General features: G+C 40.8%; 3 protein-coding genes and 3 non-coding genes across 14 annotated transcripts in view; 4 read left to right on the forward strand and 2 right to left on the reverse strand.

The window, feature by feature from the left end:
• Nucleotides 1-38,621: 38,621 nt before the first annotated feature.
• GPR141 (G protein-coupled receptor 141) lies at nucleotides 38,622-41,442 on the reverse strand. Its single transcript, XM_053609573.1, has one exon. It carries the CDS (start codon nucleotides 41,432-41,434, stop codon nucleotides 40,532-40,534), a length of 903 nt encoding a protein of 300 aa, XP_053465548.1. The 5' UTR covers nucleotides 41,435-41,442; the 3' UTR covers nucleotides 38,622-40,531.
• Nucleotides 41,443-276,485: 235,043 nt separating this feature from the next.
• On the reverse strand, nucleotides 276,486-276,592 carry LOC128560462 (U6 spliceosomal RNA). Its single transcript, XR_008372961.1, has one exon. It is a non-coding gene; the product is annotated as a U6 spliceosomal RNA (small nuclear RNA).
• A 50,647-nt stretch (nucleotides 276,593-327,239) lies between these two features.
• On the forward strand, nucleotides 327,240-904,139 carry ELMO1 (engulfment and cell motility 1). Of its 8 annotated transcripts, none has more exons than XM_053608836.1 (22): nucleotides 327,240-327,680; nucleotides 437,446-437,595; nucleotides 461,675-461,715; nucleotides 462,670-462,742; nucleotides 499,079-499,129; nucleotides 509,692-509,861; nucleotides 519,784-519,819; nucleotides 535,493-535,592; nucleotides 543,367-543,518; nucleotides 546,297-546,375; nucleotides 552,292-552,342; nucleotides 555,993-556,115; nucleotides 558,144-558,275; nucleotides 616,448-616,552; nucleotides 660,405-660,513; nucleotides 751,278-751,414; nucleotides 865,823-865,986; nucleotides 873,519-873,631; nucleotides 880,600-880,707; nucleotides 887,016-887,098; nucleotides 896,055-896,132; nucleotides 902,789-904,139. In XM_053608836.1, the coding sequence occupies exons 2-22, from the start codon at nucleotides 437,518-437,520 to the stop codon at nucleotides 902,987-902,989; spliced, it is 2,184 nt and encodes a 727-aa protein (XP_053464811.1). In that variant the 5' UTR covers nucleotides 327,240-327,680; nucleotides 437,446-437,517; the 3' UTR covers nucleotides 902,990-904,139. The 8 variants fall into 8 exon arrangements, with proteins under 8 accessions (XP_053464811.1, XP_053464812.1, XP_053464814.1 ...); XM_053608837.1 differs by having other exon boundaries at nucleotides 327,283-327,866; XM_053608839.1 differs by lacking the exon at nucleotides 327,240-327,680 and adding an exon at nucleotides 385,416-385,468.
• Nucleotides 381,819-381,924, forward strand: LOC128560485 (U6 spliceosomal RNA). Its single transcript, XR_008372983.1, has one exon. It is a non-coding gene; the product is annotated as a U6 spliceosomal RNA (small nuclear RNA).
• On the forward strand, nucleotides 599,240-599,342 carry LOC128560662 (small nucleolar RNA U13). Its single transcript, XR_008373129.1, has one exon. It is a non-coding gene; the product is annotated as a small nucleolar RNA U13 (small nucleolar RNA).
• Nucleotides 904,140-1,117,830: 213,691 nt separating the features above from the next.
• AOAH (acyloxyacyl hydrolase) overlaps nucleotides 1,117,831-1,153,433 on the forward strand; it is a 320,779-nt gene continuing 285,176 nt past the window's right edge. For both annotated transcript variants that reach the window (XM_053553720.1, XM_053553721.1), the window contains exons 1-2: nucleotides 1,117,831-1,118,313; nucleotides 1,145,999-1,146,094. In XM_053553720.1, coding sequence (XP_053409695.1) covers nucleotides 1,118,169-1,118,313; nucleotides 1,145,999-1,146,094 — 241 coding nt within the window. In that variant the 5' untranslated portion in view covers nucleotides 1,117,831-1,118,168. The remainder of the gene's footprint in view (nucleotides 1,118,314-1,145,998; nucleotides 1,146,095-1,153,433) is intronic.

Consider the following 1,153,433-nt stretch of genomic DNA (forward strand, 5'->3'; position numbering starts at 1 on the left):
GGAGCACAACTATATATGATGCATGCATCCCATATTCTTTCTTACTATCCTCAGAATTTATCTCTTTTTCCTTGGGAATACCAAGATTTTCAAGAAAACTAATGAATTTTTAGTATGACAGCTTTGAATTAATTTACTCCAGAATAGTACAATTTTCTTATTTAATAGTCAAAGTTACCAAATTCGGAGTTTAGGAAATTACCACAATGTCACAGGGCTACCTCAGGAGCAGATAAGGATGCAAACCTGGGTCCCTGTTCCAAGTGTATGTTTCTAGTGCGGCACGACGCCCACACTGAGATGAATTTGGAAGACTCTGGTAGACACATTAACAAACTACAACTTGACCTTCCACCTTCTTCTCACCACTATCTGGAATCTTATTTTTGGAATGAAACTTAACCTTTGAGTAAAAGTATATTTTAAAATCCTAGAGAATTAAGAGTCTTCTTTAAATATAATTTTTCCCCTCCAAACCACTAAAGCATTCAGAAGCCAAAGCCTGTCCTTGGCAGGGGCAGGTCCAAAGCAGCACATGCCACTAACTTGCCCACTTTTCCTCTTCTGTGAGAGATGCTACAGTAGATGGCCATGGGTAGGCAATCTCTGCTGCTGAAAGAACAAGGGAGGGGTCGCTTGTATTCTCTAGAGCCCTTAAATTGCCACTGTGAAATATCCTTAAGAAAGTGGTAATAAAATTTACAACTTCTAACTCTCAAGACTACTTACACAGACTTTGAAAAGCCAGATTTGGTGCCCTGCTTGATACAAAACACCCAGAGGCTAAGCCAGCATGGAGTCCCAGGAAGGCCACTGTCTCTCTCACACCTCCTACAGAGAAAGGTGACCTAGGACAGCATTTCTGAGCATCTTTAGGAACCAAGGAAACAACCATATTAAAAACATATATATATATATATATGTTCACATATTCTTTGGTATTTATTTTCCTGCATGCATATAGTCTTAAATAATGAATTTTAGTTGGCACACCAAAGTTTTAGATAGTTGAAAGCCATAGATATTGGTCTTCAAATATGTATAAATGTCTACCTTGTCCTGGAGGAGTGTTCTCCACATTTGGCCAAAAAGATAAATTGACTTTAAGTAGAGCAAGAAAGCTTGAGATTTAGACAACAAGAAAAACTCTCTAATGCCAGCCTATAGCACCCTTCTCTAACCCACCTGATCTTAATTTATACCATGTCATATTCCAGCCTTTCATCTTTTTTTGTTCCTAGAGTTCACCCATCTTCTGTGCATCATGTCCTTTGCACCTGTCGGTCCGTCTGCCTGGATTGCTCTTCGGAATGGCGCTCGCCCATCTCTCAGGACCGACTGACCCATGTTCAACTGCTGTTCACATGGAACCCTTCTCTACTTTCCAACATGCCAGAGGCCTGGATTGCTCTTATCACCTCCACGTGTAGGATGCCCTTGTCATTCAGTTGTCAGCATTAATGGCACCTCCCTAGGGAAGCCCACTCTGACTGCCACAGTGTTCAGAAACTGCGCAGGCACTGTCTTATTGCCCTGTTTAAATTCTTTGCATATGATCCCACCAGATGTTACTGTTGCCTAATGTTTTGTCCTGGGTTGACTGTCTGCCTTTTCTTCTGCTGAGATGCTCTGCCTCTAGCATCTAACTGGGCTTAGCTTCCGGGCTTGTAGATCAAACAGGGCACTCCACCTGGTATTTCACAGTCTTGGTCACCATCAACAGAGGGCATAAACAGGTTTGAGAAATAGCCATTGCTAATTTATTTACCACTGTTTAAAAGACACATTTCACAAGATGCTAACTGCATCATTTCTTGTCATATCCCAGGGCCTTGTACATATTTGTTTAATTAATTCAATATTTTGAGAGATTGTGGAATAATCCTTCTTTTGGAGACACTATTTAATCATTTTTTAGCTTCATTCTTACAAGTTTTCTGGGACCGAAGTTGAATGTAAGAGCTGGAATTGAACCACAAGAGGGTCTATCAAATCCAAGTAAATCATTTCACAGGGAAGGAAGTGAATCCTGAGAAGCAGGCTGAGTAGAAACTACACAAATACCCTGGCTCCAAGATTCTCAGTCCATCCTCCTGTCTTAACCTGGACTGTCACCTGAGGCAAACATCTGAAGCCACTACAGCTGGAGTGTCCCCTGTATTCCCAAGAATCTTGCCTCTTTTTTAGGGGACTGTGTGTCTTAGAACTTCGGAAGCATGGCAGAGCCTGGATACGTGTAATCGATAATACTAAAACATTTTGTTGTACATAAACTTTCCCCGTAAATCTTCTTTTTGGTCTCAGATCTCTAAATGTTTTGTGCAAATCATCTCATGGCCGTGGGGTTCCAGTCTTATTTCAATGTAAAAAAAAAAAAGTTACATTTTTGGAAGTTACTGTCAAACGTGGTTTAACTGTTTTCCTCTTCTTTATCCTACTTCTTTATGAAAGGAAGATACTATTTCTTCAGAGCACAGGAAAGAAGCTGGTGGTTTTATCAGCACATGCTTCATACTGGACTGAAGAATGACATTTAGCTCAGATCAACAGATTAAACTCAACTGTTTTCTAAAACAGTAATTATCTTAGAATTATGCCACGCAGAGGGACTGCAATCAAGATATAATCAACAGGTATCTGGTTAATGTGATAAGCTGGATGTGGTAAAAATGCTCAGGAAGAGCTTTCTTCAGGGTACAATAACATCCAGACGGTGCGCTAGGCTACACATGCATGTGTCTGTCATTGTAGTATTTTGAAAATTATCCTCCAAGAGCAATATTCTCAAACGTTATTGCATAATAAGTCACTAAAGATAAAGGTGCAGATTTGGATTCAGTGGGACTGGCATGTGACCTGAGATGTGGCATTTCTAACTAGCAGGAGCTACTGGTTTGCAAGTCACATTTTGTGCAGCAGGACTCTGCATTACAAGGTCAAATAGGGGGCTATTTCGATTAATTTTAATTTGAGGAAATCTATTTCCTCAGTCATAGAAAGTCCTATTAAATAGATTTACTAAAGAAAACACAATTTGGGCCAGGCACGGTGGCTCACACCTATAATCCCAACACCCTGGGAGGCCGAGGCGGGCAGCTTGCTTGAGCTCAGGTGTTTGAGACAAAAGCAAGAGTAAGACCCTGTCTCTACTACACTTGATCTTAGCCAAAAGGCTGAGAAGCTATGACCCTGTCTCTACTAAAAACAGAATAACTACCCAGGTGTTGTGGCAGGTGCCTGTAGTCCCAGCTACTCAGGAGACTAAGGCAAGAGTCAGGAGCCCAGGAGTTTCAGGTTGGTGTGAGCTATGATGCCACAGCACATTCACCTAGGGAAACAACAGACTCTGTTTCAAACACACAGACACACACACACACAATTTATTAAATAATTCCTAATTCCTGTGATCTTACCTCATTTCTTTTCCAGCTATCAACTGCCATCTTATGTTTGGAGAATAGCAAAAATTGGTTGGAAAAGCCGGTGGGTTTGGACCTGGAAGAAATTAGGCTAAAGGGAAATAGGGGAAAGAATCATTAAGGAATCCAAATATCAATGGGGTTTCAAGATATGGTCAATGGGGTCAAATGTTGCTAAGAGCACTAATGAGCTAAAGTTTGAAAACTATCCATTGACCTAAAAGAAGGGTCAAAGTCAGATGAGAGTAATTGGTGGGAGATAGGATCAAACAAGGGTTTTTAAAGATGAAAGATTTTGCTTGTTTACATGATACAATTTAAAAATGCCTGTTGTGAGCATTAAAAGGAGGCTGCCCTGGAGATATATTGGTTTTGAATCCTCAAGTCAAAATGGGTCCTGCAGTGACCTAGTTTCTGTTTTGACAGTTCAAAGAACCTAAATAAGTACCGTTAACGATTAAAGATTGCAGAATCTCCAATTCTAAGGAGCAGACCTGCAGCCTTAGAAGAAACCCTACATTTCCTTCTGGCTAAGTAAAAAAAATAATTACTTTGTGTCTATTACACCAGTGACCACAAAACTCTTAGCTGTTTTCCTGGCTCTAGTTAGGACAAAAAGCAATTTCTTCAATTACTTTTTACTCAGAATCTCACCAGACCCTTAAAATAAACCCTCTATTCAAGGAGAGGGCAAGCCCTAAGGGATTTTGCCAATTGCCATCTGACACCTTTGGAGTGTGAAAAGCAGTTTTAATTAGGTGGATAGGCTAGCCTCCTTTTAAAGAAAATAAAAGTTTTAAACATTGAATTGACTGTGTTTTAAAAAACACACACACACACATAAACTTATACAACTCAGTGATAAGCAAAACTATTTTCCTGCAGCTGCAGCAGAAATGCCCGTTCAAGGAGAATGGTGTATACCCTATGACAGGGCAGACAGGGTTTAATTTCCCTGGGACAGTACAGCACCTCGGACGCTCTCAGAATATCATCTTCTGGAATGCTCCAGATTGCTACTAGACCATTGCAACACTGCATTATGCTGTGGCAAAGACAGTTACTTGAACTGGACTCTTGGCACAATTGGGACAACTGGAATTTGGACTCAGAAGGGCACCGTGTGACTTTGGTCAAGCCCCAGATCTTTGAATTCTTTCATTTTTAAAACGGCACATAAATTTTCCTCCTGTGTTAAGAGATTTTTTTTTTAGGGGAACAAATGTGAACAGGCAAGAACATCAAAGGCATGGTGATTTAAGATAGCTGTGCAGTGCTGACCCAGCTCACGTGCCCAGCACTCTCTCCATTGATGGCTGGGGTTTTTCTTTTAAGCAATTAAAAACTCTCTGAGTTTTTTATGATTAACTAATAGAGTTTAGTAATGTGGATACTATCTCAGTGGCGGCTTGGGGACGGCATATTTAAATCTGGTTTAATTATAGGCACTGGAGAAAGAGTGATATAAGAAGGATGTAACTGAGGAATGGACTCCAGCAAAGGGGCTTGTGCATTGAGCAGCTGGGCAGTGCAAAGGCAGGCTCAGATACAGAGATAGACTCAGGCAGGTTTGATCAGGTGTGAAAGGCAAGAAAGCTGGAGGAAATCTAGGTGGTGGTGTCACCTATATCCAGGCAGGTAGAGGCAGTGAACCTGGTATTGTGTTCATTCGTGCACAGGCCCAGCAAGAGAAAAATCAGAGGTGTGGGGAAGCTTTCTGCTTTAACCCACATCGGAGTCAGCTGGGCAGCTTACTGGCCCAGGCTTCCTTATGGTCTGTGGTGAGGACGAGGCATCCATACTTTCGGCAAGCCCCAGGTCATCCTGATGTAATTAGTCAAATGACCATTTTTAAGGAGAGTGAAAGCAAGCCTGGTCATTCTGGGCATCAGGGCAGCGCACAAAGGGCCGCCTTAAAATGAGATTAGAGAAGAAATGGAGGCAGGTATGTGGCTTTACAGACCAAGCAACAGACTGGAGGTAGAAAATGTGTAACTCAGGAGCTAGCCAGGCTAGCCTCATGCACTTTGGCCAAAATCACTATCACAAGTCCTGCTTGATTATGGTCTAAGAAATACCACCCTAGAGCAGGGCTTACAGGTACATCCAACCACAGAGGAGTCTGGACTGTGAGGACACAGCCCATCTGGTAGTCTTAGTAATAGAATGCCACCACAAGCATCTTGGAAAGATGCTAAATTCCTTTCCACCATGCAAGAGACTGGCAGGGTGGACCCTCCAGGATAGGTCATTCTGGAGCACCGAGAGAAGGCAGCTTTCTGGCTCGGTTTCCCTGTGATTTTCGAGCCTTCCTTTCATGGCTGCAAGAGGGTAACTATTAAATTCCATTTTCTGGCCTTTACACAACCTTCTAGAGAGGCAGAAAAAGAAAGTGTACCCTACTAGTGTCTCCTGTGATCAGGGACGAATACACTTACTGGAGCCTCTCGCAGAGCTGCCTTTCCACCTCACTGTCCAGAACGGGCTTTGTGTTGATTCCTCAGCCTATCTTAGAACCACTGTGGCTCAGCCCCTGTGGCTGGGGAAGGATCTTCCTTCCCTGAGACAACTAAGCTCCAAATCCAGCTCAGAGAACTGCCAGTCCTCCTCCTACTCATCTTTTTCTGAAACACCCATATGTGCCCAGCACATAGCCTCCTGGGTCAGGGCCTTGCAGTCTTCTGTGTCAGTGCCCACTGAGGCACCCCATCACCGGGCAAATAAAAACAGCCAGGACACAGATTGAAGGTACATGCCTGCAAGAGGTGGGCTTCCCATTGGTGCAGAGAGACCCCCGAGTAACCTCTCTCCTAGCCTTTTATTGAAGCATTATACAACAGGTTGGGGGGCCCTCCTACCTGGAGCTACACGTTTAAGGATCCCTACGTGCTCTTTCCCCAGGGCTCAACTCCTACCCTGTTGCACCACAAATGTCCAAGGTTCAACACCTGCTTGCTACGGAGGGACCGATCTTATCTAATTAACATGTGCAGTTGCTTGAGGCTTGTCTCTGGGCTACAAAACATCTCCATGCTAGCTAGGAGATTGTCTAGCTCCCAGCGCTGTCCTCAAGAACTGGTGGCTGCTTCTGTAAGCTCAGTGCTCAGTCGCCTACACTCCCGTGTGTCATCTCGACCCCTGTGTGAGATGGATTGGCCATATTTCTTAACTTGGATGTTTTCTGACTTTTTGGAAACAGATTCCTTCTTCCAACCTCCTGTTCGTTTCACTTTGATCAAGGTTCAGCTTAGATGTTATACTTCTAACACATTTACTTCTTTAAGGAAAAGTGCCTTAGAAATTTCTGTATAAAACTAGTTTGGGTTCTGTTTTGAAATGATAAAAACTCATGCTTTTCTATATGCCCACAAGAACATTTATGCTAACAATTTCTATGAATCATACAACTTAGAAACATATGGAGTAGAGACTTCCTATTTCATTCTACTACTGTGGCATAATTTTATTGTCTGGTTTGCTATTTAAAAGAATAAATAGTAGTTCTGATATCTCATAGCTATTTAAGTGAAAAAATACTAGCAGTAAGAGTATCTTCATTGATTTCAGTACCATTTCATTACCTTTTCTTTGGCAAAAATCGAGATTAAAAAATGAAATATGATCTCAATATCAAAGCAATCTTAAGTTTGAATATTCAACAGAGGGTTTTTTTTTTGGAACAAGACAAAGATATTGCAGAAAAATTAGCCACTGTTTCTAGAATTTAGGAAAAAGTCCTGATGGTTAGATATAAATGAAAAAAATCCAGAAGGCTAATTAGTGAGAGAAAACATAGAATCATAAAACTATCGGTGTTCAAATGAAACATCAATAATCCAGTGCAGCCACTAATCTCACGAAAAGGCTTCAGAGCCAGAGATGTCACAAGCCTTGCAGAGACAACTCTTGACTTGTTCAGGCTTACAGCTTGCACCTGCACTGCTCACTGCAGCAGCCAGGAGCCAAGTGTGGCTGCTGAGTCCTTGGAATGTGGCCGTCCTAGTGGAAATATACTGTGAGGGTCAACTGCACACTGGGTTTCGAAACTTAGCATTAAAAAAGGAGTACAAGATATATCATTAATATTTTTGTATTACTACAGGTTGGATCAATATTGTGGATACATTGGATTAACTAACATGATATATTAATTTCAGCATTTAAAAAAAATTTTTAATGCAGCTACTAGAGAATTTAAATTTCTTTCTATGGTTTGCATTATATTCCTATTGAACTTAAACTTAGATGCTCAATTCTTGTGGTCCCTAACACTGACCTTATTGGATGAGAGTAAGTAGCTTTTATTCATTGGTTAATACCTTGGATTAATAGAAAATAATTTTATGAATCAATCAAAAGCCAGGAAATTTGAGGTATAATGTTCCCCCACTTGTATTGTTTAGGGTGTCAGTATTGGTCTCTAGTACCACTTAAACTCTGTACTGCGTGCCTAGAAATGGGGGAATAACTAACACTATAGACACAGGGATATGGTTTTACCTGAATTCCTAACTGGATTATACAAAAAACAATTAGATTTAACTGTTTAGGAGTCATCAGTATCGGTTTATATACGTATTGAATCAATCCTTCATCTAAGTCTAAGAGTGCCTTAGAAAGAAGCACTTTTCCGGCAGAGCACAGAAGAATGAACTCCCGAGCCTGGTGTTGCTGAGAAATGGAGCCACAGTAGGCAAAGGAAGAGTGAAGTCAGTCCTGAGCTGTTCCCTGCAGGCAGCAGCAACTTTGCCTTGGCCAATGTTAAACAGAAGAACTAATATTGCAAGGCTGTAGTTTGTTCACAGAATAGCTGGGAAAGTACAAAACTAGTTTCTGAAAATAGGCCTGAACAAAGGGATGCCAGAGCCACAGCCCAAATCAAGATTAAGAACCTGACCCACAGCTACTTTCACTGCAGCCCACCCTGTGGCCCCTGAGGACCCCAGACATTGAGGCTGAAACTGCCACTCTCACACTGCAAAGCAGGTGGCCAACTCATCTGGTGTGTTCAGGACTCTCTCTCAGCTGGCTTTAAAAGGGACAGCCCCGCCTCCTGGGAGGTCACCATCCTCAGCAATCCAGGATCTGACTCCCTTGCCCAAGGGCTGCACACGTATCTGATTGAACGCTGCAGGGCCATCTGCCTGAGCCCTGGCACCTGGAGGGCTGGAGTGAGAGTGTCTGGCCATAAATCTTCCTTAGCAGGCAGCTGGCCCAGCTTCCCAACCACAGCTCATGTTGGCTGCTTCTGAGCAGTTTCATGAAATGCAAGACCTTGAACACAAAAGTAAGCAACCAGGAACTGTAGGAATTAGTTGCTTCTCCTTCAGAGGCAGCGCTGTGCTGCAGAGATGGGAGGGGCAGCTTCACTGCCAAGCATCTGGGAAAGCTACTTAACACCTGGGCACTCATTTTCCTCATGACAAATTGGGAAAAAGAATACTTCCTTCATAGACTGGGTGAGGTGGGAGGAGAGTGCCTCGCCCATTATCTCATACCTGAGTGATGTTCCTTTCCACTCTCTTCCTTTTCATTTTCTTTTTCCTCCCTTTCACTGGAATCTGATGTCATTGCTGTAGAAATGTACAGGCCATTGTTATAAATGTAATTATACCCACATATAAACTTACAATTGAATAAATTATATTGAAAACAGAAGTAGTAACTGCTGAGAACTTACCGCTTACTAATGATTTTCCTATGCTGTTCTATTATGCATGCTTTTGAAGTTTTGTCTATTTTAGCTGTGCATTGGAAGTTCTGTATAATGCCATGTTACCCTACATCCCTTCCCAAATCTGTGTTCAGTGATGGCACACGGATAATTTGAAATTGGCCTAACAAGAGAATTAATATTTCAGAAATTGCTAGATGCTACAAATCAGGGTTCTATTTACTTTTTGTTGTCTAGAGCCAGACATACGAAAGTGACAGAAGAATTGCGAATAAAGCAGTTTAAACTTACAGGCGTGCTCTGTCTGGAGTTGTTACATGTCAACAGCACAAAAATGAAGACGTGTTCTAGCATTTTACCACTTTATCCAATTCAGCAGAGAAGTTGCTCAGACTGTAGACAAACCAGTGAAGTTCTGAGATGTGTGTCTTTGTTGTCCCACTTTTGTCTCACATAACAAACAAACACGGCGACCAGTATTCATGTCCAAACCATGCCTGTTCATCAGTTGGAAGCATAGGTTACTAGACACACTGATATGAGTTTGATAAAAATCAGTGACAGCATTTGTAAGAATTGATTGGAATTATATTGGAATTATATTCCATACATAATAATTGTATGGAATTAATAGGAATGAGGATTGTATGTTTTATTACCTGTAAGTTAAATGCTACTTAGATGCATGTGCACACACACAAAGAAGGGGCCAAAAATGTATACACATTTCAATAAAGGAAAAAAAACACCCTGTATTAAAATTACAATCCTTCATAGATACCAGTATCATTTCTTATTTCGTGTATTGCATCTTCTGCCTTTTGTTTTTTTTTTTGTTTTGTTTTGTTTTTTATTGTTGGGGATTCATTGAGGGTACAATAAGCCAGTTACACTGATTGCAATTGTTAGGTAAAGTCCCTCTTGCAATCATGTCTTGCCCCCATGAAGTGTGACACACACTAAGGCCCCACCCCCCTCCCTCCATCCCTCTTTCTGCTTCCCCCCCCATAACCTTAATTGTCATTAATTGTCCTCATATCAAGATTGAGTACATAGGATTCATGCTTCTCCATTCTTGTGATGCTTTACTAAGAATAATGTCTTCCACGTCCATCCAGGTTAATACGAAGGATGTAAAGTCTCCATTTTTTTTAATGGCTGAATAGTATACCACGGTATACATATACCACAGCTTGTTAATCCATTCCTGGGTTGGTGGGCATTTAGGCTGTTTCCACATTTTGGCGATTGTAAATTGAGCTGCAATAAACAGTCTAGTACAAGTGTCCTTATGATAAAAGGATTTCTTTCCTTCTGGGTAGATGCCCAGTAATGGGATTGCAGGATCAAATGGGAGGTCTAGCTTGAGTGCTTTGAGGTTTCTCCATACTTCCTTCCAGAAAGGTTGTACTAGTTTGCAGTCCCACCAGCAGTGTAAAAGTGTTCCCTTCTCTCCACATCCACGCCAGCATCTGCAGTTTTGAGATTTTGTGATGTGGGCCATTCTCACTGGGGTTAGATGATATCTCAGGGTTGTTTTGATTTGCATTTCTCTAATATATAGAGATGATGAACATTTTTTCATGTGTTTGTTAGCCATTCGTCTGTCATCTTTAGAGAAAGTTCTATTCATGTCTCTTGCCCATTGATATATGGGATTGTTGGCCTTTTTCATGTGGATTAATTTGAATTCTCTATAGATCCTAGTTATCAAGCTTTTGTCTGATTGAAAATATGCAAATATCCTTTCCCATTGTGTAGGTTGTCTCTTTGCTTTGGTTATTGTCTCCTTAGCTGTACAGAAGCTTTTCAGTTTAATGAAGTCCCATTTGTTTATTTTTGTTGTTGTTGCAATTGCCATGGCAGTCTTCTTCATGAAGTCTTCCCCCAGGCCAATATCTTCCTGTGTTTTTCCTATGCTTTCTTCGAGGATTTTTATTGTTTCATGCCTTAAATTTAAGTCCTTTATCCATCTTGAATCAATTTTTGTGAGTGGGGAATGGTGTGGGTCCAGTTTCAGTCTTTTACATGTAGACATCGAGTTCTCCCAACACCATTTATTGAATAGGGAGTCTTTCCCCCAAGGTAAGTTCTTGTTTGGTTTATCAAAGATTAGGTGGTTGTAAGATGTTAGTTTCACTTCTTGGTTTTCAATTCGATTCCAAGTGTCTATGTCTCTGTTTTTGTGCCAGTACCATGCTGTCTTGAGCACTATGGCTTTGTAGTACAGACTAAAATCTGGTATGCTGATGCCCCCAGCTTTATTTTTATTACTAAGAACTGCCTTAGCTATACGGGTTTTTTTCCGGTTCCATACAAAGCACAGAACCATTTTTTCCAAATCTTGAAAGTACGATGTAGGTACTTTGATAGGAATGGCATTGAATAGGTACATTGCTTTGGGAAGTATAGACATTTTCACGATGTTGATTCTTCCCATCCATGAGCATGGTATGTTCTTCCATTTGTTAATATCCTCTGCTATTTCCTTTCTGAGGAGTTCATAGTTTTCTTTACAGAGGTCCTTCACCTCCTTCGTTAGATATATTCCTAGGTATTTCATTTTCTTTGAGACTATGGTGAGGGAGTTGTGTCCTTAATTAGCTTCTCATCTTGACTGTTATTGGTCTACACAAAGGCTACTGACTTGTGGACATTGATTTTATATCCTGAAACATTACTGTATTTTTTGATGACTTCTAGGAGTCTTGTGGTTGAGTCTTTGGGGTTCTCTAAGTATCAGATCATGTCGTCAGCAAAGAGGGAGAGTTTGACCTCCTCTGCTCCCATTTGGATTCCCTTTATTTCCTTGTCTTGCCTAATTGTATTGCCTAGAACTTCCAGCACTACGTTGAATAGTAAAGGTGACAGAGGACAACCTCGTCTGGTTCCAGTTCTAAGAGGAAAAGCTTTCAGTTTTACTCCATTCAGTAAAATATTAGCTGTGGGTTTGTCATAGATAGCTTCAATCAGTTTTAGAAATGTGCCACCTATGCCTATACTCTTCAGTGTTCTAATTAGAAAAGGATGCTGGATTTTATCAAATGCTTTTTCTGCATCTATTGAGAGGATCATGTGATCTTTATTTTTGCCTCTGTTAATATGGTGGATAACGTTTATGGACTTGTGTATGTTAAACCAGCCTTGCATCCCTGGGATGAAGCCTACTTGATCATGATGAATGACTTTTTTGATGATAAGCTGTAATCTATTGGCTAGGATTTTGTTGAGAATTTTTGCATCTATATTCATGAGTGAGATTGGTCTGAAATTCTCCTTTTTGTTTGGGTCTTTTCCTGGTTTTGGTATCAGGGTGATGTTTGCTTCATAGAATGTGTTGGGGAAGATTCCTTCTTCCTCAATTTTTTGGAATAATTTCTGCAGTACATGAATAAGCTCTTCCTTGAAGGTTTGATAGAATTCTGGAGTGAAGCCATCTGGACCAGGGCATTTTTTCGTTGGAAGATTTTTTATTGTTTCTTTGATCTCAGTGCTTGAAATTGGTCTGTTCAGGAGGTCTATTTCTTCCTGGCTAAGTCTAGGGAGAGGGTGTGATTCCAAATATTGATCCATTTCTTTCACATTGTCAAATTTCTGGGCATAGAGTTTCTGGTAGTATTCAGAGATGATCTCTTGTATCTCTGTGGGATTAGTTGTTATTTCCCCTTTATTGTTTCTGATTGAGGTTACTAGAGATTTTACTTTTCTATTTCTAGTTAGTCTGGCCAATGGTTTATCTATTTTATTTATTTTTTCAAAAAACCAACTCCTTGTTTCATTAATTTTCTGAATGATTCTTTTGTTTTCAATTTCATTGATCTCTGATTTGATTTTGGATATTTCTTTTCTTCTACTGAGTTTAGGCTTAGATTGTTCTTCTTTTTCCAATTCCATAAGATCTCTTGTGAGATTGTTGATGTGCTCTCTTTCTGTTTTTCGAATGTAGGCATCTAAAGCGATGAATTTTCCTCTCAAAACTGCTTTTGCAGTATCCCACAGGTTTTGGTAGCTTGTGTCTTCATTGTTGTTATGCTCAAGGAAGTTAATGATTTCCTGTTTTATTTCTTCCCGCACCCATCTGTTATTCAACAGAAGATTGTTTAATTTCCATGCCTTTGGGTGGGCTTGAGCATTTTTGTTAGAGTTGAGTTCCACCTTTAGTGCCTTATGGTCTGAAAAGATACAAGGTAAAATTTCAATTCTTTTGATTCTGTTGATATTTGTTTTGTGTCCCAGGATATGATCAATTTTGGAGAATGTTCCATGGGGTGAGGAGAAGAATGTACATTCTTTATCTTTGGGGTGGAGTGTTCTATATACGTCTATCAAGCACAGTTGTTCTAGGGTCTCATTTAAATCTCTTATATCTTTGTTTAATTTCTGTTTGGAGGATCTGTCCAGCTCTGTAAGAGGAGTGTTAAAGTCCCCTGTTATGATGGTATTATCAGATATCATATTGCTCAGACTGAGTAAGGTCTGCTTCAAGAATCTGGGGGCATTTAAGTTGGGTGCATAAATATTTAGAATTGAAAGGTCTTCTTGTTGTATTTTTCCCTTGACCAATATAAAGTGACCATCTTTGTCTTTTTTGACTTTAGTTGCTTTAAATCCACATGTATCTGAAAATAAGATTGCAACTCCTCTTTTCTTCTGAATTCCATTTGCCTGAAAAATTGTCTTCCAACCCTTGACTCGGAACTTTAATTTGTCTTTTGAAGCCAGGTGTGTGTCTTGCAGATAGCAAATGGATGGCTTATGTTTTTTAATCCAGTCAGTCAATCTATGTCTCTTCAGTGGGGAATTCAAGCCATTAACATTTATTGAGATAATTGATAAGTGTGGTAGTATTCTATTCGTCTTATTTGGTGAGAGTCCATTGCTTAGTTTTATCTTTTGCATCAGTGTGGACGTTAGGTTCTGTCCTTTGATTTCTGAGTTCCTACTTTGCTGCTGATCCATTGTGGTGGTCAGTGTGCAGAACAGGTTGAAGTATTTCCTGTAGAGCTGGTCTTGTTGTGGTGAATTTCCTCAATGTTTGTATATCCGTAAATGATTTGATTTCTCCGTCAATTTTGAAGCTTAGCTTAGCAGGGTACAGAATTCTGGGCTGAAAATTGTTCTATTTGAGTAGATTAAAGGTAGATGACCATTGTCTTCTTGCTTGGAAATTTTCATTAGAGAAGTCTGCGGTCACTCTGATGGATTTGCCCCTGTAGGTCAACTGGCACTTACTCCTAGCAGCTTGCAGAATCTTTTCTTTTGTCTTGACTTTGGACAGGTTCATCACAATGTGTCTTGGAGAAGCTTGGTTAGAGTTGAGGCGACCTGGGGTCCGATAGCCCTCTGAAAGCAGTGTTTCAGAATCTTTGGTGATGTTTGGGAAATTTTCTTTTATAATATTCTCTAGTATGGCTTCCATTCCTCTGGGGCATTCTTCTTCCCCTTCTGGGATTCCTATAACACGTATGTTGGAATGCTCCATAAAGTCCCATAATTCTGACAGTGAACATTTTGCTTTCTCTCTCTTCTTTTCTGCCTCTTTTACTGTCTGAGTTATCTCAAGAACTTTGTCTTCTACCTCTGAAATTCTTTCTTCTGCATGGTCTAACCTGTTGCTGATACTTTCCATTGCATCTTTAAGTTCCCTAATTGACTGTTTCAGTTCCTTCAGCTCTGCTATATCCTTTTTATATTCTTCATATCGTTCATCTCTTATTTGATTCTGTTTTTGGATTTCCTTTTGGTCATTTTCCACTTTATTAGCAATTTCCTTCATTGTTTCCATCATTTCTTTCATTGTTTTCAACATCTGTATTCTAAATTCCCTTTCTGTCATTCCTAACATTTCTTTACAGGTGGAATCATCTGCAGTAGCTACCTCATGGTCCCTTGGTGGGGTTGTTCTAGACTGGTTCTTCATGTTGCCTGGAGTTTTCTGCTGATTCTTCCTCATGAGTGATTTCTTTTATCTGTTTCCTTGCCCTAATTTTCTTTTCACTTCCTCTTGCTCTTTAAGTTGTCGTGCCTGTGGACTAAGGGTTACAGGACCAGAAGGGTGAGAAGGTTGAAGAGCAAAAAAGAGATGAAAGAAAGGAGGACCAAGTGATAAGAAAAAAAAAGAAAAATAGAGAAAGGAGAGGGGGTGGGTAAAAGGAATATTGACAAAAAGAAGAGAGGCACAGAAAGAGGGAGACAGAGCAATATAGGTGTACAGTAGGGTACTTTGACACAACCTTAAAACAAACCCACCTTCTGGGGGTGCCCAGTTGGGTGGTTCCCTTGAGGTCAGCAGCTCTTTGCTAACCTGATCAGACACAGTACCCCACCTCCACCAAGTAGAGAGGAAAGACAAAAATGCTATAAATCAAACCAAAACAAGCAAACAGAAAACTTTACGGGGATAAAATTGGGTGAAAAACCAAATGGTAGCGGTAGAAACACTAGCAAAAATGAAGTTCTAGTTATTAAAAAAGGCAGCAATGGGAAATTATAATTAAACTAGAAAAATTGAGAAAGAAAAAGGGATCTGTATGGAACAGATTGAAATTAAAAAACAAAAGAACATCAACAACGTCAAAATAAACAAAAAAAACAACCAAACAAAAAAAAAAGAAAAAAATACACAACCAAAAACAAAGCAGTTTGTATATGTTATTGAATATTGTCTGGGCAACACATGGTCTTCTGGGGTATGAGATGTTAATCACAGTTCTGATAAGACTGGAGGCTGCTGATTTCTCAAGACCCAGCAGGTAGACACCCTAAATCTCTCTTCAGCCCACTTAAAGGCACTTTGAATTTGTAAACTTGCTGAGCAGAAGCTTTCCCAGCTTTCTCGCTGGAATCACTGCTGAAGTGGCTATCCACTTACCCAGTGTGCCAAAACTGGTCTCACTCTGCCCCCGAGGGTTAGGGCTCCAAGGCGGCTCAGACCCCACCCTTAGGCTACTTGGTTGCTGGGTTACCAGCTCCCACCCGTTTCTAGCTCTGCCACCCTGAGGGCGGAGCTTGCCGGGGTAGATCACTGACAATGGTTCCATGTGACCCACTGCCAAACACTATTAGCTCCGTCTGGCTCAGTGGCTCAGACTGGGGCCCTAGACAATGGCCAAAGTTCTCTGCACTCCTGCTCAGGCCCTCCCCAAGGCAGTTCAACTCAGTGCCAAGTCCAAGGACACCAAAACAGTTCACAGGTAAGGCCTTTCTGGTTTGCAGTCTTGCTGCTACTGAACTTACAGTTGTGGGCGGGTTTAGACGGATTGAACACACGCGACCACTTGCTGGTTTTCCACTGTTTTAGTCCTCCTCTTGGGGTCCAGAAGTCTGTTGCTGACTCCCTGTATCCTCATAGGAGTGATGATAGGCAGATCCCACCAGCCAGAGATGCCTGGAGTCCTGTCTCCCCAGACTCACGGTGCCCAGATGCAAGGAAGCTGTTACTCGGCCGCCATCTTGGATCTCCACTATCTTGTGCCTTTTGTAATTACAGAAGTCAAATATGACTTGAGTATTACAATGTTCATACAGTTTTTTTCTTTCTTAAAATGTGTATACATTTTTGGGCATCCTCTATATACACATAGAAAAAGTTGGGGAACAAATGTGATTCTTCTGCTACTGATCATCGCTGGCCTCATGAAAACGCAAGTGTAAGTTAGAGGCAGAGAAAAGAAATTAAAAAAAAAACAATGAAATTAAGATATGAAATAAAGTAGAAGGCCCTGTTTCCTTGGAGTGGGATAGATATTGAAAATATCTATTTTTTCCTTGTTTCTCTGTGAGGAAACTTAGTTGGCCCCTCAAATCTCTCTTGGCTAGGAAGTAATTGGCTGTGTATGTTTCCTGTCTTCGTCACAATTTCTGTCCCAGAGTAGAACTATCCCGGGCTCAGAGGTTTTAGTTGTCTCTGATTTTGCCACAAAGGAAATGAAATCAGCACATGGTGGAGATAATCTGCAGTGCCGTGTTCACAGCAGCATTCTTCACAGTAGCCAATGCTACCCAACAACCCAAGCATTGATCAGGGGATGAACAGATCAAGAAGTCGTGGTCTGTATCTACATTCAGCCTTAAGAAAAGAGATGCCACTATTTGTGACAACACGGATGAAGCTGGAGGACATGCTGCTAAGGGAAATGAGCCAGTCACAGGAGCCTGCGTGGTCTCACTTACATAGAGAATCTTTTTTTTTTTTTTTATTCAACACAATGAATTTTAATATCTCCCCTTCAGGAGAGGAGAGGTTACACTACCCACTTTCGAAGACACCCCAAAGATTGTCTGGCACTGGTACAGAAGGATTTGGCCCAATCTATGGTGGTTAGGAAGAGAAAGGCACATAAAGTTGGGGGTGCAGACCTCCCCCAGCTAGGGTGCAGCAGGTGGACAGGAGAGTGCTCTGAGGGAGACAAGCAGGGGCATGGGCTTCAGGTCTTCTTGACCTCGGTAGTTAGTCCTGCTTAGGTGCTGGCCTGGCCAGGGGCAGCCTGGGCCCTCGGTCTGGTGGGACCTGCTCTGGTGGCCCCTGTCCGCCCAGTTCACCAGCTCACCGCTCTGGAGCCATAACTGGAACTCTGTCTGGGTCCTCCCTATGGAGTCACTGGCATGGATAATGTTCCTGGAGATGTGGACACTGAAGTCTCTCTGATGGCCCCCGGGATGCCCCTGCTGAGGGAGCATGTCCTCTCATGCTCCTTGAGACAGGGACCACATTGTAACTTTCCCAGACCGTGAGCAGTACTGGCCTGCAGCTCATGTGGCCAATTAGGGCTGAGTAGAAGGGCTCTCTCCTCAGGTCCTGGGAGTTCTCAGCAAGGGTGCTGTCTGCAACCTGTGGCATCTTCATTCCCACCAGCTTGAAGCCCTGTTTCTCAAAACTCTGGATCACATCCCCAAGCAGCTGCTACTGCACCCTGTCTGGCTTTCTCACCACCAAGGTCTGCTCCTGGGTCCAAGAGGGCACTCCAGAGCAGGTGCAGGTGAGCAGGTTCTGACCTGGGGTGTGGGGCCACAGAGCAACCCCAGCAGGGTGACGTGAGGGAAGAGACCACCCATGATGCTGGCCTGAGGGGCATACCTATGAAATCTTTCAAAAAAGTAAAAAACAGAGAAATAGAGAGTTGGAATGGTACTTACCAGGGGCAGAGATGTGGAGGAAATTGGGAGATGTTGGTCAAAGGATATGAATGACCTTACATGAGATGAGTAAGTCTAGACATTTAACGTACAGTGGGAGGAATACGACGAATAATATTGGATTGTATGTTGAAAACTGGCTAAGAGGCTCCATCTCAGGCGCCCTTTACCTCCCTCCTTTCTATGCATGCAAGAACTTACAGTGTTGCACACTGTAAGTACATTCAGTAAAGATAAACTAATTACTTGGTTAATTAATTATCACTCATGTTTCTTTCAGTGTTTAAAATGTGACAACAAAATCCCCAGGTATGTTGTTGAGAAGTCAGATTTTACTCTGCAGTCCCACCCTGGTCATTCTAAGACTCTCTAGGGTAGCTAATACTCCACATTATCAGTCCTCCTTGGTGTTAGCCTGCTGCTGCCATCTGTCCAGAGGACACAGAGCCAGCTGTCCCCATCACAGCTAATCTCTGTAACCATGAACTTCTGGGCATGTGAACTGGCCCCCTGCTCTGCTGAGACCCAGCAAACAGCAAGTCAGTGTGATGCCTCAGCCCAGAGCAAGGTTCTGCTTGCCCGAGGAATCACCGCAGCAACCAAGGCTGGCATCCTGAGATACCCAGCACTCCTGCAAGCCTGTGCAGTATGCTGTCGGTGACCACTGATCAGTCCATGTGTCCCTTACACAGATGAGCGCATATGACGCTCTAACATTATATTCAATCAGGGGTGTCCTGCAGCAACAAGCACAGGAGATAAAACCCAACTACTCTGGGCTCGTAGACACCAGCTCTTTGAGTTTGCACACACGCAGCCATCTTCCCAAAAGAAGACTAAAAAAGATGAGAACTGCATCAGGAGGGCAAACAGTGTCAGCCACAGACTATGATTTGGCCTTTTTCTCTAGGGTTACTTCCAGGCCGCCCATTGAGATGCCTCCGTGATGATGAGTTTCCTCTTAGGGGCCCTCATTGGCATTTCCCGATAGTTGATTTCATGTGCCACCCCTCTGAGCCATCACACATGTTTTATTGAATGACTTGAAACCTCAAAGTGATGATATTTGTGTCCCATTTCCCTTCCTTCCAGAGAAGTCTTTGGCTCCAGAAATAAAAGTTGCAGAACCAAATTATATGTATATATGTATGTGTGTATGTGTGTACATATATGTATATGTATGTATATATCATAGATGTTCCTGGAACTTTGTCTAACTTTACACCTCAAGATTTCTAAGTCTTAAGTTCTTGCTGAGCCATAAACATGTTACACAGTCTTTTTTTTAGAACAGCGAATGGGTAATTGACCTACAGCAACATCACTCAAGGGGCTGTTGAGAGCAAAAGTTTCTTCCTCATTAGGTACAAAACTGCAGTCCTCCATCTTACAAAAATGTAAAATCTGGTTCTCTCCAGCTCTAAGGGGAGGAAAATGTGTTGGAAGGCAATGTGAGCTTTTCAGCATGCATTCAGTCTTTCTCTGTTATGACTTCTTTTCCACGTGTTCTGACATATTCCCTTGAAGAGGAGAGGATGATGCAGAATTACAGCTGTTCCACATGAAATATCCACCAGCCTCCAGCCTTTTAAACCTTAACCAAGATGGATTGTACACCTTGCATGTGAGCACCGTCTGAACCATGGTCAGGAATGGGAAGAAGAGTTGAGAATGACTGTGTCAGAAATATTATACAAGCATTTTCCTGCTCACTCACAAGCCTGATGCTACATGTGTTTCCTTTGCCTACAGAAAGGCAGAGAAAATATCTCTGACATATAGTTTGCCAAATATGCTATTGTGTCTCCAAATTCAGAGATGCAATTGTTCCTATCTAAAAGGACTGCCCGAATGTTCTTATAACGGCCAGTCAACAGTGGAATTTGGAAGCAGGCCCATTTCAGCCTTTGCCCTCCAGACCCTTCCTCCTCCCCCTTCACACTAGGTCCTTCCCACTAACTAGCTCTTACACACTTCTACTCAGAACCCAAGTTCCAGACACCTGTGCTGATTCTCCATCAAAGTCAGCCCCCAGACAGGATGAGCCTTCTTCACACTGAAAGAAAAATGACTCGTTAGGCTTAGAGCTGCCCTTCCCAAAAGCTCAGAAGAATACAGAAAGAAAAGAATGAGAATCTGAGCGCTCCTCCACCCTCCTCGTGATACTTGGAAACACGCAAGAATCCTTTTACCTTGGAGTAAAAGCAAATCATCAACACTATTTGAGAGTTATAAAAATTCTATTTCTTCCAAAACAATGTAGTTCTAATCAAGGCATGTTGACACTAGATGGTGTCTGGTTTCTAACACCATTAAATTAAATTAAATTAAATTAAATATTTAGTGGTTTGACTATGTAGCAAGTCCTGTGCTAAGTTCACTTAAGATAAGGATCATTTCAGAAACAGTCTCTGCCTTCAAGGAGCTTGTGATTTAGTAAGGCAAGGAGATTTATAATCAAATGCATGTCAACAGGATGTATCACCCACTTACAAAAAAGTGCACATAGGGAACCGCTGACTACAACCACAGAGCCTAGGTTTATGACCTACTAACATCTTGTGGGAGAATTGAAGTCCCCACCAGCTTCCTTTGGCATTGACAAAAATGATGACATCCCTGGGGTAAGAGCTGACCAGCCACTTTGACAGCATTGGTTGAAAACCATGTCATATGCTGCTCCAGTGCATGACCAGAGAAGGCAGGGTTGCAGGGCTCCAGCTGGGAGGCTCCTCAGAGATTTTTCTTATTATTATTAAGTCATAAACACATAGATAATGTATACATTGATGCCTTTATGGGGTACAATGTGCTGATTTATATACAATTAAGAATGCTTACATCAAACCAGTTAATATTACCTTAACCTCATTTACTTAACTATTGTGTTAAGACATTTATACCCTATACTTGATAGATCTGACATGTACCCTTGAGATATGAACCATAGAAATGGTCCCACCATTTACCCTCCTTCCATTGAATGCTCCCCCTCCCCTCAAATCCCCTTCCACTTCCCTCCTTCATCTTGGACTATAGTTATCTTTCTTATGGAAGTGTGAGTAATTATAAATTGGTTTCATAATAGTACTGAGTACATTGGATACCTTTTCTTCCATTCTTGAGATACTTTGCTAAGAATAATAGGTTCTAGCTCTATCCATGTAAACATGAAAGAGGTAAAGCCTCCATCTTTTTTAAGGCTGCATAATATTCCATGGTGTACATATACCACAATTTATTAATCCATCATAATATTCCATGGTGTATATATACCACAATTATTAATCCATTCATGGGTTGATGGGCACTTGGGCTCCTTCCATAACTTGGCAATTATGAATTGAGCTGCAATGAACAATCTGGTGCGAATATCTTTGCTGTAAAGATTTTTGGTCTTTTGGATATACACGTAGTAAAGGAATTGCAAGTTCGAACAGCAGGTCTACTTTTAGATCCCTGAGTGTTCTCCAAATTACTTTCCAAATGGAATGTATTAGGTTGCGTTCCCACCAGCAGTGCAGAAGTGTTCCCTTTTCTCCACATCCATGCCAACGTCTGTAGTTTTGGGATTTTGTTATATGAGCTACTCTTACTGGAGTTAGATGATATCTTAAAGTGGTTTTGATTTGCATTTCTCTGAGGATTAAAGATCATGAGTATTTTTTCATGTGTCAGTAGGTAATGCGCCTGTCTTCTTCAGAGAAGCTTCTGTTCAAGTCTCTTGCCCACAGTGAAATGGGATCACCTGCTTTTTTCTGATTAATAATTTTGAGTTCTCTGTGGATTCTGGTTATCAAACCTGTGTCAGAAATATAACCTGCAGATATCCTCACCCATTCTGAGGGCTGTCTGCTTGCTTTACTTACTATGTTCTCGGCTGTGCAGAAGTTTTTTATTTGATCAGATCCCAGTGATGTACTTTTGGTGTTGCTTCACTGCCTGAGGGGTCCCCCTCATAAAGTATTCTCCCAGGCCAATTTCTTCCAGAGTTTCTCCTGCACTTTCTCCAATAATCTTAGGCTCCTCAGAAATTGGCCCCCTGAGTAGGTGCCTAGCTGATATTCTTTTATCTTGCTTTTATCTGACTATCTTAATTTTTAGATTTTATTTATTTGTTTCGGAAAATGCTCAGTTAAGTACTCGGAAAGCATTTTATTTAAAGAAGAAAAAAACAGAATTAAGAAATTGTATTAAAGCTAGTTACGCGTCAAAACTCAACCTTCTCTGTGAAGCACAGTTCTCTCTCCTCATTCCAACAGAAGACAGCCATGTGAGGCCACAACTTTCAACCGAAAACTCACCCCTTTCCTTACTGGTGACTAGAATTTATGGTGGTAAACCCCCAGCCCTCACAGCAAAAACACCCCTTTGCAGATAGAATGAGATTACTTCATGATCAACATTCTTTCAATTCTGCTTTTAATTGTTCGTTGAAGATAGACATCTTGCTATTAAATTAATCTTTTCTAAGAGTGATTGGATTGCTTTCTCAAACCCAGATATATTATCTAAGCCATACAAATTTAGTATTTTGAAGTTCATAGGAATAAAGACATGCAGCAAAAAACAAAAATAATGAAAATATACCAGCCACAATATACTATGGTTATAGCTAAAGGTGCTCACACACTGTATTTGCTACACACTTACACTTATGTACACAATAATACATACCAAACATTTTCCCATTTAAATGAAACTTCAGCAGCACCATTTTTAGAATTACACAATAAAATAGAACACCTGTGGATCATTGTATAGATGAGGGAATGATCAACTCTTCTTCAAAGAGTAACACTGCTCTGAGTTTTAAAGAACAGCTAGAAATTTGCTTGGTAAACAATGGAAGAAGACCACCGATAGCAGCAAAAAAGGGCAAAAAGATTGCGTGTGCAGCGCTACCGAGGCAGGAAAACGTGATGTGCTGGGGAGTTTTAAAGCAACTTAATAAAGCTGCATCACATATAAAAAGTTACAAGTTACATAGTTAGAAAAGCGGGTACGGTTTTTCAGTGTGATACAGTCCCACTTATTTATTTTTGCTTTTACCCAAGTTTGTGGTATTATAAATAAAAAGTTATTGACAAGGCCCATGTGAAGGGACTTTTCCCCTATTTTTTTTCAAAATGCTTTTACAGCAAGTCTTACGTTTAGGTCTTTATTCATTTTGAGTTGGCATTGTGTCAAATTGAGTTCAATTTCATTCTTTTGCGTATGGGTGCTCAGTTCTCTCATCAACATTTACTGAAGAGACTGTCTTTTCCCCATTGTATATTATTGGTGCCCTTGCAGAAAATTTATTAACCATATATACTTGAACTTATTTTGGGCTCTATATTTTATTTCATTGGTCTATATCTATTTTTATGCCAGTGCTATACTGTTTTTATTACTATAGTTGTATAATATAATTTGAAAATAGGAAATATGATGCCTTCAACTTTGTTTTCTTCAGAGGATTACTTTGGCTATGTGGGGTCTTTTGTGGTTCTATTTGAATTTTAAAATGTGTTTTCTATAACTGTGAAAAATATCACAGAATTTTTATTTGGATTGCATTGAACATTGCTTTGGGTAGTATGGACATTCTAACATTATTAATTCTTCCAGTCCATAAACATGGGATATATGGTTTCCACTTATTTTTGTCTAAGGATTGGAAAAAAGTATTTTCAAACCATTATCTTATTAGGTGTTAACATCCTATATATATAAAATAAGACAAAAAATAGCTCTGTAACAAAAAATAAATTGATTTAAACATAGGTAAAGATCTAAATTGTAATTTTTTTTCCAAAGAAGATATGCAAATGGCCAACAGACAAAAAGATACTCATCATCATTAATCATCAGATTAATTCAAATGAAAATCACAATGAGGTATCACCTCACACTTCTGAGGCTGGCTATTACCAAAAAGACAAAACATAGCAAGTAGTGGAGTGGATATGGAGAAAATGAAACCCATGCACGATGTGGGATACAATGTAAATTAATACATCCATTGTGGAAAACAGCAGGGATTCTCCAAAAAATTAAAAGTAGAACCACCATATAACCCACCAATTCTCTAGTGGATATATATTCAAAGGAAATGAAATTAATCCCTGGTAAAGGTATCATCACTCCTAAATTCATTGTGGCATCGTAATAGCCAAGTTATGGAAACAAACATCATTTAGTGGATGCATGGCTAAAGAAAAAGTGATACTGCCATTTGTGACAACATGGGTGAACCCATGTCCTACATTATGCTAAGTAAAATAGGCAGACACAGAAAAAAAATACTGTATGATCTTACTTATATGTGGAATCTTTTTTTTAAAAGTCAAATACATGGAAATAAAGGTGGGGGGTTACATGGGAAGATATTGGTCAAAAATGTCTAGAGATATAATATACAGCAGAAGAACTATAGTTAATACTACTGTATTATATATTGAAAATTTGCTAAAAGAGTAGATCTTGGGTTCTCTCACCACAAGAAAAAGAGGTAACTCTGTAAGGAGATGGATATATGAATTTGCTTGACTGTGTTAATCATTTTACTATGTACCTGTATATCAAACCATCACGCTTTATACTTTAAATATATATAATTTCTTTTAAAGAAAGTAAAATAGATGAGGGCCAGAAATGAAGTTATATAGGCCATGATGAGGAATGTGGCATGCATCCTATGTGCCCATGGCTTCCTAAACTTCTTTTGGGCTGCCAATGGCTTTGAAAATCTTATGAGAACTATGGATTCTAGACCCTGAAAATATATGTGTACAAAGTGCATATAAATATTTACAAACAATATAGAAGAATCAGAGGCCACTGAGGTTAAAGCCAGTGAAGCATTTTAGGCAAGAGAGTGACATCGTTAGGCTTACTCACATCTGCTTTCCCCTAATTATGCTTAACTGGATCATATTCAGTCCTATGCATATCTCTTGTCCCTTCAAATAACTTTATTATCTAAAAGAGAAAAGTAATCATGTTGTGTAATCTCAAGTGACCATATACTGTCATTTAGGATATAATTTTACAAAATAGAATATATACTATGAAATACCCTTCTCTCATACTTATCTGACAGATTAAATCTAAACCTGTTCTTTAATTCCTCTATGTATATTCTGAAACTTTGTCTTTGGTTATTATAATCTTCTATAAATATTCATAGAACACCAAACAGAATTCTTCTATATCACATGGCTAAAAGAGGAAAGGAAGTTTGGCTCTTGCTCCTGAGAGAAGTGAAAGCTTCCGAAAGTCTACAGTGCTCCTAATCCAAACACTTCACCCAATCTTAGGTCATAATCAGTTCAATTCATTGGCAAAGTACAGCTCTCACTGAGGAGACTTGATTTTCCTTTCCAGGTGATTTCTGTGATATTTTGTTGTTGTATTTTTTTCTCAAGCAGAGCACCAGCTTTCAGCCACAAATACCTGGGAGCAGTTGTGTCTCTGTCTCTGCCATGTTGTAGCTCTGTGTCCTTAGGCTAGTCATTTAACTTCCCAGGCTCCCATTTTTGACACCTGAATAAGTGCTAAAATGAGTGGATAATAAGACCTGGGCTGTTGTTATTTACTGCAGATGTGTGTAATACCAGTACATAATAGCCCTTTGATAAAGGAAGACTCACGATTCATCAATAAAATAGGAAACAAGAACAGCAAGACAGGCACTGTGGCTCATACTTGTAATACTAGCACTCTAGGAGGCTGAGGCTCGAGGATCCCTTGAGCTAGGGAGTTCAAGACTAGCCTGAGCAAGAGCAAGTCCTCATCTCTGGTAGAAACAGAAAATCTTAGCCAGGCATCATGATGGGCATCTGTAGTCTCAGCTACTTGGGAGACTGCGCTAGAAGAACAGCTTGAGCCCAGGAGTTTGACGTTGCTGGGCAATAGAGTGAGACTCAAAAAAAAAAAAAGAAAAGAAAAGAAAACAGCAACACAAACAACACACACGACGAAGTACACAGGGATACAGGACAGGGATCACTAATGTCCACCAATTACCCTGCTCTCTCCTTCCTTCTAGTCAAACAGTTGTGTACGGAGGCAGATGGCCTGACGAGCCATCAAAAATGTTTTCTCTTTCTTTAAAACATCTCCCACTCTTTTTGGAAACTGAGACTTGCATCCCTGCCTTTGTCCAGTCTGGAGGGGCAAGGGAATGTATTTTGTTCTTTGTGCTACAGAAGGTGGACCAGGTGGGCCTCCCAGGTCAGCCAAGGTCACAGCTTGACTTTGTCTTTGGTGAGAGGGACAATTAGAATCATTAACTGTAGTTAAATGAAAATAGTCTAGAACTAAGGGCCTTCACTTTTAAAGCTCTGTGTTTCTTCTTATGTACAGGAAACTGGGTTCTTTCATAGGAGAGTCTCCCATTTTCCCTCCTTGGCCAGCAAAGTAACAAACTTCTCTTTTCTTTTTCTCAACTGCTTGTCCCTGCATTTTTGATCAGCCTTGGGGACAAGTGCTGAGCTTTCAGTAATAACTGTACTGCATTTTCCAGCTCCCTCTGCATGTAGGTGTGGTCACATGACTGAGTCCTATGTGGATGGAGTTGATGGGCACCAGTGTTCAGTATGGCCCATGAAATTTCTCATAATTAGTCCATATATCATTATTTGCTAGCTGAATAGCAAGGAATAGGGAGTGAAGGAGAAACTAAGTTGACATGTTATTTTTATGTTCTGTAACCTGAATTCTACAAAATTCTTGGTGGGAGATGACTAGGGTGGAAGCAGTAATCATCAGAACATAATCATCAAAACAGAAAAACTATGACTTCAGAAACACTGCCAAAACCCTGAAAATTGAAGGTTCATATGCTCCGAGAATATGAAATAGTGTGTTTCATAAAAGAACAAATCTAAGTCAATAAATCTAAATATTCTCAAGAAACAAAGAGTCAAGAACTGCTTGACAAGGAGATTCAGTCTAGAAAGAGAGGAATCAAAATTAAGCCAAGTCAAAATTAAGGCTATCTGTTCTAACTCAGTCCCTCACTTTTCTTTAACAAATAGATGGTACCATTTAAAGATGAATAATAACCAGAAAGAAAGCAGTATTAGGCTTTAGCAAATACCAAATACCAAAAAGGAAGTAGGAAAGGCATACAAACCAAAAGCAAAAGAAAAAAATAATTCTAGACAGAAATTACCCACAGAAAAACAGGGGCAATTTTCACATAATAATTATTTATGAACCTCAGGAGATTTTGGATAAAAAGAACTACTTTCTGTAAGAGACCTCAAGAAAATTCAAAGTTTAAATAAAATATTGTAAACATTTAAAATAAAATATAGTAAAATAAAAGTAATGAAAATAAAATCGAAAGAGATAAAAATAGTTGTCAGAACTTAGGAAAAAAGTAACAGACAAAAATATGGTATGAAGGTGAAAGGAAACCAGTTTTTGAAATGAACAAAAAGACAAATATAAGACAGACAAGCCTGAGATAATCACACAAAATGAATTGAAAAAGAATAAGGATAAAGTATGAATAAGAGACTATAAAGACATGGCAAGCAAAGATAATACACCATGGACATAATTCATATTCCTGAAGGAGTGAATAAAATGAACAGGAAAATAAATCAAACATACAATAATGCTCTGAAGGAAAGCTTGAATGCGAGAATTGAAGGGTATATGTCACAAGGAAAAAAATTGGTCATGAACAAAAAACATTAAGGTACATTCCAGTAATGCATTGAAATCAAAGTTTTTAAAAGAAAATATGGGTGTTTTGATTGACATTTCCTGTGCCCCACCCACCACAAGTCATCTCGAAGTTTTCTGGAAGTTGAGATTGGTCTAACTCTTATCCATAGCAATATTCAATTCAAGGAAAAAGTGGAACATTACCTTAAACGTTCTGTGAGAAAAAAGGGACCCATCTAAGTTATTCTCTTGGTATGAAACCTACTGATTGGGCTTACAGGACTTGGGGGGATGGCTCTTTAACACTAAAATAATCTATCAAGGTTTTTCAACCTGTGGCCCATTGGCCACATGCTGATTTTGTGAGGTTTTGGCATGTCTGTGATGTTGATATCCAAAAAATATGCATAGACCTTTTTTCTTTTCTTTTTGATAATAAGCTTAGTTAGTATTTATTTAATGTGCAGCCCAAAACAACTCTTCTTCTTCCAATGTAGGGTAGAGGGGGAAAAATGGCTGGACACCCCTAACTACATCATTTCCTCTAAGCAACCCAAACACATGCTCTAAGTAAAAGAGTGGGCTTGCTGGTCAGATATAATTTCAGTAAGCCCCTTAACCCCTTCTTCCAACAAATGACCAATTCCAAACTCCTCAGAGATCAAAATCCTGGAACTATCACCTTTGAATGGAAAGCCCAACATTCTCAATATGTAAGAAATCAAGGAGTAATAGTGGACAATGAGATCTCACAAATGAAAGGTTGATCAAATAGGGAAGCTATAGTCAAATGACTAGTCATAAATGTTGAATCCATTTATAAAACTAAATAAATGCATTCATTCCAAGAAACGATATATTACAGTGCTTCTGGAAAGGAGCTGCGTGGGTTTGAATCCTGGCCCGGAGTCAGATCTCCTAATTTCAGATCTCTGCTCTTCTGCTTACTAACTATGTGCCCTTGGGACAGCTACTTTTCTTCACCTGCAAAATGAAGGTACTATCAGCCCCTAAGTCGTGGTGTTTGTAGAAGAATCAAATAAGTCTTTTGCACAATGTTTGGTGCAGAGTAAGTACCTGGTGATGGCTAACTATTTAGGGGTTGTGTATGCAACCACTAAGGAAGGTCATTTTCCAAAGGACACGAAGAAGCTGCTTCCACGTTGTAATATGATAGGTGACACAGAAGAATCTGTCATTGCTTTCCAGTCAGAAAAAGGCCAGAATTTGTCTTCTACTTCTGCCTGGTCCTTACAGCCTTCACTTATCCACATGTCTGGATCCATGGTAGCCAAGCCCAACTGGTATACAGCATTAGGTAGATGAGAAGCCCACGTTTAGAAACATGAAGTTTCTGACCAAGGTCATATGAGTAGCCAATGGCAAAGATAATGTTTCATCCCAGCTCTTTTGACACCTAGACAAATACTTGTCAATGAACAACAGTGGTATTTATAAGCCTACCTCTTAATTTTCTATGGCTTAATGGCCTAGTAAGCTAGGGATGTGTTGGTATTATAAACTCTCTTCCTCTAACATGAATTCCTGTTCCTTAAAATAACAAGCAAACAGAGGAAAATGTAGCTTAAGACCAATAAATTCACTATATGCAAGCCCACTCCACCTTTCCTATTCCTACATTTATATCATAGCTCTTGTCCCCACTTAAACTCAGGAAAATATTATGATCCTTCTCAGCAAAGTGGTCAAGGCACACAGCACCATTCCAATGCAATTGGTCCTCAGGATGAACATTTTTTCACATTCTGAGCAGCTGATTCAAAATACAAAGCCTCACAACACAGGGTACACATTGACTCATTCCCTAAAATGCACAACTGCTCAGGGATAAACTCTCATCCCTTCCTTATTACATTTACCTTTTGTTTACCTGGAGATGTTATTAATTTTAAAAGTAAATCAAATTCACTGAGAGAGAACTCGGTCTAATTAAAACACCCTCAACAATTTTGTCAAAATTATTAAAACAGGGACATGGTCTATTAGCTATATGCTCTACTGAATCCTTTCAGAAAGTCAAAGAGTTGTTATGAATCCATGAGAATTAAGAATTTATCCAGGAAACTAATTTGTCATCTCTGAATGAATAATACTAAAAATCCACCAAAAGAGACAGAAAATCATTTTATTAGTGCAAAGAGCTTTCTCAAGAAAGCAAAACATGAAGCCTTTATCTGAGTACGTGCTAAGGTGCTCATGCATTTATCTGCTGTGCTTCACAGAATTGCCCATATGGGCCAGTGTTGTTTCCACAATTTTCAAATACTATCTCAACCTGAATCAGGAACCAAAACAATTCTCTGTCCAATGTGAACAATGCTCTTAGTAAATGTAGAATGTAAATGTCTTAGCACAATAACTAAGAAAATGCCAGGAAGGCTATGTTAACCAGTGTGATGAAAATGTGTCAAACAGTCTATGAAACCAGTGTATGGTGCCCCATGATCGCATTAATGTACACAGCTATGATTGAATAAAAAAAAAGAAATGTGAACAATGTTATGGAGCACACTGCCCCGACCCTGTGCTAAACGAATAAAGACCCTCCTTAAAAAATAAATAAATAAATAAATAATCACCCAGGTCAGACTTTGAAACTCTGTAAGTATCTTGCCCTCATTTCTTTTGGAGACACTGCTCAGGCTTCATCAAGAGCTGGCTTTGCTTGATCAGCAAGCTTTTCTGATGGTTTTGGGGGCATTATCATTTGACACAGTTAATTTCTACACGAACGTTCCATAAGTTGGATGTTTTAAACTACTATTTTAAAGAGGAATTTAAGGTTCTGAGAACTTCACAAACTAGCCCCAAATTTTATATGCCATAAAATGGCAGATCATAGGTATACACCAGCAGAGTCTGTTGAAAAAGAGAAATTTATACCTTCATCCGTTCATTTATTTATTCCTTTCTTCCTTCTTTCCTTCCTTCCTTTTTTTTTTTTTTTTTTTGAGGCAGAGTCTCACTCTGTGCCCTAGGTAAAGTGCTATTGCGTCCTACCTCATAGCAACCTCAGAACTCTTGGTACCAACATTTCCTTGCATTAGCCTTCTGAGTAGCTGGGACTACAGGCACCTGCCACAACGCCTGGCTACATTTTCTGTTTTAGTAGAGACAGTGTCTCCCTTTGGCTCAGGCTGGTCTCGAGCTCCTGAGCTCAAAGCATCCTCTGGCCTCAGCCTCCCAGAGTGCTAGGATTACAGGCGTGAGCTACTGCATCTGGCCATCATTCATTCTTTCAACGTATATTTATTGAATGCCATTAAGCCCCAGCTCACAATAACAAACAAGGCAAAAAAAAAGTCTTCCTTTATGACACTTAAGTTCTAATGAATGAGATAGAAAAAAGGCAAACAACAAAGAAAAAAATGAACTCTAAGTTTTGATAATAAAAAATGCTACAAAGAATAAAAAGCATTTGAAAGGTAAGGAATAAAGAACTACAGTTTTAGACAGGAAAAGCAGAATAATCTTTTCTGAGTGATGACGTTGGAGAAATGTGAGTGATATGAAGGATCTGCTACTTGAAGAAATGTCCCCAGTCAAAGGAAACAGTAAATGCAAAATTCCTGAGGCAAAAAGGAAGAGAAAGAAGAAGTTGAGTGAGAAGGATGCAAGTGTCTGATCCTGGAGTTTATATTTTACTCTGAGTGGGATGGAAACCATTGGGAAATTTCAGTGGAGATCAGCATGACCTAACTTATACTTTTAAATGATAAATAGCAATATGTGGGGAATTGGCTGTAGCTCAGCAAAAGTCAAAACAGGAAGAGGGAAGATACTGCCATAGCCCAAAAAGGTAGTAGCAGTAGAAATGGTTAGCAGTGGTCAGATAAGAGACACATCCTAAAAGCAGAGTCCTCAGTCCTGGATGCTGGAGAGTGCTTGGCTGTGAACAAAAGACAGGCTACCCATGGGCTTTAGCTTCAAATCCATCCTCGATGGCCCTGCCATCAAACCAGATCATTGCTCCCTTGTCAATAGACATGATGCTAAACTAAGTTTCATCACCACATATATGTGACCTCCTGCAGGGACCGGGGGTGGGAGGGAGAACAGCCTCTTCTCCCAGGTTCTATCCTGTGCTCCCTCAGCAGCCTCCTGAAAGGACCCTGATACAGGCAATACATGCAACCTCCTGCAGTCAACTACCCCTGCACCTTAAAGAGCAGTTTCCAAGGGCATCCAAATCCTTGGGAAGATTCCCAGGAGAATGTTAGATTCCATTTCTCCCCTTGAATTTCCTAACACCCCTACATGCAACTTTCTAGAGAGTTCCATCAGCACAGCACCTTTGTAAACTGGTCCATCACCTTTGTAAAGGGTGAAGGGGGCCCTGGCTTCACCCTTTCCCACGATGTCTGAGTTTCAGCCCTGGCAGGGGAAGCCCTTATCCAGATTTATTTCTCCTTTACATCCTCTGCCTCTGATCTGAAGATATTAGCTATTTCCTGTATCTCCTAGTCCTGTATTTTTTAGAATTATTTTTACCTCTTAGTAGCTAATTCCCCATTACTCAGATCTCTTGTTATAGCTAATGATTCTTCATATTCAACTTTCTCTTTTCAAACTACTGTTTGGTTTCTGTTTCATAGTTAAGTTCAACAAATACAAAGGGCATTAAGAATAATTTCTTGGTATTTGGTCAGAGCAGATGGGTAAAAAGTGTTGCCTTTTGCTGAGATCAGGGAGACTGCTGAAGGGAAGAAATCAATGTTCTGCGCTGGTTGAGTTAAATTGAAGCCACTTATTACTATAAGTAGAGGCAGTTTTATATGTATGGCAGGAATCTAGGAGAGAGGATGGAGCAAAGCATATAAATTGGGGAGGATCTGCATTCAGATCGCATTCAAAACCACAGGGTGGGCTGGGATTTCTTAGAGGAGTGTGTAGGAAAAGGAAGGTTGCTAGGGACTGCACTCTCTGGAATTCCAACCTTTGGAGACTGGGAAGAAGAGAATGAGTAGTGAAGAAATTGAAATGGAGTAACTAATGAGGAAGGAGAAAACACATGCACAGGAGGCATTTCAGTAATTAAATGAAGGAAGTATTTCATCAAAAAGAGAGCTCAACTGAATCCTACTCTGGTGAGACTGAACAAGATGAGAACTCATAATTCACCACTGGGTTTGTAAATTGACATTACCAATGACCTTGACAAAATTGGTATGGTGGAGATGGGTTCAAAACAAACTGGAAATGGGCCATGGAAATAATGAGAAGAAAAGAACTGGAAACAGAGAATGCAGACAATTCTTTCAGTAAATTTTCCTATAGAGAATTTATAGAGGGAAGCAAAGTCATGGCATGGCATTTACTGGAGCCAGTGGACTAGAGGACATGGTCTTGTTGTTTTACTACAGGATCTTTTACACAGATGTGGCTGGTGCAACAGAGGGAGAGAAAATGATGGTTCAGTGTATTGAGGCCACAGCTGCAGAGGCACAGCCCTGAGTGGGCAAGATGGGATGGGATCCATGGGAGGAGTAGATATACACGTATGTACACACTGACACTCATGACTGTGCAGTTTCATAATTTGGGAGCCTCATTATTTCAAAAATGATCTGAATTGATCTTTCAGAACAATATCGTATATGTAAATATCTTAAAATGTTTTGTGGTTTCAAGGCATCACGGTACTGCAGTTGCTTTGATCTTTTTCATTTAGCTCCGTAAGTCTAAACTATGTAAGTAAACTCTCATGTTTTCTAGTAACTCTGCTTGACTTTTCCTTGGCAGGCTGGATGCTATCCTCCTCTTGCCCTCTGTGAACTTACCCACAGCACAATTCATGACACACATTTTCACTCTGTCAGGTCTTTTTAACAACAAACAGACCAACTGGAGCAAACTTCAGTTGGACCTGTTCAAAATTCTTAATCTCTTAATATCCATAAAAGGCAGAATTAATTTAAAAATCAAATGTAAGTCAGTACTTTCAGAGAAATTCAATGTGTGTTCACTTCTTAAATATTTATAACTAACTTTGATCTCAAATGAAAATCCATTTATTAAAAACTCTGGCAGATCCTCTGGGGTGACTTTACTGATAGCAACAGAAGATATAAGACTCTTTTTGTCTCTATAATATAACAACACTGGCCAAAGGGCATCTAAGGACAAGGCCTGGAAACTGACTAATATTGTTGACAAATTACCTTTGTGTGGTTTTTAGCACAGCCACCTTCTTATAGATTACATGATTATAATCTTATAATTAATGTTTGTTGTATTTCTATTGTAGTATTACGATCCAATACAAATAAAAGTGATTTATAAAAATATATTTCAGGATATATTACTGAATATATTCCACTTTAAGAAAGACTCATTACATTGTTATTGAACTTCCTATTTCCATGCATAACCAAAAATTCTCTCATAGGCTAGCATTTTTCATTGTGGGCTGAAGGTTACTCAGAGGTTTATTAATCTTGGATGGAGGGGCATCTATGCACAAGGGCAAGGCAGTTTCTTCACCTTAGAGTCATTTGGTACACAGGTCTGGATACTTCACAAGGGTGTTAATACCATATGGATGATACTTCGCCTCTGCTATAGTTTTCTATCATCCTTACGGCTTCTCTCCTGCCCTCTGGCAGCTGATACTAAGAACTGTAATCAATCTTCAAACTTCGTATTTAAGTGGAAGTCTCTAAAAGCATCTGATAAGAAGTTGCTGAGAAGAAGCCACTGACACAGTTGATAGAGAAGACTGAGGCCTGGATGATTTCTGATCATGTAAGATTATGTGAAAAGGGCAGGTGGATAAACTACGTGGAGCCCAATAACCTGAAACACTCAAATAGTGGAGAAAGCACTTTGGGAAGGAATTCTTTCTGAACTGAGAGAAAAATAAATTGTAGATAGTGTCCATTTTGAACCATTCATGAAATTCAAAGTATGTGTTAACCATAAAATAAGAGGTTAAATGTAATATTTGTAATATTACATTTAATATTACAAATTTTATCATATTGTAATAGGTTACAACAAAAAATGGAGATGATAAGAGAGGTAGAAATTTAATTTTAGAAAAGTTTACAAAATTAATGTTGTAAAACAACATGGGTGTGAGGAGAGAGGGGAAGGCAAATCTTACAGAGCAGATGTCTGGCTCCCTCCCAATTCTAAGGGAAAATATCAAGGAAATAGTAACATGAGGGTTTGGGGAAGGGACAGAGAGAACATGAGCACAAGACGCCAGGAAAGGCTGCCTTCTATTGCAAGAATCACTGAAGAAACTGTTTCCTAGACTTAGTGCTTAATGGATCACTGTCTAGAAGGAAAGTGAGGTTTGCGAGCAACTGACAGCCTGAAAAGGTAATGTGGCCTGACAATGAGAAAGTAGAGTAGCTCTCCTACCTGGGGAAGACCCTGAGGTGTGAGAAACAAGGGCTTTGGGCTTTGGGATGTTAAACCCTGAGACGCAGAGGACAATCTCCCCTAAATCCCTTCATCTACCTGGGACCATACAAAATAATTTGCCTGCTTCTACAGTTCCTAGCCATGATATTTCCAACCAAAATCTAATAGGCATTGCCTACCATCTTCAGGCACGTAGATTGTGAAAGAAAACATTAATCCTTACTTTTTTTGTTTTAGAAAGTGAACATTTCTCTTGCTTGGCTTTTGTGGTATTGATTCTTCATCCTTAAAATTCAAAGCATTCTTCAGAATATGTTCAGCTGTAAATTCCTTTCTATTTGCTTTTCCTTTACTCAAGAGGTAACCTTGATAGGAGGTCTGAAGTCTTTCTACATCTCAGAGTAGTGTTTTTCTTTCTAATACTTTGACTTTATCCGTAGGATCAGTTCTTGCCTCTTAAAGTTCCTATTACATATATTAACTCTCCTAATTTTCTTAAAAAGTTGCTATTGTGTCAAATATACATAAGATAAAAATAATCATCTTAGCCATTCTTAAACGTACATCAGTAGAATGTTCCAGTCCTGAGAGCAATGCTGTTAAAGTCGTGAAATTAATTCTGCAAAGGACAAATCAGAGAATGAGCTACCCAGCTGGACAGTGCACTTTGTGTATGTGTACAATTAAATCTTTCCATAAGTAGCCTCGACGTCTTTATGAACTCTCCTGAACTTGAGGTTCTGTGGCCCTACCAAACGGTAAGATTTGAAGAGGACTTCCAGAGGCAAGATAGTCTTTGATGAGTGTTTACTATTCACATGTAAGATGATGTTCTCCTGAAAACAAAAAGGAAACTCTGTTGACGCTTTCTTCTTTAAATTTGAGAGAATTCATTTCTTAGCTTACTTAGGGATAAGCAGAAAGATCTTATCCAAAATTTCTGGTCAGGTAGACAATGATCACATCTTTGTAACCACATGTGGCTCTCCATTAGATTCACAACCTGATTAGCAACAAAAGGCTGGAATCATTCATTACTGATGATGTAAAATACTAGAACAAGTCAGCACGGTGTCTCATGCCTATAATCCTAGCCCTCTGGGAGGCTGAGGTGGGTGGATTGCTTGAGCTCATGAGTTCAAGACCAGCCTGAGCAAGAAAGAGACACCCCCCTTCTCTATTAAAAATAAATAAAAACTAACTGGGCATGGTGGTGCACACCTGTAGTCCCAGCTGCTTGGGAGGCTGAAGCAAGAGGATTACTGAAGCTTAAGAGTTTGAAGCTGCTGTGAGCTATGTCACCACGGCATCTACCCAGGGTGACAGAGTGAGATGCTGTCTCAAAAAAATAAAATAAAATGAAATACTAGGACAAAACAAACCACTCTCTGTAGCATTATCATTTCTACCCCCTGTTCAAAGCTGTCTTCCTTCTGTGCTGCCTCCATGGCTCTGTCTGTCCTCCAAGAGCTGTCCCTGCTTGCTCAGAAGCCTGGAGGAAGGCCCACCTAAAGCTCCTGCTCTCAGCGGGTTCTCAGATAGATCCAGGTCCTTTTTCCCACCCACTTCTGCTGGTTTCTGACACCTGCAGGAGCCCTTTAGCATGCTGCACTTTCTAGGTGCTCTCTGAGCAGCTCTGCCAGCACTGTGTCGCTTTACCATAGAGCCCTGGCTACCAATTAATTACAAAATGCTCCAATCAGCCCCATCACCAGAAGAGTTTACTTCTTCCTACCAGTCCTAATAGATATGACAGTCCTTGACTGATGCTTTATCTTATTAGAGGAAAGTGGGCAAAATCTATCCAATCAAAGCTATGACAGCTCCACAAATGTTCATCTCACTGACCTCACACACGTAAGCTGATGACTGAGTGGATTGTCTGTATATTCTGCTTCCAAAGGCTGAATATTAACCCCAAACTGTTTTAATGGCAGCTTCAGGGAGGATGACTTGGGGAGGAAGGAGGGATTTGCTAGCGCCTCCAGAATCACTCCATGCTGAGCTCATTTTACCTGTAAGTAAAACAGCCTCTTTCTTTCTAATTTATATGCAATTGCAGAGAGAAACCAGGGTATTTAATGACCCTTTCACAGGAAAAGTAAGAAATAAACAAAAGCTGAATAAAGTCACTTTTAATGGGTGCTAGAAGCAATCTTTCTTCCTGGGCCTCAAAAACTATTTTCCCTCTGTTCCAAATCTGGCAGAGACCATGAGCCAATTTCAGAGTTACGTGGCTCAGAGAAATGCCTTTTTCGTACTAAGGAAGAAAATACACACATATTTTTTCCTGAAAGTTACACTGATTCACTGTAGAAACAAAGCGATAATTTAGAAATGAATCAAGATGAGATTTTTTCCTGTTTGTAATATTAAAATTTTGCACAGACCCTTGTGATCGCTCAGTAGTTCTCAACTCTCTTCCACCCAGGCCCTTGCTTTTGATCACAAATATTTGGTAATGCTTTTTATAGAAAAGTTTATCATTCTAAAATGAAATTCATATCCTTTCTATATTAATAACACAACCATATATATTATTTGTATATATAATGTTCCAACTATAATATAAATGAGTAATGAAAGGAAAAATTATTTATACTAAAATAATATGAATTTCATTATAAATGCTCAGACATGATTAAAAAAAAAAAGACAAAATGTGGCAACTATATCCAATATCTCCCTAAATACTAATATTGCTTAGTGGTGTGTTATGCCCTATTTTAATGTTGTAGATGGTACTGCTATTAATAATGTGATTTTTTAAAGGAATTGACAACTCCTGGTAATGTTCTGCAGACACCAAAACAAAATCTTTCTTCAATATCAATGATAGCTACATTTCCAGAAAATTCAGAAAACTAAAACCACACCAAAAAATGCCACATGTTTATCAAAACTGAATAAAACCCAGTAACTGCTCTGATTATTCTGAGTATGTTTCATTTCATGAATATTTAATACAATATTCAAATATGGACCAAGACTAGATAATTCTTTTTTGTACAGACAGTTGAGTATAATTAGGGCAAGATGTCTATTCCCTGGTTCCCACCAGCAAACACTACTAGTATCCTCTTACAATGATGATATTCTGGCTCTAGAGGACAATGTCACCCCCCACCCTCATGGGAAATTTATTTCTATAGCAATTAAAGATGATAAAATTTTCTATTTATTCTATAAATAGTGATGAATAAGATATGTTTGGAATATTGTATTTTTGTATTTTGAGTAATATTTCTTATATGTCTACAAAAATAAGCCCTTTATTATAACATATTAACAGAACATGGTGTTATATTAACATTATATAATAATCTATTAACACAAAGAAAATCAAAATTGCCTATTCTCAACATGTCTGAAATCAGGAAGGGAAAATAATACAATCTACAAGATAAATTTATGATAGTCATGAGAGAAATAAACATAACGAAATTCCCACAAATCGTTTTTTAATTTAATTATTTTTCTATTTTTTAAATTTTCTTATATACTCTATGGGCATTACAAATTTTCTCCAGACATTTATGGGTTGTAGTAATTGTCTCACAAATTTTGAGTCAAAGAAAGAAAGAAAAAACTAAGAAAAAAAAAACACAAACAAGAAATAAAGTAAATATAACTTTTTCAGAAAGATAAAAGAAAATTTAAAACAGGAAAAAAATCTGAAACAAGTCATGTTTGAACTACATTGCTACTTTTTCGTCCTCAGAATTAATTTCTATAACTGAGTAATGGGAGCACAAAAGCTCACAAGGGTATTTATTATTTATCTGAACAATCTTTGGATCCGTAAAGTGATAACAAATTGAGAAAAACTTAATTCTGGAAGATTTACCTTGATGAAAAAGAAAACGTTTTCTTAATTCATTCAGTTCTTCTATTCATATCTTTAATTACTTTGGGTTTTCCAAAGCATTAAATAGAAGACTAGGCTCCTGGGATAGTTTTGAGAATATTAAGGGCAAAGAAGTATGGGGAGGAGGAGGAAAAACAAAACCCAAAAAGCAAAAAAGCAAAACCCCACAAATCTGTGTATCAAGCTAGCCAGCAATGGAGATTCTTGAAATAAAATCAATTAACACTTACATATCACAAATTATGAATCAAATTTCATAAAAAGTGACTCCAAATATAATAAGAAAATCCAAATCATTTAGCATTTTAAAGAATTGTAAATTTATTACTTTCAAGTATGTTTATTCATCCATTCCTCAAATATTCAGAAAACCTTCTTTATATAGCCTAATCTCACAATATAACTTAATGTGATTTTAAATACGTACATAAATTTCCCACCACTCCCTGTTTTTAGTTTTTGTTTATTTAAAAACACATTACTTTAAGAGTGGAAGAGAACTATAAAAATTTCAAATAACTTTCTTTTCCCAAAAATAATCTAAATGAACTGGAGCCCAGCACACTGAGAAATTCTCTCAGAAATCAGAAAAGGAAAAAAATCACTTCCCTTGGTAATTCATTTTAATGCTTTGTCCAAGAAAAGTCTCTAAGTCGTAGTTTGACCATTATTTATGCATGCTCTGTAAACTTTCAAATGATTTTTGTAGCAAGAGTACACTTGGTAATATTGAGAAAGTTGATTTCCATGTCCTTAAAGTTGACCTGTCAAAGAACAAATCTAAGAAATCTTGTTATGACAGAAGGCCACAAGTTCCTGACTTCCCGTCAGCGTTTTGATAATCTTGAAAAGTTTCTTACTATTTTCTTCCTTATTTGTTTTTGTCAGGGTATGAGATGAATGGGACATCTTATCTGGTTAGCCAAGAAGAATTTGTGTCTTTGTAGCTAAATCATGCCCAGGATAAACCTATCTTAGGAGAAGTGGAGTGAAAAGAACTAAAGAGTTGAATCCAGTTCAAAGCCTTTAAAAAGGTCATGTTTCCAATGGAGGAAATTAGAATGAGGTAATGAAACTCTAAAACTTGTTAGGCTCATGTTACCTGGATGGGCCAATCAGATGTTCTGTATTGGAAAATACGTATAATGCAGTATTACAACTCCAGGTGGCCTCAACGTCACTCGTCTTTGTATGGGCATCATTTAGAGACCACAGGATTAAATAAGGACTAGGCTGAGTGTTCTAACATTATATAATCCTCTTGTCTGGCTAGATCAAGGCATGGTTTGATCATATAATGAACTACCATTCTGACATTCCCTGTGCCCATTCTCATTCCCAATATAAAGGAAGCAATTATGAAGACTGAGATTTGGGCTAACAGCACACAACACAATTCCACAAGTCCATTATCTTTTGCTTAAACCAACGACTTCCTCCCAAAACAAACAGCAGCAAGTCACAGCAGCTGATTGCTGTTACACTCAAGAGGATTTCATTGTAAAATGCAACATTACAGTCATTGGAGTGTGGTAAGTAATAGATCCTAAAGAACTGGTAGGGAAGGAAACAAACGAGGATGATCCCTATAAAAAATAGGTTTTTCAGTTGAGCCCAGAACTCCTGGTGGGATAGCAAGGAGTGACCTAGCTTCCTCACCATCGATATTATGATAAAGACCTGGAAGATCAAGAGAATCACTGCAATGGCTATGACCACAGCGGCCATCATGTAGTTGATGACTTGTACATCCACGTGAACAAGTTCTTTGTGGAATTTAAAACAGAGGGTCTCATTGTACTCCCCCTGCCTTCCGTACTGGGAAACAACGAGGGGCACCACAATGACAATCACCAGCATCCACATGCTGGCACTGGCAGCCACAGCGTGCAGCTTTCTGTAGAATTCCACTTTGTCCTTGCACTTGAAGAAGATGAGGTACCTGGTGACCAGGATCACCACATAGAACAGGAATGTGAGGTACATGTGGATGTGCAGCATGGCACTCACGAATTTGCAGAAGGGCAGCCCAAATGTCCAAGTCAGCTTGATGAGGTAGGCCAAGCGGAAAGGCACCGTCAGCAGAAAAACACTGTGGACCACCACCAAGTTCACAACCGCCATGGTGGTCACAGAACGGGTGTTCATTTTCACCAGCAGAAACAGAATACAGATGATACCCACCAGCCCACCAATGAGCACCACGAGGTAGAGACTGGTTAAATGGGGCGTCAGTGTAGGATTGCAAGAAGAATTCCTGGAGATGTTGGGGCCAGCCATACTTCAGAAGTTACCTGGAAGAGACAAAGCACCAGAGTAACTGATAAAACTCCCAGAGTTTGTTCCTATCTCCTTCATAGCACTGACAGAGTGGCTTTATGATTTATCTATTTTCATTAAGCCATTGATTTTTCATCTTTAAGGGGAATAAAAATATAATCTTAATCTTGGAGATGCCCCCAGAGACATGTAATATATGTACATAGGCAAAACAATTTGCAAAGACTTTCTGGAGGGTTTGCAGCCCATCTGGAGCTGATCTGTGGAGGCTTGTACTATAGCAACCCCTGAGAAAAACTGTAAGATGGATGGAAAAATGAATGGATGCATGAAGTACACAATATATTTTTTTTATTCTGTTAGGCATGATTCTAATTCTCTAATTCCTTCTAACTCATTAGCAAATGACCCAAGAATAAATATTCATTTAATATGTCAATTAATTTGAAAAAAATATTGGCTAAGTCAAGGCAGCAGCAAGTAATAGGAAGTTTTATCTGCATTTCTCATTATAGTCAGATTATCATCTAGCATTGAGGCCTTGGCTAAATTCTTCCCATAGGCACACTGAACATGTAGCATATCTCCCAGTTCTCCTATCCCCACCCTTCAAATGCCTTCCAAATTCATAAGATAGCCACTGTCATTTCTTCTCTGGACTCCTGAAAGATCCCCACTCTATATACTCTGAGTCCCTTCTAAGTCACAATCCATATTCTAATTTATTACTTACTATAAAAGATTTTAAAATCTTTTCATTTCACTAAGCAAGTCATGATTTAATCAGTCATATTACTGATTTAAGTCTTTTCCAATGGCTTCTCATGTCTTTTGAGATAAAATTAATATCTTACATGCCTATGGGTTAAAGTACTGGGTTAAAGTGGCAAAGGCTGATCCCTTGAGACCAGATTAATCCCAAGATAACATTGGCAGACTGTGATGGATTGAATGTGGGGAAATGTGGGAAAGGAAAGTGTCTTAACCACTCCCAGATTTCTGACTCAAACAATTGTGTTATTAGACATGTCTTTATTGATAACAAGGAGACTTGTATGTGAGGAAAAACAGTAATGAAATTATGTACTGTCCTCTGTAGAACATTTACAATTATTCTTATTAATTTCTTGAATTTTTTTCATACAATCAAATATTACCCAACAATAAAAAAGAACCAATTTCTAATATACACAGTACTGGTAAATCTCCAAAACATTATACTAAATCATGTATTTTCAATAGGGAAGTAGTGTCTCACATCCCCTAAAGGGGAAAAAAATTGTTCTTGAGGTGTGAAAAAACCTTACTTTATATCCGTGTGTGTGTATGTGTATGTGTGTGTCTATACACACATATAATACACAATACACAAACAGTTATACAGATATATCTGTAGTATCAAAATTTCACGAAGAGGAGGAAAACATTTCTTTGGAGGATAATAATACAAGAAAAGTTAAGAAACACTGTACTAAAAGAAAGATTATATATTATATGATTTCCTTTTTCTAAAAAAGGCAAAACTAATGTTACAAAAAGCAGATTAGTGTAGCCCAGGGCCCAGATTTTAGGGAAAGGTATTGGCTTCAAAGAAGCATGTGGGAACTATGGGGTGATGGAAATACTTTCTATCATGTCAGTTACCACTGTAGTTATTTGTTGAAGCTCCTTCAATTGTATGCTTATAATTGGCAGATTTTATAGCATATAATTTGTACCTCAATAAAATGGTTTTTCAAATAATAATAACTTCAGGGAGTCTCTGCATTTGTGGGGATGGATTACAATTCAAGGAGTTGTGACCCACCTAACTGAGCATTTTCCTGTGGGTTGTGCCTCAGGTTGTCTCATTACACTCAGTTCATCTCTCTACTTGCCTTTTATCTTTCTTGGCAGAAAGTGGTTTCATCAAGTAGACATGAAGTTATACTCCCCTTCTGTTTTACAGATTTTATGCATTTTAATACTATAAATATTTAAATCCCCACAGAATAATATTGCATTGCACACTTAACATTCGATCCATAGTCATTTATTTTCACTACTTAGTTTACTTATAGATTGCTCTTTATTTTTTTCTTACATTTCTGTGTTTTCTTTGGGGATAACTTTCCTTTGCTGAAGAACTGAACTTTAATATGTTTTAGTAACAGTCTCAGGGATGAACTCCCTCCGGGTTTTTGTATGTGTATGTGTACCTGAAAATGCTTTTATTTCATTTTTAGAATAGAATTGCAAACCGTAAAAGCTGAGATTGGCATTTTTTTCAGTACTTTAAAGATGTTATTACACTGTCTTCTGGTTTTCATCATTGAGACTTCATTTGCCAATATTGCTATTGCTCTATTAAGGTTGTGTGCCTTTTTTTTCTTTACCCTTTTAAAAAACATTTTTTTGTGTATGTTTGTGCCTGGGTGGGTGTTTTTCTTTTTCCCTATTTTACTGTTTGGGGATTCTCATTGTTTCTTAAATGTATAAGTTAATGTTTTTAGTCATGTTGGTGAAATTATCAATATTACCTCTACAAATATTGTTTTGCTCCAAAGTATTCTCTATTCTTAGACTTCAATTATATTAGTGCTTGACATTTTCACTGTTTCCATCTTGTCTCTATTTTTTTCTGAATTCTCTATACTTTCTTTATCTCTGCTTCCATTTGAATGGATCCTTTGTCAGTACTCCTACCTTTAGCTGTGTCTACTCTGCTGTTTAACCAACTACAGTGCCTAATATTAGATGTAAACTATCTTTAGTTTTAGAAAACATAATTTTTATATATTCTAGGTTGTGAAATTTTTTCATAATGATTTCATTTTTTCACCTTTTCTTCTAATTTCTTACATATTGTAATCACAATTATTTTAAGAGCCTATCACGAATATTTGTGGATGTATTTCTATTATCAGTGGGTTTCTCATGGTTTTCCATTATGAGATCTTATCATCTGGCAGGTCTAATAATTTATTACCCTGTTTCCCCGAAAATAAGATAGTGTCTTATTTTAAGGTGTGCTCCCAAAGATGCACTAGGTCTTATTTTCAGGGGACGTCTTATCTTTCCTGTAAGTAGGTCTTATTTTCGGAGGATGTCTTATTTTCGGGGAAACAGGGTATTTAAGTTCTGTATATTTTGTTTAAAACGATGTAGAAGTTCTAAATGATGTTTCTTTCTTATAAAGATGGGCCATGCTTTCCTCCACTATGCTTAGATTATTTTGAGTCAAGGCTTGGTTGTGGTTCTAGTATTGCAATCTTGAGGGTCAGAGTAGCTGACCTAACCTGCCTATGAATGCCTGCCTTAAGAATGGGTTCTGAGAGGTTTTTCATATGCTGCCTGTCGGCTTGGACCCAGGAACCAAAGATGTAGCCAGCTTCCAGATTTCTTTTTCGTTTGCTCTATCTACACTTAATCAGGCTATCATGTAAGACTCCCAGATGATCTGCCTCAAAATTGCAGCTTCTCCATTCTGCCCTATAGATGACAGGTGAACTAATCCTTCTGCTACACTGTGCCGTGCACTCTCTCCAGCTGTCTGCTGGGGGCACACTCTCACTTCCTGTCACTCCAACAAGGACTCCTGACTGTGGCCTAGATAACAATGAGGAAAGAGAGAAGTTAAAAAACTTCCTTTTTTTCTAGAGTGAGAAGTTTAATCACTTTCTTTCTTCCTAGAATGAACATCTGTTCTTTTCAAACTGTTTTCCTCTTTGCCTCTTTGTGACAGACACCGCCCTTTTATTGCTGAGTTTGAAGACCCCTTCATCACATGTAATGCACACCCTACTCCCAAGATAGGTCACCAGCTTGGGGCCAAAGGAAGAAGACAATGAAACTATAAAAGTGTTTGAGATTCATAGGTAGTAAGAACGGCCAGACAGGGCTTGGGGTCCAGTTTCTTTTTAGGAGAGGAATAAAATGATATACATGTACAAGAAATATTTCTCTGTGTATAAGATACAACTCTAGAGATGGATAGGAACTTTTAGTTAGTTACCTAAAATTTTCTCTCTCCTCTCCTTTGTTTTTCAGAGATACAACTCATTCTCTGTGTGCATGACTTGCTTGCATGTGACTGAGCCTGTATAGCTCACCTGTGTAGATACAAGGGAATTATCACATGTTCAGAGCCACGTCTCTGAACCCTGAGAAGAGATGGGCACATGGGACCAGTAACAATACATATTTTATCAGTATTACATCAAAAAATTCTATCCTCTAAATTAAAGTTGAAACATGATCTGCAAATAATTCTCCTTTGAGTTTTGATTTTAATGGTGTCATATTTACCTTGCAGATCCAATTTTTTAATACTTATTCAATGACTTATTTCAATGGCAATTAATAGTAACATTAATTCAACCAGAATAAACATGTTTCCTTGAACCTAGACTGTTACATATTTTCTAATCTGTTAATTTATGTGTCTGTTAGAGTTAGATGCCCATAAAGAATAAAGGAAATCTCAAGTTTTTGCACAAAATAGAAAGTTCAAAACTTAAAAACATTGAAAATTCTTCATGGCTAAAAAATTGAGCCTACAGAAAAAATAATAAACACTGCTCAGAAATGCTTCCAACACCTCACTTCAGAATAACACCCTGCTAATGGGATTTGTCCCTGAGACCGTGGGGAAGCCAGGGGACCATCAGAGAAATGCAGTGAGGTATGGAGCATTGAGCTGACCAGGCTTGTGACAAATAGGCCTAGAAGACAAACCCCACAGCCAGGGCTTGGAGACCTGAAACAACAGAGCCAGCGTCCACAGTCACAAGGACGAGCATAGCTGATGGCTTTGAAATAAGTTGTATGCAGAAATTGCCAAATATTGTTTTAAAAATGCATGCGGATAAGAAATATGTAGTCTTTTATTAAATGAAAGGCTCTTTCTTTTTTACCCAGATGTCAAATTTAGATGATATGTGTTTGAATTTCTTAATTTTCAGATTTGGGTTCTGAAATTTGCCCTGAGATTTGGGACACAGACACTTTGAAGAAGAAAAAAATCCTGAAGCTTGGAAGGCACCCGAGATAAAATGTTGGAGACACACTGATTACCGTTATTTAAAGATTCACCTTACACAGGGCGGCGCCTGTGGCTCAAGGGGTAGGGCGCTGGTCCCATATGCCAGAGGTGGCGGGTTCAAACCCAGCCCCGACCAAAAAAAAAAAAAAAAGATTCACCTTACACCAAATCTTTATAGGAAAAATGGCACATGCACTGCCCCAGTATTGGTACATGTGGATGGCTAGTGTATCTGTCGTGCTTCAGTGAATTTGAGAGAGAAAGAGAAAGGCATCAGGAAGATGAAGGAAGGAAAGAGAGAGAAGGAAGAGGTGAGCAAGCAGAGGAAAGGAAAAAGAAGCAGAAAGAAAAGGAAAAGAAGAAGAGAAAAGACTGGCTCAGAGGGTTCCAGCCAGTCATGTTGTTGTCACACTTAGGTGTAGAGTTGACTGTAGTATTTTCCTGGGTTCGGGTCTTTACACCTAGAAATGATGCAAATGTCTTAGTTATCTACCCAGTTGATTGTCTAACATAATATAGACCACTGGGCGGCGCCTGTGGCCATAGGAGTAGGGCGCCAGCCCCATATACCGGAGGTGGTGAGTTCAAATTCAACCCCAGCCAAAAAAAAAAAAAAAACACAAAAAATAAAAATAATAATAATAATAATAATATGGACCACTTGCTAGGCAGGACATCTGATCTTGTAAGACCTGAATGAAGGTAACAGAGAAGTAGCTCTCCTTCCATGAGACAATTCGTTCCGAATACAAGGAGCCAAGGAATTTTTTTAAACAACATTAACATTTATTTGTTGATGATACTTAAATATCTCATCCATATATCTTCATCATTTTCCTCCTCCCCAAGTATTTTATTTTATGCAAATGTTCCTGCATATCACATTTCATTCCCTTCAGGAGGCCTTTGAGGTCTCACTGGACTTTCTTAGCTGCTTTCTCAAAATGCTTTCCATTTGCCTCTCTATCCTTCCTTCATGATTTTATTAATTCCTCTGTTTTAATTCATTATTTTAGTCATTCCTATGCTGTTTTTAACTTTAAATTTCTTACAATACTAGCAGGTTAGTATATATGTACAACAGGGCCACATTTGTCTCTAGACTAATAATTAATGCTGGGATTCTAGAAATAAACTGTGGACCCAGAGCCAACTCTCCTGAGGGAGCAGGGCTGCCTCTCTGGCTATCCAGGGACTATGTTGTTCTAGACAGGGATGCCTTCCTTTTCTCTGTCACTGACTCAGGATGTCATTGGGACGCCTTGCCTCAAACTCTGATTTTCCCCTGCCTTCTTTCATCTCTTTTCTTAAAACCCTTTTCTGGTTCCCTTAAGAGAAAATTAAAGTCTGAGTACCTACCATGTCACATAAACAATTTGGCCTGAGTTTAGACTTCAAAGCACACCACTTCTCTAGACTTGCCTTTCTTCACCCTCCTCTCATACCCGAGATGTACTAACCATTCTGGAATGTTCTATTTCATACCTCCAGGATGTCTCTTACTTCTGTTGACCTCAAATATACAGCGAGACACCTAGACTGAAGTCCAAATTGCATCACAGATGATTTCATGTCTCTTCTCAAAATTTTTCCCTGGCCACCCATTGTCCTGTTGTTAGTCTTTGGACCTCTAAACCAGCTTCTCCCCACCCCACTGAGGCAACAAGATTCTATCATCCTGCCTGTATTATTCGCTTATAGTTTCTGCTCTGACCTCAACCCACACACAGGAGCGCTCCCTAGATCTGCCTGAGGGCTGCTGGTGGCTATTTCCTTGTGTCTTGCCAGTTCCTTTCCCAATGCCTTGCTCAACCTTGCTTGCATCTCAGTGGTCATTGCCCTCAGGAGTATCCAATCTTAGAAGTCAGATATGGAAGTGGCTTTTGTGGCTGTTTTATAAAGAAGCTATGATGGAGCCGGCATCAGAGACCAATCTATAAAGGAAGAATTCTACAAAATTTATAGAATCCTACAGAATAGAATTAAGCACAATCCAAATCCCCATGCATGAGCAGTCCTAAGTTGCCAGACTCCCCCTCCTCCTTTCCTAAACAGAAGATCAGCTATAATCAACTTTGGAATTTCTTATTTCATTTGTTAAACAAATGATATCATTTCAAGTGTCTATTGTACAGTAGGTAGTAAAGATTCAGAAATGAATAAAGCACATCCCCACAATTAGATCTCCTTCTATTTGGTAAGGGAGAAAGAGGCCAATAAATTATTTACAAGAACATCTACAGGTACATAAAATGTTACAGGAATTCAGAAAGAGGAATACTTAATTTAAGATGTAGTGGAGAACAAGGCCATCAAGCTAGAGTGACAATTGATTATAGATACGTAGCAGGGACTGCATCTCGAGAATATCAAAGTTCTGGATGCAGAGAAGATAAAGCACTCCAAGGAAAGACAAGAAACTGACTAAAGACTTGGATGTATGTTCAGGGAATTCAAATAGTCTGATGTGCCTGGAACATTAGGTAAATGAAGAAAACATGGGTGCATGCCTGTTGATGAGGCTGGGGCCAAATACATAGTCCCTCTAAGGATTTTCTATTTTATCCTGAAAATTATGAGATATACAGAAAATTTTAGAATATCAAATGTTGCTGTAGTATTTCAATTTCAAAACCTTATTTGGCATCATTTCTTCGTATTTTGGCTATGATCAAGTGTAAAAGCTTATTTGGCAACAGAATAAAGAGTTGGAGGAGATGTGGCTCAGTAAGTAGGGCGCCAGCCCCATAAACTGAAGGTGGTGGGTTCAAAAAACCCAGGCCCAGCCAAACTGCAGCAAAAAATAGCCTGGCATTGTGGTGGGTGCCTGTAGTTCCAGCTATTTGGGAGGCTGAGGCAAGAGAATCACCTAAGCCCAAGAGTTGGAGGTTGCTGTGAGCAGTGATGTCACAGCACTCTACTGAGGATAACAAAGGGAGACTCTGTCTCTAAAAAAAAAAAAAAAAGTTATGCACTGGCAGAAGGTAGCATCATCTAGGAGAATTTACCTCTAAACTGAACAAAAATTGAAGATTCTATAGTTGGGGACAAACGTAAGTGCTTTAGGCATGTTTCCTAGCAAGTGATGACATTTTTTACAATTCAACAATAAAAAGACAAGAAATAATCACTGGAGAGCAAATGCCACATTAGATTGACAGCAAATATCTCAGGCAAAAGACCTAACAGATTAGATTGTTAAAAGGGCAATGAGAAAAAAAGTAACTTTAATTGCACTCAGAGAGAATAAAGTGATCTAAAGAAGGACTCAGACTTGTTATTGAAATAAAAAATGTACCACAGTACATAATTAGGGAGCTTGTAAAAAGGTTCAGAAGGATTTTCACAGGGGGAACCAAAAAAAGGCCCCAAAACCAGATTTAAAAGATAATCCGAGAAACACCTGGGGCAAAACTAGAAATTCCAACATCATCTGGAGATAGCAGGATAAGATGGAATGCTCAGATAAATAATTAAAGAACATTTCCTACACATAAAAAAAGATGAAATCTTTATGTTGAAAGGTCCCACCTCATGCTGAACTGAACTAATAGAAAAGACACACATTTAGACACATGAAGATGGAATTTGAAATCACAAAGAAAAAGCTCATATATCCACTTTGATGTCTAATAAACATCTCAAACTTAGTATATGTCTTTCCTGTGTTTTTTCCCCTTCTCTCCCCAGGCACATGAACTTGTTCCTTGCAAAGTTCCTCAACTTTCAGTTAATACTAATTCCATTTTCCAGTTGTTTGAGTGAAAACTCTTATGGTGTTTTGTAGGTTTTTCTTTTTTTCTCAATATTTACCTCCACTCCTTCAGTATCCTCCATCCCTTCCCCTTCATAATAACTCACATATGAGGTCTGACAATTAAGTTCATGAACTCATACCACATAAAGTACTACATACCTCACTTCTGAACATCACCACAGTCACTTTCAAAGTATTCCCCTTGGGAAGCTATTCACCAATGCCAGCATCTATTCTACCCTTCAGAGCAATTTTGAAGCTCTTTTTCTGGAATGGCCATGAGAGCTGTCATCATACAAGGTCTGACAATTAAATTCTCATACTTATCACCATGCACTTACACACTGTACAGACAACACAGTAAGATTTCATAACCTTTGTATATCAGTGTCTCACAGCTGTGTTCATGTCAATGGGTGGTAGTGTCTTCCTGAGTGGTGTTCATTAATGTTTTTGCATGTTTTTTGTGTGCCATATGATGTCATCATTTCAGAAAAGGGTTATAAACTTGCTTTGAAGAGTGGACTAGGCACTTTCATCGATGCATAGCTTCCTAAGTGGAGTACTTCAAAGGTGACCATAGTGATATTTAGCAACAAAGTATGTAGCAATTTTTCTAGGATGAATTTGTGAACTTTATTGTCAGATCCATATTATCACTGACCAGATTTTTTTTATAAAGGTAACTGGTACAATTGGCAAAATATGAACAGAGTCTACAGATTAAGTAATAGAATTGTACCAATGTCATTTTCTGGATCTTGATCCTTGTCTGTGGTTTTAAGACATATGATGTTCTTAGGATATGATGAAGGCATCATGTCTTTAATTTATTCTTAAATTGATCAAAAAAATGTGTATACAGAAAAAAGGGAAAAGCCATTACAATTGTGGAATCTAGGTAAAGAGTATTTTATGGAAGTTTATGTCATTCTTATAACATTTCTGAAAATGGTCTGTGCATTATTTCTAAACTTAAAAATTACAAAAGATTAAACCAAATAAATCCACATGTGGTCTACTCATCGCCAGTTACATCATTACAACTGTGATTCTAGCCACATCATCTCTCGATGGGATTATTACAACAAATTTATGAATTCTCCCTTTTTCATTCTTGCTCCCAACTCAGCAACCAGAGTAATTTTTCAAATGTAAGTCTAAAGATGTCATTCTGCTTATCCCAATCCTCCAATGGCTTCTCATCTCACTCAGAGCCAAATCAAGATTTGGGAATGCTCTAGAAGGACTTGGGGCAGTGGTCCTTACCCTTTTTGGCACCAGGGGTAGGTTTCATGGAAGAAAAATTATCCATGGATGGGTGAGGGAGGCATTAAATGATTTCCATAAGGAGCAGGCAATCTAGATCCCTCACAAGCACAGATTAGAGTAGGGCCCATGCTCCGGTGAGAATCTGATGCTGCTGCTTATCTGACAGGAGGCAGAGCTCAGGCAGCGATGCAAGCCATGGGAGCAGCTATGAATACAGGTGAAGCTTCTCTTGCTCACCTGCCACTCACCTCCTGCTGTATGCATGGTTCCAAACAGGCCATGGACTGCTACGGGTCCCTTGCCCAGGAGTTTGGGACCATAGCCTTAGGGGTAGAAGCGCTTCTCACCCACTCTCTGTCTCTAGAATCTCACCTCCTACAATCTCCCTCATTAATACATGTCACTTTGCTTTTCCTCAAATATCCTTGGCATGCCCCTGCCTCAGAGCCTTTGCACATGAAGTTCTTTTTTTTTGAGAGTGTTCTACCCCTAGAAATCTGCACAGCTTGCACCGTCATCCCTTCTTGTCTATGGACACAGGTCATTTCTTCAGTGATTCCCTTCCTGGCCTACCTGTTTAAAATGTTGACATGCACCCACTCCCACCCAGCAAGCTCAGCCCTGTTCCCTACTTTACTGCTCTGCACAGCATGTGTCAGTGACAGACCACTCACTTGATCTGTGTGTGTTTGTATTCTTGCTGTTCCCATCTCTAGAATTCAAACATTCTGAAGTCAAGGAATTCTCAGCTCAGCACCTGTAGCACAGTGGTTGCAGCCTGGCCACATACACAGACCAGTTCAAACCCAGTCCAGGCCATCTAAACGACAATGATAATTGCAACAAAAAAATAGCCAGGCATTGTGGTGGGCACCTGTAGTCCCAGCTACTTGGGAGACTGAGGCCAGAGAATCGCTTAAGCCCAAGAGTTTGAGGTTGCTGTGAGCTGTGATGCTACAGCACTCTACCCAGGGTAACACAGAGAGACTCTGTCGCCAAAAAAAAAAAAAGAAGAAGAAGACAAGGAATTCTGTTTTGTTCCCATTTTTACCTCCAGCATCTGAAATAGTGTTCTTCACATAGTAGCTTTTTAATAAATAATTATTGAATGAATGAAACCAGAGATCCTAAAAGTTCCCATAGAGAAAAAAAACTCCACCAGATAATCGATAAAAGAATTGGAAACAAATTCTGACATACTGAATGCCAAAAAATAAATATGAATGGTTTTGAAAGATTATTTTGAATTTAGAATTCCGCTTTCAATCAAATCAGCATTCAAGAGAAAGAAAAGAAAGGAATTTTCTAATATATGAACCCTCAGGAAGTTTACCTCTCTCAGACTATCCCTGAATTATTGTGTATTCCAGTAAAGTAAAAAAGGAACCGAAAAGGGGAAATACAGGATACCAAAAATATAGTAGTGAACCACAATGTAAGTAAAATACAATGAAATCTAAAATGCTAACGTTGACCACAGAAAAGGAAAACACCCATTGGTTTCAACATGGTGGAAGTGAGGAAAATAAGAGGGAGAAATTGCATGGTAAGATTTTAGTTTTGTTGGGGAGGAAGTTAAAGGTACTGTTTAACTGTACAGAAACAAAATAAATTTAAACTGTGGATAATAATTTAAGGGCAACTGCTTAAATGGCTTAGAAATTATGAGAAGAAAAAAATGAAACACAGCAAATATAATCAATCCAATCCCTTTCCAAAGGAAAAAAGAGAAGCAGAAAACATACAAGCAGACATGGAAAATGGACAAACTTTAAAAGACAAAAATAAAAAGCAGACATATCTGAGATATACGCAGCATAAGTGGTTTATCATTTTTTCCACCTACAAAAAAGAGAAATTTGTCTACAACTCTGAATATACTAAAAATCACTGAATTGTACACTTTAAAAGGGTGAATTTTATGACTGGCGTCGTATCTCAATAAAGCTATTATTTAAAAAGAGAGAGAGAAATTATTTCTGAATTGAGGCTTGAGAATGAGAAAGGAGAGGAGGAACATTGGCAGAGAATTAAAACAGAATCATTCAGTGGCGCTGGTGACAGCCTTCATGTCAGGGGCGGAGCAAAGAGGAAGCAACTCACTCACACTCCCTGCTCAGAGGACTGGGTGGGCACGACGCCAGACCCCAGGAGCTCTGGGTGACCACGTCCTCAGGAGCAAAGGCCTGCCTCCTCTGACACTGTTGCTCATTTTCTTCATTCCCCATCCATCCTGCTACCACTATTTCCTGCCACCCGCTGAATTGACAAGACCACAGATCCAGCTTCTGGAGCACTCAGTTCAGGGAACCCGCCCTATCCTAGTCAGTTTCTTCATAGACTTATCAGTTTCTTCTCACTTTTTCTTTGTAATTCTCCATACACACCCCTGCCACCAAAAGGAAAGACCCCTACCCCACTCCCAGAGCTGCCACTGTATGTCCAGGGGAGGAGGAAGCCTTATGCCAGGAATCAGAAGACAAAATTGCAAAATCTTAGTGTTGGAGTGAAACCTAGATATAGCAATGTCCAGGGCACACATTAAACTGGGGGAGACGCTGCAGCCCACACAGGGACCTTCCGAAGCTAGCACAGCTCATTGCTGGCTAAATTTCAGGTCCTGTGTTTCAATCCAGAGCTATGGTGTGACGCAGTGCTACTACAGGAGGACTCCTGAGCCTCCACAAGACAGACAACAGCTGCTAATGGGAGAGCCAGGCAGTAAGCCCCCTCTCCTCTACCTCATCTCCAGGACACCAGCCAGGAGCCGGGGCAGGCAGAAGCAGAACAAAAACTTGTTGTGTTTGTTGAAAATGGATAGGAGCAGTCACTTCAATCTCTCACTCTGGGAAAGAGCAGCAGCAGTTCATCCAGAATGTATTCAGAAAAGGATGACAGTTCCCACATTAGAGACCATCTCAAGATAACAACAACAAAACAATCCTGCAGGAAAATACCAGAAGCAGAGTAAGAAATAATAATAATAATAATAAACTCCAAAGAAATCCTTTTGCGAGAATGATATGCCTGAGTAGCATCTAAAATTCTCCTAACTCTTTTCCCGCCCCTATTTGCTCTCTCTCCTAGTCCTCCTCCTTTGTATATACGATTTCCAAAGTCCAGGACTCTCCTGGGTTTTCAACTACAGTCATAAAATATGCTTGTTGAGGCAGTTTCAAGTAAGGTTAGATCTGGAGCCTCACTCGTCAAAAGTATCCATTTCAACCAAAGAGCAACGTTGTGGGTCAGAGCCAAAGACTGGCATGGTGGGTCTGAACCATGTTTTCTCCTCTGACTTAGTAACCAGTGAGGATACTGCTCTGGTCCCCCACAAGCTAGTGGGCACTGAGGTCTCAGTCCTGTGAAGTTGGGTCTGTGAAACTCAGAGGCTTGGTGTCTGTACGGGGAGAGCCACACTGCCCCACAGGCACTTGACGTACGTGTGCTACCACCTGTCCTCTCCAGATAAGGAGCGGAGACCGCGTCCTGGCCACTCCTAGGGGAGCCTTGCATACCTCTGCATGTATCAAAATATGCTGTGAATTGTCATCTTCACATAGATGCCCCCTCTCCTTGCTGGAAAGCTTGCTTTAAAGAAATCTCTCATGGTCCAAGTATTACTCTTTGTTCTTAGGAAATGTTAAATCTGGGGGATTGTATTCCTGGAATTCCTGAGTGCCGATGCTGCCAGGGCCTTTTTGCCCCCTTCATCATACCCACTTAATCCACTCAGCCCCAGATGACAGAGAAAATGCCAGATAAACATGTAACGGAAGAGACCTTCAGACAGACAAAACGTGGCATTCAGTAATGCAAGTAGCTTCCTTGCCTCCAAGCTTCCGCAGGGCCCACGAAACACCCAAACATAATAAAGCAAGAATAGGGGATCATGAAAGGAGGCTGTTCTTCGCATTATCATTTCACCTGACTCCACTCTGAGCACAAGTGATACTGTGACACATTCTTCCTCCCTCAGCACTGTGACCATTTTGTACATTTAAGTCCACTGACTCATCTTCTTTGCTATTAGGTTGTTTTTTTTCCTCGTAATTACCAAGGTTTATTTCCTTTTCTCTTCCCAGAATTTCTGTTTCTTTTAAAATCGCAACTAAAGACACAGAAGAAAAACTATAAGATAATTTTCCACTCTTTTAAATATTAGTATATGTTCTGTTTTCTACGTTGTATCTTTCTATGCATCTATGTTAGATTGCTACTTGATAATATCACATTGAACCTCAATTTTCAGCCCATATTATTTGCCAGGAATACATCAAAGTGCTTACTTTGATGTTTCTTCACTTTTAGATGATAGTGGGACATCTCATCAGGTCAATGTCTCCAATTTTCAATGATGGCATGCTTCTAACTGACTATTGTTATAAGTAACTCTAGAATAAATGTTTTTGTGAATTTAGCATTTTACATAGTTTTGATTATTTCCAGAAGGTGATATCCAAGAAAAGAGTGGTCCCATGACATGGAAATATTTGCGGATATAGATTTATAGTGCCAAATTGCATAACAATGACAGGCCCCAAAATATTTGTTTAAAGTCAACTTTATTCCTGCTTTGTAGTTTAAACCATTCATGTCGAGACTTTTTATACGTATTATCCAGATGACTTCAATCAGCCATCAATCTTTACTAACAGTTCTTGTAAGCAAAATTCTGGAATGAGCAGGAGAATAGGCTATACATAAAATAGTTTTCAAGTAACTCATTGCCCATTCAGACATATACCACCATACATCACACCCCTTATGTGGGAAATTACCAAGCCCTTCCCCTCCTTCTGAAATTTGTACTTTTCTCTCAGGTGGGCCTGTAGTTGTTAACCATTTGTTTCAACTTAGTATTGAAGTTGAATCTGCTCTTAGGCCAAGAGTGAAAGAAAACTCTTCCAGAAGTTCTACAGGTGTTCTATTCAAATCCTGCCTCCCGTTCACACCCAAATAGAGCCCTGGAGAAATCAGTGACTTCCTCTGCATTGGAGCCTAATATAATCTGCCAACAAGTTCAGTTGCCACACCGACAGAAAACCAGGGAAGGACCAGGACTGGAAAATGCTTTTAGAAAACGTTGAACCTCTTTGTTAAGGGAAAGGTGGCATTTCGTCTGGAGAATTAACCAACACCCCACCTCCAAGGTAAATTTGGTAGCGAAGCTTATTCTGAGCAGTAAGACCTTCCTCAAATCAAAGCTGCTGAGGAATTAGCCGAGGCACACCCTTATTCCATCTTCAGTCCCAGGTGCCCCTGGGATCACGCCTTCTGTGAATAACGGGCACGTGAAATACTATTCAGCCATCAAAAGATGGAGACTTTGTATCTTTTGTATTTACCTGCAAGGATTTGGAGGACATTCTCCTCAGTACCTCAAGAATGGAAAGGCAAGCGTCCCTTGTACTCAATACTGAATTGAGACTAGTAGTTAACAACTATAGGCCCACCTGAGAGGAAAAACACAAATGCAAGAAGCAGGGAGGGGGCAGGGTAATTTCCCACCTAAGGGATGTGATGTATGGTGGGTGTAGATGGCACACTTCCTGCATGAAGGACTCAACTACAGCTTGGACTTTACCTTACAAATGTAAACAATGTAACCTAATCATCTTATGTACCCTCATATTAACCTGAGATTAAAAAATAATAATGATGAGCACATCTATTGCAGCACAATTTATTGATAACTATAGCTTCCAGGTCCTGACTCCCTCCTTGGTTCCTGGCACTTCCATGGAAATAATCCTCCTAGGAAGTCGAAGACATGGGTCATTTTGCCCCAAAGGTTCAATGAAGAAATTGAAGCTCAGGAAAGGTAAGCAACTTACGCAGATCACTCAGCTAGCAAGTGACAGCTCTGAAACGGGAGGGCTGGGCTGTTCGACTCTGAGGGTCAAAGCAGCACGCAAGTCCCCTTCCTGTGGGAACAGCAGATTCCTTCCCTGCTCCATCCTGCTCTTCTTCCAGGGGACTCTCCTGGACAATCAGTCCTTGATTTTCCACTGCATTTTTATATTGCTATGACCAGTTAGCAGGGTATTTAAAGGCAATTAATTTGAATACCGGCAGACTCAGAAAAGTAATTAAAACAGGCCCACACAATATTCTCTAGGGCCAATAAATGTTTGAAAAGCAGTTCATTACATTGCAATGTAAGAGAAAAACAAAACTGCATTATAAACTTAATTACCAAAGTTTAATTTATCCTAGAGAGAGTTCTGAGCTTTTTCTTAATTTCTTTTCACTGTCCTTAACTCCCTCTTTCTGAGATTGGAGCTCACACTGAGAGACTGCCAGCCCCAGGAGCTGGTGTTTGTGTGTACCTTTGCCCTATCCCTAGCAAGCCGGGATGGGCATCTGGGGTGTGGCCCTCTTCTGGGAGTGCCAGGCTGCAGTTACGCCCACCTTGGCTCTGCCTGCCTTGGCTCTGCCTGCCTTGATTGAGTTCTACTCCCAGCCCCTGCTGGGTCTTGAGCCTCCCCGAACTCCACCCATCTCCCCTCTCTTGTACGCTTTTCTTTCACTGCACAGTCCTAGAGGCAGTTTTGATATTCTTCTGGCCAGCAGCCCTCTCAAGAGCAGCCACCCCCCAGATGATGTCTGGGGGTGACTCCCGCTGCTATTCCTTCCACCCCTGTTCCCAAGGGCTCCTCCGGCTTCCTTGTCTTGCCTTATTCCCAATAGAATCCCTGAGGGATTTGAACTCCACCTCACACTCTCCTTCCCTTACTTCAAAAGCTTACCCCCTGGCCTATCCCACAGAGGTTGAAGTAATTTTCTGCAAAAATCATTGGGCAGGAGCAATTGCGCATATATCACTGATTTCCCAGCTAATTCTTAGCTTCTTTTTTCTGGCTTGCCACTCAGTTGTCTCTGAGCTGCACATTCCATATACGGCCGGGGTGAACTCTGACATCAGATAATTTGGTTCCTTGTAACAGTGACTCATGACTCACAGGTGTATCTATAGGTAAAGGGTAAGCATCAATATTTTTGAAGAAAGCAATTGAGTTTCCAGGAGCGTTTTGGTCCTCCATACAAAACAGTGAAGACCCAGAGAATTAAACACAGGAAGAGCCGCGTTAGAAGTTAGAATGGGGAGAAAAGCCATTAACCATCAATGCTCTTGAAGGAAGAAGAGGCTCAGATACCCATGGTCAGAAAACTTCTTGGCACCAAACGCTCATCACTGAATCTGATGGTGAGATAAGACGGCCAATCCTGAGTCTCTGATTTGACAAACTTTTGTGGTCTTATCTTACTCTAGCTTTTAGCTCACGTAGACTTCCTTCCACCTTGTACTCAGTCAACACCATCTTGTCATCGTGCCGGTTACCAAGCAGAAAGGCCTTTCTTTCCTGCCCTGCCTCTGATTCTGGAATATTAGAACCCCTGAGATCTATGTGCACATTTTCAAGTACAAATTGGACATGCTTCAATTCACAGGCTTCCTAGATCACAGGGGAAAATTAAGAGCATCCAATGAAGCTCCTCACACACATCAGTAAAGCTTATTCTTCATGCTAATGACACACTCACACTCACACACACCAACTTGTCAGGGAAGCCTGAGACAGATGAGTAGCATGACCCTGAACCCTGCTTGAGTTGCCACATCTTCAATTCTATTCTCCTGCTGTTTCATATCCAAGGTGTTATAAATTCCCTTCGCTAAGGTGCAGTGGGCCAAGGAGATCTTCACAATCTCTGAGAGGAGCCAACGTAAGTGGACTTGGGCATGCGTCCAGTGCCAGTTTCATCTCCCATTCCTGCTCAAGACAGATGCTGTGTTTTCTTTGCCCACGAGTGGCTTCTGCATGAAGCTCCATGAATGGAGATCACTCTCTTTGTCTTAAAATCAAACTCCCCAACAGAAATGACTTTCTAGCCCTCATTTTTTCTAAAGCTTCCATTTTATCTTGAATCACTGTTTCCTTTCTTCATAGTACTTAATACAACATTTAACTGTAAATGTATTTGTTAACTTGTATTAATTGACCATTTTCCTCACTAGATTGGAATCACCAGGAGATCAATGACCATGAGTGTTTAGCCCATCACTGGCATGATGCTGGGTATGTAGAAAGCACTTAATATTTTGTGGAATAGATGCTGTGTTTAGGGCTTCTAACTTCCCACAGTAGTTATAAACCTTTTAACGATGAAAACTTTCAATACAATTGATTTATTCCGGCTTAGAGAAAAGAAGGGTTATTTTGCAAAGGTATCAGACCTAGGACTCATTTCCTGGTCTATTTGTTACATAATTATATTTATGAAACTATGAATAATCATATTTAAGGTACATGTGTTTGCCCAAGAAATGTGTCAAGATTGTACAGTAATGAGTGACTCAAAGTAAAAGGAGACCAGTTGGCCCACAAGGAGCTTATACTTTAGTGAGACAGAGGCCTGTGTGGAGTAGGAAGGTAGGAAGTGTACAGGAAGGTAGAATGAGACACTTCTGGGGATACAGTGCTGGGAGAACAAGCCAGACTGGAAAGAGGAAGAATCTGGGAAAGCTGGAGGGCCAAGGTGTATAGCGCGCATCTTGGGGGTGGGACACAATTATAAGAGGGAATTTACCTAACACGTGCAATCGGTGTAACCTACTTCTTTGTACCCTCAGTGAATTCCAAACAATTAAAAAAAAAAAAGAATTGAGCGGTGCCTGTGGCTCAGTGGGTAGGGCGCTGACCCCATATACCAAGGGTGGCGGGTTTGAACCCAGCCCGGCAAGCTAAAACAGCAGTGGTAACTGCAACAAAAAATAGCCGGGCCTTGTAGCAGGCACCTGAAGTCCCAGCTACTCGGGAGGCTGAGGCAAGAGAATCATCTAAGCCCAGGAGTTGGAGGTTGCTGTGAGCTGCGATGCCATGACACTCTACCAAGGGCTACAGAATGAGACTCTGCCTCAAAAAAAAAAAAAAATCTAGGAAAGCTTCTCAGGAGAGCTTTTGAAATGAAACTGAAAAATGGAGAGGATTCTGGAAAGAAGGGGGAGATGGAAGGGGGACATGGAAAGGTTTGTTAATGAACAATGCGGGAGTCTCCCTTAGCCCAAATGCATCAGTCAGGAAATATACAGCCTCCACATGGATTTGAACTATCCAGTCCTAGTTTTTCAGAGATGTCCTCAATCCACTTTCTTCGGGGGGGTGGGAGGGAGGCGTGAAGAGTTTTAGTTTTAGTAAAGAGTTTTGAAGTTTTAGTAAAAAATATATTTGCAAATCTCCTTCACTGGTTTAGCTTTATACCACACATTTTAAACCAGAAGAAAGAACCATAGCTTATACCTTGCTTAGGTTTGAGAGCTGCTTTTCATTTTCCTCACACGACCTCATCCACATTTTCTGGGCCACGTTCCCTGATGAAGTCTATCACATGTTTGGAAATGAAAGTAAGTTTTAACCTTAGGAAGAGACACGTAATTAGTAAGGCCTGTCACCAGATGTGTCCATCGTTTAGACACAGGCTTATTCTTTTTTGATCATATCCATCGTGGAAAGTTAAGGTTCATTAACCAAGGAACCTCCCACATCTATTCTGGGGAACCTTATACACAGCTCAGCCCTAGGAAATTCTTACAACACATTTGGCCTTTAGGCAGGCTCTTTATCTATCTCCAGTCTATAAAGGAATCCCCCACCCCTTCAATATTTAGAAGCAAAGAATTTGAGTTGAAAACTTAGCTCAGATATTTTTTTATGTCCTCTTTTAGAACAAAAGAGAACAAAGTAAACAAGTATAGTTGAAACTTTATTAAGAAATAGTTTTTTTTATTTTGGGTTAATGTAAGTGTACAAACAATCAGGTCACAATATTTGAATTTGCTAGGTAGAATCCAGCTTGTAGTTGTGACCTGCACCCAAAAAGTGCCCCTTATACCCCTACATTGTGCCCATTAAGCAGGGAAGAAATGGAAATTCTTAAAAAGGAAGCCGTACGGACCGAAAGAAAACATGCTTTACAGTGTACCACTTTCCTGAGCAAATACACCTAACTCAACAAAGAATGCAGAAGTTACCACTTTCAGCCAACAAGAAATGATACCTGTGTCCATACATTTCTAATTTTTTGACCATTCTTATTGTAAAACATCTCTATTGTAAATAATATAATGAAATTGGAAATGTTTGTTCTTTGGAGCCCTATATGTTCTACTGAAGCCCTGACGGTTACCTCTTCTAATCTCCTTGTCCATTCTGTTCCCTAACAAGTCTCCTTTCCTCGTGTCCCCATTTCTCTCCACGACATACCCAACATGGCTAATAGCATTTCTAAACAGTATTTGTGCTCCAAGTCGTCTTTCACCTTCCCTGAGAGTTTTCCATTATTTCTCTCCAGGAGTAATTCTCCTACCCACCCTAATAGTTGCCACATTTATGTCACATGATTTCAAGTTTTGATTATAGTTATTAATTTAGATTCTCCCTTTCCATAATAAATCATGACATATTCCTAGGTAGGGCAGATACTAGGTTTCTTCCAGGCTGCTCTATAGATGCTTCCCTGAAAAAAATAAATGATGTTGTGGACAGCTGTGTTCCCCTCTTTCCCCAGACTGCCATGTCTACTTTCCCCAAAGCCTAATACTATTTGCACTTCAATATCTATGTCATTCTGAAGAAGTTGAGTTGAGTTGGTGTCTGAACTCCAAGGGTCAGATTCATCACTTGGGCTAAGCTAAACTGTGCAGAATATTTCACCCCCAACTCCTTGCTGGTCCAGTCAGAGTGAATTCAGGACTCTTCATAGGAATATTGAGCAAACGGAAATTCTTTTTATTTAGATAGTGGAATATGTATATTTGAGGCCTGGAAATGCTGCAGACATTTTACTGCCATAAAAAGAAATCAATATATTAATCTAAAACTCAGCTCTTGATGCTAATATCTTTTGGCAACAAATGTTTAGGTATTTGATATAGGAACTACATTTTGATATGAAAGAAAACAAGAAGCAAAATGTCCTAAATTTTGAACATACTGAAATCTGATAACCATACACGTACACACACACACACACACACACAAATCGAGAGTTCTATCTAGTTTCCATTAATCAAAATGTCATTATTTTTCCATCTATAATATGGGATTAATAATGAGATAAAACATAAAGCACCCAGCATGAGGCTGGGTTCTGAACAGCCACGCCAATAAATATCAACAGTTTCCATTCCTTTTCCTTCTCATCTAAAGGTCTTTCTCTCTTAAAAAAAAAAAAACACACAAACACAAAAAACCCACTAATGTATATCAATAACCAATAATTCTTCTTATAATACCTATATTTTGCAGAATTCAGGTTAAAGGCAAATAATACCCGGGAAAGAAATTTCATCTTCCAATCTTCATGAGGGTAAAACTAAACCATGCCAGGATTCACTGGGTTCTTTGAAACGTCTAGTTCTTAAGACACAGATCGACAAGAAGCCTTTGCAGAAAACTTAGCAGCTTGCATCCTGTTTCCACACAGCAAGGTAACAAACCATGGTGTAACAGTGCTTACTACACAAATGGCATATGAGAACAACAAAAAATAGATAAACTTGATTTTAGACCATATCTTTACAATAAAATGTGTTCATTGGAAAAGGAGGACAACGTAATGGAAGAAACCCCAACTTCCTTTCTTCAAGTTTATTTAGATAAATTCAAGTTAGTTTGGGATTACTCTTTAATTTAAATTGCCCAAGAAATTGCATAATCAACTAGTTACAGTTATTTAAAAAACCCTATTAGAAATCTACCACCCTAGAACCTAGTGGTCTACATGACTGCATAACAATAGTCTTCTACTGACATATTTCTATATTGTTACAACGTAAGGAACACCTACTAGAATTATTTCCAAATGTTTCTAGAACCTTATAAAGAAATACAGTCCTGAAGCTGAGTGCAGTGGCTCACGCCTGTAATCCTAGCACTGTGGAAGGCCAAGGCACGTGGATTGCCTGAGCTCACATGTTTCAGACCAGCCTAAGCCATAGTGAGACCCCCATCTCTACAAATAGCTAGGCATTGTGGCGGGTGCCTGTAGTCCTAGCTACTTGGGAGGCTGAGGCAAGAGAATCACTTGAACCCAAGAGTTTGAGGTTGCTGTGAGCTGTGACACCAGAGCACACTGACTAATTCCATTAACAAAATTGTCACCAATTATACCTTTAATCATATGATTAAACATAGTAATTTATATAATATAAGAAGAAATATCCTGAGCCTGCAACCCAGCCCTTCCACTTATTGGCTGTGTAAATCTCTTCATTTCAAACTATTAGCTTTATAGAGGATAATAATAAAAGGTCCCATGCCAAAGCTGTAAGCTCTCAAGAGAGTAAAAAGTAATTGCACTAAAATTTGCCACCATAACCTCTGGCATAAAACATATTATTTATTCTATCTCAGAAGAAAATCTAGAAACCCAAGTGTGGAAGATGATGAAACAAAAGATAAGTGAAAAAATTAAACAATTTTTGGCTTTTTGGCAGCCAAACTGCACCTGAGTTCTGATGCTATTACTGATTTTGGTCTTAAGCAATTTGTTTCATCTCCCTGAGTTTAGCTTTGTTTGTGTAATGGCAATTATACTATAAATATCACGGAACTGTTGTTAGAGTTAAATAATACAACAAAGGGCTGCAAAGGATCCAGTGTGAAGCTTTGCATCAGGAGGGTCTCAAAAAGTGGCAACTAAAATTGTACAGAATAGTCAAGGAGAGAAATAAGGTTTCAGTCATGTCAATACATAAGTGATGAGTAATTTGGAGGCTCTTTAGCAACAACTTTAAAGACAGCACATATTTAAAGTAACAGAACAAGTGCAGATTTAGTGTCTTGAATGCAGACAAGTGTAGCATCGGAACCACTTTAGCTGCTTCCGAGGCCACACGTAGATCTATGAGACACAGAAAAAGAATTACAAGAATCTAGATAGCAAAAGAACAAAAGAAATATGAATAACACCAACTAAATGGGGATACATTGGCTAGAGGTTTTTTTAATCCTTAAGAAAGCATTACAAATAAATGCCAGAATCCAATGGAATTTTATCGGAATTTCCTTCTATGTAATCATGTTTAACTTAACTGATAGTGCAGCGTATGTGTTTATGTTATGTGCATTATTGGCCCAATTCTTCACCCTTTCCCTGTGTGCACATCCCCTGACACATGACTTTGTAGTTTCTCTCACTACAGGAGCAGAATGTATTTTGGGTCCCTTAATTTTGTGTTTGGCCAGGTGACTTGCTTTAGCCAAAAGACTGACGTGGAAGTCACAAGCTGCCATTTTTAATCTTAGGCCTAAGAAGTGGAACCCTGTGCCTCTATCATTACTGTGAGATGGGGATGCTGGACTAGCCCAGTCCCAGACACATGGAGTGGAGTGAAGCCAGTGGACCCTCAGTCAATCCCCAGGTGCATTAGGACAGATGATCACGCTCTTTGTGTTATTGAGTCTTGAGATGACTTATTATGCACCAATTGCTGGCAGTGGCTGACTGAACACAATGTTCTGAAGAAGCACCTTGTTTTTTTTTTAAATTATTGCCCCATTTAGTCATGCATTGAATCACCAGAAGGGCAACCACACTTTTCCATCTTTCAGGTATAAAGTTTGCTTTATTTTAAAAACAAAATGAGCTGACATTCTTTAAATCCATGGCTTAAATTTGACAGGAGAGGTAAAATGTTTCTTAGGACTTATTTTTGAAAGGAGTTATTCCTTTGGAATAACTCTTGTGATGAAAAATTGAAGACCTCCCCAAAATAAATTTGAGGAGGCAGCCAAGTTTTCTTCATATATCACATTGGGTAGGTGAGCACCTAATCAACCCTACAATTTCCCTTCCCCTGACCCAATGACTTGATTTTTCCAGCGTACCTCATCTGGCACAAAGTGAGTTCATCTGTACACCAGCAAGAAGATACTCACTTTGGCAGTTTATTAGGCCAGGTGTAGATCAGTGCTGCTCAAATTAGTCAGGGAGCTGACAGCATAGAACCCCACCCAGAACTACTGCCTCAGAATCACAGGGCTGAGACTTGCATCTGGGCATTAACAATTGCTCCAGGCGATTCCCAGCCATACTAAAATTTGAGAATCGTTGATTTAGATCACCTTGAGAAATCACCTCTCCAGACTTACCGTATCTGTCTACAATAAAGACTTGAATGATTTCATAGCCCTTTGTAGCTCTGTTATTCTATGATTATACTTCAGATTTTATCAGTCTTTTCCCTTGCTTTTTTTTTGTTGTTGTTGTTGTTTGTTTTTCTTTTTGATTCAAGGGTGTTGCAAACTATAAAGGAAGACTTTGAGAGCCAGATGGCAGGGCAAGCCATCCCCATTCTCTGCATTTTTTATTTTGTTTTTTGTAGAGACAGAGTCTCACTTTATGGCCCTCGGTAGAGTGCCATGGCCTCACACAGCTCACAGCAACCTCCAACTCCTGGGCTTAAGCGATTCTCTTGCCTCAGCCTCCCGAGTAGCTGGGACTACAGGCACCCGCCACAATGCCCGGCTATTTTTTGGTTGTGGTTTGGCCGGGGCCGGGTTTGAACCCGCCACCCTTGGTATATGGGGCCGGCGCCTTACCGACTGAGCCACAGGCACCGCCCGCCATCCCCATTCTCATCAGAAAAAAATGTAGAACCCTAATAGTTATAATAATCATACTGAATATTTAATTAAGCAGGTATAAAGTTACAATCTTAAAAGGAAAAAAGTTATACTGTTACACACATAAGTAAATAGCAGTTACAACTAAAAGCAAAACAAACATGCCTTTCTATTACTTCCTAGTCTTGTCTAGAGATTGGAAACATCAGAGGAATAGCAAAGCATTCCTGCCACCCAGCCTGTGGGGATTTATCCAAATACAATTTCCCGCTGCAAGTAACCGGAGCCACCTGCTGGATAAAAGGGAGGTGAGACTACGCCTCTATAAAGGTGCACTCACTAGACTAGACAAATCAACAAACACAAGGTACAGATCCTGTGTGCAACCAGTGGAAGAAATCAGCTGAAAAAAAAATCATGAAAATCTGAACAGTAATTGGCTATTTTATGATTTTATAGAATTACTTGGGGCAAGATAATAGTATTTTAGTTTATTTTTCAAACAATCACTTTTTAGAGAGATGCATAAAATATTTATGAGTAAAATGATCTATCTGGGATCTTCTGAGGTTTCCTTCTAAATGATCCAATTGCAGGGTTGGAAGGGAGACAGAATAAGTCTAACCAGAGCAACCCTAAGTGGAGTGTACATAGCTGGGGGTAGTTGACAAATGGGTACCTGGATTTATTGTTCTCTACTGTGCTATGTATTTCAAACTGTTCATAATATCATTTCTAAATTAGTAATCTGAAAACAAAACAGCAAGGGCAGAAAACATTTTCAAAAATAAACAACAAAACTCCAAACAATGAGAAAAGATGTTTACACTCTCATCTTCTATTATGAAAAAAAAAAGTAATATAATGATTAAATTCGATGCCTCTAAAGGAAACATTGCTCAGAGGGCATCCTCCAGGTCGGCAAGTACTCTCAGTTTCTCTTTTTGAAAGCCTTCCTTGCTTTACCTTCTGCAAAGAGGGCTTTGTGAACAGAGAACCCAGGCTGAAAGAATGCTTAGTGCAGACATACAGGGCACACAGAGGCTTTCAATGTCTGTCCCCTCAATAAAAAAACACTCAATGTGGAAGAAAGAGAAGCAAGTTGACAGATATACATTAGTCCCTGCTGCTGTGGTCTCTGCTCTTGTATCCCATATTCAAGCCTCCCTCACCCTTGACACTTCCTTGACCCACTGGAAGTTACTTGTAATTGTCTTGGAGGGAAATAGCTGGTTCAGACTGTCTTTTACAAAGATTTCTTTTATTCATGTCTTTAATGAGTTGTGTCAACAAGAGAAAGCAACCATACAATGTGGAAATTAAAACAACAATATATTTTTCATCTATAAAATTAATAAATGAAAATATTGTGGCAATCTTCAATGCTGGCAAAGATAGGATGATGCTGCTTATTAGAGTTGAAATTGGTAATCATTTTGACAATGGTGGCAAGTTCATTGATAAAAATCATGCTCTTTTACATAGCAATCCCTCCTCTAGGAATTAGTAAGGCCAGCAATATGTACAAAATATATAAATTATATGCAAAGACATTTATGAATAATAAATTAAGTAAATTCCACTATTCTCATACCTATATGATCTACCATGCCATTATAATGACATTTACTAAAAATACTAAACAAGATAGAATATTTCTGTGATTAAGAAGATAATGCTGTATACAATCATAATCTCTACTCTCTACAAAATAATCGGAATATATGGATTTATTAAAAGTAACTATACCAAATATTTAAGTGTGATTGCTTTAGGCAATTGGATTATAAAAAATTATTATTTCTTTCTTTTTGTATACAATACTTTCCAAATTTCTGCAATCGTGCTATTTTCATGATCATACAAATATTTGTAAACTATTAGATCTTCTATCTGCACCATGAAAAATATTTCTTAAACATCTTAAAATATCTTAAAAATAAGATATTTCTTAAACATCTAACAATAATGACTTTTATGACAGAAACAAAACAATAGTATTAGATGCACACAGAATAGGTGCTATAGCTTGCTATCTCTATATAGTTTTCCTTGGCTCAGTTAAAATATAGTTTTATAACAGCTCCATCTCAGGGTCATTTAGAAGATAAATGAGATACTGTATATGAAAACCCCCTTCATAAGCCTTTAAATTCATGGTTTTCTTTGTACATGCCTAAACATACATTGCAATCTATGAAACATAAAAATGGTAGCCATTAGAATGATTTATTTAAATGGATACTCTATTTAACACATTTGGGCTTTGATATTTTACTGCTGTTCTACTTCTCCGGGTGGCTCTTACATAATGAAGCTAATGGTTATGCAAGGGAAGGACCCTGTCTGTATGGGGTCAGTATCCTGCAAACAGCTCCTGGTTCCCCATCATTAGTTTCTTGAACCAATCTGCCTTTTCTCAAAAGGAACCCATGACTTTGCTGCGTGCACAGAATGATATCATTGCTCATATGATGTGAGTGCTCATTTGTCCATGGACTGTAAGATCAGCTTCAGCTTTCATCAGTCCCTGAAAATGGCATCTTACTTGGTCACCACCTTGCCAGTAGTTCTTCTAAACCATAGAGAAAGAAGTACGCCTTCCTTACACAAAATAAATCCTATTAAGAGCAAGATCCCTCTGCTTAATTCAAATGCAGTTGCCTTTGGCCAGCTTTTTTCCCTAACACTTTTTCAGGAGAAAATTTGAAAAAAAAAAAAAATGCTGGTAAAATGGAGACTATGTAGATTCTGAGATCAGTTCAATGACTAAATTAATCTTTTGTCTGAATTCAATGACTCGTCCAAATCATGCTCCAATATGGCCACTCAAAAGATTATATCCTTAAATCTGTTGGGCTGCCATGATTGTTTTGTTGAACTAACTTCTACCCCCAAAACATCTTAGAGGTCCCCTATTAGCTTAGAGGTCATACACACTCCAATGTTCTCTTCAATTTAGGAAATTGCTGTAATACCTGAAACTCCCAGAGCCAGAGAATTTACACTTTGCTTTAGAAGTAATGTGCATTATTTTTGCAATTGCTGGAAAGTTCTTTATCATATTGTACAACCCCATTGTAGTCATATGTGTGTTCTTAGGAGCTTTACAATGTCAATGTTTGTCCTTTCTAGCTGATATTTCCCAATCTACTGAATATTCTCATCTTCTCTCTTTGCTGTCAACCTCCACGTTCCTCTCAACCCTGCTACCCTTTCTTATTCAGGTAAGTAACTAAAGGTAGCCTAGTGTATGACTAGAACCACAGCCTTTGGACTCTTGCCTTTACCACTTACTAGTTAAGATCTTTATGGTTCATTTTCCTTATCTGTAAATTGGGATGATTATAATGTTACTTATTTCATAAAATTGTTCTACTAAATGTTTTGTATGCATGCGGATAATCTATATAAAACAACACATCATGGGACTTGACATAGATTACACTTGATTAATGCTTATTGTTGATGAGGGTAATAAAAATGGTATAGTTTCCATGACCTTCCTCATATGGCCAGGCTAGCTGGACCCTCTACTTCACCAATAACATTCTTAAATGATAATAGCACAATTAGAGGCATGCAAATGTTTACCATCAAAACTTAGAATACAATGAGATGCTCACCACTTGATCTGAATATCAGCTATCTGAATTGAGCATGTTATTTGCTATCTCTAAGCCTACATCAATGAAATGGGGGTAATGATAATAATAGTATCTACCTCTAAGGTACTAAATATTTGCAAATCATGGCTCTAAGCACTAAATTTAAAAATACTTGGAATCAACTTGGCAAGTATTAGGCACTTAGTATTATTATGACAGAAGTTCTGGGAGTGCAGGGTTCAGCTGGCTGCCTCTAGGGTGATGTTTTTCTCATGGGCATAGCATCTGAGGTTACACTGCTCAGATGTAAGTGGGTCCCATGTGGGTCCGACCACAGCCCTGCCAGGCTCTACCACAAGGTATTTTTTTAACAGGAAGGAGGTAAAGGGAAGGGTTAGGAAAGCATAGGAATGAAAGAGAAAGAGGAAAAGGCAGTGGGATGAATGAGAAGTGGGGAACACACCAAGTCGGTGGGTGGTTGCTCTTAGGAGGGAACGGGGAAGAGCACCAACACAGGAAGTATGGCTCTTATTTTCCTTTGTCTGTGTACAGTGTCTTTGAAGGGTCTGTGGTCAATCATCAATATTTGTATGAAAAGAAAATGTATGGGGGCGGCGCCTGTGGCTCAGTCCGTAGGGGCGCCGGCCCCATATGCCGAGGGTGGCAGGTTCAAACCCGGCCCCGGCCAAACTGCAACCAAAAAATAGCCAGGCATTGTGGCGGGTGCCTGTAGTCCCAGCTACTCGGGAGGCTGAGGCAAGAGAATTGCTTAAGCCCAGAAGTTGGAGGTTGCTGTGAGCTGTGTGATGCCATGGCACTCTACCGAGGGCCATAAAGTGAAACTCTGTCTCTACAAAAAAAAAAAAAAGAAGAAAATGTACGGGGAAAAAATACCCAACAAAATTCACACCATCACTTCAACATGAACTTTGGTATCAACACATCTTCCTCTTTATAGTCACATTTTCATGGCATCCATTATTGATTTATCTGAGTTTCTGCCAAGTGTTGCCTTTAATTCATTTGACTGGAATCTTCTTATAGATTCTTTCTGCTATTGAGTTGTGAATTTGTAAACACGGCCAAGAAGGCTAAAGGAACTGTGGGGACTTGGTGGGGGAGGGGATATTGCCACTTCTTCCAGGTACTTACCAAAACCTGCGGGATTGAGAAAAGTTCTCTTCCCTGGGAGAATTTACCTTCAAAACTTCTTCTTGAATCTTGGTAATTGTCATTACAAAATGCTTATAAGTATTTTGATTTTCAGAATTTATTGTTGGGCCTAAATTCATCATTGCTTTAAATTTTGGAAGCTCACCTATCCCAAACCAGTGGTTTACAATCTATTGACATATTTGCATCCTGTAGCCCCTTCTGTGTATCCCTAGTGTCCCTGACCACAGGATGTAGTGTTAGATGCCACTGATAATAAGAGGTGATACTTTGACAGTCTGTGGATGGAACTGAAAAAGAAGCCATTATTTTTCTTGTGCCAATGGCAGACAGGCCTGAGGGCTTTAGGAGAAAAAGGAAACTTGTGGTTCTGCCAGTGGCTCTCTAACCTTCCCTTGTTAGTGTGTAAGAAGCTGCAATCTTCAGCGGTGATTTCCAGAGACTCATACATTCCCTGATTTCAGGAATAGCAGCAACAGCTTCCTTTGGTCTTTACTCTCAGCCCTTCCAATGCCGTTGCAGCCTCTGATCCCTTACATTAGATCCCCTCCTCTTTGAAATACCTAGGGTGGTTTCAGTTTTCTAATGATATCCTGGTTGATATATTAATGCTGGCTGTACTGTAGAACTGCCTGGAGGGTTTTGAAAAATACCAATACATGACCCCCCACTTCTGGGAATAGGGTTTGGTGGCCAATTTTTTAAAAATTTCTCCAAATATTTTCAATGAGCATCCAAAGAGGAAAACCACTGTGAACTTTAGTCTCTTCTGTGTCATACCTCCATCCCATAGTCACTTTAAATCGGGTTTATGCAATCAGAGGACCCACTGTATTCCTGTCCCTCAATATGTTTTTGCAGCACAAGGAGAAGAGGATGGTACAAGAAATTTCCAATGTAAAAACTCTGTGTTTATGGATGTGCCTTACTTAGGACAACTAGCACAAGCTAATTGCCCCGACTGTACCACGCTCTCCAGCATTCCCTTTCTCTGTTAGGAGGTTTTAGAAATAATATTATAAATGGAGAGCACATTCTCTAAATGTATTTATTCTACAATGTAAGTAATTTGTCAATTATATGGCATAGACAGGTTAGTCTTTTTTTTTTTTTTTGACAGGTTGGTCTTGTGGTCAAACTAATACTTAGAATATTATTCTCTATGGAAAAAATACATCAAAAAAAGCAATTCACTGAATTCAGACAAACTTTTGCAACTAAACCTATTCCTTTTAGACAGTTGTGAACTATCTATCTGGTTAGTAATGATTGCCAAAGTTGCATATTGAGTTCTATTCAAATCTTTAACAAAATGTTCCAAATTTAACATTGTGAAACAGTGTGTATAAGATGTCGAACTCTCCTTAGCTTCCTAGATAAATATCTAAATAATACCAGTGATATATTCCACTGTACCTACATTGTTTCCATTCATTTAACAAACATGCCTACTGCATAACAAGTACTGAGGTCATCACTGAGAAATTAACAACAACTCAGACATGGAACTTACAGCACAGTATAGTCTGTGTTGACCTCAGTTCACAGTAGAAAGTATCTTTGAAATGCTGAATATCGTTCCTTAAATATCTTTTTAAAATTCATGGAAGAATTAAAAATAAAAACAACATCTTAGTTGGAAAAAATTAATTTTATAAAAACGTGAATCCAGAAAGGTAAACTGGTAAGTGAATACTGAAAGTGGCTGCTCTGAAATTATTTGTCAAATCCTGCAGAACTAGAACTTTCATGTTCAGGCAGGACAGGAGACAAAGCCTGGGTCCCCCTTAAGGTGTGAAGTCACACTGGACTCAACCACACAAAACCACAACCCAAGAAAAGTAAAATACTTGGGAAAAATCCAACCACAGAGAAAAAAGCAGTGTGCTTGCTTGTCTCAGCTTTGGCTTACGGTGGAAAAGGGAAATAAATTCTCCCCGTACAATTCATCACTATAATCTAGCTCCATCACAGTAGAGGGAAAGTTATCTAGACTGTGAGTGGGCCCAAAAAAATCCCATGTGGAAAATTAAGTTTGAAATGGCCCAGGGTTTCTGGGTCTCTGGTGGAAACAAATGCCAATGTGTATGTAAATATATGAAATGTATATATATATATAGTAAATTATTTTTTTAAAGACAAGGCAGCTTGAAAAAAACCCAAGAAAATATTTTTGGAAAATTATATTTTTGAAAATGAAAAATAAAGCAATAAAACCAGAATTTCAAAGGACATGTTAGAAAAGTAAATGAAAAGTGGTACATCATGTAATAGGAAGAAAAGATTGCTCAGAATACAATGCAGAAAGGAACATCAGAGCAAACACATTGTGCAAGCTTATCACTTTATACCTATTCTCTATTGTAATTCTTACAAAAATACTATGAAGGAGGTATTGTTGCTTTCTCATTTTAGAACTGGGGCAAAGAGATTAAGAAACTTGCCCAAATTCACATAACTACAAAGACATAGAGCTATTATTTCAACCAGAGAGTTTGGATTCAGTTCAGTTACATTTGTTTATTTATTTATTTATTTTGAGACAGAGTCTCACTTTGTCACCCTCGGTACAATGTCATGGCGTCGTAGCTCACAGCAACCTCATATTCTTGGGATCAACTGATTCCCTTGCCTCAGCCCCCTAAGTAGCTGGGACAACAGGGGCCCACCACAATATCCAGCTATTTTTAGAGATGGGGTCTTTCTCCGGCTCAGGTTGGTCTTGAACTCATGAGCTCAGGTGATCCGCCCACCTCAGCCTCCCAGAGTGCTGGGATTACAGGCGTGAACCACAGCACCCAGTTTCATTAAAAATGGAAATCACAAAAGGGGGGCACAAGGTCAAATATGCCCCAGAATAGACAATAGAGAAAGCAAAGACAAGGTAATATTTTGAAAGATAATGGCTGAAAATTTTCCAGAATTGATAAAAACCATCAGTCATTTGATTCAGTAAGGTCCAAAGTTCTTAGCCAAGATGAATAAAAAGAAATCATACCTAGGAACAGCACAGTGAAATGACAGAATACGAAAGAAAAAGAAACAGTTATTAAAGGCAGCCCATTAAAGAAGAAAGATCACTATAAAGAAAAATCCTTTACATGTTGGGTGGCTTCTTACCATAGCAGTGGAAGGCAGAAAACAATAGTCTATTATGGTAAAAACAATGAGTGAGAACAACCCTTAACCTACAAAGTGTGCCTAGCATAGAATGCGAGCCATTTAAAGACCTTCTATGCAAACAAAAAGTGAAAGTGAATAATGCCACTTTACCCTTACTAAAGGAACTCACAGAGGATAAGTTTAAAAGGAAAAGTTACATGAGAAGAAAATCTAAGTAATAAATGAAAAGTGACTAATCAAACACACTGTCTATATACGGGTAAATCAAAAAGATATGTGTATAAATCAATGATAATAATATCTAATTTACTAAGTTAAAGATTGATACTAAAATACTAAACAACAATATTAAGTATCTTGAGAAGGGATTTTCCATCAGTGTGTTCCAAGATATGTGTATTGTTTGGAAAGAAAGTAAGACATTGTTCAACCTTGGGTTTCTAAAAACACTGTGGAAATTCATGTTTATTTTGTGGCACTAAAAGAATAGAAATAGAGTGCTTATCTTCTGAACTGGTAAAGGCAGAAAGGCAAAAAATGAAGAACATATAAGCTTAATTAATTCAAAATTTAAAAAAGGAAATGTAGGAAGGAGAGAGGAAAGGAGAGAGGGAAGGAGGAAGAAAGTATGGAATGGTAAAAAAAAGAAACTTACAAAAATTTATACAAAGAGAAAGTAAAATAATTAAAAGATATAAATAGATGAACATTTCATTAATAGTTTATGCATACACACTCTACAATTTAAAAGAAAGATGATAACACTTACTGTCTAAAAATCCATTACAAGTCCATTACTTAGATATACCTTAAACAAAAAGACCCAGGCAGTTTTAAAAGAACAAAATGTAATAAAAAGCTACAACTGAGCCTGGCATGGTGGTTCATGCCTATAATCCTAGCACTTTGGGAGGCCAAGCCAAGAGGATAACTTGATCCCAGGAGTTTAAGACCAGCCTGGCCAATAGCTAGACCTCCAACTCTACATAAATAAATAAATAAATAAAACATTTTTTTAAATTATGACTGGCAGACACCAATATAAAAAAAAAGATATTGACATGTTCATATTGTCATCATTACAAAGCAGATTTTAACCGTCTAAAATAAATGTGGCAATGGAAATAAGTACAAGCTGTTGTGAGGGAGAGGGAAAAGTCAGGGAAGAATGGGAAGAAGATGAAGAAAAAAAAGAAAATAAACATTTGATTAATGTTTGTTGAGCAACTGCCTAATCCTGTCTCTAACCTGGGGGAATTTACTTGCATCCTCTCCTTTTAATCCTTAGGACAACTCTCTACAGTATGAATTATTACCTCCAGGTTAAGCAAATTTTCTAAATGCTTATATGTGCTTGAGCAAAAACTTGAATTCAATTCTGTCTAACCAGAAAACTCACCACATGAAAACTATGAGCCTTAAGGATATGTGTGTAAGCTTGGCAGATGTAATGCAGAATACCAGATAAATCTGAAATTTAGATAAACTACAAATAATTATTTTTGTATATCCTGCAAATATTTATACTGAAAAGTTATTTACCATTATCTGAAATTCAAATTTAATTGGGAGTCTGGTATTTTTATTTTCTAATTCTGCAACTCTGGATAGCAGATGAAATAGCAGGGTGGGCAGAGTTGACCTGAGGTAGAATGATGATTCTCAAATGTCTCTCCTTGGGTCATGAAGCAAATCTCATTCCAACCTCTCCCAACAACCTACTCAAACATCAACCCCCTCCCAAATATATAGATGCCATTTTTCCTATTATTATTTATTTGTATTTAGCATTACTATTGGCATAAATTAATGTATATAAGGTATTGGAGAAGGAAAGTGACTTAGGAAAAATATCCATACATTCTCCTTCTGTATTCCATTTAGAACACTTGGAAGACTTGTTTTCCCTTGATAAACCACAATGAATCATGATATTTATTCTGCCTAAGTTTTTTCATGGAAGTCCTTAGAGTATATTCACCACAACAATGTCCCGCTACAACTCTATCTGTCATGGGATGGATATCTACTTGGTAGTGTAAGACAAGGATACCAATCCTGGCTGGACTGGAAGAATGAAGCATCCAGGGTGGGGTTAACGATCTCCTGGGGCGAGTGATGTTTAAACTTAGCTTGATGGTAGGAGAAAAACATAGGTCATGCTCTTCTAAAAGAGAAAATATTGGCTAACAGCAATATTAAGAATTGAAAATCTGGCTTCACATTCTATCTTAAATAGATAATACACTTGTGAGATCATTGGGATATTTTCTACATCCCCCACAGAAATATGCAGGAGTTGGGTATATGCTGTAAATGAATGTATAAATTATAAGACCATGAGGTTGTTTTGATTAACTTACCCCCCAAATTTCATTGTGTGATATTTAACTATAAATATAGAATCACAAAAATGCATGTGTACCATTTGCTTGTACATGTTTACATTTGTCTTCCATATTTGGAGAATGGGAGGCTCTAATTGAACATTCCTTTTGACTGAGAGCAGTGACCTAGCCTGTGGTGGGAGTTTCAGAGTGAGCCTCTGCCACTCACCTCACCTCATCTCCCCACCCTCAAGCACCGGTTGAGATGATCTCTCACAGTGCAGGCAGGTGATCAGTCGGGGCACTGCTGTGCACCTTGCTGAAGGAGGAACCTCTACAAAGGGAGTTGGCTTGCTGAGGCTGGACACAAATGCCCATCCAACACTAAGGTATTGAATTGCAATTTCCATGTTCACCCTGTAACTTCAATTAAAAAAAATTAAAATATAACAAAATACACTCTTGCAGTAAATTTATCCCAATCACATAATCTTCCTTTGATGATTCAATCCACAGATCTTCCTATGCCTCCAGATAATTAATTCAACAATTTATTAAAATAGAGATAGAGGCTACAGTAGGAAGAATGTGAGGCTCAGCACCAGCTCTACCACAAGACTTGGACAGCTAAGGACAAGTTGCTCAGCCTCCCTGACCTTCCATTTAGTGAACAAGAGTTATCCTTTGGGGTGCTGAAAGGCACAGCCGAGGATGGCGCCTGACACACTGAAGCACAGAAAAACTGTCAGATGGGTACATCAACTTTGAAAACTCCAGCTGTCACTGTACAGGATCTGAATAGCAAATGGCATGAGGCACCAAGCTCAGGAACATGGGGTGAGAGAGAGCCAGCCGCCCACCCACCATCCTTCATAATCGCCTATGGAGAGCCTCGTCTCTGAACACTGGATCAGAATCTGTGGAGAGACCTTGTAATCAGTGCTGATAATAAATGGATCTGATGATTCTGCTACAAACCCACCTTGAGAATCACTCCCATAATGTGGCTGAGTGTCAATTCCTTACTGCTTGTTCAAATTCCATCAACACATCAAGACTCAGTTAAGGGTCTTAGATCTCTCCACCTCCACTGGCTTCTCTGCTCTCTTGACCACCACAGCACTCACAGTCTGCTCAGGGAACTCCTGCCTGAACATGGAGGCTGCTGAGGGACATTCAGGACCTGAAGTCAAAATTCACTCTCCTGATCCTGACCTGAAGCCTTGATTTCATCATTGGCACTGAAGGAAAAACGGCCTCAAAACTGGCCTGGGACAAAGCTTTTTTTTTTTTTTGTAACACAATTACCACTTTGATTTGAGAAGCAATTCACACACTTGATAAGAGGCTTTACATTTTTTCCTAATAAATTTTAATAATCTTAGGACATAGTCTAGAAAAATAGCTATAAAGCTAGCTATCCACTCAGTCATTTGGCTAATGATGTTTACTTGATATTCTTTTTCTGTTTATGCTAACAAAAAATTATCTATCCCCTTTTATGTAAATGTCTCTGCCAAGAGCAAAGTCTTTGAATTGGCCTGTTTTTGATCTTTTCTCATGTAGAAAATTTGACACTAACCTTGCAATTTCTCTTAATTAAATTTTCTAGAAAAATATCCACAGGAATATAAGAATTATTACACCTATCTTTACTTAATAATTCATAAAGAATTTGACAAGTGTAGATTTTCATAAACACTTCTGATCTTGGCAATTGTTTTACAAATATAATATAGTTTGAAGGTTCATGCCTATATTATTCAAACTATATTATAGTCTTCAAACTGTATTATAGTCTTCTGAAATGCATGGCCTATTAATGCCTTTGAATGTGCCTATCTATTTACAGTATTATAAAGAGTGAAGTAAAATTTTAGAAAATTTTAGCATTTTATGCCTAAATCTCTAAGCTAAGCCATAGAATAAAGAATGTTTTGCAAGGATATTATAGCCAAATGATAAGATAAAACCTGCACTAAAATTATCTTTGGTACAAGTCAGCATATGATGTGTCATGTGAGTGCCACTGCACAGGATGACATAGAGAGATAAGAACAATTCCATCTGCCTGCATCAGTGGTCCTTGTGTTGGGTCCAACAAATAGAAATCCCACAGAGGAAAATGAGGAGATTGAATATGAGGCAGAAATCAAAACATTGCAAAAGTGTAAATGAGCAGTGTATGTTTGCAGGAGCAACAAGTTAGAGAATGGGAGGTTAGGCATGAAACGTGTGGGGCTCTCAGATAGATTCAAATGCAGATGCTCTTTGACTTACAATATGATTGCATACCTAGAAATCCATCATAAGTTGAAAATATCAAAAATTGAAAATGCACTTACTACACCTAACCTACTAAACATCATAGCTTAGCCTAACCTGCTTTAAATGTGTTTAGAATATTTACGTATCAGCCTACAGTTGGGAAAAATCAGATAACACAAAGCCTATTTTATACTAAAGTTATTAAAAGGAATTTTGAACCACAATTCAAAATTCATAGTATGGTTTCTACTGAATATTTCTTTCACACCATCATAAAGTCACAAATTCATAAGGTGAACCATTGTTAAGTCAGGGATTACTTATCTGTATTTTCAAATCAGAGGTGGCTAAAAGCCAGGATATATGGGTAATTTATTTTTTTCATGTGACTTCAATAATAGAGGTAAGAACTTCTTTAAGCAAAAGAGCAAATGTCATATAATTTTACTTACATGAGGAACCTAAAACAGTCAAATTCATAGAGACCAAAAGTAGAATAGAGTTTACTGGGGGATAATCTCTACTGGCAACCTGAGGAGTCGGCTTGTGAATATACATTTTAAATTCAAATAGGACAGAAGTGTGTAAAGAAAAATGTCCCAGTGACATCAGCAACATGGCCAACCAGAAGCCCCCAGCACTAGTCCTTACCACAAAGACACCAAAATACAAATAAACTACATGTTAGATAAAAAAATCTAAGATGAGTGCCAGAGTTCCTAAGAGGAGTAATAGTAACTCAAGTGAACCAGAAACTTACAACCACCATATAAATAATATAAGAAAACACCAGGATTCCATAATTCCAGACCCCAGTCAGGATCAGTCAGGAACCAGGAGGAATTTCTCCCAGTGGCCAAAAAGTAAGCAACAGATCCCATCAGTTCCCATCACACCTTGTTTGGACACTTACAGTCCAGTGCCACAATAGGTTCATGAGACCCTGAGCCTTGTACCTCAGTTCTACAGCTGATCCAAGAACCTGAACATGGAACCCAGTGCTGCTTCAAGTGCTTATAGACCATGCCAGACATAACGACAGTATCCTTCAAAAGGGATAAAGCAAGCTGGCCCAATAGAAAGCTCCAGCTATCATCCCTCTGCATGAACACCTAATTCAACAACTACCCACGCAAGCAGGCACTTTTAGAAGAACCAAAAATCAGGTAAGTGTTTTAAAATTATATGAAGGGCGGGCGGCGCCTGTGGCTCAGCGGGTAGGGCGCCGGCCCCACATGCCGAGGGTGGTGGGTTCAAACCCGGCCCCGGCCAAACTGCAACAAAAAAATAGCCGGGCGTTGTGGCGGGCGCCTGTAATCCCAGCTACTTGGGAGGCTGAGGCAAGAGAATCGCCTAAGCCTAGGAGTTGGAGGTTGCTGTGAGCTGTGTGACGCCACGGCACTCTACCAAGGGTGATAAAGTGAGACTCTGTCTCTACAAAAAAAAAAAAAAAAAAAAATTATATGAAGGGAAGGGGCAGGAAAGAAGGCAGAAAAGTCAGTCTTGTGTTGCCTGTACCACTCTTCCCTTATCCCCAGAAATGCTGTTCCAGCTGGCCAAGTGGACAAAGAATCTGTGTGCCCAGGGGATGGACAGTGAAGTGATTGTAGGACTTTGAATTAAAATTCAGGGCTGCCCTGGTACAGGAGATCTCCGCACAGGGCAGAATTCTGCTGGTAGCCACAGAGGAAGCACCTGAACAGCCCAGCCAGAGAGAAATCCTCCACCCTGAAGCCCAAGTTCCCTCTAACTCAACCACCAGCAGAAAAGGTGAGAAAAGCCTGAGTTTGTAAGGCAGTTGGGTCACAAGGGCTATAGTCCTTGGGTAATTCCTGTGGTTGTGCTGGCTCAGAGCCAGTTGACTTGGGTGTACATGATCCAGTGAGATATCAGTATCTTCAGCCAAGCTAGTGACTGTGACAAACTTCCCCCTACTATAGACATCTCAGCTCAGGGAGAGTCTTTTTCCACTAGAATAAAGAAAAGGGAAGAACTCAAAGGATGTTGTTTTGCAACTTCAGTACTAGCTCAGGCACTGTAAAATAAAGCACCACACAGACTCCTGAGGCCCTGAGTCCAGGCCTTAGTTCCTGAATGGCATTTCTAGACCCAATCTGGACCAGAAGGAAACATGCTATCTTGAAGAGAAGGAGCCAATCCTGGCAGGATTTACCACCAGCTGACTAAATAAACCTTGGACCTTGAATAAACATCAGAGGTAGCCAGGCAATAGTCATCCTGGGCTTTGGGTGAGATTTAGCTGCCTTCAGGTGTGAACTGACACCCAGGCAAGAGGGAGTGCCCACATCACTTCTCCTCCAACCCCAGCAGCATAGTATAGAGAAGGGAAATGGGAAGAGAGTGAGAGACTTTGCTTGGTAATCCACAGAATTCTCTTCTGTCTTACCAAAGTTCACCAAGTTGGTACATCAGTTTGCAGGAGTCACATTACTGAGTTTGGGGCACTCCTCACCCCCAATGCTCATACAGGTATAGTGACCAATGGCTTAGCCTGCAACACTCAATTCCCTTTGAATATCTTGAAAACCCTCTCAATAAGGATGGGTTCAGACAAGACTCTGGAGATTAAAATAAATACCTAATTCTACAATGCCCAGACTTCAGTAAACATCCACAAGCATCAAGAACATCCAGGAAGACACAACCTCAGCAAATGAACTGAATAAGGTACTGGTGACCAATCCTGGAGTGATGGAGATAGGCAACCTTTCAGACAAAGAATTTAAAATAGCTGTTCTAAAGAAGCTTGAAAAACTTTCAAGGCAATACAAAGAAGAAATTCAGAACCCTGTCAGAGAAATTTAACAAAGAGATTTAAAAAAAAAAAAATCAAGCAGCAATTCTAGGGATTAACAATTCAACTGACAAACTGAGAAATGCATTAGAGTTTCTCACAGTAGAACTGATCAAGCAGAAGAAAGAATTAGTGAGCTTGGAGACAGGCTATTTGAAACACTCAGCCAGAAGAGAAAATAAGAATAAATAAGAATGAAGTACTCCTAGAAGATATAGAAACTAGCCTCAAAAGAGAAAATCTAAGAGTTATTGGCCTTAAGGAGGTAGAGAGAGATTGAGGCAGAAAATTTATTCAAGGAAATATTAACAGAGAATTTTCCAAACCTAGAGAAAGATTTCAATATTTAGGTACAAACAGAATCTAAAGAACACAAAGCAGATTTAACCCAAACAGGGAGACCTCAAGGCACTCAATAATCAAGTTCTGAAGGATCCTAGATAAAGAAAATACCCCAACGGAAGCAAGAGGAAACCTTACAGGACAGGAAAGAGTGATATACAAAGTTCTAGAAAAAAAATTTAACCCAGGAATATAGAGTGTCCTTTAAAAATATCCTTCAAGCATGAAGGAGAAATAAAAACTTTCCCAAACAATCAAAGGCTGAGGGATTTCATCAACATCAGAGCAAGCTGTCCTACAAGCAATGATAGGAGGAATTCATCAACCTGAAAGAAAAGGACATTAATGAACAAATAGAAAATCTTTTGAAGGTAGACTACTCACTGGTAAGAGTAAATACACAAATACAGAATACTCTAGTTCTGTAACTGTGATGTATAAGCCACTTATATCTTGAGTAGGAACAAAAAAAGACAAACCTATCAAAAGTGACAACTTTCTGAGAGATAGTTCTAAACATCATTAGTCATCAGAGAAATGTAAATCAAAACTGCAATGATAGATCATCTCACCCCAATTAAAATGATTTTTATCAAAAAGACAATAAGGAATGCTGGCAAAGATGTGGAGAAAATACACTCTAAATGGGAATGTACATTAGTGTAACCACATGGAAAATAGTATGGAGATTCCTCAAAAAATTAAAAATAGAACAACCATGTTACCCAGCAATTCCATTGCTGAATATATATCCATAGGATAAGAATTCAGTATATCAAAAAAGGTATCTACACTTCCGTTTTTATTGCAGCACTAATCACAATAGCTAATATATGAAATCAACTTAAGTGTCCATCAATGAATAAGTAGATAAAAAAATATTGGTACTTATACACAGTGAAATATATAGGCATAAAAAGAATGAAATCCTGCTATACAGATGAAAGTGGAGAACATTGTTAAGGGAAATAAGTCAATCACAGAAAAACAAATCTGTCTCATTGGTATGTACATATTCTCATTCATAGGTGTGAAGTAAATATTGAAAACAAATGATCTCATGGAGACAGAGAGTAGAATGATGGCTACCAGAGGCTGGGAAGGATAACAAGAAGGGGTGATAAAGTGGAGATGGTTAATGGATGCAAAAATATAGTTATATTATTTGATAGAATGAACAATATTTGAAATGACTATAGTTTAAAATAACTAAAAGATGGAATTGGAATGTTCCTAACACAAAGAAATGACAAATGCCTGAGGGGATGGATAGCCCAATTACCCTGATTTGATCAATTCTCATGGTATGCCTGTATCAAAACATCACATGTAGACTAACATACAGCTGTTATGTACCCACAATAATTTAAAATAAAAAATGTTTCTGAAGAGAGATCCCCTTGGCTAAACCTCCCCATTGTGGAGAAATAAGAATAGGAGGACACCAAAAATCCTTATCACTAGGAACATTAGCCTCTCTTGCTATTGTTTCTGCCACAAACTTTTACAGCCTATTGCACTAAAGCAATCCAGGTACTACTGATGATGAACACAACTAAAGAAGCTACACAGTGGCTGTAAAACTGCAAAGTTACTATACACTGCTGAACTGTCACACTAAAATCCAACTGCAAGTAAAATTATTTCTCTATGAAAGCCACTCTAGAAAAGTTGGAAGAGTTGGTTGTTTCACCCAGCGCACATATGTCAACATGGGAACATAAGAAACATAAAACAAGAGAGAAAATATGACATCACCCTGTCTAGTGAAAGGCCTAGTTCAATAAAAAGGAAATCAACAAATTGCCAGAAAAAACAATTTAATATGATCATCTTAAGGAACCAAATAGGATACAAGAATATATAGAAAGATGATCCAACAAAATCAGAAAAATGATTCATGCTATGAATAAGAAATTCAACAAAGAGGTATTATACGAAAGAACAAAATAGAAATCCTATAGCTGATAAATTTAATTAATGAAATAAAAAATATACAGCAACCTTTAAGAGCAGATTTGATGAAGCAGAAGAAAGGGTATCTAAACTTCATGACAGGTGGTTGGAAATTACCCACTCAGAGAAAAAACAAGAAAGAAAAAAGCATGAAGAAGGCCTACATGACTTATGGTTCATTATTAAGCAAACAGATATTAGCATTTTGGGAATTCCAGAAGATGATAAGATGGGAAAAGTCATATAAAACCTATTTGGTGGGGCAGCGCCTGTGGCTCAAAGAGTAGGGTGCTGGCCCCATATACTGGGGGTGGCGGGTTCAAGCCCAGCCCTGGCCAAACCTGCAAAAAATTAAAAAATTAAAAAAAAACCTATTTGGTGAAATAATATCTGAAAATTTTCCAATTCCTGGGAGAAATATGGACATCTGGATTCACAAAGTTCAAATAGAATATATTCAAAAAGATTCTCTGTGATGCACATTATAGTTAAATTGTCAAAAGTCAAAGACACAGAAAATTCTAAAAATATCATTAGAGAAGTGCAATGTCACTACCACGAAATTCCCATAAACTAATAGCAAATTTTTCAGTAAAAACCTTATAGACCAGAAGGAATGTGATAATACATTCAAAGTGTTTACAGAAAAAATTTTTTTTCAAAGAAAGAAACATTTCAGTCAAGAATATTATGCCCACCAAGTCTACCTTTCAGAAGTAAGGGAGAAAGTCTTTCCCAGACAAACAAAAACAATTTATTACCAATAGACAAACTTACAAAACATACTCAAAGGAAGCCTATGTCTAGAAGCAGAAAGACAATAATCACCCACACGAAAATATGCAAAGCTATGAAAGTCAGTAGTAGAGCACATACACAAAGGAGAAAGAGAAAATAATCGAATCTTATCACTATAGAAGCCACCAAACCTCAATGACAATGAAAAAGGAATAAAGAATATACAAAAAATCATAAAACAATTAATGAAATAACGGGGTAAGACTTCACCTATCAATAATGAGCTTGAATATAAATAGATTATATTTCCCACTTAAAGGATGTAGACTGGAAGAATAAATAAAAACTCAGGAGCCAATGGTATTCTGCCTACAAGAAATTTGCTTTACCTATAAAAACATATACACACAGCATGACGAAGTGATAAAAGATATGCCAAATAAACAGAAACCAAGAGCAAGTAGGAATAAATATGAGGTAAAATAGATTTTAAGTAATAATTCTAAAATGGATAAAGAGGATCATTCTATAATGCTAAAGGGATGAGTGACAGAATTTATGAATGGTAAACATGTATTTATATAAGACCAGAGCACCAAGATACATAAAGCAAATATTATTAAAGCAAAAGAGAGAGATTCCAAAACAGTAACAGTTGGGGATTTTGAACATCTCATTTTCAGCATTGGACAGATATCTAGACAAATCAACAAAAAGAAATTGGATTTAAACTGCACTTTAGACCAAATGGACCTAACAGACATTTACATAACATTTCATCCAGCAGCTGCAGAATACACATTTTTTTCATTAATATATGGAATGTTCTCTAGGTTCTCCAGAATAGATCACATGTTATGCCACAAAACAAGTCTCAAAAATTTTAAAACAATTGAAATAATATCAGGTATCTTTTCTGGCCACAATGAAATAAAACTAGAAATCAATAACAGAAGGAACTTTCAAAATTGTAAAAATACATGAAAACAAAACAACATGCTCCTGAATGATCAATGAATCATGAAGAAATTAAAAAAGAAATCAAACATTTTTTAAAACAAATGAAAATAGAAACACAACATACCAAAATGTATGGAATACAGTAAAAGCAGTATTAAGAGAGGTTATAGCAACAAATGTCTACATTAAAAATTAGAAAAAGATTTCAAATAAACAACCTAACAAAGTATCTAAGAACAAAAAAAAAAGCAAGAACAAACCTTACCCAAAATTAGTAAAAAGAAAGAATTTATAAAGTTCAGAGAGGAAATAAATAAAATTAAGAATGAAAAACAATACAAAACATTAATGAAAAACATTGGGTTTTTTGAAGAAAAGATAAACAAAATTAACAAGCCATTGGCTATAGAAACCAAGAAAAAAGACCAAAAGAAAATGAGAAACAAAAAAGGAAACATTAGATTTGATACCACAGAAATACAAGGGAGACTACAATGAACAACTATACAACAAGACATTGGAAAAACCAGCAGAAATGAGTAAATTTCTGGGCACATACAACCTACCAAGCTTGAGTCAAGAAGAAACAGAAAACCTGAACAGACCAATTATAAGTAACATGATTGAATCCATAATGAAAAGTGTCCCATCAAAAAAAACACAGAGCTTGATGGCTTGACATCTGAATTCTACAAAACACTTTTGAAATAACTGATGCTAATCCTTTTTAACTCTTCCAGAAATTTAAAGAGGAGGGAAGTTTTCCAAACCCATTTTATGCAGCCAGGTTTACCCTGATACCAAAACCAGACAAGGATACAACCAAAAAAGGAAACTACTGCATAGGCCAATGCTCCCACTGAACAAAGACGTAAAAATCAACCCAACCCCACAGCACATTAAAAAGATCACTCAGAACAATCAACTGGGATTTATCCTAGAGATAGACAATAGATTCAACATACACAAGTCAGTGAACATGATACATCACACGAACAGAATAAAGGACAAAAGCCATGCGATTGTCTCAATAGATGCTGACAAAGCATTTGATAAAATTAAACATCCCTTCATAAGATTACCAGGAGAGGAGGAAATAAGAAAATCAAAGTGATTATTTACTTGATACAGAGTATCAGTTTGGGATGACAAAAATTTCTGGAAATGAATCGTGGTTATGGTTGCACAATGAAGTGAATGTACTTAAGCCAGGGGACTGTATGCTATGTTAAAAATGATAAATTTTATGTACTTTATCACAATAATAATTTTAAAAGAAACAGAAAAAGAATTTGTCTTTAGGGCAGATTCTCTCTTTAGTCATGAAGCATAATTTTGGTATGTGCTTAAGTAGTACAAGTGCCTCTCAGTCCTGGAGGTGCATCAGGCCTCCATGGACCACATTTCCGTTCAACAAGCCTTCTTCTTCTTAGAAGTGATTATGATACAAGCTTGTTTTGGCATCTTCTAACTGGGACTTAATCTATGGGGGTCAAGGAGAACCTCTATTTGTGGAAATGTAGGCAAGGAGGAGAGAGGACTTCTGGCCAGGAGTTCCCAGTGGTTTGACCTCAGAACAAGGTCTAAAATGAGAGATGGGAACATCCAGAGAAAGAGAAAGGGCTAATACCTCTAGAAGATATTCCTTAACTTCAAGTTTTATATATCCCTCTACTTCTCTGTAATTTTTCAAAGTTGCCATTCAAGCGTTCCGTATAGTTCAGGGGCCAGCAAACTATAACCCATGGGCTGAGCACTTGTTTTGCAAGCAAAGTTTTAGTCTGACCACAGCCATGTTGATTCATGTGTGCATTTATGCACTGACTGCTTTCACACAACTATACAGTGGAGTAGGTGCAACAGAGATTGTGTGGCTCACAAAACCTAAAATATTTCCTAGCTGGTCCTTTAAGAAAAAGATTCCCTCAAGAAAAGGTTTGTCTCATTTTTAAATTAGCTGTGTTTGAGAGGGCTGGTCCAACTTTTGGAGCAGTGTCTTCTAAAGAGATGCAAAGGTCATCTGGAGATAAGCTCAGGGCAGCAAGCAGAGTGAGAAGGGCTACTACCTGCTGTTGACTTGGAGAACATGCAAGCACTGCGCAAGGAGTCTCAGAAATCCTTAGGGGGGGACCTAAGCTTCCTGTCATCACCTAAATGAACCATATTTGAGATCCCATCAGTGAAAGTTTTGGTCTTGTCACATTTGTGACTAATCTCAATCTTCAAAGAAATCCACAAATACATCCTCAGCACAAGTGCTAAACAGGTGACCCAATGGTGCTATTTAATATATAATGATACCACAGAGGCTCATTCCGTAGTACATCCCAAAGCAAGTAGTGCCTTGTCCTTTTTCCTAACAGCTTCTCAGGAGGAGGGAGGGTGAGAGGAGGGGAGGGGGTAAGGCACATTCTTTTGAGTACGGGTGCTTCAGGCATAACACCAGATCTATATGAAGCTGGGCAAGCTTTTCATTAACATTTCTTAAAATTTTTGAATCTTAAATTTCCCCTGAAAAGTGAATGAATCCTAAACTAGTGATTGTAGATTGAATTTCTTTTTATGATGGAATTGTTTCTAGAAATCTCTGACAAACAGTGCTCTGACTTTGGTATCAGTGCTTAGGCAGGCAACGGAGCTCAGTTGGTACTTCCTTATCAAGGAGCAGAGTGGTGTCCTAAATTCTTAGATCTGACTTTCTCATGTCCCAGAAAAGTCTACTATTTATGCATAATTCTCCAGCTGGTACAACCTCCTCAGGTCTTCAGACACAATGGTCTCAGATATTGCAGACAGTTCACTCTCCACTCGCTGGTCCCAGGGAGTAGGCTACTGGCAACTTTGTAAGAAATACTTCTCTCCCCCATGTAAATTTAATTCCACACACCTCACTCTTTAAAAAAAAAAAAAAAAAAAAGGTGACTTAATTACCTACCAGGAACTGCAATATTTAGTTGACCAAGTATTTTGAAATCATAGTTACACCCAAATTTGAAAAGAGAAGCAATCTTTGGACTTAGCAATACTGTTTTTAGAGCATTTGGAGTTTTGAGTCTTTAGTATCTATGACAATCTCCATGATGGTGACTTTACCTTTTCTTTTCTAAATAAAGATGATTTTATTTATTTATTAATTTATTTTATTAATATTAAATCATAGCTGTGTAAATTAATGCCATCATGGGGCACCATACACTGCTTTTATAAACAGTCGGACACATTTTCATCATGCTGGTTAACATAGCCTTCCTGGAATTTTCTTACTTAATGTGTTAAGACAATTATGTTCTATATTTACTAAGTTTCACATGTACCCTTGTAAGATGCACCGCAGGTGTAATCCCACCAATCACCCTCCCTACGCCCACATCCCCCCTCCCTCTCCTCCCTTTCCCCCTTCCCCCTATTCTTAGGTTGTAACTGGGTTGTAGCTTTCATGTGAAAGCCATAAATTAGTTTTATAGTAGGGCTGAGTACATTGGATACTTTTTCTTCCATTCTTGAGATACTTTACTAAGAAGAATATGTTCCAACTCCATCCATGTAAACATGAAAGAGGTAAAGTCTCCATCTTTCTTTAAGGCTGCATAATATTCCATGGTGTACATATACCACAATTTATTAATCCATTTGTGGATCAATGGGCACTTGGGCTTTTTCCATGACTTAGCAATTGTGAATTGGGCTGCAATAAACATTCTGGTACAAATATCTTTGTTATAATGTGATTTTTGGTCTTCTGGGTATATATCTAGTAGAGGAGTTATAAGATTAAATGGCAGATCTATTTTTAGATCTGTAAGTGTTCTCCAAACATATTTCCAAAAGGAATGTATTAATTTGCATTCCCACCAGCAGTGTAGAAGTTTTCCCTTTTCTCCACATCCACACCAACATCTCTGGTCTTGAGATTTTGTGATATGGTTTAATCTTACTGAAGCTCAGACTATTCTATAAATTGATAGTGATCAAAACAGCATGGTACTGGCACAAAAACAGAGAAGTAGATGTCTGGAACAGAATAGAGAACCAAGAGATGAATCCAGCTACTTACCGTTATCTGATCTTTGACAAGCAAATTAAAAACATTCGGTGGGGAAAGATTCCCTATTTAACAAATGGTGCTGGGTTTACTGGCTGGCACTGGGCCCACACCTTTTACCATTAACTAAGATGGACCCTCACTGGATTAAAGATTTAAACTTAAGACATGAAACTATAAAAATACTAGAAGAGAGTGCAGGGAAAACCCTTGAAGAAATCGGTCTGGGCAAGTATTTTATGAGGAGGACCCCCTGGGTAATTGAAGCAGTTTCAAAAATACACTACTGGGACCTGATCAAACTAAAAAGCTTCTGCACAGCCAAGAACACAGTAAGCAAAGCAAGCAAACAGCCCTCAGAATGGGAGAAGATATTTGCAGGTTATGTCTCTGACAAAGGTTTAATAACCAGAATTCACAGAGAACTCAAACGTATAAGCAAGAAAAGAACAAGTGATCCCATCACAGGCTGGGCAAGGGACTTGAAGAGAAACTTCTCTGAAGAAGACAGGCACATGGCCTACAGACATATGAAAAAATGCTCATCATCTTTAATCAGAGAAATGCAAATCAAAACTACTTTGAGTTATCATCTAAATCCAGTAAGATTAGCCCATATCACAAAATCCCAAGACCAGAGATGTTGGTGTGGATGTGGAGAAAAGGGAAAACTTCTACACTGCTGGTGGGAATGCAAATTAATACATTCCTTTTGGAAAGATGTTTGAAGAACACTTACAGGTCTAAAAATAGATCTGCCATTTAATCTTATAACTCCTCTACTAGATATATACCCAGAAGACCAAAATCACATTATAGCAAACATATTCATACCAGAATGTTTATTGCAGCCCAATTCACAATTGCTAAGTCATGGAAAAAGCCCAAGTGCCCATTGATCCACAAATGGATTAATAAATTGTGGTATATGTACACCATGGAATATTATGCAGCCTTAAAGAAAGATGGAGACTTTACCTCTTTCATGTTTACATGGATGGAGCTGGAACATATTCTTAGTGAAGTATCTCAAGAATGGAAGAAAAAGTATCCAATGTACTCAGCCCTACTATGAAACTTATTTATGGCTTTCACATGAAAGCTACAACCCAGTTACAACCTAAGAATAGGGGGGAGGGGGAAAGGGAGGGCAGGGAGGGGCGATGTGGGCGGAGGGAGGGTGATTGGTGGGATTACACCTGCGGTGCATCTTACAAGGGTATATGTGAAACTTAGTAAATGTGGAATGTAAATGTCTTAGCACAATAACTAAGAAAATGCCAGGAAGGCTATGTTAACCAGAGTAATGAAAATGTGTCAAATGGTCTATGAAACTAGTGTATGGTGCCCCATGATCACATTAATGTACACAGCTATGATTTAATAAAAAAAAAAGAAAAAGCCAGTCCCAGAGACTTCCGATGACTCTGAAGGCATGGTAATATAAAAATTCCTTGAATGTGTACTCGTTTCGCTTTAATTAAAGAAAACAAGTTAAAAGTGGTTTGAAAAACTTTTCCTATAATTCTGGTAAGTATATAAATGTCTTCCGAAAGTTAAGATTTTGACCTCTCCTGGAGAAGTATAAGGTTGTTGATTAAACAACCTTAATGAAAATATAGAGATGAAACAAAACTTTACTTTTTCCCCAAAAGTTTGCTAAAAGTTTGACCCACAATTGAGACAGATTAATCAGGACTTTGTTCCCAAATGCCATGCCTGTGAAAAGAATCATACAAACGGCTGCCCACTGTCTGAATGATAGATACCTTTCTACCTGCCTTTTAGAAAGGAGGGAGGAAAATATGGATTATAGGTTACTAGAGAGTATAAATGAATAAGGGGAAACAGATTTATAAATTAATCTAAAAGAATTCTTAAGAAAATAATTTTTAAGAAATTGTATATAAACCAGCACATTGTACCCCATAAATACATTAATGTATGGTTATGATTTAATAAAAATAAAAAAGGAAAAAAAAAAGAAAAGAAAAACATCAAGGCATCACATGAAAGTATTTAAATAATTACATGTCAATACAATAGTATTAGGTTCCCTAGAGACTTCTGTGATATTTTTATCCAAACTTTTGTTTCTTTTTTGACAGAGATGTTCTGAAACCATTTTTGTTCATATTAACTACTAACAAAAACTAAGTTTTACCTTAAAAGTAGTATCTTACATAGGAAAAATGGAACAATTCCATTTTTTTCTATAAGGAGGAGTTGTGGTCAGAGCAAACAAGCTTGCTTTTTTTAGTAAGACTAGCTGAAGTTTCTGAATCAGAACTATCTCAACAAGCTCAGTGTGCTTTCTTGGGTTTCAATTTCATTCTTATGTCCTCCACCCCAAGTCGTCTACACTTACCTTGAAAAGTCAGATTTCTCAGGGCTCAGGTGCAGAGATGGATCATATGTCTGACTTCCAAATAGGATTCTTTTCTAAGAGCAGGGCCACCGCAGCACTTCCATGATCTGTGTGCATTTGCAAAGGTCCTGGAAGGCTCAGGAAGTAAAAGGAAACTAACATGTTCTAAGTTCCTCAAAGTGTGAACAGACCACAAAATCTCAAAACCATTTCAAACACACTAGCCTCAAAAAAGCAAACTGTTAAAGATGAACAGCCCTAGTTGGAAACTTACAAAAAGGTCAACTATCAAGAAGTATTTATGAAGCTATTGGGACTATTGAGTGCAGTTTCAAAAATTCTATTCAAATGAAATTTTATAGGGACTAGGGGAAATGAGACAGCAATATTGTAAAAAAGAGAAGACAGACTCTGTATTATGTTTATGGAAAATAAATATATATGTATACATATATTCCTTACTGAAAAGAATATATATGTATGTGTGTATGTGTGTGTGTATATATATATATATATATACAGTGTGTGTGAATGTATATATATATTTTCATATTCACAGCAAAGAGAAAATTTCCAGACTTGCTGTTTTCTTTCTTTCTTTATCTCTCTTTCTCTCTCTCTCCCACCTTCCTTCCTTCCTTCTTTCTTTCTCTTTCTTTTTTTCTTTCAAGATAGTCTCACTTAGTCACCCTGGGTAGAAGGTCATGGTGTAGCTCACAGCAACCTCAGACTTGTGGACTCAAGTGGATCCTCTTGCCTCAGCCTCCTGAGTAGCTGGGACTAAGATACCCACAATGCCACACTGCTAGTTTTTCTATTTTTAGTAGTGACGGGGTCTCCCTCTTGCTCAGGCTGGTCTCCAACTCCTAAGCTCAGGCAGTCCACCAGACTGGCCTCCCACAGTGCCAGGCTTACAGGTGTGAGCCACTGCACCCAACCCCTCCAGACTTGCTCTTTATCCTACTAGTTACCTAAGGTTCCTACTCTGATAATTTTGGTGATCAGCCCTGTTATTGATATGTGACATTGACTAGCATATGGCACTGTATTATTGTGTTTAATTACAATTATGAGAGAAGATATTTAAAACGAGACTGTCTTATAGTGGCAGGGGAAGGGAATGAATTTTTCACCACCTTACTTTTATAGACCCTCAATCTCCAAAAGAAGCTGTACAGTCATATAAATACACCGAAAATAGTGAAAGAAAAGTTAAGTTCCGGGCGGCGCCTGTGGCTCAGTGAGCAGGGCGCCGGCCCCATATACCGAGGGTGGCGGGTTCAAACCCGGCCCCGGCCGAACTGCAACAAAAAAATAGCCGGGCGTTGTGGCGGGCGCCTGTAGTCCCAGCTACTCGGGAGGCTGAGGCAGGAGAATCACCTAAGCCCAGGAGTTGGAGGTTACTGTGAGCTGTGTGACGCCACGGCACTCTACCAAGGGCGATAAAGTGAAACTTTGTCTCTACAAAAAAAAAAAAAAAAAAAAGAAAAGTTAAGTTCCTCAAACTGTTCTAACTTGCCTACCATGTTACAACAATCCTATAAGTTAACATTTTATAAATGTCACAATTATCTTGTAAATCATATAATAATATTGTATGGAAATTTGTGAGTGAAAATGCTGATTTATTACATATCAGCATTTAAAACATACTCCCATTTTGAAATTCTATTTTGTCATTTCATAAGTTCAAAAAGAAATTACACAGTTCTCAAATTGATACTGGTCTTATGTTGTCTCTACTTTAAGGGTCCTAAGGAAAATTATAATTTTGGTAATTGTGGATGACTTCTAGTCTTCTTTACAAAGCTAGAGAGCTAACATTTAGGGAAATTTTTTGCAGTTCTTTTTCTATCAGTGTTAACATTTCTTATTCCAAACAATGTTTTAAGTGCTTCTAATGTTTTTTATTTTATTTTATTTTTAAGAGAAGGCCTCTATTCCAGGAAGTCTTTAATTAGAGCAGATGTGCACTCTTTCTGTTAGATGAATAAAAATGCTATGTGCTTCAAAATAACTTATTCTAGGGTGATTTCAAGTTTTTGTAATTGTTGAGAAGATTTTTGCAGACAAGTTATCCTGCTGAGATTAGCTCTAAAAAATGAAAAGAATACAAAATGTATGGATTTGATGGCTTTAGAAAGCAGTCCAGGCATTGAGAACTTGAAGATATAAAATTCGCAGTAGAGGGAAGTAAAAAAAAACTGATTTTAAACTCTGCTTTTTTACTTAAGGTACTGCTCATATGCAACTGGACCCTGAGAGGTGGGGAAATTGAGAAGAAAAAGAGTGGCTAAAATGCTTAGAAGCGGGCGGCGCCCATAGCTTAGTGGGTAGGGTGAAGGCCACGCATACCGAGGCTGGCAGGTTAAAATCCAGCCCAGGCCAGCTAAAACAACAATGACAACTGCAACAACAACAAAAAAAATTGCCAGACGTTGTGGTAGGTGCCTGTAGTCCTAGCTACTTGGGAGGCTGAGGCAAGAGAATAGCTTAAGCCCAAAAGTTTGAGGTTGCTGTGAGCTGTGATGCCATTGCACTCTATCCAGGGCAACAGCTTGAGACTCTGTCTCAAAAAAAAAAAAGAAAGCTTAGAAGTGAAGGATGTCTGGCTTAAGGGGCAACACTGGAGTTCAGAAACTGCCAAGCAGGCAGCACCAAACTTTCAATGGGGAACCCTGAAGGATACATCTTAGGAGAAGGCATGATCTAGAAATATTGCACCATCACAAAGTGGAAGGCCAATTTCAAGTCAATTAAATGAATTAGGTAATTAGATAATAATAGACAGATTAAGGGATTTACCACCATTGTAACAGCCTCCTCACATACACACCAAGCAAAAGTAAAACCTCTCTAGAGGATGATAATCTTATCCAGAACAGCAAATTGGCTCTCAAATATTTTATGTGGAATGTCCAAATTTTAATAAGTATTAATAGACCTGTGAAAAGATAAGATTAAATAACTAAAACCAGGAAAATAAACAAAATAGAAACAAACACAGAAGGAGATACAGAATTGATGGACTTTAAAGTAACTGTGATTAATGTTTTGAAGAAAGTAGATGAAATATGGAGAACTTATGCTAGAATCTGTTTTTTAAAAATCAAATAAAACAATAAAACAAAATAAAAATCAGATAAAAATTCTGAAACAGAAAAATAAAACAACTAAAAAATTAAATACTCAGACAATAAGTACTAATTAATCAGACAGAAAATATGGGAACACAGTTCAGTAGAAAATAGCAAATTGAAGAACAGAGACAAAAAGAAAGTTCATAAACATTACATAAACTCACATAAAAGACACAAGTAAAAGCTTTAATATGTCTACCATATGTGCTCCAGAATGAAAGAAGAGTAAGAATTTGGAAGAAAAGGTACAAGGTAATAAATTTTAAAAATCCATAATTAAAAATGACATAGATTCAAGAAGCACTGTGAATTCCAAACAAGATAGAAACAAAGAAAAACTCTACCTAAGTACATCATATCAAAATTACCGAAAATCAAAAATGAAGAAAAAATCTTAATGAGAATTTGAAGACGGGAAATAAACATTTAAATGAGCAACAACAAGAGTGAAAACAGATGTCTCAATAATAGCTATGGAACCCAAAGGAAACAGAATAACATCTTCAAAATTACAAAAGAATGTCACTGGAAAGTTAGCCATTCTTTATGCAATGAAAATGTTCATTATCTTGATGACGAAAGAGTAACATTTTTAGAGAAATCGCCACTGTAATAATTTGTAACCTGCATAAACTAAGGGAAATATTAAAAGTAGTTGTTCCTAAAGTACAAAGGTGATGTTAGAGGATAGCTACATGCAGAAACACAGGATAGAAAGAGTGAATGTGTGGGTAAATGTAGTAATAATGCCGACTCGGATTTAAAATATGGGTGGAGATGGCGGCGCCTGTGGCTCAAAGGAGTAGGGCGCCAGCCCCATATGCCAGAGGTGGTGGGTTCAAACCCAGCCCTGGCAAGAAACTGAAAAGAAATAATAATAAATAAATAAATAAATAAAATAAAATATGGGTGGAGTCCAAATTCATGACCATAAAAGGATAAAGCACAAGAGAGATACAAATTGATTTAAGGGTTCTAAAATCCTTGCACCTTCTTGAACACGGTCAAAATTGGTCATTGTAGTATCTGGAGTAGCCACAAAAAGAATATCAAAATAACATACAAGAAGCAAGATAAACAGAAATAAAAAGGAAAAATTACCGATTGAAAAAATGCCAAAAAGTAGTGAAAAGTTATATAGAACAGATAGACAAGCATAAAACAAAGAGTAAGAGCATCAACCTGAAGCCCTCAAGTGCTATAATGATATGAAAGGCATTGAGCACTGATCAAATTAGACATTGAGGCAAGAAACGTTATTGGCAACAAAGAAGATCATTTAATGATAAAAGTTCAATCTTCCTAAAACATTTACAATTCTGCATTTGTTAAGTTTGATAATGTAGTTTCAAATATACAAAGTAAAATAATGATACAACTTAAGTGAAAATAGATAAATCCATTATCATAGTGAAACTTTTTCTTTTGAAAGAGTCTCAAGCTGTCACCCTGGGTAGAGTGCCGTAACGTCATAGCTCACAGCAACCTCCAACTCAGGCTCAAGCAATCCTCTTGCCTCAGTTTTTTCTATTTTTAGTAGAGACAGGGTCTCACTTTTGCTCAGGCTGGTCTCGAACTCGTGAGCTCAAGCAATCCACCCATCTCGGCCTTCCAGAGTGCTAGGATTACAGGCATGAGCCATTGTGCCCTGCCCATAGTGAAATTTTTTAACAAACTTCACTCAGTAACTGATAGAACAAACAGGCAAAAATTCAGTATGGATAAAAATTCAGTTTGGATATAGTAGATTTGAATAACACAAACAATAAACTTAGCCTGATTTATTTATGTTATATCCACCAAATGCAGAATTCACAATTGCACACCCTAAATTGACCCATTGGTGGATATAAAGCGAATCTCAACACATATCAAAAAACTGAAAATAAACAGAATATGTTTTCTGACAAAAGTGCAATTAGGCTAGAAATCAATAACAAAAAGATGACATTAAAAACTTTTTGTGTTTAGACAGTACTCAATATACCTCGAAATAAACCACAGTCTAAAAGATAAGTATGAAGAAAATTATACAATATTTTTATTTGAATAATAAAAATTCAAGTTATTAAAACTTTTGAGAATGTGACTAAGTTCACACTGAAATGCATATAATAAGGGTAAAAAGCTAAAAATGAGCATTAAGAAAGAAATAATAAAAATAAACCAGAAATCAATAAAACTAAAACAAATATGTAATAGAGAAAATAAATCTAAAAGTAGGTTCTTTTAAAAACCAATAAATTTTATACATCCCTAGACAAACAGAACAAGAACAAAAAGAGGGTACAAAAGAATTACTTTTTTAAAAAGTAGGGGTTTAACTATAGGTCCCTCATTTAACGAAATGCTAACAAGAAGATATCATAACAGTTTTACATCAATAATTTCAATAGGATAGTGAAATGATTTTAAAAGTCAAAATTTAGGCTTTAAACTGGCACCTGTGGCTCAGTGAGTAGAGCGCCTGCCCCATATACCAAGAGTGGCGGGTTTGAACCCAGCCCCGGCCAAACTGCAAAACAAACAAAAAAAGCCATAACTTACCAAAATTACCACAAGAAGAAATGTATAATACAAATAGTTCAATATCTAGCAAAAAAAAAAAAATTGAATCTGTAACTAAAATCCTTTGAAAAGAAATCTTTAGGCCTAATGGCTTTACTAGTGAATGCTTCTAAACATTGAGAAATAATGTCAATCTTAAATATATTATTCTAGAGCACAGAAAAAGAGAAAAAAATTTCCAATTCATTTTTTGCAGTCATCATGACTTTCATAGAAAAATCTGGCAAGGACATTTCAATAAAGAACTCAAAACAAGTGGATACTCTGATTTATAAGAACACAAAACTCACACACAAAATATTAGCAAATCAAATCCAGTCACATATAAAAATTATAATACATTGTGGCCTGGTAAGAATGATTCCAGGAAGGCAAAATAGTATGGCATGTGAAAATCAGTGACTACAATTCACCACATGGAAGAATTATATGATGGTCTCAAATAGAGGCATAAAAATTATTCAATACAATGCAACATTCATCAAAGAATTTTTTAAAAGGCACCTACAAATGAAGAAAAGGATACATACAAAATTCTACAGCAAAATCATGTTTTAATGGAGAAATATTGAAAGATTTTCTCGTGGTATTAGGTATAAGTCAAAGATGTCATCTGTCACTATTTTCATTCAATGTTGTATTATATTCTAACCAAACACAACGAGACAAAACAATTAATAGAAGGTATAAGTAAGGTGGTGCCTGTGGCTCAGGGAGTAGGGTGCCGGCCCCACATACTGAGGGTGGCGGGTTCAAACTGGACCCCAGCCAAACTGCAACAACAAAAAAAATAGCCGGGTGTTGAGGTGGGCACCTGTAGTCCCCACTACTTGAGAGGCTGAGGCAACAGAATCTCCTGAGTCCACAAGCTGGAGGTTGCTATGAGCTGTGATACCATTGCACTCTACCAAGGGCAACAAAGTGAGACTCTGTCTCTAAAAAAAAAAGAAGAAGAAGAAGGTATAAGCATTGGAAAGAAAGAACCAAAACAACATTGGCTATGTTTGCAAGGGAGATGATTCTTTAATATATGAATTCAAAGACTCCACAGATAATCTTGCAGAAAAAATTTGTTAACTATTGCAAAGCCAAAGGTAACATGTTAATTCACAAAAATCAATAGCATGTTGCACTTGCAAAAAAGGAAGTAAAGAATACAATTTTTAAAATAATGCCATTTAAATTAACATCAAAAAGATATGTTAAATACCTAAGAATAAAACAAGGCTTCAATGTATAATAATATAAAATAATGAGAAAAATTAACAAAGACGTCAGTCAATAAGAAAATATACATTGCTTTCAGATAAAAAGATTTACTATGGTTAAGATATCAGTTCTTCCCAAATCTATGCACATTCAACATATTTCTAATCAAAATTCCAACAAGAGTTTTTGAGGAAATTGGCAAGTGAATTAAAAAATTTATATAATAACATAAAGAGCTCTAAATGTCCAAGACAATAGAAGAAAATGAAAAACAATTTTATTAAATCGTAAACACATAGATCATATATACATTAATGTATTTATGGGGTACAAAGTGCTGACTTCATATAGAATTAGGAATGCTTACATCACACCTTATCTCGTTTACTTAATTTTTGTGTTAAGACATTTATACTCTATACTAATAGGTCTGATATGTACCCTTGCATTATGCACCATAGGTATGATCCCACCATTCACCCTCTCTTAATCTGACCTCTCCCCCAAGCCCCCACTCCTCCCTCCTTCATCATGGGCCATAGTTGTGATCTATTCTTCATATGAAAATGTGAGTGATTATAAATTGATTTCATAATAGTACTGAGTACATTGGATAATTTTTCTTCCATTCTTGAGATACTTTACTAAGTAGGTTATGTTCCAGCTCCATCCATGTAAACGTAAAAGAGGTAAAGTCTCCATCTTTTTTTAAGGCTGCATAATATTCCATGGTATACATATACCACAATTTATTAATCCATTCATGGATCAATGGGCACTTGGGCTTGCTCCATGACTTGGCAATTATGAATTGAGCTACAATGAACAATCTGGTGCAAATATCTTTGTTATAAAAGATTAAATTACCATTACCAGATATGTATGTATGTTTATACGTGTATAAATGTACATATATGTGTGCGTGTATATATATATATGTTATATATGTGTGTATATATATATATATTTAGTAACAATGAAATCCTTATAATGGTAATTTTTTGTTTGCTTTTATTATATTATTTGGGATTCACTGAGGGCACAAAGAATCAGATTACAATGATTGTATTTGTTAGGTAAAGTCCCTCCTATAACTGTGTCCTGCCCCCAGAGTTGTTCCATCCACCATAACCCTCCATCCTCTACCCTCTGCCCCCCTCCGCACCCCCTCATTTCCTTAGCCCCCACTTTGTATTAGATCACTTACTACCTTCATATTAGAATTGAGTATATTGGATTCTTCTCCATTCTTGTGATGCTTTACTAAGAAGAACATGTTCCAATTCAATCTAGGTTAATATAAAAGTTGTAAAGTCTCCATCTTTTTAATGGCTGAATAGTATTCCATGGTATACATATACCACAGCTTATTAATCCATTCCTGGGTTGGTGGGCATTTAGGTTATTTCCACATTTTGGTAATTGTAAATTAAGCTGTGATAAGCAGTCTAGTGCAAATGTCCTTATGATAAAATGATTCCCCTCCCCCACTGAGTAGATGCCTAGTAATGGGGTTGCAGGATTGTAAATTGAGCTGTAAATAAACAGTCTAGTTCAAATGTCCTTATGATAAAAGGATTTTTTTTCTTCTGGGTAGATGCCCCGTAATGGTATTGCAGGATCAAATGAGAGGTCTAATTTGAGTTCTTTGAGGATTCTCCATACTTCCTTCTAAAAATGTTGTATTAGTTTGCAGTCACACAAATAGTGTAAAAGCATTCCCTTCTCTCAACATCCACACCAGCATCTGACAGCTTTGAGACTTTGTGATGTGGGCTATTCTCAATGGGGTTAGATGATATCTAAGAGCAGTTTTGATTTGCATTTCTCTGATGATCAGGGATGATGAGCATGTTTTCAAATGTTTGTTAGCCATTCATCTGTCTTCATCAGAGACAGTTCTGTTCATATCTCTTGTCCAGTGACAGATGGGATTGTTTACTTTTTTTGTTGATTAATTTGAGTTCTCTGTAGATTCTAGTTATCAACCCTTTCTCTGATTCATACCCTGCAAATATCTTTTCCATTCTGTAGGGTGTCTTTTTGCTTTACTTATTGTGTCCTTAGCTGTGCAGAAGCTTTTCTGCTTAGTTAAATCTCATTTATTAATTTTTGTTGTTGTCATGATGGCCGCTGAATTCTTTATCATAAAATCTTCCCCCAGTCCAACATCATCAAGATCTTCCCCTGCACTTTCTTCCAAGATTTTTATTGTTTCATATCTTAGATTTAATTCTTTTATCCATCTTGAGTCAATTTTTATAAGTGATGATGGTGTGGGTCTAGTTTCAGTCTTTTACATGGGGTTATCCAGTTCTCCCAATACCATGTGTTGAACAGGGATTCTTTCCCCACTGTATGCTTTTGTTCAGTTTATCAAAGATGACATGGCATTAGAAACTGGTTTCATCTCTTGGTTTTCTATTCTGTTTCATATATCTATGACTCTGTTTTTGTGTCAGTACCATGCTGTTTTGATTACTGTGGCCTGAAGCCTGGTAGGATGATGCCTCTGACTTCATTTCTATTACTAAGAATAGCCTTAGCTATATGAGTTTTTTCGGGTTCTGTATGAAACTAAGTACTATTTTTTGATTTTGCTGAGTTTGATTTGCATCCTAGGATATGATATATTTTGGAGAATGTTCCATGGGCCAATAAGAACATATATTATTTAGCTTTGGGATGGAGTGTTCTGTATATGTCTACTAAGTATAGATGTTCTAGGGTCACATTTAATTCCCTTGTATCTTTATTTAGTTCCTGTATAGAGGATCTGTCCAGCTCTGTAAAAGGAGTATTAAAGTCCCCTAATTATGATGTTATAGGATATGATATTTCTCAGACTAATGAAGGTCTGTTTAAAAAGTCTGGGAGCATTTAGGTTGGCTGTATAAATATTTAGAATTGCAATGACTTCTTGTTGTATTGCCCCCTTGACCAATATGAAGTATTCATCTTTGTCTTTTTTGGTGTTAGTTGCTTTAAATCCACTTGTATCTGAAATAAGATTGCAACCCCTCCTTTCTTCTGATTTCCATTTGCCTGGAAATTGTTTTTGATCTCTTAACTCTGAGTCTTACTTTGTCCTTCAAGGTTAGGTGTATTTCCTGGAGGCAGTAAATGGATAGCTTGTGCTTTTTTTAAAATCCAATCAGCCAGCCTATGCCTCTTCATTGGTGAATTCAAGCCATTAACATTATGATAATTGATAAGTGTAATGGAGTTCTAGTCATCTTATTTTGTAAAAAAAAAAAAAAAAAAAGTCCATTGATTAGTTTTATCTTTTGCATCATTGTGGAAAGTAGGTTTTTTGTCCTTTAATTTGTTAGTGGTCCATTGTGATGGTCAGTGTGTAGAATAGGTCTAATTATTTCCTGTAGAGCTGGTCATGTTGTGGCAAACTTCCTCAATGTTTGCATATCAGTAAATTATTTGGTTTCTCAATCAATCAGTTTTAAAGCTTAGCTTAGCAGAGTATAGAGTTCTGGCCTGAAAATTGTTTTGTTTAAGTAAGTTAAAGGTGGATGACCATTCTTTTCTGGCTTGAAAAGCTTCATTTGAGAAGTCTGCAGTCACCCTGATGGATTTTCCCCTGTGGATCAATTGATGCTTACTCCTGGCTGCTTGCAGGATCTCCTTTTTTGTCTTGACTTTGGACAGGTTCATGACAATGTGTTTTGGAGAAGCTCTCTTTGAAGAGAGCTTCATCTCTTTGAGATGACCTGGGGTTTGATATCCCTCTGAAAGGAGTGTGTCAGAATATTTGGTGATACTTGGGAAATTTTTATTTATTATATCCTCCAGTAGGGCTTCCATTCCTCTGAGACATACTTCTTTCCTTTATGGTTTATAACTCATATATTTGAACACTTCATAAAGTCCCATGTTTCTCTCAGTGAATGTTCTGCTTTTCTCCCTCTTTCTTCTATCTCTTTAACTGCCTGTGTTAGCTTAAGAGCTTTATCCTCTAGCTCTGAGATTCTTTCTTCTGCATGGTCTAATCTTTTGTTGATACTTTCTGCTATATCTTTAAGTTCCCTGATTGCTTCAATTCCTTAACTTCTGCTACATCCTTTCTATATTCTTCATATCATTCATCTCTTATTTGATTCTGTTTTTGGATTTCATTTTGATTATTTTCCACTTTCTCAGCAATTTCCTTCATGTTTTGATCACCCCAATATTTTAAATTTCTTTTCTATTTCCAACATTTCTTTATAGGTAGAATCCTCTGCAGTAGCTACCACATGATCCCTTGGGAGGATGCTCTGTTCTGATTGTTCATGCTGCCAGAATTTTTCTGCTGTTTCTTCCCCATGAGTGTTATCTTTTTATCGTTTTCCTTGCCCTACTTTTTTTCTTTCACTTCCTCCTGCTCTTTCAGTTACGATGCCTCTGACCTAAGGAGTTGAAGTGTCCTTTTGGTAAAGGACTAAAATGAAGAAAAGTGTGAAGAGCAAGAAGGGATAACAAATGAAAAAGGAGAAAAGAAAAAGGAAAGGAGTAAAAGGGAAGATTGACAATAAGAAGAGAGGAACAGAAAGAGAGAAACAGGAGTAATAGTGGTGTACAGTAGTATACTTGACCCACACCCACAAATCCCAACCTGGGGGGCTGGGTTGGGTGAGTCCCTCAATGTCTGGACCTCTTTGCCAGTCTGAGCAGCCACAGAGTCCACCTCCACCAAATAGAGGAAAAAAGACAAAAATGCTATAAATCAACATAAAACAACCAAACATAAAACCTTCAGGGATAAAATTGGGGTGGGGGGGAAGCATAACAGGCATAGAAAAACTAGCAAAAATGAAGCCCTTATCATTAAAGAAGAAAACAATGAAAAATTATAGTTACACAAGAAAAAAAGAAGAAACAAATAGAAAAATACAGGGGGAAAAAAGTTGGAAAAAAATTTTTTTTTTTTTTTGTAGAGACAGAGTCTCACTGTACCACCCTCGGGTAGAGTGCCGTGGCGTCACACGGCTCACAGCAACCTCTAACTCTTGGGCTTACGCGATTCTCTTGCCTCAGCCTCCCGAGCAGCTGGGACTACAGGCGCCCACCACAACGCCCGGCTATTTTTTTGTTGCAGTTTGGCCAGGGCTGGGTTTGAACCCGCCACCCTCGGCATATGGGGCCGGCGCCCTACTCACTGAGCCACAGGTGCCACCCTGGAAAAATTTTTTTAAAGAAAAAACATATATGTATATTGCTGTATATTGCCTGGGTAACAGGTGATCTTCTAGGATATGAGATGCTAATCATAATGCTGACACAGCTGTATAAGATGGAGACTGGAAGCCTCTGTCTTGCTGAGGAGACCTGTTCTGTCTTCCTGATTTCTTTGCCCTAAATTTCCACAGGGTTGGGAGCCTGAAGCTCTCCTCAACCTGCTTATTAGGCACACCTTAACCTTTCCAAACTGTGTCCCTTGGCTATGCAGTGGCTTTCCTAGGAAAGTGTGTGTAGCTTGAATCTCTCCACAAGTGGTGTCCTCAATCATCAGGCTCACCGGTACCAACCTTGCTCTACAACCCTGAGGACCGAACCCACAAGGCAGCTTTCTCACAATGGTTGTACCCAGCCTACAGCCAAACGATGAAAGTTCTGCTCCACCTGCTGACTCAGTCCCAGCTCCTGGGTGCTATTCAAAATCACTCACTCGCTCACCCATGCTCTCCCAAGTAAATCAACCAAGAGCCCAGATCCAAAAGAAAACCTAGAGGGCAGGCCTTCTCTATCTGCAAACTGCTGCCACCACTGGGGCCACAGTGGCAAACAACCACACACAAGTACTTGCCACTTTTCTACTGCTTTCATCTTCCTTTTGTGGTTCTAAAGTCTCCCACTGCCTCTCTGTGCCCCTGAAGGGATGTTTCTGGGCAAAGCCCACAAGCCAGAGGTCCCTAGAGTCTTTTCTCCACAACTTTATCATGCACTGCTGCAAAGAAGCTATCTCTAGTCTACAGTCTTCCTCTGCCCCTCTCAAATTAACAGATAATGAGATTTATTTCAGCTAGAATAAAGACAGTATGGTATTGGCAAAATGGTAAAGAAGTGTTATATAGAGTCCAGTATCTGATCCGCACATACTTGAACACTGAATTGGCAAATAAAAGTGACAGGAGAAGGAGAGAGAGAGAGAGAGAGAGAGAGAAGGAAGGAAGGGAGGGAGGGAGTAAGGGAGGGAGAAAGGAAGGAGGGAGGGAGGAAGGAAGTAAAGACAGTGAAAGGGAGGGAGGAAAGAAGGGTGAGGGAAGAAAGGGGAGAAAATTTCATTTTAATAAATGGTGCTAGGCCAATTAGGGAAAAACGAAATCTTGACTCCCTACCTCACACCATTTGCAAAAATCAGCTCTAGACAGGTTTTTGATCTAAATGTTAAAAGAAAGATAATAAAGCATCTAGATAACAAAGAATAATGTCTTTATAACTTTGAAGTATAGAAAGGGTTTTTTTTAAAAGAATATAAAACTCCCTAACAAATAAAAAGGAGGTTAAGTTGAATTACTTGAAAATAAAATCTTATACCTTCAAAGATATCACCAAAGAGGAAAAGAACAAACTATGAAATGGAGCAGATGTTTGTAGTTCATGTAAGTAACAAAGTATTCATATCAGATATGTATAAATAAAGTAAAAGATGAATACAATAAAATTAGTATCTACAATACAGACAAGCAATTTGCAAAAGAAGATTTCCCCATAAATACATGAAGTATTACCATCTGAATTAGTCATTTGGGAAATGATAATTTAAAACTCCAATGGAATAATACTAAGTACACACCAGTTGTCTAAAATTAAAAAAAAAAAAACTCACAGTAACAAGTACTGGAGAAGATGTGAAGCAAATAGAATTTTCTATACACAGCTACAGATAGTGAAAAAGTAGGATAGTTAAAACTTTACTTCTAAACCTCAATTTGCAATTCTCATGATCAGGCCATTTCATTATCAGATACATAACCAATAGAAAAAATATATGTATATGTACCAAAAAGTGTTATAAGACTCTTCATAACAGACCGATGTATATTAGCCAAGATCTGGAAATATCCTGATGCTTCTCAACAATAAAATGCACTATTTTTTTTAAAAATGTGAATGTTTAGCATTGCTCACCCATAATGAAAATAAATGAAATAATGCATCTATATTCATAGATGAATTACACAAATATAACAATGAGAAAAAGGCCAGGCATGGTGGCTCACACTTGTAATCCTACCACTCTGGAAGCCTGAGACAGGAGGATCTCTGGAGCCCAGGAGTTTGAGGTTGCTGTGAGCTATGATGATGTCACCATACTGTATTCAGGAAGGTAGAGCGAGACTCTGTCTCAAAGGAAAAGAAAAAAAAAAAAACAGAGAAACTGGACACAAAAGGATTCACTGTGGGATAACACTTCCATGAAGTTTAAACACGGGCAAAACTGATCTATGATGTTGCAAGGCAGGCTCTGGTTTCCCACTGCAGACAAGTGAAAGGAGTGGGGAGCAGTGAGGAGAAGATGGGGGGACTTCTGCACCACCTTTTGACCTGGGTGGTGTTTACTAAAATGTGCTCACTTTGTGATAATTCATCTGGTTGCATCCTTATGATTTGTGCATTTTCCTCTCTAAACAGTGTACTACGAAAAGTTCATTTAAAAAAAAATGATTTACTGAAAATTTAGTGCTACAAGGAATTTAACACTAATTATTTTCACAGTTGTATTATTTCTAAATAATGGTTCAGCCATCATTCTCTTTTCTCCCTTGGGCTTCAGCCTAAACGTCCCCCTTTTCCTGAATTAACTTGCATGCTACATCTCATTTTCCCAAGAATGATGCTAAAACATCATCTTATTCGTTTTTGAAATATCTTTGGCCAGTGTTTTATCCCCACTGAAATAAATGCCAGAACAATTAGCTCCAAATCCATATTTAGAGCTCATTTGGAACAAATTTGCATATGCCATTTGTGAGCTTCCAGCTCTCACCTATTAAATCAATATGCAAAGGAAACTCTAGTTGAACTCTGCTGCAGATCTTCAGAATCATCTTACACAAAAAGAATTATTTCCAATGTTGGGGCTCTATACAAAAATCAGGGTGTTGATGATAACAAACCAAACATTGGAAGAGCAAGGGAGGGATCTGTGAAGTGTAGAAGCTTGGCGTTTAAAGCTGCTTCTCGATACTGGAAACACCCTTCCTGGTGTTCATCCCATCTCTACTTGCGCATCTTCTGGCAACAAAGGCATTTAAAGCTGTTCATTATTTTCAAGCTGAAATGTCTCCTATAACAGCTACCCACATCTTTAATTCCCCTCTTATAACTACAGAGAAAAAGAGCTTAATCCCTTTTCTACATGACACCCTGCAGGTACTGAGTGATAGTTATCTTTTCTGATCTGAGTCTTCTCTTTTCCATGTCTAGAACTGTGATCTTTCAAAACAAAACTCATGTACTGTGCCATTGATTTCTTCCATCCTCTTAACCACTCTGCTTATAACATTCTTCAGTTTATTTTAGTTTCTCTGACCTGTGAAATAGTATCTCTCTCTCTCTCTAAGAACTACCTTCAAGTACATCTTCCACAATCTTGTGTTTTGGGACTCAAGAGCAGGCCCTTGCACTAATCTTTACTAAATTTTAGTTTGCTCCTGGCTTCTTCAGAGCGTTACATTTTCATTCAAGGTGTGAAAAATATCCAACAGAATAGGCCCAAGGTCCAAGTCCTCAGCAGACATCTGAAACCTTCTGGATGGACAGTGGTCCATTAATGAGTGCTTTAGTCTGGAGCTTTTCTCCAAAAATCATACAGCCTGCATTTCCATAAGGTCAACGTGGCCAGTAACAATTTTGCCAAATACACAAATGCCTAGCGAAAATCACATAACCTATAACTAATAAATATTGTCCATCTTCTAATATATACTTGTTAATATATACTTAATTCTCGAGCCATATGAACTAGGATGTGGACTCTGCCCTCACAGAAGTATAAAGAGTTTGGGGAGTTCATCTGCATTCAAGTTTCTCCCCTTTGTCTAGTAAACTTAGTGTCTTTAGAACAGTGGTTCTCAACCTATGGATCTTGACCCCTTTGTAACAATGAAAATAAATCACGACATTAGGAAGGTTGAGAACCACTGCTTTAGAAAGACCATCTAGACTCCACGGCCTTATATTGCTAATTAAGTCAGAGAAGGAATTGGCTATACCTCTATTGTATGTTTTCAAAAATTTTTGTTATTTTACAATTAGTGTGTTATTTGTTTAAAGCAGTATTTTCTCTTTAAAGTATTCAATGAATTTCAAACCCCACACACAGGCTGGGTACAATGGCTCACACCTGTAATTCTAGCACTCTGGGAGGCCAAGGCGGGTGGATTGCCTGAGTTTACAGGTTCGAAACCAACCTGAGCAAGTGCAAAACCTTGTCTCTAAAAAATAGCTGGGTGTTGTGGTGGGCGCCTGTAGTCCTAGCTACTTGGGAGGCTAAGATAAGAGAATCGCTTGAGCCCAAGAGTTTGAGGTTGCTATGACCTATGATGTCACAGCACTTTACCCAGGGTGACAAAACAAACATACAAAAAAAAAAAAAAAAAAAAGGCACACAGTGACCTGAAACCCAGGCTATCAAACATCCTCACCAGTGAGGAGACACAAGGTTTATCCTTACTTAAAGCATTCAGACACTATATTCAGTCATTAAAGCCTTTGTCACCTGTAAAGAAATGTAGGTATAAGGAGTGGTGATAGTGACAAAGATGATGACGATGATAATGGTGCCCTGATATACAAACTGAGGCTATACCCTAAGGTCTATACCCAGAATTCTGCTGCACTTGGAGTAATTTATGTCACTCTCCTGGCTTCTCAGAGTATAGGAAACTGTGTGTATATTTATGTCAGGATATTATAAGGTATTTTAGGGCAGTTGCTAGGGTGACATATGCACTTCCTGGGGGTATACTTCGTGGGGAACATTAATGCACCTCAAATCCACACTTCCTCTCAGCAAAGGACTAAATTCGAGGCCTATGTAATCTCAGGAAACAAAGTTACACATTGCCATTTTTAAAACAGAATTCATTTTTCTAGGAGCAGAGCAGCAGGCCCTACTCTGTGGGAGACTATACTCCTACAAATAGAGAAGATATTTAACCATATTTGTCTTAGGCAGGAAGTCTTAGGATATGGGGGCAGAATCCCAATTTTTAACACATTTATTCATCAACAGGCTTCAAACATACACACAGGCACATCAAGTTGATCTAATCACTGTTTGAATCACCAGGCCAGGCCCCCATCATCAGCTTTAGGCATCCCAACCCTGTTTACTTAAACAGTCTTGGACCTTTTCTCTTGACCTTGATTTCTTGCCTCACTTCCAATTCTGCATCCACCCAGGTCTTGGCTTTAGCCTTGTCTCTTTTCCTGACCCTGTGTTTGCCCCTTGGACCTGAAGGTAGGTTTAGCTTCTTCAGTTCTAGGCAATCTCCCTACCTGGTCAAGGCCTAGCCTGCAACTCATAGTCTCCTGTTTACCTAACACAATCCTTCAACTGAGAGGTCTAGAGAGTTCCCCTCAGAATGGTCAGTTCTTGGCAGGAAAAGTTAAGAAGCAGGTATAGTGGGCCTTCATGTTAGTGAGAAAAGAGTTTTATTCTCATTTTTTAAAAAATTCTGTGGGTTTCTTGTTTATGTAATGCCTTTGTCTCAATCCTTTATTTTGGTCTCTGCAGCATCTCCAGAGTGTATGTCTTCCAAGGATGAATAGATTAATTCATTCAAAAGTGCTAATCATGGCTCGGCACCCACAGCACAGTGGGTATGGCACCAGCCACATACACCAAGGCTAGTGGGTTCAAACCTAGCCCGGACCTGCTAAGCAACAATGACAACTGCAACAAAAAATAGCTAGGCATTGTGGTGGGCGCCTGTAGTCCCAGCTACTCGGGAGGCTGAGGCAAGAGAATCGCTTGAGCCCAGGAGTTTGAGGTTGCTGTGAGCTGTGATGCCACAGCACTCTACCGAGAGCTACCTAGTGAGTCTCTGTCTCAAAAAATAATACATAAATAAATAAATAAACAAATAAAATCATGTGCCAGTCATCGGACTTAGCAGCAAAGGTCCAGAAGCTGCCTGTTAGTCCACTTCTGCCTCTGCTGGGGAACTTGTCATCCGCTTATGCAAATCATAGTCCTCATTGCATCTGCCAGCACTCTGCTAGACAAGGTCTCTTACTAGGCTTCCTTCTCAAAAACATTCATATTCACTACCATTTCCAGCTTGCACATCAGAACCTTAATCTATCTACCATGATCACCTCATTTTTTAGTTTCAATATAAGTATTTTGCATACAGTTCAACAGAAAAGGGAGTCTATAACATTAAAAACTAGCATTTCTCCTCAACTCATCACAATACCAGCAAACACATCGTATATGCCTACATATATGAGAAAATGTTTTCTTGGTGGATGGATGGATGAATAGATGCTTAGTTTGTACCAGGCAAGTAGTAAGTTTGCATAAGTTGTGAATGTTATCCCCACAGTAATTTTGCAGGCAAGGAATCATTACTCTTACTTTGTAGCTGGGGAAGCAAACTAGAAATATTATGGTAATTTCCCCAAGACTGTTGTTAACAGATACTATTATTACATGGTATTATGTTAAATTTGCATCAATAATATTTATGATCCTATTGTTAGCATTTGTGGAATACTTACGCCTTCAATAAGTATCTTGTCACCTTGTCTAATAAAGTCCTGAGGCCACACTGTGAGACAGTGCTGTTATTAGATCCCCTGGGTGTGTTCTTTCATGTCACACTCCCATGTCCCATATGTGAGTGACAATCGAATGAGTGATATTAAGAAAATCTTTTCACTAATTGATTCACACCCCTCTCCATCCCAACCCAGAAGGCAGAGCATGCAAAGAGAGCTTCAGCCTTCCTGGAAACAGTATTGCCCATGTGAACTAAAGTAAAGTCCCAAGCTCTCTGCTCACTGAATAGACCCCTCTGGGTCAAGGTGACCCCAGAAACACCTAAAAGCTGAGCTTCCAGCCATGATGCAGTGGGAGAGAGAAAGAACGATTACATACACGTAGTTTCCCTTCATAAATATTCGTGACTCCTCCTGTAGCTTGTTGAATATGTATGCTTGACCGCCCAACTAAGTATAAAATCCAAATTGTGTTCCCTTTTGCCTCTTCTTTGAACCATGTGTGCCTAGCTCCTGACTGCGGCTCTGCTTTCTAACCTGTTGAAATGGCCACCCAACAGGCCTCTCCCCTTTATGAGAAACAAAGTTCTCCTTTTTCCAATGCATACAACTCAATAACTTTTTTGTAGTTAACACCTAAAGAAAAATCTGTTTGCAGTTGCTTGTCTAGTTCCCCATCTACCATTAGAGAGAGTCATCTACCATTAGTGAAAGAGGTCAGGATAGAATCTCAAGGTTTTGCCACACTGTGATACTATTAAAATACAACAGAACTTCTGTAAGTTAACCATCCAAAGGGCTATAACAAGCTGGTCAACATATGGAAACGGTCAACATAAGGAACTAGGTCTACTGTACTGATACATTCAAGTGGCATACGTCTGGTCTAGTTAAGGAGGTGGTCAATGTAGCAAGATGGTCAACTATGAAGGGTCTACCATAGATATGTGTTTTCTCTTACATATCTTCGTGGACAATGAAATAGTTAAATGGTAGTGTGTTCTTATGAAAGGAGAACTCAGCTATGAGTCAGGTTCATCCACTTTCATCATTTTTCTTATTTAAATGTACTCTCACACAAATCAATATATTTATGAATTATTTTCAGATGTCAAACACTCCTCAGTCTCTAATTTCCTTCTGTTCATCTGCAGTAAGTAAAGCATGCATCAAATAACATGAACCAAAAATCGACACAAGGATGAAATTTCCTGTGTCACATATATGACAAATATTGCTATTTCCTACCTAGGAATTTCTCCACTTCCTTTCAAATGAGATGTCAATTTTGTTTGATTGGCAAAGTGCCCAGCTCTTGTGAACACATTCTTACCCAATAAATTTTCAGCCACACTTAGCGATGCACATTCTCTTTGCTGGTGGTTGGTCTAAAAATGAGAAAATGACTCAGCCACAGCCACTGGAATTTCCTGAGGATGATTTTATTTTCTCTGAGGAAAAAGAAAAAAAGATAGGAAAGAAACCTAGCCTTTCTTCCTGCAAACTCAGTTGAAGAAGAATACGCTTTCATGGCTATAACCACACCAAGGCAATTCTAAGAAAAAGCAGCCAACATTCTGAAGATAGTACATCAGATCCCTGAAGATATGGGCCTTTGATACCAGTTCAGGCACTGCCCAAAGCCCCTGTCCCACCACACCTGTCTCCACAATTCTTCCTATGTGAGATAATTTAATGCCTGTAACATTTAAGTTACATTTAGTTTTATATTCTGTTTCTTAAAATGAAAACACACACACACACACACACACACACACTAATCAATACATGTTGCTAGTTGCAGCTGAAGAAAAGAAGGGAGCGTTTGCATCCTGAAGAGGCAGTTTGAGTTAGCCTTGCTGCCGGCAGCCAGAGGGGGCTCCCAGCAGAGTGGCCATGCATTGCCAGCCTCTGTCCACTTGGGTGAGTTACTAAGCCACAATTTCTTCATGAGAAAGACCAGGATAGGTAATATAATTTACCATGCCAAATTACAGTGAAAAGGAAATGCACTTAAAACAGCAACACACCCCTGATATGTAACTAGTGTCAGATAACTGATAAGTGCTAGTTTTCTTATTTCCTTAGAATTATTTCCCATGGATGATGAAGGGTTTACCGAATAATGTTCTCATCCCATTTAATTCAGTTTACATAGTATGACAAAGGCTACAGGAAAGGCAGGTAAATCCTCTCTCCGTGTCTCCAGGAATTCCTCTGAGGAGCTTTCTTCATGAATACCCTCTGTGATTTTTCATTGGCACCATTTTCTCTTTCAACTTTTCCTGTCCCAACCTTTCCTGTACTGATTCATGAAAAGTGTCCTATCATCTATAAAGAAAATAAATAAATAAATAAATAATTTTCAGAGCTTCCACCATCAGGATAATTCTACTGGAAAACTAAAACAAACCAGCAGGCAGATAAAGTTGGAACTGGTGACATTTCCCTGCTTTTTGTCTTCCTTTAAACATTTCTTTCTAGAAAATTCAGGATTTCAGAAACTCACATAGGGAACACTGGACTAAGATCATAGATTCATTCTAGTAATATTCCTCTGGACACCTTTAAGCCTGTCCAATACCCAACATAAGTAAGCGCAGGATATGCACAGACTTTGCTGCACAGGCCCTGCAACTTTGCAAACCAGACTTCTCCTCCCCATTCCTCTCTAGTTGCTGTCTGACTTGAGGCACAGTATCCCATGTGAAATCTGTTCCTATCCAGTTTTCTCATCTATAAACTGGGGCAGGTCTCTCTCACCTTTTCTATTCTATGAGACAGACCCCACTTCCAACTCTGTTTGGAAGCTCTAAGCTTTCTCTTTGTTATTCCTAAATAAAATCCCTGTTACCCTGAAATCTCTCTTTATTACGCTGAAAAAAATAAAAATAAAAATGGGGTAGTTAATATTTTCTACCTCGAAGAGCTAATGAAAGACTTCATAGATTATTCAAAAAGAAAATTCCTTGTGGCACTGAAAACACCAATGATCTAATGCCATTCCATGAGATAAAAGGACGACATGTATACATGGATTCCTTCTTCCCCAGATATGGTAAATGTATGATGCCCACATGGACCTTTTGGTAAAGAGATCCTCCCTATTGAGTTTATGTTTACCAGTCTTAGCCCCATGACTTTGAGTCTTGACAAACAAGTACCCTAATGAAGCTAAAATCAAAAACATTTTCTCTGTCCAAATCCTGATCTTGCACTCCCATTGAGCCTCTGCTATGGTTTCTGGCAATAATAAGTACTACTTTCTAACAACATATTTTGCTTGGGACAAATTGTAAGGGCTAGGGGTTGGTTACTGTGACAAAGTTTAAAAATATAAGGCATTGAATGGCTTGACGTTGAACTAATAGCTAACTTTGAAGGAACTATATTCTTATAAGTGCAAGACTATAGAAAAAATCACCAAGATCCCCAACTAACAGGACATGGACTAGATTGATAATTGAGTAAGATAGATTTGGAACTTTGTTTTTTCAGAGCCAAGTGAATTGCATTTTAGACCTTAACTTCCTTTGGTCTTTGGAGTGTTTGGATTTTAACTTGCAAGGGAATTTAATCTTTAAACTAAATTTTCTCCCTGGAGATATCATAATGGAAGACACTTATCTTCCAATTTGTGACATCTCTTCTGAATCAGCATTTAAATGTCTTCTGCAAAAGGCTTTATTGGATATATGATGGGATGGAAAATGATATGGCAAATAGTAATTTTAGCTTTGGGAACAGAGTGACTATGGGGTTAAATTTATTTCATTTTTTTTTCTAACCCTTTTCAGAGCTTCGTGGGGGAAAGGTATGGGGAAAACTTAGGAAGATTCTCAGAAAAATGGTGGTTGATATTAGAGGAGCAGCCTCTTAGAGATAAAAGCAAAACTGTGCTAATTCCTAATCTTCCCTCACACTAGAAGGTAAACACACTGCTTGTTTAGCACAAGGTTAGTGGCTACACCCGCTGAGTTAAGAGAAGCAGCAGCTGGGGAGTGTTGGAGGGTCTTCAGTAGAGGAAGCTTCCCTTCTGTTCTCTTGCCCACCTCTCAATCCTCCCTGCAGAGGTGAGAACCATTACTGTGATAATGAGAAACAGCTGTTGGTCTACATTTCTGTATCAGGAGGAGCTCATTTATTAAAAGCCCTAGACATGGAAGATATGGTCTCCTTATCACTCTTCTTCTACCCAAGATCTTTGGAAATTAGTGACAGCAAAGTTTCCTTCCTTCATGTTCAGTGGGCATGAAGTTGGCAAGCCCACATGGCCCTCATACTGAAATGACAGTATTTAAAATCAGCTTATATTAATGGTGATCTTGATTCTACCTCCCTTGATCCTTTGCGTCTGCAGCCATGTGGGCCTCAGACAAAGAAATGGGCGTTATTGGCCTCTCCCTCCAACCCCAACAGCCTGTGCACTAGTCAGCCCATTTCTGTTTTCTCTTATCTTAGGCCATCTTTCATCTCATTTCAGTGCCCATGTTTTCGTGTTTGTTCTCGAGAATACACAGTAGATTCTCATGAAATTATTGTTTTCTATTGTGAATCGTAACCAGAAAAGGGTATTCCAAGGATTCTTGGGGTCAGAAGCCCGGAGGTGCCTCTTCCATGTTTTCCTGTTATTTGTGTTGTTGCCTCTTAACTCTGAGCAAATTGCAATACTCTAAGTAGGAGTATTGCTGAGCTAAAGTGAGAGAGGAGAAAAAGAGGAAGATGAAGAGAGAAGAAGAAGAGGGAGGAGTTAAGGGAAGGGAAGTGGGAATCCTCACTGCCTCAGAAAAGAGGTCCACAAAGGAAGTTGGGAGTTTCCCGGTCTTTCTGTTGGAATCTGCCAAGGCTAACTTTGCCCTGTCTGGCTCTGTAGTTCAGTTTCAAAATCATAATAAGTGTTGACCAACAGGGATGGCTCAAGACAGGACCACATATGCTGTACAAATACATAATTCCTCATAATGTTGACAAATCATTGAACAATATTTGAGGTTCTTTCAGAAGCAATTTTTGAAAAAAGACTCAAGAAAGGATACAATCAGTATAATGGGATGATTTTAAGTTCACAAAGTAGGGCATCAGAAATGTTCTGTCTATATTCTAGTCAAGTGATTTTCTGACTTCAAGTTCCCATTCCAACAGGCTAGTCGGAAATGGGAAAAGTCAGCACAATCCCTTCTGGAGATCCCTTCTCTGCCCTACACTGTGCCTCGCTTCCAAAGTCTTAAATGCTGCCAATGCCCAGCAGAGCAAGAGGAAGCAGGTGTCAGATCCTTAATTTCTTGGGACCCTCCCAGGTGGCTGTAATAGGACATACTGTCACTCCAGCTTGACTATGAACACAAGGAACTTCTGCGAGGCACCCACAGGAATAACCTGCCCAGAATTCCCAGACAGCCTTTCTCTTGTATCGGGCTGCCTCTGTGGTGGTGCTAACACTAGGAGAGCACAGGATCCCTCTTCTCTCACAACCCATAAACGCCTCTCTCTCCACTCCCCACAGTCTGGCCGGACCCTGTGTCTATTGAATCCTTCTTCTCTACATTCCCATCAAGTACTCCTTCTCTAGATGCAGGTAACCTCCCTGAGGACACAAGGATGCATAAGCAAAAACCTGATCTACTTTTTTATTCCTGTGACAAACCTCTATGCTTGCTTCAATATGAGGAAGGAAAAGAGGAACCTACCCGTAGAACAAAAAAGATACTATCAAATACCAACCAGCCACCCAGCATCCCAACCACAAAAACCTTCCTTTTCTTATCTCTGTCCACCCCTCTGTCCAGTGCACTTGTTTTTAATCATGCATAGCATCCATTGCTAGGTTTCACAGTTGTTAATTTGCCATATGAAGGATTTAAATGAATGGAAAGTTTTAAAACAATTTTTTTTTCAAAAAAGAATATATGTTTACTTTGTACACTGGAAAATTCAGAAAACTATAGTGAAAAAATAACCCACAATCCTACCAGCCAGAAATGAGCATAGATGGCAGGTACAGGCATGCATTTGGGCAGCTTTCAAGAATTTTTAAACCGCAGGTTAGCTGAGCTGCAAGTTAAGAGATTTTTCTTTTATCCTTTCCTTTATAATGTAGCCAATATTTCTATTTAGTTAGGTACTATATGTTTCAAAACTCAAAAATCTGGCACATAATTCGGAGCCCAATGTTTTTTGAAGCTATTTTTATTATAGAACATTCCTCTTACTAATATCAAATTATCTTGTTTAGTTTTTAAATTTTTGCCTTAACTAAGCTTTTAAGACATGTATCTAGTGTCTTCTTTGATTTTGTTCATAGTTTCCTAATATCAGAATTTTACTTTCAACTTTTTTCTCAGTTCTTTCATTTTAATATTTGTCTTAGTTTGAGAGTCTTTGCTTTTATTAGATGATATTACTCATGAAGGATAGTGTTACAGTTTCTGTTTGGTCTTCCTGCTTCCTTACCCTGAGAAAGGAACATGATAAACTGAAAATAACATCATACTTACTGATGAATCACTGTGGAGATCCCCATTAAAATCAGAACAAGAAAAAGAGCGTCAATATTTCTACTCCTTATGAAGTCTGGCCAGTGCCATAAGACACGAGGCGGACCTATTCAGATACTGGTGAAGTCTTTGACTAAATAAACGTCCTGATCACGTTTCTCTAATAAAACCAAACTGAACTGGTACAGGGGGCGTTCACTGGTAACAATACTGTTACCAGCCATTGTTAACCTGAATGGCAGTTTCATGCAGGGCACTGCTGCTCAGGCCCTAACAAGGCCAGGTGAGCCTACGAGCCGACATCTGGAGATTGTTCATTCACTTCCAAGGTCTACTTCATAGATAAAGTGAGGAACTGGACTCCTTGGTACCGGTCAAGGATCCAGGGCACTCTACACACACAGTGAAGCGTTGACTAACTATAAATTTAGTTAGAATTTTATAGTTAGTATAAAAATGCTCTGAAGATATAACCACTTTATATTGTGTAACTTTGTAACCTATGAGGGGGAATCTGTTTAATGTGTACCATGATGAGTAATAACATTGCTGATGTTTACTTTTCTGTGAGAATAAAAGTAATAAAGGGCAAGAGGAGACAGAACAGTTCTATGAGCAGACACCCTTGCCATTCTCTGAAATTTCTGTCTTTTCTGAAAATAAAAGTGAAACTGTTGATCTCTAATCAGCTTCTCTATCGACTGGCTTGGATGACAGGCAGGCAGACTCCTCTGTCTGGCACCACTACAATTTACATTAATATCAACCCATCTCATCAGAAGCAGGCGTTATCGTTACTCAAATGTTAGTCATCAGCCTCTCTTAACTTTTAAAATCTAGGTAAATTATGCTCTTATGCCTACTAACTCTAATAATTGCTTTAGTATGATTATTTTAAGGTAAGTATATTTAAAAGAGTTTAATCAATTTAGTGGTAAAGACAGATTGCTCACATTGAGTGAAAGATCGGATGGAAGCTGTTTCTCACAATTTCGTGTATCTTCTACTCTTTTGACTGCAGAATCTGTCTAGCCTCCCACGTGACAGGAAACACTGGCCCTCTTCATCCTTCCTAAATCTGCCTGTTTTGCCTGAAGTTGCTCCATAGTTCAGACCACAACTTTCCTACTAAACAGACCCGATTATTTACTATTTTCCAAGTGATCTATGAACTTGGAAAAACTTCCAAAAAGGATGTCCCCTTCCCTGTCCGACCAGAAGACTTCTATTCATTCCTGATGACTTTAGTTGAAATATCTCATTTTTTATGACTTCACCTTCCTTTTGAGTGAAAAGAATTGTTTCTTCAAGTGTATTCCTATAACAATTCCCGCATCGTATATTCTGCTGATGTGTTTGCCGCTGTCTTTAAGAGGAACAAATTATACTTCCCTCAAAGCACTGTTTATATTTGAATCCTGAGGCCTAACACAGATGGCTTAAATAATTGTCCCTTTAGTCATTTACTCAAAAAATATTGACTACTTACTCCAGGGTTTTTCAGTCTTTTTATCTCATGGCACACTTGAACTTACAATTAAACTTCCATGGCACACTTAAATCATGTTGATCAAAAAAAAAAAAAAAAAAAAGGAGTGAGCAAAAGAATATACTTACTACACTTTGAACTTCCTTTGAAACTAATTTAATTATTGCTCTTTAAAAATGTTCACAGCACACCTGAGATCCTCTCACGGCACACCAGGATGCTGCAGCGCACTGGTTGAAAATCACTGACTTACTCTGGCCTACTCACTGCTCTAGGCTTTCACAATACAATAGTGAAAGAAAAAAGTCCTTGACTCTGCTGTCATGGAGCTTTCTCAATAAATAATAGTTGAGTTGAATTGCAATTTTTGAAAATATGCTGTTTCAGATTTATCATTATAAAAATTACATTATTTCTGGCATAAGTCAGACAAGAAATAAACTCATTAGACTCTAAATTCCTTGTAAAGCTAATCATGTGATGATTCCTTTGTGATGTTACTTAACTGCTAAGTTTCTTTCCTGGATGGGAAAAATAATAATGTTTTTTCTTTATCAGAACGTACTTCCTATAGAGTGATGAGCTTCTTTCAGAGATTATAAAATTCATATGGCAAATACAGAAGAGTTGAAACTATCCTGTGTTCAGCAGGAGGCCTTAGCACAAAGTAAGTGTTCACTAAATATCTGCAGTTAGTGAGTGAATATAGTCAGAGCAATGCTTCTGTTACAAGACAGACAATGAAAAGGTGAACATGATAACTATGACCTGATGGCTTGAAATATATGTGATTTTCATATATAGTATATGTTTTATTTATACATGCATATATGTATGATTTCATATACTTGTTTCTCAGGTATTCAAATTCCATGTTCATAACAAGGTAAGATGGATTCTAATTGACTATTTGAAAAGATTCCATCTCAACTGCAGCATGGAAATGAATCTATACCCTTAGTTATATTTAACTGCAAATTAGTTTCCAAACATTGAGAGAAAACATTGAATGCATTTGAAATAGAATGTAAAAGGTGAAAAAACACAGCAAGAAGTTTACATGCTGATGCCTTACAAAGGAAACATGACTTTCAAAAAAAGTCATTTAAAAGGACCGAGGCTGTGTCCTTGAAAATGAAGCGGATGAGATGCTGTACTTGCCTCCTGGAGGTTTTGCATCTCCGTTCATCTTGCTGTGTCATTAGCCTGTCAAATGCAAGCGACTATCGAAAATGGTGTGAAAAACAGTCTTGGTATTTTGTTTTGACTTTTGACAGATCTAACACTTTTCCTTCTTGCAGTATTAAAGTAGACATTTTCAAAGGTTAAAACATCATATGACTATTTTAAGAGCCCTCGTATTTCTAAACTTCAAGTTGTAACTTTCATACCTGGGAAATCTGGGACAAAATAAACACACACACACACACAAACATACAAAACTATGTATTTTTTACAAATACAGAAAACTATATTTTTATAGTTTTAAAGTTTCTTTAATGGTTAATGTAGTTACCTGATTCAAGATTTCAAACATACAATAGTGTCACAGTCTCTGTCTCCCCCACTCACTCTCTCTTCCCCAGATCCTAACAATGTTACCAGTTTCTTTTTTTTATTCAAGAAGTATACTTTTCTATTTCTTTAACTCCTCCCTTCTTTTCCTTACCTGGAACACAGAAGCATACTACACACAATGCCTCGCATCTTGCTCTTTCCCTTAATAACCCACCTTGACAATTGTTCCATATCAGAACACTACGTTCGGCCCCCTTTTCCTACCGTTGCATTCTCTTCCACTGTGTGGCTGTGCTACGAATTATTTAAGTAGACTATTGGTGGATATTTGTGCTTCCAGCTTTAGGCTTTTACAAACTATTGTTAAAATTCTTTGATAGAGGGCGACGCCTGTGGCTCAGTCAGTAGGGCGCCGGCCCCATATACCGAGGGCGGCGGGTTCAAACCCAGCCCCGGCTGAACTGCAAACCAAAATATAGCCAGGCGTTGTGGCGGGCGCCTGTAGTCCCAGCTACTCGGGAGGCTGAGGCAGGAGAATCGCCTAAGCCCAGGAGTTGGAGGTTGCTGTGAGCTGTGTGAGGCCACGGCACTCTACAGAGGGCCATAAAGTGAGACTCTGTCTCTACAAAAAAAAAAAAAAAAAATTCTTTGATAGATAACTTAGTTATTCAGTAATTTTGCATGTACATGGTTGCATCTGTGAGATAAATTCCTCCAAATGGAAGACGAGGGTTTTTTGAAAAATACTGCCATTTTCATTTTCATTCCTATTTGTCTGCTTTCACTATGCATCAGAGGGCTGTTTCCCCACTGCCTTGTAAACAATGTGTGCTAGTTACCAAACTCTTTGGGTCCCACCAATAAGATAGGAGGAAAAAGCCTACTTCAGTGAAGTGTTACTTTGTATTTGTTTACTGTGAATGATGCTGACCATTTTTAATGTGTTGAAAAGCCTTTCCTGTTTGCTTACCCATGAGCTACCAGTTCAGTTTTTGTGCCTCCCTTGTACTGAATGGTTGGCTTTTTTTTTTCTTATCTGTTTATTGTATATTAAGGAAACTTGCCCTTTATTTTTTAAAATAAGCTACAACTAATTTTCTCAGTTTGCTCTTTGACTACGGACTTGTGTATGTTTTTGCCATGGGGAAACTTTGATGTTTTAGGTATTACATTTATGAATCTCTTATTTTATAGTTTCTGGGTTTATACCCTAACTAAAAATATCATTTCTACTTCTCACAGAATATCTTCTAGAACTTAATTGTTTAATTTTAAATACTTGATACATCTGTATCTTGGTTTAAAATGAAGGTATTTAGTCCAATAATATTCTTTACAGAAGGCTAACACTTTATCTTTACATCATTATGAATAATTTACCTTTTCCATACTGCTTTGTTATCCTACATTTATCATATATCAATTTTTTTACATATGTTTGGGTTTTTCTGGATTTTTATTGTGTTTTATTTATCTATCCATTCATGTTGTCATTGCCAGACCATTTTTAGTTAATCAATTTGTTGTTATAGCTAACAAGAAATTATAGCTTAATAGTGTTTGGTAGGGATAATTTTCCCTTCATTACCCTCTTTCTACTGATACAGCTTATATATTTTGTTTTTATTCCCTCTCTCTCTCTCTTTTTTTTTTTTTGGTAAGGAAGAAGTGAACAGTGTGAGTTGACAGCTAGACATGAGGAAATGGAATTTCTGTGAGCATCTGTGGCAGAGGTGCCACCACCACAAGCTGCCTCGCCTCTAACTACACTAGAGGGTTAAGTAAAATGTGTGTGTATATATATGTATAAATTACACCTTTATACTTTTGGATGAAGACATGGTTGGTGGCCCTGTTTAATCTACTGCAACTGTGTAATTTGTTTTGATTCACACCAACCTTATTCTGGGTGTGTCAAGCAGCATTTTATCCTCAAAAGGAAGTGGTCTGAGTGATCCTGAGCTCAGTGAGGTCCTCAGGGCACCAGCAAGGTACTGACCTAGTGGTGAGCACTCCCAGTGTTTCTACGCCCTGGGCACTACTTTACCCCCTTCCCACATTGTATCTGCAGCCCTGTAGGGGTCTTCCTGGAACCCGTAGCTAATGCCAAATATATTAAGCACTGCACTGTGTGCTGACCCCCAGGGACCACTGAAGAATTACCCTCCTCTCAGAGATATTCCAAAAAGATAGCAAGGTTGGAAAAGCCTCAAAATGCTCACACCTCCGAGCAGTAAATCTCCCTGAGTCCTTTCTTTGGGAGGATAAATGGCTAGACCATTATGCTTCTGCATTGGTGCTGGTGACATTGCTAGACAACCAAAGATTTGGATTCAACAAGATTTGAAGATTAGCAGCAAGAAGATTTGGGAAAGAGGTTTCTATAGGTACCATTCAGAATGCTTCCAGAGTGTGGGTATATTTGCATCCTTGAGCAGAGTCCTCAGAAAGTGTCTATAAAAAAGGTTCTAGGGCGGCACCTGTGGCTCAAAGTAGTACGGCACCAGCCCCATATACCAGAGGTAGCGAGTTCAAACCCAGCTCCGGCCAAAAAATAAAAAAATAAAGATTCCAGATAAGCTAATGGGTGAGACCTTCTCTGGGAATGTCAGGCCACTTCTTTCTCCAAGTATGCTGCTGACCATGATGGGCTGATGAAGACGTGACCGGTGGAGGCATAGAAGAGATTCCATGTGAGTTCACAGTATGGACTCCTCTCAACACACCTGACCTAGCTTCAGGGCACCCAGTAGCAGAAAATAACACACTAACTCCAGATACGGCCCCATAACCCAGGAGGACCACTGCGCCTGGCACAGATCAAGTTAATTGGCTCACTTTTTGTTAGATAAGGGGAGAATTGTATCCCATGCACATCAACTCCTGTTATTGATCACACTTTGTTGCCTCCATTTCTTCCAGCAGTACTATCTATGGACTTAACAAATTTATTATTCATCATAATTGTGCTTGAATTCTAACCAAGAATCAAATTTTAGACAAAAGAAGTAAATGCAATAGGCTGATGCTTATGAGATTTGCTGATCTCACTATGTAATCTATCGTCCAAAGTTTGACTTTGTAGAGGGAGAATGACATAGGAAGTGTCAGGTGCTGCACCACCTAAGGCAAAAAATGGTGAGTTTCAGATACTGACCAACAGATGTAAGCTAAACCCAGTTCTCTCATCTCTGGAATATAGAAGAGTCTAAAAATATAGGGATAGCAGTTGACCAGACTCTTTTCAGTATGACAAATAATGACGAAATCATAAAAATTTGTCTCCTCATCACAACTGTGAGTTGTGTTGATTCAGTGGTTTTGTTTGTCATGAGAGAAATTCTTCCACCAGGCAATAGAAATAACGCTTCCACCAGAAAGAACTTATGAATGCTGCTGGCCATTTGGTTTTTCTACAACGTTTGAAAAGGAGACAAAATAGGTAGTTACTTCAGCTGTTTGGCTGTCACAATCGTTCCGAGACATGAAGGGGAAGTAGTTTTGTTGCCACATAATGGGAACCAAGATGAATATCCTCAACACAGAGATCCTATCTGGGGCATCTCCTAATACTGTCATCTTCAGTAATTAAAATTAGTGGAGGAATTCAGGAATTACAACAGACAAAGACCACTAAGAACTTAAACCAGCAGGAATGAAGGTTTCATTTACCAGAAAATGTAAAGAACATGTACAACAGAGAGGAAGTAGGAAAGGAAGCAGCTAAGGAGAGCTAGCACGCAGACGACGTGCCTTATGACTACATGCAGAAAGAAGACTCGGAAATAGGAAAGGAAGCAGCTGAGGAGAGCTAGCACGCAGACGACGTGCCTTATGACTACATGCAGAAAGAAGACTCGGAAATAGGAAAGGAAGCAGCTGAGGAGAGCTAGCACGCAGACGCCGTGCCTTATGACTACATGCAGAAAGAAGACTCGGAAATAGGAAAGGAAGCAGCTGAGGAGAGTTAGCACGCAGACGCCGTGCCTTATGACTACATGCAGAAAGAAGACTCGGAAATAGGAAAGGAAGCAGCTGAGGAGAGCTAGCACGCAGACGCCGTGCCTGATGACTACATGCAGAAAGAAGACTCGGAAATAGGAAAGGAAGCAGCTGAGGAGAGCTAGCACGCAGACGCCGTGCCTGATGACTACATGCAGAAAGAAGACTCGGAAATAGGAAAGGAAGCAGCTGAGGAGAGCTAGCACGCAGACGCCGTGCCTGATGACTACATGCAGAAAGAAGACTCGGAAATAGGAAAGGAAGCAGCTGAGGAGAGCTAGCACGCAGACGCCGTGCCTGATGACTACACGCAGAAAGAAGACTCGGAAATAGGAAAGGAAGCAGCTGAGGAGAGCTAGCACGCAGACGCCGTGCCTGATGACTACACGCAGAAAGAAGACTCGGAAATAGAAAAGGAAGCAGCTGAGGAGAGCTAGCACGCAGACGCCGTGCCTGATGACTACACGCAGAAAGAAGACTCGGAAATAGGAAAGGAAGCAGCTGAGGAGAGCTAGCACGCAGACGCCGTGCCTGATGACTACACGCAGAAAGAAGACTCGGAAATAGGAAAGGAAGCAGCTGAGGAGAGCTAGCACGCAGACGCCGTGCCTGATGACTACACGCAGAAAGAAGACTCGGAAATAGGAAAGGAAGCAGCTGAGGAGAGCTAGCACGCAGACGCCGTGCCTGATGACTACACGCAGAAAGAAGACTCGGAAATAGGAAAGGAAGCAGCTGAGGAGAGTTAGCACGCAGACGCCGTGCCTGATGACTACACGCAGAAAGAAGACTCGGAAATAGGAAAGGAAGCAGCTGAGGAGAGTTAGCACGCAGACGCCGTGCCTTATGACTACACGCAGAAAGAAGACTCGGAAATAGGAAAGGAAGCAGCTGAGGAGAGCTAGCACGCAGACGCCGTGCCTTATGACTACACGCAGAAAGAAGACTCGGAAATAGGAAAGGAAGCAGCTGAGGAGAGCTAGCACGCAGACGCCGTGCCTTATGACTACACGCAGAAAGAAGACTCGGAAATAGGAAAGGAAGCAGCTGAGGAGAGCTAGCACGCAGCCGACGTGCCTTATGACTACACGCAGAAAGAAGACTCGGAAATAGGAAAGGAAGCAGCTGAGGAGAGCTAGCACGCAGCCGACGTGCCTTATGACTACACGCAGAAAGAAGACTCGGAAATAGGAAAGGAAGCAGCTGAGGAGAGCTAGCACGCAGCCGACGTGCCTTATGACTACACGCAGAAAGAAGACTCGGAAATAGGAAAGGAAGCAGCTGAGGAGAGTTAGCACGCAGACGCCGTGCCTTATGACTACACGCAGAAAGAAGACTCGGAAATAGGAAAGGAAGCAGCTGAGGAGAGCTAGCACGCAGCCGACGTGCCTTATGACTACACGCAGAAAGAAGACTCGGAAATAGGAAAGGAAGCAGCTGAGGAGAGCTAGCACGCAGCCGACGTGCCTTATGACTACACGCAGAAAGAAGACTCGGAAATAGGAAAGGAAGCAGCTGAGGAGAGCTAGCACGCAGCCGACGTGCCTTATGACTACACGCAGAAAGAAGACTCGGAAATAGGAAAGGAAGCAGCTGAGGAGAGCGAGCACGCAGCCGACGTGCCTTATGACTACACGCAGAAAGAAGACTCGGAAATAGGAAAGGAAGCAGCTGAGGAGAGCGAGCACGCAGCCGACGTGCCTTATGACTACACGCAGAAAGAAGACTCGGAAATAGGAAAGGAAGCAGCTGAGGAGAGCGAGCACGCAGCCGACGTGCCTTATGACTACACGCAGAAAGAAGACTCGGAAATAGGAAAGGAAGCAGCTGAGGAGAGCTAGCACGCAGACGCCGTGCCTTATGACTACACGCAGAAAGAAGACTCGGAAATAGGAAAGGAAGCAGCTGAGGAGAGCTAGCACGCAGACGCCGTGCCTTATGACTACACGCAGAAAGAAGACTCGGAAATAGGAAAGGAAGCAGCTGAGGAGAGCTAGCACGCAGACGCCGTGCCTTATGACTACACGGAGAAAGAAGACTCGGAAATAGGAAAGGAAGCAGCTGAGGAGAGCTAGCACGCAGACGCCGTGCCTTATGACTACACGGAGAAAGAAGACTCGGAAATAGGAAAGGAAGCAGCTGAGGAGAGCTAGCACGCAGACGCCGTGCCTTATGACTACACGCAGAAAGAAGACTCGGAAATAGGAAAGGAAGCAGCTGAGGAGAGCTAGCACGCAGACGCCGTGCCTTATGACTACACGCAGAAAGAAGACTCGGAAATAGGAAAGGAAGCAGCTGAGGAGAGCTAGCACGCAGACGCCGTGCCTTATGACTACACGCAGAAAGAAGACTCGGAAATAGGAAAGGAAGCAGCTGAGGAGAGCTAGCACGCAGACGCCGTGCCTTATGACTACACGCAGAAAGAAGACTCGGAAATAGGAAAGGAAGCAGCTGAGGAGAGCTAGCACGCAGACGCCGTGCCTTATGACTACACGCAGAAAGAAGACTCGGAAATAGGAAAGGAAGCAGCTGAGGAGAGCTAGCACGCAGACGCCGTGCCTTATGACTACACGCAGAAAGAAGACTCGGAAATAGGAAAGGAAGCAGCTGAGGAGAGCTAGCACGCAGACGCCGTGCCTTATGACTACACGCAGAAAGAAGACTCGGAAATAGGAAAGGAAGCAGCTGAGGAGAGCTAGCACGCAGCCGACGTGCCTTATGACTACACGCAGAAAGAAGACTCGGAAATAGGAAAGGAAGCAGCTGAGGAGAGCTAGCACGCAGACGCCGTGCCTTATGACTACACGCAGAAAGAAGACTCGGAAATAGGAAAGGAAGCAGCTGAGGAGAGCTAGCACGCAGCCGACGTGCCTTATGACTACATGCAGAAAGAAGACTCTGTTGGCCACTCAGGCTCTTCCTTGCTTTTCTATGAGGACGTGTCCTGTGCTCAGTAGCTGCAGGAGGGTTTCTACCAGCCCAGTCCCTTGGTGTGCTCAGGCTTCCCTTCATCTTATGGTGCTTCCAGTATCAGTTCCCTTCCCTTATAAATATTCTGTGAACTCCATGATACTGTGCACAGCAACTGAATGTGTCCCTGCCAAAATTTTTATATCAGAATCTAACCCCGTTGTGACACTATTAGAAGGTAGGGCCTTTGGGAAGTGACTAGGTCCAAAGGTGGAGCCCTCAAGAGTGGGATTAGTGTTTTCATGAAAGAGACCCAGGGAGGTCCCTCACCCCTTCCACCAGGTTAGTACACAGCAGGAAGGCAGCAGGCTATGCACCCAGGAAGCAGAGCCAAGCCACTGAGTCTACGGTATTCTATTTTAGCAATCAAAACAAAATAAGACACCATATAATCCTATTCTGTTTACATCGATTCAATTGGATTATGTTGTCTGCAGTTAAACTGATTTTTAAAATACAAGAAATTTTGTTTCATTTATTTTTGCTCCAGAAAATGGTGTCTTGGCTTTCATTACACCTTCTAAAGGGCTGCTATTTGTACTTAGATAACTTGTCTCTATATATTGAATTTGAAACTAGCCAATTTATGCATTTCTCATATTGTTTGCAGTAAGTTTTCAGTGGATCCTTGAAGTGTACAATCATACCATCCATACATAATATATTTTACTTATGCCTTTCCAATTTTTATATGTCTATCTGTTAGCCAGAGCTGGCATAACAAAGAACCAAAGAATGGGTGGATTAAACAACGGAAATTTATTTCCTCACAATTCTAGAGGTTAGAATGTCAAGGTGTTGGCAGGTGGTTTCTTCTTCTAAGCCCCTGTTTCCTTGGCTTGGGGATGGTCATCTTCTGATAGCTTCACCTGGTCTTTCCTCTGTGCCTCTCTGAGTCCTAATCTCTTTCTCATAAAAGGGTACAAGTCGTATTGTATTCAGACCCATCCTAATGACCTCATTTTAACTTAATTGCCCCTTTAATAAACCTGTCTCCAAATACAGTCACCTTCTAAGGTACTAGGGATTAGGAATTCAACACATGAGTTTTGAGAGCACACACTTTAGCCTGTAACAATATAATCTCTTATTCTTGTTCTGCTTCTATGGGTGAAACGGTGAGAGGACAGCATGAAAAGTAACACTTACTCTTACGGGTGGCACCTGTGGCTCAGTGAGTAGGGCGCCGGCCCCGTATACCGAGGGTGGCAGGTTCAAACCCAGCCCCAGCTGAACTGCAACAACAACAAAAAAAAATAGCCGGGCATTGTGGTGGGAGCCTGTAGTCCCAGCTGCTCGGGAGGCTGAGGCAGGAGAATCGCAGAAGCCCAAGAGCTGGAGGTTGCTGTGAGTCCTGTGACATCATGGCACTCTACCAAAGGTGGTAAAGTGAGACTCTGTCTCTACAAAAAGAAAAAAAAAAGAAGAAAGAAAAAAAAAGTAACACTTACACTTAGTTATTTTCAAATAACCAATGAAGCTTGGAGAGGTAAGCAGCTACACATGCAAGCATGTAGCAAGGAAGTACTGCCCTGAACAAAAACCTCAGGGGTCTTTTATTGAACTAGGAAAAATCCATACGTGCAAGTATGGAACACACAAAGTTAACTATAGATAAAAAGAAACAAGGAAGTTTTGCAACATCAGTGAATTGAGGAAACAGCAGAAAGAAAGACAGAAGAAATTATCATAATATTCTAAAGTAAAAAAAGAAACAGTACAATGCCTTGGGGTAACTTTAACTTCCCTATTGAATGTTGCTAATCTCTATCTTAACCCTTAAGCAATTTCAACCTTTCAAACTTTTCCAGCACTTGATCCATAGATCTACCTCTAAACTGCTGAGCACTCCTAACCCTCTGGCAGTGTCTTTGGTAATATGCTTATTTGAAAAACTAACAGCAGTGATTATTAACAGTATATACTGTCCCTGATTTTAAAGAAAGGATTGCATTGTTTCCCTGTTAAGCATGTTTCAGGATTTGGAATTAAGATAAGTATATGTTATCATATTAAGAAAGCATCCACCTGATCCAGAAATCTCACTCCTGGGTTTATATCAAAAGGAATTGAAATCAGGATCTTGGAAGATGTTTGCACACCCCTGTTCATTACACTAGTAATCACAATAGCTGAGAGACAGAGATAATCTAAATGTCCACTGACAGACAATAAATAAAGATTATGTGGCATATATGTATGTAAAATGGAATGTTATTAAGCCTAATTAAAATAAAGGAAGGAAAATTTTCCACTTCTGAAAACACATATGAAACTGAAGGACATATATAAAGTCCAATAAGCCAGACACAGAAAAGCAAATACTTCATGAAACCACTTACAGTCCCACATTGCATAATCATGTTTTAGTCATTTACGGATCACGTATATAAGGTAATCCCATTCGATTAAAACACCATATTTTTGCTGTACCTTTTCTATGTTTAGATATGTAAATATTTACTATTTTGTTACAATTACCTATAGTGTTCAGTAACATGCTATACGGATTTGTAGCCTGGGAACGATAGGCTGAGCCATACAGCCCTAGTATGTAGGAGCCTGTACCATCTAGGTTTGTGTAAGCACTCTCCATGATGTTCACACAGTGACAAAATCACTTATGCCATTTCTCAAAACATATCCCTGTCATTAAACAGTTAGTATTGTTGACTGTGTATGATGAATCTACAATAGTTAAACTTATAGAACCAGAAAGTAGAATGGTAGTTGTCAGTAGCTAGAGGTAGCAGGAAACAGGGAGGTATTAGTCAAAAGGTACATAGTTTCAATTATGCAAGATTAATAAATTCTAGGGATAAAATGTACAGCATAGTGCCTATATAGTTAATAATACTGTGTTATATACTCAAACATTGCTAATAAGGTGTATCTTAAGTGTTCTTACAACACATAGTAATAATAATAAATAGGGCAGTAGGAAACTTTGAAGGTGAAGGACACATTTATGACAAAGAACACGCTGATATGCTCATGGGTTGATGTTTACCTCCAAACTCATTAAGTGGCCTACATTAAATATTTTGTAGGTCAAAAAGAAATGAACAACACTGCTGATGACAAAAGGAAAAGAAAGAAATAGTAAAACAAGATCCACCCGTTCCTACTTAATTAAAAATTATTTTTCAGGCAGCAATATAAAAATTGGGTCAGTTATTTTTATAGCATGAATGAAAATGGTCACTTTTAAAATGTTTTTACTTTTAAAAGCCACAAAAATTTATAAAAATAGTCCAAACCATTATATCAGTTTTACCAGTTAGTATTGTTGATATGATAAAATCTGATGATAGATTTCCTAATATTGAATTTTTCTTTTTGCATTCTTAGAAACAAATCCTATTTGGTCATTGCTTTTATATAATATACCACTGGATTCTATTTGCTAAATATTTTATGTGGTACTTTGGGATCAGTATTCCCAGATAAGACTCACCTTTTTTGTAAGCAATTATTGCTAGGTGTAGGTATTAATTACTCTGACTTCTTCAAAAGAAGTTGGAAACTTACCTTTTCTTTTCACTGTGTAAAGCACTAGAATTAACCTTCTCTTTAAAGCTTTGGTATAAAGGTGTCTCGGCATGTTTGTTTGCTATTTTTGGTTTTGTTTGTTTGTATGGTAAGTAGGTAGTTTTTCAACTAATTTCTCCATTCCTTCTAAGACAACTGATCTATTCAGATTACTTTTATCTCTTTAAGAGTTAACTTTGGTAAATTTGGTAAATTTCCTGGACAATTATTCATTTTATCTAACTTATTTAACAATGCAATTAATTTCTTATAATTCTTTTGATTTCCTCTGATTCTGTAGTTATTTTCTCATTTCTTATTTTTGTTTTTTGTGCTTTCCATTTTCTTGATCAGGGTAGCTAATGATTCATTTCTTTTCAACAAAGTAGTACTAAGAATTTTTTTTTTTTTTTTTTTTTGGCCAGGGCTGGGTTTGAACTCGCCACCTCCGGCATATGGGACCAGCGCCCTACTCCTTGAGCCACAGGTGCCGCCCAGTACTAAGAATTTTTAATTAATTCTATCATTTTGCTGTTCTAAGATGCACATATATTATGTTTAAAAATTATATCTCCATGAATACCAATCTAACTTCTTCAGTTACATGACTAATTTATTCACTTTCATTATTTACTAGCTGAATGCTTAAGGCTATAAATGTTCTTCTGTGCACTGCTTAAGTTATAACCTTTAAGTTTTAATAAGTAACATGTTATTATTTTTAGATTTTTCTGCCATCTTGCATTAATTTCTCCTATTAATATGAGTTAGTTGACAATTTTTTTTTATTTTCAAGTGGCAAATATATATATATTTTTTTAGAGACAGAGTTTCACTTTATGGCCCTCGGTAGAGTGCTGTGGCCTCACACAGCTCACAGCAACCTCCAACTCCTGGGCTTAAGCAATTCTCTTGCCTCAGCCTCCCGAGTAGCTGGGACTACAGGCGCCCACCACAATGCCCAGCTATTTTTTGGTTGCAGTTTGGCCAGGGCCGGGCTTGAATCCTCCACCCTGGTATATGGGGCTGGCGCCTTACCGACTGAGCCAGAGGTGCCGCCCGGCAAATATTTTCTTAATATCTAATTTTGTACTTAGTTTGAGGCATTTTAATCACACAGTGTTATTTATATACAGAGACTGCCAAGAAAATGTATACACATTTTAAGGAAAAAATTGTATTAAATTGTAATATTCAATATATCCCAATAAAAGAGATGATTACAAATCACATTTGACTTCTGCAATTAGAAGAAATGCTCAGAGTGGTTACCATCAATGTCTAGATGCTTCTGATTACAGCCAACTACTGTTTCAGCAGCACTGACCCAGGTGTCCACTTGCACCACTCCACTGGCTTTTCAGTTTCTTCCTGAGCACGGCCAGTGCAGCAGGTTTTGTGCCATTCACCACATTCTTCAAGGTCCCCATATATAGAAGCCAAGGGGTGTTAAGTCAAGAGAATGTGGTGGAAATTCAACTGTACTTCTTCCTCCTATCCTTTGTCCTGGCAAATTCTCGTCAAGTTAAGCTCTCCTGTCTCAGTGCATATAATAATCTTGGGATGAAAACTTTCCATTTTGCTGTTTTAAGAATGCAACCTATGCTTGTTCTACTGACACCTGTCTCATGTGTACACTGTTTAGTAGACTTCTGTGGCAAGCGTGTAAATTGTGCCAACACCACAGCAGAAGATGCAGGACTGTCTGTATGCGAGGCTTCCTGATCATCCCTGTGCACATCACACACAGCAACGTCCATCTCAAGCTCATCACAAATGTGTGCAGGTGTGAGGTGTGTTGGAGGTTCTGTTGCATACTCACACCTCCAGATTTCCACAACATTCTCAAATTTCAAATACCACTTCAAAATGGTCTTTCACTCCCTCAGTGACAACTGCATCTGCGTTTTCTTTGACTGTCCTGCCTGTCACGTGGTGATGGTGGCATGCATTTGATTAATGCCATCTTTTTAGTGAACATCATACTATACATTGCTACCTTAATTCAATTCAACTTCAAAAAGTAGTACGTAGATAACCTTGGGAGACTATTTAAATTTTATTTGTAATTTGTTACAAATGAATAATGTCTGTGAATGTTGCATGAATGCTTGAAAGTATATACTCTATTTTATATGGAATATATTGTTTAGGTATACTTCATTCTTATTTATTTTTATTTTTTTCATGCTTACTTTGTTTTCTCAACAATCACTAATATTTTAAATCTCTAGTTTTGATTAATGAATGTAAATGAATGTGATTTAATGTAAACCTATTCCTGTTTTATAGGTAGTATTTATTGTTAATTTACTATTATCATGTTATCTGCTATGTTTTGCATTACTTGGGCCTTTTGTCTTGATATCAAGCTTATATAATATTAAATTTTCTTTTACTTATTAAAATAACTATCCTTGCTTGCTTTCAGTTTGTATTTCACTAGTAAATCATTTTTCATATTGTACTTTCAACTTCATAAATCACTTTGCGTTGAAATGTGTCAAATATGCCATACAGAGTTGATTTTTGCTTGGTAATCTTATCTAACAATTTCTCTTTTACAGTGTACATTTAGCCCATTTACACTCTTCAGTATGATAGTTATACTAGGATTTAGTTCTCCCTTGTGATATGCTTTCTGCTTTTATAGTTCCATTTTTTTAAATCTTAGACTATTGGTCTATTTAGCTTGTTTGGGTATATAAGCTTCTTCTGATATGATAAGCCTCTATTTTTCTTCTTCTAATTATTACTGTGTGACTTTATATATAATACCAAAAATATTATGAATCCTTATTTCGTAATAATATCAGGAATCTTACACTGGCCTAATTTTGATAATTCTCCCCTCTGATTAATGATGAACTGAGAATATGTCCCATTTTTCTATCTTCACCTCTCTTCTGTCACAACAGTGTGGTTTGGTCATACATTTTTTTCATTGTATATTTTGTGTTTTTAAAAATACACATTCCTCTACTCCTTGATTTATCCATTTAAAATGAGGCCTTTTGACTCTTCATAATGAAAAGATAAGAATATTGAGAAATTTAGACTACCTATAATATTCCCCCATGAATTCTTATTAGTAATACCGTGCTAATGTTGTGAGAATTTGTAACATTTTCATTTCTTTTCTTTAATTATACTGTCTCCATTTATCTTTTAACTTGATGACAATTAATCTCAAGTAGTGTTGTTAAGAAGAGACAGGAATAATATTTTAGGGACTTGTGTGTTTAACCATAACTTTCTCAACTTTACATTGGTATGGCAGTTTGACTTGGCTTAAATATTTTTTCGTATTTTCTTTTCATATAGATTTTAAACATTGTGCCTCGTTTTGAATATATTGTTTAGGACTACAGGTGCCCAACACAACGCCAGATAGTTTTTCTATTTTTAATAGAGACAGGATCTCGCTCTTGCTCAGGCTGGTCTCGAACTCCTGAGTTCAAGCAATCCACCTGTCTTGGTCTCCTAAAGTGCTGGGATTACAGGCATGAGACACTGCCCAGCCAAAGCTTTAATGCTTTAAATGTAAACCTGTCCTCCGTATCAGGCATCAGCAAACTAGCTCTCAACAGCCATAGCCCATTATCATCAGCCTGCCGTCTGTCTTTGCAAATGAAATTTTATTGGAATACCAGATATTGTTTGTGACTACTTTCATACTACAATGGTAAAATTGAGTTTTAACAGAGAACATATGGCCCTCAAATCTGAAAATATAGCTGCTATCAACCCCTGCTCTGTGTCAATCATTTTCTCTCTCTTCTCTTTTAACTCTTTATTTCTATTTCATTTTGTGAAGCTTTCCTTGTCCTGTTCTTTAGGCTCTATATTCTTTCATTCAACAACATATTTTCTTCCCAGAGTTGTTTCCATTTGCATTGCCCTTATTTCTGTGATATTTTCATTTTCATCTTCTACATTTTTCTGAGTTCCACCAGAAAACATTTTATCTCCTTTTATCTCAACATCTCTGATCACAACGTTCAGTGTTTTATTTTATACAGGCAATTTCTTCCTAAATATTTTTTTTAAATTTGTGGCTATTTTTATAAAGGCTCATAATTTTAAATTTCATACTTGACAAAAATTTTTTCCTTATATGCCATTTGCTTTTCTTTTCCCATTATTTTTCTTTGTAATATTCTTGTATAGATGCTATGCTGACCCCTCTTTGTTTGTTCCTAGTGTAATATTAATAGATGTGATTTGAAATCTTTCCAGAATCGAATATTTTCAGGAAATAGGGAATTTGGAAGATACTAAGCCTTGCTTTAGAAAATATTTCTCATCACTGAGGGATTTTTGTATTAAATGTTTAGCCTTTACTTTGCCCCAGAAAACGGAACTAGGCAGGTCTATAAATGTACTCAAAGCACAGTTTCTGCATAGCGCATCAAATGAATGGCTGCTTTCAATAATTGTGGGTTCTCCATGCTGTATCTGCTTCATCCGTGCCTCTCTGATATCTCAGACCCAAACTCCCCACCAAGCGCAGAGTCCATTCGCTCTTTTGTGTATACTTCAGAATCTGTCTCTCCCCCTGTAGGTCCGGGTAGGCTGTGCCTTCCCCACTCCTTCCCAATCTCCACCTTGCTGGGACCCCTTGCCACCTTCTTTGTGGTTTGGTATTTCACCTATCTCCTTTTTTTGAGAGTTTAGCACTTTTTTTTTAACCTCCAAATTTCTTTTCGTTGGTATTCTAGAGGAGGTACTTGATATGCTGACTTCATACTGATGTCTGTCCCTAACAGTTTTAAGTTTTACTTTCCTCATCTGTAAATGAAGTCTCGGCTGACCCAGGGGGGTGGTGCAAAATGTTTTAAGCAATCCACGTAGATTTCCTAGCACAGATTTCTCTTCTATCCTGTGCACCTCTTCAGGAAGGGTAAGAGGCTAATTCTATTACGTGTCAGTCTTTCTTGCTTAATTTCAAAATCTTGCCACAAATGTGAACATACATTCATGCTTTCAGGTTATTGAGTGAACTTCATTTTTATAAAAAATTACATTGGCTATTTCCCAACTCAAAACCTTTAAGATGCTATTTAGACAATTACAGAAAATTCCTGTGCTAAAATCCAAAGGCATAAATAGAGATTTTCCAGATGAAAAGTGTACAGAGTGTAAGTATAGAAAAAACGATCAAAGATAGTAGAATGTTTGAGACCTTGGAGAAATTCAGCATTTCTGGAAAGCCAAGTCGCAAGAACAGGTGGATAGTGTGAGATCACAGAGATGCCTCAAGTCATCCACAGAGTTAGCTCTTCTAAGCACCATATGGCAACAATTATTTGGTCTTTTTGTGGATTTAGCCTTCACTTATAATATAACTGGGACATTTTTAGCATCCTCTTCACCATATGGATTATAAATTATGATACTTTAATTTGAAGAGAAGAAAAAATGCTTTACTAAATAGTTTATTAATATAAATGTCTTTATTTTTCTGAGTAAAAATGTTGTTATAATAAAATTATGTACGTGTATATATGTAGATATGTACATACTAAATGTGCCAAAAATGTTTACACATTTTAAGAAAGGAAAAACACTGTATTAAAATTGAAATATTCATGTTTTTCTTCTGCAATATACAAGTTAACGAATGTGACCAGTATATACTGAGTATTCCAATTTTAATAGTTTTTTCCTTTCTTAAAATGTGTATACTTTTTGGCACCCTCAAATATACAAATGTATATCAATGTATACTGTTTTAAAATTATGTATATGCTTATGTGAGTGTATGTGTGTGCACAGAAATGATACACGTTAAAGTCATAGTGCTTGGCCCCAGAGGAGGGAGGAAGAACAATACCTAGAACTAGAAAACATAACTGAGTCTTCAACTCCATCCAAGATATTTTTATGTTTTCTTTCTCAATTTTTGTATGTATGTATTTACTTATTTAGACAGGGCCCTCTCTGTCACCCAGTCTGGGGAGTGCAGTGGCCAGATTATAGTCACTGCAACCTCAAGCTTCTGGGCTCAAGTGATCCTCCTGCCTCAGCCTTCCCAGTACCTGGGACGACAGGCATGCACCATCATGCCTGGCTAATTTTCTATTTTTTGCAGAAATGGCTCTTGCTCGATCTAATCTTGACCTCCTGAGCTCAAGAGATCCTCTTTTCTCAGCCTCCCAATGTGCTAGGATTACAGGAATGAGCCACTGTGTCCATCCTCTTTATTAAAAAAAAAAAAAAAAAAAAAACTATGAAAACGTAATCTGTTAACAATGTGGAGCAATGAAGTGTCCAGAAGGAGAATTTCATCAAGACACAGTGAAAGTAACAATCAGGCCTTTTATTCGCTCACTGCTACAACACAAGCTAGAGGTACAGGGCTGTGGCTCCCTCCGTCCCCTCGTCCCCCAGTGCATTGGCAACAGAAGTTCAGGTAGATGCAGCGCAGATGGAGAGGAGTGGGGAGATCACCCCATTTCTGAGGAGCCCGGAACAAGAGACTGCACCTGTCTATGGACCCGCGGGCCTGGCGAAAGAGGAGCAACAGCAGAAAGCGGGTAGCACCGTGTCAGAGTAAGGCAAAGCGCCTCTTCAAGGCTGTTGGTCAAAAGGCCTCCGCATGCAGCTGTGGGGTAAGGAATGCCCCTGTCCAGGCCTCAGGTGAGCCTGGATGGCGGCCTGGGACGGCTGAGGCCTTTTTGGCAACTCCCCACAGAACGCTGCTGCAGGACAGGTCCTGTCTGACGGCAGCTTCCCCTGGCCTTCCAGACTAAGCCTCGCTGTTGCCCACACACAGTAATATCTAAAATTATCAGTTATGGGAGTTTGACCCGGAGCCAGACTCCTCAAATTCTAGTTATAAATAAAGTCATTTGTTCTCTGTGCTTTTCTGTATTTTACGTTCTTTCAAAAATTAAAATTGAATTGAAATTCATTGAAAAACAATTCAAATAAATACTGTAATCACATGACCCAAAAATAACTACTGGTAGCAAGTTGGTGTCCTTTTTTCCTGAACATTTTATACGCTGCTATAAACAAATATATACTGACATATGTGTAAAAATTGTCATCATAAGATAAACTATTGTACAACCTATTTTTACATTAAATAACATAGCATAGCATCTTTCAAAGACAAGATAACATTCATCTAGCTCATCCTTTGAAACAACTGCATAATTACCATGCACACAGAATTACAATATTGCACTGATGTGGCGTAATTTCTGTACTTCATCCGTATAATTTTCTAAATTAAAAAATATAATTTACCATGCCATCTTAACAATTATAAATAAAATTGCAGTGTGGATTCATGTGATATACACATCTTTATGTATTTAGCCATTTCCTGAGAAAAATCCCTTAAAGCAGAAATGTTTTAAGCTTTATGCATAATAAACAGAAACTGAATACAACTCAATATCCTTCAGTAGGTGATTGGGTGATTGGTTAAACAAATTGTGGTACTCTATACAATGGAATATTACTCACCAAGAAATAGGAACAAACTATTGAAATACACAATGATATGGATAAACTTCTAGAGAATTATGCTGACTAAAGAAAAGTTGATCACAAAAGGTTATATACTGTATGATTTCATTTATTTATCATTCTTGAAATAACAAAAGTATGGAAAAGGAAAACAAATTAGTTGATGCCCCTGGTTAAGGAGGTTGTAGGACAAAAGGGAAGTAGGTACGACTGTCAAAGAGCACCATGAGGGTTCCTTGCATTGATGGAGACATTGTACGTCCTAACTGTATCAATGTCAATATCCTGGTTGTGATTTTATTCTGTAGATCTTTGTTATCATTGAAGGAAATTGGGTAAAGGATATCTCTAAATTAATTCTTATAACTGCTTGTGAATCTACCATGATCTCAAAGTAGTTTCGCTTGTTAAAAAGTAATAATTGGGCATGTAGAACCAACCATTTCACAATAGCAGTAAGCAAACCTCAGATATTCACTTTCCCTGCAATGAGGGTATGTTCATCATTCATCTTCCTGGGGTCATGCAGAATCATTTTCATAAAAAGTGTATATACATTTTTCAGATTAAATGCCAATCACATTATTTTTCTAAAGATTTCAGTACATTTAATATGATTAAGCACATATTTGCAATTAGGTAATACATTGCTAATGGGCTGAAAGTTTTTAAATTGGCATACAAACTTAAAGAGCAATGATGATTATCCTTGCTGTCATCATTATTTTAACATTGTACTTATTGAAGAATTATTAGAATGAAATATTATCTCTTCTCAGGACTCCTGAACAACTTAAGATTTTACCACACTGTTAACTGCAAAACTCTTCAGGAAATTTTATTTCCATGTTGTTTTACATTTCTTACTAAATATTTTTAGCCATAATTTTGAGACACATAAATATTTGGAGAAAATTCCAGGCTATATTATCTCTTAAAACACAATGATCTTGAGTTCCATTTAATGAAAATAAATTCATACATTTTCTAACTAATTAAAGAGAAAAAATATACTTGGCAAATGTTATAACAGTGTTAAGAGTAATGCCATTTACTTGCTATCCAAATTAGCTGCTAAAAATTACAACCCACAAAATTATTCTAAATATATTTTAAATTGTTATATGTTAGAGATAAGTTAACAGCAATCAGGTATTTTCTGTAATTTTTCAAATATTTTACAGGCCAAATCTTCAAAAGTCATGATTTCTTTTTCTCTCTTTCTTTCTTTCTTTTTTTTCTTTTGGTCTATTAGAATACTTGTTATTTTCTCAGTTGAAATTTCATTATCACTGCCTCCAAATGCTCTAGCTGTTTTTATATTCTTTTTTTATTGTTAAATCATAGCTATGTACATTTGTGCAATCAAAGGGTACAATGTGCTGGTTTCATATACAATCTGAAATATTCTCATCAAACTGTTCAACGTAGCCTTCGTGGCATTTTCTTAGTTATTATATGTAGACATTTGTGTTCTGCATTTAGTAGGTTTCTCCTGTACCCATTCTAAGATGCACCATAGGTGTGGCCCCACCTATTACCTTCCCTCCAACCTAACCTCTCCCGTCCCTTCCCCTCCCTTGGCTCTTTCCCCATATTTTTGTGCTATAGTTGGGTTATAGCCTTCATATGAAAGCTATAAATTAGCTACATAGTAGGACTGAGTATATTGGATACTTTTTCTTCCATTCCTGAGATACTTTACTAAGAAGAATATGTTCCAGCTCCATCCATATAAACATGAAAGAGGTAAAGTCTCCATCTTTCTTTAAGGCTGCATAATATTCCATGGTATACATGTACCAAAATTTGCTAGTCCATTCATGGGTCGATGGGCACTTGGGCTTCTTCCATGACTTAGCAATTATGAACTGGGCTGCAATAAACATTCTGGTACAGATGACTTTGTTATATTGTGATTTTTGGTCTTCTGGGTATAAACCTAGTAAAGGAATTATAGGATCAAATGGCAGGTCTATTTTTAGATCTCTAAGTATTCTCCAAACTTCCTTCCAAAAGGAACGTATTAGTGCGCATTCCCACCAGCAGTGTAGAAGTGTGCCCTTTTCTCCACATCCTCACCAACATCTCTAGTTTTGGGATATTGTTATGTGGGCTACTCTTACTGGGGTTAGGTGATATCTCAAAGTAGTTTTGATTTGCATTTCTCTGATGATTAAGGATGATGAGCTTTTTTTCATGTGTCTGTAGATTGTGCGTCTGTCTTCTTTAGAGAAGTTTCTCTTCAAGTCCTTTGCCCGCCCTGAGATGGGAGCATTTGTTCTTTTCTTGCTAATACGTTTGAGTTCTCTGTGGATTCTGGTTATTAAACCTTTATCAGAGGTATAACCTGCAAATATTTCCTCCCATTATGAGGGCTGTCTGCTTGCGTTACTTACTATGTTCTTGGCTGTGCAGAAGCTTTTTAGTTTGATCAGGTCCCAGTAATGTATTTTTGATACTGCTTCAATTGCCTGGGGAGTCCTCCTCATAAAACATTCACCCAGGCTGATTCCTTCAAGAGTTTTCCCTGCACTTTCTTCAAGTATTTTTATAGTTTCATGTCTTAAGTTTAAATCTTTTATCCAGTGAGAGTCCATCGTAGTTAATGGTGAAAGGTGTGGGTCCAGTTTCAGTCTTTTACAGATCGCCAGCCAATTCACCCAGCACCATTTGTTAAATAGGAAATCTTTTCCCCACTGAGTGTTTTTAATTGGCTTGTCAAAGATCAAATAATGGTAAGTAGCTGGATTCATCTCTTGGTTCTCTATTCTGTTCCAAACATCTACTTCTCTGTTTTTGTGCCAATACCATGCTGTTTTGATCACTATCAATTTATAGTACCGACTTAGGTCTGGTAGTGTGAGTCCTCTTGCATTGTTTTTATTTCTGAGTAATGTTTTGGCTATTCAAGGTTTTTTTCTGATTCCATATAAAACAAAGTATTATTTTTTTCAAAATCTTTAAAATATGACAATGGATCTTTTATAGGAATTACATTACAATTATATATTGCTTTGAGTAGTATAGACATTTTAACAATGTTAATTCTTCTCAGCCATGAGCATGGTATGTTTTTCCATTTGTTAACATCTTCAGCTATTTCTTTTCTTAGTTTCATAGTTCTCTTTATAGAGATCTTTCACGTCCTTTGTTATGTAAACTCCCAAATATTTCATCTTCTTTGGAACTACTATGAAAGGAATAGAGTCCTTGACTGTTTTTTTGGCTTGGCTATTGTTGGTATATATAAAGGGTGTTGATTTATGGGTGTTGATTTTGTAGCCTGAGATATTATGTATTCCTTGATCACTTCTAAAAGTTTTTGTAGTAGAATCCCTAGTGCTTTCCAGATATACCATAGTGTTTTCATGTCATCTGTGAAGAGTGAAAGTTTGATCTCTTCTGACCCTATGTGGATGCCCTTGATTGCCTTTTCTTCCCTAATTGCAATGGTTAAAACTTCCATTACAATGTTAAAGACCAATGGAGACAATGGGCAACCTCGCCTGGTTCCTGATCTAAGTGGAAATGATTTCAATTTAACTCCATTCAATACGACATTGGCTGTGCATTTGCTGTAGATGGCCTCTATCAGTTTAAGAAATGTCCCTTCTATACCAATTTTCTTAAGTGTTCTGATCATGAAGTTATGCTGGAGATTATCAAAAGCTTTTTCTGCATCAATTGAGAGAATCATATGGTCTTTATTTTTTAGTTTGTTTATGTGCCAAATTACATTTATAGATTTATGTATATTGAACCAGCTTTGAGACCCTGGGATAAACCCCACTTGGTCATGGTGTATAATTTTTTTGATGTGTTGTTGGATTCTGTTTGTTAGGATCTTATTGAGTATTTTTGCATCAATATTCATTAGTGATATTGGTCTATAATTTTCTTTTCTTGTTGGGTCTTTCCCTGGTTTAGGGATCAACGTGATGTTTGCTTCATAGAATGTGTTGGGTAGTATTCCTTCTTTTTCTATATTTTGGAAGAGGTTTAGTAATATAGGTACTAGTTCTTCCTTAAAGTTTTGGTAGAATTCTGATGTAAAGCCATCTGGTCCTGGGCTTTTCTTTTTAGGGAGATTTTTGATAGTTGATGCTATTTCAGAACTTGATATAGGCCTGTTCAACATTTCCACTTTGTTCTGGCTAAGACTTGGTAGGTGGTGTACTTCCAAGTATTGGTTGATTTCTTTCAGATTTTCATACTTCTGAGAGTAAAGTTTCTTGTGATATTCGTTAAGGATTTTTTGAATTTCTGAGGGATCTGTTGTTATTGCATCTTTACCATTTCTGATTGATGAAATTAGAGATTTTACTCTTTTTTCCTGGTTAGATTGGCCAAAAGTTTATCTATTTTTTTGACCTTTTCAAAAAACCAACTTTTGAATTTATTGAATCCAAAAAGTAAAACCAACTTTTGGATTTATTGAATCCAAAAAGTAAAACCAAAAGTGGGTTTACTTTTGTGGTGGAGGATTATGCTGGTGTTTATGGAGGATAGGTCTGAGAAAATCCTGGAAAGTTGGTTTAGTTGTGGCAAATTTCTTCAACATGTGAATTTCATTAAAGTATTTAATTTCTCCATCATAGATGAAACTCAATTTAGCTGGGTATAGGATCCTGAGTTGAAAGTTATTTGTTGGGCGGTGCCTGTGGCTCAGTGAGTAGGGCGCCGGCCCCAGCCCCATATGCTGAAGGTGGCGGGTTCAAACCCAGCCCCGGCCAAACTGCAACAAAACAAACAAAAAAAAAAAAGAAAGAAAGAAAGTTATTTTGTTTTAGGAGATTAAAAGTCAAAAAAATAATTTTTTTGTTTTCAATTTCATTTAATTCTGCTCTGATTTTGGTTATTTCTTTTCTTCTGCTGGGTTTGGGGTTGGAATATTCTTCCTTCTCCAGTTGCTTGAGATGTCCCATTAAGTTGTGAACTTCCTCTCTTTCCATTTTCTTGAGGAAGGCTTGCAGTGCTATAAATTTCCCTCTTAGGACTGCCTTTGCAGTATCCCAGAAGTTCTGATAATTAGTGTCTTCATTGTTGTTTTGTTCCAAAAATTTGGTGATTTCCTTCTTAATCTTGTCTATAACCCAGCTATCCTTCAGCATAAGGTTATTTAGCCTCCATGTGTTTGTATGGATATGCAGATTCCTGTTGTTATTGAGTTCAACCTTTATTCCAAGATGGTCTGAGAAGATACAAGGAATAATTTCTATTTTTTTTAATTTGCTGAGGTTAGATTTGTGGCCTAGGATGTGGTCGATTTTGGAGTATGTTCCGTGGGCTGATGAGAAGAATGTGTATTCAGTTTTGTTGGGATGAAATGTTCTGTAGATGTTATTAAGTCCAAATGTTGAATGGTTGAGTTTAAATCTAAGATTTCTTTGCTTAGCTTCATTCTGTAGGATCTATCCAGCACTGCTAAAGGGGTGTTAAAATCTCCAACTACTATGGAAGTGGAGGAAATCGAGTTGCTCATGTCTGTTAGAATTTCTCTTATAAATTGAGGTGCATTCTGGTTGGGTGCATAAATATTAAGAATTGAAATCTCATCATATTGAGTATTATCTTTAACAAACATGAAGTGTCCATACTTATCCTACCTTATTTTGATTGGTTTAAAGCCTATTGCATCTATGAATAGAAATTGCAATGCCTGCTTTTTTCTGCTTTCAGTTTGCCTGGAGTATAGATGACCATCCCTTCACCTTGAGTCTATATTTGTCTTTTAATGTAAGGTGAGATTCCTGTATGCAGCAGATATCTGGCTTGAGTTTTTGTATCCAGACAGCCAACCTGTGCCTCTTTAGAGGACAATTTAAACCATTCACATTAATTGAGAGTATTGATAAGCCTTTCAAGAGCCTGGTGGACATTTTTAATCCTTTTGTGACTGTGGAAGTTGGAATTTGATCAAAATTTTCTGAGTGGGTTTACTTTTGTGGTGGAGGATTATGCTGGTGTTTATGGAGGCTAGGTCTGAGAATATCCTGGAGAGTTGGTTTAGTTGTGGCAAATTTCTTCAACATGTGAATGTCATTAAAGTATTTAATTTCTCCATCATAGGTGAAACTCAGTTTAGCTGGGTATAGGATCCTGAGTTGAAAGTTATTTTGTTTTAGGAGATTAAAAGTCAATGACCACCCTCTTCTAGCTTGAAAGTTTTCAGTAGAGAGATCTACAGTTATTCTAATATTCTTCCCCTTGTAGGTAATGGTTTCCTTTCATCTGGCTGCTTTCAGAATTTTCTCCTCCATATTAACTTTAGTGAAATTGATTATGATGTGTGTGGGGGAAGTCTTATTCGGGTTGAGTTGTGCTGGAGTTCTGAAATGTCAGCTATCTGAATTTTAGAATCTCTTGGCATGTCTGGAAAGTTCTCTTTCATAATCTCATGGAGAAGAAACTCTGTGCCTTGTGAAGACACTTCATCACTTTCACAGATACCTAGAAGACGAATATTTGTTTTCTTCGAAGTATCCCAGAGCTCTCTGAGAGAGTGATCTGTTTTTGCCCTCCATTTCTCTTCCTCTTTGAGAGTTTGGGAGCGTTCAAAAGTTTTGTCTTCAATGTCAGAAATCCTTTCTTCTGCTTGCTCCATTCTGTTACTGAGGGATTCTACTGTGTTTCTCAGATCTTTGAGGGCTGCAACTTCTTGTCTCAATGTTTCAAAATCTTTGGTCATTTGGTCTTTGAATTCCTTGAATTAATGGAACATCTTTTGGATTTCTGCTTGGAATTCTAATTTGTTCTTATTTGCTATCCAGATTCTGAATTTGATATCTGACATCTCAGCTATTTGTTTGTGCATGGGATCTTGTGCTGTGTCTGCCCCATTGTTCTTTGGGGGAGTTGATCTACTCTGCTTACTCATATTGCCAGAGTTTTTTCTTTGATTTTGTCTCATGGTTGTTTTTCACCTTGCCTCTGGCAGTCCTCAGAGTTGGGGTGGTGTCTCTCTGAGATTAGACCCCGGGGGATTACTCTATTGTTGCTAGATCTTTGTAGGAAGTGACCCTGTGTAGCTCTTCTGTGGCTGCCCCAGCCAGGGAGTTCTGGTTGTGGGATCAGCTCCGGAGTGTGACACCCCCTAATCCAGCAATAGGGCGGAGGGTGCACACGTTTCTGGGAGTGCCTGGCACCCAGTGACTTTGGCACAGAGGGCTCAAGGCTCCAGCAGTCTCTGGCAAGGAGAAGGGCTCCACACAGGGCCAAGGAGGGCTCCAGAAGGCACACAGCTAACAGAGTCCTTGGCCAGATGAGCATGCCGGTGTGGAGGCAGGGAGGATACAAGAGGGAGGATGTGGTGTTGCAAGGCCCCCAGAGTTCCTGGTCAGGGAGTGGGGAGGCTGGTATAGGCAGGGTAGTGGGTCCCAGTACAGCTCTTACAGGGTCTGGGCAGGCGCAGCTCTTATGGAGTTCCAGGAGGGTGCCAATCTCGAGTCGCTGCACAGCTTTTCTGGCGGTCTGGGAGGGTGATGATGGCGGGTCACAGGGCAGCTCTTCTGGAGGTCCAGGATGGTGCTGATCACGGGTCCCGGTGCAGCTCTTCCAGAGGTCCCAGAGGGTATCCATCACGGGTCTCTGCACAGCTCTTCCGGAGGTCCCAGCGGGTGCCAATCACAGGTCGTGGAGCAGGTCTTCCGGAGGTTGGAGGGTGCCAATCTTGTTTTTATATTCTTGAAAAGTATACTGCATAGGGCGGTGCCTGTGGCTCATAGAGCAGGGCGCCGGCCCCATATACCAAGGGTGGCAGTTTCAAACCCAGCCCCGGCCAAACTGCTACAAAAAAATAGCCGGGCGTTGTGGCGGGCGCCTGTAGTCCCAGCTACTCTGGAGGCTGAGGCAGGAGAATTGCCTAAGCCCGAGAGTTGGAGGTTGCTGTGAGCTGTGTGAAGCCAGGGCACTCTACCAAGGGCGATAAAGTGAGACTCTGTCTCTACAAAAAAAAAAAAAAGAAAAGTATACTGCATGAATGTTTATACTTTGCTAAAGTAGTTTTGATTGTGTAAATTTTTTTTTAATGCTATAGAATTTTCTTGTGGTATATGCAAGAAATATCATTTGGCTTAAACCCTAAGACTTTAGAATAAACACAAAGCACATCCTTGCTTTTCTTTTCTTTCAAAGAAGGAAAATATCATAAATAACCATGAAATAAACTTTTCCTTTAATCCTTCATTAGGCCACACTACCTAAGAGCATCTTACTTGGGCTACCTGGTAGATTTACAAAGACAAATGAGACATGACTTCTCCCTGAAGAAATTTTAAATTTTATGTTTATTCTTGAATTTGTAGCATAAAATGAATATACCATTTATAAGTACCATGTGCTAACCAACCGCACAACTGGAGCTCCTGAATATAACACTTAAAAACATGGCTTTTTTATATGAATTTTATCTCATTAGTCCAATGTCATTATAATAATAATTATAATTGTAAGCTAATCTACAAGTAAATATGCCAAAGATTTACATATAATTTAAAGTTTTTAACTTTTTCTTTTTAAACACAGAAGTAACAATGAAATTAAAATAAATAAGATCATATTATAGAAAGAGAACAAAATTTGGGGGGGGTGTTGTTTGTTTGTTTGTTTTTTGCAGTTTCTGGCCGGGGCTGGGTTTGAACCCACCACCTCCAGCATATGGGGCCAGCGCCCTACCCCTTTGAGCCAGAGGCACCGCCCAGAGAACAAAATTTTTTAAATACAAAGTATATTCTATATATAATAAAAATACAATATATGTTTGAAACTGATGGGTGCTTTTAAATAAAATCTACTCAAGATTTAGAAGAAAATATAAATTACATAAGTACACAAATTATCAAAAAAGAAATGTAAAAGACAGGCAAAATACACTTCCAAAATGACAACAGGCCCAGGTATGTTTAGAGCTAGTTTTATTAAACCTTCAGCAGGACACACATGCATCTTGTTACCCAACAACATAGATTGTTAACACCTCATTGACAGTAGAGCCATTGCTATATAATCCTGACACCAGCATCAGACAAAAATAGCATAGTTATTACCCCATCCCTGTCCAGCATATACATACCTGGAAAACAGTCTTGTTAATGAGTTTAAATGTAATATTTTTAGATTAAATATAGTAGTTTATTAAGAGAATAATACATTATGATCCATAAGGTTTTATATAAGAAATACAAGGATGGTTCAATGTTTTGTTTTTTGGGGTTTTTTTTTTTTGTAGAGACAGAGTCTAACTTTATGGCCCTCGGTAGAGTGCCATGGCATCACACAGTTCACAGCAACCTCCAACTCCTGGGCTTAAGTGATTCCCTTGCCTCAGCCTCCCGAGTAGCTGGGACTACAGGCGCCTGCCACAACGCCCGGCTATTTTTTGGTTGCAGTTCAGCAGGGGCCAGGTTTGAAACCGCCGCCCTCGGTATATGGAGCTGGCACCTTACAGACTGAGCCACAGGCGCCGCCCTGGTTTAATGTTTATAAATCACTACATTCATAAACTCCTACCCTGTTTCCCCGTAAATAAGACAGTGTCTTATTTTAAGGTGTGCTCCCAAAGATGCACTAGGTCTTATTTTCAGGGGACGTCTTATCTTTCCTGTAAGTAGGTCTTATTTTTGGACAATGTCTTATTTTCGGGGAAACAGGGTAGATTAAGCCTCTTTGTCTTTTCTCTGTCTCAACAATTGGGGCCCATTCACTATCTATGGTGAATGTTTCTTGCTCTGTAAGCCTATAGCTTGCTCTTACTCTGTAAACCTTTGTCCTTCTCAATAAACTTTTGTTTCACACTTGCCTTACTTTGGTATGTTTGGCCATTTCTCAACCAAGAGCACTCCAGGAACTGAAGACCCAGGCAGCTGCCTTAAACCCTGACATTTTAGGAGATGGGCAGATACCCTGAAACCAAACACTTTAGATTTCCAAGAAACAGCTGGTACCCCTCAAAGTTATGTATAATTAATAAACCATTCTTTTGTTACTAAAAAATTATTAGATTAAGAAAAATTATTGTCTTAATAGACTTTGACAAAAAAAAATTCAACATGTTCCTGATTAAAAAAAAAAAAACCTCTAAGTAAAGTAGGAATAAAAGGAAATAACATTAACTTTAAAAAGAATTAGCTATTAGGAAGTCACAAAGATGAAATGCTGGAAGCATTCACATCAAAGTTAAGGGAAATATAAGGAAGCCTATTATTAGTGTTACTTCCCAATGAAATGGGAAAAATGTATTTTTAAAAAAAGAAATAAGATGTATAAAGATGAGAAAGGAAATTGTAAAAGTTCTTTTTACATGATATAAATACCTATCAAGAAAATTAAAGAAAATTACCTGGAAAATTGTTCAAATCAATAATTCTGCTAAGGGAATTAGCCCCAAATTATACCTTCTTTATATATAAACAACAGCTCAATTTTAAAGTAGACTCAAATTTGTGCCACTTCAAAATGGAGGTAAAACTTTAAGATACCCAGAAAAATATACCTGGAAATATAGATTTGAAAAGAATTATGCAAAGTTACTGAAAAGCAACTTTCAGTTAAAAGAAAACAGGACATGCATGGAATGACTGAATATTGTAAAGACGTCAATTCCTACAAAATAATTCTATAAACACAATGCAATTCAAATCAAATCCTCAACATTTTTCCTGTTAGAGCTCAAGTAGATTAGAATTTCATTAGAAGAAAAGTGCACAAATAGTCAAGACAACTTTTTAAAATACACAGGAGCTTGGCTTACCAGGTATCAAACATCCTATAGAGTTACAGCAATCACTATAGAAGGTATTGGCACATAAACAAATAGATCACTGAATTTCAGTAGAAACTCAAATAATGTATCCAAGTATATGAGGGCTGTCCAGAAAGTATCCAGCTATATAATATGAAAAATAGTACTAATAATGATTGGGTACTTTCCGAACAGCCCACAAGCATGGCAATTTAGTGAATATTGTAAGTGGCCCTGAGTCACATCTGCCTACAACCTCTTCTTTGTTTCCATCTAGACATTCATAATACCTAAATTTATATCTTTAGTTCTGTTTTTCCCAATTGCTTCAACTCATGTCAGATGGGCAACTCAAATTGCAAAGGCCAAATAGAACTTTTAATGACCATACTCAGAAAACTAGTTCCTGATGTCATCTTTTCACTTTAAGAAATGTCAATACTATCTAACCAACACTCAAGACAAACACCTAGGTGTCTTCTTGACTCCCACTTTCCTTTCAACCATAGTCTTTATGTGAGTCTCGTTGACTCTACCTCCAAATTAAACCCTGACTCCAGCCATCTCTCTTGCCATCAGCCTAGAATGAGACAGCCAGTGTCCTTCTGACCTGGCCTGCTGTGATAGCTGCTTAATAATTTTTTTCCTGCCTCCAGTCCAGTCCTTTACAATCTATCCTCCCATATCAATCAAAGTCATGTTCTCTGAGGAAAAAATCAGAATCCATTCATTCAGTAATGATATCTAATGAGCTTCTACTATGGGTCAGGGACTCATCCAAGCAAAGGTTTTCCTCTGTCTTGTTCTTTTCTATAGTCTTTCTGCCTAACCACATTCTAATGGTTGGTACAGATAAAAACACAATCAGAAAGAGAAAAATATAATAGATTAGAGCAGTGGTTCTCAACTGGTGGGACGACCCCTTTGGGGGTCAAATAACCCTTTCACAGGGTTTACCTAAGACCATCCTGCACATCAGATATTTATATTACAATTAATAACAGCAGCAAAATTACAGTTATGAAGTAGCAATGAAAATAATTTTGTGATTGGGGGTCACCACAACATGAGGAACTGAATTAAAGGGTCACAGCATTAGGAAGGTTGAAAACCATACTGGATTAGAGAGTTGTAAGTGGAAAAAGGAGAATAAAACAGGGAAGAGAGATAGGGCCTTTGGTTGGGTGGAGGTAGGCTGGAAATTTAGAGTAACCAGAGAAATGCTTACTGATATGACTTTAGAGAAGAGGAAGGAAGAGGAGAAAGAGTACGGAGAGGCAGGAAGGGAATCCTAGCACTCTGAGAGGCTGAGGCCAGGGGGATCACTGGAGCTCAGGAGTTAGAGACCAACCCGAGCAAGAACGAGACCCATTTCTACTAAAAATAGGAAAAACTAGCCAGGTGTTGTGGCAGGTGCCTATAGTCCCAGCTTCTTTGGAGGCTGAGGCAAGAGGATAACTTAATCCCAGGTGTGGGAGGTTGCTGTTAGCTAGGCTGATGCTGCACTACCCATTGTTGGGGGCAATATACATATATGTATGTACACACACACATATACACACATACATCTATACATATCTATATAATTTTATTTTTTTAATGTTAATTTATAAAGAAAACAAAGACATTATTAGAAGGAAAAGGAATAAGTCACCGAGCCATACTTGTTAAGGATTAGGATCCTATTTATGTGAAATGTTAAGTCCTCTGTGTTTATGGACAAATGATATGTATACCTGCAGAAACTTGCCTGGAGTTGTACTGACCACAATCTTGAGGACTGGAAGAGGAAGAATGGAGATTTAGCAGTTAAAAGGATAATTTTCAGGCTTTCTATATGCAATATTTTGGTCTAAATTTCTTTTCATTATTATATTGGCAAATGTCCATACCTATAGAGTTGACCAATGGGGTACCAACTCCCTGTGCAGTTGAAAATCCACATAAAACTTTAACCCCCCCTTAAACTTAATTACAAATAGCCTAATGTTGACTGGAAGCCTTACCAATAAGCATATGGAGACAATAAACACATATTTTCTATGTGATATGTATCATATACTATATTCTTGCAATAAAGAAAGCTAGAGAAAAGAAATTGTTATTTAAGAAAATCACAGGGAATGTGAAATAAATTTAAAGTCCTGCACTGTATTTATCAATACCATAAGTTTACATCTGCCTATTTACAAAGTGAATCATCTGTCTGAAATAGAGGCAGCCACAGTTGCAGCCCTCAATCTACAGCACATATCAAGCAATTCAACTTTTTCTTATAATGTCACGACTTTTCTCAGCTTCTTGGGAGCACTTCCAGCATCACTAGTGCCCCTTCTTATGGGTCCCATGGTGTTATTACAAGTTTATGGTATTGCACTAATTACACAAAAACTGCCAGAAATTATGTTTCACTGTGATATGCAGCTTACTGGACAGAAGAACCATTCACATGGAGATGCGTGTGCATCACCTGGCAACAGCAACAGGAGTCAGCTACAAAATTAGCATGGGTGTATCATAGGTACTACAGCCAGTTTGATGCTGTTATGATTTAATACCAAGTTTTACATTTGCTCACATTTCTCTCAACTGTGAATGACACCACATATGTATGGATACATTTTGATTAATTTTAACTATTTATAACACATTGTGTATATATTTTATGGCACTTAAATGATAAAATAGACTAGTATATACATGTATTTTAAGCACTCATGACATACCTAATGTTTTCTTAATTTTTTCAATATTTCCACACTGTGTGATTTATATGAGTTTTTTTTAATTGTTATAAATCTCTAACTATTTTCCTAATATATTTAACTGAAAAAAAAAATCTGCAAGTTAGTGGACCTATACAGTTCAAACCAGGCCATCTACAGCAAACCCACAGCCAATATCATATTGAATGGAGTTAAATTGAAATCATTTCCACTCAGATCAGGAACCAGGCAAGGTTGCCCATTGTCTCCACTGCTTTTTAACATTATAATGGAAGTCTTAGCCTTGCAATCAGGCAAGAAAAGGTGATAATTGATATCCATATAGGGTCAGAGGAGATCAAACTTTCACTCTTTGCAGATGATATGATTGTGTACCTAGAAAACATCAGGGATTCAACTACAAAACTCTTAGAAGTGATCAAGGAATACAGCAGCAAAATCAATACTCACAAATCTCTAGCCTTTGAATATACCAACAATAGTCAAGCTGAAAAAACAGTAAAGGACTCTATCCCTTATACAGTAGTGCCAAAGAAGATGAAATATTTGGGAGTTTACCTAACAAAGGATGTGAAAGATCTCTATAAAGAGAACTATGAAACTCTGAGAAGAGAAATAGCTGAAGACGTTAACAAGTGGAAAAACATACCAAGCTCATGGCTGGGAAGAATTAACATTGTCAAAATGTCCATACTACCCAAAGCAATATATAATTTTAATGCAATCCCTATTAAAGCACCACAGTCATATGTATTTTTTTTATTTTTTTGCAGTTTCGGCCAGGGCTGGGCTTGAACCTGCCACCCCTGGTATATGGGACCGGGGCTCTACTCCTTGAGCCACAGGTATTACCCCACTGTCTACTTTAAAGACCTTGAAAAATAGTGCTTCATTTTATATGGAATCATAAAAAACCTGGAATAGCCAAGACATTACTCAGAAGTAAAAACACATCAGGAAGACTCATGCTATCAGACTTTACTATAGATCAGTAGTGATCAAACAGCTTGGTACTGATACAAAACAGAGAGGTAGATGTATGGAACAGAATAGAGAATACATGAACCCAGCTACGTACTGTCATTTGATCTTCAATAAGCCAATCAAAAATATTCAGTGGGGAAAAGATTCCCTATTTAACAAATGGTGCTTGGTGAACTGGCTGGCAACCTGTAGAAGACTGAAACTGGACCCACACCTTTCACCATTAACTAAGATAGACTCTCACTGGATTAAATATTTAAACTTAATACATGAAACTATAAAATACTAGAAGAAAGTGCAGGGAAAACACTTGAAGAAATCGGCCCGGGAGAATATTTTATGAGGAGGAACCCCCGGGCAATTGAAGCAACACCAAAGATACATTACTGGGATCTGATCAAACTAAAAAGCTTCTGCACAGTCAAGAACACAGTACTTAGGAGAGAGATAAAAGATGGCGGCCGAGTAACAGCTTCCCTGCACTGGGCACAGTGAGTCTGGGGAGATAAGACTCCAGACATCTCTGGCTGGTAGGATCTGCCTATAATCATCCCTTTGAGGATACAAAGAGTCAGCAAGGGACTTCTGGACCACAAGAGGAGGAAAAAAACAGTGGGAAACTGGCAAGTGGTTGCATGTGTTTGATTGACCTAATCATGCTGGCAACAATAAGTACGAGCAACAGTGAGACTGCAAACCAGAAAGGCCTTACCTGTGAACTGTTTCTGTGTTTTTGGACTTGGCACTCAGTTGAACTGCTTTGGGGAGAGCTTGAGCAGGAGTGCGGAGAACTTTGGGCATTGTCTGGGGCCCCAAACAGAGCCACTGAGCTGGGCTGCAGGGAGCCATTGTGAGAGAGAACTGTGCCAGCAAGCTCTGCCCTCAGGGTCCGAGAGCAAGGATTGGGCGGAACCCAGTAACCTAGTGACTGAGCAGCCTAAAGGCAGGGACTGAGCTGCCTTACAGCCTTAACCCTCAGGGGCAGAGTGAGAAGGTTTGGGCACACTGGAGGCTCAGGCTGTTGCCCTGGCTAGAGTGCCGTGGTGTCACAGCTCATAGCAACCTCAAATTCCTGGGCTTGGTGCTGCCTGGACCTCTATAAGATCTGTGCCACAACCCCATACCAACTGGGCCTCCGCATGCCATGACCCTGCGTCCTCCCTCCTGTGTCCTCCCAGTCTCCACACTGGCCTGCTCATCTGGCCAGAGATACTGGTAGCCGCGTGCCCTCTGGAGCCCTCCCTGCCTCTGCGCAGTGCCCTTCTCCTGGCCAGAGACTGCTGGAGCCTTGGGCTCTCTGTGCCAAAGTCACTGGGCACTTGGCACTCCCAGAACCGTGCACAACACCCCCAGCCCTGTTGCTGGATCTGGGTGTGTCACAAACAGGAGCTGCTTCCACAACCAGAACTCACTAGCTAGAGCAGCCCCAGAGGAACTACACAGGGTCACTCCCTACAAAGATTCAGCAACAATAGAGTGATCCCGCTGGGCCTAATCTTGGAGAGACACCTCCCAACTCTGAGGGCGGCCAGAGGCAATGATAAAAATAATCATGAGGTGAAATCAATAGAAAATCTCTGGAAATATGAATAATCAGAGTAGATCAACTCCCCCAAGGATCAATGGGGCAGACACAGCAAAAAATCCCATGCACAAACAAGTAGCTGAGATGTCAGAAATCGAATTCAGACTCTGGATAGCAAATAAGATCGAATGAGAACTCCAAGCAGTAACCCAACAGATATCTCAAGAATTCAACAAATTCAAAGACCAAATGACCAAAGAATTTGAAACATTGAGAAAAGAAGTTGCATCCCTCAAAGATCTGAGAAACACAGTAGAATCACTCAGTAACAGAATGGAGCAAGCAGAAGAAAGGATTTCTGACATTGAAGACAAACCTTTCGAAACCCCCAAACTCTCAAAGAGGATGAGAAATGAGGGCAAAAACAGATCACTCTCTCAGAGAGCTCTGAGATAATTCAAAGAAAACAAATGTTAGTCTTATAGGGATCTCCGAAAGCGACAAAGTGGCTTCACAAGGCACAGACTCTCTTCTCCATGAGATTATGAAGGAGAAATTTCCAGACATGCCAAAAGATTCTGAAATTCAGATAGCAGACAGTTTCAGAACTCCAGCACGACTCAACCCAAATAAGACATCCCCCAGACACATCATAATCAATTTCACTAAAGTTAATATGAAGGAGAAAATTCTGAAAGCTGCCAGATGAAAGAAAACCATTACCTACAAAGGGAAGAATATTAGAATAACTGCAGATGTCTCTGCTGAAACCTTTCAAGCTACAAGAGGATGGTCATTGACTTTTAATCTCCTAAAACAAAATAACTTTCAACCCAGGATCCTATACCCAGCTAAACTGAGTTTCATTTATGACAGAGAAATTAAATACTTCAATGACATTCACATGTGGAAGAAATTTGCCATAACTAAACCAGCTCTCCAGGATATTCTCAGACCTATCCTCCATAAAGACCAGTGTAATCCTCCACCACAAAAGTAAACCCACCCAGAAAATTTTGATCAAATTCCAACTTCCACAGTCACAAAAGGATTAAAAATGTCCACCAGACTCTTGAAAAGCTTATCAATATTCTCAATTAATATGAATGGTTTAAATTGTCCTCTAAAGAGGCACAGGTTGGCTGACTGGATACAGAAACTCAAGCCAGATATCTGCTGCATACAAGAATCGCATCTTACATTAAAAGACAAATATAGACTCAAGGTGAAGGGATGGTCATCTATATTCCAGGCAAATGGAAAGCAGAAAAAAGCAGGTATTGCAATCCTGTTCGCAGACGCAATAGGCTTTAAACCAACCAAAATAATTAAGGATAAGGATGGACACTTCATATTTGTTAAACATAATACTCGATATGATGAGATCTCTATTATTAATATTTATGCACCCAACCACAATGCACCTCAATTTATAAGAGAAACTCTAAAAGACATAAGCAACTCGATTTCCTCCACTTCCATAGTAGTTGGAGATTTTAACACCCCTTTAGCAGTGCTGGATAGATCCTCCAAAAAGAAGCTAAGCAAAGAAATTTTAGATTTAAACCAACCATTCAACATCTGGACTTAACAGACATCTACAGAACATTTCATCCCAATGAAATTGAATACACATTCTTCTCATCAGCTCACGGAACATACTCCAAAATTGACCACATCCTAGGGCACAAATCTAACCTCAGCAAATTTAAAAAAATAGAAATTATTCTTTGCATCTTTTCAGACCATCATGGAATAAAAGTTGAACTCAATTGCAACAGGAACCTGAATACTTATACAAAAACATGGCAGCTAAACCACCTTATGCTGAAGGATAGATAGGTTATAGACGAGATTAAGAAGGAAATCACCAAATTTTTGGAACAAAACAACAATCAAGACACGAATTACCAGAACCTCTGGAATACTGCAAAGGCAGTCCTAAGAGGGAAATTTATAGCACTGCAAGCCTTCCTCAAGAAAACGGAAAGAGAGGAAGTTCACAACTTAATGGGACATCTCAAGCAACTGGAGAAGGAAGAACGCTCCAACCCCAAACGCAGAGAAGAAAAGAAATAACCAAAATCAGAGCAGAGCTAAATGAAATTGAAAACCAAAGAATTATTGAACAGATCAATAAATCCAAAAGTTGGTTTTTTGAAAAGATCAATAAAATAGATAAACCTTTGGCCAACCCAACCAGGAAAAAAAAGAGTAACATCTCTAATTTCATCAATCAGAAATGGTAACAAGAAATAACAGCAGACCCCTCAGAAATTCAAAAAATCCTTAACGAATACTACAAGAAACTCTACTCTCACAAATATGAAAATCTGAAAGAAATCAACCAATATCTGAAAATACGCCACCTACCAAGACTTAGCCAGAACAAAGTGGAAATGTTGAACAGGCCTATATCAAGTTCTGAAATAGCATCAACTATCAAAAATCTCCCTAAAAAGAAAAGCCCAGGACCAGATGGCTTTATGTCAGAATTCTACCAAACCTTTAAAGAAGAACTAGTACCTATATTACTAAACCTCTTCCAAAATATAGAAAAAGAAGGAATACTACCCAACACATTCTATGAAGCAAACATCACGTTGATCCCTAAACTAGGGAAAGACCCAACAAGAAAAGAAAATTATAGACCAATATCACTAATGAATATTGATGCAAAAATACTCAATAAGATCCTAACAAAAAGAATCCAACAACACATCAAAAAAATTATACACCATGACCAAGTCGGATTTATCCCAGGGTCTCAAGGCTTGTTCTAAATCTATAAATGTAACTCAGCACATAAACAAACTAAAAAATAAGGACCATATGATTCTCTCAATTGATGCAGAAAAAGCTTTTGATAATATCCAGCATCCCTTAATGATTAGAACACTTAAGAAAATTGGTATGGAAGGGACATTTCTTAAAGTAATAGAGGCCATCTACAGCAAACCCACAGCCAATATTGTATTGAATGGAGTTAAATTGAAATCATTTCCACTTAGATCAGGAACCAGGCAAGGTTGCCCATTGTCTCCATTGGTCTTTAACATTGTAATGGAAGTTTTAGCCATTGCAATTAGGGAAGAAAAGGCAATCAAGGGCATCCACATAGGGTCAGAAGAGATCAAACTTTCACTCTTCACAGATGACATGATCGTATATCTGGAAAACACTAGGGATTCTACTACAAAACTTTTAGAAGTGAACAAGGAATATCACAATGTCTCAGGCTACAAAATCAACAACCATCAATCTGTAGCCTTTATATATACCAACAATAACCAAGCTGAAAAAACAGTGAAGGACTCTATTCCTTTCACAGTAGTGCCAAAGAAGATGAAACATTTCGGAATATACCTAACAAAGGATGTGAAAGATCTCTACAAAGAGAACTATGAAACTTTAAGAAAAGAAATAGCTGAAGATGTTAACAGATGGAAAAACATACCATGCTCATGGCTGGGAAGAATCAACATTGTTAAAATGTCCATACTACCCAAAGCAATATATAATTTTAATGCAATTCCTATTAAAGCTCCATTGTCATATTTTAAAGATCTTGAAAAAATAATACTTCATTTTATATGGAATCAGAAAAAACCTCGAATAGACAAAACATTACTCAGCAATAAAAAGAAAGCAGGAGGAATCACGCTACCAGACCTGAGACTGTACTATAAATCGATAGTGATCAAAACAGCCTGGTACTGGCACAAAAGCAGAGAAGTAGATGTCTGGAACAGAATAGAGAACCAAGAGATGAATCCAGCTACTTACCGTTATTTGATCTTTGACAAGCCAATTAAAACCATTCAGTAGGGAAATAATTCCCTATTTAACAAATGGTGCTGGGTAAACTGGCTGGCAACCTGTAGAAGATTGAAGCTAGACCAATGCCTTTCATCATTAACTAAGATAGACTCTCACTGATAAAAGATTTAAACTTAAGACATGAAACTATAAAAATACTTGAAGAAAGTGCAGGGAAAACTCTTGAAGGAATAGGCCTGGGTGAATGTTTTATGAGGAGGACTCCCCAGGCAATTGAAGCAGTATCAAAAATACATTACTGGGACCTGATCAAACTAAAAGCTTCTGTGCAGCCAAGAACATTGTAAGTAAAACAAGCAGACAGCCCTCAGAATGGGAGAAAATATTTGCAGGTTATACCTCCGATAAAGGTCTAATAACCAGAATCCACAGAGAACTCAAACATATTAGCAAGAAAAGAACACGTGACCCCATCACACGGTGGTTAAGAGACTTGAAGAGAAACTTCTCTAAAGAAGACAGATGCACAATCTAGAAACTCATGAAAAAGAGCTCATCATCCTTAATCATCAGAGAAATGCAAATCAAAACTACTTTGAGATATCACCTAACCCCAGTAAGAGTAGCCCACATAACAAAATCCCAAAACCAGAGATGTTGGTGAGGATGTGGAGAAAAGGGCACACTTCTACACTGCTGGTGGGAATGCACACTAATACGTTCCTTCTGGAAGGATGTTTGGAGAATACCTAGAGACCTAAAAATAGACCTGCCATTCGATCCTATAATTCCTTTACTTTACAATAATTCAGAACTCCAGCACGAGTATAATTAGTAAAGCTTTTCCTTTACTTTACAATAATTCAGAACTCCAGCACGAGAAGACCAAAAGTCACAATATAACAAAGTTATCTGTACCAGAATGTTTATTGCAGCCCAATTCATAATTGCTAAGTCATGGAATAAGCCCAAGTGTCCATCGACCCATGAATGGACTAGCAAATTATGGTACATGTATACCATGGAATATTATGCAGCCTTAAAGAAAGAGACTTTACCTCTTTCATGTTTACATGGATGGAGCTGGAACATATTCTTCTTAGCAAAGAATCTCAGGAATGGAAGAAAAAGTATCCAGCTCAGCTCTACTATGAAGCTTATTATAGCTTTCACATTACAGCTATAACCCAACTATAGCACAAGACTATGTGGAAAGGGCCAAGGAAGGGAAAGGGAGGGGAGAGGTTCTGGTTGGGGGAGGGTAATGGGTGGGGCCACATCGAATGGGTACAGGCAAAACCTACTAAATGCAGAATACAAATGCCTACACTATAGTAACTAAGAAAATGCCATGAAGGTAGCTACATTGAACAGTTTGATGAGAATATTTAAGATTGTATATGAAACCCACACATTGTTCCCCTTGATAGCACTAATGGACACAGCTCTGATTTAACAATAAAAATAAATTTAAAAAAAAGAACACAGTACGTAAAGCAAACAGACAACCTTCAGAATGGGAGAAGATTTTTGCAGGTTGTGTCTCTGACGAAGGTTTAATAACCAGAATCCACAGAGAGCTCAAACATATTAGCAAGAAAAGAACACATGATCCCATCTCAGGGTGGGCAAGGGACTTGAAAAGAAACTTCTCTGAAGAAGACAGGTGCATAGCCTACAGACACATGAAAAAATGCTCATCATCCTTAATCATCAGAAAAATGCAAATCAAAACCATTTTGAGATATCATCTAACTCCAATAAGATTAGCCTAAATCACAAAATCCCCAAAACAGAGATGTTGGCATGGATGTGGAGAAAAGGGAACACTTCTGCACTGCTCGTAGGAATGCAAACTAATACATTACTTTTGGAAAGATGTTTAGAATCACTTAGGGTCTAAAAATAGACCTGCCATTCAATCCTGCAAATTCCTCACTAGGAGTATATCCAAAAGACTAAAAATCACTTTGCAACAAAGATATTTGCACCAGAATGTTTATTGCAGCCCAATTCATAATTGCTAAGTCATGGAAGAAGCCCAAGTGCCCATTGACCCACAAACAGATTAATAAATTGTGGTATATGTACACCCTGGAATGTTATGCAGCCTTTAAAAAGATGGAGACTTTACCTCTTTTATGTTTACATGGATGGAGCTGGAACATATTCTTCTTAGCAAAGTATCTCATGAATGGAAGAAAAAGTATCCAATGTACTCAGCCATACTATGAAACCAGTTTATAAGCACCCACACTTCCATATGAAAGCCCAACTATAGCCCAAGATGAAGGGGAAAGAGGAAGGGGAGGAGGGGTGGAGGGAGGGTAATTGGTGGGACCACACCTATGGTGCATTTTACAAGGGTACATGTTAAATCTACTAAGTGTGGAATAAAAATGTCTTAACAAAATAACTAAGAAAACATAGTGAAGTCTATGCTAACCAGTTTGATGAAAGTATTTCAAATTGTATATAAAGCCAGTACATTGTACCCCATGATTGCATTAATGTACGCAGCTATGATTTAATAAAAAAAATGAAAAAGTACAGTTCAAACCTATTTTGTTAAAGGGTCAACTATGTATACTACTTAAGTAGGGCATTAAAAAAATGCTACCCTTGTACCCACCAGTAAGCTTTAAAAATATAACCTGATCTCTCTGACAGTTCTTTGTGTCCTACGAAGTCCACATGTGAATTATACCAGAAGCACAGGATACGTGCACGCTGCTAGGCAAGCGTGATGGCTGTCTGATGTTGTTATACTATGTTACATTACACCATTTTCATTATCATTACTTTCTTTTCCAGGGGTGGGTTTGGCCTATGTGGAAAATGTGTGTGTGTGTGTATGGTGTGATACAAGTGCTCTGTGATGCAAATTATTATTTTAAAAAACACAGCAGTAACAACATCATCTGTTTACACTCACGTAGCCTCAGCTGCAAGGTCATGGTCATAATTATCTACTCTGTAAATATGCAAAAAGCCACAATTAAAAAGCGACATGATTGCATTAATGTACACAGCTATGATTTAATAAAAAACAAAAAATAAATTTTAAAAAAAGCAACAAACACTAGGCAAGAGAAAGTGGCTTGTGCTTATAATTTCAATACTTTGGGAGGCAGGGGCCAGGAATTCAAGACCAGCTCAGGCAACATAGCACAGACATCATAGCTACAAAATTATTTTTTTAATTAGACACTGTAGTGGTATGCACCTACAGTCCCAGCTACTTGGGAAGCTGGTACTAGAGGATCCCTTGAGCCCATGAGTTCGAGGTTGCGGTGAGCTGTGATCATACCACTGTACTCCAGCTTGGGCAACAGAATGAAACCCTGTCTCTAAGAAATAACAATAATAATAAAATGAAATAAAATAAAAGCCTCTCCAAAACTGGCCACCACTATAAGTAGATTAAAAAATGCTAATGACATACACATGTGTGGTGTTGGTGTTTATATTTTGCTAAATTTAATATCTAGATAAAAATATTTTATATTGCAATCTAAGTGGTGTGATACAGAAAACCAATGAAAGAAAAAAATAAAACAGTATGATAACATGGCAGATTTTTCTAGGTTTTAAAACAAAAATTTATTGATATACAGGCTCAAATGAAAAGTGAGAATGTGATGTTATTCAAGATATTAGGCAACATTAATGACAAAGTGTTAGCAGAGATTCAGAGGACTGTGAATTGAGCCCTCTTCAGGATGTGGTCAGCCTCCTCCAACATTAGATGTGCAGCAACTCTAGGGCTGGAAGAGCTTGTGCCTGCCCCCTCACCACCTCCAGTCCCTAACACCTGACAACAGGGTTGGGACAGCCTGTAGGTGCACGTAAATCACAGAGCCACCTGCCCCGCAAGCACATCCCTCTGAGGGTCCCATCCTGCACCATCTACCCAACAAATAGTCCCCCAGGATCCTCAGGAAACAGAAAAGGGGGTTCTGAATTCACTGAGAGGAGGAAGGGGGTGATTGAAACAACTATAGAGAGATGGGCCTTGAAAGAATACCAAGTTATGTTAGAAATTTCCAAAATTGTGAACATTACAGGAAATTGGAAGTTTGCTTGACAAACGTGTCCAGGATAACATCATTTCTAGAAGCCACAAAAGTGATTAACTGGAACGTGCAGAGATTCATTTATGAGTTTCAGGGGAAGATATTGGAGAGCTATGTCATTAAGAAGGTTTTAAACAATTCTCTCCTGCAGGCCAAGGACTGGTGAGGTAAATGCTTTGGAATTTCTAACTAACTTTGCTGATGTGCTACAGAACACCACGGGGTTCATGTGTACCGAGGTGCTAATGTGAGAGCCTGAGGGGGAGGCAGAACATGCCATCTGTAGAAACAGTGCCATTTTGACTACTGGAATTTGGTATTATCTAGATAATAAATATCCAATATTAATTATATGAAATTTGGTAGTTTCAAAGCAGCCCTTTGAATTCACAAAATTATCCCACTGAGTGCTTTCTGTATTTAAGGGATACCTAGACTTTGTGCTGTTGTCATAATATGCAACGAACACAGGGAGTAGCCATGTCTTTACCTGCAGTCCCTGGCTTGTGATGCCCGGTTTTTGTGTGTTACACAGGGATGACTTTATTACGTAGGTGCATTTAAGGTCCCCGGGTGATGCTTCCATCTGAGACCAGGATCACTGTGCTCATGGACACACACTCAAGGTCTGCGCTAAGTTGGTGCTGGGGAGGAGCGTGCAGAACCCAGTACTGGCCTCCCCCGTCTGAGGCCAGCTACTGCTCCAAACTTTGCTTAAAAATGGCATAAAGGGGGAGCTTCTGGCAAAGAAAAGAGACATTTTAAAAAATATATATGTTGTCTAGAGAGTGCTTCAGGGATTTCTCTCCCTAGAAAAATGGAAGTGAAGGCTTTTATTACAGTGTCTTTAAAGAGTCTGCTTTAAAATTTGATAAGCATCTATTTTCTGGGCCTGTGGGTTTGGAAACTCCAAATCCCCCAAGAATTACAGTGCATGTAATTTTGACTATATGTAAGAAACTGGGCTAAATACCCAAACTATATGTGTACTGTATACTTGTTTAAGAGTTAGTGAGTGTGGGAATTTTGGCTATTGAAACCCCTTTGCTTGGTGGTTTATAGGGAAATATATGCCTGCTCATTTCCTGGGGCAGACGGTTATACCCATTATCTAGAGACAAGTGCTGGACGATTTGAGCAAATGCTCTCAAGTCTTATGACCCAGTTGGGAAATTTGTGTTAAAGAGTTCAAAACATTAAAATCACTCTTTATATTTTATACAGTTATTTATAGTTCTAACTTTGAAGCTAAGTAAGCTTTCACAAGCCATGCAATTTCTAGGAAGTAAAGACACTTCTGTCATTTGGGTTTGTTGTTTTTGTTGTTGTTTTTGAGACAGAGTTTCACTCTGGGGGAAACAGTGGTGGTATCACTCTCGAGTGGACAGTCAGATTTGGAAGAAGGCCACAAAGATATGATCCCAATGGCTTCTATACAAAGTTTCAAATATACACACATGAGCATCGCTACCTCTCCCATGACACTCTTTTTATAATAGTAATGTGAGTCTGGCAGGATTCCACACACTGTGTACAACCTGAAGCCTTGGTGCTTTCTCCTTCTGAAAGTTGCTGTCAGCACCAAAAGTGATGTTGAACCATGGTGTACATAGACAGAAAGTGCTGGGACACCCACATGCCATACGTATGGGGTGGGGACAGCCCATCAAGCTACATTATGAGAATGAATATGGTGCTTTTTAAGTTGTATAAACACAATGTTTAAGGGGGTGTTTTCCCATCCATCTGACAACACCCTCCCAGAGCTTCAGGTTTAGGGTCGGTTCTATCTGGAAAGACTCACTCTTACTTCTAGAGCCTTTGGGGGACTGTGGGGGTGGTCACACCCATAATATCTGTTATTGTTATGTTTTAAAATCTGGAGAGTAGCTATACTATTTTGACTTCAGAAACCTGTATCCAAGAAATAGTTGGATGGTGCCCACCAATTCTGACAGTTTTGAAGATTTTCAGAAATCCCGTTTGGTCCTTTTTGAAGGTAAACTTTTGCTCCAGCTATTTTATTTTCTCTATACTGCACTCCAGGATAAGTGGAAAACATTCTTCCCTTTTGCCTCACCTGGGCTGAGATTCCCTGCAGATCAAGTGTAACCGCACACTGCTCACGGGGAAGCTGGCGCACCGTGGAATTGAAGTGGTGCTAAGATTTATGAAGTTTGGCTTTTAAAAGAAACTTCCACGTTGGTCTTAGTGATCTCTGTGACCACACCTAAGCCATAAGCAAGAGGCTTCCGGTATTCCCAGATGTATGGGAAGGCAAGCCAGAAAGCACAAATGTCCTGAGGATTACCACCCTGTCGGGGATTTGTTATGAATCCTCAGCAGATGTGTAAGAACCCCGTAGGAGGCAGATGGCCAAGCTATTTTTCATTTCACTGGACTGTAAATTTGCCCAACAGTTCAGTCTTTCCAACACTGCTTCAGTGAGGGTATTTGTGCAAGTTGACCACTCCCTGTTTTCTTTGATGCTGTGTCCTCCTGTTAATTCATAAATGACTACACCTCTATGATTTGTTTAAAGGGTGATTGAAAAAATAAAGTTACCTACATAACAGAAAAGTGCTAAAATGGGCACGGCCTGCTTTGATTCAGCATTCATACGCAAGGAAGTATAGTACGCCTCATTGCTTAAATTAATGTGCTCAATCAGTAGTAAAGAATTCCACTATTTTGGCAGCAGAAAAGAAACACTGGAACCTCCCCAGAGCTGGTTACCTGGGCAACCTGACAAGGGGATGGGACCTGAGAGGACATTGCATAGACTCATTCTGGGGCTCCCAAACATCTGGGGTAATGCTCAGATGCATTAGAGGGAAAGTCAAAAACAGCACTAAAATCAATGTTGATGGCCTAAAGAACTTACTTCCCTGAAAGGGCATTGTAAATTTCAAGACTTTTTTTTAAAAGGGCAGGCAATTGCTTGTGATAAAAAGTATTACAAATTGAAATAAAGCATATGGGAGAAAAGAGAGAGAGAGTTGTCTACAGCACACATGATTTGACAGCTTAAAGATACTGTCTCTCAACTTTTATCGAACCCAGCATCAATCAGCCACAAAAAAAGAAAAAAACAAAATACAAAACAGCTTCTCAACAAGATGGAATGGGGATAGGGGTTCCTGTGTGGTCAGAGGAGCGGCCATAGGATAACGTCAGGGAACATAAAGCTTCTCACCGTAACAGCAGGGGTTCGGTCTGTGTTTGCCAGACTATATGGCCTCACTAAGCACCCTTTAGAGTCAGAGACATTCAGGAGACTTTTATCAGCACTAAACTCCCTGTCTTCTATCTTGAGGAAACATATTCAGAGATATAAGCTGGAGCAGAGAAAACCTTCTTTTAACAAAAATAACCCCAGGCAGGGGCTTTGGGGAAGTGAAAGATTAGCCTGAATCAGATACATCAGGACTGAACATCTTGAAAAAAAAAAAAAATGTGGCTTGCTTTGTAAAAAATACTTTGGGTTTTGTTTTGTTTTTAAACATAATTTTATAAACATTCTTCTTGGCCTCTTTAAAGGAGAAAAATATGAGGAGAAAGAAGGGGGAAGGGAGAAAAGAGGAGAGTCCCAGCCTGGGGACGGGGCAGCACAGCAGAGGTGACAGTGGGCTGGTGACCGCAGTGGTGTGGGGATAGATCATAGCAGGCACAGGGCAGGGCTCAGAAACTTTGTCTGTTAAGAACCAGAAAGCAAGTTATTTTGGCTTTGCAGTGCCAGACAGTCCCTGTTCCACTGCTCAGTCCTGCCATTGAAGGATGAAAACAGTCATCAGTAATACATAAACATAATACATAAATAACATTTACTGTCTGGGTCCCAGGGAAATGTGAGTTTACAAAAAAACAGAATATGGCCCATCCACATGCTTTTATTGGAGGGATGATAAAAATCACTCATAGACTGAAAAAAATGTGCAACAGATTCTACTTTATCAAGTACAGCAATTTCTTAATGCACATATTCACAGATCACCCAACATCACACAGGTCCCTCTCTTAGTAGGCAGAAAGCAGAGAAAACATTTGAACTGTTGTCCCGTACCAGATTGTTCGAATTACATGGCAGTAAAATGTAACTATCCATGTTCACATGTGATGAAATGTGATATGTCATCTCTGGGTGATATCTCTGACAGTATCCAGGACACTAAATAATGCTGCTGGCAAAAGCTCTGGCAAACTAATCTCTACTCTCAGTTGCCCACTTTCAGGACATAGAGAAAAGAGATGGGATAGTTCAGTAGATGGTCCAAAAGTAAGGAGCACAGCCTCGGCTTTCCTCCTCATGGCTCACAGAAAGCATCTCCTTCTTTCTGGGTCGTCGTGCAGCCTGCAGCGAGCCATCGCCTTACTTAGTTCCTGGGTTCCCCAGCCACATCCAGAGGCCTGAAGTCAGGACCAGAATCCTTCCAGCTAAGAGGATTTTTATAGCAATCCCTGCCAATGGCATCATCCCCCACAGGACCCAGCACGAGTTCTTACCAATGGCCTCTGGAAGATATTTTCCCATTTATATTCTTGGCTTCCCTGAGGTAAGATAAATACATTATGCCTTCCCAGTCCACCAGGTATCGAGCACTGTCCGGGGACAGAACTGCAGCAAGACCCCCATCTACAGAAAGCACCACCAGAGCCTCTAGTCGAAACAGAGAAGCTACAAGGATGTGCAGTTTATATGCAGCATTTGCTGATGACATCTATACTTTTTAGCATTCTTTTTTCTTGAAAAACATATATATATATATAGGGCGGCGCCTGTGGCTCAGCGGGTAGGGCGCTGGCCCCATATGCCGAGGGTGGCGGGTTCAAACACAGCCCCTGCCAAACTGCAACAAAAAAATAGCCGGGCGTTGTGGCGGGTGCCTGTAGTCCCAGCTACTCGGGAGGCTGAGGCAAGAGAATTGCCTAAGCCCAAGGATTTGGAGGTTGCTGTGAGCTGTGTGATGCCACGGCACTCTACCGAGGGCAATAAGGTGAGACTCTGTCTCTACAAAAAAAAAAAAAAGAAAAAGAAAAACATATATATATATATATAGTTAGCACAGAAGTTCAAAAATGTTGAACTATCTACTTGTAGCACACAAATGTGAATATTTTTAAAGTCCTAATTTTCTTGTGCTTTGTTATTTACTTGTGGTTATTTGAAGTGTCCTTGTAAAATTCACCTTCTCTTATCAGTTAGCCTTTACTGCATACTGAGTTAGTGACTTTCAGCACTGTTTATCAGGGATCATAATTAAGTTGGTCATTTGGATGGCTCAGCCGGTTTGGGCTAGCTTGGCTCATTATTGTGGCTCAGCTGGGCCTCCATGGTCAAGATTGGCCTCACTCATATGCTCATGGTTGGCAGGCTGGTGGGACCAGGGGCCTTGCTAGAATAATGGTGAGGACAATTGGAGTCTTTCTCCAGCTCATCTTTCATCCTCTAGGAAGCCAGGCTTGGCTTGTTCACATGGTGGCAGAGATTTCCATTGCTAATGTCCTATTGGCCCAAAGAAGTCCCACAGCAAAGGTCAGAGTCAGTGAGGTGAGGATACTCAGAGGCTTTACCAAACTGGGAGCCCTCACTGCAAGAATTTACTCCCTCCAGAAACATGTGACATAGAATCCTCACCAGAGTTGACTCTCAAGCTCAGTCTTACGGCTCTCATGATTTGGCTGGTCTAATGGATGATAATGACATAAGTGCAGATGGGGACGACACGACTCCCCTGTACATGTCTGTCTGTCACACTTTCCTATGACGGGAAAACTAGAGCATTTTTTCGCTTCAGACCATGTTCATCATTTTGGTCAAGATAAAATTCAAAATTTTTTTTCAGTTGTGACCATAGGAGTTGTTCTTTGGAAAGATCCAAATCCAACTTAGATTTTTTGAACTTCAATGCACAAGCGTCATTTTCAAGAGCTTTTTTTTTTTTTAATTTAATATTGACTTTACTGAAAAATAAATAAAACCTGTTGCTATACACTGAATTGTTCCTTCCCAGAATTCATCTGTGGAAGTCTTTACCCCCAGTGTAATGGTATTTAGAGATGATTAGAGGGTAATTGGAGCTTGGGAGCTGTAATTAGGTTTTGAGGGGGTCACAGTGGGGTTAGTGCTCTCATAGGAAGAGATTCCAGAGTGCTTAGTCTATAGTATTTTGCTACTGCAACCCAAGCTGAATCGTGAGGTCTCTTCTCCTTCTCTTTTGGGGTCCTTAAAGAGGACTAACTTGTTCGCTTTGAGATTTTTATTCTTCTGAGACATAAAAGCCCTAAATTTCATCACAAATCATCACCCATTTCTTTTCTATTTTTTATGACTGTGGCTTTTTATCTTCTCAGGACTATTTTGAATGCTTTTTACTATCTCAAGAATCTTTCCTTTAAAAAGGTATGTGACCTTAGATGACCAATTTATTGTGATTTTCCCTGAACTTTTCTAGTTTTAGCTTGGAAAGTCCTTCATGCCAAGAAACCCGTTAGCACCTAGGAAGCAGAGATGATTACCCCACATGTCCTTCAAAACAGTCTCCAAAATATCAGATGCCAGCTCTGCACATATTTGGCATTCCAAGACAATTTATTAATTAAAATTTTCTTTATATTTAGAAAATTACAATTTTTCCTTCCTATTAAATAGTTCAGCTTTTTGAATATACAAAATCTCAATGATAGAATGCATCTCGGTCCTGTTCAGGTTTTATCGCGATGGTGGTGATGCTGAAAGGACGGTTGCTTAGCAACTGTGAAGCGCTCACCATGTCTTGCTCTGATAGGAAGCCAGCACACATCTCATCAGCGCCACAGGATGATCTCCAGCCAGCTGATACCGCAACATAGTCATGCAAATACACACAGGATTAAATATCTATAACCATGGTGCCAAGGGCCTCCATATCTGTAAGTACACCCCATAACAGGCACACAGGGTCCCTGGTGTAACATGATCGTAATTCTAGCAGGCTTCAGGGTCTCCCCTGGATGCGATCACAGCAAAGTTTGTGCAAATTAGTTTAGTTTAATTTCGTTGTCTCCACACCTATGCACTCACTTGCATTTTGTAGACTGTTATTCACCACACTTATGCCCTAGTATGAACTAACATCTTTAGGAGGCATGTATCATGTTCTGGGAGATTCCAGACAGGTATCAGCAACTTTTTCTATAAATAGCCAAATAATGAGTATTTTAGACTTTCTGGGCCATATAGGGTCTGTCACGACTATTCAACTCTTTCCTTATAAAGCAAAAGCAGCCACAGACAATACACAATGAATGGGTATGACTGTGTTCCCATGAAACTTTATTTATAAAAGCAAGCAGCAGGCTACATTTGGCCTGTAGACTGTAATTTGCTAACTTTCACTCTAAGGGAAACTACTGTAGTTAGATGCAGAGTTCTGGAGCAAACAAGTGTTGAAGGATTTCTGGATAATGTAAGGTCTCAAATCCTTGGAATCTTGATCTAGTTGTTAATTGTTTTGGCCACTCTGGATGGACATTTCACTAATACACTGCCATTATTACTTCTGGCCTGGGGAACTTGTGAAAGAGTGGGGGAGGATCTTCTAAAGTTTATCTGGGTTAAAAAACAAAAGACGAAAAAGAACTCTCTGTGCTTTTTGAGCATATAAAGTGAGCATAGCCCCTCTTAAAAACTTCTGCCAGAATAAAATCTCATCTGAATGTTGCTCCTAAGTCTTTTCAAACTGCGTCTTTAATGTAAAGTCTCTCATCTGTTCAAATGGTACCTAGTGAGGTCCACGGTTTGTTCTCTTGCCTCATGTGATGCATAAAGTCCTGCACGTATCTCAGGAATTTGCCTCAATGACTTCAAGGGACCTTCTGTGAGTTGCCTGGGTGGGTGAGTATCTGTAACCAGTAATAAAATGTTGAAGGATACTTAAACTCATGCATTTAAAATTTCAAAGTCCTGTTAAACCCTTTAGCAATCATTGTAAATAAATTGGTCTCATTTAACACTTTTAAAAACTCTCACTTTAAAAAATTTTTAAATCTATTCCTTCATCAATTTCCCATCTTGTTCCTCAATATGCACCAAAGTAAAAGGGACCCACATTTTGGCTGCCAAGGGCTCCCCCAAAATAGTAAATTTCTTTTTAAAATGTCTGTGCTGCGGTTGTAACAAAGAATTTTGTCCTAAGAACAAATGTCTTCATTTGCATGGGCTGCGTCTAGGGGCAGAACACATATTTATTACATCAAAGAAAATTCATTCACACAAGACCCATCTTGGGGACAGTTCCAGACAAGCCTCTCATACAGATGATTTTGACAGGTGGCTCCCTGGAGACTCATGCTCTGAACCAGCCCTGCTTTAATGATCTTGCCAAATGTTCCCATAACATCTGCCAGAGAATCAAACTAGGGTGTGAAATTGTTGCAAACTCCTGTACGAGTTTTTCTTCTTATAAACAGGCTAGAGTTGCTATCATAAAATTAACAGCTTCTCTAGTAAAACACATCTGCATTTTATATCCAGTATCAGCCCAAGCAGAGCAGGTATTTTGAGTTTGCCTCCTCCTCTTGCGCTAGGTGCCAGGTAAAGCGGTTCTGAGGCCCAGATCAAAGGAGTTATATAACCATCCACCAGAAGACATTTAGAAATAGCTTCACTCAGGAGGCCTTTCACATCTAACTCCTAAATGCCTACCTGATCTTGGAAAGGAATGGTGAGCACAGTACGGTAGGGGCTGATGGCATATATAACTAAGTTCTCATTTTCTGGTCTTCCATAAAACCTGAGCAAAGAGAAAGAAATAGCACAAAATAAAATGAATTTCTATGAAACACAAAATTAAACCAACCCTGTTAATACATAATATCCACCTTGACTGGAGTTTCCCTTAACCCCTCGGTCCGCCATCTATGGAATACAGAGCACACACTAGTTTTGCTGATGGTATCAATGCCCCAGACAATAGTATTTTGAGAAGGGTCAGGGACTGAGCTCTAGAAACCACTTCAGCCTACTTTTCCTTCTGCCTGAGTCCTGGGAAACTGTCTTCTTTCTATCTCTTAAAGCACCAATTCATTTTTGTTCAAGTCAACTTCCCAATCTAATTCATCTATTTTTTTTTAATTTACTAGAACTGTGTCTCTCTTTATTTTTGAGTTGTAAATCTTCTTTTCTCATCTTTTTTGTCTCCCCTCCCCTTAATTCTGCTTCCCTCATATTTCTTACGCTTTTATAATCCTGGTGCCTCTGTTTCACACTAGTCATTTGCTTAAAATTTTTGAAGATTTTGAATTCGTGTTGCTACTTTAAGTCAACGGTTTAGACTTTAAAAAATGCTGTTGGGTCACCAGTGTGTTTTCATTCTCCAGAGGAAAATTCCTATTCACCTGCTGTGAACAGAAGTGGACTGGTGGTGTTTATTGAGAGGAGGGTGGAGGATGAGGCTGGGCAGAGCGTGCAGGTGGTTGCTTGCAGGTGGCAGTGTGCATAGAAAGGTCTCTTCATTCTTCCTGTCACACAAACGGTTCTGTGCGAGTGTCTGCCTCTGAAGTTCTCTGCAGGGACTCATGCATTGGCTTTAAGCTGGGGGCAAAGGCTGGCTCTGCTGCTCTTTTCCTACTTCTAATTCCCATCTGTCACAAAAGGGGCAGGCCTTATCCTCACCTCTGCTCTGCCTCCCCCAGCGCGCCCCCTGGTGGGTAGTATGAGTAAGCAAGAGGAGGGCCCCAGGCTGGCTCAGCTCTTTTGAAGAAGGGTCTTGAATTAATTACCCATATTGCTTTGTATTCATGTGCTGACTCTGACTTTAAAATTTCCCTGGAACTCTCCTAGGGAAGAAAGGTTCCCATGTGAAATAATTCTTCTCCAACTTGTGTTTTGTGCTGTATTCGTTTAGCTCTCATTCCTTTCATGGTAATGCCTCAAAATTTCTGCACCACTGGCAGAGATTTTCACATTTTCCCATCACTGTTAGAATTTATTTCTTTTAAAATACATTTTTTCAGATTTGTCAGTGCAACTTGAGACCAAAGAATAGTTAGATGTAAATGCTGCATCCTCCAAATTTAAAGCAGAAGTTTAAAAGGTTGTTTAATCTTATTAACAAAAGGCAACTATTAGCAAAAATAAATAGGTTTCCTTTATCATTTGTGTGCTCTCCTTTTCTTAGTCTGCCTCCATCTTTCTCTCTATATATACATATTCAAAAATATATGTATATATACAAATATTTTACATATAATTTTATATTTTTTCAAACCTTAAGTGATCTTTTAAAGTATTATTATCATCGATTTTATAGATGAGAATGTTAAGGCTAAGAAAGGTAATTAACTTGTTCAAATTTCAAATAAGGAGAAAACTTTGTACTGCACTTGACATAGTGTCAAAGAAATAGATATTTTACCTATTTTTGTCTGTTTTTAAGTAATTTGCCCTAACTAGACTTTCTGCTCTTTTGTTTCAGGATAATGGTTTATTTGTCTCTGTCACTGCTGCCTAAGAGTGGCTGGCATAGACAATAAGTACTCAATACATGTTTGCTAAATTCAGCTGAAGCGAAAGAACCGGAATTCTAAACCAAGTGTGTGTTGGCTACATTGTTTTCACCACTTTTCATTGTCAGAGCTAAGGATCTCATTTGTTCTTTGGAATTAAGATCCAGCTCTCTCCCAGTATGAGGTATGGAACCTGCATTCTCATGCAATCTAGCCAGAAGCTTCCCCTGAGTGGCCATTCATCATTTGCACGTTCCATAATTGTTCTGGACAGTTGTCTTAGAGAGTTCTGGAGACCAGACTCCTAGAGATGACAAGCAATATGTCTCGATTTTACTTTTTACCTTTTTAAGTTGCTTTTCAGTGCTTCACAAACCTGAGGTAATATATAAGTTGGATCTATTAACTAGATATGAAAATAGAATGTAATGTCAGGATCAGCAGCCTACTTGACAAACAGGGGAAATTGGTCTGAACTGGGGCAGCACCAATGCTTGAATTTAACAATGTCTGATCATGACTGGCCCATGGTGCTAAAATGGTATCAGGTACTAGGGTTTTTTACTTTGGTTTATGAGGAGAAACCAGCGTGTTTGTGCAGGTTTGTAGGTATAAGCAAAGATGTAACGTACACCTGAGTCCATGGATACAGTTCTAATCACTATAGAGGGTGAAATATCTGTTAACAAGGAACACTATCAAACTTGAGTAGAAGAGTGGTTTGGCTTCCAAGGGAAAGTCAACACAGTATGTGTGCCATGTGCATGGGCCTCATTTCCACTCAGACCCCATTAACCATCAAGTTAGTGCATTGATTTGGGGACCACAGAGCAGCTAAAGGAGAACCATGGAGACCGTGATGCCCAGCAAAAACTGTTGGGAGCCTGTGGACACCTGTGCAGAAAAGCAGCCGTACCTAGTTCACACTTGTAATCATTAATAAAGGCAAATAAGATACTGAAGGAAAGTACTACCAAATGCAAAAAGGGGGGAGGGGCAGCCATGTAGCAGCACCTCATGTAGCAGCACCTCTCGCCCCCTACCATAAGAATGTGACCTTTTGTAACTATTCCAGGAAATAGCCCTGAGCTGAAGCAGATAACCGGTAACCGGTTCTGAGAAAAGAGCTAAGCAAATGTTTAACTGCTGATCTTGTCTTAAGACAGATGAGTAATGAACCAGAGTTCTTCTTATCTGGAAAGCCCTGCTATGTCTGCTACCCCTCCCTACTTTGTGATTTTTGCCTTTATAAGCTTGTAAAACCTGCTGTTCGGGGCTTGACTCCTCTGCTCCTGAGAGAGTTACGAGTTAAGCCCCAGCATGCTGGAATAAAATCCTCTTGCTGATTGCATCAAGTGCCGTCTCTTGCGGTTGATTGGGGTTGTCGTCGCTCAGGACAGAGTGGGGGGTCCTGTCCCAAGTCTTTCAATACCACCTGGGGTTCTTCAGCATTTTTATAAGGGACTACAGAAAGTGGATTTCACATGGGTTGAGGTCATATGCCAAGAGCTATGAGCCAAAGAACTTGAGAATTAATGTTTATAATGACCTCTCTTCACCCACAGCTTTTAGGGTCTATGAAGATGTACTTCCTTTCATTTTAACAATTTCCTGTTGCCTAACATCAGGTATGTTTAGGCATAGTATCATAGCTTACTTGATAAAAAAGCTTCTGAAGTCTAACTTCCCAGTCTGATGTTCAATTTTGCCATTTCCTAGTTTTATTGCTGCCCTGAGTTTACCCACTTAAGCTTTCTGTACTTACTATATACATTTGCAAAATAGTACCCATCTCAACCCATTTACTTTGAGTATTACACAAATTAATAAGTCCAAATACAGCATAGGGCTCACTCCACTATAACACTATAGTGTTACTGGTATCATCATCACTGTTATTACTGAGTTATCTTTATTTGAGCTATTATATCTACTATCCCACTATACTTTTTTATTTGCTCACACTGTTATTTAGTCATAGACTTTGAAGGTTTTTTGAAATAATCATCTATATGCCAAGACTAGACTCTCACTCTGAATTTTTCTTTTCCTTTTAATAGCAATGGTGTTTACTAACTTATGTATTCCTTCACTCTTTTACTTAATCACTTCTTCAACAACTCTTTATAAACTGTGTACTGTATGCTAAGCACTCTTCTAGGAACCAGAATTAAATAAGCTGCCCTCAGAAAGCTTACATTCTAATTACATTCTAAAGGCAAAGCTAGACAATAAAACAAATATGTAATGTAACATTGGGTAAATGTAAGTGCTGTGAGGAAAATAAAGCAGGGGAAAGAAAGGAAGAGACAGTTGTTGGTATTGATTAAATAGAGAAATCAGAAAATGTACCTCTTTATTTGTAACAGAGCATCTGAAAGTTCAAGCCAAGGGCATTGACAGAAACAATAGAATTCTTAGAAGTAAGCAATTAAGAGGAGGCTTCTTAATAATAATAAGAAAAGTGGTAGAGCAACTAGAAGATAACAGAGAGAACCAGAGAAAAAGATAGCTAAGCAGAGCCCTTCCAGAGTAAAGCAAGATGCAAAGACTATTGCTGCAAAGAGGCCCAACTTTAATTGTATCAGACTGTAGCAATTTATGGCCCAAGATATTATCAAAAACAATAGAGCAATGAACTAGCAATTGGTGGAGGCTAACAGCTGTGTGTGATACAAGCCTGAAGCTTAACTGCATGTTCAGGAAAAGCGACAAAGAGAACCAGCTAAAATCATATATAGTCATCCCTGGGAAGGAATGCCCAAGTCTGTGTCCTCTCAAGGGTGACATCAGAGCATGCATAACAATTGGCAAATTGACTTCACCAGACTAGTCCGAGTAAATATTTATTCAGCCAATAAATAAATAAACAAACAATAATCCTTGGCGGGTACAGATCAGTATTCATAGCTGCCACAATATATTATTGAAAATATACAGTTTGCTACCAAAAAAGGATAAGTCATGAACATAAACAGGAAAATGTCCTCCTTAAACAACAACAACAAAAAAGCAATCAACAAAAGCTGCCCCCGAGGTGTGCAGATGTTGGACTTTACAGAAAAAGACTTCAAATCAGCTATGATAAACTACAAAAAACTAAGAGAAAGCATGCTTAAAGAAGTAAACAAAGTGACAATGTCTCACTAAATAAAGAATACCAATAGATGGAAATTATTTAAAGAACTAAATTAAAATGTTAGAGTTGGAAAGAAGACTAACTAAAACTAAAATTCACCAAAGAGTTTCAATAGTAGGTGTGAGCAAGGAGCAGAAAGAATCATGAAGAAAAATCAATAGAAATTGTGTAATCTGAAGAACAGAAAGGAAAAATAACAAAAACTTCATGATCATCTCAGTAGACATGGAAAAAAAAAAACTATTTCACAATATTCAACACCATTCTATTAGAAATAAATCTTCAACACACTAGAAATAAAAAAAAAAATCCTCTCTCTGGTAAAGGGCATCTACAAAACTGCCACAGCTAATTTTCTTAATGGTGAAAAACTGAAGCTTTCGTCCTGAAATCAGAAACACAACAAGAACAGCCACTCTCACTATTTCTATTCAACATTGCACTAAAAGGTCTAGCCATGTAATTAGCTAAGAAAAATAAGGAAAAGATCTCCAGATTGCAAGAAAGAAGTAAAAGTATCTTTAGCTTCAAATAGCATAATCTTTATACATAAAATCATCAGGAATCTACTAATAAATGAGTTTAGCAAGATTGCAGAACACAGGATTAACCTACAAAAATCAATCGTATTTCTATGCAGAAGCATGAGCAATTTCAAAATAGATTTAAGAAAACAGTTCAGAAAACTGATAATAATATCAAAAATAATAAAATATTTATGAATAAATTTAATGCAAAGAATGCAAAACTTGTACTGCAAATGTTTTGGCAAGTGGGGGGCTCAACTACAACTTGGACTTTACCTAACAAATGCAAACAATGTAATCTAATCATTTGTACTCATATGTTAATCTGAAATAATAAAAAATTCACATCATTGAAAGAATTGGAAAAAACAAAATAAATGGAAAATCATCTAATGTTCATAGAGCAGAAACTTAATATGGTTCAGATGACAATACTCCCTAAATTGATCTACCAGTTCAATAAAATCTTTCTCAAAATCCCAACTGACTTTTTGGCAGAAATTGCCAAGTTCATCCTAAATTCACATGGAAATAAAAGAGACCCAAAATAGTCGGAATAGTCTTGAAAATGGAAAGGTTGGAGGGCTCACATTTTCCAATTTCAAAGCTTCCTACAAAGCTAGAGTAATCAAGACAGTGTAGTATAGGCATAAGGATAAAAATGTCCATCAATGTACTAAAATGGAGAATCCAGAATTAAACTCTCAGATTTATGGTCAATTCTTTGAAAGGGTGTGAAGACCATTCAGTGGGGAAAAAATAGTCTTTCCAAAATACGTTGTTAGGACAATTGGATATCCACATGCAACAGAAGTTTGGATCCATACCTCATAGCATATGCAAAACAGTAGCCCATAATGAATCAAAGACCAAAATATAAGACCTAAAACCATAAACTTATGGTTTTATGGAAATACAGGTATTAAAAGAACTTAGAAATATTTACCCCAAAATAAATTTTTTGACATATTTTGAAATGGTTGCCATGTGTCTCAAAAATGGAAGTAATACTGTAAAACTGTCTTTTGTGTGGGAAAATGTACATTTATAGAGAATCTGTATTAATATAGCCAGGTCTATCCTTGCTCCATGTAGGAAAGATTAACTAAGAGTCTGACACATCCATAGGTCTGAAAAGAAACATTTACTATCTATTCTCTCTGAACTGCCATTACATCTAAGGTTTCATTTACATAACAAGACCTCCTTTGTCAGCTAGTCCTCCTCTTCTTCTTTGCCTCCAAATCATCTTCTTTCAAGCCTCCATTCTATAAAAATCTCTGTATCTCATTAAAGACTAGAATCTTCATTGTAGGAGTTCCAACGTATACATTTAAATAAAGTTGCATCTTTTTTCTCCTGTTAATTAATTTGCCTCATGTCATGGTTTTTTAATGAACCTTGGAGTGGGGGGAAGAGCCTTTGTTCCCTATATTATGAATGTCCTTGGATTTATGTCCTTGGATTAGGTAATAGCTTCGTAACTGCAACAGCAAAACACACACAAACACAAAAGCAAAAAAATAGAAAAAAATTGATGAATTGGATTTCATCAAGGGCAAAATCATTGGTGTGTTAAGAACAGTATATTAAAGTGAAAAGGTATTAGGAGAAAATGATATCTCTGATAAGGGTCTGGTATCTAAAATATGTAAAGAATCAGTATGATTCAATAATAAAAAGACAATCCAATTAAAATGGGTAAAGTGTTTCAATAAAATATCTCTAAAAAGATATACAAATGGCTCATAAGTGCATGAAAAAATGTTCAATATAATTACTAATCAGGAAAGTATAAATCAAAACCACAATGAGATATCACTCCAAATGCACTTGATTGCTCACAGTAAAAAAGAAAAAGAAAGAAGCAAAAAAAAGACAGAAAGGTGGAAAGAAAGAAGGAAGGACAGGAGCGGGGAAGAAAATAATTGCTATGAAGGATGTGAAGAAATGGGAACCAACTGGAACCTTCTTATGTTGTTGTTGGGAATATGAAATGGTGCAGCTGCTGTGGGAAACTGTTTAGTAGTGTGACAGAGGGAACAACCTGGAAAAGGGTAAAAATATTTACTGTCTCTTTAAAACCTCCACACTCTTCTTAGGAGTGAAAAATCTGCATCTGTGCTATAGGCCAGTATTCAGGAGAGGCAGGGGTGTGTCCTCTGTTCTTTGTACAGAAGATGGCTCAACAGAACTATCTAGGCAGAAATCACAAAGTATTGTTTACCAGAGATGGGATCCATCAGAATGATCAACTGTAGTTCAACAACAAAACCCTGGAGCTGAAAACCCTCCCTTTAAAAGCTTTGTATGTCTACTGATGGATAGGATGGTGGCATTTTAAGACAAGAGTCTCAGCTCAGTGCCTGTAGCTCAAGTGGCTGAGGCGCCAGCCACATATACCAGAGCTGGCGGGTTTGAATCCAACCTGGGCCTGCCAAACAACAATGACAACTACAACCAAAAAAGAGCCGGGTGTTGTGGCAGGTGCCTGTAGTCCCAGCTACTTGGGAGGCTGAGACAAGTAAATTGCTTAAGCCCAGTAGTTGGAGGTTGCTGTGAGCTGTGATGCTACAGCACTCTGCCGAGGGCGACAGCTTGAGGCTCTGTCTCAAAAATAATAATAATAAGACAAGAGTCTCCATCCCCCTCATTTGCTGGCAAATTAATAAACTTTCCCTACCTTCTCCTCAAACCATTTGTCCTCATTTTTCTGATTCAGCCTCAGGGAAAAGTGCTGAGCTAACAAAATTTGGAGTCCCTGGGTGGGGACTCAACACCCCTGTGGAACAGCACCCTGCAACTGCTAAAAGACTGTGAAGCAGGCCCAGTCGAGCCATGAGTCTTTACAGGTAGAAGTGAGATCTTTTAGAAGTGAGACAGTAAGGACCACTGTAGCAGCCCCTATAGCCTCTGGCTAGGAGGAGTGAGAGTTATAAGAAACACCTGTATAGCTCAATAAGGGAACACCTTGGTGGAAAGGGCATGGAGAGGGATTTAGCAATCCTAACAGCATGAGAGCTCACGAGATGAGAGCGGTGGTGAATTTGCAGTCTCTACCCCTGTGGTGTTGAGAGGCAGGAGATCAGCCTTATATGAGGCTGGAGGAGAAGGCAGTCGGGAGCATGCGCATTCTATGGACCCACTTACTCCGACTCTGTCTCCTCTCCTGCCTGTAGAACGCCAGCACGGTGTCTCTCTGCTGATGATTACCAAGCTCTGCTAAAGACTAACATCTGTCTTTCTAAGAAGACTGTTTTACTCTCTCTAAGGCGCTCGCTCTCTCTCTCTCTCTCTCTCTCTCTCTCTCTCTCTCTCTCTCTCTCTCTCTCTCTCTCTCCAGCTAAAGTAGATAGCCCTCAGGCACCTAACAGACCTGAGCAAGGTAACTTGGCGGTCCACGGTCCGCATACAGAACCTAGTTAAGCTGGCCTGCGACCTGGCTGGCCAGTCTTGGGCCCTGACAAGTGGTGTCAGAATTGAGTTGTGACAGACCACCCAAGCAGCTTCTGGGGAACTCCTATCTCTTTCTCCTTGATTTAGCTACAGCTCCAACTAACCTGAAACTTGTTGAGGAAAAGGAAACAGATCTGGAAAGTGTCTAGGTAGCCTAGAATCAAGACTCTTGATTCTACCCATTTGGGGAGAACTTCAGATCTTCCTGTAGGATTTGTCTGGAGACACCATTGGAGTGGAAGTTACAAGGTTGAGTGGAACTAGGGAAATTGGTCTACATTTATAGCTCCTTTGTGCTGTTCCCAGGGTTTGGGGTAATTCATTCCCCTTTGGAATAAGAATGTGGCTCTCATTTGGCAGAACTTGGTTCTTGTTTTGAATGATTCTCATTTGTTTTAAAGGCCTTAGCGTTTTAGGTTGTTTGTGCTGGGAATTCCCGATATTGTCTGTGATTGATTATGAGTTTGTCCTAACTTGAGAGGCTCCACTTCTGTAACATCTGAAAGTCTCTTGGGGAGAATCTTGGCTGAATGGCCAACTTATACTATAAGTCTAAGTGTGAAGGGAAATGGTATCATTATAATCCAATGTATGTGCTGGATGTAAGGAAAGATAGTTGAATGAAGCCTCAAATTATTATACTATCTTACAACTAGAATTATTTTGTCGAAGGTCAAGTAAATGGGGTGAAATTCCATATGTACAATCTTTCATGCAATTGCATAATAAAGAGGCTGAAAGGGAATTGGGGAGGGATTAACTGGGTTAGATCTCCTGAGCCCTTTACCCACTGCCTTTGAGTTGCTTTGTTTTAGTTAGACAGTTGGATTCCTCTGGTCTGCACCCTAAATCAGCTTCCTTCTGGGTTCCAGACAGGCAAGGCAAGATTCTGCTTGGGGCTGTAACTCTATGAGCAGATAAACCCAGCAACAGCAGTACCCAGGGATGCAGCAGGGCGGCCCACAGGTGCCCACCAGGCTCCCCAGGGGCCACAGCCGGGGTGATCCACAGGAACGCACTTCGGACTTGGCTGTGCTCAAGCTTGTGTTAATGGGGCCCTCCTAGAGGCCTATAGCTGGCCTGGGAAACAGCCCCCTCCCCACCTGAAGGTTGGCCTGGGGCAACAGCCACAGCCACCTCCTTGTCCACCAGCTACGAGTCAGGGGTGGAATGATCCCTCCTTCTAAGGTCCCACTGGCAGGGAACTCAAGTGGCCATAGGGCATCTATAACCAAGGCAGGGCAATTTATGTCAGATAGGGGGCTTGGATGTTTAAGAATGCCCAGCAGGGTCCTTTGTAACAGTCAAATGGAAAGGAAAAAAAGAGTCAGCCCAGGTTGACAAACAATAATGTACAATAAGAACATTGCCCCCAAATTTCAAAGAGCTCCAGATAACAAGAAATTCCCTGGAAAGCAAATGGTTTTTTTAAGTCTAAGTCTCAGATACAAAAGGAGGGGGACCAGGGCCCCCTGCCTCCATCCTGGCTCCAACCCAAATATTCTCACAGGAGTCCCAGGTGAAATTGACAGTGGGGATTCCATCGGTGCCAACCCATGTGGGCAGAAGTGGTCTGTGCTTCTTTCCCTAATCGTTGTCCCAGCCCCCAGCACCAGACACGCTCCAGCTGGGCACCGTACTCTGAGGCAGGCTTGGGGGAGAGAGCAAGCAGCCAGGAAGGCAACCATGGCAAGTGGCAGCTGAGGAACTCTCTGACAGGTGATTGTGAATGGCAGGATCCTGGGACTGGAGTGGCTGCTGAACTCAGTTGCTTCATGAGTTTAAAAAGGCTCTCCTGCTCTGTTTGATGGGAGCTTAGTGGGGGACTTTCAGAACCTGCAATTGGACAGATTTGCAAACAGCAGGTTGCTTATCTGGGATTCCAAATTAGCCAGGAAACCTGTGGCAATTGTGGGTTCTTAGGAATGGCTATGTTCTGTCACATCTGGATTCCAAACGTTGGACTCACAGCTAAGCCCTTGTACAGAGCCCTTACAGAGACAGATGTGGGGCCCCTGATCTGGACCACAGATGGTCAAACGGCCTTTGAAAAACTAAAACAGAGTCTTATGACTGCCCACAGTTTGGGATTGCCTTACTACAGCTATAGGGAAACATCCCACAGCCAGGGGCATACTTATCAAAGCCACTGACAAATACTGTGAGAGGATCACCTGCTTGCCTCTGGCAGTGAGTTGCTAGTAAAGACAGTGTCTTTTCTCAGTCCCACCACCCTGTCAGTGAGCCCCTGCAGCATGGCTCTTCAGGGGCTCCTGGGGCTCTCCGTTTCAGCAGAATAACGTCCTTTATGGAAGTTATCCAGAGGAAAAAGGTAAATGTTTATACAAACTCTAAATATGCTTTTATTGTTGTGCATGTTCATGGTGCCATTTGGAAGGAAAGAAGGCTCCTGATGACAGGATGTAAGGATATTAAGTCTGCCACTGAAATAATGGCCCTTATACAGGTTATGGCTGAGTCCAAGCAGGTGGCCATCATACACTGTCCTGGTCACTGGGAAGATACCTTGCAAAAAGAAATCAGGTCACTAGCAGAACTGTTAAGGAGGAGACCTATACCCTTCAAAAGTAAAGACTAGGGCTCTGACATCTGGGATAGCATAGCTAAATATAGGCAGAATTCTCATGGACCTATTCTCCTACCCACATCCTTGGTTTGGCCTCTTCTGAGACACCTACATGAATGCACACGTTATGAGCGTTATGTCTTCATGGATCTGGTGAGACTTCATTTAAGAGGACGCCATTTGTAGCAAACTATTTTTGTGCTTGAAACACAAAAGACAGAACAGTGACCCCTGCACAGGAAACCAAACCTATGGGCACCCATCCTCTCAAAGGTTGGCAATTGCACTCAGATGCTTAAACTTGTATTCGTAGATACCTTTGTAGGGTGATTAGAGGTTTATTCTACCCAAACAGAAAGAGCATCTGAAGTTCTGAGAGGGGCTCCTGCCAGGAGCCTCTGACCCTCAATAAGGCCTTTGCTGAGTTCCTGTGCACATACAGCACCACCGAGCAGGAACAGGCCCCGGGGGGCACTGGGGTAACAGGTATCAGCAGTCCAGGGAAAGAGGCCAAGCAAATGGTCAATGGCCATGGCAGGCAGCTACAGAGACCACTCGACAACTTAAGGTAGCACCATGTTTGGCCACTCCACAGCAGTGTCCCTCAGGAGAAATCTTTGCTTCCTGTCACCTGGACCTGGATCTGTGGCCCAATGTCCTTGGTCAGCCATGGGCTTCTTCAAATGGATCCCCAGTGGGAACCCAGTGAAACATTTCTTTAAGGAGCTGAACGTGGTGAGCTCAATGCTCCTGCAGGTCATTAACATGTTTACAGGCAACTTTCCTCCATACAGAGTGATCATGGACCCTGCTTTATATTGGGGGTAACCCAGCAAGTAAGCAAAGCTCTAAAATATAAATGGCATGCATTCTGGAACTGAAGCAAGAAACCCATCTAAATTGGGATAAAGTGTTGCAATTTGCCCTCCTCTGGATTAGGGAAGCTCCTAGAAATAGTCTTAAGTTAATCATGTAAGAAATGGTTTGTGAGAGACCCTTCCCAGCACCCAGGGTACATATATTAATATAAGTACGAGTAAAGGAAGCAAAGGAAAGCAGTATGTCAAATGAGAGGGTCGAGTGCTGACTACTGCTCATAAGTTTGCCTCTTTCAGGTCTCCACTCCAGTTGGAAGCAGAGAAATACAAGGGACTCTATAAAATGCCTTTGACAACGCACACTTCCTTGAAATTGTTACGCATGAAATCTTGGGTCTCTTTACCATCACGCCAGAGTCAAGAGGTACCCCGTGGAAGAAGAGGACCCAAACCCCAGTCAGTGGCCAGACTGTAAGCAGTTTAAAGTACCTGTTTCAGAAGAAGGAAAAATTAAAATGTTGGTATTTTCATTAACCTTTTTTGATTATTGGTTCTGTCTGTGGGAAGGAGAGAAAACTCCTTAGTAAAGATGTCCAGGGCTATTGCCTCTTCTGCTCATCTGTCTTGCTGCTGTGTTTGCTCTTCTAAACCTTGTTCAGTGGAAGTATTTCTGGGTATGATTTCTGAATTTGCAGAAGCTCATCTCTCAGATCACCTAAGGGACAACTAATAGATCTGCACTCAGCAGTCCCATGTTTCTCTGTAGCAGACATTGCTTGGAGGCAGCAGTAAGGACCCACTGCCTATGTCTTAAATACAAGTGTGATAAAATCTCATTTATGAGGTATCCTCCCATTTCACTTTGTCAGTCCTCATGGCTGTAGTTGTTGCTTATGCCTTCGTTCACTTGGTAATTTGTTGCATTTTTCTCATAAGTCTACTGTCATAAGTTTGCAATGGCATAAATTAGCATAAACATTCCATCTAAAACCTCCTAATTCAGCAGGAAGGGCTCAGCGATTATGTTGTCCTCTCCTCCCACAGGTATGGAAGAATAAAATTAACAGTGAGAACCATGTAACAGAGGGAACCGCCTAAGAAAGGGTAAAAATGTTTTCCATCTCTTTAATTCCCTCACACCCTTTTTGGGGATTAAAGCCAGCATCCCTGCCTCAGGCCACTGTTCTAGAGAAACAGAGGAGTGTCCTTTTTTCTTGTACCACAGGAAATAGCTCAACAGAACTGTCCTGGCAGAAGTCACGAGATTGTCTTTGCCAGTGATGGGAGCAACTATCATTAAACAACAATACCCTGAAGCTGACAACCCTCCCTTCCAAAGCTCTGTATCTCCTCTTATAGATAGGATGATGACATTTTAAGGCAGGAGTACTCATCCTCCTCATTTACCAGCAGTTTTATAAATCCTTTTCCTCAAATCACTTGTCCTCGTTCTTTTAACATGGCCTCAAGGACAAGTGCTTTTGGTATAGCAATTCCTATAAGTTAAACAATGAATTTCCATACAATCCAGCAATGCTACTTAGTATATGTCCAAGAGGACTAAAAGCATCTGTTCACAGAAAAATATACACATGAATGTACATAGCAGCATTGTTCACAGTAGCCAAAAATTGGAAATAACTCAAATATCCATCAGCTGATAAACAGATTAAACAAAATGTGGTCTATTCATACAAGAGCCATAAAAGGGAGAAAAGTACAGGTGCATACTCAAACTCCTCACAACATTATGGTAAATGGAAGGAGCTAACGGAAAATGTCTCATACATTGTGTGATTCCATTTGTACAAAATCAGCAAAACCCTGGTAGAATAGTGGTTGTCACTGGTTAGAGGAAGGGGGCAAGCGGGAAAGACTGTGAACAAACACAGGGTCTCTTTGTGGAATGATAAAAATGTTCTGGAATTAGACAAAGTTTAGCTGCACAACATTGTGAATAGGTTGCAAACTGTAAACATTTTAAATCATGAGTATATGAATTGACAAAAACCCATTTTTTCATTCTTCAGAACCTGGGGTTAGGGAAAGCCTTCTTAGATATAACACAAAAAGCACAAATGACAGAAAAAAAATAGAAAAATTAAAGTTCATCAAAAATTTCTTTTAGGGATAATAAAAATGTTGTAAAGTTAAATGTGGTGACAGATACATAACTTTGTATACGGGCAGGCCCTGAGTTTTGAACATCCTACTGACCTGTAACTTGCACTTATAAACGTAGGCTATTACATATGCTAGGTAAATTTACCCATTCCAACTTGCATGCAAATGCAACCTAAGAACAAATCTATGGAACCTATCTCATCTGTACCCTGAGGACTGCCTGTATATACCAAAAATCACACAGGGGCCCTCAAACTACGGCCCGCGGGCCACCTGAGGCGGTGTGATTGTATTTGTTCCCGTTTTGTTTTTTTACTTCAATATAAGATATATGCAGTATGCATAGGAATTTGTTCATAGTTTTTTAAACTATAGTCCAGCCCTCCAACGGTCTGAGGGACAGTGAACTGGCCCCTTGTTTAAAAAGTTTGAGACCCTCTGGATCCGATTATGTTACATTGTTTGCATCCAAGTAGTACCCTGTTTCCCCGAAAATAAGACAGTGTCTTATTTTAAGGTGTGCTCCCAAAGATGTGCTAGGTCTTATTTTCAGGGGACATCTTATCTTTCCTGTAAGTAGGTCTTATTTTCAGAGGATGTCTTATTTGGGGGGAAACAGGGTAGTTGTGCCCCTCACCCGGGAAGTGTGCACTATACCCTTACCTTGTGCCTATTAGGTGAGAGCACACCAATGCCCCTCCTACTTCCTTTCCCCTCTCCCTCCCCTTGCCCCCAACTTGAATCTAATTGTGTTTTTCTCTTGTATGGTTATGTATTAGTTTGTCTATGAGTTTCATAATAGTGTTGAGTACATTAGCTATTTGCTTTTATATAACAAAAATTATTGAATTTCATGGTATATGAATTATATCTGAGTAAAGCTATTAAAACAAAAAACACCCTGAGGACTGTGTCATGTGGAGCAGAAGCAGGAAGCCAGCCTGGGTGAAGGTGGGAAGTCCAGATCCCCGGCAGCTCCACTCAGTTAAGTGAAGATGCTGAGTATCTGGACGAGGCTTGCGGTGGAGAGGACGGACAGATGTGACCAGATCCAAGACACAGGTGGTGGGAAAAGCAGCAGCAATATGAAAATCACCATGGGGCTAAATAACATGAGTCTGTAAATGAACATGGCATTAGAATAATTTACTCTAATGAGCTCTTCAGAGAATAACTGCCAGAAAAATCTAAATAAATAATGAGAATCTGCACCTTGCTGAAGATGCAAATCCATTCCTCAGCAAAAGTGTTCTGCATGAAAAACAAAATCTTTCTTGATTTTTCTTGGAAACTTCCCCAAAATTCTCACTTAATTGTTTTATTATGAAGCCAAAATTCTTGCTACATCTCTTAACACCTCCTTCCCCATAGTAAAGTCCTTGGCAGGATGCAGGATGAAAAAATAATAATAGGCACAAGTACTAAGGATTCCTGATTTAAAAAATAGAAAACCATTTATTGCAGAATAGATGTTTAAAGCCATTACATTATTAACGTAAAACGGTTCAGTTAATGGAGGGCTGAAGTTTTTAAGCAATTTTTTTTGAGCTTTCATCTTCAGGGTCTACCACAGAAACAAATAGGATAAATCATTGTTTTCTTACAAATAAGCGTTCAGTCTCAGGTTGCTAAATCAAAGGAATTAAATCTGCTGATGTCCATTTAATCATTTAACTAAGTAACGATGTGTTTTACCTTTACGCGCACTGCAGATGTCAGGTTTAGCTCTATCAGCAAAATTCATCTTTCTGAATTTGTGTCTGTCCTTCTAATTATTGATTTCTCTACACGGTATACTTAATCCCATTTCTATACCTGAGATTATTTAATTTAAAACTTACTGTATTCAATGTCATTTAACATTTGATTTGGTGTGTGTTTTCAGAGTTAGATAGCCTAGAAGGAAAATGCTTTGCTTAACCAACAACAAAAACATCATTAAAAAAATACCTACACTTGTACTTGAAGAGATATCATCTAACTCCAGTAAGATTAGCCCATATCACAAAATCCCAAGACCAGAGATGTTGGCGTGGATGTGGAGAAAAGGGAACACTTCTACACTGCTGGTGGGAAGCAAACTAATATGTTCCTTTTGGAAAGATGTTTGGAGAACACTTAAGAGATCTAAAAATAGACTTGCCATTCGATCCTACAATTCCTCTACTAGGTATATACCCAGAAGACCAAAAATCACATTATAACAAAGATATTTGTACCAGAATGTTTATTGCAGCCCAATTCATAATTGCTAAGTCATGGAAGAAGCCCAAGTGCCCATCTATCCACGAATGGATTAATAAATTGTGCTATATGTACACCATGGAGTATTATGCAGCCTTAAAGAAAGATGGAGACTTTATCTCTTTCATGTTTACATGGATGGAGCTGGAACATATTCTTCTTAGTAAAGTATCTCAAGAATGGAAGAAAAAGTATCCAATGTACTCAGCCCTACTATGAAACTAATTTATGGCTTTCACATGAAAGCTATAACCCAGTTATAACCTAAGAATAGGGGGAAGGGGGAAAGGGAGGAGAGGGAGGGGGGAGGATGGGCGGAAGCAGGGTGACTGGTGGGATTACACCTGCGGTGCATCTTACAAGGGTACATGTGAAACTTAGTAAATGTAGAATGTAAATGTCCTAACACAATAAGTAAGAAAATGCCAGGAAGGCTATGTTAACCAGTGGGATGAAAATGTGTCAAATGGTCTATAAAACTAGTGTATGGTGCCCCATGATGGCATTAATGTACACAGCTATGGTTTAATAATAAAGGAATAAATGTAAAAAATACCTACACTTGCAAATGCTATTGATATGTATTATTTAAGATTTTAGTTGACCATGGTTTCCCCCAGATTTTCTGTTCATTGCAGTCAAAGCCCATGTTCTAATTATCTTGTTATTGTTGGGTAGTGCTTTGTTTTGTATTCACTGTCCTCCTAAATGGGTACTGAATTCAATACTAATACTAAAACTAATGTATTTTTATAATTAACAATTATGCTGTAGCAGTATTAAAAGAGTTTCTTTGATGTGATAAGTTCCACATAGTGTTTATAGAAATTTCAGCATCTAAATCAGGTATTTGGGGGACAGATAACTTTTTTTGTTCCAACAAGAATTTAATATATCTTATCAAAATATAATATAGCAGAGTAATTTAAATTCCAGGTAAGAAAAAAATCAGGAAAAGTATTGATTAATAAAGCTAAGAAAAGAGTAGTGCCTTACAGAAAATCCTCCTTAAAAATTTTTTTAATCAAGTATACTGTACATTATAGCAATATATATCCATTTGAGTAGATTCTACATGTAACCAAGCAACTGTGGCAGTGTCTGGCTGGAGTGAGACTCCACCTATTCCAATAATAACCCTTTGGTTTAAATCACACTACATATCTTTCCTTGACAACCAAATTAAGTTAGAGGGGAAAGAGAACAGTAATAGTGACTTTGTGCTATGATAGCACTTGGACACAGCTTCATAAATTAATTTCAGACATTTAGGACACCAAAATTTTCAGTGTTTTTTTTCAGTGCTAGAAGCAGTAATAGTAATAGCAGCACAGTTAACCCCAAAGATGCCAAGCCAAATTATTAACACAAACAAAAAATAAAATATCCAGATATATAGTAAAGAGCTAAGACAGTCATGCAAAAAAGCAGAGATGAAAATGTTGTTAATTACCCACAAATATGTATTACTAACAGCAAACATTCCATAGCACAATGTATGCATAGAGTATTATCTGGTGGGTTTTCAAGCAGGAAAGAGGACATTTTTGTTGCATGTTCTCATCTTAATAGTCTTTGGATAAGGATTAAACTTTGGATGCAGCTATGAACTCAGTAAGTCAATATTTCCAGTTATTTGGTCTCAGAGAAGCAGGTATTACAAAATATGGTAAGCTACACTGTAAGACATAAACATGATGTGATGGACAGGTGGATGAATATTTAGGTGGCTAGAAAAACACTATTTCTTGACTACTTGCTATGCACCAGACATTGTACCTGGTGTTATGCACCATAGAACTACTTTCCCCATTTTTAAAATGTTCAAACACTGATGTTTATTATTGTTCCAAGGTCAAATGTGGGCAGACTAGTAATCTAACCTGGGCTTGTCTGTCTCTAAATCATGTGCTTTGAAAAATGATTACATCATGCTCTGTTGTCTAATAGTAACAATTAGAAAGGAAATGTTTACTGAATGCCAATGTGTCTACTCTTTGATTATATGTTGTGTGTTTCAAATACGTGATGTCATTTGAACTAGGTATTGTTTTATATACATGTAATAGGCTCAGAAAAGTCAAGTATTAAATAGTCATATGACTGCCAAATCCTTGGGGTCCTTTATTGACCTTCCAAATTCAATCTTGTGGAAAATAATGTCTTTACTATTAAGAATTGTAATAATCGATGCAAGGATAAATATCAGTTTTTCCTTTTTAACTTTTAGATAAGCCAACTGAATCATGAAGAATTCAGTGACTTGAAAGTCTCTGCTGCCAGTCAGTGATAAAGTCAAAATTATAGCCCCTAGGTCTGAGGCTTCTGTTTCTCTGGAATGCTCCTCACCCCAAAAGTCTGTAGCCTTGACATTCTATGCCTTCAAGCTTCTGGGGATTCTTTCTTCCTGGTGGTCTCGTGGGAGAACAGAGGTTGCTGCTCAGTGGAAATAGTGCCTCTCTTTAAAAATATGATAAGGCCATGATGGGTCTGTTGGCAGGTTGTGTTTTTCCTCTGAGGGCTATGTGTGTGCGCATGCATGTGTGTATGTGTTTTGATTTTAATAAAAGACATTTGGGGGTGGGGGCATAATATGCTGCTCAACTGCAGTTGAAAAAATAAGCTGTTTGTCAGCTTATAACTTAAAGCACTCTACAAAGATGTGGAAACTTGACAAAAATTCAAGAAAAAGGATTTATAAGCAGAATTTACTCTGCATATACATGTGAGACCCAAAGAAGAAAACAGAAGGCTTTGCAAAGCAGGATCTAGAGAAAATGGAGCTTTCTCTGAACACCTACATATCCACCAAGGCCTGCCTCCTGACCAGCCTGGGCAGGGGATAATGGTGATGACCTTGGGTGACCTGTGCTGGTACAGGGGCAGGACGAGGCTGCTCCCTTCTACTGAACCCTGTGAAGGCCAAAACGGACCAAGAGAATGAAACAGCTGGGATCTTTAACATCATTCCTGTTCCTATGTGGTTTTAGCACAGCATAGTGAAATTAGCACACACACAACTGGGTAATCGGAACTACTTACCTTTTCTGATCAGTAAAATGATGATTGAAAAGATAACAGCAATGATGACGTCAATCTTTATAGGGCTGCTGGAAAGGTTATAGAAAGCACTTAGCTCAGCCCCTCCCCCACTCACTCAGCATTTGTCTCGGGTTGCAAGTACACGTGTGTGAGTGTGTGTGTTGTTTGAGGTATATATGTCTCCTCTACACACCATAAACCATAGGACTGTGAAGACCACGTCTGTTTTCTTCCCCACTGTGTCACTCACTCTGAGTGTTGTGTCTGCCACATGGCAAGCACATGTATATTTGTTAAGTGAATAAAGTTTCAGTAATGACCCATTGGAAAGGATTATTCCCGTAAGTGTTCACAAGCCTCATCACCTCGGATGATGCTGGCTATGTCCCCAAAGCAGGAATATTCACTGGGAGAGTGAGTTCAACAGCTGGTGTCTTGGGAAAATCAAGGCTGCTTAATGCAACTGTAGTCCAGCTTTTTTTTTAATTATTAACCTGTTGCACATGCTATGTGCAGTGCCAGCAGTGACACTCAGCAACATGAGCAGTTCTCTCTGTCCCATGCCGGTGCAGTCTGCTCTTCTGAACAACAACAGCACCAGACCCAGGGAAAGGTCAGGTGTTAGCCTCTGTAAGTCTTCTACTGTGCAAAGCAGGTCACCCGGGCTGTTTCCCTGAAGGGAAGGACTGCCATTTCTGCTTATTCCACATTGCCTAACACAGCCCTGTTAGTCCAGGACATACAGCAAGCATCTTATCAACCAGTTATTAATGCTTGTCAAATACATTGCTCGTATGAAAAGAGGGACCCTGCAACATACCAGCAACCACAGACAGAGAAGCAGAGCCCATGTTGACTTATGAGGACATGTCTTCTCTTCACGTGATTTAGAAGAGAGAGTGACAACTGGGGTAAAATTCTAAAAAAAAAAATTTTTTTTAAGTGTTTTCTTAGAACTACACTAAAAAAAAAAAAGCGTTGAAGACAAACGCAATTAAGAGTGTGTGTTAATCATTTTGATACTTCTTGGCCAAGTGTGAAAAAATAACTCAGCTTCAATGAGGGCACTTGTTCTGCGGCACTCTCAAATATCCCCTAAGGAAACTCTTTGACCTCAACACAGGCAAGCCCTCTAGATTTGGGGTGTTTACTATGGAAAACCCCAAACTAGTGCAAAAATAGAAAGAATAGTACAATGAACCTCACTAACCTACCGCTTAATCGCCAGTAATTTTAAAGGTGTGGTAAATGTTCGTTCATCTATATCCCTACCATTTCTTCTCCTATAATTAGATTATTTCAAATCATAGGCATTACAGCACTTAATTTATAAATGTATCTATCCCAGGAGATAAGGACTGTTTCTGTAACATAGAGGGTGGTTTAATTGTCCCATTTTTTTTTTTTTTGAGAAAAGTGGGAGCCAATTAGTCCTCTGGATATGGACCCCAGTGATATTCAAACACTACTTTCAAGATCAAGGTTTCTGGTTTATTTTGTACATTTGCTGGCACAGACTTGGAATCAGCTCTTTCTACAAGCAGCTCTGGTTTCTATTATGGGAAATAGGATTTAGTGTCTGTAGCTCAGACACTCAGGATGATCATTTGCTCTGAGTCAATAACTTTCCTGGAAATGTTCAATTAGAAAGTTAGAAAATAATGTAATTTTTAAAAGAGAAAATGGATCAGGTGTTTATAAAGTTTACACATACTTACAATTCAAACTTAAGGTAATAGGTTTTTATGCAATTTCTTTGATTTATATTTGTATCTCTTTCCTCTTACCCTGAAAATATTGACTTCTAACAGCATTAACATAATTACTGAGTTTCTTTGAAAATATTAAATTTCTTATAGCATTAACATAATTAACATAGTTTCTGATTTTATTTATCCTAATACATATTTGTGCATAGGCATACACATAACAATATAGAATCATGTAAATTATTTACATAATTACAAACAAAATTAAATCCAACTAAGTCAAGTCAAAATAACAAAAACAAAAACAAAAACAAAAACAAAACATGACTCGCTATGGAGTGGATGGTTTTCCAGAGAGAAAAACAATTTCATATATGGTTGAGAATAACACATATTGGTTGAGAATAACACTCTCAGTAATATCATAAACACTATGATTACTAAAAATAGTTTATAACTACTTTGTTGTTTTATTGTCCTAAGGATGTATTCCACAAGGAGGATACAATCAAATCACTGCATTTAAAAATCACTAAATCATTTGAAATTGTTTTTCTTTTTTTTTTTTTTTTTTTGTGTTTGAAATTGTTTTTCTCTCTGGAAAACCATCCACTCCATAGCGAGTCATGTTTTGTTTTTGTTTTTGTTTTTTTTTTTGTTATTTTGACTTGACTTAGTTGGATTTAATTTTGTTTGTAATTATGTAAATAATTTACATGATTCCAAAATATATCTACTCAGTCAGACACATGCTAATAAGTCTACCTTCCACACTTACCCCTTCCACCCTATCTTCGCCCCCCCAAGAGTTAACCGTTCTTACAATATTAATGTTAGCTTTATCCTTTCAATGGTTATTAAAAAGATGCAAATGCATGTGAATATATTAATATCTTTCCCTTTCTTAGGTAAAAGGTAGCATATTTTACATACTTGTCTCCTCCTCTGATAAAATATCCTAGAGACACCTTCCCGATGGTTCATGGAGATCTTTGGCACCATGTCGGTCTACTCAGATTAATGCTCTACTACTAGGAATTTGGCTGATTTCACCTTTTAATATTACAAATAGTGCTGTAATATAAATAATCTACTGTGGATATATTTTAATTTTTTGTGTGTATTCTTCATAGTTTACAAAAAGTGGGACAGCTGAAGTAAAGGTACATGCACGTGTCATTTTAGGTATAACCAATAGCGAATGAGAGCATTGCTTTTCCTCACCCTTGCCAACAATGCATGTTGCCAAGATTTTGCTAATCTGGTATGCAAGAAATAATATCTCATTGAAATTTTAATTAAGAGTATCATCTTTTCTCACACTTAAGAACTATTTGCTTTGTTTCTTTTCCTTTTTAAAAAATAAAAGCTTGTTGAAATTTTTTCTCTCTATTTCAAGAAACTCTTTATATGTGAGGTGACTTAAGTTACAGTATTTTTCCCCATTGGTTATTTGTCTTTTTAGTTTACTTACCATGTAAAAGTTGTCACTGGATTTTGAGTTGTGAGAAATTATTCCATATTCCTCGTCTGTAGAGGAAACCATCCATATTTTCTTCCAGGATTTACATGATTTTATTTTTCAAATTTAAATTTCTAATTCATTTGTAATTTATTCTGATACACAGTAGAGAGTGAGATCAAATTTGTCCCTTTCCAAATGGCTATCCAGTTATCCCTGTGACACCTTTTCTTAATCATTTTATTTTTTATTTTTATTTTGTAAGAAATAGGCTCTCCTCTGTCACCCAGGCTGGAGAGCAGTGGCCTGATCACAGTTCACTGTAACATTAAACTCCTGGGCTCAAGCAAACTTCCCCCTCAGCCTCCCAAGTATCTGGAACCACAAGCATACACTGATACAAGCAGCTTTTTCTTTCTTTTTTTTTTTTTTGTAGAGACAGAGTCTCACTTTACCGCCTTCGGTAGAGTGCCATGATGTCACAGGACTCACAGCAACCTCCAGCTCTTGGGCTTCCATGATTCTCCCGCCTCAGCCTCCCGAGCAGCTGGGATTACAGGCGCCCGCCACAACGCCCGGCTATTTTTTTGTTTGCAGTTCAGCCAGGGCTGGGTTTGAACCCGCCACCCTCGGTATATGGGGCCGGCACCCTACTCACTGAGCCACAGGCGCCACCCAGCTTTTTCTTTTTTTTAAGAACAGGGTTGGGCTCAAGTGATCCTCCTGCCTTGGCCTCCCAGAGTGCTGGGATTACGGGCATGAGCCACTGTGCCTGGCCCTAACACCACATTTTTAAAAGTCCATTTTGCTCTTCCTCTTTGCTCTCTTCTTCCCTCCCTTTTCCTCCATTTTCAGAATAATTCCCTCTTCAAGTCATTTAGTAGACTGTCCCTATATGAGGATGACCTTGCACAGAGCAGCAGGGGCTAAGTAGGGTGAGAGGGTGTGAGAGGGAATACGTCTCTCCCAGTGCTCCTGACACATAAAGGATGTCAGAGCCAAGTAGCATGATGAAGCCATCTCCATGGGGAGGAGGTGTGCCAGGAGCACTGGGAGATTGCTCATATCCAGAGGAATTGATCAAATAGCTTACATATGAAGGGTTTGAGGAACTGAGTATCTCATTGTTGTGGAAAAGAGATACAATAAAGAACAAAAAGAAAATTAACAGGGACCTTCTTCACTGACAATAACAAAAAATATTATAGGTAAAAATTAAAGAACACTCAAATAATTTCAAAACATAAAATGTTAATGTACCAAAAAACAAAACATTGTTAAAATGTGAATCCTCCCCAGTGATTAATAGAGCCACTGTTGTCCTTATCAAATCTTAGCAGTACAAAAGACCTAAGATAGTCCCCATAATCTTGACAAAGAAGAAGGAGGGTACAGGACTTCAGCTAACTGATTTTAAATCTTATCACAAAGTGACAACAATTACTTGTGTGCTATTAAAACGGACTAGCTATGTATCCCAACAAGTAACTCAAGCTTTTTTGTTCATAATGAAATAAAGTAGAACCTCCATAACTGACCACCTCCTTAAGTTGACCTAATTTTCATATTTGGACATGTACCTCATGCATCAGTACAGTAGGCCTGGTTCCTCATGTTGACCACCCCCAGTTTGTTACAGTCCCTCGGGTAGTCAACTTGCAGAGGTTCTCCCATACACCCACAGGAGAGGATCTTCTTTAATTTCTCTTGACATTATTTTGTTGTTTTCAGTATGGTAGTTTTATGGGTCATTGAAAATATATTACTTTTTTATTATAATAGTATTTATTGGTTTTTAAATTTGATTTCAAATTATGATTGCTAGTATACAGAAAAAAACTTTGTAGATTGGCTTCATAGCCAACAAGCTTACCATGTTCTCTTATTAAGTCTAGTAGGTCTTATAGATTCACTTATAACCATGTCATCCTTGAATAAAAAGTTTTAGTGATTCCTTACTCCTCCATGACTTTTGTTTTATTTGTATGTTTTATTGCACTAGCTAGGACCCCCAGTACAATATTAAAGAGAAGTGACGAAGGTGGACAATTTCAGATTTTATCTTTATTTTGGTCATTGCTGGATATCTCCAAATATAGTAGACACATTTCAATGTTCCAGTGTGTTGGCGTGACCTAGTTATGTGTGCATAGAAGCCAATCACTTAGGAATTGAACTTGTATTTCAAAAGTTTCTGAATAATTGCAATGGAAGCCATTTAACTTTAGAGAAAAATAAAAGCAAAACAAGATCTTTAATCAAATAGGAAATACAGATAGAAACCCTAATATTAAAATAAAGAAAGAAACCCTAATATTATTTGTTAGGACTTGAATTTTACTGTTAAACCTAAGTATGCTAAATTTCTCTTTTTTAAATTTCATATTGATGTAAGGGTACAATTAGGTTACAGTGTTTGCATTTATTAGGTAGAGCCCAATCTGTAGTTGAGCCCTTCACCCAGGAGGTGTGCCATATACCCTTACATTGTACATATTAGGTGGCAGCACACCAAACTCACTCCCTTCTTCCTCCCACCCCTTCTACCTATCCCCTGTCCCCTTCTTTGGATGTACTTGTGTTTTTCTCTTCATGCAGGAGTGCAGTTGTTCATCTCTTGGTTTCATATTAGTATTAAGTACATTGGATACTTGTTCCTCCATTCTTGTGATAGTAAGGAGGATTGGATACTTGCTTTTCTATTAACAAGATACATAGGCATCTTATGATACTTAGGAGGATGTTCTCCAAATCTACCAGGTAAGAACCACAGTTTATTAATACATTCATGGGTTGATGGGCACTTGGATTGATTCCACATCTTGGCAGTTGTGAATTGAGCTGCTATAAACAATCGAGTATAGGGCAGCGCCTATGATTCAGTGAATAGGGCGCCGGCTTCATATACCAAGGGTGGTGGGTTCAAACCCAGCCCTGGCAAAACTGCAACAAAAAAATAGCCAGGCACTGTGGCAGGCGCCTGTAGTCCCAGCTACTCGGGAGGCTGAGGCAAGAGAACACCTAAACCCAGGAGTTGGAGGTTGCTGTGAGCTGTGCCACCACAGCACTCTACCAAGGGTGATAAAGTGAAACTCTGTCTCTAAAAAAAAAAAACAATAGAGTACAAATGTCCTTATGGTAAATCATTTTGTTTTCTTTTAGGAAGACACATAGCAGTGGGATTGCAGGGACAAATGGAAGGTCTACTTTTAGTTTTCTGAGGACTCTCCATACTTCTTTCCAAAGAGGCTGCACTAGTTTGTAATCCCACCAACAGTGTAAAAGTGTTCCCTTCTCTCCACAATTGCACCAACATCTGCAGTTTTGGGACTTTGTGATGTGGGCTTCTCTCTAGGATTAAGTGATATCTCAAGGTGGCTTTAATTTGCATTTCTCTGATGATTGAGAAAGATGGTGTGCTAAATTTTTCAAGTTCAACACCTAGATTATAAAAACCATATTATCTTCATGGTATACTATATAATTAATTGTTATGGCAAAAATTTTTCCAATAAATTTCTGGACTATTAATGAAAATAAAAGAATCATAGACTTAACTTTGATTGAGAAACAAAGCAGCTTATAACTGCACATTTATGTCATTGTTCATTAATTCTGTCAGTTTTTCATTAATTTAATAAGACCTCTTCCCTGAGAGGCTTCTATAAAACTGGTGATACATTTTCCAATTGATGACTTCTCTGAATTCAAAACATATATTTTAGAGAGAAATGGTACTCTGTTCCTCTGGGTAATGGGTTCAGTGTTTTTTAGATATTTCCTGATTTGTTTTTCTTACCTGTGAAAACTAAGAAATACTAAGCTGTGTATTTTTAGCCAATACAAAAGGCTTGATTTGAGAAAAAAAAGGGCATGGTATAGGGAAGTCTCAGCAGAGGAATGCAAAGTAAAAAAAAAAAAAAAATAGGCAGCCTGCTTCCTTGAGCAGAAGGAAGAAGAAAGTGAAGGAAAGAAAGGAGTTAGTGATGCACACGGATTCTGGTCTCCTCTCTTGGGTCTGAAGTCCGGGAGTAGGCTAGCAGAGACTTCCCCCTGCTGGGGACCCTCTGAGTTCACCTCACAGCCTGCTCTGCCTCCAAGCAGTAGTGGCCTCATCGGGGTAACAGGGGCAGTGCAGTAAGTTGCCGGGGAGACTTAGGAGACGCCCCTGGGCTGCTTTCAGTGTCCCTGCGCCTCCAGTCATTTACTTTGCTTGCTGTGCCAAAGCCAAGACGCCAGCCTGGGCAGTTTAAACCCAGAGCCTCAACACATACCTACCAAGCTGTGCACTGACAGCAGGCAGGTTGGGGAGAACTACTGCTGTTTCCAAAGTGTAATGAGCCTTCTTCGAACTACGGATGCTATTGCTTTCTGAACGGAGCTTAAAGGGCATCCAGGCAGGACCAAATTTCCAGAGAGGTTTATGCTTTGCCATCCAGCAAAGTGCAGATAAACCCATGTTGGAAGAAAGTATAATAGCTTTCAGTGCATTTGTTATTAAATAGGGATAAAAAATATATAGCCTAATACTCTAATGAAGAAGTTAGAAAGGCATCAAAAAAAAAAAAAAGAAAGAAAAGAAAAGCAGGTAAGAAGAATAAAAGTAGAAAACAACTAGACAAGAAAAATTTGCTAGCAATAAATACGCATACTGATTCTTGAAAATGCCATTCATCAAAGCAAATCTATGAAAATCAGATCAACGTTAAAATAAAGAAAACATGAATATGAAATATCTGGGATGAGACAAAGAATATAGCTACAAATACAAAAGGTCAGGGGAGTGTTTGTTAGGCTCTAGGAAATGCAATATATGGTTATATGCTGAAACTCTGAAAATGTCATTTACAGTGATGACTTTTTAGGAAAAATAAGTAATCAAATTAAAACAAGAAGAGAGAAAATATTCTGAACAGAGCAATAATTATGGGAGAAAAAGATACAGTTGTCAAAGCACGGTTGCTGTCTGCCCTGGGTAGCTGCTCCTCAGGCATGCTTGTTCAGATCTCAAAGAAAATTTAATGCTTTGCTATTTAGATTCTTTCTGAGCATATAAACAGATATAAAGTTTTTTTATTAATATTGAAAACTGGGCTGGGTGTGGTTGCTCACACCTGTAATCCTAGCACTCTGGAGGGCTGAGGCGGGTGGATTACCTGAGCTCAAGAGTTCATGACCAGCCCAAGCAAGAGCAAGACCCCGTCTCTACCAAAAATAGAAAAACTAGCCAGACATCGTAGCAGTCACCTGTAGCTCCAGCTATTGGGGCGGCTGAAGCAAGAAGATTGCTTGAGCCCAGGAGTTTGAGGTTGCTATGAGCTATGATGCTACGGCATTCTAGCCTAGGAAAACAGAGACTTTGTCTCAAAGAAAAAAAGACAACTAGCATAATCATCATATCAAACGCTAATGGAATAATGCACGTATGACCAAAAGAAAACAAACTATATATATATTTTTTTATATAATATATTCATGGATAGATTTATATAATTATATTTATATAATATATATGTATATATATAGTTTTATATATAAACTAGTTTTTATATATTTATATATAATATACACATATATATACATATAGGGCACATGCTAATTTATGAATAGTAAAGCACAAATCCTAAATTCTAAATAAAATAGAAAAATCTAATTCAGCACTATAAACTTCAGAAATTCAATCATTAATATGATAATTTCTAGTTACATCATTAATTGTTTGAGAATTTCCCAAATGCCTGGTGGAATCAAAGGTGATGGGGTAAGTAGAAGAGAAAGAGATGAGTTAAATAATCCAAGAACCGTCTTGACCCTAAAACTCGTTAGTGCCTGTAATTTGCTCAATGTTGGTTTAGCTAAAACATCTTGAAAAGCCAGAAATGAGTAAATTAAGAGGCAATACAAAATGTCACAATGATGGACGAGGCATTCTTGCTAAAGTCAGAAAAAAAAAAAAAGAAGTCAGCATGCCGTGAATTCTCACTGGGGTGCAGATGTAAAGAAAAGAAATGCAGATACAAATATGGGAAGAAAAAAGATAGTATGAGCCTTAAATGACAGGTTATCAGGAAAATGACTCATAAAAGCCAACCAGTAAATGTTAAAATAATAAGAAAATTCAAAAAAGTAATTAGCAAAGAGAAGATCAAAAGTATATTTAAAACAGAAAACTGGTGTTGCACTCCTGTAGTCCCAGTCATTCGTGATGCTGAGGAAGGTGCCTTAATTGCCTGAGCCCAGGAGTTCAAGGCCACAGTGAGCTATGACTGTGCCTCTGAATAGGCACTGCACTCCACCCTGAGCACCACAGTGAGACTCCCTCATAAATAAATAAATAAATAAATAAATAGGAAATAGTTGGAAGAAATTATGCCACTTTCAGTAACTACAAAATATAGGCATTAAATAAGAAATAATTAGAAGTATCCTGGATCCATATGAACAAAATGATTAAATTCCGAAGCAGGACATACATGAAGACTTAGTTAGAGACACAATATGATTGTGAAATGTCCCTTCTATACCAATTTTCTTAAGTGTTCTGATCATGAAGGGATGCTGGATATTATCAAAAGCTTTTTCTGCATCAATTGAGAGAATCATATGGTCTTTGTTTTTTAATTTGTTTATGTGCTGAATTATACTTATAGATTTACGTATATTGAACCAGCCTTGAGACCCTGGGATAAAACCGACTTGGTCATGATGTATAATTTGTTTGATGTGCTACTGGATTCTTGTTGAATATTTTTGCATCTATATTCATTAAGTGATATTGGTCTATAATTTTCTTAGAGGCCATCTACAGCAAACCCTCAGCCAATATCGTATTAAATAGAGTTAAATTGGAATCATTTCCACTCAGATCAGGAACCGGACAAGGCTGCCCATTGTCTCCACTGCTCTTTAACATTGTAATTGAAGTTTTAGCCACCGCAATTAGGGAAGAAAAGGCGATCAAGGGTAACCATATCGGGTCAGAAGAGATCAAACTTTCACTCTTCGCAGATGATATGATTGTATATCTGGAAAACACCAGGGATTCTACTACAAAACTCTTAGAGGTGATCAAGGAATACAGCAGCGTCTCAGGTTATAAAATCAACATTCATAAATTGGTAGCCTTTATATATACCAACAATAGTCATGCTGAAAAAACAGTTAAGGACTCTATTCCATTCACAGTAGTGCCAAAGAAGATGAAATATTTGGGAGTTTATCTAACAAAGGACGTGAAAGATCTCTATAAAGAGAATTATGAAACTCTAAGAAAAGAAATAGCTGAAAATGTTAACAAATGGAAAAACATACCATGCTCATGGCTGGGAAGAATCAACATTGTTAAAATGTCCATACTACCCAAAGAAAAATACTCTTCTAATGCAATCCCTATCAAAGCTCCACTGTCATACTTTAAAGATCTTGAAAAAATAATACTTTGTTTTATATGGAATCAGAAAAAACCTCGAATAGCCAAGACATTACTCAGAAATAAAAACAAAGCAGGAGGACTCACACTACCAGACCTCAGACTATACTATAAATCGATAGTGTTCAAAACAGCATGGTACTGGCACAAAAACAGAGAGGTAGATGTCTGGAACAGAATAAAGAACAGGAGATGAATCCAGCTACTTACCGTTATTTGATCTTTGACAAGTCAATTTAAAACATTTAGTGGGGAAAAGATTCCCTATTTAACAAATGGTTCTGGGTGAACTGGCTGGCAACCTGTAGAAGACTGAAACTGGACCCACACCTTTCATAATTAATTAAGATAGACTCTCAGTGGATTAAAGATTTAAACTTAAGACATGAAACTATAAAAATACTAGAAGAGAGTGCAGGGAAAACCTTTGAAGAAATCATTCTGGGTGAGTATTTTATGAGGAGGACCCCTGGGCAATTGAAGCAGCTTCAAAAATACACTACTGGGGGCGGCGCCTGTGGCTCAAGGAGTAGGGTGCCGGTCCCATATGCCGGAGGTGGCGGGTTCAAACCCAGCCCTGGCCAAAAACCACACACAAAAAAAAAAATCAAAAATACACTACTGGGACCTGATCAAACTTAAAAGCTTCTACACAGCCAAGAACACAGTAAGCAAAGCAAGCAAACAGCCCTCAGAGTGGGAGAAGATATTTGCAGGTTATGTCTCCGACAAAGGTTTCATAACTAGAATCCACGGAGAACTCAAATGTATAAGCAAGAAAAGAACAAGTGATCCCATTGCAGGCTGGGCAAGGGACTTGAAGAGAAACTTCTCTGAAGAAGACAGGCACACGGCCTACAGACATATGAAAAAATGCTCATCATCTTTAATCATCAGAGAAGTGCAAATTGAAAGTACCTTAAGGTATCATCTAACTCCAGTAAGATTAGCCCATATCATAAAATCCCAAGACCAGAGACGTTGGCATGGATGTGGAGGAAAGGGAACACTTCTACACTGCTAGTGGGAATGCAAATTAATACATTCCTTTTGGGAAGATGTTTGGAGAACACTTAGAGATCTAAAAATAGACCTGCCATTCAATCCTATAATTCCTCTACAAGGTATATACCTAGAAGACCAAAAATCACATTATAACAAAGATATTTGTACCATAATGTTTATTGCAGCCCAATTCATAATTGCTAAGTCATGGAAGAAGCCCAAGTGCCCCTCGATCCACAAATGGATTAATAAATTGTGGTATATGTACACCATGGAATATTGTGCAGCCTTAAAGAAAGATGGAGACTTTGCCTCTTTCATGTTTATAAGGATGGAGCTGTAACATAGTCTTCTTAGTAAAGTATCTCAAGAATGGAGGAAAAAGTATCCAATGTACTCAGCCCTACTATGAAACTAATTTATGGCTTTCACTTGAAAGCTATAACCCAGTTATAATCTAAGAATAGGGAGAAGGGGGAGATTGGTGAGATTACTCCTGCGGTGCATCTTACAAGGGTACATGTGAAACTTAGTAAATGTAGAATGTAAATGTCTTAACACAATAACAAGAAAATGCCAGGAAGGCTATGGTAACCAGTGTGATGAAAATGTGTCAAACAGTCTATAAAACCAGTGTATGGTACACCATGATTGCATTAATGTACACAGCTATGATTTAATAATAAAAAAAATTTTTTTAAATTAAAAAAAAAAAAAACATGATTGTGACCAAATGAATATCAGGTTACCTAAAGACCTGCAATATAAGAAAAGCAAGTAATGGGCGGCGCCTGTGGCTCAAGGAGTAGGGTGCCGGTCCCATATGCCGGAGGTGGCGGGTTCAAACCTAGCCCCGGCCAAAAAAAAAAAAAAAAGAAAAGCAAGTAATTTTTTTTTTTTTAGAAAAGAACTATTAGCGCATGGAGTGGAGGAGACTTGGAATCCTAGACATAGAGCTCTGTTAGTTAGAAGCTACAGTGTTGAATGGGCTGTGCATCCTGAATAATGTAGCACACATAGGTCAATGATGCATAGAAGGCCCTGAAACATCCCCTGGGTCTAAAGAAATCAGTTCATTTTATAAAGTGATTCATCTGTAGAAGCATGTTTCTCACAAACAAGCCATCTAGAGCTGGAGTGACTACTCCAGAAAGTCACCCAGGGTCAGACTTCTCTGTCCTCCTGCCCCACTGTCCTTAGCAGGTGGTTTTGCCTTGACAGAGTAAAGGTGGCTGCCTGACCTACAGCATCCACCACACCCTCCAGGAACAAGGGAGGTGACAGAGCAAATGACACTATCAGTAAGCCTCCCTTTCAGAAAATATTAGCTTTGGGGGTTCTGCTTTGTGTGTCATTCAGCCAGCTGCAAGGAAATAGAGGCAAATTGTTCCCCACAATTGGGTTCCATTAGTGAAAAAAAGAATGAGAAATGGCTACTGGGGAGTGTTTCAGTGTCAGCCACGAATGGCATTTCAAATCACATTTTGGATTCTTTTACACAGAGGGTTGAGACTTGACTAGTCCTTTGGAGAAGGGGAGGCTAAATCAGAGCTCTGCTTCATGTATTACATGAATACAAGTTCTATGTGGATAAAAGAAAAGTGTAATGGCTGAAGACAGAAGTGATGAAATTACCAGGATAAATGCTAGGTGAATATTCATCTAATTATACAGGGAGAGATGCCTTTCTAAGCTGAATGGTATAAGCCAAATCCATAAGAGGAAAGATTAATAGATTCCATTATTGAAATGCTAAAAACCTCTTTGCGATTACATTTTTAATTTTATTTTATTATTTTTATATTATTATTAATTTACTTTTTTTATTTATATAATTCAACAACAAAACAAACTACTAACAAAAATATTTTCAATATATGTGAAAAGGGCAGACATACTTTTTTTTTTTGAGACAGAGTCCCACTATGTCACCCTGGGTAGAGTGCCGTGGTACCACAGCTCACAGCAACAGCAAACTCTTGCCTCAGCCTCCCAGGTAGCTGGGACTACAGGCGCCTCTGCCTCAGACATCTCATTTACTTTATCTCGTTAAATCCTAATCAAGTTTCATGAAGCAGGTATTCTTACCTCTCATTCCCAGGTTAAAAGACTAAACTGTGAAGAGTTTGGGAATTCAGATCACCGCCGGCAGCCCCCAACACACAGACAATGCTAATAATTACAGAATAAAAGAGCATGCGTAGACTATGGCAAAACTAAATGAAGAACTGAGCTAATTATCTGGATAATTAAATCAAAGTCACCTGCTAAGAGGATGAAATCAAGAGTGAAAATAGGAACGGAGTATTTATTTCACTTTTTTTCTTTTTGTCCTGAATTCTTTCAGGTGGCTACATACAGTGACTGGATTCATCTGCATTGAAACCCCTGGAGAATTTTTATAGGTTGAACCAAACAGAATAATGAAGGGAAACCTTCCAGGCAGAATGGGACTTAAAAGATGATTTCTCTGTATTGCTTGGCCTTTAGAGAATGAGCTATGATAAGCTTCTAGAAAACGCATTATTGATATGATGTAATAAGGCAAGCTTGCTTTTTCCTTTTCAAATAATGACTTATTTTTTATTAACCATGCCATGAAGCATTGCCACTAAAGATGTTTTTCAGCGTAGAGCATTGTATTTAATTTCATGCCCTGCCTTTCCCATCTCTTGCAATACCGCTCATGTTTTGTCAGTGTGGCTTTATTTACAACATTATTTGATTTCTCATTCACCATGGACTCAATGGATTCAAGATATTTTTCTTTCCCCAGTCATATCCTTTATCCCTCTACCTTTAGTTTTCTTTAATTTCCAAGTGATTTCTGGTTAATTCATGCTTAAATAAATATCATTTATTTCATCTTTTTCCATAAAAAAATTCCTTAATTGTGCTATAGTTGAGAAAATAGGCATGTTTGCAAATAATTAGATATTTTGTTTTTTAAAGAGCAGCCTGTACTTAATGTCTTTAAAATATGAAAATCCACAGCCCCATTCTCTTTATTACACATGCAAATTCCAGATTGTGTGCAAGGTTGTTATTGGAGTACCAGGACAAATAAACTCAAAATCCAAATAAAAGGATTTTATTTAGAATACCAATGAGATAAGGCATGTTAATTGGGGTTTGATACAACATTTATGAATCCAAATTACACATTATCAATGTTCTTTCCCAGTTACATTTAGTAATGATTTGTTTTCTATTTAGCATTCAGTTGGCACTAATGTGTAAATACATATTTATAAGTGCACGATGTTCTTCCTTTCTACAATGGAAAGTCTCCTGTGTGCCTGGCTCTGTGCTAGACACTGTCCCCATCACATGGAGGCAGATGGACAAAATCATGCTAATGAATGCATAACCACAAACCAAGATGAGTACCCTGAAAAGGGGCTCAGTCCCAGAAGCCTCTCTGGGCCACCCTGCTGAGACCTAAGGAAGAGACAGACATAACAGGCTTGCCCTCCTTCCCCCCTGCCCCCACCCCAGAGGGGCAAACCCTACAACCAGTCACACTATCCTTTAAACCAATGTTTTTGTACCTTTTTTATCTTACGGCACACTGGAACCTATAGTTAAACTTCCAAGGCACACTTAAATTATGTTGATCAAAAAGAAAAAGAAGACTAAAAAAAAGAATATACTTACTGTGCTTTAAACTACCTTCAAAAATAATGTCTTTAAAAATTTAAGTGCAGGGAAAACCCCTGAAAGAATCGGCCTGGGTGAATATTTTATGAGGAGGACTCCCCAGGCAATTGAAGCAGTATCAAAAATACACTACTAGGACCTGATCAACCTAAAAAGCTTCTACACAGCCAAGAACATAGTAAGTAAAGCAAGCAGACAGCCTTCAGAATGGGAGAAAATATTTGCAGGTTATACCTCTGATAAAGGTTTAATAACCAGAATCCACAGAGAACTCAAATGTATTAGCAAGAAAAGAACATGTGACCCCATCTCAGGGTGGGCAAGGGACTTGAAGAGAAACGTCTCTAAAGAAGACAGACGCACGATCTACAAACACATGAAAAAAAGCTCATCATCCTTAATCATCAGAGAAATGCAAATCAAAACTACTTTGAGATATCACCTAACCCCAGTAAGAGTAGGCCACATAACAAAATCCCCAAACCAGAGATGTTGGCGTGGATGTGGAGCAAAGGGCACACTTCTACACTGCTGGTGAGAATGCACACTAATACATTCCTTTTGGAAGGATGTTTGGAGAATACTTAGAGACCTAAAAATAGACCTGCCAATTAATCCTATAATTCCTTTACTAGGTTTATACCCAGAAGACCAAAAATCACAATATAACAGACATCTGTACCAGAATGTTTATTGCTGCCCAGTTCATAATTGCTAAATCATGGAAGAAGCCCAAGTGCCCATCCATCCACAAATGGACTAGCAAACTGTGGTACATGTATACCATGGAATATTATGCAGCCTTAAAGAAAGATGGAGACTTTACCTCTTTCATGTTTACATGGATGGAGCAGGAACATATTCTTCTTAGCAAAGTATTTCAGGAATGGAAGAAAAAGTATCCGATGTACTCAGCTCTACTATGAAGCTAAATTATAGCTTTCACATGAAAGCTATAACCCAACTACAGCACAAGACTATGAGGAAAGGGCCAAGGAAGGGGAAGGGAGCGGGGAGGTTATGGTGGAGGGAGGGTAATGGATGGGGCCATGGGGCCACACCTACTGTGCGTCTTAGAATGGGTACAGGTGAAACTTACTAAATGCAGAATACAAATGCCTACATACAGTAACTAAGAAAATGCCATGAAGGCTACGTTGAACAGTTTGATGAGAATATTTCAGATTGTATATGAAACCAGCACATTGTACCCCTTGATTACACTAATGTACACAGCTATGATTTAATAATAAAAATAAATTAATTAAAAAAAAGAAAAAAATTTTCACGGCACAACTCTTGAAAATCACTGCTTTAAACGCTTAAACTGAAATATCCAGCAAGTCTGTGATATTCCTATCCTGCCTACAATCATAAAAGATGTTTTCCCTACTAAACAAATGAGCTGAAAAACTTGCTAAACCTGACCTGGACTGAATTTTCAAATTCAGCAGCCTGTTCAGATGGAAAGACTTCTCCTTCTACTTTGACATCACTGCACTGCATATTTTCAAATTTGAAACATGAAATTTCATCTCAGAGATAGTTTCCCATCTCCCAAGGCTTCATTTAGAATGTGTAGTCCAAAGTGTTGGGACAGCCCCACAGGGCAGGATGTGGGTGAAAGGCCAGGCAATGTGGTGGAGCCCAGGGCCCTTTGCAGCAATGAACAGGTGCTCCCTGGATAATTCTGCCGTTTCATCATTGCTTACAAATAAACTCCCTTTGCACCTCCACATTCACACACACACAAACACATACGCACATAGCCTTTACATAATATGTGTACACAACTCTTACTAGAAGTACTGGTAATATTCAAGTGATAAAATCAAAGTGCTTTTGAGTCCATCTGGAAAAGCTTAAAGCCAGAAAACAACTCAACAAGTAAAAGGAACATTTGGCCATTTGGCAAATACACACGGTCAAGGCAGACTTTACACTTGGTTGTTGGTTTCGAGGGTTAGCGAGTTTGTGTAAGACGCGTGATGACTTGGGGGATCTCTATCATCTGACAATTACAGAAAAACACAACTTAGGATTTGTCCAAGCTCGCCTGGCTTTTAAATGACAGATACTAAATTCGAATGCACTCATTCAGAGTTCTTTTCACATCCTCGTTTGGGGAGAAAATGATGAACAATCCAGAGTTCATCTCATGCTGGCTGGGAAGGCTCATGGAGAAGCCCCCAGGCGGAACGTGAAGGGCCCTTTGCTCAGGTCAGAGAAGGGCCACCAACATCACAAGAGCCAGACTTTCATCCTTCGTTAGAAAATATGAATTATTCCCAGCGTAAAAACAAGGTCTGCATGACATTTTAATGTATCCAGTCCTCCAGTTGATGATCTCAGATTTAGAATCCAGATGGATGGGTGATGATCTCATGTTTTTTTCCTCAAAAGATTTCCTTGCACTCTTCTCCTTTCCTCTTTTCTATCTTGATTTCTATGATAATGTGAGCTACATGTTTGACCAATACTAGTTTATTATCTTGATTCTTCTGCTTCTTAGATGTATATTATGATCCATAATAGGGTAATATCAGCTTAACATTTGTGGAAGAGAATAGGGAATCTGTGGGAAAGAAGCATCTGTAAATGTCTCTTTCACTTACTAGCTTCCAAGATATTTGCAAAATGTATGGACAGCATTAATTTCTCACCACAGTGTGTTAAGTCTATATTATTAATACCATTTTACATATAGGTAAAGCCTAAAACTCACTACGATGGAAAGAAAGTGATATTTAATGATGCTCTCAGCAGTGCCAGAAAATGGCACAATGAGAGGATCAAGTTAATGTCCCACTCCCAGGGATGGTGTGGGGCATCGCGGCTGCTAGAGGGAGCACAGGCAGCAGGGAGCGGAAGCTGGTGTTGGGGCCTGCGGCATGACCAGCCACTCCTGAGGCTAATGAGCAAAAGGACTGCAAAAGGACAATAAGGCAAGATGGGACATCCCTCCATAGGTGATGGAGGGCCAAGAATAACAAGGTACAGTAAAAAATATAATCAGACTCCACCAGAACTGCACGCCTGGACACCTCTTGTGTACCCTTCAGAGTTCATTGAATATGACCACAGTTACTCCATAAATGTATACACAGTTCTCATCACAGAGGAAGGACTCACTTGTTCTATCTACAAATCTGGTTAGCACCTTCATAAGGCCCTAGATTAGCAGTTCTCAACCTGTGGGTCACAACCCCTTTCGGGGTCAATCGACCCTTTCACAGGGGTCACCTAAAACCATCCTGCATATCAGATATTTACATTACAATCCGTAACAGTAGCAAAATTACAGTCATGAAGTAGCAATGAAAATAATTTTATGGTTGGAGGTCACCACAACATGAGGAACTGTATTAAAGGGTCACGGCATTAAGAAGGTTGAGAACCACTGCCCTAGATTAAAGTGCCCGGGCAGGTATTGTTCTATACTTCCCAAAAGGGTGCTCTAATAACAAAAGATGCCATTAGGTGACTACTAAAAATAGTGATTTGTTAATTACTATAACTTGATTTGTTAATGACGATAACTGGGCATGAAAACTGCAGCTAGTTGCTGGGCCAAGGTTGGATTGCTCTGCCTAACGGGAGAGGAATTTATTTTAATGCAAAAGGAAGGAAAGAAAGAACAGCCAACAGATGCTGCATGAGGAAAGGACAGTGAAGCTGTTGTCCAGGGACCAGACTGCAGAGAAGTGACAAAAATACCCAATGGAAGGTTTTGACATTGTTTTCTTTGGAATGTGTGATGTAAACACCCTCCTCCACTGCTTGAGGCTTTTTCAGTGAAGTTTGCATTCCCATTGGTTCTTTTCCATTAGTGATTCTTAGCAGAGTATCAGTCAAGTGCTGAGCTCAGCATCTGGGTTGGTGCTGGGCAAACAGGTGCAGGAGCCTGGGCAGGTGGCCCAGTTGATACAGGTGAGACCTCCCCACCAAGAGCACATCCTTCATCACACTCACCGTCGAGATTCTCATATCTTAGAAGTGGTGGAGAGGAGAAGAAAGAAAAAGAGAGAACAGAGGAAAAAAAGAAAGAGAAGGGAGGGAAGCCCAGTCTAAAGGGTGTTTTATTCTCTCCGCAGAGTTCAGAATTGAAGCTACCTGTCAAAGCCACAAACACCCAAACCCCCAGGATGGCTTCCTCAGCCTCCCAGCACACAGCTCCAGACCCTCAGTCTCCCCTTACTTGCCCCCTGCAGAAATGGCCCCAGACTGTAACATTTCCTGCTGTCTGTGGGACTTCCCTGGACTTCCCGGCTGCCTCCCTTCCCACCCACCAAAGATCTTTGTATTTTTCAAGCCCCTGCATGCATCACCTCACCCTGGCCAGGAGGGGCGCTAATCTCCTTCCCAGGTCCCCTCACTGCCTCCCTATGTCTGTTGTCTAGGTCTACTTAAGCCACCTACATGTCTCCCCAATAGACCCAGCACACTGAGGGGACCTAATTGGTTCCAAATAAATCTTGATTGTCTGAATTTAAAGACGATGTGCCTCAAACGGTATCTGCTATGAACCTAAATAATTTGGCTTAACAAAGTGTTCCCTCTAGAGGTTTCTCCTGGAAGATGGGGAAAATCACATTGCAACGACCAACACAGAATTCAGATGCTGCAAACCCAGCATGCCTGTCTTATTATAAGTTGCTCCTGTGACAGATGGTGCCTGACTTAGGGGTTACCTGCCCAACCAGATGTGTGTTTCTGCTAGGCCTAATTAGGAGGATGAGATGATACCAAACAGAAAAAAAAGTCCCAGTGATTGGGCTCCATGCACTCCCCTCATCAGGTACGCCCACATGCCAGCCAGATGTGCAGCGTAACAGCAACCAGAGCCCCAAGGTTTTTAGGTGAGTCATGGGCTTGGGTGGGCACATTGCAGAGGCTCAGTGGTTGCTCTGGGAGAAGTGCTTGCCAAGACACCTTTGGGTCTTAGCCAAGGTCCTCATCACACTGGCAAGAACTACAACTCCAGTAGACACCAGGGGCTGACTGCACGGCCCGGGTTCACAGGTGGCAGAGACCTCCTCTTCCAGATCCAGAAAAACAGCATCTGTCTCTTCCTTACCGCTTTAATTGACACAGAGGAGACTCCATTCTCTTAAGAAGGGTACTGGAAACAGAAGAACAGTGTGGTGAATAGTGTCCTGACTCTTGAAACGATGCCCCTTCATTCATGAGCACTCACACTCAAATGCAAATAAACATTACAAAGCAATTTATGTCCTTTTCCTTATTCCTTGGTGCCAACATTATTATTCAGAGCCACATACTGCCCTCCTTTAACACGTTCCAAAGTGCTTCTTGGATGTTGTCTGTACACAAACACTCCCAGCTAAGGAGCAGACACTGCTGAGCGGCATATCATGTCCTGGCTTCAGGAGCCTTCTTCAAGTTCAGCACCATCTGAATGTGAGGGAGTAAAAATGGTCAAGATGGGAAGTGGGTTAGAGAGACAGACAGGCAAATAGACATAAAGGGAGACAGAGCGATCCAGAAAGAGACAGCCACAGGGAGAGAGGGAAATCGAGGCATGGAGAGAGAGAGAGAATGATGTGCAGACAGAGCCAGAGCCTGGGAGGGCAGGCCGACAGAAGGACAGACAGACTGACCACCAAGGTGCGTCTCAGTCAGCTTCCACCCAAGCCAGTCCCCCGGCTTCTCTGGACGAAAGGGCATCTAAGACCATTTTTTCCCTCCCAAACACTCCTGCTGCTGCCAAACCACACGTCCTCCGCTCTGCCCTCTCCCAAACCACATCAGCCCTCTAAGATGTCGTATGCACGAGTGGGACCAGCCTGGAATGGCAGTGACAAACAGACGCTTCACAGAGTGACTGAGTAGGAAATAGATTCAAGGAAAGAACAAAGAATAAAGGTTGGGGAAGAAAAAAAGGGAGGAAGAGAGAGGAGACAGACACGCCCCGTCAGGGCTGTGCTGAGGCGGGCGATCTCTGGGAAGCCGTTTCACACCCCGAAGTCAACCTGATGGGAGTGGAGATAGGCGCGGGTCTCCACGTGCACTGGAGGCCGGACTTCTCACCGGGTGGGGTGGGGTAGGGTGGGTCTCCACGTGCACTGGAGGCCGGACTTCTCACCGGGTGGGGTGGGGTAGGCGTGGGTCTCCACGTGCGCTGGAGGCCGGACTCCTCACCGGGTGGTGTGGGGTAGGCGTGGGTCTCCACGTGCACTGGAGGCCGGACTTCTCACCGGGTGGGGTAGGCATGGGTCTCCACGTGCGCTGGAGGCCGGACTTCTCACCTGGTGGGGTGGGGTAGGGTGGGTCTCCACGTGCACTGGAGGCCGGACTTCTCACCTGGTGGGGTGGGGTAGGGTGGGTCTCCACGTGCACTGGAGGCCGGACTTCTCACCGGGTGGTGTGGGGTAGAGTGGGTCTCCACGTGCGCTGGAGGCCGGACTTCTCACCGGGTGGGGTAGGCGTGGGTCTCCACGTGCGCTGGAGGCCGGACTTCTCACCGGGTGGGGTAGGCGTGGGTCTCCACGTGCGCTGGAGGCCGGACTCCTCACCGGGTGGTGTGAGGTAGGCGTGGGTCTCCACGTGCGCTGGAGGCCGAACTTCTCACCGGGTGGGGTGAGGTAGGCCTGGGTCTCCAGAGGCCAGACTCCTCACCAGGTGGAGTGGGATAGGCGTGGGTCTCCACGTGCACTGGAGGCCAGACATCTCACCTGGTGGGGTGGGGTAGGCGTGGGTCTCAACGTGCACTGGAGGCCGGACTTCTCTCCAGGTGGTGTGGGAGCTTCTCCCTGCCCACCTTTGCCCTTCTGGGGCCAGCCACCGGGTGGTCTCTGCACTTCCAGCCAAAGGGCTGATTCTTATTCTTTTTAATCTCTAAGTAAAAGTGGCTTACATGTGTTTTCCTCTATGGTACTCAAGGGTCAAGATATTCTGCAACTTAAGTGCAAACGCTTCCAAAAATAAATTTAAAAATACTAAAACTGAGAGCGAGCACACACAGAGAAAGCAAGGCCGGCGGAATGTTAACACGTCCTGATTCTAGTGCTCTTCTTTCAACATTTCAAAACGGTTATTACTTTTCAGGTGTATAATGTTGGAATTTTTCAAAAGGTAAAATAAAAAAGGAAGAAAAGAGCGGGACCAGCCTCTTTCCCAGAAGCATCTCTATTCCTCCCCGGTGTGGCCTCTGTTTCCACCCCTGGCATCACTCTCATCTGCCTGCTGAGTCGGAAGCCGGGCTTTCATCTCATGTTGGCGGCTGCTCCCTTCTCTCCACCCACGTTGGCCCAAACGTGGTGCACAGCCCCTTTCTCCTTGATGTCCAGAAAGCCCACCCTGCAGCACTGGCTGCCACCACTTTCACTAGCTCTTCTGTTACAGAGCATCAATACGTGGAAATCGAATGGTTTGAAATCAAAACTTGCAAAAGCTCAGTTTGCCTTTATGGTTTCAAAATAAGTGACGTACTTAAACGTCTTGTCTGGGTAGTAACACCTCTAAAAATGTGAGACGCCTGCAAGGCGGCCATGGCTGTTTTCAGAAGTTCCCACCATCAGGAGGTTCCGCCATCCATCTCTGCTCAAGACCCAGCTCCACCAAGCTCAGCTAATTTTCTTTCCTCCTTCACCCCCTCACTCCCTCTCTGCACACAAACTCTGAATTCAACTCAATTTCTGATGCACGGCCATTTGGTCTGCTCTCTATTCTGCCCACTGCTTCTAAACAATGTGACTGCGAGGTAGGAGGTGGCTGCACCAGAGCTCCCCATCTTTATGAATTCATTGGGTCAGCAAGAAATCATTTCCCCCAAGAGCAATTATGCTGGCTGAGAGCAGAAGCAATGATGGAATATTTGTTTTAAACATCAAAACAGCAAGTTTTAAAATTCTTACTTCACTGAACTGCAGCTTACCAAAGAACCTTTATTTAAAATGTGGCTACTTGCAGTAAAAATTTGCATGGAAACTTGGTCTGCGAAGCCTGCCTCAGGAAAGGAGTCCTATTTAAAATGAACTGTAATAATGCTACTGTGATCTTATTTTCCTGGTCATAGCCTAGGAGATGATAATTCAAAAAATGTAAAGAAGTCTATCTTCCCCTAGCCCATTTTCCAACCTGGTTATTTCTCAGCCCTCCTGCTGGCAGCTCTATTAGGTCTCTTTGGATCCAGATCTCAACTCCCCTTTGGAGCCTCACATTGTTCTTTCCTATACCAGGGTCCACGACCTGGTCTGGATCTACCCTGCACTTGGAATCTCTGCTTTGCACGCTTTGTCCCCAGTGTTTGGCCTCCATCCTTCACATCCTTTTTGCAACCCTAAACTTTCACAGCCAATGAGAAAACCTTCAGGAACAGGGCCCCTTTTTTGTAATCTTTTTCTCTACCATCCCAACCGCCATAAGATAGATCATGCCAAAGAGGCTAATTCCAGCCCTCCACTTTGGAGGAAGCCAGTGCACACTCTGCCTTACTTCTAGAACTTGGGACCGTTAGAAAGAGCCATAGAAATATTGCCAGTCTACGACCAGCCAGAGGCTTCCTGGCTGTGGCCGAGAACACCTTGATGTCTTCTGTTTGCAATAAAACAGAAACTTCAGGACAATAAGGGACTTACTCTCTCATGCCCTATTTAAATAGCGCCTGCACAAGGCACCTGGGGAGGAAGGCAGCCTCCCCAGCTGCACAGCCATCTGGCCATAGAGCTGCAGGGAGTACCAGTCAGTGGGCAAAGCCACTAAAACTCTGAGTCACCGGAATGACACTTGCCAAGGCAAAACAGCTGTCTCTACTTTCTTATTATTGCCTTTGGACCAAAAGTTACAATCATAATCCTATTTTACCAGATTTAGGACACTCTGGGCAAATGTCATCCTAATGTTGGTAAAAATATAAAAGCAAATAAGCATGATTTCTAAACAAATGGACTCCTAAGTTACCTGTTCCCCTTCACTATTGCAACTTAGTCTATTTACAGAAGGGCATTTGAACCTACTAAACCTTTCCAAAAATTCTGCAACTGGAGTCACAGCCTGTTAATAATTGCCATCAGGGCAATGTAGTCAGGGGGTCGCCTGTAACACTCCTTGCCAGCAAGTGGCATTGTTCTAAGAACATCTCCCTTCTTTGAGGAGCCCTCTCCTCTGCTCTTAGAGACCCCTGTGTCTGTCTCAATGATTGCTCTCAAGTTGGCAACCTCTTCACCCTGAGCCAATCAAAGTCCTTCCCTTAGAGTGATGTCACTTGAGCTCCAGAGAGGCAGCCCTTTCCTCTCCAGAGACAGCATTTGGAAAATGCCAAGTCCAGCATCACCAGCTGCCCCTGTACCCACTGTACTTCCCCAGCTCATGTGCAGGAGGAAAGAACAAACCTAACACAAGACAGAGAAGCAGCGCTGGTGACCCCAATGTGCCTGAGGTCCTGGTATCAAAGTCCTCAGAAGAGCCCTGGTACAGCCTCCCCACAGTTCTGCCTTTAGGTTATGTTTCGATATTCTGATGTTGGTTTTGAATTTCTGAACTACCTTGATCTTTCCACTAAATCTTAGGTTTAGATGGACTTAAGCTGGTTTTCTATTACCTTGAATTCAAAGAATCCTAACTAACAAACAGCCTAGAATTTATTTATCTTGACCATTGAGTTAATTGCCATTTGTCAGGAATTGTGTCAGGCCTTGAGGAAATTAAAATAAATAGAATGGCTTCTGCCGTTAAGGCATTCAGAATCCAGTGGAGACACCAGTGGAAACACCCCTTCCCCTAAGTTTGAGTTCCTGGACTTCCGGCCCTGAGCACCAAGGACTCCTGCCTGGGATTCTGCACTGCACTCTGTCCTGCCGTTGACGGTCCCCCATCTATTCCTACTGTCTAGTGCGTTCATAAAGACCCTGTGAAGACTTCTTATGGGAATAAGTGAAATCAACAATAATAATAATGCTGGTTTGTGGTTTTCAAAATCGTATCAGATAAATTGTCTTAAATATCAATAATATCCAGATTAGGGGATCTTCAGCGTAGAAAGCTGAGATTTCTTGGGCATCACAGCCAAATAAAAACATTCTATTAGCCCTTCAGCTGCCTTTTTGTTTCCTTACTTAATCTTACTTTGGCTTAATAGGTTTCCTTACTGGGAAGGAAATGAGCATTATAATGGTGGGGAGCTGGGGAGCAGAAGGAGTGAGAAAAGTCTCTGATTAGCTTGGTTGCATTTCCTGAAAATCAAATTCACTGGTTTCTGCTGGAGAGAAATCTCAAGGCCTCATTACCCAAGGCAGATCCTCCAATAGTGAGCTGAGAACCACATTCAGGATCTGCAAAGCTGAGGCCTCATTTATTCCATCCCAGGTTCCACTGCATGTCAACTGTGTGCCAAGCATTACAGCCCAGCACGATGGTTCTCAAATTGACCTGTGCCCTGGAATCAATAACCTGAAGAGCTTTAAAAAAAATACTGATACCTGGATCCCATGCCTAGATATTGTGATTTGTTTGTTTGTTTGCTTGTTTGTCTGTCTGTTTGTTTGTTTTGAGACAGAATGTCACTCTGTCTCCCTAGGTAGAATGTGCTGACATCAGCCCAGCTCACGGTAACCTCAAATTCCTGGGCTGAAGCAATCCTCCTGCCTCAGCCTCCCAAGTGGCTGGGACTATAGGCACCCACACAATGCCTGGATAATTTTTCTATTTTTCTTTTCTAGTAGAGATGCTTCCACTCTTGCTCAGGTTCATCTGGAACTCCTGAGCCGAGGGATCCTCCCACCTCGGCTTCCCAGAGTGGTAGGATTACAGGCTTGAGCTGCTGAACCCGAGATTGTGATTTCTTTAGTCTGAGGTATGATCTGGACAGTAGGAGTTTTAAAATATCCCCAGGCAATTCTGATGTGCCCACAAGCTTGAGAACCACTGATCTCGAGGGAGGGAAATCTGAATAAGCAGAGAATCACAGGAAAGGTCTAAGCACGTGAGGTTATGGACCATGCGGCCCTGACAGCCCAGACTTAGGAGCCCCAGAGGAGGCACACCTCTGCAGAGACCTGGCGGGTCAGGCCACGTGATCAAGCTGGGAAGCTGTAAAAAGAGGAGTGTCCTGGGCAAAAAGAGCAGTCAGCAAATGCAATTATAAATTGCCCTGAAGGGAGAGAGAACCCAGTACACTGAAGAACAGAAAATGGCCCTACAGCAAAGGAAAGACTGGAAGGGATAAAAATTGAGCTTGGAGGGGTAATGATCAAAACACAAAAATTAGGGATATAATTCTTAAGGCAAGTGGGGAGACATTCAAAGGTCTCCAGCAAGAGAATGAAAATGACCTGACATGGGTAGACGGAGCAGTCACCCGATTCTCTCACCCCCCCAACCCCCCACCGCATTGGAGTGACCCTCAGGGCCAAGTCCATAAATAGAACCCCACTGGAAGCAGCACAGTCAATGGGGATAGGTAACTGTGTTAATGAGGTCTCATTTTACTTTTTAAAATCTCATCTATACCTCGTCATCAGGTTTGATATATTTATAAGCTTCTTTCTCTCCCCAGGAGATCAAAGCAGCTGCATCATCTCATTAACCTTCCCTCAGCATCCCAGGAGGAGATGGCAAGGTAAATTATATTAGGGAAAATTTGAAACACTTAAAGTTGGAAAGACTTGCCAAAAACTCACTGTGATAAGCTGAGAAAATGCCAAGTTCCAGGGTTGCTTTTTTCCCTGACTCTTAGGCTCTGATTTATCTACAAGATGACATTGTCGAAATGAACAGGTCAGCTCAGAGCAGCTCTGCAGAGCAGGACAGTGCGCATCTTCAAGAGAACCCACACTTAGAAAAAATCAGAGGGGAACAAAATTGCTTTTTTGTTCAGGGATTCTCTTCCAATTTCAGTTTCAGGGGAAATAGTTAATTCATGAACTGAGCTGCGCGAGGGAAATGATTGCACTGTATCCCAGAAGAAACAGGAGCTGGCCAACTCTCCCACTGCTAATAAAAAATTTAGGCTATTTTACACTTGCCCTCATTGGGGAGAGAAGAGATATTGCTTATCTAAAGCTCAAACACTTTGAATTTTATTTGACCTGGTAGATTTTTGCTAACTCAGCAGCCACACATTGAGCTTGGCCCCGTTTATTCAGTTTTCAGTCAGTCGACTGTGTTTCCCAATAAACTGCCAACTCTTGCATGACCAGATCTGATTTTCTGGTGCTCTTTCCTTAAGTTACCTCTCTTTCAGCTGATCATGTTGAAAGATGAGGTTCAAGTTCACCTTTCAGTTCCTGAGGGCAGACAAAGAAGTTGGAGTACAAGATTAGAGCAGTGCTTCTCAAACTAAAACATGCCCCAAGATCACGTGGCGATCTCCTTAAGCTGCCAACTGTCATGTCTGGGAGAAGCCCCAGATTATGCATGTTGAAACATCCCCCGGGTGATACCAATGCTATTTGTCCATGGACCTCATTTGCAACCTATTGTGAAGCTCTGAGATGATCACCACTCTCCAAAATACCTCCCACCCACACTGCTTCAATTTCCATTATTAATTTGAAATTAAAAGATATATATATATACATATATATATAGCTGGTCAACATCAGTTTAAATATCATAAACTAGAGAGATAATAACTGACACTTTCAAATTCCTGTTTTCTCCATTTTGACTCCAGTTTTAATTATCTCTTCAAGATGAGATTTTTTTAAATATATTTATTAAAGAGAAAATAGATAATTTATGCTTACCTCTTGATCACGTTTTCATGTTAATTATTGAGAAGGGGATCATAAAATGTGATTTCACATGAAGAAATATTATTCCTAAAGGTTTGTGACCTACAAATAAAGAGGTCCTGGTAGATTCTAAAAAAAAAAAAAAAAAAGAAAGAAAATCATCTGAGTCTCAAAAGCCTTTTGCCCTTCCAGAATCTCCTTAAAAAAACATTCTCCCCAGAGGATTAATATTTGATGCCATCTCCACTAACAGTAGCAAGGATTAGGTTTCAGTTGGTTGACATCCAAACTGAAATGGAATAACTCAGGACTGTGGCTAGCAAAGAAACAAAGCAGCAGAGAACAAAGAAAAGGACCCACTGGTGACCCTATACTCCCAGCGAAAGGAAATCAAACAAAAAAGAAAGCCACTCAGAGGAGTATTAAACAAACACATTTGAGAGTTACAGCCTGGGGCTACCTCCCACTCTGCTCCAGGACTGGAGGCAAAGTATGCAGCCTTCTGCATCTGTCTCCTAACCTGTAAAATAAAGATGACCCCTCTGTTTTGGTGAGGTTTAAAAATGAAATATTTAGTGGGGTGCAGTGGCTCACACCTGTAATCCTCGCACTTTGGGAGGCTGAGGAAGGAAGATCCCATTAGCTCAGGAGTTTGAGAGCAGCCTGAGCAAGAGCAAGACTTATTCTGAAAAAATATTTTTCTATTTCTAAAAATAGAAAAATTAACCAGGCATGGTGATGGGCACCTGTAGTTCCAGCTACTGGGAAGACTGAGGCAGGAAGATCACATGAGCCCAGTAGTATGAGGTTGGTTGCGTTATGATGATGCCATGGCACTCTAGCCTGGGCAACAAGAGTGAGACTCTGTCTCAAAAATAAATAAATAAGATATTTAATCTTAGATATTGCCAAGAACCTAGTATGGTAACTCTGAACATTACTCAAAAGATAGTCAAAATGTAATCAACAGTGCCTGTAAAGTTTGCAAAATTCAGATTAACGAGACTCTGGGAGTGAAGGGAATAAGGTTTACCACATAATTCTCCAACCCCTTCTCTGTTATTTGTCCTGTCATATCTTGTGTTCCAGGTAGTTTTCCTCTATTCTTTTTTTCCATGTTTGTTTACACTTTACTTGAAGAGTTTTCCATAGGGAAATGTCCTTTTCAAGAAGACAAAACACCAGCAATTATCATGGGTCCCTTTACTTACTTAGAGGGCACCACTGGAAATAGATTACTTCACTTGCCCATTACTAGTCGACCTTGGGAAAATAACAAACTTCCTTATCTTGGTTTCCTCCCATGTAAAATGGGAACAACAGTTTGCCCATTAGGGTCACTGTCAATCTCAATGGAATATTGTATACGGCCCCTTGGATATTGTAAATTGTAGTCCTCTTCTGCCTCAAAATCTTCTAAGTTTCCCGTGCCCGATTGCATCAAATGGGCATGTTCCTTAGGAGTAAATAGATCAAGCTAACAATGCTAGCCTTATTTCTTTATTAGTTTTTAAACTTGAAATGCTCATTTCCACTCTCTGAACACTTGCCCAAGCTGATGCTGCGAATTTTCACCCAAATTCTAGCAGTCCAAAGAACTGTTATTGGAGAAGCTGAGTTAAATATGAGGTTTTAGAACTGTTCTTTTTTTTAACAATAGGCTTAAAGGAGGCAATTTTAAGTTTCTAAGGAGGTCAGCATTTCAGCCACTCAGCCTTTAATGAAAACTGCTCTCAAGAAATGGAGAGTGTATAAAAAAGAATACAATCTTGTCATTTTCAACAACATGGATGAACTGGAAGTCATTACATTAAGGGAAATAAGTCAGGTACACAAAGGTAAATACTGCATTTCTCACTCCTATCTGGGAGCTTAAAAACATTGAACTCATAAAGAGTAGAATGATAGTTACCAAAGTCTGGGAAGGGTAATGGGGAGAGGGCATAAAGTAGAGATGGTTAAAAGCTGGACAGAATGAATAAGATCTAGTATTTAGTACCACAATAGGGCATCTGTAAGTTAACAATAATTTACCATATATTTTAAAATAACCAAAAGAGTGAAATTAGAATGTTCCTAACACAAAGAAATGAATAAAGGCCTGAGGTGATAGATACCCCAATTACCCTAATTTGACCAATACACATTGTTTGCCTGTATCAAAACATCACCCCATACATATATACAACTATTACGTCCCCAGAATAATTAAAAATTAAAAATTTATAAAACTTTTTTAAAAGGAGAGGACTCTGGTAGGATTACCATGAGTCTTGGAGAGGATCTCCCTTTTCCCCTTCAGAATTCAAATCCCCCCAAGTCAATAATCACAAGCATAATTGCCAACATATGTTTTGTTTTCCATCAAATGATATCTAAAATCCATTTAATATACATTTTGCTTTATATGAGCTAACACATGGGTCCAGAAACTGTGGAGCAGAATGGCTGGCTGCACTGGGCGTTATAAGCCACTTCAGTAGGGTGACAAATTCCATGTGCCTATTAGGTTTGAGGGCCTATGAAAATATATAAAGAAAATATACCTAGGTGTTTTTAAAATGAGAATAAAAATAATAATTTGGATGTCTAAGGGCTGTTAATGGGGGCTTTGTTTTGAAATGGAAAATGAAATGGTGAGATACCATTTGGGTAGAGAACCCCATTCAATTATTTCATCTGGTCTGAACCACCACTTTCCTCGCCCATAAAATGAGGCTTGTTCGGAGTCACTTCATGTACTATCTCTAACCTATGGCCATGAGTCCTGAGTCTTTAACTGAGAAATCTGAGGCTCTGTATTAGTCAGTATTCTCCAGAGAAACAGAACTGATAGGGTGTGTGTATTTGTCCGTGTGTGTGTGTGTGCGTGCGTGTGTGTGTGTGTGTATAAGGTTTTGATTACAGACTATAAGAAGTCCCACCATCTGCCATCTGGAAACCCAAAAAAGCAAGCACCCTGATTTGAAGGCCTGGGAACTGGACAGCCAGTAGTATGGGCGTTAGTCTGATGTCTAGGTCAAGCAGCTGAGCCAAGAGAGAGTCAATCCAACATCCCTCACTCTTTTGTGGTTCTCAGGTGCTTTGCAGATTGGATGATGTCCACCCACCTTAGGCAGGGCCATGTGCTTTACTCACTGCACCAGCTCAAATACTAATCCCTTCAAAAAATACCCCACTCACACACCCAGAAATAATGTTTAATCAGATATCTGGGCATCCTGTGACCCAGTCAAGTTGACACATAAAACTAACCATCCTAGACTCTACCTGGACTGGTGTCAAAATAGGTAACTAATATCTGTATGAGTCTAGGGTAGAGTCAGCTGGAGTTACACTAAACACCTGCAACTCTTGTGAACTATATGGTCTCTGAAGATATTTCTTTCTTAATAGTTATTGCGTCTAATTTACCCACTACAAAATACAGGCCAGACAAGGAGTGGGCCAAGTAGATCAGATTGGGAAACCCCAAATAAAGAAGAGTCACCTGGAGATCAGCAAGAGTGTAGCTTTGGGGAACAGCCATCTTGAAAGTTGACTGTTCCCTGCCACTGAGCACCATGCACAAATTCAAGCCCAGTTAATACGTATGACACTGAGACCAGAAGTGTGTTTTTTAAAACAACAACCAAAAAAAAAAAAAAAAAAAAACAGAGATTTAGGTCCTGACAATTCTCTGATTCTTTCAGTAACTGTAATGAATTGAGTGGTGGTCCTCAAAATGTTATTTGCAACTCCTAACCCCTGGAACCTATGAGTATGACCATATTTCAAAAAGATCTTTGCAGAAGTAGTGAAGATATGAGTTCATTCAGTGTTACCCAGGTGGGCAATAAATCCACTGACAAATGTCCTTCTAAGAGACAGAGAGGGATGATACATGAAGACGAGGAGAATCTGAGGCATATTGGAGCAAGTCAACCAAGGAGTGGGATGAAACAGGAACCCCCAAGTATAGAAATAAAGGCACTTAGCTAGCTTTAAAAAATTAATGAATGATCTGATACCTGTTACTAATCAAAGAATCTGTGAATCCATCTATGACTCAGAAGGCTTTGCTTGACGATGTCCTGACCTTTTGAGCCAAACCAATGTATGGTATTCATGTATTGATTTAACAATGTACCTGCAGCTTCTGCTTTCCTGAAATCTGCTCCTATCATTAAAAACTCTTGTAAGCCAGAAATAGTGAGAGCAAGATTGCGGCCGAGTAATGGCTTCCCTGCAACTGGACACCGTGAGTCCAGGGAGATAAAACTCTAGGCATCTCTGGTGGGATCTGCCTATAATCATCCCTTTGAGGATACAGGGAGTCAGCAAGAGACTTCTGGACCCCAAGAGGAGGACAAAAACGGTGGAAAACTGGCAAGTGGTTGTGTGTTCGATTGGTCTAATCCCGCCGGCAGCTTCCACAGGCATGGAAACTTAAAGAGCAAGAGGAAGTGAAAGGAAAATTAGGGCTAGAAAACAGATAAAAGATATCACTCATGAGGAAGACTCAGCAGAAAACTAGTAACATGAAGAACCAGTCCAGAGCAACCCCTCCAAGGGACCATGAGGTAGCTACTGCAGAGGATTCCACCTATAAAGAAATGTTAGGAATGACAGAAAGGGAATTTAGAATACACATGATGAAAACAATGAAAGAAATGATGGAAACAATGAAGGAAACTGCTAATAAAGTGGAAAATAACCAAAAGGAAATCCAAAAACAGAATCAAATAAGAGATGAATGATATGAAGAATATAGAAAGGATATGGCGGAGCTGAAGGAACTGAAGCAGTCAATTAGGGAACTTAAAGATGCAATGGAAAGTATCAGCAACAGGTTAGGCCATGCAGAAGAAAGAATTTCTGAGGTATAGGACAAAGTTCTTGAGACAACTCAGATAGTTAAAGAGGCAGAAATGAAGAGAGAAAAAGCAGAATGTTCACTGTCAGAAGAAGCTAATTAAGGACACAACGCCCTTAACCATAGTTTCAAAGAAAATGAAATACCTAGGAATATACCTAATGAAGGAGGTGAAGGACCTCTATAATGAAAATTATGAAATCCTCAGAAAGGAACTAGCAAAGGATATTAACAAATGGAAGATCATACCATTCTCACGGCTGGGAAGAATCAACATTGTTAAAATGTCTATACTTCCCAAAGCAATCTACCTATTCAATGCCATTGCTACTAAAATACCAACATCATACTTTCAAGATTTGGAAAAAATGATTCTGCGTTTTGTATGGAACCAGAAAAAAAACCGTATAGCTAAGGAAGTTCTTAGTAATAAAGATAAAGCTGGGGGCATCACCATACCAGATTTTAGACTGTACTACAAAGCTACAGTGGTCAAGACAGCATGGTACTGGCACAGAAATAGAGACACAGACACATGGAATCAAATAGAAAACCAGGAAATGAAACTAACATCTTACAACCACCTAATCTTTGATAAACCAAACAAGAACATACCTTGGGGGAAAGACTCCCTATTCAATAAGTGGTGTTGGGAGAATTGGATATCCACACGTAAAAGACTGAAACTGGACCCACACCTTTCCCCACTCACAAAAATTGATTCAAGATGGATAAAGGACTTAAGTTTAAGGCATGAAATAATAAAAATCCTCAAAGAAAGCATAGGAAAAACACTGGAAGATATTGGCCTGGGGAAAGACTTCATGAAGAAGACTGCCATGGCAATTGCAACAACAACAAAAATAAACAAATGGGACTTCATTAAACTGAAAAGCTTCTGTACAGCTAAGGAGACAATAACCAAAGCAAAGAGACAACCCACACAATGGGAAAGGATATTTGCCTATTTTTAATCAGACAAAAGCTTGATAACTAGGATCTATAGAGAACTCAAATTAATCCACATGAAAAAAGCCAACAATCCCATATATCAATGGGCAAGAGACATGAATAGAACCTTCTCTAAAGAAGACAGACAAATGGCTAACGAACATATGAAAAAATGTTCATCATCCCTATATATTAGAGAAATGCAAATCAAAACCACCCTGAGATACCATCTAACCCCAGAGAGAATGGCCCACATCACAAAATCTTAAAACTGCAGATGCTGGCGTGGATGTGGAGAGAAGGGAACACTTTTACACTGCTGGTGGGACTGCAAACTAGTACAATCTTTTTGGAAGGAAGTATGGAGAAATCTCAAAGCACTCAAGCTAGACCTCTCATTTGATCCTGCAATCCCATTACTGGGCATCTACCCAGAAGGGAAAAAATTCTTTTATCATAAGGACACTTGAACTACACTGTTTATTGCAGCTCAATTTGCAATCATCAAAATGTGGAAACAGTCTAAATTCCCACCAACCCAGGAATGGATTAACAAGCTGTGGTATATGTACACCGTGGAATACTATTCAGCCATTAAAAAAATGGAGACTCTACATCCTTTGTATTAACCTGGATGGAAGTGGAAGACATTATGCTTAGTAAAGCATCACAAGAATGGAGAAGCATGAATCCTATGTACTCAATTTTGATATGAGGACAATTAATGACAATTAAGGTCATGGTGGGGGTTGGGGAAGGGGAGAGCAGAGAGAGAAAGAAGGAGGGAGGGGTGAGGAAAGGAAGAGCAGAGAGAGGGAAGGAGGGAGGGGGGTGGGGCCTTGGTGTGTGTCACACCTTTTGGGGGCAAGACACGATTGCAAGACGGACTTTACCTAACAAATGCAATCAGTGTAACCTGGCTATTGTACCCTCAATGAATCCCCAACAATAAAAAAAAAAAAAAAAAAAAAAAACTCTTGTAAGCCACCAGGGAGTTTGGGTCTTAACCATTAGCTGGTTGTTCTCCTTTTTTGGTGCCATGCAATAAAGACCTTTCTCTCCCATTGCAAATCTGAGCATCACTGTCCAGCTTTACAGCACCAGGCAAATGGACCCCAGTTGAAATTGGTGACAGGAATCCAAGAAGCACAGACAGTCACCAGAGGTGGGAAAAGGCAAAGAAAGATTCTCCCCTAGAGCATTAGGTGGAAGTGCAACTCTGCCAACAACTTCGACTTTTAAGGTCTGCCCTCTAGAACTGGGAGAGAGTAAACTTCTATTGTTTTAAACCACCAAGTTTGAGATAATTTTTATGGGAGTTGCAGGAAACTAATACAATGGCCTACACAGAAATGGTAGCCAAAGAATGTCTTCAGCTGGGCCACAGGAGAAGTCAGGATTTCTGCAGAAGATATGGCCCCAGATCCACCATCCTTTCTTCCTTCCCTGCCATGAAGACTTCCCCACTTCACAAAAAAGCACTTCTACAGCCCCAAACAGTCAGCCCCTGATAGGCTTCCCCTGGGCCTCACCACTCAAATTTACCATCTCAGCCCTCAGGTGGCCTCACCCAGGCCGCCCCTCAGGGTCACCTTGACCTTGACCAAATTCTATAGTTGGCTACCAGCCTCATCATGTATCATAATTCAATTTGCAGAAGGTACTCCTGGCCATGCTGAAAGACATACTGCCCAGCTAGACTCTCTCCCCTAGATTATGCAAATGACAGCTTACAACTGCACACACAATGCTGCCAGCATATAGTAGCTGAGGAGTGGAGCAAGGTAGGGACACCCCAGCAGATGAGCTCCTGTCATAGTTCTGATGAGGACCTCTCCTCGCCACACCACCTGGTGAACAGGGTCAGCAGCTGTTTATTACGTATGCTCAGAAAGCTCAAAGAGAGGATTTTAACTGCTTTTAACACAAAGTAATGCTAAATATTTGAGGTGATGTATATTCTTGTTATCCTGATTTGATCCTTTCCCATTCTGTACTTGTATTAAAATATCATCCTGGACCTCACAAATACGTACAGTTATTAGGTGTCAAGAAAAAAGATAAGAAAAAAGATAAGAAAAATGTCCTTGCCAGTCTGCAATAAATAACGGCCAATGGGGTCATTTCTTCAATTTCATCTTACGGCTTTAGAATGTCATGTTGCAGGAACAGCCAGTCACAGTAAGAAGTGGTCCAAGCTTCTCGTTTCTTTGTATGCTTCTGCCCTGCCCTGTGTTTTTCTAATGATGAGCATCACTCACACATGCCAAGGAAATCTGAATTTCCCCATGTAGCAAACCATGCTCCCCATCCTGAAACTTACACATCCCACCTCCAGTTCTAATTTCATTCCACAGCCATTTATTTACACCGAGACCTCACTTGAAAAAACAGAGCAAGCTGTCTTGAAGTGCTGCCTTCCCCCACCAATGCAGAACATGGCAAGGATGGCAGTGTCATCTAGCCCAAATCTCTCATGTGATGATGAGAAATGTGAGGGAAAAAAAACAGCCATAGCTTCTATCTGCTGTATGTCGCGACCTAACACTGTCTATTCCTGAGGTCTACTCTCGACTATCTGTGTGATGCAGACCACTTAGTTAAAATCTAGGTGACACAGGTTTCTCATTACAAGAAAGGAATAATCACAGCTTCCTGCACGATTCTGGTGGGAATTAACGTGCCTAATCCAGGGCGTGCACATGTGAAGTCCTCAGTGACCATTAGGTGCTGTGATTCCTGCTGCTGCTATTGTTGCGGGGGTCACAACCACCACGCCCCCCAAACCCCATGGATATATAATGGTTTTCTTCCCTGCAACCCTGCCTCCCTTCCACCACTCCTGCTTGCCTCCAGGTTTGCTCCCATAAGGACTAAGGAGGGATGGAGAGCAAAACTTGGTTTCTCCTGGATCAGAGAAAGAGTCGAAGCCATTCAAACACTAAACGGTGGGTTTGTGTATCAACCACTTGGCTTCACTCTGTTCTGTATTCTGTACACAGAGTCATTATTAGACACTTCTGCTCCAGGAATCACAGCAGCCTAACTGGCATTGGGTGTTTGTCTCCACAAACACCAGCCCCTGTACAAAATTTGCATCATCCTAAGAAACCATCTGGCCTGTGAATGATCAGACACGAAACTCTGAAATGGCCCTGTGTGGACAGCTCTTGCTGCCCTGGTCCCTCCCCTGTTGCTGAGCTCATGCTGTCAGTATTCTTTGGCCAAGTTCAGAGGAGGGGTTTCTGTGTCTGCTTTCACCGGCCTCATCCGCTCTGGGGTACCAGCTTTGTGCAGCTTTGTGTGCCTTAAACCCTGGCACCCCCCACTGTGTCCCCTTCATCCCCCAGCTCTACCTGCTTAACTCAGCACTGGCTCCTCCCCTCAGCCTGCCACCACCCTCACCTCTCCATGTGGCCATGCCCCCTCATACCCTTGCAGACCTGGCTCTGAACAAAAAGGCAGGTTGTCAACATCATCTCTGACTTTCCAGGACAAACTTCCACCTGCCTGAATGCTCCGCTGGTTTCCTCCCCCACTACTGTAAGTGGAGCCAGACCCCCATAAATGTGCCTGGTCATCCAGACAAAACTCTGAGTTCCCCCTGCAATTGCACCACGCCAGTCAAAGTTTTCTCTCTCAACCTTGAAGGTAGCCAGTTTCTCAGACACACATCTAAGGAACTAATCACAGACCTGCATAAATGAGAGAACAAGGTCCCCCCTCAGGACTAGTATGACAGGGGTGGGCAGTCCCTCCCATGATGGGGCATCTTCAGGATCCTCTGGTGGTTGGGGCAACAACTTTTGTACCCTCCTCAAAAATCAGTTATTTCAGCTCAAGTCAGCAACTTACTGTGTCTTTGGTGACGGCTGCTGCGCAGACTGGATGATGAAAACCAAAACGCCTGTCTCACGGAAGCTAGAAGCCTCACTTCTGGTAGCCTCAGAGGTTCCTTGACCCGTAGACAGTGTCATCTCCCTCTGCTCGTGTCTGTGTCTGTCCCAATCTCTCCTATGTGTAAGGACATCAGTCATCTTCGATTACGGCCCACTATAATGGCCTCTTGCTAACTTGGTCATCTGTCAATACATTATTTCCAATAAGGTCTCAATCACTGGGACCCTTGTGAGGATTCTAATGTCTTTTGGGGTAGACATACTTCAACTCCTAACACTTAGGGTTAGAGTGAATTCTTATCTGTGTCAAGGGTGCATTCTGGATGACCTTATGTAATTTAAAATGTTCATAATACAAAATTAACATTTTTAAAGAATAGTAATAGTTGAGGAAAGTGAAAGGGACTATTATCTCAAAATGTATTTACCCAAACACAGGTAGCATGTTCGTCCTTCAATATATATACTTTTTTCTTTTTTCAGTATTTTCTCCAAAATTTCCCTTTAGGAACTCAAATTTACTGCTTGGCCTACTTCTGCGCTGTTTGGCTTGTGTCATGGCATCATGTTTAACCCCCACTGCAAGGTGACTAATTTTCAGACCCAAATTTTCAGCACAAACACAGGCAATATGACTTAATGACATCTTGGATAATATTATCAGATATAAAAGTTTTACATTTTTGGGCGGCGCCTGTGGCTCAGTGAGTAGGGCGCCGGCCCCATATACCGAGGGTGGTGGGTTCAAACCCAGCCCCGGCCGAACTGCAACAACAACAAAATAGCCGGGCGTTGTGGTGGGCGCCTGTAGTCCCAGCTGCTCGGGAGGCTGAGGCAAGAGAATCACATAAGCCCAAGAGCTGGAGGTTGCTGTGAGCCATGTGACGCCACGGCACTCTACCGAGGGCAGTAAAGTAAGACTCTGTCTCTACAAAAAAAAAAAAAAAAAAAAAAAAAAAAAAGTTTTACATTTTTAAGTAGCCACGAATACTAAAAGAACAGTACAAAAGTGACCCAGATCCATTGCAGAAATTCTGGTCCATTTGTACCCTCGTTTGAGTATGTTACTCAAAGCCACCAACAATGGAAATGGCGTATTTCCATTAACCAGCTAGATCAGCACAGCCATCTGGCAATAGTGCAAACACAGCATGTAATTCATACAGGCTACCTACTTTGAAACTCTGTAATTTTTCATATTTTTCTAATTTGGAGAATAATTGAGTTTTTTCAAATCTGAGCAGCTGACTAAGACTTTGCTAATATTTTTAGGAAACAACATTCTTAATTCACATAGTTCAAAATTGCATTAAGTGCCACTGCAGTGTGTTAACTAGTGCTTTTCCTTCAGTGGGAAGAATCACAGGGCAAAGAAAACAGGCTAGCACAGATGGCAGCTCCAGGTGTGGTTATACAGGCCAGCCTTGAGCAGATGAGGATAGAAATGGATTTTAGACATTTCTCTGGTCTCCTCTGCCTAGCTGTGAAGGCTACTGACAAAAGAAATATTAGCTTTATTATATATTTTTTGACCTCTCCTGTCCCAGCCACCAAAATGGGCATGTCATCTCTTGGTATAAATGCTAGGCTCTACAGGTCTACAAATGACCTCAAGGCAGCACTACAGGCAAACATGCAGGAGTGTGTGGTGTGCTGGTTAACCTTGAAACGAGAGTCCTAGAGACATGGACTTAGGTCTTGACTCTGCCACCAACTAGTTATACTACTTGGAATAATTTGTTTAACTTCTCTGAGATTTTACTTCCCCATAGTAAATGGTTTTGTACATTTTTGCTGAACTGATGGAATGTTAAAGGCAGCACACCAGTTGCTCAATCTTCTCTTATAGAGAGAAGTGTGGGTTTTGTGGTGAGGGTCTCATCTTTTACCCACCAAATACACAGTTTTCCCAAGTTCCCCAGGCAGTGCTGAGGCCTTAGGTGCCAAGGAGAGCAATTGAGCCACTGCCACCAACTTTGCCAACTGTGTCATCCTGATGGCTCATGCACCCCCAGCTTCAGACCGTATCTTCACCCCCACCCCAAAGGAAGAAAGAAAGGCTGTCTCTGTGGAGTTGCACTGATCCTGACTTTCACCACCAAGTTGTCGAAAGGCCCCTTTTCAGATTCCGGAATAAAAGGGTCCTATGTAGACCCAGTGCCCATATTTTCTGAACTAAAGCACATAATTCGATTCACAAGAGATTTGTGAATTTTGAAAGTAAAATAATTTGAAAAACATAAAAATCAAATCCTATTTGTTTAAGCCTCTAATTAATTGCCTTAATCAAAAAGGAACAAAATTACATGAGATTCATTTATCTAAGAAAAATCCATAATGGGCTACATGGTCACACACTTCCCTGTTTTGGTGAGTGACAGGACTTCTTTCCTCTGCCACTATTGCTATCTCCACAGCAATTTCTTCTTTCTAAAATCCTTTCCTCCTGGTCGCCACCACTTGAGTGCGCAGGCATCTGATGATTACTAGTCTCACCATGGAGCGGAAAGTGCTTGCACTCCAGGCCCGAAAGAAAAGGACCAAGGCCAAGAAGGACAAAGCCCAAAGGAAATGTCTAAAATAAAACTGTTGAGCCGGACCTCCATAAGAGCTGCGCCATGACCCACGACAGGTGCCTACCTGGACTTCCACATGAGCAGCGCCGTGACCTGCAACCCATGCCCACTGGGACACCTCACACCCTGAAGAGAAACTCTGGGAACCGCACAACCCCACATCCTCCCTCTTATACCCTCCCTGACTCCACACTGGCCCACTCGTCTTGCCAGGGACTCTGGTAGCTGCATGCTCTCCGGAGCCCTCCCTGCCTCTGTGTGGAACCCTTCTCCTGGCCAGAGACTGCTGGAGCCTTGGGCCCTCTGTGCCAAAGTCACTGGGCACCAGGCACTCCCAGAACCATGTGCACCACCACCCCCCGCCCTGTTGCTGGATCTGGGTGTGTCACACTCCAGAGCTGCTCCCACAACCAGAACTCCCTGGCTGGGGCAGTCCCAGAGGAGCTACACAGGGTCACTCCCTACAAAGATCCAGAAACAATAGAGTGATCCCGCTGGGGTCTAATCTTGGAGACACACCTCCCCAACTCTGAGGACAGCCAGAGGCAATGATGAAAAACAGTCATGAGGTGAAATCAACAGAAAAACTCTGGCAATATGAATAATCAGAGTAGATCAACTCCCCCAAGGAACAATGGGGCAGACACAGCACAAGACCCCATGCAAAATCTGGGTAGCAAACAAGATCGAATTAGAATTCCAAGCAGTAACCCAAAAGATATCTCAAGAATTCAACAAATTCAAAGACCAAATGACAAAATATTTTGACACATTGAAACAAGAAGTTGCAGCCCTCAAAGATCTGAGAAACACAGTAGAATACCTCAGTAACAGAATGGAGCAAACAGAAGAAAGGATTTCTGACATTGAAGACAAAGCTTTCAAATGCTCCCAAACTCTCAAAGAGGAAGAGAAATGGAGGGCAAAAACAAATCACTCTCTCAGAGAGCTCTGGGATAATTTGAAGAAAACCAATGTTCATCTTACAGGAATCCCCAAAAGTGATGAAGTGGCTTCACAAGGCACAGAGTCTCTTCTACATGAGATTATGAAAGAGAACTTTCCAGACATGCCAAGAGATTCTGAAATTCAGATAGCAGACAGTTTCAGAATTTCAGCACAACTCAACCCAAATAAGACATCCTCCACACACATCATAATCAATTTCACTAAAGTTAATATGAAAGAGAAAATTTTGAAAGCAGCCAGATGAAAGAAAACCATTACCTACAAGGGGAAGAATATTAGAATAACTGCAGATGTCTCTGCTGAAACCTTTCAAGCTAGAAGAGGATGGTCATTGACATTTAATCTCCTAAAACAAAATAACTTTCAACTCAGGATATGGTACCCAGCAAAACTGAGTTTCATTTATGATGGAGAAATCAAATACTTCAATGACATTCACATGTTGAAGAAATTTGCCATAACTAAACCAGCTCTCCAGGATATTCTCAGACCTGTCCTCCATAAAGACCAGTGTAATCCTCCACCACAAAAGTAAACCCACCCAGAAAATTTTGATCAAATTCCAACTTCCAGTCACAAAAGGATTAAAAATGTCCACTGGACTCTCAAACGGCTTATCAATATTCTCAATTAATGTGAATGGTTTAAATTGTCCTCTAAAGAGGCACAGGTTGGTTGACTGGATACAAAAACTCAAGCCAGATATCTGCTGCATACATGAATCACATCTTACATTAAAAGACAAATATAGACGCAAGGTGAAGGGATGGTCATCTATATTCCAGGCAAATGGAAAGCAGAAAAAAGTAGGCATTGCAATCCTGTTCGCAGACGCAATAGGCTTTAAACCAACCAAAATAATTAAGGATAAGGATGGACACTTCATATTTGTTAAAGGTAATACTCAATATGATGAGATCTCTATTATTAATATTTATGCACCCGACCACAATGCACCTCAATTTATAAGAGAAACTCTAAAAGACATGAGCAACTCGATTTCCTCCACTTCCATAGTAGTTGGAGATTTTAACACCCCTTTAGCAGTGCTGGATAGATGCTCCAAAAAGAAGCTAAGCAAAGAAATTTTAGATTTAAACTTAACCATTCAACATCTGGACTTAACAGACATCTACAGAACATTTCATCCAAACAAAAATGAATACACAGTCTTCTCATAAGCCCACAGAACATACTCCAAAATCGACCACATCCTAGGCCACAAATCTAACCTCAGAAAATTTAAAAAAATAGAAATTATTCCTTGCATCTTCTCAGACCATTATGGAATAAAAGTTGAACTCAATAACAACCTGCATACACATACAAAAACATGGAAGCTAAATAACCTTATGCTGAAGGATAGATGGGTTATAGATGAGATTAAGAAGGAAATCACCAAATTTTTGGAACAAAACAACAATTAAGACACGAATTATCAGAACCTCTGGGATACTGCAAAGGCAGTCCTAAGAAAGAAATTTATAGCACTGCAAGCCTTCCTCAAGAAAACAGAAAGAGAGGAAGTTAATGACTTACTGCGACATCTCAAGCAACTGGAGAAGGAAGAACACTCCAACACCAAACCCAGAAGAAGAAAAGAAATAACCAAAATCAGAGCAGAATTAAATGAATTTGAAAACCAAAGAATTATGGAACCGATCAATAAATGCAAAAGTTGGTTTTTTGAAAAGATCAATAAAATAGATAAACCTTTGGCCAACCTAACCAGGAAAAAAAGAGTGCAATCTCTAATTTCATCCATCAGAAATGGTAAAGATGAAATAACAACAGACCCCTCAGAAATTCAAAGAATCCTTAATGAATATTACAAGAAACTTTACTCTCAGAAATATGAAAAAAATCGACCAATACTTGGAAGTAGGCCACCTACCAAGTCTTAGCCAGAACGAAGTGGAAATGTTGAACAGGCCTATATCAAGTTCTGAAATAGCATCAATTATACAAAATCTCCCTAAAAAGAAAAGCCCAGGACAAGATGGCTTTACATCAGAATTCTACCAAACCTTTAAAGAAGAACTAGTACCTATATTACTAAACCTCTTCCAAAATATAGAAAAAGAAGGAATACTACCAACACATTCTACAAAGCAAACATCACCTTGATCCCTAAACCAGGGAAAGACCCAACAAGAAAAGAAAATTATAGACCAATATCACTAATGAATATTGATGCTAAAATACTCAATAAGATCCTAACAAACAGAATCCAACAACACATCAAAAACATTGTACACCCTGACAAAGTGGGATTTATCCCAGGGTCTCAAGGCTGGTTCAATATACGTAAATCTATAAATGTAATTCAGCACATAAACAAATTAAAAAATAAAGACCATATGATTCTCTCAATTGATGCAGAAAAAGCTTTTGATAATATCCAGCATCCCTTCATGATCAGAACACTTAAGAAAATTGGCATAGAAGGGACATTTCTTAAACTAATAGAGGCCATCTACAGCAAACCCACAGCCAATTTTGTATTGAATGGAGTTAAATTGAAATCATTTCCACTTAGATCAGGAACCAGGCAAGGTTGCCCATTGTCTCCATTGCTCTTTAACATTGTAATGGAAGTTTTAGCCATTGCAATTAGGGAAGAAAAGGCGATCAAGTGTATCCACATAGGGTCAGAAGAGATCAAACTTTCACTCTTCGCAGATGACATGATCGTATATCTGGAAAACACTAGCAATTCTACTACAAAACATTTAGAAGTGGTCAAGGAATTCAGCAATGTCTCAGGCTACAAAATTGATACCCATAAATTTGTAGCCTTTATATATACCAATAGCCAAGCTGAAGAAAACAGTCAAGGACTCTATTCCTTTCACAGTAGTGCCAAAGAAGATGAAATATTTGGTAGTATACTGAACAAAGGACATGAAAGATCTCTATAAAGAGAAATATGAAACTTTAAGAAAAGTAATAGCTGAAGATGTTAACAAATGGAAAAACATACCATGTTCATGGCTGGGAAGAATCAACATCGTTAAAATGTCCATACTACCCAAAGCAATATATAATTTTAATGCAATTCCTATTAAAGCTCCATTGTCATATTTTAAAGATCTTGAAAAAATAATACTTTGTTTTATATGGAATCAGAAAAAAACCTCGAATAGCCAAAACATTACTCAGCAATAAAAACAAAGCAGGAGGAATCATGCTACCAGACCTGAGACTGTACTATAAATAAATCGTGATCAAAACAGCATGGTAGTGGCACAAAAACAGAGAAGTAGATGTCTGGAACAGAATAGAGAACAAAGAGATTAATCCAGCTCCTTAACGTTATTTGCTCTTTGACAAGCCAATTAAAAACACTCAGTGGGGAAAAGATTCCCTATTTAACAAATGGTGCTGGGTGAACTGGCTGGCGATCTGTAAAAGACTGAAACTGGACACACACCTTTCACCATTAACTAAGATAGACTCCCACTGGTAAAAGATTTAAACTTAAGACATTAAACTATAAAAATACTTGAAGAAAGTGCACAAAAAATTCTTGAGGGAATCGGCCTGGTGAATATTTATGAGGAGGACTACCCAGGCAATTGAAGCAGTATCAAAAATACATTACTGGGACCTGATCAAACTAAAAAGCTTCTGCACAGCCAAGAACATAGTAAGTAAAGCAACCAGACAGCCCTCAGAATGGGAGAAAATATTTGCAGGTTATATCTCCGATAAAGGTCTAATAACCAGAGTCCACAGAGAACTCAAACATATTAGCAAGAGAAGAACAAGTGATCCCATCTCAGTGTAGGCAAAGGACTTGAACAGAAACTTTTCTAAAGAAGACAGACTCACGATCTACAGACACATGAAAAAAAGCTTATAATCCTTAATCATCAGAGAAATGCATATCAAAACTACTTTGAGATATCACCTAACCCCAGTAAGAGTAGCCCACATAATAAAATCCCAAAACCAGAGATGTCGGCGTGGATGTGGAGCAAAGGGCACACTTTTACACTGCTGGTGGGAATGCACACTAATACATTCATTTTGGAAGGATGTTTGGAGAATACTTAGAGATCTAAAACTAGACCTGCCATTTGATCCTACAATACCTTTTCTAGGTTTATACTCAGAAGACCAAAAATCACAATATAACAAAGTCATCTGTACCAGAATGTTTATTGCAGCCCAATTCATAATTGCTAAGTCATGGAAGAAGCCCAAGTGCCCATCGACCCACAAATGGACTAGAGAATTGTGGTACATGTATACCATGGAATATTATGCAGCCTTAAAGAAAGATGGAGACTTAACTCTTTCATGTTTACATGGATGGAGCTGGAACATATTCTTCTTAGCAAAGTATCTCAAGAATGTAAGAAAAAGTACCCAGTGTACTGAGCCCTACTATAAAGCTAATTTATAGCTTTCATATGAAGGCTATAACCCAGCTACAGCACAAGAATATGGGGAAAGGGACAAGGGAGGGGAAGGGAGGGGGGAGGTTAGGGTGGAGGGAGGGTATGCACCTATGGTGCATCTTAGCATGGATACAGGTGAAACTTACTAAAGGCAGAATACAAATGTCTACATACAATACTAAGAAAATACCATGAAAGCTATGTTGAACAGTTTGATGAGAATATTTCAGATTGTATATGAAACCAGCACATTGTACCCCTTGATTGAACTAATGTACACAGCTATGATTTAACAATAAAAAATAAATAAAATAAAATCCTTTCTTCACTATGTAAGAAGAAATTCCCCTTCAGCCTCATGGAAAAACAAACAAAAGGACGCATCTTGTGTTGGTCTTTGGAATGTCAGTGTAAAAACATGTTTCACTCTTAGAGAAAAGGCTTGTTATTTTGACTCCATGCAAAGGACTGCTGCTTCACAAAAAGGTCTGGAATTTTTCCCTTTTGATTCCATGCTCAACATCTGGGTGGGTTTGTTTGTGTTTGATAGTTTCTCTTTTCCAAGGGCAAGAGTAGAGAGAGGAAGGCATAAAATTATTAAATAGTCAACTCCTGCCTGGCCCAGCAGCACTGGCAGCAACAGCAACTGATGTCAATAAAAAATAGTGGGAAAAGAGCTGGGATTTCAACATCTGTGAACCAGGTCTCGCCCAGATCAGATCTGAGAGTTGAAGACAGGAAGTTGAATTCAGAAAAACCAGGCCTTGCCTTTAGAAGGTACAGTGAGGGTGAATAACTTCTTGGAGAAATGTTAATAAAAACATCTCCTAAAGCATAAGCCTCATTCTTTCCATTTTCTTTTGGAAACACTGTCCAGAAGAGAATTGATAAAGAGGTTGGACAGAATGCATAGCTATTTTAAAGCCATTTGGCAATTTCTTTTTCCTTACTCAACCAAAAGGTCATTACAGTCACAAATAGTTGATGTTGATGCCATCTTGTTTGCAGGAAAAACAATTATCACAAACAAAACCCTCTTGGCCTCAGATTGGTTTACTCACCTGCCACTTTCAGAAAGAAAGGAAGAACCAGACCTTTCTCATGCCCTGATGTTATCAAACATCCCTCTGGCCTTCTGTTCTTAAGCCCCAGAGCCAAAGTGCTGCCCCCCCTCTGGGATCTGGTCCCCCAACTCTCAGATTCTTGAATCCAATCAGTTCAACCCCATCAGTGTTTAAAAGAAGCCAGGTCTCTTCTAAGCTGTTTTCTTTATTTTAATTTTTTTTTTTTTTAGATGATAGTTTTTGAAAATAACCAAGAGCTGCTGCACCAGCTCTTAAGGTGAACTTGGCTGTCAGAAGAGCAGTTGTAGACTCTGGCCTGTGGGCTTGAGTGACAGGCTGTTTACAGTTATTAGAAAATGCCCAAGAATCGAAGATCTTTCTGTGGATCAAGAATGATTTTTTTTTTTAATACTTAAAAATAGAGTGTTTTTTAAAAGGGGCAGCATTTACAAAATGATGCTTTGTTTTTTATGCTTCTTAATTTTTACATTTAAACTTCTGTGTAGTTTGCGAAGACAGTAGAGACATTAATAATTATTATATAATGATTAATAAGTTAATAATAAGGAACTATAAACGTCCTGCTATCATTTAGAGAGTTACTGAGCACAATGGCTAAGGCACAGACTCCAGAGCCAGCCTACATTTGAACTTGGATATGAACTTGGACAAGTGACTTAACCTCTCTGAGCCTCAGTTTCCTCATCTGAGGAAATGAGCATGATAGACACATTTATAAATTATGTCTTTCAAATGATTTCTAAATAATGCCCTTTTACTTCACGTGACTGTGGGATCACAACTGGAACAGTGCTGGAGAGATGAGAGTATTTATAATTTTTCTACATTTGAATCATGGATGCTGTGAGACTGGCATGCAATAATCTATCAACTTAAGAGACTTACTATTGCAAATCAAAGAGAATAATGAATAAATTAATAATAGTGCTGGGACAGTTGGTGATCCCTATGAGAAAAGAATGAAAATAGATCCCTACCTCAAACAGACACAAAAATCAGTTATAATCTAGCATGACAAAAATGAATTAAGAACTTAAATACAAAAAAAAAAAACACTTTAAACCTTTTAGAAGAAAACATAAAAAATACTGTTATGGTCTCATAACAGAATTTCCTTACAAAGACAAAAATAGGCCAAAGTATTTTTTAAATGCTCTAAGCTCAAATACACTAAAGTTAAAACCTTCTGGCTTAAAGTATCATTAAAAAAATTCAAAACACAGATACAACCCAGGAGAATATATCTGTAACACATTTAAATGTTAAAAGATCAATATACAGAATTAAAAGATGCTTATGAATTGATAAGAAAAATATATGAAAATATGCTGAACATCATGAGCAGACGAAGCAACTCAAGTTTAAATCACAGCGAGATGCCACTTCACAGCCGTTATGGGGAATGAAACACGGTTTGCGCTGCAAGCGGGTAGATGCAGCTACTTTGTAAAACAATTAGGTATTGCCAAGTCGGGTTGAAATGCGTAACTTTGCAATTCAGAAAGACCACTCTCAAAAATGCATCTCTAAACTTTGCTATACATCATGATCATCTGGGATGCTTTTAGACAACCTGATGTCCAGGCTGCATCCAGAAAATTAAATAAGAATCCCTGGAGGTGAGACCTAGACATCAGTATTGTTTAAAACATCCAGATGATTCCTCCTGGCTGTGGCCTTTGTCTGCTTCTTAGTGGACACTTAAGTGGAAGAAACTCAGTTTTAGTGAGACGCCTAGGATAGTGGGAGGACATTGGATGAAATCCCATTTATAAATCACTACATGCAAGAAGGAGGTCCTCTCCCACGTGATGTCTGCCTCTTGCACCTCATCAAAAAGGAAGTCCACCCACACCCACGATGGCCGAAGGCACAGTCATTATCTCCTTCCCAAACACCAATTGGATCACTCTGTTCTAAAAGCATAAGCTGAGAAGAGGCATATCTAGGCGATACAGCTGAAGGCTGGGGAGGGCAGGAAGGACTCCTGGAGGTGGAGGTCTGACTAGAAGTTCCCAGCAGTTTGTAGCTGACATATTCTTTTATGACATCCATTTAGCTGCAGGGTGGCTGCTCTACCATGTGAGCCTGCTCAGCTAACAAGATCTTCTTCATTATTTCCTTAACTGTGGACATCAAAAATTCTGATTGAATTTGAAATCGAGTTGCATTATCAGGATATTTTCAACACAACATTTGTCAATGAAAGACAAGGAAGAGCTGTTGGATTCTTTAAATATCATTTTTGAACTGTTATTAAATGGTTTTAAAATCTTTATAACCTACTTTGACAGCAGTGGTTCCCATCAGTGGTGACTATCAAGAATTGAAAGAGATCATCATTTAAAATTTTAACCAGAAATTACAAGTAATCTTTTCATGCATAAAATATGATTTTTTTTAAACAATTAAGGAGGAAAGCTCAAATTTCTCTTCTTAAGGATGCAAAAAGATTCCATGTAGAAATTTTATGGAAATTTATTTTCTTAATGTAATATAAAAAAATTATTATTTGGGGACCAAATCCCATGGAAATGCCTCCAAATCCCCCCTGCTTATGCTGAACAAATGCTATTGTTTTCCATGTGTGTCATGACAGGTCAGGAAGCATGGCCTTAAAGAGAAATTTTCATATAAAACACGTGTAAGGATAGCAGCATTGTCCATAATAGTGAAACACACCAGAAACCACCCAAAAGTTCAAAAAATAGGATGCATAAATTGTGGTGTGTTCATTCCACGTAATAAAATGTAGCAGTGGAAATCAGTGAACTACGCGAACATATCAACATGAAAGAGTCTCGAAGGCTCATATTAAGCAAAGAGAAATAACAAATCACCAAAGAAAACCTAAAAAGGTCAAAAATCGGTAAAACAAAATAATATGTTTAAAATAGAGGAAATTGGTAGCACTTTTAGGGGGGAAATAAAAGTCATTTATTCAAGTACACTCAGACTTCAGGAACTTTGCACTAGCTGTGTTATTCTGCCTGAAATACTCTCCCTAGAGAATTATTTGGCTGCTTCTTCACAGCAGTCCGTTCACTACTGAAACATCAACTTATCTCTGACGTCTTTCCAGACCAACTGATAGGAAATAGTACAAGAGAACATGCTGTGTACACACACACCACACACACACACACACACCCCGCAAATAGACATCATGTTCTTTATCTTCCACTCTTTTTATTGAACTTTCTTTATAGAATTTAACACCTGACGTGTGAGGCCTGACAATTAAGTTTGCGAACTTGCCATCATACCCTTTCGGTGGCAGCATTGTACAAACAACTCAGGAAGGTTTCATAACCTTGGTGTGAACAGTTGTGTTCATGCTGTTGTGTGGCAGTGTCTTGCTCAGAGGCATTCGTTATTATTATTGTGTGCTTTGGTGTACCATTGCAAGAATATCCGAGTTTGAATAGAACAATGTATAAATACTTGTCAATTTCTTGTTAAACTTGGCAAGAGCAAAAGTGAAATCAGAAACATGTTAGTCCAAGTTTATAGGGATGATACCATAAAGAAAATCGCCTGCACAAACAGGTCAAAAGTTTTTCTGAGGGGAGAGAATGTGTCACTGATGAAGAGAGGTCGAGGCAGCCAGTCACGAGCAGAATTAATGAAAAATATTGCAAAAATTCATCGAATTGTGCATCAAAACCATTAGCTGAGAAGGAAACATGGCATCAAGTAAACATCGATAGAGAAACAAGAAAATCTTAACTGAAAATCTTGGCTGACAACTCATGGCTCTTTCAGCATGACAATGCACCAGCTCCCACAGCCCTGTCTGTGAGGGAGGTTTTAGCCAGTAAAGAAGTAACTGTGTTGGAACACCCTCCCTACTCACCTGATCTGGCCCCCGTGAATTTACCTTTATCTGAAGGTAAAGGAGATATTGAAGAGAAGACATTTTGATGACATTCAAGATATCAAGGATAAGATGATGGCAGCTCTGATGGCCATTCCCGAAAAAGTTCCAAAATTGCTTTGAAGAATGGATTAGGTGCTGGCATTGGTGCATAGCTTCCCAAGGGGAGTACTTCAAAGGTGACCATAGTGACTGATACTCAGTATTGAGGTATGTAGCATTTTTTCTAAATTGAGTTTGTGAACTTGTCAGACTTGTCATACCATCCATACGCATATTTATTTATCGATTTACTCTCTATGCCTCCACCCATGAAGGCAGTAACCTATTTCATCCATTGTTATCTCTCTAGCTCCTAGAATAAGCCATTGTTTGTGTATACTAGAAGTTCTGCAAAAACTTATTGGCTACAAATGGGCATTTATTGAGAGTTTTACTTTATCCTAGTCTGCCAAATTCCAGTACAGCAGGTACAAAATTTAGAATCAACAACCAGGATGGATGAAAATGAAATTTTGTTTTGCTGTCATTGCATTTTACTTGGTTCTCAAATCCCAATTTTCTGGTTCGCAAAATCAAAATAGTTTCATTTCAGAGTAAACCTTTCCCTTCTGGATTTTTTCTCAGGCTCTCTTTTGGGCAAATAGTCAATATAAAATGTTGCCCCACTCACCACCAGGTTCTTTTTCTTCCTCTCTCCTCAGAAGTGAGCTTAGTCCCTGGGGTGTGGGGAGCTTGCAGTGCTGTATGAAGGCTCTTATCTCCTCCTCTGTCCAGCTTCCCCTGGCACATGTCCTGCCAGACCTTTGTTCACCAGCATCTGTCCCTCCCGGCAGCCATGCAAACTAAAATTTTCTCTTACAGCTCTCCCTCCACTCTCTGCCCACTGAGCCACTGACATCACTGATTATCTTTGTTCTTACTAGGAAGCAGGTCCACCACTTGTGAGTTCCTCCTAGGGGCTTAGGCAACTTCCACATAATTCCCTATACCACCCTAGAATTGCAAGAGATTCAGTAAGGGGGTGTGCAAAGGTTTTTGCTGTACAGTGGGCCCAGTAGTGTCCAACCTTTTTGCCTCTGCCATACACTGGAAGAGTTATCTTGGGCCACAAATTAAATACACAACATTAACAGAAGCTGATGAGCAAAAAAAGTCCATGCATAATATTCACAATATCCAACACCACAAATAAGCAAAACAATCCTCATATAATCTGCATGTGGCCCATAAATTGGACACCCTTGGGGCTCTCTTCTCTATACCCAGATGATGCTTTGTGATGTCCCCAAATTCATCTGAAGTTTCTATCTCCAGACCCAGGACTCAGTTTAGGAATAAAGAGTACCCTCTCCCTTCTCAAGTAACCATTGGAATCTAAGATTTTGAGTCCTTCTTGAGTAATCTTCTTCTACCAGCAAATCAAATTTGATTTTATATCTCATTAGGGTCAAATCAAACTCTTCCATCATCCTGAATCCTCTAAAAACTCAAAACTCTTCCTTTCTTCAAAATATTGGCTCTAGCTGTATTACCAGAGGTTTTGATAATAGTTGACTCTGTGTAGACTCTGGACTGATTCTAACTAAGTACACCATCTCCCAGAGCAAGGGATGATTCAATAGAAGGATGGCTGGAACAGCAACAAAATGGGGAGACATCTGTTGTTTTCTTGGGAATTTTAATCTCACCACAGAAGAACCCAGGGCATCATGGAGCTTAGGAAATGGCTTTACAGGTTTAAATAATGCTTTATTTACTAATCCTTTGGGAGAACTGCAGAAGTGTTTTCTTTTCTCTGAAACAAATGTTCACTACCTGCAACTCCCATTCTGTTTTTAATTTAACAATGCTTAACGGAAGTATTTTTACTATGTCTTGTGCACTTTCCTAACTTATTCAATATATCATCCAGAAGACGATGACCATATTTACAAAAGAAAGTCACCTTATAAAGAATATCAGCATTTATCCCATGCTATCCAATAGCTCTGGGAGTTTACAAGGGAACTGGGCTGGATGCCTTGACATTAGCTGATCTGGTCTTCTGTCATCTCCTTCCTTACCTCAGCTCCTCTCACAGCTACCAGCTTGTCAGTTAGTCAGTTAGTAGTAGTGCTCGGCACACCTCTGTCCATAGCATGGATATGCTTCCCCTGGTGTGCTCCTTGGACCAGCAGTGTCAGCATCTCCCAGGAACTTGCAGAAATTCACAACCTTGAATCCCACCCCAGACTCATTGGGTCTGTGCTTTATCAAGATCCCAAAGTGATTCATGGGCACATTAAAGTCAGAAAAGCATCAGTCTAAATTCAATGCTTCCTAAACCAGGCTGACCCCTGGCCTCACTGCCAAGAGATCTTGATTTAGTCCAGACAGAGGCCTGAGCTTCCCCCAAATACTTTTGATTTAGATGGCCCCTGGACCTACATGTGGGTGGACATTCCTTGGTACAGAATAATTCCCAGCATAAGGTGAGCTGAGTCACTTGTTGCTCACTCTGATTCTGCTCACTCTGACACTGGGAGATAGCTGATAGGAAAACTCAGGAGACAGCTGATAGGAAAAAAATATGTGGTGCAGCAAACAGCTCAGGACGCTTTTATGTGCATAACCCACATCAGCCCTATTGCTAGGGCAGATGGTTGCAACTACAATTAAAATAACCTACACACACTTTGTCCAGCACATCCACCAGCTTGTACTTTTGAGACTTATTTTTATCCACAAAACATCACTTGGTATCTATTCTAAATTAAATTAATTACAATTAATTCCATAAATTGCAGTTTTTCTCTAGTGAGTAAAATGAGTGTGGACTAGAGGGGGGAGGGACAGACACAATGAGATCAGCTGTGGGCTCCACTAACCCTCGTTTCTATTGTATCATGTGTTCTGGGGCTGGACTGCCTGGGTCCAAATCCTGACTCTGTGTCACTGAAGGACACAGCACAAGCTATGTCAACTCTCTGGGCCTCAGTTTCATCCTCTGTAATGTGAAGATGATCATAGTTACACCTATCTCTCAGGATGATCTTAAGAATTACACCAACAAGCATATACACAGTAGCACTTATGTAAATTGACCACCCCAGGGACTATAATAAACTGGTCAACATAAGGATGTAGGCCTACTGTACTGACACAGACATATGCTGCATGTCCAGTCTACACAAATTAAGTCAACTTAAAGAGTTGGTCAATGTAGGGAGGTGGTCAGCTATGGAGGCTATTTTGTATTCATTTCTTTATATTTATATATGCTACAAAAGGTGCATAGAACCATACGTGATACATAGTAAATGTTTAATAAATCATCACTATGATTATATTTTATTATAAATAATTTATTACATTATTCTTATGCTGATTACCTATTTAAACTCAGATAGAAGCCCTTGAACCACTAATATATTCCCCTTAACCCATCTTTTTAGCTATAAAACCTTGAGTGAATTTCTTTGTCATCCCTGAGCCTCAGTTTCTTCATGAGTAAAAAGAGCGTAGGAATAGCACTCACCTCATAGTGGACTGAGAAGAAAATCTGAAGTCTTTTAGAAGCACCATGAGAGTACCTGGCATTCGCTGCTTTCTCTTGTTGGCTGTGAACACAAATAATCAGTACAATTAAATAATTCATGTTATTTGACATGCAATTCACATTCAAGGTTCCAGTCACATGAAACTTCTTTTCACCCCTTAGGCCCCGGCTGAAATGCCCCCTTCCATGATGTCTCCCATACTCCCTCAGAGGGCCCATAGCTCTAACCCAACGTTTCCCAAAGTGCTTGGCCCACTGAGTCATAATGTATTCTGCTTGTATGTACATCTCTCAACCAGGCTGTGCGTTCCTGGGGAAAGACAATGTATTTTATTTATATCTATATCCTGATACCCCAGGCAGGGCCTGACACAGAGTAGACAGTAAGAATTTGTTGCATGGATGGGTGAGTGAATTTGCAGGTGGGTGGGAGGAAGAAGGATGGGTGAGCTCCTAGGGGAGATCCATGGCCTTCTTGCCATGGTAGGTAGAGACCTGGAGACAGCTGGTTGCTAAAGTGCTTATTGCTTCACAGTTGTGTTAGATGACTTAGGATGCACGATATTGAGAAAACAGAGCATTCCTCCTAGGTTCACAGGCAGTTGGGATATAGAGAAAAGTTCCTAGAGTTTAGGTAGCTTTGACTCCATATCTGAAGAGTACATATATATTAGGATTTTTCTAAGTTTGTGCACACCCTTTAGAATGGTGTTCTAAATCCTCTCCAATCTGGCCCAGCCTCTCTTCCCAATCTTGTTTCTCTTTGATCCCTGCCTCCCCACAAATCCAAGATCACTTTCCAGATGTCCGATCAAAGCCAATTGCCCATTCTCTGCATTCCCTTGGAACACTGCTGGATTTTTGTCTTTGAGTTTTTATTTAATCATTGTATAGAAGAAAACTGAGGATTAGAGGGATTAAGTAGCATGCCCAAACTCAAATGACTAGTGAGTAGAAGAACTAGAATTTGACCTCAGGTGTCTAGTTCCAGAGTACATGCTCTTGAATGCTCTGCAAATAGAAGGGGGAGTAGAGTAGCTCATGTCAGCAGATAAGTCAATATTACTCTGAAAATAAGAGCTAATGCAGTAGACGGGCACAAAGCATTAACAAAAAAGAGAGGAGTAAGTGCCACAAGTCATAACTCTTGGTTACTTCAGTGACCCATCTCTTTTTCAGGTTCTTATCAGAGAGAATGTATGTACAACCACGTGCATACACACACACAGATAGAGACAGAGGAGAAAGATACCGTCAGTCTCAGATTTATAATCTGTGTTTCCCCTGGCCTGAGTAAAGGCTAAAATTCAAAGCAGAGTCCAACTAATAGAAATGATTATTCTTTCATTAGCTCTTTTTCCCACTTGCTATTATAGGATTTATAACTCCCTGCCAAGCTTTCTCCCAATCTGTTTATTTCAGGGAACCCCCTTGGATTATTGTAGACATAAGACTGTGTTGGCAAGTAGGGTGCTACGGAGCCATTCTTTACCTGCACTCTAGGCACCTTAGCTAAGGCTTGCTAAGGCCACCTTGGCTGTCACTGGAATGGCAGTGCTGTGTTTTCTTCAAGTTAGCAAAACCATTTTGTAGTCCAAGAGTAATAGCAGAGAATGCCTGTCTCCTTAGATTGCCCCCGAGTCCCCAAGGTTTTAGCAAAACCAGGTTTTTTAGTTTCTGCCTGGAGATCCAACTGCTGGGCGGCAGACCCTTCCCCAGTATGGATCCCCCATGCTGTCCTCCAGAGCCTACCTTCTCCAGCATACACTGTTCTCCCAGGAATCTCTCTTCTACAGGATCCAGACTCAGGGTTTGTATTTTACTCTGCAGTCCTCCTGGATTTGAGTGTGGCCTATAAATGTCTTAAGGTAACAACACTGAAAGCCTACTGGAACTTTAAACCACAAGTTCTTAGACAGTCAAAGCATTGAAAGACACACCACCAACAAACACTAAAACAGACGAGGGTGAGCCAGAATAACCACTCACTGCTGCATTAACCCCCCACCTTCCGCCAGGACCACTGCCTGTTATAAGAGCTACCATCCCTCATTGGAAAAAGTACAGAGAAAAGCCGTGATTGCCACTGTCCACCGACCAGCTGCCGTCCTGAGCGGCACCCTTCAGACACACAAGGCTGGACGGTGGGGGAGGTGTTCCCCGCCGGAGTCTCTCAATTGGAACCTGTCTTCTGAGCAGACAGGATAACCTCTGTGAAACAGAAGAAGATACACACTATGTTAAGACACTCAGAGTTGATTGAAAGACAAAAGCTCTGCAAATTTAACACAAATCTCAACAGGACAGGAGTGGCCTAAACAGCTCACCACCTCTTGGACAAACTCTAACTTCTTATATATCCTATAAATGAACACCTATTTCTAGCTTCTAGTGTTAACATTCTTACTTAAATCTCCACTTTACATGTTAGTTACTTCTTCTCCATTCTTAGATAAGTTCTTCCCTAGGTTGAAATATCAGTTTTCTCTTGCTTGTCAGCTCCAAATCTTGTTCTGGTGATTTATAAACCATTTGTTTCCAGGGGGCTGCTTTCTGCTTTTTTATTTCCAGTATTCCCGCCAACACCACCTTGTACTTCCATAGTTCTGTTCCAAACGAACAGTCTCTCCTTGTTCTCTAGCTTGTCAGTGTTTGCCACCAACCACGGAGACAGACAGAGCTTGTACTACTAACTCCACTAATTTGTAGATAAGGAAACATAGACAGGCATTTATGAAACACAGAAAAAAGAAACATTATCCTTCAGCCAGTTATGGCTGCTCATGCCTGTAATCCTAACACTTTGGGAGGCTGAAGTGGGAGGTTTGTTTAAGTAGTTTGACACCAGCCTGAGCAAGAGTAAGATCCTGTCTCTACCAAAAAATAGAAAAATTAGCTAGGCTTCATGGCATACATCTGTAGTCCCAGCTACTCAAGTGGCCAAGGCAGGAGGATCATTTGAGCCCAGGAGCTTGAGATTGCAGTGAGCTTTGATCATGCCACAGTACTCCAGCTGTAGTGACGGAGTGAGATCCTGTCTCCAAACAAAGAAACAAACAAAAAATACTTGAAGAAATGCCATAATCTGGCCTTGTTTAGCATAATTTAAGAAATATGAGTAGCCACTCAAGTCATGGTTTTCAACTTCAATTACACAAAAAGTCTCTTACCAGCTTAATTGGGACAAAATATTCCTCTTTTTTTTAAGTTTAAGACAAAATGAAAAGAAATGTTCCCAAACACTGTATCCCTGAGGGCTTAGAGTCAGTGTATGGAAGACAGTTATAATGAAGACAATAGAATAGGGTTACTAATGGGAGTTTCAGGCAATCTTTAAAATAAGGTTAGATTTTCAACTCTCTGGAGTTGCTTTAGGGCTGTCCTGGAGGGAAATAAATGATATGACCACAGGTGCTGCCTCATAATCTTATGATTTGGGGATTTTTGTTTGTTTGTTTGCTTTACTTTCTTTTTCTTTTTTAAATGTTATCCCTAATTCTCAATCTGAGCAGAAGGAAGGAACCTGGAGAAACATTTTCAACGAAGATTCTGTTCCTGAAAGTGGAGTGGTTTATTTGATCAAATAACTAGAAAATTCTGAGTTAAATAAATTTAAGCAGGTTGGATTTTGTTTTGTGTTTTGTTGTTTTTACAATATTTCTCAAGTTATTGTTCCTAGACAATTTGAATCTCTATGAAAAGGAGAAAGTATTCTCAGTTTCCTCAATTATTTTTTTCCTTGAAATTCTTTTCTTCCAGAGCATTTTGTAGTACCTGACTTCACAAAACACTCTTTGGGAAACACTGCCCTTGATCCAGTGCATGGCTACTTCCATAGAAATAAAACGCATTTGCTTTCAAAAACAACAACAACAACTCTGGGTGATGCCTATGGCTCAGTGAGTAGGGTGCCGGCCCCATACCAAGGGTGGTGGATTCAACCCCAGCCAAACTGCAACAAAAAATAGCTGGGTGGTGGGGATCTGTGGTCCCAGCTACTCAGGAGGCTGAGGCAAGACTGGAGGTCACTGTGAGCTGTGATGTCACAGCACTCCAACAAAGTGAGACTCTGTCTCTAAAAAAAAAAAAAAAAATCAACTCTGAAATAAACTCTTTAAATAAGGGTTGAGAATAATGTAGTCAATTATTGTGGGTGTTTCAACATTTTTTTTTAATTTTATTGTGTAACAAAGTACAAAGTCGCTTCATCCCATGAGGCAAGGGAAGAGATACGCAATTTTGATTGAGCCATACTCATACTCATGGTTCCTATAACCTTGAAGTTCATGGTTATAGTCCTAGAATAGGAAGCTAGGGTATGCATGGAGGGCTCCCTTGAATTGTAGGAGGGATGTATTTCATCTAAGTTGGCCTCCATTTTCAAAATTCCTAATTTCTAGATCTGGCCTTTTTACCCAGGGTCTTCCAAAGCTCACCTGTATCCTCACCAGCCCTTCCTCTTGGTCCTGCCAGGGACTAACAGGACATTCTCTCCCAGGCCAGAGCTTGTAAGGAAGTGTAGACAAGCTGCCCCGGGCTCCCCTGCTGCAGAAGGCCCAGGTGTTCCTTTGGTCCTAATGTCCAAGCTCAAATTCCAAGTCTTGGTCTTCATGGCTGCCAAGTTCTGTGTTTATTTTTCTGGTCAGGCCATATTATGAACTGAATTGAGTTCCCCAAAAAGTAATATGTTGAAGCACTAACCTTCAATGGGACTATATTTGGAGATAGAGCTGTAAGGGAGTTAATTCAGATTAAATGAGATCATAAAGCTGGCAGCCTAATCCTTAATCTTGGACTTTCAGCCCCGAGAACGATAAAAAAATATGTTTCTGTTGTTTAAGCAACCCCATTTGTACTATCTCATGAGGGCAGCTGGAACTAAGAGAGGCTATAAAGATCCAAATAGGTCCACAAGACAATAAAAAGAACTCAATACAATCAAATTCCCCACAAGCTCCTTCAGAGAAATATCTTTCTGGAACACTTTTTGCCCAGTGGCTTCCATATTTCAGAGAGCAGCTTCCTTCCCTTCCCTCTGCCTTGAGCATCCTATAGTGATTACCTACAGGACTAACAGCAACCCACATGACTCCCTGGGTGGCTAAGGAACCCACACAAAAAAAGAATTTTATTTTCTTCGTGTCTCTCATCCCATACAAAGAGGGGTTGAAGGAGAAAGGATTTACCCTACCTTACAAAATTGCCATGATCATGAAGTCATTGTTAATGACTTCCTTCCCAACAGCTACTGTTCAAGGTGCAGCTCCTGCAGCCACCTGACACGGCATAAACCCTGACTTTTGCCAGCCACTGTTTGCCTTACACATATAATTGTATTTTCACAGGCAACTGGAGCTGCCAAAGGGCCCAGCGAACAAACACAACCTGGCAGATGCCAAGATGGGCCTGAGAGCACACAGCCCTGGGAAGGGGGACTGGCAGCTTAGAGGCCTCCCCAAGTCCCAGCAGGCAGAGAAAAGGCGACAGACACAAACTGAGCTGCATGTTAATGTCTCCAAAGTTCAGGGAACAGAACATAGGAGACGGGGAGGAGAAATTAGTATGGAAGTGTTTTAAAGGCAAACAAAACACAAGTAGCAGCTTCAACCCCTGGGCAGATTTTCAGATTCTTTAAAGGCAAAGGCACCCTTATGAACAAGGTGCAAGTACAGAATATGTGTGCTTAACTGGAAAGAGCAACCCAGGGGCATTTTAAAATCTGCATGTAATAGAAAGATTCATTTTTAAATTGAAGGAAGGAAAATGGTTAATTGGATTCTTTTGAAAAAGGAACCATTAAAGCATATTTTCACAATAATTGGTAACATCTGGCCCATAGACACATACATCTCCAGGAGTCCTTCAGGGCGTTTGTGAATCACCCCTTGTCTGGTGACACCCTCTGGGTAACATCTCATATACTGCTACCCTCGTTGCCAAGAGAGCTTTACAAAATGCAGAATCCTTCACACCCTCCCCTTACCCAAATCCGACAGTGGCTTCTTTGCAGCCCTCAAAGTACAACCTAAAATCACCAATGTGGCCCACGAGGTGCTCTGCCTACCCCTTGGTCTTCACCTCTGCCCTATACCCCACACCAGTATTATTTAACCTTTTCTTTTTAATCTCATGGCACACTTGAATTTATAGTGAAACTTCTGCAGCTCATTTGTATTATGTTGATTTTTAAAAGTGGAAAAAAAAGAAAAACTTACTTCTTTCAAAAATAATTGAATGAATGATCTTTAAAATTTTTTTAGGCACGCCTAAGATTCTCTTACAGAGCACCAGTTGAATGTCACTGGTCTAGAAGGATCTCAGCTAAGGGTAGGTGACAAGAGGAGCTGTGATTAGTCTTCTTGGACAGGTAACCTTCTGGATCTTGGTGGCAGGATGCCAAAAAGCTAAAGAAAATAAGTCATTAAAGTAAAAGAAAAGAAAACAAAAATAACGATAGCAGTAAAAATAAGAATAGAGCAAGTATTCTTTTCCTTTATAAGATATACATTTTACACTTGTAAAGATGATAAAAACTATATGTTTATGATAAACATTAGAAAACTTGGAAAATACCCCCAAGTATTGAAATAAAGTAGAAAACTATCCCCAAATTTTCACTGCTAATGCTATGATCTGTATAGTTCAAATATTTTCCCATGATAATATATAAAAATTCCTATACATAGCAACCATACACTCATATATACACCCAACATAATTTCTTCAGATCCCTACTGAAGATATTCTATTGGAATAAATAAATCTATCTCCTTTAAGAGATAAACCAGAAAGTTGCATTTTAAAATGATAAGAGTCTATCACATGGCAGCTTCTTTCTGACTCACTCTTTCTTCTTGCTTGACTCCCCTTATATATTATCATGGGAAAATATTTGAACTATACAGATCACAGCATTAGCAGTGAAAATTTGGGGATAGTTTTCTACTTTATTTCAATACTTGGGGATGCCAGCTGTCATGTCTTGAAGACACTCAGCCAGCCTTATAGAGAGGTTGAGGTGACGTGGAATTGAAGATTCCTAGCCAGTAGCTAGTAACAAACTGAGATAGACTTCCTGCCAACAGCCATGTGAGAGGCCTGGCTTGGAAACCCTCTTCCAGCCCCAGTCAGACCTTCAGATAACCACAGCCTCTGCCAGCTTCATGAGAGATCCAAGCCAGAAACAGAATTTCACAAAAACTGTGTGAAATAATCAGTACTGTTTTAAGCCACTGGATTTTGGGGTAATCTGTTATGTAGCAGTAGGTAGCTACTGAAACATAAATCATCACTTTGACTAGAGCATAAGTCTAGGCAAAAGTCACCTTGTTGCTGAGTGTAGCTTCGAGCCTGGATCACAATAGCACCCTTAATGGAGGCTCTCCAACTCCTGCTTAAGCTTAGAGATACTTCCTATGCATTTCCTTTATGTTCAGACTCAGATCCTAGCACTCTATTTACTGACTAGATCAAGGGAAAATAAGGGAGAAGTGGGGGGTCTGAATCAGACCAACAACTCCCTGAAGGTTGGAGGGGGGGAGAGAAAGCAACTTGTAGGGCAGGCAGCCTCTCTCCCCACCACCCCCTTTCAGGGAAGTCGTTCTACTAGGAGGAAGGAGAGCAAATTTCAGAGAGGGGGAAGCGAAGAGCAGAACTTTCCATTCTGACCTATAATCAAAACCTCCTTCCTTGTTTCTCAAAATTCTCCACCTGCAAGTGCTCAGACTCATTAAGTTCTCTGGTGCCCAGATCCATTCCTGTTAGCATCCCTCTAATCTGGATGGGATGGGAGGGTACAGAGGAAACTTATTCTTCCTGTGTGTCTTCCCTGGAGGCCAAATGGTGTTATTTCCTGGCCTCCTAGGGCTATTTTTCTCCACTTTCTTATAATAAAGGCTCTGACATGCCTTAATTCTCATTTCTAATAATAGCCCATCTTTGCAAGTTCATTTTCATTTAATATGATACTCTACTCAAGTATGATATAGAATTACTCAAACAAATTATCCACAAAGTGTTTCCAAATTGAGGCTCTGCTAAGCTGTCTTTAATGGAACAGAGTATTTAGTCCATCATTAATTGTTTATATACAGCAACAAAAATTAATTGTATGTGTTTATCAATGTCTAAAGTTCTTAAATGATTTGTTTTTTAATAAACTGAAACTGTCTCAAATTTTATTGAATTCTCATTAATTATTTTCATCTCATCAGAGAGCTCATATTATGTTCCAGGTGAATTAATCAACAAATCTTAATTTAACATAGCTCAAATTAAAAAAATGTGTCACCAGCTATAGCTATTTGGCTATTGTCCATCAGTCAATTTAGTCCTTGTTTAAAAGTCTAATTTGCTTGGTGGGTCTATTCCTATGTAAACAGAGAGAGAGATATCTGAGCTTGCAAAAATGAAAGGCCGTGCTGACACCCACAAGAAAAAAAAAGTCATTACACTTCTCAGGAAGCACAACACACTATGATCTGAGACCTGGTTCTAAGCCCTGCTCTGGCACTTATAACTTTTTTGCCCAAAGCAAATAACTGGAGCTATTCTGCAAGTCCATTTCTGCGTCTGTGATAGGGAACACCACCACCCCCTGCCCTGCTGGTTCTATTGAAATACTTCCATATAGAAGTATTATCATTTATCATAATAATCTTAATCATTTCAGATAGCTAGGACAAAATATCATAGACTTGGTGGGATAAACAAAAAACACTTGTTTCTCAGAGTTTTGAAGACTGGGAAGTCCACGATCAAAGTTCTGGTACAGGCAGTGGCTGGTGAAGGCCCTCCTCCTGCTTTGCAGAAGGCCACTTTCTTACTTCCAAGACCTCTTGCCATAGACTATTTAGGAGACTGGCCTTTGTGGTACCAGTCAAGGACCCAGAGCACTCGGTGCACTTGGTGAAGCATTAACTGACTATAGATTTAGTCTAACGAGAAATACTTTGCAAAAGAAATAAATACTTCACAGATAGAGCCACCTTGAAATATGAGATACTCTGTCCTTGTAATTTATAAGGGCAGAATCTTTTTAATGTATACTATGCTGATTAATAACATTGCTCATGTATGCTTTTGCTGTGAAGGCATAAAAATAACAAAGAGAAACAGGAGGCAGCTCAAACAGCTCATTGAGGAGATATCTCCACTATACTCTGGAATCGCTGGCTTTTCTGTAAATAAAAGAGGAATTGTTGACCTCTCATCCACTTCTCCATTGATTGGCTTGAGTGACAGGCAGATGGACTCCTCGGTCTAGCAACAGAGAGAAAGCCAATGCGCACACTCTGGCCTCTTCTTACAAGGGCTCTAATCCCATCACCATGAGTACTCATTCCTCATAACCTAATTACCACCCAAAGGCCTCATTTTCAAATACCATCACCTTGGGAATTCAGGTTTCAACATATGAATGAAGTGGGGGCAAGAACATTTAGCTTTTACTCTGTATCAGTTGGGGTTCTCAAAAGAAACAGAACCAATAGGAGAGACAGAAAGGGAAAGAGAGGTAGGGATATATTATAAGGACCTAGCTCCTCCTCCATAACTTTGGAGGCTGAAAATTCCCAAGATCTGCCTCTGCAAGCTGCAGACCCAGGAAAGCCAGAAGTGTTGTTCAGTCCAAGTTTGAAGACTGAAAACCAAGGGAGTCTCAGTGGGTGGATGGGAGAAGACCCACCCCAGCTCAAGTGGTCAGAGAGAAGGGACTCTACTCAGGCCCTGAATAGATGGGATGAAGCTACCCATGTGGGAAGGGCCATCTGCTTACTCAGTGCACTACTTCACATGCTGATCTCATCCAGAAACACTCTCACAGATGCACCCAGAAATAATGTTTAGCCAAATATCTGGTCACCCCATGGTTCAGTCAAGTTGACACAATAAAATTATCCATCATAGTAGATGACAGTGTTCTGAAAGGACAATGAAGAGTCCAAGAAATCACAAGGATGGAAAAAAAAATGTTTGGGCGGCACCTGTGGCTCAAGGAGTAGGGCGCCGGTCCCATATGCCGGAGGTGGCAGGTTCAAACCCAGCCCCGGCCAAAAGTCACAAAAAAAAATGCCTCATGCAGCTGTCACCTCCAGTTCCTACCTTTTCCACTTCCAAAACTACTGAACTTCGTTCTGATAGGAGGGGAGGCCACCTATCGCAAGGATTCTAGTGTCTCGTTCCCTTGAGTCCCGCTGTCAGAGATAGTGGAGCAAATGCCCCTAGGATGCGTTTACTTGTATCAACTCTTTTTTACATTATACCCCAAATGTTTTATCCTGGCCTTCCCCAAACCTACACTGCCAGAATGAACCCAAGACCCCACTAAAATAAAAATAAACTATGCAAATAAACTAGACATTAATATCTCTGAGGAGATAGTAGACAAGACCTAAACTATGATTAGCTATCCTACCATGCTTGGCCCTAGACTAAAACCATCAATGGAACCAAATCATTCCCTCCTCTCCTTCTTCCCTCCTAGGAATGACCTTTGCTCTCCCTCTAGGACTATGAATCTTAACGTGGCATCCCAAAGCCGGCAAATTCTCATCATTTTACAAAGCCCACTCCAGGATGCTGAGAGTAACACACAGCTAGAGCCTGTCGTAGGACACCCACACTCCTGCCTCTCAAACACATAATTGTTAAACAGAGCGTGTTTCCTGCCCATCCTTTCCCATGATATCCTCTGCTCACCTGTGACATGGCATTTCAATCACAGTATCACGGAATGAATCACAAACTGAGAGAGAGTTTCCACTTCACAGAGAGTTTTCAGTGTGGGTGGTTCCTTACCTTAGTGGCTTTGCCAACTGCTTTTTCAAGCTCAGAAATCATGGCAATCTTTGCAGCCTACAGCTCCAGAAAAATTAGCCAAGAAACCCATTAATGTGGCATAAAACAGGAAATACACTCTGGGCAGATGGAGGAGAAGGCAGATGTATAGTGCTAATAAAGTGATTCACAGACACCTTGGTGTTCTCAGAGGCTCCTGCTCCAGACATGCTTGTATGTCATCATTGCAACTGTTTGTATTAACAGAATTAGATTTTTTTTTAATTTCATATATATATATTTTTTATTATTGTTGGGGATTCATTGAGGGTACAATAAGCCAGGTTACACTGATTGCAATTGTTAGGTAAAATCCCTCTTGCAATCATGTCTTGCCCCCATAAAGTGTGACACACACCAAGGTCCCACCCCCCTCCCTCCGTCCCTCTTTCTGCTTCCCCCCCCATAACCTTAATTGTCATTAATTGTCCTCATATCAAAATTGAGTACATAGGATTCATGCTTCTCCATTCTTGTGATGCTTTACTAAGAATGTCTTCCACTTTCATCCAGGTTAATACGAAGGATGTAAAGTCTCCATTTTTTTTAATGGCTGAATAGTATTCCATGGTGATCTCTACCTTATATGGATTCAGTCTGGATTTCACAGAAGCTGGGGAAGAACCTTAGGGGAATGTGGGTTTTCATCACCTGAATGCAGCTCAATGAATATACTGCTCACTGTAGAATTGTTATCCTCAAGCCCACGAACAGGTAAGTAGCTGCTGTCCTCTCCAGCCTGGGTCTTCAGTGCCATCAGAAGGACCTCAGAGCCACCCATACCCACTCCTCAACTCTAGGTCTTCTCTCCAATATTCCCCTGAATGGGGACCACAGATATACTTTTGGAAGTCCCCCCCAAAAAACAACTAGACAGCTTGTAATGGACTTAGGGAGCCTGGTTTCTGTCATTGCTGCCATGAGTTTATGATTCTTTATTGCCATTGTTACTCCAGCCTCCACAGACAACAGATGAGGAAAAACCAGATCTGTTATCACCACTCCCAATAGTGGATCTAAATAGTTTTGAGAATCCTGGAAGGGTGAATATGTCATTTTTACAGTCAGGACCAAAGCTGGGCTTTTGTCCTTTTCTCATCCTAAGTAAAAGCAAGTTCTCCACTGCTGGACTTCAGCCCAGGTTATTGGGCAAAGACCTAGACTTTGTGACTTTGAAACTTTCTCCATCTCCACTCTACTCTTCCGAACCATATGATGTGAAAACCACCAATACAGATGGCAGATAGTAGGATGCCCCCAGTCTCCATTCAGGAATGAAAGACTCATCCCCCCAACTGTCCAGCAGGCTATTGGCTGGCTTTTCTCAGCTCTTAGCTCTCCTGGGGAATTGCCACAGCTGAAGGTAACACCTCACCCAGGTCAGCCCTCATCCAATGACTGGTCCACATGGGGATATAAAGGCCCTGCCCCTCCACTCCAACTAAGGACCCCTCTGAAGAGCTATTTCTGTTTCAATCTCCTTGTGGGGCAGGCTAAGTCCTCCCTTGAGGCTGTATTGCAGCCAATCCAGCTCCTACTTTATTTCTCTCCCACACATGAGGGACGCTACACACAGCTTCCCAGAGAGTCCCCAGAGGGGCTGAGGCAATGACAGACTTTTCGTTGCCTTTTCTCCTTCTCTGTCCCACCTCTACTCTCCCTGTGTGTGCTGCCTGGAGTCACCACCTACTAAGCCACCAGCACTCAGGGTCCTGCCTCGGGGTCTCCTGGACGATCTGGGAGAAACTAAGATGTCCTTACTTTTCTTTCTCTTTCCTCTTGTGCTATTAATTCGCCTTCACAGGAGTCAGAGCCCAGGTTCAGATGCTGGAGGCAGTACAGATCAGGTGAGGGAACATGTCAGGGAGGACAACTGCAGAAGAGCTCTGAGGAAACAAGCTCAACAGCCCCAGCGATGCCTGACTAGTGTCTACCGGTTCTATGATGAAATTTGCTAAGGAAATGTAGACTTAAACTGCCACCTGGTTTCCTTTTCCAGCAAGGTAGCTCCATGGGACCATAAAGTGTGGGCTCTGCAGAGGCTGAAGGACAATGACAGTGATGGCTTCTCCCAAACAGCAGGTCCAAGACATAATCAGGAAGAAACATTGGGACAGATCTCTCAGTCCTTCCAGGTCTGTAAAAATCATCTCCATTGTGACAGATTTGAAAGCTCAGGCTTGTAAGGGCAAGTCACTTTCCACTGACTCACAGTCAATCAGCTACAAGCCAGAATTCAAATTCAGCCCAAATCACTCCCAAGCCCTGAGCTTCTCACAGGAGGCACAAGGCCCCGGAAACATGCAAATACCCAGCTACCAAAAAGGAAATGGAGCAGGTGGGAGGAAGAGGTTTAGCAGGCTCACAAAAGCTCTAACGGTGGAGAATTGGTTGAGGAGGGTAGACATGAGAGAAGAGATAAAATAGCCGTAAGATCTTCAAGGTCAGCAAGCGGCCCTGGAGAACTGTGTTTGGGGCCACTCTACGTAGGCTGAATCTAAACTGTCCTGGGGAGGGGCTCTGGGATCAATTCTATGCCACCCAGTGTCACTGTTCGATCATATTTATTGTGTTCTCTTGAGCCATGAGTTAGAAACAGGAAAGCAAATACAAAGGCAAGGGCCCTGCCCCCAGGGGGCAAGTGTACTAGTGGGGGAACTGGCAATAAACAAACTGACATACTTTAGATTTCTGATAATAATGAGAGCTGTGAAAAAGTGATAGTGGGGGCCACATTGGTAGATGGAAGCGGCAAGGGAAGGGTCTCCCTTCCTCCCCTCCTCCCCTTTCCTCCTTTCTGTCTTCCCACCACCAAGATGCTTCTGCCCCCCACCTTGTACATTTCCACGTTCCTCGTTTCTCTGACCCTTGAGAACTATTTCTCCCTTACAAGAAAATCCTAAAAGCATTTCTCAACACAGGTGACTCTCCCTAAGCATTCTAGAGGAAGTGCTAAGAGAATAGAGTGTTCTCCATCTTGAGGATGGGAATGACATCACCTTCCAACCTTCAGGACTGTGCTACACACAGACCAACATGACTGTGTGCCATTTTCCTGGAAAAAAAATTTAAGTCAGATATAAATGGAGAGGACACGAGCACTGAGGACCGTAGATTTCTGCCAGGTTTCCTAGGGAATGACCTGCGTAATAGTGGCGTGGTGATGTCTTTGTGACACAGCCCGGCATCTAACAGAGCAAGCCGAGCTCACTTTTCTAATAAACACATAGCTTGAGTGCTGGCCCTGGAGAGGGTGTGGTTTAGTGGAATGCTTTCTTTTTCTGTATTTTCTATTTTTTTTGGGGGGGGGGGCGGTGTTTGTTTCATTTATCTTTTGTAACCTAGATTCAGTTGTAAGATAGATGATTTTCAGGAAGTTGATGGGCTTTAGGTAACTATGAATATTTCCCTACCTTTGCAACAAAATTTATTTTCCCTCCTTCTGCACACCCTCATCTTTCCCCCTTGGAGGTAGAGTTATAGTTGTAATATCTACCATTTACTGCACACCTAGTATATGTTAAAATATTTTCTCTAATCTTTTTTTTTTTTTAGAGATACGATTTCATTTATTTGTTACTCAAAAAATTTTATTCTCCTCCTTCGTTCTCTGGGCCAAAAGTTTAGCATATTCGGCAGCCTCCTCCTTATTTTTCTTAATAGACTGTTTCTTCAGAGCAATCTACCTGCGTTCATGTTGCAAGACACGGGGAGTTACAAGACGCTGAATCTTGGGTGTTTGGGTGGTAGGTTTCTTACCTTCTTTGTTTAAGGGCTTTCTCACAACGTATTGGTGAATATCTCTTCTTTAGACAGATTGAAAAGATTGCAGATTCTGCCAGCTCTTTTGGGCCCCAGATGTCAAGGTACCATAGAGTAGTCAGTCCAGGGATATCTTCTCTCCTTTTTTTTTTTTTACAATAACCAAGTTGAGAAAGCTCAAATTGGCATCCGCAAGGCAACCTGGAACAGACTTGTGCTTCCTTTCTCCAGTTCTCCTTGGTCTATAACAAGAACGCCCCTTCCCCAGCAGCAGGCAGACCCGGCCATGGGTCAAGACACCCTGCTTCATGGGGAGCCCTGGCTGTTGCTTCCACCACTGATTCGGATCACATAACCCTTCCATTCTTCACCCAGAGCATCAGCAGCAACTTCTGTGGCCATAAACTTCTCAAAGAAAATATGAAGTTCGCGTTCATCATCCACTTCAATGAGCATCTAGCAGCCAGTAGCTGGGAAGGAGATATTCACCTCCATCCTGAAGTATCAGATCGCCTCCGAGGCACCACAGAAAAAAGCTATTTTCTCTAATCTTCATAAGAGCAAGATAATTAATAAGATTTCCACTTCACAGATGAGAAAACCGAGGCTCAGATAAGTTGCTCAAAGCAACAAAAAGAGGGACGTTCCTGAGCCTGATAAATTGATTTCCCATTGGCTGAGGAAGAGAAAGACTTTGGCCTCTCTTGATTCTCAGAAAGAAATGAATCTGTGCTTAAAGTGTGCCTTTTGCAAGAAAAACAATAGGACAGCCCATCAACTGAGCTTGTTCTTTGGCAAAGGCAGGGTGACCGAGTCATGCTGAAGGACTCACACATGTTAAGTACCTGCCACCTGACCCTCTCAGAGGGAGCATGAGGTGCAGTGGGTGGGATGTGAACGTCCAAAAAATAAGCTATTGGGCCCCTCCCTTCCCTACCAAACATTTATTGAACATTTAAACACAACTCCTGGTGACTTTATTGAGATGTCAGAAGAATCCAGGAGTAGGAAAGACCCAACTCTCACCCTGTCCTCTCCTTCCACCCCCGCAACCCATCCTCTGTAGCTCACACTGTGGGCTGCTTGAATATTACTCTGTCCCAAATCTTCCTTGTTTTGCTATTGTGAAGGCCCCAAAAGACAGTGTGTGCAAAAGTGCTGTGTAAATCCCAATCACTAATAAAGCACCATTAGCAACTGCCACATGAAGCCCTAACCATGGTCATCATCAGATGGCTTTTTTCAGCCTCCTCCCCAGGAGTGAACCTCAGTTATAATCATCATCACCACCAGCCACAGAAGCAGCAGGAAATACTTGTCGAACTCTTTGTGTTGTGCCAATCTCTGCTTAGCCCTCTCAAATCTACTGCTATCTCATTTTGTAAACATCCCTGTGGAGTAGGTATCATTATCTCCACTTTATAGAAGAGGATGTTAGGGATTTAGTCCCAAAATAAGCTACTTTGTATGAATGGAATGTCATGTATTGCTTTCCAGGATTGGGTATTTGGAATGCTGTGTCAAGTAACTCTTTCTTGGTTCACCTATAATCTTCAAAGGGTTAGAAGAAAAAGAGAGAGGAGAGATGCTCTTTGGGAAGCTAAGTCTTTAATAAGGACCCCTTGACTAAGTCCCCAAGCCTTTGAGTCATGGACAGTCATAAAACTCTCTAATAGCCCCTCATCACCACAGGCATGGGAGGTTCCTAAATGGTTTTGCTCTGAAAGGTCAAATTCAGGATTTGGAGGGAAAAGAACCAGCAGTTGTCTCTGGGTATATCAGGTCAAAGCTGAGGACCACTGAGGCACAAACACCTCAGGTCACCCTGATGCATCAGGCTCTATTTGGTCCCACCCTAGTGCCTAATCTGCCTTTACTTTGTCCAAGCTTTCCGTCGCTCTCTCCATTCTGCATCCCCCATATATCTCACAGTAAAGCAATCCGATAGGAAAAAGCATTATAATAACAGCAGTGTTCAACTACTGAGCCAGGGACTGGTCTCCAAGATTTACAAATCCACACAGGTACCTAAGAAGCTCTGTTATTACACCCATTTTACAGATGAGGGAACTAAAACACACTTAAGCTCCCAGCCATGGAAAGACAGAGCTGGTATGAAAACCCAAGAAGGCAAATGCTGCTTTAGAGATGATGTTAGTTATTCTTAAAGATAATTTTATTCTAGAAAATTCCAAGGATCTAGGAAGTTTGGAGCTGAAAATGTGGTGATAAAGTATTATGTCTCCAGAAAGTCAAGTCAGCGTTCAGCCTAGAATTGGACTACAAACGAAAACAGTGGCTTCACCCACAACAAGTGCTACCCTAGAAAAACAACTTAGGGATGGAACTGATGCATTCCCTTCACCTAGGGCTGGACCCGGACTCCATTCTCTAGGCTTAAGAAGGCTCAGAAATGAGTTTTATCAATGTTCTATCTAAACTGCCGCTCCCTGGGAGGAGCTGTAGGAGCAGAACACCCCCAAACACAACCACATTACTACACAATGGCAATTTAAAAATCAACTTCTGTCCACAGGCTTATGGCACCAACAGTTGTGACATACTTTAATTTAGACATACATTCCACTTCCCCAAAACCCCTGCCTGCCGGTAAAGAGAAGCTGCATATAAACTCTTAAACCAGTGATTTTCAACAGGTGAATCATGGCACACTGGTGTGCCATGAGAGGATCTTAGGTGTGCCCTCCAGATGTTTAAAGAACATTAATTAAATTATTTTTGAAAGAAATTCAAAGCACAGTAAGTATATCTTTTTTACTCTTTGTTTTGATCAACATAATTTAAGTGTGCCATGGAAGTTTAATTATAGATTCAAATGTGCCATGAGCTAAAATAGGTTGAAAAACACTGCCCTAGACAGAGAGCCAAAATCAGCAGCTCCCTGGAGGTCTCCTCCACTGTGCTGGGGACTTTGTTTCCCTTCTCTTATCCATCAATAAAATCTGTCCTGTTGCTTACTCGTGGTGGTCTATGAATTCATTCCTTGATTTCTGGAGACCAAACACCTGACGGGAAAATTCCCATAACGGAACCAAAAGCCAGAGCCCCCACCTGCAAGTACAGACAACCTTTGGCAACATAATGAAAGCCACCATGTATGACCTGAGCATCTGCAGCGGGGAACTGAGCTAGGCCTTTAGGGCATCCTTTCCTTGTGTACTCCCAACAATCTGAGAAGGAAAGGCTCACCAAGGCAATGGTAAGCTAGTGGGAGAGCAAACTGGCATCTAAGGGCTTTTCAACAGGAGGCCTGAGCTTGGGTTCTGCTATGCAATTCAGGAGTCTGAGAGTAAAAGTCATTGTGGCTGGTGAGGGGCCAGGCTAATGGAGCTGAAAACTCAGGCTCTGTCCCAGAGCTAGGCTTCAGCAGAGCATAAATAAGTGGGGGCTCATTCAAACTTGCCTCCAACCAAGGAAGACCCCTCCAGCTGGAGATCTTACCAACACCAAAGAAAGACATTTGTTGGCTTGTATAAAGAGTTCAGCATTATAATAAATCCTATGATCTTAGTAAACCAGAGTAGAAACTTAAGTATTAAGCCTGTAAATCTACTTTAAATAAAATTGTTCTCTATAACTTGTCTTTAATTCCTATTAGCCAGGTTATTTTCATATAAAAAGATGAGAGTTGACTAGATTCTGAGAAACTTGCCTTGACAATTTTAACTCAAGTTGTTCTCATATTCAGACACTAAGCATTTATTAAGTAATTACAACTCAATCATAAATGTCATCATAAGATAACATAATATTAAGAAGGTATAAGACTGTTAAACAAATACTAAATAAAATCTGGTAGAAGCAGTAAACAGACTCTCTTAAGGCTGCCTACTCTATAGGAGAGGAGGCATTGACCATCAGTAGCCACCCTGGTGAGGGCCCTTCAGGGACCAGGGCTGGAAAGTGACTCTTCTAGACCAGAACTTTTTCTATTCCCACCAAAATCTGATAAAACTATAAAATCCCTCCCCAACTCTGCCAGCACCATGAATGAGGACACTGTTTGCTGTGGAGTCTAAATGGCTAGTAGATTTGCAGAATGAGAACACTGCCTCTCCAGCAAGCACAGACTTGCCAAAAGCAAGCAGGAATGTCAGCAGTAGAGCATTAGAAATGCACGTGATAAAGGCTCTGTGATGCGAAGCATGATCTCAAAGTCCACCCAGCGAGGGAAACCAAAGCACATCCATCTAGATGCCAGGAGTCCAGGTGGTCTCTCTTGTGAGCAGGACGTGAGAGCTGAACGAGGTGGTAGGGGCAGAATCCCTGCACATTTCCTACTCTCCAGCAGGGAGAGGGAGGGGCTGCTAGGCACCGAGAAGCATACCAGAATTAACTCATTTTCTTTTTGTTAGTTTGTTGTTGGCTATACCTGTCCTTGGCAAAAGGTACACAGGGTGGTTTCAGTTTTTCTCGACCAATCCTTTTGGTGATTCTACAAATCCCAATTAGAAGCCCTTAGGGTGCCTTTGAAGAATCTTACCTAAATGGCATAGACCCCAGTGACAATTCCTGTTCTGATTCTGAGGCCTCAAATGGGCCCGTGCTCTGGGTAAGCAGCCTGCTAATTCACAGTTCTTCAGATGAAGAGTGGGATAATGGCAAATACTTGGGGCTCAAGGTCTCAGGACTCAAACACATGAAAATTAACCGGCAGGTGACCACTGTATGCATGAGATGAACAGTGAGCAAGGGACGTGTTCTTCACCCCATGGGAAATTCCTTAATGTTGATAAAAATGACTAACTGATTGTACTGGAGGAAATGGATTAGTAGCAAGGGCATCGAGGCAATGAAATTTTACCGCCAGAAGAGGTAGATTTAAACCAAGCTCCACCCCACGATAGAGCTTGTGTATCCTTGTGCAATTTACTTACTTTGCGCTTATTTTGAGCCACAGAGTTCTAACAGGAAAATACATGGCCAGGATTTGCCACCCTGCTCTTCTGTTTTGCCACTTTATTTGCGCTAACTCCCTCTCTGCTCCTTCACGTGCTTGTCTCAAAAGTCCCTTATATTCCTTAATTTCTTCTCCTTTCATTGTTACCTCACTATTCTTGCAATATTTCATAATGAGTTTTAGAAATAAACACCTGATCACAAAATGGGAAACGCCATTATGACTCCTCTCACGTGAGATACTTAATGTGGTCAAATTCCTAGAGACAGAGAGCGGACTAGCTGGGCCAGGCAGACAAGGGAGGATTAGTGTTTCATGGGTAGAGTTTCAGTTTTGAAAGAGGAAATATTTCTGGGGATGAATGGTAGTGATGGTTTCCCAACTATGTGAGTGTACTAATGCCACTGAACTGCACACTTAAAAATAACTAATTTTTCACGCCATGTGTATTTTATCCTAATTTTTAAAAGTAAAAAAAGAGAAAAACTGATTTACTCTCACTATACTTACCTACAAGATTCATCAGGATAGAAGCTTTCAACACTTCCAGACCCACCTCAACACTGTCATCTAGAAAGAATAAAGGTAGGGAAATAAGACTTTTTTTTGGACTAAGACAATATATACAATACCCAGCAGAGGGCAGAAGTGAGTCAACGTGGCATTTCCCCTTGATTTTGTGTGTGTGATCATTCTTCTCTCTTTTCTAGTTGGCTGTCTTAATTCAATGCTGTTCTCCTTCAAAGTGAAAGTCTTTATAAGACAAGCACCTAGGAGTATTGAGGGTAAATGACTCTCTCCCCGAGTATCTTGGTTAAATTATTTCATAATTTAAATTATCACATAAAAATAATTGCTTGCTGGAGCTGGATTAGTTCCAAACTCATCTTTTCTGTTTTATTCTGGTTGTATATCATTCATCCAGATCATTTTGAAAAGTATGCCACAAATAATCTTATTGATGTTCCCACAAAATGACACTAAAAATCATGCCAAGACTTGGTGAAACCCCTATTGAAACACCATCGCAAAATTAACGGGGCCCAGCTTTTAGACAGTCTTCCTCCAACTGAGCAGTGTTGCCAGAATCAAATGCTATAAAAGTGCTGCTGTTCCAATCTTCGAATCAGTGTGAACTGATGAAATACCTATTTTCTCCCTCGATTTGCTCTTTACCTTGATTTTCTCGAGCATATTTCCATGTCCTCCTTGATGTCCTATAATCACTTTGAGGAGATTGCTTTTTGGCTTAGAAGAATATTGCCATTTTATTATTTTAAAACACCAAGGGAGTCATAATCAAGGAAGAGAGCAGCATTTTAATGATGGGCTTCTCTCTGGAAGGAAACCAAACCATTTCCGTCTCATTTATGGTTGGGGATTGTTTTTTGACTTCTGGTTCCAAATAGTCTGGGAGCCACATGGGTAGCATATGGATTCGCCTGGAAGGTTTCGCTTAACGGCAATGAGCGTTAGCTCTCTTCGCCTTCTCCCCGGGCTGCCACTCAGCATTGAGTTGAAACAGCGACAGCAGCAATTCTGGTTCTTTGGATTCAGTGAGCTTTCTTCCTTCATACATTGAATATGATTCAAGTCCCAACTATCCATTATTATTTCGCCTGCCTTGAAATGGGAATTGTAAGTGCTCTGATAAATGATTTGAAGGAACTAATTTCCACAAACACCCCTGTCTGCTGTTAGCTTGCAATTTTATTACACCAAAAACATTCTGAAACTCCTCTGTACATATCCCTGAGTGAGTTGAGGGATATGATGCATTGATGCTACAAAAAAAGAAAAAAGAGAGAGAGAGAGACAGACAGAGAGAGAGAACTATTTTTCTCTCTCTAGCCTTGGAGGAATTCTGCTCTCAAAGCCCAGCATGTGTGAACGATGAGCCTTTTTCTATAGAAATGGTGGATGAGCCCACAACAATGTACACTAGGGTAGTCTTAATTCATTTCAATTCTATCTCCAAAATGCTTTCTTTTCCGTCCTAAGAGTCCAGGTGAAAAGAGTGGGAGTGAATAGAGATAGAAACACAGGAAATCAAAAAAGAACATCAGCACAGCCCCGTGTTGGTTTCAGCGTCTGGAAACCCTCTGCGCCGATGAACCACATGTTGTGTGTTACTTGAGTATTTGTTGCAATGTAAACCTAGGACAATGTCATCTCTAACCCCAGTCTCTTCTTGAGCACAGTGATCCATTTATAATCAGCTTCAGGATAGACAGCTTTCATTCAGAGTTCACCGCATTTAGGAGCTCTGTAAGAGTTACTTTCATAACCCTAACTCCAGAATTTCCATGAGGAGAATCTAAACAAACTGTATAGACTAAATAAACAGCCCTGTGGGGAAGGAAGGGCTCCAATATGGAAATCACAGTGACACAGGCATTGGCAGGAGGTTGCGTGCTACAGTAAATTAAAACGTAAACACCCTTCCTTGACAGAAAATGCCACACAGAAAATCGAATCCGGCTGTAGAATACAGAGCTCCCAAGAGCAGCGTGTCTCTGGCCTGTGCAGTAAAGAAGGCAACACAGACTGTGCTTGTCCGTCCACATCCAGGGGAGAGATCCTGCCCGCGAGGCAACTCCCTCAGGGAAGTAGTGTGTGGCTCCCTACAGACAGTCTGCTTGGCTCAGGCTTCTGGCCAGGAGTTGTTCCCATGCCCCCACCCAAATTCGTTATAATGGGGACTATGCCCTTCAGCTTCCAATGCAGGGTGTAGAAAAAGGTGCCATCTGTATTGAGTGCTCCCTGTGTGCCAGGCACTCTCTCTTTTAATTAAAAACAAAAAATGCTGAAAATTATATAACAAGCACTGTCTCCAGATCAACAAATGTCAACATTTTGTTATACTTTCCTCAGATCTTTTTGGATACAAAGAGGCAAAGTATCCCAGTTAAAATGAAAGCTCCCTTTGCTACCCAACTCAGTTCCCTTCTCCTTCCTCCCCCTCTCAGAGAAGCCCCAGCCGGAATCTGGTGTAAACCTCATCCTCCTGGGGCACTTTACTGTGTCACCTCATTTAACCCTCCTGACAATTCTTTGTAATGGATATTATCCTAGTGTTAACAGATTAGGAAATGGAGACTCAAGGAGATCAACATTTGCCCCCAGATTACACTGGGAGGAGGTAAAAAGCATCCAAGTTCAAAGCCAGCTTGTCTTTATGTGAAACACAGGCTCCTTCTACTGCATCCTGTATCCGGAGGAGCTGGTCCTCTTCCTCCTGTCACCCACGGACACAAGAATCCTTCCCAGCTGAATCATTTCACTTCTTTGAATCTTGACTCATGAGTGACACTTTTGGATTCCCTAATGGCAGCTCTCTTGTGAATCATTTTCAATTTTTTGCCCAAACATGCCAAAAAATGTAAAACAAAAGTCAACATGAACCTGATTAGGGACGTATCAAATGGGAGACTTACATCTCCTATCGCAGCATTTGAGCATCATGTCTGCCCATAAATACACCAAGGGTACACATCATATCTGTCTTTAAATAGACACAGGAGCATGATCGCCTTGCTGGTCCCCTGTCATTAACCTCTCTGTGAGGTGCTTTTTTAAGCCACCTCAAGGATTCTTGCACCTTGTTTTGTAGCCATAACTCTCAAAAAAGGCTTTAGGAGAAAGGTAGGTGGTAAGCAAAGCATCACTTAGATTCAACAGTGACTGCATTACCAACTGAAGAACCACTCTTGCAAAGCAATTTGGGAATAGGTATCCAGAAGAGTAAAAGTATCCATCATGTTTGACTTTAAGAACTACATTCTGAAAATCTATTCTAAGGAAGTGACCCAAAATAGCGGGGGAAACTGCACTCAACACACTTCCCAGTTCTGTTATTTATTATAGTAAAAACTTGGAAGTAAACAAACAGTCCAACAAATGTGTGAGATGTACCACGGAAGGACCCCTTGATTGCATAGTGTGCCATAATTACATTGGTAATTCTTAGAAAGAAAGCAAGGCCCTCATATTCACTTTACTAATTAGCTGTGTTAAATTTGGTGAGCTAGTTAACCATTCTAGATTTCCAATTTTTCATTTGCAAAATGCAAACTAGTGACATCTACCTTAAAGAGTTGTGAAAATTGAATGGGCTAAAATATAAAACAATGTATCCTAGTTACTGGCACCTACCTGGTAGTTTTCAGTAAATTATAGATAATAGAACGATTATCTATGGAAAAGGTATAGACATAGTCACCATGGAGTATGTCGAGAGACTGGATTCAGATATCCAAAATTGTAAGACTCTATTTATATTGTGTGTTTTTCTACCATGATAAAAAAGCAATAAGAAGTTGATTTTAGGCAATGGCATTAAAATGCTTTTTCTCCCTAGATAGTAAACAAACTTGCAGTAATACTGTTAGGTAGATTTTATGAAGTTTTTAAATAAAGTGATATTTTCTAAGCTGTTACTGTGCAAACTGAGACAAAAGGAGTTTTTCAACCCAAGAGAAGTAATTCAGAGATCCCTTGCAACCATGGAAGGAGCCCTAGAATAGAAACCTAAAGGCCTCTGATCACATCATAAGGGCGACATTCACCACCTGTGTCCCTCTGCCTAAGGGACTGGACCTGCTGCTCTTCAGTTCCTCACCTATAAAGTGAAGCTGATGATAATCTGTAATGCACAACTTTCTCACAAAGAACTAGATAAGATTCATGTGTGATGATTTGGGTTATAAAGGTTTATGTTGGATTAAATCAGTTTAGGACAGTATGATCTTACTAACAAGCTGACGTTTTAGTAATTAAAATCAAGAGAAAAGCCACGTTGATGAAACTTGAAAACCTGAACAATACATATGTACTCACTTCCAGGAAATGCCAAGTTGAGATTCACCCTTAGTCACTCCAATGGCTACAGCTTATGCTGTCTTCTACCTTTATATTTCATCTGGAATTTAATTTTAAATAAGTTGTATATCCCTTTGTAACAAACAACCATCACATTTTCAACTCTATTTACCAACCAATTCTTCTCTTCATACTTACCCCAATTTAAATGCTAGCATTTTCAAAACAAATCTGTTTTTAAAAACAGAAGTTAAGTAAAAGCCAGAGACAGAGACCACACTGAGATAAAACAATAGCTACTCAAGGTTGTCCTTGAGAATGGTGACCTTGCAAAATGTGATTGTTATTAGAGAACATTGTGTGCCCAATACTTTGGCCTTGTTATTTTCATAGCTAAAACCAGAAATGCCAACTTCTTCATCAAGGCTGGAGTCTGGCGTATTTACAGACAGAAATCAGCTGACTGTAGGTTCATTTGTGGTCCGGTGATCTTCAGTGAGTCATGACATTTATCTGCTAATTTCACTAAGATTTCTTAAGATCGCCATCCTTTCCCACTGTACACATACCCACATGCAGACACGCACACAGAAAAACTACCATTTATAGTTTTCCCAAACCTTATCACCTCACCTGGGGAAAAACAGTTAAGCCAACCATCAATATAAACTGCAGAATAAAGTTTTCTATGCACAGATTCTTCTATAATTTACTTCTAAAAATTAAGCTTTTCATGTGGAAATTGTCAAATAACTAGCTGTACTCATTTCTGAGGAGATAAATAACTACGGAATTTCAGTATATTACAAATTTCCAAAAGAATTGGTTAAAATTTCCACCTGGCTAGAAGCCCCTGACATAGCCTCTCTTATTTCTCATTAAAATACATACAGAGATTTTTTGTTTATAACAGTCATAATACAATTTTTTAAAAGGGGATGGGGTAGAAATTTTTTCTAACTCTAACTCCAGAGTCAACAAATTGACAAAAACAAGCGACTAATTGGTGCTTTTCTCTGAAAATAATTGAGGCTTCCATTCTAAAATACGGGCAGAGGCACTTCACCTTCTCCCAACTTCAACCTCCTGACTCAGACTCTTCCTGTCAGCCATTTCTCTAATGCTTGGGTGGAAGTTGTTAAGACAACTAGGATATCATTAGCCATTTTCTAGGGTACCTCTCCTTTCTCCATCTGGTCATTAACAAGACCCAGGGAAACTTCATTCATTGGAGCATTGCATTCTGGGAGTTACCACTCACCAAAGTGTCAGCCATAAGGTGCAAAGACCTGCATAGTAATGGGACGGCCTAAGGACTGTAGGTTTCTAATGTCCTCCACTTGCTCTGAGTACTAGGAAATCTCAAGCCAGTAGAAATGCCCAATGTGAAAGCCCACTGAAACCTGAGAAGTCTGACATGAAAATGCATGAAGTGTAAGGAAGAGCCATACAGATACAGAATAGGGTCCTGAGCATTCCACATACACCGTGTTTAGAGCCACCACTTTTCATTTGAGGATGAATTGGCAGAAAAAAGGGTAGAGGTAGCTTATGGGAAAAGTAATGCACATTAGGGAAAGGAAATATCTCGAATACTCAAAAGAAATCACAAAATCATTTTGAATTCTCTGACATCATCACCAGGATGCTAGAATTACCGGGTTGAAATTTTGCTTGCTGTGCTACCTTGAGAAAATTACTATCATCCCTCTAATCTTCTTCAAGTGAAAATGGAAATAATTGTATCTTCTCCTACATGGTGGTATTAAGAATCACATGGGATCATGTGAATGAAATGCCTGCTACATACAACATTTAGCAGGTGGAAGAGGACAGTCCTGGTAGTCAAAGATCAGTGGGGTGGCAATGTAACGATGTTTGTAGTGGAATGGGTAGATAATCAAACGCAGAGTTTCCCCTGCTAAAAAATATATCACATAAACAGAAAATGAGTTACTAAATTGCTCTCCGGAATGATTATCTGATTTCTATTCCCATCAGAAATAGTCTGTTTCCCAACAAATGAATACTCTCACAAATACAGGGTAATATTACTTTTTAGCTTTAAAACGAAAATGAATTCTCATTGTTGATTTAATCTACATTATCTCTATAATCAGAACATGGTTACTAACTGTACGTTCTCCTACATTAATTACCTCTTCGCCCATTTTCCCCTTATGTTCTTGTTCTTTTTAGTTAATAACCACACTAACACAATAAATACAGAATCTCTTTTTAATAGAGATTGGAAACACTTTTCTGAGTTTATCATTTGCCTTTTGCTTTTGTTCATAGTTCTTTAAAAATAGAATTTTATATATCTAATGTCTTCTACCTTTGTATTTCATCTGGAATTTAATTTTAAATAAGTTGTATATCCCTTTGTAACAAACAGCCGTCACATTTTCGACTCTCTTTACCAACCAATTCTTCTCTTCATACTTATCCCAATTTACAACACTTCATCTATCACAACTCGGCACGTCTGTGTGTGCATGCATGTGTGTATATAATATACATATATAAATACAGATACATATATATGTTTTATGTTTTCGTTTATTCTTTTCTCTATGGTTTAAAAATAAAAAGGAAGTTATCTAAATGTTCAACAAGAGTGGATTGATTAAATAAATTATTCCTACACTGTAGAATCTTAGGCAAATACAGAATGTGGCAAATCTGTAAGTATTGACATGATAAAATGCCTGTGATATAATAAACTTTATTTTTCCTGAAAAATTTACTGTTGGGGATTCATTGAGGGCACAAGATGTGTCCCACACTGAGACCCCACTCCCCTCCCTCCTTCCCTGTCTCTGCTCTTCCTTTCCCCCACGCCCCCTTCTCTCTCTCTATTCTTCCCTTTCCCCATCCCCCAACGGTGTCATTAATTGTTGTCAAATCAAGATTGAATACATAGGATTCATGCTTCTCCATTCTTGTGATGCTTTACTAAGAATAATGTCTTCCACTTCCATCCGGGTTAATACAAATGCTATAAAGTCTCCATTTTTTTTAATGGCTGAACAGTATTCCATTGTGTACATATACCACAGCTTGTTAATCCAATTGTGGGTTGGTGGGCGTTTAGGCTGTTTCCACATTTTGGCAATTGTAAAACGAGCTGCAATAAACAGTCTAGTACAAGTGTTCTTATGATAAAAGAATTTTTTTTTTCTTCTGGATAGATGCCCAATAATGGGATTGCAGGATCAAATGGGAGGTCTAGCCTGAGTTCTTTGAGGTTTCTCCATACTTCTTTCCAAAAAGGTTCTATTAGTTTGCAGTCCCACTAGCAGTGTAAAAGTGTTCCTTCCTTTTCACATCCACGCCAACAAGTGCAGTTTTGAGATTTTGTGATGTGGGCCATTCTCACTGGGGTTAGATTATATCTCAGGGTAGTTTTGGTTTGCATTTCTCTAATAATTAAGGATAATGAGCATTTTTTCATATGATTGCTAGCCATTTGTCTGTCTTCTTGAGAGAAGGTTCTGTTTATCTCTCTTCCCCATTGATGTTGACTTTTTTCATGTGGATTAATTTATGTTCTCTATAGATCCTAATTATTAAGCTTTTTTCTGATTCAAAATATGCAAATATCCCTTCCCTGGGCAAAGGTTGTGTATTTGTTTTGTTGTGGTCTCCTTAGCTGCACAGAAGTTTTTCAGTTTATTTAAGTCCCATTTATTCATATTGGCTGTTATTGCAATTGTGATGGCAGTCTTCTTCATAAAGTCTTTCCCCAGGCTGATATCTTCCAGTGTTTTTCCTATGCTTTCTCTGAGAATGTTTATCATTTTATGCCTTAAATTTAAGTCCTTTATCCCTCTTGAATCAATTTTTGTCAGTAGAGAGAGATGCGGGTCCAGTTTCAGTTTTTTGCATGTGGATATCCAGTTCTCCCAGCACCATTTATTGAATAGGGAGTCTTTCCTCCAATGTATGGTCTTGTGATATATTAAACTTCTTAAAAATCAAGTTGAAGGGAAGTAAGCTGTATAGTTGCCCCAGAATACATTAAAGTCTTTATTAAATTACATCATTACATCAATGTGATGATAGTACCACAATGACAATGAAAGCCTGAGAATAAATACAGACTTTATTTAATGTACTACATGATTTAAAAATTCAAGTTGAACAACAACCATTATTTCTTCATTTCTCCAAGATTTTAGTGTTGTCAAGAATGTGGGATATGGCCTTAAATGTAAAAATTTATAAATATACTGAACTTTTTTACTTAAAAATGCAAATAGTGGTAAAATACACATAACATCAAATTCACTTTGTTAGTCATTTTAAAATGAAGAATTCTGTGGCATTTAACAGTCTCACAGTTGTTCAGTCTTCATTACTATCTAGTTCCAGAACGTTTTCACTACCCCTAAAGGAAACCTCACGGTCATTAAGCAGACATTCCTGATTCTTCCCTTCCCCAGGCCACTAACCTGCTTTTTGGCCCTCCTTGCTAATTTCAGATATTTCATATAAGTTGAACCATACACTATGTGGATTTTGGTATCTGACTCCTTTATACATATTGTAGGTGTACTTTATTCTTTTTCATACCTGAATAATATTTCATTATGTGGACATACCACATTTGGTTTGTCCATTCATATATTGATGCACATTTGGGTTATTTCTACCTTTTGGCTATTGGGAACAATTCTGCTATGAACAGTAAATTCATATCCCTATTTTTGAGTACTTGGTTTCAAATCTTTGGTGTATATGTATAGGAATGGAATCGCTGAGTCACATGTTAATTCTATGTTTTATCTACTAAAGATGCAAAGCACATTTTTAAGTAAAGAAATGAACTGCATAATAAGATTTGAGGCGATAAAGAATAAAGGAACTAGATCACAAAGGTCACAAATAGAGAATAAAGGAACCAGATCACAAAGGTTTGATTCCTAGATCCATCAGTTGCTAGTGTTCCCTTAGAAACCTTGCTTACCTCTCTGTGCCCCCAATTCCCTCTCTATCAGTTGTCAATCTATCAATAATAATCTCTACCCAACTAGGTTGCTGTGACAATAAGAGAGCTATAGATGTAGTATAATTACAATAGCATTAGGCATGTGGCACTACCTATTATTATTTTAGCTTGGCTCTGGTTATGGTCCTGTATACACTATAAATAAACATAATAGTTTAGATCAGAGGTGATCAGTCCATGGCCTGTGGTCCAACACAAAATCATAAACCTACTTAAAACATCAGTTTGGTGATTCTTTTGGCAAAACACAATTGCACGGTTCTTGAATGTGAACTTGGTTGACGACAATGTCGTGGCAATTTCACGTAAAATAAACATATATGTGCTCTCACTATTTGTACACACGTGTGGTTTCAGTTTTGCAGCAGCTTTCAGCTTCCAGTGTGTTCTCATCCAAGAGCAGTGAAATCGACGCCATCAGAAGTTATGTGCACTCAGGGTAACTTGGTGAGGCAGAAATTATCAATTATATTTCAACTTATCATTGGAATGTGAGGTGTTTAATGTTCTTTAGAAGTCAGGTAAGCATTCTTGTTTGGTTATTAAGGCTACTTCCACACCTCTGCAGTGCCTTACACATCACTTTTTACAATCAGCCCTCCATCTCACTCTGCATAGGCAGCTGAGATGTGGAAGGGCCCAAACCTTGCTTTTTATTTTCCTGTTAATTAATTTTCAGAATAAAAGTAAATATAGCCCTTCATCTAGTTTTTTAACCCCCAGCATGGCTTCTACAATGTATCAAAAGAAAACAGAACCCCCCAAAACAAAAATTATAAATGAAGGAGGATTGTTCAATGAAAAGTGGGCAGATGACTACTCTTTTGTCTAGGCAAATAGTAAGTACTCTACTTAATTTGTGGGAAATTTGTGCAGTTTTCAAAGACTGCAATTTGAAAAGGCATTATATATAAAAACACGCTACCAAAATTCAGTGCATATGAAGGATTGTGTCATGAGGAAAAAATAGCAGAACTGAATAAAATCTGTCTTCTCAATAATTTATTTTTTTTAATTACAAGTCAGATTCCATTGTAAAGGCTAGTTATGTGGTGGCATATCTAATAGTAAAAAAAAAATCAAAACCAATTACTAATGGTGAGTTGGATAAGCACATTGCTTATCCATGGAAAGCATGTCGGATACAATTTGCCCTGGGAAAAAAGTGGATACTTCTAAAATCAGTTTGTCTCACCAGCTATAGCCAGGAAAATTGAAGAAACTGGAAAATCTATTGAAAGAAATTTAGAGAGTAAAGCTGCCAATTTTAAATTTTATGCTTTAGTGATGGATGACAGCACCGATGCTCCAAGTACAGCTCGACTTGCCATTTTTATTAGAAATTGATGACAAATATACTGTCACTGAAGAAATGGCTTCTTTAGTGTCATTAAAAGACATAACTAAATGAAGAGACTTATATGAAGCAGTAAAAAAATATGTTCAAGCAATTTTCTTTGTCTGTCAATATATGTGGTATAGTTGCTAATGGCACCCCGGCGACGGTGGGTAAAAGAGAAGGACTTGTAAAATTAATAGAAGACGATATAATTGCCACCCAAAGCTCATGTTTGATAAAGTACCATTGCATAGTACATCAAGAAAATTTATTCTCAAAAGCTTTAAAAATGGATGTCATGTAAATCATCATCAAGACTGTGAATTTCATAAGGGCCAAGGGATTGAATCATCACCAATTCCAGGAATTCCTTAAAAGTATTGATGCTGACTGTGGTGACCTCAGTTACTTCTTGGAAGTAAGATGGCTAAGTCAAGGCCACATGTTGAAAAGATTTTATGATTTGTGACATGTTATCAAGTCATTTACAGTATTCCAAAAACCAAATTTATGTCAGAACTTGATAAGGAAAAGTGGCTTACAGATTTAGCATTTTTAGTGGATTTAACTGCTCATTTAAATAAGCTAAACATGCATCTTCCAGGTGAAAACCAACTCGGTACGGCATTTCAAACCATAACAGTAATCCAAATGAAACTGTAATTATAGCAAGCACAAATTAAGGCAAATGATTTTATGCATTTCAACACATTGGCTACACACAGTCCTATGAACAGCAAAAAAAAAAAAAAAGCACCCTTTTTCAATTCGATACAAAAATTTGCAAGCAAATTTCAAAATTTCTCGGAAAATTATTAATATTTTGGCGCACTTGCAACTCCATTTTCAATTGACATAAATATGTTACCTGCCAATTTTCAAACGAAACGCATAGAGCTGTAATCTGACATTCGACTTAAAGAAAATTTTTATTAGGTCTCTTTCCTGGATTTTTTTTTTTTTTTTTTTTGCAAATTAATCATTCTTTTTATTTTTGTTTGTTTTATTAAATAGTATCTATATACATTAATGTATTTATGGGGTACAATGTGCTGATTTTATATACAGTTTGGAATGCTTACATCAACTATACATGCATTTCATTTGTCTGTATTCCAATTAATTGCACATTTTAAATATTTAAATTCTTTTTTTTTTTTATTAAATCATAACTGTATACAATGATATGATCATGGGGCATCATACACTCACTTCATAAGCCATTTGACACATTTTTATCACAGTGGTTAACATAGCCTTTCCGGCGTTATCTCAGTTACTGTGCCAAAACATTTACATTCTACATTTACCAAGTTTCGCAAATACCCCTGTAATATGCACCACAGGTGTGATCCCTCCGATTCCCCTCCCTCTACCCACCCCCCCTTTCCCACTTCCCCCTATTGTTAAGTTGTAGCTGGGTTATAGTTTTCATGTGAGAGTCCCAAATTAGAAAAATATGGAACGCTTCACGAATTTGCGTGTCATCCTTGCGCAGGGGCCATGCTAATCTTCTCTGTATCGTTCCAATTTTAGTATATGTGCTGCCGAAGCGAGCACTCTTTCCTGGATTTTTATAGCTCCTTCTCGTATCTTCACAGAGACAAATATCCCTCCTTCCACAAACATACCTATTCATGTGATCACATTTTGGGAGCACCTACAATTGTGAGCAACTGTTTTCAAGAATGAAGCACATCTGTGGCTCAGTGAGTAGGGCGCCGGCCCCATATACCAAGGGTGGCGGGTTCAAACCCAGCCCTGGCTAAACTGCAACCAAAAAATAGCCGCGTGTTGTGGCGGGCACCTGTAGTCCCAGCTGCTCTGGAGGCTGAGGCAGGAGAATCACTGAAACCCAAGAACTAGAGGTTGCTGTGAGTCCTGTGACATCATGGCACTCTACTGCAGGCGGTAAAGTGAGACTCTGTCTCTACAAAAAAAAAAAAAAAAAAAGAGTAAAATTAGAACCAAAATATCTGGTGAGAACGTTAACAATTCACTGAGAATTGCAACTACTTCCATTGAACCAGGTATTGATGCATTAATTTCTCAAATACAATGGCAAATATCCAACTTATTTTATGTTGTCCACTTTTCTTTTACTTTTATAATAGAAAATATCAAAAAAAGAAACCTTATTACTTAGACATGTACATTTTCTATATTAACAATCACAAACATGGAACCTGCTTGAAAATTTTAGAATACTCTGAATGGGCCACTGAAGAACTAGGATTATTAGGTGAGGACTCTTTTGCTTATCCGCGGCAGTGGATATCATCAAAATTACACACAGACCTTTGTTGTTGTTGTTGTTCATCAACTTTCATTAGTGTTTGCATAATTAGTGTGGTGGCCCAAGGCAACTCTTTTGATGAGGCCCGGAGAAACCAAAAGGTTGGACACCCATGGTTTAGATCAAACAATCCCAAAGACTGGTTACCTTTGGGAAGTATATATGAATATATATATGAGAAGTATATATGAATAAATGATAGAGTTCCACACTCTTTTTATTTTTTTTGTTGCATATATTTGTCTTCACAGTATTTTTGAACTAACGAGGTTTTTGTCTTAAGATGCAGTGTGACTCACTCAATCACTTAAAACCCTTCAGAGGTCCTCAGCCCTGTTTCCCAGAGGGCTTCATGCTGCCTAGACAGAGCAAAGCACTTGAAGAGCTTATCAGAAATACAGATTACCCTGGCTCAACCTGGCAGTGTTGAATCACAAGTTCTGGTTGATTTTAAAGAGCCATGATGTTTGAGAACCACTGTTTCCAAGTTCTATCCATGACCTGGTCTCTTCCTATCTTGCACTTTCATCTTCTCTTTTTCCTTCCTAATAAAACAAAACTTCCCACTTATTACACAACATGACTTGCTCCTCTACGCCTGGAACACAAGCCAGGCCTAACTCCATTCTTTAAATCACTAAGCCCTACTTATTCTTCAATACTCAGTTCAAACATCATCTCCTCTAAGATCACTGTTCATCACGTGGTGTTATGTCCAACAAATAAAACATTTCATCTACCTAAAAAAAAATGTTGCAAATTTCTTCTCTTTTGGTCTCCCAGAGCATTCTGTAGCATTAACTCAAAAACCTCTCCACATTACATTGGAACTCTCTCTTCTTATGTCTGTTTTTGTTCCCACTCAACTGAGGTCTTGAGGACAGACACATGTGCTGGGTAGCAATTTTTAACTAAAGAATTCACCATGAAATAAATACTGTAATTTTGTAACAGATAGATATGTATGCATTTATGTAATCTTCAAATTAACAGTAAAGTATGTTGTAAGTTTGCTGCAATTTTTCCAAATTCGTTAAACATGCATGTAGGCTGCAAGTATGCATGTGCATAAGTACTGCTGAGTTAAACTAAGCCAGGAAGCAAGTTCCTAGAAATACTAGTGTCTTACTTAGCGAAAAAAAGAGGATTTTATTGATAACGAAAATATATACTCTGAGATATCCTAGTCTAAGAGCACTGCTAATACTGTGGAACATGATTTCAAGAGTTTTTGACTAAGGAAACTATTTCAACAAGTAATCTCATGAGCATTCAGAATAAGTAGCATCCCATGAACACACAGTTTGAGAAATGCTGCATGACATATTCTAACCAGCCCTTTTATTAGGGGGATAGCCTGGTAACACTTAGTTATCATGGCACAGTAAGGGGCAATTTCTGTTGGAGAGGACCATGCTCTTGCCCACCAGAAGCAAAAGACACATTCCAGGTGGGATTCTGTTGGGGGACTATCCATCTTATTTTTTCCACCGCTAATAATCTACTCAGCTTTCACTTGTGGTCCTTTCAGTCGAATGAATAATGTCTTCTCCTTTTGGTAAATGAATTGCTAACTGTTTTCAATAGCACCCATCTGTGACAACAGTCATGCTTATAGGCCGCAGTTAATTAAGACAACTTTGAAGATGATGAGGTCTCAAAATACAGGGAAGAAAGGGGGGAGTTCCCCTGCTCTGAAGTATATTTATCAACTGTTTTTATTAATTGTATATTTATTGCTTCTATCTCATTTAAGTTTTCTTTAATTAAGACATGGTTTGGGGAGTGTATATCAAAGTGCACTCCTAATTTACAGCCTTGGATGGAGGAGGACAGAATTTGGCTTCTCCTTTTTTATTCATGAAATCTTAGCACAGAAAATGCTACACTATCCATTTATAATTATGGCTTCACATCAGCATAAAATTAAGTTTTCTGCCTGGTATAATTTGTCAAGCAAGCCTTTAAAGCAGCAATTTCTCCGAGTCCCTTATGAAGGAAGCCCATCTTTAAAATCATGCACGTCACCCAACAAGTTGTCTCTAAGGAGAAGGAGCAATATGAAAGCTTGGCATTATAAGGCTGTGTGAATGCACAGTAAACCATCTCTAACCAACATTTTATCACAAATGCAAAGATTCGGCTGTAAACTTTGGTAATAATTCAGAAGATTAACATTCTGTCCTTAAACCCCACAAAACAGGCACAACTAAATTATATGCAAAATTGTAGATGTGTTAAACATATCAACCATACAGGGCACCCAATGTACACGTATCATATCACAAATGATGACATGCCAGTCTATAAAAGAAATTTTACCCTAAACAAAATACTTGTTCCAGCAATAAAAAACAATTCTAAGTTTTGATTTTTTTTCCCCTAAATTATTAGGATCTAAAGGTGCCTTGAAAGCCAGGTGCCATGGCTTAGACCTATAATCCTAGCACTCTGGGAGGCTTAGGCAGGAGGATTGCTTGAGCTCAAGAGTTTGAGACCACCCTGAGCAAAAATGAGATCCCATCTCTACGAAGAAGAGAAAAATTACCTGGGCATGGTGGTGAATACCTATAGTACCAGGGGGCAGGAGGATCGCTTCAGCCCAGGAGTTTGAGGTTACTGTGAGCTACGATGCCGACAGCACTCTAGCCAGGGCAACAGAATGAGACTCTGTCTCCAAATGAAGTGTCCTAGGGAAATTATACATAGTCCTCATCTCCTGGAAATGCTAGACAGAAAAGTCTGATTGCCAAATTTCAATAGTTGTAGGCAGATTTAAAGCATTTTGCATTTCAAAAGAACCTGCAATTACCTCTCTTCCCCCTAGGGGGTGTATTCAAGGCCAAGCAAGCTACCAAACAGATGAACACATGGGTTTCTCAAGGTCACGGAAATAAGAGAGAATAATTTTAAACTTGAAGAGGTAACTGCCTTGTATCATAATTCTAAGTGTTTTATAAGTAAAACAGACTAAGAGATATTAAGAGAGAAAAAGCTTTTCCTTGTTCACATAGCCAGGGCTTCTCAAAGAGCAAGTCACCAACAACCAAGAGTAGCAATTAAAAACAATTAAGCAGGGCGGCACCTGTGGCTCAAGGAGTAGGGCGCCAGTCCCATATGCTGGAGGTGGCGGGTTCAAACCCAGCCCCGGCCAAAAAAATCACAAAAAAAAAAAAAAAACAATTAAGCAGCACTACCACAGTCCAGACTTGCTGCATCAGAGTGATGAACTGGGGCCCTCAACCTGGTTTGATGAACTGGGGCCCTCAACCTGGTTTCATGAACCTGGGGCCCTCAACCCGGTTTGATGAACTGGGGCCCTCAACCTGGTTTTCTAGCCATCTTCTAGCCTTGCTGCATCAGAGCCATGAACTGGGGCCCCCAACCTGTTTTTCTAATAAATATTCATCTTGATCATTGTGCAAAACTCTGAGAACTAGATTTATCTTGCTGTCACTCTCTCTAGTAGTTGGAAACTCTAGTTGGTTGATAGTTTATGGTTTTCAGAAACTTTTTCTCCATCTTCCAGTATAGCTTATGTCATGAAGGTCCAGGATTATAGGTTTGGCTGTGAAATCTCCAGATGAATGTTTGCTAGGTTACTATGGAGTGGCAGGTTCAACCCTGTAGGTAACAGAGTGCTGTATTTGGAAAGTTGTCTCAGCTTTGCAGAAGGGAAGAATTTATTTTATAGAATAATGAAAATGAAACTCTTCTGGGAGGAATGAGTGGTATTTATATTAGATATTCTGAAGTTGAACCATACTGATCTATCTTTTGAAGCACGTAATTATATTGATCCCTGGAGTTTAAAGAAATGTATTGCTTATTCCCTATGAAAGTTTTCAAAAACCTTTTGTCTTTTCCTTTCCCCCCTGCCCTCCTTTTGTCACCCTGGGTAGAGTGTTGTGATGTCATAGCTTACAGCAACCATAAACGCCTGGACTCAAGCAATCCTCCTGCTTCAGCCTCCCCAGTAGCTAGGGCTCCAGGTCCCCCCCCCCCGCTCACAACACTGGGCCAACTTTTATTTTACTTTAAGTGGAGGCTGGGTCTCCCTCTTGGTTATGCTGTTCTCAAACTCCTGAGCTCAAGCAATCCACCTGCCTTGGCCTCCCAGAATGCTAGGATTACAGGTGTGAGCCACTGCACCCTGCACACTTTTTTTTCCTTACTAAAGCAGTTTTGTTTCTCCCCCCTGGTTTGTGTCACAAAAGAACCATTTTCCTGAAAGTACAGCTAACTATCATATAGGAATGTGTATATGCATGTACACGTGATGTGTGTGCTCGCTAGAACACCTTGAAATGAATATTTCTGTTTTTTTAACCAGATTGGTTTTGTAGAGTGAAAAGCTTGCCCTTTTGAACTCACTTGTTTTAAAATACTTTAAATTGACAATATTCAAAATGTGCTTCTCACTACTCTAATTTCAACTGTATAATGAATAAAATGTAACCATTTTGTTAAGTCTAACATAATCAGTATGAAAATGTATTCTCCAGAGTTTAAAAGCCGGTGTCTTCCGGGCGCCCGAGGTGGGAAAAGATGTCTGTACCGACACCCAGAACGCGAACCCAGGCAATTTGGCTCTTTGAGGTGTTGGTGCACCCGCATGTTTTCTTATCCCCCCTACATTTTGATTTGTTATTTCATGTCGCTATCAGCACACTAGGCATCTAACCTGCAGAGGTCTAGAAGTCTGAGAGCCACGTTTTGTTTGTGGGACGTGTACAAAGACAGAGCAGAAGGAGAGCAGGGCCCTATCCCGCCGCACAAGGGGCCACGCCGTGACCACAGCGGCATCTACCCGGCCTATCTCGTATGGCCCTCTGCTTTACTTATTTTCTCATTCCTGATTGTTTTCCCAAAAGGCAAAACTGCAGGTGGTTGAGCCGTGGGTAGCTGAACTGTTATTTCAAACAAATCTTTCTAATCTATTTTTACTTGTGGTCATGTATTTATGGAAAAGCTTGTGGGCCCCTCAATGATATAAATCTGAAGTATTTTATCTTTCATGTACTGATATAAATCTTAAGTATTTTGTTTTTCATGTACTAACAGCATAGTGCATTTTCTTCAAAAATTCTAAATGCCCCTCATAGTTTTCATTTATAAAAAAGCAATAATGCATTATTACATGTGATGTAGATGTATAATGCAGATATACATTATTACATGTATATGTACTGTGTGGGTACGCCCATATGTCTGTACACACGGGAGTACATATTGAACATGGGGCAGTGTAAGGAAGGGGCTCATTCTTTTATCTTTAGAAAAGCCTGGAGTCATTTTCATCGCTTAATTATCTTCATCAAAGTCATTAAAGGGTAAAAATGCCAACAAAAAAGGACAAATGGTACTTTACCGGGAACAGTACAGCAGGTCTGTAACTGTTTCTCTGTTCTCTCTTGGCCAGTGGAGGAGTTGGGGAACAAAAGCAATAGTTTCTAAGAACAAACAATGGCATTCTCTGTGACCTACAGCACAGCTGGTGACCCTGGGTTCTCAAACATTTAGGACTCACACTAAATATTTCCTCCGGCTACGTCTAACAATGCCAATAAGTCACACACATTAGAAAGTTGTTTTTTTTTTTTTTCAGTTTTAAAAACATTCCTTCCAATGGACAAAAATAACTTTTTTTTTTAATTGAAGAGTACAGTACATTACAAATTTCCAAACAGATGAAGGCCTGAGTTTACTCAGCGAGAGTTTTATCTGGAGTTACTAAATTTTCACCCCACTATCAACCCCATGTCCGCCTTCCTAGCACGGTCCAGTCCCAGCAAATAGCAGGCCCGCAATAAACATCACCCATTGGCAATGGCGGAACAAAGAGAAGCTCACTGGTGCGTGGAGATTAAATTTAGCACATACAAGGATAATTTGTATGAAGGTATTTTTATTTCTGTGTCCCATAGATTTCTTTACTCTTGTTTCCCCTCATGTGTCTTGGAAAACATTTTAAATTTTATGCGAAGCAAATGATGTGCTAACTATGCCTTCTCAAATCCTCTTTTCTGAATTCAGTTTTCATCTTAATTGTAGAAAAGATAAAACAGGTTCACTGCAAAAAAAGTTAACACAGAAAAGTATATTTTTTAAAATACCTATAATCTTACTGCCCTGAAATAATAACCACTAAAGTGTTTGTTGTTTCCTTCATACTTTTCTATATTTATGTCTTTCCTTTGTGTTTACATAATTGAGATGTTGCATATATAATCTCATATTCTGCTTTTTACATTGAATGTTGTCTCATAAGCATCTTCTGTATCATTAAAGCCTCTTTAAAAAACATAATTTCAATAGGCATGTTGTGTTCTGCCACAGTTATGTCCCTAATCAATTTAAATTCATTTATCTATTGTTGAACATTTAGATCATTCGAAATATTTTATCTTTATGACCATCTGTATATATTATATTTATGCACATGATGTTTGAGACCAAGTTTCCTATAAATACTTGATTATTTTCAAGGCTTTTAAGGATTGCCATATTGCCTTCTAATGGTGCTACAGTTAGTAAATTAAGGTTCCTCGAGCCCTGTGTGCCACTGTGATGTAGCAGATAGCAGCTACCTTCTAAAAAAAATGCCTTTGTATGTGTCAAGCACCACACTAAATGCTTTATATATGTTACATGGATGTTATCTTATTTGAATTAATTTGTAACAATACGAAGTAGGTATTTTACAGAAGAGAAACTGAGGCAGAAACAAGTTATGCAGCTTCTGCCCAAGGCCTTGCAGCCAGGCTGTGGGCCCACATGACTTCACTCCAGAGCCCTTGCCTCTTGTGTACTGCAGGAGTCTTAGCCAGACATTGGAAGGTACTTACCGTAATTTTTTGATAATTTGATAGAAGAAAAATGGTATTTCATTGTTTTCGAGTTCACTAGTTTAATATTAGTTGCTTTACATGCTTTCCTGATGTAGTTATTAACCTGTTGTATTTCTCCCACGTGAATTGTCTGTTTCCTTCATTTGCTATTTAGTAATTCTTCCTTTATTACATAAACCGGTTAAGTATTAAAAATATTCATCCTTTTTGCCTATTGGTGGCTAAATATTGCTCCTATTTGGCATTTAATTGTATTTATGTTTTTTACATATGAGATGTCTTTATTGTTATGCAATCAAATATATTGATATTTCTCTGTTAGTCTCTTCCATTGCTTGCGTGCACAGAATGTCATCGCATATCCAGAGATCAGATCAATATTAAATTTTCTTCTAAAACTCGTGTCTTTTCCCTGTGTTGATCAACTAGTCTGCTTTGGCCGGAACGTCTTGCTGTGAGTCATGGATTTCTTCCATTTGCCTTGGACAGACTGCATTGTTATAATTAAAGTGAAAACAAATATTTTCTAATATTTCTGGTACTCCGAAAACATAATTTATAGAAATCTCTGTCCTGGGCGGCGCCTGTGGCTCAGTGAGCAGGGCGCCGGCCCCATATGCCGAGGGTGGCGGGTTCAAACCCAGCCCCGGCCAAACTGCAACAAAAAAATAGCCGGGCGTTGTGGCGGGCGCCTGTAGTCCCAGCTGCTCGGGAGGCTGAGGCAGGAGAATCGCCTAAGCCCTGGAGTTGGAGGTTGCGTGAGCTGTGTGATGTCACAAGGGCCATAAAGTGAGACTCTGTCTCTACAAAAAAAAAAAAAAAAAGAAATCTCTGTCCTCTCCGCAGCCCTCTAACAAAAGGGAAGACAAAGGAAGCACAGATAGACCTTGCTAACGACAACAGGGTCCAGAGGATGCAGCTCTGCTTCGGTGTCACCAACTCTTCCTGGTACTGAAATTCACCGGGTTGATTTTCTATAGAAGAACTGGAAAGGGTTACTCATGAGGTGCTACCTTTGAAATTTAAACCCTAAAAGGAAATGTGACCAATTAGAGATCTCTGCCTACTGTGCTAGATCTGAAGCAGGGCAGTCTTTGTTTATAAACCTCCACCTTATCTGATTATCTGGCAACAAAACCTCCAAATGCCACAATTAGGGCCCCTTTCTTTTTGTCAAGGCTATTTGCAGATAACTGTTCACATAAAAGCTTTGAGATAAACCACTTTTTTTCCATTCTGTTATAATTGGGAGTATAATACTGTTTAAAAAGAAGCAAAAACATGTTTTAGAAAGACAGTGTAAAGCTTCTCCATCCCCCATAAAATATAAGCCTAAAATTATACACTGCAATTCCAGTGATTTATTAATTCGTTATCAACTAAAGTAGGGCTAATGTTGAAAAGGGTTGATTTGCTATTGATTACTGAACTAATCTTTACCTGCCAGGAAAAGAAAACCTATTATACACAATTATAAACAAGACATAGGCAATCATGGTAACAGATAGAATCACCTTTTACAATGAATAAAAAATTTTTACTATTAATGTTCCTTTACTACAATTAATGTAGTGTATGTTTTGATTGTTACAAATAATTCCAAGGACCTCTGTTACATTTTTGAAGAAATTACTGTCCAGGTAACTATGGATCTAGCTACTTTGATTTTAGTTTTGTGAGCCTAGGTTATATTAATTTAGAATTAATACCTAGTTTTGATCCTATTTTGGACTATTTTATAATGGCAGTAACTTATAAACAGTTTCTAATCTGGAAGTTACATAGTGATTTATATTGTATTATGGGATTTTGAACAATTACTATTTAAATATAGTAACCGTAATGGAAGTCAAATTGTTTTCCAAATATAATGAATAGTCAATTTCATACAAAAAGGATAGAAGATATTTTAAAAATTATCTGGACCAGCATTGAAAAAAAATGTACAAGAAATTAAATGAGGTAACTATTATTTCTTATAATTTCCCTAATTAAAAATATTTATAACAACTAAAATTCATTAGCACTTAACTATATGCCTGAGAACTCCAGCTCCTAATGAAATGACATTTGTTTTTCAGGTGCCATTGTTGTTCCCAAGTATGGATAAGAAAACTGAGCCCAAGAGTGGTTAAGTAACTTGCTCAAAGTCCACATTTTGATAAGGGAAAAGGCTGGGACTTTTTTTTTTTAATCTTGGGCTTAAGAGATTCTCTTGCCTCAGCCTCCCAAGTATCTGGGATTACAGACACCTGCCTCAACACCCAGCTATTTTTTGTTGTTGTAGTTGTTATTGTTGTTTGGCAGGCCTGGGCCACGTTTGAACCTGTCGGACCCTGTTTTATGTGGCCGGCCCCCTAGCTGCTGAGCTACAGGCACCGAGCTCAAATCTGGGACTTAAACCGGACCTGTCTGAGTTCAAGATCCAGGCTCTTAAATCCTATGTGATGAATAAATGGCAACAACATTTTTCTAGCAAACCTGCATGCACAGATTTTAATAAGGCTGGACCTTCCATTCTTCCTAAGCTTCATGCAACCAATGTAGTGTTCAAAATATCTGGAGAATTGTATCTTACAAAAACATGCCAGGTGTGATCCAATTAGCAAGAACACCTATTTTAGGTACCAAAGATTATTGAAGGTCACATTTCTGAAAGCCCTTCTTCCTCCACCACCTTTTGCAAAGAACCTTTTGCTAGGTGTGGATAGAATCCAACATGGCCTGAGATGCTTTTATGAGATCCTTCTTTTTTGTGAACTGTGAAACGTCCACATGTGACTCATTTAAAACCATGCTTTTAAGTAAATAGTGGACCAGAATTCCAAATACTAAGTGTACATCTGGCTTTCTGATGCCTATTCCCCTGACCATAAAGAAGTTGCTAATGGCCTGTGTTAATGTAGGATATTACGTCAGATGTTATCACTGGGGAGCACTGAGCCACGGGAATATGGGACCTCTCTGTACTATTTTTACAACTTCTCATGAGCCTGTAATTATTTCAAAATAAAACATTTTAGACTATTGTCAAATTTCATCTTTCCGGGGAAATGAATTTCTGAGTTTTACAGTTAGTAACTTACAACCCATCAAGGATGCTCTTGGGAAATTCATGATCAATATGAAGAAGCGTTCATGTGTGAGATGGGCACTATCACACAGGGAACAAAGGACTATGGCTATAACTCGCCATCAGTGGGTCGACCACTTGCCTTCCTCCAGGGGTCTGAGGGCCAGGCTGCCTCTGAAAGCCTCATCAGAAATGGATGTCATCATATCAATGTACACAGCTATGATTTAATAAAAAAAAAAAAAAAGAAAAGAAATGGATGTCAACCTGTTGAAGAAAAATCCCAAATGCCTCTGGTGACACTAACGCCTCTGAACAAGAGGAACTCTCCAGGTGACGGGATGAAACCTTTAGCAAGCAGAGGAGGAATTAGCTATGTTCCCCACCCAGCCGTTGCCTCTGGATGCTTATAGATGCTGAAAGCATCCATGCTGAATCCCAACAGAGACAACTCAAGGGTTGTGTCGGGTTCCCGGAGGGGAGCATGCAGTAGTGAGAAAAGCAGAATGATGTTGTACTGGTGGGCAAGGCCAGCCCAGAGCAGAGCCCCAAGAGCACCCGGGTGCCTCAGTCAGCAGAGAGAATGCTCACCCAGGACGCCAGGTGCACATGCTCCACTTTGAGAAACCAGGAACAATTCCTAAAATAAGATACTGATTGAAAACACCCAAGAAAGTAAAAGGAACAATTGTAAAGATCTGTCCTGAAGGCACCTACCTGAAATGCAATCTTTGTTTCTCTCCTCAGCTCCCCAGTTCCAGGAGGAGTGGAGGGAAACTCAAAGGACTCAATAGCTTTGCCTAGTTAATGAGGTTGACCCTGAGAGTTCCTGGAACTCACTTCAGCCCACCCTGACCAAAAAGGCTGTGCAAATAAAGATTTGTCCTCAGCCAAGATTCAGAGGAGCCTGTTAAAGGTGGTATGAGGAGAAAGGTTGTAACTTTGAAAAGACGGAGCCCTGCAAGTAGCATGAATTCAGAGGTGAAAGAAGATCTGCTCCCAGAATTTGGAAAGACAAATGACAGGGCAGGGAACACAAGGAACACTCGCATGAGCCGTTTCACAGACTGCCCTGAAAATGGCCATTTGTCTTCTGCGTCAACCTACCAAAAGCCCTGCTGGTGACTCTGGAAACAGCTAAACAAGCCCAAACTCTTTGAGTTCACAGAATGGTAAGTCAAAAAGGCAGAAGATTTATCCCACACCTCTGAAGATTGCCTATAACATGGCTAAGTGGCCCAGGATTAAAAAAAAAAAAAATCAAGGTGATTTATATCAGAAACCCATTCTGTCGAGACAGAAATGAAAATCTACATTAAATCATAGACTATTCTGTGCATGAGAGAATTGCAATGAGCCAGCGTGGTGAGTTCCCAGGCACACTGAAGGCTGAATGCAATTGTTCTTGTAAAATGGGGAAATGAGACTCCTTCAGAGTGAGAGTGCAGCCTCCAGTTCTGAGAGCAGGGGGGCGAGCACCCCGGTGGCCCTGCCAAGCAGGCGTCTGGAACTATATTCCCGGATGGCAGCCAGCCTGGGGATCTATTCAATTGCTGCCAGTTCCTCGCCAGGAGGTTTTCACCAGTTCCACTATTTATCAAGACAATTGGACCTAGTACAAAAACCACCTTCACAAATTGCCATTAAAGGGACTATGTGATATCCTCTGCCTGTTGACACATGCACTCAATTGCAGAGTCACCACACTTTCTCCTTCCTGTAATCACCTGGAAAAGGTGTCATTTCCTTTCCTCAACTCCCCGTGTTACCCCAAAGGTCTGACACATGAGGGAATGAGATGAGTCCATGAGTAGACTCATGGAGCAGGGGCCCAGCGTTCTGCTATTTTGCATGTGACCTATTCTTTCTGCATGTGACATTAAAGTCCCCTCAGCTTCTCTCCCTGTCTCCACTTGTCACCACATTTCTTCCTTTTTTCTTCTCATCAATCTCCACTCCAGAAAACTAATGTTGGACTCTGGGTATTGGCAATGACTAAGTAAAATGCTTTCTAAGGCCATATCCCCACATATTTAGTGCTTTTTCTTTTAAATGAGAAATTGACTGATGTTGCATCCAAAGGCCTCTGATTTATTGTAAATTAAAAGCCTAGAAACCTCTGATTTGATTTCAGTTTTCCTTCACCGGTGGTTCGTTCCTTTGTATTCGCCTTCATTAACAGGGATGTGGCAACTTCAAATACAGTTTTCCAACGTAAAGAATAAATCTCTGAGGCCTCATGAAGCAAGCTGGTTGACAACCAGGAAGTCTGAAAGGGAGACAATCCATTATCTCCGTGCAGATCAGTTGGGCACTCACCATAAATCATCGGTCCTCATCTGTTGTCTTTACGGAAGCCGACAGCGGGCTTTGTGAGACGTTCTAAAGGGTAGTCCAAGCAGCGTGTTCAGAACTGTGACAAAGGTAGAAATTCCATTCACAATGGGCTCAGCAAAGAAAACCTCATCAAAATAAAGCCCTCTCCCTGAAATCAAGTGAAATCTGTCAACTTGTTATACTTTCATCAGAAGCGTTTATGTCCTTGGAAGCAATGGTAAACTGTCCTACCTATTGACAAATACTTGAAAACTGCATTTAATAAGAATGCTTTTCTTTCTTCAAAAAATAATTCTTGCCTGTCTGTATACACATGAGGATGCACTATGAACACGAACATTAAATGAAAAAGTTTATTTTTATGGTGAAACCAATCTGGTAGGTTATAGAAAGAACACCAAATTCATGTGCATGCGCCAATTTTGGTAAGGATGAACTTTGAATGTGTCAAGTCACCACATTCCTGTTGGATTTCCTTCCACAAAACCAGCTTTTCACCTCACTGGAGTCAGTATTTTCTTTTGCTCCCCTTTTAAAGACTAAGGGAGAGGTGCTCTGGGGGAAGTGGTGGGTGGGCACGTGGAGCAGACCAGGATAATGTGGCAAAAGTGATTCATCTCATGGGCCTCAAAGCCTTAAAGGAACTTTTTTCTTTGGGGTTCAAGCAGTTTGCTATTCTTTCTGGTGCCTAACTATCCCATGAACAGCATAGATGATTTACCTTTTTTTCTTCCATCTAAATAAATTCTAATGGCAATTTTAAAATTTTAGTTTATGTGATGAAGGATGTTCCCAAAAGACTTGCGCTAAATGGCAAAGAGGCGTCTTATTCCTATAATGGTTTTCGGCTGGGGAGAGTTGGTTTTCTAGCAAATGTTTGCTCTCAAACTACCTTAAAAACAATGTATTGACAAAACCAACAAACGCTGTGTCTTGGAAAATTCCTTTGGCACAGACAGCAGTGTTCAACCCAAATGCTCCCAACTCAAAAACTGAACCAAATACAACTTGACAGCAAGGCAAAATATTTTATAGGCAAAGTGGCATTTTATAATAATGGAATAATAAATGCAGAAGGGAAAAGTGAACCAAGGCTGAAATCGCATCTCAAATCTCCTGGATACTAAAGGGAGGTGAATCTCAACAAGACATTTTCTGTTTTTATTACACTAATAATTATATCTATGATTGAAGTGCTCTTAAACTCAGAGAACTCCAGTATTTCTAATCACAGTGTCACATATCCCTAATCACTTATCTATATGAAATCCAGATGATGCCCTGGTAACATGCAGAAAGAAAGTGACAGGAAAATCATGGGACCACTTTATCAAGCACTTCAGTTCGGAATGAAATCAAACAATGTTTTAAATCATGCTGACGAACACAATGCAACCCAAACCAACCTTCAACTCGGTATTAAATCAGATTACAGATGGAATTGATAAAGACCAAGTCCGTTGATTTGCCTACCTCCATTTTCCATGCTACTTCCACTCAGCAACCGAAGCTGATCAGATTATCAGTCTATCAGTCACCATTCTATTCCATAAGACAATAATTGTTAGGAGTGTAAGAAGAACTGGTATTTAGCTCTGGGAAAAGAGAAACTCCCAAGGCTGCTCTTAACACGATGGTTTAGGTTAGGATAAAAAGAGAGGCAGGTGTGCAAACAGAGAAAAGTTGGTGTGTGCCTGCCTCCTCCTCTGGTGGCAGGAGACGTGTGTTTGCCTTCTGAAGTCCTGATCACATGTTCATCGGGTTCACAGTGGATTCTCTGCTGGGAAAAGCCCATCAATCCTAATTTTCAACACTCAGAAATAGATTAAGGAACTTTTTAGATGTTGTATGAATTGTTCATTCATGTGACAGATGTGTGTTGATGCCTAGCTTATCAAGGCAGCAAGTGCAGTGCCGCAGGGCAAGCAGAAATGACCTGAGACCTAAGCATCTCACCTCTAGGCATGCTGTTTCCTTAGGTCCAAAGTGGGATCTAAAAACAGGCAAAAAAAAAAAAAAATTTAACCCCTGAGATGATACTAAGGAATGGCCTGTTTGGGGCCCACCAATGTGAACTGGTGATTCTCGACATCTGGGTTGTCGGGTAGGTCCGGGGCAAGGAGGGATTGATAATAATTTCAGTCTCTACTATGCCTGTAGGACGGAGACTCAGAATTTCTGATTCTACCACTGTTACTACTTAGAAGCTGTGACCCTGAGCAAGTCACTAAACTCCTTGAGGGGATGATTATATTCACCTCTCAGAATTGTTACTCTGATTGAGATCATAACAAGGCCTCTGCCCCACCCCTGGGCTTTTGTAACTGCTATGTTGGGCACACTTTCTGTCCTTTGTCCCTCCACTTGGCATACCCTCCCCTTTTTATCCTTGACTTTTTAAAATTGTTTTCATTCTTCACCACCCAATCCCAGCCCACATTCTCCATGAAGGCTTTGCAACATCCCCTCCCTAGGCCCCCCCACCACCAACACTCACTGACCTCCCTCCCCTGTACTCCTCCGGCCCTGCTATTCAGGAGCTCACAATCAGATGCTTAATTGTCCCCAATCACTGCAAGAGGACGGCTTTGCTTTCCCTGACTGGATTCTCCCTGAGCACTTGGATTTCTTGTTGGTTAGACAGAAGTACCTGTTGGGCTGCTGCCATGAAAGACATCTGTAGTGGGAGGGAAAACCCTTCCTCTTCTGCAGGCATAAAACCCAGAGGAGACCGGCCAACCCCACATTGCCAACGCGTGTGGTGGGCATTAGTATTCTGAAAAATTCATCAGCATGCCAGTCTCCTTCCACCCCCACTCCCTTATTTCACTGGAAAAATGCAAAGCCTGCAGTTTTCCATGAACCAAATATTGCTGTATGCCCAGTGAATGCAGCGTCTGTCTGTGGTTAGCATCCCAATGTGATAATTATACATTACGCTTACTCTGTAGCTAAATCTTAACATGTTTATACTAAGATACAAAGGAATGACTAAATACTCCAGTGCATTATCTTGCCCTTCCCTTCTACTATCATGTTTTGATTATCCAGATTTGCCCTTATACTGAAATGTGCCTATAAAAATAACTGAGAAAGCTTGAATGTGTGTGTCATTTGAAAGGTGAAGGATGAGAGAGGTGAACCGCAGAGACGTCTGTGCCAGCAGACACATGATCATGTTGGGAAGAGGCACGGCTGTGTGTATGCGTGTGTGTGTGCATGTGACTGCTGTGTGCCTGCAGAGAAAACAATTTTTTTTTAATGGGGAACACAAGCTGTGTTATGTAAGCAATAAGGTTTGAAATGATGTGTATAGCAAAAATGGAAACAAGGTATGAATATTCATAACTAAAACAGAAAAACTGTTCAATTGTAAGAAGGAAACAGAGGGAATTCGGAATATTGTTTGGCCACAGTTATTATCCAAGAGGCAGCGGATGTGTGGATCACGTAATATACAATCCCAGAATGAACCAGCCTGATTGTTTAAACTTTTCCCCCTTCATCGTACCAATAGCCAGTTTATTAGTATTATCAATATTTTTTTAACTTATTCAGGCAGCTTGTCTTAAAAAAATCTGATTCTTTTATCTTTCAACACCTGAAAGTGAAAGAAGAAAGAAATGACAAAAATAAGATATATATAAAACTAACTTCACATGAATCAAAGGCCTAAATGTAAGACCACACTTTAAAACTCTTTCCAGAAAACATAGAGGTAAATGTGTGTGACCTTGGATTTGGCAATAGATTCTTACTAAATAAAACCAAGAGAGTAGGCATCATAAGGAAAATGTGGGTAAGTTGTATTTCCTCTAAATTAAAAGTTTTCATGCTTCAAAAGACACACCAAGGCAGTGAAAAGACTTCTCAGGCAATGGCAGAAAATACTTGCAAATCATATGTTCAATAAGGACGTTGTGTCTAGAATATACAAAGCACCCTTACAACTCGGTAACAAAAGAGATAAATAATATAATTTAAAAATGGGTTATGGACCTGAATAGACATTTTTCTAAAGAATATATATAGCTGGGTATGTTGGCTCATGCCTATAATCCTAGCACTCTGGGAGGCCTTGGCGAGTGGATTGCCTGAGCTCAGGAGTTTGGGACCAGGCTGGGCAAGAGTGAGACATCATCTCTAAAAATAGCCAGGCATGATGTAGGGTTCCTGTAGGCCCAGCTACTCGGGAGACTGAGACAAGAGGATCAGCTGAACCCAGGAGTCTGGGGTTGCTTTGAGCTGTGATGCACCTTACTGACATCACAGTCAGTAGTGATAGTGACACTCTATCTAAAATTAAAATAAATAAATAAAGAATATATACAAATGACCAATAAGCACTTGGAAAGAAGCTCATATTATTAACTCAAAACCACAATGAGATATGAGTTAAGGAAAAAGTCAGATAATAAATGTCGTGAGGATGTGGAGAGATTGGAAGCTTCGTGCACTACTGTCATGGGAATGTCAAACAGTATAGCCACGTTGGAAAACAGTCTAGCAGAGTGGCACCTGTGGCTCAGTAAGTAGGGCGCTGGCCCCATATACCGAGGGTGGCGGGTTCAAAACCAGCCCTGGCTGAACTGCAACCAAAAAATAGCCGGGCGTTGTGGTGGGCGCCTGTAGTCCCAGCTGCTCGGGAGGCTGAGGCGGGAGAATTGCAGAAGCCCAAGAGCTAGAGGTTGCTGTGAGTCCAGTGACATCATGGCACTCTACCCGAGGGCGGTAAAGTGAGACTCTGTCTCTACAAAAAAAAAAAGAAAGAAAACAGTCTAGCAGTTCCTTAAGTGGTTGAAAACAGAATTGCTGTTTGACCCAGAAATCCCACTATATACCCAAGAGAAATAAAAACATGTGTCCACACAAACACTGTACACAAGTGTTCCCAGCAGCATTATTTGTAAGAGCTAAAAGGTAGAAACGATCCAAACACCCATGGACTAATGAATGCATAAATAAAAAATGGTATGTCCATACAATGGAATGTAATTTTACAACATATAAAAAACGCATGAAGACTGATACATGCTACAGCACAGATAAACCTCAAAACACTAAGCTGAGGGAAAGAAGCCGGTCATTAAAGAACACACATCATATCATTCCTTAGTTATGACATACCCAGAATAGGCAAATCTATAGAAATGGAAAGCGGATTAGTGGTCACTTAGGGCTTTGCAGGTTATAAGAAGATGATAAATAAAGGGTATTGTACTTCCTTTTGAAGTGATAAAAAATGTCCTAAAATTGACTGTGGTGATGGTTGCACAACTCTGTGAACACACTAAAAATCATTGAATTTTTTACTTTGCATGGACTAATTTTATGTTATGTAAATTATATCCCAATAAAGCTGTTGCAAAAGAACAAAGAAAATGAGAAAAAAAAAGAGGAGGAAAAGGGCAAAAGGCCAGTCTCCAGGCTCTTGGACTCTGTTAGAAGGCCCAAACTATTTATCAGATGAAACTCTCTGAAAGACATTATCATTGAAATGAATACTATCAAAAGATGATATGAAAATGATCAAAATGAAACCCCAACTTGCAATTCTTTCCCTAAATCTCATTCACCACAATGAGATGTTTTTTCTCAGAACTTCTTTATTAATATACAAAAAGCTGTGCACATTTAATATATACAATTTAATAAGTTTGAAGATAAGTATACGTCTATGAAACCATCGCCACAATCAATGTCATAAACATATCACCTCCAAACATTTTTCCTGCTCCATTTATTTATTTGCTTATTTATTTCTTGTGATAAGAACCCTTAAAGATGGCTCAGTGCTGGTAGTACAGTGGTTACGGCGCCAGTCACATGCACAGTGGCAGGCGGGTTAGACCCCAGCCTGGGCCAGCTAAACAACAATGACAACTGCAACAAGAAAATAGCCTGGGCATTGCAGTGGCTGCCTGTAGTCCCAGCTGCTTGGGAGGCTGAGGCAAGAGAATCACTTAAGCCCAAGAGTCTGAGGTTGCTGTGAGCTGTGACATCAGCACTCTACCGAGGGTGACACAGTGAGACTCTGTCAATAAAGAACACTTTAAGATGTACCCTCTTAGCAAATTTTTAAGGACACAATACAGCACTGTGAATAGTAACCAGCATGCTCTACAGGCCATCTCCAGAACTCACTCATCTCTGAGAAAACTTTGAACCTCTATTCATTCACCTTGAAAACTGGAAGCCCCAAAGTGAAGCTGGTGGCAAATGTCAGACTATAAAATAGCATTTTTCACAGTAATCAGTCTGTTCAGAGCTCCAGTTGATAATACTTTTCTCCTCTGCACGAAGCCAAGAACACGGGCTGAGTGATCTTCCAGAATTTCATTAGGCCATCAGCAGATCTTGAGAATGAGATCAAATGATCAAGTATCAACATTCAGATCAAGCTTTTAGCAAAGGCAAAGACTAGATCAAGGTGTTCACAGCATCTAGAAAATTATCCCAGAGTGGATCTCCAAACCAGTTGCTTTCAAACTGTGCCCTGTGGGGGCTCTTGTAGGGGCTGTGGGCCAGGCAGGGTGTGTTCTGGTTTCCCTCCTCTGCAACCAGAGGAGCTCCAGTCTACTTGTTTTAAATGTGGAGTTTCTGCTTATATAAAGAATTCTATAACAAGTGTCAGAACCTATGGATCCAGACCATTTCAATTCACAGAGCATACTGAGTTGTCCCAGCTGTTCCCCAAAAGTAGGTTGCATCAAAGGCAAAATTTCATTAACAGAAGAAATCTCACCAGCTCACAGAAGTCCTGTATGTTATAAAGAATCCCCAGACACAAGTATTTCTGGGAGTTAGCTGAACTCAAGGACAAGTCCACATTTGTTCATTCAACAAGCATCAACTCCATGGATAGCACAATGCAGGTAACTTGGGCTTTAGGTAAGGGGTTCCTGCTCTGCCTTCACCATTGACTTTCACTCTTTGTCAGCAAGAAGCAGGATTACCACCTTCAACAAAAGTTATTGCTAAAATAATAAATAAATAAATAAATAGCTTAACATCTTGCTCCTGGAAACAAGATTGTTCCTAATCCTTCCAACACAAACACATAAAAACAAGATTTCTGGGGTGGCGCCTGTGGCTCAGGGAGTAGGGCGCTGGCCCCATATACCGAGGGTGGCGGGTTCAAACCCGGCCTCGGCCGAACTGCAACCAAAAAATAGCCGGGTGTTGTGGCGGGCGCCTGTAGTCCCAGCTGCTCGGGAGGCTGAGGCAAGAGAATCGCTTGGGCCCAAAAAAGCTGGAGGTTGCTGTGAGCCATGTGACATCATGGCACTCTACGGGCGGCAAAGTGAGACTCTGTCTCTACAAAAAAAAAAAAACAAAAAACAAGATTTCTGGCTCTTGGGGGAAAAGAAATCTATTCTGCCTTAGGTCAGAGATAAAGTTAGATTTTTCATCATGTAGCATTTGATTATGGGTTTCAAAGATTACTGGCATTTCACCTGTCCAAAGAAGGGCTATTGAAAACCTAAGTCTCAAAATGAGCCATGGCCGGTTTCATATGGCATCTAACTAGCGGTTTCTGACTTGGCTCGTCCAACTTCCCACTCTAACACCCACGGGGACGCAGAGAGCCATGAGCCCTCAAATAGACAGCCCATCGCACCTCAAGCACGCACGGCAGCCGCACTAACTCCATTAGTGGAATTCAACATGTGTGGGGCTGAAACCAGATTTGGTGGAACAAGGACAATATTTTGTGATTGAAAAAGTCCTATTCCTTCCACCCTGCCTCAGGGACCTGAGTCTCCCGGTCATCACCTGGGCAGATATTCCTCTTCCTTGGCCATTCTAAGTGGTCCAAGAGATACAATAAACTAAACTTTCCAGGTGAGATTTAGGCAAAAAAGATGAAAGATTTAGATTTATATCCCTGTATTTATACTTTTGTCCATATTATTTATACATACTTTTGGCCAATACTATGGTGAAAATTACCTTAAATTTAAATTATAATAGAAGGAATTCCATTTTGTTCACTGGTATGTGCCCAGAATAATGCCTGGCATCTATTAGACACTCAATTAATATTCAGTGTTTGAATGTATGTGATTAGTTTTAAAATAGCAATAGGACCACATTAGCTTCTAGTCACACTTGCACTGTAATTTTTTTTAAAGGAAGTTAGGCACAGAATTCTTCTTTAATAATTGCTAAATAAATATCATAAAAATGTTATTATGAAATTTATCAAAAGCTTAGAGTAATAAAAGCAAATGCTGTTTGGGAGAAAGAATAGTGCATTTAATAAGAAAGAAACAAAAATAGTCTCTGTTTATTGGTAACCTTCAGGACTCATCTCCTGTCCTCTCCTGCCTCATCAAAGCCAGTGCTAACAAACCAGCTCACTCAAACCAGCGGGCAAAGCTGGGCCTGCTGTCAATGCCAATGACACTACAAGGAAGAAAAAATAATTACATCTTACAGCCACACAGTAATTTGAGAACTTGGGAAAATTCAATTTGTAAAAAATAAAGAATAAAATTGGAACAAAAGAGATCACGTTTAATGACAGTATGAAAATTCAGTAAACAAAATGAAGCATGTGAAAAGATAATGAATTGGAACTGAGAAGAAGACCAAGGGCACCCTGCAAGGAGCCCCCGCACACCTGAATCTGCACCTGAGAAAGGGGCTACTGCACGCTGTACACCTACTGCAATAGGGTTTCCTCTATCCAAACAAGGTAGAGAATGTTCACTACTCTTCCCATGCTGATTCTCCAGGAAGTAACTTACTCGCTACATGGAGGGGTATTAAAATCATGATTACTAATTGGAGATTCAAATGCATATGGAGTTAGAAGTAGCTCCAGGGACTTCTTTACCTTTCTTTTTCCTCCCTGCTCCCAACTCCCATGATTCCTAGCCTAAATTGCTTTGTTCCTTCACACTGTCAGCTCTGAAAAATAACCACGAAGTCATAGCCAACAACATTTTAAATTCCCCAACCTAAAGGCACTTGCATAAGTTCAGCTTATTGAGTCAGTAAACCAGTTATTTACAAGGTGACTTCCATCCCAGCATGGAACTCCAGTTCTTAGAAAGCCAGGTTGCCTCTAAATTCAAACCCCAGAAAAAGGGTCCCAATTGGAAAGTGAGGAAACTGTCTCTGTGGCCCGGGAGCTAGCCTCACCCTGGCCATGGGGGGTTGTGCCCTTTCTGAGTACTAAGAAAAACACTTCTGGAGAAGCCATCAGCAAGTGGCTGACCATTAATTTGTCACAACATGATAGAGAAGGATGGCCTAGGACTTCTGATGTCAGCAAGAAAGTTTTCTCTCTACCGAATGGTGGAAAACCAACCTCAGAGAAATGAGTCTGCCAGAAATTATTTTCATGGAGGAGAAAAACAACAGCATAGGTTATTGGACCCCATAGTTGCTCTTTCTAACTTCAAAAAATAAAATACAGATGAAAATGTGAGAGAAATCTACATCAAAATGTAAGATTTTCTACCATCCTATTTTTGGGGGTTGAAAAGAATTTTTCTTTAGTTCTAAAGTTGATGGGATTGGATTGGAAAATATATTCCATGTCTCATTCAGAGGATGTAAGTCTTCCGTGAAACAAGAAAAGCTTGACTTCCTCCTGATCTAGTTATGCCTCGGTTGCTGAAACTCAAAATTCAGAGTTATACTACATAAAGATCGCTTTTCCCCTGAGATGACTAGCAAGCAAAACAAAAACAGAAATAAAATATGAACACGAAACAAAATATGAAACTTATTACCAGGGGGTAAAGAATGCCAAACACGATGTTGAAAACTGCAGAGGAAAATTAAGCCTCCGAAAAGGATTTGTTTCAGAACCCAAAGAAAATTGTTTAAAACTGTCAACTGCAGCAGGATGGAAAAAGATGAATCAGGAAAAAGAGGATAGCAGTTTCTGAGATGAAAAGAGAGATAAGCAAGATGAGAAGGCATTCAAGAAAAGTAGAAACCCAACAACTGAACCCCAAAGCACAGGAGTTACGAGAGGAAAGGAACACAATTGTCCATTCAAAAAATCAAATCAGTGATCAGGAGGACAAGATTAAGAAACGTTTAGGAACACAGAGAAAGAAGAAATGAAAAGTGATGGGAAACAAGATGCTAAGGTTTAGGACAGAGACTCTAGAGTCCACTGAGTAATTATTTGGTGTGCCAACAAAAAAAAAAACAAAAATGAAATGATAGATTAAAAGCATGAATCAAACATAAATTTAGAATACTTCCCTAGACCAAAAAAAAAAAAAAAAACCCTGAGGAATTCAACTCAGTAAGTTTCACTATATGCTTAGAAAAATTTGTCAGATTACATTCTGACAAATATTTGATTTACAAAAACTGCAGAGAGGGAAAAAGAAACAAACTACACACGGGCAAGTGGATGATATACAAAGGATAAAAAATATCAAGCGGGCCTCAGTCTTTTCCACTGTGACGCAGAATGCTAAAGACAAAACATTGGCTGAATTTGGAGGGAGAAAGTGTAACACAAGAATGTTATCACGTGCAAGGTGGTCTTCTTACAAGGTGAAGTCAACATAAAGAGTCCCAGGTTTGTAAGAATTTTGAAAATATATTAGCTCTTTACTCCTATTTTGAAAGGCATATTCCATCTGAAGGAAAGAGAAATTGATATAAACCAAAGGGTCAAGATTTTATGGCTCAGCGCACATAAGCACAGTGGTTACGGTGCCAGCCACACGCACCAAGGATGGCGGGTTCGAACCTGGCCCAGGCTAGCTAAACAATGACAGCTGCAACCAAAATAATAAAAAATAAAAAAATAACCAGGCGTTGTAATGGGTACCTGAGGTCCCAGCTTCTTGGGAGGCTGAGGCAAGAGAATCGCTTAAGCCCGAGGGCTTGAGGTTGCTTTGAGCCGTGACGCCACAGCACTCTACCCAGGATGATAGCTTGAGACTGTCTCAAAAAAAAAAAAAAAGACCCGGATTTTATGATGTCAGAAAGTCAGGTGGTATCAACTGGTACTGCTCAGTTCAAATAACTGTTGAAAATTTACTTACAATACCAGAGCAAATCTCAACATGTTTTTATTAAAAAGATATACAGGTTGGCCATAAAATTCACATGCAGTTTAAAATAGTGTGCAATTTTAAATGGCACATGAACTTTATGGCCATCCTGTATACTACAAAAATATTTAATTATCAAAATCTTTGTTAAAAACGTAATATTATGCTACAAAACCCAGGAATTAGGGTGATTATGACGGAGAAAAGATCTTTAAGTTCTACTGTTTATATGAAGTTGTAAGGTAGTAGTTAACTCAATTAAGTCACAAAGCCAGATGCAGAGCAATAGCTGAAGTTTATTCAGTGCCTGCATGAAAGCTGGCAGAGACTCAATAGACATCAGCTCCCAAGAGCAAAAGTGTTCATTTTTGAAAGCTTTTAGGTAGGGTAGGAGGGGGTGAGCGTTCCTTTGGTATGTTAGTGACTATTTCCAGATACGGTGCCAACTGGCTTCTCGCTGGCTGGAATTGTTCTGTTCATTTATGGGTTAGCCCCCTGGGAGCCACGGTGTTGGCCAGCTGCTGTTTCTTCTGGCTGGGTCCCAGAACGGGGTGGTTTCAGCAGAGGTCACTGACCAGTGATGGAGTGCCTTCTGCTCAAAATGGAGTGGCCTATGCTTTCTCTGTTTGGGGAGTTCCTCCAACCAACCTATCAAAGATAGAATCAAATAATTGCTTTATATTCTTGATTTTGATTGGGGGAAATTATAATTTTAAATTTAAAAAAATTAAAGATAATCAATAACAAAATAAAATACACAATACATAACCTTCAAATCAGTGGTAATAAATGGAAATACATCAGGACGTGATCCTACTTCTAATTTTAAAAATGCCTATTAAAAGTATTTATGTAATATGTGGAATGGTATTTCTTTATTTTCTTTTAAATTTTCAGCATCCTTTCAAATGAGCATATATTAAAACATGGAAGAACTTTTAAAAGATATGCCTCTCGTATCATAATGATCATAATGGAAAGAAACACACTGGCGTTTTCTAGTCGATTTCCAGCGACTGACATGTGTTTGCTCTCTTAAACTCACCATCAGAACTGTCCTTCTGTTCAAACCCAGAACATCCTATGAGAAAAGGGACTTAGTGTGAACTTCTAGTTGGAGCTTTTGAAAAAAACTATCTGCATTGCCTTAAACAACTATTTGCACAATTACCGAGGTTATATGGAGGGTATTTTTTTTTTAAATCTTAATATGGCAATTATTCACGTGTCTGTGTCTTTTATTAGACCAGGGTTTCCTTAAGGCCCAAGATTATTTCTTTTCTTATTCCCATTACCTAGGCCAGAGCCTAGGTATATGTTTGTTGAATTGAAGTGAAATCAATTGATATAAATGAAATTATTCTGCCAGATGGTTGTTGCCGTCAGCATGTTCATCCCCATTATTGTTCTGAAAGCACTGAACTCACAGTCTCAGTTTTATTCTGTTGCCTTTTGAGCCATTTCAAACTATTCCTCCCTCCATATTTTTTAAAGTTTGCTCACACCTGCAAAACCCAGGTGGTGTTTGTTACTATATATGCATTTAATTACCGGGAGCTTAAAGGAGCCATAGCTGTGAAATTGTTATTTTCTGCTTAAATTTCAACCTCTTTCTCCATAATCTGATTTTATTTAGGTCTTGACTTTCCCCCACCAAGTTCTATGGATCTACACTCCTTTTGCTTTCCTTGGAAAACTTGTTTGAACTAACAGTGGAAACCTGGCGTGCTTTGTTCACACCTCGGGGTCTGTGCTCATGTTGTCTACTGAGCCCCAGCATCCTCTCCCCGCCTTCCCCCCAGCACGTTCACACTCCTTTGAATGCAGGTGTTACCTCCTTCATGAAGCTTCTCCTTCCCCTCTGGCTTGCCATGGCACAGTGTGCAGCCATCAGAACAATGCTTATCCAGTTGGCGGGGTCTGTGCGTTCTTCATACTTAGCCCCGAAGCTCAAAACACCATGACGCGCTTACTTTCAACAAACCAACATCCACCGAGAGCTGACTGGGTGCCAGGCCCTCTGCCAGGCTCCCGGGGTATAGTGGTAGACAGTCAACATGGGACTGTCCTTATGGAGTGCCTGAGCTTTTCTAATAAATAAGGTAACAATTTTGACAGTATAGTGAACAAAATAAAAGCACTAATATAAGTCAAGTGCAGGAAGGTCTACTTTAGATAGGGTGGCCATGGCAGAAGTGACTACTTCAGAGGAAACTAGGCCAAGGTCTGAAGTCTAACAAGGAAACAGCCCCATGGAAAGCCTCATGTGTGCGTCCCAGACAGAGAGAAGAAGAGGTGCAAATGCCCCCAAAGAAGGCAGGAGCTTTCTGTGTTCAAGGAGAATAACCAGAAGGTGAAGCTCCCAATAAGTGAGAAGGGTGACATGAGCTGAGGTCAGCCGGGCAGGGGATCCAATTAACGCTGGCCCTGCAATGGAGGGGAAATTTATATTAAATGAGGAATCCATTACCCACAGGTTCCCGTTCACAGGTTTTAAATAGGGAAATGGCATTACCTCATTTGTTTTTAAAAGACCATTGTGGGAGTAGATGGACATGAGACATATTTTTGTTGGACAGTGGTGCCGTTTCCGAAGACGGGGAAGAAGAGGGAGCACCGGCTTGGGGAGGGTTGGGTTTCAGGCAGCATGTGTTTGAATGAGGAAGAATCAAGCAGGCATGTAGATGTTCAAGCTTATAGTCATGGGACTATGTCACCAGACATTTAATTTGAGAGAAATTTGCATATACATAGTGCATAAAGCTATGGGATAGTGACAGATCACTTTGAAAGAAACAGATTAGTTAGTGTTCAGGCCACGTCCCGCGGCACCCAGGTGTTTGGAGGTCAGAAGGAGGAGGGGAAACCCACAGCAGAGTCCAGGAAGGTAAGGCTGCAAAGGCGGGGAAGTGTGACTTGAAGGAAAACAGATAGAGAGTATTTTCAGAAGGAGCAAACAACCCATTGTATGAAGTTTTTATGGAAAAGTGAACAAAATGAGGGTAGAAGATGTTCTTCTGAGTTGGTAAATCAGAGCTTGCTGGCAGCCTGGTCAAAGCAGTTCTGATGGGACAGTTGGAAGAGAAGTCAGAGGGAACGGATGGCAGACGGCCCGAGGTGAGGAAGGAGAGACAAGAGGAAGGAGTTCACCCTTGAGAGACATTTTTCTGTGAAGGGGAGCAGAGAAATCACTTTCTGCCCATCTCCACGATGCATTCAAGACATAAGTTTTGAACACGCTGTAATATTTCTTTTCAATACCACTCAGAGGAATAGTCAACTGACCAAATAGTAGTACTTATAATAAATGCTTTGAGTGTGGGAGAAGCCTTCTTCTGTTAATTACTCCACTTTATTGTTAATATCTGTACTATTCCTACAGAGCTGAATTAATAATACCTGACATTTTGTGAGCAATTAAAATTTGCCAATTAAAATATATGATTTTATTCAGTATTCACAACTATCCTGTGAGGCAGGTATTCTATCACATTTGATAAAATGTGAAATTAGGAATCCAAGTGCTAAAAAATTAAGAGATGGAACCAGACCACACAGCTGGTACTCCTCGGATTGGGACTCAAGTTCTGACTTCAGAGTCGACATTCCCAACCTTTGAGAAATAAAAGTTGGGGATAAGAAAGAAAATATTAATGGCATAGAATAAGAACAATAGTCTTAGCCATCCCTACTTAAAGAAGAGTGGTCTTTCTTAATTGGCTAATAATTTTGGTTACAAGATGAATGTTTTTCTTGAATAGTCTTCAGCAGTAATTTAGAGGATTCTGCTGGCAGCTGAGAATAAATGAATGGAGGCCTCAGTTATGGTCTTTTTCCTTTTGTTGTGTGCAAGTGGGGAAAGGACTTGGGAAATGCCATTAACCTCCCACAAAATCTGGAATGTTCTAAATATGAATGTCTAACTATGCCCAAAACATTCATAAAGGAAGCATCTCAGTGGACATAGTCTATTCAGGTTTACTAGATTTGTGAAAATGTGCTTACAGCAATAGCTTCTAGGCATGTTTTTGTTTTTGTTCTTATTTTGTTTAAAGTAGGTTCCTCAAACATTTAACTAACCCGACCCCTGCATTTTATCAATGCTGAAAGCAACGTCCAGGGGGGAAAGCTAAGACTTATTCTTTGCTTAAGCTATCACTAGATACATACACACCGGAAAAGACAAAGGAACCTGGGACGTAAGTCTTCACAACGATGCCCCGCCAGACAGAGCCCACTCAGCTCTCTGTACCTATAGTTATTCTTCCCATTCAGAGAGCAAAGTGACACAACTCAACTCCACAAAATGTTTAAGATGGGCAGTCTTTCAATTGTCCAGGCATTTAGTCATCTCTCAAATGATTTTGAGTTTTTACAAAGCACTCAGAGTTGTGAAAGAAGCTGTCTGAGTTCTTGAGTTTGTGGTCTTCATGGGGAAATTATTTCCGTGGCTTATTTGCCAAGTGTCATAGCACTCATAGGTACCACAACACAATGTCAAGGTGACCGAAAAGAGACAAGTGACATGGTATGGAAAATGTCATGGCAATAGTGTAGCGTATATGTTTTATAGTTTTGAAAATGTTAACGGAGCTATGTGCCCATTGTTTAAGTTATAAAGAAAAGAAGCAAAAGAAGAAACACATACAATTCACTCTTGGTGAGCACAGATACTCACCTTTACACAGCTGAGATGTAATATACAGACAAACTTGTTTTTTTAATTCAATAATATGTGTGTTTTAATCAACATTATGTACTTTCAACATTAAGTTTTTCCTAATACATAGGCCACTTTAATGGCTATTTAATAATCCATTATATGGGTAAACTAGAACTTATTTATTTTTGGCTGTTAGGATTCCATGCATCCTTTGGGTTGTTGTAGCTGATAAAAAAAAAAGCTGGAATAAACCACACATTTGCGCAAACCACCTTTGCCTTCATCTCTGGTTATTTCCATGAGTACAGCAGCGAGCAAAAATGCTGGGTCAATGGGCAGCGCCTGTGGCTCAGTAAGTGGAGTGCCGGCCCCATATACTGAGGGTGGCAGGTTTGAACCCCACCCCAGCTAAATTGCAACAACAAAAAAATAGCCGGGTGTTGTGGCAGGCGCCTATAGTCCCAGCTACTCGGGAGGCTGAGGCAAGAGAATCGCCTAAGCCTAAGAGCTAGAGGTTGCTGTGACCTGTGACGCCACAGCACTCTACCGAGGGTAACAGAATAAGACTCTGTCTCTAAAAAAATTAAAAAATGTTGGGTCAAAGAACATGAACATTTTTAGGGCTCATGTCAAATCACCTTCTTAAATACAATAATTTCTCCTTCTTCAAGGAATGTAGAGCTACATCTATTTCACTAAACTCTGGACCAGCATAATCATAACTTTATTTTATATATACATATATTTATATATATTAATTTGATGACTGAAACAAAGAATTTATTGTTATTCAAATTCTGTGGGTTCTTTAATTGAATTTTTTAATATTTTTAAGCCACTCACTATTCTTCTTTTATGAATCATCTGTTGCTATCTCTTGCTTATTTGATATTTGGGGTTTCCATGTTATAATAACATGTTGAGTTCATTACAATCTATATCTCCAGCAAATATTTCCAATTGTCTCCCTAACTAATGGTCTGTCTTTGAGTTGTACCTCTGCTTCTTGTCAGAAGAATGCACAGAAGCAAAGCCAGAGATGCATTAAAGCATCTGATGCCTTTGGGAAGGAGGGAGATTTGAGGTGGTAAGGAGTTTCTAGACACACGTGCACTACTATAGCTGCAGATAAGACTGGAAAAGTAGGCTGTTAAGTGCTGTACCTGGTTGTCTTAGTTCATTTTCTTCTGCTGTGAGACAATACCACAGACTGGGTAATTTATAAGAAACAGAAATTTATTTGGTTCATGGTTCTAGAGGCTGGAAAGCCCAAGACCATGGTGCAGGCATCTGGTGAGGGTTTTCTTACTGTATTGTGACATGATGGAAGGCGTTATATGGTGAGGAAGTGCATGAGTAAAACAGAGAGAAAATTACCTTTTTAGGAAGCCAAAAACTCTCGAGATAACTATTCTATTCCCAAGATAATGGCCTTAATCCATTCATAACAGCAGAGACCTCATGACCAAATCACCTCTTAAATCTCCTACCTCCTCCATTGCCACTTAACAATCACAATTAAATTTCATGTGAGTTTTGGAGCGGACATTCAAACCATAATAATGGTTCACACTTAGGATTTTTGCTAGCATTCAGCGATGAACTATTGTAGGCTCAAAAAGAAAGGAAGTGGTATGATCAGATCCACAACTTAGAAATATTAGAAGTAGGATTTATACGTAGGGAGGAGGATGCATGTGAAATGAGAAGACCTCCGAGTCTACTCTTGGACTAACGAAAGAACCTCCTCCCTGATCTCCTGGGTTTGAATTACATGACTTTACGTTTCTTTCTGTTTAATTTTAAATATTTAAATTTAAACTTAAACTAAACTATGGAATGAGAAAAGTGAACATTTCTTTGTCAGGGAAGGAAATAAAATAGGAAAAGATTAATGAAGATATCAGTAAATCAAAAAACATTGTGGGGCTGACATTGAAGGAATACAGACCCTTCTTTTCAAATAGATGCCTGTTTGGTGAACATATTTAGTCATGCCTGGAAATGACATAAAGAAGTAGGAGAGATAAAACTGTGGAAGGTAGGCTGGCCTAAGAGTGGAAAAACTGAGCATTATGCACACTTTAGAAGCATTTGTAGACAAAGGGTAAACTTTAAAGGTTTAGGCATGAATAAACAGCTGATTGAGAACATGAACTTGGGAATGTGCAGAAAGAATTAAAAAGAGAAAGAGAAAGAAGCAGAAAAACCAGTTAGGAGTTTATTATTTGGTACATTTCCTGAGGACAATTTGGTAATATGTTGCAGCATTTATGATACATTCATCTTTTAACCTATGTAGGAATTTATTAAAGGAATAGTAGAAAAAGTATTTAAAAAGATATATGTGCCAAAATGTTCACTGATTGTTAGTTATAATATATGGAAAATTTTTAATCAGATATCCAACAATAATTTATTTACTTCTGTGACTGCAAAGACTCTTTACCCAAACCCAATAAATCTTTTAATTTAAGTCTTCAACAAGTCCATAATGTCAGCTATAAATCCAGTGGCGTGGATTTCAGTTATAGCAGAACACTTACAGTTCTAGACTGAGTAATCTGCTTTCAGTTCTAATCTGCCACTTGACAACCACGTGAATTTGGCAAGCCATGTAACCTCTATGACTCCCTTTCATCTCTAAAGTGGAGATAAGAGACTTTTTCCTTTGGTTGTTGTGGAAATGAACACAAGTAAAAGGCCTTTCTTAATTTTTCTCTATTTAAATTAGAAATTTCAGATGAGTGGGTAGGGTGCTGGCCACTTATACCGAAGCTGGTGGGTTTGACTCCAGCCCAGGCCAGCTAAAACAACAATGACAACTGCAACAAAAAAATAGGCATTGTGGTGAACACCTGTAGTCCCCGCTACTTCAGAGGCTGAGGCCAGGAGTTTGAGGTTGCTGTGAGCTGTGATGCCACACCACTCTACCCAGCTTGAGACTCTGTCTCAAAAAAAAGAAATTTCAGATGAGGAATATCAGTATCTAAAGTATATTATTTTTTATCTTACTAAAAAAGTAACATACCCACAAGCCACTGCCTAAAATGCTAAAATGCTTTTCCTTTACAATCAGTCTCTTCAGAATAAACCACAGAATAATTTCCTCAAATATTATAAAGCTTTCTAATTTTCATAAGTGCATATGCAAATTAAAGAGGGTATCACCTCAATTATGAGTACTCAAGAGAATATAATTATGATACTTCTGTGATCTACCTCAGTCTTATATTCAAATCCATAGTGTATTTTCCAGAAAAGAAAACCTAACTTACTCAGGTTCATCTAAAACATTTTGCTCATGGAAACAAATGTTATTTAACACTTTTGCCTTGAGGCAAAGAAATGGGGAATCCTACTTACCCTTTACCTTCCTCATTTATGCCCTAAATACTAGACTCATTAGATGAGCAAATTCACACGCTTCAAAGCAAATAATTACCATCTTGGTCATAAATGCTATTAATTAATGTGACATTTAATGATGTTTACCCAAATTTCATCTAAATATATACCAAAGCTTTTTCTTCTTCTTTTTTTCTACAAGACATAAGAATCATTTCATGTCTAAAATCTTAAAATTGGCAGTTAATGGTAAAATTACTAATTTTTTCTTTCACATTTCTTTCTCTCTCTGTCTCCCTCTCATTTTCCTTTGAACATACAGAAGGGATAAGATCATGTTTGGTGACAAACAACATAAGGTGTTGACAAAAAATTGCAAAAATCGGACATTGCTATTAACATAAAATTGAGGTTATGCTGGATCTTTGAGGGTTGAGAGCAACCTTTCCCCAGTCTGGGACCAACATCCAAAGAGAATCAATGAATACAGAATTATAGACGAGCTAAGTTTCTCTGGGTATATATGCCTTTGGAGAGGCCAAGCCAGGGGATGTGCTCAGATGTGCTGACCCCTTGAGTTATGTGTAGGTGGTAACCCAGGAGGGCATCTGGAAGATGTGTTGTCAATCTTGTTTGTTATTCTTGAATACAGGAAAAGGCAGAACAGAATGGCTAAGAGCACCTGATTACTGCACCCTGTGCCTGACAAAAGAGGGAAGAGTGTTTCAGGAAAATCCTGAGTAGTCTCTGGAGGGGACACCAAGAGGAGTGTTCAATAGACTGAAAGGAGAATTTTTGTTTCAACAACTTTGATAAAGCATAATTTACATACCATAAAAGGCACCTTTTTTAAATTAAACTTTTTAGTTTGAGATAATTATAATTGTGTATTCACATGCAGTTGTAAGAAATAAGGCAGAAAGAGTCTATATACCATTTACCCAGTTTCTCCCAGTGGTAAAACTATAGCACAATATCACAACCATACAGTCCAATATTACAACCATGATATTGACATTGACACAGTCAAGAAATAGGGCAGTTCTGTCAACACAAGGATCCATCATGTAGCCTTTGTGCAGCCCCACACCCACTTTCTCTGACTGCTGTCAACCATTAATCTCTTCTCCATTTCTATAATTCTTTCATTTTAATTTTAGGAATATTATTCAAGTGGAGTCATGCAGTATGTGACCTTTTAGGATGGGGTTTGTTTTTTTTTTAACAAAATTCTCTGAAAATTCATCCATGCTGCTATATCAAAAGTTCATTCTTTTTCCTTGCTGAGGAATATTCCATGCTACAGATGCACCACAGTTTGCTTAACCAGTCAGCCACTGAAACACAAATGGTACTTTTGTTTGTTTGTTTGTTTGTTTTTGGCACTTGTTTTAAGTTTGTATTTTTGACAAGTTTTCACAAATTTTTTTTAAATAAAATTTTTTTATTATTTTTTATTAAATCATAGCTGTGTACATTGATATATTCATGGGGAATCATTCACTAGCTTCACAGACCGTTTACCAAGTTTCACATATACCCTTGTAAGATGCACCGCTGGTGTAATCCCACCAATCCCCTTCCCTCTACCCACCTCCCCCCTCCCTCCCCTCCCTTTCCCCCTTCCTCCTATTCTTAGGTTGTAACTGGGTTACAGCTTTCATGTGAAAACCCTAAATTAGTTTCATAGTAGGGCTGAGTACATTGGGTACTTTTTCTTCCATTCTTGAGATACTTTACTAAGAAGAATATGTTCCAGCTCCATCCATGTAAACGTGAAAGAGGTAAAGTCTCCATCTTTCTTTAAGGCTGCATAATATTCCATGGTGTACATATACCACAATTTATTAATCCATTCATGGATCGATGGGCACTTGGGCTTCTTCCATGACTTAGCAATTATGAATTGGGCTGCAATAAACATTCTGGTACGAATATCTTTGTTATGATGTGATTTTTGGTCTTCTGGGTATATGCCCAGTAGAGGGATTATAGGATTGAATGGCAGATCTATTTTTAGATCTCTAAGTGTTCTCCATATCTCTTTCCAAAAGGAATGTATTAATTTGCATTCCCACCAGCAGTGCAAAAGTGTTCCCTTTTCTCTACATCCGCGCCAACATCTCTGGTCTTGGGATTTTGTGATATAGGCTAGTCTCACTGGAGTTAGATGGTATCTCAAAGTAGTTTTGATTTGCATTTCTCTGATGATTAAAGATTATGAGCATTTTTTCATATGTCTGAAGGCCGCACGCCTGTCTTCTTCAGAGAAGTTTCTCTTCAAATCCCTTGCCCAGCCTGCGATGGGATCCCTTGTTCTATTCTTGCTAATGCGTTTGAGTTCTCTGTGGATTCTGGTTATTAAACCTTTGTCGGAGACATAACCTGCAAATATCTTCTCCCATTCTGAGGGCTGTTTGCTTGCTTTACTTACTGTGTTCTTGGCTGTGCAGAAGCTTTTTAGTTTGATCAAGTCCCAGTAGTGTATTTTTGAAGCTGCTTCAATTGCCCGGGGGGTCCTCCTCATAAAATACTCACCCAGACCGATTTCTTCAAGGGTTTTCCCTGCACTCTCCTCTAGTATCTTTATAGTTTCATGTCTTAAGTTTAAATCTTTGATCCATGATAGTCTATCTTAGTTAATGGTGAAAGGTGTGGGTCCAGTTTCAGTCTTCTACAGGTTGCCAGCCAGTTCACCCAGCACCATTTGTTAAATAGGGAATCTTTTCCCCACTGAATGTTTTTAATTGGCTTGTCAAATATTAAATAATGGTAAGTAGCTGGGTTCATCTCTTGGTTCTCTATTCTGTCCCAGACATCTACTTCTCTGTTTTTGTGCCAATTCCATGCTGTTTTGATCACTATCCATTTGTAGTATAGTCTGAGGTCTGGTAGCGTAATTCCTCCTGCTTTGTTTTTATTTCTGAGTAATGTCTTGGCTATTCGAGGTATTTTCTGATTCCATATAAAACAAAGTATTGTTTTTTCAAGATCTTTAAAGTATGACAGTGGAGCTTTAATAGGGATTGCATTGAAATTATATATTGCTTTGGGTATATGGACATTTTAACAATGTTGATTCCTCCCAGCCATGAGCATGGTATGTTTTTCCATTGGTTAATATTTTCAGCTATTTCTTTTCTTGGAGTTTTATGGTTCTCTTTATATAGATCTTTTACGTCCTTTGTTAGATAAATTCCCAAATATTTCATCTTCTTTGGCACTACTGTGAATGGGATAGAGTCCTTAACTGTTTTTTCAACTTGACTATTGTTGGTATATATAAAGGCTACTGTTATGAATGTTGATTTTGTAACCTAAGACGCTACTGTATTCCTTGATCACTTCTAAGAGTTTTGTAGTAGAGTCCCCAGTGTTTTCCAGATATACTATCATATCATCTGCGAAGAGCGAAAGTTTGATCTCTTCTGACCCTATATGGATACCCTTGATCCCCTTTTCTTCCCTAATTGCGGTGGCTAAAACTTCCATTACAACGCTAAAAAGCAATGGAGACAATGGGCAGCCTTGTCTGGTTCCTGATCTGAGTGGAAATGATTCCAATTTAACTCCATTCAATATGATATTGGCTGTGAATTTGCTGTAGATGGTCTCTATCAGTTTAAGAAATGTCCCTTCTATACCGATTTTCTTAAGTGTTCTGATCATAAAGGGATGCTGGATATTATCAAAAGCTTTTTCTGCATTGATTGAGAGAATCATATGGTCTTTGTTTTTTAATTTGTTTATGTGCTGGATTACATTTATAGATTTACGTATATTGAACCAGCCTTGAGACCCTGGGATAAAACCAACTTGGTCATGATGTATAATTTGTTTGATGTGTTGCTGGATTCTGTTTGTTAGGATCTTGTTGAATATTTTTGCATCTATATTCATTAGTGATATTGGTCTATAATTTTCTTTTCTTGTTGGGTCTTCTCCTGGTTTGGGGATCAGGGTGATATTTGCTTCATAGAACGTAGTCTTCCTTCTTTTTCTACCTTTTGGAACAGGTTGAGTAGTATAGGTACTAATTCCTCCTTAAAAGTTTGGTAGAATTCTGACGTGAAACCATCTAGTCCTTGGCTTTTCTTTTTAGGGAGGTTTTGTATGGTTGATGCTATTTCCGAACTTGATATTGGCCTGTTCAACATTTCCACTTGATTCTGGCTAAGTCTTGGAAGGTGATGTGCTTCCAAGTATCAGTCAATTTCCTTCAGATTTTCATATTTCTGAGAATACAGTTTCTTGTAATATTCATTAAGGATTTTTTGGATTTCTGAGGAGTCTGTTGTTATTTTGTCTTTGTTGTTTCTGATTGATGAGATTAGAGATTTTACTCTTTTTTTCCTGATTAGGTTGGCCAAAGGTTTATCTATTTCATTGACCTTTTCCAAAAACCAGCTTTTTGATTTATTCATCTGTTGTATTATTCTTTTGTTTTCAATTTCATTTAATTCTGCTCTAATTTTGGTTATTTCTTTTCTTCTACTGGGTTTGGAGTTGGAATGTTCTTCCTTTTCCAATTGCTTGAGATGTCCCATTAAGTTGTTAACTTCCTCTCTTTCCGTTCTCTTGAGGAAGGCTTGCAGTGCTATAAATTTCCCTCTTAGAACTGCCTTTGCGGTGTCCCAGAGGTTCTGATAGTTCGTGTCTTCATTGTTGTTTGATTCCAAAAAATTGGCGATTTCTTTCTTAATCTCATCTCTGACCCAGCTATCATTCAGCATAAGGTTATTTAACTTGCATGTTTTTGTATGAGTATGCAGATTCCTGTTGTTACTCAGCTCAAGTTTTATTCCATGGTGGTCTGAGTAGATGCATGGAATAATTTCTATTCCTTTAAATTTACTGAGATTAGACTTGTGACCTAAGATGTGATCGATTTTGGAGTAAGTTCTATGGGCTGATGAGAAGTATGTGTATTCAGTTTTGTTGGTATGAAATGTTCTGTAGATGTCTGCTAAATCCAAATGTTGGACGGTTAGGTTTAAATCTAAGATTTCTTTGCTCAGCTTCTTGTTGGAGGATCGATCCAACACTGCCAAAGGAGTGTTGAAATCTCCGACTATTATGGAGCTGGAGGAAATCAATTTGCTCATGTCTGTTAGAGTTTCTCGTATAAATTGAGGTGCATTCTGGTTGGGTGCAAGTTTTGACAAATTGATACAACCATAGAATCATCACCATAATCAATTAATAGGACATTTAACCCAGAGAAATGAAATGTATGTTCACAGATATGTACAAACTACTCAAATATTTGCAGCAGTTTAATTCATAATGGGAAAAATGTAGATTTCCAACCACAGATGAATAGCTATGATATATATCAGTATAATGCAATACTACCCAGCAGTGAAAAGCAGCAAACTACTGTTATTATAAGATGAATGAATCTCAAAAATATCACACATATTCTATGATTCCACTCATAGGATGGTTTTCTAGAAAAGTCCCAACTAATCTGTAAAGTCAGAAAGATCATCACTGATTGCTGAGGGCCACGTGAGTTGGTGACCTGGGGATTGACTCCAAAGGGCCAGAAGATAAATTTTTGTGGTTTAATGCAAACCTTAAATGTGGGAAGATTCTGTTGCTTAGAATAGAAGGACTTTACTTTTACAGAAAACACAAACTAGTGGTAAATAAATGTTAGGGAGAATAGAAAAAGAGTAAAGTAGGAATTATAGTCTCAAAGAACCAAGAAATAGAAGAACAATGAACCCTACAGGTGAAAATAGAGAAAACTCGGAAAAAACCAATGAAAGCTTCATACTGCAGAAAGCTGATTGGAGTGATGGAGTACCAGGGAACTGAGCTTGACCTATTCGATGTCAAATTTATAATATGTGAATTCCCCCTACTTGGTTTGTGATCTTTACACAGCCGGGTATGATGCCCTTCTTTATGTTTACAGGGGAATTTCTCCCAGTAAACACAAAAGGAAAGAGAATGGAGATGGCAGAAAAGGTCTTTAACGGGAAAATTCTCTAACTATCTGTTTCTACCAGTTGGCAAGACATGAAATTACTTCTACTAGGAGAAAACAAACAGGGAACAATTTGCTGCTTTTCTTTGAAAACTTCCATGACAAAATACAGTGTGACATTTCTGTCTGATGCCAAATTGGGAGCCCTATCTATACCCTCAGGTAGGATGTAGTGCTGATATAGTAAATGGCATGCCTGGCTAGAAATAAGCTTGGGTGCAATATAAGTGCCCAAGTCCCCTCCACACCTAAGGAGCTGGAAATAACCTGCAGTGGAGAGGGAGAGGAACTGGAACAAAGACAATAGGACTAGAAACATGAGCAGTCTTGGGCGGCGCCTGTGGCTCAGTGGGTAGGGCGCCGGCCCCATATACCGAGGGTGGCGGGTTCAAACCCAGCCCCGGCCAAACTGCAACCAAAAAATAGCCGGGCGTTGTGGCGGGCGCCTGTAGTCCCAGCTACTTGGGAGGCTGAGGCAAGAGAATCGCTTAAGCCCAGGAGTTGGAGGTTGCTGTGAGCTGTGTGAGGCCACGGCACTCTACCGAGGGCCATAAAGTGAGACTCTGTCTCTACAAAAAAAAAAAAAAAAGAAAAAAAAAAGAAACATGAGCAGTCTGAAGAAGAACAAAAGAACAGAGTTCCAAAGCCAGCTGAGGGTAGTAATAAACACCAGTTCTGGGAGGTCTGGAGAGGAGTGTGAAGTGAGGTATGGTTACTGGAAGTTGGAGGTAGGAAATAAGCTAAATTAAATAGAAAGCAAGTCTGCATAAGATTGCACTTGTGGGGAATTATAAGTCAGTGCTAAAATCACTAGGTAATACATGGTTCTAGAATTAGATATTTGCATAAAGTATCTTCCACAGATGTCTTTTTACTTCTAAAAGAAAAAAATGTACCTTTTCACTGGAGAAGTCCAGTTGGTGGTGAAAGTTTAGCACCATCAATAGTGGGACAGACTGACACCGATGCGAGGCATCTGATAATGATGTGATGCAGTGTTAAGTATCCACATCGCCCATTCAGTGTTCTTGCCAAAAATGTTTAACCTAAAGTTCATAAGACCTAGTCTTTACAGAAATACAAGGGACAGCAGAATTAATATGATGACATCGTAGGAAAAATCAGACAAGTCCTCAGTATGAGATATTCTATACGAGGATACGCCACCAGCGATAGCAATCAGTAACCTAGTTTCAGATAGAAAGAAGGGAGTATTTTCCCTCTTAATACTGCAGGTCATAGACAGAGTTGCTGATGAAGTAGAACCTGGAAAGATGAAACTCCAGATCGACCCTTAGACCAATTGCTTAATGAGAAAAAAAACTTGGAGATTAAGACCAGAGTCTCATTATGTAACATTTATGGGATATAGTTAATTGTACAATTAAATGTATATACTCAATGTGAAAATTTAGTATTTTCAACTCATTCTTTTGTTGTCTTCATAGAATCTCACAGAAAAGAAAACCCTTCAAATATTCTTGTTCCTTTCTACAAGAACCTAGTAAATTCCTGTTCATTCCAATAGACTTGATTCTGAGGCTCAGAGAGGACATCTTAGAAGAGATATCTATTAATTCAGTGTAATGGGTTCATATATTCTGTAACAGCTAGCCTCTACAAGCAAACCTCAAGTCCCAGGTAGCTTTTGATAAAATAACTCAGGACTTTTCCCTCCAACAAGTGCAATTTTGACTCCAATATTTTGTTTTTAAGAATTTTAAACATACAGAAAATTTGCAAGAATATTTTTAAGAATGCCTGCATACCAACTTCTTCAGTTCAAGAATTGTTAACATTTTACCAATCTGATTTATACATTTATATTATAGCATTCCCTTCTGTAAGCATAATACCATTTTTATACCTAAGAAAGTAAGAATAATTCTATAATATCATCTAATCTCCAGTGAATATTTAAATGTCTCCAATTGACCTCATAATACATTTACAGATTTTCTCTTGGATTCAGTTTCTAATCGAGACTTATTCATTATGTTCTTTAATGTGTGATTACTGTCTTTGCTCTTATTTACTCGGGAATAGTCTTTTTAATTTTCCTTACTGTCTTTTCTCCTTTCTTTTCAAAATCTCTATGACATTGGCATTTTGAGGAATCCAGGCAAGCTGCTCTGTCCATCAGGAGTGGGGAGGTTTGGCTGCCTGGAGGCCAGCGCACTGGGGACAGGGCACCAGGGCTACGTAAACCATAGCAAGCAAGGTCCCCATGGCCACATGTGGCTGATAGTGAGCAGGTGACACCTGCAAAGCTGTCTGCCTCAATATGGAGGCTCTATCAGGGTGAGGCCGAACACGAAGAAATTTTGTTTGAGGTCATCTATAAACATTCTAGTTCACTTGTATAATTGTGGAGTGGGTGGTGGACCTGTAATATTGACAACGTTGGAGCTCCACTCAACTCAGGAAGTGGGCACTGGATTAGATTGAAGCAATTCATAAAATTAAGGGAAGATTAATTTTCCCTTAATGAGGTGGCCTGAGCATGTATGTTCTCTCATTTTCTCCCAGAAATCCCTCTAAATAACAATAAAGGTACATAACAGGTGATTGAAAGAATGGCACAGAGAGAACAGAAAAGGAGGACCAACTTCCAAAGCACTGAGGAATTTCTGTAGTATAGAAAGCAGATGGGGTCTTAGTGAATGTCTACCAGAATAGAGGGAACTGCTTCTTGGAAGAGACACAGGAGAGGCTGCTATGAAGATGCAGGAGCAAATCTGTCTGGCAGACTCTAAGTTGCCTTCACTCAGAGCCTGCAGACACTGGGACCAAGACTGGACCATGGCGCAAGCATCAAGGAATGAAAGAATGTAGTGATAGGAACAGGGTGCTGAACAGCTGGGCCAGTGGGTCCCATCTACATTTAGAAGAGTACACCTACATCAGCAGGTGTACTCTTTCCCACTGAGTACAAACGGAGAGCTGCTGTCTTCAGAAACAGAAAGATACACCAGAAAAGGCTGGAGTTCCAAGTTTGTCACTGACATTCCCAAAACTGAGGGGAGAGGGGCAGTGAGTTGAGGGTCTGGGGGCACACCTGCCTTTCAGTGCATGGGTGCATGGGCCCTGAGAAGTGTCCAGATCCCCTCTGCACAGGCTTACAGGCAGTCCTGGGGAGAAAGGTCCACTGGGGAAAGGGGATTTTATGACTTCTGACAACAATCACACATACACCATCTATGTTGACAGATGTAAATATTAGAGAATATAAACTGATCATCTAGGATCATCAGAAAAAGGCATCAGTGCCAGAGATAAGAACCAAGGCTAACAAACAAAAAAATGAACCCAAATTTAACAGATGAGTCACAAAACAAAGAGAATTAAAAAAAAACAACCCAAAAACTTTTAATCAAAATCTCATAAGAAATTTGAGAAGATATTATTATGTCCCTAAAAGGGGAATAGATTGCTATAAAAAAAAGAACAATTATAAATACACACAGGATCGCTGATACTAAAAGAATTTAATACAAGGGTTAGAGAATAAGCCAAGGACATTTCCAGAAAAGCACAGAGGGAGAAAAGGGAAGAAAAAACAGGAGACAAGTAGACTTGATACAAAAGGTCTGACATTTATTTAAACAGAACTCCCAGAAAAGAGAATACAGAAAATGGGGTGAAAACAAAGAAAATATGGAAGAACAAATTTCCTTAGAGAGACAAGTCTTTGGATTGAAAAGACCCATGTAATGCCAAGTAGAAACAGTGACAGAATACACACACCCATTTCCATCTTGATAACAGCTAAGAATGCCAAAAACAAAGGGAAGATTCTAAATGCTTCTAGAAATGAGACAAATAGACATATAGGTGAATGAGCACACGCCCACACATGAGATAAACCACAGAAGAAGATCACTGTGGCCTCAGACTTCTTAACAGCTTGAAGATAAGAACTAATGTTTTACATAGATCAGATGACAAAGATTTTGAAATTTAAAATCTTATAACTAAATAAACTAACAGTTAAATGTAACTGCAAAACGAAGACGTTTTCAGATATGCAGCTGTTTAGAAAAGTTTATACCTCCCATTCACATTTTCTGAAAAGAAATTGTTTGGTTATATACTTCAGAGGGAGAAGGAATTGTCCCCTTTACACTTTGTCATTATGCTTAATGCATCCAAATTCTGTGATAGGACTCTCAAGGGCTTCCAAATTTTAGCATATGCCCACTATTCTAGATTTAATTCTGATGCTCTCACATGTCATGCAAATTGACTTTTTAAGGTTTATCCTACACTATGATTTTTGTAGATCTTTATACCAAACCACTTCCTTTCTTCTCTTTGTCCTAGATAACACTTCCTCACTCACCATGCAGGTCTCAACTCAACAGAGCTCAACTCAACTCACATTTAAGGCATTCAGTACATGTTGAATTAATGAATGATCAAGTGAAGGAATGCCCTTTCTCCTCAGACCTCCATGCCATCCTGCTTGTCCCATGGCTGACTCTGGTGGATCTAAGTTGCAGGTCTCTGTCCGCTGGCCAGATATCATTATCCCTGATGTAGTGGTTTCGTGGTTTCCTGGGGCTGAGGCTACTCTCTCTGCCCCCGGAGCTGTTTGAAGACTAGAGGAAAATGAGCATGAGCCAGATTCTAATGAGGGAAAAGGTGCATAAAGATAGAGATCAAGGAGCTTGGTGCTGATTTGGGACAGAATTCTGAAGCAAATTACTAAATGTATTGTTAAATACACAGAGTGCATTTGGAGCCCACTAAGTGTTTTTTAAAAATAAATTATAAATGAATAATTGTAGACACTTAGAAAGGAAGAGATGAAAAAAAAAAATACAACCTACATCCAAAAGCTTCAATAATATACTAGACCAAGAAAAAAAAAAAAAGAAAGAAAAAGAGAATCTCAGGACTTGAAGGAAGGTTTTTATTTTTATTTTTTTTAAATAATTCAGTCAGACAACAATAAGATAACGAGAATTTTATCAAAGAGCCAAGCCCTCAAGATTTCTGAAAGCACATAATTCAACTGAACTTAGGAACTATAGGTATTCCTCAGAGGCAGGAGAGATCATAAAGTTTAAAAAACTATAGGGAAATAGTTGATAAAAAGTTCTTAGGACTATCAAGAGTGCTAGACATTCCCAGGACCAACAATTCCTAGGGAAATACATTGCAAAAAAGATTTCACCATGGCATCACGCATTACAAAAGTATGACTAAAGTCAAAGTGAAAGAATCTTAAAATTAGCATAAGAAAGCATCTGGTCACCTGTACAGGAAACCCCATCAGACTAGCAGGGACTTTGAAGAAATAATAGTGGCCAGAAGAGAAGAGGGTGGCATTTTCAAAATGCTGAAAGAGGCCTGGTGAGCATTGCTCAGTGTTTAAGGCAACCAGCCACATACACTAAGGCAGGTGGGTTTGATCCCAGCCCAGGCTTGATAAACAACAATGACAACTGCAACAACAACAACAAAATAGCTAGGCATTGTGGCAGGCGCCTGTAGTCCCAGCTACTTGGGAGCCTGAGGCAAGAGAAATGCTTAAGCCCAAGAGTTTGAAGTTGCTGTGAACTGTGACGCCATAGCACTCTACTGAGGGTGACATAGTGAGACTCCAAAAAAAAAAAAAAAAAATGCTGAAAGGAAAAAAATATCTGTCATTCAAGAATGTTATATCCTGATAGAATAAGCTTAATAAATGAAAAAGAAAGTTTTTTACCACATAAGCAAACTCTGAAAGAATTCAACACTATCAGACTGGCACTACAGGAGATGCTCAAATGTGTCTTAAATATGGGAACAAAAGGTCAATATTTATCATCACAAAAACACATGAAAATATAAAATTAGAAGTCTAATAAAACAAGGAGGAAGAAAATGGAATTAAATGAAAATATAACAGAAGCAAACTATAAAGTCAAAAAGACAGAGAAAAAGAAACAAAGAATTTATAAAATAGCAATAGCAACCTTGAAAGTAAATAGATTAAATGCTCCACTTAAAAGACACAGATTGACAGTATGGATTAAAAAATGCGTGATTCAACTATATTCTGCTTACAGGAAACCAGCCTTACACATAAACCTATGTATACACTGAAAGGAAAATAATGGAAAAAGATAATCCATGCATATGGAAACCAAAAGTGAGCAAGAGTAGCTATACTGACATCAGACTTTAAATCAAAGCCAGTAAAACAGGACAAAGAAAGTCACTATGTAATGATAAAGGGATCAATTCAGCAAGAGGATCTAATGATCCTCAATATATATGCATTCAACATCAGAATGTTCATGTTCACAAAACAACTATTGCTAGACCTAAAAAAAGAAATAGACAGCAACACAATAAGAGTGAGAGACCTCAACACCACTCACAGAATTAGATCACTGAGACAGAAAACCAACAAAGAAACGCTGGACATAGATTGGACTTCAGACCTAATAAACTGAATGGTTCATTAGGAACATTTATGGAACATTCATGTACAGGATATACTTTCTTTTCATTAGCCCATGGTCTCCAAGATAGACCACATGGTAAGCCATGCAACAAGTCTTAACAAATAAAAAAAAGAAAATAAGAGATTATGTCAACTGTCTTCTCAAGTCAAGGAAACAAAAAAGATAGAAATCAATACAAAGAGGAATTTCAGAAATTATACAAATACATACAAATTAAACAACATGCTCCAGAATGATCTCTGGGTCAATGAAGAAATAAAGACAGAAATTAAAAGATTTTTGAAATGAAGGACAATGAAAACACAATATACCCAAACCTGTGGGCTATAGTAAAAGCAGTGATAAAAGAGAAGTTTTTGGCATTAAATGCCCACTTCAAAAAAGTAGAAAGAACACAAATTAACAACCTAACATTGGACTTCAACAAACTAGAAAATTAAGAACAAACAACACCCAAGGTTAGTAGAAGAAAAGAAATAAAAAGAACAGAACTAAAATAGAGACCAGAGTAATGATACGGAGGATCAACGAAATAAAAAAAAAAATGTCTTTCTTTGAAATGATAAAGTTGATAAACCACTTGCTAGACCAACCAATAAAAGCTGGCATGAAATCTAGATAAACACAATTACAAATGAAAAAGGAAACGTTTCAACTGTTACTACAGAAATATAAAAGATCCTCAGAGATCATTATGAACAAATACATGCTCACCAACCAGAAAACCTAGAGAAAATTCACGAATTCCTGAAAACCTCCTGAGAATGAACTAAGAAGTTGAACTCCTGAATAGGTCAATAATGAATAGCAAAATGAAATGAGTAATTAAAAAATCTTCCAATGACAAAGCTCATGGACAGGTGGATTTATAGCTAATTCTACAAATCGTACCAGATGTACAAAGAAACACTGGTGTCAATCCTACTAAAACTGTTCCAAAAGAAAAAGAAAGCCTCTGTAATTCATTCTGCAAAGCCAGTATCACCCTGATAACAGAGCCAAGAAAGGATGCAACAATAAATGAAACTACAAACCAGTATCTCTGATGAACACAGACACACAAATCTTCAACAAAATACTTCTAAACTAGATCCAAAGGATCTATTATCGAAAGGATAATTCACTATGATCACGTGGATTACAGCTCAGGGATGCAAAGATGATTTACAAGTCAAAAAACATAATTCATCGCAGAAACATAATTTTAAACAAAAGCCATATGGTCATCTTGATAGATGCAGAAAGGCATTTAATAAAATCCAGCATCTCTTCATGACAATAACTCTCAAAAAACCTAGCATAAAAAGAACATACTCCAAAATAATAAAAACCATATATGACAAACTCACAGCAAACATCATACTGAGTGGGAAAAAGTTGAAAGCCGTTTCTCTAAGAACTGGAACAAGATAAGAATACTCACTTTCACCACTTCTGTTCAACATAGTACCAAAAAGTCCTAGTCAGAGCAATCAGGCAAAAGAAAGAAATAAAAGGCATCCACATTGGAAAAGAGGAAGTCAAATTATCTCTGTTTTCTGATAATATGCTTTTATACCTGGAAAACCCTCCTCCACAAGACTCCTAGATTTGGTAAATGAATTCAACAAAGTCTCAAGTTATAAAATCAGTGTACAAAGTTTCAATAGAAATTCTATACAATCTTGAATAACTGAATCCCATTTGCAATAACTACCAAAACAAAACAAAACCTAGAATATATTTGACCAAGGAAGAGAAACATTTCTACAAGGAGAACTACTCCTCATCAATAAAACAAATCACAGACAATACAAACAAATGGAAAAAAAAATTTCACGCTCATGGGTTGTAAGAAACAATATTGTTAAAATGGATCATACTGTCCAAAGCAATCTACAGATTCAATGTAATTCCTATCAAAATACCAATGTCATGTTTCACAGAATTAGGAAAAACAATTATAAAATTCATACAGAAGCAAAAAAGAGCCTGAATAGCAAAAGCACTTTTTTTTTTTCTTGGACAGCATTTTACTTTGTTGCCCTCAATAGAGTGCTATGGCATCACAGCTCACAGCAAACTCAAACTCTTGGGCTCAAGTGATTTTCTTGCCTCAGCCTCCCAAGCAGCTGGGACTATAGCTATTTTTTTAGAGATGGGGTCTTACTCTTGCTCTGGCAGGTCTAGAACCTGTGGGCTCAGGCAATCCACCCGCCTTGGCCTCCCAGAGTGCTGGGATTATAGGTGTGAACCACCATGCTGCCTGGCCCAGCCAAAGCAATCTTAAGCAAAAAGAACACAACTATACATATCACATTACCAGACTTAAAATTATGCTAAAGGCTATAATAACCAAAAAACTATGGTGCTGGTATAAAAACTGACACATAGCTCAATGGAACAGAATGAAGAACTGAGAAATACAACTATATACCTACAATCAACCACTCTTTGACAAAGTAGACAAAAACATACATTGGGAAAGGACACTATATAATAAATAGTGCTGGGATAACTAGATAGCCATATACAGAAGAATGAACATTGGATCCCTGTCTCACCATATATAAAAATTAACTCATGATGGATTAAATACTTAAATGTAACACCTGAAATAATAAAAATCCTAGAAGAAAATCTAGAAAAAACTCTTCTAAACATTGACCTAAGCAAAGAATTTATGATTGGAGCTCAAAAGTAAATACAACAAAAACAAAAATAGATAAATGGCACTTAATTAAACTAAAAGCTTCTGTATAGCAAAAGAAACAATCATAAGAGTAAACAGACAACCTACATAAAGTGAGAAACTATTCACAAACTATGTAGTCATAAAATGACTAATATCTAGAATATACTAGGAATTCAAACAACTCATCAAGAAAAAAATCAGATAACCCATTAAAAAAGATGCAAATGACATTTTCAAAAGAAGATATACAGTCAAAAAACATATGAAAAATGCCCTAATCACAATCAATCACACTTTCATATGAAGAATAGATCACAACTATGGCCCAAGATGAAGGAGAGAGGAAGGAGGGTGGGAGGGTAGGGGAGAGGTCAGATCAAGGGAGGGTGAATGGTGGGATCATACCTATGGTGCATAATGCAAGGGTACATGTCAGATCTATTAGTATAAGTATAAATGTCTTAACACAGTAATTAAGTAAACGACATGAGGTATATATTAACCAGTGTGATGTAAGCATCCCTAATTCTATATGAAATCAGCACAGTGTACTCCATAAATGCATTAATGTATACATGATCTATGTGTTTGTTATTTAATAAAAAAGTAAAATAAATAAAAGAGCTTGTTTGATGCAAAAAAAATAGTATCACCTCAAAAATAAAAAAGAAAAATGCCCTAATCATCAGAGAAATGCCAATTAAAACCACAATGAAATACTATCTTATCCAATTAGAATTACCATAACTAGAAAGTCTAAGAACAATAGATGTTAACATGAACACCAGGAGAAGGGAGCACTCTTACACTGCTGGTGGGAATGTAAACTAGTATAACTTCTATGGAGGTCAGGATGGAGATTTCTCAAATAACTGTAAGTAAATCTACCATTTGGTTCTGTAATCCCACTACTGGGTATCTACCCAAAGGAAAATAAATCATTATATCAAAAGATACCTGTCCTCAAGTTTACTGTACCACAATTCACAATTGCAATGATATGAAATCAACCTAAGTGCTCATCAATAAGTGAGGTGTTAAAGAAAATGTGGTGTACATACCACAGAAAACTACAGCCATAAGAAAGAATTGTCTTTTATAGCATCTTGGATGAAACTGGAGGCCATAATCCAAAGTGAAGTAACTCAGGAACAGAAAAATAAGTGCTGCATATTCTTACTTACAAATTAGAGCTAAACTATGGCTACACAAAGATTCATAGAGTGGTATAATGGGCATTGGAGACTGAAAAGAGTAGAGGCATTGAAGTTATGGGTACACTAAAAGCCTAGACTTTACCATACACGTACACTTTACCATACACATAGTGAAATTAAACCTGTACTCCCTAAATGTATTAACATTTTTTGAAAGGGAAATAAAGGGGATTGGGGGAGTAGATGAGCGAAGTGAAGGATGAACACTATTCAGGTGATGGGTATAAAAGCCCAAACTTAACAACTCTGCAATATATACACGTAATAGAATTCACCTTGTACCTCCTAATCTTATTAAAATAAAACAAAAAGGAGAGGAAAAATTAGAAAAAAGAAAAGAAAAAGAAATTTGGCAATTACACTGTTAAGAGGATTATTAATAACTGAAGGGACCAGTGAACCAAAGAATTCTATTCTCCCAACAAGGTGGGGTAAGCTCCTTAGCAGGGTGTATTATGGCATACTAGTACTTTTTTCTTATCTGTGAATACAGGCAGACACTGGGTACCTGAATTATATTCAAAGAGACTTAGAGAAAGTGGACTAAGCTTTTGTCCCAAACATCAATTACATAAGCACGAACATGGCCTAACAGTAATATAGCAAAGAATTTCTAGTCTTTCCCTTGCACTTTTGATCAAAATTGAGATGTATTTGGAAAAAAAAATGACAAGCGCTCTTGCTGTATTGTATTTGTTAATGGTAGATTAGGTAACTAATCTGCAAGCCAACTAATTTTTTTTTAAAGGGCAGAGATAGATATCCTTCAAGGAGAAGATGGTAAAGATGAGATTTGAAACCCTATCACACACAGAGGAGTGAGAGTAACTGAGAATGCTTAATCCTCAGAAAAATGTTTAGATAGAATTTGAGAGCTATCTTCAAAGATCTGAAATGTTATCTTCTGCAGAAAGAATGTGATTTACTCCATGTTGACTGTAGAGGGCAGACCTGTGACCAAAGGTGATAGGGAGGTGCATTGCTGACTGTAGGGCAAGGAGGGGACCCTTATGACAGCTAACATTTACTGAGTGCTCAAAATGCATGCACTAAAGTTAAAGTCTATATGCCTTTGCTAGAAAGCTGTAGATCAAATTCATATTTATTACTGCAAGCATCTCACAGTATCAGTAAAATCTCCAGTTACTGACTACTGATTAAATTACCTCATTTAATAGTTGCCCTCTTGACTTTTATTATTATATCATTACGGTTTTATAGATGAGAAAATAAAGAAATTAAGTTGTTTTCCTGGAATCGTCCTGCTTTAAGTTACTGGCTTATAACCATTTGGACCTAGGTATTACTGTTACTATTATTGCCTCCCAGAGTTATGCTTATAATAAGGGGTTAGATCAGGGCTGTTCATCAGAAATACAATGTGAGCCATTAATGAGCGCCTTATGTGTAATCTTACATTCTGTGCTAGCCTCATTAAAAGATGTAAAAAGAAGTCAATGAAATTAATTTTAATTATATGTCTATATCTTAACTCAATGCATTAACTCAACTTATTACATCAAATTATCATTATGAAATAATATAACAAATATAAAAATACTTAGCAAATTGTTTTAAATTCTTTTTTTTCACAATTCCTGTGTCTGTTTTACACTTCCTTACAGAACATCTCAGGTCTAGCCACATTTCAAAGTTCTCAACAGCCCTTTGTGGCTCTTGGCTGCTACCGGACAGCCAGCACGGGGTTAAAATTTAAATCTCAGTGTGGGGGTGGGAGTTGAGGGGAGAGCAGAATCTAAGAGGAGCTTTGCTTTTTACCTTTGATTTCAATGTCTCCTTGCCTTCAACTTACTTCCTTTGCCATTTAGAAGGGAATACATAGCAACTGCCCTTGCGTTTTCTGGTAAAGCCGATGTGGATGTTTCTGAATTGGGAGAGGACATGTGTTTCTCCCGCAGCCCTCCAACAACTGTAATTTCCCTCTTCAGCTACGCTGGGAGTAAACATGTTTCATTTCTGCTGTGGAATGATTGAAGAAGGTTGCTTGAATTAAGTCATTTATCCTAAATACCAAATTGCGGGTGGAATGTCTTGCTTTATGTAAAGTTACACAAAATTTAGGAGTCTCTGTCTTGATTAGAAATAAATCCAGTAGTTTCAACTGCAAGGTAAGTAGGGGCTGAGCGTCAACACAAGCATACTGGCCTTAGAAGGTAGCTTTAAAACACCCCACCGAAGTTTCCCCTTAAAATCCCAAACCAGTTGCCAAAAATGAAAGCATGTAACAAAATGCCACCAGCTTTCGGCCTCCCGGAGGTGGCGCTGTGAGGGTGACGGAGTTAATTAGTGCCTGCAAAACGCCGCCTGTGAGCTCATCGAAGTCATGCTCTGCACACACATTATTTATAGCAGATTTTAGGCGTGCACGGTGTTTGCTATTTCCCTCTTTTTAAATAAGGGGACTTCAAAAAGTCGTGGGCACCCCACCACCCGCTACCAGGCAAAGTGCAGTGCGCAAGCAGCAGAGTGCCGGCGCTAGGCTAACGCGCCAACCACGCGTGTCCGGGCGCAGGTGCCGGGGGCGGCGGCAGCAACTCCGCAGCGTCCGCTCGGGAGGAGAGTTCGCGGCAGATCTCGGGATGCCTTGCAGATGCAAAATGTGTCTCCGGCCAGCAGGAGGAAGGAAGAGGAAGTGAGAGCAGCGGCAGCCAGCGGCGCAGCAGCCGGCGGACCCAGAGTGTAAGTGCGTGTGCTGGGGCGAGCGGGAGCGGGCGAGGATGGGCACGGGATAGAGACACAGCCACCCACACCAACGCGACCTCGAGCTGAGCGACAGAGCCTCCAGCCCCGCTTCCATGATCACAGGTCACTAGATCTCTGATCGCTGGGAACCCCTGCCGCCGCTGTCCTGCGACCCCTGAGCAGGTTCGTAAAGTTTCCTGGGTTGGCACGGTGCCCCGACTCGCTGACCTAAGCGTGGCCGGGGAGGGGGCTGGGACTGGGGCCGGGAAGAGGCGTCCTGCTCCGGGGGACTCCGAGCGCCGCGGACACACTTTTTGTTTTCTCCCTGGGGGCGGCGCGGCTAGGGCGGGGGTGGCCGCCGCGCTCTGCGGGATGAAGGCTGCGGGCGCGTTGGGGCGCTCTGCAGTTGGAGAAGTCAGGGCACAGGGGGGCGGCGGGAATGGGATTGGGAGCGGAGGGTAGGGGTGCTGGAGATGCAGCGCCAGGGGAGGGAGCGTAGGGCCCGGGGTCGGGAGCCCGCGGAAGCGTTTTGACCAGGGTCGGAGGGAGTGGGGCTCTGGAGGGTTGCGCTGCTGGGTTGGGGGTTTGAGGGACAGGGCACTGGGGAGTTGAGATCATCGAGTCAAAATTCCTAGGACCGAAGACGTGGCTGGCGGTTCGGAGTTGGGTTTTCTTCTTCACTCGCAAATAGGAGCGAATCCCCGGGCGAGCGCGCTCCTGGGAGGGGGCTGTGAAGGGCTGGAGAGGAATGGGGGTCCAGAGGGGCGGGAGAGGGCGTTTTGGGCAACTGGGAGCCGTGGGGGGTAGATTGCTAGTAAATATCCTCCTCCTGCGGACACGCCGAGGTCCCCTCTGAGACCTGGAAAGGCGATTGGGGGCTTCACAGAGGTCCTGGCATCGGAGAGGGGACGCACCAGGCGCGCTTTCACAGAAGCGGGCGGCGGCGCGCCGGGGGCCCGGGGATCGGACTGGAGAGGGGCGCCCGCGATCTTCCAAGTAGCTCTGAGGAAGAGGAAATACAGAACTCGGCCGGCCCCGGGGTGCGCGCGTGTGTTTGGGGTTGGGAAGTCTGTGCTGTGCCGCGGGCGCGCGCAAGGCGGTCTGCGCGCGCGCGTGTGTGTGTGTGTGTGTGTGTGTGTGTGTGTGTGAGAGAGAGAGAGAGAGACCGCAGGGGGCTTGGCGGCCAGGGACTCTCTGCCCAGTGACCCCCACCTACTTAGGGGCCATTTGAAGTTGGCAATTGGAGCAGGGGTGTCGGCCAGACCTGCACTGACTGACCTGAAGCTCCAGGGCTTGGCACCCCGTGGTGATTCAGCTCAGAGTGGGCTGCTGAGACTCCCTGAGCATATTGGTGATACTCAGTGTCTCAGACCACCGGCTTCCCAACACCCTTGCCATAAAGCGTGCCATAAAGCGTGAGGACCTAATTCTTTATGGTTAAGATGTCAAAGGCTCCCAGTGGGATCGGGTCCTGCCAGTGACTTGGGGGTGGCGTGGGTGGGGCTGTGGAAGAATTTCTGAGTTTTCCCCTTAATTTCTATAGAAATAAAAGTAATTTAAGATCTGCATTTATATATTAAATCTTTGAGAGCCACTTTGAGAACTAGAGGGACCTAATCTTATTCAGGATCACTTTGAGGTTCCAAAGGCTGGTAGCCGCGGGGCCTCCTCTGGTCATGGGATTTCAGGTTCTCTCACTTCCCTACCTCCTTCCCAAGGTTGTCTCAAGGATTATTATCCCCCAATTTACAGAACTAGAGATTATAAATTAGAGGCCAGATGCCTTGTGGTCACATAGCAGACATTAAATTTTTTTTAATAGCTGACCTTTTGAACCTCTGCTTTTTACTATATGGTACATTTCCTATCTCTGGGAGGCTGCGGTTAAATGTGCATGTTGCCTTTATCCCAAGTACATTTACTGCTCAGTTTTTAAGAAAAAATTAAACAGATTGGTAAATTGTGAGGGAATGACCTAGAGTGCTGGGACTCTTGAGGAGGGATTGTGTCAGGAGGTTAGGAAATCTGGGAACAAGAAGTTTGGTAGGTGTCAGAGAGAGGGAGGCTGAAAGGCGGTTCTTGGTGGGAGTCTGGGGCATCTCAGGAGCCGTCTTTGGGCTACAGGGTGGGTAGCCTGGTCTTCCCCTCCATCCCAGTTCCTGTTAACTGCATCCACTCTCATTCTTTTTTCCTGAGCTCTCTCCCAGGGCTTTGCCCATGCTATTCTAGAGCTTTCCCCCTACATGTCCTCTGCTTATTTCAGGTCTCTGCCCAGTTACCAGTTTGTAGGGGGCTTTCCCTGACTACCTCATGTAAAACAGCAGCCAGCCACTCTCTGGTCCTCTTACATTACTCAGTTTTTTCTTTTAGCACTTGTTATCCCCTGGCATTATATATTTATCTGTTTTATTTGATTATTAATCTGTCTCCCCTGTTAGAAGTTCCAGGAGGGCAATGACTACCTTTTCTTATTTATAGCTCCAGAAGCTAGACTGATTCTTAGCATACAGTAGGTGCTCAGTACACATTTGTTGATTGGCTGAGAGTCAGATGGCTATGTTGGGAGAGGCCCACCAGGGAAATACAGTAGAACCTCCATAGTTGACCACTTTCCAAAATTGACTGTCGCCTCAAGTTGACCTAATTTTCATAGACCAGACATGCACCACATGTACGTATCAGTACAGTAGGCCTAGTTCCTTATGTTGACCCCCTCTGTGTTGACCAGTTTGTGATAGTCCTTTTGGTGTTCAACGTACAGAGGTTCTACTGTATACCAGGAAAATACTGTGGCATAAGTGACAGGTGACAGGCTCAGGTAACAGGTTTTTGTTCTTTTTCCCTGGCATTTCCCCCAAGCCCAGATACTATTCTTTCAGACTCCATTCTGCCTTGAGTAGATTCCTCCTTTAGAGTTTCAGACCGAAGATGTGAACAGAAAGGTGATTCCTTGGGAGATTAGAAAATCAGTGCACATTATTAATAACATATGACTGCTCCAGGTCTGATGTTGCTTTAGAAAACAAAAAAAATCGCCTGAAGAGGAGGGCATGTTGTAAGCACAGTGAAATCAGAGGCATCTGCTCTATCTCATTCTTTTTTCTAAGAAGAAAGGGAAAGCAGAGGAGAGAAGGCTGTGAAGTAGGCAGAAAGGGAAGCTGTGTGGCAGGTGCAGGGAAGAGGGGAGATAAGAAATGCCTAGGAGAAGATAAATAAAAGGGAGAAAAGGGATGAGAGGCTTTGACAAGTATGGCTAAGTCCTTAGCATTTACTGAGTTACTATTTTGAAGAGAAGATAATACTTGAATGTTTTAAAATAATTTACCCCCTTTGGGTGTTTGGTGTGAGTGGGTAGGGAGTGGTGGGGGAAGGGAGGGCTTTGAAGCCCTTGCCAGAGGATGTGGCTGTTGCCATGTGGTGGAGGCTCTCCTGAGCACACATTTTGCTTACTTCATCATCTTTCTTAACACTGAAGGGTTAGAGATGGTCTTTCCAATGGAGGTAATAATTTCCGGTCCAGATTTAAGACAGTGGGTACCATTAAGGTTTGTAACTGAAGCCTGCAACCACTTTTTAATGCCTGGAACCATCCAAGGAGATAGTATGGTTTATAAGACATTCTGTTGAATTTGGAAAAGGTGGGGAGTTACTAAACCCACTGCATCACAAAGGCTGAAGTGTTTGCTGCTAATCGTGCAGCTCTCGTTCTGTTTTCCTTCTCGTCAACTAGACTAGTAAGCTTAGGGTTGCAACCCATGAGAGGATTAGGATACAATTTAGTAAGTCCAGACCAGCAATTTAAAACATGAAAGAGAAGATGGAAAATAGTGTTTCTCAAAACAGACATTGGATGTTAATGTCATTGTGATTTTAGAATGGATTAACAAGCTGTGGTATATGTATACCATGGAATACTATTCAGCCATTAAAAAAATGGAGACTTTAAATCCTTCGTATTAACCTGGATGGAAGTGGAAGACATTATTCTTAGTAAAGCATCACAAAAATGGAGAAGCATGAATCCTATGTACTCAATCTTGATATGAGGACAATTAATGACAATTAAGGTTATGGGGGGGGAAGCAGAAAGAGGGATGGAGGGAGGAGGGTGGGGCCTTAGTGTGTGTCACATTTTATGGGGGCAAGACATGATTGCAAGAGGGACTTTACCTAACAATTGCAATCAGTGTAACTGGCTTATTGTACCCTCAATGAATCCCCAACAATAAAAATAAATAAATAAATAAATAAATACCCAAAAAAAAAAAAAAAAAAAAAGAAAAGAAATCTGTTTTAATTGTTCTGGAGGGGTGGCGCCCGTAGCTCAGTGGGTGGGGCGCCAGCCACATACACCCAGGCTGGGGATTTCTAACCCAGTCTGGGCCAGCTAAACAATGATAACTGGGGCTGCGCCTGTGGCTCAGTGAGTAGGGCGCCGGCCCCATATGCCCAGGGTGGCGGGTTCAAACCCGGCCCCGGCTGAACTGCAACAACAAAAAAATAGCCGGGCGTTGTGACGGGTGCCTGTAGTCCCAGCTACTCGGGAGGCTGAGGCAGGAGAATCGCCTAAGCCCAGGAGTTGGAGGTTGCTGTGAGCCGTGTGACGCCACGGCACTCTACCGAGAGCAATAAAGTGAAACTCTGTCTCTACCGAAAAAAAAAAAAACAAAAAAAAACAAAAAAAAAACAATGATAACTGCAACAAAAAATACTCAGGCGTTGTTGTGGGCACCTGTAGTCCCAGCTACTTGTGAGGCTGAGGCAAGAGAATCGCTTAAGACCAAGAGTTTGAGGTTGTTGTGAGCTGTGATGCTATGGCACTCTACTAGGGAGACATAGTGAGACTCTGTTTAAAAAAAGTGCATAAATAATAATAATAGTTCTGGAGGAATCTACAGTTTTAACTAACTTGCCAAGGATTCTGGTAAAGAAGGTGCTAAGGGCCATACCTTAAGAAATACTTAGCTGTTCTGTTTTACAAAATGCAATTGATTTAATTCCTTGCAAGAGATGTTATTTCCAGATGTTGAACCAGATGCAGTAAAAATGTCAGCCATTGGCTTAACTTTTCAAAATGCCACTGTGTGTGTACTTGCCAGTGTTCTGGGCCTGGAAGCTGCTATCTTAGGGGAACTAGAAACCGAATGACATGCTTCTCACTTTAGTGATGCAGAGAGGCAGTAGGACCCTTTGCAATAATGCTTTACCCTTACTTAGAATAAAACTAACAGGTTATACTCTTTTGTCGCCAAGAAAAAAGTTTAGTTTAGAACTTTTGAGGTCTTTTCTAGACTTTTCCTTTCATATTTTCATGCCTAGTATTCACCATATGAGTGACTGTAGTTGTTTTTAGAGCTTTGCAAAAACAGTTAAAATCATTTCTGGTGGCGGCCACACTGTTGTGATGCATGATTAGATGAAGCGTTTTTGCTCACCTGGGCTTGGACTGTTTATCCAAAGGAAAAGGTCAAATGCTGAGAACTTCAGCACTGTCTAAAATATAAAAATCATGAAGGCCAGCCATGGACGGGGTGTGGCTCCTGTGACATGCGTGTGGCCTATGATGAGCCTTGAATATGCCAGCATGGCATTTTTAGTTTAGCAAAGCCAGCCTGCATGCACAGTGCACACACTGGTTGGTTGCAGTGTTCAATTCCCTGGATAATTCAGGTTGTCTGAATGTTAACAATTGGAACTTAATCCGTAATAGCCAGAACTGAAGCCTGCAAAGCCATGTCATGATCTGTGATTAAATTAACCACTTGTGTCTTAGCTCTGTGTTGTCTAACCTTTTAGAAGATAAGTGCAAGTACAGTCAGAGCAGAATTTTGTCACTGGCCTAGAGTGGGGTGAACAGTTAAGTACCAGATTGAAATCTGTGAGAGAGAGGGAGTGCTAGCTCATCAAACAGAATTACCCACACCAACAACCTGGCATAGTGCTGAGTAGAGAAATTAGTCACATGTATAAATAGAAGGAGATGATTCTCAGTGTTCTGGGCCCCCACAAACACCGATTTCCAGAATCTGAGCAAGATTATTATTGGAACCTCAATTTTAGGAACTGAGGCTACAGTTTTGACTGTTCTAACAGTTAAGGTAGGGAACAAAATTTTCCTCAGTAGAAAGCAGTGGAAAGGCACTACTTGCTCAGCTCCAGAACTGCTGTGTGCTGGGCGGGTTGTGCCTCTAGATAAGGAGGAGTAGTCTGAACGATGATCGAGGGTGGCCTTGGGGTTATAGGATCAGTGTGGACTGACACCTTTCCTCCTGGGATGCTGTTTAGGAAATGATGGGGAATAATCTACATAATATTGTTATCCCATTTGTATAGATGTGACTTGGAGGGATGACTGTCACAGGGGTATGTGGAGAGTGCATGTGAGCCTTCAACCCAGTTATTCTGACTGTTTCTATGGCTCTTTCTTTCCCCTGCACCATGATGCCTGTGCTGGTTAATTCTGTTCTTGTCAGTTCTCCCGGACTTGTCAGCATCTGGGGCCAGGACCCTATGTGGAGCTATATTGTGGTGCCATCCAGGGGCTCCTCACTCTTGTATGTGGTTCAGAGGGATGTGCCCTGGCTCATCATGGCATTCAGGGAAGTCACTGCTACCACCAAGGCCAAGTTCTTCAGAATTGACACTACCTTTGGATATCTCATTCTAACATTGACCTTAGCCTTGAGAGTCAGTGGATCCTTCTCCCAGGGACACAATGCCCATCAACTTAGCTCATGATTTTGGATCACATAAGGCAGAATACACTTTATTAATCTAAAGTGAGAGTAATATTTGCCAAGGAGAATGGGCATGTATTCTTTAGCCAACATTTTTTTCTCTGTAGATGAGTCATGGTGAAGGCAAAAAGCATGGGATCCATTGGGAGGGAACCAATTGGAAGGGGAATTTACTTAATTGAATATTTTTTAGAACATCAATAACCTTTGCTACTTCTGTTGCCCTGGATTAATACTAATGCAGGGGGCCAGAGAGCGGAGTCCTTTGACCCAGATGACTTTTCCCTTGGGAGATGCCCAGGCTGCTGCTGCTGTCCCTTTCCCACTTGTAGGCTGTTGTCTATTTTATTGACTCCTGTGTATCAGGGGTCTCAACCTCAGTACATTTCAGGTTGGATAATTCTTTGCTGTGGGGGCTGACCTGTGCCCTGAAGGATGCTTACTAGCGCCCCTGGCCTCTGTTCACACATGCCAGTAACATCCTCAGTTACGACCCCAAAAATGTCTTCAAGTATTACAGATTGTCCTGTCAGGTGCCCCCCTCACTTGAGAACCACTGCTTTGAACAGGTTAGGCCAGTTATGTGTCACAGAGAATCTATAGACTTTCAACAGCAATTGGGACAGCCCCGGTTTTCTCTTTACTGGTTATTCCTTAGAATCCCAGGTGATGTCTTCACAGATGAGGAGCTCACCCTTTATGTCCTTTTACTTCCTCGGGCTCCCCAACTTTCTTCTCCAGCTCTCTTCACTCCTGTATTGCTGTTGTTCCCCTCACCCAGATGGCTTTGACCTTTGAATTTCATGTGTGTTTCTTCCTGTTACCCTGTGGCTGTGAGCAAAACTGTAACTAGTGCGTTTATGTCTTGCTTTCCCAACAAGGTTTTGAATTCTGACCGCTGGTGACTGGTCAACTGCAACCTTTAACTAATGGGAATGAGAAGAATGAAAAGAGGAGGAAGGTGGGTGACAAAGCTCAGATTGGCTCATTCAGAAAGGCCTTTGTCATGAGATGAAGGAAATGTCTGTCTGCCTGGCAATGAATTAACTGAGTGCAGTGCCTCCCCCTTCCCTTGTGAAACCCACCTTGGCTAGTTGGGTAGTTAAATAGATATTGATATTCCACTGGAGTGACCGGAACGTTATAGCAGGTCAGAGAGAAGCCTTCAAGGTAAGGTGAAGTCCTTTTCCATTTTGTCCATTAGATTTTTGTCCTAATCTTGCCACATTAATTTTCTTATGTAATTCTCTGTCAACCTTTTATTGCCTTCTCTGTATGGCTGCTGTAGTAGCCCACAGCAGCATCTAGTGGCTTCAGCACCATAGCAGTACTGTGCTTGTCTATCAGCTCTGTCTGCATCTGTCTTCTTATAAGTCACAGCCCTATAGCAAGCCTCCACCCTTCCTTCCGCCCTTTGTGCCTTTTTTTTTTTTTTTTTCAGTTCGAAATTGCATTTAAAGTGACAGTGTTTTGTGCTGTGGGATTCAGTAGCTGAGTATACTGGATGAGCTATATTTTCCAGGCTGCTACACACAATTACCCTTAATTTTGAAGAGTAATGCATTTCAAAATAATTTTTTTTTTCTGTTTTTGGGCTCTTTCGCCCAAATGCACAACCACAGCTGGCTTGATCCTTGGCCCTCAGAAGGCATGTGGCTTGGGAAGTAGAGCCAGTGGAGGGGATGGTCAGATTGCACAGTTTTGGTCGGTTGAAGAGTGAATTCCAATCACACTCAGTAAGGCTGGTTTTTACTTGACTCCTGCCCACCCCCACTTCACCCTACCATTTCTCAGATTTTATAGTAGACCTGCGCCCTAGTTATTCCAACTGTGGGCCACCCTGTGGGAAATGATCTCTACTCAACAATTTTGGTTTGGGGGATTGGGACTGATTCTTTCGTACACTAAATAATAAGTATGTGTTGTGTATGTATGTGAGAAAAAGACACGCACATATAAAAACACACACACATATCCAGGCAGCTCTCCTAATAATGAAGGTCTTTAGAAGTAAAAAATTCTGTTTTCTCCAGTGCTTGTCAGTGTTTACAGCAAGTTAGCACAGCTCGCGTTAAATCGACTTCTTGTCGACCAGTGAGTAGGTCTCTGTCATCTCTCACTGGGAGGTTACTTTGACTCATTAGAAATATTTTGTTGATTACTCTCCATTCTTCAGTTGAGGAAAACATTTGACTAGATTTATGTGAGAGAAACACAGTAAAGATTTATTTATTTATTTATTCGTTTAGTAGGAGACCAGAGTTTTGCTCACTGCAACCTCCAACTCCTGGGCTACTCAAGCAATGCTCAAGCAATCCTGCCTCAGCCTTTTGAGTAGCTGGGATTACAGGTATGTGCCACTGTGCCCAGCTAATTTTTTTTTTCTTTTTATGTTTTAGTAGGTACTGGGCCTCTCACTTTTTGCAGATTGGTCTGGAACATCTAGCCTCAGCTTCCCAGAGTGCTAGGATTATAGGCATGAGCCACTGCACCTTGCCAGCTTTACTTATTAATTGTATATTTTAAAAAGAGATGTGTGGCTTACACTTATATGTAAATGTTTTCAAATTAAACTGTTGCTGGGCCTACAGCCCCCAACATAATGTTCCATTCATTCATTCCAGTCAGTCTTCAGCCATTCTGATTGCATTTTATAGGCTGTATGTGGAACAGGGGTGAAAGGCTGTATCAGAGGCAGACCTCTTAGGGATAATAAGAGTATGTGCAGATCACAGAAGAGTGAGTTCACAAATGACGTGACTTTTGAGAAGGATCTGGAAAACTGAGTATTAATGGAAAGAACATGATGTCTCCAGGGAATATAGCAGTCAAGGTGGTGGAGGAAAGTGTGGGAGGGGCTGTGTGTCAGCTCAGCCAGGTGCTGGGCACTGGATTGATTGAGCAGGAAAGAAAGGAAAGAAAGTCAAAGGATTTTAGGCAAGGAAAAGATGCAGTAGGATTTCAGTGAAAATTCTAAGTCCCAAGGCACCCTGGAGGATAGATTAGATGGTGCAGCAGGGGGCAGGGCCCCGGGAAACATGGGCGCCTCAAATCCCTGACTTCTAGGCCTACCCAAATAAACACAGGGTCTTGGTCTGATGAAGAAATAAATAAAGCAGTGTGCTTGCTCTGCAAATGCAACTTGGATTCAGACTGCCCTGCCCCCACCTTCTAGTCTGAGTCCCCCTGCCAGAGGCTGAGCAGAGGAAAGGACCGGAATGGTGGGTGGATGGAAGATATTTTTCTGTAGTCACCCATGACAAAAAGTAAGGGATTTGATGACTGATTGAATTTGGGAAAAAAGAAAAGGAGTCTGAGGTTGAAAGTGAAATGAGTACATACTTACTTGAGGGTTTGAGTCTCCTTTTCAGTACACCAGGTGGGTGATTTCAGGTGAGCTAATCATCTTCATCAGCCTCAGTTTTCCTTTTTTTCAAATGAAGATAATCTGAGTCCCCACCTCTTAGAGTTGCTGAGATGGTTAACACCTTGACTGCCACACTAGAAAAAGTTTCTTTTTCCTTGGGGTCATGGTGTTTCATTAGGTCAAGCGCATTAACTGACATGTGAGTTGTATTTAACTCACATTAGTTTTGAGCCCGGATCCTAGGGACATCTAATAAAACACTGGGCCCCCAAGGGAAAAAAAAATTTTTTCTGGTATGGCTGTCTGTGCAAGAGATGTGTTTCACAAGGTGCTGGGCTCAAAACTAGTATGTTAAATAAAACTCAATTGGGGAGTTAATGTGTTAAATGTAAAAATAATTGTAAAGTAGGGCAGTCTGAAAGTATTGGGTTGGTTTTGCTTTTGTTAGTGGTAATCATTATTACTCATTTATTTTTTAAATTCAAATATCTTGCTAAAATAATCTAAAGATATGTATTTACTGTTTCATTTTCCTGTAGTCACTCAGGTAATTGCTTCTAAACTCTTCTCTTTACATTTTTTTTTTTTTTGTAGAGACAGAGTCTCACTGTACCGCCCTCGGGTAGAGTGCCTTGGCGTCACATGGCTCACAGCAACGTCTTAACTCTTGGGCTTACGCGATTCTCTTGCCTCAGCCTCCCTAGCAGCTGGGACTACAGGCGCCCGCCACAACGCCCGGCTATTTTTTGGTTGCAGTTTGGCCGGGGCTGGGTTTGAACCTGCCACCCTCGGCATATGGGGCTGGCGCCCTACTCACTGAGCCACAGGTGCTGCCCTACATTTTTTAAAATTTCTGATTAGTATGAGGGTATAAATGTTTAGGTTACATTGTTTTCATTTTTAAAGCAAAGTTCAAGTTGTAGTTGAGCTGTTCACATAGGGGACACTTCAACTCTTGCTTAGACTATTTCCTTTATATATCTTTTTTTCAAGAATGCTGAAGAAAAGGGGGTGTTAGTGAGGAAAGGAGGGATGTAGGTTAAAGAGTTAAAGGGTACAGGGTGGTGCCTGTGGCTTAAAGGACTAGGGCGCTGGCCCCGTATGTTGGAGGTGGCGGGTTCAAACCCAGCCCCGGCCAAAAACTGCAAAAAAAAAAAAAATAATAAATAATAATAAGAGTTAAAGGGTACAGAGTTTCAGATTCTGGTGATTGGTTGCATGGCATAGTGACTATAGTTAACAAGAAAGTGTTATATAATTTACACCTATAATCCCATCACTCTTGGGGGGCGGAGGTGGGCAGATTGCTTAAACTAAAGAGTTTGAGACCAGCTGAGCAAAAAAGGGCGACCCTGTCTCTAAAATTAGCCGGGCGTTGTAGCAGGCACCTGTAGTCCCAGCTACCCGGGAGGCTGAAGCAAGAGGATCACTTGAGACCAAGAGTTTGAGGTTGCTGTGAGCTGTGACGCCATGGCATTCTACCGAGGGCAACTGAGTGAGACTCTGTCTCAAAAAAAAAAAAAAAAAGAAAACGCAAGTATTATATATTTCAAAAGATAGGATTTTAAATGTCTTACCACAAAGGAATGATAATTATTTCAGTTGATGAATATGTTCATTAGCCTGACCTGATCATTCCACATGGCATATATGTATCTATATATCACATTGTACCACATAAATATAAAAATTACTATTTGTCAATTAGAAGTAAAATTTACAAAAAAAAGAATACAAAGCTACTCAGCTTTGAATACAGGTCAGGGTAAATTATGATTGATGATGAATTAAAAGAACTGACATAATGAATCAAGTTACCAATTTGGAGTCCACAAATGAGGGTTCTAAATAGATGTATATCAGCCCAGGCATGGTGGCTCGTACCTGTAATCCTAGCACTCTGGGAGCCTGGGGCTGGTGGATAGCCTGAGCTCACGAGTTTGAGACCAGCCTGAGCAAGAGGGAGACCCCGTCTCTACTAAAAAAAAAAAATAGAAAAATTAGCGAGGTGTTGTGGTGGGTGCCTGTAGTCCCAGGTACCTGGGAGGCTGAGGCAAGAGGATCCCTTTACCCCAAAGATTGAGGTTGCTGTGAGCTGTGATGCCATGGCATTCTACCCAGGGCACAGAGTGAGAATCTGTCTTTAAAAAAAAAAAACAATGTATATCCCAGTTCAATTTTAACTAACTTGGCGTTTTACCGTTTTATTTTATTATTAGTGTTCTTTGGGGAAAGAGAACGGAGGTTGCTAATTGGGGTGCTTTCTCTTTGTTGGATTCCAGCTTTCTAAGGTTGTTTGTGTAGACAGGAGCCCTGTAAGAACCCCAAGTTTGAGGAACAGTAGTGGGGGAGCAATTCAGTTGAATGGGGTTTCACGTGATTATGTAGCATGTAAAAGAGGCTCAGTGGATCCAGTGACACTTTGTGAACATCCCCTTTTGAATCATTTGGAACCTTCCACTAGGCAGGGGAAATGTTCATTGGCAGGTGGGTGGTTGCAAAGTGTTCCTTTTTCTTCCTTAGTCTGAGCCAGCTCCCCATGTTTCAACCAGATAGAAACTACATTGGGGATAAAAATAGAAGCGTAAAAGGAGGATGGCAGTGTGCAAACCCAGTGTGGCTATGTGTTTCCGGCATAAATGATCGCACCAACCTTCACTTTGAAAGTGTCCCTGGTTGGACAGTTCCTTTTATGGCCACCTGTTTCCATTTCTACTCATTCTTTCTGGAGACGGCAGTCTGTTTGGATGCCTTTTATACTTCACACTCTTGCAGGAAGGCAACAGCTAGCGTACAGCTCGCCAGCTCATGAAGCAGTAGCTCGTGTGCCCATTAAACAATCACCTAGTAATGGCTTTTATGGAGTGGGTTGAAAAAAAGAGAGTCTTCAGTCTAGACACTAAAATGCAAAGGGTAGGGTGTGTGGGTGTGGGAGAACGGTGTGCCAGACAGCAACCCCTTCTCCCAGCCTGTGCTTTGGAAGTAACGTCCTCTGGTCTCCATCCCCCACGGCCATTACTATAATCGTGCAAAGTCACTTACCTAATCACTGTCCTGGGATCGCCATGGGGCCTGACACATGCACACTGTCTTCCGTGTATCAAATTTCCAGTCACTTTTTTTTCTTTTACAACAGGGGGAATAAATATAGATTGTTCAGGCACTAGAATGTCCTGTGTGTCTTATGCATCTTTTTAATGTCAGGATTGGTGTGTAAAGTGAAATAGAATCCAATGTTACATTGACATTTAAGAACCATACAAAGGTATAGGTAACAAAAAAAAATTTAAAATAAATCACTGGAGAGTTATATTTATACCGAAATACGTAGCCATTTAAAAGTGTTCTGGGCCGGATGAGGTGGCTCATGCCTATAATCCTAGCACTCTGGGAGGCCAAGGCCACTGGTTTGCTTAGACCAGTCTGAGCAGGAGGGAGACCCTGTTTCTAAAAATAGCCAGGCAGTGTGGCAGCCTCCTGTAGTCCCAGATGCTTGGGAGGCTGAGGCAAGAGGATTGCTGGAGCCCAAGAATTCGAGGTTGCTGTGAGCTATGATGCCATGGCACTCTACCCAGAGTGACAGTGTAAGACTCTGTCTCAAAAATGAACAAACAAACAAACAAATAAATAAATAAATAAAATGTTTTCACACCTCTTTATTTACCTTGTACCCATTTTGCAGATGAGGAATTCAGGTGTCAGAAAAGCTGGCTTCCCCGAGTCATGTAGATTCAAAACGGAACCCTCTTGTCTGCAGCATACCATGTGGTATACTCTCCTGCTGCCACGTTTTCATCACTTTGTGAAATTCATTTTTTGCCTGAGTTGCACCTGTTACCTAGAAACGTTGTATTGAGTGTCACCGTCATGCACCTTGGTGAAGGACGGGGAGCGACTTGCCACCTCAGGTGCAGTACTCTGAGCACAGTCAGGGCAGCACACTGTCACTCCAGTTGTGGTCACTGCGCACAAGATGGCAGAGAGGAGAGGGCATGACGGCTATTCCTTTGTGTACCCTACGAGACGTCATCACACTATGGTGGGCAGTGGAATGCCATGGCTGCTGACTTGCTGGGGGCAATTTCGAATCTTTCCTCAAATTCTTGCATAAGAAAGTGTACGATGAAACAGTCTGAGATTTGGTGCCCAGAACTGAGAACAGCGGTTCTCAACCTGTGGGGTCGTGACCCACAGGAACTGTATTAAAGGGCCGCGGCGTTCGGAAGGTTGAGAACCCCTGACTGAGAATGAGACATGTAGGGAGGGTGTATGAAAATAGAAGAAGTGAACATCCCAGGGTTTGTTTTTATTTCAACATTGTTTTTCAGACAATAGACAGGTTACCATAAGGTAATTTTTCATAACCAGGTAAGAGTAAGGCCCAGACAAATGGCATCATAGTTTTAATGTTGAATTTCACTTGTCTTTCAAAATCCAGAAATTATATGATGAAGAGTTGGGCCCATCCGTTTGAAGTGATTAAGTGCAAAGAGGGTATCCAGAATCTAGTTCAGGGAAAGGGAAACCACCACAGGACTTCAGTTCTCAGCGGCTGGCTGCTGCCTTTCACTTTGGGGAGAGAGATCAGATCATATTTTATATTCCTCATTGTGACTTTGGGTCTGAATTTGCCTTTGTTAAGTACTCTTTAATTCATTTGTTCCTTCACAAATATTTATTGAGCACTTGCTGTGTACCTTGTGGCTAGGTTATACATAAACAATGGTGAGCCTTCTTCCTAAAAAAAAACCCCATCACCTGTTGCTGATGTCATGGACTATTTATACACAGTGGAGGAAAGGTGAATTAATCAAGATTACACGACTAAATGTGATGTTTAAACCGTGTGCTAAGGGCTGTAGTGGAAAGGTACTGATGCTGGGAGGGCCCACAATAGCGGGATTAGTAGTTAGAAGAGACTTGGGAAGAGGGAAAAAGGATAGTTTTGGGGACAGGCACCTAGTATATGAAGGCTGTATAAAGGGCTGACCTTGGATGCTGGAGTAACTGAAGCCAAAATGCCTGGATCAGGGAGCACTCCAGCCCTAGGTTAGGCTAGGGAGCAGGGTTGATTGGGACCACAGGTCTGGGCCTTTATCAGTACAGCAATGGGAAGTTATTGAAGTGTTTTCTATCCAAAGGAATTACACGATCAAATTTATGCTTTGAGAAGATGTTCCTAGTTTACATCCTTTAAAATTGGTCACAATGTGACTGTGCTATCACTACTTTTAGAATCTAACAATTCCTAAAAGAATCAATTTAGCCTGTAGTGTCTTCTTTAAATTTTAAACAGCAATTTAAACGAGTGATTTAGCATGGGTATTGCAACCACTTAGGAATGATGAAGTACCTAGTTCTGTGGTTCTCAGACTGCAAAATGCCTGAGAATCCGTAGGGACCCGGGAAACTGCATTTTAACAAGTCCCTCAGGTGATTCTGATGCTCGTGGTCCCAGACTTATCTTTTTTCTTCTTTCTAGAAGCATTAGGAGAGAAAAGAGATTATAAACGTCAAGGTAAAACCTCACCAGGCATCCAGAAGAGGATGGAGCCTCTTTCTTGCCCAGGTTTTAACCTTTACCCGTTCTCCCAATAACTGGAGAGATTTTCTTCCTGCACACCTGAAATGGGTTCTAAATCCTCTGTGTTTCTTGTAATATATTTTCTAAGCCTTTCATATGCAGCTGTTTTCTCAGCTCAAATGGGTTCTAAATCCTCTGTGTTTCTTGTAATATATTTTCTAAGCCTTTCATATGCAGCTGTTTTCTCAGCTCTGTGCTCAGTCTCTTTGTGTCTCTGATATTTTACTTTTCATTTTGTCGCCATTTAATGAGAATCTTTTCCTGTAAGTACATAGGCAGTTCTGAGGGGCTGTGAGGTAGGGGTTAGCCCTGCTGATGAAGAGAGGACATGAGAAGGCCCTCTGTGGATCTGGCTTATTTTGTTTCTTGCAGCAGGAGATAGGGCTTGTTATACAGGGGAGGGGAGCAGCCCATAATTGCCATTGTAGGGAACTGTTTAGAGAGATGTAAAGATTCAGGGGCACTAGGAGAATTAGTTTTGGGGGTCCTTTCCTTTAGATGTCCCTCCCCCCCATTTCCTGATGCCCATCTTCAAATTCTGCACAGAAGCCAGCGGTGGGGAAGAGCCAGTGGTTGGGGAATAGCCTCATGGAATAGCCTCATGGCTATTCCCCAACAAGTGAGCACAACAGCCCACTCAGGTGAAATCAGGTCGAAATGTATATGAAGGGTAAATGTCAGGTAGAAAAGAAGTCACACTAAAGGCATCAGGCAGTTTGGTGGCCTGAAGACAGCGGGGCCTGGCTTCCTCTGTAAGTGAAATGCATGGTCCACATGATACAGGTGGGTGGTCATCTCCTGGGAGACCCTCCTGTGACTCCCTAGCATTTGCTCCCTGCATACCTGAAGTGCTTCCCTCCCCTGGCATTAACTGTGCTATTTTCTGTTCCATTTCGTGTCTTTTTCCCCGAGTAGGCTGGAAGGTGGAAGGCTGCTGTTCCATAAGTGGTATTAAGTGAGTGTATCTGTAAGAAGAAGCATTATTATCCATGTACGTGAGGACAGCATCCTTTCTGCAGTCCTTTAAAATGGCTTCTTCATCCTTGAGGCAGGGCTCCAGAGACACTCTGTTTGGGGACACCTAGTATATAACTATGTCTGTCCCCGATTTTCCTGAAGGCTGGTCCTGACTGAGGTCATTGATGGAGGAGCCTCTGCACATGGACCAGAGCAGCGTTAGAGTGGGGACACACACCACATTGGCTGTGCCATGTCTGGACCCAGGGAGGCATTGGTTTCTGCGTTAGTGTCATTCTACTGTGCCCCAATCCACCCTAGATATGATGAGCTTCCGGAAGAAGAAGAAAAACCATGTTGTCGTTGTATGGCTGTCTGTAGAAGTGTTCATTACTGGCTTGTGTACTTAAAATTCTCTCCTCACCACCAAAGAGCGTGTGGGGCACAGGTGTTAGACCACATCCCAGAAGGACAGAGAAAACATTGCTGGGCCTTTCATCCCTTCCCCCACAGTTCAGCCAGTGTTGTGTTTGAAAAGTCCATTCCTTCCTTCCTCCTCAGTTCCTGCGGGTGACCAGGCATCTGTGACACACACACACCCAGGGTTAGGATCTTTACCACATGTGTGGTTACCCACATTTCATTTATTACATTCTGAGAGCACCGTGGCCTTGATAATTTATGTTTCTAGCTGTAACTGCGCATTATTTTTCTAGCAGCTATCAGTGGTTTCAGCTAGCAATTGAAACTTGATAGTGTCTTGGCTCTTCATTGCTGGAACAATTTATCCTGAAGTTGGAGTGCAGAGCTGAGCCCATTTCTTTTAAGCCAAATAACACACACACAGTAAACCCCAACTTAAGTGCTGTTAGTGCTCTGTGGGAGTGGAGCCTATTCTGGCTTTTGGAGCCACGTTCTCATCCCCTCCACTGCCCCTTTCTCCCTGCGTACAATAACTAGGCAACTCCTTCCTTCCCCATTGTGGGGACCCTGCCGGTTGTTGAGCATATCTGTTCCTATTATGTACTCTGGAACTTGGGAAATCACCACCATGGGTTCCAGACCCCCCTGGACCACTGCAAAATGGACCTGAGCTAAAATTCCATAGATTAAACTTGAGGTCCTTAAGTCCCTCCTGTGATGTTTGGGGTCTCCTGGAATTAGTGTCCGTTTGGCCTCATTGTCCGTTAGCCTCTGAAAGTTCGGATTGTTTCCTTTTCCTCAATGCATAGTCACTCTGCTGAAAGGCTCTGTGTAGGTCCTTTTGGAGAGGGGTGGGGAGGAGATTAACAGAAGACATTTTTGGCAGTGTACTGGGGTCCTTTGCCAAGTGACCCGGCCTCCTCTTCATTCTGTGTCTTAAAATTGGCTCAAGTTTAAGAACTGGCTGAGGGGCCATGACTCTCTGTCTTTATGACTCAGGTTAGACTTTTGTTCACTTGACCTAGAACTTTTCTGCTTTTATATAGGTCAAGTGGGAAATTAGGAGGCTTTCCATCTGTTTCGCTTATGAACAACCAGCCAACACCACAGGACTTTGCAAGTTAGACTGTTCTGATCGCTCTGTCTACTCTGTCCATTTCGGTAACCGTGCCACATATGAAAGTGCCTCATCGGGCCCTGCCTCTCAGGTGTGTCCAGAACTTTTTTTTTCTGCCACTCATTGGAAGAAGAGTTGGCTTGGGCCTCATATGAAATGCACAAACGCTAACAAAACCTGATTAGAAAAAAAAAACAAAGCCTTTGCATAATTTTTGTGACACCACAGATAAGGAAAAAGAAGGCCTCACAAAATCAGTATGAGGGCTACGGGCCACATAGTTGAAATTACCTCTTATACTGGCTGTGTGACTGGACGCGAATTTATTAAGTTTTCATAGCTTCAGTTTTCTTTTGTATAATTAGAAATGATGACCATATGTGGTTGTCAAGATAAAGTGAAAAATGTAATCAGTGAACAGCAGAGTTCTTTGGTGTCAGCAGGTGTGCAGTGGATGTGAAAGGATATTTGCCTTTGAACTGCTCCTCCAGAATTGTGTGGCCAAGAGGTTGATTGGAAGGGATGGAGTCAGGAGTCACCAGGGAGCTTAGAGGGCACATCACCCCTGATGGCTTCCTATAGCCTTCAAGTATGCTGATCATTTGGAACACGTACTTGATTTTCACTTCTGTGGGAAACAAAAAGCCATTTCATTTGAGCAAGTTGTGTCTACAAAAAAAAATTTCACAACATTTTCTGTTCTTTGCAATGTGACTTAAATTTCACGTTTGCTGTGTTTTTCAGCATCAGAATTTGATTCTGGGTCTTGTGTGTTCCTCTGTTTAAAGAAACTAAGGTCATTCTGGGTTAGGTGACCTTTGTTGTACTTCCCTGGTGCTCTGAGGAGTGTCTTTTGGGGGCCCCCTTTGTGAGATCATTGGAGGACTTGAGACCAAGGAAATGGGGATTGAGCGCCCCCATTTGTGAGGAGAGCCTTGCCCTCTCCGGGAGAGGGGAAGTGATGGATGTGATGTACTGTTGCTGGCACTCACGTGCAGGCAGAAACCCATTTAGGGGACAGTGGGGCAGCCTGTGTGCTGTTGGGAGTTATGTGCTCTGTGGAAGATGTTATTCCTGGTGGAGCTCTTTGTAACTCTAGGCACTGAATTTGAGATCAGGAGGCCAGGGTCCTACTCTTGAGTTGACACTGACTGTAATCCGTGACCCCCTTCATGGCCTGAATTTTCTTAGCTATAAATGTTGAGGAATCAATAAATCACAACCAAAAATCTGTGGGTCAGTCAACTATTTCAGCGGCATCTCAGTAGCCTGGCTAATTTTTCTATTTGTAGTAGACCCGGGGTCTCGCTCTTGCTCAGGCTGGTCTTGAACCCCTGAGTTCAAGCAATCTACCCTCCTCTGCCTCCCAGAGTGCTGGGATTACAGGTGTGAGCCACCGTGCCCAGTTCCTTCTTGACTTCTCTTAATTGAGCACCTCTCCATAGACAATTCATGTCTCTGTCTGAAAAAGAAAAAGAAAAGAAAAAATAAAATATATTGGTTTGTGCTTTTCACTTTTCTGTCTCCCCTTCTGGCCTGGGAGCACCATCATTATGGCACCACAGCCAGTCACCGTCATGTGCCCTGGGCTCTGCCCACTGCTTGGCACGTAGAATGTGCCTAACTGGGGTTTTTAAAGTACACTGCGTGGGAGGGAAGTCAAATTGAAGATCAGTTTAGTTGGATCTTCAGAAGATCCCACTGAAATATTACTTGGATATTTCCAACGCATCACTGCAGCATATTTGGGGTTGCTCAGGAAGATGCTTCATCTGTACCAGCCTTTCCCTCCTGAATCTGTGGCTGCTGCAAAGGTAACCTTCCACCCCTCAGAGTGGACGTGAAGTCAGGAAGAAGATAAGTTGGACGACAGTGGTTGAAACCTAGGGGTTTTGCAGATCCTTCCAAAATACTTGGCATTTCCTGTCTTTGTACTTCCTTCCTGGCCCAGTTGAAAAAGACGACCCACGATACATGTGCCCACAGCCTCCTCTGGATGGAGTAGAGCTGCGCTGAGAGAAGGGAAGTTGGTTTCCTGGTTGTCTCCCACTCACCGAGTCCTTGGTGGCACCATCCCACACTGTTTGCATCACCGAGCTACACACGCTCGCTGCCAAGGCTGCATCTTAAATTTAAACACATTGTGATGGAAATAGAGAAAGCCTGAGGAAGGAAGGTAACACTGCTCCGGGAGAGGTGCGTAAGCTCTGTGCATCTTATGTTTTACTTCTGCTTTTGGATTAAGGACAGAGTGTTAATTAAAGAGTAAAAGGCTCATCTTCTGAGCAGCAGTTGATTTGTGGATTGCTGCGCTCCTTTCATCTGTTTGAGCCTTTGAGTGTTTGAAAACTTGAAGGGTGAAAAATATCTCCTAGGGGTCTTTCAAATGTGCCTTTTCATTTGATTTCCTCATCTTTAGGCTACATGTTGACTTGAAAAAGAACTAGTGACATAAAAAGAGATGCCACCACAAGGTTTTGGTTCCTGTTTGTTGTTCAGGCGACACATGCATGCTTTGGTTCACTGGTTCCGTCCAGTCCCTGTCTGGAGTCAAGTATTCCATTTCATCAACACTGCTAACCAGCAGCATAACTGGATTCATCAGCTTGAGTTTCAAAAGCTCCTCTTAAGAGTTATTTTTGTATTCATACAATTTTAATATTTAGGGACAGGCTGTACTATTTTCTAGGTGCCAAAAGTGATCACTCAGTTTTTTTTATTGGGTGCTATTTTAGCTTCAAAAATATTTTATTTTCTTATGGACTGCTTTGTGCCTTTGACCCAGTTCTTTTCCCTGAGATGTGTGTCCTAAGAGGATGAGGTTTATGATCTTAATAAGACTTGGAATATTAATTCCTTTACAATGAAACCAACTTTCTCAGTTCTACAACATACAGACACACACGCGCACACCCTCCCCAAACATGCATCCTTCATGCAGATACAATGCCTTTGGAGTACTCACTGGGAAAACTTACTCTTCACTCCTTGTGATTAGGAGAAAGAATGCAGAGAGGCCGGGGCACTCTGCTGGAGGACTCCAGGCCTGCAGACTGGCAGCCCTGGTGCTACTGTCTTTATTGTTCCTTTTAGCAGGTGGATGTGCCCTAAAGGCGGGACCACAGGCTGTGCAAAAATGGGACAGCGTGCCATTCACAGAAGAAATGAGCTGTCAGCTTCTATCTCTTCTAACTATAATTTGCTTCAGCTTAGAAATGAATAAGTGACAGCTACGAATAGGGCTTTGGAATAATTGCAGTTAAAAGCAAAGATAACTATATTATTGGCTACCACTTACACTCATTTTTACTCATGAAAGCTTAATGTTTGGAGTCCATAAAATGTTTGCATAATCTCATCCTAAGTAGTTTTCTTTATGACTACTGTAAAATATTTGTTATTTATTTATTTATTTATTTTGCCTTACTATAATGGCTTTGGTTTTGCTGGCATCTAAAAGAAGGTGATGTCCGATTGGCGTGAGCTGTGACACATTTCAGTGTTGGCCAACCCATGCTGAGATGATGGGGTTATTTTGTCTGGCGCAGCCACAGTTTGACAATGTGCTTTTTCTTGGAGGGAAAGCAGGGGCTTTTTGTGAGTTTTAGTGTTAGAACTTGGAAAAGTCTTACCCCAAAACTTATCTTAAAAAATGCCTTCCTGCCTCTCACCTAAGCACATTGGAGAGATTTTGTTTTATCCTATAAACTGATGTCATTCTTTCTTTGGAAAGCCACAGAGTCAATTCTGTGCCCGTCATCTCTGATGTTCAGATGGTAAATGATTTGAATCTAAATTTCTTTTTTTTTTTTCAGATTAATATGAGGGTACAAATGATTAGGTTACAACACTCGCGTTTGTTAGGTAAGCTCCCTGCTGTAGTTGTGCTCCTCACCCAGGGGGTGTGCTGTATCCCTTACACTGTGCCCATTAAGTGGGAGCATACCACTCCTCCTCCCTCCTATCCCCCAACTTGAATTAAATTGAGTTTTTCTCTTGGGTGGGCGTATATTAGTTTGTCTGCTGGCTTCATATTAGTGTTGAATACATTGGATACTTGCTTTTCTATTCTTGTGATACTTTACTGAAGAGAATGTTCTCCCACCCCATCCAGATTAATACAAACGATTTAAAGTCTCCATCTTTTTATGGATGAATAGTATTTCATGGTATACATATGCCACAGTTTATTAATCCATTCATGGGTTGGTGGGCACTTGGGTTGATTCCTTATCTTGGCGATTGTAAATTGAGCAATGATAAACAATCTAGGGCAAACATTTTTGTGATAAAATTATTTATTTTATTCTGGATAGATACCTAGTAATGGGGTTGTGAGATCAAATGGGAGGTCTATTTTGAGTTCCTTGAGGACTGTCCATACTTCTTTTCAAAGATGCATTAGTTTGCAGTCCCACCATCAGTGTAACAGTGTTCCCTCCTCTCCACAGTGGTACCAGCTCTGTAGCTTTGGGACTTTGTGATGTGGGCTACTGAATCTAATTTCTAAAGAGGACCTCCTTGGTGGTCTGAACCACTGTCCTGCTTTAGGGGGCTTAGGTTAGTGTTTGCAAAGGTTAGCTTGTGACTTTTCAAATTGTCTTCAGTGCTAGGATCTTGTATGGAGATCCTGAGTTAGTGTTTCTCAGCTTATGGCATCAAAAGTGAGTTAGGTGTGGTACTGGCTTTTAAGAAATAGCTCCGTAACTCTTTCTTCATTTTCATGTGTATTACGAAGTTTAACAAGCACATCAAACCTATGATTTCACAGATTCTCTTTCTTTGGATGATACTAAGGTACAATAATTTTAAGAAAAATATGAAGTATAACATGCCTGTGAAATGGTCTTTGGAGAACTAGACTGGTATAAGCCAACCCTGGATTTTGTCTGTGCCACTACTGAGTCTAGAGAGGGACTGTCTTGCCCAAGTCTAGCTGGTCGTGACCTTGAGACTAGCATCCAGACAAAGTGCTGGTACATCAGTGAGTAAGTACAAGGACAGCTGACCTTCATGGAATGTTCACTCTGAACAAGGCAAAGGAATTGGTATATATCTTGTTTATTTCTCACAGAGTCCTTTGAGTTAAGTACTATCAGAATTCTATTTTTAGAGTTAAGAAATAGAGAAAGGAAAACTCCAAGTTAGGGAAGGTGAGTAATTTGCCTAAGGTTAGAAAGAGGCAGAGCTGAATGGGACTGCACCTCTGTGGACCTTAGCTCAGTGAGAATAGTTAACATTAAAGAACAACTTGAAGAAGGGATCTTTTTGTTAGGAGATTATAGAGGCCTTGGAACAAATACTTGTTGAGAGCTTAAAAGGTGCTGTAAACTGCCAGGACCCGGGGACCCAGAGACTTGTTCTGGAGACTCTTGTGAATGATGGGTTTGTATCATTGGAATGGGGGACTGACTCTTCGGGGGACATCTCTGGGAAACTCGCTGTATGTCAACATGTTAAAGATTTGAGAAGACTGCAGTCGGAAATTTCTCTTCTTTAATATTAATGGTTTGCAAACTCATTTAAACACGAGTTGCCCTTTTCTCCAATAAAAGCATGAAAAAATGGCAAATGTGAATATAGTAGGCAGTAGGCGAAGTGGACTAGAGGTTTGAGCTGCCCAGGTGATCAATGTTGGTGGGAAAGACAAGGAAGGTCAATAAAGCAAATGGCTTTTCCACTTGCATGTCTTTTCCTCTAAGGTCCTTGTGGCTGAGGAGGAAGACCACTTTGCTAAGGCAGGAGGAAATGATGAACTGGTGTGGGATGCTCCTGGCCCTGCACAGTTTGCATTGCTGTTACAGGAAGGGGGCATGTGCCCCACTGGACCCTGGTCTGCCTTCCGCAGGGGACTCCCTGCTTCAGAGAGGCTGCTATCTTAAGGGCTTAGGATTACCACCTACCATAGCCCTCGGCAAGTACTGACACACATTTACTTCCTGGAAAGGGCATCATCAGCCTCAAAGATGGGGCATTTTAGTAATTAGAAATGCAGCCCCTCTGTTAGAGAGCACCTATGAGAAAGGGAAATGAATCTGACGCTGTCAACTTCATTACAGTGTTTCCCCAGGAGGGTATTTCAACAAAAAAGAAGAGGTTGTTTCTTTCACTCTGCATGGTTTTATCAATCATAGCAAATTCAGACTTTCATATTGGTTGGAAAATGGACACAGAAATGCTTATATTAAAATGTTTGGGGGGCGGGGAAGGTTAGGAATAGGTGTTTGAAAAACAAACAGAATGAAAACTGTGAGTTTTATATTAGCTTCAGAAGTGAAGGCAGAGCTTGTATAGGTTAGGTCAAGTGACACAGACTTAACTAGATCTGCAGTTTACTGTTTGGTGATGTGATGGCATATGCTACTGAAGGGAAATGAGGGAGTTTATTTCTTAAAAGTTTTAGGAAATATCCTGTAACATGAGACACTGGTGTTAGGCAAAGAGCATGGGACTTGGAGCCTGAAAGAGACAAGCTTGAATCCCACCATCCCAGTCTACTAGATAGGAAAATTTAAACAAGTTATGTAATATTTGTAAATCTCAATTTCCTATCTATGAAGTAAGGGTGATAAATATAGAACTCTAGACTTTGCTATGTAGTACTTGAGAGGTATAGCACATGGAGAGTGTCCAATAAATGATAGCTTTTATTATGTCCTATAAGCAGAAAAGGGATGGGGCACCGTGGCTCACAGCAGCAATTCTAGCACTATAGGAAGCTGAGGCAGGAGGAATTTTTGAGACCAGGAGTTTGAGATCAGCCTGTGCAGGAGCAAAACTCTGTCTCTACAAGAAATAGGAAAATTAGCCAGGCGTGGTGGTGCACACCTGTAGTCGCAGATACTGGGAAGGCTGAGGCAGGAAGATCGATTGAACCCAGGAGTTTGAGGTTGCAGTAAGCTATGATGATGCCATTACACTCTAGCTCTGGTGACAGAGTGAGACCTTGTCTCAAAAAAAAGAAAAAAAAAGAAAAAGTATTTAAATAGTCTCTACCAAGCCCAGATTATGTGAAATGCCCTTTGGAGCTGCCTTCAGACTTCAGGATTTCATTTAGTGTGCTTCATGCTTATCTGGTCTTTTAATTTTCAAAGAATTCTTGGAGCATCATTATTAGAGCATCACTTTGGAATTTTTATAATCAGTTAACAAATATTAAAATCCTGTTTCTAAATAAGGAAGCAAGTATTGCCTGCTTCTTCTATCTACTTGTACACCTGTGTAAGCATTTTAAGCACTAAAACATCTACAATTATGAAAACGAATTGCTTCATGACTGAAAAAAATTCCCTAAAAGTCTTACATATTCCTACCAACAGCTGAATCCTCTGAGAGAATCAGGAAAGCCACATGAGCCTCTCTATTAATGCTATTGATATGTTGTGACTTGTACCAGGTCCCTTAGGCCAAATCAAAATGCAGATTATTTTTGGAGGGGGAGGGGAACCTGATGAATTAAGCCAGTCATATCCAAACTCTGAGCCAGAGAAATATAAATTCTTTGTCTTAACTCACAGAAATAAGACTCTTTCAGACCTGGAAAAGACTTTTATGAATAATGCAGTTTCCGCATTGAATTTGTCTCTCTGAATGCTATACTTGTAATCAGTAATCAATAAATATTGTTTCCTTGCTTTGTGAAGCTGTTTCAAATTGGGCTGAGGATGAGTCTGTAGTGTTGAAATAGAGGAAAGCTAATTTTCTTATGCTGGGATTGGTTTTAATCTTGTTAGCCAGATGTTCTACGAATTAGAGCTAGCCAGTCAGATGAGGCCGCAAATATCTCAGTTGCACAATGCAATTGGATCGGGAACTGCATTCTTTAAAGGTCATCGTTTGTATGGGGACAGAGGCACCCCTTGTCTGCACTTTGGGAGTGTAGATCAACTCCATGGACCCACTCAGGTCAGAAATACGCCACTGCTCATCACTTTTGGCTAAATTTAAATCCCACTGCATTTGTAAATTCTGAGCACAGGGACCAATTTTGGCCAATGAAAATGGTTCCCACTTCTGGCCAGCTCCTTCCTGCTGAAGTTTATAGTACATGGCTGTTTTTATCCCTGTCTGTTGGAAGAACATTCAGAAAAACCTATTGCAAATCTCCAGTGTTGATAAAGCCTTTAATTTATCACCTTTTTTCCCTTTTGCAGCTTCATTTGTTTGTTACATATTCAATCTCAAAGAGGCCAGGGTTGAACTGAGGTGCCAGCTTCAAAACAGTGCTGGCTGCAGGTGAGAAGTTTTGATTATGTTTGAGCATCTCCAGGTTTGAGTGGTTTTAGCTTTGATATTGGGAGGATTGTCTTCACAGGGAAAGATTTATAGCGTCTGGGCTGATAACATTAATTGTGGCCCAAAGGAACAGTGATATTTTGATAAAGCACTTGAGGAGGTTGTTGGGTAGAGGGCAGCATAGATTTTTGAAGAGTGCAAGCAATTTTGAGTGCTCCTGGCTGATCATTGGGAGTGCCCAATGGGAGAACACCTGGAGATCAGAAAATATGTGGTGGGCAGAAAGGGAATCAAGATGAATGAAATAATAAAATAGGGGAAAATGCAGTTTAAGAGAGAACTTGGCATCTTTTTGGTATTTGTGTCTGTTTTTCTCTTAAAATGGGCTGATGTGTTGGCAGAGGCTTCTGGCTGTTGTCAGATATGAACATCTGTGCTCCTTTGCAGAAAACTCAGAATTCTGCAGTGTTTGGTGGAAATTGTGTAACTCTGCCACTCACTCATCTCCTCATTAGGAAGAGCTAAGCCTCTACTCTACTGCTCAGAATGTGCGTTTAAAAGGAAGATGCGACTTATGGTTCCTGGCTTCACTTCTACATATCACAAGGCAGAGATGAACTTTTCAGCCAGGAAATCTAAGCCTGTCAGACACAAAGTGTGCACAGACACTCGGTGCAAAATGCCTTTGCTTGCCTGGTTGGAAATAAGAACAAGACGCACCAAGTTAGCAAGGTAATTGTGACACAGGGATCCAATGAGAGCTATCAAGATGGGCAGGTCACAGATTTATGGAAGCCTTTGCTCCAGTCATTGTAGTTAGTGCTAAATGCTGTTACAAATGAACCCCAAATATTAGCGGATTACTACAATAAGAGTATAGTTTTTTGATCCCATCTTTGCTGGTTTTCCTTTAGCAAGAGCTTTGTCAAGATCATGGCATGTGCAGGGAGACTGGGAATGTAGGTTAGCTGTGTGTTTGTGGAAAATTCGGTTGGTTTACTAAACCAACTTTGATGGAACTAAAACTTTCTGGACAATGGTGGATCTGGTTTTTATGGGGCCCACCTTAAGAAAATAACCCAATACGGATATATGGCACACCTGTTGGGTGCGGAACACAACTGGGAGAGGGTCTCTACCTAACAAATGCAAACATTGTAACCTAATTGTTTGTGCCCTCACATTAATTTGAAAAAGCAAACAAACAAACAAATGAACAAAACTAAAAAGCAGTACAAGGATTAATGTGTCTTTAGAATAAGAATGGCTGGGGCTCAATTCAGTGAAAGGCCCTAAAGATTAAGGTTTCTTAGCTTCACAGTAAATGTCTCTGCTCCTAGATGTCCAAGTATAAAATGTGTTTTTCCCTCTATTCACAACCTAATAACACTGTCTCTGTGTGGTGCCCACGCAGCACCCAGTGCGGGCAGGGGCGAGGCAGGATGGCTGCCCTGAGGGTGGACGTGGCCGCAGCCTGGCTGGGAAGCGGTTTGGTTATGTGTGCCGAGAAGCACAAATCTTCCTATGCGTCGTCTCATTGGTCTTACCTCTCAGCCTCTGGCCAGACTCCTGGGTGTGATTTGCATTAGTCATATGTGAAAATGTGAAAACATCATCATTGTCCAATGACAAGTAAATGGTTGAATTATGTTTCCACGCAGTGGAATAGTACAGCAATTTCAAATAATGATGAAATGTTTTGTGCAAGGGAAAATGTGTATAAGGGGAAATAGCATGATATGAAATAGTATGATTTCAGTTATGTAATAATAAGCAAATTGAAAACGCTGAAAAAAATGACATGAAATGTTGGCCAAACTTAATTCCGAGCTTTATAGTTTTCTGTGTCTAGCAGACTGTATGCCATTACTTAAAGAATGATAGTAGTGACCCCTCCATATAGGTGGAGACGGTGCAGGCTTAAATTTGCCCAATATTTTACTGTTTCCAAAATGATACTGCATTTTACCGCATTTAATCTTTACAAGAACCCTGAGAGGACAACAAGGAAAAAAATTCTTATGTTTTTAATGGAAAATAGGTAAAACAAAATAAACCCATCCAACCACAAAAAAAGCTATGAATTTATAGACATTTCCAGACAGCATGCAGAAATCTCCATCTTCTTCCTCATGCTTCCCTGATTGATCCTGCCGTTCACCATGCTCTCTGTAACAAAGGTAAAACACAACTCCCTTCTCAGTTGGTATGCTCTTTTCTATTCTCTCTCTCTGTCTCTAGCCCTCCTTCTACACACCTCCCCAGTCCCTCCCATTGCCCTGGGTAGAGTGTCCTGGTGTCACAGCTCCAGCAACCTCAGACTCCTGGGCTCTACAGACCCTCCTGACTCAGCCTCCTGAATGACTGGAACTGTGGGCACCTGCCGCAATGCCTGGCTAGTTTTTCTATTTTTACTAGAGACGGATTCTTGCTCTTGCTCAGGCTGGTCTCAAACTCCTGAGCTCAAGCAATCCCTCTGCCTTGGCCTGTCGGAGTGTTGGGATTACAGGCGTGAGCCACTGTGCCTGGGCCTATTTTTTACATTTCTAATCGCAGATATTTTAATGGTATTAAATGTTTAACTTTAAGTTGGCTCCATTTACTTTGGTTATTTACTTGGGTTATTTTTTTCATGGCAGCTCTGGAGTACAGCTTGGAACCCTACCGTTGTTCTACCAGAAAATGCTTTTTTCTGCTTATCAGCTGGCACGATCAGAGGTGGTGAGCACGTGCCTCTGTCCCACCCGCCTCCCCCCTCCTCCCCCACCACACACACACACACACACTCCTTGAAGGCCCAGTCCTGGGATGGGTAGCTGGGTGGCTGGAGAGGTCCCACTTGGCCTGCGTACTCCCCTAGTTGACAGGTACTCTCTGCTGAGCCTGGTCTTGTTCTGGGTGGCAGAATCTCAGGCTCAGCAGCACACCGAGGCCCTTTCCAGTCCCCTTCCTGCCTCCCTGGCCTTTTACTGCAGAGGCTGCACTTGGCCTTCCACCTCCAACCGTGTGACTGGGAATGTGTGTGTACTGCGTCCACCGTCTCCATGCTTAGCCCTGCATGAGACTTCTCATTCCAGGTGTGACCTGCAGCTGCCGGCCAGGCTACTCGAGCTGACTTTGAGCACCCATGGGGGTGCTGTTCAGCAGGTACAGGGGTGCACATTCTTCCAGCCTCCGTTCTCTCTCCTTGCCAGAGGCCTTGCTCACCCTTGGGGGCCTGGGCAGATCCAATTCTGGATTCAGGAATGTCTCCATGGACCTTACCTCATTGAAATGAACTGGGCCAGGCCTCCAGATACTGTGCTTTGAAAAGACGGTTTGTTTTAAAGTTGCGGACTGCTTGGAGTACGGCGATGCTGCAGGGATGACTTGAGCTGTCCTAGAAAGCACTTAGGGATAGAATACTCCCATTAAAATTTTATTTAAAAAATACTGTTAAAGAATGTTCCACATATGCTACACTTTCTACCTATAGCAATCTCAAGTCCAGAAAAGGAATGTGGAGTGGAAATTTTAATATCTCCACTTGGACAGACAGATCAGGTTAAGTGGAAGTTCTGGATAGGGAGGAGTGGCTGGTGAGGGCCTGGGATGCTGCCTTAATACACTGAGACAAGGCAAACTTATTTTCTCACAGTTCTGGAAGCTAGAAGTCCAAAATCAAGGTGTTGGCAGGGTCTTGCTCCCTTGGAAGCCTCTAGGAAAGATCCTTCCTTGGGTCCTCCAGCTCTGGTGGCCCCAGGCATCTTTGGCTTGTGTAGTGTCACCCCAGCATCTGCCTCCGCCTTCATGAAGCTGTCATCTCCCTGTCTGTCTGTGCATGGCACACTCTTTTTTTTTTTTTAATAAAGACACTAGTCATAATGGGTTAGGACCCACACTGATGACCTCATTTTAACTTGATTATATCTTCAAAGACGATTTCCAAGTATGGTCACATCTGCAGATAACAAGATAGGACGGAGGCATATCTCTCTGGGAGACACATTTCAATCCACACCAGCTACTTCTGATCCGGCCTTTCCTATCCTCTTGGTAGTAGGGTGGTCACCAGCACAACAGCTTTATGTCTTAGTTTCATCAGCTGTAAAGTGAAGGGAATAATGGTGCCCATTCAAAGGACTGTTGTGAGAATTAAATGGGATTGTTGTTGACTGGAACACACAGAAAGTGCTCAACAGGGGCAGCTTTTATGGGTCCTCACTTACAGGCCTTTGATTTCACAAGCTAGTTCCTGGAGAAATTGGAGGAATCGAGGCCACACACAAAAGTGAGCCCTGCGACGGAGCAGGTTAGCCCTTTTGATGTTGCAAAACACATTTTGAGTCACCTGCACACACATGTTCCTTACAAGGTCATTGTCAGCATTGATTTCGTTCAAGTATTTACGTGCTTAAAATCCCATAAAGTGCTCTTTTTTTTTTTTTTGAGATAGCATCTCACTCTGTCACCCTGAGCTGATTGCTGTGGCCTCATAGCTCACAGCAACCTCAAACTCTTGGGCTCAAGTAATCCTCTTGCTTCAGCCTCCCAAGTAGCTGGGGCTATTGGCACCTACCACAGTGTCCAAATAGTTTTTCTATTTTTAGTAGAGACGGAGTCTAGCTGGTCCCAAACTTGTCCCGCACTCTTAAGCTCAAACAGTCTGCCCTAGGTCTGCAATCCCAGACTGCTAGCATTACAGGCGTGAGCCACCGTGCCTAGCCTACCGTGCTCTTTAAAGTGAATATGAAGTTACTCTCTTGGGGAAGTTCTAGAGAATCTAGGCCTTGAGGTGGACTGAGCAAATGTGTCCCCCTTTTAGGGCAGTCATCTAAAACATGTTGATTGTGCAGTGCCCACGTCCAGGGGCACTGCTCACGTTGTGGTCTGTGTGCACGGGCAGGCCCACACTGCTAGGTAAGGGTGCCTTGGTCCTTCCTGGGGCTCAGTGAGTTTGGGGAGTGGATCATCTTGGTGTGAAACTCAAACCTTATTCTGATGACTTGATTATTTAATGAGAGAGCGACCCCCAAGATTCTAAACCGTTTATTAGCTTTAGAGGACATAATGTGTATATTATGTGACCTGTAAAGTTAAAACCTAAGAGCTGACTGCGAGTCAAATTGCTGTTTTCTTCCCTGGTTTATCTTTGTGAACTTTGTAAGGTCAGTTTTATTGACAATAGACAACAAATGGACAGTTTGGATGGCATATCTGATTTAGGAAAGAGGTGATACAATTTGATGGCCCGAATAAAGCTTGGTTTTAGATTGAAGCCCAGTATGAAGTTACTTTCTTGAAGTTATTCTCCCAGTGAAGGATTTATGTCTAGTTAGTTTACTTGTTTGTGTTTGAAGTCAGCTGAAAGTCTAAAAACGCAGTCTTGAATTTGCATGTTCATTTAGTGGTCCAGATAGTCTGAACTGTTGACTCTTAGAAAGATGGTAGATTTCAATTTTTAATGTAATTCGTATGTGAATCTATTGACGTTCTGGGAATATTCTAAGACATAAGTAAGATGTACTGTGGCTGTTGGATTTATGAGTTGTTGAAGTACTATTTAGTTTTAATATACTCTCTTTTTTGCTGTTCCCAAAGCAGATAATCAAGAATTAATGTTTAACTTTAAGTTGGCTCCATTTACTTTGTACTGAGAGTTATTATTACCCTAATTCATGTTTCTTTTCCCCAAAGTCCTGATGTATCTTTTGCAAGATAATACCCTTTTGTATGTTAATTATTTTCCTTTTCAGTATTAATTGTAGGCATTAGAACCACAGCAATGAACGTTTTCTGCACACTTACTATGTTCCAGGCACTGTGCTGGTTGCTTTAGATGGCTCATTATTATGATTATTTAATTTTTAAGTCACGTTAGGTTTTAAGTGCTGTCTATCATAATTCACATTTTTATGTATAATATGAAGCTGAAGTCTGGGGAAATGACCTTGCCATGCTTATTATTATTATTTTTTCTTTTTGAGACAGAGTCTCACTTTGTCACCCTTGGTAGAGTGCTATGGTGTCATAGCTCACGGCAACCTCCAACTCTTGGGCTCAAGCAATTCTCTTGCCTCAGCTTCCCAAGTACAAGTAGCTGGGACTACAGGTGCCTGCCACAACGCCCTGCTATTTTTTTAGAGAGGGGGGATCTTGCTTTTTGCTCAGGTTGGTCTTGAACCTGTGAGCTCAGGGCAATCCACTCACCTCAGCCTCCCAGAGTGGTAGGATTACAGGTGTGAGTCACTGTGTCTGTCTAGGTTTACATGTTTAAAAGTGGTAGAGCCAGGACTTGATAATGCAGGTACAGGCCCATCTGTACATTTGACAACAGAAATGCAGATATAATTCAGAATTTTTCAGTGATCCCAAAGGCCTCTGCATTTCTGTGTAAGATGAATTTGGGGGCAGTAGATTCACTTTGCTCAGTCTGTTTTGTTCAGGTGAACATCCCTGCTAATTTGCAGAGGCATTAGCTGAAAGCAGTGGGAAATAACTCAGCAGGGCTCCAGGTTGCAGGAGAAATTAGCATGGAATTAAAAGTTCACAGGCTTCATCTGCAGATAACCAAGAATTGACTTAATTGCTATCAAGATCACCACTGTGGCTCAGAGTGTGTTTCAGAAGGTAGGATGTTACTTGGTTTTATGTAATTAATAATACTCAGGACAAATCAACTTAGATAATTGGTTGAAAAAATTAAATAGTTTTTCTACTTCAAGAATTTCTCAAGGTTTTTAACACATGCTATGTGCATTGTAATCTATGAATGAGGAAAAAAGTAATTTTTTAGTAACTTAGTATTAAATTTTGAAATATTCCTGGTAAGTGTTTGCTTGTGTATTTGTTCTTGTTTTATTCTGGCAAGGTAAGGCTCATTGTAATGCATCCAGGGATGTGTTGGTTTAGATTTTTTTCAGTGTAGCAGGTAGGATGATTTTGAGGGTAAGCAACAGAAAATTGAATGCTGACTGGCCTGAACTACAAAAGTGAGTATAACTGAAAACATCAGAAGTATGGTTGGCTGTACAATTAGATTGACTCGTATACGTTCTAGGTCATTTAGAGGTTTTTTTTTTCTTCTTATCTCTGCAAAACTGGATTGGACTTTGGAGCTGGCTGTGGGGCACATTTCTCCAGCAAACTAGTTAGGTAGTGATCAGAGAATGCCAGAACAAAAATGATTTTTAGGAAGAGTGAATGGGTGCATGGATGCTGGAGAAGCAGCCAACAGGTGTCCACCATGGCCGGTGACCTGGGTACTCTTAACTTAGGTTAACATAGATATCAATCCTCTCTATTCTCTACCTTGTAAATATTAAGATTGTTCATATATTGTTGCACCGACTGGTATTTCCTTCTTTTGTTTGGTGAATCAACTGCTATGTGCAAAGCATTTTGTGAGTCTTCAAACTGAAGGGGATTATTATTATTTTTAGAATTGTGGCCTTTGTGGTTATTCAGTCTGGTCAGGGAGTTGAGACAGGCACACAAGTAACTGTAATACAATGAAGCCAGGCTCAGATAAAGATCAATAGGGGCTTAGAGGAGGAAAGGGAAGATTGCTGGTGAGACAAGGAAAGGGGAAGAAGAGAATTCAGACAGAAGGAGTGTTAAGAAAAGGATAAATAATCTCATTTGACTGGAACCTAAATATTCTGAAGCAGTTAAAACAGAAAAATAAATCATTCAAGTTACATCTTGAAGTAGTGATTTATTAATGTAAACAATATAAACAATATATAATATAAACAATCACCACCCCCCCCCAACTTAATGGGTTGACCCAAAAACAAGCATTCAAGAACCCAGGAGCATTTGGCCTGGGGGTTCTTGTCAGGGTCTCGAGGGGTGGCTGTCAGATGTCAGCTGGGGATGCACTCATCTGATGGCTGGATTGGGGCTGGGGCTCTCACTCCAAGATAATGAAGTCACATGACTGACAAGTGCTGGGGCTGTGGGTCTCTCTCAGAGCTGCTTCAGTGTCCTGTTGACATGGCAACTGGCCTCCCCCAGAGTGAAAGGGTGAAATGTGAGACAGGGATGATCAGGTGACAGTTGTTTTCTTTTTCTGACCTAGCCCTGAAAATCACATAACATCACTTTCCACACATTCTCTGTGTTAGAAAAGAGTCACTAAGGTGGGTCTCAGGAAAGAGGAAATTAGGATTCACCTTTTAATGGGAGTGTCAAGAAATGTGCATGTGTAATTTAAACCCAGTATTGTTTTTGGAAAAAAGAAAACAGAAGCAAAAACATTGCTATGTAGTTGTGTCTATGTAGTGTTTATTCATATTTTCACACTAAGTTTGTTTGGTAAACTACCAATGTCTTCATCTAGTAAACTAGTTATTTATTTAAAATAAACATTGGTACGTTATTCAAAATACACCTTACCGCAGAAGCCTCCTCCAGGAGACAGATAAAGCCTAAGTGAGCAGCTCAGGCCAAGGTGGTGATGGTGGGGCATGACCTCCCATCAGGTTCATGAGGCCCTACAGATACCTTGGGCCCTAGGACAGAGCTGTTTGGAAGCCATTCTGTGGATCTTTCCATTTTCTTTTGGAATTCAAGTTTATTTTTTTGAAGAATTCATCCCCATTTAAAGATTTCAAATACCCTGTTTCCCTGAAAATAAGACAGTGTCTTATTTTAAGGTGTGCTCCCAAAGATGTGCTAGGTCTTATTTTCAGGGGACGTCTTATCTTTCCTGTAAGTAGGTCTTATTTTTGGAGGATGTCTTATTTTCAGGGAAACAGGGTAGTTTCACAAAATGTACTGTAATCTTAAGACTTATTTTCTGCATTTTAGATAGATAGTTGAGCTGTGTCACTACCTGATCATTAGTATTATTTCTTCCCAAATGTCTTATGGTTGTTGTTGTCTGTGAGCAGAGGTAAAGAGGTAGTTGAGAATGAAGAAGGGGACATTTTCTCATTTGAACATTGGACATTTAAACATCATTGGACATTTGAACATTTTCTGCCCTTGGAGCACATATTAGGGATGGAACCATAATGTGGTGCTTATAGCAGTTAAAGACATGGGTCACCATTCTGGGAGATATCCAAACTAAAGCCATCCATGGCCATGTAACCACACACCCTCATGGTATTACTACTGGTATTACTACCTCATGGTTTTCAAGACTCTAGAGACAGAGTTTTGAAAAATGGAGAATGTGTGTCCTTTTGCATAAGTGTCTTTGATAACTACCAGAAGTAAGGGGAAATTTTTATGAACTAGGTAAGAAAAAATGTGCTCATTAGTCACATGAATATTAGCTTTCTTCATTCAACAATATATGTCTGAGGTTCCTCTTTGTACAAAAAGAACCATTTCTATAGACTTGTGTGCATAAAGAGAGATCCTTTAATGCTGTAGAGAAATTGGAAAAGTGTAATACATTGCTTCTCTCTAATTTAACACACTTAAAGGGCAGTAGTCAGTAAAATTCAATTTTGTTTAAAGATTTTGAGGATGAAAAACACAAAGATTAATTTTTCTCCACTGTCACTTTTCACTTTCATCACTGCCACAATCTATTGTACCCACTTGTTCTTGGAAAAGAAAGAACATGAACTTGCTACAGTGATTTCTTTTTAAAATGAAGTGTGGTAGTAGATGTTGAAAAGCCTAGAAGAAAACAGTGATTGAATGGTAAATGTAAGGAAGGAGATTTTATTTTTGCAAAGTAGTGTGTAGGGAGGGAGGATATTGCTCTTTGAATCGATCCATTGACAATCCAGTATTCATACCCAGGGGATTTCCCACTTAGAATATTGGTAAGGTGGAATTAGTTGCTATATCTCCATAATTATTTCTTAAAATGGTTTTCTAAGAGCCGGAAAAATATCCTGCTACTTCTTGTTCTTACTTCCTCTTCCAGCTGTTGGCAGTTTTATTATGAAAATCAGTAAGTGGGAGAAAAAGCTGAGATCTTACTTAGCCCAGTGCCTGGAGGTGCAGTAGGTGTTGGCAAACATTAATTCCTTTCCTCCTTTTATCACTGACCCCAGGATCCAAGTAGGGAGAGTGATGAAAGATGTCAGAGCAGATGGCCTGAGATTGTATACTTTTCTTCATTTAGTTAAACACTGTTTTTGTTCATGTCTTCTTCCCTTTGCAGTTTTGTCTGCTCCACTTTTTTTTTAAGATTTCTTCTTCACTAAAGCATGTCTGATTGGCTTTGTTTAGGGCCAGACCAGCAGGCCTATTGTTGGGATTTTGTGACTCTGGCTGTGTTAGTTTTCCCTGGTTTAAATGAAGAGAGTGATTATAAACCTGGATTACTATTCAGTCCATCTGTGTTCATATACGACAATCATTCTTTCTTTTTTGTTTTTGATAATCATTCATTCATTTGTTCACATGACATTTGGTGAAGCCCATGGTGTAGGCCGTGTGTGTGTGTGTGTGTGTGTGTGTGTGTGTGTGAGTGATGAGAGGTTCCTGGAACTAGTGGCTCACAGCCTGGTGGTGGTGGTGGGGTTGGAGAGAGAGACCTGAAGACAAGTAGAATTTATTGAACTCTTGCTGTGATCAAGGAACTGAATCAAGTACTATGTGAATGTCACATTTTACTAAACTTGATCCTTTCTGTTAAGGAGTAGCAGAGGAGAGAAAACCCATCTAATGTAGCAAAAATTTAGAGAGCTTTCAATGTGTCAGTCACTAAACTGAGTACAGCGCTGTGGAGTTCAGAATTATTTTCATGCCAGTGACTTGAAGTAAGTTCTCCTGTGCCTAAAAGTTTAGAGAGACGGTCTGGCTAGACTAATGGCAGTGGGAATTGTAGAGGAAATCAGAAGCAAAATAGTCATAGTAATTAAAGGTTGTGACTTGGAGGTCCTATATATCTGGGTTTGGATCCTGGCTCTGTTACTTAATAACTTATGACTTTGGGGAGAGTGGAGAGTTAATCACCTCTCCAAGACTCAGTTTCTCTCTCTCTACAGACTGGAGATCACTTTGTTAATACTTACTGTGGCAGGTTGTATTTTCTAAAGATGGACATACCAATATCTCTCATCACACGTGTCTTTACCATGTTCCCTTGAAACTCCTCCCATCTAGCAATGGAGATTATGCTCCTTCTCTTTGTGTGAACTTAGGTGTAATGCTGAGACAGCCTTGACAAATAGACTCTAGCAGAAGTGATGCTATTATAATTTGCATGGCAAAGTTATGCTAATGCTGGGCGCTTCCACCTTGCTCTGCAGTGTTGCTCTTGGAACCTAGCCGCCATGCTGTGAGGAAGCCCAAGCATCCCATGGAAAGGGCCAAGTGGGAGGAATTGGCCCACAGCTGACAGCTGTCAGTAGGTTGCCAGGTGTATGAATAACATCTTACAAGTGAATCCCCTGTGGGCCCCACTGGAGTTGTCCTGGCTGACTCTGCATGGATCATAGACGCGCCTTGCCTGCCTAACTCTTCCAGAATTCTAGTTTCATGAGCAAGATCAAATGATTGTTGTTTGAAACCACTAAGTTTTGTGATGGCTCATTACACAGCAATACATAGCCAGGACATTTGCCATTTAAAGTTGCAAAGAGGAGTCGATGTAAGGAGGCATGTAAACCAGCCCAAAGATGGTGCCCCTGCTAATGGTAGCTCCCTTCATTATTGTTACTAGTTAAGACAAGCTATTTAATAGAAACCAGTGTTAGTTCAAAATGAGGTCACCCCTGAACTTCTGGAATCCAATAGGTTTTAGGAAACTAATTTTAAATGTTCACTTTTGTTGTTGTTAATTTGCAAAAGCCCTACGGGTGTCAGCGTCCTGGAGTCTTTCTGCTGGTATTATGCTGCCTTTGTGCTGAACTCCTCGCCCTCTGTTGTATCAAAGTTTGATTTAGGCTTCCTATGTTGTGGCCAGATATGTAAACAATGTTTAAATTTCCAGATCATTCTGCGAAAGCCGCGCTCAGGACTGATATTTTATTTTTAAAAAATCATTTTTTTATTGTAGGTTAAAAAACCACTTTTTTATTGTGGTAAAAAGACATAACATGCAATTTACAACTTTAACCATTTTTAAGGATACGGTACAACCGTGTTAAATGTATACACACTATTATGGGACAGTTCTCTGAACTTTCTCGTTGTTCCTGACTGAAACTCTGTACCTATTGAACAAAAACTCCCCATTTTCTCTTTCTCCAGGCTCTGGTAACCTGCCCCACCCCCTTGTACTTCATGTTTCTAAGAGTTTAACTATTTTAACGAACTCATTTCAGTGGATCATATAGTATTTGCCTTTTGGTGCCTGGCTTCTCCTGATGTCCTCAAGGTTCATCGTGTTGTAGAGTGTGAAAAGACTTCCTTCTTCTTTAGGCTGAATACTATTCTGTTGTACCAGAATTTCTGTATCCCTTCAACTCTGAGAGGACTTTGAGGATGCTCCACCTCTTGGCTCTTGTGAAGAATGCCGCAAGCCACACGGGAGTGCAAGGATCTCTCTGCTTTTATTTTTCCCATCCTGCCAAGAGCAGACCTCCCTGAAATGTGTGTGAGGGAGAGGCAGGGCCTTATCTGAACTCACTGCCATCTTTGCCTAGTGTTCCCGAGTGACACACAGTCAGGTGGCCGCGCTGCCCAGATTCTCCCTGAGCGTTTCAACTTCCCTGTGCTGTGTGACCTGGCTACTGTTAGAGTTAAACCTTGATTTGTAGGGCCTTCTACACACATTCATTTCAGAGAAGTTTCACAAGCATTATGGAACCTTTGGACATGATAGCTGTTTCTTTAGTCTGGGGAACATGAGGACATGACGCAACACGTGTGTAAATGCAGACGCAGCTGTCTGTGTCAAGGTGGTATCACTGTTCTTGATCAACGTGGGGTTCACTCATAAATAGACCTGACACAATTTTTTGAGATTAACATTTTTTAAATTTATACATATTTTTAAATTAGCAAGTTTTATTTTTTAGAGTAGATTAGGCTTATAGAAAAATTGGGCATAAAGTACAGGGTTCCCATACCTCCATTTCCCCTGTGAGAGTTCCCTTTTTACTAACATCCTACATTATTGTGGTATGTTCGCGGTAAGTGATGCACCAGTATTGATACATTATTATTAACTGAAGTTCATAGTTCGCATGAGGGTTTACTCTTTGTTTTGTACAGTTCTATGAGATGCCCTGTACCCACCATTATACTAACTACCACACAAGAGGTTTTACTGTCCTGAAAATCCCCTGTATTCTACCAATCTGTGTCTCCCCCTAAACTGCTGGAAACTACTGATGTTCTTATCACATCTATAGTTTTGCTTTTTCCAGAATGGCTTATGGTTGGAATCGAACTGTCCATAGCATTTATTTTTTTTTTTGTAGAGACAGAGTCTCACTTTATGGCCCTCGGTAGAGTGCCGTGGCCTCACACAGCTCACAGCAACCTCCAACTCCTGGGCTTAGGCGATTCTCCTGCCTCAGCCTCCCAAGCAGCTGGGACTACAGGCGCCCGCCACAACGCCCGGCTATTTTTTGGTTGCAGTTTGGCCGGGGCCGGGTTTGACCCCGCCACCCTCGGTATATGGGGCCGGCACCGTGCTCACTGAGCCACAGGCGCCGCCCTGTCCATAGCATTTTTAGACTGGCTTCCTTCACTTACAAGTATGCATTGAAGAGTCATCCATGTTTATTCATGGTTTGATACTTCATTTCTTTTTACGCTCAATACTATTTAATTGTGAAGTGTACCACAGTTTATTTATCCATTCACCTATTGAAGAACATCTTGGTTGCTTGTGGGTTAAACTGTCCTACATAAGCCACACAAGGCAAGTCTGTAATGGGTTAAAAATGGCTTTAGCTAACACAAAGGCAAAAAGGGAACTGGATTCCCCTCTGAGGCATACTCAGAGCCTGTTTCGGAACAGTTTCTCTGATGTTATGCTCCCGTTAAGCCCACGTGGTCAGAGACTTACAATCTCTCTGCTGGAGATAGGGCCAGAGGTTGACAGGTGTTAAAAACACATTGTCTTTGGAGCCTAAAGGTCTCTGCCTTATGGAAGAATAAAGTCATTACTCCATTATGAGGCAAACTAAGTGTGTGCTTGAGGGATTTTGTTTCCCCTTCTTCCCCAGGAGTTCTTTGTGATTTTTATTTGGATACCTGGCTCAAGAATTAACATATGTCTAAGAAAGAAAAAGCAAAGGGAATTGTGCTGATTTGTAGACTTGATGTCTCCTCACAAGTTAAGGTTAGGTAGAAAGAGTTAGAGATCATAGATTAAGTGTGTACGTGACCACCAGTGTATATAAGGTAGTCAAGAATAAAGATGTTTCGCTACACGCCATCCCACGTGATGTAGTCTGTTTCTTGTTTACCCTTAATAATTACAGGAGCATGCTTCTACCCACAGCAAAGCTGCTGTTCTTTCGCGTCTCCAGTCATGCAACAGTTGCTTCCAAGTTTTGACAATTAGGAGTAAAGCTGCTGTCAATTTTTGTTTGCAGGTTTGCGAATAGACATGAGTTTTCAATTCATTAGGGCAAATACCAAAGAGTGTGATTGTTAGAGTATATCTGCAACTCGCAAGCCCTGAGCCACAGACTGGTTGTCACTGGTCTGTGCCTTCCTGAGCCACACAGCAGGAGGTGAGTGCCCGGTCAGGAGAGAAGCTCCATCTGTATTTATAGCTGCTCCCAGCACTCACCACCTGAGCTCCGCCTCCTCTCGGAACGCCCTACCCTCAATCTGTAAAATTGTCTTCCATGAAACCAGTCCCTGGTGCCAACATGGTTAGGGACCACTGGATTACATGGTAAGAGTGTGTTTAGTTTTGTAAGACACTGCCAAACTATTTCCAAAGGAGCTGTGGCATTTGTCATTCCCATCAGCAGTGAATGAGGGTTCCTGTCGCCAGTGTAGCTAACAATTCTAATAGGCATATAGTGGAAGATCATGGTTATTTTAATTTGCGATTCCTTAATGACGTAAGATTTTGAACATTTTTTCATGTGAGACATATTTTTATTTTTTAAATTTAATTTTATTTATCTTTTGGAGACAGACTCTCAATTTGTCACCCTGGGTAGAGTGCTGTAGTGTCATAGCTCACAGCAACGTCAAACTCCTGGGCTTAAGCGAATCTCTTGCCTCCTAAGGAGCTGGGGCCACAGGCACCTGCCACAACGCCTGCCTATTTGTAGAGAGGAGGTCTTACTCTGGCTCAAGCTGGTCTTGAAACTGTGAGCTCAGGCAATCCACCTGCCTCGGCCTCCTAAGTGCTGGGATCACAGGCATGAGCCACCTTGCCCGGCCTATGACATACTTTTAAATTTTATTTATACTTTAAAAGTTTTGAACTAATTACAGAGCCATAAGAAACTGCAAAGCAAAGAAAGGTTACAGAGTGGTCCCTTAACCCAGCCTCCCCCAATGGTGGTATCCTACATAATTAGAATATTATCAAAACCAGGATATGGCATTTTCAGAATACAGTGAACCAGATTATCAACTTTTTGGCAATTTCACTGGTTTTTAAATGCACTTACTGTATTTTTCTGTGTGTTTATAGTTTTGTAAAAATTTACTATATGTTTAGATTCTTATAGCCATGACCACAGTCAAGATACAGAACTGCTCCATCACCATCCAGAAACTCCCCGAAGCTATTCTTTTATAGTTGCGTGCTCTCGTAGACCCCTGCCCCATCTCTAATCTCTGGTGACCACTAGTCTGACATAAGTTTTTAAAAAGTATCACTGGAGCCATTGATCCAGTTTTGTCTGTGCATCAGTGTAGTTTGAGAGTTATTGATTGCTCTTCTTTTTCACTTTGGGTATTTGTGGGTCTAGTTTCCTGTTAGTCAGAATGAGCACATGTATTTGTAGATAGGGACTTTTTCTTAGAAGTTGCATATAGAGGCATTTTTATATGTGTGTGCCTTCTGTAGAACCTGATGTATTGTCATTAGTCTTTAATGAGGCAGATAAATCAGGTTGATATTATCATTATCGTGTGATAGAGAACTTCACAAAGGGTTCAGCGGCAGGTTTTTTTTTTAAAACAGTGACCTACTTTAGTTCATTTAAAACATGATTTGATTTACCAAAACATAATGTGGAAATAATTTTTCAGGAGAAATACCAACTTGTATCTAGGCAGCAAACGTACCACCTGTCAAGACGGGGAGAATGAAAGGAGAGGGACAGAATGCGACAGGAGCCGGGAGTGAGTGTGAATGTGGAGGCATCCAGGCTCGGCTGGGGAATGTTGACAGGAAGGCTGACCTTGGGAACCTTTATCTCTCAGGTACCTAGGGGGAGTAAGGTGTTAGGTCTGAAGCCTTGTTCCTTTTTTTTTTTTTTTTTAAGGAAAATGAAACATGGCATGTTATGTCTTTGGGTTTAGAGCACCTGAACTCCAGCCAGTGCCTGTGTAAGAGGTAAACAGAGTATAAATCATGTCCGTGTCAGGAGGCTGTTTAGTTAAATAATTAAAATGTAAAACCACTTTACTGCAGAGTCCAGAGCAGCGTTTCTCAGTCTCAGTGCTGTCGGCATTTTAGGCCAGCTGATTTTTCATGATGGGGGACTTTTCTTTGCATTCTAGGATGGTTACCAGCATCCCTGGCTGGACCCTCCAGTTCCTCCTGGCACGTCCTACTGGAGCTATGACAAAGAAAAATGTCCCTAGATACTGCCCAGTGTTCCCCAGGAGGAGGGGAGAATCACCCCTGTTTGAGAACCACTGATTTTGATGTACACACACAGACATAGGCATATACACACATGTCCATGAGCTGAGGGTATGCTGTTACCTTCTAATTTACACAAATATCTCGTATTAGATATTGTTCTACATCTTGGTTTGTTCTTTCATCATTATGTTTTTGAGATTCAGCCATGATTATAAATACAGTTTATTCTTTTAACTACTGCCTATTAGGTCACCTTAAGACTATATTACATTTTTTTAAACTATTAGTAGAGGGGGAAGCTGTTTCCAGTTTCACCATAAGGAAAGCCATTCTTCAGCGAGTAGTTTTGTCGGTGTCACTCTGAGCATGTGTACGATTATTCTGAACTGAATAAAAGCCCCATAGAATTTATTTGACTATATTATAAAATAACAAATTGTCCTCCACACAATCTATATTAATTTGCACTCACATTCAGCCGTGTATTTGATCCTATTCACTCCATAATCTATTGATCCTGAGGACTCTGTTAATCTCTGCCATTCTGCAGGGTAAGTACAGTATCTTATCCTTCTACTTTACAGTTTTCCTGGTTACTACTCATCACCTTTAAATTTTGAAGGACCTTTGAGATCTTCTAGTCAGTTCTGTATTTTAAAGAATATTCTTACTTTCTTACACTTTGACTTTTCTTTCCTAAGCATATTTTTTTTTTTAGTCATAGTTTTGTGGCCCTCATTATTTTGTCCTACTAAATTCAGTATCTCAGCAAATGGCAACCTTTCACATTTGCAATGAGGGTGGGAAATACTTATAGAGGGGAAGAAATGAAAGGCTTTAATACCACAGATTCATCCCTCACACCATTTTTTTTTTTTTCACTAAATGGTGAACTGATTGTGTTTGACACAGGGCCTGAGCCAGGGAGGGTCCTCAAGCTTCTGGCTCAATGGTGGAAGGAACCCTTAAGTTGCAGTAAGCGGACGAGGTCCTTGAAGAAGCTGGAACATACCTGAGAGCCAAGAGGTATCTCAGCTCAGCAGCTTGAGCTCGATTTCCTGATTCTGCCGCAGCAGCAGACTGGGAATTACTGATAAGGGAAGAAGTGCTGGTATTTCCTTATTAGGACGGGCTTCCCAGTGAATTCTGATCCATGCTCCTATGGTCAGCCCTCTTGAGGCAAGCTTCTCAGGAGCCAGCTGTTGGGACCAGCAGAGTTGACCCTCTGGGTCAGGGCAGCATGTACTCGGTCCCCTGAGCCTAGCACCTTCAAGGACATTCTGATTTCTTCTGTAAAGCCTCTGTGGTATCAGAAGACAACTGGCTGGGCTGTGATTGAGCCAGTCTGTGTTTTAACTGCCATGACATGAATAAACCTATCTTCCCGACTTCCACATCCCCACGAGCAAGCCTGGCACCCTGAGATCAGGAAGCGTGCTGAACTGGTTTGTGGTTGCCTTGAATGTCAGAGGGAGGAACTGTTGCCTACCAGGCGAGCATTTGCAATTCTGCGCTTTTCATTCCATCAGAGATATTTCTGTCCGTCAAAGAGACATGGAAGGGTATTTGTTTTACTTAAAACACCTGTATTGTTGTTGTGTTTCTCTGTGACTTGGAAGACCAACTGCAGGTAAGCAAGCCTGCTCTGGAGTGGAAATTTGTGGGCCTGTGTTGGTGCTAAATGCTGCATGTGATGTGGTTTAATATTTTGTCAACTTGCAAACATTTTTTGCTGAAAGAGGCTTTATTTACAGGATTTTTAAAGCCCCCATGTGTGGGATAGCTGCAGAGTTCATTTGTGTGTCCCTTTCTTCTGGGATTTGTGTGTAGAGGAGGCATTCGCTGATTGTCCCAGAGAGAGGCCCTGTCCTTCCATCTCTCCCTGTCCAGGGGAGGCAAAGACAAACAAATAGTCATAGAAGAGGAGGTAGGCACCAGGTGACACGGGGCAGAGGACTAGGAGGATGTGATAACCACTCTGGGGAATCTGGAAGCTTGAACTTCCCTGTAGGATCCTGAATACCGCGTATGGGTGTGAAAGACAGACGTGGGGTAGGGTGAGACAGTCCCAGGCTGGAGGGGAGAGGAGTGGGCCCGAGGTGCTCTGGAGAGAGGGACCAGTAAGGGCAAAGACTGGCGTTGTGAGAAAGCCTGACCTTTTCTATAGGAGTTGTTAGTTTTCATTCATTCTTCCTGTTGTTTTGGTCTGGAGGTGTTAACAACCCCCATTCCTTGCTCTTGGGAATGATTCATTCAGATAAAATGCCATTATCTCTCAGAATAATGCTGTCTCGCACAGCCATTTGAGTCCTCCTGGTTGGTGGCCCACATTACCAGATTACTTCATTGATCTGGTCACAGTGAGTTCTCTCCAGGAGATGTTTTCTCAGCAAATGCCTTCTTCCAGCAAATTTCATAGCCTCCATACTTTCAGTGAGGGCTCCTGCTCCTCCTGTGCCATTGGCATTTTAAAAAGATTTAAAGGAGGGGGGGGAGAAAAGGAAGGGATGATACTCTAGCTAAGCAATAATTGAGGTTTTTATTTTCATTTTTTTGACTAGCTATTTTTCATCAAGCAACAATTACCCAGTTCCAACCTCAATCTACTTAGAACTAAATTTTTAAGCCAGCCTTCCAAACCCCAAAGAAAACTGGAAAAATAAAAGATCCAGGAAACTTTCTGTTAGTATAATCCTCTTTCTTTTCATACTGAATTAGCAAACCTTTCTACGTTTCCACAGGGGAGTTAGATCTCAACACTGATTAGCATCTGGGCCCAACCGATGGGGAGTGATTTCGCCATGTCTTGGTTGTAAGAGAACCTTTGTAGAAACAATACAAAGGGCCCAGGGAGTTTATTATTTACTAGATTGTTACTTCCATTAAGGTAGAGAAGTGACTAAGGATATGTTCTTTGCCAGAGATGTCATTATTAGAGTTAAAAATAGCATGGAACTTGGGGATGGACTAGAAAGCTGAGCCAGCGGCGGGGAGTGGCAGTGATAGGACCAGGAGGAGAAAAGAGCCTGGATGGTCCTGGACATCACTGCTCATGGTTAACTGCACTGGACAGTGGGCAGTGTGCATCAGAGAGCCTGTCCTGCCGGGAGGGAGTGAAGGCAGAGGGGGACCTGCCTAGATCTTCAGGGATGGGTCTTGCTGGGGTAGGAGAGGTTGGAGAGTGGAAAGTGCTGGCCTACATTTTTCCATGTCTTAAATTCAGTTATTTTCTGGGCATATTTGAAAAGAAAACTCTTACAATTTTAGGGATTCCCCACTCCTCATCTCATCTTGCTGTTCTTCCCACCACCAATAGGTTTTGTTTTTAGACTAGTTGTAGATTTACTGAAAAATTGAATAGATAGTACAGAGAGTTCTGGTGTAAACCCCCTTTCCAAACAGTTTTCCTATTACCAACATCTTGCATGAATGTGGCACATTTGTTGTATTTACTAAACCAGTATTGATCCATTATTATTATTAATTAATGACCATAGTTTACATTAAGGTTCACTCTTTGTGGTGTATATTCTGTGGGTTTTAAGGGTGGCATGATGTCATGTACCCACCATTACAGCATCATACAAAATCGTTTTACTGCCTCAAATGCCCTGGTCTACGTCTTCCTCACCCCCAACCCTCCTCTTGGCCTCTAAACCCTTGGACACCACTGACCTTTTGATTGTCTTCTAGTTTTGCATTTCCCAGGATGGCATATACTTGGAATCATATGGTATGTAGTCATTTTAGACTTGAGTTCCGTTACTTAGAAATATGAATTTAAGATTCATCCAGGCTTTTTTTGTGGCATAATGTGAGTGGCTGAGTAGTTTTCTATTAGCTATCGATACTACAGTTTGTTTATCCATTTGCCTACTGAAGGACATCTTGGTTGCCTCCAAGTTTTGGCCATAGGAATAAGGGTTCTGTAAACATTCTAGTGTCAGTTTCTGTGTGGACATATATTTTAAATTCATCTGGATTGTGTGGTAAGAATATGTTGAAGTGTAAGAAGGTGCCAAAGTGTCTTGCGAGGTGGCTGTACCATTCCCCCTTGCTTTTCATATTCCCCATGATTTTAATTTGGGAACAGGAATTAGCGATAATTTGTGGGAAAAAATGTAGGTGCTATTTAAGGTGGAACCCTCTGATTCTGAAATATCCAGAGAAGTGTGTTGTACGGGGCAAGACACAGGAGTGCAGGCCCTTACTGTAAGGACATTTATTTCACTGGAAATCATCAGATTCGATAGGATTCATTTGGGTCACCAGTGACCCACACGTTCTCCTCATCGTATTCCTCATCCTAAGTTTGTTGGCCTTTGTCTCCTGCTTGTCCTTGATGGTCTCGAGGTGGCTGCGACAGCACCAGGCGTCCATTCCCTCACACACTTCAGAAGAATAAGGTAGGAGAAACACCAGGATCTGTCTTCCCACTCTGTACCTTTTGTCGGAAAAGTGCAAGCCCTCCAGAAGCCCCGTGCAGATTTTCTCTGATGTCTTACTGGCTCCAGTTGGGCTGTGGGATTCCTGTAGCTGCGGAGAGGCCAGGAATGGTTTCTGGGGATCTCCATGGTGTCTGCTCCTATCCACATATTCTCACCCGCAATCAGGCCCCACTCATGTACCCAGTGGAGTGTTGGAGGAGCTCCCTGTAACGTTTTGGCCTCTGTGGGGGGAGCAGAAGTATCTTCTCCTCATTATGTTCATGGCTGAGGCTCCTAAAGGAAAAGAAAAGAAAAGACAGATTAGCAATAGGTAAGCACACACATTTCTTTAATAGCAGTTTTGCGTGCTACGGGAGACATCACAAGGAAAGGAAGTCCTGGGAGCAGGGCAACTCGTGTATTTTTCTGCTTAGATTGGATGAAGAGAGGATGGTCCTGGAGAAGTAAGATTAGACAAAGGGGGTCCGATCTGATAGTAATAGACCAGCCAGGGGCAACGTAACAAGGCCTGTTGGTTCTGTTCGTTTGATTCTTCTTTGGCCTCAGTGTCTTTGGATCCTTTCCTCTGGGTACAAGGAGGGAACCGTCCTCCTGAGGGTCTTGAGGCTAAAATATTCTCCCTAGGTTTTTTGACCTTCTTCCGGGGAGAAGGAGCCAGGGAAGGGAAGAGCGGCCTTCTTGTTTCTGCTGTTTTCTCAGATGCCCAGGTACCCTGTTTTGGGGTAACATGTTGTCAACTCCGTCACCTCCGTGTCCTTATTTCAGCTGTCATGTGAGGGTTGAATTATTCAGTCACTTTCAAAGTAGTGTTTTATAGAGCCCACATTTGTGAGCGAGCTGGGGGATCCCAGCAGGGACAGTGAACAGGCTGGACCTCTCGTGTCTCCCAGCTCCCTGCAGTGTGGGGCTCTGGAGGCTCTCCTTCCAATTAGTTTCTGCAGCTAAAACTAAGGGGGAAAGCGCCTGCTAAGTGAATGTCTCTCTCAATGCTAACAGTCAGGACTTTCGGACCAGAGGAGACAGGGCCATTACTCTCCTCCTAAGTCCTTTGCACACTCCTTAGGATTTTTGCCTTGAAAATTTTACCACATACCTATATTGTGTATCTGGTAAAGCGGTTTTATCTTCTATTCTAAAGGCAAAGGACTTTCTCTGCCATTTTAAAAGTGGTTTTAAATTTTAGCTCTTCCTTGACAAGGAGATGGTCTGGAAGGGGAGATAAGGAGATGGCCATCAGTCTGAGTGTTCCTCCTAAAAAGTGGAAAGTTTGATCTTTCCTGGTCACTTCAAACATAATTTATCAAGGGTCCTTGAGGAACCAAAAAGGTGATATCCATTCTCCTCTACCCTTTCCTAATTCCCTCATGTGTTCATATGATTTTGAGACAGGCATTTTATATATGTTGTATTTTATATATGATGTAGCATTTAATTTGGGGAGGAAAATGTTGTGATCTTTTAAAATGTACCTGAGACTGAGTGAAAATGCTTTGTAATTGACATATATGCCTTGTAACGATTTTATGAAGTTTTAGGGATAGAAAATGCATGAAAACGAAAACAAAAAACTAGGTGTGTGCTTCCTAAGGATAAATCTGCTGGGTAAAGCCATTTTAGAAGATGTATTTATTTATTTATTTATTTTTGAGACAGAGTCTCACTTTGTTGCCCTCGGTAGAGTGCTATGGCATCATAGCTCACGGCAACCTCAAACTCTTGGGCTTAAGCTATTCTCTTGCCTTAGCCTCCCAAGTAGCTGGGGCTTCCACCACAACGCTCGGCTATTTTTTTTTTTTTGGTTGTACTTGTTGTCGTTTAGGAGGCCCAGGCTGGGTTCAAACCCACCAGCCCCCATGTATGTGGCAGGCACCCTAACCACTGAGCATGGGTACTGAGCCCAATTTTTTTTTTTTAAATAATCTGGTAGCTTCATGGTTTGCACAGCACATTGTGACATACGGACAATGTCCTGATCCTCACTCTGTCCTGGACATGGGAGACTTGTTGGCCTTCCAGGCACGTGTTGGAGCCATAATCCAATGAAGGAACCTGCTGTGTGGGAGACAAAGGGCCTCAATACCAAGTGAGCACCTGCTGTCTGATGAGCTGTGTTTCCAGGCATCATCTCATTCACAATTACAACATATAACTCCCTCCAAAGTAAGCAAGTGTTATGCCCTTTCTGTGTCAGGCAGTGACCTATCAAACTGGTGCCATGTTAAATAGCTCAGCAGTGGCAGAGCTGGAGCTGATGTCTCCCCAGAAGCCCATGCATGTGTCACTAAATCAATAGCTCTGCCTCACTGAAATTAATTGGTGTTCCTCACAGAAATGCAGGAGGGAGAGAATTGGGAGAGAATATTTGAAACGCATTTTTGTGCCAGTTAATTTGCATGTTTGAAATTGTTTAATCCTCATGAGAAGCCCAGGGGAATGGGCTTATGCCGGTGTGTGGAGTGGGGGTTACTGTATTAGCCCCATCTCTTTCTGGTGCGGGACATAGAGGATTGCACTTGGAAGAGGGAAGGGGCCCTTTTTGGGCATGTGAAGCTCCCCTAACCATGTGGGGGTGATGATGCGCCCGGTGACTTCAGGCAATTAAGCTGCTGGCCTCTTTGTGGATTTGTAAAATTCACATCAGAACACAATTGCTCTGCTTATTCCTTTTACAGGTGGTACAGTGTCTTGTGAAGTAAAGTTTATTAGAAGAGAAAAATGAGCAGCTCTGATTTTCCCCTTTCCCACACACTTGCACGGTGCGTGGCTCATGGGCAAGTGCTTGGCTTCCTCTCCCTGCCTCTGCTGGGCTAGCGTTGGGTGCAAGTGGAGGATCCCCACGTGCCGGGTGCAGGCTGGCCCTGCATAGGGCCTCTGAGAATGGGTTCACGCCTGGCCCTGGCAGAATGCACAACGGGGGGGTCCTTCTAGGACCGTGTACAATGATATACAATGAAATTACCTGGATGCCATCCCACCCCATCCAAATTGCCTGGATGCCATCTACCTGGAAGAGATTTGTTCCCCTCTTTCTCACGAGAATTTGTCAAGTGAGTTGAATAAAGAACATGATCCCAGCCTTCACTGTGGTTTCCTGGAAGAGCCCTGGTAGGGGTGCCATCAGAGAAGGGCGGATCCAGGAGGAGACGGAGCTGGAATACCTGGGGTTCTTGGAGGAGGTGGCTCCGGGATGGGAAGGCAGATGCTTAGCTGGGGTCTGAAGATCTTCAGTCAGCCAAGAGGCAGGATGTGGTATCCAGACCCGAGGGGCTCAGAGACACATTTCCAGGCAGACAGGTGGCTTGTGGAGTTGATGAAGGTGCATGAAGTTTCACAGAGGGATGTTGTGTCATAACCTCACTAAGCTGCAGTGTTCATGGAGCTGGGTTTGACCGCAGGAATAGGGAGCCTTGAAGGGCACTTTCCTGTGCGTCCCTGCAGTGCGGGAGGCCTCGGCTGCCCTGCAGACCTGTCTGTCGGGGCTAGCAGGGACCAAGTATCAAAGTGCCCAGCCCAAGTCATCCTTATTTCCATTTCCCAAAGAGGACTAATGGGTGACAGTGAGGCAGAAGACTTCGGCTGGAACCCTGGCAGTGGTGCACAGTGTGTGGGATGTCCGCTGATCCCTCAGCCTTCATTGTCATTTCCTCTGGTTTCCTTCCATAGAAAGGTTTTCTTTTGTTTCAAGTGTCCAGGAATCATTCTCAGGAGGCAAAAAAAAAACAAAAACAGGAAGATAAACAAGGTTGGTGAAGCAGTAGTCCCTTTTTGATTCTTACCCGAGTCTCCTTATCTTATTTCTTGAATTAAGCAGTGTAAAGAGCTTCAGCAGAAAGAAAATGTAATGACTGACCGAATGTTTACATTTCAGTGAATATGTGGATTGAGTTTTCATTTGAAAGAAACTTTGAAGTACTGGAGGATAGGAAACAAAAACAAAAACCAAAAATACTAACCTTACTTCCTAGATGACTGACAATATAGTTCAAAAGCCCTTTACTGCTTTTTTCATGCATTTATACAATAAAAATAATAACCACGGAGGCAGAGAAAGGTGGAACATTTTTGCTAGTGTCTGTCGTGTGTCCATCTCTGTGCTAGAAATTGTGCATTTAATTCTAACAGCAGTCCCAATGAAGTATGTACTCTCGGTCAGGTTGATGAGACAACTGAGGCTCAGAGAGGTCACATGGGCTGCCCAAAGGGAAATCACTGGCAAATGGATCTGAGGGGGTCCAGCTGTGTCCTCACCAACATGCTGTTCGTACCACTGGTAGGGCGCGGATGCCTTTCACAATCTTTTCCTTCACCCTGTGTGTTCCTGATAATAGTTGGTCCACAGATGAACTTGAACCTTCTATCAATTTTCTGTCAAACCTTATAGATTTGAATCTTCCCATTTTGAGCATGAGCTATTTTAGGTGCTGTTACTCACTATAAAAAAGTATTTTAAGCTTTGCACAGGTTTTATATTGTTTCTTGTCTTGCTATGTAAGTAAATTTTTTTTTTTTTGAGACAGAGTGTCACTTTGTCGCCCTTGGTAGAGTGCTGTGGCATTATAGCTCACAGCTACCTCAAACTCTTGGGCTTAAGTGATCCTCTTGCCTCAGCCTCCCTAATAGCTGGGACTACAGCCACTTGCCACAATGCCCAGCTATTTTTAGAGGCAGGGTCTCACTTTAGCTCAGGCCGGTCTCTTAACTCCTGATCTCAGGAGATCCACCTGCCTTGGCCTCTCAGAGTGCTAGGATTACAGGTGCCCAGCTAAGTAAATTAAATAAGGTTCAGTTGACTATATATTTTGCATTGTACTCCGTTCATTAGAATATCTGGCTATGGCTAAGGTATTATTTCAGCCATTTTTTTCTTTTCCAGGAAGATTCCTATCTTCAGTCTTGTATGAGTCTGTCTGTTTATTTTTGTGGGGTGGGGGAGTGTGTAGCTATCGGAGGTAGACTAATGATCTTTCATAACATGATGTAGTCATATTTAATTTTCTCTTTTTTTCTCACTCAATGAAAGCATTTGATGCCACAAATATGCCTCTCACTACTCCTTTGCCTATGTCCTGTGGGATCTCATGTATAGAATTTCAAAATCATTAATTTTGAGGTCACATTTATTGAATGCTGTGTTATTCTACTGCAAAGGAAAAATATATACATCTAACACTTGGAAATGTGCACATTAAGTGAAGAATAACCGCATGTCTCCTCAGTGTCATACTGAATTACTGTCTCTGCCAAAGATGATGTAATTCTCAAGAGATATGTACCTTTCTTTCGTGGTCTTTGATTTACTGTTTATAGCTGGTTAGGATATTTTACAAGTCTGTAAGGGTAAGTGAATACTTACAGAAAATGGATAGGGATGCAAACGATTGTGTGTTAGCCACGAGAATGATTTTTGCCCATCAGGAAGATTCTCCCTAAGGGCGATCTCCATGGCATATGGGGCCCTTCATTTTGTTGGTTACCTCATCTAGTTAAAGGCGTCTTTAGTATATATTCTTTCTCTGTTTGTATGAGAATCATATTTTTAACTTTCTGAAAATCGCTTTGCACTAGGCACGGTAGAGGCTCCGACACGTACTGTGCAATTTAATCTTCATGTCAATCCCCCTTAGGTGAGTTTAGCCTTGTCTCCACTGTACATAGGAAGAAAGGAGGCTCCAAGGTATTCAAGTGGCTGGATACAGGATGGACAGCCAAGAATGTGGAGCCACCGAGGGAGCACAGGTTTGTCGGAAGCCAGGTCCTCTGTTGATGACACTTCATGATGTTACCATGAAAACCCACATGATTCTCACCAGGAGAACCACGATAAAATGCAGCCTGGGGTGACTCAGCAAGCTGCAGATGCATGAGAGGAAGAAAGGAGTGAGGGAGAAGAGGCAGAGATTGCCTATCAAAGAGCCACAATAATATTTAATTTTTGTCCCTGTCTATTGAAAATAAAGCGTGCAAAATGTCCGTGCAGTTGTTTTTATTCATTGTAGCATTGGGCAGATTTTACTTGGAAAGCCCCGTGTCCTACCCCAGACCTGCACATCCACTATTGCGTGTATACAGAGAAGTGGTTTAAAATAAGAAGTAACAGAGGTGCTTGCTTTACCTTAATGAAGTGAAACAAACAAGATGTTGGGAGAGGCGGAAGAGAAAAGCTGTCATTGTTTCTAAATTCTGGCCACACATTGAGTGTGTAGGTAGGCAAAGGTTTACAGTTCCTAAGTTTAACTTCTTAACACCCTAAGGTATTTTCAGTTTTTCTCAAGGATCTCATTAATTCTGAAAACAAAATTGGATCTAATTTATTTTACTTAAATAATCAATGAGAGGTGTGCTATGGAATGGAGTCAACAAGAGGCCGTCCTACTCCAAAATAACTAGACATTTTAGGGAAATATAAACGGTGGCGACAAGGAGACAGACAGGCAAGGATGAACATGGGTTCTCTCTCCTTTTCTAGTACTGTTAAACTTCTCCTAGTGATGCCCACGATAGTTACCGCAGGAGGTAACACTGGGAACTCAAATGTCATTAAAGAAAACTGGAGCTGAAACTCAGCCTGCCATAACTATAGACTTTATCCTTGAAACATACTATTCACCAGGATGAATGAAGATCCACTGGCGTGCTCCTTCGGCAGCACATACACTAAAATTGGAACCATACAGAGAAGATTAGCAAGGCCCCTGCGCAAGGATGATATGCAAATTCGTGAAGCATTCCCTATTTTTTATTTAAACAACAACAACAAAAAAATCCACTGGAGTCCCAAGTTTAATAAGAGTTTGGGAAATTGGTCTATGTCAAGTGCTGAGTTACCAACACCTACTCTTCTCGTATTCCAGATCTTGACCAAAGGCACCCCAACTACCGTGCACTTGATCCAGAAGCCTTCTGGGCCCTCTGGAGCCTTTCCTCCCCTCCCCTTCTTAACACTCCTGCAAAACTCTGCTGGATCCTGTGTTTCTGTGGAATCATGTCCCTGCTTCTATTCCTCCCTCTCCCGTCTGGAGGACACTGCATTTGTCTCTCACTTAGGTCTTTATGTACTCTGCTTCTCTCTGGTCCCTCCTTCTTCGCTTCCTGCAGATGGTTTCCTCAGGTTCTTGTAAACATGTATATGTGATCTTGCCCCTTGGCTCCCAACCCTTCGAGCTTTCCATGGTTTATTGGAAGAGGTGCAGACTCCTGCTGAAAATAGAAGGCCTTCTCCTGGATCTGCTTGCTCACCTTTGCTCACACTATGACCTAGGGTCCTATTTACATCTACAGAGTATCTCAAAGGTTGTCACACTTGCATACATAGGGAAAAAGAGAAGATTGTGGTTAAACGTACCTTTATTTATAAAATAATCATTATAAAATTTTACAAAGTATTTCTCTGCATGTTGATATATAAATATAAAAATATTACAAATATGCCATATACAATACGAGTTTGTTAATTTTCCGCATGCATGGTGATGTTTGGGACACCCTGTACTTTCGGATTCTTGAACGTGCCAGACTGTGCTGACCAATTCCCCTGTCCACCGGCTCACTCATCTCCTTCTCAGTTGTCCTGTAGCTGCCTCGTTATAAATATTTGTATAAGAGACCATGTTCTCTTTTAGGTCAAAGGATCGTCCAACATATATTGCTGTCCCTGGGCCTAACAGAGAAAGGCTTCCCATAACTCTGTGGTGTGGGTGAAGGAATGAGTGAAGTGACCTATCTCGTATGAAGAAGTTAATGCAACTTAACCGCTATTTAGCTATGGACCTAAGGTGTTCTGTTACTTGTCCATTAAGTTTATCATCTCTCTTCTTTCCTTTCCATAATTTTATCCCATCTCGTAAATGCATCTCTATAGATCAACTGCCACTGTTATCAATACCGAAAGGAGCAGAGCAGGGAACATTTCAACCCAGGAGGTAGAGAAGGTGCCAACCAAGATTTGCTCAAGGCCCTCCTAGTTCAGCCTGTCCTTGGGGTAGGCAAGCGTATTTTCATGGACTTGTGGAGGTTTGAGCATTTAAAAAAACAAGCTGGGAACAAATGAACAGTATCAACAATGGGGCAAACCAAAATTGGGCACCACTTGACAGCATGCAAGGTAAAGAATGCGTTACATTTTTGTGATCTTCTTGCCAAAGATCCATAACCTGAATCCAATCAGAGGAAGCATCAGACAAACCCAAATTGAGTGACCTTACATGCACAAAATAACCAGCGTGTAGTCTTTAAAAGTGTCAGGGTCAGAAAAACCAAGGGAAAAGTGAGGGAAATGTTTTATAATGAAGAGGCTAAAGAGACAAAACTGCTAAAAGCACTTTCTGATTCTGGACTGGATACTTTTGCTATAAAGTGCATTACTGGAACATTTAATCACATTTGAAAGGGGTCCCAAGAGCAAATAGAACATGTATTAAATGTTCATTTCCTTACTTTGATTGCTGTGTTGTGGCATGGAGGAGAATGTCATTGTTGAAGGAAATGTACACGAGGTAATGGGCCCTAAGGTTGACAAGTTACCCTAAAGTGGTTTGTGAAGAAAGATGATACTTTGTACTATAATTGCAACTGTTTTTTTTTTTTGTTGTTGTAAATTTGAGATTACTTCAAAATAACATATTTTTTTTTAAAGAAAAAAAATCAGTGAACAAGCTTAGATAGACTTTTCCCCATGGATGAGTTACCCCAGTGAGATGTTTTTTGTTATGCGCCAGTGGAAATGTGCACAAAAGGGGCCTTGGTTGACCTTGGCATGAGTTGGGATGAAGAGGTGGTGAAGCTGAGGGAAACCTCCTTCTGTCTGAGCAGCCCTGAGGTGGCTTTAAGTGCAAAACAGGCCTGGAAGACAGAGCTGCAGGCTCCAGGGGAGCACCACTACCTTCCAGCCGCAGGTGCAATTAGCAGGCTTCTAGTGACCGGGAACAAAATGCTGATTTGGTGATTTACTGTCTGAAAGGTAATCAAGACCACTGGTGCTCTTTGACTAGCAGATTTCTTCTCTGTAGTCAGACTTCAAGGGAAGGAGTTATTATCTGGAGAGTGCTTGGTAAACAGAATCACAGTGAGAGCAGCTAGCCAGTGCAGTCACAAAGTCCAGAGGCATCCAGCTAGGACAGCCCATTCCTCAGTTCTGTAGGGGGCCTCACACTTGCCCTTGGATGTAGAGGCATGAGTCCTGGACAGAGCTGGGGTGGACTAGCAGGTTCTGGTTTTTGTTAGCTTTCATGCTGGGCCACCTCTGTGCTTCTGACAGATGTGTTCTTTAGATATGGTAATGGCCTCAGCCAGGTTATTACCAGGTACTGTAGAGATTGATTTTATTCGTTAGCCTTCAGAGGTCTATGCTGCTTTATTCAAGTTCTTCAGAGATCTTCCTTGCCAGCCGTGGACTACCTTGGAGACTACTGGCCAAATGGGAACCTGAGTTATAGAGAAGGTGAGCTCCAGAGGAGTAACTTCTCTCTTTCTTGTTCCTTTTTTGTTTTGTTTTTAAGTTCAAAGTCACAAAAAAGGAAGAAAAGTTTTTTTTTTTTTTTGGTTCTCCCCCCACCCCCCAATGTTCTTTCAAGATTTAGCCAAAATACATATACAGTAGAACCTCTGTAAGTAGAGCACCCAAGGGACCCTAACAGCCTGGTCAACATGTGGAGGTGGTCAACATGAGGAACTAGGCCTTCTGCTCAGATATACACATGTGGTGCATGTCCGGCCTATGAAAATTAGTTCAACTTAAGGAGGTGGTCAGTGTAGGGAGGTCGCCAGCTATGGAGGTTCTGCTGCTTTTCTCTATGAGAACAGTGTGCTCTCTGCTAGGAACCCAGCTTTTTCCATTCCTCAGTGCAGAGTCCATGCAGGACTGTTGAATGTGTGTGGAAGTTACAGGTCTCCTGCTCTGGAGTGCTGTCTTGGAGTGGGACTCACCCGTGTGTGTGGAGGTCACAGGTCTCCTTCTGTTCTGGAGTGCTGTCTTGGGGTGTGACTCACCCATCCTCTGCGGGGTGTGCTGCTCTGTCTTGGACAGGTGGCCGTATCTCCTCCTGAAGGCCCCTGTGTACTTAGCCCTTTGGAACCTTTGGGCCCAAATGGTTTCTTGTATACAAACCACTTAATCACTGAAGGGTGTGACCTGGGTGCGCACTGAACCCTTGAGGCTCTTGAATACCAGAGTCTGTTTTTGAAGAGATGCTTGAAATCGATGCCCTGGCATGCAAGTTGGCCTCCAGCTGAGAGCTCTGGATGGCTCAGTGGGTAGCTACCTGACAAGAAGACTTGGGTCCTTCAGTGAGTAACGATTTACTGTTCCTGTGTGATTTCTGGCATATACCCAGTTTTCTTCATAAAAGGATTTTTAGAAAGGAAGTACATACACAGATCCACTCACACTGGTCCACCGTAAGGGTCCTCAGTTTTAAGTAGTTTTATATTTTGTTTTAGCCTTTGTCATATAATTATAATACAAGGCCTTCCACACAAATATCTTTAGAAATAACCATGCCTGTTTCTGTACTGTGGACATTGAACCAAAGGGGAGCGCCGCTTCTCCCTATCATGTAATTAGTTGGGGACAGGGGATAGTGTCTACAGGGTCACCAGGTCAGCTTGGTGGCCTGCTTGGGCCACCTGTTTACCCTGGCAGATGTCTGCAACTAGATTTTCTTCTCATCTAAAAGTGCAATCCTCTGAACAGCTCATGGCCCTCAGCAGCTGGTGGGCAGAAACAATAGCTGGAGAGTGGGGTGGTGAGTGCCCACAGGCTCAAAGAACAGACACTTGGTTTCCATTTGCAAACAAAACAAACCATAAGCCCCATGTGAACTCCGGGAACTACTGTTTGACATCTGTTTGATTTTTTTTTTTTTTTTACTGGGCCAGGGAATATGATGAGTCCCACTCTATGGACCAGTGAAAAGGGTTAGAAATAGAATCATCAGAAACACATGCTATTCAAAGCAAGTGGGGCCTTAGGTCTGCTTAGGAAGCTGGCACTTTTGCTTTTGTTCTGTTCCTGGGCCTCTGGGCCTCTGGTAGTCAGAAAAAAAAAAGTGGAGTGTAACAAAAAATGTGCTCCTTGGGGCACCCTATTAATCTGTGCCTTTTGTCTGTCAGATTTCCTGCTTGATGGGAAGAGTACTGCCATCCTCAGCTCTGCCAGGGATTCCTCTTGCAGCGGGAGTGTGGGCTCCATGTGAAACTGATCACTGTCTAGGTGGGCAAGGTTGACAGCTCTATGTACGGAGTGCTCCCTGGAACGGGCTCCCTGCTCAGTCATGGGGCCAACTTTTTGCTCCCAGTGACAGCTGCAAAGTACAGATTTAAGGCAAAGGTGCTAGCTCTGAATTCCAATTAGCATTTGAGTTTTTAAGAAGTCCACATTTCCATGTCTGTAGTGCATTTTTACAGCTTGCTGCCATGGAGCCTACACACAGCCTCCTGTTAGGTGGTACTAATGCATATTCTAACCCTATGATTTGCAGACCATGAACACAGGTGATAGGTACTTAAGGCTTAGTTCCTGGGGGATGTAAGTGCTGGGGGATCTGCTCTGAATTTCAAGAGGTCAGAAAGGCAGGTGGGATGGGGAAGGCTAGGAAATTTTGGAAGCTGAGTGACTCTGGGGAGACTACTAGAAGTTTGCATTTCTACTTATAATGGTTAATTTTTGTTTCAGAGAGCAGCTTTCCCTAAGGAGGGTAGCACATGCCAAAGAGTGAATAAAGGCCCTTGGGGAATGCCTGTGCTTTATGCTTTATGTTCCCTTCTAGGTGAAGGTGGAAACATTGGGTTCTGCTACACTCTTGACAGCCCATTTCCTAGGGTTGAAGGAGAGCCGGACTTCCTGTTACAAGAGCTGGATATAGGCATCTGGAGACTTGTTATGTCCCCCTGCTGCCCGAGCTCAAGCTATCATTCGCGCCTTTTAATGCTCCACCAGGTGGCAGGATAGGAGGTTCATCTTCCAACGTGACAATTCGTGACTCTTTGTGACTCTTTGAGACTCTTACATACCTAAGATGGATTAAAGTGTACAGATTTCAAGTAACAACTTCGTTGCTTCTGTTAGAAGAAATATATGTGTCTGTCTTCATGCGCATCAACACAATGAAGGGAAAAACGTCCTAATGTTTTAAAATACCTTTAAAAACATCATAAAGACTGCTTACAGCCTTAAAAAAAAAATCTTTCGATTTTGAAAGCCCTTTTCTTCATACATAAAAGAAAGTTTTTATTATGGGGCTGTTTTGCTTAATGCAGGCTGGTTTTATTTTGGACCCTTTGAAACTCTGTGTGATGCTAAAATTCTGCTATGTGGAGAAGTAAAAAGGAAAGGAATTGCCAGGTTTGGGTTGTGCTAAATTAAAGTGACATGGCACAGATAACAGGGCCCAGCTGTGGCCACAAATTAGCCCTCTCTAATTTGCCGCTGTGTAAAGTAGTGCTTTGGTGTTGCATTGTAATTTCTTTTGTTGAATTAAAGTTTAAAAAAGAAAGTCCAGTTTGCTCAAAAGAGAAAACCTGAAAAACTAAGCCCTTCAGTATTGAAATGGCCCATAGTTCCCTGTGTTCAGGAATTTTTTGAGGAAGCCCTGCTTCAAAAGCATGTAAATTACATGGTTATATTTTTAGAAGCTGCGCTTGTAAAATGTGTGTTGGATTGTTTGGTGTGCTACTTAAAGGTCTGCCTTCCGAAGCTCTTGTTGAACTTCAAAGTGTATTATGTGTAGAGCAGATGGCGGCAGGCAGTGTCTTGTGTGGTCTCTTCTGGACATGAGGGCCATGTCATCTTGGAGTGAGGGTATGACAGGTCAGGAGGTGAAGAAGGCCAAGGTTGCTTTCTTCAACCTCTTGAGTTCTAGGCAACAGCTTGGTATTATGGGGACTCAGGAGGACATCTGGTTTGTTTTCTCAGCCACAACATGCCCTGCCCTAAATTACAATATTCCTTTCCCCCAATCACAGTTTCCCAGAAAGCTGAAATGTCATTCTTCCAAATTTGGTGGAGCACGAATTACAAGTTAGCTCATAAACTGTGCAGTGAAAGTCAGGGTTGCGTATTACAACACAGTAAAAAATTGCGATATTTAGGTCATAGTAAGTCACATACTGTTTTTATCATCTGTGGGTATTTTTTCAAAGAAAAATCTGTGGCCTCCATAGTGAACTGTCTGCTCCCTAAGTGGTGGGTGCCTTCACTCCCCTATGAGGCTTTGGTTCATCTGTCCTTGTAATCATGCCTGGTCCACAGATTACAGCAGATGTGATGTTTCAAGGGTCTGTTGAGAGACACTAGGATCAACAAAGCTGAACAGATTTCTTTCCTGAAGGACTTTCCTAAGTCTTTCCTGTGTTTCTTTCTCAACATTCCCCCAAATAAATTGGAAATTTAGAGATAGAAGCACATATCAGAATATGCGCAGATTGGGGTGAAGCTGCCACAAGCCGGAAGGAGAGAGGCCGGAACAGATTCTCTGGTGCCTTCTGAGGAACAAGGGCCTGCGGTGCCGTGATTGCCAACTTCCAGCCCCCTCGACTATGAGATACGTGGTGGTACTTTGTAAAGGCAGCCCTAGGAGCTAGGACTTTGCCACTCTAGGCTGCAGCTCTGTACCTCAGACTTCTTTCCCAGAACCATATCTCTAGTCTAGAAGCTTCTCCACCGTGCTTTTCTTTGATCCTTTCTGTATTGTGGGTTCATTTGTTATTTATGCCATTGTGGTGTTTCCACTGGGGCCTACACTCTCTTCCTGTTGACCTGAAACAATAGTTTCTAATTCTAGCTGTGTATTGGAGTCATCTGTGGAACTTAAAAAAATTCTAATGCCCAAGCTGATTAATTTAGAATCTCTGGGAGTGGAGTTTCAAGTATTTCTGTTAAAATCTCTCCCATTACTTCTACTGTGCATTCAGGGTTAAAAAACAAAACAAAACAAACAAACAAAAAAAACACCCAGGATAGCTCTGTATGGAGGCAAGACCGAGGAAGGGGTGCTGCACCCAAAATTGGGTAAGGATGGGAGAGGCACTTTGTTGAAGCCAAGGAACCCTCAACTTGTCAGCCTCACAGGCTGAATTTTCCTCTTACCTGCAGTGGCTGTGTGCAGATAGTCTGGAGGCTTTGTGCTGTGGCCTCCTCATTCATCTGTCAGGGATAACAAGCATCACCCAGTAAGGCTGTAGGGAGCCTGCATGAAAGGCCCTGTCCCACGGGGCCACGCCGGGGAGGCGGAGCATTACAGACCAGCACAGACCCTGGAGACCCTGAGCCTCTCCCATCTCTTCCTTCTTTGCTCAGTAATCCTTCCTAGACAGGGGCAGTCTGTCTGTGCCACCTCAGGTCCCTTTTCTAAACCTTCCCCAGATTCCTCTGTCTTTATCTTTCTTTAGCTACCTTCTCACAAAATTGCAACGTTCAAGCCAGGGAGGCCTGCGTTCTTGGTCTGCACACCTTTCTTCAAATAAAACACATTCATTCCCACCATCAGTGCAGAAGTGTTCCCTTTTCTCCACGCCAACATCTCTGGTCTTGGGATTTTGTGATATGGGCTAATCTTACTGGAGTTAGATGATACGTCAAAGTAGTTTTGATTTGCATCTCTGATGATTAAGGATGATGAGCATTTTTTCATATGTCTGTAGGCCGTGCGCCTGTCTTCTTCAGAGAAGTTTCTTTTCAAGTCCCTTGCCCAGCCTGAGATGGGATCACTTGTTCTTTTCTTGCTAATACGTTTGAGTTCTCTGTGGATTCTGGTTATTGAACCTTTGTCGGAGACATTACCTTCAAATATCTTTCCCATTCTGAGGGCTGTCTGCTTGCTTTATGTATAGTATTCTTGGCTGTGCAGAAGCCTTTTAGTTTGATCAGATCCCAGTAATGTATTTTGGTGTTGCTTCAATTGCCCGGGGGATCCTCCTCATAAAATGTTCTCCCAGGCCAATTTCTTCAAATGTTTTCCCTGCACTTTCCTTTTGGAAAGAAGTTTGGAGATCACTTAAGGATCTAAAAATAGACCTGCCATTCTATCCTTCAATTCCTCTCCTAGGTATATATCCAGAAGACCAAAAATCACTTTATAACATATTTGCACCAGCAATTCATAATTGCTAAGTTATGGAAGAAGCCCATGGAAGAAGACCCATGAATGGATTAGTAAGTTGTGGTGTATGTACACCATAGAATATTATGCAGCCTTAAAAAACATGGAGACTTTACCTCTTTTATGTTTACATGGATGGAGGTGGAACTCTTAGCAAAGTATCCCAAGTATGGAAGAGAAACTGTCCAATGTACTTAGCCCTACTATGGAACCAATTTATAACACCCACACTTCCATATGAAAGCTACAACCCAACTACAGCCCAAGATGAAGGGGAAAAGGAGGAGGGGAGGGGAAGGGGAAAGATGGGTGGAGGGAGGGTAATTGGTGGGACCACACCTATGGTGCATTTTGCAAGGGTACTTGTTAAATCTACTAAGTGTAGACTATAAATGTCTTAACACAATAACTAAGAAAATGTGGTGAAGGCTATGTTAACCAGTTTGATGAAAGTATTTAAAATTGTATATAAAGCCAGCATTTTTGTACTTCATAATTGCAATAATGTACACAGCTATGATTTAATTAAAAAAAATAAGCCGGGCGTTGTGGCGGGCGCCTGTAGTCCTAGCTACTCGGGAGGCTGAGGCAAGAGAATCGCTTAAGCCCAGGAGTTGGAGGTTGCTGTGAGCTGTGTGATGCCACGGCACTCTACCAAGAGCCATAAAGTGAGACTCTGTCTCTACAAAAAATAAATAAATAAATAAATAAATAAAACCGTATCTATCAGAAAAAAAAAAAGACAGTATGTTCATTCCCTAAGGAAGCGGCACGAGGTCACTGTGGCTGTCACCACTGAGGGCTGCTGGCAGTTCCTTTAAATGGGAAGTCATTCCGGGTAAAGAGCAGGTGGTGAAAACCCAGAACTTGAGAGACGGCCAAGGAGCCGTTGAACCGAATTGGGCCTAGGGTTTTGGCTTCTGTCTGGGTCCTAGGCGCCTCTGAAGCACTTGCCACTTGGATGGCCTGGGGAATGTGCGTCTCCAGAAGCTGGGTGTGGCGCTGATAATTTTGAAAGCTCTACAGGCAGTTTTGATGGAGGACCATTTGCCACCCCTCCGTTTTCTCTGTGCGTGTTCGTGTGTGGGAAGCTAAGCATTCATGAACAAATGAGTAGACACTTGGGACACAGTGCTGATCACAGGCTTATGTGAAGCTTCTTTTCCAACCAAGGATTCAGAAAATGAACGAGTAAACAAATGCCTGAGAAAATTCCAGATTTTGAGAATTGATCTAGAACAAAAAGCAGGGTATGTGGGTGGGAAGACAGGGAGCACCATTCTGGGTGAGGGTCAAGACACGCTGCCGAGGAGAGGACATTTGCACGGGAACCTGAGTGAAGACGAAGTGAGCCACAGAATGAGCCACGAGGAATCTTGGTGTGTTGAGGCAGCAGCGCCAGCGTGGTGGGAGTGGAGGGGGAGATGGGTGGAGTACAGAAAAAAGGCCAAAGGCAAGGACCATAGAGGCAGATGGGCCATACGCAGGGCTTTGACTGTGGTTCCAAGCAGGGCAGTGACGTGCTCTGACTTAGGTTTTAAACGGATCACTCCGATGGAATCACTATTGTGGGCAGGAGCAGAGCCAGAGAGATCAGCTAGAGGCAGACTGTTGAGGCACTGTCCAGCAAGCAGCCACGAGAGGTTTATGCATGTGTGGCAGGTAAAATATTAAATCAAACCTTTAAAATAATTCCCAGGAGTTGTTTACTATTCTTAGAATTTAAAACCAAAGTATGGGGTATATACTTTTTGTACTTAGGCAAATAATTCTTTGTGTTTTCAAATATGACATGTGCAGTATTATTTCAGCATGGTCACGGGTTCAAGCAATTTTTATGCATTTTTATTCATGTCTTTTTTTGTGTTTTCAACCCTTGCTGCTGGTTTTGTTACAGAGTAGAGAGAAAGAAGTAATTTGTTGGAGTCAAGAGTTCTGAGGCAGCCTTTCAAGGAGATCTAGTATTTTCCTGACAAATAGATAAGAAATTTCTATTTTTTCTTCAGTTATTCCCATTTTTTCAATTATTTTGTCCATTCTTGTCTATAAATATGCCTTTTCCAGTGTCTATACTTTTTATTAGTATCTGTATCACTTTATTGATCTTGTTTAAGTCCAAGTAATTAAATGTGCATGTTAACATCTTAATGATGTCATTTGTTTTCAGTCTGTGTTATCAAAATAGGTATTAAGGGGGATAATCTGTATTATCAAAGTAGGTATTACTAAGGTATTTTCCCTTTTTTTTTTATTGTTGGGGATTCATTGAGGGTACAAAGAACCAGGTTATACTGATTGCATATGGTAAGTACAGTCCCTCTTACATCTGTGTCCACCCCCAAGAGGTGTGTCATGAAATAAAGTATTTTCAAAAGACTGTCTAAGCAACACGTTTCTTTTTTTTTTTTTTGCCGGGGCCGGGTTTGAACTCACCACCTCCGGTATATGGGACCAGCACCCTACTCCTTGAGCCACAGGTGCCACCCTAAGCAAGATGTTTCATTCATATAAGTAAAATGTAGGAGAAACTGTCAAAAACTATATACTTCGGAACTTGCCTAAAACTTACATTCATTTGAGCATTGCCTAAAATAATCTGTGATGAGACTCTTCTTGTAACATGTTGTAAGATAAAAATGAAGTGCTAGAAACATTGTGCTTAATAATAAAAGGAATAATTAAATAGGCAGAAAAAAAGGAATCCCCAAATAAAATCTCTGAGCTTATAACAAAAAATGCGGGCTGTAGAAATTCAGGCAAGTGGACACATGTGTGAAGTGTTTTGAAAGTTCTGTCTCAAATGCATATAACACAAATGACAAGTAAAAATTTATGAACTCAACGGGCAGATACAATCTTAACCAAGTGGTCAAAGTTAACATCTCTATTAATGAGACACATCAACTACATATGCCTTGTGATCTGAGGCATAACACCGTTCCTGTGATATTCTGTCAAAAATGCATAACTGAATCTTATTGTGAAGAGATGTTAGATAAACGCAAATGGAAGGACATTCTACAAAATAACTTCTGTAGATTTTTTCTGTACCCTTCCAGAATGTCAAGGTCGTGAAAGGCGAAGAAAGGATAAGGAACTATCCCAGACCAAAGGAGATCAAAGAGACAGACCAATTCCATGCCATAAGAAGTCCTGAATTGACTTCTAGACCTGGGAAACAAATTCATTTTTCTTTTAAGATAAAGGACATTACTGGAACGATTAGTGAAGTTTGAAGAGGGCCTTTAGGGCCTATAATAGTTTGTATCAATTGTGATTTCCTGCTTTTTACATTATGTAAGAGAATTTTTTTTTTTTTTTTAGAAATACACTAAAATGAAGTATTGAGGGGAAAAGAATATTGCGTCTGTAACTTACTCATATACAGTTGTAGGGGAGGAAAAACTATTCTTTTTTTCTCTGCTCTCTGAGGTTCTCAGTCCAGGGCCCTGCAAACTAGATGGACAGATGTTATATTAATAAGAGATAACAGAAGTTTATTAACCCAGGCAGCGCGTACACACTTGGGAGAAACTCGATACTTGATGAGTATCGCACAGGGGTGATTAGAAGTTGAACTGAAATAGCGTCTTAACAAAGCACAACGAATTTGTAGAGAAGTGACAGGACAAAGGAAAAGGGCTTTAGGCTTCTGGGGGTGGCAGAAGGCAGGAAGGCAGATACATGGGGAAGACTGATGGATCAGGATTAATTCAGTAAGGTTTGTGCAGGTCCATCTTGATGTCATCTCATTGGAGGTGATAGGATTGTGAGAGATAAAAATAAAATAGTAAGCCTCCCAACCAACTGAATGGAACCCTTATTGGCCAAGGGGACCCCAGAGAAACCTTGAAACTGCAACCCTGGTCACGATGGGGTGGGAGGTCAGACCAGCTTCATTTTACACATTCCCTCACTAACCACCATTGGGCTTTCTTTCCTAAGCGTCAGTCAGAACCAGCCTTTGCAGAAATTTGCTCCACCACCCAACCAACTCCCTAATCTTGCTTCTCCCTTTTTTTCTTATCCATATGGCTTTTTTTTTTCCCTTCAAATTAACATGAGGGTATGGATTTTTAGGTTACATTGTTCTCACTTCCACCGCAAAGTTCAAGCTATAGAACAGCCCTTCACCCAGGGGGCGTGTTGAACCCCCTCTCGTTGTGCACATCAGGGGAGATCCCGCCAGTTGCCCTCCCCTCTCCTTCCTCTCCGCTCTCTTGCTAGAGTATATTTGTGTTTTATCATTTGTGTGGGTGTATAATTGTTTATATCGTGGTTTCACATTAATGTTAGTATTGAGTACAGCGTGGATGTGGCGAGAAGGGAACACTTCTACACTGCTGATGGGATTGCAGACTAATGTAACTTTTATGGAAAGAAGTATGGAGAATTCTGAACGAACTAAAAGGTGACCTTCCATTTGATCCCACCGTTCCATTACTAGGCACCTACCCAGAAGAACAAAAATAATTTTACCACAAAGACATGTGCACCAGATGCACCAGAATGTTCCTTGCAGCTGAGTTCATAATTGCTAAGAGATGGGTGCAACCTTTTTGCAGTTTTGATGCAACTGACCAGCTTTCCTTACTGATAAGAGACCACCAACCTTGGAGTGGTTCTGGCTGTCTAAGGAGGATGTACAGTGAGAGTTTTCCTGTCCTTTGCTTCACCTTTTGACATAAGAAGGCTGACTTCACCATCCTGGGGTCATGCTAAGGTTCCGTCTTTTGCACGTGCAACTCTTAAAGGGGCCTAATGCTCATGAGCATATTCCTCCTCCTGTGAATATATGATTTCTGTGGCTTACTAAATATGTATATTTGGCCATCCAACTTAGCATAAATTCCCATTCATTTTGCCTTTCCTCCAGATACCTGTTTCCACCTCCCAGCCAGAGGCTATGCTTCTCAGCCTGCTAGCTACAGCCCTTCATGAGAAATAAAACTCACCTTTCCAAATTGATGAACCTTGTCATTGTTCACTTGACAGTTGTTACCCTCTCCCTGGTATGGGAAGGTAGGGTTCACCTTTATAAGGGGAATTTACCTCCTGCCTTCAGGCAGATAGTGGGTGGGCCGAGAGCTTGTCCTATGTCAGCTTAAAAAAAATGTGTCTTCATGGGCGGTGCCTGTGGCTCAAAGGAGTAGGGCGCTGGCCTCATATGCCAGAGGTGGTGGGTTCAAACCCAGCCCCGGCCAAAAACTGCAAAAAAAAAAAATTGTCTTCAGCTCAAAATAATCCTTATGCCAAAATGGTATATTTGGAGGTGTAATACTCTGAATCCTTTCACAGTTCTGAGGAAAATAATAATACAAAAAGAGATTAAAATTACTGTGATAAAATGTTACTATTTGGGAAATTAGACTTCACATTCATCTTGGAACTTTCATGGAAGTCTGAAATTATTTTGAATTATTAATTCTAAATCAAATTTAGGAGAGAACATTTTATCTTCTCAAAAATTTCAGAACCCCTTCTGTAGTAGTTTCTAAAGAGTTGGAAGGAAATTTTTCTTTTTCAAAGATAAGGTGAAAGTGTTTGAGATTGCCTTAAATTTATATCAACTATCAAGTGTATTTTGAACATTATCTTTTTTCCACAGAGTTTTGACATGCCAAAAGAGCCGATTAGAATAGAGCGGACCAGTAGGAAGTATTTTTCTAATGTATAGACGGCGGAATTCTTAGAATTTAAAACGTTGTAATCCTGCTGCTCTTACGTGTGTAGAGGAGTCTCAACCCTTGTTGTTGAATGTGCTTTACAAGGAGAAATAAACATTTACTAAGAAGTGAACTCCACTGTAGAGGGGATTTTCTAAATGATGAGAGTGATCAAGTTCCAGAAACTTGTTGAAGATTCTCTCCATCCCTGTGGACAAGGAAGAAGCGTGGATACTGGACTGCTCATGTGCTAACTGTAAATTTCCCTGGACGTTGGTTTGTGGGTGGTTCAAGCTTTGACGTCCCAGATTTATTTTCCTAAAAATTTACGTCTGTGCTTTTAGGGCCTACATCCCATTGTGAAACTACTCATTGTTATTGAAGGGTTCTTCTCTAATGAATGGACATAGGCGGTGAAGTTAGTCGCCATCTGAGTCTGGCCTCACGTTGCAGAGCTGTGTAACCTTTGACAAGCTGCCTCCCTTATTCCATATTTGAGAATTCAGTTATTTGCTAGTATTTATTTGTAATCCCTAAATCAGTGCTTATGGCAATTTTGTGGTCAATCGCAGATGAGCAGAGGGATGAAAACTTGAGTCACTAATGGGCATGTTTTTAGTGCCTGCTTGTTTCAGCTTTCATACTGTAAACTAGTATCCTGTTTCTAGTCTATTTAATGTCATATTTTTCATGCTTTTTTTTTTGTGTGTGTGTGTGTGATTTAGCTGTTGAAAATGGCCCTAAGGGTAGTGCTTGAGTGCTGTCTAGTCTTTCTACGTGCAAGAAGGCTGTATGTGCCTCATGCAGGGAGTATGTGTGTTAGAAGAGATTCATTCAGGCGTGAGTTACCGTGCTGTTGCCCATGAGTTCATTGTTAATGAAAATAAGTCATCTTTAAATGGAAAATTGCATAAATATAAGGTTATGTGTTGATTGCTTAACAAAAGTGTTGTGACCTTACTGCGGCAGGGACCTAATTCTGTTTGTGTAGGAGCAGTTGTTCGGTGTTGACAAATTCAGTGTTAACTGAACTCAGCCACTTTGAGGGTGACATTATATTGTATTCAATTTCTCTGAATCTCAGCTTCCTTTTTGTTAAGTTGAATAAGAAAAAGGAAATAAAAATCTCAAGACCATCCCCCCAATTCCTTATGTAAAAAGGAAAGGTAAAGACCTTGGCACCTGGGAAGGACTGGCCCCAGATCATTCATAGAGGAAATTCCTTGCTGGCCTCCCATAAGCAAGGACATATAAATTGTAATTTTAGTTCTGTGGGCTAAGTGTCTAGCTCCTAAAACTAAAGTCTGTTAGATTCCACACTAATAATGAATTACAAGTTTATCTTTTCAAGTGCAGAATGGAGACAAGATAGGATCAAACATTCTTCCACCTATCCAAGGACATCCACATAATTGATGTCATCTAATATCTGCCTGATTTGATGTAAAATGTAGATTTTCCCGAGTCTCACAAGAATGTAATCATTTTTCCTCACTACCCACCCACTCCCTGCCCTTTCCCCCACCACTTTGTATTTCTGTATGCCCTTTAAATACTGATACTTCCAAATTCCCTTTCAGGTTTGTGGTTTGTTGTTTTCTTGGACTTATCCTCAACTTTGGTTTAATAAACTTCCATCGATTGAGATTTTTGCCTCTCTCACTTATTTTGAGTCATCAGCTACAGTTATTACTTACTGTTCCAGGAGAGTAAGAGTGAGACAGGGCAACAATTGTCAACAAGAACTGTGTCATGTGGCCATCATATCTTAGGTAATATGGAACTTAAAATATCTTCTTCCGGTAGCATTCAACAAATAGTTGACTATTTCCATTGTAGCCAGGCAATGTACTGGGCAATGGGTAAGAGTAGTCTACAAAACCAACATATCTCCTGCCTCCATGGAGTTCACAGTCTATTGGAAAAGAAACACACATAATGAATAAGCACAAAGATAAGTATATCATTATACATCACTACTGATTCTTCTGAAGGACAAGAATAGACTGTTAGTGGCAAGAATAAGTATTTACTACATTTTGCTATGTATAGTGCATACTTTTTGGCTCAAATTTTTGAGGGAAAAATAAAGATGTGTATTACACACGGGCAGAACAAATTCTGTATCTATATAAATGTTTTAAATACTTTTATTTATGCTTAAGCATTAAAAGTATAACTCTAGAAAGCAATAATGATATTGATATTAAAAATAATGCCCTGGAGGCGGCGCGTGTGGCTCAAGGCCAAAAACCACACACACACACACACACACACACACACACACACACACACACAAATGCCCTGGAATACAGTAGTCGGTTTTGTCAAATTTATGATAAACTTGAAAGCATTTTCAGCCAATGAAGAATGACACATTTCTTTTTATATACTTTAGGCAGGAGCTAGCAATCTAGCTGATATTTTACAGAATTCTTTTGTAATACAGAAAACAAGTTACCTAAATATAAGCAAATAAAAATTTGAATTAAAAAATGAAAAAAAATTTTTTTCTGAAAGTTTGGGCCAAAAACATAGGTGCAAAATACAGTAATTGAGAAATTGGATGGGGAGGCATGCAAGTTATCTCCGAAAATAAAAACTTTAATCCAAGGTCAGAAGATGCATTTCATTTTACAAGGAAAAGAGCTTTACAGGTGGAGAGTGAGGTAGGCTAGCGCCTGAACCTTTCAAGGAAGGACCTCAGTGGCTGAAAAGTAATAAATAAGATTATTAGAAGGACTCTGAGAACAGAAGCAATCCACTGAGGGATCCTAAGCGGGGAAACCATAAGATATTGTAAAAGTCCTCTGGACTGTGTGGAATTGGAAGTGGATGGAAGTGCAAGGGATCGTTGAGGAGGCTACCAGAGCCGTCCTAGCAGAAGTGATGGTGGCTGTGCAGGTGAAACGAGAAGCCAGATTTGGGAGGGATACTTAGGAGCCTTGAAAAGGAGTGTTCAAGATTAAGTAAAAAAAAAAAAAAAAAAAATATATATATATATATATATATCTTTTAGAAACGATTCCCTGATTATTCGAGTAAGTACTATTTCCTGAAAGGCAGAATGTTGAAGGAGAAACAGACTGTGGGGAGCCAACTCAAGAATTTAGCCAACTAGTGTGTATTTATATGGATTGTCTGTAACTATTAGTTTCTTTTCCCCTCTGTATCTAAGCAATGATGTTTGTTTCTTTTTTCTCTCCTCTCTATTTAGGTTTATTGAAATACAAATTTGGTTACTCTTCTTTCCTTTTTCATTTCAGTTTTCTGAACATTCTTGTAAATACATTAACTGGAAAGTCAGCTAATAATCCATTTCCTCAGCTCTGCTCCTTGCAGTTTACCTGGTGCAGGTTAAGATTTGCTTTAGGATGCCAGAAAGAGACAGAACCAGAGGCCTCATCTGATGTAGATTCTTGCACAGGCCACACAGTACTCCAGTGCTGGCCTAATGACGTCACATCCCTTTAGTACATTCCTAAGCTCAGCTACTGGCCCAGGGTGGAGTCTCCACGCCAGCATGGTGGCAGGAGAGGTGGAAGGTGTGAATTAACTGATGATCAGATCACCAGGAAAAATGACAAGTTTTACTGACATGCATAGGCTGGAATACTCAAGTAATGAGTGAATCACTAGGTTTATGTATCAATGTAACTAAAAAGGGTTTATGGCTTCTGTGGGAAAGTATGGAAGGCTCTGTTGGGTTTTTGATGCTAATGGCAGCTGAATTCTTACTCCCTGGTGCTAAGGTCAGTCTTCCTAACCAGGAAAGTCCCTTGGAGGGGTTTGAAGGGCGGCTGTGTTTTCCAGATGATCTGCTGAAATTCAAATGGTAACTTCTGTGGCTGCCAATTGTTTGGATGTTTTCAGTTTAAAGTCAATTTTTATAGGTTTTTGTGTTAAAGCCTCAAACTCCAGGTCTTCTTTCTGGTGAGAACATATCCTTGGCTATCAGAGTCAAAATTGTATATTCCCAGCTACTCGGGAGGCTGAGGCAAGAGGATCACTTGAGCCCAAGAGTTTGAGGTTGCTGTGAGAGATGATGCTATGGCACTCTACCCAGGGCGAGAGACTTTTTTTGAGACTCTTGTCTCAAAATAAATAAATAAATAAATACATACATACAAATTAAAAACCCAAAATTGAGTCAAAAGAAAAGGGATTCTAGAAGCTTTCATCCTTATTGCAAGTATATCTTCCTTCTCCAGTCACGAAAAGAGAGTACCCTCCCCTGTCCTTGTGAGTGGTCTTGTTCACTCTGTTTGATGACAAGACCACTCTGCTGACTCGTCCATGAACCCAGAAGATCTGCCTCAAGTGGCTTTGCTGTGGCTGTCCAGGACGGACACATGACAGACACATGGCTCAACTGCTTCTCATTCTTGAAAATATAAAAACGACACATCCTGTGGACACTGAGATTTTTAATTACAGGTGGTTCCTGATTTATGGTGGTTCATCTTATGATCTTTGACTTTACAGTGAGATGAAAGCAGTGTACATTCAGGAAAAACTGTACTTCAAATATTGAATTTTGATATTTTCCATATGCTGTATGATAATCTTCTCACCTCCCAGCCAGTCATGTGATCGTGATTTTGCCCAACTAGGGGCCAAGGTAAGTGTTCTGAGCACATTTAAGAAAAGCTAGACTAAGTTATGATGTCTGAGAGGTTAGGTGTATTAATTGCATTTTCAACTTACGATACTTTACATCCTGAGAGACCTTTTGTAAGTTGAATCTCATCATAAGTAGAGGAACATCTCTACTGGACAATTAAGGCATGCTATGAATTACCAGTTCACAGATTTCTTGCAACTTTTTGATCTTGGATAAATAAAAATGTTTAAAAAAACAGTGGGCACCAGACCAGGCTTGCGGTCAAGAATTATTCTAAACCTTGCTTCTTGAGTTATATGAATCAGTGCCTTTTCATTCACTGGCTGTATGAATCAGTGCTTTTCATTAGGAAACATTTAATATCTGTTTATAGACTCATAAAAACAGAAAGGTTTCCCTTTTTTCCAGTTAGCAGGGGAACCATAACCTGTTAAAATGTGATTATGCCTGCTTTTCAGCACTGCTTTGCTTCCAGAGAGAGGAAGTATTAAAAGAATTAGGGAGATGGGAACGAAGAACAAAACATTGCTTTGTAGAGCTATATATTTCTTTTTAAACAACTAATGTTCTTTTATATGGCAAGAAGTAATTATGCCTCTTATATAGGATATTGAGCTTTTAGTAAGACTTCCAAAAATTTATTTTTTAAAATTTTAAATTTTTTACTTTTGAGACAGAGTCTCACTCTGTTTTCTAGGCTGGTGTACAGTAGTAAAATCTTAGTTCACTGCAACCTCAAATTCTTGGCCTCAAGCAATCCTCCTGCCTCAGCCTCCTGAGTTGCTGGACTATAGGTGCGTGCTACCATGGTTGGCTAATTTTTTAATCTTTTGTAGAGATAGAGTCTTAATTATGTTGCTCAAGCTGGTATGGAACTCCTGACTACAAGCAATCCTCCTGCCTTGGTCTCCCAAAGTGAGCCACTGCACCTGGCCCCCAAAATTTATTAATAAATTCTTGGACAGCATGAAGAGTTGGGAGCTGGATGGTGATACAGACAAATGGCTGCCTAAGCACAGCAAAGCCACAGACTTCCCTCCTCCTCTTTTCTTTCCTGGACTGCGTGGGTAACCGAGGAGCTGATTTCCACCAGGAATCACGACATCCTGGACCTTTATGGCCAGCATCTATTCTGACTGGTCATTGTGCGCCCTATACTGGTGTGAAACATTTTAAATATAATCTCAGGGCATAATAAACTGGAGCTCTTTGGAAAAGCAGACTGAAGCTGGGCTGTGGCTAGATTAGCTCTTTTGGAAACTTTGTGTGTGCTATCCATATGCCATATAGAATTAAAATTAAAAGCAGTCACAAAGTAAGTGTAAAGAAGTCCAAAAGGATGTATGTTTTCCCCATGGTGATGGCTTGAGTATGTTTTTAGAAATCTTATAAACAAATTATGTTTTATTTTTCTCATTGATTGTGTGCACTTACTTTGCTGGTACCTTAAACACGAGCCTTGGTTGAACTTGGCCTCTTAAGGGAGAAGGGAAAGGAGATAATTGGGAATTAATGAATTGATTCTGTTTACATTTTGAGCTTCCATCAGTAGTTGTGTTGGCTTAAAGCGAGTAAAAATTGTTTGCATAGCCATCAAGCATTTATGGTAACATGTTGAGTCATTTAAAAGAAAAGTACTGCTTAAATTAAAATAGCTCCATGAACAAATAAGCCCTGAACTTCTTTTCATGGGAAGCACATTCTCAACACAGGTGTTTACCACCAAAATCTACACTGATTAAACTACTACTGTTGCATATTGGTGAAGTGACTTGCTTTTGGCTTTAGGTTAAGTTTGCCTTTTCCAGACCACATGTCCACTGTTGCCATCTTCAGTGTTAACACTTGATTCCGTCTCCTGCTGCACCGGGAGATGCTGACTAGCAAGGCCAATGGTGGGACAAGATTTCAGGTGGAACCATGAACCTTGCCTGGGTGATGTTTCCCTGTAGGTGTCACAGTGTATCTGTCCCTACTGCTCCAGCACCAAGAGTCTGGCCATTCCCTGTACAAGCCTCTGGATACAGGGCTGGTTCTAGCTTCATTTGCCATCGTTACGAGAGTTTCTGACTGGAAAAGATGTTGTCTCATGATAATCACTCCCTTCTGCTGCTCCATGCCAGGTTGGAAAGAAGGGTAATTATGAAAAAGAGTGCTGAAGAGAAGCGCCAGCTGCCAGATGCCCTAATGAGTGAGGGATTTATGTAGAAGTACAGTGGAAAATTCCTTAAATGTGTAAACTAGACGGAAGGGATTGGCAGAAAGTAGACTGGCAGTTGTTTATGAAATTATTGCAATTTTATTAGTTTGAAATATACTTGCCGTATGTTTCTTTTAGCCCCTGAGGACAGAAAAGTTTATTAGTACAACTCAAAGTCATAAAAAAGGCTGATGATTAAAATTGCTACAACTTTATAAGCGAGGTATAGGTCAAAGGTGGATAGGAAGAGAAATCTATGGAAATTTTTATTTTAACCTGCCCGGCTTTGTGACCTTAGGGAGTGGAGCACTGGCCCCATATGCCGGAGGTGGTGGGTTCAAACCCAGCCCTCGCCAAAAACTGCAAAAAAAAAAAAAAAAGAAGAAGAATAATGCTGGCCAGGCACGGAGGCTCACACCTGTAATCCTAGCGAGCACTCTGGGTGGATGGCCTGAACTCGGGAGTTTGAGACCAGCTTTCACAAGAATAAGATCCCATCTCTACTGGAAAAAAAAAAAAGCCTGTCATTGTGGTGGACGCCTGTAGTCCCAGTTTCTTGGGAGGCAGAGGCAAGATGATCGCTTTAGCTCAAGAACTTGAGGTTGCTATGAGCTATAACACCACAGCACTCTACCCAGGGCAACAGTGAGACTCTGTCTCAAAAAAAAAAAAAAAAAGAAAGAAAAATAGAAAAGAAAAGAATAATGATAATTGAACATTATTGTGTGCCAGGGACTCATTTGAAGCACTTGAAATCATTTAATCATTTGAAGCACATGAAATCATTTAATCATTTGAAGCACTTGAAATCATTTAATCAATCATTACAGCAACCTTAAAAGATAGCAATATAATCTCTATTTTACAGACAGGGAAACTGATTAAGGGATTTGCCCAGTCACCCAGCTAGTAAGTGGAAGAGCCAGGATTTCAACCCAGGCCTTCTGACCTCCGAGATTATGGACTTCATTATTCATATGTTAAGTACATCAGTTGTTTAATTTTTCTGGTTACTTTTCTTATTTTTAAAATGTGGGGACAAGACTATATTCTTCATAATAAATCTGAGAGTTTCAGAACTGGAGGCTTACTGCTTTTATTTTTTTCTTAACTGAAACGGAGCAGAGCCAATGATCATCACGCACTCCTGCAAAAGGTCAAGAGAATGACTAAATGGTAATTACCAGCAGTATTTGTAGCAATTTAAGTCATTTCAGGATTTTACCTTTGACAGTTATTTTTATTAGTTTTAGTAACGGGGACATGAAAAGGTGTTTTTGAGCCTACACCTCGGTCCTTTCTGTTTCTTTCTGAACAGACCTTCCCCCCCACCCCCCGCCCCCCATCATCTCCCTGGAGCTGCTAAATAATTACCTGGCAAGCCAACTAAAGTGGCTGCTCTCTGCAGCTCATCAAGGGAGCGATGACTAAATGCCAGGGATGAGTGAGAAGAGGGAATTCCAGGCGACGAATAAGAAACACGCCACTAATTAGAACCAAGAGAGACTGCAGTTATCCTATGATTCATTCTTGAGGTTATTAAACTCTACTTGAGTAGAAAATGTATGCCTTATCACTTTAGGAAAGAAAAGATGTGTTCATTAGCAGATCATGGATCCCTCTGCATCACTAAGAATTTTTTAAGTCATAGCTAATTGAAATATACAGGGTGCCCCCAAAATGTATACACATTTTAAGAAATTTTGTTGGAAATAAAATTGATCCAAAAAAGTGTACGAATTGGGCAGCTCCTGTGGCTCAGTGAGTAGGGCACCAGCCCCATATACCGAGGGTGGCGGGTTCAAACCCGGCCCTGGCCAAATTGCAATAAAACAATAGCCGGGTGTTGTGGCGAGTTCCTGTAGTCCCAGCTACTCTGGAGGCTGAGGCAAGAGAATCACCTAAGCATAAGAGCTGGAGGTTGCTGTGAGCTGTGACGCCGTTGCACTCTACCGAGGGTGACAAGGTGAAACTGTCTCCAAAAAAAAAAAGTATACGAATTGCAGGTAAAAATACATGTGCATAGCATATCTAGCTAGCTACACTTGACCGGTAATGGTTACCTTGCATTTTGAAAAGTAATACATAGACAACATCTTTTAAAATGTCTATATATATATATATATATATATAGCCATCCTTTGTATATTATATATGGAAGTTTCAAAGTATTTTCATATTTATGTGAAAATAGTTCCTTAGTAAAGGAACCCCTCATCTTTTGTTATGGTGCTTAAGTTGGCTGTTTCACACAAGTAAATTTTTCAGGTAAATAAAAGACAAAAATAAATATTTCATAATAAATTATAATGAAATTTTAAATTTTTATTAACTATACCACATAACCAAAGGAGAATTTAGAACATATACATATTGCTTAATAAAGAATAATAAAATGAATATCCACACACCTGCCACCCAGCTTGAGAAACAGAATCATTATCCAGTGCTTTTGAAGCCCAGGTCCTATTCCCTCCTTCACTCTAGCCAAGATCATCCTGAATATTTTATTCATAATTTTTTTTGTTTTTCTTTAAGGTTATGTAAATATAAATAACATATTTTGCAACTTTTTAACGTAGAAGTTCCCTCTGGACTTTCCAGTGGCTTGTTCACCATTGGCATGATGTTTCTGAGAGTCAGCCGCGTTGATGCCTGTGGCTCTAGTTCATTTTCACACTTTGTAGCATATTTCATTTTATGAAAATAACACAGTTAATGTTTCTTTGAAGAGACATTTATTTGACTTGTGTCTATTTTCTTGCTATTAGGAGGCTGCTATGACTATTTTGTTCATCTCTCCTAGTGTAGATGAGCAGGAGTGTTTCCAGAACGTGTACAGAGGAGAGGAAGTGCCGTGTTGAAGGCTGTACAAACCTGCAGTTTTGCCAGGCAATGCCAACTTGTTCCCAAAGTGGTTAGGCAGATTTGAATTCTTACTGAGAGTTCATGCAAATGCCTGTTGCTCCACACACGTGCCAGCACTTGGGAGATGATCAGATTACATCCATCCTCCAGTCTCTTAAACATAAAATGGTGTCACTTTGGGATCTTTTTGCATTTCTGTGATTACTGATGATGTGTTTGTCATTGTTTTACATATTTATTTTTATTTTTTTGTTAAATCATAGCTGTGTACATTAATGCGATCATGGGACACCATACACTGGTTTTATATACCATTTGACATATTTTCATCACACTGGTTAACATAATCTTCCTGGCATTTTCTTAGTTACTGTGTTAAGACATTTCTACATTTAGTAAGTTTCACATGTACCCTCGTAAGATGCACCGCAGGTGTAATCCCACCAATCACCCTCCCTCCCCCCTCCCTTCCCTTTCCCCTTTCCCCATATTCTTAGGTTACAATTGGGTTATAGCTTTCATATGAAAGCTATAAATTAGTTTCATAGTAGGGCTGAATACATTGGATACTTTTTCTTCCATTCTTGAGATATTTTGCTAAGAATGTTTTACATATTTATTGATCCTCATATTTTCTTATTCATGAAATGCCTGGATATGCCTTTGGGTTGCTTAACCTTCTCGCATTGATTCACTGGAGTTCTTTGTATATTTTATGTAATAGATCTTTGTTTGTTAAAAACGTTACTGTAATACAAAGGGGGTAATCCCTTTCCTCTCTATCATGAGAGTTACATGGCCAAAACCCTGTAACAAAAGGCAGGTTAACAAGAGAAAAGCATAACACATTTATTAACATGAATAAGCATGACCACACGAAAATATGAAAACTGTAAGAAAGAGCCACGTAGGTAATGCTCACATATCCTCTTCACTGGGGAGAGTGAAGGGGGTGTTGTAAATGAACAGGCCCAAAGACCAGACCAGTGGCTTGTAGATGATTCTCTCTGGCCACTGAATGGGACCTAGGAACAAACAGTAGGTTGTTGATAAGGTGGGGGAAGGTGAGAGGCGGACCTGCATTGGAAACAAAGGATTGTTGTTGTTGACAAGAGCTATCTCAGTATTTTATTATTTTTTTCTTTTTTTAAAATTTATTTCAGATTAACATGAGGGTACAGATGATTAGAGATTAGTTCACATTGTTTGTGTTCGTTAGGTAAAGTTCAAGTTGTAGTATTCCATTTACGCAGGAGGTGTGCTGTAACTTTTATTGTACACATTACATTTTTTATATTTACCTGGATGGCACTGAAGAACATTCTTCTTAGTAAAGTATCACAAGAATGGAAAAGCAAGTGTGGGGAACAAAAGTCTTATTATGCAGATTACGGTCTCTGGGGTCTTCTCTATAGATGAAAAGTCTGTTTGCATATCCTCCCCCCCATAACCTTAATTGTCATTAATTGTCCTCATATCAAAATTGAGTACATAGGATTCATGCTTCTCCATTCTTGTGATGCTTTACTAACGGAGGGAGTGGGGTGGGGCTTTGGTGTGTGTCATACTTTATGGGGGCAAGACATGATTGCAAGAGGGACATTGCCTAACAATTGCAATCAATGTAACCTGGCTTATTGTACCCTCAATGAATCCCCAACAATAAAAAAAAAAAAAAAAGAAAAGAAAATAAATCACTCAAACTAATCAGAAAAGATTTCCCAAGACACAACAAATACTAGGCTGATATTTTTCTTAATAATTTCTGTTATGAAAATAGTAAATCCCTATGTAAATACTCCCAGATATAGGATGTTAATATTTTGTAATATTTCCTTGAGATATTTTTGATTGTTAAGAAATAAAGTAGTAATACTATTAGAAGTAACCACTATACTGAAATTAATAATGTTCAATAATGTTTCAATAATGTTTTAATACTTACATATCCCTCTCCATGGAAAAGTGGTACTGTTGAGTTTTTTAATCCTATTATTATATCATATTGCAAAATGATAAATAAAGTATATTTCAGAGTAAAAAAAAAAAAAAAGAAAGAAAAGTCTTGCCTGCATATTGTCCTGAAAATAGAGTTTATTCTTTTCTCTGGTGGTTAATCTTTCCTGGTTATTTAATGAGTTCTCTAGGGAGGGATTTTAAGACAATTGCATTTCTCCTGTAAGTTTTCTCAGTCAGATAAGGGTGCTTCCAGAGAGAGCCCCTTTTGGTGCTTGGACAAAAATGGCCATCAGAGAGAAGGACAGGGGAAGGTCAAAGAGAGACCTTAAGGTTGCTTCTTTATTTCAGCATGTGAAAGCAGCGCATTTTGGTTTATCGTTTTCTGAGCTCCCAACATTACCAATATCTTCTCTCAATATGTACTTTTTCTCTTTTGTTTAAAATTATTTCTCATATCTTTTCTTACGGTACCTTTTAATAAACAGAAAATTTTAATGATAATTTAGGCGAGCTTGACAGTCTCTTTCCTAATGTTTTGGGCCATTTATGACTTCCTTAAGAAATTCTTCTTACCTTGTGGTAATTAGGATTTTTTTTGTATCCTGATGTTTTTCTTTTGTTTTCATTCATGTAGTTAATCTCTGGAATTGTTTCATTTAATGTAGATTAAATTTCATTCTTCCCCTCCTATATTATCCCATTGCTATTTATTAAATACAGGTTGAGTACCCTTAATCCAAAGATCTAAAATATGAAATGCTTCAAAATTCAGAAACTTTTTGAGCACTGCATAACGCTCAAAAGAAATTCTCATTGAGGCATTCTGGGTTTCAGATCGTTGGATTAAGAATGCTCAACCAGTAAGTACAATGCAGTTACTCCAAAATCTGAAAAAAAAAAAAAAATAATAATAATAAAATCCAAACACTTCCGATCCCAGGCTTTTCAGATAAGGGACATTCAGCCTATACATCACTCTGTCATTGCCTGACCACTGGTCTTCAGTGTCGCCTTTTTCTTGTTTCAAGCCTCAAATAGATGGAGGCCCTTCTCCCAACTCTATATTTATTACATATCCTTATTGACATCTTTATGGGTCCTCTCATTCTTTAACTTTGTATGTCTCGCCATTTATTTTAGTGTTCTTTAATATTTTTCAATAAATGTGATTTTATACAGAAGATCTTATAAAAGTTTGTTTTATATATTTATTTATTTATTATTTTTTTATTATTAAATCATAGCTGTGTACATTAATGCGATCATGGGGCACCATACACTGGTTTTATAGACCGTTTGACACATTTTCATCACACTGGTTAACATAGCCTTCCTGGCATTTTCTTAGTTTTTGTGTTAAGACATTTATATTCTACATTTACTAAGTTTCACATGTACTCTTGTAAGATGCACCGCAGGTGTAATCCCACCAATCACCCTCCTTCCCCCCATCCTCCCCCCTCTCTCCCCACTCCCTCCCCCTTCCCCATATTCTTAGGTTTTAACTGGGTTATAGCTTTTATGTGAAAGCCAAAAATTAGTTTCATAGTAGGGCTGAGTACATTGGATACTTTTTCTTCCATTCTTGAGATACTTTACTAAGAAGAATATGTTCCAGCTCCATCCATGTAAACATGAAAGAGGTAAAGTCTCCATCTTTCTTTAGACTGCATAATATTCCATGGTGTACATATACCACAATTTATTAATCCATTCGTGGATCAATGGGCACTTGGGCTTCTTCCATGACTTAGCAATTATGAATTGGGCTGCAATAAACATTCTGGTACAAATATCTTTGTTATAATGTGATTTTTAGTCTTCTTGGTGTATACCTAGTCGAGGAATTATAGGATTGAATGGCAGATATATTTTTAGATCTCTAAGTGTTCTCCAAACATCTTTTCAAAAGGAATGTATTAATTTGCATTCCCACCAGCAGTGTAGAAGTGTTCCCTTTTCTCCACATCCATGCCAGTATCTCTGGTCTTGGGATTTTATGATATGGGCTAATCTTACTGGAGTTAGATGATAGCTCAAAGTAGTTTTGATTTGCATTTCTCTGATGATTAAGGATGATGAGCATTTTTTCATATGTCTGTAGGCCGTGCACCTGTCTTCTTCAGAGAAGTTTCTCTTGAAGTCCCTTGCCCAGCCTACGATGGGATCACTTGTTCTTTTCTTGCTTATACGTTTGAGTTCTCTGTGGATTCTGGTTATTAAACCTTTGTTGAAGACAAACCTGCAAATGTCTTGTCCCATTCTGAGGGCTGTCTGCTTGCTTTACTTACTGTGTTCTTGGCTGTGCAGAAGCTTTTTACTTTGATCAGGTCCCAGTAGTGTATTTTTGAAGCTGCTTCAATTTTCTAGGTGTTGTAGAGGTTAAGAGGGAAAACCTCCTCCTTCATCCCCTGAAGGTTCACTGAAACCTCCAAAAGACCAATCAATAGTAGAAAAGGCACACGGGTTAATTTAACATGCATAGTTTGGGGAATCGCATGACAATGATCACCCAATAAGGCTGGGTGCGGTGGTCATGCCTGTGATCCTAACACTCTGGGAGGCTGAGGCAGGTGGATTGCCTGAGCTCGTGAGTTTAAGACTAACCTGAGCAAGAGCAAGACCCCGTCTCCACAAAGGGCCAGGCATTGTGGTGGGTGCCTGTAGTCCCAGCTACTCGGGAGGCTGAGGCAAGAGAATCACTTGAGCCCAAGAGTTAGAGGTTGTTGTGAGCTATGATGACATGGCACTCTACTGAGGGTGACAAAGTGAGACTCTGTCTGAAAAAAAAAAAAAAAAATCACCCAATACCGTAATGAAGTACCAAGGCTTATATACTCTCTCTTATAGGGGAAGGAGGAGATAGGAATGTAAAAATAAATGAGAGACTTTCTCTGATCTCTGGGGGAGGTGTCTGGGAGGTGAAGAGAGGACTTCACTGTGAACAAAGGTTTTCTTCTTCACAGATAAAGCCTTCCAGGTAATCTCTGAGAGCTGCCCCTAGAATAAAGGAAAGGTCTGTCTGGAAGTGGTGATGACTCCCAGGCTTTTCTCTTCTCTGGGGTTGATCTTTCCTGATTATTTGATGAGATGTCTAGGGAGGGAGGTTTTAGGAAATTCCAGAGAGAGTCCCTCCAGGGGTTTGGGGAAAGAGGATTAGAAGGACAGGGAGGCAGGAAAGATCAGAGAGAAACCTTGGTTCTGAGGCTTATGTCTGAGGCCTTTCAATCTTCAAAGCCCTCAGCATTCCAAAGCGCTGTATTTTGAGGAATCATTTTATGTGCTCCAACAATATCTTTAAAAAAAAACTTATTATAAATCATATATTTAAGAGATTATTCATTCTAATACTTTGTTGCTTGTGTATAGAAATGCAAATCACTTTAATATATTAATTTATACTCAGAATGGTTGATTAACTCTTACTAATCCTGGTAACAGAGACTTTGAGCTTTCTGGCTCCGTAGCCGTGACTGGAAACCAGGTATATGCTCACCAGTTCTTCCTGCTACTCTCTGGTCATTCTTAATTTATGCCATATTTAAGCAATAATTAGCTCTTTCTTCTATAGGTTTCCCAAGTCCTTCTAAGTCACATACTTACTGAGTTGAATCTGTGGCCTGTTATTTTTCACTGTACTCCTGAAGCATATTTTTTGATGTGTCTAAGAAATAAGTGACTTCTCCCAAATCTGATCAGTTTATTACTTCATGTACTTATTCATTCACAAAATATTTATTGAGACATACTATGTCACTAGAGAGAAAACATCTCTACCTGTATAGAGTTCACACTCAAGAGCAAAGTCAGGACAGTATCTAAGTGGTGCATAATCTGGGGCTAGGGAGTAGGTGATGTGACAATAGAGTGAGTGGGAGGGAATGTGTGTGCACTGGCGGATTTTACCAGCATTAGGTTATATAGAAAAGGATTCATCAGAGAGATTTTGTGGTCATAGTCTCATTGTTATAAGCTATAACAACACCTGCTCTTTTAGTAGCAAGAGGTGTCTTTTTTTTCTTCTTTTACTTTCTTTGTGAGTTCTTTGGTGTGTTATCTAATTTCTGAGAATAAGATTATAAACTCTTTGAAAGCAGTAACCCAGGCATATCCCATTCTTGTCTCAGAATCTCCAGACTCGGTGATTGATGAGAAGGAGGACCTTCTTTTTTTTTTTTTGTAGAGACAGAGTCTCACTTTACTGCCCTTGGTAGAGTGCCGTGGCGTCACATGGCTCACAGCAACCTCCAGCTCTTGGGCTTATGTGATTCTCTTGCCTCAGCCTCCCAAGCAGCTGGGACTACAGGCGCCCACCACAACACCCAGCTATTTTTTTGTTGTTGCAGTTTGGCTGGGGCTGGGTTTGAACCCACCACCCTTGGCATATGGGGCCGGCGCCCTACTCACTGAGCCACAGGTGCCGCCCAGGAGGACCTTCTTAATACAGTAGAACCTCTGTAAGTTGACTACCCAAGGGGACTGTAACTGGTTAACATACAGAGGTGGTGAGCTTAGGAACTAGGCCTATAGTACTCATATTTGCATGTGGTGCATGTTCAATCTATAAAAGTTAGGTTGACTTAAAGAGGAGGTCAATGTAGGGAGGTGGTCAACTATGAAGGTTCTATTGCATTTGTGAAATGCATGAAGAATTTTCCTTTCTGCCTTAGGGGAGTTTGGAGAATGCTGTCACCAAATGTGGCTTGACTCTGCATCATGTTAGGGGATGATGCTATCTGGGGAGGTTACAGAGGGATGAACCAGCTTTGTGCCTCCTCCATGCTAGAGGCTCATTAGTGTGTTAGCAGGAAATTCTCAGTCTGACTTCGTTTCTTCAAATAGAAACATGTAACTTAGCCAAGTGTAAACGAGTCATCTGTGATTCCGTAGCTGTCTCCGTCTGTTTGTGTTGCTATAAAGGAATACCTGAGGCTAGATAAGTTATAAAGTATAAGGGTTTATTTAGGTCAGGATTCTGCTGGCTGGAATATTGGGCCTCTGGTTTAAGCTGTAGGCTGCTTCCACTCATTGCAGAAGGTGAAGGGGATTCAGCATATGCAGAGATCACATGGCAAGAGAGGAAGCAAGAGAAGAGGTGCCAGGCTCTTTTAACAACCAGCTCTTGCAGCAACTAGGTAGAGTGATAACATATTCACCACTGTGCTCTCCAGGACGGACATCAATCTTTTCATGAGGGATCTACTCTCATGACCAACCCAAAGGCCTCTCAGTAATCCCCACCTCCAACATTGGGGGTCATATGTTAACATGAGATTTGGAAAGTCAAATAAACCAAAATATAGCAGTAACTTTATCTTGCTTGTGCTACCTTTCTAAACTCTAGGTGTTAGGAGATTGGAATCAATGTCATTTGAACTGAGTCTTAGCTCCTATGCTTAAGTCCTCTATTTATAAAATGAGATCATAGAGCATTATTTGCTGACCTAACTCACAGAGACTTTAGGTGTGATGAAATGATAACATGTCAAAATTTGAGGTTTGTTTGTTTGTTTTTAATATTTGCAAAACAGTGCTGAGGTCTGATATGAAGTGACTATGCCTAAGAATGTTCATTTTTATTTTACGTAACATAATTTAGCTCTGAAGAACCAATATGCTGGGCCACCTAAAGGACATGGCTATAGTTCTTTTGTCTTCTAGGACAATAACACAGCTATAAAAACTGTGCAAGGGCACTATTTCTCAGTTCTTCTCATCCTTTAACCCTGCTGAATATGATGGCATTTCTGTTTAGAATTTGGCAACAACATGAATGAATTTGGGAACCTCCTTGGTGGAGTTCCTATAAATGGTGTATGGAAATGACATCTTAGTTTGGTGATTCATGTTTCAGATGTTTTCTTATCACCCTAGTGGTTATAATCTTTAGCATATTAACCATGTTACATTTTTATGCTTGTGATACTAAAAATGTCACTGCACATATTTGGTATTACTACAACACAAGAGGCAGAATGGTGCTTATGGTGATATTTTACTATGTTTCTGTCTGCCCAGGAAAAGATAAGCGTTGAGTTGGAATGGCTCTTTGAATAACTGAGAGAAAAGACTTTACTATTCAGGAAAAGACAACTTTTCAGATGGTCTACATTGATCAATTCATAGGTTAGTTCTTTAATTGTCCATGCTACCTCAACAGCCATACTTTTTCTTGTGTCTCCACCCAGGGTTTGAACTTTAGTGATGGCTGAGATCAAGCTTTTGGTTGTAAGAGAGAATGATGGAGATGAGTAGGTGTTGTTTGAAAACCAGCACATGGGCCATTCTGTTGGAATGGCTTCTCATCTGCTTTTTTTCTGATGAGAGAGCTTGTCTCTGTTTTTCTCTGATAGGAGAGCTTTTTCAAGGACACTGCTGGGCAGGTAGGTGTCCTGCCACCCTTTCCATCCTGCAGCCTCTGCAGTGTTGGCTGGCACCATTCACAGGGACCTTGGGTGGAGCTTCGACCCTGTGGTGCTCTGAAGTGCCTGGCTTCACTCTCCTCTTGCCCACCCTTCAGCTGGTTCCTCTGCAGGAAGCCTGGGCATTAATCAATGCTTACCAGAACTACCTGTTTCATTTTTAGGTGTCCTTCGAAAGACCCTTCACTCTGTGAAGTTTCACAGCCTTTGAGTACTATAGGAATTTAGAATCACATCATAGAACTTCAAACACAAAGTAGAAATATAGCCTGATATGAAACGTGCTTTTAGAATGAGTGGATATGTTTTCCAGTCAATGGGAACAGATAGGAGAACTGCGATTGCTTTCCCATTCTAGGCAGGCTCAGCTGAAAACCTGTGGGAGTGAAGAGCATTTTGTTTGATAAAATCTAAAAAAACCACTCTCAATTCTCACCTTTTAAGTTATGACGGTCATTCACAACTGTCAAATATAACGATATTTTGGACACCATTCAGAGGTGATCTTTAACAGGTTCCAAGCACTGTGACACAAAGAGGTTACGTAAAACAGGCTGAGCTTTGCTAAGAAGATGCTTCTGACCCATCTTCACTTTTTGTGTTATTTTTCCATGAATGGCAATAGAAAAGAAAATATCCTGATGTTTGTGGCACTTGAAAAACAGGATGGGTCCACAAAAGGACTGTAGTTTGTTCCCTTTCTTCAAGAAAAACTTGTAAAATCTTAAGATGGTAGAAGGGGAAGAAATTTTGTTTGACTTGAATTTTTCTTTTCTTAATTATAAAAGGTAAAGACTCTTCAAAAAAAAAAAAAACAGAATTAAAGCATCAAAGCATACTTTGAAGAACCTACAAGTTATTTTTTACTATATAATAAAGTTTTTAAAAGAAAGAAGAAAAAAATAGAAGTCTCTTTCTCCAATTGGATTAACATTTATGTGAAAGCAAAAATGATTAAGTGTGAATGAAACTCTTCAGGAAATCCTTAATTTAGGAATAAGTGTTTCAACATTCTCTTTTAATTATCTGAAACTGAGTAGATTTAATATTATATTTGGCAGGATACATATTAGATGTTCCACCATAGGAGGGTCTTCTGAGTATCTCTGAAGTCTCATTTTATATTTATAAGAGCAGAGAGGAAAATTTCCTGGAGTCTTTGGTTCTGGGAGATAAATTTACTGAGGCCTCCCCTTTGGCATGTTGGGAACATATCAGCCCTTGCCCCTCTAGTGGCCCAGAGCTGGGGTATAGTGCGGGGTATTATCTGGCCTTTTGTGGGGAAGGGACTCCTTTGTGTCAGAGGGACCTATGGCCCAAAACTGAGTCTTAGAATTCACCTGAGCGAGGGGTTCCTGAGGGGTGGGCATTAGTCGGAGGCAGAAACATGGGTGAGAGGAAGTGGTGGTGAGGCCATGAGGCGAGGGTCCTGGGGTGGAATATTCTACTAAACCCTTCCTGGCTTCCTTGGTTTCCTGGTCACACATTTCATTTCTTCCCCTGATTCCTAGACCCTGGAGGTGTCTTCCTTCTCTTGGGGGTTAGATCCTATGGTACCACAATTTCTGAGAACTTGAGTTGGTATCTTACCTTCTTGCCTCCTGACTGCAAGGCAAGCACATAACCTTCTTCAGATGTTTCAAGAATTATTTCCCCCCTTCTACAAAAAGGGAAAGGGGAGAAGTGAAAGGATGGGTAGGTATGTTTTAGAGTGATTTCAAGTAGCTGGAGGCAGAAAGAAAAAGGGAGAGGAAGGTGGACTAAGTTCTGGCCGGAGTTTGGTATGTTTGAGCAGCTGAGCTAGCTGGAGCCACTGAAGGGAGATGGGGGTGGGGGAGAGGAATAGGGAAGGGAGGCAAGGAGGGGTTAGGAGAGAGAGACACACAGACATGCCAGGGATAAGGTCGGGCCAGGTGGGCACTTGTTGGATCGTTCAGGCCTTTGCGGCTCATGTTAAAGACATTGGCGTTAACCTGAGAGCAGTGCGGACTTACACAGAGGAGCTATATGGATGTCTTCGTGGTTTCCACTTTGGCGGCTTTGTGTAGAACACACCAGAGGGCTGTTGCAAGAGCCTAGGTGAAAAGTGCTGGTTTGGCCTAGGGAATGTCAGTGAGGCTTTACTTGGACTGGGGGTGATTGGAAGAGAAAGAGGAGGGAAAAGGAGCAGGAGGAAGGGCTCCTCAGTTCTGGCAGGAGCTCCTGAGGGCCCTGGGTTAGTCAGTAGAAGCCAGGTCTTGATGTGATAACAGCAGTCTGGGGATTTCAGGCCAATACCACTGAGTTTTCAGTTTGATAAAGTCAGCTGCCATTCCAAGTGAGCCTCCAAGGCACTGTCCTCCAAACTCAGTGGCCCAGGCTGCCCCTTATTTCAAATTCCCTGTGGCAGAGGAGGAGAGAACCTGGGAGCTTGTGCCCTGGCGCCTTAGTGCCTCTTACTTTCACTCACATGTCTTTGGCCACAGTGCGTCATTTATATGGCGGTGGCCCTGTCCTGCAAAGGGGCTAGAGGGACAGTTGCCTAGTGTGCCCAGAAAAGGAGAAACAGAGAAGCTGGTGTCAAGGTCTACCGCAAAGCTTATTTTTAATGTGAGGAATCTGAAGGAGGAATAGCTTTGGGAGGAAAGAGTTCAGTTGTAGGCATGTTAAGTTTGAGACGCTTGTGCGATACCTAGAAGCTATGTCAAATAGACACTTGGGCATTTGAGGAAGGAATGGTGGAAGGAAGGAAAGGAGGGAAATAAGGCTTGGGCTTGGGATATACATTTAAAGTGTGTGTATCTATGGGGTAGTATGAGGTTGCCTGGAGACATTGTCTGGAGAAAGACATGGACTCAGAAGTGGGCCCTCTGTTAGTTAGGCTGGGCTAAGCTCTGCTTTGGGTCCAACCAGTCTTAAAAGCCTAGTGCTAATCACACAGGGTTGCCCATGCTGAATGTCCACTGCTGCAGTCCATGAGAGCCTCCCATAGCTGCACCATCTGGGCAGAAACTTGGTCTTTTTTGTTCAATGTCATGTTCTTGGTACCCAGAAGATTATCTGGCAGGAGGTAATACCTGGCAGAAAGTATTATGTCTACATATTAACATACAGGGTGGCCATGAAGTTCATGTACAATTTTTAATTGCATACTATTTTAAATTGCCCTCTAGATTGCACCACCTTTTGGCCACCCTGTATATTACATATATATTTCTATTGAAGTACAATAAAATCAATTAACTTTCAATCAGTGAGTAGTAATAGTAGGGGACTATGTTTTGGCAGGAATTTGTAGTATATATGTAGTCTTGTAACCATCACAACACAGTTAAGAAACAGATTATTTTCATCCTCTAAAAAGTTCTCCTATGTCCTTTTGTAGTCAAACTCTACCCCCGTCTCCTCTGGCAACACTTACATGCTTTCTATTAATACGGTTCATCTTTTCTAGAATTTTCTGTAAATGGAATCATACAGTATGTGGTCTTTTATATCTGGCTTCTTTTATTTAGCATAATGATTAGCAATGTTTTCCTGTGAAGACTCAGGAATTACTCAGATGTAGTAACTCTTTTAGGCCTGCAGTCTGTATGATCTTGGTTGGAACTACCTGCTCAACTCTGCTGTTTGAAGTGGGAAAGGTTTAAGACAAGAGTGGGGGAACTTGTGGACTTCGAAGTCCTTAAGTGCAGACTTTTAACAGAATTGAAATTTTATAGAACAGATCATTTTATTTTTATTTATACATTTTGTTTCATATTTTATATTTTATTTTATTTTTAAAATGAATATATTTAAAATACCAAAGGATAAAGTAAGTTTCAACAAAGTAATTCTGCAAGATTGACCAGTACAAATAGAACATTAGTAAGCCATAAGTAAGCTGCTACATTCATGACTTAGTTCTAATTTTCCATGCCTGACTGGTGCCATTACTGCAGAGGCTGGCTCCCCAGAGTTTATGGGGGTTGAATCTACCAGTCTGCTGTCAGCTTTTGACTATGTTTCAATCTGAAGTGGAGTTTGTGAATAGTTGCACAGATGCATAGTATTTTTTAATTCTGTCTGCTTAATAGCTCATCATGTTGAAGAAGATGAAGAGAACACTGAAGGAAAAAAACAGATTATTTAATGAGACTGGAAATTGCAAAATTATCTTGTTTCTGCTAAAGATAAGATGATTTGCTTGCTTTGTGATAGTGCAGCATCAACATCAAAGAAATTCAATGCTCATCAGCATTACAACACAATGAAAGCTCTGTAAGTCGACCAGCCAAGGGACTGTAAGAAACTGGTCAACATACAGAGGTGGCAAACATAAGGAAATGGGTCTGCTGTACTCATTTGGACTGTGGTGCATGTCCTGTCTATGAAAATTATGTCGACTTTAGGAGGTGGTCAACTATGGAGGTTCTACTGTATTTTTAATTAGAAGGAGAAGCACAAAAGTTTGTAATACAGAAATTAAAAGATGAAAAATAAAAGCAAAGACAATTCTTTCAAGCAGTAAATAAATCCTGGAAATAATGCCATTGACTTATAAAGTGGTTTATATACTCTGGATAAAAAGGGAAGCCATCTGGTGATGCAGAAATTGTTAAAGAATGCTCTGTTGAGGTTGTAGGATGCTCAAACCCTGATCATGTTTCAAAGTACGAACATCTGCCTCTTTCAAGAGTAACCATAACTGATCAACAGCATGAATTAGCCTTCAACTTAAAAGAAAAACTTCATGCGATACTTAAAAGGAAAATATATATTATCCAATTGCTTTGGACAAATCAACTTATGCTACTGACTTGGTACAGGTTTTATACCTCATTTGGATCATTATAGAAGATTTTCTTTGCCTGGAATAGTTACTTGCTTCTGGGTGTCGGTAGTTCATTCTGTTTTATTGCTGAGCAATCTTCCATTGAGTGGATGATATTCTGTAATTATTTATTCATCAACTGATGGACATTTGAGCTGTTTCTAGTTTTTGGCTTTTAGAAATAAAGTTGTTAGGAACATTCACATATAAGTCTTTACATGGGCACTTGTTTTCATTTCTCTTATGTAAATCCATCCCTAGGAATAGAATTGCTGTGTCAAATGGTAAATGTATGTTTAATATTATTATAAACTGACCACACTATTTTCTGAAGGAGTTTTACTACTTCTTTAGCAATGCATTAAAATCCTACAGTTGTTTGTTTTTTTAGTTTGTTTCACTACAAAAAGTTTTATTGCCACTTGGTCAAGAATTCTAGTTGTTTTTAGTTCTGGTGGGCGAGGTAGCTCATGCCTGTAATCCTAGCACTCTGCAAAGCCGAGGCAGGAGGATTCCTTGAGCTCAGGAATTCAAGACCAGCCTGAGGAAGAGCGAGACCCTGTTTCTACTAGGGCAGGCGTTTGTAGTCCTAGCTACTTGGGAGGCTGAGGCAGGAGGATCCCTGGACTCCATGAGTTTGAGGTTGCTGTGAGCTAGGCCTATCCCAGAGCCCTTGAATCTGGGGCAACAGAGTGAGACTCTTATCTCCAAACAAAAAAAGAAAAAATGAATTCTAGTTGTTCTTAGCTCTTATCATTGTAGTGAGCATGTACTGGAGTAAATGTTAACATTCAAATGTTAATAGATATCAATGAATCAATGAAAATGTGTTGTGAATATTATCTAGTGTCACAGACTTTTTAATGTGATTTTGTAAATGGATGCTCATTCTATCTTATGGTTTTGCTTTAAGTTAAAAACAATTTTTTTTTTTTTTAATTTGAGACAGAGTTTTACCATGTCACCCTTGGTATCATGCTGTGGCATCCCAGCTCACACCAACCTCAAACACTTGGGCTTAAGCGATTGTCTTCCCTCGGCCTCCCAAGTAGCTGGGACCACAGGCGCCTGCCACAAAGCCTGACTATTTTTTGTTGCAGTTGTCATTGTTGTTTAGCTGGCCTGGCCTGGGTTCGAACCCACCACTCTTGGTGTGTATATGGCTGGCGCCCTACACACTGAGCTATGTGTGCTGCCCCAATTTTTTATTTTTTAATCTTAAGGTCATTTATAAAATTTTCCTACTGAAAACAGTGTAGTCACAATCTTCGTAGATGGCATTGAAATCAGTATTGTCCTTATTTATAAGGGCAGAGAGTGCAATTACTCTTTACTCTTTGTAGTTATTTGAAACCTCATAGGCCTTACCGGTCAGTTGAGCTGAGTATTGGGTTGAAATTTTTATGAAATTTGAGGAGCCTAATTTGATCCTGCTTTTGAATAGTCAGCCACCTTTGTTTTTCTGGGTGTCCCAAGGAGTACCCACAGACAGATCCTGGATTTTTCTCAAAAACCGTGTTCGTCTATTGGGCTCCGAGAGTTTTATACTTTAAATGTGTGGCTGAATTAATTTTTGCCTGGAAAAATTTTAAGTAGATGTTTGAAATGTCAACCTTTAAAAAAAACCTCAGTCAAATTTCCTAAACTTTCTCTTTCAGCTGTGTAACTTCCCAGTGAACTCTCTCGTACCTGAGTAAATTGATTTGCTATTTAGGTTCTTTGCCATAAGAAGCTCATTAAATGCTGGGGCCTTCTACCAAAAAGTGATTATTTCAGTTTTGAGTACTTGTTCTGAGGCTGTACCCTGACAGTGCTAGACGTCAGTTAAGATTATTCCTCGTTAGTGGAAATAAAATCACGTTATCTGCTTATAAAAGAATCTCTCTGTTCTTTCTCTAAGGGGAGGGAGAGTATATTCCACTCACATGAAGTTTATCCGTTCATGAAGTGCAAAGGTGAAGGGATAGAGGTCATAATTTTACCACACCGGAAATTATGGTCCGAGCCGCGGGGCACTTTTTCCACAGACTTGTCTCTCAGAGGTGGTGTTAAGTTGCAAGGTCCATCACAGCATAAAGAATTGAGTCTTTGTTGACCCTGAAAAATCTCAGCGTAACTGATTGCTGACCACAGAAAGTCAGAAGCAAACTCATGAGGCCCAGTTAGTATTATGTAAGTATGAGGCGGGAAGGCGTTAACTGTGACCAATAATGGAAAAGGGTTGAAAGCCTTTTTCTTCCATGTGATCCAGATTGGTTGTAAAGGCTGGATTTGCCCTGTCGTAATCAGGGCTAATATGGGCTGGCTCTTACTCACTGCCAGGCCCTGTTCTAAGCAGTATGTGTTTCAGGACCCAGGCTTTGGACCCGCTGGGTTGCTGCGTGCATTTCCTGAAGTTTGGAATGGAGAACATGATAGCATCTGTAACCCAGGCCTGTTGTGAGGGCTGAATGGGTTAATATATAGAAATTGAACCATAGGGCACCAGGCACATGGTAAGTTATGTAAGCGCTGGCTGACCTTGTCCTCGTTTTAGTCCTCATCCTAAGGAACCCATGAGATAGCTACTGTGGTTTTCCCCATTTTACAGTTAAGTAAACTAAGGCATAAAAAAGCAGATTTCCCAAGGCCATACAGGGGTCCTCAAACTGTGGCCCGCGAGCCACATGAGGTGGTGTGATTGTGTTTGTTCCTGTTTTGTTTTTTTACTTCAAAATAAGATATGTGCAGTGTGCATAAGAATTTGTTCATAGTTTTTTTTTTTAAACTATAGTCCGGCCCTCCAATGGTCTGAGGGGCAGTGAATTGGCCCCCTGTTTAAAAAGTTTGAGGACGCCTGGTAGAAGGTAATAATAAAACAAGGATTGGGATGTAGGGAGGCTGAATCCAGGCGGTGGCTGCAGTGGCTGTACTCTGCTGCCTTCCTACTAAGGAGGAAATGGCCACCCATTTTAGGTGTCGTCTGCAGCAAAGCAAATAGGTCTAGTAAGATGAAGTGAGAGGGCTGTGTCTGGTGCGAGCTGTTTGGATTTCACCACTGCTTCCTCCAGAGGAGTATTTATACCCATTGACTTGATACTGGTCGACATTTGGTTGAGAGACCATCTTCCACTTAGGGTAATCCTATCTGAGTAAATAACTGCGTCATCTAGTCTGTTATGGAACACAGGATCCTGGGTCACCGTTGACTCCAGCTTCTCTCTCTTCCCATGGTATCAATTCCTTTGACTTTTATTTTTTAAATGGCTTGCAAATCCATTACCTTCTCTAGCTCTACTGCCGTCCCAGCCTAAGCTACTGCCATCAGTCACTTTCCTTCCAACATGCACCTGTCCACCCTGGCTCCATTCCGCTCTGTTCTTCCTGCAGACAGAGTTAGAATACAGATCTAGTCATCTTGTGCCCTGGCTTAAAACACTGCCCACTTTCACTTTCAAATCCAGGTCTCTCTGCCTCCTAAACCTGTTCTCTTTCTTTCCCCATCTTCCCTTTATAAAATTTCCAGGTGTTGACTTTGATTTGAAAGGCTGAGAAAAGTAAGGCTCTTAGATATTCAGTGGAATCTGATTTTCTTTGACCTCACTCATCAAATTCCTACCTCAGATAATTAGGTCCTAGAATCTGTCCCTATTACTAGACCTGTGAGTAGAACTCAAGTGCTGCACACACTTTATAATATCTGGTATTTTTTTCTAGGCAAAGCAAAATATATTGTAATAGTAAACTAATAAGGTACACAATGATCTTTTCTAATTTTTTTTTTTTTTACAATTGCTGTCATCTCTTTACCTAGAATTTTTTGGGATTTTTGTGTTTTTTGATTGCCACCAGTTTGTTTTTGCTTTACAGGGTCCTTTCTGAAGCAGATATGAGCTAGCTGAGCTCCAAATTTGCTAGCACTGAATGGAGATAAAAATAATTTTATTAGTTTGCAGTCCCACCAGCAGTGTAGAAGTGTTCCTTTCTCTCCACATCCATGCCAACATCTGCAGTTTGGGGATTTTGTGATCCATAATATTGGCTCTCAGAACAGAACTGCAAACCACTTTTCCCCCAAGTATGTACCAGGACTGCCTTATTTTTAAGGCAGTTTTATTATTAAATATAATTTTCTTAATACATAAAATAAGTTTTATTTATTAACACAACATGGCAGGGAACTCATGGATTTGTCCAACTATCTGGAAGAGTCAGTCTTCTGTTCCTACCCACCGTCGACTGCATCCACCATCTTCCTGACGTTTATGTGAAAAACTCTCCCAAGTGTGGCCAGATGGCCATGCGGGTAGCAGTTGCCCAAACAATATTTTATCTTAAGACAAATTGTGTAGCAAACTGAGGTGGGGGAACTCACATAAACACTGGAGAGAAGAGACTTGTGTCATAAAATCGAGGGAGTTTTTGGCAGAGGCTCCTAAGGTCGGAGAGATGAGAGGGGAAAATCTGCAGGGTTTTCTGTTCCTCTTGCTGGTGATTATGGGGTTGTGCCAGAGGGATGAAATATCTAAAACCCTAAACACGGGCATAGTCGTGTTTTCTAACTAGATATTTCCTGAGATACATTTCGAGGTTCTTCTGTAGAGAGCCGTAATAGGAAGTACCCTACGAGTGCACCTGGATGACCACTGTGTGTCAGTCCCCACGAAAGCCACAGCTTCTGGGGACAGCTGGGCTCAGCTCTGGCAAGCAAGGCTTGTCATGCTCCAGGTGGATCCTACCTACTGTAGGGAGAAAGGGTGTGATCCTCTTCCTCACTCCTGTACTCTAATAACAAAAGACAGATTACCAAGAGAAAGACAAAATGAATTTATTGAATCAAATTTTTATGTGACATGGGAGGCTTCAGAAATGAAAACCCAGGGACCCAGGGAAAACCATCTGTATGTATGCTTGGTTTAGATGAAGGATGGACAGCTGTGTGGAGACGTGATTGGACGAAGGGCTTGTTCTAATGGGAGTAGAGTGAGTGGGGAAACCCAGCAAGGCCTGTCTATCCCGGTTCTTCTTGGCCTCTCTGGGTAGCTTCCTTCCTCTCGGGTTTGGGGCAGGACTCCTCTGGAATGTGGGTCTGTGAGGGAGAAGGGAGGAGAAAGAGAGAAACCTTTCTAGGTTTTATGACTTGCTTTGGGGTCGAGGAATTCTAGTTTCTAGGACCTACCTTGGGGAAGAGGAATTCTGGTTCTGACTTGCTTTGGGAGTGAAAGAAGAGGAGGAGACAGGGGGGCAGAAGTTCACAGAGAAGTTCACTTTGTTTCTGAGGGGTTTGCTTCTGCTTTGGGGTCCTTCCTATCCTTTAGTTCAAAGTACACAGCATGCCAAAGCACCGTATGTCTTCTGAGCCCCAGCACTACCCTCTGTCTACTTGCTGGGTGGACAGATGTCACTCTGCCAGGCTGGATGGATGCAGCTCTGTCCTGATAGTGGAACAGCCCCCTCCGTACCCACGTGCTCCTTGGATTCCTCCTTAGGCATTCTTCTGCCTTACAACGCAAAGCAAGACCCATTTCCCTTTGGGGAGAAAGGATCTAGAGCAAGTCAAGTCCCAGTCACCTCCCTATACTCAGAGAACTTTCCTGAAGGACTGGGCCTGTGGTCAGGAAAGAAAATGTGTCTATTACATTCCATCAGGGCATCTGTTGAGGCAATTCTCTGTGAGGTCCTACCTTTGCAATGCAGGCCAGTCCTCCCAGGATATTGCCCGTAACTCCCCCCTCCAATTACTCTCAACACAGCCATATGCCTCCAACCTTCTGTGTGTCCTCAAAATCCAGAAGGACGTATCTCCAAATCTGAACAACTCCCTGGTCTTAAGGCAGAGTTGTTATCTCCTCCCAGGTGTCATAACAGTTTGTTCAATTCTGTTATGATACTTAGAGGAAAAAGAATTCCCATGCAGTGGGATATCTGTGTGTTTCATGGACTGTGGACACTGTTCCTCGGTTTCATTCACCCAGGTACCCCACTGTCTGATAAATAATAATAGCAGAGCAGACACCTCTCCAATTACTTTATAAATATTTCATCCTCGTAGCAATCCCATGAGACCGGTGCTACCGCTGTTCCAGTTTTATAGATGAGGGCACTGAGGGTCAGACCTGTTATATAACTTGTCTAAACTCACAGTGCTTTGAGTGTGGCAGAAGCAAGATTAACACCCAGGCCGACATCTGATCCCAGAGCCCTCACACTTACAGGCACAAGCCTGTGCTCCTCTGGGGAGTGTAACGTAAAGGACCCCAGGTAGGGAGAAAAAGGCAGAGCCTAATGTCCGCCTATGCAAGTGTGCCCTGTGACATTGCATTCTGTATTGGTGGTCAGAGTGACTGATTCTGTGCAGGAGGACTGTCAGGTGAAGCCCAGTGGAGGCATAGCCTGGGCGTTGTGCAGAGGCCCTCAGTGGTAATCTGATGCAATCGAATTTCCTACGGTGGCAGTCAGAGCTCTGCTGTTGCTGGAGAGAGGCCGAGAAAGAAGTTTCGCATATTGTTTTTTAATCAGCAGGTTTGGAAACTTTGAGTGTTTGGCTCATAGGATGGTGGAAACGCTCCAGCGTTTCCTGCGGCCTTGAGTCTGGGTTCTGCGATAGGGCCTGGGCCTGGGCTTTGCCTCCTCCACTGGGGAATGTCTGCACACATCACCGAGTGACAGGGCTCGCCTGGAGGAGGGGAGCCGTCACTGGCATTACAACAGGCAAAAAGGAATTTGAAAAGCAAATATCCAAAAACCAGAACAAGGGAGGAAGTGTGTGCATTCGTTTGCAAAGTGATGAACTTTCCAGTTGAAATGCTGATTCCCAAAGTGTGAGAGAGATTGGAGCGGAGGGAAGAGAACTAGCAGCTCAGCCTGGGTCTCATCCTGTTTTTGACAGAATTTTTTCCAGGAGGAAAAGAAATTTGGAATAGGCCCGGCGCTTACCCCAGAGCAGCTCCTCTTCTATTTTTGAACCAATGGAGACATATGAATAGCTGCTACTTGAAGAAATGCCTGGAGGTTTTCTGGATTTTAAAAATGCACCATTGGCTGGAGTAATTCTTCATATTTGTATTTTAATCTCTGAATGTGTTTTTAAGGAAAGAATGATTCTTTCATTTATTCAGTTGCCTGAGAAACACTGAGCTGCTCTTTGCCATGCCATCTGATCAGTACTGGAGCAACACAGGTGCCCAGCGATTTCTGCCCTCGAGCGCCTATGAACTATTAAGATAAGGTGTGGAAAGGACTCTGGCAGGCCACTGTAAGCGCCTGAGAAGGCAGATTTGGGGCATTCCTTCTCGCTTGGGAGCCTGTGGGGTCAAGGAAATCTCTCAGGGGAACTGGTGCATGAGATGGGCTTTGAAGTCTAGGTGGGAATTTCTAAAGAAAACCCAAAAAAGAGGAAAGGATATTCGAGGTAGAGGGAACATTATGAGCAAAGGCAGAGTACCAGAACCTTGGCGTTGGCATGCTCAGGAAAGGGCAAGCCACACGAAGAGGAAAGAGATAGCAAACTTCTGTCCCCAGTTCTCTTCCCCTTCACTCACACCCGTGGCAGAGCTGGAGATTGATCCTGATTCAGGCTGGTGGGGGAGGGAGGTTCCTTTTTTTAGGCAGTGCCACCAGCAGCCACCACAAATTGACTGTCCGTAATCTTGAGGGAAAGCCAGGTTGCTGTGTCTGACCTGCAGAGCCACTGGGTGTGCATGAGAGCTGGGGAGCAGCGATGTGGGTTGGGGCGGGGGGAAGTTTGCGTAGGTACTACTGGGAGGCAGGTTGATGTCAGGCTGGGAAAGGTTTATATCCTATAGGTCGGTCCTGGGTCACCATCCACAGATTTAAAGCAGGAAGTGAGATGTTCAAATTTGAATGATCACAGATACAAGTGTTCTGTTTCTTTTACGGTCTTCTGTTATTTTGCACAATAGATGCTGCAGTTAATTGAATTTTTACTGTTCTCTGTGAATTGGAAAGAGTTACTCAAAAGAACTGAGCTACTTTCCTGGAGACAGTCCCACAGATGCAGGTGATGATAATTCAGTACGGGACGAGAGGAAAGTTTTCTCTGCCACTTTCCACTGCATTTCTGGCCAGAAATATTCAGCAATTCTTTTTTCCCTGAGAAGGCCAGGAGGTAAATAGTCTTGAATCATTATTTTTCAAAGTTTGCCTCACGAGAAACCAGTGCCACAAGATGTTCTGTTAAAAAAAAAAAAAAAAAGGAGTTTTCTGAACAGATACATTTGGAAACCATTGTAAATTGCATATGGAGATTTCACATGTGTTACATTAAAGGCCCTGAAAAGTCCTGCAGTAAAGGAAGGCTTTTAAGCATGGTATAGTGATTAAAAACATGTGCTATCAAAACAGACAGATGTGGATTGCTGGGCTACACATGTGGATGTGAGACTTTGGGTGAGATATTTTCATGTGCCTGCACCTCAGCTTCCTTGTTTGTACAGTAGGTTAGTAATGGTACCTATTTCATACAGTAGTTGTGGAAAGTAAAGTATATAGTACATGAACTAGTTAGTTCCTAGTAGCCATTATTCCATTTAGTGTTGACCTTTTTGTGTGCATTGCATTCATTAATATCTCAGAGGAATAGTGTCGTGGGAAAGGCCAGAGTGGGACTAACTTCCTCAATCCCCATGTGACTTCTGGTGGCAGCTCAGAGAGGAAGGGCAGCCCCTACGTGCTGGGGCCTGCATTATAGAAGAGAACTTACAGGTGTATGAGCTCTAGAATTGGGGGCCAGTTCCCACTTGGCTGCAAGGTTCAATTATGTAACTGCAATGTTTTGGGGGCTAGTCATTTAACAACATTAGAACTAAGGGTAATAGACAGATATGGTCAAGTTGACATATTAAGAGTTTTTCAATTACAAGTGACAGAAACTGAACTCAAACTCATTCGGCATAAGAGGGTAAGTGAGTTCGTAGTAGTATAACCAGGAAGAATATTAGGGTAGTTAGAGAACTGAAAGGAGTGTTAGGAACTAGAAATCACCTTAGACTCCCACCCTCTTTCTATCTTTAACATCTCTCCTCTTGGCTTGTCTTAATTTTCCTAACCTCCATCCTTGCTACTGTAGAAAGCCCTTCCCCACATCGGGGAACATGGCTACAGACTGCATCAGCTAATCCCAGGCAGACAGAGAGAGAAGAACTCTTCCTCCCAGGCCTGATCAATTCCCAGAAATCAATTTGCTTGCTTCCTTGTCTGTCCCTTTGACCGCTCACTGTATCAGGGAGACGGCACTATCATTGGCCAGGCCTGGCCACAAGCCCACTTTTGGCTGGTAGCTGGTCAGGCAGGACCTGCTACCCAAAGAAAGGGAGATGGAAAGCTTGCTGGGTGGACAAAAACCAAAGCTGCAGGAGTTCTGTAGGGCTCCGTGTGAGGGAGAAGTGCTAGAGTACAAAGTGTTAAAATTGCCTGAAGTGTTATCCAGGGATTCATGTTTTCACATTGAACTCCCTTTCTTGTTGGTTTTTAGCAACTTTCAAAAAAACTGTATTTCTTCTCAGCTAATCCTTGCATTCCATCTCATCTCTCTCTCTCTCTCTCTCTTTTTTTTTTTGCAGCAAAAATATTGTATTTATCATTCTCAATACCCATATAGTAAAATTGGTCTAAATAATGAATTTTTTAAAAAGCAGGATTAGTAAGTCACCTAAGTCAATCAGAGGAGATTTTCTCCCTTGGGGGACATTTGGCAGTATCTGAAGACATTTCAGTAAGTCATGACTGGGGGGGAGGAGGGTGAAGTGCTATTGGTATCTGTGGGGGGTGGCCAGGGAGACTGGTAACACCCTCCAGGGCCCAGGATGCCCCCCCGACCCCATAACTAAGTATAATCTGGTCCAAATGTTAATAATGTTGTGCTAATCAAAGCAAATAGACAACCTTCAGAATGGGAAAAAAGTATTTGCATATTATGAATCAGACAAAAGCTTGATAACTAGGATCTACAGCAAAGTCAAATTAATGAACAAGAAAAGAGCCAACAATCCCATACTATTACTGGGCAAGAGACATGAATAGAACCTTCTCTAAGGAAGACAGATGAATGGCTAGAAACCAAATTTGTTAGGAGTTTTTCAATTTCAAGTGACAGAAACTGAAATGAAAAAATGCTCATTGTCCCTAATCATCAGAGAAATGCAAATCAAAGCCACCCTGAGATATCACCAAACCCCAGTGAGAAGAATGGCCCACATCACAAAGTCTTGAAGCTGCAGATGCTGGTGTGGATGTGGAGAGAAGGGAACACTTTTACACTGCTGGTGGGACTGCAAACTAATATGTTTTTGGAAGGATGTATGGAGAATCCTCAAAGAACTCAAATTAGACCTCCCATTTGATCTTTTAATCCTATTACTAGGCATCTACCCAGAAGAAAAAAAGTCATTTTCTCATGAGGACATTTGCACTAGACTGTTTATCTCAGCTCAGTTTGTAATCACCAGAATGTGGAAACAACCTAAATGCCCACCAACCCAGGAATGAATTAACAAGCTGTGGTATATTTACACCATGGAATACTATTCAGCTATTAAAAGATATGTTTACCTGGATTGAGGTAGAACACATTCTTCTTAGTAAAACATCATAAGAATGGGGAAGCAAGAATCTAATGTTCTCAATTCTAATATAAAGGCGGTAGATGACCTAATACATGGTGGGGGGCAGGGAAATGAGCAAGTGAGGAGAGGGGAGGAGGGAGAGCCATGGGGGGTCAGGTGTATGGCAGGTGGAACAGAATTATAAGAGGGACTCTACCTGACAAGTGAAATCAATGCAACCTAATTCTTTGTACCCCCAATGAATCCCAAACAATAAAATAATAATAATAATAATGTTGTAAAAAGCCCTGCATTTGTTTTTTAAAATGAGAACAAAAATTCTAAGTGCCAAATATGTATTACTACAAATTTTGTGGCTTTAAAATAGTTTTGTTTATTTTTAAAGGTTTTTTGCTTGTACATGTTTTCTTGATGGTAACAGTGATGAATATTACAATAATTTGTCTGCATTCTTACCAATCAGTAAACATTTTTCTTGCAGGACAGGCAAAAAGATATATTTTGTTTAAATTTGCATTTCTCTCATTACCAATACAGGGGACCTTTGGGGTTTTTATTGATCATGCCTTTCCTCCTGTGTGGATTGCTTTGACTATTTTGTTGAAGTTGCACATTTTTTTCTTACAGATTTATGAGATTCTTATTAAAGATGTTTATGTTAGGTTGGGTCACATTTATTGCATATATTTTCTTTGAATATGTATAGTGGGTTTTGGAATGCAGAAGTTTTTAGGCTTCTTTTGCTTAAATCATCAGTCTCTTCCTTAGACGTTCTGCCGGTGGTGTTGTATGAGTTCCTAGGCCTACTGTAACGAAATGCTGTACTTCTTAAATAACAGAACTTCATTCTCTCACAGTTCTGGAGTCTAGAACGCGAAGATCAAGGTGTCATTAGGATTGCTGCCTTCTGAGGCTTCTACGCGGGGCCGTCATCCTCTCCCTGTGTCTCACGTGGCCTTCCTCTGTGCCATCTGTGTCCAAGTTTCCTTTTTGTATAAGGACACCAGTCACACTGGTGAGGGCCTGTTCTGAAGACTTCGTTTTAACTCAGTCACCTCCTTAATGGCCCTGTCTCTAAATACAGTCACATGCTGAGTTACTGGGGGTGAAGGCTTCAGCATGTGAATTTTGGAGGGTCACAATTCCGTTCGTAACGGTCATTATCCTAGAGAGTCCTCTGTCACTACCCTAAGAGTATGTAAAAATTTGGGAGAAGTTAGAGCGGCTCCTGTGGCTCAGTCGGTAAGGCGCCGGCCCCATATACCGAGAGTGGCAGGTTCAAACCCGGCCCCGGCCAAACTGCAACAAAAAAATAGCCGGGCGTTGTGGCAGGCGCCTGTAGTCCCAGCTACTCGGGAGGCTGAGGCAGGAGAATCGCTGAAGCCCAGGAGTTGGAGGTTGCTGTGAGCTGTGTGATGCCATGGCACTCTACTGAGGGCCATAAAGTGAGACTCTGTCTCTACAAAAAAAAAAAAATTTGGGAGAAGTTATGTAAACTAGCATCTGTTTAGCATCTTCATTAATTTACTGCATTTCTCAGGGCTGTAGAGAAGAGTCAGGAAAGACGGGTGAGTCCTAGTGCCCAGCTCAGGGGCTGCCTTCAGCTCCTGCCTTATGTCCCTTCTGCCAACTGTCCCTCTGTGATGACAACTCAGAACACTGTCAAAGCAAAGACTTTTCTCTGCAGATTTCCTTCATAATGTGAGCCAACAGTAGCTAATGGCACGTTGTCCCACCTGGCAAGTAAATGGGCTAAGTTATTACTAAGATTAGCATTTATGGCTTTTGTCACATACATAAAATTGAATATTGAGGGTCCACATTTGATACCATTTTCCTTTCCTCACTTTGTTCTGAATGCTTGTATGTTCTGTTTTGAAGGCACAGTATTCTCTACCTTCTGAAGCCATAAACCTGTCCTCGGAATGGCAATCAGGTCCCTGATAAAGGCAGATTCTGAAATGGAACCCCTCCATGTCTCACTCCAGCCAGACCCTCCAGGATAGGCGGGTAGAAGGACGCAGGCCCACCACTGCTGCTCCCAGGATTTTTCCAGGCAGGCACTGCTCATCTGTGTGACTAGTCAAGAGGAATGTCTGTCACCTTCCTGAAACACATTTAAGAGGTGAAACAAAGCCTGTATTCACAAGCCTAGATAATCCCAACATCCTGAATAACGTCATGCTGGTAGTTCCTGTCCCTTACTGTATTCTTGGACCTAGACAGTAAATGTATTGAGATAGTATCAGTCTGTTTGGAATAAAAGGATTGGTGGCACAAAGAAAAGAAGAACAGATTTTATCCGAGCCTGTTTCAATGGGCCTTTCTGAGGTTCAATGTACCATGCAGGGCAGTGTCCTCAAAAATGCAAAGTAGAAAGCTCCAGGAAACCTGAGTAGGGCAGAGAAAGCGAATAGAAGGCAGCTTTCAGGGGCTGCCCCTTCCTGAGGCCCTTTCTCTTTCCACCTATCCTAATGGAGAAAGATAATGTTGTCTATTTCTTTTTCTATGAAGGACCACTCAACATTTAAAATCTAGGACTAGCATCTGTATTCCCAGTACCCCCATTATAGACCCGTTATTCATCACTAACAGATAATGATGGTTAGTGGGGCAGAGGACAGGTTTCCTGGGGAGGAAGCTAGAGGCCAAGGAAGAAGCAAATAGTTTCTCCAGCTTTTGTGTTTCTCTCCCATTGATCTGCCCTGGCCTCCCTTGGCCCATCATGCACTCTTGGAGTGAAGTGGGGGATGGATGCACAGTTCACTGGGGCAAGGGTGTAAGTTTTCACAACACAGAGCTTCTATAGGAATGGCCTTACAGACTTGATTTTTTTTTCTCGGTAGGGTTTGCTGTGGGACAGAAAGACTAGAAATAGGATAAAAGGGTTTAAAGCTATTGCAGGGACCCAAAATTAAAATTACATGGGAAATTCAGGAGAACAAAAAAATCTATCAAGTTTTTGGAACTTTCTGAGACCCAGGAATGAATGAAGATATCTGGGAAACACATGTCAAAAGGTAACAGATCTTTAAGGACTACGGCGAGGTGAGATTTAAACACAGAGGCACACAGAAGAAACGTGGGTATAAGACAGTGGGCACAGATATATAAACTTCTAGATGGGAATCACGAGTGATTTTTCTCTGTTGTCGCCACCATGCTCCCCAAAGCTAAGCAGATGTTCAGCAGAAGAGTGGACTTGCTCAGCATTCATAGAATCGCATGTAATGATGTGCAGACTTCCATAACTAGCATTAGAGTAAGAATCAACTCCTCTGTCTCATTTAACTTACCTGTAAATAAGCAATTAGCATGCATATGGAGCTTATAGAATCTTATTATTAAATGTGAAATATGGTCCAATCCAGCAGGCAAGCAGAAATAGTTTAGAATGCTTCTTTCTTTGTCCACCTCCAGGGATTTGCTAGTGACCTTAGACGGCATAATGGCTGGAATGTCTCACCAGCTGCGTAGACCTCCCTGTTGTCTCTCTCTGTAGTGGTTCTTAAATTTCAGTTTGCATGAGAATTATTATACTTGGCTTTCTACACAAATTCATGTAGCTTATATTTACTGGGCAATTTAAGTAATACTGGGTTATCCATTTGGGGATTTTGACAACAGTAGGCTCAGTTTTACTGTGGGTAGCTCTAATGAGACGTTAGTTGTGGAGGGGATGCGTTCTTCCAACAACCAAGTATTAAAATACCTATGCGGCTGGCCCGGGTCTGTCACTGTCAGCAGGATGTGGACCTTGCTCTTAGAGTGCTCCAGGTACGTGGGGAGAAGCTGACAGCTGGAGTCCAGGCCACGTGTGCCTTGCGGAGGGAAGCAAAGGACACCGGAAGCCTGAGTGTGCTGGCTGGAGATTTTAAATATATTTCCATCTCTGTTACACCTGACCAAGCTTTGGGCCTGTACGTTGATATTTCCTGGAGAGCCCAGGAAATATCATTGTGCTGGGTTCAAGGATGACTTGTCCTGATCATTAGTAATCGGACCACCTCTCACCACCTCTCAACCAAGGGCATTCTTGATTGTTGAGAGCAGGGGTGACAGTTGACCTCTAGAGGGTAGAGGCCAGGGATGCTGGCAGCCATCCTACAATGCACAAGACAGCCCCCACAGCAAAGAACTATGGCCTCAGCTACTAATTGGGCCAAGAGTGAGAAAACCGGAGGTAGAATCTTTCTCCACTGAATTTTATCAGAATTAAGGATAACTGTATAGAAAAGCCTTAAAAGCAAATTGTTTCCCATGGAAATGTAAATTTGAGAGGATAAAATAGGGACTTTCGGGGATCAGATGTGATGGCTTATTCATTCTGCAGTTGCGCAGACTACACTCCTCACCGTTCCCCCAGGCCCCATCCCTTGAGGGTTGTCAGTGTGGACAAACATGGATGAGGTCTAACTGGGGTAGTTAAGTGAAGTCCCGAGGGGAAGCCTGCTTCTCAATAGCTGCTTTGTACACTGCTCCCCCCACACTCTCCATGGAGGCCCAGGGCAGCCACCCTATTATATTCTCACCTGCTCAACAGGTTTTCCTTGAACGTCTTTGAGAAATAAATACCAGTTAAGGGGGTAGAAAAACAAGCTTGGCCTTTGATTCCTAGCAGGTTAGATGACCTCTTTTGGTATAATTCTAGACTCTTATGCAGAGGGGGAGAAGAGTGTTTAAAATACATTTTAATTGTTATTATCTATTCTCTTGCCTGCCCCCGCCCACTGTGTATTCTTTGTTTTGAATGGTGTTATCTGATATTCACACAGAGTCTGTTTTCACTTAAGAGCCCACTTTCTTATCGCAGAGTGTATAATTGAATTTGAGTCTCGAACTGAAGTGATTGGGTACATGTAGGAGATGTCATTCTTAGACTTTTCAAGTATTCAAAGAGGCTAGACGATGAAGTCCAAGGCACAAGATTGTGGCCTTGTATCTGTGCATATGACACACCAGAATTATTTAACAACTTCCTATTGTTGGATATTCAATTGTTTTCAAGTTTGGGGAGTTATAGACAAAACAGGAATTGGCATTGTTACGTTAGTTATTTCTGGAAGCTAACATCATATAAAATTAAAGTTACTCAGACAGAATGCAGAATTATAGAGCTTTTGGTACAGTTTGTCAAAGACTCTTGAAAGTGGCCCCAGTTTACACTCCGGACAGATATGTGTGGGCATACACTTCCTTCTTTAGAAGTCACAACCCAGACAAGAGTATAGCAAATGAAGCTACCAAGTGTGACCCAGTTTGAGAACTCAATCTCTTGCTGGTTAGTCCTTACTTACTGGCTTCAGTAATTCTATTTCAGGAACATACTAGGCATGCCCTTGCCTCAGGGCCTTAGCACTTGTTTTTCCTTGGCCTGGGACATGATTTCTCCAAACGTCTACCATCTCAATTCCTCACCTATCCCTAGCATGCCTATTATCCTAGCACCCTGGAAGGCCAAGGTGGGTGGATTGCTTCAGTTGAGGAATTTGAGAGCAGCCAAGCAAGAGCAAGACCCTGTTTCTATCAAAAACAAAACAAAACAACAACAATTAAAAAACAAACAAACAAAAAGAAAATAGAAAACTAGCTAGATCTGGTGGCACATGCCTGTAGTCCTTGCTACTCAGGAGGTTGAGGCAAGAGGATCACTTGAACCCAAGATTTTGGCATGGCACTGTGCCCAGGGCCATGAGGGAGACTCTGCCTCAAACAACAACAACAGCAAAAAAAAGGAAAGCAATCCCTGCCCCTTCCACACAGATGCAGGCACAGCTTCAGAGCCTGCATCTTTCCTGTTTTATTTACTCCACGTCCCGATTGCTAACACCAGCACTTGCTGCAGTGTATCCCTAGTATGGAGAATAGGCCTGGCACAAAGAGGCTCAACAATTATTTGTCGAACAAGTGGCTAAACCTCTGCTTTGTAGATCAGCTCTTTCTGGTCACCACTGATTGGCTTCACAGCAGGCGTCCATAATCATCCTTGGCCAAAGGAGCAGCAGTTTTGTCGTGGTTCATTTCCTTGCTTGTCAGCTCTGCTGCAGTTAGTTGTTTATATAACTGCTGGTGTAGTTGAGGCTCCATTATTAACTCTGCCAGCTCTGTTGTCTCAGTACTGTCCAGCGGCCATTGTGATCTAGGAGAGTAACTGACAAGGCTTACTGTGGTCTCACTACTTATAAAGGACCAGATGCACATATTCGATTAAGATATTCATACAGAAAACAATTTCTTTAAAAAGACCAAGAACCCAATAGAAAAGGGACAAAGGATTTAGACAGTTCACAGAAAAGAGAGCACATACCTTTTCATTTCCAGGTTCAACCTCACTCACAGTAAGAGAAATGCAATTTAGAATTACATTGAGTTTTTTTTTTTTAAACCTGTCAGGTTTGCAAAAATTAAAACTGTTGGTGAGACTGTGTAAATTGACAACCTGTTACATCGGAGGAGGGAGTGTTTTGGTACAACTATAGTAGAGGGATATTTGAGAATGGCTGTCAAAATTTAAAACTGCATATACTCTTTGACCCAGCAGTTTCATTCATGTGAAGCTATTATAAGGATGTACTAGTGCATGTGCAAAATTAAGTGTGCATAAGTTTGTGTATCACTGTGTTATTTATAATAGCCAAAGGTAAGAAGTCATCCGAGGGCCCGCAGTGGATGACTGGGTTCATCAGGTAGGATGCATTTGTACAGTGAACTCCGGTGCGGCTACGTAAAGGGTGAGGAAGCTCTGTTTGTACTAACACAGACAGATCTAGACGGTACACTAGGTGGGGGAGAAAGGTGTGGAATGCTGCCTTTTAAAAGGAGGGTGGAAAGGGTGGTGCCTGTGGCTCAGTGAGTAGGGCGCCGGCCCCATATACCAAGGGTGGCAGGTTCAAACCCAGCCCCGGCCGAACTGCAACCAAAAAATAGCTAGCTGGGCATTGTGGCGGGTGCCTGTAGTCCCAGCTGCTCGGGAGGCTGAGGCAGGAGAATCGTGGAAGCCCAAGAGCTGGAGGTTACTGTGAGTGACGTCATGGCACTCTACTTAGGGCGGTGAAGTGAGACTCTGTCTCTACAAAAATAAATAAATAAATAAAAATAAATAAAAGGAGGGTGGAAAATGTAAAAGTATAGTTTTGTATTTGCCTTCTATACTTGAAGAAATTCTGGAGAGATACCTAAGAAGCTAATAACTTTTGGTAGCTAGGAGGTTAGGGGGTGAAAATGGATAATTGGTGGGTGTGTGACATTGGCAGAAGGAAGACAGTGCTGCACATCTTTACACACACACGCACACATACTCACACACATATTTTGAATCGTGTGATCAATAAAATTGAAATTAAAAAAAGAAATGGCTAGCCTGAGAAGAGGAGGAAGAGGATAAGGGCTGCTTCCCTTGTGTAGCAGCACTCTTCTTTCAAAGGAGAATTCAAGGCCTGTTTTGAAGGCTGTTCTATTTACATCTGTACAGTTTTCTCCCCACCCCTGGAAGGCGCATTATGTGAACTGGCCTTGGGGAGGGACTGTGTGTGTGTGTGCGTGTGTGTATGTGTATGAACTTTTGGGATATTTCTCCTTCCTCATAATATCCTTGTTGCTATAGTGCAGCGATCTATTTGTGACACAAAACGCTTTAAAGAAATGCTGCTTCCTGACCATGACTTCCTGGGCAATCTGTCCTTCCGGAGACTGCTGACAGTCAGGCGTTTATATGCATGTCTGGACGGGGAGAGTAAGCCTGGCTCGTTCATTCCCCAGGCACCATTTGGAGCAGCACGCAGTGCTAAGGCACAGCTTCTTGCCACTGGAGATTTGCCCCGGCCACATCCTCCAAGACAGGCTCCCCTGGTGGCTTTGATTCAGGGTATTGCCCCCGACTCCCTCATCTCTCTTCTTTCCTGGGGAGCTTGCGGTGCCTTTGGTTGCACCTCTGCGTCTTCACCACCCCGGGCACCAAGGGGAGCCGTTTTTCGTACCAAACCACCGGTGAAAACAGGAAGTGATGAAGCAGAATTCACCCGGCATCTACAGAGAGTGACTTCTCTTTCTCTTTTTGTCATTCCCCATTAGGTATAGACACGTGTGGCCTCTACGCTGTAGGATCCCCAGTTCCACTGGCTTTGGACGTTTTGGGGGCTCACAATGCCGCCACCCGCGGACATCGTCAAGGTGGCCATAGAATGGCCGGGCGCCTACCCCAAACTCATGGAAATTGATCAGGTTAGTAGTGTGGATGGCAATTGGGTATTTTCAGTTTCCTTTCTACATTGGAATTTTCAGAGACTTTAGGTAACTCTTTTCCCCATCTTTCTCTCTCTGCCTGTGTTGAAAATCTCTGCAATAATGGTTTAAGTGTATTTGATTTCTGTACCACATGCAGTGGCGGCGGGTAGGGGTTTTGTGCTCTTCTAATGTCTACTTGGATTGTGTCAATACGCGGTTTGTGTCTGAAGCTGGGAGGGAGGCGGGAGGGACAAATGCATCAGGCTCTGGGCAGTGGACACGGTGGAGACTGCCCCAGCTCTGCCTTACAGTGACTCATGAATATGCACAGATTGTTTTAACATAGTCAACAAAAAACTTAATATCTTGTATCATTTTTCTCTGCACTGTTTGCAGAAGCAGCCATGTATACTGGCGCTTTGTTATATTAACAGCTTTATGATGAAATTAGTATAGAGGGGCTCAGTCTTGGATCCTAGCCAATTGTAATTTTATTTTTAGAGTAAAATTCACTGTGTGTCTAGCATATTGTCTGACATGTAGTAAATGCTCAGTAAATATTTATTGAATTTGAAAAAACATCAAGAAAGTTTATAAAAGTGATTTTACCTATAAAGGCATCCTTTAGATCTTGAGAGTCGTATGGTATGGTTCTCATTTACTAGTTGATTATAGGCTATCTTGGCCTGGTTGTGTTTATCCTCACTTAACTACAGTCACGCTTGGAGTATGAGGAAAAAAGAGCTGGGACTAATATACACTTAAGGGTTTCATAAAGCAAGTCATGCAGGATTCTGTATGGCTTTCTGCAGTTTTAAAATTACAATCCCATGGCAACTCTAATCTTTATTTATGCTCTTGATACTATTTTATGATTATTATTTACAGTTTTGTTTCCTAGTAAGATATTATTCTCTAGTAGAAGACCAGTGCAAGAGTGAGAAGGCATTGTGTGAATCCAAAAGAATCACTAAAACGAATTATATAGTTCAGAATTAGTTGAACTTCAGTTGAATGTAAGAAAGGGTGTGTTTTGGGGATTTGTGTCATCGGACTATACATCACTATCATTTTTCCTACTAAGATTTTTTTTTTAGTGACTTTGGAAGTGATCCATGCAAACAGAGAAAAGTAGAGACTCCGGTATTTTTGTGTACGATCGTTTGAGACAACACATGCTTGTCTTTTTTCATGTGTGGTTTGAGATAGGGTGCTAATTAAACTTTACCTTAAAAATAACGTCTGGAGATACTTGGTGCGGACTAAATGTAGTTGGGATTAGGTTTGGTTGTAACATAAGAGAACAGTGGCTTCCATGAAATAGAGTTTGTCCCTCCCAAACACGTAGCAGTCTTGGGTGTTCCACAGGGGTGTTCCAGGCCCTTCTATAAGGGGCCAAGGACCAGACACTGGGACGTCTCCTGATCCTGTTAGAAATGCAGACCCTCTGGTCCTGCCCTAGATCTCCTAACCCAGAATCTGCATTTTGACAAGATCTCCAGAGGAATCACTGTGCATAGTTGAGCCTGAGAAGTAATGAGTTGGGTGTGTGGTATCCAAACTTAGGTGCTTATCGGAAAACCACCTGGGCACTTTTTAAATAAGTGCTCTCAGTAACCCTATTCCAAGAGAATCTAATTCATTTGTTCCAAAAACCTATTTAATTTTGATCTGCCATGGTTGGTGGAGTTCTGGAACCTCTGCTTTAAGACAGCAGTTCTTGGTACACATTCCTAGGTACCTGTGGAGTCTGTATGGTGTTCTGTGCTTTTTAGCAACGGCCTTCACGGTGTGTGTGTTTTAATAATCTTTTTTTAATCTTTTTATTTTGGAATCATTTTAGATTTACAGAAAATAATAAAGATTGTACATACTTATATTTATATACTTATTCGCGTTTCCTCTAATATTAACATCTGAATCTTGGTACATTTGTCAAATCTAAGAAATTGGAATTGGCACATTACATTAACTAAACCATGAACTTTATTTGGATTTCATCAGTTTTGCCACTGTTCTGGGATTCAGGAATATCAACCACATTGTATGCGGTTGTCGTGTTCCCTAAGTCTTCTTCCATCTTGAATAGTTACTCAGGCTTTCCTTGTTTTGGGGGGCCTGATGGCTTTGATGAATAACTGTTTGATAGAATTTCTAGCACAAGGAAATTGTAAGAATAGCACAAAGAATTCCTGTCCACCTACACTTTTTCTGAACCATTTACTTGGGGCTTGGAGGCACCATCGCCCTATTCTCCCTAAATAATCAGACTGTATTTCCTAAGTATAAAATCATTCTCTTACATAACCACAGTACTTTCATAAAAACCAGGAAACTGAATACCTACGTAACACAATCATCACATTCACAGTTTGTGGCCCATATTCACATTTCATCACTTGTCCCCAAAAGGTCATTTTTTAGATACTTTTTCTACAGTCTAATATCCCGTTCAGGCTCATGTACTATGTTTATTGTCATGTCTCTTTGATCTCCATTGACCCGAAATAATTCCTTGGTTTTTACTGTTTGTGACTTTGACATTTTTGTAACGTACAAGATATCTATTTTATGGAAAGCCCTTCAGTTTGGGATCCTCTCCTAGAGATTAGACTCGATTTTGCATTTTTTGCAGAAATGGCAGGGAAACGGTGTTGCGTCCTTTTGGGGCCATTGTATCAGGAGGCATATAATGTTGAGTTGCCTTTTCTTGATGATTATTCCGGGCTTACAGGTAAGAATATTGGTGTTCAGAGAAGCTACATGATCTGTCTGTCAGTCTCCCTTCCTCCAAAGACTAAAGTGCAGTCCTCCTGTTAGTGCCAGGCGGAGACCAAGATAAGGAGTTAGGAATCCAGACTCTTCCTGCCCTAAAGTTGCTGAAGTTGGAGTGGGACTTAGTGGCAGTGTTGGTGGCACAAACAGTTTCTTCATCAGAAGTTGGCACAGGAATTGGAAGTATATTTGCACATGCAGCGAAGAGTGACTATTCCCTGGGTTTCCCCCTAATCCTCGGCCTGTTTAGTAAGCATAACTTAACCTGTCTCTCTCACATTGCATGTGAGCTTCATTTAGAAACCTCTTCACTTTTTTAAAAACTGGATAGCTACTATTTCACTAGATGGTATTTTCAAAAACCGGGTTAGACATTGCTGCTCTACATTCTCCTGAAATTTTGAGTGTCCCTCCCCTTATCACATTGTGTTGTCATCATCTGTCAACTTAACCCAGTGGTCCGCAACCTCGAGTGTGAGCAAGGATCACCTAGGAAGCTTGTGCAGATTTTGATTCTGTCAGCTAAGGCCAGCCCCTTCATCTGCCTCCGTGATAAGCACCAGATGACTGTGAGGCAAGGGCTCCCACAATTAAGGAAGCAGACTGGGTGGCTGGGTGTGGTGACTCATGCCTATAATCCTAGCACTCTAGGAGGCCAAGGCACATGGATTGCTTGAGCTCTGGAGTTCAAGACCAGCGTGAGCAAGAGCAAGACCCCATCTCTACTAAAAATACAGAGCTAGCCGGGCATCATGGTGGCACCTGTAGTCCTAGCTACTCAGGAGCCTGAAGCAAGAGGATCACATGGGTCCAATATTCTGAGGTTGCTGAGAGCTGTGATGACACTGCGGCACCCTCCCCAGGGTGACAGACTGAGACTCTGTCTCAAAAAAATAAAAAGAGAGAAAGAAACAGACTTGAGAGTGGCTTGTCTTTGAGTGCTGTTTCTCTGGGCCTGGTAACAGTCTGTACTTAAAATAAAAAGAATGTTTTAGCCAGGTGCGGTGGCTCATACCTGCAGTCCTAGCACTCTGGGTGGCCGAAGTGGGTGGATTACTTGAGCTCGCAAGTTTGAGACCAGCCTGAGAAGAGCAAGAGCCCATCTCTACTGAAAATAGAAAGACTCAGGCAAGAGGGTTGCTTGAGCCCCAAAGTTGGAGGTTGTTGTGAGGTACAACGCCATGGCACTCTACTCTGGGCAACAGCTTGACGCTCTGTCTGAAAAAAAAAAAAAGGATGTTTCGTTAGTGAATAACTGGGAGAGCTGCTTCCTGAGTGGTGATTATCTTACCAGGTGCTCATTTATGCTCAGCCATCCTCTGATAGTGCCTGTTGTGTTAAAGGGGACATCTGCCCTCAGTGGACTTGTTTAACTTCTTTCTAAATTTTCAGCAGAACATTTCATGTTTCCATTTACCAGGAAAGAACACCAGGAGCTTCTTAAAAATGCACTTTGCTGAATCGTGCAAAGCTCTCCAAAGAGTCACCAGCTGGCTCGTTCCTGGCTTCTGCTCCAGCCTTCACTGTCTATTGTTGAGAGTCAACCTTGAGGCCCCACTTGAGGCTAAGCAGTCTGGATATACCAAGGCTCTCGCACCCCCTGTTCTTGTTAACATGCTATTTATTGAACAGTGGATTTCTCAGTCTAGAATGTAGAATTCTGACAGGGGGCATCTACTAATGGGCAGTGCGGAATGATGAGAAGCACAGGTTCCAGGGGCATTGAAGTGTGGGTGTGAGTCCTTGTCCTAGTGCCTTCGGCTGCTAAAATAAATTCCTTTAAACTGGATACTTTATAAACAACAGAGATTTGAGTTCTGGAGGCTGAGAAGTACAAGATCAAAGTACTAGTCGTTTCCCACAATGGTGTCGTCCCTGTGTCTTCACAGGCATAAGGGACAATGGGCTCCCTTCTGCCTCTTTACAATGGCACTGATCCCATTCAGGAGTGGTCTACTCTGGAGACCTCATTCCCTCCTCCTCTGAGGAGCCACCTCCTACTGCCATCACCATGGTGGTTTGGTTCAACATTTGAATTTGGGGTGGGAGGACCCAATCTTTCAGACCATGGCAGTCTTTCATGGAGCCCTGCTTTCTGTCAGGCTCAGTAGGGCTCGTTGAACCTTAGTCTTTCTTAGAAAATTGGGATAAAAATTTGCTACTTTTATGATCCTCATAAAGATTAAAGAACATGTGTAAAAAGAATATAGCACATTATCTGGCTCAGAGTAAGTGCTCAATAAAGACAGCCATGGTTGCTGTTAGTTTAAGGAAGTTCTCATTAGATGGGAAAATTAGATACTCTGGTTTTCTGTTTCCTTCCATCATGAATAATGTGCCTTGGTTCTTATTCTTTCTCTGACTTACTTTTTAAATGTTTAGGAAGGAGAGGAAATTAAAGAGTGAGAAGCATCATTATTAGACAATGAAGAAAGGTACTAAGTGGGCATGTAGCCAGTTTATGCTTTGGAGTATTCACTGGCTCCCTAGCACTTTCTATGGTAGTTCCTTCCATCTCTTAGCCACTCGCTAACATTTCTGGGCAGCAGCTCTTCTGTTCCCTGAACAAACTCTTGGTCCTCCATTATCTCCTGCCCCCGCCCTGCCACCTCACTTGCTTTCCAACATGGATGGTTTTACCAGAAAGCACCACTTACTTGTGCTGTGCCTCAGAGCTTCTCAGCCTGTGCATTCACCTGGTGCCACAGCTCTCTTCATTCCTTTTTCTTCTGCCATCCTGTCTTCCTTTTCTATAGCCTTCATTTTCCTTTTGGGACTGCCACTTTCTTCTGAAAGGCCTAACCCAACCCCCATCTGTTTTGTGCCAAATTTTCCCCCCTTAATTTTAGAGATGGGGTCTTGCTGTGTCACCCAAGTTGGAGTGCCGTGGGTGACCATGGCTTACTGCAGCCTCGAACGCCTGGGCTCAAGTGATCCTTGCACCTCGGCCTCCCCAGTACCTGGGACTACAGGTGTGAGCCACCATGCCACGTATGTTTTAACCCATCTTTTCCACATTAGCTGGGGCTTTTCCCATCTATATCTTATTCGTTTATTCTTTTTTTCGTTCTTCTGTTCCTACTTTGGAAAAGTCCCCCCTTGACCTAGTAACTCCTTTGCTAGTGTTTCATTTATTGCCTGGTTTTCCATTATCCGTTTATTTAAAGGTTACCAGTATGTGCCATCTATGTTGTTGCAGTGTCTCCTTTCATCTTTGGATGGATAATAATTTTCCTCTCTCTAAGGCTTCCCTCTTGGATGGCAATAGTGCTTTCTAGTTTGCTAAATCAAGTGGCTGCCTTGAACACCTTCACTCTCTTGATTACACGTCACAATGCTAATCTTGAACTCCCCACTCCCTTCTTCCAGCTTGAATGCCTGAGATTCTTCCTCCTTTGATTAGTCACTATCAATTGTTTTCATGGTTCCATACATTGCTCCTTTCTAGATCTGTTTCAACCTCAATACTTAGCCCTCTCGGTTGTGTGTCCACTGTTGACACTGTCCCATGTAGTCTCATGCTTGTTAAGTTTCACTTCTGCCTAAATACATAACACCAGCTCCCCTCCCCAGCCTGCCCTCCTGGGTAACCACCAAGTTTCATTGCTCTGTTTGACTCCCCTGGGTAAGCCTTCATGCAGTTGCCTACGGACAAGTGGTTAATGAAACTGCCCAAATGTGAACCTGAAGAAAGGGGGTCTCACAGGTGCTACCAACTTTTTGAAGTTATTTCCTGTAGAGGAGGGATAGTTAAATGTGTTATTTTTGTCCCAAGCATATGAAGTCCATCCTTTGCCAAAGAGAAGCCAGCAGGAGCCATCTCAGCAGGTGAGGGGTTCCATCATTTCTGCTAAGTGTACATCAGACAACTGCTAGGAGAGGCTGCCCTGAGCTGATGTAGGCCCAGAAAGGGTGGTGGGAAGAGACACACTGTTTCCAACCTTCGTGCTGCACCATCCTTCTCAAACGGTTTGGGGGAGGGGGCGTGTGGAATGGGCTTCCGGGCATTCTCAGCTCCCTTCTGCTGCAGAACTTTTTACTTATGGCTGGTTTGGGGAAAGCTTTTGTGTGAAGAACGTATACTGCAATTAACAAAAAATTACTCTTGGATGATTCTTGAGCTTTTTAGTGGTCCTGAGACTTCAGTCAGATTTCTTCGCATGGCTTTGCATCCTTCCGTATTTCCCCCGAGCAGTATCCTTGCTCCCAGGATGTATCTGCAGGTGCTGTGTGCGGGAAGTACCTGTCTGTTTGGTGGAAGCTCTCTTTTAGACGTTCGTTCCTGAATTTTCACAGACCCTTTCCCCCCTCTCTTTCTGTTTCCTTGTAACAGTATGCGAGTGTAGATTTTCCCTGCCTTCTCCCATCTTTCCACTGTTAAAATCCTGGCTTTGCTAAGTGTCACAGAGGGCCTCTTTGTACTCAAATCTGTTCTGATCACATTTTAATGCAGTCGTTTCTCCATTTCTCCAGCCTTCTAATTTCTTGCACCATTTTCTTTGCCTGTCACTTTTGTTTGAGGTTAATGTATACTGGACACAATGTAATTTACATTATCCTTTATGTGCTCACATCTCTTGAAATAGATTGTAAACTCCTGGTGGTCACCTGGGGATTGCAGACCTTTGTCCCCTGTGCTTGATCCCGCTGAACTCCATTTCTGAGTGTCTACAGTAGGCTTGAATTCTGAACAGCGAAGATAGGAATAAAACACTGGTGTTCTCCATTCTCCAAACAGAAAAATTATCATGGTATCCCCTCCTATATTGATGGAAATTTTATCTCCCTAAAATAAACACAGAAGCACAATTTAAGGTAAGCGTGTACAAATTGATTGCCTGCAGTTTTTCCTCAACTGTTATATTTCTGTAGCATGTTTAAGATTTAATTTGACATGCATAAATTTGATTTCTATAAAATATTGTAAGAGATCATTAATTAAGTAAAGCAAGTTCACGTTTTTTACACTTGACATCATGGAATGTTGCTCATTCTGTACATAATAGTAGTAGTAGTAGTAGTAGCAGCAATTGCTATATGTGCCAGACAGAAATGGCCTACAAGTAGAATTTCTTCACCTTACTACAGCTCTGCAAGGTCAGCTTTAGACACCCTGTTTTATAATTATTCAGAGGTTCACTAATTCTTCTAATAATTAGGAAGGTACTGATTTGGGTGCAACATTGTTTGACACTAAAGCTCAGGTAGTTTGCACTGGATCATTCTGTTTTTCTGCTGCGAAGCTCGGTTTCAGTCTTTCCATCTATTCTGTCCCTGCTTGACAGCTTCCACCAGTAGGCAGCACCAGCCTGGTTCCAGCATCTGCACCCACCACACCAGGCTTACCTGCTGTAGCCAGTAACTATGTGACTTCCAGGGACATGTGTTATGAAAGCAAGGGCTGTATTTTCTTAAAAATTAAGGGAAATATGGCAAGTGGTCTGGGTTGTTATAGAAGGAGCCGTATTGAGTGGAATGGAGCCTTGAAAGGCCAGTTTGTTTGGGGCTGGCTATTAAGCATGGTGCTTGCAATTGCGCTTGGACTGTAGGGTAGATGATGTGGACTCAGAATCTGGCTCTGCCACTTACCTGCTCTATAATCCAGGCAAGTTTACTCCTTTGAAAGGAGAATTGGCAATATTCACAAATCCTTCCTAGTGTGGTGGGGATCCTGAGAGAGAATCATTCAGCGTGTTACTTAATAATGATAACCGATAGGAGCCAGTTAGGATTCTCCTATCTGATACATAGAACAGAACAAGCTTCTCGTGTTTAAGGCAGGGCTGGGACCAATAATGCAACCTTCCCTGGAATATCTGAAAGCCAGCTCTTTTAAATATTGACTGCCTGGTGAACTATGAAAAATAATTGAGCTCCAAATAAAGAGGTCTGAATTCAAATTGGTCTTTAAGATCACACAGAATAAAGAAAATGAGACTGAATTTTTGAAAAATAAGATCGTAACTGTGCACTGTAGAAATTAAAAGCTATGTAATTTTCCTGAACTATTTTTTCCTGAGAAGTTTGGTTAGATTAGGATTTCTAAACTTGGCACTATTGACATTTAGGACCTTCTAAGTCTGGGTTTTGAGGGCTGACCCGTGCAGCGTAGCATTTTAGCTGCATCCTGGACTTGACTCGGTAAATGTCAGTAGTACCCCAACCCTCAGGGTGACAACTAAAAATATCTCGGGTATGTCCAAATGTACCCTCAGTGTTAGAATTTTCTCCAAGAATTCTAAGATAATTTTCTTAGTCTGTCAGGTACGAAGTTAGGGGCTTTCAAACTTGGCTTTGAATCAGAATCATTCATGAAACAGTTTGAAGATAACAGAGAGAGTTATGTTGTAGGTATGTGGTTCAAGGTCCAGGGATCCCTGTTTTTTATTAAACTCCCCTGATGATGCTCATGATGTTGGACATTTGAAAAGTATTGTGTGAGTCCTGTGTAATGTCTCCTTCTACATTTCCACAATAATGTTTAGTGAGCCCCTTAAAGGCAATGCCTCAATTTCTCTATCAGAAAAGTGGTCCTAATAATTCTTAGCCTCTACTGACGTTACAGAGAGTACCAACATGGCACCTTTAGGAACTCACTTGGTTCCACTTAGGGCCCGTGTGGGAAAGCCTGTGTGATACTGCACTGTGGCTCTGTGCTGTCATTAATAGGTAGAATGACACTGGTGGAGGAGTAGTCATGGCTCATCTGATTTTTGCAACTGTTTGATTTGGTAATGTAACAGCTATTTCTTAAACTTCCTTCAAAATAAGGTGACTGGGGTACTTCCTTATCTGGTTTTAGCTTTCTTTTTTTATGTGGTAGACTCTATATAATCTCATAAAAATCTTAGGGTGTGCCATGCTTTGCAGCAAACATATTTCTCCCTTCAACTGAGATCTGAGTTTAACTAGAGCAAGACTGAGCTCTAGCATCCTGCCTTTATTTGTGAAAATGAGTTTGCTTTCTAAGCAGGTGCCGGCATTCTTCTCTTCCATTGTACTTCCTTCCACAACATTGCCACTTGGCGAAGTTTGGGCAACTCAGGGCAGGCTTTCATCAACTGTGTTTTCTTAAGACTTGGTGACTAAGACCTCTGACATTTCTAGAATGCTCAGTAGCATCACAGCTGGCCCTAGGCCACCCCTCCTACTTCCCTTCCAATCCAGGCCTAACATTCTTCAGAGGCTCCTCTGTTGCACTAGAACAAAATCCACTTCCCTAGCCGTGGTTTCCAGGGCCCTGCCATCCCCACCCAGCCCTTGCCTAGGGAACCAGCCCAGTGCCTCTGTGGCGTCTCCCAGCCCTGTCATCTGGCTTCTCATCACATGCAATCTTTTTCTCCTTTCGTGAACTCAAATTCCTTCCCACTTTAGAGTCTTTAACTGGAAGTTACCCCCTTCACATCTCTGCCTGTCCAATTCCTATTCATTTTTTCGTCCTAGAGGAAGTATAAGTTCCTCACAGAGGGCCTTGACTGGAGACTAGATGTGCTGTGGGCCCTTGTGACATCCGCATAGGGCTGACTTACCAACACCCTAATCACCCTGTGGTTCTCTGCACTGGCCAGGTATGTTCCCAGCACCTAGCACAGAGCTTGGCACAGAATAAACTCATAATGTTTATTGACTGATATTTTATGTTTTTTATTTCTAATGATACAAACAATTACATATAATTATGAATGAGAGTAGCTATGGTGAGGACATTGCTTGCCTAGTTCCTGCTGCATAGTCTAAACACACTATTATATCGTGTGAATTAACTTTATGAAGATCTACGTGTGCCCTTCCATTGAAGCTATTAACAATCAAAAGACAATCAAGTGACTTTGAGACAAGTATCAAAACCATTATGGATGAATCATTCCTCTGGGACAGGTTTGTGGTGATCTGTTTGGATTTATCAGCCTCATCATCGTAACATGCTCATAATTTCCAGCTGTTGCTTCTTTCTTGACCTCTGACCTATGGAAACCCCAACCTGCCTGTTTGCTCTGCTCATTTACATGTTTCTTATACTCAAACTTAATCCAAAATAGTCCTTCATGCTCCTCCCAGCCCCACACAAGTGTAGTTTTCTTTTCTTCTGCTTTCCTTTTCTTGGTTATAGATGTGAACATACACCAAGTTTGCTCAAACTGAAATCATGTGTCTTCCTGGACTCCCGCCTTCCCCTCAGCCTTTCTGTCTGTCTGATCAGATTATCACAGAAAACTTGCCTTCGTCCGGTCTCTGACACATATGCTGCTGCTGCTGTCCCAGGCCTCAGCGTGGAGGAGAATAGAGAGAAAGGGAGAACTTACAAATCAGTGTGTGTTGACTATCCTCAAAGGGAGAGCTTGACGAGAGAGAGAGTGGCCTCTGCACAAACAGGAGATTGTGAGTACAAAGTAGGTGGCTATTAATGGACATGAGAAACAAATGATAGGAAAGATCAGAAATGAAAAGTACAGTAGCTCCTCCCTTATCTGTGATTTTGTTTTCTCTGCTCAAGCACAGTCTGAAAATGTTAAATGGCAAATTCTAGAAAGAAACAATTCATCGATTTTAAAGTATGCACTGTTCTGAGTTATGTGATGAAATCTTGCACTGTCCCACTCATCCTGCTCAGACTTGAAGCATCCCTTTTTCCAGCCTCTTCACACTGTAGATGCCACCCGCTTGTTAGTCCCTTAGTAGCTGTTTTGGTATCAGATTAACTGCTGTGACATGGCAGTGCTTGTGCTCAGATCACCCTTATTTTACTTAATAGTGGCTCCAAAGTGCAAGACTAGTGATGCTGGTAATTTGGATATGCCAAAGAGAAGCTGTAGCTTCCTTCAAATGAGGTTAAGTTCTTGAGTTAATAAAGAATGAAAAAAAAAATTGTAGGCTGAGGTGGCTCAGATCTATGTAAGAATGAATCTTCTGTGAAATGGTGAGGAATGAAAAGGCAATTGGTGCTAGTTTTGCTGTTGAACCTGCAAAAGTTACAAATACAGCATATGAGAAGTTAAAAATGGAAGTGATATTAAATGTATGAATGAAAGACACAAACAGAAATATGCACTGATGGAGAGCAGTTGGGTTTGGTACTATCCAAAATTTCAGGCATCCACTGGGAATCTTAGACCCCTTGGATAAGGGGTGACTGCTGCATACATAAATAAAATGTAAAAAAAATACCAACCCAGCAATAGGAAAATAAAAGCAATAAGACATATTGACACAGTAACTCTAGAATAGATTTGGCTAAAGAGAGAATTGGTTATTGGAGAATGAAAATTCAGGATTCATCCAGAATAGGGCCTTAAAGATAAAGGAAAGGAACCGATAAACCCAGTTGCCATGCTGTGTTGAAAGGACAAGTCAAGAAGTTCGAACCTATCTAACTGGAAGTTTCATATGTAAAGAAGGAAATGAGTGGTGGAGAGGCAGTGTATAAAGAAATCCTGGCTGATATAATACTCCTCTGGAACTGAAGAAAAATCTGACAATGAGGAAGAATAAGGGCTCAGAATTGCCTGTTTGGGTGGGTAGAGGCTCTCCCATGAGAAGCCATGTGGACTGAATACTCTGTTCAGACTGGAAAATACTGTTCCTGTATCTAAGCTGGGGAATGACATGGTGGTTTTTACTTTTAGAAGGTCTCTTTGGCTGTACAGAAGCTTTTCAGTTTAATTAAATCTCATTTGTTTATTTTTGCTATAAGAGCAAATAGACAACCTACGCAATGAGAAGGTATATTTGCCTATTTTGAATCCGACAAAAGCTTAATTACTAAGATCTACAGAGAAATTAATCCACATGAAAGAAGCCAACAATCCCATACATCAATGGGGAAGAACGATGAACAGAACCTTCTCTAAAGAAGACAGATGAATGGCTAGCAAACATATGAAAATGCTCATCATCCCTAATTATTAGAGAAATGCAATTTAAAACCACCCTGAGATATCATCTAACCCCAGGGAGAATGGCCCATTTCACAAAATCTCAAAACTGCAGATGCTGGCACGGACGTGGAGAGAAAGGAACACTTTTACACTGCTGTTGGGACTGCAAACTAATATAACCTTTTTGGAAGGAAGTATGGAGAAACCTTAAAGAACTCAACCTAGACCTCCATTTTGATCCTGTTCCATTACTGGGCATCTATCCAGAAGGGGAAAAAAAACAACAACAAAACTTTTATTATAAAGACACTTGTCCTAGACTGTTTATCACAGCTCAATTTACAATCGTTAAAATGTGGAAACAGCCTAAATGCCCCTCAACGCAGGAATGGATTGGCCAGCTGTGGTACATGTATACCATGGAATACTATTCAAACATTTAAAAAATGGAGACTTTACAGCATTTGTATTAACCTGGATTCTTAGTGAAGCATCTCAGGAATGGAGAAGCATGAATCCTATGTATTCAACTTCGATATGAGGACAATTAACGACAATTAATGACATGATGGGAGATGGGGGAAGGGGAGAGCAGACAGAGAGAGAAGGAGGGAGGGGTGAGGGAAAGGAAAAAAGGAAAAGAAAATAGTGACTAATTCTCACATAAATTGGATTTAATTTTGACCAAAGTACATTATTTGAACAGTGATTTTTAATTTAACTTGTTAGTATGTTTTTCAGGATATTGCATCCTCACTTATAAGCGAAATATGTTTGTAATTTCTCTTTATAATAATGTATTTTTTTCCAATTTTAATATCAGGTATATCCAGATAAAGTAGAATGATTTTGAAATATTTCTTCTTTTTCTATTGTTTATAAGATTTTGCATGATCTGTTTTTTGAAATTATCTTCTATTTTTATTTATAAAAATAAATATTCTCTTATTTTTTGAGACTATGGAAAAAAAACAAAAAAGTTAACTGATTACTCCATACTGAACCTCAGAGTCAAACCATTCTATGATAAACATACTTTTATTTGACAATGTGAATGTTACTTTTTTTGCATTATTATTATTATTGCTCAATATTTCATTGCAGCAATCATCTGATTTCTTTTCCGATTGTATTTATCTTCATTTATTCTTTATGAGGTTTTTGTTTCTAGTCCTTATCTTAAACATTGTTATTGTTATTAAATTTTAAGCCTCTTTAATTTTGTGAAGGCAAAAAGTGGAACCCAAATAAACACATGCGTATGTATAGAGAAAATGAAAAAAAAAAAAAAAAGCAGGTCTCAATTTGAGAATTGTTTTTATGAGAAGTAGAATTGACTAAGGGATACTAGCTAGACTGCTCTTGCCATGACTGGGGGCGATGACAGGGGTGTTAGAAGGAAGTGAGATATATTTCTCATTAAGATCTATGGAAAGATTAATTTGACAGGAAATTGATGATTGATTCTGTGTAGGGGGTAAGGCAGAGGTAGGTGTCAAGTATTATTGTAAGATTTATTGTGTGAACAGCTGGACAGATTTTGGTGACATCTACCAAGATAAAAAATACCATTAGAGGACTATTTAGGTGGATTCACATTCTTCACAGAAACCTTACAGGGTATAGGAAAGTAGATTAGGTGTCCATAGAGTTGGAACTCCTTTCATATTTCCTTTGGGTTTTGAGACACTGGCTGATTTGTCCGCTTACCTGATTTCTCAGCCTCCGGTGTAGTCCCTTGTCATTTGAGATGCACACTTGATGATGTCACTTCGCTGTCTCAAAGCCTATGATGAGTCCAAACCTTGAAGAGCTGTCCTATCTCAAAATAGCAAAAAGAGAGGATTTTATATGTTACCAATGCAAAGAAATGATAAATATTTGAGATGCTGAATATGTTAATTACTCTGACTTGATTATTTCAGAAATACACACATGTGTCAAGATAATAGCACTTTGCACTCTGTGATGATTATTTGTCTATTATAAATAAAGACTAAAGAGAGGTCTGTAGGACTCAGGCATTTTTTACCTCTAGCTTGTTTTTTTTAGCCACTCTCTCATCTTTCATTCAAGCGATGTTGTCAACTCCCCCATATGCAATGTGACCGAACATTTATTTAGCTCTGACTTTGTATTTTTACTGTACCTTCAAATGAAAGTGCCTTAGGAAATCCAAATAGCGTCTACTCTTAATTGCTTCTTATACTCACAGGCAGGATAAAGAGGACAGTTTTGAAAGTCACTCCAGATTGGATTAGCAGGATTGGAAACAAATAAAAATATGAAGGAGAAGGAAGATGTAGTGTTGATCGCAAGTTTATTTTCTGGTCAACTAGAAGAAGATGAATAAAAGTTGAAAACTGGGAAAGAGAGGGTTGGGGAAGATTTGAGTTTGAGGTCATGGAAAGACAAATAGCCCAGGTGAAATGAGCAGAGACGGAAGTTACTACAGAGGAATTGGCATTGGAAGCGGTGGTCCGAGCATCAGAGTGAGCTGGCACGGTGAGGGTCCTTCATTGGAAGAGGAGACAGTGTGAGTAGTTTCGGTGTTAACTCAAGACTGTGTAATTCATGATGGATAATGTATGAAGTCTACCATTCTCAGGGTAGTATTAAAATACTGTGCTTTAAATAACATTTATTATGAACTTACCATGTACCAAGGACTGAAACCCTGAGACTTTCAGCCTCCTTCTCTTCAGATATTAGCTCTGGTCACTTGGGCTTGTTCATGGTTACGAGGACTCTGTAGATTTCAGCTGGAGTAGAAGAGCCTTTAGGGTCCTAGAATTATCCAGGTCTGGGTTCAAATTCTGACTCTTGTCACATAGGCTGTGAGAGTCTGAGCTGGTTACTTAACATCTCAAGATCTTCATATCATTTTCTAGAAAAATAGCCGTGTCATCTTTTAGGGAATATATGGTATTCACTCAATAAATAGTAACTGTCACTACATTGTTTTATCATTATCAGAAAGGCGAGCCGAGTAATAATAGATAATAAAAGTCTGGGTTGATAATATGTTGAAGGGAGGGGAGTTTGGAGAAAGAGTGGAGGTTGTGGCCACTACAGTATTTCAGACCATCTTGAAGAAGCTGTTTTATTGTTCTTCAGGGTTGTGGTTCTGCCTCAGGTTTCACTGTCACGTTAGTGGGACACATGTGGAGATGGTGAAGCCACATCCCTGCACTACCTGCTGGCAGATATCTCAGCACATCCATTAGCACTCAGGAAAGAAGGAAGCATTGACAGTGGTGTGTCCACTCACCAACACATAGACCACCTGTGTAGCGAAGAGAGAAGAGGTAAAAGGGGGAAAAAAACCTAAATGAAAAATGTGAACTTACTTCCTCATGCTTCCTTTGTCACCAGTTCCTTTCAGTGTCCTTTTGGTGCTGTCTTATGTGCAAGCTCAGTTCCCGTGTTTAAACTGACCCTGAACTCTACTCGTCTTGGGAGCTTACCTGGCTTTCTTTCTTCTATTTCGTATCTGTCAGAGTCCACAGTCATTTCTACTTACCCTACTGAACAGGCCTGAGTTTTTATTTCTAAACTGTGCACATAAATATGGTTAATCTTCTATGTGTGCCCTTGACACCCATAGGTACATTATGGCAGCTGGGTGAAAGTAAGCAGACCATGAGATCTGAACTGAGTCACAGCACGAATCACTCATTTCCACATGAGAGAGACCAGTTGATTGCAAGGCTGTGGTGGAGTGAAAGGGCCTTTCCTGGATCCAGAGTCATCTGGAAGTACTTCCTGGGAAATTCTGATATGAAGAAAGGTTAACAGACATATAAGAATTAGGAGATTGGTTTTTGCTGGCTGAGATAATGAAATTTGTCTTATATCTAAAGCAACGTTGATATTAAACAATATACCGTGAAATAATCAGAAACTCTGAGAGAGAATCAAAGAAAACGGTAATCGTTGCAAGTGGTGTTTTATTTTTGTGTTGTTCAACTTTACATTTCTTTCATTTTCTGAAGTTGTACTGGTCCTTCCAAATGAAGGGAAATACAATTTCTGCAGAGCAGAAGCGTGTTAGAATACCTAAAAGACAAGGTACGTCTGCTTGTCTTTAACCCACTGATTCATTCATTCTACGTATTTATTCTTTGCTTATCTTTGTAGTTCAGTAATTTCTATGACACAGAGATTGTAGTTTTCTTGTAGAATCTAATATCTAATTAGTTTCATGAGGCTAGAAACAAGTCATTTTTAGTAAACTTTTTTGAAACAAATCATCATTTGTCAGAACAAGGTGGCAAAGCCTGTCATCTTTCAATTTTAAAATTAATATGACACACGTTCCAATACTTTACGGACGTTGTTGTGAGCCCCCTGTGTGTTTTTTTTGAAAATTACTGCAATTTTGTGACAGTGATTTGTATCACAACTGTTCTCAAAGTCCTTGCTTTCCAAGAACCAGCTGAATTTGCCTCAAGAAAGTGGTTTTGTCATTATCTTTCATATTCATCAGGCTGATATTAGGAAATAGCCTGCACATGCTCTTCGGAGCACTTCTGAGTCCTCCGTGCTGAAAGTGTAGGCTCAGAAGTCTGGAGAGTAATCACAAGGACCACTGGAAGAATAAAACGGTCAGAAAGTGATGGGTATCATTGACACGATGTCGTGAGGCACCTCTGGGAACTAGATGGGTTACTGCACATTAAAGTGTCTTGAAGTCATATTGTACCAGCCGTAGTCAACATGCCTATCCTTTCTCAGTGGTGTCCTGACATTTGGAAACTGTGTTTCTTTTCTTCCTGGGCCAACATTACTCATAACCGCTGAGCAGAATATGTTCAATGAATTTCCATCTATAAAAGCAAAGTCAAGTCCCAAGTGCTGTGTTTTTCCACCTCAAAGTGTCAGAATAAAGCATCTGGCAGATTTTTTAAAGCACTGGAGAAGGCCATTTTCATAGTCTAGGACTGAAAACTTTAAGTCTTTGTAGAAAAGTGTTTTGCAATTAGCAGACAGTGAGCCAAGTGGGAGGGCGGATGAGCAATGGGGCTTAGGGGGTCACTTGTGTCCTTCTCTTGCTGTGATCCATCTTTAGCTGCTCCCCTGAGCCTCAGTAGCTTCACAAAGAGACCAGAAAAAAAGGAAAAGAGGCTAGAAACCCGAATAAAGATGTGTTTTTAATCATGCTCCTTAATAGCACACCTTATGAGATCCTGGTAGCCACAGGCTCTGGAGGTGACAGAGTCTCACAGGCAGTCTCCGCCTCCAAAGCCAAGTGCAATCTAGTTGACAAAACACACAATAACGAGTTTAAGAATAAAGAACAGGACGAGTCGAGTGCCAAAGACAGCACCGAGGGCTGGAGTCACTTTAAGGAAGGAGGAATTGGATATTCATTCGTTTGTTTATGAAATTTCTTTAACCAGCAATTATTTAAAGTACCTGTGAGGTATGCACACAAAGGATATAAGAAATGAAAGAACCTATTTATAGGTAATATTTATATAATGACTTACTATGTGCCAGGCGCTATTTCAAGGATTTTACAACATGAAGAAAAGATGGAAGTGTTGAGAGAAGGAATAAGCCTGAGGTTTCCAAGCTAGGGAGGGACTGCAGAAGCTGGGGTTCAAAAGCTCATGGTTGAGGGAAGATGGAGAAAAACAAGTAGCTGATAAAAATTCATCATTCTTAACACTTTTCTGGTGTCTAGTTGGTTCTTCCTGTCTCATGAGCCTTCCCCCATGTCATTAAAAGTGTTTGGAATTAAAAAGTTTCCATGGAGCCAGGCTTTCTTTTCTGGGTGATGCCCATCTAGGGGCAGGCATGGGCTGGAGAAGTGGATGTCAGAGCTGAGAACTGCAGCCCACGCTCCACAGTTGCTAACAGGTGTGTGGGCACCATGGGTGGGGGTGCTGCCAGCCTCCACAGGCCGGCGTCAAGGCTGAAATATGGGTGGACAGACTCGAGAACTCCAAGGTGAGCATTTGGGCTTTGTCAAGTCCCCAAGCCAGGTGCCTTGGCCAACAGGCAGAAACAGATGGCTGAGTAGCCAGGGGCTGCCAGTGTTCTCATGTGGGCTAACAGCTGGGGGGTCTCCAGGGAAGGAGACCCCCTCAGGCAGGCCAGACTGGCCATCTCCTCCATAAACAACCACGACTCCCTGGTGGAGTTTCTCTGATGGCTTAAAGTAGCATGTGCCCTGAGTGGGAGAGTGATCATATTTTTAAAGAGGTAAAGGGGAGACAGAGGAAAATCTGGTTTAGTAAGAAAGAAGTGTTACATTTGGAGGGGTGGCAGGATGTCCATGTGATCTGTGGATCTGCATGAGGGGTTATGCAGGAGCAAACCTAGAGGCAGGTTCAGAAAGGGAAGCATGGATTCAGAAATTTGAGATTCCAGCACTTTACCAAAGGCAAGGGAGAAAGAATTCAAAAGGGAAAGCAAAGTATCAACACCTACTTTAAGGAACAGAGCGAGCGTTGCCTTGGGATTTACTGGTCTGGCAATGAACTCATGTCAAACTGAGTGCATTCTGCAGAAAGTAAGGGAACCGTGAGAGTGACTAGTGTTTTCTACTGGGGGCATCTGGGTCAGTCTCATCTGCTTATGAGAGGAGGGTACATTTGGTCTTTCTTACTGGTGGCGTAACTCATTTGATTGAAATCTTTTTTATCATCTGTTGAATTACATTCTTTATCAGTTGGCTTGCTCAATGCTCTTCCAAGGCTTGCACTGCCCAACTCCTACGAGAATGATTCTGTGCAGGGAGGGAGCAGTGACAGCTTCCACTTGCCTGACAGCTTGTGGCAGCAGCTGCTTTGAGCCACCTAGCAATGGTTTACATGGTAGGAAGTGGGAAATGTGCTGATTAATCCAGACTATCCTTTAAAATAGTTTGCTTTATATTTATGCCTTTTTATTTGTGTTTTATAAAGGAAAGGTCGTGAATGTGTAGATTTTACACTTAGCAAAAATGCATGGAGTCTCCTGTTAGATCCTTTTAACAACTACATCTCTAGTAACTAGCACTGTGGGAGATGGGGGTTGCAGAGATGAATTAAGATGCCTTGTTCTCAAGGGACAAGGAGATAAGACAGATATACAAAGTCCTCAGGAGTGATTCATTTCATGTGCTGAGTATAGAGAGGGAGTAATTACCTCTATTCAGGGAGATACAGAGGGCCTGTGCTTAGAGGAGGTAACTTTGACATGGATAGTAAATGGTAGGTAAGAGCTGGAACAGAAAGGAGAGCGAGGCTTCAATAGAGTAAATTATATAAATGAAAGTGTGGAGATAGAGTTGTGTGTGTGTGTGTGTGAGTGCACACGTGTGTGAGAATCATCAACAAAATCCAGATGCACGGGGAACGTGTACAGAACAGTAGAATTGCTTCAGACCAGATTGTGGAAGGCCTTGGTCAACAAGTTAAGGGATTTACATTCTATAGATAATGGCCATTGGGGATCCATGGAGGTTACTGGAGCAAAAGAGTGACGTGAGCCAAGTCTGTGGGGGAAAGTCTAATTGTGTCTAATTATAGTTGATGGGAGTGGAGAGAAAGGGACTGGAGATGTGGACTCAATTGCAGGGATCTGGTGCTGGAGCCTGGGAACAAAGGTGATGGGAAGGGCCTGGGAAGGTTAAAGTGGAGAGGGTGTGGAGGGCATAATGAAGACACCAAGTGTCTCACAAATGTGCATGTCACAGAACGGGGTAAAGATGGAAGAGCCAGGAAGGGCCAGTTCTCAGAAATGTGCCTGAAAGACCTGTCAAAGGTAGGCAAGCCTGGCGGCGCCTGTGGCTCAAAGGACTAGGGCACTGGCCCCATATTCCGGAGGTGGCGGGTTCAAACCCAACCCTGGCCAAAAACTTTCAAAAAAAAAGGTAGGCAAGCCAAGTCTAGGAACTAGTGGAACATTAGGCTTTGTGTTGATTTACTGGTGAAGCATTGGATTGGAAATTCATGGCGTGTGGTTATTCATGACGGGCTGGTGCTTGGGAAAGGTGCTGGGATGAGGCGAGTGAATTAAGGGTTATGGGATTGGAGTTATCTGTTGGAAGATCCGTCTGATGCCAGGACTTGGAATGTAAAGAGTCCAGAGTTCAGAAGAGCGGGGTAGGAGGTGGGAAGTCGTGCTTTGGACATTGAGAGGATAAGTCTGTGTCACCTGGTAGCACACTGTGTCGGAAAAGTGAAGGAGCACAGGTTAGTATCACCCCTGGGCCGTAGCGGTGTCATAAGAGAGAAGGAAACAGCAGAGAAGTCGTGGTGGGCTGGAGTTGGGGGCCTGAGGGCGCATGCTACTGTTGAGGGGATGGCGTGCAGGGGACATAAGAGGGCTGGGTTTTATTTGTACATTTGATAAGTTCCTGGAAGAAGACTTAAAACATTCTGTCTAGCAAACTGTCAGAGATTGGCAGGACAGCGTTTGGGGCCGTGATATGGACTTAGGGCACTTGAAGTTGAAAGGGGATTCATGAGGACCAGATTGAGTAAAAACTGAGCAGACAAGAGCAGAAAGGTGGAATTGGGAAGCTTGAGCAGAAGAGGAGCTATGAAGGATTTCTTGGATTTCTTTGAAGGATCGGTTATCCACGTAGGAAGATTAAAGAAATGTGCTATATCACAGAAGCTCTGAAAAGGGGGTTTCAAAAGAAAAGGAACAGTGACAGTGTTAAACAAGGGGGACAGGAAAAGGAAGGTGGGGAGAATGGAAACATTCTTGGACGCAGGGTTTGGGTGGTGGGGGCTCACTGAGGCCCACCTGTGCTTACATGACGTGCATGGTAATTCCCTAGGCTGCATTATGGGTCTTCACGTCACCAGGATTCCTTCTCCTCTGTGGTTTAGAGCGTGTCTTTCATCTTTCTCTACGCTTTGTGCTTCTGTGGTCTTTATTCCTTTTATATGTATATCCAACTTCAGAATGTTCTAAGTGTAATAGTACCCCCAGAGACTTCTGTCTTTTTTTTTTTCTCTTTTTAAATAGCTTTATTGAAACATAATTTACATGTCATAAATTTGTCCATTTTAAGCACACAGTTCTTAATAATTTTACAGAGTCAGGCAACCATCACCACAACCCAAATTTAGAATATTGCATGACCCCTAAAAATTCACTCATGACCATCTTCCTTAGGATTTCTTTTTTTTTTTTTTTTTTATTGTTGGGGATTCATTGAGGGTACAATAAGCCAGTTACACTGATTGCAATTGTTAGGTAAAGTCCCTCTTGAAATCATGTCTTGCCCCCATAAAGTGTGACACACACTAAGGCCCCACCCCCCTCCCTCCATCCCTCTTTCTGCTTCCCCCCCCATAACCTTAATTGTCATTAATTGTCCTCATATCAAGATTGAGTACATAGGATTCATGCTTCTCCATTCTTGTGATAGACTTCTGTCTTTTTAAACATGATTCTCAATCTATGAATCAGACCTAAATTAACATCCAAGTAATTTCTTTTTTTTTTTTTTTCATAGACCGTTTGACACATTTTCATCACACTAGTTAACATATCTTTCATGGCATTTTCTTAGTTATTTTGCTAAGACCTTTACATTCCACATTTACTAGGATTCACATATACATCCAAGTAATTTCTTTAAGAGACTTCAGCTAACAGGTCAAAATCTGGGAACAATCACCATAGATGCCTTCTCCTACCTGAACAATACCTTCTTGGCCTGATCTGTTGTTTCAGTGTAATTTAAAAGTAAAACTCCGTCCTGTTACTTCTGTTTCAGTTCGGAGAGTACAGATAGTAATATTTGTAGACAGGGGACTGTCTGATAGGTCTTCAGCACATATCCGTAGCCTAGAGGGGTTTCTGGCACTGGATGTACAAAATCCTACTCTTATGGGAAAAGTTTGTTCCCAACATTCTTTTGTTGTCTGATTGTGAGAGCATATTTACACCTCAGCAACAGTGGACAAATTCTTGCAAAGGCCTAGGAACCCAATAGCTGTTTCTAATCTTATTCCAAAGAAGACTGGGGATTCCAGGAAGACCCCGCCATCTCTCCATCTTACTGAGTCTGGATTCCTCTTTCCCCCAAATGCATTTATTGATGTAGGCAGAGGAAACATTCTTCTAAATACATGGGGTGGACCTGGCTTAGGGGCTGGAGCTCCAGTGGGAAGGAGGTCATTGGAAGGACACTGCACACTGACTTGGAGCTGTTAGCAGGGCTAGAAAGGCCCTTAGGGAGAATTACCAGAATGGTCATCAGGACTGACCGAGAGGACAGAGATAGCACTGTGTCCAAGGGCAAGGAGGCCAGCAGGAAATAGAGCTCTTTCGGGAGCTCTTTCCTAAACTTTTTGAAGTCTTTTGCCCTTTGTATTAATTTTTATTTCATTTAATATAATTGAATTTTCATAACAGCCCTGAAGGGTAGGTAGGTCCTATCCCCATTTTACAGATAAGCTAATTGAGGTTTAGCACATGAAGGAAATTGCGGGCCCCGCTGCAGAAGGGATGGCAGAGCTAAGGTTAGAACCAGTCTGCCTGATTCAGAATCTCTTACTGGACGCCACTTTGCCCTTCAGAGGGACAGGCGTAGAATCTGCTTGTATGCAGACAGCTTTTTTATGGTTGTATTTGGAAGTCCAGGACTATGTATTGTACTCTTCTGACTTCTCTTTTTGTCTTCCCCACTCACTTCTTGCCTGTGATTTGTTCTTTTGATTGACACGCTGCTCCATCCTGGGGAACAGACCAGGTCTTGTTTGCATCCAAAACAGGAAGAGTGTCGACATCTCCGGGAGAGCTGGTGTGACTCTGCGCTGCATTCCTTCTGTCTGGGGGGCAGGTGGAACACAACTGTGGCTGTTAGACGGGAGAGCACAGCTGTAGTCAGCCACCAGTTGACACCATGGCACATGGTGCCACGGTCACACTGCTTGAGTGTGTCTGGCTCAAGCTGCTGCAATTGGCATTTATTGGGGCCATGGTCAGGGGAAGAATTCTATGCACTTTGTAGGAACAATTTCACAATGCCTCATATTCCATTTGCCACATGTTCTCATAAAAATATCATGAATCCCAGCCTGTCTGCTGCTTATCTGTTTCAGGTACCACTCCTGAGGGATTCTGGTTTTGACTTAGAGCTTGTGGGCTTCTGTTGTCTGTGAGATCTTGGAACCAAGCTATATTTTCATTCTGATTTTAATGTGGCTAAATTAAATAGGATGCATATTTTGTTGGGCTAATAAGGCCAAGTATAGAAAAAAGAACCACAGGGGTTATAAGTCACTAATGAATTTGGTGGTGACAGTTCGTAGATTGTTACCTTGAGATAACTCAGCGGCTCATTGACAACTACTAAGAATAACAAATGTAAATTTCGAATTGCTTAGCTTTTTATTAGGCTGCTTCTACTTTTTTAAACTTAGAATGATGAAATGAAACTAACGGTATTTCCTTTTTGTGTTATTTGGCAGAAAAAACCACTGTCTGCAATTATAAAGGAAGTCTGTGATGGGTAAGTGTCACTCGGGAGTTTTCTAACGCACTCCAGTCTATAAAATTGATAGGCAAATAAAGTATTTCCAGAGGAATGATAACATATTATTCATAAGCTACCCTTTGACCTGCCCAAAGTCACTTGGAATTACTATGTAAGAGTTACATGCCCTTTTCTACCAAAATTGATCATTCTTCCTCAAAGAACAGAAAAAGTGTGAAATGGCTGGTGTGTACACAGTGAGGTTGGTTTTATTTATTTTAGGAAGTTGCGTTCCTTTTGTCCTGCCGAGAAGGGAGCAGTCTAAAGGTTCCTGAGAGGAAATACACTCTGGTATAAACTGAGAGGACCACTGAGGCCCTCCCTGAAGTTATAAAAGAATCAGAGAGATGAGCCCATGGGTATTGTGTTGGCACATGGAATTTCACCCTGACGCAGCTTTCCTGCCTTCCTTTGGCTGCTCTAAACAATACAAAGGAAATACGTATATGGTAGTTGCATCAGATTTTTTTTTTTCTATTTTTAAAGTAGAACTGTGCAGAGAGTATTACCTGGAATTTTCCAATCTGCATCAGCTATACGGACTGGGGCTGGTCCAACGCAGGTGTAATTGAATGGTGCCAATTACCAAAACTTTAAGTTGCATGCATTTCGTTTGCTTTCTTCTGTCTGCTTCAAATCCTTCAAAATAAGGAGTAATGGAACAATTTGTATTTAAATCTCCATCCCACACCTTGAAGGTGAAATGCTGAGAGGTGAGCAACAGGCTTAGAGTAAGGCCTAGACAGTCCACATGTGGATTGAGGGGTCCCAGGCTGATGAAAGGCAGGCTGATGGCATTCTGCTTGAGGAACTGCATGGTGGTGTATGTTGGGACTGGCCCAAAGCACTTAATTCACCTAACTCTATTCAACTATAAAAGTGAAAATGGCCACTTTTGTTTTCTGACCAGTTTCTGCTTGTGTTTTTAAGGTGGTCTCTTGCCAACCATGAATATTTTGCACTGCAGCATGCCGATAGTTCAAACTTCTATATCACAGAAAAGGTAAGTCGACCACATTATTCAATCTGGGACACTTGTACTGAAGGAATGGAAAACATAAGTGGTCTCTGTTCAGGACTAGATGTGCTCTCTAAATTTTATGTCTCTACTGTCCGTGCAAATAGGGCCATAAGAGCAGCCTCCTGCCTGTGTCCACAGGACAACATTTAGCCTGTTTACAAGGGCTAGTCTTGTTTAGCCAATTACAGTGCCTTTTAACAGCAGACATGCTATTTGCCTCTCTCTCTTACTGCTTGGTTGAAGAATGTACTTGATACTTAGTGACTTAGTTAAGGTCTCCTTTCTCAGATTTTTTTTCCCCTTAAAGTAGCCTCTAACCCTTGTTTGAAGTACTTGAAACCATGATGAGGAACCTTTTCAAACATGGCCCTGTGCAGGCCCTAAGAGTGTCCTCTTGGCCATGCCACCTTCTTCTTGGATGATTTTAATTCTCTTTGGTGAGCTGGGAAGAGAAGGAGGGAATCATGAAGACTATTTTGCGGGCTTGGGGAGCCAGCAAAATTAATAGCTAAGGGATCCCTGATAGAGGAAGGGAAATCTAGCATTTATTGAAGACCTACTGTGTGCCAGGAACTGAGCCATCCATGCAAATTGCATCTGTTTGTTGACTTTTTCCTTGAGACTAACCCGGGTTCTGAAAACATTGGCTTTGGTTAACGGCTAAGAGACTGAATCACAGAGGGCACCTGGTAAAATGAGTGTCTCAGAGCTCCCTCGACAAGAAGATTTACATCTTTTTGTTCCTTTGATTTTGTCTTTTGGAAATTTCTGCAAGAGTTCAGCAACAACTTTAGGGAGAGTTCACCAAAAGGCATATGAGCCAGTATGGTCTTCATGTGACTGATAATCTGGTGAGGTTGGAGGGAGGGAAGGAACAGCCTGGTGAACAGCCATCATTACAGCATTGTGACCAGGGCTGGAACAGAAGTGAGTAAAAAGTACTCTCACAGGAGGGAGAATCCGGTAACCTTAGGCTCCACTGTCCTATAGGCTTTGTTTGTCCCAATCGGTAGTCCCTAGAGTGACTGTAATTTTATGCATGAAGCAAGCAGAAGGTGGAAGCAGTGACAAGGGTCCTGCTGGCACTCGTGACTCACTCGCTGTACCCTGAACAGTGTAGGAGGGCATTCGTTTCCACTGGAGAGAGGTGGGCAGAGGCCTGGAAATGCTTCTCAGAAATTGCTTTGTTCTTCCTCGATAGACACTGGGAATTTTATAACTAATCGTGTATTCCTCTTCATTCTGACCACTAGAAAGCTGAGCATTAACAAGTGGACTAGATTTCCGGGCCTGTGTTGTATTCATTAGGTTTACCTTCCATCCCTTTGACTCATTCCATTTAGTTTCCTGTCCTTATTTTCCCTTTGTAACATTTTCTTAGTAGTTTTCATTTATTCTGTACTACATCTATATAATTTACATGCTATTCTTTGTCACAGAAAGAGGATATAAATAAAGTTAACTGTTAGTAGTTAAATGTATACATCACTAGAATTTCATTACTCACCAGTGAGTGGGTGGTGACATCAATGAAGTTAGTTGCGAGAGCAGTAAAAATTGGACTATAGCAGCGTGGACTAGGTCAGTGTGTATCACGTGTGTGGTTTGTGAAATCTTCGTTTCACATACCCATATACATAGTAAATGTGGATTGTACTTTTTTTTTTTTTAACCTTGCGTTGTGGTCAAAAAGCTGCTGAGTCATGAGTAGTCTTTAAGGGCACGTGCTCTCTGGTGGCTGTCCTATCTTTTGTCAGTGTGGTCTGGAGACCTCAGGTTAATGGAGAGTACTAAGTTGGGGTCCTTAAACTTTAGGGCTCATAAGCCTTGCATAGAGAACTTTTTAAAACTATAGCTTTTTAGACTGAGTGAGCCTCGGATAAAGCCTAGGAGTTTTTATTTTTAAAGAGCCCTTCAGGGAGAATTCTGATGCTGGATACCCAGGGACCGCTTGAAAAAACACTGGTCTGGGGCCTCTTTTCTATGTACTGGGACCCACGTGTACAGAGCACTGTGCCCTCTGACCTGAAGTTGTGAACAAAATTCTACTTAAGAGCATATTTGTGCACTGCGTTTCTTGGGATAACTTAAAAATTACTAACATTACGTAATGTTTGTGCCCTTTTCCCCTAATTTAAGGACAGTCAAACTACTGAGAACAGGGGAAAGTATTATTTTATGGGGCCTTGTAGTAGTATTTTCTGAGAAATCTTGTTTCACCTGAGGAAAGTGTTAATGTGGAGTGTAAAAGGGACTGGCCACTAGTCTGTCATTGGCTCTTCTGTCTTCAGTGGGTAGTAGTTATTCTTTTACTAAGAATTTAGGGAATGAGAAGACTCAGGTAGTTTGTAAATGGAACATCATTGTTCTACCTCCCACGGCTGCCCCTGGGTGCAGCTCCGTGTGTGCGCATGACACAGATCTCAACACACATGGGGCAGGAAATAACGGTAAATCCTGGGTCCACAGGGTCACACTGGCCTGCTTTCAGTCTGTTGTTTAGGTCCATCTAGTCCCTTGCAAGTATTCCTAAAAATAGAGACCTTTTTTTCTTTTTTTTTTTTATTTCTGAAATAACATATTTAGCATCATCTCGGTTACCCACAGCCCAGTGAGTTAGGTAATATTTGCATCACCATGGTAACCAGTGACTAATTTTTGAAACTTATACATGCTGTTAGTTACTGATTTTCACTTGTATATGAGATGGCCTCCCTCTTTTTGCCAAAGATAAAAACCACTCATAATTCCAAAGAGAACATATTCTCTAGCCCTGGCCCAACAAGCTAACAGAACCAGTGGCTGATGGATGCTTGCGATTCTTTTCTAAGATCCTCAGCAAGGTATACTTCTACTTTTCTCGTATAATCGAAACTCGTTTTCCAAAATAGTCTTCATTTGCTTATTGGTTCATTAACTGAAGTTTATCAGTGCAGTGGAGGAAAGTGTCATGTTAAGTAGCATTTAACAGCAGCATGCAAATGCTTTGGAGAAAGTTAAGATTCAGTTATTTACAAGTTCAAATTCTGCCTGCCCCAGAATTGTATATATTTTAGGGTGCTGTCTTGTGGGAAGAGAAAATTAAAAGTGAATAGTGTGTTTAAGTGGAATTTGTCTTTTGATTAAGAATTCTAAGAGAGAGCCGTGAGCATTTTAATTTAACAACCTCATCGCAGTCTAATGATTAGGGCACTGTTATCTTCATCTTACAACAACTTGTGTTGGTATTAAGTATGAGCCGTGGAACCAGATGGGTCTGACTCCAAAGTGCTCCATGCTATTTTCTAGAAACACTGTGTATCCACTGTGTTGGTCTTGATTTGTTTATCATGCCTTTTCCTTGCTGACATCAGGCCAGTGATGCTGATTCTGATTGCTTCAAGTAAATAAATACAAGAAGTTCTGGGCTGTACATATTGGTTACCAGCTTCTGTCTATGGCTTCCTTATTCCTTTCAAGGATAACTTAGAGGAAGTTGGAACAGGTAATTGTCTGCTCACCAGGGATCCACACAGTCCACTTGTATTTGTATTTACCTTTGGCGTGGACTATATGACTTTCTAAGATAGTGGGATTGCGCTAATATCTTTCTTTTTAGTCAAGCAGGAAAATTGCCTTATGGTCCCTAATCTTAAATGTGTAGAGAGATGGGTCCCCCAAAGTGTGGAGCATGGTGGAGGAGGCCCTTATGAAATTGTATACTTTTGGGTAATTGCAGTTTTATTTTGACTGAAGGTAGTGTTTGGTTCTTTCTGCTAGACCTCCTCCAGAATGTATGAAGTATGGTGAAGTACCAGAGGTATCTTGTTTTGATAAATGATTCAGTTTGTAATCCTAGAGATAAGCTAAGTCTCATCTAAGCCCTGTCCACAAAGCTGGCCCCAGGAACCTATGGGAAGAAAGTAGGGTTATTTGAGAGGCACCCCTTTTGTCATACCCATTACCTACATGCTCTGGGTTCTCAGACAGCCCCTGAGCCTTCCAGAGTCCCCAGGCAGACAGGTTGTGTGCTCCCTGGCCTTATGCGGAGGTTCAGTTATCGTGCTTTGGTAGACTAAGCTGTAAGTAAGCACAGTACAACCAGTTTCCAGAAAGGACGGGATGCAGAAATAAGTAGTGACGAAGGCCTGTGAGGGATGAGCGTCGATGGAGAGGGAGTGGCCTCTCGTCCTGATCTGTCCCTCTGCTTCCCGTGCCCTGTCTTTGCATCCTTGTGAGACCTGCTGTGGCTTTTCAGCCCCTGCCCCTTCTTTAGACCACTTTAGGCTGGTCTTCATGATCGTCAAGCACAGAGCTTTATCAAGGACAGGAGTTTTAATTTGAGCAAATTCAAGCCCAGGAAAAGTTGTAAATTTCCTAACCCAGCCACATACCCTATGCAACAGTCCCTCTTCTGCTGCCCAGGACGAAAGAGTCTGGATTTACCGGAGGTCACTGTGGCTGCCTCAGCAAGTGACAATCCAGCCTGGTAGACCAGGGGCTCCCACCTACAGCCCTGGGATGCTCCTCAGGGTCCAGCTCTCAGCAGGCAGGAGTGGGCGGGGCAGTCCCCGTTGGTCTCCCTTTGTCTCGTCCCTTCCACCTTCATCTCTTGGGCTCCCTGACTCCAAGTGTTTTTCTCGTGCTGCCCTTGGTCTCTCCTTCCCTGCCTGAGAGGCCGCTGTCTGCCGTCTCCTTTGTTAAACGTGTGCTTTGCTGCTGAATTCTTTTCTGCCTCATTTTTTTCTTGCCTGATGACCAAACCCGACCTCTCTGATCAGCGCTCTGCGGATGTCCCGTTGGCTGTTCCTGTGCCTGTCCCTGGCTTTTGGCAAGCATTGCACCCCCGACACCGGCTGCTTGTCTCAGACTCTACCAGCTCTTGATCCAGGGCAGTCAGAAAGAAATGGCCGTGCTGGGAGAAGAAAAGGCACACACCAGTGCATTTGATAGAAGAAACTCGAACTGACTCCCCAGTGTGTGCCAGAGCTGTGCTAGCCCCTGGGGGAATCTCTAGCCCTTGTGATTCTCACAGATAAAACAAATTTTCACCCTAAGTTAATAAGTTACAATTACAGTAAGTGCCATAAAGGAAAAATGTGAATGTTTAGACCTAATTAGGCCTGTGGGAAGTAACATTTAGGCAGAAACCTAATAGGCAAGGAGGGACTATAGATGGGCAGCCCTTTAAATGGGCCAGAGCAGCCACGTGCAGAGAGCTGTAGCTGGTCTAGCCAGGCTACCATGGGCCAAAGGTGGCTGCAGAGCTTTGCAATAAGCCTTGGTTTTCAAGGCTTTTTAAGGCCATTCTGAAGATTTTGAACTTTATCCCTAGAGCACTGGGAAGCCCCGAGACAATTTTATATTGGACCCAACCACAAATGATTGGACTGCACACTCCCCTCTGATTCCTCTTCATAGGCTGTGTTAGAGGAGGAGTCAGTCTTTGGTCAAACTATGAGGAAACGGGTGACAGCGGAGAGGAGCAGAGTGCAGGGTGTTTTGAAATAGGCGTGGAGATGACAACAAAAGCTGGCTAGCACATGGAATCCCCAGAGAACATAGGACAAGGTGATGTCTTGAAATGTCTGCCTACGCAAAGCTTCCTGTCGGTTTCTTCTTTGAAAGGGTAACAAGGATACATTGCAGTTGACTAAAACTGCTCTTTTTACTTATTTCTAAAGTGATGCCTTCTTGATAAATTTGTCAACTTACATGGCTTGATGAAACGTTAGTATTTAGTTACCATGCTAACTTACATTTAATTTTAACTTCCCCTTTGGAAACACCTAATTTAGGATTCGGACACTCCTAATTTAGATTTAAAGGGTTTTTTTGAACCTTAATCAGGATAATAAGGAGAAAAATATCTGTAGCATTTTTCTGTACATTGGAGCATAAGGGCAGTGGGGTATAATTTGCCCAGATTTGACAGTTAAAGTGTATGCTGAATTAGAAAGAGAATTAAGACACAGCTCTTGTCCCCACAGTTTTCAGTCTGGAGGTGGATTAGGTTGAGGATGCCTGATGATTAAAATGGTCACGTTTGAAAAGACCAAGAGAATGTGATTCTCAAGCCACTTAGGTTTACTTGACACATATGATTCCATGTACATTAAACATTTTTTTTTTTTTTGAGTAGGATATGAGCTCTTCTACTTTTTTTTTTTTTTATCATTGTCATTGAGGTATAATTCACACACCCAGAATCTACTGGTGTAAAGTGTACGATGCAATGGTTTTCAGTATTCACAGAGTTCTGCAGTGCCTTATTTTTTAGATAGCAAAGCTGTGACATTTCCACCTATAGAATTTTCATCCTCCAAAGTGGTAGTAGCTCTGAGACTTAAGTGTAGATTGTGGCTTCAAATCTAAAGATTTGGATTTGATGCAGGCTGGGGTACAGGCATTTTTAACAGTACAGGTGGTCCCAGTACTGTGCTTGAACTCTCCCCACTGGAGGTGTGAATGGACTCTGGAATTTTCTCCTCATTCCTGTATAAGATGAAAAACTGTGTTGTGAATTCTTACTGGTTTGTAGGCATGGACTCCCTGTGTGCCCACTCAGCGGGCGGGTCATTCTGATTGGTTTTGACTGCTGCTGAGAGTGAAGTCCAACCTCCTTACTTGCCGGGGAGGCCAAAGTGTGTCCTGGATTAGCCTCAGGAAACATTGTCAATTTTATTCTTTCTCTCATTCCCTCAATTCTAGCCAGATCACTTTAGTGTTCTCCAAATATACTTCTGTCTTTCCTACGTAGCTTTACTAACTTGGAATTCAGGCCTGCCTTCCTTCTTTTCCCTCTTGTTATGTTTCATGTACTAGATTAGTGGCTGAGGATCAGGAGATGAAATGACACATTTTTTTGCTTCAGGGAGCTGAGTCTTAGAGACAAACACACTTAGAAGCAATGTCAGTCACAGCTCTCTTTTCAGGAGCGCTGTCCCTCCCCCGACAGACCCTGAATTGTTTGAGCTGGAAGAAACCTTGGCTTCTTGCCTAAAATAATCTCAGTCTCAATTTTGGAGGTTAGTTTCTTAATCCAGTCCTCTTGTAAATCACCATGCCTTGCTCTGCTGCTGTAGGAATCACTGCTGTCTTTTTAGTTCTTTTTCTCGTAGGTTCCTATGCTGGCTAATCATATTGCTGTCTCGTACTGATGTTGAACTGTTGGTGTGCTGATTTGTGTTCTCCCGGCAGCAGAGTTACATGTGCCTTGTAATCAAAAACTCCGTGCTCCACCTGTGTGTCTCACAGGGGACCCTTGAGTATAATATGTAGGTACTCGAAGATTATTTTGGATTTTATGTGATGTCGTTTTGTTTGCAAGATGGAAAGTACATTTAGTTGCTTAATAAAATATGCATGATGTAGGTTAATTCAATCACCGGAAGATGAACATAAACACTCTCAGATGACTCACCTTAGGGGGACTGAAGAATGAATGAATTGATCTCAGTTCTCTTCTAAGAGTCTTAGAACAGGGTGAAAAGTTTAGTTTGTCTTTCAGTTCTCTATTATCGATTAAGTATATTTTTCAGAATAAATACAGATGTTCAGACACAGACATCTATGTATAATATCTGTACTATGCTAGATATTGGCTAATTTTTTAATGATTTATGAGATTTCATAAAATGATATTTAAATGAGTCTCATGGATTTAAATATCCCCTATTTAGAATAAATGATCTACTTCAGAGAACTTAGTCAGCTGTAGAAGTTTCTCTCCAGTTCACTGCAATAGTGATGAAGGGAAATAAATAGTAGAGACCATCTGGTCCCTTATAATATACAAACTAATCATCATTGTGTAGATGATCAAACAGTGCTACAGTTTCAAAGTCATTATTATCAGTTTTGTTCCCATTATAGTAAATAACAACCTCTAAGAACAAAAACGGTGTTTGTGCAAGGTAATTTACCCCAAATTATGTTATTGCTCAATTCTGAGAGAGTGAGTTTTACTTTATTTCACTGCAGGCTAGGATCTGTTAATATTCATGCGGCTCACCCATCTTCAGTTCTTTATTTCAGATGAGTGGCTCTGTGGGAGCAGCGTCACAGAGTAGAGAGAATTGTTGGCTTAGACACATACTAAACTGTAGCACTTCCATCAGGGAAAACATGGGCACTGCCTTAGGAACCTGGCTGGTGTTCTCCCGCCACCCCACACACCCTGTTTCATTAAATGAAGGGAAAACTTAGCACAGCCACACTCCACTGGGGTGACACATTTCTCAATGACCAAGGAACAATCTAATGCAGTCGTTAGTGGTCCGAATTTTATGTAGATATGGTGAAAACAAGCCACTTAGAACAAAGGTCAGAGTAATCACTTGGCGAACAGGAAAAACACTTGGGAACAGGTTATCTTCTATTTGCTGGGTTTGCACACAACACAGAAACCATGAACTAAGAGAGTTTTCCTTTCACTTTCACAGACCCTACATTTTTGGTTTCTCCAAGTCAGGAAAACAAGAGATTATTACTAGTGTGAATATTTGTGTTAAGAACGTTATCAGATCTTTCCAAGGCAGGGGTTGGGCCATGGCCCTGATGCTGGGATGTTGATTGGGGTACACGTAGAATGGTAGGTTCCACTCTTGGGCTTCCTTTTCCTTTTTCTCAATCCGTCAAGCACAGCTTGTGAAAATTCAAACGCACGCGCGTACCTATGCCTGGGCACCCCATCCCCAGATTGCCCTGCACTGTCCCCCAGAAGCTGTCCAGCCCACCCTTTCCCTTCACGGTCACCCCAATTCTGTCCTGGTGCTTTTGCTCTTAGTGACTCAAACTAAATCGGCAGGAGACATTCTGAAGTAGTCCCTGAAACTTATTTTGGGTGATTTTAGACTTTTCTAATTGGAGTTGGGGAATTGGATGGGAACTATCATTTTGAATCATTTGGTGTTTTTCCTCCAGAGAAGACTTGGAAACATATATACTTCTTTCAGGATGGAAAAAAAAAAGCCTAAGTTGAGTCATATAAATGAGAGGGAGCTCGAAAGAGGAGGCTAGTGACTGCCACCACTATTACTCACATGTCAGTGAGTTTTATGACATGTTATTGAATGTTTACCCCTGACTGTTGGATAGAGGCTATAACAAGATGATTACATAAGCAGCTAACTTTTTTGCTTAGGCTCCCTAGCTTGTATTTGTTAAAATACAACTGCTTCTGGAATTGCAGGCAAAAATAAATGCCAGAGGTCATGATAATTCCACTTTCTCCAGTTCAGCTATTAAGCCAATGAATAGGTTGACTCAAGTACAGAAGCATTTAACTGTGTAATGTTCAGATACAGGGTAAGTGACACATGGGTTTCCTCCAGAGAGGCACTTCTTTACCAAAAGGACCCCCCAACACCAGAATGCCTCTCCCAAATAAAACTAATGACGGTGGAAAACAAAAACCCACTATCAGGAGACACGATTAGTTCTAAAACTGGCACTGTGACTCTTATAATGTGTTCCAAAGCCAGAAAATGGTGAATCTTCTAAACATACTACCTCTCCTGTTAGACTTCAGAAGTGAGATTTACTTTTGAATGGACGATGTACCTGTGTGTTCTGAGACAGAAACCACTATAGAGGCCCGTTTGCCAAACAGAAATTGCCAATTCCTGAAGCAGCAGTGACTTTGCTACCAGGAATGCCTTGTTGTTTTTAGTCTCTCTTTTTTTTTTTTGTAGAGACAGAGTCTCACTTTATGGCCCTTGGTAGAGTGCCGTGGCCTCACACAGCTCACAGCAACCTCCAACTCCTGGGCTTAAGCGATTCTCCTGCCTCAGCCTCCCGAGTAGCTGGGACTACAGGCGCCCGCCACAACGCCCGGCTATTTTTTTGTTGCAGTTTGGCCGGGGCCGGGTGTGAACCCGCCACCCTTGGTATATGGGGCCGGCGCCTTACCGACTGAGCCACAGGCGCCGCCCTGTTTTTAGTCTCTTATTTTCTGTTTTGTTTTACATTTTAGGAACAGTTGCTAGAGCCTATCAGGATGATTTTATGACTACTCGTGGTTGTGCTGCATAGTTTGAAACACATTTCATTGTGCTTTTTGCTTGACAAGGTCAAAAACAAAGCCAAATTTCCTCACCGTTGTTATTCCAGCATCTAGCACAGTGCTCAATACATACTTGTTTAATGGAATAATGAACACCAATGATGACAGTGACCCAGGGGCAGGCCAGGGGTAAGCATGAAAAAAGACCAAAGGGAAAAAGAAATAAAAGAAAGGCAGCGAGTTAGGGGGAGAAGCTGAGGAGAAGGCAGAGGAAGGCAATCTCCCCTCCACCCAGGGAAGGGAGTGTGCCTGCAGTTGCTTTCCAGAGGTGACTCTCAGTGACATTGGGGCTGGAGTGCCCATTCTTTCCACTGTGGTCAGAGTTAAGTTGCAATAATACTTATTGTAAGATCATTCCTGCCTGTTTGTTATCTTGCTGCATTAAGGAAAACACCCCAAACTTAGTAACATAAAGCCAAAATTCGTTCTCAGTGGAAACGATTAGTTGTGCTCACTGATTTTCCGGTCAGTAATTTGGACATGGCATGATCCCTGTGATCACTCATCTCTGCCTGGTGTCTGGAGCCACAGCTGGGCAGACACAAATAGCTGGGGGGCTGGAATCATTTGGAAGCTGCTGCTTCTCTCGTATGTCTGGCTGTTGGGCTGAGATGACTCAAAGGCTAGCTCCCTGGGATGGTAAGCTGGAGTCCCCTATACGTGGCCTTCTCAAGTGGCCTTGGCATCCTCATAGCTGGATGGTAGTGTTCTGAGGAGGAGCTCCAGGAGAGGGCACTTCCAGAGAGCAAGTGTTTTAAGAGAACCAAGAAGAAGATACGTGGCTTTGTACAACACAGCCTTAGAGTGCTTCTGCCATACTCTCACGAGCCTGCCCCATTCAAGGGAAGGCTAGACAGCCAGGCGTGGTGGCATGTATCTGGAGTCCCAGCTTTGCTTGAGTCCAGGAGTTCAAGTCTATGATTGCGTCTGTGAATAGCCACTGTACTGCAGCCTGGGCAACAGCGCGAGACCTCATCTGTAAAAAAAAAAGAGAGAGGAATGGAACATATATCCCTCTTCTCCATGGAAGAAGAGGCAAAGACATTTTCTCTTCTTTTTTTGACAAAACCACCCATCATCCCTTTACCATTCTCTTTCAGAGAAAAGTTGTCATTTAGGTATTCTATTTTCCAGAAGTTATCTAAAGATTAAACTGCGATTTTTACTTTTGTTATATTTCACCTTTCCCAGCCAAGATGAAAAAGAAAGAAAAGATAAAGTAAGAAAAACAGAACAAAGAGTGCATCATAAAAACCCAGCCCAGCAGTGAGGCACTATTATTGCACATTGATAAAGGGTTCACGACAGGGCAAAATCTCTTTCTTAAGGGTGGGGCAGGTAGACAGTAATAGCAAGAAGAGAGGAAAGGTTCAGGAAAATTGAGAGGAATTGATTAGGCACTTTGATACTTGGACTTTGTTTTGCGTACAGTTTGGGGAGAAATTGGTGTTTACCTCCTTTACTATGTCTGAGGAATGAAGTCAAAAAATGAAAGTGAGTGCTCTGCTGCCGTCAACTGTACGCGTGAACCAGTTCCTGCCCTTCATTTTTCCAGGACAGCCTTGTACTCCATGCTCCGACCAAGGAGAAGAGTGGGGAGAGGGTGGGGGAGAGTCGCAGCCCTTATCTCCGGGACTGGCCACAGGTCAAGGGATGACCTCGGTTACCCAGAGCTGTCTTGGTTCACTTGGCGCTCTCATGGGGCGGGAGGAAACTACCAAACATGAACTTTACCAATGATGCATTGTGATTTTATCCACAATTTCCCTTTTTATAGGTAGATGACTAGGAAGAGATAACTTCCTTCTCCACTAGTCCCCGCCGCCCAGGATATTTCTTCTCTTTTCTCATGCTTTCTCTCCTAATGCTTGTTTGTTTTTCTCCTATGGCCCTGTTCCTTTTCTGCTTATTTTTCCTTTCTTTCCCTCTCTCCATGATTTCATTCTTGCTTCCTCCGTCTGTTCCCCTCTACCATCTCTTGTATTGTGTTATTAGTCATGTTTTTAAAAACTTCCCTTCCTAATCTCTGCCACCTACTTTTCTTCCTCTTCCTCAATTTTCAAATGCCCTCTCTCTTGCAGCTTCAGGCTCGCAAGTACTGTAGTTAGGTTTAGATTTTTAGATATTAAAAAAATAACAAAATGCGGGGCGGCACCTGTGGCTCAGTTGGTAAGGCGCCGGCCCCATGTACCGAGGGTGGCGGGTTCAAGCCCGGCCCTGGCCAAACTGCAACAAAAAAATAGCCGGGCGTTGTGGCGGGCGCCTGTAGTCCCAGCTACTCGGGAGGCTGAGGCAAGAGAATCGCTTAAGCCCAAGAGCTGGAGGTTGCTGTGAGCTGTGTGATGCCGTGGCACTCTACTGAGGGCCATAAAGTGAGACTCTGTCTCTACAAAAAAATAAAAATAAAAAAAATAACAAAATGCTACTTTACTGATTTAATGCAACTTAACATAACATCTTCTACTCTGTAGTATTTCCTGCTCTTAAGAAAACAGATACGAAATCTCAAGTATCTTTTCAGAACATTTATGCCGACAGATTAGGCACATGGGGGGACAAAAGAAAAGCGTAGATTTAAAAATACTTATCAAAATCCTATCACTCAGAGAAAACTATTGACATTTTTTCAAATTCATTTGAGTTTGGAGTGTATTTATATTTATAAAGTATGTAAAATAACATACACATAGTCTCAAAACTTGACACTTAATATACTATAGGAGATATCATAACATGTTAGTTAATACAGTCATCTTACTTCGCTGTATAATGAAGATGAAACGAGGTAATTACCAGCAAAACAGTACACAAGAATTTTTGTCCATAGTCATTCCTCTGTGAGTCACATTTCCTATCCATTTGTTAAACCTTCTTAATGGCTGGAAAGTATTCAACTCAATTTCTTAAATTAGTTCTTGGTATTTGGACTTCTAAATTGTTTATCTTCCCTCCTCTCTCTCTCACTCTGTATTTTTAAACAATGCCCGTTCTTTACAGTTAAGTCTTTGTGTAATTTCTTAACTATTTACTTATACCCATAGAAGTTGAATGACGAGTTACAGAAATATGTCATCCGGGCCCATGTGGCCACCATTTACAGATACCCCCTAGGTGCCAGGCACTTTCCTGGGTTGTGTCATTTAAAACATTTAGAGTTCACAAGGTTCATAAGAGTCTTAGAAGTTTTGGAGTTTTAGGGCACGTAGCATCTGAGTGTCAAAATTAGAACTGAAACCAACATCTTTTATGTTATTGTAAAGAATGTTTCATTTCAGCAACTTTCAGAGACGGTTCAGGAATTCCAGAAGGATTTGACTTATATGGCTTTTAAAAATATTGTTTTGAACGATTTAAACATGAATAAAGAAATCAACAGAAACTCTAATAATAGATAGTAGCACAATGAAGGGAAGGTTCATTATTAGTAACTGAAGCTGCCAGGTTAAGTTCATTTCCCCTCTTTCTGTGCATATATGTACATGTCTTATAAATGTGTCATTGACTGGGAAGATTGTACTGCTTTTATTTTAAATCAGGCATGAATCCACCCACTTAAGAAATATCATCTAAGCAAGCTGCACCTATGTCTCTGACTCCTGTAAGATCAGGGAGAGGTCAGGGTTATTGGCTTGGGAGCATGTCAGGTGTCCATAAAAGGTGAAAACCTAATTTTACTCCTTCCCTTACTTTTTAGATATTTTTTACCTGATTTCTAGTATTTCTTATAAAGAGTGAGAGTTGGGTTTCAATGTTATTCATACGAATTTGAAAGAAAAAAAATGACTTGTAATTATTTTTCCAAACATTTGGAATGACTCCTGAGATTTCTAGGTAAGCTTTTAGACAGCTCGTGCCCTGTGTGTGGAAGGCAGAATTCTCACCCTTAGTGCTACACACCCTGTATGATCCCTTCCCCTGTGAAGAAGAGGGCGTGTCTATCACTCCCTGTCCCTTTGCATGGCAAAACGGATTTTGAAGGTGTAATTAAAGTCCTTAACAAATTGACTTTGGATTAATCAAAAGTGAGATTATCCTGGTGGGCCTGACCTGATCAGACAGGCTTTTCCAAGATGGTGCAGCATTAATGAGATGTTTTTATGTCGACCACAAGAAGGAGCAACTGCTGTTTTGTGGACAGGGCTGTACAAGTAAGGCTCTGAGGACAACCTCTCAGGGCTGGGAGTGACCCATGGCTACCAGCTAGTCAGGGCGTGAGGGGAAGAGTTAAGCACCTGACAGAAATGAATTCTGCAGCAACCTGAGTGAACGTGTAAGAGAGCTCTGAGTGCCAACAAGAACCCACCCAGCCAACTGACACTTTGCAGTTTTGGCTGGGGCTGGGCTTGAACCCACCACCCCCAGCATATGGGGCCAGCGCCCTACTCCTTGAGCCACAGGCGCCACCCCCAACTGACACTTTGATATCAGCCCTTGGTGCCCTAAGCAGAGGACTCAGCTAAAATATATTACACCCCGACTCAGAAACTGAGATGATGAAGTTTTTAAGTTCTTGGTTTTATGGTAATTGGTTATACAGCAATAGGAAACTAGTAAAATCATTATAGGAAGGTATTCATATTTCCTGTACTCACTGAGTAGACAGCAAAACACAAAAGCAAATTGAAAAGTGGAAGTTTATTATATACTATAATGATCACCTATCATACTGGATATTGAATTTTTATGTTTATAAAAAGGCTCATCATCTCTGTTGATTATCTTAATGAAATACACATTGTAAAACATTAATATTAATTCAATGCCTCTTTGCCTATTGTGGGTTCTGGGACATCATCTAAGATTTCTCCCTCTCTTCTAGAACAAAAAGGTTCCATTATTTGAAAACCACTAGCTTTACTAATAGGCACTTTTTAGAAGACTGCATTTTGGTTTTTTAAGAATGTAACTGTTGGCTGTGAGCAGAAGAGCAGGATTGTACAAGGCTAATTTATAGTCAGCACATTGTTTTAAATACATGTTTATCGTTAATTGTTCTTTCATTATAAAGTAATGCATAGATGTAAGAAATTCACTCACTCCTTTCAGTACTGACACTTGAGTTTTTCACTAGTGATGCTGTTTTTTAAATTCACAATTTATTCAAATTGTAAGTTAAAGTTTTTCAATCATGGAATATTTCAAGGATATCAAAAAGTACAGAAAATGATATAACTAACATCCATACACCCCACCATATAGATGGTGATAGATACTAACATTTTGCCTATTGTTTACCTTATAAATAAATTGCAAATACAGCTAAAGCCCTTTCCCATCATTCTTCTTTTTTCTCCTATCCCTTCCTCCGAAAAGTACATAGTCTGAAATTGATGTATATCATTCTCATGAATGTTTTATAGATTGTCTACTTATGTCTGTGTTCATGAATAATGTATAGAAATGATGTATGTTGTCAAATTTAAATCATTAGTATCTTACTGTCAGCAACCTTTGGCAGTTTAATTTTTCACTGAGAAAAATTTTTGAGATGAATTATGTATGATATCCTGTGGAATAAATAAAATGTATCCGATTTATCGATTTCCTTATTGATAATCATTTGCTCAGTTTGGGTATCACAAGTAGTACTGTACTATGTATCCGGACATTGTGGAGTCAGGCTTTTTAAAAGTTTCTGTAGAGGAAAATGTAGAAAGGCATTGGATTAGAGGGTGTACCCATCTTCAACTTTACTAGGTTTTGCCAAAGTGGCTCTACCAGCGTATGGTTCCACCCACAAGGTATCAACACTTCCTATTCCCCTCACTCCAACTAGAGCTCGTTGTCATCATTTTACTAATGTTGGCCACCTGGATGGAGTGCCGTTGGACTTCTTGTGGCTTTAATTTTCATTTTGCCAACCGCTAAAGCTGAGCATATTTTCTTATGTTTATTATATACTCAGTTTTCCCTTCTACTAACTACCCATACAATCTTTGCACAATAGTGGGGCAGGTGTGTTTTATTTTCATTGCTTTATCAGAGTTCTTAACATGATATTGAAAGAATTTTTTTTTGGAATATCCACCCAGTCCATGGCCCTTTTAACTTTTCTGTAGTGTCTATTGTCAAGCAGAAGTTTATAAAATCATTTTAATATGATTGGATTTATCCATTTTTTTCCCCTTCATTGCTGGGTCTTTCAGTTATCTTTTTTAAAAAGCACTTTCGCTATACATATAAAGGTATTCTCTTGTGTTTTCTTTCAAAAGTTAGATTTTCATATAGATTATTAATGCATTTTGAAAGAGAGATAAAGTCTTAGGTAGGCATCTGTCTTTTGGTGGAGACACTCATTGTCCTCACACTGTTTACTGAATAATTCATCCCCTGTCTTCCCACAAGCATGATTTGCATGGTCACCCCTGTCACATATCAAATTTTTCTCTCTGTGGCCCTCTGTTTTCTTCCATTCCCATATACCTTTTCTAGCTTACAACTTAGTCATGAGACTTGATATCTAGTAGAATCTACTGCTGTGCCCTCTTCCTCTTTTTTCTTATTCTTTTTTTTCCTTGGGACATGCTGTTACCCAGGTTCGAGTGCAGTGGCATCATCAAAACCACAGTAGCCTCAAACTCTGGGGTTCAAGCGCTTCCCCTGCCTCAGCCTTATGAGTGGCTGGGTCTCCAGAGCACGCGCCACATCCTCCTAATTTAAAAAAGAAATTTTTTTATGAAATTATGCTTTTTTTAAATTCAATGACACCAACCATGATTGCATTAATGTACACAGCGATGATTTAATTTAAAAAAAAAAAGAGAAAAAATTTTTTTTAAGATGGAGTCTTGCTATGTTGCTTATGCTGGTCTTGAACTCCTGGCCTCATGTGATTCTCCTGCATCAGCTTCTCAAAGCCTTCTTGTTCTTCATGTTATTCTTCTCCTTTTTTATCCCTCCTTCTCTCTCTCTTTTTTTTTTCTTTTTGGCAGGGCTGGGTTTGAACCCGCCACCTCTGGCATATGGGGCAGGTGCCCTACTCCTTTGAGCCACAGGCGCCACCCACCCCTCCTTCTCTTCATCTCCCCTCCTTTCTTCTTACTCTTCTTTTTCTTTTTCTGCTACTTCTTCGTCATCAAAATCACCCTATCTAGTCTGTCTTTTACTCTGCCATACAAATTTCAACATCTGCTTGTCAGATCCCATTAGAATTTTGATTAGAATTAATTTATGGATTCATTTTTGGGGAAAACCGCTTTTTTATCATACTGACTATCCTGTCCATGCAAATAATACCTTCCCATTTATTAGAATGTTCTTTAACATTTATCAATAAAGATTTATCACATTTTTCTTCAAATTCTTATATATATTTAGTAAGATGTACACCTAGGTATCTCAGAATTTTGTATCCGTCATAAATTTTGTATGTTCTTAAACACTTACATTATTTATAGCTATTTACTTGCCATTTATTGAACATTTTTTGTGTACAGGAAATTCTATTGAGCTTAATTAATTTTCACAAATATGCTGAGATATAGTTATCAGCGTATTTCCCTCTTTGTAAAGATTAACAGAGTTAGGTAATCAGAGAGATGAAGGACTTGGATATGGTGATATGTGACTAGTTGTACAGCTGGGATATCAACTTAGTCTTATCTGCGTCTTTGCCTTTTGCCAAAATCAGGCAATGTTTCTCTAATGTATGCTTTTTAGCAGAATTATTCAGAATTAAAGTGGAAATCTCATTATAACACCTTTATGTGAAAGAGGCATTAATTCACCCAGTATACATCTGTTAATGCCAGTTTGTTAATTCATCTGGATAGACAAATTCGTGGCAGAGAGTAAGTCTATAAAACAAATGCTTTCTCTGGCCAGTGTCTTTGAATCAGCTATTAAGGAAAACACCCACCCTAACTGAATTTCTGTGTTTTTAAAAATTGCTTAGTGTCTTAACTATGCTCAGGCTTACGTGGGGTTGGTCTGCCCAAACGATGGGCAACTCTGGAGACAAGGCCTGGAGCGCAGTGCAAGTCGTCCCAGGAAAACAGAGGAGAAAAGCTAATGCAATGAGCGGAGGTGCAGAGGAGTTTGAATGCTTTTAACCTTGGGACTGTTGAACTCTCTCCTCTTTCTGCCTAGCTTCCTTACTGACTCCTTCAGAAAAGTGCCCTGGAATTCTTGTTTCTCTTCTGGTAAAAAGAAAAAAAATAAAAAAGTAGAAGAGAAACTGGGGAGACACTGTGAGTAGGGCATAAGCGTGAGCTCTTCCTTCTCGGACAGGTGTTGTTGGCTCATTTGCGTCTTTCTGGCCTCCTTAGGGCCGGAACAGGTGAATTTCTGGGAATAGTTCTGGACGGCTGTTTGAGCTGAAGAGTAATTACAGGTGTGTGGGCTGTTTGTAGCTTAGCATCAGGGTTAGGGCCACTTGGCTGTGGCTTTGGTGAACGGTCTGATGGAAATGGTTCATTTCTATGTGGGACTCACTGCAGACACGTGGATTGGTAGTGGAATGTGAGCAAATGTGTCTCAATTCTCTCTTTTAAAAAATGCTTAATGATACATGTGTCTCATAGTAGATGTGAAATAAACATCCACTGACTGACTGAAGGTTATACATGGTAGAATAAAGGAAAAAAAAGATGGTTTGAGACTTATTTGCATTGTGGAAAGAAGGAGGAAATATTATTTCTGTCTTTGAAGGCAAGAGTGGCCAATTAGCTTTAGTTTATAGATCTACTTTGACATTTGCTCCAGGCTCTGTTATGATTATAATATCCATTACATTCATTCAAAAAGCATTTATTGAACACATTTTATATACCAAGCCTTGTTCTAGGCTCTGGTATTGAAGAAAACACCAAGAAGCCTGTTAGTTTTGAGTGTATGTTCTTGTGGGTGTGGAAATAGAAAATTTTTGGACAGTGAACGAAGTATTTATTTTTATAATAGATTGGGGTTAAGTACTATGAAGAAAATAAATAAGACTGGAGAAACACCCCCAAAAGACATGGGGGAAGGTCATGGTGGGTGTTGCAATTTTGGTTTAGTCTTCTAGCCAGGTCTTAGAATATAGGTTCAAGAAAGGGTCAGAAATATGACCTGGCTTGGTTCAAGTTTACAGACAACTAAACATCAATGAAACCAGTCTCCAGGTGGGTGGACATGATTTCCAGAAGTTAAGTTTTAAGGCACTTAGTCTTCCAACCATGTGAATCCTGAGAAACCAATTTATATACCAACTAAGGCATTGATAGGCTCTCTGGATTTGATTTGTGCTGACCATGGTTAATGTCTGAGATCTGGTCCTCACATTGTAGCTGTGCCAACTTGGGCCACTCTCCATCTCTCTCCAAGGCTCTGGGTGTCCACCTGTGGCCTTGGTCACGGTTGCTGGAAGGCATCAGGGACTGTCTCTCTAAAGAGGTGACATTTGAGCCAAGACTTGATCACAAGGAGTCAAATCATAGCACTGCAGGGAAAGGAACAGCCAGTACAAAAGCCTAGAAGCATGAAAGAGTTGGGAACAAAGGGAACAGAACAGTGAGCTGGGGGAGGGAGGGTGTTGACTGCAGATGTTGGCCAGGGCCACATCAGGCTGAGCTGTCTCAACCATGGCAGGGACTCTGATTTTCTTCTAAGTATAAAGAAAAGCTACTGTTATAATCTGGGCTTCATGAACATGACTGTATGAAAAAGGTAAATTTTTCATTACTTTAACCACAAATATAGGCAACAAGCCACCTTATGTCTTTGTTACAGTAGAAATTAGCAATGTTTCCATTTATTGCTGTTATTACAGTCATCTCTAAAATGTCGTTTATGATCATTGCAACTAATTAGAATCATGGCAGTTATTAGATCTTAAATATATCTTATTATTTCATGTATTAATACAGGGTCATCAGTGATGGCCTGGGCACCACATCCAAGCTGCCGCCTGTTTTCATACATAAAATTTATTGAAACACAGCCATACCCATTTCTGTAGATATCACAGTTGCAGCAGAGATGTTCCACCCTGCAGAGCTTAACATACTGACTGTCTGGCTCTTTCTGGGAAACGTTTGCCGACACCTGCATTGATAAAGCAGCACGTATGTTACTATGATACAAGTTAGAAAGTATTTTTATAGCTGTTTGGTTTCTTTGCAAGCCTGAGGATTTTATCTTACACACTTAAAAAACTATTCAGAGAACTGATCCATAGGCTTCGCTGGACTGCCGAGATATCCATGACCAGCAAAAAAGAAAAAGAAGAAGAATCTGTGCAGTATAGCGTCTTAGGCAGGGCACTGAATAGGTAGACTTGTGCTTTTTTCCTCTGTTGAGATTCTTGTTCCCCTTCGTTGGCAGATTTTCCTTGTTCTTTGGTATCTGTTACTAAAGCTGCCCCCTTTTATGAGTGACATGTTGGATCTGCACACATGTATTGACTGTACCAAGTAGAGGCTGTATTGACACCGTCTGGTTTAATCCCCACAGCAACACTCTGTGGTGCAGGCATGATTGTCTTCAACTGAAGGTGAGGAAAGGGAGACCCAGAGATGATGTCTATTTATTGAGCACCTGCTTTGTGCCAGGGGCTGTGCCAAATGCTGATAGTGGTGAAGCCAGGCTTTGAATCAGGTCCATCTGACACCAGCATCTGGGTGGCTCACACCACAGCAGGTTGAGTTCAGGATGCCAGGTGACACTACCACGCTCAGTCACTCCTCTTTCCCTGGGGTTTCTGTCCACTTGACTTCATGGCTCCTGGCTGTGAAGGTTTACATCATGTCTTCTCTCCATAGACCAGTGTTAGTGTATGTGTGTGTGTATATATATATATATATATATATTTTTTTTTTTTTTTTTTTTTTTTTGCTTAGAACAGGCTCTGGAGTTGGTATCTGCCCAGCTGTAGTAGTAACTTTAGTGATCCCTGCTAATACCACTGGAATGGCCCTTTAAAAATGCTTTTTGCAAGCATGAACTTCTTTCCTGTAAGTGCAGCTCGTCTCCAGCACTTTGTGGCTTTCTGAGACACAGGCTCTAACTTGCCCATTTCAACCTAGGTTTAAACATTTGCACATGTCATTTGATTAAGGGGTAGGTTAAAATTTGTGCAGCAAGAAGAGTCTGGCAATCATGTCTCTATCTCAAATATATGGGAAAATGAGGCTGTTTGATGTGGTTTACTCGGCTTGTACAGGTCCCGATGTCCAAAACCAGGGAGGTTGCTTTCTCTCCTTGAAGAATAGGTGATCTTCGTTAGCTGGACTGGGCAAATACGATAGCAAGCATCCCCCCCTTCTTTTCCCCTTCTTTTCCATGTTGCAAGTGACTATCAATGTAAATGGTGTTGCCCATGTGGGCATGGGGATTTCTCAAGGTGCACACATGCTGTATTCTATCCCTTTCAGCTCAAACTTCACTGCTGTTTTGTAACCTGCTTTTGTCACTCACAGTACAATGCTCCAGGCTCTCATTTTATTGAAGATTTTTTTATAACAGCATGTTGATGACTATATTCTTTATTATTAGCCTGCTCTATCATAATTCATTTAAACTTTTCTCCTTATTAGGGGACATTTGAAAGATTTGGTATATCAGTGAGAGTCCAATCAAAACAAGTTGGTTGATTGTCTTGACTTGTAAATTTTATGTTTTAAATTTTTCCTGGACTGCATGTCAGCAAAAAAATCAAAGAATGGCATACTAATATTAATGGAAATTCTGAGTACATTTATTTAATTGGCATGATTTTTCCATGTATATATGTGCTTGATCTTTTATTGTGTGTAGCTTGTGGTCACATTTTTCTGTTGGTAAAGTTGTTTTTAGTTTATATGATGGAATTAAATATATTCTGCGTAAAAAAAAAAAAAAGACACAGAAACCACATCAGTATTAGAACAGGAAAAATTCAATTTAAAGGATTAGCAATTAGTAGAAGCTGGATAACTGTAAGTAAAGAACCAAAAAGGGACTCTCATGGGTATAGAAGTGATTGCAGAAAAGTGACTGGGTCCTCCAGCCTGAGGAGTAGTGGGCAGCTTAGGAGCTAAAGGTAAAAGTGGGCATTGTACCTTGCCTGAGGCTTTTCAAGAGGGTGTGGCCACCACAGGGACATCACTGTCCACCTGGGGTGGTGCAGACACTGGTCAGAGGAAAGCTTGGCCCACTGGCTATGCTGGACTACAGAAGTGTCCCTATTGCTAGAAGGTTGAGTAGTCAAAACTGCTTAGAGGTGACCCCTGAGAGGGAGAGCAGAGCTGAGCGGTGCCCGAGGTCCTAGCCCAGGGCTTAGCACTTCCGTATAAAAATTAAGAGGGGGGGGCGGAGCAAGATGGCAGATGAGTAACAGCTTCCTTGCATCCGGGTACCATAAGTGTGGGGAGATAGGACTCCAGGCATCTCTGGCTGGTGGGACCTGCCTATCGTCACTCCTATGAGGATATAGGGAGTCAGTGAGAGACTTCTGGACCCCAAGAGGAGGACTAAAACAGTGGAAAAACGGCAAATGGTCGCGTGTGTTCAATCCGTCTAAACCCGCCCGCAACTGCACAAGAACTTAAAGAGCAAGAGGAAGTGAAAGGAAAATTAGGGCAAGGAAACAGATAAAAGAAATCACCCATGAGGAAGAATCAGCAGAAAACTCCAGGCAACATGAAGAACCAGTCTCGAACAACCCCACCAAGGGACCATGAGGAAGCTACTGCAGATGATTCCACCTGTAAAGAAATGTTAGGAATGACAGAAAGGGAATTTAGAATACACATGTTGAAAACAATGAAAGAAATGATGGAAACAATGAAGGAAATTGCTAATAAAGTGGAAAATGACCAAAAGGAAATCCAAAAACAGAATCAAATAAGAGATGAACGATATGAAGAATATAAAAAGGATATAGCAGACCTGAAGGAACTGAAACAGTCAATTAGGGAACTTAAAGATGCAATGGAAAGTATCAGCAACAGGTTAGACCATGCAGAAGAAAGAATTTCAGAGGTAGAAGACAAAGTTCTTGAGATAACTCAGACAGTAAAAGAGGCAGAAAAGAAGAGAGAGAAAGCAGAACGTTCACTGTCAGAATTATGGGACTTTATGAAGCATTCCAACATACGAGTTATAGGAATTCCAGAAGGGGAAGAAGAATGCCCCAGAGGAATGGAAGCCATACTAGAGAATATTGTAAAAGAAAATTTCCCAAACATCACCAAAGATTCTGACACACTACTTTCAGAGGGATATCGGACCCCAGGTGGCCTCAACTCTAACCGAGCTTCTCCAAGACACATTGTGATGAACCTGTCCAAAGTCAAGACAAAAGAAAAGATTCTGCAAGCTGCCAGGAGTAAGCGCCAGTTGACCTACAGGGGCAAATCCATCAGAGTGACCACAGACTTCTCTAATGAAACTTTCCAAGCAAGAAGACAATGGTCATCTACCTTTAATCTACTTAAACAGAACAATTTCCAGCCCAGAATTCTGTACCCTGCTAAGCTAAGCTTCAAAATTGACTGAGAATTCAAATCATTTACGGATATACAAACATTGAGAAAATTCGCCACAACAAGACCAGCTCTACAGGAAATACTTCAACCTGTTCTGCACACTGACCACCACAATGGATCAGCAGCAAAGTAAGAACTCAGAAATCAAAGGACAGAACCTAACCTCCACACTGATGCAAAAGATAAAATTAAGCAATGGACTCTCACCAAATAAGACGAATGAATACTACCACAGTTATCAATTATCTCAATAAATGTTAATGGCTTGAATTCCCCACTGAAGAGACATAGATTGGCTGACTGGATGAAAAAACACAAGCCATCCATTTGCTGTCTGCAAGAAACACACCTGGCTTCAAAAGACAAATTAAAGCTCCGAGTCAAGGGTTGGAAGACAATTTTTCAGGCAAATGGAATTCAGAAGAAAAGAGGAGTTGCAATCTTATTTTCAGATACATGTGGATTTAAAGCGACTAAAGTCAAAAAAGACAAAGATGGTCACTTTATATTGGTCAAGGGAAAACTACAAGAAGACATTTCAATTCTAAATATTTATGCACCCAATTTAAATGCTCCCAGATTCTTGAAGCAGATCTTACTCAGTCTGAGCAATATGATATCTGATAATACCATAATTACAGGGGACTTTAACACTCCTCTTACAGAGCTGGACAGATCCTCTAGACAGAAATTAAACAAAGATATAAGAGATTTAAATGAGACCCTAGAACAACTGTGCTTGACAGACGCATATAGAACACTCCACCCCAAAGATAAAGAATATACTTTCTTCTCATCACCCCATGGAACATTCTCCAAAATTGATCATATCCTGGGACACAAAACAAATATCAACAGAATCAAAAGAATTGAAATTTTACCTTGTATCTTCTCAGACCATAAGGCAGTAAAGGTGGAACTCAACTCTAACAAAAATGTTCGACCCCACCCAAAGGCATGGAAACTAAACAATCTTCTGTTGAATAACAGATGGGTGCAGGAAGAAATAAAACAGGAAATCATTAACTTCCTTGAGCATAACAACAATGAAGACACAAGCTACCAAAACCTGTGGGATACTGCAAAAGCAGTTTTGAGAGGAAAATTCATCGCTTTAGATGCCTACATTCGAAAAACAGAAAGAGAGCACATCAACAATCTCACAAGAGACCTTATGGAATTGGAAAAAGAAGAACAATCTAAGCCTAAACTCAGTAGAAGAAAAGAAAATCCAAAGTCAAATCAGAGATCAATGAAATTGAAAACAAAAGAGTCATTCAGAAAATTAATGAAACAAGGAGTTGGTTTTTTGAAAAAATAAATAAAAGAGATAAACCATTGGCCAGACTAACAAGGAATAGAAAAGTAAAATCTCTAGTAACCTCAATCAGAAATGATAAAGGAGAAATAACAACTGATCCCACAGAGATACAAGAGATCATCTCTGAATACTACCAGAAACTCTATGCCCAGAAATTTGACAATGTGAAGGAAATGGATCAATATTTGGAATCACACCCTCTACCTAGACTCAGCCAGGAAGAAATAGAGTAAGCGCCAGTTGACCTACAGGGGCAAATCCATCAGAGTGACCGCAGACTTCTCTAATGAAACTTTCCAAGCAAGAAGACAATGGTCATCTACCTTTAACAGATGGTCTGAACAGACCAATTTCAAGCACCGAGATCAAAGAAACAATAAAAAATCTTCCAACCAAAAAATGCCCTGGTCCAGATGGCTTCACTCCAGAATTCTATCAAACCTTCAAGGAAGAGCTTATTCCTGTACTGCAGAAATTATTCCAAAAAATTGAGGAAGAAGGAATCTTCCCCAACACATTCTATGAAGCAAACATCACCCTGATACCAAAACCAGGAAAAGACCCAAACAAAAAGGAGAATTTCAGACCAATCTCACTCATGAATATAGATGGAAAAATTCTCAACAAAATCCTAGCCAATAGATTACAGCTTATCATCAAAAAAGTCATTCATCATGATCAAGTAGGCTTCATCCCAGGGATGCAAGGCTGGTTTAACATACGCAAGTCCATAAACGTTATCCACCATATTAACAGAGGCAAAAATAAAGATCACATGATCCTCTCAATAGATGCAGAAAAAGCATTTGATAAAATCCAGCATCCTTTTCTAATTAGAACACTGAGGAGTATAGGCATAGGTGGCACATTTCTAAAACTGATTGAAGCTATCTATGACAAACCCACAGCCAATATTTTACTGAATGGAGTAAAACTGAAAGCTTTTCCTCTTAGAACTGGAACCAGACAAGGTTGTCCTCTGTCACCTTTACTATTCAACGTAGTGCTGGAAGTTCTAGCCAATACCATTAGGCAAGACAAGGAAATAAAGGGAATCCAAATGGGAGCAGAGGAGGTCAAACTCTCCCTCTTTGCTGACGACATGATCTTATACTTAGAGAACCCCAAAGACTCAACCACAAGACTCCTAGAAGTCATCAACAAATACAGTAATGTTTCAGGATATAAAATCAATGTCCACAAGTCAGTAGCCTTTGTATACACCAATAACAGTCAAGATGAGAAGCTAATTAAGGACACAACTCCCTTCACCATAGTTTCAAAGGAAATGAAATACCTAGGAATATATCTAACGAAGGAGGTGAAGGACCTCTATAAAGAAAACTATGATATCCTCAGAAAGGAAATAGCAGAGGATATTAACAAATGGAAGAACATACCATGCTCATGGATGGGAAGAATCAACATTGTTAAAAAGTCTATACTTCCCACAGCAATCTACCTATTCAATGCCATTCCTATCAAAGTACCTACATCGTACTTTCAAGATTTGGAAAAAATGATTCTGCGTTTTGTATGGAACCGGAAAAAACCTCGTATAGCTAAGGCAGTTCTTTGTAATAAAAATAAAGCTGGGGGCATCAGCATACCAGATTTTCGTCTGTACTACAAAGCCATAGTGCTCAAGACAGCATGGTACTGGTACAAAAACAGAGACATAGACACTTGGAATCGAATTGAAAACCAAGAAATGAAACTAACATCTTACAACCACCTAATCTTTGATAAACCAAACAAGAACATACCTTGGGGGAAAGACTCCCTATTCAATAAATGGTGTTGGGAGAACTGTATGTCTACATGTGAAAGACTGAAACTGGACCCACACCTTTCTCTACTCACAAAAATTGATTCAAGATGGATAAAGGACTTAAATTTAAGGCATGAAACAATAAAAATCCTCAAGGAAAGCATAGGAAAAACACTGGAAGATATTGGCCTGGGGGAAGACTTCATGAAGAAGACTGCCATGGCAATTGCAACAACAGCAAAAACAAACTAATGGGACTTCATTAAACTGAAAAGCTTTTGTACAGCTAAGGAGACAATAACCAAAGCAAAGAGACAACCTACACAATGGGAAAGGATATTTGCATATTTTCAATCAGACAAAAGCTTGATAACTAGGATCTATAGAGAACTCAAATTAATCCACATGAAAAAAGTCAATAATCCCATATATCACTGGGCAAGAGACATGAATAGAACCTTCTCTAAAGATGACAGACGAATGGGTAACAAACACATGAAAAAATGTTCATCATCTCTATATATTAGAGAAATGCAAATCAAAACAACCCTGAGATATCATCTAACCCCAGTGAGAATTGCCCACATCACAAAATCTCAAAACTGCAGATGCTGGCTTGGATGTGGAGAGAAGGGAACACTTTTACACTGCTGGTGGGACTACAAACTAGTACAACCTTTCTGGAAGGAAGTATGGAGAAACCTCAAAGCACTCAGGCTAGACCTCCCATTTGATCCTGCAATCCCATTGCTGGGCATCTACCCAGAAGGAAAAAAATCCTTTTATCATAAGGACACTTGTACTAGACTGTTTATTGCAGCTCAGTTTACAATCGCCAAAATGTGGAAACAGCCTAAATGCCCACCAACCCAGGAATGGATTAACAAGCTGTGGTATATGTATACCATAGAATACTATTCAGCCATTAAAAAAAAATGGAGACTTTACATCCTTCGTATTAACCTGGATGTAAGTGGAAGACATTATTCTTAGTAAAGCATCACAAGAATGGAGAAGCATGAATCCTATGTACTCAATCTTGATATGAGGACAATTAATGACAATTAAGGTTATGGGGGGGGAGCAGAAAGAGGGATGGAGGGAGGGAGTTGGGGCCTTGGTGTATGTCACACTTTATGGGGGCAAGACATGATTGCAGGAGGGACTTTGCCTAACAATTGCAATCAGTGTAACTGGCTTATTGTACCCTCAATGAATCCCCAACAATAAAAAAAAAAAAAAAAAAATTAAGAGTGGGTCTGAAAGGTAATCACCTCCCTGTGCCTTGGCAGAATCACTCTTGCGCCCTCTATTGGTGCGGTGTCACATTACCCCAGCTGGCCAATGGGAGATGCTTGTAGGACCCAACTGCAGGGTCACCAAGCAAGGCCAGCAATGGTGGATTTGAGGTGTAAGACCATAAATGAATAACTGGAGTAGTTGCATTTGCTTTTAGTGTAGTCTCTCCTATAAACAGTGATACAGAGGTCATTGTAAAAAGCCTGCATCTCTGATGTTTCTTTAAAATAAATTTGAGTTGTGAACATTTTTAAGGTTTTTGTTATAGATTGCAAAATCATCCACCAAAAACGTGTTCCTATTGACTCTTTCATGCTATGTACACGAGGAAAGGCAGATATCTTTGTCATAGAGCTTCTCAGTCAGGAGACTTTTGCATCTTTATCTACTGAGCGGTTGACTCTGAGGCTGGTGTATGCTAGGAACCAGCAGTTCTAGGATGAAGCCTGCAGCCTGAGTTAGCAAGTGCCAAGTGCTGCCATGGTGGGAGGTAGCCCTATCGTCCTCTCTCACCTCCTTTCTCACCTCTCTCCATCTCCTGAACTCACTCCACTCAGATCCCATTCACTGCCACTAACAGGTTAATTTACCTAAAACATCCTCAGGGTCATATCACCAATCTTGCTCAGCAGCCTTAAACATTTCCTCTTTGTTTATGGCATTGAAAAGAAAAAGGAGAGGAGAGACTTACCCTCTGGCACTGAGGCCCTTGCCTCTGTTCTGCGGGTGAGGAACTTAAGCAAATTCAGCAAATTGACGTGCCCCAGGTTACATGAGAAGTTCCTTGGCCCAGACCCAACTCAGGGCTTCCCTCCTGCCGGTCCACTGCCCTTCCCAGACAACCAGACCACTGCTGCCCGGTGGTGCTCCCCCCTCCATGTCTTCCCAGCATGGCACCTGTCAGGAGGGAGATTTATTAGTGCGTGTCTTCCCCTCTAATGCACACGCCGAGCCTTTGCTGGTGCTGCCCCTCTGTCTGGGATGCCGAGGTGTCTCCCTCAGCTTCTGTGTTCAGGAGGGCTGCCTGAACTAACTTCAAGGTCAAATCCAAGACTCCCATCTATATAGTCACCTTCCATTAGTCTGAGTCACTACATTCTCATCTTAGGTGCTAGAGGGACATGGACATGAACTGGATTCTGCTCTGAGCTTTTAGTCCTGGGCTTGGACACCGGGTAAAAGTGGATGTGTTTTCACTCCTGCCACGTGGACTTTGGTACAGAGGCAGATAATTTCTCTGCCTTTTAAGAGGGGACTCCTTTTTTGCTTTTTAAGCAGTAGCAGATATCTAATAGTACATGCACCTTTGAAGTAACTTTGCCATCACCGGAAAAGCATTGCTCTTTATCTCTTCCGCTAGTCCTTGTAAAACTCTTGCAGGGACTGGCAGTTTCCTTCTGCCGCTCCCCTCAGGCTCGCAGTGCCCTGGTAGATCCCAGGGCTCCCAGGAGCCCTTTCCCCTGCTTCTCTCTGTTTTCCTGCTGACCCAGACCTTACCACAGATGGGAAGAGAACAAACCATTTATTGTGGAAGAGGCCTTCCACCTTCACATGCTGTATTTGCAGACCACACCTTGGTAATTAATAGATCAGCCCTTCATACCTATCATGTTCTTTCTTTTCTTGGCTTTGGAAATTGCTCCCAGGATATCTGGGTGCTATAGTGAGTAAAATGATGCGTGGAAAACAAAACAAATCAAAACGAAAGCAACTGAGAATGAAATCCAGTTGGAGACATTAAAAAAAGCAGAAAAGAAATCTAACCACAAACCTTTCACTTAATGGGTGGAGCTAAAATGCTACAGCTGTAACCTGGTGGCAGGTGTGTCCCTGATGGTGAGTAGCCCTGGGAAGGTCAGGACATCAGCCTTGGGCGATAGGCACTGACAGCAGTTGGCTCCTTTCCCTCTTCATCCTCTTCCTCACCCCCACCTCTAAGCTTTTTTCCCCTGTGTTTTTTGGGGGGGTTCTGATTTTATGATAGGGTGTTTCTGACATACCTCTGTGGCTGTCAGCCCTGGAGCCCTCTGTCTAGAGGCACTGTGCTGTAACCTAGCAACCAGTGTGGCAGGCACTGCCCTCTGTTGTTTCATTAGCCCAAAGATGTGAAGATCGAGCAATTGGACATACCACAGACAACAGGGATCAGGGCTGCACAGAAAATCAGTCTGTGTGATGATTAAGAAATGGATCCAAAGAACAGCGGTATTTTGGGCCCCTCACATCTGGAGAGAGAGACAGAGGTAGACAGGACACAGAGAGAGAGAGAGGAGAGAGCTAGTCAGGGAGAAGGATTCTGGAGCTGCCTACCCCCCGGGGCCTGGGCCCTGGGATGGCCAGTGCCCCCTCCCCCTGGGACCTCCTGCCGTCCTCGCTAAATAACAGGAAGGGCCCTAGACTTGGGAATTTTTTTGACCAGGCAATAATAATTCTTAATTTGTGTAACTAAGTAGAAAGTTGGCATACCGAGAGAAGCACATTTCAGAGGGAAACATATGACAACAATAACATTTTTCTGCAGGATCTTATTATCCAGTGCACACAGAAGCTGAGTTGATGAGCTAGTTCCGTGAAGAAGCACAAAGATGCCCCATTGAGATGCCTGTGAATGTCAGGGGCTAGTACAGTCTGGAACTGCTGGGTCTGAGTAAATATGACAGCTGGGGGCCACTGTCATTCTGCTCGAACATTGTGTGCAGTCGGGATGTTTCCCCACAGAAATGTTCTTTCTGCTGCTTTTCTTTTCATTTTGAGGGGCCAGCATTAGCTCTGTTCGCCTCAGACTTTATTACTTTGAAATTCTAAATGCCTATTCCAAATGTGTGGATAGTCTTAAGAAAGTTTAGATTGTGATGGTTTAAACTTCATTTGGCCTCAGAATTACTTGGGATGGCAGGAAAATACAGCATCTTGGGCTCCTCATTCAGTCGCTGTGGAGGGGGGAGGTCCAGAAATCTGCATTTTTTTTTTTTTTTTTTTTTTTTTCAGTTTTTGGCCGGGTTTGAATCTGCCACCTCTTGTATATGGGGCTGGTGCCCTACTCCTTGAGCCACAGGCGCCACCCAAGAAATCTGCATTTTTATGTTCAACTATGGTGACTCTAAATCAGATGGCCTGAAGATTTTATAGGAAAACTGGAAGAGTAAAGACTCATTTCCTAATGCCAGTCTCTTGGGAGGCTGAGACAAGAGGATTGCATGTGGCCAGAAGTTTAAGATCAGCCTGGGCAGCATAGTGAGACCCCATCTCTACAAAAAATAAAAACAAAAAACTATATGTGGTGTTATCCATTTGTAGTCCGGAGAATGAAGTGGGGGAATCTCTTGAACCCAAATGTTGGAGGTGAACTATGATCATGTCACTGTACTCCAGCCTGAGTGACAGAGCTACATCCTGTCTCTTAATGACAACAAGAACAAGAAAAGACTCATTTCCTAGAGAGGCTTGTATCTGTTTCTGTTGAGGGATATATTGTTTATTTTTATATTCTCTATTTTTTGAGAATCCTTCTTCCCTTTTGGGGCAGGGGAATGAGGTGTTGGCTCCTTTTTTCCCCCATTCTCCTCATACTTTTATATGTCACATATGAAAATGGTGACCCTGCCTTAGTTGAATGCTGCTTGGATTGAAAGCTGGCTCCAAGTGTCACCAACATCACCTGTTGATAAAACAAAGGTGATAAGTTTATGGCCCACTGTGGTCAGGAAGACCATCATTGGCAGTGTGTCAGCAGACGTGTTCCTGATCCGTAGGGTTCCACCGGAGACGCAGCAACATAGGATATAGACAGAGCTTTATTACCAGGCATTGCCTTACATGACTGGGGGGACAAACTCTAAGTCCACAGCCCAGGCTGAAACTCCAGGGCTCTGACGGAGTCTGCTGTCACAGGTGGAATTGGTCCCATTTCCAGGAGTCCTCTTCTCTGCTTTCAATGCCTTTCAGGTTGCTGAGTCAGGCCTGCTCAGATAACTTGGTATAGTCTTCCTTACTCATAGTCAACTGAGTATGGATTTTCATCACATCTGCAAAAACCTTCACAGGGTACCTACATCAGGATTTGAATAAGCAGAGACTATCACCTGGTCAAGGCGATGCATCAGAAGACCACCATAAAAGAAAAAAGTGAAATCAGAATGTAGTGCAAAATGGGAGTTTGAGGCAGGGCGTGGTGGCTCGTGCACTCTGAGGGGCTGAGGGGCGACTGCTTGAGCTCAGGAGTTCAAGACCAGCCTGAGCAAGAGCCGGACCCTGTCTCTGCTAAAAATAGAAAAAGTAGCTGGGTATTGTGGGGGGCACCTGTAGTCCCACCTACTCTGGAGGCTGAGGCAGGAGGATCTCTCAAGTCCTAGAGTTTAAGGTTGCTGTGAGCTGTGATGCTACAGCACTCTACCCAGGGTAACAAAAAAAAAAAAAATGAGAATTAGACGTTTGATTTAGGTGGGTCTGTCACAGCATATTTGGGTCATGATACAACAGGCCAGGATTGGTGGGACAGTAGAAGGGCAAAGGACTCAAAAACTCACAAGGTGGAAACAACTAAGGTTTTCCATGTAAGTTTCTGGGCCTTTCAGCAAGTTCCTGTGATGAACAGTCACGCCATTTGACAAGGCAGCAGACTTCTGGAAGCCACAGGGAGAAGGCAAAGTACTGTTACTGTAGACAGTGTAAGGTTTGGGTTCTTGTGTCCAGTGGAATGTGAGGGTGGGATGGACAGTTTCTCTTCTCTACCCCGCTTCTCCCCACCCTCTGTGCCTTTCTCGTGAAGCAGGACACACCAGTTTTCCCAAAGCACAAGCTTTGTGATTCTCCTTCTCCCCGGGAACAGGAATGCCTGCCTTGCTGCCCACTGGCCCCCTCCACAGAGAGGGCATATTCATGAACAGCCAATCAGAGCTAGGCTTTCACCCACTGCCTCTGGCTTCTCCTTTTTTATTTAAAATTTTTTTTTGTTTAAAAAATTATTTTTTAATTTTTTAAAGAATTTTTTTTAAAAATTCAAGTTAATTTGAGGGTACTTTTGATTGGATTACTTTGTTTGCATTTGTAAGGTAAAGTCCAAGGTGGCAGTTGAGTCCATCCCCCCGGGGGTGTGCTGTGTACCTACACTGTACATGTTAGGCGGGGACTTACCAGGGACCCTCCCCCTTCTTGAATTTAATAGTATTTTTTTTTCTCCCAACTCTGGAGACCTGTAGTTGTTGATCTACTAGTTTCAACATAAAGTTGAGTATGCAGGATGCTTGTTTTCCATTCTTGAGATACTTTATTTAGGAAAATGTTCTCCAAATACATCAAGGTAAATGTAGATGTGAAGTTTCATATTTTTTATGGCTGAGTAATATTCCATGGTATACATACATCAGAGTTTATTAGTGCATTCATGGGTTGATGAGTACTTGGATTGTTAACACATCTTTAGACTTGTGAACTGAGCAGATGTCCTTATGATAATACAATGCTTTTTAGTGGGATTGTGGGATCAAATGGGAGGTCTCTCCTTTTAGCTCTTTGAGGATTCTTCATACTTCTTTCCAAAAGGTCTGTACTACTTTGCAGTCCCATCAACAATTTATAGGCATTCCCTTCTTTCTGCACCCACACCAGCATCTGAAGCTTTGGGACCTTGTGGTGTGGGCTGTTCTCACTGGGGATAGGTGGTATCTCAGGGTGTTTTTGATTTGCATTTCTCTGATGATTAGGGATAATGATGATTTTTTTCATGTGCTTGTTGACCATTTGTCTGTCCTATCGGGAAAAGGTCAATTCATGTCTCTTGTGGTTCCCCGTGTAATGGTGAGCACTCTGGATCTGAATCCAACCCCTCCTTTTTAACATGAGTAAAGGCCGGTCTGCCTTTCCAGTGGTGTGTCTGCCTTTTTTTCATTCATTTCTGGCTTCAGTGACCACACAGGACTCTTCTCTGCTCTGTGGGGATGTCTTGTCCTTTCATGCCTCAGAGCGTTGAGATGTGCTGTTACCCTCTCTCTGGTGAAACCATCCTTTTGCTGAGCCCTCCTCCTACCCGGCACCCCACACATAGCCGTGGGTGTGTCAAGGAAGCCCTGGGAATCTGCAGAGCACTCCTTAACCCCAGTCTTACTTCTTTGTTCTCACGTATGTTGACCGACAGGGTAAAAACTAACCCCTTTAAGGATAAATATAGGATCTGGATCTTACCTTTTTCAGATGGGTAGAGCACAGCCTCCGATTGCTTGGGTTGGAGTCTTTTCTCCTCTACTCTTCCATGATCTTGGGCAAGTAACTTACCCTCTCAGCAGCTTGGCTTTCTAATATTTGACATGGGCATAGAGTTATTATGATGGTTAAATAAGCATGAAAATCAAATAACCCAGTCCACTGCCTTTTAATAAATATTAGTGTATTGACGTTATTGGGAATGTCTCTTTCTAATTCCAAATTTTCAGGAGGAGAGATTATTTCTGAACTCTCTTGGCCTCTTCATACCCTCGGGGCCTCTTTCCCTATGCGATTGGAAAGTTCAGGAAGAACAGACTGGGCCTTTTTCCCTATTGGGGAGAAGCCTGTTGCAAGTCTTACCTGAACAGGTGTGCCTGGTCTGAGGGCTCAGGGCGCATGGCTGCTGGTCCCTACTCTGAGCTGGGCTCTCCATAATCCCTACTTCAGAGGATACTTCAGTTCTCCATGTTCTTATGTTTTCTCAGTTTGTCTAACCTGAGCGAAGGAGACATATGCTGTGTATTCAGCTTCCTTAGTACTCTATAATTAGTATTTACTGTCTTCCTCTTCAGTTCTTATACAGTCATAGGATTTTACAGTTCAAAAGAGGTTTTAAAGATGGCTTGGTGGAGATTAAGCAGGTGCGGAGTGGGGAAGGGGTAAATTCAGTGCACACTGGGTGACGGGCACACTTATAACTTTGAATCAAACTGTACAGAAGCAATTCTTGAAACCAAAACATTTATACCCCCATAATATTCTGAGATAAAAAAAATAAAGTAAAAATGACATAGATTTATTTCTGCATCTCATACCGGAGTCTGCCTGCCACGTGGCCAGTCAGTACATACTTGTGCACTTCTGGTATCACGGCGCTGGCCCTCTCCGGAGGTGGCCCCGTGTGTCCAGGCATGCTCTAGAGTCTAGACTAAACTGAATGGACTACATGGGGTTCAGAATGGGCAAGGCTGGGTTTACAGGCCTGCCTGCACTTGGTAAGAAATGTTCACATACAGTTTTCTTTGGGGGGGAGTACTGGCCTGACACCTGCTCCCTTTCAGGTAAACTTTTTTTAAAATTTATTGTTCAATCAGCTGTCAGAACTGTCAGACAGAGGGATCAGGCGATTTCTCTACGTCTTGGGCATCCCATTGAGAAATTTCCCACCACCTCAGTGTACTTGCTGCATCCTGAGCAAATTCCAGCTTGTGGCTGGTCCTTAGCTGTGCAGGACAGCCATCCTCATATTTGTTAACCTCCTGGCCTCAGTGCTCCAGGTAGGGGATGCAGCCAGGTGAGTCCTGGAAAGCTTCCTCTGGAAATTGAGCAGGGTGTGTCCTCTGCTGGAAGAAAATAAAACTGCCGATGAAATTCTAGCTTCAGTGCCCAAGAGGCTAAGGGATAACTTCAGAAAATGCACTTCAGGTATACCTCCCGAGGGGAGACAGATGCATTTGCGTCTTCTCGTTTGTGCTGTTTGGTCTTGACTTCCGGGCATCGAGCAGAAGCATGGCTCCTTTCACTTAGCACAGGGTTCTCGAGGCCCATCCAGGTTGCACCATGCATTTGTACTTCATTTATTTTGTGAACTAGTAATTTTCCGTGGAATGAATTTACCACATTTTGTTTATCTATTCCTTAGTTGCTACATGTGGATTTTTCTACTTTTTGGTTATTATTATGGATAGTATTTCTATGAATGTTGCTGCACAACTTTTTGTATTGACCTAGGTTTTCAATTGTCTTGAGTATATATGTAGGAATGGAATTGCTGAGTCAATTAAGGTTGCCCTTAGTAACTTTTAAAAAAGACTTAATTTGTTTGTTATTCTTGGGCCCCATTTCTTTTCTTTGGGTTTATATTCATTTTCTCTATGCTGAATCTTATCAGTGAGTTGATAGAAAGTTAACATTGTTGGTAGAAATAATCCAAAAATTACTCAAGTGGTTAACTGGGCATGGTCATGCATGCCTGAACTCCAAGCTACTCAGGAGGCTGAGGCAGGAGGATTGCTTGAGCCTAAGAGTTTGAGGATGCCTCTGCACTGCAGCCTGTGACAGAGTGAGGCCCTATCCCCTGTCCCCACAAAAAAGGATTAAAAAAAGAAAAACATTACTCAACAGAAATAAACTGAATTGTAATTATGCTTATTATATAAGTATCTACTAGATTATATTTGCCTTTGTTCTCTACTTTACCTTAAAGATTTACATCGCCTTTTGTTTCCTTTTCTAGAATCGCAATGAAATAAAAAATGGCACTATCCTCCGATTAACCACGTCTCCGGTAAGTCGATCTTAGTTTATAGCTTCTCAACAAACTCTTTGCCCTCCACTTCTGCTATATGTGCTTGTGGGATACTAATTTTTGAAGGTAACTTTAGTGCAAAACACAAGGTCTCTGAAATGTCCTCACATGCAAATTCTGCATGAGCAGGAATGCCACCCCCTTACAGTTCCCATTCTGTGGGAGGAGAAAGACTTTATCCCAGGGTAAGGGCTAGTAAATGGATTCTGAAACTTTAAAGTTTTGAGTTGAGTGGTCACCTCAACAATTTGCATATTATAGCATACTGATTGGTTTACGCACCTGCCCACACACTCACCTAGTGCCATCTGAACAAATTCAGACAACAAACAAAGCCAAAGAGAGCCTGTCACTTCCCTTTAAAGTGTGTGTGTGTGTGTGTGAGAGAGAGAGAAATAAAGAGTTTAAGCATTTTCTAGCGTCAGAGTTACTGTGACAATTCAATTTGTGAAAATATCATTTAGAAATGTTGACCATTTAGAAATGTTGGCCATTTACCATGTCCCTGACAGCTGATTCTAAATAAAGAATTTACAGCCTTCTGAATGGAAGCTGCAAACAAGGCGCTACAAGGTCCTGCGGTGTGTTCAGGCTATCCTGGCCGATGACACCACTTTTCTTTCTCTTTCCCTCTTGCTTGCAGATACTTTGGGCAGTAGCAATGGCGTATCTAGACTCACAGTATTTCACAGTGCGTTTTATTGGTTTCCTAAAAGATCATCTGCACAAAATACACCAAGTGTTACTATTTTCACTCTGCATCAGTGATGAAAACTGTGCCTAACTTCGTTTTCAGTTTCCACTGAAGCCATGTGGTGGGCTAAAAATAAATGTAAAAATTGGGAAAAGCATCTGGCTAAAATTAAACTGTGGGTACTGTAACTACCACAAATTCTTATTGTTGACAATTATATTAGAGACTCTTAAAAGCTGCTAACCATTTCACCCAGTAACATCTTGAACCTAAACAAAGTAATGAGTTCAATAGAATACGTTGCTGGGGTTGCCTGAACTATCTTTGATGCTTTCTTTGTCACTTACTGGAAATTATAATTTTTACTCATTTTTCAGTGGCTATGTGAAAGGCTGAGATGTTTTCGTCTGACTTTGCATTGGTATTCAGACTTGAGTCAGCATGAATTGATGTTAATTTGACCTTTAGAGACTGCTGTTTTGTTTGGCTTTTGTATTTCTCCTGCTAAAAGTACTCATCTGCTTGCTGGGCAGAAAGAATATACCTTGTTTTTTATTTCATCTTAGACCCAGAAAAGTTCAGCTAAGGGTTCAGCTCCCTCTTTGATTGCAGTGGGTTCATGAACACCATCTCCAATCTAAGTCACTTTTTAAAAGATGGACAGTAGGCGACACCTGTGGCTCAGTGGGTAGGGCGCTGGCCCCATATACCGAGGGCTGCAAGTTCAAACCCAGCCCTGGCCAAACTGCAACAACAACAACAACAACAAAAAATAGCTGGGTGTTGTGGCGGGTGCCTGTAGTCCCAGCTACTCGGGAGGCTGAGGCAAGAGAATCACCTAAGCCCAAGAGCTGGAGGTTGCCATGAGCTGTGACACCATGCCACTCTTCTGAGGGCGACAAAGTGAGACTCTGTCTCTAAAAAAAAAAAAAAAAATACAAAAAAGATGGTTAGTTATGGGCAGAGTAAAGTTTTAAGCACGGCAAGTAGGCATCCTAATCCCAGGGGTGGTAGAATTTGTGTTCTTCAGATAACGACCCTTACGTGCACAGCTCAGTGAATGGGGAGAATGAAAGACCATGTGCAAGGAAGGCACTATTTAAAAAAAAAAAAAAAAAAAAGGAAGCCCACCAGAAGAGACAGGTTTACATTTTTCAAAAAGTAGTGATTCTCAAGCTGGATCAGTTATGAGACTTTACAGATACTGGTCTCTGGGCCTCTATGGAGAGGCTGGATTCCAATATCTGGGGCTGGGGCCCAGGAATCTGTATTTTAGGCAATCGCCTTATGGTGTGGCTATAGCCACAGGTCTAGAATTGGGAAATTACAAGCAAGATATTTGGTATCTGTAAACTTCATTTGTTGGTATCTGTAAACTAGAAATCACACATGCTCTTTCTTAGCCTTTTACATAAGTGAAAAAAATATGTTAAATAAAACTATCTCCATCAAGTTGGCTAGGAAGTATTGGAGTACCATCAAGGACACAGCTAGTGATGTGATACTGGTTTTCAAAGTCCCTCCATCTACCTTAGCTGAAGTCTCCCAGCAGCCAGATAAGAACATACCCACACCTACGTGTGCACACACACACGTAGTTCCTTAGTAAGGTGTGGCTTAAAAGGACAACTTTTACCTCCACTCTGTCAAAGGTGGGCTTTTTGTTGATTGATGGATTTGTTTTCTGTTTGCCTTTATTACAGAACAGTCTTTTCTCTATTGTTTCTGGAAAAAAGAGGTGTTTAATACTAAAAGATCTAAGTAAACAATCTGCACTGTTTTTCTTGTAAACATCCTATACTTGGCTGGTGGTTCTCCACTGGGTAGTAAATCTTTAGGCAATATCGCTAGTGACCATCTGAAACATGCATCTTTCTTTTTTTTTAAATTATTATTGTTATTAAATCATAGCTGTGTACATTAGTGTGATCATGGGGCACCATATACTGGTTTTATAGACCATTTGACATATTTTCATCACACTGGTTAACATAGCCTTCCTGGCATTTTCTTAGTTATTGTATTAAGACATTTATATTCTACATTTACTGAGTTTCACATGTGCATATCTTTCTGATGTGTTGTCTCCATCCATCTCCCCAGTACCATAAAAATACAGCCAGGCGCACACTCAGAGAACGTGTGCAGATGTGATTTGAGTTTCAGAGCAGCTCAAGGTCCAGGAGTTTCAGATATGTGGCTGAGAATGTCTCTTTCTAGCTGTCATCATAACAGCCTTTGTGGAAATCAAGTCTGAGGTCCCACTTTGGATGAAGCATATTTTAAATCAGTTTTGCCTATTGCTCCTGTCAAAAGCAGCCTGGATTGTCAGACCATTGTTATTTCTTACACTTTCCTAAAAGTTTTGTTTCAAAAAGTGCTTATGATTAATATATCTGTAGTCTTAGAGTAGGGAGAGCCTCTTAAGTAGGACACACAAAAGAATCCTGGAAGCCGTGAAGAAAAAGATCAATACATTTGACTACTACAAAATAAAAACACCCTACAAAGCCTTTATGTTTGGAAACAATTCCAAACAGTGTCATTTCCTTAATTTGCAAGATCTATTATGAATGGATAAAGAAGCCGCTCTGAAAGATAAGTTGACAAAAAGCTACGAACAAGGACTACAAAGGAAAAAAATATGATTAATATGTATATGAGAAAAGAACCTCAATTTCTTTCTTAAGTTATAGAAATCTCTACTCTTAGGAAATCAAGGCGTGGGGTCAGGAGTATAAATTAGCACAGCCTCTTCGGAGTGAAATTTAGCTGTATCCACCAACATTTGTGGATATATATATGTATATGTACACACATACACACACACGCACGGTTGTCTAACAATTCTACTGCTTGGAATTTATCACAAAAACACTATGGGGCACATACATACAACCACACACACATCCAAGCACATCACTGTTTTTAGTAATCAAAAACTGGGAACCTGTTATATGTCTTATCAGTGGGGCTAGGGAATTGCAGGTGTTTCCATGGCACAGGATATTGTGCAGGTGTGAGGTGAAGAAGGGCTATGTGCTGTCACAGAGGATCTTTGAAGTCCGTTACTAAGTGCAGAAGCAGGTTGCAGAACATTGTGTACGGAAGATGCTGGTTATGCACGTGGAGAGGAAGACATGCTGATAAAGGGATAACAGTGTTCTCAAGGGTACCACAAAAACACATTAACATGGGGCTAACTTTATTTTTTATTTTCTAGCTTCCAGTAGTATTTACCTATTTCTTTCTATCTCATGTGCTGGCATTATTTTTAACTAAAGAAATGCACATGGGCAGCGCCTGGCTCAAGGAGTAGGGCGCTGGCCCCATATACCGGGGGTGGCAGGTTCAAGCCCAGCCCTGGCCAAAACTGCAAAAAAAAAAAAAAAAAAAAAGAAATGCACAAATATTATGAAGTCATTAAAGTATACAAGAGCAGAATCTTAATATCCCATGCTAAAACCATTTCCAGGATCCCAACCTATGACGTTGTGAAGAGCCCTTTTATATGTGAACTGAGCTCTTCTTGCACTTACTCCTCATTTCGGCCCTGGTGGACATAGAAACCAAAATTGCTTGTCGGGTACCTCCTGCTGCTTGGTCACTCTAAGTGTATTCCTTCCTTTCTGCTGTCTTCTGTTTAGGGAACCAGCATTAGAATTACCTAGCTCAGGGGGCCTGTCATAATGATTTGGGGGGATAGTTCCCTCTGGCAATAAGAAAAAGGCATTGTCTTCATCACTGTGTAAATTCAGGTTATCAGAGAGTCTTGACAATAGACCACGAACATTTTTTTTCATTGTTGTAAGTTCAGCTTTTTTTATTTTTCTCCTGGTTTGAGAAACTACAAAAGAAAAACAGAAAAGATGTCTTGAATTCTATTTCTTGCCGTGGTTCTAAGAGGCCTCACTTAGAAGGAAGAAGCCCTAAGAGGCTGATAGGCAGGGAAATGGCAGGGTCTCTCTGGCTGCTTCCCAAGAACAGAAGGCAGGGTGGCCAGGGCACAGGGTCGGAACTTCTTGCAGGAGTCCAGGCAGGAGATGCAGATGGCTTGGGCTGGCTACTTGGTAGGGATGTGGAGAGCTGGAAGGAGCGTTCTGGAAGGTGAGTCCCCAGGGCTCCATACTGTGGTGCTCCTTAAGGACGGATGTCCTGCTGGCCCTGGGGTTTTGGCAAGACAGGCAGTGTGCTGTTGATTGGAGTAGAAAGCTGGGGTGAATGAAGAGTTTGAGATGCCTGTTTTGTGTCCGTGAAGACGTGTTAACTAGGCTGTCAGGTGTGTGTATGTCTCGTGGGGCAGCCTGGAGAGACACTAGGAGAGACACCAGCCTGTAATGGCATTTAAAGCTGTGGGCTGGAAGAGGTCATTATAGGGATGGCAGAGGAGAGAGCGCAGCGCAGAGCTCTGGGAAGATGCTCAGGTTTAGAGGAGGAGCCAGGCAAGGTGAGAAGGTGAGTGAAGAAAATGTGTGGAGAAGGAGAAAGTCCTCAGGTGTGTTGCACACTCCCTCACGCCCCGCCCCCCGTGGTAAAGATTAGAGGGGAAGTGACCCCGAGAGCAGAGGCCTGGCCATGTGGCATCGTTGGAGTGAGCATGTGAGGTGAAGCGGGGGCAGCAACTTCAGAGCCACCTCTTCCTTATTCCAGAGCTTTTGCTGAGAACAGGAGCAGTGAAATGAGGGCATAGCTGTGGGGGAATTGGCTCAGTGGATGTTTGCACATGTTTGTTTGTTTTGTAAGATAGGAATTAAATTGTAGACTTTGAGGGTAGAAGTGATCCCTACGGAGAGAGAACCTGAAAGGAGGGATAAGATTAAAGTAGAGTCCCTGAATACGTGTATTCATTCATTCATTTAGTGAAATGGGTTCTGAGCTCCTGGTAAGTGTCAGGCACTCTTCTAGTTGTCAGAAGAGTTTACCTTTTAGTGGATACACACGTCCTCACACGCATACATACTCCCCATGCCCACAAACAATAAAATAGATCTGTGTCCTGGCAGTTTCTTTTCATATCCATCATGTGCATATTCCCATCCTGTCTTATATTCTCTAAAAGTTTCACTTTTCATTCCATATGCTATTTTATCCCATGACTGTATCATGAGTATTTCACTCTTGTCCTGTTGGTGAACGTAGTGGGGGTTGCTTCCAGTGTTTGACTATAAATGCAATTTAAATTCCCTAAATGCACCACACCTGTCTCGGATATTTAAATTCATCCTTTAGGGAAGCTCATCACCATACAGATTCCTCCGGCTCTGCACACTCAGGAGCTCCCTGGACCACCTGGCCTGCAGCTTCTCTCTCCTCGCCTCCTCCCACTCTCGGGTTGCCCACAGAGCCCAGAGACACTGGTCCTTCTCTCCCCCCAGACTTGCAGGGCTTGTTCTACCTGCTGGGCTTTTACACCATTCGCGCTGCCTGCCCTCTCCCCACTGTGGTTGGCTCCTCCTGACAATCAGATCTTCCCATAAATGTCACTTCCTGAGGTCACTTATTCCTAAAAACCACTCTGTCCAAAGAAGTCTCTAGTCACTTTCTATCACAATCTCTCTTAATTTTAGGTTTTGCTATAAACATGAATATTTAATTTGTTATTACTAATTCTTTTTATTATCATCCTCCCACGCCAAGAAGGGTAAGGCAAGAACCCTGGCTGCGTCCCATGTGCAGGACAGTGCCTGACTCGGAGTCAGCTTCTAGAAGTATTTATTGAGTCAGTGAGGGGGGTGCTGAGGATTTGGACGGGACATTGCTGGCTAATGAGTAACTGCAGAGACCTGTGTGAATAAAGGCTAAGTAATATTATATGCAGAGTGATCTGCAGTAACTGATGTCCAAAAGTAAAATTTCCTTTCAAAACCCCAATATATTAATAATAAAAACTTTCATTTCCACTTTTTTGTATGATAAAAGTTTTATATCCAGATTATTTAGAAATTTGAGAAAATGAAAAGAATGCATGTCCCTGTGTCTTCTAGTTCCAACTGGGAAAATATCTCGTAAAAATGTTCCACCATTTGGACCTATTATTGTGACTGGAGATCGTGTCCAGGGCTCACATCTACGGATCACCTTTTCCTGGCAGACTTGGTGGTGATGGAGGGAACTTTCAACATGATCTGCTCAGGGTTCCTCGGTGTGCCTACTGTGGGTAAAGGGAGGCCAAGAGGGTGAGGAGGAGCTCACTGCAGCCCCAGAGCCAGTCAGCAACCGAGCTGGAGCTGGAGTTCAGGGGGCTGTCTGCCATGGTCCTCCCAACTCCTTTAATGACATATCCCTCCAGTGGTTCACCTATGACCTAAAATAAAGAGGAAATCTTAAGCAAAAGCAAACACTGTCTGGGTGGTGCTAAAACAAATTGCACATTTATTTTTATTTTTTATTTTTTGAGACTGAGTCTCACTTTGTTACCCTGGGTAGAGTGCCGTGGTGTTACAGAAACTTCAAACGCTTGGGCTCAGGTGATCCTTCTGCTTCAGCCTCGGAGTAGCTGAGACTTTAGGCATGTACCACCGTGCCTGGCTAGTTTTAGAGACAGCATCTCGCTCTTGCTCAGGCTGGTCTGGAACTCTTGAACTCAAGCCATCCACTTCCCCACATTTGTAAGAGTTGCTTGCTGAGATGCTGGTGCCGAGGGGGGGAGCAAAGCCTTCTGTGAAGGAGGACAGCACTGCCACAGGTCACCATATTATCATGCACCGGAGCCTGTGCTGGGGAGGGCTGCATGTTACTGTAGGAACTTTTCAGGCCTTTGGAACTTTGAATGTTACAATTTGACACAATTTGGGGGAGAGTTTACTACTGTTACACTTTACCCCCACAAGTCAAGGTATTGCTTTGCTTGATGAGTGACTGTTTTGGTAAAATATTTTCAGTCTCACTTAACAGCCTTCCCGTTCATTAGCAGCTTTATAGTTTAGGGGAATGATTCAGTCTTGATTCCCTCTGCTTGGGATACTCGTCCTTTTATTTTATTTTATTTTTTTTTCTTGGCCGGGGCTAGGTTTGAACCCGCCACCTCCGGCATATGGGACCGGCGCCCTACTCCTTGAGCCACAGGTGCCTCCTGATACTCGTCCTTTTAAAATTTCTATTGTGGTCTCTCTTCACTTCTTTCATTTAAAATTTTATTTATTTATTTACCTTTTAGTAGGTAATGTATCCAAAGCATACAATGTCCGTCTACTTAGCGTCTACATTATTGAACATTTTCTTTATTTTCTTAGCAAAGGATATTCCTGAAAAGTGCACAATTTTATAAGAGTGAGCAGGTTTTCTTTTTGGTACAGAAGACCAGGAGGGCCCCCCCAGTGCCCGAGCTGGGGAAGATGAGGTGGTAATTGAAAAATGGCATCAGAATGGCTCTCATTCCCTCATCACCAGGAGATGCAGGGGCTTTAGTGAGTTTGACTTGTGTTTCTCAGCGTGAGATTCCAGCACCAGCAGCATCAGTAGGGCCGGGGAGCTTGTTAAGTATACAATTTGGGGGACCCCATGGCAGGCCTGTAGAACCAGAAGCTCTACAGGTGGCCTGTGGTCTGTGTTCTGAGAAGCCATCCAGGTGACTCTGGTGTAGCAGCAATCTGAGGTCCACTGCCCAGGTTCTGTCTCAGCTCCAGCACTGATAAGCTGTGTCACCTCGGGCAAGCTCCTTAACCTCTCTTGCACTTCAGTTTCCTTTGCCAAATGAGGGTAATGAAAGTACCTACCCGTTAGGACTACCATGCAGATTAGATGAAACCCTTCCTGAAGGTATTTGAATAGTGGCTTATGAATAGTACTATTAGCTGTTTTTATTACTGTTATCAACTGTGCCAAACACTGCTTGTTAGCATTAATAATAACAACAAAATAATTTTTAAGTCATTATTACGCTTCTATAGAGCAAATGGCAGACTCCCTACCAGACTCCCTTGGAGAAAAATCTATTTTTTAAGAAATTAAAGTGTTCCACTTGGGTTAAATATTATATATGAGTGTGAATGATGTACATCTCTTGGAAAAATTTGGAAAGTAGTTGATTTTTTTTTGAATAATTTTGAAAGATAAATGAAATGATTCTCTCCTACGTTCTCACTCTGCCTTTTCAAGAAATGGGGATTTAGGACTTGCGTCCTAATTTGTTTTTGATCTGTGAATCAGTTAATCAATACCTAGGGAGGGCTCTTGTTTGGCTCCTCCTTCCTTCTCCTTTTCTAATTTCTGAGGCAGAGTGGTTTGGTTATAATTAAATTAGAGGTCCCAGAATGTCTCTCGCCGGGATGGGGGCATGTGTTTCCTCTGTGTCTCAGGCCCTGAAGAACTGCCGGGCTTCCCTGCTAAATCTGCCTCTCCCCTTGAAGGTGGAGGGGAAGTGGGCAGGGAGGGAGGGCTGTGGGAGCCCTGGGGTGCTGCCCTTCAGCTCTCCACCTGTGGGGATCCCCTGCCTCCATTCTGAAGTCTTAACCTGGTGGTAGTTTATAAGGGGTGGCTCAGACGTTTGGAACCAGTTTCTATTCAGGAGAGATAGCCTCCTTCTTGACCCCACCTTGCCTTTCTCTAAAATATAACACAGTTTCAAAGGAGAAAGCAAGTGCCTACTGCAAAGCAGAACATGATGCTGGCAGAGTGTTTCAACCACGTGGTTTTAAGTTAAATGAAACTAGAACAGATACTCAGTTATTCCTATTAAACAAAAACACAGGCAGAGGAATTTGGTATTTTATTTTTCTTACTGCGTCCCCCTCGCTGAACGGTAGGTATGAAAACCCTAACTGGCAGCTTAGCGCCTGTAGCCCAGTGGTTAGGACGCCAGCCGCATACAGAGAGGCAGGCGGGTTCAAACCCGGCCCAGGCCAGCTAAATAACAAAGACAGCCTCCACAACAATCTCCACAACAACAACAACAAAACTAGCCAGGCATTGTGGCGGGCGCCTGTAGTCCCAGCTACTTGGGAGGCTGAGGCAAGAGAATCGCTTAAGCCCCAAGTTGGAGGGTGCTGTGCGCTATGACGCCATGGCACTCTACCGAGGGTGACAAAATGAGACTCTATGTAAAAAAAAAAAAAAAGAAAAAGAAAAGAAAGTAAACCATAATGGGTGAATGACTTATCTAGACTACGGATTATTGTCCAGAAATTCAGGCTCTCGGATATATTTCCTTTCCTCTCTGTCCTGCTTGTAGAAGCCAAGCGCAAATGCCTTGAAAGGGAGAAACCTGATTCTGGACTGAGCGGTTCATTTGGTTTCCTAATCATTTCATTTTAAATTCAGGCAGTAAGTAGCCAGGTCATGTGAAACACATTGTTGGAAAATGAAATTTACAAGCATCACGGTGCAGTGCTGTAAGATTTGCAGTAACCCAGAAAGATTATTTGGGTGTCTAATGAAGCTTCTGAAGTAGTGCGTAGGCAGTTCCTACTCAGTATTGACTGAACGCCTGAGCATGCTGTATAAATTTGTGTAATTGCTTAACTAAGCAAATAGCCTTATGTGGCTTCTAGGTAATAATTTTACTTAAGAAGTAAACATTCCCACATTTCTCCCTCCTTTCTGCCTCACCCTGTTCAGTTTCTGTAGCTTTAATATACTTGTGCTTTTATTCTTGCTTTTCTTTGAAATAGAAATACAATACAGTCCCTGTCAAAAGAACACAGCTGGTTCCCATTCTGAAATGAAGGGACTTTTCAGGAAGGAGGAGTGTTTGGGTTGTGGACCTGCCCGCGCCCTGCCCACTCTGTGCTATGGATATATTCTGGTGCTTTTAGCCCTTGTATCTTTGCTCTTCAATGAAACATGGGTTTTTTTCAGCTGTTGTGGTTTCCTTTGTGAACACTCTTCCTTTTGCTTTTGCCCCCGTGAGGCTCAAAATGCCCAGCAGCTCCACGAACGAATCCAGTCGTCGAGCATGGACGCCAAGCTGGAAGCTCTCAAGGACTTGGCCAGCCTCTCCCGGGATGTCACATTTGCCCAGGAGTTTATAAACCTGGATGGCATCTCCCTCCTCACGCAGATGGTGGAAAGTGGCACTGAGTAAGCATCTTTTCATCCAGACTTCTGTCCTGTTTGTTTCAGTGTATCGTTACATTATTCTTTACACTTGCAGTTTGGCTAGACTCGGGGAAGAAGTGGTTTTTCAGATAACAGCTACCTTAGTGTGGATTTGTAATTCTAGTAGCTCTGTACCTCCCACCCTCCAGCCAGCATCTGAAAAAAGATAGGAATCCAACAAATACCTGAAATTGCAGATTTATGAGAAAAAATATTAGGTTACTATCTTTTGCCAACATTAAAATTGTAATCCCACAAAATACAAATCACTCATATCCCTTGCCTTTGCCCAAGAAAAATTCTCCATTCCTGACTCCTTAAAAAAATTAGAATGCCTACTTCCTTTTCAAAGTAATAAACCAGTTCAAGATGTAATCCTTGAAGTTAGTTAAACTTAACACTTGAATGATTAAATACATGTCATTATTTAAAATGAAATACAATAAATACATATTGAGTACCTACTGTGTGCAAAAGAGTAGAGGGTGGGAGCAGTTTTAAGTATGAATCTTCCCTTTCAAAAATTGGATGAGACTAAAGGCAGAATTCGTTTAAGTACTTTGTAATTTTTCCTGAGAGCTAGGAGTCTAGAGGGTGGACTTGGTAAATCTCAAAGAGCCTCACAAGGGAGGTGACAGTGAACTTGGCCTTGAGGAGTTTGATTTTCATTATGGTGAAGAAGGGATGGCTGTTTCCAGCGGGGTGCTCAGCTTCTTAGGGAGGGCTGTGATTCTGCCTTGTGGTTGGGAGTATAGGAGCCAGGTGGGGCTAGCTCACATGTGCACCCAGTGCCAATGCCGGGGCGGAGTGAACAGGGAGCTGCCCTCCCTGTGGTCAGGAGCTGTCAGCATAGACCCGAGAGTGTATAGTTGAGAGCGTGTGGACTTGCTTCATCAGTAAATTACATACTAATACGACAAATTAATAATAATATAGAGTTGAGATATATATTTAGTACAAAAGAGTACATTTCATCGAGAATTAGGATTTAAACCTAGTTTGGTTAAATCTCTCTTCAGGTCCAAGTGACACAAGAACGAGTGATGGCTACATTTGGAGAGCTGTCTGGGCCCCGCCCGGCCTCCTTCCTCCGCCTCCTCCTCACTTGGCATTATTTAGCCTCTGCAGTTGGTACTAGTGAAAGAAAGACAGGATGTTCTTTAGAGTTTGGAGTTGGGGATCTTACTTTACAGATAAATAGAATCTTTAGAATGAAGGAGAGGAAAAATAATCAAGTAAGGGAGGACTGACAGTTGGGCTTGGGTGATTGGAAAGGGTCCACGGTAGACAGGTTTGTTCTTTGAATGATGACTGAAACTCTGCTCATGGAAGTTTTGGAGTTCCGCAACTTAGAATGGCACAGGAGACTTAAACCCTGCGTGTCATCAGAATCTAGAGCGGTCGCTATAAATTGAAATAGGAGCTTGAAACAGCTAGAAGGAAGGTCAATAAGTTCAGGGTTCCTGAACAAAGGAAAGGGGAAGAGGAAAGCTCCAGGCTGGAATCTGGTATGGAATATGTCAGGGCTCTAATCCTTGTTGGTGGTGAGCAATGGAGGACGGGCTTTGATTATAAACAGCTTCAGACATAACCATGGATTACTCCGTGGAGCTGCCAAACTGGGAAGGCCCATATCATTGCCTTTTTTTTTCTGAGACAGAGTCTCAAGCTGTTGCCCTGGGTAGAGCAGGTGGAGTCGCAGCTCACAGCAACCTCAAACTCTTGGGCTTAGGCAATTCTCTTGTCTCAGCCTCCCAAGTAGCTGGAGCTGGGACTACAGGCACCTGCCACAACGCCTGGCTGTTTTTTCTTTTCTTTTTTTTTGGTTGCACTTGTCATTGTTGTTTTAGCTGGCCCGGGCTGGATTCGAATCCACCAGCCTCAGTGTATGTGGCTGACTGACCCCCTACCCACTGAGCTATGGGCACTGCCCCATACCCTTGCTTTTGATGGGGCAGTGAGCCCCAGGGAGGGTCTGCCTTGAGACATTTCCTAACATGTTAACTAGAAATGTAAAAATGTTGCTGTTTTTATTGATTTATCTAAGTCTGAACCATTGATTTATAGAGGACAGTATACTAGAGCACATTGCAATGTTTTTTTTCTTTTTTTATTGTTAAAAAATAGCTGTGTACATTAGTGCAATCAAGGGGTACAATGTGCTGGTTTCATATACAATCTGAAATATTCTCATCAAACTGTTCAACGTAGCCTTCATGGCATTTTCTTAGTTATTGTATGTAAACATTTTTATTCTGCCTTTAGTAAGTTTCGCCTGTACTCATTCTAAGATGCACCATAGGTGTGGTCCCACCCATTACCCTTCCTCCACCCTAACCTCCCCCCTCCCTTCCCCTTCCTGCTAATGTTAGGTCCTGCTAATATTAGGTAGTTCTGCCACAGATAAGTAGACATCCAGGGGCTTAAGCTCTTGAATATTCTGAATGATACTACGTAAATGCTGCTGAAATTCCAGAATTGCAATCATAATTACCATGGTAAAACGCCAAAGGAGGATGAATCCCTGTGGTCTGCACCCAGCACTTAGGTATTTTGGCAGTGAAGCAGCATGAAACTGCAGTGAAACTAACACTCCAGTTTTTCAGTTTCTTATTGTGTTACTTTGCTGGAGCTGCCGTAACAAAATGTGACAGGCCCAGTGGCCTAAACAACAGAATTTTGTGTTTCCCCTCCCAGTTCTGGAAGCTGGGAGTTGACCAGGTTTTGCCAGGTTTGGTTTCTAATAAATTGTCTCTCCTTGGCTGCCTTTTCTCGTGTCCCCACCAGGTCTTTCCTGTGTACAGGTACATTCTGGTATCTCTTTTTTGTCCAGAATTGCTCTTTTGTAAGGACACCAGTCAGATGAGCGTAGAGCCCACACTGATGGCCCCATTTTGACGCAATCTCCTCTTCAAATCTCTATCTCCACACACAGTCTCCTTCTGAGCTATGAGGATTTATAGTTTTAACATATGCATTTGGAGGGGGAGATACAGGTCAGCCTATAAAGACTCATCAAAGGGGCAAGAGTAAAAACTGATAATAGAAATTTGCTTTGTCAACACTCGAGCTTTTAATCAGCATAATGCCTTACTCCGTCATGTCGTATCCACCTCTAGAGCAGCCTAAAAGATTCACCAGCCCTCAGACTCAGGATTGGGGCGGCAGGGCTGAATTATATCTCCATGTTACACTTAAACAATCAGAGAGAATGGTCATACTGAATGTGCTTCATGTCAGCCGAAGCAAGTGAAAGCCTTCTTCTAAAAAAGGGTACCATGCTCATTAGCATTTTAATTATAGTCATCGGCTGCATTACATCGTTGATGGACCATAGATACCATGATGATTCCGTAAGATTATTATGGCGCTGCTCTATACAGGTGTACTATTTTTTGTCTTTTATACTGTATTTTTCCATACCTTTCTATGTTTTGAGACACAAATACTTCCCATTGTGGTATAGTTGCCTGCAGTATTCGGTCCAGTAACAAGTTGCAGATCTGTAACCCAGGAGCACTAGGCTGCTCTGCCCTGTAGCCTAGCTGTGCAGGAGAACTCAAGACCAATTTTGGGAGATTTCTCTTTTGCATTTCTCTCTCACACTTTCCTGTCACACTGTTTTGGGGAAGGAAGGATGTCTCTCTGGGTCACTTATGATATCCCTAAGTATCTAAGTTCAAAGTCATGCTACTTTCGGAGACGGAGAAATGAGGGGCTGGAGCTCTTTTCTGCTGGTGCTCAGTTGTGACTCACGTGAAAAGGTGGCTCGTTTGATCCACAGCTGTTTTTTAGATCTTTTACTCAGATGAAAAAGTGAAGAGAAAGATATTTTTTCTTATAAGGAAACCTGGCTTCTCAGTTAAACTTATAGCAAGACTTTAATTAATTAACAGGAAACCTTTGGAAAAGAAACTGCACAAATTAAATAGATCCTGCAATTTGGAAAGCATTTAGTCATGACTCCCGGGCAGACTTCCAGCTGGAGAAGGCGGAGGTTTTCTAAGCAGGACCTGTGGAAATTCTTAGTAAACACTGAAGAAACGTAGCTGGAATTTTTCTCCTTACTTTTAGTAATAATGAGTTTCAGAGATGACTTGCCTGCTCGTCATTACCTAAGGCTGAACTTTTCAAAGGTCTCTCTCTCCAGCTGGGTACCAGGAGGGGCTGTGGGGCAAAATCAGGGAGGAAAGAACAAAGGAGAAACTGTTGTTTTGGCAAAGCACAGGGTTTAAAACCTGAATTTGATTTTCCTGTCTTGCTGGAATTTTGAAACCCCGTTTCTAATTCTGCTGGAAACATAAGTATGAAAGCAAAGTTGTAGGGAAACATGGAGGATAAGGAATGTTAAGGAATGGACAGTGTTTCCAAAAGACAAAACCCAAAACAAAACAAAACAAAACCCTATAGAGGATGGGTATCAACAGATTTCTCCGAAATGATGTATGTGTTTTATTTTACTTGGAGAAAAAATTGTACCTGAACCTTGAAGTCCAGTGTAGTGGATAATGCTGTGCGTTGGGGTTTTTTAATGAGACATCATGTTTTTTGTCTATGCTTGCAGACCATTTACTTCTATATACTTCCACAGCTAAAGAGTCATTCATCACTGGGGGCAGAGAACAGGGAGAACAATTGCCAAGAATGAAAGGGCAGAGTGCTTGGATCCTTCCCACTTGGCAATGTGATGGGAAAACTACGTGGTTGCTATCTGAGTAAGCGGTGGCACCACCCAGGGCAGAAAAGTTGAGAGTGAAAAAGTTAGAGTTATGAATTTACAAAGAATTTTACAGGTTTTTTTTTAAGTTAACACTCTTTTCTTAATGGGAAATCATATTAATTGTTTAAAAAGTATGTAAATAAGGAGAAAGAAGAATAAGTTATATATAGTCTGCCTTTCCACCATTTGTAATATCTTGGTACATATACTTGTATATGCAGAGGCTTTATAAAAGCAGAGTTATCACGCTCATGTGTTTATAACCTGCTTTTTGTACTTAACCGTATTTCCATGTTATTAAATATTATTCCTTGATCATTTTTGTTGCCCGCATATTACTGCATTTCTACAGCTTGTTGAGGTACAATTGATACACAATATAAAATAACAGTTTGCAGAATGTGCTCAGCATTGGTTAATCATTTCCTAAAACATTTACATTGTTTTCAGGGTTTTTTTCTCTGAATATTCTCTATTTACTTTTCGCATAATCTTTGGGATATTTATTTTGCTGAAATAAAATTTTTGACTCAAAGAATATACACATTTTAAAGTTGTTTTAAAATAAGGATAGCCCAATAGCTCACTGAAATATGCTAATGTATGCTTTGCCATTCCTGCAGGGCTGTGTCTGTTTCTAATACCTCTGTCAGTACTGGGCTGGTGTTCCCTTAGGCTTTCTTGTTTTCCTAGGAAAGATAGTAGTGAGATATTTGGGAAATTCTCATTAATCTGGGGAATTCATAAACTTTGTTTTGTTTGGTTGAGGTCTTTTCTCCAAAATGTGGCTGTATTAGGAACAATGGAGAGAGTCCCATAGTTACTTTAATGATATGCAAAGCCTTTGGATAATTATCTTTTTTAAAAACCCAACATTAATTGTATAAATTATTAGTTCTCTACACATTCTGTCATACATACGATACCAATGGGAAGTTTGACTAATGCTGTGTGTATGTAATATTATGTATGTTGTGTATAAAAACTGTTATTGCAAGAACAATCACACATTAAACTTGTATTATTCAAATTTCTTTCTGTTTGCCTGAACCATAGCTAATTTCATTTTCTAGGTGTTGTGAGACTTGAGGTATGACCTGACTTATGCAGCATGAATGACGTCTTGGCTTTGACGTTACTCAGCCCCACACTTGAGAGGGATTTGTAGATTTTCATTCATTTAGCAAAGTGTATATTATTTGAGTATAGGAATGTTGAAATGAAGAGATGTGTGTAGAAAACACAAAGATGTACATGACAGCTTTTGACTATGAGTGACCTTTTCTGAAATTTTGTTTTCATACAAAAGATGAACTTTTTTTGCGGGTGGGGGTGGGGAGGGAGTAACTTTGTTAGCCTCCGGAGACACAAACAATCAGCTCTAACTCACGCCATTGCTCATAAGCCTTGGCTGCTCTGGGAGGTCCGGGCCAGGCCAAAGTGCTCAGTCTGCTCACTGCCTAGCAGCGAGGCTGGCCTGACATCATTCAAGTTTTACACTTCACTGCAGAGGCCACAGAAGAAACCAAAAGGAAGCCGCTCCTGTGGTGGGGCCTTCAGCCCCAGTTGTAAAGGCTGCCGGATCTTCCCGGCTCACAGGCTGTTTTCCTGGAGGTGCACTCTGCACAGCTCAGAGCTCCCAGCTGGAACAGCCCTCTGGGGCCCTGCCAGAAATTTGCATCACAAAATCCCAAGAGGCTCACTTTCTAGGGCTTTGTCTGAGGTTGCAAGGCAGAAAATTCCTTAAGCAAGATCTGCCTCCTCCTTTCCTCTTTTGCTTACTCTGTCTATGGCTCTGGCGATGGAAATGAGCAGGGGTCACACAACCCTTTGGAAGGAGAGATTATCTTTTGCTGGTGAAAAGAATGCTATTCCTAGGGCCCAGTGAGACATTTCTGGCCACTGTGAAACATCAGCCTTTCCAGAATAATTCCTCTTCTGGTCACATTCTTCTTAAAAATATGGGTGTGTGTGTGTGTATACAGAGAGACAGACAGAGGGAAAGAGAGAGAATCCCAGAATCCCAGTTAGAATAATAGACAAACTTCACAACAAAGATTCCCCTTCCTTTTAAGAGTAATCTGAAGCCAGAGTGAGGATGCCACAGTTGAGAAGTGAGAAAGGCGGTGACTCAGCACTGGATTATCTCTGCATTGTGGTTGAGGGAGCCTTCCAGGGTCAGGAGGTGGAACACATAAAAAAACATAAGGATGCTCAGGCCCCATGCCAGAGAGTGATTTTGAAACTTTACAGTGACTCCTTTATATATCACACATATGTGTGTTATTTCAAATTAGTTTACAGACTTACACAGAAGTTGCAAGAGCAGCGTGGAGCACTCCATTTGCTCTTCTGGAGGTTGTGCAAGTGTCACCAGCTGTCCCAGTTGTGGCTTTAATATGAGCAGCCTAACTCAGGGCAGCACCTGGCCCCCAGTTGTCCATCCCCTGCTAGTCTCCCTCAATCTGGAATGTTCTTTAGCCCTTCCTTTTCTCTCATGACCTTGACATTTTTCAGTCTGGGACAGCTATATTGTAGAATATTCATTCTCTAATTTGGGTTGGTTAAAGGGTAATTTATCAAAGGTAATTTTCAAAAAAAAGTAAAATCAAAACTCTCATGTAGCTATTCATAGGAACACGTGTTAATTTTACTCACATAATGGAGAACCAGGCAGATGTTATAAGATTCAAAGGAAAAGGCAAAAGAACACAAATTTATATGGAGCAAAGGAATGTTGAAATGAATTGCAAATGGATACAAAACTAGTCTTCTTACCGGTAGGGAAGAAGTCAATTAAATCACTACCAGACAGGAAAAAAAGGATTTATATATATATATATATATACATGCGTGTGCATGTATATAATTTATAAAAAATTAAAATATATGTGTCTATAAATATATGAATATGTATATTTATGAGATATTTTTATGTTTATATAAAATATATATGCATGTACATATCTCAGTGACTACAACTTATATAAAGTTGTAAAACAGTTGTTAAAAAACAACAGGGCTAGAATTTGATAGCCCAAAGGGTATGGATACTGCTTAGTTTTCTACTGAAACACAATTTTTTTTCTACAGGTTTGTACTTTTTTTTTTCTACAGGTTTTCTCATGATCAGACCCATATTGTATGTCCTTGGCTGGAATGTCATAGATGCTTATGATTTTTTTTTTTTTGTCATTGATAGCACATGCTGTCTCTTTGTTTTATTCCTGGTGTTAACTTTAACCACTCAATTAAGATAGCCTCTTCCCGGTATCTATATCATAACATTTCCCCCCACCACTGTAGTTAATTCATAGAAAAAAAGGTATAGCGAAACACTCTAAAACTATGTAAAATCTCGTTACTCCCCCCAATTTCACCCCCTCCCTGTTTTGGCATTGATGTTTCTTTTCTGAATTATTACTCTTATGATTTCCGATGGGGAATTTTCTAATACTATCATTTCTTCTACATATATTAGTTGGCTTTCTTTTGTAGCAAGAGCTTTATTTTATTTCCTTAAATGTTTGTTTCTCATGAGGTGCTGGGGCTGGCCCATACCACGCCCTGAGATCCAGTTTTGTACAACTTTTTCCAAGTCAATGTTCACTGATGTCCTTTTGGCACTTTAAATTGACCATTGTGAGAGTTACACCGTGGAAAGTGGGAAATGGTACAGAACAGATTTGTGTGTGTTTCCCCCAGAGATTTGGTTCTAAAACATCAGCACATCTCTCTGTATGTGTGGGTTCATTCCTCCCTCTTATAGTCAGTGGGCTGTCAGATGTCGCTATTATTATTTATTCTGATGCTCAACTTGTTCCAGATTTGGAGCTCCTTCAAGCCAACGTCTGTGTTCTATTGACTTATCTCCGTCATTTTTTGAGTGTTCTTTTATTTTGGGGCTCAAGATGTTCCAGCACTATCCAGATCTTTCCTTGCCTCAGCCTTGACCTGGTCCACTCCTCCAAGGAGCCCTCGTGTGTCCCCTGGTTCTGCTCAGGCCTCTCTCTCGCTGGCCACTGGCTCCTTCCACTCTGCTCAATGCTTTTTGATGAACCAAGAATGGAAAATAATATGTATTTCTTTTTTTAAAGGCAGGTGGAGAGTAAAGAAAGAAAAAGATCTCTTTCTATACATTTTTTAACACTTAGCATCCACAGTTTTACCAAAGACTAGATGTAGTCTTCAGGTGGACATTTGGGTTTTTGAAGTGACTACCATCTATGTGGTTGAGAATATGAAACTTCTGAAGAGCAAAGCCATGCATTAGTCATTTATTGGGTCCCTACTCTGGAACTGTCAGATATTACACTAGTTACTTACAGCTCAGAGCCCTGGTCCTCAAGGAGCTTAAAGGATGTCCCAAGGCTTCTTGCTGTGTCAAGCAGATACAGGTGACACCCACGTCTGGCAGAGGAAGGGAAATCAGATGTCAGGGAGAGTTCCCAGAGGAACCTAGAATGATGGGAGTTTGGGAATATAATTTACTTTCTTGGACAAGGAGGGGAACGATATTATTTAGTAATACAGAGGGAAGAGCATATTCAAAGCAGAGAGATTGGCAGACTTGGGGAATGAGAGGTGGTTTGACCAGGTAGAAGCACTTATTTATTTTATCTTTTTTTTCAAAGCATAATTGTCCTTTCATTCAAGCTGGTTTGTCTACTCCAGGCTACCATTCCAGAGTTCTAGTCTTGGGTTTTAACACTGCGGCAGTGTCTCACTGCAAAGACATAGCACTGTTTTCCCTCAGAAGAAACAATCTTTCTCTCAAGAAAAGAGGAAGTACAATTAGTGGAACATTTTACTAAAGAATGTTAACAAAATATTTTTAACAGTCTAGTTTGGCTTATCTTTTTATGGAAAATTTATCCACTCTGACTGCTGGAGGACCCCCTCCATTGGACGTCTACCCATTCCCTTCCAGATGCACCGTTCTTATTGATGGTACTCATTGGCAGATTCAGTAGGTTGGTGACAATAGCTTAATCCTGATCTTTTGATGACATATCACTAAAAATACCAATTTATTATTGTGTTTTGAAATGGATAAAGTTCTTTTACTTCATAGCATTACATCTGTCCTCTGTCTAATCCTGAATTTTTGTCAGGATATATTCTTTATGTAAGAATCATTGCTTTCAAACACGCTCCTTACATGGTTGTTTTTAAATTTTGCAGACGATACCAGAAATTGCAGAAGATTATGAAGCCTTGGTAAGAATTTGTGATCAATTAATATTGATGATTTGATACTTTCTTCTTCTTTGCACAATAAAATCCTGTCCTCTGATTATATAACTATGCATCTAGATATTTTGACTAAGTGATTATTTGATTATTTTTTGTTTTTTGCATGGTATTCATATATTAATGGGTTCTTTAAAAATTCATTTTCCTTTTCTTTTGGCTTTTCAGTGGAAAGGGTATTTTGTATTGTAACCACCAAATGATCACATCAGGATTGCTGTCCTGCTTCTGGAGTAATGCTAACCATAATTTTATGTATTACTTTAAACAAAACTTTCTTTTTTGTGGCCTACGTAATGTTCAAAGTCAAAAGTCTTTGATTTTCTTCAATGGCTCAGAAAGAAAAAGATCCACATTAAAAAATAATTCAGGATTGAAGTGTAGAATGAAAATACTTTCTTCAAATCTGGGAACATGTTGGCTCACCTATCTATCAAATGAATTTCATGATAATTGTGTCTGGAGATCTCAGAACTTCTTTCTTAGAATTTTCCCTTGGAAATGCCTTTCTTATCCACTGAACGGGTGAGTCTAAATACTATCTGACAAACTCTTGGAAGTAGGCTGAACTTATCTCCACGGTGCCAAGCTGTTAAGCAGATAATTTCAGTTTGAGGAGGAAGACTGAATAGCATCTCAAAACAGGAGCCCTGTTTTTTTAAGCCTTTGGAGAAAACCCTCTTCCCTTTCAATGTACCATAGTATGATACTGGTCTCAAATCATTCATCTTCCCTATTCTTCACACATAGAATAAGTATTGGTTGCAGGAACAGCCAGTACCAATCCTAATAAAGTAGAAAGCAATGTTGAGTTTCTAGGGTAAAGCTTCTTAAATTTTATTTTGATATATTTAATGCACTTCATGGTAACGACAGTGGAAGCCATTTTTTATGAGAACTCACTCTTCCTGGGTACTATCATCTCAGCATTTACACTCAGTATTTCTAATCCATACTTACATCCACCAAACAAGATCAGTATTTCCTTGGTTTAGAACAGCGGTTCTCAACCTTCCTAATGCCGCAATCCTTTAATACAGTTCCTCATGTCGTGTTGACCCCCAACCATAAAATTATTTTCACCACAACATGAGGAACTGTATTAAAGGTCACGGCATTAGGAAGGTTGAGAACCACTGGTTTAAAAGTTGAAATCAGATGGAAGAGATACAATTGAATCCTGTTTTATCCAACAGAGAAAAAAATATTTTCTCTTTGCTAACAATAGAGGAATTTTGGGCTTTACATTCAAAATAATTCCTCAAAAATTTGGCTAGTTTGGGCGGCGCCTGTGGCTCAGTGAGTAGGGCGCCAGCCCCATATGCCGAGGGTGGCGGGTTCAAACCCAGCCCCGGCCAAACTGCAACAAAAAAATAGCCGGGCGTTGTGGCGGGCGCCTGTAGTCCCAGCTGCTCGGGAGGCTGAGGCAAGAGAATCACGTAAGCCCACGAGCTGGAGGTTGATGTGAGCCGTGTGACGCCATGGCACTCTACCGAGGGCCATAAAGTGAGACTCTGTCTCTACAAAAAAAAAAAAAAAAAAAATTTGGCTAGTTTTAATTTTTCGGTATGTAAGGATGCTGGGCAGTTGAACTATGGTTAATGATTTCCTTTTGTTAATCATAGATAAAAATCAATGGTCAGGGTCTTAGTTCTGGTAATGGCAGAGTACCATAATCAAACAAATAAATACAGATAACAATTATAAAGACTACACAAAACAAACTCTTCTAAGGGACTGAATAGCAACACAAAGAAGGCAGAAAGTAGAAGATAATAAAAGAATTCAAGAAGAGAATAAAAAGAGCAGCAATTGATGAAACAGAAAAACAAATAATAGAAAAATTAAAGTCCAAAATTGATTGAAAATGGTTATTAGGAATCTAAATATTAACACCAGTAGTTAATCTAAATATTAACACTAGCAGTGAAAGGAGATATCACTATACATTTACTGACATGAAAAGGAAAATAAAGGAATATTGTAAATAACTTTATGCCAGTAAATTTAAAGTTTTAGATGAAAATGACAGTGGCCTTAGAAAACAGAAATTACCCAAATGTATTGCCTTTGGAAACTTTGGCTTTGATCTTCATTCAAGAAAAAAATTGCTGCTCAGTCATGAGGAGGGCAATTAGCTAATAGCTTCCTTAAAGGTTTGTGGCAGCTTTTAAATCCCGGCCACACTCCGAGGCAGGCCCTAGGCTGTGCTCATGGTGACAGCCTGCTCATTTCTACAAGTGTGGGACTCTTTTAACAGGCAGTGTTTGTTCCAAAGCTTCTCATTGGGTGAATTCTGTCAAATAAATGCAATCAAGCAATGTATTAAAACATTTGGACCAATATGGGTTTATTTCAGAAATGGTTTAATATTTGAAAATGAATTAGTGTGATTTAGCATTTAACAAAGTAAATCAGAAAACCTAAAGAGAAAAATCTTAATAAAGAAAAAGCATTTCATGATATCCAACATCCTTCACGATGCTCTCAGCAAGGTAGGAATAGAGAGAACTTCTTTAACTTGATAAAGCTTCTATGCAAAACTCATCATACTGAATGTTGAAAGACTAATGTGTCCTACCCTAAAGATTAATAATAAGGCAAATGTGTTTGCTTTCTGCACTTTTTTTTTTTTGATAGAGTCTTACACTGTTGTCTTGAGTAGAGTTCTGTAATGTCATAGCTCATAACAACCTTAAGTTCTTGAGCTCAGGCGATCCCTTTGTCTCTCCAGAGTAGCTGGGTCTACAGGCACCTGCCACACCTATTTTTATTAGAGACAGGGTCTTGAGCTTACTCTTGGCTAGGCTGGTCTTGACTCCTGACCTCAGGTGATCCACAGACTTGGCCTCCCAGAGTGCTAGGATTATAGGCATGAACTACCGTGCCTGGCCTGCTTTCTATATTCAACGTTGTATTCAGATTCTTACAGTGCAATGGGTGAAGAAAGAAATATAAAGCATAATATTAGAAAGGAAGATGTAAAACCACCTCTATTCATAGAAGACATTATTATCTATGTAGAAATTCCTAAAGAATCTTCCAAGAAACTGCTACATACAATTGAATTTAGCAAGGATTCAGCATATAACATCAATATATTAAAAAATAATGTATTTTTATATGTTAGCAGCAAACAACTGGTAAACACAATTTAAAAATTTCCATGTACTTAGTGCTGAAGTCATAATTTCTTCTTAGGAATAAATCATGATTTGTTTTTAGAAATAAATTCAGCAAGAGATATGTGATGTCTGTTTACTGAAAAATAAATAAATAGTGAGAGAAATGAAAGACCTAGTTAAGAAGGGGATATACCATTTCATGGGTTGGAAGACAAAATATTGTAAGGATAAGGTGGTGCCTGTTGCTCAAAGGAGTAGGGCGCCGGCCCCATATGCCAGAGGTGGCAGGTTCAAACCCATTCCTGGCCAAAAACTGCAAAAATATAAATAAATAAATAAATAAATAAAATAAATATAGTAAGGATAGCAGTTCTCACCCAATTAATTTATAAGTTCAATGAAATATCAATTAATTATTTTTTGATTGAATTATAAGGTCAATCCTAATGTTTAATTGGAAACGTATAGCCGAAACAGTCAACACTAAAGTTGAAGAATTTTATTAACTGACTTTAATACTTATCATAAAGTCAGTTGTTAGGACAGTCTGATACTGGTATAAGGAAATGGACAACTGGATCAATGCAAAAAGAATGGAGCCCAGAATGTACCAGAACTTAAATTTCCAACAAAAGAGCCAGAAGAATTTTTGCTGATATAACTCATGCTGATTCTGAAGGCTAATGGGAATGTCTCGAGTGATTTAGAAATCCATACCTTTCAAAGTATGAAAATACCCAGAAGAAAATACGTGGAAAAACTCAAAGGGCAGAGAAGAACTATAGCCATTAATTGGCAATTAGGGGATCTATTCTGTACAATTTATTGATAAATTAAAAAGTGGCCTTTATGTGCATCTTTTCTCTAATTATCTTTTTTTTTTAGAGGCATAGTCTCACTTTATCGCCCTCCCTAGAGTGCTGTGGCATCACAGCTCACAGCAACCTCCAACTCCTGGGCTTAGGCGATTCGCTTGCCTCAGCTTCCTGAGTAGCTGGGACTACAGGTGCCTGTCCCAATGCCTGGCATTTTTTTTTGTTGTTGTTGCAGTTTGGCTGTGGCCAGGTTCGAACCTGCCACCTTCGGTATATGGGGCCGGCGCCCTACTCACTGAGCCACAGGCACCACCCCTTTTTTCTAATTCTTTACCAGCCTTGCCGCTCCATGGGAACATTTGGAAGGACTATTCTTTTATAAAATTAGCAGCATAAACTTATATGCTTGTTTTGAGATTGGCTGGATTTTGTTGGAATGAAGATAATCTCTACTAAGTTGATGAGAAACATTTATTTGAATCCTTCCAGCACACATGGTGTGTTGGCTGAGACAGTGGCTTTCTACCAGTATGCAGTTTGTGGTTGACTTAATTTGTAGCAGTCAGTACTGCGAAATCTTTAGCCTAACACTGTACAAAAAAGAAATAACCCAAACAAATGGAAATGTTCCTGAATGTGCCTTGTGTTTGCTTCCTATCTCTAATTCTCTTAGTCTTGATCTTCCGTACCCAGAGGTGGAACTTGCTTGCCTTCTGCCCTCCCTCTCTGGAGCCTGAAGCACTCCTCTAGGAGTGGAAACAAAATCTATATCAGCGTTCAGTAAGATCTTTTATAACTACCTCACTTGAAAGAGGTGATTGACTCTCTTGGTTTGGAACATAATAAAATTTTAGCCTGACCATCATTCCTTGTGACTGAGGAATGGAAACCTATGTCACTCAGTGACTAGTCACAATGAATTATATATGTTACATACAGAATATATATATATATATGCACAAAGTATATTATATATGTGTATTTTTGATATATATATATGTATGTGTTACATATAAAATATTATTGATAGGTTGGGGAAAAAAGCTCAGTTGTGCCGAGTGCAGGACGAGAAAAAAGTTGCTCTAGGCCAAGATTAGGATATGAAAGTATAGACTATTTTATATTCTAGGAGGAGAGAGAGTAGTGAGAGAAGGGAAGGTGGAGGGAGGGAGAGAAAGAGAGGAGGGAGAAGGGAGATGGCCGGGGGCATCCCGAAGAAAGGAAAGGAACAATGTCCACCTGAGATCTAGTCGTCCCCCATTAAGGGGGACAAAAAGTATCGGTGATCAAGTTCACAAGGTACTGTAAATGTGAATGCTGTGTCTGTTTTTCCTCTGGCAATGTTGAAGACAGACATTTTTTCAGGCGTTCCCAATCCTGAGGCCTGAGTGTTCATATTCTCTTGTTTGTTGGAGACACTCAGGAATCACATAAGGCTGGGGAACAAAGTCTAAAAGGCAAAGGAGCTGCAGAAATGTAAAGAGAAAGAATTTACATTTCCTCTTGGTCTGTTGGGTTCATCAACTGGTTTGTGAGAACAAATGCATGGGGTGCCCAGCAAGAGAATTTGTAGGATTGATATTTTACTGATACTAGCAAATTACAGGATTCGGTATTTTCCCATTATTTTTGTAATCTTTGCAAGGCTGCCTCTTTCAATGATTATATGATATTAAAAAATAACATATATAGGTTATATTATATAATTATTTCCTTCTACCTCTGTAGTATGTGATAGGTAGACCAAGAGCACTGTCCTTCCTCTGAGCTCCTTGGTTGCTGTCTAATGGGAAGAAGCCTTTCTCTCATTGATTCAATCCTTTGCACTAATGAATAATTGCGAAGCTCAGATAGCGCCATCTGCAGTCTCAGAAATGGTGCTCCATTTCCTGGACAGCTATAAGAGATTGAATTCCTGGCCAAAAACCAACCTGGAGATTTCAAAACCAAATGATACTCTGTCTCTTCCTCTTCCATTTCCCCAAGGCCTTTGCAGCCCAGAGAAGTCTGTAGACAAAGTCCTGGAATATTTTAGAGGAGGTTGACTGTCCCCAGATGTTGCTCAAACCATTTGGATTAGGGTTGCGTTGAACAGGTAACTAGGGAGCAGAGCCCTTTTGCTTGGTATATTAGAGAGCATAAATGTAATGTATCTTTTGCTTTTTAAAGCAGCTGAAGAAGATGAGTGTCGTCTGCATTCCCTGTGTTAGATAGCTAACTGGGAACTTGAAGAAGGGCTTGATTGCAGTAGCCGCCGCTGCCTGCTCCATGGGTTGTCTGCGCTGACGTCACTGAGGCTGGGTTTTCACTGTTAGGGGCTGTAGGTGCTCTCCTCCCATTGAATGCCTGTGAAAACCTTTTAGTGTGTGATGTCCTTGAGCATGCTGAGTATAAGCAGATGTCAACTATTAGTAATCATTTGGCTGCTTTTCTTCTTTTTAAATAAAAAAAGAACTAATTTTGCTTATTAATAATGATACATATTGTTATGCAATAATGTTTCACAGTAATATTTATGCTTATCCTATTAATAAATCCTTAGTCTATTAATAAATATTACTAGTTGCTTTTATTATCTGGTTCCTATTTCCTGAGGCAATCTTTCTTTCTTTCTTTTCTTCCCTCCCCTTCCTTCCTTCCTTCCCTCCCTCTCTCCCTCCTTCCTTCCTTCCCTTTCTTTTTCAATCAGATACTTGGATTTTCCTCTGACTCATTAGACTCTGTAGAGTCATTCTGGAATTTTTATTTAACCTTTCTCACTACTCTTTTAAACCCATTTTTAACCTGTCTCGTAGTTTAATTTTTCTTTTTCCTTCATAGGAGTTTGTGGTTTCTGGTCTGGCATTTCTTTTCGACACATGATCCTTTGATGCCACCTAGGGGCACCTGTGAGATGAGGATTGCCCATGCGCAGCTCTGAAAAGACAAGCGATATTAGCTGTTTTCCCATCTGGTCTGAGTGGTTCCGCTTTCCTTGCATTTTTTTTTTCTTTCTGGTTCTAAGAACAGAGAATGCTTGTCACAATGAAGGTGAAATATTTGAATATCATGGGCTTCATCCATCATTTTAAAATATCCTTTTGTATGGTGATAATAACTAACATTAACTGGCTACTTGGTATTCACTGCACAGTGCTCAGAAGGTTTTAGTATGTTAGCGTGCTCATTTCTCCAACAATCTGAATTAAGTATCACCAACACCACCATCATTGTCGTCATCTCCATTTTTAATAAATGATCAAACTGGAGCGTGAAACGGTGGGGTGATTTGACCACTTAGAGCTGGGAGGGAAACCTCTGCTCTCTGGCTCCAGAAACTACCCACATAGCCATTCCTGTCTCGTTGGTCTCATCCCCTCTGGTCCCAGAAGCTTTCGGTCATTTTCCTTCCCTGAGGCTGCCTCTCCTTTCATAGATTGCTTTCAGCATCACAATTTCTGAGATGATGCAGATTTTCAAAGGTCGTTTTTTGAGGCTGGGATGAGTACGACAGTAGGAAGAGGGGGAATTGAGGATCTGTTTTCTATTCTACTAATTAAAGATAGATGAGAAGATACAATCTAAATATGCTAGGAGACTTTGTAGGTATCAATGATGGTAGGAAGCTACAGATTAAAACTCAAAAGAATCAAATTTATTTTTAAAAAATTGAGCATAGGGAGAAAGATCAGGTGGAGCAAGATGGCAGCCGAGTAACAGCTTCCTTGCATCTGGGCACCGTGAGTCTGGGGAGATAGGACTCCAGGCATCTCTGGCTGGTGGGATCTGTCTATCATCACCCCTGTGAGGATACAGGGAGTCAGCAAGAGACTTCTGGACCCCAAGAGGAGGACTAAAACAGTGGAAAAACAGCAAGTGGTCGCGTGTGTTCAATCCGTCTAAACCCACCCGCAACTGTAAGTTCAGTAGCAGCGAGACTGCAAACCAGAAAGGCCTCACCTGTGAACTGTTTTGGTGTTTTTGGACTTGGCACTCAGTTGAACTGCCTTGGGGAGAGCCTGAGCAGGAGTGCGGAGAACTTTGGCCATTGTCTAAGGCCCCAGTCTGAGCCGCTGAGCCAGACGGAGCTAATAGTGTTTGGCTGTGGGTCACAGGGAGCCATTGTGAGCAATCTGCCCCGGCAAGCTCCGACCTCAGAGTCGCAGAGCTAGAATCGGGTGGGAGCTGGTAACCCAGCGACCGAGTAGCCTAAGGGTGGGGTCTGAGCTGCCTTGCAGCCCTAACCCTCAGGGGCAGAGTGAGACCGGTTTTGGCACACTGGGTAAGTGGATAGCCACTTCAGCAGTGATTCCAGCGACAAGCACTTTCCTGGGAAAGCTTCTGCTCAGCAAGTTTACAAGTTCAAAGTGCCTTTTAAGTGGGCTGAAGAGAGATTTAGGGTGTCTACCTGCTGGGGTTTGAGAAATCAGCAGCCTCCAGTCGTATCAGAACTGTGATTAACATCTCATACCCCAGAAGACCACGTGTTGCACAGACAATATTCAATAACGTATACATACTGCTTTGTTTTTGGTTGTGGTTTTTTTTTTTTTTTTTTTTTTGTTTGGTTGTTTTTTTTGTTTGTTTGTTTCTTTATTTTGATGTTGTTGATGTTGTTTTGTTTTTTAATTTCAAACTTTTCCATACAGATCCTTTTTCTTTCTCAATTTTTCTAGTTTAATTAACTAGAATAACTTTTTCAATAACTAGAACTTCATTTTTGCTAGTGTTTCTACCACTATTATTTGGTTTTTCACCCAATTTTATCCCATAAAGTTTTCTGTTTGCTTGTTTTGGTTTGATTTATAGCATTTTTGTCTTTCCTCTCTACTTGGTGGAGGTGGGGTACTGTGTCTGATCAGGTTAGCAAAGAGCTGCTGACCTCAAGGGAACCACCCAACTGGGCCCCCCAGAAGGTGGGTTTTTTTTAAGGTTGTGTCAAAGTACCCTACCGTACACCTATATTGCTCTGTCTCCCTCTTTCTGTGCCTCTCTTCTTTTTGTCAATATTCCTTTTACCCACCCCCTCTCCTTTCTCTATTTTTCTTTTTTTTTCTTATCACTCGGTCTTCTTTTCTTTCATCGCTTTTTTGCTCTTCAACCTTCTCACCCTTCTGGTCCCGTAACCCTTAGTCCACAGGCATGAGAACTTAAAGAGCAAGAGGAAGTGAAAGGAAAATTAGGGCAAGGAAACAGATAAAAGAAATCACTCATGAGCAAGAATCAGCAGAAAACTCCAGGCAACATGAAGAACCAGTCCAGAACAACCCCACCAAGGGACCATGAGGTAGCTACTGCAGAGGATTCCACCTATAAAGAAATGCTAGGAATGACAGAAAGGGAAGTTAGAATACACATGATGAAAACAATGAAAGAAATGATGGAAACAATGAAGGAAACTGCTAATAAAGTGGAAAATAACCAAAAGGAAATCCAAAAACAGAATCAAATAAGAAATGAATGATACGAAGAATATAAAAAGGATATAGCAGAGCTGAAGGAACTGAAACAGTCAATTAGGGAACTTAAAGATGCAATGGAAAGTATCAGCAACAGGTCAGACCATGCAGAAGAAAGGTAGAAGAGGTACCTTCAGAGGTAGAAGACAAAGTTCTTGAGATAACTCAGATAGTAAAAGAGGCAGAAAAGAAGAGAGAGAAAGCAAAACGTTCACTGTCAGAACTATGGGACTTTATGAAGCGTTCCAACATACGAGTTATAGGAATTCCAGAAGGGGAAGAAGAATGCCCCAGAGGAATGGAAGCCATACTAGAGAATATTATAAAAGAAAATTTCCCAAATATCACCAAAGATTCTGACACACTGCTTTCAGAGGGATATCGGACCCCAGGTCGCCTCAACTCTAACCGAGCTTCTCCAAGACACATTGTGATGAACCTGTCCAAAGTCAAGACAAAAGAAAAGATTCTGCAAGCTGCCAGGAGTAAGCGCCAGTTGACCTACAGGGGCAAATCCATCAGATTGACCGCAGACTTCTCTAATGAAACTTTCCAAGCAAGAAGACAATGGTCATCTACCTTTAATAGACTTGAACAGAACAATTTCCAGCCCAGAATTTGGAACCCTGCTAAGCTAAGCTTCAAAATTGACGGAGAAATCAAATCATTTACGGATATACAAACATTGAGGAAATTTGCCACAACAAGACCAGCTCTACAGGAAATACTTCAACCTGTTCTGCACACTGACCACCACAATGGATCTGCAGCAAAGTAAGAACTCATAAATTAAAGGACAGAACCTAACCTCCACACTGATGCAAAAGATAAAACTAAGCAATGGACTCTCACAAAATAAGACGAATAGAACACTACCACACTTATCAATTATCTCAATAAATGTTAATGGCTTGAATTCCCCACTGAAGAGACATAGATTGGCTGACTGGATGAAAAAACACAAGCCATCCATTTGCTGTCTGCAAGAAACACACCTGGTTTCAAAAGACAAATTAAAGCTCCGAGTCAAAGGTTGGAAGACAATTTTTCAGGCAAATGGAATTCAGAAGAAAAGAGGAGTTGCAATCTTATTTTCAGATACATGTGGATTTAAAGCAACTAAAGTCAAAAAAGACAAAGATGGTCACTTTATATTGGTCAAGGGAAAAATACAACAAGAAGACGTTTCAATTCTAAATATTTATGCACCCAATTTAAATGCTCCCAGATTCTTGAAACAGACCTTACTCAGTCTGAGCAATATGATATCTGATAATCCATCATAACAGGGGACTTTAACACTCCTCCTACAGAGCTGGACAGATCCTCTAAACAGAAATTAAACAAAGATATAAGAGATTTAAATGAGACCCTAGAACAACTGTGCTTGATAGACGCATATAGAACACTCCACCCCAAAGATAAAGAATATGCATTCTTCTTATCACCCCATGGAATATTCTCCAAAATTGATCATATCCTGGGACACAAAACAAATATCAACAGAGTCAAAAGAATTGAAATTTTACCTTGTATCTTCTCAGACCATAAGGCACTAAAGGTGGAACTCAACTCTAACAAAAATGCTCGACCCCACCCAAAGGCATGGAAATTAAACAATCTTCTGTTGAATAACAGACGGGTGCAGGAAGAAATAAAACAGGAAATCATTAACTTCCTTGAGCATAACAACAATGAAGACACAAGCTACCAAAACCTGTGGGATACTGCAAAAGCAGTTTTGAGAGGAAAACTCATCGCTTTAGATGCCTACATTCGAAAAACAGAAAGAGAGCGCATCAACAATCTGACAAGAGATCTCATGGAATTGGAAAAAGAAGAACAATCTAAGCCTAAACTCAGTAGAAGAAAAGAAATATCCAAAATCAAATCAGAGATCAATGAAATTGAAAACAAAAGAATCATTCAGAAAATTAATGAAACAAGGAGTTGTTTTTTTGAAAAAATAAATAAAATAGATAAACCATTGGCCAGACTAACGAGGAATAGAAAAGTAAAATCTCTAGTAACCTCAATCAGAAATGATAAAGGGGAAATAACAACTGATCCCACACAGATACAAGAGATCATCTCTGAATACTACGAGAAACTCTATGCCCAGAAATTTGACAATGTGAAGGAAATGGATAAATATTTGGAATCACACCCTCTCCCTAGACTCAGCCAGGAAGAAATAGAGCTCCTGAATAGACCAATTTCAAGCACTGAGATCAAAGAAACAATAAAGAATCTTCCAACCAAAAAATGCCCTGATCCAGATGGCTTCACTCCAGAATTCTATCAAACCTTCCAGGAAGAGCTTATTCCTGTACTGCAGAAATTATTCCAAAAAATTGAGGAAGAAGGAATCTTCCCCAACACATTCTATGAAGCAAACATCACCCTGATACCAAAACCAGGAAAAGACCCAAACAAAAAGGAGAATTTCAGACCAATCTCACTCATGAATATAGATGGAAAAATTCTCAACAAAATCCTAGCCAATAGATTAAAGCTTATCATCAAAGTCATTCATCATGATCAAGTAGGCTTCATCTCAGGGATGCAAGGCTGGTTTAACATAAGCAAGTCCAGAAATGTTATCCACCATATTAACAGAGGCAAAAATAAAGATCACGTGATCCTCTCAATAGATGCAGAAAAAGTATTTGATAAAATCCAGCATCCTTTTCTAATTAGAACACTGAAGAGTATAGGCATAGGTGGCACATTTCTAAAACTGATTGAAGCTATCTATGACAAACCCACAGCCAATATTTTACTGCATGGAGTAAAACTGAAAGCTTTTCCTCTTAGAACTGGAACCAGACAAGGTTGTCCTCTGTCACCTTTACTGTTCAACATAGTGCTAGAAGTTCTAGCCAATACAATTAGGCAAGACAAGGAAATAAAGGGAATCCAAATGGGAGCAGAGGAGGTCAAACTCTCCCTCTTTGCTGACGACATGATCTTATACTTAGAGAACCCCAAAGACTCAACCACAAGACTCCTAGAAGTCATCAACAAATACAGTAAAGTTTCAGGATATAAAATCAATGTCCACAAGTCAGTAGCCTTTGTATACACCAATAACAGTCAAGATGAGAAGCTAATTAAGGACACAACTCCCTTCACCATAGTTTCAAAGAAAATGAAATACCTAGGAATATACCTAACGAAGGAGATGAAGGACCTCTATAAAGAAAACTATGAAATCCTCAGAAAGGAAAAGGCAGAGGATATTAACAAATGGAAGAACATACCATGCTCATGGATGGGAAGAATCAACATTGTTAAAATGTCTATACTTCCCAAAGCAATCTACCTATTCAATGCCATTCCTATCAAAATACCAACATCGTACTTTCAAGATTTGGAAAAAATGATTCTGCGTTTTGTATGGAACCGGAAAAAACCCCGTATAGCTAAGGCAGTTCTTAGTAATAAAAATAAAGCTGGGGGTATCAGCATACCAGATTTTAGTCTGTACTACAAAGCCATAGTGGTCAAGACAGCATGGTACTGGCACAAAAACAGAGACATAGACACTTGGAATCAAATTGAAAACCAAGAAATGAAACTAACATCTTACAACCACCTAATCTTTGATAAACCAAACAAGAACATATCTTGTGGGAAAGACTCCCTATTCAATAAATGGTGTTGGGAGAACTGTATGTCTACATGTGAAAGACTGAAACAGGACCCACACCTTCCCCCACTCACAAAAGTTGATTCAAGATGGATAAAGGACTTAAATTTAAGGCATGAAACAATAAAAATCCTCAAAGAAAGCATAGGAAAAACACTGGAAGATATTGGCCTGGGGAAAGACTTCATGAAGAAGACTGCCATGGCAATTGCAACAACAACAAAAATAAACTAATGGGACTTCATTAAACTGAAATGCTTCTGTACAGCTAAGGAGACAATAACCAAAGCAAAGAGACAACCTACACAATGGGAAAGGATATTTGCATATTTTCAATCAGAGAAAAGCTTGATAACTAGGATCTATAGAGAATTCAAATTAATCCACGTGAAAAAAGCCAACAATCCCATATATCAATGGGGAAGAGACATGAATAGAACTTTCTCTAAAGAAGACAGACGAATGGGTAACAAACACATGAAAAAATGTTCATCATCTCTATATATTAGAGAAATGCAAATCAACACAACCCTGAGATATCATCTAACCCCAGTGAGAATGGCCCACATCACAAAATCTCAAAACTGCAGATGCTGGTGTGGATTTGGAGAGAAGGGAACACTTTTACACTGCTGGTGGGACTGCAAAGTAGTACAACCTTTCTGGAAGGAAGTATGGAGAAACCTCAAAGCACTCAAGCTAGACCTCCCATTTGATCCTGCAATTCCATTACTGGGCATCTACCCAGAAGGAAAAAAAATCCTTTTATCATAAGGACACTTGTACTAGACTGTTTATTGCAGCTCAATTTACTATCGCCAAAATGTGGAAACAGCTTAAATGCCCACCAACCCAGGAATGGATTAACAAGCTGTGGTATGTGTATACCATGGAATACTATTCAGCCATTAAAAAAAATGGAGAGTTTACATCGTTCGTATTAACCTGGATGGAAGTGGAAGACATTATTCTTAGTAAAGCATCACAAGAATGGAGAAGCATGAATCCTATGTACTCAATTTTGATATGAGGACAATTAATTACAATTAAGGTTATTGGGGGGGAAGCAGAAAGAGGGACGGAGGGAGGATGGTGGGGCCTTGGTGTGTGTCACACTTTATGGGGGCAAGACATGATTGCAAGAGGGACTTTACCTAACCATTGCAATCAGTGTAACCTGGCTTATTGTACCCTCAACGAATCCCCAACAATTAAAAAAAAAAAAAAAGGAGAAATATCACAAATTAACAACATTGCACCTCAAGGAACTAGAGAGACAAGAACAAACAATACCTAAAGCTAACAGAAGAAAACACACAACGAAGATCCGAGCAGAAGTAAATAGAATTAAGAACAACAACAACAAAAATACTAAGGTTCAATAAAATAAAATGAATAAAAAAAGAAAGTTGAGCGTAGGAATCGGTGCTGTCATATAATACAGTGTAGAGATCCTGACGGGTGTAATGTAACGCAATTGAAGAGAGATTTATCCTTGAAGGTTTTTAATTAATGTTTATGATGACGATGATTTATTATAAAGGTTGAGTATCAGTGAAAGATTCTGAGGGTCTAAGTGTCTGTTAAAGTGTTGTCCTGAAAGTACTAGATACTGTGTGATGAAGTCCCAGGTGGACCTGTTGCAGATGGCCAGTTCTTTTAACATTAGGATTTCTAAACCATACGTTAGACCCTTCCTACTGCCTTCCGAATAACAGCAAGCATTATGGTCATAATATAGTATAGTCAAAATAATGTAAACCCATTCTATGGAGTCACGATCTCCGTAGACATTCCATAAAAGCCTTCAACTAAAGATCAAATGGTGACCAGTGTAACACAAGTGAATGTGTTTACTCACATGTGGTGTGTTTGTGTCTGTGTGTATACATAGAGGTACCTGTAGACCACTGAGTCCTTTCCAAAGTGCTAATTCTCTTAATAGAATTATTTTTACTTTTCGCATTTACCTGTGGATAATCAAAGAAGCATATCATCCTCCCTAAGCTGCCCTAACTTTGATTCCCCAAGTGGCTTTGCTTTTTAAGGTATCGTTTACTAAGTGCTCTCATATGTGACACACGTCATAAAGTACTCGGGTTCTGCCGGCAGCCTTGTGCTTAAATAGGTATCACTACCCACTTTTTCAGCTGAGAAAACAAGGGTTCAGAGAGGGTAAGTGAATTGCCCCCAGATGACCCAGCTGGCCAGAGTGAGAGTCAGTATGAACCCAGGTCTGCTCCATGTGGGAGGCCTGCCTGACCTCTGCCATGCTGCCTGCCTCTTCCTGTTGCTCAGGCTAAGGAGGAGTCAGACCCCCAAAGTATCTGGGACTACCGGCGCTTGCCACAATGCCTGGCTAGTTTTTCTATGTTTAGTAGAGACAGGGTCTTGCTTTTGCTCTGGCTGGTCTTGAACTCCTGAGCTCAGGCGATCCACCTGCCTGGGCCTCCTGGAGTGTTCGGATTACAGGCATGAGCCACCGTGCCTGGCCCAAATGTCTTTTCAAATTGTGCTTGGGCTCACTTTTGCAAAGCTTTCTTGCATCTGTGTCTCGCCTCATGCTCAGCTTTGGGGCTCATGCCTCTTGTACCCACTTCTGTTTTGCAGCTTTGGAGACATGCTGTCCTTTACCCTGACAGCCTTCGTCGAGCTGATGGACCATGGCATAGTGTCCTGGGACACGTTTTCTGTGGCGTTCATTAAGAAGGTAATACAGATTGTGCTTCCTGGGCTTAATGGATTTCCTTCCTCTATTGGTCGTGTTCTCTGCTTTGAGGATATTTTATTATTGTTTCCTTTTTTTAAATGCTAAGAGGTGGGTGTGGTTTATGATAGTATTGCATATGTGGGGTCAGGATGCCAAAATTCTCTATGAAAATGATATTTTGTCCCCATGGGAATTATAAGGGACGGCATATGAGGACCCATAGCTCTGGGAAATCAGTGTGTCACATTGCTAATAACTGCACGAGTGTCTGATTCCCTGTGCGTGACTCTGATGGTCTCTAGAGTTGAGCAGAGTTTTTAATGTTCTTCTTGAACCTTTCATCCTCAATGTGGTGTTTGTGGGAAGGGAAAGAGGCAACGTATAGAGATTTGAAGCAGGGATATGCGAGGGGGCATCCTGGGCAGAGTGAGCCTGGTGCACTCGTGGTGTGAACAACGTCTCAGGCATCAACCAGTTCCGCTGGCTCCTCCTTTGGGAAGAACCTAATGACGGTGGATCTGGTGGTGGGTGGGGAGGGCAGAAGAGCCCCCATTATTCTCTGCAAAATAGAGACAGGTCTATCAACTTCTGTTTCCATTTTTCTGACCAAAGAGAAGTAATCCTGATCTTCAGAATCTTAAATGTAGCATTGAAGCATAAGTGATTCCTATTTATGAACTTATTTTTTCCCTCTCTTTGTATTTCTGAAATGAAATCGTTTATAAATGTTTTGGCATTTCCACCCCCCTCTCTCCTGTGTTAGGAATAAAGAGATGTTTGGAATTCACAAGTTTATTTTATAAGTATAGATTACTGGGAAGGATTATCTAAAATAAAGAATTTCCGTGAATCTGTGTAAGCTGGAAAATCAAAGCAAAGTCCAGTAAGGTTCACTTGAAGTTTAAATCCTTTTATTTTCTTTTTCTTTCTTTCTTTTTTTTTTTTGTAGAGACAGAGTCTCACTATACCGCCCTCGGGTAGAGTGCCGTGGCGTCACACGGCTCACAGCAACCTCTAACTCTTGGGCTTACGTGATTCTCTTGCTTTAGCCTCCCGAGCGGCTGGGACTACAGGCGCGTGCCACAACGCCCGGCTATTTTTTTGTTGCAGTTTGGCCGGGGCTGGGTTTGAACCCGCCACCTTCGGCATATGGGGCCAGCGCCCTACTCACTGAGCCACAGGTGCCGCCTAAATCCTTTTATTTTCAAATAGCAGCAGACGAAGTTGCATAAAAGTGACACAGAATTTTCGGTATGCCTTCTATCCAGCTTCCCCCATGTTAACGTTTTGCATAATGATAGTACAGCTATTGAAATGAAATAAATTAGCAGGCTGCAATACCTTCATGTGATTTCACTGTTTCCTGCTCATGTTTTTCTCTGATTGAGGATCTGATCTAGGATCCACATTGAATTTGGTTGTCATATCTCTTTAGCATCTTCCAATCTGTGACAGTCCCTCAGTTTTCCCTTGTCATTCATGACTTTGACATTGGCTAGTTATTTTGTAGAATGTCCCTCAGTTTGGATTTGTGTGTATTTGCCTCATGGTTAAATGAAGGAAGGTTCTGCAGTTTGGGGGGGAAGTGCCCCAGAAGCAACGGTGCGTCCTTCCCAGGGCATCCCCCTCTGCCGTCCTTGATGTCGGTTTGTCTTCTTGATGGTGATTTCCCCTTGGTTACTTGGCTGAGGTGGTATCTGTTGGGTGCTCTCACCTTGAAGTTACTGCTTTTATTTTTTAATTAATCAGTATCTTGGGGGAAATGCTGCCTTGAATTGAAGGGCATAGGATAGCTCAAGGCTGTGCAGTGAGGGGCTGGGATTGGAGGCCTGACGGGTTGCATGCCTGCTCTATATTGCATGTTTATTTAAGTTAAGTGCTTTCTTGACATACCTCTGGACCCTCTTTCCTTATAGCCAAGTTCATAAAGCCAAGGGAATCGTGTAGAAGACACACCATAAAGGAGTAAGCTGCTTTTTGCTTAGTGGTATAAATTGTTAAACAGAAAAGAATCTATTATAGATGAAAAAGCCAACAATTGCTATGTTTGTAAAATGCCTTCCTTAGGCGGTAGCCAGGAGTGTACATGTTAGATTCAGAGAGCAGACAATGAATTGCTATGTTCTGTCTCCCTAAGTTCTAGAGAAGCAAGTTGGAACCTAAAGATACTGGGGTTTGTGGATTTTCTTACCCTAGACAAAAATTTTTACTCTTTGTGAATTTATAGCAGGCCTTCTTTTCCACATCCAAATTGCCCTGCTTGTCTGTTATTAGAGCCTCTCTTGCTGTAGAATGTGACAACGATGTTGTGCTGAATGTGAATTCCTTGAAGTTATGTTGTCCTTTCACTGACATTAGCTCTTTTGATTCCCAGCAGCAATCCTTTCCAGAACAGAACAGACAGTCTTGTTAATTCTGGTCGGGAGGCGGGGAGTGCAGTGGCTCACAGGGGTTGAGTGAGGTCATGTAGTGAGTGGGGTGTCCTTGGTCACATGGCTCAGGGCTCTTTCCCAATTAGCATGTACCTGTAATTTCTGAGTGCAAAAAGTGGTTCCCGGAGCCTGGTTTAACCAGCATTGTCCCTTACTTATCCCTGACCTTACTAGTAAAGTGATTTCTTCCGTTCTCTGTTCCCCAGAGAGCTCCGGTATGTCCCTATATCAGCACTTATCACATTTCTGTGAATTTTGTGTACACTCGACTATTTCTCCCAATAGATGGTTAGCTGAGGAAGGCAGAGACACGGCTTCTCCGTCACTGTATCAATCGTCGGGGCTTGGCACAGAGTAAGGGCTTAATACATTTCTGTGAAATAAATGAATGAAATTTGCTTAAGAACCACTAACAGCAAAAACAACAACCAAAAAAACAACTTGAAGAAGAGAAGGAATACAGCGGTACTGTGTTTAAGTATGTTTTAAGGCAAATTTCACTTCTGAGTGGAAAGGAATTGCAAAGCTGTGTTTCTTTAAATGGTGTCAGTAGTAGTCAGAGAGGATGACAGTAATTTAATTTTCTAACTTCTTAAGAAAAGAGTTTTTCTTCACTGAAATTAAATCAAGAATTACATTAAGTCTAAAGTAGCAAAGATAAGCACTTAAAAAATGAAATATTTTTAAAAAGCAACACAATTCATTCCATGTCCTCATTCTTAGTCATTATGTTTTCATTGCATTGCTATATAGAGATCTCTTATATGAATTTGAAAAATAGTCATCAAGAAATTACTTAATTTTTTTGGTAAGGTTAACTTTTTTTTATTCATTAGCTGGACCGGATTCAGCACTTCGACAACCCAGGAATTGTATGCAGGCAACTGTCTTTTAAATGAGGCTTTATCTCCACAAAAATCAACTAGGAAATAGGCTGACAAAAGCTGTCTATCCCTGTGGTCTAGAGTTGGCTTCCTATTAATGCCAAATTCATACCACTTTGGAGAAATATTTTTTCCCTGCCAGCCTCAATCTCCTCTATTACTTTATCTGTTTTGTTTTGTGAGGATCTAGATTCTAGTTAACACATTTTGGTTGCAACAAATAACATCGTTTCATAAATACTCTGAAACTTGGAATCCCTTGATGCCAATATATAATGTCATTGCTTTTTAAAGGCTTGGCTACTCAAGAAGAGGGTAGGAAAACGCGAAGAAGAAAAAAAGAAAAAAAATAAAAGTTTCTGCTGTGTTGTGAGCTGGTTTTCCCCCAGCCAAGTATAACATCAGTGCCTTCTCTCGGAAGGAAACTTTCTTATAAATGCTCTTGAAATCTTAGCTGTGCAGGAGAACCTGGCTCACCCTGAAAATGTTTTTAGTGCCTGGACAAACATCCTGCCACTTTGGTTTAGAGACCTGAGAATTTTTTCCCTTAAAAACTTGAGAGATTTATGGGCCTCTACTTGAATAATTTAAAATATGGGAGTAGAGCACCATGCTTCCTGTGGTTCCATAGGTTTTGATAGCATGGGAAAATGTTAAGATTTTACTCTAAGTGATTCTAAGAAGTCTTTATTGGATCATTGGTTCCCTGAGGCCCATGCCCCATTCTTAAAAGTTACTTATATATTCCTATGTTTTATCTAGGTTAACATTTTTTTTTTTGTAGCCCTCGGTAGAGTGCCGTGGCGTCACACGGCTCACAGCAACCTCCAGCTCTTGGGCTTACGTGATTCTCCTGCCTCAGGCTCCCTAGCAGCTGGGACTACAGGCGCCCGCCACAACGCCTGGCTATTTTTTTTGTTGTTGTTGTTGTTGTTGCAGTTTGGCAGGGGCTGGGTTTGAACCCGCCACCCTCGGTATATGGGGCCGGCACCCTACTCACTGAGCCACAGGCGCCGCCATAGGTAACATTTTTCAATGAATGAGCAGCACGAGGAGATAATACATATGTATATGTGTGTGTGATTATATATATATGTAAGTATGTAATTATCGCTAACTCCTCTTAATTCTTCCTTGTGATATAGGCTGACTTAGGCTGGCTCACCTGTGTCAACCAAAAGTGCGGTTATGGAGCCAGGGAGAAACTGAAGACAAAGAAACCCATTATTAATTTTTTGAGGGACAAAGGAAATTTAAATTTAACCAAGCAGTCTCTAACCTTCTATAGCTATACTAAGATCTGTAGTTTTCAAACTGGACGTAGAAAATAACATTTGTTCATTCACTGATAAGGAGTTCGTCTCGAGTTCTTTTATTACATCTGCTTGGATTAGCCCCTTTGCCTTGGTTATTCATACTCATTATGAGAAAGTATTAGATCATTAAAATGTCTGGTTAAAACCACTGACAAATTAGGCAAAAGAAAGGAGTTGATTTTAAAAAAGAAATGACTAGCAGCTGCTCCAGAATTAGACACAGGACACTAACAAATTTTGGCTGCCCTCTGTGTCTGGCAGGTACTCGGCTGGGTGTGTTACATAGGATGCGCGTTTCGTGACATGCTTTAGGATTGCTGAGATAATTGGATTCTGTATGTCAAGGAAGAGGTAAATTAATTTTGGAGGATACCTTCATGAAAATAAGGGATTAGTTCAATGTATCGAAATGGCAAATGGAAATGGAACATGTACATGGATATAAATATGCTTGAATGATAGCAAAGACCACACATTATTTCGTACCACTGAGCAAATCCGGTGGGCACACAGAAGAGTCGATGATTTGTAGATAACTTTCAGACCATCATAAGAAGGTGTACTTCATATCAGAAAACATGGATAGTTCTAATTGAATATTCTGACAATGGAAATATTGTCAAAAGGATATTTATGGAAGTAGTGGGTAAATTTCCACTTGATGGAAAACTTGAACATAGAAGGAATTGAAGAAGTCGGACCAGTGGGCTAATGTTGAGTGTATACACTGACTATCAGAAGGGAGGGATAGAAGACAGGGAGCTGGGCATATTATGTATTAATCACTAACAATCAGGGATACTTGGAAAAGGGTAATAATTAGGAAGGAAGGAATGGGATGACAATGAGATTGATTTTTTTTTTTAACCCCATTGAAATTTAGGCTTTGTTGGAATATCCAAATGGAGGTATCCTTTTGGGTGCCAGGAGTAAGCATTTAATACACTTCATAGTAAGTAGTCTTTTATCTCTAACTGCTAGACTATCAGGTTCTTGAAGTTACAAACTAAGTGAGTGTTGCTCATTTTTGTAGCTCCAGACCTGGAAGACAGAGCCAGCCTGTTTTATTTTTTTACGTGTAATAAAAGGAATTAATGAACAAATATGGACTGAATGAAAAAAGGAGATGGAGGGTGGAGGGAGATTGATGGCATCATCAGCAGGGGAGTCTCCATGGAGACCTAAGGCACATCCAGATTTAAGAAGTGAAGACAAAAAGGGGAGCCGCGAGTGAGGAGGAAATAAGTGCAGAGAAAACTCTAAGGATTGTCAGTGGAATTCTTTATGAGTTCTTCAGTTTCCTAATACCAGTGCCAAGAATCATGCTGAGATCATGAAGTTGGGGGGGGGGGCGGGTAGGTGACGATGGAGAAGTCAGGGAGTTTATATTCTGTTTAGAAGTGGCCTGAGTTCTTATTAAACAAGGGACACAGCATAAGGGTAATTGGATTTTTGTCAGTGAAAGATGGCTCTAAAGCAAGAGAAGTGGCCTTGCATAGTGGATTTGGTAGACTGAGCAGACTGTGAGGACTAAGGCAAGGACTTGCCAGAGACTGTAAACATGATACATTTATTAGGTATGAGAGTAGTGAAAGCAGTTTTTTGGGAATCTTAAAGCTCCCCTACTTTTCCTACTGTATCATATATATATATATATATGAATTTTGAGACAGAGTCTCAGTATGTCACCCTGCGTAGAGTGCTGTGGTGTCACAGCTCACAGCAACTTCCAACTCTTGGGCTTAAGCGATTCTCTTGCCTCAGCCTCCCAAGTAGCTGAGACTACAGGCACCCACCACAACGCCCAGCTGTTTTGTTGTTGTTGTCATTATTGTTTAGCAGGCCTGGGCCGGATTTGAACCCACCAGGCTCAGTGTATGTGGTGGCACCCTAACCACGGAGCTATGGGTGCTGAGCCCCTGCTGTTCATATTATAAAATAATACCTTTTTAGAATGTAAAATCACAATGTCGCTATATTTCTTCACATCATTTATTTCCCACCTCTTGAGGTCCAGGTATATCTAAGGGCAGGGAAGGTGTTGGTATTTGCACCTCCCACCCTTGCTTTCACCGGGGCCAGTGAACTAAAGGCCATTGGGATGGAAATTGGGTGTTGCCATGGGTGCGTCATTCACATTTCATCATGGACAAGTGTGGAGAGGGGATAAGGAGAGGGGTTGATGGCGAAAAAGAAAGGGAGAAATTTGTGTTGACAGAGGGAAGCAGCAAGTGTTTACTTGTGATGGAACCAAGTTTATTTAGCTTTTAAGAAAGCAGTCATTACGTTGATATAATAATGGCCTTTTATTGTATGTTGTCAACAGACAGTAATAACTTTTAATGAAGCCCATAAAATAAAACCTTTATGGTGCCCATGTGTTTGGATTGCTGTGATCCATTTTTCTCACCCTTATTTTATTTCCCTCTTACAATGTGATTTATTACGTTTGGGGCTTTAGTGATTAATTCCTTTGGGAATGTATTTTAGAGCTTAACGTCATATTTTGACTTTTAGCACTATGAACTTAAACGATTCCCTTTTTGCTACATTTGGGAGGGATGAAAAGGATTTATTTTAACTGTAAGAAGTTAGAAGAAGGGAGTGAAGAGTTTTTTGTTTAGGAATAGCAGTGAGAGTGGCCCTTAACTGAAAAGTTGCCAGTTGAATTGTATCCATGAGTGTGATTTGTGTGAGTCCCTTAAGAACACAAAAGCAACAAAATAAGGACATAAAAGTCACGGATTATGTGGATAAAGGAGCATCTGGAATGGAGGAGGAGGGCTATTAGTATATGTTGAAATTACTGCCTCAGTCGGTACAATACACCTGTTGAAATTGTCTGCTCCTGGAAGCTGAAACTCAGAATGATAATCCTGGAAAACCAGAAGGAATAATTCCCTGAAGGTGTCTATTTTTAAAAAAATCATTGAAATACAGAAAAATAACATAAATCCTGCTCTGTAATGATGTCAAGAACAGTGGTTGGCTTGATGCAGTTCTTGCTATTTTCCAGTGATTTCAGGTAACCTCAATGTCTGCTGTTTCTTAAATGAGGTCCCGATTTATTTTATTTGCTCCCTTTTCCACTTCTCTGCTCTACTTAGCATGAACAGTCAATTTCTCCCGCTTGCATTTTCAGATAGCCAGTTTTGTGAATAAGTCAGCCATAGACCTCTCCATCCTGCAGCGGTCCTTGGCAATTTTGGAGTCAATGGTACTCAACAGTCATGACCTCTACCAGAAGGTGGCGCAGGAGATCACCATCGGCCAACTCATTCCACATCTTCAAGGGTAAGTGTGCTCCAGTGGCTCTGGGGAGGGGACATGCGTCGGGAATGCAGCCACAATGATGCCCTAGGAAACACTTTGTGTTGGTTCAATTAAATGTGCAGAAAAATAATCTCTTTTTGGCATGTAACCAAACCATATGTTGCACTGGGACGGCCTGGTGCCTTCCCTCTGGCCTGCTCCCCTTGGGGAAATGAGGTCTGTGTTTGTCTCTGGTGCCCGGCCCTTAGCAGGTTTTCAGTTTCGATGCATGTTGGTACATACTAGCAGAGTTTTACCTTTAATAAGACACAATAGGGAGATGTGTTCTCTTAAGTTCTCAATAGACTCTTTCCCTAATCATGTAAGATAATGTTTCTTGTGATATAATGAGTATCTTCCTAGTTGATTAGAAATTTTATGTTAGGCATTTTGTAGTAAGAATTCTTTTCTCTCTCTCTTTTTTTTTGAGACAGAGTCTCACTTTTGTCACCCTCAGAAGAGTGCCGTGGTGTCACTGCTCATGTCAACCTCAAACTCTTGGGCTTATGCGAGTGATTCTCTTGCCTCAGCCTCCCAAGTAGCTGGGACTACAGGTGCCTGCCACAACTCCCAGCTATTTTTAGAGATGAGGTCTCACGCTGGCTCAGGCTGGTCTCGAACTTGTGAGCTCAGGCAATCCACCACCTCGGCCTCCCAGAGTGCTAGGGTTAAAGGTGTGAAACACTCGGCCTAGCCTGTAGTAAGAATTTTTAAAGAATTTATTTATATCGGGGCAGCGCCTGTGGCTCAGTGAGTAGGGCGCTGGACCCATGTACCGAGGGTGGCAGCTTCAAACCTGGCCCTGGACAAACTGCAAACAAAAAAAATAAAATAACCAGGCATTGTGGCAGGTGCCTGTAGTCACAGCTACTCAGGAGGCTGAGGCAAGAGAATGGCCTAAGCCCAAGAGCTGGAGGTTGCTGTGAGCTGTGATGCCACGACACTCCACCAAAGGAGACAAAGTGAGACTCTGTATCTACAAAAAAAAAAAGAATTTAATTATATCATTATTTGTTTGGAGGCAGGAGGATGACTGGCATTTAAAAGTTCTTCCTTAGCTAGGCTCAAGGTGATCATAATGACCTTCTTCTTTTGTATTTAAAAATATATCTATAGATGTATATTTTTCCTAGTGGCTTGAACTACACAGTGGAACTAAGACAGCTGCCCTTGCAGCCCTCTCTTGGAGCTGTTTCTCCATCTTTCCTCCTTTCGGTAACTAGTAAGGTTGTCTCTGATGATACCAACCTGAGACAGAGTCTTCTGTTTGGTGCTACTTTAGAAATTAAAGTAGTTTGGGTTGTGGGTGGCAACAAACAATTGTGAGCTAGCTTACACAAGAAAAGGAGTTATTAAAGGATACTGGCATGCCATGAAGAATCCAGAAAAAACTGGAATAGCTAAGCCTTGAGAAGGAGAGAAACTGTGGCTTCCCCGGAGTGCTCAGCGACAGGTCTTTCTCAGCCTGTTGGCTGGTGCTAGAGGGACCCAACTCCCAACAGCTCACTGGCTGGCTCTCTCAGTCACATTTGCAAATTCTCAAGAAGAAACCTGATGGAGTCCTTTGGATTGGTGGTGCAGGGTGGGAGCATGTGTACCTGTTTAGCGGTTCTCTGAAATGTTCAGTGTTGTGTTTGTAATATAAACTACTAAAGTACGTTACTTGGAGGCAGGAGGGTGATCATCCGCATTTAAAACTGAAGTCCCAGAAGCTGTGGATTGTGGCCTCAGTGAAAGTTACCACGTTCTTCAAGATGATGATTTTGATGTGTAACCTCTGTAGAAATGACTCGTTCTGCATTTTCCTGAATGTGAAATGAATTAACTTTACATTTTGTATCTTTTTTCTGAATCTTAAGGGCACACATGTTCATTTACAAAGCACTTCACCAAAGTGGAGAGTTCATTATTCATCAAGCCTTGTGCTAAAGATTTCATGTGCATAATCTATTTTATCTTCAAAGCAGCAATCCCATAAAATAGATGTGTTCTTGCCCATATTGCAGATGAGGTGTTTGGGGGATCCCCGTGAACTTATCCAAAGCCACACGGCCAGCCTGTGCTGAACTGGGTTTTGAATCTCATCCTGCCAAAGGTGTTCTAAGCAACACCTCTCCCTCACCGGCCTGATAAATTAGCCCTAAATATAGTTTGCCGTCCACTCTTTGTTTATGCCATGGATCCTTCCCTTTACTATTTACCATGTTAGATCTATGCTTCATTTGAAATTTCTAATTTCTTTCCAGTGAAAAGCAAATTTATAAACATAAATTACCTAGTCTTTTGGTTATTAAAAAGTTTCTATGTGGAAATAGATTTTTAGAATATGTAATATCATGGCCATGGAGACAAAGTAATTTCTTTTAAATTAGCCCAGGGATGTGGCGACTTCTAGAGCTATTTGCTGATACACTTTACACATCACACGGAAGATTCCACTGACCCATCCACACACCCAACTCCTGCTGCTGCTGCCCCAATTCCTGCCGCTCCTGGGTTCATGCTTTAATCCTAACAGAGCAGAAGGCTGCCTGTGATTCTGGGTAATCTTCACCGTGCGGCATACTGTCCCGTTAGTAACGGTAATTGCACACCTACTGTATTTCCAGCCTGTGATGGGTGAAATACGTTCTCTAGGCCCTGCCTTTCTCTCCGGCCTTTTTTTTTTTTTGGCTGGGGGAAATGTAATTTTGAACCTCATAATGGTCCAACTCAGGGGTAGCCTCTTCTGACTTTCCTTATTGTCCTATATCTTTACAGGCTGGATCAAGAAATCCAAACCTATACCATTGCAGTAATTAATGCACTTTTTCTGAAGGCTCCTGATGAGAAGAGGCAGGTAAGTTACATATCTTTAGTCTTAAGACTTGTGTCCGGGGCTGGGAACTTGTCATGCAGAGAGCACCCTTTCCTTCCCACCTGGGGGACATCTTGAGCCATGCTGCTGCTTCTGGCCACAGGTGGGAGTGGCTGTGCTCTGCAGCTTGTAGCTGGAAATCCAGGGTGTAGCTGGCACTGCAGGATCCTTCACAAATCCAGAGGGAAGCAGGTGGAAAGGATGGCCTTGACTGATGAAGGAGTGTTCCAGCAGCCCACGTGGCCACTGTGGTGCAGAAGAGATGGAAACCCTGGGGATAGTCCATTATTTCAAGGGATGCTCATGAGGTTGAGTGAAGTGTTTCTTTGCTTTCTGAGTTAAGAAACTGAGATCCTAGGAGGTGTGTCACACTTTATTCAGGAAGAGGAGGAAATGGAAACGTGAGGGGGCAGGAGAAGAAATATGCAGATTGCTACTGCTGAGATAACTTCATTCATGTCAGAGGGGACTCTCTATGAAACTTACTCCTGTGAGGATGTCCAGGAGGAGCAGACAGTCCACTTTCCCTCAGTTTAAAAACAGGAGGTAACTCTTTAATGTACATATTTGAAACCTCTTCCTAGTCTCTTTTGTCTATAGACCCTTTTCTTTTCTTTCTTTCTTTTTTTTTTAACTGGGGAAAGGACCATAACAGAGGATTAGGATGTAGAAGAGGTGGTCGCACTTCAAAATCCACTGACGATTTTTCTAGCAATATACCATATAATATGTTAACTCAGTCCCAATTCACTTCCTTTAAAGACTAGGTGGAAATACAAGCTCTTTCAACCATTAGAAAGTGTGCTGTGGAGCTTGACAGCAGTTACCAATGGGATGTTTTAGAAGCATTTAGAAAGTGAACCTGCTACTGAACACGGTGTCAGAAATTTTACTTTATTTGTTCATTACTGAGGATTTTAAACCTTGGTAATTTTAAGCCTTGGTGACTAAATGTGAGGGATTCTGGGTTGTTTTCCATTAGAATTGCTTGCACATTCTGGGGTGGCTAGGTTTGCACAGGGAGCAGTGTCACTTTCTAGTTTCCTTATGTTTGACTTGGTGCTGGCTGGAGCCAGGAGGAGGTGCCTGCCCTCTCCTGTACAGGAGGTGTGCTCTTAACCTGTATGGGAGGCGTGCTCTTAACCAGGGTGGATTTTGAAGGATAGCTTTGCAGGTCTGAGATGGAATCATGGATAGGGCTGCACGTTTGATATTTTTATCTAAATACTGAGCTGACAGTAACTCCCAGAAAATACTGATACTGAGCGGACGGTAACTCCCAGGCAGCCCAGGAATTTGCCCGGCCGCTCTCCCTGTGGGCAGCCACAACCATTCGAGGAGCTTGACCCTTCCACTGGTCACACCAAGGACTTTTAGCCAAACCATCCAGTAGCTGAGTGTGGAGTGAAGGCTAAGGAAGGCTGAATTCTAGTCTCAACTCTTGGAAATTTCCTTTCCCATCTGTGAAAGAAGAGGTTGGATTAGACGCAGTGGTTCTCAACCTTCCTAATGCCACGGCCCTTTAATATAGTTCCTGTGGGTTGCAACCCACAGGTTGAGAACCGCTGGATTAGAGGAAATGAAAGTTCATGCCCATCCCAGGGGCTATGGCTTCACTTGGGTCTCTGGGTCTGTACATTTGTTATATTGCTATACATCACAGGACTGTTAAATTGTGGGATTCGACTCTCATGATTATGAACAAGTAGGGAATCGGGCACATTCTGTACTGACTGCAGACATTGACAACAGGGAAGTGTAATGGAATACCAATGTAACATTCTGTTGAGCTCTATAAATGAAATTATTTTTGAAAATTATGTAATATGAGACTGGTAGGAAACTGTTTTGGCTATGAATTGCTACTCACAAAGGGTAGTCTAATCACCTTAAACCATTTAAGAAAACAATCCAATTTAGAAAAAGAATGTATGAATAATCCAGTAGAAATTTACAAATTCTTATATAATTAATTCAATTTTTCTTTTTGTTGTTGTTGTTTTTTGAGACAGTCTCATTTTGTCACCCTTGGTAGAGCGCTATGGCGTCATAGCTCACAGCAACCTCAAACTCTTTGATCTCAAGTGATCTTCTTGCTTCAGCCTCCCAAGTAGCTGGTACTACAGGTGCCCCCTACACACCTGGCTATTTTTTTTAGAGATTGAATCTTGCTCTTGCTCAGGTTGGTCTCTGTTTCCTGAGCTCAAGCAATCCACCTGCCTCAGCCTCTCCAGAGTGCTGGGATTACAGTGTGAGCTAGCGTGTCTGGCCCAATTAATTCGATCTTTGAGTGACAAATAGCTCCAAGGTGTTTACCTGCCCATGGAAAATTAACCATAACTCTATAAACTGTTGAATTTAAGACTGTTATTTTTAGAAATAAAAGGGGCCTTTATAGTTTTTAAATTTTTAACAAAAAATTTCAGTGAGTTACAAGAGAGTTAGCTCTGAAAAACAGTTTCAGGTTCATAATGAAGAAAAGTTTGTATGGTATTATTTTTCTGAAAGTCAGTGGAGGCCTATAAAGCAGATTAAGCTAATTGTTGTCATCCTTTGGGTTGATATGGATTATATCAACAGCTGAGCACATACACCCTAACCTGGATTTTATATTATAAGTAATTTAAAGTTTTACCTGGTCTAAATTAGACATTGACATTTTTATTGGTATATGTTATAAAAAACAAAAAGTTCTGGGGTTTTTTTGGGCAAATAGTATAATTTCCTAAAGTCTGCCCTTAATGGTAGTATTATTGAGTCTGCCGTGTGTTTTATAGTTTGTTATTTCACTTTTTTCTTGTATTGAGAGAAAGCTGTATCAGTTCTCTTTTACGAAGGAAGGAGACTGATAGGGAGTAAAGAACTTGACCCGGTCGCTGAGCTGGTCAGGATCAGTTAGAACCCTGCCTGTCCCCAATTGAGTGTGGCTCTCATCCCAGGGCATGCTGATCCAGGTGGTGTCACCCACAGAATCCTCTTGTATTTGCCAAGTAAACAACTTTTGTAAGCCTGAAGGATACCACTGAACCCATTCTCTCAGTCCGATTAGATTAAAATATAATCTAAGCATTTATTATTGGATTTGCTGGGATACTTTTTTTATTTGTTTGTTTAAAGCCTTAGGACAGTGTATAAGTTCCACTTCAGCCACATACTTTTATTTATTTCAGCATCTCTTTGTGATGTGGGGGGTCAAATATATTCATAATGACTCCATTATTTTGTATATTTTTTAAAATATGTAAAATTAATTTGAAATGCTTTTGAACAATGGCTTATTTTTGGTTTGACTACAGAAAAATACCACCCAGACAGCTGGACCTGAGTGATGTTTTCCTTTGCGTCCCTGGTGTAGGCCTTACTGAGAGAGCCCTGCACCAGGGTCTGGGGGGTAACTCCCTTCTCTGGGGATGTTTTCTGCTCCCTTGTAGGTGGAGGCCATGATTCTCATCCCTCTGGGACACAGGGGATCCTGTCCCTGCACAGAGGGAGAGAAGGGGTGCATTCCTTTTGTGGGGGAGTGGGTGGCTGTTAGGTGGGCAGATGCATCCTTTTCCTTACAACTACTTGCTATTATCAGTTTACTGTTTCAATGGGAAATATGTTGGTGAGATCCCTTCTGAGTTTCTCTACAAATACCAATGGTTTTGATAAATATTGTTTTAAAACCTTACTAGTTAAAAGATGTAGTAGGAAATCAGAAAATATAGATTCTAAAGGAAGAAGTTTGAAAGATTCTTGTGATTGAATTCCTAAAGAACCACTACAATTACTCACAACTCTTGTGACTTGAATGGTGCCGTGTCCCATTTTGTTCTATGCCAATATTCTCCTACATATATTATTTTTTCACCAAATGTGAGTCTACTACATGCGCTGTTTAAACCTGCTTTTAAAACTAAACAATATTTTGTGGACATCTTTTCATGTCAGTGTATCTATATCCATTTTTATATCTATCTATACCTCTGTATGATTTTGATGCTACAAAATATTCCCCAGGGAGTCTCGCATTTACTCAGACAATTCTCTAATATTAGACAAAAAAAAAAAAAAAATCCCATGATGTAGACAGAGATATTTCCATTTTCTTCTGACTGAGCGCCTGTTCCTTAGAAGGGTAGTATTAAATATTCATTGGTTCTTTTATCAAACATTTATTGTCTGCTCTGTGCCAGACATTGTGGAATACAAAGAAGACTAGGACAGTGTCTGTGCCCGTGAGCAGCCTGTGCAAAAGATAAATATTGCAAACAGATAATTAAAACAATTGCTCTAGTGGAAGTTGGAAATATATTGTCCCTTCTAACTTAGTTTAAAATTTTATGAATTGATAGGCTAAAATGGTAATGGAGGAATTCTTCTTTCTTTTTCTTATTTTTGTGTCTATTGGGAGTCATTTAATTTTATAAAAGAAAAGAAATTAAGACAACTGTAGGATCCCTTGGGCCTTTGTAATCTGATTCAAGGTAAACAACATCAACAAAAATGACCCATGGGCCTTGCTATTTAGATCAGAAAGAAAGCACAGCTTTCTATCCCCCATCCCATGGTTCCTTCCAGGTGACCATTTACCTTGTTTCTGAATGTGTCTTTACCAATACTTTCTTGTTTTCGAGAACAAGGAAGAGGACCTGGTATTGCATTTCGATTTCAGTGCCGGCTAGCCATTCTGAATCGCCTTCCAGGAGTTAGGCACTTTTCAGTGCAGTGGGTCGGCAGTGTGTGGAAATACAGCTGCCGGCCGCTAACAGTGGCCTGCGCATTTCCATTCCTCCTTCTCTCCTGCTTGCTTTCCTTTCTGTGGTGCCAGTGATGCCGGTCGGTTGATGTAGAGAGCAATGTTGACATCCTTGGTTGTCCTCTGACTGTAGGTCACTCTCGTCCCCTTGTCAGCACTCAGTGGGCCCTGCTGTCCTAAACCACACCTGTCTGGCCCCTGCTTACGTGCCTCTCATAGCGTCTCCCCTGTGTTCTTGGTTCTCTTTGTTGTCAGCTAGTTTATTCTAACCTGGGTAGAATTCAGGGTTGTGCTTTTTAATTGTAGCTTGGTTTCTTCTCTACTCAGGAGGAGTAGAAACATGAAAAACACCTCCCACTCCCACCCCCGCCAAAAAGCAATAGTCAAGTGTCTTCCTGAATATGAGCAGGAGTTTTACTTTTGATTGCATGCACCCAGATTGTGCTCGACTATTTAATTTCCAGTAAAATTGACTACTTGTCAATATTTAGAAAGGGAGCCTGTGAATCATTTCAGGTAGTAAAATTACTGCTGATCGTCTGTGCCAGTCGGGAGAGGCCAAAGCACAACTTGCAGAAATGAGGCCCAGCAGAGCGAAGCTGGGTATGGACTACAGAGCTTTGCATCAGCCTGGAGAGAGGCTCCTTGTTAAAACTCTTCTCTGACGACTTGCATGGCCTCTTTGCAAGTCCTAAAGTATCTGCTACTCACTCTTTGGTTTTGCAGAGATTAAGATGAAATGGTTTTCCTAAAACTTAGATCTTTAAAGCGATGGTTCTCTAATATTGCAGCTCCTTGCTGCAGACAGCTGTTGCCTAATTAAAGCTTTCTGCACATCTATCTTCTAATAAAAATGACGTCTTTCTAATGGAGAACTATTGCTTTGGTTTGGAGTGCTTGATTTTTATTCAGTGCTCACCTTTTTCCAGAAGGAGGAAATAACTAAAAAAAAAAAAAAAGAAAGAAAAGAAAGAAAGAAAAAGAAGAAGTTTGCAGGTGCCAGAGTTCTTTCCTCCGCCTGTTTGAGTTCATTGTTGCTTCAGAAATACAGCTGATATACAGTCAGGAAACTCAGCGCAGGAGACAGTCACTTTCAGCCACATTGAGATGTATCTTTCTAACCTAAGCCTTTGTGTGGTTGTGTTTTTGTTCGACAGGAGATGGCGAATATTTTGGCTCAGAAGCAATTGCGTTCCATCATTTTAACAGTGAGTACCCATGTGCTGGTGGGAAGGAATGGCTGGGTAGGTTTATCGCTCTCTTCTCAGTCTGTGGTTCACTCTGCAACTTGCTTCTGTGGTGAAGCACCAGGGACTATAAAGAAGTCAAAAGTGTGCTTTGGGAATTGGAATAAGTAAGGCGTTCCCGGAGAGAAGTACCTTATGACTACAAGGTGGGGTCCCTGAAACTTTCAAGAGAGAACGGGAGGGAGCACCTATCCTTCCGGGAGAGGTTAGACATCTCTCCCACTTGGGGCAGGTGAAAGAAAACAGTGCTTAAAAAGCCCACCTGTAGGAGGTTTACTGTCTCAGTGAGAACACTACCTGGAAACACCAGGTAGCCAGAGAAGGCCTGAGATTTTGAGCATGATTTTCTTGGGCTCCCCTGCAAGAGGGAGGAAGGAAAGATATAGGTGGGAACCACTCATTCACTGCAGTGCGAAAATGACCATAAACCTCAGTAGAAAGGAAGCTTTAAATGTTTAGAAAGTTTAGATATAAACCAAAGAGCAAGATTTCCTGAGGCAGGCCTGACCGGACACTTGAAAGAAGCAAGTTTGATTGTCTCCCCTGCTCAAGAAAGAAAGAAGAGGAAAGGGAAGGAAGGAAACATTTCTGTTTGTGGTGATTCCAAAGAGAAGTTCAGGAAGCTTAACCATTAAACACACAGTGTTTTATTTGTTTATTTTTTTTGAGACAGAGTCTCACTATATTGCCCTCAGCGGAGTGCTGTGTATGTCACAGCTCACAGCAACCTCAAATCAAACTTACGGGCTTAAGCGATTCTCTTGCCTCAGCCTCCCGAGTAGCTGGGACTACAGGCACCCGCCACAACGCCCGGCTATTTTTTGCTGCTGCTGCTGCAGTTGTCATTGTTGTTTAGCAGGCCTGGGCTGGGTTTGACCCCACCTGCCTCGACGTATGTGGCTGCTGCCCTACCCACTGAGCCGTGGGCACCACCAACACACACTGTTTTAAAATGTAGGTTTTTTGGGTGGTGCCTGTGGCTCAAGGAGTAGGGCACCGGCCCCCTATACCGGAGGTGGTGGGTTCAAGCCCTGCCTCAGCCAAAAACTGCAACCAAAAAAAGAATAAAAAATAAATAACATGTAGCTTTTATGACTATTTAAGTATGGGGAGGACAGATCAGAAGATGGGTTCCACTGAAAGAAAAGTTTGTTACTTACAGTTCCCAAAAGCAAACAAGGAGAGGAGTGTGGTCAGGGGGCAGAATGCGCCAGATGAAACTGGACAAGAGCCTCTCCTGTGGTTTTGGAAGGAGGAATGGGTGAGGCTCAGAAGCTGGCTCAGCAGCCTAGGATCGGCTAGTATGAATAATTTCGTGGGGCTGTCTCCAGATGTCTAGTACCTGGCCCAGGCTGGTTAAGGCAGGAGACTAGTGAGGATTGGGTGTGGGGGCTCAGGACTGGTTTAGTTTACATGGGAAAGGAGTCATTTATTATCTGTAGCAATTGACTAGGCCGGGGACAGTCATTCTCTCCAGAGTCAGCAAGGTCCTAATGTTAAAACACCAGAAACACGTGGTTAATATACACAATCACAGACACACCCACACACACGCACATGCACACATACTCCAATGCAAGAAAACCATCAAAAACCAAAAGCATTCTGAGAGCTAAGGAAATCAGTGTTCTAGAACCCAAGGCCAATGGTAATGACTGCAATTTGTGATGAAGTCTGATTTTAAACTTCCTGGCTGTGAAGGATGATGAGAAACATATGAGTGTAATTTTTACTGTTTGATAAAACGAGGTTCTTCAGCTCTTTGGGATGACAAACTTTTCTCCCTTTGGATTGAAATCTGACAACTCTGAAATGGGCCCTGGGAGAGCATTCTGGTAGATTCTGGGGCCAATTATGGTTTTGTAGAGGTGCGGAAGGATTCACGATATGGGCATTCTTCATGCTGGCTCCCAATAACAGTACAGCAGCAATATTAAAGTGTAGTTCAGCTGCTGTCGTGCGGCAGTTCAGGCTAGAACGTCCTGAGAAGTAAGTGGCACTGATGACTGTCATCACATTATCTCAAGAACAGTTTCTTCAGTGGGACTTCTTTTAGGAGACGTTGGCGGCTGAAAGTTGGACACTGGGACTCTCTGGCAAGAACGTGAGGTGCTTTTGGCTTGCTAATGGGAGAGACGGCCACACACTGGGATAGTAAGGATGCACTGCTGACCTTCTGTTCTGAGGACTGCGGGGTTGATCACCCTCACCCCCTTGTGTCGCTTCTCTCCCTCTCGCCATTGTGGTCAAGAAATCTGTGTCCTTTTACCTTGCCCGTCCTCTCTTCCTTCAACCCTCATTCTTCCCCTGTCCCTGTTTAATTTGTTCTTTCAGCGCAGTGCTGATTGCCAGGGTGTGGGTGCAGAGGCGTGCCAATTTGGGAGACACTTTCTCCAGTCCTGGCTGTAAGATAATTTTGTTTCCATACTGGACAGCTTGGGCATTCACTGAACAATGCCTTAAGGAAGTCAGTTTGTGGCAATCTACCCAGGAGCTACAATGGAGCACCAAGAGAAATCATCTCTCAGACAGCAAGACATGGCTCAGTCCAGGTGTCTCCAAACTTTTTAAACAGGGGGCCAGTTCACTGTCCCTCAGACCGTTGGAGGGCCGGACTATAGTTAAAAGAAAAAAACAAAAAACTATGAACAAATTCCTATGCACACTGCACATATCTTATTTTGAAGTAAAAAACCCAAACGGGAACAAATATAATCACACCGCCTCATGTGGCCCGCGGGCCGCAGTTTAAGGACCCCTGGTTAGACCTTTTGAAATAACTGATTTGAAGGATTGTTTCACTACACTGCCTGGTTGTTTAACATTTTAAAGTACAGCCAGCATCTCTGCAGAAGAGGCTGCGTGTGAGGCCCAAGGGTTGAATTGGTGGCTGCTGTCCCGTTTCTGGGGTGACAGGCAAAGGCCTATGTATCCAGTCTTCCTGCGATTCCTTTTATATTCTGTTTTCAGTTCTGTTTCTATGGGAGTCATTTTCTTTTTCACGTAATTGTTAACAGGTGAGCAAAGGAACGCACAAGCGTTTGCTCACTGCAGCATGATGGAGGATGTCCGACAGCTCTGACAGTATATTAACTGCAGATTCGGGGGGAATGTGTGTGTTTGTGTGTGTGTGTGCACTGCTTCTAAAACTTTTCCCCATTTGGAAGTGAGCTCACTTGTCACAGACAGTCCTAGAGTAAAATGATGGCAAAATTGCTTCCCCTGTGAATGCACCGTAGGTTCCTCCCTGCATGTGAGGAATGCTTCTGCTGTAGAAATTTGCAGATGCCCTTGTTGTGGGCCTATCTTCTCTTGATTTACATGGCTGCAGCCACTTTCCCATTTCATTCCCTCCTGCACAGAGGAGGTCTTTTCCTGGGATCTGGCCTAAATTCAGGAAGCTTACTAGGCCCTAGAATGTAAAGGAAAGCTCTGGGACCACCTGGGCCCTCACCTTTCTTCAGAATGGTGGGTCCACTGGTCTCCTTCCCCCCTGCCTCCAAATGAAGACTGTGAGGTTCTTTTTCGGGGGTAAATGTAGTTTGCTTTCCTATCTCTCTTCCTTCCTTTCTTTCTTTCTTTATAATTTTGTTTTTGAACTGTTTTCCTAGCATGTCATCCGAGCCCAGCGGGCCATCAACAATGAGATGGCACACCAGCTGTATGTCCTGCAAGTGCTCACCTTTAACCTCCTGGAGGACAGGATGATGACCAAGATGGACCCCCAGGACCAGGTGAGTGCTCAGTGGGTGGCAGTCAGACCACATGAGGGGAGAAAGTATCCTTAAAAGTCTTTCATTGACTAAGCCTGAAGCTAGAAGTTTTTAGATATTATTGATTTATTATGATCTCAGAACTTGGGGCATGACTTGAAAATTTAGGTGAATCTAGGATCATAAAATAGAATAAACTGATTCTTCCCCGAGAGGCCCCAAACACTTGCCTGTTCTCCCTTTATTGATTAACAATCTTGACATCACCTGGCGTGGTCCCAGCACCTTCAGTGGTAATAGCTGCAGAGTCAAGTTCTCAATTAGGGCTACTTGGTAGCTCTGTGTAGCACCTACTATATGGGCTGAGGAAGTAATTTCCAACTTCTGGCAATCAGTGCCAAGCACGGGATCCTTGGCTGACCCTAATTTCTGGGTGGTGTTTTTGTCCTTCGATGTCCGCGGTAACTCTCTGCTAGGTCTGTGGTTGTTGTGCATGAAAGGTTATGTCTCTGCTTAAAAGGCTTTTGGAGAACTTTGCTGGAGAGGGAGAGGAAACAGCTGGGAGCCCTGCCGTAGCACATTTTCAACTTAAACAGCGCTGCAGCTTTGGAAAGGAAAACACTCATTATTAGCACGTGAGGGCCTGATCTGTTGCAGATGTGAACCGCGGATGTGCTGTGTGTAGCTGCCGCAGAATGTTCCTCGTGGTGCGAGGCCGTGTGATTAAGGAGATGATGAAGAGGCTTTGAGAGGCCCAGCGAGTGTGCCCCGTGTTTTTGGCAAGGCCAGTGTAGTCATCCCAGAGACATGAGGCTGTCACCGTAACCACTTCTAGGGAAGGAGACATCGTGTCTTCATACGGAAAGAAACCTCCCTTGTTTGGAAGCCCTTCCTTTTGCTTGCTAAATTTTTTATTGTGGTAAAATATACATAACATTTATTATTGTCACCATTTTTAAGTGTACACTTCAGTGGTAACATTAAGTACATTCACGTTGTTGTGAAACCGTCCCCATCATCCATCTCCAGAGCTCTCCTCATCTTGCAGAACTGAAACTCTAGGGCGGCGCCTGTGGCTCAGTCGGTGCCGGCCCCACATACCGAGGGTGGTGGGTTCAAACCCGGCCCCGGCCGACTGCAACCAAAAATAGCCGGGCGTTGTGGCGGGCGCCTGTAGTCCCAGCTTCTCGGGAGGCTGAGGCAAGAGAATCGCTTAAGCCTGAGAGTTAGAGGTTGCTGTGAGCCATGTGACACCACGGCACTCTACTGAGGGCCATAAAGTGAGACTCTGTCTATACAAAAAAAAAAAGAACTGAAATTCTACACTCATTGAACACCAACTCCCCACTTCCCCCTCCCCCGGCCTTGGAAACCAGCATTCTGCTTTCTGTCTGTGAATTTGACCACCCTGGGTCCTGCACAGAAGTGGAATCAGATAATATTTATCTTTTTGTATCTGGCTTATTTCTCTCAGGATAGTATCTTCAAGGTTCACCCAGGTTGTAGCATCTATTAAGATTTCCTCCCTTTTTAAGGCTGAATAGTATGCCCCTGTCTGTCTGTACCATATTTTGTTTATTCACCCTCCCCTGGATGGATTCTTGGGTTCTTTCCACCTTTGGCCCTTTCTTTCATTTTTATCCAAGATTACTTCTTAGTGGACTTAAGGGTCCCTTGCAAGTCAAACACCGTTTGCCAACTTCGCACGGCTCTCACTTGGTTCCTAAGAGTCCACTATTCCCAGTTCCTCTAGCCTAGCCCTCACCAGTGTGGACCCTCCCATCACATTTGAACCTTTCATTTAGGACTACACGGGGTTGAGAGGACTGTGGTGGAATGCAGCCGGGCTGACCAGCAGGGAGAGTGGCAGAAGGAAGAGCAGTCTGCAAAGCCCTAACTTAGAACATTGGTTCTCTTTTATCTGTTTTTCTTTTGCCTGAATGCCGTGATTCATTTAGACCTTGGGGAAGGAGCGGGTATAAGTAACATCACACAATTAAAGCCGCCTTTTCTCCTCCCCACCTTTTTTTATCTCCCTAACTCCTGCAGGCTCAGAGGGACATCATATTTGAACTTCGAAGAATTGCTTTTGATGCAGAGTCTGAACCCAATAACAGCAGTGGCAGCATAGAAAAACGCAAGTCCATGTACACTCGGGATTATAAGAAGCTTGGCTTCATTGTAAGTAAGCCATCCCAGTAAGCTCTCCTTCCAAGCTCCCCAATCTGACCTCAGCCACATAAATGATGTCTCCTCTGAGCGTGTGGTCCTCTTATGCTTTACAGAATAGTTTCCACATTTCCAGATGTTTAGCTGGTTTAAACAGGATCACATGAAAAATCTCTTATGGCTGCAGTGAAATGGAATAACTTGCACAAGTGTGACTAATACTGAGTTTGTTTATTCAGTTCTGATTAAGTGTAACCAAGAGTAGTTAGCCCGGAATGCATGTAGACTTCATTAAATTCTACTTCACAAGATGCTTAAGGTTCTGTTTGAATTAAACAGATGGCAACTGTTGGCTCTTTTTGTTGGGTCAGTGATTGGATTGTTTACATCAATTTCATATCAGACTCAAATCAAAAGTCTTCTGAAGTTTAATTACAATGCGATTGAAGAAATTTCTGTTTTCCTAAAAGTTTTATCTTGCCATGAATGCTAATAGGTTGTCTCCTAGAGTTTTTTAAGCTTTTTATTTTAGTTTGTGAATCAGAGCACAGCTTCTCCTGAATACAATCTTTTGTTTTTGCTTCTACTTGCATTCTAATCTTGCCTTTATCACCATCAGGTTTCTGATTGACCTTCAGCTAAATCAAATTCTGCAGGTATAAGATTGACTTTCCATTTTACCCTCCATTATAAACAACATGAATGAAATTTTAGCTTGGTTGATTAGAGAGCAGTGGGCATGATTTTATAATTTGAAATATTTCTTGCGTGTGTACACACACAGACACAGTAAATACACACATACACATGTACTATGTACATATCTATATACATAGTCTAATATTAGTATAGATACATAGTTTGACAAAAGATGATATCATGCTTTATGTGTTATTTGGGAAGCCTTTTCCTCCTTGGGAATTTTCTTTGAAAATATTTTTATATTTTATATTTTTACATCCATTGTGTTTTATTGCTAAGAGGTTTTTCATTCTTTAGATACAATACAGTTTATGTAACTAAGTCCTTTTACTGAACAATGTTTTCAAATTATCAATACGTCTGTAATTAACATCTTTGCAGCCCAATATTTATGCACATCCATGATCACATTATTAGGACAAATTTGTGGAACTATAATTTTTACATATTTTCGAAGTTTTCAATATTGCCAGATTGCTTTTTCCACGAACACTGAATAATTTCCACTTTAACTAGCAGTGAATTAGACCATTTTTTAACCGTCTCTAATCACATTTTTTAAACTAAAAAAAAACCCTGATAAGTTATTATTATTATAATTTTTGAGACAAAGTCTCATTTTGTTGCCCTTGGTAGTGTACTATGGCATCCTAGCTCATAGCAACCTCCAATTCTTGGGCCTAAGTGATCCTCTTGTCTTAGCCTCCTGAGTGGCTGGGACTACAGGGACCCGTAGCTGGTACAACGTAGCAGGGTCTCTATCAGCTATTTTTTAGAGACAGGGTCTCAAGTGGCTCAGCGGGTCTCAAACTGAGCTCGGGCAATCCACCCGTCTCAGCCTCCCCAAGTGGTAGGATTACAGGCATGAGCCACTGCGCCCGGCCCAACTGACAAGTTACTTTTTATAATGTTAGTCTGAATATGACATTTTCAATAAGAATACATGTTGAAGATTGTATTCAGGCTTAGCGCCTGTAGTACAGTGGTTATGGCACCAGCCACATACCCCAAGGCTGGCAGATTCGAACCCAGCCTGGGCCAGCTAAACAACAATGACAACTGCAACAAAAAAATTGCAAGGCATTATGGTGGGTGCCTGTAGTCCCAGCTACTTGGGAGGCTGAGGCAAGAGAATCACTTAAACCCAAGGATTTGAGGTTGCTGTGAGCTATGATGTCATGTCCTGTACCAAGGGCAACATAGTGAGACTCTATCTCCAAAAAAAAAAAAAAATGTATTCAGCTTGAAACTTGCATTACAAAGGTATTCTAACATCACTTTTATACCATCGTATCTGATATTTTGACCTTGACATTTTATTTGATCTTTTAGTGAGCTCAATTTTTTAAAAATTTAGCAAAAAGTGCCATGACTAGTGAGGCAAATGAGTTTTGGCTCTTAGGTGTCCAGGCTCCTGGCAGATCTGGACACCTGGTTGTCAGAGCCCCTTTCTTTGCCCGAGATGCAGCCCAGGGAAGGTAAATGGGACTCATTTTGTACCTTTTTTTATATTCAGGCTCTTTTTTCCTTGAAATCACCAAGGTATTCAATGAACCAAAATCTGAGTAACTTTTGTAATGCAGCTCTATCGGTCTTAACAGTATTGTTGATTCTTTGCACACTTTGGTCTTTGGGTGTATCTCAAATCTTAATTTTCTGTGTTTGGTGAATATTCTGTTTCATGAGTACTTTAGGAAGAACGATGCAGGAACTCTTTTAAAAAATGAAAGTTAATTTGATGTGATTTTAAGACCGTTAGCATTACCCGATGATTTGAAAAGTCATTTTAGAAAACGCAAATACATGGAACAGAATAATCAAGAATGTTGGTTTCCTTTATTTTTTCTGTCGTTCTTTCTTTTTGCAATTTTAGTCTATACCCTGCAACTTCCCCCAGGCCACAGTCTTGCATCAGAGTTGAGAAGTTGGAAAGGCTGTTTAGTAATGATTTCTAATGCTGAAAATGATCCAGCAATTTAGACAGGCAGATATTTTCACTTTTGGATAACCAGCCAGCCAGAAACGGACAAGCCTGGGCGAACAGAATCGCGTGCTCTTTGCGCCACCTAGCGACCATCTTGCAAAAACACTGAAAAGCTGAGCCAACGTTCGGCTTCAAAGCCTTAGATGCTGTCAGCAGTGTGGTGCAGAATTCTCTCCGTACTTTCCAAGGAAGAGCAGTCCTGCCTGTTAAACTCCTTACTGAACGTTAAAGACAATTTGAGATGTGGATAATCTTTTGGATCTCTTTGAAGAAAAGTTCAATTCGTTTGATGAAAATCTCTATTTCTTATTTCGTCTCTCCCAAGTAGGCAATGTCCAGAAAGCATTAAATGACATGCTTTTATGAGTCCATTATGCCTAGATTTTAATGTCAGCTTTTCTATTTCCAAGTCCTGGGCTGTATCAGTCGTTTTTAACCTGTTTGGCCATCGGCTGTTAAATTGGGCAGCAACTTTTCTATTTCGAGGCTATTAGAGGGCCCTGCAAGGCCACCTACCGGCCAGCACTAGCATAGCACTTGGAACTGAGGCGCACTCAGCCAAAGGCACCTCCCTTCCTCCCATTTGAAAGGCACACGTCATGGAAATTATAGGCAGCTTTTAAAGTTTTCTAGAAGAAGAAAGGGCCATTTCTTCAACAAGGCAAGAAGAATAGTTTATTAACGGATAATAAACCATAACACCTTTGAGACAACAGGTGGGCCTGACATTCCTTCTCAGCATGGCATCCTCATGGAGCAGATTTTTTCTGATCAAATAATTCTAAAATCTCAAAGTGTTAAGTGGCTTGTATAGTTAGTTGTAACAAACACACACACAAACCTACCTGATTTTATAACAATACTGTTTAATTTTCTAAAATCTCCTAGTTACTCACTCTCTAGCTTCCAAATGGACCAGTCTGGGGTAATACTATCCGTAATTCCTAGGAATGGTGCACATACCCCTCCTGGTGATGGGAGGCAGATTTGCATTTTTAGAATGATTTTATTTGGAGAACAAGATGCAGCGCTATAAACTTTACACTATTGATTGTAATGACCAAAAACTGTGCAAAATAGATTTCATACTCAGTGAAGCATTGTTCAGAATTTGTCTGTCTTCACTCCACTTTATTCCTTCTCTATTTGTGAATTTTACCTTTTGTAGTTTGTTGGAGGAGCATTGAAAAGGCGATGTCTATAGTTCATCTTTCTAATCTTTTCTGAGTCAAGGCAGGTGTTAAAATTGAACAAGCCTTTTTTTTTTCTCTCTTTCTCTCTCTCTTAGTTGCCTTCTTTTCCTCTCCTTTAGATTGACTTGGGAGAAAAATCAACTTATTTTTTTTTTTTTAAAGAAATGGTTTCTGAACAATATAATGTGCTTTAACATCAAAAGTTTTATAAAATTTTCCTTTAATATAAGATTGTCCTAAAAGAAAAATAATGACTAAAAGGTGAAGGTGTCAAGGGTAATGGGAAAAATATTATTTCAGAATCATTAATAATTCATGTTTAAAATTTTTAAGAGGATTTTCTGCTTTCTTGTGTGACAGAAGATAATTATGCATAATTACACAATTATAATTATACATAATTACATATGCCGGGCTTAGTGTCATTTTAATATAGTTTTCCCTAAATACAGATGGTAGGGAATGAAGTGAACTGCACATTTGTGTATTTCTTCTTCTGTCTCTGTCCCCATCCCCATACCATAGAAGGCAGCATCTTAGTCCAAATGCTACTAGGATTCAACAGTTATTGTGAGAGTCTAACATTGTGTGTGGGTAAGCTTGGGCTCTGGATTCAAGTTGTGACACTGATCTATGACTGCCTGGAAAATGCTGATGTGCCAAAATACCACGTCCTTGAATTTTCACTAAAATGATTCCAGATCAGGGAGAACCCAGTGTAGAGTGGACTTGTCTTACAGGTCAGTGCTGTTTCTAATGGGGCTCTATCATCAGCATTTGTCACTGAGAATGTGATTCAGGCCAGTATTAGTAATACATATATAGAATACATTTGTGGGAATCAAAGACATTAAATTTGACATTTACCTACTTTTTTGTGGTGCTCACCCCACTTTTACAGCAAGGCATCTTTGGAAGCCACAGGATAAAACAGGATTTTGTAAATTTAATCACTTTTCCTCATATGAATTATTTAATAATTGGCATAGTATTTCAGACCAAGCACTTTGTTTTCGTATAAGTTATAACCTATTAACAAAAGGTCATACAAGCAAAAGGGCAGTAGTTTTTTTAAAACATGCATTGGATGGAATTCTGTAAGTTTTAGCTACATAGAGTACAGAGGTCCTTGTGTGCTCTGCAGGAAAGCTTTTACTACTTCAAACCAGTCAACCAGCCCCAGTCAGTCCAATCCACTTAAAGGACCCTTGAGGGATGTTGCCAAAGGGATTACCAGGGACTAAGACGCAGGTATGGTTCAGGCTGGGTGAACTTGCAAGTATGTGCCTGTTCCTTGGGAACCAGATTTTACATTCTCTGTATACTTTTAATTCCCAAATACATTATTCTGTGTGTGCAGCTATAACTTTAATAAGAGCTAAAATTTAATGCTTGATGCTTTGTTTTGGTGAGACAACCTTTCCCCCCACCTTAAATGCTGCAGAAACAGCCCTATTAATTTTCAGTTACAGTCTTGCTTTATTGGAGCAACGCTGGCCTGAATTAGTTGGATTCCTTAGAGAAGCCAAAGCAGAAATAGCCACAAGGTGGCGCAAAAGCACAAGGATGGTCTCCCAACCAGTCCCTTGGAACTCTGGCTGAGCAGCTGCCTGGACACCCTGTTACATGGCACCCTGGCTTATGAGCCTGCAGGGTTTGAAGTTGTAGGACTAAGCCAGGGGCCCTCAGGGACTAGCATTGCAACTGGCCTCATTGTTGGATGGGATTTGCATGCTGTTCATGGCAGATGGGCTTTTATCCAGTATTATGTCTTTTAACTCTCATTACCAATATTTTTCCTTATACTAGTATGAAAGCCTTTTAGAGGCAGCATAACAACCTATACTTCTAGTATTTTCTTTCTGCCTTAACATGTAAATGCAGGAAAGAATGCACTGAAAATGGAGAATCTGAATTAATATCACCTTAAAAACAACAGCAATAATAATGTACTTGGGAATTAAAAGTATACATAATCAAAACACAAATCAGTAATAGCACAGAGAGGGTAGGGTGGTAAACGGAGTCCAAATGAACCAGCCTTGGTTGGAAGGCTTGGTTGGAAGTTGTACAAAGCTGTCTGGGGAAGTTTGATCTGATTCTTAAAATGTCTTTCTCAGGTAAGTAGAACTTTTAGAATCATTTTTCTTTTTTTTACCTCTTTTCTGTTTATTTGTATTTTTTTTTCTTTTTTTTTTATTAAATCATAACTGTATACAATGATATGATTATGGGGCATCATACACTCGCTTCATAAACCATTTGACACATTTTTATCACAGTGGTTAACATAGCCTTTCCGGCGTTATCTCAGTTACTGTGCCAAAACATTTACATTCTACATTTACCAAGTTTCGCAAATACCCCTGTAATATGCACCACAGGTGTGATCCCACCGATTCCCCTCCCTCTCCCCCCCCTTTCCCACTTCCCCCTATTGTTAAGTTGTAGCTGGGTTATAGCTTTCATGTGAGAGTCCCAAATTAGTTTCATAGTAGGGCTGTGTACACTGGGTGTTTTTTCTTCCATTCTTGGGATACTTTACTAAGAAGAATATGTTCCAGCTCCATCCATGTAAACATGAAAGAGGTAAAGTCTCCATCTTTCTTTAAGGCTGCATAGTATTCCATGGTATACATATACCACAATTTATTAATCCATTCGTGGATCGATGGGCACTTGGACTTTTTCCATGACTTAGCTATTATGAATTGGGCTGCAATAAACATTCTGGTACAAATATCTTTGTTATGTTGTGATTTTTGGTCTTCTGGGTATATGCCCAGCAGAGGAATTACAGGATTTAATGGCAGATCTATTTTTAGATCTCTGAGTGTTCTCCATATATCTTTCCAAAAGGAATGTATTAATTTGCATTCCCACCAGCAGTGCAGAAGTGTTCCCTTTTCTCCGCATCCACGCCAACATCTCTGGTCTTGAGATTTTGTGATATAGGCTAGTCTCATTGGAGTTAGATGATATCTCAAAGTAGTTTTGATTTGCATTTCTCTGATGATTAAAGATGATGAGCATTTTTTCATATGTCTGAAGGCCGTGCGCCTGTCTTCTTCAGAGAAGTTTCTCTTCAAATCCCTTGCCCAGCCTGCGATGGGATCCCTTGTTTTCTTCTTGCTGATGTGTTTGAGTTCTCTGTGGATTCTGGTTATTAAACCTTTGTCAGAGATATACCCTGCAAATATCTTCTCCCATTCTGAGGGCTGTCTGCTTGCTCTGCTTACTGTGTTCTTAGCTGTGCAGAAGCTTTTTAGTTTGATCAAGTCCCCGTAGTGTATTTTTGAAGCTGCTTCAATTGCCCGGGGGGTTCTCCTCATGAAATACTCACCCAGACCAATTTCTTCAAGGGTATTCCCTGCATTCTCCTCTAGTATTTTTATAGTTTCATGTCTTAAGTTTAAATCTTTAATCCAATGAGAGTCTATCTTAGTTAATGGTGAAAGGTGTGGGTCCAATTTCAGTCTTCTGCAGGTTGCCAGCCAGTTCACCCAGCACCATTTGTTGAATAGGGAATCTTTTCCCCACTGAATGTTTTTAATTGGCTTGTCAAAAATCAAATAGCGGTAAGTAGCTGGATTCATCTCTTGGTTCTCTATTCTGTTCCAGATATCTACTTCTCTGTTTTTGTGCCAATACCATGCTGTTTTGATCACTATCGATTTGTAGTAAAGTCTGAGGTCTGGTAGTGTGATTCCTCCTGTTTTGTTTTTATTTCTGAGTAATGTCTTGGCTATTCGAGGTTTTTTCTGATTCCATATAAAACGAAGTAATGTTTTTTCAAGATCTTTAAAATATGACAGTGGAGCTTTAATAGGGAGTGCGTTGAAAGTATATATTGCTTTGGGTAGTATGGACATTTTGATAATGTTGATTCTTCCTAGCCATGAGCATGTATGTTTTTCCATTTGTTAACATTTTCAGCTATTTCTTTTCTTAGAGTTTCATAGTTCTCTTTATAGAGATCTTTCACGTCTTTTGTTAGGTAAATTCCCAAATATTTCATCTTCTTTGGCACTACTGTGAATGGGATAGAGTCCTTAACTGCTTTTTCAATTTGACTGTTGTTGGTGTATATAAAGGCTACCGATTTATGAATGTTGATTTTGTAACCTGAGACGCTGCTGTATTCCTTTATCACTTCTAGGAGTTTTGTAGTAGAGTCCCTCCCTTGGCAGTGTTGGATAGATCCTCCAGAAAGAAGCTGAGCAAAGAAATCTTAGATTTAAACCTAACCATCCAATATTTAGATTTAGCAGACATCTACAGAACATTTCATCCCAACAAAACTGAATACACATACTTCTCATCAGCCCACGGAACTTACTCCAAAATTGATCACATTTTGGGTCACAAGTCTAACCTCAGTAAATTTAAAGGAATAGAAATTATTCCATGCATCTTCTCGGACCATCATGGATTAAAACTTGAATTGAGTAACAACAAGAATCTGCATGCCCATACAAAAACATGGAAGTTAAATAACCTTATGCTGAATGATAGCTGGGTCAGAGATGAGATTAAGAAAGAAATCACCAATTTTTTGGAACAAAACGACAATGAACACACAAACTATCAGAACCTCTGGGACACTGCAAAGGCAGTTCTAAGAGGAAAATTTATAGCACTGCAAGCCTTCCTCAAGAGAACGGAAAGAGAGGAAGTTAACAACTTAATGGGACATCTCACGCAACTGGAAAAGGAAGAACATTTCAACCCCAAACCCAGTAGAAGAAAAGAAATAACCAAAATTAGAGCAGAATTAAATGAAATTGAAAACAAAAGAATAATACAACAGATCAATAAATCAAAAAGCTGGTTTTTTGAAAAGGTCAATAAAATAGATAAACCTCTGGCCAACCTAATCAGGAAAAAAAGAGTAAAATCTCTAATATCATCAATCAGAAACATCAAAGACGAAATAACCACAGACTCATCAGAAATCCAAAAAATCCTTAATGAATATTACAAGAAACTTTATTCTCAGAAATATGAAAATCTGAAGGAAATAGACCGATACTGGGAAGCACGCCACCTTCCAAGACTTAACCAGAATCAAGTGGAAATATTGAACAGACCCATATCAAGTTCAGAAATAGCATCAACTATACAAAACCCCCCTAAAAAGAAAAGCCCGGGACCAGATGGTTTCACGTCAGAATTCTACCAAACCTTTATAGAATCATTTTTCAACTTTTTCTTTTAAGTAGCCATTTCTGGAGCTACCTGTTGAGAAGTGCTGTTGAGAATTCTGTTTTAATGGTAGAGAGCATGTAAGTCTCTTGAACAGTTTTTTTTTTCCCTTCTATCTCTAACTTCCCGTTCCTCATGCCAACAAATACCAAGGGAATTTTGAAAGGGAGAAGAAGCCACGGTGGGGCAGTCTTGAGGCTGTCAGTAGTTGAAGCGGGAACTCCCAGGCAGTTCTGTAGCTTTCTCCACGGGCATCCTTTTCTGAAGGCTCCTGCATCACAGATGAAGAGAAGACCACCTGATATCCTGTCCATATGTGCTCAGAGTTAGCACCGTGCTGCCTTTCTCGGACGTTTTTGGTTAAATGGTGCAAAGCATGGCCTGCGCTGTCTTCATGTTTGGTTTTAAATTTTAGCTTTTACTAAAGTTATAGCTGCACACACAGAGAAGAAAAAACTGACCTTGGAAAGCTCTCTCAGAGAACCCAAGAAGATCATATGTCAGGCTTTATTTTCTGTCATTGAACCAAATGGAGTTAATCACTGGGCTCTTCCTACACTACCCAAGCTATTGGGGGTCGTCCCCACTTCAGTTAGCCTCATCCTGATTCACAGAGAGATCAGGACATCCCACTTGTCCTGATACTGGCAGGTCTTCTCAACCCTCACGCACCTTTACTCTCTGGCTGCAATGGGGCTTCTAGAGGCGACCCTGACACGTGCTCTCTCTCAGTGTCATGGGTCAAGAGTTGGCCCCATTCTGGACGGTGGAGCAAGATAGCGGCCGAGTAACAGCTTCCCTTCAACTGGGCATGGTGAGTCTGGAGAGATAAGACTCTAGGCCTCTCTGGCTGGTGGGATCTGCCTATAATCATCCCTTTGAAGATACAGGGAGTCAGCAAGGGACTTCTGGGCCCCAAGAGGAGGAAAAAAACAGTGGAAAACTGGCAAGTAGTTGCGTGTGTTCAATTGACCTAATCCCGCCTGCAACCGTAAGTACAAGCAGCAGTGAGACTGCAAACTGGAAAGGCCTTACCTGTAAACTGTTTCCGTGTTTTTGGACTTGGCACTCAGTCAAACTGCCTTGGGGAGAGCTTGAGCAGGAGTGTGGAGAACTTTGGGCATTGTCTAGGGCCCCAGACTGAGCTGCTGAGCTGGGCCGCAGGGACCCATTGTGAGAGAACTGCCCCAGCAAGCTCCACCCTCAGGGTCCCACAGCAAGGATCGGGTGGGAGCTAGTAACCTAGTGACTGAGCAGCCTAAAAGTGGGGACTGAGCTGTCTTATAGCCTTAACCCTTAGGGGCAGAGTGAGACTGGTTTTGGCACACTGGAGCCTCGGGCTGTTGCCCTGGGTAGAGTGCTGTGGCGTCACAGCTCATAGCAACTTCAAACTCCTGGGCTTGGCACCGCTGGACCTCCATAAGAGCTGCGCCGTGACCCGTATCTGCCAGGCTTCCGCATGCCCTGACCAAAAACTGCAGGAGCCATGCAACCCCGCAGTCTCCCTCCTGTATCCTCCCTGTCTCCACACTGGCCCGCTCATCTGGCCAGGGATACTGGTAGCCATGTGCCCTCTGGAGCCCTCCCTGCCTCTGCGCAGAGCACTTCTCCTGGCCAGAGACTGCTGGAGCCTTGGGTAGTCTGTGCCAAAGTCACTGAGCACCAGGCACTCCCAGAACTATGCACACCACCTCCCACCCTGTTGCTGGATCCGGGTGTGTCACACACTGGAGGTGCTTCCACAACCAGAACTCCCAAGCTGGGTCAGCCCTAGAGGAACTACACAGAGTCACTCTCTACAAAGATACAGCAACAATAGAGTGATCCCGCTGGGGTCTAATCTTGGAGAGACACCTCCCCAACTCTGAGGACAGCCAGAGGCAATGGTGAAAAACAATCATGAGGCGAAATCAACAGAAAAACTCTGGTAATATGAATAATCAGAGTAGATCAACTTCCCCAAGGATCAATGGGGCAGACACAGCACAAGATCCCATGCACAAACAAATAGCTGAGATGTCAGAAATTGAATTCAGGATCTGGATAGCAAATAAGATCGAATTAGAATTCCAAGCAGTAACCCAAAAGATATCTCAAGAATTCAACGAATTCAAACACCAAATGACTAAAGATTTTGACACATTGAGACAAGAAGTTGCAGCCCTCAAAGATCTGAGAAACACAGTAGAATCCCTCAGTAACAGAATGGAGCAAGCAGAAGAAAGGATTTCTGACATTGAAGACAAAGCTTTCGAACAGTCCCAAACTCTCAAAGAGGAAGAGAGAAATGGAGGGCAAAAACAGATCACTCTCTCAGAGAGCTCTGGGACAATTTGAAGAAAACTAATATTCATCTTATGGGGATCCCCAAAAGCGACGAAGTGGTTTCACAGGGTCTCTTCTCCATGAGATTACGAAGGAGAACTTTCCAGACATGCCAAGAGATTCTGAAATTCAGATAGCAGACAGTTTCAGATCTCCAGCACAACTCCATCCAAACAAGACATCCCCCAGACACATCATAATCAATTTCACTGAAGTTAATAGGAAGGAGAAAATTTTGAAAGCTGCCAGACTAAAGAAAACCATTACCTACAAGGGGAAGAATATTAGAATAACTGCAGATCTCTCTGCTGAAACCTTTCAAGCTAGAAGAGGATGGTCATCGATTTTAATCTAAAACAAAATAACTTTCAACCCAGGATCCTATACCCAGCTAAACTGAGTTTCATTTATGATGAAGAAATTAAATACTTCAATGACATTCACATGTTGAAGAAATTTGCCATAACTAAACCAGCTTTCCAGGATATTGTCAGACCTATCCTCCATAAAGACCAGTGTAATCCTCCACCACAAAAGTAAACCCACCCAGAAAATTTTGATCAAATTCCAACTTCCACAGTCGCAAAAGGATTAAAAATGTCCACTGGACTCTCGAAAGGCTTATCAATATTCTCTATTAATGTGAATGGTTTAAATTGTCCTCTAAAGAGGCACAGGTTGGCTGACTGGATACAAAAACTCAAGCCAGATATCTGCTGCATACAAGAATTGCATCTTACATTAAAAGACAAATATAGACTCAAGGTGAAGGGATGGTCATCTATATTCCAGGCAAATGGAACGCAGAAAAAAGCAGGCATTGCAATCCTGTTTGCAGACACATAGGCTTTAAACCAACCAAAATAAGGAAGGATAAGGATGGACACTTCATATTTGTTAAAGGTAATACTCAATATGATGAGATCTCTATTATTAATATTTATGGACCCAACCAGAACGCACCTCAATTTATAAGAGAAACTCTAACAGACGTGAGCAACTCGATTTCCTACAGTTCCATAGTAGTTGGAGATTTTAACACCCCTTTAGCAGTGCTGGATAGATTCTCCAACAAGAAGGTAAGCAAAGAAATTTTAGATTTAAACTCAACCATTCAACATCTGGACTTAACAGACATGTACAGAACATTTCATCCCAACAAAACTGAATATACATTCTTCTCATCAGCCCACGGAACATACTCCAAAATCGACCACATCCTAGGTCACAAATCTAACCTCAGCAAATTTAAAAAAATAGAAATTATTCCTTGCATCTTCTCAGACCATCATGGAATAAAAGTTGAACTCAATAACAACAGGAACCTGCATACCCATACAGAAACATGGAAGCTAAACAACCTTATGCTGAGGGATAGATGGGTTATAGATGAGATTAAGAAGGAAATCATCAAATTTTTGGAACAAAACAACAATCAAGACACGAATTACCAGAACCTCTGGGATACTGCAAAGGCAGTCCTAAGAGGGAAATTTATAGCACTGCAAGCCTTCCTCAAGAAAACAGAAAGAGAGGAAGTTAATAACAATGGGACATCTCAAGCAAATGGAAAAGGAAGAACACTCCAACCCCAAACCCAGCAGAAGAAAAGAAATAACCAAAATCAGAGTAGAACTAAACGAAATTGAAAACAAAAGAATTCTACAACAGATCAATAAATCCAAAAGTTGTTTTTTTGAAAAGACCAATAAAATAGATAAACCTTTGGCCAACCTAAGCAGGAAAAAAAAGAGTAAAATCTCTAATTTCATCAATCAGAAATGGTAACAATGAAATAACAACAGACCCCTCAGAAATTCAAAAAATCCTTAACAAATGCTACAAGAAACTCTACTCTCAGATATATGAAAATCTGAAAGAAATCGACCAATACCTGGAAGTACGCCACCTACCAAGACTTAGCCAGAATGAAGTGGAAATGTTGAACAGGCCTATATCAAGTTCTGACGTAGCATCAACTATAAAAAATCTCCCTAAAAAGAAAAGCCCAGGACCAGATGGCTTTGCACCAGAATTCTACCAAACCAAAGAAGAACTAGTACCTATACTACTAAACCTCTTCCAAAATATAGAAAAAGAAGGACTATTACCCAACACATTGTACGAAGCAAACATCACCTTGATCCCCACACCAGGGAAAGACCCAACAAGAAAAGAAACTTATAGACCAATATCACTAATGAATATTGATGCTAAAATACTCAATAAGATCCTGACAAACAGAATCCAACAACATGTCCAAAAAATTATACACCATGACCAAGTGGGATTTATCCCAGGGTCTCAAGGCTGGTTCAATATACGTAGACCAATAAATGTAATTCAGCACATAAACAAACTAAAAAATAAGGACCATATGATTCTCTCAATTGATGCAGAAAAAGCTTTTGATAATATCCAGCATCCCTTCATGATCAGAACAATTAAGAAAATTGGTATAGAAGGGACATTTCTTAAACTAATAGAGGCCATCTTCAGCAAACCCACAGCCTATATCGTATTGAATGCAGTTAATTTGAAATCATTTCCACTTAGATCAGGAACCAGGCAAGTTGCCCATTGTCTCCATTGCTCTTTAACATTGTAATGGAAGTTTTAGCCATTGCAATTAGGGAAGAAAAGGTGAACGTGGGTATCCACATAGGGTCAAAAGAGATCAAACTTTCACTCTTTGCAGATGATATGATTGTATATATGGAAAACACTAGGGATTCTACTACAAAACTTTTAGAAGTGATCAAGGAATATAGCAGTGTCTCAGGCTACAAAATCAACACCCATAAATCTGTAGCCTTTATATATACCAACAATAACCAAGGTGAAAAAACAGTCAAGGACTCTATTTCTTTCACAGTAGTGCCAAAGAAGATGAAATATTTGGGAGTATACCTAACAAAGGATGTGAAAGATCTCTACAAAGAGAACTATGAAACTTTAAGAAAAGAAATAGCTGAAGATGTTAACAGATGACAAAACATACCATGCTCATGGCTGGGAAGAATCAACATTGTTAAAATGTCCATACTACCTAAGGCAATATATAATTTTAATGCAATTTCTATTAAAGCTCCATTGTCATACTTTAAAGATCTTGAAAAAATAATACTTCGTTTTATATGTTATCAGAAAAAACCTCGAATAACCAAAACATTACTCAGCAATAAAAACAAAGCAGGAGGAATCATGCTACCAGACCTGAGACCGTAGTATAAATCGACAGTGATCAAAACAGTATGGTACTGGCACAAAAGCAGAGAAGTAGATGTCTGGAACAGAATAGAGAACCAAGAGATGAATCCAGCTACTTACGGTTATTTGATCTTTGACAAGCCAATTAAAAACATTCAGTGGGGAAAAGATTCCCTATTTAACAAATGGTGCTGGGTAAACTGGCTGGCAACCTGTAGAAGATTGAAACTGGATCCACACCTTTCACCATTAACTAAGATAGACTCTCACTGGATAAAAGATTTAAACTTAAGACATGAAACTATAAAAATACTTGAAGAAAGTGCAGGGAAAACTCTTGAAGGAATCAGCCTGGGTCAATATTTTATGAGGAGGACTCTCCAGGCCATTGAAGCAGTATCAAAAATACACCACTGGTACCTGATCAAACTAAAAAGCTTCTGCACAGTCAAGAACATAGTAAGTAAAGCAAGCAGAGAGCCCTTAGAATGGGAGAAAATATTTGCAGGTTATACCTCCAATAAAGGTCTAATAACCAGAATCCACAGAGAACTCAAACATATTAGCAAAAAAAGAACATGTGATCCTATCTCAGGGTGGGAAAGGGACTTGAAGAGAAACGTCTCTAAAGAAGACAGATGCACGATCTATAAACACATGAAAAAAAGCTCTTCATCCTTAATCATCAGAGAAATGCAAATCAAAACTACTTTGAGATATCACCTAACCCCAGTAAGAGTAGCCCAAATAACAAAATCCCAAAACCAGAGATGTTGGCGTGGATGTGGAGCAAAGGGCACACTTTTACACTGCTGGTGGGAATGCACACTAATACATTCCTTCTGGAAGCATGTTTGGAGAATACTTAGAGACCTAAAAATAGACCTGCCATTTGATCCTATAGTTCCTTTTTTATACCTGGGTTTATACCCAGAAGACCAAAATCACAATATAACAAAGACATCTGTAGCAGAATGTTTATTGCAGCCCAATTCATAATTGCTAAGTCATGGAAGAAGCCCAAGTGCCCATCGACCCACGAATGGGCTAGCAAATTTTGGTACATGTATACCATGGAATATTATGCAGCCTTAAAGAAAGATGGAGACTTTACCTCTTTCATGTTTACATGGATGGAGCTGGAACATATTCTTCTTAGGAAAGTATCTCAGGAATGGAAGAAAAAGTATCCAATGTACTCAGCTCTACTACGAAGCTAAATTATAGCTTTCATATGAAGGCTACAACCAACTATAGCACAAGACTATGGGGAAAGGGCCAAGGAAGGGGATGGGAGGGGGGAGGTTATGGTGAATGGAGGGTAATGGATGGGGCCACACCTATGGTGCATCTTAGAATGGGTACAGGCGAAACTTACTAAATGCAGAATGCAAATGCCTACATACCGTAACTAAGAAAATGACATGAAGGCTATGTTGAACAGTTTGATGAGAATATTTCAGATTGTATATGAAATCAGCACATTGTACCCCTTGATTGCAGTAACGTACACAGCTATGATTTAACAATAAAAATAAACAAATTAATAATAAAAAAAAAAGTTGGCCCTATTCTTTACTGTCACTGCCATTCCCTCCGTTTGCTGAGTCCCTATGTGATGTGTATTCCATCTGTCCTGCACAGCCCATGCAGGGAACAGTCCCATTTCAGAAGCACCCATTTTCAGAAGCCTGCAGTGGACGCCACCTGAAGAAGGCACATGTGAATAAGTGGACTTTTAAAACAGTGTGATATTTTTAAAGGAACTATTTTAAATGAAAATTTTCAAAAACAAATGAACTATGATTCATCACCATGACAGCGCTTGAGCTTTGGTCTCATCCTGTATTTTTTACTGTAATTAATTTTAGCTCCAGACAGACTTTCTCAGGGATGGTTATTGAGAGCCGGGTGAGGAGGCAAGTTACTTCCACTCCCAGTTTTCCAAACTCCTTTCATATTGAGCACCCCCTGCTGTGCCCCAGGAGGGACCTTTATCTCCTGTTAGAGTTGAATCTGTTTTCTGGTCACAAGGAGGCATGCCCAACAAAGGCGCTCATGTCCTGAAAACCCCAGAGGCCCATGGCGCTGGTAGGAAGGACTGCTCTGATGTGCTTGAGAAGGGGAAGTACTTAGTCTGTATGCAGTAATTTAAAAAGGTTCAGGAGAACTGTCCCCATCCAAAACCTTTCTCCTTCCAATTTTAGGTTAAATCCACAGGAACTCTGTCCCCTTTAAAATATGGCTGTGACAGGAGGCAACTTACCAAACAGTGTCAGTCATTCCCCTCCTAGTGTCACGCAGATGCTCTTGGCATCCTCCTTTGTACATGGAACTTTTGAGAAAGGAACACCATCCAGAACAAGGGTGCAAGGGAACAAGGACCAGCAAAGTTCAGGGTCTAGTGACGTAGAAGCAAGTCAATTTGAGAAGAATATAGCATAGTTTTTATGAGCACAGCCTCCCGGGCCAGACTGCCAGGTTTTGTATCCCAGCCCTTTTGCTCGTTAGCTTTGTGACCTTTGACAATTTCCCTGACCTTTCTGTGCCCTTTCAGTAAGTTGGATGTAGTCATCACTGAGCTTCTACTTCGGCTAGTTATGGAGATTAATGAGATAACAGATACCAGGTTCTCAGAAACGTGTCTGGAGCTAAGCAGATTTTAGTAAATTCTCACTATTGATACTGCTATTTCAATTGGATGGCTGAAATGAGTCTGAGGAATATATTAACCGTCCTTCACGTGGCCAAGACTGTTCTCATTTGCGAGAGTAGAAATTCAAAAACAGCTAATTCTGAGCAATAGTGTATCCCAAAGTCCTTGAATTCTAGAGAACTTTCCTAAGAGTTCTTAGCAGGGCAGGATGTTAATACCCCTCAATGCACCTCTTTAATGAAGGAAGAGGTGATTTTCTTTCTTTGCATTTTGCCACTGGAGAACTAGCATGCTGGCACGCCACTAAGCTTGTCCTCAAGCTTGTCCTCCAGCTTAGTAGGTGCCTGCTCATGTGAGGATTTTCGAGAATGAATAAGGCTCAAAACTGCAACACATATTAAGTGGATTTTTCTGTGTGGAACAGAAAGCATTGTTTAATCGGATGACTCCATATGGCCTTTTGGGGGTACCTAGGACCTAGGCTGGACAATACCAGCCAGTGTACCCTCAGATCCTGGGATGGGCTGAGCAGCTGTGAGGTTCTAGCACCTGGGACGAGTTGTGGTAAACATCTGGGACCTTTCCCCCTATGATTTTTTGTAGTTGCCTGGACTTGTGATTTTATCCTTAGTGGGATCAGAGCAAAGCGTCTCTGAGAACAGTGCTTGCTATTCTGGGGTATAGGCAAGAGGGTGAAGGACTGGCCAGGTCGGAGACCATGACACAGTCACTTGCTTCCTGCTCGCCCTGCTTCTAATGGCCATTGGGCAGCTCCCTGTGGAGTCAGCACACCTTCTCCTTGTGTCCTGTTTCCTGAGACAGTGTGCTATTGCAATCCTTGTTTTCCATTTTTTCCAAGGGTACCTTGTCAAAGTACCCTTTATAACTCTGAATTCATTGTGATGTGACCTTGAGAGGGAGGTGTGATCACGATGTCCAGACTCGTACATGTTTGTTTCATGTCTGCAAGGAAGTAATTTATACACCAGGAACTGGCTTCATGGTGTGGGATTCTAATTCTGGGGATGGCATTTTGTATGTGTAGGAAGACTGTCAAAACCTTTCCAATAGGAAGGGACAAGAACCAATTTGAGAATCACATGGTTATGTAAGAACTGTCCCTGCGCGGGCATCTCGGCACACTTCCTGCACTTGTTCATTCCGGAGAGCAGAGAAAGAGGAGCAGGAAGAATTTTCCACGAACTCTGCAAATCTCCTAACTTCCCTATGAGAAGTGACGCACACTCCCGAGAGGGTGCTCGGGACAGCACGGTTCAAAGGGTAAGGGATTGTTAACCCTTTGCTTTCTTATTATTTTCCCATTCTCTTGAATTGTTTACATTACCAAGCTGGTGAGACCTCTGAGAATCTATCATTTTTAGGTGGCCAACTGGGGTTTCCACTTATTTTATAACCAATAAGAAAATAGCTGCAGCAGTGGCCCCCAGAAGCTGTAGCATTTGGGGAACCTCTGGAGACCTGGGCCAAATGGTTCCCATGAAGTATCTCATTTAATCTCCACAGACACAAGACACAGGGACTATAATTCTTAGTTTAGAGGTGAGGAAAGTGAGGCTTATAGCTTCAAAAGGTTAGGAACCTGCCCAAAGGGCTACAGTGTAAGAAAATGTCACAGACTTAATTTCATTCTTGAGTCGTTTGCCACAGGTACTGAGTGACCATTCTGGACACAAGATGATGAAATAGACAGAAGCAGCAGGTCTAGGCATGGCTTTGTTTGTGGCCTCCAAGTGCCCTGAGGGGGTGCCAAGCACACTCTTTACTCCCTTGGAGTCGGGGATCCTTGAGACAGCTACTGAATGCTTGTTTCACGGTGGCCTTTGCAGACTCAGGACAGTAGCCTCACTAAGGAAGACTGCACTCCACCACCTCCTGCTGCTGCTTATGGGAACACGTGTAGACCCACGTCGCCTTTCCTCATTCTCAGACTAAACCCAGCAGGAGCAAGGCCATGTCCTTGTCAGAGGGTGAAAGCAGAATCTTGCTTGCTGGTTGTTGAAGTTAGCATTGCTTTCAGTTTCTGGGGGTGCTGGAAATCCGTCCCTAATTGTCATGGCAGACAAGTGGCAGGGCCAACGTTTGGCAGCACGTCATCCTGAGGCCAGCCTTCCCTGTGCCAGAGCTGGAGGCTGTGTCGTCTTGCTCTGAGGGATAGGAAAGGTGCTTGCTAATAAGGTCTCGCTTTCTCTGTAGATTCAATTCAGGCAAAACAGGGAGGCCTTATCCCCATTCTTTGCTGAACCTCTGCCTGCTCTCTTGATGTTTTTCATTCATTTGAATTCCATTGACTCTGTTTCTGAGATTTCTTTGCCCGTCCCCTTCTTCCTCCTGATTTGGAGCCTTTCCCCCTTAGAGATGCTTTCTCTTACCACACTGCTCACCTTGCTGCTAAAGCAAAGCAGTGCAGGAAAGCAAGGGTTTTCACGATTCATTTCCTGAATGGTCATCTTCCCTGCTCTATGGCAATCTTGAAATTGGCCTTCAGTTTTTGCCTCCCCTGTTTGCAGAGCCTGATGTTAGCAATTTTGATTTTGGTTCTTGTGATCCTCAGTCATAGCCTAAAGCTTTTCCTACTTAGCGCCCACATTCCCACTGCAGCTGTTCCTGATCACTGGGGAGCATAGGGGACAAAGGGTTGCAGAATGGGGACCAGGGGAAGGAGGGACCCCTGCCCTTTGGCCTTTGATTTGGAGGCCTCCACCAGAGAAAGTGTGTTTTACACCAAGTCCGTTAGGGGAAGAGCCGGTGGATGTGAGTAAGCTGTGTAAGAGGAGACGTGTGGGTGATGAAGTAGCAGCGCAAAGTGGGAGAAGGTGACGTTCCCTTCAGTTCCTGGTCACAGAGGATTATGGGCTAGATGTTTGGAAAGTATTTGATAATTTTAAAGTCAAGAATAATGTGGTTAAAGCTGAGATTTCACTTGGTGGGAGTATAAAGAGGACAGACAGTTGGAAGAGGCAGGAGGTGATACTGGCCAAAGCTAGAAACAGCAGCTTGGGAAATAGAAGGGAGAAAACCAACGTGGAAGCGAAGGTGTGGAAGGCGGGGTTGGGTGACAAGTCGGGTTTGGGGAATGCTGGAAGCTCCCGTGATTGGTGCTGGTTGCACCTTCTGCATACAGGTTTGGGAAGGGGATGATGGCTTGTTTCTTTTGAGGTAAAGGACATTTGAATTACTGATGGGACTTCAGCTGGAGATATCTAAAAGGCCATTGGAAAATTAAAATAACACTTAGCACAAGTTAACATTTGCTGGAGACTTACAGTCACCTGGCAAGTGTTTTGTTGTCCTATTTAAAAAAAAAAAAAAGGAATTGGGAAATATAAGGAGAAAAGCATAAATAAATTTTCAGGGCCCTGCTTCTAGTACATGAGATCTGGGACTCTTGTCTTCACGCCGTAAGTGCCGGCTTTGTTTCCAAGAGCTTCCCCAGGTGGAGCCGGGGCTTTCAGGAACATTCTGGGTGGGAAAAGCCAGTGAGATGTGTTTGCACACAGCGGCAGTGCTGGGAAGTCCTTGCTAAAGCCTGAGGTTGGGTTCTCCCAAACCCAGTGTGTGTGATAGATTTCTGTGTGTACACACATGTGTGTCTGTGCAGGGGTGTGTGTGCATCACGTGTGCGTCCATCCGCAGGAGAGAAAGCAGTGATAAAAGAAAATTAGAAGTGATGGCCCATAACCCAGAGACTCTGATTTGTTTGTAAGAGCTAGGAGATGAAGCCATGGGCACAGTCCTATTTTTAGTGTTTGCTAGTGACTCAAAGCTGTGTACATAGCACTGCCTTATTTCTAGTGCTGAGCGACAGTGTCTGCTTGAGGCAGCTGGTTATCAAGGGGGCTGTGCCGCAAGGCGCCTGGTCCTGCAGGGAGCCGCCCTGGGCAGTGACTCCCGGCTCTGTGTCACTGTAACCCCTGGAAGAGCAGATCCTTACCCGAGGGCCTGACCACTCTGCACTCTGCCCTCCTTTGCTACTTTTATAACAGACTTGTTATTGTTCAGTTTTCATGTTGGAAAAAATTACCTTCCTCTTAAAAGTGATTTCTGTGAACATACTAATATCAGCCAGTCAGAGAGAGCCAGGGGCCTTGGTTGGAGAAGCAAGTTTGCGGCCACGCTGAGCCTTCCACAGAATCGCTGAAGCCCTGACGAAACCCTCCTCATTTTTACAAGGTGGTGCAAACCTGGTGGACGGGTAATTGTTAGGCTGAATTCTTCAGATCCCTCACAAAAAATTCCCTCTTCAGGTTTGAGCATACATCTACAATGTGTTGTCTGTTTACTACATGGAGTTTTTCATTCCACTTTTTAATACTTATTTCTTTCTTATAATCAACGTGATACAGTGCCATAGTGGAGACTTTGGAAAGGAAATTATGAAAAGGAAAACAAACACAGCAACCACTCATCATCATGCCTTCTCTAGGCCAACACTGCTACTATTTGGTGTCTTCTCCTGGCTTTTTTTGCTGGGAACTCTGGTCTTCACGTGGTTGGGATTGAATGTATTTGATTTCCTAACATGTCCTTATGTCAAACTTGGGTAAACATCAAGGGCTGAGCAGGGCAGCATTTCATTAAGTGGTTGAACCAGGATTTATCTAAACATTCGCCTGTGTATTCAGAGTAGTTTTTACATGGTGTTTTTTTTTTTTGTATTTGTGAAAATATGTACATAAGTATTTGTAGATGTTCAGGATTATTTCCTTAGGACAGATAGACTCTCTGGTCAAAATGTAAAAATATTTGGGAAACTGTTATTTTTAATTTTTTTGTAATTTTTTATATTTAAATACTTCTTCCTGCTTTTTATGAGGTGAGTTTTTATTCATATTTTTTCTAACTACTTTGAATTCTGGAGGTTTTTTTTTTTTAAGTTATTCTAGTTCTGTTTTTTTTTTTTTTTCCCCCTCCGTATAGAGTCTCACTCTGTCCCACTGGGTAGAGTGCCGTGGCATCATAACTTACAGCAGCCTCAAACTCATGGGTTCAAGTGATCCCCTTGCCTTAGCCTCCCAAGTAGCTGGGATTACAGGTCCCTGCCACGGTGCTCGGCTAGTTTTTCTATTTTTAGTAGACATGGGGGTCTCACTCTTGCTCAGGCTAGTCTCAAACTTGTGAGCTCAGGCAATTCACCCACCTCGGCCTCCCAGAGTGCTAGGATTACAGGCGTGAGCTGCCGCGCCTGGCCCAAACTATTCTAATTCTGAAGGAAGCATGCACTTCTTATAGTGTATTCAGAAATACGTATCCAAAATCATTTTGATAAAAATCCTATTCTTCTATAAATAAATGAAATATTATTATGGCTTTGACATCTATCTGTCCAGATAGTTTTTATGCTTATATTAATAAGGATGCTTTCACAAAAATATGGTCATGTAGTTTTTTAAATTCAAAATGAATTTTATTTATGATTTCTAAGGGAAAGGCTAGGAGAGTTCATTACGCTGTCTTAATATATGCTTAGCTTTACATGACGGAACATTGTGAAAGGTTTTCTTTTTTTCATGTCGCAGTCACAAAACTTTGATACAAGCCATACCCCGGTGGAAAGCATATTGAGACTTCTGCTTTCCACATTAGTCTGGGGTTATTAAATGACACTGCTGTTACTTACTGTTCATCTGAGACTAACTTACATACGGGTACAGAAGGGATAAAAGGTGTTGCCCTGGAGCAAAGTAATCTTTTTTATGATCAGTAGTCTATTATTAGCATAAAGTTTATCTTGCCCATTTGCATACTTTTTAATCACTTAAATTGTGGTTTATAAATATTGACCTATTAATATTACTGCTCTTTCATTCACTATAAGAATTTCTGATAGCTGCATTTATTTGTTTATTTATTTTTTGTAGGTGAAGGGCAAAACAATAAAATGAGGCTCTCAGAGTCTGCCGATTTCGTCTGGTTGTAGTAGATCCATAATCCGTGGTTGTTTAACCACACAGTTTCTTCAAACTTTTTCTTTGGATTCCAGTTTATCCATAAATTCGAAACTGATCATTTGTCATTTTTAAATCAAAACATAGAATGTGAATGTTTCATTGAACATAGTGACTTCAGACTCACATGTGCCTTACACATTATAGCATGCTGAACATCTATTTGATTCCTTCCAGAAAATCTGCTGGTTTTATTTTCTGTTTTCTTTTTCAAGTTTTAGCAGCAGTTTGTTAAACAAAAGTTCCGGAATTCTTCCCTGGAAATGTGTCTTTTTATTCTTTTGGGAGTTCTTTACTTAAGGTAGTGGTCTGATGTCACATAGGGAGTAGAGAGCGTGTCAATCAATGATCACAGTTACGTACTCAGGTATCCATGAGATGGTGAGTGGTCTTCTCTTATACCGTCTGAACTGCAATTCCCAGAAGTCTGAGGGTTCCTAGTCTCTGTTGCAGTCCCATGAACATCCACTGTGACTTTATTGAGTTATATAGCAGGTGTTGTGTAGAATTGTTTATTAGGTTCAGAGTTTGCATAGGGCACTTGGATCTCTTGGAATGCCTTGCAGTGTTTTTCAAAAGGATTCTTTCCTCCCCTACTCATGTTCATGTTAGAATCTCCATCCGTCTTTTCAAGGTTGAAAGTCTGATTCTTCTAAAGACGCCTCCCCTGTCTGCTCGTTATACCATCATATAGTTTTTGAATTCCTTTTGTCCTGTAGCACAAAAGGGCACGGTATCCATACATGATGTGCCAAATTCTTTTAAACTTTTCTTTTGTCTCTGCTAGTTTTACAGTTAAAAAAAAAAAAAAACAACCCAAACTCTTTTATTTTTATTATTTTTTTTATTTTTCAAACCCAAACTCTTAATGCTGCCTTTTCTCTATGTCCTTGCAGCCATACTTCCTACTTCCCTATTAAAGATTTCTCTTGGTCTTAGTTGTTATTTATTATTTTTTACCTTGCTCCACTGGCTTGTGAATTTCTTTCTAGTAAGAAGCAAAGTCTGTGGGTTAAGCACTTTTTCTCCTTTGAAAACAATGATTATATGGTACAATCTCATATAACGAAAAATCTTGGAGTAATCCAGTTCTCTTTTAAAAACATCTCATCAAGTGAAGCCTGCAAGGTGGCTCACATCTGTAATCCTGTAATTCTGGGAGATTGAGGTGGGTGGGTTGCTTGAGCCCAGGAGTTGGAGACCAGCCTGAGCAAGAGTGAGACCCTGTCTCTACTAAAAATAGAAAAATTAGCCCAGGTGGTGGGCACCTGTAGTCCCACTGCTCAGGAGGCTGAGGCAAGAGGATCGCTTGAGCCCTTGAATTTGAGGTTGCTGTGAGCTATGACGCCATGGCACTCTACCCAGTGGGACAGAGTGAGACTCTGTCTCAAATAAATAAATAAATAAATAAATGAAATAAAAACATCTCAGCAATGTCTTTTGGTGCCAGAGAATCGGGGCTCTGTTTTCTCCAGCCTTTCCTGAATGGTTTTGGTCAAATCCTTATTTTTTGAAACTCAACTAACTGATTTGCAAAGTGGTGATGGTGATTTTATATACTTTATCCCCTTTGCCAAGTTGTTGGAGATGGGAGGAGATAGTTTATTTGTGTATAGTCTCGAATTTCCAAGGCTCGATTCAAGTGCCTACAATTGCCATTGGAAACAAGATTTTGGTAATGTTCCTTTTTAAATTTCTGAATGGATATTCTTGTCACAATGAGACTGAGAAGACCTACCAGTAGTAACTACCAGAGTCCTTCAGATGCCACAATTTGGGCTGGGATAGAAACTTCCAGAAACTTAATACTCAAGCAGTTCCCTTGAAGAATGAGCTTATGTGTTTTGTTTTGTTTTGTTTTTCCCAGGTTCTCTTCTCCCAGTTACTGTGAATTCAAGTGCATAAGAGTTTTTATTTTGTATTCAGAAAGACATTCTTTCTGTTAGCCAAAGTAGTTAAATCCTATCATTTCAGCGCCCTTATACCCTTGTACTTAACAGTAACAAGGGTGACTGTGGTTCACCTGTGCTGTCTTTTTCTTTTCTTTGAGGCAGATGACCAATTAAAAAAATGATTATAATAATAGTTGTAGTAAACAAAGTTAATTGAATGTGTGTGCTAAAACCTAGTACATTGTTAGAAGAATGAGGTGAATTGGGTGGCTTTATTTAATCACATTTATAAAATTTGTAAAAATGAGAAAATAATTCTTACATTTCTGACAGATTTATGGATATGTAACTTATTTAAATATGTACTGTATAATTCACTCTACAGTTCATTGCTTTTAGTATATTCATAGAGTTGTGAAACCATCTCCAAAAAATTTTAGAACAATTTCATTATCTTGACAAGACTCCTTAGCTGTCACGACCAATCTGCTCATCTCCCCAGCCCTAGGCACCCACCGGTCTCTGCCTCTCTCTCTGTATGCTAGTCCAGATGTTTCGTAGAAGGGAAATCATGCAATATGTGGTCTTTTGTTCCCAGCGTCTTCATTTAGCCTAATGTTTCCAGGGTCCATCCATTTTGTATCATGTGTTAGTACTTCATTGTCGTTTCTTTCTATTTCCTAATTGGATCCTATCAATATGTCTGTGGCGGGTGTATGGACATACACACCCACATGCCACATTTTATTTATCTATCAGTTGATGGATATTTGAGTTGTTTGCAGTTTTTAGTTCTTATGAATAATGCTGCTAGGAACATTTGTGTACAAGTCTTTATATACTTCCATACATGTGTGGATGTATGTTTTTATTCTTTATTTGTTCTATACCTAAGAGTACAATGGTTGGATCATATGCTTACTCTGTGTTCCTTAATGTCAGACTTTTCCAAAGTGCTTGCGCCAATTTATATTCTCAGCAGCAGCTTATGAAGGACGCTGTTTCTTCACATCCTCATCAACACTTACTATTTGACTTTTTGCTTACATCTTTCTTATTGGGAGTGAAGTGCAATTCATTGTAGTTTTGATTTGCATCTCCCAGATGGCTAATGGTAGTGAGCGTCTTTTCTTCTGCTTATTGGTCATTTGTGTATCTTCTTTGGCATTAAGGATGCCTTAGCTAATATACATTGGAGAAATGTATATTCAGATCCTTTGCCAATTTTTAATTGGCCTGTTTTTATCATCGAGTTGTAAAAGTTCTGTCTGCATTCTACCATATATACAATTCCTTTATCAGATGGCAACATTGTTCTCAGAGGATGTGGATTATCTTCTCACTTTCTTGGTCGAGTCTTTTGAAGTGTAAAAGTTTTCAAGTGTAGGGCGGTGCCTGTGGCTCAAAGGGGTAGAGCGCCAGTCCTGTATGCCGAAGGTGGCAAGTTCAAACCCAGCCCCAGCCAAAAAAAAAATAAATAAAATAAAGTTTTCAAGTGTGATGATACATAGTTTATTTTTTTTTCTTTTGTTTCTCATATCTCTTTTGGTGTTATATCCAAGAAAATACTGCCTGATCCAGCTGTCATGAAGATGCACAGCTGTGCTTTCTTCTAAGAGTGTTGCAGTTCAGCTCTTGCACTTCGTTCTTTGAGCCATTTTGAGTTAATTACATACGGCGTAAGGAAGAGTTCTAACTTCACTTTTTGTATGTGCCTGTCTAGTTGTGTCAGCACCATTTGTTGGAAACTATTCCCTCCTCATTAAACTGTCTTGGATCTCTTGCCAAAAAATATCAATTGACTATACATGTGAAAGCTTATTTCTGGATTCTTATTGATGTATGTTTATTCCTATGCCTGGTCCACGCTGTCTTGAATATAGTAACTTCGTCATCAGTTTTGAAGTCTGAAAGTGTGAGTCCCCCAACTTCATTCTTTCTTTTCAAGATGATTTTGGCTATGGTGAGTCTCTTGATTTTCCATATGAATTTTAGGATCATCCTGTCAGTTTTTACAAAGAAGTCAGCCGAGTTATTCTTAGGAGTTACACTGAATCTGTAGAGGAATTTGGGAGACGCATTACCACTGTAACAATATGAAGTCCTCCAGTTCATGGATATGAGAATCTTGTTCATTCATTTAGTTTTTCTTTAATTTCTTTCTACATTGGTTTTAGTTGTTTTCGAAGTATTAGTTTTGTACTTCTTTTAAATATATTCCTATTTTATTATCTTATGCTATTATAGATGGAATTATAGAAACTATCTTGAAGAAATGTCCTTCCAATTATGGCCAGAAAATCTCATGGGGAGTTGATGGCCACCTTGGCCCAATCAAGGGTTGTGTGGTCTTTCCACGTTACATGTAGTAGTTTCTCCAAAGGGTGTGTGCAGTGTGCCCACAACTCCCTGCCCAGTAATTGGGACTTTGTTTACACCTTGGATATCACATAAATACTTATTATTTTTCAGGACTCTTCATTTACCTTTTAGTAATTAAAACCCAGTGTTATTTTAACAAGTAGTAAAATAACTACTTGGAAAGAAGAAGTAATATTAAAGCTTTTATCTCTGTAAGTGATACTGGTTGGACCTTTCTATTAAATATTCTGGACCCAGGGTCAAATTCCATTGTTAGCTCTTTAAAAAGTTTAGAAATGGTTTCTATTTTAAAACTCTAATTGGCTGCTACTGTGCTAAGAATAAAGACTGACCACAGATTCAACATATGATGTGAGTTGTCTGCCTTTAGGCTGTCAGATTTGATTCAGAATAACTCTACTCCTGGAGAAAGTTTTAATAATATGATAGGAGAGGAAATGGAAAATCTTTCACATTAGCCCTTATGCTGTTTGCCTACCTTGTTATAATAGAGAAACTCTTTGTATGTTGTGACTTCCTATTTAATAGATATGAAGATTGGTCAAATATGTAGGACAGGGGAAGAAAAGATAGTGAACAAGTAATTTGTGGACTTCTTCACTGCATTAAAAGGTTCCAGCCAGAGCAGGCTGATATGGGGGGATCTTTTAGCCTTGATTTGCAATACTTTCCAGGATACATTGTGGTTTATTCCCCTTGACTATCTCTGCAGTTGTAGTTTTAGTGCCTAGAGCCAGACCACCAGGGCAGCCAGAGGGAATCCCCAAACCCATCTACCCCGGTCTTGAACTCTGAACAACACGTGCATGGAGCTCAAAGCAACCTAGCTGTAGACAAAACTGAGGCAAGATTTGGAGCCCTAGAAACAGTTTGCAGTTTAAACAGAGACAATTAAATTATCTGCTAAGACAAAGGAAACAATGCTCATCGGGGGGAAAAAAGCGATCCAGAATTTTCATAACTTAACATTTATAATATCTGGAATATAATCCCAAATTCCCTAATTGAGGAGACTGATGACAAAAGAAAATCAATCAAATCCAACTCCCAGGTGAACCAGATGTTGAAAGTAACAGACAAGGGATTTAAAACAACTGTGATAACTATACCCAGGAAAATAACAAACCATGTTTTCAGTGATTGCAAATCTTGGCAGAGGAAGATGGCTCAATAGGGACATGAAAATGGCAGGTAGAAACCAAATGGAATTTCCAGAAATGAAAATACAATTTCTGAAATTCCCACTACATACTAGATCTTCTGTAAATGTAAGCTGCTATTATACATAAAAATAAAGTATTTGCCCTTATTTTATTGTACTTTTACTAATGAAACAGAAGCAGAGCCATCTCTCCATCATTTTTATCTTCTAAATCGAACTCTTTTTAACCTTGAGGTAAAAATGCGAAGTTCCGGGATGTAAATCGTGAGTTGAGGGCGTATAGAACAGGCCCTTGATTCTTCTTTCTCCTGCCACCTCTATACTTTGTGCACATCTGTACTGTTGCTCTTTAAAGAGGAAATTTCAATCTATCTCCTTATTTATCTCTCTCCTCTGCTGGGCTCTGATTAATAGGAGATGGCTTCCGAGTCTTCCTTATCTTTTTCCCTGACTGGCGTTGAACAAAGTGTAGTGAGAGAACAGATAAAGCTTTGGGTCTCTCGGTTCCTACTGTCTCCCCCCTGCCTTTTTTCTTCTCCTTGTCATGTCTTTATTGCAAATGCTTTGGGGGGGGGGATAATGAGAAATCACATTAATCACTGACAGAAATTTTATTCACCAAGTATGCTGGCAGAATGTACACTTTTTTTGTTTATAATAGGCTTTTATTTTTATATCCCATATTTACTGAAGTCTAGATAGTCCTCCCCTTTCTCCCCCCCCCCTCCTGTGTTCTGTCATCTTCCTCTTCAGGAGCTGCACCTGCAGCAGTTGTTCTGGGAAGTTTTCTGGATGTCTGTTCCCAGACTATTCCCTTTTAAAATTGTCCTTTTTTTACATGTCAACCAACTGATCACTTTTACTACAGGCATCTTTCTCTTTGCATTCTAAAACTAGTCTCCATGCATTAGTCCTTTATGATACTTTGGTAGGGGTGGGGTGGGAATTAAAGGGGGAAGGGCAGAAGCAGAGGTGTGAGCCCCCTCTTTAACGATCGCCGGCCCTGGGGATCCCTAAGGAACTATAAGGGTTTTGTATACATGGACATACTATCATATACTCATTTGTAACTAACTGGTGAAGTAGATGTTTTCCCTGTTATATCTGAAAACAGTGAATTTCACAAGAGAGTAAGAAGGAATACCAAAATTCAGTGATAATTTTATCTTATTCTCAAGCCTCTGGATTTTTGGTGGAGTTTTTTTATTTTTTTTCACTAAACCATACTGCATTTCTCTGAGATGAAAAGAGAACACAAGAATGCAAATGGAAAAAAAGTGCTGGTAAAGAGAAAGTAAGGTCTATTTACCTTCCTATTATGTCAATTTTAACCTTTACCCACCATGAAAGCACAGGAGGGATGTTATTTTTATGTGCCAAGAGCTGTTCTGCAACATCTTTCTGTCCCCAAAGCATATTTGAATGCAAGTGAATAGGTATGGGATTGTTACAGTGATTGCTTTGAATCTACCCCAAGTACTCGCCAGTGTTTATCACGCCCTGGGAGGGCATGAACACCAGTCTGGGCTGGGCTGATTGCCAAAAGCTGCCACCAGGGGGCAGCACCTTCACACGCCTTTGGACGTAGTGAGCCTGAGGCAGTGGGAAGCTCATGCCAAACTCCTCAGCCCTGTTATCTCTTATTTTTCAAGCTTGATGATGTGATTTTGGGCAAAACAGATGCAAATCAGTTTATAATCCATTTTTGAAAGAGGAGCAAGGAGAGGGAGGAAATACACATTACATGTTGGCATGCACATTTCCAATATAAGATGTCTTACGTGTATTTAGAGTTGTTTTCTCTACTGACAGAGTATTCCCTTTGCTAGGGCAGCAGTGCTCAACAACACCTGTCTCAACTACAAATTAAACTGTTTGTTCCCCCAAAGAGGCAAGGACATAATTGAAGGCTGTGGTTTGTGGTATAGCACTGACCATGGCCCTCTAAGGTCTCTGTTCAAAGTGTGATCAAACCCCATTTTGGCACTTAAGCTATCTGTGTGACCTTGGGCAAATTACTTAACCTCTCTGAGCATGACACACTCACCCATAGCATGAGGACTATAATATATTGCTGCTTAGTTTCATTCAACAATTATTTATTGAAGACTTTTTCTTTCTTTCTTTTTTTTTTTTTTATACAGTCTTAGTCTGTCTCCTTAGGTAAAGTCCTGTGATGTCATAGCTCACAACAACCTCAAGCAACTGGGCTCAAGAGATCCTTCTGTCTCAGCTTCCTGAGTAGCTGAGACAACAGGAACCCGCCACAATGCCCGGCTAGTTTTTTTTTCCCACTTTTTTCTATTTTTACTAAAGACAGGGTTTTTAACTTATAGAAAAAGTATGCCCTGGATATAATGCTCATTATATCTATTCTCCAGTTCAACTTTCTATAAATTGGCCTCTTATTTCTGCAACCAGGATTGTATTTTTGTCAAAGCTCTGGATGATGCAGGAAGACTCAAAGGTAATCCTACCTGGAAGTGTGGGCTAGAGCTGCCTCAGGTGAAGCCAGGTTATTTAAACAGTGAGGAGTCAGCTGGGAAGAGCACCCAGAGACAGTGGCCTTGGTGAACCCTGCATTGAGAGGGTGAGACGGACGTCCTTGTTCTCAGCAGCTTAACCTGCATCTGACCTGAGCAGGAGCGCAGAGAAGTTCTGAGGTGGTTCTCAGCAGTTTTGTCTGGCACTTGGCTCCATTTTGAGGTTGAGCAACTGTGGCTCCAGGAATTCTGGATTCTGGAGAGTCCCTTGGGCCTCTCGTTGTTATTTCCACTCTTACTGTGGTGAAATCCGCAGCATATGAAATTAACCATTTTCACGTAAACAGTTCACTTAGTACACTCACCATGTCGTGCAGCCACCCTCTATCTAGTTACAAAAGTCATTACATTTTGTAAAGATTTTATTTTGATTAATTTTTAATTAGGAAAAATAATGTAAAAATAGTACAAGGAACTCCTGTATAACCTTCAGCCAGATTTCCTGTTTACATTTTGCCCCGTTTATTCCCTTGAGTTCTTTGTCTTTCTGTCTCTGCCTCTCTCTCTTTCTCTGCAGGTGTGTGTATGCATTTATTCACACACACACATATTTCCCCTTAAAAGTGTTTGAAATTTTGATGGAGACATTGTGCCCTTTTGCCACCAAATACTTTAATAGGTATGTGTTTCCTGATAAGGATCTGCAATCATAAAACCTGAAAATTCAACATTATTACAATGTTGTTGTCTAAATTCATAGGCCTTACATTTGTAAAAACCTGAAAAATTAGCATTATTGCAGTGTTACTATCTAATCCGTAGTCCTTATATTCATCAAATGTCCTTTCTACCCATTCTTTCCCTGTGTAGGATGCAGTCCGTGCTCCAGCCTTGAGTTCAGTTGTCATTCTTTGCGCTCTCCTTTGATCCAATCAGCTCTTGGGCCCTTCTTCATGCTCCTTGACCTTGACATTTTTGAAGAGGGCAGACCATCGTTTTGTGCATTGTCTCTCTCAGTTTGAGTTTGCCTAGTATTTTCATGATTAGGTTAAAGCTCTCATATTTTATACCATTTTCCCGGAAAAAAAGAGTCACAATTTCCAAATGACAGGTTTATAAGCATTCCTGGTCAAAAAAAGCCAGCAGTGGCATGCAGATGGCTGTTTTGTAGCTTTCCCTTGTAAAGATCCCTGATCCTGTGGGCTGTGGTGATGTTCAGTTTTCTTGTGACCCCTGAAAATCTGCAGCTGTGTCTTGGGATTCAGGAATCATTGAGAGGGAGGTTATGGCTTCAGGACTCCAAGGCAGGGGTGGAGAAGCATGTTGTGTAGCCCTCTGTTATTAAATCTTTGTTCTTTGATTTCGTGTAGTCAAATGGAGTTTGCTGTGAGTTCCCTCACTTGTCAGATGTTGAATGAGAAAATGACAATTTGCGATGTAAATTGTTAAGACAATTAAGTCACTCTTCAATGGTATGGTGAAGAACACCCAAGCCTGCCTATTGGTCTCCTGCACCCCTTGCTGGGGAGGCTGGATCATCTCCCGAGCAGGGTCATTTCCCTCTGCCAAGCAAAAACAATCTTACAATGCTGAGAATGCATTGACAGCCTCAGTTTGGATATATGGCTAATTCCTCGCTGATGTTTTGCTGTTTACAGCTAATATGACAAGCAAACTCAACGACGTGATTCTGCTTTTTTACTCTTTTCTAGCTTTCTTTATCCAGCCTTTCCCAAATCTTTGCTTCTCCTCTGCCCCGATGTGTTTGGTAATTCAGCTTTTCCTAAAGTATCATGGCTTTTATTTTTAAAATTGAAATGAAAAAAGCTATGTGCAAATATACACAGATTAAATTTGGATTACTTTTAAACCACATGAACAAAATTCCCTACCCTAGTCTATTCCCACTAAGGAAAAGAAAATTTTCCTATTGTCTTTATTTTTAAAAACTTCTGATTTTGAAATAAGTTGAGATTAAAATGTAGCAATGGTAATGTTAACATCTTACACTATCAGAGGATGTTTATCAAACTAAAAAATTAACATTGCACAATACTGTAAACTACAGAGATTAGGATTTCACCAACTTTTCCACTAATGGTCCTTTTTTAGGATTCCGTGTTGGCATTTAGCTGTCATGTCTTAGTCTCCTCCAACTCATGACAGCTTCTTAGTTGATGTTGATTCTTTCTAACAAGTCCTGGTCAGGCATTTTGTGGAAATGTTCTTCAATTTGGCTTTGTCTCATATTTTCTCATGTTTAGACCGAGGTTATCAGTTTTTGGGAAGAATACTACAGAGGTGAGATAGCCTTGTCATATCTTATAAAGGGGTACATTTCTCTTGACTTTCAAAGTATTTTTTTTTTAATTTCCTCTGTTTTGTACTAATTAATTATCTCCTCATGATACTATTCCTGTTTTTCTTTTTAAAGTGAGATGCTATGGACTAATTTCTTGTGTTTTCATGCAGGATCCTTAGAGCCATTTAAGTCATGTGTATGTGTAACAGAAGAATATCAAATCAGAGCTTTGCCTTTCTTCCCCAAATACTTCCTTCAGCTTTTCACCACCACTTGAAAAGCATGTTCTGTGCAGTGTTTAGAGATTCCTGGACAAAACATACCAAATCTTGGTATTTCTGTTGTTTCTACTGAATTATTTCTACTGAATCACAAACCGAGACACATATATTGGAACAAATAATACAAGAGAAAAAAAATGATTGAGTGAGTATATTAGTCCAGGTCCTTTGGAGCAAAAAACCCAATAGGGTGGATATTTATCTGGCCCATTGTAAGAGAAACAAAGAACTGACTTTTCTTTTGTTTCCTTATTACCATGACGCTGTTAGTGGTGCAAGATACAAAAACTGGAAGAAAAAGAAGAAACACAGTTCGCAGCTTTTAGAGAATGATATAACCCATGTCAAAAAATAATGAAATTAATTATGAGAATTGACCAGGTGAGATCACAGAGGTTGAGAAGTTCCCCATCTGCTGTCCGCAAGCCGGGCACCCAGGAAGAGCAGTGGTGAGTCGGAAGGGCTGAGAGCCCAGAGCACCAAGGGCAGGGGGAGACTGGTTCCCAGTTCAGGCACCCAGGCAGAGGGCAGATTCAGTCTTCTTGGGCCTTCTCGTTCCGTTGAGTCCTAAATGAATTGGACTAATGCCTGCCCACATTGGGGAGGACCCTGTGGATCCATGAATTCCGATGTTAATCTCTTTCTGAATCACCTTCGCAGACACACCAGAAATAATGTTTAGCCACTTACCTGGACAAACCTTCCCTGAGTAAAGTTGACACGTAAAATTAACCATCAGAGTCAGTTTCCTAGGGCCTCACTCTGCTGCGTCATGCATTGACTATCTTGAGTTTTGGAGAGGGGGATTCATTCGAGTTGAAGGATCTCTGGGTATTTCTGAAAGCTGATTTTTTCTTTTTCTGAGACAGAGTCTCATTTTGTCACCCTTAGTAGAGTGCTGTACAGTCGTAGCTCACGCAACCTCAAATTCTTGGGCTCAAGCAATTCTCTTGCCTCAGCCTCTGGAGTAGCCAGGACTATAGCCATGTGCCATAATGCCTGGCTTTTTTTTTTTTGGCTCAGGCTGGTCTGGAACTTGTGAGCTCAAGCCCCCCAAGACCTCCCCACCTGGCTTGGCCCCCCAGAGTGCTGGGATTACAGGCGTGAGCCACTGCGCCCAGCCTCGGAGAGCAGTTTTAATTTACTGCACCATCTCTCTACTCTGTCATTGAACTGTATACTTCACATCCGTCTACGTATGTCGGTATTTTTTGACATGGGTTATATCGTCCTCTAAAAGCTGCGAACTGTGTTTCTTCTTTTTCTTCCAGTTTTTGTATCTTGCACCACTAACAGCATCATGGTAATAAGGAAACAAAAGAAAAGTCAGTTCTTTGTTTCTCTTACAATGGGCCAGCTATTTTTGTTCTCTGTTTCTCTCTAGTTTTTGTTCATTTTGTAAATGATCAAAGAATTGTAAAATGAGAGGAGAGATTGTTATATATATAAAGCATTATATCACGTGTACTTTTATGTTTCATTACATCGTGATCAATTTTATGGCTGTTTATTTCATTAAGTTGATGCTTTGTCATATATTTTGATATTTTAAATTATTGGACATACAATATTCCAGTGTTTCTCTATTTGTGAACAATATCCTATTGCATATCGTTGTTCTTAACAGCTTTCTCTTTTCTTTTGAATTATTTCAATGAGATGGATCAAAGTATTTTCAGATTTTCATGGTTTTTAAGTTACATGTTGCCTTTAGTTTGGTTTATGTTTGTTTTTGGCAGTATTATCTGTAAGAAGGTGCTTTGTCAACCTACGGTAATGTTACAGACACCTATTTGAAGTCGTCAACTTCCATGAAATTATTATTGGGATACTGAGGAGAGTACTAGGAAGTGACATTAAAAGTAAAGCAGTTGATGGGTCTTTTGGAGCTGTCAAATGGTGGTGGTGTTAAAGGCCATTCTGAAATTAATTGTTCTAGCTCAGTGTAGTCTACCCGGAAATTATCCCCAGTAAATAACAATTTATTCTCAGATATATGTAAAGACTATTTCAGAACCAGCCTTAGGTCTCCTGTACATCATTACAGACATCACTTGAGAGTTTTCTTCTGTTTCTAATCTGAGTCTCTTGGCTCTGTGAAAAATCATTTTCAAGTATTACACTCTAACTTGGAATTAGAAGTAGCTACTAAGGTCTTCTGCATCAAGAGTAGAGACTTTGTCCATTCTTTGGTCATGGGTCATTTGTTGAGTTTTGAGTCACATGTGGGGAAGAGTAAAAGCACCGTGTCCCTGCAGGGGTAAGAAACATGTTTGAAGGTGACCCTGGGTGTAGCTCCATGGGAGGGCTGCCCCCCGCCGCCATTTGTTTTATTTGTCCTAAGGGGAGAACTCACTCTGCAGCCTGACGGTACCTTCTCTGACTTCTGTGATGTGTGACTATTGTCATTCATTCCAACTGGACGGTGAAAATTTGCTGACAGATCTAAAGACATGTAGGTAGTGACTGACTGGCATGGGCAAGGGGTGATGATTGCAGTTAACAGCTTCCTCTGAAGCCCATGTTCAGAACTGGGAAGGGATGGACACTTTATGAATATGTTCATCTCACCGATTGCCCCTTCTTTCTTTTTTTCTTACTCTCTTTCTCTTTTTCTCCTTATTGTTCCCCTCCGTCTTGGCCTCTTTCTGGACTTTGCGATGCTGTCTCTCTTCTCCTTTGCTCCCTCCCTCGACCCTCCCACTCTTCCTTTTCCATTATAGCCTTTCCCTCTGCTCCCTCCACTTCATCTGTAGATCCCACGTCTTCCGTGATGTCTGCCACTCTTAACTCCCTTCTTCTTTTATTGGGAAAAATAGATTTTAAATTTGGAATGTGCTAAGAAACTGTCATTTTATAGTGAAAAACGGCAGGGTTCAGGGGTTGCATTTGTGGCTCTGGGAGCCAGTGCTGATGAGAGTGATTTAATGGTGACAGCCCCGTGTCTCGGTGGACGTGATGATGTTGTGGGGCAGCTAGATTCCATTTTATACTGATATTGACCTGTCCTTGCCATGTATTTAACAGTATGCCAGCCACAGATCATAAAGTGAGTGCATTTCAATGAATAATCTCCCGTACTGGTGCCTGGAGTTTGTGGCACCCAAGGGAGGTAACGGGCATGGGTTATGCCTGGAAATCTAGCCAGGAGTGACATTTCAGCTCAGTTGCCTGGTGCTGGGTTAGGAGAGCTCTGACATGCTTCCTCAGATGGCTGCTCCGTACAGATGGAGGACAAGTTCAGCTTCAGGCTAACATGTCCGGGAGCCCAGGGGCAAACTGACCTCTTTAGGGACAATGCTTTTGTTGGTTGTTTAGAAATAACAAAAAGAATTTTCATTTACTTTTCAGCTGAAGCTTAGGGGGCTCAATTTTTGGTGGTTAAAACTAGACTTCTAAACAGAGTTCTCTAAACCCCAAATACCATGAGCAGAGATTCGTAAATGAGTGAAATGAGCTTGGCTCCCTTGACAAGTGGTGCAGTGAATTCAGTCTTTTTCTTGGCTTCTGTGTTTTATATTGTTTAATAGAAAAATGAACTGTTAGGCACATTCATAGGAAAAAATGAATGAGGAGGGTGTTAAGCATAGAATGGATACTCTCACCTGCTGGAGATGTGTAAAATAAATTGGGGTAGGATGAAGGGGATATGTAGGTCACTTTGAAATTTTGGGGACAGGCTGTGCTATGGTCCATTATTTCACTCCAAGAAACACAGTTGAGAGGATGCTTTCTGATTCACCCGAGCAAGTTTCAACTTGCTTCTCTCATCCATGTGGCTGGGAGGGTTTCATTTGTTTCTGTGCATACAGATTTTATGTTTCTTTATTTTTGTGTATCTCAAAACTTTCATAGTGATCCATCCACAAGACAAGATTTAAACCACCCAATTATGTTTTCATCTACTTCATTAAGATATTTGAAGAGGAGATTCAGATAGATTCAGGACACAGAGAGGATGGGGTGAGTGTTAACGATCTTCCAATAATAATTAAAGTATTATCCAGGACATAAACCCCAGATGATTTTATTTCACTAAAAGATGGGCTGACATGGCCATGCAGTCAGTCAGTGATTCCAGGAATTGCCGGGGGCTGCAGGAGCCACCCCCACGTGCTTTTTCTTTGTCTGGACTCATTAAAGCCAACTGGGCAGGCGCTGTCTGCATCAGCCTTTCAGGCTTAGGGTGGTGGTTTTAAATGGAGTCTGAAGAGGAGAGAGAGGCCTTTTAAAAGGAAAATATTTCTTTTCATTTTGCTGTAAGTTTTGAGTTTAACAAGCTGAGATCAAAGGAAGATTTACCTTGTGTTCATCCTTCAAGTTCAACCTGAGCAAGACGCTGCCATGGTGCTGGGGAAGGTCAGAAAGGATGGGGAACTGGGGCTGGGCCCAACTCCCTTCCAATTCATTTATTTAATTATTCACTCAAACACCTCAGCATGGACTTGATGCTTAGAGTTTTGCAATGCAACTTCTTCACTGTTTAATTTGAAATATATTCCCTGGTAATTGGCCCCATGCATACTCAAAGGCAGAGTGGAAATAACATGTTCAAAGGCAAATCAAAGGAGTGTTTGGTCAGCTCCTCCATCGCTTCCTTCCATCAAAGGGGATCATGGTGACTTGGCCTATACTCCCTCCTCAATGGTCCTTTTCCTTGGAACCTCAGACAGGTGATGTAGCAGGTACAAGAAGAGGTAGGCTACATTCCCTGGTGCCTCTACTGACCAGGTTAATATTATTGTAGTGTCTAAATCTAATTTCAAAGAGTGCATCTCTAGAGTTAAATGAGTTTGCCTTAAATTCTGGACTGGTGCAGGTGACGTAATCCTTGGAAACACATTAGCCTGATTAAATTAAGGTACAGGAAATGCTATTTCACATTTCATTGCAGAGGAAAGTCAAGTCTTATGAAAGTTGTTTATCGCAACAGAATGCTCTTACGTGTCCATTTCAACTCAATTTTCTCATTGTTCAGGATCCAATGAAGAAACAATCATTTCTTCGTTGTTCCCTGCTGCCTTCTTCTCCTCACACAGTAGAAAGTCGATCTGCTAGGAGCTTGCTGGGAAGAGTAAGAGCCGTCTGCCAGTGATGGGAAATGTGGACTCAATGAAAATAGTAAATGACTCTGTTTGCTGTATCGAGCTTGCAGTACTGATGTGCATGCATGGAACCTATTTTTTCTTTAGTTTCAGCATCATAATGAAGATAGCAATTTTCCTTCTCAGCATATCCTATAAACGCATCGAGTGCTTGGTAATGGAATGGATGCCTTGAGTTCTATCCTGGTATTGCCAGTGATGCGCCCACCTGAGACAAGGTGACCACTAGCTGTAGACTCTGATAATCCTAATCAAGGCTGTTGGCTCCCTTGATGGTGCCTCAGCCCCTCTTTCTACAAATTGTTGGAACCCATCTTAACCTTTCCTGCATTTTGCTAAAGTCTATAAATGAACAGGGAGAATAACACAATAAGCTGATTTGGTGTCGTGGTATTTTGGATGAGGATGCAGGGAGGAAATGGTACGACAGAGGCATTGAAATCTCTCCCTTACTCTCTCTTATGTTCAAAGAAAGACTCAGAGAACATTTCCTAGATACTGAGACTGAATCTCTTTTCCAAAAAATCTTAAGTGACTCAGAAGAGGACTTCAGTTTGAGATGCCTTTTCTTCTTTTTTTTTTAATGAAAGCACAGACTATTCTCTTTCCACCCTCAACCTTTCACAGAATTTCCGAGTATGGTGAATTTCAAACGAGGGGAGGAACTGAAATGAAGTTGACAAGAGAAGTCTTCTAAAATTAAAACTCTCCACATGGAATTGCTTTTTTTTTCTTTTAGAGATTGTACGCACTTGACGTCCTAGAAACTCAGCTCTGTTTTTGAGAATTTTCCTATAAGATGATCACCGGAGGTTCTTCTACCTTGTAGCTTCTATCATTGTCCAGCGATTTAAGGTTTCTAAGTGGTGAAAAATGTTCTTCCAAGTGCCAAGTTCTTACTTCAGAGATATTTTTACTAACTTAACTTGTTACAGAAAGTACAAAATGTTGAAAAGCGTTTCTTCGCCCCTTTTCTTCCAGCCTCCCTTTCTGCTTCCACAGAGGCAAACCCTGTCCTCAGTTTTTTGTTGTTCTTGTTAATGTTTAGCCTTTAGTTTAGATCTGATTGTGTTTAGGAGCCGATGGGGTCTAAGTAGTTCCTTAGGTAGATAGGCTTTATGGGTTCCCAAAAGTCTAAAATGTGTTAGGAAGAGAAGGTAAGCCCTCATTATGGGAATAAACAATGGGCTACTTTTAGCTAATAACACAAGTTTACCAAGAAATCTCCTAGGTATGTCTAGGAGACATCTATATGTATCTGTATTTATATGTTCATATTTGATTTTCCGCCAGGCCACTGATTGAAAGATGCACATTTTATGTATCACTAAGGAAGAAAAAACCTAGCCAATTACTATTTCCAATACCTCTCATTATTTAGGTATTTTTAAAAAATAGACTTGGTGATGCACAGTTGCTTATAATTTAACACTGTTGTAACACATTAAAAGAAAATAAATACAAGGGAAGTAAATGTGGTATTTGATACCTGAGACGGCTGCTCATGTGGGTCCAACTCTCCTGAATCACTTTCAACTGAACTTTCCAGGGCCCCTCATTCCACTGAAAGCTTTGATGATATAGTTTTGAATGAATTAAAAATAAAAACAAAACCCAAACAGCTAGTGGTGCTGAGTTCTTAAGCTGCTGACCCCTGTGATTTTCTAACACACTTTTGGCAACTTCTGGACAAGGAACGCAGAGAAAACGGCCTGGTTTATTATCCCTGTTCCTGTCACTTCCCACCACGTGTGGCACTGGGGGTTAAAATCTGCCTTGGAAAGTATCAGTTTTTTTTTTTTTTTTTTATCAGACTCTGACACCCATTTTGCTAATTTGATGCTAGACGTTTTGACTTTAATATTCCCACATGCCCTTGTAAAATGGCTTTGTGACAGCTGTCTGGTTGACAGCAATGGAAAGGTGCTATTCATTGTGAAATCCTACCCAAAGGTTGAATTGGCCCTGGCTTGAAAATATGTGCATTTCAGACTCAGTAAAAAATTGTAATATTAATTCTGAGTCTAATTCATGAAAGATGGAATTTCTGGAATTTTTAATGTCTCGGTTGAAATTGTGGACTTTGCTGTGCTTATAAATCAAAATCATAAGTCAAAGGCAAAAGCTGTTCCTTTTGTGGCTCTTAAGATTGATGATTGGGTTTTCACACTCAGGTGTGAGATGTGCATTCCAGAAACCTTGTTAGGACTTTGGCATTTTAGCAACTGCCAAGGATTAAAAAAAGAAAAAGAAAAGAAAGAAAGAAATAGCTCTGAGATTTTTGTACTGTCTTAGTTTCTCAGAGTCAACCTTAGACTGCTTCCTTAGAATGCTCACAAATATTAACAATACTTTTTCTAAGACATATGAAGTGACTCAGTTTCAGTATTTAAGTGGTGACTTCAAAAAAGCTTTTTTCCCTCCCTCAGTGAGTCAGCAATTAGTTTTGCTCTAAGAAATTTGGAAATCTGATTTAAGGCTGACTTCTAATTGAAAAGGGAAAAGCAATCAAAAAATATTTATATTTGTAACCTAATTTGGGTAAAGTTATAGCTTTCCCCCCCTTTATTTGAAACATTTGGCATCACAGCTAATAAGGAAAATTATTTAAACTTAGCAAATAGGCCTGATACAGTGGCTCACACCTGTAATTCTAGCACTCCGAGAGGCCAAGGCAGGTGAATTGCTTGAGCTCAAGGGTTGGAGACGGGGATGAGCAAGAGTGACATGCTGTCTCCACTAAGAATAGAAAAACTACCGAGGGTGGCAGGTTCAAACCCGGCCCCTGCTGAACTGCAACCAAAAAATAGCCGGGCATTGTGGCGGGCGCCTGTAGTCCCAGCTACTCGGGAGGCTGAGGCAAGAGAATCGCTTAAGCCCAGGAGTTGGAGGTTGCTGTGAGCTGTATGATGCCATGGCACTCTACCAAGGGCCATAAAGTGAAACTCTGTCTCTACAAAAAAAAAAAAGAAAGAATAACTAGCTGTGTTGTGGTAGGCTCCTGTAGTCCCAGCTACTCAAGAAGCCGAGGCAGGAGGATTGCTCAAGCTTAAGAGTTTGAGGTGCTGTGAGCTAAGATGATGCCACGACATTCTACCCAGGACGACAGAGTAAGACATGGTCTCCAAAAAATAAAAAATTAAAATTGGCAAAAAATACAGGATGGTATACCCTTTCAAAGTCATATTAGAGCATTTAAAAAAATTATTAATTCTTCAGGAGAACATTTTTGTGTTTTACTTTGTTGTTTACTGTTGGAGGACAGACACCAGGAGGGAATGTGTTAATGTGAAGATTTGGGCCCGGGAGTGCTGTCCAACAGAAAAGCTAATCCTAAATGTCTTACTCCTTAGGGTATTAATGACTTTGTGGGTAACCTAGCAATTTTATACTACATTTTTTTTTAAATGCTATAAACACCTTGTCTCTCAAATGCTTTCTGAACCAGCTTTATCATCTTGCTAGTTTCCTTGTTATTGAATTGAATAAATCTTACTTATATTTATTCTATATTTTTATAAGTCTGGTTTTTAAGTTTTTGAAAATGTCATTTTGTCAAGGTTGACACCTCTCAAGTGAAACAGAGTCATCATTAGTCATCATAACACATATTTATTGGTTGCCAAGTGCACTTGGTAGTCATTTATAGTAGTTCACAGTAAACGTGGTAATAAATGTTCACCAGGTTCAAAAGCAGAGACTTAGACTTCTCCAAGAACCACCTGCATGAATAGCAGGTTGTTCTCCTTGTGTGAATGAAAGCGTTTCAGGAAACAGAGCTGGGGTTGTGTCAGGAGTTGGGAGGACAGCCTGGGGAGGTGGGGAGCGTTTGCTCCTTCAGTGCCTGGACTGCAGTGTTCTGAGCTTTCAGCCATGTGTGTAGTGGTTCACTGAAGTTACCACCCTTGTCCTTCAGGGAATTTGAGGTGATTGTTCTTTCCGAGGGTCTTTAGATCAATCTCTCAGGAAGGAATTTAGGTCCCTTTAGGTCCCTTCCCCTGTTCAGCCTTGGAGGGAGGCTGAGACTGCGACTGAGAATTCCCCAACTGGGGGCTTTCAAGACCTCATGGGTCTGGGCAAGGAGAGAGGAACAGGCAGGAGAAATTCACATGCAAAGTCCTATGAAGACCGCAGACTGGGAGAGATGGACATGGCATCAGCCTGTAGTGAGGCAGGTAGGTGCAGCCTCAAACCGAATTCTCAAGAGCTTTTTATTAGGACTTGGGGAGGGGGGAGGCGTGAGGGGAGTGTATATACAAAGTAACAAGGTGAGAAGTTAATAGTCTCATAACTCAATTAAACAGATGGTCTTTTGTTTCTTTTAAACAAAAGAAGACTGTCGGGATGAAGGGTAATTCTCAGCTGCTTTCTAGCTCTGCCTACATCCTGTCTCTGCTAAGCTGCTGATTTCTATCTAGACATTCCCCAGACTAGTTTCTTTTTTTTTTTTTGTAGAGACAGAGTCTCACTGTACCGCCCTCGGGTAGAGTGCCGTGGCGTCACATGGCTCACAGCAACCTCTAACTCTTGGGCTTACGCAATTCTCTTGCCTCAGCCTCCCGAGCAGCTGGGACTACAGGCGCGCGCCACAACGCCCGGCTATTTTTCTGTTGCAGTTTGGCCGGGGCTGGGTCCGAACCCGCCACCCTCGGCATATGGGGCCGGCGCCCTACTCACTGAGCCACAGGCGCCGCCCTCCAGACTAGTTTCTTATTATTCTGCTGAACATTCTGACCCCTCGCCACAGTAGGCGTGCAGAGCAGGGGGCTGAGGCCCAGGCCATTCCTGCACCCGTCCTCTGGAATGCCAGGCTGTGCTGTGCTTCTACCCACACCCCCCCACACACCCATTCTGTTATCCCCCTACCTGTTGGGTCAATCCCATTTTCCTCCCTCCTTCCTTCTCTCCTTCCCTTTTTTCTTTTGGCTTTCCTGTCTAGTCACAACATTCCCTCAGTTGGAATGGTGACGTCATGTTTAACTGAATAACTTCATTTGACGACTTAAAGGCTTTCTAGAGCCTTGGTGTAAGCCTTCACAGTACATGTCAATCAGTGAAACTCAACACAGATCAGTAGTTGAACAGTGCATTAATCACGTTATCTGGTATACCTGGCCATTTTCCTATAATGGTAAAGGGGTTCAGAGTCACAATTTTGAATTGACAAGAGTACTCAGAGCTCGGGGCTGCGCTTTCTTATGTAACTCAGCACCTGGAAGTTGAGTGAAATGTTGCTGAACACAATATTCCCACAATCTTTTGGGGATTTTTGCTTCTTTAGTTGTCTGATTCTGTTGGCAGAACCTTGGAGATAAAAGTACAAGTCAACAATGTTGGAAAAGAGCTTCCCCTTCCCCCCATTAGTACAGCATTTATGACATTCAGGAGTTCCTGTGGACTCAGAATGGTCTCGGAGATAAGAACCCTGAATCCAGCGTGAAAACCAGACTTCAGGTTAAGGATATCAGAATTAAGAGTTCAAGGTCAGTTGATGTCCTGAGGGCAGCAAGGCCTAGAGTAAGGATCAGAGTCCTGTAGAGGAAGCTTCTGTGGAGTGTAGTGGAGAATACTGATGCTACTCTGAGTTGAAAGTAAATGTTTGACAGCTGCCGTTTACCCAGGTGCAGGGCTGAGTTCAGAGCATTTTCTATACACCATCTTCCTCATTCAACCTTCACCCCAGGCCTGCGAGAGAGGTAAATACTTCTGTAGCATTATGGATGAAGCAGGGGTTTTAGAACGGAGAAATTTCTTTTCTGAGAGCATCGACTGATATTTGAAGGTTGTTTTGGAACCTGATTGGTCTCTCTCCATGTGTGTGGCATTAACCAGGATGCCGCGCTGCCTTCAATGTGGCTTTCCCTGCCCATCTCAGGTAGCCAGCCTCTTTCCTCATAAAGACCATCACGTCTGAAGGACCCAGGTCTTTGAGTCCCGAGTAAAGCCCAGTTGGGATATCACATCTGGGAGTGTGCTGGGCAGCGGACCCCCAGGCACTACATGTTCTCAAGGAAGGGGCTTCTTGGGGACTCATGGGGCCCACATGTGCTTCCTTTGAGCTGTTCCTTGATTGATTCCTTTCCACCTCCAACACACCGGGCCCCTGAGAGAGGTGCTGCCCACACCAGCTTTACAGACTGGGAATGAGCACCTTGTGAATGAGCGAAACCATCCTGTTGCCTCTCGTGTTTAGCCTGATGGTGAGAGAAGCCAGCACAAAGCTCCTTCGCATCAGGGTGCCACAGGGAAAAAAATGATCCTTGACTAGCAAGTGGGGAGTAGGAAAGGAAAGCACACTATTTTGTAGACAAGGGAGGCTTTCGTAAAAAAAAAAAAAACCTATGTTCAGAATGGTTTAGTAAAGACTGCATATGTGCCCCGAGTCTATTCAGGAAAGATTCATTTCTGGAGGATTACAACATTCCTATTAATATTCCTTATCTAAGAAAAACAGAAGCATCTTCTGAATTTCACAAAATGTAGCATGAAAACTGTTCTCCAAGGGTCACCTTTAATATTTTGTTTCTTCCCTAGTTGTTAAAAATATATTTCAGTTCTCCTTTACCTCCCAGCACATAGCAGAGAGAAAAGATAGCATAATAACTATGTATTATCAAATGTGAGGAAGTATTTGCATTTTTGGCAATAATCACTTTTGATCTTACATTGTATTATTCCATGGAATTTCATAGTATTTAAAGCACAATGTCCTGGAGTTATTAAACCTACCTGAGTTTGCGGTAGTCAGATACTTGTTTAATTATGCTTTAAATTAATAAAATACAGACTTTGTATACTAGAATTTTTGTTATGAAATATTTTGACCAGAGGAAAAAATACAGAATATAAATGGTGTTCTTGTCTGTACCAGCCAGTCAGATTTCACAGAGACTAACATTTTGCTGAGTTTTCTTCCAATGTGGCTATTTTGTGACTATTTAAGGAAGCAGATGGTCCCTGACAGGGCTGCTGTCTAACCCTGGGCCCTTCTTTTCCCTCCTTTTCCCCTCGTACTACTGATGCTTATCAGTCCCCTATGTGTTTTGATACTTTGAAAAAACGGTTGTGGAAATGCGCAGTGAAACTTTCTTTACAACTGTAGTTGGAAGTGACATTGTCAGTGTAGTACCATAGCAGGTATTTAAAGTTATTTTTCTGTGACATGTAAATATTGAAGTAGCCCACTTGTTAAAGGAGATTAAGGTTAGTATAATAACTACCAAAAAAATCAGTTAGAACTTAAGAAGTTAGTTCCAGCTTCGCCTGTCCCTCTCTGCCCTGCCGTCCCCTCTGAGCAGCCTGGTGGGTCCTTCCGGCCTGTGTCCCTTGTGTGTGTTCACACTGCAGACACAGCTCGGGGACTCACGAACAGGGCTGGCATTTGTTTTGTTTTGTTTTTGCATGAGGTGTACAATGCAACCAGTTCATACACCTTATGCAAAAACTCACTTTTTTACTTCTCAATTCATCATGGACATGCTCATAGCAGATAAAAAATCTGGCGTTTGCTTGTATTTCGCATATAAGTTCAGACACAAGTTCAGATTCTGTTCTTTTCATTTTTTTCTTCTTTAAAACATACCTTAGGAAAGCTTTTACTGCACCTGACAAAGCTGTGTCCTCTTCTTGGTTCTCTGCCCCCTTTCCGGTGACATGCATTGGCTATCTGCAGTGTGTTCTTCCCACGGTTTCTGAGTGCTCTCGTGACCGTGCACACTCACGCACGCCTGCTTGCACAGGCGTAGGCGTATCTGCTCATTGCTTTACAAAGTGAGATCACGCCATCATGTCACTTGCTGCGTTCTGACTATTGCTGCTAACACTCGAAAACCATTAAAATGAAATACAAACAAGAAAATGTTTTTACAAAGAAAGAGCATTGCTCAAGGTTCTGTAACATACTGGCAGACCCAAAACTCTCAGCCAGGTCTTCCCAGAGCTCCTTTTCCCCTCCCCAGCTTCAAGTGAAGAAGCTCCCAGGCAGCCCCCTCCCTGGCAACCTCCTCCCTGCCTCCATCCTGGGCTGGGAGGAGAATACCCACTCCTGCCAACAGATTTTGGGGCCAGCTCCCTACGATAGCTGGCTCTGTCTGGGACCAGGACCACATAAGATTCACAAGGACAACTGAAGCTTTTTCCCCTTTTCTTCCTAAACATAATAGTTTTTAATTCCATTTCATCTGTTTGCTAAGGTTAGGGGCAACTTGGCATTCATATGCTATTTATCTAACATGTCAAGTATTTCTCAACCTCTTTCAAGGTTTATTACATCTCTGCTTGGTGATGGACTCAAATCCTCATCCTCAGAAGCTCATTCTCAGGGCTGGGAAAGGCAGTTTCTCCTTTGGCAGCTGCGCATGGGCTGACACTAAACCGAAGCAGAGGCCGCCGCACTCCTGCCATTCCAGACCAGTGATACCGAAGAGAGTGGGTAACTCCACTTAGGTATTTGCTGGTTTCAGAAAGGGCTTCCCCAAGATGAATTTGAAAAAGTTAATTAAAAAAAATAATTTTAATAACTCATGTTCAAAGAGAAACTGTGGCCATTGCTCTGATCTTTGTATCCTCCGCTCCAGCTGACCTCTGCATTTGCTCTCATCCCGTTCTTTAGACAGCCTCCTCCTTTCAGAAACTTTCAAGACCTTGGGTGTAGCTGCATCTATTTAGCTCCACTGTTACTAAAATGAGCCATGTAACGTTACACTTTTGTAGCTCGAAAGTGGCTGGATGTCAGTAGTTCAGTGATTTAACCCAGTTGTTGGTGGAACCCTGAGTATTTACAGGTCAGAGAGCTTTGTAGCTAAAGGGTCCCCTCAGGATTATTACATCACCCAACTGTCACCATTAACAGGGATCACCTGTGGCTGGCCTAGATCTACCAGTGAGTGGCAAAGGGACTCACTGGCTGAAGCACTAGGAGGTGCTGGCTTAAGTGTCAGAATAAGGGAGATGTGGTTTTCAAAGACCAGAGGGCTACAGCTGGGCAGAGCAGGCAACTTCAGCCAACACTCTGGAGTGGCCCACGCCAAAGAAGTCTCAGGAGCTCCGATTGCCCCCAATTCTGAGGATTTGGGTCACACAGCTGCCCCTCCTGGGCTCTTCTGTCAGAACAACAGCCTTGTCACCCCATCTGATGGCAGGAGCTTGGAATGACTTGCAGGATCCAGGCCATCCACCCTGCCTGCACAGGACTCACCTGGGCAGGTGGCATGACCCTTGCTGCCCAGGGTAGGTCCCTCTGGCTCAGCAGGACAGGGACCTGCAGGGTCAGAGTCAGTAAACACTTGAGCAGAGCCCAAGATGGAAATCCAATTTTTCATGCTCTTCTGTAAAATAAATTTATTTCCTTGTTAGAGAATAGGGAACACCCCAATCAAATATAAATAAAAATAAATGTAATGAAGACATGAGGAAAAGTTAGGAAAATAAGGACAGAGAGAAACAAATTACATGACTTCCCACCACTACCAGTCATTATTCTTAGTACTCCGGTGAAATCCTTTCTAGGCTTTTAACGCATTTAAAAAATATGTAATCATGATAAATCTGTGTCTTGATAATAGCTAACTCATGTATACTTTATTTCATGAGAATATATAGGAAATTTTCTAAATAAAATACACATTGACAAGGAATATGTACTGCTATAGAGATTATATGCAACATACAATTAACACACATTTTACATTCCCGCCATTTGCTTTCTTGATAAGTAAATGCTCCATGAACATAATTTTAAAAGGTTGCACAGTATTCCCTGGAGCAGATTTTCCATTACATAGTTAACTAGTTTTTCTTTTCACTGCTTTAGTTAAGCATATGGATTCTGAATTGTTAGTTTCAAATCCCAGTTTGCTGGTTGTGTGAATATGGGCCAGATACTTCACCTCTCTGTTCCTCAGTTTGTTAATCTTTAAAATAGGCATAAGAATTCTATGTAGCCAGTGATGGAAAAGAGATTGTAGTCTCCATATTTGAAAGCCAGACTTTCCTATTTTTAAGCAAGTGCTTAGCCACAACCCAAGTCCCTAACATGTCAGAATTATAGGTGTTTTTTTTTTATCTGAATACATCTGTGCCTGTGATTTGCCTTCAACAGCAAGGGGAAAAGTACTGGAGAATGGTAAAGTTGGGAACCTAATATTTAAGGGTCCCGAAAACACTCCTTTCAGCATAATATTTGTAGGACACAAAAATCTCCCATTAAATATTTGAGAATCTATAAAATCGTTACAGTATTTATCCAGGGGAATAAAACTTTAATCATTTACAAAGGTATCATGGTGGTGTTGTTCGGGAATAAAAAACATCAGTGTTTCTTTGTTAGTTGAGATTTTTAACCTTTTAAACTAATGATAAGGACTGATATCACTGGGAGATCAATGTTAGCACAAAAACAGGCAAATATTTCCTAGAAAGGGCCAGGCAGTCAGTATTTTAGGCTTTGCCAGTCATATGCGAGTCTCTCTCACAGCTCTTGCTTCTGTTCCACAGTGAGAGAGGAGCCACAGGCAGCATGTGACTCAAGGAATGTCACTGAATTCCAGTAAAACTTCTGTTATGGACACTGACATTTGAATTTCATGTCATTTTCTCATCACATATTATTCTTTTGATTTAAAACAATTAAAATGTAAAAGAAAAAAAAAAGATTTTATGCTCACAACTGTACAAAACAAGTTGGTGGACCTAATTTGGCAGCTGGGCTATAATTTGCCACCTGCTGGCTTAGAACAGTACTGGGCACCCATGACAGAGCCGCCGTCGCCATCATCACCACGTACGCCTTGCTACTATTGTAAGTAAAGCCCTGAAGAACATCTCTAGATGTTCCCCTGGTTTAATATTGTAGAAATATTTTCCCCTACTTTTGCAATTACTAACCCTACTGTAGTCCCAGTGCTAGATTCTGGAGGAAGCTGGGTGCAGCACACCTCCGTGCATGGCTCTGAGCCCCAGGAGTCCATCTGCAGCAGCTGCAGCTCCATCAGCTCCCAGCCCCCCAGCCCCCCAGGTTACCTCTCCTCTGCATGGTGGTCCCTTACCAGCGACAGCCTGGAGAGCTGTGCCAGGTGCCAAGGGAATGGGGTTCTTGATGAAAGAGCCAGTGTTCTCCCTGAGAGTGGAGAACCACAAGGGGACAAGGAGAAATCCACTGTTTCTCCTTCAGCAGTGCATCAAAACAATACTACTTCACCCCTGTGTTAAAGTGACACGTGTTGGGAGAAAGAGGATCTGAAGAAGAGTGGATGGACCAAACATGAGCCGGGGAGAAGGAGCATAGAGCTAGTGCTCCAGTGAGCCAGGATGCCTGGATTGTCCCAAATCCCACATGCACTGAGCCAAAGCACAAAAATTACAGATACCTTTATAAACCTTGACAGTACTATTTCATTATTCATAAAGACTTTCTTTAAAAAACCATAACTGGCTTCGTTTTAAATGAAATTTATTCCCAAGGCAGTTTTTAATTGAGTTTTTATGGTAATTCTTTGTATTGGCTGTTGAATCAACATACCAAATAAACTGTGCTGAGTGTATCCTTTTGTTCAGTAAGCCTCAGTTCTGCTGCCTCAAGATAATGAAGTGAGAGTCAACCCAGACTTTCATAAGCTGCATCCATGGCAGTGTATGGTCTCTACCAACTTGTTGAAAGTAATTTAAAAAGGGATATTATTTTTTAACTAAAGAAGTTTGCCTTAAATCTAGTGTTTGTTGTTGTTGTTGTTTGTTTGTTTTTTTCTTGAGAGAGAGAGTCTCAAGCTATTGCCCTTGGTAGAGTGCTGTGGCGTCACAGCTCACAGCAACCTCAAACTCTTGGGCTTAAGCGATTCTCTTACCTCAGCCTCCCAAGTAGCTGGGACTACAGGCTCCTGCCACAACACCTGGCTATTTTTTTGTTGCAGTTGTTGTTGTTTAGCTGGCCCGGGGTGGGGTTTGAACCTGCCAGCCTGGGTGTATGTGGCCGGCGCCCTACCCACTGAGCTACAGGCACTGCCGCCAAATCTAGAATTTTTAATGTATTTTTTTTCTTTGAGTGCATATGTGAAGTTATTTATGAGAGCGTGCATCTTGCTGTATTGTGAAAGCTTTTAATAACTCACTTCAGAGATGTTAGTTCCTTGAGGACAGGTGCTATTTTGGTTTTAAATTCACCTCTGGGTGAGATGGATCGTTTCTGTCCTGCCCAGTGCTTTGCATAATAGGAGACATTGAAAATCATGTGATAAGGAGAAGGAGCTAGGGGTTGCAAGTGGTCATTTGCCCTTCCCTGCTCTGGACATCTGGTCCCTGCCGCAGAATTTTTAAGGACAGGAACTTCTCTGCTAATCCTGCTTTCTGCAGTGGTACAGAGTACTATCTATCGGTAGCTCTTCAAATGCCTGAAGATACAGTCCCCATCTCACTTCTACACACCACACACACCAGGGCTAACTATCCCCAACTTTTCTGACACGTCTCTCTGTTCTGATATTTCTGCTTCTGCTCGGTCACTCTGGCGTGCACGATTTCTCGTATGTCAGAGGTTGGCTGGGGGAGGATGGCATCCTGGCTGTGTGCTGTGTCCAGATGGGACCTGAGCCAGGCCCAGCCCGGTGGAACCTCCTCCATTCTTCTTCTTGTGCTCCTGTTGATGAAACCTGACACTTCAGAGCCTTCTGGCTACCACATGAAATTGACTCCTCTTGTACTTACTGCTGGATCTAACTCTGATGTGTTGATAATGTGAATAGTCACGGACTTTCTTTAGTTTCAGAACATTTTCAGGGAGGAGGTTCCCTTAGCGACAGTTGGAGATGATCTTAGAACTCAGTTGAGCTAGGGCTATCCACCATGGGTACAGCTGTGGAATTGCCCAGCCAGGAGAAACAGAGCAGGGGTTGAAGGCCAGGAAGAAGCAGGTAGGTGAGGGAATTCCAGAGACTAGCGGAGGTGTCAGGGAGGCCAGGCAATGAAAAGAGTGTGTGTGAGAGAGGAAGGTACAGTGGGGAAGGAATCAAGGTGGCTTAGAATCTATTACCCTGAATCCTTCGAATCTTCCTGGGTGTTTCTCTCATGAGGATTCTTTGTGTTTTACCTTAAAGCATCAAATTTTAATGAGGAGGAGCTAGGCACTCATGAATTATTCCTAAACCATATTGTCCTTACTCAGTAGATGTGTGCTTGAATTTTTAAAATTCTTTTTACAAGACTTTACATTTCCCTGATTAAATTCCTTCTTGCTAATGGAGCCTGTATTTCTAGTCATCAAAGACCTTTTGAACCTAAGTAGGAAAAAAGCTACAGAATGGAAGTGGTGACTCTGCCTCTTACTAGCACAAGTTGTAAGTTGTGACTTTATCATAGGATGAGAGCAGTGGGAAGATGAACTAACGTTGTGCATTTACAGCGCCTGGCACGTCTGCCAATACCGGTGCTGATAGCTGGTCACAGTTGTTTTTCTGCCTTTCATCATATTTGCTGCCTTTCTGTCTTAAGCCATATTTGATAGACCATCTTCTCTGTTTTCATCCAATCTATTGATTTTTATCAAATTTAATGGTGACAAACCAAGGCAGAATCTGAAGTTTCCCAGAGGCTACTTGTAAGGACTTTTGGGACACTGAACCATTAGTTTGGAAAAGGAGTTCTCAACCTTGGCTGGACATTGTAATCATTTGGGGAGCTTAAAGAAAATCTATTAAATAATTGTTTGGATCCCAACCACAGAGCTTCTCATTGAACCAATTAGGAGTGTAGCCTGGATATCAGGATTTTTCAGGGCTCCCCAGGGCACTTTCGGGAGCACTCAAGGCAGAGCATTGTTGTTCTAGGGCGCTTGTTGAAACCTCACATGCTCATTTGTCCTGAGTGGGAGGCAGACTTCCTGGATGGTTCCTCTTGCCCTCAGAGAACCTGATCTTAACCCACCAGCCTCAAGAAATAACCTTGCAGGGGGGTTTTCATAGACTAAAGCATATTCACTGCACGTGATTTGTTTTAAAGGTTGCTTTTAATGCTATATTTGTTCAGCAAATGCAGGCGCTCATATAGCACAAATATTAACTCCTAAATCCTCCAAGGCTTTCCCCACGATATGCCATCTGGCAGGCATTATTGTAATCATCTCTTTATTTTCCACACTAATGAAGGACTCAAATGGCATTGGCAATTGAAAAATACAGATCATTTAAAAATCATCCAGCCAGTGCCAGTACTATTTCCCCAACTAGGAAGCATTCAAGAGCAAAAATATTGACGGATTACATTTCCTACTTCCCTGCGGAGGTGCTAATACATATTATTTTAGTCAGAAATTTGAGCAATAAGAGAATGAGACGCTTCTAAGTTATAATTCCCTTTTCTGAATAAAGACGTTTGTTTCACTGATGAATCCTGCCCCCTAGAGCAGGTGCACAGCAAGTATATCTGAAATGCATTTGCACCTTGGAACAAGTGTGATGGGATAGCCACTGCATGGGATTCAAGGATTTGGGGTGTCTGGATTCTGCATCTTCTTTTGATAATACCTGTGTTATTTGGGATAAGTCATTCTGTCCACCAGTGGGTCTCAAGTATGGTCCTCAACTAGCAGCATCAGTATCTCCTGGGAGTTTATTAGAGATGCAAATTCTTGGATCCCGTCCCAAGCTCACTGACTAAGACACTCAGGATCCAGTAATTGGTGCTTTAACAAGCCCTTCGGGAGATTCGGGGGCCGGCTGGAGTTTGAGCACCATTGTTCACCAGGGACTCACTTTTTGCATCTATAAAATAAGGGGACTGGCCGAGATTATATTTAAGGTCCACTGCAGCTCTCTCCTATATTTAAGGTTGTTGATCAACCCGTGGTATTTGGGCCCAAAACAAGTTTAGAAATTTTCTGTCATGGAGCTTATACCTTCCCTTGGATGTATGATTGAAATAATTCATCTAAAAAACTAGTATGTCAGTAACAGAGGAGAAACTAATCTTCAGCTATTAGATTCTCAAAGTAGACACCCAAACTGAATATAAGATGCTCACTACAAAATAACTCAAGGTATCTTCTGCTGGTTAATACCACATCCCCCAATTTAAAAACCTTTGTGTTTTGGGAAGGGAAGCAGCCACTCACCCTGTCCCCCAGGGCTGAGAGATGTCTGCTGTGATTCACGGAGCAGCACTTCTGCAGGCACTAACAAATGACATTTTGGGAGGATGTACAGAGATACACGGGCTTCGCAGTAAAACAAGGGGAAATTTCAAGCCATTCATCAAATTTCCTGCAGCTTCCATTTCAAGACAGGTGGAAAAAAATAACATAGAACAAGAAAAGAAAATAAATATGTATCCAGAGCATCTCATAAATAAGAAGGAAGTTGGGTAGCTGTTGGCCTTTCCTGGCTCTCAGCGTATTTTTGTCACAGTACAGAAAGCTTTCAAAATGCTTTGGCATGTAATTCTTTTCCTTTTCCTGTTATCAGAATCTCTGCTTGTAAAATTATTTCACTGGATATTATAAAAAAAAATCATTGCAAGGAGGCTGGAAAAATGATACCTGGAGTTAGAGAGAAAGAAAAAAAAATGAAAGTATAATTTACTTCCAACTACAAAATAATTTTTTTCATCTAAAATCTAGTGATGCTTCATAATTTAGAGCAAGTCATTGAAAATCAAAGGCAATTTTCTAACTGGCTTTTGCTTAGCAAGAGCTTATTTATCTGAGACAATTAGGATATGGTTTATTGAACATGAGAGAGGCTTTGTTCTATGATAATGTCTAGGAGGGGTGGGGAAATTAGAGCTTTTATTAAAAAGGATGGATTTTAGGCCCACTCTTCCTGAGGGAGTAGTGTTGACTGAGGAGAAGTACAACAGCTGAGGACATCATTGTGGAATTCCCAGCAATGTCAGGTTGTTGATCAACCCAGTTAAAAGCCTGTGCTCAGAGCTCACATTCTGGCTCTGCTATATATACCAGCTACCCAAATGGTCAGTGCCTCAGTTTCCTTCTTGCCAAAAGAGCATAACTAGTATCTAACTGGTGAAGGTTTTATGAGGATTAAGAGCTCCAGGTGCAAGATGCTTGGCACAATCCCTGGTGCATAGTAGACATTATTTTATTGGGAGTATGTATTAATCAGTTATATTATTCTTCAAAAGAACCTTAAAAATAAATTACATTTTTTCCTAAACTGCAAGGATTTAGAGTCTGACTCTGTTGCCCAAGCTAGAGTGCCATGGGGCCAGTCTAGCTCACAGCAACCTCAAACTCCTGAGCTCAAGCAATCCTCTTGCCTCAGCCTCCCAAATAGCTGGGACTACAGGTGCCTGCCACAACACCTAATTTTTCCATTTTTAGTAGAGATAGGGGTCTCACTCTTGATCAGGCTGGTCTGAAACTCCTGAGCTTAAAGAGATCCCCCCACCTTGGCTTCCCAGAGGGTAAAACAGCAATGCCCTAATTGATATACTGAATGTGTGCTTGAGAAGGGGTGTGATTAATGGAAGGACATTTCAGTGGGCTCCTGGGTGCAAAATCAAATAAGACTGACAGCTCTTCAGCCATGGTTATGATCTTCTTACTGGTCAACTTCTCTAACACATAGCTTTGGGAAGTTGCTGGAATTAAAATCAGAGAAAATAATTTTTTTACTTGATTCCTTCTTTTTAATGTATTTATTTTTGAAACTCACAGACCAACACTAGAAATATGTCTGAAATAAATGTCATGTTTTCTGTGTTACATGTGGCACACCCTCTTTCATCGGCTGGCCCATGCTGCTTAGCAGTTAGTATTGGTTAGCCTACATTTTTCTCACATAAACTTTTCTCAGTCTTTGTGCAAGGTCTAAATGCTAGAAGTACTAAAATAAATGCACTCAACTTTGAAAGTGGTGGTAAGTAAAAGATAGGAACAAAGGATTGTTGAGACATATTGTCTAAGAAGTCATTGTCTGCTCTGCCAAAGCCAAGATGGGAGGTCCTGGTCAAGCTTCTCAACTCATCTAAGCCACAGTTTTCCCACCGGTGTAATGGAGATAACAACTGTACCCACCACAGATGAGAGTTCATACATGGAAAGTGTAAAATCCTGATAACACTCTGAAAGTACTCAGCCATTATTCACATTTTTAACATTTCAGGTTTATGGGAGAGTACAATGAGATGACGATGTTGGCATTTGTTGGGTAGAGACCCTCTGGTATCCTGCATCCACGAGGTGTACTGTATACCCTTCCTTGTGCCCATTAAGTGGGAGACACCAATCCCCCTCCCTCCTTTCCTCTCTCCTCCTCCTTCCTTTCCCGTCCCCCAACTTGAATTGAGTTTTTCTCTTATGTGGGTGTGTATTAGATCCTCTACTGCCTTCATATTAGTATTGAGTATGGATACTTGCTTTTCCATTCTTGGGATACTTTATCAAGAAGAATGCATTTCAACTCTGTCCAGGTTAATACAAAAGATGTAAAATCTCCATCTTTTTATGGCTGAATAGTATTCCATGGTGTTCATATACTACAGTTTGTTAATTCATTCCTGAGTTGATGGGCATTTAGGTTGTTTTTGCATCTTGGTGATTGTAAGTTGAGCTGTGATAAACAATCTAGTGCTCACGTCCTTATGATAAAATGATTTTTTTTCTTCTGGGTAGATGTCTAATAATGGGATTGTGGGATCAAATGGTAAGTCTAATTTGAGTTCTTTAAGGATTCTCCATACATCTTTCCAAAGAGGATGTATTGCTGTTGCATTCTGAAAATCTAATGTATTGAAAGCAAACTAATCAATCTACATTTTACTGTTCTTTGCTAAATAACTAAAAATATTATAAAATCTTAAATAACAGTTACTTTTTAGACTAAATATCTGATCATTATTTCCAGTTAAGACTGGACCCCACTGCATTTGACATACCAAATGATTTTTATTTTTGTTATCTTAGTTATATTTATTTTATGAAATTTATCTTTCTTGTCCTTGGTAGCAGTACTTTGGTATTTTAAAAACTCTCCAACACTTGTAATAAATGAAATAAGATAAAACGCTAAAATAAAATACTCAAATCCTTGACACAAGGACAAGGATATTCTCTAGGTTAACCAGTTTGATGTAATCATTCCAAATTATATATGAAATCAGTACATTGTACCCCATAAATACATTAATATACACAGTTATGATTTAATAAAAAAATTGAGACGTAAAAAAAATTAAATAAAACTGTGGAACTGTGGCCAGTAAGCAACACTGCTCTCCCATAGTTGTAGGTGTTGTTCATTAGCTTATAAACAAAATTTCTAATCTGCATGGAAGAGAGTTTAGCTGTACACTTGAATAATGTGGAAAAGTGTGACTTGTTTGAACCTTGAACAAATGAAGAAAAGGCCTTCCTTACTGAAATTAAGAAAAAGTACCCTTAACCAAAATTTCCCTGTCAGAATAGAAATTCATGCTCTTTAAAGTATTAAAGGACAAAGTGAAAATGTATCATTTCATGCAAATGGGCTGGATCCTGAGGCCAAAGCGGTTTTCTTTAATATGTCTTTAACATTTCTTTTTCATCTATTTAAACTGGGGAGGGGGGATTGCTTTCCCTTAAATCATTTACCATTTAGATCTGAATTTTTAGGACAGTTCAGAATTTTCAGTGATTAATGGTGGAGAATTAGTCTACTGCACTAAGTAAGAGTCTTGTGTATTTCCCAGGTGATTTCAGGCATGTGGAGACTTGAGATGAGTCAGGCCTGTTCCCTGGCTCAGAATATTTGTAATTATTATTTCATCTTCATGGTTCTCAGTGTTGAGTGTGACCACAAGGCCAGACACTCTTTCTGGGAGTCGACCTGGACACCTGAATGTTATCCAGGCCTGTGCTCAGAGGCCTGTGGGCTGTGTTATCCTGGACAGTTCACGACGCCTGTCCACACACGAGGATAAGGGGGTTAAGGTGTGGGTAGGTGGTGGCTTCTTGGGAGCCACTTCATGAGTTAAAGGGCAGAGATGTAGCTTCATTCTGAGTCTTTCTCTCCAAATGCTGTCAGTTTCACTTTAGAGCAGCCACCAGAAATAAATTTTGTATCGTTTTCTTTTCCTTCATGATGTTACATGCCTAAGAACATTTCCATATTTTGATCTTCAACTGTGTTTCCTAGTCCCAGGTATAATAGCTGGTTTTGCTGAATCTGAGGAGCTGTAGAAAGAAACCCCTACCCCTCCACCCCAGCAGATTTACAGGGAGGTAGAAAACGGCATCATGTTTATTTGGAACTGGCCTTGTGGGGCATCATTCTCAAGGAGAGAAAACAGATCCTTGGTGGTCGATGAGATCTCTGAAGACTTAACCTTACCAAGTATTTTGTTTTCATCACAGAATCATGTCAACCCTGCCATGGACTTCACCCAGACTCCTCCTGGGATGTTGGCTCTGGACAACATGCTGTACTTTGCTAAGCACCACCAGGATGCGTACATCCGGGTAAGCCAGCAAGCCCTTTTCAGATAAATATTGTCTGCTGAATTTTAATTCCAAACTTGCAAAAACAGGTGGATTATCTCTAGATGAGTGTCAGGGCCTGGGACTGACCAGGTCTCCAGCCCTGGCTTATCTAGCTATGTTCAGCACAGACTGCTGTGCTATCTATCTCGGGAACAATTACCCTTAGGTGCTTGAGGGCTATTTGCCTCAGCAAAAGGGAGAGAGAGAAACAGTCTTTGACGGAGAGAAGCAGTCTTAGTAAGAGAATGAATCTTAGCAGTCAGGAGAAGCGAAAGAGTCAGCTGAGTGGGTCTGTGATAGAATGTATGTGTGCTCCTCCACTGCCTGCTCCTGCAACTTCTTACGGAGACATAATCCCATGGCTCTTGCACCACAAGTGTAAAGACTTCCAGTTACTGCTGTTCTCGTCTCTGGAGCTCTCACGTTAGGGGAGCCAAATGCCTCCCCATGCTCTTATCACCAAGGTGTTTCTTATGATTACTGAATGTTCCAAGCTTAGCTCTCACTTCTCCTTGCCATGAGCTATATGGTCTGCTACATGAGTGACTCCAGTTGTTCGATTTTTTTCAATAAACTTAAAAAAAAAAATCAAAATTAAGTGAAATCAATTGGGGGACTGCAATGAAGATTTTTAACTTTAAATTTTTTTTTACCTAATGACATTTTAAAAAATACTGTAGACACTAGAAAAACTTTTTTTTTTTTTTTTTTTTTTTTTTTCAGTTTTTGACCAGGGCTGTGTTTGAACCTGCCACCTCTGGTATATGGGGCTGGTGCCCTACTCCTTGAGCCACAGGCACTGCCCAGAAAAACATTTTATATAGTTCAATATTGAATTGAGACAAAAACTGAAACTTAGATAGCAAAGGACAGAAATGAACTATCGACCCTCTAACCTGCATAATCTCAAATTCAGTGGAGACCCTGTTAGACGTATTCTCCAAGTTGGGAAGAGGCCTGGGATTCTCTCTGGTGTCCTGTTTCTGTTCAGTTTAGTGCTGGAGATTCAGTAAGATATGCAACAAGAAAGAGAAAAATGGGAGAGTTGAGGGGGGAAACAAATGCCTTCTCACATTTTACAATCGAGTAATCAAATTGGATAATTCGTGAGTTGGGCAGAAGGAAGTGGAGGCCTGTCTTTACTCTCTGAAATAGAAGATGCCCCCTGCTGATGGCACGGTGCCAGCATGGAGAGGACAAAGTGTAAATGAATGGCGCTAAGGTGACGTGACACAGAGGGCTCATCCCATCAGGGGTGTCTGGGTGGAGCCCTTGATTTGTGCTGATACCGATCCCTGTCTGCGGGGAGAAGAGCCTGGATTCTGTCACATGACGTAGATCCCAGGCTGAGATTTCACAGGGATGTGAATCAATGGGGCAGGGGAATTGTCAGCAGGCAAAGTAATGATTATGTCTAAGCTTCGGAAAGATGTGACGAGCAGATCACCTGAAACAGGAAGAGTGAGGCTGAACTTAGTTTGATAGAGCTTGTGTATTACCCTGACATTCTCTGCTGGATTCTCAGTGGCACTGGCTTCTTCAAGACCTGGGTTGAAACCTGGGCACTGTCAATATCTACTAATATAAATGTGGACAGTTCCTGTTGTCTGGGCTCAAGTAAACAAAGAGACTTGCTGATTCTCAGCTGGGACAGTAATCATGACCCTAGAGGCCATTTGGAAATGTGCAGGCTTGTTTCTGTGGTTGTCACTGTGGTAACTTACTGGCCAAACCTGTGTGATCTGTGGGACAGTCTACGCAGTGAAGTAAAGTTATGTGATTTTCTACATATGTAACTTGGGAAGCTTTGATCTAGTCTACAATATTATTTGTGATTTGATTATACAGAGGATTTTATGGTAATAACTCTAAAAGGTTTGGGATCAGGTGTTTGGTCAGAAAGGCAGTCTGCCATAAGAAAATTATTTTTTCATAAAACTTTGATTTCACTTATATATGTATATATTTGTTGCACAAATGTTTCCAAGGAATGTAATCTGTGTTCCTAGTAAGTAAATTAATGTTTTTGAGGATAGCCATTGAGAGTTGAGTGTGAAAAGTAGAAGCTGAGTAGAAACTGAATTTCTGATGAATGTTTGCCGATGAATGTTTCTAAAATTAGAGCTTATTGATGCTGAATGTATTGTTAATTGCATAAGAAGCATATGTCTCATGAAAAGTAATTTAATGTTTTAGGCTTGCTTTCCCCACTGCGTTTTCTGAACACTGTAAGTGAAATTACTACCATGGCAACCTGAGAGAACTTTCTATCTGATAGGGACTTAAAAGACAATCCTATTGGTAAAGATCAATGTGGCTTTCTTGTGTCCACATGCACTTTTCATAGTTGGTTAGACATTGTTCTATCTCTGATGTCTTTATCCCTGATTTTTTTTTCCTGTGTCTCATTTGACTTTGGGGCATTTACTAGATAGAAGGCTAAAGCCATTCCCCTGAGGAGATAGGATTAGTGGATTATATGTGAAGTCTGAGGCTTTCTGCAAGGAAGTTTTGGGGTGAGTTTGAAAACAGAAATCTCAGTGATAGTCCAGTAGGGCTCCACAGTGAAAATAGTGAGCCTGGACAGCTCAGTAAAGTTAGATCCATGAGCTGAATGGTGTCTTCCGAAACATAAAGAGAGGATCACTTTTGTTTAAAGTTTTGATAAAATCTGCTTTTACTGATGATGTAAATGTCCCATATGAAGGCAGTTATTCATTTATACCTACATCTTCCATTTGATAAATGCTTATTTTATACCTGAATATAGCCCGACCATTCACTGCCTTTGCCAGGCAGATTTATGGTTGAGATCTTTTTTAAAGGTGTTCCCTCTCTCTCTGTCTGTGTCTCTTTCACATACCCACACATGCACACACTTGCACACGCAAATATTCTCTCTCTGCCTTGATCTCCCCTGCCCCCAGGTATCTTGTTCCCCTCGTGTTCCAAGTGGGCCTCTCGCCTGTGTTCTCGCTCACCTGCCAACGCATTTTCAACACCCTCCACCAAGATTTCTACTCATCACTTTCTGGAAGCTATTCTGCCACATGTAGGCCATTTCCCCTGCCCTGGACACCTGACGCTGTTTCCAGTGGCCAGGCCTGTCTCGGTTCCTGCGGCCCGTGCTGTATGTGTTGGCCCAGCGGGTTTCTCGTCTTCTGCCTGCCTGTCCGGTGCATGAGATGCCCAGGACGTCTGTGTGCCTTTGCTCTTCCCAGTCACACAGGCTGCACGTGCTTCCTGAAAGACCACCAAATGTCCGCTGTGGCCCAGGGGATGGGGAGTCCCCAGGGAACAGGGTACTTGGTGTCCTGATGCTGGGAGTTCACTATGTGGAGAGGGAAGGCATGGGTGGTAGTGAGGGTGGAGGGGAAGGGACAGATACCAGGCAGTTTCCATATCACTTGGCATGTGTCTCAGCTGGGGAGGGAATATTGGCTGCCCAGAAGAGAGTGCCACCGCAGATGGGGTCAGGAAAGCGCCTTAGGAAGTGGCATCCCAGCTCAGAGACTGATAGCACTAGTTAACAAGGTGAAGGGAAGCACGTGAGGCAGGAACACCACACGGAGGCCGCCTCGCAAGCAAAGGCATGACAGTTGTGTGCGCTTTGTTCAGAGAGCCAGGCTGTTACAGGACAGCTGGGCGGGGGAGTGACAGATACACTATCGCTTGAGAGAGGCAGATGTGGGCTAGTTCATTAGAGACATTTAAGCCATTTTCGAGTGTTTGTTTGGACCTAAACACAATGCAGAATTTTTGAAGTGTTTTAAGTAAAGATGATGAAAATTAATTTGAGAAAAATCACTCTCCCCCTAGTAAGCCAATGTGAGAAATCAAGGCTAGAAGCAAAAATAACATTTGGGAAATTATAGAGAAATGGAAGTACCCTGAACTAGACCGGTGGGAGTGGTAATGGAGAGCAGCAGTTCAAATGAGTTACTCTGGAGCTGAACTAAATGAAACCCTCTCCAAGGAAGAAGGGGATGTCTGACTTGGCAGAATGGTGGATGTGGTGGCCAGGTCTGTGAGGGGCAGGGTTTCGGAGCGTCCAGACGTACGCACGCCTGCGACTTCTGTCCAGGAGGGCCTGTGTGGTGCAGGCAGTGAGATCTGGGTGGCAGGGCCCAGGCCCATGAAGACACCACATTCCCTGTCTTCCACCTCCTTGAGCATTTCCTATTCCCTCCAATTCATTCATCTGTGTAGCTGCAGTATTGTTTTAACAGCCTCCCTGCTAAAGCCTGGCTCCTTCAATCCACTTCCCATGCTGACTTCTAGAAGGATCTTTCCACACATAGTTCAAATGTAGAAATTTGTACAGGGACCACCCCTGGCCCAGTGCGTCTTTCTGGACCTTGATCTCTCGCTACCCACTTTCCTTTCTCTCTTCTTTGCCCTCCCATCGCCATGGTCCATACAAAATGATGGAGCACGAGCACGTCCCCTCGCTATGTCTTTGCTCTCACGCCTGCTTTTGCCCGAGTGCCCCTCCTGCCATCTGGCTATTGGGCAGCCCTCATGGCAAAGGTCATCTTCTCTCTGAGGATGTCCTGAGCGTCCACCTGGCTGACTCCATACATGCTCTTATACACACATACCGTCTAATTACTAGAATATTTTATAACTTTAAATGTATTTACCCTCTCTCTTCCCTGATTGTAAACTTTTTGTGAACAGGCACCAAGGATCATTTATATTCTAGCCATTGGCAAAGTGCTTAGCACACCATGGCTTTTAATAATTTCTTGCTAATTATGTAAGTAAAGACTGTAATTTTTGTTTAAACAGTCTCTTGCCAGTGAACAACTGTTTCATTTTTATCACCTGAGAATCATGACCTTTGTTCCTTACAAAAGTTATAAAGGTCTGTTTTTGTTAATGAATTCTATGATAGATGGCCTGGCTTCTCAAGTCATATTCGAGTAAACTTTCATAACTGTGTAGTAATGAAAGCAGTGGCTGTGATTGAGTTACCCCACACTTGGATGGGCACAGAACACGAGGAGGAATCACAAATCTGAGCACCCCACTGTGCGTGGAGTAATATCCAAAGGTTTAGCATAATTTCAGACTCCTGAGTCTTACTCGCTTTGGCTTAATCACTTCTCCTTTTCTGGGGATACTCCACTCCCCCGCTCTCCCCACCCAGGAGTGGTAGGAGGCCCTCTCTCAAGGAGACTGGTGGAGGGCAGTGCTTGGCTCAATCTCACCATCCCCATGTCACTATTTTAGAGACAGGGTAATATGATAGTACAGAGCTGAGCATGTTATGTATTTTGTTTATATTTGCATTTTTTTTCCTCCCTAGAATGGCAATGCTTAGTGTCTTAGAAGAGAGAAGCTTATTATCTCATTGGAAATAAAACCTTTGGACCTAGGATCTGTGTTAATTATTCCCTAGGAACTACTGAGAAACCCAAATGGCTTAATTTTCATTTGTCTCAAGACCTTACTGGAGACCATTGTAGAAATCAAGATTCAGCCACAAAGCAGGAAGTAACGGCCAGGAAACCTGAAGCTCTCAACTCATGACAGCCAGGTTCCAGGTGGCACTGGGATAATAGAACAGACTTGAGAAAAAAGCTACAGCAAACAGAAAGGATGGTTTCGGGATAAAGTAATTCTTGATGATGACATTCATCTTTATCAGAGAAAATGAATAACTGTTGTGGATTAGGTAACAGACAAAGCAGGTTGCAAAGAACAATCAGGAGCTCAGCCTCTCAAGGAGCTACAAGTATGCACCACCCTACCTGGCTAATTTTTTTTATTTTTGTAGAGTCAAGGTCTCACTCTTGCTCAGGCTGGTCTCAAACTCTTGGCCTCAAGCAGTCCTCCCACCTTTTCCTCCTAAAGTGCTAGAGTTACAGGTGTAAGCTACAGCACTTGGTCTTTTTCAGGAAATATTTTCAAACACTTACTATGTCCCTGATTGGTGCCTTCCACAGTGGATTTAGTGGTGAAGACGAAAGCCAGGATATGGTTCATAAATACTAGAAATAGAAAAGCAAGCCAATAAAGAGAGCAGCAGTTGTTTGTGTTTTACGCGAGGGGAATTCCTTGTTTCCTTTGAGATTTTGACATGTGACCTATCTTGTGCACATCTATCAAGTTATAAAAACTTAGCTTGCTACTTTTTTTGTAGTTTTTCACAACATAGTGAGCAGATAAATATTTTACCATTTTATAAATTATTTTGCTGTGTAACTATTTCAAAATCACTTTAGGATTCTTGCTTCTTTCCCAGTGACCTAGTTTTAAACAATGTTACTGCTTCTTAGAGAAAAATCCTGGTGGGGAGTAAGTAGGGGTCAGAACAAACCTGACGCCTTTGCTCTGTTTGATTTGGTGTGGTGCAATGTCACAAATAAAATGCTCTTAAGAAAAAGAAAAAAATGACAAAAAAAAAAAAACACAATAAAATGTTCTTAATTAAGCTGCTACCCAACTAATTTATGAAGTCTTATCTAACAAAGCCATTACCCAACAGAATTTATAACATCTTAAAGCTTCTAGACAAAAAATAAAAAATAAATCCTGGAAACTTCTTGTTTTTTACATGTCCTTTACTTTTTCCTGGCTTTATGGAGATATAATTGGTGTGTAAAAAAAAAAAAAATCACACAATTAATGTATACAGTTTGGTGACATATCCTGCAATTCTTGCTGTAGCATTTCTCCTAGTTTATGATCAACATTTCATCTAGGTGGAAAATCTTTGCATACTTGTGACTGGTAGAAAAGAAAATGAATATCCTGAAAGGAATAGAAATTCCTTTAAAAATATTATATGATTAATTTACAGTGGTTTCATGCAGTTGTGAGGTAGGGCATGTGTATGTATCTAAATATACATTATGCCAAATTGGAATAAAAATATTTATGATATGTCAAGTAAACGAGACAATGGGCAAAGATGGATATTTCTGCCTAAGAGTTGTTTCTCAAAGTGCTTTCATTATAGCCATTTTTAACAGATGAAAAATTTAAAGTATGTTTACACTATATAAAAACCTCCAATCATTAGGCAAGAGATATGAACTGAATCTTTTTCCAAGAGGACTGACGAATGGCCAACAAACACATGAAGAAATGCTCATCGTCTCTGATCATCAGGGAAATGCAAATCAAAATCACCTTGAGATATCACTTAACTCCTGTGAGAGTAACCCGCTTCACAAAGTCCCAAAGCTGCAGATGTTGGCCTGGGTGTGGAGAGAGGGGAACACTTACACGCTGTCGGTGGCATCACAAACTAATACAGCTTTTTTTGGAAGGAAGTATGGAGAATCCTTAAAGAGCTCAAAGTAGACCTTCCATTTGATCCTGTAATCCAATTACTAAGTATCTAACTTCCCAGAACAAAAAAAAATATTTTTATTATACGGACATTTGCACTCAAATGTTTATAGCAGCTCAATTCACAATCACCAAAATGTGGAAACAACCCCAGTGCCCATCAACACATGAATGGATTAATAAACATTGGCATATGTATACCATGGAATACTATTCAGCCATAAAAAGGTGGACTTGGAGAACAATTCTTCTAAGTAAAATATCTCAAGAATGGACAAGCAAGCATCCTGTGTACTCAATACTAAGTTGATACTGGTAGATTAAGAGAGAAAAACACAATTAAATTCAAGCGGGGGAGGGAGGACAGGAGAGGGGTCTGGTGAGGCCTCACCTTCTGGGCACAAGGTAAGAGTATGTGACACACCAACTATAGCTTGGACTCTACCCTACAAGTGCAAAGAATGTAACCTAACCGTAGGTACCCTCATAGTAATCTGAAATTAAAAAATAAGTAAAAACCTTAAAATCAGTTCTTCCTCTTGATGATATACATGTAGGAAATAGTACTTTTTGAAAATAATTGGGAAAAAATATTGATTTAGACCCTAACTCATGACCGGGACAGCAGAAATCTCAAGAAAACGCTATGAGATGTCCTGGTATGAGAAAAGCAGCCATCTTTTGAGCCCTTGGTATATTTTGGGTACGTAACGTACCTCGTAATCTTCCTTTCTCTGCCCCCAGACCTGGGAAGATAAGGTAACCTTTGTCTCCTCTTCTTCCAGTCTGTGGGTCTCTCTGTTCTGTTCATCAGGGTCCCTGTCAAGTTCAAAGCAATTTTGGAGAAACTCTTCAACTTCTCTGTCCTGTAAAAACAGAACATAAACGTAATTATAATAACAAACACCTCTTTGGAGCTTGCTATGAAGTAACAACTGGGCAAACACTTTCCTCAGCTTCTCACAGCACCCCTCTGAGGTTGGCCCTATTAGTATTTCCATTTTACAGATAAGGAACCTGACCCACAGAGAGGTTAAATGGCTTGCCCAAGGGTCACACAGCTAAGGAAATGCTGGAGCTGAATTTTAAGTCCAGAGAGTGTGTGTCCACTGCCCATATTATGTCCATATTATAGCCACTTAGGGGCTCCTGGATTTAGATGGAGGTTGCGGATACAGTTCAGATGAGTCCTAGCAGTGTGGTTTGGTCCACCAGCCCAGGGTTTTTAGGACAAAGGGTTTACTCTTGTTGTCCAATTGACTCAGAGCCCCACACTCCTTTTATTATGTCTGGATGCTTCTTGCGTTCTAGTTATCTGCTAGGTTCTTGAAGACCCTTGAGTGGTGACCATTGTTACTAATGGTCTACATGACTGTGACACTGGCCAAGTCCTGAACACATTGCCATCACACAGAAGGGGCTCCAAACAATTTCAGTTAGCTGTTTCCTTTCGTAGTCCTTAGCGTAGCCCTTACTGCTGCGCCATCTTCCAGAGGCTTTGCTCGGTGCTTGTTATCTATCCATCCTTGCTGTAAGCTACTAGCGGGTAGGTGCTTCATCTTGTATAGAGGGTTTATTCCCTTGATGGGAATAAAGGACTTTAATCCCAAACTCCTGAGACTGAGGAAGATGAAGAGGCATGTTTCTCAGCTTTTGCGGCTGTGTATTTTAAAGCCAAAATAATAAAAATAATAAGGCTTCAGATCATACTATAAATATACTGCATTGGGCCAGTGTTCTGGGAGCTCTGAGCACAGTCAGCCCTCTGTACTACAGGCCAGACCCCGAGGTGGATCCCTCCCTGCTCACCAGCCCACATTGAAAGCGAGATCAGAAACCAAGTAGCCTGTGTGCACCGAGGCGGAGGTGCTGGCGGAGCCAATGCTGAGTCTTTAAAATAAATTAAGGGACTTTTAACATTTCAAGGGGGAAATTGGCAGTTTCCCAAGCGACATAATTACAGGACAGTGTGTAATATGTAATTAAACTTAACTATGAAGCAAATGATTGGAATAAAGCCTTGTGGCATATCATTTTTTTGTTCCCATAGTACTGACAGATCCTCCCCTCCCCTTGTCCCTGAAATGGCTTTAGCAGCAATTGCTCCTAATTTTTTCAAAATAAAATTATATGTTGCCATTTAAACACACAGTTCCGTGTAAAGGAACCTTTTTTTATTTGAGTGACATTTTCCTTCTAGGTGATGGGGAACAAAGATTCAGTTTAGAATAACAAGGACCCTAAGGCACAGCCTTGCTGGGACTTTAAAAATGATTCTTTGTCTAATGATTTATTTAAATACTTTGTTCCTGGCTTTTATTTTTATTCTTTCTGTGACCAAGGCCCACAGCTTGGAGGCTTGTTTTTATGTACAGTTTTTTTTTCCTGTTTTAAAAACAGTGGCATTAATTTTGTTGATTATGAATAACCAAGCTGTTACTGCCAAATAATTGGGACCCCTTGGGAGTGTGAATATATGTGATTAGATTTACTAATTGAGCTGGAAGGAAGAATTTCTGACTTCCAAAGCCAGTGATTTGAATGGAATGCTTCAGGCCTCAGGATGAGATCATTGTTAAATAAGGGCTTGGTTTTATCTCAAAAGACCCATCATCCCAGGGAGGAAGGGAGGGCAGATTCTCCGTGGGCCCATCGGCAGACAGCTGGATAGAGCTGTATACACTCTCCGGGTTTGCACCACCAGGGCTGCTCACCTGTGTTCTTTTGGTACGGACTAGGTGTCTAAAATACAAAGCAGATTTAAACTCGTAGTTATACATTGTGTGTTTCATCGTCTCTTGATACCACCCCAATCTGAGCATTAGGTTCAGAAAGTTTTTATTTATCTTTATCTAAAGGTTTTTTGTTGGTGGCGTTTTGTTGTTTTTTAAACCCTAAGCCATGGGGGACTTTGGAACAGCGATGGATTAGGTAAGAAAAAAAAAATGAAACCAAGCTGTATAATGAACTCTATACAGTTGACACATTAGAAACCCAAGTTTAGAATTACAAAGTTGAAAAATATAGGAGGCTCATGTGGGGTTGACACCCATTCTAAAGGATCAGCCACGATGTTAGCCAACAGTAACTAGTGAGATTTCTCTCTCTGATCTTCCTATCATTTCTCCAGCCTAGTTTTTTAAATTCAGTAGACAGTGTCCATTTTTATGTCTTGTCTCTGTGACAAGCCAGCCTCTTTCTTTCTGCTATTTGATATCTATTTCTGCTATCTATCTGGTATCTATTTATATCATTACATGATTTTTAGCCTATTAATACAATGGATTATATTAACTGTTTTTTTTTTTTTATTGTTTGTTTGTTTTGAGACCGAGTTTCACTCTGTCCCCCTGGGTAGAATGCCATGGCATCATCATAGCTCACAGCAACCTCAAACTCTTGGGCTTAAGTGATCCTCTTGCCATAATCTCCTGAGTAGCTATGGCTATAGGTGCCCACCACAACATTGGCCTGTGCCTCAGTCAGTCACCCAAGTAGCTGGGACTACAGGTGTCTGCCACAATGCCAGCTATTTTTAGTAGCGACAGTGTCTCCCTTTTGCTCAGGCTGGTTTCAAACTCTTGAGCTCAAGCAGTCCACCCACCTTGGCCCCCCACAGTGCTAGGATTACAAGCGTGAGCCACCATGCCTGGTCCACATTAACTGATTTCCAAATGTTGAATGAGCCTTGCATACCTGGAAGAAATCCCATTTGGTTGTAGTGTATAATCCTTTTTATAGTTTGTTGGATTCTATTTGATAGAATTTTGTGGAGGATTTTTACATTTAAGTTCTTGAGAGTGTTGGTCTGTAGTTTTTTTCTTTCTTATAACGTCTTTGCTTGGTTTTGGTGTCACAGTAATGCTGGCTTTGTACAGTGAGTTCTACCTTTTATTTCCTGGAACAGATTGTGGAAAGTTGGTATCATTTCTGGCTTAAATATTTGGAAGAACTCACCAATGAAATTATGTGGGCCTGATACTTTCCATTTTGGAAGCTTATTAATTATTGATTCACATCCTTTAATAGGCCTACTCAGATTGTCTGTTTCCCTTTGTGTAAATTCTGGTAGATTGTGCCTTTAAAAGAATTGTTCCATTTCATCCTGTTTACCAAATTTGTGAATGTGGAGTTGTTCATAATATTTATCATGCCCATGAAATCTGTAATATGGATTCCTCTTTCATTCTTGATGCTAAAAATTTATCCTTTTATCTTTTCTTTCCTTTTGTAGCCTGGCTAGAAATATATCACTTTTATTGATGTTTTCTAAGAACCACCTTTTGATTTTATTAATTTTTCTCTATTGTTTTCTAGTTTTCAATTTTATCAATTTCTGCTGTAATTGTTATTACTTTTTAAATTTAGTTTACTTTAGATTCAATTTATTCTTCTTTTTATAGTTTCCTAAGGTAGAAACATGGATTGCTGATTTTGTCCCTTTCATCCCCAACTGTTTAAATTCCTTAATTGTTATTTTGCTACAAATATCCTTTTAGCTATGGATCTGCCTTACACAAGGGTTACACTTGGCTAAACCTACTCAAGACTTTGCTGTTTAAATGTTTCCTGGCACTAAATATAGGTTACCTTTAGAGACCCTTCCAGTGACAGAAATCTCTGGCTTAGTAGATTACTAACTGTTCATTCCATTAAGATTCAGTTACCGCCAAACCTCCATCTGCAAATTCTGTTGATTCTACCTCCAAAAAATACCCCGAACCCCACTTCTTTTCCCCACCTTAACCACCATTACAGTAATCCAGTGCATCAGTCTCTCTCTTCTAATGGTGTAATAGCCTCCTAATTGGTACCGTGTGCTTCCTCCCGCTCACCTTGTCTATTTTCAACACAGCAGCCAGCATTTTAAGATGCCAGGGTGATCCTCCCCAAAAATTGGTCATAGTGTTTCACTCCTGTGCGTGTCCATCAGTGGCATCCATCTAATTCAGAGAGAAAGTCCAGCGACCTTGTCGTGGCCTGTAGGCTCTGCAGTTTCTGCCCCTCTGTCTTCATGTCCTTCTTTGCCATTGCTCCCTCCCTTAACTCCAGCTACAGAGACCCCTTTGTCTTGTTGGCTAGAACTGCCCATCAAAATGCCAACAGAAATTTAATTTCTCATGGTCTGAAGGTTAGAAAGCCAAGATCAAGGTACCAAAAGGGATGGTGTCTCCTGAGGGCTCTCCTTGGTTTATAAATGGCTGATCTCTTGCAGCCTCTTCATATGGTTGTCCTACTGTGAACATCCTTAGTGTCATTTATAAGGACACCAGTCACATTGGATTAGATCCCACCCTAACGGCCTCAATTTTAAGTTAATTGCCTCTTTGAAAGCCCTATCTCCAAATACAGTCACATGCTGAAGTCCTGGGTTCTGGGATTTCAATATATGAATGTTGAGTGAGACACAGTTCTGTCCACTGTATCCTTGTTGACCAAGCATGCTGCGTGCCTGCAGCCTTTCACTTGCTGCTCTCTCTGGGGCTTCTGCTGCAGAGGGAGCCCCCACGGCCCACTGCCTCACTTCCTTAGTCTCCAATGGCCTTTCCTCACAGCCAGGTAGGAAGCAGCAGGGTCATCTCTATGCTCTCTACCTTGCCTCCTTTGTTTTTCTCCACACGTATCGCCTTTTTGACATGCTCCCGTATATGCCGCCTTGTTTATGTCCTGTTTATCCTCACTAGTCTGCACACCCCAGGAGGGCACAGAGTACGTAGAGTGTCACTGCCCAAAGCAGTACCAGGTGTGCAGAAGACGCTCAGGGCTTATTTGCTAAGTGAAGTGTCTGTGCTGTGTGAGTAGCAGGATCCTACCAGAGAGTTCTGGTGTTCCACCTTCTGGCAGGATTTGCCCCTCCTGGGCTGCAGCTGCCCTTCTGGTCTTTGTCCTTCTTGGAATTGAAACTCAATCAGCATCTGTATCTGTATGCCCCCAAATGGCCTTGCTCCAGATATGCTGATGCTTAGGCTTGGGTGAGTCACTCTGACTTTCCCTTTTGTATTAGATTCATGTGACCAGAGCCTAGCCAGGATTAGCAACCTGCCTACCAAATCGGAAGGTGTTCTGGATGGATATAATAAAATTTAGGTGGTAATGTTCCCAAATGTTGCATTGTATTAGGTAAAAATAGCTTGCCCCAAAGGAACTGTGCTGCTCACCTGGTGTGCCCAGGACTATTTGACATTGTCAGGTAATTTTATTTTTATGTTAACCTCAATTTGATCAACTTTCACCCTGCATTGATAAAACTCAAGATTCCAAAATTTAGTATTAATCAAAACTACTAAACAGTATTTTTTTTTTTTTTTACATTTTATTAAGCAACCGAAATAATTTTAGTAACAGATGTAATAATCCTAAGAACTGACTTATTTTTGGCTGGTTTATCAAATGCTATTCTGTAGTAAGAGTCCTGATACCTGGAAACTTTTAGAATCAAAGACTCTGGCATTTGTCTTTCACACTGGGTCTCTTTTGCCCTGTGCCCTCACTGTCTGTTACTGGACCACTTAAGTTATTCATTAAATGAATGATGAAAGAGATGTTTCAAATCTTTAACCAGTACTTTTTTTCTCCCCCAAATCCTTTATGGCCATAAGAGCCAAAAAATGCTAAAGTATGTTGAGTAATGAACATGTGACCTTATTGGAGTCTCACTTTTATGGTACCTATTTTTACTTTTCTTGTTCCCACATACACAGAGTATTGCATAAACTATTGCACATAAGCTGTGGGCAGAACTGACCCCTCTGCCGAAACGAATAACTAAGCTTTGGTCTTCTTAGTCCTCTGCTCATAAAGAACTCCTGTGTGGCCTTGTAACATATACATAGCATCCTGGCTTTCTTGACTGAGACTTTATATAAGGCTTAATACTGTGTAGCCCAAACCCTGGATCAGAGAGGTTAAGTTCCTTATTGAATTTTTACAAGTGATGATAAATTGACAAACTTGGACATTGGACCCAGGAAGTTCTGATGGTGACTTTTAAATACTTTATATTTAATTCAACAGTGTGCTACTAAAATAGAGCTTTTTCAGTTTTTTAAAGTAAATTTATTTAAAGTTAATGTGAGGGTATAAATAACCAGGTCAAAACATTTGATTTTGTTACATAGACTCCCTCTTGTGGTTATGTCCCATACACAAAAGATATACCAAACACCCCTACCCCGTGTCCATTCAGTGAGAGCACACCAACCCCTTCCCTCTCCCCTGCAATTTGAATTGAAATGAGTTTTTCCCTATGTGGCCATGTATCAAATCATATACTGGTTTCATATTACTATTGACTACATTGGATAATTGCTTTTCCATTCTTGTGATACTTTACTAAGAAGAATGTATTTCTGGTCCATCCAGGATATTACAAAAGATCTTTTTTATGGCTGGATAGTATTCCATAGTGTGCATGTACCACAATTTGTTAATCCAGTCCTGAGTTGATGGGCATTTAGGTTGTTTCCACATTTTGGTTATTGTAAATTGAGCTGTGATAAATAATCTAGTGCAAATGTTCTTTTTTTTTTTTTTTTTTTTATTGTTGGGGATTCATGGAGGGTACAATAAGCCAGTTACACTGATTGCAATTGTTAGGTAAAGTCCCTCTTGCAATCATGTCTTGCCCCCATAAAGTGTGACACACACTAAGGCCCAACCCTCCTCCCTCCATCCCTCTTTCTGCTTCCCCCCCCATAAACTTAATTTTCATTAATTGTCCTCATATCAAGATTGAGTACATAGGATTCATGCTTCTCCATTTCTGTGATGCTTTACTAAGAATAATGTCTTCCACTTCCATCCAGGTCAATACGAAGGATGTAAAGTCTCCATTTTTTTTAATAGCTGAATAGTATTCCATGGTATACATATACCACAGCTTGTTAATCCATTCCTGGGTTGGTGGGCATTTAGGCTGTTGCCACATTTTGGCGATTGTAAATTGAGCTGCAATAAACAGTCTAGTACAAGTGTCCTTATGATAAAAGGATTTTTTTCCTTCTGGGTAGATGCCCAGTAATGGGATTGCAGGATCGAATGGGAGGTCTAGGTTGAGTGCTTTGAGGTTTCTCCATACTTCCTTCCAGAAAGGTTGTACTAGTTTGCAGTCCCACCAGAAGTGTAAAAGTGTTCCCTTCTCTCCACATCCACGCCAGCATCTGCAGTTTTGAGATTTTGTGATGTGGGCCATTCTCACTGGGGTTAGATGATATCTCAGGGTTGTTTTGATTTGCATTTCTCTAATATATAGAGATGATGAACATTTTTTCATGTGTTTGTTAGCCATTCGTCTGTCATCTTTAGAGAAAGTTCTATTCATGTCTCTTGCCCATTGATATAAGGGATTGTTGGCTTTTTTCATGTGGATTAATTTGAGTTCTCTATAGATCCTGGTTATCAAGCTTTTGTCTGATTGAAAATATGCAAATATCCTTTCCCATTGTGTAGGTTGTCTCTTTGCTTTGGTTATTGTGTCCTTAGCTGTACAGAAGCTTTTCAGTTTAATGAAGTCCCATTTGTTTATTTTTGTTGTCGTTGCAATTGCCATGGCAGTCTTCTTCATGAAGTCTTCCCCCAGGCCAATATCTTCCAGTGTTTTTCCTATGCTTTCTTTGAGGATTTTTATTGTTTCATGCCTTAAATTCAAGTCCTTTATCCATCTTGAATCAATTTTTGTGAGTGGGGAAAGGTGTGGGTCCAGTTTCAGTCTTTTACATGTAGACATCCAGTTCTCCCAACACCATTTATTGAATAGGGAGTCTTTCCCCCAAGGTAAGTTCTTGTTTGGTTTATCAAAGATTAGGTGGTTGTAAGATGTTAGTTTCATTTCTTGGTGTTCAATTCGATTCCAAGTGTCTATGTCTCTGTTTTTGTGCCAGTACCATGCTGTCTTGACCACTATGGCTTTGTAGTACAGACTAAAATCTGGTATGCTGATGCCCCCAGCTTTATTTTTGTTACTAAGAACTGCCTTAGCTATACGGGGTTTTTTCCGGTTCCATACAAAACGCAGAATCATTTTTTCCAAATCTTGAAAGTACGATGTAGGTACTTTGATAGGAATGGCATTGAATAGGTAGATAGCTTTGGGAAGTATAGACATTTTAACAATGTTGATTCTTCCCATCCATGAGCATGGTATGTTCTTCCATTTGTTAATATCCTCTGCTATTTCCTTTCTGAGGATTTCATAGTTTTCTTTATAGAGGTCCTTCACCTCCTTCGTTAGGTATATTCCTAGGTATTTCATTTTCTTTGAAACTATGGTGAAGGGAGTTGTGTCCCTAATTAGCTTCTCATCTTGACTGTTATTGGTGTATACAAAGGCTACTGACTTGTGGACATTGATTTTATATCCTGAAACATTGCTGTATTTTTTGATGACTTCTAGGAGTCTTGTGGTTGAGTCTTTGGGGTTCTCTAAGTATAAGATCATGTCGTCAGCAAAGAGGGAGAGTTTGACCTCCTCTGCTCCCATTTGGATTCCCTTTATTTCCTTGTCTTCCCTAATTGTATTGGCTAGAACTTCCAGCACTACGTTGAATAGTAAAGGTGACAGCGGACAACCTTGTCTGGTTCCAGTTCTAAGAGGAAAAGCTTTCAGTTTTATTCCATTCAGTAAAATATTGGCTGTGGGTTTGTCATAGATAGCTTCAATCAGTTTTAGAAATGTGCCACCTATGCCTATACTCTTCAGAGTTCTAATTAGAAAAGGATGCTGGATTTTATCAAATGCTTTTTCTGCATCTATTGAGAGGATCATGTGATCTTTATTTTTGCCTCTGTTAATATGGTGGATAATGTTTATAGACTTGTGTATGTTAAACCAGCCTTGCATCCCTGGGATGAAGCCTACTTGATCATGATGAATGACTTTTTTGATGATAAGCTGTGATCTATTGGCTAGGATTTTGTTGAGAATTTTTGCGTCTATGTTCATGAGTGAGATTGGTCTGAAATTCTCCTTTTTGTTTGGGTCTTTTCCTGGTTTTGGTATCAGGGTGATGTTTGCTTCATAGAATGTGTTGGGGAAGATTCCTTCTTCGTCAGTTTTTTGGAATAATTTCTGCAGTACAGGAATAAGCTCTTCCTTGAAGGTTTGATAGAATTCTGGAGTGAAGCCATCTGGACCAGGGCATTTTTTGGTTGGAAGCTTTTTTATTGTTTCTTTGATCTCAGTGCTTGAAATTGGTCTGTTCAGAAGGTCTATTTCATCCTGGCTAAGTCTAGGGAGAGGGTGTGATTCCAAATATTGATCCATTTCCTTCACATTGTCAAATTTCTGGGCATAGAGTTTCTGGTAGTATTCAGAGATGATCTCTTGTATCTCTGTGGGATCAGTTGTTATTTCCCCTTTATCGTTTCTGATTGAGGTTATTAGAGATTTTACTTTTCTATTTCTCGTTAGTCTGGCCAATGGTTTATCTATTTTATTTATTTTTTCAAAAAACCAACTCCTTGTTTCATTAATTTTCTGAATGATTCTTTTATTTTCAATTTCATTGATCTCTGATTTGATTTTGGATATTTCTTTTCTTCTACTGAGTTTAGGCTTAGATTGTTCTTCTTTTTCCAATTCCATAAGATCTCTTGTGAGATTATTGATGTGCTCTCTTTCTGTTTTTTGAATGTAGGCATCTAAAGCGATGAATTTTCCTCTCAAAACTGCTTTTGCCGTATCCCACAGGTTTTGGTAGCTTGTGTCTTCATTGTTGTTATGCTCAAGGAAGTTAATGATTTCCTGTTTTATTTCTTCCTGCACTGATCTGTTATTCAACAGAAGATTATTTAATTTCCATGCCTTTGGGTGGGCTGGAGCATTTTTGTTAGAGTTGAGTTCCACCTTTAGTGCCTTATGGTCTGAAAAGATACAAGGTAAAATTTCAATTCTTTTGATTCTGTTGATATTTGTTTTGTGTCCCAGGATATGATCAATTTTGGAGAATGTTCCATGGGGTGATGAGAAGAATGTATATTCTTTATCTTTGGGGTGGAGTGTTCTATATGCGTCTATCAAGCATAGTTGTTCTAGGGTCTCATTTAAATCTCTTACATCTTTGTTTAATTTCTGTTTAGAGGATCTGTCCAGCTCTGTAAGAGGTGTGTTAAAGTCCCCTGTTATGATGGTATTATCAGATATCATATTGCTCAGACTGAGTAAGGTCTGCTTCAAGAATCTGGGAGCATTTAAATTGGGTGCATAAATATTTAGAATTGAAATGTCTTCTTGTTGTAGTTTCCCCTTGACCAATATAAAGTGACCATCTTTGTCTTTTTTGACTTTAGTTGCTTTAAATCCACATGTATCTGAAAATAAGATTGCAACTCCTCTTTTCTTCTGAATTCCATTTGCCTGAAAAATTGTCTTCCATCCCTTGACTCGGAGCTTTAATTTGTCTTTTGAAGCCAGGTGTGTTTCTTGCAGACAGCAAATGGATGGCTTGTGTTTTTTAATCCAGTCAACCAATCTATGTCTCTTCAGTGGGGAATTCAAGCCATTAACATTTATTGAGATAATTGATAAGTGTGGTAGTATTCTATTCGTCTTATTTTGTGAGAGTCCATTGCTTAGTTTTGTCTTTTGCATCAGTGTGGAGGTTAGGTTCTGTCCTTTGATTTCTGAGTTCTTACTTTGCTGCTGATCCATTGTGGTGGTCAGTGTGCAGAACAGGTTGAAGTATTTCCTGTAGAGCTGGTCTTGTTGTGGCGAATTTCCTCAATGTTTGTATATCCGTAAATGATTTGATTTCTCCGTCAATTGTGAAGCTTAGCTTAGCAGGGTACAGAATTCTGGGCTGAAAATTGTTCTGTTTAAGTAGATTAAAGGTAGATGACCATTGTCTTCTTGCTTGGAAAGTTTCATTAGAGAAGTCTGCGGTAACTCTGATGGATTTGCCCCTGTAGGTCAACTGGCGCTTACTCCTGGCAGCTTGCAGAATCTTTTCTTTTGTCTTGACTTTGGACAGGTTCATCACAATGTGTCTTGGAGAAGCTCGGTTAGAGTTGAGGCGACCCGGGGTCCGATATCCCTCTGAAAGCAGTGTGTCAGACTCTTTGGTGATATTTGGGAAATTTTCTTTTATAGTATTCTCTAGTATGGCTTCCATTCCTCTGGGGCATTCTTCTTCCCCTTCTGGAATTCCTATAACTCGTATGTTGGAACGCTTCATAAAGTCCCATAATTCTGACAGTGAACGTTCTACTTTCTCTCTCTTCTTTTCTGCCTCTTTTACTGTCTGAGTTATCTCAAGAACTTTGTCTTCTACCTCTGAAATTCTTTCTTTTGCATGGTCTAACCTGTTGCTGATACTTTCCATTGTATCTTTAAGTTCCCTAATTGACTGTTTCAGTTCCTTCAGGTCTGCTGTATCCTTTTTATATTCTTCATATCGTTCATCTCTTATTTGATTCTGTTTTTGGATTTCCTTTTGGTTATTTTCCACTTTATTAGCAATTTCCTTCATTGTTTCCATCATTTCTTTCATTGTTTTCAACATGTGTATTCTAAATTCCCTTTCTGTCATTCCTAACATTTCTATACTGGTGGAATCATCTGCAGTAGCTACCTCATGGTCCCTTGGTGGGCTTGTTCTAGACTGGTTCTTCATGTTGCCTGGAGTTTTCTGCTGATTCTTCCTCATGAGTGGTTTCTTTTATCTGTTTCCTTGCCCTAATTTTCCTTTCACTTCCTCTTGCTCTTTAAGTTCTTGTGCCTGTGGACTAAGGGTTACAGGACCAGAAGTGTGAGAAGGTTGAAGAGCAAGAAAAGGGGATGAAAGAAGGGAGGACCGAGTGATAAGAAAAAAAAGAAAGATAGAGAAAGGAGAGGGGGTGGGTATAAAGAATATTGACAAAAAGAAGAGAGGCACAGAAAGAGGGAGACAGGGAAATATAGGTGTACAGTAGGGTACTTTGACACAACCTTAAAAAACCCCACCTTCTGGGGGTGCCCAGTTGGGTGGTTCCCTTGAGGTCAGCAGCTCTTTGCTAACCTGATCAGACACAGTACCCCACCTCCACCAAGTAGAGAGGAAAGACAAAAATGGTATAAATCAAACCAAAAGAAGCAAACAGAAAACTTTACGGGGATAAAATTGGGTGAAAAACCAAATTATATCGGTAGAAACACTAGCAAAAATGAAGTTGAAGTTATTAAAAAAGGCAGCAATGGGAAATTATAATTAAACTAGGAAAATTGAGAAAGAAAAAGGGATCTGTGTGGAAAAGATTGAAATTAAAAAAACAAAAGAACATCAGCAACGTCAAAATAAAGAAACAAAAAAAAAACAATCAAACAAAAAAAAAGAAAAAAATACAGAACCAAAAACAAAGCCGTTTGTATATGTCATTGAATATTGTCTGGGCAACACGTGGTCTTCTGGGGTATGAGATGTTAGTCACAGTTCTGATACAACTGGAGGCTGCTGATTTCTCAAACCCCAGCAGGTAGACACCCTAAATCTCTCTTCAGCCTACTTAAAAGGCACTTTGAACTTGTAAACTTGCTGAGCAGAAGCTTTCCCAGCTTTCTCGCTGGAATCGCTGCTGAAGTGGCTATCCACTTACTCAGTGTGCCAAAACCGGTCTCACTCTGCCCCTGAGGGTTAGGGCTGCAAGGCGGCTCAAACCCCACCCTTAGGCTACTTGGTTGCTGGGTTACCAGCTCCCACCCGTTTGTAGCTCTGCGACCCTGAGGGCGGAGCTTGCCGGGGCAGATCACTGACAATGGATCCGTGTGACCCACCGCCAAACACTATTAGCTCCGTCTGGCTCAGCGGCTCAGACTGGGGCCCTAGACAACGGCCAAAGTTCTCCGCACTCCTGCTCAGGCCTTCCCCAAGGCAGTTCAACTCAGTGCCAAGTCCAAGGACATCAAAATAGTTCACAGGTAAGGCCTTTCTGGTTTGCAGTCTCGCTGCTACTGAACTTACAGTTGTGGGCGGGTTTAGACGGATTGAACACACGCGACCACTTGCCGGTTTTCCACTGTTTTAGTCCTCCTCTTGGGGTCCAGAAGTCTCTCGCTGACTCCCTGTATCTTCATAGGAGTGATGATAGGCAGTTCCCACCAGCCAGAGATGCCTGGAGTCCTATCTCCCCAGACTCACGGTGCCCCGATGCAAGGAAGCTGTTACTCGGCTGCCATCTTGCTCCGCCTCCAGTGCAAATGTTCTTGTGATAAAATGATTTTTTTTCTTCTGGGTACATGTCTAATAGTGGAATTGCAGGGTCAAATGGGAGATCTAATTTGAGATCTTTGAGGATTCTCCAGACATCTTTCCAAAGAGGCTGTATTAGTTTCCTATGAATAAAATAAAAAAAAAAAAAGTATGAGAAAGATTTTATGAAGAAGACTTCTGTGGGCAATTGGAACAACAACAACAATAAATAAACGAGACTTAATTTAGCTGAAAAGTTTCTGTTACAGCTAAGGAGACAACAACCAAAGCAAATAGACAACCTTCAGAATGGGAAAAGATATTTGTGTATTATGAATCAGACAAACATTTGATAACTAGGATCTACAGAATACTCAAATTAATCAACAATACAAAAAAAGGTAACAATCCCATATATCACTGGGAAAGAGACATGAACGGAACCTTCTCTAAGGAAGACAGATGAATGGCTAAAGAACATGAAAAAATGCTCTTCGTCCCTAATCATCAGAGAAATGCAAATCAAAGCCACCCCGAGAGAGCACCTAACCCCAGTGAGCTCAGCCCACATTACAAAGCCCTCAAGCTGCAGGTGCTGACCCAGCCACAGAGAGAGGGGAACACTCTTACATAGGTGGTACTGCAAAATAAAATAGGGCTTTTAAAAAAGTGTGTGGCATTTGCCAGTATGGGTGCCTGATGCGGGTGCCTTCCAGCTACCAATGCCTTACGGTCTCAGTGCTGTTTGACAGTTACTGCCCCTGTCAGCCCACTTTAGTGTGCCCCTCACTCTGTCCCCGTACTGGCTTTGCCTTCATGTAAGTTCTCCCACCTGCTCTTCTCAGCACCATGGTGAATGGTGAGGGACTATGGGAATTGGTGAGGTTAACTTCAGTGTCCTGTGAGTTGTGTGATGAGCTCACAGTGCCAGCAAGTCACGGAGCCAGGTGTCACTCTCTCTCTCCTGCTTACTCTCAGCGGGAGCCTGAGGAGGACACAAAGCTCGACCAAGAGCTCCAAGGAACCTGCTGTCAGAAGGGCTGAAGAACTGACAGAAGGTGATTGTGGGCAGGCCGAGAGAGGCCCCCAACATCAACTGGCATCTGACTCCAGTGGGATGCAGTGGTAGTGGGGGAGGGGCGCAAAGTAACTGATGAGCTTCTCTGAATTCAAAATTCTCTTAATTCTTTGCACTTATAAATAGGTACTTGATTAGGAATTTCTTCTCTTCAGAGCCTACAGTGAAATCCCCTATCTTCACCACTACCCTCAGCCATGGAAAGGGGCAGCTGCTTTGAGAGGAAATTGTGGCTCTTTTGGGGTTGGGGTGACCGTGTGAGTCCGTGCCTGGGGAGGAGGCCCACAGCAGGGTCAGGGGAGCTTGGAGCCCAGGGCAGCTTCTTTCTCTCCTAAGGAGAGAAGGCCCAGGGTTCATAGCTTTTCCTTTCCCCCTGTGAGTCCAGATAAGCCAGTGAAATGATCCTCGAGGGAGAATGTGAAACAACACATTTCTTGGATGATGGTTTATTGATATATTTTAAATGGAAAAAGTGTTGAGATCTTCTGACTTACCATTTCCATTTCTAGAAATGTACATAAAGATATATTTTGAAGATAAGCATAAAATTTGCCATGTAAGAATATTTGTCATTAGGCTCCAATAAGGTGCAGATGTGAGGAATTTTGGGCAAAGGGGGAGGTGTCCTAGAGTCAAAGTGGTGAGTGTGGGCCCACCGCGGGCAGCTGGAGTCACAGTGGTGAGTGAGGGCCCACCGCGGGCAGCTGCAGTCACTGTGGTGAGTGAGGGCCCACGGCGGGAAGCTGGGTCACGTGAGTGAGTGAGGGCCCACTACGGGCAGCTGCAGTCACGGTGGTGAGTGAGGGCCCACTACAGGCAGCTGCAGTCACTGTGGTGAGTGAGGGCCCACGGCAGGAAGCTGGGTCACGGTGAGTGAGTGAGGGCCCACTGCGGGCAGCTGCAGTCATGGTGGTGAGTGAGGGCCCACGGCGGGAAGCTGGGTCACGTTGGTGAGTGAGAGCCCATCGTGGGCAGCTGGGTCTGTTCACCATGGCAGACATAGCACGTGGGATGTGTGTCTTTTTTGTCTGGAAGAATTCTCAAGTGAAGAAAAAAGTAAACTCTTTTTGGTATATAACATATGTGAGATAACTGATCTCCCTTATATTTCCAACTTATCACAGAGGCCCACTGGGAACCGAGAGCAGCCGGCCTCTGTGTCACACCCACCCTGTACCTCAGATGGCAGAAGAGGGCTCAGATCATTCCAGAGGCCTGGGGGTGGCCAGCATTGCTTCCTGGGAGAACCAACAGCACTCATGGCTTTGGCCTTGCAATGCTTTCTTCCTCTTTCCATTCATATCACCAGAGGTCTTTGTCAGTTATTGAGGAATGAAATGTCCCATTGATCTTGTTTTAAAGAAATATTTTTGAGTCTCTTGCTTTCCATTTTCAGTTGCCACCTGAAAGCATCCTAGAGTTAACTGAGAGGCGGGACAGTGTTTAGACAGGGAGAACAGGTGGGTGTTGAGGGCATGTTTCCAGCTGGAATAGGAACCTTGGAATGGGAGCTGTTGACCAATATGCACAAAGGGGAAGGAAATTCTCTGCCCCCACCATCCTGTACCCGGATTCCTGGATTAGTAGGTGATGGGAGGCAGCTTGTGGGTATGTGGAGAGGGACATTCCTTTGTTATGGGAGTTAGTTTCCTGGCATCTCATACATTTGCCTACTGCTTCTCACAGCCTTTACAGGAAACACTTATAGCAAATAACTTGCCAAGTGTTTTCCATAAACATACAAGGAAGGACATTTTTCACACATTCCAGCATTCTGTAAATGTTTATTTTCACAATACACAGGGAAGGTAGAGGGCACAGTTTCCCTGAGCAGGCCTTTGAAATATGGGTTTTGGCCCACGGAGATTTGCTTCTGAGTTTTTCCTTCCACGTGGCCACGTCCTCCCTGAGGGCACACCAGGCCCATGCAGTCCACGCAGAGAGTTTCCAAATGAGTTTTCCCACACAGCTTTGAGTCGATGTGCAAATACATGCCCCGACTGCAGAGGAGCCTCTGGGTCCTGAAGAGTGATGTTGGAGGTCCAGGATGCAGCATATAAGCCCTTGCTTCTGATAAAATCCATAGGTGAGACAGAATGAGGAATATGGGTGACAGGGTGTAACTCACCTCACATTCATTTGAATGTGTAGAAATAATTAGGGAAACTCTCATGTTAAAAGTTGATGTCCATGTAAGCAACAGAGATGCTGGCTGAAGCCTCCATGGACGCTGCCAGCCAAACCAGAGGTCAGGGTCACGTCCTGTACTGGCCGTTCACTTGTTCAGTAGCTACTTCATTAATAAGCACCATCTATATGGGGACTCAGCTGCAGTGCCGGAGAGTCACAGGTGAGGGAGACACGGCTTGACCTCATCTGGAAAGGGCAGATGCAGATACTCGAGCACTCTTTGGGGCTGTAAGAAAGATAGAGATATAAGATTGTCGCATTTTAGAGGAAAGAATTACACAAGATTTTTTGAAGAAAGTGACAGCTGGGTTGCGTCTGAAAGAGAAGGAAAACTGTGACAGGTGCTGGAGGGCAGTGCGGGGCAGGGATGCCGGGAAGCAGTTTCCATAGCGGGAACACATCTGCACAGATCCCATCCTTAGCAGGAGGAGCAAAGATTTATGATGTACTGAGATGAGTTCCATTTAAAAAGCTGGATTCAATAAAAAAACTTCCCTTTTCACATACCTCTGTCATCAAGTAAAACTACTTAGAGCCTAATTTCTTAATTAGGTTTCAATCAATAATTTTTCCATTGTAGCTAATTTCTTATGTGCATAACCAGAAACTTAACATTTTCTGTTTGGAAATATGTCCCTGAGATGGCCAATTTATTGTGTGCCCAGAAGAGGAGGCAATGAAATAATTCTCCTTCCTCACCTGTCTTCTCAAGTCCGTGCTCCCAAACTAGAGTGAATTTTTATACCTATGAGCTAAGTGAGAAAATGAGGTGGGAGCTGAGTTAGAGTCATTTTGCCATTAGCATTCCTGGAATATGTTTATTTAGTAAAGTGAGTTATATTCAAATCTGTTTCAGACAATATTTGGGGAGGGCAGCTTTACCAATAAGCATTCAGAGAGTGGTAACAATTTCTTGGTAAGAAATCAGGGCTTGAGAAATGTCAAGCTTAATTTTTCATCCAACAGTGACTGTCAGACAAAGACAAATATCTCCATTCTTTGCGCTCCACTGAAGGAGAGGGGAGGCATTTGTATTCAGTCATGTAATGTCGAGTGAGTCAAAATTCTGCCCTGGATCTTGAGATATATTGCTAATATTGCCGAAGATAAGGAGAGCTTCTCTGCCTTCATTCAGTATCCATTTCCCAGTAGTAATTAGTCTTTCTTGCATTCCTGTGGTAGTATGGGATGTTAAAAAGAGGTCTCAAGGCATCTAAGGCTGAACTCAAGGATTGCCCTCTTCTTGATGATGCCCCTCTCCCTGCCCACTGCATTTCACATGCACCTTCACTGCAGAAAGTGACACTTCGCTGTGAAAACCACAAACAACATGGAAGTGCAAAAAAGGAAGCAAAAGTCTACCCGTACTCCAAATCCTGCCCCCTTGTTTCAAGTTGTTCAGCGATAATAAATGCTTAAAAATGAATTGAGTGAATTGTGGATTGGGTAAATCCATCACAAGGTGATGTATTTATTGCAGGGATATGAGGAAGATTAGGGCTGGATTTCAGAAGATAATTTTATGAAAGCGATCCCTTACTTTTCAAAATGTGGACCTTGAACTTGCAGCATTAGCATCATCTGGGAGCTTGTCAGACACATGGGACCTCAGGCCCCAGCCTATATTTACTGAATCAAAATCCAAATGTTGACAAGAATCTAAGTGATCTGTGAGTACTTTAAAGTTTGACAAAGACTGGGATTGTATGTAAAGTAAAATGTGAACTTCCAAAAGCAAATGCAGTGGAGAAGTTCTCCATCAATAGACAGGACAGGACTCTGTAAGCCTTCACTCATTGCTTCCCTCACACACTCAAGGCCCTGTCCTCGAGGACTCCCATCATAGGCCATTTTTGCACTATCACCTATCCTGTCTGTCTGGTTCTCCATTTCTGAATTATCACCTTTAATAAAATATTACAGTCCAAGTAATTTAAAATAAATAGAAATTACTTACAGTTCTGAGATGGGAACTGGAAAGTCCAAGATCAAGGCATCAACAGAACTGCTGTCTGGCGAGGGCGCTCTGTGCTTCCAAGGTGGTGTCATGGTGTGGCGCCCTCTGGAGGAGAGGAATGATGTGTCCTCACAGGTGGGAGGATGAGAGCAGAGCCCTCATGATTAACCACTTCCCAGAGGCCACACCTCTTACTGGTATGGCATTGGGAATTATGTTGCCATATGAATTTTGGAGAGCATATTGTCATCCAAACCATAACAGTGTCTTCTAAATAGCATCCAAGTTACTTAAGCTCCATGGCATAGCCTCCTCACGTGTAAAAGGTAAATCCTGCTTCAGTGACTTGTGAGGGCCAATTGAGCTAAATGCTTGAGAGTTTGTGCATGGTAATTGATATGTTTTAACTTTTTTAATTGAAGTGAAATTCACGTACCATAAAAATTAACCATTTTAAAGTGAACTATTCACCGAGTGTTGTATAACCACCACCTCTGTCTATTTCTAAAACATTATCATCACCCCAAAGGTAAACCCCATAGCTTTTTTTTTTTGGACAGAGTCTCACTCTGTCACCCTGGGCCCTTAGTAGAGTGCTGTGGTGTCATCTTCTCCAAGAACCTCAAGCAATCCTCTTGTCTCGGCCTCCCGAGTAGCTGGGACTATAGGGGTCCACCACAACACCCGCCTAATTTTTCTATTTTTAGTAGAGATGGGGTCTTGCTCTTGCTCTTGCTCAGGCTGGTCTCAAACTCCTAAGCTCAGGCAGTCCACCTGCCTTGGCCTTCCAGAGTGCTGGGATTATAGGCACTTCTGCCCTTCTATCTTCTCTTCAGCGCCTGGCAATCATCACTCTGCATTCTCTCTTTTTAACTCTTATTAATGATATTTTTTTTATTAGTCACAATAAAACAGAACCAAACAGACTAGATTTTTTTTCACCTATTCCCATTGCTTTGCATGTCTTTAAAAACAGAAGATTTGCAAATGTTGGGAACTAGGCATATAGACATGGAGTGTACCTTTAAATCAGTGGTTCTACAAAGTCTGGTCCCAAAGTAGCAGCATCCACATACCTGGGAACTTCTTACAAATGCAGTTTCTTGAATCCACTTGAAAATAACTGAATCCTAATTCTGGGGGTGGGGTCCAGTAGAAGTGCTGCTCTAAATAGAGACCTGTAGAGATGCCTACAGGTGCCCACCACACATACCCATCCTTGGGCCCAGGAACACAAATACTGGCATAAAGAGGGAGGTCTTTAGATGAGGGAAGTGGCTGGGAATCGCCCCCTGCTACCCTCTGGCCTTTGCACAGGCAGCAGGGCCGCTTCCTTGCACCCCTCAGAGCTGTCGTGGCCGCTGTGCGGGTTTCAACACCAAAATCCCTGCGGCAATTCGGCCTTTTCCCCTCTTTGTGCTACTCAACGTGATCCTCAAAGGGAGGGCCTTTCAGCAGAATGTGGCTGCAGCTGCCCTGTGTGTGTCACACGTCCTGCTTTGTTGCACTATATCAAAGTTTAGGGAGCATTTTTTTCGTTGATTATTGTTCAATTCGAGGTCTATTGTGAACCTCCAGGCTTTAATTACTACCCCATTACCCAGTCAATTCCTTGCTATTTTATATTTATGGTCTTTATTATGCCTCTGTATGTGCGATGGCCTAATTTTATTCTGGAAGCATTTCACCTCATTAGCTGGGTTTTACACCGTTCCTCTCATTGTCCAGAGTGTTATTTATCATGGTTCGCTGTGTACATTTTCTACTTTTATTTTTGTCACCAATCTGACCCCTTATACATTCTTTTTCTTCTTTTCCTGGGATGCAGTGTTCTTTGGGCCTTGACAATAGCTCTTTAATTTTTGCAAACTCTGCTCTGGGTGTTCTTTTTTTGGTTTGTTTGTTTGTTGTTGTTGTTATCCTTGTTTTCAGATTAATATGAGGGTATGAACGATTGGGTTACAATGTTTGCATCTGTTAGGTAGGGGCTGTTGCTGTCCACTGGCCTAGTCAGAGACACAGAGGTAGACACTGCTGATGAAATGAATGATTTATTAAGGGATGGCTGGTGCTCACTCAGGCACAGCAGCTAATGGCCGTTCTTATTCACATTCTCATATACCCAAAATCATCAGATAGAAATAATCCAAGAACAAGGAAGACAAAAGGTAAAGATGCCTTATCAGAGTTAATCCAGTTAAGTAATATACACCTTTCTAAACCAAGAATATCTTGTTTAGAGATAAACAACAATGGAGATGAACCACAAAGGGCGGGGTTGTCTGTTCTGTATGCCTACTTCTCTATATGATTAACTGAAAGTTTTTGTGTAAATAGAGATAGGGGATTAAGTGCAACGGTCCATTGCCTGAGGCAGATGCTCTGTCTCCAGCTACAACCTGGCGAGAGCCCTCCAGGATATTCTTTCCTTAAAGGTGTGACTGACTACATTTTTCAGCAAAGCTGCTTATGTGAGCTGGGGGAGAATATCCCCCAAAACTCACATCTAGCCCAAGTACTGGAAATGTCCCTTCTCAGGGTCTTGTAACTTCAAGGAGCACAAATGAGACTGATTCACCTACAAGGGTACAGTGGACTATGCTCCTTCATTTCCCCCTTTCCAACTAAGGACTATTTGCCTGCACTGCTGTCATAACCAAAAAGACAGCAGCATTACGATCACTAGTTTTCTTTATCTGTTGGACTTTTTTGCAAATGATATAAATTATGAAAATTATGAGACAAAACAAGAACAGAGTACCCGCAGAGGTTGCAAACAAGGCATGAATCTTATCTAATGGGTTAAGTTGTGCAATTCCATCAGAAATATCTTGTAATATCTCATCTCCATTGATTAGTTCTAATTTTTGTTCAAATGTGCTGTATACCTAATGTTGTAATTCAACAATATCAGCAGTTAAATTTTCATGGTTTAGTAAGTGTTTCCTAACTTTATACCAAGGAAATAAAGTTTACTTATAAAAGACAGGAGTAATACAATAAAAGGAAACATTCCAATCACATTTCAATTTCATTTGTTTTTCTATACTATTTAATTGATCTCCTAACAAAATTATTGTTTGTTCTAAATCAGCTAACTCATTATGAATTTCTGTGTCAATTTGTTTTTGAGTAAATCACAACCTTTCTGAGTCTTTATGTCAGTCAGATACGAATTTTTCAGTCTTAACAGATTCAGTAAGGGCTATTCCAGCGGTGTCTGCAGAAGCAGTGACAGCTATAATTCCAAGAATTGCTGCTATCAGTAGACTGATACACCACTTGGTCCTCTTCGTCAGCTTTCGAGCTAGATTCGCAAGAATTGAAATCACGGGGAATTCTTCCCAAGGCCTCATCATCTTCACTGACAGCCAGGTCCCAGTCCTGGCCTGCAGAAGGAAGATCCTATCTCAGGAAAAATCAAATCTCATAGAAATGTTAAGACAAGTAAATAATTGACAAGTTCCTGGACAATAGATCTCTTCAGTTTTCTCATTCCATGAAATGTTGCCCACAAGCCAAACGAAAGGCAGTTTTATGCAAGCCTGAGTAAAATGCATTTCTTGCAATTTAAAGTGAAAAGTATATTGGGAATGATGGTGCGGTTTATAAATGTGGGAGCCCCTCCAGGCACGAAGGCTAAACAGAGCTGGTCCAACTTTCCATAAATCAAGTTGGGATGCATATCCAGGAATGCCTGGGGCTGGTGGTGAAAAACCACTCTCTTCCCACACTAATTCCTTTGAGGATGAGTATATAATATCAGTTGTATTTTGCTTGTAACTAAGATAACTGTCACCAGTTTCAAGTCTTCCCTTAACATAAGCAGAAGATCTCCAATCAACAACAGATCCAAATTTAGTTTGCTGGAAGGCATACAAATGAGAACCTTGACATTTTGACTAATGAATCCAATCTGCAATATCAGTAAACACATGAAGCTTGCAGTGAGGCAGATGAGGCAACAAAGAATGTTGTGTCACTATTAGTTTAGTAAAAGTCATAGTAGAAACCATGTAGGTATCTTTATTTTTGGAAGTATTACTGAAACTGACCCATTGCTGAGCCCCAAAAGATAAACAAGGGGGATTGGCCCCAACACAAATAGGAGGTCCTGTAACTACTGTAGCATAATTCTTAAGAGGTGTGCCTTCTTCCTCAGGTTTAAATGGACCACGATCATCATATGGCCCAGGAAGCCAAGAAATTTCATTAACATAAATGGAAACAGAAGGCTCAAACCAGGAGACCCAAGTAAAAGAGGATTAGGGACATAGCTCCAATAAATATAATTTGGGTTAGCACTTACCTGAATGTTAAAATGGCTATCATTGCGAGAAACAGTGTTCGGGGAGTTGCCGGATGGTTGCTCACCATCACTATTGCTCGTGCTTCCTTGCATAGTTGAGAAAGTCCTCTCCATGTTATCTGAGGGAACGAGGTCTGCTCTCCTATGCCGCATCCTCTGGACAGGTCGTTGGCTTTGCTGGACCTCCCTGTCCTCTAGTGTCAGGGAGGACATTTGTACTGCCAAGTTCCTGGTCTGTCTCAGACCGCGGGACGGGATAGTCCTGCCAGAATTTTATGAATTTGTCCAGGAACCAGAATTCATTTTTTTTGTAGAGAGAAGAGCATACTGTCTACCCCAGCACACTACCACTGCAGGCAGCCATTGATTGGAAGACAGATCTTTATAATAAATAGGTTGATTAATCGGAGAAGTTGGCTGTTTTACCCACAATTTATCAGCGGGCGTATTGCCTTTAGTATCTGAATTTAAAAAATTTAATGTGAATCATTTTGAATGTAATCTATTTCTGGGGGATATTATATGCCATTCCCCCTTTCTGTTTAAGCAATATTTTAAGAGTACGATTATGTCTTTCAATAATTGCTTAATGAGTGCTATCACCTGCTATTCCAAATATGTGTTTAATATTATAAATTTGAAAAAATTGTTGACATTTTTGAGAAACATATGCATAACCATTGTCTGTTTTAATAGTCAATGGCACACTCATTATAGAAAATGCTTCTAATAAGTGGGTAATAACAGAATCAGCTTTTTCTGATTTAAGGGCAGCAGCCCATGAGAAACTAGAATAAGTATCAATTGAATGATGAATATATTTAGATTTACCAAATTCAGAAAATTGTGTTACATCCATTTGCCAAATTTCATTAGGCTTTTGTCCTTGGGGGTTTACTCCGGGAGGTAAATGGGGAATTGTAATTACCTGACAAGTGAGGCAAGAGCGAATAATTTGTTTAGCATCTCTCCAAGTTATAGAATATCTCTGTTTTAAAGATGAAGCATTATTATGATGGATTGCATGTTCCTCTTGTGCCTTTTGAACAGTGCCAATCAAATGATTGATGGATTCATTGCTGGTAGTTAAAAGACCAGGTAAATTAGAATAAGCTCGAATATAGGTGATAAAAATTGGAACATTTCTATTACGAATTAAATTCTGAAGAGTATAAAACAGATGAAATAATTCTGTATGATCATTAAACAAGGTGGTAGTTTCAATATTTTGGACAGTATAAGTAGAATAAATTGAGTCAGTAATAGTATTGAGAGGAATATTAATACTAATATAATAGCATATAATTCTGCCTTTTGAACTGATTTAAAAGGGGATTGTTGTACTTTGTTAAAATGACCATTAGTATATCCTGCCATACCGAGCTTATTAGCATCTGTGAAAAAATTCTGAGCATTAGGTATTGGATGAAAATAAATATTTTTTGGAAGAATCCATGATGTCTTCTTTAAAAACTGTAAACGTTTGTCTGGAGGAAAATGATTACCTATAGAACCTAAATAGTCAGCCAAAGCTATCTGCCAATCTTGGGATAGTACAAATAGATCTGAAATCTGTTTATTTGTTAAAGGCACTACAATCTTTTCAGGATCTTGTCCAACTAATTGATGAAGTCGATGGTGACTTCGGATAATTAAACTAGCAATCTTTTGGACATAAGTCTGCAATTTCTTGGTAGCTTTATGAGATAAAAAACACCATTCAATTAAAGCAGATTCTTGTGATAGTAATCCTGTAGGGGAGTGGTCAGAAGGAAAGACATCGAAAATGAAGTTTTGATAGGGAACGATTCGATCTAACTGTGCATCCTGAATATGTTTTTCTAACCAGTGAAGCTCTTTTTCGGCTTCTTTGGTCAATGTTCGAGGGCTGTCTAATTTAGGATTCCCTTCCAATATAGAAAACAAATGTGTCAAGGAATAAATAGGAATTCCTACTGAAGGGTGGACCCAATTGATATCACCTAGCAGTTTTTGAAAATCATTCAAAGTTTTTAAAGAATCCTTTCTAATTTGTACTTTTTGAGGTATAATTTTTTGAGCTGTAATTTTATAACCTAAATAACTCCGTGGGTCAGAATTCTGAATTTTCTCAGGTGCAACGTGAACCCCATAAGTATCAGAAAGTTGACAAGCTTTTTTAACAATATCATTTAAAATGGACTGATCTGGATGAACAAATAATATATCCATATAGTGATAGAAAATTCCATCAGGAAATTTCAAAGTTAATTTTTGTAAGGGTTGTTGTACGTACATTTGACATAAAGTAGGACTATTTAACATTCCTTGTGGCAAAACCTGCCACTGATAACCTTAAGATAAGAGAACTATTGTTTAGTCTAGGCACTGTAAACGCAAACCTTTCAGAATCCCTGGGAGTTAGAAGAATGTTAAAAAAGCCATCTTTTAAGTCAATAATGATTATAAAATAATCATGAGGGATTAAGGATATATTAGGGAGGCCCGAGTAAAGGGTCCCATTGGTTGGATAATTGAATTTAATTTTCTCAGGTCTGTTAACATCCTCCATTGTCCTGATTTTTTCTTTAGGGCAAATACAGGTGAATTCCAGGAGCTTACAGATGGGATTATATGGTTAAATTTTAATTGCTCATCAACTAATTGATGAAGCGCCTCTAGCTTTTCCTTAGGGAGGGGCCACTGCTCAAGCCAAATAGGGATATCAGATTTCCATGCAAGTGGAATGGTGAGGCGCTCTACAGTGGCCCCTATGGTAAATCCTGCGGAAAAACAGGAAAGCCAAGACCTGAATGGTCTTTTCCTGTTCTTACAGTTTCTGATGGTTTTGGAGTAACACTTTGACAGGAATCAAATCCCATATCAAATGTCATGTTCTTTGCAGCAGAAGAGATCATTGGGATAGATAACATGGCTCCCCACTGTTGTAATATGTCTCTTCTCCATAAAGTAATGGCAATGGGAGCCACATATGGTCTTATTTTAGCTGGCTGCCCGTCGGGTCCCTGACATGACAATGTCTCAGTGCTTTGTTTGATATCTGTCATGGTTCCAAGGCCGACAAAGGTAGCTTTAATGCATTGTTTTGGCCACTGTTGAGGCCAGGCAAAAGAAGCTACTATAGATACATCAGCTCCAGTGTCAATTAGACCCTCTAATTTAGTACCATCAAAACATGTAACCTGGCATCCGGGAATCATTTAAAAAGGCATGCCAAAAAACATGACTTCCGGTGCTGCCTAAGCCACCCTCTCTTTTAATTGGTGCGGCTTTTCCTTTGTGATAAGGTAAAATTAAAAGCTGGGCAATGCGCTGTCCAGGGGTCAAAGACATAGGTTGAATAACAGAGGCAATAATTGAAATTTCACCATGATAATCAGTGTCAATTACACTGGCATGGACGCAAAGTCCTTTTAGAGAGGAACTGCTCCATCCTAATATAATTCCAACAGTTCCCTCAGGGATAGGCCCATGCACTCCAGTAGCCAAAACATATGGGAGGTCACAGAGTACCAAAGAAACATTATTAACAAGTGGTAAGTCGAAAGCTGCACTATTATGAGTAACATGAAATAAGTCTGAGACAAGAAGTCTTTTCAGTATTTTTAGCTGATGAACTTTCAGGATTTTTAGTCAATGAAAAATCAACTTTTACAGACCTTATAGGTTGGAAGGTTCTTGAGACTGAACATGGGCCTGATCTATCCCGTGGCTCACTGGATTAATCTGACTCAGTTTCCCCGTGTTGTTTGAATCTGGGCCCCGGGTCTGGCCCACTGAGGAGTTTCCTGAATCTTGAGGAGGAAGAATGTTACCATCTTTATCTTTTATGGATCTACATTCATTAATCCAATGCCTCCCCTTTTTGTACCTTCGACAAATCCCCGGTAGAAGGTGGGGGGGGTCAATAACCTTCTCTTCCTTGCCCTTTCTACAGTCCTTTTAAAAATGTCCTAATTTTCCACAATTATAACATTTAGGGGCGCTGCATTGTTTCATAGTAGTGGCCATGTGGACTCCAATCTGATCTCCAATTAAAGCTGCCTGAAAAGAACTAGAGCCTACATTTCTGTAAGCTCAAATGAACTTATCAATAGATGCATTTTCTTCATTTCTAATGCCAACCAAAATACGCCAACAGTCATCATTAGCATTTTCATAAGCAAGGAAAAGCAAGAGCATGTCTTGCGTGGCATTTCCTGGAATTGAATGCTTAATGGCAGAGTGGTTAATGTGCAAGGAACTCGGCATACGGCTCGTTTGCTCCTTGTAAAATTTTGGTAAAAAATTGTCCACCGCCAGGCTCTTCAAACTGAGCCCAAGCATGCATGCAAACGTCTCAGATTTGAAGATAAACCTCATCAAGAAGATTGATTTGCCTCTGGTGGTGGCGAAAGTTTCCCATCCCAATTAGCTGATCATAAGCAACATTAGGGTTACTTTCATGTCACTTATGTGCTTCATTTCTCCACCATGAACAAAATTGGAGATACTGAGCGGGGGATAAGGCAGTTTCAGCAATTCTTTCCCAGTCTCTAGGAGTTAAAAATCGATCCCCACAATATGATCTTAAAAGTCCTTGAACATAAGGAGCATTAGGGCCATAGGCGTTAACAGCATCTTTCAAAGTTTTAAGAAATTTCACATCAACCTCAGCATACTGTATTTCGTTCTCACCTTCTAGGTTAGTAATGCGAGAGACAGCCATGATCAATTCAAGGTCCCAGCTGCGAGAACTGGAGCCCTCCATAGAAATTTCAGGTTCAATAAGAATTTTAATGTCTTTTGGATTAGGAATTACCAGGATTAGGAATTTACTAGGAACTAGTTGATCTAATTGCCATCAAGCTCTTATATTCATACGGAGGAACGGTTGGAACAGGCCCGTGGGTAACAGGATAAAAGTTTCCCTTTAGTCCCTCTGGAGACAGGGGACAAGAGCACAAAGGCTCGGGTTCCTCAGGTGGAGGAGGAAAAAGCATCTCAGTTGAAATACGTGGAGGCGGCGATTCAGGAGCTTTCTGCTTTAGGCAATCAAGAAGTTCATTACACTCCCTTAAAAAACTTTTCAAATCGGTCATTTTGTTTTGTAAAGACTGAGCAGAAGAGGAAAGGGGCACCTCTTCCTTGACTGGTTCACCCGATTCAATCTCGGGGGCTAATGGTTTCATTTCATCATTAACAGTGAGTCTACCAATATCAGGTTTTAATAGTTTTGATTCATCATTAACAGTGAGTTCTGGTTTTCCCATTATGATCCCTTAAGTTTGCCTTGCCAGAAGTCCTGAGTATTTTCAGCTCAGTTGTATCCACCCAGTTTCGCCCATTCCCCGTTCCCAGTGTTCTTACCTTAAGGTTGGAGACTGGAGATTCAGTAGACAGTCGACCAGGTTCGGTCCAGCCATACTCTGCTTGCTGTGCCAGATGTCGCTGTCCACCGGCCTAGTCAGAGACACGGAGGCAGACATGAATGATTTATTAAGGGATGGCTGGTGCTCACTCAGGCACAGCAGCTAATGGCCATTCTTATTCACATTCTTATATACCCAAAATCATCAGATAGAAATAATCCAAGAACAAGGAAGACAAAAGGTAAAGATGCCTTATCAGAGTTAATCCAGTTAAGTAATACACCTTTCTAAACCAAGAATATCTTGTTTAGAGATAAACAACAATGGAGATGAACCACGAAGGGCTGGGTTGTCTGTTCTGTGTGCCTGCTTCTCTATATGATTAACTGAAAGTTTTTGTGTAAATAGAGATAGGGGATTAAGTGCAACGGTCCATTGCCTGAGGCAGATGCTCTGTCTCCAGCTACGACCTGGCAAGAGCCCTCCAGGATATTCTTTCCTTAAAGGTGTTTCTGACTGCATTTTTCAGCAAAGCCGCTTATGTGAGTGGGGGAGAATATCCCCCAAAACTCACATCTAGCCCAAGTACTGGAAATGTCCCTTCTCAGGGTCTCGTAACTTCAAGGAGCACAAATGAGACTGATTCACCTACAAGGGTGCAGTGGACTGTGCTCCTTCAGGGTCCCTGTTGCAGTTGTGTCCTGCCCCCAGGAGATGTGCTGTATACCCTTACATTGTGCACATTAGGTGGGAGCACACTAAGCTCCCATCCCCCAACTTGAATTAAATTGAGGTTTCTCTTGCATGGGTATGTATTACTTTGTCTACTGGTTTCATATTAGTATTGAACATATTGAATATTTGCTTTTCCATTCTAGGGATACTTTACTAAAAATAATGTGTTTCAACTCCATCCAGGTTAATACGAAAGATGTAAAGTCTCCATCTTTTAAAAATGGCTCAGTAGCATTCCATGGTATACACATACCACAGTTTGTTAATCCATTCCTGGGTTGATGGGCATTTAGGTTGTTTCCCTAACTTGCTATTGTAAGTTGAGCTGTGACAAACAATCCAGTGTAATTGTCCTTATGATAAAATTACTTTTTTTTTTCTTCTGGGTAGATGCCAGAGATTGTGGGATCAAATGGAAGGTCTAATTGAATTCTTTGAGGATTCTCCATACTTCTTTCCAAAGAAGCTATATTAGTTTGCAATCTACCAGCAGTGTAAAAATGTTCCCTTCTCTCCACATCCCTGTCAGCATCCTCAGCTTTATGATGTGGGCCATTCTCACTGGGTTGGGTGATATCTCAGGTGGGTTTGCTTTGCATGCTCTGGGAGTTCTTTTCCCTGGTGGTCGACTGCACTAGTGGTTAACTTGGTCATTTTTTCTAATGCTTTCACCCACAATCCTCTCCCACTGTCTCAAAAAAGAAAATGTAGGATTAATTTTATTGAATTGCTAATTTTCTTAGGCTCTATCTCAGACCTACTTAATCTAACCATAAGGGAGCCACCCATCAGAATCTGAACTTATTCATCAGTGTCGAACAAGCCCTCCATGATTCTGATTCACACTGATGTTTGAGAACCATGTTTCTAAAGAGAAGGTAAAAAACATCAGGAAACCCATGTAAGTCAGAAATAACATTCGCTCCACCTGAGTCCTTACCTTACCAAAGAGCAAAAATAATAATCCTCTACAGCAGTTGTGTTTTGCTTTCTGTTCTTTTCAACAGGTTTGTCCTAGAGCTATAAGAATATTTCAGAAGTACAGGTGGTGACACCTTGGAACAGAGTTCATGTATTAGTAATTATTATAGTAGCACTGGTATCAGTCATGTCCATCACTGAGCACTTGCTGTGTTTTGGGCGCCAAGGAGATCTTTACCTCTATTGTACTTCTTCATTTACCCTTGCTGGGTAGGTGTTTCTGCCCCCTTTTTCACAAGGGACAACTGAAGTTAAAACATGTACAAAGTCAGCAAGAACGAGACTTTGCCTGTTAAAAATAGGTCCAGGAAATTTGTTTCTGTGTAGAACCACAGTGCTGTCCACTCTGTTGTTACCGGGTGAAGGCCTTTCCTGCTCATAGCTTTATTACCGTCATATATTTCATCCTCGACTTTTTCCCTGAGATTCAGTGACCAGGAATATGTTCTCTGGGGTAAGGCCACCTTAGTTCCTGGGCCGGCTCTATTTGTTGCTGTGCTTTGTGAGCCTGGACCAATTGCACATCTCTTTGTCTCCATTTGCCCTTCCGTAACGTGGGCTGGTGTAGTATTTCTGTCGTGTGTTAGTACACGTGTGTGGAGTGCGGCAATCATTACACAGCTAGGGCCATAAGCGCACTCTTGGTCTTTTGCTGCCATCCTGCCTGCATCCCTAAAGCTTTGTTACCTTGGTTTTATTGACTTGGGGGTTCACTTCCCTCATAGGTGGAGCCTGTGGTTCTGATTTGTTCCAAATTGTTTTCCTGCTCAGCATCCTTTCTGTGATTTTAGTGTTCTTTTTCTGTCCATTTACAATCATCCCATTAGGGCTTTGGCATGCTTATTTAATTCCACAGACTTGCTTAAAATTCATGATCACAGTCAACCTCCTGTGCAGCATCTGTGCAGCACCATCCTGTGCAGCAGCCTTTTGAGGCAGCATCTTTCTGGTGCTTGTCTTTGGTTTTCTCTTGGACTTGATCATCCCTATCATTGGTACCAAGGGAGAACATAGGGGAAGCGACTGCTGTGTCGCTTTCAAGTCTCAGTGAGAGGAAGTAAAACTGGGTTTATTCTTTGACCTTGGGTAGGTCTTGGGTCATGGTGATGGGACCCTAGGATAAAAGCTTTATTCTGGGGTGTTTCCCAAGTACGTTACTAAGGCAAACTACTTCTTTGTTGGAGTGTGGGGGACCTCTTTGATACAAACAAGGTGTTTGTTTATTCATTGGTTTAGCATGGGAGATTAGTGTTTCTCTGCAGTGGGTCAGTAGACAGGCCTGTGAGGATAAGGGCTCTGAGGAAAGGTGTCCTGTGGTGGCTGGAACTGCTGAGTTTGGGGACCTTATTGCCAGACACATGCTATGCAGTGACTTGCTTGCTGGGGTCCTTTCTCTTTCTCCATGTGGGGGCCCCCCTGTGTTCCTGGGAGAGAATCCTGCTTGAACATAAGGACATGGGGTTTCCTGATTTGCATTTCTGGTGTGAGTAGATGAGGAGGTGACTTTGTCTCTATGCCTCTCACGCTAAAAGGACAAGCCGGCCTCTGTCTTATTTTCATGAGTCTGTAGAGGCCCGTCATCAGAGAGCCAGTCTCACTGCAGTTGTGATTTTAGCTTAGCTGTGGGTAAAAGTATTGTGTAGAAATGTTGGCAGAGGAATAGGAAGAGGGAGGGAAAGGGATGATCAGCACTACCTCTCTGGAGTCAGTTTGAGGCACTTTGCTTTGGTTATGTGACTAGACGGGCACAACACTCTCATGAAGTGAGTTTTATGTAACGTCTTTGTACCTCACAAAGAAATGCATTGCCCCGTGAGAGTCCGTGCTGGTTTTTGGCATCTTCTCCCAGGATCTGCACATCATCGATGCTCTGGTTGTAGTGTTGTGTCAGCATTAAGGCAATGCTGACAGCCCCCTCTTTGGAGAGAACACAGTCCGACCTGACACATGCCCTCGGTGTTTCCTCTGAGGAGACCGATCTACCTCATCTGACCCGAGGTCAGAGTCAAAGTGATGTGAACTCAGTTCAGAGAGGAAGAGAAGCCTCCATGAATGAAAGGGCCGGGGAGTAGCCCTCAAAGCTTGCTCCAGCACTGGCTGTGGGAGACGCAGAATGGAGCACACCCACCCCAATGGGGAAAGCTTCAACAGAAACTGGAAGAGAAAACCAGAGACAGCCAGCTGAGTGTGAGACAGTGACATAATGCCAAGGAAGAGGGCACAAGAGCCAGAGAAGAGGTGGAATCTTGAGTTTGCCTGGCACTGTCCTTAATGTCATGCCCAAGCCAAACAGGTTCCTACTCCGTGCAATGAGAGAACAATGAGACATGCGCAGCATTCAGAGGGGAGCCTGGAAATCATGGAAGTGAAGTCTGGGACCTCCACAGAAGCTTCGGTCATTCACCCTGAGGGAACTGTTACCGATCTTCAGGGGATAAATGAAATGAGAGAGAACCTGTTGCATAGGAGGGGCTGGGATCGATAGACTCACTTCAGTGAGACAGAGAAAATTGATAAAATTTCCCTGAGCCTCATTAGACATGAAATCCATTGAGTTTTATGGTACTATGTATGTATGTGAAGCCAATTTGTAGGCTGTAAAGGGGCAAGGAGAGAGTTTGGTCATTGAAGACCTTAAAAATTGAACTCCAGGATTGACAGAGGCCAGCTCCGGAATCTAATCAAGTCACCCTACCTTTTGTTTCAACATTTTTTTTTTTTCCTTTGAGACAGAGTCTCTCTTTATCACCCTGGTGTCACAGCTCACAGCAGCCTCACACTCTTGGGCTCAAGTAATCCTCTTGCCTTAGCCTCCCAAGTAGCTGGGACTACGGATGCCTACCACAATGCCCACCTGGTTTTTCGGTTTTTAGTAGAGACAGGATCTTGCTCTTGCTCAGGCTGGTCTCAAACTCCTGAGCTCAAGCAATCCACCTGCCTTGGCCTTCCAGAGTGCTAGGATTATAGGTTTGAGCCACCTTGCCTGGCCATTATATCAACTTTCTTAAGAGAATAATAATACCTACTTTAAAAATCTTATAGACTTATTGGGAATCAGATGAGAGAAAATATATAAATGTATCCTGTAAACTATAAAGTATTTTATAAAATATGCTTTCTATTGCACAGGTATCTGGCATTTTGTTTTTTATTAAAACATGGCAAAGAGTTACTACTTCTTTTGGCTTATGCCATTTTAAGATAAGTGCTAATAGCAGGCTTTAGAACCCCATTGTGGTTTTATAGTATACTTGCTCTTAAAACTGAGGAGTGAGGCGAAAATAGAGATGAAAAAATATGCCTTTAATTCCAAATGGAGCTATTCAAAATGTCCTGGGTAGACATGGTTAATATCAGAATATCAAAATCGAATGGAGAAATATTGGTGGTTAATAAAAAAGACTACTCTCTAATTTAAGAATCATCCCTCACTATAGTAATATCTAATTAGCAATATTCATAATCATTGTCTTGTTTAAAATATTTCTTTCAGAATGTTGATTTTAAAACTTACCCTGATAGCTTTAAATATTCCTATCTGCCTTGACAACAGAAATCAGCCAAGAAGGAGGGTTTATTTTTCTTCAGGTAGGTAAATATGATAAGATAGATGGTGTATTAAAAAATAAAGAGAAGGGCTTTTCCAAGCTGATTTACATATTGATTACTTAAATCACTACTTAATTTAGTGCCTGCTAATAAACTGTGCCTGAGAAATGTTTCTCAAACATTTATTGGCTGCAATAATTCTACCTACAGTGTATGCACCTCACATCCTCATTGAATATTGATGCACTCATGAAATGTTAATCGAATGTTAATGTCAAATACAAGGGAATGTGCTCCTTGGGAGCTGGTAGCCTCTGACAACTACCTGTCTCCTGTCTTTTCTTTATGTTCTGTCTTCTCCTTGCTCTGTGTGTGTGTGTGTTTTTCTCCCAGTTTGTTTCCTCATCATCAGGAGATTCATATTTGCTCTTTGATCTGGCTGTCTCAGATACAAAATTTTTAAAAGAGAAATAAGATTCACTGATTGATAGGAATTTACTTGTTCTCCTGCTCTCTGGAAACGGTATTTACGATTAGAACCAAAAAGGATTCCTTTAAAAAGAAGAGAGTGGGGTGGCTCCTGTGGCTCAATGGAGTAGGGCGCCAGCCCCATATGCCGGAGGTGGTGGGTTCAAACCCAGCCCCAGCCAAAAACTACAACAAAAAAAAAAAAAAAAAAGAAGAGAGTGACTCAGGTTTATGGTTGAAAGCTACCTTTGTGCTCTAGCAGATTGAGTTGGGTGTGTTTTGCAGAGTTCAGCACACTGCTGAGCTCGCCTGGAGGGGCTCTGACCTTCATCCCTCTGCCTGGAAGGTTCTTTCTCACAGACCTTAACATAGAAAGTTATTTCTCATGCTTTGATTCTCAATAGTCTGATATCCTTTGACCACCTGTTTATCTAAAGTCACTTCTCAAGCTTTCTGTGTTGCTTTTCATTACCCAACAACTTACTTATTTTCATAGCACTTGTTTTTCTGTGTCTTCTTCAATCAGCATGAATGTTCAGGGAGGTCAGGGCCATTGTCTATCTTCTTCTCCACTTTATGAGGCCCAGCCATTTTCCTAGCCAATGACAGGTGGTCAGATAATATTGTTGATGAAGTGGATAAAGTTCTCATCCCTGCGCCCTGCACCCTGCCCCCGAGGGATCCTCAGTGTAGGGGGAAACAGCGTGGTTAAGTCAGTGCACAGCACCATTGTGGATGCTGCTGGGAGATGAGCTAAGTGGTGCAGCTGTCTGGGAGATACCAGATACCTCTTCCTGGGGAGGAGTTTCAGAGGCAGCCTTTGGACATGGATAAACTGGCTGTTCTGTGAGATAAACAGTCTCCTCATATGGATTTGAAGATATATACTTTAGAGTTTTATTATTTTGTTTTGCTTTTGTTTAATCCATGCATAGAATGGTTCCTTTAGTTATAAGTGATAGGAATCTCTCACTCTAGCTTAAGGAAAGAGGTTGATTTATTAGACAGGCAAACAGATTTTCAGAGGAAGGATTGAACAGACAAACCATGAAAAAAGGGATGTAGTTGTGCTACAGAAACAAGCTCAACCAGTGACTAAAATGCTTCTAGGGCAACCGTTGTCTCTCATTTCTTTGTGTTTTGGTTTCATTTTCTTTTTTTGCAGGCCAACACCTAGGTAACTCCTGAGGGCACACCCCAAGGGCACCTTCAGAGCACTTGGACAAGTCCCCCCCACCTTTAGTCTCAGGGAAGGGCTCTGATTGGTCCAGTTTGTATCACATGTTTTCCAGGCGTGGTTTAGTCAACTGATGCCACAGGGTGAGATCACGGAAACTTCTAGGAAAATACTCAATTGAAATTAAGGAGTTGAAGTTACAAAAAGAGTTGCTATTCCCAAGTAAAGAAGATAGGATAGGATAGGATAGGATAGGATAGGATAGGATAGGATAGGATAGGATAGGATAGGATAGCCAGAAAGTAGTTTGATCTCTTAAGTCAAAGGTCTTTATTGTACCATTGCAAAAAACTCTTTATAGGCACTTTTGTGTAAGTGGAAACCAATAAGCAAAATATCCTCTTACAGGGTCAGAGGGTTATGAAACTTAGAAAAAATGAGAATTGTATGTCTTGTGTACTTTGGGTACCATTTTATCCTGATCCTTGGAATCTTAGTTTGAGTGGATCTTTTTGTTGAAAGGGAGTTTTCAGCAACTGAATTCTGTTTCTGATCTATTCTCTTTTTCATTGCAGATTGTGCTTGAGAACAGTAGCCGAGAAGACAAGCATGAATGTCCCTTTGGCCGCAGTAGTATAGAGCTGACCAAGATGCTTTGTGAGATCTTGAAAGTGGGCGAGCTGCGTAAGTACACTTGTCTCCCACGCGAGTGTGAAGGTTGCAGAGACTCAGCTTCCAGGGCTGTGCCCCCATCTGTACAAAGATGTCCAGGGTGCACTTTTTGTGGTCATCTCTGTGGATTGATTATTCTTTGGCTCAGTTTAACAGTATATATTTTTTTGTATGTCAGTTCTAGCAATAAACATTATCAAAACCTATGGGAAGAGAGAAATTTGCAGGATTGTGGCTGTGTTGCAAATATCATGAAAATGAGTACATACTAAAACTGTCTTGCTTCTGTTTGGGAAAAAAGAACTAAGGATTTCTTTTTTAAAATTCCATTTTATGATGTACCAGTAGATCATTTTATTTCCTTCAAAACGATTTTTCTTTATAAAGTAAAATTGAGTACCTTAATGAAATTCTCTTGCTCCCTGTGTTGCCGTTGTTTGGAACACTTTCTCAGAGAAAGAAGAAATTATTAAAGAAAATGAGTCACTGAAAATGAGAAATGTGGTTAGTGATACGCTTATTGCTCTTTTTCCTACTTATATCACACAATTTATGAGGGGACATCTGGAAAAAAGAGGATGGTAATTTTCTTCCATTTTGCTCACTGGCATAACTTGGCTTTAACCGGTGAAGGTGGATGTGATTTAATCTGTCCCTAGCGTCATTGTCAATATTAAGTCTCCTTAAAATGGCTGACTTCTGCTCCCTCCAAAATCTGTACAGTCGACACACAACGTAAATCTTCCTGCGTAGGTTTAATAATACAAGCATCAGAGAAGATTGTTAATGCCAGAAAAATGTTGGGGTGTTTGAAATTATTGAGAAAGCATAAATATTCAGCTACCTGCCAGAGAGCTTAAAATAATGGTCTGAAATGATTAATGGGATGGAATCCTGAGATTAAATTGGAAAGGGGGTTATGTTTTATTTACACTGTAGAACTTACTAGAGGAACTGTAGAGATAAACTGGGAAATGTAACACTTACTAAGAACAACAACAGCAACAAAAATAACCTAAGAACAGGAGACTTTATCATCTTCTAGTGAGGGCAGGTAGGAGAAAGCTGGCGACATTGACATGGAACTGCCGTCAAAGTACATCACTTATGAGCCCCAATCTTGGTGTCTCCACACGGAACAATGGCAGCCTACCCTGAGAAATGTCTGTGTCAATCTTCTCTGGGTTGGGGCTCATCAAATATTAAGATTCCAGCTTGTATGTATCCTTGAGTAGAGTTATCCTTCCTTCTCCTTAATTAGGCTAGCTTGTTGAAATTTCAATCTGCAGCCATCACTTATTGTTTATTCAGCTTAAGGACATAAATCCTAAATGAAACAAATCCTCCTGAACTCCTCCAGCTGGTAACCATGACCATTTCATGTTTATCTCAATTTCATGGGGGAAATTATTAAAAGTCACTGGCTGAAACACATGTCATGACTGTCTAGGAGTTTTTAGGACCTGAAGAGCAGCAGTGTTCCACTGGGCTGCTCTTTCTGTGTCTGAGGTTTGCCCTTTCCCTGTCCCCTCCGCTTTCATCCTGCCCCTGGGACACACTGTGGCTGTCTGCTGTCTTATTGGTGGCAGCAGAAAAGATACTCTTCTTGTGCTATGTATGACATGTCACGCCAAGCCCCCTGCTCTTCTCCCTTGCCCAGTGGGCATGTGTGTATCATGCTAAAAGGTAACAGAGGGGTGACACAGAGACATGGCCTAGGAGAAGCAGAGTGTGGGGAAGGAAGGGGAGCCCTGGGCATCCTGGGGGAATCACTCACACACTGCACCTTCTTATGTTCTTCCCAGAGAGTATCCAGAAACAGAGTGGTAGTGCTTTAGGTGAGGATTTGAGGAGTTGCTTTTGTTTTGTGGCTGAAAGGCAGTGAGAACAGTGAGAGGAGCCCCTTAGGAAGGCCTTAGGAATAGATTATATTTATCCTGAGGAGCCCTACTTGGAAGAGATGGCCCGATTCCAGTTGAGTACAGGCAGGATAAATATGGACCTGGCATGGCCTGGCCCCCCGTCAGTTCCTGCTGGGGAGTGTAAGCAGTCTGCCCTCCGCGGGTGAGTGTCTGCTCTGCACTGGGAAAGGGGAAGGTACAGACCAGGGGCTGAAGCCCGACAGGGGTAGTGCAGCCCTCCCGGCCTTTTGAGGACCTGGTAGTCAGTCCAAGGACCAGGACAGAGGCCCCGGCCTGTGGGCTGAAATAATAAAGTGGAGATGAAGGCAGTTTCCTGGAGGTGCCACGGATGCTCTTGTGCACTGTGGACTGTTCCATCTCTCACCTCCTGGTGGAGAGGAGAGAGGACAGCCAGCGTTCTGGTCAGCCCTGGTTTCTGCCGTGAGACAGGGCTTGGGTAGGTGGGGCCAGGCCTTGGTGGGGAAGTTTTCCCAAATGCATTTATTCATTTGTTCAGGAAAAATCCATGGAGTAGTTACATGTCAGGGGCTGTGAGGGACACCATGGGTACAAAGGTGAAGCAGATACGGCCCCTGCCTGCCTGGGGCTTCAAGAGAGTTTCTTACACCTCAGAAACCAGAAGGAAGAGCTGAGACTGATACTTTTACCTATGAGTTACGTCATTGTTATTTTTTAACATTATGCCAATCATCTGCTCTGAAGGATAATGACTCCAAATTCTTGATAGTTTTAAGTTTAAGTTTTGAGTTTGACCTGTTGCTCACCATCATCAGCAAAGCCAATTCAGGAATTTTCCAAGTCTTATAGAAAATGTTCACGTTTCTGAGGCCTACATGCCTAAATGAGTTGTTTTCTGCTCATAAAATATTAAAGGATTGCCACATTCTGATCGAATGCTAGACATCAAATGATAAAACACCCTGTGGTAAGAAGAAAATTGCTTTTTAATGCATTGCCTTTTGCCCATTCCCATATTAAATAAGTTACTAATATGCAAAACAAATCTAAATGCACCCTTATGTCGAAGGAGATATGTACTTGTCTTCCGAGGAAAATTAGTTTCACACATAACTCCATCTTCTCTTGGTTTGTATACATCTGTTTTTCTCTCTTCCTGTGTTCATCATTCTAAGCACTTCTCAGATTTGTGTTCATAATTGACTTTGAAGACTATGGTTACTTTAGTTCTTCAAGTAAGCGGCTGAGACCAGAATAGTACCCAATTAACAATCTAACCAGTTGAATAGAAAGGATGTTTATAAAGGTAGAAAGATTTAGTTTCCTAGAAATGGTTTCTATTTTAATTTGGCATCTCTCCAGGAAACCCATCTAAAATACCAATTATTTTGGTGTCTAAAGCAAATGTATTAATATTCAATTAATTACTGATACCCACTATTTATATGCAGTTGTTTTTAGTTTGCTTTAAGAAAAAGATAATTACTATTTTTCTGCTTCCCAATTATTGCCATTACAAGAAGGGAATGTTTGTGTGGTGTCAAATAATGTCTATTTATATTCTCAGAGTACTTTGTCAAATTATCAGTTGAAGTGTATCACACCCCTAGGAGTTAATCAAGACCAATAGAATCTATATTTATTAATTAAGGGAAGACTTACACCTATTGTGTAAGGCAGCGGTTCTCAACCTGTGGGTCTGTATTAAAGGGTAGCAGCACTGGGAAGGTTGAGAACCACTGGTCTAGGGTCACTGAGCTCCTGGGGTTTAGGATGCCCAAAGAAGGACAGAGTAGAACGAGGCAGGAAAGCAGAGTGGTTACATTTGGACATCTGAGCAGCCCGTTTTTGAATCTCAGCTCAGCTACTAATTCGATGCCTTGGGCATGTTTCTTATCAGTTCTGAGTTTCTGGTTCCTTATCTATAAAATAAAGATAATGTATGCTATGCACAGTTGGTGAGAGGCTTAAATGAGATAATTGATGGCATTTTACTTAGAAAGATGGATAGTTTTTTGCAAAAGATAAAATTTCACTTTGCGGGCAGTGCCTGCGGCTCAAAGGAGTAGGGTGCCAGAGGTGGCAGTTTCAAACCCAGCCCCAGGGGAAAAAACTGCAAAAAAAAAAAAAAAAAAAAAATCTCACTTTGCATAAGCAACTGCTGGTTTAGTACATGGAGAGGGTGCTCTTGCTCAAGTGACAGCTGGAACAACATTCCTTGTTGACCAAAATTATTATTTTTAACCTCCTTTGTCTATAAGACTCTTTTTTGGTGTGAATGGAGCATGTGTGTTTTTCTAATTTTCAACTTAAAAATCACAAAGAATACTGTGGACCTGGCTGTAGTCACACATGCCCATAGTCTGGGCTGTATACTTGGCAGCCCCAGTTAGGGCAAGATTGATAAAGAGCCATGGGCAAGTCTTTAAAAGAAGAGGTATATTTGGGTGTGTTGGTTGGTAGGGTGGAGGGAGGCAGGGGGCGGTGCCCTCACAGAGGAAGAGAGCGTACCACCTACAAATCCATAGATGCTCATTATGAGCATGAAGTCCATAAGAAGATGCCTGGCTCCTAACGGGGGAGAAAAAAAAATTGGTTGACATTGTTTTGTTATTAAAGCACCGTCCCCAAGGAAATGTTAATAATAAATTATTGGTGAACACAAGGAAAACTTGATTTCTAGTACAAATAGGTTAATAATTTATCTTTTGAATATGTAGCACCTTACTCAGTTATATTCCAGTGTTGAGTAGAACTAGGAAGTTTCTTTTCCTCACTCATTCACTTATTCATTTAATAACCGTAGGGCTCATTAAATAGGGCTCATTTCCTATGGGTCAGGATCTCACTAATCACTCATGACTTAGAGTTAGAATACAGTCTCCATCCTTAAGCAGCTCATAAACTGCGGTGCCCTTCACATAAATAAATGACTATAAGTCATTTTGTCATTGGTAACATTACATATGAATCATGTTGATGTCTTCAGCAGGCGATATTTGTTTTTCTCTATTCATGAAGAACCAGAAAGGGCTGAGGGAAAGGAGAAGCTTGGCAGGTGTGATAGAGAAAAGATGCTTGCATGTGGGGGATCCCAAGGATGAAGACAAGAATAACCAGGCTGGTGTGGTTGTGTGGAATTGAAGAGTGAAAATTCCAGGCAGTGAGAACTGTAGGTAAGAAGTCCTGGAGGTAGAGAATTCTAGTTGCATGTAGCTAAAGCAGAGGGTTTGAGGGTGTAGGCAAATGGAGGTCTTGCTGGTGGGGGAAGCAGGGGTCAGATCATAAGTATTTGGCATGCAGAGGAGTTTCGACTTTCCCTTACAGTTTCCTTTACAGGAAGCCAACAGAAGGATTTTAATATGAAGAAATGTTCCAGTCATGGGCATAAAACTCTAGAATCGGGTTATGTTTTCTAGGCGTGGTGAGCATTTCTGAGCATGACTGTATAGGGCAGTGGTTCTCAGCCTTCCTAATGACACAACCCTTTAATACAGTTCCTGTGGGTTGAGAACCGCTGGTATAGGGGCTCACCCCAGTCCCAGCCTGATGATGCAACAAGTAGGACCATTTCAGCTGCAACTAATAGAAATCCTAACTCAAAGTGACCAAAGCAAGAAGAACATTACTTACGTCTACAATGAGTAGATCCTAGTGCTGGTTAGCTTTACTGTTCAGTGATGGCATCAAGGACCCACGTTCTCTGTTCTGTTTCTGATAGCAAAACAAATGGCCACCTTCACATGGTCAGAGGAACAGCAGGCCTTTTCTTCCTGCGAGTCTATTTTAGGTATGTGGAAATGTTTTCAGAAGCCTTTCAGCAAAATTTCTCTCACATCTCATTGGCTCACACCATGGCCTATGCCTGTGCCTAACCCAGCCATTGATAAGGAATGGGGCCATCTAGAGGTCAGAGTAGTCATTGCCCACTATCTAGACTGGAGGAGAAACCAACCTCCCCTTCCCCGAGCAGATGACCACAAGACGTTAGATAGTTAAAGAAGATTGACTGGACTGGGAGCCCGAGGCGGGTGGATTGCTTGAGCTCAGGAGTTCGAGACCAGTCTAAGCAAGAGTGAGACCCCCCTCTCTAAAAATAGCCAGGCAGTTTGGTGGGTGCCTAGAGTCCCCGCTACTTGGGAGAGTGAGGCAAGAGGATCACTTAAGCCTAAAAAGTTTGAGATTGCGTGAGCTATGACGTCATGGCACTCTACCGAGGACAACGAAGTGAGACTCTGTCTCAAAAAAAAAAAAAGAGATGAAAGCTTGTTGGAACTCTTAATTTTGTCTCCCAACTTTAAAAATTATTTTCTGCATTTTTCTTACTGATGCAGAGAACTGTAACAAATTGAAGTCAGATTCTCTTTACTGAGAATTGGGAAAATGCATTAGTGTCTTTTTTTTTTAATTTAGCAATATCAAAGGTTGCAGAGAAATGGAAATTGAGGGTTGGTTATAATGCATTTCTTCTTTCATGACTAAGATGCTAGAGCTCCACTACATTACTTTCCTTTTAGCAAATGGATATTTCCACTTCCTCAATTACGCTGCCAAGTGAGGGTTATTCTCAGGTGTATTCTGAAGGGCGCGAGGGACAGACATTTGTGATTAAGGCCTTCATATTTCTCTGAAACAGTTTCACCATCTTCTCCTGTTTGGCCATTTGTCATTAGATTAAATTTTGATACCCAATTTTCTTTTTTAAAAAAGTGAATAAAGAAACCTACATTATACTCTGAAAATATTCACCATTTTCTTACTTTGTCTTTCTGTGGCAATATTTATTATAACACACCAGTGGTGCCGAGAGGAACCCCTTGGGTAATTTATCACCCAGACACCTTTGCTTTAGCAAGTAAAAATAACACAGATGAGCAATCTGAAGGAGTCTTTGGAGTGTAGCAGCAATTAGAACAGACACTTAACTCTGGGACATTGGTGTTTTCGTACGTTCAGAAGTGCCATCCATCACGTTCATTCTTAAACAGAGCATTATGGTTGAAGAAATCCCAAGAAAATTAGCTTTTAACAATTAAACCTCTTAAGGACCTTTTTTCTTCTAATACTAGCTTATATGCTTGTCCCAATAAAAGCCAAAAACATTAAGATCTTGATTCTGCCTTGAATTTTTATATTCTGTGATATTTTAATGTACCGTTTTGACTTTACATTTAAAGGAAACAGAACAAAGCAAAATAAGTGTTCTAAATATAGCCTGAGAAAATTACATCCACTTTGGGCCCTAATTAAAATGGCCATTGGAGGGAGTGTAAAAGTCACTGATTACAGGTATTCTCACAAGGTAAGAAGGCTTCACCTAAAATTCTAGCATTCAGAAATGGAAGCCCTGTGTGATAGGCCTAGGTGCTGTGAGGACTTTCATCACAATGTCTCACAATGGTTATCCTTAGTTTTGGTCCTTGGGAATCTTCCCATATGTAACATGGATAAATTATTACCTTCATAGTCATCATCATTCTCATCTGATGTCAGGTGAGCACATGTGAGTTAAAGTGCTTTGTCAATTGTAAAATGCCCAATTCATGGAGGAAATAACATTAACCTCCATACATACAGACTTAAGGGACGCTGAGATGTAACAAAGCCAACTATTTCTGTGCATTCAGTGACTCTCTTAAGAATCTGAAGTTCTGTGGTGGTTTGTTCACATTCCAGAAGGCAATACTTGTAGAGACTTCTAGAATTGCAATAAAATGTTTTATCTCCATAGAAGTGATTGCTGAGAGAAATTAAACTTGGCAGTTTAAAAGGAGATGATATCAAGTACATCTCAATTTTCTAAATGGATGAAAATAATTTTTATTTATCCTAGAATGTTTAAGGACTTACTCCTTTTTATAAGATTTCTGAAAAGATACACAGATGGAGCCAGCCACCGTCCATTCCTGTTTAAGTAGGTTGCAGATTGAGAGGTGAACCTGGTGGATTTGCCACCCTCACGGTGAAGTTGAAAGGTACAGACTCCTGTTGTTTTCCCCTTTTGCCTTCTTCAAGTACTTTTCCTCCCTGTTCATCAGCTTTGGGTGACTATTATGATCCTGCCCCTCTACCCGCTGTGGGAGGTCATCACACCCCCTTCAAAACTCCTGTAGCACTTAATCTGTGTCTCTCTTATTATACTTTCTACTTCTTGTCAATATTTATTCTTTTATAGTACTTTCTTTTTCTTTAATTCCTGGCCCCAGTTTCCTGATTCTTTCTTTCTTTCCTCCCTCCTTCCCTTCTCTCTCTCTCTCTCTCTCTCTTTCTTTCACAGAATCTCACTATGTCACCCTCAGTAGAGTGCTATGACATCACAGCTCATGGCAACCTCAAATTCTGGGGCTGAAGCGATTCTCTTACCTCAGCCTCCCAAGTAGCTGGGACCACAGGCACCCACCACAATGCCCGGCTATTTTGTGGGTGCAGTTGTCATTGTTGTTTAGGCCCAGTTTCCTGATTTTAAAGGTGATTTTAAAAATGGTGAAAATAAGGGCAAGGTAAAAAATAAAACAATAAAAAATGTATGTTGAGCATTTATGTATGTTACAAAAACCTTTGTGTTTGCCAGTGTGGGTTCTGAATTTGGTTCACTTATTCTTTGTCCCAAGGAAGCAAGAAGATCTCAGAAATAAGAAATAGGTCAGTGCTCCAGCTCACATGAATAAGCTAAACATGAAAACCAAAATGCCAATTTCAGTTATAACCCAACGATGCTAAAATTGTATTTTGTAACATTTAATATCTTGTGTTAAAAATGATGGAATAGGACATGTTCTTTTTTTTTTCTTTTTTCTTTTTTTTAAGACAAGTCTCAAGCTGTTGCCCTGGGTAGAGGGCTGTGGCATCTTAGCTAACAGCAACCTCTATCTCTTGGCCTCAAGCAATCCTCTTGCCTCAGTTTTTTCCATTTTTAGTAGAGACGGGGTCTTGCTTTTTCTCAGACTGGTCTTGAACTCATGAGCTCACGCTATCCACACACCTCGGCCTCCTAGAGTGCTAGGATTACAGGCGTGAGCCACTGTACCTGGCCAATAGGACACATTTTATTTTTTTTAAGAGACAAAGTCTCACTTTGTCGCCCTCCCTAGAGTGCTATGATGTCACAGCTCACAGCAACCTCCAGTTCTTGGGCTTAGGTGATTCTCTTGCCTCAGCCTCCTGAGTAGCTGGGACCACAGGCACCCGCCACAATGCCTGTCTATTTTTTTTGTTGCAATTTGGCTGGGGCCAGGTTCATGGAGCCAGTGCTGCACAATAGGACACATTCTTATCATCATTTTTTAAAAAGCTACTCTAAAGCAATAAGCCAACATTATTCTTAAAATGATGTTTATTAAAATAGCTTTTCCATTAAAAGCAGTAACTAACATGGGATGATCTAGGGTGCTAATACATATCATTATTATTTTTCCTTGATCTAAAAGACCCAAATACATACAGGTAGAATTCATTAATAGAAACCAAATATATTAGAACTTCCATAAGTTGACCGCCCTAGGAACTATAATGTGGCATGGTCTGATAACTCCCCAAGCAGGGACTTTTCTGACTGCCCAAGGTCCTGACACAGGAGGGAGAAATAGTGTGAGAAATTTATACACAGAGTTTCTGTGAAAAAGTCTACTGAGGGGTGGTGCCTGTGGCTCAAAGGAGTAGGGCGCCAGCCCATATGCCAGAGGTGGTGGGTTCAAACCCAGCCCTGGCCAAAAACTGCAAAAAATAAAAATAAAAATAAAAAAAATTAAGCTACTAAGACCCGGACAGTTGGCCTGTATCAGCCTGTATCAAGGCAGATAGGTGCCTGCCGTGAACTGAATTCTCAAGAGGTTTTATTTAGATTTTATGGCATTTGTTTACAGAAAGTAAAGAGTTAATAGTCTCATGAGTCAATCATTCAGGTGTTCTTTTGATTACCTGAGGTCATCAGAGTGGAGGCACTAAATCATAGAACAGTGCCCAAGGGCACAGCTAAGTAGGTAACGAACCAAGTTGCCTTCTGGGATGAGAGAGGAAGGTTATGGTTACAGCCTTCAGTCTCTAGAATGTCTAGGCACCAGGGTAATTTTTAACCCCTTTCTACTCTGCTGATATCCTGTCTCCACTAAACTTCTGAATCTTACTGAGATGTCCCCAAACTATTTTTCTGTCTATATTGGGGAACATTCTGACCTCCCTCCCTACCACCACCTTGGGCATGCTGAGCAGTGAGGGGGCTGATGCCCAGGGCCATTCCCACGGGAGTCCTCTGGAAAGTCTACTTACATTATATTTCAACCCACACTGTAACAATCTGGGCAGCATACCAAGGTGATCAACATAAGGAACTAGGTGTACTGTACTGATATGTTCAAGTGGTGCATGTCTGGCCTATGAAAATTAAGTCTACTTAAGGGGGTTAACTTAAGCTATGGAGGTTCTGCTGTATTTTAAATTGCAAACAATAAGGGTTTCAATCTAGAAATTCCTGAAAAAGCAAAGGACAAGCTGTTAGTATTGTGCCCAGATCTTGAAAGACCCCCAGGGAGCCGAGTCTGATGCAAAAGCAAAAGGGCCTTTTATTGTAAGCTCGAGCTTGGGCTCCTGGAGACTCCACTGCAACAGATCTGAGCCAGGAGCCTTGAGCTCTGGAGCAGGGGGTTCTTATGGTCTGGCAGAGTGGGTGGGCGTGCACAGCTTGAAACAAAGGGGGCGCTTCTGGATTGGTTAGGTGTGGGGTCCCTGATTGGTGGGCGGTTGTCTCATGATTTCGGGGAATTGCCTGGGCTTGCCTGGGCTTATCTGGGTTTGCCTGGATAGTGAAACTTAACTGAGTGAAATGGTGGGGAAAGCAAAACTTAACTCCTAAGATGGTGCTGGTCTGGTTCTTTCATTAGAATGAATGTAATTTAGAAGAATGGCTAGATAGTAGATAAACATAGTAGATTTTCTGTGTTAGCAGTAATAAGTTAATTATAAAGTGGAAAAATAAGATTATTTTAGTAGTGGCAATGAAAACATTAACTGCATTAGAGTCCTTAGTTCTAAGGGATTCTATTGAAAAACATCTTGGACTTAGTCGAAGAAAACAGTAAGACTTTATTAAATTATACAATAAAAAACTGAAATACATAAAGAAACATGTTGCTTTATTCCTGGCAGGAAAACATTAATATTGTGAAAAAATCATGTGCAGGCTCATATTTCATCCCAAAGTACCAATGGGAATTAGGGTGAAACTTTACAGAATGATTCTAGGATTCATTTTAAAGACCAGGTAGGTGATAAATGGTAAGAAAGAATTAATAAAAGAAAGAATAGAAAGAAAGGTTTTGTAAGCCCTCCCCTCCAGTGAGTTTAGAGTACCCATTCACAGGTCCACACATCCCCTGGGTTCACCTGTGGTTGTGTTAACATTTTGCCACATTTGTTTTACCATTCTCTATGTTTCTCTGTCTACACACTGCACACATCCTATTATGAAACTAAGAAAAATGTTTCTCATAGCCAAAAAAGTTGTTTTTAAAAAATATAATTTGAAGAAAAATTCAAAATAAAAATACAGTAGAACCTCCATAGCAGATCACCTCCTTCCATGGTTGACCACTTCCTTAAGTTGACTTAATTGCCATAGACCGGACATGTACCACATTTATGTATCAGAACAGTAGGCCTACTTCCTTCTGTTGACCACCTTTGTATGTTGATCAGTTTGTTACAGTCCCTTGGGTGGTCCACTTACGGAGGTTCTACTCTGTTTAAAATTGGGTCTAGTTCTGACCACCTCCTGTCTCTTTGAAAGAGAAAAAGGTGCTAGACCCTTCCCAGAGCACTGCTGGGGAGGAAGGCCCTCTGCTACTGCTGGATTAAGTGGAAGCAGTGTCTGCAGCCTGGCTCAGCACCCCTGCTCCCCCAGAGGGTCTGGGAGAGGCTCACCCGTGGCCGAGTCCTCCCCAGAGCAGGTCAGAGGTGTCACACATATGGCCCTTTCTTGGATGGAAGTTACTACTACATTCCCTTCTGGTCTTTTCCAACACTGTGAGGTGGCTTGAGGAACTGAGGATTCAGAACATGTAGCTTCTTATACAAGGAGAAACGTCATAAAAGAAAATCATAAAAGTAACAGGATTCTAGTCCATGAAGGAGGCTGCTTGCACGGATAGCATCATCACACCTCATCTGTAAAATCAATCTAATATTAAAGTTATTCAACTCACCTCAGAACTGTAAGGTACAAAATCTATCTTTCCATAGTCCCGGAGATAACAATCTCTTTTAAACCCTGGGCTTAGACCCCCAGGCTGTGTTTCCCCAGAGCAGTAATCACCCTTTATTGTAGGATCATAATGGACCAGTCCATGGCCTCAAAAATCCTTGTAAGTTGTAAAAGCAAGAGTATTAATATGGAGGGCAGCGTAAAATTGGAAGGAAAGTATGAGCAGAATGCTAGAAGATTCAAATAGGTGGTAAATTAGACTTAACGTCACAAAAGGAAAGTAATGAAAACAAGAGAAATCAGGACATCAAACTGCATTGCGACAATGATGAAATGCTAACCTGTGAGGATTTTAAAACCAACATATATTAACACAAGCAAAACAAATAGAAAAGCAAAACAAAACAGAAGCACACCCGACAGCCAAAGTCTTTAATATATTTTTATCAGGAACTGTGACTTTCCATAGTGTCAGTCAGGGTTTTTTTTTTTTTGTTTGTTTGTTTGTTTTGTTTTTCCAGGTAATCCCAAATGGTTGGGGGAACAGCAGAGGACAGAAAGCTCTAGAATGCCTTTTACATCTTATTCTTGACTGAGGGCCTTTGGGTGTAGAGACTTACCTGGTGGTTGGCATAGATTAGGAGGTGGATCTCAATCTGGTCTCCCAGCCCTAGGCCCTTGAAGCTTCAAACAAAAACCATATGCTAATTTAAAGATGAAGGATTTATTTACAAAAAAAGAGAGGCCACTGCCATTTATTGGATGTTTTTTATATAGTTGACAATTCCTGGTGGCCACAGTAAGCACATGCTACTTCTGTTAATCCTCACAATAGCTCCATTTACAAAAACCTGGAGGCTGCAGAGGGAGAGGTTAAGTAGAGTGAGGTGATGTAGAATTTGAGGTGGTTACCTATCTATTGTTAGCTGTCATTAACAAGATCCTCTTGTGCTGTTTGCTCTTGACTACCATGCAATGTTCTTGCCCACTGCTCTAGTTTTTGTAAATGTCCTGTCTTCCTTACAGACTGTAAGCTCCTGGAGGGCTAGACTCACAGTAAATTCATCTTCCATTGTAACCTCTAGCCCCATGTTTTACACATAGTCTGCATTTAATAAGTATTTGTTGCATAAATAGAGTAACTTTCTATTTGCTTCAGCATCAGTTCTAAAAAAAAATATTCCTCAGACTGTGCTAAATTTTTTATGTACTTTGCATTTTACCCTGAAACCTCTCAAAAAGCATTCTTTTTCCTTCTAAAATAAGTGAGAATGAGTTATACAAAAGGGCTTCTCTCTCTCCCCTCCCTTTCCCCCTCCTCCTCAGGGTAATTTGGTTGAGAAGGCCCACTGAGTCCAAATTTGAATTAGAAAATATCAACACTACAGTATATTCCCCCAAGAGGAAAAAATGATCTATTTTCAATCTTGTGTTTCAGAACACAGAGCTGTGTGACTTCCTAATTTATTATATCCCCAACTACCTGCAGACAACTCTCAGCTTGCTTCTTTTATTCTACCCACCCCTCTCTATGGAAGATGGGTCTGACTTCAACCAGCCTGGAGTTTGCTCTCTGGTCTGAGAAGGGCTCCATTGAGGACTCAGAGGGACCAGCAAACAGGGCTTCTCTCAAAGAGGCCTTCTCTCCCAGCAGGTGTGCCCACCCACCAGGATTTGAAAGGAGCCAGGTCCCCTGGGGAAGCAGCTGTGGGCTGGGAAGCCAAGGTCAGTAGCAGCTCCTTGCATGTCAATGCCAGCTGGCTGCCTGTCTCTCCTTGCCTCCCAGGAAGCCCTCTCTGATCTGTATGTAGGGCGCAGGACACAGTTCTAGATCCCAGCAAACAATCAAGTCCAATGTGTCTTCCCTTAATTTGGCTTTTCAAGGGTTTTGGCCACAAGAACAGATCACAGCTGTGGCCTGAGCATCTTTAGAAGTGTGAATCATATTTTCTTTCCCCCTGAAGAAGCTATTTTGAGCTTTATAATTACATATTTCCATGTTTTCTTTCTTTTTTTGTTTCCAGAATGAGTAAGGAGAATGACTTGCATTTTTTTAAGTGGAAATCTGCTGGTTTCTTTGCTCTTCTGTCTTGTATAACTTAGACCAATGATTCCGTACTTGGCTGTGCATCAGATTCAGTTAGGGGGCTTCCACAAAATGAAAATTCTTGCAAAGAAACCCAGAAATTCCCATGTTTAACAAACTTTCCAGTTGATGCCCCTCCCAAGTGTGGCCCTCCCCCGTCTTGATAATTCAGATCATCAGTTAAGTAGACATTCTTACAGGGTAGCAAAAGCTCTAGATTGGGCACAAGAAAACCCAGATTCTAGTTCTGGCTCCACTACCAAGCTGCTCTAGACAAGCCTCTTCTGTGTGGTCCTCAGGTTCCTCAAGGCTGAAATGTCCTAATTGCCCCGATGACCTCTAGCCACAAAGCTACTGTAGTGCAGAGACTCCTTTTTATGTAACCAGTAGTGACTCAAATCATTACATTAGTTACAGTAGGACTTTACCATCACCTGTTCTTGTGTGATATATGTCTAAGCTGTCTAAAACAGCTTAGATTGGCTGTTGGATTCTATACAAGAGAATGAAGGAAATGCCCACAGGCGGTTTTGGGGGGCTGCTGGGGGCCAGGTAACCGAAGCCTGGACAAAGGTCTTGTTTACTCTCATGCAGGTATGATTGCTCTCAGCTTTTGAACAGAGAATTGAGTAAAATGTGCTTTTCTCACTCGGCATTTTTTTCTCCTTTGAAATATCAACTTTATTGCCAGCAGAGCCTTTTGAGTGGAATGAAACCTTAATTTTTCCAGAACAAATATAGAAAGTGACCAAAAAAAAAAAAATTCTTTTCCTTCATTCTCCCCCAACCCCCCTGTGTTTTCCCACCTTGATGATCTGTGTGCTGGGTTTGGTGGCACTTGCCACTCTGAGATGCCAGCGGGGCTTTTGGGGGATAAAATAGCTGCTTGTCCATCTTCACTTGGAAACAGGAGTTTTTAAATGAACCTGAAACTTAGAGGAAGAAATAAGCCTCAATGCAAGTGCTATTAACATTTCTGCAAGTCATACCTGTCCCCGAGAAGCACAACTCTCATGGTTCTTCGGCTTTTATTGGCTATTTAATAATTTGAGGAATTGCTTTTTGCTGGAGTTCATAAGACTCCTACCAGAATGCGCTGACTTACTTTCCCACCTGACTTCTCTAGGTCAGAGCTAACCCTGCCTCTTTCCTGCGCCATTAATGTCATCAGAGGGAACATCAAACTGAAGGTCTCACACCAGGATGAACATTTGCTTTGTAAATACACTGAGTGTGTTAATACTGGGGCTGTGGCAGTGAAACGAACAGACTACTCTTCCCTTAAGCATTACCATGGCCCACAAACCTATGATCATTTTCCTATATTTTAATTGGAGAAAAACAGCCAGTAAGCAAATTAAGATGTCTTTCATTTGGCAAAAAATATAATGGAGAAAAATCCTACCGAAAAGGGTGGATGCATGTTACTGCCTTGCTGAGGAGACATTAATCAAAACTAGGAATGAAGTGAGGGGGTGGGCCAAGATAGTGCCTGGACAAGAGTTTCCCAGAAAGAGGGAACAGCCAGGGTGAAGGAGCGTGCAACTTGGGTAAGGAAGAAAAAGAAGCTAGTGTGACTGGAGCAGAGAGAACTAGGGAAGGATAGCAGGAGAGAGGGGGTTCAGTGGATGGGAGATTCTGCAGGCCCTTGTAGGCTCTTGTAACAGAGTCAACTTTTATCTCAGCAGAAAGAGAAAGCCCTAGACAGATTGAGCATTACATGTGCCATTACGTGACTCACAGTTTCAGAGAATTACTGTTTGGCTCATCTACTGAGATGAGACAGTAGGAGGACCACTATAATAAGCAAGTAGAAAGATGATGGTGTCTTGAACCAGGGTGTTAGCCTGCGGGCAATACTGAGATGAGATGAAATTCGGGACTGTGGTAAAGGTACAGCCAACAGGAGTTTCCCTGCCAGATTGGACGTGGGGTGGGAAATAAGAGGAGTCAGGATGGACAACTAAGAGCATGGAGTCGTCATCAATTGGTGGAAGGAAGGTCAGAAAAGATCAGCAGTTCCAATTTGGTTGTATAATATTGAGGTGTCCTTTAGACATCCAATGGAGATGTTGATTTTATATTGGAGATATGCATCTGGAGTCCAGGGGATGGTTCTGACCTGGAGATTTGGGGGCATCGCTAGTATATAAATAATAGTTAAAGCTACGATACTTAATGAAAGCATCTGAGAGGCCCCAGGATTAGTCCCCAGAGCATGCCAACATTTCGAGGTGGCAAGTAGAGGAGGAACTAAGAAAATAATTGACTGGGGAGACAGGGATGTAGGAAGAAAACCAAGAAAAAGTTCAATTCAAGGTGGAGGAGAGATCCCCTGTCTTGGATGCTGCATGCAGATGGCAGGGTTACGTGAGGATTGCAGATTGAATACTAGTGTTAGGAATGTGGAGGTCAAGATCCCCTGAATGAGAGCAGTGTCGGTGGGGTGGAGAAGGAGAGAGCCGGACTGGATAAGTAGAGAGCAGGTAGGGACAGAGGCAGTAACTGTATGGGTTTGCTGCTCAGCGTGGGCTGAGGATTGCTGCCTGGAGATGATGCGGAAGAAGCTTTTAGAAAAGATTAGACCAATTTGACATCAAGCGTATGATCATTTTCCTAGTGATTAATTTTCACTATGATTTTCAACCGTGTCTCTTTCTAATCAACAGATTAGATACTTAAAACAAAGTGGCTTTTCAGCCATTAATGGTCGGAGAAGTACTGGTATGGATGACCATTCAAAGGGATTTTTGCTTCACAGTCCTGTGAAAACAAGGTCGATAATGAAGAAGTTATAGTCAAAGTTATAGTCAAGTGGAATTTTTTTGATGGGGGAGAAATGATAACATCTTTCTATGCTCCTGAGAAATACTCAGTAGAGTGGGAAAGTTTGATGATGAAGGAGACCTCTATCTCTGTGGGTATGTATCTGTACACATATTTTATAATTTCCTCAACAAAGTGTCTACAAAAGGATCCTCAATCAGATAATACATACTTTTAGTATTTTTTTGTTTGTTTGTTTGTTTGTTTTTTGGCCGGGGCTAGGTTTGAACCTGCCACCTCTGGCAAATGGGACTGGCACCCTACTCCTTGAGGCATAGGCGCCGCTCTACTTTTAGTATTTTTTAATTCCAAAGTCATATATGCTCATTGCTAAAAAATTTTAAATGCAGAGAAGTGAAACTAATAATCATCCATTATCCCACCCCTGAGATAGACTGGGATAAATCTTCTGACACATTTTTTGGCATTAAAATAGTATTAAACTATACTATTTTTTAATAATCTATTCTTTATACTTAATATATTGTAACTCTCTTTCCACAACAACAAATATATAAATTATTTCATTATTTAATGGCTGCTTGGTGTTTTTTTTTATTATTAAATCATAACTGTATACATTGATATGATCACGGGGCATCATACACTCGCTGCATAGACCATTTCACACATTTTCATCAGAATGGTTAACATAGCCTTCCTGGCATTATCTCAGTTACTGTGCCAAAACATTAACATTCTACATTTACCAAGTTTCGCAAATACCCCTGTAAGATGCACCACAGGTATGATCCCACCAATCCCCTTCCCTCTACCCACCACCCCTCTCCCTCCCCTCCCTTTCCCACTTCCCCCTATTGTTAGGTTGTAACTGGATTATAGCTTTCATGTGAGAGCCCCAAATTAGTTTCATAGTAGGGCTGAGTACATTGGGTACTTTTTCTTCCATTCTTGAGATACTTTACTAAGAAGAATATGTTCCAGCTCCATCCATGTAAACATGAAAGAGGTAAAGTCTCCATCTTTCTTTAAGGCTGCATAATATTCCATGGTGTACATATACCACAATTTATTAATCCATTCATGGATCGATGGGCACTTGGGCTTTTTCCATTACTTAGCAATTATGAATTGGGCTGCAATAAACATTCTGGTACAAATATCTTTGTTATATTGTGATTTTTGGTCTTCTGGGTATATGCCCAGTAGAGGGATTACAGGATTGAATGGCAGATCTATTTTTAGATCTCTAAGTGTTCTCCAAACATCTTTCCAAAAGGAATGTATTAATTTGCATTCCCACCAGCAGTGCAGAAGTGTTCCCTTTTCTCCGCATCCACGCCAACATCTCTGGTCTTGAGATTTTGTGATATAGGCTAGTCTCATTGGAGTTAGATGATATCTCAAAGTAGTTTTGATTTGCATTTCTCTGATGATTAAAGATGATGAGCATTTTTTCATGTCTGAAGGCCATGTGCCTGTCTTCTTCAGAGAAGTTTCTCTTCAAATCCCTTGCCCAGCCTGCGATGGGATCCCTTGTTTTTTTTTTTCTGATGCGTTTGAGTTCTCTGTGAATTCTGGTTATTAAACGTTTGTCAGAGATATACCCTGCAAATATCTTCGCCCATTCTGAGGGCTGTTTGCTTGCTTTACTTACTGTGTTCTTGGCTGTGCAGAAGCTTTTTAGTTTGATCAAGTCCCAGTAGTGTATTTTTGAAGCTGCTTCAATTGCCCGGGGGGTCCTCCTCATAAAATACTCGCCCAGACCAATTTCTTCAAGGGTTTTCCCTGCACTCTCCTCTAGTATTTTTATAGTTTCATGTTTTAAGTTTAAATCTTTAATCCAATGAGAGTCTATCTTAGTTAATGGTGAAAGGTGTGGGTCCAATTTCAGTCTTCTGCAGGTTGCCAGCCAGTTCACACAGCACCATTTGTTAAATAGGGAATCTTTTCCCCACTGAATGTTTTTAATTGGCTTGTCAAAGAACAAATAACGGTAAGTAGTTGGATTCAACTCTTGGTTCTCTATTCTATTCCAGACATCTACTTCTCTGTTTTTGTGCCAATACCATGCTATTTTGATCCTTATCGATTTGTAGTAAAGTCTGAGGTCTGGTAGCATGATTCCTCCTGTTTTGTTTTTATTTCTGAGTAATGTCTTGGCTATTCGAGGTTTTTTCTGATTCCATATAAAACGAAGTATTGTTTTTTCAAGATCTTTAAAATATGACAGTGGAGCTTTAATAGGGAGTGCTTTGAAATTATATATTGCTTTGGATAGTGTGGACATTTTAATAATGTTGATTCTTCCCAGCCTTGAGCATGGTATGTTTTTCCATTTGTTAACATTTTCAGCTATTTCTTTTCTTAGAGTTTCATAGTTCTCTTTATAGAGATCTTTCACGTCTTTTGTTAGGTAAATTCCCAAATATTTCATCTTCTTTGGCACTACTGTGAATGGAATAGAGTCCTTAACTGCTTTTTCAACTTGACTGTTGTTGGTGAATATAAAGGCTACTGATTTATGGATGTTGATTTTGTAACCTGAGACACTGCTGTATTCCTGATCACTTCTAGGAGTTTTGTAGTAGAGTCACTAGTGTTTTCCAGATACACAATCATATCATCTGAGAAGAGCGAAAGGTTGATCTCCTCTGACCCTATATGGATGCCCTTGATCACCTTTTCTTCTCTAATTGCGGTGGCTAAAACTTCCATTACAATATTGAAAAGCAATGGAGACAATGGGCAGCCTTGTCTGGTTCCTGATCTGAGTGGAAATGATTCCAATTTAACTCTATTCAATATGATATTGGTTGTGGGTTTGCTGTAGATGACCTCTATCAGTTTAAGAAAAGTCCCTTCTAGACCAATTTTCTTGAGTGTTCTGTTCATGAAGGGATGCTGGATATTATCAAAAGCTTTTTCTGCATCGACTGAGAGAATCATATGGTCTTTGTTTTTTAATTTGTTTATGTGCTGAATTACATTTATAGATTTACGTATATTGAACCAGCCTTGAGACCCTGGGATAAAACCAACTTGGTCATGATGTATAATTTGTTTGATGTGTTGCTGGATTCTGTTTGTTAGGATCTTGTTGAATATTTTTGCATCTATATTCATTAGTGATATTGGTCTATAATTTTCTTTTCTTGTTGGGTCTTTTCCTGGTTTGGGGACCAGGGTGATGTTTGCTTCATAGAACATGTTGAGTAGTCTTCCTTCTTTTTCTACCTTTTGGAACAGGTTGAGTAATATAGGTACTAATTCCTCTTTAAAGGTTTGGTAGAATTCTGACGTGAAACCATCTGGTCCCGGGCATTTCCTTTTAGGGAGGTTTTGTATAGTTTATGCTATTTCTGAACTTGATATGGGTCTATTCAACATTTCCACTTGATTCTGGCTAAGTCTTGGAAGGTGGCGTGCTGCCAAGTATCGGTCAGTTTCCTTCAGATTTTCATATTTCTGAGAATAAAGTTTCTTGTAATATTCATTAAAGATTTTTTGGATTTCTGATGAGTCTGTTGTTATTTCGTCTTTGTTGTTTCTGATTGATGAGATTAGAGATTTTACTCTTTTTTTTCTGATTACATTGGCCAAAGGTTTATCTATTTTGTTGACCTTTTCAAAAAACCAGCTTTTTGATTTATTGATCTGTTGTATTATTCTTTTGTTTTCAATTTCATTTAATTCTGTTCTAATTTTGGTTATTTCTTTTCTTCTACTGGGTTTGGGGTTGGAATGTTCTTCCTTTTCCAGTTGCTTGACATGTCCCATTAAGTTGTTAACTTCCTCTCTTTCCGTTCTCTTGAGGAAGGCTTGCAGTGCTATAAATTTCCCTCTTAGAACTGCCTTTGCAGTGTCCCAGAGGTTCTGATAGTTTGTGTTCATTGTCATTTTGTTCCAAAAAATTGGCGATTTCTTTCTTAATCTCATCTCTGACCCATCTATCATTCAGCATAAGGGATGAAATGTTTTGTGGATGTCTGCTAAATCCAAATGGTGAATGGTTAGTTTTAAATCTAAGATTTCTTTGCTCAGCTACTTGATGGAGGATCGATCCAACACTGCCAAAGGAGTGTTGAAATCTCCGACAATTATGGAGCTGGAGGAAATCAAGTTGCTCATGTCTGTTAGAGTTTCTCTTATAAATTGAGGTGCATTCTGGTTGGGTGCATAGATATTAATAATTGAGATCTCATCATACTGAGTATTACCCTTAACAAATATGAAGTGACCATTCTTGTCCTTCCTTACTTTTGATGGTTTAAAGCCTACTGTATCTGCAAATAAAATTGCAACACCTGCTTTTTTTTGATTACCATTTGCCTGAAATATGGATGACCGTCCTTTCACCCTGAGTCTGTATTTGTCTTTTAAGTTAAGATGTGACTCTTGTATGCAACAAATATCTGGCTTGAGTTTTTATATCCAGTCAGCTAACCTATGCCTCTTTAGAGGACAGTTTAAGCCATTCACATTAATGGAGAGTATTGATAAGTCTGGTGGAATTTTGAGTATGGAGTTTTTCAAAGGCCCAGTGGACATTTTTAATCATTTTGCCAGTGTGGAAGTTGGAGTTTGATCCGAAGTTTCTGAATGAGTTTACTTTTGTGGTATAGGATTGGGTTGGTCATTGTGGAGGATAGGTCTGAGAATATCCTGAAGAGCTGGTTTACTTATGGCAATTTTTTTCAACATATGAATGTCATTGAAGTATTTAATTTCTCCATCATAAATGTTTGTTTGTTTGTTTTTTGTAGAGACAGAGTCTCAATTTATGGCCCTCGGTAGAATGCCGTGGCCTCTCCATCATAAATGAAACTCAGTTTAGCTGGATACAAGATCCTGGGTTGAAAGTTATTTTGCTTTAGGAGGTTAAAAGTCGATGACCAGCCTCTTGTGGCTTGAAAAGTTTCAGCAGAGAGATCTGCAGTTATTCTAATATTGTTTCCTTTGTACGTAATGGTTTTCTTTCGCCGGGCTGCTTTGAGAATCTTCTCTTTCATATTAACTTTAGTGAAGCTAATTATGATATGCCTGGGGGATGACTTATTGGGGTTGAATCGTGCTGGGGTTCTGAAGCTGTCTGCTATCTGAATTTCAGATTCTCTAGGCATGTCTGGAAATTTTTCTTTCATAATTTCATGCAGAAGAGCCTCTGTGCCCATCGAGGCCACTTCATCATTCTCAGAAATCCCAATTATTCGTGTATTTGTTTTCTTTGAATTATCCCAGAGTTCTCTGAGTGAATGATTCGTTTTTGCTCTCCATTTCTCTTCCTCTTTGAGAGACTGGGAGCATTTGAAGACTTTATCTTCAGTGTCAGAAATCCTTTCTTCTGCTTGCTCCATTCTGTTGCTGAGGGATTCTACTGTATTTTTCATATCTTTGAGGGCTGTAAATTCTTGCTTCAGTGTGTCTAAGTCTTTGGTGGTTTTGTCTTTAAATTTGTTAAATTCTTGAGACAGCTTTTGAATTTCTCCTCGAATTCCTAATTCCATTTTATTAATCTTGTCTGCAATCCAAATTCTGAATTCGATTTCTGACATCTCAGCCAGTTGTTTATGAATGGGATCTTCAATTACCTCTGCCGTATCTTTTCTTGGGGGGGGGGTTGGTCTATTCTGGTTATTCATGTTACCAGAGTTTTTCTGCTGATTCCCCATGGTTATTTTACTCCCCTTGATTTTTCCCCTGGGGCTTTATCGAGGGCCCGTACAGTGTTGTGGTCTGAGAAACTGGGGCCCTGTCTTGTGTGGTGGGGTGAAGTGGTTCTGTCTTGTTTTCAGCTGGTTTCTGTTCTATCCTATTGTAACATTTACTCTGGCTTGAAGTCTCAGCTGTGTGGAAAAAACAGCAATTACGTCACCCCGCCCGCCCACCTCTGGCACCAATTTGAAAAGGAAAAGGAAAATCAAACCTTCCTATAACCGCATACCCAGGGCAGTCTATTAGTTCAGTTCAAAAGGTCCAAATCGATTGTCTCAATCGTCACCTGTCTCGGGTGGGAGAGTTCAAGAGGTCTCTGGGAACTGGATCACAGGGGTCTGGTGACTCCTCTGATATGGCTTACTCCAGTGCTGCGTGGAGTCAGGAGGAGCCACCTAGCACATAGATCAGTCTGGGAAGGTTGATGTCTCCTTCCCCACTTTGCCCCTGCTTCGGACCCATGAACTGGTATCTCTGCAGATGGCTAACCCAGTTGCCTGTAGTGAACAGATACTCCAGGGGTTTGCACCTGCCTGAATTGCAAGGAAGTCTGCCAGGCCCCTGCAGTCTGCCACTATCTAGCAGGAGGAGATGGGGCCTGACATCTTTGAGTGCTTGATGCAGGTGGTGGGGGGGAGGTGTTCACTCAGGCTTAGCCCTGTCCCTGATTGATGTTGCTAACAGAACAGAATAGAACAGACAACTTTGCGGGGTTCTGTCTCTGTTTCTGCTAAAATCGCCACAGAAGACTGGCTGTTCTGAGTTCAAACGTCTTTGCTGCTGGAGGTTTGTGTCTGATTACCTTTCTGAGTTGGCCCTGCCCTGGAAGCTTCCCGGGTTTGTGAGCAGCGTCAGGCAAATCCTTTGCTCACTGGGGCCTCCTCTGGTTGCCCAGGGAGACAAGGGGTGTGGCTTCGGAATATCCAGAAGTGAGCCGTTTTGCTTTTGTTTGCATCCTTGTGATCACAGCTTGCCTCAGCGGTGTTGATGTGCGTTCTTCAACCTTCTCTCTTGGTGCGGCTCAAATCCACCAGGATACTTACTAAATTCCTGTCCCTTAACTCTCCTTCTGGACGGGAGCCTCTGTGGAAAGCTGGCTTCAGTCAGCCATCCTGTCTCTCCCCCCACCCCCCGCTGCTTCGTGTTTTATTGTGACTCTGCCATAATTAATTGGATTAGGCATTTACTGCAGGATTATTTAGGAATGTTTCCATTTTTAGTGGGAAATAGCAGTGTGATGAACATCCCTGTAATTCTTTCTGATTTTATTTCATCTGAGTTAGTTCTTAGATGAGAACTTCTGTGGTAAATGACCTGAAATTTGAAACCTTTTTATTCCTTTACAAACTTTATCCTTTGAAAGACTGAAGCATTTATACTGCACTAAGCAGCCACGTAGGTTCAGATACAAGGCTCAATACAGTCTTATGAACTACTGAAAACCTTGGGGGTAGAGGAGGAGATCTAATGGTGATGGCAGGATTTCAGATGATTCTACGTGTTCATAGTACAGGGAGATACTGAGATAGATAGATTAGTAACTAGCAGACATGATAGAGACTGACGTATACAGACATGAAAGCTTTGTAGATATTTATGATAGAGATGTATAAATGGGGAATTATAGATGTTCTGTGTTTATCTATACTTCAGCCATAATACAGCTTCTGTGTGCCTTAGGTAATTTTGTCTTTGCCAGCTCCTTCCTTCATAAAACAATATTCAAACCCGGCCCCGGCCAAACTGCAACCAAAAAATAGCCGGGCGTTGTGGCGGGCGCCTGTAGTCCCAGCTGCTTGGGAGGCTGAGGCAGGAGAATCGCGTAAGCCCAAGAGTTAGAGGTTGCTGTGAGCCGTGTGACGCCACGGCACTCTACCGAGAGCGGTACAGTGAGACTCTGTCTCTACAAAATAAATAAATAAATAAATAAAAATAAAACAATATTAATGTTTAGATTTTATGACTGTTGTTATGAAGATGAATATAATCTAGGTGGGATTCATCATTATGTATTTATTGTATTTCTCTTTATGTTTTTCTTCTGACTTAAAAAATATTAAAATCAAAATGCATCCATGGACCTCAGAAAGTATCACAGGCCCTTAGTGCTGCGCTTCCCGGGCTTCCTGGTGAGGACAGTCCTGACCGTGCTTCTCTGTGCCTTTTATGTTTTTGACAATGAATAGACATTATTCATGACATTCAAACGTGAAGAAGGAAAATATCAAGCTAAATTTGTAAATATCCTTGGGAGGTAAGTAGGTTTCCTTCCCTTTGTCACAAAGGGAGGAGGTATGTTGTTTGTTCCTCATGTGCTCCGCCCATTTCTTAGCTTAGAACAGACCACCCAGATTCTGCTGTTAAGGAAAAGTAAAATCCGCTGGCTTCTCTACACCTTGATGTCAATCCCTGAAACTTGCTGTCATCCTCAGTCCCTTCTCAAATCCACAACCAGTCGGTACCCAGGTCCTGTCAGAGTAGCACCCAAACATTTCTTCGGTCTCCCGATTTTTCTGCCTTTCCACCACAATTGCCCTACTTCCGATCACCATCAGATCGGCTCCATACTTGCCACCTACAATCCATCTCTGCTTCAACCTGCAACCTTGTTTTTTTCCTAAGGCATAAATCAGATCTGGCTGAAACCCCTCACTGGAGTCTGGTTTCTCTGAGAATGAAGGCCAGACTTCTTGCCACCCCACCCCAACTCCAGAAATCCCAGTGGGATGTGTTTCCGTTCCTGGGGCCCCACAACTGCCCCTCATTCTTGGACGTCCTCCCTCCATTTCTTTGGTTGCCCAGCTGGGTCCTGCTGCTCAGCCTCATACCTTCCTCACCCTCTGAGGTGCATCTCACATGATGTTGAAACTGCATGTTTACTGATCTTTCTCTGCAGGACTTCTCCTTCCAGCTCCATCGGCCCCATAATTAGTGTGGGCTCCATCTACCGTGCTTCTCATATAGGGTTGTCCCTTAATCCAACAAATATGAAAAGCTGAGAGAGGCTGAAGGGTGGCAGCTAGTGGCTAACACATTGAACTGGATGGGAAGATAGTTTTGTTTAATCTTTTGTCTCTGGGGCCATAATTTTGACATTAAAACATCCCAGTCAGAACTAACAGCCCCAGACACGATGGAAGGTGGCAGGGAGGGTCTTAGCCACAGTGTCACACATAGGTTGTGCTCATCAAATGTTGCTTGTCACCATCATCCCATTGGAGGCTAAACTGGGAATCTGGCAGGCCATGGATTTGCCCTCTGCTCTTGGGCTGCTGTCTGTGGGGTGGGGGGACAGTCTCAGGATGATAGCGCACTGGCAGGTGGAGGTGAGAAACCAGTGGGTGAGTCCTGATGCTGCTGCTTAGTTCTCACTACTAGGATTCAAGATCTTTTTTCTCTTATGTGAGTTGGAGCCAAGTTTCTTTGATGTACCTGGCTGCAAGGAAGAGTTGGAATCATAGCCAATGATACTTATTGAGCTATTTTGGCTAGATAAAGGGTTTGGTTTTTTATTTTTTAATTTCAGAATATTAGGGGGTACACATGTCTTGTTTACATTGTTTTTGTACAAACCGAGTCAAAGTTATTCACCTAAGTCTAACCTTCCCTCAGATAGTGTGCACTGTCCTCAACATGTGTGAATTTCCCCAGCCCCTCTCTCACCCTACCCCAGGTTGATTTTTCATTGAGATTTGCTTCCATATGTGCATTGAAGTATTGATCCATTAGTTCCAATTTGGTATTGAGCACATGTGTTTGTTTCTCTATTCTGGAGATGTTTTGCTTAGAATGGTTTCTAGTTCTGTCCTTGTACAAAAAGATACTTGCTCACCATTTGTTTTTATGGCTGAGTAGTACTCCACACTATACATGTACCACACGTTTTGTTAATCCACTCATGTATTGGTGGGCACTTGGGTTGTTTCTACATCTTTGCAGTTGTGAACTGCACTGCTATAAACATTCAAATGTAGGTGTCTTTTTAGTAAAGTGACCTTTTTCCCTTTGGGCATATACCCAGCAGTGGAATTTCTGGATCAAATGATATGTCTCCTTTAGGTTCTTTGAGCTATCTCCAGTGGTTTTCCAGAGAGGCTGCACTAGTTTACAGTCCTACCAAGAGGGTGTGAGTGTTCCTTTCTCTCCTCATCCAATTGCATCAGTTGTTTTGGGACTTTTTAATATGAGCCATTCTCATTGAAGTTAGGTGATATCTCAGTATGGTTTTGATTCACATTTGCCTAATGATTAGAGACACTGAGCATTTTTTCATGACCTTTTGGCCATTTTAAGAGTTAGGTTTTCCTGTATTCTTGGTATTCTGGAAGGCTGAGGCAGGTAGATCACTTGAGCTCAGGAGCTCAAGACTAGTCTGAGCAAGATCAAGACCCATCTCTACTAAAAAATAAAAGAAATAGCCAGACATTGTAGTGGGCACCCTTAGTCTCAGCAACTCAAGAGGCTGAGGCAAGAGGATCATTTGAGCCCATGAGTTTGAGATGTAATGAGCAATGATGCCATGGCACTCTACCCGGGATGACAGAGTGAGACTATGTCTCATTAAATAAATAAATAAACAAACAAATAAAAGGGTTTGGTTTAAAGTGATAAGGAAACAAATTGAAAAGTGAAGCAAAATAAAATTGGTCTTTCTGGTAGTTGACCGGCACTATTTCTCTCTTAGAACCTTGGCAATCGTGGCTGATAGGATGTGTATGAACAGATCCTTTCTTGGACCCTTTTCTTACTTCAGCAGATCCTATGCCATGTGGTTGTCTATGTTTATGCTTAAGATAATACTATAATTTCTGTGGGTTTTGAATATTCCTCTCGAGTAATGAACTTGAATCATTTGATTTCTGACTTTGAATAAATAGTTTGGGAGATGTGGTTGTAGAGTTTTTTGTCTCAAGAAATAGGAAAGAAAACTCTCTGGAAGGAGGCAGTCAAATGGATTACTCTCTTGAAGTAATTGCCAATAGTGACTCACTGGGGGGTAACAAAATCACTTCAGTGAATTTTGCATAGTGTTTTTAAAAATGGGATGTAATGATTTTCAGAGTGCTTCACAAGTAGCAAAGGCAAGCTACTGTGGGACTTTTTAATATGAGCCATTTTCATTGAAGTTAAGTGATATCTCAGTATGGTTTTGATTCACATTTGCCTAATGATTAGAGACACTGTGCATTTTTTCATGACCTTTTGGCTATTTTAAGAGTTAGGTTTTCCTGTATTCTTGGTATTCTGAAAGGTATTAAATTAGTTTTACCCTCATCTGCATGTATACTGGAGTGCAACACAAATGTGTTTGGTACTGTAAGTCACGGCTGAAAAAGATTAAAAGGCCCCACCCCCACCCCACCATAAGGCAATTCACCTTGAAATTACTTGCTCAGGAGAGCGTTGTCTGTTTGTGCATTATAGTGTACATTACATGTCTTTTTTTATTCAAACATGTTATTTTCTGTCCGGGTTTACCTTAAGCAATGAATTGCCTGCCATGCAGTGACACAAAGGAGGCTGGTTGTCATTGGGAGCCACCTGCGTGACTCCTGCTTACACCTTTCCTATCGGTACCACTTCTGGCTCTTAGTGTTATCCCCAAATCGCCAGGAATTTTCCTGTTAGAAGGACATCTTGATAAATTAGAAAATGAGAATTGTATATGTGACATTTCCTACATGTACATAAGAGGGAGCCACACGACATGTCTTTAACTAACAGGACAGTGTCCACCCTTTCAGCTGCCAAATAGGACTTTAGTCTCATCCTTCTAGAGCTTAGATCTTAAAATAACTTCTGTGTTTCTCATTTATTTCATCCTTATACCAATGTTTTAGCTGTAAGAAAATATTCTGTTTAAAATATTTCCAAATGAAAGCCATCAACTGCCATTTCTGTAAAATCCCTATATCTAAAACCCAGGCAGAAATGGCTGGCTAAATGGTGGACAACCTTCCTTCCTCCTAAATGGCTTCACACATGATCCAGGGCATGGGAGTAAGTGGGGCATGAGAAAGCAATTTAGAGGTCTGGAGTTAGAAGCTTGTCATTGAAGAGTCATTCAGTCCCACTCAAGCAGAGGTCTGTGGGATGCCCCCTTTCTGCTTCAGACCCTGAAAGTCTCCCTAATCTGACTCCGTGTGTTTTCCTGACTTAACTTCCTAATACAACTCCAAAGACAGCTAAGCCAACGACCAAAACCAGCTTGCTTTTTATTAGATATAGTCCATTTGAAACCTCCCGAACAAGTTAAACCACCTCATTTCTGCCTCTGCTCCTTGGCACTTTCTCTCCCTAGCTGTTTGTGCTAGCGTTCAGAGTCCTGACTATGTTGGCCACACACCTCGCAGGACCTGGGGGCCTCCAGACTGATGCCCATGCTCCCAGAGCAGTGCTCACACATGGCAGCAAGGGAGATGGGCTTCTTGTCATCCTCTCCCTCCCCAGGGCCACATTACAGAATTATTAGGCAGGTATCTACTATCTGCTATGCCCCAGATCTTGTTTTACATGCTGGGACTTTACTGATTTGGGGACGATAATCTAAAAGTGAATTGTGAATTAATTCTTATTTACTTAGATTCTAACATCATTTTAAGCTGCTCAGCAAAAAGGAATTTTGTAGAAACCAAAGAATAAAGCCATTTTTCTCATAGTAATCCTTCAGTTTCTACCACTGTTTAGACAAGTAATATAGCATAGATTTTATTTCCAAATATTCTTTATTATATTTATACTGTATTACACCTATATTTATGCTGTATTTATATATAAATGTATGTATATGTAAAAATATAAATATATACAAATATATCTATAAATATATGCATGTATAAATGTAACACTATATAAACACAATATTTTTATATATTTATGTAAAATATGTATTTATGCATGCTATATATGCTATATATGTTTATATATATTGTAAACTTTGGAGAGGATCATATTTTTATTTTTTAAATAAATGGTCATATAATAATTGTCCCTAGTTTTTCTCTGCCATTTTTGCACCCACAAAAATATGAAATCTGGACCATAGAACATTATAGAAATATATTTTTAATATTATAAATTCAATACATCAAGAACAAAATTTTAAAATACCAAATTCTTGGCCATTGTTGAAAATTTAGAAATTTTATATAATGGAAAGGAAGAAAATTGAAGCCGCTCTGAGATAACGGCACAGGTAGATGGATGTGCTTCCTTCTAGCATCTTCTATAGCTATGCTTGTGTCCTCACATTATCTGCATGTAAACCTGTGTGCATACACATGCACGCATAAAAAATAGAAGATCATCGAGTGCCTGTAGCTCAGTGGTTAGGGGGTGCTGGACACATGCTCCCAGGCATGCTAAACAAAAAAAAATAGCCGGGCTTTGTGGCAGAAACCTATAGTCCCAGCCACTAGGGAGGCTGAGGCAAGAGGATTGCTTGAGCCCAAGAGTTTGAGGTTGCTGTGAGCTATGATGTCACAGCATTCTACCCAGGGTGACAAAGTGAAACTCTGTCTCAATTAAAAAAAAAAGAAAGAAAGAAAAGATCACACTGCCTCGATAGTTCAAAATCCTGGTGTTTTCTTTTTTCCTTCCTTCAAAATTATGACATCAACAACTTCTTCCTATATCTTAAAATATCCCTAAAGGACATATTCTTTAATGATTGGATAGCATTTGATTATATAGATACATGATAATTTATGTTTAACAGATGTCTATTTTTATAAAAAAGAACAACAGAACAAAACGGAGAAACCTCCTTGTCTACTTGAGAGTTCAAAATACTGTCTTATTCACGGCTATATTATGAGACATGTTCAACTTTTTTTGACTTACGCATTGGACATTTATATTTTATATATCAAAATGTTTTATTCTGTTCTTATTACATGAGAATGGTACAGGCCTTCTTTTTTTTTTTTTAATGCCAAACTGTGTCCAGCTTTTATTATAAAAGATACTTTTCATAAACAATCGTGGTATGTCAGGCAGGACAGTCATAAACAGTATAAAACATTAACAATATACAACTTTGAAATTCCTTTTTCCGGGGATGACCAAAGTCAGAAAGCCACTAGAAAAGCCAGTGAAGTCTTCATTTAATGCTCCGAACAGGGACAATTTAGAGTGAAGGGTGACATTTCACACTTAGCATGTTGTTTATCAGCTTTTCAGAAGCTGACCCTGACTTTCAGAAAATGAGATGAAATGGCAGAATATATCTAAGGATCCACAATCTAGAAACAGATCCACTCTTTTAAAGGATGCCATCTCAGGGGCACCCCTAGGAAGTATAGATTGCTAGATGTAACCAATTATTGGGGTGGTCAGGTCCCAGAAGGTGTCTGGATTTAAGGAAGTTAAGTCCATGCTAAAGGTGGAGAAGAAGAAGAAAAATTAGGTCATTACATCTGAGATGCCAGATTTTGAATCAAAAGTTTAGTTTATTACATCTCAAACAAGAAGCACTACAGTTAATCAACATATGCACCTAAACCATTAACACAGTTTTGCCATCTTACCAGTAGCTTAAGTGTGCCAGCAGCAAAGGAGCCTGGAGAGACAGTGCTGATGAAATCGTGAAAGACTTTTTCCGCAGCTTGTTGAGAATTGAATGTTTTCTCTTGCAAGAAATGGCCCAAAGCCTGGAAGAAATGGTGGTGCAAAGTCTGGTGAATATGGTGAACGGCAGAGAGCTTCCAAGTCCAGCTTCTGTGGTTTGAGCACCATTGTTTGTGCAACAGTGTTGACTTGCAATATGATTGGCCTGTCTCTATTGACCAATCTCAGCTGCTTAATCACAAGCGTCCTCATCATTTCATCCAGTTGGTTGCAGTAGACATCGCTGTAATCCATTGACTAGGTTTCTCAAAGCGGTAGAGGATAGTGCCAGCGCTGGACCACCAAAAAGAACTCCTTAGCTTTTTTGGATGAATGTTCATTTTTGGAGTGTGTCTTAGCACTTCATCTTTATCCAGCCACTGTGCCGATTGCGATTGTCCAAAATAATCTATCTTTTATCACATGTAAAAAATACAGTATAGAAATGATTTATCTTTATGTCATGATAGGAAAGAAAGGCAAGTTTCAAACGATTTCTCTTCTGACGCTCATTTAATTCATCTAGAACCCATCTATCCAGGCTCTTTACCTTGCTGATCAAATGGTTCAAGAGTTTTAGAATAGTAACGTCAAACTTTGCTAATCCACAGGTAGGTTGAGATGTATTCACTGCCACGACACGTTTCAGCTCATCGTTATCCACTGTGGTCTCAGGTGCCCCAAGTGGTTTGTTTAGAAAGATTAAAATCGCCAGAGCTTCTCAAACCATCCAGGTACTGTGCGTTCATTAGCCACAATCGTTCTCAAATAACTGCATTGCTGTCTCAAGCTGTCATACTGCAATGATTCCACAATGGAACTCATATTCAAAAATAATACACATTTTTGACTTATCCATGATTTCTTAAAAATGTCTCTAAAAAATATTTGAAAACTAATCACACCAAAATGTGCATCTGAAAGAATGAGAATGTACGGTCACAATTAAAAAAAACAAAATAGAGGTGTCAAAGTGAAATGACAGAGATACCAACTGTCATACTTAGTACTTAAGGAAAACGGACATTTGATACTTAATAGCCTAATAAAAATGAGTTGTAGTTTCCCTACACCACGGCATTTGTGCCAACGTAGCTATGTGTGTCAATGCCGGAGAATCCTTCCTCCTGGGAGCCAAGAGGAAGTCTTTCAAAACTAGAAAGGGAAGGTATTTCCCCACATCAGTCCAGCTTTGGAGACATTCTGTGTCTGACATCTGTTCCTTCCCCCAAAAGCAACAATGAGGTGTTCTATGTGCTAACAACATAGTTATAAAACAAAGTAAAACAAAATTCTACATTTTCGTAAAAATAGTATTTCAACTGCACAGTAACTAGAAGTAGATGGTTATCAAAAAAGCACCCACTTCTCTTGGCATCTCCAGCACCTTCTGTTTTCTGTGCCTGGTCTGTTTTGGCATCTCCATTTTTTGCAGGGTTATTCCTCTCCTTGCCAGCATCAGCTTCTCCCTCTTTCCCTTTGGGGACCTTCTCTCCCTTCTTTACAGGGGCCTTTTGGGGCTTGGTCCCTGACTTTTGAGGGGCACATTCAGCAGGCAGCCCTGTAGATGGTCTCTGTGGTCCGTCCTTGGCTTTATCTCCTTTAGCCTCCTTCAGGCTTCCTTTTGGCATGGTCACCATGGCAGTGGGACATAGCTGCTGGACGAGGGGATGTGGCACATGGGCTTTGTTTGCTCTGAGTGTTATTCTTGCCTCTTCTTCTTCCCATGTCTTATGTTTTATAAGTAAGAGAAACAAGGATACTCCCTCACTGTAGGCTCTGCTCGGTTAGCAGCTGGCACGTGTAATTGCTAGAGGAACTAGGAAGGTGGATTCTTTAAAATGAGTAATATGGAGAATAGGGGATTCTGAGGAACACATGAAGAGTGGTGGTTATACTTACATATATATTTCAGATTGTTGTAAAAATATTAAAATAGGGGAGCCATATCAGTTTGCATTCAGAGGTAATAATGAAGTTGAGGGGGTGCCAAGTACTATTTTCAGAGGGAACCCTTTGTCCAAAGTCTCCTTTTGGGCTACTTCATCCAGTTTAACACTCTTCATTTTATGGACTTGTCCACTACTAACTGTAGTTTGGTCAAGTATTTTTTTTTATAAGTTTTATATTTTCTTTTAATCAATACTTCTATTTAAAAAGAGTAACACAAGATACTATAATGCACTTTAAATTATGTAGGAGATTTAACATGAAAAAACCCCTGCCCATTCTAAATTTGTTTCTTTTTGACTCCCTGCTCCAACCTGATAGTCTCTCCTAATAACCCTTTGCACTGAATATACTAATATATTGTGTGCACATGTACATAATGTTATAGAACTCCTTATTTTTAAAGGCTAGATAATATTCCAGGCTTCTATCTGACCTAAGATGATGTTTGAAATATGACCACAAAGTTTTCCTTGCAGGGAATTTTGTTACTTTCATCTACCGAAGAGGTTGAAGGGGGATCAGAAGATGATCTTTTTAGCTAATGTGAGTAACAATGATATGGTAGGATGAGTTTGGGGTTTCTTTTTCAAGCTACATCAAATAAAGGAGGCTATTTCTATTGTCCTCTCTTGCTTGCTGATTTTGCTTAAATTTTTCAGCCTAATTAAATTTTTGTGGCAAAGGGAAGAGTATAAACTGAATGTATTTCACCGCAGAGCTCTCTCCCTGGAATTCTCTTTAGGAGATTTGAGTCAAAATATATAAAACTGGCCATGTGTGGTGGCTCACACCTGTCATCCCAGCACCCGGGAGGCTGAGGTGGGAGAGTCCATTCAGCTCAGGAGTTCAAGACCAGCTGAGCAAGAGTGAGACTCCCATCTCTACCAAAAGAAAAAAACACAGAGAAAAAATTAGCTCAGCATTGTGGTAGGTACCTGTAGACCCAGCTACCTGGGAAGCTGAGGCAGGAGGATCACTTGAGGTTGCTGAGCCCGAGGCTAACACCAAGGCACTCTAGCCTGGGCACAGAATGAGACTCTTTTGTCTAAAAAAAAAAAGCCAAGCTTGATTTCTGTTCTTGAATAGGGCCATTCAAGACTCTGAAACGCAATTATAGAATCATTTGCTAGTTTCTTTTTGAGAGCATGAAGCCAGCTTTGGGAGAAATATAATTTTTTCCTAGGATTGGGGGTGTGGTGAAGAGAATGAGGTTGGGTGGGCAGGGAGCTGTAGGAGGGAGAGTAGACGTGCAAGGTGTGGATAAAGTGAGCCTTCTTGTGTACTCACTTCCTTCCTAGTTGGACTCAGTGTGGAAGAGGCAAAGGGCTCGCTGGCCACACCTGGGTGCAGAGAGGGGGTGGAGTCCACCCACCAATGGGAGCCTCCCCAGGAGGCAACAGCTTCAATTGTAGAGGAATCAAGGGGAATGAGGATGATCCAGTCTCCGCCTCTTCTACCTACTATCCATACAAGTGGAATCAGCAGTATGGAGCCTTTTCTGTCCGGTTTCTTTCACTCAATATAATGTTTTTGAGAGTCATTCATATTGGTTTAATGCCAGGTGAGCTTTAGTGTGTGTTTCTGTTTTTTTCTTTCTCCTTCTCCTTTCAAGCCAGAGTGACTGAGTTATAATTAATTACAGTAAAATTTACCCTTTTTAGGTGTACAGTTCTTTAGTTTTGGTGAACATATACGGTCATGTACCACCATCACAAGCAGAGTAAAGCCAATGCCTGTTGTTTTGCAATTCATCACATCATCTGTGACTGGAAGTCAGTAATGGCCAGAACCAAACAAAGGATAAAGCCTAGTCCAGGACAATGCCAGGTCACGTGAGAGCAGATCTGTGTACAACCAGCTTATGTGCTAGTCATTGTTTCTAATTTGCAGCTGTTATCTCAAGCTGATACTTAAACACATATTCTTGAGTAACACACGTACACACGTACACACACACACCCACCCCGATCATAGATTTCAATAGAAATCAGGAAGAGATTTATTTTCTTAAGTGAACTAACCAAGTTGATCAATAAGTACTTTCTTAGGTCTTAGCCCTCTACCACCGATGAAAAAGAAATAAAGAACCCATGAAGATTGCATCTCTGTGTGAGTTTTTCCCAAACTCCCATATCCTCTAGCAGTCTGTTTATCACAGTCCCACAAGATGTGGAAGGCTCCTGAAGAGCTACAGAGTTAAGTGGGCTCCTCCGCCTTCCAGTGGTGCCGGGAAGGTCGGGTAATGAGGATGTAAAATGAAGCAGTTGCAGTGTCCTCGCACCGCCTAGAGGACTATCTTCTGTGTCTCATTGGGTGAGGGGAAGAAAAGAAAATAACATTTATTTTAAGCTTAAAGTTTAGCCAGATGGGAACCAGCTTAAGTTTCGTTTGACTATAATGTGGTTTTCTTCACCAGCCTATGTTGAGTTGCTTCTGACAACTGATAAAATTCACATGTTCAAGCAAATCTAGGATTTAGATATAAATATGCAGAGTGAGCACACAAATCAACTCATGTTCTCAAAGTTAAAAAGGGTGAAATTGGAGTAACTTCTCATAAGAAAATTGTCAACTTATGCTGATAATATGGACCAGAATAGAATAGAATATACATTTTCAAAAATTCTTCCAATTCTTAATTTTTAACGAGTCAATAGGAACATTCTAGCCAAGTTGATTACTGAGTCTGAGGCTCGTTAATTTTTAGTATAAAACTGGAGATGGGTTCCATTTGAATCAGTTTCCCCAAAGATTGAACTAAAAGTGTTTGTTATGAAGTAAATTATAAATTTGAGGATTGCTGTGGGACATGAGACATTACACATTTTAGTACCCACGAAACATTCATTTTTCTTTGCTGTACTTAGGCATTATTTGGGAATTTCTCATCTAAGGAGTTTTGTCATTTCATTTTTGCAACTGCTAGAGCTTTTCTGGTTTTAAGTTATCTTGGTTCTAGGTGTTTATCCTGCCTCATAGGTAAAAGGGCTGGGAAATCATGGAGTGGAACTTTATCAGCCAGAGGATTAATCACTAATTCCAATGGTTTGGATCTAGAAACAGGTTCTCTTGCTTCTAAACAAATCAGTCTTAGGAGTAGACGTGCAAAGTGTGGATAAAGTGAGCTTTCTTGTGTACTCATTTCTTTCTGAGTTAGACCCAGTGTGGAAGAGGCAAGGGGCTCACTGGCCACACCTGGGGTGCAGAAAGGGGGTGGAGTTCACCCACCAATGGGAGCCTCCCCAGGAGGCAGCAGCTTCAATTATAGAGGAATCAAGGAGTGTCCTTCTGCCTCTGGCTGCCTGGGAGGTCACTGCCAGACTGTCAGGAGAGAACCCTGACTACCTGGAAAGAGCAAGCATTTGGCGGCAAGTGACTAATTATCTTAACACTCTGATATTTCAGGCATAGAATTGTTATTTAAATGCAGACTATTTTGTAATTAGTTTTATTACCACCTTTATATTTAAATCTATGTCATGGACTAATTTGGGGTACTATCTGACGACTTAGGGATCAGACGTATCAGTAAGTGCTGTTTGTTTGTGAAGTATGGACTTCCTAAAAGAGATTTCTCTAAGGACCCCCCAAGGTATTTGTCCTTTAGTGAGCACCACCTGCTCCCTTTCATAAACCAGCCTCAACACTCCTTAGTTTCATTACATCAGGTAATGAGCCAACAATAGTACCTATTCCATCAGTCCTGTAAGTTTGGAATATTGTGTATTTTGTTGGTTTCTGAGTAACCTGTATCTTAAATGTTTTGTTCTTTTACAAAATTGATTTTCTTATTTATGTTTTATTCAGGCATATGTTGAAATTCATCTGCCTTAGTGGAGTGGGCCTTGTAGGTGTTCTAGCAACTGTGATAGGAAGAAGATGAGGGTATATCCTGGGAATTAATGTTGTCAATATGTGTTCTATAATGTTGGCTACTTTTAACTGAGATGTTATCACACATTAGTGGTCACAGATAATTTGTCACTAATAATTGGTAGAGAACCAAAGCTTATAGGTGATTTCCTAGAGCAAGTTGAAGAATGTCTTTTTAATAATTTTGTTCTTTCTTGCTAATATAACTGTACTTTCCCAAGATGGGTGAATGGGGTAGAGTTTCCTGTAGACTATTGGGAACTACATAATTGCTCAGCCCGTCTCGTGTATAACCACAGCTTTAATTTAGGGCCTACCTGAGGAAGAGATGAGGCATGTGGACATTCCCTGTACCACAGTGGAATAGGTGACCCGTATTTGATTCTGCTCCCATGTAGTAGACCTGTGTGGAGGCAGCCTGTGGCTGGTGATTACCTCTTGGTCCTCTCCATTCTCTAAGCCCAGTTTTGGTTTCTAATGTTCAAATGCAAATGTTCTGGGTACCTCTGTAATACTGAACTTGGGATTCTTACAATAATAAGCAGGGGTTGAATTGGATATTTTTAATGAGCGTAATAACCTGCCTGCAGTTTAATTTCAATTCATCCGTCTGAGATTTGTGAATGAATCTGGTCCCAAGAGAGCCTACAGGAGCACATGTATCTGCCACATGACCTTCCTGTCTAAGAAGTTTTTTAACCTTCCCAGTGTTAATAACAGGAAAATTATGTCCTTTTTTTTTTTTTTTACAAAAAATTGTATGTGAGTTTTCAAGCTGTGCCTGACTAATAGTTTCTATTTCTGGACTGGTAATTTTTGTGATTCTAAAGTTAATAGCAATAACTTAGAGAGAAGCAAAAATGTTATAATGTTTTAACATTCTGAACCCATGTTTGAAATTATCTCCCTTTTGACATTTTTTTCCTTAAAAAAAACTTGTTTCTTTTTTGATGATGATGAAACAGACACTAATATATAATAGAATGGTTAGAAACTGAAGTGGAAAAAGGAAATAAATGTCACCCAAATGGCCATTGCTAATAATAGAGTTTAGCAGTGACTTCTCCCGGTCTTTGACGCACATAGTTTAGATAGGTTGTTCATCACTGTTGCCCGGCATCCAGCTGACCTGGAAAGTGCTAAGATGCTCCCCCCATGTATGTGGACAGGATGGTCTTTTCTCTGTTGATGCCTTCCTTCCTTTTCAATTGATGAGGCACCTTAGCACTGTTTGACCAGAATGTTTACTTCTAAAGCATCACATCTGCAGATGAATGTTTGGACAGTCTGCCGCCCTTCAATAAGGAGTGGCATCTATGAATTTAAGAATTTTACCTTTAAAAATGAATGGATGAGTTTCTGGAGAACATATGCATTCTTGTTTCAATGAGATCTTCTTTAAATTCAGACAGAGTTTGTCTCATGAATGCAGCTTTTCCAAAATGGTTTCCTGCCCCTAAAGTCACCCAGCCAGAGAATTTATTCCCAGGCCCTCTCCATGGCAGTCTCTGTCTAATCAGTTAAGAATCTTCGTGCAGGTTACTGTGACCTGCTAGTTTTTCTTAACTGGCTAATGCAAGTCAATTTCTAAGTATCAGAGCAGATCACAAACATGTTGCTCTCTAGTTTGGGTATTGATAAAATAAATTTCCTCCACTCTAAAATTGGTGTGAATTCTGGAGTCTACTGTTCTCTGTGTCAATAGCTCTTTGAGGCACCAAGGCCCAGTGACCTAGCGCCACAAGGCCTTCTTTGGAGAATGAGCCAGAGGTCTGGTCACCGGGGGGGAAGGATTTCTCAGCAGGTGCAGCCAGGAAGGGGCCTGAATTTGCTCCTGAGAATTCATTTTGCCAAGTTCTTTCAAGTTGCTAGATCTCGATTCAGAGGAGTAAGGCTCTGTACACAGGGGTAAACTGTTTGCATTAGTGGGCATGCCACACTCAACGCCCTACACATTTGGCTTCCTTGTGTGGTTTTTGACTTACATGTTTGGCAAGACACGGCCATGACTTTTCAGGTTGTTTCTTTTTCTCGGATAGCCTGCATGTTGTTCGAGACAGGCAACGTTTTTATGCTTGTTTTATTCCTCTAGTCTGCTAGAAGAGAGTTTTCACTTTCAAAATAGATGCATATTCAGATCCGAGAACACAGAAGGAGTCCTAGGCTCAGGAAAATAATTTGGCACTTCTCACTACGAGAGTTGGTGTTAAAGTTATGAGATGAGTTAAGATTGTCTTGAGAGAATTTGGAGCATGAAGAATGAAGGTCCAGAATGCAGGCTAGGGAAGAGGATGACCGTGTGCAGGTGTGGCTGGAGACAAGGGAAGAGCTGAAAGACACAGAGGCATCAGTCAACACTGCTCAGAGTCAGGTGAGAAGAGGAATGAAAAGTATCCTGGGTGGCGCTGGAATCCTTGGTGAGCACCACTGCCATGGAGGATGGAGATGGAAGGCAGAGGGGGTGTGATGCGTGGCTGAGAGATTTGGTCCTGGATACCCTGGGCTGATAGAGATCCCTCTTTTCAAGATAGTAGGCATGGCCGAGCACAGTGGTACGTGACTGTAGTCCAGCTACTCAGGAGGCTGAAGTAAGAGGATCGCTTGAGCCCAGGAGTTCCAAACCAGCCTAGACAATGTAGCGAGACCTTGTCTCAAAACTTTAGAGATGATAGCTATGAAAGGGAGGAAAAAGATAGGGCAGTTGCTGGTTGGGATGGATGTGGGGTAAGTTCCGGAATCCTGTGTGGATTTTTGTTTTGTTTCTGTTCCTGGTGATCTTTGGGGGTTGCTTTGTTTCTGGTTTTTTGTTGTTGTTGTTGTTGTTGTTGTTTTTGTTGTTGTTGTTGTTGTTTGTAGTTTTTGGCCAGGGCTGGGTTTGAACCTGCCGCCTCCAGCATATGGAGCCAGCGCCCTACTCCTTTGAGCCACAGGCACCACCCTGTTTTGTTTTTTTAAGATGAGAGGAACTCCTACAACTATCAGTGATGTGCTAGAGCCAATTATTAAACTTTCAGCAAGTTTAGTAGCCAGTGGTAAACACCTGGAAGCTTCAAGTTGGCTGTGGTGGGAGTTTTTACACCACAGAAATGCACAAACGTGAATGAGCCCCCTAGTTGTTCAGCATTTCCCAGTGTGTCAGAATACAGACAACAGAATCCCCTAGAATCAGGGAAAGCTGATGATGTAGGATGCAGAGCAGGTACCAGTGGAGTCTGTGCTCTGTGGCTGGGGGTGGGGGTGGGGGGGTTGGGAGCTGAGTACTAATGGGAAGACTGGCTTTTAAAAGTAGGAAGGGTTTAATAGAGGGAGAGAAAGTAAAGAGAATGAGAAAGCCAAGATTCATAAAAACAGCAATAATTACCAAAGCTGACATTTCTGAGAGCACGTTGTGTACCAAACACTGTTCTCCACACTTTGCCTGGGTCACCTCCTCTGAGAGCCACAACACTGAGGTAGCCGTTGTCTCTGTATGTCTGCAGATGAGGAGAGTGAGGCACAGAGAGGTGACGAAGTGTGCTTGGCACAGCAACTGTCAAACTGTGGAGCTGAGAGTCGAGCCCACACATGATGCTCCAGCCCTGCTCGTACGTGGTCCTTTACAGTCTATACCGTATTCCAGAGAACGTGTGGATTCTGTGGCAGGAAGTGACAGGTGTTTGCTGCTGCCATTTCTGTTTTCTCTATAAACAAAGCAGCAACATTCCTTTAGAGAAAGGGAAGTCAATACAAGCAGTTTAAACAAAGTAGAAAATATATGACATGGGTGTATGGAGCATGGGAGAACAGACAGTCAGGCAGTGCCAAGGGGCCTAGTTGGTACTTTGAACCAACTGTCAATGTGTTTTGAGGCCATCGGATGGGACTGTGTTCTGACAGCCACCCCAGCTGCTCTGCTCAGGCACAGAGAAAGGCCATAGGGCCCCTCCGTGGTTAGAGTGATGATAGGTGGGTGGGGCAGAATAGCCAAGGGTGAAGGAATTTAGGGAATTTGGCAAAAAGACATGATTATAATACTGGACCATGGAATCTGCTCAGGAGAAAGAGGTTGTGGAGGCAGGAGGGTGCTGGTTGAACTTGAGGTTTTGACAAGGTTGAAGCAATTAGAGTACTTGAACTAGTTAAGGAAGTAATATAGGCCACATTTTGTCTTCTAAAACTTGGGCATTAAAATTTATTGGTTCTAGCAATAGTGTATTCTCAACTCAAGGTGAGACTGTAGAAGGAGATAGCCCCGGGGAAAGGGAACAAGTATCACTGGAGAAGAGGTCAAGGGTCAGCATGATGGCAGAAGTTGTGATGGGGAGAAATACTATGATCATGGCTCCAGAATATTTATTATTAAATAATATGTCATTTAACTGTTTTGTATATTGCTGATATATCGTAGATAACTTTTGCCTTTGACTTACTGTATTAATTTGTCATATTCATTAGAAAAGGAAAGCATATGCATGTCTTAAACTTCTTTAAACTTAATTTACTACTAAGCATAGGATCTTTTATTAGTATTTTGGGGGGAGATTTAGATTCCTTATGGAAGCTGAATTTAAGTACTTGCATAATGAAGAAATCCTAATTGGGTTACCATTCATCAAGATTTATGCACCAAAACCTACTTACTGATTTCAAATGCAATCTACAGTCCTCCTTCGGTCAGACTTTGCCCAGTTGTGAACATCATCAGGTAGAATGAAAATCACATACTCCTGAAACTTTGACCCTCAGGTAAGTTTCAGATTCGTGCCCCCTTTTCTGTCTTGGTCTTTCATTGAATCCCAAGAGAACTGACATTCCCAAGTAGAAGTAAGTTCCATCGTGTGCATTGTGACTTCTTTTCTTACTGAGTGGATGAATGGGTAAAGCATCCCATACCCTGAAGTTTAGGGAAAATGTGTCATCATTCTCTCTGGGATCCCTCTGGAACATTTGGGCTCCCACTCGTTAGACTGTCAGCTGGTCAGACGGTGCCAGTCAAAGGAAACATCTCTCTTCCTCAAAAATTGCCTGTAGTGAATTGCTAATGCAAGTTTCATTTCCCTGGGACCTCATCTTGAAGAGAGCTTGCTAGTCACTTAATATAAAACTCGACCTAACTCTGGTTCCTCTTGCTTAGGGGCAGAGTTTCCGTATGCTCTAAGTGGGTTTAATTTTCATAACTTAATTTACCGGGAACAGGAAGCAAGCCGTGGTTGCTAGGGGAACAGTAACTGAATTTCCTGGCTTTTGTACATTTAATACATCAACAATGATGCTATGGTGACATACATATTTCTTCCTTTCCCCACCTTCATTTCCTTTTCTCTTTCTAGATGGAATATTGTGGCGGGGAGGAGAAAGAGGATTTTATTTTCAGGTTGGTTTATTACGATTAGTATGTCATAATATTCACCTGGTGGGTTATAGTCATGGTAGTTACATATCTGAAAGTCCCAAGTGTCTAAACCTTACTTCCCACCTTTGCTGCTAGTTTTGACAGGTGTTCTAATATCATGGAGACCCATGGGCAGAAAGTTAGAAAAATCCTCATAGCATAGTAAGAACTTCACATAGTTCCATAAAAACTTCACCTGGCTTTGTGTCCTATGGTAAGTGAATTGCAGATTTAGAATGTTAGGCTCATTGTCATTTCTTATTTATCATGAGTCATTTCTTCACTAAAATTGAAAGCCTTTCCGGTTAGAGATCTGTACACACAGAGGGTGACTGTCAGGCAAGTACTTGCATTGCACTTCGAGGCTACATAATCTTTAGCCTAACATTCGCATATTAATGGATAATTGTAAAACATTATGTAAATTATACATGGTGGTGAATATATTTTCAAATCAAATGGCCTTTAGGGGTAATTACAGGATGCTGCTGTGTCAACCAGGACGCTGCAGACTGAATACTGAGCACTGCCCGCAGAATGAAATCTGACCCTGCTAGGCTTCATTTCCATCCACGGTCATGAGCTGCCTTTCCCTGTGACACTCCATTTTGGTAGATGAAACACATATTAGTCACAGAAAATTAAGGATAAAAAGAATAAAATCATGAATGAGAAAATACTGTAATGTGTAAAGTTGTTTGGGTTGGTAATTAATCTAAATGCTTGAGTCACAGAGAAAGTCCCCTGAGTACTGATGTCTTTCAAAGTATGCATTCTAATATAATTTCCTTCTTTTTCTTTTTTTATTTTAAAAGAATCTGTGCTGTTTGTGCAGTGCAGCAGACCATACAGCCTCTTTCAGGTACCACTTTTCTAAAAGACTTCATTCTCTTACCAACTGCTCACAGGGACCCTCTTTGAAGACCACTGACTAATTCATCAATCTGTCCTCCGCTGGCATAACTTGATGTCTCTTCTATATTTGGTGTCTGAGAAATCATTGTGAAAGGAAGGAAGAACGGGAGGGAGGGTGGAAGAACATTGAGCTAGTAAGTGCCACCACATGGCGTTGAATTTGGGGCAACCAGAGTTACTTTCTGCAGCCACTTGTTAGGCTTGCTGTATCATTTCTTCAGTTAAAGTTTCTCTTTAGAAGATGTCTTTTTCCATAAAGGAGATGTCTACATTGTGGCTATATCCACAAGGTAGGGAGGGTACCTCTATGTAAATATCTCTTAGTATTAAACAGGAGACAGACCACCTGTCTTTCCTTTTGAATCTCTTATACCTTCAAATCAAAACAAAACCATTTTTTCCCAGTATGCTTGATCATGTCAAATGATCACTTAGTCCCCATTAATCCGGCTGTTCCTGGTTTTCTGAGTACTTGATTCTACTAGCTAGTGACAAATGAAGGGAAGATGTTTTATGCCAAAACCAACTTCCTGCAATGGCAAATATCCCCTTTGCAAAAACAAAATATAAACAATAACCAGATTTGAAAAAATTGAAAATAGTCATGGACAAAACCAGCCATTCTATGTGTAACTGGATATTGGAATCTTAGCTAGGGAGCCTCTGTGGTTGGAAACCTTCATGTCTGAGTCCTCCCCCCTTCTGTCCCAACCCATCACCATTCTGAGCCAGAATCAGGTGACTTGGGAGTATACCCAAGATTTTTGACAAATTATTTTTACTCAGTTTGGTTATACTGTAAATGAATTAACATAAAATAATGCCAATGATCTAATATTTTATGGATGATAAAACTCAAATGAATTGTTGACTGAAGCTTTTATGTTTTGGTCAATTATTGAGAATTTTGTAGACCTGTTTCTAACCGGAAGGAAAAGAACCATGCTTCATTAAAAGATAATTCTTTGGCCAGGTGTGGTGGCTCACTCCTGTAATCCTAGCACTGTGGGAGGCTGAGGTGGGTGGATTGCTTGAGCTTATGAGTTCGAGACCAGCCTGAGCAAAAAGGTGAGACCCCCCCCATCTCTACTAAAAATAGAAACTGAGGCAAGAGGATAGCCTGAGCCTGAGTTGGAGGTTGCTGTGAGCTATAAAGCCATGGCATTCTGCTGCGGGCAACAACTTGAGACTGTGTCTCAAAGAAAAAGAAAAAAAAAAAAAAAGATAATTCTTTGCTTTCTCAGAACCAGAGTTGGAGTTACAATGTTTAACCCCCTGCGTTACCTCTTTCTGGTTTGGGGACATGTGACAGGTTGCTCAATTTAAGCTCTGTTCCTACCAGCCCCCACAGCCCCTTCATTCTTCAAATGACTATTACGAAGGTCAAAGGCAATCACATATAGGAAGGTCCGTAACGCGGGGGCCTGATTCCTGGTAGGTCCTCAATACCTGTCTTTCCTTGCTGGGGACCTTGTTTCAACCTTCTTCCTGTGATGGTATCACAGAAAGCTCTGAAGTAATTATTGTCAAAACCAAAACTAAGATGCCAACAGGTGGCCCATGTGTAGGTCTATAGCTGCCCTTGGGCAAGTCATTTATTTATCATTCCTTTCCCTTTTCTCCATTTTCAGCTCAGATCAGTAATTTAGAGCCATTGGGAACTAATGAGAAAATGAAAGCCATTGTCACCATTATTGCTTTGGTGCCCCGAGGTCTCTGGTGGGAAAATTTGAGGGGAAGAGAATAATAAAGAAAAAAAAAGAAGCCTTCCTAGAATTAAGCTGTGCTGTCTAGGACTCCTGCACAAAACTTCAAAGCCACATTTCCTTAAAGTGGGAGTTAAAGACCTAATCTCTTTGCCAGTTAGAAATAATTCCTAATGATTAACATAATAGTGAATCATTTTTTGGCTCTGTGAGATACTATTGATGGCAGTTTAAACTGAAAAGCAGTGAAACACAGAAATGGCTTCTGCTACAAAATGAAAGAGTGTAATATAACAGCTAATAAATAGGCCATAAAATAGTTTCTACTACTATATACTAGAATTTTGACACACATACTATTAGTTTTCAACAAAAATACATTATCTAACTTTTTATGTTGTTCCATATAAAAAGCTGATACACTGGCCCTAAGCTTATATATTCCTGTCTTAAAATAATTTTAACCTGGCACCCTTGACGAGCACTGGAAAGGATGGTAACTTCTGGAACCCTGTATCACAGAGCATCTGTGTGTAAAAGCCCCCCACTGGTCCGGCGTTTGCCCTGGGAGGATCAGAACTGGGGAGACGCCCATGGAAAATTCATCAATGTGGGGAATAGAGGGAAGAAGGCAGAGGCGCTGTCTCAGGGTGGTTCGTTGGGTGTTGCAAGAGATTCTAGCATTCAGCCGTCACCTGAGACTAACCACAGGGAGAGGTTTCTTTGCCTTTGGTTGGCCCTGGTGAGCAACCCTGAGCCAGTGGACTGCCTCATGGTGGCGAGACTGCTCTAAAGGGCACAGGCCTCTCTCCAGTCCCCCCTTGTTCCTTTCTTGGTTGTCCTCAATCAGGTAAGGAATCCATCATAGGCTGAGAAACATTTGAAACATCATTTTTGGTTATGGATGAAATCAAACTGCTAACTCGCAAGTTCCACACAGTAGGTAGTCTTTGAGGACTTCTTCAACCGAGCGTCCCTGAATGGGGATACTGCCCATGTGAAATTAGGGCCCATTGGTTTTCAGACCATGCCGATGGCCCAGAGACCATCTTGGTCCTGGGGTGTCGGTCAGGAGTTACTGTGAGGAGAGGTTCACTCTGTAGGAACTTCCTAAGTCCCCTATTCACCTGCATAGAATACACAAAATCATTTTCCATCAATTCCTCCTGTTCACATGAGCCAGCTTGGCAGGGCTCCTTCCTTCTGGCTTTCTTCTCTGCCCCCTCTGGCTGGCATGCCTCGCCCCCACCTCCACCCAGCGTGGCAGGAAAATGAAGGAACAGCATGGCCCTTGCAGACAGCAAGAGGGAGGGCAGTTGGCACATAGCTCCTGACCCCTTAAGTTTTTTTAACTGGATTTTAAAACCTATGATGAAAATGTGACAATATGGCTAAAACCTTTTCCACTAGAGGGGGTATTTTTTAAAAATTGTTCAATTGCTTTGACATAAGTGATATCCCAGAGAAGACAACTGAATACTTATATGAAACCAGCCCCACAGAATCATAGAAAATGAGAAAAGACGGGATCTTAGCATTGATGGAGTCCTGGGAACTCTAGACTGACAATCCTGCTGGCCTGGGACAGAATTTCCACTGTTTGGCAGCCAGTGACACAAAATGTGATGTATACCATGTGTGGATGTGCACATATGCCCGTGTGTGTGTGTGTGTGTGTGTGTACACAGGTGCATGTGTGTACTCCTGCAACATTGCCAGTTTTTTTCTTTTGTAGCACGGAAGGACTAACCTTTTTCTGTAACTCTCCTGACAACTTCCTTAGGGTTAAAAATGTCTTGCTTTTTATTATGTTGGAAGAATTCTTAAATAGTGGTACTTAACACAATGAGAAGTTGATCATATATCAATGCTCAAATTTAAAAGAAAATGGTTTCTGGTCTGAAAAAGGGCCCCGAGAGAGATTAGCTGAACTTCTAGTACTCCCTTCCAAACTCAAGTTTTAGATGAAGCTTGATGGGAAGAGAATGTTCTCACTAATCTACGCAGAGGCCCCCTCCTGGTGTGTGGTGTGCAGGTGCACACACATGCATCAAAGGCGTGGACTGGCGGTTCCTCTTCCAGTGATGCTCTGAATTTGCCAGACTGCGGTGATGTTACTGAGCTGGGTAAAGCCTCTGCACGGTGGAGACATCTGGAAGAAGGAATATGAAGGCGTTAGGAAGAACAAAGTTTGTGAAAGAATCTCATACAGTATTTCATGGGAACATCATGGCTTTGGGAGAACTTGATTTCTACTCGAAATGATTTTCCCTTCTTCTACCTGGTGTGACAGATGGCAGGACATCTGTCCTACAGAGGGCAAGCTGTGCCTTGCAGAGAATGCTGAGAGTCAGTCTTCTAATGCCGTATTCTCTTTAACCCTATAAAATTAAACATTCACCTAAAAGGCTCTAATAATTTAAATTTTTCAAAAAACATAATTATGTAGTATCATTTACCTCAAAATGATTACAATTTGTGTTTGTCTTTGTTTCCATCCATTTAACAATTATTCATCAAGCACCCTTCCTGTCCTCTTCTCTGTGTTACACCTAACATACCTAAAGATAGAAATAGTTTTGAATACTTACCATGTGCTGGACATTTTGCTGAAATTTGTACATTTATTTTATTAATTGATATTTAAGCCTGTTTTATAGGTAAAACAAGGTACTATCTTAATTTCTGTTTTACAGACAAGAAAACCAATTCAGGGGTTCAAAGTCTGGCATAGATGAAAGGGGACCAGATGACACCAGAAGTCAGGATAGTGACTCCCAGCCCCCTGCCTCCTTCCCTTCCCCACTGGACTCCCTGTTCTTGCCCTGAGTAGACCATTATATTTCTCCTTCTACCCTCCCCACTGCCACATGCAAACCCACACAGAGATGAAACAGGCTGTTTTGATGGTGGACAATTCCACCTGCTAGCTCCAGAACACCTTTCCTCTAAGTGTTCATAGGAGTCACACCTTGGTGCCTTACCATCCAGGCTCGGCTGGACTTGTCAATTCCATATCATTCCTTTCCTCTTTAAGAATTGACAGATTAGAGCGATGCCTGTGGCTCAAAGGAGTAGGGTGCCGGCCCCATATGCTGGAGGTGGCGGGTTCAAATCCAGCTCCAGCCAAAAACTTCTAAAAAAGAAAAAAAAAATTGACAGATTAAATAAACTCAGTTTGTGGTGGGGACATCCTGTTTTGTTTTCTGATAGGTACTGACACTGTTCTAATGGACCGTGATCTGGTCTAAGCTTGTTCATAGGGGCTGTGCTTGGTCTGAGCCGGGAGGCTGCAGTAGGAATTCTAAAGGATGGTGCTCCAAGAATTATTTATCTCACTATGAAGTGGCGTGTGAAAAGCTGACCCTGCCCGGCCTGCCTGTCGAGAAAGGCACTTAGAAGAACCTGCCACTGTTGTTGCTTTTAATCACTGTACTTCTTCCTCTTGGGTACACCAGCCTTGTAAAGAGCTGGCTAGAGATCTATAGTCAATAAAAATAGCTTGTGTTTATAAATCACTTTTCCCCCAAAGTGTAAGAACGACTCCACAAATTTTACTAGAACTAAAATCTTCTTGAAATATTATTGAGGAAAGCCAGACGATTGTAAATTGTAAATTCTTTATGAGTACAAATGTGCTTGTACACTTTTCTTTTGTTCCTACCAAAGCGTGTGTGTGTGTGTGTGTGTGTGTGTGTGTGTGTGTTTCTGGTGATTTATTGATTTCTAATTAAGGGTTAGTTCAGTGCTAAGTCTTAATGAATCATATGGAATAAAACCTAAAAATCTAGGGCTGCCCTTGAAGCTGAGACTGTAAGTAGGACATCTCCCTTATTGTGGCAGCCCATGTGTGTAGTTGGCTCGACTCTAATATGTGTCACTCACGTGACTGTGGAGATAATTATATTCCCTAGAATTGGCACCACTTAACGATATGCAGTGGCCCAGTGGTGGGCGCCACAGGTTCCCTGACTGAGACTTAGACTGAGATGTAGTGAGCATGTGCATTGCCCAGAAGCCTCTAACCCTTAGTATTCCAGGAGACAGGACCAATCCGAGATTGTACCTGTGGGAGGGCTGAAGCTAACACCCTGTTGAGCATTGGCTCACAAGAAGTTGGGGGCAGTCCTGAAAATGGATACCTAGGCACCAGATTTTGTTGGTCCTTGGGAGAATGTCTGGGCAGTGAGTCTGCAGAAGAGGAAGTATCTTGATGGCTAAAATTTTGATTCTAGATTTACACACACCTCTAAAATTCTAAAATCTGTATAATTATGAACCGAGAAGTCTTTGTCTGGCTCCTGCTACAGTATCAGTTGCCAAATGATGAAGGAATTGAGTCTCAGCGAGGGAACTCAGCCTGCTCAAATTCACAGAGCTACGGAGTGGTCAAGATGGAGCTCACCCAAATCTTTAAAGCCTGTGTTCTTTACAGTCTACACTGCTGCTTCCAGTGTAGACAGGTTTTTCTATAGGTGCTCTTGTTTCTTGTTAGTGGTTCTGTATAGGTTCTGCACCCACTGGGTACAGATGCCATTTGTTCACATCCCTCTAAATGTTCAGCGTTCATGCTGTGGGGTGAGTTGCAACTTCTTTGTGACATGGCTGACACAGAGATGTGAGTGTCATGGGAAAGCTAAATGATAAGCTCCTTAGAAAGCTGTTCCCTGGGTGATGGAATATGCTCGCCTCTATTATTTGTAAGCAGTAGCATCCCTGCTAGGACAAGAAATGCAATACATATGCTAATATGTGCATGAATGGTTGAAAAGATGTTTGACTCAAAGAAGCTTGTCTGGTTTACATTTACAGCCAATGGAAATTGAAATTTTTTAGCAGGTTTTCAGCAATGATGGGAGAGGTGCCAGCACTGGAGATCGCTCCATGGTGGTGGCCTCCCGAATGACTGTAGGCACGCATGCTATTTCACACGGAGTTGGATAAAATGACTTCCAGCCCTGAAATCCAAAGGTTCTTTAAAATATTACGTGACATATATTAGACAGATCCCAATATATATTGAGGATTGTGTGAATAAACATAAGTAGTTAAATTTATCTTAAATTGGGATTATGCAAAGTGGTAAAATTTTATTTCTTTTCACATTCTCTCAAGACATTTTAGAAGTATTTTACCTGTTACTACTAACCCTAAGGCAAACAGGCCCCTTGAAACCTTCATATTACTTTTATAGCATCTTTCACTTTCCTCCTAACAGTTCTTGTATCCACAACCAATCCTTCTCTCTCCCCAGACCTTTGAAAATAGAGGCCATGTCTTATGCATCTTTGTGGTAGGCAGTTAATCAGTGTATGCTGAGGAAATGAGGGTGAGTGTCATCATTATCACAGTTTCTGAAGGTGGATTCTGAAAACCATATTACTCACAAAATTTTTAAGTGAATTATTGAAAAAGACTTGGCCTTTGTAAGAGAAAGTAGTGCATACTTGGAGTCATTTTGGGTTCACTAAATTTAATTTATACCAAAAATAACCACTTTATTTTCTGTCATAAATATTAAATCAGGCAGGTGCCCTACAAATAGTGTATCTAGGTTGTAGCATAAGGCTATGTTTATAGAATTTCTTAGATTCATGTCCCTAGAGGGAGCCTGAGTGTATCCTTGGCTGTATATTTTTAAGGATTGAATCCATAATCAGAAAATCAGAAAGTGGAAAGTACATCAGACTTTTCATGATACCTCAAACTAAGAGGAATATTTCATAATTAAAGATTTTTCAATGTCCTGGGCGGCGCCTGTGGCTCAAGCAGTAGGGCGCCGGTCCCATATGCTGGAGGTGGTGGGTTCAAACCCTGCCCCGGCCACCAAAAAAAAAAAAAAGATTTTTCAATGTCCTAATAGACCAAAAGTTCATAATTAAAGGTTTTTTAATGTCCCAATAGACTGAAACTATGGGACAAATATAAAGATTGGCTTAAATTTGATATAATTCTGTACTTAGATTTTAAAATTCAGTTGTATGAATGTAGAACCATGGAGACTTTGATGAATAGCTCTGGGCAAAGGGGATGAGTATTTTGATTGGCAACACTGTCAGTTTAAGCCAGTGGTAAATGGCCATAAAACTAGTGCAGTATCAGGCAACACTCACCAAAATACAGTTTCTAGGTCCAAGAAGAGAGTTAATAGTCTCATGATAAATATACTTGCCTCGGACCATGCCTGAAACAGTAGGAATCATTCAGGGGAACATATTTTAAGAAGGTCTTTGGCAAACAAAAGTACATCCATAGGAAAGTAATGATGTCTGCAAGGAGCCATCAGTGAAATGAGGTATGATTAGCCTTGAGTAAAGAAGACTCAAGAGTAGACACATTAACTCTCTTCAGCTGTTTCAAGGATTGTCAAGTGAAAAGATATTTGACTTCCTGCAAATACCTCGAGAGGACAAACTGGGGCCAATGTGTTCAGATGTTGTAGGAAAACAGAAAATAGTTCTTGTTTAACTTAGTTTTGTTTTTTAACAAAGTGTCCTGCAAAGTTGTATGAGAGGCTATGCTCCTTGTCTAGCCAGAATTGCATGGAAATTTTCACAGATGGTGTAAGACCCAGGTTAGTGTTCTTTCTTTCTTTCTTTTTTTTTTTTTTGTCTGTTTGCTTTATTTTTTTTTCTTGGCATATGAACTTCTCAAAAGGTAAATAACCTAAAGAAATTGTTTTAATTAATGGATTTCCCCCACGTCTAGAAATTCAGATTCTTAGAAAAGCAGAAAACTAGATTCTTTCTGCTTGACACCCACCCCACCCCAAGAACACTCTGTAAAGTACAACTGGTTTGAACACTCTGTAAAGTACAATCCCTTCCATCAGGCTTTCTTTATGAAAGAGATTCCCCTGCGTCATTAGGGAACCTCAGACACCCTGGGCCTGTGGTTGGTGCTCTCCTTGGTGCTGAATTGAGGCCCAAGCCTTTCAGGCTTCCTCCCAGGATAAAGTTTGCCTTTTCCTTGTCCCTGCTCTACAGCAATTCACATTGTGCCTCTTGCTCTTTGGTTTAATAATTCTGCCTACCTTTACTGAAATCCAACTGGCACACTGACTACTTTGACCCCAGGCTATGATCCGTCTCTCAAGAAAGATGAGTTACGTAGAGATAGGCAATTTGGCTAAGGAGTGCAGTAGGTGAAATATTGCTTCCATAGGTCTATCTTGTCATCGCATGGTATATATGCACTGATTCTTAGTAGACTCAGACAGGAAGGTAAATACTGGATGCACTGGGTCATAGCCTGAGGAAAAGGATGTTGGGGGTTTGATGATGCCACCGATAGACTAGATATGAAAATAAGAACTTTGTGCTTTATGCTTTTGATTTCTCTCATATATATAAAGCATAGTTCTTGGTGGCTGGAAATATCAATTCTTTAAACTAACATGTTTTGCATAAAATCAAAAAGCCTTGAGTAAATGTCACTGAGTGACAACTAAAAGAACTACCTGACAGAATATCTTGAAAACAAAAGCAGAGATCTGATGGACTTGGGCTAAGAGCAGACAGTCGTGTTCAGCAGATGAGAGGAGGATACTGCTGGGCTGGTAGGGAAAGCTGCTCCTGCCCTCCTGCAGGGTCTCAGCAGACAGAGAAACTCACTGCTGCGAACATTGTTCCCCATGCGCTCAGGGAACAGGGACTGAACTCAAATGACAGGATCTTGTAAAGCTCAGAAGTAAAAGGAGGAGGGGCTATGAAGGAAAAGAAGGTCATGAATCACGAGGGAAGGAAAGGTCTGAGAACTTCTGGTATTTAATGACAATTAAGTTTTATGAAAACCTGCACAAAAGACATACCATTTAAGGATCATAAATTATGTAGCCAGATTTTAATGACAAAATTCCTTGAGGAAAGTATTCATTCAAAGTGGTTCACTGGTTATAATTTATGGAACAGTGCTACAGCCGATTATGCAGTTAGGAAATGCTTTCCATGATTCATGCGCTTGTGGTAGCAAGAGGGAAAAACATTAGTTTAAAAGTAAGGGAAAAATAGAAACAAGATTTTAGGAAGTATAGAAAGTGAAACATTTAGTCCTAAGGACTCATCTAGTGAGGTTCTGTGATTGGGTAATATTTCATATAAAGAACTTGGAACATGAAAGAGTTTTTACTCTTTCATGATTTAGATGGATCTTTTAATATCTGATTAAACACCAGGTCAGATTTACATCTTAGAAAAATTACCCAAATTACCCGAATTAGGAAGAGTAACTAAAGTAGCATACCATTTATTAAATAATTATCTTCAAAGCTTTCCTTTTTTTTCCTATGTAAAATACTCCTCAGAGCTAAGGCGTCCCAGCATGGTGAAGAGAGGGCAAGTGGACGAGGTCCATTTCTCATCATTTTCTCTTACTTTCAGCATTGCAGTTCTTGCCAAAGTTTTGGTGCTACTTATTTCCACTCTCAAAGAAAACAACTTGAGTCCTTTGTTTCACAGAACAGCTCAGATCAGGCACTGTGCATTCCTGTTTGCCAGAGGAGGAAGGCAGCTAAAATGACAAAGAAAGAATTCCTATGGGAAAGTGCCCATGAAGGCAGGGCACTCTACGGAATCCTCGAAAGTAAGCAGGCCCTTCATCTGTGTTATCATCTATGGTTAGAGCGTCTCCCGGGATAGTAGTTAACCTCGGTTGGAGCAGACTAAATATTAGCAACAAATGTTTGACTTTCTTTCACTGAAGCACAGAGGAAGTTGTGATAAAAACACTTGAGGTAGTAAGCCTCTGAACTTGGCTGCTGTATCTACCAAATAGTGTTTTTTTCTTTAGTTGCACATATATAAGGTATATTCCGTGATGTTTAATATGCATAATACACAATGAAAAGATTAGTATGTTCAACCAAGCCAATTAATACAACCCTCAGTTTTTGTAGTTACCGTGTGTGTGTGCTAAGAGCATCTAAAATCTCTTCTCTCAGCAAATTTCCAATATTCAGTACACTATTGTTAAGAATGATCCTCATGCTGTATTTTAGATCCTTACTTAGTTGTGGAGCCTACGGCAACCCTTTCTCCTCCTTCTTTTCTCCTCTTAAGACAAAGTCACAAAGAGTCTAGCTAGCCCTACCCCCCTGAGAAGTTCATACCAAAAGACCATTTCAGGGTGAGATGTAGAATGTGCCCACGGACTATGGCCCCATATAAAAGGGATCTCTAACTGCATCTGGGCGCAGATGCCTTCTTTGCATTATCCAGGCAGGTCACCCTCCCTTTTCAGTGAACCAGGCCTGAACATCTCCGCTGCGACCTTGACTCGGGGAACCACGGGTTATACCTTTCCTACCTCATAGAGTTGCCGTAAGGCACTAGGGCCATAGTGGGGACATAGCAACTGTTGGTTCTCTTTTGAGGTTATTAATAGAAAAGAGAACTGGGAAATTAAGTCTTTATACCTGCCAGTGAATGTCACAACTCTCTAACACTTACTTATCATTTGCCGCTGGGAGTCCTAAGTTCATGTGAAGTCTGTGAAGAATCCCTCTCCCACTGAAGATCCTGCAGAGGGCAGCTTCCTCTGCATTCTGTGACTGAATGTGACAAGCAGGCTTCTGACTGAGCTCCTGGTTTATCTAGCTGTCCTCACGACGAGGATAAGGAAGACTCCTAAGAAGAAGCCTCATTTAGGGAGGATGTAAAGACAGAATGCCACTGAATTTATTTTTTTCTTTATTAAATCATAAATAGGTATATCATTAATGCATTTATGGGGTACAATGTACAAGTGATCTGATTTTATATACAATTTGGAATGCTTACATTGTACTAGTTAATATATCCCTCACCTCATTTACTTAATTATTGTGTTAAGACATTTATACTCTATACTTAATAGATCTGACATGTATCCTTACAATATATACCATAGGTGTGATCCCGCCATTCACCCTCCCTCTATCTGCCCTCCCTCCTTCATCCTGGGCCATAGTTGTGATCTATTCTTCATATGAAAGTGTGAGTGATTGTAAATTGGTTTCATAATAGTATTGAGTACATTGGATACTTTTTCCTTCATTCTTGAGATACTTTACTACATAGGACATGTTCCAGCTCCATCCATATAAACATACAAGAGGTAAAGTCCCCATCTATTTTTAAGGCTCCATAATATTCCATGGTATACATATAGCACAATTTATTAATCCATTCATGGGTCATTGGGCATTTGGGCTTCTTCCATGACTTGGCTATTATGAATTGAGCTGCAATGAACAATCTGGTGCAAATATCTTTGTTATAAAGTGATTTTTGGTTTTTTGGATATACTCCTAGTAGAGAAATTGCAGGATCAAACAGCAGGTCTACTTTTAGATCCCTGAGTGTTCTCCATACTTCTTTCCAAAACGGTTGTATTAGCTTGCATTCCCATCAGCAGTGCAGAAGTATTCCCTTTCCTCCACATCTATACCAACATCTGTAGTTTTGGGATTTTGTTACGTGAGCCACTCTTACTGGAGTTAGATGAAATTTCAAAGTGGTTTTGATTTGCATTTCTCTGATGATTAAAGATGGTGAGCATTTTTTCATGTGTCTGTAGGCTGTGTGCCTGTGTACCTTCAGAGAAGCTTCTGTTCAAGTCCCTTGCCCACAATGAAATGGGATTACTTGTTCTTTTCTTATTAATAAGTTTGAGTTCTCTGTGGATTCTGGTTTTGTCAGAAACATAGCCTGCAATTATCCTCTCCTATTCTGAGGGCTGTCTGCTTGGTTTACTTAATGTGTTCTTGAAGATCAAACTTTCACTCTTCACAGATGATATTTTTCCCAGATTTTATACCTGGGAAATCCTAGGGACTCAACTACAAAACTCTTAGAAGTGATCAAGGAATACAGTAGCGTATCAGGATACAAAATCAGTACTCACAAATCAGTAGCTTTTATATATACCAGTAACAGTCAAGCTGAAAAACAGTCAAGGACTCTATTCCTTTTATAGTAGTGCCAAAGAAGATGAAATATTTTGGAATTTACCTAACAAAGGACGTGAAAGATGTCTTTAAAGACAATTATGAATCTCTGAGAAAAGAAATAGCTGAAGAGGAGAAACTAACAGACTGGGCATGAAAAAGGATTGACAAGTTTCACACACATTCATTCATTCATTCACTCAGAGACCCGGGGCTCACCCCCGTGAACCGCCCAATACCCGGGACCTAAGTCCCTCCAGAGACCTGGGGCTCACCCCCATGAGTCCCCCAAAGACAGACCAGAGACCCACCACAGCATCCTGTGGGGGCCCAGGAGGGTAAGTTAATGTCACATCTGACCTTCCCTCATCCCCCAGATACCAGATGACTGCAGTTCCAAGACAGAAGCATAGAGCTGGTGTTTTTTACCTCCAGAGATCAAAAGACTTAGCGGGGCTGATGGTTACTCCCCAAAATCTCTAGAGAACTGACAGATTGTACAAATGGGGTGTTATTGATTAATCACTAATTCAGAAGTTTTGGAAACCTGTGACCTGGCTCCACACGTTCAAGGACTCTGGGGTGGAGGAACATCTTTTCCGAGGCCTTCCCTTAGAGCCATCGGGTGGCGGTGGGCCTAGGTGGGGGTCTGGGGTGGCAAAATCTCGCTGGAGCCTCCAAATGTTGTACTCATGCCACCTGGAAGAAAGACTCGAATTGGCTCAGTGGGGGCTTGGCACCGGTTGCAGCGAGTCGGGGGTTGTATCATGGCAGCTGGCATGGGGACAAACTTGGCATGGGGACAACTTGGGGAATGCAGTACCTTGGGAACTTCACGTAGGTAATTTATTTCACCATTGTTTAGCCATTGCTAAGGGGTTGGAGTAAGTTCTACCATTGTTACCTGTTGCTAGGAGTTCTTGGGAAGTCAGGGAACTTCCTTGTTCTATTCTGAAAACTGTTCTCAGAATTAAGCCGGGGGTGGGGGGGCAGTGTTGAGACATGCGGGGACTCAGGCTGACACATTTAGGGGTCTTTAGGGGTCTTCTTGCCGGCTCAGTTACTATAAAATGTCCATACTACCCAAAGCAATATGCAAATTTAATGCAATCCCTATCAAAGCACCACTGTCATACTTAAAAGATCTTGAAAAAGTAGTACTTCTTTTTACATGGAAACAGAAAAAACCTTGAATAGCCAAGACATTACTCAGAAATAAAAACAAAGCAGGAGGAATCACACTACCAGACTTCAATCTATACTATAAATTTATAGTGATCAAAACAGCATGGTACTGCACAAAAATAGAGAGGTAGATGTCGGAAACAGAATCGAGAACCAAGAGATGAACTCAGACACTTAGCATCATTTCATCTTTGATAAGCCCATCAAAAATATAAATTGGGGGAAATATTCCCCATTTAACAAATGGTGCTAGGTGAATTGGCTGGCGACTTGTAGAAGACTGAAACTGGACGTACACTTTTCACCATTAGCAAAAATTCACTCTCACCGGATAAAAGATTTAAACTTAAGACATGAAACTATGAAGATTCTTGGAGAGAGTGTAAGAGAAACACTTGAAGAAATTGGCCTGGGAGAATACTTTATGAGGAGGACCCCTTGGGCAATTGAAGCAACACCAAAAATACATTACTGGGATCTGATCAAACTGATACTGAAATTTTTATTATTTATTTATTTATTTTTGAATTTAAAATTTATTAAAGGAAACAAAATCCTTTCCAATTACTAGAATGACAGAAAGGGGAACAAAATATTTAAACCCAAAAGGATAACAGGGAGTGACTGCTAAACGATGTGAGGTTTTATTTTGTGGTAATGAGAATGTTCTGAAGTTAGATTCTGGTGTTAGATGCATAGCTTTTTAGATACACCGACCACCATTGGCTTGTATACTTGACTGAGTGAATTTTATGGTATGTAAATGGTGTGTGTGTGTCTGAGTATGTGTCTATATGTGTTTTGAGGCAGAGTTTCACGCTGTCTCCCTGGGTAGCGTGCCAAGGCGTCATCATATCTCACACTTCTCACACATCATTATGTCTCACACTTGAGCTCAAGCCATCCTTTTGCCCCAGTTTTTCTATTTTTAGTAGAGATGGGATCTAGCTCCTGCTCAGACTGGTCTTGAACTCCTGAACTCAAGCAGTCCACCCACCTTGGCCTCCTGGAATGCTGGGATCACAGGCATGAGCCACTGCACCCATCATGTAAATTATGTCTTAATGAAGCTATTTATTTGGTAAAGAGATAAAAAGGTGGTATGGTTTGATAGACAAGATGTTTGGGTTCAGTTACGCATGGCCTTGCAGTTAATGTAACGGTGGCCCTGGGCAAGCTGTGCACTCTCTCTGCTTCTCACTTTCCTCGCCTCTCAATGGAGATAACTGGACATCCTAAGAGGGCTCTTGTGAGGACTGGGATAATGTGTATCAAACATCTACCAGAATGCTTCATTGAGAGAAAACCCCCATGATGCTAGCTGTTGGGGGTAGGGAGAAATTGGGGTTACTGCAGTGGAAGTAAGTCGTTAGAATGAAAACTTAGTGCCTGTAAGAACACCTTGTGAGAGAACATCTGACCATCCCATTTCAGGATAGATTCCTTCCCCCCAAACTATACTATAGGAAACACTTGGTTTTGTTGTGTTCTCTCAAAAAGCCTTTCTTAACCCTCTTGCTGGGCTGACCTGGAGGCAAAAAGTCCGCAAATTAAATACTGCAGGATGTGGTTGGTCATCAGACAAAATTTGTAGGGACTTGAGGGCAGGGCAGCTCTGCACCTTTAACATTTTTGCTCCTGGTTTCCTTTGGAAGGAGAAAGTTAAATTGCAAAAGGAGAAGAATGCTAAACAGGTCCCACAATTTTATTATTTTTTTATTTTTATTATTTTTTTGTATGAAAGGTTTTTATTGGCAAGGGAGGGATGCTGCAGAGCAGCACCAAGGAGGAGAGAAAAGGAGAGAGAGAGGGGAGAAAAGAGAGAGAGAGAGGAAAGTGAGGTGGGGAAGAGGGAAGAGAGAGAGAGGACAGAAGGAGAGAGGGCCAGAAAGGAGGGGAGAGCAGGTCCCACAATTTTAGTTAGCATAAAAGGGCTTTCAGCAGAAGCCCCTCTGCTGCAGAATGGTCTTTCCACAGCGTTGATGTGGTCGGAGAAGAATCCTCACCAGAGATCCGAACCAGGGGTCCTCTGGGGAGAGGGTGCTAGGACTCCCAGAGTGACACCAGTGGTGCCTGGGCTGCAGGGATCTCCCTGCTCCCTGCACCTGACTCAGAGCCAGCTATGCCCTTCCTCCAAGGGGGCGTGCTAGATGTTAGGTATTTACCCCATAACAAGACAAATGAGATGGGCTCTATCTTAAAAGCTAACCTTCCAGTGGGGAGATACAGAAAAAAAGTTAAAAATAAATTTTAAATAATTAAAAATTGTACCAAGTTATAATACAAAAGACAATAGCAAACACATGCTTGCTTTCCGAGTGGGTCTTTCTGGCCGTTTCACTTCCCCTAAGTGCATTATCTATGAAAGAGGTGAAAAACTGCCTGGAATAAGCTTTTTTTTTTTTTTCCTTTGCTGTCTTTTAAAGGAATTAAAATCACTACACTGCAGGGACATCATTTTTATAATTTAAGGAAATTTATTTTGTAAGTACCTAATTAATGAACCGTAGGGGAAGGTTGCTAGGTTTTAATGTATAAATCAGTGACTCATACTCAGGGTTGGTTTTGCCCCCAGGGCACATCTGGTAATGTCAGGAGACTTCCTTTTTTGTCACACTTTGTGGTGAGTACTATGGGGACCCCCGGTGGTCGAGGCCAGAGATACTGCTAAACATTCTTCAGTAAACAGGACAGCCCCACTCAACAGAGAATAACCAGCGCCAAATGTTACTAGTACTGAGATTGAGAAACGCTTGCCCAAATCAGTACTTTTTGTCATAAATTTTAAGATGTGAAGTTTTACTTTCACAAGGCAAACCACTGATTTATGATAAAGTAGAATGATTTTTCAGATAAATGGTGATGGTAAATATTTAAAATAGTGACTTATATTTTGACCAAAAAATGGAGGAGAGATTGCTTTATTTTAAGATACCTTAAAAAAAAAAAAGTAACAATTTTTCTTACTAAGAGGATTGGGAAAGAGAAAATTATACTGTAGCTTGCCTGAGGATACTTATCTGATTGCCTCAACTAAATGCATAAAGATCTCTTGCTGACAAATAGTAGATAACTTCCAGTTCATGCAGTAAAGGTTATACACTTTACTTAGAGCAAAGCCTTTCCAAGTCATGCACAAAATCTGCTTATTCTTAGTTTAGGCATAATTCAAAAATGTTTGTGGTGGCAACCTATTGGTATGCTTTTATGGCACTTAACTGTCATAGGCGTGGTGTCCCAGTCAGGAAAAGAGTTTGTAGCTGTGGTGCAGCCAGAATTTCTTAAGAGAGGCAGATCTTGGATGTATTTATTGATCCCACAGGGGACATGTGACATGGGGGTAGCTAAATCTGCTCCCCTGGGAATTAACTGTCCCTAATGTATCGTAAATGCTTGTAAGCCAAAATGGGCCCACCTCTCTTGGTGCCAACCTGTCATTCTTGCCCATGTCTGAACTTGAACCCACATTTGTGGTCAACCCAGCTCTCCTGATTGTATGTTTTAAAGCTGAAATAAAATAGGAAACATCAGAGAGAGAGGAAGAAGGAAAGGTTACGGCAGAAAGGAACACTGATTAATGAACTATTTCTGTATTTAACAAGCTATTCTGTTACATTGGTCTATACAATGAAATGCCAGGTCATTTGTATTCAACAAACACATATTGCAGACACAGTGCTGTTGGGGGAGGGGTACAGAAAAGTGAGCAAGCCACAGCTCTGGGCTTCTGGATGTTTCCTTATGTGGCTCAGCTCTTTCTTTCTCCTTTACAAGTTAAACAAGCACCAAGAGCAACTACCTAAAACAAATTGTGCTGTATTTTTATTAATAAAAGGTATAACGTTTGATTGATCCTAAGGTGTACTTTTCTTATACTGGAATCTGAATCTGTGGCTTGTAAACATAGAAGGAAAATTTCCATTTCATTAGTGAACACAGAATGAATTGTTCCCAGCATTTTCTAGTGTCTTTCACAACCTTGAAAGGATCATGAAAATCCCTTTGTGCTTTGTACTGGAATTACTTAGAGTTCTCAGGTTCCCTTCTTTAAAAAAAAAAAAGAAGAAAATCAGAAGGTGAATTTATGTCCGCTGTTATTTTGTACCAGAAATTCCCTGGAGTTTTCAAAGAGCTCCCTTCTTGATCTAAGAAAATTTGATGCAAGATACACATTGTCGCCTTTCCCTTGATCCCTCCATGAATTCCGGATTGTTAAGGTTAACTACAGATAATTCACTTCATTCTTTGATTTGTCTCATATTTTGATATCTTTTTGTTTTGTTTTGTTTTTCATTTTCCTTTCCCTTATTTGATTCACTGATAATTAGAAAATATGTAAGCACAAAATTTACAAGTAAACTCCCGGTCTAGCAAAAGCTTGCACACTGGGGTTCTTCCTCCATCCAGCCCGAAACCTGGGTCGGGTGTCCCCAAGTGGGACACTTCCACGCTGTCCTGGTCCAGCAGGAGAGCTGCTGCACCAAGCCCTGGGCCTTTCCAGTTTTTCTCGCATCAGTAAGTGCTAATATCTTGGGATTCCATATGGGCAAAACACAAGAATGCTTGGTATTTCTAGCAGAGTCATGGGAGGAGGTCTGGCTTCAAATGGTTATTACTTTATATGTGTAGAAAACAGTTTCTCTCAAAGGTCGACCCTGAGTTAGTCTGTTGAAATTGTGTATAATTACTGGGCCGTTGGTTATACATACCCTCTACAATTGTAAAAGGAGACAAGGAAAATATATGTTATAGGCAACAGGGAAAGATCAGCTGGCTCTTGGCTTATTTATATTCAGGAAGCAAAGATATTGTGAGTGTGTGGCAGTGGACAAGGTGATTATAAACTTAGCATTGATTTATTTGGCCAATGCTTCTGGGGGCTTAATCCACTCAGGGCTACCTCCCAGGAGACGGGTGGGCTTAAGGCCCAGCAGGGTAGAGAAGTCATGAGATTTGCAGGAAGCAGACAGGGTTGGTGGCTAAGAAGGTTTTTCTTTGCTCTCAGAGCCTATGAAATGAGGATTATTCTAAACCTCCCAGTGGTTGATATCTAGATAATGTGTGGGGAAATGCTTTGTTAACTCTCAAGTATTGCATGAAAGACACTTTTCATCATGGAAATATAGGCCGTTTCATGATCCTAGGCTATTTTGGGGAATCTAGGAAAAGGGAGATGTATTTATTTCCCTTTTCTCTTAATTCCTTTGTGGAATAGCACTGTGTAAGTATATAAATAAATAATTCTTCTTCCTCTCAAGTTCAAATAAGTGGTATTTTTACCTCTTCTGTACTAGAATTTATTATAGAAGAAAGGGAAGGGAAGTTGCTGCTGAGCAAAAGAAATGAACAAGGGGAAAGAAAGCATTGGACAAAAGGCTTTTGAACTATTGCAATTTGGGGGAAAAAAGATTTTTTTGTAATAATGACATGTCATGAGTTTAGGGCATTAAGTATACAATGTAAATACTTAGAATTTTTTTTTTTTTTTTGAGACAGAGTCTCACTATGTCACTTGGTAAAGTGCTGTGGCATCCCAGCTCACAGCAAACTCACTTCTTACTTTGCATTTGTGGGAAAAATTTGTAGGGGGGGGCAAGAAATCTATATATCTGTACCTGTATATCTACACACACATACCACAAAATATATACACATTTTTAAGAAAGGAAAAAATTGTATTAAATTTGTAACATTCAAGTCACATTTGACTTCTGTAATTATAAGAGGTGCTCAACGTGAATTGTGTTCATCTTTTGTTATTGGTATTTATGATTACAATTTTAATACAGTTTTTTACTTTTTTACAATGTGCATGCATTTTTTGGCACCCTCTGTGTGTGTGTGTGTACGTGTGTTACACACATATACTGAAACCCCAGAATATTGTGTGTCTTCTCCAGGCCTGACACAAAAGCCTTTTCTGGGCCTCCTGCCTGCGTGTGGCACACACAGACCCCTGCTGCAGTCCCAACTCAGGAACATGGTGTAGGTCAGTGAGGCCGTGACATCCTGTTTGCAATAGACCTTGTATATTTCTGCGTCCGGTAGGCTCCATGATAGATAAGGCCTACTGTTGTTCAGGCTTATGGCTACAAAATACCAAAGGTTGACATTATTTTTTTTGTAGTTCCTTTCCTCTAAAGGCCTGATAGAGACAGGCAGGGTCAGTGCAACAGTGTAAGCTTGGTGCAGTTTGCCAGCTTTGCTTCCCTAGACAGACTGTGGACATTATCTATTACATATGCCAATCTTTTTTCTGATCTCCCCACCTTCCTCGTCTGATACAGCTTAAGAATAAGGGATACACAAGAGTCGTTTCTGGTAACCACCACGTCTGATGGGACAGCTACATGTGTTATTCTTCCTTTGTGGATGGAGAAATACAGTAACAGGCAGCAACCTGGTGTGTGAAAGATACACCACTTCAAGTTCATGACTGACTGTTTTGGTTCCAGGGCCACTGTAAACAAAGCCAGATGTTAGGGGAAGAGGGTGGGGACTTGGCCTCCAGAGATTCCTGTGTGTCACATCAGGCACATACTGATGTTGGCCAGATGCTCTCGCGGTGACATTGTTGGTTTCCCTGTGTTTATGTTTTTGCTGGGATGATACTAAATCCTTTCATGTTGATTCTCTTTGCATTGGAAAACCTATTATGTAAGAAGTGTTTGTACAGTATAATAGCTCCTTTTGTTCTTTTTTTTTTTTTTGTAGAGACAGAGTTTCACTTTATTGCACCTCGGTAGAGTGCTGTGGCGTCACACAGCTCACAGCAACCTCCAACTCCTGGGCTTAGGCGATTCTCCTGCCTCAGCCTCCCGAGTAGCTGGGACTACAGGCGCCCGCCACAACTCCCGGCTATTTTTTTGTTGCAGTTTGGCCGGGACTGGGTTTGAACCCGCCACCCTTGGCATATGGGGCCGGCGCCCTGCTCTAGGCGCCGCCCAGCTCCTTTTGTTCTTAACAAAGTCACCATATAACCTTTGCCCCTAGGGAGTAATGACAAGGAAAATGATACCAAACTCTTTCCATTTACCTTTAATTTTGTGTTTTGAAAATGTTATTGTCTGATGGTAGGTGTTCAACATCTTTCTAAAACTGCACTGTCCAATATGTTAGCCACAGGCCATGTGTGTCTATTTAATTTGAATTAAGGACAAATAAATAAAATTCAAAAATTCAATTCCTTAGTCACACCGGCCCCATTTCAAGTGCTCATCACACACACACACACACACACACACACACACACACGCTAACATTTCCATTATCATAGAACGTTCTCCTGGACAGCCCTGTAATGTAGCACCTTACTGTGATACAACATAATGTTACATTATCGCACTGTCCAGTAGAATTTTCTGTAATACAATAAAAAAAATTGAACAATTGATAAAATGAAAAACTGTTAGGTCTTTGCATTTTGTTATTACTGTGGGTCATTACCTACAATTTATCTCAAATCCCATGATTTTGATCAAGTACACAGAGGAGGTGAACACGTGTCAAGTAAAGAAAACCAAAAATTTCACTTATTGTCATAAACCAAATAGATGGTGCAATTGCTGATACTTAGGAAGAGGAATAGGGCACAGGCTAAATTAGAGTCAACTGGAGTCAAGCTGAAAAGGGGAATTTTCCCACAAAGAGAAGGTGTAGCCCGTCACAGGTCTGTGCTCTCCTACGTCTATAACCGTGATTCTGGAGGGTTCTGTGTGCTCAGGCCATGCCTGCTCCCCATGGGGTAACTGGAAATGCCAAACCAGGAGGGCAAGTTTCATTTCCCCTCCCTGTCAAGTCAGCGTTAAGACAGACTGGAATGAACACTCTGTTCTCCAATTTTGTGGGGGAAAGGAGCAAGAGAGACACAGTTTGCTAGCCCTACCCAGCCAGCCAGCTGGACCATGTCTGGATTTTCTTGAGAATGAATTGTGCCACTTGTCCTTTGCCAGGGACAGCAAATCCCTGATGGGCTGATGGCCTGATGGCCAATTCCTGACATTGTTGCCAAGTCTCTGCCACAGGAATTGGTTAAGCCTTCCCAGGTGACAGCTCAGCTACCTTCCTGTCTTGGCTGCCAGAGGGGTTAGTGGACACATTTGGCTGGAGCCCAATGAAAGAATTGCTGATCACTTTTTTGTTGATTTGGGGAAGGAAATGTAAACATTGATGTCAATCTAGAATATACGAAAGGTTATTGAAAATATCAGAAAAATATGTGTAACTCCCGTCTGGTGCATGGGGAGCTGTTGGCATCAAGCGTATTTTCATCACATGCTTTCTTTTGTTAAAACATTAAAGGACATATGGGTGGTGCCTGTGGCTCAGTGAGTAGGGCGCCGGCCCCGTATGCCGAGGGTGGCAGGTTCAAACCCAGCCCCTGCCAAACTGCAACAACAAAAAAAATAGCCGGGTGTTGTGGTGGGCACCTGTAGTCCCAGCTACTTGGGAGGCTGAGGCAAGAGAATCGCGTAAGCCCAAGAATTAAAGGTTGCTGTGAGTTGTGTGACGTCATGGCACTCTACCGAGAGCGGTACAGTGAGACTCTGTCTCTACAAAAAAAAAACAAAAACAAACAAACAAAAAAAACATTAAAGGACATATATACTCTTTTACATAGGGAAGTTACCATTTTATTTGCTGTGAGTGTAACTAGTGCAGAAAATTTCACAAATTACCTTTCAGCTCCTCATTTTATTAGTTTACTAGAAAATTCCACAAGTTAACTTTCAGCCCCTCATTTTATTATTTTCTTGGAAGCATGTGCTTTATTCTGTAATAACCCATGGCTTTGCTACTTATCCTCCGCTTGGCTTCTTATTTACATCAGCCATTCCATTCTCTTACGATTTCTACAAACTCAAGCTTCAAAGTGGCCTTAATTATTTTTCTCTTACACATAAAATTTGTTGAAAATTTGTTTTGAATATTTTTGTTCTGTGGGAGTCCAGACCCTGGTGATACCACTTCTGGGTTCCCTTCAACTCCAGTGTCTTGCTCCTCTTTTTAAAAAGAAGAGAAAAGCTGGGCACAGTGGTGCTCGCCTGTAAACCTAGCACCACAGGAGGCCGAGGCAAGTGATTGCTTGAGCTCAAGAGTTGGAGATCAGCCCGAGCAAGAGTGAGACCCTGTCTCTAAAAATAGCCAGGCATTGTGGCAGGTGTCTGTAGTCCCAGTTACTCAGGAGGCTAGGGCAAGAGGATCCTTGAACTTAAGTGTTGGAGGAGTGAGCTATGATGCCACAACACTCTACCAAGGACGACAGAGTGAGACTCTGTCTTGAAAATAATAATAATAAAATGTATAAATAAATAAAAAAAGGGACAGCATTTCATAATCAAAGTGCCTGGCTCCCATTTGTGAACTTCCTCCTGATTTTCCATCATTCCCTAGAATGAAGCCCCATTATAATAATCCTGACATTTCAGGATATTAGACACTGCTGGAAGTACCTTTTAGGTTCATTAGCTTGCCAGGGCTGTCTTAACAAAGTGCCAAAGAATGAGTGATTTAAACAAGAGGGATTTATTGTTTCATAGTTCTGGATGTTAGAAGTCCAAGATCAGGTGTTGGCAGGGTTAGTTTCTTCTCGGTGTGCAGGTGGATTTGTTCTCTGTGTGTCTTCACGTGGTCGCCCCCCTCCCCAGTGCATATCTGTGCCCTAACTTCCTCTTCTTATAAAGACACTAATCATACTGGATTAGGGCCACCCTACTGACCTCATTTTAACTCAACTCTTTAAAGGCCCAACCCCCAAATACAGTCACATTCTGAGGTACTGGGTGCTCGTACTTCAACATACGAATTAGAAGGAGGGGCACAACTCAGCCTGTGTTTTTAGACATTTTTCACACTGATCCTCTCCACTGTATGACATTGTAAGAAATTATAATTAATTTACCTCTGAAACATATATCTCTTTTGTACCAGAGGGGGACTATAATTTAAATTCTCCAACTTTGATTCGAATTTCTTCTACATAGTCCTGCCCCCTTTATCTTAAATGCAATTTGGAGAGTTACTGTGCAGTCTGTCCCTTTATCTTCTGCTGCCTTTGTCCTGCGCCAGGGAATCCTCTGGATTGTCAGCTCCTTTCTGCCTTGGGCCATGAATAGTCTTTCTCTTTGGGTCCCGCCAGTATCCTCTTCTTAGTCCTTTCTGAGCCAGTTCAGATTATCTTGGCCTCCAATATTTATGTCCCTGATACTATATCATGGCATAAATTTTCCTTGTGATTCCTTTTCCAATTTCTGTATTCTTATCAGAAACTTCAGTTCTGAAAACATCGCATTTGCCTCCTTTCTTTATATATTCAAATTCCCTAGACCATATGGCCCTACTTCCTGGGGAGAGACATTCAGGCCTTGATGTTAGAACGTTTACTTGCTTGAAAGTGATAATCCAGTGCCTGTTTGGAGTTTTTTCCCTGCTAAATACATGTTCTAGATATTAGTTTTGCTTCAGTTTCTCCCAACATTCATGGTAACAAACCTTCATTTTCATAGAGCACTTTTCTCCTGAAAGATTCAAAGTGCTGGGAACATGATCCAGCCTTGCAGTGTGTCTCTGAGGAGGTAGGTGGCGAGTATTTTTATCCTCTTTTATTAAAGCAGAGGCAGAATCATTGCACAAGGATCCCCTGGAAAGCAGAGCAGTTTGGACTTAGCCAGTCTCTGCTGTGCTTTGTCTGGCGTCGCCACAAACTCATCTCTGACAGAACTGTGCACAGAAGTCTCCCCTGTGCAGCGGGTTCACAGGCCTGAGTCCCAGCGGCCTCCGGGAGACAGTGATTACAGAATTGGGAGTCTGAATGTAACTGGAATTCAAAATGAGTCTGGCTGGGAAATTGTTCTCAAAGAAAAACGCGTTTAAAGTTGTGAATTAGATTTTCCCCATCCTTAGGTCCAACTCAAATGCCAATTTCTTCAAGAAATAAACCGATTCTTCCCTGGGCCTCTTCCACCCCTTTGCCTGCTCTGCCTTCAGGTTATGTAACTTGCTGCACCTCATTCAGTTCTTCTGTGCAGGCCATGCCTGCCTAATTCACTTACATGGATTAGTACTCAAAGTGTTCCCTAGAATGGAATGAAAGGAATTGACCTCTGCTGTCACTGTCATGGAAGCTCATGGTTTCCTCCATCAGGAGGCCGTGAGCTGGCATGCGGAGGGTTGCCATGGTTCAGCTGTCCTCACACTTTACTTCGTGTTCACTGTTTCTCCGCTGATTATACTGGAGAATGTCTCTCTCCTTGGACAAGCCTTTGGGATTGATTACCAGGAGCGAATCATCCAACCAGCCATTTAATCAACAGTGGCTCTGAGGGACCAGCATTGGGTGGCAACCCTACAGAGAGAGGGACATTGCAAAGTGTCTTCACCTCCTTTGAGCCTTCCCATCTCCCATCTGTGGACAGGACAGAGCACTAGCAGCCAGTTACTGACCTCCCAGGAGTCATGTGAGCATTGGAGGCGCTGGGCCTCCAAAGTCAGTCTGCTGCTCTGATAAAAAGGTGCTTTAAGTAGTGTTCTGGTTAAAAATAAGTAATGCCAATTCTCAAGCTGCCCTCTGTGTTTTCCTTTTTCCTTGCTCCCTTGGATGTTTCTCAAAGGTGCCAATAAAGCCCGCAAAACATGGCTAATGAAAGGAAGAGAGAGCAAGTTCTTTTTGTCACAAGCATGAACTGTGAGTCATCTCTTCTGACTCACCAGGAACGCACAAAGGAAGCCAATCAGTGGGGCTGCACGCTAATAGGATGCTTCTCCAGTGACTCACGCAGGCCTGGAAGGAGGAGCAGCCTGAATCAAGCCAAACAAGTGTATTTTTAAATATGGGAGGGTGCGTTTCCTGGTACAATATGATGATCGGTCCCACACACTTAACATGCTTATTTTAGCCCCAGCACTGAAATGTGTGGGCATGGTCTCCACGGAGCTGTCTCCTGTGGTCATGTTTTGTTGTGCCAGTGGGGAGTGAAGGATGTTTGACAAATAATTGGCACTAGCAAGAATGCAATATTTCAGTGCAATATTTTCACATAAAAAGATGAAAACTTTTTCAATGTTGCCACTTCAGTTACTTTGCTCCATTGAACAAGGACCACTTCAGGGCTAATCCTGTAGTTTCTGAAGCCCTAAGTACTGAGAATACAAAGGCAGAGAAGGCACAGTTCCAAGGCTCAAGGTTCTTAGGAATCCTATGGGAAGACAAAAAGCAGATAGAGAATTAAAAAATTGGCTGGGGGGGTGAGATGGAGAGCCCTAGAAGAGGCAACCTGTGAACAGTGGAAGACAAAGGATCCCTTAGGGCTGGTCCAGCTACACCAGACTTGAAAAGACCTGTGGCTTTTATCTCTGCGAAGTGGAGTGAGATGAAGAAGGGTGCGAAGAAGAGGGAAGAAGTTAGGTCTAGAAGTCTTACAAATGGTTTATGTTTTGGTTATTCTACTTTGTTCTCAGTGTTTTAAAATTGTTTTCTCCCTTTTCCCATCAAATGGATCCTGGAAGCACCTCTAAAAACTGGCCCTAGGCAGGGTCCACATTGCCAACCAACATTCAGGAGTCTGGATCTTATCTGAAGGATTCTAAGCCAAGGAGAAATGTTCTTTGTATCTAAATACAGCTATAATTAAGGTTTTCTTTTTTTTTTTTTTAATTTCAGAATATTAGAGGAATACAAATGTTTTGGCTACATGAATTGCTTTTGTGCAGTTTGAGGCAATGTTGTAAATGTCCCATCACCCAAATAGTGTGCATTGTACCTATTAGGTGTGATTTTATCCTTCTCCCCCCCCCACCTGCTTGACTCGCCTTGTTTTATCTCCATATGTGAACATGAGTGTTGATTAGTTCCAATTTAATAGTGAGACTATATGATGTCTGTCTTTTCATTTTTATTATACTTCACTTAGAAGAATGGTCTCCAGTTCCATCCAGGCTGTTACAAAAGGTTCCCCATCTTTTTTATGGCTGAGTAGTACTCCATGGTACACATAGACCACATTTAGTTAATCTGCATATGCTTTGATAGGCACTTGGGTTGATGCCACATCTTTGCGATTGTGAACTCGGCTGCAATAAACATCAGAGTTCAACTGTCTTTTTGATAAAATGACTTTTTTTCCTTGGGGTAAATAAGCAATATTGGGATCTAGTGAGGAGGGGGGTATCTCCACACTACTTTCCATAGATGCTGTACTGGTTTTCAGTCCCACCAACAATGTGTAAATGTTCCTCTCTCTCCACCTCCATGCCAGCATCTGTTGCTTTGGTATTTTTTGATAAAAGCCATTCTCACTGGAATTAGGTTTTGATTTGCATTTCTCTAGTGATGAGAGATGTTGAGCATTTTTTCATTTCTTTGTTGACCATTTGTCTATCCTCTTTTGCAAAGCTTCTGTTCATGCCCTTTGTCCACATTTTTATGGCATTGTTTGATATTTTTGAGCTCCTCATGGGAAACAGTGAGGGAAATTGATCTGTCCTGAGGCTGGCAGACCCTCTCAGTGTCTTGTCTTAATCTGGGAGAGCAGTGGGAGAGGGAAGGAGTTAGTACATTTGTGGGAGGAAGGTGACTGGGAGAGGAGTTAAGGCTTCCCTGGCCAGTTGAGAAGGTGAGATAGCTAAGATGGGTTTGCCAATAAGCTGTGGAGAGAGTTCCGTATGTCCATCTTGAGTTTAAGGTGACTAAGGATGGACTTGACTGGTAAGGAGGTGGCTGTCTGGAGCTCAGGGAAACCGTATAGAAACAAAGTAGATTTGTCAGCTGTGGAACTTGGAAACCACAGGACCAGATGAGTTCTCCTAAGGAAGGAGTCAACAGTGAGAAGAGAGGTGAGGACAGAACCTTGGGCAGAAAAAAAACACAAACCAAAACAAAAACAAAAAAACAAATCTATGAAGGAGAAGAGGAAGAGCAGTGAGATTTGGGAAAATAAGTATCATCTAGGTATCTCTTCTCCAGCATTAGTGGGCTGTTATTTTTCCCCCTGAGGTCCTAATGGCTGTCAAATAATTTTGAAAGCGTTTATTAGGAATCCACATGGGTATACAAACAGTAGATACAATGATTTTCTTACTGAGAAGAAAGAATGGTGTTCTGTTGGGTATCTTATGGTACATTCCAATGACCACATATAATGATCTAGGTCACGTACATGTACAGGAGAATAGTAGTAACAGAAGTGCTACCTGTTTTTAGAGAATTGAGAAATTTTTATAAGTTGCAGAGTGCATTCATCAGGGGACAGATAAAGCAGTTTCAAAATATCAGTAATAAAATTGAATGACTAAAAAAAATAATAAATTGAATAACTGCAAGGAATGGAAACAAAAGCGACCTAGGACATCTGCTTTTTATCTCATATCGGAAGAAGTTCTGAGAAATTTCATCAGTACCTTCCTCCTGAGGTTAAAAGCATCTTATTTTTAGTCTCATCCTCAGGTTTTTCATTAAGATGTGTTCTTATCTAAAATGATCTATTCTTAGTGGAGGTTTTAAAAAGAAAAAGAAGGAGAGTGCCAGGATGCCAAGAAGATGGAGACCAAAGTAGCCATCAATGAATGAGGTTTAGGGAAATTCATCTGCAGACTAAATCTGTGATTGAATAACAACACAGAGAAACAATTGCAGGGATTTTATAGAAATTTTGGGGGTGTATTATCACTATAAGTTAGCAGAGCGGGGGAAGAGTAGCAGACATTCAGCACTCAGAACAACAACGTAGGAGATAACTAGGGGTTAAAAAATTATCCTTACCCATCAATTTAAAACTCTGACACACCTATTTTGAAGGCAGAATCTGTACATGCCTCCAGCCCAGTGGCTCAGGAACAAGAAACCAGTGTTGAAACAAGTGTGTGTTTGAAACAAGAAGCCGATGCCATGCCTTCTGGAAGCCCATCCTAGAGAAGACGCCATGTTCTGCTCAAATTTATTTCCAAAATACCAGGAAAACACTAACAGCTGTTGTGGTTTGTTTTGTTTTGTTTTTGAGGCTCTTTCTGTGAAATAAAGAGATCCATTTCCTAAGTAATCTTTGTGTGTGTTTAAAGAAATCACAGTGCTTGGAATTCTTTTTTAATGAATGGAAGTAATATAATTTAGCTTCTTATGAGAGATTCTAAAATCCAAGACACCTGGGGTCGTCATGACTATATATATGATCAGTCAGGATCAAAGAGGCCTGTGGCCTTTTTGAGTGAACTCTGAGCAAGGTCACGTCTCCTACAGCATAATGGTTAGGACAGCATAGTTAATTCTGTGGGACACAGAGACCTGTGCGCACTGGGTACACATACTTGGTTAAGAGCACAGTCTGCGTAAGCTTCTTGCCTCCTGAGCTGAGGTCTTGGCTCTGCCTCTCTCTCTGGCTCCGTGACTGGGGAAGGTCACTTAGTTGCTCTTTGCCTCAGTTTCCTCACTTGTGAAACAGAAATAGGAGCCAAGTCTGTGGCTGGGTGCAGCAGCTCACACCCATAATCCTGGCACTTTGGGAGGCTAAGGCGGATGGATTGCTTGAGCTCATGCATTCAAGAACAGCCTAAACAAGAGCAAGACCCATCTCTACTAAAAATAAAAAAACTGGCCAGGTGCCACGGCAGGGGCCTGTAGTCCCAGCTACTTGGGATGCTGAGGCAAGAGGATCTCTTGAGTCCCAGAGACTGAGGTTGCTATGAGCTAAGATGATGTTGTGGCATGCTACCCCAGGGTGACAGAGTGAGACTGTCTCAAAAAAATAAAAAAAAAATGAATCAAATCTGTTTCATGGGAGTCACAGGGGAATTAAATAATTTAATAATTATGTCAAAAATGATGGCTGGTATATATTAAGCATTATGAATATGCATGCCAGAAAGTACGTTGGTCTGATAATCGTGATTTTCTTAATCTGTCAGGCTATTAGCCTTGCTTTAGACAAGATGCATTTGGAATCTTAACACTCATTAAGACTTGGATTTATCAAGCCAATAAACAAACACAAGGTCCCTGAAATTAAGAGTCTTCAAATGGTTGACTTTTTCTCCCAGTAACAGTAAAATGGTAACATTTCTTTGGGAATATATTTTCTGTAAATTGGAAAACTCAGTGCTATTTTGCCGACTAGAAGAGTTGCATATCCAAAAATTACCTAAGTTGGGAAGATCAAGTCTTCATGAAAATGGTGCCACGGAAGAAATAAGGAGAACTATTCTTTTTGTTAAATCACAGCAAATGAGCATTCTAGAAAGTATAAACTTTTTATTTAAAAATCTTCCATGGGAGGAAGTCACTCTCTGGTGAACAATAATAGCCTACCAGGGTTCTGGACTCAAACTGGTGTCAAACCACAACTCTGCTTCCTCCTAGTTCTGTGAGTCCGGTGGGCTACTTCACTCTTCTGTCCCTCAGTTTTTCTTATCTGTACAATGGGGATGGTAATAGCTGCACCAACTTTGTGCAATTTTTATGAAGATTAAATGAGAAAATACTTATTTAAAAACCAGTTTGGGGTATATCGTCATCACAGTATGCTAAAATAAACAGCAGAGCTTTCAAGGCAGCTCCCCTAATCTGCTAAGGCAGAGTCCCAGGGTACCATGTTATTCAGATTATGTCCTTTTCAGGTTTTCCCGCCAGCTGTGACAAGTTTCATATTTAATGCCTTATCCTTTAGTGCTCTCCTTTTTAGTAAATCTTAGTCAATTGACTGTGTGAAGTTTGACCTTTTCCTAAATTATCATCACAAGGCTTGGGGACATGCTTTCTGGGGGCTGGGTTGTGTTCACATGCTGAGGGTGCCTCTCTACACCCCCATCTTAAGCATTCCCATGTGATCCTGGGTAGCAGAGAGCTGTGGTCTTACCATGCTCTTTCATTGAAGGGACTGAACGGAACTATATATATGCAAAAGTATTAGGGATTTAACTCTTTTTATTGTTGATATAAATCCTATCCTCTCAAATCCCACATTGGCAAAAGCATGATTGTCACTAGATTATTTGCTTCATAATACCTACATGTCCCTTAATTCCACCACATGGGGACAGGGGGGCTGTGTGTGTGTTTTTTTTTTTTTTGTTTTTTTTTTTGAGACTGAGTCACACTCTTCTCTGGGGTACAGTGCTGTGGTGTCATCATAGCTCACACCAACTTCAAACTCTTGGGCTCAAGCGATCCTCATACCTCAGCTTCCCAAGTAACTGGAACTACAGGCCCCTGCCACATCACCTGGCTAATTTTTTTATTTTAGTAGAGATGGAGTCTCACTCTTGCTCAGGCTGGTCTTGAACTCCTGAGCTCAAGGGATCCACCCGCCTTGGCCTCCCAGTCCACCAGGCAAGGATACACAGTGTTAACATTGTTATTCAATCCTTGAGGCCATATGGCAGTGTTTTCAACCTTTTTTATCTCACAGCACACTTGAACGAATAGGTAAACTTCCTTGGCATACTTACATTATGTTGATCAAAAAAAAAAAAAAAAGACTAAAAAAAAGAATATACTTACTGTGCTTTGAACTTCTTTCAAAAATAATGTAATTCATGATCTTTAAAAATTTTCACAGCACCTAAGATCCTCTCAGGTCACACCAGTTGAAAATCACTGCCCTAGAGTCTGAAAAGGACCCAAGACAAGCACAAAGCCCAGTGTACCTGCTCAAGTGGGTGTCTGCCAGCTGGGGCAGTTGGTGAATTCTAAATAAAATCCCCTTACTGAGGTCAAGGTATTGGTAGTTGATCTGCAGAGAAGGGTTATGTCTCTGTATCAAAATGTAGTCAGAGAGTAGCACCTGTGGCTCAAGGAGTAGGGTGCTGGCCCCATATACCAGAGGTGGTGGGTTCAAACCCAGCCCTGGCCAAAAACTGCAAAAAAAAAAAAGTAGTCAGATTCATTTTCTTTCCCATTGAATTTATGCAATATATTTACTTCCCTCATGATGTTCTTCATTTTTTTTTCTCTTTAAAGAGAACACCTGAACAGGTTTTAGAACGTGGGGAAAGATAGGGAGGAAGATTGGGTTATGTTCAAGGTTGGACTGTTTAAAGGCAGCAGGTGAAGCCCACAGGGAGCCTGTGCTGGCCCCACTGTAGGAATGCTGAGATGCGTGTTGTATAAACTTGGGGGTAACCCTTGCCCTGTGCATGACTCAAGATATAATGAAACCCATATAGAAGAAAAGCATGGAGCTGGAGGCGTGAGGAGGAAAGACCCACAGGAAGTGAGTGGTGGCATGTGTCCAGAAGCTGGCCAGGTGGGAGATGTGAAGGGTGCAGGTGTGACCAAGTCAGCCTTCGTATGTTTCATAGGCTCATAATTGGGGGGGTGGGAGGGACTGTCAACACTTGGCAGAGGTGAAACATCAGTGGAAGCATGAAAGAAGAGGTGAAGTGATGTTAGCAGAGGTCTGGGCTGTGGGGGATAGGGCTCTTAGCGGAGTGAAAACCAAGAGCTAAGTGTGTAGAGATGCAATCAGGGGCGGTTTGTTTGACAAAGACGTAAAAAATTACGGTTCACTTTAGGGTTCACTCATAGGTCAGAAAATAGTTAGTAGCAGTGGCATAAGGTCAAATTTAGAAGAGCATTGAATACCTCCCTAAAGTATTTGCGTATTATCCTAACAGCTAGAGGTGATCACTATAAGATAATGACTTTTTAAGGGTGTTGTTTACTGAGCACTGAAGACAAGAAAAAACACGTGCAATGAACAAGCCTGGGCGTGTTCCCTTTCTGTAAATTTGCATTTAGCCAATTGAGGATTACTTATTTTTAGCCCATTTTTTACCAGCCTTTCTAGATCTTGCTGGGTAATGAGCTGAACAGCAGGTCAAAGTGTAATCTGAGGTCACGTGATGGCTCCATACAAAGCACAGTTCTTGCTGCGTCTTCAGTGAGACACATCCCAGCTGCTCATTAATCTGCCTCTATCCCGACATAACCCTCGAGTGCCCATCTCACATGGTTGGACAGGCAATTATTTATATCCATGCTAAATTTGCTGTATGACAGTCTCTTAATGTGCCACTTCTCAGAGTAATTTCCCTCATAAAGAAAGTTTTAACAAGGGCATGCAAAAATCACTTCTTGAGTATGCTTTTCTTTGCCTTGCCTTGAACATTTGCCATACAACTGGAATTCTCCTTTTCCTTAATCTTCTGTTGGGGGTTGGGGTACTAGTTCCCCAAATCTAGTTGACCTGGTTGGATTACTTGGCTAAGCCAGAAAGTTCAACTGAGACACAGCAGTATCCAAAAGCCAAAGTGAGTGAAAACTGAAAATAAAACTGGGGGAGGGGGGCACAGGCAGTGTGGATAGAAAGTAAAAGTGTAGAGCAGCCACCTGTAGCACAGTGGTTACCGTGCCGGCCACATAAACGGAGGGTGGTGGGTTGGAACCCGGCCTAGGCCAGCTAAAACAACAATGACAACCAAAAAGAGCCAGGCTTTGTGGCGGGCTCCTGTAATCCCAGCTACCTGGGAGGCTGAGGCAAACGAATCACTTGAGCCCAAGAGATTGAGGTTGCTGAGAGCTGTGACGCTACAGCACTCTACCCAGGGGGACAGCTTGAGACTCTTGTCTCAAAAAGAAAAAAAAAAAAGTAAAAGGGTATACAAGTTTCAGGATAACAGAGAGATTTTATTTAGGAAGAACAAAAAAAATTTAGAGCACTTCCCAAGAAGGTTGAAGTGGGTCCCTCTTGTGAAGGAGGAAAGGTGACAGAGAGGAGACACGGGCTGCAGGCATAGAAACACTCACTTGAAATTGGATGCAAGTCTTGTCTTAGCCTCTGTGGGCCTCCAGGCAGTATTCCCTTTTCTGTTGGTCACTGATGGTCTCTTTCTATTGGTCATTGCTTACCCAGGTGGCTTCATATCAATCTTCTTATGGGCCCTCCAGACTTCCTGGTTCAGCAGGCCCAGTTTTCCTCCCATCCCCCCCCCTTGCATCCCCTTTCTTAGTGTCCCTTCTCATCTTCCACTCTTCCTTCTTGAATTAGGCAGGGGGTTCTCCAGAGAAACAGAGCCAAATAGAAGATACAGACAGATAAATAGATAATTCCTTATAATTTCTATATGTATTAGTATATATAAATGAATGTATGTAATATGTGCAAGATGTATGCTATGTATTTGCATATATATATATATGAGATTTATTACAGGAAAGTATCTCATATGATTATTGATGCTGAGAAGTTCTACAATCTGTCATCTGCAAAATAGAGACCCAGGAAAGATGGTGGTGTGATTTAGTCCAAGTAGGAAGACCTGAGAACTTTGGGGAGCTAATGGTGTAAAAAATCCCAGTCCAGCAGCAGAAAAAGAGGAGATAAGACGTATGTCTTAGCTCAAGCATCAAGTCAAGAAAAAGGGCTGAGTTACTCTTTCCTCCACTTTTTGTTCTATTCAGGCTCTCCAAGGACTAGGTGATGCCCACCCACATTGGAGAGGGAAATCCACTTGACTGAATCCACTGATTCAACTAATCTCAACTGGGAAACCACCCGCAGACACACTTAGAAATAACATTTAGGCTAGGCTCATGACTGTAATCCTAGCACTCTGGGAGGCTGAGGTGGGTGGACTGCTTGAACTCAGGAGTTCCAGACCAGCCTAAGCAAAAGCAAGACCCTTTCTCTACCTAAAACAGAAAAGCTGAGGTAAGAGGATCGCTTGAGCCCAAGAGTTGGAGGTTGCTGTGAGCTAGGATGCCATAGCACTTTGCTCAGGGCAACAGTTTGAGACTCTGTCTAAAAAAAAAAAAAAAGGAAATTATGTTTAATCTGGGCACCCCTTGGCCCAATCAGGTTGACCCATAGAATAAACCACATGTCCCTATGCTCAGCAACACCACCCCAAAAAGTAGGTAAAATATATTTAGCAAGATGAATGTGCTTCACACTCATGCCGCAACCTTGAAACCCCTTTCCAAAAAAATTGAGCTTTTTGCCACTCTTTTTTTCTCTTTGGGCCAAGAAAGATCCATTTCTTAGACCTATCATGGTCTCCAGAAATGATTATTTTGCAAAAAGATAAGGTGAAAAGGATCTACTTTCTGTTTCTCTGCACATCTCGGTTGTTTCAACTAGAGGACAAAGGAAAAGAGCAAACACAGAGCATTTCAGTAAGACCATTTTCCAGTTACAGGAAAACTCCTGGGAGTCACTGAGCTTGCACTTACCACAAATCTTAACTTACTGGAATTTCTGCATATTTTGTCTTTTGCTTAAACATCTTATAAAATGACCTTGAGAATGCTGCTCTAACTTATAATGGGTAAGATTTCCTCACAAGTTAAACCTTAAGTCAAAGATTTTTAGAAAAAAAAAATGTATATACCATATTTGTATTCTACACAACATTTTTTTTTTAATTGTTGGGGATTCATTGAGGGTACAATATCTACACAACATTTTATGACTAACATTTATTGAGTGCTTACTAACTGTCAGGCGCTGTGCTAAGCATTTTATGGGCATCTTCTCACTATATCTTTGCTTTCCCACAGGCTATAAGTTATTGTTATTTGTAGGAGAAACTCAGGGACATTAAAGAATTTGGTCGGGCTAAGAAAATGCTATGAAGGCTATGTTAACCTGTTTGATGAAATTATTTCAAATTGTATATAAAACCAGTACATTGTACTCCATGATTGCATTAATGTATACAGCTATAATTTAATTAAAAAAAGAATTTGGTTGGGGTCACATAGTTAATTCCTAGAGGGAGAATTCTACCCTCAGTCCTTCTAACTCTAGAATGACATTTCTGACTACTTCATGCTAAAGTTTTTACCTGGTTTAACCACTCAATTCAAGAATAATAAGAATACTCAAGTTATCTGACTTACTTTTTGTCTCTTTAAGAGTGAGAGAGGAGATGGAAAGTTGTTACTTGAGGACCGCTCCTATTTAAGTCCCTTCACTGGCTTCCCGCTGCAGGTGAAATAAAGCCCTCCACAAAACTTCGTACCACTCGATTCCTGCCTGCTTCTTCTACCTCATCGTTTACCCTTCTCTCCTTACTCTTAAGCTCAAGGTGACACAGTTAATGAGTGACAAAAGCAGGATCCAAATTAGGGCCCTGGTGGATGCATGGAGAGATGGATGGATGGACGGACAGGCAGAGAGATGGACTAACCCGCACGTGCATGGTGGACGAAAGGGTGAGAGCATCTATAAAGGAATGAAGGAAGGAAGGGAGAGAGAGGAAAGGGAGGAAAATTATTTTAAAGAAACTTGCAACACTTCTTTGAGTTCATCCACAGTCAAGTCCATCGTAATTTTTTGCCACAACATCTGCTGTACTCTTCAGTACAGATTGAGATCCCCATTCACGAAAGAAAAAGCACGCATACATATATATTGTCACCCCCAACAGATGAAATTAAACTAAAGTCTAGGTTTGGAGAGCTACCCCTGCCCAACTCCAGAAGCTGAAGGTGCTCATGTGATTGGATTAGGATGCCTGTATAGACAAGTTACATACTTTTTTATCCAGCCAGTACACCTGGCTACGTAAAATGCCAATCTCTGTTTCTAGAGGGGATAGACAGGGCACACACAACACTAACTCCGAAAAAGCCCACTGAAATCACGCGTATCATACGCAGTTGCTTTAGTCTCTCTAAAATGTCATTGTCCCTGGAAAGCCCGTGTTTTACCTTGTTAACTGTTTATAAAAGTGTAACTTACATAGAGTTATTCAAATCCGAAGAGCACATGCCAGTTCACTGACTTTTCAAACCATCAACCATCCATTTAACTACCGCCCAGATCAAGAAATATTCTACAATCTTCAGTGACCTCTCAGGACATCCCCGACTCCTAATTCCTTCCAAAAGAACAACACCCTATTTCCATTACCACAGATGAATGTTGCCTGCTTTGAACTTTTAGTAAATAGGATCATATTATAGTGAGTTAGGGCCCTTTTTGCTTGATATTGTGTTTGTTTCTGTTCCTTCTTGTCATTGTGAGTGTTATTTGAATGCATTCATACGGTGTGTATGTAGCATTTTAAAAATAATTTCTTTATAGTAAGTATGCTGCTATGTGAACAAACCATAATTTATTTATCCAGTCTGTTGGATGGATGTGTTGATTGTTTTGCATTTTTGGCTGTAACAATTAGTGCTGCTGTGAATGTTCATATACTTTTCCTTTGGAACATGTTTGCATACATTTCTATTGGGTTTAAATTTTTGGCTGGAATTGTGAGTATTTTAGCTTTAGTAAATGCTGCTAAAAGTGGTTGGGCAATTTTATAATCCCATCAACAGTGTGTGAAGACTCCATTTGTTCCACATTCTTATCAACACTTAGTATTTGCCATCTTTTATTTTAGCCTTCTGGTGGATGTTTGAAATTATCTCATTATTGTTTAAACAGTTGCATACCAATGAGGGGGATCAGGGACCTTTTGTTTTCACGTGCTCCTGCCCTCCACCCTCTAATGTTACTAAAAGAACGGAGCACCTTTTCATATGTTCACTGGCCACTTACATATCCAATTTCCTGAAGTTTCTCTGTACATTTTGCCCATTTTTCTACTGGGTCATCTTGTCTTTTTCTTACAAAGTTACATGAGTGGTTCATGTATCATGGACATAAGATAATGTTGCTTGTCTTTTTCTCCTATTTTGAAGTTGCCATCTTTTAGTGTATCTTTGGATAAACTGAAGCCTTTAAGTTTAATATAATCCAGTTGAAGTTTTTGTTTATGGTTAATGATCTTTCTGATTCATTTAAGAAACTTTTACCTTTGTTAAGGTCATGAATATATTCTCCTATGTTATATGGAACCTTCTTCATTGTTTTTCCTTTCACACTGAGACCTATAATCTACTTAGAATTGGCTTTTTGTGAGGGGAGGATTCATAATTCGTTTCTTCCAGATGTATATATACACACAAAATTGGTCCAGCACAAGTTATTGAAAATCCTTTCTCCTGCGCCATCACCTTGAACATAAATTCAGTCATTGTATATGCAGATCTTTGGACTCCCTGTTCTGTTTAGTTGTTTTGTTTTTCCATCTGGGCACCAATACCCCACTGTCTTAATTGCTGTACTTTTATAAGTCTTTATGTTTGGTAGTTTAAGTCCTCCAAATCTGTCATTCTATGTGCAATAGCAGTTATTTGCTATTAAAACTTGTGACAGCCAACATTTATTGAGTACTTATTTTACTTAATGTGAGAATCACTTTATATTTAATCTTAACAGCAATAGGATGAGATAAAAGGCATTGTTCTTTTTTATTCCCATGGGGAAATAGAGGTCCAGAGGAATTGGAAAGAGATAGTCAAGGTCACATTGGCATTAAGTGGTGACCCTGAGATTTTACACCCAGGCCAACCCGGTTGCAGAACCTTTACTACTATATTAGTACACACTGCATGCCCAGGCTGTGGCCTCAGATCCTTTTTGCTGAATTTGCTATCTTTTGATGCTGTAAGTCTGATTGTCAGTCCTAACACTAAGGCAGTATTCTTTCCCTCTCCCCATGTCCCCAAAAATGTCCCATAGGAAGGTGTACAAAGAAGCATTGGTACATGCATACATTAGCTGCTATGTCTTTTCAGTGTATATTTCACCAATTTTTAGGCATGGGAGAGGTTAGAAAAGATTTGCCAGAGTTTAGTTAAGTCAGACTTCAGGAACTGGGAAGAGCTGAGAAGGTTTACAGGCTCTGATCCCCTGTCTTGAAACAGCAGGGCGGCAGCTTTCTATACAGTCTGCTCATAGTGGTGAGGGAACTTCACGCTCTTGAACTCACTCTCCTCTTTTCATCTCTCCCACCTGCAAAAGGTTCTGAACTTTTAGCATCATCCCACACAGTACCGCCCTCCAAAATCAAACTGTTAAAGTTTAATACCAGGTCTGAAAATAGATAACTCAAAATTTTCTAGGTAGGATGAGATTATTTTTCTGCCAAGGTATAAATATACATTTATGTCTGAGAATTCATAAATGTATTATCCATTCCAGACTGACCCTAAAACCACAAATAGTTTACGTTTCTGTGATATGCATAACTAATAATATTTTATGACTGCTTTAGCAGTTTTTCTGTTAAATGATTTTATATGCATGTGATTTATCCCCCTTTTACTGTAATTCATAATTTTACAACAAAATGCCTTTTCTATTAGGCCCGCATATGTCTCTTTTTCAAAGTGCATCATTTCCAAACGCTGTTGCTGGTGAAATAGTTCATAAAAGTCATGGTAAAAATATTCAAATGTGCCCAGTGCCTCCAGAATCTCTGCCCCACCAGTCATTTGTGAATGGGCTCAGCGTCTCTCTTAGCACAACAAGGGTCATAGAAAGCTTAGAACAGAAGTTTGCAGCATCTCGAAAATTCTATCTGCCACAGAAGAGCAAAAATAATGTGCATTTGCCTGTCATTTTGTCAGTCTGTCTTTGGTCAAGTAATTTTCTTGCAAAATGATCTGCATTAAGGTGGGATTTATAGGTTGAAAGAGTGTCAAAACAGCTAACAATTTTTGTACAGAAGAAAGAGTAAATAGTCCCTCATCAAACATAAGTTCAGTGCAGGCACAGTCTTCAAATTCTCTATTTTTTCATAGGCATTAGGGAGTCAAAAATACATGATCTGGGTGTGTGTGTGCATAGGTAGATAATTGGAATTTTCTGCTTGGCAGGAACCTTAGAAATAAGTAGCCCATCTCATTTACAGTTAAGAAACTGGAGCCAGGGAACCACAATGACCTTCTGAAGGACACAAGGAAACTCTAGGACCTGTTCCCCATACTCACCTTTCATTGTTTTTTCACTATGCAGAAGGCCTTGTTCTCTGACAGCCCAGGGACAATGCCTGCCTCCCCTCACATTATCCAGTGGACGATAGGAACAAATCTACTTTGATGGGCAGAGTACTACATAAGTATGCAATGTTCTTATTTTTATATTAAAAACATGTGTGTAGGTTATAGTTACTTTCATAGCTGGCCTACTTATAAAAGAATGAGATGTCAGCAAATTAATAGAATCCGTTGTGCCCTCAGCCCTGAAAGTATCTTAATATTCCAGACTTAAGAGACCATTGAGTTGGTTCTTTTTTATAAAGTGAAATCTCATTGTGTTAAAAATAGTGTGCTTAAAAACAGTTTGGTTTGTATGTCTTACTATTTTTGTCTCATTGAAAGCTTCTCTCTAAATTTCATTTATAAAATCATTGCCTGCTAATTCATTTCTTGTTTTCCTCAATAAGTGTAACTTATTGAGGAAAACAGAGGTTTAAGGAAACCTGTGTTTTCCTTAAAAGACAATAATAAACTTCACCCTCCCTCATTTTATTTGCTTGTTTGGTTAAAAACCTAAGGACCCTGTTCTTGAGACTTTAGATGTCCCAGAAAGCTGGCAGGAGATCTCATTCAAATATGTGTAGCTTGGGGAGAGTTTCCAGACAAGACTTTAAAGGGGGAAGATGTTGCTCACTTGCCCACTTTTGCCTCTGCCTTCCCACTTTAACTTCATGTTTGGAACACAGGACTTGACCAAAGACAGAGTGACAAAATGACAGGCAAATGCACATTATTTATGCTCTTCTGTGGCAGATAGAATTTTCGAGATGCTGCAAAGTTCTGTTCTAAGCTTTCTATGACCCTTGTTATGCTAAGAGAGACGCTGAGCCCATTCACAATCCTTTTATCCACTTGATAAAAGGGGAACGTGGGAATTCTGTGGGCCCATGTTGGCCTTCAGCTGGCTCTCCTTGTCATCCCTGCTTCCATCTGATCCTCACAGTGAGCTGATGATGTTTGTACTATTGTTGCCCCCAGTTATTTTGCTAAGACCTTTACATTCCACATTTACTAGGATTCACATATACCCTTGTAAGATGCACCGCAGGTGTAATCCCAATTTCCAGATGAGAAGGGTAAGGCAAAGACAGGTGAAATGACTTGCCCACGTGACACAGCTGGTAGAGCCAGGACCTGGAACCCAGAAGTCTAGGTCTTGGCATCTTTGTGACCTCTGTGCCATCATGAGAAAGTGGTTTTGTCTTTCTGACCACTCTGACCTACACAAGGAGAGAAGTGAGCTGATGAGATCACCTGGATGGGCCCTTCCTGCTCCATAACCCTCAACCCTAAATGTCTGCATTTTGAAAATTATGAACAAAAAACATTAGTATTTACTACTTTATCTTTGTTTCTGTTCTAAGAACATCCTTAGAACAATGAATCATAAATCCCAAAGACATAAAAGCCTTTTCACTATGCCTGTGTTACATGTCAAGGACCAAGTTGTTCTTACTTTGTTTTTGCTCGCTTCTCACAGAAGCTTAGGATACTGGCAAACCAATCCCTCCATGTGGAGGTGGAAAACATAGGCCTGGCTCTGGAGGTAGAATGCTGGGTTTGATTTCTGGTCCTGTGACTGTTAGTTACTTTACATCACAGCACCTCAGTGTTCTTGTCTCTGAAATTGGGACACTAATCATACCTTGTTGTTATAGCAGATTCATTGAGTACCCAGTACACTATGTACCCTCAGGAATTGAAATTTCAGCTTTGAGATCTAAATACTTATATAGTTTCTACATAATCATCAAGTATGATTGGTTGACTTTACTTCCTTTATATCTATAAGACCCCATCAGTGTAGACCCCACACACAATATATGTATATAACAACCATTTGCTAAGCATAGCATTCCTGTCCTAAGCTCCTTACCAAGTGCTTTATATACAAAATCCAATTTGATGCTTATAAACCTTACATTCCATTTGATTATATATTTCACAGATAAAGAATCGGGTTCAAGGAGGTTCATTGTTAGAGGTCCTATAGCGTGCTAGCGAGCATCAGATCTGACATTTGAATTCCAGTCTGTCTGACTGCAGTCATTGTGCTATCCTGTCTCTTCATTCCTACTTCTTCCACGACCTCCAGTAATCCTGAGTATGTGTCTCTTCTGCTAATGTCTGTGTACCTGCTTGAGTTTAAGTTTCTTTATCAGTAATTTCACATGTGTAAGAGTAACAGAAAACCTGAAAACAGTGATTTCAATGCACAGAGAATTCCACAGGAGGGCATTTCCAGGTGGGTGTGGTGACCCACAGTGTCATCAGGAACTCCTTCTAAGTGCCTAAGAGGTAACCCTCATTTGTATGCTGATAAAATGGCTGCAGGAGCTCCAGTCATCACTCCTGTGTTCCAAACATGAAGTTAAAGTGGGAAGGCACAGGCAAAAGTGGGCAAGTGAGCAACGTCTTTCCCCTTTAAAGTCTTCTCTGGAAACTCTCCCTAGCAATTTCCATTTGGCTCTCTTTGGTTGGGATTGGATTATGTTACCACTTTTTTTTTATTGTTAAATCAGAGCTATGTACATTAGTGCAGTCAAGGGGTACAATGTGCTGGTTTCATATACAATCTGAAATAATCCCATCAAACTGTTCAACGTAGCCTGCATGGCATTCTCCCAGTCGTTGTATCTGCATTTAGTAAGTTTCACTTGTACCCATTCCAAGATGCACCGTAGGTGTGGCCCCAGCCATCACCCTCCCTCCACCCTTACCTCACCCATTCTTTCCCCTTCCTTGGCCCTTTCCCCATATTCTTGTGCTATAGTTGGGTTATAGCCTTCATGTGAAAGCTATAAATTAGCTTCATAGTAGGGTTGAGTACATTGGATACTTTTTCTTTCATTCCTGAGATACTTTGCTAAGAAGAATATGTTCCAGCTCCATCCATGTAAACATGAAAGAGGTAAAGTCTCCATCTTTCTTTAAGGCTGCATAGTATTCCATGGTATACATGTACCACAATTGCTAGTCCATTTGTGAGTCGATGGGCACTTGGGCTTCTTCCATGACTTAGCAATTATGAATTGGGCTGAAATAAACATTCTGGTACAGATGTCTTTGTTATATTGTGATTTTTGGTCTTCTGGGTATAAACCTAGTAAAGAAATTAAAGGATCAAATGGCAGGTCTATTTTTAGGTCTCTAAGTATTCTCCAAACATCCTTCCCGAAGGAACATATTAGTGTGCATTCCCACCAGCAGTGTAGAAGTGTTCCCTTTTTTCCACATCCACGCCAATATCTATGGTTTTGGGATTTTGTTATGTGGGCTACTCTTACTGGTGTTACGTGATATCTCCAAGTAGTTTTGATTTGCATTTCTCTGATGATTAAGGATGATGAGCTTTTTTTCATGTGTTTGTAGATAGTGCGTCTCTCTTTTTTAGAGAAGTTTCTCTTCAAGTCCTTTGCCCACCCTGAGATGGGATCACTTGTTCTTTTCTTGCTAATATGTTTGAGTTCCCTGTGGATTCTGGTTATAAAAACTTTATCGGAGGTATAACCTGCAAATATTTTCTCCCATTCTGAGGGCTGTCTGCTTGCTTTACTTAACTATGTTCTTGGCTGTGCAGAAGCTTTTTAGTTTGATCAGGTCCCAGTAATGTATTTTTGATACTGCTTCAGTTGCCTGGGGAGTCCTCCTCATAAAATATTCACCCAGGCCAATTCCTTCAAGAGTTTTCCCTGCACTTTCTTCAAGTATTTTTATAGTTTCATGTCTTAAGTTTAAATCTTTTATCCAGTAAGAGTCTATCTTAGTTAATGGTGAAAGGTGTGGGTCCAGTTTCAGTCTTTTACAGATCTCCAGCCAATACACCCAGCACCATTTGTTAAATAGGAAATCTTTTCCCCATTGAATGTTTTTAATTGGCTTGTCAAAGATCAAATAACGGTAAGTAGCTGGATTCATCTCTTGGTTTCTCTTTTCAATTTCAGACATCTACTTCTTTGTTTATGTGCCAGTACCATGCTTTTTTTTTTTTATCCCTATCAATTTATAGTACAATTTCAGGTCTGGTAGTGTGATTCCTCCTGCTTTGTTTTTATTTCTGAGTAATGTTTTGGCTATTCAAGGTTTTTTCTGATTCCATATAAAACGAAGTATTGTGACAAGAGAGACTGCAAATTGTATTTTTTTTAAAGCTGGGTACTTTGTTGTCATGAACAAAATTGGGATTCCATTAACATGGAACTGCATTTGTGAGTTTTTTGGAAAGAAAAACCTTGAAATTTTCTTGAAATATCAAATAAATTAAACCCTTATGACCTTCTTCTGACTGACTGCCTTGGGGAAACTTTGTGTGTTATGGAATCTGACAAAGATAAAATATATTGAGGAAAACCAAGGAGTTGGTTCAGCAGAACTAGTAGACTATTTCTTAGGTACCCAGGAGAATTATCAAGAGTGGAGCCTGGCCCAGACCCAGGGAAGGGAGGGTTCAGAAGTGGAGTGTAACCCTGGCAATTGGAATCTGGCTTCATTTAGACACAAATAGTAAGGAAGGCAGAAGAATCCCAGATCCTAAGTATACCTTAAGCCTTAATAATTGAAGTTGCAGCCTTTGTGAGATTTTACTTCCTAAGTACCTTCTATGGGTAGGGAAGCATTTATTTCAGATTTGTGTTGGGAGAGTGCATGAGAGGCAGGGTTCGTTGAGGAAGAGAATGAGGAAAGGGAGGGCAACAGAGTAATGATGGCCTTAGAGGGAAGTCTATCTGAGTTTGAATCCTGACACCACTTCTTTTGAGTCAGGTGACTTTGGGGAAGTCACTTAAATTCTTATTCATTTATTTATTTATTTATTTTTGAGACAGAGTCTCCTTCTTTTGCCAGATTAGAGTACCGTGGTGTCAGCCTAGCTCACAGCAACCTCAGACTAATGGACTCAAGTAATCCTCATGCCTCAGCCTTCCAAGGAGCTGGGACTAGAGGTGTCCACCATGACGCTGGGTCTATTTTTTGTAGAGATGGGGGGGTCTCACTCTTGCTCAGGCTGGTCTCGAACTCTTGAGCTCAAGTGATCTTGCGTTGGCCTTCCAGAACGCCAAGATTACAGGTGTGAGCCACCATGCCCAGCCTAAATCTCCTATTTCTAGTCTTAAGAACAAAGAAAGTAATAACATCTTCCCTGTGTGGTCACAGGAGACTGTCCCAGGTAACATCCTGCACCCAGCCCCTCACTCCCCTGCAGGTGTTATGGCGTTAGTACTGCTGTCCCCTGGCTACGTACTTGCTGTGTGACCCGTTGGACTGCAGGTCATGCTCTCGATTTTGCGAGAACTAGGAGGGTGGGTACCTGTGATGCCTATCTCTCAGGGTTGTTGCAAGGATAGCACCCATAGAGCCCTTTACACGTAGTATGCACCCAGTAAATGCCACCTGCTACTAATGATGCCACTGCCCTCCCTCTCCACCCACCTAGCAAGAATGGGGGTTAGGGGTCTCGATTTGTCTGTCTAGCTCAGCCCCAGTAATCCCATAAAATTTTAACTAAGGTATAAAGTACATAGATAATCACACTGGACCCCAAAACTATACTGTGATAATGTGATTAATAACAAGTTCTTGCCTGGCAATAACGTTTTAAGGTACTTCTGTAGACTTGCAAATTTCATTGACTTTAGCACTCATGAAAATGAGACCCACAGCTCATTGCACAGGGCAGCAAACAGCACAGTCCGCCCCTAGTTCGTGTTCCAAGTTCCTTAAATAGCTTTGTGTCTCGGGTCAGAACTTCACGGTTGCCATCTCTCTTCCAGGAACGCAGGCTGGGGTGAGGATGACTTAAATGTTCTTGCTTCTAATTGTTAGGATGTGAACACAACTGACTAGGAATTAGGGGGAAAGCACAGGAAAAGTCGTGTTCCTGGGAACAATATACTGGCACGGCCTTCACTGCCATCACCAAGACCGCTCTGTGTTCATGGCAGCTTTTGTCCTTTCCAAAGCACTCTCCTGTGAATTGTGTCATTTGATCCTCTCCGAAACCTAGGAAGAGGGCAAAGGAGATTTCATTTCCATTTTTTTGTTAAGAAAATCAAGGTTCAGAAAGATGAAGTGATTTGCCCCTGATTGGTCTGGGCTGCACATGAACCCAGACCCACCCAGACCCTTCTTGTCTGACTGTGCATAGCGCCGGCCTCTGCCCTGACACGCCCGATAGGAAACAGTATTGCCCCTCGTCAAATCAGGTTGTGCCCTTCAGGAGGGAGGACCTGTATGTGCACACAAGCCCGTGCTGTGGTTTTAAAGTCCTCTAAGACATGGACTTCTCTGTATTCATGGAGGTTGAGGATGAGAGAGGTTGGTGGGTCACAGCTTCTGGCCATGCTAGAGTGGAGTATGATCCCTCATTTGGATCAGGGTTCTCTCACTTGGGGTCTGCTTCAAAAGATTCTCTGTGAGTTGAGTTGATGCTTACCCACCTGGCAGGCACCAGGGCTCTCCCAGAAACAGAAGGTCTCTACTGTAAACCTCACTCCCATCACACTCCCCCACCCCACCTTTCCTGGAGTTCCAGGGCCTAAAATCCCAACATCTGAGCCTTGAGGACTAATCAGCCTTCAAAGTATTTCTATTTTAATAGAAAATAGAAATTTTACACACTTGCACTGTGTGTAAAAGCACACAAGGCCAGGGGCAGTGGCTCATGCCTGTAATCCTATTAGTCTGGGAGGCCTAGGCGGGTGGATTGATTGACTTCTAGACCAGCCTGGGCAAGAACAAGTCCATCTCTACTAAAAATTGAAAAAACTAGCCAGGTGTCATGGTGGATGCCTAGAGTCGCAGCTGCTTTGGAGGCTGAGGACAAGAGCATGGCTTGAGCTCAAGAGTTTGAGGTTGCTGGGAGCTACGATGACACCACAGTGACAAAGTGAGAATGTCTCCAAAAAAAACCTTTAGGGCTCTGTTTTGGGGGGAGTCACAAACCTTAATTCATTGGGCCCCACAATATCCTCATCTGTAAGTTGTGAGCAGGAAGAGGCATTATAAAGATCCAATGTAGTGCACTGTACGTAAAAGATATATAACCATGTGTGCTTGTCATGTAACTGGGAAGAAGGGAGGGTCTGTGGGGAGAGGTGGCCAGGCCTGGAGCTCAGAGCACTGGCCTTCCTGCAAAGAAGGCCTGAAGGCACTCTTGGCTGATGCCATGGTTTTTGTCCAGGACAGGACCAGTTGGAGCCATTTGAGTTGCTTTGACCTACAGCTATCTGTGCCTGGAAATGTAAAACAAATGGTTAATGGCATCAGATGTTTAATGATCTCAAATGCCCCCTGATCACTGCCATAAGAGGGAAAAGAGTCCCCTGGAGAAATCACCATGGATGCTGTTTTCAAAGTTGCAATTACCGTATTTGGGAATGCCTGTCTTCTGCCTTCTCCTGTGAAAGGAGAAATTGAGGGTGATGGAGGCGCTTGAGGCAGTTGGAATAGCCTTTATGAGGTCAAAAAGGCAGACACGGGACTCCTGGGCAGCACCAGCAGTCATGGCACAAAGCCCAGGTCACGTCCCAGGGCGGGTTAGGAGCTGACTTTCATCAGTCAAAATATGTGCCTGAGGGTACGTCTGACTCCGTGACCTTAAATCCTAAGGCACACAGTGGCCATATTTTGGTTGCTATTGCAAAATACCTTTTCTCTGTTGTTGCTTGAGCCAAGGATGCTTCAGGTCGCCTCTCTTTGGGGGACCTGCCTGTGCCTGTGTCCTCTCCTTTCACTGCTTTAAAACTTCTCTCTTCTCGCCCATCTCTCTCCTCCAGCGGGCGAGACCTGCAACGACTTCCACCCGATGTTCTTCACCCACGACAGGTCCTTTGAGGAGTTTTTCTGCATCTGTATCCAGCTCCTGAACAAGACCTGGAAGGAAATGAGGGCAACTTCTGAAGACTTCAACAAGGTAGTGTGGATCTGCGGTAGAAGCAGGGTCTGTTGCACGGCCCCTCGGCTGCGGTGGTTGGAAAGGTGGAGGAATGGGGAAGACCACACTTCAGGTTGACTGGAGGGTGGAGAAAGACAGACGTCCCTGCGTAGACATGCATCTTTGTACAGGGATGGCCTTTCTCCCTGGGGTACACTTGAAGCAGCTGTGTGCCCCATTTGAGCTGAAGCCACTGGCAGAGACCCTTTCTTGGGAAATATTATCAAGGTGAATTTTTATTTTTATTCCATGACATTGGTTTGGGATACCTTGTCAATATTGGGAGATCTACGGGGCAGAAGCCTGCCCTGCCTAGCACAGTCATTTTTTGTGGATTACAAATGTGTTGAGATGATCTGCCCTGTGCTGTGTCAAAAGGAATTTTTGTGGGCCAGGTGGGGTGACTATACCTGTAATCCTAGCCCTCTGAGAGGCCCAGGTGGGTGGATTACCTGAGTTCAGGAGTTCGAGACCAGCCTGAGCAATAGCAAGACCCGTCTATACTAAAAATAGAAAAACTAGCTGGGTGTTGTGGTGGGCACCTATAGTCCCAGCTACTCTGGAGGCCGAGGCAAGAGAATCTCCTGAGCCCAAGAGTTTGAGGTTGCTGTGAGGTTTGACATCATGGCACTCTACCCAGGTTGACAGAGTGAGACTTTGTCTCAAAAAAAAATTTTTTAAGGAGTTTTTATGAAAATGAAAGATCTCTGTTAGAGAACTGACTAATGAAGCTTCTATGTAAGCATTTGATCCTTTGAACAGAGGCTCCCTGTAGTTTCCTATATTGTAATTTCTTCCAAAAGTATAACTTTGACATATTTCTATGTGTGAGTATTGGAGGGAGAGAAGAATGTTGGCCAACTGAAAGGAAGCTGAAGTGCTGTCCGTGCTTTCAGAGATAAGCAAACGCTTATCCTTTATCCTCAGATCAAGGTATGATTGACAATAAGAGCTGATGGCATTCAGCCTTTAATACTTTTAATTGGCTACTGTAGATGGCTCAGGTGTAGTTGGCACCATCCCCTATACCCACTCACCTGTCACCAGGGACGTGACTGTCAGGGTCTAAGCGTCTGGCTCACAGTCATACTGTGGGGCCTTTGTGGGTTCATGCTTGGTGCATAACGTAATATCTGAATTTCAACTGTACTGAATATTCTTGTTGGTTTTCGTCTCCCTGTCACCTTCTCCGTGAATTTATATCTCACTCTTCTTTTCCACTGTATATGTGGTTTGTGACATCTTGAACCAATACTGGTTGAAAAGACAGCAAGCCAGGGAAGAACCCCAAGCCTCAGGCTGGTTCTTACTGGTCTGTCTCTCTCCATGTAGTGAGCGAGCACTTCTGTCCTTACAGCAGGTGAACACCATTTTCTCTCTATCATCAAGATGATCTTTCCTTTGCATCTTAGCCATCATTGAATATTCACTCGAGTGGGCTCCAGTGCTGCCCCTCCGTGGACAGCCCTGACTAGAAGCTGCAATCTAGAACTACTGTGCATCTGAGCAGCTATGCCCCAGGACAGGCGTGATTCAAGAAGGAAATTGGAGAATAGAAGCCTATTAATTTCCTTTTGATTATAACCACAGCCACCTAAGTGCACTTCACTTGATTATGTGAGATTTTGCAATTCAGGTGCAAATCATCCCTGAGAAAGAGGGAAGAAAGAGCAGGGAGGCCTTTGTTCAATCAAGCCAAAAAAAAAAAGAAGAAGAAGAGAGTTAAATCAGTAGTCTTTGAAAGTAGCTAAGGCCGCTTTACCCTGGATCTTTTCAGCTCTTTCTGTGTTGCAGTGTAAAAGCCATTGGTCCTCAGCTTTACGTGCGGAGGACACCTGTTCCTCCAGGAGGAAGAGACCTCACTGTCTATTGTAGGTTTTGGCATTGGGTCACCTGCTTTCATTCATTCTGCTTTACCTGAATTACAGATACCTGCATTTTTGTAAATGACAATTTTGCAGATATTATTGTTGTTGCTCTATGAGCAGATAAAGGGTTTAGAAAATGTTATCAAAGTTTTGCAGACTTAGGGGATGAATCAAACACTTAAATCTTATAGAAATTACCATTTATGACAATGTACACCAAGAGGATATTGTTAGCAAAAGAAATCAGAGGCCTTGGGCTGCAGGAGTGAAGTGACTATGGCTCTCAGGTCCCTGTGGTTTGGTACAGATGTGTGCTCAGCTTGGTGGCAATGCCATCCTGCCTTTTCAGAATGAGATCCTGGCAGGTGATAGCAAGCTCCCCAAAGTGGCACTCTGAAACATTTCTCATCACTAACTTACATGGCTGCAAAAATAGTTTTCAGCAAGATCAACGAGCCAGGTTTGGGTTCTAGTCTCATACCATGGCCTTACTGCCACCTTTTTGCATTGTCTGTGGATCACAAGCTAATGTTTAGGGTCACATCTCTGCTGCCACGTGAGGATGTCAGTTTATGGCTGAGGGCAGGCAGCTCTAGGATGGAAAGGCAGCTCCATAGTTCAGAAGCCAAAAATTAGCCTCATGGGTCTAAAACCAGGGTATCAGAGCAGTGCTCCTTATCTCGAGGCTCTAGGGAAGAAGCTGTTCCCTTTCCGTTTTCCGTCTTCTGAAGGCCACCTGCATTCCTCGGTGTGTGCCCTCTTCGTCTGTCTTCAAAGCCAGCAAGGACAGCTTGAATCCCTCCACATCCCGTCCCATCACCCTGATCCCTCCTCTGCCTCCTTTTCCACTCTTTAGAACCCTTGTGATTATACTGGGCCACCTGGATAATCCGATAATCCCCTTATTGTAAGGTCAAGTGATAACAACCTTAATTCCACCTGCAGCCTAAATGCCCCTTTGCCATATAAGGTAACATATTTATAGGTTCCAGAGATTGGAACATACACACCATGGAGGTCAATTATCCTACCTATTATGGTGAATATTTGATTTTTGCTATATTAGATTTTGAAGTGTGTGTATCAATTTAATGAAACATGAACAGAACTTTTTGTTTGTTTTTCTTTTTCACTGGTAGATATAATAGCAGTCACAGAGTTCTGCTAGCAGCTGCTGAAATACAGATATAATTATGTCCCTTTCACTTTATGTCCCTGTTCTGTTTCTCCTGGCCTTTTCAGAAAAGAAGGCCCCTGCGTGAGAGCCTCCTGTTCATTTTGAAGATGGTCTTTCTGATTTTTCTTCCGGCTGCCTGCCCATCAACCACTGTTCTCCCTTACCTGATAATAAATAGGAGGAGAGAAAAGAGGTGAAAGTTAAATCAGCTCCATTTTTTCTTGTTATTAACTTGGTAGCAGAGGAGATTGAATTTAGAAACAAACATGGGTTTTGAGTTACTGGTAGATTTAATGGGATTTTTCCTTCTTCCTTAAGACTGTCCGAATCTAATTCAGAAATATCTTGAAAGAGCCCAACATGAGACATAATTTCTTTAGAACTTTCTTGGACACCATCTCAGGCTCTTGTCATTTAAAAAGAGCCTGCAAAGCATATTTAATCATCAACCCTGTGACTAAGGGCTCGGTGAGCAGGAGTCAGCCATCTGCCTTTTCCTCACTGGGGAATCAGTGCCCCTCAATTCAAAAATTTGATCTATCCAAAAACTACAGTAAGTTCTATCAGAGGGAGCAATGGCTTCTGCAACCCGCCTTGCTAGGAACACCAGTTTATAGATATCTAGTGCGTGGTGTTAATGCCACTGGGCGGGAGAGGGTTTGGAAAAGCAGCTGTCTTCTGCTCTTCCGGGCTTGGGAAGCAGCAGATGGAATGTTTTTTTATTTATATAAGAGCAGAAGAATTGAAGAGTGATTAAAATATTTATGCTTTGAAAAGTACTTTCTTTCAGTTTCTCAATATAGCAGTCTGCAGAATAATCCATTGATTCAGGCCATTGAGTTTGTAGTCTGTGTTTTTGTCTTTTATTACCAATATTTTAGAGCATGCATTATTCATTTTTATGGGCATTAGAGAAGGGCTAAACTGCAACTGGATACCTCGGCACACAAGTGGCCCCATAATCGCGTCATTCGAAGCCCTCCTCGTTCTTGAGCAGAGTAAGAAGGAGGATGCATTGGATTTGGATGTTTCAATTTGTGAATCTCATTTTAAAGCACGTGTGGCTAACTGCTCCCCTTTAAAAATTTCTAATAAGAGCATGTGCTTCAATGTACATAGTTGTGTGTAGTTGTGTTTCTCAGCCTTAGCCGGGCATTAGAATCTCCTGGAAGCTTTTGAAACTCAATTCTCTCAGTACTCAGTTGCACCACAGACTAATTAAATCATTGAAGGGAACAAATGAATGAGTATTTTCCTTAAAGTAGATTTGATCATGAGAGGTGATTTGGGTCAATAGAATCTCACATGTGACACTTATCACCCAGCAGCTCCTGTAAATCGCAGGTTCAGTGGAAGAACATGTCTGCTGGCCTTTCTGTCCTGCGTTCTGCTCCTGGGTCTGCTCCTCAAGAGTTCTGTTCTAAAAATTAAAAAAAAACAAAAACTGATTTTTAAAAGGATACTTTTGCCCTCTCTTATTGGTAGTATGAAATAATTGAAGTTGAAATAATTAATGTAAAAATGCTTTGAGGAAGTAAAAATGTCATTTGTAATTTAAAGTGTTCTTTTTATGAACATTTTCCCTTTCTATGAGTAATTTGCCCTTTTCAAATAATGACTTTTTTGTGGGGGGGACTATTATGTTTAAAAAATCAAAAAGTAAAGCTGTATATGAATCTCACATTAAGTTCTGAATTGTATTAGTGACCCATTTAACTTGGGAAAAATAGGCATTGAGCTGAACATTTTGTGGATGGATTTGGGTAGTGTCTTCTTCCAAACAACTTCATTAGATACCTTAGTTTCCTGTGTAAAATACAGGGCAGCAGCCTAAAATTCAACAGGTCCCACAAATCTCATATAGTTAATGGCTGGTGAAAACTAAGACCTCCCAACAATTACCTAGTTGCTGGGCCCTTTTAAATACCATGGAAATATTTTTTCATAGCATTAACATTACTTTAGATCAGTGATTCTCAACCTGTGGGTCGCGACCCCTTTGTAACAATGAAAATACATCGTGGCATTAGGAAAGTTGAGAACCACCGCTTCAGATGCTATGAAAATGAGTGTTATAAACCAAAATCAGATGACTTTGCCAAGCTTTCAAATAACCAACAGGGAAGAAACTAATGATGTAAAAAATGAAATCATTCTGGAGTAAAAGTATTATTTCGAAACCTAACACAACAGCATAAGCTAAGCATACACAGCAGAGCTTAGACTCTCAGGCTTGCAGATGAGAAACCATCCCATAAAATAGCAGAGACTGTGCTTGGGGAGAAACCCAGGCCCATTAAACAAAGCTGCAGCTGCCCCTGGCCAGCCTGTGAGCTTCATCCGAGTCAATGGAAGCAAATCTCAATTAGGAAGAATTGAGAGCAAGACAGAAGGAAACATCCCAAGAAATCTCTTGGAAGATTATGCGGGGGGAATAACCACCAGCTAAGTCACATCGAGTGTATAGAAAAGGGATGGTGTCTAAAACCTTAAAGGCAGCAAACATGTGTCTAAAACCTTAAAGGCAGCAAACGTGAATATAAAAGGGAACTATGTTCATTCCTCAAACTGTTTGCAGCTTACTGAATTTCTGTGCATGATTTTCAGGGGACAATTACATATTCAGGAGTCCCCTTCCTGGGCCAGCTCAACTTCATAGCGGTGCAGAAGGCGCTCTGTTGGTTAGCTGAGCTGGCCTAGGGAATGAAAGGTGGTCTGTAACTCTCACCATGAATAAACATGAATCTCCTCATTTGCATGAGGCAGGTGACTGTAAAATATCTTGGAGCGAGCTGTGAAAGGAAGCTTTGTGCGCCTGTGCCCAGGGGAAGCTGGGAGGACTTGGCGTTGTTTATCTTCATTAGGATTCTATCTAGTGCTACTGTTATTGATCTGAGCTGGGCCTGGTGTGGCTAATACAGTAGGTGTACGTTTTAATTGAAACATGAATATTTGAGAAGAAGAGAAGTCTTTTAAAGAGCGCTAATGTCATGCAGTGAGGTTATCCGTTTTTCAGCTGTCTAGGCTGGTAACAAATATTTATGCAAAAGGCCTCTCATGTTTCATAAAGATCTCTGGGTTTGCTGCACAAGCAGTGCAACCTCTTCTAGAAGCGAATGCATTATATGAATAGATTTATGTTTTTCTTTTTATGTTTCCCATTAATAGGTAGCAGGTGGCTGGTTTCATGTGTGTCTACTTTTGAGCTGTTCATATAAGGTAGGGTTACGCTTTTTTATGGAATCTGTCACTCTCTGTTGGACAGTCCTCAGTAGCATTTCCACTATCTGGAGACAGCAGAACTGAGAAAGTGACTTGGCTAACTTATTTATTTTTTTTTTTCAACTAGTATTGGTTCAAATAGACCCTAATGTGTATGCTTTATAAAGCAATGTATCAATTCCAGGTAAGGTGGGCCTGGCCACACCAGGGAGGCAGTTGTGGCGGTATGCAGCAGTATTTTTACTTCCTTTTGCATTATTAGACCAGAGTGGGGGTGGACACCAAGGAGCTTTCTGGATTTCTCCCCTAATCACCCTGCCCCTGAAATTGTAGTTACAGACATACTGTTTATCTGTTCATGTACTGAATATATCTGTACTTTAAACATAAAACGAGTAGGATTTTTTTGCTCTTCCAAGAACCAATTTTTGCTCTCCAGGGGATGATTATTCCCCCTGCCCCTCATTCCAGGTATAGAGATAGGATTCAAGACAGAGAGTCACCAGAGGTTGCTGGTGGCAGTCTGGGTTGGCCCCTCACCAGCAGTGTGACTCCAGAGTGTCTTTAACCTCCAAGTCCCTTCTCAGCTATAAACTGGTAGTGGCAACAATGATAACAATACTATTTCCCGCTCACTGTGAGGATTAGTCCCTCGAAGGTTTGCTTTACAAATTGCCCTATACAAATAGAGGTGCTGCTAATCTCAACAGACAACGGCTCAATTGGCAGTCATTTGCACTTGGTCATGCAGTATAATTGAGCTGTGTTGGTTTCCCGAGATATTTTTTGATGTTGTTTAAATACCTCTGTATGGGGATCCAGTAAACTTTGCCTTAGCTGCAGATGGGATTTTGACCATGGTGTAGATAAATTCCTAAGTGAGGAGGTTCCCAATGTGAGGTTTGAGTCACTCATCATCTGTAGTTCAGTTGTTTGTGGGTGGGGCCAGTAGCATTAAAAAGCCCAAGTCCTCTCATCCAGCTGGATGACCTTGTGCAAGGGACTCAGTTTGTGAGATGGGGATAGGGAAATACCCACAGCTGGGATGGCTCTGCACCCTCATTGTGCCAGGCAGATGAACAGCTTGGCTCAGCGCTGTCCTGGAGTCAGCACCAGTCCACAGTAATAGAGAGTGGGGAGAAGACAGGGCGACATGGGATTCCAAAAGCCTCTGAAAAGGGAAAAGGAGCCTTTTGGCAATGCTGATGGCAAACCTAACTTAATAGAATGGCCATTTCAGTTTGTTCCACGGTGGCTCCAGCTACATGGGGTCCATGCAACTTCTATGAAGAATATAGACATAACCATGAAGTGGCCCATTTGCAGGGACTCTCCTGGGGCTCTGCCAGTAGTCCTGCCCCTCCCCCAATCCTCACTTCTGTTTACAGCCCCAGCTGCATCTCCTTATCCTGGGGGATTAAATTTTGTTGACCCTGTTCATGTACTTTCCATAAGATTGGTTTAAATGCTTAAAATATGTTTAAAGGTTGACGGCTACCTTTGACTGGAAGACATTGCTAATAATATTTTGCTTTCTGGGCATTCTCTATGACTGGAACATTTATGAAAATGATATTGACCATGATGGAGTTCACACATAATTTTGGATAATACTGACAATAGTAAATATATTTCTTGTGTGTTCAAGATCTTGCATAGAGATCTCATTTCTAAAGTCTTTCTAGGGCCAGTGTATCTTTCTTTGCATGTATAACATGTGCTACATTGAGACTTGCCAATCATGAGAAGAACATAACTAATAGGCTCTTCTATTGGGCAGCAGTGAGACACATCAATCCCTTGGTTCAATTTCAGACCACCTGAATGTGAGAATAATGACAACCCTCTTAGTTAACTGCTTTTCTTCACTCTATTCAGTGACTTCTGAAACTTCTTTCCCTTTTATTAACTACACTTTGGGGCTCTGTATGAGTTGTTAACTGGTTTCTATGACCTGAATTCCAGATCCCATTGTGGATTATAGGAGGGATTTCATAATGGCACAGAAACCATCTTATTAGTATATGTCCAATTAAAAGGAAATTACCTACATTTTAAGTAAGGATAATGAGATTTAGGCATTTTAAATTAAAGGGGAGATAGGAATCAAAGTTGGATAGCTAAGAGGTACCACTAGGTGGGAATCTCTCATGAAATACAAGCCCTCCTTGAATGAAAGGAAAATATTTATCTTGCAATTGCAATGTAAATTATGGTACGGGGAAGGTTGAGAACGCAGTTCTAGAAAGGTGGAAATGTCTCCTCTGGTGGAGGAGAGAGCAAATGATGCTGTCAGGGAGGTGCTCTCCATCACCAACTGCAGATGCTATGATGGGTGGGGAATTGAGGGCAAAGAGGGGCCTCACCCAGATAAGATAAGTGGTCAAGAGTAAGAGCATAGGATTGGAAATCATTTGCAAAGACTTCAACAAGTTAGAAGATCTCAAGTGAGATTTCCAATATCTTCTACAAAAATGCCAAATCTGGGAGGATCAGGTGTTAAAATATATTCTTAGTTACCAAATTATTAAATGTGCATATTGAAATGTTAATTTACATTTCTGATATGCTTAGGCAGAATTTTCAAAATCATGCTTTTATATCTGAGCAACAGTGAATTATGATCAAGATTCTCCACCTGCATTTTGCTAAATAGGAGCCAAAACACTGACCTGCCTTGTTCAGCCCAGGCACTGGCCTGCCTGCTCCCTCATCAGGCATGGAGCCAAGCCATTGCGTCAAACATGTCAGAAGCAGGGACAAATGCTAAGAAGACAGTGGAGGGCATCAAAGTAAGGCTGACTTTGACAGCAATTTCTCCAGCCATTTTGTGGCAATTGTTGTAGGGAGAAAAATGTTGTAGGGAAAAAATTGCTTTAGGGAAAATATTAGAACTTGAATTTGAGAGATGAGAATTCCAAATTGCTGGTTTCTTCTCCTTTCCTCTTCCTCTCCCCTTTATTTTGTTGTTTCTGTGTATTTTCCTGCTATTCCTTCTGGTAAGAAAGGTAATAGCAAGTGCTCAGTGAAACTACGTGGGAGGATGTCATTTAGGCAGGTGGTCTGCTCAGATACCATTCCCCTCATCCGACTGACCTTCATTAGGAAAGTTCTCAAGTGCAGCTATCACTTTTGGCAACAACTCACTCAGAAGCCCCTGAGATGCTCTCCTTGCTCTGTCCCTGTGAGTGCCCATACCCTAGAACTTATCACAGTGGACTGCAGCTGTCTGTCTAATCATCATGCTTCCTGAGAGCAGAGCCTTGCTTTGTCTCTATTCTTAGTATCTAGCACCAGGCTTCAGATTTAGAAAGTGCTCGGAGTTCCTATTTCGCAGCCATCACCCAGACAACCTGGCCCAGCATTGTTCCACGTTCTGGTTAACAGAGTCATGATTCAACCTACACCTTGAATGCCATCTCTCCTTTCCACAAGTATTGTCTGTGTCTGTGTCTGTGACACAAGGCCTGTGGTAGGCATTGGGAATACAGAGGTGAACAAGACAGGATGGTTCCCTCTGTCATGGAGCTGGTTATCTAGCACACTGCTCTTTGGAAACTTATAGACTAGTTCCTCTTTGTGAGTCCAATCAGTGGTCAAAGTCACTGTAACCACTACGTGGTTCTTTGCCTTTTTGTCATTGCCTTGATTCATATCTTCCTCTTCTCTAACCCCAGTTGTGGTAGATTGAATGGCTGGTCACAGTTCTTTAGTGCTCCATGGTAGGTATACCCTCCACATCCTTGCCATAACCTCTTGGTGGGTGAAGTGTATTTCCTCCACCCTTTGATGTTTGGCTTAGGCAACTGACTTGCTTGGTCCATTGAGATGTGCATGGGTGTGAAGTGAGCAGAGGATTGACTATTGCTTGCATGGCTGGGATGGGCTCTTGAACTTCTGCTGTCATCATAAGAACTATATACTCTGAGTGGCTAAGGCCCCCTTGGTATATAGGTCTCAGAATGAGACATACGGAACAAAGTTTCTCCAGGCAGGCCACAAAATGATAGCTTGAAAGAGCCACCTCAGCGGACCTGTAGACATGGAAGTATGAGAATAACTTCATAGCTGACTGGGTTGTTTGTTACACAGCATTAGTGTGGTGATAGCTGACTACAACACCAGCTGATGCACTAACTTATCTCCCAACTTTGAAACTTTCCCACTTTTCAAATTTCTCCTAACACATATCTGACATATCATTATTGCTTTTATTCTTTTTGTGGCTGTCCATTGCCTGACTCATAAAGTTCCATGGTTAGCAAGTTGTTCAGATTTCTCCTTAATTGAACTTAAAATATTTTTCCAGCTTCATCCCCATGTCTTCACCCTGCACCTGCCCGGGGGCCTACCTATTTATCCTGAACTGCTCTCCACTTTCTGTATATGTGATAATGCTTTCTTGTTTGGGGCATTAGCTCATTCTCATTGCCTCTGCCAGAAATGTCTTCCCCCATCTGCCTGTTAAAATTCTACTTATCCTTTAGAATTTTGCACAAGCACCACCTTAGTGAGATGGTTACCATCTCCCTTTCATTCAGAATGAAAGTTTGCACCTCTACCCCCACAGCATGGATTTCAAAATTACTTTTGGAAAATATCTTCTAGCTCCAGAGCAGTTAATTATTTATAAATCTATCTTTCTAAATTAAGTCAATCTATCATTGGAAGCAAGAACTATAGCTTTTATGTCTTAATATCCTCCAGATGAAAGTAGTATCTACTCAATTACTTTGGGTTGAATGTTGAATGAATGAATGGCCAGAAATGTTTAATTCACTGATCATTTGAAATAGTCCACCTGGCCAATAAGCTGAATTAATTTACACCATTTTAATATGGATAGAAATTGTTGTTCAGTTCCGAGAAGCCATAGGTATTTGTGCAGCTCTACAGAATAAAGAATAAAGCTCTACAGAATAAAGCCTTGTGTCAGGCTTGGTGCCTGTAGCTCAAGCAGCTAAGGCACCAGCCACATACACCAAAGCTGGTAGGTTCGAATCCAGCCCAGGCCCGCCAAACAACAATGACAGCTACAACCAAAAAATAGCTGGGTGTTGTGGTGGGCGCCTGTAGTCCCAGCTACTTGGGAGACTGAGGCAAGAGAATCACTTAAGCCCAGGAACTGGAGGTTGCTGGGAGCTGTGACACATGGCACTCTACCCAGGACAACAGCTTGAGGCTGTCTCAAAAAAAAAAAAATAATAATAATCCTTGTGTCAAATGCCAAAAGGACTTGTTGAGAAATGCTTTAGACCCTTTCATCAAAATCTCTTCTTCAGATGTCAGTACTTTGAGGAAGTTATAGAATGATTTTTATGTTTGCGGTTTTTTTTAATAAAAAATTACTGTAGTTATTTTTTTCCCCACCCATGCAGCTTTATATAGGATAAATGGAAAGCCTCAGAGATATTCAGCTGTTGCAAAGGAATATGAATTTCTCTTTTCCAAGGTGCATGAAAAACCAAACCTAAAACCCCTTCGTTTAATTTTTCACCTTCACCGATTTTTCATGTCACTCTTAGGCATGCTTAACCCATATGCCCTGGACATTTGGGGAGCTCTCTATTTCCCACAAGTCCTGTTTCTAGGCCAGGGGGGAAATGGTAGCAATAATAGCACTTGTCCTTTCCCAAATGGCTGCTGACAGACCTCCCCATGCAGAGGACAGACAGGGCTGCCTGCCTTCTATCCCATTTGGGTGACTAGTCCCTACCAAAGGACAAAAGCACACTCAAGAAACATGTGCCTGGGCGGCGCCTGTGGCTCAGTCGGTAAAGGCGCCGGCCCCATATACCGAGGGTGGTGGGTTCAAACCCGGCCCCAGCCAAACTGCAACCAAAAAATAGCCGGGCGTTGTGGCGGGCGCCTGTAATCCCAGCTACTCGGGAGGCTGAGGCAAGAGAATCGCTTAAGCCCAGGAGTTGGAGGTTGCTGTGAGCTGTGTGAGGCCACAGCACTCTACCGAGGGCCATAAAGTGAGACTCTGTCTCTACAAAAAAAAAAAAAAGAAAAAAAAATACAAAAATTAAAAAAAAAAAAAAGAAACATGTGCCTGTGTAGCAGCCATGCTAAATCACAAATGTGACTGTGTCATGTCCTTCACAAAGATTATCTTTTGTATTTTACCCTCGCCTCCTGAAATTTCTTAAATTAGAAAAAAATGGCATTCTTCCAAGAATGCCATAGAGCCAGAGGACTCAGTTCTCGCCACAGTGATTGTTCTACGCGCCGGAGGCAGTCAACTCCCTGGAAGTCTTCTGGTCACAGTCTCCTATTTTTCTCTCACATATCTGTTTGTGTGTTGTGGCTGGATCAGAGGTGTGTGGCATATGGCTTTTTGCCGCTTGAGCTGCCACAGAAGTAAATGTCATTGGCATACAATGCCAGATTTCCATTTTGTGAATCACAGAGCATGGGTTTCTGTCCAAAAGCTCCCTGGCTACTTTTATGTTCTTAAAACAGAAGCAGAAAAGGGTGAGAGCTGTGCGTGATGCAGATGGGTTCCTGGTAAGATGCATTATGTATAAAACAATGTGCTTTTGCCCTCAAGAGTTTTAGGAAAAACTGCTTGGGCTGGTTTCATTGTGGTCTGGGCACTAGGCAGGCCTGGATATTTGCTTTCAAGCCTCAACTAAGCAGACCCTGATCAGAGGGATTCAGAAAGATAAGAATTCACCTGTGCATGTACCAGGATAAAAAAGCCTGTGAGTAGGGAGACATTAATGTTTTTTGGATGCAGTTTACTAGAATTTTGTATAAATTTTCAACTTATGAAGCTCTTGCTTTAGGACAGAGGTGGCTGAAAATGGAGACCTGAAGGTCCGCAGACACACCCTCTACCTATGTGCTTCCCATCCTCCCCAAAAGATGACAAAGAACCATATGAAACTGCCAATATTTGATTGCAATTTCAAGTTTTCATCTGACAGAAACTGCAATAATTGCTGTCTGCTCTGGGGAGTCAGAGGGAGTCCCCGTGGGCAGTCACAGTTGATTTTGGACACGGTCCTGTGTGTCATTTACAGTGCCTGCTTCTCTTTCATGTGCTCTGGTGTCCTTGTTCTGTGATCATTTAACTCACCACAGTAACTTGCAATAAAGCCTGTCAGCCGAGAGCACTGACCCTGGACCCCAGGCGTGGGTGGGATTCCTAGTCTAGCTCCGGCATGGCCTTGCTGGGCGGTCTGAGGCAGATTAATGTTCTGTGTCTCTTCATCTGCAAAGCATAGATCTTAAGGTCTTAATGGTGGTTCTAAATGAGCCTGTGTTGGGCAGACCACGTGAAATGGCCAATATTCAATCATTTCTGCATCATGAAATCAGTGGTTCTATATGGCTCACCTTATTAAGTGTAAAGCATTTGGGCCATTTCCATGAGGAAAATGACCCGAGGGCTCCCAGGGTGCCCCATACTAGGCCCAGGAGGCATGGAATCTGGTCCAGTGCTGCTCATCACTGACGGCAGGACCTTGGGCTTTTCTACTGCGTTTGCACACCCCACCTCTCCCTCCTGGACAAGGCTGTGTCTCCAAGACATCCTCCACTGGGACTTTGAATTCCATCCTTTTCCTCTGCTCAGGGCCCCCGTCAGCTCCTGTCTTCTGACCAGCATCTAAGGCACACCCATCTCCCACCTTGTAAAGAACAAATAAGTGACTTTCTCAACCCTCTGATCACCCTGGCCCCGTTCCACGCCAGCTTCCTCAAGTAGTTGCCCCAGTCGCCTCTCCTTTTCACTTATTAGTCCACTGCACCCTGTCTTGTGCCCTCACTAAAAATACAACAGAGCATAAGAAGAGAAATATGACTCTAAAAGCACTAAAATACAATATAATATGACTCTAAAAAGTACTAAAAGTCCTTAACCTCTTTAGCCACAAAAGCTACTGATTTCAAAGCCAAAAATGACCTCTGACGAGCAGTTGTAAATCTCAATCGTTATTTGCCTCCTTTGCAGCCCTTAGTCCTGTGGGATACTTTCTCCTTAAAACTATCTTCCTGTGGCTTTGGAAGGGAACACACACTACAGTACACACGATGTCTATTCAAATGACACCTTGTGTGTACATGTATGTGTGTACATGTGTACAAGAAATGAAATATCATTGAGTTACGTGGTATTTTTAGGAAACAATTTACAGGAAACTAAAAATACAACTAATTCAAGGAAAGATATGTGACCCTAAAATACATTAACATATGTTTTGAATACTTGAAAACCTCTTTAGCCCCAAAAGACACGATTTCTAAGTGGCAAGTGGGAACCGAGAGGAATCACTGAGTTGTTCTAAATTTAAGACTGGAAAGAAGTCACATGGTTATGAATCCCTGCTCTGATGAGAAAGATAGGCATCAAGAAAATTATAAAGATAAACTTTTATCCCTTATACCTTCATTCCTATTTGCATCCTCCCCCACCCCCATCTCTGCTCTTCAGCCTAAAAAATAGACCAAAATCGTTTCTGTCCTCAAACAATATTTTTCAACCCTGTTCCTCTTTCAAGTTCTAATCCAATCTCTGTTCGTCTCTGCACTGCCAGTTTTCTAGGACAGATGCCCTCTCTCCTTCCCTACTTCTCACCTCCACATGGTCTGGTGTTCATCCTCATCCACCTGCTGCAATTGCTTCACTTAGATCAAGGTCACACCCTGATTGTTCCCACTCGTCCTGCCCCACCACTCTGAAGCACTGCCTCCTGTGTCCCTCCCAACCTGCCCTGACCCCAGAGATCCTCTCCATTCCTGGATTCTAGTGGCACTGACCCCTTAAGCATCAGCCTTCCCCAGGCCCACTTCTCTCCACTCTCCTCCCACCGCCCCCTTCCCATCACCAGCTCTTGCCTTCCGTCATCACCTGAGGCACACAGGAGGCCACCCTCATGGTCTCCTGAGCTCCATCCTTGTGGATGGCCCACAGACATCTCAGACTCAAGATGTACAAAACCAAACCCTTCATTCTCAGGGCTCTCTTACCACTGCCTTTCCTGTGCTACGTCTGGGAGTGACATGACAATGTCCCCCATCTCCTGGACTTGAGATCTGGGAGTGACCTGGGGCTTCCTTCCCTTTTCTCCCTGATAGAGCCCCAAGCCCAGGGATCCACCAGTGCCTGAGAAGAAGTCACCTTCCTTGCAGGTCTGTGGTCCCACTTTCCTGTGCCACTGTCTCACCCCTGGCCTCTGTACAGAAGCCCAGGCCAGCACAAAAATTCACCTGTCTTTTGTCAGGCAGTAAATGCCACCAAAGCAAATTTAGAGGTGTTTTTAAGACAGATAAAAATACCTTTTTCCTTCCTAAAATGCCTTCATTTTTTCTTTTGGTCAAAAGAAATTGCCACTCTGAAGAATCACTCTTTGTCTCGTCACTTCTCAGCCACCCAGTGAGTACCCTTCACTCACAGGGTCTAGTTTGTTGCGTACCCTGCCCTCCTGCTTCCAGCATCTCTTGTGTAGACTGTATGTTTGTCTTACAATTGTTCTCCATGAATCTGGTCTAGGCTCACCCTTAGGTTCCCTTTCCCTCAGCTGCCAGAATCACCTTTCTAGAACACAGTTCTCATCGTAAGACATTTGTCCTCAAAACTTTTGGCTCCCTCTTCTTCTAGCTGATAACGAAGCTCCAGATTCTGCCCCAAACCGCTTTTCCAAACCACCATGTCCATTATACTCAGAAACACACACCCTACCAGCCCCTGATTAACCATATAGATTGCTCCCTGAGAATGCTTTGCACTTCCCAATCTCTGTCCTTGACCATCTTCCCTCAGCAGCCCTTTCTGTTGAAAATCTGCTTGTCTTCCAAGGCCCAGTGCGTGGCCCTGGAGAGTCCTTCCATGGGGGACAGGAGGAATCGTTCCCTCTTAAGTTCACTTTCTTTTTCCCTCTCTTATAGTGCTTAACTATTCAGCCATAATTGAGTTTGGAAACTTCTGCGGACCAATTACCTTTGCTTCAAACAGGCCTCTGCCACCACGAAGTCCCACCTAGAGGCCATTCTGCAGAGTCCTGCAAGGCACTGAAGGCCATGGTCTTAAGTTATAGGTAGTTATCCAGCCTCTCTCTTTCTTGACTGAACTTCTGAGAAGTGGAAATAATTTTTATTCACCTTTCAACCCCAGGTGTCTGCCAAATACACAGTAGATAGGCTTAACAAGCATTATCTGAACTAAACTTTCATCGTGAAAAAAAAATGTAGCTAATCTTTCTTTTTAAAAATAAGCTGATAGTGTTTTAAAAGGAAAAATCACACTCTAGAATGAACCTTTCAACCTGTGGAATAAATTGAGTCCATAAGGGAAAGGCATTCATTGTACGGCTAAGAAGTGATTCTTCAAAGTAGTAGTTTGTTTTAAGACCAGAAGAAAAAAATTAAGATATTTCTAGGAGAGAGGAAAAAGGATTTTTTTTTTTGGTCTTAATACTACCTTTAGATGTGTTTTTGGTGATATTTACTGCCTGACAAAAGCCAAATGATTTTTCATGCTGGCCTGGACTCCTGCACAGAGGCCAGGGCTGAGATGCTTGGAAACACTTCACTTGCAAACCATGCTGTGGCCCAAGCTGGGAAGGCCTAGCCTCTAGTTGTTTGTGAGGTTGATTACCTGCCTCTGAATGGGGTAGAAGACCTGTAGCTCTTTCTGCAAAAAAGGAAAGGAAGAATTGGCATCCATGATGACATTAAAGGGTTCCTTGCTGACAGACACCTTTGACATTTCAGTAGAATTTTAAGAAACCTGTTGAGACAAGGTTCCTGATGGGAGATTGAGGAGCAGTGCATGATCTCATTTATTGAACTGTTCAATACAAAGTAGCTATTGGGATCACAGACATTCAAGGGGGGAAAAGCAAAGATACCCATATCCATAGATGTTCATTTCAGGATTTTATAAAAGCGAAAAATTGAAAATAACTACTTGATAGTACAGATAGGATAAGGTAATTTATGGATAAATTTATTTATATTTTAGAATTTTTTCAGCCATTCAGAATGATATTTGTGAATAGTATCATATGTAAATCAGTAAACACTTTTCATATTATGTTAAGTGTGTATAGAGCAAAATGCAAAATTATATCTCAACTAAGTAAAAACATAAACTAAGAAGGGTTGAATGGTTTTAACAATGTATTCTTCTACACAGTGTGATTAATTGTGATTTTTCTTTTATGTTTTTAATGTTCCACTTTTTCTCTGCCTAAAAAACAAAGTATGTTGGTGCAGAACTGTCAACAAGCTGTAGGTGTAGCCTGATCAGGAGAAATTCCTTTATTTGACCCCCTTACCTACTCTCACCACTCCCCCCATGGTACATATTCAGTCTGAGTTTGTTTTTTCTTCCTTAAAATAAAGCAGGGGTTTAGGCCAGCTGTGCCAACTCAGCCAGTGCCTGGCATCTTAGCCTGAAGTTGGTTGGTACTAGGATCAAAAGCCCTCTGTGGCTTGATTTGAGAAAGTCTTATTAACTGGAAGGAAGTTCTGAGCAGATGTGAAATCCTTAAAAAAATAAACCAGATTGCAGACAGAGCTGGACCCAGCACCTGGGTTGCTTGTAAAAGGGGTTTCCAAAGGGAGCGGGGCGTTCAGAACTGCTTCCCAGAGTACCCTTCTCCTTCTCAGTCTGGGATTGCATGAGTGGGAGGTGGAAGGAATGGGAGACAACGAGGATGAATCACCGAGATGTTTTCAGATCTCTCCATCTTATGACTTTATGCATGATTTTGGGTAGAACCACAGAGAAGTACTCTGAAGGCTCTCTTAACTTCTGTAAGAGTAAAGGTTTGCAATAGGATTTTCCCTTCTTGACCAAGGTATCAGAAACACTTAGAGAGAGTATTCTTGGTGTTGCATTAATAAATCTAGCCTTAATTGGTGCCCAGTATTGGGAATAGCCCCGAAAAGAGATAACTGCAATAGCATGACATGTACAATAGCAAAAGGATGTAATTGTGTGGAACTGATTCATAGAGGAAGGATTTTACTTAGGAGAGCTTTAACATATGAATAGAAGCTCACCAGGCAAGCAGAACAGAATCTGCTAGCAAGATACATGAAATACAATCAAATGCATGAAGTGAAAATTTAATAAATGCAATTTTTTAACTTTCAAGATATTAAGGTGGTATTCTTGGTTTCCCAAGACTTGATAAAAACTTGAGCCAACATGTTAAGGCACATTTTTATAGGCACTTCCTTAATATTAATAGAATAAATAGACAAAAGTTCCTTACTTCCAAATTGGGGATTTTTTTTGTGAAATATATTTTTTTCAATGTATGTTCAGAACAGCAAAGATGTCTAACATGGTCCAAGGTATGTGATTATTTGAAATACTTGTTCATAATTCTCATGCTTCTCACTGTATGAAGAGAATTGTAGAGGGTGGATTTGGAAACTGTGTTTCATACTTGCCTCAGGATGACTTTTTGGGGGAAGGGGTACATTTTTTCATTGCTTATAATTGGATTGGTTATTGCCCTCCAGGGTCAATTTTTATTTATATTATCAAATACACTGCTTTCTGCAATTAGTGGCTTAGAGATATGAACAAGTACTGGGAAATAATTATATTTTTCTCTAAAATAATTTTTTGATCTAAATTTAATTTATGCACAAATTAGGTTGCAGAGCTTCTTCTCTGTGAGAGTTGGGAATACCCTGTCAAACATCATTTGCCTAGGGGTGATGGTTCATGTTTCAAAGCTTCCTTTAATTAGAAATAGATAGAGAACAGTTTGACGGGATCTGGCTCTTACAAACTGTTGATACTAAGGGATTGGGCTTAAGAACAAGCCTTTCCTCGTGATGGCAGCAGTGGTCCCAGGTGGTGCCAGTGGTAGTGACCAGGCATACTCTTGAGTTGGTCCTAGATACGTGATAGGTTGTTGCTGATATTCATCGAAACAGGAAAGATAGTTGGGACATGGATGACTTCAAACAAAGCCAACTTCCTTACCAATGCACCAAATAAAAGTATATAGGTTTAAGCAGCACTCACCATAGAATTGCAGATGGTGACACCTTGGGCCTGTGGGTACCCTTGTGTTTCATATCTGGCTCTCTGCACACGTCTTAGATTCCCCTTAAGCCTCTCTGCTCTGCCCACCCACTTCCCCATCTCAGAACTCGGCCTCCCTGGAATTGACTGCCCAAATTTCTGGTGTCTTCCTCTTCTTCCTTACTTGCTTAGATAAGGTGGATCCGCTTGTCTTCTTGGCCTTGTTGGTTTCTCTTGCTCTGCAGACCCCCCATCTTCTCTCAACTGGGCCTTGCCCTGTTCTGTTACAATGTAATTCCTGTTCTAAAAAGAGACCAGAACCTATAAGGTGAATCTGAGCAGAAAGAACAGACTGTGAGAGTATCAGACATTTACTCCTGTGATAAAACATGGTGAGCCATGCTTCAATCTGCAATGGAATTAGTCCTCTGATGCAAATATCAGAAGCTAATTTTTTCTTGAAAGGTGGAATTATTTGCATGTGAAATTGATGTGTTTAAGAATTAAGAGAGGTTTACTTCTTCATTAGATCTGAAAACCAAGAAGAATGGGATGACAGCCCAGAAGCTTCCATTTTCCTAATGGTGGAGAGAGAAGCTATTTCCCATTTTGCACCATCTAAGGAATATCTTACCATTGGCCCAGTTGCTTTTTCTCACCATATTGCTGGTGGACGTGCTTGGCAAGAATAAGCTGAGAATTTTGGCATTTTCATTTTTCCTTCTGGCATGATTTTTTATCAGCCTGCAATTCTGGAATGCATTTCCATGGTATATTTGGAAAATTCAAATTGGCAAGATGATAAGCTTTCAGAATTTCATCAACTATCCCTTTGAAGGAGCTGCACCGTGTTGGCCCTTGTTCTTTCTTCTGGCCCCCATGTGCTTTGCAGGGCAGCCCATTCCATTTGGTCAAGTCAGTTGTGCCCCAGGGACTTCCAGACTTTGACTCTCCACCTCTGTGAACACAAATCATGGCCATCCACCAAAAGTTGGTGTTCTGGAGGAGGCAGGAATAGATGCATAGGTTGGAGATCTGTTTATAGACGGGTTTATATTCTGTGAATCTGGTGTTTTCTTGTATTTTAAGTGTTTTTGTAGGTAATACAACAATAGCAAAGTCTAGGGGACAAACTTTGTTGTATTCAGGACTCACATTTTGTAACTTAGGATGTTATGAGAGCAGCCCCCCTGCTTCAGCCACTTGCTTCAAGCACTCTGTGGTCATGGCGTGGGGGGGGTGGTGCTTGTTTTGGCACCCCTCAGACAGCTCCTGAATGTGAACCCTGAGCCCCTCACTTACTAGCTGGCAACGTAGACATGTTATTTAAAGCCTTGGGGCATAGTTTCTCCATTCAGAAATGGGATTTTTATGGCACTGGCCATGGTGAGAAGTGCATTTGCGTTTGCCGTTAATTCTCCTGCACTCCCCCAGGCTCGTCACAGAGAGCTCAGCGTCCTGGGATCTGAAGATAAAGCGACAGCATAGCAGGCTTTCTACGTTCTGCTTACAATATCTCTCTATGAAAGTCAGGAGAAGAGACGCAGCTGTGTGTATGGGAGTATTTCTAGGAATAATAGTGGTTATATTCTCTTGGGGATAAAAAATTTATAAAAGTTATCTTGACTATGTTTACTTGAGGTTTTTCATGTGTTATGGTTTTTTTAAATGCACCATGTGAAATAGAGATAGCTGTACACGAGTCAGCAAATGATAATCTGTGATAATGATAATCTCTGCAATGTCCTTTGAACAGAGTAAAGCAGTTGAACTAACCCATTAGAGCGGAGCCTCCACTTCTGCCCTCATATCCTTCGGAAATATGGTCTGGCCCAGTCTCTGCTTGGCCTTTCTGTATTGGAAATGATGTTAGTGTGTGCGCTGTGCAAATGTGTGTATGGAAGTGGGGGTCCCTTAAGAAGGCTGAGCCACTGTTGGAGGTGAGCCGGCTGCAGGACACCCCCTACTGGTCTGGAATTTCCTTGAGGTCCATTTTGATCTTAATGAGCCCCCCTATAAGAATCAACCAAACAAAAATGGGGTGCAACATGAGCTATGGGGATCGTTACCATTGCATTCATTGCCAGCAGTGAACATACATCCTGATGAAATGGAGGCCCAAATTACGGAAGCAACCAGTTTGGGACCAGAGCTTAAATGAAAGCATTGGCTATTAGTCCCATCTCTGTCGGCCAAATAAATAGGATCCTCCCTCCCCCCCTTTTAAGTGCACAGTATAAAAGGTGTTTATCTCAGGTAAGGCCTGAAGGTAGACTAAGGAAGATTTGGACAACCAGTTTATAAATCATTCTATAACAGCCTATGTATTTTCTGATCCAAAAATATACTCGTATATTACCCGAATTATTTTTTGATTTGTGAATATATTTTTAAAGTATTACAAAAGTATAGGGATTATATCAGACTTAGCAATAATACATTTAATAAATCGTATTTATGGAAAGGCATACAATTGTATTAGATTGTGCCTGCCCCAAGAAAAAGCAAAATAAATGGTACCAGCAGAGCCTACCCAGAGCAGGACAACCAGCACAGTTTGTAATGTGTGGGTGAAATGCAAAGAGATTTCTTCTGACTTTTATTCAAATGCCCAGGAGTGACTTCTCCCCCCTGAATTTTCTAGGTATTTGATGCTGTGATTTTCTTCTTCTGTCTGTGGATAGCACATAATAAATCTGAATATGAGTTCAGAAGCTTGATGCTATGCTACACATCATACATTTTGAAACTGTGGCATACAAGCCCATTTAGGTGTGCGCGGAATAGCTTTGTAGCCGTTCCTAGGAGCTTGCCACGCAGTAGTTCAAATATCATGCCAATGAAATCTAGATTGATTTCCTTGTTTCTGAGATTCATAGGGAGCTCTGTATGCTTGTATATACATACGCTCTTTCATTGCACATTCTAGAAAAGGAAAAATGACCAGTAAGGCCTAGTTAATTAAATAGAGCACATAGTCTGTGATCTCAGTAACAAAACTGCTAGACCAGATTCCATGGAAAAAGTCTTTGGAAGACTCTTCAAATATGCTATAGCTATTTTGTATAAAGTAGCCCTTCTCGGAATATAGATGAAGTTGCTTATTTTCCAGAACTAAAACCATGGTTAGCTGGGTTAACCAAAGAGCTTACTTGCTAGATTTTGATTAGATGGGGAAGGTGGGAAAGTGAAGTGGATCACATTGAAGACAAAAAAACCTTCTGCCTAGCAATTTTGTCTTAAAAATGAGTTTTCCAGGAAGAAAATTACCTGAAAATTTATGACATTTCACATAGCATCATTGATAATACGTGATCTATCTACCTTATTGTTATTGCTGACAGGTCTATTAGCATCTCAAACTCCCTAAAACATGTGGTATTTAGGAACTCGCATATTCTGTCTTCATCGCTGCTTACCAGGACACCTACTGACCCCCAGACTGTGCCACTACTCACCTTTCCACTTAGGGTTGTACAGGATACAATGGAATTTGTAGTCATTCAAAGTAAAGCAAACTTACTCTGATATAAGATGAGTCTTTTGTAATGGTTTCAAATAGTGAAAGGCCCTCCCATTCTTTTTTTTTTTTTTTTTGCAGTTTTTTTGGCCAGGGCTGTGTTTGAACCTGCCACCCTTGGCATATGGGGCCAGCTCCCTATTCCTTGAGCTACAGGTGCCGCCCAGGCCCTCCCCCCATTCTTTAAAAAAAAAAAAATGCCCTTACCTACTTTCTACATTGAAGATTACTTTAGGGTTAGTCTTTTTTATACAAACACTTTTAACAATTATTCTTACACTTTGTGTGTGTAAGAATCCACTTGGGTGCTTGGAATGACTCTACCTTCCTAAGATCTGGTGTAGGAGAGATGCAGTAGGACCCTAGGAAATGCAATTTATTGAGTACACCAAGTGATTCTAATATAGATGGTCCTGGTGGGGCACACTCAGAGAAATTAAATCTAGAATCCCTTGGTTCACATCCCAGCTCTGCCTCTTTTTATCTTTTTGTTTTTTTTGGTTTTTTTTTGGTGAAGGGAGACAGGGTCATACTCACTTTTTATTTTATTGCCTTAGTAAAGTTGTTTAACCTTCTGTGACTCAATTTCCCTATGTGTATAGAATAAGTATAATAATAATATCTCACAAGGTTGTCAAGAGAATTAAATTGGTTAGTCCACATGAAGTGCTACCTGGACTGTGCTCAGGAAATGCTAGCTAGATCAGTCCAACAAATTATGGATGTCTTGAAATAGATTGTTTGAATCAGACTGATACCCTGTTGAGAAATATCGTTGAGATCAATTGAATAATATATTGAGTTTTGTGGATGTGTTGCAGAGTGGATGGACATTGCTTGTAGTATGAAAATCAGACTCCTTAGCCTGGTTTCTAGGAGCCTGCTGGTGTGGTCTCACACCGTTCTTTCATGGTTCTCACTGTAACCAGCCACATTTGGCTTCCTTCAAGTTTTCCAAGATGCCACATGGCCTCCTTTGCATGTTACTCTTCATGTGTGAGGCACTCCACCCCACACTTTCAGTTCTTTAACTTTTACTGTTCCTTTAGATCTTGACTTAAATATCACTTTCTCTGAGATGATTTTCCCAATGTCATTGACTAAGTTAAATCATAACACATATAGCACATAGCTCTGTTTTATACCCAGTATCACGGTTACACTTTAGTATTTTTGCTTCTTTTTCTAGAGTCTCTAGGCTGTAAGGCAGAAACCATGTCAATTTGATCAATCACTGGCACAAGTGCCTAGCATATAGACACTCACTAAATACTTGTTGAAAAAATTGTTAGAGTTTGGTTGAGAGAAGACCTGGTTGGAATAACATATTTCTGCATAAAAAGAATGGAGAAACCGAGAGTCTCAAAAAAGTGACAGGGCAAAGGGTATATGGATGTCCCTGTGGCAGAAGAGACTAGGTAGGACAGGTTAGAGATGTTCCAGAAAGGTGGCAGAGAGCACCTGAGCTGTCCACTACCCTGGAGAAAAGCCACCAGCGTTGGATATGGGTGCCTGGGAGACAAGCTAGATAAACGTTCCTTGCTAACCTCAAAGTGGCATAAACAAACAAAATTGGGAACCATGATTCAGATTCTTGAAAGAGAAAAATCCGACCTCAAGACTAGCAGGTCACAGCTGAGCACTTGTAGATGGACGCATATGGTATTCAGACTGAGCTTTGTTTAGGAATAAGCGAGGCCCAAGGCTACTGTTGCTTTTTGTACAGTGGATGTGTTAAGTGGACAATTCACCTTGACTTCAAAAAACAGAGATGTGCAAAGAGTAAGCCTCAGTCTCCTCTGAAGCCTGGGCGGTGTCATTCATGTGCTGAAGGTTCCGGACTTGCGGATAGCTCTATGGGAGAGAAGATTCTCCTTCAGGTTTGCATGATGCTAAAGATGATGATGACAATGGGGCAGAGAACAATTCCCTTATAATTAAGCCAAAATAATACAGCTTCCTTTGACACCTACCATTTTTCTCCATTCTCTGTAGAATTAGGGCTTCCACAGACCCCAGCATGAGATTGCCACTGTCCAAACCCCCTCTGAGTCTGACTGGGATGTGTGAGCCTTTCACTGCTCAGTGGCGGCCCCTGCTGTTAAAGAGAAAGATGGCAGCATGTTCAGAGACAGGTGACATTAATTTTGGTCATGCCACCAGGGGAATTTGGAGCAAGCAAGGGAGCAGGTGGAGGGGAAGAAAATGGGCTGAGAAAATCCAGGGAGATCCCCAGTGTTCAGGACGCCTTGGTGAGGTCCTAATGCAAAAAAGAGCTGGGCCCATAGGCTTTGTGCTTGCACAAAATCTTGCACAAGCCTCCCGCTTAATCCTTTCATTTGCTAGGAGCCACCACAGTGCCCTCTGAGAAATACCATTGCAAACTTTTATTTGGGGGCTTTCAGAAATGTTAAGCAACACATTTTTTTAAAAGATACCCTACTACTACTTGAGGTTAAAAGTTACGGTATTTTAATTAGAAGTGGAGGCTGTTTATGTTTGTTTACATCCGTGCAGGAATCGGAGCATGGAGCCTCCCAATGGGACCCCTGCTGGGATGCACACTGGCATCCTTGCATTCCTGAGTATGTGAGCACCCCTGGTGTGCTTGCATTGTGAAAACGTGAGGCAGTTACATGACATTCCTGGACAAAAACTGCATGTGAAGAGAAGGTGGGAGAAAGCAAACTCAGAATCAAATCAAAGTAGAGAGAGGGAAGAGAAGAGATTGCAGTTGATCACGGGTCTGGCAGCAGATGTTCTACATGAATCCAACTCGCTGCAGCCAGTCTGTTTCTATGGCAACAGAATCAGTAATTATTGAGCCCAGGCACTCCCCCCTCCCTTCCTTCTCCCAAAAAGGTGGAGGCTGATGAATATGAACTGTCTCCAGCCCATCACCAGCTCTTTCTTTTTTCTTCTTCCTCTTAATTTATTTTTAGTTTTTTATAAGGAAAAATAGGGAATATTCAAGAAATACTAAGAAGGGGAGCTATATGTTTTATTAATGAAAGAGCAGCATGGGGCACTAAAATAGAAACGAAGTTATTATTTTTCTCTTGTGATACTATAAGAGAAAACCTCTCCCAGAAAAGCCGATGATCTCTGAAGATGCTAAATAAATGAGCAGGAGTTTCCCTGGAATGGAGGCTCCCTTTGATTGGCTGATCTTTGGGCGACTCCTGCCAATTGGAGCACCCCTGGGCTCCAGCTCCATAAACATAAGCAAAGCTACATGCTTATTCTTCTGGACTTGGAGTGTATACCATTCAAAGGTGTGCGGCGGGTCTCTGTTCACATGGCTCAACTGGAAACCTGTTTCATGAACACGCTTATTCAGGAACCGTCTGGTATTCTGGCACATTGTTCTTCTGGGGGACGACGCTAAGTCATTCTGTGGTGGCAGCAGCTTAGAAGCAGTATTTGTAGTTGGGAAAGATGGATTTACGGGAGCTTGGTGAGTAAACCTCAGTTTTACACATCTGTCCACTCGCATTAGCAGCCTGAGCTAAATGTAGCTTTGTCCTATTGTCTGCGGAGAAAACGGAATTGGAACAAGCACACAGAGGAGCAGGCATTCAAGGGTTCCCATGATGTGGGAGATGCTGAATTCAGAAGGCTGCATCCTTTGCTTGGTCTGATTGGATTTGTAGTTGACTGTAAATTATTCAAGGGTTCCCATAATGTGGGAGACGCTGAATTCAGAAGGCTGCATGCTTTGCTTGGTCTGATCGGATTTGTAGTTGACTGTAAATTATACTTGGACGTTGGTTGTCTAGTTAGGATTAGTGTGAGGAGTGGAGTTCTGCTTTATCTCCCAGAGTATTGATCCATTTCAAACGAAAATGCCTTTAAGACTAGATTAATAGGATCAACCCTGTGCATTTCTGGGAAGAGAGAAAAAGGTGCAGGCACAAAGCCCAGAGCTGTTTGACTGTGTTGCTGGTTGTGCATTGTGAAGAGAGATTTTGTTACAATGGTCCATCGAACATTTCTTCAGTTCCCCAGCCACGGAATGAAGCACCTCTTCTCCGTGCTCTGCTGTTCTCTGCTGGGGAAATATGTAAGGGAGTTAGGTCATGTCTCTTTCTTCTTTTATGAAACTGGTCTCCAAATTGAAACATTTCATAAAATTAATTGCAAAGATGAATTGAAGTTCAATTAGAAAGATTTTAACAGTCAAAAAGCATGCTTCAAAATGATTGTATTTTTCATCCTTTCAAACCTCTGAAAACCACAGAAGGTTTGCAAAGTTATCTTCAAGGATTGGCTCTGTGCCAGGGAAGAAATGCTCTGAGCTATTGCTCTGCTCCCTGGGGTTTAATTTTGTGACACTAGTGATAAAATTTTCAATTTTGTTGGGTGGAAACAGGAGGAATAAGAAAGCAGTGCTGTAGAGAGGGAAAGGAGGGGCAGCGTGCAGAAGGAGAAACTCTTTGCCTTCGGGGACCTTTCTAGCTGCAAACTTAAAAATGTGTGGCAAGACGGAACCCAAGCTCAGTGCAGGATTCCAGAGGAGCTGTAATCTTTCCTGATATGGAGAGAGGAAAGGTATTGCCTTCAGCTTGGGTGCAGAGAGTGGGGGACGAACTTGGAGCTTCTATCTCTGCCTAAGATCTTTTCTCCTCTGTCTCCTGATTTTGAGAATTCATCACTGTTGCTTTTTTAAAAATGTGTTTTCCTATCTTATGTGCCAGAAGTGTTACAGCACGCTTCATATTTTTTATTTACAGTGCACTTGGGTTCAAATAATGGAACGAGGGAAAGAGAACAGTCACACAAGGGAAGATACTGGCTTGTCCCTTAAAAGATATTTTTGTTTTGTTTTGTTTGATGGAGGAGAGTGTAGTAGGTCTTCATGTGGCTCTAAAATGAAATTTCCTGCATCCTAAATGGGATCTGTAATGCATTGTTAAAGAAACAAAAGAGCTAGAAAGGTTCTGCCTACAGAAGACTCAAGGCGAGGGTGATTGGGTGTCTGGGAGACACCCTCTACTCTGTCCACTACTCTGCTACCACTGCTGGAGGACAGAGAGAGAGTCCTCGCTGTGGGTGACAGTGCACAGTGGACATCTGGTCACTTGAGCAAATCAGTAACCTGTTCATTAGCTGAAGGCCTTTCTAGAGATGTAAGTAAGGCTGGGCCTCTGATCCCACGCAGCTCCAGATGGTTGGGGGTGCCTGTGTGCATGTTAACTCTCCACACTGCGCCCCAGAATACACCCCAGAATACGTTGATGCACAGTTTTGAGGAAGTCTGGTTTCTAGTGGATGTACATTAAATAACAGTCATGTCATTAGAGTTACTGGTCATCTTTTAGCCCCTACCCTTCCGCAGGAGTGTCACTTAACATGAGCAGTGCTGGCACCTGTTGGCAAGAATGAGAGAAGACAGCAGCCTTTTATGGAAGCAGTAAAAATGTTTTTAAAAAAATGTAAAACAGTAGTTCTTAGCCTATTTTTGGATGATCATGGAACTCTTTAAGAATGTAAAAACTATGCACCTCCTCCTTGGCCCCAAGAAAATACATTTATACACAATCACATGACCCTTTGATGATGAACCGGTTCAGGGTAAAGATCTCAATGCTGGGAATAGCCAAGAAGTTTATCATTTCCTTTTCTTTTTTTCTTTCTTTCTTTTTTTTTTTTTTTGTAGAGACAGAGTCTCACTGTACCGCCCTCGGGTAGAGTGCCCTGGTGTCACACGGCTCACAGCAACCTCTAACTCTTGGGCTTACGCGATTCTCTTGCCTCAGCCTCCCGAGCAGCTGGGACTACAGGCGCGCACCACAACGCCCGGCTATTTTTCTGTTGCAGTTTGGCCGGGGCTGGGTCCGAACCCGCCACCCTCGGCATATGGGGCCGGCGCCCTACTCACTGAGCCACAGGCGCCGCCCATCATTTCCTTTTCTTAAATGGATCCGCTAAATACGACTACAGTTCCATCTCCATCCCCTCAGCAGCGACACTGATACCTGACAGAGTCCTGGACACTCTGCTTCACAGCTTGAATTAAAGTGTCTTAGAAATGGTTCTAGAATGTGGTGGTTTTCTCACTCCTGAACTCAAGAGCGTTGTTAAAACTAGAGTTCTGGGACTTGAAAGTGCTCTTTCAGGCACCAGAAGGGAAAATGTGCCTTTGTAAATCTGTTCATTCCTAAAAGACAAAGCTTCTTCCCACTGCCTCCTCCTGGCATTTGTAGGATGTGGGACATATTTGAAAGATAAATGTAAAGGTAATATAAAATGAATTCTCTTAGGTTTCCAAATGCACATCAGAGTCATCCCGTATAAGTCATAGAGAATATAAATATGTTGACTCCAACCCCTGAAATTAAATATGGAGTGTTTGATAGAATTCTTATTTCTCCCAGTAATTGGAATAAAATCAATTACAACACTAAAACCTAAACTGTCCTCAGCATTTACTATGCACCAGGTACTGTTCAATACATGTTATATGTAGATGTTGTAACTCTCTGGATCTTCCAGCACCCCTAACACTCCTAGGTTTTTTTGTTTGTTTGTTTGTTTGCTTGTTTGTTTGTTTTAGCTATTTTTAAAAAATGTTTTAGATAATTTGAGGGTACAAAGAATTAGGTTACAATGTTTGCATTTTTTAGGTAGAGTCCCTCTTATAATTGTGTCTGGCTCCCAAGAGGTGTGCCACACCCCCAACATTGTGCCCATTAAATGGAAGCACACTCTTCCCCTTCCTCCTCCATGAATAGGACTAGTTTCAATTTTTCCTTAATAGATAAGGAAATTGAGTAACCAAAAATATTAAGGATCTGGCCCGTGTTTACACAGCTGCAAGCTGACAAGTGTTACTGTTTTAACACATCAATTTACTTACATTCGTATATGGGTGGACAGTGAGTGGACAGGGGGAGAAGGTCTTATCAGCCTGTCAGTCTGTCTAGTGGAGTCAGGCCACAGGTAGTGGAATTAAGCAATCATCACAATAATGAAAGTCAAATCAGAAAGGCATTTTGGGGTGGGTGAGTGAATTATTAATCATGCCACTTAAAAATAAAGGTTAAGCTAAGTAAAAAGCTCATCACGAAAATGTCCCATTGCTTGCCTCTTGTGTTACTGTGTGAGCCCCCGCCTTATACTGGGATGAATTGGGTCAGTTTATACATGAGACTATCTCGTCTAGTAGAGGCCATAAGTCCAGCGTCCCACGGCTGCCCTTTGCTTGCATTTGCCAGGAATGATTTGCAGTGGCCAGAGCAATGGCCATGGTCATGAAGAACCAGGAGCAACAGGGCAGCTAGTTTAGGGGAACACAGGACCTGTAACAGTTGTGGGAGACGCCAGGGCTACCATGCTTCTGAAGGCCTTGCAAGCAGTGGGGATGAGCCCAGCTCGGAAATAGAAACAGTACTTGTCAGAGTTTGAGGGAGAGTCGATGTCTGCTAGGGTAAGATGGGGCTGGGTGGCCACAGCATCTCCACATCTGTCTGTTTTATGAACACATTTGCAGTGAAGATGTATTAATAAAAAATGAGGTGGAAGGGGTTAGGCTGCTGAAAAGAAAAACTATTGATCTCATCGGTATTTCTCGTATGACACACAAAGAAATAAGCAAGATCACATTTCTAAGTGGAAAAGAACTCTGGAGGGGGGCTTAGTAGCAGGTGTCAAATACATAGGTTATTTGCTATGCATGCCTAGTATCATGCACTTTCTCTGTGTTTTCAGTGGGCATATTTATGTGTAGGAGACAATTTTAATAACCATCCTATCAAATGTACTACAAGGACAAGATAGCAGATCTCTTTTTAGACCAGTGCCGTCCATTCAGCAGAAATTTAATGCAAGTGCTGTATGTAATTTTCATTTTTCTTGTACTCTCACCTAAAGAAAGTAAAAAGAAACAGTTCAGTTAATTTTAATAATGTATATTATTTAGACTGCTCTGTCCAAAATATTGTCCCTTCAACATGTAACTAGAAAATTATTAACAAAATGTTTACATTGAAACTTCCATGTCAAGTTTTTGAAATCTGATGTGTGTTTTTACATTTACGACATGAACTGGATACTAGATTTTCACAGGAAATCTGTATTTAGATCTCATAAAATTCATAGTTAAAAAAGTAGATTCGTGTGCACAAGTTGTTCCAAACGTACATCAAAGTTTTCTAATAACTGAATCGAGTATTGGTTTAAAAATTTAAATTACCTAAAATTTAAAATCAGTTGCATGGTCACACTGGCCGCATTGTTTCCAGGCCTCCCTGGAGGCCACATCACTCAGTGGCTACTCTGCTGGATGGTGTGGTGCCAGATTACAAGCACTGTCCTTGTCCACCGGGCTTGTCACTTCTCTCTCACTGCATCATCGTGCGTGAGGCACGTGGAAGACTTGCTCTGGTAATGGGAAGAAACAGAACTTCAGAATTCACAAACGTGTTAACCTTTGCTTTTACCACTGCTCGTGGCACACTCAGCACATATCACTGAATCTTGTTATCTCCACTACACTGTTTGGGAAGGGGAATTAGAAGTTGTGCCCTTTTCCACTGCAGAAAGTCAACACTCATCCACCTGTGGCATTTTCTACTCCCTATATATCTTGGCCCTGCCACTTTCTGTTCTTTGAGGCCACCTCCCTCAACTCAGAGTGAAACTTGGGTTTAATTTTAGTAATAAACAAACCACGACTTGAGAAGTTTACTGTATTGCAACCAATTCTTTTTAAAGACAAATATGAATTAAGGCTAAGGCGTGATTTAATTACTATCATCTTATTCAATTCTACAAATTTTGTTTAGCTTGAAAATATTGACTAAGCAGTTCTTTCAGTTGATTTGGCCTTAAAATCCTTACCTCCAGCACCAGATATTATCCTATGCATCTACTCCCCAAAATATTTTATTGAGTTTAAAACCAGCTATGAAAAAGTTGTTAATTCAGAGAACTTTCTCTTCAAGTCCCTTGCCCAGCCTGCAATGGGATCACTTGTTCTTTTCTTGCTTATACGTTTGAGTTCTCTGTGGATTCTGGTTATTAAACCTTTGTTGGAGACATAACCTGCAAATATCTTCTCCCATTCTGAGGGCTGTTTGCTTGCTTTACTTACTGTGTTCTTGGCTGTGCAGAAGCTTTTTAGTTTGATCAGGTCCCAGTAGTGTATTTTTGAAGCTGCTTCAATTGCCCGGGGGGTCCTCCTCATAAAATACTCGCCCAGACTGATTTCTTCAAGGGTTTTTCTCTGCACTCTCTTCTAATATTTTTATAGTTTCATGTCTTGAGTTTAAATCTTTAATCCAGTGAGAGTCTATCTTAGTTAATGGTGAAAGGTGTGGGTCAAGTTTCGGTCTTCTACAGGTTGCCAGCCAGTTCACCCAGCACCATTTGTTAAATAGGGAATCTTTTCCCCACTGAATGTTTTTAATTGGCTTGTCAAAGATCAAATAACGGTAAGTAGCTGGGTTCATCTCTTGGTTCTCTATTCTGTTCCAGACATCTACTTCTCTGTTTTTGTGCCAGTACCATGCTGTTTTGATCACTATTGATTTATAGTATAGTCTGAGGTCTGGTAGCGTGATTCCTCCTGCTTTGTTTTTATTTCTGAGTAATGTTTTGGCTATTCAAGGTTTTTTCTGATTCCGTATAAAACGTTTTTCAAGATCTTTAAAGTATGACCGTGGAGCTTTAATAGGGATTGCATTAAAATTGTACATTGCTTTGGGTAGTATGGACATTTTAAAAATGTTGATTCTTCCCAGTCACGAACATGGTATGTTTTTCCATTTGTTAACGTTTTCAGCTATTTCTTTTCTTAGAGTTTCATAGTTCTCTTTATAGAGCTCTTTCACGTCCTTTGTTAGATAAACTCCCAAATATTTCATCTTCTTTGGCACTACTGTAAACGGAATAGAGTCCTTAACTGTTTTTTCAGCTTGACTATTGTTGGTATATATAAAGGCTACCGATTTATGAGTGTTGATTTTGTAACCTGAGACACTGCTGTATTCCTTGATCACTTCTAAGAGTTTTGTAGTAGAATCCCTGTTGTTTTCCAGATATACAATCATATCATCTGCGAAGAGTGAAAGTTTGATCTCTTCTGACCCTATATGGATACCCTTGATCGCACGGCCTACAGACATATGAAAAAATGCTCATCTTCTTTAATCATCAGAGAAATGCAAATCAAAACTACCTTGAGATGCCATCTAACTCCAGTAAGATTAGCCGATATCACAAAATCCCAAGACCAGAGATGTTGGTGTAGATGTGGAGAAAAGGGAACACTTCTACACTGCTGGTGGGAATGCAAATTAATACAATCCTTTTGGAAAGATGTTTGGAGAACACTTAGAGATCTGAAAATAGATCTGCCATTCAATCCTATAATTCCTCTACTAGGTATATACCCAGAAGACCAAAAATCACATGATAATAAAGATATTTTACCAGAATGTTTATTGCAGCCCAGTTCACAATTGCTAAGTCATGGAAAAAGCCTAAGTGCCCATCCATCCACGAATGGATTAATAAATTGTGGTATATGTACACCATGCAATATTATGCAGCCTTAAAGAAAGATGGAGACTTTACCTCTTTCATGTTTACATGAATGGAGCTGGGACATATTCTTCTTAGTAAAGTATCTCAAGAATGGAAGAAGAGGTATCTAATGTACTCAGCCCTACTATGAAACTAATTTATGGCTTTCATAGGAAAGCTATAACCTAAGAATATGGGGAAGGGGGAGAGGGAGGAGAGGGAGGGGGAAGGTTGGGCAGAGGGAGGTGATTGGTGGGATTACACCTGCGGTGCATCTTACAAGGGTACGTGTGAAACTTAGTGAATGCAGAATATGATTGTCTTAACACAATAACTAAGAAAATGCCAGGAATGCTATGTTAACCAGTGTCATGAAAATGTGTCGAAGCGTTTATAAAACCAGTGTATAGTGCCCCATGATTGCATTACTGTACACAACTATGATCTAATACTAATAAAAAAAAAAGAAAATGTTGTTAATTGCTCCAATAATTACATCAAAATCATACTGCAAAGCCTTTGTACAGGCATCTAGTCCCAGCCTCCTGGAGATTTCTACACTGACAATTTTACCCAAATCTGGCAGATGGAAGGTTAAAGCTCATACTAAGCTTAGTCTTCTTAAACTTCTTTTAATAAAGAAGGCTACTACAAAATCCACAAAGCATTTAGAAAAAGGAAATCTTTCCGTACAGTTGAATACCGTCTTTGGATACCATGGTTGTCTTCTGGTCTGGCAGTCCCATTTCCTCATATTGGGCAGGATTTGCAAGGGGAATGCCTAAATCCCCAACAAATGTTTGGTGGAGTAAATTGCGTGGGTCCTATACAACTTCTTTGTTTTCATACAGTGACTTCACCTCTTTTCATGTGACAACACTGGAAGACCAAGTAGATTAAGCCACAGGCAAGGTCGAATCTCAGTGAGATGAGTTGGTCTGGCTATCTGCTGGTGTTTCTCCATTGTCAATGGAGAGAGGAGCTCTGAGGTTTCAATAAGGGGAAAGTATGTAAAAGTTCCGTTATAATGTGTGTCTTTGAATTACTACAGGTTTTTAAAGTCTACTGATTTGCTTTGTTATTTCAAGCAATCTGGAATATTCTAGAGATCCAGGACTTTAAAAATACTCGTGTGGATGACACAGCAGTCATCTAGAATCTAAGGCCTTGGATTGTTGTTTCTAGTTTAGCAACGAAATTTTGCCAAGTCACTTAATCTTTGTGCTCCTTAGCATCTTCACATGGGTAAAGAGAAGTTTAGACTTGGTGACTTTCTGTGTCACAAATGCATCAAACTTTTGAACTAGCAATGCATCTATCCTCTGCAGCCCATGTTATCTTTATCATAACAATTTTTCCCATTGTACTTAAATAGAGCCTCAGAATCCTTCTTAACACAGCACTAAGTCAGCTTCTAGTAAGATATCAGAATTGGCTTGCAGCTGATTTTTCATCCCTCCCCTGTGTCCTTCTCACAGCTCTGTGCCTTGTGCAAGTCTCTGAAAAGGAGCATATAGGGAGTTACATCAGTGTGCAGGGTTTCGGTGATAAGGCAGCGATAGTTCTTTACTCGTCGTCTCGCTCAGCTGTTCCCTGGAGGTGTTGCCATCTGACAAGGAGGGCTGCAGCCTGGCACTTTGGGAACTCACTTTTCTTTTCCTTTGAGCTGTAAGTGATGAGAGACCTGTCAAGGAGAGACGTTCACTGGCATTATTCCCAGACCTGGAAGCATAATGAAATAAAGTTTCATTCCAACTGTGGGAATTCTTGCAGCTGAATATTTAAGCTAGCTTCTGGGACAGTTCTAACATCCACTTGCCTGGTTGGAAGGAAGCGCCCATCAGCTAACGGAATGCTGGCAGCCCAAGTCAGGGCCCCACAGAGCAACTCGGTTCTAACTAGGGCTCCGTGGCTGAGATGGAGCCCGCTTTTTATTTAATGGGCCAGCAATTTGAAGTCAGCATTCAAAAACTTTATCTTACATAAAGAGGGATATCAAAGCAGCAACTCGTTTAAAAACCACCAACATTGGTACTGCCCCTAGACCTGGACTACATAATATTAAGAATTCCACTGTACTCAGTCCAGTACCCACAACCTTCAGCTCAGGGAGTGACAGGGACAAAGGGTAAAACCCCATCCTAGATTCCATGAGCCAGGGGAGCATCTCTGCAAAGTGGCCAGGAGGAGCTTTACAGAGAACCCCTCATGGGCCGTCCTTCCATCCTGTCTAAAATTTCCTGAGACAGGCTACTTAATTTCACTGAATCTTAGTTTCTTCATCTATAAAAATGGAAGTACATACATTTCTCGTGGGGCTGTTTAAGAATGAAACGTAAATAACAGTGCTGCCTGTGTGAGCAATTAGTAAACTGTAAAATGTTAGATAAAAGGAAAATAGAATGATTATGTTCCTTGGGTAGAAGCCATTTATTTTTCCTGTCTCACAGAATGTCTGATTCTGCCCTTTTCTAGAGAAGGTTCTCTCTGAACTCAGGTTATTCTCCTAATCCTCAGAGACTACCTCAAGCCTGCTGGCACTGAAGGCCACCCAGAGAGTAAGACACTAAACTTACAGCCCAGAACCCAGGCTCAAGTCCCAGCTTAGCTACCAATTTAGATCTAGATGTTATTTATCTAATCTTTAGCATTTTTTTCTAATAGAGCAAATATAGATAATGTCCACTCTACCTGACACATACCAACTTAAGAAAACACATATGTTAATATATCCCATGTGCTTTGTGGATTGTATCATAAGGTATTACTATTACTGTTTCAAATATTTCTTAACAACTCAGCCTTGTTTATTGAGGAGTAATTGAAACCTATTTCTGGGACACCAGAAGCTCCAAGATACTGATCTGTGCCTTCCTGATTTTGGAAGCTAGTCAGGATCAAATGATATTGTGCTTCTAGGCAGATGCCTTGAGGCATTCAAAAAGGTAATGACCTGCTATAAACAATCAGTGGCTTTTAAATTTGTATGTCAAGATGTTCTTGGTCTCAGCAGATGGCCTATAAATCTTTCTGAATAGCCACGCCTTAGCCAGGCTACTCAAACTCCGTCTTTCCTCTTCTCAGAGGCACAATAAAAGCTTTGCCAAGTGCACATTTTTGCTTCTTCAACATGCAGGTTCCCAGCCACTTCCCCCCTCCCCACTCCATACCCCTGATGTGTTCTATTTAGAGAGGAGAAGGAGGGATTGCGTTCTTTGTCATATATGGCCATCTATTTACTATAAATCCATAGTATCCCAGATCTTGAAGAAACCTAAGCCCTGGGATGGGAAATAGATCTTATCTGGTGACAGCTTGCATCCACTGGTGGCAGCTGCCTACCTTCCTCGGTGAGCCCATAGGCAGGGAGGAAGGGACGTAGCCTGCAGTTACATTATTTCCTTATTGCAGGTGAAGAAAGTGAGGTTTGGAGAAGTTAACTGACTCTCTAATATCTACAGTTAACTAGGGACCAAGTTCACATCTTCTTGCTCTCTTAATTTATTTAACAACCAGTATTTGCTGAATGCTTACCCTTTATCAGGTACTGTTCTAGGCCTTGGGATTGCAGGTTGTGAATATCTAAAAGTTAACTAACATAGAGATTTATTATGGCTAATGAACCAATCATTAGCCTCAAAGTTGAAATTCCCCAGAATATGGAGGTTGTAATAAGAAAAAGTTCAAACAAACCACCTTTCTTATAGATCCACTAAGTCATTTGTGCATTCATTTATTTACATAAAGTAAAAATAACTTACTTTCAAAAACCAGACCCTTGTAAGAGTTGTTTGAAATCGATTTGAAAGTAATTGATGAAAAACAATTGGGCAGTAACTGTCTGCCTTCTACCTTCCTTTTCCTCTGAACAACCGAGAGAAACTGAACCCTGAACCATAAAAGCAAACTCAAAAGCTGTACGCGATCTTAGTTTTGCAAAGCAACCTACAAAATGAAACCAGGAAGAACAAAATTTTTCCACTTTTACCAAATGTTTCTGAACTATTAAAATTGTCAAGGGAGAAAGAATTTGCAACTGTGGTGGTCTAGAAATGTAATTCCATGTCATCTGGGTAGAATTGTAAATGACAATGGATGTGAAAGTCTCTTAGACCAAAATTTGAGCAGTGTAGGTAACATACAACGTGTGTGGTGATCTGTGTTTGTCTTCCATTCCTGGTACAGTTGTCCTTCATAAGCTGACTGACTCCTGGCCACTTGCTTCAGAGCCTGACTAAGGAGGGAAATTCTCGTTGTTTATAAGAACTGCACCACTGTGTAACAGGCATTTTACATATTCAAGGTTCTTTCAATGGAATTTCCGAAACCATTTTTCAAGCAATTCTCAGTGTAGCTATTATTTTTCAATTTCCACATGGCACGGTCTGTCAGGCAACAAACTCTATTGAAGAGTACATCCCCTGCTACTTTGGATGGAGGTCCAGGAGACAGGAGACTCCAATCCTTAGTCTCCATCCTTTCCTAGCATGGTTTTCAGTCAAGCTAAAAGCAACATTAAAAGGCTTTGTGCCCCATTTTATAGTTAAGGAAATAGGTACAGAGAGACAGTTAGCTTCTTACCCATCCAGGAAATGGCAGAGTGAAGTTCAAATGCAGGTGTGTCTGATACACCAGCCCATGGGTTTCTGGGTGGCAGGTGCCTGGACATTGATCTGTAAGGAATACCCTTGGAAACTGGTCTTCCACCTGGGGGCCCACTCTCCTAAAAGGAGTGAAGGCATTCCAAAGGAAAGCTGGGCTTGGGTAATTAGTTTTAAAGTCATCCAGTTTTAGATTACACTGAAACAGATAATCTCGAAGCAGCTTTGCCCACTCACTTTGACAAAAGAAAGGCCTCCTCTCACCTGCCTAAGATCTTAATACTGTGTGTTGCCCAAAGTATGTACACCTCCTCTGGGAGGCAAGCAAAGGGACTCATGACTGATAGGATCCATGAATGGGTTCCATCGCATGGAGAGGTGCATTCCCAGTGAAATCTTTTTCTTGACTTTAGTCATTATTTATCACAATCTGTGCTATATTTATGTGGTTTATACTATTAATAATTGTGCTGTTGAACTCAATCAAATTGAAAATTTTTGTTAGAGCCTTCTATTCACAGAAACTATATTTTAAAATTAGATTTTAGCATGTATGTATTTTTGTTTCAGAGAAGTAGAATAGGATGATTAATAGTTGACTTTTAAGCGTAAAATTCCATTATGGCAAAGTTCTATATGAGCAGAAGCGAGGTAGAGTGGGAAAAAGAAGAAGTTGAATGGGAATGTGGGTTCTAGGACAAGTGTTTGCAGATAGTGGCCCATGGGCTGAGTCCCGCCCACTGCCTATGCTTGTCAATGAAATAGGACTAGAACACAGCTGTGCCCATTCATCTACGCACTGTCTGTGGCTGCTTTTGTGCTGCAATGGTGAGGTTGAGTAACTGTGACAGAGACTGCTTAGAACAGCAGTTCTCAACCTGTGGGTTGCGACCCACAGGAACTGTATTAAAGGGCCACGGCATTAGGAAGGTTGAGAACCACTGACTTAAAAAGCCTAAAATATTTAGTATTGGCGCTTTCACATAGAACATCCACTGACCCCTCTCAAGTAGGAAAAGAATGATGTAAAATTTCCAATTATTTAAGAAGAGCTTATGTATGTATTTTTAAATGATTAATTATGGATCTCAAATCACTAATGTATATCTATCCAAAGATAAATTTAAAGGAGTAATGCAACAGTTTCACCTTTTAGATGTCAATATTGTTATACATTGAAAATTACATCATTTAACACCTTTTCAACTTTGATGAAAAATTGCAACTTTCCACTTAAAAACATGTGAGGGGTTCATAGATATTTTTTAAAAAGGGCATGGAGAGCCCACTGCCCTAGAAGACAGGATCAGGAATGTGACCGCTCAGGCCATTTCCCCTGTGGCTGGGAGTGGTAGCTGATAGGAACGTGGGACTCTTAACAGGATGTAGTCAAAGAGCAGGCTCTTAAATGTCTGGCGTCAGTCAGGCAGATCAGAAAAATTCTTCTATCAGCCATCTGTGGGGCAAAAAAAAACAGCAGTGTCCTTCTGGGAGGTGACTGTGGGAGCCTGGGCGGTGCCCCAACTGTGCTGTGAACTTGTACCACTCAAGTGTGCATGTAAACCTGCTTAGAAACCTTGATGCTTTTTCTTGGTTCGATTGGGTTCCCCTCAACAAAGATATACTGGAGTGCTGACCGCATATGTGACCTTATTTGGAGATTGGGTCTTCACAGAGGTGATCCAGTTAAAATGAGACCACCATTGGGTCCTAATCCAGTATGACCAGCATCTTTATCAAAGGGGAGTATTTGGATGCTGAGAACGACAGGCATAGCAAGAAGACACCGGGAAAAGCCAGCCATCTACAAGACAAGGAGAAAGGCCAGGAGCAAGTCCTTCCCTCACAGCCCTCAAGAGGAGCCAACCCTGCTGGCGTCCTGACTCCAGACCTGCCTCCAGGACTGTGAATTTCTATTCATGAACCACCCAGAATGTGGTACTTGGTCGTGGCGGTCCTAGCAACTGAGACAGTGCACTCAAAAACATAGGTTCTTTCAATAGACTTCCCAAAGCCCAGCCTAGCTATTTTTTGGAATTACTGCATGTCACAGACGACCAGGACACAAGTTGTTATCAGAGCATGTCCAATGATGCATTTGAACCAGAACTCTTGGGTTCAACTTCTTGGGTTCAAATCCTATTATCTGTGTGACCTCAGGTCCAAATGGCCTCACTTATAAAACAGAAAAATAATAATACCTGCTTCTTAGGTTATTGTGTGGACCAAGTGAATTAACAGCATTTTAATTGCTCAACTGTGAAACCTTTATTGAAATTATTGAGGAACCCCAAAGCAACCCCTGTCTAAAACCACCAGGCCTGTGAATTGCCCCGCAAGTAAGGTCTACATACTCCCCTGAGATTCTAGAAGTTTTATTTATGAAAATACTATAGAAATGTTGGGGGGAGGGGTTAAAAAACAACTCTGATAGCCTTTTCTCTTGTTTTATCCTGTGTTATTCTTGGAAAAGTTAATATTTGAGAAGAGATAACATATCCTATTAATCTTTTTTTAAAAGGGATCCACTCTGGCACCAGTTGGCAGTTAGATTTCATCAGTCACTCGAGATTATGGATTAATTCACAGATCTTTTTTACTCTTCGAGCTAATTAGCCTTTGGACAAACACAGCTACTCACAGAGGGCAAGCACAGCTGACCAAACACGTTTCAAAGAGTAAATTCAGTGGGTAAATAATGCCAGGCTTTGTTCTCTTGGTAATACTGCTTTTCTGAATCACTGGAATCTCTCTCCTTCTCAGGGAGAGATGGAAGTGTGCTTTTTACAACCCTTCAAAACAATAGGAAAAAAGTAAGTAATTAAACCAGCTACCTCTTCCCTTCCTAACTTCTTCTGGTCCTCCATTTAAAATTACTTCTTGTCTATGTCCTCAAATAACAGACTTGGTCTGACGTTAAATGTCTTGAAGGCATCCTTTGGGCGCTACCCTTGTTTAATAGACCTCTCTCAAAGGGAGGCTTCACTAGATCCTCAGTTGAAATGTAATTTTTCTCAATTGAATTTAATTACCACTACCTGACAAAACTTGCTCATACCTCAACAAAGCACTTTAAACAGTTCATGCCTCACCTTGGTGCTAAGGCCTGTTAAGTACTTATAGATAATTATCATGTCCTCTTAGTATTTGGTGGAACTCAGTATTTCTAGACCTTTCATTCTTTGTTAAAGAAGACCTCTTCAGTCGGTCCTTTTCAAGTTCCCCTCAAGTTGAAATGATTGATAGACTTAATTTTACCAGTGAGGCCTCTGCAGTTGGACTCTCACACTTTCAGGGATGGTCTCTCCCTGGGTAGGGCCGTCCCTTTGGTGATGGCAGCATTGAATGGTGTGTCCATCCTGATGACCAGTTGTATTGGGCACCAGGAGAGTAGGGCAGCCTCTCCCTTGATGCGTCCTGGCATGCCCAGCCTTACCACATGTGTCCAGGTTCTTCTGGGCGGCCACTCTTTCTTCCTGACCCCACAGTGTAGAGTTCTGGAGAAGCATGCAATTCACACTGAGCGGCCAGCTCCAATTGTGCAGCCACATACCTAAGTAACTCAGGTTGGGGGTTTTTTTTGTTTTGTTTTTGCCTTTAGGGAAAGCGAAAATGGGAAACGGTTGAGTTCTCCTTTCAGAAGAGTAGCAAAAGAATGATAATTTTGCATTGTTGTCAAAATTCATGAACTTTATCAAGTGAGTACTAAGTGACTAGTACTATGTAAGGGACATGGGAAGAATTCAAAGAGAATACTGTGCAGCTTTTGCTTTCAGGGATCTTAGAAAATTGTGAAAATCTTACAAGGTGGCTGGGTGTGGTGACTCACACCTGTAATCCTAACACTCCAGGAGGCTGAGGCTGGATGATTGCTTGAGCTCAGGAATTTGAGACAAGCCTGAGCAAGAGTGAGACCCTGTCTCTACTAAAAATGGTAAAATTAGCTGGGCATTGTGGTGGGCACCTGTAGTCCCAGCTACTTGGGAGGCTGAGGCAAGAGGAGCCCCCGAGCCCAAGAGATTGAGGTTGCTGTGAGCTATCATGATACCATGGCATCCTACCCAGGGTAACAAAGCGAGACTCCGTCTCAAAAAAAAAAAAAAAAGAAAAAAAGAAAACATCTGACAAGGTCACAAGCAAAACTATCTAGTTAAAAACAGAATTGTAAGTCACAACCGGACTAAGTTCTAGACCACTGTTCTGTAGCTACCCCGTATGGAAACACTGCACTCCACCTGGGCCCCCCACTAGGCCACCTTGTCTGCATCTGGTTATATTAGTTTATTATCAGAATGAAGTGCATCTGTGGGTATTTGACAGGGGTAGATTACAAGAAGTATTTCACTGGACACAGAAGGTGGTAGGACAACGTACGGCATGTGACCCCTGGTGTGTGTTTGTGTTTTAAGTGTATGAAGGTACCTTTGTGTGTGTTTGCATATATGTAGGAAAAGTGTAGAAAATGAACACAGTGCTATCAAGACTGGGTAATGCTGGAGAGTGAGATTGGGGAACACAGAAGAGGACTTTCATTAATATTTTTAGTATAATATTATTCAGTACATAATTGTACTATAAGCATGTATTGACTGTTATAATAATTATAATTTATTCATAAAAATCAATTTTTGAAAACTATAAATCTTGCTAAGATTATAGATAACCAAGAGCTAAATGAAGGGGTTTATAAAGAGAATGTTTTACTCTTGATTTTAATTATTAGAGAACTACAATTTAAATTTTGTTTCAGAAATATTTAAAGCAGTAATTCTCATCTTTTGGTATTGTCACCTGTTGAATCTTTTAAAAATTGAGACCCAACCCCAGGATCACCCCAGACTTTCTAAATCAGAATCTCAAGTGAGGCTTAAGCAATTGTGTTTAAAAACAACATGCACACACCCCACATACTCAGGCACACACTACCGCCAACTTCAGCCCGTTCTAACGTACCTTAAAAGGCACAGAAGTAGAGAGAAGATGAGAGGGTCGAAAGCAAAATGCTGTGGCTATCAACGTATTGGGCAAAACTTCTGTGAAATGACAAACATCTTAAGTTGGATTGAAAAACAACAGGCAATCACGCACTACTCACAAGATAATAATTTAAGATAATTGATAGAAAAATTAAATATAGAGCACACAAATGGAAATAACAGAAAACAGGAATACTAACATGGACGTCAAAGAAGAAATTATGCTCAAAATGGGGCAAAGAGTCATTTTATAGGATAAAAGTTTATAATAAAAATGGAATAATTATGAATATTCACAACACTCGGTACCAGCAAAATATGAAAAAAGCTATAAATGAAAGAGGAAATGGACCAAAATACCGCCGTGATGACATGTCCATTACGTTGTTACTATATTATATTAAAAATATATGGAGCATTTTAATATTATAATTAATGAGTATCAACTAATAGGTACACATTGAATTGATATCCGGCACTGAGAGTATGCCTTCCTTTTTAGTATCCATGCAACTTTTTCAAAAATGTATCATTTAGACAGTTGAAGATCCTCAACGAATTCTGAAAATAATAGGCTTTTGAAAATAACTATTGAACCAAAGAGGAAATCAAAATTACCACTAAATGCTGTTTAGAAAATGATAACAATGAGAACAGGCATGCCAAACTTACGAGGATACAGCCAAAGCTGCCTTAAAATAGTATATGTATAGCCCTGGCATCATTATTTTTAAGATTTTTTTAATAGAAAGAATGAAAATAAATGAACTCAGGATTTAACTTACATTAGAAAATAACAATACATGAGCCAAAGAATGTAAGAGGAAAGATAATAAAAAACAATCTACTAGATAAATAAAGAAATAATAGGATCAATAAGTGAATCCGAGAACTATGTCTATTAAACTAATATAGCTAAACCATTGATAATGTTATCAAATAAAATATAAAGAAAGCATATAATTAGCAAAATTATAATTGAAAATGATAATAGAGGCATAGATGTGATTAAAACATTGTTAATGAATGGGTAGCAATATGCCAACATGCTTTACAAAGCTCCGTTATAATATTATACACACACAGATACACATGTGTGCACAAACAAAATAACTATAGACTACTTGTGAATATGGTACTTGGGACAAAATATATAAAATAAAGCAAAGTCTCATACTTTGCTGGTTGAGATATAGATCAGTATGCGCTTACTGAAAACGGCAATATAAATCAAGAGCTTAAAATTTTGTATACTTTTAACCTCATTATTCCAAATCAAAGCATTTATCTTAAGAAAAGCAGAAATGTGGAATAAATATTCATTGATACTTTAAGAGATGGGGAACTTGGGAAATCACGTCATGGGAGTGTGCTGATGACAGTGGTTGTGGAGGGAGGAATAAAACAAATAAATTATTTTATCTAGAAAAAATTATAATTTTATAATTTTAAATTATAAAATTTAAATCTAAAATCTATAATTTATAAAATTACAGATCTAAATTTATAATTTTAGAACCAATTCTAGAAGACTTCACAGCACAACAACACTCATATTTGAGTGTAGATACTACAAGCAACTTTCAACCTCTTCCTTGTATTTTTGTATATCTTTCAAATGTTCAATTCAATTGTAACATTTGTGTAATTCGACAACAAAATCACTAAAGTAAAATCTAACAAAAATTACAGAAGGATTATAGTAACAGGAAAAGTACATACAAAAATCATTCATAACATGTCAAGAATACATTGGAAGTTAATACTAAGTTAGATTTTGAGGATACCACGAGGTGTGTTCCTTGGGTAGTTTGTGTACTTTCCATTTTCCCAAAAGGGTATGGATGAGAGGGAGAGCCAGAATATACTAGATAGAGGCTTTGTCTTTCCAAAACCTGAGGTCTTTGTTAGCCCCGGTGTTTCCGTCATGGATCTTTCATCATTAATCCGCAAGAAGTCAGCTGTTCATCACCAGGTACCTGAATCCCTGTCAGAAACACCTCTTGGTATTACTTATCAGCTACACTGTCCCTCTTTCCTCCTTTTGTCTTTCTGTCCTTTCTGTGCCTCTGAGCTTTTGGAAGTGGTCAGCAGCACCCTCCTTCTACCAGAAGCACAAAGTTTGGGCGCTTCTCCCCCTAGTGGCAATTTAACAAGTCTCCCAATATGATGTCCCCCAAATCAAGGGCCAAGTATAATGAATGCCTGGCTGAGTTAATCAGGGCACTTTTGAATTAAATCCATACCACTAGGCTCCACCTCCAGAGTATGGTCCAGAAATATTTGTTACTTTTTAACAAACAGCCCAGGTAATGAGAATATTTAGGTTGGGAATCTATTGGCCTAGGGTATATATACATATATTGTTTTTTAAATATTTTTTTAATAGAAAAGAAAGGCAATGTGGTAAGGAAGAAGGTCTCATAAACTTAGTATTCACTTCCAGAAAGAACTGACACTGGAGGTGTTTATCATTAGTGTCCTACTATGAGCACTTGTGAGAACACTAATGGGTACTACATGCTACCCACAAACATAGTGGAATATGAATTACAGACAAGCGCGTTCTACCCAGGCATTTTATTATTATGCTTTGTTTTTCCCCATTCCTATTTTCTAAACATCCTTCATACCTTAGATCTGCTCTCCAGTCGCCAGCCAGCCAGCCCATGTTGAGCAGCCTGCTGATTGAATCAGTGTGCTACTTATCAAGTTTTCCAGATGGTGAATGGGTCTCTTAAATAAAACCGGCCTTAATTCTGAGTGGTGTTTCTATTCTGGTCCCTTTTGTAGAATAATTTGTTTTATGGTCAAAGTTTCTTTTTCATTATTTCCCTGTAGTCTTTGGTGATCTCTTTTCACTGCTTCTTTGTTCAAAACTGTCAAATGGCACATTAATTCAATTCATTGCTGTTAATAATACTTGCAGGGAAAAGAAGATGGTTCATATTAATATCAACACATTACTCAAATCATTTATCCTTTACACATACATTTTAAAAGAAGAGGTTTGTTAGCATTATTGATCGAGAAAGGAAAGAGCCTTTTGTTGTGGAACCACAGGCTTGTGGTTTCTCTCCATTGCTGCTTCTGCTTTGGGAAGGAGCGTCCTTGTCACATGAAACAGCATTATGTGGAAAGCAGTATATATATATATATATAGACCAAGTTTTCAGGAGTCTCGCCTAAAAACCTGTGGTCTTAATAATCAGTGTTACAAAAAAGCATTCCAAATATAAATAACCTTTGAGCTGACCTATAGATTCAGGTCTGATTCTCACTTCACAAATGGTTTCCAAAGTGTACAGTTAGGGCGTATAAAAGTGACATTAAACTCATGTTGGCAGAGTGCCATTATGGCATGACTTCTGCAGTAACAAATGGCTGAAAGTGGGCAAGATAATGTGAGATTTGAATGGGGCTGCATTCTGAAAGGAAAGTAGCCAGAGAGTTGCAGAAAAAAATATGGCTCTATTATACCAAGCACTTCTCTCTTTTCCTTTCCATTGCCTGCCTGAGATGATTTGGCAGAGTTTAAAAATAAATGAAGTGTATTCATTTTTTTTTCTTTGGAGTTTTGCTTTGAAGACATTCTGTAAGGAAAAAATAATACTAACACAGGCAGAATAGGGGGATCAAGACATTAGAATGTAAGCATTATATCCAGCATGTATGTCTTTATGCAGGAGGGTATGCTTGGTTCCATTAAGGTCGTATCATCCAGGCAAATGTGATGCTTCCAAGCAGTGTTAATGATATGCTGGGTAATGCAGAAAAAATGATGTTTTGAATGGGTTTATTGTCCCATTTGTATCTTTCCACTGTCATCTTTATGGACTGTAACATATAATGATTGGGATTAGGTTTTTTAGAGAAACTTGATTCCAATTTTCCATACTGATTAAAGACAGGATTATTTTGGAGGTCTATCAGTTATGTTGATCATTGCTTTTCACATTTTATTTCAGCTGACGACCCCTTATAATTTACAGAGTGGAACCCTGTAGAAAGCACCTGGAAGTGCAGCTCTAATGGAAACCAGGCAGAACATCTCCTGGCTCCCCTGGCCGAGCCTTTTTTTCCAGAGCCTCCCTCACTGTCCCACAGCTGAGTCTGGGAGAACGAATGTTTCTTCTGTAGGACCTAGGGGGGAAATGCCTTTAGTTATTCATTCATTCTGTGATGGAACAAATAGGTACCCTATCATAAGCCAGGCCCTCCTCTAGGCACTAGGGGCAGGATGCAAGAGTGAAAAGGACAGACAAGGTCCCTGTCCTCGGGGAGGAAGCAGGGAGATAGTACAGAAAGAAAGTAAGCAGGGTGGGGTGGGGAGGAGCGGACTAGAGGCCGGGAATGGTGAGGTAAGACCTCAGGATACTGAGGAAAAGTAGCCACATCAAGAGCTTGGGAAAGAGTGTTTCAGACAAAGAAAGCTCCCCAGAGCCCAGAGACAAAGGTGCTCAAGGACAGGCAGATGGAGAAAAGCCATTTGAGGAAGTAGGATGCTGGGGTTATGTAAGCGAGCCCTGTTACGGAACACGTATCTGGTGGCCATGATAGAAATCAGGTATTTCTCATTTTAAGTTTGCTTGTAATCTTGGTTTAACTGTTGATTATTAAAAACAAAGTGCTTTTTACCAAGCTTTTTATGTATTTTGGAATAAAAACATATATGATGCCAAGGCACAGGTTCCTTCCAAAAAAAAAAAAAACAAAAACCTCAAGACCGTATAGAGGGAGAAGGAAGTAAATGTATTTTTTAATAGTAGGGTTTTATAGAGAGTGGTGCTGGGAATTAAAAATGTAGTTCTGTATTTCCTCAGAGCCAGAGTAAAAAAAAAAAAAAAAAAGGTAAGAAAATGATAACTTACATAATTCTGATTCATTAAAAAGAAAGACTCTCCATTCCTAAAGAAACATCTAGAACTAAATTCTAAACTTAGGGTATAGACAGTTTCTGATTTGCGATGGTTTGACTTATGCTTTTTTGACTTTACTATGGTGTGAAAGCGATACTCATTCAGCAGAAGCTATATTTTAAGTAGCCATACAACCATTCTCTTTCTCATTTTCAGCACAGTATTTAATAAATTACCTGAAATATCCAACAGTTCATTATAAAAGAGGCTTTATGTTAGGTAATCGTGTCCAACTGTAGGCTAATGTAAGTGTCTGGGCACATTTAAGGGAGGCTAAGCTAAGCTGTGATGTGCATTTTTGACTGAAATTGCTCTTCACTTATGATGGATTTATCAGGACATAATTCCATCATAAGTCAAGGAGCATCTGTATTTCATTGGGTCTTATATAATAAACATCAATAATTCTCTTTATGGATATTGAATACGTGATATATGCAAACTGCTAGCACTCTAGGGAATACAAACCTTAATCAAACATAAATTTTGCCTTCTAGGAGCTTGCAGTTTAATAGGGTATATAATGAACATACACAAATGACTACTGCAAGGCAGCAGATATAAATATTAGTTTTTAGCGTATCAAGATATAGGCTTTCATGTACCTTTCTGTAGCATTAAAGCCTGACTCTGGGACATGCCATGGTGGGGAAAAGAGTTAAAGTAACCAGACAGCTTTATAGCTTTTCTGTGATCAAGGACTTAACACTCAGCACCCAGGGGCAAAGCAGAAGGACAGGACCTCTGAGTTATCCTCCTCTGATGCCACTTGTCTCAGATGCAGAAGCTGGTCCTCATCAGATGGAGAGTTCACTGTCAGGAGCCTGGAACACAGTTCTGCATTGCTAACTGAAGAGGCTGTGGACATAGATGTATAAGGGACAAATTGGCATCATTATGAAAATTGGCCAGTGTTTTTTTTTTTCCCTATTAAATATGCATTCTACATAGAATTAATTTGAGCATATAGGTGATAATTAGAAAACATAAACATCACAAAAGAAAAAGTGCCTTTTATCCATTTACCCAAAGAAAAACACTGCCAATATTTTAGTCTTTAGCCTCTTGGCCATTTCTCTATATGCATGTGGGGGAAGTATTACACATTCTTACGTGTCATGCGGTCCCTTTTTCTCACCTCTTTTTGCATCATGACATGCAGTCAGGCACTATGAATTGGTGCCCGGCACTCTGGTGTATACCCAAAGGTTGTTCTTAGCTTTTCGCTGTTCCAACAGTGTTGGGGTGAAAATTCTTTAGCACACTCCTTTTCTTCCTTTTCCAATTTTGGGTAGTACTTTTCTAGGGGAACCGTGATTTGTGATCCTAATTCTTACTGAGTCATTCACACACCCAAAGCCTTCGCTCACTGACTTGCTAAGCTGCTCTCCTTTCTGTGGAAGGAAGAAGACTTCAAAGCACCTAACAAGTCCATGAATTTTAGATTCTTCCTTGCTTTACCGTTCTGCCCACCTAGCCTACCTCCATGAATCCCTTAAATCAATGGCCAAGTCAGAGCAAGGAAGGCGTTGTCCACTCCTCCTATTTGCTACTCAAGCCCTGACGTCCAGTCAGTCAGCAGGTTTTTTACGTTCTGCCTCCTAAGAACTGTCCTGCACCTGTGTGTCGGCCTTCCTCCTGTGGCTCCTCTAGTCCTGCTCACCCACCCTCAGCCACTACAGACTGCCTTTGGTGCTCTGCGGTGGGGTTTGGCTTCCACACTAATCCATGTTCCATATTTCATTTTAATGCCGATCCAATGATGTGATGCCCTGCCACAGAGTTGTTAGTGGCTTCAGACCTTTATAGATCAACTTTAAGCTCGTCAGCTTGACACATGGGACTTCATTTCTGGATCAAGTCATCAAAGCTGAGGCCTGAGAACCTGTATTTTTTTTGAGACAGAGTCTCACTATGCCACCTTGGGTAGAGTACTGTGGCGTCACAGCTCACAGCAACCTCCAACTCTTGGGCTTAAGCGATTCTCTTGCCTCAGCCTCCCAAGTAGCTGGGACTACAGGCACCCGCCATAATGCCCAGCTATTTTTCTATTGCAGTTGTCTTTGTTGCCTAGGTGACCCAGGCTGGATTTGAACCCACCAGCCTCAGTGTATGCGGCCTGTGCCATAACCACTGTGCTACTGACGCCAAGCCAAACCCATATTTTTTAAACCTCCCCAGTGATTTACGTTCAAGTAGATTGGCCTTTCCAAGATCCCAAGATCAGCACCCAGGAAGCGCCAGGCTGCCTGGAGCCTATGGGCAGCAGGGGGCCAGCTGCAGCGGGAAACTTTTCCTGAACCACAGCCTAAAATTATCCAGCACAATTATTTTAGGAAAAATTTCAAAAGCATTTCACCAAAGAGCAGCATGTTTGCAAGTATAGATTAGAAGATCATTTCCATTTAGGAAGCCTAATTTAATTAAGTAACACAATTTTTTTTGAGGTATGAAAGCTTTTGCTGCTGTGTCAGGATTTTTTGCTTCTCTACTAATGTAAAGCAGGAAGCTGAAATTAGAGACTGGCTCTGGGACAGCACTACTTAGATGCCCGGCTACATCGAAGGCAGGGTAGCAAGTATTGTTCTGGGAGACAGAAGAGCAACAGGGATTTTCTTTAAATCTTACTAGAGCACTATGTTAAACTTCCTTTTTCCATTAAGACAGGTAAATTATAAGCTCTTCAGAAAAAAAATCTTTAAAAGCCATTTAATTCTTTGTATTTATTATAGGAAAGATTATTCACAAATATCACCAAAATATGGAACAAGGAAAAAGAAAACCCAAGTTTGAGTAGTTGTATGTTTCCATGAGATTAATGGGGAAGTTTTTCAGAAAAAGTACTCTTGTGAAACTAAAAAGGATACTGCAGTAATAGCATTTTATTTATTTATGTTTTAGCTTATCTGTCACTAATTCTAAAATAGTTTCGTGGGCTCGGTGCCTGTGGCTCAAGTGGCTAAGGCACCAGCCACATACACCTGAGCTGGGGGGTTCGAAGCCAGCCCCCCTGCCAAACAACAATGACAGCTGCAACCAAAAAATAGCGGAGCGTTGTGGTAGGTACCTGTAATCCCAGCTACTTGGGAGGCAGAGGCAGGAGAATTGCTTGAGCCCAGGAGTTGGAGATTGCTGTGAGCTGTGATGCCATGGCACTCTACCCAGGGTGACAGCTTGAGGCTCTGTCTCAAAAAATAAATAAATAAATAAATAAATAAAATAGTTTCATGGACTAAAGTTTTCTCATTTTTGAACCACATAATGTGAACACCCAGTATGCTCACTGATATTAACACTATCATTTGTGAAAAACAGAGAGATAAGATTTTAAAATAACTTTGGTTGCTTTTCTTTATATCGTTTTACTAGTACGTAATTTCCAGCAAGACAGAATCTCTGTTTGGTTCAAAGAATCCCCAGTGCCTGGTTCATGGTAGGAGCGGAGCAAATGCTTCCATGATGAAGAATGAAGTTTTGTGTAGCCTACTCTTCTGAGAAGGTATAAGGGGAGGAAAAAGATTGATTTTGACCTGAGGGAAGCTGATAATAGTGGAGAATACCTTTTTGCCCCTCTAGCCCTGCTGAAGTTTTCAGATTACTTTGCTATATACACTGAATAATGTACATGTCCATCCTCTCTTATCACCCCTGAGGCACATCGCCAATATACATTCCAAAGTTTTTATTAATATATATGTCATATGTATGTCAGTGTGGTAGGATCCTCACAGTTGTCTCTAGGTATGTCAAGAAATTAAAAAACAATTTTTTTTTTTTTGTTGGTAAAAAAACAATTTTCAAAACCATAGGTAAGGAACTGCAGGGAAGACTAGGATAGATGATCCACTGCAGTGTTATTCAAAGTGCTGGTCCGCGAGCTCTTTGTAACTGTAACAGGAGAAGGAGTTTGCACCCGAATGTAAAGCACTATGTCTCTAAGCCCAGCGCGGAGTTCAGGTCATGTCTTTTTCTGGTGAGACTTTCTCAGTGAAGGAAGCAGTGACTTGGATTCTCACCTGAGCTCTTTTTCTTATTGTGACCTGCTTTCAACTAGTTCATGGACTAGCACTAATCTGTAACCACCTGTTCAGTAGCACTGATCTTTCTCAAAGTTTTATCTGGTTCAAGAAATCTCCAAACTGCCTTTTAACAGTAAAATGTTTCAGTTTTTTGAATGGTTGTTTCTTAAACTTAAGATGTAATTCTTTCTATAGATAGATGGAGTGGAAGTATGATGTCAGATCATGACAGTGTCCTGGAAACAATGTTTGGAAACAATGTTTAAACTTAAAACAGGATATGGGCTGCTTTTGTGACTTCTCTCTGGAGCTGTGAAGGGAGAGCTACTCAGCTGTAGCTGGGAAAGAGCATTCCAGAAAGAGAATAGGCTTTAAAGGGCTTGAGATGGGAACAAGTTTGATGTATATTTTCAAATAAGCAAAGCAAAAAAATAAAGCACAATGAGTAAAAATTTAAAAAGTAAGGCAGTCATTGTGCCTGGAGGACAGTGACCCAGGAGGGGCTTGTTAGTGGTAAAGAAGCTAGTCTTGTAGCAAAGTGAATTTTCCCTATGCCTCTGAAGGTTTGATAATTGAATCTACTGAAATAAACTGACAATAGACAATTAACAGGAGAAGAGAGAAATAAATTTATTATGTGCACAGGGTCATCACAGGACTGTGAGTCTCTGGTAACTCAGTGAGCTATAGAAGCTTAAATACCCTTCTGCACAGGGGAGGGCGGATGGGGCTATACATGCGTGTTAGAGAAAGAGTGGATGGTTTTTAGGGGAGGTAAATGGACAGGAGGAACAGACAGTAACCTGGGACAAAGTTCCTCTGGGCTCTGGGTATGGAGTGAACTTGGGTCTTCTTTCCTGGGAGTAAATCTTCCCTGCTTGATGAGATTATAGGGAGGGGGTGCCCATGATTCCTTTAGTCAGATAAGGGCACTTAAGAGGAAGCTGCTTCCTGTGCTTGGGAAGAGGTAAAGGGGGAGTCAGGGGGGATGGGAGCAGGTCAGAGAAAGCCTGGTTCTGAAGCTACTGCTTTAGTTTGGAATACTCAGCATGTCAAACCATGCTTTGGGGTATTTGGGGTACTCCGGTGAGGGGGCCAGATCTTGCAGTCCTTCTAGGCCATCATGAAGACTACTGCTTTGGTTTTGAGTGAGGCAGGGATAATTAGAGGGCTTTGAGCACAGGAGCAACATGAGCTGCCAGGTTTTAAAGGTCCTCTCTGACTGTGGGGGAATAAGGGTGAAATGAGGCAGGTGAGGGGGCCACTGTGTAGATCAGGCAAGGGTTGAGTGCAGGCTAGACTGATATGGAGGGGTTGGAGACAGCAGGAGTGAACACATTCTGAGTCCTTTGAAAGGTAACACTGACAGGATATGCTGACTGGATCTGGTAGATGGGAGTAGGGTGGGAGAGAAGGGATGAAGTTGAGCTTGACTCTAGGTTTTGATGGCACCATTAGTGGAGATGAACACTGGATAAGGAATAGATTTGGGTGAGGGAAGAGGAACCAAGTATTGAGTATGAACTTGTCAGTGGTGAGATGCAGACGTGGAGAAAGCAGCGTAGACACATTATCTGAGTCTCAGGAAGAGGCCGGGACTGAAGACAGCGTGAGTGAGGACAGAGAACGGGGCAAGGTCAAAACCCAGGGCACGCCTCTGAGTTAAGGCCAGGAGAAAGAGAAAATCCTAGCCAAGGAGACTGAGAAGGCGATCCCAGGAGACATACGCAAACAGCCACAGTAGACATGATACTGTAAATGCAAAGTCAGGGGAGGTTGTTAGGAAAAGGACGTCATCAGCTGTTTCAAACGCTATTGTAAAATGAAGATGGTAAATTACCAGATTTGCCCTATGAAAGGTCATAAGCATTTGAGGAAAAACTGGAAGAGCTATAAAAGAATAGCAATCGCTTTAGATAGTCAGTGAGATTTCTGTCTGGGCAAAGCAGAGATGCAAATCCATGTGCCCATGATTAGTGCCATTTCCACTGCAATTCATTACCTGACTATGGAAGTTCTCTTTTCATTGATTCTAGTTTCTTAGTGATATGAGAATCAAAGTTATCTGATGAAAAATAAGGCAGGAAGAAGGGACACTATAGGTTTGTGAATATAGAAGGTGTGACATAGTCATCTGAAGAGTGATACAACTAGGAAAGACAGATTTCCAAACAGAACTAAAAACTCAGCTGTTAGTGAAGGTCGTACATTTTAAATGAGACCAGACAGCCCTGTGATTGCTTTTCTCTATTCCATTCCTTCCGCTGTTCAGATGGGTAGAGGCAGAGAATAGGACTTAGGCAACATCAGTTTTGCTGGGCAAATGTGATGGAGGGAAGAAGGTCCTGGGGATTTGGGAGTGTGTATAAAAGGAGTGATTGTAGTTATATAGGGTAGAAGTCAGGTAAAAAGAAGTGTGAAGACATGAATGGGGTGACATGAACGGACAAGGAAAATGGTAGCCATGTCAAAAGTCACAGGAGGATCAAAGGATTTTGGAGTGGAGATAGTAGAAAGAGCAAACTGGAAAGACAAGATGGTGGTTGTAAACTGGAAACTTCAGCAGTGGTACTATATTAGAGAGGACCAGGCTGAGGCTACAATCCCAGCAAAGGATGGTTTAGGAGACTGAAGGATGAAGACCATTAGCTTGAGGAGGTCGTGGAACTGAGAAGCTAGACACTGAATGGATCGTCTGTGAAGATACCAAAATTACTAAGAGTGATGACAAAGAGAAGGAAGGATGATAAAATAGGCAAGAATTGTGGCATCACCAGGAGGAGATGCCTGAAGTAATCTAAAGAGGGCTGGACAGTGAGTAGCACAATCTGACTGGCACCACAAAGGGGCTGGGCAGGAGGCTGTGCAGTGGAAAGGGCTTGGTCTTGATGCAGAAAGGAGGATCAGGAAATTCACCTATCCAGTCTCCAAGGTCAGTAGTACCAAGGGTGTGGAAAGGAAAAACTTGATTGAGAAGGCTATAGGAGAATAGTAATCGCCAGAGTCAGTGAGGTTTCTGGCAGGGCAAAGCAGATAAAGCAACAGCTTGGAGAAGTTATAGGAGAATTTGCTGATGACAGACCCTGGTAAGATTTGGGGATGAAAGCTAAGAAGGAAATAAGAGCTGAGATCAGGAATTAAGCAGAGCCTTTAAGAATGGCAATCTGTGAGAGCTGGGTGTTGCAGGGTAAGCTGGATGGAGTCCTGGACCCAGGCACCTGACTGAGGGACACGGACTGAGAGGCATGACGGGGCCGCCCGTGGTGGTCTCTCAGCACTAAACGTAGCTCCTTGTTGGAATTGGTCTCTTTGCTGGATCTTGTGATGAGGTAGGAAGCGCTGGAGGAGGGAGGGTAGGAATGGTACGTTGCAAAACTATTTAGAAAAGAGTGTAATTGTGATAGATGTCTTAATGAGTTCAATGTAAGTATGTCATATTGTGTATCAAATCAGTATACTGAATCCCATAGATGCATCAGTGTACACAGTTATGATTTAATACAACAAAAAATATATAAATTAAAAAAAAAAAAGAAATTGTACCAGAAGCCCAGAGCCCTGTAAGGCCTCTGTGGAGGCCCGGGAGAGGTGGCCTTGCAGGGACTGCAGAGCAATTGAAATTTTGCCTCATCCTATGCAGGGCAACCTCAACGACTCCAGAAACTATATTCCTGCGATTGTCCATTACCTTGTCTGGATTGGAAAATCACCATGCAGTGATTGGGGTCTTTGCCTGAATGTGTTTCAGAATTACAAAGTTGGTTGAATGCTTCAACAAATACTGTTTTCGTGGAGAGCACTTTATGTTTACATTGGAAAAGAGCTGGTGCCATCCTCTCCACAGAAACAAGGCTGACAGCCCTTAAATAGCTTTGGCTATCTCTTGGGGAGATCACAGTTTGTGGGAAATCGACAACATTACCAAGGAACATAACTTGGAAATGATGTTTTTCTCTGCTCACCACTGAACATTTTGGACTTGGGAAACTCAGATTACCAGAGGAGTAGTTACCGAGAAAAGGCAATGAATCATTGCTTCAGCTAATGATGTCTTGCCACTTTTTTTTTCCTGGATTGTAATCAAACCTGTAGACCCCACATCATTTACCTCTTGTAAGTTAAGCTTTCTTATTTTTCCCATTTCAAAGTAGTCATTGAAAAATTGCCCAACTGATGATTTTTATCTAGGAAACACATGTTTTTGATGATAGTCTTTGCAATAACTGCTAAGAAGCTTTTTCATTGCAAGCTGTCACAAGATGGCATCACTTGGTAGTCTTAAAGTCTAATTAGTTTTCTTGTATGCCTAGGTGCATTTTTGAGCTATAAAGTAAAATTTGTTGACTAAAGTGACCTTTTTTCCTATATGCAATCTATCCTATTTCTGAATTGTCCTTTACAAACCCATAACACATTGATTGATCTGGTGGCATTTGGGTCTAAAATTACTTCTTGGATATAGAATAGAGTGATGCCTTATTTTGAAGGTTTCTGACTTAATTATTTTCCTTCAAAAGGAGAAGAAAGAACATTTAGAATTTGAAGAGAATTATAGATTTTCTCCTGGCCTGTTCCTGCATAGAAATATTTATAGCCTTAAAGATACCCAAGAGGAGAGAAGGTTTTTAGAAAGGAACTGATATTGAGATACATAAATTTAAAGTGAGTACTTATTTTGCATCAGGAACTGTGCTAAGAGATAGAGGTATAAAAATGAAAAAGTGGTCCTCTAAGCATCAAATGTTCTAGCAGAGGAGACATGTCATCCAATAACCTTGCTGAGTTAGCAGTAGACTTAAATAGAGGAGTGAGAACAGTTTGTCCTCTTGGGAGAGCAATTACAACAGGATGGGGGTGGGGAGCTGGAAACCTCTGCAGAATAACATGGAGATATTTGGACTGGACTTTGAATGATAATTAAGAATTCACCACCCATTTTGGCTAAGAATGGGGTGGGGGCGTCAGAGAGGAAATTCAAAGAGGAGGCAACAGCCTCAGCAAAGGATTGGAGGCATAGTCCGGGTTGTCTTTGGAATCCTGAGGAGAAAGAAGACCACGGGTGAATTGGATCTTTACATACAGGAAAGAATAAGTTTCCTGGTAACCTACCTTTGACAGATTTAGGGTGATGAAAATGTGTGTATCTATTTCCAAGATGTTATAGAGAATACTCATTTTAATTTGCTTTTTATATACTCAGACATTCAGAAGTCAGATTATTATACTGAAATAATGCAGAATTGGATGGTTTTGTCTATGATGAGTCTAAATAATCCACCTCATGGCTGTTTTCATAGAGGAAAGTTCTACACCTCCTCAGTGTGTTGTTTCTTCAAGTGTGTTTACTTGGGGATTTGTTCTTGAAAACGTATTCTTCATCTTTTGGTGAATGGGGGCCGCGTGATATAGAGATGAGGATGGTAAGGCTGTAGAAAAGGAAGCAGAGGCTTTGAGCAGAGAGAGGAAGGCCTATTTCCTGGTGTGAACAGTTAGGAGCTTTTTGATCTTATACCAAAGTCCCTTGACCTCCTGGAATCACATAAGCTGTTCTGAGACTCATGAGATACCATGTGTGAAGTACAAGAAAGCCGCTCTGTATGCCACAAGGCAGTCTAGAAATGGGAGCTGTTAGTCATCTGAATCCCTGAGTGTGCTTCATGAATTTACCTTTGTTAATAGCCTCATTTAACATTTTTCATTATGTTGCGGGATGAACTTATGAATGGTTCTTCAACTCTGGGATCCAGAAACATCTCCAACTGCATGCTTATAAAAAATCTTGGAAACCCCCTCAGAATTTCTGATCCAACAGGACTGGGATATGGTTTAAGAATCTGCATTTTGACCAAACATCTCATGAGATTCCAAAGAAGGTGGTCAAGGAGACCATTTTTAGAGAAACTAACCTAAAAGATCTTAAAAGATATGTGCCTGATATCCAGAAAAATCAGGCTGGAAATTGCCTGGCCTATGAATCAAACCTTGGATTCTCACCCTCTGATAATGCGGACACCCCTTGTTCACTTCTGAGGGTACTCTCCAACAGGCACCAGAGCTGACATTGGCCTTGCTCTGTTGCACCAAATCAAGAGGGCAAGCAGGTTTGAGCTCCTGCAGTTGTGTCTGTGGTGAAGGATGGAGAACCTGGTTACCCCACCTGCTGCTGAGCCTCTTGCAAGAGCAGCACAGGCTCAGACGCCCCAGTGCCTGCTGCTTCCTCCCATCATATGGACCCTCCATTTGGAAGCAGTGTCCCTAGGTGAGGATCAGTCTGCCTTCTAAACCTTCCCCCCATGCTTCCCCTATGCCCCTGCTTCAAAGGACATCTGTGATGCAGTGGTGGATACCAAAAATGCTTGACCAAATCCTCATTCTGATGCTTAATAGTTATGAGCCCTCCAATAATTCTCTTATTTTCCAAGTCACTGGCTCCTCAACATTAAATGAAGATGACACACAGAAGTCACAACATGTCTATGAAGGTGAAGTGAGGCAGCCTGGCGCTTGATGCATGTGGGAGCCTGCTGTGTGGAGTCCCTGTCCAGCCCACCAGGAGCTCTTGCCTGCCATGTACTTGGGTGTCAGTGCTCCTCTGACCAGCACACACATACGCACACAGTCTGTACCAGGGTTGGAGCAGGGAAGAGTGAAATCTAGTCAAATTCTGCCACATGCAAAACACACATGTCTATGGGATGCTAGATTCTCAGTGTGTTCATTTCATGAAGGCTTAAATTGTTACATGTCCAACAATAGGAGAGCAGTAAAACCAGTGTTTTTCAACTTTTTTAAATTTCACAGCACACTTGAACCTATAGTTCAACATCTGCGGCACACTTAAATTATGTTGATAAAAAAAAAAAAAAGAGTAAAAAAAAGACTATACTTTCTGTGTTTTCCATTTCTTTCAAAAATAATTTAATTAATGATCTTTTAAAAATTTTCACAGCACACCTAAGATCCTCTGGTGACACACTGGTTAAAAATCACTGAGTTATTGATTCTGCAATCCCATTACTGTGCATCTACCCAGAAGGAAAAAAAAAATCCTTTTATCATAGGGACACTTGCATTAGACTGTTTATTGCAGCTCAATTTACAATCACCAAAATGTGGAAACAGCCTAAATGCCCACCAACCCAGGAATGGATTAACAAGCTGTGGTATGTATATACTATGGAATACTATTCAGCCATTAAAAAAAATGTGGAGACTTTACAGCCTTTGTATTAACCTGGATGGAAGTGGAACACATTATTCTTAGTAAAGGATCACAAGAATGGGGAGTCATAAATCCTATGTACTCTAATTTTGATATGAGGACAATTAATGACACAGTGGGGATGGGGGAAGGGGAGAGCAGAGAGAGAAAGAAGGAGGGAGGGGTGGGGAAAGGAAGAGTAGAGAGAGAGAAGGAGGGAGGGGGGTAGGGCCTTGGTGAGTGCCACAGCTTTTGGGGGCAAGGCACGATTGTAAGAGGGACTCTACCTAACAAATGCAATCAGTGTAACCTGGTTTCTTGCACCCTCAATGAATCCCCAACAATAAAAAAAAAAAAAAATCACTGAGTTAAATGAATAAAAAACTGTGTTGTCCTTAAAGGTGACGATGCATGATCATTGATATTTATATATAAAAAAGTTTATGTTGTTACATAAAGAGATATAAAAACAATATATACAGTATTATAGAAAACTATGCTTAGAACAACTTTTAGAGAGATATGCACCAAATTTTTAACAGTGGTTTTCTGCAGATGCTAGGACTAGAGATCATTTTTCAAAATATTGCTTATCTATTCTTTCTAACCTAATTATATTGAATTTAACATAATAGTGCAATGAGCAAGTATGTCTGACAGATTGTAATAATTGGGACTTTTAAACTTCAGCTTCAGGCCTAAAAATACTTGCACAGCTAATTATTTCGTGTAATGTGCATCTTTGTGTCAAGAGAGCAGTGTCTTCCATTGTTTGCCCTAACCTCACTGTATGAGGGCCTTTCACTTTTCTGTGGGCTCCCTAAGAAATGCTTTGGGGATAACAAAGAGATCTATATCCCCCAAGAACAGAAACCTCCCCCATTCTTCTGTGCTGTGTGTTTTTTTCCTCCCCACTTATTCATATACCAGTAAAATTTCCCTTAGACCTCTCTTGAGACCCTCTGTGATGGAAAAGAGTGTGTTGAGCTTTTTTTTTTTTTTTCTTCTTATAAAAGCATCATTACTAGTCCCACTTTCGCTCCATTCATTTTCATAGCTGAATCTGAAGTGATTTCTTCTTCTCTGAACCTGGCTTAAAAGTACCCTGTTCCTTTTATAAGAGCCCCTTTCCCTGGGAGCCTCAGAAGGTTAGAGTGATGAGATGGAAGGGCTGCCTTATTAATCAAACGTTTGCTTTGCACTGGGCATTAATCACTTAACCTTCACAGCTGGATCAGATTCATTAGTGTCATCTTTCACTGTTCCCATCTCCCCACCTTGCTTGCTGTCTGGGGTGTTCATTAAAATGCCACCATCACTTCCATCACCAGCTCTGTCTCTCTCTCTCTCTGACCTGTTGTGGCCAGGTGCTGTGTTTGGCCTCTGGGTATAGGCAAAGATCACTAAGAAGTTACCAAACAGAGCATTAAGTGAAAAGGCCTCTGATGGCTTCTTTGACTGATTCTCTTTCAAGTCTGCTTGGATCTAATGGGAACTTCTTGAGATTTTTGTTATCCACTGAGCCCAGTCGCAGCCCCCAGGAGCAGAGATGGGTCTCAATGTGACATTGAGCATCTGCCTAGTGTGGCTTTGCCAGTATGACACATCTGTCCATCAGTCACTACCCTGCACCTAGCTGGAGGCATCCCACTGGTGCCAGGACTTCCTCCCTGACTGCCAGCCACCTCCTTGTCTCATCCACTTCCTGATTCCCACGTAGAGGTCCTGGAGTTCGTGTCTCTTGCTCTGACCATTACAGCCCCCACATATAGTCACTCTTCACTGAGTATTTATAGAGCACTTACTGTGTGCTGGGCTCTATACCAGTAACTGGGGACATTGCACTGAGCCAAAGAAGCATGGTTGTGACCTCATGGGAATTTCCAGCAGGGAAGACATACAAAAGCAAAAGCAAAACAAAAGAATAATCAAGGCAGAATGGGCTTGGGTGTAAGACATGCTAAATTGGGGGAGAGACATAATGTATTAGGAGTGGACAAACCTTCTTTAGAATAACATGGTCATAAAAGGCTGTGGATCCCAGACCAGAACTATGAGCGTCTGGGACCATTTTAGAAATGCAGATTCTCAAATCATCTTCAGTGTGAGACTTGTCAGAAACTCCAGGTGGGGCCCAGCAGCCTGTTTTACAAGCTCAGTAGGTGATTCTGATACCTCCCCAGCTTGAGAACCACTGATCCAGGCTGTGAATGGATGACGGGAAGGAGGCAGGCATGTGAAGTGTGGAGGAAGGTACATTCCAGGCAGAGGGCCCCAGCGAGCAAGTCAGGAAAGAGCTTGACTTGTTCAAGCAACTAGAACTAAGATGACTTTGGCCAGAGCCACATGAGGGGGAGAGTGACCAAAGATGATGTTGGCAGTGTGGGCGGGGATCAAATCGTCCAGGCTCTTGTAGACAAAGGTGAAAGGTTTAGATTTGAGTCTATTTACAGTGAGAAGGGCCTTGAAGTCCTTTAAGCAATGCTGTGTGCTGATCTGGGTTCCTTTTAAAGATGATCCGTAGTGCTAAGTCCAGATAGATTAGATTACGTAAAGAGAAAGGGAGAGACCAGGCAGGGGGCTCATGGACTAGTCCAAGGAGTAAATGATGGTGGCCTGGCCCCAGGAGGTGGCAGGGAAGATAGAGGTAGAAAAGGAATTCTGAGATGTGTTTTAGAAAGCAGCTCAAAAGACTGGCTGATGGATGCAGAGGTGATGAAGAGAGGGGGTCACGATTACTCCCCCGAGATGGCTTGGTGGATGGAGTGGTCATTTACTGCCCCCGGAGGCAGTAAGGTAGATATATCTACTTGTCCTTTCTCTCAGACACTCCCTGCTGGGTTTGGTCCAGAATCTCCCCATAAACAGCTTCTTGGAGCCCATCCTCAGCCTTGATTCATGAGCTGCTTCCTCAGTCCAGCTCAGACCCCCAAGTGAGGACCCACCGCCCTCCTCAGGGCTCCATCCCTATAGCACAACATCTTGTGTGCAGTGACCATTTGAAAAATATCTAAATGACTATGTCTGCGTGGAGAGCAGTCTTCCTGTTAGGAAATGATCTGTCAGGCCCCAGCCTGGCTAGAGGTGTGTGCTTGTTAGCTCACCTTACAAAGAAGAAAAGTAGACAGGAGAGAAAGAGATTGCCTTGAGCCGTGAAGCACAAACAGCCCTAGAATCCAGAGGGTGCTGAACCAAACAACAGGAGCAGAAGACAGGCGTGGCCAGGGGTGAAGGAGGAAATTGGAGAATGCCGTGGCTCAGTGGTGAGTGACCCTTTGCCAGTCACCCACTGTGAAGAAGGAACTACAGGAGGGAAGTGGAAGGAAAACAGATTTTTAAACTCTAATCATCTCCTGCAGAGAAGGTGGGCTGGTTACATAAAAAGCTACTGTGGGCTGCGCAGTGCCTAACTCTTATTCATGAGGCTGAAAAAAAACCTCACCTCTGGCTCTCACACCTGTCAGTAATGCACATACAGTCCCGTGGCCAGGCAGGAGCCCATCACTTTCAACTGTCACCTTGCTGATGGTGCCTCTTGCTGGGACTTTGTCCCTTTTTGCTGTGTCTGTTTGGGATATGTGGGCGGCTGCGTTTTCTCGATTTAAATGCTGACAAAAGTGGTAAGACACACAGGGAGGATGGAAAGGATACACACGGGAGCAGGGAGAGAACATAGAACGGGGGAACTCTGGTCAAAACAGCCAAGACCAAAATCTGAGACATGGATCCAGCAGACCCAGCTTTACAAGGAACTTCAAGGATTGGCTTTGGAAGGTATTTACATTGTGTCATTGGCATGAGGCTGGACAAATAGTTCTCAAATGGGGGGGAGAGATTTGCCACAGGTGGGGTATTTGGCAATGTTTGGAGATAGTTTTGTTAGTTGCAACTGGATGTTGGGGGTGGGGACATTGACTTCTAGTGAGTAGAGGCTGGGGATGCTGCTAACCATCTTCAATGCAGAGGAAAGCACCCACCCCCAGCCGTGGCAGAATTATCTGGCCCCTGTCGGTAGTTCCCAGGCTGAGGAACCCTGGACTGGACCATGTGAGAACAGGGCAGGAAAGCACTGTGTGGTGCCTGCCACCTGGAGAGGGTGTGACCCACGTGGGTTGGGAAAGGGTGCTCTTCAGCTGCTCTGTCTTCAGTGGAAACAGACTAGAAAATTCATGGAAATCCCCCCTCCAAATCCAGCTCTTGTCCACGTCTGCCTGAAAATCAAAAAATGTCTGCTTTCCTCCATCTGTGGACAAGAAGCCAGGCACAGTGATGCAGGGGAGACTGGGGAACAAGAGACGGCCTCCACCCCATGCAGCTTGCAGTTCGGCGGTGGAGTCCCCCATCTCACAAGGCAGATTGAAGGAATCTTAGTGTGAAACGCACAGTGTTGTGAGAGGTCTGAAGACGGGTGAGCGGTGCCTTCTGCAGGGAACGTGTCCCAGGGGCTCTGCACTATAGTGGGAATGGGCTGGAAGCCCTCACGATGTGAATGTGCGTCTTGATAGGGCGTGGTAGTTAAGAACATGGATTTAGAAGCAGTGGAAACTGGGTTTGAGTCTTAGTTCTGAATTTCCTTCTTCATAGGAAGGAGATAGCCATAGTATTATATTGAGGGAAAAAATGAGATCATCTAAACTGGCTCAAACAGCACCTAGCACATGATCAGAGTCCAATAAATGGTGGAGACTATTGCAGTGTGGAGGAAGCTACTGTTCTTAAGAGGCAGAGTAGCTGCGTGAATTTATACAATGGGTTTAATTTTTCTGAATCTTTGTTTCCTCATCTGTAAAAGAGAGATAATGATTCATTTTGTGGAAATTTTGTAAGGATAATGTATGCAGAGTATCTGATACATGGATTGCATTCTAACGAAATGCAAGGTCCCCTTGCTCCAGAGTTCAGCTGAATATCAGGTTTCTTTTGCACCCAATTTTATGAACTTGGGTTCCAAATGTTGCATTCAGATCCCTCGCCTTCCCCGTCAGTACAGGAAGCAACCCCAGCCCTCTGGTCTGTCCCACCAGCTGATTTTAAAAACCAAGTGTCCTCTAAAGTACTTATCAGCTGATCTAAGATACATATTTTATACGAAATCTAGTACCTACCAGTTCTAGTTAAGCTTTTCATCACTATCTATTCAAACTACATCAATGGAGCACTTACTGCATGCGGAGAATGGTCATAGAAGCTGGGGATGATAAGTCAGAGCACATACAGCTCACTTGACTGTGTCTGTTATAGTCAGGCGGGCGCTCCTCTGATGTCATTGGACTCTACTCTGAATTTGGCCTCATTATTTAATTAAATATGCCTGGGCTACACCAAAAGAGAAGGAAGCAAAGAGCCAAGAGAAGAATCCTGCCTAGCAGGGATAAGGAACAGCAGAGGCTATAGTCCATTCCAGGCAGAGAGAGTGGTGGAAGCCAGAGGAGAGGAGTATGCCTCTGGGTCGCTGGTCAGAGTGTGAGCAGGAAAGGGACAAGAAATGTGGGCGCTGACTTGAGTTGGGGAGCTTAGGAAGGCCTTGTGTAAACTGCTATGGAGTTCAGGCTGTCACCGGGGGTTGTTGAAGACTGAGGAGGTACTTTAAGCCATGAAGAAACTGTGCTGCAGAAATGAAAATCTTTGCATTAAAAACATCAAGATTTGCTGGTGTGGTGGCTCACACCTGTAATCCTCCACTCTGGGAAGGTTGCTTGAGCTCAAGAGTTTGAGACTGGTCTCAGAAAAGAGTGAGACCCCTGTCTACAGAAAAAATAAAATGTAGAAAAATGAAAAGAAGACCAAGATTAGGAGGCTTTTGCCTAATCTGCCAATCTGAGCAGAAGATGATAGGGGCCTGATTTAAGGTAGTGGCCAAAAATAACAATGGGGTCAGAAGATATTTAAGCTGTAGAGTCAATGGATTTGGGTGGTAGGTGGGTGGGTGGATGTTATTAAGAGTGGAGAATGAGAGATCGGGGGTGATTTCTTGGTGGATTTTGGTACCTCCAGTTGTGATAGAGAATGTGAGAGCAAAAGCATGCCGGGACTGGGGGAGAGTAGATGAGCTTGGTGGACAGACTGGATGTGAAGTGCTTTGCGTCCAGCCCAGTGGAGGTCCTGTCTTGCTTAAAACCAGAGAGCCTAGACAGGAAAGGTGAGTGTGTGTGTGTGGGGCGGGGGTAGGGTGAGATACAAAATTAGAGTCATAAACACTGACGTCACCGAGGAAGAAGGTGAAGAGTGAGCAGAGAAAAGGCCCAGGAGTGTGTACCAGCATTTCAGGGGCATGCAGAAGCAGATAAACTCACAAAAGACTCAACTACCAGAGTAGTTGAAAAGATGGCTCTTTTCAGGGAAAACTGGAGGGTCCTGATGGTTTCAGAAGGTGAGCTTTTGTGGAGAACCTTACTTTAGATAACATTCTTCCCTTGGCAGGCACAGAGGCTGTTGTGGAAAATGCCACTCTGATTTTAGCCAGGGATAGTTTGGAAGATTCATCCACAAAGTAGCAGTAGGGAGAATTCCATGTTTTTATCTTGACACCTTTTTTTGTCTTCTCAGCATAGCAGAATGGTCCTATGGCCACTTGGGTGACAGATGGCCTTCCCCTGTGGCTGTGAATACCACTCACCTCTCACCTACTGGGCAGGGAGTGTAGTCCTTGTACCTGCCCCAAGTCTCCCTCCCAGAGTTGGAAATCTCCATTATTGACAAGGAAACAGCAGGCTAATGGCACAGATGAATTGTAAATTTTGACAGCCCCGACAGGTAAATATTGGCTTTGCACAAACAAGTTTCTATAAATAACCTGTCTGCTGTAGAAACTCCACAGATGGTGGCAGGACTGCCCAAGCGTTGATTTTTCCCAGGGTGCCAGTGCAGAAAAGCACAGCTGTCAGCATTGCTGTTCTGGTTCCCAGCCCAGGCCACTGAGCTCCGCCTGCAGACTGTCCACGGACCCCTCCTTTGGCAGGCGGAGGCAGGAACAGGTGGAGATCAGTGGTTTCAATCACCCGGGGGATTCTTAAAAATGTCACTTCTTCAGGTTTTGCCATCCATGTGGGAATTTGTCTGATCTAGGAATATATTGGTCCCTTTTAATTAAAAGTTTAGTCCTACTGAAAAGAAAATAAGGTAGAGTGAGACATACTCGCTCTGGGCATGTGTCACGTGGCCATCTTGCTAAAAATAGTGCTTTCGAGGGCTTTGGGCAGGAGGTCAGCTACTGTATGTGGGCTCACTGTGGGCTCTGACCCGAGGGAAATGCACCCTTGTGGACCCACCAGTGAAAATACAGAGACACCCTTATTTTTCAAATATTGAGCCCAGAGCCCATAATGGAATAAAGCTGACTGGAGTGATGGCATTCTAAGTGATCATTCTGGGGATGCCCAGAAAGCTGAGTGTTAAATTAAGTGCTGGGGCTGGGCTCTGGTTTGGGGTCTGCCTAACCTTCCCTCTCTCCTTGACATTTTCTTGCTGCTTCTATTTTTTAATTTGTTCTCACTGGCTTCGTGTTTTCGTGTGTTTGTTCTGCTAAGCCCCTTCCAAACCCTTTTGGAAGTAGACAAGGAATAAATCACATAAAGGTGAGTCAAGTCATTCTAGGAGGTGTACACAAGAGTAATAGTAATAAAAATTGTTTATTCTCCTTCTGCAAAGGCGCTGAGAAAACATATGATAACAGCAGACATTGTGCCATTTGACAATTGTAATAGGAAAAAAGAGTTGAGCACTGGAGTAGGGAAACAAGCCTGTGAGTAGTGACACAGAGCCACACTCGGAGCAGAGCGCTCGTGGTATTTCCTTTAGCTTTACCCCAAGAGGGGAGAGCTGCTGTGAGTCAGCAGGCATCACAATGGCAAGGCCACTGCTACACTGCCCCGTGCTCTGTGTCGGGAGTGAACTCGGGGCCTGCACTCCTGCTTCCAGTGGCCGGTCACCACCAGCTCCGGCTCCTTTGCTTTTCTGGTGGGATAACCGCTTCTGACTACAATTGTGTGTTCATAAGTTGTACCAGTGCACTGGGGCCTCAGGGTCTTTCTCCCCCATCTTGTCAGCATGTATGAGGGCTAAAGATTTTAATAAGGTCTCCGAACACCTTACAGGCAGGGCTACCCTTCCCTAGTTCATTGTTCCTCCTGAATACTACCTACAATTCCTGGCATCTAGCAGACAGCAGATCAATGTTCGTGGAGTGGAGTTGGCTTCATGAGGTCTGGTTACCAAGCAATCTAATTTCCATATTGGGGAAGAGACTGAAGTTCTTCATGGGTAAAATTAACAAATTGATATTCAGTAGTAGAGATGAGCAAGATGCTCAGCATAGAAAACAGTGAATCATCTCCCGCTAAACCTGTAAGGAGAGAAAATGTTATGCGGGAGGCCCGGCTAGTAGAGCACAAAAGGCGTGGACTCTGAAACCAAGCACCTGCTTCTGCATCGTGCGCTCCTCCATGGGGGCTGGTGGGCGTCTGCCATGTTTGCATCTTGTTGAATCTCAGCTTCCCCATTTTTAACTGTACTCTCAGGATAATCATATCCAAGAGGCAGGATAATGTCACGGAGGAGAGGACGGACTCTGAAGCTACGCTGCTGAGGTCACATCCCTGCTCTGCCGTTTGCTATCCGTGTCGTCGATAGCAAACTACTTAACCTTTCTAGGCCTGAGGGTCCTTATTGTTAAATTGGGGAGAGTTGCTTTGTGGAATAAGTAGTTAATATACGTGAAGTTCTTAGGACATGTAGTACATAAGAGCTGCCTGTGTGCTGTGATGGTATCAGGTGGCCCTGAGAAGAGATGGCCTGCCTGGGTGTGCCCCGCCTCCGTCTCACTCTCTCACTGTCCCCAGGCCTTTCTTAATCACTTTTGTGTTTCTTGGAATTAGTTTTGAAACCAGCCACATTGTTGTCATTTTCAGAAAGGATTGCGCAGATACTGTGTAGTGTACACTGCCTCTCTAGAGCCAGCTTCCATGAAGCCAGGCAGAGAGCTCTTCAGGAAGGGGATGAGTGCTGTTACGTAGAACTGAGGTTAAGGTTTTGTTCTGTTCTGCAATTGAAAGAAAAAAAGCGTAAAATGTTCTGAAAACTGAAGTAATTTACACGTCTGAATAAGAGGTGAATGAGCTATTTAGAGATGTTCTAATATTTCGGTATTTCAAGACGTTAGATAAATACTCCAATTATCCTTTCATTCACATTTTCTTATGTAGCAATTGTACACTCGGTTCTATGCCAAGTGATGGGGACAGAAGCAAGAACAGGACTGTCCTTGCCTCCCAGAACGCCAATCAAATTAGTAGTGTCAGCGAAGGAAACTAGTGACGCAAGAAAATGAACAGACCTGCACATGACTGAAGAGCCAGGACAGGGACAGACAGGACACAGAGAACAGAGATGGGGCAGACGATTAGCCTCGTGTTGGGACTAGTTTAGCATCTTAGCTGAGGCCGAGCTTAACATACGATGGGGGAAAGGGAAGGCTGGACTTCCATAAACAACAGTGTCACTGTGGAATGAAAGAGATGGTATTGCTGACAATCCCATTTCTATAACCAAAGTGCATAAGTCACAGTGAATGTATACAGTGGAAGGACTTTAGTGCATTTGTTTCCTTCTTATTTGCATGTTTATCTTCTTCTACCCACTGCAGTGGTCCATGTACAGATGAGGAAACTGGAGCTCAAAGAAAATGGGGTGGGGGTGGGGTAGCACTCTTAGTAGGACCCTCTGAGGCAGGAATTAAGGTTCCAGGGGTGGCTATAGTCTGTGTCACTCTGCACTGCCGGGATCTAAAGGTGTCTGTCCCTGGTAACCCAGGACTGGCCGAGTACTCTGGCCTGACTACAGCTCCTTAGACATCTCTCTCGTGTGCTGGGAACACCTGATCAGTTACTGTAATGATTCACGGCCTTCCTATACTGTGTATCACTTCCTTCAGGAAATGTTCATTATAAATGGAGATTTTTTTTTTCACAGAACCTGAAAAACTTCCTGGCTGGGCCATTAAATCTAATTAGCATGCAAAGCCACATGTGATCTCAGGTTATAATTCCTTCAAGCCAAGACACAGTGAACCCATCATCACAGCGAGCACTTCCGTGAGGAGAGTAAATCACGACATCTGTCCAGATTCAACTCTCTCACACTATAAATCTATGGCTTTCCTGTAACTGAAACAATCCTTTGTCTACACCAAAGAAAACGTCCTCTTCATTTTACTCCTGAAATCCCTGTCTCCTGCCACAAGCTTGCTCAGAGGGCAGCAGCACCCACCTGTCTCCCGAGACAAAGGAAACGCAGCTTTTGAGCCTTGCCACAATTCAGGGGCTGTCACTTGTAATTACTTCGCATTTCTATTTTAAGCAGTGTTGACATTCTCTGGTAAAATCATTTTGTTTCTTTCTAGAGATAGCTAAGGGGTCTTAGAAGTAATAGGCAGCTACACTTTCTGGTAGAAGAGGAAAGACTTTCTAAATGTGGCAGAAAGAAGGGGCCCTACCTAGTGAGTAAGGGTTGGGGTCATCAGTGACCGCTGCTATTCTTTGATCAGCATCCACCGGGTTGTAAACCAGCAACCTGGAGATTCACCTGACAGGGGAGTGCTTTGGGCTGCTATTTACCTCTGTATAGGTCTTGGTGAGATGATGAGGGTCTTTATGTAAATTAAAAATTAATGTTTACCTCTCGCCCTAAAACTCTTGCTCCTTGGAGATCATCCAGCACTAAATAAAGTGATGCTAGCTTCCTAACACCATTATAAATCCAAGGTGGCTGGGGTGGCGTCACCAAAGAAGCTTAGGAAACAGAATTTATGTTGTCACTTCCCAGCTGTGTCTTCTTAGGCAGGTGGGTTCACCTCTCTAAGCATCAGTTTGCTCACACAAAAAGAGAGAAATAAGACCCACCTGGCAAGGTGTTTTACAGAGTGGACTCAGTATCTTCCAAGTGGAGAAGATGGGTTGAATCATTGATCATTTATCCAAAAGTGGTCATAAGACAGAAGCCATAGGCCTTCCTTCCTAGGTTTCCAGATTACCTGGTGGGTTAGGTTTGGCATTCTAGTCTAAGGACACTTTATCAAAGACAAGCCAATAACTCAGAGCAAGAATGTCTAGGGGGGCTGGAAAATTAATAGGTGTTGTGCTAAGGGATAGAAGGTTTCAAGTGACCAAATATATGGGTGATATATGCTAGGTTCAAGAAGTTAAGTAGATTCAACTTGCATATATGTGTAGTCAGCTGCCAGCAGGGGGATATAAGAAATGGAGCCTCTCAAAACCTTACATCACATTATCCTTTCCCTCACCTCCTACTCCCGTTAGCTCATCTGTCCCACCCACCATATCTTAGAACCTGTAATCTAGAGATCACTCTGTAAAGTGCTGGTCTAAGGAATTCTAAAGGGACTATTCTCAAGTCTTCACACCTGTGCTAGCAGCAAGATAATTGTGGCCAAATCCCAAACACTAGCTGAAAGGCAAATGCATGAGTGCTGAATATTCCCTATAGGGAGTGAAGGCAATTGGAGTGCTAGGCTCCTTTTCCTACATGTTTTTTATTTAGCTGTAATTTAGGAAATTATTGTTCTAGAACCCATGTGGATGAGAAGTAATAAAATCTATGCAAAGAATGTGTGGTATAATTGGAAGCTAACTTGGCATTTTTAAGAGTTTACATTCATTAGGGATCGTTCCTAAATCACAGAGCAGGGGTGGGTGCTGCCTTCTGCATGAGGCTGCTCTAGATTCCCCAGCTACAAGTTGTCCTTTCTTTTTCCAAACTACTTATCACCCTTTATCTGTGCCTCTCTTTTGTGTTTATAATTTTCCACATCATATCAGAGCTAATTGTGGCCATGGCTCATCTCCCCTCCTGATGAAAAATCTCATTGCCAAGTCCAGCGGTGCTTCGAATAGAGCTTGCATGTGCTGGGCATACAATAGTTCACTTGATGAAGGGGTTGCTCATATTTTCCCAAGGTTGTTTATTTGCCATTAGTATTGTTACTAATAATTAGCAGTTATTAATTAGCTAACGTTTATTGTACATCTACTATGTGCCAGGCAATTTGCATTGATTACTGTATCTGATATTCACTGTAAAACTCTCAGGTAGCTGCCTTCCCCCTCACTTTACCAATAAATAAACTGAAGCTTTGAGAGATTATAACTATTCTGCCTAGGATTCTAAACTACAGCTGTATGTCACCCAAGCCTACACTTCAGATCACTAAATTACCTCTCAGAGGCTAAAGAATATACAAATACCCACAACCCAAAAGAGCAGCCTCAGAGGAGCCTTTGTGGTTCTCCGTTCCCCTTCAGTTCCACTGTAGAGATAATCACCCCCAGAAATGGGAGACTTGAAGGCCACTAGCCACCTGTTCTTGCTTATACAGGTTGAGGATGCAAGCCTCTCCTTGGCCTCTTCTGTCTGAGGTTGCTTTTACCAGACTTGCCCCGCCGTGACTTTAAGCCCTTGTTAAGCTTGGGCTAATTGCCAATTTAGGCAGAGTTCTCCTTTAGAAAGTCCCTCCAGAGAGAACAGCTTCAGACCTGGGAGATGGTTGTCTATTTTCTCTCCACTTGCACAACTGCTAATGGGGTTAGGAGGATGCCAATAACATATGCCACTCCAGATTCTTCTCAATTTGCAAAGTCTCAATGATTTCCATAGCCCCAAATTCGGTCTTTTGCCTCCTGTGGAGTCAGGAAGTCAAACCAACCAGTATTTACTGGGCACGTACCACATATAAAAATAGGGTGGGCGTTAGCAAGTCATCCACACTTGCTCCGATTCTTCTTTCTTCTTTGCTTTGGCGAGGGGTTGGGGGAGATGTTATGGTAAAGAATTAAACAGGAGATTTTCATCCTTGCTCTGGGTCAAATGCTATTCTGTGCATGCCTTCGGCTGGCCACTTGGCCCCTCTGGCTCCCAGTCCTCTGGGCAGTAAGCGAGAGGTGGGCTGTTGCACTTACTGCTCTCTTCTTCTGGCTTCCTGAGAGTGGTCACATCTACATGGGAAAGGGTTATCTGCAATGTGGTGGGGATGGGGGCTCTTGTGTGCGTGTGGCACCATCTAGAACCATTGTGATGCTGCTGACACATTTTAGTCATCACTGCATGTCTGAGAATGTTCAGAGAATGCGGTGGCTTGAATCAAAACACATGTCCAAGTCGAAGTGGGATCTATTATCTGTAGACTTTACTTGCAAGGAGGCAAAATACACAGGGCCTGCAAGGAGAGTCAAGGGCATTCAGGCCCCCAACCTGCTTAGGTTACATGTTGGAACAGACCTCAGACTTCTGTCTTCAGCTAGTGGCTGAGTCGTTAGCCCAGATTTTATGTGGCTCGGAAGTCAACAAACTCCTTCCTGAAGTGTGTCCGAATACTCAGTTAAATTCATAGGTCATTTTCTATTTTTTTAATAGCTTAAAAAATTATGCAGGTGAATGCATGTGCATTGTTTTAAAAAATATCTATAATGTCTTAAATCAATGTAATTTTTTAAAGAATTAATGTCACTGAACAAAATAGAAATTCTTACCCTCTTGGAACTTACATTCTGGGTGGCCATTGATGACAACTAAGGTAGAAAAATAGCACTTGCCCATCCCAAAGAGCAGGATCCTGAATGAAGCAACCGCAGTAAAGGCCTTCTTAGCCTATGTAGCTGAAGTTGGCAGGTGATTAATTAATTAAAAAGGTAGTCAAAATGGTACACACCTTAAATATTTTAACTTACAACATACAAATGCATTTTCAATCACCAGCTTTCTTTCTTAAAAAATTTTTTAATTAAATCATAACTGTGTACATATATGCAATCATGGAGTACAATGTGCTGATTTTATGTACAATCTGAAATATTTTCATCACACTGGTTAACACAGTCTTTCTGGCTTTTTCTTAGTTATTGTGTTAAGACATTTATATTCTACATTTAGTAAGTTTCACATGTACCCTTGTAAGATGCACTGTAGGTGTAATCCCACCAATCTCCCTCCCTCTGCCCATCCTCCCCCCTCCCCTCCCCTCTCTTTCCCCTTTCCCCATATTCTTGGGCTAATCACCCGCTTTCTAATGTGGGACTCAAGCATTTTCTTAGGTTTGCTGTTTGGAGTTCCTAGTTACCATTCTTAGCTAAACTATGGTTAAACTGTGATTTCCAGTTTCACTTTCCTTAAAGTGCAGTGAGAGAGTGAAGTACAAAATCTTCTGGTCTTTTCTGGTCAACCCACCCACACCTGATTTGACTGCAGGTTTGGTTTGGTTTCAGCACTTCGTTTCTATCCAGTCCTTGAAAGCATTCACCTCAGAGGGATTTTTGTTCATGCTCATATTTTATCAGTGTATATAACATGCAACCAAATTACGTAGGTACAATAACAACTCTAATGAGCATAAACAGGTTTGGAAACAGAGGCCCCTAAATCTCACATCTCAGCAGGCAGAACCAGAAACTCAGGGCTCTTCCAGAGACTTGAGTGCTGGCTGGGAATGTCAGTTGCGCTGTGGCATCAGCCACTGTATTTTACAGAAAGAGTGCAGGATGTTTCTTAATCTGACAAGTCTGCTGCAGCAGCCTGCAGTTGAGAAAACTCCTACTGTTCTCCTGAATGTGGCCATAAGCACTCATTATGGGCAGCACCCCACCCCCACCCCCGTAGAGTTTCTCAGCCTGAGTTTTGAGGAATCCTGGTGGTTCCATGAGCCGCAGAGGGTCTGAGTCTCCCCAGCTCTCCTCAGCTGTAGGAGCCCCAGTTTATTTATTTTATACCTCTGACTGCTGCATTTAATTTTATTTTTTAAGTAAGACTTAAAGAAAGATCATATCTCTAAGCCTGTGTTTTTTCAACCTTTTATCTCACGCACACTTGAGCCTATAGTTAAACTTCCGAAGCACATCATGTTGATCAAAAAAAAGAGAGAGAGAGAGTAAGGAGTATACTTACTGTGCTTTGAACTTCTTTTGAAAATAATTAATTGATCTTTCAAAATTTTCACATCACAGGGGTTGAAAATCATTGCTCTGAGCAAAGGCTATTGGGGTGCTTTTGGAGAGAAAACCTTCCAGGGGTCCTCAAACTTTTTAAACAGGGGGCCAGTTCACTGTCCCTCAGACCGTTGGAGGGCCGGACTATAGTTTAAAAAATAAACAAAAAACTATGAACAAATTCCTATGCACACTGCACATATCTTATTTTGAAGTAAAAAAACAAAACGGGAACAAATACAATCACATCGCCTCACGTGGCCCGCAGGCCACAGTTTGAGGACCCCTGAGAGAACCCCTGATAAATCTTGATTCTTTAAAAAAAGATTTAAAATGACTGGTTTCCATCTTATTTCTTTCCAGTGTTTCTGAACAGCCAGTGCATTCCTTTTTGATGGCTGCTGTAACAAAGTACCTCAAACCAGGTGGCTTGTGACAACAGAACTGTATTGCTTCATAGTTTTGGACGTGCAGAATCAAGGTGCCCGCAGGGCCATGCTCCTGAAAGCTCTGGGGAATCTCTGCTTCCCTCTTGCTAGTTTCTGGAGATTTGCCGCCATCTTTGGCATTCCTTCCCTGGCAGCTACATCCCTTCAGCCTCTGCCTTTGTTGTCACATGGTCCTCTCCCCCCACCCCTCGACCCCATGTGTCTGTCTGCATAGTGCCGTCTTCATGTAAGGATACCAGTTATATTGGAATTGGGGCCCAGTTATATTGGAATCGGGGCCCACTCTGTTCCAGTATGAGCTCATCTTAACTAATTATGTCTGTAGTGACCCTATTTCTAAGCAGTGTCGCATCCAGGTGCTCATGTTGGGACTGCAGTAGATCTCTTTAGTGTAACATAATTCAGTTCATAACATGCAACCAAAGATTTTAATACAGTTCTCCCTGCCCCCATTACCTCCAGTCCCTAGAAACTGCCAAGAATAAAACAAAGCCTCCCAAAATGCCAGAGATGTCCCCGAGTCTGAGTGAAACTTAAATAGACCCCCCCTGGGAAACCCCCCTGATTGAGGTGAGGCAGTGTGGCCCAGAAAAGAAATTAAGGTAGAAGGAACTATCATGTTTTGAAAGCTTACTCTGAACTCAGTCCTGTGCTAGGCAAGCATGTTCTTTCTTTTGTTTTGTTTTTATTTATTTTTTTAAAAATCTTAACAAGTATCTTCATCATTTAGTATGCCTTCATTTGCAAGTAACAGAAAATCCAATGCTAATGGTCTTTGAGAATAAAATACCTTGGCTCATTAACTGGAAGCAGGAACAAGGCAGAATGCAGGCTAGTATGGGGCAGGGGCAGCGGCGCCATCTCTCTGGGGCTCCCTGGCTCGCCTCTCCTCCATGCAGCACCACTATTGCTCAGCGCTGGTAAGGTGGCTGCAACAGTGAGGGACATTTGCACACTATAGCATTCCCTGGAAGAGAGAGGGGGTCCCTTCAGCACATGGTTCCAGCAGGAGCAAGCACATTTGTAGGAACACCCAGTCGACCTTCTGTCTGTCTCTTTGGCTTGAATTTGTGCACACACCCATTTCTGGACCAAACACTGTCAAAGAAAAGGGGGTTCCACACACACCCATCAGCTCCTCTTCAGGAGAAGGTGGGCCGGGGGGCTGGGGTCAGCATTCACTTACCAGGGGTCCTCAAACTACGGCCCGTGGGCCACATGCAACGGTGTGATTATATTTGTTCCCGTTTTGTTTTTTTCTTCAAAATAAGATATGTGTAGTGTGCATAGGAATTTGTTCATAGTTATTTTTTTAAACTATAGTCCGGCCCTCCGGACAGTGAACTGGCCCCCTCTTTAAAAAGTTTGAGGACCCCAGTAGGCTCTAGGGCTGCCTGGGAGGGGAGTGGTCACCTGAATAAAACAGTTTCTCTTAGGAAGGAGGAAGGGGGCATCATTAGGTAAACGCCCCTCAACTTCTGCTGCAGGAGGCCCCTTGTACCGATGAAAACACTAAGATTTCATTAGATTTTAGAGTCAATTACTTCTTTTTTTTTTTTTTTTTTGTGGTTTTTGGCCAGGGCTGGGTTTGAACCCACCACCTCCAGTATATGGGACTGGCTCCCTACTCCTTGAGCCACAGGCGCCACCCTAGAGTCGATTACTTCTTTCTAAAATCACACAGCTTGTGTTTTAGACGTTCAAGACCAAAATGGCTTTGACGTTTTCTCATCTGGCTTGCTACCACCTATTCTCTTACCAAAGGGGCTGCCCTCTTACGCTTTCTGGAATAGATACATATTCTTGGCATATGAGAAACTCAGTCTGCAAACCCCTTGGTATGTACCTTCTAATAAGAGCACAAGAGCCCCATGATGTGATGCACCCATTGTGTGAAAACTGCTATTGAGGTGTCACTGACTGTAGAGAGAGTTCTGGAGCATGCTGGTGCTGGGGGATCCCCCAGAAGAGGCAGCGCCAATAGAGACACTGAATTGTTAGTTTCCCCTTCGTGCTTTAGTGTACTTTGCTCAAGATATTAGATAGGCTGGTCATCAGGTGACGGTGTCAACAAAACAGAGCTGCTCTCCCAACTTTGCAGTTAAACCAGGGGGGGTGCTTTCTGAAGAGAGGCAAGCCACTACCTGAGTAATCCTGCAGGAAAAACTTGCAGTCGTGGGGTTTTAATACTGTTAAGCAGTAACAGAGAAGAATCTCCCAGACAGAAGAAAACCTTCCCTGTGTGCCTGGTATCTCACTCAGGTGATGGAAAACGAGGAACAAGTTCCTCGGCTTAGACCTTGGGGACAGCCTGGGTCTTTGGCTCTAACCCTGAGTTGAACTCCTTTCACACATTTTCTTTAGAATTGGCTATTTAAAGCTTTCTCTAGTGTCACCAGAGGAGGACTACACAATCCAAAAGTTTTTCAAGGACATATCCTTTGTGAGCATCTGACTTTTCATCAAGGAGAAAAAAACTTATTTTGCCCATTATTAACCTTCATGCTAATTGTTTCTTTTTTCATCTCCTAATCATCAAAAGCACGTTTTCATTTCCATTTCAATTATTTTAATTATTTGCATCCAAAGCAGGAATAATCCCAACATTATTAACTTTCATAATGCCCAAAAGTCCAGGCTCTGTGCCTTACCTAGCTATACCTGAAGCTTCCCTTTTCCTGGGTAGCACTCCCACCAGCTTTGCTCTCAGAAGTGTGTGCAGACAGAGGGATTTCTGCTAAGCCCAGCAGAATCTCTAAAGGAAAGGCAGGTATTGTCAGCCCACCTAACTTTTCCTGGGCCACTCCCCAGAGAGACTGTCCTTCCTGAGCCTACTGGGGAAGTGTTTCAGCAGCCTCTATCTCTCTACCTTGGTTGGGGAAAGGGCTGAATTAAATTTGCCAGTAACATGACTTGTCCTCTACATTGCCCCAGCTCTCCAAGGTCTATTCCTGGCCATGTTGGGCCCATCTCTCAAGGCCTTCCTCTCCTTTCCAAATCCCCCCTAAAACTGAGACCTGCTCTCAACCCAACCCCCTTGGCTTCTTTTCAGTACACTCTCTTCAACCCCGGAACCTACCCGAAGCTGCTGGGATCATGCCAGGAGAAGCTAGATCAGTAAATTTGAAACCCTTCTGCAGTTAAACCCTTTCTTCCACAAAAAGGCTCAGAGGAAGCTGAGTGAGGAACAGAGAGAAAGCAGAGCTGTTGTCATCCAGATGGGAGGGCAGCTGCTGTCTGGGAATCAACCCCCTCCCCCCATCAACATTGCAAAAAAACTCTGACCTGAAACCCTCAGGCAGGCTGCTGCCCATGTGGCTGGGACTCCCACCTGCCCCTGCTGCCTGCTCTGTGGAGTCCCCAGGCCTCCCCGCGTTGTGCATCTGGAAGAACCCCGTGGATCATCCCTGTCGCAGTTAGAGACTCAGTAGGACAGCGCGTGCTCAAACTCATGCTCTGGTCCTGGTTCTCTGTCCTTCCAGCACTTCTGTTGGTCCCATATCTCTCACTCTAGGACAACCAAACAGAGACAATATTTCACACAGAACTTTTAAAGTGCTTTTCGTGCAATTGTGATTTCACAACACATTTCTCAACTTGGAGGCTTAGCAGGAGCTATGATTTATCTTCCCGCACCAAGTTCAAAGATAAGAGAATAGACTTTGAGGCCACACAACTCTTTGAGTAGGAAATGACCTGCACTTTCTAGAAGAAGGTGACCAGCCCTTCCTGTCTGGGGTACCTTGCACCAGATAGATCAGTGCACTTGTAAATGCCACTGTTCCATTCTGCTCCTGGGAAGGTGTAACTGTAAGAAATATATGGCATTGTGCAGAGTCCTATCTAAGCACATTTGGGATACAGCCTGCAGCAGGAGTCCCATAATCTTCTCAAAGACAGAGTGAATGGAATAAAAAATATTTTCCAGGCTCTGTGCCCCATAGGTCAGTGGTTAGGGCACCGGCCACATGTCCTGGTGCTGGTGGGTTCAAAGCCAGCCCAGGCCTGCTAAACAAACAAACAACAACAACAAAAAAAAAAAAAAATAGCCGGGCCTTGTGGCGGGAGCCTGTAGTCCCAGCTACTTGGGAGGCTGAGGCAAGAGAATCACTTAAGCCCAAGAGTTTGAGGTTGCTGTGAGCTGTGACGCCATGGCACTCCACTGAAGGCAACATAGTGAGACTGTCAAAAAAAAAAGTATTTTCCAGCCCCACATCCTCTGAGCTGCATTGAGGCACAAGTTAACTCAGGATACCCTGTGTCCCTCTGTCCCTGTAATGCTGGGTTGTCATAGAGAGCTGGACAGAACTGATTCTTCTGATCTTTCCATTACCAGCCCTCTCACGGTCCCTGAGCCGTGCCCAGACATTAGCCCTGAAAAGACTTGTGTTCACCCCCCTGTCTCTGCAGCACCCCACAGGCGCCCAGGCATTCCCTGCTGTATCAACAAGGTTTTAGGGAGAACCTTCTGTACCAGACACCAAGCTTGGGTACTCAGTGACGAATGTAGCACACAGAGGAAGCTGCCGCCCAACCCAGAAGGCTGCAGAAGTACGGGGAGCCCTCATCTCAGAACCATCTGGAGACTGGTGCCTGGAAGAGGCACAGAGGGGAGAATGGAGTCAGCCCCCGGCTTTGCCGCCTGTGTCTGCCTCCTCCTTGCACCTTCCCAGCCGGCCTTCTCCTCTATTAATAGAAACATAATACCCCTTAGAACCTTCCAGTTTTGTTTCACTTAGTATTTCTTTAGCACTTCATTTTTGGCCCTACCTATACCAGAGTAAGCAATAGTCAATCCTTTCCTGAACTGCAAAGACTTTCGATTAGTGAGGTCTGCATTCAGGTCGTTTTTTAAATTCATGTATTTCTAGATTCCCAATTCAAAGTAGATAGACTACTCAATATGAACACTTTTTTCCCCTCCATCCATGAAACTGGAAGTGACAGAGGGACTTAGCACTTTGGTCTCTTTAACCACTTATCACCCAATCCTGAATTGATGTTCATTTGTCTCCCAACTATTCAGAGAACTCCTTGAGAGATTGAAAAAAAGAAAACTAATACTTATCAGGAAGGATGTCATATGGGAACCATCTCCTATGCGTGGACAGGATCTATGTCTCAGTAAATTGTGTCTACTAGTGCCTTGACTGCCTCTTACCATAGTTTTATGGATGTTTTATGAGCAAATAAGAGAGGCTTACCTTTCAAGGAGCAGATCATCGTTCGTCTTAGCACATGCCTGTTGTCGCCCAGGCCCGTGGAAAGTCTTGTGTATTGTATCTGGTTACCTGAAACAATGCCTTATATTAAACAGAGCTTTCCGATTTTCCTGTACATCCTTAAAGAGCGACACACATACACAAATATTCTCAGCACATAAAATGTGCTCATTTACAGTCTAATACTCACAGGTGGTCATTATGAGAACTGTGTGAGCTAGGTCATACATTCTTCTCTTCCTGGAGGTCATCCCATGTGTGCCCGAGGTCACACAGCACAAGCTTTGGATTTGTATTAAGGTTAACATGTAATGAGGACCTACTGTGTATTGAGTGTGCCACTGAGTGCTATCCCTGAGTTTATAATTAAGTCCTCCAGCAGCTCTGCGGTGTCTGTAGTTGTGCTGTGATTAGGGAGATTATGAAACTGAGGTCTTGAGAAGATAGATGAGTTTTGTCTAAGGCCACGATTCTTACATGACAAAAACCATTTGCAGCATCCATTACAGCACAAGCATCTAGTACTGGTCCTGAGACTTTGACTCTCTAGGATAAATCTCAAAACACCTCCTTAAATGTCCTAAAGGAAGCACTTTTCTTTGTAAATTTGCAGCCATCCTTTTCACTATAGCATGGTGCCCAGTCATGTGATGGTAGCCAATGTTTTCATTTTATTAAATTCTGCATTATTTTAGACTTTATCTCTCACCTATCAAATTGACACTCACCAATCAAGTCCAATAGGGGAGCCAGAAAGTCATATCAATTTTGACCCCTTTTAATGACCCGTGGGGGTAGAGAGAGAGAAAGAAATTGAGGGTGCCCATACTCTCACCTCTCAGGTAAGTGTGAAGAAGTCCACTGAATTTTTCTATAAGCTTCCCTTGTGCAAAAGGAGAGGAATCATGTCTTTGTCATCCTGGAGGACAAGCTGTGATTTTATTTTTTTTCTCTTGCCTGATTGGAAAATAGCTGAAATTGCAAACATGACATGGTTGGAATGATAGACTTTCTCAATGAGGGAGAAAAAACAGAGTTAAGTTTATTTTTAAAGCATCAGTGACATATTTCTTAAAACACAACATTAAAAACTGATGTACCTGGCCATGCTCTGTAGAAGATGATTTTATCCTATCCTAGGGGGTATTTCAATTATGACCACTCGGTGAGGAGTGATGTCCCTGGAACCAAGGAGTGAGTAACAGAGCACAGCATGTGGCTTGGGAGGCTCCACACTAAATGCAACGCAGCAAATTAAAGGCATGAGTAATTTTAATGATAGCCTAAGAGAAACATACCTTCAAAGGTTGGGAAATTGGACCTTTAATTTGGGGAAATAGCACAAAGCTAGGCTTTCTACTCTGTTCATCTTAAAAAGGCACATCCCAAGATATTACAATATATGCACATGGAATAAAATTCACTGAATCTATAATTTCGAAGCAAAACCTAGCTTTCAAATTAGTCTAACATTAGCCTGCTATTGATATTAACCATATAAGTTCCTTGGGCCCAAAGAGCCACCTTAGAGTTTCTAAACATCCAGAGGGCCTACGTATTCCTTGGTCAGTGGCAGCTGGCCCGGAGCTGGGGAATCCTGCACACAGGGTCATCAGCTCACGTGTATCTCATAGACAGCTCATGATGGCTCAGTGATCGAAGGTGTTTCCCATGTCGTTTTGCTTTGGGTCGACCAGTTCTCCTCACAGTAGGGATGTTACCTAATGAGCAATATAATCTGTAAACATAATTTAGGCCCTTGTGGAGATACATTATTTCATTAGGCCACTTGGATCTCACAGAGCAGCAGACTATTCATTTTATCAACTGCTCCCAAAGGGGTATGCAAAGCTGATGAACCTCCTTACTTACATTTGGGGAGTAAAGACTCATTGACCAGACACGCTCTGGCCCAAGTCCAGGGTAATCACTTAGGAGTAGTGTTTTTCAAGTGCATTTGAAAGCCAATACAATAGATTTGACCATCACTGATTTTAATATTTAATATCAGTGTATATGGCCAGCTTCTTTCATATTGCGGTGTTATAGTGACTTTAAGACATACCCTCTTTAAAAGTCATCAGCTGCCTGAGCCATTCATCCAGGAAGTATTTTCTGAGTGCTGATCAGTTGGGTTGGTACCACACTGAACACAGGGCTGGAGTACCAGGAAGAGTGCTTAATAAAGATTTAGAGAGTGATGCTCAGGGTCATGGCATATTGGCCCACTAAGAAATACTTAATATGATCATTTTAATCCCACCCAACCTAGAGTGAGATATTTTCTGTCTAGTGCCTTGATGTGGGTTTACCTCCCTACCATTGGAAAACCCAAATTTGAGAGGCAGGAGACTGAACGGGGGAGGGACCCTAGGGACTGAAGAGGAGACAGCAGCACCTGCTCCTCCACCCACAGGAAGGGTGCAGAGCTCTGCCCCACTGCCAGGGTCTAAAGGGGTCTCTGTAGCACTGGTGGTGCATCTGTCCTCTGGACATCAGGAAGTGAACCTGACAGCAGTCTACACCGCAGTCTGCACCTGGCCAAGGTCACCCACTGGTGGAGGTACTAAAGGGTATGGGCTTTGGTGTCTCATATCTGCTGTTCAGCTCCAGTAGAGTCTGCTGCTTACTCAAGCCACACAACCTTCAGTAGACTTTTAATGTCCTTCAACTGCCCTTTCTTGGTAACCTCCACTAGTAGGGCAGATGCAGACCTTCCTTCCATAGACAGCAGCTGTCTGGGACCTGTGAGGTTGTGCTGCTGCCTGCCTGTCACTCTTGTCTTTCCAGGCCTTTGTCACCATCTGTGCATGTACACAAGTGTGTGTGCACACACTGTGCAGCTCTTTGTTATCACTGTCACACTTGGGTACATTCTTGCCTTTCGGGAAACCTCTCTTTCTCACTCCTTCTAGTAGAAAAAGACCCCTACCCCCTACTCCCTGGGGAATCAGACGCAACAGGTGGGGTGACGGACTGCATGTTAGACGTGGTTAGTAGCTACAGTCTGGCCTGGGAGTGGGGCTGGAAGCAAGTGTCATTAACCAGACAGTAGGAACCAAGAAGGGCGCGCACAGGGCCTAAAATGAAGCCTGCGTTATCTCTTTGTTGCAGAGTATCGCTGCCCCTGCTGCAGTGCTTCCTAGATAGGGGTGAAAAGGACGGTAAAATACACCTTCTTATCAGAGACCTCGCTCTGAGAATATAGGATGCCGTTTGTGTGTCACCAATGCTGTTGAAATTGCCTTCTGCACCTGACGTACAGATGGTTCTTTTTGACCGGCTATGCTAAGCGATTTGCTTAAAGCCTTATTGATTGGATGGCGAAGGGCAAGCATCACTGTCACAGCCTTGTCAAGTCTGCAGGAAAGGAGGTAGAGGGAGATTCATAATGTCTTAAAGTAATCCTATTCTTGGATAGAAGTGCAAGTGGCAAGAGACAGCCAGCTTTCTGTTTTCTGGAGCAGAGGGAAGAGGTATTTATGAATCCCAGAGTTAATCCGGAAGCCTCACTTGAATCAAAGGAGTTTATCTTCTTGGGTAACAAGTGGAAAAAAACGGAAACTTTTGAATCTTCTTTCTCCTCCTTTGTCTTTTGAGATTTTCAGAGATTTAACCAATACCCGAGGAAAATGATAAAGCGCATAGAGACGAAGTTTGGATTTCTGAATAATCAGAGGTAGACTGCTGTGAGTTATTAAGGCTAAATCTACGTCTGGCTTCCCAGAACAGTCGAGAGATGAGTCACCTATTTTCTGCTACTTAAACCTGCAAATCACTTCCCCTCGAACCCATTACTGTAAGTTGGAACAGCAGTCCTTGGAAGTAACCAATTTCTTTAATATGTAAATAGCCCTTGGACTAGTCAATCATCCACCCTCTAAGGTGAACTAGTTCTTTTAAGTTAGATTTGTAGAGTTATGCTAAAATGTACAGGGAAAGGGACATGTATTTTGAAAACAGAAAAGTAGTTTGGTGCTGTCTCCCAAAAGTGGGACTGGTGGAGGTACCACAGAGGGGCGTCCCCAATTCCGAGCTACCATGTGTGCAGTGAACTTTCAGTTCTGCTTCTCTGACTTTTCGGAAGGGAGAGTTACAGCTCAGTCCTTGGTGTTAGTGTGAGAATAAGCCTTGAAAGACTCTAGGATTTTACTAGCACTAATTTACACTAGGATTTTTATGTGTGGGATTGCTGCTGGCAGGAAATTCTACATTATAGTCCATGGAACTTGTGTTCAAGGGACTGTTAACATGTAGAACATGGAAACGTGTTTTGGTTCATGTGTCCAGTAAGTTTAAGAAACATTAGTTTAAGCAAAGACTCTTCAATTTGCTCTTGTTCATAAATATCCAATACTACGCATCTTTGCATTCTTCTGTGAGCAGTAAACCCATTTGCCAAGAAGCGTCTCTAGAGACAGGGTATCTGGAGCCAGACAGTCGGGGTTCAGACCCTACCCTGCCACTCAGTTGCCATGTGGCCTTAGGAAAGTTGCCTCAGTTTCTTCATCTATTAATATAAATTGGGAAGAAAAGTATCCACCTCCTATGGTTGTTGAGACAATTCAATACATTAAACCATGAGCATTTAGAAACGTGCCTAATAGTTGGCTAAGTTCTCTAAAAGTATACTAATAGTATTGTTGTTATAATTTTTGAAACTGAAAGGCTGGACATCTTTCTCAATAGTGCTAAGTGCCTACCAATAACTCCCATAGGATCTAATCTTCAAGAGTTAATCTTTTGTTGTTTTAAAATGAGTTGTAGGGATTTTTTTTTTCTCCAGCATGTATGCAATTAGGCCAAAGTGTTAAAAAAGCAGGGAACACAGTAAATTGTGGGGTTCCATTGCATTAGAAATATAGAAAAATATAAATATAAATAATGGAGGGTCAAATAGGAATTCGGATGTCATAGTTTGGGAACATTGAGGGACAGGCCTCTGAGCTTCAGCAACAAGCGGATGAAATGGAAGCACCAGGATGTCTAATCTTACACTCTCATTTGCAGCCCTGTAGGTTGGGTGCATCCTCCCCTAGGGTGAGTGCCATGCACAGAGTAGGTGGTACTGTGTACCCCTTTCCAACCTCTTCCTCCTCACACTAAGGCAGTGATTTTCAACCGGTGTGCCATGAGAGGATCTTAGGTATGCCTTCAAAATTTTTAAAGATCATTAAAAAAAAAAAAAAAAGATCGTTCATTAAATTATTTGTGAAAGAAGTTCAAAGCACAGTGAGTATATTCTTTTTATGTACTTTTTTTTTTTTTTTATCAACGTAATTTAAGTGTGCTGTGGAAGTTTAACTATAGGTTCGAGTGTGCCGTGAGATAAAAAGGTTGAAGAACACTGTTCTAGGGAGAAGGAGAAAACGGAAAGGTTTAACATGTGAGGTTTCAGCAAATTCTGAGTGACTCCCACAACTGGAAAAGGCAAAACCTGAGACTTCAACCTCAGTTTGGGTGAGTCACCACCCCCACCCCCCATGCGACTCTGAGGGCCCTTCTAAAAAGTAATTAACCCTAATTCTGCTACATGTAAGAAAAAAAGAAAAACTACACAGCTGGGTTTAAAAATTCAAACTTATACTCCTCAGAGAGATGGGAGTCCAAGGAGGCCCAGCCCCAAACCTCATCACTGTGTGTGTGACCTTGCGAGAGTCACTCCAGGACCAAGCCTGGGTCTTCATCTGTGAAACAGATGAAGGAGACAGTGTGCAGCTGTGCAGGTGTCAGTGAGTTCTGCTGAGACTCATATGCAGTGCAGGGATGAGGGTGGACTCAGCCTCAGATCGGGAGCACTTCCCTTCCTCCACCTCACTGCCTTGGCCAGCTGGGATCTTCCTTATGTAACATGTTCAGGAAAAGGAGGGCAGGAAGGTAAAAATATTACCCCGCAGTCGTAGCCAAGCTGGTACTGCACTGGGTTCTGGGGATGGAAGAATGAAGATGAAAGGGACTCGGAGGGAAGTGGGAGAGAACAGAGCACATGTCAACTCGAGACTTGATTCCTCTGGCCCGGGGCGTTCATCTGCAGTTGGTCTTCTGTGTCACGGCTGGGTCTGCGGCTGGAAAAGAGGCCGAGGGGGTGGTGCTGGGAGAGGTGGGGAGACACATCCATCACCATTGCTCAGAGTGTTTAAATTTCCAGAGACTGTCATTAAACAAATTTCCTCTGCAGCCTGGCAGCCCTCACAGGCATTTGTTGGATGAAAATTATAAGTAGGTGATTTGTCTGAGGTAATAACCAGGCTGGGCTCTGGATTCTTAATGGCATTTGGACCTTTTGCCTTTTTAAAAATTGCTTGTTAGAAAATTCATTTTCCAGCCTATCTTTGCAATCAGTATTGGAAGGGTTAGGGCAAAGTGAAAAGAAAGGGAGCAAACACTGGTGGGGTGCTCGGGCCCCTCGCTGGGACCCAGGAGGATTGAAATGGGTAGGGGGGCAATATAGGGACAGAAAGCTAGGGATGGCGTATGGGCCAGGAGAGATTCTGGTCCTGGGAAAGGGAGCCTTTACTGGACAGCTCTGATCATTACCTGCCAGGAATAGCATCCTTTCATAAATTAAGGTCTTATCTTTTGTGCAGCAGCTGGCTCAGAGTAGCCAAGGCCAGACTCGGCACAGGGAGGATCTGAGGGTCCGGGAGCTATGTATAGATCGTGGGCTGCTCTTCCCAGACTTGGAAACGCGCGAGTGCTCAGAGAGTCACGAAGAAATGATGGCTCTGTTGTTCCTTGAAGTATAAAAATGGTTTTATTTTTAGACATTATGGTGTTTTTTTTTTTTTTTTTTTTTTTTTAAATCTCCTGGCAGTTGTCTTGACATGCAGCCACGGGAAGTAGAATAGTTCAGCCGAGGGTGGGTGCAGGCAGAGACTTTGTAAGGTGTCAAAGATTTCTCAGCCTCAGCACTGTTGACATTTCGGGCTGGATAATTCCTGGTTGTGGGGGCTGTCCCGTGCAGTGTGTGATGTGTGTCAGCCTCTGTGGCCTCTGCCCACGAGAGGCCAGCACAGCTGCACCCCTGCCCCCCACTGGGATGACCAAACATCACCACACGTTCCAGGGGCAGGGAAAGAGAATTGGTCCAAATCACTGCTTTACCCTGAAAGTCATCAGCTTTCTTTTCTCCATAGAATGCAAAGTGAAGGCAGAAAACATCACTTTTCCTACAGCCCTGCATTATTTTTTTTTAATCATCAGCTACTCCTTGGGCCCACTTTCCTGTCAGGTGTCCACTGTCACCCCCACCATGGGGGCACTGTTTCCCCTCCATTCTCTGGTGGTATCTGTTAGGTGAAATATACCTTCCACCTCTCCTCCTCTCACTGTGACATACTAAGTTTAGCACACTGTTGTCGTGAAATATTTGCATTATATTTACCAAATGTGTTTCCTTTAAGTAGAAGTTTGCCAAATGTGCTGCTTCAGCAGGAGAAAACACATTTCCCTCCCTGTTTCCATTTGGCTTTGTTTATGTGTGCTTGTTAAAGGCTGCACCTAGAGGACATACCCCTCCTGAGGTCTCTGTGGTTCTGTTTTTGGCACAGCATTAGTTTTCTTTTATACCTTCTTGATATCTGGGGTTCCAAAATGAGAGCAAAGAGCAGGACAACCCTCTTTGTGAAGCTCATACAGAACACAGAAGGTGGCGGTGATGCAGACTGAATGGGCATAGCCTCTACGCTGTGGACTTGTAAGCCTCTCCCACCCCGGTTCAGTGCACCCCCAAAGAAAAAGGAAAGGTGAGCTAAATCATAAATTCAAGGCCAGAGTTACTGGCCACATTCTAAGATCTAAATTTGTATAAGATCAAGATTTAGAGTTTGGCAATGGAGTCTGGTTGGTGTTCTGACATGCAGCTCCCATGACCACGTCCCTCCTTGTTTAGAGCCTTGAGTGGCTCCTGTAGGGTAAGTTTGGCCTCCTTGTCCTGGAGTGCAAGATTCACCTGTGATTCACCTGTATGAACCTTATCCGTCTTCTCTCTGGCCAGGCTTCCTCACTGTTTGTGTTCTGATATACAAAACCACCATCAGTTTCCTAATGTGGAGGCCATTCCACAGCTTTGCCTGGAAAATTCCAAATCATCATTCTTGACCTAACTCAAACATCTCTTTGGTGCTAACTCTGTGCCTAATACTTATGGCATATTATGGTTTTTCTCATGATTTATTGAATTTTTTATATTCCTTTCTGAATTTCCAATACTTGGTACAAAGTAGACATTCCCTGAATATAATAGAATGGATTAAGGCATGAGCTGAGTCCCATAGAAGTAATTTAGGATTTGCCATTCTTGAGAAGAGTTTTTAAAAAATAATCAATTCAGTGCAGCACCTGTGGCTCAAAGGAGTAGGGCGCCGGCCCCATATGCCGGAGGTGGCAGGTTCAAACCCATCAAACCCAGCCTGGCCAGAAACTGCAAAAAAAAAAAAAAAAATCAATTCATTGGAGTTCAGAATTTCAGAAGGTGCCTAGAAACTGCCAAGGTCTCCACCTAACCTTTTCCTCTTTAGAAGGCTTAGCCAAACCCAAAGCCCACCCTCCAGTCCCTCTGCTGTTGGGTATCTACCTGACGCAAGGTTTTTTTATCATGGTATCTCTTCTTTAAGGTTTTCAATGGTAATGGCATCCTCAGAACTATTTTTTCTAAACTGAAATTGAGTTTCCTCTTGGCCTTTACTCTTTGCCTAAAGATATAACATCAACATCCACATACACAGTTTTCCCACAAGATGTTAAGGCCAATTTCAGAAGAAATTTCACTCATTGTTAAGTTAATGAACCCATTCCTAGTTTTAAAGTTGCATTCAGTGTTATGAATTCGCCTAATGACTCTCTTCTTTTTCATCGATTAATTAGTAGCTGAGGGATGCTAGGAAAAAGTACCGTTTCACCACCAAGGAGCTCCCAGCCAGTGAGATAGCTAACCCTTCTAAAAGTCTCATTGCTCACAGAAAGTGGGCAGCTCTCATGCAGTCAGGTGCTGGGAACTGGAAAAGCTCATGGGAGAGAGTGACAGCCACCGCCACACAGAGGAGGGACTGGGCTCTGACATTGATGTCTCTGGATACCTGTGATGTTCTCGTTCTCCCTGCACTCTTGAGAAAGACAGGGGTGCATTGAGAAACTCCATGAGCACTTCCTTAGGAAGTGTGTCACGAGACTGAACATTTAGGCTAAAGCTCAGCCATATTTTAAAAGGCCCTCTTAAAAGATGCACGTGAAATGGAGATCCTTGGGCTTTGATTCACGCCGGCAGCTGAACACAACATCCACAACCCAGCCCTTACTGTTACCCCGAACTCAGCTGCCACCGCGATACTCTCTCAGTTACAGCAAGCTCACGATAAGTCATACTCATTTGTAAGATGCAGTTTTTATTTTTTTCTTTGTCTTCTTTTCCTTATTTTCCTTCTCTGTCAAGTCATTTTTGGGTAGATTTCTTAATATTCAGAAGGAAAACATCCCTCAATCCAAGAATAAAACTAATTATAATGACAAATTGACCAAAATGAGAAAAATGACAAATAATCTGTGGGCTGAAATTTTCCCAAAGCCAAGAATAAATAAAATGTGTCTTAAAGTACCTTGTGGAGGAGGCTGATAAAAGAACTCAATTATCTGCTGTTTCTTTTTTCCTTAAAGTCTGTTATATCTGACTTTAAAAGGAAAAAATGGTAAACTGTTTAAGAATATAAAATAAAATAGAAGTTCATGAGCTTTTGTGAGCTTGGAGGTTGAAGAAAATATATTCTTAGTAAAATGCCTAGTACAAAAACATCACTGGACCAGCTTTTCTCCTTCATGTTCAATTGTTTAAGTTGGACCACTGGACACTTGACCACCTTTGGATTTTGTTAGAACTTTTAACTCATTTACTGAAAATAGGCACCATATTCTGTTTCCCTGAAAATTTCCCCACTCTCATAATGGACTAGAAGAAATCAAATTAGCAAGTGTTTGATGGGGAAAGTTTCATAAGAAAAGGAAAGAGATCTGGGCAAGCCACGTGGGTGTGTACAGAAGGGTCCTCCCACTCTTAGGAATTACTTGAATTTTACCTGGGCACTGTGCAATATCTACAGCCCAGAAAATGCCCCAAATGCAATCCTTTCTTAGGGAAATTTCTCAGGAGATATGCAGACTAGAAGATTGAAAGATAGACCTAATTATGGAGGTTTGTGCAATGAATCCTACTCCAATTCTTTGTTCATTGAGGAGCATTTGGGGAACTTTTCTGTGTAGAAAATAAGAATTTCTAGAGCATGCATTTATAGTTATTGAATGCCCACAGTATAACAATTATACTTGACTTTTAAGCACCAGAAAGAGACCCAGTTCCAGCTATGAAAGAAGTCACAGACTAGGTAATAAAGGAGGTGGAGGAGGAGTAACAGTAATAATAATAATAATAAATGAATAAAAATGAAAATAAAATAATACTTGTCATTATGCTTGCTGCTGTGTTTCTAGTGCCAGGACATAAATGCCTGCACATGCAGGTCATATAACCTCCATAACCCTGTAAGTAATGTTACCCCCTTTTACAGTTGAAGCAACTGGGGCCAAACGAGGGTTAATAACATGCCAAGATTGTGCAGGTAGTAAGTGGCAGAGACACGTTCTGAAGGCAGAAGACCTGGTCCAGTGGGCCTGCTCTTGACCATAAAACCATAAGAATGTTGTCTTCATCTGTTCAGGCTGCTGTAATAAAATGTCTTAGACTGGTAATTTATAAATAACAAACATTTATTGCCCATAGTTCTGAAGGCTGGGAAGTCCAAGATCAAGGCAGCAGCTGATCTGGTGCCCAGTGAAGGCTCGCTGCCTGCTCCACAGGTGACACTTGCTTGCTGTACCCTCATGTGGTGGGAGGGCCTGACAAGTTCCCCTGGCCTCTCCTATCACTTCACTAATCCTGATCATGAGGGCAGACCCCCATGACATAATCACCTCCCAAGGGTCCACCTCTTAATATTATTGCATTGGGGATTAGGTTTCAGCATCTGAATTTGGGGACGTTACAAGCATAAGACCATAGCAAATGAAGCCTTGACATTGATGTCCACAGAGGCCTATAAAAAGGGTTTGAGTATATAGAGAATAGAATGACTTGTAAGAGAGTCAAAAGGACTTCTCAAACGAGATAACATTTCAGGAGAGGCAAGGTGATCAATCTAACACCAGAAAAATATTAATAAATCGGTAGTAGAAAGCAACATGGAAAATTCTGTTCTTAAGTTACCATTTTGGAGAGTGATTTAATATGGATACGTATTATGCCAGGTTTTAAAAAAAGTCTTCCATGCATAAAACCATAGTGATCTATTTAGATTCATTAAAATATGTGCTCATATATATGCATGAATTTCATTATGTAGCTATGTAAATTAGAGTATTGGGTGAGAGATTATGTTTTAGAAGATAAACTGAAAACCATGTTATGACTAAACTTTAAAGAACCATATAGTTTTGGACACTGTGGCAGTTGATTTTAATATCCACACATCAACTGAATGAGCACACACAGACTATATGTTTGGAACTCATTTGTGGAGCTATCTGAGGTCAGCCTCTCACTCCAGAGGCAGTGCCAGATGATGGTTGCTCGCACTGGGCAACAGTCCAATCAATCCAAATCCCATTCAGAGATGAGAAGCAATTCATTTACTCAGTCATTCATTTTCACAGACTCATTGAGTCTTTTATTCAACAATTTTTTTATATTTCTATTTTTTTTTTAATTTCAGATTAATATGAAGGTACAAATGCTTAGGTTACATTGTTTGTGTTTCTTAGGCGAGCCCCTCATCCGGGGGGTGTGCTGTATACCCATACATTGTGCACCTCAGGCGAGAGCTTAACAGTCACCCTCCCTTCTCTCCTCTTCTTTCTCCCTCCTCCCCCCTTACTCCCATTTGAATTTAATTGTGTTTTTCTCTCATATGAGTGTATAGTTGTTTATCCATTGGTTTCATATTGGTATTGAGTACATTGGAGATTCAACAAATATTTTTTGAGTGAATACCAAACCCTATATATTGGCTCCCAGGTGGCTTGGCCAAGGAACATATCAGTCAGGGCAGAAGAGGCAAAAGCTGGGTCTTGGACACCAGGCTGGATAGGTGAAATCTAAGGCTGGCTCTTGGAAGAGAAAACCACTAGACATCAGTCCATACTAGAATACTCAAAGGGAAGAACCAGTGCATCCCTGATGCAGGCCGCAGTTGATATCAAAAGGGTGGGACTTTTGACACCCCATAGGGAATTCCCAGTAGTGACATATCATAGTTCTGAATAATTCACAGAATTTAAGGCATTGATTGCAGGCACTAGCCTTGATAACAAGTAGTAGGACTCCGGATGGCAAGGGGCTGGAAATGATTAGATAGGCTGTTCCAATTGCGACCAAATTGGCATTGGGGTTTGGGAAGGGCTCCTATTCTGATGAGAGCTTTGAATTGTAGAAATTCTTCCACCTGAGCCCAGCATCTGTCACAGAGCATGGAGATAAGAACTAGAGTTCCATGAGCACTGGAGAATCAGGGCTTCTCACAGAAGACTCCATCCTGGGTTTGCAGCAACACACTTGGATCAGCAGCAACCTCCCTTTTTTAGTTTCTAGACCCGCTGTGTTCCAGGCACTGTAGTTACATTCTCTGATTCTCACGGCAACCCAGCAAGGTCAATGCCATTATCCCATTGTATGGATGAAGAGACACAGAGACTTAGCCAGTAAGTATCAGAACCAGGTTTCAAACTCAGGGCTATCTGACCCCAAAGCCCACATTTTTCTTTTTTTATCATGTTGCTTTTTGGGGGTCAGTCCAAGCTTCAACCACTGGCCACAGAGACTGGTTCAGTAATTTGTTGAGGATGACCTTAATTCTCAAGGTCTCCAGACGGCACCTGAGCAGCGCTGGAAAAGGCTGAGACTGAAACAGTGACATGGTGCTAAATGCTGTGGGAAATGTAGTAAAAATGTGTCTTGTCCTCATCAATATTAAGCAAAAGCTGGTTTCCGTGGAGCACATGGTAACATTCAACAGAGAGGGTTACCTTCCCCGCCTTCTAGGATCTTCCAATCCAAGGTGTGCATTTACTTGCTTGAATATTGAACTGTGAGAAGGTAAGTTGCTAAGTTTGCACAGGTTATTTTTATCATGGATGCTAAATTCCTGTAAGTTAGCTGAACTATCCTTAGAATAAACTACTTTATTTTAGCTTTGGTGCCAGTGACTGAATGCGTGACTGAAGGCATGCTTGCTTGCTCTTATAGATTAGCTTTCTTGCTCTATGGGCAAACCAAAGGGAAAAATATTTTTCCTTACCCCTTAAAGTGAATCTCCTTTGTTTTGTGGGAGGTAGCAATTTATAGACCTGTCTACACATTATTTTCTAAAACTTAAGTATTTTGGAAGAACAGATGGAGTACCATACTGTATACACTAATCATATATTTTGATATGTATTTCTTTTTGAGCAATTTGGTGTTACTTTACTTAGCAAAAGCCCTTGAAAATCTTAAAACCAAGGATCCAAAGAGCATGAGTGGCTGAGATCATAGTGGACAGACTCTTGGGCACAAAGCTGGTGCTTTGCAAATTATGCTACATGGACCTCGGCCGAGATCATAGTGGACAGACCCTCCGGCACAGGCTGATGCTTTCCAAATTGTGCTACATGGACCTCGGCCATTCCCTAGAGACGATGATCCCCTTTGTCATGGGGTAGGGAGTTGAGGAGATGGAGTCTGGGTATGTGGATTTCTTTAAACATGAGATTGACCAGGCTCAATCTTCCATGCTCATATCTGAGTGGTACTCTTAATAATTCATTTTCTCAAGACTCATATTTTCATCTATAAAATTGTTAGAGAAACAGAAAAGGAAACTCCATTCCTTTCCCATTTTCTGAGAGTCAAGGAGGGAGCAAATAGGTGTTGATCACGTCCTGTGTTGCCAGGGAGTTTGACTGAGAAATCTCATTTCATCTTTACACAAGCTCAACAAGGTCGAAAGGATTAATTGGGCCTCAGATATGAAGCCGAGTTGCGCCTACTCCTCGGACCACAGCTCCTCATCTCCCTGAGCCCACGCAAGACGCTCCTCTTATTTTGTTATTGTTTCTCTACCTCCTTCCCCCTACGTGTGCTCCTCTATCCTTAGAGCACCATCTAAATATGCTGCAACTGAAATGGGGTGCGTCTCTATGAAATATATATTGTGTGTGTTTGTTTTCATTTACATAAATCATACATTTCTGTAATATAAATAGACTATTATATAGAAAGTATGAATGCTTCTTTCACTCGGCATTTGTTTTCAGATTCATGTATATCCATGTTGTTGTGTAGACATCCAATATTTGTATAGCATTTTATTGTCTGCATTTGTTCCATTTGATTGATATCTTTGAAAGACACCCATGTTGGGGCAGCGCCTGTGGCTCAGTGAGTCGGGTGCCAGCCCCGGCCAAAACTGCAAACAAAAAAAAATAAATAAAAGAAAGACACCCATGTTAATCAGCAGCTCCCTGCTGCCACAAAGAATTCTGCAACTAACATCCTCATTTGTGACCGATGGGGACCTGGGTGAGAATTATTCCTGGGCCTTGTGCCCAAGAGTTGGATCCTCAGGTCCAAATATGATGTATTCATATTTAATTTCAGGATCGTTTCCTAAATAGAAATAGTACATGTGAGTTTCCATCTCCCGGCATCCTCCCAACTTTTGGCATGAACTACCTTTTAAATTTTGGTCTTTTTATGACTGAGAATGACATTACATTGTTGTTTTTATTTTCATAGCTTAGACTACTGAGTGTTTGAGCATCTTTTCATTTACATTTACCATTTGGATTTTCCTTTTGCAGAACTGCCTTTTCACTCCCTTTGTCTGCTTCTTTTTTATACTCGAAGTACTAATCAGTCAGTTTCAGATACTAGAAATAATTAACTCCCAGTTTGTAATTTGTCTGATAACAATGATTTCTTTTTGAATGAAAATACTTACCATTTAATGTGTGCGAATCCAACGATTTTTTATCTTGTCGTTATTAGTGATTTTAGGATCATTTTTATGAAATAATTTTCCACCCCAAATAAAGACTATTATTTCTGTTTGTGTGAATAAGAAAATTATTTCTTACTCAATTTTGCTGCCCAAGGTCACACTATCAGTTAGCAGCAGAATTTGAAACCATTAATAATTAATGTTTTAATAATTAGCTGGTAATAAATTAAATCATGGCATTTACAACATTTTTAAAGCAAAGTACTATTTGCACTAAAAATATTTTCTGAGTTTCACCCAGAAATCTCTCAAAAATTATAACCTACAGCTTCTCTCTGTCTAATTTCACTGATTTCTACCCCTGAATTCTTGCAAAGTGTCTCAAATGGCGTCACAACCAGCCTGGTTGAAATTACAGCTTTGGCCTTCGTTAAGCTAATTACTACTTGTGCCCAAATTGAGCCATTTCACTCTAGTAACACTGTAGACTAGCCCTTTCTCTGCTGTTATGTCTTTGCCTTATCTAGGGAGGTAGAGGCCAATATCAGAATTTCAAGCTCTAGGGAGCTGTGAGATGCAGCTCAAATGTCTCTTTGGCAGCATAGTAAGAATAGGGGCAAAAACTAGGGGGTGGAGGGAGGCTGGCACAGACCCCCTCCTCCAGTGTAACCCATAAAAGTGCTTCTTGTATTGATTTTGTTTGTGAAGTAGTATGTAAAATCTGTTTGGAAAAGATCTTTTACTGTTAAAATTGAAGGAGGGAGGCTGGAGCTGCTGGGTCTCTGGGAACAAGACCATGAGCATAAACTGGTATGTTTTCATCTCTCTGCTTCTGTTGCATGTATACAGTGGCTTACATTGAGAAAAACACTTTTATATTGTTTGGGTTTATAAAACCTAGTAAGGTAGGCATATTTCAACAGCTGTGGCAAAATTCTCTCCCAGTTAAAGCCCCGTATCACAGAATCTGTTCCAGCAGGTGGGCTGGAGGGCTGGCTTTCAGGAGTGTGGTCAGGATTATCATTGACTTGGGTGGAAGGTGGGGCCAGATCATCTGTAATCCCCCTGCTTGTGCAAACATGCCATGACTGGAAAGGGGAGAAAGGAATTTTCTAAACCAAGCCTCTTGTCTGCTGGAGATAGAGAGAAAGGGCTCCATGCATGTACCAGACACCTGTTCTGGGCTAGTCGCTGTACCAGGTGCCTCCTTATGTTGAATCCTCACAACCACACAGGGAGGGAGGTGCTGCTCTATCCATTTTAAAGGTGACGAAACCGCACCTCATAAAAGTTAAGTGGGAAAGCTTACATTTACTTCCCCCGAGGTCTCCAGCTCCAAACAATTTTTCCAATACAATGAAAATTCCCCCCATATAAACATCATACAACTTAGTTTCCCAGAACTTCACTTAAGCAATTGCCAGTGTGGGGAGGAAGTTCTTGGTACATCTCAGGGAAGGCATCATGTTGATGCCCGAGTCCTCCTGTCCTTCCCCATCTTCCTGTCCTTACCTATCTGGAGGTTCAGCTGCTTCATCTGTCACTTACAGCTGAGTTCATCCTCCTTATCAATGAGGTCACTTGCTATGACTCAGCTATTATCACCTGTCCTCCTTTGATTTCTTGGATTGCCAAACAAACCGTTGCTATTTTTAGTTTATCTCAGAACCCAAAATTGGAAGACAGCAGCCCACTCAGCCTTCTGGTTTACCAAGGTGTTGATTCTTCTTGGCTTTCTCCTTTCATTCATGACTTCTTTCTGGGCTTCAGAATGAAGAGATTTGTGTGACTGACAGACCCCTCCTCCCTTGCAGCGAGTCCGTCTCTGGGACCCACATAGGAGCTGAATGTGGCCTTTGCTTTGGTAACTTTTCGTTTTGATTCTTCTGTCGGAATCTATTATAGCATGAAATTGGTCTCTCCTCCTCCTATCTTAAGTAAAAGAATAAACACATTGAATAATGTGGCTGAGAAGTTTTGTTTCAGATCTGCAGATATTATGAGTTGTGTCCTAAGCAAGACAGAACTAGTGACAAAAATAGTACATTGATGCTTAACCTTTTATGACAAGAGCTGATTGTTTAAGAAACTGCTGTGTTAAATGAAAACTGTCTGGATTTCCCAAATTGAACTGTTGGAATCTTGCGTTTTATACCAGAAGGCAGTTTACTCAAATATCTCTGATCATTCTAAACCAATGGAGAGTTAAGAATGTACATTCAGATAGCACATTACAGTTTGCAGTTTACTTCCATATATATTGTCTGTTTCTCCTCAATTACTATGGGGTAGATTTTATCATCTCTATTTTATATAAGCGAATTCAGATGCAAAAAGCCTTAAATTTTATAATACAGCATTAATCTCAAAACATAAATGGGTACATAAGGATATTTAGCAAAGTCACCTAGGCCTAACACATGCAAGTAATTTATTTCTTTAGCTACAAACAATACTGTGTTGATGAAGAAATAATACTATTATACTTTGGAAGAGCTGGTCTAAGTGAAAAATTGAGGAAAGACTGGATGGTTGTTTAGCTGGCTAGTACTCAAGGTCAATATCAGGGAGGCAAGGTTCATGGAGTTAAAGCAGGGTGCTATGTATTCTCCACGTGAGAGTCAGGGCCTTTACTTATGAACTGTTTTCCTCCTTACCTTCTCCTTTCAGAATAGCTTTCTGTGGCTAGTGGCCATTGGCCAGCTTCTGCCAACCCCCCAGAAACCCCCTGGAGGTTAAAAAAACCACACAGATAACATGTTCACAAAATATGACACAATTTCAGGGTGTTTATAAAACTTCAAGTTAATAATCCTTGCTTTAAATGAATCATGGAGTTGTAAAACTCCCAGCAAACCTCTGAGCTGCCAAGTCATGTACTGAAAGACTGTCAGAGATCCTATCCAACTGTTGTACGATTGGAGGATTCTAGCAACAACCCCATGATTGGTTATCAACACAAGTCGGTGGATTAGCAAACAACTGCATCACCCAGATACTGTAGCAAAGAGGCTCACTTGAACTCTTCTCTACAGCACTCAAAACCTTTCTCCTCATTACCCCATTCTTTGACAGTTTCACGGACTTTCCTCCAAGGCAGGGCTGGTAGAACACATATTCCGGCTGTTATTATTTACTGACTTGTGTTTGTCTTTCTTGTCCCAGTTCATTGTGTGAGGCAGGGATCCTACTGTGGGGACAGTAGCCGTGGTTCACACACCCGATCGTCCACCCTACGCTTTGCTTCAGTTGGTCAAACTGTGTGCAGAACCCAACTTATTTGTCACAAGAATACAAACATACTGCAGATTCCGCCTCATTTTCTCACCTGAATGTTGACATTCCTCTCCTCTAATGTAATAAATGCTCTGCCAGATCAACAGAGTCCCCAGACAGATACAGAAATGTATTAAATTACTCTGTCATTTAATTTCAGTTTGAGAGACTCAGGTGGGAAGATCACTTGAGGCTAATTAAGACCAGCCTGAGCAACATAGTGAGACCCACATCTCTACAGAAAAAAACATAAAAATTATCCAGGCGTGGTGACATATTGTTATAGTCCCAACTACCCAACTACTCAGGAAGCTGAGGCAGGAGGATTACCTGAGCCCTGGAGTTTGAGGCTGCAGGGAACTATGATTGTGCCATTGCACTGCAGCCTGGGTGTCAGCAAAACCCTCTTTCAAAGAAAAAAGAATTCTACCATTTAATATTAATTGAGTACTTGCTATGTTGTACTGGGTCCCTCTTGAGGAATCCAGGCTAATAAATGAGGCAAGTGTGAATTTATAAATCATACGCAGTATAATTAGCACAGCTGCAGACCCAGAATCTCACATTGTGTGTGCTCCACTGTTCCTTATCTGATGAGGGATCATTCATTTTCCAGGGTGATGCCCCTCTTGAGCAGTATGCCAGGTACCTCAGAGACAGGTCCTTGGATAAATCTTAAGTTTGAGATACTCTCACAGCTTAACAAAGATTCACAAAATAAGCTATAATGGAAGGCGGGAATGATACATGCTATAAATACAAAGAAAAATAAAGAGGAAACTAATATTGATTGAGCACATATTATGTGCCAGGAATTATTTTTGGTCCTTTCGCTTACATTATCTAACTTACTTCTCCTAACTATCCTTTGAGGTAGGCATTATCCTCATTTTACAGAGGTGGAAACTGAGGCTTAGAGGTGGAATAAGTTGCTAAAAATCTCCTTGTTCCTAAAATTCATGCTGTTTCCATTCTATATTGCTAAACTACCTTAGAAAATCTACCAAAATAATAAAGGGAAAAAGAATATGACCCATTTAGTTACTACCCTATTTTCCAGTTTCCTCTCACCTGTATCTCTTTCCTCCTGCCCCTTACAGGGAAGAAGCTACCCTGGAACATCCCTAGGGTCTGGCCTTAGCCGCTCTAAGTATTAGGAATATTCTGGTAATTCAAAAACAAATGTCTTTGGATGTGGCTCAGCCACACCCTCCTGTCCCTCTCCTGTGATGCGCACGACCCCTGGGAGCATGCGCAGTGGAGGTAATGAACTAGCTGCCTTCCCAGGGCGATTTGCCATGGACACCAGCCAAAGGATGGGCTTTCCTAATGAGACAGAGGCATGGCCGCACCTTTTGTGGTAATGCAAGGTCTCCCATGTCCTTGTTAACAAAACTGCTAACAAACCCACACTCTGGTTTCCTTCCTGGGAGGAGATTATTCAGTACCACAGAAGTTGCTGTATGTACTCTCTAAATGACCCAAATTTCATCTTTCTCACAAGCTAAAACTTTAAATAAATGCCAACAAGCCTCATCATGTAGGGACATGACTGTACACCTGAAACAACGCAGATACCAGCGTTAGTCACACAGCCTTCCTTGGCACAACACCTAAAGCTGTCTGCACCTAGCGGACTCGGCTCCACATTGTGTTTCCCAGCAGTCATGGCTCGTGTTTGTTCACGAGGTGTGGGGTGCCAGGCCAGGCCACTATGTTCTCAGCTGGGCCGTGAGCCTGCCTGGCTTGACACTGATTCATGATGTGCGGGAGCAAACCATTTGCAGAGCCACCTTAGAAACACAGTTAGCCAAAGACAAATAGCTGAAAGTTGGCTGGTAGGAGTGAGGCAGGTGGACTCCTGACAATGGGAGTCTTTCGGAGACACCAGCGTGACCTCTGGTTATCCTAATGAGGGGACAGGACAGGCTGTGCGGTAGATGATGCTTTCGGGTCTGGCTTCTCGGGGGGCACACCAGGATCGGGTCTAAGGCATGCTACTGATATGTTCATACCACTGCATCATTTCTCTGTGCTTTGGGTTCCCCGTTTATAAACGTGCATACAGAGCCAAACTGCTTCCCAGTCACACGTGAGACGAGATGCACTTGAATCAGTAAAGTGTTTGGAGACGTTCCTTTGGAAGATCCTATGCCAAAAGAGTGAGCATTCACAGCCATACTTTTTCTTTACCAAATGGATTTTCCACTGAGAAGGTTTCACTGTGATCCCATATGGTATTTATTTTGCCTTACGTATTTCCTATCTCTCGTTTTTCTGCCTCGTTTCATGCACTTACTGCACTGTGTTGGTTTGGCATCCAGTTCTTTATTCCAGTGTTCTCCTGTGTGCCTCTTTCCATTCCTCAGTGGAGTAACGAGGGAAGGATACATTCATCTTGGAGGTGTAGAGGAGATGCCTCAGCTTTACTGGGGTGCTGTCCTTTTACTGGCCTGCCAAGACCAAGCACAAAATGTGTTTTATTCCCTTTTCCAGAACAGACCCTTTCTCCCCAGCAGCACCTGGTGGTTGTTCCTGGCAGAGAACACCTTTGTTTTCCTTACTGTAAGTTCCACTGGCAACTCCTGGCCAGAGACTATAAGAACTATCTCCTAAAGATAAAGAAACCCTTGTTTACAGGGTATTTTCCTTACAAGCGTATCTAGACTACTTGAGTCAAAAGTTACAATGAGTCTCAAACCCATTTGGGGAGGTGGGGGATGCAGAGAAATGAAAAGATGTGCCTCAGGTTGCACAGGAGGCTCTATGAGAAGAAATATAGACCAGCCAGGTGGGTGCCCGGCATCCTCCTTCACACCTCTGACTTCATCACTTCATTCTTCTGCTTGAAGATCTTTCACTTTCACCGCTTCCTCTAGATATGGGTCGAACGCTTCCACCTGGCAGCTAAGGGTGCCCAGAGTTTGATCTCAACCTGCCTTCTATGATTTACCACCTGCCCCTTTCTGGAAGCGAGCGATGTGAATAATAAGCAGCAGCTACCATTTCCTTCCAGCCCCATCAAAGCTCCTTGACAACCATTCTCTTTTGTCATCCTTACCCCACAGCATGGTCTGCATTGTCCTCTCCAGCTTCTCGGGAGTTGGAGACAGAGAGAAGTTAGAAATTCGCCCAAGAACACACAGCTGGCACATGAGCAGCAGTCTGGAACCGGTTCTGCCTGATTCCAGGGCCTGTCCTGCCCCTTCCATCTTTTACCAAAGGCAGCTGCCTTTCCATTGACCGCAAAAGCTTGGCAGACCCAGCAGATTTCTGGAAACTAGAAACAACCAGCCTCACAACTGTGAGGAGTGGAACAAATGGGCAGAAAGGCGGAGTGAGGTGGGGAGACACGGCACCATTTTGGATCTCCCGCAGGCTCGCTGGCTCCAGAACTCCCAGAGACTGTGCAAGTTCTGCAGAGTCAGGGCACCCTGGGCTGTTTGAATTGTCTGAGCTTTGTGGCTGTGCTGGGTGACAGGTTCCTTTTTAAAGATAATAAATGGCTCGCAATTACTTTACTTTGGAAAGCGCTCTTCTGCCCTGGGACACTGTAATAACTGGCCATGGAAGAGAAAAGGCCTGGGGATTTATTAGGTGTCCCAGTTTTCAACCATCTGGGAGAAATACGGCAGGACGTTGGGACAGCAGTGCGTTAACCAGAGTTAATCTATCATCGCTGCCGTAAGCCCTCTCTGCTCACAGCTATCACAGGGATTTGTCCCCGGCCTTCACAAAGACTTGCCAGAAATCATTTTTTTAATATGTAACTCTAAAACTACAATCTAGTTGACCTTCAGTTTACTGGACTGAAGGGGACATTTTGCAGGTATGAGAGATTTTAAAGTTGACTAATCATAAAAAAGACAAATGAGGGATAGTCTCTTCCTTTCAAGGGCTCAAGGTCCTGCTGGAGAGATGAGTAGTGAACAGATAAATCAGATAATTTCAATGCTCAGAATGTGACTGTAAAGCAATGGGATAAGAACAGAAATATATTTGTGTAAGAAAAAAAAACAACAACACTGGTATGCCTTGCTTTGCTTTCCCTCCTCTTAAATTATATTGGTAGCCCATACCCATAATACCACGTAGTGAGATCCCTTGTTATTTGTTCACAGAGCAGCTTTCCCCTAAGTGCGTTTGAATTTCTCAGGGGTAGACACTACTTCTGGTTCTCTGTGCAGCCAGTGATCAGCTCATATTAGGCGCTTGCTAAATGTTACTGAGCAAGGGCAAGACTAGACTGCATGTGCCTCCAAAGCTTCTAATGTAATGGGAGGAATCAGCAACTTAGAAGAGAAAAATCTAGACAATCAAAGCATTTATCCTTAGGATAGTCTGTTCATAATTTATCTGGATTCATTTGGAAGTGAAAATACATGGTATTTGCAATTTCTCAACAAAGTTAGTCTGATGTGTGCTAAAAAGATGTAAGTATGAGAAGGGTGGCAAGCATGATCTTTTATGTACATATCAGAGTTTTGACCAGTGGGCTGTGTCCAACTGTGAACACCGCTGCTGCTCAGTCTGTCTGCCCAGGAGCTTTGGTAAACACTTTCATTGGGTTGTATTGTACTTGCCTCCCAGAGTGACTGGCTAGAATGCTTGTTCAAGTTCCTCTGAGTTCTGCAGCCTTGCCTGATGGCAGAGCTGGTCTGTGGGAACTAGACCTTACTCTTCCTGCCCCATGTCCCCCGTAGTCTTGCCTGAGCAGTCTGCTTAAGAAAAGTTTATCAGATTTCCTTTGCAGAGGGACAGACTATCCCATTTCATTTGTCACTACTTAATAGCTTATGCAAAAATGTGCTGGGAGGTCTAAATATACTGGGCTTAGGTTTTACCCTCAATGTGGGACAACAGACATTGCATTTATTTCTTGCTAGTGACTAATCCTGGAATAGCGTGAGGCTGATTTATCTGCATCCCCTGCTCTTCCTTTTCTCTGTCTTCCTTTTGCTCCTACATTCATTCACTCCACAGATATTATAAAATGATATGAGATGTTGGAAACAGATGAATCAGGTGAAATTCCAACATTTATTGGTGTTGAGACATACCAGGGCAGGTCACCAGAGCGATCATTCACTCCTTTTTTTCAGGCCTTATCAATGAATTGAGTGAAGAAGGGCCAGTGATTAAGTATCTGATTTATTGGTAAATGCCCATAATGTTGAAAGGGCTACCTGTGGATGCCTTTTATTCATTAACACAGACAACAAGGTCTTTCTTGGCACTCTTAGCACCTTGTATTTTAGCACCATGATTGTGTAACTTAGAAAAGAAAAATCCATCCAGCCTTAGTTACTTCTTCAGTGAAATTCCTCCCTTGATATGGGGGAACTCCCAGTAAAGTCAACCCACATTCCCCCCACCTCCAGGGTCAGGCAGACTTAGCTGCAAGAAAACAGCACTCCAGAATCTACACTGTCTGTTTTGGAAGACTGTCTATTCGGGGAGCGGTGTTCACTCCTTGTAACTTCAAAAAAATTTGCAAAAGATTTAGCTTTCACCCTTGTGCTTGGCAGAGTATGGATAAATTTCAAGAACAGGCATTAATAAACTAACAGCAACATGATTATTAAAAAATTGTAGCCACGTCCCCCCAGCCCTGTTGGAGAAAGAGTTTTCCAGCCTTCTTTGCAAGAAAACTAGCTCTATTTGTTTCTGCCTTCTCCTGCCCCCTAGAACGCCCACCCCAAAGTCTCTCTCTCCACATAGTCACATTTTAACTGACTTGCTTGACATGTTGTTTATTTAAAGCTGTGGATTAAATGCCACCCACTAAATGTGATTTGCTGGGACTTTGCTTTGCCTGGGGCAGGCTCCATCAGAAACTGGTGGAAAGAGCTTCCTGTTGTCCACCCAGGGCCTTCAATTAGCTAACCAGCAAATTTAGCCTGATTGCTGTATTAATTTGACTTCCCGTTTCAGTGGGGAGAAGCAGCTTGGCCACACAGCTCTCTGCCTCCCAATCTCTCTCCCCTCCAGAGCAGGCTGCAGAGAGAAAGCAGCGACGCCAGAGCTTCCCTTTCCCCTGCCTTTTTTTGGATTGACTTCCTGCAGATGCTAAAGAGAGTCAGAAGGAATTTGCTTTCACATCCATTGTTCTTCACCAAATAACAGCACTAGTTGATTTTAAGATGAAGTGCTGGTTAACAGGTTTATCTACTTATTTACATATTTTTAATAGCTATAAAGATCCTTAAGCCTTAAATTAAAGTGCCTTCTCCTGAGGAGCAGGACGGCTGCTGGTGCCCCGTGTCTTAGTCTTTGGAATGGGACATTGCCCAGTTAGCACCTGTGCCAAACTGCAAGGTCAGCCTTTATGTAACAACTTATTTCAGGGGCTAATGCCAAGGCCCTCAAGTCTCCCAGTTTGGATTATGCTCCCATTCTCAGGATGCTTGAAGCTACCTGAGCCCCACTACCCTCTGTGATTCCATTCCTGTTTGATTAGAAGCAGAAAAGCAGAGCAGCAGCTCCCTTCCCAGCTGCTTCAGCGCCATCTGTTTTGCTCTCAGGGTACAGTTGATAAGTCACCTTTCACACTCTGTCATCATAGCCCTTCTTTGGACTCCCCAGAGCCTTCCCACTCAGAGAAGGCACACACACTGCTCCCCTGCTCCTATCAAGCACCCAGAAACACTGGCTCTGATTGCTGAGCAGAGAGCGGTGGCCTGCTTTGGAGCATGGTGGCCACCCTTACTAGAGCAGGTCCCTAAGTCATGCCTGACCTGGGTAGGCAGCTGCCTTCCACATGGCGGCTCTGGCTGCTGCCTTTTTGAGGTAGCCCTGGAAAAGTGGTCTGGCCCCAACAGGGAGGTGGTATCTAGGGGACATGTCCGAGCAGGCTGAGAGCAGGCACGATCCCCTGAACACCAGTCTGACTGTCCCTGCTGAGAGCACCAATGGCTGTCCATGCTGCAGGTAGGACCTGAAGACGAAGCTGTAGGGCAGCCATGGCAGAAATGAACAGAGGACTCAGCTGCCCAGTTGGCATCCGCAGGTGGCATTGGGCAGTACTGAGGGAAGGAGGCCTTCCCTTCCGGACACGGTAGTCATCCTCCCTCCCATCTGCTGCTTGTTACCCAACAGCCTCTGATGGCAGCTCTGTTCTTCAATGGACCTTTGCCTGGCCTCAATCCACATGTCTGTGGGTGAGCCCAGGCAGAGGTCCATTGTAAATTTTGTTATGCACTGAGAGTTAAGAATTATTGATCTTAGAAGCCAGTTCTCTCTTTCAACTATTTGATGAGCCTGTCAATCATAAATTAAACAGGTATTTTCTCACTCCTATAAAATGGACTGTGCAAACTACAGATTTAAAGAGTAAACAAGGAGAACACAAGTCACTATGTATGGTCCAGTCTGCTGTGCTGGGAGGAGGGGCACAAACTCTGACTCTGGGCAGGGCAGCAGGGCAGGAAGAATTGGCTAGGGTGGGAGCACTGTGTCTAGACTCCAGGAATGAGCGTGTGCTAGAAGAAGGTGTTAGTCACAGGCAGGAGGAGCAGCAGGAATGAAGGCACAGGACTTCCCTGTGACAAGGCCGTGGGGTGAAAGGCTGAGTCATGTAAGGACATGTCTGCTAGAGGGGGACATGGGTAGCAATGCACAAGAGGTGCTGGTCTTCACCCCACAGGGCTTAATCAAATGAATGATGGGATCAGCTTTGCATTGTGGAAATAAGCCGACTGCTGTGAGCAGGGGCTGGAAGAACAGAGCTGACGTCAGAGGCTGCTGGGTAAACCAGAACAGGGGGTGGGGCAAGTGTCCAGGCAGGGACTGGTGAGACTGACCCACATTCTACATCCCACTGCTCCTAGAAGCCGTCATCCTCAGAGCTGACATCAGTGAGCGCACAGGTTCCCAAGCCCAAGTAGCTCCATGATTTTGATCATTGCTAGCTTTTTGCTGTCGCTCACCAAAGACACCCTCAGAGTTGCCTTACAGTCACGAGTCCAGGTGTATGACACACAGAGAACGGGTCTTGCCAATGACACACGGAGAACGAGTCTTGTCAGTGGTGTGCATTCTGCACTCTTAACTTGGGAGAGGTAAGTGAAACAAGGGAGGGTTTCAGTCTGCGGGGAAGGACTCTCTTCTCAGTTCCTGGTCCTTATGGTAGCCTTTGATGAGATGCACTGTGTGCCCAGCAAATGCTGTGAAATGCCATCTTGCAGAGGGTGAGTTCCAAGGACCTCACTGCCCACGTGAAGCACAGCTGTGGCTTTTGACTGAATCAGACTTCATCACCCCTTCAAGACAGATGCCCATAGGAGCTTAGGGACATGTTAGAGAAATAGAGGGAGAGCTAAATGGCTTGCCCAGTCTTCTTATTTCCTGGGTGCCAAGATTAGACCTTGTCCTTTTTGAAATGCAGAGGAGCTTGTGTGCATTTATTAATGAACAGAGTGTTTCAAATTGATCTGGTATAATTGAGGACACATGATGATATTGAGAGGGGCCAGAGGTTGCACACTGGCTGAGCTGGCCTTCTGTGATTTCAGAGCAGTTTCCCATTCCTTTGCATTAAAGCTGATCCCTCGGGGCCATTGGCCGATGGGCCCTTCACCTGGGGACTGCAGTGGTTGCTCCTTGGTGAGAGGTATGGCAGAAAGGAACAGGACAGGACAGAGAATCTTGTAAGCCCTAAAACTGCTGAGGATGAGAGTTAAGAATACTGTTTAAAAAAAAAAAAATACTCTCTTTAATCTGTCAAAACCAACATTCAATTCAACCTGAATATAGTCTTGAACTTCCCTGCACATGTTATAAACACCCAGAGTCATCTTGTGAGGATATGGAAGTTGTTTGCAAGCTATAAGGAGATTGTTTTCTCTGAAAAAGAGGTCTAGGGCTGTGATTCAGAGGGAACATCATAATGTATTGGACTCAACACTCTGCTTCTCTTAATCCTGACTAAGGATTATCACATTTACTTTATAGATAAGGAAACTGGGGTTAAAGGAAATTGTGCAATTCTCCTAGTTAGTGAGTGAAGGAAGCAGACTTTGAAATGAGTAGTACCTAAGTCCAAAACCAGGTATTTTTTCTCAACACTACGGGTTGGCAAACTACTGCTGTGGGCCAAACCTGTGTTTTTGTAAATAAAGTTTTATTAGAACATAATCACGACCATTCATTTACACATTGTGGCTACTTTCATACTGCCATGGCAGGGCTGAGTAGTCGCAGCAGACACCATAGGGCTCACAGAGACTAAACTATCGATAATATATATATATTTACTATCTGTCCCTAAACTTCCTGAAGTTTGACAACCTTTTTCTAAACTCCCCTACCCCAAAATAAATTCAGAAAATATAAATACTTTTTTTATAGGTCCAGAAAGCACTTTATTTTCTTTCTCCTTCCTTTTATTTAATAATACACTTGATACCACTCAGAAGAATGTCCTATATGCATGGCTTGACCTAGGCTGTCCACATCCCACCTCTTGCGACCCTCTTGAGTTTTGGGAATCTGTTCTAATTTTAAAGACCTCTGGAAGGTGGTGGGGCAAGGAGGATTCAGTAATTGTCCCTGCCAGATAAGTCACCAATTTTTACCCTAACTTCTGATACTTTTTCTGAACAAGGCCACATTCTGCACTACAGTATATTCGTGAAGTGCTCCTTGGCCATAAGAAGTTACCCTTCCCGCAGACCAGCACTTTAGGGTCTCCTTCCCCCAGTCCCCTCCCCAGGAAGACTCTCCAATTCTTTGGTCATTGTGAGTCTCCCGTCCTTTGTTTTGGATGAGAAACATTCCTGGGAAAAGCAACAGTCCAACAATAAAAACTGTCTTAAGAAACATTCCTGGGAAAAACAACAGTCCAGCAATAAAAACCTTCTTAAGTCATTTCTAAGCTGGACTGCATTGCGCCCTGTCTTCCCCCAAGACAGCCTTTTCTCTTCTTTATGAAGAGAAATCATTTTAATTGGGGGTAAATTATACCTTTTTGTGAGTTCTGACCACCCATTAGTGGCAGTGCCTAGTAGAGTGCATTGCTGTGGCTTCTTCAGGAACCTTCCACTAGGCTATGGATTGGTTCCCTTCCAGCTCAGTCCTGGAATAAAACACAAAATGACCTCTGGACCCCTAAACATCATCCCAAAGCCACAGACTTCATTCTGTAGACTTAAAAAAAAAAAATCCTCTTTAAAAGCCTTGTCAACAGTCTTAAACATCTGTCAAGGATTTATTTGTTGTTTAAATCTACATGAAAGTCAGAAGCCTAATAGTCTTTGACGTTGAACACACCAATCATTATTCTAGTCTGGAAGATACTACGTTAAGTACCATAGCTATAATGCAAGTAAGAGAAGTTTCTACCCTCCAGGGACTTATAATCTAGATAGGGTGAAAGGCACACTGATAACTAACTTAAATGACTTTCCGGTGACATGGCAAGAATTGCTGTAGACCTGGAGACCATCTCCAAGGCTCAGAAGAGGTGCGGGATGTGTCCCGAGCGCAGTGGTCCTCTCTCTTCAGCATGCATCAGCTTGCCGAGTACCACTCTTAGAGTTTTGGATGTAGCAGGTCTGGGGGGGGGGGGGGGATGAGAAGTTGCATTTCTAGCAAGTTTACAGACGATGCAGCTATGGTGTAGAAATACCACATCTAAGATATTTTTATAGGAAAAACCTCTGTCATTAGTAATTTCCTACCGGGAAGGTAACAGAACTGACATCTACTTAATGTCTAGTATGTTTCATTCAGTGAATCGGGCCCTTTGCCCATAATATCTCGTTTAGATTTCACAGCTGCCCTGTGAGCAAACTAAGGCACAGGAAGGGGAGCTCATAGTTGCCAGATATCTGCAATGTATGAATTCTAAATTATTACCGGTTTACAAACGGTAAAAAATGAGTCTGGGCGGGGGTGGGCGGGTGTCTTGAGGAAGCTCCAGACCAGGAAACATAATAGCGTGGATTCAAAGTCACATGTGTTGGGTCTAAAGGTAAAACCATACTGCCAGCTTTTCCCCTCCATTCATCGACTCCAAACACGTATTTTCATTAATGCCTGAGGCATGCGCTCCCTATCTCCCCTCCTTTGCTCATGTTGTTCCTCCACTTAGAATTCCCTGCTCCTCTTCCTCACTGGAGTAACTCTCATTCGTTCTCCAAGTTTTGGCAAAAATTTCATCGTGATCATGCAGACTTCTCTAACATCTCCTCCTTACCCCAACCAGGGCAGAAATGATGACCACCTTGACTATTTCCTCACCTACTTTCAATTACTGAATTCCACCACACACACCCAAATCTGGTGACCTATGCTTAGCTATAGGAAGAAAAAGTCTGACTTTTTCGTGTTAGCCATGAAAAAGTTAGACTTTGAGGCCCAAACTGCCTTTGAACCACACCTCGCAGCTTCACCTCAGTTCTCCCAACTAAACAAGGCTATGATATAGTCTTCCCCACCCACAGCTGTGCTCCTCCCACCCCCCAGCCTTTGCTGGTGCCCTTTCTCCCACCAAGAGTGGTACCTCCCGTGCTCCTTGGCATGTGCAGGTCACCTCCGAGCAGACAACAAACCAAAGTCCTGGTGCTGTGCCCTCAGCCTGCCAGCCCGCGTGTGAGAGGGGCTCCATACTGTTTGCGGAGTGGACACCTGGCCCCTGGCACTCCTGAGACTTTCTCATCCTCTCTTAAGCAAGGCACATATGAAAGGGCTCATCCACTCTCCCAGCCCAGGAGTTCCAGGGTCTCTTTGTGCCTTATACTGAGCAGGGGCTTGAAAACCTTTATCCAGCAGGTGCGTGACTCACAACCGTAATCCTAGCACTGTAGGAGGCCAAGGCAAGTGGACTGCTTTAGTTTAGGAGTTTGAAATCAGCCTGAGCAAGAGCAAGAGCAAGACCTCATCTCTACTAAAAATAGAAAAAGTAGCCCAGCATTATGTCAGGGACCTGTAATCTCAGCTACTCAGGAGGCTGAGGCAGGAGGATCACTTGAACCCAAGCATTCAAAGTTGCTGTGAGCCACAGCACTCTACCCAAGGCGACAAAGTGAGACTGTGTCTCAAAGCAAAAAAAGAAAACCTTGGTTGAGTGAAGGGTTGAATAATGCTGAATGAGGGCGGCGCCTGTGGCTCAGTCGGTAAGGCACCGGCCCCATATACCAAGGGTGGCAGGTTCAAACCTGGCCCCGGCCAAACTGCAACCAAAAAATAGCCGGGCGTTGTGGCGGGCGCCTGTAGTCCCAGCTAGTCGGGAGGCTGAGGCAAGAGAATCGTTTAAGCCCAGGAGTTGGAGGTTGCTGTGAGCTGTGTGAGGCCACGGCACTCTACCGAGGGCCATAAAGTGAGACTCTGTCTCTACAAAAAAAAAAAAAAAAAAGAATAATGCTGAATGAAGGTGTGGTTATAAAGGCAAGAGTGGAGAAGTGACTGGACTAGGAGCACATGGTGGCTCAGTAGATTCAGAATAAAATATGAGAGCACATTTAAAAAAACAGTAACCAAACCAGGCCACAGTTAGACTACTTTACCACATGCTTGATTCCATTCAGGAACCCTCTGCTCTTGCATCTTTAACCCAGTCTTCCAAGGAGCCAAAAGGTTTTTCTCCCTTTGAAGTACCAATGTCCTGTGGGACTCTCACTTTTTTGTGGTGTATAACATCATTACGGACAACATGTGCTAGGAAGACTCCAGAAACACACCACCAGGATGGTCCAGACTTTGCTTGGATGATGGGTTAATACCAACAGCAAGTGCAGATTCTAAGACCATGTTTTCTTTGATATCTTGGGCAAAGCACATCCTATAACTATAAAGTTTAACTCCACTGATTTTCTGATGCTACTTCTGAGACACTGTCTTCAGGTTTTTCAAACAAATGGTAAAAGGTCTGATATTTTCCAAAGAGGACAGACCTGAGGATAGTGGTTGCGGATGTCAAGTTGCACATGTGGAACATTAACAGGCACTTAAAGCTATTAGTTGTAAACCTTGTAGAAGCTACTTTGCAAAAGCATAGAGAAATACTCAAGTTCAATGATGTCTCTCAGTGAGGTTATTTTCCTTGACTTGCAGTGAAGTTATTTTCCTTGACTTTCCATAGAACTTCTCAGGGCTGTTGCCAAACAAAACTGTGACACGAGGTAGGTGAAGCCAGTCTTTGGCTCCACCAATCTCTTTCCCCACGGTATCCCCATCACTGCATCCTTCCCCTGGGGCCAGGTGCCTGCATGCCAGGTGGGAGGAAATGGTGCTTATGTAATTAGTTTCAAGTCAGCTGTAGCTCAGGTTCAAAGTGGCTGATCTATAATGGTATTCCAGATTATTCTTGTATTTCTATTCCAGCCCTATCAGCCTCATCTTAAGAAATGTTCTATGCTTTCCTCAAACTGAAGTCTAATCAATTTGGGGGCAATTTAAAGGATTGTTGTACTTAGATATGCTTGCAATGAGCAGAGATCAAAGTCTTAAGCTAGAGGAATGAAACTCTTACAGTGGATTTTAAACACAAGATATAAGTAGAAGTTAAAGAATTCTCTGCATTCCATAAGGGAATCATCATTGCTATGCCAGTAGCATATAAATGAAGGTGACTGTTTAAAGTCATTTTTGATGGAAGTAGCTTTGTTGTTTCCATCCAGCTTCCCTCTGCTAATCCTCTTCCTACTGGGAAACCTCAACCCCACAAGCTTGTCCACTTCTCTTGGATTTCACTATATGTATTTGTTGGGGTTTTTTTGGTTGCAAGTGACAAGAACAATTCATGCCATCATTCCACCCATCTTAAGGGGGGGAAAAAGCTCATGTAACCAAATCGCCAAATGTAAAGATTAAGCTAACATTATTAGAACATTCAATCTCTCAGGCACGCATTTCTATCTTCTGTGTAATTTCATTGACATGGGTCTCACTATCTTCCACCCTCCTGTACATTATGTATTAAAGGACATAGTCTTGTAGTTCTCAATGAGAGAAAATGTGCTTCAGCTGTACCTCAAGTCAAGTTGGAGAAGTCTGGAGAAGGACGCTGATCATAAGGCCCACTTAAGAGACCCATCCTCGTGTCTAGGCTGATGTGCTGTGAACATGGTCAGCACTATGATATCCCCTTAAGAAACACATGAAGTAAAGGAGTCACCTGTCCTGAATATCTGTTTCTTCATCTCTGTAGATGATGGGGGTAAAGATAGCTCTAAGATTCTTAGTTTTAACTGGATGCTATTTTAAAAACGCTTCATTTTTGGTTTTCTGTCTGATCTCTCTTTGTCTCTTGTACACGTCTTACCTCCCACAAGAAGGCCAGATGTCTTTGCAAGACGATAATGATCTCCGTGTCTCAAAATTGGAGTCTCTCTAAATGGGGAAAGAGGCAGCCCCTCAGTTGCCCCTCATCTGAGACAGTAGAACATTAGAGTTCAGTCTTGACCAAATTTAACCACCCTTTATGCACTTCATGTAACACGGTCACAATTTCAAAATTTGTCAAGCATCCCAAATTTAGCATTTTGCCTGAGTTATAAAAAGAAGCAGATCAGGTGGAAGGTCAACTGGAAATTTTGCTGTATGTCATTATGCTGGAGGGGATGAAACAGTGCTTATGTAATTGGTTCCAAGTCAGATGTAGCTCAAGTTCAAAGCAGCTAATATACGATGGTGTTCCAGATTACTCATCTATTTCCATTCCAGTTGGATACCCATTTTCCCTCCAAAACCCATCTGAAATTTCTTCTTCATTGAAATGCCTCCCCAGCTGCCTACAAAATCCATCATCAGTCTGCCTTCTCTATTATTTCCACACTTCTATCACAATGACCTTTGGCCATGTCTGCCTCTCACTAGTCCACAGAAGGCAAGAACTGTACTTATGTGTGTTTGTTCAGTATCAGGCCTGTGCTGTATGCATCATACTGGGCTCTTTGGTATCCCAGGGTTCAACTACAAATGTGTGATCTTAGCAAGCCATCAGTTCTTTCTCAATCTCAGTCCCCTTATCTTTCATATAATAGAAATCTCGGGGCGGCACCTGTGGCTCAAAGGGGTAGGGTGCCAGCCCCATATGCCGGAGGTGGCGGGTTCAAACTCAGCCCCGGCCAAAAAAAAAAAAAAAAAAAGAAATCTCCTCTACCCTGTTGGAGGAGGAATAAATGAAGTGAGGAATAGCAAGGTGCCTGGCCCAGAACTCAACATACAGCAGAGGCACGTGTAAGGTTATGTCTTATTTTTAAGTTCCCCAAAGACACCAAGAACAGTGGCAAGGTCAGCAGTATAATAGAACGGTTACTATCCATCAGCCATATACCAACCAACTGTGTGGTCTGGAAGTCTCTTAATGTTTGAAGCTCAGTGGAAATGATGATAATATCTACCTCCTAGATGTGAGTGAGTGGATAAATAGAAAAAAACGTACATGTAAAGTGCCTACCATAGCCATCTGGCACATAGTAGAGACTTTATATATGGCAACACTTGCTCTCATCTGTAATGGAGGGTGAAAAAAGAAGCAGCAAAATTACAAGTCCCTCGGATGCCTCTTTGTGTTCTCTGGCCTTTTCCTGCTTTATGTATTTGGATGAAGATGAATCCACATTAATAGAAGCGGTGGTTAATTGCCTCCTTGTGGGCTAGGCCTGTCCTGAGGCAGCAAATTACCATATTCTTCTTTTTTCTTGATGCTTCCAATGGGATATGTCTGTTCTAATTTAATAAACCTCTTTTTTTAGTGCCTGGCTCAAAGAGGCAATACCACATGCACGTTTCCATATGCATAATTTGTATGAACACTCAGGCCTTAACTACATGGGGAAAATCATCTGGGAGGGGTGGGTGTGGGTATCTGTTCACATTCATTTGAACCGGTACCAACCAAACTTCCACAGTTCATTGTATCTCAGCAAGTTTCTCCTGGAAAAAATAATTACTATGCAGGCTTCTAGCTATTGCTTGGCCTTGGGTCTTTCCTGACTCTTGAGTTGGCATTGTTTACAGTGTTGTGTCAGCAGCAGTAACATATCAGGCAAATGGAGCACACCTCCTGCCCCAAGCTTCCCCACCCCTGCCCCCAATTCCAACTTAAGTCAATCCAATTCCACCCTTGTGGTTCTACCCTGTTTCCCCGAAAATAAGACATCCTCCAAAAATAAGACCTACTTACAGGAAAGATAAGACGTCCCCTGAAAATAAGACCTAGTGCATCTTTGGGAGCACACCTTAATATAAGACACTGTCTTATTTTCAGGGAAACAGGGTAACAGTACAAGAGAAAATGGAAGGCACACACAATGGAAGTGTACTAGTTGGAAATGCATGCTCACGGTTTGGCCTGAGAGTGCATTGGGGGCCAGGGAGGTGAGAGGTTGTTAATGCGGGAGTGCTTTCTGAACAGGAAAGGTTAGCCTCTGGGAAAATGATGGTCTTCCCTTCCCCTCCAGGTAATGCAGGTGGTGAAGGAGCAGGTTATGAGAGCACTTACAACCAAGCCTAGCTCCCTGGACCAGTTCAAGAGCAAACTGCAGAACCTGAGCTACACCGAGATCCTGAAAATCCGCCAGTCTGAGAGGATGAACCAGGAAGATTTCCAGTCTCGCCCGATTTTGTGAGTTCCCCAGTACTGACCTTGGTCTCCCAGAAGGCTCTGACCCACCATTTACAGAGTGCATGCCTCTCACTGAGACGGGCTGTGCTATGAGCTCATTAGCAAAGCCCCCAGAAGACATCTTCCGGGGTCTCAGTTCAGTTAGGGCATCTCAGCAGCTCCTTGAAGAAGAGCTGGGCTGGGTGGGCTGAGCAAGCCGCGAGCCAGGAGGGGGCCAGGTGCAGTCAGGATGGGTCTGATCCAGGAACTGACCCAGTTACTGACAAGTCCTTCAGGAATTTGTAGCTAAATAGTTGTGGACCTTTTCCAACACTTGGAACAAATTTTTTTGCCAATGAAACTGTATGCCATGTGGGTGTCCTTTAGTGGCAATCTGATCTGATCCAGCCAGAATGAGGCCCGCCAAGAATTAGAGCAATATGAGCATGGAAGCAGTGTGACTGTGAGCGAGCGGGGGTGAGCGCTTGAGAGGAGGAGAGAGACCCACCTGCTTCCTGACTGGGCGCTGCCTAGCTTCAGAGCTGCCAGGTGTGGGCCTCATGGCTATAAACCCACAGGCCTCTAGCAGGGAGGCAGCAGGTCCTCCAGTTATGGGCTTTGCATCAAACGCTCTTACAACTGGTGCAGAATTTCATACATCTCTGTTCTCAATTGTTCTGAACCTCAAACTTGAGGACTGTTTTGCTCACTCCATCTTTTCTAAGTACTGGCCTGTTTGTCTTCCCTTGTCCTTTGCTAAGACCCAGTCATACAGAAAGGTGCTTCTCATTCTATCCACAGAAGATGGGACGCAGCCTCTTCTAAACCTTTATATGAAGCCAACTTGTAACACTGGTGTGATTCCGAGGCCCCCGCCCACAGCGTGCATGCACACTCCTCCCTGCTTCATTGTGTTTCTGCTTCTTGCACGCACATATTTGATGCTTTTCGTGCTTGACAATTTGTACAGCGCCCCTCCTGTTATTTCATTTCCTCACATCCCTAGGAGATAGGCAGGTCTCTTTTCCAAAGACTGGGATGTAGTCTGGAGAGATGAGAACTTTGCTAACAAATGAAGAAACTGGGACTTGAACTTGGGTCTGCCATGTGAGAGACTGAAATGAGGTCAAAAAAAAAAAAGCAAACTTGGTAAACGGTCTGTGAAGCTAGTGAATGATGCCCCATGATTATATCAATGTACACAGCTATGATTTAATTTTAAAAAATGCGCAGGTCTAAAAAACCATCACGTCTACTACACATTTGTTCTCAACTCATAAGCACCATTAGAAACTGTAAAGTAGAGCTGCAGAGTCAGCATGAAGTTCGTTAGCAGTGGAGAGAAAATGCTTCCAAAGGGCTTTGACTTCCACCATGGCAAAACCTAAGTCAGGCCCCCGCCAGCACCAGCCAGCCTTCCACTGGGGTTTTGCACTGGTCCTCAGCCAGGAGAACGCAACACTGAGACACGGAGCTGTGAGTCACTGACTCCGCAGGGATGCCGTTTCTTACCTGCACGGAGGGTCAGTGGCTCCATGTGCCATCCCAGGAGCTCCCACACTAAAGCACTGCATTTCACAACATCTGTTTCTGCAGATGTGTGAACACAAAGACACTGTATTACACTTTTGGCAATAATTCTTAAAGCCTGAAGACTTCAGTGAAGGCCAAGTGATTCTAAATTAATGTTTGATCACAACTTAGTTCCGAGTAAGAATGTCAACTGCATGTCAAGTGTGAACATTTTGCTCCTCTTCTCTTTTTATCTTCACTTCTAAGGCTCTGCTTGTGACATTCTGAAGTTTCCTTTTCCTGTATTACAGGAAACTCTTTGTATTACATTTCTTCCTTCCTTTCTTTTTTTAATGTTTACATTTCTTATGAGAGGAGAAGCAATGTAAATACAAAGGACATGTGTTTGGAGGTAGGTTTTTCAGCATCCCTCAGCCACAGACCGAGAAGCACCAGGGCCCACTGGGGTTCTTGGAATATGTCACTGGATCCAAGTCACAAAGAGTTGCTAGAGGCCGCAGCCTTTGAATGGGAAGGTCGGGGACGGCTTTGATCGTTATCACAGCTTCTGAAAACAGCAGACAGCAGCTATGACGTGTCTTGTCTCTTAGAGTGCTCTACTAGACAGGGACTCCCTGTGGGGTTAGATGACGTCTAAATGATGCCAGAATGGCTCGTAGGAGAAACTCAAGTCACCTAAGAGAAAAGCATAGACCACATATGTGTCTTCTCATTCATTTCACAAACATGCATTGAACTCCTCCATACCAAGCCCTGCCCAAGGCTCTGCGGACAGGCAGAGAGGCAGAGACACTTAATCCCCCGCTCTCCCTGGCTTTAAAAGTTACCACAGCCTGGGCTCAGTGCTTGGCTACAGTAAGCACAGGGTGTCGCTGCCAGTGCACACAGGGGACATAGCTAACGCAAGCCTGATAGTTAGGAAATTGGAATTCTACCCATAAAAAGCACCCAAAAGACTGTCTAATTCAAGCTTTCATTTTACAGACAGAGACAACAGCTTGGCGGGGTCTGACCCCCACAAAGGAGCCCTGCTGGCTGTAGGGCAGGACTCCTGCCTGCCGGACCCTATACCTTGCTCCCATGCCCACGGCCACCTCTGTGTGTTCCACGCAGTAGGTGGCAACCTCACTGCCACGCTGACACCTATGGCCACACGCCTTGTTTTATAAAATGTTTATGTTTCTTGAGAAGAAAAATGCAAGCTCCATGTGAAGAAATATTTGGGGGGAATAATATTCAGTGGGTTGAAGAGGCTTTGCTTTCTTTCTTAGTTCTTGATTATTTCAAAAAAGAAGTTTGATTATTTCCTCCTTAATGTGACTTAACAGGGAAGATAAGTCCATCCATGCAATTAGTCTAAGTTAATGGACATAAACTGCTTAATAGTCCAAAAATGGGTCACTTAACACTACATTGGAGGGGAAAGGAAGATACGAGAACAAACGCTGGTGAAGCAGGGAAGTGAAATGTGTGACTCCCAGACTCAGGTTGTTAACAGACCTGGGGTCAGGTTCCAGTGCTAGCTACTACGGACAAATGTAGCTCTGTGGGCTAAAGTTATATAAGGCCTTATAAGCCTGCTGTCCTCATCTCTAAAAATGAAGCCTGTCTACGTCTTGGGCACTCATGAGGGCTCAACAGAGGAGTGCATGAAAATCACTTAGCTGACACATAAAGCATCCACTCACAGAAACGATCACTGTTATTAATCCATAACCAGAATTTAACAAGTTGTGATAAGGTTACTACGTTACTGTAAAACTGACACTGTGAATGTATTTGTATATACCTCCCCTTGTCTTAGAAATTACAGTAGAAACAGGAGAGAAAGAAAAAATGTTAAAACAAGTAGAACCTGATACCTACTTTGCAAATCTGCACTCTTGGTATAGATCAGCCACAGGCCACACTCAAAGCTTTCTCATAACTTATGGAAGTAGGACAGTTTGGTCAGTCATACGATGTTCAGTGGTCACACACTTGACAGCCATCTCCTACATGCCTACTAGGCGCCAGACTCTGTGTGTTGGTGATGCAGCAGTGACGAGAACAGACACAGTCCTTGCCCCTTGGTAATTATATTTTAGTGAGGAGGAAAGCAGACAGCACTGTAAATAAGATGATTGCAGATTAAAAGGATAAGAGATGACAGAGACTATCAGAGCAGGATAAGACAGTCCGCAGCTTTAAATGGAGTAGTTAGATAGCTCTCTAATTAGGAAGGGGACATTTGAGTTAAGATGTGTAAGGGAGTAAGGGAATAAGCCATGTGGATATTTAGGAAAAGGGTGTTCCAGGCTGGAAGAACCACCAGTGCAAAGGCCCTGAGGTCACAGCACGTCTGGAGGCTCAGTAAATAACAAAAAGTCCAGGGTGGCTGGAGCAGAATTACTGAGGGAGTGAGCAAGAGGGGATGAGGCCAGAATGGTAGCTGGGAGCCTCTTACACATGAGGGTTTCGAACAGAGAACTGATGTGACTTGACTGAGGTTTTTGAACATTCCCTTTGGCTGCTGTATTGGGAATAAACTCTGAGGACACACGTTCGGAAGAAGAGAGATCAGTGAGGAAGCTATTTCAATAACTACTAAGTTAGACTATCTACTAAAACTTGGATACATTTTGAAGATAAGAGACAATAGTATCTCCTGATTTGATTGGGTGTGGGGTATAAAAGAGAGAGCCAAAAACTAAAGGACAGAGTGAGTGGAGCAGGTCTGGACAGGGTTATCAGGAGTCCAGCTGTGGACATGTCAAGCTAGGAGACATCTGAGTAGAAAGTCAGACAAATGAGTTTGGAGTTCAGCAGAAAGGTCTAGGTTGGAAATATAAATTAGGGGATTGTTAGCATAAAGTAGATATTTAGAGGCATGAGTCTATAAAACAAGGAAAAGAAGAGGTTCAGGGACAAAGACCTGAGGCCCACCAGTGTTGAGTTGGAAACAGATTAATTTTAATAAACTGGCATTGTCACGCCACAAAAAGTCTCCATATTATTCTTTCTTCTAGATTAGTGATCAGAAAACTATGGCTCTCAGGTCAAATCTGATTCACTACCTATTTTTGTAAATAAACTTTTATTGGAGCACAGCCATGCTCATTTGTTGGATGGCTGCTTTCACTCGATCAGGGCAGAGTTGAGTAGTTGAGACCCACACCAACCATATGGCCCACAAAACCTAAAGTATTTACTCTCTGACCCTTTACAGAAAGTTTTTCAACCCCTGCTCCAGATGGACGGCAGACAGTAGCTCAGCAGGGCAGACTCCAAGTCGAAGAAGGAATCTCACCCGTCTAATGGTGCTGTCTGCTCTCCGCGTGTGGCAGTGACCTTGACTTGAAATTGTTTTCCAGAAACAGTGCTAGACTTTGAGTTGCTCTTCACACACTCTTCAAATCCTCCCTCCTTTAATCTTCCTCCTTTTATGATTTGCAAGGTCTTTGGATAGAATTAGAGGGATATTTATCAAAGCAAAGCCAGTGAACCCATGAGCCTGGCCTCACTGACCCCAGGAATTCCAAAACCTTACTCCAAAAGTCAGAACTCAGCCGCAGAAATACAAATATTGTAGGGATTACCTATGTTTTCCTAATATGTGTATGTGTGAATTTTATAGTTATTGTAGTCGAGAAAGAAGAAGAAACTGCTTAGAAAAAGAAAAAGCTGTCCTGTGTCCCTCATTGCCTGATCATGTGTTGGAATCCTGTGGGGTTTATAACAAAATAAGGGCTGCTCTCATAGCAGCACATACACTTATTCTGAAGGTGCGTCCCAGGCGCCGGTTCCATGATCAAGTGTGTCGTGACAAGCACCTCTGGCTTCTACACTAAAGCAGTCCTAAAGCTTTAAGTAGGATTACTCAGAAGTTCTTTCAACTATTTTGTTCTTTTGGTCCTTATCTCTGCATCCTCCTCTCCATTTTAATAGCTCAACCTTACCCTGACAAAACTATTATTTAAAGATGGATGTGTAAAATCAGAACTGATGAAATTCCCAAACCCTTTTCCTTGTGCTCCCTCCGTCTCCTGGTGCCATCCCTTTCCTCTCTGCCCAGTTGCCCAGTCATGGAAGTCAGGAGCAGAGATCTATTGCTGTTGGCAACTACCCTGGCAGCTTACCCTCTTTTCTCTATTCAGTGTAGGGTTCTTCATAGTTGCGATTTACTGAGTCCATTTTGCAAGAACTGAATAACAATAATAATAGTTTCAGTGATCAGAAGGCCTGAGATGAGACCCTAAGAGACCTGAATGGGGAAGGCTTTCCAAATATCCCAAGCTGTGTTATTAGGGCTGAACTTCTATTTTATCCTTTTTCAAGGTTCAATTGGAACGGTATCAAATGGCAAGATGTTTGAGGCCATTTAAGCCTCCAAAAAATGTGTTAACAGAATACTAGAATAATTAGAATACTCTGGTAGATGCCCTGATCCTTTTATGTAACCATATATTTTTTCTTATGCGCAAGTAGAAGCCACCTGTCTTGAGTCTGTGCCCATATTTTATACTTAACCTCCGTAAGCTATTTCCCCAACTGTAAGGTGGGAATGAAGATATTAACACCTATCCCTAAAAGTGGTTTTTGTAGCTGGAAGGTGGGAAAGGAGGTTAAGTGAACTCAAATTGCCTAGTGCACTACCTGGCTCAGAGCTGGTGCATACTAATCATTAGCACCTCTCCCACCTAGGATGGAGCCCCATGTGAGAGCAGGTTGCCTGCGTTCCAGTGGCAGGGCAAGTCTAGAGTTAAGGCAGAAGCGATGAACATGTGAGCCTTGACTGCAGTGTAATTTGGGGGTATGGATTATTTGGCCTGAGGAAATGGGAGAATATCACCAAAGCAAATTCAGTGATGCCTTCCATTTCTGCTCAGTGTTTAATAGAGACTTGTACTCACACTGTGTCCTTTGGAAATTATAGCAATTTCCCGGTAAAAATTCTTATCCTCATTTTACAGATGAGGAAACTAAAACAGATAAAGTGGATGACATGCTAGCCACAGGCAGAGCCTAGACAGAAACACTAGCCTTCTGGCTTCTGGATCTGTGTTCCAGCCAATACTCGTGACCCTGCTCTGAGGGCTGGGCTCTGGGACTCGGTGTAATGTCTAAATGGAAGGCATTACTGAATTTGCTTTGGTGATATTCTCTCCTTTCCTCCGGCCAAACAATCATACACCAAATTACACTGTAGTCAAGGCTTATACATTCTAGCTTCAACTAGAACATCTCTATCTTTACTAGACTCAAATGCTAGAATGCTACATAGAATTTCCTATGATAAAGATCTCTGCTCTTAAAAAGAAAAAATTGCAAACCGTTTCACTCTATCATTGCTTTGTAGCACAGTCCATCCCAAACTAAATTACATCGTATTAGCCTGAGACAAGATGCAGATAATCTTTAATTTATCCCTTCATTATCTCACTCTCTGTGGGCTAGAATCTGGGGCAGTGTTGCTGGTCCCATTTGTGAGTGATGGAATTGGAAGCTCTGAGTTGCCCTGTGGTTTGCTAATGACCAGTGTTTGCTGTGGAACAGTATTCACATGGGTGTCCAGTATTCCTGTTTGATCAGATCACAAATGTACTCTAGTTCACCTACTACAAGGAAAAACATTTGAATACAAATGTACTCTAGTTCACCTACTATAAGGAAAAACAACATTTGACCAAGGATTTATTGTCTTGGCAGACCTGGACATGTTTTTGCATAAGTTTATATCTATGGTTTCATAAAATAAAAGAAGACATTTCTCAAGACACTTTATTCTGGGAAAACATCACTGAAGTGACTGGCGCTTTTGTCGATATTCTGTAAATGTCAGAGACTCTATCGGGTTATTGTAATAGATAACCCTGGCCACTCACACTTCATCAATGATTCTTCAAAGTACCACCTTGGGAGCTACTGGGGTGATCAGGCAAACATGCAGCTCACACTCCCTGCCCACCGCCCATGCAGCAGGCTGAGCCAAGCGAAGGTTCTCGAGGCGTGCTGTGCCTTATATATTTATCTTCTAACAGGGAACTAAAGGAAAAGATTCAGCCCGAAATCTTAGAGCTGATCAAACAACAACGCCTGAACCGCCTTGTGGAAGGGACCTGCTTCAGGAAACTCAACGCCCGGCGGAGGCAAGGTATTGTTTCTGAGACACTCTGGACTTGGGTAGGGTAAACCGTAGCCTGAGCCCTGGAGATCTACAGGGCCGTAGTGTTGGTTTAAGGCGGCCACACAGTGCTGACGAGCCACACACTGTTGTATTTAGGACAGGAAAAACAGTCCAGCTAAGTTCTGTTCTGCACATACTCAGGGAGAATCAAAGCCCAAAGCTACTAGAAGACTTACCACAGAACTGGAGGAACCTTCCTTGTTATTTAGGTGGTGGCAACATCAGCTAAATTAGCCAGAGTCAGTTGTATGTCCAGAACTCTTCTTGCCTGTGGAAAACTCAATGTTCAGGATATATGGCCCCCACCAAGATGATTTATAAATTTTAGACTTAGTGACTTTGGGCAAAGGGCATAGAACTGTGGGGCTGGGAGATGAAAAGGAGACACACACCACCCGATGCCCATCTGGAATCCTTCAGAATCTGAATTCCTAGAACTAAATTTAACCTTCTAGTCTTCTCCACCATGAATCTTCCCTTTCTGGGTTGAAATGAGTAGGTTCTACCAGAATAACCCCGTTTCTAGATGTAATAATTGCAGGGGGAGGGGGGGCTTGTTTGCTTGTTGTCTAAAAATTTTCAGTCTTTATAAATTTTTCCAATTTTCTAAAAATGAACTACCTTATAAATAAAAAAAATTAACATCTAGATTATAAATGTATTAGTTCAGCTCCCTGGGGAGCATGACCATCTGTGTTTAATACAAAATCATCCTTCTGACTGCAGAAAGGAAGGCTTTTTGGTATTTGGTAAAGTGGATTTGAAATCTGGTGACTGGCTCTGTGCTTAAAAATAGGGATTCAAAGCAGACTGTGCTGAAACTGGTTTCCTATCATTCCACCAAAACATGCCATCAGTGAGAACATGACATCTGTAGTCCCTTCGAGAAAGATGCATTTCTACTTGAGACCTCAGACCAGGAGGACACCTGCCTGCCAGGTGCCATCACAGGTTAAAGAGCAGGTGCCCCCTTGCAGGAGTCACAGCCACACTCCCTGTACGTTCGTCCAATAGTTGAGTAGGACACAGATGAGTGGATGTAAGGAATTTATTTTATAAGGGAAAACATGAAAGAAGTTCCAGTTTCACCAACCTGGAGACTGGGGGAACAAATACAGAACCCTCGACTGGCCCCCACTGGGCTAGAAGGCCCAAGTTGATACTGGGCATTCTGCCTGTTTCTTGTGCCACTTTGCTGCCTGGATAGTCTGATGCAGATGTGTATAGATTTGGGCTTCAGGGGGTTCTGACCACATTAGAGCTGGTAAAGGCAGTTACAGCACTCACCAGCTAGGTGGCCGTGGACAGCCTGCTCAGTGGCTCTATGGTTCTCTTTCTGTCAAATAGGGGTGATGTTAGCTGCTGCATGCAAGCACTGTACAAGTTAAATGTAGTCACACATCCATAAGACTTAGCCTAATGCTTGGCAGATTATCAAACATTCATTAATGATGTTTGTTGGCTATGAGTTTTTAGCTCATGGATTGTCAGAATATAGATTTTGAGCACAGGAGGTGGCTGTGGAGAGCACGGGCTTGCTTCACTCCTTGGTCCCTACCATGGAGTAGAAGGCTCTACTTGTGAAATCCTTTATGACAAATTGCCTGGCTCCTGTGTTCCCTGGACTCCTACAGGGGACAGTTCAGATAAAACCCAGAAGCTGCCTCTGTTAGGGCCACTCTTTGCTTCGTAAGAATCTGTAGGCCCAAGAACTGCCTCCACCCCCCCCCCACCCCTGTCTTCCTTATATTTCAGAGATTAAAGTTGTTCAGAATCACTTCCGTGGGACGGTCTTGACAAGAGCCCAGGGATAGTCACTGGAGAGTCATTTCAAGAAATGATAGCATGAGGCTTCTCATGGAGGACACCGTCCATTTCACTGACCAGCAACACCTCTTTTAAGTGCTGACATGACAGACTTATCTGTGAAATCAAGGCCAGGCAAAACGTGCACTTCCTACTTCTGGCAACAAGGCCTGTGTCCTTTACATTGCTTTTGTGGCCCAGTCAGATCACGTAGAGCCAAGTGGTTTCCTCAGGCACTGTAACCATATAACCCTTTGGGGGAAAGCAGGGTGTACTTTTCCTGTCCTTGAATGAAATCTTCTTTTAGTATTTTGTTAAACTGAATCGTAACTCATTCTGATGAAACGAGAAACATACATACAAATAAATACATATTTTAAAATGAAGAAAAGCTAGTTTATTTCCAGGAAAAAGGCACCTCCTAAGTTAAAGGACAAAATAGCAGATAATCGTTCTCAAAATGGGAGAGACCAGTGGTGTGGATAAATGAGGCTACCGTTGGCCAGAAGAGCAGGAAGGCATGAATATTTATTGACAGCCAGCTCTGTGGAAGATGCAGGATGCATGCTTTATATATGTTTTACTCATATCATTATGACCATTACTTAAATGAGAAACAAAGACCCCTAAGGATTTTATCCCTAGGCCAAGGCCCACTGCTAATTAGTGTCAGGGCCAGATGTGTGACTGCAAGGCATCTGTTAGGCCAAGTCATCTTTAAACGTGAATGAGAGCTCTGGAATGATGTGCTATCAACACCTGTGTCCAGGGAGGCAGAATTCTAAATCTGAACGAGTCTCTGGCTGTGAAAAAAAGCCCAGTAAGATGAGAAAGATTTGAAAGTCAGAATGATCTTCATCTGTATCTATAGCTATTGTTTCCCTTTACCATACAAAGAAATCTTGGATCACCTCACCTGGGAAGATGACATTTCCCTTTAAACACATTTTATGGGGTCCTCTGGTTTTGGAACTTGGACAGTTTCAACCTTAGGCAGCAAATGGACCTTCTCCTCAACATTCTTGGCCCATTTTAGGTTAACCTAGGAAAAATGCAAAATGGTAATGTATGCGCTCTCAGACATCCTTTAGAAAAGGCTGCCCCGACTTACTAACACAGGGCTCTCAAGGCCCTGTCGGTCAGCAGCCAGCTTCTAACTGTGGACCCTGCACTCTGAATGAAAGTGTCCTCCTACTTCCACAGCACAGTCCATCAGGATGTGGTTCTGGCTGTGCCCTGCTGAACTGACCAGCATCTCACTCACCAATAGTAGCTATTATTCAGCCTGCTGGTTTCCCCCAAAGACATAGTGACCAGCCCCAAATGTGTCGTCTTCAGCCTGGATGGTACGGACAGTGAGCTGCACTGTTCATTGTAACTGCATGTGGCTGTTTAAATTAATGAAAATGAAAGAAAATTTAAGACTTGTTTTCCTTATTATTAGATAAAGCAGATGTAGAGAATTTCCATCATTGTGGGAAGTTCTGTTGAATAGAGCACTGTAGAAATTATAGTTGTCGATGGTCGTTGGCTCCACAGTGATGTATGTAACATTGGAGATAGCGTTAATCAACCCTTCCTACCAGGCTTCTGCGCTCTGAAACCAGCTTTTTCCTCTGATCTATACACACACACAGAGCAAGAAAAAGCAAAAGGAAGAGAAAAATTGAAAACACAAACTTGTTTCCATATTTTCAGATTTGAATGGGGGACCTAGAGATGGCTGTTAACATATTCTCGTTTGTAATTCACTGGAAGACCTCCATATTAACTCTTATTTCCTCCTTGAATGCTAGTAAACAATCTTTGATAATGTTCTCACTGCTTCCTCTAATTGCTTTTAGTGACGCAATTCACTCTTTCATTGCCCAGGGCAATTGAAGAACTAGTAACATCATGCTGGGCGAAAAGGAAAATACACATTTTTCTTGCAGTAAAAGAAACTGCAAATCAAATGACTGCCGGTGGCTGACAATGAAACTGTCTCGCCTAACAAACACGTCGGGGTACTGCATTGGTTGGAGCAACTGTGTTCGCTGGCTTAGCAGCTTTCCCTTCAAAACAGAGACAAAACCTCTACACCTTCCACAGCCCAGGACTCAAGCTTTTTCGCTGAGGAAGATCCAGGCTGAGGACCCCCCTGTTTAGTTATGAGACAAAACAAGTTTCTCAGCCTTTTTAGTCCCTTTGCCTAATATTTTGTTGTCCATCTAAGACTTCCTATTTGACAGGCAGGAACTGAACACATCACTCACACCAGTGACCTGGATCTTTGTGCTATTTACCATTTTAGTAATAGAGGAAGAAGAACTTGGATAGGATAAGAGAAGAATGAGCCAAAGGTAGGAGGAAAACCAGCGCAGGGCGGCATCATGTAAGTCAAAGGAATTTGAGGTTCTGAAAGGAGGCCATTCTGTCACGTTCACACCAGATATTGTTATGGCAGGGCTCCAAGTGGCCTTTGGGGTTTCTCTTAAACAGACATTGGTGGCAACTTTGTAAGGAAGATGGCTGTTTTGCCCCCAGAACCCTGATAAATAGCCACAGTTCTCTGATAGTTTATGAATGTAATATAATGTTCTCACGGGAGACCTTCCCTTTTCCTACTTTTCCCTGTAGTAATAGCCAGAGTTGCTGCTTTCTTCCTGTCCCTACTTCTGAGACCTGGAAACCACATCTTTCTCTTAGCTGAGGGAGCTCCTTGTCCTTGAGCGCCTTGGCCCTCTCTCATCAGCCTTTCATTCTAATGATTTTTTGCCACACCTGGTAAAGTGTTGTGTGCACTGCAGACGCCCTGCAAATATTCATTGGATAAACAAATTTATCCTGAAAGTATAAGCAGCAAGATTTTTTGAAGCCTTACAAATCAGCGTATCTTACACTTCATAAGTTGTGTGATTTACTCCATGCTATATCTATTTGTATTGTACTGTGTACCTGTTAAATTTCTTAATCTTTCTGCTGAAAATCCATTGAGTATAACTGGTCTTCTTTGGTTGTGTCATACTTCCTCTGGCTTCAGGTACCACTGCTAAGTCCTGGAGTTGACCCTCAGCTTGCGAAGCAAAGGATTCCTATAAAGTGCTCAAAATAAGGCCAGCACATCTAAGTGCCACATTTCAATGACTTCCTTCCCAGCCTCTGTCACCCTTTAGTCACTCACTTAGCCAGAAATCTCCTCTCTGTGGAAGCAGGGGAAGGTACACTTTATAGCCAATTTCTCCAGATGGCTTTGAGCTCATAACAGCTATGCATGCCAGCTGACAGGAACCTGTGGGCAGAAGGAGCCCCCATGTCCTGCCAGGCCTGAAAATCCACGGCCTTCTCTTCTGGAATTCACAATGCCTATTGTGAGTTGCAAGTCAAATTCCCAAATGTGATCTCCTTACAGAAAAGGCAGTAATCACACATTTGCCTAATTATTAGGAAAATGGCTGTGAATTACTCAGGGATGAACTTTGTTTTCTCCCTGTGAAATTCTCTCCCACATTGGATGTGTACATCTAGGATAATCATGAACATGTAGCCACTCCAAATGTTTTCCTAGCTATCAGATGGCCCTTTTTGATCTCTCTCAAATTTTTTCACCAGAGTTCAGATCCCTTTAAATACATTTTGCCAAATTATGACTACGTTCAAGAATTCTCCAGCCCTGTTTAAAGGTGTAGAAAATGGGGGAAGATGGGGGTCACAGAGATCGTTCCTTTGTGGACCAAGTTTGGGCATTTTCTTTGCTCACTGCGCAGCTTTTACTTTCACGCTTTAAACTTCTTTCCTAATAAGAGAACAATATAATTAAAACATGATTTTGCAGTGAATGGAATTTTAGATAGAAAGCCACTTTTCTTAAAATGTAATGAAGAGCTTTTTGGTCAGGTTGGTTTCAAAACAGTTTGTGTTTCAGGTGTACTAATGAGGTGACTTGGCCAAGGCCACAGAGTATGCCAACTGTTTAACGGTTTAAAAAAAAAAAAAAAAAAAAGCTGTGAGTAATAGATGCTTTGTGCTTTAGGGATTTTGACCATGTCCCATTGGGTCTTCATTTATCAACTTGGCCAACACCAACTGCGCAACTTTTTGTGTCAGGAAATATGCCAAGGAATTGGGACATTGTAGTTATGAAGATGGGGCTGTCATCAGAGAGACCCTGCCTTTTCCACACCGTCAGGGCTGGAGTCCTCTTCTTCCAGTAATAATAATTGTTCACAATACACCCACTAAAGGCAAAATTGGTTATCCAGGATCTTTAAGGGGGAATACTGAGGTGCTTAACATGTGGACACCAATAATGTCAATGCCAGACATCTGAGTGGGACAAAGAAAATGGTAGAGCCGTTCAGAGGATGGAGGAGGCAACACCTGAGCTGAGCCTGGAGAACTGCACAGACGTTGCTATTGCAATTCTAGTTACAACAGTGCTCTTTGCCCCCTTCTCCCTGCCTCACAGACTTATGCAGAATTTCTTAGTACATTTGGGAAACTGAGAGGATAAGGTTGAGGAAGTTATTTATAAGAATACGGTAATCCTAAGGCCCTGGTCCTTCCTATTCAGAGAACTAAATTTATAGGAGTTGGAGAAGAGGAAAACTGAATATCTTCAGTCTTTGGATAAATCCCTGCATTATTTAGATGAGTTCCCCATGAATATCACCCCTTTGTGTATCATTCATTGATTAATTTGTGTTGACTTCAGAGGTCGGGGTTGTGATGTCAACTGTCCACAACTATTTCACAGTCTGAAATCTCAGAGAGGAAAGTGGAAGCAGGAAAGTTCTAAGAAAGCTATCTTTTCTTCCCCTCCCTCCCACTTCTGTCAGTCCTATGTGAACAAGGAATAGTTCGCCTGGTGGTTATAAATACTAATCCAATACCCGCTGAAAACGACCACCTCATAAAATCCATTGCCATCGAGCTTGAAGGATTTGATGACTTTCCTGATGGTTACCAAATGTGTGCCTAAGTATCAAAATCAAAAATGGGCTTAGCTGCCCAGCATCCCAGAATACATTCTTCCCCAAGACTTAAAATAAAATGAGTTATTTGTTCCTCCAGGCAAGAGTGTTAGGAAGTAACCATGCTGGTATTTTTGGGAACCAGAGTCACTCACCTTGTAAACTTTTTTCCTTCAGACAAGTTTTGGTACTGCCGGCTTTCACCGAATCACAAGGTCCTGCACTACGGAGACTTGGAGGAAAGTCCTCAGGGAGAAGTGCCCCACGATTCCTTACAGGACAAATGTAAGTGGAGGAGGCCTGAGTTTGGGCTGTTTGTTATTCTGATCAGGTACAAGAACTGGCTGGACTTGGGGTTTGGAACTGAACAGGGAAGAACATAAAAAGGATGCTCAGGTATCTTTCCTGAAAGACCTACACGGGGGTTCAGATGTCTACTTTTTACAAGACTTATCCAGGTGATTTTATTTTTCAAGGAACAAAAACAGAATAAACCTGTTTCTGTCGATTGTCTTTTCCTGATGACCCAAAATAATTTCACAGGACTCGCATGCCTGCCCCTACCACGTTCATTCATACAGTTTGATTTATCCCATCACTATAGCACAGTTCATGGCAGATCCAAATATGTCTACCTTTCTAGCTTACTTCAGAGAAGTCACTAGGACACTTTAAAAATTTATGATCAGTTACGTTGAACTGTTTGCTAAATATTTTTCCAAATATAGTAGAACCTCTATAAGTTGGCCACCCAGTATAACTAACTGGTCAACATAAGGACCTAGGCCTACTATATTGATGTACATGTGGCACATATCTGGTCTGTGAAAATTAGTCAACTTAGGAGGTGGTCCATATAAGGGGTGGTCAGGTATGGAGTTTCTACTATATATTTATTTGCTTTTTCTGCATGTTATCTGTCTTAACAGACATGATTTTGAGGTAGCAGTATGTGCAGGATTCTTTTAAATCAACACCAAACAGGTGCCAGGTTTTTTGACAGTGCTTAGGGTACAAATTAAGCAAAATGTTATAGAAACATTGAAACACTGAAATACACAATTAATTTGGAAGAGAAGTGATATAAAATAGTCTCAGAGGACATACCAAGCACAAAAATCAGAGGGAGAAAATAATCAGAACACTTTTAAAATACCTTTAAAATTACCTTGACACTACAGTGTTCAGGTAAGTGTGTCCCAGATGGAGTCCTGGCCAGAGTCTCACACCTTCCCTCCCATCACCCCAGGCCCATGGAAGTCAAATCTGGACTGCCTTCCTTACCGCTCATCGCCATCGAAGGCAAAAATAAGCCATGAGTGGGAAATTTCCTGCCACAGTCAGACTCTGTGCTGACATCTCAGGCAGACAGCCTGGAACATTCTCTGTTCCTCCAACTTAAAAATGGGACAGCCTGGTCTTTGTAGTGTCATTTAGTTCAGAAAGCGATCTCATCTCCTTTCCCAGGAGCTCTGCCTCCCCATCCCACATTATTGGCTCCCTAACTGGGGAAGAAAGAAATTTGAACTCCACTGCTGCACAGATGCTGGGGCAGTTCTGTGCATGGCTGCCCTGGGAGATGAGGACCCTCCCTCCAGAGTTCAGAAAATCTCTCAATCCCACCACGGACAGGCTAACCCACAGTTCTCTAAGTGTGGTCCCTGGACCATCAGCTGCAGCGTCACGTGGGAACTCATTAGAAGTCCAGATTCTCAGACCTTATTCCCCTCCCTGCTGAACCAAAAACTGTGCAGGTGGTGACCGGCAGTCTCTGTTGTAACAGACCCTCCAGGTGATTCAGATGTGTGTGCAAGCTTCAGAATAGCAAAGCTGGATATTGTTCCATACTCCACATGGTGATTTCCCCAAATGAAGCTTTTGCCAATAAGTATTTTTTTTAAGTGATTGATAGTGTGTTGCTAACTTTTAATTTTGGCAAAAAAAAAAAAGGATGTTAAAAAATAAATTCTAATTAAAATGTAATACCACAGTTATATCATTAAAAGGGGGGCTCTTGACCACAAAACGAAAAAGGTAAGAAGGATCTCTTCTTGGAACAAAAGGAAATCTCTTCTGCTGAATTTGTTCTATGAAAAACTCAGCATCCTCACTTTCCTACATTTGCAATTAACTAGTGAAAACTCACTGGTGAAAACTCCCTCCTGAACTAGGAACTGCCCAGGGCCAATGATGTGAAATCACTGCTATGCAGCTGTTCAGTGAAAAGACTTAGAGGGGACTGTTGGTGGAAGCAACCAGCAGCTGTCTGGGAGGTCCCGCGCAGCCCATTCTCAACCTGACGAGAGGGAAAGAGGTCAGGAAAGAAGGAACAACAGCTTGGCTCATTCCTTCACTGGAGCTAGCATTTACCCCCATGTTTATAAATATGTGATCCACTTCTCAACCCAAGGATAGGCATGAGACTGGTGGGTTTTCTAGCTATGAATGAAGAACCCCCCATGCTACCTGGCCAGTTGCCTAGGAAATTGGCATCCCTGCTCCTAGAGACATCTCAAGCGCTGGGTAGCAGTGGGGCCTAGTGTAGGGGCAGTTCAGGGGCTTACCCACAAGCTGATGCCTCCCAACCCTATTGAAAGCCTCACCTCCAAGACTTCAACATGAAAAAATAATCAGAAACCTGGAATGCTGATGCCAGAGAGTGCTGTTTTGCCAGGGTGGTTGCAGGAGAACAAGGCCTGAGCTGCAAATCTCCACATAGCTTTTGGCAGTGGCCACTGAGTGATACTGGTTCTGGAAGAGGGTTGCAGCAGTATCTTTGACGGTGCCTCCAAAATTCTTGTCTGCCCTTTTCTACCCTGTTTCCCCGAAAAAGGTGTGCTCCCAAATTTGCGCTAGGTCTTATTTTCAGGGGACGTCTTATCTTTCCTGTAAGTAGGTCTTATTTTCGGAGATGTCTTCTTTTCGGGGAAACAGGGTACTGTGGCCTTTGAGATCTAGTAACGTGACGTTCCAAAGAACTGGTCCATGCACAGTTTATCCATTGCAAGATGATCCAGGAATGCATACTTGTTCGGATGTGTGCATGTGGGAGGGTGTGTGTCTGAGTGTGTTGGTGGCATTGAATCCTCCTGCACGTTACATATCATGTGATGGAGGGAAATAAAGCTATACTCTGGTGAAGGCAAGAAGGCCCCGGCCTGGGAAACTGAAGTTTGCTACTTCATTCAGATCGCCACCCGGTTTACCTTTAATTTCAATTCCACATTCTGCCTACAGCAAAATAGCTACTCTCTTGGAGCCTTTAAAAGTCAGAGCCCTTATAACACTGGAAAAACGAGACATCTTTTTAATTAATGCGAAGTGCCCTTGCTCTTGCCACGTACCATTGCCCTCTCTTGAGACCAAAGGCGAGACCATCTTCCACCTTCAGTTACTCAATGCTGCATATCAAGATACTCATAAATGACACAGTGTCATGAAGTCATCATAATACAGCTATTGTGACTGAAAACAGAGAGCCTCTCCCTAGCTGCCTTCTTCCCCCAAAGCTTAGGAAATCTCTCTTCTCATTTTCCTTTCGTTGTCAGGAAACACGGCCCTTGAAAGGTCATATCTCCTCACATCTGGGGTTCTTGCCTCACATCCCTCCTGCCAGGTTTACAGGTTGTCATCACCCCCACTAAGCACTGGACTCCAGAGCTCTCCAGCAGCAGCGTGGGCAAGTGTCCCACTGCCTCCCTTTGACAGAGCTCAGACTGTGCCTCACTCCTCCTTTCCCAAGAGGAGACTAACGCCGATCCAGTGCAGGAAGACAGTGGCCACATCTACTTTTTCAGTGGTATTTTTGTTTTGTTTTAAATCACGATTAAACCATATTTAGGGGTGTGCTTAGCATGATTTGTGGCACCGGCACCTTCCAAGCATAGGGAGAAATTGTGACCTAGCATGGAGTAGGAGAAAGAGAACTAAACCGAGCTTTGCCCCTAGCTGTGTGACACTGCATACTCCATTCCCTCTGTTTAGACCTCAGTCTCCTCATCTATAAAATGGGAGTACTAAAATAAGATCATCTCAATCCAGTCCAAACTGAAATAAGCATTGAAAGAAATGAGGACATGCCCCAGGGGCTAAGTGTGGGTGTTTCCCTCGCCAGGGAACCTTTTTGGTCTTCATCTCTGGACCACACTTCTTTATCTTCCTCCACATAAAAAGGGCTGATCCAAATGCTAGCCTGGCTTTGAAATCATCAAGAGGCCCCTGCTGTCTCCTTAAAGTGTGATTCAAGAGATGGAAGCGTGTCCCTCTGTTTCTGCCCCTGAGAATAAAGAGGACAGCATTTGAACCTTCCAGTGTTGGCTCTTCTGGCACATGTAGAGACAAACTATGCAAAAAGCAACCTTTAAAAGCTATGCTGTATTTTTAGAATTTTGTGTTTTCTTTTTAGTCTTGATCCTCTGAGTGATACAGCAGCTTGTCTCTGGGACAGGGGACAATGCATATAAAAAAAAAATAAAATATGTACTGCCACAAAACCCAGTGGAAAAGTGCCTTTTCTCCCCCTGAAGCCTTTCCATTAGAGATTCCGAAGACTGCCCCCTTGACAGGCTTTGGTATTCCTCTTTTCCCATTCCATGTGATGGGTTTCAAAGCCAAAGGATAACTTACTCCTTGTAGATTATGTACACGCTCCAGTTCATTGACCATGTTAACTATTATGACGAAAGGCTTTCTACAAGGTACTTGTGACTCACGACTCTATTTGAAGCTTGAGGGTTTTTTGAATGGATTTGCTAATTATATCACAAAACTCACTTCAATGGTGGATTTTTCCATTAAAGAAAAGTTAGCCAACTTCCTAGTGTGCCCAAATGTCCCCTCCTAGGGTAGTGATTGGACAGCCAGGTCAGCCACCAAGGGGAACAGTGCCAATCCTTGCTTATGAAAATGGATTTAAGGAGAACTGATGTCAGTGTTCATGGTCAAAGATAGGTTCAAGAATCACAGAGAGCCCCTACAGGAAGATGCCAATCCAAATGGGACCAAGCAGAGAAGCAGAAAAGCTGTCTGAGGCGAAGGGGCTGCCTTGCTCCCTGTTGCCACACAAACAAACAATCCCTGGGTCTCAGTGGCTACACACAACAGAAGTTTATTTCTCACTCACATGACGTGAGTGAGACGTGATTTACATAGGCTGGTAAGGGACTGCTCCACACAGCCACTCAGGAACACAGGTCAGTAAGCAGCTACATCGCACAGCTGCACCTCCTGGATGGAACATGTGGCCTCTTCATTCCCACACCTGGGGAGAACACATAGAGGATGCCTCAGGCTAGAAAAGAAGCACTTCCTCTCACATTTCACTGGACAAAACCAGTCACATGACCCCCCACCTAACTGCAGTGGTTACTGGGAGTTGTATTCATGAAATTGTATTCAGTTGTATTCAGACAAGAAATGTCTGACAAAAGGGTTTGGAATCAAGGTGCAAGATGTGGTGGGTCAGATGGCACAGGAGCCTGTAGAGATTCCTCAAAGGCCCATCACAACCCCCTTCTCCTTAGAGAAGTCTCTAGGGGTGTTAACAAATTAGGAAAATGTTAGCTTTTAGGGGCCTTTCCTGTTCTATTGTTTTAATATTTCTACATTCTATCTTTAACTATGAAATACCTATTATCTCCATCATTAAGTGAGTCTAAGGAATTGTTCACTTCAACAAAACCTAAATTCCTGCCTTTAGAAATCTATACCAGTCAGTGTGAGCTCCTTGAGTCACTACCCCTTGTGGGACTGAAGGCTTAGGCATTAAAGAGGGACCAATGAGTTTACACGGTTTGAAATTAAGGTTCCAAACCATCCTACTGTCTTCTCTCTCTCAGTTGACTTTTTGAAGTTTCAAATGCACAACCCTTCCCATATCTTTCCTTATCTTCCTCTAACTTCTGAGTAAGACATGAGATAACATCGTTTTGTCCAACTGCTTTATTTTCAGAGTCCCCTATCAGAAAGGAATGTTCCCTTTATTTAATTGAGTTGAGTTTCGTTGTCTATAAGATAGGATAAATAAAACCTGCCTCACAGAAATGTTGTGAGAATTAATGAGATGGCAGAGAGAGACATTTTGGAGAGTGAGAGTTCAGAACTGAGACGAATTTTTTAAGATAGGGCTTTTTTCCCTCATTATCCAAACCTCAGAAGCTATGTAGATGCAGACGCTGTAGCAAGACATACTGATATATGGAAAGCACTTGGCATTGCTCCCGACACACAGAAGCTTTCTGTAATATCAGTGTTAGTACCACTACTACTATTACCAGCACTCTCATTTCTAATGCCTTCACTTTGAACACCACTATGTTGGGTACTTTTTATGTCTTTGTTTTAGGGAACCAAACTCTGCTAATAAGCAAGCTTTTTCTCTCCAGGGATGTTTTATACCAGAATATTAAAAACTATCTTTGTTTCCAGTCCTGGAACACCACTTGATTTCTTTTCCTTTTACCACTCTGCTCTTTCGGCAGTGGTTTCTGGGAATGGCAACTGCGGTAGCAGACTCAGTGCTTGGTCCTGTTTCTTTATTGACATCAAAGCTTTCACATGGTGTAGTTACTTTCATTTTCTTTTATGAATTGCAGTGCCAGTGGCAGATATCAAAGCTGTGGTGACGGGAAAGGACTGCCCTCACATGAAAGAGAAAGGTGCCCTTAAACAAAACAAGGTATGATTTCCCAATTATTGCAAATAGCTCTATTTGCCCAATGCTGTCAGTGACTACAGTTGGCCCAGCCCTCCTGTATAGTTCTGTGTGTGTGTGTGTGTGTGGTTGTGTATCTCTTACTCAGTGTTTCTTTCCTGATTGGTTTTGCATCACCACTTGCCCTTATCCATTCTCTCCCTGATCACTTTTCTGATTCCCACCATCTCTTTCACTCTCTCACTTTCTCTTTCCAACCCTAGGAATTGCCCTCTGGTTATTGTCACCCTGTCCTCTCTCCACCCTCCTCTGCTCGTCTCCACCTATGCTCTGGGCTTCTCCTAACCCCGCCAGTCCGGTTCATTGCTCCCTTCTCCAACTTCCACTGCAAGCTCGTTTTTTTTAATCCTGCTATGATCACCCGCTTATCACACTCCCTGTGGGCTCAGAGAAGCTTGGGACAGGCAGTGACTGACTCAAAGAATTGTAGAACTTTTAAAGCTTGAAAAGTTTTGTGAAAAGTAGGCCACGAAGTATCTCAAACCCAGCTTAAAGGAGGGCATTTCCCCCGAGGTGTACGAGAGCCTGGTTGCTTCACAGTGCAATACTTTTCACTTCCCTTCCTAGTTTACCAACTATCTTAATACAGAGGGTAGAGGAAGGGCATTATTTGAAAAGAAAGAAGAATTTCCTTTGCCTGGAGATATTTTCCCTTGGAGAGGCCATCACAGAGCCAGTTTTTGTTATGTCTGTGACATCTTGTGATATATACCATCCGTGAATGAAAGTCTCCAGATTTATCTGGGTGCTAATGATATTTTGGTACCCCACATGTCACATAAGTTAGTAGGTTGCTTCTTTATAGCATCCATATTTAAGAGGGACACAGAAATGATACACATCCTATTTATCAATCAGTTAAGATAAATAGTCCCTGCTCTATAATTTCCAATGTTATAAGGCAAAGGAGAGTCCATGCTTTTGCATGATGGTTAAGAGAAAACAAAAGTACTATGAAAGTCCTGTTCAGGAAGTTAGAGGACAGAGGATCAGCCACAGAGGCTGATTGCAAGGTCTTTGCTTCTTAAGTTATGCAAGTATGACTCACCTCAAGTCCACAGGAATACCTTGGTTGTTGAACCCATTACAACACTATCACATAGTGCATTTAACTGCCAGCTATAACAATGTCAGGACATGCCCAAGAGGCCGAGGTCCATGGATTTTCTGTTACACAGCACACATAGGGTTTCCATTTCTCTCTTCTCCATGATGCGGGGAGTCAGGGATTGTTCAGCTCAGTGGATTCCAGAGGCAGATCCTTAACTATAACAGCTGAGTCCCCAGTTATCCCGGTTTGCCTCTTGTAGGGCAGACTTTTTTCAGCACTAGCAGGGATTACCATATGCTCATCGTGTCAGGTGTTCCTTCCACTAGCTCAGAGAACACTGGCTGTGCTCAGCTCAAGTCAAGGAAGTCCCATATTTATATAACTCTTAGAACTGAGCAGGAAGCCAGGTGGGGAAATTGGCAGTGACAGGAGTCTGTATGCCAAAGAAGGCCAGGAAGGGGATACCTGGAGGCAGAGAAGCCTGCCAGGACTCAAGCTTGTTAAGGAAGGACAGAGAGAATCATGTAAAATAAGTATGGACCTCCTGGTTCAGCTACAACATGTAAAGAGCTTGAGAGTTGTCACTCACATCCTTATAGTATGAAGAAGCTGAGCAAAGTGGAAATAAAAAACTTTTCTTGAAGCTAGTAGAGAGAACTGAAGTTGAAAGCAAACCATCACCCTGGAACATGAAAAGTCAAGAGTCCAAAAAGTCATAAGAATCTTAAGCACGTCTGAACTTAATACAAAGGCATCAAAATACATGCATTATGAATGAAACTGACAGACCCAAAAGGAGAAACAGACAAATCCATTTTTACATGGGAGACTTCAACATCCTTTTGTCAGTAATCAATAAATTAAGCAGGCAGAAAATAAAAAAAAGAATATTGATAACTTGACCCAAACCATCAATCACCTTGATCTAATTGACATTAATGGAATAACACACCCAACCACAACAGTAAAATACAGTCTTCTCAAGCTCACAGGAGACATTCAGCAAAATAGACCACATTTTGGACCATACAAGACATCTTCATAGATTCAAAGAATAGCAATTATACAAACTATGTTCTCAGATTACAATGGAATTAAACTAAAAATCAAAAGCAGAGAGATAGCTGGAAAATCCCCCCAATGTATTGAAAATTTAACAAAACACTTCTAAATAACTCATCACTCCAAGAGGAAGTCTCAAGAGACATTACAAAATGTTATAAACTGAATAAAATGAAGATTAAATTATCAAAATGTATGGGATGTGGTGAAGGTAGTGTTCAGAGGGAAATTTATAGCATTGAATGACTGTACTAGAAAGGAAGAAAGCTCTAAAATCAATGAAGTTTTCACCTTAGGATACTAAGAAAGAAGAACAATTTAAGCCTAAAGCAAATAGAAGAAAAAGGAATAATAAAAAAAAAAAATGGGACTCAATGAAACTGAAAATACTCTAGAAAATCAACAAAACCAAAAGCTGCTTCTTTGAAAAGATTAATAAAATTGTAAACTTCTAGCTTAACTGAGAAAAAAATGAGACAAGACACAAGTTATCAAAATAGGTCTAGAGATGATGATCTCATTTGAACATATGATACATGTGGGTGTATTTGGACTTCTTGTATCAGACTCCTCTCCCCTTAAAGGAGACTAAGAAAACCAGTAAATGAGTAAATGATTTCAGCCTTTTTTTTGGGGGGGGGGGTTACTTATTGTCATGACAATTAATAACAAATTGAATGGATGGATGATTATGGATGGATGGATAATGATGTCTGGATGGACAGATAATGGTGGGTAGATGATAGATGGGTGGTTAGAGGGTCTGTGGGTGGATGACAGGTAGATGATGGGTAGGTAGATGATCAGTGGGTGAATGGGTGATAGATGGGTATATGATAGACAGATGGGTGGATGACAGATAAGTGGATGGATGATGGAAGGATGGATAGATGGGTGAATGATGGATGATGGGTTATGGATGGATGGATGGGTTCATGATAAATGGACAGATGGATTGATGGATGGATGGATGGGGCACAGTGCTATAACCAGATAAGTAAGACTGCAATGGAGGCTACTTCCTGGGATTCACTGTTCCAGATGTTGTAGCCACTCTGAGCTTCCTGCCTTGAGAGGTGAGAATGGCACTTTCTCCACTAGCCTGTCTCTTTCATTTGCATATACATGGAATTACTTGTCTTTCAGCATTAATAGTATTCAGTTACTTATTCATCAGGCAAACCATTATATGCAGACAAAGCCACAGTTCTCCCTCCTCAACACCCACACCCCACACTTCTTTGTCCACTACTCTAGAGGCCCCCTCCTTCAGACCCCTGGAACTTTTGGGTAGGAAAGGGGTGACCTGCAGCCTAAAAGGACAGTTGACTAAAATGTGTCTATAGGAGGTCTGTCAGTGCATGGTGGGTGGGCAAGAACCACGGCCTGCTGTCTGTGGGGAGCAGCTTCTGACATTCTGTGCTACAGGACTCCTGGTTAGCTTAATTGCTGAGCAAGGCAAACTGAGCCATTAGCATCCATTATGGAGACACTTGGTTAATGGCAAAGTATTAGGGTCATCTGACCCATTCACTGTCTGCTGATGTGCCTGACACTATCCAGCCCCCTGGGAATAGGAAGAGGAAGGGAACTGGTCCTTTTCCTTGAGGCATTTGTTCACAGTCGGTCCCTCACTCAGCACTGAGTGCCTGCCATAGGAGAAGCTCTGGGTGTAGAATGTAAACGTAGCCCTCTCCTCCTGGGGCTCAGAGCCTAAGGTCTTTAACCGACATCAGTGCAACAGGCAGATTTCTGTGAGACAAGAAGTTCTGGGTTCTTCACAGAGAGATTAGAAATTTTCTGACTAAGACTTGAAAAGAATTCTCATGAGTAGATGGAGATTCAGCTGGAAGACTTTTATTTTTAAGGATTCAGGATTCTAAATTCTAAATTCTATAATTTAAGCTCTATAATTTATAAAAATAAGTTGATTTGTGGCTGTGCGTTTTAAGTTGGGCATTCTTCATATTTGTTTCAATGGATTCTGGGATTTTAGTTGAACAATCATCATGTAATCAGCAGAGAGAAGGTCTCACGAGTTCCCACCACTTCAGACAGGAGTATATTTGGTACAAGAGAAACTTCTGTCTTCCCATGTGCCAGATTTAAGCTTTTGTTTTTTCAGCGTGCTGCTTAAGCCTGAAGTAAGTATATTTTACCAGAAGCTAATGTCCTAGCATTATCTTGAAAACCCTGGTCTTAACCAAAAAGCACTTTATTCAGGTTTACTTCATTCATTATCATTCATCTTATTTGTGGCAGATGCTAGGAACCCAAAGATAAATATGACCTGGCCCCTATCCATGGGTGTCCAGTAGATACGATTTGTATATAAACATGCAGTCACAATTGAATGCATCTGAGCCCCCAAGTTTACACACAGAGGGACCTAGGAGAGTTGAGAAAGGCTCAGAGAGAAAATAACATGTGACCTAGCTTCTGAAAAGGAATCAGCCAGGAGGAGAAGTGAGGAGAAGACTTCCCAGGAGGAGGAAATGGTCTATGAAGAGGCCCAAGGCCTTTCCACATGTGGCAAACATCCTCTGATTGGAGACTTTGAGTTCTAAGTATAGGATAGACGGGACAGGGAAAAGAATGTGGGCTGGGGAATTATTAGCCAAAAATCCTGCTAAGATAGATCGGGGCCAGAAACTTATAGCTGCCTGAGGAAGGCAATCTCCTCTATGTACTACATGAACGAGTGGTTTTTGCCTTCTAAAAAATAGATTCCTATTCTTAGATATACAGATGAGCAGCAGTGTACTATAGCTCTGAAATCTACTTCTATTGCTGTGACCACAGTTAGCACCCAGGCACACATGCCAAGTTATAGCCTGCGTCTATCATCAAAATGCTTTGCCCTCAAGACGACCTGGCTAGATCGAGAACCAGGATAGTTAAGTGAATGCTGGGCAAAATAGCCAGACATGCTAACTTATTCCCAAACAAACTTATTCCCACTAATACTATATACGAAGAATATGTCACGTGAAACTATACTTTTGTATTCAGTCAATCTCTCATTGGTCCAATTAAGAAGGCAGTCGCTATGCCCAGGCACCATTTCTCTGAACCTCTCCTGACTTGGCATGCCTTGTCACTGCTCCCAGGGCCAGTGGGTCAACTGGGAGTGGAGGAGGGATCGTCAGTGGCCCCGGACATGGAACGATATTCAGTTCCCCAGAACTCTGAGCCTTCCTCCACATGGCAAGGTGGCAGGCACGCATCAGTGGAACACAGGACAGAGATAAGTTGCCTTTGGATGTAATTTTTCACAGATTTAAATCCAGAGGGAATAAAAGACCTTCAGTTGTGAGCAGCAAAGCCCCAGCGTGTTGGCTGTGTAAGTGAGTGTGGCAGCGTGTGAAGACAAGCAGCCCCTGATCTGTGGCATTCTACTCCACAACCGCCTTGCACCTCTCTCCCTCAAGGACAGTTTGGACAGGTGGCAGCTTCTGGAGTGTTAGCCAAAGACATGGCGTCACTCCTGGCTGCAGCCTGCCTGCTGACAGTGTGAAGAGCTCGCCTTCACCAGCGACTCAGTGACAGCAGGCCGGAGATGTCAAGAGAACCCACTGTGAGCAATAGCACCCACATGCAGGCATTTGGTTCAGAGAATTAATTCCTTCCACTCTTTCCCAGGCAGCCTTGGTGAAATTAATGTGGGAATTGGCATTCTCATAAATTTCCTGTTTCCTGCCTGTGTTTACCAGAAATCTAGGTCATGACAGTTCTGACTGTTCTCATCTTGAATGATATATGCGTAGAAGGGCAAAGCCCCAGGTCTGTGCACTCCCTCCTTTTGCTGCTTTTTCTGGCCCTGTGCAACAGAGAAAAGTGTCACAGCCGTAACCACAATAACACTCTGGTCTCTAGTAGCTTTAGCACCTAGTCAAGAGCACGAGTCTGGGCTGCAGTGATGTTCACACTGGCTGTTATCATCAGTGAGGGGACCATCCATCATGTAATGTCCCTGAACAAAGATGCACTTGTCCCCCAGAGTCAGCCCGGGGCAGAGGTAATTTTCACCTTTTCTGCTTAGGCCAAGTAAGATCCTGACTGATTGTTAAGAATCAAAGTCCATCCTCTCCTTGCTTTCCCATCTCTAAGTATAAGTCAAAGAGAGGTTTCCTAATGAATGACTCTCAGATTAATAAAGAAATCATCATTTTTATCAATGTTCCTAACCCTAGGACAGTTTGTATAAATTTATGAGATTAAAGAGTAACATTTCACTGAAAAAAAATGCTTTAAGAAGAAAAGAAGAAATAATGATGTATGATCCCAGCACCTCAACATAATGACTTTCTTTTTTTTTGGAGGCAGAGTCTCACTGTGTCTCCCTTGGTAGAGTGTCACAGCTCACAGCAACCTCCAACTCCTGGGCTCAAGCAATTCTCATGCCTCAGCCTCACGGGTAGCTGGGACTACAGGTGCCCATCAACAGCACCTGGGTATTTTTAGAGACGGGGTGTCACTCTGGCTCAGGATGGTCTGAAACCTGTGAGCTCAGGCAATCCACCTGCCTCAGCCTCCCAGAGCGCTGGGATTACAGGCGTGAGCCACCGTGCCCGGCCAACATCCTGATTTTCACTTCACACGCTGGCTTCCTTGTCTGCCCTCAAGTAGGCCTTGTTCCTTCCTGTCATCAGTGCACACAAAATGTGCATTCCTCCTCCTGCCCTTCACTTAACATCACATCTTCATAATTACCCCCACTGAATGGCTGGACAAATATGTTACTTTGGGTTACTAATTTTTTATTTCTTTAATACCCAAAGTGGAGGGGGAGAGATTTAGTTTCTTCTTACGTTCTTACAGATAATATTTAACTTTTTCTTGCTTTTGAATGTTCTACAAGAATACCCCCTGGAATAGCTGGTTCTTGATACGTATTGCCGTAGTAGTTTTCTTAATAATTTCAATTTTTGTTGACACTGGTAAAAGCGTACCATTACAGTTATAAACTAAAGGACTCAAGAAATATGGTTATGGAAACAGATGCCATACTTAATGGAAAATGATCATTTGTTTGTCTGGTCTTGTTTTTATATTATTGTCTGTACTGGACAGGCCTGGGTAGAGGCCTAAGGAAGAAAAAAAGCAAAATATCTGGAGAGCATTTTTGGAGAATCGCTCCAATTGAATGACTCAGCATTTTTTCCCTCACTGGATTCTATTTCTGGCAAAGTAAGGAGTCCATTTGCATGTGAGGTACTGGTACACATGGCCTGAGAACCTGAGCTTCCCCTGTGAGGGAGGACAGCTAGAGCAAGGCACATGAAAAACTCCACGAGAGCCAGAAATAGCCAGAAGAGGAATCCTGCTAACATGGGTCTGTGGAGTTCACTTTGGAGGAATTCTTTCTTTTCTTTTTTTTTTTTTTTTTTAAGAGACAGAGTCTTACTCTGTCACCCTTGGTAGAGTGCTGTGGCATCACAGCTCACAGCAACCTCCAACTCCTGGGCTTAGGTGATTCTCTTGCCTCAGCCTCATGTGTACCTGGTACTACAGGCACCCACCACAATGCCCAGCTATTTTTTGTTGTTGTTGCAGTTTGGCTGTGGCCGGGTTCAAACCTGCCACCCTCGGTACATGGGACCAGAGCCCTACTCACTGAGCCACAGGAACCACCCTTGGAAGAATTCTTTAATCCAACTGAAATTCTGCAATCTAGAGGCACTGGCCTCATCTCCTTGCCATCTTCTTGTTTCTGGGCCATTCTTGCTGTGAGTCACTGGCCCCAGACACATCCCCTGACAGATAATATGGTAGAAAATGAGGTGGAGAGGTCATGGGCAATCTCTGAGCAGTGCAACCCCCAGGTCACAGCAGTGGGTATCAGGCTTCATCCATGGTGCCTAATAAAGGCAGAGAGAAGGAAGTGCACCATAATACATGTTGTAACAGTGCAGAGTGCTGGTGTGGAGATGCCTGGCCCTTCCCCTGCAGACCAGGAGCCATTAGGGTGTTGATGTGTGCTGAGGACTCATCCTGTGCCGACTGCCCAGACACAGTGATCACCAAACCCAGCACTGTCAGCGTGTGCAGCTGGACAAGTGTGTTCATGAACATACTAAACATGACACTTAGTGCCTTTGCAAGGTCTTTTCAGCAGCAATGAAACCAAAGCATCAGTTTGTCTTTGGTTCTTTGGGCCTGGCTCACTCTGCTGTCAGTAGGTGCTGAGCCACACCATGAGCTCAGCTATTCTGTCACTTGAGTCCATCCTTCTCTTTTGCCCCTTGCAGCCATGGTTGAATAAGCTCATGACTCTGAGTAGCCATTGCTCTATAATAGTTGAAAAATCAAAGGATAGACATAAAACCAGTGGGTTCACTCAGAAGCCTTCTTACCTCCAATGTAGCTTCCACATTTTAGGAAGTTCATACGTCTATGGACCACTGTGTTTTGGGGTGATAGAAGTTAGAGCACCCCTTAATGCTGCTGATTAGGGGAGAGGTTACTGTTTTTTACGCCTTCCCTGGAAGGAAGATGCTGAAGAAGGAAGAACAGCACAGTTTCCGGGCTGTGGCCTTGGACACCCATTTAACCTCTGTATGCCCCGTCCTGGAGAGGGAAGTGATGACAGAATACGCGAGATGGTCACGCAGACCTCTCTTATGTGGGAGAAGGAATCATGCTGTGACCTTCGCCAAACCCCTTCCTCCCATCAGCCTCTTCACCTCTCCTCTTGTTGGGACAGGCTGTCAGCTGTACTCCACATTCAGTCCACAGCCGTTTGTAACTGCAGAACAAATGCGCCAGTTTTCTCTAAGGTGTGGTGTTTTCTCTCATCTCTTGTAGGAGGTGCTTGAACTTGCTTTCTCCATCCTCTATGACTCAAACTGCCAACTGAACTTCATCGCTCCCGACAAGCATGAGGTAAGGTTCTCGGTGGGGTTAATTAGTGAGGCAACATTGCATTTTCCCTGGGGAAAAAAAATATTGGAAAGAAAGAAATTACACTTAAAAAAAAAAAAAAAAAGGAAGTCCTGTCTGAAAAAAAACCACGAGCAAAGGGACATCTTGTTGACTTGGAACAGAACAGAAACCTCTTGAGAAACTTCAGTTACAACAGGTTCAACTTCTTACTAGTTTCGTCTACAGTTCATGTAAAGGAGGAGAGTGTACAGCTACCTCTAAGTCAGCAAAGGCATGATGGGTAACCCAGAGGAAGAAGAGGCCCGCTTTATAGCTTTGGTTTTCATTGAATATTTAGTTTGGGGTCTGCATTTTCCCAAGATAAACTAATCTCTATTCTTGAAAATATCTGATGAAGTAGGTTTTCTACTAAGTTTCTTTAAGCTATTTTAAGAGGTTAGAGCTGTCTCTGCTGTTAGGATTTTATATTCAAGATGTTTTTATTCCTTTTTGACATCTTGTTATATGTATAATTTGTTTCTCTTCTTGAAGCATGCTGTCAGCTATATTTAAAATATTTAGCATAAATCTAGGAAAATGAATTTGTAAGATAAAGTAGCAGTTATGGTTGATTTCACTTTCTTTTGTAAACTGGAATCCAACATCATGCTTGAAACTTATTTTTAGATGATACCATTCAAATTTTTGTTTTGCGTGTGGTTGCATAAACAGCTTTTAGAAAGGAAGAGAACATTTTAATAGAATCTGACTTTTGTTCCCCCTTTCCCCTAGGACACTGAGCTCATTTACAAGTTATTAGGTATGGGGTTTTTACTGGTTTGAAGCTTTTGAATAAAATTGTACATCCCAAAGAGAGAGAAAAGATTAGACACAATTCTTGCATTTAGAATGGTGCTTAAATATAATTCTGTGTCACTTGACATTTAGTTTGTTGAAGGGTAAGACTTTGTCTTCATCTTTCTGAAAACAGATACCGTGTCCTACTGTTTCTGTTTTTAAATGAAATGGTGGTTGTGCACAGGCCACCATGTTCAAGATGTACAGAGCTGTGTAGAAAACCACTTAAATTAGTAGCACTTTGGATGTTATTTAAATCTATGCAAGGCTGCTTTCCCCAGTGTGCATTAATTCCAGGTAAGGACAAATGCTCTAGGAATGCCAGATTTTTATTCATATCTGCCACTTTTATAGATACAATGAAGAGAAAAATGACATGCCCTTGTGAATACTTTTAATTTCTTCCAACCACTTTCTTATCTATTACCTCGTTTTACTTTCATAATCACTCCCTAAAATAGAAAGTTCTATTACAGATAATCTCACTTATCAATGAGGGGAAAGAGGCCTCCCAGAACTGAATGCCTCAACAATAGAAAGAAAAAGTCATGTAGTTGATACTTGAACAACACGAGGATTGGGGCCCTGACACCTACGCCCTGCACTTGAAAACCCACTTATAACCTTTTACTCCCCCAAATGTTACTGCTAATAGCCTGCTGTGGAGCAGAAGCCTTACTGATGGCGTAAACAGTAGTTTGCACATATTTTGTATATACTATTATGATACAATAAAGTAAGCTAGAAAAAAGAAAATATTATTAAGAAAGTCATGAGGAATCCAATCTACTCAATTCTAATGTGAAGGCAGTAGATGAGCTAATACAAGGGGTAGGGTAGGAGAATGAGGGAGGAGGGAGAGGGTGGGGGATCATGGTTTATGGCACGCCTCTTGGGGACGGAACACAATTATAAAGAGGGACTTTATCTAACAAATGCAGTCAGTGTAACCTAATTCTTTGTACCTTCAATGAATCCCAAACAAATAAAAAAAAAAGTCATGAGGAAAAAAAAGTATGTTTACTATTCATTAAGTGGAAATGGATCATCATTAAAGTCTTCATCCTCACCGTCTTCACGTTAATAGGCTGAGGAGGAGAATGAAGAGGAGGACTTGGTCCTGCTATCTTGGGTGGCAGAGGAGGAAGAGGTGAAGGAGGCGGAAGGGGAGGTGGAGTAGACAGGCACACTCACTGTAACTTTTATTGAAAAAAAAATATCTACCTATAAGTGTCCCACACAGTTCAAAGCTCATGGTGTTGAAGGATCAACTGAAATTATAACTAGCTTAGCTTACTCTACCAGGCACCATTTACATACTATACATATATATGTATATATTTTATATATATTTTTTTTACCTCACTTAATTCTTACAGAACTCTATGAGAAACAAACTAATACTATTCTCATTTTATAAAAGAGAAAAATGAGGGACAGAGAAGTTAAGAAACATGTCCAGTGTCATACAAGTAGTCAGTGATGGAGCTAGGATTTGAACCCTGGAAGTCTTGCTCCAGAAGCCCTTCCCTGAGCTCCTGTACTGTGGAGCTAGGCATGGACAGAGCAGACACTGAGCTCACCCCTTCCTCACTGAGCTTCTGCCATCATCAACTCGTGGCCAATCTTGTTCGCCCATGTTCCCACTCACTCTTTCCTCACACCTGGCTGCCACCCTGATTATTTTGAGTCAAATCCAGTATCATGTCATTTTATTTGTAAATATGCCTGTATGCATCTCTCACTAATAGTCAATTTTGAAACATATCTGCAATGCCATTATCACACCTAAGGAAATTAGTAATCCATTGATTTTAATGCCACCGTGTGCAATCTGTTTCCATATTTCTCCAATTGTCACATCTGTGTTTTTTTCCTTCTATTTTTTGTTCAAGTCAGAATGCAAATAAGATCCATACATTACAGTCGGTTGGCATTTTCCTGAGGTTTCTCTGAATCTATAGGTTCCTATCTCTCACAGCCATGAGCTTGTGTTTTTTTCTCATTGCAATTGTTTACTGAAGAAAACAGAATGTTAGTCCCGTAACATTGCCAGTAATCTAGATTGTGATTATAACTCTGTATATTAGTTCACTGTTGCTGCTGTAACAAACTACCACAAACTCGGTTAGTTTTAAACCACGTATTACAAGCATCCTTCAACGGACAGTAATCCAACTAACGTACGACTCACACTTAGGAACAGAGGCTAATACAGGTAATAGGAGAATGTACCTGTTCCAACTAATGCACAAATTCAACTGAAGAACAAACCTATAGAGCCTGTCTTGTTCATAACCTGGGAACTGCCTGAATCACACTATTCTGGAGGTCAAAAGTCAGATGTGGGTTTTATTGGGCTAAAATCAAGGTGTCAGTAGGACCGTGTTCTTTTCTGGAGGCCCTAAGGGAGAGTACCTTCTAGCCTGTTCCGCCTCTATCTATCAACAAGGGGTGCAGATTGAGCCCTCATCCTGCTGCTCCAGCCACCTCTGTAGTCAAATCTCCCTCCCATTTTTCTGATTCTGACACTCCTTCTGTTTTCTTCCTCTCACATTTAAGGACCCCTATGATGACCTCACACCCACCTAGATAATCTCATATCTCTATTTTAAGGCCAGCTTGTCCAGCCTTTATTTTCTTTGCTACAGAACCTGCCACATTCCCAGGATCGGGCAGTAGTATCTGGACATCTTTAGAAGGCAGTATTATTCTGCCCACCAGAACCTGCAGTGTCATTTCATATATTCATCGGTCCTTTGTCTCCTGTATTTCCTACAAATCAATAGTTAGAGGACTAGTCAATTCCAGGCTCAATTTTTAACAGCATCCAATCATGTTTGCTTTTGTAGTGTCTTCCTGGCTCTGGGATCCAATGAGATTCCAAAAGGTTGATGTCCCAGATCTGTCATTCCTTCTCCATGTACAGGCTGGCCATAAACTTCATGTAAAATGTAAATACTATTCAATTTTAAATTGTACATGAACTTCATGGCCACCCTCTATAAACAGAATGTATCAAGAGAAACTTGTCTCATCAACTATTTGGCTACCTTAAAGTGATACAATTTATATATGATAAGCAGGATAAATACTTGATTCACTTTGCCAGTCTTCAAAATATAGTAGAACCTCTGTAAGTTGGCCACCCCAGGGACTATAACAAACTGTTCAACATAGGGTGGTGGGCGACATAAGGAAGTAGGCCTACTGTACTGACACATACATGTAATGTATGTCTGGTCTGCAAATTAAAAAGGTGGTCAATGCAGGGAGGTGGTTGGCTATGAAGGTTCTAATGTGTAAGCATCTTTCAAAGAACAGTGAGGTGTTTCTAGTGTTTGAGTAAGTTGTGGATTTAAATGTTTGTGTCTCAGTATGTTTCTGTTCTTATAATTATTAGTGTCTAAATTCTCTTAATCTGGGACATGTAGCAACACCACCTGGTTGGCTTCTAAGCTCTGTTGACATGACTCTTATGTCTTTGATAACTTGCCAGCATTAAAGTATGACAAGATGTTCTGGGTTCATCTCATACATTTCCTGCCTTCCTCCTATGGAGCATTGGCTCCTTTTAATAGGAAATGGTATTTAGTAACCAGAATCTGGGCATAAGTTGTGCTTATTATTACTTGGTTGTTCATTATGTTTAGGCCTTTTGGGGTATGAGGCTAGGGAGTTATGATGTTTTTTAAGATAAAATACATCATGAGTTGATACTTGATAGTTCCAACCCAAATTCATTACCACAGGGTTTTTATTGGTCAATTGTACTTTTAATAAAATTATTTGTGCCTGCTGTTCTCTAAAGAAAAGCACCAGAGCAATGTTGCTGTGCGTTGAATTAATCTGTACTAGGAATGTAGCCAAAGCTGGGAAGGCTCTGTGCAAGAGCAGCACTCTTCAGGATGTGGGATTTACCATGAAACTGTCAGAGCTGGAGGAAGCCTTTGAGAATATTGAATTCAGGCATACCCACACGTATTTCCAGATGATCAGAATTATCTGGAAATATTTTATCAATAAAGTCTCCTCATCCCAGACTCTACAAGACCAGGATCTCCAAGGTGAACTAGACATCTGTTTCTATCAAGGTTATTTATGAGGTGGTGGATGATTACACTGTTCAGAATCTGGCTAAGGTATTCGAGAGCACACTATGCTTCCTGGCATCCCTCAGCACTAACCCAGTGTTTACATGGGTTCCATCCTTTGGCCCAAGGTAGAACCAAAGCCCTAGATTTCAGTGCTGCCTCCTCAGACATGAATCTCACTCATTGTGCACCTCCTTGGCTTAGAAAGTGAACCACTGATGTATGTCATGATAGATTTTCATCACCTCATGAATGAAGATGTACACAGTGCTTGTAATATATTTTTAGTACTTTGAAGTTGAGATCCACTGTCATATTCTGGAATACAGTACAGACAGTCACCGTATAAAAGATAGGCTCACCAGGGTCTAGAATTGTCACTTGGCCCCATGAGGCCAAGAGAGGAGGGAATCTAGGGTATGTGCTGGAATGAGGACCTGCTCAGTAGGCAGAGGAGAGCAATGGCTGTCACTCAGTCCTGGGGGGACAACCAACAGACGAGTGGAATGCAGGTGATTTCTACAATGCTGATAGCACCTGGGTCTCTGGGAGGGAAGTTGACAAGAGCAAGGCAGGTCCTCAGAGAATTGAGACACAGTTCCTTCCCCCACCCCTCAGGAGTTCCTAGTCTAAGAAGGCTAGGGTTGGGTGGCGCCTGTGGCTCAGTCGGTATGGCGCCGGCCCCATATACCGAGGGTGGCAGGTTCAAACCCGGCCCCGGCCGAACTGCAACAAAAAAATAGCCGGGCGTTGTGGCGGGCGCCTGTAGTCCCAGCTACTCGGGAGGCTGAGGCAAGAGAATCGCTTAAGCCCAGAAGTTGGAGGTTGCTGCGAGCTGTGTGATGCCATTGGCACTCTACCGAGGGCCATAAAGTGAGACTCTGTCTCTACAAAAAAAAAAAAAAAAAAGAAGAAGGCTAGGGTTAATTTTATGAGAGGAGAAGAACCAAACTCTTAGGTAGGTACTCTGAAGGGCTTTCCAATATAGATGATGCCCCATGAAGATCAGGACCCAGAGATGTGGTGGGGAGAAACCCTGGGAAATTAGATACCCAGGCAGAGGAGGTTCCCAGACAGGGAGCCAGCACGCCTCCCATGAAGATCTCCCAATAATTTTAGCCATTTTGGCTGCCAGACATTGCACAACAAAATGCTATTTTCTAGCCCTTTTGTGGAGAAACACAAACGTGGGGCTACCACCAGCCCCGGGGTGGGATGGGGCTGTCACTGGGAGCACTGGGAATCAGGTAAGACAGGCAGAGACTAGCTACTAAACTAGGAACGCAACTGGAAGCAGCCAAAAGCTTGACTGCTGTTGAGTTCAGCAGTGTCAGGGTATATTTGCCAGTGCCTTAAGGTCATAGGCACATGGGTGGGGGGATGTTAGAGACAGTTCTTTGCATGGTCATGGGGAACTGAAACCCTCAGCCGTGATGTAAGGAGGCATTCTTTGCTGGGAAGAGTCCAGGCCTTGGAGTTAGATTGCCCAGATTCAAATTCCACCCACTCTACCCAGTTTCTAACTTCAGTTTCCTCACCTGTGAAGCAAGATAGATGATAATGGATCTGTCAACTTTATATGGAGGTTGTGAATATGAAATGACAATGTGGGCAAAGTACTTAGCACAGAGCCTAGTGCCCGTTACTATCCACCGAATGGTAGCTATTTTTACTTCTCCTGTGATTGTCACTGAAAATGATCGCTGTCACCTCCCTTCCCACCAGTACTGCATCTGGACGGATGGGCTGAACGCACTGCTCGGGAAGGACATGATGAGCGACCTGACCCGGAACGACCTGGACACCCTGCTCAGCATGGAGATCAAGCTGCGCCTCCTGGACCTGGAGAATATCCAGATCCCAGACGCGCCCCCACCCATCCCCAAGGAGCCCAGCAACTATGACTTCGTCTACGACTGTAACTGATGTGCCGGGCCGCACACACCTTCTCCAAAACTGGAAACTCTGCTAACTGGAGAGAGGAATGAAAACACACCCTCGCCTTGGAACCCCCCTCTGGTGAAGGGAAGCTGTGGCTCAGCACTTCCCTCGGCCTCACCTCTAGCCCAGGCATCTTGTGGCCCCTACCTGGCATCTTGCTCACCTCCCTGGCTCTGTTTCTAGGCTCCACTGCTTTAGATCACTTCCTGTTGCTGCAGACCACTGGTGGGACGTGAGCAAAGCCCACCATCAGAGAGCCCAGGGGCCCCTCCAGCCCAGCCCCCAGCAGGCAAGCCCTTCCTTACCGGAGTAGGAAGCCAGCAGCCCCCAGACGGCCCCCAAACTTGCCCACCAGGCAAGTGCCCCAAGGCCTGTGTCTGGAGGAAATGCCTAGCATCCTCCTTCCCCTTCTCTCTAGAGTCAGCTCATACCTCCAGTTCCATTTGAATTGAGATCTGCTTTCAAGACTCCTCCTGCCTCCCTCCCCGTCTTGGCCTCACCTGTTCCTCTTTGCTCCCCCAAAAGCATCAGTAGCCACCTCCTTGTAGCCTTCGCCAGCACCGGGTCTCACAGACACACAGTCCACAGGTCTCACACCCACTTTGCATCTGCACTGTGACCGTCACCTACCTTCCCTCCTTGCTAGCTGGTTTGGGATTTCCTCTCCCCGCTCTCGGCCAGACCTGCCTTCATTTTCACACACGCTCCCAGCCTCTTAGCTGAAAGCACAACTGGTGAAATCAGTGTTCATGCTCCATCTCGATGAGACGCCTCCGTGACGGGCTGTTGCTATCCAAGGGTTTGGTGTGACTTTTCCTGAGAGGTCTGCAGCAGCACAGGCTCCCCAGGAGGGTCACACTGTCAGACATCCAAGTTTACATCATTGTAATTATTACAGGTATTTACGATTTGCAAGAGTTTTGGGTTAGGTTTTTGTTTTTTGGTTTTTGGTTTTTTTGGCTTTGTTTTTGTACAAAAGAGTCTAACATTTTTGCCAAACAGATATATATTTAATGAAAAGAAGAGATACATAAATGTGTGTACTTTCCAGTTTTTTTAATTATTTTAATCCCAAACACCTTCCTGAGAGTCACATTCCCTTAAACATGCTGTGGAATAAAATGAATTGTGATGAGTTGGGGAGCTGGTGTTTTGATTTGGTGACTTAGGTTCTTGCTATTCCATCACTGGCACCTGGGAGTTTGTTGGAAATGCCCTCCCTTTGACCCCGAGCGAACCTGCTGAAGCTGGCGAGCTATGTGCCTGTCAGCTTCAGAAACACCGCTCTCAGGGAGCCTGGACCGCTGTAGTTCACTGGGCTCTGGGCATCCACAGACTGTTACTTCTAAGAAGATTGTGTAAACTCACAGAGAAAAGCCAACCCTCTGTGTGAAAATGTGATCTGTTCATTTTACATCGTTGCTTCTGAACCATGACTCTCCCTTTGTTTCTTCCTTACCATTATATAATTTACAGAGCTAGTCAAATTAAATACTTCACAACTCTGAGGGAGCACATTTAGCAATGCAAACTCACAGACCTGAAAGAACTAAATACATCTAACTGTGAATTAATAAATTAAGGGTCAGAGCCCAGCAAAGGATTTTTCTTAGGTCACTTCCACTAAAGGCATCATCAGGATCATAAACTCCAAGGGCTGCCAGGGATGTCAGAGGGTCTAAGCATGCAGAACGAAGCGTGCTGCTCATTCTGGACTCACCAGAAAAGCAGTAGGTGCATCCAGGTCACTGCTTTTTACCGTCATCAGGATGTGCAATTACATATTGACCTGGGCTGCGATGGCATGGGCCAGTGCACTGCACAAATTGCAAGGGAAAGTCCTTCATAATTCATAGTCATCCATAGAAAATCCTTCTTCCCATCAGCGCACTCACCTGAGCATCGCCTCCACCATTCCTTCATCAGGAGGCTTCAATATTACTGTCACGCATGTCCTTCCTGTCAGGAGCAGTTATTAATCTACCCATCACAATAAAATGCTGTTAAATGAAAGAAAGCAAACAAAATCACATTGTTTTTTAAGGGTTACAACATCTGGTCTATGTAAAGGGAAATTTCCTAAGCAAAGATCCCTGAGGTCCTAGGACTCTGGGTTTAAGACATGGGTTCATCTGTGACCCTTTCTTGTGGCATCCTGTGTTGCACTTGATAGAAATAGGAACCCTTTTAGCACTAAGAAAGACCAGTCTCCTTCTGCTCCCTGGACCCTACTCCTTCGACCTAGGGAGACCCTGACAGTGTACCATCCCCGATCTACCTTTATTTTGTATCTACCCAGGGAATGGCTGTTGCTACCTATATGTGGTCACCTCATCTTCTCTTCCTAGGTTACCCAAGGTTGTTCCCAGTACAGTTAGCCTTTCACCTCAGGTTCAACACCTGTTGCTTGCAGCTCTTTAAGCCTGGGAAATTTACCAAATCCAAGGCAAAAATGCAGTAGAAGCTTGATTATTTTTTTTTTATTAAGTCCAAGTTGCATTCTCCAATTTGGCTTTACCTGAAATAGAACTAATCACTTAATTCAAATCTGCTGATACTCAAATTCCTATCTTATACTTGTTCAGAATCCATAGGAAGTGTAATCCTTAAGTAAAAACTAAAAATGACTACTTTTAAGGGCAGGGAAAGCTAATAGTACTTGCAAAAGAAAAATGGATATCTGTAAATCCATTCTAATCCATCCTCTGCTTATCAATTATAGCATGTCTAGCCCACCTGCTCTTATAATGAAGGATGCATTTAATGTCCTGAATCACATGCATACTTTTCATTTTAATTAGGAAAATGTTTTGTAATTTACATAAACTTTTAATTTAAGGAAGAAATGAAATTTTCAATCAAAACGTGCTTAGAGCAAGACACCAATAACACGAGCAAAATTTATAAAGTTAACATTTGTATATAAGAGGACAAAATCCGTAACTGGCGAAATTACAGTCAGATAACTTAGTTAAATATAAAACCAACAAGTTGCAGCACAGTGTAGTAAATGGTATCGTGTAAATATCTACTAGGTAGATTATTAGAAGGGAAGTTGTGACCAACATTTCAAAAAAAAAAAAAAAGGATAGAAAAGCAAACAAATGAGATCTTGAAAAAGAGATAATCACCTTGCAAGAGATAAACCTTCCAGGTGAGCAAAGAGTATATACAAACAAAGCCTGGAGGCAGGACAGCCTGGGGCTACTCAAGATCTGTAAGTCATTCAGAATAGGTGGTCTGCAGGATGCAAATGGCAGAGAAAAGGGAGCTACTACTGCAGAGGAAAAAAGAGCAAATCATGAAAGTCCTAACAATTCACAAAGGACCTTCTTTTATTGGAGGGCTAAAGAGAGTGCATTAAAAGGAGTAATGGTGGTGGCGCCTGTGGCTCAGTGAGTAGGGCGCTGACCCCATATGCCAAGGGTGGTGGGTTCAAACCCAGCCCTGGCCAAACTGCAACAAAAAAAAAGGAGTAATGGTGTCAGCTTTGCCACATGGAAATATCACAAGGAGAAAACAGTTGTGGGAGGGAGATTGAAGTGAGAGAAAAAATGGATGCAGAGATACTAGCAAGGAGATTATTGAAATACAAGCAGTCCCAAGATTAGGAATGAAAGAGGTTCTCTAGGTTTGTTCTTAAGTTGAATCTGTATGTAAAGTAAAACAGGTACCTTTACCTATTACCTGTAATAGCCTCCATTTGTAAGTGTGAGCCATTTATCAGTTGGATATTTGTAACACAGGACTGCTTGCAGTTCCAAACAAGCAGTGTTTGAGCCCAGACTTTGGTACCAGCAACGGGAATGAGGAGGAGGGTAAAGTTATTTATTATTATTATTTTTTTATAATTTAATTTTTTTTTATTATTGTTGGGGATTCATTGAGGGTACAATAAGCCAGGTTACACTGATTGCAATTGTTAGGTAAAGTCCCTCTTGCAATCATGTCAGCAGAATGAGGTAGAAGCAGAGACCATATTAAGTGTGAGGGTTAAGGAGAGAGGAGTGTAGATGACTCCTGCACGGAGACGATAAGAAGAACAGATTTTAGGAAATAGTAATGAGAGAGCGTGCATTTGGTAGACTTCCCCAAACAGAAAGATACAACTGGGGGCAAATCATTTAACCTCTATGAGCCCCTTACTTCACTTATAAAATGGATAACTCATTTTATAAATGAGGCAGCTAGAAGAGTAGGTCTCCTTCCCTGCCTCCCCTTCACATCCCTTCCTTTTCTTTTTAACCACAGTGGTCTGAGTGTAGAGTCTTTGCAATAGCATAAGAGCCTCCGTACTGATTCTAGGTCCCTGCAGATAACAAAGTCCACGGACGCTCAAGTTCCTGATGTAAAATGGCAGAGATCCTACACACATCCTCCTGTACACTTTAAATCATCTCTAAGTTACTTATAATACCTCATACAGTGTAAATGCTATGTAATTCGTCGTTATACTGTATTATTTTTAATTTGTATCACTTTTCTTGTTGTATTGTTATTTTTACTGTTTCTTTTTCCAAGTATTTTATCCCCTGTTGGTTGAATCCCCAGTAGTAGAGTTCATAGATTAAAGGACTGACTACATTTCTTTCTTTCTTTTTTTTTTAAAGACAAAGTTTCTTACTCTGCTACTCCAGGCTAGAATACTGTGGCATCCAAGCTCGCAAAAACCTCAAACTCTTTGGCTCAAGTCATCCTCTTGCCTCAGCCTCCCCGGAAGCTGGGACTACTGCCGCCTGCCACAATGACTGGCTAATTTTTCTGTTTTTAGTAGAGACAGGGTCTTACTCTTGCTCAGGCTGGTCTTGAACTCGTGAGCTCAAGCAATTCACCCACCTTATCCTCCCAGAATGCTGGGATTACAGGTATGAGCCCCCGTGCCTAGCTAGGACTGACTACATTTCTACCGGTTCAACCTGTTTTGTGGGAAAGAAAACTATGAGAGGCAAAGGAAGAATGGAAAATTTAAGTGTTTTAGTGTATTTCTTGAATTAAGGATTTGAGGTGACACAATTTAAAATAAATTCAGGGAGAAAGTACTATGTATAGTATCATCCTATATAAAAATATAGTTATACTCCAATAGCATAAGGCATTAAAAAGTGGGAACACATTATAGCTGAACAGAGAGCAATGAAGGAGACAAAATACTAGGAGATAAGCTTGGAAAAGAGGGTAAAGAATATTGACTGGCATGCCAAGAAGTTTCTTTATGTGACCAGGAGCCACTGACATATTTTACTTGGATAAGGAGCACTACTAGATTTGCATTTTAAGATCACCACTGTCCAAAGCCTGCATGTTGGGGCTGATCACACTGGCAATAGCTCAAACAACGAGTTTGGGAAGAGTAAGACTAGAGGCTAAACGTGCCAAAGATGCTCCACTTTTAAAGAAGGCTGAGTGTATCAATCAATCGGTCAAATTCCTGAGTGCAACTGAGCCCAACAAAGATTACAAATGGGGTACTGTAAAAGAAATGAAGCCAGTCATTATTGCAAAAGTGTATATATTATATATATATAGTTGTGATTTCACAATATTAATATATGCCTTTCAATTGCCATTGAGTGAGAAGGAATATTCGTGAGCCTTCCTGTAAACAGCTTTGAGCATTTTCCCTATAAAAAACTAGTACCTATTTGAGAAGTAAGAACATTTCCTCTTAAGACTGGATTTTGCACTTCCCATCTACTTTTGGTAAACAGTGATATGCTATCACCACAGTTACAAAGCAGAGAGAAAGAACCCGGGGCCAAGGCGAGGCTTGACCTCAGCAGTGTATGCTGTAGGCAGCACGGCTGCGCGCAGGCGCACTTGCCAGATGCACACAGCTCTCCAGGAGCAACTTGGCTGGAGCTGAGTTTGCTACTATGAAGAAGAAGGCAATGTCACCTCCTCCTGCCCTGCTTGGGGCCTGCTCTCTCTGACATCTCCTGTGAGTGGAGTGAGGAGAAATGAACAGCTATGCATGCAATTTCGTTTGGCCCAAGTCATCTCAGCATCTGTAAAGCAAGAATTCATCCATCACCAAATAAAGTCATCATAGAAGCAGCTGTTACCCAGACATGACGCTCAGCTGGGGAGGTGGGAGAGCAATTTATCTCTTAGCAGCAGCTTGCCAACTGCAAACCTGGTGTTTTACAGAGGAGAAATCCTGGGAATGTAAAGTTCAGGCAGATAAATCGAAAATGGTTTATTCTTTTATAAAATTATGTCTTTTTTTCTTTTCTTTTTTTATTCTTTTTTATTTTTTTTATTGTTAAATCATAGCTGTGTACATTAGTGCAATTAAGGGGTACAATGTGGTGGTTTCATATACAATCTGAAATATTCTCATCAAACTATTCAATGTAGCCTTCATGGCATTTTCTCAGTTACTGTATGTAGACATTTGTATTCTGCCTTTAGTAAGTTTCCACCTGTACTCATTCTAAGATGCACCATAGGTGTGGCTCCACCCATCACCCTCCCTCCACCCTAACCTCCCCACTCCCTTCGCCTTTCTTGGCCCTTTTCTCATAGTCTTGTGCTGTAGTTGGGCTATAGCCTTCATGTGAAAGCTATAATTTAGCTTCATAGTAGGGCTGAGTACATTGGATACTTTTTGTTCCATTCCTGAGATACTTTGCTAAGAAGAATATGTTCCAGCTCCAACCATGTAAACATGAAAGAGGTAAAGTCTCCATCTTTCTTTAAGGCTGCATAATATTCCATGGTATACATGTACTACAATTTGCTAGTTCATTCGTGGGTTGATGGGCACTTGGGCTTCTTCCATGACTTAGCAATTATGAATTGGGCTGAAATAAACATTCTGGTACAGATGTCTCTGTTATATTATGATTTTTGGTCTTCTGGGTATAAACCTAGTAAAGGAATTATAGGATCAAATGGCAGGTTTATTTTTAGGTCTCTAAGTATTCTCCAAACATCTTTCCAGAAGGAACGTATTACTGTGCATTCCCACCAGCAGTGTAGAAGTGTGCCCTTTTCTCCACACCATGCCAACATCTCTGGTTTTGGGATTTTGTTATGTGGGCTGCTCTTACTGGGGTTAGGTGATATCTCAAAGTAGTTTTGATTTGCATTTCTCTGATGATTAAGGATGATGAGCTTTTTTTCATCTGTTTGTAGATCGTGCATCTGTCTTCTTTAGAGAAGTTTCTCTTCAAGTCCCTTGCCCACCCTGAAATGGGATCACATGTTCTTTTCTTGCTAATATGTTTGAATTCTCTGTGGATTCTGGTTATTAGACCTTTATCTGAGGTATAACCTGCAAATATTTTCTCCCATTCTGAGGGCTCTCTGCTTGCTTTACTTACTATGTTCTTGGCTGTGCAGAAGCTTTTTAGTTTAATCAGGTCCCAGTAGTGTATTTTTGATATTGCTTCAATTGCCTGGGGAGTCCTCCTCATAAAATATTCACCCAGGTCAATTCCTTCAAGAGTTTTCTCTGCACTTTCTTCAAGTATTTTTATAGTTTCATGTCTTAAGTTTAAATCTTTTATCCACTGAGAGTCTATCTTAGTTAATGGTGAAAGGTGTGGGTCCAGTTTCAATCTTCTACAGGTTGCCAGCCAATTCACCCAGCACCATTTGGTATACAAGGGACGTTTCTTAAACTAATAGAGGCCATCTATAGCAAACCCACAGCCAATATCATATTGAATGAAGTTAAATTGAAATCATTTCCACTTAGATCAGGAAGCAGGCAAGGTTGCCCATTGTCTCCATTGCTCTTTAACATTGTAATGGAAGTTTTAGCCATTGCAATTAGGGAAGAAAAGGCGATCAAGGGTATCCACATAGTGTCAGAAGAGATCAAACTTTCACTCTTCGCAGATGATATGATCATATATCTGGAAAAACACTAGGGATTCTACTACAAAACTTTTAGAAGTAATCAAGGAATACAGCAATGTCTCAGGCTACAAAATCAACACCCATAAATCTGTAGCCTTTATATATACCAACAATAACCAAGCCAAAAAAAACAATCAAGGACTCTATTCCTTTCACAGTAGTGCCAAAGAAGATGAAATATTTGGGAGTATACCTAACAAAGGACGTGAAAGATCTCTACAAAGAGAACTATGAAACTCTAAGAAAAGAAATAGCCAAAGATGTTAACAGATGGAAAAACATACCATGCTCATGGCTGGGAAGAATCAACATTGTTAAAATGTCTATACTACCAAAAGCAATATACAATTTTAATGCCATCCCTATTAAAGCTCCACTGTCATACTTTAAAGATCTTGGAAAAATAATACTTCGTTTTATATGGAATCAGAAAAAACCTCGAACAGCCAAGACATTACTCAGAAAAAAAAAAAAAAAAGCAGGAGGAATCACACTACCAGACCTCAGACTATACTATAAATCAATAGTGATCAAAACAGCATGGTACTGGCACAAAAACAGAGAAGTAGATGTCTGGAACAGAATAGAGAATGATGAGATGAATCCAGGTACTTACCGTTATTTGATCTTTGCCAAGCCAATTAAAAACATTCAGTGGGGGAAAAGATTCCCTATTTAAAATTATGTCTCTTCAAATATATAAAATACTCAAGAAAATTTATGAAGTTCAAAAACATGTACACAGATTGCAGTGGGTGCCTGTAGTCCCAGCTAGTTGGGAGGCTGAGGCAACTTAAGCCTAAGAGTTTGAGGTTGCTATGAGTTGTGATGCCCCGGCACTCTACTGAGGGTGACATAGTCAGACTCTGTCTCAAAAAAAAAAAAAAAGAAAGCATTAAAAAATTAGTTCCAATCAAGAGATAATCATTATTACTGTTTTAACCTATTTTCCTTCTAGGCAAGTAAAATTGAGACTATGCTGTGTATTTATATGTACTTATATCACCAGCTGAATGAAGTCTGCCTGAAAGAGTGATTCTATTCATACGCCTGCCCTCAGGGACGGTGAGCTCCCTGGGGGTCTCATCCCACTGTTCCTATTTATCTTCTTGTAGAGCTTGGCACCTCCGTCTATGGGACCACTCACTCAGACCTCTGGAAGAGCCCCGTGGTGTGTTTTGGGACTGTTGACCTCATGCACCAGGTATCTCTCTGTAAGCATGTTTCTCAATGTCCAGTACAAAGAGACGAGAAGGTGACAGATTCAACTTAACCCCAATAGCACATGGGAGAAAGCCGAATGAAATACTTTAAGTCAAAACAAAATGAAACTATGCAGGATGTTAGAGAACTGCTGACAGACCTCAATTTGAAGAACAAAGAGCAAAGAAATACTGGCCAAGTCCTGCTGAAGTTGGATCTGTTTCCCTGTGCTCACTGTGCTGGGGGCTCACTGCAATCCCCCTGGAATCTTTTCCCTCAATCCTCTTTAAAACCTCCTCACAGGAAAAGGAAGACCTACAGGGCACATTCCCTCTGTTCAAGGAACTTGGGGAGGATCATACATATCACGCTGTAGGGCCAGGCTGATTGACATTTAGGGACAGATTCGCTGTGGTTCTGTCTTGTGCTTTGTCAGAAGTTTCACAGCATTTCTGGCTTCTAACCACTGGTCACTCGTAGTACTTGTCCCTCTCCCATAGCTGTGAAAACCAAAAATGTCTCCAGACATTGCCAGATGTCCTTTGGAGGGCAAAACCTGGAGTGGTGTACTGAAAGTACACTGAACAAAATAGACAATGAACCTATTTGCAAATTACGAAAAGAAAAATGCAGCGGCATCGATCCCTAGGGACATGAAGCCTGAGAGCACCACAGCTCTGGGTTTGGAAGAAGAAGGCGAATGAAAATAGATCCATGTAGCTCATTTATTTTATTTTAATCCTGTTGACCTGTCAAGCTGGGCCTCATTTCCTTTATTTTTATAGGTGAGAAAACTGAGGCTCAGAGTGGGCAAGTCACAACACAGTTGAACACCAGAGCTCCTCTCCCACGATGGCCAGAAAAATAATAGGCCTTGGAATTGAGAGCAAGGAAATAGTATAAATTTTAAATGTATAAATTCTAAATCAGAAAACTAAGAGCATGAGGAAACCGGCTTGAACGTTTAGTGATGTGTCATGCTTTAGTGACACTGAAAACTGACTTACCCCATAGAGAAGATTTTATCCACTTCTAAATCTTCTGGTTTGTTGAGGATTCCTTTGTCAGCAAAATTGTCATTGGAGTATTTTGTGTACTGATTGGACCCTGCAATTAAGCCTCCCTTGATGAGGGCAGGTTAAGACTTAATTTTAAATCTTATTACCATCAGCATGACATCCCCTTGAAGCTGTTTTGCAAGCAAGTGGCTGCTATTTGCCCAGGGATGTCAGTGTTAGAGTTTGTTGCAGTCTTTTCAGCCACATCTTCCTTTCCCACCCACAAGCCCCTTCAAATACTCTTGGCCCACAGCACATTAAGCTCAAAGTGTCTTTATGCACAGAAAGCCTCAATGCCTCTCTTAAGGGCCCAGAAGCGTCATAGTGTCCGAGTGGTGGCCTGAATCACACAGTTGCAGAAGATTGAGCTTTTGATGAGATTACTGAGAGAAAAGCCTCTTGGGCCATGGCCTGTGCTCCCTTGACTTGAATCCTCCTATACTAATAGCAATAATACATGCCTTGTGCAGCCCTGCTCCACTGTGGAGGGATCAAGGTGGAGAGAGAATGACACTGATTATTAAAAAACTGCTTGGCCCCAAAGCCTTCCACTGTCTCTAGATCTTCTGATATTTCTTTGAATAAAGCATATGTTGCCCAAGACAGGAGCTTGCAGGATCATCAGCACTCAATAGTGGAAGAGCTTCCCAGTTTACCTTACTGCTTAGGATGTTTACCCTGCAAACTGCCAAGTCATACCAAGTGGGGCAGGACAGGGCAGGCCCAGCGCTGCTCTGAAATTAGTTCTGCAATCTGCACATCAACCTGGATTCAGCGCTACCCATCCTTTTTCTGGCTGCCAGTTTCCCCAGGTTCCTCTCCATACTCCACTTGAGATATTACATATGTCTGGAAATGATGGTCTTTTTGCACAGATTCCTAGTGCCATAAAAAGGAAGCCAACCCCATTCACATTCTGGTCATTGCTTCTCTGTTCAGATCCATCTCATTTACAATCAGAGCTTGAAAAAGTGCAGAGGTGACAAAGGCAAAAAACATCTTTGGAAGGCAGAAGAGCCAACATCTGGTGGTGGACAGGATATGGGAATGAAGATGAGAGAACAATCCAGAGTGACTCTGAGATGGCTTGCTGGACAGATTAGGTTCACAATGAGCCATTTAATAGCAGAATGAGCAGAGGGTGGGCAGGGGCAGGTTGGGAAGAACAGATCTGGAGGAAGATGACTCCTTCCATTTTAGGTCACGGAGTGTTGAGCACCTGTGGAACATTCCAAGAAATACGCCATGACAGGAGGGGAGCTTTCTCTGCCACACCCTCTCACTGCCCTCTCACTTTCCCTGTTCACTTGATCACACCAGGTTCTTGCTCTGTTGTCCATTCAGAATTGGGAAGGAGACCAAAAGGAAAATGGCAAGGCAGGGTCTTAATAAGATTTTTTGTAGGGGGGAAAATGGAGAGAGAGGAAGGAATCTATTGATTTCTGTTTTGCATTTGCAGACCAGCCTTTTGAGTTCTGGACGTGTGAGTGGGATGAAGCTTTGATCTCCAAGCTCAGTTATGAGGTCCTTAAGACCCCAGGGCCTGGAAGAGTCCACAGCATCCATAAATAGTAACCTGTTTTCTTGTGCTTTTAAGTATTGATATTATTCAATGTCAATATCTGCTCTGGTTGAAAATTTATGCCCCTCCAAAATTCATGTTGACATTTAAACTCCAATATAGTAGTATTAGGAAGTGGGACCTTTAGAAGGTGATTACCTTGTGATGGAGGCTCTTTCATGAAGGAGGCTTCACAGATCAATCAAACATGTAAGGATGCAGCAAGAAGACCCTTAAAAAATGCCTAATGCCAGCAGCTTGATCTTGGACTTCCTAGGCTCCAGAACTGTGAGCAGTGAATTTCTGGTCTTCATAAATGATCCAGTCTGCCACACTTTGTTACATCAGCACAAACAGACTAAGACAGTATCTCAGATTTAAAATGCCTTTTGTTATGTCATTTTAGTGTCCTTTTTCCTTTTTATTTTTGCTTCTTGCCATAATTTTTTTCCTTTCTAAAGTATCTGGTCTTATTTTACCACTTTCCCATTCAATCTTTAATCTCCTGGGTTTTAGAGCCAAGAATTCACTTTTATTACTTTTTTCATGTTTTCATTTTTAACATTCTACCTTATGCTATAGTATATAAACTTGGATTTTTTTTTATTTTCATTCTAGCTTTTGAGATTCTGGTTTTATTTTTAATTGCTAAAAAATTTTTTATCTCTAGATCTTTCCTTTTCACCTGTTTGAATTTTTATCTTAGTCCTTTAACTCATTCATGTAAAAGATATTTTTTATTCTTTTAAGTTGATCAAAATTTCTGCCCTAAAATTTCTAACCTGCCTCTCTCAATCAATGTGTTACTTATTTTTCTCTTTTTAATTTCTTTTTAAATTTATTCACCCTTTAAGTCTACTATTCCTCCTACTCTTTTGTTTTTGCTATTCCTGTTATATAACAAACAAGGCTTTTGCACAAAGGTTATGGATGTAATTTCCCCCATTTTCTGTACCAGGTACATTAAATGTTTTTCCCCTTACCCTGTACTCTGAGATGACCCAGCATATTTTTCCATAAGGATTTTTAGAAATGAATTCTAAAATGTTCACTCACACACACTCGCACCTCTTACCCTATGAAACAAAATTCCTTCTCAGTCAGTAATTCTTCCTCTGCAGATAACACATCTAAAGGGTTGGGGTGATGAAGTATTGCCTCATCACATTAGAAGGAGGTATGGGTTTTATGATCTCTGTCCCCAAAGAATTTAAAGAACGATAGAATGGAGGGATTTCAATGGGCCATAGTCTTATGCAGGGAGAATAGATGTCACAAGAGCAATAGAATAGGAAATTACACCAATTAATAAAGGCAATCTGAATGCCAAGTTAGGGCTGTTTGGGAAGTGCAATTTGAGAGTTAAAGAAAAAGTATTGAGCCCTTACCATGCACTACTGATACCATCCTAAATGCTCTACAGACATGGCCTCCTTTCATCCTTAAAATAACAACCCTGTATAGAAGATTATTGCCCCCACTTAACAAATTAGAAAACTAAGACTCACAGGGTTTAAAAAATTTGTCCATGACCACATAGACACGAAACGATAGAATCAGTAAATTAACTAATTCTCTCCAACTCCAAATTTTCACTCTAAATATTTCCTCCCCAAATTCTCACTCCAAATATTTCCCTCACTCTTCTCCCCCCCTTCCATCATGATAATGAAAGAGCAAAATATTGGAGGGCAAAAAGTTGAATATGGAAAATGTTCTCCAAATACATAATTAGGGAATTTCAGAACTCTGAAGTGAAGAGGAATTCTTCTAAATGTATTTGCTGCCTGGACAATTTGGAGGTGAATGGAGGGAAGAAGACCAGGGCATTCACAATTGACTAGAGAGAAGCCATAGAGGGAAAGGAAGGGTTGCAGTAGGTTTGGAAGGAGAGCTGAGCCCCATCTGGCAGAATTGTACTGTGCAGTGGGAGATGGAGCACAGAGAAGCTCCGGGCTGGCTGGCGATGTGTATAGTTTCCTAGGGCTGTCATAACAAACAACTGCAAACTGGATGGCTTAATACGGCAGAAATTTATTCTCTCAACAATTGGTTGGAGTCCAAAATCAAAGGATTGGGTGGTGCCTGTGGCTCAATGAGTAGGGCGCCGGCCCCATATACTGGAGGTGGCAGATTCAAACCCGGCCTTGGCCAAAAAAAAAAAAAAAGAAAAAAGAAAAACTGCAAAATCAAAGGATCAGCAGGACCATTGCCTCCCCTTCCCCCAGCTTCTGGTGGTTACCAGCAATCCTTGGTGTTGTGTGGTTTGCACGTGCATGAGTCCAATCTTGCCTCCATCATCTCATGGCTTCTTCCGTGTGTGTGTGTGTGTGTGTGTGTGTGTGTGTGTGTGTGTGTGTGTGTGTGTGTCTTCACATGGCTTTCTTCTCTCTGTGTCTGTCTCTGTGTTTCTTCTCTCCTTTTAAGGACACCAGTCATTTTGGATAAAGTGCCCACCTTACTCCAATATGACCTCCTCTGAAGCTGATTTCATTGGCAACAACCCTATAAAGGCACATTCTCAGGTTGTGAGAAGAACATAAATTTGGGGGGCAGCATCCAACCCAGCATAAGGTGAAAGGCAAAGTCACACAAGCCTGCAAGACTCTGCCACCAGAATCTGTGTTGAGGCTTCTCCAACCTGGCTGTGCTCTGGAATTTCCTGGACTGCTTTCACCAATGCTGCTGCCTGGACCTGTTCTTTAGAAGTTCTGATTTACTTGGTTTCAGTACAACCTGAGCTTTGGGGAGTTTTTAAAGCTTCTCAGGGGATTCAAATGTGCAGCCAGGACTGTGCAGAAGCAGTTAGAGGTGAGAAGTCAGCCAGTTTCCAGTTCTTAACAAGTTAGATAATTGGGGTAGCTTTATCTCTTCACCCCTGGGATTTAGGCAATCCTAGGATTGCCGTGGAAGGCACTCTGGACTTGGTCTTATATACAAGTTCAGGTTCAACTTTCTGTTCATTAGTGATTTGCCCTTTCTGAACTTCAGATTCTTTTATAAAATGGAAACAGTTGGGCTGGATGTGTATTCTGAGTACCACTTACACTATTCAAAAACACTTTGTGTCACTTAGTAATGTTCTTTGTCTACAAATATCAGGCATCTGATATTAAGTAGATTCTTAATTTCAGTGACTTCTAGTGAAAACACAAATACATTCTGGTTAAGCGGCCCACCAATCTATATGCTTTTCAGACATAGTGTCCATGTTAATTTTTCCCCCTAACTTCTTAGAACTTAGCATAGTGTCTAGCACACAGAGCACACTCAAAAATAGTTGTCAACCATCTGACGGCTATATTTATATGATATGGAACATTCTAGTGCAGATTAACCTGCCTCCATTCCCACCCAGGCATGTGACCACAGTAGTAAAGCAAATGCCAACAACAAAAATTGGGTATGACATTTTGAAAATAAAAAGTTCTGGCTCTTCCTCTTACTAGCTGAAAAGTCTATAGAATCTTAGTCCATCTCAGAACCTCAGTCCTCTCAACTAAAATATGGGAGTGATAATACTTACCTAGTGAAGGAATAGTAAAGCCTGGAGATGATATAAGTAAATTTTATAGCACAGTGGTTGGCAATAAATAGTCAATTGTTTCTGTATATATACTTGGCCCAATCAATGATATTAAATAAAAAGCATTAATCAAATACCATTTATTTACTTTTGTTATTGCTGTGATTGCCACTGGTGTCTTAGTTATAAATTCTTTGCAGAGGCTGATATCTAGAACAGTTTTTTCGTCTAGAAATTTTCAAACATTTTCCTCTAGAATTTCTATGGTTTCATGGCCTATATTTTATTCTTTTATCCATCTTGAATTAATTTTTGTGAGTGGAGAGATATGGGGATCCTGTTTGATTCTTCTGCTTGTGGCTACCCAAGTTTCCCAGCACCATTTATCAAATAGGGCTTCTTTTCCCCAGTGTACATTGTTGTCTGCTTTGTCAAAGACAAGTTGGCTGTAGGTAGATGGTTTTCTATCTGGGTTCTCTGTTCTCTCTATTGATCTAGGTCTCCATTTTTATACCAATACCATCCTGTGGAATTTTGATTATTATAGCCTTGCAGTATAGTTTGAAGTTTTGTAATGTGATGCTTCTGGATCCATTCTTTTTGCATAAGATTGCTTCAGCTATTTGTGCTCTTTTCTGTTTCCAAAGAAAGCAATTGAATTATTTTTTCTAGATCTGTGAAGTGAGATTCATATTTTGATGTAGATTACATTGAATCTGTAAATCATTTTTGGGTAGTTTCTGCACCGCTAAAGAAATAAGCAAATAGACAACCTACAGAATGGGAGAAAATATTCACAAACTTTACGTGTGATAAAGGGTAATATACAGAATCTATAAAGAACTCAAGCAGATTAGCAAGAGAAAAACAAACAACCCAATTGAAAAATGGACAAAAGACATGAAAAGAAGCCCTTCAAATGGCCAACAAAGATATTTTAAAAAATGCTCAGTATCGCTAAACCATAGGGAAATGAAAATTGAAACTACAATAATATATCACCTTAAGGCAGTTAGAATGGTCTAGTACAAAAAGTCCAAAAATAAGAGATGCTGGCATGGATGCAGAGAGAAAGAAATGCTTATACGCTGATGGTAGACCTGCCAATTAGTACAACCTCTATGAAAAACAGTATGGTGTTTCCTTAAGGAACTAAAAGTAGACTTGCCATTTGATCCAGCAATCCCACCACTGGTTATCTACCCAAAGGAAAAGAAATCTTTTTATCAAAAAGTCACCTGCACTTAAATGTTTACTGTAGCACAATTCACAATTTCAAAAATGTGGAATCAACAAGGGCCCATCAATTCATGAGCAAATTAATAAGATGTAGTATATGTATGTCGTGGAGTGCTACTAAGCCATGAAAAAGGACAAATCAATGCCTTTTGCAACAATTTGGATGTAACTGAAGACCTATTCTCCTAAGTGAAGTATCTAAAGAAAGGAAAAGCAAACACCACATGTACCCTCTATTAAATTAAAACTCAATGATGAGCACACATGTGCACAGAGAAAGTAAAACTCAGTGAAAATCAAGTGTGGGGAGGCTACCTAACAAGTGCAATGAACACTATTTGAGTGATGGGCTCACTTGTAGCTGTGACTCAAACATTATAAAAGCAATTCATGTAAGCAAAAACATTTTTACTTCCTTCACATTTTGAAATAAAATTAAATAAATAAAAAACCTCTTGGGGGTTATGAGGAGATCTATGTCTAACTTCAGTGAGAAGGCTATAGCGTTGTTAACTAAAAGCAGGAAATATTCCCCTCTTAAATTGTTAGCATTTAGTACAGTTAACATTCATAACTGAAATAAGTTACATCTATTGAAACGTAAGCCTTTGTTATGTTGGACTTTAAACTTGTTACCAAACCTCACCTCTAGTCCAACCATTTCAATTTATAGAAGAATCTGGGGTTTCAAAAGGACATCTCCTATATATGATATAAAAATGTGTAACTATTTTTAAAGGTGACTAATGGGATAAATAATTTTATTAATAATATTATAATAATTGCATAGCATTGCTTATTATTAATTATTAATTGCTCTGTCAGAAATACCACAAGACTTAGCAGCTAAAAATAAAATAAACATCTATCATTTCACACAGTTTCTATGGGCCAAGGATTTCAGAAAGGTTGAGTTGAGTGGTTCTGGCTGAAGGTTTTCATGAGCTCTCATTCAAGATGTCAGATGGAACTGCAGTCATCTGAAGGCTGGACTGGGGCTCGAGGACCTGCTTCCCATGAGGCTCACTTCCATGCTGGCTCTTGGTAGGAGGCTTCAGATCCTTGCTATGATGACCCTTCCAGGGCTTCTTGAGTGTCAGGGAACAGCAGTTGGCTTCCTTCAGTGAGCACAATCCAAGAACACCCAAGGTGGAAGCTTCCACAACTTTCATGACCTAGCCATGGAAGTCATGCTTCCTGTGTCTGCAATATTCTGTTGGTGACAAAGTGAGCCCTGTTCAGTATGAGAGGGGAAGCATAGTGTATGAATCCTCAGAAATGCAGATTATTGGGGCCTATTGTGGAGACTGGTCTGCAGGACACCTGCATCATTATACTTGTTAAAAACACAAATTCCAGTCCCATCTGCATTTTTAAAAAGCCTCCTGGATGTCTGCACAATCTACTCTATAGCTTGAGAAACTTGCTTTATGATACTGAAACATGCCTACATACGTGCTTTTATATACACAAAAATACTGAAGTTATGAATAATTGTACTAGGCAGTATGATAAGGTGCTAGGGGTAAATACCACTTTTTGAAATATAAGCATGTGCTACTTTTACAACAATAATTTTAATTAAATGATTTTGTTATTCTACACATACAATCCCTTTGGATGTTTTCCTGTGATACTTGAGTCTCTATTTGACTTTAAGACAGAAAGTAGAATAAGGTACAAGAACGCAACCTCTAAATAGTAATGCTCTCTCTCACTACATTAGGACAGAAGTTAGAATTCCATGGAGTGCCACTAAAGGAAACTCACCTGTTCTGGCCCAGCCATGTTTCTCTTCAACAAATTGGAAGCTAATCAAGGAGAGACAAGGTGGCCCAGTTTCTCTTCCTTTCTTCTCCTCTTGCTTGGTTTCTTGGGCACCGACAGGATAAAGATCAAACATTCTGGCAGAGACAAACATCTTGGCAGAGACTCCATTGTGAGTGAAGCATGAGGATGTCCTTCTTTTAACACTTGAGCTACTTTCATTGTCCTACTTCAAGCAGTTATTACACAACCCTATTCCACTTCTAGAGATGTTTCCAGATCAAAGCACCCTTGCTGATTTTAATTTGACAAGGCCAAAAGCTGATCAGTATTCTTTCCAGGAATTTATCCAGGGTCAGGCTAAATCAGAAAGTATAGAAGGAAGAGTGGAGGAGGAGAGGGGAGTCAGAGGAAATTTGCAATTGCACACTGGGTGGACCACCTGGGCTAGTGCCTCAGGCACATCTGGCTGAGTGTACTACTGTCCACTATGGACACTTCTCTATTCTTCAGAAAATGAAGAATGGGAGGTGAAGGACAGATGAGCAGGTTGACTCCCTCAGACTCCGTGCCCCCCATCTCTTGCACCCTGAGAGGCCCTGCCTTCTTCCCTGTTAGTTCTTCCCTTATCATTTGGGCACTTTGATTTCACTGGGACCAGCCTGTGAAGACAGGCTTTTAAATGAATCTGGGTTAGCATTGCTAGTTATCTCTATGGGATGGAATCCTAGAAGTAGAATTACTGGATCAAAGAGTATGAATGACTTTGATTCATACCCGTCCATTTGGCAATTGTTAGCATTTTCCTGCTGGATGGCCTATTACAGGCAAATGTTCTATATCAGATATATATTTATGGTCACGTGAATATTAGGTGATTAGAAAGAGCAGGGCTTTAATGTTCCTTGATATGTGTGTATAGAACTTGACTTTCCCCATCTATCAGTGGATTAAAACATTTGAAACCTTGTTCACTTGTGGTCCCCAAGGTTTTCAACGGAACGTCATGCTTTGTGTAAAATTTGAGAATGTCTGACCCAGGAGACCCAAACCAATGTGCAATATCTATTCAGATGATCCAAACATCCTGTGTCATCTGACAAATAAACTGAAGAGTCAGTACGTCTTGGTGGCTGTGGAAATGCAGTCCCTTGCATACAGTGCAGCCCTGGAGAGGGTTTTTAAAATTGAGATATAATTTACACGCCATAAGATTCATCCTTTTAAAGTACAATTCAGTGGTTTTTAGTATAGTTACAATGTTGTACAACCAATGTCACTGTCTAATTCCAGAATATTTTCATCACTCTGAAAAGAAGCCCCATATCTATAGCAGTCACTCCTCATTTCTCCCTCCCTCCAGCCACTGGCAACCACCAATCTGCTTCTGTTTGTATTATCCTATTCTGATTTTGTTTTGTTTTGCACCAGAGTCTCACTCTGTTGCCCTGGGTAGAGTGCCATGGCTTCGCAGCTCACAACAATCTCAAACTCTTGGGCTGAAGCCATCCTCCTGCCTCAGCCTCTGAAGTAGCTGCGAATACAGGTGCCTGCCACTACGCCTGGCTAGTTTTTCTATTTTTAGTAGAGACAGGGTCTCACTCTTGCTCAAGTTGGTCTCAAACTCCTGAGCTTAAGTAATCCAACTGCTGTGGCCTCCCAGAGTGCTGGGATTACAGGCATGAGCCACCACATCTGGCCTATTGTCCTATTTTGGATACATGCATTTCATATACATTGGAATTACACAATATGTGGCCTTTTGTGATTTCTTTCACTCTGCATAATGTTGTCAAGATTCATTTATGTTGTAGCAGGTGTCAGTACTTCATTCTCTTTTATTATGGAATAATACTTCACTGTATAGATATGCTACATTTTGGTCACCTGATCATCTACAGAGAGTTTGAAATGTAAACCTTTAATTTGAGTATGAAATTCATCCAGAAAAGGTTGGTAATTATAATTGTACACTTGATGAATTCTCATCAAGTAAGTAACCAGCACCCAAATAAGAAAACAGAACCTTACCAGAATCTCAAAATTCCCTGAGTCCTTTCCAGTCCCTAATCACTCTCCTAGTAGAATCACTCTTAATTCCATAAATTAGTTTTGTCTAGTCTAATTCCATAGGCTAATATTGCTATTTTTTAAATTTTTACAAATTAAATCATACAGTGTGTGGTCTTTTGTATTTGTGGGGGTTTTTTCCACTCAACTTTGTATGAGTGAGATTTATTCATGTTGTTGCCCATCGTTGTAGGATTTTTCCATTGTGTGAATACACATCACCATTTATTCTTCCATCCTCCTATCAGTGGCTCTTCTGGTTTCAATTTTTGGCTATTGCTAATAGTCTTGCTCTGAATTCCTGTACATGTTTCTCAGTAAATGCACCAACACTTTTCTGTTGACTATGTACCTAGGAGTAGAATTGCCAGCTTAGGATGGGCAGTTTTAATAGATACTACAGAGCAGCTTTCCAAAATGATTGTACTAACTTACACTCTCACCAGCCCTGTATGTTTGTTGTGGTTGCTTCACGTCCTTGCCAGCAGAGTACTGTCGTCATTTTAGCCATCCTGGTGAATGTCTTCTGCATCACATAGTAGTTGAAAATTATTTCTCTAATCAACAACGAAGTTTAGCAACTTTTCATGTAGCTGTTGATCATTTGGAAGCCTGCTTTTGTGAGGTGCCCTTTGAATGCTTTTTACCATATTCCCACAGGATTGCCTGCCTGTTTCTAATTAACTGTAGCAATTCTTTATAATCCGGATGTGAATCTTCTGTTGGATGCAGGCCTTATAAAAATCTTGTACTCTGCAATCTTCCTTTTTAGTCTCTTAATAGCATCCTTTGAAATAGTCCTTAACTTCAATATAGTGCAGTTTACTAATGTTTTCCTTTATGTTCAGTGATTTTTTTTTCAATATTACGTTTAAGAAACTTTTCATCCCCCTGGGTCTTGAGATTGGCTCTTGATATTGAAATGTTTATTACCTCTCAATTTCAGGCTAAATGGCTAATGGATCTCTGTCCCATCTGGAGGGCTATGCAACGTATTAGAAATGTTCTAAATGGAAGTAAGAACAAAGGAACAAATCATAGCATGCAATTTGCTAACACGGAGTGGATATCCAGCCTTGTGTCAACTAGGGTTTCTTATTGTATCTCTAATTCCTTTCCAATTCATATATAATCTTCATTTGTGGCAGCAATTAGTTGAGTCATTAGTCTCTGCCTTTTCATCTAAGTATCAACTACATTTCAAGGTTCTATTAAGTCAATTTGTAACCAGTCCAGGTAGAAGTAAGGAAGTTCCTGGGAAGGGCCGATTATGATGTTCTGACAGATTTATCTCCGTCTGAACCTTTCTTGAAGATGTTAAGTGTTCTATCAATTACCAATCTGGTGACACTTTGAGCATCATTACACTTTATGCTGCGGGGAGCCTAGGGGAGAGGAAATAGAATTTATCTGGATTTTCAATGACATTGCATGGCACATGGAACAGAAGGACTGCACGTGGGCCAGCTTCTCTCCGAGGGTCACAACACCTTCCCCAGGTCACACTGATACACGTCGTGTTGGCATTGAGCTAGATATGATGATTGTTTCTGATACTATGTCGGAATGAAAAATGTTAAAGATAATCTCTCCCCAAATCAATTGCTGCTAAGTATAAGCAGAGTCACTTATTATGGGAAAAGGAGTGATTCCCTGGATGCTTAGAACAGGTGGCCAGTGCATTAGAAGGTAACTTGTGCCCTCTCAGAGCATCGCACCTGCATCTCACAGGATGGGATATTCTATTTAAGTTTTCAGAAAACACTTCATTAAGAAACAGGGCAGGATTCACAAAGTGGGGCCTGTTGAGGAATCAGGACGGCAGGGGCATAAAAGAACGGCCACAGTCACGTACACCCTCCCATCACACTCCTTAATCCTTCACACAGCAGGTGTGGGATACTGACCAGGACCAAGGACCATGGGCTTGCTCCCCTGGAGGCTGGGCAACAGTGTGTCCTGAGCAAAAATGAGAAAATATGTTTAATCTTGTCTCCAGAACATACAATTCTCTCAAAAATTGGGAGAAACTGGTAGAACTGGGAATACAATAACTACCTATTAAGGACTGCCTTGTGCAAAGAGTCAAGGATTTTTCAAATATTACCTAATAATATTAATGTCTGTTTTCTAGCCCATGAAACAATATTCCAATTAAATAATCGTTAAGAACATTTCCTATTCCACTTCAGATCCTGGGGTGTTAGAAGGAAGAGAATTAGCCAGTTGAGGATGGGAAGGCAGCTCACCTGAGCACCACCATCTCTGGAGTTCAGGGAGGAGCTATGTTAGGAAGGATGTCCTTTCTGGTCCACTTTGTCACCACAGGCCTTGCTCTTGCTATTCATTACTTGGGCTTCCCTCCCCAGGCCCTTCCCATGGGTCTCTCTATTCACAATTCAGGTCTCAGCAAATGCCGCTCCTCAGAGGGACACTCCTCACCATCCGACCCAGAGAATGTGCTTACCCCAGCCCCACAGCTAGTTATCTCCATTTAGGTCACCTGTTTATTTCTCCCACAAATGTCATGACAATGTGCAATGACTTTTTTAAGCACGGGTTTACATTTTATGATCTGTCACCAATAAAACAAACCCTGCATGAGATAGGAACTTTGTCACTTTTGTTCACTGGTTCATTCAAACAGGACCTAGTACTGCAGATGATAAAATATTTGTGCAATAAATGAATGACAATGACAAAAAGCAAGATGAGAATTACTGACCAACATGCTGGAATGTAAATGACACACTCTAAATTGACTAATGCATCGATACATAACAAGTGTTGAAGATAGAGTCGTTTCTGATAACATGTAGCCCTCACTGTGAGGAGACTGGTGTTTTAGTTAACTATTGCCTTGTAACAAATGAGTCCAAAACTTAGCAGGTAAAAACAATATAATCATTTATTATCTCAAGTTTCAAGAGTTTGGGATCCAGGGCTGGCCAAGCTGGGTGCCTCCTGCTCATCATCTCCCGTGAGAATGCAGTCAGGCTGTCGATGGAAGCTGCAGGATCCCCTGTCGAGCTCACTCCCGTGGCTCTCAGCAGATGGTGTCACTTCCTCCCTGGGTTGGCCTTTCCGTAGGCCTGCTCACAGCTCTGCTTCCTCTGAGACAGTGATGCGAGACAGTGGGAGCACATGGGCAAACGACGCGGTGTCCAGACAGGGCCAGGAGCCTTCTGCAGCCCAGATTAATCAGGGACATGCCATCCCCATGCCTTATGCTATTGGTCACAGAGAGCAACAGGGCCATACTAGGGTATGGATTCTAGAGAGCAAGACCCCTGGGGACGACCTGGGAGGCTGGCTATCCCATATAGCAAAGAATAAGCTCTTCTTCTTGGTCTAGTCTGGTTCCCTCATCTCTCTGGACAGATCTGCTAAGGTTTGCTGATCATTATGGTAGGTACTGTTCTTTTCTTGAGATATCTATTTTGAAGCAAGGTTCCTCATCCTCAGCTTACACACTAGTTCACACTATTCAGTGTAACTGTACACATTTTCAGTGATATAGAGATTCTCCTTCCCTCAAATACAGCCTGCAAAACATTGGCCACTGATTACTTTTATTCTAGAAGTGGTTTTTCCTTTTCTTTTTTTCTTCCCTTCTTCTTATTTTCTTTTCTCGGGATGCAGGCTCTCTGCAGTGTAACTGGAGCGTCTTTATTCTGTCACGTCAGTGTTTGTCCTGGGTTCAGCTTGCTCTGTGGAGTGGGCAGTAGAGTTTCTTCTGCTCTCTTTGTTCTCAGCTGACAGTGGCAGGCCCTTCAGCAACAAGCACGTAGATGCAGTGAAATGTCACCTGTGGCCCCGTTAAACGTCTGCCTGCTGCAGCGATCAGCAATGTCATCATTTAACTGATGTTGCCACATTGTGTGCAGGCCAGTCCATCTGAAGAACGGCCCAGGCAGCTTCTGATAAATGCTCATTTCCTAGATATTATTTCAGAATATTTGAGTTCAGTTTCAGTGTTCACTTCCAAGCTCCTTGGGTGACTGTGGTCAGACAAGTTTGAAAACACTTGGGGTAGGCTGACGTAAACATCGGAAGTTGCAAAGAGGCACTAAAACCAAGTCATTATGAGAATCTCATGTGTGCTAACATGAGTCCTGAAAGCAAATAAGCTGTCTATTTCTGTAACTTGCTTGGGCAAAGTTCTCAGAGTGAATTCCCTGACCACACCGGCTATCCCCTCTTTCTAGTCCTTAAACTCTTAATGCGTTTGCTTCCTCTTTCTCAACAGGGGGAGGGAGATGGGGAAATCATCTCCTCCAAAATCTCATGGAATAGATTCTTCAACTGTGAAGGGAGTTTTGTTGCCAGAAGAAGGAATAGTGAACAGAATAAACAAATGCAGACGGACACCTGAGCATACCACCCCGGAGAAATTGCCAGCTGCCGGCATCACATATATTCATTCCACTGTTCAGTTTGTGGCTTTTGCTAATGCAGTCAAGCTTGGAAAGAGGGAAAGATAACAGGTTAAGCTACCTCTTCAAGCCTCTTCTGCAAGTTGGATGACAGCAAATTTGCAAAGATTGAACAGTGTGGCCCCCTAATCCCTGCTCCTGGAGAGATGTTTAATGGTGGTGCAGACAAAATATCTTGGTGCCTGTGTGTATGGACAAGAAGGGATTATTTCAGGTCCACCTTTAAGCCAGCAATGATTTTTCCCTCCAAAACAAATTTAAAACATCCTCCAACTTGCTATACATGCCAAGCACACAGTCATCAGAGCTGGGAACGCCGAGTGCAACAGCCAGGACAGAGCATCACGGAACCTAAACCCACAGCCCGTGCCAGCTAAGTGCACTGGAGGCAAGCAGTGCCTACTCCAGAAATCAGTGATAAAAACTCAGAGTAAATATGGCATTTGTAGGAAATACAACCGAATACTAAGATTTTTAATACATTTTAAACAAGGGAGAATGATGGTTATCTCCTTTATGAGTCAAGAGCAATATATAGCACCCAGCAATGAACCTGGCCGAGACAGGCTGTCCGAGAGAGAGGAGCCAAGGATTAATGCCAGAGTTCATTACCTATTTTTCTTGTTTACTGTCTATATGTGTGTCAACCATATGTGGTTTTCATTAATGGAGTGGGTCCCAAGTTTCTCAATTAGTTCCTCAGTCAACTTTACCCAACCTGACCTAAACTATTCTTCTGAGAATTGTGCTAGAAATTCCCAGGCTGGGTGTTTCTTAGCAGAGAGAGTTAAGATTCCAGAGTCCAAAACAGATGCCTATTTTCCGTTCCAGAATTCTATGTCAGCAAAGCTTATTTCTTTCTGAGAGCGTGCAACAGTCTCCAGTGTTATCCTGCCACACATATCCTTCTAAAACAGTTGTTAATTTTTTATCAACTGAATTTATACATTTTGAATACACATTTTCTTTTTAAAAATAGCAGATGACATTTAAATATTTATTCTCTTCAGTGCTTCTTTCATTGATTCGTTCCAGAAACCGACAAGAACTTGTTGGAATTGTGTTGATAACTTTTATAATGAGTAATAGATTGTTTTAACAGTGATGATCATGAGATTTCTCTATACAAAATGAACACAAAGCAAAAAAAGTAGTTATTCCTATATTCTCAATTATTTCTTCCAGCAGTGCCTGTATCTTTTAAAGAATTGTTTAGTTAGATTTTTTAAAAGCGTTTGCTGATGGTTTCCTTCATTAATTTCATTACTTTAGGTTGTCTCTTATCTTTTCTTATAAGCATAATGTTATTTACTCTCTTACTGCTTACAAACCAGTCTACATTAATATGTATGAATATATCTCCTTTTAAGTCCACATAAATGAAAAAGCACACCTTAACATGCCCATGGACACATGCCACACGTGTGCACACACACACACATGACATACTGGTGGGATCACATGCAGAATTTGCTTATCCTGATCAATCTTGAATCCATAAAGAACAATAAATTACCAGGGAAAAGTAGAATATTGTCATTTGATCTTCTCCAAATCTATATACCACTAAATTTAGTTTTTATTTTTTATCAACATTACACATGCTCACATACTTGTACAAAGTCAAATAGTTTTTAATCCAGATTATTGCCCAAATCAAACCAACTCAATCACCTGTTTCCCACCTACAATCTCAAGTTTCTACTTCTAGGAGGCTATGTTTTCAACTTTTTACACTAGTGCTCTTTTTTTCACAGGCATATCCATAAATATCTTTTATCACTGCTTGTGATCTTTCAGTATCAGGCATTATAAAATGCTACCCGTTATGGAAGAGGACTAGCTCTTGTTGTCACTTCTCACAATTATCATTTCTTTCTCTCTCTCTCTCTCTCTCACACACACATACGCACTCGTACACACACATTCTTATGAACATTTTTATTCCCCTCAAACTCCAGTTCTACTTACATTAAATTTTTTATTAATCTAAAATTTAATATTGACATTATAACTATGTAAACACTACTCTCTGTTGAGCCACAGAGACTGTGTACAAATATATGTTTTCTGTGAAATTAAAAATGGAACTGTTTTTTAAAAGTTTACTTAGTGTGATGGCTGATTTTATGTGGCAATTTGACTGGGCCAAGACATGCCCAGATATTTGCTTAAATGTTATTCTGGGAATTTCTGCAACGGTGTTTCTGAATGAGATTAACATTTCTTTCTTTTTTTTTTTTTCTAGAGACAGAGTCTCACTTTGTCACCCACGGTAGAGTGCCGTGGCGTCACAGCTCATAGCAACCTCCAACTCATGGGTTTAGGCGATGCTCTTGCTTCAGCCTCCTGAGTAGCTGGGACTACAGGCTTCCGCCACAACACCTGGCTATTTTTTTGTTGCAGTTTGTCCAGGGCCGGGTTTGAATCCTCCACCCTCAGTATACCGGGCTGGCGCCCTACTCACTGAGCCATAGGAACCGCCCAAGATTAACATTTCAATCTGTATACAGAATAAAGAAAATTGCACTCCCTGATGTGGGTGAGCCTCACTTAATCCATCGAAGATATAAATAGAAGAAAAGGGCTGGAAAGGGATAATTTACTCTGCTTGAGTATCTTGGATCTGTAACACGGGGTTTCTCCTGGCTCTGGACTTAGACTGGAACTTACACCATCATTCTCCTGCTTCTCAGGCCTACAGACTCAACCTGGAACATACACCATCAGCTCTCTCCTGGGTCTCTAGCTGGCTGACAGCAAATCTTGGGACTTCTCAGCCTCTCTGAGTGAGCAACTCCTTATGATACATCTGGTCATTGCCTATATTTTCCCCCTTGTTTCCCTTTCCTCTACCTTATTTCCTTTCTCCTTTTCTTCATTCCCCCCTTCCTTCCTTTCCTCCTCTCTTCTTCACTAGCTTCTTTATCTCTCTCTCTCTACCTACCTACCCATCATCTAACACTCTATCTATCACCTCTCTGATTGGTTTCATTTTTGAAGAGAACTTGAACAAATGCATTTAGTTTCCTTCATATTTGCTCAGACTTCACCAATTCTCTAAATCTTTTTTAAAAACTCTGAGGCACATCAGGAGTGGTATCCATTTTATCTTCTCACAAGTGTTCCCTAGAGGATCTGTGCTCCCACACACAGCAGTCATCTGTGATCCTCATGGGTGTTCCCTGGAGCCTTTGCACTGGGTGCGCTCCACCTCCCATACACAGAGGTCCTGTGAGATACTCACCCGTGTACCCTGAATCCACAGCACTGGGTGCGCTCCACTGCCCGTACACAGCAGTCCTCTAGATCTCACGGGTGTTTCGCGGATCTTCTTCTCCCGGTGCGCTCCACCTCCCATACACAGAAGTCCTGTGAGATCCTCACAAGTGTACCCTGAATCCACAGCACGGGGTGGGCTCCACTGCCCGTACACAGCAGTCCTCTGAGATCTCACGGGTGTTTCGCGGATCTTCTTCTCCCGGTGCGCTCCACCTCCCATACACAGAAGTCCTGTGAGATCCTCACAGGTGCACCCTGAATCCACAGCACGGGGTGCACTCCACTGCCCATACACAGCAGTCCTCTGGGATCCTCACAGTGTTCCATGTATCCTCTACACTGCCTGCTCTCCACCTCCAGCACACAGCACTCCTCTGGGATCCTCACGGGTGTTCCGCGTGTCCTCTGCACTGCCTGCTCTTACCTCCAGCACAGAGCAGTCCTCTGGGATCCTCACGGGTGTTCCGTGTATCCTCTGCACTGCCTGCTCTCTACCTCCCACACAGCAGTCCTTGGGATGCTCACGGGTGTTCCGTGTATCCTCTGCACTGCCTGCTCTCTACCTCCAGCACACAGCACTCCTCTGGGATCCTCACGGGTGTTCCGCGTGTCCTCTGCACTGCCTGCTCTTACCTCCAGCACAGAGCAGTCCTCTGGGATCCTCACGGGTGTTCCGTGTATCCTCTGCACTGCCTGCTCTCTACCTCCAGCCGACAGCAGTCCTCTGGGATCCTCACGGGTGGTCCGTGTATCCTCTGCACTGCCTGCTCTCTACCTCCAGCACACAGCAGTCCTCTGGGATCCTCACGGGTGTTCCGTGTATCCTCTGCACTGCCTGCTCTCTACCTCCAGCCGACAGCAGTCCTCTGGGATCCTCACGGGTGTTCCGTGTATCCTCTGCACTGCCTGCTCTCTACCTCCAGCACACAGCAGTCCTCTGGGATCCTCACGGGTGGTCCGTGTATCCTCTGCACTGCCTGCTCTCTACCTCCAGCACACAGCAGTCCTCCGGGATCCTCACGGGTGGTCCCTGTATCCTCTGCACTGCCTGCTCTCTACCTCCAGCACACAGCAGTCATCCGAGATCCTCACGGGTGTTCCGTGTATCCTCTGCACTGCCTGCTCTCTACCTCCAGCACACAGCAGTCCTCTGAGATCCTCACGGGTGTTCCGTGTATCCTCTGCACTGCCTGCTCTCTACCTCCCGCACACAGCAGTCCTCTGAGATCCTCACGGGTGTTCCGTGTATCCTCTGCACTGCCTGCTCTCTACCTCCAGCACACAGCTGTCCTCTGGGATCCTCACTGGTGGTCCGTGTATCCTCTGCACTGCCTGCTCTCTACCTCCAGCACACAGCAGTCCTCTGGGATCCTCACTGGTGTTCCGTGTATCCTCTGCACTGCCTGCTCTGTACCTCCAGCACACAGCAGTCCTCTGGGATCCTCACTGGTGGTCCATGTATCCTCTGCACTGCCTGCTCTCTACCTCCAGCACACAGCAGTCCTCTGGGATCCTCACGGGTGTTCCGTGTATCCTCTGCACTGCCTGCTCTCTACCTCCAGCACACAGCAGTCCTCTGGGATCCTCACGGGTGTTCCGTGTATCCTCTGCACTGCCTGCTCTCTACCTCCAGCACACAGCAGTCCTCTGGCATCCTCACCGGTGTTCTGCCAAGCGCTGTGCACTGGGGTTCCTCCACGTTCTATACACAACTATTCTCTGGGATCCTCACAGGTTTTCCATGGAACCTCTGCACTGGGTGGGCTCTACCTCCCATAGACAGCAGTCATCTGAGATCTTTCTACCCTGTTTTTCTGGAATTTTTTTTTTTAGCTCTTTGCGCTGTATCTCCTGTTTCTTGGATTCCATGGTCTCTTTATGCTTGGATTTCACCCTCATCTGGAATTTGTTTTGAGAGAAAAATCACATAACATAAAACTCAACTGTTTATCAATTTTAATTAAACAAATGGTTTTCATTATATTCACAATACTGTGATAGAATACTGTGATACTAACACCACCAGTATCTAACCCCGAAATGTTTCATCACTCCACAAGGAAACTCCTTAGCGATTACGTGATCACTTAACATGCCAACCTCCCCCCAACCCCTGGAAATTATTAATCTAGTTCTGTTTGTGTGGATTTGCCTATTTCGTATATTTCATATAAGTGGATTCATACAATATGTGATCTTTTATGACTGGCTTCTTTTACTTGGCATGTTTTCAAGGCTCTTCCATGCTGCAGTGTACATCACTCCTTCAGTTTTTAGAAAAGTGACTAACATTTCATTTTATAAACACACATATTTTTATCTGTTCATCAGCTGATGGACATTGGATTGTTTCTACTTTGGGGCCTTTATGAGTAATTCAGCTATAATTTTTATGTACATCTGTTTTTAGTTCTTTTGGGCTGTGGCCTGCAACTCTCGGGCTGTTATTGGTATTGGTCAGTGGCTTGTTAGGGACTGGGCTGCACAACAGAAGGTGAGCCTCAGGAGAGAGAGAAAAATCCTGCCAAGCTTTATTTGTACTTGCAGCTACTCCTCATTGCTGGATCACTGCCTGAGCTCCACCTCCTATCACATCAGGGGCAGCATTAGATTCTTGTAGGAGCACAGACCCTACTATAAACAGTGCATGTGAGGGAGCTGCCTTTTATGCTTCTCCCAAGAATCTAATCCTCCTTACCCCTACCCCTCTGCAGCCCCCAACACTGGTCCATGGAAAAATTGTCTTTGATGCACAACATGAAACTTGTCTCTGGTGACAAATCCGTTACTTTTTAGGGTATGTAGTAGGAGTGGAATTCTGGGTCATAAGGTAACTCTGTGTTTACTCATTTAAGGAAATACCAAACTGTTTTGATAGTAGCTGCAACATTTTACATTCCCAGCAGCAGTACACGAAGGTCAGAATTTATGCATCCTTACTAACACTTAATTTCTTTTTTAAAAAAATTATAGTCATCCTAGTGAGAGTGAAGTGGTAACTCATTGCAACTTTGTTTTGCATTTTCCTAAAGACTGAAGATGTTGAGCATCTTCTCATGTACTTTTTAGCCATTGTAGCAAAATATCTCTTCTAGCATTTTGTCCACTTTTAATTGGGTTGTGGTCATTTTGTGTCTGAGTTGCTAGTATTTTAAAATATGTTCTATTATTAGACCTTTGTCAGATATGAAATTTACAAATATTTTTTGTGATCTTCAAGGTTGCCTTTTAACTTTACTTCTAGTGTTTTTGATGCACAACATTTTTAAAATTTTGATGAACTCTAATTTATCTATTTTTCTTTGTTGTTCATGCCTTTAGATGTCACCCTTAAGGAAACTGTTGCCTAATCCAAGATCACAGAGATTTTACAATTACATTTTCTTCTAAGATTTTCACAGCCTTAGCTTCTTTGATCCATTTCAAGTTAATTTTTAATGTGATGTGAGGTAGAGTTCCAAGTTCATTCTTTTGCATGTAAATATACATACGTCCTCACACTATTTTTTGAAAGACTATTACTTTAGTAATCCTTGCACCCTAGTTGCAAAACAATTTACCTTAGATGTATGGATACAATCTCTTAGTTCTACACAATTGATTTATGTCTATCATGCCAATGACATGTTTAGATTACCATTGCTTTGTGGTAAGTTCTGAAATCAGGATGTGTGAATTTGGATAAGGAATGTTCTGTGTCTTTTAATCACTTAAGCATTACTATTTTGGCCATTTTAAGAGAATTAACTCTTCCAATTCATGGACACTGATGTCTTCCAATATATTTAGTTCATTTCTTATAATGAAATGCAATTTTAATGTATAAGTCTTGCACTTTCTCTGTTAAATTTATTCTAAGGCATTATTACTGGTGCTACTGTATATAGAATTTTTAAATTTCATCTTCAGATTGTTCATTGTTAGTATATAGAAATACAACTGATTTTTGTATATTGATATTGTATCCTATAAACCTTGATAAACTCCTTTATTGGCCCTAAAGCTTTTGGGGGTTATTTAGGGTTATTTAGATCTTGTGAACAAATAATTTTACTTATTTCTTTCCATCTAAAAATGCCCTTTATTTCTTTTTATGATAATTGCCCTTGCCAGAAATTTTGGTACACTGTTGAATTGTAAGTGGCAAAACTAGACATCCTTGTCTTGTTCCTGATCTTGGAGGAAAATTTTTAGTCTTTTCCTACTCTGTATTAATGGTATGTGTGGTTTCTTCATAGACACCTTTTACAAGGTTCAGTAATTCTCTTCTAGTTCTAGTTTGTTGCATGTTTTTATTGTGCAAGGGTTTTGAATTTTGTCAAATGTTTTTTTTTTTTGTTCTGATATTGGGATGATTGTTTGGGATTTTTTTCTTCATCCTATTAATATGGTGTACTACATTGTTCGGTTTCACCATGTTCAGTCACCCTAGTATTTCTGAAAGAATTCCTATTTAGTCATGACTGACAATTCTTTCTATGCACTACTGGGCTTTGTTGCTAGTATTTTGTTAAGGATTTTGCATTTAGCTTCATAAAGATATTGATCTGTAATTTTACAGTTTATTATAATGTCTTGGGGTGGGTGGGTGGGGTTAACAGTGTAATACTGGCCTGATAGAATGAACAAGGAATTTTTCTTTCTCTTCCACTTTTGGCAAGAGTTTTAGGATAATTAGTGTTAATCATTCTTTACACATCTGGTAGAACACGCCAGGGAGGCCATATGATCCTACACATTTTTGTTGTTGTTGTTGTTGTGGAGGTCTTCTTTAAATTACTTATTAAATTGCTTTACTTGTTATAGGTTTATTCAGGTATTCTCTTTCTTCCTGAGTCAGCTTTGGTAGTTTATGCATTTTTAAGAATTTTTCCATTTCATCTGCTATCTACTTTGTTGGCATACTTGTTCATAGGATTATTTTATAATTTTTCTTATTAATATAAGATTTGTAATAATGTTTTTACTTCCTTTCCTGATTTTAGTCATTTAAACCTCTCTATTTTTCTTGGTCAATCTAGATAAAGGTTTGTCAATTTTGTGGTTCTATTCAAATAATCAGTGTTTTGTTTCATTGTTCTTTCTCTATTATTTTTCTATTTCATTGATTTCCCCTCTAATCTTTATTATTTTATTTTGCTTGCTTTTCTTTTTCCCCTATTTTTTATAGTTTTTTTTAAGGATAGAAAGTTAGGTTATTGATTTGAGATCTTTCTTTCAAGGAAAGGTTCATAGACTTACCATCTGCGCTCTGCTTTTGCTGTACCCCAGGAGTTGTGCTATGTTTTATATTTGTTTAGCATCTCAGAGTCTTTCTAAGTTTTCTTGTGATTTCTCCTTTGAACTATTGTTTATTCAAGCATCTTTAAAATTTCCATACATTTGTAATTTTTCCAAATTTCCTTCTGTGACTGATTTCTACTTGTACTTCATTGTAGTCAAAGTATCATGTATACTAAAAACTATTACAAATGTATTTCAACAGGATGTGTATTCTTCTCTGATTATATAATGTTTTCTATAAATATGTTAGTCCTGGTAGTTTACAGTATTGTTCATGTTTTCTATTTCCTTGCTGATCTTCTGTCTTGCTGTTCTATTCATTATTAAAAACAGAATATTGAAGTCTCTGATTATTATTTCTGTGCTATCTATACTTCAATTCTGTCAGGGCTTTTTTTAGCAGGTGGTAGGTAGGGACAGAGTCTTACTCTGCCACCCTGGATCGAGTGTTGTGGCCTCATAGCTCATAGCAACCTCAAATTCCTGGGCTTAAGTAATCCTTTTGCCTCATCCTCTCAAGTAGCTGGGACTATAGGTGCCTGGCATAATGCTGGGCTAGTTTTTAGTAGAGACAAGGTATCACTCTTCCTCAGGCTGGTCTCAAACTCCTGAGCTTAGATGATTCACCTGCTTCAGGTTGCAGAGTACAAGGAGGATTATAGGCATGAGCCACCATGTTTGGCCAATTTTGAAGTTCTGTTGTTAGCTGTATATACATTTATAATTGTTACATTATATCTTCTTGATGGATTGGTCCTTTATCATTATACTATTACAATGTACTTCTTTATCTTTCATAACAATTTGTTCTAAAGTACATGCAAGTATTAGACTAGCTGCTTGATTTCTCTTTTGGTTACTAGTTTCCTAGAATATCTTACTTATTTTTTTTTTACTTGCAACCTATTTGTGTCTTTGGATCTAAAGTAAGTCTCTTATAGACATTGTATAGTTGAATCATAGTTTTGCTTTTTAAATCCATTCTTCTAGTCTTTGTGTTTTGGTTGGTGAGTTGAATTCATTTATGTTTAGTGTACTGGTAGTTACTGATAAGGAAGGACTTACATCTGCCATTTTGCTATTTGTTTTCTATGTATCTTAATTCTTTTGTTCCTTAATTCCTTCATTACTGCCTCCATGACATCTATTTTATGTTGAATAGATATTTTCTAATGTACTATTTTACTTCTTTTGTTTCTTTTATCATATGTCTTTGAGTTATTTTCTTAATGTCTGACCTAGCAATTATAATTAACATCTTAAGTTATAACAATCTATTTTGAATTAATTCCAACTAATTTCAGTGATACACAAAAACTTTACTTCTATATAGGTCCTGCCCCTTTCTATTTTTTATTTTATTTTTTTATTAAGTCTTTTGTACATAGATCATAAATACATTTATGCCAATTTCAGTGTGTTGATTATTTGTACATATTGGAGTGCATACATCATACTAATCAACATAGCTTTCACCTCATTTACCCAATTATAGCATTAGGACATTTGTGTTCTACATATGATAGATCCAACTTATACTTGCAATGTGCTCCATAGTCATGGTCCCCCTACTATCCCTTACTATCCCTTCCACCGCCTCTCCTTCCCTCTCCCTCCCCTTCTCTCCTTCATCCTAGGCTAAAGTTGTGTTTCATTTTTCATATGCAAGTGTGAGTTATTATAAATTGGTTTCACAGTAGTACTTAGTACATTGGATACTTTTTTTCCATTCCTGAGATACTTTACTAAGAAGAATATTTTCCAGCTCCATCCATGTAAACATAAAAGAGGTAAAGTCTCCATTTTTTTACTGCTGCATAGTATTCCATGGTATACATATACCATAATTTATTAATCCATTCATGGGTCAATGGGTACTTGGGCTTCTTCCATGACTTGGCAATTATGAATTGAGCTACAATGAACAATCTGGTACAAATATCTTTACTGCCAAATGATTTTTGGTCCTTTGGATATACACTAGAAGAGGAATTGCAGGTTCAAACACAGGTCTACATTTAGATCCCTGAACGTTCTCCAAACTTCCTTCCAAAAGGAACGTACTAGCTTGCATTCCCACCAGCAGTGCAGAAGTGTTCTCTTTTCTCTACATCCACGCCAACGTCTCTTGTTTTGGGATTTTGTGATACTGGAGTTAGATGGTATCTCAAAATAGTTTTGGTTTGCATTTCTCTGAAGATTAAAGACGACGAGCATTTTTTCATGTGTCTGTAGGCCATGCGCCTGTCTTCTTCAGAGAACCTTCTGTTCATGACTCTTGCCCACAATGAAATGGGATCACTTGTTTTTTGCTTGGTAATAAGTTTGAGTTCTCTGTGGATTCTGGTTATTAGACCTTTGTTGGAAGTATAACTTGAAAAAAATCCTCTCCCATTCTGAGGGCTGTCTATTTGCTTTACTTAGTGTGTTCTTGGCAGTGCAGAAGCTTTCTAATTTGATCAGATCCCAGTAATGTATTTTTGATGTTGCTTCAATTGCCTGGGGTGTCTTCCTCATGAAGTATTCTCCCAGGCCAATTTTTTCAAGCATTTCCCCTGCACTCTCTCTAAGAATATTTATAGTTTAATGTCTTAAGTTTAAGTCCGTTAACCAGTGAGAATCAATTTTTGTTAGAGGAGAAAGGTGTGGGCCCAGTTTCAGTCTTCTACAAGTTGCCAGCCAATTCATCCAGCACCATTTATTGAATAGGGAATCTTTCCCCCATTTTATATTTTTAATAGGTTTATTGAAAATCAAATGATGATAAGTGTCTGGGTTCACCTCTTGGTCTTCAATTCTGTTCCATATATCTACCTCTCTATTTTTGTGCCAGTACCAAGCTGTTTTGATCACTATCGATTTATAGTATCATCTGAAGTCTGGAAGCATGATTCCTCCTGATTTGCTTTTATTTCTGAGTAATGTCTTAGTTATTTGAGGTTTTTACCGTTTTCATATAAAACGAATTACTAATTTTCCAGGTCTTTATAATATGAGAGAGGTGCTTTAATAGGGATCACGTTAAATCTGTAAATTGCTTTAGGTAGTGTAGACATTTTAACAACATTGATTCTTCCTAACCATGAGCATGGTATATTTTTCCATTTGTTAACATCTTCGGCATTATTGTAAACAGAATAGAATCTTTGATTGTTTTTTTCCCCTTGAGTATTGTTGGTGTATATAAAGGCTACAGATTTATGAGTGTTAATTTTGTATCCTGAGACATTACTATATTACTTGATCAACTTGACATATAATCATATCGTCTGCAAAGAGTGACAGTTTGATCTCCTCTGGTGCTATTTGTATCCCCATGATTGCCTTCTCTTGTCTGATTGCGGTGGCTAAGACTTCCATTACAATGTTAAAAAGCAGTGGAGACAGTGGGCATCCTTGCCTGGTTTCTGATCTAAGTGGAAATGATTTCAACTTTACTCCATTCACTATGATATTGGCTGTGTGTTTGCTGTAGATGGCCTCTATCAGTTTAAGAAATATTCCTTCTATACCTATTATCTTAAGCGTTCTGATCAAGAATGGATGCTGGATATTGTCAAAAGCTTTTTCTGCATCAACTGAGAGAATCATATTGTCTTTGTTTTTTAATTTGTTTATGTGATGTATTGTATTTATGGATTTGTGTATATTGAACCAGCCTTGAGATGAAACCCACCTGGCCATGGCGTATAATTTGTTTGATGTGTTGTTGGATTCTGTTTGCTAGGATCTTATTGAATATTTTTGCATCAATATTCATTAGAGATATTGGTCTATAATTTTCTTTTCCTGGTTTGGGTATTAGGGTGATATTTGCTTTATAGAATGAGTTGGAAAGTATTCCTTTTTTTCTATGTTTTGGAAAAGATTAAGTAATATATGTACTAGTTCCTCTTTAAAGGTTTGGTAGAATTCTGATGTGAAGCCATCTGGTCCCAGGCTTTCCTTTTGGGGGAGATTTCTTATAGTTGATGCTAGTTCAGAGCTTGTTATAGGCTTGTTCAACACTTCCACTTCTTTCTGGCTAAGTCTAGGAGGGTGGCATGTTTCCAAGTATTGATCTATTTCCTTCAGATTTTCATACTTCTGAGAGTAGAGTTTTATGTAGTATTCATTAAGGATTTTTGAATTTCTGAGGAGTCTGTTGTTATTCGGTCTTTATCATTTTTGATTGATGAAATTAGGGATTTTACTCTTCTACTTCTGGTTAGGTTAGCCAACGGTTTATCTATTTTATTGATCTTTAAAAAAACCCAACTCTTTGATTGATTGATTTTTTGTATGATTCTTTTGTTTTCAATTTCATTTAGTTCTGCTCTAATTTTAGTCATTTCTTTTCTTCTGCTGGGTTTAGGGTTGGAACGTTCTTCCTTTTCAAGTTGCTTGAGATGTCCCATTAAGTTATAGACTTCCTCTCTTTCTGTTCTCTTGAGGAAGGCTTGAATGCTATAAATTTTCTTCTTAGAACTGCCATTGCTGTATCCCAGAGATTCTGATAGTTTGTTCGTCATTATTGTTTTGTTCCAATAATTTGGCAATTTCCTTCTTAATCTCATCTATGACCCAGCTATCGTTCAGCATGAGGTAATTTAGTTTCCATGTTTTTGTATGCGGATGGAGATTCCTATTGTTACTGAGTTCAACTTTTATTCCATGGTGGTCCAAGAAAATACAAGGAATGATTTCTATTCTTTTAAATTTGCTGAGGTTAGACTTGTGACCTAAGATATGATCAATTTTGGAGGATGATCCATGGGCTGATGAGAAGAATGTGTATTCGGTTTTGTTAGGATGAAATGTTCTATAGATATCTATTAGATGCAAATGTTGAATGGTTAAGTTTAATTCTAAAATTTCTTTGCTTAGCTCCTTTTTTGAGGATCTATCTAACCCTGCCAGAACAGTGTTAAAGTCTCTAACAATTATGCTGCTGGGGGAAATCAAGTTGCTCATGTCAGTTGAGTTTCTCTTATAAATTGAGGCACTTTCTGGTTGGGTGCATAACTGTTGATAATTGAAATCTCATCATGTTGAGTGTTGCCCTTAAAAAATAAGAAGGACCATCATTGTCTTTTCTTACTTTGATTGGTTTAAAGCCTATTGTATCTGCAAATAAAATTGCAACAACTGGGAGGCGGAGCAAGATGGCAGCCGAGTAACAGCTTCCTTGCATCTGGGCACCGTGAGTCTGGGGAGATAGGACTCCAGGCATCTCTGGCTGGTGGGATCTGCCTATTATCACCCCTGAGAGGATACAGGGAGTCAGCGAGAGACTTCTGGACCCCAGGAGGAGGACTAAAACAGTGGAAAACCGGCAAGTGGTCCCGTGTGTTCAATCCGTCTAACCCCGCCCACAACTGTAAGTTCAGTAGCAGCAAGACTGCAAACCAGAAAGGCCTTACCTGTGAACTGTTTCAGTGTCTTTGGACTTGGCACTCAGCTGAACTGCCTTGGGGAGAGCCTGAGCGGGAGTGCAGAGAACTTTGGCCTTTGTCTACAGCCCCAGTCTGAGCCGCTGAGCCAGACGGAGCTAATGGTGTTTGGCTCTGGGTCTCAGGCAGACATTGTGAGCGATCTGCCCCGGCAAGCTCCGCCCTCGGGGTCGCAGAGCTGGAATTGGGTGGGAGCTGGTAACCCAGTGACCAAGTAGCCTAAGGGTGGGGTCTGAGCCGCCTTGCAGCCCTAACCCTGGGGGCAGAGGGAGACCAGTTTTGACACACAGGGTAAGTGGATAGCCACTTCAGCAGTGATTCCAGCGACAAGCACTTCCCTGAGAAAGCTTCTGCTCAGTAAGTGAACAAGTTCGAAGTGCCTTTTAAGTGGGCTGAAGAGAGATTTAGGGTGTCTACCTGCTGGGGTTTGAGAAACTAGCAGCCTCCAGTCGTATCAGAACAGTGATTAACATCTCATACCCCAGAAGACCACGTGTTGCCCAGACAATATAACATATACATACTGCTTTGTTTTTGGTTGTGTTTTTTATTTTTTATTTTTTTGGTTTGGTTGTTTTTTTGTTTGTTTATTTTGATGTTGTGGATTGTTGTTCTGTTTTTTAAGTTCAACCTTTTCCATACAGGTCCTTTTTCTTTCTCAATTTTTCTAGTTTAATTATAATTTCCCATTGCTGCCTATTTCAATAATTAGAACTTCATTTTTGTTAGTGTTTCTACCGCTATTATTTGGTTTTTCCAGCCAACTTTATCCCGTAAAGTTTTCTGTTTGCTTGTTTTGGTTTGATTTATAGCATTTTTGTCTTTCCTCTCTACTTGGTGGAGATGGGGTACTGTGTCTGATCAGGTTAGCAAAGAGCTGCTGACCTCAAGGGAACCACCCCAGTGGGCACCCCCAGAAAGTGGGTTTTTTTTGTTAAGGTTCCATCAAAGTACCCTACTGTACACCTATATTGCTCTGTCTCCCTCTTTCTGTGCCTCTCTAATTTTTGTCAATATTCCTTTTACCCACCCCCTCTCCTTTCCCTATTTTTCTTTTTTCTTTTTTTTCTTATCACTCGGTCCTCCTTTCTTTCATCCCTATTTTGCTCTTCAACCTTCTCACCCTTCTGGTCCTGTAACCCTTAGTCCACAGGCACGAGAACTTAAAGAGCAAGAGGAAGTGAAAGGAAAATTAGGGCAAGGAAACAGATAAAAGAAATCACCCATGAGGAAGAATCAGCAGAAAACTCCAGGCAACATGAAGAACCAGTCCAGAACAACCCCGCCAAGGGACCATGAGGTAGCTACTGCAGAGGATTCCACCTATACAGAAATGTTAGGAATGACAGAAAGGGAAATTAGAATACACATGTTGAAAACAATGAAAGAAATGATGGAAACAATGAAGGAAACTGCTAATAAAGTGGAAAATAACCAAAAGGAAATCCAAAAACAGAATCAAATCAGAGATGAACGATATGAAGAATATAAAAAGGATATAGCAGAGCTGAAGGAAATGAAACAGTCAATCAGGGAACTTAAAGATGCAATGGAAAGTATCAGCAACAGGTTAGACCATGCAGAAGAAAGAATTTCAGAGGTAGAAGACAAAGTTTTTGAGATAACTCAGATAGTAAAAGAGGCAGAAAAGAAGAGAGAGAAAGCAGAATGTTCACTGTCAGAATTATGGGACTTTATGAAGCGTTCCAACATACGAGTTATAGGAATTCCAGAAGGGGAAGAAGAATGCCCCAGAGGAATGGAAGCCATACTAGAGAATATTATAAAAGAAAATTTCCCAAATATCACCAAAGATTCTGACACACTGCTTTCAGAGGGATATCGGACCCCAGGTCGCCTCAACTCTAACCGAGCTTCTCCAAGACACATTGTGATGAACCTGTCCAAAGTCAAGACAAAAGAAAAGATTCTGCAAGCTGCCAGGAGTAAGCACCAGTTGACCTACAGGGGCAAATCCATCAGAGTGACCGCAGACTTCTCCAATGAAACTTTCCAAGCAAGAAGACAATGCTCATCTACATTTAATCTACTTAAACAGAACTATTTCCAGCCCAGAATTCTGTACCCTGCTAAGCTAAGCTTCAAAATTGACGGAGAAATCAAATCATTTCCGGATATAGAAACATTGAGGAAATTCGCCACAACAAGACCAGCTCTACAGGAAATACTTCAACCTGTTCTGCACACTGACCACCACAATGGATCAGCAGCAAAGTAAGAACTCAGAAATTAAAGGACAGAACCAAACCTCCACACTGATGCAAAAGATAAAACTAAGCAATGGACTCTCACAAAATAAGACGAATAAAATACTACCACACTTATCAATTGTCTCAAAAATGTTAATGGCTTGAATTCCCCACTGAAGAGACATAGATTGGTTGACTGGATTAAAAAACACAAGCCATCCATTTGCTGTCTGCAAGAACACACCTGGCTTCAAAAGACAAATTAAAGCTCCGGGTCAAGGGTTGGAAGACAATTTTTCAGGCAAATGGAATTCACAAGAAAGGAGGAGTTGCAATCTTATTTTCAGATACATGTGGATTTAAAGTGACTAAAGTCAAAAAGACAAAGATGGTCACTTTATATTGGTCAAAGGAAAAAATACAACAAGAAGACATTTTAATTCTAAATATCTATGCACCCAATTTAAATGCTCCCAGATTCTTGAAACAGACCTTGCTCAGTCTGACCAATATTATATCTGATAATACCATAATAACAGGGGACCTTAACACTCCTCTTACAGAGGTGGACAGATCCTCTAAACAGAAATTAAACAAGGATATAAGAGACTTAAATGAGACCCTAGAACAACTGTGCTTGATAGACGCATATAGAACACTCCACCCCAAAGATAAAGAATATACATTCTTCTCATCACCCCATGGAACATTCTCCAAAATGGATCATATCCTGGGACACAAAACAAATATCAACAGAATCAAAAGAATTGAAATTTTACCTTGTATCTTCTCAGACCATAAGGCACTAAAGGTGGAACTCAACTCTAACAAAAATGCTCAAGCCCACCCAAAGGCATGGAAATTAAACAATCTTCTGTTGAATAACAGATGGGTGAAGGAAGAAATAAAACAGGAAATCATTAACTTCCTTGAGCATAACAACAATGAAGACACAAGCTACCAAAACCTGTGGGATACTGCAAAAGCAGTTTTGAGAGGAAAATTCATCGCTTTAGATGCCTACATTCAGAAAACAGAAAGAGAGCACATCAACAATCTTACAAGAGATCTTATGGAATTGGAAAAAGAAGAACAATCTAAGCCTAAACTCAGTAGAAGAAAAGAAATCTCCAAAATCAAATCAGAGATCAATGAAATTGAAAACAAAAGAATCATTCAGAAAATTAATGAAACAAGGAGTTGATTTTTTTAAAAAATAAATAAAATAGATAAACCATTGGCCAGACTAACGAGGAATAGAAAAGTAAAATCTCTAGTAACCTCAATCAGAAATGATAAAGGGGAAATAACAACTGATCCCACAGAGATACAAGAGATCATCTCTGAATACTACCAGAAACTCTATGCCCAGAAATTTGACAATGTGAAAGAAATGGATCAATATTTGGAATCACACCCTCTCCCTAGACTCAGCCAGGAAGAAATAGAGCTCCTGAACAGATGAATTTCAAGCACTGAGATCAAAGAAACAATAAAAAATCTTCCAACCAAAAAATGCCCTGGTCCAGATGGCTTCACCCCAGAATTCTATCAAACCTTCAAGGAAGAGCTCATTCCTGTACTGCAGAAATTATTTCAAAAAATTGAGGAAGAAGGAATCTTCCCCCAACACATTCTATGAAGCAAACATCACCCTCATACCAAAACCAGGAAAAGGGCCAAAGACAAAGGAGAATTTCAGACCAATCTCACTCATGAACATAGACGCAAAAATTCTCAACAAAATCCTAGCCAATAGATTACAGCTTATCATCAAGAAAGTCATTCATGATGATCAAGTAGGCTTCATTCCAGGGATGCAAGGCTGGTTTAACATACGCAAGTCTATAAACGTTATCCACCATATTAACAGAGGCAAAAATAAAGATCACATGATCCTCTCAATAGATGCAGAAAAAGCATTTGATAAAATCCAGCATCCTTTTCTAATTAGAACACTGAAGAGTATAGGCATAGGTGGCACATTTCTAAAACTGATTGAAGCTATCTATGACAAACCCACAGCCAATATTTTACTGAATGGAGTAAAACTGAAAGTTTTTCCTCTTAGAACTGGAACCAGACAAGGTTGCCCTCTGTCACCTTTACTATTCAACGTAGTGCTGGAAGTTCTAGCCAATACAATTAGGCAAGACAAGGAAATAAAGGGAATCCAAATGGGAGCAGAGGAGGTCAAACTCTCCCTCTTTGCTGACGACATGATCTTATACTTAGAGAACCCCAAAGACTCAACCACAAGAGTCCTAGAATTCATCAAAAAATACAGTAATGTTTCAGGATATAAAATCAATGTCCACAAGTCAGTAGCCTTTGTGTACACCAATAACAGTCAAGATGAGAAGCTAATTAAGGACACAACTCCCTTCACCATAGTCTCAAAGAAAATGAAATACCTAGGAATATACCTAACGAAGGAGGTGAAGGACCTCTATAAAGAAAACTATGAAATCCTCAGAAAGGAAATAGCAGAGGATATTAATAAATGGAAGAACATATCATGCTTATGGATGGGCAGAATCAACATCGTTAAAATGTCTATACTTCCCAAAGCAATCTACCTATTCAATGCCATTCCTATCAAAATACCAACATCGTACTTTCAAGATTTGGAAAAAATGATTCTGCGTTTTGTATGGAACCGAAAAAACCCCCGTATAGCTAAGGCAGTTCTCTGTAACAAAAATAAAACTGGGGGCATCAGCAGACCAGATTTTAGTCTGTACTACAAAGCCATAGTGCTCCAGACAGCATGGTACTGGCACAAAAACAGAGACATAGACACTTGGAATCCAATTGAAAACCAAGAAATGAAACTAACATTTTACAACCACCTAATCTTTGATAAACCAAAGAAGAACATACCCTGGGGGAAAGACTCCCTATTCAATAAATGGTGTTGGGAGAACTGGATGTCTACATGTAAAAGACTGAAACTGGACCCACACCTTTCCCCACTCACAAAAATTGATTCAAGATGGATAAAGGACTTAAACTTAAGGCATGAAACAATAAAAATCCTCCAAGAAAGCATAGGAAAAACACTGGAAGATATTGGCCTGGGGAAAGACTTCATGAAGAAGACTGCCATGGCAATTGCAACAACAACAAAAATAAACAAATGGGACTTCATTAAACTGAAAAGCTTCTGTACAGCTAAGGAGACAATAACCAAAGCAAAGAGACAACCTACACAATGGGAAAGGATATTTGCATATTTTCAATCAGACACATGCTTGATAACTAGGATCTATAGAGAACTCAAATTAATCCACATGAAAAAAGCCAACAATCCCTTATATCAATGGGCAAGAGACATGAATAGAACTTTCTCTAAAGATGACAGATGAATGGCTAACAAACACATGAGAAAATGTTCACCATCTCTATGTATTAGAGAAATGCAAATCAAAACAACCCTGAGATATCATCTAACCCCAGTGAGAATGGCCCACATCACAAAATCTCAAAACTGCAGATGCTGGCATGGATGTGGAGAGAAGGGAACACTTTTACACTTCTGGTGGGACTGCAAACTAGTACAACTTTTCTGGAAGGAAGTATGGAGAAACCTCAAAGCACTCAAGCTAGACCTCCCATTTGATCCTGCAATCCCATTACTGGGCATCTATCCAGAAGGAAAAAAATCTTTTTATTATAAGGACACTTGTACTAGACTGTTTATTGCAGCTCAATTTACAATCGCCAAAATGTGGAAACAGCCTAAATGCCCACCAACCCAGGAATGGATTAACAAGCTGTGGTATATGTATACCATGGAATACTATTCAGCCATTAAAAAAAATGGAGACTTTACATCCTTCGTATTAACCTGGATGGAAGTGGAAGACATTATTCTTAGTAAAGCATCACAAGAATGGAGAAGCATGAATCCTATGTACTCAATTTTGATATGAGGACAATTAATGACAATTATGGTTATTGGTGGGGGACAGAAAGAGGGAAGGAGGGAGGTGGGTGGGGCCTTGGTGTGTGTCACACTTTATGGGGGCAAGACATGATTGCAAGAGGGACTTTACCTAACAATTGCAATCAGTGTAACCTGGCTTATTGTACCCTCAATGAATCCCCAACAATAAAAAAAAAAAAAAAACACCAAAAAAAAAAAAAAAACCAGTGTACGGTGCCCCATGATTGCATTACTGTACACAGCTATGATCTAACACTAATAAAAAAAAAAGAATGGAAAAAAAATTGCAACACCTGCTTCTTTCTGATTTCCATTTGACTGAATTATATATGACTATCCCTTCACCCTGAGTCTATGTTTATCTTTTATGGTAGTGAGATTCTTGAATGCAGCAGATGCCTGGCCTGAGTTTTTGTATCTAGTCAGCCAAAGTGGGTCTCTTTAGAGGGCAATTTAAGCCATTCACATTAATTGAGAGTAATGAGAAACCAGACAGAGTTTTGGGTATTGAATTTTTCAAAAGTCCAGTGGACATTTTAAATCCTTTCGTCACTGTGGAAGTTAGAATTTGATCAAAAGTTTCTGAGTGATTTTACTTTGGTGGTGGAGGATTGTGTTGTTCATTATGGAGGATAGGTTTGAGAATATTCTGAAGAGCTAATTTAGTTATGGCAAATTTCTTCAACATGTGAATGTCATTAAAGTATTTAATTTCTCCATCATAGATGAAACTCAGTTTAGCTGGATACAGGATCCTGGGTTGAAAGTTATTTTGTTTAAGGAGATTAAAGGTCGATGACCACCCTCTTCTAGCTTGAAAGGTTTCAGTGGAGAGATCTGCAGTCATTCTAATGTTCTTCCCCTTGTATGTTATGGTTTTCTTACGTCTTACAGTTTTCAGAATTTTCTCCTTCATATTAACTTTAGCGAAGTTAATTATAATGTGTCTATGAGAATTTTTATTTGGGTTGAGTCATGCTGGTGTTCTAAAACTGTCTGCTATCTGAATTTCAGAATCTCTGGGCATGTCTGGAAAATTCTCTTTAATTATTTTATGGAGGCAAAGCATCTGTATCCTTTGTAGCAACCTTATCATTTTCAGGTATTCCTATAAGGTGAATATTAGATCTCTTCAAATTATCCTAGAGCTCTCTGAGAGAATGATCCACATTTGTTCTCCACTTTTTTTCCTCTTTGAGTGTTTGGGAGTGTTCAATTTTTCCTCTTTGGGTGTTTGGGAGTGTTCAAAAGCTTTGTCTTCAATGTCAGAGATCCTTTCTTCTGCCTGCTCCATTCTGTTACTGAGGGATTCAGTATTTTTTAGATCTTTGAGAGCTGCAAATTCTTGCTTCAATGTGTCAAAATCTGGTAATATTGGCTTTATATTCATTGAATTCTTGACACATCTTTTGAATTTCTGCTTTGAATTCTAATTTCATCCTTTCCTCCATTTTGTTGATCTTATTTGCTATCCAAACTCTGAACTCAATTTCTGACATCTCAGCCATTTGTTTGTGAATGGGATCTTGTGCTGTGTCTACTTTATCATTTCTTAGGGAAGTTGATCTACTCTGATTGTTCATGTTGCCAGAGATTTTCTGCTGATTCCACCTCATGATTGTTTTTCACCTTTGGCTAGGTGGTCAGGTAAGGTGAAATTGGATTGGGGTTTCCTGGAGTTGTGGTTAACCAGTCTTTTGTTAAGGATCTAGGACTGACGACTGCAGTTTTTTCCCCTTTAGCTTTGCAAAGGACCTGTACAGTATTACAGTCTGAGGCTTGGGAAACCTGATTGGTGTGGTGGGTTTGGGTGGCTCAGTTTTGTATTCAGCTGGTTCTTGCCTGATCCTGGTGGATCAATGATTCTGGTGAAGTCTTAGCTGTGAAGAAATACAAGCAATTAAGAAACTCCCCCATCCCCCCAGACAACAATTGGAATGGAAAAATCGACCCTTCTTTTTACTACACAACCAGGATATCACCCGAGAGGGTCCTTGGGTGATTTTCCCAAGTTAGGGATTCCGAACCAATTGACTAGTCAGTATGAACTCTCAAGTGGGAGAGTTTGAAAGGTCTCCAGCAGCTAGGTAGCTGAGGTCTACTGGCTGCTCAGATTTGGCTCTCTCCAGTGCTCTACAGGGTCAGAAAGGCCCACCAGTAGCACAGTAGGACCAGGGGGCTGAATCTCTTTCTCCACTTTGTTCATTTTCAACCTGCCCCTTTTTAATTTCACACAAATTATATCCTTATCTGCTGTGCGCCCATAAATATAGTGTCTTTATCAAATCATATTGCTATAATAAAATATCATGGACTAAATGCTTTAAACAACAGAAATTTATTTCTGACAGTTCTAGCAAATTGGGTAGCCCAAAGTGACCCTTGCCAAAATATTTTTTTCCTGGTAAGTGCGCTCTTCCTAGCTTGCAGACAACTATCTTCTCACTGTATCCTCACATGGTGGAGAGAGAAAAAGCTTCACATATAAGGACACTAATGCAACATGGAGGCCCACCCTCATGACCTTATCTAAACCCAATTATTTCCAAAGGCCCAACTTCCAATCACCATCATATTGGGGAATAGGGCTTTAACAAACAATTTGGGAGGAAGACAAACATTCACTACAGTGAATATGATTCATAATTATTGTGCTTTCAAAAAGATTTAAAAAAAAAGATGAGTTAAGAAACAAAAATACATTATTACTGACTTAGATTTAACTATGTGGTTACCTTACCATTTTTTTTTTCCATTTTTTGTTTTTTTATTGTTGGGGATACAGTGAGAATACAATAAGCCAGGTTACACTGATTGCATTTGTTAGGTAAAGTCCCTCTTGCAATCATGTCTTGCCCTCAGAGGGTGTGACACACACCAAGGACCCACGCTTCTCCCTCCTTCCCGCTCTCTGATTTTCCTTCCCCCCCATGACCTTAATTGTCATTAATTGTCCTCATATCAAAATTGAGTACATAGGATTCATGCTTCTCCATTCTTGTGATGCTTTACTAAGAATAATGTCTTCCACTTCCATCCAGGTTAATACGAAGGATGTAAAGTCTCCATTTTTTTTAATGGCTGAATAGTATTCTATGGTATACATATACCACAGTTTGTTAATCCATTCCTGGGTTGGTGGGCATTTAGGCTGTTTCCACATTTTGGCGATTGTAAATTGAGCTGCAATAAACAGTCTAGTACAAGTGTCCTTATAATAAAAGGATTTTTTTCCTTCTGGATAGATGCCCAGTAATGGGATTGCAGGATCAAATGGGAGGTCTAGCTTGAGTGCTTTGAGGCTTCTCCATACTTCCTTCCAGAAAAGTTGTACTAGTTTGCAGTCCCACCAGCAGTGTAAAAGTATTCCCTTCTGTCCACATCCACGCCAGCATCTGCAGTTTTGAGATTTTGTGATGTGGGCCATTCTCACTGGGATTAGATGATATCTCAGGGTTGTTTTGATTTGCATTTCTCTAATATATAGAAATGATGAACATTTTTTCATGTGTTTGTTAGCCATTCATCTGTCATCTTTAGAGAAAGTTCTATTCATGTCTCTTGCCCATTGATATAAGGGATTGTTGGCTTTTTTCATGTGGATTAATTTGAGTTCTCTATAGATCCTAGTTATCAAGCTTTTTTCTGATTGAAAATATGCAAATATCCTTTCCCATTGTGTAGGTTGTCTATTTGCTTTGGTTGTTGTCTCATTGGCTGTACAGAAGCTTTTCAGTTTAATGAAGTCCCATTTGTTTATTTTTGTTGTTGTTGCAATTGCCATGGAGGTCTTCTTCATGAAGTCTTTCCCCAGGCCAATATCTTCCAGTGTTTTTCCTATGCTTTCTTGGAGGATTTTTATTGTTTCATGCCTTAAGTTTAAGTCCTTTATCCATCTTGAATCAATTTTTGTGAGTGGGGAAAGGTGTGGGTCCAGTTTCAGTATTTTACATGTGGATATATAGTTCTCCCAACACCATTTATTGAATAGGGAGTCTTTCCCCCAGGGTATGTTCTTATTTGGTTTATCGAAGATTAGGTGGTTGTACGATGTTAGTTTCATGTCCTGGTTTTCAATTCGATTCCAAGTGTCTATGTCTCTATTTTTGTGCCAGTACCATGCTGTCTTGAGCACTATGGCTTTGTAGTACAGACTAAAATCTGGTATGCTGATGCCCCCAGCTTTATTTTTATTACTAAGAACTGCCTTAGCTATACGGTTTTTTTTCCGGTTCCATACAAAATGCAGAATCATTTTTTCCAAATCTTGAAAGTATGATGTTGGTATTTTGATAGGAATGGCATTGAATAGGTAGATCGCTTTGGGAAGTATAAACATTTTAACAATGTTGATTCTGCCCATCCATGAGCATGGTGTTTTCTTCCATTTGTTAAAATCCTCTGCTATTTCCTTTCTGAGGATTTCATAATTTTCTTTATAGAGGTCCTTCACCTCCTTTGTTAGGTATATTCCTAGGTATTTCATTTTCTTTGAGACTATGGTGAAGGGAGTTGTGTCCTTAATTAGCTTCTCATCTTGACTGTTATTGGCGTATACAAAGGCTAGTGACTTGTGGACATTGATTTTATATCCTGAAACATTACTGTATTGTTTGATGACTTCTAGGAGTCTTGTGGTTGAGTCTTTGGGATTCTCTAAGTATAAGATCATGTCATCAGCAAACAGGGAGAGTTTGACCTCCTCTGCTCCCATTTGGATTCCCTTTTATTTCCTTGTCTTGCCTAATTGTATTGGCTAGAACTTCCAGCACTCTGTTGAATACTAAAGATGACAGAGGACAACCTTGTCTGGTTCCAGTTTTAAGAGGAAAAGCTTTCAGTTTTACTCCATTCATTAAAATATTAGCTGTGGGTTTGTCATAGATAGCTTCAGTCAGTTTTAGAAATGTGCCACCTATGCCTATACTCTTCAGTGTTCTAATTAGAAAAGGATGCTGAATTTTATCAAATGCTTTTTCTTCATCTATTGAGAGAATCATACGATGTTTATTTTTGCCTCTGTTAATATGGTGGATAACGTTTATAGACTTGCGTATGTTAAACCAGCCTTTCATCCCTAGGATGAAACCTACTTGATCATGACATGTGACTTTTTTGATGATAAACTATAATCTATTGGCTAGGATTTTGTTGAGAATTTTTGCATCTATATTCATGAGTAAGATTGGTCTGAAATTCTCATTTTTGGTTGGGTCTTTTCCTGGTTTTGGTATCAGGGTGATGTTTGCTTCATAAAACGTGTTGGGGAAGATTCCTTCTTCCTCGATTTTTTCAAATATTTTCTGCAATACAGGAATAAGCTCTTCCTTGAAGGTTTGATAGAATTCTGGTGTGAAGCCATCTGGACCAGGGCATTTTTTGGTTGGAAGATTTTTTATTGTTTCTTTTATCTCAGTGTTTGAATTGGTCTGTTCTATTTCTTTCTGCGTAAGTCTAGGGAGAGGGTGTGATTCCAAGTATTCATCCATTTCCTTCACATTGTCAAATTTCTGGGCATAGAGTTTCTGGTAGTATTCAGAGATGATCTCTTGTATCTCTGTGGGATCAGTTGTTATTTCTTCTTTATCATTTCTGATTGAGGTCACTAGAGATTTCACTTTTCTATTTCTCGTTACTCTGGCCAATGGTTTATCTATTTTATTTATTTTTTCAAAAAATCAACTCCTTGTTTCATTAATTTTCTGAATGATTCTTTTGTTTTCAATTTCATTGATCTCTGATTTGATTTTGGATATTTCTTTTTTTCTAATGGGTTTAGGCTTAGATTAGTCTTCTTTTTCCAATTCCATAAGATGGCTGGTAAGTTTGGTGATGTGCTCTCTTTCTGTTTTATGAATGTAGGCATCTAAAGCAATAAATTTTCCTCTCAAAACTGCTTTTGCAGTATCCCACAGGTTTTGGTAGCTTGTGTCTTCATTGTTGTTATTCTCAGGGAAGTTACTGATTTCCTGTTTTATTTCTTCCAGCACCCATCTGTTATTTCACAGAAGGTTGTTTAATATCCATGCCTTTGTGTGGGGTCGAATGTTTTTGTTAGAGTTGAGTTCCACCTTTAGTGCCTTATGGTCTGAGAAGATACAAGGTAAAATTTCAATTCTTTTGATTCTGTTGATATTTGTTTTGTGTCCCAGGATATGATCCATTTTGGAGAATGTTCCATGGGGTGATGAGAAGAATGTATATTCTTTATCTTTGGGGTGGAGTGTTCTATATGCGTCTATCAAGCACAGTTGTTCTAGGGTCTCATTTAAATCTCTGATATCTTTGTTTAATTTCTGTTTAGAAATTTAATTTCTGTTTAGAATTAATTTTCTGTTTAGAGGATCTGTCCAACACTCCAGAGGAGTGTTAAAGTCCCCTGTTATTATGGTATTATCAGATATCGTATTGCTCAGGCTGAGTAAGGTCTGTTTCCTGAATCTGGGAGCATTTAAATTGGGTGCATAAATATTTAGAATTGAAACGTCTTCTTGTATTTTTCCCTTGACCAATATAAAGTGGCCATCTTTGTCTTTTTTGACTTTAGTTGCTTTAAATCTACATGTGTCTAAAAATAAGATTGCAACTCCTCTTTTATTCTGAATTCCATTTGCCTGAAAAATTGTCTTGACTTGGAGTTTTAATTTGTCTTTTGAAGCCAGGTGTGTTCTTGCAGACAGCAAATGGATGGCTTGTGTTTTTTAATCCAGTCAACCAATCTATGTCTCTTCAGTGGGGAATTCAAGCCATTAACATTTATTGACATAATTGATAAGTGTGGTAGTGTTCTATTCATCTTATTATGTGAGAGTCCATTGCTTAGTTTTATCTTTTGCATCAGTGTGGAGGTTAGGTTCTGTCCTTTAATTTCTGAGTTTTTACTTTGCTGCTGATCCATTGTGATGGTCAGTGTGTAGAACAGGTTGAAGTATTCCCCATAGAGCTGGTCTTGTTGTGGCGAATTTCCTCAATGTCTGTGTGTTTGTAAATGATTTGATTTCTATGTCAATTTTAAAGCTTAGCTTAGCAGGGTACAAAATTCTGGGCTGGAAATTGTTCTGTTTAAGTACATTAAAGGTAGATGACCATTGTCTTCTTGCTTGGAAAGTTTCATTAGAGATGTCTGCGGTCACTCTGATGGATTGACCCCTTAGGTCAACTGGCACTTACTTCTGAGCTTGCAGAATCTTTTCTTTTGTCTTGACTTTGGACAGGTTCATCACAATGTGTCTTGGAGAAGCTCGGTTAGAGTTGAGGTGACCTGGGGTCCGATATCCCTCTGAAAGCAGTGTGTCAGAATCTTTGGTGATATTTGGGAAATTTTCTTTTATAATATTCTCTAGTATGGCTTCCATTCCTCTGGAGCATTCTTCTTCCCCTTCTGGGATTCCTATAACTCATATGTTGGAACGCTTCATAAAGTCCCATAATTCTGACAATGAATGTTCTGCTTTCTCTCTCTTCTTTTCTTCCTCTTTTACTATCTGAGTTATCTGAAGAACTTTGTCTTCTACCTCTGAAATTCTTTCTTCTGCATGGTCTAACCTGTTGCTGATACTTTCCATTGCGTCTTTAAGCTCCCTAATTGATTGCTTAAGTTCCTTCAGCTCTGCTATATCCTTTCTATATTCTTCATATCGTTCATCTCTTATTTGATTCTGTTTTTGAATTTCCTTTTGGTTATTTTCCACCTTATATTCAGTTTCCTTCATTGTTTCCATCATTTACTTCATTGTTTTCATCATGTGTATTCTAAATTCCCTTTCTATAATTCTTAACATTTCTTTATTGGTGGAATCCTCTGCAGTAGCTACCTCATGGTCCCTTGGCGGGGTTGTTCTGGACTGGTTCTTCATGTTGCCTGGAGTTTTCTGCTGATTCTTCCTCATGAGTGATTTCTTTTATCTGTTTCCTTGCCCTAATTTTCCTTTAACTTCTTCTTGCTCTTTAAGTTCCCGTGCCTGTGGACTAACATTTCGATGAGTCCTTTTGGTATAGGACCAGAATGATGAGAAGGTTGAAAAGCAAGAAAGGTTGAAATAAAGAAGGAAAAATGCTTTTGGAGGCGGAGCAAGATGGCAGCCGAGTAACAGCTTCCTTGCATCTGGGCACCGTGAGTCTGGGGAGATAGGACTCCAGGCATCTCTGGCTGGTGGGAACTGCCTATCATCACTCCTATGAAAATACAGGGAGTCAGCGAGAGACTTCTGGACCCCAAGAGGAGGACTAAAACAGTGGAAAGCCGGCAAGTGGTCGCGTGTGTTCAATCTGTCTAAACCCGCCCACAACTGTAAGTTCAGTAGCAGCGAGACTGCAAACCAGAAAGGCCTTACCTGTGAACTGTTTTGATGTCCTTGGACTTGGCACTGAGTTGAACTGCCTTGGGGAAGGCCTGAGCGTGAGTGCGGAGAACTTTGGCCGTTGTCTAGGGCCCCAGTCTGAGCCGCTGAGCCAGACGGAGCTGATAGTGTTTGGCGGTGGGTCACACGGATCCATTGTCAGTGATCTGCCCCGGCAAGCTCTGCCCTCAGGGTCGCAGAGCTAGAAACGGGTGGGAGCTGGTAACCCAGCAACCAAGTAGCCTAAGGGTGGGGTCTGAGCCGCCTTGCAGCCCTAACCCTCAGGGGCAGAGTGAGATCGGTTTTGGCACACTGAGTAAGTGCATAGCCACTTCAGCAGCGATTCCAGCGAGAAAGCTGGGAAAGCTTCTGCTCAGCAAGTTTACAAGTTCAAAGTGCCTTTTAAGTAGGCTGAAGAGAGATTTAGGGTGTCTACCTTCTGGGGTTTGAGAAATCAGCAGCCTCCAGTCGTATCAGAACTGTGACTAACATCTCATACCCCAGAAGACCACGTGTTGCCCAGACAATATTCAATAACATATACAAACTGCTTTGTTTTTGGTTGTGTATTTTTTTCTTCTTTTTTTTTTTTTTGGTTTGGTTGTTTTTTTTGTTTGTTTATTTTGACGTTGCTGATGTTCTTTTGTTTTTTTAATTTCAATCTTTTCCACACAGATCCCTTTTTCTTTCTCAATTTTCCTAGTTTAATTATAATTTCCCATTGCTGCCTTTTTTAATAACTTCAACTTCATTTTTGCTAGTGTTTCTACCGATATAATTTGGTTTTTCACCCAATTTTATCCCCGTAAAGTTTTCTGTTTGCTTCTTTTGGTTTGATTTATAGCATTTTTGTCTTTCCTCTCTACTTGGTGGAGGTGGGGTACTGTGTCTGATCAGGTTAGCAAAGAGCTGCTGACCTCAAGGGAACCACGCAACTGGGCACCCCCAGAAGGTGGGGTTTTTTAAGGTTGTGTCAAAGTATCCTACTGTACACCTATATTGCCCTGTCTCCCTCTTTCTGTGCCTCTCTTCTTTTTGTCAATATTCCTTATACCCACCCCCTCTCCTTTCTCTATCTTTCTTTTTTTCTTATCACTCGGTCCTCCTTTCTTTCATCCCCTTTTTTTGCTCTTCAACCTTCTCACCCTTCTGGTCCTATAACCCTTAGTCCACTGGCATAAGAACTTAAAGAGCAAGAGGAAGTGAAAGGAAAATTAGGGCAAGGAAACAGATAAAAGAAATCACTCATGAGGAAGAATCAGCAGAAAACTCCAGGCAACATGAAGAACCAGTCTAGAACAAACCCACCAAGGGACCATGAGGTAGCTACTGCAGATGATTCCACCAGTATAGAAATGTTAGGAATGACAGAAAGGGAATTTAGAATACACATGTTGAAAACAATGAAAGAAATGATGGAAACAATGAAGGAAATTGCTAATAAAGTGGAAAATAACCAAAAGGAAATCCAAAAACAGAATCAAATAAGAGATGAACGATATGAAGAATATAAAAAGGATATAGCAGACCTGAAGGAACTGAAACAGTCAATTAGGGAACTTAAAGATACAATGGAAAGTATCAGCAACAGGTTAGACCATGCAGAAGAAAGAATTTCAGAGGTAGAAGACAAAGTTCTTGAGATAACTCAGACAGTAAAAGAGGCAGAAAAGAAGAGAGAGAAAGCAGAACGTTCACTGTCAGAATTATGGGACTTTATGAAGCGTTCCAACATACGAGTTATAGGAATTCCAGAAGGGGAAGAAGAATGCCCCAGAGGAATGGAAGCCATACTAGAGAATATTATAAAAGAAAATTTCCCAAACATCACCAAAGAGTCTGACACACTGCTTTCAGAGGGATATCGGACCCCAGGTCGCCTCAACTCTAACCGAGCTTCTCCAAGACACATTGTGATGAACCTGTCCAAAGTCAAGACAAAAGAAAAGATTCTGCAAGCTGCCAGGAGTAAGCGCCAGTTGACCTACAGGGGCAAATCCATCAGAGTTACCGCAGACTTCTCTAATGAAACTTTCCAAGCAAGAAGACAATGGTCATCTACCTTTAATCTACTTAAACAGAACAATTTTAAGCCCAGAATTCTGTACCCTGCTAAGCTAAGCTTCAGAATTGACGGAGAAATCAAATCATTTACGGATATACAAACATTGACGAAATTCGCCACAACAAGACCAGCTCTACAGGAAATACTTCAACCTGTTCTGCACACTGACCACCACAATGGATCAGCAGCAAAGTAAGAACTCAGAAATCAAAGGACAAAACCTAACCTCCACACTGATGCAAAAGATAAAATTAAGCAATGGACTCTCACCAAATAAGACAAATAGAATACTACCACACTTATCAATTATCTCAATAAATGTTAATGGCTTGAATTCCCCACTGAAGAGACATAGATTGGCTGACTGGATTAAAAAACACAAGCCATCCATTTGCTGTCTGCAAGAAACACACCTGGCCTCAAAAGACAAATTAAAGCTCTGAGTCAAGGGTTGGAAGACAATTTTTCAGGCAAACGGAATTCAGAAGAAAAGAGGAGTTGCAATCTTATTTTCAGATACATGTGGATTTAAAGCAACTAAAGTCAAAAAAGACAAAGATGGGTCACTTTATATTGGTCAAGGGAAAACTACAACAAGAAGACATTTCAATTCTAAATATTTATGCACCCAATTTAAATGCTCCCAGATTCTTGAAGCAGACCTTACTCAGTCTGAGCAATATGATATCTGATAATACCATCATAACAGGGGACTTTAACACACCTCTTACAGAGCTGGACAGATCCTCTAAACAGAAATTAAACAAAGATATAAGAGATTTAAATGAGACCCTAGAACAATTATGCTTGATAGACGCATATAGAACACTCCACCCCAAAGATAAAGAATATACATTCTTCTCATCACCCCATGGAACATTCTCCAAAATGGATCATATCCTGGGACACAAAACAAAGATCAACAGAATCAAAAGAATTGAAATTTTACCTTGTATCTTTTCAGACCATAAGGCACTAAAGGTGGAACTCAACTCTAACAAAAATGCTCAAGCCCACCCAAAGGCATGGAAATTAAACAATCTTCTGTTGAATAACAGATGGGTGAAGGAAGAAATAAAACAGGAAATCATTAACTTCCTTGAGCATAACAACAATGAAGACACAAGCTACCAAAACCTGTGGGATACTGCAAAAGCAGTTTTGAGAGGAAAATTCATCGCTTTAGATGCCTACATTCAGAAAACAGAAAGAGAGCACATCAACAATCTCACAAGAGATCTTATGGAATTGGAAAAAGAAGAACAATCTAAGCCTAAACTCAGTAGAAGAAAAGAAATATCCAAAATCAAATCAGAGATCAATGAAATTGAAAACAAAAGAATCATTCAGAAAATTAATGAAACAAGGAGTTGGTTTTTTGAAAAAATAAATAAAATAGATAAACCATTAGCCAGACTAACTAGAAATAGAAAAGTAAAATCTCTAATAACCTCAATCAGAAATGATAAAGGGGAAATAACAACTGATCCCACAGAGATACAAGAGATCATCTCTGAATACTACCAGAAACTCTATGCCCAGAAATTTGACAATGTGAAGGAAATGGATCAATATTTGGAATCACACCCTCTCCCTAGACTTAGCCAGGAAGAAATAGACCTCCTGAACAGACCAATTTCAAGCACTGAGATCAAAGAAACAATAAAAAAGCTTCCAACTAAAAAATGCCCTGGTCCAGATGGCTTCACTCCAGAATTCTATCAAACCTTCAAGGAAGAGCTTATTCCTGTACTGCAGAAATTATTCCAAAAAACTGAGGAAAAAGGAATCTTCCCCAACACATTCTATGAAGCAAACATCACCCTGATACCAAAACCAGGAAAAGACCCAAACAAAAAGGAGAATTTCAGACCAATCTCACTCATGAACATAGACGCAAAAATTCTCAACAAAATCCTAGCCAATAGATTACAGCTTATCATCAAAAATTCATTCATCATGATCAAGTAGGCTTCATCACAGGGATGCAAGGCTGGTTTAACATACGCAAGTCTATAAACGTTATCCACCATATTAACAGAGGCAAAAATAAAGATCACATGATCCTCTCAATAAATGCAGAAAAAGCATTTGATAAAATCCAGCATCCTTTTCTAATTAGAACTCTGAAGAGTATAGGCATAGGTGGCACATTTCTAAAACTGATTGAAGCTATCTATGACAAACCCACAGCCAATATTTTACTGAATGGAGTAAAACTGAAAGCTTTTCCTCTTAGAACTGGAACCAGACAAGGTTGTCCTCTGTCACCTTTACTATTCAACGTAGTGCTGGAAGTTCTAGCCAATACAATTAGGCAAGACAAGGAAATAAAGGGAATCCAAATGGGAGCAGAGGAGGTCAAACTCTCCCTCTTTGCTGATGACATGATCTTATACTTAGAGAACCCCAAAGACTCAACCACAAGACTCCTAGAAGTCATCAAAAAATACAGTAATGTTTCAGGATATAAAATCAATGTCCACAAGTCAGTAGCCTTTGTATACACCAATAACAGTCAAGATGAGAAGCTAATTAATGACACAACTCCCTTCACCATAGTTTCAAAGAAAATGAAATACCTAGGAATATATCTAACGAAGGAGGTGAAGGACCTGTATAAAGAAAAGTATGAAATCCTCAGAAAGGAAATAGCAGAGGATATTAACAAATGGAAGAACATACCATGCTCATGGATGGGAAGAATCAACATAGTTAAAATTTCTATACTTCCCAAAGCTATCTACCTATTCAATGCCATTCCTATCAAAGTACCTACATCGTACTTTCAAGATTTGGAAAAAATGATTCTGCGTTTTGTATGGAACGGGAAAAAACCCCGTATAGCTAAGGCAGTTCTTAGTAACAAAAATAAAGGTGGGGGCGTCAGCATACCAGATTTTAGTCTGTACTACAAAGCCATAGTGCTCAAGACAGCATGGCACAAAAACAGAGACATAGACACTTGGAATCGAATTGAACACCAAGAAATGAAACTAACATCTTACAACCACCTAATCTTTGATAAACCAAACAAGAACTTACCTTGGGGGAAAGACTCCCTATTCAATAAATGGTGTTGGGAGAACTGGATGTCTACATGTAAAAGACTGAAACTGGACCCACACCTTTCCCCACTCACAAAAATTGATTCAAGATGGATAAAGGACTTAAATTTAAGGCATGAAACAATAAAAATCCTCAAAGAAAGCATAGGAAAAACACTGGAAGATATTGGCCTGGGGGAAGACTTCATGAAGAAGACTGCCATGGCAATTGCAACAACATCAAAAATAAACAAATGGGACTTCATTAAACTGAAAAGCTTCTGTACAGCTAAGGACACAATAACCAAAGCAAAGAGACAACCTACACAATGGGAAAGGATATTTGCATATTTTCAATCAGACAAAAGCTTGATAACCAGGATCTATAGAGAACTCAAATTAACCCACATGAAAAAAGCCAACAATCCCTTATATCAATGGGCAAGAGACATGAATAGAACTTTCTCTAAAGATGACAGACGAATGGCTAACAAACATATGAAAAAATGTTCATCATCTCTATATATTAGAGAAATGCAAATCAAAACAACCCTCAGATATCATCTAACCCCAGTGAGAATGGCCCACATCACAAAATCTCAAAACTGCAGATGCTGGCGTGGATGTGGAGAGAAGGGAACACTTTTACACTGCTGGTGGGACTGCAAACTAGTACAACCTTTCTGGAAGGAAGTATGGAGAAACCTCAAAGCACTCAACCTAGACCTCCCATTCGATCCTGCAATCCCATTACTGGGCATCTACCCAGAAGGAAAAAAATCCTTTTATCATAAGGACACTTGTACTAGACTGTTTATGGCAGCTCAATTTACCATTGCCAAAATGTGGAAACAGCCTAAATGCCCACCAACCCAGGAATGGATTAACAAGCTGTGGTATATGTATACCATGGAATACTATTCAGCTATTAAAAAAAATGGAGACTTTACATCCTTCGTATTAACCTGGATGGAAGTGGAAGACATTATTCTTAGTAAAGCATCACAAGAATGGAGAAGCATGAATCCTATGTACTCAATCTTGATATGAGGACAATTAATGACAATTAAGTTTATGGGGGGGGGGAAGCAGAAAGAGGGATGGAGGGAGGAGGGTGGGGCCTTTGTGTGTGTCACACTTTATGGGGGCAAGACATGATTGCAAGAGGGACTTTACCTAACAATTGCAATCAGTGTAACTGATTTATTGTACCCTCAATGAATCCCCAACAATAAAAAAAAAAAAAAAAAAAAAAACGGTAAAAAAAAAAAAAAAAGAAGGAAAAATGGAAAGAAAATAGAGAAAGGAGAGGGGGTGGGTAAAAGGAATATTGACAAAAAGAAGAGAGGCACAGAAAGAGGGATACAGAGCAATATAGGTGTACAGTATGGTACTTTGAAACAACCTTAAAAATCCCAACCTCTGGGGTTTCCCGGTTGGGTGGTTCCCTTGAGGTCAGCAATTCTTTGCTAACCTGATCAGACACAGTACACCACCTCCACCAAGTAGAGAGGAAAGACAAAAATGCTATAAATCAAACCAAAACAAGCAAAGAGAAAACTTTACAGGATAAAATTTGGTGAAAAACCAAATAATAGGGGTAGAAACACTAGCAAAAATGAAGTTCTAGTTATTGGAAAAGGCAGCAATGGGAAATTGTATTTATACTAGAAAACTGGAGAAAGAAAAGAAAAAATCAGTACGGAAAAGGTTGAAATTAAAAAAACAAAACAACATCAGCAACATCAAAATAAACAAACAAAACAAAAAAGAACTAAAAACAAAGCCATATATATATGTTGTTGAATATTGTCTGGGCAACAGGTGGTCTTCTGGTGCATAAAATATTAATTACAATGCTGATATGACTGGAAGCCTCCTCTGATTTCTCAAACCCCACAGGATAGACACTCTAAGTCTCTCTTCAGCCCTTTTAAAAGGCACTTTAAGCTTCTAACTTGCTAAGCAGAAGCTTTCCCAGGAAAGTGTTTGTCGCTGGAATCACTGCTGAAGTGGCTATCCACTTACCCAGTGTGCCAAAACCGGTCTCACTCTGCCTCTGAGGGTTAGGGCTGTATGGCAGCTCAGACCCCACCTTTAGGCTGCTTAGTCACTAGGTTACTAGGTCCCACCCTCCGGATCCTTGCTCTACAACCCCTAGGGCAGACCTTGTTGGGGCAGTTCTCTCACAATGGCTCCCTGCAGCCCTCAGGCAAACACTATCAGCTGTGTCCGTCTGGCTCAGTGGCTCAGTCTGAGGTCCCATACAATGCCCAAAGTTCTCCGCACTCCTGCTCAAGCTCTCCTCAAGGCAGTTCAACTGAGTGCCAGGTCCAAAAACACGAAAACAGTTCACAGTTCACAGGTAAGGCCTTTCCAGTTTGCAGTCTCGCTGCTACTGCACTTAAATAAGTGAAGTGAACCCTATGTTAACCAGTTTGATGTAAACATTCCAAATGGTATAGAAAATCAGCACATTGTACCCCATAAATGCAGTTATGTACACAGTTATGATCTAATAAAAATTTTTTTTAAAAGCTATTATTAGATCTGAGGTAAGACTAAGTCCATTACGATGACAATGAGTTGGTAAGGAAGTGCAGAAAGGACACCTCCGGTTAGTGATGATTCTGTCAGGGGTTCAGAGAGTCTTATCAGTGAGCCTGAAGTATTCCTGCACCTGTAACCCTGAGTTCTCATTTAAGTTACACATTGATGTTTTTTGATCAATATGTTAGCTGCATAAATGTGGTTAGTGTGACTCAGCTTCCAAGAAATGAAGCCCTTCTCACTTTGTGTGTTGACCAGATCAAGTTTCTGAGGCCCTAATGCTCAGAGGTAGAAAAATATCCCTTACTCTCCAACATTCCCCTTGGGAGCCTCCCTGGGTGATGGCTTTCTGGAATTGCCCCAGTGGCGGCATTTCATTGCCGGCTGAATTGCTGTACAAAGAACTTTTTATAGACAGCCATTTTGTCATAGATTTAGGGTTCATAGAGAAGTAAATGAACATTCTTAGGATCAAGAGCTCTCAGGCTCACCAGGGCAATGACATATGCAAAACTGAATTTTATATGCTGGTGAATTACAACTGTGGCAAGAGAGAATGACAAGGCAGAAATGGTACATGGTAATGTCATATAACCTAGGGCCACATGAGAATGTATAGATAAGACCTCTGCCAGCCCTTCTCCCTGGAACACAGAGCTGCTGTAGCCAAGAGTTCAAATCCTTTGGATTTTTTCATCCCCAGAATATTGTGGCCATGCAAATGTCGGTGACATGAATTGCTTTTGTACCATTTGAGTCAGAGTTATAAGTGTGTCCCTCACCTGGACAATGTGCATTGTAACCACTGGGTGTGAATTTGCCCTTCCCCTGTGTCCCCTCCCACTGGATTGCTTTCCACTGAGTTTTACTACCAAATGTGCACATGGGTATTGATCAATTAATATAATCCAGTTTAACAATGAGTCCATGTGGTGTTTGTTCTCCCATTCTTACGATACTTTACTTAGAAGAATGGTCTCCAGTTCCATCTAAGTTGTTACAAAAAAGTATTAGTTCACCATCTTTTGTGACTCAGTCGTACTCCACAGGGGTACATATACCACATTTTATTAATCCACTCATGTAGTGATGGGTTGATTGCACATCTTTGAGATTGTGAATGGTTCTGCAATAAACATTCAAGTGTGTGTGTCTTTTTGATAAATTACTTTTTTTCTTTTGGGTCAGTATCCAATAGTGGGATTGACTACTGGATGAAATTCACTTCCTAGACTTCCTGATTGATGCAAGGTAGTTAAAAGATATAGTACCAAGCATACCGACCTGGTCTTGAATTCTCTCTTTCCCATTTAATTGTGTGGCATTTGGGGAAGTTAATGAACCCCTCTTGGCTATAGCTCTTGCTCCTAGAAAAACAGGATAAAACCAGAGTTTTTTTTTTTTTGTTCGTTTGTTTGTTTTATAAGGTTATAGTGAGGGTTAGAGAAAAGTTAAAAAAGAACCTGGGGACACAGAAGATTTTTAAAAAATGTTGCTTCTACCATTTCCAGTGCTCGGGCAAGTGAGTCAGATTGTTTTCCTCCAAGCCAGTGTGTCAGAGCCCATGGACTTGAGGAAGTTGTTGTGAGTTCAGGCTGATACTTAGGCAATTCTCTTAGCCTCTAAAATGTCCACTTGCTTTTCTGTAACGTATAGGCTTAAAAACTCATTGGACTGTCATATTGAGTGAGACATTGTCGCCAGTGGTATAGCATCAGGAGCACAGCAGGCACAACGTCAAAGGTCCCCTCATCTGTCCTGCTGCCTGTCTCCAGGGGCCCTGGGTCTGTCTGACTTCCTGATGATGAAGCTTGTGGACAGTAACTGAACATTCCAACTCCTGATCTCATTTTTCTTTTCTGTAAAATCAAACAGCCTATGACAATCACTTGAGCTGAATCTATGCCTCTAGCTGTGGTCCGAACTGGTGATTACAACTGTGGAATCCTCGTACCATTTGTTAACATGATTGTTGGAAAAATAGTAAGCCGTTCCTGGGGTAGGAGGAGTTTATCAAGGGATTCATAGCTGTTATTCCATTTAAACCTCACAGCAACCTGAAAGGTGAGTGCCAGTCTCTGTGAAGATGTGACCCATGCACAGGTCATAGAGCAGGTATGTGCAGAGTCGGAACCAGGTCTCTGCTCTAAATAACTCTTTAGGCTCATCCAGCTTCATTTCACCCATGCTTTCTCTCTCTATGAGCTTAGCACTTGTAAATATCAATCAGAGCTAAATAAAAAGAATTTGCTGTTGTGTTTGGTGAGGGCAGGGAGGGTATCCATCTCACTATGGTGATTTCTAATTAAGCAAATTGTCTTGGAGTCTGTGGGTTTGTCTCTGTAAATAGAAAGCAGGTGCCACTGTGGGGGCTACCCAAAGAAGAAAAATAGCAGAAATGTCTTCAGGCTGTAGCAATTTTAATGAAAAGGATTTGAAGAAATTATGTGTACATTTAAAATATTTATTATAATTAGTAGGAGGTGTGTGTATAGCCACAACACCTTATTCTTTTCAGAGAAAAGCTGCCGAAAATAGGTTTCCAATAAATTTTTCTAGTCTCCAGTCTAAAGTAAACAAACAAAAAAAGATTTGAGGATATAAGTCATTATCTATTGGACTTACAAAAACAACCTATATTTACAAAGGGCATTCTTGTTTTCTCCGAAGGAAGATCACATATTCAGAGGGGGCTGTGCCAGGTACCTTATAACTGTTATTTCACTAGATCCTCATAAACTCCCAGTGAAGGGGTTGGCTTTTGTTTGGTTTTGTGTTCTAATTACCTTCTACATGAGAAAAAAGAGGTAACCCACTTGCTGTGGGTCCCACACCTGGCAAGAGGAGACACTGGGAAAGAAGCAGACCTGACAGGAGAAGCTACAGGGTAGCTTGGTGGTTTGGAGCCTGACCTGCCCCAGTTCAATCCCAGCTCTGTCCTTACTGGCTGTAATGCCTGGAGCAGATCACTTAAGCTCTCTGAGCCTCAGTTTTCTCAGATGTCCTGAGGAGATAACACTGAGTATACAAATTGATAATGGCCAGACCATATAGGACAACAAAACTCTGACCCTCAATCTCTGTAGCAATAGTCCTGAACAGTCAGGACATGAGCAATGGCCACCAGATTCCTTAGTTTCTTACCCTTCCTTCCAAGTCAGAACCAACTAAAGAAAGCCAAATATGCTCCCTGAAACAAGATACCCCACTTCTAGCTAAACTACCTCTGCTCCCCTAAGGCATCAGAGCATACCTGAAGTCGCCCTTTCTATATATATCATTCCCAGCTTCTGTCTCCCTTTGAGTCTCTGCCAAGCTCAGGAAATAGAGGCTGATTTTTCTCGCTATGGTCAGCCCTCAATGGCCTCTGCCTATTCTCCTTTGAATGGTCTTCATTTATGTCCACAGGGACAATAATAGCATCAACCTGACAGGGTTGTCCTGAGGATAAAAGTAGTAATTAACAATGGTAAAGTGCTTAAAATAGAACTTGGCATATATCAGGTGCTCACAAAGATAGTTATAATATTTTTAATCAATTTCACAGTAGAAAGATTGTAATGAATGATTTGCATATGACAAAGTTTAAGAAATTCTACAGTATGGGGTTTGGGAAAATATTGAGCTGACACTCTCCTCTGGTTTACCTTGGGAAAAATTGTTAAATATTTAGCTCCTATTCCAAGGTAATTTTCAAGACAAAGAAATAAAAATTTAAGAAACTGGCTGGAAGGTGGAGAGGATAAGCCCAGGCTGTACCCTTCCTGCATCCACTATCTTAGAAGAGAGAGGCTGGAAGTGAGGGCATTTGGGGGGCACACAGAAAGTGACAACCCTCAGCTGCAGATGTTTGGAAGTGCAAGGAGCACAGTTTATTCACCTCCCACCTGCAGGTCTCATCTCTGCCACCTTTGGAATGTCTGTCTCTTATGTTGGATTGATATCATCACTACTGTCCATACTTGGGAAAGAAAGTCTTTTCTAAGAACAACAACAACAACAACAAAAAAAAAAAAGGTAAAGAAAGAAAGAAAAATCACCAGAGGTATGAGAAGTTTTAGGGGTTTAAACACAAGGGACTTCATTTAAGGAATTCAAGAAAATATCTTTGTACACAATAGACCAACAACAGCCAAATACAAATAACAATTTTGAAAAATATGTTTTCAGCAGCTTAACAGAATTTGAGAGTAAGTTATACCTTTGAAAGGCAATCAAAATGATGAAAGAAAAGATCACTTGAATGTGAAAAGCTTGGTTAGTCGATTATTTAATTGCATGAACAAGTTCAAACAATGGTGGTCAATTGCTGACACCATTAGAGGAGAAGTTTCCCAGGACTTTGTAAAGGGGGAGCTCAGGCTGAAGGGATCACAGTAGTTAGCAGTGACCTCCCCCCACACCCTACCGTGGATAACTCAGCACCCAGACATGGCCTGCTTCCTGGTGTGATGCAGCCCCAACTCCGGTGGACTTTTTTTTTGTTGTTGAGACAGAGTCTGACTATGCCACCCTTGGTAGACTGCTGTGGTGCCACAGCTCACAGCAATCTCAAACTCTTGGGCTTAAGCAATTCTCTTGCCTTGGCCTCCCAAGTAGCTGGGACCTCAGGCGCCCGCCCAAAATGCCTAACTATTTTTAGAGACAAGGTCTCACACTTGCTCAGGCAGGTCTCGAACCTATGCGCTCAGGCAATCCACCCACCTTGGCCTCCCAGAGTGCTAGGATTACAGGTGTGAGCCACCACGCCTGGCCTCTCTGGTGGATTCTTGCCCAAAAAAGGTGAAAATCACATCTCTAAAGCTAACCAATTATAGAAAATCCAAGTGAGGAGGAAAAGAAGGACAAGTTGACACCACAAGGATGCAAATACTGACCACAGGGCATTTTATAAGACAAATAACTGGTGTATGAGAGAAAGCAGGGAGGGAAGGAGACTCCCCACATCAGAGGGACTTGTGAGAAAGAAAAACCAAATGGGAGGCAGGGAGCTTACTGGGATCCGGATTCAAACAACCCAAGGCACAAAGACATTTTTAGAAATGTTCAGAGAACTCTTCACAAAATTAGACATCATGTGATACTAAGGAATTTTTTGTCAGTTGTATTAGGTGTGGTATTGGCTGGTTATGTACGAAGATGTCCATCTAATTTTAGACACATGCTTCAGAGTACGTGTGTAAAATGGCACGATGTCTGAGATTGTTCAAAAGAAATGCTTACAGTGTGCCTTTGGAGTGATACTTGTTTATCCTGTGGATGGCTGATACTGAAGTGTCCAACCCCGACCGGGTGTCTCTCTCAGGGGGAACCTTTCACACTGTCAGATGCCTTGTAGCTCTTGTCTGACCTGTGCTGGTTTATTTCTACTGAGGTAGCCTCTCTCTAGGAGAGCCATGATGGGGAAGGAAGCTAGGTTTGAGTGTGGTAGTCGGGGAAGACACAGAGTAACCCCTCCCCCCCAACAAAATTCATGAAGTAACAGAAGCAGCATGTGACTTACAGATCCCAAAGAGGAGGGTGTCACTGCCGTGGGGCCAGCAGGGAGCAGGAGGCTGACCAGACAGTCAACTTCAACCAGCGGGTGGGGAGCACAGATGACAGAGCACAAGGGGCAAAAGGAATGAAGCATTTATTGGGGTCCAGGACATTTTCTAGGTGGGTTTTTCCCCCCCGAAGAGATTTTCAGTTGGTGGCCAAGTTCCACAGGTGGTGACTGGTGGCATCACTGGGGCTTATCTGCACAGTCCAAGATGGGGGCTACGAGACACAGTCAAGTTGCTTCTTTAGGTCCCAAAAGGAAGTGGTCTCCAAGAGGCTGCTGCATGGGCAGATGTCTGGATTAACCACACCGAGGAGCTGGGAGGGGACAAGAACTGGAAACTGTGTCAAAGGTGGCCAAGCCCTGCTTCTGGTCTGAGAAAGTCCAACTTATTTCTAAAACGGGTGTTTCATGGCAACATGAAATTATGGGAATTCGTCATAGGTGATTTGTTGTGCTAATCCATCTTTTGGTATGTTTAAGGTATTCATATTATCTTTGTTATCACATGAATAACACCTAAGTAGAAATGGACATGACGTTCATCTGCTCCACTCCTCTACTCACAGCAGCCAATTATTGGAACTGAATATTCCTTTTGTTTTTTTTGTATCTTCTACTCAATCTAAAAACTATTGCATATGAATTTTGTGCCATTAGATCTGTAAGCATTGGCCTGTGTGGTAGGTTCTGGGATGCTCTGTCTATACCCCTTTCAGGATGGAAGAACTACTTTCCTAACATCCTAGATGGTTGCTTACTGATGTTCCAAAGCTGAATCTCTCCCCAGGAACTGTTGTTGCCTGAGATGAGCTGCCTAGTGCAAGGTCACAGCTGCTGCCAAGGGGTGAGTCACATTCACGTTCCAATAATGGAAGAGATAAAGGCCCCTTTGCCTCTATAAGGGACAAGTCTGAAGAGCTCAAAAGCCCCCCATAAGACAGCTGAGGCTTTTGCTGGAGTTGCATTGCAGCTAAACTTCTCCTGCTGGGCAAGCCCACTCCCATTGCCCCCTCCCCATGCCTGCACTGGTAACATTTTTAAGAGCAGTGGTAAATCTCAGTTTCTTTTTCCTGAGAAATTTAACCTAAGTTAGTGTGGCAAAACCTCCACTTCCTATTATTGAATGAAAAGATCAGATTGCAAAGTGTTGTAAGTAGAAAAGTTTCTATGTAAACAATGGAAAAAACAAAATCACGTATTTCCACATGGGTGTATGTAAAAAACACATATTTCTATAAACACATACATCTTTTTTTTTATTTAAGAAAGGGAAATTGGAAAGATGTTAAGGGCTGTTTTTATTTTATTTTATTTTAATGGCTTTATTGTTTATCAATAAGATGTATTAATCTGTTATTTATATTATTAAAAGTAATTTAGGTAGTCTGGACTTGGTGGTGGCTCACACCTATAATCCCAGCACTTCAGGAAGCTGAGGCAAGAGGATCTCTTGAGCTCAGGAGTTGGAGTCTGTAGTGCGTTATCATTACCACAGTCTAGGGGACCGAGTAAGATCTTGTCCTTAAAAATATAGTATAAAATTAAAGATAAATAAATGAAAGCATGTCAGTGATTTGTTCTTTTTGAACATGCAGTGAATGCAGCATGCAGCAGATAAGTTATAATAGCCATTACGTGAGTCCATAAGAACATGAGATTAAGTCTCCCAAAACTCAAGCAAAATGGCTAAAGGAAGGAATACCACATATGAAATGTAACAAAAAGATTAAAACATAGATCCAGGGGGAGGCGGAGCAAGATGGCGGCCGAGTAACAGCTTCCTTGCATCAGGGCACCGTGAGTCTGGGGAGATAGGACTCCAGGCAACTCTGGCTGGTGCCTATCATCACCCCTGTGAGGATACAGGGTGTCAGTGAGAGACTTCTGGACCCCAAGAGGAGGACTAAAACAGTGGAAAACCGGCAAGTGGTAGCATGTGTTCAATCTGTCTAAACCCGCCCACAACTATAAGTTCAGTAGCAGCGAGACTGCAAACCAGAAAGGCCTTACCTGTGAACTGTTTTGGTGTCTTTGGACTTGGCACTCAGTTGAACTGCCCTGGGGAGAGCCTGAGCAGGAGTGCGGAAAACTATGGCCTTTGTCTAGGGCCCCAGTCTGAGCCGCTGAGCCAGACAGAGCTAATAGTGTTTGGCTGTAGGTCACAGGCAGACATTGTGAGCGATCTGCCCCGGCAAGCTCTGCCCTCAGGGTTGCAGAGCTAGAATTGGGTGGCAGCTGGTAACCCAGCAACCAAGTAGCCTAAGGGCGAGGTCTGAGCTGCCTTGCAGCCCTAACCCTCAGGGGCAGAGGGAGACCAGTTTTGGCACACTGGGTAAGTGGATAGCCACTTCAGCAGTGATTCCAGCGACAAGCACTTTCCTGGGAAAGCTTCTGCTCAGCAAGTGAACAAGTTCAAAGTGCCTTTTAAGTGGGCTGAAGAGAGATTTAGGGTGTCTACCTGCTGGGGTTTGAGAAATCAGCAGCCTCCAGTCGTATCAGAACTGTGATTAACATCTCATACCCCAGAAGACCACGTGTTGCCCAGACAATACTCAATAACATATACATACTGCTTTGTTTTTGGTTGTGTTTTTTTTTTTTTGGTTTGGTTGTTTTTTTTGTTTATTTTGATGTTGTTGATGTTGTTTTGTTTTTTTAAGTTCAACCTTTTCCATACAGATCCTTTTTCTTTCTCAGTTTTTCTAGTTTAATTATAATTTCCCATTGCTGCCTTTTTCAATAATTAGAACTTCATTTTTGCTAGTGTTTCTACCGCTATTATTTGGTTTTCCACCCAATTTTAACCCGTAAAGTTTTCTGTTTGCTTGTTTTGGTTTGATTTATAGCATTTTTGTCTTTCCTCTCTACTTGGTGGAGGTGAGGTACTGTGTCTGATCAGGTTAGCAAAGAGCTGCTGACCTCAAGGGAACCACCAAACTGGGCAACCCCAGAAGGTGGGGGTTTTTTAAGGTTGTGTCAAAGTACCCTACTGTACACCTATATTGCTCTGTCTCCCTCTTTCAGTGCCTCACTTCTTTTTTTTTTTTTTTTCTTTTTTTTTTTATTGTTGGGGATTCATTGAGGGTACAATAAGCCAGTTACACTGATTGCAATTGCTAGGTAAAGTCCCTCTTGCAATCATGTCCTGCCCCCATAAAGTGTGACACACACTAAGGCCCCACCCCACTCCCTCCCTCTCTCTTTCTGCTTCCCCCCCCATAACCTTAATTGTCATTAATTGTCCTCATATCAAGATTGAGTACATAGGATTCATGCTTCTCCATTCTTGTGATGCTTTACTAAGAATAATGTCTTCCACTTCCATCCAGGTTAATACGAAGGATGTAAAGTCTCCATTTTTTTTAATGGCTGAATAGTATTCCATGGTATACATATACCACAGCTTGTTAATCCATTCCTGGGTTGGTGGGCGTTTCGGCTGTTTCCACATTTTGGCGATTGTAAATTGAGCTGCAATAAACAGTCTGGTACAAGTGTCCTTATGATAAAAGGATTTTTTTCCTTCTGGGTAGATGCCCAGTAATGGGATTGCAGGATCGAATGGGAGGTCTAGGTTGAGTGCTTTGAGGTTTCTCCATACTTCCTTCCAGAAATATTGTACTAGTTTGCAGTCCCACCAGCAGTGTAAAAGTGTTCCCTTCTCTCCACATCCACGCCAGCATCTGCAGTTTTGAGATTTTGTGATGTGGGCCATTCTCACCGGGGTTAGATGATATCTCAGGGATGTTTTGATTTGCATTTCTCTAATATATAGAGATGATGAACATTTTTTCATGTGTTTGTTAGCCATTCGTCTGTCCTCTTTAGAGAAAGTTCTATTCATGTCTCTTGCCCATTGATATAAGGGATTGTTGGCTTTTTTCATGTGGATTAATTTGAGTTCTCTATAGATCCTGGTTATCAAGCTTTTGTCTGATTGAAAATATGCAAATATCCTTTCTCATTGTGTGGGTTGTCTCTTTGCTTTGGTTATCGTCACCTTAGCTGTACAGAAGCTTTTCAGTTTAATGAAGTCCCATTTGTTTATTTTTGTTGTTGTTGCAATTGCCATGGCAGTCTTCTTCATGAAGTCTTCCCCCAGGCCAATATCTTCCAGTGTTTTTCCTATGCTTTCTTTGAGGATTTTTATTGTTTCGTGCCTTAAATTTAAGTCCTTTATCCATCTTGAATCAATTTTTGTGAGTGGGGAAAGGTGTGGGTCCAGTTTCAGTCTTTTACACGCAGACATCCAATTCTCCCAACACCATTTATTGAATAGGGAGTCTTTCCCCCAAGGTAAGTTCTTGTTTGGTTTATCGAAGATTAGGTGGTTGTAAGATGTTAGTTTCATTTCTTGGTGTTCAATTCGATTCCAAGTGTCTATGTCTCTGTTTTTGTGCCAGTACCATGCTGTCTTGAGCACTATGGCTTTGTAGTACACACTAAAATCTGGTATGCTGATGCCCCCAGCTTTATTTTTGTTACTAAGAACTGCCTTAGCTATACGGGGTTTTTTCCGGTTCCATACAAAACGCAGAATCATTTTTTCCAAATCTTGAAAGTACGATGTAGGTACTTTGATAGGAATGGCATTGAATAGGTAGATTGCTTTGGGAAGTATAGACATTTTAACAATGTTGATTCTTCCCATCCATGAGCATGGTATGTTCTTCCATTTGTTAATATCCTCTGCTATTTCCTTTCTGAGGAGTTCATAGTTTTCTTTATAGAGGTCCTTCACCTCCTTCGTTGGGTATATTCCTAGGTATTTCATTTTCTTTGAAACTATGGTGAAGGGAGTTGTGTCCTTAATTAGCTTCTCCTCTTGACTGTTATTGGTGTATACAAAGGCTACTGACTTGTGGACATTAATTTTATATCCTGAAACATTACTGTATTTGTTGATGACTTCTAGGAGTCTTGTGGTTGAGTCTTTGGGATTCTCTAAGTATAAGATCATGTCGTCAGCAAAGAGGGAGAGTTTGACCTCCTCTGCTCCCATTTGGATTCCCTTTATTTCCTTGTCTTGCCTAATTGTATTGGCTAGAACTTCCAGCACTATGTTGAATAGTAAAGGTGACAGAGGACAACCTTGTCTGGTTCCAGTTCTAAGAGGAAAAGCTTTCAGTTTTACTCCATTCAGTAAAATATTGGCTGTGGGTTTGTCATAGATAGCTTCAATCAGTTTTAGAAATGTGCCACCTATGCCTATACTCTTCAGTGTTCTAATTAGAAAAGGATGCTGGATTTTATCAAATGCTTTTTCTGCATCTATTGAGAGGATCATGTGATCTTTATTTTTGCCTCTGTTAATATGGTGGATAACGTTTATGGACTTGCGTATGTTGAACCAGCCTTGCATCCCTGGGATGAAGCCTGCTTGATCATGAGGAATGACTTTTTTGATGATAAGCTGTAATCTATTGGCTAGGATTTTGTTGAGAATTTTTCCATCTATATTCATGAGTGAGATTGGTCTGAAATTCTCCTTTTTGTTTGGGTCTTTTCCTGGTTTTGGTATCAGGGTGATGTTTGCTTCTTAGAATGTGTTGGGGAAGATTCCTTCTTCCTCAATTTTTTGGAATAATTTCTGCAGTACAGGAATAAGCTCTTCCTTGAAGGTTTGATAGAATTCTGGAGTGAAGCCATCTGGACCAGGGCATTTTTTAGTTGGAAGCTTTTTTATTGTTTCTTTGATCTCAGTGCTTGAAATTGGTCTGTTCAGGAGGTCTATTTCTTCCTGGCCAAGTCTAGGGAGAGGGTGTGATTCCAAATATTGATCCATTTCTTTCACATTGTCAAATTTCTGGGCATAGAGTTTCTGGTAGTATTCAGAGATGATCTCTTGTATCTCTGTGGGATCAGTTGTTATTTCCCCTTTATCATTTCTGATTGAGGTTACTAGAGATTTTACTTTTCTATTTCTAGTTAGTCTGGCCAATGGTTTATCTATTTTATTTATTTTTTCAAAAAACCAACTCCTTGTTTCATTAATTTTCTGAATGATTCTTTTGTTTTCAATTTCATTGATCTCTGATTTGATTTTGGAGATTTCTTTTCTTCTACTGAGTTTAGGCTTAGATTGTTCTTCTTTTTCCAATTCCATAAGATGGCTTGTGAGATTGTTGATGTGCTCTCTGTCTGTTTTTCGAATGTAGGCATCTAAAGCGATGAATTTTCCTCTCAAAACTGCTTTTGCAGTATCCCACAGGTTTTGGTAGCTTGTGTCTTCATTGTTGTTATGCTTAAGGAAGTTAGTGATTTCCTGTTTGATTTCTTCCTGCACCCATCTGTTATTCAACAGAAGATTGTTTAATTTCCATGCCTTTGGATGGGGTCGAGCATTTTTGTTAGAGTTGAGTTCCACCTTTAGTGCCTTATGGTCTGAAAAGATACAAGGTAAAATTTCAATTCTTTTGATTCTGTTGATCTTTGTTTTGTGTCCCAGGATATGATCAATTTTGGAGAATGTTCCATGGGGTGATGAGAAGAATGTATATTCTTTATCTTTGGGGTGGAGTGTTCTATATGCGTCTATCAAGCATAATTGTTCTAGGGTCTCATTTAAATCTCTTATATCTTTGTTTAATTTCTGTTTAGAGGATCTGTCCACCTCTGTAAGAGGTGTGTTAAAGTCCCCTGTTATGATGGTATTATCAGATATCATATTGCTCAGACTGAGTAAGGTCTGTTTCAAGAATCTGGGAGCATTTAAATTGGGTGCATAGATATTTAGAATTGAAATGTCTTCTTGTTGTAGTTTTCCCTTGACCAATATAAAGTGACCATCTTTGTCTTTTTTGACTTTAGTTGCTTTAAATCCACATGTATCTGAAAATAAGATTGCAACTCCTCTTTTCTTCTGAATTCCATTTGCCTGAAAAATTGTCTTCCAACCCTTGACTCGGAGCTTTAATTTGTCTTTTGAAGCCAGGTGTGTTTCTTGCAGACAGCAAATGGATGGCTTGTGTTTTTTAATCCAGTCAGCCAATCTATGTCTCTTCAGTGGGGAATTCAAGCCATTAACATTTATGGAGATAATTGATAAGTGTGGTAGTATTCTATTCGTCTTATTTGGTGAGAGTCCATTGCTTAGTTTTATCTTTTGCATCAGTGTGGAGGTTAGGTTCTGTCCTTTGATTTCTGAGTTCTTACTTTGCTGCTGATCCATTGTGGTGGTCAGTGTGCAGAACAGGTTGAAGTATTCCCTGTAGAGCTGGTCTTGTTGTGGTGAATTTCCTCAATGTTTGTATATCCGTAAATGATTTGATTTCTCCATCAATTTTGAAGCTTAGCTTAGCAGGGTACAGAATTCTGGGCTGAAAATTGTTCTGTTTAAGTAGATTAAAGGTAGATGACCATTGTCTTCTTGCTTGGAAAGTTTCATTAGAGAAGTCTGAGGTCACTCTGATGGATTTGCCCCTGTAGGTCAACTGGCGCTTACTCCTGGCAGCTTGCAGAATCTTTTCTTTTGTCTTGACTTTGGACAGGTTCATCACAATGTGTCTTGGAGAAGCTCGGTTAGAGTTGAGGCGACCTGGGGTCCGATAGCCCTCTGAAAGCAGTGTGTCAGAATCTTTGGTGATGTTTGGGAAATTTTCTTTTATAATATTCTCTAGTATGGCTTCCATTCCTCTGGGGCATTCTTCTTCCCCTTCTGGAATTTCTATAACTCGTATGTTGGAACGTTTCATAAAGTCCCATAATTCTGACAGTGAACGTTCTGCTTTCTCTCTCTTCTTTTCTGCCTCTTTTACTATCTGAGTTATCTCAAAAACTTTGTCTTCTACCTCTGAAATTCTTTCTTCTGCATGGTCTAACCTGTTGCTGATACTTTCCATTGCATCTTTAAGTTCCCTGATTGACTGTTTCAGTTCCTTCAGCTCTGCTATATCCTTTTTATATTCTTCATATCGTTCATCTCTGATTTGATTCTGTTTTTGGATTTCCTTTTGGTTATTTTCCACTTTATTAGCAGTTTCCTTCATTGTTTCCATCATTTCTTTCATTGTTTTCAACATGTGTATTCTAATTTCCCTTTCTGTCATTCCTAACATTTCTGTATAGGTGGAATCCTCTGCAGTAGCTACCTCATGGTCCCTTGGCGGGGTTGTTCTGGACTTGTTCTTCATGTTGCCTGGAGTTTTCTGCTGATTCTTCCTCATGAGTGATTTCTTTTATCTGTTTCCTTGCCCTAATTTTCCTTTCACTTCCTCTTGCTCTTTAAGTTCTTGTGCCTGTGGACTAAGGGTTACAGGACCAGAAAGGTGAGAAGGTTGAAGAGCAAAAAAGGGATGAAAGAAAGGATGACCGAGTGATAAGAAAAAAAAGAAAGATAGAGAAAGGAGAGGGGGTAGGGATAAGGAATATTGACAAAAAGAAGAGAGGCACAGAAAGAGGGAGACAGGGCAATATAGGTGTACAGTAGGGTACTTTGACACAACCTTAAAAAACCCCACCTTCTGGGGGTTGGGTGCCCAGTTGGGTGGTTCCCTTGAGGTCAGCAGCTCTTTGCTAACCTGGTCAGACACAGTACCCCACCTCCACCAAGTAGAGAGGAAAGACAAAAATGCTATAAATCAAACCAAAACAAGCAAACAGAAAACTTTATGGCGATAAAATTGGGTGAAAAACCAAGTGATAGCGGTAGAAACACTAGCAAAAATGAAGTTGTAGTTATTAAAAAAGGCAGCAATGGGAAATTATAATTAAACTAGAAAAATTGAGAAAGAAAAAGGGATCTGTATGGAAAAGATTGAAATTAAGAAACAAAAGAACATCAACAACGTCAAAATAAACAAACAAAAAAACCCAACCAAACAAAAAAAAAAATACACAACCAAAAACAAAGCAGTTTGTATATGTTGTTGAATATTGTCTGGGCAACACGTGGTCTTTTGGGGTATGAGATGTTAGTCACAGTTCTGATACGACTGGAGGCTGCTGATTTCTCAAACCCCAGCAGGTAGACACCCTAAATCTCTCTTCAGCCCACTTAAAAGGCACTTTGAACTTGTAAACTTGCTGAGCAGAAGCTTTCCCAGCTTTCTCGCTGGAATCTCAGTGCCTCACTTCTTTTTGTCAATATTCCTTTTACCCACCCCCTCTCTTTTCTCTATTTTTCTTTGTTTTTCTTATCACTTGGTCCTCCTTTCTTTCATCCCTTTTTTGCTCTTCGACCTTCTCACCCTTCTGGTCCTGTAACCCTTAGTCCACAGGCACGAGAACTTAAAGAGCAAGAGGAAGTGAAAGGAAAATTAGGGCAAGGAAACAGATAAAAGAAATCACTCATGAGGAAGAATCAGCAGAAAACTCCAGGCAAAATGAAGAACCAGTCCAGAACAACCCCGCCAAGGGATCATGAGGTAGCTACTGCAGATGATTCCACCTATAAAGAAATGTTAGGAATGACAGAAAGGGAATTTAGAATACACATGTTGAAAACAATGAAAGAAATGATGGAAACAATGAAGGAAACTGCTAATAAAGTGGAAAATAACTAAAAGGAAATCCAAAAACAGAATCAAATAAGAGTTGAACGATATGAAGAATATAAAAAGGATATAATAGCAGAGCCGAAGGAACTGAAACAGTCAATTAGGGAATTTAAAGATGCAATGGAAAGTATCAGCAACAGGTTAGACCATACAGAAAAAAGAATTTCAGAGGTAGAAGACAAAGTTCTTCAGATAACTCAGATAGTAAAAGAGGCAGAAAAGAAGAGAGAGAAAGCAGAACATTCATTGTCAGAATTATGAGACTTTATGAAGCGTTCCAACATATGAGTTATAGGAATCCCAGAAGGGGAAGAAGAATGCTCCAGAGGAATGGAAGCCATACTAGAGAATATTATAAAAGAAAATTTCCCAAATATCACCAAAGATTCTGACACACTGCTTTCAGAGGGATATCGGACCCCAGGTCACCTGAATTCTAACCGAGCTTCTCCAAGACACATTGTGATGAACCTGTCCAAAGTCAAGACAAAAGAAAAGATTCTGCAAGCTGCCAGGAGTAAGTGCCAGTTGACCTACAGGGGCAAATCCATCAGAGTGACTGCAAACTTCTCTAATGAAACTTTCCAAGCAAGAAGACAATGGTCATCCACCTTTAATCTACTCAAACGAACAATTTACAGCCCAGAATTCTGTACCCTGCTAAGCTAAACTTAAAAATTGACGGAGAAATCAAATCAATTACACACACAAACATTGAGGAAATTTGCCACAACAAGACCAGCTCTACAGGAAATACTTCAACCTGTTCTGCACGCTGACCACCACAATGGATCAGCAGCAAAGTAAGAACTCAGAAATTAAAGGACAGAACCTAACCTCCACACTGATGCAAAATATAAAACTAAGCAATGGACTCTCACAAAATAAGATGAATAGAACACTACCACACTTATCAATTATCTCAATAAATGTTAATGGCTTGAATTCCCCACTGAAGAGACATAGATTGGTTGACTGGATTAAAAACACAAGCCATCCATTTGCTGTCTGGGAGACACACACCTGGCTTCAAAAGACAAATTAAAGCTCTGAGTCAAGGGTTGGAAGACAATTTTTCAGGCAAATGGAATTCAGAAGAAAAGAGGAGTTGCAATCTTATTTTCAGATACATGTGGATTTAAAGCAACTAAAGTCAAAAAAGACAAAGATGGTCACTTTATATTGGTCAAGGGACAAATACAACAAGAAGATGTTTCAATTCTAAATATTTATGCACCCAATTTAAATGCTCCCAGATTCAGGAAACAGACCTTACTCAGTCTGAGCAATATGATCTGATAATACCATAATAACAGGGGACTTTTAACACTCCTCTGGAGTGTTGGACAGATCCTCTAAACAGAAAATTAATTCTAAACAGAAATTAAATTTCTAAACAGAAATTAAACAAAGATATCAAAGATTTAAATGAGACCCTAGAACAACTGTGCTTGATAGACGCATATAGAACACTCCACCCCAAAGATAAAGAATATACATTCTTCTCATCACCCCATGGAACATTCTCCAAAATTGATCATATCCTGGGACACAAAACAAAATATCAACAGAATCAAAAGAATTGAAATTTTACCTTGTATCTTTTCAGACCATAAGGCACTAAAGGTGGAACTCAACTCTAACAAAAATGCTCTATCCCACCCAAACACATGGAAATTATACAATCTTCTGTTGAATAACAGATGGGTGAAGGAAGAAATAAAACAGAAAATCATTAACTTCCTTGAGCATAACAACAATGAAGACACAAGCTACCAAAACCTGTGGGATACTGCCAAAGCAGTTTTGAGAGGAAAATTCATTGCTTTAGATGCCTACATTTGAAAAACAGAAAGAGAGTGCATCAACACTCTCACAAGAGATCTTATGGTATTGGAAAAAGAAGAACTATCTAAGCCTAAACTCAGTAGAAGAAAAGAAATCTCCAAAATCAAATCAGAGATCAATGAAATTGAAAACAAAAGAATCATTCAGAAAATTAATGAAACAAGGAGTTGGTTTTTTGAAAAAATAAATAAAATACATAAACTATTGGCCAGACTAACGAGGAATAGAAAAGTAAAATCTCTAGTAACCTCAATCAGAAATGATAAAGGGGAAATAACAACTGATCCCACAGAGATACAAGAGATCATCTCTGAATACTACCAGAAACTCTATGCCCAGAAATTTGACAATGTGAAGGAAATGGATCAATATTTGGAATCACACCCTCTCCCTAGACTCAGCCAGGAAGAAATAGAGCTCCTGAACAGACCAATTTCAGGCACTGAGATCAAAGAAACAATAAAAAAGCTTCCAACCAAAAAATGCCCTGGTCCAGATGGCTTCACTCCAGAATTCTATCAAACCTTCAAGGAAGAGCTTATTCCTGTACTGCAGAAATTATTCCAAAAAATTGAGGAAGAAGGAATCTTCCCCAACACATTCTATGAAGCAAACATCACCCTGATACCAAAACCAGGAAAAGACCCAAACAAAAAGGAGAATTTCAGACCAATCTCACTCATAAACATAGACACAAAAATTCTCAACAAAATCCTAGCCAATAGATTAGAGCTTATCAACAAAAAAGTCATTCATCATGATCAAGTAGGCTTCATCCCAGGGATGCAAGGCTGGTTTAACATATGCAAGTCCATAAATGTTATCCACCATGTTAACAGAGGCAAAAATAAAGATCACATGATCCTCTCAATAGATGCAGAAAAAGCATTTGATAAAATCCAGCATCCTTTTCTAATTAGAACACTGAAGAGTATAGGCATAGGTGGCACATTTCTAAAACTGATGGAAGCTATCTATGACAAACCCACAGCCAATATTTTACTGAATGGAGTAAAACTGAAAGCTTTTCCTCTTAGAACTGGAACCAGACAAGGTTGTCCTCTGTCACCTTTAATATTCAACGTAGTGCTGGAAGTTCTAGCCAATACAATTAGGCAAGACAAGGAAATAAAGGGAATCCAAATGGGAGCAGAGGAGGTCAAACTCTCCCTCTTTGCTGACGACATGATCTTATACTTAGAGAACCCCAAAGACTCAACCACAAGACTCCTAGAAGTCATCAAAAAATACAGTAATGTTTCAGGATATAAAATCAATGTCCACAAGTCAGTAGCCTTTGTATACACCAATAATAGTCAAGATGAGAAGCTAATTAAGGACACAACTCCTTTCACCATAGTTTCATAGAAAATGAAATACCTAGGAATATACCTAACGAAGGAGGTGAAGGACCTCTATAAAGAAAACTATGAAATCCTCAGAAAGGAAATAGCAGAGGATATTAACAAATGGAAGAACATACCATGCTCATGGACGGGAAGAATCAACATTGTTAAAATGTCTATACTTCCCAAAGCAATCTACCTATTCAATGCCATTCCTATCAAAATACCAGCATCGTACTTTCAAGATTCGGAAAAAATAATTCTGCATTTTGTATGGAACTGGAAAAACCCCCGTATAGTTAAGGCAGTTCTTTGTAAGAAAAATAAAGCTGGAGGCATCAGCATACCAGATTTTAGTCTGTACTACAAAGCCATAGTGCTCAAGACAGCATGGTACTGGCACAAAAACAGAGACATAGACACTTGGAATCGAATTGAAAACCAGGACATGAAACTAACATCTTACAACCACCTAATCTTCGATAAACCAAATAAGAACATACACTGGGGGAAAGACTCCCTATTCAATAAATGGTGTTGGGAGAACTGGATATCCACATGTAAAAGACTGAAACTGGATCCACACCTTTCCCCACTCACAAAAATTGATTCAAGATGGATAAAGGACTTAAATTTAAGGCATGAAACAACAAAAATCCTCCAAGAAAGCATAGGAAAAACACTGGAAGATATTGGCCCGGGGAAAGACTTCATGAAGAAGACTGCTATGGCAATCGCAACAACAACAAAAATAAACAAATGGGACTTCATTAAACTGAAAAGCTTCTGTTCAGCTAAGGAGACAATAACCAAAGCAAAGAGACAACCTACACAATGGGAAAGGATATTTGCATATTTTCAATCAGACGAAAGCTTGATAGCTAGGATCTATAGAGAACTCAAATTAATCCACATGAAAAATGCCAACAATCCCATATATCAATGGGCAAGAGACATGAATAGAACTTTCTCTAAAGATGACAGACGAATGGCTAACAAACCCATGAAAAAATGTTTATCATCTCTATATATTAGAGAAATGCAAATCAAAACAACCCTGAGATATCATCTAACCCCAGTGAGAATGGCCCACATCACAAAATCTCAAAACTGCAGATGCTGGCGTGGATGTGGAGAGAAGGGAACACTTTTACACTTCTGGTGGGACTGCAAACTAGTACAATATTTCTGGAAGGAAGTCTGGAGAAACCTCAAAGCACTCAACCTAGACCTCCCATTCGATCCTGCAATTCCATTACTGGGCATCTACCCAGAAGGAAAAAAATCCTTTTATCATAAGGACACTTGTACTAGAACTGTTTATTGCAGCTCAATTTACAATCGCCAAAATGTGGAAACAGCCTAAATGCCCACCAACCCAGGAATGGATTAACAAGCTGTGGTATATGTATACCATGGAATACTATTCAGCTATTAAAAAAAAATGGAGACTTTACATCCTTCGTATTAACCTGGATGTAAGTGGAAGACATTATTCTTAGTAAAGCATCACAAGAATGGAGAAGCATGAATCCTATGTACTCAATTTTGATATGAGGACAATTAATGACAATTAAGGTTATGGGGGGGGGAACAGAAAGTGGGAAGGAGGGAGGTGGGTGGGGCCTTAGTGTGTGTCACACTTTATGGGGGCAAGATATGATTGTAAGAGAGACTTTAGCTAACAATTGCAATCAGTGTAACTTGGCTTATTGTACCCTCAATGAATCCCCAACAATAAAAAAAAAAAAAAACATAGATCCAGAGGATTGTGTCCGTGCATTTCATATAAGAGAGATATTTCAGAAGCAGGCAAAAGAAAAGAAATGAGCCTGTGGCTCAGTGAGTAGGGCGCCGGCCCCATATGCCAAGGGTGGCAGGTTCAAACCCATCCCCGGCCAAACTGCAACAAAAAAATAGCCGGGCCTTGTGGCGGGTGCCTGTAGTCCCAGCTGCTTGGGAGGCTGAGGCAAGAGAATCGCGTAAGCCCAAGAGTTAGAGGTTGCTGTGAGCCGCATGACGCCACGGCACTCTACCCGAGGGCGGTACAGTGAGACTCTGTCTCTACCAAAAAAAAAAAAAAAAAAAAGAGAGATATTTCAGAAGCAGGCAAAAGAAAAGAAATGATATTTAAACTAACAATAGGAGAAAAATGTCTTGGTTTGAAAAAGACTGGACTCTTTAGAGTATAAAGGGTCTCCAATTACTAGGCTAAATATCCAAAAAGTAACGCACAACTAAGTGATGGAATTTTCAAACTCAAAAGATATGGAGAAATACTTTACAGGTAGGTATTCAGGCATTAAAAATGGTTTGTTTTCCAAATATAGAAATGATGCAAAGGACAAAAGATGTCTTGAAAAATGCCAAATGACAAAAATTGACAGAGATTAACCACAGCAACTGAAAGGGAAATACCATGAACTGAAGGTTCTGTATCCAATAAAATTATATTTTAACATGTGAAAGAGCATCAGAAGACCATCTCATATATGCAAAGACTAAAAAGAATTGCATCTATATACACTTCCTTAATAAAAATTACCTGTAGAAATACTAATGAAGTTGCTCCAAACCAAGAACTGAGTCTAGAGATTGGATGAGAAATTAATGGTGATGAGTAATAAAACAAGTAAAACTTTGAATGAGTCTAAATAACTGATACTAGCTTAGAGTGAAAATTAATGCAAATGTAAAGAATAATTCTTTAAAGTTAATGTTGTGACATATACAAAATCATTTCTGTTACTCTTTCTGGATGGAAGTCCACGGTCTATTGTCAAATCCCAAGGGTAGATGATGGGTGGGAAGGGGGAAAGGAGAAGGCATGAGTTTGCTAACTCATATGTACTTCTTGTAGGTATTCAAAAGACATGTTTCTTCAGTCTAAAAATTACTGTTGGAGGACAAAAACTTAATTTATAAAGAAAGAAACAAAATTAGGAAAATCTAACCAATGTTAACAAAATGTAAGAAAAGAAAAAAGTGAAAGATAAGGACAATATATTTAAAACTAGAAAATAAAATGACAAAATCAGGGTGAAAAATTACTTATTAAAGTTAATATGTATGTAGGGCTGGGTGTAGTGGTTCATGCCTGTAATTCTAGCACTCTGAGAGTCCGAGGGGGGTGGATTGCCTGAGTTCACAGGTTGTAGACCAGCCTGAGCAAGGGTGAGTCCCCATCTCTAAATAATAGCCAGGTGTTGGTGTGGGCACCTGTAGTTTCAGCTACTTGGGAGGCTGAGACAAGAGAATCACTTGAGCTCAAGAGTTTGAGATTGCTGTGAGCTATGATGTCACAGTACTCTACAGAAGGTGACAAAGTGAGACTCTAAAGAAAAACGTTAATATGCATATAGTAAATAGGACTATAAAAAAATTCAAATGTATTTAAATAAGTTTAATTATTATCTTCTTCCTCTGAGAAGCCTAAAAATAAAAATAAAGAAATTCAATTATATTTGGTTTTCCAGAGACTCCAGTAAAATTAAGCAAGAAAAGTTTGAAATAATGAGGTGAATAAGAACACATTGGGCAATAAAAGAATATAGAGATGGCAACCATAATGGAAATATTGAATAAAGTTTAAACAGAGAGAAACAATCACTAAATGGGGCAAAGAAGATTTTTAAAATACTTGAACAATATCTACAATAAAGATATATTAGTCATGAATGAAGATTGACTCTATTCGTCTAATCACATAGCATCAAAATATTGAAAAATATATTAGAACTAGGAGGAGAACTGACAAAAGAAATGTATCCAATAATAAATGTTAGTAAGCTTGTCCTGGAATCTGGAAGAGCATCTGAGAAAATTTCTAAGAATATAAAAAGTTACTGCAGTTACTGAGGTTGGATCTCAATCTGTTTAGCTAACTATTGTGAATTACATTTATCACACCTATCCACAGTATATTTACATAAATCAATATCTTATGCTATAAAGAAAACCTCAATAATTCCAAAATAGACATTATATTAACCAGATTTTTACCACAATGCAATAAAACCAAAAATTAATTGCAAATGTTTTTAAAAAATTCTACTTAGAAGCAGAAAAACACACAGCTAAGTAACACTAAATCAAAGAAGAAATTAAAACTGTAATTAATGTAAGGATGATTAGAAAGTGATTATAATGACTAGAATGAATTCACATTTTAATAGGGTATGCCCAAAGCTATATCAAAGACATTTCAAAAGAATAAAAATAGTATGCTTTAGTGAATATTTGCCATAGAAAAGTAATAATAAATACATATAATAAACCAAATTCATAAATTAGTAACAGAACAATTAATAACAAAAAGGGATATTTCATTTTGACAAGACTAACTAATAAAACAAAGAAGATAGAACTTCAATATACAATACTGAGTGAAAAAAATAAATTACTGCAGAGAAAGAAAACATTATCAAAAATGATAGGAGTGATATCAAATGATGACAATAAGAAGGGTACATGCTTCTATTATAAGGAAAATGTCCTCAAATTAAAAAAGAAGTTTTTTTTTCTAACAAGAGACACATCTAATAGCAAATAACCAGGAACGCTTTAAATGCAAGTAAAAGGCAGAAATCTACCACATGAAAATAAATACACATAAAGGTAGGCGTGGCAATGTTATCTGACAAGGTAGAATTTAAGGCAAAAGAAATCAAGTTTCTTTTTCTGGGTAAGAGTATAATTTACAATGGAAATAAAGCAGTCATGCTCCTTTACAAATCATATAACATGGCCCAGAAACTGATAAACAAAAACAGATAAGAAAAAGACCGCAATTACTACACTCTCTAGAAAAGCCCTTGGGAAACCTCTTTTTATAGTCTGGGGCTCTTAAGCACTGTCATATGAAACACCATCATCCTCCTTGAAAACAAATGGAATTAATAAACTGTGGCAGTTTTTCCAAGCTCCATCTTCCTTCCCAGAGAGACTACGTAATGTTTGAAAATTCCTTTGAGCACTCTCTCTCTGTCTGGAAAGGATGCTTGCTTGCTGTTTAATGTTTCTATTAGGGAAAAAGAAAAACAAACAAATAAAGATGGTCTCTTAGCATTTCAAATCTAATAGCATCATGATTTGATGTCATCCTTGGGCATTGTAATTCCACCCCAGAGGAAATAATAAAAGGGGAGATAGCACCACACTTTTGGAACCAGCACCAAATAGAGCCCATCAACCTTGTGCCCTGGAAAAAAACTTTATTTTTCTTTCTTAGCAGAGGGATGAAAGCAGTATTGGTAACATCTGAAGTTTGCTTATCCTTGTCTTGAGTTGGTTGGGCTCTGTCTCTTGAGGCAATCAAACCTTCATCTCATTGCTTTTAGAAGATTCAAAGTCTAGCCCAGAGAAATAATTGTCCCCACTTATGGCAATATTTAAAACACGATGGAAAGTTTTAAACAGTTTTTTTTTTTAATAAACTGAGAGCTCAAATAAACAAAAATACACAATGATTTAGAAGCTCTCAAATATGCACTTAAGTTGTTTTGATAAATAGACATAGAACTGTTTATCTTACACAAAATGTATTTTAAAAAATTATCCCTGAGACATTTACAAAAGATTATCAAAGTTAGCTACACATCAACAAATTTCAATAGAAATGCTGTATGTCCTATTCTCTGTCTGATTCATTCACTCATTCAGTGTTTAGTGAGAACCTATCATTTGCCAAGCAATATGCTGGGTGCTGGGGACAGAGCCAGAAAACTTTAAGATCTAGAATTTTTTTTTTTTTTTTTTTTAGTAAACAGGAAAAAAAAAAAAAAAACAACTCAGGCTTTTGAGATTTAAAGAGCTCAAAATTTCCCCCAAATAACTCCGGAATCAAGGATAAATCAAAGGTGCAATTACAAGCTGCTTGGGCAGCACTGATGATAATTAGTTGTACGTACCATGTTCTAGTGAAAACTATACATGGGTGAAATTTTAAAGTATTTAATGCTTTTGTTATTAAAGAGGCAAGATTTGAAATAAATAGATGAAATTTTTCTGTTAGGTTTCTTTAGTTGCTAAAAAACTAAAAAGTGGATCCAGAAATATATATAAAGTAATCCGCCTGTTCTCCATGAGCTGCCCATTGGGAGACCCCAATTTTTTCCACTGGAATATGTCACAGAGTCAAAGGAATAAAGGAAAAGGTCAGAACTCAGCAGAACTTAAACCTTTTCTTCAAGATGGTGAAATTTGAGCAACTCAATTACATCTCTGAATATCTCCACCCCAGAATCAGCTTCCCAGGAGAGAATGTCTAAATGGGTGACCTATTCAAGGCAAGCCAGGATCCCCTTACTAGGAGCCCACTAGAGTCATAGATAGAATGGTAGCGGAAAGAACAGTTTCTTAAAGAAAAGGACACTGGGAAGATATCCACTACACTAATCATACAATTCCCAAAACTAGAAAAATAGAACAAAGTAAAAGAGAGCAAGCAGGAAGAGTTAACAAATACATGGAGTAGTTAATAATGTCTAATAGAAATTATCTTCCTGCTACAATCAGGAGCCAGGAGTCATATGATTTAGTATGTACCTCATTTGAACCTAGGACATAAATTATGAGTTATTCCCCAATCTATTGCAGCAAAGGCTCTTCTTCAAGTGAGATCTGCTGATTGGAGTCCTCCATCATCATTCTCACCTAAACCATATCCAGAAGGCATCTTCTCTCATTGTTACTTTCAATTTCTTTAAATTGGGAAGACAATTAAACAACCCTTGAGACATAATATGAAAACTAAATCCTAGTGTTTTGCAGGTTTTTTTTCCCTCCAGACTTTAACTGTTATGTCTCCCACACCTAATTCAACAATATTTAAGCATTTGTTTTAATATGGATACTTTCCAAAACACTCAAACTAGTTTTCATAGAAACAACTTTTTTTCACATTCATATTCATTCATTTATTCAGCATTTAAATAGATAGTATAGTTGCAATAACAGTCACAAGTGGAATAAGACAGGTTCTAAGTAGAGGAGAGAAGAATGGGGGCCCATGAGAAAGTTAAGTCCTGTTTGTGAACATTTTAGATACAGTGATTCAGGTGGTACATTTTATAGAGTGAGGGAAAAGCTTTGATGAATATAGTAAGTCAGTGAGTATTGAATAAGAGAGCTTCTACAGTATAAATAAAACTACAATCTTTATTTCTCCTAACCCCTCTCACCTCCTTACCTGATTCTAAAAGCAACAAATTTGGAAATTTTACTCCTGTCTCCATTCCCCCAAAAAGAAAGAAAAAATACAATATTGAGAACAAGAACGAACATTTAACTGCAAATACAAACTCTTATTAAAAATGCTACAGAAGAATTTTAATAAAGTGCTATGCTGATGAATTTGAAAATATAAATTAAATAGATTTTCAAGAAAAATATAAATTCCAAGAAAATGTACAAAACCTGCATAGAAGAGTAACCACTAAAGAAATTAAAAAAAAAAAAACCAAAAGATGAACAACAAAATTGTTAAACTATATCAGTCCAGATAATTTCACAGGAAATTTCTATCAAATATCCAAGACATAGCTAAGTCCCATTTAACTAAAATCATATCAAAGAATAGAAACAAATAATCTCTCTGATTCTTTTTACAAGGAAATATAAAGATCAATCTTATGATTCTAGATGCAAACATTGTTAATAAAATACTCAAAACTGAATCCAGCAAGGTCTTAGTAGAATGATACACCATGAGCAAGCAAAATCAATTATTGGAATGCAAGGATAGTTCAACATTAGCTCTCTTTGTAACTCACACATCAATTAGGACCTCCCTGCTTTCCTTAGGAATTTGAGCTTCAGTCCCTGGTTATGGGCATTGTAAAGCAGTTCTTGTAAATCTCTGGCCTTATTTCTTGGGGCTTCTACCTTCTCACTGCCTCTAACCAAGACACCTAGAGCTAGCCACTCAACAAATCACATGTAAGCCTTTCCCTCCTTTCCATTTTCTATAAGAAATTGAATTTCACTATCCATTTTGTGACCTTCAGAAATTTTAACTTACTTAGTGACTTTACTAAAAGTATAAAAATATCACAGATAAGGACTCCTACTAAGGGTTCTCTGACACCTTGATGATATTCTCCCTCCAACTTTATCACCTTCATTGAAAATTTCTTCCATTTGAGTAATATAGTTATTTATTATTTGTTGGATTAATATGAGGCTACATACAATTAGGTTACATTATTTGCATTTGTTAGGTAAAGTCCAATTTGTACTTGAGCCCCTCACCCAGGAAGTGTGCCATATGGCCCTACATTGTACCCTTTAGGTAAGAGCACACCAATTCCCCTCCATCCTCCTCCTTTCTTGAATTTGTGTTTTTCTCTCATGTGAGCCTATAGTTGTTCATCTACTAGCTTCATATTAGTATTGTGTACACTGGATGCTTGCTTTTTCATTCTTGTGAAACTTTATTAAGGAGGATGCTCTCCAAATCCTTCCAGGTAAATACAAAAGCTGTAAAGTCTCCATCTTTTTTTATGGCTGTAAACACACCACAGATTATTACTCCTTTCATGAGTCAATGGGCACTTGAGTTGTTTCACCATCTTTATGATTGTGAATTGAGCTGCTGTAAACATTTCAGTGCAAATGACCTTATGGTAAAATGATTTTTTTTCTTCTAGATAGATACCTACTAATGGGATTGTGGGATCAAATGAAAGGTCTACTTTTAGCTCTTTGAGGATTATCTATACTTCTTTGCAAAAAGGCTGTATTCGTTTGCATTTCCACCAACAGGGTTCCCTTATCTCCGCACCCACTGATTAATACAGCTCTGATTTCAGATTTCACTTTTCCTCTCATTCCTCTGCACCTTCCACCCCCAAATCTGGAATTTATCTGAAAATATGTTCTCATCAGGAAACATTAAGTAATCATCATATTAACAGGCTAAAGGAGTGAAAAAGACTCATAAAGATCCCATTAGATTCCCAAAGGCATATGATAAAATCTAACATTTATTCTTGGTTAAAAATAAAATCATTTTGACAAATAAGGATCAGGAAGATTCCTTTCTTAAAATGATAAACACATACCCAGGTCAAATATTTGACATTATAAATATTTAACCCTGAAACAGTAGAGGTAACTTAATCAGAATGAGGCATAGAGTAGATATTTCCACTGTCACCTGTGTCTGTCAGTGAACATTTCCCTGACAGTGCTCAGCAATGCAATTGAATAGAAAATTAAATAAGACCATTGACAATTGGAGACAAATCACTCTTTTCATAAAATATAATTGCTTTTTGTAAAATATATGAGAATCAACTGAAAAACTACTAGAACTTACAGGAGGGTTCAGTAAGTTAGCTACAAAAAATGAAAAAGGATATATAGCTTTCCTACAACCCCCCCATATCATCATTAATTTGTTAATAATGTAAGAGAAAAGCTACACAATAACCATACAAATATAAAATTCTGAAGATTAAATTTAATCAGGAATGTGTTAGAACTTTCCAAAGAAGCCAACTCTTTTGAGGGTCATAAAAGGAGAAAAATAAATGGCAAGACATCCCATGTTACATTCCTAAAGAGAGAAACTTGTAAAGATTGCAAGATTGCATTTCTCCACCAAAGTAATATTTAAGTTAAAAAATATTATATGTACTTTTATGCCATATCTGTAAGAAGAATTGCACACACATCCCCCTAAAATTTTATTCTCCAGAATCTCAAGTGTCATTATTCAGAGTGATGACATGGTTAATGATTTATCTGTTAATTTAAAAAACACTCTTGTCCTGACGCCCTAAAATAAAAACATGCTGAAGAGTGTTTTTATTTTAGGGCACCAGGACTAGACTCTAGTTTACTAATGAAAAAAGATGCATACATCTTGGGGGGGAGGGAAGCTTCAAATTAGTGAGTTATTCCATATTTTCCTCTCTTCATTGAAAATTAACCCAATGAGGCCTTGGAGCTCCAGATAGAGAAACAGCACCAACTTACTCTCCTGTATTTTTAATCCTTCTTTGATCATGTATCACATATTTATTGATTCGTTCATAAATTCTAAATTCAGTTTTGTTGCCTAACTTCTCCTCAATGTGTATTTATTACTTGTGCCATAATAAAGGTATGAAACATGCAAATGATAGGATCACTGCTCTGGTACCACCTGCCTACCCATGGGGCTGCTGTACCCTAACCTTGCACAAGCTGGAGATGCCTATAAAATGCTGACAGCCAACTTGTTCCTGAGATGTCACATGCTTTCACAAGACAGAGCCATCACTGTGGTACAGACATGTGTGCTGAGTGAAGCTGGACCAGGGTCCCACTGCCCACATATCTCCAGCCTCCCCCACAATCAACCTCCCTTCTTACACACACCTATGGACACACTCCAGCTCATGCAAGATTAGGGTACAGCAGCCCCACAGGTAGGCAGGTGGTACCAGAGTAAAGACTTCAAAGTTAAGAAGGAGCATGTCGTGCCCTAATTCCACACCCTGCAAAGCCATGACTGTCCCATGTTGAGTCATGGGTAGGAAGCACATTTGCCATCTCTGGTCACTGTGAGCTGATGGGCAAAGTGCTTTGATTGTTAGGCAGGCCTGGCGTCAAAGTATGGTTCCATCACTGCCCGTACGGCCCTTGGCAAGTACTCCCCACCCCAGTAGCTGTGTGTGTTCCAAACCCTCTCACTTAACATTGTCCATAGATTCCTGGAAACAGCTACTTTAAGCAGAATGACATATAAAGAAATATATGTTGCCATGGGCTAATTGATATAAACAAGAGTTAAATTTCATTGGCATATTTGATGTCACAGAAACATTACCAAACTTCTAAATAAAAACAAAAACACTTCTAATATTAAACATTGAAATAAGAGTGGGGGATACATACACTCAAGAAAGATTAATGAAAACAAGTGAGATAATTCCATTCAAGTACATGGGTGGCCAGACCCTATCTTGGCAACTCAGGGCACAAGTGGGGAGCCATCCCTGGCCAAGGCACCATCCACTGTGAGGCACACTCAAACACACCCACACTCAGACGGGGACCCACACCAGAGAACCTAATGTTCCCGACTTTGGGAGGTGGAGGAAACCAGAGTACCCGCAGAAGGCCCATGTGGACACAGGGAGAATTGCAAACCACACAGAGTGTGGCCCCACCAGATTTAGCTTTTTTTCCTCATCAATGTTATACCAAAATGACATAAAATGACTTACTGTGCAGTAATGAGTAAAACCAGACATGGTCCTGGAGCTCAGAGTTCAGCCAGATCCTGTATGTGAGACTGGGGCTGCCTCGAGGGGCCACTATAAGATTTTGATGGGGTTCACATCTGCAAAGCAGGTATCCGATACAGCAGGGGCACAACAATGACCCTCTCTCACCACTCCCCACCTTGGGCCCCTGCCCTCTTTCCTTGCTTCACTCTATTGCTCAGCATCTCTTCCAAATGAGATGGGACATTGGGGTGACGCCTGTGGCTCAAAGGAGGAAGGTGGCATCAGCCCCATATGCCGGAGGTGGTGGGTTCAAACCCAGCCTGGCCAAAAAAACTGCAAAAAAAAAAAAAAAATAGAAATCCAAATAAGATGGGACAGAAGATGGGAAAAGGCAGGAAGCCCAAATTCATAAAGCTTCCTTTCCATGGCTTGCAACTGACAGAAGTACTTAAAAACTGAGCAAGGCAATTGTAAATTGAGCTGCAATAAACAGTCTAGTACAAGTGTCCTTATAATAAAAGGATTTTTTTCCTTCTGGGTAGATGCCCAGTAATGGGATTGCAGGATCGAATGGGAGGTCTAGGTTGAGTGCTTTGAGGTTTCTCCATACTTCCTTCCAGAAGGGTTGTACTAGTTTGCAGTCCCACCAGCAGTGTAAAAGTGTTCCCTTCTCTCCACATCCACGCCAGCATCTGCAGTTTTGAGATTTTGTGATGTGGGCCATTCTCACTGGGGTTAGATGATATCTCAGGGTTGTGTTGATTTGCATTTCTCTAATATATAGAGATGATGAACATTTTTTCATGTGTTTGTTAGCCATTCGTCTGTCGTCTTTAGAGAAAGTTCTATTCATGTCTCTTGCCCATTGATATAAGGGATTGTTGGCTTTTTTCATGTGGATTAATTTGAGTTCTTTATAGATCCTGGTTATCAAGCTTTTGTCTGATTGAAAATATGCAAATATCCTTTCCCATTGTGTGGGTTGTCTCTTTGCTTTGGTTATTGTCTCCTTAGCTGTACAGAAGCTTTTCAGTTTCATGAAGTCCCATTTGTTTATTTTTGTTGTTGTTGCAATTGCCATGGCAGTCTTCTTCATGAAGTCTTCCCCCAGGCCAATATCTTCCAGTGTTTTTCCTATGCTTTCTTTGAGGATTTTTATTGTTTCATGCCTTAAATTTAAGTCCTTTATCCATCTTGAGTCAATTTTTGTGAGTGGGGAAAGGTGTGGGTCCAGTTTCAGTCTTTTACATGTAGACATCCAGTTCTCCCAACACCATTTATTGAATAGGGAGTCTTTCCCCCAAGGTAAGTTCTTGTTTGGTTTATCGAAGATTAGGTGGTTGTAAGATGTTAGTTTCATTTCTTGGTGTTCAATTCGATTCCAAGTGTCAATGTGTCTGTTTTTGTGCCAGTACCATGCTGTCTTGAGCACTATGGCTTTGTAGTACAGACTAAAATCTCAATTTACAATTGCCAAAATGTGGAAAGAGCCTAAATGCCCACCAACCCAGGAATGGATTAACAAGCTGTGGTATATGTATACCATGGAATACTATTCAGCCATTAAAAAAAATGGAGACTTTACATCCTTCGTATTAACCTGGATGGAAGTGGAAGACATTATTCTTAGTAAAGCATCACAAGAATGGAGAAGCATGAATCCTATGTACTCAATCTTGATATGAGGACAATTAATGACAATTAAGGTTATGGGGGGGGAAGAAGAAAGAGGGATGGAGGGTGGGGGTGGGGCCTTAGTGTGTGTCACACTTAATGCGGGCAAGACATGGTTGCAAGAGGGACTTTACCTAACAATTATAATCAGTGTAACAAGCTTATTGTACCCTCAATGAATCCCCAACAATAAAAAAAAAAAAAACTGAGCAAGGGATATCTGTGGATTTGACCTGAACATGAACATTTCTGCTCATGCCTTAAGTCATGTCCGAGAGTTGACACATCACACATCTGTCTGGTTACAAGTTAGAATGTTTGTACAGCCAGACATTAAAAATAAAATGTCACATTAGTGTTTGGTCAAATTTCAATGAGAATGCATAGATCCTTCAAGAGAGCTGTGTGTCTACCTTTGTGCTCTCCTGGGATTGACTTTGACATAGACATGTAATCTCAGAAGTTGTACTGGGAACTATACATGCAGGGCCCGGTGCTGTGGCTCATACCTGTAATCCTAACACTCTGGGAGGCCCAGGTGGGTGGCTTGGCTGAGCTCAGAGCAAGACCTCATCTCTAAAATATATATATATATATATATATATATATATATATATATATATCAACAAATAAATAAAAATAGCTGGGTGTTGTGGTGGGAGCCTGTACTCTCAATTACTTGGGAGGCCGAGGCAAGAGGATCACTTGAACCCAAGAGTTTGATGCTGCTGTGAGCTATGATGTCATAGCACTCTACCCAGGGTGACAAAGTGAGACTCTGTCCCCCGCCCAAAACAAAAAAGAACAATACACGCTAAGTTTATTTCAACTAACTGATGGGTAAGCTGGCTAATGGAATCTAGCTTATTTCCCTGTACAGATACTTCTTTTCCTGCTGAGCCACAATAACAATAAAAACATGCAATGCAGTTCCTTATTATTCAACTTACACAAATGAAGGCAGGCTTCAAGCTCTTTCCCCGTGATGGCGGCCCTGAAATATACCACATGTAAGGTCCTGAACCTTCTGAAAAGACAGAAAAGTCACTGAGAAACAAAGAGACACTTCTGGCTAACCAGCTGCAGGCTACTGGGATGAGCTGCATAGCTGATGGCCCCTGAAAAGGCACAGCCATGAAAATTCTAGAATTTTGACTGAGGAAGGGCATGCTGAGGAAGTCTACATTTTGCCCTTTCAGAGAGGTGCCCAGTAGTTCCCTGGGAGTTGGCAGTCTCTACCCTCCTGACTGCTGATGCAGTCCCCACCCCCAGATTCTGATTTCATAGGTCTGACACCTGAAAACTTGATCATGATAAATCCCTAGGTGATTTTAATGTAAAAAAGTGGCTTATAGGACTCCTTTTCTAAATGAGGAACACACCTGGGCAGCACCCAGACCTGGAGCTGCCAGGATACGGGAAGCTAGGTGTCAGGGATCTGCCAGCTCTCTCCACGTGGTGGGGAAGGAGGATTGGCATGTGTTCCAGGATTCTTCACCAGGAAAGCAGGACCTCCAGACAAAAACTGGTTGAAAAGAAAGCTTGCCTTCTCCCAAGCACAGACTCTCTGTGCCCTGGCCTAAGGGTGTGTTACTTAGCTCCTCAAAAGAATTTGCCTGACTCTCCTGTCATACAACATGTGCTCAATGTACATTTGGGACAAGTATTATTGAACTTTAGGCTAAAAATGATTATCTTTCTTCAAATTTCAAAGTCCTTTTTCATCGCTTCCCCAGCACCCAGACCAAGGCCTATGTGAAAGTCTGGTCTCTACACGGGCAGACACAGAGCCCCTGCAGTGGGACTGCCATGTGGGGGCCAGAGGACTCCATGAGGCCTGACCCCACAGGCAGCCCCCAAGGTGCTTCCTGAGAAATGTAGACTGGAAACCATAGACCTAGTCCCACCATCTTCCTTTACCAGGAAACCAAGGCCCCAAGAAATTTGTCCAAGTGCACCAGGAGTGCAGAGCATCACCTGGCCTGAAACCCTGAGTCCACCAGGAAGCCAGCTCTCTCTCAGCCAAAGGTCTGTGCCGTACTAGGAAATATCAGCCTCTCCGGAGTCTCCTGGGAAATATCCAGAACAAAAGCAAAAGGGTACGAAGGCCTTGTCACCAGAACCCTCAGAAAGCTGACCTGTCCCCACTCTGTCCCTGGCTACTTGTCCCAGCCAAGACACTTTAAATAGGATGGAAGGGCTGTGATCCAGCTTCCCCATGTCCCTGAGCTTGCATAGCTCTCCATGGCGGAGGTGAGAGTTGAGTCTTCATGTCCCTCCCGGCTCATCTCTCTGAGCTTCCCTTCTCCACCCATCATGCCTTCCTTGGGGCTCACTGTCTTCTCACAAAGGACTCTCCCTGCTTCTCTGGTATTTCTTTGAACTTCTGTCTGGTCTCCTTGCATGCCTTGTACAGCAATAGAATTATTACTAAGAGCTACGGCTACTGTTGCTTTGACCGCTGCCCTTACTCAGCACCCATCTGGACAAAGGAATGTGCTGATGCACGGAGTACTGGCTGACTTGGTTCTCGCCATCTGGACGACTAAGACCATTACTGGCTTCATCCTCCAGAGAAGGTACAGGTTCAGCATCTGCATGAGTTTCCTGTCATTGCTATAACAAAACACTTCATAGGTAATGCCTTAAGACACAAGTTCATTAACTTACAATTCTGGGGGTCAGATGTGAGAAGGGGACTTGCTGAGATGAAATTAAGGTGGTGCTCTTCCTGCAGGCTCTCCTGGTCTGTCCTTGTCTTTTCCAGCTCCTAGAGGGGGGCTATATCACCCAACTCTTGGTACCTGCCATCTTCAAAGCCAGCAATGGCATGGAGGAGCCCTCACATCACATCACACTGATCCCCTCTTCTGTTTCAATCTGTCATTTTTAAGGACCCTTGTGATTACTTTGAGTCCACCTGGTAATCCAGGTTACTCTCCCTATCTTAAGGTCAGCTGATTAGCAACCTTAATTTCATCTGCAATCTTAATTTCTCTTTGTTGCGTATACAACATATGCACAGGTTCTAAGAATTAGAACATGGACGTATTTGTGGGGGAGGCATTATTCTGCCCCATCACAGAGGTATTATATAATTTAGAACAAATAAATGAAATTTTCTAAATTTGAGTCTTGGTCCCTTTGATTCCAAAGCCTCTGCTATCAACCCCAAAGCACACTGCAACCAGTAAAATTCCACCAACAACATCACTTTCTAAGACCCTCTTCTGTGGCAGGCACTATCTGGATGCAAAAGGTTAGTATATGAATGAAGACTTCACCCTTCCCCCAGAAGGGCTCACAGACTTGTGGGGGAGAGAGGTTCACAAGTGTCAATAAATAACTATAATGATATGTGAAAAAGAAGTACACTCAAAATGCTTTGGGTGCACAGAGGAGGGAGTGATTAATTCCACAGGGGTGGAAGGCAGTGTGGGATGGGATGGAGAGGATATTTGAAGTAGAGCTGAAGGATAATTAATTCACTATGCAGGGGAGGAGGTGAAGGATGCCTGGTGAATAGAGAATGATGTAAGGAAGGCTGAGCCAAGGAAGCAGCTGCTTGTGGGAAAATGAATTCACTTTGGTGGGAACTGAGGTAGGAACTGGTTCTGATCATGAAGGGTCCTAGGGGGCATGCTAAGGTTTATTGCCTGTTCATTGTGGGGGAAATGGACTGCCTTCCAAGGATTTTAAGAAGGAAGCACTCTGGTCAAATTTATATGCAGGACACCTTGTTCTCATAACCTCTCAGAGGATGAATTAGTTCTCAAATTGGAGTAAAGCGGTAGGGGCTGAGATCAGTGTCCAGGCAAGTGCTTACGGGTAGCCTTGGCCAAGGGAATGGAGAACACAACGCAGGTCCAGGACTTTTCTGAGATGGATTCAATAGATGTTGGTGGGTATTTAATGAAAATGTCCTGGGGTGGGGGGCAGCAAGGAAGATAGAACCAGGAATTCTCCATAGGCTCTCAAGTTAGGGGTACATGAGGCACCCTGAACTGAGGTAGAATTTCATCCAAGCCCACCCCACCATTCATTGCCAAGGATATTGGTAAAGTCGGCAGTATAGATTTCTAGGCGAAAAGCTTCTCTCTGGAGTTTAAATCTATTTACAAAATCACATAGAAGGAATCGCTCATGGTAACAGCTGTGATTGCAGATGCTGAGATAAGATGGAGGCGTGTGTGCCCTTGGGGGGGGGTGTGCCCCCTCGGAGGCAGCTCCTCTTCTCACTGCAGGGAGGGGCTCCCCTTTCCTCCACCACACAGGACCGCTGTGAGCAGGGACTCAGCCTTCCACCTCCTTCCCAACCACGCTGTCCCTTTCCTCTCCCACCCCACCTTGGCACCTCCCCAAATCTCTGAGGGAAAGCTAGGGCTGGTATTCAGTGACTGGTTTGGTAGTGGCAGGGTATGGGAAAAGGACCTAAATCTTGTTTGTGTGCATATGTGTTTGTGTGCATGTGTGCTTGTGTGTTTCTGTATGTGTTTGTGTGGGTGTGTGCTTGTATGTTTCTGTACGTGTTTGTGTGAGTATGTGTTTGCATGCTTCTATACGTGTTTGTGTGCATATGTGTCTGTGTGTTTCTGTATGTGTTTGTGTAGGTGTGTGCTTGTATGTTTCTGTACATGTTTGTGTGAGTATGTGTTTGCATGCTTCTATACGTGTTTGTGTGCATATGTGTCTGTGTGTTTCTGTATGTGTTTGTGTGGGTGTGTGCTTGTATGTTTCTGTACGTGTTTGTGTGAGTATGTGTTTGCATGCTTCTATACGTGTTTGTGTGCATATGTGTCTGTGTGTTTCTGTATGTGTTTGCATGTGCTAGAGTGTTTCCGTATGTGGTGTTTGTGTGTTTCTGTATGCGTTTGTGCATGTTTATCTATCTGTGTATTTGAACTATAGTTGCCTGATTTGGCAAATAAAAATGGAAGCTATACAGTGAAATTTGAATTGGGAAATCAATCTAGCAAATCATTCTTTTAGTATAAGTGTATACCACGTGTGTGGTTTTGCATGTTATATTTAGCACTTATTTATACTAAAAAATTACTCATTGTTTACCTGAAATTCCTATGTGTGATGTGGTTACATTGTGTGTGTTTTGCATAAAAGTCTACATGATTTTGTGTTAGTCTTTGCTCATGTACTTGCGTGTTTGTGTGTATCTAAGTGTGTGTTTATGCCTATGTATGTGTGTTTTTTTGGTGTTTATGTGCTTATGTAGATGCAGGTTACAGGACTCCTAAAAAAGAGATTTGTCTTAGTTATCTAGGCCCTGGGAAAATAGAACTCTCCCCAACATGAAAAAAAGCAGTCAAGATATTTTTCTACTATTAATTAATTTTGACTTTGAATGAGTCACTGCAAAGTGAAGAGGTTGAGCTAGACTCATTCATTTAAATATTTATTGATCATTCTAGGCAAAGAATTCATTGAGGGCTCATGGTCTGGAGAAAGGACATGAATACAACTGAGGAGGTTACGACGTAGTAAAAGCCACCATAAACCTACAGGCCTGATCCTGACGACTGTGGCAGTACCTTCTATTTCTTCGTGTCTGTGAAGCCAGCCATGCAGTGAAGGCAGGTGGGTATTTATTTCACTGTGATGTTTTTGTCAATTGGAATCTTTAAATTATGGTTATTGGTGGAAGTGTGTGTGCAGCTCTGCTAAACACAGATGATCACCCAAGCACCAGCCTTGGTCTATCTGTCAAGTTTGTTTGTTTTTAATTCTAGCAGTGTTCATGGAAGCCAGGAAATGTCACCAACTCTTGCATTTGGTGCATTTCTCATCAGCCCTGCTGTCAGCATGGGCAGTGCACACTGTGACTTTAGGGGGTCTCCTACCTCCCTCGCTGGGTGTCTAAGCAACCTCCAGGGTCCATGCCTCTCCCTCCTTTTAGACTGGGTTTTGCTCACCCACCATTTTCAGACTCTGTCTGTCAAAATAAAATTAGCTGACTAAGTAAAATATTGGCTATTCTGGCGTGAAATCTGTCTCAAGTGAGCTTTCACACCCCAACAGAAAGCTGCCTTAATATCATAATTGAGAAATTATGTAGGACTTTCTGAACGCAGGGGTACATGGTTAGAACACAGGCCAGGCTGCTCTAGCAAAGACACTGGTGGCTGCAACAAGATAGAAATTTGTTTTCCACTTATCAAGAGGCTGAATCAAACTGTCCTAGCTGACGCAGCAGCCACACGGGACAAGGAGTCTGGCTCCGTCTAGCTTCTTGCTCCGCTGCCTCCAGTTCCTGGTGCCAGCCATGGAATGAAGAACTGCCCTGCTCGAATCAATGTGGACCATCCCAGCCAGCACAAAGAGGGCAGGGAAGGCAGCACAGGCCTTACAAGACCAGCCCTGGACATTTCAGGCCTCACTTCCTGCCATAGCCATAGAAGAACATGTGGCTGCACCTGCCTTCAAAAGAAGCCAGAAATGAGGTCTTCCTCTGGGCCACCCTGGGGCCTCTTTCATTGTGGAGGGAAGAAGAGTGAACATGGAATCAGCCAGTGATCTCTGCCCAAAGAACATTGGCCTTAGAATATTTAAGAACTCTTGGGCAAATAGCTCTCAGAACTCACTTGTCTGTTTATAGCTGGAGGGGCAAGACTAACACTAATGGAGTGTTCACTGTGCTCCAGATACCGTGAGAAGCATTTTGTGTCTGTTACTTTATTTTGTTCTGGTAGGCAAGGAACCCAAGAGGTAGAGCAACCTACCTACTAAGAACGTAGGAGCCACAAGGAGGCACCTGGGCCCAGGACGTTTCTCATGCACCCCCCTGCCTCCTATAATCTGCTCATAATTGAATGAACCCCTTGCACATGTGCTGAGTTTTTTGGATGTCAATTCATCATCACTACCAGCCTCCTCTGCACCTCAGAAGCAGAGCAGGAACTATGTTTCCCAGATGCTATTTCTGCCAGGACCCTGCCAGGTTAAAGCACTTGAAGGAGGCAGGCGAGGCACAGAGCCCTTTATCGGGCACGAGTGTCCATATCCAGACATGTGTGCAGACATATGGGCTCCACTGCACCTCACCATTGATTCTGAGGTGCCGTGAGGTTAGTGTCTCAGGCTGAAATCTTGGTGGGTGGCTTCTCTGCTGCCCACACCCTGGGATATTCCAGTGGTTACATAAACTCCTGATTACTATATTAAACTCCCTATGTCCACAACACAAACTGAGTCCTCACAGGCACAGAAGCTAAGATCACAAGACTAGACAGAACCCTTTTTGTCTAGAGGAAAGAACATTAAAATTAAAACTGGATGAACTGGATTTGAATCTGGGCTTTCTCACTGACCAAGCATAGCCTTGACCATATCACATAAACTGTGTAAGCACTAACAGTCTTCATTTATCAAATGAGAATAACATTCTCTAGAACATCACTGGGAAGGTCACATGTGATAAAATATTTAATAACCATTAGGATAGTAAGAAAGTAAAATGCTATTGCTATCATTGTTAATAATAATAAACGAGCATTTTATAGACATCATTGTATTTAATCCTAAAACAAATCTGGCTAGTACTACCATTTCTATCTTGCAAATGGTGACAAATTGTGAAACAGAAAGCTGAATTAACTTGAAAATGATCACATAGCTAGTTCTGCTGAGAGCCAGAAGTTGAGCCTAGTCTCTGTAGTTTCAGAGCTCACATTCTTACCAGTGTGTATGTGCTTCCTGTTGATGTTGGCACATTTCAACTAGCTTGTTTATTTCCACCGTCCTCCTCAACAGTTTACCAGAGTTGCCAACAAATGCAAAGCTTAGCATGAAGGAGAAGTTATAAGCAGCAATATGTGTGAAATAACCTCCTAATAATTTCAACAACCCAACTTTTCAGGCCATTTCAGGACATTAAAATCATTCTATCTGGTGAGGTGCCTAGACCTGGGTAATTTCAAGAAAAAGCTCAAAGATGACGTACTCTCAACCTGGGGGTCCTATGCCCTCCAAGATACATTTGGCAGTGTCTGAAAACATTGTAACAACTGCTGGGAGTAGGTGATACAGGGTTCCCTCATCTAGGGCTGGACAGGGACCCCTATTTTCTTGAGCTGGATGAACTCAGAAATCTGTTGTATGACAAACCGCATCTCTAGGCACAAATGGGCCCCTTCCAGGCCACATTCTCTGGGCACAAAAAAAAGCCGCCTGCTCACCATCTCATCTTGGCAGCAGTTCCTCCCTGGAGTAGGGAGCACATACCCTACTGCTTTGCCTGGGGCAAGGACTGTAAGGACAGCACTCCCATTGCTAATTTTAGGATTATTTTCTGCCTGCAGGCTCTTGGCCGATTGTGACATATTCTGGACATACATTCCCCAAACTCCCCTGCCTGTAGGATAGGAAAAGTAGTATATAAACTCCTAGACAGAAGGCCCACATGGGCTTCCCACTTGGTTTCCCCCCTTCACCTTTATCTTTCTATCAATCAATAAAGTCTGTCTTTTTGCTTACTTGCATTGTCTGTGGTTTCATTCTTTGAAGTCCAAGATCAAGGACCCAACACAGAGAAATTCCAGCTACATGGGGAGAGGACACACCAACACCTAATGAGTGGAGACCAGGGATGCCACTGAACACCCTACAATGCACAGGACAGTCCTTCCTCAAAAAAAGGGATTATCTGGCCCAAAATGCCTCTGTAGAGAAAGATTGCTTTTGGAGGTATTATGGGATTTCTTGTTCTTGATATGGATTATGTGGAACGTTCTCTAAGACTGTGTTGTCCAATATGATAGTCACTTGCCACCAGTAACTCTTTAATTTTAAATTAATTAAAATCAAATAAAATTAGAAATCTAATTTCTTGGTAGCACTAGCTGCATTTCAAGTGCCCAGTGGCCAGATGTGGCTAATCATTACCCTATTGAGCAGCATTTCCATCATCTCAGAAAGTTCTTTTAGTCATGCAAGATCTTCTACTCTGAAATTCTATTAACTATCTCAGCTGTAGTTCTTCATATCTTTTAAGAAGTCAAATATTAATTATGATTTTTATAACAGATAAAATACAGCATATTTATCAAACCATAAAATGGTCTTCTAAATTTGAATGCTCCTAATATATTTGATGGTTTATCTTCTTATTAGGATGCTACTTTATAATTTATACATCCCTAAAACCAGGAAGAAGAATGGAAACTTAAACCTAGACGTGACAAAGGCATCATCAATCCAAACTCAAGAAAAGGTCTTAAGACAGCTCTGAAATTGCAATCTAAACCAACGTTGTAGAATTGTTGAGTTTAAAATAGGATTTGCCTAATATTTTTTGGTTTAGATTTGTATAATTCTTTTTAGGAATCACAAAAATCTTGGAGAATCTGGTGAAACATGCTGATCCCCATAATTACACAGACACATACAGAGACAATTTTCTTATAATTTCTTGTAAATGATTTCCTAAAGCCCTCTCTGTGTTCCAGTTGATCCCTACCCCCATTTTACAGAAGAAATGATTGACTAAATGAATGAAGAGAATTGAGTAATTAAGTGACTTGTCTACTTGTCCACACAATGGCAGAACATGAATGAGAAGGCAGATATTCCAATTCCCAAGCCTTACACATTCATTAAGAAATATCGATTCATATAAAGTAGTAAAGAAACTAATCTACAGTGTGCTGTAAGATACACTTGTATTATTTGAAGTTCTTCTGCTTGATCTCTATGAAGGGGACCAAATATATTAGGAGCATTCAAATTTTTTGTGGGGCAGCACCCATAAAAAACAGAATGTTCTTCAAAGTTGCAGAGGGAAGAATAGGGAAATATATGCCCAGTCACTACACCCTAGACTGGATATGAAGCCCTTAACTAACAAGCATGTTCTGTAATTACTGACCTAGAATTTCTACCAAAATGCTTTTTCTCAGATGAATTCATCACCTTTCTTCATACAGCACATCCCTGCTAATAATAGAAACTCCTTACCCATTGCCTCCATCTTTCTTATTAAGGCTTCAGGAAGCACCATTTGGGAAATTTGCCTTTGAATAGCTCAATAAGTCATTTGCTTCTGTTCCTCCCTCCTGTCTCCTCTCCTGTGCTCTGCCTCCTTATTTGTACTTTTTTTGTTAAAGACAACAAAAAGCCTAGCAAACTCTTTTATGTAAAATTCCAGAATTCTGTGTTTTTACCCTTAGGCTTAATGATGGGAAGTCGTGCCCGTTCTGTACTTATGGCTGTTCAAAGTGTGCCGTAATGGGGAACGGCAATCCCAAGCAAGAGGTAGTGAACCTCATTGGCAGTCTAATTTTTACAGAGTTATCCCCAGTGAGATGCCGTAAATAGAAATAACAGTGAAGAAATAAGAATATGCCTTTAGGGCTCTACCCAAATGATTTACTTATAACCCCCAAACAAAGCTTGTTGAGTGTATTATCCTTAGCTGAGTGCCTGCAACATAGCTAGCTGTCATTTTTAAAAAAATCATTGAGTGTGTTACCTTATGAAGAGGGTTTGGCTGCCTGTCACTCTCAGCCAATCTGCAGAGACAGGAATAGATCTACCAAAGTTTATTTATCAGAAGGCAGGAATTCTGAAGAACAGCGAGAGTAGCCTCTCCAAGAATATTCTGTTTTCCCATTTCCAGAATTACAGTTTTATACATAAAACTTTATTCCAAATAATAATCAGCATAACTCACACCAAAACAGTTCACAGGTAAGGCCTTTCCTGTTTGCAGTCTCACTGCTGCTGTACTTAACAGCTGCCAGCGGGATTAGACCGATCAAACACATGCAACCACTTGCCAGTTTTCCACTGCTTTTATTCTCCTCTTGGGGTCCAGAAGTCTCTTACTGATTCCCTGTATCCTCAAGGGGATGATTATAGGCAGATCCCACCAGCCAGAGATGCCTGGAGTCTTATCTCCTCAGACCCACGGTGCCCAGTTGCAGGGAAGCTGTTATTCGGCTGCCATCTTGCTCTCCAGATCTTTTTTTTTTTAAAAGAGTTAAGAAAATATTTATTTTCCTCTTGAGTTTAGGCTGTACCATATCTGAGAATGAATATGGGTCTTTGGGATATTTGGGTGTTTTAAAATTAATTAATTAATTAATTTATTTATTTATTAAGTCTTTTGTACATAGATCATAAATACATTTATGCCCATTCAGTGTGTTAATTATTTGTAGAAATTGGAGTGCTTACATCATACTAATCAGCATAGCTTTCATCTCATTTACCCAATTATAGCATTAGGACATTTGTGTTCTACACATGATAGAACCAACTTGTATTTGCAATGTGCTCCATAGTTGTGGTCCCCCTACCATCCCCTACTATCTCTCCCACCCCTTTCTCATCCCTCACCCTCCCCTTCCCTCCTTCATCATAGACTAAAGTTATGTTTCATTTTTCATATGCAAGTGTGAGTAATTATAAATTGGTTTCACAGTAGTGCTGAGTATATTGGATACATTTTTTTCCATTCCTTAGATACTTTACTAAGAAGAATATTTTCCATCCATGTAATCATAAAGGAGGTAAAGTCTCCATTTTTTTACTGCTGCATAATATTCCATGGTATACATATACCATAATTTATTAATTTATTTAAATAGAATCAAAAGTCAAAAGATTCTAAAGGCAATACAGGAGCTTATATGGGTGTAAACCTTAAATTAACCCTTTTAATTTTCAGTCTTTTCTAGTTAGACAAAATCCTAATACAGACAGCACAGGGATTGTTTTACTAAAAAGGTAAAGCAAACAAACAGAAAAAAATTCCTGTAGTGTGATTTGTAAATTAAAGAGAAACAGGTAACTAAATTATATAAATCATAGCCAACTGGATCACATGCAAATTCCTTCACAAATTTTCTTTTATGAGTTCTATTCAACCTGCACAGACAATCTACAAACATGCTAAACTTTTTGGTTTACTCCACCTTTCACTTTCTTATGCTCTACCAACTGAGCTATCTGGGCTCATCCTTTCACTTTCTTAAATAACCAGAATGACTGGTTATTTAATACAAACAAAATTTACCACACAAGATCCTTTCTTACACAATGCTATTTTCCTTTCTGTTTAATCTTTCTTACTCCCCCCAAAACCACTTTTCACCAAAGAGGATCACAGTTTACTATAAAGTTAATTATTTACTTGGCCAAACTGATAATTAGAAGATTTAAAAGGCAAAGATTTTATTCTTTGATAAAGATTCAGTTTCTCAAAAAATTTAAAGAGCCAAAGCATTACATTTTACAAATGACTCAGACATCTTATGAAACATAGCATGACTTTAAGGTTTTAAGTTACTGAAAAGTGTTCTGAAACCACAACATAGGCATCAATTCTGATGTCTTTTTCTTGTCCTCCTAAGTCTCACATGGCCACATGGCATCAAAGATAGCTGCAAAGGACAGGAGGTTTCCTTAACTCATTTGCCAATTGCAGAGCTCAGGACAGAAAGTAAGAAGACTGGAGTGGTCAATTTCTCTCAGAATAGCCAGGGAAAAAATTTAGAGCAGGGAATGGGTTACATGGGCTAGACTGTGCCTTGTAGCTACTGTCCTAGGCATGGAGAACATGTCCCTAGGCCTCACCACAGCCACCTAACCACCTAACTCAGAATTCAGAGGCTCAAAATCAAGAACATAAACTCATAGTCAAATCCAGCAAAATTTAGAAATATTACAGAAGTGGCATTTCTATAATCTTTAAACATCTGAACTTCAATAACAGGCTTAAAACTAATTATATTTATCAAAGAATACCAAAGGCATTTGAGTTCTTTTCTGTTTTCCTGATGAAAGACTTGATGTAAGTGCTTACTTTTTTTCTTTTTTAAGCCAGTTAATTAGAGCTCTTTTGCATATTTTGATAGTGAAATATCACAGGCACATGACATAAACAGACAGAAGCAGAATTTATATTTGCTGGCTTTTAAACATATATTTTTATTCAGACTATTAATCTTTTAATTATCTAATTTACTTATTTTAGCAATTTGCCTAGGTTTCAGTTATTGTTCTGTTAACCATTTTTACACTCCTGTAAATTAGATATATAAATATAGTTTTAATTACTGCTTTTAAATTCATTAATTCTACCAAGAAAAAACAAACCTAAGTATCTTAGCCAGACTTGTTATTTTACACAAGGTAACCTCATTATATTAATTTGAGGATCCATTCCAAGGCCATTAGTCTCCAGAGTCAAGATGATATATTAGCCAGGTTCTGTTATAGGGAAATTTCATTGCCTTTTTAGTTACCAGTGGGTACCCATACAGAGACCAATCAGGAAGAATATGCCCAGATGGATTGTCATTTGGGATTGAAGCCTGATCTCCTGTAATGCAGACTAGATACAGAAACATCAGACTTCTCCAGAACAAAAGCAGAAGTGACAAGAATTAAAGTTCTCGGCACACAACTAGAATAAAGCAGGTGGACCATAGTGATTAGCAGTGGTAGGTGCATGAGTGCAGAGCACTTACTGGAACAGTTTAGGGATCCCTTTATGTCACCAGAAATGTTACCTGACTGAGAGGGTCCGGCTGCCTGTCACTGTCAGCCAATCTGCAGAGATGGGGATAGGTCAACCAAACTTTATTTGTCAGGAGGCCAGCATTCTGGAGAATAGTGAAAGTAGCCTCTCTAAAACTATTCTCTTCTTTCATTTCCAAAATTATACTTTTATGCATAGAGGTTCTAAGCAAAGACCACACCAACTTCTAGTCCAAATAATAATCAGCATACCTCAGTGACCTACCACAACATTCGAATTCAGAAGTAAATCTCCCAAATCAATCCACCTAAACTACTCAGGATAGGCATTTTAAGGGTGGGAGTTAAATTTATAAAACAGCAAGAATGGGAATCAGGGGGTAAAGAAGGTCAGGCAGGACCTAAACTGACCAGACCAGCTGTGTCATGTCTGCCCTAGCCTGCCTGTCTATGTTATTCTCAGTATATGTGCTTTCAAGTGAATAAATGGATTATTTTCATCATTTCCTTTGACATTTATTCTCTGATTTTCCTCTTCCTCTGCCCACCTTCATCCCAGCCCAGAGCACTATATTTCCCAGGCCTGCCTGCTGAATGGCTTCTCACTGGCTTATGTAATGGGAGATTGAAAGGTGGAAAGGGAGACCAGGCAGATTTTTCTTCCCGTGACCTCTCCCTCTGCATTTTTCTCTGGCATGGACAGCTCCCATGGGGTGGTCCCTCCTCCATGCCCCTACCTCTCACTGAGTTCCAGGGGTATCATTTCCTCCCTTTTTCCTTTTAGATTGAAAAGCTGAGCTGAGTGCTGAGCCTGAGCTACCTGGTGTTCTCTCTCCACGTACTGTGACTTTATTATTCTTTATTCTACCCCAAAATATGCTGCTTAGTGTGCTAATAACTTCAAACAGAGCACTTGGGGAAAGGCAGGTACAGGAAAGGCTTTCTCTGAACTCCCCTCCAAAGAAGCTTAGTTGTCATGAGTTCCCCTCTCTGGAATCCTATCACTCAGGGAAGACTACCTCAGATCACAAGAGAGAAGTCTTTTTGAGGGTGACATTATACCCAGACTGTCATATCTTCTACTGAGGGCTACTCAGAGACAACTTATATTGCTGTGAGACTTTTCATCTGCACAGCAATGCCCCCCTTTTCTCACCATTCACGCAATTCCTCCCTTCACCCTCCCTAAACTTGCGTCTACCACTCCACAGAAGCTCCAGATTTTTGGTCTTCATCGGACTCCCATGAGTATTTATCTAAATAGAATTCGTTTTCTTCTTTTAGTTTGCCTCATGTTAATTTAATTCATAAGCCAGCCAAAGAAGCTTGGAAGGTAGAGGATAACCATGTTTTTCTCCCCCAACAAAGTCTATGCTTACTATGTTCCTGGTTCCTGGACATCTCTATAACCTTTTAGTTCCTTCAGCTTGCCAAATCTCAATGACAGTCTATTCATTAAACTCTTTAGTTGAGCCAGATACGTTAAATTTTGACATTTGCTGGGATCTTGATTGATATAGTGAATAAATGAAGTAAATATATAAATGAAAAGTCTTATAGACAAGCTTTAATTTTGACTGTGTTGTATTTATATTGTATAGTATTTAGGGAATAAAGCTATAAACCCAAAAGTTATTTCTCCAAATAATAACATCCCAATTTTTGAAATTTAAATTTAAGCTGTACTATACAAAAGTATACATTCATTTTTATATTTTTATGTAATATATGCCTGGGACAAGGGGTAGGTAATGTAATTGAGAAAACCGATCTAAGTGTTAAGGGAAAAGAACTACAAAGAACATAAATAAATAATGACTAATGAGAAATAAAATAAAATCCCCCCCCCAACCAACTAAACAGATCCCCTTTTGGCCACGAGGACCCCAGAGAAATCTTAAAAACTGAGTTCCTAGCCATGACAGTATGGGACTGGATAGGAGGTAAGATACACCACAGTATACTCCTTTGCTCATAGCCCCTTCCTCACTAAATGCTATTAGACTTTCTCCCAGAAAGGTTAAACAGAAACCAGCCCTTCTGAAAGACTTGCTCCACCACTGATTTCAACCAAACACCTGATGCTGCAGCCAAATTCCTCTCCTTTTTTGTGTTTTTTAACATAACTAACCAGCCCTGCTTCCTGATAAGAGACCACCGGCAATGGACTGGTCCTGGACAGTTTACAGAGGCTGTACACAGATGCCACTGTGTCCTCCATTTCACCTTTTAACATGCAGAGCTTAATTTTAATGCCTTTGAATTAAAAGTGAACACTGGACATATGTAACATGCATATTTGCTTATTAGGCATGTACCTCCCCTTCATAAATATTCTTAGCACCTCCTGTGATCTATTAAATATGTATACTTAGCCGACTCATTTGGCATAAATGCCTGTTCTTCTCTTCCCTCCTTTAAAGTGCCTGTTCTCAGAGTCTGCCAGAGACTACGTACACTTCCCAGCCTGTGAGGTAGCCAGTCCACAGGCTGCAACCTTTTCTAGGATATAAAAATGTCCTTCCTGAATTTATCGTTCTCATGATTTAAAGTCAACCCTGCCAATTAGCTTGTTCATGCATTCTAGTGTAGAATTTAGCTACATGAATGTGTGTGTAGGTATTGCAAAACAAGTCTCGATCAATCATAAAAGCGATAGATACAGCTGGCATATCATTTGGGGTCCAGCTTCTCAAAAGAAGCAAAAATCTCTTTATGCTATAAGTACATGGTTTTAGAGAGATGGGGTGCTGAGAGGACCCACATGGGCATGCATCGTTTGCAGATTACAGGTAGGAGCCATATAGATATACCATACAATCAAACATCTAGTCCCCAGCCAGGAAACAAGGCTTGAATTACTTGAGTATAGAAAGCAGATTAAAAGCCACAGTCATCTGCAAAGTTAAGGTGGGCAGCAGAGATCTGGGACACTAGTCTAGCCCCGAATGGACATACTCTGCCATCTCATGGCACTCTGGAATGTGTTCTTTTTTCACCCTCACTGTCTCTCAGTATAATACAGATCAGTTTTCTTATTTTAAAAGTAAAGAATATCCAACATAGAAAAATACCATAGAAATAAAAATAAGCAAAAGGAAAATAAAACCGGAAGTGACACATAGTCTTTCCATACTGGGATAACCAGTTTTAGCATTTTGATGTGTGTCCTTCAATAGGCAAATAATCAATAGCTGGCTAGGGGCAAAGATGATAAGTGGATATTTCCTAGGAAAAATCTTATCAAATGAACAAGTTTTATCACTTGCTGTTTTCATAACAATATGTTTTTAATAACTCTCCAAGTTGTTGCCTACTGTTCTATAGCATCATTTTTATAACTGAAAAAATGTGATTGATGCATGACTTTGTTATTCTTTATTTACCCGATTCCCTATTGTTGGAAATTTAGATTCTCCTGAAGATTCTGCAGTTGAAATGATGCAGTAAAAGATCCTTGTAATTGTTTGCTATTTCCATAGCAGGGTTATTCTTATTTTCTGGATTTTTCAAGTGTAATGGCAAAGAGCTTTGCTTACCCTTCTTACCTCTGAGGGTATGACTGTGATTACAGAAGAAAAAACAATGGTGGTAGCAGCTGGTGAGTTTGAAAGGCTGGGCCTGCACGTGCCATCCAGAGCCATGCTGAGTGGAGTGCTGAGCCTGAGCTACCTGGTGCTCTCTCTCCACGTACTGTGCTATTAGCCAGGTAATCTTGGGTAATTAGTTAACCTGGTGCCTGAGCTACCTGGGCTCTCTCGCCACGTACTGTGCTATCAGCCTGGTAATCTTGGGTAATTAGTTAACATTATGTTCAATATTTTTTTCCTAAGGAATTCTAAGCAGCAAAATGAATCCAGCCTTGCATTCTTTTCAAATTCCTTCACGTACTCACATCTACACACAACAAAAGTGGCTTTTTAAGGTGTGTAATGCATCTCACAGGAATGTTTGAGCTATCCTTGTGGGGGATAGCGCCCGCCGTCTTCACTCTTCCTGTCCAAGATATTCATAGGTCACCTTGTGTTTTGTGCTCCTGGCCCCACTCTCCTGGCCACAACCAAGCAAATCAGAGATTCGCTGTAGAAAATGCAACATCCCCAACTGCAACTGGCCCAAGGCTCGACTAAAAACTGCTAAAGATTGGTAGAGGGGCTTGTGCCCATTAAATTAATTAGAACTTTTCTTCTGGGAATTTCACTGTAAAACACCCAGAGGTACATGCCTTCCAAAAAAAGTACATTGAGCACCTTCTATGTGGCTACCACCTGGGTGGTGCTTGGGTTAGAGTGCTAAGCAGTAGTAAAAGGGCCCTGTCCTCACAGACGCACACCCAGATGAACAGATGAGCTGACATGTCAAGCACTCAGCACAGCCATCAGCACATAGTAGGCTTTATGGAAGGAGTACCTAGTGGAGAAGTATTTCTGGGGGTTGTGCAGGAAAGCAGGGAGCCCAGAGCAGGCGGTGGGCAGAAGCTGCGAGGCTGTCATGGGCTACAGAGAGCTGTGGAGAAGTGGATGGGAGCAGCAGGAAAAGTACACAGAGAAGCAAGGAGTGGTGAAAGGTGAGCCACGGAGATGGTGAAGCTCTGGGATGTCCTGAAGAATGACCCAACTCTTCCTGAAGTCCTCTGTCCTTCACTTCCCTGTGTGATTTTGGGGGTCCTAAGCAAAGCCTGTGCTGTCTACAATCCCATAGTCTGGATTGATATTTATGATAATTTTATCATGTCTTTAATTCTACAAGAGAAAAACTTCCCTCTTTATCATTTCTGATCAATGCAGAACACATTCTTTTATATATTTCCCCCCTGCCTTCATCTGAAACCCAAAGAGCAAGATAAACGATGTGTGTGTATTTGAAAGAAACACAAACAAAGCATGGAATTAGTGTGCCTGTGGCAAAGGGACAAGCATGTCTGAGGAACTAAACCAGGTTCAGTGCTTTGGTGGAAAGCGGATATGAGAAAGTGTCTGACCAAATACCACCTGTTTTCCCAGCCTTTTGTGTTTCAGGTTTTGTGCCATCTCCGAAATGAGCCTGAAGAAATGGGAATTTTGGTTTTTGTAAGTTTACGATTCCCTACTTTCTTAGTTCAATTAAGTTTGATTTGCATTGGAATAAGTGTTTTTTATAATGAAGCTAGAGAACTTATCAATCTACAGTTTTAAAGGTTTGGCCAAAGTAGTTTGAGTTATATAATCAGGAATATAATTTCCATTGGGAAAAATGGAAGCAGCCCTCATCCTTATGTGATATTTTAGAAAAAGAAATTAAGAACTTAGCCCGATGGCATAGTGAGGTAGCTCATGCCTGTAACCCTAGCACTCTGGAAGGCTGAGACAGGAGGATTGCTGGAGCTGAGGAGTTTGAGACGAGACTGAGCAAGAGCAAGACCCTGTCTCTACTAAAAATAGAAAAACTATCTGGATGTAGTGGTAGATGGCTGTAGTTCCAGCTACTCAGAAGGCTGAGGCAAGAGGATTGCTTGAGCCTAAGAGTTTGAAGTTGCTGTGAGCTTGATGATGCCCCAGCACTCTACTCAGGGCAATAGAGTAAGACTCTATCTCAAAAAAAAAAAAAAAAAAAAAAAAATCTGGGCATTGCAGCAGGTACCTGTAGTCTCAGCTACTTGGAAGGCTAAGCAGGAAGATGGCTTGAGCCCAGAAGTTTGAGTTAGTTGTGAGCTAGGTTGAGGCCACAAAACTCAAGCCTAGGCCATAGAGTAAAAATCTGCCTCAAAAAAAAAAAAAAAGAAAAGAAAAGAAAAAGAAAATGAACCTGGTACCTTCAGAAAACTTGTAAAGAATGGCACACAGCATGATACAGTGGCAGCAATGTAACTTTGGAGACTGGCGTCCTTACTTCTGAATCCCAGCCCTGTTACTTTCTAGCTATGTGATTTTTGGCAAACTAACTTTGGTGGGGCTCAGTTTTGTGACTTGCAAAATGAGGTAGATATTTGCCTACTCACAGAGAATTGTAGAGGTACACTCATCCCTCAGTGTCCAAGGAGCATTGGTTCCAGAACTTCTGTGGATACCCACATCTTTTGCTCAATTTCTTACACAAAATGTCACAGTATTTGCATAGTATGCAACCTACGCACATCCTCCCATATGCTTTAAATCATCTCTAGATTACTTATAATATGGAATCCTAGGTAAACATTATGTAAGTTTTTGTTATATTGTCGTTTTTATTTGTATTATTTTTATCGTTGTGTTATTATTTATTTATGTTTAAATTATTTTTGATCCATGGTTGGTTCAATCCATGGATGCATAATTTCAACCATATCTATCAATCTTTAAATGGAAAGGTGAGTACATGGTAAGACTAGGCCATCTTGGGCCCCTTTCTTCATTTGTCCCCACTGCCAAGTGTTTATGCCAACTCTCCGTCTAATCTAAGATTCAGATTCATCTTTGCTCAACCTCAGACTTCTCACTTTTGTTTCTAGTAAGAACAGAATAAGATCCCACCAGAGAGATCCTCCTGACTGTAACCATTGTAAGCTTTGGGGTTAATCCAAAAAGCAGCTTCCACTAGGGGTCCTCAAATTTTTTAAACAGGGGGCCAGTTCACTGTCCCTCAGACCGTTAGAGGGCTACACTATAGTTTAAAAAAAAAAACAACTATGAACAAATTCCTATGCACACTGAACATATCTTATTTTGAAATATAAAAACAAAATGTGAACAAATACAATCATACCACCTCATGTGGCCCGTGGGCCACAGTTTGAGGACCCCTGTGAGAGGATGAGAAAATCAGCCAGACCTGGGGGCTGAGGGTGGCCCATGCATAGGGGACAGTAAGGACAGCTTTTTACTTGCAGCCAATGTAGCCAGAGTGGCCTGCAGGGTGACAGGGCACTGATGGGAAGAAAAACACAGTCTTTCTGGTCTGGGGAATGGAAAACTGAATCAAGGGACAGCACGATCACTGGAGAGAGAAAGGTAACTCAGGAGGGGAAAGTCAGAGAGAAAATTCCATACTTCTGTCCTCCTTCAATGCTATCAGAGCCCTGAACACACATGCACACACACAGTCTAGACAAGAAACTCAGCTGAACACAAGACACTTGACCTGAGATAAAATTGACTACCCCAAATAAACTGAGTTCACAGCTAAGTAGTTTCCTCATTAAAGCTAAATGATGGAACATAGAATTTGCATAACTTTTATTCAGAATGTGTAGGATACAATAAAAAATTATTCAAGTTGCAAATAAACAAAAAATGGAGGACATTCTCAAGAGAAAAGAAATATCAACTGAGACCAACCCTGAGACCATTCACTTATCATAATGAGCAGACACAGGTTTCAAAGCAGCTAGGTATAACTATGCTCAGTGGTAAAACAAAATATGTTAGTGATGAATGACAAGACGGGAAATCCAGATAGAGAAACAGAAAAGATTAAAAAGAATCAAATAAAAATTTTAGAAAAATTTTATTTGAAAATGCAACACCTGAAATAAAATAATTTACTGAATGAATTAAAAGCTAAATAGAAATGACAGAGCCAAGAGGAAGTGTGCAGAAAATAATCTGGCCTCTTTTGTGAATTTTGTCAGCCTCATTGGATCGTCTCTCAAGACAGAACAATTTTAGTAAAAGTAATTAACCAAAATCCAAATGTAACCATTGAGAAGATCCCGCAGAATACTGTAGTATTGTTTCCGTACTTTCTTGCTCCCATGCTATGTGCTGTTTTACTCATCTCTTCCTTCACACATGAAGTTTCGTTATCTCTCAAGTTCCCTTCCCCTTCCTTTGTAAGTATTTAATAATGACTATCTCCATCACCGTTGGTGAACTCTGTGAGGGAGTGTGAAGGAAGAGAGAAAACCAGCATTTGAGTACTTGTGATGCAGCAAGCATTGCGCTGGGAACTTCACATCCTGAGCATCTTTGGGCACATAGCTGCCAAGTCTAATTCATCTTTATACATCCAATGCTGAGCATAATGCATGGTTTTGCAGCCTTTAGGCTAAAACAAACTGCTTCTTTCTTCACTGATGTGCTTTGTTGTGGGTATGTATATTTACATTTTCAAAACCACATATTAATATTAATCAACTTGGTACCATAAGACAAACTCGGAAATGAACAATTGATGTAATGCAAAAGAAATCATGAAGAGGCTAAAATGAAATTAGGAGATAGACAGTTAAAAGCCCCCCAGGGAAATGCTATAGACAACAAAGTAGAACTCAGAGAGTCAGGAAATCAGATGAGGGGGCCACAGGCAAAGGAACAAACTCAAATCAGAGAAGGCCCATCATTAAGATGATTTAGTACAGAAGCCACTTTAGGGGAGAAACACTTGGGAGAGAAAAGAAGAATGGAAAGAAGCGAATTGGTATCATTTCAGTGCATTTTTTAAATGGCTCTTAAGATAATCCTATTGCACCTGTAGGAAATTAATTATATTAATTACACATCACAGTAATACTTTAACTCATACTGCAATCTTTCCTTGCAGTTAAATTCTCTAATCCCAGAGAATATTCTAGCTCTTTAGGTTTGGTTTATGACCTGCATTTAGTCCTAACTTTCAAACTGAAAGAAACCCTTGAACTACTGATGGGAACTACTGCCCTTGTTCTACTGTCTTTTACCTTTGTGCTGACATTCAGTCTCCACTCTGGTATTTTGTCTAAGTCTCTCAACTGAAGGAAGAAATGCAGTGATATATGGCTCTGAGTCTGTCACTGGTCACTGAATTTATTTCCTCCTTGGGCATGGAATCTCATTCTCTTCCTCTCCTAAGTGCTTTCCTTCAGTAATTACTCTTTACTCTCATTTGTCTTGAACACTTCACTCTATAGTTTTTCCATATTAAAAGAGAAAGAGTTACCACATTTTAGCCAAACATCTTGGAGAAGTGTTTATATTCCTCATCTCCAGTTCTTTATCCCTTCTGCCAACACACCCCTGAAACTTCTCTTGCCAAGCTGACCAGTGAGATCCTAATGCCAAATCCAATGGATTTCAGTGCTTCTTTTATTCGGCTTGTTAGAAGGACTCTCTCCTGGTCTTCCTTTCACTTCAAAGCCCATCTCATTTTTCTGCATGGAGTGCTTTTCTTCCAAGCTGTGGCCTTTAACGTCTCCGCAAAGTTCCTTCTCTGAGCCTTTGTTCACGTGATCCTCTCTGCCTGAGAAGCCTCATTTATTATGGTTTTGATGACCATTCACACACTGGTACAGTCACATCTGATCTTCAGGGCAGTCTATTTTCTTAAGCACCAAAGAATAAATCTAATCGCCTTATTATATTTCTTCTCTGCTCAAACCTGTTTCTCCACTTACGTTTGATACTTTGGTGAATCCCATCTCCACTCACTCTTTTGTTCAGAAGTTTTAGAATCCTCCTTAACTCCTCTCTCTACCCTAATTGCCACAGTAAGGCAATTATCAAGTCCCTTAGATTCCCCAAATAGCTCTCAATCTTACCTCTTGCTTCCTTTCCTGTCCTTTCTCTAGAGCCTGAATCATTGCAAGGTATACTTTAAATGGGCTGCCTCCTTCTTAGTCTGGCCTTTGCCCACTGTCCTTGTTTGTGCTAGAATTTGAATGTCTGCAATTAAATCTGTCACTGCTTAATGATGTCCCATTGCTTTCTGGATCTAGTTTAAATTCTGTCACATGGCCGTCAATGTCCTCCTGCTCCAGCCTGCCTGCCCCAGTGCCATGGTGAACTCTTTGTTATCCCAACCACATCTGAATTTCTCTTGACTCTCTCAACATCATCCACCTAACAACTCCCATAAGGTTAGGTGTGGCCACCTGACAAAGTTTGCACCTTCTTTGACAAAAAGGAAATTGCTTGCTCCACATTTCTCTTCCTTTCCTTTCCTTTCCTTTCCTTTCCTTTCCTTTCCTTTCCTTTCCTTTCCTTTCCTTTCCTTTCCTTTCCTTTCCTTTCCATTCCTTTCCTTTCCTTTCTTTCTCCACTTTTTCTATTCCCTCAAGTTGGGACACAATGGCTGTTACCCATCCTCACCTGTGCAAAGGTAAGGGAACAAATAGCTCCTGAACATTCTCATATATTAGTAGCAAAGCTACCTACCAACCTAGTCCAGCCAGTCATATGAGAAGGAAATAAAAAGCTATCTTACTTGAGCCATTGTATTGTGGGGTCCTTTAATACTCTAGTCTTTACTCTAACTAGTAAACCTGGTTCTCCTCATGCCATTTTTGGCCCCTCCCCAACTGGGTCCTCAATTCCATGCATACTAGGCTAGTTGCATTATCCAAATGCCACACACTCTTTTACCCATCGTGTTTATGCACAGGCTCTGTCTACAGTCTGTCCCTCTGCCTACTGTCTGTCTCCACTTTTTCTCTACCTGAACGGCTCCTATCCATGCCTTAGGACTCTGCTGAGGTATTGACTTCTATTTGAATCCTTCCCTGACATACTCTATCCCACCCACCCCCACCATGTTCCTCCTTGTCACCACAGCAGCTGTACATTTTATCACAAGGCCCTATGATCTCTGGTTTACCTGTGTGTCTTCCCTCTGTGAGCATCTGGATGGAAGAGACTATCTTGTATCTCTGGCATATAGTCAGGACTCAAACAAATATATACCAAGTCAAGAGCTGGAGAAGCTCCTGATATTCCCAGTTTCCCTAGAGGAAGTTTGTGTGGTGTGGGTATGAATAAATGTATATGTGTCTGGCATGGAGCCAACTTAACCAAACTACCAGGAGCCTATAGAGCCAGAGGCAGGGAGTGTAGCTGGCATCTTACATAGTGCTGAGGGGCTAAGCAAGACTTAGGGGTTCAAATGCCAAGTTCAAGGATAAGGAGCAAAAGAGGAACTGGAAGAGATGGGAGTGGAGTAACTAGGATGGTCTTGCGGTAGGGAAAAGAATAGGGAAAAGAATGGCCCCCTACAGATGTCCTAACTCATGAAACCCATGAATATACTAGGCTACATAGCAAAGGACATTAATGGTGCAGGAGGAATTAAAGTTTCTCATCAATTGACCTTAAAATAAAAGGATTATCCAGGGTTATCCCAGTAGGCCCAGTAAATCACAAGGCTTTTTAGAAGTTGAAGATGGGGCAGAAGATGGAGGAACAGAGAGACAGCAGTGTGGGAAGGACTCAGCGATATTGCCGGGTTTGGTGATGGAAGTAGTGGAAGGAAGCCATGAGCCAAGAAACATGGACATCCTCTTGAAACTGGAAAGATGAGGAAATGGAGTCTCCTCCAGCATCCCCAAAAAGGGACATAGCTGACATCTTGATTTTAACTGAGTGAAACCCATTTTGGACTTCGGACCTCCAGAACAGTAAGATAACAAGTCATGGAATTTGTGATGATTTGGTGCAGCAGCAATAGAAAGCTAATAGAAGTATTGCCAACTGAATAAACTTAGACAAGAAATTTAATGTCCCTCAGTCTCCTCCTATAACATACAGACTATATTCATTCTCTGATGATGAAGATTAAACAAGATAGTGGATACAAAAAGGTTGGCAAAGTGTTTCTCACATAATGAGCACTCCTCAATGGTTGTTATTAATATTATTAATAATATCATCATTGCTATTATTGTTCACTGATTTGCCTGGTATACCTAGGATAGAGAGGAAGGAAGAGCTGGAAAAAAAGAAATAGAAAGTAAAACAATAAACGTCCATTCTGGCATATGGGGCAGAGACAAGATGGCTGACTGAAGCCAGCTTTCCACAGAGGCTCCCGTCCAGAAGGAGTTAAAGGACAGAAATTTAGCAAGTACTTGGTGGATTAGAGCTGCACCAAGAGAGAAGGTTGAAGAACGCACATCAGCCCTGCTGAGGCAAGCTGTGACCCAAGAATACAAACAAAAGGGGTGTGGACAGGGCCCAGACTGTGGCTGGTCAGTGCTGATTCTTCAGCACAGGAGTAAGGAGAGGATGGTCGGCTGAGAGGGAACCACACCGGAGAGGCAGTGCCCCAAGGCACAGAGCAGCAGCCATTTTTTGGTAACAATAGGGCTCACCCCCGGACATTCCGAAGTCACACCCTCTGTCGCTCTGGGCAACCAGAGGAGGCCGGGCATCATCTCAGGTGGTAACTACCGCAGAACAGATCTGGAATGGAAATGCAGGCCCCCTAAGACTTTAACCCAGAGTAACTGTTTCATTAGGGTCAGATAGAGACCAGCTGAAAACAAGACAGAACCACTTAGCCCCACAACACCAAACAGGTCCCCAGTTTCTCAGGCCATAGCACTGTATGGGTCCTTGATAAAGCTCCAGGGGAAAAGTCAAATGATGTAAGTATTCATGGGGCAGAATCAGTGGAAAAACTCTGGTAACATGAACAACCAGAATAGATCAACCCCCCCAAGGAAAGATATGGCAGATGTAACTGAAGAGTCCATTCATAAACAGCTGGGCGCAATGTCAGAAATCGAATTCAGAATTTGGATTGCAAACAAGATTCATAGAATGGAGGAAAATTTGGAATTAGAAATTCGAGGAGCAATTCAAAAGTTGAAATTAGAAATTTGAGGAGAAATTCAAAAGTTGTCTCAAGAATTTAACGAATTTAAAGACAAAACCACCAAAGATTTTGACACACTGAAGCAAGAATTTACAGCCCTCAAAGATCTGAAAAATACAGTGGAATCCCTCAGTAACCGAGTGGAGCAAGCAGAAGAAAGGATTTCTGACATTGAAGACAAAGCTTTTGAATGGTCCCAAATTCTCAAAGAGGAAGAGAAATGGAGAGCAAAAACAGATCATTCTCTCAGAGAGCTCTGGTATAATTCGAAGAAAGCTAATATCCGCCTCACTGGAATCCCTGAAAGTGATGAAGTGGCTTTGCAAGGCGTAGAGGCTCTTCTCTATGAAATTATGAGAGAGAATTTTCCAGACATGCCAAGAGATTCTGAAATTCAGATAACAGATAGTTTCAGAACCCCAGCATGATTCACCCTGAATAAGACACCCCCCAGGCATATCATAATTAACTTCACTAAAGTTAATATGATGGAGAAAATTCTGAAAGCAGCCAGATGTAAGAAATCCATTACCTACAAAGGGAAGAATATTAGAATGACTGCAGATCTCTCTGCTGAAACTTTTCAAGCCAGAAGAGGGTGGTCATCGACTTTTAATCTCCTAAAACAAAATAACTTTCAACCCCAGATCCTGTATCCAGCTAAACTGAGTTTCATTTATGATGGAGAAATTAAATACTTTAATGACATTCATATGTTGAAGAAATTTGCCATAACCAAACCAGCTGTTCAGGATATTCTCAGACCTATCCTCCATAATGACCAGCCCAATCCTATACCACAAAAGTAAACTCACTCAGAAACTTTTGATCAAACTCCAACTTCCACAGTGGCAAAAGGATTAAAGATGTCCATTGGACTTTCAAAAAACTTGATACCCCAAAGTTTACCAGACTTATCAATATTCTCCATTAATGTGATTGGCTTAAACTATCCTCTAAAGAGGCATAGGTTGGCTGACTGGATGCAAAAACTCAGGGCAGATATTTGCTACATACAAGAATCACATCTTACCTTAAAAGATAAATATAGACTCAGAGTAAAAGGATGGTTGTCCATATTTCAGGAAAATGGTAATCAGAAAAAAGCAGGTTTTGCAATTCGATTTGCAGATACAATAGGCTTTAAACCAACAAAAGTAAGGAAGGATAAGAATGGTCACTTCATATTTGTAATATGATGAGATTTCGATTCTTAATATTTATGCACCCAACCAAAAATGCACCTCAACATATAAGAGAAACTCTAACAGACATGAGCAACTCGATTTCCTCCAGCTCCATAATAGTCGGAGATTTCAACACTCCTTTGGCAATGTTGAATAGATCCTCCAATAAGAAGCTGAGCAAAGACACTTTAGATTTAAACCTAACCATCCAACATTTGGATTTAGCAGACATCTACAGAACATTTCATCCCCAAAAAACTGAATACACATAATTCTCATCAGCCCATGGAACATACTCAAAAATTGATCACATCTTAGGTAATGAATCCAACCTCAGTAAATTTAAAGGAATACAAATTATTCCTTGCATCTTCTCAGACCACCATGGAATAAAAGTTGAACTCAGTAACAACAGGAATCTGCATACTCATACAAAAACATGGAAGTCAAATAACCTTATGGTGAATGACAACTGGGTCATAGATCAGATTAAGAAGAAAATTGCCAAATTATTGGAACAAAACAACAACAAAGACATGAATTAGCAGAACCTCTGGGATACTGCAAAGGCAGTCTTAAGAGGGAAATTTATACCACTGCAAGCCTTCCTTAAGAGAACAGAAAGAGAGGATGTTAACAACTTAATGGGACATCTCAAGCAACTGAAAAAGAAAGAACATTCCAACCACAAACCCAGTAGAAGAAAAGAAATAACCAAAATTAGAGCAGAATTAAATGAAATTGAAAACAAAAGAATTATACAACAGATCAATAAATCAAAAAGTTGGTTTTTTGAAAAGGTCAATAAACTAGACAAACATTTGGCTAACCTAACCAGGAAAAAAAGAGTAAAATCTCTAATTTCATCAATCAGAAATGACAAAAACAAAATAACAACAGACTCCTCAGAAATTCAAAAAATCCTCAGTGAATATTACAAGAACCTTTATTCTCAGAGATATGAAAATCTGAGGGAAATTGACCAATACTTAGAAGCACATCACCTTCCAAGACTAAGCCAGAATCAAGTGGAAATGTTGAACAGGCCAATATCAAGTTTTGAAATAGCATCAACCATACAAAATTTCCCTAGAAAGAAAAGCCTGGGACCAGATGGCTTCACATCAGAATTCTACCAAATGTTTAAAGAGGAACTAGTACCTATATTACTCAACCTGTTCCAAAATGTAGAAAAAGAAGGAAGACTACCGAACACGTTCTATGAAGCAAACATCACCCTGATCCCCAAACCACGAAAAGACCCAACAAGAAAAGAAAATTATAGACCAATATCACTAATGAATATAGATGCAAAACTATTCAACAAGATCCTAACAAACAGAATCCAGCAACACATCAAACAAATTATAAATCATGACCAAGTCTGTTTTATCCCAGAGTCTCTAGGCTGGTTCAATATACATAAATCTATAAGTATAATTCAGCACATAAAAAACACAGACCATATGATTTTCTTAATTGATGCAGAAAAAGCTTTTGATAATACCCAGCATCCCTTCATGATCAGAACACTTAAGAAAATTGGTACAGAAGGGACATTCCTTAAACTGATAGAGGCCATCTACAGCAAACCCACAGCCAATATCATATTGAATGGAGTTAAATTGAAATCATTTCCAGTCAGATCAGGAACCAGACAAGGCTGCCCATTGTCTCCACTGCTCTTTAACATTGTAATGGAACTTTTAGCCATTGCAATTAGGGAAGAAAAGGTGATCAAGGGGATCCATACAGGGTCAGAAGAGATCAAACTTTCGCTCTTCTCAGATATATGATTGTATACCTGGAAAACACCAGGGATTCACTACAAAACTCTTAGAACTGATCAAGGAATACAGTGGCATCCAGGTTACAACATTAACATCCATAAATTGGTAGCCTTTATATATACCAACAATAGTCAAGCTGAAAAAAGTTAAGGATTCTATTCCATTCACAGTACTGCCGAAGAAGATGAAATATTTGGGAGTTTATCTAACAAAGGACTTGAATGATCTCTATAAAGAGAACTATGAAACTCTAAGAAAATAAATAGCTGAAAATGTTAACAAATGGAAAAACATACCATGCTCATGGCTGGGAAGAATCAACATTGTTAAAATGTCCATACTACCCAAAGCAATATACAATTTTAATGCAATCTGTCTTAAAGCTCCACTGTCATACTTTAAAGATTTTGAAAAAATTATACTTCGTTTTATATGGAATCAGAAAAAAACTCAAATAGCCAAGACATTACTCAGAAATAAAAACAAAGCAGGAGGAATCACTCTACCAGACCTCAGACTATACCATAAATTGATAGTGATTAAAACAGCATGATACTGGCACAAAAACAGGGAAGTAGATGTCTGGAAAAGAATAGAGAACCAAGAATGAATCCAGCTACTTACCGTTATTTGATCTTTGACATGCAAATTAAAAACATTCAGTGGGGAAAAGATTTCCTATTTAACGAATGGTGCTGGGTGAACTGGCGGGCAAACTGTAGAAGACTGAAACTGGACCCACACCTTTCACCATTAACTAAGATAGACTCTCACTGGATCAAAGATTTAAACTTAAGACATGAAACTATAAAAATACTAGAGGAGAGTGCAGGGAAAACCCTTGAAGAAATTGGTCTGGGCGAGTATTTTATGAGGAGGACCCCCTGGGCAATTGAAGCGGCTTCAAAAATACACTACTGGGACTTGATCAAACTTAAAAGCTTCTGCACAGCCAAGAACACAGTAAGTAATGCAAGCAAACAGCCCTCAGAATGGGAGAAGATTTTTGCGGGTTATGTCTCCGACAAAGGTTTAATAACCAGAATCCACAGAGAACTCAAACGCATTAGCAAGAATAGAATAAGGGATCCCATCGCAGGCTAGGCAAGGGATTTGAGGAGAAACTTCTCTGAAGAAGACAGACGCGCGGCCTTCAAACATATGAAAAAAATGCTCATCATCTTTAATCATCAGAGAAATGCAAATCAAAACTACTTTGAGATACCATCTAACTCCAGTGAGACTAGCCTATATCACAAAATCCCAAGACCAGAGATGTTGGCGTGGATGTGGAGAAAAGGGAACACTTTTGCACTGCTGTTGAGAATGCAAATTAATACATTCCTTTTGGAAAGAGATATGGAGAACACTTAGAGATCTAAAAATAGATCTGCCATTCAATCCTGTAATCCCTCTACTGGGCATATACCCAGAAGACCAAAAATCACATCATAACAAAGATATTTGTACCAGAATGTTTATTGCAGCCCAATTCATAATTGCTAAGTCATGGAAGATGCCCAAGTGCCCATCAATCCACGAATGGATTAATAAATTGTGGTATATGTACACCATGGAATATTATGCAGCCTTAAAGAAAGATGGAGACTTTACCTCTTTCATGTTTACATGGATGGAGCTGGAACATATTCTTCTTAGTAAAGTATCTCAAGAATGGAAGAAAAAGTACCCAATGTACTCAGCCCTACTATGAAACTAATTTAGGGTTTTCACATGAAAGCTATAACCCAATTACAACCTAAGAATAGGGGGAAGGGGGAAAGGGAGGGGAGGGAGGGGGGAGGTGGGTAGAGGGAAGGGGGTTGGTGGGATTACACCAGCCGTGCATCTTACAAGGGTATATGTGAAACTTGGTAAACGGTCTGTGAAGCTAGTGAATGATGCCCCATGATTATATCAATGTACACAGCTATGATTTAATTAAAAAAAAATGTACTGCACTTCCTTCTGCTTCCTCTCTCTTCCTTAGGTATAAAGATCTATTTTAAATTTAGTCATTTCAAAGTCTCCTTGGCATCATATAAATGTCGCATTATTTAGCTGGGCGTTGTGGCGGGCGCCTGTAGTCCCAGCTACTCGGGAGGCTGAGGCAAGAGAATCGCTTAAGCCCAGGAGTTGGAGGTTGCTGTGAGCTGTGTGATGCCACAGCACTCTACCAAGTGCGATAAACTGAGACTCTGTCTCTACAAAAAAAAAAAAAATGTCGCATTATTAAAACTATATCCAATGAGTGCTCAAATAAGACTGGCTTCCTCTCCAAGAAAGGGAGCACCGTAGGTGGGCAGGTGGAGGGACGACAGACATCCCACCTATACATAGACTGCTGTCCTTACATATAGGGACTAGGTTTTCTGAGCTCCAAATCAGGACATGTGGTCTGACAAATACTTTTTCTCTTGAGTTTTAATTTATTTTTCTGAAAAGGCTTTCCCAGACATTAAATTACATGAAATTAGTGAATAAGCTGATGTAGTTTCATCAGTTTTTATAACAGTAAATTTGAATTTTCTGTGGCCATCTAGAATGCAAGGTTCTGCAGGCACATCTGTGGGGTTTTGGTCTGCATTGCTTTGTTTGGAGGGCAGGTGGCCCCTTGCTGACCTGCTTTCCTCAGAGGCATGCTTCTTCCATTCCCCTCAGACATTAAACTCCACCTTCTGATCGGATGAGAAGATGCATCATGCTGACCTAGACTGGTGACTGGTCTCATGATGGGAACATAACCCAAATGGTGCCGATTTTTTACAGAAAGATGGAGAGTGTGACTTTGTTCTGTCTGGAATAGCTAGTGGTGGAGATGTGCATGGAACCTGTTGCCTCCCACACAAAGGAAACGCATCTGCAGGAAGTAAAGGAGGCCAAAACCCAGAAAGAGGCCGGGCTGAGGCATGGAGAGGAGATAAAAAGCCCTAAGGACATCGTTGAACCCTCGCCTCAGCTGTGCCCGTCATCCCTGCTCTGTACGTAGGTCAATAAACCTTTTCCTAGTAGGATTTCTGTCACTTGAAAGGAAAAGAGCCCTGGCTGATACACAAAGTCACTACAAAAGCACTGTTAGAAAGAGACCTTGGAACAACAAACCCAGTGTTAGGGAAACAGATAGGAAGAGAGAATGGGGGATGAAGCAGGCAGTAAGATCATATGGGAAGAGAACGAGGGAAGGCTTGGCATCAGGACACTGGGGTGACTGTTTCAGACCTGCCATTTACCAAGGCAAGACCGAGGGTGAGGCCATGGCATCTCAGCTGAGTGGTCTGCACAGTGGAGGGCTCAGCTACTGCTGCCTACACAGCACGCCGGTCAGGGGAGGCTCACCTGAAATGGTATGTTGCATGACTGGAGACGCGAATGAACAGCAGCTTTGCCGTGGGTGTGAACTCGCTCCTGTAATGATTAAGTCAAGAAACAGACTACACGAGATGAGATGACGTATAGCGAAGTTCTTTATTTAGGAGTTTCATTTTATACCTTTCTAGTCATGTACACACTTAATCTATTATCTGTTATTTTTACCATTACCTCAATTTACCTATCTGAAATCAACTTGAAAGGAAATATCCTGTTACCACATCAACACAATCACTTTTACAGTGAACATCTTCTTCTAGACGCTGACTAATCTCTGGGCAGGTGTATAAACAAAATCATAAAGAAGAAAGTAGCCACAGGAGAACAGAGTTAATGGAAGAATATCTTCAAGCCTTCACTCAGTTTACTCAGTATGAAGTAACGACTGTGTCTTTTCCTCAGGGCAGAGCACCCATAGACCTCTGACAATATGTTGTTAACATACGTCAACCCTCTGGCCCATATCTCTGAAGAAGGGCAGCATGCCCTTGGATCTCAGGCTTCACGGGGTGCACAACTTGAGAGAAATGGCTTATGGAATTTTTAACTGCAGGGAAGCCAACTCTGTGTGTGTCCTGGGGGGCCCAGGTCCTTTAAGCCTCTGGGAAAAAAGCGAACCATTTAAAACTCACAGTGAGTTCACTTTGTGTGCTTGATGTAGGATATGTATATTTCTAAATATTAGCCTACATGGTAAATGTGAGCACTCTCTGGGAATGTTAAGTGCTTACACAGGATGTTTATTACACAGAAAGCACATTTTTAAAAGCCTATAGATGGAAACAGAGGCTAGAAATGAAAAGAGAGAATTTAAGTAGTAGAAATCTCAAGAGAGGAATATGGAAATCAGCTAATGGTTGGATTTTCTTTAACCTATATAAAGGGCAGACTGTTGAATGTCACTGGCTTGTGTGAAATTAAATGCAAAATAAAACATGTATTTTAAAAAACTAGAAATTAATTCTAAGGCTGTGTATAAGGTAGGAACAGGAAAAGAGAAAAGGCTGTGTATGAGGTAAAAGGGGAACCAACATTTGCCAGGCGTTTGCTGCATCTCAGACCCCTGGTGTCACATGTGCTCTCACTTCTTCCGTGAAGCAACATTACAAGAATCAGATACTCCTGTCCCTACTCTGGGCTCAGAGCTCACATTCCAGGCCAGGTCTGATGATTCCTCAGCCAGTTCACTAGACTACAATACTGCTCACATTTGAAACTAGAGTTTGAGTATTAGATAGAGATTCTTCCCAGATTGGTTTATAGAAACCAATCAATTCATATTTTAAAGAAGGCTAGAGATTATTTAAATAAAAAATTCATTTCGAATAGTTCTTTGCTACATTTAAAGTCTAATGCTTTTGATGCTTCTTACAAGGGTACATGTGAAACTTACTAAATGTAGAATACAAATGTCTTAAGACAATACTAAGAAAATGCTGTGAAGGCTATGTTAACCTGTTTGATGAAAATATTTCAAATTGTATGTAAAACCAGCACATTGTACCCCATGATTGCATTAATGTACACAGCTATGATTTAATAATAAATAAATAAATATAAAAAAAGAAAATAAATTAAAAATAAAAAAAATAAAGTCTAGGGCTTTTAGAAGTAACTAAAATTTTGTTTCTTTTTACCAGAGTGTCAAGAAATCATAAGGGTCTGGGGATCTTATCCTGCTTAGAAGCTGAAGAGCAGCCTGTTATATGTGCATACTATAGGAGACATAAGACTCCAGGGTGCCGGCCCCACATACCAAGGGTGGCAGTTTCGAACCCAGCCCCTGCCAAACTGCAACAAAAAAATAGCCAGACATTGTGGTGGAGGCCTGTCGTCCCAGCTACTTGGGAGGCTGAGGCAAGAGAATCGCCTAAGCCTAATAGCTGGAGGTTGCTGTGAGCTGCGACGCTATAGCACTCTACCGAGGCAACAAAGTGAAAGTCTCTTTTTAAACCCCTCCCCCACAATAAAACCAAAAAGCCTCCAGGGTCAAAAGCAAAGGACTTCATTACTCAGGGCAAAAGGAGTAGACACAGCTTCATGTTGGTTTGTGTTTGTTGAATCTCCAACCCCAGCACTTCAAGTCCCGTGAGAGTGACACAGAGAGCCTTGTTGGTGGGGGGGTGCCTGCACATGGTATTACAGGAGAGGAACACTGAAATTGGGGAGTCACTGCTTTTATAGTGAGTGGGAGCAAGCCTGCTGTTTGTCTGGGGTTAGACGCTACCTCATCCCTCAGTATTTCCTACCACAATTGCAACTCTGAGTCATGACTCTGGTACAGACTGGTTAGGCCCTTGCGTGTTTGGTGTGCTCAGTGGGAACGTGTTGGGAGGATGAGGCCAGGGTGGGTTGCCTCTCCTAGCACCAAGTCCTCCCTTGGCAACCCTGAGGTCTTAATAACTACATAACCTCTCCAGCTACAGTTTCATTCCTCACATTCTGCTAGAACCATCATTTCACAGATTTCTTCTGTTTCTCTATTTGCAGATATCTCTCACCTTCTTTTTAAAGTTCTTAGAGTCGCTCTTCATGCCTCTACCCATCAGGCCTTGTGCCATGCCTTTGTGACATGTCAACTTGACTAGGCTACATGACAGCCCCAGAATTACCTTTCCAGAAAGTTTCTAGCTAGGGCAGCATGCAAGGCATATTTGCTCAAGGGACTGGAAGAACAGAAGGTAGGAAGCAGCCACTTCCCCTACCCACCCAGTTACTCAGTCAAATCCAGTTGCTGATTGGAAGGGGCTTTACATCAGTTGAGTCTCAGTTCATCAAGAGGGAGATTATCTCAACAGGCCCTTTTTAATCTACTAGAAGCCTTTTACAAAATGTTTAGGCCTTTCCTGAGCAAGAGGCTGCATGTAGCTATTGGTGCTACAGATGGTCTCCATTCCCCTTCCATCTTGGCTGTCTGCCTGGGGACAAGAACTTCTAGCTTGGGTCCATGGCATTCCAGCCTGCTCATGGCCTAACGTTCCTGATTGCCTGCCCCGTAGACTTTGGGTTGCTAAGCCAGTCTCCATAATTGTGCAGAACATTCCTTGAAATAAATCCCTTAATATTTAAATAAATATGAATAATCAACATACATAGCCTGCTGGGTTTGCTTCTCTGATTGAAACCTAGCTGATACATACCACCACTTCATAAAAACTGCTCATTCGATGAGACTAGACGACCTTCCTGCCAAGTTCAGCAATATCCTCAGTCCTCACTTTGCATGACCCCTCTACTAACATCCCCTCTTTAAATCAGTTCTCCCTGGGATTTGGAAATACTCTTCAGACTCTCTTTATAGCTTCTCTCCTCTCTTGGTCCACCTCTCCCTCTCAATCTGTCTCTCTGTCTCTCTCTCCTTTCCTGGTTCTTCCTCTGCTCCTCTAACTTTGATCATTTTCCCGAGACGATTTTGCCATGTGTTCTCTCCCTTCTTCCTCTTACACAGATCCTCTTTAGTTCCACTGGTCTTGACTGTACTCAATGTCAACAACTCAAATATATATTTCTTATTTTTCTTACCATCTTAGAGTCTCATAATGTAACTCTCACCCAGCCCAGTTAATTAAAAATGCACCAAAACGGATTCCAGTGCCAAGTCTGTTTAAATCCTCTGTCCCTCTGGATCCTGTAGAAAGTGCCTTTATCATCGTGATCACCACCTTTGATATATACTGCTGACTATTTAAGGTGCTTTGCAAACACCATTTCACGAAACCTATGTAACACCTTTATGAAGTAGATAGTATAATTTTCATTTTTCTTGTGAGAAAACTGAGAATTTGGGAATGATTATATAATGGGCCTTCAGTCCCTCAGCTTGTAGACGCCAGAGTTAGGATTTGTACTCTTAATGTAGGATCCAACTAATGGGCTATATTGCCTCTGTCAGAAGTTATGGGCAGTGAGGGCATAATCAGAGAAAGCCATTTAAACTCAAAGGGTCTGGTCAAACAAAGCAAACTGAACAGGTAGTTCCAGTTTAAAAATTGACAGTCGCTCTCAGGTGACTATTGAACTGCTGGAGCCGTAGGTCTATTCTAGCTGGTGTAATTTCATGTTTCTTTTGCCCTTGAGTCCTTATGCAGCTTTGCGGAATTCCTGGATACCATTCTATACCTACAAACAAAGGACAGCCAAATCTTTCCCTTGCCAAGCTGTTTGCCTCCAATGATAGACAATGACCCAGCTACTGAGCCATATTGTTGCTTTGTTGATACTGCTTTATCACTCCTAATTCCATGACCTTGACGCTATTGAAATTCAATCACATTTGGTGATCATTCCTGTTAATGTCAAGTCAGTGCACTATTATTGCAGAATCATGGTTTTTAAAACACAAGGCAGTAGAGAGTAGTAGCAAATGGCTACAAATGAGGGGGGGAAATTGTCTTTTTCCCAAACAAGAGTTTTTGGCAATTGTTTTAATATTGGCTAAAGCCTGTGTGTGTTTTTGGCATGGTATTTATTTTATTGGCCAGTTATCAAACCCCAATGCAGCTATGAATAAAGATTAGAATATAGACCAATTACAGAGATGGCTATAAAAGACTTGCAGATTCCAGAAGATGATATGCTGGAAGGGGAGAACATCTTGGCTGACTCTTCCTCGAAAGACAGGGAATAGGATAAATACCTACTAAGTCTTGGAACTTTCACCCTCTGCTTCTTTGAAGAAGGGAAAAAAATTTACTTTGCTGGTAGATTTAGCATTTAACCACCTCTTTTTGTATTACATTGATGGCTTCAGTTTAAACATTTATTTCAGTTGGTTATAAACTTACAGAATTTTCAGAAGTTGGTTTGATAAGTTTACCACATCCATTACGCCATCAAGTAAAGTGACACCATCCCTCTTTGTTTCTTAGTTCAGTGGCAAAAGATACCCTAAAATGGCCCGGGAATAGGTTCAGCTCCCGATTTATTTGAACCATTTTTTTTTTCTGGTAAAACATTCCTTCATAGGAAATGAATCCTGATATTCTTGGGATTACTACAGTCACTATTTCCCTTGGTTCCTAGACCCAGATATTGACTGCTGGTGTGGGACACAGGCTTGTAGAGATTGTCATCAGGCCATTCCAATGATCTATCCAACCTGGTGCTTGTGGGTGACAGGAGAATGCAGTGAATGACGAAGGCAAAAGTTGTTGCCATACCTCCTTCACCACCAAATAAGAGCCTTAGATGGTTGTAACATTTTGTGAGATACCATGTCAAAGGCTAAGGCATTTATAGGTCCACAAGTCAGAAAGCAGGTAGAAGAATTCTGGGGGAAAATGGCAAATGTGTATCTGGGATATGCATCTATTACTGTGGGGTAAAATGGTTGCCTATTTCATGGAGTGGGTTTTTATTAGGGCATCAGAGTTGGCCCCTGCTGTTGGAAAATTGGGTGGTCAGAAGGCTTTAGAAAAATCAGCCTTGGGGACTAGAAGTTCATTTTTGTGTCTCTAGCCACTCTGTATGTGGCCTCATTGAACAAGCACCAACATGGCTGAGGAAGGAGGCTGGCTGACAGCCACTTTCCCTACCTACAATTGAGAAGTTTTGCAAAATGATAGCTGAGAAACCAGGTGCCAAGAGCAGTTATTAATTTGCTCCCATAAAGATACCACATCCAAAACCTCATTTGTGATTGCCATAACCACCTTATCAAATCTGGGACAACCCATAATTATTCTCTAAGACCTATCTGGCTTTTACAGCAGCCAAACAGTAGTTAAATTGAGATGTGATAGGAATAATCATCCCTGCATAGCCCAAGTCTCTGATAGTGGCGTTAATCTTTGTAGTTCCTCCAGAGATGCCATATTGCTTTGGATTTTTTATTTTAGGGCTTCCATTTGACTCTTCCTATCAATAATCCTCATTCCATAAGGAAGGAAACTAAAGACAATTGAGTATATTGGTTATCACTATAGTTTGGGGGAACAGAAAATAAAAACAGAGAATAAGAACTGGGTAAGAGGAGACACTTTTGCATGCCATAGATTAACCTTTCCCTCTCCTCCCAAGGTCATTCACATACTCCTCCAACATGGGCAACCCAATCATGGAATCTCATTCTGAGAGGCTGTATCTTGGGGCCACTTCTCTCAGCATCAATTACAATATAAGTCAAGATTCCAGAAGGAAATAGTACATTCAAATGGGTAATTGGAGAGTGCAATAAAAAGACATTTAATAAAGGTGTGGCCACACTTAATGGAAACCAGCACAGGATAGAGAAATACCTTGGGATTAGCAATAATAGAGTGCACATATTGGAAGCAAAGGAGAGGGAACACTTACTGGATTCCAGAAGGGGCTGTGATTGTTGATGAGAATGGTAGCTACCATTAACCTATGACTTAGCAAAGAATGAGCTTGATGGCAGGGACTATCTTGCGCTAGAATTAATACCCTGACCTCAGTTTGCTACTGCCTCCCATGTCCTGCCAGTGCCACACACTGGCCCAACCAGGTGGGAGCCAGAGGCCTAAACCAAGAGGACCCATGGGTACAGGCCATATAGGTTGTGTTCTCAGGGCACAGAGCAGGACAAAGGGTAAAGAGTGGGCCTGCAGGGGTTAATGGAGATGATCCAGTTCAGCATCTCCACCAAGAGGTGCACCTTGAGGACTCCAAGGTACCAGCAGGCCCTGGGCCCATCACTCCACCCTCCTCACCCTGTGCTATGGTGCTTATCTGCATCTACCACACGTGATCCCCCCACACTGCGTGGCAGCATATTCTCTATCTCTCTGCTAGAAGGTAAGCTCTCCTGGCACAGACATCTTTTTCTCTAAATTACCTAGATCAGAGCCTGGTACATAGGTGGTGTCCAATAAACATATATTGATGAATGAAAATAATAAACCATGGATAAGAGAAAATGGGAAAGAGACAGAGAATAATGCGAACCTAATCACTGATGAACTAGTGATGAATTTCTAAGACTCTAGGTGCCTTAAGAGACAGAAAAAAGAAAAGGGGCAGAAAGAGAAGAAAAAGAGGGAAGCACCAGAAGAGGGATGATTTATGTCAAAAAAGGAAAGAGAGCCAGTGAAGACTTTGGTGGTTGTTTTTAGTTATTCTCACAGGAATATCTATGCCTTATCTAATCTGAGGATTTCCTGAGAAAAACTGACCAACACTTGAAATATGCCACAAAATCAAGTTAAATTATCCTGAGTCCCTCCTGCCCTGCAATCACCCTTTTGTTCACCCACCTTATCTAATATCTTCTTCCCCACCTTGTTCAATACCATCTCCTTCCCCTCTTCTCTTCTTTGCTCAGCTCAGACTGTTACAGAAGCTGGAGAGGGGGAATGAATGGATCTGAGGTTACCTGGGAAGAAACTTTACTCCTGTAGCTTCCTAAAATTTACGCCCAACCCTTATACATTTATGCCATTAAAAACAAAATAACAACAGCAAAAACAAAATTGCACAGATGGAGCAAACCTTTGTGTTTATCATCATGGCCTGGAGGAGCAAGGCTGAAGGCCGCTACTGCTCTTGCCTGCCTGGCAGATCTTTTCCCTTAATTTTGGTGACACATTTTACCGAGGAGGTGCTAAAGGCTGAACTATGGCCTCCCAAAATGTATATGTTGAAGCTCTAGCTCTCAATATGACTAGATCTGAAGACAGGGCCTTTGCAGAAGTAATTAAGATCATGAGTATGGGGCCCTAATCCAACATGATGGGTGTCTTTGTAAGGAAAGCGACCCCAAGGATGTGTGCACAGAGAAAAGACCATGCAAGTACCACGAGAGGCTACAGTGATATGTACACCAAGGAAAGTGGCCTGAGGAGAGATCTGACCTCCTGATACCTTAATCTTAGGCTTAGAAAGCCTCCAGAACTATGACAAAATAAATGTCTGTTGAGAAAATAAATATCTGTTATTTAAGCTACCTACCCAGGCTATGGTAACTGGTTATAGCAGTGTCAGCAGACTAAAATAGGGGGATTAAACTTCTCCCATTACTCATGGTGTGACAAAATCAACTTGCTGCTCTCAAACTAGGATATCTCTATGCTAATCCCCACCATTCCACCTATGTAGATCAATTCTCCCTCCTCTGTCCAGGAATTCCAGAGGGAGAGATGGTGCAGCAAACATTGCAATGACTCTGTCCACAATAGGCCATCCCTGAACTCTTAATCTGCTGGAGTTGTTCTGCTCCAGCATCTTCCAAAGTCTGGTTGGCCACCTTTTTCTTCATTCTTTCTTTTTTCTTTTGCTTAAACTAAGCAATTTCTGATACCAACAAAAATTTACACGTAATTCTTAAGCAGCCTAAAAAATGGTAAATATTTCCTGCCAAAAATTCTCTCCAGAATTAATTCCATTTTGTGCTTTCATTTAAGTCAGTTTCCATCCATAGAGAGAGCGTGGTTCCAGTGATGATCTTGGAAGATGAGCTGATACGCAAAAAGGAACAGAGGAGGAAATGCAATGATCTGAATTGAACTTTGGTTAACCTACTGGTAACTGCTGGGGAACAGGAATGAAGTAGGGCCTCAGAAGCCAAAATACCTTTTGGAACAGACCAGATCATTCTCCAGGTAAAGCTAGATTAAGGGTTTCACCACACTTTTTGACAGAATTGATATCAGAACCCCATGCAGTCTTCAGGGTGCGTTGACTCCAATGACATCTAAGTTAATGATATCGTAATTGTGTGTGATTTTCATTCCTCATATTTTGTTGTCTCTCAAGATTCAAGAATTCAAAAACCCACTCAGGTCATGTAAGATGTGTGTATGCTCTGACTGCTGTTGTCAAAATTCTGGTGGGGAAGATCAGGCAGGCAGACCTGGGATCCGGATGTAACCTGTTTCTATCTGGGAGGGCTTCACCACTGGGGCTGGCTTCACGGGCAGGTGACCTGTGCAGTCATCCAGGGTCAACCTCAGAAAGGCCCCACATAGTGTCTAAACCTGAAACGTGTGGCCATCCTGAAATTCTTAATATTTTTTTCTTTGAGCTTGCGTTTTATAAGGGAAGCTGGATGGGGCAATAAAGCATGGCAGTGAGCAGAGGGGACCTTTGTAACGCGTATGTCCCTGGTCCCCATTCGCAGTTGAATTGTGAGGTGCACCTTGATCCTAGGATCCTGGCAGGCCTACACAGATGCGGGTTCAGCAGGACTCAAGGGGAGTACAAGGTAACTGGGCTACCTCTACAAGCAAGTGAATGGGGGTGCACGCAGCCCTGAATGGCTGTGCTTTCTGCTCCAACCAGAGATTGTTTCAAAAGCAGAAAGTTAGCAGTGATATTCTAAGAAACATGGAACAACTAACCAAAGAACACTACCTTATCTTTTTGAACTCTTGATATTTCCCTGTAGTAGCCAGGACAGGGAAATGTGGGCCACTTCCCAGTTCTCTTTTCTTTCAATCCTTCCTCATCAGTAAGTCCAAGGCTGAGAGTATTGGTAGAAGGTGTGCATGAGAAGTGAAATAAAAATAGTGAGGGCTTTAGTTTTGCTCTTTTGCAGCTTTTCAGTGTTTTGGAGAAAATTATATATATATATATACATTTACACACACACATATATATACTATCTATATATGTGTGTACGAACCAAGAATTGTGTGATTTTGGTGATTTCACATAAGAATTAAATGGTTTTATTTGCATTTCAACCTTATAATTGTACTTAAAATTATATTGCATAATGCTTTAATAAGGATAGGCAAATTCAAGGTAATCATGTAAAAGTTTAATTTTGCTTTACTTAGAATAAAGTTAAACAAACAGATTTTAAAAATACCACGAAAGAGAAACTGCATAAGAAAGAGAAAGGTCTGTATTTTAGTAACTTTAATTGTTACTTTTTTCCTGCTTTTTCAACAAGGGTGCCCACACCTTCATTTTACACTGAACCCTCCAAACCATGCAGCTAGCCCTGCCCAAGAATGCCTGACCATTAGTTCACATGGTTTGGGGCATTTTGTTTGTAATATCATGGGCAGGAGTGGGGGCTGAGCAGAAGTCACATGAACATTATTAAGGAGGACACAGGAAAAGAAAAAGCAGTCTGGAAGGAAGGTGACAGCATTCACTAGTGTCCTTTAGCAGTGTACTTTGTGTAGTCTGCAAGGAGCAATAGGGACGCAATCACTAAACAAGGGATGCTCAGTGTAAAGATGTAGGTTCCTCCTTTAAACTGCTTGGGTGAGAGCAATTTAGTGCTGAGAAGCGATGTTACAGAAAGACTCTTTTCTCTTATGATCACTGATAACCTTCTGTCTATTACTCGAGTTCAATACTGGGATATATTTGTGCAGAAAAGCTGAGAGCTTGTTCTCAGGAAACTCAGGGAACAGCATAATAGATCAATTGATTTGTCAAGCCCAGGCAGACAGAAACAATTTCCTTGGCTAGACTTAGTTAATGCAGATGGCTGGTTCCTTTACCCTTTAATACACCTCACACTGGCCATGGATCATGTTCCCAGGAAGATGTCACTATTTCCCTGGAAGGCCCCAGGCTCTTTCTTTTAGGCATTTTGAAGGAGAAAATAAAACAGCACAGCAATAACCTGAGAAAGCCATTAGCAGAAGGTGGGTGTGCCTGGGAGAACATTTAGGTTAGTAACATGCCTGCTGGGAGACATGCTACACCAGATCCTGCCTCCATTTACTGTGTCTGGTCACCACTGGATGCTCCTGGGGGAAATGAAGACAAAGAACATGCCAACCGAACCCTAACTCTTTATACCTGGAGTGTCCGCTCCCAGTCTCTGTCTGACTGCGTTGAGCTGTCGGGAACCAACCACATGGTGATGCAGAGCCCTGTAGCTTAAGAACCTAATCTGACTCCAGCCTGACTCTACTCCGTGCCTCTCCTTGCTACCTTGGAGGCATGGAAGAGAAAAGGTAAGAGTTGGCTGCACTCTTCCTCTGGTTAACCTACAGAAAATTATTTCACTCCTAGACTTTAATGCTCCAACCATTGCCAGCCTACAAAAGGGAGGTGCAAAGCCCCGAAGTACACCTTTAACCTTTCTTAAAACACACGGACAACCACAAGCTAACTGAAGTTTCCTGCTTGCAACATACTATTATCCCCTCCACGCCTTTGTTTAGGCTGTCTCCTCTAAGGGACCGCCTTCCCTACACCCTCTTTGGCTGGTGTTCATCAAACCCATTTTCTCTTCTTCAGGGCCACACAGAAGTGACTACATTACCCAGTCTCCCTTGCTGTTAGTGTAGCCAGGTGACGGAGCTGCAGCCCGCAGCTTGTGAGCACAAGTGTGCCCCTGCCAGGCCTGACCTGTAAGATTGTCCTGCACAAGATCCTCCCAGTTCTTGGCCTTGTCCACACTACCACAGGGGACCACAGCAACCACATTAAGAAAAGGTGGCGGGACCACAGGAAAGAGCACTCCAGCCAGCGCTGACCAGAATCACCATCCGGGGCTCTACCCAAGAGAAAAATGAACTCCTATTATGTTAGGGGCTGTCTGTTGAGCAGCCAGAAATACATGTACTGTAACCAGTAGAACTGGAAGAATAATATTCTCCCTCCCTCCGTAGCTAGGACACAGCTGTAACCTGGGTGTTAACTACTCAGATGTCTTCTGGCCTTCTGAAGGCTCTCTGTTCCATGGTACCGACTTTTATTTTTATTTGTTTATTTATTTTAGAGACAGAGTCTCACTTTATCACCGTTGGTAGAGTGCTGTGGCTTTGCAGCTCACAGCAACCTCCAACTCTTGGGCCTAGGCGATTCTCTTGCCTCAATCTTCCAAGTAGCTCGGACTACAGGCGCCCGCCACAACGCCCGGCTATTTTTTGTTGCAGTTTGGCCCGGGACGGGTTCGAACCTGCCACCCTCGCTGCCCGGTACTGACTTTTAAAGGTTGAAATTCCCTCACACACGGGAAATTTCAGAGCTCTCCTCCTCACACCTCCATCCCTCCCAACATCTCCTGAGGTTCCTGAAAAGCTTGAATTTCTCCTGATCACGTCTTGTTCTCCTATCACACAAGTTGGAAAGAACGTGATAGGATTCCTTGGTTGTTTGTGTTCCTTACACCACCATTGCTTTATTTATTTTTTTTCTGTGTTGGAAGCAAGTTCTGCTTTGAATCCAATCCATCCAAGATGTCTCTTGGAGCCATCGGTTCTCTGCTTATCCAGTGGCGGATGCAGTACATTTCCTTCGTACTCACTTTGAGTCTCACTGAGCGCCCTCCACACTCCTCTGGTCCCCGGCACCCCGTGTGACCGGGCATCACAAACCCCGGGTGTGCAGCGGGAGGCGGAGCCGCGGGTGCGTGCGGTCCGCACCGGGCCCTGCTGCTGCGCATGCGCCTTGGCCCTGTGGTCTTCGCTTGCAGAGAGGAATGCAGAGATTAAAATTATCAATCTTTGTAGGAGGGCGTGAGCGCAGCAGCAAATTTCACTGGGATTCTTACGGCTTGGCTCCCTGTGTGACTGTACAAGCCATGGCCCCATGAATCTGGCCCTGGAGAGGGACACCACTTCCCTCTTTCCTCTCTCTAGAGAAAAGTCTGGGTAGGGGGGCGAGGGGAAAGGACAGACAGATCAGAGATGGTGGACGTGTGCATGATGTAAAACCTCTGTTCTTCCACTGAAACCACTGTTAATATTTATGAAGTGGATTTTCTTCTGGCAATGTGTAATGAAGTGCTGAGTCATACTTTAGGCCTAGTGTGGGACAAAAAAGTGACTAGCCAGGCCAGCACATTGGCATACATTAGCATAGAACAAACAACTGTAATTGAATGGTCCCTGCTCTTTAGCATCCTTTACCCAACCTGCCACTGTAACTTTCCTGTGGCCATGGACTTCGGAGTCCCAGCGTCCTACTCCCACCCTCCGTGGGTCGTGCTCCCCCCTGCCTCTTCCTATCCCTTTCCCCACCCCTTGGAAATGCAAAATGAACGATTTCTTTCCTCCTTGAATCTCTTCTGATTGATACTGCCCTGATATTATCAACCAGATTGTCCCATCAAAGTGGATTGCTTCAGAAAACAAAAATACAAATAAAACGCTGGCCTATTTCCTTAAAGAATATGACTGCTGGCATTTATGTAATTATTTTCTCCTAGGTTATCTGATAATAGACCTCCCTGACATGGCTCAAGCCCATTGGAAAGCCTTTCCTAGAACCCTCCATTTATTCAGGAGCTCTTCCTCAGGGATCCTTTAAAATCATGTGCTTAGCATGTATGTACAAATAGACACACACACACACACACACACACATATAGACATATCATTAAAGATAGATACTGTGGGATATTAGTTAAAGTAGTGAAGACGGATTTTATTAGGTGATAACTGACAATAGGCGGAAGCTCCATTCTGATCTACACAGAGGTAACTGGGTGTTTTAAAGGAGAATGAGAAAGTCTGGAGGTGGATCAGCAGGGCTCAGTAGAGTCAGAGAAGTGAAAAATTAGAAAGGTTTCACTTTAGAAATGGTGTTCAGTGTAAACACCATTAGGCTAGCTGTGTTCATGAATTGGCAATTAGGGAAGTTAGGATCCTGGGGACAAAGGCCTTATCCATTCTGGTATTACATTTCACAAGAATGACTCTCAAGTGTCTTGAGAAAGACACTTCAGAGTGGCAGGAGATACAATTTCACAAAAGCAAGCCCTATTTATTTATTTATTTTAAAGTAAATTTTATTGTAAATTTAAGGCATACAACATGATGTTATGAGAGAGAGAGAGAGATATGTAGATATATATATATATATACACACACATACTAGGATAGTAAAATGGTTACTTTAGTGAAACAAATTAACATATCATCTCAAGTAGTTACCCATTTTCCCCTCCTGAGGCAAGAACAGCTGTAATCTACTCCTTTAGCAAAAATCCTGAATATACAATACACTGTTATTAACTGTAATCCTCATGGTGCACAGTAAGGTGAATGAGCCTAAGACCTTTCTAATAAATGCTCTAAAATGGGAGTCAGGAGCCTGTCATCAGATGTTGGCTGCTACAAATAGCTAATTCTGACAGTTTGGTGCTTCCTCTGGCAGGCACGTAGGTGGGGGCTGTGGTCACCCTGGGGACGCAGATGCTAGGAACCACACTAGAGTTTGATCATCTTAGTGTAGAGGTTTGGACTAAGTTATTATGTGCCAACACTTAGCTATTTTCAAAAAAATATATATATATATGTAATATATGTATATCATATACACACACATACATAATCTGTTTTAATGAACTGCCAGAGATCCTCACACCATAGGCAAAGTCAACCCTCCCTAGTGGAAGCCCAATTTTACACACCATGTTTTAAACCCCAAAGGACAGTAGAGAAAAAAAAAATCTAAATACAAACAACCCCACCCCACCAGATCCATTGCAGAATATTGTGTCCCTTAAAGAGGTGCTCTGGGCCTCCTAATCTCACAGCTAGGAGCCATGTAATTCATAAAGTTTCTCTGTCCTCACTGGGCCACTAAAAAGCTCAGGTTTAAATGAGATAGGAGTTGTTGATAATAACAACTACACTGGCTGTGGTGTTCAGCAAACGGTGTTCTTTTTTTATTTTTGTCTGGTGTTTTGGTTTACTATTTTTATTTCTGTAATCATGTTATTTATATGTCTATGGGACTAAGGACAGAAAGGCAGGGAAAAGAACAAACTAACTAAAAAATACCTGGCTCTAGCTGAGGTTTTGGTCTCAAACATCTTTCTGGATTGTACATGATACATGTGTGGAGTGTTACAATGTAATTCATTAAGAATTCACTGCAGGGAGTCTTTAAGGACCATGTACTCCATACAAAGCACAGTTGTCAAGGCACAGTCCACTGACAGAAGGGAAGGCCTTAGTTTTCTATTGCAGCATAACGAAGTATCACAAATTTAGCAGCTTAAAACATACACATTTGTCATCTCACAGTTTCCATGAGTCTGAAATCCAAGCACATCTTAGCTGATGTTCTGTTTGTGATCTCACAGGGCTTTGATCATGGTGTCAGCTGCACTGCATTCTTTTCTGGAGGTCTGGGGAAATAGCCTTCCAAATTCACTAGGTTAATTGGCAGAGTTCATTATGGGTGTAGGATGGAGGGCCTGGCTTCGTGCCCGGTCAGCTGGAAGCTGCCCTCAGCTCCTAGGAGTCATTCATGGTCTTTGCCATGTGGACTTCCCAATGTAACTACTTATGTCATTGAGCCAGCAAGGAGTTTGTCTGCGGTGAGTTTATCAGCATGATAGGGTGTAAGGTCATTGTGGGAGTGACATCCCACCACCTTTGCCATATTCTGTTGTCTACAAGGAAATCTCAACTCCTGCCCACATTCAAGGGTAAGGGGGAACAGATAATGGAGAAACACAATAGAATCTATTGCTATAAGTTACAGTGCAAGGATTATAAATTGTAGTTTGTGACCTTAAGGAGTTTACAATAGAATTGAGCAAACAAGATGCTTTAACATGTAATAATATATAAAATAGAAATGTCATGATCCCATGGGTGACAAAGATTACATCAGCGTAAAAGACATGAAGGCTTTCTGGAGGGGCGCCACCTTGGCTGGAATCTGTAGACAGGAGAAGAACTGTGAGAAGAGAGTCTGGGAAGATAGGCTAGGACTAGATTTGTGGAGTTTTAAGTGCCAGGATTCTAAAATTTATCACGTAGGCCTATGTTTCCAGAAATAGGCTAAGTGGCACTGTGCCAGGACTTGATATTCAAACCAAGTAAGCATAGCCCTTCATGGAGCATTGATTTTACTAGAATACTTTTCTAAGAGGAAAACACATTAATTTTTATATTAGAGTAAGTGTAGTGGAGTAGAATGCAAAATTAAAACTCAGTTCTCTTGAGATAAAATTTGAGACCCCAAATAATTTTCCCTCTGGCTCTAGTGGAAGTTTCTGAGAAGGAGCAGCCTTGAGTGGCTGCTGGTCAGAATGGCTATTAGATATGGGGTTAAGGGTAGTCGAAGAAACAAAACAGATGGGACCAGATGAGCCCTCAGCCAGCTGTGGGGTTAAGAAAGGCTTCCAAAGGGTCCCTAGGCTAAGCCAAGAAGTCCCTTATGAGAATGGAAAGGAGAAATTCATTTAAAACTGACAGCAGAAATCTCAGAACACAGGCAGATTAGGCTTGTACGGATCTCTCCCCCAGGCTTAGGGCTACTTCAGAAGGGTGTTGCTGCGGGGGAGGGAAAGGGAACATCCTACCTATCTTGGACTCTCTTTTGCTTTTCAAAGAGACAAGTATCTCAATATTTAGACCAGCAGTTGGCAAACTATGGCCCACCAGGCCAAATCCAGCCTGCCGCCTGTTTTTGTATAGCCCGGGAGCTAAGAATGGTTTTTACATTTTTAAATGGTTGGAAAAAAAAAAAAAAAAGAAAGAAAAAGGAATAGGATTTTTTGACACAGGAAAATCATATGAAATTCAAATTCCAGTGTCCATAAATAAAGTTGGTTTGGAACACAGCCTACTTCCTCCTTTATGTATGGTCTGTGGCTGCTTATGCACTACAGTGGCAGAGCCGAGTCACTGCAAAAGAAGCCTAAAATATTTACTATTGGGCCTTTTATGGGAAAGAGTTTGCTTGGTTAGACCCATCACAAGACAGGATCGCACTCAGCTCACCTTCTTCAGGGATTCCGTCTACACCTGCATTTCTCAGCCTGTGCTCTGCTATATGGGATTAGAAAATAGAAAAGGCTCTACCGTCAAATAAATTAAATCCTGCATTTTAACAAAGGATAAAATGATTGTGTTGCTGCAGATATTTCTAGCTCTTTAAATATGAATTGTGACCATCCACATTGAGGATAAATTTTGCATCTACTGAACTTATTTTATCTCTCAGCAGATGTTTTTAAGGGATATCTCTTACTATCATCTCAAAATCTTCCCCACAACACAGTTTTGTGAGTGCTACTTATACCTTCCGAGATACCAGGAATTGTCTTCTAATTTTGGACAAATAAATCTCCCTTCTTAGTGAAGTCCCCTGGATCATTTAGTGCCTTCTTTGGGCAGAAGAATTTTCTGTGGTGACAGCTTGGGCAGCCCTTCCCTCACTGGAAGGCTCATTCAGTCCTTCAGTCCCCAACTGTCTTCATTCCGACCCCCAGTGTCTCACCTTAAAAACACAAGGAGGCAGGAATTTTTCAAGCCACTATTTATCACCAGGCAGTGGGCCATGAAATTGATTTAGAGCATCAGCAACCAGCATTAAAAAAAATTAAAATATAATAGGATATAAAATATTGCAGTGTGTTTCTGTAGTATTTGGTGAGGTTTTTGTAAGGGTTTTGGGTCATGGCATAAAAATGTATTTCTTACTTTGAGTCAGGATCAAAAATATTTGAAAGCCAATGTGCTAGGATGCCAGCAAAATAACAGTGTAGCAAAACCTTGTGGATAAGGTTTGATTAGAAAAGTGTCATGTTTTTCTGGCAATTCATTCTCATATGTTATGATCCCAGTGTGTCCATCTTAAATGGTAAACATTGAGACCCAAGGACTGTGCCTTTGGATTGGCCTTTGCGTCTTCCATCCTCACTCACTGGGGTCTCGCTTACCTCCAGAGGCTGCGTAACTATTTGATGCTGATAATGAAAGGGAATTAAAATTTAAGAGCATACGTTCTCCAGCATAAATCCTCTGTCCCACATTCCATTCTGCATGGTGTCCTAGAGTTCCCTCTATGCACAACCTAATACGGCCCAAGAAGCAGTGATTTACTTTTCTTCAGCAGAAAGTGTCTGCATAGGGCACTAAGCTCTTCCCAAGCAGCAGCCTTCCTGTATTTCCAGCCTCAGCTCCACCAGCTCTCTTGCCAGTACCTTCTGCTCCAGCCACTGTCTTCAGGAATCCTCTGTCTCTGTATAAACTGCAGTTCACTCTGCCAAACTCCTTTGTACTGGTAAAAGTCCATGATGTGTAACCCTTTCTCTACGAAACTTTTTCTGATGCTCCAATCTACAGAGTTACTTGCATCCTTTCTCATGGCCCCACAGGACTTCGTGCATGCATCCGTGCAGTAGCAACAATGGTGCTGAATTCTAAGTTTTGATGTGCCTATTTCTTTCCCCTGCTCCCTGGCTTCTCCAGGACAAGAAGCATGTTTGTTCATCTGTGGATCATCCATGCCTGGCATGACCAGATGCAAAATGGGTGTCCCATGTTTAAAATGTGAATGAAAAAGAAAAGACAGCATGAAGTATTAGAGGGTGCAAAGGTTTACTCACAGGGAAGAGAGTATCACTGCCTCACCTCACCCCAACCCCTCTCGAGCATCAGGATAAAGCTCGCGTAGCATACTGCAGAATCTCCAGACTTGTTTGTGGGATGCGAAGTCGAGGGCAGGTGCATGCATGCCTTCCTGGTACCCCAGGCAGAGAACTGAGAAAGCTCCTCTTCTACATAGGCTAAACCTCCTGAGATGCATAGTCAGGCCATGCTACACGCACAGGAGGATCTGTAATTGCTTGTGAAGCTCTAATGTGATCACAAGTCCAACACAGCTAATAGCAGATGATTAATGGCTTGCAGAATTAGTCTGGATGTGAGCTTTATAGTGGCTGTGAATGTTGGAAACTACGAAATTAAGAGATGGTTTTGTTCTGAATTCCTGGCAAACTTTAAGAGCCCTCCCTTTTACATCCCACCTCTCTGCCAACAACCTCTTCACCTTTGTTCACCCCCAGCCCTGAGCAAGATGACCTGGAGCACCCCAAACCTGCCTGTGTGTGGCTGCAGCTCAGGCCACTGCCGATAGGATGGTGCTGGCCCTAGTGGCTGTTCAGTTCACCAGAGGCTGAGAGGGAGTCCACAGAGGGCTGCTTCACCCGGGCCACAGAGAAGTTGCTGATGATAGAAAAGAAATGGAAACAACCAATTGAATCCTACTAGGAAATCAGTGAGAACTATAGAAACACTTACCTTAGTCAGAGGGGTCAGATAAGCCTCGGAGTAGAGAAAGAAAAACAGAGGACCCCAGGGGCTGCACCTGTGGCTCAAAGGAGTAGGGCGCCAGCCCCATATGCCGGAGGTGGCGGGTTCAGACCCAGCCTCGGCCAAAAGCTACAAAAAAAAAAAGGACCCCAGAAAAAATCCTGGCCCTCTGCTAGATAAAAAGGGCTTGTCATTTGTGACCTTTTTACGATTCGGGTTCTGTGGATCCCCAGGAAGCGGAACCGACATGATTAAAATTAATTGTGAGGCTGCTGGTACCAGGCACAGAGGTCAAAAAGGCACCAAAGAGGAGAATTTCATAATTGGACATAATGGACACTTTCAATGAATTTGTTTCAATTTTACTGAACAATCCTCTGGACTGTATTCAGCTGTGGGCACTGAAGGCCAAATATACACAGGTGTCTCAAAGGCTGCAAAGACAATAATTCTCATCATCTGTTGGGCCCTGCCATGTGCCTGAGGCCTAGTGCAACTTCCCGAGCTTGACTAGAAGTAGATCCATCAAGCTACTTCCGCGTAGCAATGACTCACCAAACCGGCCTGAAACTGCCTCTACCTAGATACAGCCAACGTGGTACCATGCCATTGGCCCAACCCTGTTATACCACCCATCACACCATTTCACTCACCTCATTTCCCGCCCCCCTCCCCCATACCCTATATATGCGGCTGCTTGGCGCAATAAAGCTGAGTTCCTGCTTCGACAGACTCCCGGCTCCCGGCTCCGTGTGTTCCTGTTTGAGCCGCTGACACTCGCCATCCCGCTCAGCCCCTGGGACGAGATTGGGCTGGCCCCGATCTTCCCTCAACTGCGACTGCCGGAGGACCCGGCAATCATATTCCTTCAAAAGCATGTTCCTACCTCATGGCCATACAGTCCAAGCCACTGCTGTCCACCTCACTACCATAGCCAGAAGTCTGGGTGTTGTACAGGCCACTGATTTTGCTCTCACATCCCTCGTGCACTCAGCAAAATATAAACACTTTGCCCAAAGTATCCCAAAAGGTTAGCACTAAAATGGACATACATGGGGAAAATGAGAAATTATAGTTAAATTGTAACTTGATTTACAAAATGTTCATTACAAAAGATTTACAATATAATCTCTATACCCTGGCCACCTCTTTGTAAAATTTTGTAATGAATATTTTGTAAATATAGGTATGTTTAGCTACAATTTCTCATTTTCTCTCTGTATGGCGACTTCAGGGGTGACTTTTGGGACAACTTGTATAACAGCATAATGTTAACTAAAAGAACCAAGACATAAAAAAAATGCACGTTGTATGGTTCCTTTTATGTGAAGTTCAAAACCAGGCCACATTAATCACCACCATCAGAATAGAGGTCATCTTCAGGGTGGGTAATGTCTGGGATGAGTCAGAAAAGAAACTTCCAACACCAATAGGGTTGTCACTCTAGGTAACGTGTACACGGACATGTTCACTTTGTGAAAATTCAAGCCATAAAGCCAATGCATTTCATTATGTGGATATTACGCATTAGCTTCAAAAAAAAAAGTGAAACCAACACAGACTCTTGCTAGGGGACCACCCACTGTCCACATACTGAGCCATGCTATGTGTTGGGTTCATCTGTAGCTTTCAAAGGCACTAGTTCCCTGTGATCCCCAGGGACGCCAACACAAGTGGGACTTGGGATATATTTGTCTTTGCCCTCTGTGTACCCCCCACTCATTGCAGTCATTGTGTTGAGTTCAGTCTAAATTTCATCTCAAGCCTTGATATTGTCATATTAATACTAACCCCTCTAAGCAAGGGGGTTATGATACAACCTAAAATGGGAACGAACTATACAGGGTGGCCAGAAAGTTTGTGTGCAATTTAAAATAGTGTGCCATTTAAAACTACACACAAGCTTTATGATCGCCCTGTACTATTAATAAAATTACCTACTGGTATAGCAGCAGCTCAAGTGCTTTTAACCAGGCTTATGTGTGGCGTGTATTCGCAGGTATACACATGCTCAAACCTACACACATGCCAGGAACTGTCCTGGAAAGCAGAGCTTCCTGCATATATGGAAAGGACCCAGTTCTGATCCTTAGGAGACAGTCCATGGGGACAATATCAAGTCCAGCAACCAGAATTTATCCAGCTTTCTTGAATTGTGGCAATAAAAAATTGACATTTCAGTTTTTTTAATATGCAATATAAATACATAAATGAAGAATGGAGGTAACTGCTGTCATGTTGGCCACAAAAAGAGTTATTCCTTTCAGTGACAACCACATGCTCAGTGGCAGTAGCATCTTAGTGCAAATACTTCAAGGACAGCAACTCCAGCAAGAGCTTGAAGCACTTTTGTCACATGGTTTCATCCTCCTAGGGTGTCAGTGCCCATTTCTGTGGGGTTGGCTGTGGTGACAGTGGTCTGGGCTTCAAACCTGAGTGGTCAAGGCAGGTCTATCCTGTGAGCTGCCATATGGCTTGACTTGCTGAGTTCAAAGCTCCATGCAGAGAGGGTTTTTGAAGTGCTTTCCATCACAACACTGGTGCAGGCAGCCGTCATTTTCATTTTTTATAAGTTAGGAATTTGCAACGTATGAATAACCTTGTGATATCTGGTAGCTTGCCTCCCTGGCTCAGAATTCAAAAAGCCATGGGTATCTTCCATCCTGAGCTATGGCTGCTCACAGTTAGGTACAATTTTGTGTGATAAATTTGGACAAGTTTGCAGGAAACTCTATATAAATAAGAAACAACATGATCGTTTAAAAATAGCTAAAAGTGAACAATTGTTCCAAAAAGCCAGAGAACCGGGAAGAATATTAAATTTTGAAGAAAAATCTTTGTTCTACATCCCCCCATCCCTCCCTCCTTCCTTATCTCCTCCTTCCCTCTGAAACCTAACACAGGCCGATGCAAACTCAACCAGGTCTGACCTAAAAAGCAACCCCATGGAACCATGTGTTCATCCTGAAAGCTGTGATGGTTCCAGATGAAAATCCAGTGGTCCCAGATGTGTAATTTGGAAACAGACTCACAGGATTAGGCTTCCAGCTGACAATAATGTAAGCAAACTTGAGCAGGGGTTGGTTGGACAATCAAAGATGTTGCTTATTTTCTCGATTTTATAAAAAAGATTAACTTTGCCACCATGAAAGAAACTTTACTATTTGTTGAATATTTAGAAAAATGCCACTTTTGGGCTGAGTTGTTTCTAGCACTGATTAATCTTCACAAACCCTTTGAAAGTAGGATCTAATATTAGTCCCATTGTATAGATGGGGAAATAGGGGTGTAGAGAAGTTAAGTCCCTGGTGTCAGGTGACAGAGCTACGCAGAGGCAGACTCAGGATTTGAACCAGGACATCTCCACTGTCTTTACCTATTAATAATGGAGTTAAGGCAGCACCTGTGGCTCAAAGTAGGGCGCTGGCCCCATATGCTGGAGGTGGTGGGTTCAAACTCAGCCCCGGCCAAAAGCTGCAAAAACAAAAAGGGAGTCCAGAAGCCAGGCAGCTTGGCCTGCAAATCTGACAACAGCATAGAATCTATCCAGCAGCACTGTCTTCAACCTGTGTCTGGGGACTCACCTCTGAGTCTATGAGGTAGCAAATAAGCACAGTGAGATTCTGTTCAACCGCAACTTCTTAGGTCTCTGTTACACAGCCATGTTGCCTTGGTACCCAGAAGGAAAAGTATATATATAAAGTGAGAAAATGATACTCCTTACTTAAAGATGAGACAGTGAAGCTATGATAGCTCACAGGTCCCACTTTTTGTCTCCTTTAAAAAAAAACTCAATAACCACTGCCCTTGTTAACATTTCTCATAACAGCTATTGTTAGAGTCACCTAACTGCTCACCTCTAGATCTTTCCACCCCCAAAACCCTATTTTAAGTCTCTGCGAAGGTGCCAGAATGATTCAGTTAAAGCCTAACCTCACCTGGTCACCTCCCTACCAGAGCATCTCATTGTGCTGAGCAACACAACTATGTCCTTTTCTGTGATATGTTTCCTACATGGCCCTTAAACTTCAGCCCCCTCAGCCCTGTGTATATTTTACCCTTAATCATCCCTAGCCTTCCCTTCTCTTCCTCTTACATGTTGTTTCCATCTCTGTGACTTTGTTCATGCTTGTCCTCCCTCCTGGAATACTCATCTCCTGTCACTAATAATTAGTTTTCCTGGATAACACAACATAGTCATCATTTGCTGAAGGAAGCCATCCCTCCACAGCTGGGTTAAAATTTCCCCTTCTATTACTCCCATAAAATTCTGACCATACTCCATAAAATTCCTCATTGCTCTGGTTTGAATGTCAACTCCAAAACTCATGTGGAAATTTAATTGCTATTTTAACAGCGTTAAAAGGTGGGCTTTTTTAGGAGGTGATTAAGTCATTAGGGTTCTGCCCTCACGAGTGGCTTAATACTGTTATCTTGGGGGATGGGTTAGTTATCACAGGAGGTCCGCCATGTTTCTCTTTGTCTCATATGCCAGCTTGTGCTTTTGCCCTTCCACCATAGGATGACACAGCATGAAGACCCTCCCCAGATTCTGCATCATGAATTTGGACTTCCCAGCCTCTAGAACCATGGGCCAAATAAATCTCTTTTCTTTATAAATTATCTAGTCTGTGGTATTGTTATTGCAGCAGAAAATGAGTTAAGATACCTATGTTGTTTCAAAGTTATCTGTGCATGTATCTTTGCTCTCAGAGTGTGTGAGCAGAACTAAAATTAAATGAAACCCTTTTGTATAAGCCATAGAATCCTTATAAAGGATTCTGATGATCTTTTAGTTCAGTGATTTCCACACTCCACTGATTCCTGGACCTGGCACAAGTCATCACTAAGTTTGGGAGAGAGGCTTGGTATATTGTACATTTTACAGGTTCGTAAGGTAAGATAAGATAACTTACCTTATCTTCAGGTAAGTTTTGGGCAATTGTCTAATGCAATGATTCTCAGAAATGGAGCTTGAGTAGCATGCATGAACATAACCTAAGTGCTCACCAGAAACAATAGAGATTCTTGGACTTCATTCTGAGTGTCTTGGTTTGTAAATCACACAGGTGATTGATGCATACAAGTAGGTGTTGGCACTAAGGTCCAGCCTATTTCTTTCAACTTCCATGTATCAGCCTGCCCTTGACCACTTCCAGAGGCAATGCTCTCAGACCCCTTTTTCTGCCCAAGATCATTACTTGAATACTACTTCAAACCTTTATCCAATATTTTTTAAACAAATATAGTCTCATATTCTTTCAACTCAGTATTAGGACACAAGACGAGATTCTTAAACTCAACTTTTTATGGTGCCATTCCAACAAAAGATTGTGTACCCACTCATTTTGTAAGAAAAATGCATTTTTGGCTGCACCCCGTGATAGCTATGTTTACAGGTCCTTTTGGGGGCAAATAGAATATATCAATCTGAAGATCACCACTTTGCTTCTCTAAGACTCTGAGTGACAATAGATTGCCCTATTAAGAAATGACTTTTATTTTTTGTTTTTTTCCAGAGAGGAGAATTTTAAAATGTCCATCGCCAGCTTGGCAGTACAGAATATGTGAATCATTCATAAACACCTCCACAATCTCAGAGAAGAGGGGTGAACAGTGGCTATAAATAAGAACATAGACACATTTACTTAATTCTCAATGCACATGTGCAACATAGGACATTTACTTTCCCCATGGATAGCCGCTGTTAATGAAGATGAAAAAAAAATTTAAGGCGATTAAGTCTGGGAGAAAAACATTCACAAGCATAAGGGAAGGCATGTACAATTGTAATGCAATTCCCTTGACTTCTGCCTCCACTGTTTATTAACGAGGCATTTCATTTCTCTAAGCCTCACTTTCCTCAACCATAAATTGGGCTAGTCACACCTACCTTACCATGCAGAGCAGATGAAATAGTAAATGAAAAACTGCCTGGCCCCTAGTGGCATTCAATCTAGGGCAAACATTTTCTAAATTGTTAATAATGTCCTTCCTAGGTTCTCTTCAGATGCTCCTGAGCTAGGTCAGTCAGGAATTTCTTTAATTGCTCCAAAAGGATGTAACATCTTCAGCCTTGCAACTAATCCATATTAACATGATTAACTGGTTCTGGCAGAAGGGCTTCTAGCCTGTCTTCCCTGGGCCTCAGCACTTGGTTTGTTTTTATCGCTCCTGTTTTTTTTTTTTGTTTGTTTTGTTTTAATTTTTCTTATTTTCATATATACAAGTGTTCATTATGCTTCCACTTTTTGCCTTCACAAAATTAAAAAGGCTTAAAATTTAACAACAATAATGTTTAAGATAGGGACCAGAAACATAAACCTCGCAAAGAACAAAGACAAATACCTTCAGAAAAGAAATCAGACAATTGCTGCAACAAAGTATTAAGCAATAATAATAATAGTAATGCAAAGAAAGTAACATTCACATTGTCAAATAAGAGTATGTCTATTATAGAATGCTTTGACTCTGAGGTTCAGTATAGAGTCATCAGTTAACTACTTCTTTTTTTTGTCAAAGTATCAAATAATAGACAACTAATATTTATAAATAAAGATATAAGAGAATTTCAAAAAATAGATCATGCCAAATCTTATAGACAATTGAAAAAGAAGAAATACTTCAAAATCATTCTGCTTAATCTGGATATACCTGATATTAAAATTAGAAAAAATATATAAAAGGGAAATTACAAACGTAATTCACTTATAAATTAGGATGCAGTATCCTTTTTCCTAAACAACAATTAATGAGTTGAAGTAAAAATTAATGTTTCAGTAATGTACTTTAGTCAAAATCGAATCCAATTTATGTGGGAATTAGTCACTATTTTCTTTCTTCTTTTTTTTTTCTTTTCCTTACCCTCACCTCTCCCTCTCCCTCTGTCTGCTCGCCCCTTCTCCCATGCCCCACCATGTCATTGATTGTCATTAATTGTCCTCATATAAAAGTTGAATACATAGGATGCATACTTCTCCGTTCCTGTGATGTTCCACCTCCAGCCAGGTTAGTACAAATGCTGAAAAATCTCCATTTTTTAAAATAGCTGAATAATATTCCATGGTATACATATACCACAGCTTGCCAATCCATTCCTGGGTTGAAGGGCATTTAGGCTGTTTCCACATTTTAGCTATTGTATCTCCGTTTTTTTTAATATCCTCAGGGAGTGAGGTCCTGTCTGTTCTCTCTTCCCTCCAAATCCTTCTACATGCTTATTACCAGATGTAAACCTGAAATCTGACCACCTGCTGAACTCGGTAAACTCTGCCTTCCAGGGGACCTCAAGGATTTCATGTCATCCCTGAGAAGAAAACGATAAAGCGATCAGAGGGTGGAACTTTCCATGGAAGGTGCAAAGTTGTTGAATATTTCTTCTTTCCCAGAGTGTCTTGTTGGGAATCTCCCCTGCTCCTCTCTCTTTCCCTCTCTCCCTTTCCCCTGACATCCTCTGCTGTTTTAAAGTATCTCTTAAATCATTCTCTCTTTATTAGGTTGCTTTTCTCTCTTCCCTCCCAAGAATGAGTGTGGAAAGTGGGCCCAGCATTGCCCCCAACTTGAAGATCTTCCCTTGGACATAGAAAGGCTGCAAAGAGCCAAGATGAGGTACAGGAGAGAAAAGACAGAGCCCAGAAACACAGTGACACCCAGAGCATCTTTAAAACCCCATTGTCTCTGGCCCCTTGCTGGAGATCCGATATCTCTCCTGGAAACTTCCTTGACTCTAGCTTCCTGCCAGGATTTATAATTTTTGCTTGCTCTTAGGGCTCCCTGCCCTTGTCCTGCTCCTCTGCTGTCCAGATACCACAGCTGAGCTTCCAGCTTTGAAAGATCCTGATATAGGCATTATGGAATGAGAAAGGTAGGTTTAACCACGTCTCCTAAGAAGCTGTTTCAGCCATTGCCAACAGCTTCTCACTAACACGTTCTCACTTCCATATTGTTCTGCTCATAATGGAGTTCAATGGGTATAGAAGGGGAGTCATTAACCCTATTTCATAACCCACTTCACTGGATAATTCTAGGATGACTAAAATCTTCACTGACTATTCTTGAAGACAGAGAACAAAGAAGAGAAAGGAAGCCTTTATTTGTTCTGATTTTGCATCCTTGGGTCTCACCCACCCCTGCATTACACTGCAGTCAGCCGGTAAAGAGAAGCCTGTAGCCCATCCCTTGAATCATCTTGTTCTAACACTAGCCAGTTCCTGACCTCACCTTTGGGCCCTGTTCCATATGCCTTAACCTGGCACGTGAAGGTGGCTTCCTTGGTCCCAGTATCCAGCACCATCTGAAAACTTGGGTTTATGCTACTGGTGAGATCTTTCTCTGTAGGACTTTGTTTTTAGCTTAAAAAAATTTTTTTTTTAAATTGAGCCTGATAATTTTCTCCATGTTATTCATTTTTATAAGAAGCTCATATAAGTAGAAGTGTAAGTTCTGGGTTGTCCCATGTGGCATTTAAAGAACTTGGCAGAAGGAGACAAAGAGGGTGAGGGGAGGAAAGTGAAAGGTGATCAGAGAAGCTTTGATCATTTACAGAGTTGTGGAGTTGTAGAGAGCTGGTTTTGAGTGTCATATGTAACTTGTGAGATACAAATAGTAAATAGGAAATTTGCTATTTGCCATTTTCATCATTTTTGATTTTGAGTGGTATTAAGTATGCTTACATTGTTATGCAAACATCACCAACATATCTCTAGAACATTTTCTTCTTTTCAAACTAAAACACTGTATCTATTAAACAGCCTCTGACAACCATCATTCTACTTTCTGTATCTATTAATTTAAATATTCTAGATGCCTTCATGTATCTGGAATCATACAATATCAATAATATAAGTCTGGCTTCTTTTGCTTATCATAATGATTTCAAGGTTCACCCGACTGTAGGACTATGTATCAGTACTTTGATCCTTCTATGGTTGAGTAATGTCCCATTTTATTTTTCTATTCAGAGGACATTTGGTTTGCTTCTATCTTTTGCCTATTGTAAATAACACTGCTATGAACACAAGAATACAAATATCTCTTCAAGACCCTGCTTTCTATTCTTTTGGGTATATCCCTGAGCAGAATTGCTGCATCATACGGTAATGACATTTTTAATTTCTAAAAAAAACACTATAAGTGTATTATTTTCCATAGTGCCTGCATCGTTTTACATTCCCAGCAACTGTGCACAGGGGTTCCAATTTCTTGACATGCTCACAGTCCCTATCATTTTCTGGGGTTTTGGTAGCAGTCATCCTGATGTGAGTGTGAGGTAGGACCTCATGGTTGTTCTACTTGCCTCTGGACTGGCTCGTCCCCCACAAGGCCTAACTTCAGGAAGCAGTCTGCCATGCTGGGATCCCAGCTGGCCCTCCAAATAAGGGAGAGTGACAGTTCCTAGGACTCATAATAGGCTCCCAATATGGTCATTTGTTGAGCTTAATTGTTAAACCTAAGACATATAACATCTGTTCTGTACAGTTAAAATGTAGAACCATGAGGAGGGAGTCATCAAAGAAGATGGCATCCTGAGTTCGGTGCATGAGCTCCATTTACATTTCTCCATTGCAAACTAAAGAAGCGATCTTTCAGGAGGTTATTCGGCTGTAGAGTCCTTTATGTTACACATGCAGCATGTTATAGAATAGCCATAGCTATGGAATAGAAAAATAGTGATAGAACAAAAGTGGACCCTGCTGACAGACTAGAAGACTAGAGGGGAGAGAGGGGATGGGGACTGAGAATTCACACAGAAACTACAACTGTCAAAACAAAAGCCACATTCATGAAACAGGCCAATTGCACCATTGCACCAGACCAAACCGTGATGGCCATTAAAGACATCATGAAATGCCATTGCCTTCAGACCCATTTGTTCTGAGATATGACCTCAGAGAAACTGATCTAACAGTTAACTGCACACAGACTCCTGTACCAAAGATAAGACCACTTGCTCTTCCAGAAACTGCCCAGTTTACAAAATCTGTTCGAAGCCAGCCAAGACCATCCAAAACTTTATTGAATATACCTCCCCTAGTCCTCCCTCAGATGCCTCTGAGTTCCCCATAGTGTGGAGTTTTTCTTGCTGAAGCATTAATAAACCTAACTTTGTTGACTACAGATGTGTTCTAGGTGGTCTTAGGCTGCAGGGCATTGATGAGCACAAAATTACATATGACACTCAAAGCCAGCTCTCTACAACTCCACAACCCTGGAAATAATCAAGGCCTCTCTGGCCACCCCTCATTACTCCCACTCTCACCCTCTTTGTCTCTGCCAAGTTCCTTAAATGCCACATGGGACACCCCAGTACTTACACTTCTACTTATATGAGCTTCTTATAAAAATGAATAACATCATAAGAAAATTATCAGACTGACCTGAAAATAAAGCAATCAAAATCACATTATAATCATATCATTTTTTTCCCTAACACTCATTAAGGAGCAGTGAGAAAATTAGTACACTAATCTGTTGTGAAATCCCAGTGGAATGTTTAACCAATTTTCTGCCTTTGAGTAATATTTCCAACATTGGTTTTCTTTTTCCTTACTGACAGTTTCACTTAATTTCTTGAAGAGGGCATAATGAAAGAATGAAAAAAAAAAAATACTAGGTGCTGCAGGTGCCTCCTGCAGCTCTGTTTCCTGATTTATGGCCGGGAGAGTGCTGGCTCTGCTTCCACAAGTCCAAGGGGAAGTAGCTACCTCTTCTGCCCACCCCTGCTCTTCTTCCTGAGTCATTCTTTGTTCTCCTAGAATTTGCTTAATTTACTGGGTAGAGTGACTGGTCCTTCACAATGGCATTGTGTTTCCCCCACCTCCACCCCTAATACCTCACTCCCTTCCCCGTACTTCAAGAGTGGTTTGGCAGCCTTTTCCTCCCTTTCTTCTGGCCAGAGTTGATGGCAGTAAGAAAGGCAGACCAGTCCCTTCATGGGAAATTTCAACTGAGACAAAGAGAAACGTGGCTCTGTAACTTGTAAGCACCAGGACTATTGGTGGCCTTCCCAACTGGAAATAGGGGAAGATAGTTCAAGGCCAGAGGGGAGAATGAAGCCAATGTTCAGAGAAAAATAGAAAGGAAACACTTCCATGACTCCTTATGGTGCCCCACAGTCGCCAGGGCCTGTGGTCTCTCTGTTCTTGGGATCCATGAGCTTCTGCAGTATCCTCCCATTTGCTCAAGCTAGATTCCATGGGATTCTGTAACTTACAACCAGAAGATCCTGAGGAAGGTGCCAAGCTCCATAGCCTATTTTTGTGGCCCAGGCGAGCCTGGGCATGCCCCATAGAAAGTGGGCATGTTTTCTGCCCTCAGTAACTGCACCACTCTCCAGGGAAGCCCTTGGGTGACTGAACTAAGCCAGCCTTTCTTGGCTCTGCACTCTCTGCCATGGAGGTTATGCTATGAACTCAGAAGTTGGTAACGTTTAGTCTCTGTGGAATGGAATCTTCTCTTTGGTACAGCCAGATTGCTTCTGAGTAAAAGCTTTATCTTTCCCATCTCACTGCTCTTCCTTTTCAAGATGACCTGTGGGTGTGAGAAACAGGAGTTAAGGCAGTAGAGAGGAATAGACTCTGACTTCCCTTGTCAGACTTCTACAGTGTCCTTTGGCATCCTGCATTCCATCTGTAGCTGGTGCATTTGCTATTGGTCTCTGAGTTCCATTTCAGCCCCCTGGGCCTCCCTGCATTGTTGGCCCACCTGGCCTTTGCTGAGGCCCTGGCCTGGGTGGTCTTCTCTGCACCCCTTTGTATAGGAACTCTTTGCCCCTGGAAGAGCAAAACTTTCCAGACACATCATTTGCTAACTCCTCCTTCCACAGGATGCTGTATAAGGACCCATGTCCTTTATCGACCACATATAAGGCTAGAGAGCTTGGGAATGCTAAGTCAGGCCCCCAAGATCTGCTGCACCACATTTCTACTCTGCTACTGGAGCCCCAGGCAGCTCGAAGGCTCATCTGTCAAGAGGTCCACTCCCAGTGGTGAAAACACCTCTGCTCCTGGCTACCTCTTTAATCTTTCTAATACACAGGGCTGTTGGTTTGGGCCCACAGGGGGAGAAATGAGACATGTCTGACTGTTTGCTCACCTCTTTCTCTGAACCTCTTCTCTGCTGCCACTTTGCTGGATTAAAATATCTGTGCTTCCCTGTTCCTATTTTGTCTGACCTGAAACCCTCTCAGGCATTTCCTTCACCTTATGTAGGCCAGTACATCTCCAGACCTAGTCACCCCAGGCAAAGGGACTATGGAGGGAGTTATGTGCTGAATTCTTCAGTGAAATCAGCATAACAATTAAGAGTTAGGGACCACCAAAAAGGAAAATATATTGGTATAACAGCCCCCAAATAGTATGCCAATTGAACATATGAAGACTGACAATTCCGTTCATAAACTCATCCTAGAAAAAGTTGCTACCTCATTGCTGGTTATCACTATGGTCATCTTCAAAGTGTTCCTTTTGGGAAGCTGTGCACCAATGCCAGTGCCTAGTCCACCCTCCAAAGCAGTTTTGGAACTCTTTTTCTGGAATGGCCAACAAAGCTGTTATCATATTATCCTTAATGGATGAGTGATAAAGTCTTCCTTTATCTTCTAGTTAAAAAAAAAAAGTCATTGGGGGCTAGACCAGGTAAGTTGGGAGGGTGTTCCAGTTATATTTTACTGGCTAACAATCCCCTGACAGGCAGTGCTGTATGAGCTGGTGCATTGTTGTGATGCAAGAGCTATGAGTTATTGGTGAAAAGATCTGGCCACTTTTGTCTAACTTTTTCACATAGCCTTTTCAGCAATTCCAAATAGTTCACTTGGTTAACATTTGTCCAAGCATTATAAATTCATAATGAATCATCCTTCTTATATAAAAAAAGGTTTGCCTTGTTTTGACTCTTGATTTGAACTGACAGAACTTTTTTGGTTGTAGATAATTGGCTGACTTCATTTTGCGCACTTTGATGTTTTGTTTCAGGGTCTTATTGGTGCGCCCATTTTTTCATCACCAGTGATGACACAGCCCAAAACATCATCTTGTTTCTACAAAAAGCTCTTGGCAAACTTTGACTCTCCTTTGCATTTGTTCTTTGGTAAGCTCCTTTGGGACCATTTTGTACACACCTTTCTCATGCCAAGATTTTCAGTTAAGATTTTCATAACTTTCTCTATCAATTTTTACTTAGTCGGCTATGCTTCTCACAGTCAGCTGATGATTTTGACACACAAATTGATGAATTTTTGCAATATTTTCATTAGTTCTAATTGTTACTGGCTGCCTTTACCTCTCTTTATTAGTGACACTTTCAGAACAACATTTAATTCATGTGTACACTGTTGTTTTCTTTTTTTTTTTTTTTATTGCTGGGGATTCATTGAGGGTACAATAAGCCAGGTTACACTGATTGCAATTGTTAGGTAAAGTCACTCTTGCAATCATGTCTTGCCCCCATAAAGTGTGACACACACCAAGGCCCCACCCACCTCCCTCCTTCCCTCTTTCTGTCCCCCCCTAATAAACATAATTGTCATTAATTGTCCTCATATCAAAATTGAGTACATAGGATTCATGCTTCTCCATTCTTGTGATGCTTTACTAAGAATAATGTCTTCCACTTCCATCCAGGTTAATACGAAGGATGTAAAGTCTCCATTTTTTTAATGGCTGAATAGTAGTCCATGGTATACATATACCACAGCTTGTTAATCCATTCCTGGGTTGGTGGGCATTTAGGCTGTTTCCACATTTAGGCGATTGTAAATTGAGCTGCAATAAACAGTCTAGTACAAGTGTCCTTATGATAAAAGGATTTCTTTCCTTCTGGGTAGATGCCCAGTAATGGGATTGCAGGATCAAATGGGAGGTCTAGCTTGAGTGCTTTGAGATTTCTCCAGACTTCCTTCCAGAAAGGTTGTACTAGTTTGCAGTCCCACCAGAAGTGTAAAAGTGTTCCCTTCTCTCCACATCCACGCCAGCATCTGCAGTTTTGAGATTTTGTGATGTGGGCCATTCTCACTGGGGTTAGATGATATCTCAGGGTTGTTTTGATTTGCATTTCTCTAATATATAGAGATGATGAACATTTTTTCATGTGTTTGTTAGCCATTCATCTGTCGTCTTTAGAGAAAGTTCTATTCATGTCTCTTGCCCATTGCTATAAGGGATTGTTGGCTTTTTTCATGTGGATTAATTTGAGTTCTCTATAGATCCTAGTTATCAAGCTTTTGTCTGATTGAAAATATGCAAATATCCTTTCCCATTGTGTAGGTTGTCTCTTTGCTTTGGTTATTGTCTCCTTAGCTATACAGAAGCTTTTCAGTTTAATGAAGACCCATTTGTTTATTTTTGTTGTTGTTGCAATTGCATGGCAGTCTTCTTCATGAAGTCTTTCCCCAGGCCAATATCTTCCAGTGTTATTCCTATGCTTTCTTGGAGGATTTTTATTGTTTCATGCCTTAAATTTAAGTCCTTTATCCATCTTGGATCGATTTTTGTGAGTGGGGAAAGGTGTGGGTCCAGTTTCAGTCTTTTACATGTAGACATCCAGTTCTCCCAACACCATTTATTGAATAGGGAGTCTTTTCCCCAAGGTATGTTCTTGTTTGGTTTATCGAAAATTAGGTGGTTGTAAAATGTTAGTTTCATTTCTTGGTTTTCAGTTAGATTCCAAGTGTCTATGTCTCTGTTTTTGTGCCAGTACCATGCTGTCTTGAGCACTGTGGCTTTGCAGTATAGACTAAAATGTGGTATGCTGATGCCCCCTCAGCTTTATTTTTGTTACAGGGAACTGCCTTAGCTATACAGGGTTTTTTCCGGTTCCATACAAAATGCAGAATCATTTTTTCCAAATCTTGAAAGTACGATGTTGGTATTTTGATAGGAATGGCATTGAATAGGTAGATTGCTTTGAGAAGTATAGACATTTTAACAATGTTGATTCTTCCCATCCATGAGCATGGTATGTTCTTCCATTTGTTAATATCCTCTGCTATTTCCTTTCTGAGGATTTCATAGTTTTCTTTATACAGGTCCTTCACCTCCTTCATTAGGTATATTCCTAGGTATTTCATTTTCTTTGAAACTATGGTGAAGGGAGTTGTGTCCTTAATTAGCTTCTCATCTTGACTGTTATTGGTGTACACAAAGGCTACTGACTTGTGCACATTGATTTTATATCCTGAAACATTACTGTATTTTTTGATGACTTGTAGGAGTCTTGTGGTTGAGTCTTTGGGGTTCTCTAAGTATAAGATCATGTCGTCAGCAAAGAGGGAGAGTTTGACCTCCTCTGCTCCTATTTGGATTCCCTTTATTTCCTTGTCTTGCCTAATTGTATTGGCTAGAACTTCCAGCACTACGTTGAATAGTAAAGGTGACAGAGGACAACCTTGTCTGGTTCCAGTTCTAAGAGGAAAAGCTTTGAGTTTTACTCCATTCAGTAAAATATTGGCTGTGGGTTTGTCATAGATAGCTTCAATCAGTTTTAGAAATGTGCCACCTATGCCTATACTCTTCAGTGTTCTAATTAGAAAAGGATGCTGGATTTTATCAAATGCTTTTTCTGCATCTATTGAGAGGATCATGTGATCTTTATTTTTGCCTCTGTTAATGTGGTGGATAACGTTTATAGACTTGCGTATGTTAAACCAGCCTTGCATCCCTGGGATGAAGCCTACTTGATCATGATGAATGACTTTTTTTATGATAAGTTGTAATCTATTGGCTAGGATTTTGTTGAGAAATTTTGCGTCTATGTTCATGAGTGAGATTGGTCTGAAATTCTCCTTTTTGTTTGGGTCTTTTCCTGGTTTTGGTATCAGGGTGATGTTTGCTTCATAGAATGTGTTGGGGAAGATTCCTTCTTCCTCAGTTTTTTGGAATAATTTCTGCAGTACAGGAATAAGCTCTTCCTTGAAGGTTTGATAGAATTCTGGAGTGAAGCCATCTGGACCAGGGCATTTTTTGGTTGGAAGCTTTTTTATTGTTTCTTTGATCTCAGTGCTTGAAATTGGTCTGTTCAGGAGCTCTATTTCTTCCTGGCTGAGCCTAGGGAGAGGGTGTGACTCCAAATATTGATCCATTTCTTTCACATTGTCAAATTTCTGGGCATAGAGTTTCTGGTAGTATTCAGAGATGATCTCTTGTATCTCTGTGGGATCAGTTGTTATTTCCCCTTTATCATTTCTGATTGAGGTTACTAGAGATTTTACTTTTCTATTCGTTAGTCTGGCCAATGGTTTATCTATTTTATTTATTTTTTCAAAAAACCAACTCCTTGTTTCATTAATTTTCTGAATGATTCTTTGGTTTTCAATTTCATTGATCTCTGATTTGATTTTAGATATTTCTTTTCTTCTACTGAGTTTAGGCTTAGATTGTTCTTCTTTTTCCAATTCCATAAGATCTCTTGTGAGACTGTTGATGTGCTCTCTTTCTGTTTTTCGAATGTAGGCATCTAAAGCGATGAATTTTCCTCTCAAAACTGCTTTTGCAGTATCCCACAGGTTTTGGTAGCTTGTGTCTTCATTGTTGTTATGCTCAAGGAAGTTAATGATTTCCTGTTTTATTTCTTCCTTCACCCATCTGTTATTCAACAGAAGATTGTTTAGTTTCCATGCCTTTGGGTGGGGTCCCGCATTTTTGTTAGAGTTGAGTTCCACCTTTAGTGCCTTATGGTCTGAGAAGATACAAGTTAAACTTTCAATTCTTTTGATTCTGTTGATATTTGTTTTGTGTCCCAGGATATGATCAATTTTGGAGAATGTTCCATGGGGTGATGAGAAGAATGTATATTCTTTATCTTTGGGATGGAGTGTTCTATATGCGTCTATCAAGCACAGTTGTTCTAGGGTCTCATTTAAGTCTCTTATATCCTTGTTTAATTTCTGTTTAGAGGATCTGTCCAGCTCTGTAAGAGGAGCGTTAAGGTCCCCTGTTATTATGGTATTATCGGATATCATATTGCTCAGACTGAGTAAGGTCTGTTTCAAGAATCTGGGAGCATTTAAATTGGGTGCATAGATATTTAGTATTGAAATGTCTTCTTGTTGTATTTTTCCCTTGACCAATATAAAGTGACCATCTTTGTCTTTTTTGACTTTAGTTGCTTTAAATCCACATGTATCTGAAAATAAGATTGCAACTCCTCTTTTCTTCTGAATTCCATTTGCCTGAAAAATTGTCTTCCAACCTTTGACTCGGAGCTTTAATTTGTCTTTTGAAGCCAGGTGTGTTTCTTGCAGACAGCAAATGGATGGCTTGTGTTTTTTAATCCAGTCAACCAATCTATGTCTCTTCAGTGGGGAATTCAAGCCATTAACATTTATTGAGATAATTGATAAGTGTGGTAGTGTTCTATTCATCTTATTTTGTGAGAGTCCATTGCTTAGTTTTATCTTTTGCATCAGTGTGGAGGTTTGGTTCTGTCCTTTAATTTCTGAGTTCTTACTTTGCTGCTGATCCATTGTGGTGGTCAGTGTGCAGAACAGGTTGAAGTATTTCCTGTAGAGTTGGTCTTGTTGTGGCGAATTTCCTCAACGTTTGTATATCCGTAAATGATTTGATTTCTCCTTCAATTTGGAAGCTTAGCTTAGCAGGGTACAGAATTCTGGGCTGGAAATTGTTCTGTTTAAGTAGATTAAAGGTAGATGACCATTGTCTTCTTGCTGGAAAAGTTTCTTTTTTTTATTTTTATTTATTTATTTTTTATTAAATCATAACTGTATACAATGATATGATTATGGGGCATCATACACTCACTTCATAAACCATTTGACACATTTTTATCACAGTGGTTAACATAGCCTTTCCGGCATTATCTCAGTTACTGTGCCAAAACATTTACATTCTACATTTACCAAGTTTCGCAAATACCCCTGTAAGATGCACCACAGGTGTGATCCCACCGATTCCACTCCCTCTACCCACCCACCCCCTTTCCCACTTCCCCCTATTGTTAAGTTGTAGCTGGGTTATAGCTTTCATGTGAGAGTCCCAAATTAGTTTCATAGTAGGGCTGTGTACATTGGGTATTTTTTCTTCCATTCTTGGGATACTTTACTAAGAAGAATATGTTCCAGCTCCATCCATGTAAACATGAAAGAGGTAAAGTCTCCATCTTTCTTTAAGGCTGCATAGTATTCCATGGTATACATATACCACAATTTATTAATCCATTCGTGGATCGATGGGCACTTGGGCTTTTTCCATGACTTAGCTATTATGAATTGGGCTGCAATAAACATTCTGGTACAAATATCTTTGTTATGTTGTGATTTTTGGTCTTCTGGGTATATGCCCAGCAGAGGAATTACAGGATTGAATGGCAGATCTATTTTTAGATCTCTGAGTGTTCTCCATATATCTTTCCAAAAGGAATGTATTAATTTGCATTCCCACCAGCAGTGCAGAAGTGTTCCCTTTTCTCCGCATCCACGCCAACATCTCTGGTCTTGAGATTTTGTGATATAGGCTAGTCTCATTGGAGATAGATGATATCTCAAAGTAGTTTTGATTTGCATTTCTCTGATGATTAAAGATGATGAGCATTTTTTCATATGTCTGAAGGCCATGTGCCTGTCTTCTTCAGAGAAGTTTCTCTTCAAATCCCTTGCCCAGCCTGAGATGGGATCCCTTGTTTTTTTCTTGCTGATGCGTTTGAGTTCTCTGTGGATTCTGGTTATTAAACCTTTGTCAGAGATGTACCCTGCAAATATCTTCTCCCATTCTGAGGGCTGTCTGCTTGCTCTGCTTACTGTGTTCTTAGCTGTGCAGAAGCTTTTTAGTTTGATCAAGTCCCAGTAGTGTATTTTTGAAGCTGCTTCAATTGCCCGGGGGGTTCTCCTCATGAAATACTCACCCAGACCAATTTCTTCAAGGGTTTTCCCTGCATTCTCCTCCAGTATTTTTATAGTTTCATGTCTTAAGTTTAAATCTTTAATCCAATGAGAGTCTATCTTAGTTAATGGTGAAAGGTGTGGGTCCAATTTCAGTCTTCTGCAGGTTGCCAGCCAGTTCACCCAGCACCATTTGTTAAATAGGGAATCTTTTCCCCACTGAATGTTTTTAATTGGCTTGTCAAAAATCAAATAGCGGTAAGTAGCTGGATTCATCTCTTGGTTCTCTATTCTGTTCCAGATATCTACTTCTCTGTTTTTGTGCCAATACCATGCTGTTTTGATCACTATCGATTTGTAGTAAAGTCTGAGGTCTGGTAGTGTGATTCCTCCTGTTTTGTTTTTATTTCTGAGTAATGTCTTGGCTATTCGAGGTTTTTTCTGATTCCATATAAAACAAAGTAATGTTTTTTCAAGATCTTTAAAATATGACAGTGGAGCTTTAATAGGGAGTGCGTTGAAATTATATATTGCTTTGGGTAGTATGGACATTTTGATAATGTTGAGTCTTCCTAGCCATGAGCATGGTATGTTTTTCCATTTGTTAACATTTTCAGCTATTTCTTTTCTTAGAGTTTCATAGTTCTCTTTATAGAGATCTTTCACGTCTTTTGTTAGGTAAATTCCCAAATATTTCATCTTCTTTGGCACTACTGTGAATGGGATAGAGTCCTTAACTGCTTTTTCAATTTGACTGTTGTTGGTGTATATAAAGGCTACCGATTTATGAATGTTGATTTTGTAACCTGAGACACTGCTGTATTCCTTGATCACTTCTAGGAGTTTTGTAGTAGAGTCCCTAGTGTTTTCCAGATACACAATCATATCATCTGCGAAGAGCGAGAGTTTGATCTCTTCTGACCCTATATGGATACCCTTGATCGCCTTTTCTTCCCTAATTGCGGTGGCTAAAACTTCCATTACAATGTTGAAAAGCAATGGAGACAATGGGCAGCCTTGTCTGGTTCCTGATCTGAGTGGAAATGATTCCAATTTAACTCCATTCAATATGATATTGGCTGTGGGTTTGCTGTAGATAGCCTCTATCAGTTTAAGAAAAGTCCCTTCTAGACCAATTTTCTTGAGTGTTCTGATCATGAAGGGATGCTGGATATTATCAAAAGCTTTTTCTGCATCAATTGAGAGAATCATATGGTCTTTGTTTTTTAATTTGTTTATGTGCTGAATTACATTTATAGATTTACGTATATTGAACCAGCCTTGAGACACTGGGATAAAACCAACTTGGTCATGATGTATAATTTGTTTGATGTGTTGCTGAATTCTGTTTGTTAGGATCTTGTTGAATATTTTTGCATCTATATTCATTAGTGATATTGGTCTATAATTTTCTTTTCTTGTTGGGTCTTTTCCTGGTTTGGGGATCAGGGTGATGTTTGCTTCATAGAACGTGTTGGGTAGTCTTCCTTCTTTTTCTACATTTTGGAACAGGTTGAGTAATATAGGTACTATTTCCTCTTTAAAGGTTTGGTAGAATTCTGACGTGAAACCATCTGGTCCCGGGCTTTTCTTTTTAGGGAGGTTTTGTATAGTTGATGCTATTTCTGAACTTGATATGGGTCTGTTCAACATTTCCACTTGATTCTGGTTAAGTCTTGGAAGGTGGCATGCTTCCAACTATCGGTCTATTTCCTTCAGATTTTCATATTTCTGAGAATAAAGTTTCTTGCAATATTCATTAAGGATTTTTTGGATTTCTGATGAGTCTGTGGTTATTTCGTCTTTGTTGTTTCTGATTGATGAGATTAGAGATTTTACTCTTTTTTTCCTGATTAGGTTGGCCAGAGGTTTATCTATTTTATTGACCTTTTCAAAAAACCAGCTTTTTGATTTATTGATCTGTTGCATTATTCTTTTGTTTTCAATTTCATTTAATTCTGCTCTAATTTTGGTTATTTCTTTTCTTCTACTGGGTTTGGGGTTGGAATGTTCTTCTTTTTCCAGTTGCGAGAGATGTCCCATTAAGTTGTTAACTTCCTCTCTTTCCGTTCTCTTGAGGAAGGCTTGCAGTGCTATAAATTTCCCTCTTAGAACTGCCTTTGCAGTGTCCCAGAGGTTCTGATAGTTTGTGTCTTCATTGTCATTTTGTTCCAAAAAATTGGTGATTTCTTTCTTAATCTCATCTCTGACCCAGCTACCATTCAGCATAAGGTTATTTAACTTCCATGTTTTTGTATGGGTATGCAGATTCCTGTTGTTACTCAATTCAAGTTTTATTCCATGATTGTCCGAGAAGATGCATGGAATAATTTCTATTCCTTTAATTTTACTGAGGTTAGACTTGTGACCTAAAATGTGATCAATTTTGGAGTAAGTTCCGTGGGCTGATGAGAAGTATGTGTATTCAGTTTTGTTGGGATGAGATGTTCTGTAGATGTCTGCTAAATCTAAATATTGGATGGTTAGGTTTAAATCTAAGATTTCTTTGCTCAGCTTCTTGCTGGAGGATCGATCCAACACTGCCGAGGGAGTGTTGAAATCTCCAACGATTATGGAGCTGGAGGAAATCAAGTTACTCATGTCTGTTAGAGTTTCTCTTATAAATTGAGGTGCATTCTGGTTGGGTGCATAGATATTAATAATTGAGATCTCATCATATTGAGTATTACCCTTAACAAATATGAAGTGACCATTCTTGTCCTTCCTTACTTTTGATGGTTTAAAGCCTACTGTATCTGCAAATAAGATTGCAACACCTGCTTTTTTCTGATTACCATTTGCCTGAAATATGGATGACCATCCTTTCACCCTGAGTCTGTTTTTGTCTTTTAAGTTGAGATGTGACTCTTGTATGCAACAAATATCTGGCTTGAGTTTTTGTATCCAGTCAGCTAACCTATGCCTCTTCAGAGGACAGTTTAAGCCATTCACATTAATGGAGAGTATTGATAAGTCTGGTGGAATTTTGGGTATCGAGTTTTTCAAATGTCCAGTGGACATTTTTAATCCTTTCGCCAGTGTGGAAGTTGGAGTTTGATCTGAAGTTTCTGAGTGAGTTTACTTTTGTGGTATAGGATTGGGTTGGTCATTGTGGAGGATAGGTCTGAGAACATCCTGAAGAGCTGGTTTACTTATGGCAAATTTTTTCAACATATGAATGTCATTGAAGTATTTAATTTCTCCATCATAGATGAAACTCAGTTTAGCTGGATACAAGATCCTGGGTTGAAAGTTTTTTTGCTTTAGGAGATTAAAAGTTGAGGACCAGCCTCTTCTTGCTTGAAAAGTTTCAGCAGAGAGATCTGCAGTTATTCTAATATTCTTACCTTTGTACGTTATAGTTTTCTTTCGCCGGGCTGCTTTGAGAATCTTCTCTTTCATGTTAACTTTAGTGAAGCTAATTATGATATGTCTGGGAGATGGCTTATTGGGGTTGAATCGTGCTGGGGTTCTGAAGCTGTCTGCTATCTGAATTTCAGATTCTCTAGGCATGTCTGGAAAATTTTCTTTCATAATTTCATGTAGAAGGGCCTCTGTGCCCTTGGCAGCCACTTCATCATTCTCCGAAATTCCTATAACCCTGATGTTGTTTTTTTTCGAATTATCTGAGAGTTCTCTGAGTGAGTGATCCGTTTTTGCTCTCCATTTCTCTTCCTCTTTGAGAGATTGGGAGCGTTCAAAGACTTTATCTTCAATGTCAGAAATCCTTTCTTCTGCTTGCTCCATTCTGTTACTGAGGGATTCTACTGTATTTTTCATATCTTTGAGGGCTGTAAGTTCTTGTTTCAGTGTGTCTAAGTCTTTGGTGGTTTTGTCTTTAAATTCGTTAAATTCTTGAGACAATTTTTGAATTTCTCCTCGAATTCCTAATTCCATTTTATTAATCTTGTCTGCAAACCAAATTCTGAATTCGACTTCTGACATCTCAGCCAGTTGTTTATGAATGGGATCTTCAATCACATCTGCTGTATCTTTTCTTGGGGGGGGGTTGATCTATTCTGGTTATTCATGTTACCAGAGTTTTTCCACTGATTCCGCCCCATGGTTTACTCCCTTTGGTTTTTCCCCTGGGGTTTTATCGAGGGCCCGTACAGTGTTGTGGCCTGAGAAACTGGGGCCCTGTCTGGTGTGGTGGAGCAAAGTGGTTCTGTCTTGTTTTCAGCTGGTTTCTGTTCAATCCTATTGCAACTTCTACTCTGGCTTGAAGTCTCAGCTGTGTGGAAAAATCAGCAATGAAGTCACCCCGCCTGCCCACCTCTGGCCCCAGTTGCAAAAGGAGAATCAAACCTTCCTACAATCGCACACCCAGGGCACCGCCTGAAGAGTCCTCAGTCTATTAGCCCAGTTCAAAAGGTCCAAATCAAGTCTCAATCGGCACTTGTCTCGGGTGGAAGGGTTCAAGAGGTCTCTGGGAACTGGATCACAGGGGCCTGGTGACTCCTCTGACACAGCTCACCCCAGTGCAGCGTGGAGTCAGGAGGAGCCACCCAGCAAACAGAGCAGTCTGGGAAGGTTGACGTCTCCTTCCCCACTTTGCCCCTCCGTCGGACCCAGTCACTGGTATCTCTGCAGATGGCTAACCCAGTTGCCTGCAGTGAACAGACACTCCAGGGGTTTGCACCTGCCTGAATCACAAGGAAGTCTGCCAGGCCCCCGCAGACTGCCGCTATCTAGCAGGAGGAGATGGGGCCTGACATCTTTGAGTGTTTGATGCAGGTGATGGGAAGGAGGTGTTCACTCAGGCTTAGCCCCGTCCCTGATGGATGCTGCTAACAGAACAGAACAGAACAGACAACTTTGTGAGGTTCTGTCTCTGTTCCTGTCGTCGCCTACAGGAGACGGGCTGTTTTGAGTTCAAACATCTTTGCTGCTGGAGAATTGCGTCTGAACACCTCTCTGGGTCGGCCCCGCCCTGGAAGCTTCCCGGGTTTGTGAGCCGTGTCACCGGTGGCCTCCTCTGGTTGCCCAGGGAGACAGGGGGTGTGGCCTCAGAATATCCAGAAGTGAGCGTTCTGCCGTTAAAGAAAAAACAGCTGTTGATCTACCTCCAGGGAACTGCTGCTCTGGTGTGGGCACTCAGGCGACCCTTTTCTCCTCTGTCCCGCGCCCCAGAGTCAGCACTGAGCGGCCGCAGTTTGTGCTGGGTCCACACCCCTTAAGAGATCCCCCAAGAATCAGAACTCTTGGGGGATGGGCCCCCAGACCCCGATTGGGAGAGGGGTGGGAGCTAGAGTTTCATTCAGTTTTACGCAATACTACGGTCCGGGGAGGGCTCCTGCACTGCACCGCAGGGAAGTGCCGCCAAGGCTTGATTTCCCCTCAGCAGAGTGCCCTCTCCTCGCTCACGTATCACAGAGTCAGCGCTGACCTGACGCAGCTCAGGCACTGTGCACTCCCCTCGAGAAATCACCCAAGGAGCCGAACTCCTGGGGGATAGGCCCTCAGACCCCGAGTGAGAGTAGGGGCTCTCAGCTCTCAGCGGGGAAGCTAGAGTCCTATTCATTCTTGTGCCCGGGGAGGGTTGCTGCACTGCACCGCAGGGAAGTGCCGCGAGGCGTGACTCCCCCTCAGCCCGGTGCCCTCTCCTCACTTGAGCGCCTCAGAGTCAATGCTGACCAGTCGCAACTCGGGGACTGTCCACTCCCCTTGAGAAATCACCCAAGTATCCGAAGTCCTGGGGGTCAGGCCTCCAGACCTCAGTGGGCGGGAGGGGAGCGCCGGGGATTCAGGGTTGCCAGCAAAGGATTCCCAAAGTTTTATTCAGCCCTATGTCCGGCAGGAGAACGCCACGGCACCCCAGTAGGGGAGGTAGGTCCAGTTTTTAGAAGGTCTCTCCCGTGGAGTGTAGTGGGAGGGCCTTTAATTTCTGCCCGCTTGTTCAATTGTGGGGCTCTAGAGCCGGTCTCATGGGGGAGGGGGACTCCCGTCCGCTTGGTGGTGGATTTTGTACCTTTTGTTTGCGTCCTTGTGATCACAACTTGCCTCAGCGGTGTTGATGTGCGTTCTTCAGCCTTCTCTCTTGGTGAGGCTCAAGTCCACCAGGATACTTACTAAATTCCTGTCCCTTAACTCTCCTTCTGGACGGGAGCCTTTGTTGAAAGCTGGCTTCAGTCCGCCATCTTGTCTCCCCCCTTGCTGGAAAAGTTTCATTAGAGAAGTCTGCGGTCAATCTGATGGATTTGCCCCTGTAGGTCAACTGGCGCTTGCTCCTGGCAGCTTGCAGAATCTTTTCTTTTGTCTTGACTTTGGACAGGTTCATCACAATGTGTCTTGGAGAAGCTCGGTTAGAGTTGAGGCGACCTGGGGTCCGATATCCCTCTGAAAGCAGTGTGTCAGAATCTTGGGTGATATTTGGGAAATTTTCTTTTATAATATTCTTTAGTATGGCTTCCATTTCTCTGGGGCATTCTTCTTCCCCTTCTGGAATTCCTATAACTTGTATGTTGGAACGCTTCATAAAGTCCCATAATTCTGACAGTGAACGTTCTTCTTTCTCTCTCTTCTTTTCTGCCTCTTTTACTATCTGAGTTATCTCAAAAACTTTGTCTTCTACCTCTGAAATTCTTTCTTCTGCATGGTCTAACCTGTTGCTGATACTTTCCATTGCATCTTTAAGTTCCCTGATTGACTGTTTCATTTCCTTCAGCTCTGCTATATCCTTTTTATATTCTTCATAGCGTTCATCTCTGATTTGATTCTGTTTTTGGATTTCCTTTTGGTTATTTTCCACTTTATTAGCAGTTTCCTTCATTGTTTCCATCATTTCTTTCATTGTTTTCAACATGTGTATTCTAAATTCCCTTTCTGTCATTCCTAACATTTCTGTATAGGTGGAATCTTCTGCAGTAGCTAACTCATGGTCCCTTGGCGGGGTTGTTCTGGACTGGTTCTTCATGTTGCCTGGAGTTTTCTGCTGATTCTTCCTCATGGGTGATTTCTTTTATCTGTTTCCTTGCCCTAATTTTCCTTTCACTTCCTCTTGCTCTTTAAGTTCTCGTGCTTGTGGATGAGCAGAAGCTTTCTCAGGGAAGTGCTTGTCACTGGAATCACTGCTGAAGTCACTGTTGTTTTCTTTAGGGTCTTATTCCCATAAACTTTGACTAACATGTCCTTGATTTCACTTCCACTCTTCCCAAGTTTGACAAAAAATTCAATGTTTGTTGTTGCTCTAGTTCAAGCTCCAACATTCTTGTGACAGTACACAAAAACACACAACAGTAATAAACACCAGTCAGGAAGACATTGCCACACATCAACATGAACACAGCCATGAGACACTGATATACCAATACTATGAAACCTTACTGAGTTGTTTGTGCTGCCAATGTAAATTCACAGTGGCAAGTTTGCAAAGTTAATCATTAGATCCAGAGGAGAGGGAGGCAAGATGGCCGACTGAAGACAGCTTTCAGCAGAGGCTCCCATCCAGAGGGAGAAATAATGGCTAGAAATAACCCAAGAAAGCAGAAGATCAGGAGCTGAGCTGACGGAGAGGATTGATAAGTTTACATCACCCCTGCTGCGACAAGCTGGAACTCCAAGGAACAAATTTCAGGTACAAAACCCATCCCAAAGAGGACGGGAATTCTTCCCCTCCCCTCCCAGGAGAGTGACTTGAGGTGAGTAGAGAACAGAGGACCTTTTGTTTCACCAAATGGGAGGGAACAACTGAGGGTCAGGACTCCCTCCATGGAGAGATACCACTGCAAGCCCAGGAGAGATACCACTTGCCTGGGCCAAAAGTTGATCTAATATTCTCCCTACCTTCCTGAACTCCCAATCCACCCTCCCCACCCCTCCTAGTGGTGTGGAAGACCACCCCTTGCAAAATCCAGAGTGTTTGGAAGATTTTTACTAGGGCAGGGCATCTCATGAGCTGTGGGACAATTCCACTGAAACTATAACTTTAATAGAGGCAGGGAGTCACAAGGGGAGAGAGACTTGCCCCATGTTGGAAAGAGCATAGCTCGGGTCCTGCACTACTGACCACCAGGGCCCACAGCCCACCAGCTCCCTGGCTCATCAGCCCACAGTGGGTGGCTTGGCTCCCTGCCTGGCTCCCGACACCCATGGCCCAGAGTCAGTGACTCCTGCCCAGCTTCTGTGACCCCCAGCAGTGGCCGGGGACTCCTGCCAGCTCCTGAGACCTACAGCCTGCGGCTGGCAAATCCTGCCTGGCCCCATGCTACCCACAGCCTGCAGCCAGCAACTCCCATCCAGCTTCTGTGATCAGTGGCCCATGGCCAGCAACTCCTGCCTGGCTCCTGCAACCCGTGTGACCCACTGCCAGAGACTACACCCTCTGGCTCCCTGCCTGGCTCCTGAGACCCAAGGCCTGTGGCCAGTGACTCCTGCTCAGCCTCTGCAATCTATGGCCCATTGCTGGTGACTCTGCCTTTTGGCTCCCTGCCCAGCTCCTGAGACCTGTGGCCCAAGGCTGGTGACTCCATCCTTTGGCTCCTGAGACCTGTGGCCCATGGCCAGCGACTCCTACCTGGCTCCTGTGACCCTTAAGGACCCTGAGGCCAGTGACTCCACCCTCTGGCTTCCCACCCAGCTCCTGCAGCCCAAGGCCAGAAGACAGTAGCTCCGCCCTCCAGTTCTACACCTGGCTCCTGCAGCACAAGACCAGGGGTTGGCAACTCCACCCTCTGGTTCCCCGCCCAGCTCCTGTGACCCTTGAGGCCAGTGGCAATGTCCTACAGCTTTCTGCCACCTCCTGAGACCTGCACACAGCAGTACCCCAGACCAGCAGCACCAACCCCAACAGTGGCACTGCTGCCCCTGACAGTGGTGACAGCTTGATGGTCCCTCCCACCGGGTCAAATTAAGCTGCCAGTGGACCTCCACTGCCTAGATGCTAAAGAATTTTTGACCTCCCCCACCTGATTGGTGTTTGTATCAACTGGGACAATTGGTTTGTAACTCTTGACCTGGGCTGATCACCTGGGGACCCACCAAGGTGGTATGTTGGTTGTGTTGTGGGGGTGTGGGATCTCCTTATTAGTTGTCATCTGTGGGGGAGCAGGGTGTTTTAGTTGCTTATATATCTCCACAGCTGAGATTTCAGCCCAAAGCCTCTGATTCACTAGGATTGGTCAGAGACTAGCTGAATACCAGTCACACCAGTCACTCGCCACATGAAACAGGTGCCCAGAGCTTCAGGTAGTAGTTCTGAATGGGACCTTTGTAAAGCTCTAAGGGAAAAGCTGCAATCACCAGTCCCAGTTCTTTGGTAAAGAGCTGGCTAATTACAACTCCAGGAGCCCTCAATTCAATGTCACCTTTGCCAGCTTCTCTAGCCAAGTGGTGAAAAATAATCATGGGGTGGAATCAGCAGAAAAATGCCAGCAACATGAATAATCAGAGTAGATCAACTCCTCCAAGGAATGACAAAGGAGACACAACAGAAAATCCCATTCATAAACAAACTGATGAGAAGTCCCAGTTCTTTTCTAAAGGGCTGGCTAATTACAACTCCAGGAGCCCTCAATTAATTTCACCTTTGCCAGCTTCTCTAGCCAAGCGGTGAAAAATAATCATGTGGTGGAATCAGCAGAAAAACTCCAGCAACATAAATAATCAGAGTAGATCAACTCTTCCAAGGAATGACAAAGGAGACACAACAGAAAATCTCATTCATAAACAAACTGATGAGATGTCAGAAATCAAATTCAGAATTTGGATTGCAAATAAGATTAACAGAATGTAGGTAAATATGGAATTAGAAATTTAAGGAGTAATTCAAAAATTGTCTCAAGAATTCAGTGAATTCAAAGATGAAATAATTAAATATTTTGACAAATTGAGGCAAGAACTTACAGCCCTCAAAGATCTGAGAAATACAGTAGAATACCTCAGTAACAGAATGAAGCAGGCAGAAGAAAGGATCTCTGATGTTGAAGACAAAGCTTTTGAATGCTCCAAAATGCTGAAAGAGGAAGAGATGTGGAGACCAAAAACAGATCATTCCCTGAGAGAATTGTGGGCCCAGTCCAAAAGAGCAAACATTCGCCTCATAGGAATCCCTGAAAGAGAAGAGGATGGTTAAAAGGCACAGATACTCTACTCCAAGAGATAATTGAGGAGAACTTCCCAAACATGGCAAGAAATACTGAAATTCAGATAGGAGACAGTTCCAGAACCCCAGCACGACTCAACCCAAGTAAAGCATCTTCTAGATACATTGTAATTAACTTCACCAAAGGTAATATGAAAGAGAAAATTCTGCAAGCGGCCATACTTAAGAAAATCATAACCTACAAGGGGAAGAATATTAGAATGGCTGCAGATCTTTCTGCTGAAATTTTTCAAGGTAGAAGAGGATGGTTATTAACCTTCAATCTCCTAAAACAAAACAGCGTTCAGCCCAGGATCCTGTATCCAGCTAAATTGAGCTTTGTTTACGGTGGAGAAATTAAATACTATAATGACATACACATGTTTAATAAATTTGCCATAACTAAACCAGCTCTTCAAGATATCCTCAGACCCATCCTCCACAATGACTAGCACAATGCTCTACCACCAAAGTAAACTCACTCAGAAATTCTTAACCAAAACTCAATTTCCACAGTGGTGAAAAGATTCAAAATGTCCACTGGACTTTGGAAAAACTTGACACTCCAAATACTACCAGGCTTATCAATGCTCTCAATTAATATGAATGGCTTAAACTGTCCTCTTAAGAGGCACAGGTTGACTGCTGGATACAAAAACTCAGGCCCGATATCTGCTACATACAAGAATCTCATCTTACCTTAAAGTATAAATATAGACTCAGGGTGAAGGGATGGGCACCTGTAATCCCATTAGGCAAACAGAAATCAGAAAAAAGCAGGTGTGGCAATTTTATTTGCAGATACACTAGGCTTTAAACCAACAAAAGTAAACAAAGACAAGGATAGTCACTTCATATTTGTTAAGGGAAACACTCAACATGATGAGATGTCAATTAGTAACATTTATACGCCCAAATGGAATGCTCCTCAATTTATAAGAAAGACTCTAACAGAGATGAGCAATTTAATATCTTCCAGCATCATAATAATTGGAGATTATAACCCCTTTGGCAGTGTTGGATAGATCTTCCCATAAGAAACTAAGCAAAGAAATTGTGGACTTATACTTTACCATAGAACAATTGAATCTAACAGACATCTACAGAATATTTCATCCTAACAAAACTGAATACACATTTTTTTTTCATCAGCCCATAGAACATCCTCCAAAATTGATCACATCTTAGGTCACAAGTCTAACCTCAACAAATTTTAAAGTATAGAAATTATTTCTTTTATTTTCTTGGATGATCATGTAATAAAAGTTGAACTCACCAATAACAGGTATCTGCATACTCATACAAAGACATGGAAACTAAATAACCTTCTGAAGAATGATAGTTGGGTCATAGATGAGACTAAGAAGGAAAATGCCAAAATTTGGGGACAAAACAATAATGAAGACATGAATTATCAGAACCTGTGGGATACTGCAAAAGCAGTCCTAAGAGGGAAATTTATAGTGTTGCAAGCCTTCCTCAAGAAAACAGAAAGAGAGGAAGTCAATAAATTAATGGGACATCTTAAGCAACTGGGAAAGGAAGAATATTCCAACCCCATGCTCAGCAAAAGGAAAGAAATAACTAAAATGAGAGCAGAATTAAATGAAATCAAAAACATAAGAATCATTCAAAAGATCAATGAATCAAAAAGTTACTTTTTTGACAAATTCAACAAAATTGATAAACCTTTGGTGAACCTAACTAAAAATAAAAAATTAAAGTCCATAGTATCATCAATCAGAAACGACGAATGTGAAATAACAGACACTTCAGAAATTCAAAAAATCCTTAATGAATAATACAAAAAACTTTATTGTCAGAAATATGAAAATCTGAAAGAAATTGACCAATATGCAGAAGCATGTCAACTCTTCCTAGACTTAATCAGAAAGAATTGGAAATGCTGAACAGACCTATATCAAGCCACGGAAAAAGAATCAACTATACAAAATCTCCCGAAAAAAGAAGATTCTGGGACCAGATGGCTTCACATCAGAATTCTACCAAACCTTTAAAGAGGAGTTAGTACCTATATTACTTAACCATTTCCAAAACATAGAAAAAGGAGAATACTCCCACAACACATTCTATGAAGCAAATATCACCCTGATCCCCAAACCAAAAAAAGACCCAACAAGAAAAGAAAACTATAGACCAATATCTCTAATGAATATTGATGCAAAGTATTCAATAAGATCCTAGCAAACAGAATCCAGCAACACATCAAACAAATTATACATCATGATCAGGTGGGTTTCATCCCAGGGTCCCAAGGATGGTTAAATATACATAAATCTACAAATATAATACATCACATAAACAAACTGAAAAACAAAGACCATATGATTCTCTGAATAGATGCTGAAAAAGCTTTTGACAATATCCAGCATCCTTTCATGATCAAAACACTTAAGAAAATAGGTATAGAAGGAACTTTTCTTAAACTGATGGAGGCCATCTACAGCAAACCCACAGCCAATATCACATTGAATGGAGTAAAACTGAAAATATTTCCACTCAGATAAGGAACGAGGCTAGATTGCCCATTGTCTCCACTGCTATTTAAGACTGTAATGAAAGTCTTAGCCATTGCAATCAGGCAAGGGAAGGTGATCAAGGGCATACAAATAGGGTCAGAGGAGATCAAACTTTCACTTTTTGCAGATGATATGATTTTATACCTGGAGAACCCCAGGGACTCAACCACAAAACACTTAGCTGTGATCAAGGAATACAGTAGTCTCAGGATACAAAATCAATACTTACAAATCAGTAGCTTTTATACATACCAATAATAGTCAAGCTGACAAAACAGTCAAAGACTCTATTCCCATTACAGTTGTGCCAAAGAAGATGAAATATTTGGGAGTTTATCTAACAAAGGATGTGAAAGATCTCTATAAAGAGAATTATGAAACTCCGAGAAAAGAAGTAGTTGAAGATGTTAACAAATGGAAAAACATACTATGCTTGTGGCTAGGAAGAATCAACATTGTTAAAATATCCGTATTACCCAAAGCAATTTAAAAATCTAATGCAATCCCTATCAAAGCACCACTGTCATACTTTAAAGGTCTAGAAAAAATAGTACTTCATTTTATATGGAACCAGAAAAAAACTTGAATAGCCAAGACATTACTCAGAAATAAAAACAAATCAGGAGGAATCATGCTACCAGACTTCAAAGTATACTATAAATCTATAATGATCAAAACAGCACGGTATTGGCACAAAAGCAGAGAGGTAGATGTATGAAACAGAATTGAGAACCAAGAAACAAACCCAGACATCTTCATTTGATCTTTGATAAGCCTATCAAAAATATAAATTGGGGGAAATATTCCCTATTTAACAAATGGTTTTAGGAGAATTTGCTGGTGATTTGTAGAAGACTGAAACTGGACCCACACCTTTTGCCATTAACAAAAATTGACTCTCATTGTATAAAAGATTTAAACTTAAGACATGAAGCTATAAAGAATCTTGGAAAGAGTGCAGGGGAAACACTTAAAGAAATTGGCCTGGGAGAATACTTTATGAGGAGGACCACCCAGGCAATTGAAGCAACTCTTCACTCTTTGCAGATGATATGATTTTATACCTGGAAAACCCCAGGGACTCAACCAAAAATACATTACTGGGATCTTATCAAACTAAAAAGCTTCTACACAGCCAAGAACACAGTAAGTAAAGCACATAGACAGCCCTCAGAATTGGAGAGGATATTTGCAGGTTATGCTTCTGACAAAGGTTTAATAACCAGAATCCATAGAGAACTCAAACTTATTTTTAAGAAAAGAACAATTAATCCCATTTCATTGTGGGCAAGGGACTTGAACAGAAGCTTCTCTGAAGATGATAAATAGGCTCATGGCCTACAGACACATGAAAAAATGCTCATCATCTTTACTCATCAGAGAAATGCAAATCAAAACCACTTTGAGATATCATCTAACTCCCATAAGAGTGGCTCACATAACAAAATCCCCAAACTACAGATGTTGGTGTGGATGTGGAGAAAAGGGAACACTTCTGCACTGCTGGTGGGAGTGCAAGCCAATACATACCTTTTGGAAAGAAGTATGGAGAATATTCAGGGATCTAAAAGTAGACCTGCGGGGTGGAGCATGATGGCGGACGGGATGGGCGTGTAGCCCACCTCTCCCAAGTCATCTGGACCTTTTCCCCGCGTGGATTATTGGTGTGGACAGACAACTGGAGACACGCAGCAAATTGGCAGATTGCTGTATATGAGGTGTAATTTAAAACCCCGGACTCAGTTGTAGAGATTTTCCCTGCTTTGCCATGCTGGTCAGCAGGCCCCTCCCTCATGGAGGACAGCAGCTTGCAATTCCTGGCAAAACCCAACTGACGAAAATTTATTCCTGACAAGAGTTTGGCACCCAAAAGGGGAGCCACTCAGAATCACAAGGAACTAAGCAACCTGATGGAAAATTGAAGGGAAGGGATCCCATCTGGGAAACAAACATTTTGAATTGTCCAAAATGGCGGGCACCATCCCCCAGAACAACAGGAGTGATTATATCAACTGGACCATTCCTGGTGGGGAATATTGGTGTGGGCTGGGAGTGCAGGCTGTGCGGCGAACTGGTGAGTGGCTGGACTCAAAAGTCTAGATTCAAAAGTGAGACTCTGAGCCACAAAAACTGAGTATAAGGTCCCTGTGTGCCTCAGCCGTGGTGGCAGCGAGACCCAGCAGCAGCCAGCACCCTCCCCCACAGCTGATTGCAGTTCCAGTTTGCAGGAGAATGTGGGAGCAAAGTGGAAAGATTTGTGAAGCGTGGACACCTGCACTGAGTTGGGATGTTGGATAGGAGTGTTGTCTGGAACAACGCAGCTGAGGTTGTGCAACAATTAGATAAAAAACTTTTACAGAAACTCCAAAATGGCTATTGGCCAGGTAGGGTGGTTACCGTCATAACAGTATAAACTGTGAATCAGGTATAAGCCAGGGCACCACTCACAGCGCCACCTGGTGTCCAGAAAGTATATTGCATTATAAATATATTCCTACAAAAGTTGATCCCAAAGTCATACATATAGATGTATATTTCTACATATATACAAGAATAATATTTTTGTGGTTGGTGCCATTCTTTTGTTTTTCTCCTTCTTTTCCACATCATTTTTTTGGAGGAACTATCATTAATTTTTATTATTTTTTGTATATATATATATTATTTTTATTTTTTCTATTTTTTTACTTTTTCTTTCTTCTTTTTTAACTTTTTAATGAACATCACTCTTTTATTCCCTTCTATCTTCATCTTCTTCCCTTCTTATGGTTTCTGAGAGTGCTAACATCCAATTTCTAGAGGGGTTTTTTGTTTGTTTATTTTGCTTGTATATTTTTTACCTTTTTTTCTCAATTATTTTATGATTATCATTATTTTTATTGTAGTTGGTTTTTGTTGTTGTTGTTGTTGCTGTCTGTATGTCTATGTGTTTCTGATTGTTTGTGCATCTGTGGGCTTGTGTGGCTGGTAGCCTTTTTATCTGTTTATTCGCTCATTTGGTCTCAGTGAGTTTGTTGTTTCAACCTATAATTCTGAGCTCCCAGCACTCCCCTCCACTCTCACTCTGATGTCGGGAGACCTGTCCCCAGCAGTCCAGATTCTTGGGTGATTTCTTGAGGGGTGTGGACAGGGCCTGGACTGCAGCTGGTCAGTGCTGATTCTGAGGCACGGGAGTGAGGAGACAACAGTCAGCTGAGAGGGAAAACACCGGAGCAGCAGTGCCCTGAGGCACAGAGCAGCAGCCGTTTTTGGCAAAAATAGGGCCCACACCTGCATATTCCAAAGCCACAACACCTGTCTTCCTGGGCAACCAGTGGAGGCCAGGCATCTTCTCAGATAGCAACCACTGCGGAACAGATCTGGGACTGAAACACAGGCCCTGTGAGTAAAGGGTTTGCCTGTAGCGGTACCGGCCTGGGTGGAGTGCGGGGACTAAAAAACGCACATGCAGAGCTGGGAAATTCCCTGGGTGGGGCTGACCCAGAGGACCGCTTTACTGAGCCTAAGATGCACCCAGCCCTCAAGGGGTCATCAGCCTATAGACAAAGGAAGGCAGGAGGCTAGAGTTGACCATGCTGTGAATACAAACCTGCAGGAGAAAACACAGGGCCTGAGGCACAGGTTCTGGGAACTAAAAACAGCTTCTCTTCTGCAGAGGAATTTAGCAGGGACAGAAAAAAAATCCCCACAGAGTTGCTCTGTTCTGTCAGTAACATCAATAAGGGGTGGGGCTGGAAATGAGTGAACACCCCCCAGCATCCATCAAGTGTCCAAGGATGTCAGGCCTCAACACCCCCTGCTGTATAGAGGCAGAGAGCAGTGGCCTGGCTAAGCAGATACAGAGTTCCTTGTGATTCAGGCAGGTGCAAACCCCCGGAATATCTGCTCACTGGAGCAACTGAGTCACAGCCCTGCGGGGCTATCAGTGACTTGGTGTGACAGAGTTTCAAGGTGGGGAAGGAGGCATCAACCTTACCAGAGTAATCTATTTACTGGGTGGGTCCTCCAAATTCACAGAGCACCAGAGCAAGTCATATTTGAGTTTTCACCAGACCCCTGTGATCCATTTCCCAGAGACCTTTGAAACTCTCACACCTGAGACAGGTGATGACTGAGACAACTGATTTGGACCTTTTGAACTGAGCCAATAGCCTGAGGAATATTCCAGTAGTGCCATGGATTTGGGGTTGTAGGAAGGTTTGACTTTCCTTTTCCAATTATTGCCCGGGGGGGGGGGGTGACTTAATTGCTGGTATTTCTCCACAGCTGAGACCTCAGCCCAGAGTAACTTTTTCACTAGGTTCAAACAGAAACCAGCTGAAAACAAGACAGAACTAGTTAGCCCCACCATAGCAAATAGGTCCCCAGTTTCTCAGGCCATAGCACTGTATGGGTCCTCAATAAAGCTCCAGGAGAAAGGTCAAATGGTGTAAAATAATCACAGGGTGGAATCCGTGGAAAAACTCTGGTAACATGAATAACCAGAATAAATCAACCCCCCCAAGAAAAGATGTGGCAGATGTAACTGAAGATCCCATTCATAAACAACTGGCCAAGATGTCAGAAATCAAACTCAGAATTTGGATTGCAAACGAGATTAATAGAATGGAGGAAAATTTGGAAATAGAAATTGGAAGAGCAATTCAGAAGTCAGAATTAGAAATTCAAGGAGAAATTCAAAAGTTGTCTCAAGAATTTAACGAATTTAAAGAAAAAAACACCAAAGATTTTGATGCACTGAAGCAAGAACTTGCAGCCCTCAAAGTTCTTAAAAATACAGTAGAACCCCTCAGTAACAGAGTGGAGCAAGCAGAAGAGAGGATTTCTCACATTGAAGAAAAAGCTTTTGAATGCTCCCAAACTCTCAAAGAGGAAGAGAAATGGAGAGCAAAACCAGATCATTCTCTCAGAGAGCCCTGGGATAATATGAAGAAGGCTAATATCTGCCTCACTGGAATCACTGAAAGTGATGAAGTGGCCTCGCAAGGTACAGAGGCACTTCTCCATGAAATTATGAAAGAGAATTATCCAGACATGCCAAGAGATTCTGAAATTCAGATATCAGACAGTTTCAGAACCCCAGCACGTATCAATCCGAATAAGACATCTCCAAGGCATATCATAATTAACTTCACTAGTGTTAATATGAAAGAGAAAATTCTGAAAACAGCCAGACGCAAGAAATCCTTTGTCTACAAAGGGAAGAATATTAGAATACATGCAGATCTCTCTGCTGAAACTTGTCAAGCCAGAAGAGGATGTTCATTGACTTTTCATCTTCTAAAACAAAATAATTTTCATCCCCAGATCTTGTATCCAGCTAAACTGAGTTTCATTTATGATGGAGAAATTAAATACTAAAATTACATTCATATGTTGAAGAAATTTTCAATAACCATACCAGCTGTTCAGGATATTCTCAGACCTATCCTCCATAACGACCAGCCCAATCCTCTACCATAAAAATAAACCATTAAAAAAAAAAGCAGGAGGAATCACGCTACCAGACCTTAGACTATACTATAAATCGATAGTGATCAAAACAGCATGGTTCTGGCACAAAAAGAGAGAAGTAGATGTCTGGAACAAAATAGAGAACCAAGAGATGAATCCAGCTCCTTACCATTATTTGATCTTTCACAAGCCAATTAAAAACTTCAATGGGGAAAAGATTCCTTATTTAACAAATGGTGCTGGGTGAACTGGCTGGCAAACTGTAGAAGACTGAAACTGGACCTATACCTTTCACCATTAACTAAGATAGACTCTCACTGGATTAAAGATTTACACTCAAGACATGAAACTATAAAAATGCTAGAAGAGAGTGCAGGGAAAACCCTTGAAGAAATCTGTCTGAGTGAGTATTTTATGAGGAGGACCCTCCTGGGCAATTGAAGCAGCTTCAGAAATACACTACTGGGACCCGATCAAACTAAAATGCTTCTGCACAGCCAAGAACACAGTAAGTAAAGCAAGCAGACAGCCCTCAGAATGGGAGAAGATATTTGCAGGTTATGTCTCTGACAAAGGTTTAATAACCAGAATCCACAGAGAACTCAAACGTATAAGCAAGAAAAGAATAAGTGATCCCATTGCAGGCCGGGCAAGGGACTTGAAGAGAAACTTCTTTGAAGAAGACAGGTGCACGGCCCACAGACATATGAAAAAATGTTCATCATCTTTAATCATCAGAGAAATGCAAGTCAAAACTACCTTGAGATACCATCTAACTCCTATGATATTAGCCCATATCACAAAATCCCAAGACCAGAGATGTTGGTGTGGATGTGGAGAAACAGGAACACTTCTACACTGCTGGTGGGAATGCAAATTAATACATTCCTTTTGGAAAGATGTTTGGAGAACACTTAGAGATCTAAAAATAGATCTGCCATTCAATCCTATAATTCCTCTACTATGTATATACCAGAAGACCAAAAATCACATTATAACAAAGACATTCGTACCAGAATGTTTATTGCAGCCTAATTCACAATTTCTAAGTCATGGAAAAAGCCCAAGTGCCCATAGATCTACAAATGGATTAATAAATTGTGGTATATGTGTACCATGGAATATTATGCAACCTTAAATAAAGATGGAGACTTTACCTCTTTCATGTTTACATGGATGGAGCTGGAACATATTCTTCTTAGTAAAGTATCTTAAGAATGGAAGAAAAAGTATCCAATGTACTCAGCCCTACTATGAAACTAATTTATGGCTTTGATATGAAAGCTATAACCCAGTTATAACCTAAGAATGGGGGAAAAGAGGAGAGGGAGGGGATGGGCGGTGGGAGGGTGATTGGTGGGACTACACCTGCGTTGCATCTTACAATGGTACATGTGAAACTTAATAAATGTAGAATATAAATGTCTTAACACAATAACTAAGAAAATGCCAGGAAGGCTATTTTAACCAGTGTGATGAAAATCTGTCAAACTGTGTATAAAACCTGTGTATGGTGCCCCATGATCACATTAATTTACATAGCTATGATTTAATATTAATAAAAAATAAAAAATAAAAATAAAATAAATAAAAGTAGACCTGCCATTTGATCCCACAATTCCTCCCCTAGGTATATATCAAAAAAAAAAGTCACTTTGTAATAAAGATATTTGTACTAGATTGTTCATTGCAGCTCAATTCATAATAGCCAAGTCATGGAAGAAGCCCAAGTGCCCAGCAACCCAAGAATGGATTAATAAATTGTGGTATATGTATACCATGGAATATTATGCAGCCTTAAAGAAAGATGGAGACTTTCTCTCTTTTACGTTTACATGGATGGAGCTGGAACATATCCTACTTAGTAAAGTATCTCAAGAATGGAAGAAAAAATATTCAATGTACTCAGTACTATTATGAAACCATTTACAATCACTCACACTTTCATATGAAGAATAGATCACAACTATGGCCCAAGATGAAGGAGGGATGAGGGAGGATGGGAAGGGCAGGGGAGGTCAGGTCAAGGGAGGGTGAATGGTGACATCACATCTATGGTGCATCATGCAAGAGTACATGTCAGATCTATTAGTATGGAGTATAAATATCTTAACACAATAATTAAGTAAACAAGACGAGATGTATATTAACCAGTGTGATGTGAATGTTCCTAATTCTATATGAAATCAGCACATTGTACCCCATAAATGCATGAATGTATACATGATCTATGTGTTTATGATTTAATAAAAAAATAAAATAAAGAAAAATGTATGTATTAATAAATAAAAAAAAATTGTTAGACCAAGTATATTAAATGCCTGGTATGTCCCTGCCTTCTTATGTATTTTATAGTTAGTATTTTATATTGCAATATATGTACTATATAATACATTTTATAGCAAGCCCACATAGTAAGTATATTAGCCCCATTTTGTAGATGAGGAGATGAGTGTCAGGTTAAGTTGCAACTGTACAGGGGCAGGATTCAGACCTGCATATGTACAACTCCCAACTCTGTTCATCACTGCACACCATCTTCTGAGCATCTAGTATCTTGACCAAGCCCCAGCTGCCAGACAGCAACTATTATTAACTAAATAATGGATGAAGAAAGAATGCATATAGGAATTTTTACCAAAAAGGAAAAACAAAAAACCCCCCAAAACTAAAGAACTTTGGTGTATCCAAACAATGGTAGAAATAAAGAAAACTCTCACTGTGACTTGATAACAAGTGCTACTTTATCATGCTTTGAAGGTAAATATAAAAGCACTTCTGTGTAATATTACGTCTGGCAATTGTGAGGATAAATGAGGAAGAAGAGGGGGCAGGTGCTACATAGCCCACTTTACAGTGGGAGAAACTGAGTGCATCAGAGTGCATCAAGGTGCATTGAGATGTACAAAGCAATATAATTGATAAGCAGTGTTCTAGTTAAGGTTCTCTTCACCTACATATGACGTGGCACCACAGCAATTATTGATTGACATGAAATAACTTGTAAGATTTGCATCTAATAGCATAGTGATAGTCCCATTTATCTGGGGAATGCTTCTCTAGATTACCCAACTTCCTGAACACAGAGAGAAAGAGAATGTAAGTGAAATAAATAACTAAAGAACATTTAGGGTCAAAATAAATGCCACAGTAAAATCCTTAAAGGGCATGTAGTCCCTTGTTAGGAGGTTCCCTCAAGCTCTCATTCAAAATCTATTCTCTCTCTCTTTTTTAATGTTAATTATTATTTGTTCAGTTTTCAGCCTACACCAGATCAAAGATACCAAATGAGAGCAAGGAGGCAGGCTAACTATATACAAGAAGATGGAGAGGAGACAGAAAGACCATAAGAAGCACACACAGAGGCTATGATGATGTAACTCTAGAGTCAGTAGTGAGGAAGCAACTGCATACATTTTAATGAGCTCCAGTGTATGCTTCTTAACTGGTGTTTCAGAGATCAGGGCAAACATGGATTCCTTAGGAGATTTGTCATGACAAACTATAATAAACATGTATAGTAGTGTCTTTGAACAAGGCAAAATCATTATCTTACATTTCTAGAGGTCAGATACTCAACATGGGTCTTGCAGGCTAAAATTCAGGTGTTGGCAGAGCTGTGTTCCTTCTGGAGGCTCTAGGAGAGAGACTGTTTCCTTGCCTTTCCCACTGTTAGAGGTTTCCTTCCTCCCTCAGCTCATGTTCCTTACCCCTTATCACTCCAATCGCTGCTTCCATGACCCCATGGCCTGCTCATACACTGGGCCCACTCAAATAGTCCAGAGTAGCCTCCCTGTCTCAAGATCCATATCTTGTTCTATACATCTGAAAATTTCTTACAGTGTAAGGTAATATATTCACAGATTCTAAGATTAGGATACTAGTATCTTTGGGACACTTTTATCCAGGGCTACCACATTGGAAAATGAATATTATATACAAATTAATAACCAATGAATTTCATAAGCAATATCACTGTTTTACCCTCTGAAAACATTGCTGTGTGGCAGATAAAATGGAGACAGCCCATGCTGTCTTTTTTGAAATGGCCAAGATGGGGTGTTCAGTAGATTTTTCAAAAGGCAAAGAGAGAAATACAAAATTACATGAAAGAGCTTACTCAGGTATGTAAAGCAAAATATACAAAGGAACTTTGGTTTTATTGCTACAAGCTAGAAAGAAGAAATGAAAACCAGTATGTGGTATCTTGCTTAAAGAAAGGAGGCTAGATCAGACCTCAGGCTGGGATTTCCCACACATCATCTTGTGTTAACAGCCCAACACAGGACTGATGTTTACCCTGGGACCTTGCTCAACAGGAAGAGCTTGTAACACAATGCTAATATGGAAATTGGTGTCCCCAAGGATTTTACACAATGTCTCAATTCAAGTGGCTATAGACCAGGGGCTCTTAGCCTAGGGTCCATGAACTTAGAAGATAAACAAAAGAGTTTCAGAAGGTCTATGATTCATTTAATTCACGTGTTTCACATGTTAATTTCTGTGCATTTGAATTATGTGCATTTTTTCCAGAAAGAAGATCCATAGCTTTAATCAAATTCTCAAAGGAGTCTGCAACTCTGTAAAATATGATATTTTAATCACAAGAATGTAAAAACAAGCATCCAATGTATTCAGTATTAATATGAAACTAGTAGATGAATAACTACATGCCCATATGAGAGAAAAAAAAAACATTTAAATTCAAGAAAGGGGAAGGGGAAAGGAGAGAGGGGTGTGGTAAGCTCTCACCTATCAGGTACCACGTAGGGGTATATGGCACAGCTCTTGGGTGAAGGGCTCAACTGCAACTTGTACTTTACCTAACAAATGCAAACAGTATAACCTAATGGTATATACCCTTATATTAATTTGAAAATTTTAAATAAGATACTTTATATAAGGGAACCAATTAGGAAGAGATAAAACATATAAGATATATGATATAAGTAGTTGTTTCATTTTATGTATGAAATGTGCTTAAAGTCAACACAGGGACCAATATACCTGCAAACATTGGAGCCCAGCCTTGGCACCACCCAACAGGCTATTGTAATAAAAGAAACGCAGCTTTCTGCTTTATGGGAATAGTAGGTTTATACGTTTCCTGAGGAGGGGCTTTGCATACAGGTGTTGGCTTTGATCACGTGGTGGAATAATGACCAAAAAAAAAAAAAAAAAAAAGTAATTTAACCATATTTAAACAAATTGATTTGCCAGATGTCACAGCAAGTCAATAGTGAGGGAAAACAACATTGTAAGTTTTCATAACTTCCATGCCTACAAAAGTGCCTTACTGTAGGTGATCAATAAATACACATTCAATAAATCAATCAACAAAGAGTTTTCCAGAATTCTATAAAAACCATGGGTCCAATGAAATTGGGCTGACTTTTTGATTTTTTTTTTTTACCATTAATAAGAAATGTGTTCTATTTTAATTAAAAGCCACATATTGTCATTGCACAGGGATTGTTAACATTCCATTTACAATTATATTAATACTGAAAGACTGAAAGCCATTCACTGAAACATTTAGACTTTCATCAATGCACTAGTTCCTTACATTTCAATTTAAAATTTACATATGAAAGAGAATGTGAAGGAAAAGCCACTACCTAATTATTTCCATTCATAATCATATAATTTAAGACCTATGACTCCACGGAAATAAAAAATCTCAGTCTCAGAGCTAATAATGACAGGATGAAAGGTTTCTGCCATTATTGATTGAGAATGAACTATTGCCCTGCATGATGGAATTCGAGTATGTTATTCATGGGTGTTGTGTGCTAATTGGATTGTCTTTTGTTTAGCTTATAAGCCTGGCATGGATCACCCCTGCACACATACCCTGAGGCAGGCCCACCAAACCATAACCTTTATATCCACAGGTCTCTTCTGAAGCCCAAGCAATTTTTTCACATCAAAGAGTGAAAGGAAAGTTTCTGAATCATAAATTAAGATTTCTTATATCATGGCTTATATCCCTGATGTTTTCTGACCCCTTCCAGAGAAGTTTCCTGAAGTGAGTTGCTAGCTGGGTGCTTTACCTGCATACCTCAAATTTTTAGGAACATAACTTCATATCAGCCAAGTTATAGAAAACAACTGGCTAAATGGTCTCACTGTCTTTTGGCTTAAACCCTAGGAGAGCAGAGGCAACTGGTGCCACAGAGCACAGAAGGTGGTGGTTTTGGAGGGGCCAGCAAATCAGTGAATGCTGGGAGAGTGAATAGTCTGGTGAATGGCCTACAAAAGTCTGGTTCCAAGAGAAGATCAAGGTATGAGGGTCTGAAGAAAGAATCACTCTTGGTCAAAGCAAACTGGGTAAGTGTCAGTGCTATTAGTGACTTTAGGTCATACCCAAGACACCAGCTAACGTTTTAGGCATTACTATAGACACCATGAGCATTTATTTCCAGGAACTGGAAAGAATCATTGGAAAGATTCAAAATTCTGGTTCAGCCCAGAGCAGGTGCCTTCCTCCCAGTCTGTGGGAGGGGAGGAGCCTAACTTTCATTATGTGCTGTCATTATGTGCCAGTTAACAAACCCAGATGGATTCCACACAGGGGCTTTCCCAGTTTTTGTAATTTTTCACTTCCTTGACTCTTCCAAGCCCTATCACTCCCTTCCCCATTTTGTCTTTCTCCCTTTAAAATGCCCAATGTAAATCACAAACCTTAGTACAGATCAAAGTTGAGTTCAGTTCACACTATTGAAATAGTGCATTAATTGAAATCTGTACTTTACCTGTTTTCTTTATCTTTGACACATACACTAAAACTCTGTATAGTAAAAGGAATGCAATATGATAAAGCCTCACTTTTAAAAGCACCCTTTGGAGTGTAAATGGAAAAGATAAATGCATCTTGGGAGTACAACACAATTGTAAGAGGGCCTTTATCTAACAAATGCAATCAGTATAACCTACTTCTTTATACCCTCTATGAATCCCAAACAATAAAAAAAAATAGAAAAGAAAAGAAAGAAAAAAGGAAGGAAAAGAGAAGAGAAAAGAGAAAAGAAAAGAAAAGAAAAGAAAAATGCAGGCTAATTCAGACTGACCCCAAGCTTCAATCCCTTTGGCCAGGTTCCCTCTCACTGCCTCACTTCCCTTTGCCAATTCTGTAATCTTTATGTAAGGTAGTGTTCTCCTCCTACCTGGAACTAGTTTCAAAGCACAGCAGGAAGTAATTAATCCCATTCTAGGGCAGTTCAACACCTTTGAGCTGCTGAGGAGGAACCTGCTGCTGCAGGTGCAGAATCCAAGAGCCTTTGTCTTCTCTCTTCAGCAGGAGAACCCAGCCCTGTGCAAGGCCAGCACTGCACTTCCCCACTTCCTGGGGCTGAGTCAGGCACATGACTCAGGCACAGGAGTCAGGCACAGGAGTCAGGCACGGGGTCTTTAGGGAAATGAACTTTGTTATTTTATTGCAAAAATTGTGGCAGAACAGGAGGAAATTGCATGACCTCCGACTTTACAGCGTGACAACATAATGCTATTGCTTCTCGTTTTCTCTCTGCCCAGTCAGGGAACTGCTTCTCCAACCCTAACTTGGGGATCAGCTCTTACTGCATCCTTGGCTGACCTGATGCAGTTTGTACAAGGGTTCAGTTCTGAGCCCCAGATTAACTGCCTTTAGGCTTTTCCTTTTACATAATGCTCCTGAGAACATTTTAAAAATATACTCACCTACTTAACTGTACTGCTGTAATATCAAACATATTGTAACTTTTTATTCTATTTTGCTTATTTCTTCTGCTCCTCCGTGAACATTTATTCAGTATCTGCCATGAGCCAGGTGCAAATTCTACAGTGATAGTGCTAAATAATCTGCCCTCCAGGAACCCAAAGCCAAGGGGAGAAACGGATCACTGAGGACAGAGTTAACACCCATGCTTGGCAAGGGACAGGGATGGCTTTTGTGAAGAGGCAGCCTTGAATGAAAAGCAGGAGTTTTCTGGAGGATAAGGACAGGGACATTCTCCTTATCTTCCAGGCAATTTCCTGGTGTTCTTCCCTGTGCTTCTACCCTTTCTTTTTCTACTTCCTGGTAAAATGACTTGGAAGATAAAGAGGAAACTTTTGGTCTTAATGTGAGAATTCCAAAGAAGGCTGTACTAAACTGGCCTGAGATTACATTGTGCCTTTGGGGAAGCTGTGGGGTTGATTCCTCTGCTTATGCAGTGACATAGCCACTGTCCACAGAAGTCTAGGCAAGTTCTCAGGGTTTTTGTTTGTTTAGCCACTTAATCTTGCAGGCCATTCAACCATGATAACCTTAGTCCAGCTATATAATGTATGCATCCCATAACACTGCAATGTTCTATATCACCTGAACCACGAAGCTGTTTTTGATATTTTTGTGTATTTAATATGAAGCTTACTGGATTTTACTTGCTCTTTCTCCATGAAAGTATCTTCAAAAGATGTTTAATCCATATACTTTTAAAAATGTAACTGCAAACCCTCAGCAAGGCAGGAGCAAGACTTACTCACAATAAACCCCCTGACACAGGTTAGCCTGACTCATCTAAGCCTCAGCTGACATTCTATGAGGATTATTGCATACTCATGTTTCCATGAGATTTCCTGGCAAGGATTGATGGGAAAAGTTTCTTTAGGGAGAATCTGTCTCCCCCAGTATTTAAAAAAACCTCACCAGAAAGTATAGTAGAACTGTGTGTTTCCGCTTACCTTCCAAAAAGGTACCTTGCACCTCAATGCAAGGTAATCAAACATATTGAACACATTGACTGCTATATTAGAAAAAAATTGCACCATGTTTTATCAGGTCCAGATAGGTCAAGAGATGTATGAGTTCTATATGCTTTACAAGGCCCTGGGCTCTAAACTAGTTTAAGTTCACTATAACTCACAAGGCAGAGAATTTGCCATAAAAATATTTGTACATATTTCTATATAATATACATGGAGGAAGGTTGACTCCCAATATCCTGTTTTCCATTTTTTGTAGAATTGGTGATTTTTGCTAGGCATATTGCCAACTGAACAAAGACCACCTGGCCTAGCTCCTCTTGCAGTTAGGAGTGGTCACATGACTCTCTTTCCCAGCATCCTTTGCAATTGGGTGTGGCAAATAAGACGTAAGCAGAAGTGTCAGGGAAGACTTTAGGGGCACTCCTTATAAGGAAAAGTATGAGTTCCACTAGTCTTTCTCTGATTCCTTCTATTGCAGGCCTGGAACATGGATACGATGGCTCAAGCTCTAGCAGTCATTTTAGAACTTTAGATGATCTTGATGATGCAAGTCGACTCTTGATAGTGGGACAGGACATTAGGAGATTAGGTTCTTGAAAACACTACAGGATTGTCATACCAGCTCCAAACTGTCTACCTCCGGACTTTTAAAATCTAAGAATGAATGAACACATTAAGAAATGAGTAAATAAATAAACTTTAAGTTGGTTTAAGCTTGTATACAGTATTTATTTTTTTCTGTTTTGTGCATTCAAACATAACTCTACATCTCAGAGATCTAGGTAAAAGTGATTTTAATCCCACACTCCCTCCAATCTATAACCCTTCTCAACATACTTGTGAATCTCAGAGGTATATATTTACATAGCTCCTCCCGCTGTGCACTGGTTTCTACCCATCCTTCTTAGCTCTGGCCCCTCTGCTCCAAACTTGAAACTCAGTCTCCTCCTCAGTTTTCACAAAAATCCATTGAGAATCTGGGCAAAATCTAATCTCTCCCATGCATGGCACAGCAAACTTACAAATCCACATCAGACCCTTCTGCTAGCTCTGACATTTTTTCCACCCTATCTCCCAGCACTTCTCTGTGGCTCTTAAGCCAAGAAGAACATAATGTCTCATCTGTCTCTGTTTCTTCCTTCTTTCTCTTCCTTTTCTATTCCTATCCCCTTACATGTGGTCACATTCTTCTGCCTTACATATAAAAGGCAATTCATTCACCACAGCTCGTTTCCCCAAATTTTCTGTCAGGTGACAAGCAGACAAAAGATTCTATTTAATAGAATTAATTCTCTTTGGGTAGGCACTTGTGGTTATAAATGGCATTTTTTTTTTAAATTTCAGATTAGTATGAGAGTACAAACAATTAAGTAATGTTTGCATTTATTAGGTAAAGATCCTGTTGTAATTGTGTCCCACACCCAGGAGCTGTGCCATTTACCCTTACTTTGTGCCCATTAAGTGGGAGCACACCAATCCTCCTTCTTCCTCCTCTTTTCCCCCTTCCTTATCCTCCCTCCCTCCCAACTTAAATTGAATTGAGTTTTTCTTTTGTGTGGGCATGTAGTAGTTTGTCTGCTGGCTTTATATTAGTATTGAGTACATTGGATCCTTGCTTTTCCATTCTTGTGATACATGTTTCCACTCAATCCAGGTTAATACAAAAGATGTAAAGTCTCCATCTTTTTCTTTTTTAAAAAGACTGAATAGTATTCCATGGTATACATATACCAGAGTTTGTTAATCCATTCCTGGGTTGATGGGGGGCACTTAGGTTGTTTCTGCATCTTGGCAATTATAATGACACGGCTGTTGTTGGTTTTTTTTTGTTACATGGTTGGATATTTTCTGGATAGCCCTCATGTATAGTATTTCTGAAATAAATAAATATTTTTGAATAAAGTGTCAAAAAATTCCCATTTTTACTGGGTGTGAATCTATTTCTAAAAATCTTAAGAATCTCCAAGTGTATAAGTGAGTGGATGGGGAATAAGTGGAGGTATGGGAAAGGAGTACTGGAGCACAGATTCTGTTATTGGCTGAGTCAGTTTTCACTGCAGGGTCATCCAAGGCTATATTATTAATGCATCAAGGATCATTGGCTTATTTCCTGGTAGGTGGTTCTTCCTAATGGAAGTTGTCAATCTACCTCTTAGGAGATTGGTTCTGTCCCACCTTGTAGTTACTCTCTATATTATATCATAAGTGTCCCTCTCACCAGTGATAGTACCACTGTTGAATCCTCTGGACTTTTCTAAATTCCTACTTTGTGTATCTATGCAGATACATTACTTCATTTAAATGTCCTGAGATGATATACAAGGAAAATGTAAAACTTCTAGTATTTATTTAGGTTGTCACATTAGCATATTGACAGAATGGAAGATCCCTGGACATCATGTCCCTGAGAAAAATACAACTAAAAACTATTTACAGACAAGAATACCACACTGACTACACCAGAACTCAAGAGAAAAGCAAAGAAATCCCCTGTGCCCATAGGATCAAGAGAAGCTGTGGCCAAAAAGAGCAACAGTCATTTCAGACAGTGCTTTCTCCTCTTCCAAGATAGCATAACTCAACTCACAGAAAATTTTTCTAGACTCACAGTTTCTAAGGTGAAAAGAAGGAATTGGAAATGGATATTTCACCTCCTCAGTGGACTGAGACGCTTTGAGGGAACACACTACTGTCCTCACAGTAAACATTGGGAGTGCATGAAGGACTGAACCACCTTGGGTGAGTTGAGAACAAAGAGTCGGATGCTCATCACACTGAGTGGTGCACAGATTGTGGCCATTGCTCAATGCTCTGATCACAGATGATGCCGCATTAAAAAGACTGACTGATACAATAGCACCCCATGGGCATAATTCAAGGGAAAGCCTGCATCTCTAGCCATATTTTCCACAAAGCCTAGGTACTTACATGGAGCCTTCCTCTGGCCCTGGAAAGAACTAAAACATCTATTATAGATGCTAAAAATAAATAATACAGAATCAAGACATAGTACTAGAGAAAATCACTTAGTCAGAAATGAAGACATAAAGGGAGGGAAAAAGGAAGAAAGGATCTATAAAATAATCAGAAAGAAACAAAATGGCAGTAGTAAACACCTGGCAATAAAAACCTTGAATGTAAATGGATTAATTTCTCTAATTAAAAGATATACAGTGGCTAAATGAACGAAAAAAAAAAATCAGGTCAAAACTGTATACTGTCTACAAGAAATACATTTCATCTATAAAGACCAAAAGTGAAGGGATGGGAATATATATTCCATGCAAATGGAAACCCAAAATTAGCAGGAATAACTATACTTCTACCAGGTAAAATAAACTTTAAAGTCAAGAACAGTAAAGAGAGAGAGAACGAAGAATATTATAAAGGGGGTAATCAGAAAGAGAACATAGCAATTGTAGACAAGTATGTACTCAGCACCAGACCACCTAAATATATAAAACAAATATTTTTAGACCTAATGGGGGGAGATTGATTGCATTGCCCCACTTTCAGCAAAGAAAAATCAACATAGAAACATCAAAGTACCCTCCAGACTAAATGCATCTAATAGACATTTACAGAACTTATCACCCAGCACTTGCAGAGTACATATTTTTTCTCATCAGCACATGGAATATTCTTCAGGGTAGACCATATGTTAGGTCACAAAACAAGTTTTAACAAATTTTTAAAAAGAAAAATCATACCAAGTATCTTTTCTGAACAGTGGAATAAGAGTAGAAATTAATAACAAAGGGAGTGTTGGAAACTGTACAAATTTATGGAAATCAAGCATGTTCCTAAATGACAAATGGGTGAATTATGAAATTTAAATGAAAATTTACAAATTCCTTGAGGCATATAAAAATGGAAACAGTATGTACCAAAATATGTGGGATGCAACAAAAGCAGTTCTAAGAGAGAAGTTCATAGCAATAAATTCCTACATCAAAAAACTAGAAAGACTTCAAATAAATAACCTAATGATGTACCTCCAGGAACTAGAAATGTAAGAGTAAACCAAACTCAAAATTAGTAGAAGAAAAGAAATAATAAAGATCAGAGAAGAAATAAATAAAATTGAGACTACAAAACAATACAAAAGATCACCAAAATGAAGAGTTAATTTTTTGAAAAGGTAAACAAAATCAACAAATCTTTGGCTAAACTAAGTGAAAAGAGAGAAGACCTGAATAAATAAAATCAGAGATGAAAAAGGAGGCATTACGACTGATACCACAAAAATACAAAGAATCATTAGAAACTATCATAGACAACTCAATGCCATTAAATTGGAAAACCTAGAAGTAATGGGTAAGTTCCTAGATACATATGACCTATAAAAATTGAGCCATGAAGAAACAGAAACTCTGAGCAGATCAATAATGAGTAATGTGACTGAAACAGCAATAAATGGTCTTTCATCATTGAAAAGCCCAGGACCTGACAGCCTCCCTGCTGAATTCTACCAAACACGTAAAAAAGAACTAATACCAATTTTACTCAAACTATTCCAAAAAATTGAAAGGAATGGAATGCTTGCAGACTCCTTCTATGAAGCCAGCATTACCCTGATACAAAACTCACATAATGACATAACAAAAAAAAAAAAAATAAAACTACAGAGACATATTCCTGAGAGCACAGATGCAAAAATCTGCAACAAAAAACTGGCAAACCAAATTCAATGACATGCTAAAAAAAATCATTCTCAATGATCTAGTGATGATTCTTAGGATGAATCATCCCAAAGATTGTTCAACATTTACACATCAATCAATGTGATATGTTATGTCAACAGGATGAAGGACAAAAACCAAGTGATCATTTCAATTGATGCTAAAAAAGCACTTGATAAAATTCAATATACCTTCTTCATAAAAAAAAGTGAATATTGAAGAAATTTGCCTCAACATGATAAAAACCATGTATGACAGTGAGTATCATACCTAATGTGGAAAAACTGAAAGCTTTTTCTCTAAGATGTGGAACAAGACAAGATATGCCCACTTTCACCACTGATTTTTGTTTTTTTTTAGAGACAGAGTCTCACTTTGTCACCCTTGGTAGAGTGCTCTAGTGTCACAGCTTACAGCAACCTCCAGCTCTTGGGGTTAGGTGATTCTCTTCCCTCAGCCTCCCGAGTAGCTGGGACTACAAGTGCCGTCCACAATGCCCAGCTATTTTTTTTGTTGCAGTTTGGCCGGGGCCAGGTTTGAACCCATCACTCTCGGTATATGGGGCCAGCGCCCTACTCACTGAGCAACTGGCACTGCCCCCTTCACCACTGATTTTTTAACATAGTACTAGACGTTCTAGCTAGAGCAATCAGACAAGAGAAAAAAACGAAGAGCATCCAATGTGGAAAGGAAAATGTAAACTTATCCTTCTTTTCAGATGATATGATCTTGTATCTAGAGAAACCTAAAGACTCCACACACACACACACACACACACACACACACACACACACACACACACACACAAACTATTAGATCTAATAAACAAATTCAGTAAAGTTGCAGGATACAAAATTAGTAGCACTTCTATGTGCCAAAGATGAACAATTTGAAAAAGAAACCAAGAAATTAATCCCATTTACAATAGCTACAAATAAAATAAAATACCTAGGAATAAACTGACCCAAAGAAGTGAAATGTCTCTATAATGAAAACTATAGGACACGAATGAAAGAAATTGAAGTGGATACAATAAATGGAAATAAACGTGCTTTTAGATCAGAAGAATCAATATTGTTAAAATGTTAACACTACACAAAGTAATCTATGGATGCAGTGTAATTCCTATCAAAATACCGTAACATTCCTTACAGAAATAGAAAAAAAAATTCCTAAAATTTGTGTGTGGGGGGTGGAGACAAAATGGCTGACTGAAGCCAGCTTTCCACAGAGGCTCCTGTCCAGAAGGAGAGTTGAAGGACAGAAATTTAGCAAGTAACCTGGTGGATTACAGCTGCACCAAGAGAGAAGGTTGAAGAACGCACATCAACACCGCTGAGGTGAGCTGCAACCCCAAGGATACAAACAAAAGGTACAAAATCCATCACCAAGCAGACGGAAGTTCCCTCCCCCATGAGAATGACTTGGAGTGCACCACAAACAAATGAACGGAGTTCAAAGGTCATCCCACTACACTCCACGAGAGAGACCCTCTAAAAACTGGACCTAGCTACCCTACTACAGTGCCACGGCATTCTCTTGCTAGGCATAAAACTATATAAAACTGTATATATTCTCTATCTGCAATTCTGAGCTCCCACCACTCCTCTCCACTCTCACTCTGAGGTCTGGAGGCCTATCCTCCAGGAGTCCAGATTCTCAGGTGAATTCTCGAGGGGTGTGGACAGTGCCTAGACTGCAGTTGGTCAGGGCTAATTTTGCGGCACGGGAGTGAGGAGAGGACAGTTAGCTGAGAGGGAGTGGTGGTACCACTAAGCGCAGAGCAGCAGCTGTTTTTGGCAACAATAGCGCTCAGTCCCAGATATTCCGAAGCCACACCCCCTATCTCCCTGGGCAACCAGAGGAGGCTGGGCATCTTCTGAGGTGGCAACCACTGCGGAACAGATCTGGGACAGAAACGCAGGCCCCATGAGTAAAGGGTTTGCCTGAGGCGGTACCCGCCTGGGTGGAGCGCAGTGACTAGAAAATGCATGTACAGAGCTGGGAAATTCCCAGGGTGGGGCTGACCCAGAGGACTGCTTTACTGAGCCTAAGATGTACTCGGCCCTCAGGGGATTGTCAGCCTATAGACAAAGGAAGGCAAGAAACTAGAACTGACAGCTAATCGAATACAAACCTGCGGGAACAAAGACAGGGCCTGAGGCACAGGTTCTGGGAAATCAAAACAGCTTTTCTTCTGCAGGGGAATTTAGCAGGAACAGAAACACATTACCACAAAGTTATTCTGTTCTGTTCTGTCAGTAACATCAATCAGGGTCGGGGCTGGAACAGAGTGAACACCCACTGGCCACCATCAAGCGCCCAAGATTGTCAGGCCTCACCTCCCCCTGCTGGATAGAGGTAGAGCACAGCGGCCTGGCTGAGCAGATATAGATTTCCTTGTGATTCAGGCAAGTGCAAAACCCTGGAGTATCTGTTCACTAGAGACAACAGGGTCACTGCCCTGCGGGGCTATCAGTGACTGGGAGTGACAGAAGTGCAAGGTGGGGAAGGAGGCATCAACCTTCCAGACTAATCTGTTTGCTGGGTGGGTCCACCTGACTTCATGGAGCACCGGAGCAAGTCATATCTGAGTTGTCACCAGACCCCTGCAATCCAGTTGCCAGAGAACTTTTAAACTCTCCCACCTAAGACATGCTGACTGAGACAATTGATTTGGACCTTTTAAACTGAGCCAATCACCTGAGTACTATTCAAATGGTGCCCTGGGTGTGTGGTTGCAGGAAGGTTTGATTTTCCTTTTCCAATTGTTGCCTGTGGTGGGGCAGGGTGACTTAATTGCTGGTATTTCTCCACAGCTGAGACTTCAACCCAGAGTAACTGTTTCACTAGGGTCGGACAGAGACGAGCTGAAAAGAAGACAGAACCACTTAGCCCCACCACACAGGTCCCCAGTTTCTCAGGCCATAGCACTGTATGAGTCCTTGAAAAAGCTCCAGGGTCGGACAGAGACGAGCTGAAAAGAAGACAGAACCACTTAGCCCCACCAAACAGGTCCCCAGTTTCTCAGGTCATAGCACTGTATGAGTCCTTGAAAAAGCTCCAGGGGAAAAATCAAATGGTGTAAAATATTCATGGGGTGTAATCAGTGGGAAAACTCTGGTAAAATGAATAACCAGAATAGATCAATCCCACCCCACCCAAGGAAAGATATGGCAGATGTAACTGAAGATCCCATTCAGAAACAGCTAGCTGAGATGTCAGAAATTGAATTCAGAATTTGGATTGCAAACAAGATTAATAGAATGGAGGAAAATTTGGAATTAAAAATTCGAGGAGCAATTCAAAAGTCAGAATTACGAATTCAAGGAGAAATTCAAAAGTAGTCTCAAGAATTTAACAAAATTAAAGAAAAAACCACCAAAGATTTTGATGCACTGAAGCGAGAACTTGCAGCACTCAAAGATCTGAAAAATACAGTAGAATCCCTCGGTAACAGAGTGGAGCAAACAGAAGAAAGGATTTCTGACATTGAAGATAAAGCTTTTGAATGCTCCCAAACTCTCAAAGAGGAAGAGAAATTGAGAGCAAAAATGGATCATTCTCTCAGAGAGCTCTGGGATAATGTAAAGAAGACTAATATCTGCCTCATTCGGATCCCTGAAAGTGATGAAGTGGCTTCGCAAGGCACAGAAGCCGTTCTCCATGAAATTATGAAAGAGAATTTTCCAGACATGCCAAGAGATTCTGAAATTCAGATAGCAGACAGTTTCAGAACCCCAGCATGACTCAATCTGAATAAGACATCCCCAAGGCATATCATAATTAACTTCACTAAAGTTAATATGAAAGAGAAAATTCTGAAAGCAGCCAAACGTAAAAAATCCATTACCTACAAAGGGAAGACTATTAGTATGATTGCAGAACTCTCTGCTGAAACTTTTCAAACCAGAAGAGGGTGATCGTCAACTTTTAATCTCCTAAAACAAAATAACTTTCAACGCCAGATCCTGTATCCAGCTAAACTGAGTTTCATTTATGATCAAGAAATTAAATACTTTAATGACATTCATACTTTGAAGAAATTTGCCATAACCATACCAGCTATTCAGGATATTCTCAGACCTATCCTCCATAATGACCAGCCCGATGCTCTACCACAAAAGTAAACTCACTCAGAAACTTTTGATCAAACTCCAACTTCCAGAGTTGTGAAAGGATTAAAAATGTCCACTGGACTTTCGAAAAACTCAATACCCAAAATTTTACCAGACTTACCAATATTCTCCATTAATGTGAACAGCTTAAACTCTGAAGAGGCACAGGATAGCTGAATGGACAGAAAAACTCAGGCCAAATATTTGCTGCACACAAGAGTCACATCTTACCTTAAAAGATAAATATAGACTCAGGGTGAAAGGATGGTTGTCCATTTTTGGGCAAATGGTAATCAGAAAAAAGCAGGTGTTGCAATTCTATTTGCAGACACAATAGGCTTTAAACCAACAAAAGTAAGAAAGGATAAGAATGGTCACTTTATATTTGTTAAGGGTAATACTCAATATGATGAAATATCAATTATTAATATTATGCACCAACCAGAATGCACCTCAATTTATAAGAGAAACTCTAACAGACATGAGCAACTTGATTTCCTCCAGCTCCATAATAATTAGAGATTTCAACGCTCCTTTGGCAGTGTTGGATAGACCTTCCAATAAGAAACTGAGCAAAGAAATTTTAGATTTAAACCTAACCATCCAACATTTGGATTTAGCAGACATCTATAGAAGATCTCATCCCTCTTTCTGCTTCCCCACCCCCATAGCCTTAATTGTCATTAATTGTCCTCATATCAAGATTGAGTACATAGTGTGTGTCACACTTTATGGGGGCAAGACATGATTGCAAGAGGGACTTTACCTAACAATTGCAATCAGTGTAACTGGCTTATTGTACCCTCAATGAATCCCCAACAATAAAAAAAAAAAGGAAAAAAAAAAGAAGATCTCATCCCAACAAAACTGAATATACATACTTCTCATCAGCCCACAGAACACACTCCAAAATTGATCACATCTTAGGTCACAAGTCTAACCTCAGTAAATTTAAAGGAATAGAAATTATTACTAGCATCTTCTTGGACCACCATGAAATAAAAGTTGAACTCAGTAACAACAGGAATCTGCATACTCATACAAAAACATGGACGTTAAAGAACCTTACGCTGAATGATAGCTGGGTCAGAGATGAGATTAAGATGGAAATTGCCAAATTTTCAGAACAAAACGACAACGAAGACACCAATTATCAGAACCTCTGGTATACCGCAAAGGCAGTTCTAAGAGGGAAATTTATAGCACTGCAAGCCTTCCTCAAGAGAAGGGAAAGAGAGGAAGTTAACCTGTTAATGGGACATCTAAAGCAACTGGAAAAGGAAGAATATTCCAACCCCAAACCCAGTAGAAGAAAAGAAATAACCAAAATGAGAGCACAATTAAATAAAATTGAAAACAAAGAATTATAATTATACAACAGATCAATAAATTAAAAAGTTGTTTTTTTGAAAAGGTCAATAAAATAGATAAAACTTTGGCTAACCTAACCAGGAAAAAAAGAGTAAAATCTCTAATCTCATCAATCAGAAATGACAAAGACAAAATAACAACAGAATCCTCAGAAATTCAAAAAATCCTTAATGAATATTACAAGAAACTTTATTCTCAGAAATATGAAAAGCTGAAGGAGATTGACCAATACTCGGAAGCATGTCACCTTCCAAGACTTAGCCAGAATCAAGTGGAAATGTTGAACAGGCCAATATCAAGTTCTGAAATAGCATCAACCATACAACACCCCTAAAAGGAAAAGCCTAGGATCAGATGGCTTCACGTCAGAATTCTACCAAATCTTTAAAGAGGAACTAGTACCTATAGTATTCAACCTGTTCATAAATGTAGAAAAAGAAGGAACACTACCCAACATGTTCTATGAAGCAAACATCACCCTGATCCCCAAACCAGGAAAAGACCCAACAAGAAAAGAAAATTATAGACCAATATCACTAATGAATATAGATGCAAAAATATTCAACAAGATCCTAACAAACAGAATCCAGCAACATATCAAAGAAATTATACATCATGACCAAATCGGTTTTATCCCGGGATCTCAAGGCTGGTTCAATATATGTAAATCTATAATTATAATTCAGCACATAAACAAATTAAAAAACAAAGACCAGCCGGGCGCGGTGGCTCACGCCTGTAATCCCAGCACTGTGGGAGGCTGAGGAGGGAGAATCGCTTGAGCTCAGGAGTTCGAGACTCACCTGAGCGACAGTGAGACCCCGACTCGTGAAAAAAATGGAAAAACCCAGCCGGGCGCTGCGGCGAGCGCCTGTAATCCCAGCGGCTTCCGGAGGCTGAGGCAGCGGGGTGCCCGCAGCCCGAGTCTGAGGTTGTGGTGAGCTACCACGCCCACTGCACTCTGCTCAGGGGCATAGGGTGGGACCCTGTCTCAACAAAAAAAAAAAAAAAAAAAGTAAAGAAATAAAAAATAAGCAACGAAATAAAATAAAAAAGCCAAAAAAAAAATAAAAAATAAAAAACAAAGACCATATGATTCTCTCAATTGATGCAGAAAAAGATTTTGATAGTATCCAGCATCCCTTCATTATCAGAACACTTAAGAAAATTGGTATAGAAGGGACATTTCTTAAACTGATAGAGGCCATCTACAGCAAACCCACAGCCAATATTGTATTGAATGGAGTTAAATTGAAATCATTTCCACTCAGATCAGGAACCAGACAAGGCTGCCCATTGTCTCCACTGCTTTTTAACATTGTAATGGAAGTTTTAGCCATCAAAATTAGGGAAGAAAAGGTGATCAAGGGTATCCATATAGGGTCAGAAGAGAACAAACTTTCACTCTTCGCAGATGATATGATTGTATATCTGGAAAACACCAGGGATTCTACTACAAAACTCTTAGAACTGATCAAGGAATACAGCAGTGTCTCGGGTAAAAAAAATCAACATTTGTAAATTGGTAGCCTTTATATATACCAACAATAGTCAAGCTGAAAAAAGTTAAAGACTCTATTCCATTCACAGTAGTGCCAATGAAGCTGAAATATTTGGGAGTTTGTCTAACAAAGGACATGAATGATCTCTATAAAGAGAACTATGAAACTCTAAGAAAAGAAATAGCTGAACATGTTAACAAATGGAAAAACATACCATGCTCATGGCTGGGAAGAATCAACATTGTTAAAATGTCCATACTACCCAAAGCAATATACAATTTTAGTGCAATCTGACTTAAAGCTCCACAGTCATACTTTAAAGATCTTGAAAAAATAATACTTTGTTTTATATGGAATCAGAGAAAACCTCAAATAGCCAACACATTACTCAGAAATAAAAACAAAGCAGGAGGAATTACGCTACCAGACCTCAGACTATACTATAAATCAATAGCGATCAAAACAGCATGGTACTGGGACAAAAAAAGAGAATTAGATGTCTGGAACAGAATAGAGAACCAAGAGATGAATCCAGCTACTTACCGTTATTTGATCTTTGACAAGCAAATTAAAAACATTCAGTGGGGAAAAGATTCCCTATTTAACCAATGGTGCTGGGTGAACTGGCTGGCAACCTGTAGAAGACTGAAACTGGACCCACACCTTTCACCATTAACTAAGATAGACTCTCACTGGATTAAATATTTAAACTTAAGACATGAAACTATAAAAATACTAGAAGAGAGTGCAGGGAAAACCCTTGAAGAAATCGGTCCTGGAGAGTATTTTATTAGGACGACCCCGGGCAATTGAAGCAGCTTCAAAAATACACTACTGGGACCCGATCAAACTAAAAAGCTTCTGCACAGCCAAGAACATGGTAAGTAAAGCAAGCAGACTGCCCTCAGAATGGGAGAAGATATTTGCAGGTTATGTCTCTGACAAAGGTTTAATAACCAGAATCACAAAGAACTCAAATGTATAAGCAAGAAAAGAACAAGTGATCCCATTGCAGGCTGGGCCAGGGACTTGAAGAGAAACTTCTCTGAAGAAGACAGGTGCACGGCCCACAGACATATGGAAAAATGCTCATCATCTTTAATCATCAGAGAAATGCAAATCAAAACTACCTTGAGATACCATCTAACTCCAGTAAGATTAGCCCATATCAAAAAATCCCAAGACCAGACATGTTGGCATGGATGTGGAGAAAAGGGAACACTTCTACACAGCTGGTGGGAATGCAAATTAATACATTCCTTTTGGAAAGATGTTTGGAGAACACTTAGAGATCTAAAAATAGATCTGCCATTCAATCCTATAATTTCTCTACTAGGTATATACCCAGAAGATCAAAAATCACATTATAACAAAGATATTTGTACTAGAATGCTTATTGCAGCCTAATTCGCAATTTCTAAGTCATGGAAAAAGCCCAAGTGCCCATTGATCCACGAATGGATTTATAAACTGTGGTATAGTATATGTACACCATGGAATATTATGCAGCCTTAAAGAAAGATGGAGACTTTACCTCTTTCATGTTTACATGGATGGAACTGGAACATATTCTTCTTGGTAAAGTATCTCAAGAATGGCGAAAAAGTATCCAATGTACTCAGCCCTACTATGAAACTAATTTATGGCTTTCATATGAAAGCTATAACCCAGTTATAACCTAAAAATAGGGGGAAGAGGGAGAGGGAGTGAAGGGAGGAGAGAGGATAGGTGGAGTGAGGGTGATTGGTGGGATACATGGGTACATGTGAAACTTAGTAAATGTAGAATATAAATTTCTTAACACAATAACTAAGAAAATGCCAGGAAGGCTATGTTAATCAGTGTGATGAAAATGTGTCAAATGGTCTATAAAACCCGCGTATGTGCCCCATGATTGCGTTAATGTACACAGCTATGATTTAATAATAATAAAAAAAAAAAACAGACAGCCAAAGCCATCCTGAGCCAAAAGAACAAAACCAAAGGAATCACATTATCTGGCTTCAAATCATACTACAGAGCTAAACAGCAAAAGCAGTAATCAAAACAGTATGGCACTGGCATAAAAACACATATATAGACCATTGGGACAGAATAGAGAACCCAGAAATTTATCACACATCTATTATGAACTTACCTTTCACAAAGGAGCCATTGGAAAAGGGTGGTATCTTCAGCAAGTGGTGGTGGGAAAACTGGATGCATATTCCAAGTGTAGAGAATGAAACTAGATCCCTGTGCTCCCCATACACAAAAATCAATTCAAAATGGATTGAAGACTTAACATTAAGAAAGGAGTAGGAGGGGGAGACAAGATGGTGGACTGAAGCCAGCTTTCAACAAAGGCTCCCGTCCAGAAGGAGAGTTAAGGGACAGGAATTTAGTAAGTATCCTGGTGGACTTGAGCCTCACCAAGAGAGAAGGCTGAAGAACGCACACCAACACCGCTGAGGCAAGTTGTGATCACAAGGACGCAAACAAAAGGTACAAAATCCACCACCAAGCGGACGGGAGTCCCCCTCCCCCATGAGACCGGCTCTAGAGCCCCATAATTGAACAAGCGGGCAGAAATTGAACAAGCGGGTAGAAATTAGAGCCCTTTAATTTCCACGGTCTCTCCACGGGAGAGACCTTCTAAAAACTGGACCTACCTCCCCTACTGGGGTGCCGTGGCGTTCTCCTGCCGGACATAGGGCTGAATAAAACTTTGGGAATCCTCTGCCGGCAACCCTGAATCCCCGGCGCTCCCCTCCCGCCCACTGAGGTCTGGAGGCCTGTCCCCCAGGACTTTGGATCCTTGGGTGATTTCTCAAGGGGAGTGGACAGTCCCCTTGAGTGCGACTGGTCAGCATTGACTCTGAGGCGCGCCGAGTGAGGAGAGGGCACCGGGCTGAGGGGGAGTCACGCCTCGCAGCACTTCCCTGCGGTGCAGTGCAGCAACCCTCCCCGGGCATACGGGGCCCAAGACTGAATCAGACTCTGGCCTCCCCGCTGAGAGCTGAGAGCCCCTACTCTCACTCGGGGTCTGAGGGCCTATCCCCCAGGAGTTCGGATCCTTGGGTGATTTCTCAAGGGGAGTGGACAGTCCCCGAGTTGCGACTGGTCAGCATTGACTCTGAGGCGCGCAAGTGAGGAGAGGGCACCGGGCTGAGTCACGACTCGCGGCACTTCCCTGCGGTGCAGTGCAGCAACCCTCCCCAGGCATACGGGGCCCAAGACTGAATCAGACTCTGGCCTCCCCGCTGAGAGCTGAGAACCCCTACTCTCACTCGGGGTCTGAGGGCCTATCCCCCAGGAGTTCGGCTCCTTGGGTGATTTCTCGAGGGGAGTGCACAGTGCCTGAGCTGCGTCAGGTCAGCGCTGACTCTGGGACACGTGAGCGAGGAGAGGGCACTCTGCTGAGGGGAAATCAAGCCTTGGCGGCACTTCCCTGCGGTGCAGTGCAGGAGCCCTCCCCGTAGTATTGCGTGAAACTGAATGAAACTCTAGCTTCCCCCCGCCCCACTCCCAATCGGGGTCTGGGGGCCCATCCCCCAAGAGTTCTGATTCTTGGGGGATCTCTTAAGGGGTGTGGACCCAGCACAAACTGTGGCCGCTCAGTGCTGACTCTGGGGCGTGGGACAGAGGAGAAAAGGGTCGCCTGAGTGCCCACACCAGAGCAGCAGTTCCCTGGAGGTAGATCAACAGCCGTTTTTTCTTTAACGGCAGAACGCTCACTTCTGGATATTCTGAGGCCACACCCCCTGTCTCCCTGGGCAACCAGAGGAGGCCACCGGTGACACGGCTCACAAACCCGGAAGCCTCCAGGGCGGGGCCGACCCAGAGAGGTGTTCAGACGCAATTCTCCAGCAGCAAAGACGTTTGAACTCAAAACAGCCCATCTCCTGTAGGCGACGACAAGAACAGAGACAGAACCTCACAAAGTTGTCTGTTCTGTTCTGTTCTGTTAGCAGCATGCATCAGGGACGGGGCTAAGCCTGAGTGAACACCTCCTTCCCATCACCTGCATCAAACACTCAAAGATGTCAGGCCCCATCTCCTCCTGCTAGATAGCGGCAGTCTGCGGGGGCCTGGCAGACTTCCTTGTGATTCAGGCAGGTGCAAACCCCTGGAGTGTCTGTTCACTGCAGGCAACTGGGTTAGCCATCTGGAGAGATACCAGTGACTGGGTCCGACGGAGGGGCAAAGTGGGGAAGGAGACGTCAACCTTCCCAGACTGCTCTGTTTGCTGGGTGGCTCCTCCTGACTCCACGCTGCACTGGGGTGAGCCGTGTCAGAGGAGTCACCAGGCCCCTGTGATCCAGTTCCCAGAGACCTCTTGAACCCTTCCACCCGAGACAAGTGCCGATTGAGACAGTTGATTCGGACCTTTTGAACTGGGCTAATAGACTGAGGACTCTTCAGGCGGTGCCCTGGGTGTGCGATTGTAGGAAGGTTTGATTCTCCTTTTCCAACTGGGGCCAGAGGTGGGCAGGCGGGGTGACTTAATTGCTGATTTTTCCACACAGCTGAGACTTCAAGCCAGAGTAGAAGTTGCAATAGAATCGAACAGAAACCAGCTGAAAACAAGACAGAACCACTTTGCTCCACCACACCAGACAGGGCCCCAGTTTCTCAGGTCACAACACTGTACAGGCCCTCGATAAAACCCCAGGGGAAAAACCAAAGGGAGTAAACCATGGGGTGGAATCAGCGGAAAAACTCTGGTAACATGAATAACCAGAATAGATCAACCCCCCCAAGAAAAGATACGGCAGATGTGATTGAAGATCCCTTTCATAAACAACTGGCTGAGATGTCAGAAGTCGAATTCAGAATTTGGTTTGCAGACAAGATTAATAAAATGGAATTAGGAATTCGAGGAGAAATTCAAAAATTGTCTCAAGAATTTAACGAATTTAAAGACAAAACCACCAAAGACTTAGACACACTGAAACAAGAACTTACAGCCCTCAAAGATATGAAAAATACAGTAGAATCCCTCAGTAACAGAATGGAGCAAGCAGAAGAAAGGATTTCTGACATTGAAGATAAAGTCTTCGAACGCTCCCAATCTCTCAAAGAGGAAGAGAAATGGAGAGCAAAAACGGATCACTCACTCACAGAGCTCTCAGATAATTCGAAAAAAAACAACATAAGGGTTATAGGAATTTCGGAGACTGATGAAGTAGCTGCCAAGGACACAGAGGCCCTTCTACATGAAATTATGAAAGAAAATTTTCCAGACATGCCTAGAGAATCTGAAATTCAGATAGCAGACAGCTTCAGAACCCCAGCACGATTCAACCCCAATAAGCCATCTCCCAGACATATCATAATTAGCTTCACTAAAGTTAACATGAAAGAGAAGATTCTCAAAGCAGCCCGGCGAAAGAAAACTATAACGTACAAAGGTAAGAATATTAGAATAACTGCAGATCTCTCTGCTGAAACTTTTCAAGCAAGAAGAGGCTGGTCCTCAACTTTTAATCTCCTAAAGCAAAAAAACTTTCAACCCAGGATCTTGTATCCAGCTAAACTGAGTTTCATCTATGATGGAGAAATTAAATACTTCAATGACATTCATATGTTGAAAAAATTTGCCATAAGTAAACCAGCTCTTCAGGATGTTCTCAGACCTATCCTCCACAATGACCAACCCAATCCTATACCACAAAAGTAAACTCACTCAGAAACTTCGGATCAAACTCCAACTTCCACACTGGCGAAAGGATTAAAAATGTCCACTGGACCTTTGAAAAACTCGATACCCAAAATTCCACCAGACTTATCCTTACTCTCCATCAATGTGAATGGCTTAAACTGTCCTCTAAAGAGGCATAGGTTAGCTGACTGGATACAAAAACTCAAGCCAGATATTTGTTGCATACAAGAGTCACATCTCAACTTAAAAGACAAATACAGACTCAGGGTGAAAGGATGGTCATCCATATTTCAGGCAAATGGCAATCAGAAAAAAGCAGGTGTTGCAATTTTATTTGCAGATACAGTAGGCTTTAAACCATCAAAAGTAAGGAAGGACAAGAATGGTCACTTCATATTTGTTAAGGGTAATACTCAATATGACGAGATCTCAATTATTAATATCTATGCACCCAACCAGAATGCACCTCAATTTATAAGAGAAACTCTAACAGACATGAGTAACTTGATTTCCTCCAGCTCCATAATCTTGGAGATTTCAACACTCCCTTGGCAGTGTTGGATCGATCTTCCAGAAAGAAGCTGAGCAAAGAAATCTTAGATTTAAACCTAACCATCCAATATTTAGATTTAGCAGACATCTACAGAACATTTCATCCCAACAAAACTGAATACACATTCTTCTCATCAGCCCACGGAACTTACTCCAAAATTGATCACATTTTAGGTCACAAGTCTAACCTCAGTAAATTTAAAGGAATAGAAATTATTCCATGCATCTTTTCGGACCATCATGGAATAAAACTTGAATTGAGTAACAACAGGAATCTGCATACCCATACAAAAACATGGAAGTTAAATAACCTTATGCTGAATGATAGCTGGGTCAGAGATGAGATTAAGAAAGAAATCACCAATTTTTTGGAACAAAATGACAATGAAGACACAAACTATCAGAACCTCTGGGACACTGCAAAGGCAGTTCTAAGAGGGAAATTTATAGCACTGCAAGCCTTCCTCAAGAGAACGGAAAGAGAGGAAGTTAACAACTTAATGGGACATCTCACGCAACTGGAAAAGGAAGAACATTCCAACCCCAAACCCAGTAGAAGAAAAGAAATAACCAAAATTAGAGCAGAATTAAATGAAATTGAAAACAAAAGAATAATACAACAGATCAATAAATCAAAAAGCTGGTTTTTTGAAAAGGTCAATAAAATAGATAAACCTCTGGCCAACCTAATCAGGAAAAAAAGAGTAAAATCTCTAATATCATCAATCAGAAACAACAAAGACGAAATAACCACAGACTCATCAGAAATCCAAAAAATCCTTAATGAATATTACAAGAAACTTTATTCTCAGAAATATGAAAATCTGAAGGAAATAGACCAATACTTGGAAGCACGCCACCTTCCAAGACTTAACCAGAATCAAGTGGAAATGTTGAACAGACCCATAGCAAGTTCAGAAATAGCATCAACTATACAAAACCTCCCTAAAAAGAAAAGCCCGGGACCAGATGGTTTCACGTCAGAATTCTACCAAACCTTTAAAGAGGAATTAGTACCTATATTACTCAACCTGTTCCAAAATGTAGAAAAAGAAGGAAGACTACCCAACACGTTCTATGAAGCAAACATCACCCTGATCCCCAAACCAGGAAAAGACCCAACAAGAAAAGAAAATTATAGACCAATATCACTAATGAAGATAGATGCAAAAATATTCAACAAGATCCTAACAAACAGAATCCAACAACACATCAAACAAATTATACATCATGACCAAGTTGGTTTTATCCCAGGGTCTCAAGGCTGGTTCAATATACGTAAATCTATAAATGTAATTCAGCACATAAACAAATTAAAAAACAAAGACCATATGATTCTCTCAATTGATGCAGAAAAAGCTTTTGATAATATCCAGCATCCCTTCATGATCAGAACACTCAAGAAAATTGGTCTAGAAGGGACTTTTCTTAAACTGATAGAGGCTATCTACAGCAAACCCACAGCCAATATCATATTGAATGGAGTTAAATTGGAATCATTTCCACTCAGATCAGGAACCAGACAAGGCTGCCCATTGTCTCCATTGCTTTTCAACATTGTAATGGAAGTTTTAGCCACCGCAATTAGGGAAGAAAAGGCGATCAAGGGTATCCATATAGGGTCAGAAGAGATCAAACTCTCGCTCTTCGCAGATGATATGATTGTGTATCTGGAAAACACTAGGGACTCTACTACAAAACTCCTAGAAGTGATCAAGGAATACAGCAGCGTCTCAGGTTACAAAATCAACATTCATAAATCGGTAGCCTTTATATACACCAACAACAGTCAAATTGAAAAAGCAGTTAAGGACTCTATCCCATTCACAGTAGTGCCAAAGAAGATGAAATATTTGGGAATTTACCTAACAAAAGACGTGAAAGATCTCTATAAAGAGAACTATGAAACTCTAAGAAAAGAAATAGCTGAAAATGTTAACAAATGGAAAAACATACCATGCTCATGGCTAGGAAGACTCAACATTATCAAAATGTCCATACTACCCAAAGCAATATATAATTTCAACGCACTCCCTATTAAAGCTCCACTGTCATATTTTAAAGATCTTGAAAAAACATTACTTCGTTTTATATGGAATCAGAAAAAACCTCGAATAGCCAAGACATTACTCAGAAATAAAAACAAAACAGGAGGAATCACACTACCAGACCTCAGACTTTACTACAAATCGATAGTGATCAAAACAGCATGGTATTGGCACAAAAACAGAGAAGTAGATATCTGGAACAGAATAGAGAACCAAGAGATAAATCCAGCTACTTACCGCTATTTGATTTTTGACAAGCCAATTAAAAACATTCAGTGGGGAAAAGATACCCTATTTAACAAATGGTGCTGGGTGAACTGGCTGGCAACCTGCAGAAGACTGAAATTGGACCCACACCTTTCACCATTAACTAAGATAGACTCTCATTGGATTAAAGATTTAAACTTAAGACATGAAACTATAAAAATACTAGAGGAGAATGCAGGGAAAACCCTTGAAGAAATTGGTCTGGGTGAGTATTTCATGAGGAGAACCCCCCGGGCAATTGAAGCAGCTTCAAAAATACACTACTGGGACTTGATCAAACTAAAAAGCTTCTGCACAGCTAAGAACACAGTAAGCAGAGCAAGCAGACAGCCCTCAGAATGGGAGAAGATATTTGCAGGGTGTAACTCTGACAAAGGTTTAATAACCAGAATCCACAGAGAACTCAAACGCATCAGCAAGAAAAAAACAAGGGATCCCATCGCAGGCTGGGCAAGGGATTTGAAGAGAAACTTCTCTGAAGAAGACAGGTGCAAGGCCTTCAGACATATGAAAAAATGCTCATCATCTTTAATCATCAGAGAAATGCAAATTAAAACTACTTTGAGATATCATCTAACTCCAATGAGACTAGCCTATATCACAAAATCTCAAGACCAGAGATGTTGGCGTGGATGCGGAGAAAAGGGAACACTTTTGCACTGCTGGTGGGAATGCAAATTAATACATTCCTTTTGGAAAGATATATGGAGAACACTCAGAGATCTAAAAATAGATCTGCCATTCAATCCTGTAATTCCTCTGCTGGGCATATACCCAGAAGACCAAAAATCACAACATAACAAAGATATTTGTACCAGAATGTTTATTGCAGCCCAATTCATAATAGCTAAGTCATGGAAAAAGCCCAAGTGCCCATCGATCCACGAATGGATTAATAAATTGTGGTATATGTATACCATGGAATACTATGCAGCCTTAAAGAAAGATGGAGACTTTACCTCTTTCATGTTTACATGGATGGAGCTGGAACATATTCTTCTTAGTAAAGTATCCCAAGAATGGAAGGAAAAATACCCAATGTACACAGCCCTACTATGAAACTAATTTGGGACTCTCACATGAAAGCTATAACCCAGCTACAACTTAACAATAGGGGGAAGTGGGAAAGGGGGGGGTGGGTAGAGGGAGGGGAATCGGTGGGATCACACCTGTGGTGCATATTATAGGGGTATTTGCGAAACTTGGTAAATGTAGAATGTAAATGTTTTGGCACAGTAACTGAGATAACGCCGGAAAGGCTATGTTAACCACTGTGATAAAAATGTGTCAAATGGTTTATGAAGTGAGTGTATGATGCCCCATAATCATATCATTGTATACAGTTATGATTTAATAAAAAAAATTAAAAAAAAAAAAAAGAAAGGAGTAAAAGAAAACATTATGGAAATGCTTCAGGACATTGGTTTGGGCCAAAAAAATTTGGTAAGACCTCAAAAACACAAACAACAAAAGCAAACATAGATAACTGGGGTTTCATTAACTAAAAAGTTTCTACACAGCAAAGGAAATAACACAGTGAAGAAGACATCCTACAGAACGGGAGAAAATATTTTCAAATTACCCATTCAAAAAGAGATTAATAACCAAAATATGCAAAGGACTCAAACAACTCAGTAGCAAGAAACAAATAATTCAGTTTAAAATATGGGCAAATGATCTGAATAAATTTTACAGAAAAATTCATATAAATGGCAAAAAAGTATATGAAAAATGCTCAACATCACTGATGATAAGGGAAATGTAAATCAAAATGACAATAAGATATAATGTCATTCCAATTAAAATTGTTATCATAAACAAAAGTAACAGATGCTGGCAAGGATGTAGAAGGGGGGAATACTAGCATGCTACAAATATTAGGAAATACAAATTAGGACAGCCACTACAGGAAACAGTATGGAGTTTTTGCAGAAAAACTAAAAATAGATCTACCATACAATCTAGAAATACCACTGCTGGGTATACAAGGGCTGTCTGAAAAGTATACAGCCATGTAATTTGAGAAATATAAAAAAAGCAACTGGATATACTGGACAGCCCTCGTATATCCAAAAGAAAGGAACTCAGTATATTGAAGATATGTCCCATATTTATTGAAGCACTGTTCACAACTGCCAATATATGAACTCAGCCTGTGTTCATCAATGAATGAATGAATGAAGAAAATGTGGTATAGACACATAATGGAATACTATTTAGCCATAAAACAAATGAAACCCTGTTATTTGCAACAATTATAAATGGAACTGGAGGTTATTAAGTGAAATAAGCCAGCATAGAAAGACAAATATCCATGTAGTCACTCACATGAGGACGCTATAAGAAGTCAATCTCATGGAGACAGCCAGTAGAACCATAGTTACCAGAGGCAGAGAAGGGAAAGCAGGGGATGAAGAAATTGATTAATTGGTACAGAAATATGAGTAGGTAAAAGAAATACACCCTAGTGTTCAATAGCACAGTAGGTTGGCTATAGCTAAAAATAACTTATTATATGTTTCAAAACAGCTAGAAGAGAAGATCTGGAATGTTCCCAATATGGAGAAATGATAAATGTTTGAGGTGATGGATATCCCAATTAACCTGATTTGCTTATGACACACTGTAAATGTATATCAAAATATCACATGTACCCCATAAATGTGTATGATTATCATGTATCAATTTTAAAAATCTCTATTTAGAGACATTCCAAAAAAAGTTCCAATATTACTTGATAAGGATAATGTTAAGCTTTTAATTTGTTTAACAGTTACTGCTACGTTTTTCACTTATGTTGTGTCTTTAATCTTCACAATTTTCCTTTGATGTTGGCATTGTATACCCCATTTTGTAGTTAAATGAAGTAGTATTCAGAAAGAAGGAGCAGCCTACCCCGGGCACCCAGCCACTAAGAGGGGGAAGGAAGCATGATGTAGGTTACCCCCATCCTGAGCCCAGGGCTCTCTTAATTAGTCTTCGTGCATTTTCCTTGTGCATGATTCTACTATTTCCTTAGCAGAGAGCAGAGACAGAACAGAATGAGTAGGAAACTACCCAGCAGTTTTCTGGGAACTGAAAACCGCTGTAGACAGCCCTGGGCCTCAAGGAGAGGGCAGCACCGTCGTGGATGTTAGAAAGAGGAGTGGCCAAAGACAAGAGGCCCCCTGGTGATAGTGCCAGCTTTCACAGGATTTCCCACAACCCTCGTCTTTATTTTTATTTCTTGTAATTAAGGATCTTTCTGTGCATAAAATGATCGCGGTCAATGCAGGTCAAAAAATATTCAGGAAGCATATTCATACCAAACAAGTCAGAACCACAAGTATCATATTTGGGGATCAGGCTAAACCCTTAGCCTCCTATGGCAGAGGGAAAGGCTGTGGTTTGAATCAGAGCTTTCTGAGTGAAGTAGGTAACAAAATGCTTCAAGGAAGACATTTCACCCTCAGGAGCAGATTATGAGACAATCAAAATTAGAGCACTTGACAGCATAGGCTTATAGGGACAATGAATGGGGCCTGACTAGACCATGTTATAGGTTGTAAACACAAATGGGTTCAGACCCTTTTGGCAAGTTGTTGGAGATCTTAAGTCATTTGCACTCAGTATTCAATGAACAGAGGCAGCCCTGTCAGATGCAAGGATGCTGGCTAGTCTGAGGGATGCCTGTGCAAAGGGAGGGTCCCCCGCTTTGGTGACAGGAGGACAGTTTTGATTTGTGGTATAAGTTCACATGCACTTTGTTTCAGCATCAGTTGGCAAAAATAGATTCCTAGTTTCTATGTTCTTCTTTTGACCTCGATCAGTAAAAACTCACCTTCCAAGGGTGAAAATTGCTTCCATTTATTAAAAACCTGCTACGTGTCAGTTATTACCATGTCCCTTTTCTAGCTAAGAAATCTCACCTCTGGAACTAGTAAGGGACTTGCTCAATGCTAAACAGCTAAGTTGTTGACACTCACTGTGGCCAGCCCTGACACTTGAGAGCACCAGATCCTTTCAGGGCTCACCATCCTTGGGGTGGCTGTGGGCAGAACTGCCTGGCTCACATACACATGATGAAGGGTGTACAACTTGCATACAGCCTTACACCAAGAAGTTCCTCTCACCCTACCAGTTTCCCAATCTGTTCACAGGTAATATCTAGACTAGAGACTAGGGGCATCTCAAGAGGCTCAGCATCTGTGCCAAATGCTCTTCCAGGAGCCCTCAGAAGATCCCTCACCCATCTCTGAATTAGACAAACTAGACCATGCACTCCTGGAATGCTGCATGGCCCCTGGAAGGTATTTGACACATGCTGCCTCTTCCTGTCCACACCATTTTCCTATATATTACATCTTGGCCTGTAACTACCATGGGTGTTTTAGAGTTCTCTCAAAGCTGGTCTGGAGTAAATGTTTCATCACAATCTTTCCAAACTTTGAGTTAATAAATATAAGTATTTAGTATTTGTAAGTACCTCTTGTAGTGTGGATACCTCATTTATGTGAGTCTCACCAGAAGCTCTCTGAGGAAGATACCACCATTATCCCAATATAAATGAAGACACTGAAAGGTTACATCACTGGCTTAACAGTGGAGAAGGCTGTGGTCTGAATCAGAGCTTTCTGAGTGAAGTAGGTAACAAAATGCTTCAAGGAAGACATTTCACCCTCAGGAGCAGATTATGAGACAATCAAAATTAGAGCACTTGACAGCATAGGCCTGTAGGGACAATGAATGGGGCCTAACTAGACCATGGTATAGGTTGTAAACACAGATGGGTTCAGACCCTTTTGGAAACTTTGGCAAGTTGGCCCTATTGCCATTCGTAAGATGAGTGCCTACACAAGAAATCTTCAAACCATAAAAATTGGTATTTCCAATGGACACAATTCTCAAGCTCTACCTGCTACTTAAAATGCTACTTGTAAAAACAATTCGCTACCAATTTAGGTAGCCTCCATAATATTTCAGTCTGTAATTAACTTTCCTCAGAGGCTAAGCAGAGAGAAAGAGGATCACAGGAGCTCTCACCTTTATCTTGTCTATAGTTCTTTAGCCCCGTCTTCTTATCTTGTCTGAGATGACTTCTGACTTTGTCGTATCCTACTTTTAAATAAAGTATCCTATGCCTTTCTTTGTCTATGATCAGGTTTGCATTTTTTCCCCCAAGAAAAACACTATTCAATTCTCATCTTCAAAGTAGAAAACCAGTCTCTTAACAATGAACAAATCATCGACCAGCAGGAAATGTGAACAAACTTTGAAATTCTGGAGAAAAAAGATGCATCACACACAGCCAAGTAAATAAGAAACATCTAATTCTAATTCATCTTTTTTCTCATTGTATCTAAAATCCAGTCATGCCAACCGCCCATTAATTTCTGCATGGCTCATTTCCTACACACCAAAGGAAAAGCCTTACACTTATTAACTAGAAAATTTTTTAACAACAAACTAACAAGCCCAACTTTGTCACAAAAAGCTGTTTGAAATAAAACTAAATAACTTCTGAATCTAACAAGTTATTATTTCTACCATATGTGGGTGCTGCTGACCAAATTATGAAAGGGTTATGTGTATAGGGTTTAAAGGGTTTTTGTTTATTTTTTTCTTGTTTAGATCTAGCTTTAGTTTAGTTTTGTTTTGCAAGAATGAGAAAGCAGAAGTACCTCCTAATCAACAGAACAGTTCCGGAAAGCCTGGAGGTTATGCGCGCTGCCTTCAGCCGGGACCCGGGAAGGAAGTGCCTGATGCTGGCCCTGTGTAGCTTAGGTTTTTCTTTTTCCTGCAGTTTTTAGCTCAGAAGAATTGCCCACCAGGGAATCCCTCCATTTCTTCCCAGACGTGGGCACATGTGGCTCTCTCAGGGGTCCCACAATCGCAAGCCGTGAGTGCTTGGGTGTGTTTATATTCATTGCACACTTATTGAAAAGTGTGTATGTGTGTTGGGGGAGGGGCATCAAAGAGAGAGAGGAAGAGAAGGCCACTGGGAGACCCACTGATTCTGTGACCATTTGAGCACTCTGTAGTCGGCAGCTTCTGGAGCCAGGCGTTCCCCATGGTACACAGCTCAGAGATGACACTCTCCTGGAAAATCCTTCTGGTGGCTCCTCTGTTCTTCCTCCTACCCCTTCACTCCTCGGCCTCGCCAGCCTACCGCAACCAGCTGGGCACCACCCACTTCAACAGCCACACCTGTGTAGGTATGTAAATATTTTTGCATATTTTATGTGGCTACATGTGTGATAACGGGGTCCAATATTTTGCTTGCATAATAAACCACCTACTGAATGACATCCACATTTGTAAGATTCCAAGTAAAACACTGATAAACACTCTGACATAAAAAATAGTCTAAGAGTAAGCCTTCACACTACGTACAGTTGTTAGTTTGAATTAGTCATAGAAGTCTGTCCACCTCCTTGGGTGATTGGAATGTTTTATCCAGTTGTAACAGTCTGGAATTCTTACTCCTTTCCACAGGCTTCAAACTCAGACATACACATCAGAATCTGAATTGCTGCGCTCCTTCTCCCTTTCTCTCCCATCCTTTACTGGCTGTGAAACCTTGAGCATGTTATTGAACCTTCTCTGTGCATCTGTGTCCTTAGTGGTGACAAGTATTTCCCAGGGATACTGTGAGAATTGTAATCATGCCTGTAAATTTGTGGCATTTGTACCCAGTAAGGACGCAATCATCTCAGCTTCCATCTTTGTCTCAGGGAGTCCAGACTTGATCACCTGGAGACTTTGAGCACTGACTAAGTATGGCTGCTTGACTTATCTTTCATTGAAGTGTTTTGTTTCTGAGTTCATTTGTTTGTTTTAGGACAGTAGGGAGTGGGGCAAGATCTTTGATATTCACATTGTAGCTGGAGGGTCTGGAATAGTGATGGGTAGTTAGAAAGGACAGTCCATGGAGCCACATGGACTCAGAACTCTGAGTAGCAACTCTTCAATAAGCAGACCTCAAAGTACAGCCCCAACTTGAGAAGCCAAAAAAAAAAAAAAGAGCCCTAGGGCAAGTATGGTGGCCACATGTTACAAATGGAAACTATGAACACAGAGTCTGACCCTCATGAATTATTTCTGGGGACAGTATGGAAAAACAGCAGAATTAGTCCTATTTCCTGACCCAAGGTCATTATACATTGTAGGAGATACATCAACTGGTTTCAAAGTTTCCTTTTAAATTAAAACCTTAAGACCCAGATTCTCTGGGGAGTCTATTTTCTAGAGGTCTGTGGTCCCTTAGAACATGCCTGGAAGCGTATTCTCACCTAGGATTTGGTTTTCTTAATTATTTGTCACCATTTCATTTTCTCAAAGCAAAACCCTGAAGCCTGTCAAATGCAAATACACGTGAGAAAGGCTCACGTGAAATGAGTTCTAAAACTAGCCTGCTTTCAGATTAGAAGTGTGAATTTAGGAAGTGTAACTTGAGATCCTTGGGTCTTAACTTCAGTACAATGGATAGCAGATACTCACCCCTTTCCTGCCCCATTCCCAGTGAGGACATAGAAAAGTAGAAGGAGTTGTTGGGGGGATTCCAGGATGGGGTTGCTCTGGTTATTTAATATTACATAGAAAATTAAAATAATAACCATTCTGTTCAATTAAATATCCTGATTTTGTGGGTCAGGAATTTGGACGCCATCCAGTGATTCTACTGCTCCACATAGGAGTGGTCACTAGGTGGTATTCTGATGGTGGATTTGATGGGTCGGAGACCATCAAGGCAGCTGCACTCACATGTTTGGTACCTTGTGGGCAGAAAACAGCCTACATGTGGCAGTTTCAGGGAAGTGGACCGTCTTACATGGCAGCTCAGGAATCCCAAAGAGAGACTTCCAAAAAGACAGAATCTGAAAAGTGGCATGGTATCACTTCTGTCATCTTCTATTGCTTGAAGCATTCAAGGTCCCTCCTCCCAGGCTCAAGGGAAGAGAAGATAAGGCCCCTCATGCTTATGGGGAGTGTCAAGAAATTTGTGGTCATCCCTGCTTGCCAAAGGGGTTCACTTTGGTTGCCCACACAAATATTCCGTGGCCCCCAAAGTTTGGGGAATCTTGCTGATTAAGTCTGAGGATGATTTAACACCCATTTCTGCAGCAACTCACGACTTCTGGCTAACTCTTCCTAGAGGACTTATTCACCTGTCTTTATCCTAAGCAGAAATGTGGGTGTCAGAGAAAGCTGTTCATGGGATTAGTGTTGACGGAGTACTGTCTGTGTGCTGAGATGGGTGCTGAAGGTGGTCCATGCTGGTGTCTTAGTGTCTGAAATTGGATCCTTGGGAAAACAGGCTTAGAAATTTGTATGCAGGGGAGTTTATTGAGGAGTGTTCTTGGGGAAAACAGTAATGAAAGAGGAAGGCAGTGTGAGTGTGGTGGATGGAAGAGGGTTGTGCTGCAATCACAGGGGAAAAAATGCCTAATCAATTCCACTGAGAGCTCTGGGACTAAAATAGCTCTTTAAAGTTGTCCTGAAGTGGGCTCAGGTCCTGTGACTTCCTCACTTCCTCACTTCCTGCACTGGGTGCAAACTTACCTCAGGGGAGGCGCTGTAACTTCAAAACATCTACCTTTGGTGGAGGCAATTCCTAGCAAGGGACTCAGACACCGACTGGTGGATCTTTCAGAAAAACACTTCCTGCCGCTGGGGGAGTGAATACCTCCTAAAAGGGGTCCTGGGATGCACTTCCTGACAGCACAGAAATGTGGGAAGTGTCTTGGGAGCAGCCTCACTCATAGTGGGTGGCAAGAGGAAGCACTTCATGGAGGAGGGAGAGAGGATAAGGAATTGATGTCTGGGCTTCTGCTAACACTACCTTGTTAACACAAGCAGGATTATATGCCTTCAAGCCATCTCACAGAGATGCAGTCCCCAAACATTTCCACTAGTTCACGCCACTCTTCACTTGGTCACTGTATGCCAGGCCCTGCACTCTGTTTTTTCTTAAAAAACAAAGAAGAAAAAGTTTTAAAATTCATTGTCCAGTTTAAAGGAAAATAAGGAATCTGGAGCCTGACACAATTCTCTAAAATCAATGATGAACCAGACGCTCAGTGCATCGATGGTGCCCAGCTGGCTACTCTGGAACTTTGTAAACTACAGTTCACTGGAAATGCTGCAGATGGCTGTGGAGCACAGGATAGAAGCACACACCTGCTGACTGCTTGTAAATTCACCACAGGAAGGTGAAACTATAACCTGGGTGGGAAAGAGAAGACTGTGGGAAAACTTTAGAGTTTTAGAAATGTTGCCAGTCAAAAAAAAAGAAGCTTCAGTTGTGTCAAAGACTCAGTTGCAGGCACCTCCCTCCTGAAAGACCCTGGGTAACAAAAACCTTGATGAGCAAAAGCTGAGTAGGCAGTTAGCTTTCTAATCATCCCAACTGAGCAATAATTCCTCTTTGTTGTTTTTTAATTGCCCTTCTCATATAAAGTCTTAACCTTTGTCATAAAAGTATATGCTTGCCTTGATTTATAAGATCATAGTAAAATAAAATATTTATATCACCTTCCCAACACATATAAGTGGTTTTTCTTTCCTATTTTTCATTGAGTTCAATTTAGTTAATTGGGTTCCATCTATTTATATGAAGATGAGCATTTAGTAATCTTCTGCTTCATCTGCATAAAATTTGCTTTCCTACTGGTTATAGCCATTCTTACAGCCCCCTGACACTTCTCCAGGGGGGGAGTTGCCTTCCATCTTTTCTCTGAGTTGAGTCTGGACTAATTGGTCTGATATTTAGGGAAAGTAACTATATCTGAGTATTCTTCAGCCATACAAATTACATTTGGCAGTTAATAATTATAATAATGTCTAACTTTCATTGAGTCCTTACTGTATGATAAACTGTCTTCCAGAAAGTAGACATGTATTAACTCATTTAATCATTAAATCACCTTATGGAGTGTGTAGTATCATTATCCTCATCTGGTAGGTGAAAGACACAGATGGAATTAGTAACTTGTTCAAGGTTAGCTAGTTAAAACTTGGCTTATTCCTTGCTGTAATTGTGATTATGTTGTTTCTGAAGTTACTAAGGGTGATATATTTTACCCCATTTTTTTTTTTTTTTTTGGCCGGGGCTGGGTTTGAACCCACCACCTCCAGCATATGGGACTGGTGCCCTACTCCTTGAGCCACAGGTGCCGCCCTATTTTACCCCATTTTTATGACTGCATTATTGAGATGTAATTCATACATCATAAAGTTTAACCTTTTAAAGTATAAAAGTGGCATTGATTATAAGCATAAGTTGTGTGTCGATCACCAATATCTAATTCCATAGCATTTCATCACCCTCCTCCCCCAAATTCCACTCTCTTTAGCAGTCATTCCCAATTTCCTTCTTTCTCCAGCCCCTGGAAATCACTAATCTATTTTCTGTCTATATGGATATTTCATATAAGTAGAACAATATAATATGTGGCCTTATGCTACAGGCTTCTTTAGCTTAGTATATAACGTTTTCAAGGTTCATTCATTTTGTAGCATGTATCAGCCTCATTTTTTTTCTTATGGCTGAATATTATTCCATTGTGTGGATATATCCCATTTTGTTTACCTATTCAATGTGGACTTTTGAGGGGACAGTCTTGATATGTTTCCCAGGCTCATCTTAAACTCTTGGGTTCTAGTAATCCTCCTGCCTCAGCCTCTAGAGCAGTGGTTCTCAAACTTCCTAATGCCACGATGTATTTTCATTGGTACAAAGGGATCGTGACCCACAGGTTGAGAACCACTACTCTAGAGTAACTGTGGTTATAGGTGTGCACTACTATGTCCAGCTATCTATTTGTTATTGATGGAAATTTGAATTGTTTCCACTTCTTGGCGATTATAAACAATTCTGCTATGACTATTTATGTACAAGCGTTTGTGTGGACATGTCTTTTTACTTGTCTTGGATGTATGCATGCCTAGGGATGGACTTTTGGGAACATATGAAGGTCTGACAATTAAGTTTGCAAATTCATCCTAGAAAAAGTGCTACCCTGTTTCCCCGAAAATAAAACATCCTCCAAAAATAAGACCTACTTACAGGAAAGATAAGACATCCCCTGAAAATAAGACCTAGCACATCTTTGGGAGCACACTGTCTTATTTTCGGGGAAATAGGGTACATACCTCATTGCTGAATATCACTATAGTCATCTTCAAAGTACTTCCCTTGGGAAGCAATACACAGATACCAGTACCCAGTCCACCCTTCAAAGCAATTTTGGAATTCTTTTTCTGGAATGACTATCAGAGCTGTTGTCACATGAGATCTGAGAATTAAGTTTATGCACTTGCCATAATGTGCTTACATTGGTAGCACTGTATAAACAACTCAGCAATTTTCATTACCTTGGTATATCAGTGTCTCACAGCTGTGTTCATGTTGATGTGTGGCAGTGTCTTGCTTAATGGCATCCGTTACTGTTGTGTGTTTCTGTATCTCATGTGATGATAGTTCTGATGGTCATTCCAGAAAAAGAGTTCCAAAATTGCTTTGAAGGGTGGTTTCCTCTTTCCTTATGTCCATTCCTTTATCTTATTTCCCAGACACTGAGTCACCAACCACCATTTCAGCAACCAGGAGTGAACCACCTTAGGATGCAAGTAATAGGAATCACCTTGATCTAAACTAAACAAAAAGGGAGGAAAGCTTTCTCAAATGAATTAATTTTAGAATCACAAAGCAGAAAGACAAGCCCAAAAAACAAGCCAGGAGCAAAAATTATGGGAATTTTCTGTCCCTCAGACTAGCTGGTTTGATGCTCCCGGCCCTTTGGTGAAGTTCACTCCCATAGTCCTGAGCTTGCATGTATATTTCAGCCCACACAGAGATGAGCTCTCCTTCTGGTTGCCAACTCCAGCTTCCTAGGAGAGGGAATCTGGGCTAAGTCTTCAGAGCACTAAATACGAGACAGGTAGGAGTGAGGACAGCTCGAGGTACAGATATGGGTGCCAGGAGTGTGGAGGAGGGCAGCTCTTGCAGAACAGAGAGATTGTCGTGACTGGAGAGATACTCCAAAAGTAGCCACCACAGAAATTACTGAGCTGTTGAGCCCAAATCCCCATCATAAAAAACAGTCCATCTTCAGTCTCAAAGAGGAGTCCTCCAGTGGAGACACAGCCAGTACACCTGGGGACAGGGTCTTGAATTCATTCTCAAATCAGACCTGAGCTGGGGGAGGCCCCAGTGTCCCCATCCCCAATTTGCCATATTTGTTAGCACCAAACAATGCATCCCATTTGAACAATAAGGAAACCTTGGCTTGACTGGGCTTGGACAGGCTGTGCCTTTCTCTGCCACTTTTCAAATGTTATAGGATCAATAATAAGCCATGTTCATTTTTGCAAAACATCATTTTCTATACATGGATGATTTAGAGAGAAAGTAATCCTTTTGTTTCTAAGTCATTGACATTTAAATTAATTCAGTGAATTTTGAGGGGGGTTTTAAAGCACTATTTGGTACTCAGGAAGCCTTTTAAAAGGTTAAGGAGGTGGGGAACACTTTTTCCATCATTCACATTTGGCTAAATATATAAAATGCCTTCAGAGTCAGGGTTATAATCCTCTCCCTCCACCCGCACACCCCACACAGAGTAGTCTGAGATGATTTCATAGTTTGAATGATAAAGAGACAGGGGTGCCCCTGTGGGCATTCTGAGTGATAAAATAGCAGTGTCACTGACAAAAATAGGAATAATCTAGACAGAGCCAGCAGAGAAGGTTGAAAATTTATTATTACAACTTAGATACACAGAAATTTCACTTTTTCTGTTTCTCTGTAACTGATCTTGTTCATAAGACACCATTTCTGTCCATAGCAGAAAACATTTCATCTTGCCCATTTATGTGTTTAAATCTTGTCTCCTTTAGGTAACTCAGCTTCTCTTCCCTTCCTCACCTATACAGGTTTGTAAGCCCTTACTATCAACCTGATAGTCACAGTTCTTGGCCTGTTGGGGTGAGTCTCTGTTCTCAGAGCTCCCATAGTAGAAACTTTGTGTCTGGTGGAGTCCTTGGTCTTGGCTCAGCAAAGCAGTCTAGGTGGTCGCCCTGCATCTAACTCACATTCTGCCCCAGCAGGCTCTGCAAATACACAGAGCCTAGCCCAACTGCCCTTGGTTGTCTAGACACAGCTACTGTTCTCTGTACTTGACCTTCACTATGGCAATGTTCATACACACTGTCTCCTCTCCTTCATCTTCTACTTTTATTTTAAAATTATCATTGAATTTAACCCCAATTTTACCACAATTGGTAGGTTTTTGATCATCTGAATTTTCCAAATACTCCATGCCTCATCTACCTTTCTTTTTCCTGAATTGTTCTGAGCTTGTGAGCCTGAAGAAAAGACCACGATGACACAAGAAGAATGTCCACAGCTTTGGTGGAAGGTCGCACAGTGAGTAAAACCAAAAGAATCCAAGATGACAGCATGTCGTTCTTTGGGAAGAAAACAAATACTCTTTTTTTCTTTTGTAATCGTACTATTGGAAAGTACACAAAGCATTTTTAAATGTATTATAGGAAAGAGGGAAAAAAGAAGTTGCAAAGCATTAAGCAGAGTAAAATCCCCACTGAGTTATAATGTGCCCGTCTCTCTACTGATAAAGCTATCTTTCTAGACAGAACAACCACCAAAATGTTAATAGTGCTTATACAGTTATCTCTGGAGAGGGATGCTGCTAGTGATTTATATTATCTTTTTGGTGCTTTTCTGAATTTTCCACATTTTCTATATGAGCTTATGGAAGTAATTGTAAGGCAGGCGTTCGGAGGAGCAAAGCATGGACTCTCAGACAGACAGCCTGGGTTTGAATCCTGACTCTGCCACTCTGGGCCAATGTGACCCTGGGGCTTCACCTTCCACATTTACTTCACCCATTTGCAAGATGAGAATTAAAGAGGACAGTATAGATGACTAAACAAATAAATACACACAGAGGATTCAGAACGGTGCATGGTACACAGCCAGTACACAAAGTAGTTGTGATTATTCTTTCGGAAATAAGGAAAGAAATACATTGAAATTATGCTTTTGAAGTCCCAAAATTAAACCTCTTGTAAAGCATAGTTCTGAGTAACTGAATAATTTTACACCAATCTATATCTGATATAGATACAAATTCTCATTTCTCAGGTGTCTTTGGGGAAGATTCATTTATAAAGAAAGATTTAAGTGTATTAGCTTTCTATTGATGTGTCATAAATTGCCAAACACGTGTCAGCTTAAATCAACCCAAATTTATTATCTCATAGGTTCTGCATATCAGATGTCTGGAAACAACATAATTGGGTTCTTGGCTCAGGGTTTGACAAAGCTAAAGTCAAGATGTTGGCCAGGGTATCAATTGATTTGGAACTCAGGTCCTCTTTCAAGTTCTCTGGTTGTTGGCAGACTTTAATCATTTGCAGGACTGAAGTCTCATTTGTTTACTAGCTTGGGACCACTGTCAATGACTAGAGGCTGCCCCTCTTCTTGAGATGTGAGCAACATGCTATTTCTTTCTTGTTCAAAACCAGGTGGTGAAAATACTATATTTAAAGGGCTCTCCCAAATAAAAAATAAAATAAAAGGCTCCCCTGATTATGCCCAGTCCACCTCAGAAAATCTTGATTAACTCAAAGTGAACTGATTAGGGTGTTTGACTACATATGCAAATCCCTTTTGTCAACACCACATAACAATACAATCATGGAGGTTGCAGGTTCTGTTTCTGTGTACACTAAGAGGCGGAAGTCTTAAAATTCTGCCTACTACACATAGAAATGCTTTTAAAAGACAAAAAAAAAAAAAAGAATAAAGAAAAACAAACCATAAAGCAAAAAAATAAGAAAACAACAACAAAAAATAAAAGGCCTTCAAACAAAATACCCAGATAATATCACAAAAGAGAATATGAAAATTTATGTGGCTTAGTTCCAAAGTGATTTACCAAATAGCCCTGAATACATAATGGAAATTAATATAAGAAGAGTAAGTCACAAACTGAACAAGTTTCTGTTTGGGGTTTTGGTTTGGGGATTTTTGCTTTTTTATCTGCAAAACTTTTCTAAATGGACTTCGCACTCAGAGAATTTGAAAAGAAAACAAATCACTCTAATACCATGCCCTTTTGCTCATAAACTAGTTGTCTTTCAATGTTACAAAAGAGGAAAAATTCCTATCTGAATCACAGTCTGGACAAAATCTATATTTTAAAATGACTCCCACAATTTAACAAAACGTTAAGGCAAATTAGAGCAGATTAACTTGCCCTTTATTTTATTGAACCTAAAACCCAAGTTGCTTCAGATAACAATAAGTATGAGAGAGAATTCTGATTATAATGGCATGAGGAGTTTGGAAATTCCTCTGTGCAAAAGACCAAACATAAAAATGGAAAAACTTTCGCAAGCATTTCAGGGCACTGAACATCACCAATGGCATAGAAATGAGAAATATTTTTTCTTGAAAAATTGTTTGACCTTCAGGAAAAACAGTGAGACTCTACGGCCTTCTTTCCTGGGGCTGCTCTAACTACCCTGCTCTCGGCTTTATTAGAGAGACTAGTAGTTTTATCACTGTGGAAATGGCTGCAAACGCCAGTATGTCTGCTGTTAATGTGGCAAATGATTCAACCAGGGTTCAAAGAGCCATGGCATTACTGGCTAAAAGTAATGGACTAAGTTGGGAATTAACAAGGAGAAACTGCAAATTTGCTGGCTCTGGGGTTTGCTACCAGCTGGAGCAATGGCAATCAGCCAGAGGTCTAGCAGAAAGATCCTGGAAATGATCTGGAGAAGAGTAATAGCAGGTCTGAGATAAACTATCCACATATTTATTCCTCGTGGATTCAGAAACTATGCCTCTAGAGGGGAGCCCTGAGAATGCACAGTGAAAATGAAAAGCCCAGGGAGACTCGACAACTGGCTGAAACTTTGAATGTATTTCCTAACCCACATGTGGATCAGTCAATAGAAGGGAGAAGTCTTATAAGCATGTGTTTCAACAAAATTATGCACAAATCACTGTATGACTCTAACCTCGGTAGATGCAGGAGTGATCCATAGGAAGTCAGGCTGAAAAATGAGCAGAGATATCAGAGATTGTACACTCTGGGGGAAACAGATCTGCAGTCGATCCCAGGAAAGTTACTAGAAGAGCCAACAATCCTCAGAAAATCAAAAATAATCTAAAGTTGCTAAATTTATTGTTTAAACTATCCAGTTTTTAATTAAAAAAAGGTAGACATGCAAAGAAACAGAAAATAGAGACTCATACTTGGTGGAAAAAAGTACTCAATAGAAATGAACTCTGAATGGGTCTAGAAAACAAAGACTTCAAATTACTATTATGACTGTACCCAAAAAATTGAAGAAAATCATAGTAAAAGAATTAAAGGAAAATATTATGTTAATATTCGGCAAGTAGAATTTCAATATACACATAAAGTTAACAACTAAGATCCAAATGGAAATTCTAGACTTGAAACAATAATTAAAATGAAAATTTAGTAGAAGAACTCAACAGAAGATTTGAGTTCAAAGCCAAAAGATTCAATGAACTTGAAAATAGATCAATAGAAATTATCCAGACAAAAGAATAGAGAAAATAAAGATTAAAGAAAAATGAGGAAAGCCTCAGAAGCATATATATTATCCAATATATCTACATTTATGAGGTAAAAGTTCTAGAAGAAGTAGAAAGAGAGAAAGGGGCAGAAAAAAATGGTTGATACCTTTTCAAAATTGAGAAAAAATACTAATGCACAGATCCAAGAATCCAAAAATTCCAAATACACAAGGATAATAAAACCTTGACACTTCATAGTCAAACTTCTAAAAAACGAATACAACATGTAAATCTTGAAAGCAGCAACATTACAACAATTAATAACCTCTCATCAGAAGGTATTAAAATGACATATATGCACACCTCATTTTATTAAGCTTTGCTTTACTGCACTTCACAGATATTGTGTTTTTTACAAATTGAAGGTTTTTGGCAATTCTACATTGAGCAAGTCTACTGATGCCATTTTTCAAACAGCTTATGCTTCCCTCATGTTCCTGTGTCACATTTTGATAATTCTCACATCATTTCAAACATTTTCATCATTATTATATCTATTATGGTTATCTATAAGCAAAAATTTCTGACAATACATTGTGATTGTTTGGGGGCACCAGGAGCTGCACCCATGTGAGGTAACAAACTTAATCAATAAATGATGTGTGTGTTCTGACTGCTCCACTGACCATCCATTTCCCTCCTTCTCCTTGGGCCTCACTATTCCATGAGGCACAACAGTATTGAAATTAGGCCAATTAATAACCCTACAATGACCTCTAAGTGTTCAAGTGAATGGAAGTGTCACATGTTTTGCACTTTAAATCAAAAGCTAGACATGATTAAGCTCAGTGATGAAGGCATATCAAAACTCAAAATAAGTCAAAAACTAAGCCTCTTATGCCAAACATTTAGCCAATTTATGAATACAAACAAAAAGTTATGGAAGGAAATTAAAATTGCTACTTCACTGACCAAACGAATAATAAGAAAGCAAAACAGCCTTATTGCTGATATAAAGTTTTAGTAGTCTGAATAGAAAATCAAATCTTTAAGCCAAAATGTAACCCAGATTAAACCCCTAATTGTCTTCGATTCTATGAAGACTGAGCATTGAGGAATTTGGTGAAGAAGTTTGAAGCTAGTAGAGGTTGGATCATGAAGTTTGAAGGTAAAAGCAACCTTCAAAGCATAAAAATGCAAGGTAAAGCAGCACATGCTGGTGTAAAAGCTACAGCAGGTTATCCAGAAGATCTAGCTAAGACCACGGATGAAGACGGCTACACTTAACAATAGATTATCCATTTTCTCTTGGAAGAAAATGCCATCCAGGACTTACATGGCCCAAGAGAAGGAATCAATGCCTGGCTTCAAAACTTCAAAGAACAGACTGGCTCTATTGTTAGGGACTAATATAGGTGATAGCTTTGAGTAGACGCCTATAATCATATGCCACACTGAAAAACCTGTGGTCCTTAAGAATCATGTTAAATCAACTCTGCCTGCTCTGTAAGTGTAACAACAAAGTCTGGATGACAGCACATCTGTTTATAGCATGGCTTACTGAATATTTTAAAACCACTGTTGAGACACTGCTCAGAAAAAAATAAAAGATTCCTTTCAAAATATTACTGCTCATTTACTATGCACCTGGTCTCCCAAGGGCTATGATGGAGATGTATAGGAGATTAATGTTGTTTTCATGCCTGCAGCCAATGGATCAAATAGTAATTTTAACTTTCAAGTCTGATAATTTAAGAAATACATTTCATAAAGCTACAGCTTCCACAGATAGTGATTCTTCTGATCAATCATTACAAAATAAACTGAAAATCTGTAAAAGATTCACCATGCCAGATGCCACTAAAAAAGTTCATGAATTCATGGGAAGAGGTCAAAATACCAACATTAACAAAAGTTTGCAAGTAGTTGATTCCAACTCTCTTGAATGATTTTGAGGGGTTCATAACTCCAGTGAAGAAAGTAATTGCAAATGTGGTAGAAATAGCAAAAGAACTAAAATTAGAAATGCAGCCTGAAGATGTTGCTGAATTGCTACAATCTCAGATAAAACTTGAATGGATAAAGAGTTGCTTCTTGTGAATGAGAAATAAAGTAGTTTCTTGAGATGAAATCTTCTTCTGGTGAAGATGCTGTGAACATCATTTAAATGGCAATAAAAGATTTAGAATGTTCCATAAACTTAGTCAATAAAGCAGCAGGAGGATTTGAGAAGACAGATTTTTTTTTTTTTAAAGGCAAGATCTAGGCTCGGCATCTGTAGCTCAGTGAGTAGGGCACCAGCCACATACACCAAGGCTGGCGGGTTCGAGCCCAGCCCAGACCTGCTAAACAGCAATGACAATTCCAACCAAAAAATAGCCAGGCATTGTGGCAGGCACCAGTAGTCCCAGCTACTTGGGAGGCTGAAGCAAGAGAATCTCTTAAGCCCAAGAGTTTGAGGTTGCTGTGAGCTGTGATGCCATGACCCTCTACTGAGGGTGAAATAGTGAGACTGTCTCAAAAAAAAAAAAAAAGAAAAGAAAAGAAAAGGAAAGAAAAAAAAAGGCAAGATCTGGAGTATAAATGTCTTAACACAATAATTAAGAAACTGCGGTGAAGGCTATGTTAACCAGTTTGTTGTAAGTATTTCAAATTATATATAAAACCAGCACATTGTATCCCTTAAATGCATTAATATATACAGCTACGATTTAATTAAAAAAATAAATAAAAAGCAAGTTCTCACTGCATTCTGTCTAGTAGAGACACACTTTAGATTCAAGACACAAATAGATTTAAAATTAAAAAGTGGAAAAATATACACTATAGAAATAGCAACTGTAAGAGAATTAGGATAAATATATTCATATTAGACAAAATATACTTTAAGACATAATTCTAAAGACAAAGAATATTTCATAATTATAAAGAATCTACTATATCAATAAAGTAGAATTATTTAATATTATTATATTATATATTAATATTATAATGACAATTATTAATGTAAATTGTGTAGCTAAACCTGATGATAGAGCTCCCATATACAAAAATACCCCAAAGTAGTAATGGATGTGGAGAAAAAAATAGACAATTCAATGATATACTTGAAAATTTCAACATTTCTTCTCTTCATAATTGATAGAACAACTAGACAATGATAAGTAAGGGTCTAGAGGAGGTAAATAACACTAATGACTAACTCAACCCAGCTGACATCTACAGAACACTCCATTCATTGGCAACAATATATATATTATTTTTAAGTATTCATGGGACATCCTCCGGGACAGAACATAGGTTATACAATGAAGCAAGTATCAATCCATTTTAATTTATTGAAATAAAGTAAATATTTATAAAATTAAATTAATAATCAACAACAGGAAAAGATCTGGGAAATACCAAAATGTGTGGAAATAATACAACAAACTTTTTTCCAGAATGTTTATTGCAGCCCAATTCATAATTGCTAAATCATGGAAGAAGTCCAAGTGCCCATCGGCCCACAAATGGATTAATAAATTGTGGTATATATACACCATGGAACATTATGCAGCCTTAAAGAAAGATGGAGACTTTACCTCTTTTATGTTTACATGGATGGAGCTGGAACATATTCTTCTCAGCAAAGTATTTCAAGAATGGAAGAAAAAGTATCCAATGTACTCAGCCCTACTATGAAACTAATTTTTGGTTTCATATGAAAGCTATAACCCAGTTATAACCTAAGAATATGGGGAAAAGGGAAAGAGAGAGGAGGGGATGGGGAGGATGGGTGGAGGGAGGGTAATTGGTGGTACCACACCTATGGTGCATCTTACAAGGGTACATGTGAAGCTTACTAAATGTAGAATATAAATGTCTGAACACAATAACTAAGAAAATTCCAGGAAGGCTGTTAATCAGTGTGATGAAAATATGTCAAATTGTATATAAAAACAGTGTATGGTGCCCCATGATTGCATTAGTGTACACAGCTATGATTTAATTTAAAAAATGTATAAAATAATAAATCACAGGAAAGTTAGAAAATAGTTTGGCCTAAGTGAAAATGAAAACACATTATGTCAAAATCTGTGAGATGCAGCTAAAGCAGTGCTTAGAGGAAAATTTATAGTTGTAAATACATATTAGAAAGAAAAATCTAAAAATCATTAATCTACATTACTATCTCAATAAGTGAGAAAAAGAATAACAATCCAAAATCAGATTAAGAAGGAAAGAAATAATAAAGGTTGAAACAGAAATTGGTAAAAATAAAAACCAGAAATACAATGGAGAAAATAAAGGAAATCAAAATATGGTTCTTTGAAATGATAAATAAAATTGATAAACCTTTAGCTAGACTGATCATTAAAAAAGGAGAGAAAAAACAATAATCAAAACCAAGACTAAAACCAAAAGGACATAAATATAGACCCACAGGGAATTAAAAAGATTATAGGGAAATATGACCAATTTCGTACCAAGAAATGAGAAAATTTAGATGAAATGGAAAAATTCTTAAGGGAATACAAATATTCAAAAATGACTTAAAAAATAGAAAACCTGAATAGACATATGTAAAGGAACTGAAATTAGGTATTTCAGCTTCCTAAAGCTGCTATAAAGAAGTCCTACAAATCTTGTTTTAATGTCTTAAAACAAGAGGAATTTATTTTCTCATAGTTCTAGAGGCTAGAAGTCTGAAACTGGTTGTCAAGCTCTCTCTCCTGGTTGACAGCAATATTTCTCTTTCCCTGGGTTGTGAGTTGCATAACTCCAATTCCTTCTGTCTGTGTCACATGACCATGTCCCCTCTGTGTGTCTGTCTTCATACGGCCTTTTTCTCTCTCTGTGTGGTTGTCTCTTTTTATATTGGGTTAAGGACGCACCTACTCTAGAATGATCCCATCTTAACTAACTACATCTTCAAGAACCCTATATTTAAACAAGGCACACTCCGAAGTTCCAGAAAGGGCATGAATTTTAAGGGGACACTGTTCAACCAGATACAGAAAATCCCAAGCCTACATGGTTTCACTAATACATGCTAAAAAATATTTAAAGTGGAAATAAAGCCAATCCTATACAATTTCTTTCATAAAATAGAAGAGGAATGAACACTTTCCACTTCATTTTATGTTTTTCCCTAATGCCAAAGTCAGTCAGAGATATCACAAGGAAAGAAAATAATAGACTTTTACAGACATAGATGCAAAATCCTTAACAAAATGTTAACTAACAGAATCCAGCAACATGTAAAATAAATGATACACCCTGAACAAGTGGTGTTTACTCTAGGAATGCATAGTTATTTTAATATCTGAAAATCAATTAGTAGAATACACTAAATTATTATATTCAATATTGAATAGAGGCCACAATTAAATGATCATCCCAATAGAAACAGGAAAATTATTTGACAAAATCCTTCACTCATTCATGTTAAAATCTCTCAGCAAGTTATGGGAGAAAAGTTAACTTCCTCAATCTGATAAAGAACATCTATGAAAACCCTACCACTAACTTTGTATTTAATGATGACGGACTAAATGCTTTCCTCCTAAGATCAGAAGCAAAATAGGAATGTCCACTCTCACCACTTCTAGTCAACATTGTATTGACGATTCTATTCAGTTTAATAAAAAAAAAAGAAAAATCATAAAAATTGTAAAGAAATAAGTAAAACTGTCTTTGCTTTCAGACAACATGATCTTAACTGTAAATAATCCTATGGAATCTATCAAAATAAAAAAAAAACAACTAAACTATTAGAGCTAATGAGGTTAGCTCTGAGGTTAACAAAGATGTAGGATTCAAAATTAATATACGAAAATCAATTCTTGTTTGTATTAGCAACAAACATTCAAGTATGACATTAAGAAAATTCATTTACAGTTTAATAAAAATATTTAGCAATAAAGTTAACAGCAGAAATACAATTTCTCTGTATTGAAAACCACAAAACATTGCTGTAAAAAATTAAAGAAGTCTTGAAGTCTTTACAGAAATGGAGTGATGTATCATATCAACAGTATAGAAAACTCGCTAGTGTTAAGATGGTGGTACTCCCCAAATTGATCTACACATTAAACACAATTCTTACCAAAATTCTAATAGGCTTTTTCCTAGAAATTAGAAAGCTAGTTTTAAAATGTATATGGAAATAAAGAGATGCCAAAGTAGGCAAAATAATTTTGAAGAACACTGTTGGAGAATTTATGTTACCTGATTTCAAAACTTACTCTAATACTACAGTAACTAAAACAGGGCTTTATTTGTATAAAGATAGATGGAGATACATGAAACAAAATAGGAAGTCCAGAAAGAAACCCATACATTTAAGGACAATTGATTTTCTACCAAAATTCCAAGATAATTCAATGGGGCCAGGGCAGTCTCTCAACAAATGGTGCTGGAATAATGAAGTATCTATAAGCAAAAAGGGAGGTGACTTAGACCCTTATTTCAAATTATATACAATTGTGAACTCAAAGTAGATCACAGACCTAAAGGTAAGAGCTAAAACTATAAAACTGCTAAAAGAAAGCATAGAAAATCTTTGTGACGTTGGATTAGGCAGAGATTCTTAGAGATGACAAAAGCACTATTCAAAAAGAAAAATTGATAAAATATACTTCATCAGATTTAAACACTTTGCTTTTCAGAAAACATCTTCAGAAAATGAAAAGAATCACTCCTGGAGGGTGAGGCAGGTGAATTACATGAGCTCAGAAGTTTGAGACCAGCCTGAGCAAGAACAAGACCCCATCTATATTAAAGAAGAAAAACCATCTGAGTGTAGTGGTGGGTGCCTGTCGTCCCAGATACTTGGGAGGTTGAGGCAAGTAGATTGCTCGAGCTCAAGAGTTTGAGGTTGCCCTTAAGCTAGGCTGAAGTCATGGACTCCATCTAGTGTGACAGAATGAGACTTTGTCTCAAAAAAAAAAGAAAGAAAGAAAGAAAAGACTAGCCATAGACTGAGAAGCAATATTTTCAAATCATACAGACTTTAGTACATATTATTTAATGTAATTGATAATTCTAACTTTTGAAAGACAATGCAGTGTGCTCCTTAGAAAAATATAAAATTTAGTATAAAGCAGATCTGGATTTGAATCACTAGTTAGCCACTGCCTCCCTGAAAGGACGTAGGTATACTTCTTAGCCTCTCTGGGCCTCAGGTTTCCATGTGTAAAATGGGAGGTAGCACTCTTATGAGAGTGCTGTGAAGAATAAATAGGATATAGTTTGTAAAATCACCCTAACAAACACCCTGAAACTAAAAGAGATATTCTAGAAAATGTCATTTCACATTTTCCTAAAACTTAGTAAGGTGGTAGGCAGCTATTAAAAAGCTAATTTAATAAGAAATTATTTGATAAAAGTAGAACTTGTTTTTTCTTGATTATAAAGGAACATGTGATATTCGTGGATATTTTAGAGTATTTTAAAGAGTAAAATCAACTGCAATCCCCAAGCCCACATAAGTACTATTTATATTTTGCCATATTTCCTTTCAAAACTATCTAAGTATCCATCTGTGGGGCTTGGGTCTCATTTTATTCTTTCGTTTTATTTCTAAATTTTGATAGTTAAATAGATAATCTAGAAACAAACACTGAATTTTTCCTTTAACAAAACCTTTGCAGGAAATACAGCAGTATTAAACATTTGCTGGTCAGTGAAAGCTCTTCATGTTAGCAAGTAGGTTTGTGGATAAAGACCAAGAATAATATCAAGCATAAGATTATGTATCTGTTTACCTATTTGTCAGTTTACCCATCCGTCTGCCCACCCACCCATCCAGCCAGTTTTTCTGTCCATCCATCTATCCATCCTTTATCTCTATCTCTATTGATCTGAGAATGCAAATATTAAAGAGAATTGAAAAATGAAGTCATATTTTTCTGAATGAAAAATCTGATTGATTAATTTCTTTAATAATATGATTTGACTTTGTCAGTTAGGTTTATACACAGAACATTTTTCATAACTTGAATGAACTAAATCTGCAGCTCCAACATTTGACAAAAATGTATTTGAAGTATGCATTAAGATAAAAGCATTTTATTAAAATATTATATGGCAAAAGTGTATTGAAAAGACCCAATTTGTTCTAAGTGTATTAGGTTTTAATAGGGTCTCTCTAAGTGAAATAGCAATTACTCTAGTTAAAAGATAAACCTTAGTAAATTTTTTGGTATATTTCCCAAAACTTGAGAAAGTGAAAGATGGCATTGATTTACCATGGTTTTGCAAGTCAGGTGGTTCCTAGTTCTTTGTCTTTAATGAAATTGAAGGGAGCTGTCAGGTTATAGATTATTTAAAATAATTTTCACTGATAGATCACTCTAAGATTTTTGGCATTTAACTCAGAAAAATGTAAAGAATTGAGTGACATTGTTGTATCAAAAGTCCTCCCATTCCCATTATTTAAGTATATTTAAGCACACGTGTTTCTCAGCACTTACATCTTTAAACAAAAAATGAAAATAAAGTGATGCTGAATCTTATTATCTTACATGAATGAGTAATATTTTTCAATATATATAAGTACTGATTAAAAGGGGTCAACAATTTCATTAAGAGGTGCAATTCTGATAAAATTTTACTGTTATCACTTAATAATCACTATAGAATTGGCTATATATTGTTTAGATAAGTTAATTTTATGAACAAAAAAACTCTATCCAGAATAATTTTTTTTAATACTTTTATTTTTTATTTATTTATTTATTTATTTATTGTGTGGTTTTTGGCCGGGGCTGGGTTTGAACCCGCCACCTCCAGCATATGGGACCGGTGCCCTACTCCTTGAGCCACAGGCACCGCCCCAGAATAATTTTTTTAAGACTTAGAGTGTTATAATCACAGGAGATGAAATTTTTATTGAAATTTTATACATCGTTTTAGTGTATAAATTTATATACACTATAATAGTGTGATCAATAAAATATTTTTAACCAAAAAAAATTACATTGCGATAAAATTCTGTGGTGGAAGAAGAATTCAATAAGGTAGAACTCTTCATTAAAATAGGATTCAAGGAGACAAATTATGAGTGGTTAATTTCTCACTGTGAATAAAGAGTTTGATTTTTTAATTTTTTTAATTTTTTAAACTTTTTATTGCATCATAACTGTATACATTTATGGGGTACAATATGATGATTTGAAATACAATGTGGAATGCTTAAATCAAACTGATTAATATAACCATCACCTCACTTATTTTTTTGGTAAGACATTTACAGTTTACTTTTGGTTGTTTAGAAATGTACCCTTGCATTGTGCATGTTAGTTGAGATCTCCTCGAATGCCCCTCCCTCCTCCCACTAAACACCTTCTACCTTCCCCCCCTCTCCCCGTCTTCTAACTTGTTAGACTATATTTGTGTTTTATTATTCATAAGAGAGTGTAAGTGCTTTTATATTGGTTTCATAATAATATTGAGTATATTGGATACTTTTTCCCCCATTCTTGAGATACTTTACTAGGAAGGTTGTATTTCAACTCTATCCAGGTAAACATAAATGATGTCAAGTCTCCATCTTCTTTTATGGCTGAACAGCATTCCACGGTATACATATACCATGATTTGTTAATCTATTCATGGGTTGATGGACATTTGAGCTTCTTCCACAACTTGGCAATTATGAATTGGGCTGCAAATGTCTTTGTTGTAAAATGATTTTTCTTCTTCTGGGTAGATGCTTAATAATGAAATTGTGGGATCAAATGGAAGGTCAACTTTTAGGTCATTGAGAATTCTCCATACTTCTTTCCAAAAAGGCTGTATTAAGTTTGTAATCCCACCAGCAGTGTAGAAGTGTTCCCTTCTCTCTGCATCCATGCCAACATCTGCAGTTTGGGGACTTTGTGATGTGGGCTAATCTTACTGGATTACTTGATTTTTCAAAATGGTTTTGATTTGTATTTCTCTGATGATTAAAGATGATGAGCATTCTTTTCTTATGTGTTTGTTGGCCACTCACCTGTCATCTTCAGAGAAGTTTCTGTTCAAGTCTCTTGACCACAAAAAAATGGGCTTGTTTGTTCTTTTCTTATTGATTAATTTGAGTTCTCTGTAGATTCTAGTTATTAGATCTTTGTTGGAATCATAACCTGCAAAAATCTTCTCCCATCCCGAAGGCTGTCTGTTTACTTTTGTTGTAGTGCCCTTAGCTGTGCAGAAGCTTTTTTGCTAGATCAAATCCCAGGAATATATTTTTGGTATTGCTTCAATTGCCCAGGAAGTTTTCCTCCTAAAATATTTTCCCAGGTCATTATCATCAAGTGTTTTCCCTGCAGTCTCTTCTAGTATTTTTATAGTTTCATGTCTTAAATTTAAATCTTTTATCCATAGAATAGAGAATCTGGAGATGAATCCAGCCATATATTGTCATTTGATTTTTGACAAGCATAACAAAAATGTGCACTGGGGAAAAGATTCCCTGTTTAACAAATGATGCTGGGAAAACTGGCTAGAGACCTGTAAAAGACTGAAAGTGGACCCACACCTCTCACCCCTAGCATATGTTTTTTAAATGAATGACAGTAGGTATAAACCACTATAGCATATCCTTTGGATACATACACAAGTTTAACCTAATAGTTCTATTGTAATATTTACAATCTGCCCACTATCACACCCTTTCCAACTATTTAAATTGATTTTCATTAATACCCATTAAATTGTGGAAAGGGTTCATAGTCTTGTAAATGTCTTTTAGGCAATACAGAGCAAGGTGTTTGAAAACTACATTGTTCTGTATTCTAGACTCCACAGCAGGAAGCTCGTACTCTGTAGTATGACCTTCAGGGTTCTTCATTGTGTAGCCCCTTCCCATCTCTCTCTTCCCTTCCTACCTCTCTCACTCTTCCCTTTCCAGAATTCTAACTTTAGCCAACTCTTCTGTTTCTCAACTCCAAGTCTTTCTTTTTTTTTGTAGAGACAGAGTCTCACTGTACCGCCCTCGGTAGAGTGCCATGATGTCACACAGCTCACAGCAACCTCCAGCTTTTGGGCTTACACGATTCTCTTGCCTCAGCTTCCCGAGCAGCTGGGACTACAGGCGCCCGCCACAACGCCCGGCTATTTTTTGGTTGCAGTTTGGCCGAGGCTGGGTTTGAACCCACTACCCTTGGTATATGGGGCTGGCGCCCTACTCACTGAGCCACAGGCACCACCTAAAGTAACCTTTTTTTTTTTTTTTTTTTTTTTTGCAGTTTTTGGCCGGGGCTGGGTTTGAACCCGCCACCTCCAGGTTATGGGGCCGGCGCCCTACTCCTTTGAGCCACAGGTGCTGCCCTCAACTCCAAGTCTTTCAAAAACTGCTACTACTATGTTCCTGGAAAAACTTCTCTACCTTTCTTCCTTCCTTCCTTCTTTCCTCCCTTCCTTCCTCCCCTCCATCCCTCCTTTCTTCTCTCTCTCTCTCTATTTCCTTTTCTTTCTTTTGATGAATGAGCTCCTCCTATCCCTTAAGACTCAGCTCCTCTAAGAAACCATCATGGGTGACTCCAGGCAGAGTTAATTTCTTCCTCCTCTGAGCTCCCAAAGCACTAACAGGTCCTTCTATCACAATGCAGCTTCTCAGGATTATTCTTTAGGCATCAGTCTTCCTTGCTGGTTTCCGTCTTATTCCTTTGTATCCTCAAGGTTCTGAACTCAAAGCAAGCGCTCATAAGTGTATGTTAAATAAGTAATATGACAGATGGGTCCTGGCATCTCTGCTCTTATTTCTTTATTATTAATTTTTAATGTATTTTTAAATTAGCTGAACCAGTCATTCTGTGCCTCTCTATACAGGCTGCTGGTTTCCTCCTACTGCCTTGCTGGGGCCTGCTCATCCATGAATGCACTTAGCCCCTTACTTTCACCAGCACGTGTGTTTGTTCAAGACGCTGCCTCTCATTGTCAGTAATCTTGGCAAAGTAGGCAGTTTGGAACTCTCTACTGGGTGAGTCTCAGCTCTTCTCCCCTGGGCTCATCCCTGCAGCCGCACTCAGCTGGAAGATGGTGGAATGGCAGGGTATGGATAATCTACAATGGCCTTGCTCATAAATCGAGTAGTTGGCAGGCTATTGACTAGGGCTCCTCAATTTTCCTTTAAAGGGCCTCTCCTTCAGCTGGCTCAGGCTCATGGCTGCAAGGTTAAAGAAGGCAAAAAAGTAAAAGCTGCAAAGCTTCTTGAGGGCTTGTTTCCAATCTGACACACTGTCCCTTCTGCCACATGCTACTAGTCAAAGCAAGTCACAAGGCCATATTCCAAAGGCTGGGGAAAAAACGCCACCTTTTTTTTTTTTTTTAGCATTACCTCGTTAAGGGAGGAGGTGAAAAAAATTTGTGGCCATCTTTAACATACCACACAAGGGACACTATTATTCCATGCCATGAATGCCAAAACCTAGGGTTACACAGATCTATCCTGCCAAACACACTAGCTCATAAGTAACGAAACCAGGAGCTAAGCTCAGGTCTGTCTGACCTCCCAATTCTTCTGCACCTACTATACCACAGCATCTCAAGTGGGCTTTACTTCCCCCCTCTTTCCTTCTTATCCGGACTCAGAGAGAAGGAAGCAGAGGAAAAGGTTGAAGGCGCAGGATGATTCAGACCTGGGTCGTGTGCCACCACCTCTGGCTTAGTAACGCGTGTCTTAGGGAAATGAGGCTGGCCATGGGATACATTTTGAGTAATTATTTTCATAACTATCTTTCTTGTTTTCTTTTCACCAAATATCCTGTTGATCGGGTTCTATTTCTTCCACTACTGGCTGCATACTGGACCAGGCACTTAACCACTCTGAACCCCATGTGCTCATCTGTAAAATGAGAGTAATAATTCCTACATCTATGAGTTGTTGTGAATTTTGAAGGAGATAATAATGTATGCAAGAACACTTTGAACACCGTAGGGCACACTCTGGCAATGTGATGAATTATTTATGCCCCTATTCAGGGTCAAAAAGGAAGTGTAGTCATGCTGACTGTGGCTCTGACAACTGCCAAGTGCTTTCAAGGCTTTTCAATGATGGGCTTCAGACAATGGGAAATCTAATAGACCGCTCTCCGCAGTTGGCTACAATTCCAGCCAGCACAGACATGATTATAATTAGGATTTTTCAAGAGTTCTGTTTCACTTCAAAAGGATTCCATGGCACAGTCTGCCGTCTACCTGAGGTTTGTAGCCAGAAGCAGATCCCTGTAGCAGGTGTTTTTATTCAGGCCCATTTTCTTTTTTTTTTTTTTTCCTTTTCACACACTATCAGGAGTGTATGTTTCTTTTGTACTTATTATTTTTCAGATGCCAGATGAGAAGAGATTTGTCCATATGTGAGTTTTAACATGGTGACCATTGAGTGAAATGCAGAACTCTTGCCCCTCCCCTCCCTTCCTAAATGAACAGCAGCTTGAACAAACTCACTTTAGCAGAGCTAGGCCTTTTATTAGCAGAGAATAGTCTCTAATGGGAGGGTTTACTCTGCCCATGCATCTCTCCCAGGAAAAAACATTCGTTAACCTGTCAAGGAAGTGAAACCTCCTATTAGAAACTGTAGAAAAGTCAATTTCTTCATTCTTGCTGCTAAAGGATTCAGAACACACCTCACTGCAGACCTCAGATTAACAATTCAACTGGAAGGGAGGTTGAGCTCACTGGAGTCAGGTAGCCAAGTGCGCAGGACTCCAAATCAAAGCTGAGCCCAACTTGGGCATCCACTACTCCAAACCCCAATACCTGCTTTTCTGCCTGGTGCTTTTGATCATCATCACTCTTTCCTAGGCAAAGAGATGATAGTAGTAAAGTTCACCCAGTCTTTAGAGATAGAGACTTTTTTTGGCTCCTTTTAATCCATCTAATGATTTTCCAATTTTAGCCAGCAGTAGTGAGGAGCCACAATAGTCGTAAGAGTCCTTGATGGAATTTCTCTGAGTAAAGCTAGGAAGACAAGTCCAAATCTGTAAGTACAAAGAAACAGCTTGGTCTCAAGCAGCCCAATTCACTTTGCACTCATCCTTCTAAACTAGGGATTAAAACACTGCAGGTGTGTGCCGGAGTTGAATTTTTAGGGAAAGGAAAGCGCATCCAAGGTTTACAATCACTGGGGTCACCAGGAATGAATACTCCTCAAGGGCAAATTCCAGTTAAGGTTACCTCGTGCAGTTTCAATTCCTGCATCTCATACAGAGTGCTACTCCATTGATGGTGAAGAACAAAACTATTATTTTAAGTACTAATGAGAAAGAAAAGCTGCCACTAATTAAATTGATAAAAATATGCAGAAATATACCATGCTTATTTAGACCAAGTTTTGTTTCTCTCTCAAAATCACATTCCACCTAGCATTTGACTGGTACTTACCATCCAGTTCACGTGATTTGGGGAAATATCTTGTGAGCCCCCTATGGACAGGGATCATACTCTGTCCATCTGGGGGCCCATCAAAGCCAGATAAAGATGCAACATTTATGCCCTTTTGCACCTTCCCCCTCATGAGGACACAGTGAGAGGCACCAACTATGAAGCAGGAAGCAAGACTTCACCAGACACAGAATCTGCTGGTGCTTGCTCTTGGACTCCCCAGCTTCCAGAACTGTGAGCAATAAACTTCTATTATTTACAAACTACTCAAGCTAAGGTATTTTGTTATAGTAGCAGGAATGGACTAAGATACAACCCAATCACCATCTTATTCCCTAATTGTGAGCTGCACATCAATTCTGCACATTTGCTACAGAAGCTGATTGCCCAGCCCGAGAGAGGGCACTAGTTGTTTCTCACCAAAATGAGAAGTGGAGCCATGTCCAGAAGCGGATACTGTAACAGAGGGAAGCAGCATGGGTTAGATGACTGAGCTTGGAAGTAACTGTTGGTGCATCCATCAGCCCATGCCTAGGGATACCCTCAGCAACAGGCAACTGAAATGTCACTTGCAAAGCTCTCAGGTCAACTCCTTTCAAGCTAGTAAGCATCTCTTCCCTATTCCCTGACCTGGGATGGTCATACACTGTTCCTGCCCTCAGGAAATTAAGGTCTAACTCTAAATTCTTAAAAATGAAGTTCCAGAAAGTAGGCACTTCATTCAAAGTCACATGGTTTGAAAGTGACTGATCCAATATTTGAACCCAAGTTTTTTCCAAAACCTCTCTCATTTTCCAACCATGCCACACTGCATCTTCTTAACTTATAGCACTATAATTACTTATGGTTGTTTTTCAGTTCTAATTGTTAACATTTATCTAGTGCCACGCAACTCAATGGTGATTAACAGAGACATAGATCAGGGCTTAAAAGCATATTATAAATGTTGAAAATAAAGTGTCCAGCCAAGTATTATGAAAAATAGAGACACGTGTGGCTGGATACTTTATGGACAACCCTTATATTTACAGGTATTAAATATATTTGACATATTTAAAACAAAAGTGAAATTTGTATCTGGGGCTCAGTAGAGTATTGTTTATTACATTTTTATAATAATAAACTGTACTGTATTTTAAAATTTTTCAAAGATGACACTGTATTTTGTTCCTATTTCTGGAAAGCTATTTTTATTTTTTTCATTAAATCATAGCTGTATACATTAATGCATTTATGGTGCATAATGTGCTGGTTTTATATACAACTTGGAATGCTTACATCAAACTGGTTTCACCTCACTTTTTTAGAGGAAAGCTATTTTTAAAGTAAAACAAATGGGTATGAAAAAGGTTTTTAGATCATAAAGTGCTAATAAGTGGCAGCTACTAAATTCATTGCCAGGTATGGAAACACTCAAGGGTCATGCATGAGGTTAAAAACACAGCCAGTCGATTTTGTCAGTTGATGGCGATGCAGACACCAACAAGTAGGTGCTCTTGGAGCCCAGTAAGACCATGGCTATCAAGATCTCACTGTCTCGATTTTGCCTGGGCAGAGGGGACAGAGCAACAAAGGCTAAAGCATCACCAGACATTGCAGCATCTAGAAAGGTAAAAATTTCTAAATTCCTCATTGGAAATTTCTCATTTTTTACCGGGTAGAAGGTTTTATTTCTTTCTGTTTAAAAATGCCAATAGTATTGTTCACATCTGTTGTCCTCCACATCCCCTGAAGGAATCCTGGTGGGAATATGATTTTAATGACACCATATATATGAATTGGGTCCCCAATTTCTTAAGCAGACAAACAATAGTGAGCCTACTGCCAGTGCAGGGACCCTGGAACTCCTCTGTGCTGGATGTAAGCCTTCCCTCGCCTCCTTAGAAATGACCTCTGCTAAGTGTCCATTTCCCTTATTACAATGAGATCTAACAGTTGCCTTTCACATACTTACTGAGCTTTGACCAATTACCTGTGTATTTAGTACAGGAGGAAAAAAAAAAGTCTCTTTCCTTTGGGAAAAAAGAGATTTGGGCTTCCCCAGCAGTTCTTTAAATCAAGTCAGGTGATAGAATCTTCTGAGAATGTCAGCTTGGAGCCTCTGGATATTCACACTTATCACAGATCAAGGTAGCAGAAGGAATATATTCCTAACTTAATATAAGTGTCCTTCTAAACACTTATCATGCTGGTACATGCTTTCAAGTAGTGGACTTTATAACTGTGAAGTAAAATAATATTTTACAATGTGTTATGATTTGCAAGGCACACTCAGTTTCACTTTTGTCTCCCTAATCACTACAGCAGCCCCACAGGAAACATGTTATTACCTCCTTCACAAGGAGGAAACCAAGGCTCCGACAGCCTGTATGATGAATCCAAGATTGCAAGGTCAGGGCTCAATCCCAGATCTTCTGACTTTAAATGCCAGGCAATTTCCAACACTTCTCCAAATTTAAAAATGTGAGCCTGGGTCGCCTTGTATGTCAGAGAATGTGTAGGATGGGAATGATCCTATTCATAATGAAGCCATTTACTGCAGATAGGAGGGAAAAGGAGGAGCAGAGAGGCTGGTATCTACTGAGCCTCGACTCTGTGTGGGCTGCTTTCCTTGCACTCCCTCACTTAAGCATCATCTCTTTCTCTTACATGGTCAAAAAGAATGAAAATTAAGCAAGATTAAATTACTTTCCCAAATTCACATAGCTCACCAATGACAAAACTGGACTGACATCTCCAGGCTCTCTGACCCCAAACCCACACTCTTCTCACCACATTTTATATTTTACCACAACTCACAGCGTGGTTTCATACACAATAGATTTTAAAAGGCAAACAACCAACAAAAGTTCTCTGTTTGGGAAGGGTTGGTGTTCTTAAAGTCTGTCTCCCACCAGCACCTCCCCTGGTCCTCCAGCCCAGCTTTCCATGTGAAACTTATGACGTTTTCTTCTGCTCCCTGGCAGGATGTGTGCTGGTGGTTTCCGTGATTGAACAGCTGGCTCAGGTTCACAACTCAACTGTGGAGGCCTCAATGGAAAGATTGTGCAGCTACCTGCCTGGTAAGTACGGGCAGGGTCCACTGCTGTGGACCTACTTGCCTTCTCACTTACGAGCCACTTTGACTGAGTTTATATCCTGCATATGCTTATGGAGCAGAATCAGATTGTGTTATTTCTGTGGGCTGATATCCTAAAAGAAATTAAAACAACAACAACAAACACTCTAGGCAATTTCTCCTAGATGTTCATTATCCATCATGACAGAAAAAAATTGCTATGGAGATTTAGGGAATAAAATGTAGAATGGCCAATTGTAATTTGTGTGTCACATTAATAAAGATTTGCCCACTTAGTGATCATGGCCTTAAGTACTAAGAAATCAGAATAATGAACAATTTTCAATAGTTTTATGTTAACCCGACCAACATATACATACTGAGATGCATACAGAGCCCCACCAACACAGAGATTCAGGCTAGGAAAACAACTGAACTCAAAATCCCAGATGTAAAAATAATTTAGAACATTCCATTGATTTCAATTGGATCCCAATAAAGTACCTTATCCATCCTGCAAAAGAAGAAACTGATTGGTGGTTTAAACAAGTTGTGTGTTTTTCAATGTCAGCAGGAAGAAAATTAACTCTATTTCCCTCATAGAATACTGTTACTAAGACAGTCATAATGAATATACTTCTTCAAGAGTTAAATTTTCAATCTTTTAATGGGAACTAATTCATCAAAGATGCCTACATTATTTTTTCTGTTAAAGAAGGTAGTTGGACAAATGACATTGTATCTTTGATTTATTTATCACATTTTGGCAATAGCACCAGAGTGTTTTCAGAGTATTTATTGTATGAAATCACAATATACTTTCACAGGCTAAAAAACTGTTTAAAATTCATAAACAAACAGTAGGAGAGAATAATGCACACAATCATGTGTTTATAATGTTACAAATTGACCATTGTTGAGATTTGACATATCTTATACATCAAAATTACATCTTTCTATTGTGAAATTAAGCCATGGCAGAACAACTTGAAACCCTTTGGCTTCCCTTACTCCCAGTTTCATCCCTCTCACCACCTCTCTAGAAGGAACCACCCATATGAATTTAATGGATATTATTCTTGTAAGATTGTGTGAATCCATAAACATTGTATAGCATTGTACTGCCAGTGATTTTTTTTTTCTTTTAGCCTTTTCTTGGTTAAAAACAAGGCAAATGGCTTATTAGTTGTCTATTTTTTGAGACTTTGGGAAAAAATGGTAAGAAGAAGTTAACTGATGACTCCATACTGAACCTCAGAGTCAAAGCATTCTATAATAGACATACTCTTATCTGACAATGTGAATGTTACTTTCTTTGCATTATTATTATTGCTTAATATTTTGACACAGCAATTGTCTGATTTGTTTTCTGAATGTATTTATTGTCATTCGTTCTTTATGAGGTTTTATTTTTGCAAAAGCGGAAACCTAATAAACACACATACATGTTAAAAAAAAAAAAGACAAATGTAGAAAACCACACAAAGCAAATGTATAGTTTCATCATTCATTGAAAGGCAAACACCTTGTAAACGTTCAGAGTTTGTAAGGGTAAAGAACAGATAGAGAGAGGAGACAAGATGGCTAACTGAAGCCAGCTTTCCACAGAACCTCCCATCCAGTAGAAGAGTTAAAGGACAAAAATTCAGCAAGTAACCTGGTGGATTTGAGCTGCACTAAGAGAGAAGGTTGAAGAATGCACGTGAACCCCGCTGAGGCAAGCTGTGACCACAAGGATACAAACAAAAGGTACAAAATCCATCACCAAGCAGACGGGAGTCCCCTCCCCCATGAGAATGGCTCAGAGTGCCCCACAAACAATCGGGCAGAGTTCAAAGGTCCTCCCACTACACTCCACGGGAGAGACCCTCTAAAAACTGGACCTACTTCCCCTACTAGGGTGCCACGGCGTCCTCCTGCCAGGCATAAAACTGTATATAGTCTCTGCCTGGAATTCTGAGCTCCCAGTGCTCCCCTTCACTCACACTGAAGTCTGGAGGCCAGTCCTGGTTGGCGAAGAGGGGACCACACCGGAGTGGCAGTTCCCTGAGGCACAGTGTGACAACGTCTTTTGGTGACAATACGGCCAGGCATAAAACTGTGTAAAGCCGTATGTGTTCTCTGACCGCAACCCCTGGCTCCCAGCACTCCCCGCGCTTCCCTCTGCTCTTGCTCCAAGGTCTGGAGGCCTGTCCCCCAGAGGTCCAGACTCTTGGGAGATTGCTCAAGGGGTGTAGACAGTGCTGGGCTTCAGCCAGTCGGTGCAGACTCTGGGGTATGGGAGTGGAGAGAGGATGGTTGGCCTGAAGAGAGCTATACCGGAGGAGTGGTTGCCTGAGCCATAAAACAGCAGCCCTATTTTGCTAGCAATATGGCTCACTACCGAATATTCTGAAGCCCCCCCTCCGTCTCCCTGGGCAACCAGAGACTCTGAGTATAGGATTTGCCTGAGGCAACTCCAACTTGCAAACCGGGGGGGAAAATCCCAGGGCGGGGCTGACCCAGAGGTCCACTTTACTAAACCTAAGATGCACTTGGCCCTCAGGGGATCATCAGCCTATAGACAATACAAGAACAAAGACAAGCTGATTTGGAACTCAATTCAGCTTCTCTTCTGCAGGGGAACCACAGAGTTGTTCTGTTCTGTTCTGTCAGTAACATTAATCAGGGGTGAGACTGGACCTGAATGAAAACCCCACAACCTTCATCAAGCACCCGAGGTTGTCAGGCCTCACCTCCTCCTGCTAGAGAGAGGAAGAGCTCAGTGGCCTGGCAGACTTCCTTGTGATTCAGGCAGGTGCAAACTCCTGGAGTACTGGTTCACTACAGGCAACTGGGTCAGCCAACTGCAGGGCTATCAGTGACTGGGTGTGACAGTGGTGAAGGTGGGGAAGGAGGCAGCAACCTTCCCAGACTGATCTACTGTCTGGGTGGCTCCTCCTGACTCCAAGCAGCACTGGAGCAAGCCACACCAAGTCACCAGACCCCTGTGATCCAGTTCCCAGAGACCTCTTAAACTCTCTCACCCGAGACAGGTGCAGACTGAGACAATCTATTTGGACTTTTTGAACTGAACCAATCACCTGAGGAGAAATCAGGTGGTGCCCTGGGTGAACGGTGGTAGGAAGGTTTGATTTTTCTTTTCCAATTGTTTGCCGGTGGGGGGCGGGGTGACTTAATTGCTGATATTTCTCCACAGCTGAGATTTCAATCCAGAGTATCTGTTTCACTAGGGTGGAACAGAAACCAGCTGAAAACAAGACAGAACCACTTAGCCCCACCACACCAGACAGGGCCCCAGTTTCTCAGGCCACAACACTGTACAGGCCCTCGACAAAGCCCCAGGGGAAAAAATCAAAGGGAGTAAGACAAACATGGGGCGGAATCAGCAGAAAAACTCTGGTAACATGAATAACCAGAATATATCAATCCCCCCAAGGAAAGATATGGCAAATGTAATTGAAGATCCCATTCATAAACAACTGGCTGAGATGTCAGAAATCAAATTCAGAATTTGGATTGCAGACAAGATTAACAAAGTGGAATTAGGAATTCGAGGAGAAATTCAAAAGTTGTCTCAAGAATTTAACAAATTTAAAGACAAAAACACCAAAGACTTAGACACACTGAAGCAAGAATTTCCAGCCCTCAAAGATATGAAAAATACAGTAGAATCCCTCAGCAACAGAATGGAACAAGCAGTAGAAAGGATTTCTAACATTGAAGATAAAGCCTTTGAATGCTCCCAAACTCTCAAAGTGGAAGAGAAATGGAGACCAAAAACGGATCATTTTCTCCGAGAGCTCTGGGATAATTCGAAGAAGGCGAATATCCGAATCATTGGAGTTCCAGAAACAGATGAAGTGGCCTTGCTGGGCACAGAGGCCCTTCTGCATGAAATTATGAAAGAGAATGTTCCAGACATGCCTAGAGATTCTGAAATTCAGATATCAGATAGCTTCAGAACCCCAGCACGACTCAACCCCAATAAGACATCCCCCAGGCATATCATAATTAACTTCACTTAAGTTAATATGAAGGAGAAAATCCTCAAAGCTGCCAAGAGAAAGAAAACCATTACCTTCAAAGGGGAGAATATTAGAATGACTGCAGATCTCTCTGCTGAAACTTTTCAAGCCAGAAGAGGGTGGTCATCGACCTTTAATCTCCTAAAGCAATATAACTTTCAACCCAGGATCTTGTAGCCAGCTAAACTGAGTTTCATTTATGATGGAGAAATTAAGTACTTTAATGACATTCAGATGTTGAAGAAATTTGCCATAACCAAACCAGCTCTTCAGGATATTCTCAGACCTATCCTCCATAATGACCAACCCAATCCTATACCACAAAAGTAAACACACTCAGAAACTTTGGATCAAACTCCAATTTCCACACTCGCGAAAGGATCAAAAATGCCCACTGGACTTTGGAAACACTCGATACCCAAAACTTCACCAGACTTATCAATATTCTCCACTAATGTGAACGGCTTAAAATGTCCTCTAAAGAGGTTATACAGGTTAGCTGACTGTATACAAAAACTCAGGCCAGATATTTGCTGCATACAAGAGTCACATCTTAAAAGACAAATACAGACTCAGGTGAAAGGATGGTCATCCATATTTCAGGCAAATGGTAATCAGAAAAAAGCAGGTATTGCAATTTTATTTGCAGATACAATAGGCTTTAAACCAACAAAAGTAAGGAAGGACAAGAATGGTCACTTCATGTTTGTTAAGGGTAAGACTCAATATGATGAGATCTCAATTATTAATATCAATGTACCCAACCAGAATGCACCTCAATTTATAAGAGAAACTATAACAGACATGAGTAACTTGATTTCCTCCAGCTCCATAATTGTCAGAGATTTCAACACTCCTTTGGCAGTGTTGGATCGATCCTCCAACAAGAAGCTGAGCAAAGAAATCTTAGATTTCAACCTAACCATCCAACATTTGGATTTAGCAGACATCTACAGAACATTTCATCCCAACAAAACTGAATACACATACTTCTTATCAGCCCATGGAACTTACTCCAAAATCGATCACATCTTAGGTCACAATTCTAACCTCAGTAAATTTAAAGGAATAGAAATTATTCCATGCATCTTCTCAGACCACCGTGGAATAGAACTCGAGCTCAGTAACAACAGGAATCTGCATACTCATACAAAAACATGGAAGTTAAATAACCTTATGTGAATGATACCTGGGTCAGAGATGAGACAAAGAAAGAAATCGCCAACTTTTTGGAGCAAAACAATAATGAAGACACGAACTATCAGAACCTCTGGGATACCGCAAAGGCAGTTCTAAGAGGGAAATTTATAACACTGCAAGCCTTCCTCAAGAGAACAGAAAGAGAGGAAGTTAACAACTTAATGGGACATCTCAAGCAACTGGAAAAGGAAGAACATTCCAACCCCAAACCCAGTAGAAGAAAAGAAATAACCAAAATTAGAGCAGAATTAAGTGAAATTGAAAACAAAAGAATAATACAACAGATCAATAAATCAAAAAGCTGGTTTTTTGAAAAGGTCAATAAAATAGATAAACCTTTGGCCAACCTAATCAGGAAAAAAAGAGTAAAATCTCTAATCTCATCAATCAGAAACAACAAAGACGAAATAACAACAGACTTCAGAAATCCAAAAAATCCTTAATGAATATTACAAGAAAATTTATTCTCAGAAATATGAAAATCTGAAGGAAATTGACTGATACTTGGAAGCATGTCACCTTCCAAGACTTAGCCAGAATCAAGTGGAATGTTGAACAGGACCATATCAAGTTCAGAAATAGCATCAACCATACAAAACCTCCCTAAAAAGAAGAGCCGGGACCAGATGGTTTCATGTCAGAATTCTACCAAACTTTTAAAGAGGAATTAGTACCTATATTACTCAACCTGTTCCAAAGGGTAGAAAAAGAAGGAAGACTACCCAGCACGTTCTATGAACCAAACATCACCCTGATCCCCAAACCAGGAAAAGACCCAACAAGAAAAGAAAATTATAGACCAATATCACTAATGAATATAGATGTAAAAATATTCACCAAGATCCTAACAAACAGAATCCAAAAACACATTAAACAAATTATACATCATGACCAAGTCGGTTTTATCCCAGGGTCTCAAGGCTGGTTCAACATACATAAATCCATAAATGTAATCGAGCACATAAACAAATTAAAAAACACAGACCAATATGATTCTCTCAATTGATGCAGAAAAAGCTTTTGATAATATCCAGCATCCCTTCATGATCAGAACACTTAAGAAAATCGGTATAGAAGGGACATTTCTTAAACTGATAGAGACCATCTACAGCAAACCCACAGCCAATATCATATTGAATGGAGTTAAATTGGAATCATTTCCACTCAGATCAGGAACCAGACAAGGCTGTCCATTGTCTCCATTGCTTTTTAACATTGTAATGGAAGTTTTAGGCACCGCAATTTGAGGAGAAAAGGCCATCAAGGGTATCCATATAGGGTCAGAAAAGATCAAACTTTCACTCTTCACTGATGACATGAAAGTATATCTGGAAAACACTAGGGACTCTACTACAAAACTCTTAGAAGTGATCAAGGAATACAGCAGCGTCTCAGGTTACAAAATCAACATTCATAAATCGGTAGCCTTTATATATACCAACAATAGCCAAGCTGAAAAAACAGTTAAGGACTCTATCCCATTCACAGTAGTGCCAAAGAAGATGAAATATCTGGGAATTTATCTAACAAAGGACGTGAAAGATCTCTATAAAGAGAACTATGAAACGATAAGAAAGGAAATAGCTGAAAATATTAACAAATGGAAAAACATACCATGCTCATGGCTGGGAAGAATCAACATTGTTAAAATGTCTATACTATCCAAAGCAATATATAATTTCAATGCCATCTCTATTAAAGCTCCACTGTCATACTTTAAAGATCTTGAAAAAACAATTCTTCATTTTATATGGAATCAGAAAAAACCTCGAGTAGCTAAGACATTACTCAGAAATAAAAACAAAGCAGGAGGAATTACACTACCAGACCTCAGACCATACTACAAATCGATAGTGATCAAAACAGCATGGTCAATCACCAAAATGTGGAAACAGCCTAAATGCCCACCAACCCAGGAATGGATTAACAAGCTGTGGTATATGTATACCATGGAATACTATTCAGCCATTAAAAAAATGGAGACTTTACATCCTTCATATTAACCTGGATGGATGTGGAAGACATTATTCTTAGTAAAGCATCACAAGAATGGAGAAGCATGAATCCTATGTACTCAATTTTGATATGAGGACAATTAATGACAATTATGGTTAT

This window comes from Nycticebus coucang, chromosome 11 (assembly GCF_027406575.1).
Source record: "Nycticebus coucang isolate mNycCou1 chromosome 11, mNycCou1.pri, whole genome shotgun sequence".
Classification (NCBI taxonomy): domain Eukaryota; kingdom Metazoa; phylum Chordata; class Mammalia; order Primates; family Lorisidae; genus Nycticebus; species Nycticebus coucang.

Coding starts and splice junctions, on each gene's coding strand:
- GPR141 (XM_053609573.1), bottom strand. CDS start 41,434: ATGGCTGGCCCCAACATCTCCAGGAATTCTTCTTGCAATCCTACACTG.
- ELMO1 (XM_053608836.1), top strand. CDS start 437,518: ATGCCGCCACCCGCGGACATCGTCAAGGTGGCCATAGAATGGCCGGGC. Junction 546,376..552,291: donor CTCCTGATGAGAAGAGGCAG/GTAAGTTACATA, acceptor TTTGTTCGACAG/GAGATGGCGAATATTTTGGC. Junction 558,276..616,447: donor ATAAGAAGCTTGGCTTCATT/GTAAGTAAGCCA, acceptor TTTTCATCACAG/AATCATGTCAACCCTGCCAT.